This window comes from Microcaecilia unicolor, chromosome 2, assembly GCF_901765095.1.
Source record: "Microcaecilia unicolor chromosome 2, aMicUni1.1, whole genome shotgun sequence".
Taxonomy (NCBI): Eukaryota; Metazoa; Chordata; class Amphibia; order Gymnophiona; family Siphonopidae; genus Microcaecilia; species Microcaecilia unicolor.
The window spans coordinates 488,355,347-489,508,779 of record NC_044032.1 but is presented as its reverse complement, the minus strand read 5'-3'; the positions used below and the strand labels follow the sequence as shown (position 1 = coordinate 489,508,779).

The window sequence follows — 1,153,433 nt, the reverse complement described above, 5'->3', positions numbered from 1 at the left end:
AGAACCTAGTGTTTCCAGTTCTGCCTGGACTGCCTTCATGTCCACCCGGATTTCCTGTATCCATTCTTTGAGATCTGCCAGGGGATCCACTGCAGTTAGCTCTTGATCTTCCCCAAAGAGACACGGGCTTTTTTGGGACCCTTCGTCCGCCAGTATACGAGGGCGCTCGGGCGGGTGTGCTACTCCCGCCACGCGGTTCGCCGTCATCCTGCCTTTGAAGCCGAATTGGCTTAATTCCGCCTGCGTGGACATCTCCACTCGAGTCAACGACCCTTGCGTGTTCTTTGGGAGTCCGGATCGTTCGGCAATGGCCTTGCTAGCGGGAGACCTTGCGGTTTTTTTGCTTCGGTGAGTGGGAGCAAATTCTTTAAGCCACCATCTTCTTTGGTGACGTCACTTCCCCCGTTTTATTTTATTAATAGTATTGTAAAGTATTCAAAAATTCAACCACATTGACAAGCTAAACTGATGTGTTTTTAATTTCTAATAAGGCACCAAAGGAAATGACAGGGAAGTGGCAATAACATAGATGCTGTTTTGGGCAACTTGTACAATGCACCCAGTGTTCCCAACCAGGTTCTCTTTTTTAAAAGTCTTTTTAGAGAACAGGTTATTAATAGAAATCAAACAAAATAAAACTTGGAAAAGAAAATAAGATGATACCTTTTTTATTCATGTCCCATAAAAAGGTATCTTATTTTCTTTTCCATGTTTTATTTTGTTTGATTTCTATTGATAACCTTAAGAGTGGACTAACGCGGCTACCACACCTCTCTACTTTAGAGAACAGTAAATTAACTGCATGTCTTCTTGCTGAGTATCACAAGAATGATCCATTAGAAGCCAGGTTTGTAGCCAGTCTTTGCTACTGTCTGCTTTCCCTGGAGGTGGCAGAGCTCTAGCTAATGACTTATTTTCCCATTAGGTTTTATCGTGCATGTCTCCGGCCTCTCACATTTGGCAAACACAATTAAACATAAATGTACTATGGAATTGGGTGGCAGAGATTAAAAATAGGAGATGGGCTATTAAAAAGAGAATATCTTCTTTTGAGACCAGGTGCATACCGAAGGGAAATCAATGTGCACTAAGATCTCATAGCTTTTGTAAGAGATCATTGCTTAATCATTCTTCTGTAATAAAAAAGAGTGATACAGTGGTGTGTGCTTGACCCGCTGTCTATAATAATAGAAAGACACAGTTAATTGAAAGATCTGGAATTAAAGAGACAATGAATTAAAAGTGAGTGAAAAGTGGAACAACATTAGTTTATTTTCCGTTGAAAATTAAAGACACGCCAGTCAATATCCAAAAGCATCAATGCAAACTGCATAAGTGCCCTTTTTTTTATTTTAAATTCAATCCCAGCTAAGGGATTAATTATGCTGGACAACTCCATGGCCTGCTAAAGATTCAATACAACACAGAAGAAAGAGTCTGCACATTGCAACACAGCAAACATAACACAAGCAGTGACATGTACGATGAATGACAGGCAAATTTTACTACTACTACTTATCATTTCTATAGCGCTACTAGACGTACGCAGAGCTGTACACTGGAACATGAAGAGACAGTCCCTGCTCAACAGAGCTTACAATCTAATTAGGACAAACAGGACAAACAAGAGCTAAGGGAATATTAAAGTGAGGATGATAAAATAAGGGTTCTGAACAAGTGAATAAGGATTAGGAGTTAAAAGCAGCATCAAAAAGGTGGGCTTTTAGCTTAGATTTGAAGACAGCCAGAGATGGAGCTTGACGTACTGGCTCAGGAAGTCTATTCCAGGCATATGGTGCAGCAAGATAAAAGGAACGGAGTCTGGAGTTAGCGGTGGAGGAGAAGGGTGCAGATAAGAGAGATTTACCCAGTGAACGGAGTTCTTGGGGAGGAATGTAGGGAGAGATGAGAGTGGAGAGGTACTGAGGAGCTGCAGAGTGAATGCACTTATAGGTCAGTAAGAGGAGTTTGAACTGTATGCGGAAACGGATAGGAAGCCAGTGAAGTGACTTGAGGAGAGGGCTAATATGAGCATAGCGACATTGGCAGAACATTAGTCGTGCAGCAGAATTTTGAACACATTGAAGAGGAGAGAGATGGCTAAGTGGGAGACCTTTGAGAAGCAAGTTGCAATAGTCTAAGCAACAGGTGATAAGAGTGTGGATGAGGGTTCTGGTAGTGTGCTCAGAAAGGAAGGGGCAAATTTTGGTGATATTATAGAGAAAGAAACGACAGGTTTTAGCAGTCTGCTGAATATGTGCAGAGAAGGAGAGGGAGGAGTCGAAGATGACCCCAAGGTTAGGAGCTGATGAGACAGGAAGGATCCACAGAAATAGAAAATGGGTGAGGAGGAGAGGTTGGTTTAGGGGGGAAGATAAGAAGCTCAGTCTTGTTCAAGTTTAGTTTCAGGTGGTGCTGAGACATCCAGGCGGCAATGTCAGCCAGGCAGGCTGATACTTTGGCCTGCATTTCGGCTGAGATTTCTGGTGTGGAGAGGTAGATCTGGGAGTCATCAGCATAAAGATGATACTGAAAACCATGGGATGATTGTAGTTGCGGTGAAAAGGGCCCTGCGCTAGAAGTGGGGGCCATTTTTGCCGCATGCTGAGGCCCTTTTTACTGCAGCGGGTAAAAAGCTGGAAAAAGAAATGGCCATGCGGTAAGATTGAACTTACCATTTGGCCATGCAGGGAGGAGCACTTACCGCCACCCGTAGGGTAAGGGCTTCCGCGCTAACCTGATGGTAACCAGACAGTGGAAATATTTTTCAAATATTTCTGCTAGCACCAGAAATGCCGCACACTGGGGGTGGAACTACTGCTGGTGTTTGCGTTTGGCTGGCGGTAGTTCCAGATTGCTGAGCAGTAAGCCTGCATTGAGCTTACCGTCGCTAAGTAAAAAGGCCCTGTAGTAATTTAGCCAATGGGTAGCTCAAGCCCAATTTTAAGGTTAATTTTGATTGGTTGTTTTTTGTTGTTTGTTTTATTTTATTTTTATTTAGGTTTTTTGAAAATATGATCTGTGTTTTGGTGTCCGAGGATCTGAAGGTGAAGAAACAATGTGACAAGGCGACGGCCGTGGCCAGAAGAATGCTAGGCTGCATAGAAAGGGATATAACTAGCAGAAGAAAGGAGGTGTTGATGCCCCTCTACAACTCGTTGGAAGGGATCTAGGAGCGATTTGCATGCATTTATTTGTCACAAGTTTACAACCAGAATTGATGAGACAGAGATAGAGTTTTTGGATATCAAAATCAGAAAACAATCAAGTGGTAAGTTTGATACTACCATTTTTAGGAAAGCAACCGACAGGAACACCTTGTTGCATTATTCCAACTTTCATGCTGTCTCCTTGAGGAAAGGTGTTCCTGTTGATCAATTCCTTAGACTAAGGCGGTTATGTTCTTCTACCGTGGAAATTAAAACACAATCACGGTATATGATGGAATGATTTGGTCTCAGTTCAGTTGAAGTTTGACAGTTGTGGCCCAGATTTCCATGAGGTTGAGTCATTGTTTGGCCTTATCCAGTATCCCTGTGATGCTGTTGTTGAAAGGTATGTAGATGGTGACATCATCTGTGTATATGAATGGATTTAAACCAATTTTTTCCAGTTTCTTGCCAAGTGAAGCAATCAGGAAATTGAAGAATATTGGTGATATTGGGGAACGCTGAGGGACCCCACATTCAGGGATCCAGGAGGCTGAAAATTCATTGGACATCTTGACAAGGTAGGATATAGTTCTTAGAAAACCGCTGAACCAGTCTGCTACTGCTCCAGTTATTCCTATGTTGTCAAGCAGGGTCATTAGTATTGTGTGATCTACTAGGTCGAAGGTGCTCGGCATATGGAATTGTAATAGTATTGACTGGCCTTTGCTTATTATTCTTCTGAATTTTGTCATCATGGTGGTTATGACCGTTTCAGTGCTATAGCATGGTCTGAAGCCAGATTGAGAGCTGTGAAGGACTGAGTAGTGCATTAGGTATTCTATTAATTGTTGTGCTACTAGTCCCTTCATTGTTTTTGTCAGCAGTGGTATTTATGCCCCCAGTCTGTAATTAGTGAGTTCACTAATCTTTCTAGTGGCATCTTTAGGGATTGGATTGAGTATGATGTTGCCCTCATCAGAAGAGAAATGGCTTTTCAAGAACATGTATTCTAGTGGGAACTTGCTCCTTTTGTTTTGTGGATTGCAGTGGTACATTATAAAAATGCACTTAATATTGTTTATTACTTTTTAAAAGAGAGAGATTCAATAATGAGGGAAGAGCTACCTTCATGCAGAAGTCCAGTCAGTCTAAGGGCCCTGTTTACTAAGGTACGCTAGCATTTTTAGCACGTGCATATTTTAGCACTCACTAAACATTAGACACCCATATATTGGGTGGTTCTAGCATTAGCGTGCGCTAAAAATGGTAGCATGCTTATAGCACAGCTTAGTAAACAAAGCCCTAAATGTGCCAACATTTTCCAGTTCTGTGATATATATTACTTCAAGTCATTTTTCAACAGCATTTTCTTAGTTATCTCAATGCGAACACAATGATGTTAATTAATCCATTTTGAATGTTACTGAATTCTATTATTCTGTCTCACTGTATTTCCAGTTTTGGCACAGTATAAGTCATCACAAGAACAAAATATAAGAAAACCAATGGATTGCATTAGAGGCTTATAGCCCATTTAGATCTGCATGAAAGAAAATACTTATTTTTATTATTTTGACTTATGATAACCACTTGTTCCTGGAACATACTCGAAACAGAATAATCCATTTGTACAAAAGAGATAAGGTGAAGATGTCATTTCATGTGCCCCAATGAAAGGCGAGATTAATTTTACTTCCAATCTTTATAACACCAGACTTCCCAATGCAGATTATAACAACAGTTAAGATGAACCCATCAATAAACAGGATATCCTCACTGAAATTTGGCCATGTACAGTGGGGGAAATAAGTATTTGATCCCTTGCTGATTTTGTAAGTTTGCCCACTGACAAAGACATGAGCAGCCCATAATTGAAGGGTAGGTTATTGGTAACAGTGAGAGATAGCACATCACAAATTAAATCCGGAAAATCACATTATGGAAAGTATATGAATTTATTTGCATTCTGCAGAGGGAAATAAGTATTTGATCCCTCTGGCAAACAAGACCTAATACTTGGTGGCAAAACCCTTGTTGGCAAGCACAGCGGTCAGACGTCTTCTGTAGTTGATGATGAGGTTTGCACACATGTCAGGAGGAATTTTGGTCCACTCCTCTTTGCAGATCATCTCTAAATCATTAAGAGTTCTGGGCTGTCGCTTGGCAACTCGCAGCTTCAGCTCCCTCCATAAGTTTTCAATGGGATTAAGGTCTGGTGACTGGCTAGGCCACTCCATGACCCTAATGTGCTTCTTCCTGAGCCACTCCTTTGTTGCCTTGGCTGTATGTTTTGGGTCATTGTCGTGCTGGAAGACCCAGCCACGACCCATTTTTAAGGCCCTGGCGGAGGGAAGGAGGTTGTCACTCAGAATTGTACGGTACATGGCCCCATCCATTCTCCCATTGATGCGGTGAAGTAGTCCTGTGCCCTTAGCAGAGAAACACCCCCAAAACATAACATTTCCACCTCCATGCTTGACAGTGGGGACGGTGTTCTTTGGGTCATAGGCAGCATTTCTCTTCCTCCAAACACGGCGAGTTGAGTTCATGCCAAAGAGCTCAATTTTTGTCTCATCTGACCACAGCACCTTCTCCCAATCACTCTCGGCATCATCCAGGTGTTCACTGGCAAACTTCAGACGGGCCGTCACATGTGCCTTCCGGAGCAGGGGGACCTTGCGGGCACTGCAGGATTGCAATCCGTTATGTCGTAATGTGTTACCAATGGTTTTCGTGGTGACAGTGGTCCCAGCTGCCTTGAGATCATTGACAAGTTCCCCCCTTGTAGTTGTAGGCTGATTTCTAACCTTCCTCATGATCAAGGATACCCCACGAGGTGAGATTTTGCGTGGAGCCCCAGATCTTTGTCGATTGACAGTCATTTTGTACTTCTTCCATTTTCTTACTATGGCACCAACAGTTGTCTCCTTCTCGCCCAGCGTCTTACTGATGGTTTTGTAGCCCATTCCAGCCTTGTGCAGGTGTATGATCTTGTCCCTGACATCCTTAGACAGCTCCTTGCTCTTGGCCATTTTGTAGAGGTTAGAGTCTGACTGATTCACTGAGTCTGTGGACAGGTGTCTTTCATACAGGTGACCATTGCCGACAGCTGTCTGTCATGCAGGTAACGAGTTGATTTGGAGCATCTACCTGGTCTGTAGGGGCCAGATCTCTTACTGGTTGGTGGGGGATCAAATACTTATTTCCCTCTGCAGAATGCAAATAAATTCATATACTTTCCACAATGTGATTTTCCGGATTTAATTTGTGATGTGCTATCTCTCACTGTTACCAATAACCTACCCTTCAATTATGGGCTGCTCATGTCTTTGTCAGTGGGCAAACTTACAAAATCAGCAAGGGATCAAATACTTATTTCCCCCACTGTATTACTGGATTGTATAGAACAGTTTAGAAAAATCAGCACAAAACACAGCCTTTATTAGTGCTGTTTCCACCAGCTACAATAATTTTTGAAGCTGATTCAGTGATATTCAATTTTAATTTCATGATATTTTTATCTACATACTAGTAAAAAAAGGCCTGTTTCTTACAGAAATGAAATGGGCACTAGCAAGGTTTTCCTCGAAGTGTGTATGTTTGACAGTGACTGTGTGTGAGAGTGAGAGAGTGAATGTGCAAGCGAATGTGGGTGAGTCTCACTCTCTGTCACAGTCTCCTCTGTCCCCTGCCCCCCCTCCAGCCACTCAGCAATTCTTCTCTTTCCCCTGCTCCCCCTCCAGGCACCCAGCGATTCTCATCTGTCCCCTCCCCCCGTAGCCACCCAGCCATTCTCCTCTTCCCTGCCCCCCTCTCCAGCCACCTGATTCTCCTCTCTCCCCTGCCCCCCCCCTCTCCAGGCACCCAGTGATTCTCCTGTCCCCTGCCCCCCTCCAACCACCCAGCGATTCTTATTTTCCCTGCCCTCCTCCAACCAACCAGCAATTCTTTGTCCCCTGCCCCCTCACGATTCTCCTCTGTCCCCTGCCCCCCATGTAGCCACCCAGCGATTCTTCTCTCGCCTGCTCCCCCCTCCAGCCACCCAGCGATTCTCCTGTCCCCTGCCCCCCTCCAGCCACCCAGCGATTCTCTTCTCTCCCCTGCCCCCACTCCAGGCACCCACACAGTCTCCATCGATCCTTTGAAAGCCCTGCCAATCTGTAGCCTTCCCTTCGAGTTCGTTCCCTCTGAGTCCCGCCTTCTGATGTCATTTCCTCTTTCCGTGAGGGCAGGACTCTGAGGGAATGAACTGGAAGGGAAGGCCACAAACGGGCAGGGCTTTCAAAGGAGCGACTGAGACTTGGTGGGTGCCTGGAGGGGGGGGGGGCAGGGGAGAGAGGAGAATTGCTGGGTGGCAATGACAGACTGGGCAGGTGGGTTGGGCGTTTTTTTTACAGACTGTTGATTGGTTCCTCATTCTTGTGACATTGCGGGACAGTGAGAGCCAATGAAGCGCTGAGTTACAGACTTACGAACCCTACACTGCCACAAAGTCAGCTTCAGAACGTTAGAGATGCTTTTTATTATATAGGATGGGAAGTTTTCAAATAAATTAAAAAGCTGTCAAATAAGATTTAAAAAAAAAATCTTTTGTCCTCCACCTTTTAAGGCACTGCTTATCCAACTGGAACAGCTTTTGACTTTTCACAGATGGACTACGCATAGACAGTCCATTATTTCTAATAATCTTTTAGGGTTAACCAGTGTGGTGGCAAGCTCCGCCTAATGGCTTCAACCCATATAAAATGGGCTAGATAGCCTCATACTGTCTCCTGTTCGCAATCTAACCTCCGAGATTCAGAGAATCCCTTGAATGCCCTTGACTGCATGCCACTATATTCTCTGGAATTGTTTTCTCAGAAATCTACAATATAGCATAAAGCCCTGAATTTTCATTGCATGATTCAGGGGGTGGGAGGCAGTTACTTTATTGAAAGATCTAGTTACAATTTAAAGTTAAGGAAGACAATATTAGAAGTCTGTTCACACAGGTATGCTCAATTTTAAATCTCCCAGAACAAATAAACCACTAAAAACATTTTGTCTAATTTTTTTTATTTTTCTTTTTAAGTACATTCCAGGTATCTCAATTCAATCAAAGCATGCAGTGCTCTATCCACACTAACAAAAGAAAGTACTCGATAATGTAGATGAACACACTTCTTCCCTCCCTTCCCCAACAACAAATCTACCCCCCCCCCCCAAAAAAAAAAAAATCCTAATGTTACAGAGGATCTTACCTACATGCAAAGATACCTGGTAAGGGCTGGTGTCTCATACAGTCTGGTTCTTGCTATTGTACTAGTTAATGAAGAAATCAGTGCCAGGTATGTCTAGATGTATTATTATTATTATTTTTTTTTTTAAGCACAGCTTATACTTGGTGAAATGAAGACAGCAAAGATGGATAAAGGCCTGTTCTGTTGTCTACAAGCAAAATAGCAGAATTTGACAGGGAAAAACACTTTTCACTTTGATATCACATTAATATTTGCTGGTCCCTTTTCAAGGTTCTTCAGTTCATTTATATGGGTAAAGTGCTATTGGAACTAAAAACGACATAGTGCATTCCCAACACCCTCATATTTTACAGGAGTCCTCAAATGTCATGAAATCTTGTTTTGCTTTTTCAGGACTGCAATTTTTCTAAACATTTCTGCAAGCCAACATTACACCCCAAACTGTCCCATGTTTCACAAAAATTTGATGCACACAAAATGTATGTCAAATCTAAAAAAAAAAAAAAAAAAAAAAAAATCTAAAATGTTATCCATAAATCAAGTAGAAAATGAGTTGGCAAATGTGCAACATTTATCAGTTGTAATATTTAAGTAGGTAGGGGAAAAATCCAAGAACATGAAACACTTAGAGGTGAATATAATATGAATTACAAAATCAGGTAAAGCCCATCAAAAAGAAATCTATACAGCTGGTTAGCCACTATTGCTCAATGCATATGTATTTAGCATTTTCCCTGCCTGTTCTAATTTACTATTCAATACTTTTCAAAAGTAAAGAGCTACTAGATACCCACTATACACAATCGCAGTAGTTAAGGGGTTGATTTGCTAAAGCACAGTAAGCTGTTACCATCCATGTTAATTGCTGTTTGCTCTCTTATTTTCAATGGAATTGATTCATAAAAAGAATAATAACCCACAATAATGGTAGTACAGGTTACCATACTTTAGTGAACAAGTCTCTAAAACAACCAAGCAGTTAAGACAAAAATTCTGGTTTCAGGCATCAAATGAACAGAAATAGAAATGGATGTAGAAACCGGATATGAAAAATGAAAGACTTGTTTATCTAATTTTAAAGAATATGGGTACACATTTCAGTCCACTTAGATGTTTCACAAATTTAAAACAAGAGTGTGAATCACTAAATATCCAACTAACTCTTCCCACCCCCCCATAACAAAACAAAAAAATTCTGAACAGATTTTTACAGCAATGACATTCTATCCACAGCTAAAATACTGACCAACTGAGAGACTGATGCAGAAAACTGTACTAGGCTTTCCATATCTGTTAGCTTCACTTTAGCACACAATGCAAAAATGAGTTTTGCACATGAGCTGTATTCAAAGCCTTGTATAGACATGGAGCACACATCAACATTTAAATGAATGCTAATGAAACTATTAGCTATTCAGCACAGATACATAAAAGTGTCCAATGCCAGGGATTTAACCTCAAATTTGAGGGGGTGTAAAAGGTTAGGTTGTTTTACCATTAGTGTTGGTGAGGATTACATGTTTTTCTTCTCTTTACTGTACCAAATACAGAAGAAACCTGTCTTCGCAAAAACAACAATAAACAAAAACAGCGAAGATGACACTAAATAACAATAAAGTGAAAAAATGGAAAGGAAGATGAAAACAGGAAAAAACATACACTTAAAAATAAAAAAATAAAAAATGAAACACAAAATGTGTGTGTAAACAAAATTAAAAATCAAAAAAAGACGACACAAGAATGATGCAAAAAATAAAAAATTAATTAAAATAATATGATTTATTAAGGTGATATGACTCGACACAGCTGTGTTTCGGCCAAACCGGCCTGCATCAGGAGTCTGTTACACCATGTGTATGTTCTCTGGCAATGTAAATTCTTGTAAGGAATTCAATAAAATGTCATTCAATAACACTCTACCTTTAAAAAGGCTGTGTGCGTAGTTTAATAACAATCGTAATGAAGAATTCTGTTGTGAAAAGTGTAGCTATATCTTATGGAGCAGAGTTTCAAAGCTACTAGCTTTGAAACTCTGCTCCATAAGATATAGCTACACTTTTCACAACAGAATTCTTCATTACGATTGTTATTAAACTACGCACACAGCCTTTTTAAAGGTAGAGTGTTATTGAATGACATTTTATTGAATTCCTTACAAGAATTTACATTGCCAGAGAACATACACATGGTGTAACAGACTCCTGATGCAGGCCGGTTTGGCCGAAACACAGCTGTGTCGAGTCATATCACCTTAATAAATCATATTATTTAATTAATTTTTTATTTTTTGCATCATTCTTGTGTCGTCTTTTTTGATTTTTAATTTTGTTTACACACACATTTTGTGTTTCATTTTTTATTTTTTTATTTTTAAGTGTATGTTTTTTCCTGTTTTCATCTTCCTTTCCATTTTTTCACTTTATTGTTATTTAGTGTCATCTTCGCTGTTTTTGTTTATTATTTCTTCTCTTTACTGCCAGGATGTAACACCACCTTTTTCTGGTTTCTATAAATCAGGGTAAAGACAGAACTGAGAGGGAGGTGTGCTGAAACAATGAGCAAAGTGCTGAACTGTTGAGAATTGCATGCAACCATAGGTCTAAGCACATAAAGTCTGTCTCGATTTTATTTCTTCTCAACCTATTCTTGATCCACTCCAATCTGGCTTTTGTCCCCTTCATTCAACTGAAACAGCACTTGCTAAAGTCTCCAATGATCTATTCCTGGCTAAATCCAAAGGGCTCTATTCTATCCTCCTCCTTCTCGATCATTCTGCTGCTTTTGACACTGTTGATGACAGCCTACTCCTTGACACGCTGTCCTCACTTGGATTTCATAATTCTGCTTTCTCATGGTTTTCTTCCTATCTCTCAAAGCGTTCTTTTAGTATATACTCTGGTGGATCCTCCTCTTCCTCTATCCCGCTGTCAGTGGGTGTACCTCAAGGATCCATCCTAGGACCTCTCCTTTTCTCCATCTATACTTCCTCCCTTGGTGCTCTGATCTCTTCCCACGGTTTTCATTATCACCTTTACGCTGATGACTCCCAGATCTACTTCTCCACACCAGAAATCTCAGCAGAAATCCAGTCCAAGGTTATCTGCCTGCCTCTCTGACATTGCTACCTGGATGTCTCACCGCCACCTGAAGCTCAATATGTCCAAAACTGAGCTCCTTATCTTCCCACCTAAACCAACCTCTCCCCTTCCCCCATTCTCTATTTCTGTCGACAACACGCTCATTCTTCCTGTCTCATCTGCTCGTAACCTTGGGGTCATCTTTGCACATATTCAACAGATTGCTAAAACCTGTCGTTTCTTCCTTTATAATCTCGCCAAAATTCGCCCTTTCCTTTCTGAACATGCTATCAGAACCCTCAACCACTCTCATCACCTTTCGCCTAGACTACTGCAACTTGTTTCTCACAGGTCTTCCACTCAGCCACCTCTCTCCTCTCCAATCTGTTCAAAATTCTGCTGCACGACTAATATTTTGCCAAAGTCGTTATGCCCATATTAGCCCTCTCCTGAAGTCACTTCACTGGCTCCCTATCCGTTTCCGTATAAAATTCAAGCTCCTCTTATTGACTTATAAGTGCATTCACTTTGCAGCCCCTCACTACCTCTCCACCCTCATCTCTCCCAGGAACTCCGTTCACTAGGCAAACCAATCCTAATTGCACCCTTCTCCTCCATAGCTAACTCCAGACTCCATTCCTTTTGTCTCGCCGCACCTTATGCCTGGAATGGGCTTCCTGAGCCGTTACGACTTGCTCCATCCCTGGCCGCCTTCAAATCCAGGCTAAAGGCCTACCTGTTTGATGCTGCTTTTGACTCTTGTCACTTGCTCGTAACCTTTATCTTGTTTTCCTCTCTTCAATAGACCCTTTCCCTATGTGTCCTTCTGTCTGTCTTACCCTTATTGGTCCTGTCTGTGTGTCCTGATTTGGATTGTAAGCTCTTTTGAGCAGGGACTGTCTTTCCTTCATGTTCAATTGTGAAGCGCTGCGTATGACTGGTAGCGCTATAGAAATGATTTATATTAGTAGTATAAAGTTGTATACAGACTTGCACGTCTACATCTGTGCTTGTGCTGGAATAACATTTGTATATAACAATATCACAAACATTTTATACACAGAATACCATTCCAGTACATGTGCAGATATAGTGGGGTTACTCACCTGTAGCAGGTGTTCGGTAGGGGTGTTCCCTAGCTCACCTTTGCAGGCCTGAACTATTTTCTCAGCAATACTATCATGGATACTACGGACTTTGTGCAGCACCAGTTTCTGGCTGACATCATGCAAGGTCACGCTGTTTGTGTGGAACACCTACTGCTCACTTTCCTATCCTCCCTGTGAGAAGTTTGGGGGAGGGGGGCGGCACTGCTCACAAAGATACCAAAATGAGGTACAATACCATAAATCTTTATTCTTATATTCTGCTGAATATCACAAATAGTCTAAGCAGATCGCCCATAAATAGGTCTGAAAACCAATGAAGAAATAAATGCAGGAAGCACTAGCAAACCTTTTGGCAAGACAAAATCAACCTGGCTGCACTGTTCTGCAGTCTGCAGCCACCTGGCTATCAGCAAGAACAAGATTACAAATAGTCTACCAAAGGCAGAAACAGAGCCTGAACTAATATCCTAAAATGAGCATATAAAAAGTTTTAATACCACAGAGCCTTCTCATAGAGCTAAAAGCTTTTTAGGCAGCAGAGCAGAATGTCTCTACATAATAAGGCCGGGATCTAAAATTATACCTAAAACTCAAAGAGCACATTCAAATTGAAAAACCTTATCCTATACTATAAAACTACTGTAGATAGGTTTCAGTAGTGGAGAATCCAACCAAAGTATTTTAGTTGTTCCAAAATCAATTGAAAGCAATTTGCACGAACCCAACTCTGACTATCAAAATGCACTAACGAACACAGTATGAAAGAATTATCTAGACTGGATGATACTAGAAGTGTAATGCCACCGCATAAGAATAGAAACTTACCCCCAAGTCTAACAACACCCTCCCAAACGTACACATTGTAGGTTAGAAAGGACAGAAGAGAGTGAGGATACATGTGGGACCCCCATGTTGCATATTCCAAGGAGCAGAGTTATCATCCATCATTTTTACCCAAGTATAACATGTTAGAAAACCTCTGAACTAATGAGGAACTTTTCTGATATCCCAATTTGAGCCATTCTATATAGAAGACAATCATGATCCACCAAATCAAAAGTGGAAAGACAAGTCAAATTGTATCAACAAAACCTGCCATCCTAAAGGAATCATGAATTTCAGAAAAGAGAGGACCTAATATGTCTCTATACTGAAACGTTTACAGAAACCACACTGTCACAATGAATACTATCCATTTCTAAATACTCTGATAGTTCTCCGATAGGTAAGCTACCTTGACAGTGGGCCATCTTGTATCAGCGCTGATAAGGAATAACATCTGGATGGCTCAGGGCCCCTCATTATCCGAGGTTGTATATCATCTGCATGACTAGTGTGTACAATACTCGATTGGTTTGGGAAAAAAAAAAAACAATCAGCCTCTCTCCTACCAGAAGCTCATCTGGAAGAGTCACAGGAATTGCAGCAATGCTCTCCCGAACCATCCTTTGCTTTGACTGGGAAGCCAGCTGGGACTTTTGGTCCCTCTGGTTATCAGGGGCCTGAGAATCAGGGGAACCGGGTTTGATGGAAATATTAAATTCACTTCTCATATTGGTGGTCATTCGATTGATTTTTTTTTGGATAATAGGATACAACATAAGGATGGAAGTTTGACAACAGCAGTATTTAGAAAGGAGACAAACACTCTACTTCATTTTTCAAGTCATCATCGGACCCCATTAAAGAAGGGCATCCCAGTAGGGCAGTTTCTTCACATTAGGTGAATTTGTTCAGAAAAACATAAATACATAAATCAAGCCCAAGAGTTAAAACAGTGCTTTAAGCAGCATGGGTATCCAAACAGAATAATCCATAGAGCGTATAAAAGAGCTTTTAACGTGCACTGGTCGTGGTTGTTATGCAAGACAGAAAAAGTACAAGATTCCAGAATTACCTGTGTTACCATAGGCCCCAAATACAGAATTGGTTCGACAAATTATTAAACATTGCCTATATTGAGCATACACTCAGGACTGGAATGCCACCCTCGGTTTGCTTATCGACGGGGGCAAAACCTGGGAGAGAAATTTGTTAAAACCAAAGAGGAGCAGCACATGTTGTCACCAGGTCATTATCGGTGCAGGTACTGTGAACATGCAATTGAGACACAATGGGTGCAGATTCCTAATCAGAAGAGACCTCGCAGGTTTTATTTAAGATCGAGAACTGACTAATTCTTCAGCTGTGATTTATGCTATTACGTGTCCCTGCAACTTTATGTATATTGGTCAAACCATAAAAAAAAATAAAGCATCGATTAGCTCAACATTTGAGCAATATAAAACTGCATAAAACTGAAACTCCTCTAGTGGAACATTGGGTGAAGGAAAATCATTCTATGCAAGATTTAAAATTTGTGGTATTGGCAGAATTTGCGACCAATCAGAATGGCAATATTTTACAAAAAATGTGGAGGCTGGAACAGAGATTGATCTTTGAGTGGTGTATGGTGGCCCTGAAGGGTATAAACAAAGAGGTAGAATGGGCAGGTCTACTGTTTTAACATAACTCTACTAGTGTTTAAAATTGGAGGTCAACGGGCACGGCGTTGAGGGACGTAAAGAGTTTAAGGTAAGAAAATAGAAAAAAGTAAGTTTTGTAGACGGTTACAAGCTAGAAAGTTTCTAAAGTCCTTACTCAAATATTGTCGCTGTAGTCATAACCCCTGAAGATGCAATACAGTGAAACACAATTTGTGTAGGGTGTGGCAGCTGTTGGACTCATACCTCCAGTGTAAGGAAAGCCTTGACACCAAGGAGAGGAGACTCGAAGAGAGTAATCGGAAGAATATAACGGAAGAACAGATAAGATACATACACAGTTGATATGTGTTGGAAATGAGTTTTATTACAAGCTGTGAACGTTGTGGCACAAAGATAAAATCAAATAATCAAAAGATAAGAACTGAAGCAAAAAATCATTTTCTTCAACCTAATGGAAGAAAGGAAAAGAGGACTTTTGTACTTTGTTATGGTATATTTAGGTTTAGGGGCAGCAAGTTGACGTTAACACGCTAACTATATTAGTGCAAGAGTCAAAGAAAAAATGTTGATTAGCTTAATTCAAGAAAGGTTGATTCTGTATATCACTATAGGATATTAAGGTCTAAGGACAATAAGTAGATAGTACAAAGGTGCTAAAAACTAACAGCTTGGTAGGTGTGAGTGTCTGAGGTGTGACTGTGAGTAAAGATTGAGAATTTTTATATAGATGGTTTTGTAATTGAAAGCATTTGAATAAAAATATTGTGCAGTTAAAACTTAAGAGTGGTTACATTGTGGAAGTAGATATATAATTTGTAATCAGAGTGAAATAAGGTAACTCAGAGGGGAGTATAATGAATATGAATGAGAGAAATTTGCATTCTTAGTAACTCCACTATATGCAAATCTCTCTCATTCATATTCTTTAGGGAAGTTTGAAAACCTCACCTGTTGGCAGCTATTGAGGACTGAGATCAAGGGCTGATTTATTTCAGGCGATATTTGGCATATGGTTTTCTGTCTAATTTTTCCTTGCCAAAATTAGGTGTGGCAACTGTCCAACTCACAAATCAGCAGAAAGAAAGGAATCTGGATTTAGCTCACACCTTTTCCAGTAGTAACAAAGTAAATTGCATTCAGGTAAAGTAAGCATTTTCCTGCCCCAGAGAGCTTATAATCTAAGTTTGTACCTGAAGTAATAGAAGATTTTTGTCCAATGCCACAAGGAGTGAAAGTGGGATTTGAATCTTGGGTTCCCTTGTTCTCAGCCCACTACACTAACCCATTAGACTATTCCTCCACTCTTTGGCAAGACTTATTTATCAGATTCAACCTTTCTTGGAACAACATGCTATGAAAGTTCTAGCTCTCTCCATTTTCTCTCATGTGGATTACTGTGACATTCTTTATTCAGGATTACCAAAAAAATACATGCATGTACAGACGTCAAATGATTCAAATGTTGCAGAATTCAATTATAAAGAAACCTTGAAGGGAGGGAGCTAATGCTCTTAATGTATGTTTGATATAAGAAAAGCATTTAAAAAAAGGATAACATTTAAGCTTCTTGCCACAGTGTCTGATGCTTTTGAGATTAAATGGCCTCACAAAGTTAAAGGATAGACTAACCAGGTGCATTGCCTTGGTCTTTACTCCCATTTCGAGGGCCACAAACAGCTTAGGAATTCAGGAGGGCGGGAACAGGGAGGGAAGGAGGCCCAAAGGGAGGCGATCTGCTGCCCTGCTGCGCTTTCACACAGAGGTGAGAGGCACTGTGATTTCAATGCAGGGGGCCCAACCCAGCGGCAACCTTGGGGGGGGGGGGGGGGGGGGGGGGGGGGCGACCTTGCCCCAGGCCTGGTCCACTCTCGGCGGCCCTGGCTCTAGAGTCAGAAAAACAACTTTGTGGTGGATCCTATGATTTACGAGATCTTAACCAATGAGTTTGAAGATTTTCAGAATTTTCTAATGTTCAGGCTACTTCTATAATTTGTTCTCTCATTTTTAAACCACTCTTCATTCCTTTTGCTGTGATACAATCAGCAATATTATGACTGGTCATACTACTGTACATAGGATTATTATTTAATTGGTGATTTGATTTAAAAAATCTTAATACACTAATCAAATGTTAATTAAAATTATTCTATATTTTGATTGCTTTACTTTGAACTTTATTTTACTAGTTGTACACATCTCGGTACAAGAAACTGTCATAGAAAATGCTGAACTAAAGGACTGTGGATGATGAGATTGTTGCATGCACGCATGTGTGTGTGTGCTCCATCACTTCTCTCCCCCCCCACCCCCCCAAGATATCTTTTGCTTTTAGTTTCTCTTCCTTCTCCCACATTTTAAGGTAGAGATGCACAAGTTCAGTCCTCTGGGGTTGCAATGAGTCAGATTTTCAGGATATCCCTAATGAATATGGATACGGTAGATTTACATACAATGGACTCAGTATGCATGCAGAGGTCAAATTCATTTGGGATATCCTGAAAACCTGACCCCTTTGCAACCATGGAAGACTGAATTTGTGCAGCCTGTTTTAAAGATCTGTCATGAGCTCTTTGGACAGATTGACACAAGTTGTTTTGTTTTTTTCCACACTCCAGAAAGTAATATCAACTAGTTCTACATGACAATTCTATATTTTCTATATATATTTAAGTTGCCTTTTCTACCTAAACATCATCTTTTAGTCTTATTTTGTTATACAAGGCTTGAGACTGCTTAATGACATCTACTCAGATTTAATTGATAACTGATTGAAACCCAAATCAAATGTATTGACAGTAGCAGCAATACAACACATGGCCAAAAAACATCAATGACATGTCCTGTCTAATCTGCACACACCAGCATTGATCTTCCTTTTTCCCCTCCCTCCAGATTTAAATATGCAAAAGATGTATACAGTTAAAAACAAGCCTATCTGTATTTATCATTTTGTTTTGCTCCCTATAAATGGAAATCATTTTACCATTAAAAAGCTAACTCTGCACAATTTGATTCAAAGTTCAAATAAAGGAAACAACAAGAACAACAACAACAACAACAACAACAAAAAAGCCATAATAAAATTATGATTAATCTACAAGTATAATTGCCAAAAATGATCTTACCGTTTATGATTTAAGCTTTATTCATAAAGTAAGCTAATGCTAAATACTAAATATTAAGGGCCTTCTGCCTGGCAACACTTAATTATATAAAAAAAGCAATGTTAAATACAACAGCTGATTTTATTTCATATGAACATCTTCCGTCTATAAAACCTGAATAAATTTAAGTAAACGATGAAATGTGAACATGACATTCTAGTGAAGCATAAGAGTCTTTATATTTTTTCCAAAAATCCATATTTACATTTGGACAGTGTCAGTTGTTTCATGAAATCCAGTAAGCACGCAAACGGAAGTTCTGACCAAATCCAACTCAGGTTGCCTTGATAAATGTTGAATATTCTAATCAGATATAGATCGGATGATACTGTTTTTGATTCAGTTTCTTTCTACAAGTTGGGCATGAGCTAACATTTTTAAGGGCATCACGAAGGCACTGGCTACAGAAGACATGGCCACATTTTGTAGACACAATAAGGCGTCCACTCTGTACAATCTGTAAATAAGATATATAAAAAATTAATGGCCCCAAACATATGAAAGTTTCACATTTACATGCAGAGTTAGCTATAACAAATAATCCTTGAATGGAACTGAAACTTTACAAATTTTTAATGAAAATTTAAGAAAACAAAGTTACTCACCTGTAGCACATGTTCTCCAAGGATAGCAGGACACATTCACGCATATGGGTTACATCATCCGACAGAGCCTGGTGCAGGAAAATCTCCAGCTTATTTTCTAGAAGCTTTTGGGAGTCTAACCATGCATGTTCGGGCAGGACCAGCCAGTCTATTAGAAAGTTAATAGAATACAACACCTAGGGGAGGTGGGCAGGACAAGTGAATGTGTCCCCTGCTGTCAGAGAACATTTGCTACAGGTAACCACTTTCTCCAAAGACAAGCAGGACAGCATATTGATACATATGGGAATCCTTAGATACCAGGGTGTTGAAAACTAAAGGGAAATAACGAAAGGCCAGAAAAAGACTAAGGCCAAGTACATTTTTAAAATGTCCCCCCCTTTTTTTGAATAGCCTGGAACAGAAATAAAATGGGCCTGGGGGGGGGGGGGGGGGGGGGTTGGATTCTAGACCCCAAATAAATTATCTAGGATGATTGACCAAATCAAGAACCCTATTCTATTAATGAGATGTGAATGAGTGGACTGATGACCATGTTGCAGCTATGCAAATCTCCTGTATGGAAGATGACTTCAAGTGGGCTACCAATGCACCGATGGCTCTTACACTGTAAGCTGTAAGATTACTCTCAAGAATTAGCCTAGCTTGGATGTAAGTAAAAGAAATGCAGTCTGCTGGGGGTCACGTGATGCCGTCAGGCTGAGAGGACGCTCATCTGCCCCGCTCTGCCTGGATTACTTCCAGCTTGACCAGGGTGATGCTCTCCTTTTAGAAGACCTCCCTTCTCCAAGGCAGCATAGGGGCTGCCAGACTGGAGATGGGACTTTTCTACAACATCCTTATAGGCCTCCTCTATGTACCTCAAGCTCCTCCAAGTCTGCTACTCTAGCCTCAAGAGAATTGACTCATTCTCTAAGAGCTAGCTCTTTACATCGAGCACACACATATAACCTCTCACCAACTGGGAGATAATCATACATGTGACATTCAATGCAAAAGACTGGCTAGCACCCCTCTCACTGCTGGACTGCTGTCTGCATCTTAGTATTATAAGAGTTGTTTAATTAAAAATTCTTAAGGGTTATCAGATGACTATAAAGAGCCTTAAGATTATATGGTGTGATTTGTAATTTATTTAGTGTTTGTTTCTCAGATGCTAATTAAATGTAATTAAAACTCTAATGAAAACTCCTCGTTGTCCTAATTAGAATAAGTGACTATAAATGAAGAGTTGAGGAGGATGGGTGGGAATGAGGACTGAAATAGGCCCCACTGTGCCTTCTGGAGTCTGTTAATGCTGTGGCAGAAAATTCAAGTTTTAAAACTGTGAGGAAAAGGGTACGGAGACTAGCTAACAAAGGGCCCTGTTTACTAAGCAGTGTTACAGGTGCATTAACGTTTTTAACGTGCGTTAACCATGTACATGCCTACAATATCCCTATAGGCAACTACATGGTTAGCGTGTGCGCTAAATGTAGGCATGCTAAAAACACTAGCGCACCTTAGTAAACAGGGCCCAAAGTTTGCTTCTTTTCTTTTATTCATTCTGTGTTTATCAATATCCTACAATTCCTCTTCTAAACCCAATATTTAAGTTACCAAGCACAGAGCAAAATGTCACTAACCAGAGAAATGGCCTCTTCTCTCAGAGCTTCTCAGAATGAAAGTTAAGTGGGCCCTTTCCTCTCTATAAAGTTTGGATTCTAAGAAAACTGCTTCAAACAAACCCTGTTCTGTTTGGACTAGCTCCATTATACCTACTGAATCATCTTTCAAAATTACAAGGAATACCAAGCTTTTTACTTGTAACTCTTTGAAAAATAAGAAGACATTTAGGTTGCTTGACAAATTTACTCTCAAGCTGCCAGATTAGATACATGTTTTTACTTTATTATTATTACTATCTGCTGTAAATTACATGGATTTTAGAAGTAAAGCCAAGATTTAGTCATTTAGGAAGTATATCTTGAACTTAAAAAACTAATATAACTGTGAAGGGTTACAGTGCAAAACTGGGTTTTCTATTTTTAGGCTAAATGTTAGTAAGGCTAATGTAACTGTAATTGGTCACAATTGAATCGTATGTTTTAGGTAGCAAATGTTTTTAAAATATTATAGGTTACAGTGTAAAACTGGGTTTTCTATTTTTAGGCTAAATGTTAGTAAGATTAATGTAACTGTAATTGGTCACAATAATTGTATGTTTTAGGTAGCAAATGTTTTTAAAATATTATAATTTTCTAGTGAATGACCAACCTCTTAAGGTTCTGTAATCCATGTAGAACCACAAGGTCAACTGCGGAATGTAAGTTATATTGTATATTGCTTTCAAACTTATTAAATTTAACTGTTCACTGATACCAAATTTTTAAGAGAATTTTATGATTAATTTCAAAGGTTAACCGCACAATTCTTGAATACAACTGACTTCTATAAATCCTACAGCTAGATCAGGAAAAAAAAAAAAAAAAAGTTTGGCCGAATCCTCTTGCTCAAAAGCAGATGCTCTCTTTAGCGTGCTTTATTGTTTTATTTATTTATTGCACTTGTATCCCACATTTCCCCACCTATTTGCAGGCTCAATGTGGCTTACAGAGTTTGTTATGACATAGTCTTACCATGATATCAGATACACTTAGTATTGTATAGAGATTAAGTAAGAGAAGAGAAAAGGGAGGTGTGTTAGGCAGGATAGTATGGAAGGTGGACTATAATAATTAGAAGGATTGGTGAGGTAGTTTTAGGCCTTGTTGAAGAGATGTGTCTTCAAAGATTTGTGGAAGTTGGTTATTTTGTCAGTAGCTTTCAGGGCTGTAGGTAATACATTCCACAACTGCGTGCTCATGTAAGAGAAGGTGGTGGCGTGTATCAACATGTATTTTATACATATACACCCACACAATTCAGTTTCATTCTAAACCTATTTGGCTGCAAAATAAAAGGCTCAAATCTATAAACATGCTACAATTTTTATTATTAATTTTTCATATTGATATCTTGCTTTCAATCAAAGAAGGTAACAAATCAAACAGACATAATAAAATGACATTATACAACATTAAACTCTGATATTAAGGTCAGTCTCCCAAATTTATCTTTTATATCCTATTTCTTCTGCCAGTTTTACCCTTTAGTGCAATGAAGATATCAAAGTTTTAACTAGGGAAGTACCTGAATAGATCACAAAAGCTAGTGCATTGCTAGGAAAATCAGAACAAGGTATTTCAGATTCTTACCTCTGTGTAGCCATCCATGCAAATCGGACAACTAATCATACCTGAAGACCTAAAAACACAATATTTTTAAAGTCAAGGTATTTGCTTAGCTTTATAACATAACATTTACTTTACTCACTTATATACTGCTTTTAACACAATTATATAATGAAACCACGTGACATCTTAACAGTGGCAGACTGACAGTGATCTGGCCCCTGGGCACTAAGGGTCATGGGCACTTAAGCACCTATCAAAAATGATTAAACGATGGAAGCTAGAGGAGAGTGGGCCTCTACTGTTGTGGGCCCTCAGGTGCTGTACTATTGTCTCAATGGTCAGTCCACCCCTTCATCTTAACAAGTCCATTCACAAGTTAAAAATTTGACTACACAGACATGGGACACATGACACTAATCAGGATATGTAGAGAATTTGAAACCGCACAGTGTCCAGAAAAAACAGGACCCCAACATTTTTTTAAATAGCCTGTTCTACTGCAGCAGAAATTTCTGACTGAAATTTGACACATTTCTAAGCACAGTACTTTATTTTCAACAGAATAGAGCTCCAGCGCATCGAGTTCGCAGAACAGTTGAGCTCTTAAGTAATGAAACCCCAGAATTCACTGAGCCAACAGCTCAGTGGCGTCAAAGACTTTGTAAATGTGTCATAGTTGAAGGACACTTTGAACACAAATGATGAAAACTAAGAAAAAACCCCCCACTATACTAATGTATTTTCAAAGGTCATACTAAATTTTTTTAATTATATTTGTACCCCGCGCTTTCCCACTCATGGCAAGCTCAACGCGGCTTACATATTATATACAGGTACTTATTTGTACCTGGGGAAATGGAGGGTTAAGTGACTTGCCCAGAGTCACAAGGAGCTGCCTGTGCCTGAAGTGGGAATCGAACTCAGTTCCCCAGGATCAAAGTCCACCACCCTAACCACTAGGCCACTCCTCCACGCCACTGTATTTTGAAACCATGTAAAGGGGATTCCTTTTTTTCTGAACACCATGTTAATGAACTTGGAGAGGACTACAGTTCCAAAATGCATAAAAACCCCCAAAAAGATAAAAAATAAGCCAACAAGAAACAGAACTCCAAAAGCAAAAAGAGCAGGAGAAAAATACAAGAAATACACTGTTCATAGTTTTTATTTGATATACCACCTGTTAGATATCCAAACAGTTTAGAATACAACAAAATCAAGGGAGCAAAAAAAAGATAAGACCATGACACTCCAGAAAGCCTAGGTTAGAAAATACACACAATAATTAACAGTATTACGTTATAAACAAAATTAACTAACGAAGATACAAAAGGGAGGAAGGAAGTAAGAGACAATACAGTGATAACAGTGACTAGAGAATACCAACCATAATGCAGGTGAATTGAACTGTACTAAAAACAAGAGAGTCCTCAAAGGCAGGGCTTGACAAACCCTGTACACCAGGTTGCCATGGTGCCTAGAAATTGCATCTTAGTGCCTGGGATTTCATACCCCCAAAAGAGTTTTCACCCCTACCGCAACGCTGCCTGAAACTTCTTCAAACTTTTTCTCTTCACCCTGCACAGCGATCAGGCTCTCCATATAATTGAACAAACACGGTGCAGGGGGTTTGGGAAGTCTCGTATAGTCTCCAGTACACGGAGAGCCCGATCGCTGTGCAGGGCAGAGAAGCAGTTTCAGGCAGCGCTGAGAGTAAGGAGTGAAGGATATGGGGGTATAAGAGACAAACAAACTGGGTGAAGGCTGTGGGAAGGGGGTATGAGAGAAGAGACAGAAAGAATGGGTGAAGGCTGTCACACAGCTGACGGCATGCTTTGGGAAGGGAGACTGCTGACTTTTGCAATAGATCAGCAGAGGCACCTTAAGGAACTGGATTTATTAATGTGTCTTTGCCCACACACATAAAATAGAAAAAAAAAAATCTTAGGTCAATTTTTAAAAGCTACTGCTAACCTGGGAGGAGATTTCAACCCTCCCCCCCCCCCAAAAAAAAAAAAACTTCACTGGGGACAACGTTGGAAAGCAGAAACGAGAAAGGCCTTAGACGCTGGCTCCTCAGTTTTGGGGATGGCTCCTAGATTTAATGAAAATTTGTTGAGGCCTGCTCAAAAAGCATTAAAATTACTCAGATGGGAAAACTGGTATGAAATAAGTTTTCAAAACTGCTCTGACAGTGCATTAACAAAAAATTAGCAGATGAGAAAAATTGATGCATATTTGCCAATATGTACCATGGAGAGACCTTGGCAGTATCCTGCTGTTGTCTATTAACCATAACTAGCAGAAATCCCAAAGGCATAAAAAAATGTTACACTGTTCAAACCAATTCTACCACCAAAACCAGCACTTTTTCTCCAAAACTCGTTATTACATTTTCTACCAGATCTTAAATGGGGAAATGCATTCCAAGAAGGGGTGAACCTCAAGTCTGCTTGGTTAGTAGCTGCTAATGAAGCCTGCCTTGCAGAAAACTTGTCCAAACATCTTTAAAGGCATTTATGCTACTAGCCTTTACCACATCTAACAACTGTGCCTTGACTGAAAAAGCTCTTTCAAGGGTAAGTAACCAAAATTAGTTTATCAGGGAGCAAAGTAGCCTAATGGTTAAAGCAGTGGGCTGGGAACCTGGCAACTCTTTGTGACCTTGGGCAAGTCAGTTAATATTCATGTCTTGGGGGGAAGGTAATGGCAAACCAGCCCTATATCATGTCATGAAAACTACAACGTGTGGGGTTCACTTATTGTGTGGTCATCAGGAGTCAACTCTCATTCAAGGGTACATCTGGACCCAGATTAGTTTATCAAATTATGATTCCTGTGTAACAACTCATATGCTTTCATGGACATTTCTTCTCCAAGCTGTTCACAAGTAAGCCAGTCTATACCCTAAATCATTTTTGTTGCTTTTCAGTATATACTTCTAGATCAGTTAATTTCTTTTTTTGTTGAGATTCTTTAACTAGACCTGCACACAATACGGTGTGGCTGTACTACAGATTTATAGTGTTGTGCGATATTGAGTAATCAATAAGGTAGTTAACTACTTTCACTATCCCAGTAAGTGTAATTACTTTTGAAGAGCAATTAGCACAAAATGACATGACGGAAGACATGGCTGGCATGAGTTGGTCAAAACTCCTTGAAATAAGCATCAAGAGATAAAGTTATGCAATATTCACATTGGGGCTGTGTATAAGATGGATATTTTACCTCTTTACATACCATGGGAAAATTAGGTTGTTACCGTGATAATTTTCTTTCCTTTAGTCATAGCAGATGCAGCCATTACAGATGGGTTGTGTCCATCAACCAGCAGAGAGAGATAGAGAGCACACTTTTTTCAGTGCCTCATACCAGCTTGCTCCACTGCCTCTCCTTCAGTAATTGAAGCTTCCAAAGCAGTATGGCAAACCGCAATAGGAATAACATGAGCTTTCCTCACAGCGAACGATGGCCCTACAACAAAGGGCATTAACTCAGAATGGAGGGAATGAAACATCCTCCCGGAGGGCATAAACTCATCCTCCACTGAGACATAACTGGAGGGAATAAACTCATCCTCCTGGAGGGAATAAACTCATCCTCCAAAACATGAAACTGGAGGGAATTAAGTCATCCTCCTTTAATTGAACAAGAATCCCGAAGACTGTTTTCCGACTTTCTCCCAAGGACGGAATCTCCAGGAAACATGAACAGAACCTGAAATAGATTTACAGCAGATAGCAATCAGACAGGGAGGGATCATGACTGCATCTGCTATGACTAAAGGAAAGAAAATTATCACGGTAAGAACCTAATTTTCCCTTCCTTGTCATCAAGCAGATGCAGCCATTACAGATGGGATGTATCAAAGCAATCCCTAGATAGGGTGGGAACAAGCCACACCACGCGCCAGCACTTGCGCTCCAAATGTGTGTCCCTCCTGGCAGCCACATCCAGCCTGTAATGTCGGGCAAAAGAGAGCTTAGAAGCCCATGTTGCTGCACTACAAATCTCTTGAAGAGAGTGTGCTCCAGTTTCAGCCCAAGAGGAGGAAATTCCTCTAGTGGAATGCGCCTTAAAGGCATCAGGCGGAGGCCGGCCGGCAAGCAAATAAGCTGAAAAGATAGATTCTTTAAGCCAGCGGGCAATAGTGGCTTTAGACGCTGGAGACCCTCTGCGAGGCCCTGATAGCAAAACAAACAAATGATCAGAGGTCCTGAAAGAGTTAGTAACTCGCAGATACTGCAGCAGAGTCCTGTGCATGTCCAACAGGTGCAATTGCCCAAAAGAGTCTGGAAACTACTCCTCTACAAAGGAGGGCAAGAAAATAGGTTGGTTTAGGTGAAACGCTGAAATCACCTTAGGCAAGAAGGAAGGCACGGTCCGAACCGTGACCCCGGACTCCGAAAACTGCAGAAAAGGGTCTCTACAGGACAGCGCCTGGAGCTCTGACACCCGTCTTGCCGAAGTAATGGCCACTAAAAAGACGGCCTTCAGTGTCAAATCTTTCTCTGAAGCACGCCGAAGCAGTTCAAAGAGAGCACCCTGAAGGGCTTTCAGCACTAGCCCCAGGTTCCACGCTGTACAAGGTGCACGCACGGGAGGACGGAGCCGAAGCACCCCTCTAAGAAACCGTGCCACATCTGGATGAGCAGCTAAAGACACGCCTTCAACCTTGCCACGCAGGGAGGCCAACGTTACCACTTGCACCCGCAGGGAATTATAGGCCAAGCCTTTTTGTACACCATCCTGCAAAAAGTCCAGAATCGGCGAGACAGGAGCCCGCAGGGGTGTGATCTCTTTAGAAGCACACCAGACTTCAAACTGGCGCCAAATCCTGGCATAAGCCACAGAAGTGGAACGCTTGCGGGCTTGCAGGAGAGTGGTAATTACTTTATTGGAATAGCCTTTGTCTCTCAATTGCGCCCTCTCAATCGCCAGGCCATAAGACCAAATCGGCCGGCGTCCTCCATGGTCACCGGACCCTGTGACAACAAGTTGGGAACCAGAGGTAACTGAAGGGGATCCTCTACGAGCATCTGTCGGAGGTCCGCATACCAAGGCCTCCTGGGCCAATCCGGGTCGACGAGAACCACTTCTCCTGGATGCAGCCGAATCCGCAGGAGCACTCGCCCTATCAAGGGCCATGGAGGGAACACATACAATAGGCCCGGAGGCCAGGGTTGAGCCAAGGCATCCAACCCCGCCGAGCGAGGATCTCTCCGTCTGCTGAAGAAGCACGGGACTTTGGCATTGGTGCTTGTCGCCATTAGATCCATCACGGGCTTGCCCCACTTGGCACATATCTGCAGGAATACTTCGTCTGCAAGTTCCCACTCCGCTGGATCGATTTGATGCCTGCTTAGATAATTGGCTTGCACGTTGCTCTGACCTGCAATGTGAGCTGCCGACAGAAACTGTAGATGCAGCTCGGCCCAGTGGCAAATTGTTCGGCCTGCGCGGCTAGAGCGCTGCACTGAGTGCCGCCTTGTCGATTTATGTAGGCCACTGCTGTCGTGTTGTCCGACATCACTCTGACAGCCAATCCTTCCAGGGTCACTTGAAAGGCCAGAAGCACCTGAAACACCGCTTTCAACTCTAGGCGGCTGATGGACCACTCCGACTCCTCGGGTGTCCATAGACCCTGGGCATGCTTCCCCTTGTAATGTGCGCCCCAGCCTTTCAGGCTGGCATCTGTAACCACTAGGCACCAATTGGGGAGCACCAGCGGCATTCCTCGCCGCAGCATGCTGTCTGAGAGCCACCACTCCATGCTGAGTCGGGCCGCAGGGAGCCAAGAGAGTCTGCATTGATAATCCTGAGATACTGGAGACCAGCTTTGGAGTAGAGCATACTGTACAGGTCTCAGGTGCGCTCTCGCCCAGGGCACCAGTTCCATGGTGGCCGTCATCGATCCAAGCAGCTGGACAATGTCCCAAGCTCTCGGGCGGGGCATCCTCAGGAGCAGACGGACCTGATTCTGAAGCTTGCACCGCCTGTGCTCGGGTAGGTACACATACCCAGAAGCTGTGTCGAACCTGGCCCCCAAATATTCTACAGACTGCGAGGAGGTCAGGTGACTTTTGGCCAAATTGACGACCCAGCCCAGAGACTGAAGTACTGAGACCACTCTGGCTGTGAAATGCTGACTCTCTGCAGCAGAGTTTGCTCGAATGAGCCAGTCGTCCAGGAACGGGTGAACCCGAATACCCTCTCGCCTTAGAAAGGCAGCTACTACCACCATAACCTTCGAAAAGGTGCGGGGAGCTGTGGCGAGGCCAAAAGGCAAGGCCCGGTACTGGAAATGCTTTCCCATCACCGCAAACCTCAGAAACTTCTGGTGCGGGGGCCAAATTGGAATGTGCAAGTAAACTTCTTTCAGGTCCAGAGACGTGAGAAACTCTCCTGGCTGTACCGCCGCAATGACAGAGCGCAGGGTTTCCATGTGAAAATGCCGCACTCTCAGGGACTTGTTTAATTCTTTTAAGTCCAGAATAGGGCGAAAAGACCCTCCTTTTCGCGGCACCACAAAGTAGATGGAGTAGCGGCCGCAGCCGTGTTCGGCGGGAGGTACCAGGGACACGGCCCCTATCTGAATCAGACCTTGCAAAGTCTCCTCTACAGTCGCCCGTTTGGCGGCAGAACCGCATCGGGACTCCACAAACACGTCTCTTACAGGGGCGTGGAATTCTATTCTGTAACCGTCTCTGATCAGGTCCAAGACCCACTGACCTGAGGAAATGTTGGCCCACTCCTCGGCAAAGAGGGAAAGACGTCTTCCGATGACAGGACTCGAGGAGAGGGCCGGCGCACCATCATTGAGAGGATCGCCCCTGAACTCCAGGCCTTGAGCCAGTGGCTGCGGAACGTTTGTCCGAGCGAAAGGAGTTCTTTTGCTGAAAACGGGCAAGAGAAGTGAACCCAGCAGAATGCCCCGGGCGGTACCTTCGAGCTTCACGGAAGCTAGGTCTGTAAGAGGAGTGGACCGCCGCACCCTTAGAGAAAGGCCGAGGCCTATCTTCGGGCAAGCGCTGGGGTTTAGCCTCACCCAGGCCCTTCACAATTTTCTCCAACTCCTCACCAAACAGGAGAAGGCCTTGAAAGGGCAACTTCACCAACCTTTGCCTGGGGGGCCATGTCCGCCGCCCAATGCCGTAGCCAAAGAAGACGGCGAGCTGCCACTGCTACTGCCATGTGTTTAGCCGAAGCTCTGACAATATCATAAAGGGCGTCAGCAAGAAAGGACAAGGCCGACTCCATCCGCGGAGCCACATCTGAAAAGGGCTCCGCTCCATCACCAGGCTGTTCCACTGCCTGTTGCAACCAAGCCAGGCAGGCTCTAGCAGCATAACAACTGCATGCAGACGCCCGAATAGTGAGATCTGCAAGTTCAAATGACCGTTTAAGTGCTTATTCCAGTCTACGGTCTTGAATATCCTTCAGGGCAACACCTCCTTCAACAGGGAGGGTAGTTCTCTTTGTCACAGCTGTGACTAGGGCATCCACTTTAGGCATAGCAAAGCGTGCCATATGCTCCTCACTCAGAGGGTATAATTGCCCCATAGCCCTGGAAACTTTCAACGGTCCCTCGGGGTCAGCCCATTGAGCCGAAAAAGCTCTTGGATGGAGTCATGCAAAGGAAAGGCTTGAGCAGACTTTTTGGTACTAGCCATCCTAGGATTCACAGAGGAGGCTGAGCCACTGTCAGGGTCCTCAATAGAGAGAGCCTGCAGGGTATCAGAAATAAGCGCTGGCAGCTCATTACGGTGGAAAAACCTCACGGCGGAGGGATCGTCTAGATCCTGAGTCACTTCTGCACCAGACTCTGTCTCCTCAGACCATGAAGGCCTGCCAGAGTCCTCCGAATCCTCACAGCCCGACAACGGGGGGGGGGGGGGGGGGGGGGGGGGGAATGGAGGTGCAGCACTCTCTGAAGGGGAATGAGCCCTTCTGCGCTTCATATTCTGCCAATTATCAGGGAATAATGCCTCAGAGGGCATACCCAGGCTACAATCCACTGGGGGGGCATTAGAAGAGGCCCCTGCAGGGCTTTGTGGGAGAGCTCTTTTAAGCATGTATGCTTTATGCATTAATAAGACAAAATCAGGGGAGAAAAACTCACCCTGGGCACCCGGATCTCTGCCGAGGTTAGTAGCTCTCACATCAGCCTCACTCCGAGGCCTCTCCGTCTCAGCGGAGGTCGCGCCATGTGGTAAATTCAAAATGGTGTCCGCTGCCAGCTCAGAGCGTGAAGAATCGTCGCTCGCCATGCTCGGGCCGGCTCTAACGTCTGTACAGCACGATGTACAGAGCCCCGCTGCTGATCTGCGCTTGCCACACTTGGAACAGCGCTTTATAGTCTCTGCAGCCATTGCCAAAAACGGCGGTAAAATTCAAAATGGCGGTTCGCGCCAAACTCACCCCGATCGCGGGCCCACCCCGGAGGAGTCAGAAAACACTCTTACCTCACTGGACCGAGTATCACAGCTCCAGTCCCACAGAAAAAGGCAAGGAAAAACCTCTGTTCCTATTTTTTTTTTTTTTTAACGCTGTGAGGAAAGCAGAGGTAAATAAAACTCCGGAGGCTCAGGTGAGTGGGAAAGGCAGGGAAAGGGCGAACCTATGTGCCTGCATCCACTGTTGGTGGGGAAGGACAGGGAAAGCTAAGCAATGTGTCCACATCCACGGAGGTATGGGTAAGGCAGGGAAAGGGCGAACCTATGTGCCTTTAAAGTGAAGCTGCTATAGCCTCCAACACCCCAGCTAACAACTGGCAAGCCAGGAGCCACCTCCAGGCAGATTTTTGATGGAGCTCGAAGATGCTACAACCACTCTGCTGGGGGAGATAGAGATTACTGAAGGAGAGGCAGTGGAGCAAGCTGGTATGAGGCACTGAAAAAAGTGTGCTCTCTATCTCCCTCTGCTGGTTGATGGACACAAGCCATCTGTAATGGCTGCATCTGCTTGATGACAAGGAAAAGGCTTTTACCATTATTCTTGGATGTGGTATTGGTAAAGGAAAAGCAATGACTAAGAAGGTAACTATAATCAGTAATCAATTACTTTCCTAAATGAGTAATTTAATTACTGTAACTGATCACTTTAAGCTGAGAAGTAACTAATTAATTACCTTTAAAGAGTAACTAGAAAAACATTGCAGATTTATATAGTCATGGGTCAATGTGTATTATTCATGGAAGTAGGGGAATTTGAATGCTGTCTGAAGGTGAACATGTACAAGTTCATCAATGATGCATCAAGGACCACCGTTACCCTGAGGCAGTCTAGGCTGCCCCCAGGGCAGCATCTCCAGCTAAAGCAGAGTAAGTCTTGACAGTAACGCACATTTTTTAGGATCAATGATTCAGACTTATACCTTGTATATGCATATATTAATACAAATAAGCTGTATGGGTCTCTGGGATCCTTTTTCCTCCTTTTAATTAAATAACATCTAGATTTATTTAGTTATCACAGAGATCTTGTTTGATAACTTTCACATAGCCCATTTACTTGAGCAGATGACATTTGGAAATTGCTATCACTGAGGTAATTTTGTAGATCCTTTCCCCCATGAAACAGATGTTTTGCCCATAGAAATATGTACTTATAAACTTGCTTATGGCAATACACTCATAATGTACTAATGACATATAGCACATACTTTTTGTGGTATGCACACAGACATTATGAATATGGAGGTGGGTGTAACTGCATAATACATGTGTATCCATGGAAACTTAGGTGTTAGTTGCACCTGTCTTGAATAGGTGTAACTCTGGGCAGGAGTAATCAGGAAAGCTACTTTATAAAAGGCGCAGGAGTATAAATGCCATATATGCACCTTTCCAGCCTTTACAGCCTAGGTAGCCTAGGTGTCCAGTCCTGTTATAAAACTGTCCCCCCTCATGATACTATGTATTAATGCTTTAAAAGTATGATATCCAGTTATGAGTTTTTACAGAATCATTCTGGAAGAATGGTGGTGAGTGGGATTGTTGAGGTTTGTTTGTTTTTTTTAATTTGAAGAAGGTCTTTATTTAAAGATTGTCAGGTCAAAAAGCACTGGAACTTACAATATCAAGGTTATTACCCAAGGCAAAGATAACATCCATATTAAAGATCAGTCCCAAAGTGTCCCACCATCCACATCCAACTTTTGTTTTTCAGAAAAAAAGTTTAACATTAATCAGTTAAGCCCCACACCAAAATGGAAAAATAACCCCCCCCCCCCCCTTCCAGGACTGATGAGTTTAAGCATCAAAATCTTAGGAAGGGTTTGGGGTGGGGGCCCTTAGAGATTGACCCTTACTGGGCAGTGATGTGAGGCTGCAGATTTGCCTAGAGCAGGGGTAGGCAACTCCGGTCCTTGAGAGCCGCAGGCAGGTCAGGTTTTCAGGATATCCACAATGAATATGCAGGAGATAGATTTGCAAGCACTGCCTCCATGGTATGCAAATCTATCTCCTGAATATTTGTTGTGGATAACCTGAAAACCTGACCTGCCTGCGGCTCTCGAGGACCGGAGTTGCCTAACCCTGTCCTAGAGCACCTAAAACCCTTGCACTGGCCTTTGTGCACAATTACCTTCAGAGCCTGAAGGCATTCCCTTAGGCAGAGCGAGAACACAGGCGGGTATAATAAATCAAGCCTACATGAGTTGTTTCCATTTGAAAATTATGCCTCTCTGTGGCTGTTTTTTCATTAAGCTATATAAATCAAACAAAATAAAACATGGAAAAGAAAATAAGATGATACCTTTTTTATTGGACATAACTTAATACATTTCTTGATTAGCTTTCGAAGGTTGCCCTTCTTCGTCAGATCGGAAATAAGCAAATGTGCTAGCTGACAGTGTATATAAGTGAAAACATTCAGGCATTACTATGACAGTCTGACAGGGTGGGAGGATGGGGGTGGGTCGGAGGTATGCATGGGGACATCAAAGCATATCATTGATATTCTAACAGGATGGGTGTGGTAAGGTGAGGGGTGGGGTGATCAACAGAGACATACAGCTTTATGTTTATAATGGGCTAGGAACCCCAGGTCCTTGTTAAGTCCTTTCTGTTGGGTGTTAAAATATTCAATCATTCTGACTTCAAAGGTCTTACATTCTTGTATGGTTTTAAAGTTACCTTTCAGTATTCTCACTGTGAAATCACTGGTACAGTGTCCTGGTTCTGTGAAGTGCTGTCCCACCGTGGTGGGGGCCCTACTGGCTGTATTGTTCATGTGATGTCTATGTAAATTGAATCTTGTCTTAAGCATCTGGCCTGTTTCTCCAATATAGCATCCTTCGTTACATTTTTTACACTGAATGATATAAACCACATTGGAAGATGAGCAAGTGAAAGATCCCTTTATGTTGAATATCTTTCCTTTGTGGGTAACTGTGGGGTCCTGTGAAATATTTTGGCATAGTTTGCAACTGGATAAATTACAGGGACGTGTGCCCTTCTGTTCCTTTTCAGTCTGTGATGGAAGTTTACTTCTGATTAGCTTGTGTTTTAAGTTGGGTGGTTGTCGGAAGGCCAGTACTGGTGGGGATGGCTACCACACTCCTCTTCATTAAGCTAAAATCAAAGCGCTTTGACTGTAGGGTGCAAAGGCCACCCAAAAGAATACCTGCAGACTTAACAGTAATATAGGCACTTTGGGCCTTTTTACTAAGCCGTATTAAAAATTGGCCGGTGCTGTTGTCAAAGTGCATGGGTTTCTCGCATGCTGCGGTTACTTTTAGCATGGCTGTAAAATGGCTGCCTTTCCATATTTTTCTTTATTGGCCATGAACTAATTTCCCAATTACCATGTGGCCATTACCGTGGGAGCCCCGACTGGCATCTATTTTGTAGGTGCTAAGGGCTCCTGCACTCACCCCGCAGTAATCGGGCAGCCTGTGGCAATGTGCCTGCACTACCGATAACACAGGGCATGCCTACTCTCTGCCCAGTCATGCCTCCTGCGCTGAAAGATAAATATTTTTCAGCAAGGGATTAGCATGCACTGATGGGCACACTACTGTGGGATGCCTCAGCACGTCCCATAGCAGTGCTTTTTGCTGTGTAGTACGCAGGTGCTAGTGCCTACTGCAGCTGAGTAAAAGAGCCCCTTGATTACTGTCCATGGTTTTCTTTTCTATTCCCTTTTCAAATAATTCCTAACATTACTTTAATACAAGAACATAAGAAGCTACCCATGGTCACAGTGGCCAGCCCAGGTCACAAAAACCTGGCAGATTCTAAAAGGTAGAGTCATTTTCTCATAGCTCATTTAAAGGATAAGCAATTGATTTCCCAAGTCTACCCAGGAACTTGCCTAAACCTCTTTCGAGTTCTGCTATTAGTCATCTTGATCATTTTCTCTGACAAGTTCTGCGGTTTAATTATATACTGCCTAAAAAATATTCTTCCACAAAATTTGTTTTTTTAGTTTGCTAGTTGTTAGTTTCAACGACTGACCTTTCAAGACACTAAAGGGAGGAGTGGTCTAGTGGTTAGGGTGGTGGACTTTGGTCCTGGGGAACTGAGTTCGATTCCCACTTCAGGCACAGGCAGCTCCTTGTGACTCTGGGCAAGTCACTTAACCCTCCATTGCCCCAGGTACAAATAAGTACCTGTATACAATATGTAAGCCGCATTGTGCCTGCCATGAGTGGGAAAGCGCGGGGTACAAATGTAACAAAAATAAAATAAAATTCCACCCCCACCTCTATCCCCTCCAAGTCTCCTTTCCAATCTGAATAGCCCTAACAACATTCAAACATAATATTCAAAACTATGTACATTTGTTTTCAAAACTCTATATGGCTTAATCCCTGATTATATGCAACCTTTAACTGATCTCTCCCTTCGCAACATTCATCCTGGTTCAAGAGATTATCTAACCCTCCACTATCCCAGTTGCAAAAATGTGATCTACAAGTGAATATGCAAATTAGGATTCCCTTACCTCTGTACCAAATGGTAGAATTCCCTCCCAAAATTCATCAGATGGGAACCTAATTGTTTGATATTCTGGCAATACTTTAAGGCCTCTCTGTTTAAGCAATTTCTCACGGGTGATCATAATTAATTTAACCCCCTAATTGTACAATTATTCAATTCCTCAGTTGCGTTCTAATTGTAATTATACATAGATGACTATAGATTGTTACCTTCTTGCGTATAGCATTCCTTTCTATATTACATATTGTATTCAATTCTTTTACTTTGTTATTACTATTTAATGTATACTATCCCGTATCACTTTTGTACTGTTAATCATAATAAGTTGTTAGCTACACCGAACTTGATCTGCTGGGATAATGCAGGATATAAATGAAATAATAATCAGCCTGTCACGATTGTGACTATTTTCCATGTCTGTGCTCACTTTGCCCCCTGGTGGCCAGTACTGGTGACTGCTTTAGACAATCTGTTGCTGTTTTCCAAACATGTTCCAAAGGCCAGTCCGGATTTTCCGGTCTGCCAGACTTGCTTGGCTTGTTTGTACCTAAGCAGCACCCTTACTTGCCTTGAGATTACTGCAGCTGAACCTTCCCCATTCCACCTAAATACCTCTTGCCTTCGACGCCACACCTCTCCTACTCTCCTCCGCTCTCTTTTACTCCTTCTCTTACTCTCAGCTGGTGACATCAATCCCAATCCTGGCCCTCCTCACCAACTATTATCCCAACTCTACAGATCTCACCGCGACCTCTCTAACCTCATCTCTATTCCTCTACTCCCCTCCTCTTCTCTGCCCTTCTCTTGCGCCCTATGGAATGCCCGCTCTATCTGTAACAAACTTCCCTATGTCCAGGGCCTCTTTATCTCGCGTCACCTCCATCTGCTCGCCATAACAGAAACCTGGCTCTACCCTGATGACTCTGCTTCAGTCACAGCCCTCTGCCATGGTGGTTATCTTTTTTCACATACTCTTTGCCCTACTGGTCGCGGGGGCGGTGTTGGACTACTTCTCTCTCCCTCCTCCAGATTTCAACCCCTTCTTCCACCTCAATCTCACTGTTTTTCCTCCTTTGAAGTCCACTCTATCCGCCTTTTCTCTCCTCTGCCTCTTCGAATAGCGGTCATTTATCGTCCCCCTGATAAGTCCCTTTCATCCTTTCTCAGTGACTTTGATGCCTGGCTTGCCTTCTTCCATGATCCTTCCTCCCCCTCTCTCATCCTTGGTGATTTTAATATTCCTGCTAATGATCCTTCCAACTCTTATATTTCCAAGTTACTCGCTTTAACATCCTCCTTTAATCTCCAACTATGCTCCACCTCCCCCACTCATCAAAATGGTCACTGTCTTGATCTCATCTTCTCCTCCAACTGTTCACCCTCTAGTTTCCTTGCCTCTGATCTTCCCCTCTCTGATCACCATCTTATAACTTTCACACTTAAATCTCCTCCCTCCCAGTCCCATCCTATTATATCTAATTTATCTAGGAATCTTCACGATATTGACCCTTCATCTCTATCCTCCCATGTTTCAAACCTCCTCTCTACTGTGGCACCATCCACGTCTGTCAACGAGGCTGTTTCTTCTTACAACAATACTCTATCCTCTGCCTTAGACACTCTTGCACCTTTGATGACCCCGCCCTATAAGGCGCACAAAACCCCAACCTTGGCTGACTTCTAATATCAGCTACCTACGTTCCTGTACCCGCTCCGCCGAACGCCTCTAGCGGAAATCTCGGGCCCTTGCTGATTTCCTACACTTTAAGTTCATGCTGACCTCCTTCCAATCTGCTCTTTTACGCGCCAAACAGGATTATTATATCCAACTGACCAACTCTCTTGGCTCTAACCCTCGACTTCTCTTCACCACATTGAACTCTCTCCTCAAGGTGCCCCCTCCCCCAACTCCCCCCTTCATTATCTCCTCAGACCCTTGCTGAATTCTTTCACGACAAGGTTCAAAAGATAAACCTTGAATTCTCTACCTCGCCACCTCTCCCTCCACTAGTCCATTCCCCTCTCTCTCCTTCCCCTCATTCTTTTTCCTCCTTTCCTGAAGTTACTATAGAGGAAACTACACTTCTTCTTTCTTCCTCAAAATGTGCCACCTGTTCCTCTGATCCCATTCCCACCCACCTTCTTAATGCCATCTCACCTGCTCTTATTCCTTTTATCTGTCACATTCTCAACCTCTCACTTTCCACTGCAACTGTCCCTACTGCCTTTAAACATGCTGTGGTCACACCTCTCCTTAAGAAGCCTTCACTCGACCCTACATGTCCCTCTAATTACCGACCCATCTCCCTCCTCCCTTTTCTCTCCAAATTACTTGAGCGTGCTGTTCACCGCCGCTGCCTTGATTTTCTCTCCTCACATGCTATTCTTGACCCACTACAATCTGGTTTTCGCCCTCTCCACTCAACCGATACTGCTCTTACTAAAGTCTCCAATGACCTATTACTGGCTAAATCCAGAGGTCTCTATTCCATCCTTATTCTTCTTGATCTTTCCGCTGCTTTTGACACTGTCGATCACAGCATACTCCTCGATATCCTGTCCTCACTTGGATTCCAGGGCTCTGTCCTTTCCTGGTTCTCTTCCTACCTCTCCCTCCACACCTTTAGTGTTCACTCTGGTGGATCCTCTTCTACTTCTATCCCTCTGCCTGTCGGCGTACCTCAGGGTTCTGTTCTTGGTCCCCTCCTCTTTTCTATCTACACTTCTTCCCTTGGTTCATTAATCTCATCCCATGGCTTTTCCTACCATCTCTATGCTGATGACTCCCAAATCTACCTTTCTACCCCTGATATCTCACCTTGCATCCGAACCAAAGTTTCAGCGTGCTTGTCTGATATTGCTATCTGGATGTCTCAACGCCACCTGAAATTAAACATGACCAAAACCGAACTTCTCATTTTCCCCCCCAAACCCACCTCCCCACTCCCCCCGTTTTCTATTTCTGTTGATGGCTCTCTCATTCTCCCTGTCTCCTCGGCTCGAAACCTTGGGGTCATCTTTGACTCTTCTCTCTCCTCTGCTCACATCCAGCAGACCGCCAAGACCTGTCGTTTCTTTCTTTACAACATCCGTAAAATCCACCCCTTTCTTTCCGAGCACTCTACCAAAACCCTCATTCACACCCTTGTCACCTCTCGTTTAGACTACTGCAATCTGCTTCTTGCTGGCCTCCCACTTAGTCACCTCTCCCCTCTCCAATCGGCTCAAAACTCTGCTGCCCGTCTCGTCTTCCGCCAGGGTCGCTTTACTCATACTACCCCTCTCCTCAAGTCGCTTCACTGGCTCCCTATCCGTTTTCGCATCCTGTTCAAACTTCTTCTACTAACCTATAAATGTACTCACTCTGCTGCTCCCCAGTGTCTCTCCATACTCGTCCTTCCCTGCACCCCTTCCCGTGCACTCCACTCCATGGATAAATCCTTCTTATCTGTTCCCTTCTCCACTACTGCCAACTCCAGACTTCGCGCCTTCTGTCTCGCTGCACCCTACGCCTGGAATAAACTTCCTGAGCCCCTACGTCTTGCCCCTTCCTTGGCCACCTTTAAATCTAGACTGAAAGCCCACCTCTTTAACATTGCTTTTGACTCGTAACCACTTGCCTCCACCTACCCTCCTCCTTCCTGTACACAATAATTGATTTGATTACTTTATTTTTTGTCTATTATATTGTAAGCTGTTTGAGCAGGGACTGTCTTTCTTCTATGTTTGTGCAGCGCTGCGTATGCCTTGTAGTGCTATAGAAATGCTAAATAGTAGTAGTAGTAGTGATGGTCTTTTTAAGTGCCTGTGGGCTTTGCTGCTTTGTCTTTGCAACGCCAAAGTTCTTGAGGTCAGTTTGTATGCAGTTTGCATTTCTGCCTTGCCTTGTTTCTAGTTGGTGTGCCTGTGGCACTTCTGTTTGCTCTTGTCTAGAGTTCTGTTTGTCTGTGTGGCCTGCCTTGAGTTCTGCCTCCATCTTGCCCATTAGCTTTAATTCTTGTCCTGTCTGAGCTTAGTCCTGTGTTTATGTTCAGCTTCAGTCCTCCCCTGCTCTTAACTCCTTTTACCTTTAGTTCCAGTCCTGCCTGTGTATCTTAAACCCTGCCTCTGCCAAGCTTGTCTGTATATCCTGAGCCCTGCTTCTGCCAAGCTTGTATGTATACCCTGGCCCCGTTTCTGTCTAGCCTGTCCCTGAACCCTAATCCTGTTTCGGGCAAGCTTTTCTGTATCCTGTATTTTGTGTGAGAACCCTGAGTCACAAACCCCTTTAAGTCAAGCTTGTTTCTGTACCTTGTATCCTGTGTGAAAGTCCTGAACCCTGTTTTAGTCAAGCTTGTTTAGAATCCTGTGTCCAGTATGAGAATCCTGTTGCTCCAGTCTGTCTGCAAGCTCCGTTCACTAAGTCCTGCTGGCCACCTGCACCTGGGGGCTCAACCCCTGGGGAACGGTGGTCAAGCGCAGGTGAAGATCGGTTGCTCTGTCCTGCTTATTCCCTGCTTGCCTACTGCTTTAGTTCCAGTCCTGTGGTTCCAGTTCGGTTGTTCCAGCTTTGCCTGTCCACAGCTTCTCCTGCCGTGCTTGTTTACCCAGTCCTGGTTGGGGGTCTTGCCTACTGCTGCCACTTGTCGGCAGTGGTCCAAGGGCTCACGCAGTTCCAGTGTCCAAGTGCCTGAGACTGTGACACAGCCTTTCCTTCATCAGGATATTATGCCATTTCTTCTAATTCTGCTATATCCTTTTTGGGATGAAGCAACAAGACCTGCACACAATATTGCTCTTGATAAAGCTCTACAGCTACCTCCCAAATCTCAGCTTAGCTCCTTAAGCTGGATACTTGTTCCTTGGCCTTTGCAATAGTAGGGACACCAGGGACAGAGAAAGGTCTTGTATAAAATATGTATACCACTTTAGTTGTACCACAGAAAGGCAGTTTATCAAGAATCTAATAAAACCAATATTCAAGGTAAGGTCACAAGAGGGACAGAGTGATATTCGTTTTGATCTCCATTCCTTTTTGAACAATCCCTAACACGGTATTTGCTTTTTTGGCAGCTGTAACACAGACTAAATTCTTAAATACATTTTCTACAATGACTCTGAAGATTAGATTAGTTTTCTTTAGTCCACCCTTATCCAGGGCGGATTACAATAAAAGATTTCTCTTAGACAGTGACTCCTAACTCAGAGCCCAGCATTTTATACCTATAGTTGGGATTGTGTTTCCCCATGTACATTCCGTATAATACCAAACTGACAAATCACCAACGAAATCAAGCTCAGCTTGATCATCATGGACTCCTGGGCAAATGCATTTCAACTCAAAGAAAAAACTCATTGCCTCATCCTCTCATCCCAACACAGCGCGGACAACCCTACAAGTATCAACACCCCAGACTACAGCCTTCCTATATCAGACAGCCTGAAAATCCTTGGCGTTACAATAGACCGCAACAACATTAGAGTCAAGCGGCATCCACAACAAAAAAAATGTTCCACTCAATGTGGAAACTCAAACGCCTGAAACAATTCTTCCTGAGGGAAACATTTTGCAACCTGATACAATCAATGGTTCTAAGCCATATAGACTACTGCAACGGAAATTATGCAGGATGCAAAAAACAAACCTTAAAGAAACTCCAAACCGCTCAAAACACAGCAGCAAGGCTCATATTTGGAAAAACGCGATTTGAAAGTGCAAAACCCCTCTACAAAAAACAATACTGGCTCCCAATCAAAGAACGAATTACCTTCAAAATCTGCACCCTGGTCCACAAAATTATCTACGGTGAAGCCCCGGGATACATGACTGACCTAATCGACCTACCAGCTAGAAATACATCAGAATCAACACAATCATACCTTAATCTACACTACCCAAGCAGCAAAGGACTTAAATACAAATCAACTTATGCATCCAGCTTTTCCTACATAAGCACACAACTGTGGAATGATTACCAAAAGCCTAAACGACGTACGACCACCTAAACTTCCGGAAATCACTAAAAACCAACCTGTTCAAAAAGGCATACCCCACCGATTCTACTTAAATGCCTGATCCCTTCAACACAACAAAACCAAAGTACATAATGGACAAAACTCAACCCTTCCGATGCATGATTCCCTAATGTGGCTATGCCACATGATCTCTAGCTTACCACAACATCACGTTGTATTTGTTCTCACCGGAGTCTGCAAACGCCCTCTGGTACTATGTAAGCCACATTGAGCCTACAAATAGGTGGGAAAATGTGGGATACAAATGTAACAAATAAATAATTTTCCAAAAAACCTTAATTAGCTAGATAACAAATGCCTAACATTTATGTTTCATAAGATGAGAAACCTTAGATAGTCCTTGGAGCGTAGACAAGAATAACTTGGCAGATTGGCTGAACCAGTTGGTCTTTATAGGGGTTTCATACCAGGGTGTCTAATATTTATATTTTTAATTTGTGAAAATTGAAAAAATTCCAAACACCAAGACAAAATACAAACCAGAAATCAGTACAAGCATTCAAAAAAGCACAAAGCACAGAAAACAGCTATAAGCCAAGTACAAGTGTCAGGACAAGCCAAACATACAAAGGATAAAAGTTCTATTCTTTTAAAGATCTTTTCAACCCCTCCCCCCCAGACAGTTCATAGAAAACTTCTGCATTCAACAAGGAAAAGACCACCCCATGCTTCCTGGTCAAAAAACCCCTCACTCAAGCAGAAGAGGCAGACAAAAAAAGGGGCTCAAATTCCCTACCGCTGGGAGAGAGTCTGTCTTCAAAGTGCAATCAAATGTTCTATGTTATAAATATATCACAACTTGGTAATCCACTGGACCAAGGAAGGTGCTGTCTGGTATTTCCAGGGCCTGGCCAAGTTAAGTCTCACCGCAGCAAAAGCATGACAAACCAACAAAGATTGCTGTTGAGTAAGACACACTGATTCTTTTAACAAACAAAAACACAGCTGGATGCCATTGCACAGGTCGACCAAGCTAACTGTACAGTCTGGCTTGCACAGCCCTCCAGTAAGCCCATGCCTTTGGACAAGAACATCAAACATGGCCCATAGTACCCAGAACAGTACACCACCTCCAACAAGAGAGTGAGCTGCAGGGGAACATGTACTGTAGCCTGGCAGGTGTAAGTTACTAGCGGTAAAAGGCTACCAGCATTCTTCAGTGAAACAGCTGTGGATATCTTTAAGAACAACTTTTCCATTAACAGTCATCATCAAGTATAGTAACCCCCAACTCCCACTCCCACTTAACTAGATGAAGGGTATATGGTTTAACCTGTTTACACAAAAATTTATAAAGACATGTAATAAGCCCCTTAGTGCCATTAGAATCTTCACACAGATCCTCAAGAAAAGACTCTTCTTGCAAAATACAATTCTTAATAGTAGGAACAGTTAAAAAATGTTTCACCTGTACATATGCATAAACATCAGAGGGAGGAAGCTGACAGGAATCTGATAAAGAAGAAAAAGAAAAACCATTCTCAAAAAAAGTTGCCCCCAAGTGGCCAACCTGGACGAGGCCCAGTGTGAAAAAGTGGACCCCTAGGAGCAAAAAAAGGAGTCCCAATAATAAAAAGTGGTAGACATGGAAGGACACAAAAAAGCTGGCAACTGCCGATGATTTAAGGCCCAACCACAAACTGCTCTAAATGAGCCCACAGCTTAGAAGAGGAATCCATTCCAGAGCAGCACAGGCCTGAGCCACCTGACAGTAGCAAAACAAGTTGAGAACCCTTAGACCCCCCCCCCCCCCAATTTTCTGTCCCTATATAAAAATGTCAAGGAAGCCTGGGGCGCTTATTATGCCAAACCAAATGAATCAGGTGTTCCAGCAACCCAGATAGAAATGATCATGGGAGATGAAGCAGTAGCACCTGAAATCATCAAAAAAGGAACAATATTCATTTTTATAATAGCAATTTTACCAAACCGAGAAAGCTCCATAGGTGTCCATCGCTCCAAATCCCAAATCAGCTCCTTAAGTAGAACTGGGTAACTGGCCTGAAATAATGTGTTTCTAGAAATCCCAAATCAGCTCCTTAAGTAGAACTGGGTAACTGGCCTGAAATGTGTTTCTAGAGAGATGAATGCCCAAATATCTTATCTCCCTTGGCGCCCATTTAAAGCAGAAGGAAGACTTCCGGTTGGGGTATGGAGCAGTGAAGACGCAGGAAAGAGCTGCTCCGGAGCGTCTCAGATTATCTGCAAATAATAAAGCAGCCAACATCTCGAAGTGAATCGAAAAACTTGCTTAAGGGCAATTTGAACACACAAACGAAAACAAGATAAAACTGAGGCGGCGGATGGCGGCCAAATCACTTTGGAAAGAACCGAAAGAAAAGATTTGCGCCAGTGAAAACAAAATGGCAGACAGAGCACTGCCACCATCGCCAACACCGAGCTCTATGTGGGCATCACTGAAGAGGTAAAGGCAGCGGTTGAACAGGCGGTGGGCAAAAAGCTGCAATTAATATTGGATAAGTTGGAAGGACTTGACGAACGGCATGCAACGCTGATAACAGAACTTCAAGCGGTACTGCAAAGAGTGGGGCAAGCGGAAGAGGATATTCTAAAAGTTTCAGAGGAGCAACCGCAGCTAAAGACCAGACTGGCGGAGGTAGAAGCGAAGCTTGAGGACCTGGAAAATCGCTCTCGACGAAACAATTTACGTCTAGTGGGGTTACCGGAGGCACTGTCGGAGTGGGACCTGTGTACTTTTCTAGAAAAATGGTTACCTAAAACTCTTGCAAAAGCTGAGCTAACGGGATCCCTATGGGTGGAGAGAGCGCATTGACTGGGCCAGAGAAGAGAGGGCGCGAACAGGCCGAGAGTGGTTATTTTCAAAATCCTCAATTATGCACATAAAGTTTTAATTCTACAGGTTTTGAGAGCGGGACAAAAACTGGAGTATCAGTAGTCACGAATACTCTGCTTCCAGGATTACTCAACCAGAGTATCTATGGCACAGAAAAACTTTGCCCCATTATGTACAAAGCTATTTAGCTTGAAATATAAATTCAGTTTGTTATACCCAGTGGTGTGCTGGTAAATTTTTAACAACAGGCTCTCTCCCCGGTCCACCTCTGCGCCTCCCCCCCCCCCCCCGTCCACCTCTGCGCCCCCCCAAAATTGCAGAGCTGGCTATAGCCGGAGGGGGGGGGGGGGCAATACATTACTCTCTCCAGGAAAAAAAAATTAAATGATCCCAGGTTCCAATCTAATCCATGTTTAATGTGGGATAAAATGCCATAAATAAGTAAATAAATATAAACTTTTAATGTTGAGCACCTGATTCTCAAAGTGAACATATTCCAAACACTATAATGAAAATAAAATAATTTTTTTCTACCTTTGTTGTCTGGTGACTGTTTTTCTGATCATGCTGGCCCAGTATCCGATTCTGCTGCTATCTGGCCTCAACTCCGTTTCCAGGGCTTCCTTTCCATTTATTTCTTTCCTTTCCTCCTTTCTTCTTCATTTCTGGCCCTCAGCTTCTGCCTATTCATCCATGTGCAGTTTTTCTCCTCTCTTCCTTTTCCCTTATCTCATCTCCTTCCCTCCCCTCCATCCATGTCCAGCATTTCTTCTCTCTCCCCTCCTCTCCCCCTGCCCTCCATCCACCCATGTCCAGCGACCCTTCTCTCCCCCTGCCCTGCATGCACCCATATCCAGCGACCCTCCTCTCCCCTGCATGCACCCATACCCAGTGACCCTCCCTTCCCCTGCCCTCCATCCACCCATGTCCAGCAGTGACCCTCCTCTCCCCTGTCCAGCATGCACCCATACCCAGCGACCCTTCTCTCCCCTGTCCTCTATCCACCCATGTCCAGCAGTGACCCTCCTCTCCCCTGCCCTGCATGCACCCATGTCCAGCGACCTTCTCTCCCCTGCCCTCCATCCACCCATGTCCAGCAGTGACCCTCCTCTCCCCTGCCCTCCATGCACCCATGTCCAGCAGTGACCCTCCTCTCCTCTCCCCTGTATGCACCAGCAGCTCCCTTCTCTCCCCTGCCACCCCCTCCCGACTTGTTCCGCAAATTCTCCTGCTTCCTCCCTCCCTCCGGATCCGGTCCCTCACCAACCCTACCTTGGCCATCAAATTCTTCGGGGCAGGCAGTGTTACCTGCCCGCTGCCTGCCTTCGCTGACTCTCCTCCGCTGCCCGATTGCACTTCAAAATGGCCGCTGAGACAGAAGTCTCGCGAGGCCGCCTCTGGAAGTCTCGGCGGCCATTTTTAAAGCGCAAACAGGCAGCAGGGGAGAGTCAGCGATAGCAGCGGGCAGGCAACACTGCCTGCCCCGAAGAATTCGATGGTCAAGGTAGGATCGGTGAGGGACCGAGGGAGGATCCGGAGGGAGGGAGAGCCGGCTCGCCCTTTCCAACAACCGGCTCGCAAGTCTGGGAAAAATTTAACAACCGGATCTTGTGAGCCGGAGCGAGCCGGCTCCAGCACACCACTGGTTATAACCCAGCTAAACTTAAGCTGCTTGATAATGGACAAACTCTTTTCTTTGACCGCGTAGAGGAAGCAACTGCATATGTGGACAGGATGCTGGCAGCCAAGCAAGCTGGCTAAAAGTCTGTAAGTACGGGGGAAAAGATGGAGCTGAGATATTCGGACAGACCAAAAGTGCAAGTAAAGTTATACACATATAGAAACTGCAATGCTGTGAGTTGTTGGACAGAAGAGAAGACGTTGTGGATTTATAACTAACAGGAGGTTAGCAAGAGGATGGAGACTGACTTTAGTGTGAAACACAGCTTTGCAAATTGCTGGGACATTGTGCTGCTGAGGGGGAGGGGGGAAAGAGGTATGATAATCAGTAATATTAGGTAAGGCATTGGGGCCAGATAGAATGAGGCATGAACTCTACAAAATCTTAAATACAGAGATAAGCCCGCTGCTTACAGAAGTATTTAACCTAGCCATACAGCAAGGACAGCTGCCCTTGCATCTTAATAGAGCTCAGATTAGTGTTCTGCCAAAACTGGAAAAACCAGCAGATCGCCCGGATTCGTACAGACCAATCTCATTGTTAAATGTTGAGATGAAATTCTTGACTAAGATACTGGCAAATAGATTATCGAGATTTCTACCCTCTTTGATAATAGAGTCTCAGGTGGGGTTTACATGTGGTAGAGTGATTGCAAAGAATATGCGGCGTATCTGGGCGGCGTTGGAAAGGGTAAAACTGGACTAGGCCACAGCTTTAAGAAGTTTCAACGCCGAAAAAGCGTTCGATAGAGTAGATTGGAATTTCTTATTTGAAGTGCTAAAGGCTTACGGCATTATGGGTTATTATGCACAGGCGGTTAGAGTGTTGTATGCAGAACCCAAAGCATAAGTCTATGCCAATGGACTGCTGCCTGAATGGTTTCCGATATGGAGGGGAACGAGGCAGGGATGCCCGCTATCGCCACTTCTCTTTATCCTTACGCTAGATCCCCTACTGAGAGAGATTAAAAATAGTGTAGATATTCGAGGGGTCGTAATTAGAGAGCATAACTTTAAGACAGCTGCCATTTGCAGATGATTTGTTAGTGCTATTAACAGAACCTCGTCAATCACTGCCGCAGCTAATGGAAAGCTTAGAGGAATATGGGGATTTTTCTGGATTCAGACTGAATCTTATGAAATCAGAGGAGTTAGCCAGTTCTGAAGAACTTAAGCGTGAGTGGGAGGATAGTTTCCCATTACGTTGGGCACAAGGGTCCTTTAGGTACCTGGGAATACAATTACCGATGGATACAGGTCAGATATATGATCTCAACGTAGCCAAATTACTACAAGACACAAAAGAGCAATTATTACGATGGTCCTCGCTCCCTCTGTCTCTAATGGGAAGGATACATATATACCGAATGATAATATTCCCACGGTGGTTAAATGTTATGCAAGCTCTTCCACTTAGGTTGGTAAAACGAGATGTGGCTGCACTTAGGAGAATGGTGGTAAATTTTTGTTGGGCAGGTAAAAAGCCTAAGATGAAATGGCAGCATCTAATGGGGAATTGGAGGCGGGGGGGGGGGGGGGGTAGGGGCTCCCGGACATGCACATGTATAATCAGGCATGCCTATTGAGACACTTGCAGGATTGGATATTGGGCACCACCACCTATACAGACATGGGTATAGAACGGGCATATTTTTATCCGTGGCATTTGAACTATTTACTACATGTTAAAAGAAAAAAAGTTCCTGAATGAGTCCGGCATAGTATGTTACTGGGACCGCTGTGGCATTTGTGCAAGGAACTACTACAGAGGTGGGGACAGGACCCGTTTAATAGTGTATTACTTCCATTAGATGGAAATGATGATTTTACAACCAGGAAGAGAAAATGTAGTGTTTCGCAGACTTAAGGAACAGAGAGTAGTAGTGTTAGAAATATATAGCCAGGGGCTTCTTGAGGCCTTCCCTCTACACACAAATAATGTGTTTTGATACATACGTCAATTGAGTTATCATGATCTCCTAATTGCTCTAGATAGTACTCTATGTATACACATATACATTGCAAATCCATCCTTTGCTCTATCCAGACTATGCCTTCAGATATGCCTATATGCAACATAAAAGCAGGTGCCATCTTTGATATGTCTACTTTCACATGTATACCCAACGCGATTTTATAATAGTCCTTTTCCATACGTGCAACATGTTTTACACATGGAATTGCAATAGCTCATTATAAACTATTTCAAATAACGTCCACATCATCCACAACTAAATTTTACCTGCTGGCTTTATGCCAATTTTCAAAGAAAAAGTATATGTGCACATCCACTTGTACTGTAGATCAACAGATGTTAATTACCTACATTAAGAGCAATTTTCAGAGATTAATAAGTAAAAGTATTTTTGGCAGTCTAAACTGCTTTGAAAATTGCTCTCTGCCATCAGCCACTATGTCTGTCAATACTCTGGTGACACACTAGAGATGTTGAGCTGTTTCAGTCCTTCTTTGAGTTGGTTTCTAATTGTGCTGCAAGCCCTACCTACTCTGGTGACAGCACTGAGGTGATTCAGTTTTTATATTGCCTCAATTCCCAATTGTGCTGCAAAACCTTGCCTACACCTTGTGGGCCGATGATCAAAACCTAATGGCAGCACTAGAGGTGATTAGCGTCAGTTTTAGCACAGAATGCTCAGAGGGTTCTAGCACAGGAGACAATGTGCGTGCCAAAGATCAGCGCAAATAGAGCACAAATGTAGTCAAATGGATGTTAATGAGGTAATTTCCTATTCCCTCTCAATGCTCAGAGAACACAAAAAACAAAAATCGCCCTTACTGCTGAAAACCTAATGCCAGCTCAAAGCACGCATTGGGGTGTTTGAAGAGAGGATTTCCCATAATTTGTTCAAGCAACTTTCTTTAAATTAGTGCCTTATTTTCTTACCTCTGTTACTCTATATGCTCCATCTTTGCTTACACCCAATGCCATCTATTAAAATGTTTTCTTGCATATTGTTTTGACATTGTAATGGATACTTTGAATTGTTGTTTGAATGTTTTTACTGTTGTAATTGTCTATTGCTTATGTTTGACTTATTCTTGCTGTTCACCACCTTGAGTGACCTCCTTCAAAAAGGCAGTAAATAAATCCTAATAAATAAAATAAAAGCTGCCGGTTTTTATTTAATTTGAAAGCAGAAGGACGCGTGTACAAGCCTGTAAGCGCTGGTAAGATAGTAGATGACAGCAGATAAAGACATGTACGGTCCATCCGGTCTGCCCAACAAGATAAACTCATTACATATGGTATGTGATACTTCATATGTATACCTAGTCTTGATTTGTCCTTGCCATTTTCAGGGCATAGACCATAGCAGTCTGCCCAGCACGGTCCTTGTTCTAAAATTTCTAAAGTTAATGTCAGACTGTGGAAAGCTCTCCAGCCCATCCAAACCCATTCAGCCACGATCTGGGCACAGACCATAGAAGTTTGCCCAGTACTGGCTTTGCTTCCCAATTACCGGTGTTACTTCCTAATCTCCGCTAAGCTTCTTTCGATCTATTCCATCTAAACAGGATTCCTTTTTGTTTATCCCACACATTTTTTAATTCCGTTTTCATCTCCACCACCTCCCGCGGGAGGGCATTCCAGGCATCTATCATCCTCTCCATGAAAAAATACTTCCTGACATTATTCCTGAGTCTTCCCCCTTTCAACCTCAATTCAAGTCCTCTAGTTCTAGTGCATTCCCGTCTCTGAAAAAGGTTTGTTTGCAGATTAATACCTCTCAAATATTTGAACATCTGTATCATAGCACCCGTTTCTCCTTTCCTTCACGGTATACATATGTTCAGATCAGTAAGTTGCTCCTTGTACATCTTACAATGTAAATCTCATGCCATTTTCATCATTTTTCATTGCACTGCTTCAAGTCTTTTTACATCCTTAGTAAGATACAGTCTCCAAAACTGAACACAGTACTCCAAGTGGGGTCTCACTGATGACTTGTAGAGGGGCTTCAACATCTCCTTTCTTTAACTGGTTATACCCCTCTCTATGCAGCCTAGTGTCCATCTGGCCACGGCTACCGCCTTGTCGAATTGTTTCATCACCTTCAGATCCTTGGACACCATCACCCCAAGGTCCCTCTCCTGAGCTGATCTTACCAATCTTTCCTCTCCTATCTGGTATATCTCTTTTGGATTTCTGCACCCCATGTGCATCACTCTACACTTCTTTGCATTAAACTTTCATTTGAAAATCTAAACACAGCCTCACACTTAACTGTGTATCTTTAATGTAGAACACTCACTCTGCTCAGAAACCTATAACTACTAGAAGGATTAAATGTCCGCGTTGAATGGTCAGCTTTCTTCTAAGCTTTGAGATGTGATTTTAAGAACTTATAGATGATATAGGGTTGGTTATAGTATAAAAACACAATAAAACAACAAGGAATAAGTAAAAGGTGACTTTAATAATAAAAATTTTTAGGAGGAGTCTATACATCCTTAATAAAGGGTGTCAGTATGCCCGTAGTTTATGACCTGCGAACAGTCATTTCTTAGGATGCAGCATCATATAGATTTGATGTTATGAAAGATATTGTGGACAACAGAGAAAAAAAACCCTGACGCAGCAATAGCGAAACGGGGATTCCCTGTCGGGTTAAGAAGCGGGTGACACCGTTGGGTCCGGATCACTTGAACATAAGGATTGAGCTAAGTGATTTCTGGAGTGTTTACTGCATTGAATGTTTGAACTATATACCATATAAACTATCATTGAACTATAGAAGGTAGACACAAACGACTGCAAATCAAAAAACTAAATATTGAGATAGAAACTTTCTATTTGATAATGAAATGAATAGAATTTGATGGAGTTTTTTTAAAGCTATATGATGGCACGCCAAGCTTATGCCTTATAGCCCGCTGAGTTGGGCTGGCTGGGTGGCGATTCTGAGGCTTTTTTTTCTCCATTGTTAATTGAAAATAGTAGTTATAGGTTTCTGAGCAGAGTGAGTGTTCTACATTAAAGATACACAGTTAAGTGTGAGGCTGTGTTTAGATTTTCAAATTAAACTTTAATTGCCAGACCCTTGACCATCCTTATATCTTTTCCAAGCGGAAGAACCCTAATCTATAGCCTTTCCACATGGGAGTTGTCCCATTTCCTTAAAAAAAGAAAGTATAGTGGTATTAGATACGATACAAATAAGGGTGACCAAAATGATTGAACTGTAGTGACCAGAACGTTACACAATTCTCAAGGTGCTGTCTCACAATGGAGCAAAACTCATTACAATATTCTTTGTTTTATTCTCTCTTCCTTTAATTCCTAACATTGTTTACTTTTTTCACCGCTGCCTCACATCAAACAAAATTTCAATATATTGTCCACAATGACACCAAGATCATTTTCCCTGGCTGGTGACTTCTAATGTGGAAACTAGCATTATTTCTCTAACTTGGGTTATCCTTCCCAATCTGCATCACTTTGTACTTGTTCACATTAAAATTGTATCTGCTATTTGGATACCCAGTCTTCCAGTCTCATAAAGTCTTCCTGCAATTTCTCTTAGTCTGCATGTGATTTAACTTTGAATAGTTTTGGGTCATCTGCAAATTTTGACATCACATCCCTTGTTGTTCTCCTTTCCAGATCATTTACAATTATGTTAAAAAGCACTGTGGTACTCAATTATTCGTCCTCTTCCACTGAGAAAATTGTCCATTTAGCCATAATCTTTTTTTAGCTAGTTCTCGATCCATAACAGAACCCTGGCCCCTATCCCACATTAATTTCCTCAAGAGTCTCTCATGAGGGATTCTGTCAAAAGCATTCTGAAAATCTAGATGCACTGTATTAACTGTCTCCCCCCCTTTTTTAAATGTCTTATTAGAAGCTCGAGTCAACGTTACAAAGAAAAGACAATATACATCAAACATAAGAAACAAAATATACACTATGTACAACTGGCTCCCCTTTATCCATATTTTTATTCATGCCTTCAAAACATATATAGCAAATTGGTGAAGCAAAACTTCTCTTGGCTAAATCCATGCCGATTCTGTCCCATGTTTGTGTGTTCAATAATTCTGTACTTTATAACCGTTTCAATCATACCAGTCTGTAATTTCTCAGATCACCCCAGAAAACCTTTTAAAAACTGGCATTACATTAGCCACTTCCCAATCTTCTGGCACCATGGATGATTTTAATGATAGTCTACAGACTACCAATATGACATGATTAATATACTCAATACAATAACTCCCAGCAATGATATGTTTTTGGTAACTTTTGACGTAGAGAGCCTTTATACCAATATCCCACAGAAAGAATCAATTGAAATTATCAGAGACGAATTGTTAAATACGATCACACACCCTAGGATTCCAACACAATTTACTATAGAACTTGCAACAATAGCACTGACAAAAATTTTTTTTCCATTTGATGGCAAGTTTTATCAAGAAGAGAAGGGTACAGCAATGGGCGCTACATTCACGCTGTCCATAGCTAATTTATACGTAGCAGATTTTGAAAAGAAACATTTCAAATATAAATATGGATAAAATATTTGTCTGGAAAAGGTATATAGACAATATTTTCACGATTTGGAAAGGAACAGAGAGTGACTTGAAAGTTTTTTTATTTGGTTAAATACTTTAGATGTCAATCTTACGTTTCAAATGAAATATGATAGAAAAACTATATCATTCTTAGACAAAATATAAGTATTGGGCAAAGAGATTTTATTACTGACCTATCATAAATCGACAGATGTAAATAAATATTTACATTATGAAAGTTGTCATAGTACAAGTCTTAAAGCAAATTTGCCTTACAACCAATTTCTACATCTAAGACGTCTCTGTTCAGATTCTAGAACGTACACTTTTAGATCTAAAGACACGACAGACTGGTTTAAAGAACAAGGATATCCGTTAAGATGCATACAAAAAGGTTTTCAGAAAGCTTCAAGTATTCCAAGAGATGCACTACTCAAACCGACTCAGAAAACAAATATAGATAAGATAGTTTGTACTTTACCTTTCACCAACATGTCCAGTTTCACTGTCAACATTTAAAAAAAAAAAAAACATTGGTACCTATTACAAAGTCTAGAAATATTTGATAACAAAAAATTAATTGTTGCTTATAAAAGCGAAAAGAATCTTGGGGACTTGTTAGTTTCATCTGCATTACCTAATCCTGTTACAACATTGAGGAATTTACCTATAGGTCATTATCAATGTGGAAATTGTTCTGTCTGCAACGTTAATATGAAAATTAATGTATATATACCATCAGCTAATAAAGAAATTCATTTACAACAATTTTCAAACTGTAAAACAACCAATGTCATTTATGTAGCTATTTGCCCTTGCAATTTAATTTATATTGGAAAAACAAAGGAAATTTAATAAATGAATAATTGAGCACAGGAGTGCATTAAAAAGTAAGCTTTTGGACAAATCTTTGGTCGAACACTCATTAAATCGAGGACATAAGTTCGAAGACTATCGGTTTTGTGTGATTTTCGTATATACTCAAAAATGGAGAGGTGGTCCTGTGGATATTAACTTATTACGTAAAGAGCAACAATTTTCGATTTAAATACTCTTTATCCGAATGGTCTGAATGCAGATACAGACCTCTCTGTTTTTCTTTGAATGTGGTTTTGTTTTCAAACTCATGTGCAAACACACAAGACATCCAACCTACATCAAATACATCTTGTTTTTATTTACATTTTTTTTCTTATATTTTCACTCTCTTAAAATGTTTTTCCTTGAATGTGATTTTGTTTTTAAACTCATGTGTAAACACAAAAGACAACCCACCTACACTAATGTTTTTATTTACAAAATTTGTTCTGATTCTTTGATATATATTTTTTAATATGCATCCATTTTTTATTTCCATTTTTTCCCTTTACATCATCTTTTTTTTATCAATTTAAACAAATTTTTACACACATTTTTAAATTTTGATTTTTACAATACAACTATTGATGTTTAAGGATATACATATTTTAAAATATTTAATTTATATCAAATATAAATAGTAATTCTTTTTGTACACTAAAAGTCATTCATCAATTTTATATTTTATTTTTTTTTATTCATTCACTTTTTTACTTTGACTGTACTTGTTATTAATACTGTACCACAATCACATTCCCATATTTATGGATTTTTATAAATTCCAGTCATTTTTAAATAGTTAATATTTTTTTAGATTCTGTCTACTTGCTGACATTTTTAAGGTGATACGTACTTTAAGTTTCCTAATATCCCCCTTTTTTAATCGTAAAATTGTTTACCAAACAGATCTCATTTTTTCAGGTTTTATTTATGCCGTTTATTCATTGTTCATATTTGGGAACATTATCATTTTTATTTATTTTCTATTATTTATTTTGTATTTATTTTAATTTTTGTTATGAAGTCATTTTTGTTTTCTGTTTAATAAAATATTTATTCAATATCAAATACCATAAATAGTATTTATGATGAATACTGATAGTCATTCATGAATCTTATTTCCATATTTATTATATATAAATACTTCATATTCAAAGTATTTATGGTCATTTTCATATTTTATTTTTTGATTCATTTCATTTTTTACTTTGACTGTACTTATTAATGCTTTACCACCATCACATTCGCATATTTTCAAATTTTTACAAGTTCCAGTCATTTTTAAATAGTTAACATTTTTTTAGGTTCTGTCTACTTGCTGACATTTTTAAGGCAATACATATTTTAAGTTTCCTAATATCCCCTTATTTAATCATAACATTGTTTACCAAACAGATTTCTAATTTTTTCAGGTTTTATTTATGCCTTCAGTCATTCATTGTTCTTATTTAGCACCTGCAGAAAGTTCATGGGATCATTATTTTTATTTTCAATTATTTATTTTTTTCATTTAAATTTTTATTGTTATGAAGTCATTTTTGTTTTCTGTTTAATAAAATATTTATTCAATATCAAATACCATAAATAGTATTTATGGTGAATACTGATAGTCATTCACGAATCTTGTTTTCATATTTATTATGTATGAATACTTCATATTCAAAGCATTTATGGTCAATTATTATTTTCATTTTTCAACTATTTTCACTTTTTGTTCATGGTGCACTTGTATTTATTTACACATTTTTTTTCATAGTCTATTATTAATTCTTCATAATTCGTCTATAATCATTGCAAAATTAAAAATATTTTGTTTTTTGGTTTTGTTCATTAGCTGATGTCTTCATTTGTTTTTTCATGTTCCACAATAATCTTTTTTCATATTTTTTTGATTTTCCAAATCAAGATACCTTTCTATTTTCCTTATCAACTTTTGATATGACAGTTGAATTGGAGGGTGGCTACTCAAAACTCAAAGTCCTGGATTTCAAGCATGCTGACTTTAGTAAAATGGGGGAATACCCAAGGAAGGAGCTGATGGACTGGGAGGACGAATGAGAAGTGGAAGGACAGTGGTCCAGGATAAAAGAAGCTATAAATATGGCCACGAACCTTTATGTAAGGGAGAGTAAATAAAAGCAAGAGAAAAAGGAAACCAAGCAAGTGGCCGAGAAAATAAAGGCTAGAGTGTTGGCATTCCTGAAATACAGAAAAACTTAAAGAGGAGGAACATGGAGAGGAATACCGGATAAAACTGAAAGAAGCCAAGAGAGAGATACGTCTGGCGAAAGCGCAAGAACAAATGGCTAGAAAGGTAAGGAGGGGTGACAAAAATTTCTTCAGGTATATTAGTGAAAGGAGGAAGACTAAAATGGGAATTGTGAGACTGAAAGATGCTGCGAACTGCTATGTAGATAATGATGAAGAGAAAGCAAATTTGCTACATAGATACTTTTGTTCTGTTTTCACAGAAGAAAATCCTGGAGAAGGACCGCAATTGACTGGCAAAAGTACAAATGAGAATGGAGTGGATATAGCACCGTTCACTGAAGAGAGTGTGTATAAACAACTTGAAAACCTGAAGGTGGACAAAGCCGTGGGACTGGACGGGATCCACCCCAGGATATTGAGGGAGCTCAGAGAGGTTCTGGCGAGTCCTATTAAAGATTTGTTTAATAAATCCTTGGAGACGGGAGAGGTTCCGTGGGATTGGATGTGGTCCCACTTCACAAAAGTGGTGATAGGGAAGAAGCTGGAAACTACAGGCCGGTAAGCCTCACTTTGGTTATCGGAAAAGTAATGGAAGCGATGCTGAAGGAAAGGATAGTGAATTTCCTGGAAGCCAATAAGTTGCAAGATCCGAGACAACATGGTTTTACCAAAGGTAAATCGTGCCAAACGAATCTCATTGAATTCTTTGACCGGGTAACCGGAGAACTGAATCATGGACGTGCTATGGACGTCATCTACTTAGATTTCAGCAAAGCTTTTGACACGTGTAGAAATATGTTAGCCCTTGCTCTCAGTACAATACAGGCCAATGGCTCAGGCTAAGAGCTAGGCCTCTTGAAATCCAAAAATCATCTTTGATACAAAATATATTTTACTGCAACACAAGCTGAAGTGAGTTCCCAGAGAGCTGGCAAGGGGGGGTGGCATTTGCTCATGTAAACAATACTGGAACTGGCACCTGTGAGAAGTCACGAGCAGAGATATTTTGGCTAATGAGAGATAGTACAGGGTCAGATGTGCGTAGGATGAGAATGCCAAAGGGGAGTGGGGAGCTGACGAGAGCAAAATGACCTGTGAAGTCATCTCACAGATGCGCTCTGAACATATCTTGTTTATACTTAGGGCTTGAGAATACGATGAAGTCATCTTATCAACTGATAAGGGCCAAAAGCTCTGGTGAGAAAGCTAGGGTCCATTGGAATCAATAGGGCCAAAATGGTATAAAAGGGGCAGTCTGAGGGGTATTAAATCAGAAGGGAGAAGGAAGGCTACAAGAGAAGGCGGGTGAAAGAAGTGTCATGAACTGCTGCTCAACCATATGAAGGCACTCGAGCATGTGAGATGGAGCATGTCTTGCACTCAAAGACCTATTTTTAAGCTTGTTACAAGCTTGTTACAAGCTCCAGACAGGCATTTGTGAGAATCATAGGCCTTCTTGTTCTCACAGAACATTGCTTACACAGGGCTTTCCTAATACAATCTACTTTGTCAAATCATACTATATTATTGCTGTTGGGGAGAACAAAAGAATGGGCAAATAAACAGTCTTAAGTTGTTCACTGGCTTTCATACCATACTTAACGATTACCTGCCTAATTTTAAGTTGCTTACAGCACCACAAAATAAATAAAAATCTGTTAAGTATAATATAGATCCTCAAGTATGGTAAGAATATTGTACCATGGATAACTATACATGAACAGAGTAATAATTCACCTGAAACTCATTATTATAGAAAGATTAAGGGGGACAATTTTCAAATTATCTGCATAGGGCCAGATTCAGTATATTTGTTTTACCCATGGGCTTTGCACCAATTTTTTTTTTTATTTGTAAGAAGTCTTTTATTGAAAATTTGCAATAAACAATATACAATATTCATCGCTCTGCACTGGTGTGTTTACAATGTTGTCCAGACAAGATGAGATCCAAATAGTGCAGTTTGCTGCCACAGTACAACAGTGAAATATAACTGAAGAAACTTCAACTTTTTGTTATTTTGTTTTAATAATGAGAACATTACCCCCCCCCCATCCCCCATCTAAGCAACCGCCTCCATCTTTTATTAAAACCTACCCAATCCCTCCCACCCCCTTCTATTTCCCTGCCCTTCACGACTGTCTCACTGTGCGTCATTCACACTGCTCACATGTGTCCGTTCTAAACATTACCTACTGCATTAACAAAGAACTGCCATATATCATGCCACTTGTGCGTTTGATGTCTCCTGACTGCCAAGAGTCTTTCCATCTCGCACACGTTTCAGTTTATTGTGCCATCTCTTAACCGACGGGACCCCCTGTTGTTTCCAGTGCTGTGCAATTGTCACTCGGGCAACACATACCGCCTGCCTCAGCAGCTTATGCTGCGCAGCCGGCATGCCCTCTACTTTTGCAGCAAAAAGAAACACCGTCGAGGCCCAAGGAATGGGTGTTTGTAACCAGCTCTGCAGCCTGTTTTGAACCGCCTTCCAGAAAGCTCTCACTTTATGACAATTCCACCAAAGGTGTCCCATCGTCCCCCTCATACCACACCCTCTCCAGCAAAGACCTGATGTATTTGGGTATATGCGCTGGAGGCGGTCAGGAGTAAGGTACCATCTGTATAGCACCTTCATAGCATTTTCCCTTAGCGGGACGTGTATGGAGACCCTTGTCGCTTCACGCTCTATTCTCTCCCACCCCGGCACATCCAGTGTCACCCCCAAATCCCTCTCCCAAGCCCTCCTATGACACTCATACACAGGGTTTTGCGTAGTGATATATTTGTAAAGTGTGCCTATCAAGCCTCTAGAAGTGGTTAACTTTTCACATATCTCCTCTAAGTAGCCTTTGGTACGCTTAATTACCGTAGTAACGGCCTTGGTGCGAAGGAAGTGAGCTAATTGGTAGTATGCAAAATCGTCTCTCAACACCCCTGGGTTTCGTGACTGCAGCTCTCCAAATTCAAGGAGAGTGTCTCCATCAAACAGCTGGTCCCATGTTCGTAGCCCTTCCCTGTACCACCTCATGACCGAGCCCTCCGTCGTCCCAGGCAGGAATAACGGGTTGTGTGCTATAGAGGCCAAACGTGTCAAAGTACACCTGCCCCCCGGAAATAACTTATCCCAATAGTGAAGGGTAACCTCCACCGAGGGGCAGACGCTCTCAGCAAGCTTGCGAAATGGCTTTGGTAGCCACATCAGCGCAGCCAGCGGTGTCGTACCTGCAGAATGTTGTTCCAAGTGCACCCATTGTCTGTCCGGGTATCCCTAATACCATTCCAAAGCTACCTTTCCTTGGGCCGCCCGATAGTACCAGAAGACATTTGGGACCGCCAGGCCTCCCCTACGTCTCCCTTGATACAACAGGGCACGAGACAGCCTAGGATGTTTTCCTGCCCAGACGAAACGCACAATTCTATCTTGCAAAGAGGCAAGAAATCGTCTGGGCATCATTACAGGCAGCACCTGGAATAAGTATAAGATTCGAGGTAAGACGTTCATCTTAAGAATTGCTATACGCCCGAACCAGGAGACCTCCAGATCACCCCAGCGTTCCATGTCTGCCGCAAGGGCTCGAACCAGGCCTTTATAGTTAGCGGAGAACAAGTCAGACAAGTTGGAAGTGAGGTTCACCCCCAGGTATCGAATGTGTCTACCCGCCCACCGAAAAGCATGAGCAGCTTTAAGTTCTGCAACTGTATCTTCCGGTAGAGAGATATTCAGGGCCTCAGACTTTGTCATATTGACTTTAAAGCCCGATACTACAGAATACTCCTCAATAAGTTGAGTAAGCCTAGGGAGCGCGTCATGGGGGCGGGTAATATACAGCAAAACATCGTCCGCAAAGAGTGCCATTTTATGCATTCTCCCTGCCACAGTAGGCCCTGCAATCAGCGGATCTTTCCGAACCTTAGAGGCAAATGGCTCCATGACAATAGCAAACAAAAGAGGGGAAAGAGGACAACCCTGTCTTGTGCCCCTATGCAAGGAAAATGAATCTGAGTGACTGCCGTTAATCTTAATGCAAGCTCTGGGAAAGGAATAAAATGCTTGTATCCAGCCCCTGAAACGTGTGCCAAACCCCAAAGTCTCCAAGGTCCTATACATAAAGGGCCAGTGGACCCTGTCGAAGGCCTTTTCTGCATCTAGGCTTAAGAGGCACAATGGTCTCTGATTTCGCTTGGCCAAGTATATAAGATCTAAAGTGCGTCTGATATTGTCCATCGCCTTTCGATAGGAAACAAAGCCCACTTGGTCAGGGTGCACTAAGGTTGGCATGAGCGGTGCCAGCCTATTAGCAAGGACTTTGGCCAGAATTTTAACGTCAGCATTTAGTACAGATATAGGCCTATAAGAGCCACATTCAGTGGGATCTTTGCCGGGCTTTGGGATCACCGCTATCCAGGCCTCCAGCATTGTTCGTGGCAGGTTTCCTCCCACCCCTACCTGATTAAACATATCTGCAAGCAAGGGGGCCAATTCAATGGCGAATGTCCGGTAGAACTCGTTGGGGAAGCCGTCAAGCCCCGGAGACTTGTTTGAGGGCATACCTCCAATCGCCTCCTGGACCTCTTTAGGTGTAACAGGCCTCTCTAACAGTTCCTGATGTTGTTTAGCTAAAGGGATGAGATCACTGTTTTGCAAATAGTTATCTATTTTTTCCCCAGGGGGTTCAATCTCCTGCTCGTAGAGCTTCTGATAATACTCTCTGAAGCGCTGGCGAATGAGTGCCGAATGACGCAACAAACCACCCCCTCTATCTTTCACCTGCTTAATCATTCTATCCACTTTCTGTCTTCGCAATCGCATTGCCAATAGGCGCCCAGCTTTGTTAGTTAGCTCATATGATTGTACACCCTGTCTCGCCCTTATTAGCTCAAGTTGTTCTGAGTACATCGAATCCAACGCCATTCTCTCCCTACACAGGGCATCCCAGATTTGTGACGAGGGACCAGCCTTGTGCTGTTGCTCCAGTGCCTGTATACGTCCTATGCATGCGTTTAAGCGAGATCTACGGGCCCTTGCACGCGTACTAGCCAATTGCAAAAAGTGTCCTCTGGACACCGCCTTTAAAGCGTCCCACACCACATGCAGTGGTGGGCCAGAAGCTAAGTTGTGGTCGAGGTAATCTTTAAACACCTGTTTGTAGCCCTCCACCACCTGCTCATCCTGCAACAGGCTCGCGTTCAGAGACCAGCGTCTGTCTTTCACTTCAGTCTGAATGTTTGGGAGAGTGACCCATATTGGAGTGTGATCAGATATCGTCATACTACCAATTCCAGCGTCCGGGCCTAATTCCACTAATGTGGTGTCGAGAAAGATGTAGTCAATACGGGAGTATGTTTCATGTACTGGAGAGTAATAAGTGTAATCCCTTTCTGTATGGTGTGTCAGTCTCCAAAGATCTAAGAGTCCCAGGGAATAAGCCAACGAGGCCAGCGATCGCGCTTCTTTGTGCCCCTCCGTCCTAACTGCCCCAGAACGGTCGTGCCCTGGATTCATAACGGCATTGAAGTCGCCCCCAAGTATAAGCGCCCCCGTAGTAAAGGTCCCCAATAAGGTTCGAATTTTGTTAAAAAATTCCCCTTGTCCAGAATTTGGGGCATATATTGATGCTACCGTGAGGACTACTTGGTCTAGCGTAAGTTGTAAAAATAAAAAACGCCCCCCAGGGTCTCTTTTAGTCTGCGTCACCTGGGCCCCCAGTGAAGAGTGCATCAATATCGCCACTCCTCCCCTCCTTGAATCCGCCCCGGATGCGCAGTAGACCCCTGAGTAACCAGGGCAGGAGAGAAATTTCTCGTGTTTGCGACGCAGGTGTGTTTCTTGCAATAGAACTATGTGTGGTTTTAAACGGTGGAGTTCCCCACAGAGCTTCTGTCTTTTTTGAGGCATGTTAAGTCCCTTGACGTTATAGGAGACTATCTTCAGCTCAGGACACATGTCCTAATGTGTAAAGAAAAGCTAAGGTCTGCAGAGAATAAAAGCAATGTACATCCCCTTTGTGAGCAGCACAGGTCAGTATAGCAATAATTGTTACCTATGTCTTCCCTCCCTCCATAACCCTCCCTCGTCTCATTCCCCCAGTCCCTCCCCAACATCTCCCCACTGTTACACCAGCCAGGAGTGTAAAACCCCTAGATGGGTTTCGAGTAAGTGGGTCACAACACTCCCGACACCCCAGCCAGACATCCCCTCCCCCCGCCCAGTTGCATTCCAGCATTCAACCTTTATGGTATACAACCCTGTCCATCCCCCTTCAACATAGTGTTAGTTCCTGTAAGGTGCATCTATACACTTCCAGCCTCAGCCAACCACATCATGTCATTTGTGTAATTCAATCAAACTTATAGTCCCATAACCCTCACCTTACATCAATAATTAGCTGGTCATCCACCAGACTTGGTCGCCTGTCTGAACAGCTCCTGGCAGACCAACGGGAACCAGGCACAATGACATATATCTATGCCCATTTACTCAGTCCAAATGTCTTTTTTCTGAACTGGAATCTGTCCAATCATCTCTTATTGTTGCCACGTCGCCCCGATGTTCTTTGCCAGCCCTGAAGCTTAGCCATGGTGGATGATGCCAGCTCACCTGGTGGGATAGCCGAGTTCACCAGCTCTGCCGCGTGCAAGGCCTCCCAGGCTTCTTGTAAGGATCGCACACGATATTTGCTACCCTTCAGGGTAAAGTTCAAAGAAAACGGGAAGCCCCACCTGTATTGCACTTGATGTTTTGTTAAAATATCTAGGGCTGGTTTCATTTGTCGTCGTTGCTGCAAGGTATATTGCGACAAATCTTGATACACCAATACCTTTGCGCCTCCAAACTCCAGATTCTGCGCCTTCCGCGCCTTTGTCATGATCAATTCCCTTGGTTTCATATTTGTGGAAGCGGACAATAATATCTCGCTGTTGCTGTTCTTTGCGAGCTCCAAGCGCTCTATGCGCTCTGTCCAGTTCCACGGTATTCTCTCCAGCTTCTGGGCCAAGTAAAGAGGCACATATCGTCTGCACAATCTGTGTAACGTTCTCTATTTCTCCTCCTTCTGGCACCCCACGAAACCTAAGGTTGTTTCGCCTCCCTCGATTTTCCAAATCATCTATCTTATATTCTAGTTCCAGTCGGCGTTTGTCCAGTTCAAGCAGCTTCTCGTTATGTTTGAGCAGTGTCTCTGCCTGTTCTTCTTGTTTAAGTTCTACATCTTCCACCCGCCCCCCCCAACTCACGGAGGTCTGTGCTCAGAGAATCCATGCATTCCAGAATTTCATCCTTCGACTGCTTTATCTCTGCCTGAATATTCGCTAAGAACTTCCGCAGTTCAGTTGGGATACCTTTTTTGGAGGGCGGGTGTCGCTGCTCAGCCTGAGACTGGGCCGATTCGGAGTCGGAATGCGAGGCCCGCTCTGGTGTCTCGTGGCGTTTGGCGCTTTTTCCCGCCATGATTTTCTCAGACCGCTCACTCTCCTTTTTGCGTGTAGCGGGAGTTTTGCTCATCGCCAATTCTGTTGAAGGGAGAATTTAATAAGCTGATTTCGCTATTTTCTCACGCTTGCTGCCGTTTTTTACTGCTGTTTAAAGCTGAAATATAGCGCGAGGAGACGGAGCTTCCAAGCTAGGCTGCCATCTCTCCTGGTGACGTCACTTCCTCCGCTTTGCACCAATTTTTTAAGCAAATGTATACGTATACTTTGTTTTCAATCCCACTTGCACCCAATTTTTCTGCTGGAAAAGATTACGTGCAAAGATTTAAACATGCTATTTATGCATGCAAACATCTTGTAGCGCTACAGAACTAAGGAATAGTAGTAATAAAAAGGGGTCACGATACTGAGCCTTCCTCAGCTGGTGCTGTTCAAACTTCTCAATAATCCTTTATTTAGTCCTTGACCCACACCTTATGCAGACTCTTGCTCAGCAGAACATAAATTGAGCTCCCACTGCTGCCTTGACTGTGCTAATTCATGTGCAGCTCCCAAACAGCACCTAATGCCTGCTGTTTCAACTGTTTTGGAAAATTTAAGGAAGAGATGACAAAACTGCCTACAGCCCAGCAAAAGGAAGCAAAAAAATTAAGATGGGACTTTGAAAGGAAAACACACACACGAACAACCTCCTACCCTTCTCCCAATCCACAAAAAGGAAACAACTTACAGCTTGTTTGCTATTCAGGTTTTTTTTTTTTTTTGCTTCATATTTTTATTAGAAGTTTTGTGTCAAACATAAAACAGGCAATAAAACAAACAAGAACAACAATCCATGGCATATACAATAAAAGATCAGAGCATTATCAGCGTTCCAACTCTAGATACCAGCAGAAATATACAAGATTAGATAGTGACAGGAGAATCTTGACAAAATAAATCCAAGCGGGCCCAGGTCTTTAATACTGACTTAACTCTATGATGTTTGCGAGCCAAAATAATTTCATACTTTCTGATCACACATACATAGCTCCACCATTCATTGTAATTTAAATGTACATTATTTTTCCAATTGGAGACAATTAAATTCAAGGCAACAGCTAATAGGATGTTGAACAATTTCTTATCCGATTCCAAAATAGTGATAGAAGGAGAAGAGGCTCTAACAAATTAAAAAAAAAAAAAATTTTCAGCCTGTCTGTACCTTATCACCAACTTAGGTAGATTTCAGTGCAAGTGACACTATCCATTTAATATACATTAATGCAAGATTTGTATTCTAAATAAGTATAAAAAGGTACTTACCGTGAACCTACTGCTCCAGCTTCAACAGCTACTAATGGTCTGGTTGTGGTATTTGTTACATATACAACATTCTCTCTTAAATCTTCCTCATCACTACTTAACACAGAGCTGTCAACGCGCAAACGAGTTGATATGTTTCTTCGTTGCCCATGGTTATCTTTAAAAAAAAAGAATCAAAACTATTTTTTTTAACAAAAATGACATAAGGTCTAAACTAGCTCTCTGCTATATTGATTTTCATATTGCACAGTTTCAATCTGATTGTGCACTGCAGCAGCTGGAGCCTACACCTTGATTTCCTACAACACTGTGTTTTTCAGTGCTTTTAAATTGTCCTGAATTATTTGACTTTTCCCCACAAACATCCAGAATACCTGAATGTAATTCACCTTTAACAACTACTGAAAAAGGTGTGAGCAAAATCTAAATAAACAAACAATGTTCTGAGACATACATACACATTCCCTCCCTCCCAAACTTCACTAGGTGAAAGGTGCCATACAATAAAGGAAATCTTAAAGATTGACATGTATTATCAAATTCTACCCTTATCTTTTCCTACTATCCAAGAAAGACACTGAGTCACATGGGGAGCTTGCAATGTTTTCACTTCATGTAATTTTCAACAGCATCTAATGTAGATCAATGTTTTTTTTCTGGTATTTTCCCCCCATTTGGTAGCTCAGTTTAATTTTTTTCTCAGGCTATACTCGCCCCTTTTCTCTTGCCTCAAAAACACTGATAGCAATGAAATACCTTTAATAAGATCACTTGTAGCCTTCTTCTTTTGCCAATGCATGTAGGCTATAAAACAATGTGGCTATTTTATAACTAGCTGACGGTTTATATGCTTGTTGTAGGAACCAGATTTTGCAGGTGATTTTATCAACCATTTTCCATGTTTTGTACTTAAAAATAGTTTTTATAAAACTTTATAGGGATATACATGCATAAAAGGTAGGCATGCACCATAAGAGTATTGTCATATTTATGTGATCTGCATGCAAGCTTGGCAGAGTTGCAACGTATGCATGTATTTTATGGGAAAATTAGGTTCTTACCTTGGTAATTTTCTTTCCTTTAGTCACAGCAGATGAATCCATTACGAGTGGGTTGTGTCCATCAACCAGCAGGGGGAGATACAGAGCACTGAAAACCATAGTGACTCATGGCCAGCTAGCTCCATCTGCCTCTTCACTATGTGGAGCTTCCAAAGCAATGTAACACCGCAAAGCATAATAACAAACTTTCCTCACAGCGAACGAAGGCCCCATAACAGGAGCAGTAACACAAAGGAGGGACGAACTCAACCTCATATAACTTGAAATGAGGGCGAAACTCAACCCCTTGTAACTGATGAGCGTAGTACAACAGAAATCCTGAAGACTGTTTTCCAACTTCTCCCAATGAGGGAACATATCTACAGGTAAAACTGAACATAAATTACACAATGAACCACTGAGGGAGGGCTCATGGATTCATCTGCTATGACTAAAGGAAAGAAAATTACCAAGGTAAGAACCTAATTTTCCCTTCCTTGTCATCAAGCAGATGAATCCATTACGTATGGGATGTATCAAAGCAATCCCTACATACAACAAGCCACTCCACGTGCCAGCACTTGTGCTCTAAAATGTGCGTCTCTCCTGGCAGCCACATCCAGCCTGTAATGTCGGGCAAAAGAGAGCTTAGAAGCCCATGTCGCTGCACTGCATATCTCTTGAAGAGAGAGTGCTCCAGTTTCAGCCCAAGAAGAGGAAATTGCTCTTGTGGAATGTGCCTTAAAGGCTTCAGGCGGAGGCCTGCCAGACAGCAGATATGCTGAAAAAATAGCTTCTTTGAGTCAACTGGCTATAGTGGCTTTAGACGCTGGAGACCCTCTGCGTGGACCTGATAATAGAATAAAAAGATGATCAGAGGTCCGAAAGGCATTTGACATGCGTAGATACTTTAACAGAGCCCTTCGCACATCTAGCAGGTGCAATTGCCCAAAGGATTCTGAAAACTCCTCTTTAGAAAAGGAGGGCAGGAAAATAGGCTGGTTTAGGTGAAACGCTGAAACCACCTTAGGCAAGAAGGAAGGCACAGTTCGTACTGTTACTCCGGACTCTGAGAATTGCAGAAAAGGGTCTCAACAGGACAGCGCCTGGAGCTCAGACACCTGTCTCGCTGAAGTAATGGCCACCAAAAAGACTGTCTTTAAAGTCACATCCTTCTCCGAAGCTCGCTGCAGCGGCTGGAAGGGTGAACACGGAAGAGCCTTTAACACTAGCCCAAGGTTCCAGGCCGGACAAGGTGCTCGTATGGGAGGACGGAGACGAAGCACCCCTCTAAGAAACCGTGCAATGTATGGATGCACAGCTAGGGAGAGGCCAGCAACCTTTCCTCGAAAGCATGTCAATGCTGTGACTTGCACCCGCAGGGAATTATAGGCCAAGCCTTTTTGTACACCATCCTGCAAAAAGTCCAGTATCAGCGAGACAGAAGCCCGCATGGGTGTAATCGCTTTAGGAGCACACCATGCCTCAAATTGGTGCCAAATCCTGGCATAAGCCACGGAAGTGGAACGCTTGTGGGCCTGTAGGAGAGTGGAAATGACTTTACTGGAGTAGCCCATGTCTCTTAATTGCGCCCTCTCAATAGCCAAGCCGTAAGACCAAAGTGGCAGGCGTCCTCCATGGTGACCGGACCCTGTGACAACAGATTCGGTACCAGAGGTAACGGTAGCGGAGCCTCCACCAGCATCCGCTGGAGGTCAACATACCACGGCCTCCTGGGCCAATCCGGGGCGATGAGAACCACCTCTCCTTGATGTAGCCGAATGCGCAGGAGTACTCGCCCTATCAAGGGCCACGGAGGGAACACATACAGGAGGCCCTGAGACCAGGGTTGACCCAAGGCATCCAACCCCGCCGAGCGAGGATCTCTCTGTCTGCTGTAAAAGCACGAGACTTTGGCATTTGCGCTTGAGGCCATAAGATCCGCTACGGGCGTCCTCCATTTGGCACAAATCTGCAGGAATACTTCACTGCAAGTTCCCACTCCGCTGGGTTGATCTGATTCCTGCTTAGATAATCGGCTTGCACGTTGCTCTGATCTGCAATGTGAGCTGCTGACAGAAACTGTAGATGCAGCTCGGCCCAGTGGCAAATCTGTTCGGCCTGCGCGGCTAGTGCTCTGCACTGAGTGCCACCTTGTCGATTTATGTAGGCCACCGCTGTCGTGTTGTCCAACAGAACTCTGACACCCAATCCATCCAGGGTCGTTTGAAAGGCCAGAAGCGCCTGGAATATAGCTTTCAACTCCAAGCGATTGATGGACCACTCCGACTCCTCGGGTGTCCAAAGACCCTGGGCATGCCTCCTCCAGCAATGTGCACCCCAGTCATTCAGGCTGGCATCTGTTATTACTAGGCACCCATCGGGGGGCTCTAATGGCATTCCTCGCCGTAGCATGCTGTCCGAGAGCAACCACTTCATGCTGAGTTGGGCCGCAGGGAGCCACGTGAGTCTGCATTGATAATCCTGAGATATTGGAGACCATCGTTGAAGCAGGGACCACTGCAGAGGTCTCAAGTGCGCTCTCGCCCATGGCACTACTTCCAAAGTGGCCATCATCGACCCCAACAGCTGGACAATGTCCCAAGCTCGCGGGCGAGGCATCCTCAGGAGCAGACGGACCGGATTCTGAAGCTTGCACCGCCTTTGCTCGGGTAGATACACATACCCCGAGGTTGTGTCGAACCGGACCCCCAAATATTCTAGAGATTGAGAGGGGGTCAGGCGACTTTTGGTTAAATTGACGACCCAGCCCAGAGATTGCAGTACTGAGACCACTCTGGCTGTAACTTGGTGATTCTCCTCCTCGGAGTCTGCTGTGATGAGCCAGTCATCTAGGTATGGGTGAAAAGCAGCTACAACCACCATTACCTTTGAAAAGGTTCGGGGAGCTGTGGCGAGGCCAAAAGGCAAGGCCCGAAACTGGAAATGCTTTCCCATCACCGCAAACCACAGAAACCTCTGGTGCGGGAGCTAAATAGGAATGTGCAAGTAAGCTTCTTTCAGGTCCAGAGACGTGAGAAACTCTCCTGGCTGTACTGCCACAATGACGGAGCGCAGGGTTTCCATGTGAAAATGCCGCACTCTCAGAGACTTGTTGACTTCTTTTAAGTCTAGGATTGGCCAAAAAGACCCTCCTTTTTGCGGCACCATAAAGTAAATGAAGTAACAGCCAGAGCCGAGCTCGGTGGGAGGCACCGGGCATACCGCTCCTAGGTGAATCAAGCCTTGTAAGGTCTCCTCTACTGCCGCCCGTTTGGCAGCAGAACCACATCGGGACTCCACAAACACGTCTCTTATCGGGGCATTGAATTCTATTCTGTAGCCATCTCTGATCAGGTCCAAGACCCACTGATCTGAGGAAATCCTGGCCCACTCCTCGTGAAAGAAGGAAAGTCGTTCTCCTATAACAGGAACCGAGGAGAGGGCCGGCACACCATCATTGAGAGGGTCGCCCTTGCATTCCAGGCCTTGAGCCAGCTGCTGCGGAACGCTTGTCCGAGCGAAAGGAGTGCCTATGCTGAAAACGGGCACATGAAGTGAACCCAGCAGTACGCCCTGGGCGGTACCTTTGAGCTTCACGGAAGCGAGGTCTGTAAGAGGAGGGAACCGCCTGACCCTTAGAGGAAGGCCGCGGCCTATCTTTGGGTAAGTGCAGGGATTTAGCTTCCCCCAGGCCTTTAATAATATTCTCCAACTCCTCACCAAATAGGAGAAGGCCTCGAAAGGGCAACTTCACCAACCTTTGCTTAGAGGCCATGTCAGCCGCCCAATGTCGTAGCCACAGACCGCCACCCTGTTTAGCCGATGCTCTGACCAGATCATAAAGGGCGTCAGCCAAGAAAGACAAGGCCGACTCCATCCGAGGTGCCACCTCCGCAAGGGGCTCCGCTCCATCTCCGGGCTGTTCCACTGCGTGTTGTAACCAAGGACATGCAGACGCCTGTAAGGATAGGCCTGAAATCTCAAAGGACCGCTTTATACCTGATTCAAGACGTCGGTCCTGCATGTCCTTCAGGGCAACTCCTCCTTCCACTGGGAAGGTAGTTCCCTTTGTCACGGCCTTGACTAGGGCATCCACTTTAGGCACAGCTAGGCACCAAATTCTCCTCACTTAGAGAGTATAATTGCCCCATAGCCCTGGCAACTTTCAAAGGCCCCTCGGGGTCAGCCCATTGAGCTGAAATAAGCTCTTGGATGGAGTCATGCAAAGGAAAGGCTCGAGCAGGCTTCTTAGTACTTGTCATCCTCGGATTAGCAGAGCAGAGCTCAGCACTCGCAGGATCTTCAATAGAGAGGGCCTGCAGTGCATTAGAAATCAGCGCTGGCAGCTCATCGTGGTGGAAAATCCTCACTGCGGAAGGATCATCCAGATCCAGTGGCAATCCTGCACCTTCCTCTGGCTCTCCAGACCACGAGGGCCTGCCAGACCCCTCAGACTCCTCACATCCCAACCACCGGGGGGGGGGGGGGGGGGGGGTTTGAGGGTGCCACTCTCTGAAGGGGAATCCACCCTTCTGCGCTTATCCTGCGGCCATCTGTCAGGGGAAAACTCACCTGACGGTAATTCAAGGCCGGGCTCTACTGGAAGGGACACAGGCAGCCGATTGAGACCCCTGCGGGAGAGCTATTTTTAACATAAATGCTTTATGCAGAAGTAAAACAAATTTAGGGGAGAATGGCTCACCCTGGCCTCCCAGTTCCAGTCCGGGGGAAATGGCTCTCATATTAGCCTCCATTCGAGGCTCTCCTCCAGTCTCACGCCCCCCCCCCCCCCCTGACATAAAACAGGTGCTTTTTGACATGCCACCTATGTGCCCTATTATAAAAGTTAGCACCTCTGCTCTAACAACTAGAGAAAAATGAAGCTGTGGGCCAATGGTTGAATTTATGGCAATCACTATTTTACTTATGTTTTTCACAAAATAAAAACAAAACTAAAGGGATTACTTATTTAACATATCTATTTCTAAGTTAAAATCTCTTTATTTAGTACAAATAAAGAACTAAGAGAGAAAAACCCCCAAGAACAAATCTTATAACTTGATTAATGACATCAACTACATACTGCTATGAAGTAAATTTACAGATCAACAATCTGAATAATATAAAAGAGGGATGAAACAATGATCATATAACTAAAAATAGGTTAAATTATTATGTAACTAGCCGTTAAGCCCGTTAAAACGGGCGAGATTTGTGTTTTGCAAAATGTAATAATTCTCACCTCCATCCATGTACAGCAAACCTCCTCTCTCCCCTGCCCTTCCCTCCCCTGATCCATATCCAGCAACCCTGCTCTCTCCCCTGGCCTCCCCCCCATGTCCAGCAGCCGTCCTGTATTTATTTATTGCATTTGTATCCCACATTTTCCCACCTCTTTGCAGGCTCAATGTGGCTTACAATGTGTTATTGTTAGTAGATAGTAGAATAGGAGATAACAGTGTTAGATGGAAAGTAGTATCATCAAAGAATTAAGGAAATGAGAATAAGTAGAAAGCATATTATTAATAGGTCTTGATCGAGATTCAAGTACGTAGGAATGAGCAGGGGCATTGTTGATGACAGGCAAGGTTGCTTTGTGTTACATTTCTAGTTGTTGATCTTGTTGGTATGCCTTGTTGAATAGGTGAGTCTTCAGGGATTTCCGAAAGTTAGCTTGTTCGTAAGTAGCTTTTAAGCTGCGCGGTGTGTTCCACAACTGTGTACTCAGGTAGGAGAAATTTGACGCAAACGTTAGTTTGTATTTTAAGCCTTTACAACTGGAGAAGTGCAGATTAAGGAATGTTCGAGATGACCTTTTAGCATTTCTGGGCGGCAGGTCTACAAGATCTGTCATGTAAGCTGGGGCATTTCCGTGAATGATTTTATGAACTAGAGAGCATATCTTGTATCCCCCCCCCCCGTCCAGCAACCATCCTCTCTCCTCTGCTCTCTCCCTTGCCCTTCCCCCATGTCCAGCAGCCCTCCTCTCTCCCCTGGCCTTATCCCGCCCACCGATCCTCCCTCCCCCCATATCCAGCAACTCTCCTCTTTCCCTTGGCCTCTCCCCACAACCCTGCCCTCCCCCCATGTCCAGCAACCCTCCTCTCTGCCCTGCTCTCACCCCATGTCCAGCAACCATGTCCTCTCCCCCCTGCCCAGCTACCCTTCTCGCCGCCGCCGCTCCCTCCCCCCTCCATGCCGGTCCCCCTGCACTGACCTGACAGTGCCTCTCGCCTCCATGTGAAAGCGCTACAGGCAGCAGCAGATCGATCTGCTGCTGCCTGCAGCGCTTCCACACGGAGGTGAGAGGCCCTGTCATGTCAGTGCAGGGGGACCGATAAGGAGGGGGGGCAGGAGCGGCGGTGGGGATGGGGGAGGGGAGGGTGGAGATTGGTGCGCACGATGTTCTTTTCCAGGCTCCAGCGGCAGCATTCGACAGTCCGACTCCGTTTCCCTCTCAGTTCCGCCCTCTGACGTCATCATGTCTTCACGTGAGGGCGGGACAGAGAGTGAAGTCTCTACTGCGCATTTGCCGGTGAGTCAGTCACTTGCCATTTATATGTTTGATATGAATAGTATTACAATAAGCAATTAAGGGATCCCATATTTTGTTAAAGATGTTCAAAGAATTATTTCATTCTGCTATAATTTTTTCATATTTAATATTATATATAGAAGCCCACCAAAAGGAGAAAGTAACCAATTTATGATTTTTCCAGTTATGACTGTAGTAATAGCAATAGCTAATAATATGTTGAGCAATTTTTGTTTACGATCAAGTAAGATGGTGGACAAATATGAAGAAAGAAAAATTATTTATAGAAAGTGTTGGGCAGACTGGATGGACCGTTCAGGTCTTTATCTGCCGTTATTTACTATGTAATTTGAATAATTTCACAAATCCTATGCCAAACCTCTGACCAATACATTTGCAAGTCTGGACATGTGAAATATACGTGTTCTAAAGTTCCTATATCCCGGTTGCAAGACCATCATTGGTTAAAAATATTGGCATTGGGTTGTTTGACAGGTGCCCAATAGATTAACGATTGTAGGATAGGAGCAGTAGCAAAAGGCTTTAAAAGTTTTAGCTAATACCAGGTCCAGTTTTTCAGAGGGAGAATAATTAGTGCCTATAGACCATACATTTTGCAATGCTGTAATTCTAGTGTCTAATCGGTAGGATTGCAGCCTGGACACCCAGAGATTGTCCCACGACGGTCCTCACGGGCAGGTCGGCGCCAAAAATGGCTCCCTCCTGGACTGGAGCCCTGGAGTGCACAGACTGATCGCTGGCACCCACTCGCAGTCCAGCATCGCCATCAGTGGTGGCCCTGCACAGGCTGCGCATCGCTAAGGATGCCATGCAGCCAGTCAACTGCCCCAGCTGAGGGAGTGGGGAAGATCGATGAGACATGTATGCGCGGCAGTGAAGCAGAGACGGCTGAGAGAAGCCGCTGGAACCCAAGCCGAGTTGCGAGAACCTGGACGCTGAGAGACCGACGCTGCAATCCTACGCCATCCACGGAGGCTGAGGATGTGAGCCCAGCCCAGGAGGCAGCCGGAGCCCTATGGCTTGGGTGTAGACATGGTCCCAAATGTGAGTAAACTAGTCACTTTAACCAATTAACCCACTCACCAATATTATAGGAACTCAGAGCCACTTCAGACCTCCATAGACACCATCCCAAGAACAAAGACCAACAACTTAACCATCAACGTGGTCATCCAGCAGCCCAAAGCGAACCAACATCACAATGAACACAGTCAAATTGCTCCTAATAATTTACTCCATATCCCTGATCCACCATACACTAACCACCCCACTCACAGAAACCAACATCATACCCACAATACACAATTTCACTAGACTGTCTAGATACAACACATCCCACCAAACTGACAAAATAATGGAAAATCTCCAATACGCGAACAAAATCGATACAAAAGGAAAGAAGGGTCATAATAAACCCATACTACAAGAGAATAGACAACTAACAAAATCAACATAACTCCAAGCATAGCTGACCCCTACCAAAAAATTCAAGTGGGATACATCAACGCCAGATCAGTAGTCAACAAAGCAACAACAGACTGGATCACGTCAGACAACCTCGACCTACTGTTCATCAGTGAAACCTGGATCCATGAGATGCAAAGGACCCCATAATTCTAGATCTATGCCCCCCCCCCCCCAGGGTACAAAAATCACCCACTGGACCAGAAAAGAAAAAAAAAAAAAAAAAGGAGGCGGAGGCATAGCACTAATCCACAGATCCTACTTCACCATAGAAACCGCAGCAGAGTCCATAACACCCCAACTTGAAATCGCCTCAGTCAGAATCCACCATGCTTACTTTATTTTTTGTCTATTAGATTGTAAGCTCTTTGAGCAGGGACTGTCTTTCTTCTATGTTTGTGCAGCGCTGCATATGCCTTGTAGCGCTATAGAAATGCTAAATAGTAGTAGTAGTAGTAGTAGTAATACAACATTGCTTGACCACCTAAACTGTGTCTTATTTTACAGACCACCAGGGAACTGGTGCAAATGTCAATCACACTTCATGGATTTCATATCAAACACCATATATAACTCTAATCTACTGATACTAGGTGACATCAACCTACACCTAGAAGTCCCTAACTCTACCAATGCACATGAATGCAAGGAATTCCTCCAACTATGGGACCTTAATTAGCCACATATGCAAACAACCCATGTCAAAGGGCACACACTTGATCTTATCGTACATAAACTGTCTTCAGACCAGAACCTAATACTATCAGACACAAAATGGGCAGACCACTACAAATTAATCCTAACCCTACAATGGCAGAAAAAAGGCTCATACCATACACAAAAACACACAACCTACACCACGAGAGGCCAAATAGACTCTGTAATATTCTGGCAACAGATATACAATAACAAATGGACAGCACAAACAGACTCGATACATTATCTCCTAGACTGGAATAACAGATGCAGAAGCATACTAGACGAAATAGCACCACTACAAACAAGAACCTCACGAAGACACAACTCGATACCATGGTATAACTAAGAACTGAAAAAATTAAAAACACAAACTAGGAGGCTTGAACAAACATGGAAAAAAATAAAAGATGTACACACACTCAATGCATGGAAACAAATGCAAAGAAAATACAAATATGCAATAAGACAAACCAAAAGGTCTTATTACAAAACCAAAATAGGGCCAGACTACAAAGACAGGAACAAAACTATATCAACTAGTGAACAAATTACTAAATACCACATTGGTTACCACAACCAACAGACACACCCCATCTGCAGACCAACTTGCTAAATACTTCAACGAGAAAATACTAAACCTACGTAATACGTTATCACAGAACACCACCGACATCGAAAAATTCATTGACTGCCTGGACCCAATCCTCGGTGAATACCCAGCAGACAGAATATGGTCAAACTTTGCTCTCCTTACCAATGAAATCGTCACCCAAGCGATTAACAGGTTCGACAAGACCCACTGTAAACTGGACACATGCCCCAACCACCTAATAAAATCTGCCCCTCAATGCTTCATAGCCGACCTCACACTACACCTAAACTACATGTTGCAACATGGACTCTTTCCTAAGGACAAAGGTAACATACTATTCACCCCAATACCCAAAGATACAAAGAAAAAAAGCAAATGAAAATCACCAACTACCGCCCGGTAGCATCTATCCCTCTGGAAGTCAAACTGCTGGAATGCATGGTAACCAAGCAATTTACTGACTACTTAAACAAATTCTCAATATTACATGAATCACAATCAGGATTTCGCTCCAACCACAGCACCGAAACAGTACTTATTACTCTCCTAACCAATTTACTTCAATTCTTTGAAGGAGTGAACAAACATGTGGACAAAGGGGAGTCGGTTGATATTGTGTATCTGGATTTTCAAAAGGCGTTTGACAAGGTACCTCATGAAAGGCTACAGAGGAAATTGGAGGGTCATGGGATAGGAGGAAATGTCCTATTGTGGATTAAAAACTGGTTGAAGGATAGGAAACAGAGAGTGGGGTTAAATGGGCAGTATTCACAATGGAGAAGGGTAGTTAGTGGGGTTCCTCAGGGGTCCGTGCTAGGACCGCTGCTTTTTAATATATTTATAAATGATTTAGAGATGGGAGTAACTAGCGAGGTAATTAAATTTGCTGATGACACAAAGTTATTCAAAGTCGTTAAATCACGACAGGATTGTGAAAAATTACAAGAGGACCTTACGAGACTGGGAGACTGGGCGGCTAAATGGCAGATGATGTTTAATGTGAGCAAGTGCAAGGTGATGCATGTGGGAAAAAAGAACCCGAATTATAGCTACGTCATGCAAGGTTCCACGTTAGGAGTTACGGACCAAGAAAGGGATCTGGGTGTCGTCGTCGATAACACACTGAAACCTTCTGCTCAGTGTGCTGCTGCGGCTAAGAAAGCGAATAGAATGTTGGGTATTATTAGGAAAGGTATGGAAAAAAGGTGTGAGGATGTTATAATGCCGTTGTATCGCTCCATGGTGCGACCGCACCTTGAGTATTGTGTTCAATTCTGGTCGCCGCATCTCAAGAAAGATATAGTAGAATTGGAAAAGGTGCAGCGAAGGGCGACTAAAATGATAGCGGGGATGGGACGACTTCCCTATGAAGAAAGACTAAGGAGGCTAGGGCTATACAGCTTGGAGAAGAGACGGCTGAGGGGAGACATGATAGAGGTATATAAAATAATGAGTGGAGTGGAACAGGTGGATGTGAAGCTTCTGTTCACGCTTTCCAAAAATACTAGGACTAGGGGGCATGCGATGAAACTACAGTGTAGTAAATTTAAAACAAATCGGAGAAAATTTTTCTTCACCCAACGTGTAATTAAACTCTGGAATTCGTTGCCGGAGAAAGTGGTGAAGGCGGTTAGCTTAGCAGAGTTTAAAAAGGGGTTGGACGGTTTCCTAAAGGACAAGTCCATAAACCGCTACTAAACGGACTTGGAAAGATCCAAGATTCCAGGAATAACATGTGTGGAATGTTTGTACGTTTGGGAAGCTTGCCAGGTGCCCTTGGCCTGGATTGGCCGCTGTCGTGGACAGGATGCTGGGCTCGATGGACCCTTGGTCTTTTCCCAGTGTGGCATTACTTATGTACTTATGTAAATTCAAACAAGAAAATTCAACAAGCAAAAGCATATTTCTCCCACAATTCAACATGTCTAGTGCGTTCGACATGGTAAACCATAAAATACTACTAAACATCCTAGAATACTTTGGGATTGGGGGAAGTGTACTTAGTTGGATCAAGGGTTTCCTAACCACAAGAACATATCAAATGATATCAAATTCGACCATATCATCACCATGGAAACCAGAATGTGGAGTACCCCAAGGATCACCGTTATCGACCCTTTTCAACCTAATGATGACCCCACTAGCCAAATCCCTATCCAATCAAGGCCTTAACCCTTACATCTACGCAGATGTCACGATATACATCCCGTTCAAACACGAACAGAAATCACAAATGAAATCAAACTCAGCCTCCAAATCATGAACTCATGGGCGGATGCATTTCAACTAAAACTCAACGCAGAAAAAACACACCGTCTCATCCTCTCATCCCAGTACAACATGAACAAACCCACCAATATAAACACCCCAGATTACACCCTTCCTGTTTCAGACAGCCTGAAAATTCTCGGAGTTACAATTGAACGAAACCTCACGCTAGAAAGCCAAGCGAAAACTACAACAAAGAAAATGTTCCACTCAATGTGGAAACTCAAACAAGTAAAACTTTTTTTCCCCGAGGGAAATATTCCGCAGACTGGTACAATCAATGGTACTAAGTCACCTAGACTACTGCAATGCAATATATGCCAGATGCAAAGAACAAATCATTAAGAAACTCCAAACCGCCCAAAACACTGCAGCCAGACTCATATTTTGAAAAACGAGATTCGAAAGCACCAAACCCTTACGAGAAAAACTGCATTGGCTCCCAATCAAAGAACGAATTGCATTCAAAATCTGCACCCAGGTTCATAAAATTATTCAAGGGGAGGCCCCGGTATACGTGGCAGACCTCATAGATTTACCAACCAGAAACACAAGAAGATCAACACGCACATACCTTAATCTCCACTACCCAAGCTGCAAAAGACTAAAATATAAATCAACCTATGCATCCAGCTTATCCTACATAAGCACACAACTATGGAATGCACTACCAAACGTCATGAAAACATTGCACAACCTAATAAACTTCCGGAAATCATTAAAAACCAACTTGTTCAAAAAGGCATACCATAACTATCCAACTTAAACACCTGAACCCTGCAACACAATGAAACCTATACCAGAACTGGACTAAACTTTTCTCTTCCTCCATTACCTAATTTACTCTGTCACTCATGAACGCAATACCACTCTGTATTTCTTATACCGGAACTGGCGATCGCCATCACGGTAATAAGTAAGCCACATTGAGCCTGCAAATAGGTGGGAAAATGTGGGATACAAATGTAACATAAATAAATAAATAAAAGAGGCTATATTTTTAGATTTTGCAATTGAATGAATTAGAGTTAGTAGATCTGAGTCTTAGAAGAAATATTATGAAGATGGAAGTATTTATTGATTGCATCCTCGAGTTGAAGGTAATGAAATCTCTGGGTATCTGGGAGGTGAAATTTATTCTGTAATTTTTCAAATGTAAAGATAGTATTTTGGTCACATATATCATTAAAACAAAAAATGCCTCGTTAACTATTCTTTCCAGATAAATGATTTTGAACAGATTTTTAACTATGAATGACCCCACATAGAAGATTCAAATGACAGCGAGATCCTAAGTCACATTTAGATTTAAAGAAAAGTAAGGCTCAGATTGTACTGTATATAAAACCTGTGTGTTGCAATACACACACGGAATACAAAGAGCAGTACAAATACTAAAACGCCACTGAAGAGTAATGCAGGTACATCCTGCATTTCATGACCACCGACTACGAATTGCCTTTTCCAGAGGACAAAACCTGAGAGAAATGATGCAACCTAAGTTAAGAGAGATAGACATATCCACGGGAATATTTATTTATTACATTTGTATCCCACATTATCTCACCTCTTTGCAGGCTCAATGTGGCTTACAATTCATCGTGGATACTGGAAATAGTGAAGATAGAGGGAAACAAGAACTGTGGCAATTGCATCTATTGCCCAAATATGACAATTGCTAAGGAGTTTGTAAACCCTGGAGACAAGAAACTGTACAACCTAAGATACAACACAGATTGCAACAGCAACAATGTGGTTTAGATATTAAAATGCACATGTTTAAAGTCATATGTAGGAAAGACAACACGGGCGCTAAAACAGCACTTGAGCGATCATAAATTTAATATCGCACACCAACGCAGGGAAGCCCCATTAGTGGCCCACTGCATGGAGCAACAACATACATCTGTAGATTTCAGCTGCATAGTAATAGATCAGGTGAGGGAGTCAATCAGGTGAGGAAGTCAATCAGGGGAGGGAACAGAGATTGGGCGTTGATACAAGCAGAACAACGCTGGATTTTTAGGTTAAAGACTACAATACCGAATGGTCTGAACATACGAATAGAGTGGAAAGCATTCCTATAAGTGAGGTGGGAAGGTTAGACAATTAAAATTAGTGGGTAGGAGGCCCCTTTAAGAATTAGGTCGCTAGTGATTGGTCAGGTGAATGAGCTGAAGGCATAAATTCCCCAATGTCATTTTAGGAAGCAGGAGTCCCACGGAAGGAAGGAGCAGGACTCTTGCAAGGTAGGCTTCTTTACGCACATTTCACTATAAGGTAGCTCCAAGCTCTCTCTGAAACGCTATATTTATACTTTGGTTATAGGGCAGATATAGTAGCCGAGGGCATGGCTCCTGAGGAAGCATTTGAGAAATGGAGGCTCTCTGTCGAGAGTTCCCAATCGAGCAAACTACAGCCCAGATAAATGTATTTATGTATATCATAATATAAATACAAAAAGTTAATGAAAGTAATTCAAGTTAGTAAACGGAGGGTTTCTGACTTATGACGATTCTGCACCTTATCCCAATATAACAGATATCGGTCTGCATAGGAAAGGAAGCAGTCTGCTATCCGTGCGATGCAATCCAGGGCGAAATGTAGAATCTGAAGTCTTTCCTCCAAAAAGTGAAGAGAGAATCTTACTTGCATTAAGAATAAATTGAAGGGATTGTATATAAAAAGCAATTTAGCAACTAAGAATGTTGAGGATAAAGTAAAGTAGGTAGTTTATTAAGAGAGAATGGTTTAATTATATGTTGTTCAATGTGGAATCAAATAGGTAAAGAATTATTTTTAGAATGATGCCAAATTACAGCGCTTCTTAGCAAGAAAGCTTGTTTATAATTATAGAAATCAGGAAGTTTAAGACCTCCCAGGTGTCCGGGTAAACAAAGTTTTACTAAGGAAATTCTAGGATGTTTGCCTTTCCAAAGAAAAGAGGTGATAATTTTGTCAAGTGATCGAAAAAATAATTTAGAAAATTGGAAGGGTAAACATATTTGTGGGTCAATGATCAGAAGCAAACGTGGGTGCTAGAGGCTATTACTGCCATACTAGCATCCATGTTTACTACTGCCTTATGATCAGAGCCCCAGAGCGCATGAAACAACGCACTTGCAGGCTCCAACTACAAGTAGCATGCAAGTGCATGCTAAACAGAGATCCAAACGCAAATAGCATGCAAGTGCATGCTAAACAAATTCCTCCCCAATGATCAGCTGGCAGCGTGCCAAACATTGGCGCTCTGCACGCGGCAAACCCTACGCCAGCTCGGAGCTGGCATTAGGGTTTGTGAACATTGGGGAGGAATGGACAGCCCTGTCCAGGATGCATTTGAATGCTAGCAGGCCCCCCCATCCCATTCCCTTCTACAGGAGCCCCAAGCTCCCACCCCAAGCCTTATATGGTGGTGAAGCCCCGCCTAGCGCATTCCAGCGTGGCTTTTAATCATCTGCTCATGAGTATCTAAGCAATATGAGGAGCAATAATTATTCTAATATTTCGATCCTACCTCATCAGCTAAGGTGGAGTGGGTATCATAAAGCGCAGGTATGTTGAGGGTTTTTTTTAGGATTGAGACGGCACTGATTTTAATCGTGTGTGCCTGGGTGGAACTGAAAAAACACACCCAGATATTTTATTTGATCTGGGCACCACCTAATAGGAGTAGATGCTACATGTGATTTAGTACAATGAACATTAAGAGGCATTAGTTCTGTTTTTGTCCAATACTTTTGTACCCAGAAAGAGAACGAAAAAGACTGAGTATATTGAACAAATGTGGCAAAGTATCTTCTGGATTTGTAAGACATAATAATATGCCATCCGCATAAGCAGATAATTTAACAGAAGAGTCGCCAATTGGAATTCCATGGATGTCATGACTTTCTCTGATAGCTATAAGGAGAGGTTCAAGAGCAATAGCGGGAATAATGGGCAACCCTGTCTAGTACCACAAGTTAAATGGAATGAATTAGTAATAGATTAGTTAAATAGTAATCTAGCAATTGGTAATGCATATAAGACAACTATCATATTTATAAAAGCATCTCCAAATTTAAACCATTTTAGAACATGGGCGCTAGAGAGCATATTTATTTATTTGTAGCATTTATACCCCGCTCTTTCCCGCTGTTAGCAGGTTCAGTGTGGCTTACAAAGTATAGTACAGAGTTACAATGCAGGTTTGGTGCGGTTTACAAAGTGTGGTACAGAGTTACAATGTCTGATACAAAGTATCACAGAAATAACATAACTGTATAGAGTAGGACAAGAGGAAGAGATGTGGGGGAGGGTTTAATGTAAGGATAATGCTAGTGGTGTGGATTAGGTTCGTGAATTAAGTTGGGTCATTTGGATAGGCTTGTTTGAAGAGGTAGGTTTTCAGCAGCTTGAGGAAGGGTAGGTGTTCTTTGGTTGTTCGGATGTGTCTGGGTATGGTGTTCCAGAGTTGGCTGCCTATAACGGAGAAGTTGGATGCGTAGTAGGTTTTGTATTTGAGACCTTTGCAATTGGGAAGGTGAAGATTGAGAAATGTTCGAGAACATTTGGTCCCGTTTCTGGCTGGAAAATCGATCAAACTGTTCATGTAGCTTGGAGCTACTCCAAGGAGGATCTTGTGGATCTGTGTATGGACTTTGAAATTTATTCGTTCTTTGATAGGGAGCCAATGGAGTTTTTCACGGAGTGGGGTTGTCCTTTCAAATCCTGGTTTGCCAAAACTGAGTCTGGCTGCTGTGTTTTGGCCGGTTTGGAGGTTTTTTCAGGATTTGGGCTTTGCAACCAATAAAGATACTGTTGCAGTATTCGACGTGGGTGAGTACTGTTGATTGTACCAGATTGCGGAAAGTTTTTTGGGGAGGAATGGTTTAACTCTTTTTCAATACCCACATCATATTGAACATCTTCTTTGTTATGGTTTTTGCATGAGTTTCTAAAGTTAGGTGGTTGTCTAGCGTTACGCCTAGGATTTTTAGATTGTCAGATATTGGGATTGTGACGTCGGGTGTGGTCAGGGTGGTAGGGAGCATAGTGGAGTTTTGTGATGAGAGGATTAAGCATTGAGTTTTTTTCTTTGTTCAGTTTCATCTTGAAAGCGTTGGCCCAGTCGGCTAGGATGTTCATGCCAGTAGTTATTTTCTTCGAGATTTCATCCAGGTTGGATTGGAATGGAATAAATATGGTGATGACGTGAGCATAGATGAAGGAGTTTAGACCAGATCTGGATAGGGATTTAGCCAGGGGAATCATAAGGTTGAAGAGGATCGGGGATAGAAGCGATCCCTGGGGGACTCCGCATTTTGATGACCATGCAGACGATATTGATAAGGTTGATTTGACTTGATAAGATCTGGTGGTGATGAAACTTTTTATCCACTTAATGATGTTTCCGCCGATCCCTAGTTTGTCCAGTAGTTTTGTGAGAATGTCGTGGTCTACCATGTCAAATGCACTGGATAGGTCGAATTGCAGAAGAAGTATTTTGTTGCCAGTTGAGATTTCTTGTTTGAACTTGGATATGAGGGTAAGTAATACTGTTTCTGTGCTGTGTGCCGGTCGAAAACCCAATTGTGATTCATGTAGTATAGAGAACTTTTGTATGAATTCGTTGAGTTGGGAGGTCACTCTGTTTTTCATCAGTTTGGTTAGAAGAGGGATGGAGGCCACAGGTCGATAGTTGGTGATGTCTTTCGTTGGTTTCTTGGGGTTTTTCGGTATTGGTGTGAGTAGAATGTTGCCGTGTTTGGAGGGGAAGGAGCCTTGTTGGAGTAGGAAATTTCTATTTCTAATCCTGCCTCCGGGGCCGGCATTAAATTTTCAGGGCATATCAAATGCACTAATAATGCCTGTGGCTGGTAAGTCCAAAAACTGATTTCATACATCCTGCTGAGCAGTTGCTAATTCAACAAAACTGGTTAACAGATTATATGCAAGCATTAACATGAATGCTTACATATAATCTGTTAACCAGTTTAATATGTATTTAATACGTGTTATCACTGAATTAAATTCACTGATACAAACACAATGCCACTTTCCACATTATAAGCTGCGTATAAACATAAAATTAACTTATTAAAATTGGGTCTCCAGGTATGACTTTCTGCCTTGTTCCTGACCTGCCACTGAACATCTCCACTTTCAGCACTATTCCAATGAAGACCCAGCAAAGCAAGGAGGCAGGATTCCACAGAAAAGAGGACAGCTCACTTCAAAATAAAATAATTATTTTGCTCCAGAAAAGATAAAACTAAATATGGTAAGTGTCATAGTTAACTTATGTTAACTGCTAAAAGTTAACCCAAGTAACCGCAAAACCCCTACAATAATTTTAAGACATGTTTCTGGCACTTGAGGTAAGGCAACTGTTGAACTAACATGGGAAAATTATTGCGTGGAACAGTTAACCATATCAACTGCAAGGTGCACGCTTCACTCCAGTTGATTTGGAGACCAGCACTAAGCATCTAATACATGAACACTTTACTAAACTGTGCTACTAGGCTCCTTTAGTGCTGAATTTGTGAACTTCAGCTTATATTTGGTTAGCTATGTAGAGCAGGGTTCTTTTTTTTTGGTTGGGGGGGGGGGGAGGGAGGGAGGAAGCAAAATAGCATTATTACCTATGTTGACGTCTTCCCTCTCAGTTATATTACTGAAACATAAAACAGCCTATGCCTGAAGAAGGCTGGAAGAACAAAGTTACTCACCTGTAGCAGGTGTTCTCTGAGGACAGAAGGCCAAGTATTCTCACAGATAGGCGACCTCATCTGACTGAGCCCGGTGCAGATGCTGACTAGCAAGATTGGAGAACTTTCTAGCGACGTCCCACTGCTCATGCACTGGTGCCATCCCGCCTGACATGCGCGTACAGGTCCCTCAGTCTTGTAAGATAGCTAAAGAATACAACTCCAAGGAGAGGTGGGAGGATATGTGAGAATACTTGGCCTGCTGTCCTTGAAGAACACCTACAGGTAACTTAGCTTTCTCTGAGGACAAGCAGGATGTCATATTCTCACTGATGGGAACTTCTAGCTACCAAGCTCACCGAAAACATAAATGCTAGAAGAACAGGAACTCAAAACGTTGAGGCCTTAAAGTCAATTAACCTGAAACTATTTACATGCAAGTTGTGAAGCTGCAGCCTGGAACTAAAAAAACTGGACCGGGGGGTGGGGGGGGGGGGGGGGGGTGGGGGGGTGCAGCTCGATTCTACACACCAAACAAATTCTTCAGGACTGCCTGCCCAAACTGGCTGTCACATCAGGTGTCCTGCTCAAGGCGGTAATGAGATGTGAATGTGTGAACGGATGACCACGTTGCAGCTTTGCAAGTCTCCTTGATAGAGGCTGACCTGAAGTGGGCTACCGACGTAGCCGTAGCTCTGACATTATGAGCCTTGAGATGACACCAGAGTCTGCCCACCCTGGGCATAAGTAAAGGAGAAGCAATATGCTAGCCAGTTAGAAATTGTGTAATTATTCCCATCCTGTTTGGGTCAAAAGAAACAATTAAGCTGGGTGGACTGTTTATGGGTTTTAGTCCACTCCAATTAGAAGGCTAAGGCTCACTTGCAGTCTAAGGTATGCAGTATACTCTCATCAGGATGGGCATGTGGTTTTGGGAAAAACGCTGGCAGCACGATGACCGATTAAGATAGAACTCCGACACTACCTTAGGAAGGAACTTAGGGTGCATGCGAAATGCGTGAGAAGTACTACTCTATTGTGCTGAAACTTAGTGTAAGGTAGATCAGTTACTAGGGCCTGAAGATCACTGACTCTGTGAGCTGAAGTGACTGCCACCAAAAACACAACTTTCCAGATGACAGGAATCAAATGGCTCAAAAGGAGCTTTCATCAGCTGGGTGAGGACAACGTTGAGATCCCATGATACAGTTGGAGTTTTGACAGAGGCCTCTCTCAATAGCAAACCTTTCATGAAGCAAACAACTAGAGGCTGTTCAGATATGGACTTACCTCCCACACAGTGATAAGCACTGATTGCACTTAGATGAACCCTTACAGAGCTGGTTTTCAAACCAGACTCAGAAAGGTGGAGAAGCTATTCAAGCAGTTTTTGTGTAGGGTAGATGAAGGGATCTAAAGCCTTGCCCTCACACAGAGAACAAACTTCCTCCACTTAAATAAGTAACACCTCTTACTAGAGTCTTTCCTGGATGCCAGCAAAGTGAGGGAGACTTCGAACGACAAGTCTAAGGATTCAAATTCTATGCTCTCAACATCCAAGCCATGAGGGCCAGGGATTGGAGGTTGAGATGCAGAAGAGCTCTCTCATTCTGTGTGATGAGGGTCAGAAAATATTCCAATCTCCACAGATCTTCGGAGGATAACTCCAGAAGAGCAGGAAACCAGATCTGACTTTGCCAGTAAGCCGCGATTAGGATCATAGTTCCCCAGTCTTGCTTGAGTTTCAGTAAAGGCTTCTCTATGATAGGTATCAGAGGATATGCATACAGAAGCCTTCCCCAATGTAGGAGAAAGACATCTGATGCTAATCTTCTGTGTGATCTAAGCCTGGAACAGGACTGGGGGACTTTATAGAGATGAGTGGCAAAGAGATCCACCGAGGGGGTGCCCCATACTCGGAAGATCTTGCAGGCTCTGCCCATGTTGAGACTACTCATGCGGTTGCAAAACCCTGCTTCATCTGTCCGCCAGATAGTAGGTTCTTTCCTGGTAGGTTATGTCCTTCAGAATTTATTTGGTGCCTGGAATCCAATTTCACCCCATGAGGCCCATTTGTTTCTCATTCAGATGAAGACATTCGGTTTTATCAAGGGTCTTGCTTTTTACAAATTTCACTTGTGTTTCTTTTTTCTTTTATGGTAAGTGTGGTAGCTAGAGATTCCCATTGGCTAAAAAATTATCATCCTGCTTGTCCTTGGAGATAGCAAAGTCATACACCTGTAGCAAGTGTCCTCCAAGGACAGCAGTATGAATGTTCTTACTGCCTCACCCACCTTCCCCCTTAGATTGAACTGGTTCTGCGTGGACTGTGGTGGTAGTGGTGCTGAGGGACTGTTTGCTCTGCCCCATCGGATGAAGTTATCCATCAGTAAGAATATTCATCCTGCTGTCTTCAGAGAACACTTGCTAAAGATGAGTAACTGTTTTATCCAAGACAAAAATTAAAAAATGACACAATGAGTTCTTATTAAGACAGAGCTGGACTGACCTGCTGTCATTTTAAACTCTGCAGTATTTCAGTAAATCACCTAACTAGAAATACCCTGAAGAGCAGGTCTATATCCTAACAATGTATTTTTATTTAAAAAGTTAAGAGGTTACCAATTTATCATGCACATTCAATTTTATTGAAGTTTTCTCTAAGTAATTTGTTAAAAGTTATGTGCACAAACCCCAACAGAAACAATATGGTTGGCAGAAAAAGGATGCCTTGATTAATGCAGTCTGCAGATATTCTTGCTAACTATACTGCCACAGGTCTTATTAGAATTAACATTGCCCAGGCACTTACTACAAAGGTCCTCGTGTCTATCAAACATGCTTGGATTTTTCTACTATTCTGGTTACTATAATTTCTTATAGAAGAACATTTCAGGTGTTCAGCATTCTCCCAGTGGCAAATATTCTCTCATATTCTTTCTGGAGCATCCCCTTCCTTCCCTTGTGCTTTTCGTTCCATGAAAAATGTTACTTTATTCATGCTTGCTAGATAGCTGAATGCTTGTTATAATTCCCCTCTTTCTTCCAGAGTATGTATTCTTTAGAGCCTTCATTCTGATTTATAGTGATTTATAGTGCAAGCCAGGTTCCACCTCAGTGACACCTTTTTATGTACATAAGTATGTTATCAGCATTATCAAATAGCTGACCAATTATACCCCATATATTGTTTTAAAAACAAAGCATCGGTAATTATTTAAAGGCACACAAAATAATATTACTCACCTTCAACAATCTTGGGCAGAACAGGGAAAGAAAGAACAAAAATAGATGTCAGTTGTACAAAAAGAGTTTTAAGAACCAATACTTGATCTCAGCTAAATTTATTTTAATTTATAGTAAATTAAAAATGCTCTCTCTTTTAATTACTGCTGTATGTTAATATATTGTACATTTAAAAAAAACTAATACAATTTCCAGACTTCCTCTCTGAATCTGAAATAATCCATCTCTAGATAAGGTGAAGGGAAAAATATGCACACACACACAGAGACATGTAATACCCATGCTTCAGCTGAAATAGTTTATAACCCCTAGATTATGCATTTTAATGCTGGAAACCCAGTGAATTACCAAAATTAGTAACTATATTTTAAAATGGCAGCTCAGACTTGCCTACCCTTAACTTTGCCACAGTGCAATATTCTATGGATGTGCAGTGCTAGAAAATGAATCATAAATAAGTAATGTGAGACTTAGAAGGTGCTGGGAACTTAGCATTTCTGTGTTTGAGGTGACCTAACTCGATGGTAGTATATAGAGTTCATGATGCTTCATAACGTGTTTATTAAGGGTTTAGAGTAGGGGTGGGCAACCTGTGGCCCACCACTGAATTTTGCGCAGCCTGCAAGACCATGAGAAGTAAACATAAAGTGGCCTCAAGAAACATCATTAACCAGAATTTTGTAGTCGGTGGAACCATTGAAAGATACAATGGGACAAGACTTGTTTGACAGTGTTAGCAAGCATTAGTAAAGATAGAAATATAGGGTAACAGACCATTCTGGTAATAATTTATGTTCATTCACTGAGTTTTGTTGGCATTGGATGCAATAGTTAATTTTCTGTGTGTGGCCTGCTACAGAAAATACTGACATTCATGTGGCCTTCTATGCATAAGGGTTGCCCACTTCTGGTTTAGAGAATAATAGAACACTTTGCATTTACCTTGAAAACTACATAAAAAAAACAGACAGGAACACACAGATGTAGGCATATTAATATAGAAAGAATAGGGGTAGCAACAAGGAAAATTCAAGAGAGACCAGTTACATATTTAAAGACCAGTTCATATTACAAATAAAGGATACAAGATTCAGCATAATATGATTGTGCATTGGTTATAGTTAAAGACTAAAACCTGATCATTCATTGACAAAAATATAAATCAAAGCCAGATCAGTACCGAATCATTTTACGTTCTATTTCTGACATGATATCTTATTCCTATTACTAGGATTCAATTTGCCTGAGTTGATTGTAATTATGCTTATACTTGGTAATTTTACTTCTGTTATGCTGCTAAAATGTAAAAGTTTTGTTTCAAGCTATGGTAAAATTATGCCTTTCCTGCTGATAATTTTCTTTCCTTTAGTCGCAGCAGATAAATCCAGGAACTGGTGGGTTGTGTCCATCTACCAGAGGGTGGAGATAGAGATAATAAACTGAAGGTAGCGATATCAGATGGCTAGTTCCTCCTTCATTCAGTATATGTTGCCTCACAAAGCAGGATCAGATAAAAAGAAAAATACCCAGAGCCTTCCTCACCAAGGAAATCAAAGAAAATCCTGCCTGAAGAGAAGATTGTGTCCGATTTCTTTCTTTCTTTTGTTCTGGAGAACTAAGAGAAATCATGCAGAAAACCACACAGTAAAAAAAAAAAAAAAAAAAAAAAAAAAAAAAAGACAGGGATCCTGGATTCATCTGCTGCAACTAAAGGAAAGTAAGTTTTCAGCAGGCGAGACAATTTTACCTTCCTTAGCTTCAGCAGATGAATCCAGGAATTGGTGGGATGTACCAAAGCAATCTCTAATGAGGGTGGGAAGCCGCCGCTCCCCGAGACAGAACCGCTGCACCAAGAAAGCATCTGATTTAGTGGCCACATCCACTTTATAATGCTTAGAAAAGGTGTGCAAAGAGGCCCAAGTAGCCACTCGACATATCTTGTTTAGGGACAGCACTCATCTCCACCCATGACGCCAATTGCACCCTTGTGGAATGAGCTCTCAATGCCTCCAGAAAAACACAGCTTTCCAAAACATACGCAGAGGAAATGGCTTCCTTAATCCACTTGGATATAGTCGCCTTAGACACCGCATCCTCCCGTCAAGGCCCAGCCAGAAGCATGAAAAAAAGATACGAACAACGAAACTCATTAAACATCTAAAAATAATGGCAAAGAACCTGCCGAACATCCAAGAGCCAAAGAGCCACAAAATCTGAGGGACAATCCTCCTCCCGAAAATAAGGAAGAAAGAGAGGCTGGTTGAGACCACAAGCGAAGACCACCTTCGGCAAAAACGAAGGAACCGTATGCAAAGTGACCCCAGACTCAGAAAACTGCAGGAAAATGCCTGAATTTCCAAGATCCTTCACGCTGACGTAATAGCCACCAAAAACACAGCTTTGAGGACAAGATCCTTGTTGGAAGCCCTGCGCAACAGCTCAAAGAGCACTTTCTGAAGAGCTCAGAGATCCAGATTGAGGCTCCAGGGCGGGCAAGCCCAGTGAAGCGGCGGGCGAAGATGCAGAACCCCTCTCAAAAATCACACCACATCTGGATGCAAAGCCAGAGAAGAGTCTGACACCCGCCCCCGGTAGCAAGCCAAAGCAGCCACTTGAACTCACTGGCGATTATAGGCCAAGCCCTTCTGTAAACCATCCTGCAAAAAGGGCAACAGCTGAGGAACTGAAGCCTGCAGTGGCAACCAAGCGCGAGACACACCACCCCTCAAAGGTCCACCACACATGAGCATACAAAGTCGAAGTAGGCCGCTTACAAGCCCACAGTAAGGTAGCTATCACCGCATCCGAATAACTCTCCTTCCTCAATGCGACCTCTCAAGAGCCAGGCTGTAAGACCAAAAGTGGGAGGGATCCTCCATCTGAATCGGATCCTGATGTAGGAGGGCTGGGACTGACTGGAAGCTGAAAATGCAGCTCCACCAGCAGACGCACAAGATCTGCATACCAAGGGTGCCGCAGCCAGTCTGGGGCAACCAGAATAAGCGACCCCGATGGTGCTGGATCCTGTGCAGCATTCTGCCAATGAGTGGCTAAGGAGGGAAAAAGTAAAACATAGCTCTCTCTGGCCAGGTCTGCAGCAGAGCCTCCAGCCCTGCGTACAAACTCCAGTCGTCAACTGAAGAAGGTGGGTGCCTTGGCGTTCACCTAGGATGTCATCAGATCTACCTCCAGCATCCCCCACTTCTGACATATCCTACGAAAGACCTCCATGGACCGTTCCCATTCCGCAGAGTCCAGGAGATGACAACTGAAAAAAATCTGCCTGCTCATTGGAATGACCCACGATGTGAGCTGTGGTCAGACAGAGCATGTGGTCCCTGGCCCACTCCATGAGACAAGCCTTGGCGGCTAGACCCCAACTCTGGGTACTGCCCTGCTGATTGACGTAAGCCACTGCCGTTGTGTTGTCAGAGAGAACATTAACCACCTTGCCCAATAAAGAGTCTTGAAAAGCTTTCAGTGCATACAACATCGCTCACAGTTCCAGGCAGTTAAATGGCCATGCCGCCTCCTGCACTGTCAATAGCCCCTGGGCACGAGAATGAAGACAGTGGGCACCCCAACCTGACAGGCTGGCATCTGTGACTACCACCACCCACTGCAGAGCTGACAAGGGCATCCCCTTCTGCAGTGGGGGGACTTACAAAACCACCAGCTCATGCTCTGCAGCACCTGGAGCAGCCATGGAAGACGCCACTGATACTCATGGGACACTGGCAACCATCTGCTTAGCAGAGAATGCTGAAGATGACACCTGTGGGCTCTCGCCCACAGCCCCACCTCCAAAGTGGCCGCTATTGAGCCCAACACCTGAACGTAATTGTGGACTTGACAACATCAAGAGGTTGTACACCTGAGCCTGAAGCTTGACCCTCCTGCCTTCTGGCAGAAACACACGGCCCTGAACCGTGTCAAATCAGATCCCCAGGTATTCCATGGTCTGAGAAGGCATGAGGTGACTCTTCAGAAAATTAACCACCCAGCCCAAGGACTGTAACAGGGCCAGGACCCGATCGGGGGCATTGCAATTCTTTTGCTCAGATTCCACGCAGATCAGCTAGTCAGTCATCGAGAAAGGGGTGCACTACGATGCCCTCCTTGTGATGGAATGCTGTCACAACTACCATCACCTTGGAAAAGGTGTGAGGGGCAGTAGCAAGGCCAAAGGGCAAGGCCCAAAACTGGAAATAATGCCCCAAAATCGCAAAACGGAGGAACCACTGAGGAGACGGACAAATAGGGATATGCAAGTAGGCCTCCTTGGAGGTATAGGGCAGTAAAACTCCCCCAGCTGCACCGCCGCCACAACGGACCACAGAGTCTCCATGTGGAAATGCCACACTGAAAGAGACTGACATTCTGGAGATCGAGAATGGGGCGGTAACAGCCCCCTTTTCGAGGCACTACAAAATAAATCTAATATTGACCCGAGCGGGTCTCGAAGAGGGGCACAGACAACACCGCCCCCAGGTCCACCAGTGACTGCAATTTGGTCTGGACTGCTGCTCATTTAGAGGCCATGGAACATTTGGAATCTTGAAAACACTTCACTTACAGGAGAGGCAAATTCTAGCTTATAATCTTCTCTGATAACATCTAAGACCCACTGGTCGGAAGTGATTTTGGTCCACAATTCATACGAGTCAGCCGATCACCTATGCTGGGCACCAAAGAGCAGACCGGCGAACCATCACAGGGTCGAGCATCCGCCCCGCTCCCTGAAGTGCTGAAGTACCCAAGTGGTGCTTGTACCTTTGAAAGGAAGAGCACTGCTGAAAATGAGGGCACTGAAAGGATCCCGCAGACCTGCCCAGCCGGTACCGGCGAGCTTCCCGAAGGTGGGGCCTAGCTGACACCACCCTTGACGAGGGCTTGGGATTATCCTTGGGTAGCCTCAGACTTAAAATCCCCCAAATCTTTAACAATCTTCTTGAGATCTTCCCCAAAAAGAAGCTCACCTTGAAAGGGCAGATGTGTAAGACGCTGCTTAGACGCCATGTCCGCAGCCCAATAACAAAGCCACAACAAATGGCGGAAAGACACCACCAGTGCCATCTGTTTGGCCGAAGCACACACCAAATCATACAGGGATTCAGCCAAGTAAGTAAGCCCCGACTCCATGTGGGGACAAGGAGCCCCAAAAGACAGCACCGAACCCTGGCACTGCTTGAGCGCCTGCTGCAACCAGCTAAGGCATGCTCTGGGGGAGTAAGACCTGCAGATAGACACCTCAAAAGCATGCTTTAGAGTGGTCTCCAGATGCCGATCCTGCTTGTCCTTCAGTGCCACCCTTCTCCATCGGAAGAGCGGTCTTCTTAGTAACTGCCTTAACCAAGGCATCGACCTCGGGAAGGAGAAACTTCTCCTCATAACCCGTAGCCACAGGATACAGGCAAGACATCTTCAAACCCCCATTAGGTTCGGCCTACTGAGCTGAAATAAGCTCCTGAATGGTCTCAGGTTCGGGAAAGGACGGCTTTCTCATCCATTTTGGGGTTGACCATAGCTGCAGCTTGCACCTCCATGTCAGCAATATTTAAGGCCTCCGAGGCGCTAGAGATGAGTGAAGGCAGCTCATCCCTATGAAACAGGCACACAGCAGAAGGATCATCAGACTCGTAGACTACCTCACCATTCCTCCAGCTTTATCAATGAGAGAAGGGTGCAAGGACTCCCCAGAAAGCGTGGCTAGAGACAGGGAGACAGAGGTGGGCCCAACGACCCCACCTCAGAAACGGCACCCAGACGATGCCTCTTGAAAGATGAATCCTCCACGGAAGATGGATCTACCAAGCCCAAATCCGGCGCAGAAACCCCCCTGGGGTGGGAACATCAGAAAAAGAGTGCTGATGTAAGGTTCTCTTAAGTAAATAAGCATGGTGCATGAAAAGAACGAAATCCCCAGCCCAGCAGACTCTGCAACAAACCCTGGAGAAGCCCCAAGGGAAGAACAGGACCTCCCCCCACAGGCGCACCCAAAACTGCTGCAGGCTGTGAAGCGCTGGAAGCCACCAAAACACCTGAGGCAGGGAATCATGTTGGCAGGCGCCTGCAGGATGGCATGCTCTCCTGCCGCGCCAGTGCGGGAAACAGACTGCTGGGGGGGGGGGGGGGAGTGTCACTCTTTCCCACCAAGGTCTCGGAGCACCCAGTCACACAAATTCCACTGCAGATCGCCTCTTACCACAATGGGAACATCTTTTCACCGATTCTGCTGTCATACAAGTCTCGCGCAAAACAGGGAAGCACTCACCCAGAAAAGCAGCACGGTCCAAGGCAGCAGCAGGACCTCTCAGAAAGAGCAGCCTGACCAGTACGCAGACTGAAGATGGTGGCAGAGAAAGACCAGTATAGTTCATCCAGTCTGCCTAACAAGATAAACTCATTATATATGGTATGAAGTGATACATCAAATGTATAACTGATTTTGATTTGTCCTTGCATTTTTTACAGCATAGACCATAGAAGTCTGCCCAGCACTGGCCTTGTTCTAAATTTCTGAAATTGTTGTCATAGCCCCTGAAAAGCTTCAATTCAGTCACGATCAGGGCACAGACCATAGAAGTTTGCCCAGCACTGGCTTTCCTAACTAATCTCCCCTAAGCTTCTTTGGATCCGATCCTTCTAAATAGGATTCCTTAGTTTTTGTCCCACGCATTTTTGAATTCCGTTACAGTTTTCATCTCTACCACTTCCCATGGGAGGGCATTCCAGGTATCTACCACCCTCTCAGCACTACTTCCTGACATTATTCCCGAGTCAGCCCTCTTTCAACTTCAATTCATGTCCTCTAGTTCTACCACCTTCCCGTCTCTGGAAAAGGTTTGATTGCGGATTAATACTTCTTAAATATTTGAATGTCTGTATCATATCACCCCTGTTTCTCCTTTCCTCCAGAGTATACATGTTTAGGTCAGCAAGTCTCTCCATATACGTCTTGCTACGTAAACCTCCTACCATTTTCAATGCTTTTCAATGAACTGCTTCAAGCCTTTTTATGTCTTTAGCAAGGTAAGGTCTTCAAAACTGAACACAATACTCCAAGTGGGGCCTCACCAATGCCTTGAGAGAGACAACATCTTTTTTTCTTCTGCTGATTATACCCCTCTCTATGCAGCCTAGCAATCTTCTGGCCGCAGCCACCACCTTGTCGCACTGTTTCGTCACCTTGAGATCTTCAGACATCACCCCAAGGTCCCTCTCCTGAGCAGAGCTTACCAATCTCACACCCAAAACCCCGCCCCTCTTTTGTACACAAAAAATACTTCATCCCCTAAACTGTATCACTCCATTGGGATTTTGTAGCCAAAATGCATTACCCTGCATTTTGTTTAGCAATAAATCTTAAGCTGCCATATTCTGGACCATTCTTCAAGCTTTGCGAAGTCCCTACTCATTTTATCCATATGATCAGAAGTGTTTACCCTATTACAGATTTTGGTATCAACAGGAAAGAGGCAAATCTTACCACAACCCTTCCACAATATTACTTACAAAAATGTTATGAATTGGAACTAGAACCAATCCTTACGGCACATCACTTATAACATCACTTCCCTCAGTGAACTATACTGTTGCCTTCCACACAACCAGTTCCTAACCTAGTCACTTTAATGTCCATACTGAGTGCATTCGGTCTATTTATAAGTCATCTACACAAAACTGAGTAAAATGCTTTACTAAAATCTAGTTATACCACATCTAGCACTCTCTCTCAAGCCAGTCAAAGAAATTAATCAGATTTTTCTCACAAGACTTGCCTCTAGTAAAAACATGCTGCCTCAAGTCCTACAATCAATTGGATTCCACAAACGTCACTATTCTCTGTTTTAGATGCATTTTCATTAATTTACTTATCTCAGAGGTCAAACTAAACAGCTTGTAGCTCCACTTTTGTGGAGAGGGACCACATCTATCCCTCTCCAGTCTTCAAGGACCTCCTGACTCTAGAGAGGCACTGAAAAGATCAGACAGCAGAGCTACCAGAACTTCCCTCAGTATTCTCAGGGATGTATGCCACCCAATCCCATCACTTTGTCTACCTTCAGGTTTACATAGAGACGAGTAATGAAACCTGTTAGGGTCCTAGAGTGAGCATGCCTCATTTAAGGCTAACAAAAACTGCTAAGTCTTTAACCCTTTTTAAAACTGTGGGTAAGAGCTTTCCAATTGAAGCTCTGTGGATATTGCATTCCATTCCATGTCAAATGGTGCTACATAAGAAAAAGAAGAACCTTAGTAGAAGGAAGGATTATTACAAGGCAGCTTTGTGAAAATCTGAGGGAGTCAAGGAGAGTACAGGATGAACAAATCCAAAATGAAGCAGCAATGTTCAATGTCACTGAACCACCCATATTCAGGTACATTAGCAATGGTGTTTAATATCAAGGTTGCTTGATAACATCTATTTTCTCTCTACCACTTTCTAGAAAGAGGTGGTCAGGAATCTCTAACACAGGGTCTACAAAAGTTCTTCCTGCATGTTGGCATTACAATAGTTAGAGTACCTAGTGCCCTGTGATTCCACAATAAGAAGTATAAAATCCAGCCCTTCCTGCCAATTCTCCAATCAAGAACTGCAATTAGAGAATGAGGACTGAAGTATGACAATAGCATCAGTGTCCAGGCAGTACTCCCATTTCTCCCTCCTCTATATAGTGATCCATTCTAAGAATAAGGACAGCATCAGTGTAGCACTTCAAACCACATCCTTTCCTTCCTATGCTTGTGCTTTGAAGCTTATGGACATTTCAAAAATGATACAGAACAGAACCAGGTGAAAGAGGGGGAGACATGGCCTGAAGCAGTGTATTGCTGTCACCATCTCCTCTTCTTCCTCACATATTATACAAATGAAATCAGAGAGGGAGGAGAAAGAGAGAGAAGACTACTACTACCAGCGGAAGCAAAGAACTATGGATTGTGTAAAGGAAAGGAAATGTGAAGAATGAGTGAGAGGATCAGAGAAGAGATGCAGGGAGAATATGACTGGATCCAAACGGTATGGAAGTTGTGTGGTGTGAGTACGGATCATTCTCCTCCCTTTCTTTCCCTTTGCTCTGCTCCATGATTATGCCTATTTTGCAATCTGCCTAAAACTTCATCTCTCCTTCATCAGAGTCACTCTCGCATTCCACCCCTCCAAATCTCTTCCTTTACTCAATATCCTTCTTCTTCTTTCCTTGCACCAAATCACTAAGAACTATTCCCCCCCCCCCCCCCCCCCAATAAATAGGGCACTTAACAGTCAGAAAATGTTTCTCTTATACATTTTGTTTTTAAAAAAACTGCATAATTTAACATGCAAGTTTATGCTGCAGAATCTTGAAACACCAGCCACAGGAAACTCTAGTAATCTCACAATGGATTTAATATTTTAAAATATTTATTCATGGCTATAAATATACACACACACAAAATACATTTCTCAAAATTCTTTGTATCAAATTGGTACTTACTACAACAGAATCATTATGAGTTAGATCAACAACTACTGGATCTGAAGAGTCACAAGTAAGATCAACCACGTCTTCACCAGCTAGAAAAAAACCACACACATTTTACCTACGAAAGCATATTTTTGTAAAGCAGTGAAAAATGTAACAAATGCAAAACACTAGAGCTGTTCAATGTATCTAAAACAGTACTTGAAACAAAGTTCTAATATGATTTAAAATATGCCACACTGATGAAACTACTAAAATAACATGTTTTATTTGAAGAATTTCTTCAGTATTAACCTTGTGTACCTTTGTATTACCGACTCTCTGTACATGCCTGTTTAACATTTTTCTGGAAAGATTTTACAGTTCAGCTATTTCACTAGAATCTTTACATCGAGACTCAATAATCCTGTGCACCAGACCACTATGGCATCTAGAAATTGTACAGTGATGCCTGGGATTTTGTGCTCCAATTCTTTTTCTTCTTCCCAACCCAAACAGAAACTGGAAAGAATTATTCAAAAGAGATTGAGAATGGCTGTTCGTCCATATGTCTGGGGGCAAAATAACTCTCCAAAAATTTAATGCTATGGGATGAAACCCGGCATGCCTGAAATCCCAGTAAAAAAGAGACATCAGACTAGGGGTTCGAGGGATAACCTCCACCCCCCCCCCACCCCAAATACAAGCAAGAAAATGACCGAATGCATTTCTATGCAAGAAGGACTTCCAGCTTCTGTAGCAGAAATTAATGGAATGAGATTAAACTTGGTATAAGGGGGTGGGAGAATAGAAATTTATTTAAAAAAAAAAAAAAAGGGGGGAAAGGATTTTTAACTTCTGTAACAGAGAACATTGAGTGAAATGTTTAAGTTAAATAACAGGGCAATGCAGTTGAAACGCTAAGATTCCTTACTCTTCCAATCCCCACTCCCAAAAGCTTCACCTCCCTCACAACTACAATCAGCCCTAAAAATACCCCAAACAAGCTATCCTCCCAAAACTGCCCCCTGCAACTTCCACATCACCCCACAAAAAAGTCCCTGTATCTGCCCCATCCCCTAAAGCACACCCTGCAAGTGCCCCACCCCCATAAAACAGCCCCTATACCTGTACCCAAAACTATACTATCTGCAATGTCTACATCCCACAAACAGCCCCAAACCCAAAAATTACTCCACAGCAAATGCCCTACCACAACTACCCTGACATTGTCCAAACTACAGGGTCCCTGTCCATCAAACTTACCACCCCACAAGTGGCCCTCCAACTCCAAAGTAACATAGTGGAGGAGTGGCCTAGTGGTTAGGGTGGTGGACTTTGGTCCTGGGGAACTGAGGACCTGAGTTCGATTCCCGGCACAGGCAGCTCCTTGTGACTCTGGGCAAGTCACTTAACCCTCTATTGCCCCATGTAAGCCGCATTGAGCCTGCCATGAGTGGGAAAGCGCGGGATACAAATGTAACAAAAATAAAATAAATAAAAATAGTAAATGACGGCAGACAAAGACCTGTACGGGGCAATCCAGCCTGCCCAACAAGATAAACTCATTTTACATGGTATGCGATACTTTATATCTATACCAGAGTTTGATTTGTCCTTGCCTTTCTCAGGGCACAGACCATAGAAGTCTGCCCAGTACTGTTCTTGTACTAAGTTCTGAAGCTAACATCGAAGCCCCTTAAAATTTACACTCCAGCCCATCCCTATCTATTCAGTCACGATCAGGGCGTAGACCGTAGAAGTCTGCTCAGCTCCCGTTTTCAATTACTTCCTCCACAAACACAATACAAAACAGAAAGATACACAAACATATGCAGACCCCACAGAAGTGTTAACATTCCCCTATCCCTTTATTTCATTTTCTTTGCTTTTAATTCTCCTCTGAAACTACTTCAAGAATCGGACAGGTTTTCTTATTGGTTGCTTTGTGAATTGCCACGTAACATCTGTTACTATGGGAAGGCCCTAACAAGCTTGCACTGCGAAATGTCTGGCTTTAATCAGAATTGTACATTAATGTCCTGAACGTAGAATGCTATAAAAATATCCACAGATTACTTGAGTTTAAACCTCTATCTGCAGCTTTTTTGTAATGAGCCTGCTTTGACTGCTTCCACTGTAACTATCAGCAAAGACACTAGCTAGGATCCAGCCAACGGAAAGGCAGTGGGGATGGAGAACTGGAAGGCAGTTCACATAAAGAGAGGTGGTGATCTGGATAAAGTCTCTGTGCTATAAAAGTGAAGCTTCTGCATCTGGTGGGAGACTGGTAAATGAAACCCCTCCAAAGATACCATAATGCATTTATATGGTGAATTGCACCTTTCAAACTGCCTTCTCTCATCTCCTCTCCTGATCATAGATATATAAAAAGTGCACAGACACATTCAAAAATACAAACACATGTACAGACACAAACATATATAGCCTCCCATAAACACATCCAAGCATGCATATACACATACAATGATGTGAGAAAGTTTCTCCTTCCTCTCCTGGTTTCTCCTATTATTGTACATATGTCACACTGAATGGTTTCTGATCTTTAAACAAAAGATAAGCAAAGGGAACCCGAGTAAACCAGTTGCCATTGGCTGTCCACCTACAGGATGAAACCAAATCTCGGCGAAGTCAAAGGCTCTTATTGCAGAACATGGAACTGTAACAAAGTCCTACTACTACTACTTATTTTTAGTACTTACAGTCCTCATTGTTTCCACACTCAAGATGAGGGTGTCTAGTGTATCTCCTAATTTTCAGGTGCATATTTCTTTTGCAGGCAAGCAGTGGTGTTCATAGGGGGGCTGACACCCGGGGCGGATCGCCGATGCACCCCCCCTCCCCCCGGCAAAAGGACACCCCCCCCCCGCGAAAGGACACCCCCGGTTGCACGCCGCTGGGGGTGGGGGGTGCCGCGCGCGCCTGTCCTCCGTTCGTTCCATGCTTCTTCTCTGCCCCGGAACAGGAAGTAATCTGTTCCGGGGCAGAGAAGAAGCATGGAATGAACGGAGGACAGGCGTGCACCTGGGGCGGACCGCACCCACCGCCCCCCCCCCCTAGAAACGCCACTGCAGGCAAGTGACGTTTCAAACTAAAAGTGATTCATCCTAGTCAACATTTATTTCATCACCCTTTGCTTCGGAAACTGGTCCATGTTTTAGTTATTAATAATCCGTATTACTGTTCTTCATCAGTAATCGTTTATCATTTATTAAAATGTACTATACCGCTTTTATTACGAACAAATTAAAGTGGTTTACAAATAAAATGGAAAAGAACACCAATTTAAAATAGGAAAGACCTAGCTGCATAAGACATTCACACAAAGTACAATCATACAACATAACAAGGTTACAAAAGAAGTAAACTAGAATAATCCACACAGAAATTAAACCTGCATGTTACTAACAGCTACCTGACTCCCATTGCAGAATCTACCTGGACCTATATCAGAAAAGCCTGGTGAAAAAAGGGAATCTTCAATAAAGCCCGAAAGGAAGTATATGACAATTCCAGCCGGAGAACTTGTGGGAGAGAATTCCATAAGTGGAGGAGTAGCCTAGTGGTTAGTGCAGTGGACTTTGATCCTAGGTAACCAAGTTTAATTCCCACTGCAGCTCCTTGTGACTCTGGGCAAACCACTTAACCCTCCATTGCACCTGGTACAAAATAAGTACCTGAATATATGTAAACCGCTTTGAATGTAGTTGCAAAAAATCTCAGAAAGGCGGTATATCAAGTCCCATTTCCCTTCCCCCCTTTCCCATAATGCTGGTGAGACAAAATAAAAAGCACTAGATCGAGTGGATTCCCATCTAGTTTTAGATGGGTGCAGAAGAATTAGTCTATTGTCCTTTAAGGAACGCAGAGTACGAGATAGTGTATATGGAGGAGTCACCAGAGAGGAGAGATAAACCGGGGTACCACTATAGAAGACCTTGAGGGTTAAAGCTAGCACCTTAAATTTAATCAACTGGTAGCAAATGGAGCTGCTGAAGAAGTGATGAAGGATTACACAGCACAACAAAAAAAAATTTTCGTGTGCTACTGGCCAAAAACCATTTGTCCTATACTAAATTCAGTGTGCGTATTCCAAATCTGCAGTCAGAATTGATGTAACACGTCAGGAAATTTTGTTATGCATAAGTTTGCCCAAATGAATTAAGCACTTGGAAAGCATTGAATAATTTTTTACAGAACGAGTTTTATTCCAACAATTACCTGATCTACATCAAAGTTAACAGTATATGAAAATGCAATGGAATAACAAAATTTCTAAAAAGTCTCGTATTCCAGTTTAAAAGTCTTACTTCAGCAAGGCCCAGTACTGTTAAAAGTGCTTCAGGCATCTACTTTTGCGTTTGTGACCGGTCATATTTTCCCGTTGCAAAAACCAGCAGTAGTCTCCCATCATGTTGGGATTCCAGCGGCCTTGATATCTGTTCTCCATTGTAGAAATGTCTTTATGGAACCTCTCTCCATGTTCGTCACTTACGTATCCCAAATTGGGTGGGAAAAAGTCAAGATGGGAATGTAAGAAATGCATTTTCAATGACATTCGGCAGCCAAGTTGTTCATATGCTTTAAGCATGTTGTCTACTAGTTCAGCATTGTTTTCAGCTCGTCTGTTCCCAAGGAAGTTCTGCACTACTAGCACAAATGCATCCCAAGCATTAATATTATAAGTGAATAGGCTTTGCATGTATAACTTAAAATCTAGACATGTCAGGCAAACTCAGAGTTCATATTTGGAATCGGCGGGTTCAATTTAGTATAAATCACATGTTTTTCTCTCAGTAGCAAAATCATTGTTGCGTTGTGAACAGGAGGCTCAGCAAAGAATCCTTGCGGCGGTATTTTGCATTATTTGCAATATTTGGCATTTCCTGTATGGGAAAATTAGGTTCTTACCTTGGTAATTTTCTTTCCTTTAGTCATAGCAGATGAAGCCATTACGTATGGGTTGTGTCCATCCACCAGCAGGGGGAGATAGAGAGCACTCAAATTTCACAGTGCCACATGGTCAGCTAGCTCCACTGCCTCTTCAGTATTTGAAGCTTCCAAAGCAGTATAAAAAACCGCAATGGGAATAATATGAACTTTCCTCACAGCGAACGATGGCCCCATAACAAGGGCATGAACTCAAAAGGAGGGAATGAACACATCCTCCTGGAGGGAATAAACTCGTCCTCCTCTTTGTATTTATGGAGGGAATACACACATCCTCCGGGAGGGAATGAACTCACCCTCCTACACATGAACTGGAGGGAATGAACTCATCCTCCTATAAGTGAACAAGAATCCTGAACACTGTTTTCCAACTTTCTCCCAAGGAAGGATTAGAACTTCAGGAAACAAGAACAGAACCTGAAACAGCATCATACAGACAATCATACAGGGAGGGCTCATGGCTTCATCTGCTATGACTAAAGAAAAGAAAATTACCAAGGTAAGAACCTAATTTTCCCTTCCTTGTCATCAAGCAGATGAAGCCATTACATATGGGATGTATCAAAGCAATCCCTATATAGGGTGGGAACAAGTCACACCACGCGCTAGCACTTGTGCTCCAATACGCGCATCCCTCCTAGCAGCCACATCTAGCCTGTAATGTCGGGCAAATGAGAGCTTCGAAGCCCATGTTGCTGCACTGCAAATCTCATGAAGAGAGAGTGCTCCAGTTTCAGCCCAAGAGGAAGAAATCGCTCTTGTAGAATGTGCCTTAAAGGCTACAGGCGGAGGCCGGCTGGCAAGCAGATAAGCTGAAAAGATAGCTTCTTTGAGCCAGCGGGCAATAGTGGCTTTAGACACTGGAGACCCTCTGCGAGAACCTGATAGTAAAACAAACAAATGATCAGAGGTCGTGAAAGAATTAGTAACTCGCAGATATACCAACAGAGTCCCGTGCACATCCAGCAGGTGCAACTGCCCAAAGGATTCTGGAAACTCCTCCTTAACAAAACAGGGTAGAAAAATAGGCTGGTTTAGGTGAAACGCTGAAACCACCTTAGGCATGAAGGAAGGCACGGTGGACAAAGGGGAGCCGGTTGGTATTGTGTATCTGGATTTCAAAAGGCGTTTGACAAGGTACCTCATGAAAGGCTACAGAGGAAATTGGAGGGTCATGGGATAGGAGGAAATGTCCTATTGTGGATTAAAAACTGGTTGAAGGATAGGAAACAGAGAGTGGGGTTAAATGGGCAGTATTCACAATGGAGAAGGGTAGTTAGTGGGGTTCCTCAGGGGTCCGTGCTAGGACTGCTGCTTTTTAATATATTTATAAATGATTTAGAGATGGAAGTAACTAGCGAGGTAATTAAATTTGCTGATGACACAAAGTTATTTAAAGTCGTTAACTCGCGACAGGATTGTGAAAAATTACAAGAGGACCTTACGAGACTGGGAGACTGGGCGGCTAAATGGCAGATGACGTTTAATGTGAGCAAGTGCAAGGTGATGCATGTGGGAAAAAAGAACCCGAATTATAGCTACGTCATGCAAGGTTCCACGTTAGGAGTTACGGACCAAGAAAGGGATCTGGGTGTCGTCGTTGATAACACACTGAAACCTTCTGCTCAGTGTGCGGCTGCGGCTAGGAAAGCGAATAGAATGTTGGGTATTATTAGGAAAGGTATGGAAAACAGGTGTGAGGATGTTATAATGCCGTTGTATCGCTCCATGGTGCGACCGCACCTTGAGTATTCTGTTCAATTCTGGTCGCCACATCTCAAGAAAGATATAGCAGAATTGGAAAAGGTGCAGCGAAGGGCGACTAAAATGATAGCGGGGATGGGATGACTTCCCTATGAAGAAAGACTAAGGAGGCTAGGGCTATTCAGCTTGGAGAAGAGACGGCTGAGGGGAGACATGATAGAGGTATATAAAATAATGAGTGGAGTGGAACAGGTGGATGTGAAGCGTCTGTTCACGCTTTCCAAAAATACTAGGACTAGGGGGCATGCAATTAAACTACAGTGTAGTAAATTTAAAACAAATCGGAGAAAAGTTTTCTTCACCCGTGTAATTAAACTCTGGAATTCATTGCCGGAAAATGTGGTGAAGGCGGTTAGCTTAGCAGAGTTTAAAAAGGGGTTGGACGGTTTCCTAAAGGACAAGTCCATAAACCGCTACTAAACGGACTTGGAAAAATCCAAAATCCCAGGAATAAATATGTATAGAATGTTTGTACGTTTGGGAAGCTTGCCAGGTGCCCTTGGCCTGGATTGGCCGCTGTCGTGGACAAGATGCTGGGCTCGATGGACCCTTGGTCTTTTCCCAATATGGTATTACTTATGTACTTATGAACCGTGACCCCGGACTCTGAAAATTGCAGAAATGGGTCTCGACAGGACAGCGCCTGGAGTTCTGACACCCATCTCACCAAAGTAACGGCCACCAGAAAAACGGCCTTTAGTGTCAAATCTTTCTCTGAAGCTCGCCGTAGCGGCTCAAAAGGAGAACCCTGCAGAGCCTTCAAAACTAGCCCCAGGTCCAAGCTGGACAAGGTGCCCGCACGGGAGGACGGAGCCGAAGCACCCCTCTAAGAAACCGTGCCACATCTGGATGAGCAGCTAAAGACACGCCTGCAACCTTACCATGAAGGGAGGCCAATGCTGCCACTTGCACCCGCAGGGAATTATAGGCCAAGCCTTTTTGTACACCATCCTGCAAAAAGTCCAGAATTGGCGAGACAGGAGCCCGCATGGGTATGATCGCTTTTGAAACACACCAAGCCTCAAACTGGCGCCAGATCCTGGCATAAGCCACGGAAGTGGACCGCTTGCGGGCCTGCAGGAGAGTGGAAATAACATTATTGGAATAGCCATTGCCTCTCAATTGTGCCCTCTCAATAGCCATGCCGTAAGACCAAAACGGCAGGCGTCCTCCATGGCCACCGGTCCCTGCGACAACAGGTTCGGTACCAGAGGTAAAGGAAGGGGAGCCTCCACTAGCATCTGTCGGAGGTCCGCATACCAAGGCCTCCTGGGCCAATCCGGGGCGATGAGAACCACTTCTCCTGGGTGAAGCCGAATCCGCAGGAGCACGTGCCCTATCAAGGGCCACGGAAGGAACACATACCAGAGGCCAGGGTTGAGCCAAGGCATCCAACCCGGCTGAGCGAGGATCTCTCCGTCTGCTGAAAAACACGGGACTTTGGCATTTGAGCTTGTCGCCATAAGACCCATTACGGGCTTGCCCCATTTGGCACATATCTGCAGGAATACTTCGTCTGCCAGTTCCCATTCCGCTGGATCGATTTGATGCCTGCTTAGATAATCGGCTTACACGTTGCTCTGACCTGCAATGTGAGCTGCCGACAGAAACTGTAGATGCAGCTTGGCCCAGTGGCAAATCTGTTCGGCCTGCGCAGCCAGCGCTCTGCACTGAGTGCCGCCTTGTCGGTTTATGTAGGCCACTGTTGTCGTGTTGTCAGACATCACTCTGACAGCCAATCCTTCCAGGGTCACTTGAAAGGCCAGAAGCGCCTGAAACACCGCTTTCAACTCTAGGCGATTGATGGACCACTCCGACTCGTCGGGTGTCCAAAGACCCTGGACATGCTTCCCCTTGCAATGTGCGCCCCAGCCCTTCAGGCTGGCATCTGTCACCACTAGGCACCAATCGGGGAGCGCCAGTGGCATTCCTCGCTGCAGCATGCTGCCTGAGAGCCACCACTCCATGTTGAGTCGGGCCACAGGGAGCCAAGAGAGTCTGCATTGATAATCCTGAGATACTGGAGACCATCGTTGAAGCAGGGAATACTGCAGAGGTCTCAGGTGCGCTTTCGCCCAGGGCACCAAATCCAAGGTGGCCGTCATCGATCCCAACAGCTGGACAATGTCCCAAGCTCGCAGGCGGGGCATCCTCAGGAGCAGACGGACCTGATGCTGAAGCTTGCACTGCCTTTGCTCGGGTAGGAATACAAATCCCGAGTCTGTGTCGAACCGCGCCCCTCTCTGAAGGGGAATTTACCCTTCTGCGCTTCTCTTGCGGCCAGCTATCAGGGAAAAACGCCTCAGAGGGCAATCTCAGGCCTGCATCCACCGGAGGGGAAGTAAGGGGGGGCCGTAGAAAACCCCTGTGGCTGAGCTCTTTTAAGCATATATGCATTATGAAGCAATAATACAAAGTCAGGGGAGAAAAACTCGCCCTGGGCACCCGGTTCCAGTCCGGGGCTAGTAGCTCTTTGGCCAGCCTCAATTCGAGGGCCCCCTCCGGTCTCCAGACCTTCCGCCTCAGCGGGGGTCGCGCCATGTGGTGCTTTCAAAATGGCGCCCGCTGCCAGCTCCACCTAGTGGGAAGAATCATCGCTCGCCATGCTCGGGCCGGCTATTACACCTGAACAGCACGTTTTACAGAGCCCCACTGCTGATCTGCGCTTGCCACACTTGGAACAGCGCTTAACACTCTCTGCAGCCATCGCCAAAAAACAGCGGAAAATTCAAAATGGCAGCTTCGCGCCAAAAACGTCCCGATCGCGGGCCCTCCCCGGAGGAGCCAGAAGGTAAAATTATGTATCATACCTGATAATTTTCTTTCCATTAATCATAGCTGATCAATCCATAGACTGGTGGGTTGTGTCCATCTACCAGCAGGTGGAGATAGAGAGCAAACTTTTGCCTCCCTATATGTGGTCATGTGCTGCCGGAAACTCCTCAGTATGTCGATATCAAAGCTCCATCTGCAGGACTCAGCACTTAGAGAATTACACCCACGAAGGGACACTCTGCCCAGCTCACCACCGCCGAAACGGGGGAGGGGAATTAACCCAGCTCATCCCCACACAAGTGGGGGAGGGGAATCCGTCCAGCTCATCCCCGCGGAGCGGGGGAGGGACACCACACCCGCCGATGCGGGGGGATCTGGCTTATCCTGCAACCGCAACCGCGGGAGGAGCTGACTGACCCTAACACCGCCGAAGCGGGAGGGGTACAAAGCTGCCCTACAGCCGCACGAAGCGGGAGGGAGTGCCGACAGAATTTAAATCTCAATCCAGCCCCGTAAAACAGAGGGGAGAGGAATGCAGCAGCTCACTGTAACACAAACTCGTCTCAACTCTTGAAGAATCCAAGTGAAGGAAGAACTTGAACACGAAGTCTTTCTGAAGTAACTGAAGACTAAACTTGAACCTGAAATGCAACCAGAATAAAAACAGTACAGATATCTGGGAGGGGCTATGGATTGATCAGCTATGATTAATGGAAAGAAAATTATCAGGTATGATACATAATTTTACCTTCCATATCATCAAGCTGATCAATCCATAGACTGGTGGGATGTACCGAAGCAGTACTCACCCAGGGCGGGACATTGAAATCCCTGACCTCAACACTGAAGCTCCAAACCGGGCCTCCGCCCGTGCAGCCACAGTCAAGCGGTTATGCTTGGAGAATGTATGAGCCGAAGCCCAAGTTGCCGCCTTGCATATCTCTTCCAAGGAGACGGACCCGGCCTCTGCCATCGAGGCCGCCTGAGCTCTAGTGGAGTGAGCCTTCAGCTGGATAGGCGGCACCTTCCCCGCGGCCACATAAGCCGCTGCAATGGCTTCCTTGACCCATCTTGCCACTGTAGGCTTAGCAGCCTGCAGACCCTTACGAGGACCTGCAAACAGGACAAACAGATGATCCGATTTCCGGAACTCATTGGTCACTTCCAAGTATCTGATGATGACTCGTCTCACATCCAGATATTTAAGAGCAGAGTACTCCTCTGGGTAGTCCTCCCTACGAAAGGAAGGGAGACAGAGCTGCTGATTCACATGGAAGCGAGAAACAATCTTGGGCAGGAAGGAAGGCACTGTGCGAATAGTCATTCCTGCCTCAGTGAACTGCAGAAAGGGCTCTCGACATGAGAGCGCCTGGAGCTCGGAAACTCTTCTGGCTGAAGTGATAGCCACCAAAAAGACTGCTTTCAACGTCAGGTCTTTCAGAGATGCCCTCGACAAGGGTTCAAAAGGCGGCTTCTGCAATGCTCTTAGCACCAGGTTGAGATTCCACGCAGGCACCACTGAGTGCAGAGGAGGGCGCAGGTGATTAACTCCCTTGAGAAAGCACACCACATCTGGCTGCGAAGCCAGGGAAGCACCCTTTAGGCGGCCCCTGAAGCAAGCCAGAGCCGCTACCTGGACTTTAAGGGAACTGAGCGACAGGCCTTTCTCCAGACCTTCTTGCAGGAACGCCAACACTGAAGAAATTGGAGCAGTGAAGGGAGAAAGTGAGCCTGCTTCACACCACGCTGCAAATATACGCCAAACCCTGGCGTATGCAGTAGAAGTAGAGCGCTTCCTCGCTCTCAGCATAGTGGCGATGACCTTGTCTGAGAAGCCCTTCTTTCTCAGACGCTGCCGCTCAATAGCCAGGCCGTAAGACCAAAGGGGAAGGGATCCTCCATCACCACGGGACCCTGATGTAACAGGCCCTGCTCCACTGGCAGCCGCAGAGGATCGTCGACTGAGAGCCTTATCAAGTCCGCATACCAGGGACGTCTGGGCCAATCCGGACCCACCAGGATTACCCTGCCGGGATGCTTTGCCACCCGGTCTAGCACCCTGCCCAACATGGGCCAGGGCGGGAACACATAGAGAAGCTCTTGAGTCGGCCACTGTTGGAGAAGAGCATCTACTCCCAGGGATCGAGGGTCCCGTCCTCTGCTGAAAAAGCGCGGCAATTGGCAATTGGCCGATGACGCCATCAGATCTAGGCTCGGCTGGCCCCAGCGCTTCGTGATGTCCAAGAACGCCTGAGCAGATAGCTGCCACTCTCCGGGCTCCAAGGTATGGCGACTGAGAAAGTCCGCCTTGACATTCATGACTCCGGCAATGTGGGCCGCTGACAGCTGCTCCAGGTTCGCTTCTGCCCACTGGCATAGATTCATAGCCTCCTTGGCTAGAGGGGCGCTCTTGGTACCTCCATGGCGGTTGACATAGGCCACAGCCGTGGCATTGTCCGACAGGACCCGTACCGGCTTCAACACCAGTACCGGGATGAACTCCAAAAGCGCCAACCGAATGGCTCTGAGTTCCAGGAGGTTGATAGACCACTTTGCCTCTGCAGGAGACCAGAGCCCCTGCGCTGTCCTTCCCAAGCAGTGGGCTCCCCAGCCCGACAAAGAGGCGTCCGTCGTGACGACAATCCACTCCGGGGTCACCAGAGGCATTCCCGCAGACAACTTGTCTGTCTGCATCCACCAGCTCAGCGCCTTGCGCACTGCTGGGTCCAAGGGAAGGCGCACAGCATAATCCTCCGACATCGGAGTCCAGCGCTGCAGCAGAGATTGTTGTAGTGGTCTCATATGAGCCCTGGCCCAGGGCACTACTTCCATCGTGGCCGTCATAGAGCCCAACAGCTGCACATAGTCCCAAGCCCGAAGAGGAGAGGCTACTAGGAACTGGTCCACCTGAGCCTGAAGCTTGACAATCCAATTGTCTGGCAGGAACACTCTGCCCACTCGGGTGTCGAATCGAACTCCCAGATACTCCAGGGACTGAGTCGGGCGCAGCTGGCTTTTCTCCCAGTTGATGATCCATCCCAGGGAGCTCAAAAGAGCAACTACCCGGTCCACAGCTTTGCCGCACTCTGCATAAGAGGGGGCTCGGATCAACCAGTCGTCCAGATAAGGATGGACTTGTACTCCTTCCTTTCGCAGGAAGGCCGCGATGACCACCATTACTTTGGAAAAGGTCCGCGGAGCAGTAGCCAACCCGAACGGGAGGGCTCTGAACTGGAAGTGTCGGCCCAGGACTGCAAAACGCAGAAAGCGTTGATGAGGAGGCCAGATGGGAATATGCAAGTACGCTTCCTTGATGTCCAAGGATGCCAGGTACTCCCCTGCCTTCACTGCCGCTATAACAGAGCGGAGAGTCTCCATGCGAAAGTGCCGCACTTTCAAGGCCCGATTGACCCCTTTGAGGTCGAGGATAGGCCGGACAGAACCTCCTTTCTTTGGTACCACAAAGTAAATGGAGTAACGCCCCTTGCCAAGCTGACTTTCTGGCACCGGAACGACCGCACCCAGGCGGATCAGATTGTCCAAAGTCTGCTGCACTGCCACAGCTTTGACCGGAGACTTGCAGGGAGAGAGTACAAACCTGTCTTTTAAGGGTCGGCAGAACTCTAGCTTGTAGCCGTCTCTGATGACTTCCAGCACCCAAGCGTCTGAAGTTATTGTGGTCCACTCGCCCAGAAACGAGGACAGCCGTCCTCCAATCTGCACTGGGGCGTGGACCAAGGCCCCGTCATTGGGTACGAGACCCTGGGGGAGGACCGGAGGGAGCACCTCCGGGACGGCGGTCTCTGCGAAAGGAATGCTGCTTGGGGGAGAAATTCCTCTTAAAGGAAGAGGGGGCAGAGGAACCCGACCTGCCCGGGCGGTACCGACGGGCTTCCTGAAACCGTCCTCTGGAGGTACCGGGACGAGTACTAGCCCGAGCCCTGACCTCTGGTAACTTCTTGCCCTTAGACGTGCCGAGATCTGTCACGATTTTGTCCAGCTCGACCCCAAAGAGCAGCTTGCCTTTGAAAGGCAATCTAGCCAGGCGGGATTTAGAGGCGTGGTCAGCAGACCAATGTTTCAGCCAAAGCCACCGCCGTGCAGAGATTGTCTGAGCCATGCCTTTAGCTGAGGCCCTCAAGACATCATACAGCAAGTCTGCCAAATAGGCTAAGCCCGATTCCAGGGCCGGCCAATCAGCCCTCAAGGAATGATCCGAGGGGGAAGCCCGCTGCACCATAGTCAGGCACGCCCTGGCCACATAGGAGCCGCAAACTGAGGCCTGCAAACTTAAAGCAGCCGCCTCAAAGGACGACCTTAAGGCCGCCTCCAATCTTCTGTCTTGGGCGTCCTTTAGGGCCGTGCCACCTTCCACCGGCAACGCCGTTTTCTTAGTCACCGCAGTGATTAAAGAATCCACGGTAGGCCACAGATAGGCCTCACGCTCACTTTCAGTCAAAGGATAGAGGCGGGACATAGCCCTAGCCACTTTAAGGCTCGCTTCAGGGACATCCCATTGAGCCGAAATTAAGGTGTGCATGGCATCATACACGTGGAAGGTTCTAGGCGGGCGCTTTCGTCCCCAGCATAATGGCAGAGCCAACAGGGGCTGAGGGAGAGACGTCCTCCGGAGAGGAAATCTTCAAAGTGTCCATGGCCTGTATCAACAGGTTGGGCAAATCCTCTGAGCTAAAAAGCCGCGCTGCAGAGGGGTCATCCGCTCCATCCGAGCGGGGATCCGTCTCCTCCAAGGAATCCGCAAAGGACCGTTGGTAGAACTCAGATACGCTGCCCTCATCTACATCGGAGGAGACAAAGTCCTCCAAGGCCTGGGAATCAACCCGAGGGCGTTTACCTCTGGAAACCTCAACCTCTTTACCAGACGAGGGAGCAGGGGCAGCGTTTTGCATAAGGAAGGCCTGATGCAGCAGCAAAACAAACTCGGGGGAGAAGCCCCCCAGACTGTGCACTTCCGCAGCCTGGGCTACAGCTCTAGACGCACCCTCAACCGGCGCTCGCAAGAGCGGGGGAGAGACATGCTGCGCATCCAAAATGGCGTCCGGCGCGACACTCCGCGAAGGAGCCGCGCGGGAAGAACGGCGCTTAACTTTAGCCGCTTTTGTGCCGTCGCCCAAATTAAGGGCGTTCATGGCATTAATGTCTCCAACCTCAAGGGCGGCCCAAGAAGAAGCCGTCCGAGCCGCGTGGCTGGCCAAGATGGCGGAGGCGAGGAGCGGGGGATGGGCGTTTATGGCGGGAAAAACCGCCACGCCGGAGGAAGGACCGGGACATTCATCGGTCACAAAACTGTCACCCAACAAGGGCGAATCAGGCTTTAAGACCCCCGCATCCCCTCTAGAAGCGCTCAAACGATCCGGGGAGCGCCCTCGCCCTCCGACGCCATATGCCACGAGGAGAAGAATCGGGGAACCCCCTGCCCGCTATAAAAAGGTAAAAATTACCTGCTTGCCGCTCCGAGCTGTAACGACCTGGTGTCCCAGTGAGTAGCTGCAATAAACGTTTAAATAAACGTCGAAATAAACGCCTTTAAGGACGTTCAAAATTTTTTTTTTTTTTTTTAACGGAGCCAGCGGGAGGGGGGAGAAAAGGAGGGACCTGGCACCACCAGGTTTGCACTTGCTCAAAAGAGCCCTCAACCCCAGGCACTCAACAAAACCTAAGAATTAGGCTTGGAGGCCTAGCCAGAGCTGCTGCTGTGTGTGACCACCACCTGCTGAGATAGAGAACATACTGGGGAGTTTCCGGCAGCACATGACCACATATAGGGAGGCAAAAGTTTGCTCTCTATCTCCACCTGCTGGTAGATGGACACAACCCACCAGTCTATGGATTGATCAGCTTGATGATATGGAAAACACTCTTACCTCACTGGACCGAGTATACAAGCTCCGGTCACGCTGTAGAAACAGAAGAAAACCTCTTGATTTTTTTTTTTTTTTTTTTTAACGCTGTGAGGAAAGTAGAGAAAACAGCAAAAGAGGCAATCAAATCAACTCCGGAGGTACAGAACAGTGGGAAAGGCAGGGAAAGGCGAACCAATGTGCCTGCATCCACCAAGTATAGAGTGGGAAAGAGCAGGGAAAAGTGAAACTAATGTACTCACATCCACTAGGGGGATGGGTAAGGCAGGGAAAGGGCTAACCTATGTGCCTTTAAAGTGAAGCTGCTATAGCCTCTAACACCCCGGCTAACAACTGGCAAGCCAGGAGCCACCCCCAGGCAGATTTTTTAAGGAGCTTGATCAAGCTGCAACCACCCTGCTTGGGGAGATAGAGAATACTGAAGAGGCAGTGGAGCTAGCTGACCATGTGGCACTGTGAAATTTGAGTGCTATCTCCCCCTGCTGGTTGATGGACACAACCCATACGTAATGGCTTCATCTGCTTGATGACAAGGAAAGACAATATTGCAGTAATCACACCTTGAATGGAGAAAAGCAAAAAACTGTGAACAAAGAGCATCAAAATCTAATAGAATCTAAATACATTTGTCTTTTAGATTGTAAGCTCCTTGAGCAGGGACTGTCCTTCCATGTTAAATTGTACAGCGCTGCGTAACCCTAGTAGCGCTTTAGAAATGTTAAGTAGTAGTAGTAGTAATAGGTTGCGAATTGCCCTCAGTTTATATAGAAAGAAAAGCACGTTTTCACAACCTGTGATATCTGTAGCCCAAAGGACAGAGTGGGGTCAAAGATCACTCCAAAGTAACAAAAAAATGAAAATGGGGTAATAAGCCTATCAAACAGAAATAGGATAACATTCGGTGAAGACACTGACCTGGTAATCCAACAGGTCACCGTTTGCTCAGGATTTAAGACCAAAGGGTAGTTTTTTTAGCCAGCCTGCCATGCATTCAAGACATGTTTGAAGAGGCAGTAAATCCACTGAGCTTGGACTGGTATAATAGACTATGTATGTTCTCAATCAGTAATCCAGATTACTGTAACACTTTGCACCAGTGGTTCCCAAATCTGTCCTGGAGGCACTCCGGTCAGTCAGGTTTTCAGGATATCCACAATGAATATTCATGAGTGATTTGCATGCACTGCATCCACCTCATGCAAATCTCTCATGAATATTCATTGTGGATATCCTGAAAACCTGACTGGCTGGGGAGCCTCTAGGATCAAGTTTGGGAACCACTGCCTTACACTAAGGTCTTAAAGACTCCATCTTGGGTGAATCTCTTCAAAAAGGCAGTTAATAAATCAATAAATACATTTTCAAGTAGTTTGCTAATCCAAAGAACAAGGTCTCTATGCAAAAATAGGATACTTTCCTCAGGTCTAACTCATCCTAGGGAACCACTACAAAGTTTCTCAACAGGAAAAGCCACTGCAAGGTCTTAGCTACCCTTGCTTTCTTTAATGCCAAACTGCAGGGAAATAAGGCTTTGTAAAGGGGAACTACTAATCACGACATCACATTGAGAACCTACTGATCTAAAGTGATACAGACCCACTCTGGATACAACAAAACAGTAGAAACTATTCCTACCCCCACCTGAAGCACACTGGAGGAGGCTCTTTCTCTGACAAAGAACTTCAATGTTCCACGAAAAGGACCAACTCTTCTGGACTCTGCCTGAAGAACAGGAGGAAGAAAAACCCATTTTTATCCAAGACCTTTAAAATGGGAACTAGTTTGCAACCCCATGACTGGTTTTCAGATAATATTGGAGGTATAGCCTCTCCTAGGTTCTTAGCTAAACTTTTCTTTTTATTTATTTTTTTTTATTTGTTTATTGAATTTTACAACTTATACAGACATAAGAACTGCTAAGTGAAATACAGCTTTAGAAACAAAAAATAAACGAAACAGGAATTCCTCAAAATCATAACATTTAGCTTCATTAGACCACAATAAGGGAAGGAGGTAGGAATTTGTGAAGATTATACTATATTATTTCTAAATTATTAAAGAATTGATGGCCCCATCATTCTCGTGTGCTCCAACAAATTCTCTATTGTTGTTTAGAGTCTAGGAAAGATTTAAGCTGATCTGGGTTAAAAAACACATATTTTGTTTGATTTAACCTTACAAGACATTTACATGGGTATACGAGAAGGAAGGATCCTCCTAATTCTATTATTTTAGACCTCATAGAAAGGAACAATTTTCTTTTTTGTTGAGCAGTCTTAGTCACATCTGGATAAATCCAGATTTTTTGTCCTCCAAATATACGATTTGTAGATTTAAAGTAAAGTCTCATCACTGAATTCAAATCTTGCTGGAAGACAAAAGAAACAAGCAACGTCGCTCTTTCCGTAGCCTCTTCTAATGTTTGTTCCAAAATGGCTGTAATATTATCTAAGTCCATTGATCTCTCTCCTTCTACTTTTTTAACTGTATTAGGTATAAAATATATTTTATTCAATGGTGGGATTACCTCATGTGGAAAATTTAAATTTTCTCTCAAAAATCTTGTAAAAATTTCTAATGGAGGAATCCCTACTAATTTAGGAAAATTAAGTAGACGGAGGTTTAGTCTTCTATTAAAATTTTCCATTTGCTCCACTTTTCTTCTTAACTCCATATTGTCTTTTATTACAGCCACTTTAAATTCTGTAGTTTGATTCATCTCTTTCTGTAAGGTCTCTATCTTAGAGGAAAAATCTTGTTTAACAATTTCTATAGAATCCTTCAATTCCTGTACAGTAGTATTTAAAGTTTTTACCTCCATTGAGGACTGCTGCAAGGTTTTATCCATATCCACCAATTTCAGCCATATCTGACCTAGGCTAACCTCCGGTTCTCTCCCCGCAGCAATTGATAACTTCACAGGGTCGGTTACCCCACAGGGTCCTCCAGCTTCAGCCTTTCCGGCTTGCAATGGATTCCCCTCTCGACTCGCTGTGTGCGCGGGGCACGGAGGGATCATAGAGACCGGCGGAGGAGATAGAGATGTTTCCGCTTCCCGCGAGGCAGCCGCTTCACCGGCTCCTCCTGCTATGGACTCCAATCCGCTAACTTTACGAACGAGAGCAGGGAAGAAACGTTCCAGCCCCGACCTCATCGGCGTGGAGGTGCCGGTAGGTGTGGGTACTGTCCGGACTACCCCTTTACGTTTTGAATGAGGCATTTTAGTAGAAGGAAAAAGAAAAGTTGTCGAGGCAAAGCTGGAGCGAGTTACTGAACCTCCGCTCTCGGCGCCATCTTGTCGTGCCCGTCTTCAGCTAAACTTTTCTAAGGAATTCCTGAGGAGCAGCTTGCTTCCAAATGGTAGCTTCCACACATATGCCTTAGAGGCTGATTCCACCAACTAAATTTTATAACTACAACCACCTGCAAGCCACCAGATACTGCCAGGGCTGCTATTCCACATTAGATCAGCCATCTGCGAAAGGCTGCCCCAGACTCCACAACAGCCAACTCGGCACTCTCCAGCAATTGCTGGATCCAAAGAATCCAGGCACAGGCCAGGTACATGCCACAAACTGCCATTTGTTCTTCTAGCGTCGAAGAGGAAAAGACCTGCTTGAGAACCACCTTCACCTTCCTATCTGGAAAGTCCCTCAGTACCAAGCCTCCTTTCACCAGATGGTGGCATCTCTCTTAATTGTCTTCTATCAAAGTGTAAACCGAATTGAAAAGAGGCACTTGGTGTCTTGCAGCCATACAAAGGAAAGCCCTGAGCAGACACAATCAAGTCCAAAGAGTCTTTATTAAAATTAACCCGACGTGGCCACGTTTCGCCAAATAGGCTGCATCAGGGGTAAAAAGTTAAACAGCTGACAGAAAATACATATACAAACTGTTAGAAACACACGGCTCATCACATATAAAATCTATATAAAAAGTCTTTAAGGAAGAACACACACACACACACACACACACGTAAAAAACACACACACACACTAGTAAAACAGGCCCATTTCTGACACAAATGAAGTATGTATGTTTGAGAGAGTATGTGTGAGATTGACTGTGTGAGAGAGAGAGTGAATGTGCGAATGTGTGTGTGTGTCAGAGAGAGAGTGAGACTGCTAGGTGCGAGTGTGTCTCCTCTGTCCCCCCCCTACAGCCACCCAGCAAGTCTCCTCTCTCTCCTGCTCCCCCTCCAGCCACCCAGCGATTCTACTTTTTCCCTTGCCCCCCTCCAGCCACCCATTGATGCTCTTCTCTCCCCTGCCCCCCTCCAGCCACCCACCGAGTCTCCTCTGTCCCCTGCCCCCCTCCAGCCACCCAGCGATTCTCCTGTGTCCCCTGTCCCCCAACGATTCTTTTTCCCTTGCCCCCCTCCAGCCACCCAGCGAATCTCCTATCTCCCCTGCCCCCCTCTAGCCACCCAGCGATTGTCCTATCTCCCCTGCCCCCCCCAGCCACTCCTCCACTTTAATCAGCATATATTAAATTCCCCACCATGTGCTACAGAAAAGCACCGAGCACATCCTATCCTATCCTATATAATAAAACACACCTCCAAGAAGCCAAGAAAGTGCAGCCTTCAAGCCTTGAAGCATTTCTGCAACGTTCCGTAACTACGTGTCGTCAATTGAGGAAATGGAGCCTTACAGAATGACACGTAGTTCCGGAACGTTGCAGGAATGCATCAAGGCTTGAAGGCTTCACTTTCTCAGCTTCAGAACGTTGGAGGTGCATTTTATTATATAGGATATAAAGAGGCTCCATAAGAAGCATACATATATACATTAAGGCTACTTAAAAACATATACATTCTTTAATATACTTACAAAATCAAATAAAATCTTAATAGAAGCACTGAGCTTCATAAAAATATGTATACGAGAACCTTCCTAAAAGATATGCGCATAAAGAACTACATAAAACATGTGTGTGCATAAGACGCATAAATATTTCCAAGTACTTTGGATCAGGCAACCCTCAGGGGGAGGAATGCTGGCTTCGGCCTAACCCCTGGTAAGCCTTTCCTCAGCTGAGAGGTGCCCACCTCTACCACCGACTGCCTTTCAGGTGCTGTGAAGGACTTGCAGCTCATCTGCATATCCTTACAGCTTTCTCCGGGGTGACACCCAGGTCCACCCCGATCCACTCAGGGCCTCCGCTCTAGGTGCCCAGCGCTCCCACCAGGTGCTGTGGAGGACTTGCAGCCCTTCTGCATTTCCTCACAGCTGTATCCGGGGTGACTCCAGTTCCACCCCGATCTTCTCAGGGCCTTCTCTCCAAGTGCACAGAGTTTCCAGGTGCTTTTTGGCTAGGATCAGGCAACCCTCAGGGGGAGGAATGCTGGCTTCGGCCTAACCCCTGGTAAGCCTTTCCTCAACTGAGAGGTGCCCACCTCTACCACCGGCTGCCTTTCAGGTGCTGTGGAGGACTTGCAGCTCATCTGCATATCCTTACAGCTTTCTCTGGGGTGACACCCAGGTCCACCCCGATCCACTCAGGGCCTGCATTTTTCTCTTTGTATCTAATCTTTTTCCAGTTGCTAAAGTACCTTAATCATTTATGGCCCCTATTCACATTCTCTTCCTAGCTCTGTCCCTTCCTAATCTTTTCCCTCACCCCCTACCTCTCTCCGCTACAGGAACTCACTTCCCATCCATTGACTTCATCACCTCACCTTCTCTCCTACCCTCTTCCTCCCTCTTGGCTTTTAATCTCCGTCTCTTTCTTCCCTCCATTTTGCCTTCCCCATTCCACCTAAATACCTCTCGCCTTCGACGCCTTCGTGGCCACACCTCTCCTACTCTCCTCCGCTCTCTTTTACTCCTTCTCTTACTCTCAGCTGGTGACATCAATCCCAATCCTGGCCCTCCTCACCAACTATTATCCAAACTCTACAGATCTCACCGTGACCTCATCTCTATTCCTCTACTCCCCTCCTCTTCTCTGCCCTTCTCTTGCGCCCTATGGAATGCCCGCTCTATCTGTAACAAACTCCCCTATATCCAGGACCTCTTTATCTCGCGTCACCTCCATCTGCTCGCCATAACAGAAACCTGGCTCTGCCCTGATGACTCTGCTTCAGTCGCAGCCCTGTGCCATGGCGGTTATCTATTTTCACATACTCCTCGCCCTGCTGGCCGTGGGGGCGGTGTTGGACTACTTCTCTCTCCCTCCTCCAGATTTCAACCCCTTCTTCCACCTCAATCTCACTGTTTTTCCTCCTTTGAAGTCCACTCTATCCGCCTTTTCTCTCCTCTGCCTCTTCGAATAGCGGTCATTTATCGTCCCCCTCATAAGTCCCTTTCATCCTTTCTCAGTGAGTTTGACGCCTGGCTTGCCTTCTTCCATGATCCTTCCTCCCCCTCTCTCATCCTTGGTGACTTTAATATTCCTGCTAATGATCCTTTCAACTCTTATATTTCCAAGTTACTCGCTTTAATCTCCAACTATGCTCCACCTCCCCCACTCATCAAAATGGTCACTGTCTTGATCTCATCTTCTCCTCCAACTGTTCACCTTCTAGTTTCCTTGCCTCTGATCACCATCTTATAACTTTCACACTTAAATCTCCTCCCTCCCAGTCCCGTCCTATCCTATCTAATTTATCTAGGAATCTTCACGACATTGACCCTTCATCTCTATCCTCCCATATTTCAAACCTCCTCTCTACTGTGGCACCATCCACGTCTGTCAACGAGGCTGTTTCTTCTTACAACAATACTCTATCCTCTGCCTTAGACACTCTTGCGCCTTTGATGACCCGCCCTGTAAGGCGTACAAAACCCCAACCTTGGCTGACTTCTAATATCCGCTACCTACGTTCCTGTACCTGCTCCGCCGAACGCCTCTGGCGGAAATCTCGGGCCCTTGCTGATTTCCTACACTTTAAGTTCATGCTGACCTCCTTCCAATCTGCTCTTTTACGTGCCAAACAGGATTATTATATCCAACTGACCAACTCTCTTGGCTCTAATCCTCGACTTCTCTTCACCACATTGAACTCTCTCCTCAAGGTGCCCCCTCCCCCAACTCCCCCTTCATTATCTCCTCAGACCCTTGCTGAATTCTTTCACAACAAGGTTCAAAAGATAAACCTTGCTTTCTCTACCTCACCAGCTCTCCCTCCACTAGTCAGTTCCCCTCTCTCTCCTTCCCCTCATTCCCTTTCCTCCTTTCCTGAAGTTACTATTGAGGAAACTACACTTCTCCTTTCTTCCTCAAAATGTACCACCTGTTCCTCTGATCCCATTCCCACCCACCTTCTTAATGCCATCTCTCCTACTCTTATTCCTTTTATCTGTCACATTCTCAACCTCTCACTTTCCACTGCGACTGTCCCTGCTGCCTTTAAACATGCTGTGGTCACACCTCTCCTTAAGAAGCCTTCACTCGACCCTACATGTCCCTCTAATTACCGACCCATCTCCCTCCTCCCTTTTCTCTCCAAATTACTTGAGCGTGCTGTTCACCGCCGCTGCCTTGATTTTCTCTCCTCACATGCTATTCTTGACCCATTACAATCTGGTTTTCGCCCTCTCCACTCAACCGAAACTGCGCTCACTAAAGTCTCCAATGACCTATTACTGGCTAAATCCAGAGGTCAATATTCCATCCTCATTCTTCTTGATCTTTCCGCTGCTTTTGACACTGTCGATCACAGCATACTTCTCGATACCCTGTCCTCACTTGGATTCCAGGGCTCTGTCCTTTCCTGGTTCTCTTCCTACCTCTCCCTCCGCACCTTTAGCGTTCACTCTGGTGGATCCTCTTCTACTTCTATCCCTCTGCCTGTCGGCGTACCTCAGGGTTCTGTTCTTGGTCCCCTCCTCTTTTCTATCTACACTTCTTCCCTTGGTTCATTAATCTCATCCCATGGCTTTTCCTACCATCTCTATGCTGATGACTCCCAAATCTACCCCTGATATCTCACCTTGCATCCAAACCAAAGTTTCAGCGTGCTTGTCTGACATTGCTGCCTGGATGTCTCAACGCCACCTGAAATTAAATATGACCAAAACCGAGCTTCTCATTTTCCCCCCCAAACCCACCTCCCCGCTCCCCCCGTTTTCTATTTCTGTTGATGGCTCTCTCATTCTCCCTGTCTCCTCAGCTCGAAACCTTGGGGTCATCTTTGACTCTTCTCTCTCCTTCTCTGCTCATATCCAGCAGACCGCCAAGACCTGTCGTTTCTTTCTTTACAACATCCGTAAAATCCGCCCCTTTCTTTCCGAGCACTCTACCAAAACCCTCATCCACACCCTTGTCACCTCTCGTTTAGACTACTGCAATCTGCTTCTTGCTGGCCTCCCACTTAGTCACCTCTCCCCTCTCCAGTCGGTTCAAAACTCTGCTGCCCGTCTCATCTTCCGCCAGGGTCGCTTTACTCATACTACCCCTCTCCTCAAGTCGCTTCACTGGCTCCCTATCCGTTTTCGCATCCTGTTCAAACTTCTTCTACTAACCTATAAATGTATTCACTCTGCTGCTCCCCAGTATCTCTCCACACTCGTCCTTCCCTACACCCCTTCCCGTGCACTCCGCTCCATGGATAAATCCTTCTTATCTGTTCCCTTCTCCACTACTGCCAACTCCAGACTTCGCGCCTTCTGTCTCGCTGCACCCTACGCCTGGAATAAACTTCCTGAGCCCCTACGTCTTGCCCCATCCTTGGCCACCTTTAAATCTAGACTGAAAGCCCACCTCTTTAACATTGCTTTTGACTCGTAACCACTCGCCTCCACCTACCCTCCTCTCTTCCTTCCCGTTCACATTAATTGATTTGATTACTTTATTTATTTTTTGTCTATTAGATTGTAAGCTCTTTGAGCAGGGACTGTCTTTCTTCTATGTTTGTGCAGCGCTGCGTATGCCTTGTAGCGCTATAGAAATGCTAAATAGTAGTAGTAGTAGTAGTACTCTAACTCATGAATCCAACATATGAAAAACAACAAAAATGCCTACCTAGCCAGGGACACACTCTGCTTTGCCCTGGTAGTAAAACTGAGCATCCAAGATGACCTGGGGAAGTAGCATAAAACCAAAAGTTAAACCAAATTGCTTAAGTGAAGAGAGTTTAAAAAAAAAAAAAAAAAAAAGAGCTAATGGTTCCTAAACAATCTTTAAATCGCACCATAAAAAGGTATTGATACTGATTAAAACTGGTAGATTAAAAACTTATGCTTGAGAAGGAATGGCTGTTAAGTATTAAGAATGTAATTACAAGGGGGTGTTATACAATAATCAAAATAAGAAAAATAAACTTACTTCAGCACTTCCTCAACGGCAGATAGCACAGAAGCTGCTTCTTCTGTCTTTGTAGGCAGCCTCCATCTTGTTTCCTGCCCATTATATAGTGTCATCCCTTCTAAAGCGTAAGTTTTAATACCCTTTTATGGTGTGATTTAAAGATTGTTTAGGAGCCATTAGCTCTGTTTTCTAACCCTCCTCACAAGGGCAAAGCATAGTCTGTACCTGGCTAGAGAGGCATTTTTGTATGAGACCACAAACTTAAAATATGGATACATAGACACAAATCTTAAAGCTCAAGAAGCAACACTGTGCAGGCAGTGCAACACTAAAGAGAAATAGAAACAGCATCCTGCACTCTTCAAACTATAGAGAAAGCAGTGTAAATTAAATTTACTGTAAAACTGACATTTTCTATTCACTGAATTAAGAAAATTCTTTCTACCTTTGTTGTCTGGTTGTTTTGTTTTTTTTCCAATCGTTTGTTCCAGTCTCTGTTTTTCTCTAGCTTTTTCTTAAATTTCTTTACAAGATCTCCAGTCCATCTCCTACTTTTTCTCTCCCTTCCTGCCTTCTTCACTTCTCCTATATCCATTTCTGACTGATCTTTTCCCTTCAGCTTTCCTTCATTTATTTTTCTGTCTCTCAATCTGCTCAATCTTCCTTTTTTTAAAACCACATCTACCTACAGAATTTCATCTCCATCACCCCAACCATCCCATTCTTCATCCTGCTATTCCTGTTTTTGGAAACTCTCCCTTTTTCCAGCACCTTCTATTCCCTCCCTTCAGTACAGCACCCTCCCTCTATTTTCACTCATCTGACCAGTATCTTCTCTCACTTTCTCTCGCCCCCTCCTATCCTCAATCCAGAATATCACCTTACTGCCCCCTCTTATTCAGCATCCCTTCCCCATAACTAGCCTGGCTGCTGTTTTCTGTACCAGGTGCAACCGGCAAAAGCTCTTCTGAGGTAGACCCACATAGGTCAGATGGCAGTAATCCAGGAATATGAGAAACCTTGGTCACCACAGCCAGATAACGCTGAGATAAATAGGGCTGGAACTGCTGTATTATCTTCAGCTTCCAATAACAGTTATTTGTTAAAACAGAAATTTGCTGCTCCATTGTCAACAATACATCTATTTGAATCCTAGGTCCTTCAAGTTTTGTGCCCAAGACAAACAGATGGCATCCAACTTTACTTGTTATAATGGACCTCTTCCATTCCTCATAACTCATGAACTCGCAACCACTGTACCACACTACCCACATACATCCAAAGTTTCCATTATCCTGTCCTGAACAGGGCACACAATCTTAAATGTCAGTGAAGAGAGAACAGGTAAACCTTGCCTTCACTAGCTCCTCATAGATATTGAAAGAAAAGTAGTACCTTGTCAGAAATACCAGACCAGTACAGACCAATGGGTTATGTCTATCCACCAGCAGAAGGAGACAGAGAAAATAGTCCCAAGTAGTTAATCTCTTAAGGGTTATCATGCAGCCTGGAATGCTCAGTATTCTGTCTTCTAATGGATGGTGGATGGATGTGCAGCTCTTCTACATGATAGCTGGCTAGCTCCTGCTCAGCTGGGGACAGTTGAGCAAGGGGTGTGCTGGTAACCCAAATTTGGGTTCCTTTATGACGACACCCAGTGTCCCTCATCTACCAGCTATAGAGTATACTTAGTGCTATTGGGTCCCTTCCCGCTCCTCTGTTGCCTTGGCGGCTCAGCAGACTCGAATGTGTACATAAGTATATAAGCACTGCCACGCTGGGAAAAGACCAAAAGTCCATCAAGCCCAGCACTCTGTCTCCGACAGCGGCCAATCCAGGCCCCAAGAACCTGGCAAAAACCCCAAATTTAATAATGATCAATGGACTTTTCCTTCAGGAATCTGTCTAGACCCACTTTAAACTCAGCAAGGCCAGCTGCCGTCACTACCTTCTCCGGCAATGAGTTCCAGAGTCTAACCACGTGCTGAGTAAAGAAAAACTTTCTCCGATTTGTTTTAAATGTACCACATTCTAATTTCATCTTGTGTCCCCTGGTTCTATTATTGTTAGAAAGCGTAAACAAACGCTTCACATCTGTCCGCTCTACCCCACTCATTATTTTGTAGACCTCTATCATATCACCCCTCAGCCGCCTTTTCTCCAGGCTAAAGAGTCCTAGCCTTCTTAACCTCTCCTCATAAGGTACTCGTCCCATCCCTTTTATCATTTTCGTTGCCCTTCTCTGCACCTTCTCCAATTCCTTTATATCTTTTTTTGAGATGAGGCGACCAGAACGGAACACAATACTCCAGGTGCGGTCGCACCATGGAGCGATATAATGGCATTATAACATCCTCATGCTTGTTTTCCATCCCTTTTCTAATAATACTCAATATTCTGTTCGCCTTCTTAGCCGCCGCAGAACATTGAGCTGAAGATTTCAACGTCCTATCCACGATGACTCCCAGATCCCTTTCTTGGTCCGTAATGCCTAAAGCGGAACCTTGCATGACATAGCCGTAATTCGGGTTCCTCCTTCCCACATGCATCACTTTGCACTTGTCAACGTTGAACTTCATCTGCCATTCGGACGCCCAATCCTCCAGTCTCACGAGGTCCTCTTGTAATCTTTCACACTCCTCCCGCAACAAGACGACCCTGGATAACTTTGTATCATCTGTGAATTTAATTACCTCACTAGTTACTCCCATCTCAAGATCATTTATAAATATGTTAAAAAGCAGCGGTCCCAGCCCAGACCCCTGAGGGACCCCACTAACTATCCTTCTCCATCGAGAATAATGACCATTCAACCCTACTCTCTGCTTCTTATCTTTTAACCAGTTTTTAATCCACAATAGAGCACTACCTCCTATCCCATGACTCTCCAGTTTCCTTTGGAGTCTTTCATGAGGCACTCTGCCAAACGCCTTCTGAAAATCTAGATATACAATATCCACCGGCTCCCCTTTGTCCACCTGTTCACCCCCTCGAAAAAATGCAGTAGATTTGTGAGGCAAGACTTTCCTTCACTAAATCCGTGCTGACTTTGTCTCAGTAGCCCATGCTTTTGTATGTGCTCTGTAATTTTATTCTTAATAATAGCCGCCACCATTTTTCCCGGCACCAACGTCAGACTCACCGGTCTGGTAGGATGCAGACTTGTGTTTGCTTCTTCTGGGCAAATATGGCTATTTTTGGCTTGAAACATCAACTGGGTTATTATGCTTGACTTTAACCACTGGTGAGGTAAGCTGTTCCTTTTATTTTTAAATAGCCGTTAAAAAAAAAAAGAGACAAAAAGGATTGCTGTTTCAGTGACTCAGCTCAGCAACTAGTTTTTTTTTGTGGCAGTTTGCTGACTTCAGAGTGTACTTTGTCGCTCAGGATGGTGCATTTTTTTGTTCATTTAGGCGGGCTTTTGTGCTCTCTGCAGCAGATCTGCACCACTCTCTGCTGATTCTATGTGCTCTGTGCACGTTGGGCCTTTTTGGGCATTTGTGTAGCTTTCTTTTTTTTTTTGGTTAGTGGTGCACTTTGCTTGTTCCCGCGCCCACTTGGGGGGGGGGGGGGTCCCATATGGTCTCTATCTCCATTTCACCTTGCTTCCTTCTCCCTCGGAATGATTCTGGCGCAGCCTTTGTTGCTTCAAGCCTCTGCGGGGCACCGCTGTTGGTGGCAGTTGAATGCAGGAAGCCGTCTGAGTCTCCAGCCTGGCTTTACTTCCCATAAGTTGCCTTCCTGTGATGCTCTGTCTTGTCCGTTATTTCTCTCATGCAGGTACTCTTTTTGGCATGAATTACAGTTTTCTTCATTTCCTTCCCGCCTTTAGTGGCGTCGACTCACCGTTCTAGCTCTTCATGCTGTTTAAAAAAAGAAACACAAGAGTCTCTCTTTGCACGGCTGTTGCATGCTTCTCTTTTGGCTGTGTCATGCGTTACCGGAACGGTAACGAGCTGCAGGCTTTGTTTGCTTGCTACTCTTGTGTTCATAGAGCTGTTGAGGCTCATTACCCTGACAGTATTTCAGTCTGTTTTTCTTCGGATTTAATGCCTCTTGGGAGTATCTCTTTGCTGCCGTTGGTCTTGAGTGCTGAGTGTGGGTTGCTGTTTCCTGCATGCCCCTGGCTTCTGCGTGCAGGAGTCTGACCCTGGCTAGGGTCAGAGGTGGTTCTTTGTTCCTCTGTGGTTCCTGAAGGGCTGACTTTCCTAGCCGCTAACCAAAAATCTTATTTTTGTCAGCTTTCGGGGTGTTTTCTACAACACTTTTGGTCCTTTGCTTCAGATTCAATTAGACTTATTTTTAGGCATCTCCCTACAGCCGTGTTGGTTCCTAGCTGCTGCTGGTACACTTTCCACCATAGCCTTTCACAGTTTGTGGGCACTTAGTGCCCTTCCTGCATGGATCCTTGATGTAGGTTCCTTCAGGTGATTATTCTTTGCCAGTGTGGGTGTCAATTCCTGCCCAGATTGCCTTGCCAATTCTGGAGTTTAACTATTCTTTTCCTTTGTGACTCCTGGCGATGGTTCTGTCTATCCTGCAAACTGGGTTTTGCTTATTGTTTTAGACAGGTTCTTTGGAGTTCTACAGGGACAATTATCCCTTTGTGTCTGGGATTGGCAAGACATAGAGGCTGGAATTCTGCTGCTTCCAGGATTAGTTCTGGGCTCTGTGCCTTGCAGTTTATTTCTATCCTGGAGAGCATTCTGACCCTCTAAGGGTCTGTTGTTCTGTCTCTTCTCAAGTTGAGCACGTCTCCTTAAGGGGTTGACAGGCTGTCATATCAGCTGTCCTGTCCTGGCTTCTTCAGGATGCTCTGCAATCCCATATCTGAGCTGATGCCTTATTTTCTTCTGCAGGGACATCCCATCGTGGACAGTTCTGCCTTCCAATCTTTGAATCACGGAGTCTCTACATCTTGGGGCAACTCATCTGATTACCTAACCAATACATCTCTGAACACCAGACTGTTAACACTCCAAACAACTGTGTGTAATCCACCCATCTCTAATCACCTAAAGAAGCCTCCTAGCGTCTCCTAGACTCTACCCCCAATCAGCAGCACAGCGCCCAGAATTACGGAGTCTACGCGCACTAGGATGTCACTATCGATCATCTGACTGAGTAATCTACTTATCTCTAAACTGACACCAAAATGAATATAGTCAAATTACTCCTAGTAATTTACTCCCTATCACTGATTCACCTAACACTATCCACTCCACTTGTAGGTAACAATATCATACCCATCCTACAGAATCACCAAAGACTGTTCATATACTCCACACCCCACCAAACTGGCAATCACCAAAATAAAGGAAGATTAACTACATGTGGACAATATCAACATAACGGAAAGAAAGTTCATAAACAAACACTAAGGAACGACAACTAACAAAAATCCACACATCTCCAAACATAGAAGCCCTATACCAAAATATCCAAGTGGGTTACATTAACGCCAGATCCATAGTAAACAAAACAACAACGGTAACACACTGGATCATGTCAGAAAACCTTGATCTAATTTTCACAAACGAAACCTGTATCCACGATCCAAAGGATCCCATAATTCTCGATTTATGCCCTCCAGGATACAAAATCACTCACTGGACCAGAAAGGAAAAAAAGAGGAGGAGGCATAGCACTAATCTACTGCTCCCACTTCACCACTGCCGAGTCCATAACAACCCAACTTTGAAATTGCCTCAATTAGAATCCACAACAAATCCCTGTATGATCATCTGAACTGCGTCCTGTTTTACATACCACCCCGGTAACTGGAACGAAAACCAGTCTAACTTAACGGACTTCATCTCAAACACGTGTGTAACCAACTCCAACATACTAATACTAGGTGACATAAACCTTCACCTAGAAGATCCAAACTCTACCAACGCACGAGAATGTAAGGACTTCCTCCACTCATGGGATCTCAAATGGCCACACATGCAAGCTACCCACATCAAAGGGCACACACTGGACCTCTTCGCACAAAAAATGTCCACAGACCACAACATACTAATAACAGATATCATATGGACAGAAACATTTTGGACCGATCACTACAAACTAAACCTATCCCTAAACTGGCAGAAAAAAGGATTACACCGTACACAAGAACAGACAACCTACAGCACAAGAGGCCAAATAGACCCAAAAGCATTCTGGCAACAGATATATGACAACGAATGGACAGCACGAACGGACTCCATACACTACCTCTCTGACTGGGACGAAAGATGCAAAAGTGTACTAGACAAATTAGCAGCCTTAAGAACAAGAACATCAAGACGACAAAACTCGATACCATGGTTCAATGACGAATTAAATAAAAACTCAAAACACAAGCCAGGAAACTCGAACGAGCATGGAAAAAAATAAAAGATGAACATACACTCAATGCATGGAAACAAATACAAATATGCAATAAGACAAACTAAAAGACCTTTATTACAAAACTAAAATAGGACCGGATTATAAAGACCTGAAGAAACTATTCCAACTCGTAAATAAGCTACTAGACACCACTCCAATCACCACAACCAACACAGACATCCCATCCGCAGACAAACTTGCTAAATACTTCAATGAAAAAAATAATAAAATTACACAAAACACTTCCTCAGCATAAAACAGACATTGATTATTTCATCAATTGCCTGGACCCAACCTTTGGAGAATACCCAGCAGACCGTACCTGGTCAAACTGCTCTCCTCACCGTAGAATCAGTTACCCAGGCGGTCCATAGGTTCTCCAATACCCACTGCAAACTGGACACCTGCCACAGCCATCTACTTAAATCCGCCCCCGACCACTTCATAGCAGACCTCACATCCCACCTAAACTACATGCTCCAACAAGGTCTCTTCCCTGAGGAACATGGTAACATCTTACTTACCCCAATACCAAAAGACACCAAGAAAAAAAACTAACGATCTCACCAACTACCACCCAGTTGCATCTAGTTGCACTAGTAGTCAAACTGATGGAGAGCATGATGACCAAACAGCTTACTGACTACATGGACAAGTTTTCATTACTACATGAATCACAATCAGGATTCCACCCCCTCCATAGCACCGAAACTGTGCTAGTCACTCTCCTGGCCAAATTCAAGCAGGAAATAGCCATAGGTAAAAGCTTACTTCTCCTCCAATTTGACACGTCGAGCGCATTCGACATGGTAAACCACAATATACTACTAAGTATCCTTGATTACTTCGGGCTTGGTGGAAATATACTTAGCTGGATCAAGAGTTTTTTAACCACCAGAATATATCAAGTAAAATCAAATTCAAACATATCACCACCGTGGAAAGCAGACTGCAGAGTACCTCAAGGATCACCATTATCACCTACACTCTTCAACAAAATGATGATCCCACTGGCCAAGTCCTTATCCAATCAAGGCCTCAACCCGTTCATCTATGCAGACGATGTCACAATCTACATCCCCTTCAGACACGACCTGACAGAAATCACCAATGAAATCAAGCTCGGTCTGAACACCATGGACTCATGGGCAAATTCATTTCAACTGAAACTGAACACTGAAAAAACACTGCCTCATCCTCTCATCTCAACACAATAAGTACAAACCTACAACCATAAACACCCCAGATCACACCCTCCCTATCTCAGATAGCCTACAAATACTCGGCGTTACAATCGATCGCAACCTTACACTCGAGAGTCAAGTAAACGCCACTCAATGTGAAAACTTAAACGCATAAAACGTTTCTTCCCGAGAGAAATATTTTGCAATCTAGTGCAATCAATGGTATTAAGCCACGCGGATTACTGCAGCAGAATCTATGCGGGATGTAAAGAACTCACAAAGAAACTTCAAACCGTACCAAAATACAGCAGCCAGACTGATATTCGGTAAAACATGATTCGAAAGTGCGAAACCCCTCCGAGAAAAACTGCATTGGCTCCCAATCAAAGAACATATTACCTTCAAAATCTGCACCCCCAGGATTCATGACAAACCTTATAAATCTACCAACCAGAAAGAGAACCAGATCATCACGAACATACCTAAACCTTCACTACCCAAACTGCAAAGGTCTCAAATACAGTGATACCTCGTTTGTCGTCGATAATCCGTCCAAAAACAATCGGCAAAATCCGAAACCAACGAAAGCCGAGGCAATAAGAAATTTATATAAAATGAATACAAAAGACTAATGTAAAGAATAAAGGAACATTTATTTAACATGGCAGTTTCATCACAGTTGAAGGACCTTAAGTATCAAGGCACTATTCTGGGGTCACTTGTCTTCTTGGTCTTTTGGCACTAGGGCCAGCTTCAGTCAGTGGATCCATGTCGCACAAGAAAGCTGTCCAAACAGGTCTGTTTCTGCCGCCTCTAAGATTTGCCTAAAATGGGGCAAGACATCATCATTAAACAAGTTGCAGACACGGCTTGCCACAGCTTTGTCTGGGTGATTTTTCTCCACAAACCCCTGTACTTTACTCCACATGGAGAAGATGTCCTTAATCTCTGAGGAAGGCACATTCTCCCCTGTCTCTTCCTCCTCATCTGAAGCAACTTCTTCATCTGCCGTCTGTTGCACTTCTAGGTGAAGGTCTTGCAGCTCTTCAGTGGTGAGTTCTTCACTGTGGTCATCCACCAACTATTCCACATCCTCACCACTCACCTCCAAACCCATAGACTTCCCCAAATAAACAAACAATCGACTACACCACATGTGTAGGGACATCAGGTGAAGGCTCAAACCCTTCTAAATCTCTCTCATGCACACATCCTGGCCATAATTTCTTCCAGCCAGAGTTCAACGTCCTGGATGTCACTCCCTGCCAAGCCTTATCTATGAGGCTAATGCAGTTGAGAATGTTGAAATGGATAGGAAGTGACGTCACGCTACTGAATGGAGCAGTGAGAACGAAGCTCCCGCAGAACAGCACTAAAAGAAGCATTTAAGTAGCGATCCTTACCCCGCAAATCGGCTGAAAAGCATAGCGACTGACTGGTGAAGAAGAACGAAATCAAAGGATGTCGCAAGCGAAGGCAAAACTCCCGGACCTAGCAGCGTTCTCATATCAGCAACAGAAAGGGAGAACGGAACAAAATGGCGCTCGCAGCACGAGGGAAGAACATGAAAGCACAGAGTGAGCACGCGATGAGCCTTCAAATGAAAGAATGGAGGTAGAACCAGAAATATGGGCGAAGCTCTGCTCATGGTTTCAAGAGATCAAAACGGATCTCAAAGAAGTGCGAAGGGACTTTGCCCAGCTGAGCGCGGAGCTGCGAGGGGAAATCACTGAGCTAGGAAATCGAGTCCTGGAGGTAGAAAACGAGCAAGAGGAGCAGGGAGAAGCGTTAAAAGCTATGGAGCAACAATTGGAAGAGAGGAAAAATGAAGCCAGATACCTCATAGACAAAGTTGAGGACCTAGAGAATAGGAGCAGACGCTCCAATATAAGAATCCGGGGGATACCTGAGGTGCCTGAATTTAACAATTGTGAAGAGGTGGTGAGATCCATTGCAGCGCAATTATTATCTACTGAATCGGAATGCTATGATAAAACAACAATAAGCATTGAACGTGCCCATAGGGCACTGGGTGTGCGAAAACAAAACCAGCCGAAAGATATAGTGGCATGTTTTACAAAATTCACAGTGAAAGAAGCAGTGATGAAGAAGGCAAGAGGGGCGGCCCCTATAACTTGGGAGAGCTACCCGATTGAATTATACCAGGACATATCAGCATTGACCCTTAAACGAAGGGGAGAACTCTGCCCGTTGACTGCACAGTTGAGAGACGAAGGAATATCATATAAATGGCAGTACCCATTTGCCTTAACCTTTTTTCAAGAGGGAAAGCAAAGGAGAGTGGCGTCAATTGAAGAAGCGCAGGAGTATCTGAAACGAAGGGAGACTACAGAGGATCCTCCACAAGATGGGCAAGGAGCGGTAGTCTGCCCTCCAAAACCTAAATGGCAAAGGGTATCACAAGGCCGAGGACGCCTCCGACGACAAATATCGGGCAAGCAAGTGCATTCACGAACGGGAAAATGATATGGACAACAGACTGACTGGATGATCGATCACTGGAACAGGTTGGCAAAGAACTATATCAATAGGAGGGGAAGGAGAAGTCACTAGAGCGAGCTGTGAGACGGGAGATGACGTCACTCCTCTCAGCTAGAGGCATGTACCCAAAGGAGAATGGGACATGTCTTTTGTGTGAAAGGGGGGGAAGGGGGGGAGGGAAGGGGGGGGGTCAAGAGGGGAGTATCTGGTGGTTGCTGACTAGGCTAGCTTATAGGGGAAAGAAATGTATAACATGTTTCAATGTGTGACCTGGAATGTTAAGGGCCTCAACTCACCCATTAAGCGTAAGCGCATATATACAGAACTGTTAAAAATGAACGGTGATATAATTATGTTGCAAGAAACGCATGTAAAAAAATGTCATGAGAAAATGTTAGCCCACAAAAGATATCCAGTAATGTACCACGCTGCGAACAGGCAGCATCATAAAAAGGGAGGAGTGTTGGTGGCCTTCTCAGATAAACTGCCATGACGCATTATTAAAACAGTAGAAGATAAGGGAGGCAGATATCTTATGGTGATAGCCTCACTGTATAATACTCAATATACATTTATGACAGTGTATGCACCCAATGAAGGGCAAGGTAAATTTATAGAAGAACTTGAAACAGTGATACAAGAAAACATGCAAGGCCAATTATTAATGGGTGGGGATTTCAACCTGACCCTGAACCCGATAATGGATAATTCAAAGGGGCAGGTGGGATATGCTAGAAAAGATAGAGAAAAGATCTCTAGTTTTATGCATAGATGGGGTCTAATAGACTTATGGAGGGTGTCACACATGCAAGAAAAAGACTACACATACTATTCAGCACCGCATAATTCATACTCACGGATTGATCTCTGGCTTGGGGATGGGCTGGTGGCCAGAACTGCTCAAAAAATAACAATAGGCATTCGCATATGGTCTGACCATGCTCCAGTCCGGTTGACTATTGAGAGTGGACATACAGAGGGAGGCAGAAAGTATTGGAGGTTGGACGAAGCTCTACTGCATGACCCGGAGAATGTGGGAAAGGTAGAACAATACATAAAAGATTACATTGAGTTTAATGATGTGGCAGAAGTCCGCCCAGAGAGCCTATGGGAGGGGTTAAAGGTGGTATTGAGAGGGCAGCTGATCTCCCTCAGGGCCCACTTAAATAAACAAAAAGCAGCCAAAGAGAGAGAACTTAGAAAGGGGATAGCGCAACTAGAACAGCAACATAAGGCGAACCCTGAAGGTATAAATCTCCAGAATGAACTTCATAAATATAAAATGCAGCTTAATGAACTGCAGTTGGCAGAAATGGCGAGTCAATTGCAACAAGTTCAACAGGAGCAATATGAGCTGGGGGATAAAGCAAGTAGATTGTTAGCAAACAAGCTGAAAAAGCAGATGACACGAAACCATATTCATAGTATCAAAACACAACAAGGCCAGGCAGTCACAGAAACAGGGGATATACAAGAGACATTCCATAAGTTTTACACAAGTCTCTATAAATCAGAGGTGGACGCTACAGCTGGGGAGATAACTACATATCTACAGGGGGTAGAGCTACCACAATTGACACAGGGAGAAAGAGAGCGCTTATCGGAGCCAATAGGAATAGACGAGATAAAGGAAGCAATTAAGAATTTGCCACATGCCAAGGCTCCAGGGCCTGATGGGTATCCCGCAAGATTTTATAAGCTATATGCATCGCTGCTGGCCCCACTTTTGCGGAGACTGTTTTTGGCATATGATCAGGCACAAGAGTTGCCCTATACGTGGCGGCTGGCGGCAATCACCCTTCTGCTTAAACCGGGGAAGGACCCGCAAGAATGTGGGTCATATAGACCTATCTCCCTACTAAATGTAGATTATAAAATATTTACAAAAATACTAGCCAGCAGACTACAGGTGATGATGCCCAGACTGGTACATGAGGATCAAGTGGGATTTATTACAGGGCGTCAGGCATTTGACAATACTAGGTGCTTACAACATCTCATTCAGCAGGTCGGGGATGAACAGGTACCGGCAGTGGTTCTCTCGGTTGACGCGGAAAAGGCGTTCGACCGAGTAGAATGGCCTTTTCTTTTTGCGACACTTGAGAAGATCGGAGTGGGGGGGAGGTATCTAAAATGGCTGCAGCTCTTATATCAGGCTCCCCTGGCGATCCTGAAAGTAAATGGGTCTTATTCTGAGCCAATACATCTTAAGAGAGGTACTAGACAAGGATGTGCAGTGTCACCATTGCTGTTCGCACTAACAATGGAGCCATTAGCATGCACTATCAGAAGGAAGGAAGGAGTTAAGGGGATAGTGCGTGGGAAAAGGGAACATAAACTGATGTTATTTGCAGACGACATCCTTTTGACGCTGACAAGCCCAGAAACTTCCATAAAACAGGCCATAGAGATAATGAAACAATATGGGGCGCAATCGGGCTTCAAGGTAAATATTAATAAAACAGAGATTCTAAATCTCACAGTCCCGAATCAGGAGGTAGTACGGCTCAAAGCTGATCTCCCCTTTATATGGGCCACTAAGTCTATAAGGTATCTCGGGATACAGGTTACTCCTAAGTTGGAGGAATTATATGAGGCCAATTATCCTCAAAAAGTGAAAGAACTATTTGGTGAACTGGATAGATGGGAAGGTTTAAATATATCCTGGACGGGGCGCATTAATGCGATAAAAATGATTATTCTACCAAAGATCCTATATCTTTTTATGGCACTACCCATCCCTATCCCTCGAAGCTTTTTTAAGCATTTAAACAGAAAAATGTTCGCTTTTATATGGCGAAAGAGACCACCGAGGGTGAAACGCAATATTATGTACCAACCAAAAGAGAGAGGAGGGATGGGAGTGCCCAATTTCCTATTATACTATCAGGCTGCCCAACTAAGAATTTTAGCCGATTGGCACCCGGCGGTTACCAAGAAATGGCTGCATTGGGAGAGAGCATGGTTGGGAATGAGAGAAATAGGAGACATTCTATGGTCTTTGGACAAGGAGCTTGGGAGTTTAGGTAGAAGGGCGCCCATAGGAATTAGGCACATTTTAACCACATGGCATCAAATTAGGAGGAAATGGTTTCCTGAAAGAAAATACTTTCACAAGACAGGAATAGGTAGGGCTCCTGGGTTTCCGCTTGGAGGGTCAGAAATTAGCTATAAACAATGGGCACGCGCAGGGCTCTACAATTTAGGTCAATTATGGGATGAGGACAAAGTGGTAGACTTTCCAATATTGCAGGAGGAATACGGGCTGCAAGCCAGAGATCAAGTATATTACTGTTGTATCCGTAATTATATCCTTAGCAAGGCACGAGAAGAGTTGGAACTGGGGAAAACATCTCTAGAAAATGCATTAGAGAAGGGCGGGGGTAGAGGGAGCATATCGCGTCTATATCTAGCTTTGTTAAGTCATACTGACCCCCAAACAATGTATGTGAATAGATGGGAAACAGCATTGCAAACCACAATAACTAAAGACTGTTGGAAGAGAGGATATAGGTATCTCTTTAAGCCATCTTTGGCTCAGAGTGCAATCGAGAATGGATATAAGATATATTACTGGTGGTATTATACGCCAGAGAGATTGCATCGTATATATCCAGAGGTATCAGCAGACTGTTGGCGAAACTGTGGAGAGAAGGGAACATTTATGCACATCTGGTGGGAATGCCCCAGAATACTGGATTATTGGAAGGCAGTTATCACAATAATTTCTAAAGTGATCCAGCAACCCTACCCATGCAAGCCCGAAAATTGTTTGCTCCATATCAAGCCGAACTCAACGACGGGGGTGCAGCATAGACTGGCGACACAATATCTGGTCGCGGCAAAAATTGCTATAGCAAGAAATTGGAAAAAACAACAGTCGCCGGATATGCAAAAAGTGTTGCAGAGAGTGGACTTTCTGTATCAAATGGCTAAACTGACAGCTATCAGAAGAGGAAGAATGGGACCCTTTGGCAAATTATGGCAGTCCTATGAACAATTTAAGGAACAGCAAGCAGCACCACCATGATACGGGAGGGGGGGAGGGGGGAGGGGGAGGTTGGGACGGGAAGGTATAGGGATAGTTTCAGATGTTAGACAAGTAAACCAGACATGATGTGTAATGTTGTTTTATTATCTAGCTTTGAGTAATGTAGGATAAATCTATACCAATAAAAAAAGAATTGGGAAAAAAAAAAGAGAATGTTGAAATGGTTTTTCCAGAACTCTCTTAAGGACAATTCTGTATCTGATGTCACTTCAAAGCACCTTTGAAACATTGCTTTTGTGTACAGTTTCTTGAAATTGGAAATGACATTCTGGTCCACGGGCTGGATGAGTGGTGTGGTATTAAGGGGCAGGAACTTCACTGTGATAAAACTGAACTCCTCCAACAATGCGTCTTCCAAACCTGGAGGATGTGCAGGAGCATTGTCCATTAACAGGAGGCACTTAAGGGGCAACTGATTATCCTGGAGGTATTTTTTCACACTCGGGCCAAACACGTCATTCATCCACTCAATGAAAACTGGCCTCGTGACCCATGCTTTCTTGTTTGCCTTCCACATCACACACAATTTACTTTTGATCACGTTGTTTCTGCTAAAAACTCTAGGAGTTTGAATGGTACACCAGTAAGGGCTTCGCTTTACGATCACCACTAGCATTACCATACAACAAAAGAGTTAGCCTATCTTTCACAGGCTTATGTCCTGGAAGTGCCTTTTCCTCCTGTGTAATGAATGTCCTCTTTGGCATTTTCTTCCAAAACAGGCCAGTTTCATCACAGTTGAAGACTTGTTGGGGGATGAATCCTTCAGCCTCTACGTAATCTTTGAATACGGACACAAATTTTTCGGCCCCAGACTTGTCCAAACTTGCACCTTCACCGTGCCTAGTGACACTGTGTATGCCAGTGCGCCTTTTGAATTTTTCGAACCAGCCTCTGCTGGCCTTAAAATCACTAAGTAGACTAGCACTCGTCCCAGGCATTTTATTAATGAGATCAGCATACAGCAGTCTAGCCTTTTCACATATGATGGCCTCAGAAACAGAATCGCCATCTAACTGCTTTTGATTGATCCAAATTAATAACTGTTCCATATCTTCAATTGTTTGCGATCTCTGTTTCGTTAGCACATTCACGCCTTTCGTTACATTAGCCTCCTTTATTGCTACCTTTTTCGCCACAATGGAACTTATCTTGGATGGCGACTTCCCATACATGCGGCCGATGTCGGCGATCTTAACGCCATTCTCATGTTTTTCAATGATTTCCTTCTTCAGCTCAATCGTGTTCCTGGCCTTCTACTTCGAAGGGCTGCTGGCTGTGGAAACCTTTTTTGGACCCATGATGGAGCTAGGGGTGATGATCACACAAGAAGAAACAATGCCACAGGAGAACGCCACAAGAGAATGCAAAATTAGCAGCGTGGGCACGCCAGCGAAATCCGAGACAATTTTTTTGAAGAAAAAAAACCAACGAAAACTGAAAAACGACGATAACCGAAGTCAACGAAAACCGAGGTTTTACTGTACAAAGCAACCTATGCATCTAGCTTCTCCTATATAAGCACACAATTATGGAACGCACTGCCAAAAACTGTGAAAACAATCTACAACCATCTAAACTTTAGGAAATCATTAAAAACCAACTTGTTCAAAAAGGCATAGCCTACCGACCCAGCATAAATGCCTACACCCTGCAACACAGCAAAACCAAAGATCGTATTGGACACTATATAACCTTCCCTTTATCTGACCCCCCATTGTGCCTGAAACGCACAAACCTCTTTCAACCACACATTACTATGTAACTGTCTACCAACCGGACTTGGCGAACACCTTTACTGTACTATGTAAGCCACACTGAGCCTGCAAATAGGTGGGAAAATGTGGGATACAAATTTAATGATAATAATAATAGGGGTGTCATTCTGGCTTCCACAGCAGAACTACATGTTATTTCACTTTCTCTCTGTGCTTCCTCATACTCTTTCTACTGTTGCCAAAGTGAAACCCAAGATCAAATTCTACTGCACAAAAGGCAGGCCCACAGCAGCAGTAATTTGACAAAGAAAACAAAATGCAGGGTATGCCATCCTGCTAGCTACCCTGGTTGAAGTATTGTGCTTCTAGAAATATGCAGTCCTGAACAGATTTCATATACGAGACAGTGTCTGCTCCTTACAGCCTAAAGTCTCAAGACTAATCAAAGGGTTTCATCCAGACCTATTTGTCTCAACACAGTTAAAAAAGTAACACTATGTAAGTAGGTGCACAACTCATACAGGTGTTTCTCCAAATGCACTTACCACTTTCTGTAAGTTCTATGGTCTCTGCTTCTGTTGCCATCCCTGAAGAAGAGCCTACCAACCTGCTTTGTTTACGGGTTTGTCTAGAACTTCGACCTCCACGACGTTTTCGTTGTATCTGTCAGGAGAAAGACATTACCTGAAGAAGGCTGATACTATTCCCAGAAGCTTATATCTGAAAAGATTTGTTCCTTCACCTCTAGTCAAGTACGCTAGATAAATATAAATTGATAGCATGTTAAATTAACCGAAGAAAATATCAAATGTGACTATATTACATAGGTTCTGTTAATGCTAACTCCCATTTTGTTTTTACTGGTTATGGCCCAATTATATGGCTGCCTGGGACTATCATCACATTAACAGGGCTACTTTTGTGAAATGCCTCTGTTGTAGTTCCCATATAATATATTGATACATTAGCATAAATATCTGAAATGTTGCAATGCATATACCATGCAAACATCATGCAGAAAGCAGAACTCAAATATGGGACATGAAACACACCTTCCTACACATGTTTCAGAACACTCCATCCAACTGTAGCAGATATATAGTATCACATGAAAAAGGCAGTTGCATTAGAAGTGGGCTTCAGAGGGTCTTAAGGGTGTCACTGAATTTCTTGAAGAGGGTAGCAGTCTCCTGAACATTTGCTCTCCATGGCACAGCATGCCAGCAAGCTTTTCCTGTACGTCCTCAGGCTCTCCTGTGCCCCCGATTTTGTTCAATATTCTTATGGTTTCACTGGGTTCAAGATCGGAGGTACTGGCAGCTGGGTCCGTATATTTATACAGATGATATAACTATATATCTCATTTAAAGGTGATATCCTGATTGTTATCGATGGGCTGGAGAGTAAATTTTAAGGGGCTTCGATGTAAGCTTCAGAACTTTTAGTACAAGAACAGTACTGGGCAGACTTCTACGGTCTGTGCCCTGAGAATGGCAAGGACAAATCAAACTCAGGTACACATATAAAGTATCACATACCATGTAAAATGAGTTTATCTTGTTGGGCAGACTGGATGGATCATTCAGGTCTTTATCTGCCATCATTTACTACCAGACTGGATTATGGAAATGTGGTATATCTTGGGCTGCTTATTTGTTGAGGCGGCTTAGAATATTATAAAAATTCTGCAATTCGTAGGTTGAGAGGGATTGGATCCCGAGAATGGGTGACTCCTTTATAATTCCACTATCTGCTAGTGGAGTTCAGAGCCTTTTATACAATTTTAACTTTAGTGCGCAAAATCTTGAATGAGGGGTTCCAGGATACTTGGTGTTGCTGATGCAATCATATTTGCCAGGGAACCACTAATCAATTAGTGGTCCCGGGGAATGCTCAGGCTAGGTTAACTGTCACTAGGAAAAGTGTCTTCTATTGGAAGGCCCCAGTGTTGTGGAATCAATTTTCACTGGAGTTGAGAAGAAATCATTTACACTATTTAAGGGAAGACCTATTTTTTTTTTTTTCAAAAGGCATTTGCATAATAATTGTGATAGGGTAAGGGTTAATCTGTGTTTTTGTCTGAATCCACCAGTTGAGGCTGAGTTTGGCTTGGAGGGTCCAAGAGAGATGAAGACAAACAGCTGAGAAGGGTCTGATGGTGGAATCTGGCCCATGGAAGAACATCCTACTACTACTACTATTTAGCATTTATATAGCGCTACAAAGCATACGCAGCACTGCACAAACATAGAAGACAGTCCCTGCTCAAAGAGCTTACAATCTAATAGACAATAATAATAAAGCAAGCAAATCAATTAATGTGTAGAGGAAAGAGGAGAGGAGGGTAGGTAGAAGCGAGAGGTATAAGTGGTTACAAGTCAAAAGCAATGTTGAAGAGGTTTCAATCTAGATTTAAAGATGGTCAAGGATGGGGCAAGAAGTAGGGGCTCAGGAAGTTTATTCCCGGCGTAGGGTGCAGCGAGACAGAAGGAGCGAAGTCTGGAGTTGGCAGTAGTGGAGAAGGGAACAGATAAGAAGGATTTATCCATGGATCGGAGCACACGGGAAGGACGAGTGTGGAGAGATACTGGGGGGCAGCAGAGTGAATACATTTATAGGTTAATAGAAGAAGTTTAAACAGGATGATAAAACGGATAGGGAGCCAGTGAAGCGATCTGAGGAGAGGGGTAGTATGAGTAAAGCGACCCTGGCAGCAGAGTTTTGAACCGACTGGAGAGGGGAGAGGTGACTAAGTGGGAGGCCAGCAAAAAGCAGATTGCAGTAGTCTAAACGAGAGGTGACAAGGGTGTGGATGAGGGTTCTGGTAGAGAGTTCAGAAAGAAAGGGGCGGATTTTACAGATGTTGTAAAGAAAGAAACATCCAAGGTAGAGACCACTGTGCCCAAAACTTGAACATAGTCCCAGACCTTGGGACATGGAAAGTAGATGCTGACTTGGGTGTGAATCTTTTGCTGATGAGCAACAGGGAGAAATGTCTTCCTTAAGCCTGTGTCGAATATCACTCCCAGATAGTCCAAGATGTGTGTGAAAACAACTGACTCTTGGTGAAATTGATTACCAGTTCTAAGGACTGAAGAAAAGCAGCTACCTTGGATGAAACCTGCAGACTCTCTTGATAGGAAGACTCACAAATCAGCCAACCATCAAGATATGGATGAACCTGAATTCTGTCCTTGTGAAGGAAAGCTGCCACTACTACCATGACCTTGGAAAATTTCCTTGGTGATGTAGAAAGGCTGAATGGCATGGCCATAAATTGATAATGACCTTGACCGCTCACTTTCAGTTTATTTCCAAGACACATTGGTCTGAGGTAATTTTGGTCCACTCCTCATGGAACCTGGAGAGGTGCCCTGCTATGATGAAATCTGAGGAGTGAATCAAGATCTCATCACTGGGAGGCACTGGCAGACCTGGAGTTTGAAGCAGAGTTCTGTCAACACAAAAGAAGGCTGGTCTTTGTTGGAAGTGGGAGCGCTGGAAGTTATATTTGCCTGGTCTGTAGCACTTGGCCTCATGAAACTTAAGACAAGACTAAGAGGATTTAAAAGAAACTTTAGTCTTCTTCTCTGGAGTCCCCTAAGTCTTTAACCAACTTCTCTAGATCTTTAACCAACTTCTCTAGATCTTCTCCAAGCAGAAGTTTACCTCTAAAAGGTAGCTTGCTAAATGTGACTTAGAAGCCATATCAGCTGTTCAATGCCTAACCCAGAACCATCTTCTAGCAGAGTGTGTCAAGAACTGGCTGGCATGGCTGTGCATTGAAGCTAACTAGTATGGCTGAGAGCCAGAGCTAGATGGTGTAGCAAAATATGGCTGGTTTGTATCTTTGTGCACTATTGGTGGCAAACTGCAGTGGGACTTGAACCTGCAACCTCTGGATATCTGTGCTCGCTCTCAGCTGGGTGCTTTAACCATTAAGCTATTCCTCTACACTGAAGTAGTTCTGTAATATTGATAACTGTTCAATACAATTAAATGGTTCAAAAATGCAACAGATGCATTTAGAGACATTGGCATACAGCTAGCAGTGCCGCTTAGATACAGTGGTGTCTGGAGCTGGTTTAAAATAGTTTTGATACTCAGTAGAAATGTAAGGGTTTCAATGAAATCAACCTGGTGTGGGTAAATCAGTTTCCAACAATTCCACCAGACTAAAAAAATATATAGCCCAGCTAAAGAACTTTTTTTGTTATTTTTAAATTGCAGTGCTCAGTAGTGCTGTAGTGTCCTTTAGACCAAATGTCTCTGGATTGGAACTGCAGCAGTCTCACATCATAGCACACGCCCTCCCTGCCTTCCGATTCTCACAGCATTAAACATTCCCTGCCAGGAAAACAAAGGTGTTATACTGATGACACTTACCTTAGCTGTTTGTCGGCGGGCGAGTGCTTGGTCTGCAGTGCCTCCAGAGCTCACGGGAGCTCTGGAAGCACTGCAGACCAAGCACTCGCCCGCCGACAAACAGCTAAGGTAAGTGTCATCAGTATAACACCTTTGTTTTCCCGGCAGGGAAAGGGTATGATACATACCTGTAGCAGTTGTTCTCCGAGGACAGCAGGCTGATTGTTCTCACGACTGGGTTGACGTCCGCGGCAGCCCCCACCAACCGGAAGAAGCTTCGCGGGACGGTCGGCACGCAGGCCACGCCCACCGCGCATGCGCGGCCGCCTTCCCGCCCGTGCGCGACCGCTCCCGCCAGTTGAATGACAAGCAATAAAATATGAAACACACAACTCCAAAGGGGAGGAGGGAGGGTAGGTGAGAACAATCAGCCTGCTGTCCTCGGAGAACAACTGCTACAGGTATGTATCATACCCTTTCTCCGAGGACAAGCAGGCTGCTTGTTCTCACGACTGGGGTATCCCTAGCTCTCAGGCTCACTCAAAACAATAACCCAGGTCAATTGAACCTCGCAACGGCGAGGGTACAACAGAAATTGACCTACGAAGAACAACTAACTGAGAGTGCAGCCTGACCAGAATAAATTCGGGTCCTGGAGGGTGGAGTTGGATTTACACCCCAAACAGATTCTGCAACACCGACTGCCCGAACCGACTGTCGCGTCGGGTATCCTGCTGGAGGCAGTAATGAGATGTGAATGTGTGGACAGATGACCACGTCGCAGCCTTGCAGATCTCTTCAATAGTGGCTGACTTCAAGTGGGCCACCGACGCTGCCATGGCTCTGACACTATGAGCCGTGACATGACCCTCAAGAGTCAGCCCAGCCTGGGCGTAAGTGAAGGAAATGCAATCTGCTAGCCAATTGGAGATGGTGCGTTTCCCGACAGCGACCCCTAGCCTGTTAGGGTCGAAAGAAATAAACAATTGGGCGGACTGTCTGTTGGGCTGTGTCCGCTCCAAGTAGAAGGCCAATGCTCTCTTGCAGTCCAATGTGTGCAACTGACGTTCAGCAGGGCGGGTATGCGGCCTGGGGAAGAATGTTGGCAAGACAATTGACTGGTTAAGATGGAACTCCGACACCACCTTCGGCAGGAACTTTGGGTGAGTGCGGAGCACTACTCTGTTGTGATGAAATTTAGTATATGGAGCATGAGCTACTAGGGCTTGAAGCTCACTGACCCTACGAGCTGAAGTAACTGCCACCAAGAAAATGACCTTCCAGGTCAAGTACTTCAGATGGCAGGTATTCAGTGGCTCAAAAGGAGGTTTCATCAGCTGGGTGAGGACGACGTTGAGATCCCATGACACAGTAGGAGGCTTGATAGGGGGCTTTGACAAAAGCAAGCCTCTCATGAATCGAACGACTAAAGGCTCTCCAGAGATGGCTTTACCTTCCACACGATAATGGTAAGCACTAATCGCACTAAGGTGATTCCTTACTGAGTTGGTCTTGAGGCCAGACTCTGATAAGTGCAGAAGGTATTCAAGCAGGTTCTGTGCAGGGCAAGAACGAGGTTCTAGGGCCTTGCTCTCACACCAAACGACAAACCTCCTCCACTTGAAAAAGTAACTCTTTTTAGTGGAATCCTTCCTAGAGGCAAGCAAGACCCGGGAGACACCCTCAGACAGACCCAACGCAGCGAAGTCTACGCCCTCAACATCCAGGCCGTGAGAGCCAGGGATTGAAGGTTGGGGTGCAGCAACGCTCCGTCGTTCTGCGAAATGAGAGTCGGAAAACACTCCAATCTCCACGGTTCTTCGGAGGACAACTCCAGAAGAAGAGGGAACCAGATCTGACGGGGCCAAAAGGGCGCTATCAGAATCATGGTGCCGCGGTCTTGCTTGAGCTTCAGTAAGGTCTTCCCCACCAAAGGTATGGGAGGATAAGCATACAGGAGGCCGGTCCCCCAATGAAGGAGAAAGGCATCTGACGCTAGCCTGCCGTGTGTCTGAAGTCTGGAACAGAACAGAGGCAGCTTGTGGTTGGTCTGAGAGGCGAAAAGATCCACCGAGGGGGTGCCCCACTCTCGGAAGATCTTGCGTACCACTCTGGAATGGAGCGACCACTCGTGCGGTTGCATGACTCTGCTCAGTCTGTCGGCCAGACTGTTGTTTACGCCTGCCAGGTACGTGGCTTGGAGAAGCATGCCGAACCGACACGCCCAACGCCACATACCGACGGCTTCCTGACACAGGGGGCGAGATCCGGTGCCCCCCTGCTTGTTGACGTACATTGCAACCTGATTGTCTGTCCGAATTTGGATAATTTGGCAGGACAGCCGATCTCTGAAAGCCTTCAGTGCGTTCCAGATCGCTCGGAGCTCCAGGAGGTTGATCTGCAGATCCTTTTCCTGGAGGGACCACAGACCCTGGGTGTGAAGCCCATCGACATGGGCTCCCCACCCCAGGCGAGATGCATCCGTCGTCAGCACTTTCGTGGGCTGCGGAATTTGGAATGGACGTCCCAGGGTCAAATTGGTCCGTATGGTCCACCAGAGCAGTGAAGTGCGGCAACTGGTGGAGAGGCGGATGACATCCTCTAGATTCCCGGTGGCTTGGAACCACTGGGAAGCTAGGGTCCATTGAGCAGATCTCATATGAAGACGAGCCATGGGAGTCACATGAACTGTGGAGGCCATATGACCCAGAAGTCTCAACATCTGCCGAGCTGTGATCTGCTGAGACGCTCTGGTCTGCGAAGCCAGGGCCAAGAGATTGGTGGCCCTCGCTTCGGGAAGGTAGGCCTGAGCCATCTGGGAATTCAGCAGCGCTCCTATGAATTCCAGAGACTGAGTTGGCTGGAGATGGGACTTTGGGTAATTTATCACAAACCCCAGCAGCTCCAGAAGTTGAATAGTGCACTGCATGGACCGGAGGGCTCCTGCCTCCGAGGTGTTCTTGACCAGCCAATCGTCGAGATATGGGAACACGTGCACTCCCAGCTTGCGTAGGTGGGCCGCTACCACCACGAGGCACTTTGTAAACACTCGTGGGGCAGAGGCGAGCCCAAAGGGCAGCACACAATACTGAAAGTGCCGTGCGCCCAGGCGGAATCTGAGATACTGTCTGTGAGCTGGCAGTATCGGGATGTGAGTGTATGCGTCCTTTAAATCCAGGGAACATAGCCAATCGTTTTTCTGAATCATTGGCAGAAGGGTGCCCAAGGAAAGCATCCTGAACTTTTCTTTGACCAGGAATTTGTTCAGGCCTCTCAGGTCTAGGATGGGACGCATCCCCCCTGTTTTCTTTTCCACAAGGAAGTACCTGGAATAGAATCCCTGCCCTTCCTGCCCGGGTGGTACGGGCTCGACCGCATTGGCGCTGAGAAGGGCGGAGAGTTCCTCTGCAAGTACCTGCTTGTGATGGGAGCTGAAAGACTGAGCTCCCGGAGGACAATTTGGAGGCAGGGAGGCCAAATTCAGGGCGTATCCGTACCGCACTATTTGGAGAACCCACTGGTCGGAGGTTATGAGAGGCCACCTTTGGTGAAAGAATTTTAACCTCCCTCCGACCGGCAGGTCGTCCGGTACGGACACTTGTAGGGCGGCTATGTTCCCATGGATCCAGTCAAAAACCCGTCCCCGGCTTTTGCTGTGGAGGCGCAGGGGGCTGCTTAGGCGCACGCTGTTGACGGGAACGAGCGCGCTGGGGCTGTCCCTGTGCCTGACGAGGCCTTCGGGCCGGCTGGTTGTACCTACGCTTCGCAAAAGAATAGGGTGCAGCCTGCCGAGCCCGGGAAAAACGCCCGCCCGCGGGGGCGGGTGCTGAAGGCACCCGGTGGGAGAGCTTGTCGAGAGCGGTTTCCCGCTGATGCAGTTGGTCAACCATCTGCTCGACCTTCTCGCCAAAAATATTATCCCCCCGGCAAGGGACGTCAGCCAGTCTCTGCTGGGTGCGGTTGTCCAGGTCAGAGGCACGCAGCCATGAGAGCCTGCGCATCACTATACCTTGGGCCGCAGCACGAGATGCCACGTCACAGGTGTCAAAAATCCCCCTGGACAGGAACTTTCTGCACGCCTTCAGCTGCCTGACCACCTCCTGATAAGGCCTGGACTGCTCCGGCGGGAGCTTATCGACCAGGTCCGCCAGCTGTTGCACATTGGTTCGCATGTGGATGCTCATATAGAGCAGGTAAGATTGGATGCGGGTCACGAGCATGGAGGATTGGTAGGCCTTCCTCCCAAATGAGTCCAGAGTGCGAGACTCCCGCCCCGGGGGCGCCGAGGTGGTATCCCTCGAACTCCGTGCCCTCTTGAGAGCAGAATCCACGACCGCTGAGTCATGGGGCAACTGGGGCCGCATGAGCTCTGGGTCAGAGTGGATCCTGTACTGGGACTCTGCTTTCTTGGGAATGGTGGGGTTAGTTAGTGGTCGCACCCAGTTCCGAAGCAGCGTCTCCTTCAGGACATTGTGCAGCGGTACCGTGGAGGACTCTCTAGGTGGTGATGGATAGTCGAGGACCTCGAGCATCTCGGCCCTCGGCTCTTCCACAGAGACCACGGGGAAGGGAATGCTTATAGACATATCCCGCACAAAAGAGGCAAAGGAGAGACTCTCAGGAGGTGAGAGCTTCCTCTCCGGTGAAGGCGTGGGGTCCGAGGGAAGGCCCGTAGACTCCTCTGAGGAGAAATATCTAGGGTCCTCCTCTTCCCCCCACGAGTCCTCATCCTCGGTATCGGACATTAGCTCATGTAGCTGAGTCCTGTACTGGGCCCGGCTCGACGTCGAGGCACCGAGGTCTCGGTGTCGTCGAGCGGTGGACTCCCGCGCCGGCGGGGACGGAGCTCCCTCCATCGACGTCGACGGGGACTCCACCTGCGTGGCGGTCGAGACCGGCACCGCAAGCGGCGGCGGTGTCGACAGCCCCGGCGCCGGGCTAGAGCTCGCCGGCGCCACAGTCATCGGCGCCGAGGGCGCAAGCACCCCCGGCGCCGGCACAGCCTGGCGCATCAGCCCTTCCAGGATCCCCGGAAGGATGGCTCTGAGGCACTCGTCCAGGCCCGCTGCCGGGAAAGGCGGTGGGGCCGGTAAGGGTGTCGGTGCCAGAAGCTGCTGGGGGCCAGGAGACGGCACCGAGGTGCCGGAACCCCGACGCGTCGGTACCTCCACCACCGACGGAGATCTCTCCTGTCTGCGATGACGCTTCGGCGTCGAGTCCTCTCCAGGGTGCACCGAGGGCTCCCGGTGACGGCGCTTCTTATCTTTTTTCCGGTGCACGTCACCGGCGCCGGAGGGCATGGAGGAGGAGGAGGTCGATCCCCCTCGGTCTCGAGGTACCGGGTCCGACAGGGTTCGGTCCCGTGGCTCACGAGCTGAGGGAGTGACCGGGGCCGACTGCCCACGCGGCCTCTCAACCCCACTCTCACCGGCGGACCGGCGGGCCGACGGGACCTGTTCTCCTGGGGTCGCTGCCATCGGTGCCGATGTCTCGGGCATCGATACCGGTACCGAAGAACCGGCCTTCGATACCGATGCCGTCGAGGTCGACGTCGAGGGGCCGGCGCAAGTTCCAAAAAGACGGTCCCGCAGAACTTGCCTCGCAACCTGAGTCCGTTTCCGGAGACCGAGACACAAAGCGCACGACTTGAGATTGTGCTCCGGCCCGAGGCACTGGAGGCACCAAGCGTGGGTGTCGGTCTGCGAGATCGGCCGGCCGCAGCGACCACACTTTTTAAATCCACTCGGGACCTTCGAGGACATCGACGGAAAAATCGCGTCGGCGAAGTCAAAGTCGGCAATGGTGGCTAAAATCACACCACGAAAAAATCAATCGACCGAGCGGCCACTAGGCCGCAATGTGGCGTCCCCGCTAGTAAGCGAGGGAAAAAGGGAACGCGTGCTCCACACGCGCGAAAAATTTCTTTTTTTTTTTTTTTTTTTTTTTTTTTTTTTTAAATACAAACAAGATGAGAGGAAACCGAACGGGAATCCAAGCAACGATCCGCGTAAACGCGGTCGAAAATCCGGCGGCTGAACAGAGAGAGAGGCAATTGCACAACTCTCTCAGTCGCGGAAAAAAAGTAACTGGCGGGAGCGGTCGCGCACGGGCGGGAAGGCGGCCGCGCATGCGCGGTGGGCGTGGCCTGCGTGCCGACCGTCCCGCGAAGCTTCTTCCGGTTGGTGGGGGCTGCCGCGGACGTCAACCCAGTCGTGAGAACAAGCAGCCTGCTTGTCCTCGGAGAATGTTTAATGCTGTGAGAATCGGAAGGCAGGGAGGGCGTGTGCTATGATGTGAGACTGCTGCAGTTCCAATCCAGAGACATTTGGTCTAAAGGACACTACAGCACTACTGAGCACTGCAATTTAAAAATAACAAAAAAAAGTTCTTTAGCTGGGTTATATATTTTTTAGTCTGGTGGAATTGTTGGAAACTGTTAAAATAGTTTTGGTCAGTATGCAATACCAGAGAGCAGAGCTGCTGTGGAAAACCAACACAGCTAACCTTTAGAACTGAAGAATAGTGTTAGCTGTCTCAACCGTAACCAACTGCTTGTCACGGCATGCAACATGGGAGAGTACAGTAAAATATGCCCCATTTGAAATAGACCACCAAACATATAAAGAGGAATCCAATAAAATTTATATGGAAATATGATGTTTAATTTTAACAAAGCAGCACTAAGCCATGATCAGAACAAGAGAGAGGAAAAACATTTTCTCAATGCGTTCTCTGTTGAAGCACAGCCCTTGAAAAAGCCTACAAGCGAAACAGATGGGGCCACCGTCGGGCAACAGATAAGTGCTCGACTTTACTTTATCTACATAAAGTTGCTCTACAACACTTCATGAGAATTAGTGAAGGTTTTTATGAACCAAATAAAATTTGAAGTCAGCATTGATATTGCCAATATATTAAAAAAAATGTTTATAAAAAAGAGCAAAATTGCTAAAATCTTTTTGGGAATAAATTGAAAGCTAAAAAAATTCTTTCCAAGCAAGGTTTTTATGACCAGTGATGAACACCACGCCCCCAGTTAAAGCCGCCGAAAACTGAAAGTAAGCGGTCAGGCGTTTTGAGGTCTTTTCCTTGCTTTTTAGAAATACTTTGTTAAAATTAAACATCATATTGCCATATAAATTTTATTGGATTCCTCTTTATATGTTTGGTGACCTTATACATTAAGAGTCCTTTATGGTGATCCTCCTACTATTGTTTACCATTTGAAATAGAGCCAAAGTCCACAGATTCTAATATTATGCACAAATCAGCCTTGAACCTGTGACCTTCAGGTTGGAACTAGTCACCTTCCAGAATAAACTACTCTGCCTCTCAAAGCACTGTAACACTACACCTGGAGAAAACCCCACCACGAAAGCACCGAGGTTCCCCCTCTTCCACAGTTACCATGCAGACCAGGAAAGACATGGGAAAGTGAAGTAGGTTCAGATAAAAAAACCTCAAGATATAAAACTTCTCACAGAAGCACGAAGCCAATAGTACTAAGCTTGACTTTATAACTAAACTTTGTAAAAATGCTGAAAGAAGGAATACCTGCACTGTCAATATAAACAGAGTTCTAGTAACAAAGATATTTCCACAAATGAAGTGAGGGAAACTTTCAGGGTGAGATTGGGGATTTTTTTAAAATTAACTGTCAAAACACTGAGAGGACTTGAGCTCTCTAAATGAAAGGTATTTAAGAATACTGGAACACTAATTAGGCACTTTCAGAAAACCTAGCACACATAGTGCACTGCCCTGATGATGTTTGCTGGCACATTGGGAACAGTATTTAACCAACTCTGACAGATCCAGTGATATCGACATTTCATGATTTGGTATTGAAAGATCTTAAGATATTAGAAGAGAGGAGTTCTCACAAAAGCACTTCAAATTTAACTAAGCCACAGTATGAGACATTGATAAAACTGAAGAATTTGCGGATAAGGGCGGATTGGAAGCACATACTCAATTGTCAGGTAATATTACTTACCATCGGACTGTAATCCTATAACAGAGTTCAGAGACCACATTAAAGCTTTGGTTATGGTAGTAGTAGTAGTTATCCCGGCACAGAATAGTGGAATGTTAACTAAAGAGAGACAAATTCTGATAGAACATCCAAAAACACCTAAAATATACTTTGTCCCTAAGATCCATAAAAATTTGTAATTGCCAGCAGGGCATTCAATTATGTCCACTAGAGAAGTAGTAGTTAAAACGCCTTCATATTTAAAAGACACAGGCCATTTATTGAGATTGTTGAAGGAGCTGGGGACTCTTCCGAAAAACATTGTGTTAGCAACTTTAGATGTGACATTATACACAAAAATTCCACAAGAGGGAGCTATGGAAGTTATTATGGAAACATTGCAAACTTGTCAAGAAGAGCCTCATATCCACTGCCACTGGCTGAGTTGGTTATTAAAAGAAATGATTTTTAGTTTGATGTATTTTATCAACAAACACAAGGCATTGCTATGGGGGCTTAGCACCCTCTGTGGCAACATTATTCGTAGCCCACTTTGAAAAAAAATTTTGAATCAAGCAATTGAGTTTGGTCCTATCTTTTGGAAAAGATTTTTAGATGACTTTTTTTTTTGTGTGTCATGGCACAGAAGAGGCCTTGGATCAATTTGGAATCTGGATTAACTCATTGGATTCGCAGCTCCAATTCACACTGAAGTATAGTATGCTGCAGATTTAATTTTTAGATGTTCAGATATATAAATAAGGCAAATTATATACTCCTTTATATCAGAAGCCAGTTGAGAAAAATATTTTTTTTTTTTGTTTTTTTAGATTTTTCTAGTTTTCACCCTGTGAAGTTGAAAAAGTCTAACAAGTCAATTCATACACCTCCCCCATATATGTATTTCAGTAGAAGATTATAAATATCAACCAGCATTATTGTCACATAGTTTTAAAGACAGAGGTTATCCGAAGAGAGTCATTTCTGAAGCTTATCCAAGAGCCCGTTTTACAAATAGAGAATTGCTCGTTCGATACATTTTCTACTGCAGAACAGGATTTAATATGTGTATTACCGTTTTCAGATAAGGCACAAGCATTTGTGCAGATTCTTAGTTCACACTGGCATGTGCTGCAACTCTATCCATATTTAACATAGTAACATAGTAAATGACAGATAAAGACCCGTATGGTCCATCCAGTCTGCCCAACAAGATAAGCTCATTTTACATGGTGTGTGATACTTTATATATATATACACACATGTTTTTGACTATGCTCTGTAACTTTGTTCTTAATAATAGTCTCTACCATTTTGCCGCACCGACGTCAGACTCACCGGTCTATAATTTCCCAGATGTCCTCTGGAACCTATTTTAAAAATTGTGTTACATTGGCCACCCTCCAATCTTCTGGTACCACACTTGATTTTAAGGATAAATTACATATTACTAACAATAGCTCCGCAAGCTCATTTTTCAGTTCTATCAGTACTCTGGGATGAATACCATCATCCGGTCGAAGAGATTTACTACTCTTCAGTTTGTAGAACTGCCCCATTACATCCTCCAGGTTTACAGAGAATTCATTAAGTTTCTCCAACTCATCAGCTTTGAATACCATTTCTGGCACCGGTATCCCATCCAAATCTTCCTCGGTGAAGACCGAAGCAAAGAATTCGTTTAATCTCTCCGCTATGGCTTTGTCTTCCCTGATCGCCCCTTTTACTCTTCGGTCATCTAGCAGTCCAACCGATTCTTTTGCCGGCTTCCTGCTTTTAATATACCTAAAAGACATTTTTACTCTGTTTCTTATCTTATTATTTTCAGTCGGTTCCTTCTTCCATTTTCTGAAGGATTTTCTTTTAGCTCTAATAGCTTCCTTCACCTCACTTTTTAACCATGCTGGCTGTCATTTGGTCTTCCGTCCTCCTTTTTTTAATAAGCGGAATATATTTGGCGTGGGCTTCCAGGATGGTGTTTTTGAACAGCATCTATGCCTGATGTAAATTTTTGACCCTCGCAGCCTCTCCTCTGTTTTTTTTTTTTTTTTTTTACTGTTCTTCTCATTTTATCATAGTCTCCTTTTTTTAAACTTAAACGTTAACGTATTTGATTTCCTATGTATACTTACTTCAAAGCTAATATCAAATCCGATCATATTATGATCACTGTTATCAAGCTGCCCCAGCACCATTACTTCCCGCACCAGATCATGCGCTCCACTAAGGACTAGGTCTAAAATTTTTCCTTCTCTCGTTGGCTCCTGTACCAGCTGCTCCATAAAGCAGTCCTTGATTTCATCAAGGAATTTTACCTCCCTAGCGTGCCTCGATGTTACATTTACCCAGTCAATATTGGGGTAATTGAAATCACTGAACATTATTGGAATAAGTAGAATATACTATCAAAAATTCTCCCACAATTCTACTCAATGCACAATGTGTTTATGGGCTACTGTGGCAGGAAATGATGAAAAAAAGACCTCATTAAATCGGAACTTCCTCGTTTTTAAAGGATACGCCTTTTGTATAATGAGGGAACCACCTTAATCGTGCGTCTTCAAAAAAAACTCCACTGTATCAACTTCACAAAAACACTGCCACTGTGCCCTTACAAACATTCATAGCAGAGACTCAACATATATTGAGAAATAACTTGGAATAAGTACTTATCTCAGATGACGATTTTTCCATAGATTTTTATGGTGTCCAGCCTTGCAAAGATAACTTCTAAACTTCCATAAAGTCCCAACAGGGAAGCCCTGTTTCGCTAACAGCTGCTTCAGGGGAAATCATTTATAATCACCAAATCCAAGTAGTAAACTTCTCCCATAGTCTCCGTGTCACCCTGGTACACAAAAATGGCAGACAGCTTCTTTTTCAAAAAATTCCACTTAAATACTTGGCGTGTGACGTCACAGATCTCTCCTCCAGTCAAATCAGCAATGCAATTAAAGAAATGCTTTCCATTCAATGGATACGTTTAAACCTTTAGGAATGACTGTCTGTACACAAATATCCACCATTGTTCCCTTTGTCGTAAAAATCGCCTTACATCACCCCTCCATTCTGTTACTCTACGGAAAAATCGTCATCTGAGATAAGTACTTATTCCAAGTTATTTCCCAATATATGTGAAGCTGATACAGTGGAGTTTTTTTTTTTGAAGACGCATGATTAAAGTGGTTCCCTCATTATATAAAAGGCGTGCCCTTTAAAAACGAGGAAGTCCCGATTTTCTGAGGTCTTTTTTTCTCCACTTTTTTCATCATTTCCTGCCACAGTAGCCCATAAACACATTGTGCATTGAGTAGAATTGTGGGAGAATTTTTGGTAATTGAAATCACCCATTATTATTGTGTTGCCCAGTTTGTTTGCGTCCCTAATTTCCTTTAACATTTCTGCATCCATCTGTTCATCCTGGCCAAGCGGACGGTAGTACACTCCTATCACTATCCTTTCCCCCTTTACACATGGAATTTCAATCCATAGTGATTCCAAGAAGAAGAAAACGTACACAAAGTGAAATATAGAAGTTAGGGAGTTCTACCTTCTACTTCCTTGCCCTATTTTCTACTCTAAGCTATACCCCCAAAACTGCCCCACAGCACAAAAACTACCAATTTTCAACTGTCCCCACAACAGCCACAACACTCATCACACTACCCACCCACAAAACTACCCTACCTGGTCGCAACCACTACCCACAAAATGCCCCAACAACTCTAAAAGACTGTCCATCAACTCCCACCATCCTGTAAAATGTCCTCTATTGCCAAAAACTATTTGCAACTGCCCACTCTCCCAAAAACTGCTACTTTCTCACCACCCTACCGCCAACTGCACCCACCATCAGCCTCCAAATTGTTCCTCCCCCTAAAACCATCCTTTATTCTCCTGCAAACTTCCCCACCACCTCCAGCAAGCACACAGCACACACACACAGACAGCCACACACATATGCACGCAGAGAGTTTGGAAAGAATTCCATGAATCATGCTCTGCATGCTTTTCCCACTCAGATATATCATTTTTAAAAGCTAAGTGCACAATGGGCTTTTTTTTTTTTTTTAAATAGTTGTCAAATTGCTGGACCTTTTTTTTGTTGTTGTTTTGCTTTTTATTAAAAGAAAGTCTAGGAGGCACGTCCTTAAGATAAAGACCAATACTACAAGAACCACCCCACCACCACCACCACCAAAAGGCAGCTTTGCTCAAAATGCAAGCAGCATCTGCAGTGAAAGCACAAAAGACAAAAGAACAGCCAAATATTAGATCACCTGGAAAAAGAATTTTAAAACTTACTGTGCTCATGGCGTTCCCGATTATAAAATTAGAGAAAAAAAATCTATGGTATAGATAAAGTACCATAAAAGAGATAGTAAGTTAACCAAGCAGGCTATTTTCAACTTCTTATGTGTCTTTGTTGCACATTTCTTTTGACAGTACACAGTTAAAATTCCAGATCTGGAAAGATTTCTTAATATGCAACTCTTCAAAACCTACAAGAAAAAAAAAACAACAAAAAATCATCACTAATTATGTAGTATGTCTTGACTCCCTTAACAGAAGATTAACATGTTTTTCAAGAGCCTTTTTTTTTTTTTTTTTTTAGGAATTCAACATTTTTATTATTTCAAATAGAGAAACTGCCAAGAATGAATGTAACTCACCTTGAGCTACTACTGAAAAAGGTGTGAGCAAAATCTAAATAAATAAGATGCAAATGTGCAGATCTTATCCACAGGTCTCCCAGAACACAACTAGGAATGAAAATCCATTCCCTTTCCTATTTTTCCATAATATTAATTGAAGTTTCTCTGGAAGTGAAGGTTTGGTTTCTTATAACCTCCTTTCTCTAATCCTAAAAAGCCCCCTCCCCTGATGCCTGCTAGCCTTCCCTCCCCTACCAGTCCCAACCCCCAGAACCCAAACTCCATCTCAACCAAAACATCCCATAGAGTGTCCATCTGAATCCAACATTCCAAGTTAAATCACATTGTGTTTAAGATCAAGCTTCTAGTCCACTGGGGAGGAACTGTAAGAAAAGCTCCCATATTAACAAAAATCTGTTTGCGCTTGGGAATAAGATGGATGTCTTTCACTTCTCACATTAGAAGATAGTGAATCTGCGCCCTCCATTCCAATATGAGGGAGGGTCACTAGCAGTCCAAGATTGAAGGATACATTTCCTGCTCACAAAATTTAGTTCCATACCCTTTTCTGTAACATTTCTTGCTCCTGGGAGATCCAGTACTAGAGATCCAGGAAGGTACTGGATGGCTTATCTAGTCAGCTGGTTCAAATACCTTACCACCTCTGCACAGAAGCTCCGAATTGATGGGCAACTCCAGAAAGCATAAAACAGGTTGTTTCTTATTCCCTCGCTTTTTAAAAACCACAGCTGTACCTAATTCTTCCTGCTTTACATATTTGAGATGAAAAGTACCGTAAGCAATCACAATCTAAGAATGGAATATAATGTTTAATCTGACAAGAGGCAAACTGGTCACCCCACTTAGTATTTAAACACCACCAGAGGCCTTTGCAGGATATCAGATTCCCATCATTATTAAGCAAATGTGAACATCTCCAGGAAAAAGTGACTGAAATAGCAGACACAGAATGTTGAGAATGGCCAATTTTTCATTTCACGAGTTCATAAGCAGTCTGAAAAAGTTAAATGTTTGAACTTCTGTAACTTTTTTTTACATAAAAGGATGGGAATAAGACACATTATAAATGGTTTGCTCTAACAATCTCATTTTTTGTTTCTGGTGCCTGTTTTAGTTTAGTTTATCTGGCATTTGCTATAACATCTTTGCTAACTCAGGAGATCAAAGCAATTAAAGTAAAATCAAAAGAAATGGAAAAGAATTACAATATTCATATAGGAAAGGCTAGAAACACCATTCATAAAAGTTAAATCAGAAACAGAATCAAAAGCATAGGAAAAGGGGTAGGGGGCGGAGTAAGGTATTCCTGAAATGAGGAAGGTCCAAAAATGCACTCATTTAAATGGAATTAAAAGCTGATGTGAAGAGCCAAGTTTTTTTTTCTTTAAAATAATCTTTATTGGCTTCAACAAATAAACAGGTTGCTTCTCATTCAATATTTGTGCATATGGACAACCAAAACAACTGTATACATTAAACCCTCCCTCTAAACCCTTCCCCCCATTAACTCTGAAGGAAAGGATAAAATAAAAAAAATAAAAAAATAAAAAAACCCAAAAACTGAACAGCCAAGTTTTTAAAGCTGCTTAAGATTGCGCCAAATCTCTTTTGGGAGTGAATTCCAGTTAACAGTTGTATCTAAAAAACAAACCAACCTGATTTCTTCTCAGTGAATAAAGACTCTATTCTCTGATCCGGGGGGGGGGGGGGGGGGGGGGGGGAATTGGCAACTGAACAGAGGTGTAAGGATTGCAATCCAGTAATGAAGGTATCAATTTAGTTGGCACCTACAAGAGGGAGTTAAAATGAAGCGAGGCCAAAAAGCTTTTTCATGTGTTACTGAGACAATTCATCATCCAGTCTTTCAGGCGGCACACATGATTATACTACAAAGTTCGGTAGTCCAAAGCCTCCATTCTACCAGCTACCATATAGTAAATGCAATCTCATTTTGGGTTTTTTGCCCCCTCCCCCCAAGCAAAATTTTTGAGATCATACAATTTAACAATGTCATATCCTTTCTTAACAGAATGAGAGGTAATAACTGCATTACATAAAGCCACTTGGGGAACAGTATCATGCAAACCAGACTTGTTCTAAGAGTGACAAAAAAGTGTCTGCCAACTTTCCAGCAGTCTCTGAATATAGTCAAGGTGACCAACATTACTGGAATACAAGAGGTGAATGTTAACAGTAAGCTGAATCCCTAGGTAGTGAGACGAGCCCTCCACTCAACTCAAAGGTCTGTCCCCCCAATCCTGTCTTAATGTGTCTGAGATATAGGTAAGGCTTTGGATTTGGAGAGACTCAATTTAAATCCAGCAAAATATCTGTAAAACTTCCCAGTAAAGTGTTGACGTAATCTATAGGCATCTGACAAATGAACTAATGTCATCTGCAAAAGCAGCAATTCTAAACAGTTCATTCTCCATTCAAACTCCCTGAATTCTGGATTTGTTTGTATTTCCCTCAAGAGTGGATCCAGGGTTAAAACCAAAAGCAGAGGGAACAATGGGCATCCCTGCCTTGTGTCCCAATATATAGGGAATATATCAGGGTATACGACATTCACCCAAAGCCAAGAACTCGAGCGACAATATAAGGTTCAAACTGCATCTACAAAATGACCCATAAATCCATACTTGCTCTATGAAATCCCACTGAACACGATCGCTGCTTCGATACTATCAGAGAAGGCTCCCCTATTGAGGGCCTAGCTTCCAGAGAAGTCAGAATTTTATGCATGTTTTTAACAGCATATCTGTCACACACAAACAATACCTGTGACGTATGTAGTAAGTGAGGTGTCCCATTTGCCAGCCTGTAATTTTTGCTATTAGCTTGATTTCAAAGTTCAGAAGGGCTATTGCTCTGTAAGACCCTGGGACCAGTGGGTCCTTTCCCAGCTTAGAAGTACCACTATTTATGCTAAACTCAAACATCTGGGCGTTTTTGGACACCAATACAATGACTGAACAAGTCAGTCAGAAGTTGTACTACCTCATCATGCAGTATCTTATAAAACTCTGTCCTAAAACCATAAGAACCAGGGGCCTCAGCCAGCAGAGCTGAGAGCTAGGCCAGGGACTAGGAGAACCAGTCAGCACAACCTACCATCTGCTAGAGGTAGAGAAAATTCTGGATCTTTCCACTCAGCACCACTAGATTACAGAGCTGCCAAGGGGGCTTGATTTGAGGAGATTTTCAAACACACCTCTAGCCCTGCCCACTCCACTTCCTGGCACAGTCTTCTCTTCTTCCAATTCTTAGCAGCACCAACAAGCCACCGCCCCTTGGATTCTCTGCTCCCCCTCTGTCGGCAGCAGGAGATGCCTTAATAAAATGTCATCTCTTGCTACCACAGGACCAGTCTCACAATAATAGCTGCTCACGGCCTTTATTGTGAGACCGGTCCTGTGGTGACAGGAGATGACATCTTATTAATACATCTCCTTCTGCTGACAGAGGGGGAGCAGGGATGCAAAGGGTGGCCAATCCCAAATCTGTAGATTGGCCACAGTTATGCTGGATATTTCAGGCCAATTAGTTTGTTTTTTTTTCATGGGCCCCAGCCATGTCTGGCAGATGTAGTCTAAAAACCAACATACAGTATTCTGATCAATAAATAGAAAAAATTATTTTTTTTCACCTTTGTCATTTTATTTTTCTAATTATGTCGTTGTCCCAGTCTCTGGTTTCTGTTGTCTCTCAACTCTTGCCATGGTCTCCTTATCCATTTTGACATTTCTTTTCTGTCCCGGGCCAACCCATATTCCCCCTATGTTCCTATCTACCCTGTCCAGCATCTCCCCTTGTCCCTGCCCCTATCCTCCCACCATATTCACTATCTCAGTCTCTGTTTTCATTGTGACTCTGGGCAGTCATGTAACCCTCCATTGCCCCAGTTACAAAATAAGTACCAGTATGGCTTTTCTTATGTTCTTATGAGGTGGGAGGGAAAAACAAAAGGAGGAAAAAGAAAAGTATCAAGTCTGGTGTAGGGTTCCGGTGTGTGCTTAAGTGGCGTTGAATGCTTGGTGGAAGAGCCAGGTTTTAATGGACAATTGAAAATGCTTGAAAGATAATTCAGCACAAATTTCCAAGGGAATTTAATTCCAAAAGAAAGGGACAGTAAAATAGAAAGCATGGTGTCTAGTGAATTCCAGCTGAGCTGATTAGGGATTTTGAAGAACAAGACGCTGATCGTTAATAGATCAAAGACACTGGTGGGAGAATATGGAGTAGTCAAGCTAGTCAGGTAGCAAGGAAGACCAATTCTATGTGCCTTAAAAGTAAGTGCAAGATCTACCTCTGTGTCCTTGACTCCAGCCACGCAGCATTCAACTTCACTTATTCGGTCCACATATTTGCCAAAAGATTGGAACAGCTTTTTACATCTACCTGCCAGATGGTCAAATCTCTAACTCAAAGCCTGGATGACTGCTGTGGTAAGTTGAGCTATTAATGCTGGTTTAACTTGTACACCCCTCTGGTGCATTTTCCGCCATCTTTCTGTCTCTAACCCAGCTTTTCTCCTTGCTCTTTTGCAGTTTAGTTGACATCTGAGGCCGATTCTTGTACAGATATCTGTCCATCCACTAGTCAATATGCCATATCTGCACTGTGCACCACTAAGTGAAAAAAAAAATGTGCAGGATATGGGGCAAGCCAGCCAGGTGGATTGAAGAGCACCAGGAACCCATGTTCTACTGTGCTCAGAGCATCATGTGAGCTTCAAGTCTTTTTTTTTTTTTTTTTTTAATTTTCTACTTCCAGTACTCAAATACAAAGGGGAGAAACAAGAAAAAAAGCATTTGCAGAAGCAGGTGAAAATCTATGGCAGTAATTTTCACTAGGAAGTTTTCAAAAGGGAAAATACTTCCTTTTGAGAACTGGTGCAAAGTCAACATGCAACAGCAACCATGGACTTTGTACCTGCCTGCAGTGGGAAACTTAATCATAAGCCAAAGTTATACAAAACGACAAAAAGGTTAGGGAACTTAGGTATGCTTCTTTTAGTTAATACAATGATAATTTAATCCTGAATATTTTAAGATTTGAGCCTCTCTCCTCTTTTACATTTCAATTTTACTGGTACCCTGTCCCACTGGAAAATGTCTTCTGAAAACAAACAGCCAGCAGATTCTGACACCTCTATTAACCCTTAACAAAAAGGCTGAAGCCCTTACTGCCAGCTTCCTGATCCCACAAGGTGAAATTCATTCACAGCTGTTAACTTTGAATCCTGCTAAGCCAGTCCAGAACAAAGGGTTCAGTCCCCCTACCAGCAGATGGAGGAAGAGATACTGCACTATTCCAGTGACATCACCGGTATAAGGGAACCAAGTTAAGGTGCCACTTTAGGAGAATAAGCCAGAATGGATGCCTAATCTGTTTTATCTCAGCAAGATTCTCTGAAGTGTGTGGTTGCTACCATGGAGCCCAGAAACCTCGAGCAAATAGACCTTGCAGGTTCAGCATGTGAATCACTGGCAGAATACTGCCCCCTATCTGGTGCTGAATTGAACCCCAAGGTACTCAAGCTCCTACACAGGCACCAACTAGCTTCTGGCATAATTCATTACCCAAACCATATGCTCTAGCAGGTGAATTGCCTCTGCGAAAGCTGGCCTCAAGTCTGCCTCTGTATCAGCCCAAATCAACCAGTTGTTCAGGTACTGATGCACCCAGACCCAGGAATGTTACTACTATGGCATTGGAAAAATTCCATGGAGCCATCACCAGGCTGGACGGGACCGCCCTGAATTGGTATTTTCTGCCCAAGACACAGAAATGCAGAAAATGCTTGAGGGAGTCCCAGATGACATAGGAAGATAGCTTCAGTCTGAGTGGGTGATTTTACATTTCCACCAGATTTGGAGAAGTTAATCACAGACTGCAGGGTCTCCATACAGATATGCCGGGCCTAGAGGGAAGCACTGACAACCCTGAGAACAAGATAGGTCTGAAGGGGCCACCTCTCTTGGGGACCAGGAAAAAAAGAGTAGCATCCCTATCTCTCCTCCCAAAAAGGGGGATCAACTCCAACTATTCCCTGTTGTAGCAGGTGTCAGTGACCTCTATTGCCTCACATCTGGTAAGAAAACCATAGGTGGATGCCAAAAAAGAATTAGGTTTGGCAAATTTCAGGGAGCATCCCTGAAGCACCACTTCCAAAACCCACTAGTCAAAGCAATGAAGGTGCACTCGTGAGCGTCTGCCACTCATCTGCACCAATGAGCCTCACCACTCACCCGGGTTCCCTTCTAAGGCACTGCAGAAGTCGAGGCTCCAGAACCCCCTCTGTCTCAGACACCTCCAGAAGGCTTGTGTTATGCTTGCCAAAACAGAAGCAGTCTCATCCTTTGACTTAGATCTACCCCCAGCTGGGCGGGAAGTTGAGTGTGGACTGTCCTCTAGAGTCGCCAAGATCTGATCTCTCCAAGGCTAGGAAAGCGGCTAGGAAAGCGAATAGAATGTTGGGTGTTATTAGGAAGGGTATGGAGTCCAGGTGTGCGGATGTTATAATGCCGTTGTATCGCTCCATGGTGCGACCGCACCTGGAGTATTGTGTTCAGTACTGGTCTCCGTATCTCAAAAAAGATATAGTAGAATTGGAAAAGGTACAGCGAAGGGCGACGAAAATGATAGTGGGGATGGGACGACTTTCCTATGAAGAGAGGCTGAGAAGGCTAGGGCTTTTCAGCTTGGAGAAGAGACGGCTGAGGGGAGATATGATAGAAGTGTATAAAATAATGAGTGGAATGGATCGGGTGGATGTGAAGCGACTGTTCACGCTATCCAAAAATACTAGGACTAGAGGGCATGAGTTGAAGCTACAGTGTGGTAAATTTAAAACGAATCGGAGAAAATTTTTCTTCACCCAACGTGTAATTAGACTCTGGAATTCGTTTCCGGAGAACGTGGTACGGGCGGTTAGCTTGACGGAGTTTAAAAAGGGGTTAGATAGATTCCTAAAGGACAAGTCCATAGACCGCTATTAAATGGACTTGGAAAAATTCCGCATTTTTAGGTATAACTTGTCTGGAATGTTTTTACGTTTGGGGAGCGTGCCAGGTGCCCTTGACCTGGATTGGCCACTGTCGGTGACAGGATGCTGGGCTAGATGGACCTTTGGTCTTTCCCAGTATGGCACTACTTATGTACTTATGTACTTCACTAGCTTCTCTAGATTTTTGTCAAAAGCAGATGGCCCATAAAGGGCAGTTTACTCAAGCTAGCATTAGAGACTACATCCATTGTCCAATGGAACAGCCATAACCACCTACAGCAACAACTACCAAGGCCACTGATCACGAGGAGATATGAACCAAGTCATAAAAGGACATCTATCAAGAAGGCAGCCCACCCCCTCCCAGCCTGATTCCAAGCATGCTACTTCTTGGGATTCTGGGAGCTGCTGGACCCAGTGCAACAGTATGCAGGCAATGTAGCCTCCACACTACAGGTTTTCAACCCAGTCCTTGGGGCACACCCAGCCAGTCAGGGTTTTCAGGATATCCAGGGACTGGGTTGAAAACCCTGCTCCACATACTGAAACCTAGACCCTCAGAGCAAAGGAGACAAAGACCTGCCTAATGAGCTTTTCTACTTTCCTGTTTTGGGAACCCATCAGCACACCAGGACAACAGGGCCAAATGATATGGGCCCAAGCCCAGGGAACCACCTCCAGTGTAGCCACCATGCCCCCCCCCCCCTAAAAGCTGGTAATAAGACTACACACACTATGTCTCTGGCCTTGTAGTTTGTCTATGCACTCCCTTATGAGAAAGACCGCTCTCAGTGCCTTATCAAAGCAGACCCCCACATACACCAATGTCTGGGAGGGAGAAAAATGACTCGGCACTGTTCACCACCCAACCTAGGTACTCCAAGAGCAGAATGACTTGAGAAGGAGCCCTCGCAGAATCTTCTGCCAAGTTAGCTCAGATGTGCCATCCTCCCCATAAGAATGAACCCAGATCTCCTGGTGGTGCGCAAGCAGGCTGCACCACCAATGCCATCATCTTTGAGAATGTGCAAGGAACAATCAAGAACCCAAAGGGAAGGCCCAAAATTGAAGATGGTGCCCCAGCGCACAAAAATGGAGTATGGAATATGAAGATAGGCCTCTGAAAGATCTAGAACAGTCAAGAACTCACCTGGCCAGTCCTAGACAGACAATCACCAAGCGAAGCATTTGGAAGATGAAAGTATCGGGTACTGGACAGGCCAGCGACAGGACATAGCTCCATTTGACTACCTCCAAGACACACTGATCCAAGATGATACAAGCCCACTTGTGGCCAAAGAGGGACCATCTGTTGCACCCTCAACTAGGAAAGCCTAGGGAACCTGGCCAAGCCAGAGGGACCAGTATCACCAGCTCTTTTGGGAGAACGAAAGGACCTTGGTTTGAAGGACCTGCCTGATCTCAGATCCGACCCAGGCTCATTAATCTGAATGGAAGCAACTCCCACCCCTCGAACAAGCCTTAACTGAAGGGGTCTGCTGGGAGCCCTTCAGGTGCAACTCAGAGCATGGGAAGGCAAGCCTCTCCCCATGCCCTTGATTAGCTTCTCCAGATCATCTCCAAAGAACATCAGCCCCCTAAAGGGAAGCTGGTTAAGCAGCTTCTTAGATGCTGTATCCACAATCAGATGAAGCAGCCTGAGCCACCTACAGCCCCCCATGGTGGCCGCTACAGACCACGAGGAGATGCGCAACAGATCGTAAAGAACAAATCTGCCAGAAAGGTCACTCCAGATACCAAAACATGTCAACTCTGGGGACTCTGGTAACTGATGCAACCAGCTCATCATGGTTCTAACCACTTACTCACCACAAATGATAACTTGCAGTCACATCAGCACCAGAAAAAAAACCCAGCTTCAGCTGCTGCTCCACCTTCTTTCTCATGCATCACTTTTAAAGCTAAGCCCCCTGGACTGAACGGTCATTTTATTAAATTACCACCATGACAAGAGCATCTACCTTAGGATACTTCCAGTACCTGTCCACCAACTCTGGAGCAAAAAGGTATCGCCTGTCCAAAACTCTGGACCCCTGAAGGGCTCATCACAGGTCTCCCACTCTGCCAGCATCATGCAGGAGAGCTCCTTATGCAGTGGGAAATGCTTTAGGGTTCTAAGAGACCCTCTAGAACAGTGCTTCTCAACCAGTTCTTAAGGCACACCTAGTCCCACCAGGTTTTCAGGATATCCAAGTGAATATGCATGAGACAGATTTACATACCTTGGGAGGCAGCGCATGCAAATCTCCTTTATATTCATTGTGGATATCCTGAAAACCTGATGAGACTAGGTGTTCCTCAAGGACTGGGTAGATCAGAACTGCTCCCTTCAGATGGCTTGGCCGAAGGGGCTGAGAAGAGGCCAAGGGTCTCTGTTATTGAATCATTAAGGCAGAAAAGTTCTTCCTGCCTGAAGTAAGGAAGAGTTCTTCCTCCCTCTATTCTCCAGGAGGTACCTCCACTTCACAGCCTGAATCAGGAATGACAGGCTCCTAAAGGTTCCCTGAATCCCCTCAACCACCAAGACAGAAATTGCACACTGTCCACGGTGAAAGCCTGCTTGGTCAGTTGAACTAATTAGTCAAGCAATTTTGGATTCCAGAACCCCTGGGGGCCAGTCCCAGGGATGGTGAGAGAACAATCCTACCAGTCCAATGAGCAATGTTCGAGCTTCTGTTGCAGCAGGAGACAACATGGCTAATATTCCCACCAAAAACAATCGAGACCACAAGTCCTGATGTCACAGCAGGTGGTGTTTCTGAACTGACATTGGCGTGCCCCAGACACCTCTCCAGGACCATTTCCAAAGTTTGAAATGGCCCGTTACAGGAGGAGCAAAAGAAACTAGCGGCTGTACTCAGCTGCCAGCTCCCGTAGGCCAAGCAATGCTGGCCTATCAGCATGCCTGGCCACAGGGTTGGTGTGGGGGGGGCTGGCTCCTCTGTGCCCACATTGTTTTGTTTTTTTTAATTAAATGCTGACAAGAAGCACTAGATGTCTACCTATTTTTAAAATTAGCTTTATTCCCTACACAAAGGGAATAAAACTAAACCAGGCAGGCTGCCTGGAGATGCATGAGAGCCCCAGGGGAAGCAACCCAAGAGAGTGCAAGAGAGCAGATACAGGAAAGTGAAGGGGGAGACCTGAACCTCCTGCAGCATGTGAATTGTGGACATCGAGCCCCATCTCTCACCAAGCCAGTGCCTGTGAGTGATGGCATGTCCGTCGCTCTCCCACACTCCGCAAAGGAGGGAGCTCGAATCAGCCAGTCGTCCAGGTAGGAATGGACTTACATAGTAACATAGTAGATGACGGCAGAAAAAGACCTGCACGGTCCATCTAGTCTGCCCACGATAAACTCGTATGTGTATACCTTACCTTGATTTGTACCTGTCTTTTTCAGGGCACAGACCGTATAAGTCTGTGCAGCAGTATTTCCCGCCTCCCATCACCGGCTCCGGCACAGACCCCGTATAAGTCTGCCCTCCCCCATCCTAGCCTCTCAACCACCAACCCCTCTTCCCCCCGCCTTGCACTCCTTCCTTGCGGAGATAAGCCGCAATGACCACCATCACTTTGGAGAAGGTCCGCGGAGCCGTAGCCAACCCGAACGGGAGGGCTCTGAACTGGAAGTGCCGGCCCAGCACTGCAAAGCGCAGGAAGCGCTGATGAGGCGGCCAGATGGGAATGTGCAGATAAGCTTCCTTGATGTCAAAGGATGCCAGGAATTCTCCTTCTTGTACCGCAGCAATCACGGAGCGGAGAGTCTCCATATGGAAATGCCGTATTCGCAAGGCCCGATTGACTCCCTTGAGGTCGAGAATAGGCCGAGAACAGCCTCCTTTCTTTGGCACCACAAAGTAAATGGAGTAACGTCCTGTGCCATGCTGCTCTACGGGCACTGGGACCTCCACCCCAAGGCAGAGCAAGTTGTCCAGAGTCTGCTGAACTGCTGCCACTTTGAGGAAGACTTGCAGGGAGAGTTCACGAACCCGTCTCTCAGGGGCCGGCAGAACTCCAACTTGTAGCCGTTTGTAGTCGTCTCTGATGACTTCTAGAGCCCAAGCGTCTGAAGTTGGCCTGGTCCACTCGTCCAGAATAGAGGACAGCCTTAATCCTATCTGCTCTGGGACATGGACCACGGCCCCATCATTGGGTACGAGACCCTTGCCTTGATCTCCGGCAACCTCTTGCCTTTAGAACTGCCAAGATCCGTCACGATCTTGTCCAGTTCATCCCCGAAGAGCAGCTTGCCCTTAAAAGGCAAGTTGGCTAAGTGGGATTTGGAGGCATGGTCAGCTGACCAATGCTTAAGCCATAGCCATCGACGGGCAGAGACTGTCTGAGACATACCTTTAGCCGAGGCTCTCAAAACATCATACAGCAAGTCTGCCAAGTAAGCCAAGCCCGACCAGGACCGGCCAATCCGCCCTCAAGGAAGGATCCGAGGGGGAGGCCCGCTACACCACCGTCAGGCTTGCCCTGGCCACATAGGAGCCACAAACCGAGGCGAGTCCTGCAAACTCAAGACGGCCGCTTCAAAGGCTAACTTTAAGGCCGCTTCCAATTTCCTGTCCTGTGAATCCTTAAGGGCAGAGCCACCTTCCACCAGCAAAGCCGTCTTTTTTGTCACAGCAGTGATTAGAGAGTCCACTGCCGGCCAGCGCAAGGCCTACTGTTCACCCTCTGGCAGAGAGTACAGATGAGTCATGGCCCTGGCTACCTTGAGGCTCGCCTCAGGAGAATCCCATTGAGCCGAAATTAGAGTTTTCATGGCTTCATGGATGTGGAAGGTCCTGGAAGGGCGCTTGGTTCCCAACATAATAGCGGAACCCGCCGAGGCTGAAGGAGGGCCTTCCTCCGGAGAGGAAATACTCAAGATGCTCATAGCCTGAACTAACAGGTTAAGCAATTCCTCTGAGCGAAAAAGCTGCACTGCAGAGGGGTCATCCCCCCATCAGGGCGAGGATCAGCCTCCTCCAAAGAATCCCCAAGGGACCTTTGGGAGAACTCAGAAACGCTGCCCTCATCTACATCAGAGGAGACAGAGTCCACCAAGACCTGAAGATCCACCCGAAGGCGCTTGATTAGGGAAGCCTCTACCCCCATATCTGATAGGGGAGCAGCAGCAGCGTTTTGCAGTTGAAAGGCCCTGATGCAGAAACAAAATAAACTTGGGGAAGAAACCCCCGTTTGTGCCCCTCTGCAACCTGGGCCACAGCCCTAGAGTAACTCTCAACCTCCACTCCATAGAGTGGGGGAGAGGCGCGGTATGCATCCAAAAGGGCGTCCGGCGCGTCACTCTGCGAAGGAGCCGTGCGGGAAGCATGGCGCTTAAACTTCGCCATCTTCTTACTGCCGCCCAACTCAAAGGCGGCCATACCAGAGGCCGTCCGAGCTGCATGGGCGGCCGATGTCGGAAGGGCGGACATTGGGGGATGGGCGCCTAAGGCGGGAAAGGCTGCCGACGCCTCAGCAGAGGAAAAACCGGCTAAATCAGCAAAGTCTGGAAGGGCGCCCAAAAAGGGCTTCTCTGCCTCCGATCCCCGTGCCTCTCCGCTAGCCACGCGATCGCGGTCCGGGGAGCGCATTGTCACGCCCTTACCATCCGACGCCATGATCCACGAGGGAAATGTTCGGGGAGCCCCTGCCCGCTAGGAAAAGGTAAAATTACCTGCTTCTTGCTCCGAGCTGCAACGAATTGTGTCCCAGTGAGCAGCTGCAAGTAAAATCTTTTCTGCTTCAAGATTGTTATGTTTTTTCTTTTTTTTTTTTAACGGAGCCAGCGGGAGGAGGGAGGAAAGGAGGGACCTGGCACCACCAGGTTTGCACTTGTTCACGAAGAGCCCTCAACCCCAGGTACTCAACAAAGCCTAAGAAAACAGGCGTGGAGACCAAGCCAGAGCTGCTGCGTGTGACCGCTCACCTGCTAAATAGAGAGAATACTGAAGATTACCTGGTAGCACATGACCACATATAGAGAGGCAAAAGATTGCTCTCTATCTCCACCTGCTGGTAGATGGACACAACCCACCAGTCTATGGATTGATCTGCTTGATATGGAAACAGTTATGCACCCTGGAGTAGAGTCAAAGGGCAAAGGCCATAAATCGTGAGGCCCAGGAACTTATGATCTGATATGATATCCTTACGGGCAAACAGGCCTGGGAAAGGAGGAAGCATAGACAAATATGAGAATGTGGTTTAGCAGGTGAGGGAAACCAGATGGCTTTGAAAGAAGACTAGATGATCCTGGGTAAGATAACTTGTTGAAGAATTGTAAATCATTGTTAAATATAAAGTGTATAAAAATAGCCGTTTCAGTTCTGTATGTTGGAGTGATAGATACAGCCAGCATATTTATGCAGTAGTTCCATCCTCCCATGAGACAATATTAATTGTATCAATACTTGGTAAGTGAATTACCTTTCTCATAGACGGCAGCCTTGGTCTTTTATCTCTGCAAATTGTAGGTAAATGATATATGAAGGTTTGGAGCGGTGGTAAAAAGACCTAAACACTTATATGGGTTTAATTCATTGGTGACTTCCCGACGTAGATTAGAGGGGAGCTTTATGGTGCTCGGATTCAAGCTGCAAGCATCCTGACACTCCGACTGTGTTAACACAAAGATTGGTAAGTGACATCTTTAAATTATTTCCTGTTATTACTGGCAGGTCCTAGGTCTGAACTTGGCATGCAGGCTAGGTGTTTTAAAATAGCATTGCAAGGTCCTATGTCGCTATTGTCTGAATAGGTGTTTTAAAATAGCAGAAACCTCTGGTAGGTCCTAGGGTCTGATCAGCCTTAGCTGCGAGTAAAATACCGGGTTTAAAAACAAGCTCTAGTAGGTCCTAAGTCTCGATTGTTAGAATAGGTGTTTTCAAATACTAGGTTTTTAATATAATGGCTATGCTCCTTGAAAATGTAACTAAATACTTTCCTTTAGAGAAAAACGAACTTACTAAATTAAATCAAAAATGGTTTAAGTGGAATCAACAGCAAACTAATTTTTACTGGCCATCAAATGGTTCATTTGAGGGTTCCTTATTGAAACAATTGCTTACAATGAGAAACAGAATAAGGGAAAATCCCGACTGAAACATTTACAAGCTATTAATAAATGGATTTTGGTGGGTGAAAAACAATTAGCATCCCAAACTTTACCAGATGATACTACATTTCCACCACCACTGCCCACCAATCCATCATGCCCTCCTCCATACGAGCAGGCTTACAGCATACTATATCCAGGGAATCGCCCCAAACTAAATTATTTCCCTGTGGCATGGCTGTCGGATATCAGAAGCTCTATACTGATTTAATTGATATGACAGAGGATACCAAGAAAATTCCCATACACAGCCAATCCACTACTACTGTCAAGATTGCAGGAGTCGTGGATCTCATAGAACTGAATTCCGACAACCCAGCAGATACTGTTGAGATCGCCTCTGTGACGTCTCACAGCCATTGCTCAGATTCATTAATCGACCGACCTATGCCTCATCTTACACCCATGTATCTCAGGGGGACGCCCTTGGGACCTATGGGTTTAACATCGAGGTTTCAGGACATCGCTAATGAAATGCAAAATGATATGGATACGATTCGGCATAGTCTCACTAAATTACCTCCTTACTGTCCAAATCCCCAATATGTTTCAGTTACCGAGTACTTAACCTCCCCCAGCGGGTTAATTTCCTGGGGACAGAACACCAGAATGCCAACGAATATGTAGCCCCACAGAAAAATTCCCCAAATACAACTAAAGTACTGCCTTTGCTTCATAAACAGTCTTGCGGTATTACCCACACAGAATACACTCCATATTCTAATGTGGAACTAACTAGTTTAATTCAACAACTCCCTGATTTATCCGCTGGAGTTACCAAATGGATTCATACATTTGAGGAACTAACCATGGGCTCCATACCAGCTATAGGAGATAGTAAAGCCCTTTTAGAACGTATACCACAGGCCAATGTAATTGATCTTTTCATGGCCACCGGAATCGGCCAACTTGTAACCTCCGATCTTTATGACGGGGACAAATTCTCTGAGATTAAGGGCCCTTTTTGGACAACCGTCCGTAATTTTATTTATTTATTGCATTTGTATCCCACATTCCTCCACCTATTTGCAGGCTCAATGTGGCTTACATAGATTTGATAACATTGTCACAGCTGGATATCAGATACAGTTAGTTATGTGTAGCGATTAAGGAAGGGGAGAGGGAAGAAGGAAGAGAGTTAAGGTCGTTATAGAGTGTGTGCGTTCATAATTGAGTGGACTTAGTGAGGTTATAGGTTTTCATTGTAGGCCTTGTTGTAGAAGAATGTTTTCAGAGATTTTCGAAACGTAGTTGTTTCTTTGATTGCTTTCAGGTCTGTAGGTAATGCATTCCATATCTGCGTGCTCTTGTAAGAGAATGTAGTGGCGTGCATCAGCTTGTATTTAAGTCCGTTGCAGCTGGGGTAGTGCAGGTTGAGAAATTTGCGGGATGATCTTGTGGCGTTTCTGGGAGATAGGTCCACGAGGTTTAGCATATAGATTGGGGCGTCTGCATGAATGACTTTGTGTACAATCGTGCATATCTTGAACGCAATGCGCTCCTTAAGTGGAAGCCAGTGAAGTTTCTCTCTTAGGGGTTTTGTGCTTTCATATTTGGTTTTTCCAAATACGAGTCTGGCGGCTGTATTCTGGGCAGTCTGGAGTTTTTTGTCTGTTCTTTGCACCCAGCATATAGTGCGTTGCAGTAGTCCAGTTGGCTTATTACCATTGATTGTACCAGGGTATGGAAGATGTATCGAAAGGTTTTAATCTTAAGTTTCCACATGGTGTACAACATCTTTTTCGTCGTGTTTTTCACGTGGGTATCAAGAGTGAGGTTTCGATCAATGGTGACTCCGAGAATTTTCAAGTTTTGTGAGACCGGAAGAGAACAGTACAGTGTTATTATGGCGTTGAAGTTTTTTGTGTTATGTTGTGAGGCGAGTACAAGACATTGTGTTTTTTCTGCGTTAAGTTTTAGTTGGAATGCATCTGCCCAGGTGTGCATTATTTGGAGGCTTTGGTTGATCTCGTTGGTGATTTCATTTAGATTTTGTTTGAATGGGATGTAAATTGTGACATCTGCATAAATGTAGGGGTTGAGGTTTTGACTGGCTAGTAGTTTGGCTAGAGGTATCATCATTAGGTTGAATAATGTTGGTGAGACAGGGGATCCCTGGGGGACTCCACATTCCGGTATCCATGGTGGTGATCTGTCCCCGTTCGTTATTAGTTGATATGATCTTCTGGTCAAGAATCCTTTGAACCATTTGAGAACAGTGCCTCCTACTCCAAAGTATTCTAGTATATGCACTGGACATGTCGAATTGCAGGAGGAGGATGTTGTTGCCTGTCGCAATTGCTTGTTTGAATGAGTTCATTGCAGATACTAGTACAGTGCTTTTTTTTTTAGTATCTTTCGGTAACGGAGTAGGAAGTTTCCTTTATCCGTGGGAAAGAGTCCATTTTGAAGCCTTTAGTTTATATGCTTCGTGAGGTCTGTTTTGAATTGTTTGGGTGCGGATCTTATTAGACTGTTAGGGCAGATGTCTAATTTGCATTGCGATTTGGCGTATTTTCCTAGCCAGTGTGAAATTTCTTTTTTTTTTTTTTACATCTTTATTAAATTTCAATTATACATTTACATAAAATAAATGCCAGAAAAATAAAAATACCAAATTCTATCAAATTGAATAACAGGAAAAATAACTTTTAAATTTGTCCACAAAATAGTTCTGTTAAAGGGAATTATCCCAATATTTAGCAAAAAGAAATATTATGAGAGGGAGAACACATTTACCAACTGGCGGTTTCAAGGACCGCTCAGCTGTGTCCTTTTCCTTAAGGGAAATAAATTGTGCCAATTTAACTGGGTCAAAGAACACATAGTTGACAATTCAAAGAAATTAAACATCTACAGGAAAATTTTAGGGTAAAAGTTCCTCCCAGTGCTAAAGTACGTGGCCTCAGCACTAGGAATTCCTTTCTCCATCTCTGTGTGGATCTATTCAAATCCAGATAAACTTGTATCCTCGCCCCGAGAAATTGTTGAGTAATGTTTCTGAAGTAAAGCCGCAGGGCACTATTTCTATCATACTCGAAGGCAAAAGTTAATAGTAAAGTCGTACGTTCTGTGATTACCTCCAACAAGGTTTCAAGTAAACCAGTTAAATTTTGTGGTACATTTGGGACAGAAGGTAATCTCAGTCCTGTAATGTAATATGCCTTTACTATTGGTGGAAATAAATCAGTTGGTATTCCCAAAACTTCCAAAAAATACTCTCTCAACATTTCTATTGCAGGTAAAGTTGGTGACTTTGGAAAGTTCAGGAATCTCAAATTGTTTCGTCTTAACCGATTCTCTAAATATTCAATTTTCTTCTGCACCTTATCAGTATCTGCAATCAGTGTTCCAGAGCATACTTTTAGCTTTTTAATCTCACAGTTATTAAACTCACATTTTTCTTCTTGTACCTTCACCTCGCTCATGTAGCATATGATGTTGAGATTTTATTTCGGCTACTTCAGCTTTAAATGAATTAGTGGATTGCTGCACAGTCGAGCTCAAGGCCTGGATTGCCTCCAACAGGGTTTCCAAAGTAACCACGGCAGGTCTCACAAATCCGCCAGAGGTCATCGCAGGAGTCGCCAGAATAGGAGAAGCCAGGGGAACGCTCTACTCAAGCTACGTCCAGATAGTGAATTTTCCGGCGTGGACGATCCCGCAGGGCCTCCTATAGGTGCTGCCGATGTCAGCTGTAACTCTCCTTGCGAAACAATCCCTCCGACGGGCCTCGGCGGTGCCGTTTGTTGAGGCGGGCTCAAAGACGCCGTCTTGGAGCTGAAGTCTCCAGAAAAAAACCGGAGACCCAACCAAGGTCGGTAACTGAGGTCTTTGTGTTGGGGCGCAAAACGCCTCCATTGTTGTCTGTCGCGTAGCTGGAACAAGAACTGGGCTAGAGGAGGCTTTAGCCCCTGTCTTCCCCTTTCTTTTCCCCATAGATTAGGGGGTCTGAAAGAAAGCTTAGCAAAGGTCGGTGGATGAGTAAAAGTGCTCACAACACACCTCCTCTCACGGACGCCATCTTGGACTCTAGATGGATCAGTGTGAAATTTCTTTTGGTGAGAGCATGTCAAAGTCGGTCCATGATCGATTTACTGGGCATTCTCCGGGTTTTGGGTCTAGACATTCGAGGATATTTGTATAGTCCGTTGTGGTAGTGGGTATCATGAGTCGGGGCTTTATGATTTTTTCATTGAAGTAGTTCGCGAGGTTGGTTGCTGATGGTGTATCTGAGTTGCTGGAGGTGACATTGGCAGTATTTAGAAAATTGTTTGCGAGTGAGAAGAGTTTGTGTGTATCCTTGTAGTTTGGTCCTATTTTGGTTTTGTAACCGGTATCCCACACGCAAGGACTTTTCCGTCTTTACTTCCCAGTATTGGGAACCTACGGAATCTATTGAACAATACATGCTTAAATTACAACTATATAGAGAAGAGACAGAGGAGCGATTTGATGCTCCGAATGGCCTCCCTGTGTTTTACCATTTATTTAAAGAAACCTTACCCTCTAAAATCAAGGAAGCTCTAGATAATACAGTTGGTATTTCACAGAAGTTATGGCCAGAAATGAAAGAACACATTCTCCATCATTGTAGGTCATTCACGAAAGAGTCAAAAACAGGGTAAAGAACTACAAAAATTGCAAACCCACCTTATGTCCCTTCAGATCAAGCAGATAGAGCAGGAAAAACCTCCAAAACACAGGCTAGGGTCTATACCTATACCTAATGATGATTCTTTAATTTTTGATAGGGATGAACAGTTTCCCCAACGACCTGAGGACTTTCCTCAAAATACAAATCCGATCATGTACATGAGGGGTAGAGGAAGACGAAATTTTAGAGGAAATTCTAGGAGGATGTTTACGGGGATTTTCAGGGCGTGGCCGCTTCAGTGCCGGTCCCCAGGATTATCCCAGTCCATCTCGCTGCCCTAATATCCAGTGATGGCAGTGCAATAATATTGGCCATTACGCCTCTGAGTGCAGGAGCGGGGGCTCTAATTACAATACCCGATCATGATATCAGAATCCTGACTCATGCCTGTGTTTACCTTTATGGAACCCAGACAATCCCGATCAACCCCAGTGACTAGGAGTCGTCCACAATGGTGCAGGATATAGTGATCTCATGGTAACATTATACATTCAAGGAATTCCAGTCTCATTTACGGTTGATACTGGAGCCTCATGTACTGTTTTAGCTAATGCCCCGCCGCAGCTAGTGAAGCAGCTTAAATTATCCAAGGAACACATTACCACTATGGGATTTAACAGTGTACCTACAGACACACCAGTATTAGAATCTATAAGTACAATTTGCTGACCAAGAAATAGTTGCTCCACTGTTATATGCACCTTTATGCAATGTTAACCTTTTAGGACGAGACTTACTGACTCAATTTAAATTCCAGATTCATCTCGATTTACCTTTGCCTACTGTTAATACTTCCCTGATTTTTGCTGTTGCTACTTTAATGGACCAAATTGTTTCTACTGCCTTACAAAAGTTACCTATTTCCTTATGGGCATCGCCTGATTCATCCTATGGTGAAGTAAAAACTGAACCTCACCGAATCACATTATTAGATGGTTCTGATGGTCCCAAGATTAGTCAGTATCCGTTGAAACCTGAGGTAATCCAAGGAGCTCAAGACCAGATACAGACATTGCTAAATCAAGGAATTATTGGAATGTCATTCTCCTTACAATACTCCTTTATTTCCAGTCCAAAAGAAGGAACCCGGACAGTGGAGAATTGTACAGGATTTAAGGGAACTTAATTCTGTTAAACATGTTTTTCCCAATGTTCAGAATACCACTACTTTGTTATGAAGCGTTTCCCTACAATCTTTTCATTCTACCATTGACATAACGCTTTTGTTCTCCATTACCTTACATCCTGACAGTCATCCTCTCACCGCATTTCAATTTGATAATGTTATTTATCAATGGACTCGACTGCCCCAAGGTTTTACTGACAGCCCTACTGTATTTTTACAGACATCAGTGCAACATATCAAAGAATTTAAATCTCAATATGTATGGCCTCAACGGACTCACTTGTTGCAATATGTAGATGATATGTTGATTACCTCTAATGATTTTCATATTTGTGTGCGTTACCTGTGATTTTTTGAATTTTTTGCTGTCAAAGTTTACAAGGTGAATAGAAAAAAACTGAAAGTGGCACAGCCTAAGGTTACGTTCTGGGACATGAAATCGGTGCTCGGCAACGTGCCCTCGTCTCTGAAGCCCCGTCTCATTTCTAAATTACACCTACCCAATACTGTTACTGAATTGAGAGCTGTTTTAGGTATGTTGAATTTATGTCGTTTATGGATTCCAAATTATTTTGAAAGAACTAAATCCTTTTACCAGAAATTGTCTGGTAGACATGATTTTAAATATGAAAAAGTTGATTTTACCGATGCTGAAACCTTAGCGTTAGTGACTTTAGGTAAGGATGTTGTACAAAGCTCACCCTTAGCCAAGGTTGACGTGTTCCATGGGAAAATTAGGTTCTTACCATGATTTTCTTTCCTTTAGTCATAGCATATGAAGCCATTACGTATGGGTTGTGTCCATCAACCAGCAGGGGGAGATAGAGAGCACTCAACTTTTCACAGTGCCTCATGGCCAGCTAGCTCCACTGCCTCTTCAGTATTTGAAAAGTTCCAAAGCAGTATGGCAAACCGCAATGGGAATAACATGAACTTTCCTCACAGCGAACGATGGCCCCTTAACAAGGGTATGAACTCAAAAAAAGGAGGGAATGAACTCATCCTCCTGGAGGGAATAAACTCGTCCTCCACTTTGTATAAACGGAGGGAATACTTGTATCCTCCTGGAGGGAATAAACTCATCCTCTCAAAACATGAACTGGAGGGAATGAACTCATCCTCCTATAACTGTAACAAGAATCCTGAAGACTGTTTTCCGACTCCCCAAGGAAGGAATATAACTTCAGGAAACAAGAACAGCACCTAAAATCAGAATCACTGCAATACAATCATACAGGGAGGGCTCATGGCTTCATCTGCTATGACAAAAGGAAAGAAAATTATCATGGTAAGAACCTAATTTTCCCTTCCTTGTCATCAAGCAGATGAAGCCATTACGTATGGGATGTAACAAAGCAATCCCTAAATAGGGTGGGAACAAGCCACACCACGCGCTAGCACCTGTGCTCCAAAACGCGCATCCCTCCTGGCAGCCACATCCAGCCTGTAATGTCAGGCGAAAGAGAGCTTAGAAGCCCTTTTGCAGCACTGCAAATCTCATGAAGAGATAGTGCTCCAGCTTCTGCCCAGAAGAGGAAATCGCTCGTGGAATGTGCCTTAAAGGCTTCAGGCGGAGCCCGGCCAGATAGCAGATATGCTGAAAAGATAGCTTCTTTGAGCCAACGGGCAATAGTGGCTTTAGACGCTGAAGACCCTCTGCGAGGACCTGCAAACAGCACAAAAAGATGATCAGAGATCCTGAAAGAATTTGTAATTCGCAGATACTGCAACAGAGTCCTGCGCACATCCAAAAGGTGCAACTGCCCAAATGAATCTGGAAACTCCTCCTCAACTAAGAAGGGAAGAAAAACAGGCTGATTTAGGTGAAACGCTGAAACCACCTTAGGCATGAAGGAAGGCACGGTCCGAACCGTGACCCCCTGACTCTGAGAATTGCAGAAAAGGGTCTCTACAGGACAGCGCCTGGAGCTCTGACACCCGTCTCGCCGAAGTAATGGCCACTAAAAAGACGGCCTTCAGTGTCAAATCTTTCTCTGAAGCACGCCGAAGCGGCTCAAAGGAAGCACCCTGAAGGGCCTTCAATACTAACCCCAGGTTCAAAGCTGGACAAGGTGCCCGCACGGGAGGACGGAGCCGAAGCACCCCTCTAAGAAACCGTGCCACATCTGGATGAGCAGCTAAGGACACGCCTTCAACCCTGCCACGCAGGGAGGCCAATGCTGCCACTTGCACCCGCAGGGAATTATAGGCCAAGCCTTTGTGTACACCATCCTGCAAAAAGTCCAGAATCGGCGAGACAGGAGCCTGCAATGGAGAAAGCGCTCTTGAAACACACCACACTTCAAACTGGCGCCAAATCCTGGCATAAGCCACGGAAGTTGAGCACTTACGGGCCTGCAGGAGAGTGGAAATTACCTTATTTGAGTAGCCTTTATCTCTCAATTGCGCCCTCTCAATCGCCGTGCCATAAGCCCAAAGTGGCAGGCGTCCTGCATGGCCACCGGACCCTGTGACAACAGGTGTGGAACCAGAGGTAACGGAAAGGGAGCCTCTAACAGCATCTGTCGGAGGTCCGCATACCAAGGCCTCCTGGGCCAATCCGGGGCGATAAGCACCACTTCTCCTGGATGCAGCCGAATCCACAGGAGCACTCGCCCTATCAAGGGCCACGGAGGGAAGACATACAGCAAGCCCAGGGGCCAGGGTTGAGCCAAGGCATCCAACCCAGCACAGCGAGGATCCCTCCATCTGCTGAAGAAGCACGGGACTTTGGCATTGGAACTGGTCGCCATAAGATCCATCACTGGCTTGCCCCATTTGGCACATATCTGCAGGAATACATCGTCTGCTAGTTCCCACTCCGCTGGATCGATCTGATGCCTGCTTAGTCAGCTTGCACGTTGCTCTGACCTGCAATGTGAGCTGCTGACAGGGACTGTAGATGCAGCTCGGCCCAGTGGCAAATTTGTTCGGCCTGCACGGCTAGAGCTCTGCACCGAGTGCCGCCTTGTCGATTTATGTAGGCCACTGCTGTCGTGTTGTCCGACATCACTCGGACAGCAAATCCTTCCAGGGTCACTTGAAAGGCCAGAAGAGCCAGAAACATTGCTTTCAACTCCAGGCGGTTGATAGACCACTCCGACTCATCGGACTTCCACAGACCCTGGGCATGCTTCCCCTGGCAATGTGCGCCCCAGCCCTTCAGGCTGGCATCTGTCACCACTAGGCACCAATCGGGGAGCGCCAGCGGCATTCCAAAGCCGCAACATGCTGTCCGAGAGCCACCACTCCATACTGAAGCAGGCCGCAGGGAGCCAAGAAAGTCTGCACTAATAATCCTGAGATACTGGAGACCATCGTTGAAGTAGAGAATACTGTAGAAGTCTCAGGTGCGCTCTCGCCCATGTCACCACTTCCAAGGTGGCCGTCATCGATCCCAACAGCTGGACAATGTCCCAAGCTCGTGGGCGGGGCATCCTCAGAAGCAGACGGACCTGATTCTGAAGCTTGCACCGCCTTTGCTCGGGAAGAAACACATAGCCCGAGGCTGTGTCGAACCTGGCCCCCAAATATTCTAGAGATTGCGAGGGGGTTAGGTAACTTTTGGCCATATTGACGACCCAGCCCAGAGATTGAAGGACTGAAACCAATCTGGCTGTAGCTAGATGACTCTTTTTCTGAGTCTGCTCTGATGAGCCAGTCGTCTAGGTACGGGTGAACCCGGATACCCTCTTGCCTGAGAAAGGCAGCTACTACTACCATTACCTTGGAGAAGGTTCGGGGAGCTATGGTGAGGCCAAAAGGCAAGGCCCGAAAATGGAAATGTTTTCCCAACACCGCAAACCACAGAAACGTCTGGTGCGGGGGCCAAATTGGTACGTGCAAGTAAGCTTCTTTCAGGTCCAGAGACGTGAGAAACTCTCCTGGCTGTACTGCCGCAATGACGGAGCGCAGGGTTTCCATGTGAAAATGCCGCACTCTTAAGGACTTGTTTAGCTCTTTTAAGTCCAGGATCGGGCGAAAAGACCCGCCTTTTCGTGGCACCACAAAGTAAATGGAGTAGCGGCCTAGACCTTGGTCAGCGGGAGGCACCGGGGTCACAGCCCCTATCTGGCACAGACTGTGCAAAGTCTCCTCTACCGCCGCCCGTTTGGTGGCAGAACCGCATCGGGACTCCACAAACACGTCTCTCACCGGGGCATCGAATTCTATTCGGTATCCGTCTCTGATCAGGTCCAAGACCCACTGATCTGCGGAGATTTTGGCCTACTCCTCGAAAAAGAGGGAAAGTCTTCCTCCGATGACAGGAAACGAGGAGGGGGCCGGCGCACCATCATTGAGAGGGTTGCCCCTGAACTCCAGGCCTTGAACCGGCAGCTGCGGAACGTCTGTCCGAGCGAAAGGAGTTTCTCTGCTGAAAGCGGGCACGAGAAGTGAACCCAGCAGCACGCCCCGGGCAGTACCTTCTAGCTTCACAGAAGCGAGGTCTGTAAGAAAAGTGGACTGCCTGACCCTTAGAGGAAGGCTTCAGCCTATCTTCGGGCAAGCGCTGAGGTTTGGAATCCCCTAGGCCTTTAACAATGTTTTCCAGCTCCTCACCAAACAGGAGAAGGCCTTGAAAGGGCAACTTCACCAACCTTTGCTTAGAGGCCATGTCCACCGCCCAATGTCGTAGCCAAAGAATGCGGCGAGACGCCACTGCTACAGCCATTTGTTTAGCCGACGCTCTGACCATATCATAAAGGACGTCAGCAAAAAGGACAAGGCCAACTCCATCCGCGGAGCCACTTCAGATAAGGTCTCCGCTCCATCACCTGGCTGTTCCACTGCCTGCTGTAACCAAGCCAGGCAGGCTCTAGCAGCATAACAACTGCATGCAGACGCCCGAACAGTGAGACCTGCCAAATCAAAGGACCGCTTCAGAGCTGAATCAAGCCTGCGGTCTTGAATATCCTTCAGGGCAAAACCTCCTTCAACAGGGAGGGTAGTTCTCTGTCACAGCCGTGACCAGGGCATCCACTTTAGGCATTGCAAAGCGAGCCAAATGTTCCTCACTCAGAGGGTATAATTGCCCAATAGCCCTGGCAACCTTCAAAGGTCCCTCGGGGTCAGCCCATTGAGCCGAAATAAGCACTTGGATGGAGTCATGCAAAGGAAAGGCTCGAGCAGGCTTTCTGGTACTAGCCACCCTTGGATTAACAGAGGAGGCTGTACCACTCCCAGGATCTTCAATCGAGAGGGCTTGTAAGGCATCTGAAATAAGCGCTGGCAGTTCCTCGCTGTGGAAAATCCTCACCGCAGACGGATCATCAACCTCCTGTGGCAATTCTGCACCCGACTCTGGCTCCTCAGCCCAAGAAGTTCTGCCAGACCCCTCAGAATCCTCATAGCGTGACCGGGGGGGGGGGGGGATGTGCCACACTCAGAAGGGGAATTAACCCTTCTGCGTTTATCAGGAGGATAAGAAACAGGCAAAGCCAACTCCAAAAGGCCAGGATCACTGTGGGGGGGGGGGGGGGGGGGGGGAGGGGGGCAGGCAGAGGGTCCGAAGGTCCCTGTGGAAGAACTCTTTTAAGCATGTACGCCCTATGCAGCATTAAAACAAAATCAGGGGAGAAAACCGCTCCTTGACCGCCCGGATCCTGCACAGGGCTATAAGCTCTATTATTAGCCTCACTCAGAGGACGCAACCCCCCCCCCCCCCCCCGGATTCCGGGCTCTCCGTCGCAACGGAGGCCACGCCATGTGGAAAATCCAAAATGGCATCCGCTGCCAGCTCAGAGCACGAAAGATCGCCACTCGCCATGCTTGGGCCAGCTCTACCGTCTGTACAGCACGAATTACAGAGCCCCGCTGCTGATTTGCGCTTGCCACATTTAGAACAGCGCTTTACAGTCTCCGCAGCCATCGCTGAAAACGGTGGTAAAATTCAAAAATAGCGGTTCGCGCCAAAAACATCCCGATCGCAGCCCCCCCCTCAGAGGAGTCAGAAAACACTCTTACCTCACTAGACCGAGTATCACAGCTCCGGTCCTGCAGAAGAATCTCAAGAAAAAAACCTCTTTTCCAAGATTGCTGCGCTAAAGCACGAAGCGACTTTAATTATTTATTTATTTATTGACGCTGTGAGGAAAGCAGAGGCAAAAGAGGTAAATAAAAACACTCCGGAGGCTCAGATAAGTGGGAAAGGCAGGGAAAGACGAACCAATGTGCCTGCATCCACTGAGTGGGAAAGGGCAGGGAAAAGCAAGCTAATATGTCCACATCCATGGGGGCACGGGTAAGGCAGGGAAACAGCTGACCTATGTGCCTTCAAAGTGAAGCTGCTATAGCCTCTAACACCTCGGCTAATAACTGGCAAGCCAGGAGCCACCCCCAGGCAGATTTTTGATGGAGCTCGAAGAAGCTGCAGCCACCCTGCTTGGGGAGATAGAGAATACTGAAGAAGCAGTGGAGCTAGCTGGCCATGAGGCACTGTGAAAAGTTGAGTGCTCTCTATCTCCCCCTGCTGGCTGATGGACAACCCATATGTAATAGCTTCATCTGCTTGATGACAAGGAAGAAGTACATCTGTGGATAACTCATGCTGGTCACACTTGGGCTGCTCTCATGACTCAGGATGATGAGGATATAGCTTGTGGATACCTATCAGGGTCATTTACCCCTGTTGAATTGGGATTCACTGAATGTGAAAAGGGACTCATAGCTGCTGCTACGGCTGTATTGAAATTATATAGCTATATCCCTCATTTGCCAGTAGTCATACACAGCTTCCATAATATTAAGTGCCTTTTGAACAAAAATATTAGCCATATGACTCTGTCCAGGTTGCAAAAATACCAGGTAGTCTTACTATTGTTCATCAATTGCAACCTCTTACATCTGCAGAATTGAAACATTTAGATCCTTTGATAAATATCTCTGAGTCCACTTTTCCACACCAGTGCACTGCGCAATTACCTTCTGTACCTACCTCCCTGAATATCCATTACGAGATCCTTCAGACCGGACCCGTTTGGTTTACTGATGGATCTTGTCAAAATGGTAATGCTAGTTTTGCTGCCGTCAATTATACGCCAACAGACTCCAATTGACATAGTACAATTCCAAATACCACTCAGATATACAGCACAGACAGCTGAATTAGCTGCAGTATTGTATGTCTTGTAGAAGAAATCACTGAATGAAGATGTCTCTATTGTTACTGACTGCTATTATGTTTTTTCTTCATTGCATACTCACATACGTAAATGGAACCAGAGGGGCATGGTCTCCTCTACTGGTCACCCTTTGAGTCATGTGCCTCTATGGAATAAAAAGTGTTTGAGGCGATACAAGAACGCCATAAGAAAAATTTACATACAGCTATTAAATGGATTAAAACTCATTAAGAAAGCGTGTTTTCTTTTGAAATTAATGGTAACCACATGGTAGATGATTTGGCTAAGGAAGTTAGACATTCCACCAGACTGAGTGATGGACAGTAGTGACGAACAAATGTTTGTTGATCACACCAAACAAACCCAGATAATGCAAGGATTAGTTATATGAGGCACTGCAGGCTTCGGCTACCCAGACAGAATTGAGAGTGTGGAAACAAGCAGGATGCAGTTTAAATTCCCATAGTCTATGGGTGCACCATGCTGGACAAATTTGTGTAGAACAACAAAATTTATTTCTGTTACTTCATTCTTTACATTATCCCTTGCATTTAAGTGCTAGTACTATGTACGATAACTTTGTTTCTAAAATTTGGGCACCACAAATGCTGTCAATGTATCATACTGTCGTTCGTGGGCGTTACAAATGTTTTTTGAACACCCCCAAATGTGGAACTGTGGTACCCCCCGGCCACTTACCTACTGTACAAGGCCCTGGCTTGCACTGGTACTGTTAGTACAGCGCTGAGTACGCCTTGTAGCGCTATAGAAATGCTAAATAGTAGTAGTAGTAGTACTAGTAGGCACAGTAGTAGTACTGTGATTTTACAGACATGCTAATACCAGTGAAAGGAAAAAGATTTTTGTTAGTCTGTGTGGATGCTTTCTGTAAATGGGTTGAAGCGATTTCCTGCACCCGAGAAACTGGTCAGGTAATGGCCCAGGTTTTGTGCAATGATATAATTCCCAGATTTGGTATTCCCTACTGATAATGGATCACACTTTGTTAATGAATTGATTCACACCTTGACTGCCAAATTACTCACCGGACAGTGAGCATTTACAAACCCACCAGCAATGGCTTGTTAAAAACAAAATTACAGCAGCTCATGGCAAATGGCATTAAAAACTGGCTAGATGCCTTGCCCCTAGCACTGCTTACTTTGCATGCTACTCTTTCTCAGGCATTAAAATTAACAACCCCTTTTCAATTGTGTACTGGACGTAGAATGTGCCTCATTGCAGGTAATCCTGATCATTGCTTGCCAGATCCTTACTCGGTTTACTGGGATCAATTAAAGAATGTGATAATCTCTTTGTCTTGCCTTTCACAGGTACAGCAAATCCCAAGGCCTTGAAAACAGGGGATCTAGTACACCGCAAACACTACACCCACAAAACTTGGAAAGACCCTGTTTATGTTGGACCTTTCCGTATTGAGGCCTTGTCAGCCACTGCGGCAAAATTACAGGATCATACGTCCTGGGTCCATTTGAAAGACATTCGCCTCCATCATTGCCCTGATGCTTCCGACAGAACCACGGCTGCAGACACATTACGCTGTTGCTACGTGTTCGAATCACGTCGGTGTCACCAATGCTTTTAGGCTGCTTGTATCCCTTCCCAAATTAGCATGAACCAGCCATTTTCAACTGGGAGGGGTAAAAGAAACCAAAGCTACAAGAATATGAGAAAGTACCTTTTATTCACTTACCAAATAAAGACACAATTATAGTTTCTCATGAGAGATCAACATAGTTACATAAGATGTTTTTCTATCTGCATCTCTATTCTTTTGAGACAGCAGCTTATATCGTTTGTTTCAAACAATGATTTACATGACTCTTTTTCTGCAAACTGTCCTTCTCACAGATTATCATCTGATTTCCAGCGTCTGGTTCTCTTAAGCTGTTAAAACAACATTCTTCTGCTGTTTACACTAGTCTCCTTCCCAGGCCCGCTTGCCCCTAAGGGTATCATAAATTCCAGAGAGTCATGCAGGCTCATCAATCTCTGATAGATTCCAGAGTCATACAGATCTATCAATCTCTGACCTTTTAACCCATTCCATAGTTCATAACTTGTGCTCATAATTTTACAATGCCATATCACTGACCCAAATTTTATAGGCACTTCTCTACTGAAATGTACACTCAAAACAAATAAAAATAGTAGAGGATCCAAAAAAGTACAATATGTAATAATATTATGCGCGGGTAAGTCTCATATGTACTTAACGGCTGGTGTCACTTCACTCCCTCGGTGAACCTCTTGCCGTACAATGTTGTAATCATAGACTTTAACCCCCGACCTACCAATACCTAAATTCTTTACTATTTATTCCTTTATTCTTAACATTGTATGTAAAGTTCAGGCAATGTGTTACTTATCTTAGCTTGTTCTTAAACGGGTGTGCTCACAAACCCCGACAGGTAGCCTGTTTCGCAATTCTTGCTTTGTCAAGGGGGAGCGCTTCACCTCATCTGTCAGAATACAAGCAAATATGCCTTAAAATCCTATAATTATAATGCACTTCTAACTGTTTCTATTCATATTAGTCCCAGCTATCAGACTTACGTTTGATCGTAACACCTCTGGTTTCTTCAACAAGAACCTAAAATGGCGACGGCGTTTTAAAACTTTTGCCGCTACCGGAAACAGCTGATCGCTGGATCCGGTGATGTATACTGACATACCAACTTACATGAAACATCCCCAATGTATATGAGTATTAAGTCCGTTTGGTTCTGTAGTGTTCAATTTATGTATCCAGAAAGTCTCCCTTTGTAATACCTTTCTGTTGTAATCTCCGCCTCTCGACGACGGAAGAACTTGTTCTATAACTGAACATCTTAATGATTCTATATCGTGAACAAACTGTATACAATGCTGTACAAGAGGGGCTCCTAAATTGTGTGCTTGAATGCGTGAACGGTGTTCTGTCATGCGCACATGTAGTGACCTGATAGATTTTCCTATGTATATTTTATCGCATGGGCATCTTATCATATATATGATTCCCACTGTCCTACATGTCGTATGTCCCTTTAAAATATATTTCTTACCCGCATGTATGAAATTGTCTCCCTCTTGAGTGATCGTACATGTCTTACAATTTGATTTTTTACACTTAAAGTGACCTGCTGGTAATGTGATATCGCGGTGTCTGTCTTCTCCGTCCTTCTCAGGTAATTTCGCTGGACTTAAAATCTCTTTTAAATTACTAGAACGTGAAAAGGCTGTTCTTAGCTGACTATCACGCATTCAAGCACACAATTTAGGAGCCCCTCTTGTACAGCATTGTATACAGTTTGTTCACGATATAGAATCATTAAGATGTTCAGTTATAGAACAAGTTCTTCCGTCGTCGAGAGGCGGAGATTACAACAGAAAGGTATTACAAAGGGAGACTTTCTGGATACATAAATTGAACACTACAGAACCAAACGGACTTAATACTCATATACATTGGGGATGTTTCATGTAAGTTGGTATGTCAGTATACATCACCGGATCCAGCGATCAGCTGTTTCCGGTAGCGGCAAAAGTTTTAAAACGCCGTCGCCATTTTAGGTTCTTGTTGAAGAAACCAGAGGTGTTACGATCAAACGTAAGTCTGATAGCTGGGACTAATATGAATAGAAACAGTTAGAAGTGCATTATAATTATAGGATTTTAAGGTATATTTGCTTGTATTCTGACAGATGAGGTGAAGCGCTCCCCCTTGACAAAGCAAGAATTGCGAAACAGGCTACCTGTCGGGGTTTGTGAGCACACCCGTTTAAGAACAAGCTAAGATAAGTAACACATTGCCTGAACTTTACATACAATGTTAAGAATAAAGGAATAAATAGTAAAGAATTTAGGTATTGGTAGGTCGGGGGTTAAAGTCTATGATTACAACATTGTACGGCAAGAGGTTCACCGAGGGAGTGAAGTGACACCAGCCGTTAAGTACATATGAGACTTACCCGCGCATAATATTATTACATATTGTACTTTTTTGGATCCTCTACTATTTTTATTTGTTTTGGATATCACTGACCCAGCAGTGTCTGGAACCACATGGTTATTGGACTCATTTGTTTTTACCTTTGTTTTAGCATTAATTTTATTTTTACTAGAAAGACTCCACATTATATTTGCTTAACCATTACTTACTATTATAGGACTTTCTACTTACTTTAGCCATAATTTTGTTATTATTTCAGCTGAAACTTAACACAGAAAAAACCCAATGCCTAAAACTTACCTCTCAACATAACGAACAAATTCACCACCATTAACACACCAAATCTGAACCTTCCGATTTCGGATACCCTAAAAATTCTTGGAGTTACCATTGATCGACACCTAACACTTGAGAACCACGTGAAAAACACAACCAAGAAGATGTTCCACTCAATGTGGAAATTAAAAAGAGTAAGACCTTTCTTCCCAAGGACGGTTTTCCGTAACCTGGTACAATCAATGGTGCTCAGTCATCTAGACTACTGCAACGCACTCTACGCCGGCTGTAAAGAGCAAATCAGACAGCCCAGAACACTGCAGCCAGACTCATATTCGGTAAAACAAAATACAAAAGTGCTAAACCCCTACGAGAAGAACTACACTGGCTTCCACTTAAAGAATGCATCACGTTCAAAATATGCTCCCTAGTTCACAAAATCATTCACGGAGAAGCACCAGCCTACATGTCAGACCTGACAGACTTACCACCCAGGAATGCTAAAAGATCATCCCGTACATTCCTTAACCTGCACTTCCCCAACTGCAAAGGTCTAAAATACAAACTAATGCATGCGTCAAACTTCACCTACTTGAGTACACAGTTATGGAACGCACTGCCGCGCAACTTAAAAACGATTTACGAACTAACCAACTTCCGCAAACTACTAAAGACTCATCTCTTTAATAAGGCATACCACAAAGATCAACAAATGTGAACACACACCACTCCTCCACATATATTCAGAACTGTCTTATAATATCTGCTTGTTATATTACTATCATGATTTATTATCAAGTTACCCAAGATTCTCCTGTAACACTAAATGTCTATTTTCTAATATATTTCCACTATTCATGAAGTATTGTAAGCCACATTGAGCCTGCAAAAAGGTGGGAAAATATGGGATACAAATGCAATAATTAAATAAAATAAATTAGAAAAAAACTATTATTTTTGTTTAGAATAACCACTAGTATGCATGTCATTTGTTTACTGTCCACTCTTTTTAACTCGGCTACTCTTACTCACTCCAGTGATTTAAAGGGGGACTGACTCCCTTGTAACCATTAATTCAGATGACTTGGATCCCCAGGAGGTGGATAGATATTATGCTCTGGGGCACTATCCAGTTAAGATTACTATAAAATCTACTATAACCGACAAGACATTCACGTTGCAATTAGATGTTTGCAGTATTGACTCTTGTAGATCTTTAGAGTGGCAACGATGGTATTCTAAATTCTATGTTTATCTATGTACTTACACTGAAATGAGTAATTATGCATCTCCCTGTACACAGTGGTCAAATGTATGGTGGTACACTGGACCCAGTGGACACCACGCTTGGGATAACCCTTTAAGTACAAATATTACCACAGTTTGACAATTAGTGGACCCCACCACTTGTGAGATAGAGAAATATAACCCTGTGCTCATTACCTTTAAGGGAATGTATAAGGCAATGACCCGTACATTTGGTATAGGAATAGAAGCCACTAACACGGATCCTGTTGGCCGCTTTCGTATTGCGGTCACTCCTCCCTCACTATCCAATACTGTGCCAAGCAATCCCTTGACGCCCCAAATCCCTGAAACAAAAAGTCCCATCAGAATTCTCAACCTAACTAATCTAAAGGAAACATTTACTCTTGAAACTGGTTATGGTGACACAAATTTGTGGATGGATTGGATACGGTTCACAACCCATAGTTTGAATTTATCTGATTGTTATGTTTGCTCTTCCTCTCGCCCTGAGTCCTTGGCTGTTCCTTTCCCTTTGAATCTTATAAATGATTATAATGGAACTATGTGCATGCTAAAATTGCTCCAAGGTACTAAGAATAATGATAAATCTTGCCTTTCCCTCAGTTTACTATTTCCTTTATTACCCAAAGGTGCGAGGGTACCTCCCGTGTTTAAGACACCTGTTTCTGGGACAATATTCCACACATGTATGTTAAGAGAAAAGATCAAAAATTCCTATTTTGTAGGAAATTTATCCCCATGTAATTCTAGTCTACTCCCCGGTGAGAAACTTGACTTTTCAAGCTTTTCACATCCACGAACAGACATCTAGTGGTATTGTAGAACTAAAACCCTGTATCCCACTTTACCCTCTAATTGGTATGGACAGTGTGCTTTGGTTCAGCTAATAGTCCCACTTACCATAGCATCTCGACATATTGATAAACCAGTCCCCTTTAGAAGGAAAAGGGATCTTAAAGGCTCCTTTGATGAAAAAGGATCTTAAAGGTTCCTTTGATGATAGGATTTACATTGATTCTATAGGTGTTCCCGGGGGGGGGGGGGGGGGGGGGGGGGGGGGGGGGCAGATGAATTTAAAACTCGCAATCAAATTGCTGCAGGTTTTCAATCTTCATTATTCCGGTGGTCTACTATTAACAATAATGTTGACTGGATTAACTATAGCACGTAGGGGAGGGTGAGAGGGGCAGGGGAATTAAAACTTTAGTACAAAATGGATTGATGACGAGATATAGCTTGCTCTTATTACTGGATATGCTTGACCTTCATGCATGTGCTTATTTCCCTTGTAAAGACAAAATTAGAGCATATTCAAAAGCATGGATTAATGAGACAAAGCCAACATGGATTTAGTGAAGGGAAATCTTGCCTCACCAATCTATTACATTTCTTTTAAAGGGTGAACACACATGTGGATAAAGTTGAGCCAGTCAATATTGTGTATCTGGATTTTCAAAAGGCATCTGACAAAGTACCTCTTTAAAGACTCCAGAGGAAATTGGAGAATCATGGGTTAGGAGGTAGTGTCCTATTGTGGATTAAAAACTGGTTAAAAGATAGAAAACAGAGTAGGGTTAAATGGTCAGTATTCTCATAAGGGTAGAGAGTGGGGTTCCCCAGGGGTCTGTGCTTAGACCGCTGCTTTTTTACATGTTTATAAATGTTCTAGAGATGGGAGTAACTAGTGAGGTAATTAAATTTGCTGACAACACAAAGTTATTCAAATTTGTTAAATCGCAAGAGGATTGTTAAAAGTTACAAGAGGATCAAGAGACCTGGGAAACTGGGCATCCAAACGGCAGATGACGTTTAATGTGAGCAAATACAAAATGATGCATGTGGGAAAAAAGAACCCAAACTATAGTTACGTAATGCAAGGTTCCACATTAGGCGTCGCCAACTAGGAAAGGGACCTAGGTGTCATCACTTATGATACGTTTAAACTCTCTGCACAGTGTGCGGAGACAGCTAAGAAAGCAAATAGAATGTTAGATATTATTAGGAAAGGAATGGAAACAAAAGTTAGAAGCCATTGTAAAGCTCCATAGTGCGACCGCACCTTGAATACTGTGTGCAATTCTGGTCAACTCATCTCAAAAAAGATATAGTGGAATTAGAAAAGGTACAAAGAAGGGTGACGAGAATGTTAAAGGGGATGGGATGACTTCCCTATAAGGATAGGCTAAAGTGGCTAGGTCTCTTCAGCTTGGAGAAGATATGGCTGATGGAAAATATGAGAAAGGTTTATAAAATAATGAGCTGAATAGAACGGGTAGATGTGAATTGCTTGTTTATTCTTTCCAAAATTACTAGGACTAGGGAGCATGCAATGAAGCTACAAAGTAGTAAACTGAAAACAAATCTAAGAAAATATTTCTTCACTCAAATTAAACTCTGGAATTTGTTGCCAGAGAATGTAGTAAAAGCAGTTAGCTTAGCAGGGTTTTAAAAAGGTTTGGATAGCTTCTTAAAAGTCCATAAGACTTTATTAAAATGACTTGGGAAAAATCCACTGCTTGTTTCTAGGATAAGCAGCATAAAATGTATTGTACTGTTTTAGAATCTTGGCAGGTACTCGTGACCTGGATTGGCCACTGTTGGAAATAGGATGCTGGGCTTGATGGACCTTCGGTCTGTCCAAGTATGGCAATACTTATGTACTTATTTGTTGCTTATTTTTGCTTGAACTGTTATCAATAAAATTGTTGAAACTAACCCCCCTCCACCCACAAAAAATGATTATGAAACATTAGAGAAGATGGATTAAAATAGTGAACACTGGGTTTAAACAGTACAAACTCCTGTAGTTTTTGATTGACTGAATAATTAGTAGAGCTTTATGAAAGAGGGTGGGGGACAGACATGGGTGATAGGCCTTTTGACCAGTAAAGTATCAATGTCCTATGTACAATAATGGGTAAGGAAACCAGTATCTCCAGAGTCCTTCTGTGTCAGTCTCAAAGTGTTTGATCATTCTAATTTCAAAAGCGTTCTGTTCTTGTGTGCTACATTGGAGAAACAAGCCATACATTTAAGAAAATCTCCATGAACTATTAAGGTAAAAAAAATAAAAGTAAAATAAAAAAAGCCAATGACAGTTCAGTAGATAACCCCCACTGATCTTACAATAGAGGTGCTTAAAGGAAACTTCTGAACATACAGAAAAAAATTCAGCTGGTAATGAATTCACCTGCAACAGCACATTGTGAAATTCATGGTAGAGGATTCAGACTCCTTGCTGTTGCTAAAACACCTCTCCTCCTCTAGCTCAAATGCCTCCCATTCTCTCTCAACTTACTCCCACTACATCTTCAGTCTCTCTCTTACTCACTTATCCCAACCCTCATTACCCCCCTGACTAATTTTTCCACACTAGCAGGAGCTATGTTATTCCTGTACTGCTTTCTTTCTGTGATTCTCTATCTTGTCCTATATTGTATAGTGTACAATTATCAAAAATACAACTGGTAATATGAATTGTCCACTGTACAAGACCCTTTTCTCAAGTGGCTGCTAAGACACCAATCTTTGTAAATTAAATGACCAAAAAAACAAAATAAGGTTATATACTTGACTCTTCTCTTGTCCTGACGGAGCACCTGTCCCACCAAACGTCTGAGCAACATTAGTTGGCACGCTCTCTTAGTGGTGGGATTAAAGGAAATCTGTTTGCAAAAGCAAAGCACAGGAAATCTGCTAGTATCCACGCCTGTGGGAACCGGTTCTCATAATGATGAACCCTGACCACTAGCAAAGCGAGCAACTGCAGAGATCAGGAAGCACATCTTGCAAGCACTCCATTTCCCATCTGATCCACAATCTGTTTGTCATATCAGTCAATGATCAATAGGACCCAGAAGCAGCAGTACTTTAAAGAAAAGTTGAGTAGCCTTCCGAAGTAGATTTACAAAGTATTCCAGTGACAAATTACATAGACAGCGGTGAAAACAAGAGAAGGGAAACAGGACATTACTGTAAGAACAAAAACTACAGCTTAGTGCAGAGAGCCGTCTGAATATTTTTACTAGAAACTTTGTAAACGGTACAATATCAACTGTACCGGGGGGGGGGGGCTGTGTTTAACACCCTTAGAAAATAGCGGAGTGAAGAGAAAGCATATGATCACCTGGGGACATCCCCATTCCAACTGGTACAAAACAAAAAACGGATGCAAGGAAACTGTAAATAGCAAATGAGAAAAGCACCAGAAATACCAAGTCGCACGCATTTAATCCCCCTCACATTATACACGCAAAACACTTTTTTTTTTTTCATACAGATAAAAGACGGGGATAGGAGACCCTTCCTCCCCGCAATCTACTATCTCTCTCTATCTTCCGCTCTCCCCTGGGCAGCATGCTTCCCCATCCGCGGTCCAAACCTGTCTCTCATTCATTCTCAAAGTAGCCAACCCCCGTCCCACCTTCCAACTTGTGTTCGAAGTCGCCCGTTACCAGCCCCTTCACCATCGACCCACCACTTCTGCTACTGGGAACGTCTTTCTTGGAAGCGTTAGCGCAGCGTCCCGCCCTACCGGAAACGGAAATAGGAAAATCGCATCAGGGGGCATGAATGATTGGGCGAGACGTTAGGTCAGAGAGAGGTAGCGAGACGCCCCTGAGAAACGAAACTGTGCGGGGCTGGTCACGGGGAGACCTGAAGGATTTGAAAGTGGGATGAGACAGAGTGTGGGGAATTTTAGAATCAGGGAGAGATGCTGGACTGGGTATTTGGGGTTGAAGAACAGAAATAGAGAAATAGCAGAGGGGGAGGAGGTCGTGTGTGGGGGTTGTTGAATGCATGCTTCTTCCGTTTTGTTTCAAACACAGTACTTTCGACTGGAGGAGGTTGGCTAAAACAGGAGACGAAGTGAGTCTCAGCCTATCTAGTCCATTGTATGAGCTGAAGCCAGACAGTAGGCGGAGCTTGCCGCGGTTTTAGCACACCCCAAGCAATAGCAAACACTATTAATTATTACAAACTAGTAAAAAAAGGCCCGTTTCGTAAACAAATGAAACGGGCACTAGCAAGGCTATAGAGAGAGTGAGAGTGTGTATATGTATGTGTGTGTCTGTGTGAAAGAGAGTGTGCACAGGTAGGGTGAAAATGAAGAGACAGCAGTGAAATTTTACATAGGACAGCTGAACCATTTGAGGTGTGTTTGTGTGTGTGTGTGAGAGTGTGTATATGTGTGTGGCTGTGTGTGAGATAGAGACAGTGTAAGTGTGTGTGTGTGTGTGCGTCTGTGTGAAAGAGAGTGTGAAAGGGTAGCGTCAAAATGAAGAGACAGCATTATAATTGTACATAGCACAGCACAAACATTTGAGGCAGTTCTTGCCTTATCTCCCCTGCCGCCCCCTCCATACCCAACGATGCGTTCCTTGTCTTTCATCCCCTCTGTGTCCTGTCTGTATGTGTGTGTGTGTGAGAGAGAGAGAGAGGTGCTAGCAGTCCCTGTGATAGTGGCAGGTCAGTTGCTCATTATAGCCAGTTAAGAGTGAGAGTGTGTGTGTATGTGCTGGTTTTTTTCCTTCCCTCCTATGCCCTCCGTGTCCGTTGTTTGTGTGGAGAACTGAGATTTATATGGTCCTTTTAGCGTTGCTGTTGACGTCGCGTAGCAACTGTGTGCTGCTGGTTTTCATTGTTCCGCGATGTGTCTTATGTCACATTCCGTCGCTTAGTAACGGGTTCGCGATGAGATTGGTTGAGTGTCATTGGTCCACCCTCGACGTCATGACGTTTGATGCGGGGGGCGGGGACAACACTCGGGCGAATTCCTGGTTTCACCACCATGCATTTAGAACGTTGGGACTTGTGGAGGCTTCAGAATGTTGGAGGTGCGTTTTGTATAGAGAGATAAGGTGCATGGTCCATCTGTAACAGTTCTAAAGCTGTTTCAGTTGGATAGGTCGTGCCTTAAAAGGTGGAGGAGAAAAGATTTTTTTTTTACTTATTGGACAGCTTTTTAATTTATTTGAAAGCTTCCCCATATGTACTACTACTACTTATCATTTCTATAGCACTACTAGCAGTGCTGTACACTTGAACAGGAAGAGACAGTCCCTGCTCGACAGAGCTTACAATCTAATTAGGACAGACAAACAGGGCAAACAAGAGCTAAGGGAATATGAAAGTGAGGATGATAAAATAAGGGTTCTGAACAAATGAATAAGGGTTAGGAGTTAAAAGTGGAGGAGTGGCCTAGTTGTTAGGGTGGTGGACTTTGGTCCTGGGGAACTGAGGAACTGAGTTCAATTCCCACTTCAGCCAGAGGCAGCTCCTTGTGACCCTGGGCAAGTCACTTAACCCTCCATTGCCCCATGTAAGCCGCATTGAGCCTGCCATGAGTGGGAAAGTGCGGGGTACAAATGTAACAAAAAAAAAAAAAGCAGCGTCAAAAAGGTGGGCTTTTAGCTTAGATTTGAAGACGGCCAGAGATGGAGCTTGACGTACCGGCTCAGGAAGTCTGTTCCAGGCATATAGTGCAGCAAGATAAAAGGAACAGAGTCTGGAGTTAGCGGTGGAGGAGAAGGGTGCAGATAAGAGAGATTTACCCAGTGAACGGAGTTCCCTGGGAGGAGTGTAGGGAGAGATGAGAGTGGAGAGGTATTGAGGAGCTGCAGAGTGAATGCACTTATAAGTCAGTAAGAGGAGTTTGTATGCGGAAATGGATAGGAAGCTTATATGATAGGAAGTTTATATGTAGATATAAACATAATCAAATAACAATTGAATATCATTAAAACAGCTTCAAAAATTATTGTAGCTGGTAGAAACAATTATAAACTCTGTATTTTGTGTTCATGTTTTACACTGTTCTATACAATACACATAGCCAAATCAGTGGCGTAGCCAGAAGGCAATTTTTGGGTGGGCCAACAGGTTGGATGGATGGGCACTAGAGAAACACCTGCCACCTGTTATGCCCTGCCCACGCCCCTACTCCTACCACACACCTATCCCACTCCCAATAACTTCAGTGGGAGTAGCAGTGCTGGCCTCAGTGGCTGAAAGCCACATTGAGAGCTAGGAGAACTATACGAGGGTGCACTCTTCATCCTCCACTGAGCTACGGTCCGCCAACACACATATGCTTCCCCCAAATATGCCCTAAATATTACAGTGGGGCCCTAAAATATCAATACAACTATGAAGAAAACTGAACAAGCCAAAGTACTATAGAATACTACATAGAAAATTGATGCTAACAGAATACTTTGGTCACACACACAGAACACAAATGCCAAATACAGGATAAGTGACCACAAACCATAAACAAATTAAATCAAAATCCCAAGAGGCCAGACCTTGCATGTAGCATAGCACAGAGAAATACAAAGAGATGCATTTTCTCCTATACTGTGCAAAATATGATAGCACATGCAAGAGACAGTGTTAGGGGAGGTAATACTACTACTACTACTATTTAGCATTTCTATAGCGCTACAAGGCATACGCAGCGCTGCACAAACATAGAAGAAAGACAGTCCCTGCTCAAAGAGCTTACAATCTAATAGACAAAAAATAAAGAAAGCAAATCAAATCAATGTGTACAGGAAGGAGGAGAGGAGGGTAGGTAGAGGCGATTGGTTACAAGTGGTTACGAGTCAAAAGCAATGTTAAAGAGGTGGGCTTTCAGTCTAGATTTAAAGGTGGCCAAGGATGGGGCAAGCCATAGGGGCTCAGGAAGTTTATTCCAGGCGTAGGGTGCAGCGAGACAGAAGGCGCGAAGTCTGGTGTTGGCAGTAGTGGAGAAGGGAACAGATAAGAAGGATTTATCCATGGAGCTGAGTGCATAGGAAGGGGGTGTAGGGAAGGACGAGTGTGGAGAGATACTGGGGAGCAGCAGAGTTATAGGTTAGTAGAAGTTTGAACAGGATGCGAAAACGGATAGGGAGCCAGTGAAGCGACTTGAGGAGAGGGGTAGTATGAGTAAAGCGACCCTGGCGGAAGACGAGACGGGCAGCAGAGTTTTGAACCGAGGGGAGAGGTGACTAAGTGGGAGGCCAGCAAAAAGCAGACTGCAGTAGTCTAAACGAGAGGTGACAAGGGTGTGGATGAGGGTTTTGGTAGAGTGCTCGGAAAGAAAGGGGCGGATTTTACGGATGTTGTAAAGAAAGAAACGACAGGTCTTGGTGATCTGCTGGATATGAGCAGAGAAGGAGAGAGAAGAGTCAAAGATGACCCCAAGGTTTCGAGCTGAGGAGACAGGGAGAATGAGAGAGCCATCAACAGAAATAGAAAACGGGGGGAGTGGGGAGGTGGGTTTGGGGGGAAAAATGAGAAGCTCGGTTTTGGTCATGTTTAATTTCAGGTGGCGTTCAGACATCCAGACAGCAATGTCAAACAAGCACGCTGAAACTTTGGTTTGGATGCAAGGTGAGATATCAGGGGTAGAAAGGTAGATTTGGGAGTCATCAGCATAGAGTTGGTAGGAAAAGCCATAGGATAAGATTAATGAACCAAAGTACAACTAGGGCAACTGGGTTTGGCCCCCTAGCCAGAGAGAACCCCAGGCCAGCTGGAAGCTGAAGAAGGTGCAGCCTGTTAGTAAGCTTTGGGGTCCCCTCCTAAATATCTGCCTTGGGCCCCAGCCATATTCTAACACCAGCTCTGGCAGGATGTACATTTCAAATCTGACATATTCTAATCACAAAATAGAAAAATAAAATTCTTTTTTCTACCTTTTGTTGTCTGCTCATTTTATTTTTCCAAGTCATGTTGGTCCCAGGCTCTGGTTTCTACATCCTTCTGTCTTCTCTTAACTCACTCACCAAGGTCTCATGTCCATTTGATATTTCTACTCTCTCTCTCCATGTCCACTATCCATCTTCTTCCATCTCTGTACCTCTATCTTCCTCCATGTTTAGTATCTCCCTTACTCTGTGTCCCTATATTTCTCTGTCCAGCTTCTCCCCTCTCTTTGTCCCCAGTGCCATTATATCTCTACCCTCTCTGACCGTATCCCATCCAGCTTCTCTCCCTCTCACTCCCTCCCCTTTCCAGCATCTGGTTTGGTTGCTTGATTCCCTGCCTGCCTGCCCGTCCTCCTTTCCTTCCTCCCTCAGGCTGTAGGTTTAGTATTTGTTCCCTTTTCCTTCATCTCCTTGGTCTGGTATCTCTGTTTCCCTTCCCTCCCTCTTTTTGCTGTACCAGCAGTTCTCTCCCTTCCCTCCAGTTTGCCTTCCCTCTTTCTCCCACGTCCAGCTGCTCTCTCCCTTCCATCCAGATCCCCTCCTCCTCTTCCTCCCACATCCAGCAGCTCTTTCTCTCCAGCCCCCTCTTCCTCCTCCCACATCCAGCAGCTCTCTCTCTTCCATCCAGTCCCCTCCTCCTCTTCCTCCCATGTCCAGCAGCTCTCTCCCTTCCCTCCAGTCCCTTCTTCCCTTGTCCAGCAGATCTCCAGCCCCTTCCTCCTCTCCCTCCCATGTCCAGCAGCTCTTCCATCCAGTCCCCTCCTCCTCTTCCTCCCTTGTCCAGCAGCTGTCTCTTCCCTCCAGTCCCTTCTTCCTCTTCCTCCCTTGTTCAGCAGATCTCCAGCCCCTTTCTACTCTTCCTCCCATGTCCAGCCCCTTCTTCCTCTCCCTCCCATGTCCAGCAGCTGACCCTTCCCTCCAGTTCCTTCTTCCTCTTCCTCCCTTGTCCAGCAGATCTCCAGCCCCTTTCTACTCTCCCTCCCATGTCCAGATGCTCTCCAGCCCCTTCCTCCTCTCCCTCCCATGTCCAGCAGCTCTGTCCCTTCCCTCCAGTCCCTTCTTCTTCCTCCCTTGTCCAGCAGATCTCCAGCCCCTTCCTCCTCTCCCTCCCATGTCCAGCAGCTCTTCTATCCAGTCCCCTCCTCCTCTTCCTCCCTTGTCCAGCAGCTCTGTCTCTTCCCTCCAGTCCCTTCTTCCTCCCTTGTTCAGCCCAGGCCCACCCATCTTCCCTCCAAGCCCACCCACCCACCATCCTTCATTGCTGTCGCTGCCTTTTCCTGCGGCTCCGGGTGTGGCCGTCCGGAAGGCAGCGTTCAGCATTGCCTACCTGCTGCTCTGAAATACTTCTTCTCCTCAGGCTCCGCTGCCATTCTCAGAGGCAGCTCTGCTCCCCCCTGCCGCGTCCATCTGGCCCTACGTAAACATAAAGTGCATAGAGAGGGCCGGATGGACGCGGCAGGGGGGAGCGGAGCTGCCTGTGAGAATGGCAGCGGTGCGCGACGAGCAAAAAAACAATGCAGCGGAGCCTGGGGAGAAGAAGTATTTCAGAGCAGCAGGTAGGCAACGCTGAACGCTGCCTTCTGGACGGCCACACCCGGAGCCGCGGGAAAAGGCAGCGACAGCAATGAAGGATGGTGGGTGGGTGGGCTTGGAGGGAAGATGGGTGGGCCTGGGCCCGTCCAGGCCCGCCCGTGGCTACGCCCCTGAGCCAAATATCTGTGAAGATATCCTGTTTCTTGATGGGTTCATCTTAACTTTATTGTAATCTGCCTTGGGAAGTCTAGGACCCTGTTTACTAAGGTGCACTAGCATTTTTAGCATGCACTAACACTAGAGACACCCATATGGGTGCCTCTAGCATTAGCTTGCGCTAAAAACAGAACGTCTATAGCATGGCTTAGTAAACAGGGCCCCTAGTGTTATAAAGAATTCATTGGGGCACATGGAATCACATCTTCATCTGTTTTATAGAATTTTACCTTTTAAGATACACAAATGGATTATTCAGTTTTGAACATGTTTCAGGGGCAAGTGGTTTTATAAGTCAAAAGGGCTATCCATTTAACGTGTTATTAACACAATTAACGTGTTGAATAACTTGCGTTAACATTTTTAAACAGTTAACGCTCATCCCTCCCCCACTAGCCGGCACCTCTTCTTACCTCTCCCAGCACTGCACTCCAGCGGCCCCCCTTCTCCTCTGTGGCTCTTTCTCCCTGCTCATCGCTGCAGTGAAAACAGTGTGTTTCTCACTCAGCCTGCAGCATTTCTCTGTAACAGGAAGTTCCACCTCAGATCTTCCTGTTACAGAGAGACGCTTCTGGAGGGTGAGAAGCAGCACTCTTCAGTTCAGCCTCCAGTGGTGAGGAGCATGGAGAAGGAGCCACAGAGGAAAGGGGGCCCGCTGGAGTGCCATGCTGGGAGCGGTAAGAAGAGGTGCCAAGACAGAATGTGACCATGGCGGGGATGGGAGGCACGGAAGAAAGAGGAAGCAGAAAAACAGAAATATGCGAACCACGGCAGGGGCAAGGGGCACAGAAGACAGAGGAAGCAGAAAAAAGACAGAAATATGCAGACCACAGCGGGAGCAGGGGACATGGGAGAAAGAGGAAACAGAAAAAAGAAGACAGAGAAAGATGCGGACCACGGCAGGGACAGGGTGGGGGGCACAGGAGAAAGAGGAAGCAGAAAAAAAGAAAAGACAGAGAAAGATACAGACAGGTGGGGGGGGCATGGGAGAAAGAGGAAGCAGGAAAAAGAAAAGACAAAAAGAATGATGCAGGCCACGGCGGGGGCCATGGGAAAAAGAGGAAGCAGTAAAAATACGACAGAGAAAAAGATGTTAACTGGGGGGGGGCGGAGAAAAAGGAAGAGAGAGATGTTGGGGGGGGGGGTATAGGGAAGGGGAGCAAAGAGAAGGGAAACAATGGTGATCATGAAAGGAGGGAAGGGAGGAGATAGTGTCCATGGAGGGGAGGGGAGGGTATGGGAAGGGATGAGATGGTACCCATGGGGGGGAGGGTAAGAGAGGGGATGATTTTGTGCCCATGGAGGGGATGGGTGGGTAAGAGAGGAGATGAGATGGTGCCCATGGAGGGGAGAAGGAGATGATGCTTATGGAATGGAGGGGAAGGGAAAGGAGGAGATGCCCAGAGAGGGGGAGGGGAGGAAGGGAGCTAGTGCCCATTTGTATCATGTGGTAAATTGTGTGATTACAAATTTTAATTGCGCTTAATCATTCAATTTAAACTTTTAATTGATGTACAGCATTAATATATATTTAAACAGCTCTAATTACTAACACGCTAAATCTGTGCTTAGTTTGTGTGGAAGGGAGGACATGGTGACCATAGATTCTAATTCACCTGGGGACAGGGAAATACGTGGAGGGGCTAGATCGAAAGGGGCAGCCAAGTTTTCCTGAGGATGTCCTTGCAGGACGTCCCGGCGAAGGGGCGGGGAAACCCATATTATTAAAACGATGGGCGTCCATCTTTTGTTTCGATAATACGGTCGGAGACACCCAAATCGTGAAATTTAGGTCAACCTTAAAGATGGTCGTCCCTGATTTTTGGCAATAATGGAAACCGAGGACGCCCATCTCAGAAACGACCAAATCCAAGCCATTTGGTCATGGGCGGAGACAGCATTCGTAGTGCACTGGTCCCCCTGACATGCCAGGAAACCAACCGGGCACCCTAGGGGACACTGCAGTGGACTTCAGAAATTGATCCCAGGTGCATAGCTCCCTTACCTTGTGTGCTGAGCCCCCCAAAACCCACAACTGTACACCACTACCATAGCCCTAAGGGGTGAAGGGGGCATCTACATGTGGGTACAGTGGGTTTGTGGTGGGCTTTGAAGGGCTCACATTTACCACCACAAGTGGGGATGGGCCTGGATCCGCCTGCCTGAAGTGCACTGCACCCATTAAAACTGCTCCAGGGACCTGCATACTGCTGTCATGGAGCTGGGTATGACATTTGAGGCTGGCATAGAGGCTGGCAAAAAATATTTAAAACGTTTTTTTTTTAGGGTGGGAGAGGGTTGGTGACCACTGGGGGAGTAACGGGAGGTCATCCCTGATTCCTTCCGGTGGTCATCTGGTCAGCTCTGGCACCTTTTTGAGGCTTGGTCGTAACAAAGAAATGGACCAAGTAAAGTCGCCCAAGTGCTTGTCAGGGACGCCCTTCTTTTTTCCATTATCGGTCGAGGACGCCCATGTGTTAGGCACACCCCAGTCCCACCTTCGCTACGCTTCCGACACCCCCCCGTGAACTTTGGTCGTCCCCACGACGGAAAGCAGTTGAGGACGCCCAAAATCGGCTTTCAATTATGCCGATTTGGGCGACCCTGGGAGAAGGACGCCCATCTCCCGATTTGTGTCGAAAGATGGGTGCCCTTCTCTTTCGAAAATAAGCCTGCTAGTGTACCTGAAGCTACTACTGAGAAAGATGCCAGCTAAATCCAAAAAGCAAAAAACCTATTCAAGGCAACCACTTTTGGTACTTAATTGATGCACGTCTATCTATGCACAAGCTTATAGAATTGCCTTTTACATGCTTGAAGAAATTGTGTTCTTTTAAGGAAACTGGAATCATAGTTATTGGTTAAATGTTTAGGATCAATAAAAAATGTAAACAACTATGTGTACATGCTACATTTATTTTACACTTAGACCATGCAATTAACCACGCGATTACAAAATTTTTGCATGATTCATCACACGATTAAAATTTTGAATTGCTGGACAACCCTGAAATAAATATTTTGTTTCATGCAGATCTATTTTGTCTAAACACAAATAAATGGGCTATAAGCCCCTAATGCAGTGCATTTGTTTTCTTATATTTTGTTCTTGTGTTGACTTATACTGTGCCAGAAATTAAAACTCTTATCTCTATCTGGAGCTCATTGTGAACACTATCTGGAGCTCATTGTGAACACTATCCACCCTAAAACGCTGTTTTCTGGAAGAAGGAACCAATTGAAAATAATAAGAAACAGCATAAAGAATGTCAAGTCAAATGCAAAGCGTTGATAAGGAATGCAAAGAGGGACCTTAAAAAAAAGATTGCGTTGGAGGCAAAAACACACAGTAAAAATTTTTTTAGGTATATTAAATCAAGAAGCCGGCAAAAGTACCTCTAGACCGAGGGGTAAAAAGGGCAATCAGGGAAGACAAAGCCATAGCAAAGAGATTAAATGAATTCTTTGCTTCGGTCTTCACCAAGGAAGATTTGGATGAGATACCTGTGCCAGAAATGGTATTCAAAGCTGACATCAGAGGAACTGAATGAAACTTGGAGGATGAAATAGGGCAATTTGACAAATTGAAGATTAGCAAATCTCCTGGACTGGATGGTATTCATCCCAGAGTACTGATAGAATTGAAAAATGAACGTGCAGAACTATTGTTAGTAATATGTAATTTATCTTTAAAATTGAGCGAGGTACTGGACTATTGAAGGGTAGCCCATGTAACGCAAATTTTTTAAAAAAGTTCCAGAGGAGATCCTGGAAATTATAGACCGGTGAGCCTGATGTCAGTGCCAGGCAAAATTGTAGAGACTATTATAAAGAACAAAATTACAGAGCATATTCAAAAGCATGGATTAATGAGGCAAAGCCAATGTGGATTTAGTGAAGGAAAATCTTGCCTCACCAATCTATTACATTTATTTGAAGGGGTGAACAAACATGTGGATAGAGGTGAGCCGGTCGATATTGTGTATCTGGATTTTCAAAAGACATTAGACAAAGTACTTCATGAAAGACTCCAGAGGAAATTGGAGAGTCATGGGATAGGAGGTAGTGTCCTATTGTGGATTAAAAAACTGGTTAAAAGATAGAAAACAGAGAGTAGGGTTAAATGGTCAGTATTCTCAATGGAGAAGGGTAGATAGTGGGGTTCCCCAGGGGTCTGTGCTGGGACTGCTGCTTTTTAACATATTTATAAATGATATAAAGATGGGAGCAACTAGTGAGGTGATTAAATTTGCTGATGTCTCAAAGTTATTCAAAGTTGTTAAATCGCAAGAGGATTGTGAAGAATTACAAGAGGACCTTATGAGATTGGGAGACTGGGCATCTAAATGACAGATGACGTTTAATGTGAGTGATGCATGTGGGAAAGAGGAACCCGAATTACAGCTACTTAATGCAAGGTTCCACATTAGGAGTCACTGACCGGGAAAGGGATCCAGGCGTCGTTGTTGATGATATGTTGAAACCCTCTGTTCATTGTGCTGCGGCAGCTAAGAAAGCAAATAGAATATTAGGTATTATTAGGAAAGGAATGGAAAACAAAAATGAGAACATTATAATGCCTTTGTATCGGTCCATGGTGCAACCGCACCTCGAATATTGTGTGCAATTCTGGTCACTGCATCTCAAAAAAAGAGTGGAATTAGAAAAGGTACAGAGAAGGGCAACAAAAATGATAAAATAGATGGGATGAGTTCCCTATGACGAAAGGCTGAAGTGGCTAGGGCTCTTCAGCTTGGAGAAAAGATGACTGAGGGGAGATATGATAGAGGTCTATAAAATAATGAGTGGAGTGGAACGGGTAGACGTGAATCGTTTGTTTACTCTTTCCAAAAATACTAGGACTAGGGGCATGCGGTGAAACTACAAAGTAGTAAATTTAATACGAATCGGAGAAAATTTTTCTTCACTCAATGTGTAATAAACTCTGGAATTCGTTGCCAGAAAATGTGGTAAAGGTGGTTAGCTTAGCGGGTTTTAAAAAGTTTTGGACAGCTTCCTAAAGGAAAAGTCCATAGACCATTATTTAAACGACAGGGGGAAAATCCACTGCTTATTTCTGGGATAAGCAGTATCAAATGTATTGAACTTTTGGGGGATTATGCCAGGTATTTTGACCTGGATTGGCCACTGTTGGAAACAGGATGCTGGGCTTGATGGACCTTTGGTCTGTCTCAGTGTGGTAATACTTATAAACTTATGTGATATTGAATAAATAAGTGTATGTTTGTGTTCCTAGTCATGCTTCCAAAATTTATATAATCCTTTCAAGAAATCTAGTTAGTGGAACATAACTACAGACGCATGCTATGGTCGCATTTTCAATATAGTAATACTAGGGGCCAGCTAGGGAACTGATTATTTTGAGTTAGTCTTCACTGGACCAAACTTGCTTTCCTTGTGCCATCACTATACATGTCATGTTCCCTGGCTGTGCACAGTATGGGCATCGGAGGTTTGGGTGGCCATCTTAGTAGGGGGCAGTTTAGGTTATGGCAGCCATCTTGGAGTGGGGCAGCTTCAGGATGGAAGCCCATATTTGGGCGTAGGGTGTCACCGATGGGGGCAGCCATCTTGATTTCAGCTGTGCTTGTTTGGGCCTAATTTCTACACTATTTAAGACTCTGCCCTCAGTCCTTCCGTGCTTTGGCTTCTACTCAGTTCGCTGGATAGTTGCAGTGCCTGTGGATCTACGGTTGTCTGCTGCCTGATTCTGACCGTTGCCTGTCCCTGGATCTGCTACTGACCGCTGCCTGGTACTGACCTCTGCCTGTCCCTGGATCTGCTATTGACTGCTGCCTGGTACTGACCTCTGCCTGTCCCTGGATCTGCTGCTTACCGCTGCCTGGTACTGACCTCTGCCTGTCCCTGGATCCCCTACTCCCTGCTGCCTGGTCTAACCCTGTGGACTTTGTGCTGGACTTTGTTCTCTCTGCTGTTGGCTACCCGCACTCAGGGGCTCAACCCCTGGGGAACGGTGGGTGACACAGGGGAAACTCGGGGTTTTGACCGACAGCCCGGTGAGGGGTTTCCCTCATCGAGTACAAGGGCTCACCTCTCCTTGTGGAAAGCATTACAGAAAGCCGAAGCCCAGTCCTGTGTTCCAGTCCAAGTGTTCTTGTCCAGTGTGTTCCTGCTTTGCTTATCCCTGTCTGCAGTCCCTGCTTTGTGTGTGTGTTAGCCCAGTGCTGGTTGGGGTGGTTTTACCTGCCACTGCCGCTCCTTGGCAGCGGCCCAAGGGCTCACAAACCTAGTTGCTGCTTTGAGACCTGACAGAATGCAAAGGCCATGAGCTCAGTGAAATCATCCTTCCAGCAGGGCTTCCTGCCCATGACTTTTTCCTCTGTTGGCAATCCGGGTCTCAGCCCGGGTGCCGCTCCTAGTTTGGATTTTGATCTTGACCCAGTTTCTGATCTTAATAGTTTTTTCACGCTTCGTGATTACCGGGAACAGCTTCTCTTTGATCCAGCCTTAAAGAATACCCCTGAAGCTGCAGCAGAGAGCCTGTCTGGGGGCTTGGGTTCTCTGTAAACCCAGTCTCTGCTATTGATCCTGCTACCATGCTCTTTGCGTACTGCTGCAGACTTCTCTTGGATCCAGCCCTGCGGGATACTCCTGAAGCTGATGCTGAAAGAAGGCGTTGTGAAACTCCCAAGCTCAGGGCTTATCAGCAGTTTGTGTGGAGCAGTCTGAGTTCCAGTTCCAGCCAAGATGCTGAGTCCGGATCGAGTTGCAGCAGTGCCAGCCAAGATGCTGAGTCCTGATCGAGTTGCAGCAGTGCCAGCCAAGATGCGGAGTCTACTCCAAGTTTCCGTTTCAGGCAAGATGCTGAACCAAGTTCCAGCCAAAATGTTGAACCCATTCTGAGTTCCAGCTCCAGCCAAGAGGTGAGGTCCAGTCCTGATGCCAGTCCGAGGTCCAGTCTTGACGCCAGTCCGGGATCTAGTCTTGACTACTGTTCAAGATCCAGCCCAGCTACCCCTGGTCATGTTTTGAAGCTCCTCCGTAGGTTTCATCATTGTTATCCATGGAGACCTGAATTCCCCATGGAAGTCGGGGGGGGGGGGGGGGCTTTAGGGGAGGATACTGTCATGTTCCCTGGCTGTGCAGAGTATGGGCACCGGAGGATCGGACGGCCATCTTGGATGTGGGCTTGTTCCAGGTTTGGGTGGCCATCTTAGTAGGGGGCAGCTTTGGTTATGGCAGCCATCTTGGAGTGGGGCAGCTTCAGGAAGGAAGCCCATATTTGGGCGTAGGGTGTCACCGATGGGGGCAGCCATCTTGATTTCAGCTGTGCTTGTTTGGGCCTAATTTCTACACTATTTAAGACTCTGCCCTCAGTCCTTCTGGGCTTCGGCTTCTATTCAGTTTCCTGGATAGTTGCAGTGCTTCTGGTTTTGCTACTAGTTGCTGCCTGGTTTTGACCTCTGCTTGATTCTGGACTTGTGACTGTCTGCTGCCTGGTATTGACCTCTGCCTGATCCTGGACTTGCTACTGTCTGCTGCCTGGTATTGACCTCTGCCTGATTCTGGACTTGCTACTGTTTGCTGCCTGGTGCTGACCTCTGCCCATTCCTGTCTCCTCTGCTGTCTGCTTCTGGTCCTCATTTCTCCCGTGGCTAGGCCGGACCCCATGGACTTTGTTCTGGACTCAGTCCTTCCTGCTGTTGGCTTTCTGCACCTGGGGGCTCGACCCCTGGGGAACGGAGGGTGACACAGGGGGAACTTGGGGTTGGCCGACAGCTCGGGGAGGAACTCTCCTCCATCGAGCACAAGGGCTCACATTCCTTCTCAGCAGGCCTGACATCTTAAAAGGTGGAGGATAAAGGATTTTTTTTTACATTTATATTACACACTATCCCAAGCAAAGTCGGGTTCAATGTGGCTTACACTTGAAAATACAGTGAGACAGAATAATAGAATTCAGTTATATCATGGGAGCAAATGGATATGTCTGAAACATTTAACAAACTTGAGATTAGCATATATACCCAACTGGGCATTTAAAAGTTTGTCCTTTTAATTATGCCACATGTTCAGAAATCATAGCCCTAAGTATAGGCAGTTATTCAAAGATTATCAAATGAATACACTAGAATAGTCATCTATCACGTTGCAAAAGTAAACAACAACTTCTACAGAGAACATCCAAAATTTAATTTTTATTTTCTTATTTCCATCTTCGAAAATTCCAGACAGCAGATGTACAGATCAGCAGGGCCCAAAGCACTCTAAAACAAGTAAAGTTAGAAACAACACAGTTTATACCTAATTGTTCAACCACCCTTAGGATTCACCTTTGGATTTAAAAAGCAAAACCATGTGCATGTAAGGTCTGGTTAAACAAATTAAAACAATTAGAGTTCAAAGCAAATTCCCATAATATGTATTATGTAGTAGCAATAATGAAACAATGATGGAATATTCACATAGCAGGCAGCCTGAGCCAACAGATTTATTTTCCACTAAACATAATTAACTTTGTATGAACTTGGTGGCTAATAGTGTGCTGAACTGGAAAACGTTGGTACATTTAGACTGACTCTGGACTTCTGCATGAAGGTAGCTCTGTCCTCATTATTGAATATCTTTTAAATAGTAATAAAAATATCAAGTGAATTTTTATAATATACCACTTAATAAATTTAACCCAATTGCTGATACTTGCCCCTGAGACTTACTACCAAACTATAAAGGCAAGAAGGAAAATGATGAGAGCAATTCTTTAAGGAGGAAAGACTTCAGAAACGCTGTATTCACTGTATACATTCATGAATTACAGACTGTTATCGATCTCTAGCGTATTTCACCATCGCGATCATGATACAGGTTCCTCATTAGTCAAAACCTCCGCTAACTAATCAGTATTATAACTCTGGTTTTAATTTATCTTAAATACCAAAATACTGAATAATAACACCTATCTGGGCTATGCGTGGACTGGAGGGTATGCTCAGTCTTTCCTCCCCTCCATCCGTATCCTGAATTTCTCCTCTCTCCCCTGTCCATGTGCATCTCCTCCTCTGTCTTCCAGTGGTGTAGCCATAGGTGGGCCTGAGTGGGCCGGGGCCCACCCACTTAGAGCTCAGGCCCACCCAACTGTAGCAGACATTTAGCAGTAGCTGGTGGAGATCCCAAGCTCCGTCAGCTAAAGACTTCCCCTTGATGGTAACAAAAACGTTACTCTCCACAATTCTGGCACCTGTGCATGCTCAGTTTTCAGCATATGCCTGCTGCAGACTGCCAATGTAGAAAGAAGCATTTTCCCGCCAACTGAGATATTTTTTTGGTGGTGGGGGGTGGGGTGGAGAACACTTGGTGCCCACCCAATTTTTGCCTAGGCCATCCAAAATCTGTTGTCTGGCTACACCCCTGCTGTCTTCCCTCCCCTCTGTTCATGTCCAGCATTTCTCCTACCACCCCCCCCCCACCATCCATGTGCATCTACTTCCCCTGTCTTCCCTCCATCCATGTCCAGCATTTCTCCTCTCTCCTTTCTCCTCCATTTGTGTGCATCTCCTTCCTCTGTCTTTCCTTCCCTCCAACATTTCTTCTCTCTTCCCTGCCCTCACCTCCATCCATGTCCAGCATTTCTGCTGTCCTCCCTTCCATCCATCCATGTCCAGCAACTCTCCTCTGTCCCCTGCCCTCCCCTCCCATCCATGTCCAGCGATTCTCCTCTGTCCCCTGCCCTCCCCTCCCATCCATGTCCAGCAATTCTCCTTTGCCCTCCCCTCCATGTCCAGTGACTCGCCCCAGCCCCCAACTTACCCCCCTTTTAGTCCCCCGAGTTTCAGTTCCAACCCCAACCCCAATAGTCAATATCACTATCAAAACCTTCATCCGCCCACCTCAGTAGAAAAATATGAACTGACCAGATTTACCTACTGTAAAAGTTCTGGAGTGGTGTATATAGCAATCTGTCCATGTTATCTTCTGTATATAGGAAAGATGAAAAGACAATTTAACAAAAGAATAATGGAGCATCAAGATATGGACTGATGTTTTATTCTGTTTTTCCTAGTGCCCTCTGATGTCCTATGCTGGTTTTTATCATGTTTGGTGATTTTATTCCTTATTTTAAAGCTTAGCCCTGATGGTGAATTATATGTCCATGGTTGCCATGAGTCCTGTTTTATGATATAGGTTTTAGCTGTTGTTTCTTAGATGTGTTTTTTTTTATTTGAAAAACAATTTTCACTGAATGAGATTATACAGGCTCATTTTCAAAGCACTTAGCCTCCCAAAGTTCCATAGAAACCTATGGAACTTAGCCTCCCAAAGTGCTTTGAAAATATGCCTCATGCGTCTGCACTCAAGTTTCACTTTCAAAATTATTCACATTTTATGGCTGTGCAAACAACATGTTTGATGTGATTTCACTTTTTTAAAGTTCTCAAACTTCCTTTAGCCTTCAAATGATGTTCCTCAGACTTTTAGAAGGTTTTATGGAAGTTTCAGATCTCTTCCGAGGTTGGAATGCATAGATAACATTATTGGAATGCATACATTGAAACACATGGAGGCATATTTTCAAAGCACTTAGCCTTACAAAGTTACATAGGAACCTATGGAACTTTAAGTCTGTTTTGAAAATGAGCCCCGTGGTGTTCCAGCACTGTTGTTAACTATTTTGAGAAGATTTAAGAACTTTTAAGATGGTTTTTTTTTAATGCATTTTTGCTGGGAACATCATATAGAACATCTCAGTATAATTTTTTTTTTATGGTTAAATGCCAGCAACCTGATGGATGGAAAGCTCCAGCAGTGATTCAAAAGGACTGTAAGAGGATAGCAATGTGTTTTACACCAACTGGCATGATTTTTAATGGTGGACTCCACAATTTTCTGCTTTTTATGGACAGATCCCCCTTTTTTTAATATACACACACACACACACACACATATATATATATATATTACAGTGGTGTGCTGGTAAATGTTTGACAACAGGCTCTCTCCCCGGTCCACCTCTGTGGCCCTCCCATCCATCTCTGCGTTCCCCCCCCCCAAATTGCAGAGCTGGCTATAGCCGGGGAGTGAGCCGGGGGGGGGGGGGGGGCAATGCATTACTCCAGGAAACAAAAATTAAATGATCCCAGGTTCCAATCTAATTCATGTTTAAAGTGGGATAAAATGCCATAAATAAGTAAATAAATATAAACTTTTAATGTTGAGCACCTGATTCTCAAAGTGGACATATTCCAAACACTATAATGAAAATAAAATGATTTTTTCTACCTTTGTTGTCTGGTGACTTTGTTTTTCTGATCATGCTGGACCAGTATCCGATTCTGCTACTATCTGTCCTCTTAACTCCGTTTCCAGGGCTTCCTTTCCATTTATTTCTTTACTTTCCGCCTTTCTTCTTCATTTCTTGCCCTACATCCGTAAGTAAAAGCTACGTCCTCCACAGACTTGACTGTCCAGTGGATCCAGCTTCTGCCTATTTTCTTCCTCCATGTGCAGTTTTTATCCGCTCTTCCTTTTCCTTCATCTCCTTCCTCACTCTTCCCTCCCCTCCATCCATGGCAGCATTACTTCTCTCTCCCCTCCTCTCCCTTGCCCTCCATCCTCCCATGTCCAGTGACCCTTCTCTCCCCTTGCCCTGCATGCACCCATACCCAGCGACCCTCCTCTCCCCTGCCCTCCATGCACCCATACCCAGTGACCCTCCTCTCCCCTGCCCTGCATGCACCCATACCCAGTGACCCTCCTCTCCCCTGCCCTCCATGCACCCATACCCAGCGACCCTCCTCTCCCCTGTACTGCCCTCCATGCACCCATACCCAGCGACCCTCCTCTTCCCTGCCCTCCATGCACCCATACCCAGTGACCCTCCTCTCCCCTGCCCTGCATGCACACATACCCAGCGACCCTCCTCTCCTCTGCCCTCCCCATCCACCCATGTCCAGCGATCCTCCTCTCCCCTGCCATGCATGCACCCATACCCAGCGACCCTTCTCTCCCCTCCATCCACCCATGCCCAGCGACTCCCTTCTCTCCCCTGCCACCCCCTCCCGAGTTGTTCAGCGAATTCTCCTCCCTCCCGCCGGATCCGGTCCCTCACCGACCTGACTCTGAGTCACCCTGCCTTGTCCTTTGAATTCTTCGGGGCAGGCAGTCTTGCCTGCCCGCTGCCAGCGCTAACTCTCCCCCGCTGCAGGATCGAGCTTCAAAATGGCCACCGAGACTTCAGCAGAAGTCTTGCGAGGCCGCCTCTGGAAGTCTCGGCGGCCATTTTTAAAGCGTGAACCGGCAGCGGGGGAGGGTCAGCGCCAGCAGCGGGCAGGCAAGACTGCCTGCCCTGAAGAATTCAAAGGACAAGGCAGCAGGGTGACTGTCAGGTTGGTGAGGGACCAGATTCAGAGGGATGGAGGGAGGGAGGAGAGCCGGCTCGCGCTTATTAACAACCAGCTCGCAAGTCGGAAGATAATTTAACCGGCTCCAGCACACCACTGGGTACGCCATATCGGATGTATCGGCACAAGAAAAGCACTTACCTTAAGTTAATCAGCACTGATAAATGAACTTAACAAGCAATTATTGACACTAATTGGCATTAGAATATATGCTTATAACTGTCTATTTCTGTAAAGTGATGCACGTAAATTCTAAGACACAGCTCTGAAAAGGCGGAGGGGCATGGGCGGGTCATGGGCATTCCTTAAATTTATGTGCAGTGTTATAAAATATGCCCATTTTGCGTGTAATTTAGACATCTGAATTTACACGAGGTTTTCACTGGTGTAAATGGCCGTGACTAAATTTAGTCACAGACAACGGCTGCTGGGCATATTCTATTAACACCTAGGTTTAGATATATTTTATAAACCACGCCTAACTTTAGGTGTAGTTTATAGAATACACCTAGGCGTATTTTTTTCAGCACTGATTTTTTTAGGCGTGATATATAGAATCTAACCCTATGTGCATAACTGGGAGATACACCCAGGGGTGTGCTGGTAAATTGTTAACAGGGGGCTCTCTCTCGCCAGCAAAGTAAAAGAGAATTCAGGAGGGGCCCAAGCCCACATTTTGGGATCCATTTGTTAAAGTAGCCATGGAGAACCGGCTCCCAAAATTCTTAAAAACTTAACAAACGGCTCTCGAGAGCCTGTGAGAGCCTGCTCCAGCACACCACTGGATACACCCATGTGTATGCACCCCTTATAGTTGGGTACTATGACTGTTAGGAGCTACCTTATTGAACAGATATGCCTAAGTGGCATGTACCTCTAGGCACCAGCTTATAGAATTGCCCCAATGGTTAAGTAGTATAAAAACTTACAGTCACTCAGGACTTATAACGCAAACCTACAATTCCATAACTGCACTATCTTCCGAAACTCACAGAACAAGCATCTTGCCTAAAAAAGGGCAGCACCATAAATATTGCGGTGGACCCAAGAGTATTCATACACCTATTGGGAAAACTGAACAAACCTTATCACTGCAGATCCCTGCCTCAGTCACACAAGCTAAACACAAATAGACATAAGTACATAAGTATTGCCAAACTGGGAAAGACCAAAGGTCCATCAAGCCCAGCATCCTGTTCCCAACAGTGGCCAATCCAGGTTACAAATACCTGGCAAGATCCCAAAAAAGTACAAAACATCCTATACTGCTTATCCCAGAAATAGTAGATTTTCCCAAAGTCCAATTTAATAATGGTCTATGGACTCTTCCCTTAGGAAGCCGTCCAAACCTTTTTTAAACTCTGCTAAGGTAACCGCCTTTACCACATTCTCTGGCAACAAATTCCAGAGTTTAATTACACATTGAGTGAAGAAACATTTTCTCTGATTCGTTTTAAATTTACTACATTGCAGCTTCATCGCATGCCCCCTAGTCCTAGTATCTTGGAAAGCGTAAAAAGATGCTTCACATCTACCTGTTCAACTCCACTCATTATTTTATAGACCTCTATCATATCTCCCCTCAGCCACCTTCTCTCCAAGCTAAAGAGCCCTACCCACCCTAGCCTTTCCTCATAGGGAAGTCATCCCATCCCCTTTATCATTTTCGTCGCCCCTCTCTGCACCTTTTCCAAGTCCACCATATCCTCCTTGAGATGCGGCGACCAGAATTGAACACAACATTCGAGGTACGGTCGCACCATGGAGCGATACAAAGACATTATAACATCCTCAGTTTTCTTTTCCATTCCTTTCCTAATAATACTTAACATTCTATTTGCTTTCTTAGCCACATCAGCAAACTGAGCAGAAAGTTACAACGTATCATCAACGACGACACCTAGATCCTTTTCTTGGTCTGTGACTCCTAATGTGGAACCTTGCATGACGTAGCTACAATTCGGGTTCCTCCTTCCCACATGCATCACTTTGCACTTGCTCACATTAATGTTATCTGCCATTTAGATGCCCAGTCTCATAAGGTCCTCTTGCAATTTTTCACAATCCTCTCGCAATTTAACGACTTTGAATAACTTTGTGTCATCAGCAAATTTAATTACTTTACTAGTTACTCCCATCTCTAGGTCATTTATAAATATGTTAAAAGCAGCAATCTGAGCACAGACCCCTGGGGAACCCCACTAACTACCCTTCTCCATTAAGAATACTGACCATTTAACCTTACTCTCTGTTTTCTATCTTTTAACCATTTTTTAATCCACAATAGGACACTCCTGCTTATAATCGAACGAAAAAAACGCCCAAGAGCTGACCTAAATCGGGAGATGGACGTTAATCTCACAAAAACGAGTAAATCCATATAATCGAAAGCAATGTTTCAGTGCGTCCGTGTCGCTCGTACGTGGACGTAAAAATGCCCAAATAAGAGGCGTGTCGGGGGCGTGTTAGGGGCGGTGATACGACGTGGACGGGTACAACGTATAACGAATAGCGAAATGGCTCTGGTTGAGCGGGAAGATGGGCGTAATATGATGGACCCGAAATAAAAGCGACCAGAGCAAGGGGGAAAGCGTCTTGAGACCCATTAGCGATTGTGTGTAGTTGGAGAGTGGCGATATTGTTGGTGGAAGAGCGGAAGTGGTGGTTGCAGAGAGAAAGCCGAGCGTGTTGAGTACCTGTGACCGTCGTCTGTGTGCCCTGCCTCTTTTTGTGTCATACCCTTTCACCGTTCCTTACTCCTACTCCTTTGCTCCATCGCCCCCTTCCCCTCCCCCTATCCCTCCCCATTCACTCTTCCCACGTGTGTACTCTATTCCCTGACCTCCGTTTGTCTCTGTGTGCCTGTACTGTTTGGCGAGTGAGTGGCCAGAGGGCGTGGTGGCTGGAAGTGACAGATCTGTGTGTGTTGCTGTTTGTTTGACTACTAGTCCTAATACTTGCACTGGTGGTGGGGATATGGATGCACTTAATGCACTTGTGGCATGCATGCTACACGAAGAGGCCACCCACCGCAGGAGGTATTCACGGCCCCGAGTGTTTAGGCCCCGCACCACCTTCCTACAACTCACTGACCAGCAGTGTCTAACAAGGTTCAGGTTTGATAGGGCCACCATTCGTCAGCTGTGCGAGCAGCTGACACCCCTCCTTCAGCCCCAGACACGTAGGAATAACCCCATCCCTGCCCACCTCAAAATCACTTCCGCTCTCTCTGTCCTGGCCACTGGCAGTTTTCAATCCGTATTAGCTGCTAACACAGGCCTCACCCAGGCTTCTATTTCACACTGTCTCACCCAGTTCCTGGATGCCTTCATAACTCACACCTCACACTACATCACTTTCCCCACCACCCCCCAGGCCCTGCACAACAACATGGCCGCCTTCTATGCTGTTGCTAGATTCCCCTCGGTCATCGGTGTGATAGACTGCACACACGTAGCCCTCAGACCCCCCCGGGCACACGAAGCCATCTACAGAAATAGGAAGGCATTTCATTCTATGAACATGCAAGTTGTATGTGATGCCCAGGGGGAGATATTAGACGTGTGTGCCAGGTACCCCGGCTCCAGCCACGATGCCTACATCCTACAGCACTCGGGCATCTTCCGCAGGTTCGAGCGAGGGGAGTTCATTGGTGGATGGCTACTAGGTAAGTGCAACATGCATGTACCACCCATACTAGACCTCCTCCACTGGGCAACCCTCCGCCCTGGCTTCCTCCACCACAACCCACTATCCAAATCCCCCCGCCCCCCCTGTACCTGCTCCAAGCGATACACACTCATCTATCTCATTCTGCTTTTCTGCAAAGGTGACCGAGGCTACCCGCAGAGGACATGGCTCATGACCCCCCTGATCCACCCACAACCAGGGGCAGAAGAAACCTACAACAGGAAACATCGCAGCACCCGGGGGATCATTGAGCGCACCTTTGGTTTATTGAAAAACCGCTTCCGCTGTCTGGACCGGTCTGGAGGAGAGCTGCTCTACAGTCCAGAAAAGGTGGCCAAGATCTTTGTGGCGTGCTGTATGTTACACAATTTGGCCCAGCGCAGAGGACAGCCTCTCCCAGAGGAGCCACAGCCACCACCAGAAGAGGCCCCAGATGAGCTGGAAGAGGAGCCCCCTCCACCCCCAGCCCACAGAGCAGAGCTCAATGCCTACCAGCTTGGCGTAAGAGCAAGACAAAGACTCATTGAAACAAGTTTTAGGTGAATGTAAGTGAACATTTATTTTTTACATACAGTGCATATGTGTTTGGTCAACCCCACCACCACCACCACCACCACCCCCCTCCCACACCCACCCCCCTCCCACCAACCCTCACCCTACAGCATGTCCCATCATTTTCCCCTTCCCTTCCCCCGTCCCCTCCTACCCCTCCCACGCCCTTCCTTTGCAGCTGGTGCTGCATGGGAAGTCTCTTCTGAGCTGCTGCTCCCAGTGTCCTCCTCCCTATCCCCACGGCAGCCTGCGGCTTCGGCTGCACCGTGGAAATCGGGCCACCTTCTTGCTTCTAGTGGTCTGGCCACAGGACCCAGAATGGGAGCAGAATTCGCGGGTGCTGCAGGAGTGGGTGCGGAGGCTGAGGAGCGCAATGCCCACCTCTTAGCTGGTGGTTGCTGGTGGTCAGTGGAGGAGGATGTTGATGGCAGGGGCTGCTCCAGCAGCACGGGGGCTGGAGTAGGCGCGGTGCCCTGAGGGCGCAGGTGTTGGATGCTCTGCTCCAGCCGTCTCAGTTGCTGGAGCACCTCCTGGTGGCCTTCACGGTGCGCCTGGAGGAGTTCCTGGTGTGCTCGCTGCTGTGCCTCCAGTGCTTGGCGCTGCAGCTCCAGTTTCTGCTGGCGGTACTCCTCCAAGCGCACGTTGTGGCGGAGTAGCTCCGTGGCCAGCCGCAGGAGTTGCCTCCTTTGGCCGGATGGCCTCTGGCGGGGAGCTGGGCCCTCCTCCTCCTCAACAAAGTCCTCCGGTGCTGGAGGTGCGGCCTCTGCTGGTGCAGGTGGTGGTGGTGGTGGCAGAGGCTGGACAGCTGGTGCAGGTGGTGGCAGAGGCTGGACAGCTGGTGCAGGTGGTGGTGGTGGTGGCAGAGGCTGGACAGCTGGTGGTGGTAGAGGCTGGACAGCTGGTGCAGGTGGTGGTGGACGCGGAGGATGCACAGCTGGTGCAGGTGGTAGAGGCTGGACAGCTGGTGCAGGTGGTGGTGGATGCGGAGGATGCACAGCTGGTGCAGGTGGTGGAGGCTGGACTGCTGGTGCTGCAGGCTGTGGAGGTTGAGGCTGGACGGATGGTGTAGGGCGTTGGCCTTGCAGGCCACTAGGGCCAGCCTCCTCTGAGTCTTCACCTGTATAGCACAAGAGTGAGGAATAGTGTTAGTGCAAATAACCCACTTTTGTCTTTCAGCATTCATATACATTGGTATGTCCCCCAACCTGATGACCCAGCAAAGAGATGAGATGGTGAGGAGGAATGGAATTGACACGGGTACGAAAGAGAGAGGCCCGCAGGCAGCTGGGTAGAGGTGGTGGATGAGCAGCCAAGAGAAGGACACCACTCACAACGTTGTGCACAAGCTGTTAGTTGTATAATTGTTAAATTGAACAACATTGCAGCATGTGTTGTGTTACTACTGACTTGCTAAACTGCATAGAACTGCTTTATGACCCCCATTACAGGCTCCTTCAGTTGAATGCATGTGGCCCACACTCAGTAGAGCACAGAGGTCACAGGAGGAACTAGGCACAGTTTGGTAATGGGAAAATAGGAGGGAGTAGTAGGGAAGGACGGCCCCCAGAGTTCTGCCACAGTAGTAACCTACACACACCCATAGGAGCCAACTGGAAAGTAGTATTGGGGGTGCTAAGCCCAGTGACCAACACTCCTCCCTGCACAGTTACATGATCTTTCCTCAATATTGGGGGTGCTCACACACACACACAGCACCCACCCTGTCTGCTTGCTCCTATAACACACATGACCACTACCACTACTCAAATAGAGCTTACAATTAATTCTATAAATATGGGCACACAGGACAAGTAAGAGGAAACCCAATGACAATGGTAGGGATAGGGAGTAAGGGTAGAGAGCTAGTGAGTAGGGGTTACCAGGTCAAAACAGCATCATAAAGGTGGCCTGTTACTATACATAAAGACAGCCAGAGATACTCCCCCCCCCCACCTATCTCCCTCCCTCCTCCTGCCCCCCACTCCTCACCTCCCTCCCCCTGACCCCAACTTCTATAACACAAGTGTACTGCAGCACAACAGATACCCCAACTGCATAATGAAACACCTACCTGAGTCCTCAGCCTGGCCCGAGGTGTCCATGGAGCCAATCCCGTGGATGCCCTCCTGGGGTAGGAGGGAGTACACCATCAGCTCCATGGGTGTAAGGTTGGCAGTGTCATTGCCTGGGGGATTGGCCCCCGCCTTCCTCCGAACATCCCTCCTCAGCTTCCGCCACTTCCTCTTGCAGTCCTCCACGTCTCTCCCAGCATGGAAGACAGCATTCAGGCTGTCCCGTACTGCCTCCCATTCCCGCTGCTTTACTGTTGCTGCCAGCCTCTGCCCTGTGGGAGCAAACAGACTCCGGTGCCGCTGTACAATTTCTTGCACCAGGAGCTCCACCTCTGCCTCGAGAAAATTGCCCTTCCGGGTCGGTGGCATGCGTGGTGGCATTGTACCAATGGGATTTTCGAAAATACGGAGTGGGCGTTTATATGGGCGCCAAGAACGCCCATTGAGACGGGGGAATAGGCGATTCTGATATGGGCGTTTCTTTTTCCATTATACACATACAGTGGTGGAAATAAGTATTTGATCCCTTGCTGATTTTGTAAGTTTGCCCACTGACAAAGACATGAGCAGCCCATAATTGAAGGGTAGGTTATTGGTAACAGTGAGAGATAGCACATCACAAATTAAATCCGGAAAATCACATTGTGGAAAGTATATGAATTTATTTGCATTCTGCAGAGGGAAATAAGTATTTGATCCCCCACCAACCAGTAAGAGATCTGGCCCCTACAGACCAGGTAGATGCTCCAAATCAACTCGTTACCTGCATGACAGACAGCTGTCGGCAATGGTCACCTGTATGAAAGACACCTGTCCACAGACTCAGTGAATCAGTCAGACTCTAACCTCTACAAAATGGCCAAGAGCAAGGAGCTGTCTAAGGATGTCAGGGACAAGATCATACACCTGCACAAGGCTGGAATGGGCTACAAAACCATCAGTAAGACGCTGGGCGAGAAGGAGACAACTGTTGGTGCCATAGTAAGAAAATGGAAGAAGTACAAAATGACTGTCAATCGACAAAGATCTGGGGCTCCACGCAAAATCTCACCTCGTGGGGTATCCTTGATCATGAGGAAGGTTAGAAATCAGCCTACAACTACAAGGGGGGAACTTGTCAATGATCTCAAGGCAGCTGGGACCACTGTCACCACGAAAACCATTGGTAACACATTACGACATAACGGATTGCAATCCTGTAGTGCCCGCAAGGTCCCCCTGCTCCGGAAGGCACATGTGACGGCCCGTCTGAAGTTTGCCAGTGAACACCTGGATGATGCCGAGAGTGATTGGGAGAAGGTGCTGTGGTCAGATGAGACAAAAATTGAGCTCTTTGGCATGAACTCAACTCGCCGTGTTTGGAGGAAGAGAAATGCTGCCTATGACCCAAAGAACACCGTCCCCACTGTCAAGCATGGAGGTGGAAATGTTATGTTTTGGGGGTGTTTCTCTGCTAAGGGCATAGGACTACTTCACCGCATCAATGGGAGAATGGATGGGGCCATGTACCGTACAATTCTGAGTGACAACCTCCTTCCCTCCGCCAGGGCCTTAAAAATGGGTCGTGGCTGGGTCTTCCAGCACGACAATGACCCAAAACATACAGCCAAGGCAACAAAGGAGTGGCTCAGGAAGAAGCACATTAGGGTCATGGAGTGGCCTAGCCAGTCACCAGACCTTAATCCCATTGAAAACTTATGGAGGGAGCTGAAGCTGCGAGTTGCCAAGCGACAGCCCAGAACTCTTAATGATTTAGAGATGATCTGCAAAGAGGAGTGGACCAAAATTCCTCCTGACATGTGTGCAAACTTCATCATCAACTACAGAAGACGTCTGACCGCTGTGCTTGCCAACAAGGGTTTTGCCACCAAGTATTAGGTCTTGTTTGCCAGAGGGATTAAATACTTATTTCCCTCTGCAGAATGCAAATAAATTCATATACTTTCCACAATGTGATTTTCCGGATTTAATTTGTGATGTGCTATCTCTCACTGTTACCAATAACCTATCCTTCAATTATGGGCTGCTCATGTCTTTGTCAGTGGGCAAACTTACAAAATCAGCAAGGGATCAAATACTTATTTCCACCACTGTAATTCCTAAGCGTGCCCAGCTCAGATAGCGATTAGGAACACATGGTTTCGATTATGAGTAGTAAAGTATGGGCGTCTCCACCTGCCTTCCCTTTCTTCATTGCCATTTTACCTGCCATTTCCTGCACTGAGACCTTGCCGGTTGTTCGTAATAATCATTTACAGGCACATGGACAGGTATCAATATCGAGCCTACATAAAGCCCTGGTCCCACTTGGACCCCCCAGAACATATGAGAAGCTCAAAGACAAATGGAGCAAAGACTTGGGATATGAGCTGAAGGGAATAAATTTTGCAAAACTAATTGGAAGCATACCTGGGCAGATGGGGGGGGGGCAGAATTACAAGAGAGTCAATTCAGGGTTATTCACCGAGGCTATATAACACAATCTCAGGCTGTAAGGGCGGGATGGAGCTCTGATTCTCAATGCCTTAAATGCCACAGAGAGAAGAACACATTTTTGCATGCATTTTGGTGGTGTGATAAAATAAAAACATTCTGGAGAGCGATACAGGAGTACTTAGAACAACTATTGGGACAAAGGTTACACCCCTCTTGGAGAGGAGTACTTTTGAACAAAACTAATGCATATGGGATATCGGATAAAAATTTGGAGGTATTTTTATGTAAAGCATTTGCAGTGGGCAAAAAATGTATATTGAGACATTGGATGCAGGAAGAACCACCATCTGTATGGTTATGGAGGAATAAGCTACATGAGCTAATGTTGTGGGAGGCAAGAGAAGCATATGACAACTTGAGGAGAAGAAAGAAATTTCTTAACGTTTGGAATCATTATTTACAAAATATATCTCACAAAGCCAGAAGTGCTGTACTTAACAGGCTGGGGTCGATATAATGAAGCCAGAAGCCCACGTGTAAGCAATTAAGGACTGGGCATGGTTTGACGAGAATGTTAGTAGGAATCATGAAGCTCAAACTCAGAGGTTGTTGCTTCTCATTTCTTGGAAGGGGGGGAGGGGGGAGGCAGCAAATGTTTAAAAAAAATGATGGGATAGGCATGTTGTAAGTTATGTTGTTAATATAGAAATATTGGAAAAGATATAAAATGTAAACATTTCATATGCTTGAACTGGAGTATGTCCATCAATAAAAACCGTTTATATATAAACAAATCAATAATACACAGAGTAAAACAAGAGACATAATTATTGGAGATTAATATAAAAAGTTTATTGGTCATGCAATTGTCTGGTAATAGTACAGGACCACATTCATGAATACTTAAGAAGGAAAGGAAGGGGGGGAAGTTTGGGGGGGAATTGGATGATAGAAGTTTTAGGTTCATTAATATATGACGGAATTATTTGTTATTAGATTTATGCTGATGGATACAGAATTGTCTACCATGTGATCTCATCAATAATAATTGTTGAAATATTAAAAGTTAAATATAGAGTACAGTAAAAAGGGGGAGGGGATAAAAGTTATATATAAAAATTTGATGACTGTACGCAATGCTGTATTCTTGAAATGTTACTTCGCTGAGTTCTGTAAAACTGCATTGATGCCGCCATGTTAAGGTGGAATTGTACTTTTTGACTTGTCATCAATAAAAACCGTTGAAACATAATCATTTACAGGGTTTTACCCTCACTTAGCATGCTTGGGTACACCTGTGTATTTAGGGGGGGGGGGGGGGAATTATTGTTGGCCCTCAGCCACCACGCCTTCCGTTTCCTCTCTTCCACATCGCCTGATGCTCCCTTCCTTTCTCCCATTCTCTCTGCCTGGTTGTAGCAGGCAGTGTGTGGGGGCCACGAATTTGCTACACTCACCCCAAATCATGCACCCCTCGGTAACGGTCATTTCAATCAGGGAGATGTGCAGCTAATGTTCCAGAAGATAAAAGGCGCACTACACAGTCTTGAAACAGACGTTCATGGTAAGCTCTCATTTGTCTGCCACCTCTTCTCTTTGTGCTCATAGTCAAGGAGTGTGCATTCACTGTATGTATGTAGTCTGGAGTCAGATGTTAGGTAGCTCTGTTTTCACCAGGTTCCTGTGCACTGTACTGTGGGGTTGGCAGGTCCTCAGTGGTGTGGGCCAGCTGTTGGAGGTGCTGTATTGGTTCCCGGTAGGTTCCATCTTCCTTGTTTATGTGGTGTACCCCAGTCCCCATTTATGAAGTGGCCACCCATTCTCAAGGTCCATAGGCGGGGGAGGGGAGAATGATTAATGCAATGGATGTGTATAGCACATTATGGAACACCTTCCTAAATTGCTCCATAGGTAGTAGGGTAGGGAACATGCACATTACATTGTTTTTAATCGGTAGCCTGGACAAAATGATCGAGGTGGCTACAGGTAGTGCCACTGAGGCCTATGACGTGGTGGTGAGGGAGAGGGGTGTGTGTACAGGTACCAACCCAAAGTAACTGGTGGTGGCTAAAGCCTGGTGGCTGCTGTGGCCTAGTGGTTAGAGCACCAGCCTTATAATCATAAGGTTGCTGGTTCAAATCCCACCTAAGGCAAGTCACTTCAGGGACAAAGTTTGACACAAACCCAGAATACTTGAATGTAACACACCTTGATCAACTACTGGAGAAAGTGTGATCACACCTGCAAATAATGAGCACCATTTTTATTTGTGCCCTTCCCTAACACAAGTATTACATTGCAACTGTGATGAAGTAACCATCCATCTATTGGGTTTCCCATTGTTTCCCTTTTGCTCCTCAGCATTATATACCATAGCTGATGTATTCAATGTGAAAATATGAGCCAGCTGTTTGTAGGTCCTTCTTGGGCCCCCCCCACCCCACCAATGTGGCTTGTGGGTAAGGATATGTGTCCATCAGACAGCAAACACTGTGTATGTGGTACCTGGAGTTATGTGGAAGTGTGTACCTGGCAGATCACACGTGGTACAATATTCATCTCTTATTGATGGGTTATTGATGGGTCTGTATTGTGGGTCAGTATGGTGGAGGGGAGGGAGGAAGGGAGAGAGAGATGCTGGCTGGCCATTTTTATTCATGAACACAAATATCCAGCCAGCCTCCCCGGCCCAACCCCCCTGCACATATATAGCCATGCAGGTTGGAATGAACAGGTGGCGTTCTGTCTGGCCAACATTCTCAGACATACATCACCTTCTCATTCACACAGCACATTTAATGCTATGCATATTGCTGCCTCCTTCCTCTCAACTCAACAGCACCATTTGGTGATATGTAATGCACAAGGGAGACAAACACACACACACACACACACACACCCTGATAGTTATATTATAACAAACATTTATTTCCCCCCCCCCACCCCCACCCCTACAAAATAACCCCAACAATGCCCTCCTCCCCCCCCACAACTCCCCACACACCCCAACAATTCCCTCCCCCACCCCCCACAGAACCCCCAACATTTCCCTCCCCCCACACACACAACCCCAACAATTCCCTCCCTCCCCCCACACACACAACCCCAACATTTCCCTCCCCCCACACACACAACCCCAACAGGCCCCCCCTATTTAAATTAAGGGCGGCCACGCCCTCTTAGTAAGGCCCTCTGTAGCAGGGCAATGAGCAGCCCCAGCAGTACCCTTAGTGGGCCCTGGAGCTGCTCATTGCCCTGCCTTAGGGCTGTCACCTCCTGCAGCAGCTGTTGCTGGCCAACTAGAAGTTGCTGCTGGCCAACTATAAGTTGGTGCTGGCCATCTACCAGCTGCTGCAGGAGGCGCACTACCGTAGCCGGGCCAAAGGCTGGAGGTGGGCCAGGGGACACAGAAGATGGCCCAGGGGATTGAGGTGGGCCAGGGGACACAGAAGCTGGCCCAGGGGATGGAGGTGGGCCAGGCGATGGCGCTGCAGGTGGGGAGGGAGAGCCCTCATAAGGAGCTGCAGGTGGGGAGGGGTCCTCAGGAATGTCTATGATGAGGACTCCCTCCTCCGAGTCCTCCTCCTCCTCTTCTCCCTGGTGGCCCGCCTCCTGGCCTGGCTGCTGCTCCTCCTCCTCCTCCATGTGCCCCTCCTCCTGCTCCTCCTGCTCCTCCTCCTGCTCCTCCTCCTCCTCCTCCTCCTGGAGGTGGTGGCCCTCCTCATCCTGCCGCTCAACTTCCTGCTGGTGGAGCCCTGTGTATGTAAAAGGAGTGTGATTGAGATCAGTGCATACACCATGGCTTGCATAGTGCAGTAGCTGGGTGGCGTGAGGCAGGGGATGGGGCAGGGTGTGGTAAGGCGTAGCCTATGCCCACGGGGAATGAGCTGCATCAGATGACATGAAACAGAACCCTGGACCCTCCTCTGACACACACCACGCAGGACATGTGGGCATACCAAATTCATTGCTGACCAGCATGTTTGCATTGTGAGATGCAACGAGGGGTTGATGGGCAGTTGTTGTAGGAGTTATTGGGGGGGGGGGGGGCAGTGGGAAGGGTGTTGAGCACAATTCTTTTATGTGATTTAGGCCATAACATGCAGTAAAAGTAGAGCCTCAGGCACCTGTACCAGGACACAGTAATCAGCCACCACAATAAGGGGAATAGTAAAGTGTGGCATATCATCTCATTCATCTCGGGGGGATGGTCGGTCGTTGCAAGCACGCTCATGGGAGAACCCCTGCAACCTGCATCCTTGATCTGGGACAGATATGGTATTACTAGGTGGCTATTAGGCACATGGGAAGTGATATTGTACAACACATTTGCTTTATTCATGAAATGTATGTAGTAATGTGTACAGGTGTCCTGTTTTTGAATACTTACGGCGAGCCCTGAGGTGCCTTCGCACCGCCCGGATGAGGTCGGGCCTCTCCCGCCTTACCCGGCGGAACCGCCTCCTTAGGGACTCGAGGTCCCGGTGGACTCCAAAGCGTCTGTAAGATATAAGTTTGTAGAGCAGGGGTCAGGGGTGTTGGTCCTTTTTGTCCTCTGCACACATTCATTTGCTATTCACATACCAGAGAGAGAGGGTCTACAGTGTTGGGGGGGGGGGGCACCTCCATTGGTAGTGAATCATAGGAGCCACCTTTTTACCATTTTGGGGGGTGGAACCCCCAGTGGAGATGACCCCTCCCTCCATACATATTTGATATTGGGGGTGGGGTGGTGAAGCACCCACAGCAGCCACCGAGTTGGTTCCTATGCAGATGATGCCAGAGAGGTGGGCATGAGGCCAGACAGTACCGTTTGTATACATTATAATGTATGCTTGTTAAACTACTTTATATGTGTTATCATGACCATGTTATAAAGTATGGTATAGGTTTCATTGGTCTCATGCTTCCACTATTCGGAGGCGTTGTAACCCACTGGCTGCAAAGAGGGGTTGGAAAATGTGGCCTTCACATAACTAACGAAATTTTCACATAACACTAATAGCATAGTCACGATACTAACCTAACGAAATACATTCTTGTAGGGATGTGGGAATGGTGGTCGTTTAAATAACATACAAATTATTAGTGATTGTGCATGTTCCTATATTACTCATGATCCTTGCATGGACACTCCAGTTACTGGTGGTAACATTGATGACGGAGCTGTTATATGTGTAGGTACAGGAGGGGAGGGGGGTTGGGCCATAACCTTACCTTTCTAATCGTTCCCGGATGCGGGACCAGGCTCGCATGGCCTGCAGCCTGGGGGGCAGGTGGTGGTGCTGTATGAAGAGGGTGTGGCGGTGCCTTACGCACAGCCTGACGAGGAGCAAACTCTCCTCCTCGCCAAAATTGGGCTCTCGCCTTTGTGCCATTTTTCCACGTGTTGGAAAAGAAGTGCCTTATATAGACGACCTTGCGTGAGGGACGTCGTTTCATGCACAGCTCCATATATGGATGACCATTCCATATATGGCCCCTATCAGCACGTGGACGCCCTCGTAAGCATAGACGTCTTTGACGTGCACATGCCTGCAGGAGTGTGAAACGTGCCTTATATAGATGAGTATGACGCACCCCACCCGACCCTTTTCACATATACACAATATGCATTTACTGCATGTTCAGTAGGTGTACAGTGCATGCAGATCCGGACATTCAGATGGGCACATATGATGAAAGTATGGGTGGAGCAGCATGATATGTCTGTAGTTGACACATATATGCGTTCCTCATATATTTCCGTACCCGGATGGCCTGAACAACATGTACTGTACTTGCGATACACCTTTGTACATTATTTTACACACCACGTGATTTGGTCATTTGCACCTGCAATAATCGACCATCTTAGGGCGCCCAATTTAGTCACGCTTCTGCGCTCGTCATTTGATTGTTTTCTTACAGGGATAATCGATTATCGAAAAACGCCCACACTATTTTTCCATTATACAGGTCTATTTTTGGACGTTATCGTAAGAACGCCCTAATTCGTACTTGGACGATCTTTCCATTTTGCCCCTCACTACCTCCTATCCTATGACTTTCCAATTTCCTCTGGAGTCTTTCATGAGGTACTTTGTCAAACGCCTTCTGAAAATCCAGATACACAAGCTCACCTTTATCCACATGTCTGTTCACCCCTTCAGAGAAATGTAATAGATTAATGATAGGTATCCCATCAGACACCTCACCACCGGAGGAGAGACTAAAGTCTCCACCTGAGACCCTCACCAAGTACATATTAAGGGCTTCTTTTACAAAGCTGCTCTAGCAATTCCTGCACAGTAAATGAAAGGAAGCCCATTCAATTCCTATGGGCTTCCTCTCTTTTGTCGCATGGGAATCGCAAGCATGGCTTTGTAAAAGAAGCCCTTAATTATCACAAAAAACAATGGAAACATATAGATTAAAATTATTATAAATGTTTTGAACTAAACTGCTTAGTATTTAGGCGGGGTATACATTTTTAAAATAAATATATAATACATAAAATGAAAAGCAGACTCTGCACATAGTGCAACACCACAGAAATTGTTGAAACAGCAATGTATTTCCCCCTATATACCATGCTAAGTATAAAAATAGCAGATACAAATTCCAAAAATTAACATGCCAATCGCTAAATTGAAAATAACATTATTTTTTTTCTGGGAATTTATTTGGGCCCAGTTTCTGGTTTTTGCTTTTCTCTGTCTTAACTCTCCTTCCATCTATATAAAACTTTACAACCCCTCACATCAGGCCTCCCATTCCCTGTGTCTCTCTCCTTCCCTAGCCTCTTAGTCTCCAGTCTTTCATAACTTCCCTGCTTTATCTTTCCTCCATGTACATGTCTCCCTTCCCTTTCATTTCCACTTCCTCTCTTTCTCCTCTAATCTAGTATTTTCCCTCTTGCACTCTCTTCTGTCCAGCATTCCCTCCTTTCCCCTGTATAGCATCTCACATTTCTCTCTTCTGTCCCTTCACTCTTATTCAGAATCTTCTATTTCTCTTCCCATATCTCCCGGCCAAGTCTAACATATTCCCTCTCCTTCCCTCCCTATTCTGCCTATGAGCAGCATCTCCCCTCTCCCCTGGTATTCAGTATTACCCCTTTATCAATATTTTCTATTTTTTGCTGGCTCATATGTGCTTTAAAAACATTTTGCGCACAAGTTTTCAGCCTTGATTTGATATGTGCAGTATAGCCATTTACAAGAAAGCCAGCAAAAATTTTGTTAATTTAGTTGCTAGGCATTTATGCTCCCTTTCTGACCTGTGACAGCTTAGTGCTGTCACTTATCTTCTATGTGTCCAGTGTTTCCCCATCTCCTTCTTATCCCTCTAGGTCCAACCTATCCTCCCTTTTTCTCACTCCCTATCCCTTCCATGTCCATCACCCCAACACCTCCCTGTGTCTGCCTCTCCTATGTCCAGCATCTTCCCTACTTCTCCCTTTGTTCTCCCTTCTGTGTCCAGCATATACCCGACTCCCTAAGCCCCTCTAGTTTAGCATCTCTCCTACACCTTCCTTTTCCCCCTCTTCTGTGTTCATACTCTCCCCTCCACCTCCCTTATTTCTCCTTCGATAATGGCATCTCTCCCCCCACCTCTTTCCTCCTCTCTGTCTGGAATCTCCCATCCACCTACTTTTCTCTCCTCCACTCTGTCCAGCATCTCCCCTCCAACTCTGTATGCTCTCCCTTTTCAGCATCTTCTCTGTCATCTAATACCTCAGCCCCATGTCCAGCATCTCCTCTTACTCACCCCCCCCCCCATAAGCAGCATCTTTCCTGCATTTCCCTCTATCCAGCATTTTCCTCCATCATCCTGCCCCCCTCCTCTGTTTACCATATCCTTGTCTCTTACCTCGCCCTTCCTGTTCCCCTTTCTGAAACCGGGGGGGGGGGGGGGGGGGGGGGGGGGGTCGATATTCAAAGTGATTTAACCACCCAGAAACGGCTCCTAACCAGTTAATTTCTTTTTGGGACTAACCAGTTGTTTTCAGTGGCATTTTAGGGCTGCTGAAAATGACCTGTTAATGCCCAACACAAAACCAGCTATTTTGGGGGTGTGAGTCAGTACTTAACCGGCCAAGGTCACTGAATAAATACGGCCACATAAAAGTCAGTCCTATCTTTTTTTGTGGTGCCCCATAGCCAATTGTGCTGAATATCACACTTAACAGGCTATGGTGTAGCCAGTTCTGTAAACCCAGAAATTCAATGCTGGAGCCCAGACATGGTCTGGCATTGAATTTCCAGGCATAACGCAGGTGGCAGTCAGCAAAATGCTGAGCATCGCTGGCTGAATATCAACCCCCACAATTTTTCTTTCAAAACCTTTCCCCCTCCTGTTGCAATGCTCAGAACCTGCTACAGTGGCTGAAATGAAAGAAACAATGTGCAGAGTCTTTCAGCACCTGCATGCCTCAAAGGCTTCAGCAGTTCTGTCCCTGTTATGCATCCTTATTGCATGAGAGGGGGCAGGATTGCCAAGGCCTTGGAGGCGTAAAGGTGCTGAACAGTCTATGTTTGTTGTTTCTTTTATTTCCACAGCTGCAGCTGATTTGGCATAATGTAGTAGCACTGCTGCCATGGCAGAAGTTAAAAAAATGGTTTTGCAAAGAAAAGGCACGGGGAGGGGATGTATGAGCCGCTTGTAAGGGAGACTGCCCAATGCCACCTACTTTTGACAGAGAGCATGTGGGACAATTGCCACTGGAGTATTTTGGGTGCACTTGCTGCTGTCCCCCCAAATTTTCCACTTTAGGCAAGCACCTTTGCCTTATGAAAGAGCCACCCCTTCATCAGTCAACCATGATTTCAGATGATGATTTTTATAGTGGAATTCTGTTAATGACTACTGGACCTGAATGTAACTCACCTTGAGCTACAATAGAAAAAGGCACGAGCCATAACCACATAATATAAATAATGATCCTATCTTGTAACCTTAAGACACCCTTCTTTTAAACTGGCTCTACAAAGTCTGGGATTTCAAAGCACTCACTGATCAACAGGTGGAGGACAGTATTATTAGGCTCTGAACATTTTGCAACAGTCTCCATGAAAGTAAATTGGCAATTATTTGTTACAAATTGTATACATTTTTACCTTTTATTTTATAAAACCTGCTAGAGAAAATTTTCATGGGGCACAGTACAGCGATGCAATGCAACATATCAGTGCTACATTCCACACTACTAGTTTACAAAATTATTACAAAATTGTAGTATTAAACTTAGTTTATTGACAGATGTTATCTCAGCAGTGTCTAATTATAGGGCCAATCAGCTCTTGAAAAAAATAACACAACATAAAGATATACAGTGTGAGCCTGTAAAGATGAATAACGTTTTTCTTGGTTAGGCCTGCAGTACATAAGAGGGGGAGGAAAAAACTTCATTTCTCTCTGCTTGATATGTAGCCATTTTCTGAGCTGTCATTTCTGGTACTATGCCATGATGGACAAGCTGGACCTGACGATCTCGACTGTCTTCCAACTCTTTCCACTGCCTCTCTTGAGCCTTCTTTAAAAAGAAAAAAAGAAAAAGAGAACATTAAACCAGAACTTTTTTAAATCAGAACATACATTTATCTGTGTTATCCATTCTTTGCCAACAATTAAAGAACAGTTTGGTTATAGTTGGGGTGTGTGTCTTCTCACTGTCATTATATCACAGGATTGGGGGAAGTGGGTTCCATATGTCTTTAGTCCCAATAACCAGGATTTGTTCCCTTCTCTTAGAGGAGGAGTCTTAAATGAAAGTCCTTGAAGGCTTCAAATCATTTGGTCTTCGGGATCTTCATAATGAATATGTATGAGAGACTAAGAACATAAGAATAGCCATACAGGGTCAGACCAATGGTCCATCCAGCCCAGCATCCTGCCTCCAACAGTGGCCAATCCAGGTCACAATACCTGGCAGAAACCCAATTAGTAGCAACATTCCATGCTACCAATCCCACGGCAAGCAGCGGCTTCCCCCATGTCCACCTCAATAAAGACTACTGACTTTTCCTCCAGGAAGTTGTCAAAACCTTTTTTAAACTTAGATACACTGACCGCTATTACCACATCCTCCGACAGCAAGTTCCAGAGCTTAACTATTCTTTGAATGAAAAAATATTTCCTTCTATTTGTTTTAAAAGTATTTCCATGTAATTTCATTGAGTGTCCCCTGGTCTTTGTACTTTTTGAAAGAGTGAAAAATTGATTCACTTTTACCCATTCTACACCACTCAGGATTTTATAGACCTTAATCTTATTCCCCCACCCCCCCCAACCAAGCTGAAGAGCCCTGACCTCTTTAGCCTTTCCTCATACGGGAGGAGTTCCATCCCCTTTATCATTTTGGTTGCTCTTCCTTGAACCTTTTCTAATTCCGCTATATCTTTCTTGAGATACGGTGACCAGAATTGAACGTAATACTCAAGGTGAGATTGATAGTTCATATCTGATACACTGTGAATCATTCAAAAGCATCTAAGCAGTTTACAGTAGCAATAAAATTCTGGGTGGACCACAAGATACAGTAGAACAAAGGAGCAGGGAATAAAGGGTCCAAAAACATGGAATTAATCTTTATAGCTTCACAAGATTCTTCAGCATGATACAATAGACAGGAGGGAAAAGTCATGCCTGCTGTCTGTAGTTTAATATTGATTAGGGATATCCTAAAATTTCAACTGGTTTGCAGGCCTCAAGGACCAGAGTTTGAGACCCTGATTTAAATCCATCCTCTTTTGTTGTATAGTATCATCACAGTATAGTATCATCCTAAACTGGGAGCAACTGATATTAAGTTGTTATGGAACCTGGTACTCCCGCACACCAGTTGCATGGCCAGAACCAATTTTTTGGGTGAGTCAACAGTTGGTATATGTGGGTACTATGTACCCTATGTACTGGGACCTCTTAAAGATTCATTTACTAGATCTTTAGAGACGGGAGAGGTTCTGCAAGATTTGAGATGAGTGGATGTGGTCCCTCTTCATAAAAGTAGAGACAGGGAAGAAGTGGGAAACCACAGACCGGTAAGTCTCACTTCAGTGGTAGGAAAAATAATAAAGTCGCGGCTGAAATAAAGGATAGTTAACTTTCTAGAAGCCAACGGGTTACGGGATCCGAGGCAACATGGCTTTACCAAAGGAAAATCCTGCCAATCGAATCTCATTGACTTCTCCGACCGGGTGACCAAAGAACTGGATGAAGGATATGCCCTAGATGTAATCTACTTGGATTTCAGCAAAGCCTTTGATATGGTCCCCTACAGAAGACTTGTGAATAAGCTGAAAGGGCTGAACTTAGGACCGAAAGTGGTGAACTAGATAAGAAACTGGTTGACCGACAGGTGGCAGAGGGTGGTGGTAAATGGAATCCGCTTGGAGGAAAGGAAGGTGAGCAGTGGAGTTCCTCCGGGGTCAGTGTTGGGGCCTATTCTTTTTAATATATTTGTGAGAGATATTGCTGAAGGATTGGAAGGAAAGGTTTGCCTTTTTGCGGATGACACAAAGATAGTCAATAGAGTGGATACCCTGGAGGGAGTAAAAACGAACAGAAGGGATCTCCAAAAGTTAGAAAAATGGTTGAGGGTCTGGCAGTTAAAATTTAATGATAGTTCCTTAATTAGAGGACACTATTACTAACTCCGGAGTTTTTCTTGTATAAAAAATATCAATGGTTCTTCAGAAGATTATATTTTGTATATCTCAAATATTTATCTTTATTTAACAATAGTATAAATGCAATACATGCCTTAAAATCATTCAGTCTTCATAACTCTTTCACCCCACATTAACGTACTTCACATTCTTCATTCATGTTCACAATCAAATCATAACCTGCACTCTATGGGACTACTATTGCTTCAATGCAATAACTCATACAAGGTAATTTTACAATTTCATCTGCTCACAGTACTACTATCAGTGTTCGCTGGTTCAGAAACTCCCTTTAACTGTAAACGTTCTTTCAAAAGTTAAGGAGATGCTGTCTTCAATAAAATGTTCAAGCACTTCAATAGGTAAAATTACCTTGTATGAGTCACTGCACAGTTCCATATAGGCGACTGATACATAAACTGAGTGCCTTCGGTATGAGCCCTAACGTGACTGACTAGGTTAGAAACTGGTAAAGTGGAAGGAGACAGAAGGTGGTGGTGGTAAATGGAGTTCACTCTGAGGAAAGGTAAAATTATGTATAATCATACCTGATAATTTTCTTTCCATTAATCATAGCTGATCAATCCATAGACTGGTGGGTTGTGTCCATCTACCAGCAGGTGGAGATAGAGAGCAAACTTTTGCCTCCCTATATGTGGTCATGTGCTGCCGGAAACTCCTCAGTATGTCGATATCAAAGCTCCATCCGCAGGACTCAGCACTTAGAGAATTACACCCACGAAGGGACACTCTGCCCAGCTCACCACCGCCGAAACGGGGGAGGGGAATTAACCCAGCTCATCCCCACACAAGTGGGGGAGGGGAATCCGTCCAGCTCATCCCCGCGGAGCGGGGGAGGGACACCACACCCGCCGATGCGGGGGGATCTGGCTTATCCTGCAACCGCAACCGCGGGAGGAGCTGACTGACCCTAACACCGCCGAAGCGGGAGGGGTACAAAGCTGCCCTACAGCCGCACGAAGCGGGAGGGAGTGCCGGCAGAATTTTAAGTCTCAATCCAGCCCCGTAAAATGGAGGGGAGAGGAATGCAGCAGCTCACTGTAACACAAACTCGTCTTAACTCTTGAAGAATCCAAGTGAAAAAACTGAACACGAAGTCTTTCTGAAGTAACTGAAGACTAAACTTGAACCTGAAATGCAACCAGAATAAAAACAGTACAGATATCTGGGAGGGGCTATGGATTGATCAGCTATGATTAATGGAAAGAAAATTATCAGGTATGATTATACATAATTTTACCTTCCATATCATCAAGCTGATCAATCCATAGACTGGTGGGATGTACCGAAGCAGTACTCACCCAGGGCGGGACATTGAAATCCCTGACCTCAACACTGAAGCTCCAAACCGGGCCTCCGCCCGTGCAGCCACAGTCAAACGGTAATGCTTGGAGAATGTATGAGCCGAAGCCCAAGTTGCCGCCTTGCATATCTCTTCCAAGGAGACGGATCCGGCCTCTGCCATCGAGGCCGCCTGAGCTCTCGTGGAGTGAGCCTTCAGCTGGATAGGCGGCACCTTCCCCGCGGCCACATAAGCCGCTGCAATGGCTTCCTTGACCCATCTTGCCACTGTAGGCTTAGCAGCCTGCAGACCCTTACGAGGACCTGCAAACAGGACAAACAGATGATCTGATTTCCGGAAATCATTGGTCACTTCCAAGTATCTGATGATGACTCGTCTCACATCCAGAAATTTAAGAGCAGAGTACTCCTCTGGGTAGTCCTCCCTACGAAAGGAAGGGAGACAGAGCTGCTGATTCACATGGAAGCGAGAAACAATCTTGGGCAGGAAGGAAGGCACTGTGCGAATAGTCACTCCTGCCTCAGTGAACTGCAGAAAAGGCTCTCGACATGAGAGCGCCTGGAGCTCGGAAACTCTTCTGGCTGAAGTGATAGCCACCAAAAAGACTGCTTTCAACGTCAGGTCTTTCAGAGATGCCCTCGACAAGGGTTCAAAAGGCGGCTTCTGCAATGCTCTTAGCACCAGGTTGAGATTCCACGCAGGCACCACTGAGTGCAGAGGAGGGCGCAGGTGATTAACTCCCTTGAGAAAGCGCACCACATCTGGCTGCGAAGCCAGGGAAGCACCCTTCAGGCGGCCCCTGAAGCAAGCCAGAGCCGCTACCTGGACTTTAAGGGAACTGAGCGACAGGCCTTTCTCCAGACCTTCTTGCAGGAACGCCAACACTGAAGAAATTGGAGCAGTGAAGGGAGAAAGTGAGCCTACTTCACACCACGCTGCAAAGATACGCCAAACCCTAGCGTAAGCAGTAGAAGTAGAGCGCTTCCTCGCTCTCAGCATAGTGGCGATGACCTTGTCTGAGAAGCCCTTCTTCCTCAGACGCTGCCGCTCAATAGCCAGGCCGTAAGACCAAAGGGGGAGGGATCCTCCATCACCACGGGACCCTGATGTAACAGGCCCTGCTCCACTGGCAGCCGCAGAGGATCGTCGACTGAGAGCCTGATCAAGTCCGCATACCAGGGACGCCTGGGCCAATCCGGACTCACCAGGATTACCCTGCCGGGATGCTTTGCCACCCGGTCTAGCACCCTGCCCAACATGGGCCAGGGCGGGAACACATAGAGAAGCTCTTGTGTCGGCCACTGTTGGAGAAGAGCATCTACTCCCAGGGATCGAGGGTCCCGTCCTCTGCTGAAAAAGCGCGGCACTTGGCCATTGGCCGATGACGCCATCAGATCTAGGCTCGGCTGGCCCCAGCGCTTCGTGATGTCCAAGAACGCCTGAGCAGATAGCTGCCACTCTCCGGGCTCCAAGGTATGGCGACTGAGAAAGTCCGCCTTGACATTCATGACTCCGGCAATGTGGGCCGCTGAAAGCTGCTCCAGGTTCGCTTCCGCCCACTGGCAAAGATTCATAGCCTCCTTGGCTAGAGGGGCGCTCTTGGTACCTCCCTGGCGGTTGACATAGGCCACAGCCGTGGCATTGTCCGACAGGACCCGTACAGGCTTCAACATCAGTACCGGGATGAACTCCAAAAGCGCCAACCGAATGGCTCTGAGTTCCAGGAGGTTGATAGACCACTTTGCCTCTGCAGGAGACCAGAGCCCCTGCGCTGTCCTTCCCAAGCAGTGGGCTCCCCAGCCCGACAACGAGGCGTCCGTCGTGACGACAATCCACTCTGGGGTCACCAGAGGCATTCCCGCAGACAACTTGTCTGTCTGCATCCACCAGCTCAGCGCCTTGCGCACTGCTGGGTCCAAGGGAAGGCGCACAGCATAATCCTCCGACATCGGAGTCCAGCGCTGCAGCAAAGAGTGTTGAAGTGGTCTCATATGAGCCCTGGCCCAGGGCACAACTTCCATCGTGGCCGTCATAGAGCCCAACAGCTGCACATAGTCCCAAGCCCGAAGGGGAGAGGCTACTAGGAACTGGTCCACCTGAGCCTGAAGTTTGACAATCCGATTGTCTGGCAGGAAAACTCTGCCCACTTGGGTGTCGAATCGAACTCCCAGGTACTCCAGGGACTGAGTCGGGCGCAGCTGGCTCTTCTCCCAGTTGAAGATCCATCCCAGGGAGCTCAAAAGAGCAACTACCCGGTCCACAGCTTTGCCACACTCTGCATAAGAGGGGGCTCGGATCAACCAGTCGTCCAGATAAGGATGGACTTGTACCCCTTCCTTTCGTAGGAAGGCCGCGATGACCACCATTACTTTGGAAAAGGTCCGCGGAGCAGTAGCCAACCCGAAAGGGAGGGCTCTGAACTGGAAGTGTCGTCCCAAGACTGCAAAACGCAGAAAGCGTTGATGAGGAGGCCAGATGGGAATATGCAGGTACGCTTCCTTGATGTCCAAGGATGCCAGGAACTCTCCTGCCTTCACTGCCGCTATAACAGAGCGGAGAGTCTCCATGCGAAAGTGCCGCACTTTCAAGGCCCGATTGACCCCTTTGAGGTCGAGGATAGGCCGGACAGAACCTCCTTTCTTTGGTACCACAAAGTAAATGGAGTAACGTCCCTTGCCAAGCTGACTTTCTGGCACCGGAACGACCGCGCCCAGGCGGATCAGATTGTCCAAGGTCTGCTGCACTGCCACAGCTTTGACCGGAGACTTGCAGGGAGAGAGTACAAACCCGTCTTTTAAGGGTCGGCAGAACTCTAGTTTGTAGCCGTCTCTGATGACTTCCAGCACCCACGCGTCTGAAGTTATTGTGGTCCACTCGCCCAGAAACGAGGACAGCCGTCCTCCAATCTGCACTGGGGCGAGGACCAAGACCCCGTCATTGGGTACGAGACCCTGGGGGAGGACCGGAGGGAGCACCTCCGGGACGGCGGTCTCTGCGAAAGGAATGCTGCTTGGGGGAGAAATTCCTCTTGAAGGAAGAGGGGGCAGAGGAACCCGACTTGCCCGGGCGGTACCGACGGGCTTCCTGCAACCGTCCTCTGGAGGTACCGGGACGAGAACTAGCCCGAGCCCTGACCTCTGGTAATTTCTTGCCCTTAGACGTGCCGAGATCGGTCACGATTTTGTCCAGCTCGACCCCAAAGAGCAGCTTGCCTTTAAAAGGCAACCTAGCCAGGCGGGATTTAGAGGCGTGGTCAGCAGACCAATGTTTCAGCCAAAGCCACCGCCGCGCAGAGACTGTCTGAGTCATGCCTTTCGCTGAGGCCCTCAAGACATCATACAGCAAGTCTGCCAAATAGGCTAAGCCCGATTCCAGGGCCGGCCAATCAGCCCTCAAGGAATGATCCGAGGGGGAAGCCCGCTGCACCATAGTCAGGCACGCCCTGGCCACATAGGAGCCGCAAACTGAGGCCTGCAAACTTAAAGCAGCCGCCTCAAAGGACGACCTTAAGGCCGCCTCCAATCTTCTGTCTTGGGCGTCCTTTAGGGCCGTGCCACCTTCCACCGGCAACGCCGTTTTCTTAGTCACCGCAGTGATTAAAGAATCCACGTAGGCCACAGATAGGCCTCACGTTCACTCACAGGCAAAGGATAGAGGCGGGACATAGCCCTAGCCACTTTAAGGCTCGCTTCTGGGACATCCCATTGAGCCGAAATTAGGGTGTGCATGGCATCAAGCACGTGGAAGGTTCTAGGCGGGCGCTTCGTCCCCAGCATAATGGCAGAGCCAACAGGGGCTGAGGGAGAGACGTCCTCCGGAGAGGAAATCTTCAAAGTGTCCATGGCCTGTAACAACAGGTTGGGCAAATCCCCTGGGCTAAAAAGCCGCGCTGCAGAGGGGTCATCCGCTCCATCCGAGCGGGGATCCGTCTCCTCCAAGGAATCCGCAAAGGACCGTTGGGAGATCTCAGACACGCTGCCCTCATCTACATCGGAGGAGACAAATTCCTCCAAGGCCTGGGAATCAACCCGAGGGCGTTTACCTCTGGGAACCTCAACCTCTTTACCAGACGAGGGAGCAGGGGCAGCGTTTTGCATGAGGAAAGCCTGATGCAGCAGCAAAACAAACTCGGGGGAGAAACCCCCCAGACTGTGCACTTCCGCAGCCTGGGCAACAGCCCTAGACGCACCCTCAACCGGCGCTCGTAAGAGCGGGGGAGAGACATGCTGCGCATCCAAAATGGCGTCCGGCGCGACACTCTGCGAAGGAGCCGCGCGGGAAGAACGGCGCTTAACTTTAGCCGCTTTTGTGCCGTCGCCCAAATTAAGGGCGTTCATGGCATTAATGTCTCCAACCTCAAGGGCGGCCCACGAAGAAGCCGTCCGAGCCGCGTGGCCGGCCAAGATGGCGGAGGCGAGGAGCGGGGGATGGGCGTTTATGGCGGGAAAAACCGCCACGCCGGAGGAAGGACCGGGACATTCATCGGTCACGAAACTGTCACCCAACAAGGGCGAATCAGGCTGTAAGACCCCCGCATCCCCTCTAGAAGCGCTCAAGCGATCCGGGGAGCGACCCTTTGCGCCCTCGCCCTCCAACGCCATATGCCACGAGGAGAAGAATCGGGGAACCCCCTGCCCGCTATAAAAAGGTAAAAATTACCTGCTGTCCGCTCCGAGCTGTAACGAACTGGTGTCCCAGTGAGTAGCTGCAATGAACGTTTAAATAAACGTCGAAATAAATGCCTTTAAGGACGTTTAAAATTTTTTTTTTTTTTTTTTAACGGAGCCAGCGGGAGGGGGGAGAAAAGGAGGGACCTGGCACCACCAGGTTTGCACTTGCTCAAAAGAGCCCTCAACCCCATGCACTCAACAAAACCTAAAAATTAGGCTTGGAGGCCTAGCCAGAGCTGCTGCTGTGTGTGACCACCACCTGCTGAGATAGAGAACATACTGAGGAGTTTCCGGCAGCACATGACCACATATAGGGAGGCAAAAGTTTGCTCTCTATCTCCACCTGCTGGTAGATGGACACAACCCACCAGTCTATGGATTGATCAGCTTGATGATATGGAAAGGATGTTATCAGTGGCATGCCACAGCAGTCCCTTGGGCTGACTCTTTTTGACATATTTGTGAGTGATATTAGTACATAAGTACTGTGTGATAAAGTCACATCCAGGATAGTTGGGTTAAGGCAGTTTCGGTCTGAAATACAAGTCCCAGAAGGCATTGCAGGCAAGCAGCCAGAGGGTGAGATGAAGAACCCGGACTGGACTCCTAGCTGCAATCGGGGAAGATATGGGTGTAAGCTGACAGGTTGTGTAGAGTGGCTGCCACTAGGCGGAAAGAGTTAGGAAACCTGTGTGCAGGAGCTCATCATTGGTCTCATTAGTCTAATGCTTAATTCAGCTGGTATGAGTGTGGGGAAGCTAATGGAAGGAGAATGATTGGTTGTGGTAGCTGAAGCCAGGGATTGATTAGGCAGGTGGGAAGGAGTCTCAGCAGTTCAGTTCAGGAGAGAGAAGCAGAAGGAGAGAAGCAGTTGCAGGCTGAAAACCCTTGGGCAGGGAGGTCCCCAAAGTACTGGCAGTTGCAGGCTGAAAACCCTTGGGCAGGGAGGTCCCTAAAGTACTGAAGCAGGCTGAAATTCCTTGGGTGAGAGGAAGTCCCAAAAGTATTGAATTCACTGTGAAGCTGATGCAGAGGAAAACCCTTGGGTAGAGGGAGTCCCTAAAGTATTGAAATCTCCTGAAGGTAAAGAGGATAGAAGGTAGAAACTGCTGCTTGATGACTGAACTGTGATGAACTGAAAGAACTGTTTGTCTTGGGAATTGAACTACTGTTTATTGTGCACTGGATAAAGAGCCCAGACTGGAGCTGACTGTAAGCCTGTATTGAATCCTGCTGATAGCCTGCTGCTTAAAGGGGACTGTTGGCCACACACTTTCAGGTGGCTTATATGTGCTTAAGGTTGAAGGTGAATGCTGCTGTTGGAACTGTGTATTAGAAACCTGCATGGAATAAAAGTACTTAAGATTGAAGTTACTGGTGGACATCTATTTCTTCATTGTACCGGGAGCCTGTGGCTGGAGGAGATTGTTCTATCCTTGGCTGCACAAGAAAGGTACCTGGTTACAACTGCCATACTGGGGCAGACTGAAGGTCCATCAAGCCCAGCATCCCGTTTCCAACAGTGGCCAATCCAGGTTACAAATACCTGGCACGATCCCCAAAAAGTACAAAACATTTTATACTGCTTATCCCAGAAATAGTGGATTTCCCCAAGTCCAATTTAATAATGGTCTAGGGACTTTTCCTTTAGGAAGCCGTCCAAACGTTTTTAAAACTCTGCTAAGCTAACTGCCTTTACCACATTCTCTGGCAATGAATTCCAGAATTTAATTACACGTTGAGTGAAGAAAATTTTTTTCTGATTCGTTTTAAATTTACTACTTTGTAGCTTCATTGCGTGCCTCCTAGTTCTAGTATTTTTGGAAAGAGAAAACATGCGATTCACATCTACCCATTCCACTCCACTCATTATTTTATAGACCTCTATCATATCTCCCCTCAGCTGTCTTTTCTCCAAGCTGAAGAGCCCTAGCAGCTTTAGCCTTTCCTCATAGGGAAGTCGTCCCATCCCCTTTATCATTTTTGTCACCCTTCTCTGTATCTTTTCTAATTCCACTATATTTTTTTTGAGATGCAGTGACCAGAATGGCATACAATATTTAAGTTGTGGTCGCATCATGGAGTGATACAAAGGTATTATAATGTCCTCATTTTTGTTTTCCATTCCTTTCCTAATAATACCTAACATTCTATTTGCTTTCTTAGCTGCTACCGCACACTGAGCAGAGGGTTTCAACGTATCATCAACGATAACGCCTTGATCTCTTTCCTGGTCAGTGACTCCTAACATGGAACCTTGCATTACATAGCTATAGTTCTCTTAACAGTTAATCTGTCCATCCTACTAACACCTTTATTAGAAAGTGGGTTGTGCTTTATCACCAACCATAGCAGCTGACCCAAATGTAAGTCCCTGATGCAGTGGAACACAAAACCCATCTTTCTAACAGATAAGTCCACCTAATTTATATGGACTGAAGGTTTTTTTTTTTAGTGGTCAAGTAACTTCACTATTTATATTGAATTCAGTGTGTTCCCATAATGGACAGGTGAACATTGTAGCAATGACATTGTGAGCAACAGCGTTTTGTTATTGGGGAATGTTACAAAAGAGAGGGACAGTATTTTGAAAGCACAATTTGATGTTTTATAGCTCCTATTTTTACATATATACATACATTTTTTGAAGCGATTCATTGGAGACTCAAGTACCACCTTTTGAGGGGCTGATGACTGACAACATGAAGTATTGTTGGAATTAGCTAATGAGATTTGGCATATCCCCATATCTGATGGCCCCTTCTCATTATTTTGATGAGAATTTTTATTGTGTTTTTACTGTAACTGAGGTGACACCAGATCCAAATCCTGGCATACAAAACAAAGACCCAGTTGAAAACACATCTCTTAATCAGAACTTGTCCAGGATTATTGATTGGCTCAAGATTCATAAGCTTAAACTAAATGATACTAAATCACAAAGAATTATCATTAGATACAGGGATTGCCCCACTAATAGCTCCAGTTCTTCTAGCAGGAAAACCCCTTTCACTTTGTCTATAAAAGTCTTACGCGTCATCCTTGTGAGTTTTCAGCCACATATCTCCAATATAATAAAAGCCTCCTTCAGACTTAAACAAATCTATTCAGTATGACATCTTTTTGACAAATCTGCCCATTGTATAATGACCCACTCATTTGTCATAACCTGCTTAAACTATTGGCAATTCACTACTCTATAGATCTTGAACCCAAGACATTCATCACTACAAATTGTTCAAAATTCGGCAGTAAAACTTACAACAGGATCTAAAAAATTTGACCATCCAGCTTATTTTCGAAGGAGAAGGGCGGCCATCTTCTGACAGAAATCGGGAGATGGCCAGCCTTCTCCTAAGGCTGGCCAAATCGGTATAATCGAAAGCCGATTTTGGCTGGCTTCAACTGCTTTCCGTCGCAGGGACGGCCAAAGTTCCTGGGGGCGTGTCGGAAGGGTAGAGAAGGTGGGACAGGGGCGTGCTTAAGAGATGGGCGCCCTCGGCCGATAATGGAAAAAAGAAGGGCGTCCCTGGCGAGAATTTGGTCCACTTTATTTGGTCCCTTTTTTTCAGGTCCAAGTCCCAAAAAAGTGCCCAAACTGACCAGATGACCACTGGAGGGAATCGGGGATCACCTTCTCTGACTCCCCCAGTGGTCACTAACCCCCTCCCACCCTCAAAAAAACAACTTTAAAAACTTTTTTTGCCAGCCTCAAATGTCATACTCAGGTCTATCACAGCAGAATACAGGTCCCTGGAGCAGTTTTAGTGGGTGCAGTGGACTTCAGGCAGGCGGACCCAGGCCCACCCCCCCTACCTGTTACACTTGTTGTGGAAAATGGGAGCCCTTCAAAACCCACTGTACCCACATGTAGGTGCCCCCTTCACCCCTTAGGTCTACGGTAGTGGTGTACAGTTGTGGGGAGTGGGTTTTGGGGGGCTCAGCACCCAAGGTAAGGGAGCTATGCACCTGAGACCAATTTGCAAAGTCCATTGTAGTGCCCCCTAGGGTGCCTGGTTGATGCCCTGGCATGTGAGGGGGACCAGTGCACTACGAATCCTGGCCCATCCCATGACCAAATGCCTTGGATTTGTTTGTTTTTGAGATGGGCGCCATCGGTTTCCATTATCGATGAAAATCGATGGTGCACATCTCTAAATCCAGCATCTCAGCATTTAGGTCGAGATTTGGCTGGCCCCAACCGTATTATCGAAAAAAAAGATGGCCGGCCATCTTTTTCAAAAATACGGTTGGCTCCGCCCATTTACGGAGCCGGCCCCAGAGATGGCCGGCGCCGTTCGATTATGCCCCTCCATGTCTCCCCCCCTACTAAAAGAGGAATACTAGTTACCAATTTTTCATAGAATTACTTTCAAAATCCTCTCCTTAGTACCTAAACATATCATTTTGGTATTCTCTCATATCTCTCTTGATTACTTTATCCTAATCCCGCTCTAGGACAAATCTCAGTAATCCCTCATTTCACACCATTTGCTATGGGTTTATTCGTGCCATAATTTTTAGTGTAACAGGCCCCACTCTCAGGAGCACTCTCCCTTATGCCCTACGCTTAGAAGAATCTTTCATAAAGGTTAAATCTGGTCTTAAAACCTTTCTAGTTAGGGATGCATATCCTATATAATAAAAAGCACCTCCAACGTTCTGAAGCTGACTCCGTAAAAGTGAAGCCTTGAAGCAATCGTGCGCTCTGTAAGGCTGTATCCATCTCCTGAATTGACGTCACGTACTTCCGTATTCGTCACAAACAGCAGTGACCAATCACTGGAAGTGAACGCTGCAGAGTTACCAGGCAATGGAACGTGACGTCACATGCATGAGGGTGTCGTCGTCCCTCCCTTCCTCCCTCCCTCCCTTCTAGTTCCAGGCCCTCTCCCTCCAAATTTTAAAAGTAATCTTCACTTACCAAGTTGGGTTTATGGCGGCTGGCAGCAGCAGTAAAAGGCGTGCAAGCTCGGCCCTTCTCTCTCTCTCAGCTCTGGTCCCGCCCTTGTGGAAACAGGAAATGAGGGTGGGGCCAGAGCTCAGAGAGAGAGAAGGGCCAAGCCTGCATGCCTTTTACCGCTGCTGTCGGCCGCCGTAACCCCGACTTGGTAAGTGAAGATGACTTCTATTTATTTATTACATTTGTACCCCGCGCTTTCCCACTCAAAGCAGGGGTGCTGGAACTGGAAGGGAGGGAGGGAGGAACGACAACCCTGGAACTGGGAGGGAGGGAGCGGGACCCTGAAACTCGGAGAGAGGGAGGGAGGAATGGGGGGACCTGAAACTTGGTCCCCTGGAACTCGGAGGGAAGGGACGACCCTGGAACTCGGAGGGAGGGAGGGGACGACCCTGGAACTTGGAGGGAGGGAGGGAGGGGGAGGACGACCCTGGAACTCGGAGTGAGGGAAGGAAGGGGGGACGGCCCTGGAACTCGGAGGGAGGGAGGGGGACGACCCTGGAACTCTGAGGGAGGGAAGGAAGGAGGGGGGGCCCATGGCACACACTCTCATTCTCACACACACTCTCTCTCACAGACACACTCGCACCCAGTCTCACTCTCTCTCTGTCACACACACACTCGCACATTCACTCTTTCTCTCTCACACACTCACTCTCTCAAACATACACACTCTGAGGAAAACCTTGCTAGCGCCTGTTTCATTTGTCAGAAACGGGCCTTTTTTACCAGTAATCTATAATATCCTGCCTTTGTGTCCGTTAGATGACAGTTCAGAGAATTCTGTTATACCTATATACTCTCTATCTAATGCTTTCCTATCTACTGATGTATTTCCTTTACATTTTTTTGGCACTCACTCATTGTAAACTGCCTAGAGAAGCAATTGATGGGTGGTATATCAAGTACAATTAAACTTGAAACCTGAATATAATTTCTCTAGTGGACCTCTTGGATTTAAAGGTCGCTTTTGCCACCCTCTCTGCTTGACATCCGTTGAAGAGAGTCTGTACTCCCAGCGTCTTCTATTTCAGGAAAGTTATTAAGACTTGTCACTCTGGTCACTCTCCATATCCTGTGATGATTACATTACATTTCAGAGGTCTCATTCCTCCCTTTTGTCAGCAGAAGAAATACTTGATGTACTTTTCCCATTAAACTGTTTGGTGCATTGTGAAAGTATCTTCCATTGCAGCAGGAAAGAAAAGCAGACCCACATGGTGAAATAAAACAAAATTTATTCAATACAGATACATAAAAACAGCATACAACTTTTCTCTAACTGCCCAACATCTGTGTTGAATACATTTTGTTTTACTTCACAATGTGGGTCTGCTTTCCTTTTCTGCTGTTCTGGATCTTGCAGTCTACTTGCCTGTGTGCTTTTTAGTATCTCCCATCAGCATTTCTCCAGCTATATCTTTTGGGTAATCTGACTCTCCAGCTTTTCTTTTTCTTGGTGTTTTTTTGACACATACATTCCCACTTTTGTTCTTTCCCATTCTTTACATGGGAATCAAAAGGTGAGTCATCTGGGATGTGCAATTTCAAAAATTTCAGTATCTCTTGCACCTCGTAGAAGATAATTTGCTTGCCTTTCCACCAGATTTTAAGTTTGGCTGGGTATAACATAGCCAGCTGAATGTTATGGGAGTGAAGCTTTCTTAACTTCCTGATATTGCATGTGCTTTTTATCCAGCTCTGCACTATAGTTTTGAAAGAGCCAAACACTAGAGTTCTTGTATTTTAAAGGACCTTCCTTTATTGTCCTCTGCAGAATAAGCTTTTTATGTTTGTAATTCAACATTTTTACCAGTAAAGGCCTCTGTTTAGCCCAGGAGGTGGCTGCTGTCTAGGGACTCTATGGATCCTTCCCATCACCAGCTTGTCCAGTAGGGCTGGGGAGGGAAACAGGTGTTTGAAGAGTTGTAGAACAAAGTTCTCTGGTTTGATTCTCTCCAACCTGTCTGGGATTCCCAGAATCCTTATATTACAGCGTCTAGATCTATTTTCAAGATCATCAATTTTACTTAGCAGTTTTTGTATAAGTAAGCCATAAGTACTTGCATCTTGTCTCAAAGAATGAAAGTCATCTTCTGCTGCAGAAATTCTCTGCTCCATTTGATCCACCTGTTCAGCCATGTCCCTTAGCTTAACATGAACCCCACCCAGGTCTGCCTAGATTTGTGTGAGGGTATCTTGGATGGTAGTGTTCCACTCTTTTATTGTTATTAAAATCATCTCTGTATCAGAGGAGGGTCACAAATGTTCAAGGGTTGTGGGGCTGCCTGCCTGCCAACTGATTTCAATCCCCGCATAGACAATTTGGGCCTGAGAGTGCTCCACCTCCATCCTGAGCCTGAATGCACTCTGCCATCATCTGTTATCTAATAGATTTACTTAGGCTTACCATATGGCTCCAGAAAAAGGAGGACGGATTGAGCCAGCCGGGTTTTACTTCCATTGCTTTCAATGGAAGTAATTGAGCCAGCCGGGTTTTACTTCCATTGCTTTCAATGGAAAGCAATGGAAGTAAAACCCGGCTGGCTCAATCCGTCCTCCTTTTTCTGGAGCTATATGGTAACCCTAGATTTACTGGATTTTGGCAGAGGTTGCACTGTTCTCATGGATTAGAGGATTTCTTTCCGCATCTGTGGTTCTTGTATCCCCCGGATATCTATATTATTAGCAAATTGAAACAGCTCAGCGCGAGCTCTGGAGAGGCATGTCTGCTCCACAGCTGACCATCACGTGAGCCCCTAAAAGGGGAAACATTCTAATTCTGTTCTTTGTACACTCCAAATTAAGTCTAAACTTCTTAACATATAGAGTGAGATGCAGGTGAGCTTGTCCTCCTAGTGGTGGAGTGGCCTAGTGGTTAGGGTGGTGGACTTTGGTCCTGGGGAACTGAGGAACTGAGTTCGATTCCCCAGCACAGGCAGCTCCTTGTGACTCTGGGCAAGTCACTTAACCCTACATTGCCCCATGTAAGCTGCATTGAGCCTACCATGAGTGGGAAAGCGCGGGGTACAAATGTAACAAAAATAAACCCTGTACTGAAAGTTAAATGCATATTAGTCCCAGATTTCTCCATGATGATGTAAATTAAGATTAACTTGTGCCATTTCAAATAAAATAATTATGGGCTTCTTTTACTAAGCTGCCCTAGTGATTCTCGTGTGGCAAATGAGAGGAATCGGTAGCGTGGATTAGTAAAAGAAACCCTATATTTGCTAATATTTTATAGAGAAGTCTGAAATAAGTATTTTGCACATGTCTTGTATGGTAGATTATTTTTTCCACTCTTTTTTGTTATTAAACCATAAGTACAACAGGACATAGAAGGGTCCTTTTACTAAATAGCATTATGTTTTCGGCTTAACAAGCTATAATACAGGATTTTAACGTGTGGCATGCCCAAAACTAATTCTGCATCAAGAAGGGGCATTCCCAGTATTTTTATTGCAGATCATGTGTTAACATTCGGATTAAGGTGTGGTACCTGCTCCTGGATAATGGGAAAACACTTACTGTCCCCTATTAAGGAGGCAGTAAGTGGTCCCACATTAACTCTATACTAGGTAGATAGCACGTGGTAAGTGCAGCACGATAACTGCAAAATGCCTTCCACACCATCTCTCTACCCGTACCATGTCCCTGACAGAGAAATTTGAATAAATTAAGTAACGTGTAGTTTAATGTAGAGTAACAAACTACCACAAAACCCCGTCACGAGGTAGCCTGTTTCCATGTGTTAACTGCGTGTTAAGGGGCCCTTTTACCAAGCTGCAGTAAAAGGGGCCCTGCGCTAGTGGCAGTGCATGTTTTTGCTGCGCACTGAGGCCCCTTCTACCACAGAGGGTAAAAAGGCTGAAAAAAGAAATGGCCATGCTGTAAATTCGCATTTGCCGCATAGCCATTTTGGGGGAGGGGGGAAGGAGAGACTTACCACCACTCTTTGAGGTGGCGGTAAGGGCTCCTGCACTAACCCGGCGGTAAAAATACAGAAATAAAGTTCCTTAGTGAAGGAAACGGCATGCGCTGGGGGCGGAATTACCACCGGGCTGCTGTGGGTGGAATTACTACCAGGCTGCTGCGGTAGTTCCGAATTGGTGCGTGGCAAGCCTATTGCCGTGTGCCAACCCTTTAGTAAAAGGGACCCTAAGCACCTAAAGCCCTTTAGCAGAAGGGCCCCAAAGAGAGTTTACTTCAGAAACAACAAGTAGATCAAAACCTGACACAGAAGTAAATTTAAACCTAAAGATTAGAGAGGGATAATTGCAGGAAAGAATAGTGGACTACAGACAAAGATGGTTCACAGCAAGCATAGGAGTAAAAGCCATAACCACAGAGAAATGCAGATTTTACACACTAAACTGGATGTGAAGTGCTGATACCAGAAGACCTATATACAGAAAGGCACAATAAAATAGCAGGTCTCTTTCATTGGAAACTAGGTACCCATTATAACATTGCTGTGCCCAAAAACACTGGGATTATGACCTGGAGAAAAATACGGCGAATGAAGACGTTGTGATCTTCTGGGACATTCAAATCCTCACTGATAAAAAGCTTGATGCAAGAACAAATGTGAGGAGGTGTGCATACAAATGCATGTGTGGGGGTGGGGGTAGGGAGATATAAGGTACGTGACTACAGCACAAAAACTTCCTCCAGGTCATAAGAACATAAGTATTGCCATACTGGGACAGACCGAAGGTCCATCAAGCCCAGCATCCTATTTCCAACTGTGGACAATCCAGGTTACGTGTACCTGGCAAGATCCCAAAACAGTACAATACATTTTATGCTGCTTATCCTAGAAATAAGCAGTGGATTTTCCCCAAGTCCATTTTAATAATGGCTTATGGACTTTTCTTTTAGGAAGCTATCCAAACCTTTTTAAAACCCTGTTAAGCTAACTGCTTTTACTACATTCTCTGCCAAAGAATTCCAGAGTTTAATTACACGTTGAGAGAAGAAATATTTCCTCCACTCCACTGCCTTCCACATCCTCCTATTCCAGCATGATGTTTCTCTATTTGCTCCATGGTCAGACCATGTATGCAGTAGCCACAAGCAGGGCCTCACATTCCTAGGGGTCCCATGGCTCTGGCATGTCCACTGTCTTGGAAACGGGAACTCTCTGTCTTGGAACCTCCCTGTCCTTCAATACTACTACTACTTATCATTTCTACAGCACTGTACACTTCAATGTTCCCTCTCACCTGCGCAACCGCATACCTTGCTGCGCACCAACCTCTTAAGTCCCAGCCAATCAGGAGCACCTTTTAAGGCGCCAGAAACACTCACTGACCAATCACAGCTGCACTTGTGATTGGTAGTTCAGACACATGAAAAGACTGTGGATGAGTGTGAGCCTAAAGTGCAGCTGTGATCCGCTCTAGTCAGCTCAGCAGTTCTCCATTTGTGAGTTTTGGTCAGCAGCTTCCTCTCTACCTCCTCTTCCCGCACAAGCATTGAGCTGAGGTTCAAGGAATCAGGGCTCTACCTCTGTCGCCAACCCCATCCTAGGCAGAACTGTGCCTGTGACAAGTTTGCCTCTGCTCCAAGTTGATGCTTTTATCCTGCAAGTGTCTGTGAGCCTCTGCCATCTCCCTTCCTCCCCCCAGCATCCTATCCTGCCTACTGGTGCTTTCTGGGATCAGGATGAGACATTGGGCCTTGTCGCAAAGATGCCATTGTAGTGCAGTAAGTGCACTGTCCAGGCTACAGCAGTACTAGAGCTGCAGCTTTCAGGCCTGCCTCTGTGGCCCGTGTGGAGTCAGTGTGGATCCCAGCCCAGGAGCACAAGAAGAAGCAGTGTATCTGTACCCACCTGACAACAAGCTGCTGAAGACTGGAGGACTGGCCCTTTGTTGTGAGCCCGGTGCAGCTCTGTCCTAGCTCTGTCTGCCTTGTTCACCTCACTTTGCCTCTTTGACTACAGCCCAGCCCAGCCAGGTAAAAAAAAAAAGCCTTTGGAAACTATATTTCTTAAAAAAAAAATTTTCAAGTTTGTTTATTGATTTGCGCAATATAATGTAACATCGTACAGGTTGTTGATAGGCATTCCAACATAATAATAATATTATCCTCTCTATTCTACTTCTAATCCATAACCCCTATTGACATAACTTTTCCGTCTCTTTACAGGTTCAAGTGCTTTAATTATGTCCTTGGCCCCAAACTTAGTGCTAATAGCTTCCTCTCCTTACAAAATTTCCCCCATCTATGTCCCCACCCCTGTAGTGTCCTGTCCGGTTCTCTGTGAAGCTGTAGTGACCTGTCCTCACATATTCAGAATACGTCCTCTACCCCGAGGGTATGGTTTGCCAAAATGGGGTCCATATGCGATAGAAGTCTTTATCCGTGAATCTTTGATCCCATTTATATTCTGCCATTTTCTTTTCAAACCTCATATACTCTATGAGCAGGCCTCGCCATTGCTGTAATGTTGGCTCTTTATTTGTAATCCACTCCGTGAGGATAAGTTTTTTCGCCATCATTATGGCTCTAAGTGTGAAGCTCTGGAAGCCTGCTAAAGTGGGGCAAACTATCATTGGTCGTTCAAACAGCAGCAACGGTCCTTTTTTCCATGTAGTGCCCCACATGCTTGATGTCGCTTGAGTAATTTTGTTCCAAAATCTTTGAACTTTTATACATGTCCAAAACATGTGTCCCATCCCAATGTTGCTCCCTGTGCCCCACATCTGGGGCATGCTCCATCCGGGGAGACTCCCATATGAAAGGCTCTCCTCGGCGGCAGGGGGGGGCGGGAGGGGCGGTCTGCCCCGGGTGCACGCGCTTGGGGGGGTGCCGGCCCCGCTGGTTCCCTGCTCTCTCTGCCCCGGAACAGGTTTGTTCCGGGGCAGAGAGAGCAGGGAACCAGCAGGGCCGACGCAGCTCCGAGTGACGTGCACTCGGGGCGGATCGGCCCTCCTGCAGGTAAGAATGCGGTCCGGGGGGGGGTTGCACTCCGAGGGGGGGTGCGCCGTGCTGCACCCGGGGGGGGGGGGTGCGCAGCGGCGACCTGCCCCGGGTGCCATTAGCCCTCGCTACGGCACTGCTCGGCGGTATATAGGTCCTTAATGCACATTTCTATTCCATTTCACTGTACAAGGCCATCGTGGAGGATTTTTGAATCGAATAAATATATTCCTGCAATGCTTGTGGGGTCAATTTCCTTTGTAGTTCCTCATTCCAGGACTCCGCCAGCGCAGAGTAGTCAAGTTCCTCTGTCATGTCTCTCAAATGTCTATGATGCATTGTTAATGACACTCTGCACTGCGATTGCAGCAAATAAGCTGATGAAAGCTCTTCCTGTACGTCCTCTGTGAGGCATACCCAGGGCAAACTGTTTATATAATGTTTTAATTGCCAATAATAGAACTGGTCTTCTGGTTTAAATGAGAATTGGGCCTGGAGTTCAGCAAATGGTTTAATACGCCCTTCTGCCATCAACACCTGAAACATATACACCACTCCACTTTGCTGCCACTGTCTGAATCTGCTGTGCAGGGTTCCTGGTGCAAACTGCGGATTGCCACAAATTGATTGGAAAGGGGTAACTCGTCCCGAAAAGCGATGGTATCGGTGTACCCACCGCCAAACCGCCTTCGCTGTGGGGAGTATATGAGATTGCTGTAAAACTTTTGGAATGGGTCCTCCACCCACATGCAGTAAACAGCTGAAGTGTACTCCCTGAGTCAGGGTAGTTTCCAGATTGGTTGCTGAAAATTCTGAGGTGGACCTGAACCAATCAGAGATATGTCGCATGCCGCTGGCAACTGTGAGATATCTTATGCTGAGTAGGCCCATGCCTCCATACTCTCGTGGTATTTGTAAAGTTTTTATCGGGATGCGTGCTTTTCGTCCCTTCCATAGGAATCTTTGTATATGCCGATTTAAGCGATTTTCATCCTCTGTTTTTAGGAATAATGGAAGAGTCTGAAATTTATAAATCCACTTTGGCACTATCATCATGTTGTATATGGCGATTTGTCCTGTGAGGGACAGCGGATAGTTTTCCCACAGTCTAAGCTTTAATCGTGTTGTCTCAAGAAGTGGTTCAACATTTTCTTGGTATAACTTGGTTAGATCCTGAGGAATGTAGGTTCCTAAATACCTAATTTTCCCCTCTACATTGGTTATGGGGCATTCTCCCCTCTCTTGGTGGGCTCCACTCGGGTATATAGCCATGACTTGGGATTTTTTTGTGTTTATGGTGAAGCCCGAAACCCGTCCAAATTCCCGTGCTAACCGCAACAGCTCATCTAATGAGTCACGCGGCTGACTAGATACTATCAACAGATCATCTGCAAAAGCTGGGGTCTTTATGATATCTTCCCCCACCCTTACTCCGGGGATCCCCTCTTCCTTCTTTGAGTCTCAACAGTGGTTCCAAGGACAAAATAAACAATGCCGGCGATAAAGGGCAGCCCTGCCTGGTGCCCCTGAAAATCCCAAATGGTTGAGCTCTTATCCCATTAACTATCACGGAGGCTATTGGATCTGAATATAGAGTGGCTATGGCTTTGTAATACCAGCCCCAGAATCCCATATGTCTTAGGACTTGAAACAAATAGGACCATCCCACCTGATCAAACGCTTTCTCTGCATCTAGTGAGTACAGAGACGTGGGGGTTTCCGTCAGCTTTCCAGTTGCCATTGCTAATAATAATCGGCGAACATTTTTGGCTGCCTGTCTGGTCTTGACAAAGCCCACTTGTTCCTCATCCACTAGCCTAGGTAAAATTTTTGCCAATCTATTAGCAAGGATTTTGGCTAGAAATTTTAAATCGACATTTATTAATGAGATGGGCCTATATGAATTCGCCTGTTGTTCTGGCCGCCCAGGTTTCAGAATCAAGGAAATCAGGGCTGTATTTGCATGTTTCGGGAAGTGCCCTTCTCTAACCACCTGCTCATAGTATTCACATATCACCGGGTAGAAGGAATGGGGTAGTATCTTATAGAATTCCCCGGAGTACCCATCAGGCCCGGGTGCCAATCCAAGAGGCAGAGTCTTTATGACCTCCTGGATCTCCCTGGTATCCAAGGGTGCTTCCAGGTCTGCTCTCTCCTTATCTGTCAACGTGGGGAGCCCTGCCTTTTCTAAAAGGCTGTGTATCTCCGCTTCTTTGGGGTCCCCGGGAGAGCTATAAAGCCCTGAAAAGAATTTTGTCAAAATCTCTGCAATTTTCTCACTCTTATTGTGAACTAGTAAAAAAGGCCCGTTTCCGAAACCAATGAAACGGGCGCTAGCATGTGGTTTTTTTTTTGGTGTGTGTGTGTGTATGTGTCACAGAGTTATTTTGTGTGTGTGTGTGTATGAATGTGTGAGGGTGGGGTGTGTGTGCAGGTTGTTGATGTGTGTGGTTTTTTAATTTGTTTTTTGGGTTGGGGGATGTGCTGTGCTGGCAAAGTGGGATGGATTGGTGTGTGGCTTTGAGGGTGTGTTTCTGTTGTATTGTGTGTGTGTGTGGTTTTGTCTGTCAAGGAGGTTTGTGGAGGGGGGTCTTTCTGTTGGTGAAATGTAAATGTGGTTGTAGGGGGGTCAGCCTTTGCTGAATGGTAGATTGTGTTTTCCGGGTTGTTTTTTTTTGTGTTGTGCTGAGGCAGCAGTGTTGTTTTAGATGGGCGGAAGGTAGAGGAGCACGTTCTTGGTCTGTCGGTATTTTTTGGCCGTTTCAGGGCTGCTGTAGGGGAATGCTGGAAGTGAAATGTGCTGTGGGAAGCAGCGCCGTCTTTTTCCATTGGGCTGGGGTTCTGGGCATCCTGGAGGTGGGAGACGGCTTGCCTGAGGACGGGGATGGTTGTTTTAAGTTGGCGGAAGGGAGAGGAGCACGGTCTCGGGCCGTCGGGGGGTGATCCGGTATGTTCGATCCATTTCAGGCCTGCTGCGGGAAGCAGCGCCGTCTTTTCCCGGGTGCTTGGGGAATCCCCGAGGTGGGAGACGGCTTGCCTGAGGCTGGGAATGGTTGGGCACGTCCTTGGCAGCTTCGGCAAAAGGGGAAGAGGAAGGGGGTAGGGAGTTACCTGCAGCCGCGTGAGAAACCGGGTATTCTTTGTTTGTTTTGTATTATTAGTTTGCATTTCTGTTGTAGAAAGAGTGGATGCCTTTCGAATGATGGAGGTGGTGCGTTGGTGTGTGGTTGTTTTGTTAGTTTGGCAGCCAGTCTCCAGCGATTCCTAGGCAGGGAAGGAGTAGGGAAACACGCGGAGCGTGTTTCCCTACTCCTCCCCCTTCCTTGGTCGCTGTTTGCTGCTGGCTGGGTCGCGGGTAATCCTTCCAGCTGGGCCACAGCTTGTCCTGTTCGCCCATGTCCCAGATGGTGAGGGGCACACTGTTCTCCGGCTCCACCGACTCCACGTCAAGCGAACCCAAATATAGTCTGTGCTATAGGCCCTCCGACACTCTTCAGTACCGGCATTAGGCATTTAAAAATTTCTTTCCCCCCCCCCCCGGTCTATTTTTGCACATACCCACAGCAGGAATATTCTTCTCTCGTTCCAGCGGTGGCTCTGTGCTCTCCGTGCTGCACAGATAATGAGCCGTTCTGCTGGTGAATGCTCCTCTCTTATTGCCACGTAGTTTCCTCTGATAGGTCCGTCTTACGTTGCCTAGCGTTGCCTGGGAACGGTTTTGTGATGGTCTTTTGTGTTTCAGAACATTGAGTGTGTTTTTTCTGATTGGTCTGTCATGAGAGGGCAGGGCTGAGAGACATGGTCAGTGTTGTGGCTTCACCAACATGAACTGACGAACCCTTCAGGGAGTGACTGAGTGACTTCAGAACGTTGTCTTCAGAATGTTGAGGGTGAGTTTTATTATAGTAGATATGCCCAGCCTCATCCTGAAGTGTTACTATCGGTTTGCGTGGCCCCCATGCTGAGACTAAATTTGCTAGCATCGCTCTGGGCCTATTTCCAAACCTATGGAATTTAAATTGCTGATGGGCTAGGAACCTCTTGCCTCGTTCATATAATAGGTATTATGAATATAGTCCTCCCATTTCTGACTAACAAATTCTTTCAATTCGCTATTGTGGAAAAGGTAGCTGGGGAACCTCCATCTCCCACCCTGCTGATAAAAACCGGGCACCTCCACATCCATCCATACAATAGAGTGATCTGATACCTCCTCCGGGCCTATCTCGGAAGCTACACCCATGGAAACGCGGCCTGGGCTATGAATATGTAGTCTATTCTGGAGAGCGTGCCATGGGCCCTGGATAGGTGGGTCAAGTCGCGCTTCCCAGGGTGTAAACTGCGCCAAGTGTCTACCAGGTTGAGGGAACGCTGAAACGATGTTAGGGCGTGTGCCCTCCTCTGGAAGCCACTCTCGGGTTGGAACAATCTGCAGTAGGATCGACTACTAGGTTAAAATCGCCCATTACTAGAAGTGGTGCTGATTTATACTGAAGGCACAACTGGACAAGGCTCGGGTAAAATTGTGGGTCATAAGTATTAGGCCCATATATTCCTAAAAGTAAAAGGGTTCTCTGCTGGATCCATAGCCTGACTAGGACATATCTTCCTTTCAGGTCTGCTCTCACTAATTCTGTCTTTGCCACTGTCCCTTTGCGTATGAGCACTGCCACTCTTCCTCTGTGATCACCTGAGGATGCCCCATACACCTCCCCCACCCACTGTCTCTTCAATTTGTTATGCTTTTCCTCTGTTAATTTTGTCTCCTGGAGACATCCGATGTCTACTTTATGTCTCTTGAGGCTTGATAAGGTTTTTGCCCGCTTTATCGGGGTCGTTATGCCTCCCACATTCCAGGAAGCAAATCGTATTGTTTTAATGTGCTTTAATCTGTAGGTTTCTACATTGCATAGTACCTTGCCTTGTCTGCCTCAGGTGCCCAGCCTCACCTAAGGCTCTATGGGATGTTTCTCCCGACCCAGTCCCTCCTGGTGTGTTTAAGGACCTCCTAATAAAATTATATGTCGCGGTCACTACTTGAATTCTACCCTCGCTAAACCTCCCTTTGTATTTTTGCTGCCTTACCATTCCCCCCCAACCCCCTTCTACCCCCCTACCCATCCCTAGACTTCCGACCTATTCCCACCTACCAAAAGTGAGAAATGGGGAGATCAATGATGTGGGCCTTCCCCCCTCCATTTTCTTATTTGTGATATTTATCTAATACCTCCAATATGAAGACTCTTGGCCGTGTCGCTTCTTTCTGCTGAATGGGGCAGGCCTCAAGTCTCTGTGGCTCTTTGCTGACTGTCCTTGTTTTGGTTTAGACAAAGAGTTGTTGTTGCCCATTTCTGGGCTTCTTTTGGAGTCGTAAATACGTGCCATTTACCTTGGTGGCTGACTCGTAGAGTGGCTGGGTATATTAACATAAATTTCTTGTCTGCCTCTGTCAGTGTGGTACAGATCTGACTATAAGCCCGTCTCCGTTCTTGTAAAGCAAGAGAGTAATCCTGGTGAATTCTTACAGGTGAGCCTTCGAAGTTCAGGGTATCTCGTTTTAGGCGTGCACCCCTTAATATTTCCACTTTGTGCACAAAATTATGGATTTTGATCATCACCATTCTGGGTCTCTGGTTATGTTCGGGTTTTCTGCCCACGAGGTGCGCGCACTAAAGGCAAATGGGGCCCATTCCATCCGACAGAGCGAACTCCACCTGTAGCCATTTTTCTAATACCGAGGGCAGCACTCGATCAGATACTGTCTCAGGTATTCCTATTATCCGCAGGTTGCCTCGTCATGATCGATTTTCTAGATCGTCCAGTTGTTGCACTTGTTTTTGCACAAGGCTCCTCAATTCTTTAAGCTGTGCTGCTGTTCCAGTCCCTTCATCTTCTATTGTGGACACTCGCTGTTCTAGGTCCCCTGTGCGTCTCGTTGTGTCAGCAAGTAAGTTTTCCACTGCCGTCAGTTGGCTAGAGAGTTGTTGTAGCTGTGGGTCCATCGCTTGTTTCACAACCTCTGTTAGTTGGTCCAGTTGCGGTGTTGTGAACATCACAGCGGGCATTTCTGTCAACGGACTCGTCGCCATCTTGTTTTCCGCAGCGCGGGGCCTGTCTGCATCTTTCTTTGCAGTTTTCAGCGGCATCTTCAAGTCAAGGCGAGTAACAAAGTTTGTCTATGCACTCGCGCAATCTTCGCGTCTTGAATTTTATTTTCGTTTGGAGTGTATCTACGATTGTTCTTGGCGGCGGGGAGGGTTCAGCATAAGAGGAATGTTGTTGGAATGCAAATTTTTTAATAGCCCAGGTTAAACAAAACAAAAAACCACAAAACAAAACTATCTTATATATCTAAATTAAAAACAACAAATGCTTGGCATTGTTTTAAATTTAGATATAAGACTTTTCTTTTCTTTGACCATACCGCACAAAGTTGTGATCCAATAAAACTAAAATGCAACCTTTTAACCTGAATCAGGAGTAGTGTTTGCTTAATACACCTGATTCAGGCCAAAAGGCTCTATTTTAGTTTTGTTGGACCACACCTTTTTACTGCATGGATCAGGTAAAAAAAAAAAACCAACAGAAAACAATACACCACAAAAACCTGTTTTATAAATTTTATATATCTATATCAAAACAACAATATGCTCAGTACAATGTGTATGGTGGTGGTGGTGGTGGGGGGGGGGAGGTGAAATATTCCACTGATACCACTGTTAACTGGAAATTTTGTTTTGTTACTACATACTGTATGTTCTACTACTATTATTACTGCTAGGGGAATAATGAGCAAAGCAAAGTTTGCACAAAATTTCTCACCTATGTAGAACTCTGCATTTCCCACACAGAATTCTATGCAGTCTGGGCGGCTGTGGTGTGGCAACACCACAAGTCAGCTTGGCTCCCGTCCTTCCTGCTATAGTTGAGAAGGAACTGCAGAGCCGCACATTGATCTTCTTCCTCTTTCTCCGACTCCTAGTTCCTGGCTGTTCTTTTAAGCCGCACAGCTGTATAGAGGCCCATGTGGTTTAAAGGAACAGTTGGGCCTAGGATGCACCATTGGGGAGGGGGACAATGATACAAGAAATGCAGATGGCTTGGCATATGGCATGGGGGGGGGGGGGGGTTTTGAGAAAGCTGGATGAGTTGTGTGCCGTGGGAGGGAGATGGAGGGCTGATGAAAAGTTGGATGGGGTGGGGTATGCCATGGGGAGCTGCAGGGCCGCCAAGAGGGGGGGCAGGGGGGACAAAATTCCCCGGGCCTCCAAGGGGGGCCCAGCGCAGGGGTAAGGGCGCTGGCGCTGCAGTCCCTGGTCTCACCTGCCTGCCTCCTCAGCTCTGGGCACCCCTGCATTCGAAGCGGCAGTCACAGATCGCCTCCCTTCGGGCCTTCCCTCCCTGTGTCCCGCCCTTGCGGAAACCGGAAGTTACATCAGACGAGGGCGGGACACAGGGAGGGAAGGCGAGGCCAAAACTGAAGAGAAGTGATCTGCAACTGCTGCTTGGAATGCAGGGGGCCCGGAGCTGAGGAGGCAGGCAGGTGAGACCGCGGACTGCAGCGGCGGGGGGAGCGATGGGGGGGGGGGGAGCAGAGGCAGGGCAGCCTTGTTCCGGGCCCGGCCTGGTCTCTCGGCAGCCCTGGGGAGCTGGGCTGAGGTTTGGGGAGGGGTAATTTTTTGTGGGGACAGAGCTTAAGGGGGGAGTTGGGTTTTTATTTATTTTTTGTTCTAAGGCAGGGGTATGAGAGGTTGGAGGGTGAGGGATGAGTGCTCAGGATCCCAGTAGCGATTTTTCAGCTTCTAGATGGATTTATCTTCACCCTTGTAGCCCCTTAACTTGGGGTTGAATGGGAGAAATGGGGAGAGCTGTGATTAGTTGGAGTATGAGAATTTTCGTGTTCATCTTCTTTGGCTGGTAGAGAACAAGAAAGGAAGAATCTTAATTGAACACACAGGATGCGCCAATTGTTCTTAATCAACCTGCATACTTTGTTATTAGATCAATTTTATTAGGCACTTAACTTTGGGACTTAGGAAGCTAAATTGGCTCATTTGAAAATTAAGCAGCAGCAGATTCATTAAAGTGTTCGAGAGAGCCTTCTAGAATTGCTGTGTTGTTGGTGACTTTGGCAAATAATGTGGAATAAGACAGACCACTGAAAATATATTTTGGTAATACTGATAATTTCTTTATGGGAAACAAGATATATATGTTTCCTGTTATTTCCAAGGAGACCCAGAAGTGCAGAAAGCAATTTTTGCTTTTGTGTTCTAGGGTGCTCCAAACGGGTGCAAATTTTACTTAAAATTTCCCTGTAAATGTGTTCTGATTTTCTCTTCAGAGAATCTATGCACTTGATATCTTTTTTGGTTACTAGGGGATCTCTGGTATTGCTTCTCTCAATTGGTGAGTTACAGTAATTGGGGAATTTGACGTACTCTGCCCACATACCTGGATCTTTACTTAAATACAATTTTTCTATATTCTCCTCTATGTTATGAGAATTGGAACTCCTAAATGTAGGGGACTTGAAACTGAATAATTTCTAGTTATTTTCACTGCTTAATACTAGGGGGTATGTTTACTAACTTGCGCTATAGGCGCATTAACGTTTTTAACACGTGTTAATGGTTGACGCATATTAAACAATAATGCACCCATAGGTGCTTATTTGAATCCGTTTTTCTGTACAAGTTTTGCTTGATTTGTCTTTATTTTGAAATTTCATAAATACAATTTTTTAAAAAAATTATTAAAAAAACATCTTGTCAACGGAAGGAGAGGGGCAGGGCACTGAATTTGTCTGCACAGAGCCTTACAATTGCCCTGGCCACCCATGTGGTCTCCACTTGCTTCTTGCTAAGGCAGTATGACACAAGGAGCAGAAGTAAGATACATTTCGATGCAACTATGATTGCTGTAAAGGTACCTCAAGGGAGCTGGAGTGGTGCCAGGGCTATTGGTGTGAATATGTGCAGTGGCATGGCCAAGGATGCCTTCAGTATTTGAATCCAGATCAAAAAAAAAGTTGAATGCTGTTAATGTATGCCTCAGGGGATTATGAACTAAAGACTTTTAAAGCACTTCTCAAAGTGTACTATTTCAAACAAGCATTTCCTGTCATTAACCCCTACATTCTATAAATGGCGCCCAAAGTTGCACTTGTGACTTAATTGAGTAATGAGCCAATTAGAACCAATAATTGGGCACTAACAATCAATTATTGGTGTTAATTGGCAACAATTTGGATTTGCGTGTGCATCTTACTAAGCATTATTCTATAAAGATGCACACGCGAATCTTTTAGCACGTTAACTGAAAAGGGGGCATGGCCAAGGGAGGGGCATTCACTAAAGATGCATGCAGTATTATAGAATTTGAGGGATCCACATCTAATTTACATATGTGGATTTGCACCAGGTTTCAGCAGGTGTAAATCCTTGCCCCTAAAAGTTGGGCATGGATCTCAATGCTATGTACTATTCTATAAACAGCACTCAACTCAGCGCAAATTTTTTCAGCACTCATATTTGGGCGCCATTTACTGAATATAGACCTAAATGCTTAACTAAACGACCATAAGTATTAGCCACCCTCAGAGTGGTCCTAATGTGACTTCAATTTCACCAGTGCCTTTGATAACTTTATCACACCCTCCCATCCTAATGTATCTTAGTTAGAGACCGACCGAATTTCGGTTTAATTTTTGGATTCGGCACCACAATTGACCTGAAATCTGGGTTCAGATTTCTGCCAAAAATGCCACTACATTTTTTATTTCTACCGCTGCACTCCCCCCCCCCCCCCCCCCACACACAGATACCTGGCCCCCTGGGTTGCCCAACTACCTTAACAAACTCTGGGGGTTTAGTGGCCTATTCGGGGGCAGGAACTAAGCCCACTCATAAGGACATAAGCATTGCCACACTGGGACAGACCAAAGGTCCAACAAGCCCAGTATCCTGTTTTCAGCAGTGGCCAATCCAGGTCACAAGTACCTGGCAAGATCCCAGAACAGTGAAACAAATTTTATGCTGCTTATCCTGCCCATTGCTGCCACTGAATCACAATGGCTGCTGAGATTTCCTGCAGCAGCCTCTCTGTTCCTGCCCCCGAAGAGCCACTAGACCAGCGGGGACTGTTAAGATAGGCCATTTTCTGTGGGGTGGGCCATTTTTGGTTTCGGCTTTGGTGCCAGCTGAAACCGAGCTGTGAATTTCGGCCACGGATTCGGATTCAGCCAGAACCACAACCACTGGTTTCGGTCGGCCTCTAATCTTAGTTATAAAGTTTTCTCCCAAATTATACACTTACTCTTATACATTAGAAACTGTAACCTAGGCAACCTTACATTTCAAAAATCTGTTTCTTACCCTAAAACGTTTTGATTAGAATGTAAACCACTTAGACTTTTTTTTTAATGATTTTAAGGTATAGCAAATAAAAATATAATATGAAATTCAAAATTATACTAATATATTAAATAGAATGGTATTTGCAAATTCTTAGCAACATATGCAGGTACTTTAGCACACTGCAACAGTACAAAATGGGACAATGTATACATTGGAGGCCAAACACCTCAGCCACTTTCTTGCTATTCATTTTTCACATGCAGATCCACACTCATTCATGTTATGAAAATTCCACATGCAACTTGGTGTTATTCCTCACTCTCAGTGCAACATAAGAATAAAATTTTGTATAGCAATAATTTAAACTTGTATATAAATTAATTTATAAGTAGCATAAAATAAACATTGTTTTGTATAAAGCATGTCTGGTGTTTATTTCTCTGCAGTCATATCTTATTACTTTCCCCTCACCTTGCTGCCTCTTCTCCTTTGCCTTCTGTATAGGTCTCTCCCTCCCATTGCTAACCTGAGTGCCCTCCTCAAGGCTTTTATCAGCAGCCTTTGACCTGATTGACCATGAGCTTTTGCTTAATTTGCTAGCTCTATCAGTATTGTTGGTAGGGTTTGTTTTTTTTAAACCTGGTTTCAGGGCTTTTTGAAAGAAAGAGCTTACAAGGTCAAATGGTAAAATGAACTTTCTGAATCATGGAAAATAGAGTGTGCTGTCCCTCCCTCCCCTATCCTTTTTAATCTTATCATGGCAACATTTGGTCTCAATTTTAAACGTTTGGGCATACATTTTTATACATATGCTGACGATATTTATGTTACAATTCCATTTGATTTTTCCTTATCAAATATCTGTCCTTTTATAGCAGAGTGTCTCTCTTTTGTAGAAAGTTGGACAGCTTTGGTTCATCTTAAGTTAAATATAGAGAAGAAGCAATTCATTTGGTTTGGACCTCCCATCTATCCTCAATCCGGATGAGCATATAATGATTAGAGATGTGGATTTCAAGATTTTATTTTCAACACGTGTCTTAGATTCACATTTAACAATGAAAGAACATATTAAAAAAGTATACCAAGGAGTCTTCTATAAGCTAAAATTGTTAAGACGAATTAGGAAGCATTTTCTGACACAGCATCTCAATATATTAACTCAAGCCACTATATTATCTGTTTTGGACTGTTGTAACCTTTTTTATGTAGGGTGCACTGAAGCATCCTTAACTTGTTTACAAGTCCTTCAAAATACAGCGACAAAATTGATTTTTAATGCTCACTGTGTTGAAAGAGCGACTCCATATTTGATCAAACTTCATTGGTTTTCAATATGGGCACGTTGTTTTTTTTCAAATATGTACTACGGTACTACTGATTTGCAGCAGGGTGATCTGCTGGACCCCATCTGGGGAAAAAGCTTACTCGGCTGAGAAGAGTCGCTGATTTTGAAGGAAAAATACAGTGCCTGGAGGCACCTGCTGTTCCCCTTCTTGATCAATTGGACTAGCCAGGAGGACTGAGCTCTGGATACAGTCAGCCCATCTCCTTAAGTCACCATTCTCAGCTGCATATCTAATACTGTCTGAGAGCGGGGATAACATCTTCTCATCATCTTCTCATTGAACGACTTCCCCACAGCTTTTCAGGCCAGGGCTCTATGTACACATCACCTGACGCCACGACCATGGCAAGGCTTCTCCTGTGACCTCCTTGGTTTGGGACCTCCACTTACTGAGATCTATGACCATGGTGTGACTGCCCTCACAGCCTCCCTGGTCCGACACCTCTGATTAGCTTGCTACACGGCCAACTGCTCCACAGCGGACTAAACCAAAAATCCGAAGGCTACAGTGACTGGGGCAAACACGCTGAATGATCGTGCTGATGGACGACCGGAAAACCAGCTCAGGAGACGGCACCAGGAAAAGGCAAGGACTCAGATGCACAAAACCTAATGAGCCAGCAACGCAGTTTTTACACCAGTTCTAGCTGGTTTAGCGAGCAAAGAGTAAAACGAGACATGCACAAAAGGGTTCTCTGAGTTATTTTCCTGTCACGGTAGCAGCTAACGAAAGTTGTATGCAAAGCTATTATAATGAGTTAATTAATATACAAATGTGCATGCAAAGTGATGCACAGCCGTTTTACGAATGATGCACAGAAGTAGCCCCTACCTTTACTGCTGAAATCTTAATGGGAGGTCTGGAGCTGTCAGTAATGTCTGGCTGGAGCTCAAAACCATTGAAAACACCAGTGCAGAAGTCAACCATAGTGCCCAGTGTTCACAGAACAGCAGAAGAAGGGTTAAAGTCTTGCATTTTCCCTTTCCCCCACCTTTCCCACAGGGCAGCCTTTCCTGGAGGCAAGAGAAACTGGAGACGTGATCCTTGCTGTGATGTAAGAGGAGAGCTGTGAAGTAGCTCTAATCAGGCCTACTGCTTCACCTCCCACGCTTTAACCATTTTTCTGTCATTGGGTTACAAGTTATGGCTGTGCTGTTCCTTTCCCAAAGTCTCCTCTCCTTCCTGTCTTCAAGCTTCAGGATTGTTTGCTGTGGGCAGGGAAGAAGAGACAGACCAGCAGTGACTCTAGGGGAAAGGAAAAGGAGACAGGCTGTGTCATAGAGCAGCAATGACTGTCAGGGAGAGGAAAGGAGAGAGAGACAGGCAGTGTCAACAGCAGCAGAAACTCATGAGGAATCTGTCAGAACAGCTGTTTCTCTCACAGATAGATCAACGGAGATAGTCTGTCACAATAGAAGTGTCTGTTAGGGACCTTCTACCTTGCTTCAGCATCTGAACTGTTGATTTGCATCCAGAAAACAAACAAAAAAAGGCTACTACCTACTTTCATACACGCAGCTTATCTGCATGTAGGAAAGCCATCTGTGGCATGCACAGAGTAGCCACGCTTAGTGATGTGCTGCTCTGCGCAACTTCAGCTGGCCTACTGGCTTCCCCCATATCTAATGCAAATGAGCCTGTTCGGAAAAGCAACGAGCAGCTCATTTGCATTCAATTCTCTTTGGGAATCCCTCTATATTTCCAAATTGGTAAATTTTATCAATTTGGAAATACAGAGGGATTCTTAACGGGGACCTCTGTGCATCTGGGCCAAGGTACAGAAGCATGGTAGTGGCTGAACAGGCAACTGCCATAACAGACTTACAATAAAATAAAAAACAGAATGGTAGATAAGACAAGCAAATAGGGACTGAAGGATTCAATCATTAAAAAAAATAGGGACTGAGAGAGAGAACTAAAAAAAAAAAAAAAATCTGAAATCAAAGGTGACCGGGGCGGACACATTGAATGCCCTGCCGGGGAAAGGATTGAAAACTCAGGCAGGATGTGGAACAAGGAGGAGGAAAGGTGAAGAAGCATGGTAGTGGCTGAAAGAGTAGTTAAAGGTCAGAGAAACAAATAAAGCAGATGAAAAAAGGACAGAGGAGAATACTACTTCACATGGAAACCAGTATCAACACTTGGACGAACTCCACCACCCGTTATAACACCACGCTGATGGCCAGCTGAAATAACTTCCAGTCCCAGCAATGAAGCCCTATTCAGTGCTCCCGTAGACCCAGAACACTAACTAAGGTCACACAAATCAACTAAAGAGATGCCATCTAACAGAGCCTCCTGGTCCCATACTAACCAGTGAAAACTCACAGAAGCTCCGTACCAGTGCTGAAAACAAGATCATAAAATTTAACCACCTATCAACACATAAAATGGAAGAGTTCCTCCCACTCAAGATGCTAAAAACCAAACACTTACCTAATTTTAATATCAATACTTAAGACAACCACATTAACCTACACAAATTAATACAAAGTTCCAGTAATCCCTTATCACTACCGCAAACATCACAATATGCTAACACTTGAAGCATACCATCACCGATTCGATCTACCACACATAGGCACCACTTCTGATAAACCCATCATTCAATGAAAAACGCAATCCAGAAACACACCACATCTAAAAGAAAACTTCAACATCAACTGAAAAAAATCACACTCTCAACCAAGGATGCCAATACCTACCAACCCATCCCCATCTGTCAGGCTTCTCATGGAAGCACAGGGTTTGTGAGCCCTTGGACCACTGCCGTGGAGCGGCAGTGGCAGGCAAAACCACCCCCAGACCAGAGGCAAGGCAGAACAGGACTGGAACCCCGGACTGGAGTTGCAGCAGAGGCAAACAAGCTGGGACAGGCAGAGCAGGAACAGCTAGACTTCACCTGCGCTTGACCGCCGTTCCCCAGGAGTTGAGCCCCTGGGTGCAGGCGGCCGGCAGGACTTACAGGGCAGGAACTGGATACCAACAGGTAACACACAACAGAGTCAGGACTAAAAGCTGCCAGGCAGCCACTAAGACAGAAACACAGACAGGTGAGAGTCAGGACTAAAAAGTAACACAGACACAAGACTAGGAAATGCAGACCAGAAACAAGACTAGGAACTAAGCAATAAAACCAAAGCTAACCACACACAAACAAACTAGAACCAGGCAAGAAACTCAGACTAGAACTAGATTAGGTAGAAGTGCACAGAGCACACCCACATACCAGGGACCTTAGACAATGCAAAGGCAAACACAGAAGTTTCCAGGTGGCTAATAAAGCCCATCAGCAGCTGAAGTTCAGCTGCAGGAATCACAAGGCAGCTACGGGTGCTGTTCAGGCACAAACAAGAAAAGCAAGCCTGGAAGATCTGGACTGGACTGGAAGATCTGGGCTGAAGTCTGTAACATGTGACAGTTCATAGCAGCCACCGATTCAGGCCACCAGAGGGTGATGTGAGCACAGACAAGGAAACAGTCACCACTGGTGACACCATCTCACATCAATGTGAGATCAGTGACTAACAAAACAGAGATTATAAAACATTGGATCAAAGACCGCACCTGGAGTATTGTGTTCAGTACTGGTCTCCGTATCTCAAAAAAGATATAGTAGAATTGGAAAAGGTACAGCGAAGGGCGACGAAAATGATAGTGGGGATGGGACGACTTTCCTATGAAGAGAGGCTGAGAAGGCTAGGGCTTTTCAGCTTGGAGAAGAGACGGCTGAGGGGAGATATGATAGAAGTGTATAAAATAATGAGTGGAATGGATCGGGTGGATGTGAAGCGACTGTTCACGCTATCCAAAAATACTAGGACTAGAGGGCATGAGTTGAAGCTACAGTGTGGTAAATTTAAAACGAATCGGAGAAAATTTTTCTTCACCCAACGTGTAATTAGACTCTGGAATTCGTTTCCGGAGAACGTGGTACGGGCGGTTAGCTTGACGGAGTTTAAAAAGGGGTTAGATAGATTCCTAAAGGACAAGTCCATAGACCGCTATTAAATGGACTTGGAAAAATTCCGCATTTTTAGGTATAACTTGTCTGGAATGTTTTTACGTTTGGGGAGCGTGCCAGGTGCCCTTGACCTGGATTGGCCACTGTCGGTGACAGGATGCTGGGCTAGATGGACCTTTGGTCTTTCCCAGTATGGCACTACTTATGTACTTATGTACTTATGTACTAAGATAACCAAGGACTAACATTTATTATTGAAACCTGGTTACATTCAACAGAAGACCCAATCATAAATGATCTACGTCCACCATGATACAAGATCATGCACTGGACCCGAGAAAAGAAGAAAAGAGGAGGAATAGCATTGATATACAAGTCCTTCTTCCAAGCTGAAGCAATATCTAAGTCAATATTCTCCTAACTAGAAACAACTGCTATCAAACTCCATGATACGTCCCTGCAAGACCAGCTTTGTTGCATCCTCTTTTACAACCCACCAAGCAAATGGACAGATACCCAAATTGAATTTAAGGATTTTGTCTCAACCCAATGCATAATCTAATATAATAATTTGCTCCTCCAACATTCCAATGTGTCTCACTGGGATCGTAACCACCTGCTGACATCACTCCTCCAACGTTCCAATGTGTGTCACTGGGATTGTAACCACCTGCTGACATCACTTCTTCAACGTTCTCCGTCCCCCCTCCCTCCCAGTTCCATGGGACCCTGGAACTGGGAGGGAGGGACGGAGGGACAGGGGGGGGACCCTGAAAATGGGAGGGAGGGGGACACTGGAACTCGGGGGGGAGGGAGAGGGGGCCTGGAACTCGGAGGGAGGTGGAGGGGCAGGGGAGAGATGCTGCACATGGATGGCTGGAGGGGGCAGGGCACAGAGGACGCGGCCTGCATATGGATGAATGCAGGGGAGAGAGCATAATGCAGGGGAGGGAGGGGACCCTGAAACTTGGAGGGAGGCAGGGAAAGGACGACCCTGGAACTCGGAGGCAGGGAGGGAGGGGACGACCCGGGAACTCGGAGGGAGGGAGGGAGGGAGGGGGACAACAACCCTGGAACTGGGAGGGAGGGAGGGGGGGACAACCCTGGAACACAGAGGGAGGGAGGGGGGACCCTGGAACACACTCTCATGCTCACACACACACTCTCTCTCACATAGACACACTCGCACCCAGTCTCACTCTCTCTCTGTCACACACACACACACACACTCGCACATTCACTCTCTCTCTTACACAGTCACTCACACACACACTCTCTCAAACATACACACTCTGAGGAAAACCTTGCTAGCACCTGTTTCATTTGTGTCAGAAACGGGCCTTTTTTTACTAGTCTATAATAATGTCTTACTAATTGGAGATGTCAACCTTCATTTAGAAAAAAAAAAAAAGATGCCTACACCAAAGACCTCACAATTTCCTCCAACTCTGGGATCTCCAACAACCACCCCCAAAGTCTACTCACTTTCAAGGCCATGCCCTTGACTTACTCACATCTAGACTCTCTCCAAATCAAGATTTTACACTAGGGAGCCATAATTGGGTATAGTCCCTCTGATCAGACCATTTTAAACTACAGCTAACCCTTTACCTGAAAGAAAACATGGGTCCCAGGATAAAAACACATACCGTACATGAAACGCGAAGAAGGATAAGGAGAAATTAGGTCTTCCCTGCTAATTTCCTTTCCTTGAGTCTCTCCAGACCATTCCCCATGAGTGGGTAATATGCATTCCTACCAGCAGAGGGAGACTGAGATTTATTGAACAGCGCTCCTGTATAAGGGACTGTGCAACCCTGACCTGCTCTGTAGTTCGAATAGCCAAGCAACACCTTAAAAAACTTCAACCACAAGGAACTGAACACCTAAAACACCACCAGAAATTGAGCTCCCAGATGGAACTCCCCAGAACGTAAAGAGCACCAAAAAGAATAACTGGAACAAACTTTATAAAAAACACAGATGCAGTTGAAATCCCAGACGGAAGAAATCTCAATGATCCCACTGTTCCTGTGTGGGCTCAGGAATGGTCTGGAGAGACTCAAGGAAAGCAAATTAGCAGGTAAGACCTAATTTCTCCTTCTTTATCGTCTTCTTCAGACCATTCCCTATGAGTGGGAAGTACCAAAGCAGTATTCACCAAGGGTGGGAAAGCCCCCAGAGAAAGACGGTTGCCCCAAAGGAAGCATCCCGTCATACCTGCACGTCCAACCTGTAATGCTTGACGAAGGAATGCAGTGAGGACCAAATCACCGCCTTACAAATGTCCTGTGGTGGAATGAGAGAGTGTTCTGCCCAGGAAGAAGCCTGCGCATGCATAGAATGCAACTGAAGAACTGTGGGCACCTGTTTCCCCAACAGCGGGTATGCAGAAGAAATTGCCTCCTTGATCCAACGCGCGATGGAAGCCTTGGAAGCTGCCTCCCCTTTCTGAGGTCCCCCGAACAAGACCCAGAGGTGGTCAGACATCCGAAAGTCTGCTGTCTGACGCAAATAGCACCGCAACGCCCGACAAACATCCAACTTATACAACCGAGGGGACTCATCTCCCAGGAAGGAAGGCAAGGAGATAGACTGGTTGACATGAAACGGAGAAATCACCTTAGGAAGAAAGGAAGGAACTGTCCATAACAACACCTTCTCCTTGGTAAAGACCAGAAATGGCTCACGACAGGACAGAGCTTGCATCTCGGAAATATGCCGCACCAAAGTGATAGCCACCAAAAAGACCACTTTAAGTGTAAGATCTTTACGAATAGCCTGCCCTAAGGGCTCAAACAGAGCTTGAACCAAAGCTGACAGGGAGGGATCACCGAGTGCACGGGAGGCCGTAATCGCTTAACCCCCTGGAAAAAATGAGAGACATCCAGATGAAGGGCTAGCGATTTCCCCTGAAGCGGAACCCAAAAACAGGCGAGCGCCGCCAACTGAACCCGAAGGGAGGACAGCGACAGTTCTTTCTCCAGACCTCCCTGTAAAAATTCTAGTAGATGACCAACGGAGGCACTCAATGGCTGCACCTCCCACTCTTCGCACCAAGCCTCAAAAACACGTCAAAACCGAACATAAGCCAAGGAAGTGGATCACTTCCTGGAACTCAGAAGGGTACGCACCTCCGCAACCGAATAGCCCTTCTTCAACAGTCGTGCCCGCTCAACAGCCAAGCCGTAAGCGAGAATCGAGCCATGCCGGGCATCCGGACAGGCCCCTGAACCAACAGACCCTCCCCCGAGGGAAGAGGAAGCGAAGTGTCCACCTGCAATCGCACGAGATCCGCATACCATGGTCGATGCGGCCAATCGGGAGCCACCAGAATCATGTGACTGCTGTGACCCTGGATATGCTGTAGAACAAGACCGATGAGTGGCAACGGAGGAAACACAAATAAGAGGACTCGATGAAGCCAGGGCTGTGCCAACGCATCGAGACCCTTCGACAAAGGCTCCCTTCTGCGACTGAAAAACCGCGGAGCCTTGGCATTCTCTGCCGTGGTCATTAGATCCATTACTGGGGTGCCCCACCGATCGACAATGAGCTGAAAGGTGAACGGGGCTAACGCCCACTCCTCTGGATCCAGATGATGCTGACTTAGATAATCCGCCTGTAGGTAGGATGCTCCCACAACATGTGCCGTCGAGAGAAGCTGCACGTTCTGTTCCGCACAGGCCGTGATCAACGCCACCTCCTGTGCTAAGCGAGAGCTTTTGGTCCCCCCCCCCTGACGACTGACGTAAGCGACTGCTGTCACATTGTCGGAGAGAACTCGGACACCGCGAAATAGGAGCATCGGCTGAAAATGCAACAGAGGAAGACAAATTCCCTGGTTTTGAGACGATTGATGGACCAGTGAGACTCCTCCACCAACCAGCAGCCCTGAGCAACTTGTCCCTGACAATGGGCTCCCCACCCAGTCAGGTTGGCATCTGTTGTTACTAACATCCAGTCCGAAGTGTCAAGGGGCATGCCCCAGCTTAGATGATGACAATCCAGCCACCACTGAAGGCTGAGCTGCACTAGATGACGAAGAGAAACTCTGCATGAGAGAGACAGTCCACCTGAGGGGACCAGCGAGCCAGGAGGACTGCCTGAAGAGGCCTTATATGTGCCCTTGCCCACGGCACCACCTCAATGGATGCTGCCATAGACCCCAGCACCTGCAAAATATCCCACACTGACGGAGCCTGGATCGCCAGCAACTTTGCACCTGGGACTGGATCTTCAGGATGCAAACTGCTGGAAGGTGCACCAAGCCCTCACGTGTATTGAAACGCACTCCCAGGAATTCCAAGGACTGAGAGGGAATCAGCGAGCTCGTGGATGCACTGACAATCCATCCCAACTGCTGGAAAAGGAGAACCACTCGACCTGAAGCTCTCCAGCTTTCCTCTGCCGACTTTGCCCTGATTAACCAATTGTCCAGGTAAGGATGCACCAAGATCCCCACCCAATACAACTGAGCCGTTACCACCCTCATCACCTTGGAGAAGGTCCATGGCGCTGTAGCAAGCCCAAAGGGCATTACTCAAAACTGGAAGTGATCTCCCAGGACTGCAAAGCAAAGAAACTTCTGATGGTCCGTAAGAAAAAAATGTGAAGGTATGCCTCCATAAGCTCTAAGGACGTGAGAAACTCCCCTGGCTGAACTGCTATAATAACTGACAGTCTCCATGCGGAAGGGCAACACCCGCAAAGCCTGATTCACCCTTTTTAGGTCTAGAATCTGATGCCAGGAGCCCTCCTTCTTGGGCATGACAAAGTAAACAGAATATTTGCCAGAACCTCTCTCGCCTGGGGGAACGAAAACCATGGCCCGCAGAGCCAGAAGACGATCCAGGGTCTGATGCACGGCCCTGGCCTTGAGTGGTGACTTACAAGGAGAAACGAGAAAGGCATCTGGAAGCGGATGGCGAAACTCCAGAGCATACTTGTACCTGACTATACCTAAAACCCACTGGTCTGAAATTACCTGGACCCAGCTCCGATAAAACAGCTGAAGCCTGCCTCCTATGGCCAGAACCGGAGACTGAGCCACCGCACCGTCACTGGGAGGTTCTGGTACTGCTGGATCCCTTGGCGCCTCCTTCGCGCCCTCGTCTACGGTTACCCGAAAGGGCTGAAAGGACTGACCTCTATTCCAGAACCGAGCATGTTGAGAACCAGCACCTCTACCTGGCCTGTATCTGCGAACCTCCCTGAGGCGCTCTTGGGCCACAGACCGGGAAGCCAAGCAGGACCTATCCTCCGGAAGCCGAGCCCCTTTGGACTCGCCCAGACTCTTGACAAGTTTCTCCAACTCATCGCCAAAAAGAAGCTTACCCTGGAAAGGAAGCTGACTCAGACGTACTTTGGATGCTACATCCGCCACCCAGTGATGGAGCCACAAGAAGCGACGTTCCGACACTACCAGTGCCAGATTCCTCGCAGAGGCCCAAACCAAGTCATACATGGCATCTGCAAGAAAAGTGGTGGTGCCCATCTCCAGATCAATGACATCGGCCGCTGAATGAGAAGAGGAGTCTGCCGGAACATCAGGGAGACGCTCAGCTCAACTAAAACAGGCCCGAGCCACATAGCCCCCACAGATGGCTGCCTGCAAGGTCAAGGCAGAAACCTCGAAGGAGCGCTTCAACAAAGCCTCCAACCTGCAATCCTGCGGGTCCTTGAGAGACGCCCCATCCTCAAGAGGGATAGCCGACTTCTTGGTGACCGCTGTAACCAGCGCGTTCATCTTGGGGACCCGAAAGGTCTCCAGATCTGCCTGAGGGAGCTGATAAAGGCGAGCCATGGCACGACCGATTCGTAAATGTGAATCGGGAACTAGCCATTCTGCCTCCACCAGTTCCTTCAAATCCTCATGATAAGGAAAGGTTTGTGGAGGTCTACAAACTCCCTTAAGAAGCGGGTCCCCTTTCCGGGACACTTGAGGGAGATCTTCTGACAATTTAAGCATCTGAGGTACCTCCGCCAACAGGGAGGGCAGCTCTTGCCTTCTAAAAATGCGTACTACTGAAGGATTCTCACCTAAGGGAGCCTCTGAGGATTCATCCAGCCAGGGATCCTGCGTCCCAAAAATCTCCCCCCTCCGCCTCCGCATCTACCCCCAGATCCTCCATGCCAGCCAGATGCGGCCTCTTGTACCCGGGTACCTCAATTGCAGACCCCAAGGGCCCATCCTGTGGGGGAAGGGCCGGAGAACCCGCTGCAACATCAGGAAAAATTCCTCTTTTCAAGCAATAAGCCTGATGAAGTAGCAGCACAAATTCTGGCGGAAACAGAGCTGCTGAAGCCCCTGAGGAGTCCTGCTGCGACATCACCAGTGGCTCCTCAGAGAAAGAAGGGACCAGCAGTGGAGGAAGCAACATGGCGGACGTTCCCACCAAAACCACATCTGTCGCACCATGGGAAGGAGCACTCTGCACCTCTGACCCTTCAGCCGTCGACTCAGGAATCGTAGCTGCCCCTACCGCCGCTGGAATACCCAAATCCGGCTCCTCCCCAGAACCAGGCCTCACCTCCTCATAAACCCTGCACAAGCCGTTGCTATGGCAGACTACGTGGCGTGTTGAACAGGCCGCACAACGGTGCGCCCTCTCAGACTGCACCGCCATTGGAGAAGGAAGGGTGGGAAGGAACCCGCCCTCGCGGGGATCAGGAATAGCATCCCACCGACAAACTCCCTGCAATCCTCCTAGATTGCCTTGGTTCTGGCTTCCAAAAACCGGTGCCGAGAAACCAAAGTGCCCACTGTCCCCCAGGCATTTCCTATGTTATATATATATCTCTTTCTATATATATATCTTATCTATCTATATCTATATAGTAACATAGTAACATAGTAAATGACGGCAGAAAAAGACCTGCATGGTCCATCCAGTCTGCCCAACAAAATAAACTCATATGTGCTACTTTTTGTGTATACCCTACTTTGATTTGTACCTGTCCTCTTCAGGGCACAGACCGTATAAGTCTGCCCAGCAATATCCCCGCCTCCCGCCTCTGCCACCCAATCTCGGCTAAGCTCCTTAAGATCCATTCCTTCTGAACAGGATTCCTTTATGTTTATCCCAGGCGTGTTTGAATTCTGTTACCGTTTTCATTTCCACCCCCCCCCCCCCCCCCGCGGGAGGGCATTCCAAGCATCCACTACTCTCTCCGTGAAAAAATACTTCCTGACATTTTTCTTGAGTCTGCCCCCCTTCAATCTCATTTCATGTCCTCTCGTTCTACCGCCTTCGCACCTCCGGAAAAAGTTCGTTTGCGGATTAATACTTTTCAAATATTTGAACGTCTGTATCATATCACCCCTGTTTCTCCTTTCTTCCAGAGTATACATGTTCAGGTCATCAAGTCTCTCCTCATACGTCTTGTAACGCAAGATAGATATCTATCTATCTATTTTTTGAAACAGAACGGTGCTCTGTTCCCACCAGGGGCCTTGCCTGAAGGAACTTCTCCCAGAGAAGGTGGAGAAGGCCGAGGCGCACTGCTAAGGGCAGAAGGGAGTGGGGGGGGGGAGGGGGAGGGAGGAGGGACCCTGAGCCCAGAATGTACACCCCCCAAAAGAGGTGCAGGGGCCAAGTGCCTGAGACCAATACAGCTGTTTCTCTCCCAAGGAGGTTTCTTTTTGTTCTTTTTTTTTTTTTACTAAACCACTAAGCAAGATCCCTAAAGGGAACCTGTAAACCTAACTAAAACTAAGGGGCCAAAACTGGCGCACCCACCAAAAACATGGAGCAGGGTTGCACAGCACTTACCTCTGCTGGGAGACTGAAAAATACTGAGCAGGTCAGGGTTGCACAGTCCCTTATACAGGAGCGCTGTTCAATAATTCTCAGTCTTCCTCTGCTGGTAGGAGTGCATATTACCCACTCATAGGGAATAGTCTGGAGAAGACGATACGGAAACCGAGATTTATTTTGTAACACACTGTACAATATTCAGTGGAACACATCATCTTTTTAATGGAATGGCATGAAAAATGTGAAACCACTCTAGATGAAATAGCACCAATGAAACTGAGGAAAAGTTCTAGACAAAAACCTGCTCCTTGGTTTAACAAGGATTTACACAAATTGAAAAGCACATGCAGAAGAAAAGAAAGATTATGGAACAAAAACAAAACAGACAACAACAAAGAGGAATGGATAAAAACAATAAGAAAATATAAACAAAAAATAAAGCAGGCAAAATGGAAGTATTACAAACAACAGTTAGTCTCAGATTAGCTAAATATAAAAAAATGTTACAGCCTGGTCAATAATATGCTAAAGATGACCACTGTTTCAATTACAAATGCCGCACACCCAACCGTAACAGAACTAGCCAAATTTTATGAAACCAAGATCATTGAATTAAGAAAAGGTCTCAAACACTCTGACATCACACTTGAGTCTTTTATTCATGATCTAGACAACTCTTATGAACAAATCACAGCGGATCGACAATGGATAACATTCTACCCACTAACATCCGACACAGTAAACAACGCAATCAAAAAATCTCACAATACACACTGCATGCTAGACATGGCCAAACTACCTACTGGAAGACACCTCAATGGTCTTCATCGAACAACTCACACGTCATCTAAAATTCATGCTATTATATGGCCTATTCCCTCCCGAAAAAGGCAACATAATGCTAACACCCATACTCAAAAATGCGAACCTAAGTGCAAATGAATGATCAGTAGCCTCCATATCACTCATGATCAAGATCATGGAAGAAATAATCACCAATCAACTTATGAACTATCTAAATGACTTCTCAATCCTCCATGAATCCCAATCCAGTTTCAGACCTTGATACAGTACTGGTGACATTACTCGCCAACTTCAGACAAGAAATAAGCAAAGGCAAAAAACTTCTATTACTTCAGTTTGACCTGTTGAGTGCATTCGACATGGTTGACCACTCGATACTAATCCAATTACTGAACAATTTCAGAATTGGGGGCGTCGTACTAAACTGGTTCAAAAGCTTTCTAACATCACGATCCTATCAAGTGAAAATGGGTACAACTACATCCTCTGCCTGGAAAGCTGAATGTGGGGTACCATAAGACACAGCACTATTCCTGTTAAATATAATCCTCTCACTAACACACTCGAAAAAACAGATTCAACCCATTCATCTACGCAGACGACATTACACTCCCTTTGATAAAGGCAAATTGGAAATTAAGCACAAAATCCAACAAGGAATAGAGATCATAGAATCTTGGTCTACATACTTCAAGTTCCAACTCAACAAGGAGAAAACCCAATGCTTAATACTAATTTCAAATCATTGCAAGACTACAATACCATCATTAGATCTGGACGGAACAAAGCTATCAATTGCAGACCACTTGAAAATATTAGGAGTAATCCTAGATTGAGAACTGAATCTCAATATGCAGGCCACAAAAGTCTCCAAAACTATGTTCCAAACCATGTGGAAATTGAGGCAAATAAGAAACTGCTTCCCAACAACCATCTTCCGAATGTTAGTGCAGACCATGGTGGTAACCCATTTAGACTATTGCAATGGTGTTTATGCAGGGTGTAAAGACTCAACCCTCAAAACACTTCAAACAGCCCAGAACACAGCCATGAGACTCATCTATGGAAGACCCAAATATGAGAGAGCATATTCCTGTTGGAAGATCTCCACTAGCTACCAATCAAAGCACAAATATATTTCAAACTATGCACAATGATCTACAAATTAATCTACGAATTAGCATCAAACTACATGTCAAGCTTAATTAACTTCGTGATTCGAAACTCAGTACCAGAGTCTCGTAACTATTTGACACGCCATCTCCCAAAATTTCAGAACATCAAATACAAAACTGCACACGCAGCAAATTTTCCCTACTTAGGCCCACAACTCTGGAACTCTCTACCAAACAAGATTTGGAACATAACCAATTACATAAGATTCAGGAAGCACCTAACAGACTTCTATTTTAAGGAACACTTCCATGATGGATCATGAGCAATCAAAGGATCGAACAACTGCTACACTAGACTCACGATGACAGGCCCAACTGAAAAGACACTGACAACACCACAATATCTCTCCAAGAGATGTTCTTACTCAGTTGCCTATTTTTCTCTCTCCCTCTCATCTAACGCCCTCTTCATGCATCATTCTACTAGACTGCCCTCTCTATATGTAACTCCATTAAATGTAAACCTATCTCTGAATTCATCTCACTACTGGTTCCAAAAATCAGATTTTTAAATCCCTCCTGCCCACTCCTCCACACATTATTATAAGGCACTCTGTCAATGTGTTAACTTCCCCTGGTTTGCATCCCTTATTTTTATTGCAAACCAAATTGAAACAATTGACCATTGTATAAAAATGAGAGCAATAAATAAACAAATAAATGAATATATAAATTTAGAGCTTTCCATGGATTAGGTGCCAGTTACATATGTAAACCTCTTCTCCCTCTCCTCTCTAAAGAACTTCTTGTAAGAAGAAAGCTTTGCTTTTAAAATTTTAAGCAAAAACTTTTGTTCGATATCAAAAGATATTATACTGGTTCCTTTTCATTTCAAGCAGTGAAGCATTGGAATTTGTTACCTCTTTATATTTGAACAAAATTTTCCTACCTTTGTTTTAGAAGACTGCTGAAGACCTTTTTATTTAAAAAAAAATTTTTTCATAGAAGTTAATTTTATTATTGTTAATTTTGGGGATTTTATTATGTCTCTTTGATTCTATTCTTTTGTAATCCGCTCTAAAACTGCTGGTAATGTAGCAGACTAGAAGTAACATAGTAGTAAATGACAGCTGATAAAGACCTGTACGGTCCATCCAGTCTGCCCAACGAGATAAGTCAATTGTATTGTATTGTTTAAATTCCCCATCAGGCACCCCTATTTTCTCATTCGTGCTACCATGGCCTCACTTCCCAAACAGCCCTCCTCCACCCTCCCAAAGCACTCCTATTTCACTAATCTTGTCCTTGAGGCACTCCCTCTTCCTTCTCCTCTTCCTATCAAGGCTTACTCTCCTTCCCCAAAGTAACCTCTTCCTCATATAGGGCTCTTTCCCCTATTAGGCATCTTTTTTCTCCTCCTCTCACCTTTTCATTAACATCTGCTCTAAGAATCAAGCCTCTGTTTATCCCTTAAGACCCCCCTCCTTTCAATAGTGCACTGGTCCCCCTGACATGCCAGGACACCAACAGGGCAACCTAGGGGGCACTGCAGTGGACTTCAGAAATTGCTCCTAAGTGCATAGCTCCCTTACCTTGTGTGCTGAGCCCTCCAAACCCACCCCCAAAACCCACTCCCCACAACTGTACACCACTACCTGTCATGTCCCCTACCTCAACGCAAGCAGCGTCCTGGGGCTGCGCAGGGTCCTGGCAACACACACACTTGACTGGCTCAGCCTTGAGCCATATCTGTGTACTTCTTCTCTGGCTGCAGGCTCCTTGATTGCCTTGCTCTCATGCACCTGGATCTGCTCTCTCTGCCTGGCTTCCAGGCTCTTTAATTGCCTTGCTACCACGCACCTATGTTGACTTTCTCTCTGCGTACCTGACCTATGGAAGCTCTCTTCTTCAGCTGGCTCCTGTCTACGTCAGAAATCCTGCACTATTTCTGGGACGCTTTCCCTCTGCCTCATTGCTTCGGTTTCTACTTGGGTAAGCGTTTCTCTTCAGCGTACTCTTCTGTTTGCTGCCTGCCTGTAAAGACCCTGTTTGTACCTGGATTACTCTTCTGTTTGCTGCTACCTGCCTGTAGAAACCCTGCTTGTACCTGGATTACTCTTCTCTTTGCTATCTGCCTGTAAAGACCCTGCTCGTACCTGGATTACTCTTCTGTTTACTGCCTGCCTGTAAGACCCTGCTTGGACCTGGTTACTCTCTTGTCTGCTGCCTGCCTTGATATCCTGCCTGGACCTGGCTACTCTCTTGTCTGCTGCCTGCCTTGATATCCTGCCTGGACCTGGCTACTCTCTTGTCTGCTGCCTGCCTGAATATTCTGCCTGGACTTGGTTACTCTCTTGTCTGCTGCCTGTCTGAATATCCTGCCTGGACCTGGTGACTCCCGGGTCAGTTACCCGCCTGTATACCTGCCTGGACCCAAGACACTCCTTAGCCTACTGCCTGTCACTCTGTTGTGACCCGCTCCTGAACTTCTTTCTTCTGCTCTCCTCTGGCTGGTCTCTCTGGGCGCCCCTTTCCTGGCCTTTCAGTATAAGTCCTGTTGGCCGCCCGCACTGTGGGGAACGGCGGTCACCACAGGTGAACTTCGGGGTTGCTCGACTGCCAAACAGAACCCGGGTACGTGTCTTTTCACACCCGGCAGCACACTGCTCAGCACAGGAACTCACCATATCTGACACTACCACAGTCCTAAGGGGTGAAGGGGGGGGGGGGGCACCTACATGTGGGTACAGTGGGTTTCTGGTGGGTTTTGAAAGGCTCACATTTACCACCACAAGTGTAACAGGTGGGGGGGATGGGCCTGGGTCCGCCTGCCTGAAGTGCACTGCACCCACTAAAACTACTCCAGGGACCTGCATACTGCTGTCATGGAGCTGGGTATGACATTTGAGGCTGGCAAAAAATATTTTAAAAGTCTTTTTTTAGGGTGGGAGGGGGTTGGTGACCACTTGGGGAGTAAGGGGAGGTAATCTCCGGTGGTCATCTGGTCAGTTTGGGCACCTTTTTGAGGCTTGGTCGTAACAAAAATGGACCAAGTAAAGTCGCCCAAGTGCTCATCAGGGACGCCCTTCTTTTTTCCATTATCGGTCGAGGATGCCCATGTGTTAGGCACACCCCAGTCCCGCCTTCGCCATGCTTCCGACACGCCCCTGTGAACTTTGGTCGTCCCCACGATGGAAAGCAGTTGAGGACGCCCAAAATTGGCTTTTGATTATGCTGATTTGGGCGACCCTGGGAGAAGGACGCCCATCTCCCGATTTGTGTCAAAAGATGGGCGCCCTTCTCTTTCGAAAATAAGCCTGCTAATCTAACTCAGCCAAAACATCATAATAGAGAACACATGATAAGAAATGCAAACTCCAGATCACTAACACACCCTCCACATAATAATCCCTTGCTCCTTATTCCCCTTATAGTAGCCTCCCTCCCCACCCTTCCCTCCCTTCTGTTTCTCAGTTCCCACCCCTACCCTAGGGCCCACCAATCACATCACTCTTTCTAGCATCCATGTGTTATACATCCTTCTCATCCCTCCTTCCTCTTGAATGTTAGGGGTTGACATTCAGCATGGTATAAGCGGGTAGGAGACTCTCCTGCCTGCTTAAACCAAACTGAGTGGGCTGGCCACCAATATTCAGTCGCACTTAATTGGGCAGTGCCACTGAATATTAGCTCTGACCACTGCAGCATTGCCCAAGTAGTGCCAGGGTGCTCTGGAGGCGGGAAGGAACCAGCAGTTATGTGGGTACTGATCATATTCGGTGCCAGTGCCCAAATAGCTAAGTGGCAGATAGGACTGCACAAAAAGCAGTCTCATCTTTGCCTGCTTAGCTATGCCACCGAATATCATCTGGTACCAGCATAATTTCTGGATCGTGGCCCAATCCCGGACATTCATTGCTGGTGCCCAGACATGGCCTGGCTTTGAACATCCGGGTTTAATTCTCATTACCACTGTCAGTGGCTTAAAAACTGCTGACCAACGCAGGCTGAATATTGACCGGGTTATCTTTATAAAATAATCCCACAATAGGCCCCTATTTACCCTTCCTACCTTGGTGACCTGGTATAAAATTACCCATTTGCAGTACAGGAAAGTCCCTGTTATTTTGCTGCTTACATCTCACTTCAAAGGACGTGATCAGACTGCTCCTTTTTGATAGCCCTCTTATAGACTGCCTCTACTTTATAATACATTCTTCTATTTAAAAACATATTCACTCCTAAAAAAATAGCACATAAAAACAGCACAGTTTCTTACATTACGTGTACTCCAGAACCTCATTGCATATTTATCTGATGTCAGCTTTAAGATTTCTGCTTGTTTCTTACGCTCCTGGGTTTTTTCTTCTAACTTTTTCTGTAGCTCTGCAATATGTTCATTTTTTGCAAGGCTGGTTTTAGTATACTCTGTTTTCATTTTATTTTCTTCTTGCCTGTTGGAGAAAGAAACTTAGTACCTAGAACAACATGGTTGTTTCAACTGTAGTATTACTGTAATACTGATATTGCTTTTTGCTGTAAGGTGCTTTGAACCAAATTTATTTGGGATTAAGCAAATTATAAATGCTTGTAATTATGTTTATGTAAGGGAACTATGGCCAAATTTAATGAGTGATTTCTCCCATTTTGTAGCTTCAGAAAAAAAGTATATAATCATAAGTGTCACTTTGATTTTAAACATTCATGTTCTAATTAACCATAATACATTCAGACTGAGTACAACTCAAGTAAACCGTTAGTGACTGTCTCTAACAAAACGTGACTAAAGTTGCATATCCAAAATGCTGAGAATGGCCAGTTTTCCATGTCATAGGTCCAAAAGCAATAAGAAAAAGTTACGTTTGAACTTCTGTAACATTTTTATTTTATTTTTTTCACATAAAAGGACACGGTTTGGACTGTTGTATTACAAATTGTTTGCTCTAACTGAATTCATTAAAAATCTCATATTTTGTCTCTGGTGACTTTAGTTACCTTTTCTCAGAGATGGTCACATTTGTTACATAGTATGGAGGTAATTTTCTAAAGTAATCTTAACATGTATGTGGCCATATAAACTGGTGAATTGCCAAAGTAAAAATAAATACTTTGGTTATGGTGATGTAGCTGAAGGGGAGGGAGGGAGAAAAAGATAAAATCATTGATGATAAATGTTATGGATGAGTATATTTAAATATGATGTATCCCTTAAACGGTCATAATTAATGGTTATGTTTGTAAATGTTGAATCATCAATAAACACTGTTGAAACATAACAAAAAACCTGGTGACTTGCCTCTTATAAAATACCAACTGGCATAAAAGTAAGCACTATGAAACACACGATGGTGCATACTTTGTTGGTAGTTGTGTACAGGGGTGGAGTTTGGGTGGAGCAGGGGCAGAATTCACAAGAATTTGTATGTGCTATGTGACTGTCCTAGGCACAGATATTTCTACCAGCTCGAAAACAGGTGTAGATGTCCATGCCTGCAAGGTAGGTAAAATTTCTGTTGCTTACTCTAGTTTACTTTTTTATTTTTTTAAAGACTCACTGGAAGTTATTCTATAAAGCAGTTACTAACATTTAGGTGTAACATGCATAAACAATTGGCATATATGCGTATGTGTGCGCATACGAGCATAAATGCCAAAATTCTACCTAAGCGTTATTCTGTAAATATCTGCATATCTTAGCGCATATTTTACAGGTGGGTGTACAAGTAGGCGGGGTCTGGGCAAAGCCTCTGGGCAGGACTCATGCCTGTAACTTATAGAATACTATTGGGCTCATTTTCGGAAGAGAAGGATGTCCATCTTTCAACATAAATCGGAAGATGGACGTCCTTCTCCCAGGGTCGTCCAAATCGGTATAATCGAAACCTGATTTTGGATGTCCCCAACTGCTTTCCGTTGCAGAGACGGCCAAAGTTCAAGGGGGCATGTCGGAGGCTTAGCGAAGGCGGGACTTGGGTGTGCCTAACACTTAGACATCCTTGACTCATAATCGAAAGAAACAAGGACGTCCCGAATAAACTTCTCCAAGTCAATTTGGAACTGGAATGGACTGAAAAGGCGTGCAGGAACCTAAGACAGGCCTTTGGACAAAAGAGAGATTGCCGTTGGGGGAAGGGCGGTCCTGGACAAATTAATAACATTCCCAGTGTCTAAAACTGCGACCTGATCTGCGGTCGTGCCCTGGGTTGTCCTCTGGCTCCCCCTCTTTTCCCACCTGTTCCTCGGGTCTTCCTGGGGTGCTGGTTCTCTAAAAAATCATCTCCATCACTGCTGCCTGATGAACTCTCCACAAACTGAAATGCTTTGAATGCTACTTTCTTCTGAACAGTGGAGGTACTCTGCCCCATGTCTTCAGATGATTCCATCTCTCTCTTCTCTCTCATCCATGGATAAACTCTTTCTTGTATATAATCCTCCCTATCCCTGATCAATTTTTTCAGCTTAGATTTACGTAGACTCTCCCTCATGATTCGAGGGTTTCTTTTAATTTCAAATGTACTACTACTACTTATCATTTCTATAGCGCTACTAGACTTGCGCAGCGCTGTACACTTGAACATGAAGAGACAGTCCCTGCTCGACAGAGCTTACAATCTAATTAGGACAAACAGGTCAAACAAATGTCTTTGTTCAAAGACCTGATCCGACACTTGTTCTTTGAGTCTATTAAGTTCTTTGTCCAACAGCTCTTTCTCCTGTTGTAGGACTGACTTGGAATGTTCTTTAATAAGTAACATCAGGTCTAATGAGAATTTATTCAGTATCATATTCCACTTGTTGCCAAATAAATTTGATCTTTAAAAATCTGGGGCGCCTTTAACATACGCAGCCCTCAAGGAATATGTTCTGATTTACAATACTAAATTAATGCCGAACTGTTCAGCTCAAGCCTGATGGAAGACTTAAAGTTGGACAACATTGTTTCCCATTGCACATCCAGCCCTACCGATTTTAATGTCGGGAAATCAGACATATCTCGTAAAAGCTCCGTTGCTGCATTGGCAGAGAAACTGAAACCTGTGCGTCATGAGCTGGTAGCCATGATCAATCTGTAATTTCAATTACTTCAAAAAATGTGTGGCTGGCTATATACTTCCAGTAAGCTACTAACTTCAACATATACAATTGATTCAACAGTTTTATATACCACTGCGGACTACACATTTGTCATGGCCTGCATTTGGAGAGAGAAGGACGTAAGTGCCAGAGCGTGACTGAGAAGTTACATATATCACTTTGTGAAAATGCTGAAACACTAGTCTATTGTCTTTCAATTAGACCTGCAAACAAATCCAGATCCCTCAACGAAGCTGAGGCAAAACAGGAACCTGTCGGGGCCTGGTGGACATATGAAAATGTGCAGATAAGTTTTCAATTGTCTTTCAGCATATGAGTGATGCAAACAAGAGGACTGTGTTCTTAACTCTTGAAAATTTGAAAAAGTATAAAATTTAAAGAAGTGTTGAAAAAAACAAAAAATTGATACAAAATTATAAAACCAAGTAAAAGGTTTTCACAGTACCACCTTTTTTGGACATCAAGGTGGCTGGGGGTTCAAGTCAGTGATTATACGCAGTCACTGAAGCTTTAAAGGTCCCAAGATAAATTTGAGGACATAAGTGCATTGACACCATGAGACTTTTCCTCTTTTACTAAAAGTAGAGGAGTGTGGTAGCCATGTTAGTCCACTCTTAAGGTTATCAATAGAAATCAAACAAAATAAAACATGGAAAAGAAAATAAGATGATACCTTTTTTATTGGACATAACTTAATACATTTCTTGATTAGCTTTCGAAGGTTGCCCTTCTTCGTCAGATCGGAAATAAGCAAATGTGCTAGCTGACAGTGTATATAAGTTAAAACATTCAAGCATTACTATGACAGTCTGACAGGGTGGGAGGATGGGGGTGGGTAGGAGGTATCCATGGGGACATCAAAGCATATCATTGATATTCTAACAGGATGGGTGTGGATAGGTGAGGGGTGGATTCATAGAGGGAATTCTGAAACCTCTCGTACACAAAACTAACAGCTTCATACAAGACACCACAGACTTTCTGAATAAATTGAAAAATATCAAGCAACTACCACCTAACACCCTTCTGGTCACGATGGATGTAGAATCACTATACAGCAACATTCCACATGCGGATGGCATAGCTGCAAGTGGAAGACTCCTAAAAAAATCCACACTGGACCATCAATACTCACCAGAAACTATTACAAAATTAATCAAATTCATTTTAACTCACTTCCGCCTTAACAATGATATCTATCTACAAATAATGGGCACTGCGATGGGCACCAGGACAGCACCCCAATATGCCAACCTTTTTATGGCTGAGCTGGAAGAGACATTTCTGAATACACACCAGACCAAACCTCTAAAATACTACCGGTACATCGATGACATTTTTATGATTTGGACGGAGGGTGAAGAAACTCTGAAACAATTTTATTCTGCCTTCAATACATACCATCCTACAATCAGATTCAAAATTGACTACTCCCCAGAAAAAGTCAATTTTTTGGACACCACGGTCTCAATCAGTGATGGCTGTATACAGTGGTGTGCTGGTAAATTTTTAACAACAGGCTCTCTCTCCGGTCCACCTCGGTGCCCCCCCATCCACCACTGTGCCCCCCCGTCCACCTCTGCGCCCCCCCCCAAACTTGCAGAGCTGGCTATAGCCGTGGGGGGGGGGAGGGGGGCAATGCATTACTCTCTCCAGGAAAAAAAATTAAATGATCCCAGGTTCCAATCTAATTCATGTTTAATGTGGGATAAAATGCCATAAATAAGTAAATAAATATAAACTTTTAATGTTGAGCACCTGATTCTCAAAGTGAACATATTCCAAACGCTATAATGAAAATAAAATGATTTTTTTTCTACCTTTGGTGTCTGGTGACTGTTTTTCTGATCATGCTGGCCCAGTATCCGATTCTGCTGCTATCTGTCCTCTTAACTCCGTTTCCAGGGCTTCCTTTCCATTTATTTCTTTCCTCCTTTCTTCTTCATTTCTGGTCCTCAGCTTCTGCCTATCTTCTTCATCCATGTGCAGTTTTTCTCCTCTCTTCCTTTTCCCTCATCTCATCTCCTTCCTCACTCTTCTCTCCCCTCCATCCATGTCCAGCATTTCTTCTCTCTCCCCTCCTCTGCCCTGCATGCACCCAGATGTCCAGCAGTGACCCTTCTCTCCCCTGCATGCACCCATGTCCAGCAGTGACCCTCCTCTCCCCTGCCCTGCATGCACCCATGTCCAGCAGTGTACCCTCCTCTCCCCTGCATGCACCCATGTCCAGCAGTGACCCTCCTTTCCCCTGCCCTGCATGCACCCATTCCCAGCGACCCTCCTCTGCCCTGCCCTGCATGCACCCAGATGTCCCCCAGCAGTGACCCTCCTCTCCCCTGCATGCACCCATGTCCAGCAGTGACCCTCCTTTCCCCTGCCCTGCATGCACCCATGTCCAGCAGTGTACCCTCCTCTCCCCTGCCCTGCATGCACCCATACCCAGCGACCCCCTCCACCCATGTCCAGCAGCGACTCCCTTTTTCCCCCTGCCACCCCCTCCCAAGTTGTATTGCGAATTCTTCTCCTCCCTCCCTCCCTCTCGATCCGGTCCCTCACCGCCCACTTGTTTTTTGAATTCTTCGGAGCAGGCACTCTTGCCTGCCTGCTTCCAGCGCTGACTGTCCTCCCTTGCCGATTCGCTATTCAAAATGGCCGCCGAGACTTCAGCCGAAGTCTCGCGAGGCCGCCTCTGGAAGTCTCGGCGGCCATTTTTAAAGCGCGAATTGGCAAGGGAGGACAGTCAGCGCTGGAAGCGGGCAGGCAAGACTGCCTGCCCCGAAGAATTCAAAAAACAAGCAGGCGGTGAGGCGGATCCGGAGGGAGGGAGGAGGGAGGAGAGCCAGAGCCGGCTCGCTATTTTCAACAACCGGCTCGCAAGCCGGAAGAAAATTTAACAACCGGCTCTTGTGAGCCGGCTCCGGCTCTTGCGAGCCGGCTCCGGCACACCACTGGCTGTATACAAACATCTATATAAAAGAAACCCACAGACAGATGCAGCTACCTCCACAACTCCAGCTTCCATCCTTCACATACAAAAAGATCCATCATTTACAGCCAAGCCACAAGATACCACCGTATCTGCTCTGACCCAGGGGACAGAGACAGACACTTTAAAAGCCTGACTGCATCCTTCAAACAGGCTACAACCCCAAAATAATCTCCAAGAATATTGCCTCCTCCCTCAAAACACCCAGGGAGAATCTGCTACAGTACAAGGAGAAAAAAAATCCACAGACAGAATCCCCCTTGTAGTGACATACAATCCAGAGCTGGAAAAACTGAGGAAAATCATAAGAGATCTACAACCTATACTCCAGGAGGATGAATTACTGAAAGAGATATTCCCATCCCCACCAGTACTGGCCTTCCGATAGCCACCCAACTTAAAACACAAGCTAATCAGAAGTAAACTTCCATCACAGACTGAAAAGGAACAGAAGGGCACACTTCCCTGTAATTTATCCAGTTGCAAACTATGCCAAAATATTTCACAGGACCCCAAAGTCATCCACAAAGGAAAGATATTCAACATAAAGGGATCTTTCACTTGCTCATCTTCCAATGTGGTATATATCATTCAGTGTAAAAAATGTAGCGAAGGATGCTATATTGGAGAAACAGGCCAGATGCTTAAGACAAGATTCAATTTACATAGACATCACATGAACAATACTGGTGCCAGTAGGGCTCCCACGCCTGTTGGTCAGCATTTTACAGGACCAGGACACTGTACCAGTGACTTCACAGTGAGAATCCTGAAAGGTAACTTTAAAACCATACAAGAACGTATGACCTTTGAAGTCAGAATGATTGAATATTTTAACACCCAACAGAAAGGATTTAACAAGGATCTGGGGTTCCTAGCCTATTATAAACCATAAAGCTGTATGTCTCTGTTGATCACCCCACCCCTCACCTATCCACACCCATCCTGTTAGAATATCAATGATATGCTTTGATGTCCCCATGCATACCTCCTACCCACCCCCATCCTCCCACCCTGTTAGACTGTCATAGTAATGCTTGAATGTTTTCACTTATATACACTGTCAGCTAGCACATTTGCTTATTTCCGATCTGACGAAGAAGGGCAACCTTCGAAAGCTAATCAAGAAATGTATTAAGTTATGTCCAATAAAAAAGGTATCATCTTATTTTCTTTTCCATGTTTTATTTTGTTTGATTTCTATTGAGATCCTCTTTTACTGAATGTGTAGTACACAGTGGTATATAAAACTGTTGACTCGATTATATATGTTGAAGATAGTAGCTTACTGGAAGTATATAGCCACACATCTATTGAAGTAATTGAAATGGACAATGTTGGCACATTCAGGGGGTTATTTACTAAAGCTTAGCTCGAGTTATCTGTAGCAGGGCCCATAGGAATAAAATGGGCCCTGCTGCAGATAATTCGAGCTAAGCTTTAGTGAACAGGGGGGTTAGACTGCCTCTGGACAGAACTTCTGCATGAAGGAAGCCTCTACCTCATTATTCAATACATATCTGTGAAATAGTAGTAATAAAAAAAACAAGTGCATTTTTATAACATACCACTGCATTCCACAAAACAAAAAGGTGCAATTCCCACATGCCATCTATTTCTTTTGATGTAGGCACAGGAAAAAAAGATGTTAAATGCTCCCAGTTTCAACCTAATTAATGTTGTTGTTTTTTAAAATTGTACTTATAAATAGTAAGTCTGATAGTTAAGTACCTGATTCTCATAACATGATGTTTTGGTGGCCCTTTACTAGGTGAAAACATCTCTGCATGAATACAGGGAGTCCCTATAGCCAACCCCTCCAAATGACACAATGATTTAAAATGTAGAACAAATTAGTACTCTAACCGATGAAACCAACACTTCATCTGTGTACATCTGTATGCTGCACAAGCCAGCATGCTTGAAAATGTGAGATTAAATAAAAAGGTTACCAACAATAAAGAATGACGAGGATGCAGCAGCTCATAGGTTTGCTTGCTTTGTTTTGAGTGTACTAGATGATAAGGAAGAGAAAGCATCAAACATATAAATGGCAAGAGGCGTACTCACTCGCAAATGCGCAGTAGAGACCCTCTCTGTCCCGCCCCCACGTCAATACGTGATGACGGGGGCATGACAGAGAGGGAACCTGCGCACCTGCGAGTGAGGGAACCGCCGTCGTCACCGCTCCCCCCCCAGGGTTGCTGCTACCACTCCCCCCACCCACCCGGAGTCGCCGCCGCTGCCACCCACCCTCCACCCGGCCCGGGTACCTGGCTTCACTATTCAAACCACCGGAACGCAGCACACAGCTCATCTGAGCTGCCATTGGCCTTCCTTACCTGCCTGTGTCCCGCCCTCGCCGACATTATGTCACACGAGGGCAGAACACACGCAGAGAAGAAGGAAGGCCGACGGCAGCTCAGATGAGCTGTGTGCTGCGTTCCGGCGCTTTGAATAGTGAAGCCAGATACCCTGCCCGGGTGGAGGGGTGGCGGAGGGGACTCCGGGGGGGGGGGGGGCGATGGCGGTGACTCCGGGGGGGAGGGGCGGCGGCGACCTATCCGGGGGGGGGGCCTTTCAACCCTCCCCTTCCTTTACTAGCCTGTTTTTACGGGCTCAACGGCTAGTAGACTAAGGAAACAAATAGAATGTTAGGTATTATTAGGAAAAGAATGGAAAATAAAAATGAGGATGCTATAAATGCCTTTGTATCTTTCCATGGTGCGACCGCACCTTGAACATTGTGTGCAATTCTGGTCACCGCATCTCAAAAAAGATATAGTGGAATTAGAAAAGGTACATAGAAGGGTGACAAAAATGATAAATGGGATGGGACGACTTCCCTATGAGGAAAGGCTATAGCAGCTAGGGCTCTTTAGCCTGGAGAAGAGACGACTGAAGGGAGATATGATAGAGGTCTATAAAATAATGAGTGGAATGGAATGGGTAGACAGAATTGCTTGTTTACTCTTTCCAAAAATACTAGGACTAGAGGGCACGCAATGAAGCTACAAAGTAGTAAATTTAAAATGAATTGGAGAAAATATTTCTTTAGTCAACGTGTAATTAAAGTCTGGAATTCGTTGCCAGAGAATGTAGTAAAAGCAGTTAGCTTAGCGGGGTTTTAAAAAGGTTTGACTAGCTTCCTAAAAGAAAAGTCCATAAGCCACTATTAAAATTACTTGAGGAAAATCCACTGCTTAATTCTAGGATAAGCAGCATAAAATGTATTATACTGTTTTGGGAACTTGCCAGGTACTTCTGACCTGGATTGGCCACTGTTGGAAACAGGATGCTGGGCTTGATGGACCTTTGGTCTGTCCCAGTACAGCAATAATTATGTACTTATGTACTTATGCTGTACACTGCCTTGGGTGAATCTCTTCATAAAGGCGGTTAATAAATTCCAATAAATAAATATTCAAGTTGACTGCGATGGAAAAGAGGTATCTTGGGAAGTCACCCTGAGTGAATGGGTTACCAAAAATAGGGACTATTGCTGCTGGATGAACTGAATGTGGAGCCTTTCTCTGTTTCCCTTTTATTAGAGATCATGCCTTGTCCATTGTACAGAACAGCTAGTGACCAACCCGTTCTCCCAAAAACCCCAAGCAAGGTAAGATCCAAACTGCCCTGAAGCATTGGGGACCCAGGGCCTCATCACAAGAGAGATGAAAACTTTAATATAATTTTAGTTTGTTATAATATCAGACAGCATTTGTAAAAGAATTCTAGTTTTTTCTTCTGAGATAGCAATCCTAAAGCAGACAGTTGATTGTAGAGGGGTGGGTGAGGGAAAGGTGTAACAGTAGATGTGGTAAGGGAATTGGGGTGGGGCTATGGGATCATGACAAGGAAGGTGTACAGGTAGAGAAAGGGAGGGGCATGGAGCAGGGCAGGTGCTGAGTTCTCCTCTGTCAAAAAGTTGCAACCAAATTCATCTGTAGAAGGAGATCTACTATAATAAAACGCACCCTCAACGTTCTGAAGACATCGTTCTGAAGTCACTCCACTCTGTGAAGGTTTTGACAGTTCATGGTGGTGAAAAGCCATCCCATTCATTATGTCTCTCTGCCCCGCCCTTGCGTCAAAACGTGATGACGACGAGGGCGGAACAAGGACAGTGAAGGGATTACACTCACCAATTCAAGGGGAGGAGAGGGGTGGCGCTGTGCCGCTTTTACCACGCCCACCGAATCAGATCTCGCCCACCAGCTGCACGCAGAGTCGCAGACCGTCTTCACCTCGCGGCCGCCGTCGCCCAGCAGGCGCACCAGGGCGGTAGAGAGAGCGCTGCGGTTCTGGAACACCAGCTTGCCCCCATTGTGCAGGACGCAAGCCCTTAGCGCTTGGATGAGCTCTGCTGCTCAATGGCCGGTGCCCACCGGAGCTGCTCGAGGACTTGGAGGGAGATCCCGGTGCCCCCCTCGGTATTTCTGGTGCCACGGCTTCCCCTGTGTAAGCGAGATCCCGGGAAAGAACCTACCCTCCGAGCAGGGGGGTAAACGGGGAAAGGCTGCCCGATCTGTTTGAATAACGCAGGCATGGAGGGGGAGGAAGGCAGGGGAGAAAGAGACAAGTGCAATCAGCACCACCACAGGTCTCACCTCTCGACGGAGGAGTAGAGGCCACAAAAAAAAAAAAGCGGATGAAGCACAATCACAACACGAGGGAGACCGTGCAAACAGAAAAATGCAAGGGAAAACCCCCCGAAGTTTAGAAATGATAAATAGTAGTAGTAGTAGGGTGGGAAGGGAAAGAGGGGGAGAGGAAGCCTACAATGAACAAAATAAGAGGGGATTTACAGGGAAGAGAGGCGACCAGAGGCTCTTCTGTAGCTTTTAGCAGTAATATTGGCGGCGGCTGCCGGTACAATCCTCCATCTTGAATTCAAATTGAGTAGAAAAGAAAAAACACACCGCCTAACAGTGGGAAAGGGAGGTGGGGAGGGGGTCCTGAGACCAGAGAGGTGGGGGTGGGGGCCCTGCGAGAGGGGGGGGCTCCCACTCACTCACTCGAGGGTGGAAGGGGGAGGGGACAGAGGGGGGAGGCGGAAGGCAAGGGGGGGGAGGGGGAGGAAAAGGAGGGGGGGCAATGGAAGGGAAGAGTAGGAGGGGGGAGAAGGGGGACAACCAGGCTCTCACTCTGTCAAACACACTGTATCTGTGTGAACATTCTGTCTCTCTCACTCACTGTGTCCAACATACGCACTCGCACACAGTCATTCTGAAACACACTCACTCACTCACTCACAGATACACAAGCACCCGGTCTCAATCTCTCTGTGACACACAATCGCACACGCACTCTCTCTCACACAGTCACTCTCACAGACACAGTCTCTCAAACATACACACTACGAGGAAACCCTGGCTAGCGCCCGTTTCATTTGTTTTGGAAACGGGCCTTTTTTACTAGTGTGTTAATAAGATGTCATCTCCTGCTGCCGCGTGATAAGTCTTGTAATAAGAGCTGCAAAATCTCACAACTCTTACTGTGACTGGTCCTGCAGCACCAGATGACGTTTTATTAAGGCATGTCCTGTTGCCAAAGAGAGGTAGTTAGTTGGTGCTGTGGCCTGCAGAGTATTGGTGAATCAGGGGCGGAGCCAGGGGGCAGTGGGTGGGGTTAGGGCAGGGTTGGATAGAGTGGGTGGGGCTGGGGTTATGTCTTGAAATCTCCCTCTCCATTCCCCTTGGAAAGCTCTGTGATAGGTTGGGTGGGGCAGAAAAAGAGACTGCTAGAGATAGGTTGCAGAAGAGGAAGAAAGAGGGAACTAATTTGGAAGCACAAGAGGAACTAGTGAGGACAGACTGGCGGATGGGGATGGAGAGTTATTTTCAAGAAGTGCTCTGTTTAGGAGATCTTATGTATGAGGGGGCATGGATGGATAATGTATATGAGGAGTTCTGGGGGACATGTTAAATTGGGGATTTGCCCTGTCACCATTTTGTGTGTATCACAGAACCTAACCTAACCAAGTCTCAACTGCAGGCCTGTGACACTGAATGGAATCTCTGTGTCACAGGATGTTGCACTGTGGTTACATCAGCCCAAGGACTCTGTGTCCGACTAGATCTATCCTGGAAGATTTAAGAAATCTTTGAATAAGGGACATTTGTTCCTGACACTTAGGAGTCTCACCATTTATTTTGGGACATCTGAAGGTTACTGGGCTGTATAGGCATGATTTTTTATGTTTATTAAAACTTTCTATATCACCCAAGCTGACTAACAAAACTGGGAAGTGTACAAATTAAAATACAAATAAAAGAAAGAAAAGAACTACAATTTTTGATAGGACAGTAAAACAGGCAACCAACAACCAGGATATAACAGTAAGGGTAGACAGAGTGAAAAGCAAGGCTAGATAATATTTACAGGATTGGTCTGATATCATCAGTAACCATCAATCAGCCAATCACCATCTACTGTCTGCCCTATTTTGAAAGACCAGCCTGATAACAGAGAGCAGTTATGACAGTGAAAAGATAAGAAAGGTTAAAGGAAGGAGGGAGGACAACCATGGGAGAACTCAAAGACGTTCCTGACCTCAGCGCTGACACCCACATGTCATGTGGTTTTGGTTCTATAAACTCACATTTATTGGGGAGTAGATAGTAGAAAGTTATTTTTCCATAAGTGTGGAGGTATATGATTAGCTGCCATTAAAGCCTGTTGCATGGATTGTAAAGATGGACAGTAATTCAATGGAGTGAAGATTCTGTGATCATAAGCTCTTGCATCAGATAAGAGGAATGATTATCACTATAAGTGGCTCAGCATTTTGAACTCCTTTGTTCTGCTATTAGAGCATGTTGAGAGTGTCTCTGATATTATTGATAGTGTGTATTTTTTTTTTTTGGAGACCAGTGATGGGTTTTATGGTGTTTAAATACATAAGTATTGCCACACTGGGACAGACCAAAAGCCCATCAAGCCCAGCATCCTGTTTCCAACAGTGGCCAATCCAGGTCACAAATACCTGGCAAGATCCCCCAAAAGTACAAAACATTTTATGTTGCTTATCCCAGAAATAGTGGATTTTCCCCAAGTCCAATTTAATAATGGTCTATGGACTTTTCCTTTAGGAAGCCGTCCAAACATTTTTAAAACTCTGCTAAGCTAACCGCTTTTACCACATTCTCTGGCAACGAATTCCAGAGTTTAATTACACGTTGAGTGAAGAAAACTTTTTGTCGATTCGTTTTAAATTTACTTTGTAGCTTCATCGCATGCCCCCTAGTCCTAGTATTTTTGGAGAGAGTAAAGCAGACGCTTCACATCTACCCGTTCCACTCCACTCATTATTTTATAGACCTCTATCATATCTCCCCTCAGCTATCTTTTCTCCAAGCTGAAGAGCCCTAGCAGCTTTAGCCTTTCCTCATAGGGAAGTTGTCCCATCTCCTTTTTCATTTTCGTTGCCCTTCTCTGCACCTTTTCTAATTCCAATATATCTTTTTTGAGATGCGGTGACCAGAATTTCATTTATGTTTCAATCATTTTTATTAAGATAACCTGTTATCAACCAACAACCTTTTATAGCAAAAATTGCACAACATAGCATAAACATCCCCCCCCCCCCATTCCAAGCACAAAATGAGGTAGTCAAGCGTTACCAATCAATGTATTGAAACTAGGGAATAATAATAAGTTCAATAAATGTCCCCTAGCTGCAGGAGTAAGGGTCTCCCAAAAGGGAGACCACCTATGTTGGAATCTTAGGGCCCTGGGAGGAGCAGAATTATTCACCTCCAGTCTCTCGAATCGCATTAAAAGCAGCATTTGTCCCTATCAGTACTGAACTGATGGGGTGTTTGTAGTCAGCCATCCTGACAGAATTGTTTTCTTGGCAATAATTATGGCCCACACAACAAAGTCTCTATATCCTTGTGGTATGGGCGGTCCGATTCTGGGTTGTCCAAATAGTAACACTGGGTCATAATGCCACCCAACCGACCATATATTTGAAACCTGTTTCACTATGTTTTTCCAAAAAGTTGTTACGCTTGGGCAGTTCCAAAACATGTGTCCTAGAGTTGCATCCTCTGCTCCACATTTCATACACGCTCCATCAGGTTACAGACCCATATGGAAGGCCCGTCATGGAGAAACATATGTGCGCAAAGCAAATTTATATTGTAATTCCCAATGGGTTGTCATCATGGTGTTCTTATTCAAGCCTTAAAACATTTTTGCGGATATTACAGTACCTAGATCTTCACTCCATGCCTTAGCTAGTCTAGCGAAGTCTAGCTCTGTTGCTGTGTCTTTAATATGTCTATGGTGAAATGACAATGGTACTTTCTGTTGTGCACCCAGCGAGAATGCAGTAGCCAGTTCCTCTTGCACATCCTCAGTTAAGGACTGCCATGGTAGGCTGGTGATATAATGTTTTAATTGGTCATAATGGAAAATATCTATTGGCATTAAGTAGGATTGTTTTTGCAGCTTTGCAAACGTTTTGATCCGTCCCTCCTCCGTTAAGGCCTGCACCAAGTATACCAGGCCTCTTCGACGCCATCTTGAAAAGCGCCATATATTTGTCCAGGAGGAAAATCCGGATTACCACAAATAGGTAGAAATGGCGTTACTTTAGCTGAAAAATGGTGATACCGGCAGATCCAGTGCCACACTGCTCTAGCAGTCGGGAGGATGTGAGTGGCCTTTAGCACTGGCATTACTTTTCCTCCTGCTGCACGTAGTAAATAACTGAAATGTATATCTCAGGACAGATTGGTCTCGAAGGCGGTGGGTGTAAAATCATGTCTGGAGCGAAACCAATCATTGATATGTCTCATACCACTTGCAATTGTCAGGTGTCTGTCGTAAATTCAGGAGTCCTAATCCTCAGTGTTCCACCAGAGTCTGCAGGGTAGACAGCGGTAGTATCACTCTCTTCCCCCGCCAGAGAAATCTTTGCAGCATACGATTTAATTTTTTTTCATCTTTACTTGAAAGATACAGTGGTAGAATTTGGAAGGTATACAACCATCGGTGGACAATCATCATATTGTACAAAGCTATCCGCCCCAAAAGGGAGAGTGGGTATGCTTGCCACATCTGTAATCTCACACAGGTTTCAGTAAGCATTTTAGAAATATTCACTGCATATAGGTGACTAAGATCATTTGGAATATTTACCCCTAAATACTTAATAGCGTCTCCCACCCACGTTATATAGTAAGGGCGCCTCTCCAACGAAAGTTGTCTCTCTGTAGTACTGATAAGGCTCGGGATTTTTGGAGATTTAACGTAAAGCCTGACGGATGACTATAAAATAGTCAACTACCCGCAATAATTTAGGTACTGAACTATGGTGCAGAGTGGCACTTTTCCGGTTCGTCGGGCACGCAGTAGGGGTGTCCACCGAGAGCACAAACAATAGTGGAGACAGTGGACACCCCTACCGCGTGCCCTGACAAACCGGAAAAGTGCCACTCCGCACCCCATTGACCAACAGTGAGGCCTCAGGTCCTGTATAAAGAGTTTGTATTGCATTGTAAAACCAACCCTGGAATCCCATAAATCGTAGCACTCAAAAAAGGTATTCCCAATCCACTTTACGAAAAGCCTTTTCCGCATCCAAACTCAATACTAGGCCCGACGACTTAGTTTACTGACACTGTGCCATGGCTAGCAGCAAGCGTCGCACGTTGCCACCAGCCTATTGGTGCTGGACAAATCCTACTTGCTCCCCGCCAATCAAACGGAGAAGCAGTCTAGCTAAGCGGTCCACTAACACCCTCGCTAAAATCTTAATGTCCATGTTTAGTAGTGAGATAGGCCGGTAGGCGTCCGCCTTTTCACCCGGTCTCCCTGGCTTTGTTATCAATGAAATCAGTGCTGTATTGGCATATAGAGTGGGAATTCACCTGCATCTCTATCCTTGTTCATAGTACGCCCGTAGCTGCCCCAAAAATGAGGGGGGTAATAACTTGTAGAATTCTCCTGTGTACCCATCTGGTCCAGGCGCCGAATTAAGGGCTACATTTTTAATGACCTCCTGAAGTTCTTTTCCAGTAATGGAGCTATTTAGTTCCTCTATTTCCTGGGAATTAAGATGCGGCAGACCCACTCATGTTAAGTAGCTACTCAGGGTAGGGAGTGATGGATTTACACGTCCCTCATACAATTTGGCAAAATATCTGGTAAAGACCTGCACTATCTCCTCACTCTTATTCCGCACCGAACCTGTGTGGTCTTTTATAGCAGTTATCGTTCTATTGGCTCCCCAGGACTTAACAAGGCGCACTAATAGTGATATCGCTCTGTCTCCAAACCTCTGGAGTTTGTATTTTTGGTAAGGGAGGGACCGAGTGGCATGCTCATGTAAGAGAGAATTTAAAGCTACCTGCACCACCTGCAGCTGTTCCTGTGTGTTGGCATTTGGTGTCTTTATATACGTTTTCTTTGCTTTTTTTTTTTAGTTTAAATTCTAAGTGTAAAATTGCTTTAGCCTGTTTCCTATTACGGGCCTGCACATAAGCTATTATATCACCTCTCAGAACAGCTTTAGCTGTCATCCAAAAGAGGGTCGGGTTCTCTCTGTGCTGCTCATTAAAGCGCATGAACTCGCTCCATCTTAGAAGAAGGTATTGACCAAACTCTTTATTGTGATAAAGGTACGCTGGAAACCGCCACCCTGTTTTGGCCTCATAGTACTCTGGAGCTTCTATGTACACCCACGCTAGGGTGTGGTCTGAAATTTCCTCAGGGCCTATACCTGTGGCTAACACCCAAGGAAACACTGTCCGATCCACTAGTATGTAATCTATGCAGGAGAGGGTGCTGTGCACTCTAGATAAGTGCTAAAAAATCCCTCTCTCCTGGGTGCAGGGACCTCCAAGCTTCAATCAAATTCAGTGTGCGCATAAAGAAGGGGAGGGCCTGAGCCCGGGTTCCTCCCTGTGGTGCAACCCTAGGCACCAAACAATCTAAAGATGGGTCTGAGACTAAAGGAGGGAGGGAAGCAATTAGTCGCTAAGAGACCGATCAAAGAAGGACCCTGACTCAGAACCACTCTTCTCCTCCATCTCCCCCTCCTCCCCCCATCTCCTTTGCTCATTAACCTATCACTGAAACCTGAACCAGCACTGACCTCAACAGCTTGAAAGGCAAGCTGAAATAACACACAAGACCAGAACACCAGACCCCACTCCAAAGAACAAAGTCTTATCACACGTCCAGTCACCGGAACATGGTCTTATTAGTAGCCCACAGTGAATAGAAACCAAATGAATACCTTCAAACTACTCCTAATAATCTACTCCTTAACACTGATCCACGTAACACTAACTACCCCTCTTGCAGAAAGTAACACTATACGCATACTATACAATCATCAACGATTGATCAGATACACCACACCTCAACAAACTGACAACAACTCAAACAAAGGAAGATCACCAACATGCGGACAACCACCTCAGAATGCAAAGAAGGGTCCAAACAAACTCACATCAACAAAGAAACGACAACTAATAAAAGTCCACACACAACAAACGCAGAAGAACCCATTCCAAACAATCCAAGTGGGCTACATTAATGCCAGATCCGCCAGAGTAATCAAAACAGAAATACTAACAGACTGGATCATGGCAGAAGACCTTGACCTACTCTTCATAATGAAACCTGGATCCATGACCAAAAGGACCCTATAATCCTAGACCTATGCCCTCCAGGATACAAATCACACATTGGGCCAGAAAGGAAAAGAGAGGAAGTGGCATAGCACTAATCTATCGATCTTACTTTACCACCCGAAACTATTGCCTGAGTCCATGGACACCTCAACTTGAAATGGCCTCAATAAGAATCCCCAACAAAACCCTTCGTGAGCATTGACTTGTGTCCTGTTTACAGACCTCCAGGTAAGCCAGACTAACTTCATGGACTTCATTTCAAACACATGTGTAACCAACTTCAATGTACTAGTAATAGAAGACATCAACCTTCACTTAGAAGACCCAAACTCAACCAACGCACGAGAATGTAAGGAATTCCTCCAATTATGGGATCTCAAATGGCCACAAATCCAAGCAACCCACATTAAAGGGCACACACTTGATCTTATCTCACACAAACTTTCAACAGACCAGAATTTAATAATAACAGATATTAAATGGACAGAAACACCCTGGACAGATCCACTACAACTAAACTTATCCCTACACTGGCGGAAGAAGGGATTACACCAAATACAAGAACACACAACCTACAGAACAAGAGGTCAAGTAGACTCAAATACATTCTGGCAACAGATATATAACAATGAATGGATAGCACAAACAGACTCCATATACTATCTCATGGACTGGGATAAAAGATGCAAATGCATACTAGATGAAATAGCACCCTTAAGAACAAGATCTTCACGTAAGCATAACTCGATACCATGGTTCAATGATGAACTGAAAAGGCTAAAAACACAATCTAGAAAACTCAAACGAGCATGGAAAAAAACAAAAGACAAACACACACTCAACACATGGAAGCTATCACTAAGAAAGTACAAATACGCTATAAGACAGACCAAAAGATCATACTATAAAACTAAAATAGGGACAGATTACAAAGACACAAAGAAACTATACCAACTCGTGAACAAACTCCTAGACACCAACCTGGTCACTACATCGAATACAGACATCCCATCTGCAGATAAACTTGCTAAGTATTTCAATGAAAAAATTGTAAACCTACGCAATATGCTACCTCAGGACAACACTGACATCGAAAACCTTCTTAATGAGTTGGACCCAACCACGGGAGAATACCCGGCTGACCGAACCTGGTTAAATTTTGCCCTCCTCACCGTCGATACAGTTGCATGGGCAATCAGCAGGTTCTCCAACACTCACTGTAAACTAGATACCTGCCCCAACTACCTAATGAAATCCGCCCCTGACCGCTTCATAGTAGACCTTACATCCCACCTAAATTACATGCTACAGCAAGGTCTCTTCCCTAAGGAAAATGGCAATATACTACTCACCCCGAATTAAAAGACACCAAGAAAAAACCCAAATGAAATCACTAACTACCATCCAGTAGCATCCATCCTGTTGTCAGTCAAACTGATGGAAAGCATGGTAGCCAAACAACTTACATTACATAAACAAATTCTCAATATTACACGAAATCACAGTCAGGTTTCCGCCCCCTCCACAGCACAGAAACAGTACTACTCACTCTCCTAGCCAAATTCAAGCAGGAAATAGCAATAGGCAAAAACATCCTTCTCCTCCAATTCGACATGTCTAGTGCATTCGACATGGTAAATATATTAATAAGACTACTAGATAAGTTCGGGATTGGTGGAAACATACTTAGCTGGATCAAGGGTTTCCTAACCACAAGAACATACCAAGTAAAATCAAACTCAAAGATATCATCACCATGGAAAACAGACTGCGGAGTACCACAAGGATCACCACTATCACCGATCCTCTTCAACCTAATGATGACCCCTCTAGCCAAGTCCTTATCCAACCAAGGCCTTAATCCCTTCATCTATGCAGACGATACATTCCCTACAAATCTAAACTGACAGAAATCACCAATGAAATCACGATCAGCTTGAACATCATGGACTCTTGGGCAAATGCATTTCAACTAAAACTCAACAACTCCTCAGGGTGGAGGAGTGGCCTAGTGGTTAGGGTGGTGGACTTTGGTCCTGGGGAACTGAGGAACTGAGTTCGATTCCCGGCACAGGCAGCTCCTTGTGACTCTGGGCAAGTCACTTAACCCTCCATTGCCTGCCGCATTGAGCCTGCCATGAGTGGGAAAGTGCGGGGTACAAATGTAACAACAACAAAAAAAAAAAAAAACAAAGAAAAAACATACTGTCTCATCCTCTCATCCCAAAACAGCACGGACAACCCCACAATTATCAACACCCCAGACTATACCCTCCCTATCTCAGACAGCCTGATAATCCTTGGTGTTACATTGGACTGTAACCTAACACTAGAGAGCCAAGTGACATCCACAACAAAGAAAATGTTCCATTCAATGTGGAAACTCAAACGCGTGAAACAATTCTTCCCGAGGGAAACATTTCGCAACCTGATAAGCCATGTAGACTACTGCAATGGAATTTATGCGGGATGCAAAGAACAAACATTAAAGAAACTTCAGACCACTCAAAACACGGCAGCTAGGTTTATCTTCGGAAAAATGCGATTTGAAAGCGCAAAACCCCTCCGCGAAAAACTACACTGGCTCCCAATCAAAGAATGCATTGCTTTCAAAATCTGCACTCTGGTCCACAAAATTATCTACGGTGAAGCCCCGGGATATGACAACCACAACATCACTTTGTATTTGTTTACACCAGAGTCTGCAAACGCCTCTCTGGTACTATCTAAGCCACATTGAGCCTACAAATAGGTGGGAAAATGTGGGATACAAATGTAACAAATAAATAAATAAAATAAAGTTTCCTAAAACCATCAACTTAAGTGAATGATATGGGGCGCAAATTTGTATTATTGTTTGGTAAAACGCTGGCGTATATGTGTTAGGCCCATAAAGAACAAAGACCAAGTAATCTCTATTTTGTAACCAAAGATGGATCAAGACATATCTTCCCAGAGGGTCTTTCGCTACCAGCTCTGCCCGCGATGCTATCCCTTTTCTGATCAATATAGCAACTCCCCTTTTACGCTCTACAGTTGAGGCTGAAAACACCTCTCCCACCCACGCATGCCGTAACTTCTGATGCTCCTCCTCCGAGAGACGAGTCTCTTGTAAGCAAGCAATGTCCGCTCTGTGCCTCTGTAGGGCTGTTAATATTTTTGCCCGCTTCACCGGGGTCGTTATACCTCTAACATTCCATGTTATAAACTGTGTTGATTTAGCCTTCATACCTTCTTATAATTTGGGGGGAGCATTTACTAACACTATAATCCAACCCCAAGATCCCAGGCACCCAGCCCCACCCAGGATCCCATCCATAGTCTGTTTGCCTAGTTCTACCAAAGAAGGTTAGCTGTGATTGCATACGCATCATAATCAGGTAATGCCTCCTTGCTATGATTCTCCATTTTTGTAATATTGCCAAACTTCTCAAGTCTATATCCCTACTTTCCCCTCCCTTCCTCCCTCCCCTGTCTCCCTTCCCACCCATTAACTTCTTCCCTTCCCCATACCACCCCAAAACAATCTCCCACTCCATGGAGCTGTCTTGATTGTGGTCGTGACCCCTCTCAGACTTACCTTATTTCTGGGGGTCAGCTTCTGAGCTGGCTTCTGTCTGTCCTTTCTGAGTTAGTTCTGTCTCTGTATGCTGGCTGCTTCCAGCATGGTTCTAATTGCTTCACTATACTGCACCTGTGTGTGTTGCCTGAGTTAACTCTGCTTCTGTCTCTGTGTGCTGGCTGTTTCCAGCGTGGCACTAATTACTCCACTATACTGCACCTGGGTGTGTTGAGCCTCTCTGTGCTTCAGTATGCTTTCTGCCTGAGTCCTGTAGCTGTGACATCATCAGTCAGGCCCTTGATAAGGAAGTGGTGTTCTTCCATTCAGGGCCTTTGCAAACACCAAAGGTCCAGGTCAGTGTTGGTGCAGTGAGCACCTCTGCCTTGTCTTACTTCATAGGTTATGTTCCTAGTTTGTATTCTTTGTTTGTTTGTATCTGGAATCCTATTCTGTTGGCTCCCTTTCCTTCCTGTCTGTGTGACCCTGAACCCCTTGTGCAGTTAGCACTGCAGCCCTGTTTTTGTCTAGGTGCCTGTGGGCACTTCTGAATCCTGGCTGCTGTTGGTTTCCTTTCCCTCCTGTCTGAGAACCTTGAACCCCTTGTGCAGTTAGCACTTCTACCTTGCTTTTTGTCTGGGTGCCTGTGGGCACTGCTGTATCCTGGTTCCCTGTTTCCTTGGGCTTCTGCCCCACCCTGGTTAGTTACGCTTGTCTTAAAGTCCTTCTCCCTGTATAGTATCTGTATTTCATCTGTTGGGGCTGGTTGGCTTCAGCTTCAGTACCCCTCCTGCTTGTGTCTGCCCTGCTTGCTTTCAGTTTCCTTCCAGTCCAGTCTGTTTGGAAATCCTGTATCCTGATTCCTATCCTGAACCCTGTTGTGGTCTGGCTTGTTTAGTGTCCCCCCCCTAGTGTGAGTTCTCTGGTGTTCCTGCCTGCTAGTTCCAGTACCAGTTTTCCTCCAAGTCCTGCCGGCTGCCTGCACCCAGGGGCTCAACCCCCGGGGAACAGCAGCTAAGTGTAGGTGAAGCCTTGGTCCAGTCCCATGTGTTCCAGTCCAGTGCGTACCAGTCCGGTGCATTCCAGTCCAGTGTGTCTGCGTCTGCAGTCCTTGTCTTTGTTGGTTGGTGGATTTTGCCTGCTGCTGCCGCTCCTCGTCAGCAGCCCAAGGGCTCACGATTGCTCCAGAGTCCGTGCCCGTGTGCTCCGAACATGAGAACCTGACAGGAGCAGGAGGTTAGAGATCTTAGTGATAAATGGGCCTCTCCCCTTCTCGCACCACACCCAAGCACTTTGCCATTGACTCAACTCTTATCTCAATCTTTACACAAACAGCTCTATAGTTACTCTAGCAATTTTGTTAAGCAATATTCTTGCTGCTTTATCCCGCCTGTTTATGTAAAAAAAAACCCCACAAAAAACCACATGCTCATATATACATACACATTTGCATATCGTTTCTGCATATCTATTCCAAATGCTTCAAAACAGTAGCAGCGCTATGCTCCTATCCCTTTGCTAGTTTTTACTCTTATGGCTTGCCTTTATGGGTGTCCTTAGTCACTTATTCTGCCTTCTAGGTAATCTCTTCATGAAAAGAAGTTTCTGTTTGCCTGTAAGTCAAGAAATCTAATCGTTTAGGTGGTACCGCTTACAATAAGATTGTTTTCGGTGATGAAGGATTGCGCTTCTCCAGGAGTCCCAAAAGTGTGCCAAGCACCATTGTGCATAATCTTCAATTGGGCAGGGTAAATTAGCATGAATCTTTTCTGAGCATCTGCTAACATTTTACAAACAGGTATGAATAGTCGTCTCCGTTCTTGGAGCGCAATCGAGTAATCCTGAAATATGTTTATAGGTGAGCCCTCGTAAAACAGATTATTCCACTTTATCCTGGATCCCCTTAATACTTCCGTTTTGTGGAGGAAGTTGTGGATTTTTACAATGACCACACGGGGCCGATTTGCTTGACTGTCTTCGGCCTATTCTGTGTGCCCTCTCGAGGCACAGTGGGCCCAAGTTATCCGAGAGCGCGAATTCAGACTTCATCCAACGCTCCAACAAAGTTGGTAACGTTTGATCTGGTAATGTTTCTGGAATGCCTACAATCCGCAGGTTTGACCTTCTGGACCTATTTTCTAAATCATCAAGGTGTTGCGAGTGCTCCTGCAGTACTTTCTGGAGCTTGTCTAATTTCCCCGTTGTTTCCACTCCCGCATCTTCTGTCGCTGACTCTCTCTTTTCTAGCTCTCTGGTCTGACGGATAGTGTCCTCCAGCAATCCCTCGAGGCTGGTGATCTGTCCAGAGAGTTGCTGCAACTGTGGCTCCAGCGCTGTTTTTACCGCTTCGGTGATTTGTTGTAATTGTGATGTTGTAAACAGCGGCGGAGCTGGGGTCGGGCTCGCCGTCATCTTGGAATCAGCGATTCCTTGAGCTTTTTCTTGGTCTTTTTTTACCAGATTTCCCAGGCATCGCTGCTGTATTTCGCACCACAAACTTGTCCATACACGAAAGTTGTAACATGCACAATCTTAAGCTATTTTCAGGGGTCTACCGTGGTCTGGCGCAGTCGGGTGGGCAGAGGAGGTCCTGGAGGAGAGCTTCCACATGTCCTCTCTCCTCAAGTTATCACGTGATCTCCGAGTTTCATTTATTATTAACCTATGCCTACTATGGTCTCTCTTTTTTCTCTATATTTTTTAAACATAACAGTTGGGAAAGCTCTCTCATCCAATATAATTTTGATTTTGCAGCTAACATTTATGCACCAATTACACGTGTAAATATTAGAATACCAGCATTTGCTATACATACTTATGCATGCAAATACGCACGTAAATGCTGAAAATCCACCTAAGCATCATTTTGTAAATATGTGCATATCTTACATAGTGCATGTCTGAAAGGTAGGCGAATATATGGGTGGAGTCTGGGTGGATCATGGGCAGGACTCCCACTTACATGCATAACTTATAGAATACTATATGTTACACGCATATCTCTGGATGTGAAAAGAGCAGTCAAAAATATAACCAAAGATGTTATAGGACATGTCACCATAGCTGATTTGAATTAACTGAATAGTGATGCGGAGCTTCCCTCTGTTGGGTCCCGCCCTTACTGATGTCACTTCCAGTTTCCTCTGGCAAAACATGGCAGAGGGAAGCCTGCAGAGACCAGTGCAGGCAGCAGATGTGCATTGCTGCCAAGGAGGTTTGATGCTGCCACTTGCGAACGTGGTGAGGTATACCAGGGAGGGAGCTTTTTTGGGTTGCAGGTGGGGGACAAATATCAAATTCAGGCATGGAGGAGAAAGAAAGATATGCAGGACAAAGGGGGGGGGGGGGGGGTTGGAATGCCTACCCAAAATAAATGTGGGCCCACCTAAAATAACCTGTCTAGCTGCGCCACTGCATCATAGCATTTATGCACAGTGATTCATAAAATATGTTAAAACTGGACCTGTTCTACTATCCTCTACCCAAACCAGTATCAAAAAATGCATTTATATGGAAATACTACTAATTATCCTTACCAGAAACTGCACCATTTCATGTCTACATCATGGACCATGAAGAATATTATATGGATTTAAATACACTGTTGTACCTGATCTGTAAGATCATGGAAGAAGATGGGACAGACAATTCTCCAGTGGGCAAAGTAGCACTGGTAAAGCTATACGGTAAGCTGTATTGTAGCTATATGGTATTGGTAAGCCATATTGTAAAAACTCTTTAGCATCATATCTATGTTAGTTGAATGTTCTGATGCATGCTTATTAGGTATATCATTAATATTATCCTAACATTGTATTATATCTTTGGTATTTGAATTCCAGTGCAGTTAAATGTGTATATTTTTGATACTGTTTCACGGTAGTTCTATTATTAGAGTTCAATTTAATTTTTTCAAGTTTACCTCATTTATTATATTTATGTTTATACTTGGTTATTTTACTATTGTTGTGCTGTTAACAAAATTGTAAGTTTTATGTTAAACTGTACCTGCTGTACACCACCTTGGGTAAATCTCTTAATAAAGGCGGTTAATAAATCCCAATAAATAAATAAATAAATACATTATTTGGTAGCCTCCTTTTCAGCCAGCTGAACATCACTTTTGGAGATGACTCATTAGCTACAGCAACAACTGTTATTCATGTACAGACTCCACAGAACTGCATCTCAATTATGACAAAGGACTCTCTAAAAATGCAGCTTATAAGAAGTCTGTATAATAATGATTCCATCAGAAGCCACAAGATAGCAGAACTGGGAACCTCCAATGTTGGTTTTTACCAAAAAGGCTTACTTTACAGCCTCTACCCACAAGGTGGAGGTGTTGGGCCATTTACATAGTGATCTGTTTTTCCAAGAGAAACCACTGATTAGTCAAGGAGGTTTATGATAGGAGACAATATGATGTCAAAAAGCTGAAGCCGTCTCCCCCACGCAGCTGCCATATTGTGTGACCCCCAAACATTCACAGACACTATTGAAAACAATAGCAAACTTGAACATAATAGCCATACTGGTTCAGACAAATGGTCCATCCAGCCCAGCATCCTGCCTCCAACAGTGGCCAATCCAGGTCTCAAGCACCTGGTAGCAGTGGCGTTACTAGGGGGGCTGACACCCTGGGTGCAGCGTCCCCCTCGGAACAGTGCGATGCCCCCCCCCCCGGCAAAGAACCCCGATCCCCCGGCGAAAGAACCCCCGATCCCCCGGCGAAAGAACCCCCCCCGGGTGCACGCTGCTGGGGGGGGGGGGGGTGCCGCGCGCCTGCCGGCTCTTCATTTTCATGAAACCCCCCACCCCCCAGCGGCGTACACCCAGGTCGGACCGCCCCCACCCTTGGTACGCCACTGCCTGGTAGAAACCCAATTAGTAGCAACATTCCATGTTACCAATCCCTGGGCAAGCAGCGGCTTCCCTCATGTCCATCTCAATAATAGACTATGGACATTTCCTTCAGGAACCTGTCCAAATCTTTTTTAAACCCAGATAAGCTAACCCCTGTTAACACATCCTCCAGCAGCGAGTTCCAGAGCTTAACTATTCTTTGAGTAAAAAAAAATGTTTCCTCTTATTTGTTTTAAAAGTATTTCCATGTAATTTCATCAAGTGTCTCCTGGTCTTTGTACTTTTTGAAAGAGTAAAAAATCGATTCACTTCTGTTTTACACCACTCAGGATTCTATAGACATCAATCATATCCCCCCTCAGCTGTCTCTTTCCCAAGCTGAAGAGCCCTAACTTCTTTAGTCTCTCCATCCCCTTTATCATTTTGTTTGTTCTTTTTTTAACCTTTTCTAATTCCTCTATATCCTTTTTGAGATACGGCAACCAGTACTCAAGGTGAGGTTACACCATGAAGTGAAACAGAGGCATTATAATATTCTTGGTCTTATTTTGCATCCGTTTCCTAATAATTCCTAGTATCCTGTTTGCTTTTTTGGCCACTGCCAGACACTGATTTCAGAGTATTGTCTACAATAATACCCAAATCTTTTTCTTGAGTACTGACTTCTAAGGTGGACCCCAGCATCAAGTTACTATGATTTGGATTATTCTTCCCAATGTGTTTCACTTTGCATTTGTCCACATTAAATTTAATCTGCCATTTGGATGCCCAGTCTTCGTTTCCTAAAGTCTTCCTGTAATTTCTGTATATATGCATCATGGCATGAATAGAGAGGTTGTTGGGACCAAGAAGGTGTAATAACAAGAGACAGCACAAGCCCATCTGGTCCAATAGCTGGGCTGAAGCCAGTGCATGTGGCTTGTTTCCCTCTCAGTTACATTGTTTTGGATCTATCAAGATGGCAGTGGCTGCATTGAGGAGATTTGTAACCTCCTTAGTTTTAGTGGGTGGACTCCAGCTTCAACTTGTTGACATCAAGCTGTCTCCTGTCATTAGGTTTAATGGTTGTGACTGTCAGCATAGAACCTCAGTATTTGCAGAGTTTATAACACTAATTTGGCTTGCAGAAGGTGGCTGAGTGTTTCGAGCACTACACATCATTCTGGGGTGGTGAGTAAAAAAAAAATCCCATCACTGGTTCCTGCTCCCCTGAGCTGCTTGCATGTTGAACATCGCTCCTCAGCGATACAGGCTTTCTTCTTGCCAGAGGGTTTATGCATTATGGAAGGAAGTGGAAGAGTGGTGAGAATGCTGGCCCTAGCCTTTAGTGGCGGAGAGCTTGATTCCTGTCACTCGTGCGAACCCCCCTCCCCCTCCCACACCTGCATGCATTTTGCAGTTGACTCCTCAGGGATGCAGATTTTCCCCTTGCCAGAGGGCTCACTCCTCAAAGAAGCATGTGGCAGAGCGGATAGAAGGCTGATCTTATCATTCAGGGGTGGGGAGTTTGATTTCTGTCACTGGTGCCTGCCCCCCCCCCCCCAAATGCTGTATGCATTTTACAGTTGGTTCACTGGTTCCTGCTCTCCTGAGCTGCTTGCATGTTGAATATTGCTCCTCAGGGATACAGGTTTTGCCATTCACTAGTGCTTCCCCCTCCCCCCCCCCCCCCCCCCCCCACAAGCTGCATGCAAGTTCCTCAAGAATACAGGTTTTTCCCTTGCCAGAGGCCTCATTCCTCAAGGAAGGAGGTGGTAGTGTGGTTAGAACAGTGGCCTTATCCTCCAGGAGTGGAAAGTTTGAATACTGATACTGGTGGGTGGGAGGGGGGGGGGGGGGAGGGAAGTAAACCACTTGAATCATAAACATAACTTGTGCATAATACTTTGTATGTTTACATCCATAGGCTTGGGAGTGGTAGTTGGCAGTGACCATCGCCCAGGCCCTTCTATAACAAAGGTAGGACCTTCTGTAGTGTGGGATTATAAAGTAGCACTTTTCCTTTTGCAGGAATAGCCTTGCTAGGATTTTGCTATCCTGAAAACTGATGTTCTGCTGTCTCCTTCTTCTAGGCATTTTGCACAGCACATCATGACATCTGGTGGTACGCACTGACATCAAATCAGCACTGATTACTTTCTATTCAATGCGCAAACATTTAGGTATATTCTATATACTGTGCTGAACAAGTTAACCATATTCTATGTACTGCGCTGAAAAGGTTGGCGTATTCTATATACAATGCAGAAACTTTCTCGGTGTATTCTGTAAACAGAACCCTGATTTAGGCGGACTACGATTTAACGCGTCGAGCGGGATTCTATAAACTTTACGTGGCTTTTGTAGAATCCCACTCAGTGCCAAATTTTCAGGGGCCCTATATAGAATCTAGTCCTTTATGTCATATGCCAGTGGTTCCCAAACCTGGTCCTGGAGGCAACCCAAGCACAGGTTTTCAGGATATCCACAATGAATGAAAGAGATTTGCATGCAGGCAGATGATTTTTTTTTTAAATTTTTGTTACATTTGTACCCCACGTTTTCCCACTCATGGCAGGCTCAATGCAGCTTACATGGGGCAATGGAGGGTTAAGTGACTTGCCCAGAGTCACAAGGAGCTGCCTGTGCCTGAAGTGGGAATTGAACTCAGTTCCTCAGGACCAAAGTCCACCACCCTAACCACTAGGCCGCTCCTCCATGTGGCTTCCTGTTGCAGCAAATATTGATCAAATGTACTCTGATATTTTGACTTGTATTACTAAAAAAGAACTTTGGACAACAAAGCATATGTTAAAACAATGCAAAAAAAAACAAAAATTTTATGGTTTGTTAAAGATTTGGCTTCTATCCCTGTGAATATTCCAATTGAGCAATTTCATATGTTACCAGTGATAAATACTTCTAAAGTTTTAAGAATCGTATTTGATTTTACATTGTCATTTGAACCTCAAGTTAATAATATAGTAAAAAAAAAAAAAAAGTGGTCTTCAAACTGAGGCAATTGAGATCTATTAGATCATATTTTTTACAAAACACTATGCCCTTATGATTCAGTCTTTCATACTGTCACAATTAGATTATTGTAATTCTTTCTACATAGGACTTTCCAAGACACAACTTGATAGACTGCAGCTTTTGCAGAATACTGCTGCTAAATTGGCTTTGAGTTGTAATAAGTATTATAAAGTAACTCCTCTATTGGTTGAGCTGCACTGGCTCCCAATTACAGCAAGGATAATATATAAGATTGCTTATTTTGTTTATAAATCTTTATATGGTCAAAGTTCTTGCCATGTTTATAATCTACTTTTATCGTTCCTCTTCTAGGCTGACATTTAAACCGAAGGATAATAATTAAGATCTCAATCTCATTATGATTCCATTCAAAAACAGCTAAAAACTATTTTATTTAATGACTATCTGATTTCTAAATTGAGTTGAGAAATCTAGATATTCATAGTTATTTCAATATTCTTTTTATATTTTTGTCTAAATATAGAAGGATTATTTTAATGATTAGTTATTTGCTATTTTTACAATTACAATAAAATGTATATTCCTCTGCAAACCACTACTGGATTAGTGCAGATTACCACAGTTTAAAAAAGAACTAGGTCAATGCTAGGAAAATTACAATTTTAAAATGGCATCTCTTATTGGTATCCAAAAGATCAAAGCCTTAACCCAATATATAGAAAATAAATATGTTTTTAACATTTTTCAAAAATTCAAATAATCAGATGTTACTCTCAACTCTTTGTATATAGAAGGATTATTTTAATAATTTGCATTTTGAATGTATCACTATGTTGATTTGTACACCGCTATGTACCCATAGAGAAATTAGCAGTACATAAATACTGGATTAGATTAGATTAGCTGAAGTCAAACAAAACAGTAAATTCTGACAGCCACACAAACTGAAAGAACCATCAGCTTGTAGTTAACCTGCAAAACAAGTTTTAGTATTTAAAAGTATGTATCTAATGATGTATTTTTATAGAATTGTTGTAGAATTATCATGATTGCAGTGTTTATCAAATTCTTAGAGAGTCAGGACCCGAAAATTAACTGAGAGAGAGCATAAGGCTCAAGGTTTGCCTAGGGTGCCCAGTACTCTTGCACTTGCCCTGGTAATATGCACTTACATGCATTTTATATTGGCTTTTACAAAACAAGCCAGGCACAGACTTACATTTTCATCTGCCTTTACACATTTCTTCTGTTTCAACATCAAGTTTGTCTTGTATAGGATACCAGCCACTCTTACAGTACAGAATATATTATTAATACAGCGGCATCTAATGACTCAGTACAAAAACAGCTGTTTTCATCTGCATCTTTTTTATTAATAGAAAATTAAAACAAAGGAAATTACTACTCTTTAAGATGCTGAAATATCCATATTAATATCTATCTCTTTGGCCAAATATCTACCTCAGCTGCCTATATATTCCTATGGGTGCGTCTAGTGTTACCACGAACTAATATTTAGCATGCGCTAAAAATGATAGCGCACCTTAGTAAACAGGGCCCTTAAAGAAAAGCATGATTTTGATAATAATGCAGTTGCAATAACGCCATTTAGGGGCCCATTTACCAAACAAAATTAGGTGTTTGTATGGGTTTAATGCATACTGATAAAAAAACACCAGTTAACATGCATTTACTGCTGCATTACTACTACTACTTATCATTTCTATAGCATTACTAGACGTATGCAGTGCTGTACACTTGAACATGAAGAGGCAGTCCCTGCTCGACAGAGCTTACAATCTAATTAGAACAGACAAACAGGACAAATAAGAGATAAGGGAATTACTAAGGTGGGGATGATAAAATAAGTACATAAGTAATGCCACACTGGGAAAAGACCAAGGGTCCATCGAGCCCAGCATCCTGTCCACGACAGTGGCCAATCCAGGCCAAGGGCACTTTGCAAGCTTCCCAAACATACAAATATTCTATATATGTTATTCCTGGAATTGTGGATTTTTCCCAAGTCCATTTAGTAGTAGTTTATGGACTTGTCCTTTAGGAAACCGTCTAACCCCTTTTAAAACTCTGCTAAGCTAATCACCTTCACCACGTTCTCCGGCAACGAATTCCAGAGTTTAATTATGCGTTGGGTGAAGAAAACTTTTCTCCGATTTGTTTTAAATTTACTACACTGTAGTTTCATCGCATGCCCCCTAGTCCTAGTATTTTTGGAAAGCATGAACAGATGCTTCACATCCACCTGTTCCACTCTACTCATTATTTTATATACCTCTATCATGTCTCCCCTCAGCCGCCTCTTCTCCAAGCTGAAAAGCCCTAGCCTCCTTAGTCTTTCTTCATAGCGAAGTCGTCCCATCCCTGCTATCATTTTAGTAGCCCTTCGCTGCACCTTTTCCAATGCTACTATATCTTTCTTGAGATGCGGCGACCAGAATTGAACACAATACTCAAGGTGCGGTCACACCATGGAGCGATACAATGGCATTATAACATCCTCACACCTGTTTTCCATACCTTTCCTAATAATACCCAACATTCTATTCGCTTTCCTAGCCGCAGTAGCACACTGAGCAGAAGGTTTCAGTGTATTATCGACAATGACACCCAGATCTCTTTCTTGGTCCATAACCCCTAACGTGGAACCTTGCATGACGTAGCTATAATTCGGGTTCTTTTTCCCACATGCTTCACCTTGCAGGGTACTGAACAAGTGAGTAAGGGTTAGGAGTTAAAAGCAGCATCAAAAAGGTGGGCTTTTAGCCTAGATTTGAAGATGGCCAGAGATGGAGTTTGATGTACTGGCTCAGGAAGTCTATTCCAAGCATATGGTGCAGCAAGATAAAAGGAACGGAGTCTGGAGTTAGCGGTGGAGGAGAAGGGTGCAGATAAGAGAGATTTACCCAGTGAACGGAGTTCCCGGGGAGGAATGTAGGAAGAGATGACAGTGGAGAGGTATTGAGGAGCTGCAGAGTGAATTCACTTATAAGTCAATAAGAGGAGTTTGAACTGTATGCGGAAACGGATAGGGAGCCAGTGAAGTGACTTGAGGAGAGGGCTAATTTTCCTTTCAGGGGATGAGGAAGGGTGGGAAGAACGCCCTGCAGTTAAAAGAAGTGTCATTAACATGTTCATTTTTAACATGGGAGTAACAAAGAACAGTTAATCACATCTCCAAAGGTGTAGTTAACTGTATTCCACATTAGTGATCGCACCATTAAAGCATGATAGTGATCACTGTTCCAGCTTAATGGCAGGGTTGCTTTCCCTTAAACGCCATAAATGGTTCCTACAATTATTATTGAGGCTTAGTAAATAGGTCCCTTACTGTATAAGTGGTCAATACACAGGGGAGTGGCCAATACAGGTCATAAGTACCTGGCAAGATTCCAGAACAGTAAAACAGATTTTATGCCTCTTATCCTAGAAATAAAGCAAAGACACTTACCTGTAGCTGGTTTTCTCTGAAGACAGCAGGCCAATTATTCTTACATCTGGGTGACATCATCCAATGGAGCCCAGAGCGGACGCTGACTAGTTATCAAGGTAGAATTTTCTAGCAGTGTTCCATCGTTGGGCAGACTGGATGAACCGTTCAGGTCTTTATCTGCCGTCATTTACTATGTTACTATGTATTAACTTCTTGTTTTACTGTGTATTTTAATTACTGTTTATTGTTTGATATTGCAATGCACTGAAGCCAACCTTGGCTGGATCAAATGGAATAAAAATGTTGATAAATATTGGGTAGATACTCAGAATGATTTAACCAAGCAGGAAAGGCAGTGAATAGCCATCCCTAGATTTTCAGTGGCACATAATTGCACAGTGGCACTGAAAATCAGAGATGGCTGCCATGGCACTATCTGGTTAGTGCCAGGGTAGTCTGGGGGCAGAGCTGGGGCAGCACCAGAATATATCTGGTTAGTGGAGATATGCAGTCTGCTGGGAAAGCACCCAGGTAAAGTTAAGACCACTCCTACCCTAGCTAAGATAATGTTCAAGCACCTTTCTGACCTTATTTGCAACTTTCTTTAAATTAGTCCCTTATTTGCTTACTCCTGTTACTCTATCTTATATCTGTATGTTCCATCTTTGCTTATACCCTATGCTGTCTATTAAAATGTTTTATTGTGAATTGTGTTCACATTGTAATGTAGCATACGGTAGTATGCCATACTTTGCATTGTTTGAATATTTTTACTGCTGTAATTGTCTAGTGCTTATGCTTGATTTATTCTTGCTGTATACAATGAGTGAATTCCTTCAAAAATGTGGCAAATAAATCCTAATAAATGAATGAAATAAATAAAGACTGCAACATGGCTATTCCTAACTTAATTCGGGCACTTATCCAATTACCAGTCTGAATATTGCTGGTATCCAGATAAGTTCTGATGGCTGCCAATGATCCAGATATTCATTGCTGGTACCCAGTCTAGGCTCGGCATTGAACATCTGGGTCAAATTCAGCTGGTGATATTCAGTGCCTTTGAAAATGCAAATTGCCATCAGCTGATTATGAGGGGGTAAATAAATCTATACGCCCACGAACTATGAGCTAAAAAAGAAATAAAAAGATCATGGGCAAAGTTAAGAGGAATCAGAGACAATGGCCATTCTATATTCTGTTCATTCTTTGCAGAACTTCTAATCAGAAAACAGTACACAAGACCAAAAAATCACTACACAGCTGATGTGGTGTGATAACAGATAATACAGATGTTTCAGAGTGCTTGCCTGATTTCTGGAAGCAGATTGCAAAACTGCCACTAGGGCTCATAGGTGCCATTTTGAATTCTGGCGCAGTCCCAAGAGGAATCGGAGGGGGACCGCTCCCTTCCTGCCCCACTGGAACCATGAATGGAGACCCCCCCCCCCAGATAAGTCCCAGGAGTGTTGGGGTGGGGGAAGGTTGGTTTAGTGGTAGGGGGTGTGATGTGATTATGGGCATGATTAGCGAAATGTCACTTTGAGGGGTAGGGTTAGGACTTCAAGGGAGACTGGATTGGGAGATGGGGGGGATCTCACTTCAAAGGGGATTTAATCGAGAGAAGGGATCATAGGATGGGGGAAATCATTTCAAGGAATATCAGACTGGGGGAGAGCTCTTGGGGAATGTCACTTCAAGGGGGATCGGACTGAGGGGGGAGCAGTGGGGCGAGGCACATACTGCCTTCGCTTGAAGTGGTAGGTGAGTTCAGATGTACTATCAGCAGTCATGACAGCTAGCATACAGTACTGGTCCGAGTGTTATCTGTCAGTGCCGAACTACTCCTAAGTTTGCCCATGTCACGCCCAGCTACTGCCCACTCTCGCATTTGGAAGCTAACATGTTTTTTTTTTTTACTGCATTGGCTGTTTTTTTAATTTTTTAATTAGACAGAGCAGGCCTGTGCTAATGTCTACCATGCATTAGTAAAAGGGCCCTTATGTTTGAGCTGCATAATTAACTGTCTGTTTTTTTTAACTGTCTGTTTGATACAGCTTTTTTGTGTTTGTGTCAAAATGTTATTGCAGTGAGTTCTTCTTACACTGTATATCTTTTGCATGAGATAAATGTTCTAATAAAAGAATGGTTTTATTTATGTTTCAATCATTTTTATTATTTAAACCCAATACAGGGACAAAGGAGAGGATAAATCCAAAGACAAATTGAAACCCATATACATAGTGTATCACGTAACGCTAGTAAATCAGTAACCAACAGTATACACCCCCCCCCCCCCCCAAAAGCCAGCCCCACCTTTCCCTCCCCCTCTACCCTAAGCATGGTCCTGTTAAATAACAATAAAAGTGAGTGATGAGCATATATTAAAAATAAATTGTAAATGAAAAATTAACGAGCAACTAACTTCTGGCCTGAGGTGTAAAAGTCTGCAAAAAGGGCTCCCAAACATTACAAAAATGTTTACCCATTGCATCAGAAAAACCATGCACCTGGAGTCTATCCATTCATAGTTGAAAAGTCATGTAGGAGCGCCAACACTGTTGTGAAGGTGCCCCAGGGGACAACCATGAAAATAATATGCTTTTGAGGCCCATCAAAATCACCAGGCACAGATAATCTCTACCCACCTGTGGTACAGGGCCGTCAAATACATACATATCAAATAACAATGCTGGCAGGTATTGAACAGTTAAGGACCATATTCTGTGAAATCCATTAAGCAGTGCACTCCAAACTCGTTGCACAGTTGGGCAGGATCAAAACATATGGCCTAAAGAAGCTTCAGGGACGTCACATTTCACACAATGTCTGGTAGTATCCAGTCCAGCACGAGCAGCAAGATATGGGAAAAAATAAAGCCATAGCATAAATTTGTACAGAAGTTCACATAGAAGAACATTAGGTGTGCGCGTAGGACTAAAGAATAAAAGCCTGAAGCTTGGATGTTTGTAACTGATATGGAAGCTCCTGAGTCCAAGCATCTGCCAGTTTACCATAATCCACATCTGCAGTTGTATCTTGTACACTCAATGTGTAATTAAACTCTGGAATTCGTTGCCAGAGAATGTGATAAAGGCGGTTAGCTTAGTGGAGTTTAAAAAAGGTTTGGACGGCTTCCTAAAGGAAAAGTCCATAGACCATTATTAAATGAACTTGGGGAAAATCCACTATTTCTGGGATAAGCAGTATAAAATGTTTTGTACATTTTTGGGATCTTGCCGGGTATTTGTGACCTGGATTGGCCACTGTTGGAAACAGGATGCTGGGCTCGATAGACCTTTGGTCTTTCCCAGTATGGCAATACTTATGTACTTGTAAATAGCAATGATGAAAAGTTAAGGGTACTTATTGTTGTAACCCCAAGGTGTATGCCTCAGATATGGTCTCCTGGACGTCTTCTGTTAGATCTTCCCAAGCCAATGAATGCACATAATGCCTCAGCTGGAGATAAGCAAAGTAATCATGAGGCATAAGGCCATATTCACGCTGTAGGTCCTCAAATGATCTCATGTGCCCATTCTCAGTCACAACTTGTAATAAATATGTTACCTCTTTTCTTTGCCATTGATCAAACACACTGCTCTGATGCCCTGGAGGGAAAGAAGGGTTATGACATATAGACAAAAATGGTGTCTCCTGGGATATAAAATGGTAATGCTTGCAAACCCATCTCCACACTGCCCTGCCCGCTTTTAATACAGGATATGTCCTAAAAGTCCCTGGGGGGGGGGGGGGGGGTTCCACACTTGCCATGGAGAAGATAGCTAAAATGTACCCCAGGACAAAATGATTCTGAAGGTCAGTGATAGAAAAGTCCTGGGTGCCCCGAAACCAGTCATTTAAGTGGCGCATTCCAGCGGATACATTTCAGGATCAGAGTTTTAATAAGCCCATTTCCCCATGAGAGATTAGTATATACATGCGAGAGAGCGGCAGCCTAGGCCTTTTTCCTTGCCAAAGATATTTCTGCAACATGAAGTTAAACAGTATCTCGTCCCTATAATAAAGACAAAGGGGAAGCATCTGGAATATATAAAGCCATTGGTGAACTAATACCATGTTATACAGAGCTACATGGCCCCATAGTGACAGGGGATAGGCTCTCCAAAACTGTAATTTCCTGCCTGAGGAAGTTAACAGAGGAGATATATTAAGGGAATAGAGAAGAGACAGGTCCGCTGGGATCTATACACCAAGATACTTGAGTGCCTGGTCCTCCCACTGCAGAGAAAAGGGGCCTTGCCAATCAGCAAGTGCAGATGGCAGCGAGGGTAGAGCCTTTGATTTACTGCGGTTTAAAGTAAAACCAGAGATCCCATCATAATCTTCAAGCGAATGCAATAAGCAAGGAAGAGATTGTTGTGGATCAGATAAAAGGATCAACAAATCATCAGCAAAAGGACAGGTACAAATCAAGGTAAGGTATACACAAAAAGTAGCACATATGAGTTTATCTTGTTGGGCAGACTGGATGGACCGTGCAGGTCTTTTTCTGCCGTCATCTACTATGTATGTAAAAGCTAATGCCTTAAGTGAACATCTTCCAATCTGCACCCCAGGAATTAAAGGATCAGTGTTCAAAATACGAATTAAAGGTTCTGAGAGAACAAAAAGAAGGGGTGAGAGTGGTCATACCTGCCTCGTCTTGCGAGAAATGAGAAACAAAGACGTTCTCCCCCTGTTCACTATTTGAGCCATCGGTTGAGAATATAAGGCCTCTACTGCTCTAAGAAACCAGCCATGGACCCCACAGCGAGATAATACAGCAAAAGAAAATTCCAGCTTACTTGATCAAAAGCATTTTCTGCGTCAAGGCTTAAGGCTATTGTGAGTATCTTTTGTGTTTGTCAGTTTCCTTCTTCAAATAGACTACTATAATCTTATATATAAATTGACAACACATCCTTTATTGATAATATCACATACTATTATTAAACATGCACTTCCCTTATCAAGTCCCATTCAGATGGGATTTATGCCACTTTTTGGACATTACATAAGTACATAAGTAATGCCATACTGGGAAAAGACCAAGGGTCCATCGAGCCCAGCATCCTGTCCACGACAGCGGCCAATCCAGGCCAAGGGCACCTGGCAAGCTTCCCAAACGTACAAACATTCTATACATGTTATTCCTGGAATTTTGGATTTTTCCAAGTCCGTTTAGTAGCGGTTTATGGACTTGTCCTTTAGGAAACCGTCCAACCCCTTTTTAAACTGCTAAGCTAACCGCCTTCACCACTTTCTCCGGCAACAAATTCCAGAGTTTAATTACACGTTGGGTGAAGAAAAATTTTCTCCGATTTGTTTTAAATTTACTACACTGTAGTTTCATCGCATGCCCCCTAGTCCTAGTATTTTTGGAAAGCGTGAACAGACGCTTCACATCCACCTGTTCCACTCCACTCATTATTTTATATACCTCTATCATGTCTCCCCTCAGCCGTCTCTTCTCCAAGCTGTATAGCCCTAGCCTCCTTGGTCTTTCTTCATAGGGAAGTCGTCCCATCCCCGCTATCATTTTAGTCGCCCTTCGCTGCACCTTTTCCAATTCTACTATATCTTTCTTGAGATGCGGCGACCAGAATTGAACACAATACTCAAGGTGCGGTCGCACCATGGAGCGATACAACGGCATTATAACATCCTCACACCTGTTTTCCATACCTTTCCTAATAATACCCAACATTCTATTCGCTTTCTTAGCCGCAGCAGCACACTGAGCAGAAGGTTTCAGTGTGTTATCGACGACGACACCCAGATCCCTTTCTTGGTCCGTAACTCCTAACGTGGAACCTTGCATGACGTAGCTATAATTCGGGTTCTTTTTTCCCACATGCTTCACCTTGCACTTGCTCACATTAAACATCATCTGCCATTTAGCCGCCCAGTCTCCCAGTCTCGTAAGGTCCTCTTGTAATTTTTCACAATCCTGTCGCGATTTAACGACTTTGAATAACTTTGTGTCATCAGCAAATTTAATTACCTCGCTAGTTACTCCCATCTCTAAATCATTTATAAATATATTAAAAAGCAGCGGTCCTAGCATGGACCCCTGAAGAACCCCACTAACTACCCTTCTCCATTGTGAATACTGCCCATTTAACCCCACTCTCCGTTTCCTATCCTTCAACCAGTTTTTAATCCACAATAGGACATTTCCTCCTATCCCATGACCCTCCAATTTCCTCTGTAGCCTTTCATGAGGTACCTTGTCAAACGCCTTTTGAAAATCCAGATACACAATATCAACCGACTCCCCTTTGTCCACATGTTTGTTCACTCCTTCAAAGAATTGAAGTAAATTGGTCAGGCAAGATTTCCCCACACAAAAGCCATGCTGACTTGGTCTCAGTAATCCATGTCCTCGGATGTGCTCTGTAATTTTGTTTTTAATAATAGCCTCTACCATTTTCCCAGGCACCGACGTCAGACTCACCGGTCTATAATTTCCCGGATCTCCCCTGGAGCCTTTTTTAAAAATGGGCGTTACATTGGCCACCCTCCAATCTTCCGGTACCACGCTCGATTTTAAGGATAAGTTGCATATCACTAGCAGTAGCTCCGCAAGCTTGTTTTTCAGTTCTATCAGTACTCTAGGATGAATACCATCCGGTCCAGGAGATTTGCTACTCTTCAGTTTGCCGAACTGCCCCATTACGTCCTCCAGGTTTACCGTGAAGTCAGTAAGTTTCTCCGACTCGTCCGCTTGAAATACCATTTCCGACACTGGTATCCCACCCAAATCTTCCTCGGTGAAGACCGAAGCAAAGAATTCATTCAGTCTCTCCGCTACGTCTTTGTCTTCCTTGATCGCCCCTTTTACCCCTCGGTCATCCAGCGGCCCAACCAATTCTTTTGCCGGCTTCCTGCTTTTAATATACCGAAAAAAATTTTTACTATGTTTTTTTGCCTCTAATGCTATCTTTTTTTCATACTCCCTCTTGGCCTTCTTAATCTGCGCCTTGCATTTGTTTTGACACTCCTTATGCTGTTTCTTGTTATTTTCAGATGGTTCCTTCTTCCATTTTCTGAAGGCGTTTCTTTTAGCCCTAATAGCTTCCTTCACCTCACTTTTCAACCAGGCCGGGTGTCTTTTGGACTTCTGTCTTTCTTTTCTAATTTGCGGAATATGTACGGCCTGGGCCTCCAGGATGGTATTTTTGAACAGCGTCCACGCCTGTTGTACAGTTTTTACTCTCTCAGTTGCCCCCCTAAGTTTTTTTTTTACCGTTCTTCTCATTTTATCATAGTCTCCTTTTTTAAAGTTAAACGCTAACGTATTTGACTTTCTGTGTACAGTTACTTCAAGGTCGATGTCAAAACTGATCATATTATGGTCACTGTTATCAAGCGGCCCCAGTACCATAACGTCCCTCACCAGATCATGCGCTCCACTAAGGACCAAGTCTAGAATTTTTCCTTCTCTCATCGGCTCCTGCACCAGTTGCTCCATAAAGCTGTCCTTGATTTCATCAAGGAATTGTATCTCTGTAGCGTGTCCCGATGTTACATTTACCCAGTCTATATTTGGATAATTGAAGTCACCCATTATTATCACATTGCCCATTTTGTTCGCGTCTCTGATTTCTTTTATCATTTCTGTGTCTACCTGCTCATCCTGGCGAGGCGGACGGTAGTACACTCCTATCACCATTTTTTTCCCTTTTATACATGGAATTTCAACCCACAGTGATTCAAAGGTGTGATTTGTGTCCTGCTGAATTTGTAATCTATCTGAGTCAAGGCTCTCGTTAATATACAATGCTACCCCTCCACCAGTCCGGTCCACCCTATCATTACGATATACTTTGTACCCCGGTATGACAGTGTCCCACTGGTTATCCTCCTTCCACCAGGATATAGTAATGATTGGTTTGTCACTGGGGTCTATCGCAAACCTATTGATAGGAATATGATTTTGCACTTTGCTAGTCATCATCCGCGGAAGTTGAAAGAGAGTATTCCTATGGGACAATTTTTAAGAATTAAGAGATTAAGTTCTGATCAAACTAGATATACCCAACAAGCTCGCGTTTTGACAAAGAGGTTTCAGGATTGGGGGTATCCCCAGCATGCCATTAGAGCTGCTTATAGGCGAGCCAAACATGTACATCAATGTTGGCTAAGGGAGACACAACAGACTGAACAAGATAGTGATGGTCGTATCAATTGTGTCTTACCATTTTATAAGCAAACTAGTACTATTCAGCGGATCTTGTTGAAACATTGGCCCATGTTGTCCTTACATCCATCACTGGGTGTGAAACCTCGGTTTTCCTGTACCCGAGATAGGAACATAGGTGAAATTTTATCAAGGAAGAGATTAATATCTCAGACGGGGCAGGATGGTCCGTGGGGACACACACAGTGTGGATCTTGTGTTTATTGCAGATATGCTCTATGTATAGATCGAGTATGGGTTCAGGCTTTAGGGAAAGAATTTTTCTTGAGAGCAAGGTCCGATTGTAATACTAGTAATGTTGTATATGGGATACGCAGTGGCGTAGGAAGGGGGGCGGTCCGCCCCGGGTGCACGCCGCTGGGGGGTGTCGGCGCCTCGCTAGTTCCTTGCTCTCTCTGCCCCGGAACAGGAAGTAACCTGTTCTGGGGCAGAGAGAGCAAGGAACTAGCGAGGCGCCGTCACCCCCCCAGCGGCGTGCTCTCGGCGGATTGGCCCTCCCACCTGCCCCTCACCGCCTTCCAGGTATGTTCTCGCGGGCGGGGCGAGGGGGGGGTGTTGCGCTACGGAGGGGGGGAGGGTGCGTCGTGCTGCACCCAGGGGGGGGGGGTGCGCAGCGGCGACCTGCCCCGGGTGTCAGCTGCCCTCGCGACGCCACTGGGGATACGATGCCCATGTTCTCTTTGGTACATTGGGGAAACGACTCGTAAGATCAAGATGAGAATTGCCCAGCATTTGAGTAATATCAGGTTGTTAAAGATCGATACACCACTGGTTGCCCATTGGGTACAATTAGGGCATGCTGTGGAGGATTTGCAGTTTGTGGTTCTGGTTTGTTGGAAGGGAGATGAGTTGAATTGTGAGCGACAGCTCATTAGGAGAGAACAAAAGATGATCTATAATTGGAATACTGTGGTGCCTAATGGATTAAATAAAGAAGTAGATTGGTCATTATTGATGGCGGTATAAATAGTCAGTGGTGTGCAGGCAGAGTCATCTGATCAGTGGTGCGGTTTCGCCGCATAGTGAGGAAACTCATGGTGTTCCAGGCAATTTTGAAAGGCTGAATAAGGTATGTTGAATATAATATGTTTAATATTTGAAGAGTATATAAGTGTATGGATATGTAGAGTAATTGTTGATGTTTTGTAAAGGGTCTCCTGATGAAGAGCTTGAAACACGGCCAGTGTTGAGACCAAGTGAAAGTTTGGAGAGTATGTGAAAACCATGTTTGGTGTGGTCAAGCCTTCAATTATACCAGGAAGTGGAGATCTGTTGGAGTATTAATGTTCCTGTGGAGCAATATGGATTAAAAATTGAGTGGATTGAATCAGATTGGAGAGATTTGGAGATCGAGGAAGACGCTCAAGATCTATGATATAATAAGGATACGTCAAAGATTATATTTAATATCTACATCAGGAACTATATGGAGTTTTGGAAATCCATGTTTGGACTCTATTTCCTGTATAACGGACCATCTGAGTGGGACTTGATAAGGGAAGTGCATGTTTAATAATAGTATGTGATATTATCAATAAAGGATGTGTTGTTAATTTATATATAAGATTATAGTAGTCTATTTGAAGAAGGAAACATATAATTAGACTTACTGACACGTGTTGTAACCCCTGTATTGTTAAAGTTGTGTTTGGCAGTGAGAGATAGCTGGCAATATTTTACAAACATTCAGAACAGACTGCCTTCCCCTAACGAATCCCACCTGCTCTCTCCTCACCAACTGAGGTAGAAAGGGCGCCAATTGGTTAGCCAAAATTTTTGACAGAAGTTTGATATCTACATTAATGAGAATCAATAGAAATAAAACAAAATAAAACATAGAAAAGAAAATAAGATGATACCTTTTTTATTGGACATAACTTAATGCATTTCTTGATTAGCTTTCGAAAGTTGCCCTTCTTCGTCAGATTGGAAATAAGTAAATGTTGGTAGATTACAGTATATATAAGTGAAACATCAAAGCATTCCAGTGACAGTCTAACAGGATGGGGGTGGATAGGTGAGAGACAGGAAGAGTCGGGTGGATGAGGGACAGGGAGATATGCATGGAAACAGGAGGGTGACAAAGCAGTACAATTTTATGGTTTAAAATGGGCTAGAAAACTCAGATCTTTGTTAAGTCCTGTCTGGTGGGTGTCAAAATATTTAATCATTCTGACTTCAAAGGTTTTACGTTCCTGTATTTATTTTCTTTTCCATGTTTTATTTTGTTTTATTTCTATTGATTACCTTTAAAAGAGGACTAACACGGCTACCACACCTCTCTACATTGAGAGAAATAGGTTGATAAGAAGCTGCCAATTCTCAAGGTTTTTGAGGTTTGGGGAGTAATGTTATAAGGGCAGTATTTTCATGGGCTGGAAACTGCCCCTCTGTTACCATCATATTATAATAATCGAGTAGAAGGCCAACAAGTTGTGTTTGCAGACATTTATAAAACTCCCCAGAAAAGCCATCACTCCCTGGGGCAGATAATCTTTTTTTATCGCTTGCTGCAACTCTTTTCCTGTTATTTGGGCATTTAAAGCGAAGGCCACTATTGAGGAGAGGGTAGGGAGTTGAGCAGCATCTAAAAAGGATGATATATCTGTGGGCAGAGTTGCCGGGACTGCCCTAGAACCCCACCCCCAATGCTCTTCACCACCTGGGCCAGCAGCTTACCCCTTTTGTTCCCATACTTACAAAATTTATATTTCCCATAGAGGGAGCTTCGAGTGGTATGTTCGTGGATGAGGGTGTTGAGAGATGTCTGTATGGCAAGATAATTGTCCCTCAATGAAATAGGATTACGAATGAGTGCCCATTTATCAAGTTTTAACTGTGCTTCTAGATTAACTATACTGGCTGCTTGTCGTTTATTCTGAAGACTTGTGTAGGCAATTATATCGCTATGTAAAACTGCTTTTGGACTCCATTATGTTGTAAACATTGATCTCATTTGTCTATGAGGTATTTTTTAAACTCCTTGTGATGGCATAAGTATACAGGAAAGCACCAACCCCCAATCGGTAAATGCCCAGATGGTGCCTCCAGTTCCACCCACACCAGTGAGTGATCTGAGACCCCTCAGGGTCCCATCGTCGCTGATGTAACTGACAAGAACAGGGGACGCCTGACAAATATGTAATCCAATCTTGACCTTGACCCGTGAAAACGAGAGAGATGTGAATAGCCTCTTACTTCGGGATGTAATAACTGCCAGAAGTCTACTAAGTCCAATTCGTTTACAAACATAGATAGCATTCCACTCCCCGGTTTCTGACCTGAACTCCCACTGCCCCCTCCCCAGACCAATCATTGAGAGGGGACATGACAAGATTCATGTCACCAGCCACAATCATTTCTTTAGAGGAATAAGTGAGTAGCTTGGTGAGTAAGTTATTTATTTATTTAACACATTTATACCCCACATTTTCCCACTTAGTTGCAGGCTCCATGTGGCTTACACAATACAGTAGAGGCAGGCTCCGGTTCGGTAAAATACAAATACACAATATAGTAGTAGGCATATAAGAAACATAAATAAAAGCAAAAAAGAAATAAAGAGGGGGTGGTGAAAAAAGTCCAATACGGTCCATAGTTTTGCTGTGTAGCAGGAAGTAGAAAGTTAATTTGGGTCAGGGGGGGTAGGCCTTCTTAAACAAGTTGGTTTTCAGTGGCTTCCTGAAGTTAAGATGGTTATGGATAGATTTCACGGTTTTGGGCAAAGCGTTCCACAGTTGTGTACTTATGTAAGAAAAGCTGGATGCATAAATTGATTTATACCTAAGTTAGAGTAGAAAGAGGGAGAATATGGAGTGGGGCCATAAATAACCAATAGATATATCTCCCTACTATGAACCCACACCATGACTAGCAAATAGTGACCCTGATCATCTGCAAAGACTAATTCAGCCCTATGAGGGAGGGATTTATGAAAGAGAACAGCAACTCCACCATGCCTCCCCCCAGAGATGGCATATATAACTCCCCCCACCCAGTGTTTCTGCAACTTTTGATGCTCCAAATCGGACAAGCACATCTCCTGAAGGCATGCTATGTCCACAAAATACCGATTAAGGGTCATCAGTATTTTTTCCCGTTTTATAGATGTGATTCCCCCTACACTTCATGTTGCTATGGTACATTTAGGTGATGCCATAAGAAACCCAGAAAAGATGACATTTGTCAGGGATGAAATCAGAGATATAGACCCAAGGCACCCAGCCCTTACCCCGGGTCACAAAGGAACAAACCACAGGAAATAAAAAATAGTAATGAACATTTTCCAGACAAAAGGTACACATATGCCCATCAGCAAACTAAAAGTTCAGGACCTATTTAAACGTCCTCCCCCTCCCGTTAACACCCCTCACCCTTGTTGCCTACCCTTGTTCCCCACATCTTTATTACCCCCTAATCATAGATAAAACATACAGACATGTCAACTTCCATAACCTTGGTGACATGTCAGATACACTCTAGATGTATCAGGCCCCCTGCCCCCACCCTCCTTCAAAGCAATAAGTCCAGTACATAAAACTCTGTATAGAACTATAATAGTAAGTTGAAAACAGCAACTCTAACATACCTTCACAGTATAACAAGCAGACTTGTTTCCTACCATCAGACTTGATGAATGGTTCTAAAAATTACATCCAATGAATCTGTACAGAGAGAATGCCAGCAAGTAACCAGTTACCACATTAACGAGGAGAAGTTGAGGAGGATCCAGAAACATTGAGTTCATTCAGAAAAACTTGGGCTTGTTCAGGAGAGTTATACTGAGTCCATTTGCCTTGTGCATAGATCTTCAGAATTGCAGGATATTGAACCATGAGACCTTCTGCTCAGTGTGCTGCTGCGGCTAGGAAAGCAAATAGAATGTTGGGTGTTATTAGGAAGGGTATGGAGTCCAGGTGTGCGGATGTTATAATGCCGTTGTATCGCTCCATGGTGCGACCGCACCTGGAGTATTGTGTTCAGTACTGGTCTCCGTATCTCAAAAAAGATATAGTAGAATTGGAAAAGGTACAGCGAAGGGCGACGAAAATGATAATGGGGATGGGACGACTTTCCTATGAAGAGAGGCTGAGAAGGCTAGGGCTTTTCAGCTTGGAGAAGAGACGGCTGAGGGGAGATATGATAGAAGTGTATAAAATAATGAGTGGAATGGATCGGGTGGATGTGAAGCGACTGTTCACGCTATCCAAAAATAATAGGACTAGAGGGCATGAGTTGAAGCTACAGTGTGGTAAATTTAAAACGAATCGGAGAAAATTTTTCTTCACCCAACGTGTAATTAGACTCTGGAATTCGTTGCCGGAGAACGTGGTACGGGCGGTTAGCTTGACGGAGTTTTAAAAGGGGTTAGATAGATTCCTAAAGGACAAGTCCATAGACCGCTATTAAATGGACTTGGAAAAATTCCGCATTTTTAGGTATAACTTGTCTGGAATGTTTTTACGTTTGGGGAGCGTGCCAGGTGCCCTTGACCTGGATTGGCCACTGTCGGTGACAGGATGCTGGGCTAGATGGACCTTTGGTCTTTCCCAGTATGGCACTACTTATGTACTTATGTACTTATGAGACAGATATTTTGTTCTGCCAATATAATATATCCCAAAAAAGAGGAAAAGGGAGTACTTGATATATTCCTACACAAAAACCTCTCCAATATTCAATGAAGGCAAAAATCATACTTCTTCAAATGACTATAATTCTGTGGAGTGCATCAGACTGTAGGAAATGGATGGGGGGAAAAAGCCTCTGAAACTAGCCCAACCTCCAACCCAAATAGTTAGTGTTAATAACAACGGTTTGAGAGAATTACTGGGTGTCTTATCTTCATCGGCATAAAAAAAACCCCTAAATTTCCAAAATATAGGAGATGCTAAAACTCCACAGAATGACTGCTTATTAACTTAACTTTCAAGTGCAGGTGCAGATGCAAAACGTGTGAATCAACGGTCCAACACACCGACTTTGGCCAGAGTTTCGCTAGAAATCACTGTCTGAAGGCGTGGGTAACCAAGACATTCAAATACAGGCATGCTTCCTGCTCAATGGTCCCAGTTCTGCCAATATAAAACACATGGGGGAGAAGCTCCTCAACTTCTCCAGTAAAGCCACCGAAAAATCTTGAAAGATTCGGATGGATGCTCCCTCATAGTTCACTGATGACTTTTTCTGATGGTACTGCCACAGTACATAGATACGCTGTTGAAAATGATGAAATTTGGCAATAACAATTCTTACAAGTGCATTCACTCTGCAGCTCCTCAGTACCTCTCCACTCATATCTCTCCCTACACTCCTCCCCAGGAAATCCGTTCACTGGGTAAATCTTTCTTATCTGCACCCTTCTCCTCCACTGCTAACTCCAGACTCCATTCCTTTTATCTTACTGCACCATATACCTGGAATAGACTTCCTGAGCCAGTACGTCAAGCTCCATCACTGGCCATCTTCAAATCTAGGCTAAAAGCCCACCTTTTTGATGTTGCTTTTAACTCCTAACCCTTACTCATTTGTTCAGCACCAATTTTTATCATTCCCACCTTAGTAATTCCCTTATCCCTTATTTGTCCTGTTTTGTCTGTCCTAGTTAGATTGTAAGCTCTTTCGAGCAAGGACTGTCTCTTCATGTCCAGTACGTCTAGTAGCGCTATAGAAATGATAAGTAGTAGTAGTTGGTCGTTGATCTCTCACCTGAGGCTTCCCTATTCCATGCACACGATCAAACTGAATAGGGCCTTTACCCGCCGGCAGAGGGAATTCTTATTGCAGCCAGTTCTCCAACACTGAAAGGAGCTGTGACTCTGAGAGAGTTTCAGAAAATCCCAGAAAGCGGAGATTATTACTTCGCAATCTGATTTCTAATTCTTCCAACTTGTTGGTATGTTGTTGAGAGTGATAGGAGAACTCATTAAGCTGGTCCCGGAGCCCCTGCAGTGTATCTTCCACCGAGGAGACGAGAGACTCCAGCTCTGTAGGCCATGAAGCAATTTCTGTATACAGAGATTCCAGATGCGCCATCTGCACAGAAAGCTGAGTTGATAGCTGTGAAAATCTAGGCTCCAAAGCTGCCGTCACTACCAAGGTAAGATTCACCAGTACCATGGTAGTAAACTATGATACCGCGGTTCCTGGACTGTCCGCCATGTTGTCATCTGCAGCCTTGTTCTTCTCATTCCCTTTTCACTGCAGTTTTCCATCCATTTGATCGCTAATTTTAGCCAAATATTTGTCCATGTGCTAAATTATGTCAGCTACAGTAAAATAATCATCAGATCTTTGAAAGAAATGATGGATGGAGGTGGAAAGAACCTAGGGCCCCGAGGGCAGGGTAAAGATGTGTCTGCACCCGCTCAGAGCATCACGTGATCTCCCAGAATGGTTTTATTTATTTATGATTTACAGTTATATTATTAAAATCCCAGATGAATTAGCAGTTTTAGCAGCAAATGGTTTTTTAGGTTCCTGATGTCTGGTCTGCCAAATTTACTGTAAATATATCTGGTTATAGCTCATTGCTAAATAAACCTCTGTAGTCTTGTGTCTTACAATCTGCAGCGTCCAGTTTTGATTTACATACTGTCTGTTCTCTTCTTGATTAATGTGTATGGGCTCTGTTCCAGTGAAGCTTTTAAATGCCCTGGTTATTGATCTTCCATCTGAGGATATTTTGGTTGGGTTGTGCAGTTATGCTTGACTCATTCAGCATTTTGTGTCTGAAAATGTTACTAATCTGGGTTCTTCTCATTGATTGCCTAAGACCCCACCAGAGCAGGTCACATACCCGGCTCTTTACTCCTCTATGAGGCCAAAGGAAAGAAATCCACACATACACTACTACTAATATATGTATACTGCATCAGACACCAAGGACTAGATTCTATATATGGTGTCAAAAAAATCAGCACCGAGTAAAAGTGCGCTGAGCAGAATTAAAAGCTGCATAGTTTTTACAAACTCCTGCTCAGTGCCTTAATTTTATGTGCCATGCATTCTGCATAGATATGTGTGTAGAATACGCCTAGAATTGTATGCCTGCCTTGTCCCATGCAGTATATAGAATACACCTACATTTCTGTGCACTGTATAGAAATGGATCAGTGCCAATTTGCTGTCCAACTTGCAAAAATGTCATGATGTCATCCATGTGGGGACATTAGCCAAAATGCCTTTGAGATAGAGGCAGCTGAACTTCTCTTATAATGACAACAAACTACTGGCAAGGCTGTTCCTCTGAACAGAGAAGTGGTATTTTGTCCTCCCAGGCCACAAAGGATTTTACCTCAGGTATAGGAGGGCTTGGGAGAGACTTACTGCATCCTACAGCTCCGAAGCCACCTTCCCCAGGGATGTGAGTATACTAAGCACTGTGCACAAGTTTATATCCTCCCCTGCTTAGGGGGGCCTATTGGGCAGGACATGTGGTGGGATGGGATCAGTGATGGGATTTGAACTCCCTACACCAGAAGGCTAAGGCAAGTGTACTAACCACTCTGCCACCTCCTTCCTTGAGGAGCAGTCCCTCTGGAGATAGGAAAACCTGCATCCCTGAGGAGGAATCTACGAGCAAAATGCAGGCAGCTTTTACAGGCACCAGGACAAGATTTGAATTCTCCACCCCAAAAGGCACGTGTTCTAACCATTATGCCATCTTCTTCCTTGAGGAGTAATCCCTCAGTGCAATAGTTCATGGTGTGAAGTAGGTTACAGAAGTTAGGCATGAAGAGTAACAGAAAATAGACAAAGCAGTTTGAACACATTTACTAACTCATTATCTTCCTTTTTCAAACTGAAATTATATTTCCTATCTCTAAGAAATGCAACAAAGAAACAAAATTACCCACCCTGATTTACTTTTCTTGGTTAACAAATCAAATAGTAGAATTCTCACCCAATGAATCTCCCTCTCTCACTTGAACTCTACAGGGTTAGGTGTGGTGGGTGAGCAGTACATGTTGTGGGAATTGAACCCAGCTCTCCTGACTCCTAAGTGGCAGCCCTAGACCTTAGTTACTGTGGTTCAGGTGCTTCCGGGGTAGGGGGGAGGAGGGGTGTAGCTCCACCTTGCCCTGCACTTGCCTCAAGAAGTCAGGCTGCTGTATTGGAGAGGATGGAGGCAATGCATGAGGCCACTGACTGGTACCTAAGGGCCCTGGATGCTGGTCTGGCCAGGACGAAGCATGATTAAGGGGGCATCTAATCTGCCCTTGAGCATGCTGGCCCCCTCAGCTCAGACCCCTCCCAGGATCCTCAGTCTGCCCCACCCTCTGAGGCAGCAACAGCAGCTCTTGGGTGAGGGCCTCCCTCCCTGCCCATGGTGATCCTTTCTCCTTTTCTCATCCTTTTGGTTTGTAGTCTTATGTACTGTTTTTGTTCCCCTCACTGTTTTTATTTATGCCTATTTTCTTTTTTCTCATTTTTAAACCAATATTTAGTTTTTTTCAAATTAAACAATCATTTTTTATTAGAAGTTTATAAGCTGTCCTGTGTGTTCATCTTGATGTCTATGGCTAGCCAATCTGATCTCGAGGCCCTGAGGCTAATAGGCAGATTTCTTGAACACTGTGAAGAGCAGGATACAATGTCCTGCTGATACAATGGAAACTATACAAAGCAGATCGTTGATAAGCCAAAATATATTTTATTGATGTAAACCAATTAAAATATGCATACAATAGCGAAAAGATACAATAATCAAATGTTTGACATCAGTGTGTTTTCTAAGTGTGGGCCAGCAAGGCTAAAACCTGGACCTCTCAGATGCAAAGGCTGCCACTTTCTAAGCAGAGTTAGGGTATGTCATATGGTATGGGTTGAAAACAAGTGCAACAATTTGCTCATCTTGAGTCTCGGTACTTACTTTTCCGTAAACAAACGGTGGCCCATACCCTTATGTCACTCTTGCACTGGGCCCCTGTCCTTTGTCACTATTTTCAACCTGGTTCCTCTCTGTTTGGTGACAGCTGTTTTGTATTGCTCTCCAAGCATGCCATTTCCTGACCCCCACATGTACCCACTCTCACTCCAGCATCAGACTCACCTCTGGCCTCAACCAGCAAAAGGAAGCATGTGACATGTCTTAGGAAATATGAGGTCAAGCCACATCTGACTATAAGGAACATAAGAGCCAGCTCTGTGTGTGCTTGAGCACCTCCAGTATTGAAATAAGTTGTGGACTATGTCCAGGAAGTGTCATGGTTGTCGTTGCTGACGTCTGTGCCTTGCTTGTCTGTGCTGTGTTCCTCCTTCTTACATACTAAAATTACCTGAAGTTCCAGTCAGTGACCTGTGGGGTCACTGTAGAGTGGTGGAGGCCAAGCTGGGGATGTCATCAGCACTGAGCACTTCTTAAGCTGGCTTCTGGGTATGCTCAGGGTTCTGGCAATTACCTTTGATTGCTAGTTCCAACTCTGTTTTGTTGTGAGGTTGTGGCCTGAAGCTTTGCTACAGCTTTTCCTTATGCTGTGTTCCTGTGGAAATCTGTTTCCAAGCCAGGGAGTCCTGAGGAGTCAAGTTTGGCCTACAGCTTTCACCTTATGCTGTGTTCCAGTGGAAGTCTGTCTTCAAGCCAGGGAGTCCTGAGGGGTAAAGCTTTGCCTACAGCTTTCATCTATTGCTGTGTTCCTGTGAAGCCTGCTTTCAAGCTTGGTAGTTCTTTTTTTTTTTTTTTTTTATTTGCATGAAGTCTTTATTAACAGGTTAAACAAACAATAAAATGAAAAAGAATAAAGCACCAAGCCTTTTAAAATCAATCAACATTCACCTTAACTGTTTGGTACATAACATTCACAATCCTTGTTAACCTTGCAGTTGAAAACGAAAGACACTCTAAGTTTTATGTAAGCTTGGTAGTTCTGAGGAGTAATACCGGTAGCTCTGTCTTCAGCTTTCACTTGGGTCCAGTGATGCCTGCTGCCAGGCCTGTGAGTCCAGAGCCTCCTGTGCCTCAGTTGAGATTCCAGTTGCCCACCGTGAGTCCTTACTTGCTGTATGCAGCGAGTGGCTTTGTGCTGTGTTTGGTACTGTGTGGGCTGGATGATGGGGAGTGCTGCAGGTGTAGCGGCTGAGGCTACGTCTCGAGGTATCTCTGGACGAGGGAGTGGTGCTTGGAGCACGGAGGGGTCCGCGTGGGCTGGTGCCGTGCAGGGCCATTGAGTCTTCTTACTTGGGAGCATCAGCTCGGGTTTGGCTTCTTCACCTTGCTTGCCTTGGGAGTGTCGGCTCGGGCTTTGTTGCTTTAACTTGCTTGCCTTGGGAGCATCTGGCTCAGGTGCCTCAGTGACTGACTGCTTGTCTTAGGTGACATCCCTAGTCTTCTGTGAGTGGAGTGACCTGCTCTTGCCTCCACCTATGGTGCAGGCTCTCAAGAGACTTTCTTTTCTCTTTGTTTCGCTTCTGTTCCTCTCTGGGTTTGAGGGAATTTGCCGCAGTTGTTCCGTGGCTCTTCTGAGTGTACAGACAGAATGAACCCTTTCCTAAACCACTAGTGGTGTTTCCTCTGTCAGCCAAGTATTACCTGTTTCTCTTTGTCTCACCAGGGTAGGCCCTTTGCCTTGTGTTCTACTGTATGCCATATGTTTGCATTGCTCTGTTAGTATTGAGATGCGTATCTAAGTTGCTTATGTTTGATTTCCCTATACAGCTAGGCTGTTCCACTTTACCTTTACTGTATACTTTATGCTTTGCATTGTGTTTGATAGCAGGGGCGTAGCCACGGGTGGGCCTGGGTGGGCCCAGGCCCACCCACTTAAGCCCAAGGCCCACCCAGGAATGGTGCACCTCGACCACCCATGATCCCTTCCCTCCACTCCCAGTCCCACCCCATCCCACAGATGCGCCACTTCTCTTTTTTTCCTCCTCCTGGCGCGGTGCTTCCAAGCACAGTAGCAAGTCACAAACACATAGGCCGGCTCTGCCTCCAACGTTCGCTCTGCCGCGTCACACCCTCACTGACGCAACTTCCTATTTAGGACAGGACAACGACGGGACGTGCAAAGGGAACGCCGGAGCTACAGTGGGAGCCTGTGTGAGTGAATCGCTGCCGGGTACAGAGGTGCCAGACCGGGGACTGGAGGCGGGGAAGGGAGAAAAGTGCTGGACCGGCGGTTGGGGGGGGGGTGTCATTGGAGGCGGGGACGGGAGAAAAGTGCTGGACCGGGGGGGGGGGGGCACTAGAGGGAAGGGAGAAAAGTGCTGGGACGGGAGAAAAGCGTTGGATGGACTGAGAGGGGTACGAGAAATAGAAATGTTGCACATAGGGGTGAGGGAGAGGTGGTGCATGGGGAAATAGGGAGAAACGTTGGACATGACAGAGGAAGGGAGAGATGCTACATTGGGGGGGGGGGGTGGATGAGAGAAATGTTGAACCTGGGGCACAAAGGGGGAGGGGAGAGAGAGAAATGGTGGACAGTGGGAGCGAGGCAGAAATGTTGGACATGGCAGAGGAAGGGCATGAATACTGCATGGGAGGGAGGGGAAGAGAGAAGTTGGCTCTGGGGTACAAGGGAGGGGGATAGAGAGATGTAGGACATGGGATTGGATGAGAGGCAGGAAGAGATGCACAGGTGGAGAGGGGGAGAGAAGAAGATGGATCCAGGAACAGATGAAAATGATGGAGAGATGCCAGACAATGGGATTGAGGGAAGAGAGAAGGAGCTATGCTGGACCATGGGGAACAGGACAGGAGGGAAGAGAGAACGGACAGGATATATCAGGCTACAAAGGTGGGGATGGAAGAAAGAGAGAGCAGATGCTGGGCTAGAAAGGTGGAGGGAGGAAGGTGCTGGGAATGGTGGAACCATGTGGGAGAGGAGAAGGGTGGCAAGAAAATGGATGAGAGGATAGTGATTACAGAGGGTAGAAATATGGTCATGGAGAATAGATTAAAGATGGAAGGGAATGGAAGCCTGGGGAAGGAGTGAGATGGGGAATGAGAGAGCTAGTGGGTGAAAGAAGAAGATAGAAATCTGATAGGTAGCTGAAAAGTAAAAAGGAGGAGAAGGATGAGGAAGAGGGTGAAATTTGAGTTGACAGAGGCAGAAAAGAAAAAAAATGAGAGGACAGAACTAAAAAGGAATGATCATTATATCAGAGGTAGGTGTAGTGAGGGAATAGACAGCAGCAAGAAGACAAATGTACAGCAGCCGCTTGAAGGAGAATTAGTAGATGACAGGAAATTGGAACTAACATAATGGAAAAATAAAACATCCAGACAACAAAAGGTAGAAAAAAAGCATTTTATTTTGAATGTTTTAAATGGAATATATTAGCTTTCGGAAATGTGCATAGCAATTGTCTTTGCATTGTGTTCAATAGAAAGGAAATGCATTTCTGTTGTTATTTCTCCAGTGTTGTAGTATATGTTAAGTTTAACTTCTTGGGGTTCTCAATTCAATTTTTGTGTAAATATTTTAATTTCTAATTTGTGATCCCTTGGTCTGTATTTGGTGAAGGTCTGTCGGTGTGATTAGTATTGGCAGGTGGGGAAATTGGAGGGGAGGCAGGGAGGAGAGGGGATCAGACAAAGTGCCCTCCTTTATTTTCTGGCCTGGGCCATAGCATGTCTAACACTGGCCCTGACCCTTGCTTTATAACTGGTGGGGAACCCCAAGCATCCCCAGCTGAGAACCTCCTCCAAAGGCAGCCAGAATTCCCTTCTACCAAACTCTCCAGTCAGTGACAGCATCCTTGAGCCACCGACTACTAAGCTCGCATGTGGTGCTGGCATTAGTGGCTTAGGGACATTGCTGCTGCCTGCCAAGCTTGGTAAAAGGGAGTTCTGGCTGCCTTCGGAGAACGTCTTCAGGTAACAGAGCTTGAGGATCCTCATTAGCTGAAGAGTAGTAAATCACCGGGACCTGATGGTATTCATCCCAGAGTATTAATAGAACTAAAAAATGAACTTGCGGAGCTACTGTTAGAAATATGCAATCTGTCCCTAAAATCGAGTGTAGTACCGGAAGACTGGAGGGTAGCCAATGTTACTCCGATTTTTAAGAAGGGTTCCAGAGGAGATCCGGGAAATTATAGACCGGTGAGTCTGACGTCGGTGCCGGGCAAGATGGTGGAGGCTATTATTAAGAATAAAATTGCAGAGCATATACAAAAACATGGACTGATGAGACAAAGTCAGCACGGATTAGTGAAGGGAAGTCTTGCCTCACCATCTAATGCATTTTTTTTGAGGGGGTAAGCAAACATGTGGACAATGGGGAGCCGGTTGATATTGTATATCTGGATTTTCAGAAGGCGTTTGACAAAGTGCCGCACGAAAGACTCCTGAAGAAATTGCAGAGTCATGGAATCGGAGGTAGGATATTATTATGGATTAAGAACTGGTTGAAAGATAGGAAGCAGAGAGTAGGATTGCGTGGCCAGTATTCTCAGTGGAGGAGGGTAGTTAGTGGGGTCCCGCAGGGGTCTGTGCTGGGTCCGTTGCTTTTTAATGTATTTATAAATGACCTAGAGATGGGAATAACTAGTGATGTAATTAAATTCGCCGATGACACAAAATTATTCAGGGTCGTCAAGTCGCAGGAGGAATGTGACGATTACAGGAGGACCTTGCGCGCCTGGGAGAATGGGCGTGCAAGTGGCAGGATGGAAGTTCAATGTTGACAAGTGCCAAAGTGATGCATGTGGGTAAGAGGAACCCGAATTATAAGCTACGGTCTTGCAATGGTTCCGCGTTAGGAGTTACGGAGCAAGAAAGGGATCTGTGTCGCGTGCGATTATACGCTGAAACTTCTGCTCTAGTGTGCTGCTGCGGCTAGGAAGCGAATAGAATGTTGGGTGTTATTAGGAAGGGTATGGAGTCCAGGTGTGCGGATGTTATAATGCCGTTGTATCGCTCCATGGTGCGACCGCACCTGGAGTATTGTGTTCAGTACTGGTCTCCGTATCTCAAAAACGATATAGTAGAATTGGAAAAGGTACAGCGAAGTGCGCCGAAACTGATAGTGGGGATGGGACGACTTTCCTATGAAGAGAGGCTGAGAAGGCTAGGGCTTTTCAGCTTGGAGAAGAGACGGCTGAGGGGAGATATGATAGAAGTGTATAAATAATGAGTGGAATGGATCAGGTGGATGTGAAGCGACTGTTCACGCTATCCAAAAATACTAGGACTAGAGGGCATGAGTTGAAGCTACAGGGTGGTAAATTTAAAACGAATCGGAGAAAAGTTTTCTTCACCCAACATGTAATTAGACTCTGGAATTCGTTGCCGGAGAACGTGGTACGGGCGGTTAGCTTGACGGAGTTTAAAAAGGGGTTAGATAGATTCCTAAAGGACAAGTCCATAGACCGCTATTAAATGGACTTGGAAAAAGTCCGCATTTTTAGGTATAACTTGTCTGGAATGTTTTTACGTTTGGGGAGCGTGCCAGGTGCCCTTGACCTGGATTGGCCACTGTCGGTGACAGGATGCTGGGCTAGATGGACCTTTGGTCTTTCCCAGTATGGCACTACTTATGTACTTATGTACTTATATTTGAGGTGGAGGTATGGTGGGGCAGAGGATAATTTGTGCCCACCCACTTTAGGCTCAGGCCCACCCAAAATTGGCTGTCTGGCTATGCCACTGTTTGATAGTATTGAGATGCACAGCTAGGCTGCTTATGCTTGTTCCCCCTATACAGCTAGGCTGTTCTACTTTGCCTTATTTTATGTTTTAGGTTTGCCTTGCTTCAGCCAGGTTAGACTTTATAGCTAGGCTGCCTGTTTTCCTTTCTGTGCCATTTGGCTACCCTTTTAGCCCTGTGTTTTTGCTGCTAATAAAGCTGCCTCAGTTCATCCCCACTTATGGTCCGGTCCAGTTCTTGGAAGCACTCTTAGTTCTGAAGGGACTCAGTCTACCCAGAGGTGGTTGGGTGATTCTCACACAGCCACCTCTGGGCCAAGGGCTCACAAACGTCACAGGAAGAGGTGATTTTCTGGTGGATTTAGTACCCCCAATAATCTCACAAAGTTGGCTCCTATGATGGGGAACCAAGTCCTAGATATCTATGTATGCCTGCTTAAATTAAATACTGGGGACAGTCCACTTTTTTTTTTTTCCAGAGTTTACCTGACAACACACCCCAAGTACTGCAGTTCCAAATATGTGTGTCCAGGTGTTTTTAAAGGGTGTGTGCTGCCTTCTGCTTCCTTTTTCCTTGGGAGGCCAGACAGGTCATGCTTTATTCTTTTTTGCTGTGCCCAAAATCGTAGATTGTCCCGCCCAGTCATGCTAATGTTGTCCTCTGCTCTTTCTATGCAGAGGCAGAGTCTGTAGCTGTGCAGAGTGATTGGTAAGGAAGGCCTCCCTCCAGAGGTGGAAGTTGCTGCTGCTGTTGGCCCTGCTCAACATTGGGGCCTGGAACATCAAGGTGAAGCAGCTACAACGATATGCCACCTCTAGAGGAAGAAGAGGACATTGAGGACACAGGTGTTCAGGCAGAGGAGGAGGAGGATGAAGAGGAAGAGAGGGAGCCAGTGGAGATGTCAGAATATCAGGATGCCCCCGCAAGTCAGCTGGAACAACTGGTCCACCCTGAGCAGGGACCCAGCTGATAATCCAGTAGCAACAGTGGTTAGGTAATAGACCCATAGGCCTTGCTCAAGGAGGAGGTTCCTGACATGCAGCAGGAGCTCACTGCCATGTGCTAGGAGCTGGCAGCTATCCCACAGGCACTGGCTGGAGTGCATCAAGAACTGGCAGTTGTAAGGGAGGACTGGATGGTCAAGAGACAATTTGAACAATAGGGCACAAACTGCTAGCACGGCAGTCGATCACCATTTTGAAAGGTGCTGGACTCCTGTTGCAGTCTGTTTTCAGCTCTTTAATACTGGGTTTCCTTAAGGAAAATTTGAGATGGAGCTTTGTAGAGCCAATTGTTGGAGAGTTTCACTACCTGCTATTTCTGAACTATTGTTTGGGATTCAGATAAGTACCCTTTTTGAAAGACTGCGACTTTTCTGCAAATGATTTTGGTGATATACATTTTAGTATTGGAGTCATTCTGTTTTGTCAAGGATACCAGTTGTAGTTATGAGTAGTACATGTACACACTTTTTAATTATTTAATTCTGTACTTATTGTACTTTCATAAGGATTTTGGTTTATTAGGGAATGTATCTGGACATCAAATGAGAGCCCCTTATGGTTGCCTCATAGTTTTTGTTCCCTTAGACATGGGGGCCTCTAAGTGGGTGGTCCATAGTCCAGAGGTGGACCACTTACTCCAGACTCTGCAGATTCCTGTAAATGTTGTGGATGCTGAGGGATGATCTGGGCTGAACACTGAGGCTCTGGAAGGGTGCTGGCTTGGAAAACTAATGCCAGAGGAACTCTATTAAATAGAGTCTGGCTGGAGGATGGGAGAGCCATTGGGACAACATTAACTCAAATCAGCTGTTACTTGAAGAAGCTGGTATGGGACCTATAGGGAGTTACCCTACCCCTATGACCTGTTGCCTGTAATATGCCTTGTTGATGCATAGCGAGAGGCTTGGAGTAAGGAAGAGATATTCATGCGCATGCGGAAGGATCCCACCTAACCAGTGGACATGGAAACTCCTAATATGCAGAGTCAAATATTGGTGCGATACCGGGATTAGACTGTGGGGCAGTCCATCTGAGCCCATTATTTTTAATTTTTAAAATTGTTGTTACATTTGTACCCCATGCTTTCCCACTCATGGCAGGCTCAATGTGGCTTACATGCAGGCAATGGAGGGTTACGTGACTTGCCCAGAGTCACAAGGAGCTGCCTGTGTCTGAAGTGGGAATTGAACTCAGTTCCCCAGGACCAAAGTCGACCACCCTAACCACTAGACCACATGTGAAGGTCGTCCATAACTATCATGACTCCAAGTACTATGGAGTGACCTGACCCCTCCGGGGAGGCGGCACGGTATGGACCCAAAATGGTACGGGTAAAGGGATCAGTGAAAATATGTGTTCAGTTGGTTAAAAAAAATAAAGGTAGTGAAAGTATATACTGTCAAAGATTTAAGAGTTGAAGAAGCAGTAGTAGAATGATAATGTTGATTATGTTGGATTGGACCCAGGTCCCAAAAGGTGGGAGGAGTGGGGTCAGGAACAGTTGCCTTGATAAAGAAAAGGAAAAACTATAAAGTTTGGAAAAGCTGAGTTATGAAAGAAACATAATGAAGAGGACCCCGGTCCTAGATGTTGAGGGGGGATGGGGGGTCAAAGTAAGCTGTTGGGAAGGGTGATAAAGTGAATGATACATACCTGTAGCAGGTGTTCTCCGAGGACAGCAGGCTGATTGTTCTCACGACTGGGTGACGTCCGCGGGCAGCCCCCACCAACCGGAAAAAAGCTTCGCGGGACGGTCGGCACGCAGGGCACGCCCACCGCGCATGCGCGTGCCCGTCTTCCCGACCGTGCGCGACCCGCTCCCGCCAGTTGAATGACTAGCAAAAAGATGAAACACACAACTCCAAAGGGGAGGAGGGAGGTAGGTGAGAAACAATCAGCCTGCTGTCCTCGGAGAACACCTGCTACAGGTATGTATCATTCACTTTCTCCGAGGACAAGCAGGCTGCTTGTTCTCACGACTGGGGTATCCCTAGCTCTCAGGCTCACTCAAAACAAGAACCCAGGTCAATTGAACCTCGCAACGGCGAGGGTATAACAGAAATTGACCTACGAAGAACAACTAACTGAGAGTGCAGCCTGACCAGAATAAATTCGGGTCCTGGAGGGTGGAGTTGGATTTACACCCCAAACAGATTCTGCAGCACCGACTGCCCGAACCGACTGTCGCGTTCGGGTATCCTGCTGGAGGCAGTAATGTGATGTGAATGTGTGGACAAATGACCACGTCGCAGCCTTGCAAATCTCTTCAATAGTGGCTGACTTCAAGTGGGCCACTGACGCTGCCATGGCTCTAACACTATGAGCGTGACATGACCCTCAAGAGCCAGCCCAGCCTGGGCGTAAGTGAAGGAAATGCAATCTGCTAGCCAATTGGAGATGGTGCGTTCCCGACAGCGACCCCTAGCCTGTTAGGGACGAAAGAAATAAACAATTGGGCGGACTGTCTGTTGGGCTGAGTCCGCTCCAAAGTAGAAGGCCAATGCTTCTTGCAGTCCATGTGTGCAACTGACGTTCAGCAGGGCGGGTATGCGGGCCTGAGGAAAGAATGTGGCAAGACAATTGACTGGTTAAGATGGGAACTCCGACACCACCTTCGGCATGAACTTCGGGTGAGTGCGGAGACTACTCTGTTGTGATGAAATTTGGTATATGGAGCATGGCTACTAGGGCTTGAAGCTCACTGACCCTACGAGCTGAAGTAACTGCCACCCAAGAAATGACCTTCCAGGTCAAATACTTCAGATGGCAGGTATTCAGTGGCTTCAAAAGGAGGTTTATCAGCTGGTGTGAGGACGACGTTGAGATCCATGACACTGTAGGAGGCTTGATAGGGGGCTTTGACAAAAGCAAACCTCTCATGAATCGATACGACTAAAGGCTCTCCAGAGATGGCTTTACCTTCCACACGATAATGGTAAGCACTAATCGCACTAAGGTGATTCCTTACTGAGTTGGTCTTGAGGCCAGACTCCGATAAGTGCAGAAGGTATTCAAGCAGGTTCTGTGCAGGGCAAGAACGAGGTTCTAGGGCCTTGCTCTCACACCAAACGACAACCTCCTCCACTTGAAAAGTAACTCTTTTAGTGGAATCCTTCCTAGAGGCAAGCAAGACACGGGAGACACCCTCAGACAGACCCAACGCAGCGAAATCTACGCCCTCAACCTCCAGGCCGTGAGAGCCAGGGATTGAAGGTTGGGTGTGCAGCAACGCTCCGTCGTTCTGCGAGATGAGAGTCGGAAAACACTCCAATCTCCACGGTTCTTCGGAGGACAACTCCAGAAGAAGAGGAAACCAGATCTGACGGGGCCAAAAGGGCGCGATAAGAATCATGGTGCCGCTGGTCTTGCTTGAGCTTCAGTAAGGTCTTCCCCACCAAAGGTATGGGAGGATAAGCATACAGGGAGGCCGGTCCCCCAATGAAGGAGAAAGGGCATCTGACGCTAGCCTGCCGTGTGCCTGAAGTCTGGAACAGAACAGAGGCAGCTTGTGGTTGGTCCGAGAGGCGAAAAGATCCACCGAGGGGGGTCCCCACTCCCGGAAGATCTTGCGTACCACTCTGGAATGGAGCGACCACTCGTGCGTTTGCATGACTCTGCTCAGTCTGTCGGCCAGACCTGTTGTTTGCGCCTGCCAGGTACGTGGCTTGGAGAAGCATGCCGAACCGGCACGCCCAACGCCGACATCCCGACGGCTTCCCTGACACAGGGGGTGAGATCCGGTGCCCCCCTGCTTGTTGACGTAATACATTGCAAACCTGATTGTCTGTCCGAATTTGGATAATTTGGTAGGACAGCCGATCTCTGAAAGCCTTCAGTGCGTTCCAGATCGCTCGGAGCTACCAGGAGGTTGATCTGCCGATCCTTTTCCTGGAGGGACCACAGACCCTGGGTGTGAAGCCCATCGACATGAGCTCCCCACCCCAGGCGAGATGCATCCGTCGTCAGCACTTTCGTGGGCTGCGGAATTTGGAATGGACGTCCCAGGGTCAAATTGGTCCGGATGGTCCACCAGAGCAGTGAAGTGCGGCAACTGGTGGAGAGGCGGATGACATCTTCTAGATTCCCGATGGCCTGAAACCACTGGGAAGCTAGGGTCCATTGAGCAGATCTCATGTGAAGACGAGCCATGGGAGTCACATGAACTGTGGAGGCCATATGACCCAGAAGTCTCAACATCTGCCGAGCTGTGAGCTGCTGAGACGCTCCGGTCTGCGAAGCCAGGGACAGGAGGTTGTTGGCCCTCGCTTCGGGAAGGAAGGCCTGAGCCGTCTGGGTATTCAGCAGAGCTCCTATGAATTCCAGAGACTGAGTTGGCTGGAGATGGGACTTTGGGTAATTTATCACAAACCCCAGCAGCTCCAGGAGTTGAGTAGTGCACTGCATGGACCGGAGGGCTCCTGCCTCCGAGGTGTTCTTGACCAGCCAATCGTCGAGATATGGGAACACGTGCACTCCCAGCTTGCGAAGGTATGCCGCTACCACCACGAGGCACTTTGTAAACACCCGTGGGGCAGAGGCGAGCCCAAAGGCAGCACACAATACTGAAAGTGCCGTGCGCCCAGGCGGAATCTGAGATACTGTCTGTGAGCTGGCAGTATCGGGATGTGAGTGTATGCGTCCTTTAAATCCAGGGAAACATAGCCAATCGTTTTTCTGAATCAGTGGCAGAAGGGTGCCCAAGGAAAGCATCCTGAACTTTTCTTTGACCAGGAATTTGTTCAGGCCTCTCAGGTCTAGGATGGGACGCATCCCCCCTGTTTCTTTTCCACAAGGAAGTACCTGGAATAGAATCCCTGCCCTTCCTGCCCGGGTGGTACGGGCTCGACCGCATTGGCGCTGAGAAGGGCGGAGGAGTTCCTCTGCAAGTACCTGCTTGTGATGGGAGCTGAAAGATTGAGCTCCCGGCAGGACAATTTGGTGGCAGGGAGGCCAAATTCAGGGCGTATCCGCACCGCACTATTGGGAGAACCCACTGGTCGGAGGTTATGAGAGGCCACCTTTGGTGAAAAAATGTTAACCTCCACCCCGACCGGCAGAATCGTCCGGTACGGACACTTTGAGGGCGGCTATGTTCCCGTGGATCCAGTCAAAAAGCCCGTCCCCGGCTTTTGCTGTGGAGGCGCAGGGGGCTGCTTAGGCGCACGCTGTTGACGAGAATGAGCGCGCTGGGGCTTGTCCCTGTGCCTGACGAGGCCTTCGGGCCGGCTGGTTGTACCTACGCTTTGCAAAAGAATAGGGTGCAGCCTGCCGGGCCCGGGAAAAACGTCCACCTGCTGAGGTGGATGCTGAAGGCGCCCGGTGGGAGAGCTTGTCGAGGGCGGTTTCCCGCTGATGCAGTTGGTCCACCATCTGCTCGACCTTCTCACCAAAAATGTTATCTCCCCGGCAAGGGACGTCGGCCAGTCTCTGCTGGGTGCGGTTGTCCAGGTCAGAGGCACGCAGCCATGAGAGCCTGCGCATCACTATACCTTGGGCCGCAGCACGAGATGCCACGTCACAGGTGTCATAAATACCCCTGGACAGGAACTTTCTGCACGCCTTCAGCTGCCTGACCACCTCCTGATAAGGCCTGGACTGCTCCGGCGGGAGCTTATCGACCAGGTCCGCCAGTTGTTGCACATTGGTCCGCAATGTGGGATGCTCATATAGAGCAGGTATGACTGGATGCGGGTCACGAGCATGGAGGATTGGTAGGCCTTCCTCCCAAACGAGTCCAGAGTGCGAGACTCCCGCCCCGGGGGCGCCGAGGCGGTATCCCTCGAACTCCGTGCCCTCTTGAGAGCAGAATCCACGACCGCAGAGTCATGGGGCAGTTGGGGCCGCATTAACTCTGGGTCGGAGTGGATCCTGTACTGGGACTCTGCTTTCTTGGGAATGGTGGGGTTAGTTAACGGTCGCACCCAGTTCCGAAGCAGCGTCTCCTTAGGACATTGTGCAGCGGTACCGTGGAGGACTCTCTAGGTGGTGATGGATAGTCAAGGACCTCGAGCATCTCGGCCCTCGGCTCTTCCACAGAGACCACGGGGAAGGGGAATGCTATAGACATATCCCGCACAAAGGAGGCAAAAGAGAGACTCTCAGGAGGTGAGAGCTTCCTCTCCGGTGAAGGCGTGGGGTCCGAGGGAAGGCCCGTAGACCCTCTGAGGAGAAATATCTAGGGTCCTCCTCTTCCCCCCACGAGGCCTCATCCTCGGTATCGGACATAAGCTCATGTAGCTGAGTCCTGAACCGGGCCCGGCTCGACGTCGAGGCACCGAGGTCTCGGTGTGTCGTCGAGCGGTGGACTCCCGCGCCGGCTGGGGACGGAGCTCCCTCCATCGACGTCGACGGGGACTCCATCTGCGTGGCGGTCGAGACCGGCGCCGCAAGCGGCGGCGGTGTCGACGGCCCCTGCGCTGGGCTAGAGCACGCCTGGCGCCACAGACATCGCGCCGGGGGTGCCGGCACAGCTGGCGCATCAGCCCTTCCAGGATCCCCGGAAGGATGGCTCTGAGGCACTCGTCCAGGCCCGCTGCCGGGAAAGGCGGTGGGGCCGGTAGGGGGTGTCGCGCCAGAAGCTGATGGGGGCCAGGAGACGGCACCGAGGTGCCGGAACCCTGACGCGTCGGTACCTCCACAACCGACGGGGACCTCTCCTCTCGACGTGGACGCTTCGGCGTCGCCTCCTCTCCGATGTCCAGATGCACCGAGGGCGACCGGTGACGACGCTTCTTATCCTTCTTGCGATGCCCGTCACCGGCGCCGGGAGGTATGGAGGATGAGGAGGTCGATCCCCCTCGGTCTCGAGGGACCGGGTCAGACAGGGTTCGGTCCCGTGGGCCACGAGCTGAGGGAGTGACCGGGGACGACTGCCCACGCGGCCTCTCACCTCCACTCTCACCGGAGGACCGGCGGGCCGACGGGACCTGTTCTCCTGGGGTCGATGCCATCGGTGCCGATGTCTCGGGCATCGATACCGGTACCGAAGGACCCGGGCGTCGATACCGATGCCGTCGAGGTCGACGTCGAGGGGCCGGCGCAAGTTCCAAAAAGACGGTCCCGTAGAACTTGCCTCGCAACCTGAGTCCGTTTCCGGAGACCGAGACACAGGGGACACGACTTGAGATTGTGCTCCGGCCCGAGGCACTGGAGGCACCAAGCGTGGGTGTCGGTCTGCGAGATCGGCCGGCCGCACCGACCACACTTTTTAAATCCACTCGGGACCTTCGAGGACATCGACGTAAAAATCGCGTCGGCGAAGTCAAAGTCGTCGATGGTGGCGGAAATCACACCTCGAAAAGGGAAAAACGACCGTGCGGCCACTAGGCCGCAACGCGGCGCCCCCGCTAGAAACGAGGGAAAAATGGGAGCGCGTGTGTTGTTTTTTTTTTTTTTTTTTTTTTTTTTTTAAATACAACCGGGCGGTGTACTAAACGAAAAATAAAGAGAAAAAAGACAAGAGAAGCGATTCGCGTAAACGCGAACGACTTTCCGGCGGCTGAGAAAAAGAGAGAGCGGCAAAGCACGACTCTCTCCAGACGCGGAAAAAAAGGAACTGGCGGGAGCGGTCGCGCACGGGCGGGAAGACGGCCGCGTGCCGACCGTCCCGCAAAGCTTTTTCCGGTTGGTGGGGGCTGCCGCGGACGTCACCCAGTCGTGAGAACAAGCAGCCTGCTTGTCCTCGGAGAATGAAAATGTTGTGGGTAAACAAATAATGTGTTAAAATAAAAGTTGTTTGTTATTGCAAAAAAGTGTTCTCTACTGTTTGGAAAATGTTGGGATATGGGAAAAATGTTTAAGTATATTGCTAAGTTATGAAAGGGTTGGAGTCTATCCATGGTAAAAAGGAGTTTCCCTTTATGAGGAGACTGTAGTGGGGAAAGAGAAGGGAGAGAAATATCTACTTGCAGAAGATGAAGTAATATGGAAGGTAAATTGATTAATGTGTTGTATAATAAGGCTTATGTAAAGTGGAAGATAACCATGGGGAGAGGAGGAAAGAAATGATGTGATGACTTGAACAAAGTTGAAATGATGTTGTGTAGGGGTGCTGTTGCTCCAGGAGAAAGGAAGAAGAGACCCCAAAGTCTTGAAGGCAAGGGATTGGTGGCTGGGGGAGAGTGTAATCCCCTATTAGGTTGGGAATTACTAGCAGAGTAAGTTCTTGTAGAGTCACTGAGGGGAATGACTGGAATGTCCCTGGGTGGGAAGTAGCCCAGCCCAAGAGGAGTAGTTCTGAAATAAAATGCAGGAGAAGGAAGAATGACAAGGGGGGGGGAGGAGATAAAGGTGACAGTTTGGCCTGGAGAAGGATTTTTTTTTTTTTTTGGGGGGGGGGGGATTTGTCCTGTTTTGGGGTTTGGGTTTTTTCTTTTTGGTTTTGTTTGTGCTGTGGGTCTTTGGTTGCCTGCAAGCCCCTGACAAGTGATAAGAAGAAGGGGGAATCCCATATAAAAGAAGTGAATCCATTGGCTAAGGACAAGGAGAGGCTTTTGTTAGGAAAAACAGTAACTGTGAAGGAAAGCTCTGGATGGGTTACAGGAGCATGGGATAGGAGCCAGGCAGTGCCCAGCCCAAGGCCAGGGTGGGCCAATGCAAGGCCTTAGGAACACTATCTATGGGTATGGACTGGAGCTGTGTAAAGTGAAAATAATCCTGTTTCGGGGTGCCTTGTAAAATATACCCTAAGGGAGGATAATACAGGAGTTCCCCTGGGGAATCTCCGAGGAATAACTTATTTAAAGATTGCACCAAGTGATGGAGAGTTTATGCAGTAGGAATGTTCCTGCAGTTTCAAGTTAAAGAATAAACTGTTTCCCCTTGATATTCAGCGCCCCCTCCATAGCACCGAATTGGTGCTAGTCACTCTCCTGTCCAAATTGAAGCAGGAAATAGCCATAGGTAAAAGTATACTTCTCCTACAATTTGACATGGTAAACCACAAACTACTACTAGACTACTTCGGAATCGGAGGAAACATACTCAACTGGATCAAAGGTTTCCTAACCACCAGAACAAACCAAGTAAAATCAAAATCAAACATATCACCACCTTGGAAAGCAGACTGCGGAGTACCTCAAGGACTGCGGAGTACCTCAAGGATCACCACTATCACCAATACTCTTCAACATAATGATGATCCCACTAACCAAGGCATTATCAAAGCAAGGCCTCAACCCGTTCATCTACGCAGATGATGTCACAATTTGCATTCCCTTCAGACATGATCTAACAGAAATCAACAACGAAATTAAACTCGGCTTGAATACCATGGATTCATGGGCAAACTCCTTTCAATTGAAACTGAATACTGAAAAAAACACATTGTCTCATTCTCTCATCTCAACACAATACATACAAACCAGCAACCTTAATCACCCCAGAACACACCCTCCCTATTTCAAACAGCCTGAAAATACTCGGCGTGACAATCGACCACAACCTCACTCTCGAGAGCCAAGTGAACTCTACAACAAAGAAAATGTTCCACTCGATGTGGAGACTTAAAAGCTTAAAACCTTTCTTCCCGAGGGAAATATTTTGTAACCTAATACAATCAATGGTGCTAAGTCACGTAGACTATTGCAACGGAATTTACGCTGGATGCAAAGAACAACTTACAAAGAAACTCCAGACCGCTCAGAATATAGCAGCCAGACTAATATTTGACAAATCGCGATTCGACAGTGCCAAGCCCCTCCGTGAAAAACTGCATTGGCTGCCAATCAAAGAAAGTATTACTTTCAAAATCTGCACCCTGGTTCACAAAATTATCTATGGCCAAGTCCCAGGATATATGACAGAACTTATAGACCTCAGAAACATAACCAGATCATCTCGAACATACCTAAACCTCCACTATCCAAACTGCAAAAAAATTAAATACAAAACAACCTATGCATCCAGCTTCTCCTATACAAGCACACAATTATGGAACACACTGCCAAAAGTTGTGAAAACCTACAACCACCTAAACTTCAGGAAATCATTAAAGACCTACCTGTTCAAAAAGGCGTACCCCGCCGACCCAACATAAATGCCTGCACTCTGCAACACAACATAACCAAAGCTTGTACTGGACACTAAATAATCTTTCCTCTCCTTGATTTCCATTGTAACTGAAACATATGTTCCTTACTCAACCATAATACCACCTGTATTTGTTTCTTTACTGGACTGGCGAATGCCTCTCTGGTACTATGTAGGCCACATTGAGCCTGCAAATAGGTGGGAAAATGTGGGATACAAATGTAACAAATAAATAAATAAAGGCAAAAGAGGTGGCGTTTGTGAAGTACAGAAGAATGCAAGAAGAGGAACACAGAAAAGAATACAGGATAAAACTCCAAGAATCAACCTCTGAATCTATCAGAACTGCCTCCTGGCTTCCCCAGAGGATTTCAGTTTTCTCTGTATTCATCTTTAATACATTTACATTTAACCACTTCCTCATAAAATTGTAAACAATTATTCAGTTTATTATGGGACCCTTTTACAAAGATATGTAGGCACCTACGCACATCTAATGTGTATAAAATTGGCACTACTGCCCAGCTACCGCATGCCCCACTACCGCTAAGTCAATGGGTGGTGTTAAGTTCTCGGGCTGAAAATGGGCACGCATTGGTTTTCATTTTGCTGCACGTCCGTTCTCCGGCACATTAAAAAATCCCCTTTTTTATCCAGGCATGCTCAGGAAATGGACCAGCGCAGGTCCAAAACATGCACCTACACCAGCACAGGTCACATTTGGGTGCACCTTAGTAAAAAGGCCCCCTTTTTACTTCTCATACCTTCTGAAATAAAATACCTCTTATGCCATCTGCATACATATAAAAATTCAAGATACTGAATATAAATATTAAATATAATCAGTAACAGAGGGAATCCCTAGAGGTGGCCCCTACAGTAGCTCCTATGCTCTGGACATATATTTCAGTCCACCATTACAAATGATCTTCCCTTTAAGGATAGATCTCAGCCACTCCAATGCAGAGTCCTGAATTTCAGAGTGGCGTAACCGGTTGATAGTATCAAAGACTGAAGATACATCAAGGAGAACCAATAGACTTGGATCTCCCTGGACTATCATCTTTCTCATGTCATCTAGCAATGCTACCATGACAGTTTCTATACTAAAAGCCGACCAAAAGCTTGACTGTATAAAATACAATCCGTGTGTATCCTTCAGGAAAGTACCTAGCAGTGGCCGCCTTTATTTTATTTTTTTTTGGCCACAAATGATAAATTTGAAAAGTATCAATAATGGGATGTTTGACTTAAGTAAAGATCTCCCTTCTTCAAAATAGATGCACAAAATAGATGCAATCTAATAGATGCAATAGTGTTCTATTATGTATTGTGTTGTTATTGCAAGTAGTATACCATGCCATATTTTATATTGTTACTTGAATATTTTTACTGCTGTAGTTGCCTATTGCTCATGTTTGATCTATTCTTACTGTACACCGCCCTGAGTGAATTCCTTCAAAAAGGCGGTAAATAAATCCTAATAAATACCGTATTTTTCGGACCATAAGACGCACCGGACCATAAGACGCACCTAGGTTTTAGAGGAGGGAAATAGGAAAAAAAAAATTTTCCTCTTTCCCTCCTCTAAAACCTAGGTGCTCCGGTGCGTCTTGTCCGGGTTTTGGACCTCCGTTCTGTACTTACAGGATTCCATGTTCCCTGGTGGTCTAGTGACGTCGGGGCAGGAAAGAGCCCCCTCTTTCCTGCCCATCGCGCTGCTCTCCGTGCTTCTCAATGCTTTCTGACGGTCTCGGCGAGATTCAAAATGGCCGCCGAGAATCTCGGCGGCCATTTTGAATATCGCCGAGACCATCAGAAAGCATTGAGAAGCACGGAGAGCAGCGCGATGGGCAGGAAAGAGGGGGCTCTTTCCTGCCCCGACGTCACTAGACCACCAGGGAACATGGAATCCTGTAAGTACAGAACGGAGGTCCAAAAACGCTACCTTCGGACTATAAGACGCACCCCCCATTTTCCTCCCAAATTTTGGGGGAAAAAAGTGCGTCTTATAGTCCGAAAAATACGGTAAATAAAATAAATCTGGGCCTAAGATTCTAGGGTACACTCCCATACGCAAGGACATATTTATCAGCTTAATGAAAACTTGCATGCAGTGGCGTTCCTAGGGGGGCTGACACCCGGGGCGGATTGCCGATGCGCCCCGCCCCCCCGGATGCAGCGCGACCCCCCCCCCCCCCCGGTGAAAGGACACCCCCCGCGAAAGAAAACCCCCCCCCGGGTGCACGCTGCTGGGGGGGGGGTGCCGCGTGCGCCTGTCCTCCATTCATTCCATGCTTCTTCTCTGCCCCGGAACAGGTTACTTCCTGTTCCGGGGCAGAGAAGAAGCATGGAACGAATGGAGGACAGGCGCGCGTGGCACCCCCCCAGCGGCGTGCACCCAGGGCGGACCGCACCCACCGCCCCCCCTAGGAACACCACTGCTTACATGACTTTTTCTAAAAGATACTTATATACTTACAACAAATTACTTTCTGTGCATTATTCTTTGTTATGTATCCTATACTGTTTATTGTAAGCCACATTGAACTCAAACTTGTTTGGGATAATGTGGGATATAAATGTCACAAATAAAAATAAATAAAACATGTCAGTCAAAAATACACTTTACACACACAAAGACTATAGGTGGCACGAAGCATGGTAGTCTTAAGTCAATTTTGTTAAAACATTTGTTAAACTAAATTTACAATGACCTAACACAGCTCTGTTTTGGCTGACTGCCTTCATCAGAGGTCCATATTCTGAAACATTCCTCCAACCTTTCCCTTCACAATCAAATCTCCTCCAAAGAGCTTACCTCAGATCTAATCCCACAAAGAGTTTCTTCTGATCAAAACCCTCCCAATCCATTTCCCTACTCAAATGCCCTACCCCAGAGCAATCCTCCCAAAAGAAACCTCCCACCCCACTCCTTCTGCACTTGCCAGGACATATCCAGTAGTCTCTCTGGTAGTCTAGTGGTTAAAGATGGGAGTGGTACCCCTTTGCTCCTGTCCTAGATTCAATATGGCACTAATGACACATATTGTAAGACTTGCGGTACAATTGTTAGGGCTTATCCTTTCATATAAGGAGTAAGACTACATCTAGGGGTCAACGGCGCCATTTTGAACCCAAGGCAGTCACACCAGGGATCAAACAAAAGCATAATAATCAGTGGGGTGCCTACTGTAGTTGCCACCTGGGGCAGAACATCCCCCCCCCCCCTTGGGTGGAGTACCCCCTCCTCTGATCAAGAGGGGTATGCTGAGAAGTCACACAGCTATAGGCTCTGCCAGTTCCCTGTCCTGGAACAAGAAACTGACATCAGAGAAGGCAGGTGACCAGCAGAGCCGACAGCCATGTGACTGCCCATTGCACCCCCTTGCTGCCAGCACCTGGGGTGGACCGCCCCCACTGCCCCACCCTTGGTACACTAGAGATAATAATATTGTTTTGTTTTCCTCTCCCTTTTAGAATAACCCTTAACATTCTATTTGCTTTTTAAGCAGCTGCAACACACTGGACTGAAAATTTCAACATATTGCCCACATAATATTCAGTTCTGCTCAAGAGATTCATTTACATATCTCCAAATTTCACAGCATAAATGCCTTTTTATACTGACTTCAGTAGTGCTGCTTTTCCCAGGGCTGCTCTGTGCAGAGAAATTTGCTCCAATTTGTCCAGAAGATATTGTTCCTTTGCTTGCTTTTCACTTAGGATCTGGTCTCTTTTGTCTTCCTCTTCCTTCCTCTTTGCTTCTTCAAGCAAAGTTAAACGTTCCTTTAGTTCTACTACTGACATTTCACAAAGCAAACCATGACCAGAAACCTAGGGATAACAACAGTGATGACTATTAATTAAATAATTGTAAAAGAATACAAGGTATTACACGATTTTATTTTACAATTTAGAGGTTTATTTTTCTGTATCTGATGAAAAACAAATTAACAGTCGTATAAGAAGTAGTAATAATACAAGGGTCCCATTTACTAAGTTGTGCTAAAAAGTGGCCTACGCTATTACCAACGTGAGGCTTTCCTGCATGCTGAGACCACTTTTAGCACACGTGTAAAATGGCCACATTCTCCATTTACTCAATTAATGGCTATGTGCTAATTTCCCCCTTAGCACAGGAGCCCTTACTGCCACCCATTATGTAGGTGGTAAGAGCTCCTGTACTAACCATGTGCTAATCGGTTAGTGCATGGTGATGTAGTGCACTAACTGATTAGCACACACCTACTCTCCACCCAGCACTAAAAAATATTTTCTATTTTTTTAGCACGTGGGTAGCTTGTGAATACAAAACTACTGCAGGACACCTGAGCACACCCTGCAGTAGTGCTTTTTACCCTGCGGTAAGCATGTGTTAGTGCTTACTGCAGCTCTGTAAAAGAGCCTCTAAGTTAAATAGAAGTTCATTTGATCACTCAGCAATCTGATTGGTTAGAGCAAAGTTGTGTTTGTTTAATATGATTTGTTATTTGTCATCTGCTATTACAAATAAAACATGATCCCAGTATTGTACAATAACATCAAATAATTTAATAGTATTCTTTTTCACCAGGTCAACTTTGTTATCCTGTGTTTAAAGGCATTTGATATGTTTTATCCTGTGTTTAAAGGCTCCAAATTGAAAAGAGCACATTATTTTATCATGACAGAATCTTTGTCCTTGTAAGAATTTTGTATTTATAGTTATTTGCGGTATTGCCACTAAAGATTTTGGAATTTGTATTTTAGACCCAAAATTTCAGCCACTCCATTTAGGCATCATATGCCAGTAAATATTATCTCAATTTGTTATGTCCCAAACACTCAAAATTAAAGTATGCATTATACAACAATGCTTCATCCACAGTCAGCACTCAACATTTCTAGAGCTACATTCCCAATAACATTTGTATCACAATCTTTAACGGGGATCATCAGAATATCATGCAACATGCACCATCTGGGAACAGCGTCCCTTTATATTCATTAAACTACAAAGAACAACGTTGGATTTTCCAATTACATACTCTCCAATCTCTGGGGCTAAACTCTGAAATCGATTGGTGGTCATTGATCTGATTGCTAGCTACGGGTGGAACGTGGCCCAATCAGGATTGTAGATTTCGATCAGCTGTGTGCTATTTAAAGTTCAAAACCGCGTCAGACGCCACAGCCATTTTTTTCTTATGCAGGAGTGTGGTGTGAGATGGTAGTGCTACAGTTTTTTCCACTTGTGTGGGAATGCTTAGTTTTATATGGATAATTAAGTATGCAGCTGATATTATGTTTTTTTTCCCCAGCGAACCTCTTCCCTGAAGAAGGATCTTGAAACCTGGCCATGTTGGCGGAGGTTTCTTTCTGGTGAAAAATCGCTGCCAAAAACTGCTGCCAAAGTTAAGTGCTTATAAACACTCCTACTGCTGAGCAGAAGGAAACAGCATTATCAAATTCCTATATCCACCTACTCTAGAACCACTCTAGTAACACTAGGATTTCTAAATATATAGGAATTCGATATCGAGCTCTGGGGAAAAGTCTCAAAGTGCCACAAGGTTCTTAGAAGTAACTTTGCTCGGCAATGGGTGATCCTGGTGAGCAATCACTAGTCTTCTCATGATCAATACCTCATCATAGGCTAAAAAACCCCAAACATTGCTCACATAAGGTGTTGGAGCACGTATCATATGTTCAAAAATGAAGGTGATAACTTAATATTCTAATCCCTGCAGTTAAATCATACAAGGGAAAACAGAAACAGTTCGGAAAACTTCCTGATCCGCCTTAAAATGCTTCTTGATCCGCCTTGTGATCGGTTGCCTCACCCTCCTCTTCCTTGGCCGACGTTGGCCAGCGTTTCGCTATGTAAACTGCTGCGTCAGGGTCCACATAGGAAGATGGGCGCCTCTACTGCAACAAAAAATCACCATATAATTATACAGCACTCCAAATAAATATGCATCAAATTCAGACACTTAAGTCCCAAACCGTGGTGTATATAAACTCTTGCTATGGATGTCGTAAGATGCCAATAACGTTCACAGCCCATCATTACATAGCCCACGCCCCCCAAAACATGATATTCATACCAATACCTCTGGGCCCGCTCGTCTTATAAAAAATGAATGCACTCTAAACGTGAATTTAGCCCATTGGGTTCAATAGTATCCAGACAGAAGAGCCATCGCTGCTCAGTTTGTATGAGTTGCTTCCTATAGTCTCCCCCTCGTCTATTTGGGAGGACTTGTTGGATGACCCAACATTGTAAGTCATCAAAATCATGTCGGCTATTGATACAATGAGCGGCTAGAGGAAGATTTAATTTCTTAGTGGTAATGGAGCTCCTATGCTCCGTGATCCGTACATGTAGCATTCGTAGCATACGTAGGGCAAACCTCACAAATGCTACATGTACGGATCACGGAGCATTGGAGCTCCATTACCACTAAGAAATTAAATCTTCCTCTAGCCGCTCATTGTATCACTAGCCGACATGATTTTGTTGAGTTACAATGTATGAATATCCCCGGTAGTGGATACTAACAACAATAAATGTTTTGGGGGGCGTGGGCTATGTAATGATTGGCTATGAACGTTATTGGCGTCTTACGTCATCCATAGCAAGAGTTTATATACGCCACGGTTTGGGACTTTAAGTGTTGCTGACTGACAGGACTGAGATGAGCCATTGTTTAAGTAAGAAGTCTGAATTTGATGCATATTTATTTGGAGTGCTGTGTAATTATATGGTGATTTTTTGTTGCAGTAGAGGCGCCCATCTTCCTATGTGGACCCTGACACAGCAGTTTACATAGCGAAACGCTGGCCAACATCGGCCAAGGAAGAGGAGGGTGAGGCAACCAATCACAAGGCGGATCAAGAAGCATTTTAAGGCGGATCAGGAAGTTAAGTTTTCCGAACTGTTTCTGTTTTCCCTTGTATGATTTAACTGCAGGGATTAGAGTATTAAGCTATCACCTGCATTTTTGAACATATGATACATGCTCCAACACCTTATGTGAGCAATGTTTAGGGGTTTTTAGCTTATGATGAGGTATTGATCCTGAGAAGACTAGTGATTGCTCACCAGGATCACCCATTGCCGAGCAAAGTTACTTCTAAGAACCTTGCGGCACTTTGAGGCTTTTCCCCAGAGCTCGATATCGAATTCCTATACATTTAGAAATCCTAGTGTTACTAGAGTGGTTCTAGAGTAGGTGGATATAGGAATTTGATAATGCTGTTTCCTTCTGCTCAGCAGTACAAGTGTTTATAATGATTTTATAGTAGCTATTCCTACCACCACCTATTGATATATATAAAAGTTAAGTGCTTATACATGCACATCTCTTTTTTAATTCTGCCATGGATTGTAGAGCATAAATGCCTAACGTTATATGAAATATATTCATCTATGACTGCATTAAGAAGATATAAAAAATTCAAAAAATATATAATAATATGGGTAGATCTAAGACGATTTGCGCAGCACCATGAATATAAAGGGATGCTGTTCCCAGATGGTGCATGTTGCATGATATTCTGATGATCCCCGTTAAAAATTGAGATACAAAAGTTATTGGAACTGTAGCTCTGGAAATGTTGAGTGCTCACTGTGGATGAAGCATTGTTGTATAACGCATACTTTAATTTTGAGTGTTTGGGACATAAATTGAGATTTTATATTTAGTCCCCACACTAGAACTGTAAGGTCTTTCAAATTAGATTGAGTAAATATTGTTAATCAGCAATTATCACTTAAGCTGAAAACAAGTTTTTGTTGACCTGAGCTGATGTAAAATGCAGTAAACTAAACAATTTAGAATATTACAATTTTGCAGTTGTAATTTGTGGGTACTGTACAGTTCTTGAACCAAACATATAGCAAACAGCAACACTCACCCCCTTTCTTTCACTTAAGCATTTACTGTACATTATTCATATGGGGGGATTTTAGCTTAATTTTCTTTCTTTCTTATGGACATATTCTTGCATCTGTATTAGCAATCAAATGGTATCAGAGGTTCTTTTATTATTATTACTATTATACACCGCACATAAAACAAAGATTTGTCTGGTATCACTGGAAAATTTGAACATCATACAGAAGCTTAGGAATCATCCAAGTATCTTCGTAAAACGTAGCTTGAACCAAGTAAAACTGTTTTATGTCCACTGTTGTCAAATCTGAAATTTCAAGGTTTTATCCAGCTTTGGTGTAATGCTGCCTAAGACTCCTACAACAGTAGGGTTAACCCATCTTAGCTTGTTCCACAATCTTGCCATTTCTATTGTCAAGTCACGGGCGTAGTTTGACTGTTTCATTGGGGGTGGGGCAAAGGATGGGGCAGGGCATATTTATTTGCATGGATATATATATATATATATATATATATATATATATATATATATATGAATGAATATGCTAATATGGAGGAAGGAAGGAAGGAAGGAAGGGAGATAGAGCTGGCTTTTTTGGGAATAACTATAATGAATATGTATGAGGTATCTCATACATATTCATTATGGTTATTCCCAAAAAAGCCAGCGCTTTCTCCCTTCCTTCCTCCTTATCCAGCATTCCCTCTTCCTCTCAAGTAGTATTTCTCTACCCCTTTTCCCATACCATGCCAGTGTTGACCTTAGAAATGCATAGACTCTATATGTAGATCCTTCAAGAGGTAGTGTGTCATGATTTAAGCTCTAAAACCCTTCCTGATGTTTTGGTGCCACCTCAGTAAGGCCAACACACAGTCTTTCCACTGCAAAACAGTATACACAAACTTGTGTAGATCCTTCAAGAGGTAGTATGTCATAATTTAGGCTCTAAAACCCTTTCTGATGTTTTGGTGCCACCTCAGTAAGCCAACACACAGTCTTTCCACTGCAAAACAGTATACACAAACTTGTGTAGATCCTTCAAGAGGTAGTATGTCATAATTTAGGCTCTAAAACCCTTTCTGATGTTTTGGTGCCATCTAGTATGGCCAACACACAATCTTTCCACTGCAAAACGCTATACACAAACTTGTGCAAAAACACACTCATAACCTTACCAAACCATAACAGCACTAATTCCAAGGACAGAACGAGCTACAACCTTATGCGTGGTAAGGCAGCACTGTAATTACACCGGGCTCTAAAACACCAGTCTCCATTCCTGCCTTGTCTTTAGTCTTGCTTCCTGTTGCCTAGCTCCTGCCCTGCTTTGCCTGCCGTACCTTGTGCCTTGTCTTGCTTTTTCTCATGTCTGGATCCAGTTCTTGCCCTGCCTAGCCTTGAATTGTCTAAACCCAGTTCTAGCCCTGTTCCTGTGTCTTGCCATGTTCCTGTCTGGGTTCAGTTCTAGCCCTTTTGCTTGCTCTCTTGCTTCATCTGGAACCAGCTTCTGTCTTGCCTGTCTGCTTTGTCCAGTTGTGCTTAGCCTTGCCTTGTCCAGTCCTGTCAGGATCCATTTCTTGCCTTGTTCTTGTCTTGCTTGTCTGGACCCAGTTTTAATCTAGTTCTGTATCTTGCCTTGTTCTACCTGGGGTTCAGTTCTGTCTTGCTTATTCTGAACCCAGTTTTATCCTAGCTTTGAGTCTTGCCTTGTTCTGCCTGAGTTCCAGCTCTGCCCCTTTGCCTTGCTTTCTTTGCCTCCTCTGGATCCAGTCCTTGTCTTGTTGTTGAATCCTGTTACTCCTGCCCTGTGCCAGCCCAGATGACTTGTCTGCCACAGTCCTGGCTGTGGTCCAAGGGCTCACCATCCCTGAATATATGACAGATTGCAAAGGCCTCCATGGCCGTGATAGAATGCAAAGGCCTCCATGGCTGTGACAGTAGCAGAAAGTTTGCCGAGATTCATCTAGCCTACTGACCATTATCCTATGCTGCTTATCTATGATGGTACAAATGATACCGCTGCATATCAAAAGTGACTTCATGGCTCTGGGACAGAGGGTGAAGCAGTTAGGTGCACAGGTGGTGTTCTCAATGATTCTTCCTGTAGAGCATAAATGTCTAATGAGGGAAACTCTCATCCTGGAGCTGAATGCATGGATGATGTCAACGTGAGCACTTTGGTTTCCTAGACCATGGAATGATTTTCCAAGATCTACTGAGAAGAGAAGGTGTCCATCTATCAAAGAAGGGATCTTTCATAACAGACTGGCTAATGTACTGAAAAGGGCTTTAAATTAAATTTGCTGGGGGATGGGTGAAAAATACCCCAAATTCATTAACAGCCCCCAGGAACGAAAGATATCAAATACCTTTATAGAAATGGGGGAAAAAGGGTAATATCTGGAGAACTTTGTATACCAATGCCCATAGTATGGGAAACAAATTTCTAGATCTAGAGGCTGTAATGATAGAAACCAACTTCAATTTAGTGGCGGTCACAGAGACATGGTTCTTGGAGACCATATAGTTATACCTGGCTGTAATCTATTCAGAAAGGACATGGTAGGAAAAAAGAGTGGGCATGGCATTGCATATTAAGAATAATATTAAAATGACAGAACTGCAGGACATATGAGGTAAGGAAGAAACACTGTAGGTTAATATGGAGAGAGGGAATGGAAAATGTATTTACATTGGTGTGATATACAGGGTTCCTTCACAGACAGAAGTGGACAGAGATTTAATTGAAGGCATTCATAAGATAGTTATGAAAGGGAAATTACAACTAATAGATGATTTTAATATGCCAGATGTTGATTGGAGCATTCCTGCTGCAGGATCATCTGGAAGCAAGGGCATCTTGGGTTTGCTACAGGAAGAACTGTTCCAGCAGTTGTTAATAGAACCCACGCAGGATGCAGCTTTTCTGAACCTAGTGCTTACACACAGGGAGAGTGTTTCTGATGTTACGATGGGCGATCATTTGGCATCTAGTGATCACTGAATGGTGTGGTTTAATATTAAGACACAGGAGAAGAGGGCTTATTCAAGATTAAAGGTTCTAGATTTCAAAAGAACTAACTTTGTCAAGATAGGGGATACCTCAAGGAGGAGTTAGTTGGATAAGAACAGCTGAAGGAAGTAGAACAGCAGTGGGCAAAATTGAAAAGAACTATTTTAAAGGAGACAAACCTTTATGTTAGAAAAGTACATAAAAATAAGCGGAAAAGGTGGCTGCTTGGTTCTCAAAAGTAGTAGCTGAAAAGGTAAGAGAAAAAAAGGTTAGCCTCATAAATTACACAATAGGCAAAAATACCTGCAAAAGCTACAAGAAGCTGGAAAAGGTGTCAGAAAAGCAAAGGCAAATGGAAGAAAGGAAAGCCAATACAGTAAAATTGGGAGACAATAATTTTTTTAGATATACAAGTGATAGGAGGAAGTACCAAAATGGCATTGTGAGGCTCAAGGGTGGAGGAATATGTAGACTTTGATAAGAAAAAGCTGCTTAACAATTATTTCTGTACTGTGTTCACTGATGAAGAGCTGGGGGTAGGACAGCAGAAAACAAATGTTAATGGGAATGGATGTGTGGTAGAGCAGGACAGATTCCCAGAAGACAGTGTTCATGGGAAGCTAGCTAAACTAAAAATAGACAAAGTGATGGGTCCTGATGGGATACATCCGAGGGTACTCAAGGAATTCAGAGAGGTTCTGGTGGCTCCACTGTCTGACATTTTCAATGCTTCTTTACAGTCTGGAGTGGTCCTGGAAGACTGGAGAAGGGCAGATGTTGTCCCTCTATACAAGAGCGGAAGAAGGAGGTTGGGAAGTACAGGCTGGTGAGTCTGACCTCAGTGGTCAGTAAACTAATGGAAACACTTCTTAAGCAGAGGATCGTAAGGTTTCTAGAATCAAATGGACTGTAGGACCCTAGACAGCAAGGTTTTACTAGAGGCAGGTCTTGTCAGACAAATCTGATTGAATTCTTTGACTTGGTGACCAAACAGTTGGATATGGGAAGGGCGCTAGATGTGGCATTACCTGGATTTTAGCAAAGCCTTTTACACAGTTCTGCACAGGCAGCTGATAAATAAACTGAGTGCCCTCAGTATGGGCCCTAAAATGACTGACTGGATAAAAAAACAGTTACGTGAAAGGAGACAGAGGGTAGAGGTAAATGGGGTTCACTCTGAGGAAAAGGATGTTATCAGTGGGGTGCTGCAGGAATTTGTCCTTGGGCCAGCTCTTTTTAACATCTTTGTGAATGATATTGCGGGAGGACTGTCTGGTAAGGTTTGTCTTTTTGTGGATGATACCAAACTCTGTAATAGGGTAGACCCCCAGAGGGTGTGAATAGCATGAGGAGGGATCTAGAAAACCTTAAAGGATGGTCCAGAAATCAACAACTAAGACTTAATGCTAAAAAATGCAGGGTCATGCACTTGGGTTGCAAAAATCCAAGGGAACGGTATAGTATAGAGGGTGAAGTACTTCTGTGTTTGAAAGAGCAGGACTTGGGGTGATTGTATCCGATAATCTTAAGGCAGCAAAACAGGTAGAAAAGGCGGTCAAAGCCAGAAGGAGCTCAGATGCATAGGGAGAGGAATGGTGATAGTGACATTGTATAAGTCTCTGGTGAGGCCCCATTTAGAATACTGTGTGCAATTCTGGAGACCGCACCTTCAAAAAAATATAAATAGGATGGAGTCAATCCAGAGGGTGGGTACAAAATTGGTTAGTAGTCTCTGTTAAAGCGTATGGGGACAGATTTGTAGACCTCAATATGTATACTCTGGAAGAAAGATGAGAAAGAGGGGAATACAATAGAGATGTTTAAATATTTCCATGGCATTAATGTATTCCAGAAAGAGAGGGCATAGGATGACGTTTCACTTCTGAGTAAGTAAGTATTACTTGTTTTGTTAGTGTAAGAAAAACCCAAGGATGTGAGTGTTCCAGCAATAGTCAGTTGGGGTAAGCTCTCATGGGGGTGACTGTCTAATGTGTGATAATCGTAAGCAGGCCCCAACATGTGCAAGCACCCCTGATCCCGATGCAGTCCATTGCAAGAAGCCAGCCAGCAGCTCAGGGAGGAAGGCCTGGATGCACTCATTGTGGGCTGACACCAGAAAAGGCTGGGACATTGGTGCTGAGACAAATAGTAGACACGAGAGTCTGGCTCTGGCTGCCTGAGAACCGACGCACTGGCACCTCTTGTATGGAGGGGGAGCGGTCCTCCTGGCACCGACACTTCTCGGGTGCCAAATCCCTCAAAGCTCCAGAGCTCCTGGCACCATGTATCGAGGGGGAACAATGCTGATGCTTCTTAGCCTTCGCCCAAAGCCTGTCATCGAGTCTGCTCAGTGCCAATGAGGATGATGACGAATCCTCACGTTGCCTTGGGGTCAGGTCCGATGCAGATCAGTGTTTGAGGCCCTGCACAGCAGCCAGCACCGAGGCAAGTGGAGACCTACTTGATGCACAGCTGCTCCCAGTATCCACAGGTCTGGCAGCCATACATACCAATGCTCCTGATGCTGATGCAACAGTCGACATCTGTGCAGATGCCGATGCTGTGGATTTGAACTGGGCTCCAAAAATTCTTTTCCATTGAGCCTCTCTGGCCACCTGAGTCCATGTCTTCATCTGAAGACATAGTTAGCAGGGCTATGGTCAGGCCCTAGGCACTGAAGACACCAAGAATGGGTGTCCTTGCCACAGATGGTCTGATTGCACTAGGTACAGTGCTTAAAGCCACTGGGAACTTTTGTGGACATGGAAGGGAACACCTCTGCAGCCAAATCAAAAGACTCGATGTAGCCACAAAAAGGGAAAAGACCAGGGAGAACATGACCGGAGTCAAGGCCTAAAAATGGCCCAGTGATGCGGGAAAAACAAAGGAAACTTATAAAGTGGGAAAAGAGCTACAACAATAAGGGAAGGGAAAAAAAGTAACCTGAACAAAGGTACTAGAAAAAAAAACAGCGCAAAAAAAATTGCCAAAAGGCACTCTAAGAAACTTTTCAGGACCAGGCTGTGAAGAGCAGCATGAAAAACTGACCACCCTTTAATGCGGTAGAAAAAGAAATGCAGTAACCACGCTCCTGCAGCAGGCGTGAAGGTACTTGTGAATATGCAGTGGAGCGTGGCTCACGTTCCACAAAGCTGTTAAAAGCTTGTTACAAGTTCCGAACCAGGCAAAGTGAGATTGCATTACCCATTAGTGAGAATAAATAGGCCTACTTGTCTTCGGAGAAAAAGGGTTTAAGTGATTGCAGAATGTATCAGTTGCCAGTAACATGGTGAAAAATGGCTACAAATCTCTGTACAGATGGTATTATACTCCTATGAGATGAATAGGAATGTATAAAACTGGTATGGGCAATTGTTGGAGGGATTGTGGAGAAAAGAGATATATCTGGTAGACATGTTCAAAGGCATAATCTTTCTGGGGTACAATCTTTGATATTTTATAACAAATTGCACAGGTGCAGTACCCCTGTAAAGCTGAATTTTGTCTACTGCATTATAAATTTATAGGTGTAAAACTGGAACTTCATAAGTTGGCGACATGGCTCTTCATGGCTAGCAAGCTTGCTTTGGTAGCGGCATGGAAGCAAAATACTATGGCTCTCATGAGTAAAGTTTTTCAAAGGACGGATTATACCTATCAAATGATTGAACTAACTGCTCTACGTCACAGATGATTAGCCCAATTTCATAAAGTTTGGGATATATATAAAAACTGGAGATATCAAGACCCTGAAGAGAGGGGAGTGGGGAGGAGACTGCTAATTTTGTTATGTTGTTAAATGTTTGTTTGTTTATTTATTTTAAACCAATGCAATACAAACAGCAAAAAAAAAAAAAAAAAATAGGAATCTACTAACATTCTATTAGATTTCTCTCTGGAGCAAGGACCAAGCGTAGGGCTCCACCAGAAGATCTCTCCTAACTTCCTTATGTTCAGTTCCTCATCTAATCTCTTTTTATTTTTCTCTTCTACAACACCCCTATTTACATACCTTTACACATCTTTTTACTAGGTTATACTGTCAATGGCATGGCAGCAATCAGCACTGCTCTTCCTTTCTCCATGTCCCTGCCTCTCCAACATGATATTCTCCACCAGAATGATGAAAAAAAAAAATCAATGACTGCACCTCCATTTCACCTTTCCAAAGGCAACCCTCAGCTCCCCTCTCTGATTCTGATATCTTCAGCCTCATCTGCTTCCTCGCAGTCTTTTTACTGTATCCTCTATATGAATTCCTTGTGATTGACTGGGTCCCCTCAAACTGGCAGTAGCAGAATGGGATGGTCTTCTCTCTCCTACAGCTCTCTGCTTCTAGTCTTTTCAGTGTGTAAAACTCTACACTATCTTTTCAGGCTTGTTTTTCCAGCAGAAGATATACCTTCATAGTAGGAGTAAGGGAGTCAGCCACATCAAAGGGTGTGAAAGTACTAATGAATTGTCTTATTGGCCTGCCTGACACCCTCATAGAGCTAGTCTTGGAGAAGCAAAATGCAGAAACTTCAGACGAGAGAATGTCTTTATTAATTTGTATTTGAATGATTGTCATCTTTCCGATTGAAAATGGCATTCTTTTCTTGATTTTATGTTGATATTTTATTGTTAACCACTATGATCTATTATTATGTAAAGGCAGCATGCATATCAAGTTTTAATAAACATAAACATTTTCATTGTTTACTTTAACTTTTTCTTTAGGGTTATTTATTTGTGCTAAGATTGTACAATTGCACATATATATCAGCTGCACTCATCCAGGATATCCCCATATATAAAAAGTGCCTGCTTACTAAACGTGAAATGTTATTTTCTCCTGTACTTACCTGGGTTAAGTCAACAAACTTCTGTCTAATGAATGGGACAGATTCAATGGCTCTTATCTCACAAATCAATTCAAATTTTTTCCTTAGCTCTTCTTCGGCTTCTTCTAAAGCCTGGCGAAGAAGTTCTCGATTCTCCTCAGTTACTTCTTGAGCTAGTATAAAAAGTACAGAAACAAAAAACAAGGTGTTTGAATATTTAATGATGCCCAGTTTTTTCTTTGGTGCAGAAATTTACACATCATTATGACAATAGCAAAAACAAATAATCCACAAAAGATGAAACTTATGAATAACAATATAAAGTAACAAATTACTTACAAAAGGAAGGGGAAGAAAAAGCCTCAAAGAAGCTCAAAACACACAGTTTTTAAAGAGTGTTAATATATGGCCTGGCTTTAGATCTACCACTGGAATAGTGATGGCCAAAGCTATGCAGCCAAGAACAACTGGAAAAAATACTGACTAGGCCAAAGAGCAAGCAAGTGAATTAATATTTGAGAATCTGAAAAAAAGCAGGTCTGAACAATGAGTCCTGATACAAACTTGGTACAACTTTTAAATCAAATATAGCACCTGTAATGAAAGATCAGATGAATAAAATGGAGCTTATTAGTTTTGGTATACAATGATACAGAGGTAATACAGAGTTCATGAGATGGTATGAAAGGTATGAAAAGTATGAAAAGTATTGCAGCCGGAAGATGTGAAACTGTTATCTCAACGCTTCCCAAAACATGTTGATAATTAGCAGTAGCTGAGAACGGAAGGAGGTGGGCACATCAGACAGCAGATCGCGTGGGAAAGTATGATCTCAGAAAGTGAGAAAGATTAGGAGCAAGGTTTCTCACCATTCACTTCTATGAAGAGGTTTGTGTATAAAAGAGGGGAGATTTTGCCTTAGTTTGGAACTCCTCCCCAACGCTTCTCTCAGACGGCAGGGCGCTGTGCAGATAAACCCAGAATCTGATGTCTGTATTTGTATCAACTTGAAGACTTGTGTTTGGGTAAGAAATAAAATGTACCTATCTATCTAAACCTATCTCTGTCTCTATTTTTATTGATTCTATCTTCTCTTTACCTAACATTTAGCCTACAAGGTAGATCACATACAAGTGACACTCAGTTTTGGACAGAAAGCAGTAGTTATGGGAATTAGTTTTCAATTACGGCTCCTAATGCCACCCCAGAATAGACCTTGTGATTGGGTGACAATGGAGGTTAGAGAAACTATACAGAACCTGATATATGAAATAAGTACCTTTAGTCCCCCGTGTGACGGAGTCAGAAAGAGGTCTATAAAAAGAGGTAATTAAAAACAAGAGCTAAAGCAGTAAAAAAAAAAAAGACCCTGCTTCATCATCGGCAAAAACCTTCCCATAAAAAGAACAGCTACATTCAAAAGGCAAAATATAATAAACTTATCTCTTGAAAAACGTTGGCCCGGGGGCATTCTTGCATCTTTAGACTTCCACCAGACACGTTTTGAGAGCTACACAGTTGCAGGTAATTTTAGTAAGGAGGAACATAGAACAGACGAGCAAGGCACGGACGTCAGCGACGATGACAATGACAGTACCCCCCTTAAGGGCCCCCCCTTTACGGGTACCCAGGTTCCCAAAAAAATTCTGGACCAGAATTGAAGCATGTACCTTGCCAGCAGGCTCCCAAGAGCTTCCTACTGAAGCAAGTCTATGTTTCCTTACTGGTTTCCCTATCTTAATAGGAACAGAATTATTAACATGCTTAGGATCAAATTTACATCTATAAAAGGGCCTTAACATTTTCAGTCTGCAAATCCTCAACTGATCCATTCTGTTAAGACTTTTATTGTGAGAAACGTGTAAATATACTGCTTTTTCACTTAACAAAATTGCAAAGGTAAAATACATAGCTTATGCCCTCGTAGAAAGGAAATCTTTGGGGATAAAGAGAATAACTATACTTGAGTGAGCGTGTGTACTAATATTGCAGGCCCTTTCTACTAAGAACCACCACATTAATACATAGAAATGAATATAACATTTTAAGATGGCTTTAAAATTGCTGACAGGGGGAACTAGAAGAATTGGCAGTTTAAGGACAGAACGTTGCTAGCTAGCAAACAATGTGAAAAGCAAGATAACCTATTACTTATCATTTCTATAGCGCTACTAGATGTACGTAGCGCTGTACACTTGAACACGAAGTGACAATCCCTGCTCGACAGAGCTTACAATCTACAAGCTATAACCAGCAGGTGAAGCATACCATGCATGAAACTACTGATGCAGAGACTGAAGATTGAGATAAGAAAATGTAAACCGAGCTTAAGAATTAACAATGAATAGAGGCTCTGTCTATGGAAAATTTTCAGTTTTCAGAAGGGGACTGACATATGATGCCTAGCAAGCACTGATGTAATAGGTTATAAATGTGAAATCAATATCCAATGAGAATTTTAGGGGCAGAAGTCTATGTTGCAAGCAAAAGGAATATAAACTGTAAGAATTAAGGGGTGGGTGTGCCTGCTTGCTTTCAAAGTCACCCATTCTTGCAAGAGTGTATTTTGAAATAATAAATGAATTCAAACTTGCTTCACCAATCTGTTTTTGGAAGTTCTTTCTTTGTATAGGTTCTTAGGTTATCTGGGAGCTATTTCTACCATTTATGTTTAAGAATTTCTACATGGTTTCTACTCTTCTGGCTAGGCGACTTGCACTGGCTCTCAGCCTTTTTGCTAGAAAAGACCTCCGCAAAGGAGTCAAATTCCTCCAGTAAATCTGGAGGTACAGTTACTAGAGCTACCTGTAGCTTAGGAGAAGAGGAATGAAGAGGCTGCACTGGTTTTAGACATTTGTTCCTACACTCTGTACCCCAAGTTCTGAGTTGGCCTAGTCCCCAATCAAATTGAGGATTATGGATGCAGAGCCAAGGCAATCCTAACAGTACAGGACTGGTGGCTTTGGGTAAAATGTGTAGGGTGATGCTCTCTCGGTGTTAAACCCCAGTGAGCATTAACAACCCTTCCATCACTTCTCTAACCATACCTTGGACAGTACCTAAGATGGAAGTAATGGGTATGGGCTGGTCCAGGACCCATGTGGGAATTTTGTGGTCGGCAACAAATTGCTCAACAATAAAATTCCCTGCAGACCCAGAGTCAACTACTGCAGTGGTAGAGACCCAGCCGGACGAGGTCTGAAACCTTACAGGAACTTGTGTTCGGGGAACTAGGCTCTCCATGCCTAATCCCACTTCCCCAATACGAGTTGGGTTAGGTTTTTCTCCGACCTCCATGTGCACTCTTTCAAGAAATGGTCAGCGCCACTACACTGTGGGCATAGGTTCTTCTTACACTGGCATCTTCTTTCCTGGGGAGATACAACTGTCCAATCTACTTGCATAGGTTCTTCTATTTTCCTGTTGGGCGAGGGACTTGTAGGAGGTCTGGGGACAGGACTCCTGCAACCAGAGGTCTGAAGAGACGGACTCTCATGAGCTCGCTCCCTAAACCTATTCTCCACTTTAGCACATAAATCAATTAAAGCATCCAGCTCCTCCGGAAGCTCCCTGCCAGCCAACTCATCCTTAATGCGTAAGGCAAGTCCCTGCCAAAAGATGGCCGACAGGCTATGATTGTCCCATTGTAATTCGCACGCCAAAGAGCAAAACTGAATGGCATAAGTGTTCAGGGTGTGTTCACCCTGTTGTATCCTGAGTCCCTCAGATGCTGCTACAGCATTTCTTCCAGGTTCTCCAAAAGTCTGTTTGAACACAGCAAAAAATTCAGATAAGTTGTTCAAAATGGGGTCCCCGCATTCAATACACGGGGACGCCCAAGCCAACGCAGTATCAGAGAGTAGTGACAGAATGTAAGTTACCTTTGTCCTATCATCAGGAAAATCTCTCTGCTGCACAAAGAAAACAATTTGGCATTGGTTAGGGAAGCCTCTGCATTCAGTAGGATCCCCAGAAAAACGAGGTAGAGTAGGTACCATAATATGGCTACCACTGCCCATATTGGGTGGAGAGGTCCTAGACCTAGCTGCCTCCTCCTGTTGTGAATCCAGCCGCTGGGCAAGGGTGGCCACAGCCTCATATAATTGGAGCACTCTTCCCGCTACCTCCTCGAGGAGCGAGACAGCAGCAGGGGACTCCGTCGAGCTCATGGTTCTGGCAATCTGTGACGCTTGTGAGTCCTTGGTCCAGAGGTGGCCTCGTGAGAATCACCCAACCACCTCTGGGTAGATTGAGTCCCCTCAGAACTAAGAGTGCTCCCAAGAAATGGACAGGACCACAAGTGGAGATGAACTGAGGCAGCTTTATTAGTAGCAGAAACACAAGTTTAAAATGGTAGCCAAATGGCACAGAAAGGGAAACAGTCAGCCTAGCTATACAGTCTAACCTAGCAGAAGTAAGGCAAACATAAAACATAGAATAAGGTAAAGCAGAACAGCCTAGCTATATAGGGAAATCAAACATAAGCAGTCTAGCTGCGCACCTCACTACTAGCGGAAACAATGCAAAGCATAAAGTATACAGTAAAGGTAATATAGAACAGCCTAGCTGTATCATAAGCAGCCTAGCGAAGACAATGCAAAGCATAAAGTATACAGTAAAGGTAAAGTAAAACAGCCTAGCTGTATAAGGAAATCAAACATAAGCAGTCTAACTGCACCGCTCAATAATAGCAGAGCAATGCAAATATATGGTAAACAGTAGAGCACAATAGACTAGGCAAAGGGCCCATCCTAGCAGGACAAAGACAAACAGGCAATACTTGGCTGACAGAGTAACACCGCTAATGGTTAAGAAAAGGGTTCATTCTGTCAGTACACTCAGAAGAGCCGCTGAACAACTGCAGCAAGCTCCCTCACAACCAGAGTGCAGCAGAAGCAAAACAAAGGAAAAAGAAAAAGTCTCTTAAGGACCTGCACCGCAGGTGGAGGCAAGAGCGGGTCACTCCACTCACAGAAGACTAGGGATGTCACCTAAGACAAGCAAACAGTCACTGAGGCGTCCGAGCTGAATACTCCCAAGGCAAGCAAGATAAAGCAACAAAGCCCGAGCCAATGCTCACAAGGCAAGCAAGGTGAAGGAGCCAAACCTGAGCCAATGCTCCCAGGGCAGAAGACTCAACAGCCCTGCACAGCACCCAAGGCAAGTAAGATAAAGCAACAAAGCTCGAGTCGACGCTCCCAAGGCAAGCAAGGTGAAGCAGCCAAACCTGAGCCAATGCTCCCAAGGCAGAAGACTCAACAGCCCTGCATAGCACCCAAGGGCCAGGATCAGCCCACGCGGATCCCTCCGTGCTCCAAGCACCGCTCCCTCGTCCAGAAATACCTCGAGACGTGGCCTCAGCTGCTGCACCCGTAGCACTCCCCATCATCCAGCCTCCACAGTTCCAAACGCAGCACAAAGCCACTTGCTGCATAGAGCGAGTAAGGACTCATGGTGGGCGACTGGAATCTCATCTGAGGCACGGGAGGCTCTGGATTTAACAGGCCTGGCAGCAGGCTTCACTGGACCCAACAAAGGTGAAAGATGTAGGCAGAGCAATTACTCCTCAGGACTACCAAGCATGAAAGCAGGTTTCACAGGAACACAGCATTAGATGAAAGCTGTAGGCCAAGCTTCACTCCTCAGCAGTGGCGTAGCCAGACCTGACATTTTGGCTGGGCCCAGAGCTAATATGGGTGGGCACTAATATATATATAAGTAGTGTTTCTTGGGATACTACAAAATAATGCCTTAGAATTCACTTTATCTTAGTCAAGATCGGGAGGCGGGGCTGGTGGTTGGGAGGCGGGGATAGTGCTGGGCAGACTTATACGGTCTGTGCCAGAGCCAGTGGTGGGAAGCGGGACTGGTGGTTGGGAGGCGGGGATAGTGCTGGGCAGACTTATATGGTCTGTGCCAGAGTCGGTGGTGGGAGGCAGGGATAGTGCTGGGCAGACTTATACGGTCTGTGCCCTAAGGAGCACAGGTACAAATCAAAGTAGGGTATACACAAAAAGTAGCACATATGAGTTATCTTGTTGGGCAGACTGGATGGACCGTGCAGGTCTTTTTCTGCCGTCATCTACTATGTTACCATGTTACTATGTTTATGATGGATTTCTAAGTATTCTACCCAACAGCTGCCCTGCATCAACATAAACCACATACTTACTGGGTGGGGATGGTCTCCGGCCAGGGTAAAAGAGATATATTTAATGACTAAATACATCTTTTCTTTTTTGCCCTAGGCAGTGTACAGTCTACCCCCTCCCCCCCCCCGCCCATGACCCATCCAGAAGCCCACCAACAGACCAGAGCCATCATTTTGAGTACAAGAGTAATCAAAATGCTGGCTGGTCACGGTGGTGGGCTTCTGGGTGGGGTGGGCTCTTCACTGCCTAGGGCAAAAAAAGGTATATTTTAATAATTAAATATACATTTTTTGTCCTAGTCACTGGCAGTGAAGTGCTTACCCCACCCAGAAATTCCCAACAATAAATTTTAAAAGTGCCCAGCTAGCTTAATTTTTAAACAATTACATGACCAAGTTAAAAAAATTACATGATGTTAATAAAAAAAATATTTATTTAAAATTTTATTACCTGGTCCTGCAGTGCTGGGCAGCTGCTTGCTGATCTGTATCTCCAACCTTTTCTCGCACTGGTCAACCCCTGGCAGCAACTCTCCTCTCTCCCTGCCCTCCCCTGCATCCATGTCCAGCAACTCTCCTCTCTCCTCTGCCCTCCCCTCCATCCATATCCAGCAACTCTCCTCTCTCCCCTGCCCTCCCCTCCATCCATATCCAGCAACTCTCCTCTCTCCCCTGCCCTCCCCATCCATATCCAGCAACTCTCTTCTCTCCCTTTCCCTCCCCCATCCATATCCAGCAACTCTTCTCTCTCCCCTGCCTTCCCCTGCATCCATGTCCAGCAACTCTCCTCTCTCCCCTGCCCTCCCATGCATCCATATCCAGCAACTCTCCTCTCTTCCCTGCCCTCCGCCTCCCCCATCCATATCCAGCAACTCTCCTCTCTCCCCTGCCCTCCCCCATCCATATCCAGCAACTCTTCTCTCTCCCCTGCCCTCCCCTGCATCCATGTCCAGCAACTCTCCTCTCTCCCCTGCCCTCCCATGCATCCATGTCCAGCAACTCTCCTCTCTCCCCTGCCCTCCCCTCCATCCATATCCAGCAACTCTCCTCTCTCCCCTGCCCTCAGCCTCCCCATCCATATCCAGCAACTCTCCTCTCTCCCCTGCCCTTCCCTCCATCCATGTCCAGCAACTCTCCTCTCTCCCTGGTTCGGTTGTTGTACTGTGTTTGTATCACACTACTAATCAGACAGACGGAGCGGAGTGAGTGAGAATGAGGCTGAGGCTGAACGAGCTGCGGCGGCCGTGCACAGCCGCAGCATACCACGTAGGATGGAACAACATGACATCAGCAGCACGGACACCACGCAGCGGCCTCAGCGCAGAAGAAGACGTCACGGTCATGCACGGGGTCACCACCAGAGCTGCGACCTGCATTTCAATTCAGTGCCGTCTGCGACTGCATGCCGTGCATGCCTCTGCCTCAAGCCCGAAAGGTAGGTGGGCTGGAGATCAGATGAGGCAGCGGGCGCCGCGGTACTCTACAGCTACGCAATGATGACAAGTAGAGAAGGCTGTGTGCTTTTCAACCACGCTTGGGTGGGTGGGCCTGAGCTGACATTGGATGGGCCTGGGCCCACTCAGGCCCACCCATAGCTACGCCCCTGCTCCTCAGGACTCCCTGGCTTGGAAGCAGACTTCTACTGGAACACAGCATAAGGAGAAAGCTTCAGGCCACGGCCTCACAAAGAACCTGAAGTTGGAATTAGCAGGGCCCAGGCAGGCCTGGGCCCCATCAAGGATAATTGCCAGAACACTGAACACACTCAGAAGCCAGCTTAAGAAGTGATCAGTGCTGATGACATCACCAGCTTGGCCTCCACCACTCTACAGTTACCTCACAGGTCATTGATTAGAACTGCAAGTAATTTTAGTGTGCAAGAAGGAGGAACACAGCACAGATGAGCAAGGCACCATGACAGATGTCCCCTGTGCACAGCAAAACTATCTGGTCAGCACTGATATTTATTGCTGGCGAGACATATTGTTAGGTGGCCAAGTTGGTCCACACAAATGTTTGTCTTATAATTATCTGGCTAACTTTAACTGGATATACTCAGCAGCAGACTTATCCCAATACTGTAAGTACTGCTAATAATTGGTTAAAATTATCTAGATAAGTTTACTACTGACTGTCTTGCTAAATATTACCCTGATAGATTCTACTTATTGGGCTATTGACGGCTCGTGAAAACTATGAGCTGGGGGTCACTTGGTAGGCTGCTATTTATAGTAATGATCTAAATAAAATTTGATGAATGATTCAAAAGGTATTCTGGGGAAGAAGAGGTGTGAAAGAAACAGATTGACACAATTAGGGAAACAGAGACACAGTTCCCTATAAGAAACTAGTGTAAAAGTGAAGGCAATAAACTATAATATTATTGCCAATATGGAACCGTTTCCTGGGAAAAAGGAACAAGGTTTTCCTGTTAACAATAGCATCATAAAATACTTTCTGACTTGATGGCATAGTTTTGTGCTATAGGGCAGGTATCTCAAGTTCTGGTCTTTCATCTTGTGGTGCCAGCACACACATGACATGCTTCAGGTGAAAGGCCAACAATCACAAGCAGCTTGGGAGGCCTAACCTGAATTTGCTTATCCTTAAAGTAATCTTTCCCATCTCATTGCCTGCTTACTGGGATCCACACAATTGAATTTTCTTTTCCAACATCAAACTGTTTTTGCATTGGTTGCTTAAAAGAATTTAGGGGTTGATATTCAAAATTATTTAACCAAGCAGGAGAAGTTTTTGGCTGGTTAAATTGCCTCTGTGGGGCTATCCACTGACATTCAGGGACGTTTAACTGAATAGCAGCGCTAACCACTAATATTGTGGCTCAGTGGTTCCCAAACCTAGTCCTGGAGGCACCCCAGCCAGTCAGGGTTTCAGGATATCCACAATAAATATTCATGAAAGAGATTTGCATGCAGTGGAGGCAGTGCATGCAAATCTCTCTCATGAATATTTATTGTGGACATTCTGAAAATCTGACTGGCTGGGGTGCCTCCAGGACCAGGTTTGCGAAACACTGTTATAGCTGCTATTTTGTGGGCAGTTTGGAGCAGTCAGTACTTACGCAGATAAATGCTGATATTCAGGACCTAATTGCCTAAGTTAACCAGACAAATCGGACCACATAAAACTCAGTCCTACCTCTATCAGATTTCACTTAGGTCATTAAGTACTGGATATCGCACTTAACCATATAAGGGATAGCTGGCCACACCTGGATGTTCAATGCCAGTGCCCGGATATGGCCCTGGAGTGAATCTCAGGGTATAAAGCCTGCAGCAGTGAAAAAAAAAAACACTCATCCCCACCAGTTGAATATCTACCCCTAAATGGTTTTATTTTGCATGGAAGTTCAGTTTATCTTTAAAAAGAACCCAAAACACTGCTTTTAAACCTAAAATTGATTAGACATCAAATCATCTCTGAATGGCTCAGTCAGCAGAATACCTATTTTTTGTTTGTATTTCTGAAGCATTATTCGAGCTTGCTTTGCGTTTCTATGGCCCTCTGCTACCTGCTCCACCAGGTCTCTCATTTCCTTATCCTCCTGGAGACGTTTCTCAGCATACTGGCGCATGAGTTCTGCTGTCTAAACCCAAAACAGAAAAAAAAAACAAGCAATGAATAAAATTCAGTTTCAGCCACACAAGTTGTTCCTTAACACAGTGATTTATGTGTCAGCAGTCAACTGGGTAAAGCAAATCTGGATAAATAGTTTCTCAGTGACCCAGTCCTGATTAATTAGCTCAGGTAAGTATCAGTTGATGTTGGAAAGTCTAAAATGATAATACTGGTGCATTGTTTGTACTAGATAAAGTGGTATCTACTGGTGCAAGGAAACTGAAATCTGTAGAGAAAATCAGTGTGAAAAATCTTCAGATCCTTATGGGAATCTAGTTTAAGTCATGTGTGCAAACATCTGGTGCACTAGGGCCAAAATCAGTAATTTTCAATATAACCATATTATGCAAATTAACCCATTTCAAAATCAACTATATGCAGATATATTTCATAGATATTCAGTGTGGATGCCCTTAAAGGCTAATTTGCTGGCTACACTTCTATTTGCCGGATTTAAGTCCATTCAGTAATAAACCATCACATGCCACTTATCTGGTGACCTTTCTTTAAAATATAAATAAAATATCAGGCTGATATTTAGAAGCTCTTATATGGTCAGTATCAGGAGCTGGTTACATGAGGGGTTTTCTTCCCAAAATTCAGCATAAACAATACTTAAACTTTGGTTATATAAATCGTTATACAGGTAAAATTTAAATATTTGAATTTGGCTGGGATTTGGGGTGGTTGTTGGGTGGAGGAATAAGTTACCACTCCCGATGTTCAAAGCAATTTAAGCAGGCAGAAGAGACTCCTGCCTGCTTAAATCCTCTGGGGTCGCCTAACCTCCCATATTCAGTGGGTCTAAACTGGACAATGCCGATGAATATCGCCTCTGACTGCAGGCAAAAAAAATGGGCAGGTCAGGGGCGGTACAGGGGGCTACATTAGAGAGGAGCCCAGGGTTATATAGGTGCCAGTAATATTCAGTGCTGGCACCTGAATAGCTAAGTGGGTTAATTTATACTATGCAGACCCGTCACTGAGCATCAGTCGAGACCCACATACAATAAAAAATGGTCCTTCCCTCCAATCCCCCATTCTGTCCCCCGACAAGTTCCGTAGTTCCCTCCTATCCCCCCAGTCATGCTGCATAGCCCCCCCCCTGCCAACAGGTCCTCATCCCTTTCCAATCTCTACCCCCCCCCCCCACCTACCAATCAGAATAGGTTCACGCCCCTCTTGTGGCAGTCTCACAGTACACTGTAGTACCATGAGGCTGCCACAAGAGATTGCAGCAGCCATACTGAGGAAGTTGCTGCTATGGGCAGGAGCAAAGGAGTTTTGCTCCTGCTCCTGTTGCCCCACTGGACCTCCAAGGAGGCCAGGTAGGGGCAAGAGGGACCTACTCTGACTGGTAGGTGGGGGGTGGGGGTGGGAGCTATGCAGCATGTCAGAAGAATGGGAGGGGCCTATGGATCCTGTCAGGGGAGGGTTGGAAGGGGGGATCAAAAGGAAAGGACAATTTTTATTTTATGCGGGTCCCGGATGATATTCAGTCGCCTGCAAACTGTCTTATGCGGGTCCAGGCTGAATATCTGCTGGGACCCGCATAAGCTTCAACAGCCAGCCTACAAAAAATTAGTCCTGGATATTCACTGCTGGTGCTCACACATAGCCCAGTACTGAATATCCAGGGCTAATTTAGCTGGCGACGGTCAGCGGTTAAAAAAAATGAATATCAGCTGGTAAACAGCCAGGGGTAAAATTCAGCCTTTCTCCAAACAGTTTATCCTTTTAAGTGCTTGCAGTCAAATAGCAGGTATAACTTTATATGGATAGTTTTTATTCAGCAGTGTTACTTGTACAGTTACCATCACTGAATATACTGACAACTTTATAGGGATGGTCCAAGAAAACAACAAGGCAGACGATCTGCAAACTCCAAGATGGAAAACAACAGAGCAGATCAGTGGAAGGTCAACATAAATTTTATTAATGAGATCATAAAAGAGCCTGACACAGGCCGTGTTTCGCCCAATAGGGCTGCATCAGGGGATATATAGAGGACCACAAGTCTATCCTTTCAAACGCTAGAATAAAATACAGCTGATAGCCACACATTCAGGCTATCAGCTGTTTTTTTAATCTAGCGTTTGAAAGGATAGACTTGTGGTCCCCTATATATCCCCTGATGCAGCCCTATTGGGCGAAACACAGCCTGTGTCGGGCTCTTTTATGATCTCATTAATAAAATTTATGTTGACTTTCCACTAATCTGCTCTGTTGTTTTCCAACTTTATAGGGATAAAATATCTGTAAAGCTACATGGTGCTGGGTTGTTGAAATTTTCTTTTCAAATGGAATCAAATCCATTGTGTTTTTTAAATTAAATCTGATGAAAATTTACAATGTAGTGCAATAACAGTGAATCTTAGTACAGTTACAATGTAGTCCAATAACAGTGAATCTTAGTACAGAAGTACTATGTTTTAATACAAAAGACTACTACTGGAAAAAAGAAAAACATTCCTTGTATTATCTTCATAGCAGTACGTGTTGTTTCATGTATTAATGATAAAATCAACCTGGATGTTATTGTATAGGTTCTTTTACATTGTTGTATATCTAGGATTATGTCCTACTTGTTTTAATGTGATCCACATTGATCCATAAATGGTACTTGCGGCATATAAGAACTGAAAGTAATGTAATGTAATTTTGCTCAACATACAGAACAGGTGCCATGCACACCTGTATGTCCCTATATCTAATGTTATGCACAGTGTATAGGTCACAATGCCAGACAGGGATACTGCTCCTTTGGAAATCTTGCCAGGCCCTGGAAGAGTTGAATGCTTCTCAACTGTCTTCCTGTTAAGATTGGGGATTATACTTTCATTCAAAATTATTTACTCTTTCTGAGGATACGGGCAGCCCCATTTTATACAGGTCGTAGAAGCAGGAATTGAGACAGTTTGTCCCCTTCCCCATAGGTTCTATTCCCATCCCCACAAGCTCTATCCCCGTCCCTGTGGGTTGTGCCTCTGTCCCCACCCTGTCCCTGTGGGCCCTGAACCCGTCCTCGCCCCGTTCCTGCGGGCTCAGTCCTGATCTGCACAAGCCTCAAACACTTGTGATACTCGTGTACACAGTGACTAATTGTAGCATGGAAGGAACTACTCTCTTTGTATTATGACTGAGGTACAAGAAGATTATGCTTATGCTTGAGTTATCAGGCCTATGACAGGAGCAGGTCTGGGTGTTTACTTAAGGCTCAACCCAATAGAAATATTTTACTCTACTTTACACTGTTGCTTTGCTCTGTGTATGGAAGGTCCATGCCTTTTGCTTGTTCACGCCATCGCTTACGGTTCTGGTGGTGGGATCTGTATTTTCCACTTTAAAAGAAGGCAAATCTACTAACATCTAGGGCTCTGAACCTTACTTTGGCACATAAACCAATATTTGGGTTAAAGAGGTTATCCCTACTTTAGAGAGGGACCAGAGGAAGTTTAGTCAGAGCCAAATAAGCATGTTACTTTTGTTCGTTTATAACACTGCAGTGCTGCTGTGCAGTTGAAAAAGTATGGTCTGGCGTGCCCATTGGAACCTGGAACCCCTATATATTTATTGTTGGGAGACTGGATATTGTGTATTTATAGGGGGCAGAGCACAAAACTACAAGAATGGAATACTAGGATCAAAAATGGGCGAGAGCATGGTAGCCTTGCAGCAGTACACCCAAAACAAAGCAGACCCTTAGCCCTGACAAAGGGTAATATCTGATGACAGGAAAAGCAAGGCTAAGTAGAAGGGCATGAAGCCACTACAAGGGGTGGAATGCAAGAAAATTAAGTTGAAAGCAAATAACACAAGAGAAAGCCAGTTAAGTAACCTTGTCAAGATCAAGGGAAGTCAGGAGATTAAGTCCCACGAGACAAGGTCACAGAGCCAGAAGTCAGACAACCTGCTGTGCAATTGGAGGAGGCCAACCGACTTATTAAAGACTTGAAGGGGTAATTGGACTATCTATATTCCAGGCCACAGAGAATACAAGAGGAGAAGGAACCCCTTCAAGATCAATTGATAAAGGCTCAGGACAAGTTTCAAGGTCAGCAAAACGTATGGAATACTACAATGAAGGAGTACGAGAGTATGCTGGAATTCGTGGAAGTAGAAAAGAGATACTTTAGAAGAACCACTGAACAAGGAATTAACACTGCAAAGGCAGGACTATAATGAAGGCTGGAGGAGCTCCAGTCCTTGGAAATCTCATTAAATTACCATACTACTACTACTACTTATCATTTCTATAGCGCTACTAGACGTACGCAGTGCTGTACACTTGAACATGAAGAGACAGTCCCTGCATGAAGAACAACTTGAAAAAGAAAGTGGTTGTAGAGCATGGCTGAACACCAAATTAAAGCTAAAACCCAGAAAGTCATGTCTCTGTCCAGAGAAAGGAAAAATAGGTAAGGAATTTAAAAAGCAGTTTGGAAAACAAAACAGAGAACGTTACCCAGCTGCATGAGCAGATAACACTGAGAATCTTCAGAAGCAGGCAGGTGAGCTGATTAATGAACTGAAAGAGGTGGAGCTCCTAGTAGCAGAGCTATCTCAGGAAAAGAGGATATGAGAAAATGAGAAGGTAACCTACCAGTTGCAGGAACTGCAAGGACATTTGGAAAAGAGTGTACCATCTGATTTAGAACATAAGAATTGCCCTACTGGGTCAGACCAATGGTCCATCTAGCCTAGTCTCCTGCTTCCAACAGTCAGTGGCCAATCCAGGTCACAAGTACCTGGCAGAAGCCCAAGAAGTAGCAAGACTCCATTCTACTGATCCCACAGATAAGCAGTGGCTTTCCCTGGCTTTACCTTCAGGAACTTACAAGCTTTTTTTAAACCTTGCTACACAAATAATTGCTTTTACCACACCCTCTGGCAACAAGTTCCAGAGCTTAACTATTTTTGAGTGAAAAAATATTTTCTCCTATTTGTTTTAAAAGTATTATTACTATGTAACCACATGCCACCACCAAATTCTATAAATGACAATGGGAGCATTGTAGAGTGCAAATGGCATAGCGCACTTAGACTTTGGCTGCTATTTACCTTTTGATCTGTCTGTATTATAGTGACAGTGAGGTTCCCTGCCCCTATCTGGCTGAAAGGTGTAGCCAGTGCTCAGTAATGCAAGCCATAGATGATAGGGTGGGGCACTATTGCCCATGTTATTTTCCCTAGAAGGTGATCTTTGTAGGAGTGTGTGCACCTTGAGAAGTGAGCTGACAGGAGATGGCATGTGTGGAATAAACTCAGTTTTTCTTAAGTACACTCTCTCTCACAGGGCCACTTTAAGAGAGTTCTAGCTCTAGACTGCTTTGCCAGGAAGGTGTGATCCAGCCAGAGGGAAGTAAAAAACCCAGAGCATGAAAGAATAACCCTTGAATTATGGACAAGGAACCAGAAGAGTGGCCAAGGTAAGACAGTCCTCGGTTAAATATTGTGAAATGCTGACCTTGTGTTTGATAGAAGCCAAGTCTTTTCTTGTCTACTGAATGCTGAACATTCCTCTGTACACTGTAACTAACTAGCATGACAAGAACCATTCCCTTTATACTGGGACTGAATTACAAGAGGATTATGCTTACTCCTGTAGTACCAGGCTTGTGACAGGAACAGATCTGGATGTATACTTGATCCATAACCCAATAAAAGAGTTTTATTCTACTTTAACTGTGGTTTGGCTATGTCTGTGGAGCGTCGATACCTTATGCCTGCTTATGCTATCACAGTGGCATATGATCATATTGGCAAATTCAGAATTACTCCTCATTTGCTGGATTTAGTTCATCTTCATATATTTAATTCCTTTATATATTTTTTGAAAGAATAACTAAGGATTATTAACATCTACTCATACAACTTTAAAACGAATCGGAGAAAGTTTTCTTCATTCAATGTGTAATTAAACTCTGGAATTCGTTGCCAGATAATGTGGTAAAGGCAGTTAGCTTAGCAGAGTTTTAAAAAGTTTTGGATAGCTTCTTAATGGAAAAGTCCATAGGCCATTATTAAATTGCACTTGGGGAAAATCCACCATTTCTGGGATAAGCAGTATAAAATGTTTTGTACTTTTTGGGGATCTTGCCAAGTATTTGTGACCTGGATTGGCCACTGTTGGAAACAGGATGCTGGGCTAAATTGACCTTTGGTATGATCCAGTATGGAAATACTTATGTACTTATGTAAATTCTAAGTGAAGAAAATATTTTTGTTCTAAAAATGTAAAGTTTTTGCTGACCTTTTACAGAATGATGCCATAATCCACTCTCCACGTTGGCATGTTGACATAATACAGCTTAATACTGTAGTGATAGCAGGCTATATCACTGGTAGTAATTCAACAACATTTTACCTCTTCCCTCATTAGAGAAGCCTTCATTCTATTTTCCTCAATTATTTTCTGGCGGGACAGAAGTGCTTCTTCATGGCTGATCTTCCCTTCCAAACGTCTATACTCTATTTTCGCTAGCTGTTGCTCTAAGTCTTTCTCTTCCATCTTTCTTTTCCATTCCAAGAATTCAGATGAATCACGAGCTCCTTCTATAAGATTTTCAATTCTAGAGTGGGGAAAATAAATTGCATTCAATCTTAGCTTTAAACCCTCGAGCATCTGTACAATGTTGTCAGACAGGGTCCAATGAACATTTCCATGTGACAAAATCTGTGCAAATTCTGTGATGATTCAAAAGAGGCATATCAAATCACCCTACTCCTCATCTACTGCCGTCCAGGAGCTTGGTTCAAGGCAGAACCTCTACTAAAGAGACTACTTCCTCTTCCACGTCACAATTTTCAAGGATTATTTTCCTGGGAGATGTAAACCTACACTTAATAAATGATGCAGAGATCAATGTCCACAACTTCAAATCATTCCTGAAGGACTGTGAACTAACTACATTCTCCGAGAGAACTCATGAAAAAGGCCATATGTTAGACTTCATGACTTCCTATCCTAATAGCTTTATTAGTTCATTCAAATGGAAGCAAGTACCATGGTCTGACCACTTCCAACTTGATTTCACCATTGATATCTGTATGTCAAGCTTAACCAGCACAAGTCATCCAAACTAATCTCCACCAGAGGTAAAATCAATGAGGCCATTTTCTGGTCTAATAGATTCCCTCAAAACTGTATCTCCTATACATGGTTCAATCAAATCCCGCTGGGACACCAAGGTGAAAGCCATACTAGACAAAATTGTGGAGAAGTAGCCTAGCGGTTAGTGTAGTGGACTTTGATCCTGGGGAACTGGGTTCAATTCCCACTGCAGCTCCTTGTGATTCTGGGCAAGTCACTTAACCCTCCATTGCCTCAGGTACCTGTATATACTATGTAAACTGCTTTGAATGTAGTTGCGAAAACCACAGAAAGGCGGTATATCATGTCCTATTTCCCTTTCCCATTTAGCACTAAAAAGATCAAGACATCCAGAATTTCACCATGGTTTACAGAGGAACTATCCATCCTAAAGAAGGAATGTTAATGCCTCGAAAAACAATCGAGAAAGAACAAAGATGCTACTGATAAATCCAAATAGAAGTCAGCCTTCCCATGCTACAAAAAGAAGGTAGCTGACTCAAGACACCAACAAAGAAGATCTTGACAACAAAAAACTTTTCTCCTTAGTTAAATACACTAGCTTCCACGAATAAGGATGAACATTCACAGAAAACATGTCCCACTGCCCAAGAACTAGCTAATCATTTTGCCAATAAGATCCTCCAAATTAGGTCTGAACTATCTAAAGCTACACCAACAGAGGAAAATAGTCCAACCCGTAGCTCAACCTTAATCACCAGAGATCTTACAACCCAAGGACTCAAAACTCACCAAAACTGGGAATCTTCTCAACCACTAACAGTTGAGGATGCAAGATCAACGCTGTTGAAATGCTCCTGAGCCAACTGCTCCCTGGATTTATGCCCAAAACACCTACTCAAATCCATCCCTATGGAAGCAGTAAATTGGCTACTCAAAAATTTCAATGAGCTGTTAAAAACTGGCTCTCTTTCTCCTGACATGGGCAAAATTGTTCTCACTCCACTACTGAAGGGATCCGGGCTAGACCCTGCAAACTACCATCCAGTGGCAAGCATACCCCTTTTTACTAAAGTATTAGAAACCCACATTAGTAAACATTTCTCTTTATATCTGGAAACATTTTCTATTTTACATTGGTCACAATTTGGCTTCAGATCGTCACATAGTATGGAAACATTGCTTCTAGTTCTAACTACATATGTAAAACAACATCTATGCAAAGAAGACTGAGTAATTCTTCTCCAATTCAATATATCAATGGTGCTCGATGCAGTTGACTACACATTGCTACTCGAACACCTGGATCAGATAGGAATAACAGGGACTGAGTTCAAATGGTTCAGCGACCAACAATCCAACTTCTGGTCGCATAACTGCAGGGTTCCGCAGGGATCTTCCCTCTCATCTATCCTGTTTAATCTCTTTATGTCATCCCTTGCCTCAATACACCTACTATTATCTTATGTGGATGACATCCTGCTTCTCTTACCAGTGATAGCATCAAACATAGATCCAACTCAGTCTGTAGCGAATGGTATGACTGCTTTCAGCACCTGGGTCCTGACCAATAAACTGAAATTGAATGCACAATAAACCAAGGCCCTGTGGTTCCAAAATCAGGGAGTTGAGGTCCCATTATCAATATCCTTGACCAATGGTCAAATCTTTACAGTCAAATCTGAAACCAGAGTACTAGGGGTCTTGCTCGACTTGTCACTCCCCTTTGCTTCCCATATTAACCAGCTATAGAAAAAAACAATATTCAAAATGAGACAGCTATGTCTAGTCAGATCATTCTTTGACCAAAAAGCCTTTGCACTACTAGACCAAATGTTAGTCCTACCACACTTGGATTACTGTAACGTTTTATTTCTTGGTATTAAGTGTCAATATCAGTATTAAGTGTCAATATTTTATCAGTATTAATATCAGTATTAAGTGTCAATATTTTAGAAAATCAGTGCAGTTTATGGTATAACTGTAACCGTATCCATAACACTTTAGAAATCTGCACCATGTAAAGGTTCTGTTTGACAGTTAAAAGAGCTTTAATTCTGAGGTGAAACTGATTACCTTTTGCCCAGGAATGGTTTAACAAAAAGTAAGTAGAATTAGGTTGTAAATAGTCTGTACAAAGTCACAATAAAATTGATCCTACATCTTTTGTTACCAGATTCTCAGTATATCTAACCTTTTGTCTGATAAATCAGTCAAGGTTATATTTATATCCTCTGTGCAGGGTTGCATCTTGGTATACCTCTTTCTCAGGGCAATTATTTACCCATAATTGGTGTTATGTGTAAAAAGATTACACTTACTCTGAAGTTAAGTATCCAGGATAAAGTCATACTGATGGGATTAACTAGTTAAAAGCTATCTGAAATTTAAAAAAAAATCATACAAATCATACAGAGCACAGCTGCTAGACTACTATACAGATTTTATAGATATATTAGTGTTTCAACTCATCTAAACAAACTGCAGTGGTTTCCCATAGCAGGAAGACTCAGGTTCAAAGCTGCTTGTTTAGTTTTTCATATCCTACAGGGCTTCACCTCTGAACTATTCAAGAAATCTAGACTGCACCAACTTGTCATTTTGTCCTTTAGACTGTAAGCTCCTTTGAGCAGGGACTGTCCTTTTTGTTAAACTGTACAGCGCTGCGTAACCCTAGTAGCGCTCTAGAAATGTCAAGTAGTAGTAGTAGTAGTAACTGCTGACTAAGACCACTTCACTATGACTAGTCAAGTCAACAGATTGAAACAACAACTGATGCTAGCATCACCATTCCAAAAGACAATTAGAAATCAGAAGATTTTCAGTTCTCTATTCCTCATTCTTGGAGTCAAAATATTGAACTCTCTACCTATTTCCATCAGAACAGAAAACAGCTACCTCAACTTCAGGAAGAGGCTAAAAACCTTTCTCTTCCCAAAGACTGCTTCATAACAATTCATGATGACTTCTACCTCCTAGTATCATCCATTATCCTTTCCTTAATGTTTTTAGTCTCATGCATTAATCCGCCCTTCTTTTTTCCATTATGTGTTAGCATGCCCCAGTCCCGCCTTCGCTATGCTTTCGATACGCCTCCGTGAACTTTGGTCATCCCCGCGACAGAAAGCAGTTGAGGATGCCCAAAACCGGCTTTCGATTATGCCAATTTGGGCGACCCTGGGAGAAGGACACCCATCTCCCGATTTGTGTCGAAAGATGGGCGCCCTTCTCTTTCGAAAATAAGCTTGACAGTGTTTGTCCCATTCACACTCTGCTCAAACTCTGCTTCTGTGTAAGCCCACCTGTCAAATATGTGCTGTATAAGATATGCACATATTTACAGAATATTGCTTCAGCAGATTTTTTGCATTGACACTTGTATGTGCACATATATGAGCTTTACACTTGTATGTGCACATATATGAGCATATCTCTATACATAAAAGGCACCACCAACGTTCTAAATGAAGCCTCCAGCCGGAAGCATGAAGGGGGAGAGATATCCGGTTTCCCCATGAGTGTCTGCCCTGCCCTCGCTCTCTCTGTAACACAAACAGTAAAGGAAAACACAGCAAAGCACGAAATCAAATCGCTCTCTCTGTAACAGTGAAGGACTCAGAGGGGGGAGGGGAGAGAGGGCAGAAGCCCTCACTATCTCTGTAACACAAACACAGCAGGAAACTTAACACTGAAGGACTCGACTCCAAGGGGGGAGGGGACAGAGAGCAGAGGGGAAAGGAGAGAGGGCAGGGACACACACACTCCCACATGCACACAGAAGAAAACCTTGCTAGCCCCCATTTCATTTGCATCAGAAACGGGGCTTTTTTACTAGTACATCAATATTCTAATCATTTATACACATATCTGGCGCTCAAATGTTGGTGTTCACATTATAGAATTGCCCCCTTAATGCACAGTAAGCTACCATACATTAACTGTCAGTCTATACTCTTTCCTCATTATTCTGTGCTATGCAGTTTATTCCTGTGTTAACACACTTTAGTAAAAGGGCTCCTCCTATGACACACTTAAACATGGAGTACCTCAAAGCCCATGCAGTTACAGAGATTGTAGTGTTAATAGCCAATTTCAGGTGGATTGTCACTAATGACGTTTGCAAAACTGAACATACAGCTCAGTTCATTATCTGGTTAATGACTCTTGATGGTGCTGTAGAGATTGTCCTTGGGGTGATGCCCAGCCCTCACCCCTAAAGTCTATATGGATTTTATTATCATAACAGTCTGCTCTTTGCCATTCTTAAAAAATGATAAAGCATGGCAAAATGTTCTTGTGTTAAAATTTTTCTCTGTTGGCATACTGTTTTATTTTTAAATTTCAGATAGCCTTTTAACTAGTTAATCCCATCAGTATGACTTTATCCTGGATACTTAACTTCAGAGTAAGTGTAATCTTTTTACACATAACACAAATTATGGGTAAATAATTGCCCTGAGAAAGAGGTATACCAAGATGCAACCCTGCACAGAGGATATAAATATAACCTTGACTGATTTATCAGACAAAAGGTTAGATATACTGAGAATCTGGTAACAAAAGATGTAGGATCAATTTTATTGTGACTTTGTACAGACTATTTACAACCTAATTCTACTTACTTTTTGTTAAACCATTCCTGGGCAAAAGGTAATCAGTTTCACCTCAGAATTAAAGCTCTTTTAACTGTCAAACAGAACCTTCACATGGTGCAGATTTCTAAAGTGTTATGGATATGGTTACAGTTATACCATAAACTGCACTGATTTTCTAAAATACTGCTCATTTAACTCTACAACATTTTTTTCAACTGTAAACATACGGTAGAAATAATGATTGAACTTTACCTGGCTAACTGGGGGAACGATGCTGACAGCTACTGAAGCGTGCAGTTACCAGAGGTGTTTGTGCATGTTACTGCTTCTTCAGTGTAGGAAGGAGTTGAGTGCATGAGTTAACTCGCGCAATACACATGGGTGCATACTGCATTATAATGAATGCTAATGAGGCCAATATGTATTCCTCCACAATGCACAGAAGGAAACAGTGGCTTTTAACATGCACACAACACGACACATTTTTCACTAGGTCCAGAGCAGCATAGCAGGGTTGATCAAGAGGATTTAATGCCAGATAGAAGGGCTTAAATAACAGTTTTTTTTTCTTTTTTTTCAATGAACAGAACAAGTGCTTCCAACTTTAAAAGATAGATGGGAGGTACAGCTTATGTGTGTGTGTTTGATCAAAAATGAGTTGTCAGCATAGGAGCTAACTTTTCAAAATTGTTGGGGGTGCTAAGCCCAGTGGAAATAACCCTTCCTTGGACACATATAAGGAATTTTGTCAATATTGGGGGGTGCTCAAGCACCCATAAAGTTGACTCCTATGAGTGTCAGCACACATCTGTACCTGTTCTGTGCATAAATATTAGCCTCACAAATATTTTATGTGCAAGACATTTTTGCAAGGCTAATATTTATGTTCTGAACTCCAGGTGCAGATGTGTGCTACCATTTTGGTTTTGTTCAGACATGCACATAGTGAGCCACTCTCACTGCAGAACCTTTCTGTTCATGTGTCTGGCAGGCTTCCTTCGATTAGTGCACAAGTTCTGTGAATTTGACATTAACATCTCATTAGCTTATTACATCATGTGGTTTTAATTTCACGGTACAAGCTGCACGCTTAGCCATCTGCGTGTAGCTCTACTGTATGGCTTTCTGAATCAACTCCTGAGTTATGAAAAATTATGGAGTCAATATTCAATGGGACCTATCTACCTAGGCTCCTAGGCAGATAAGTCCCACTGACTGGGTACATATCCAGATATTCAGTGGCAGATAATACCAACCAATATCCAGTTAGAGTGCCTCAGATCTAACCAGGTAGTGCTGGGGCAGAGCATGGCTCGGGCTGGAACTAACCCGGTTAGTGGCAATACTAGGAACTGCATGGATAAAGTTAGAACCAAGAACAGGCTGTCCTAACAATATCTGGTTACTTAACTGGGTACCAGTCTGAATTCAGTGCCAACCAGTATCTGGATACTGGTGCTGAATATTCAACTATAAAAAGGCCTGTGGCAGCCAGTGTTAAACAAAAAAACAAACACTGACAGCAGTGGGCTGAATATTGGAAGGTGGGCTATATTTTTATATACCTTTGAAGTTCTTCATCCACTTTGCGCTGATAAAGGGCATCCTCTCTTAAAATAGTTGTTGCATTTAATCTGACTGGAATATTGTCGACCTGTCATAATAAGGGAAGGTATTAAAACACTATATCTGATTTAGCACATTCACATTCTGATTTTTCAATGAGTACCATAATAAAAACTCATGATTTTGAAAATATAATTAAATGAAATGGAAATATTCATGTTTTATATGACATTTATCACTTAAAACTTCACTTAAGGGACTTTCTCACGCACTAAGCCCATTCTTACCATATCCATAAAAAAGGCTTTTTAAAAAACAATTTTTGCAGGCCCCAGACTAATTTGTTCATTAGCATGCAGGACCTGCAAAAATATTAACATGGGAGTACTTACTTCTTCCTACTTAGGAGGCCCTAAGTGCTCCTGTGTTAACCCTGTATTAACCAGTTAGCGTGCAGTAATGGGGATACACTAGCTGGTTAGCACAGACACACTCCACTCTCCGCCCATGTTGCACCCCCTTAAAAATATAGAAAAAATAGTTTACACGCACTTAGTGGGTGCAAAGGGAAATTACCACAGGACATTTTAGTGCATCCTGCTGTAAGCAATTTTTGGCGCACTAAGCCCAAGTTAGGTTTTAGTGTACATTACTAAGAGGGTCCCTTAGATTTTAAATGAAACAGCTGTACATGTATCTGAACAAGATTAAAATATAAATAAATATCCATTGAATAATTAAAAGATAGAAACCCTCCGATGGGGCATATTAAATGAAATTATAAGAAGCTTGTTCTTACTTTGTTGCCTGTTTCTGCGTCTAAATTTAGTCATAGACATTTATGCCAACTAAAACCTGGTATAAAAGCACACGACTAATTTAGGAATGGATCGGGCATATTCTATAACACTGCACGTAAATTTTAGAAACGCCCACGACTCACCCATGCCCCTCCCATGGCCACATCCCCTTTTGAGATCTGTGCAATCTGATTTATACGCATTGCTTTATAGAGTACTCTTAGCGAACTATATGCGTAAATCATAATTAGTGTCAATTAGTACTGATAATTGCTTGTTAGCATCCAATTATCAGTGCTGATTGGCTTGTTACCCAATTAAATTCCACTTGCAAATCGGCAACATGTGCTGATTTGCACGCAGAACTCAAGTCGCTGTATATAGAATCTGGGGGTATATGGATAGTGACATAACATAACATAGCACTTTGTTTTTATAGCCCGCAATACCTCACAGTTCAATGCAGGTTACATACAAAGAAGCTGGACAAACCAGGAAATACAATAATAATCATAGTAATTAACTAAAACTAATACATTCACTTCCTTCCATAATTCTGAAACAAATATGTCTTAAGCGAACGTCTAAAAGTTACATAACTCGATGCCTGAACTATCAAAAAGGAAACTTCTTTGCCTAATTTGGCATCCTGATAAGAAAGCAAAGAATCTATAAATTTCTTTCCTACTTTGCCCTTCATCGATGGAAAAGAAAACAAGTTTAGAGGCCCTTTTACAAAGCGGCGGTAAGCCCAACATGGGTTAACTGCACACTAATCTAGAGTTACTGCCAGCCCAACGCAGGCACCACCAGTAGTTCCAGCCCCAGTGCGTACCATTTCCCGTGCTAGGGAAAATCGGTCCATATTTTTTAGAACGGACCTAACCCGGCAGTAATCAGGCAGTGCTGTGTGCTACCCAGTTACCGCCAGGTTAGAGCAGGAGCATTTACTGCCACCTCAACGGGTGGCAGTAAGTGCTCCCCCTTGCATGGTCACACGGTAAGAGCAATCTTACCACATGGCCATGACTATTTTCAGCCTTATTTACCCACTGTGGTAAAAAGGGCTGCAGCAGGCAGCAAAAATGGTCCTCACCGCTAGTGCAGGGCCTTTTTTACTGCAGCTTGGTAAAAAGACCCTTTAATGATCTAGAAGCTTGTACTATTTTTGACAGAGTAAAACATGTTAACAATTAGAAAGGGGCTCAACCATAGCAAACCTTGTACATTAAACACAACAGTTTAAACTGAACCCCTGTAGCTACTGGCAACCAATGAACTTTGGAATAATAGAATGATAGATGGCAGTGCCACTGAAAATTCATAGCTGCATATTTTATTTATTCTTTTTTTATATATAATTTTTTTAAAAAAATTATTATCTGCAATTTTTACATTTTACATAACCAAACTTAGATACTTTACAGATTACCACAAAAAAAAAAAAAATAAACATAGGATATGAATTAAAGAAAATCACAGAAAGTTTTGGCTACAAATTCACAAATAATAAGGGGTACAATACAGAAAAGCAAAGGTAACATGAGGAAAAAAGGCAATAGCTCCAAGTCCACTGCAGTTAATACTAACTTAGGGACCCTTTTACTAGGGCACAGTAGGCCTAACATGGGCCTACTGGGAGCTAAAAGAGCTCTACTACGGGATGCACAGTACTTTTCTGCTTAGTGTGCGCTAATCCCGCACTGGAAAATATTTTTTCAGCACACAAGGTGTGTCCATGGGCAGAGAGTAGGCGTGCCTGTACTAATTGGGTAGCACGGGTACATTACTGTGTGCTACTCGATTAGGACGAGAGCCCTTACTGCCTCCTAAATTGGCAGGGGTAAGAGCTCCCTTGGTAATGGCCATGCGCTAATGGGGAAATTAGTATATGCCCATTACAAAAAATATGGAAAGGTGGCCATTTTACCGTTGGTCACAGCATGCCGAAAACACATAAATTGACAACAATGCCGGCCACTTCATAGCGCAGCTCGGTAAAAGGATCCCTTAACGAGTCTCAGTTGATTAGATACAGCATTTTTTAAATGCTCACTTTCTGACTATGCCACGTCCCTAGCACAAAAAGCACTTAACATGCAGTTGACCATACACTAACTGCAAAAATATTGCAAAGCTTCATAATGCGGCTCAGATAAACTAGATAAGCGCTTAACATGGTTTAGTAAAAGAGCCTCTAAGGCTTTTTGACTAGCTCTTATAAGATAGTTAAAATATTTCATGCCAAACCTCTGACCTTCAATGCAGGTATTGGACGAGCTTTAGGTGTCCTGAAGGACAGTGATTTTTCTTTTTCTTTTAGAATTTGATCTATCATAAGCTGTAAATAGAAGAAAAATAAATCAATAAATCTTACCTTTCATTGATATATTTTGTCAAAACAAGAACTTATATTTGGGGCCATCATCTTAAATTAAGTCTGTCAACTGGATCCAGATTCACAGAACAGGGTTTCAAATGAGAACTGCTGTCTTCTGTCCGATTCCATTTCTGCTTTTTAAAAAGCAATATTTAAGGTAAGGCTGCCAACTGGATCTAGATTCGCAGGACAGGGTTGATCCAGTCCTGGGTTTACCCTGTTGCATGCAAAAACTTGTACTTCTGATTTCCCCATTGCATTCCCTAAGAAAAGTAAGACTACAAATCCCAGCATGAAGACGGGTTAAACCCAGGACTGAATCAACCCTGTTCTGGCACTAATTGGCATCAATTAGCAGTTATGTGCCCAACTTGTGCGCAGATGTTATAGACTACACGCAGTTATATGCATAACTGCTAAAGTTGGGCAATAGCACTTATACCACCCCAAGCACGTGCTATTTCCGGCGCTACAAATATATGTCCTATTTTTGTAGTGCCAGAACTGGCGGTAATGGGGCAGCACTGTGTACTGCTTGGTTACTGCTGGGTTAGTGTGGGAGCCCTTACCGCCATCCCAATGGGTGGTGGTAATGGTTCCCTCTAAAATGGATGCGCAGTAAGTGTTTCACTTACCACATGGCCACTTCTTTTCCTCAAAAAAAGAGGGCCTTTTACCCACTGCAGTAAAAGGGGGCCTCAGCATGTGTCAAAAGCACACACTGATGCTAGTGCAGGCCCCCTTTTGCCCCAGCTTAGTAAAAGGGCCCCAAACTTAGGTGCACTATTATGGACTTACACTAGTATTCTGTAACTGCAGTTCCACAGAAAACTACCATTTATAGACTTGCCACTTAGGGGGAGATTCTATATATGGTGCCTAAAATATCAGCGCTGAAATAAGTGCCAAGTATATTCTATAATTGGCATGTAGATTTAGGCACACTAGGCTATATTCTATAACCACGTGTGTAAATTTCAGAATACCCAAAAAATGCCTATTTTCCCACCCATAACTACGCCCCTTTTTGCCTGCTCACACTGGAAGTTCAGCATAATTCATTACAGAATACACTTAGCAAGTTGTGCACGTAAATTCTAATCAGTACTAATTAGTGCTCATTATTGCTTGTTAAGTGCTGTTATCAGTGCTCATTAGCTTGTTAAGCTTGTTATGTGCATTGTTATAGAATATGCATTTCGGTGTGGATCTCTAGGTACGCTATATAGAATCTGGGGGTTTGCGACTAAATGTTCGGCACCTAACTTTGGATCACCTTTCTTAAATTTGCCCCACAATAAATATACAATCATAAAAACAAACAATAAAAAAATTTTAACATAAAAATACACACACCACATAAAAGCATTACATACACCTAACACAGTGCCCTTTGCCTTCTTGGGAAGGCCGACAATCCTTAGATTTTTGCAGTGGGATCAATTCTCCATAATATCCTGCCTTTCATTCAAAAACTTATACATCTGACCCAGCTTGTCAATTTTTTGAGCAGCTTCAAAGTGTCTCTTTCTCACAGAGTGTCCATGTTATCATTCCTCGCTGTGTTGGGAGGAAATACGAGAAGTGGAAGGACAGTGGTCCAGGCTGAAAGAAGCTATAAATAGGGCCACGAACCTTTATGTAAGGAAAGTAAATAAAAGCAACAGAAAAAGGAAACCGATATGGTTCTCCAAGCAAGTGGTTGAGAAAATAAAGGCTAAAGAGTTGGCATTCCAGAAATACAGAAAAACTCAAGAAAAGGAACACATGGAGGAATACCGGATGAAAATGAAAGAAGCCAAAAGAGAGATACGACTGGCAAAAGCGCAAGCGGAAGAACAAATGGCTAGAAATGTAAGGAGGGGTGACAAAAATTTCTTCAGGTATATTAGTGAAAGGAGAATGACTAAAAAGGGAATTGTGAGACTAAAAGATACTGCGAACCGCTATGTGGAAAATGATGAAGAAAAAGCAAATTTGCTAAATAGATACTTTTGTTCTGTTTTCACAGAGGAAAATCCTGGAGAAGGACCGCGATGGCCTGGAAATAATACAATTGAGAATGAAGTGGATAGAGCACCGTTCACGGAAGAAAGTGTGTATCAACAACTTGAAAAGCTAAAGGTAGACAAAGCCATGGGACCGGACGGGATCTACCCCAGGATATTGAGGGGGCTCAGAGAGGTTTTGGCGGGTCCTCTTAAAGATTTGTTTAATATATCCTTGCAGACGGGAAAGGTTCCGAGGGATTGGAGAACGGCGGAGGTGGTCCCTCTTCACAAAAGTGGTGATAGGGAAGAAGCTGGAAACTACAGGCCGGTAAGCCTCACTTCGGTTATTGGAAAAGTAATGGAAGCGATGCTGAAGGAAAGGATAGTGAATTTTCTGGAAGCCAATAAGTTGCAAGATCCGAGACAACATGGTTTTACCAAAGGGAAATCGTGCCAAACGAATCTCATTGAGTTCTTTGATTGGGTGACAGAAGAATTGAATCAGGGACGAGCTATGGATGTAATCTACTTAGATTTCAGCAAAGCTTTTGACACGGTTCCCCACAGGAGGCTCTTAAATAAACTGGAGGGGCTGAAGATAGGACCTGAAGTGGTGAACTGGATTAGGAACTGGTTGACGGACAGACGCCAGAGGGTGGTGGTGAATGGAATTCACTCGGAGGAAGGAAAGGTGAGTAGTGGAGTGCCTCAGGGATCGGTGCTGGGGCCGATTCTGTTCAATATATTTGTGAGTGACAATGCCGAAGGGTTAGAAGGTAAAGTTTGCTTATTTGCGGATGATACTAAGATCTGTAACAGAGCGGACACCACGGAGGGAGTGGAAAACATGAAAAAGGATCTGAGGAAGCTAGAAGAATGGTCTAAGGTTTGGCAATTAAAATTCAATGCGAAGAAATGCAAAATGATGCACTTAGGGAATAGAAATCCACGGGAGACGTATGTGTTAGGCAGGGAGAGTCTGATAGGTACGGGCGGAGAGAGGGATCTTGGGGTGATAGTATCTGAGGATTTGAAGGCGACGAAACAGTGTGACAAGGCGGTGGCTGTAGCTAGAAGGTTGTTAGGCTGTATAGAGAGAGGTGTGACCAGCAGAAGAAAGGGGGTGTTGATGCCCTTGTATAAGTCGTTGGTGAGGCCCCACCTGGAGTATTGTGTTCAGTTTTGGAGGCCATATCTTGTTAAGGATGTAAAAAGAATTGAAGCAGTGCAAAGAAAAGCTACGAGAATGGTATGGGATTTGCGTTACAAGACGTATGAGGAGAGACTTGCTGAACTAAACATGTATACTCTGGAGTAAAGGAGAAACAGGGGTGATATGATACAGATGTTCAAATATTTGAAAGGTATTAATCCGCAAACGAACCTTTTCCGCAGATGGGAAGGTGGTAGAACGAGAGGACATGAAATGAGATTGAAGGGGGGCAGACTCAAGAAAAATGTCAGGAAGTATTTTTTCACGGAGAGAGTAGTGGATGCTTGGAAAATTCGTTTATTAATGGAAACGGAAAACCAAATACATAAAAGCTAAAAGGTACATAAAAACCCCTCAATCCCCTATTTACAAAGACAGACCAAACCCCCTACCCCCCCAACACAGTCAAATAAATTCAAACAAATTCAAGGTGGCTTCAATCGCACATGTTTCCACCATTTGCAAAATGTACCCCTCCCTACTTCTACCCGCTCCCAACGTGCCACTTCCCACACAGCTCCAACAATATCCCAGCTAACCCGGTCTACTGACCTGAACTCCTGGCGCAGGGAGACTCCGCACCGTGCCATCCAAAGATAGAAACGGACAATGACCGAGATCAAGAACTCCGTCCCTGGGTCCAAGCCCCCCGACCCCTGCCCCCGCCCATACACCCAATCCGCATAAGAGTAGGTGCAAAAGCTGGGGATATGAAGCAGGGAGGCCACACGTTTACACACCAGAATCGAAAATGGACATTCCCTAAGGAAATGATCCATCGTCTCAGTACAACCAACACATTCCCCCCTTGGGCAATCACGATCTTGTACGTTCCTATAATTCAAGTTTGCTCTCACATACAGTTTCCCGTGTAGGGACAGCCAGGCAATGTCACGATATTTGTGTGGAATCCGCTTTGATGCCACAAACTGCAAGCCTTGTTGCAGAACTGGCTCTGGAGCGTCCCTAAGTGCCAAAGGAGAGGAGAATCGCTGCATCCGCACTCTCTCTACCCATACCTCCCTCCTTCCCTCTTTAACCTCCTCCACCGTAATCCCCCACAACCGCACCAGTTTAGTCAATGTCCTGTAATACCCAACGCTTCCCGGGAAACCCCTCCGTCGGCCCACCACTTTCCCCCCTTCCAACCACGCTCAATTTCCACCTGTATAGCCTCTATATCCTCCCTCTTCCCCCCCCTGGAAATTAAATTATCCCTCCTCTTTTTTAATGCTATTCCCAACCGTGTCGCCTCCCTCCCCTCCTGCCTTGCCTGTCTAAGAAAAAACCCCTTCGTACGTTGTTTCACCGCTTCCCACCACCTCCCTACCGAGGGGAAGATGCCTAAGATAGTCTGCTGATCCTCCAAAAACTCCACATACTCTCTATGCACCTCCCCCTCCTTTAACCATTTCAAATTTAATCTCCACATCCCCTTTCCTGGCCTATGGACCCCCGACCCCCCTACTTCTATCCGCACCGCCCTGTGGTCCGAAAACTCTACCACCACCAACTCGGGAGCCTGTACGCAGGTCCCTCTCCTAACCAAAAACCGGTCGATCCGACTTCTACAATTCCCTCTAAAAAAAGTAAAACCCCCTTGCCCACCCCCGTGCTCCAAGTAGACATCCACTAACCCTGCCCCCCTCATTATCCCCACTAAACGAACTCCGTCATACCTCACCTGTGCACACCTGCCCCCACTGTCCTCCTTCCTCAGAATCGTGTTAAAATCGCCCCCCCACACTAACTGACGTGAAGAATACAAATAGGGTTTGATTTTCCCAAATAACTGTGACCTCCCCTTCTTAGTTTGTGGCCCATACACATTTATCACCCTTAACGCCACCCCGTGCAACACAACATCCACCACCAAACACCTCCCTACCCCTAACTCCACCACCCGTTGAATCACCGCTTTGTGAGATTTAAACAAAATTCCCACCCCCCCATACTTCTCCCCTGCCAACCCCCACACAGAGGGTCCCCATCTCCAAGCCTGCTTTGCTCTTCTCACATCGGCCAAAGATTGCAGCCTGGTCTCCTGCAGGAGAAAACAATCAGCCGACATGGAGGAAAGGCCCTCAAAGGCCAGACACCTCGCCCTTGTGGAGGCAATACTTGCCACGTTCAGCGTGATGAACGCCAACAAGGAACCTGCCATCATTATCAATTCGAAAACCGCCTCCCTTGGCCCTGCCTCCCCATCCTTCCTTCTCTCTGCTCCAGACCTCCCTTTGAAGGCCCAGCTTCTTCCTCCACCTCTTCCTCCGCCCAGTCCCTAACCCCAAACTCAAAGGTCCCCCCCTTCCATCCTTCCCTGGTCCTTGCTTTCTTCCTCCCCTTCTTCTTCCTCTCCTCCCCCACCTCCCCCTTCACCGGAAAAACCCCGGTCTCTCCCCCTTCCCCCACCCCCTCCCCCCCCCACCCCACCCTCCATCCCCCCTCCCTCCCCCCTCTCTACCCCCTGCTCCCCCTGAACCTTTCCTAATTTCCTCTTCTCCCCTTCTCCCCCACCTACCTCTGCTCTCCCTCCCTCCTCCTGCACGTCCATACCATCTCCTATCTCCAACCTCCCCATCCTCCCCCTTCCCCTCCTCGTACCCTTCCCGCCCCCCTCTGTCCCTATCTCCCCCTCTTCACCTACCCTCTGCCATGCCTCACTGTCCTCTCTTCCGTTCTCCTCTCCATACTCTTCCCCCCGTCCCTCATCTTCGAGGACCCGAAATCTATTCTCCACCGCTATTCCCTGCCCTAACTTCCTTCCAGCCTCCACCAGAAGTCCCCCCCCTTCCTCTTCCTAGAGACTCGCGTCCACCCTTCCCCTCCCCTCCTTGCCTCTTCTCACGCTTCCGAACGTTTGCCCCCTGCTCCCCCAACTCTTCCTCTACCCTCCCCCCCCTTCCAATCACTTCTACTGCCCGCTCCAAACCTCCACCCCTCCCCCCAGCACGATCTCCCCTTCCATCACCCTCCCCTCCCCCTTCCTCCCCCTCCCCCCCCCATTATGAAAGGCTTGCGGGCAAGCCCGAAAGGCGTGCCCCAGATCCCCGCACAAATTACACCGGATGGAGGTACAATGTTCTGCCACGTGCTCCCTCGCCCCACACTTTGCACACTGAACCACTGGGCACGACATACTATAATGCCGGAAGGAACCACACTTAAAACATTGCCTAGGCTGTCCCTTATAAAAACACAAGATCCGATCTCTTCCGATGAAAGCCGCTGAAGGAATGTGTTGGGTGACGTGCCCCACCTGGTATAACCTCACCGTCGCCCCCCACCCCCCTGCCCATACCCTACTAGGGTCTGGAAGCTTGACCAGAGGAGTCCTTAACTCTGCATACCTCTGCAGCCAATAGGTCAAATCCGCCCCCGAGATTGACTCATTCCGCACTAACAGAGTCACCTGCACCAGGTCAGGTTTACTAATAGGCACAACTCGAAAATTTCTCCAGTCCCCCCCCCCTTTAACCTCCCCGTATTTCTCCCAAAAAATCTCCATTCCCCGCTGGGTCAAAAAACTGACATCATACTCTGGAATGTTCGCCGGGTGAATGCAAGCATACAGATCTTCCGGGAGAAATCCTAACCCTAGAACCATTTTTAACACCACATCCCTACTTGGCATCCCCCCCTCCCCCACCCACCTCAATTGAACCACATTCCGGCGTTTGGTAACAGACCCCCCAGACCACCCCTCACCCCCCCCCTGTCCCCCCCTTCGCTGCCCAAATCCCCCCCTACCACTCCCCATACCAACCACCGTGGCAAAAGAAGGAGCCCCCTGCCCCCCCCCACCCTTGGCGCTCGAGGCTTCCTGCCCTGCACACACCAAACCCCCCTTTACAAAACCCTTCTGGCCCCCTCCATCCCCTTCCTTGATCCTATCATCCCCCCCTCCCTTCCCCCCTTCTCCAACCTGAACCTTATCCCCCGGACCCCCCACACCTGCTAACCTATTCTCCTCAACAGGAGGAGACATGTCAATCACATCCCCTCCATTCTGCAATCCCTGCCCCCCTCCCCCTTCCTGCACACCAAGCCTCCCCCCATCGTCCTTGCCCAAACATGGAACAGAGTCAACAGTCGGACACAAACCCTCACAGTTCAACACTCCCCCCACTTGAGTCACAGCAGTGTCAGGAAAAGTGTTCAGCAACTTATCTGCCGTCTGTTGTAAAGCTGGCTCAGCATGCCGCTCCTCAGCCGACAGGTCCTGCGCGAGACGAACAGGGAGTTCCGTTTCAGTCAGTTCCTTCTTCTGATCCAAATTCCCTGTTGCCTGCCTGCCAACGACCAGCAAGTTTCGTCCTTCTCCTGCTGCCTGCTTGACCAGAGTCTCCTGGTGCTCCGTGTCAGGTGGGTGGGGCCTCTCCAATCCAGCAATCGCCGCCACTCGCCCCTCTGTACCGTCTGAAATGCCACCGTCCAGTAATGAACTGCCAGCCTTTCCCGGTGCCTCTGGAAACCGTTCTCTGCCAGGGACAGCGCATCCACCACCCGACTCACTGTTTGCCAGCTCTCCCTCCAGAAGACTGCCGTTGTGCACCCCGGACGCTGCGCGGGGGCAGGGCTTCTCCAAACATAGAGGCAGAGATGTAGCTGCAGATAAAGACACCTGCTTCTGCTGCAATCCTTCCGGCTCTGCTGCCGCTGCTGCAATCTTTCTTTCTGGAGGTTCTAATATTGGTAAATCACCATCTCCTTCACTGGACACCTCTGCCACTACTTCTGTAGAAAAAAACCGACAGCCTGAAGCTCCCTCCTCTGTCTCCACAATCTGGAAGGTCTTACTCTTAACCAGCTTTTTAATTGCTTTCTCTTCTCCAACAGGTGCAGTCACCAACCCTGCCCCCGAACCACATCCTGCTGCTGCCTCCCTGCAGTCTGCCTGCTTAGTAAGTCCCCTGGACTGAGTTGCCAGGTTTTTCATAAATGCTAAAGTGGATGTACTAGCAGAGTCTGGCAAGTCTTCTGGTTTAGACAAATCCTGAGACAAGGCCCTGGGAACTGCAGACTCTTGCTGGGACACAGTTCTCCCTTGACCTGAAGACTGTGACCTTAAAGCCATACGTTCTTGATTACAATATAGTTCTCTTAAAGGGTTCTCAGGTCCCTTTTTTAAACCCCTCAGCAACAGTTCTTTCTTTTGTATCAGTTTTCTCAAACGGGCTTCCTCCTTCACATAACCTTTCTTGTGCTCTGCTGGAGCAAGTTTACTCATAACTTTTGTCATTTTCACACGCTTTCCCAAATCAACCAGTTCTTTCTCCACATGTTTAATTCTTCGCACTGTACAGATCAAACTACGTGCTGGGTCCTCAGGGTCATAAGGAATATCTAGGAATTCCTCCTCTGAAGACCCACTCTCTTCACTTTCTGCCTCATCAAATGCAGGAAAAAATTCTGAGCTAACTTCCATAGCTTCATTTTCCTTTCTCTGCTTAGGGTGCCCTTCCAGGGCCTCCACCAGCTTTCTCCCCTCCCCACAATCTTCACTCTCACCTCCCAGATGTTGCTGGAGCGTGGGGGGGTTACTGGACTGGCTTCCACCCTTGGGCCTCTGCTCTCTGCGATCAACAGGACTCCTCTCCCTCCTGTCAGAAGCTCGACCGGAAAGAGAGCTGCTTCTCCCGGCCTTCTGGTCCCTGGCCCCAGGAGGCCCCATGGCCTGGGCCTTTCCTGAGGACCGCTCCCCAGGGACCCTCCGCATCCTCAGGGAAGGAGCTAGGCCTCACTCCCTTCCCTGGAACCTGCAGAGCTTCCGGCTGCACCTCCTCCTCCTTCCAAGTCTGAACAGCAACTGACTTGGAATGCCCTCCCGCGGGAGGTGGTGGAAATGAAAGCGGTAACGGAATTCAAACATGCGTGGGATAAGCATAAAGGAATCCTGTGCCGAAGGAATGGATCCTCAGGAGCTTAGTCAAGATCGGGAGGCGGGGATAGTGCTGGGCAGACTTATACGGTCTGTGCCAGAGCCGATGGTGGGCAGCAGGGACTGGTGGTTGGGAGGCGGGGATAGTGCTGGACAGACTTGTACGGTCTGTGCCAGAGCCGGTGGTTGGGAGGCAGGGCTGGTGGTTGGGAGGTGAGGATAGTGCTGGGCAGACTTATACCGTCTGTGCCAGAGCCGGTGGTTGGGAGGAGGGGCAGGTGGTTGGGAGGCAGGGATAGTGCTGGGCAGACTTTTACGGTCTGTGCCCTGAAGAGCACAGGTACAAATCAAAGTAGGGTATACACAAAAAGCAGCAAATATGAGTTATCTTGTTGGGCAGACTGGATGGACCGTGCAGGTCTTTTTCTGCCGTCATCTACTATGTTACTATATGTGTTCTCTTGAGCTGAGAAGACGAGCTGAGTGCCTATCCACAATACCCCGGGGGCGTAGCCAGACCTCGCAATGGGAGAGGGCCAGAGCCCAAAGTGGGGGGGGGCACATTTTAGTCTGCCGCCCAACTGCCCCCCCCCCCCCACTGTCTCGCCACCCCCCACCACCCTGCCGCACCCCGTGCAGCAAATACCTTGGCTGGCAGGGGTCCCAAAATCCCAACAGCTGAAGCCTTCTCCAGCACCGGTCTCCGACACCACCATGTTCCCTGCCCTGCTCTCTCTTCCTCCTCACGTCCTGCACACTCCTGCACCCACAGCATTCATCATTTTTTTACAGCCCCCTCCCTCCATACCCACCCACACATATAGAATCCACCTTTTTTTACAACCCTGCCTCCACCCACATCCACCTTTTTTTTACAGCCCTCTCCATCCACACACACCTACACCCACCCACATATAGCATCCACCCTTTTCTTTACAGCCCTGCCTCCTACACCTACAGCATCCACCTCTTTTTTTTACAGCTCCCTCCCTCAACCCACGGCATCCACCTTTTTTGTTTTACAGCCCCCTCCAGCCACCCACCCACATATAGCATCCACATTTTCTTTTTTTTTTTTTTTACAGTTCCGTCCTTGCCTGCACCCACAGGCCAACAATATTTTTTTTCAGCCCATCCCTGCACTCACCCGTGAGTTAGGAGCTGCATGGGAGTACCTCTTTGGGGTAGGAAAGAACCTCACTCTTTCCTAACCACTGCCGCTGGTCTGGTGTCACCAAGGAGGTTAGAGGTGCAGCTACTTTTTCCAAATGGCTGCCGAAAGTACCTGCAGCAGTCTCACGAGATCACCACTTGAAGTCTCAATGTCCATTTTGAAAAAGAGGCGGCATGAGCCAGAGAGCAGCAGCAGGCAGGAAAGCGCAAGGCTGTTTCCTGCCCTTGAAGAGGCCACTACACCACTAGGGTGTACCTCAGGGTCAACGGGCCCTCCCCAGCCAGCCTGCCTGCCACGGGCTAGGGAGGGCTCACTGAGGCTCAGGGGTGCTGGGGAGGCCGGCCATCCAGCCTTGGAGCGCAGATTCTGCTCAAAAATGCGGAATTCTGCAAAGCTGTGGAATTCCGGCAGGAGTTAATTTTTTATTTCAACTCTTGCAACAGGCAAATGCCAACTGGCAAATTCTCAATCCCCAAAAACTGGCAAATTATCAATCCCCAAAAAACCTTGGTGTTATTCCCAAAGAGGAACTCCCTTTTCCACTTCTTCCCCGAATTATATTTACAGGATACTTAATGTTATATTTACAGTTATTTACAGCTTCTCCTGTCCGTACCTCTCTTGCAGACAGATATTTTTCTCAAAGGCTGTATTCCTCTTCTTTACCTTGGTTTACTTTTGTACGTTCAGACCCCTCTCAATCTGACCCTCCTCCAGCAGTGACCCCACCTTTGGTCCACCCTGGTTTCCCCTACTCCCGGGTTGGGCCCTCTTCTACCCACCCAGCACATTATGTCCCAGTTGCCACTTATTGGAGCTGCAACCTGCCCCTCACAGCCAGTGGATCTCTCCAAATTTTAAGACTCCCCTCTCTCTCCTCCTGGTCAATGGCAGAGAATGTACAGGCAACTCCAGACCTGCAGGAAACCAAAAATTCCTGTAGGCAACCAAAGACCCCCCTAAAGGACATAACTCTAGCTTTATCTCCTTCCAAACTCCCCCCCCCCCTTCCCTGTCACTCTTCAGTACCAGGGCACTATTTCTCTGCATTTTATTTTAAAACTACTCCCCATGAGCTAAGCTTCCTCCCACCTAAGGACATCCTACCCTCCAACCCTCTAACAGGGACCTCCTTCCCCCTCCCAGGGTTCTGGAGAAATCTATCACTTAGTAATACCCATTCCATGGGGTATTACACATAAATCCAGGCCTATCTTCTTTCATACAGTTCCAGTTACTCATACATGAATCCAGGCCTGGCTCCAACTAGGACAATCAGGACCTGCCTTTGCAGTCTTCTGTTCCTTCCCATGCAATCCCTGGGTTTCTACAGGGTGTAGACCTCTGCGCTAGGGCCACTCCTTACTTCCCTGGGACTTCCCCACAGGTACTGCAGCCCAGCTAACACTTTAGGGAGAATTCATTCACTTGGAGCCTCCCTCCTTTTACCAAGCTGTGGGAAAAAGGGCCCTTCAGTAGTGGCAGGGGCTGTTTTTCCCGTGTGCTAGAGCCCTTTTTACCACAGCGGGTAAAAAGCCCCTAAAATAAATGGCCATGTGGTAAGATAACTCTTACCAAATGGCCATGCAGCAGGGAGTATTTACCACCTGTCATGTTTGTGACTGCTTTCCATGTGGGTGCTCTCCTCGCCCGCTGGTAGCCAGAACTGGTGGCTGCTATGGACTGTTTTCTGCTGTCTTCCATGTTCCAGACTTCAGAAAGTCCGGTCCGTATTTTCCAGGTTGCCAGACTTGCTCTGCTGGTTTGTCCTTGAACAGCAACCTTACTTGGCTGGTGATTGCTGCAGCTGAGTGTCAGCTGCTGAGGGGCTTATTAGCTTCTGTGAGCCTTGCTTGCCTTGGTATCAAAGGTCTTCCATGAGTTCCTGTTGGTTTGTTCGAGTTCCTGCTCTGAAAGTTTCCTGTGTGTTTGACCCTGCCTGTTCCTGGACATCTCTTGATTTCTGCCTGCCTAAATACTCTGGTTAGTTTATGGATTACCCTTGTTTGCAGCCTGCCTAGAGACTTTGCCTGGACCTGATTATTGCTTTTGTTAGCCACTTGTCTAGAGACTTTGCCTGGACCTGATTACTGCTTTTGGTAGCCACCTGCCCAGAGACTTTACCTGGATGTGATTGTTTGCTGCCTACTATTAAAGTCTCTTCTAGTTATCCTGTGGTTCCTGCCTGTTATGTTCAACCTTGCTTTCTGCTTGGGTGATTTGCCTGCCGCTGCTGCTCCTCGGCAGTGGTCCAAGGGCTCACAAACCTAGTTGCTGCGTTGAGAACGTGACACCGCCACCCACTGAGGTGGCAGTAAACTGGTGGTAACAGGGCAGTGTGCGGCGATGCCTGATTACTGCTGGGTTACCACTGCACTAACTATTTCTAGGGTTTTAATTTTTTCCCTGGATACGGCGCGTGCTTGACCCGGAACTACTTCTGGCGGCCGCGTTGGGCCAGTGGTAGTCCCAGAACAGCGTGCGGTAAGCCCACGTTGGGCTTACTGCCACTTCGTGAAAGGGTCCCGAAATGCTTAATACACATAAAAACAATGCCAAAAATATCCATGTGGATTCCTATTCTATAAAGTGATCTGAGTTGGGTGCTGTTTATAGAATAGCGCTTAGAGTCAATTTCCTTGCCAAACTTTGGGCATGAGATCTACACCAACTGAAAGCTAGTGTAAATCTTGGTACGTAATTTAGGCGCACACCTTTAGTGGATGCCCCTGAACTGCCAATGCCCCTCCCATGGCCGTCCTCCCCCCCTTTTGAGTTGTGCACTATATGATTTGAAGGCAGATCTTTATAGAATAGTGCTTAGCAATATATGCACACAAATCCAAATTGTTGCCAACTAACACTAATAATGGATTGTTAGCACCCAGTTATTGGCACTGATTGGCTAATTAGCCAATTTAATTACCTGCATATCTCAGGATAGCACACAATTTTGCTTGTGAAAATTTGCTATTCCATTTACAGAATCTGGGGGTTAGAAGTGTAGTTATAGCTTCACATTAAATTGTTATAAAAATCAATCCTAATGAGAGCAGTTTCCAAAATTAACACATTTTTAAATGTTAGCAGCTCATTTAAATATTCAACCTAGAAGTTCAGCCCATGTTGTTCAAAAATTAGTACCAACAAATGTGTTGATACCAATTTTGCAGATATTAGGATGTTTAAGGAACATAAACAAATGTATTAGAACAGGTAGATAGGATATCAACTGGCAGTCCAAGAAATCTTTCAACTTAGAAATGAATGTTCTAAACAGCAGTTAACACCTCCTTTCCCCCAAGCACATAAATATAATAGAATTATAAACTGATTCAATAACAGTGTAAGATCACTAATTAAATACTTACTTGGACACATGAGACATCTCAGTAGTATAAAGATATGAAAAAGATGGTGTGAAAGATGCAGTTAAAGATGTGTTGATTGGTACACAGAATTATGCTTATACTATATCACATCACCATTATTTATCTATTTCTAACCACAAAAAAATAAAGATTAGGATGACTGTTCATCATTTCCTACCTTTGTGCTTTTGGATTTTTCTGCGTTAGCACACTTGAACTGGTCATTGTTTGCTTCCATCAATAACTCCTACAACCAAAATAATGAGAATATGCATAGTTTACAAATTTCAGATAAAGACTGTTAACATGAAGTTAACCTGCAAAGGCTTTTGATGGATAGATATTAAATGATAGCAAATGTTCTGTCCATTGAGGATTATTGTTATTAGAAGCTAAGGAATCTAGTTACTAACATGTGCTACTGTTCTTTTTGGCACACTGATCCAACCAGTCCCCCAAATCAAATACCTTGGCGTCATTCTAGATTCAAGGCTGAAGTTCAACGTGCAGATATCTTCAGTTTTGAAATCTAGGTTTTTTGCCTTCTGCAGACTTAGATCTGTAAAGAGTTCCTTGCTCTACATACATTATATCATGAATGTATTGGATTCTGGTTGGATTATTGTAACATCGTTTGCACTGGTTTCCCTAATTCAGAACTTAAATGCTGACAAACCCTTCAGAATGCAGCAGCATGGTCACTTTGCTCTGCCATTCAGAGGGACCACATTACCACTTTACTTCAAAAACTTCACTGGCTTCCCCTTCAATATAGGATTCAGTATAAAATTTTCATATTAACCTTTAAGGCAATCCATACTGGCCTCCAAGGGTACCTGGCTACCCTTACTATTCCATATGTCCCTGTATGCAATTTGCGATCTCTGAGCAGTTTTAAATTGGTTCTTTCCAATCCTCACCAGGCTTATTAGGAAGTCACACTAAGAAGTGCATTCAATTTTATGGCTCTATTTTTATGGAATAGTTGCCTTCAGACATAAGATTAGAACAATCCCTAAGGAATTTCAAGACTGTTTTAAAAATGTGTTCCCGTGCTTATGCTTAACTACAGAGAGGTGCATTGAAGGTAGGGTATTACTCAGCAGTCAGATTTACTGATATGAATGTGATCTTTCCTATCAAATAACGGCGTTCTTTTAGTATTTTTTTGTATATGCATCGCTTTGATTTACACATTAAAAAAAGCGATTCATAAAGTTTTAATAAACATAAATATAAGCATACTGTTAAGACATGCTACTTACCACTAACTTGTGTTATTTTAGCACAGGTTCCATTTTATACAATGCAAGCTAGTTACTAATAACTGGGGTTAACAGTAATAGAACACATCTTAACGGTAGCCCAAATTGGTACCTAGGCCCCTAAGGAGAACAACTGCACAACGCAGGCATTTACACATATAAATACTGGCAGATCCATTTATAAAAGGCATAGAGATATCAGTGGAGTAGCCAGACCTATCATTTTGGGTGGGCCCAGTTAAGACGGGTGGGCCTTCTAAAACTTCCTCCTCCTCCTCCTTGTCCTGCATCTCTCTCCCTCTCCTCCAACCCCAGATCCAGCATTTTCCCCCTGCCCATGTTCCAGCAAACCCCCCCCCCCCCCCCCGTCTACCTCAGCATCCTCACCAACGTAGCACACATCTGTTGCCTGCATCGGCTTTGCAGGCTTCCCTCTGCTGCGTCCCACCAGAAAGAAACAGGAAGTGACATCAGCGATGGCAGGACGCGGCAAAGGGAAGCCTGCAGGGCTCACACAGGTAGTGGACATATATCATTGCTGTGCCAGCAAAGATGCTGAGGTAGATCAGAGAGGGAGGGGTGGGGGAGCTGCCGGACCATGGGCGGACAACTGCCAGATCTGAGGGTGAGGAAGAGGAGAGTAAGGTGGCTACCACTGAATTTTTTGGTACACCAGACAGGGTGGACCTGAGCCAACCCAGGCTCAACTGTAGCTGCACCACTGAGAGATATAGATACTGTTACTTGCACATATGTGTGAAATGCAAAGATTCAAAGGGGACATGTTCTGTGTATACTCCAAACTTTATATGGAAAAATACATATATTTGTTACATTTTCTCTGTCCTGTTTTGCACCTCCACTGAGGCATGCATAAGTGTCATGAACTGTTTGTTTTGGCCAGAGTTTTATAGGAAAGATTGAAGGGGAAATTGAACTTAACCTTCTGGTCTTTAAAATTACAAAAATTATAAAACTATGACTTTAGGAGCTTGGCTCCTTAACTGACACCTGCTACACATGCAATTTCTTTAAATATAGCTCTTACATGTATAAGTACCAATAAATATTTGCTTGTAGGTTGCTGAATTGGTACTACAAGTTTAAGAGCCAGTGTTTAAACATGCAAGCTGCTGAACAAAAGCCCCTCTTTTAATGTATTTTTCAGTTGCTTCTGATACACACTTAGGGAAATACATATATATTTATTGCAGCCCTACATGCATTTTACAGAATAGGCTAGAAATCATGAACATCCAAAAATGGACTTTCTGAGGGTAAGTTTATAAAGGTATTTTTTACACATGTAGCCACATAAACGTATAAATGGCCTCTTTAAATACAACCAGTATAAAATTATGCATAATGATATGACAGCATGTACTTTGCTGGAAGACACATACAGAGGGAGAGTCTGGGAAGAACATTGGTGAAGTTCACAAATACACATGTAGATTATAAAATGTGTTTTACGCACATGCTTTAATATTCTAGGCACAGGCATTTATACCACTTTTGCAAATATTTTATAAAGATATACAGGCACCTATGTGTCTTCATAAAAAAGCACCTAGGTAAACGTCAAATATTTCCTTTGAGAATCTTGGGTGCCAGAATACTTTTTAAAATGGGGGTACTGAACACTACATTCTACCTTGCATTCTACCTGTATTGCAGGTCAGCTATCGTTACTGTTTTTTGGTTTAAAAAGAAATCTAATGTTAACAACATACAGTAAAATAATATTGTTCTCATATGAGTAGAAAATAAAAGTTTTAATCACTAATACTTAACGATTTGTTTAACTTCTTTGTAGTAGGTTCCAAGAGACTAGCCTTCCTTATCTCTCTAGTTTAAACCAGTTAAAACCAACATTCTTCAATATATCTGTCAAGTGCATTACTTATATGTGATATGTGTTACTCAAATATTTAGCCAGTCCTTGTTATGATAACTTCTTGCACACTTAAGCTGTGGATTAGTCTAGTGTTAGAAAAATCAGCAATGCTATTAGGGCTGTATGCTTCTTGCCTTTTCAATGTCTGGTATAGAGGACTGACCAGAGTTCAAATATTAGTTTTGCTTATCTATGTCATATACAACAAATGCCTATCAGTAAGTACCCTGTGAACCCAGAAAAGGGGCTGAATCAATGAGTAAAAAAAGGCACGTACAGAGACCATGATTTCATCAATGATGTAAACAGAAATCAAGATTACATGTGAAAGAATCAGCAAATACAGAAAACTGAAAAGTCCCCTTACTTTATAGTTGAAAAAGGTAAATTATTCAGGCTTTGTATAGAAAGTTTTCATTTAGTAGTAACTAATCAGTGCAGCAAAAAAATAAAACAAAAAACCCTAATTTCCATTATAATGGAAATGGAAGTGACTCATAAAATGTCGGATGTAGCCAGGAGGTAGGTCTCTCATTCAGATGCCACAGAAACCTGGTAAATTAAATTCCTGAATAACTGAGACCCTTTTACTAGGCTGCGGTATAAAATGGGCTTAGAATATCCTGATACGAGACTTGCCATATACTAAGCCCATTTTTACCATGGATAGAAAATAGAGTTTTTCTTTTTTTAATTTGTGCAGGCCCTGCGCTAATTTTTCCATTAGCACACAAGACAGGCAAAACTATTAACGCAAGAGAACTTATTGCATCCTATTTAGGAAGTGGTAAATGCGCCTGCATTAAGTCCACATTAACCAATTAGTGCACGGTAATATGGGTTGGAGAATATATACTTGACGCTTACACATCTCGAGACAGGTTTGCTCCCTTTATTCTGTTTGACAAATATAAGTGGCATGCGGTGTGTGCTGCTTGCCTATGTTGGGTAAAAATAGCTAAAGTTTTAATGTCAGTTTAAAGCACTCTTCTTTAAAAAGATATCTTTGTAGCACAGAAGGTAATGTCTCAGAAAGGAATGCAAAGAGGACCAGCTAGTAGCTTTAAACTCCTCTGTGAAAATGTAGTGGAGAAAAAAAGACCTCAGATAATCACTCTCAACATTCCATGAACTGGTAGGGTAGGGGAGTTGACAGTGCTTGCTGGAGAAAGACTTCTGGGTTGCTATGGAGGAGCAAACTGTACATGGCTCAATGATGCCCTTTCCAAACTCCATCCCGTGGAGCTCTCGGGACCCCCCATAGCCAAAGAATCTGTTGAATGGAGCTGAACATCCAACACAAAAGTCCAAAAACATCACCTGATAACAGATAGAAGCCAAAAGATGTTTTCATGTGTTCTCAAATCAGGCAAATAAGGTCCAAATTTAGGATGCACTGTAGATTGACAGACATTTTCAGATAGTTGTCTCGTCCTGGAAGGACAGCGTGTGTTGTGGTGGAGCATCCATTTTCATGTGCAAATTATCCATGTCCAGTGCATGTGGAAGCACGTTCTCATATACTACAAAGTGTCTACGCGGCAAGAGCCCAATTTCTCCCCACAGGAGAGTAGAATGCTGGTCCTGCAGGCACTTATTCAAGCTGCTCCCACATAATGTGGCCATGAGGGTCTGGAAGTTGATCAGGACGACCCTTGAAAGGTGAGTGTCATGCAGGGCTGCTGTGAGCCCAGTATCAGCCATGTGCAAGCATCATACATTGTCAGGGTCCCATGCAGATTGTGAGTTGGCACTATCACCTCCTTTTTGACCAGCAGGAAAAAGGAGGTGATAGTGCCGTTGTATAAGTCTCTGGTAAGGCCTCATTTAGAGTACTGCGTGCAGTTCTGGAGACCGCACCTACAGAAAGATATAAACAGGATGGAGTCGGTCTAGAGGGCGGCTACGAAATTAGTAAGCAGTCTTGAATGCAAAAATTATAGGGACAGGTTTATGAACCTCAACATGTATACGCTGGAAGAGAGGAGGGAGAGAGGAGACATGATAGAAATGTTTAAATATCTCAAGGGCATTTATGTACAGGAAGAGAGCCTTTTTCAAATGAAGGAGAGCTCTGGAATGAGGGGGCATATGACAAAGTTAAGAGGGAATAGGCTTAGGAGTAACCTAAGGAAGTATTATTTCACAGAAAGGGTGGCGGAGGAGTGGAATGGCCTCCCAGTGGAGCTGGTGGAGTCGAGAACTGTTCCAGAATTTAAAAAGGCATGGGATAAGAATGTGGGATCGCTTAGGAACAGGAAGAATTAGGGGTTACAGAGGATGGGCAGACTGGATGGGTCATATGGCCTTTATCTGCCGTTGTGTTTCTATGTTTCTATCATCCCCCTCCCCTGTCCTCTTGGGCCCTTCCCTTACCGATCCCTTAGCGATTCGGAAAGGAACGGGCATGCATGAAGCAAATCGCATGCAAATGAGCTGCTCACTGTTAGCTCATTTGCACACGATTTCCTTCCTAAGGAGGAGAAGCCAGTGCAGAGCAGCCATGCATTATGCATGGCTGCTCTGCGCATGCCAAAGATGGCTTCATACATGCAGACAAGCTGCGTGTATAATAGCCGTCTACAACCTTAAATAAATTGCCATCTACAATCTTAGAAAAATACAAGTCAAGGTGAAAATGTCCAAGTGCTTGTCAGGGATGTCTTTTTTTTTTTTTTAGAGTATGGGTGAAGGATGTCCTTTGCTATGCCTCTGCAGTTGTGGATGTTTCTGTGAGAAGGATGTCCATGATTTTGCTGTGCCTCTGACACCCCCTTTATTTATTTGGATTTTGGATCACAAGTAGCAATAGTGGGATTTGAACTGGCTACCTCTGGATTGCAAGACCAGTGCTCTAACCACTAGGCCACTCCTCCACTCCATTCCACTCACTTGAAATGTGGCTGTCCCTGTGTGGGGGGGGGGGGGGACGTCCAAAATGTTTGACAGAAGGATGTCCACGCCTTCGCTATGCCTCCGCTGACACACACATACCTCCCCTCCCCAGGGACCTGTATACTGCTGCGATGGACCTGAGTATGACATTTCAGGCTGGCAAAAAAAGTTTTTAAAGTTTTTTTCGGGGTGGGAGGTGGTTAGTGACCACTGGAGGAGTCAGGGGAGGCATCCCCGATTCCCTCCGGTGGTCATCCGGTCAGTTCGGGCACCTTTTTGAGGCTTGGTCGTAAGAAAAAAATGGACCAAGTAAAGTCGCCCAAGTGCTCGTCAGGGACGCCCTTCTTTTTTCCATTATCGCTCGAGGATGCCCATCTGTTAGGCACACCCCAGTCCCGCCTTCGCTACTCCTCCGACACGCCCCCGTGAACTTTGGTTGTCCCTGCGACTGAAAGCAGTTGGGGACGCCCAAAATCGGCTTTGATTATGCCAATTTGGGTGACCCTGAGAGAAGGACGCCCGTCTCCTGATTTGTGTCAAAAGATGGGCGCCTTTCTCTTTCGAAAATAAGCCTGATAGTGTCCATTCAAAGATAAGGTAAGGATCGAGGCACTTTTCTCCATATTTGGTAGGACTGTGCACCCATTCAGGAATTTTGGATTGTAGTGACACAGTTACTTACTTTCCATTTGGGGATCAATTTTCCTAGGGTTACTAAATGGTGCTTATTGGGACTGGGTAACAACGAGGACTTAAATGGCAGAGATTTTAAATGATGTGCCTGGTGGCTGCTAAATCTATTATAGCTGCCCACTGGAAGCGCTTTGATGGTCCCACAAGAATGGACTGGATTTTAAAACTGCGGATTGTCAGTGACCTAGAGAAACTAACAGACAAGCGTTTGGGCCGTTTCATTGCAAATGCTGATGAATGGACCCACCTGGAACCCATACTACAACTTGGATAGTCCTCATAAAAGGGGCTTTCACTGACATTTTTAGTGGGAGGGGGGTTAGGATTTTATTCTGGGGAACTGAAGAAAACCTGTGCTCCAGTTAGCTGATGCTCAGATTTTGGAGGAAGGGGGTGGGGGTTCGAAGGAGGGGAATGGAGGGATGGGGGGGGGGGGGGCTTATTTTTCTATGTGAAGGTTTTGTTTATCAGAAGAAGGTTCTTTAACACAGTTTACCTAAATGGGGGGGGGGGGGGGGGTTCTATGTGCTTTATTGCTGTGGTTTACATTTTATACACTGACTTTTCATTTGTTTGTCTGTACAGTTAAAACAATACATATCTATTGTTATAAATAAGGACCTGATGCATTTGAAGAAACATTTCATGCCCGAATTCTGTTTCTCAATCAAAGTTAGGGAACATTCTGATGTTTTGCTCAAAACACTTTTACAAAGAAAACTCTTCACCACTAGATCTCTGATTCCTATGCTAGAATCACCAGGAGAATAGCTCAGGCACAGATCTCCTCATTTGAGGGTTCCAAAGAAGCTCAGTTCAAGACTATCATCAGAAACAATCCTCCTTCCTCCAAGATCTCATTCTTAATGCTTCCAGAAATATAAACAATCTAGAGACAGTTAGTAAAACAGCTGGGCAAGATCTTCAAACTTTCCACTGAAAGCTTCTTAAAAAGCTCCTGGGCTGGCAACAGTTTAATCTTCTAGAAATGTGGTAGCCTTAAAGTTCCTACTTCTTGAAGCATCTTCCATCAGCTAGCTCCATCTTACTGTGTAGCACCAAATTGTCTTTAATGACAGCTATATTTAGAGGATAATTTTATTACAGGGTGCCTAGGTTATTAGGGAAGGAAAGCACCTATTTCATAAAAACATATTGCTACTTATGGCCATTATTTTAGAAACACATCCATGTCTAAATGGCATCATTTACATGTGTGTATTTCATACACGTGTAAATACTGATTTCAGAAAATCATTGCTTACCAGTGGAGATCCACAATATGCAGAGATTTTAAGGACATGTAGTTTGGACTTGGTTCAGGCATGGCACTGGTGGGACTAAAATTTACATGTGTATTCCCCATTTTACTAAGGGAATACAAGTGTATATGGAAAAATATCCCTGTCGGGCTTTACACCAGCTCATAGACATGCATAAGTTTTGAATAAGTGCTTATTTTGGCCAGGGATTTACACAAAGGATTCTTTCTCCATAATCCCATATCCACCTCCAAATTTAAACTAAGTTAAAATTGTGGCCTTGCTATTTAAATGGCAGCATTTATACCTGTGGGTTTGTAAAATGGGGTCGCTACACATGGAAATGGCACCACCTACACATGAAAGTTGCAAAAACATTACTTCCATGTGTAAGTGATGACACTTCCAAGCGTGGAAACTGCCAGGTTCGTGCCATCCTTTTTTTCATGTGTATATTTGTAAAATGACTGCTCCCACTGCATGTACTGGCAAATACACATGAACTCCTTTAGGTATTTTTAAAAAGGCACTTTGTCAGTAGCCTTTTTCTGTCTTATATACAAAAAAGATTTATAAATGTACTCTATTAAAGCTTGCAATGTTAAGTTCTGGCCACTTGCTCTCATTCTTCCTACAAGCATATTTATTCTATGATCCTGGTTCTCAAATGTTTGTGCTGATTCCTAAGTGAATAGAGAAAATTCTAGGATAAATTTAGCAAGCATACCTTCTGTCCTAGAAACAATTTGCCATATCTGTTCTAAATGTATTTCTCAGATGATCCTGACATTCTCTAATTAACTTCCATTGCAGTTCTGGATATCAGAGAAATGTTGATACCATGATTAACATACTTCCTCTCCCTGAGGATCATTATCAATTCAGGCTTTCTGATTTTGCAACAGACAATGGCATAAATGTTCTCCCACTTAATCCATGCCCCACAGTGCTTCAAGGCTTTAGCTCTCCTTCCTCCCATGGCCATTTCCCGTTCCCTGCTTTGGTAGAACAGAGCACCAAGAAAACAATACAAGAAATAAGGTGTCTGGTTGAGGGAGTATAAGCAGACCTGCCGAGAAGGAGGGGTGGCAAGATATCCCGGGTCCGGCTTTGAAGGGGGGCCTGACTGACCAGTGGAATGGGGGGCCTGGGCTCCTCCACTTTAGGCTCAGGCCCGCCCAACTGCATTACCTTGAATGGCTAGCAGCCAAATAGCTCCAAAGTCTGAGCCTCCCTTGGTGTAAGGAAGTCGGCAGCATGCTTTCGATGTCGGTACTCCGTGCAGGCTCAGTTCGAGTGCATGAACTGAGCATGCACAAAGAGTGCCGGCATCGGTGGTTAGAAAGCATACTGCTGACTTCCTCACACCAGAGGAGGTTTGGGCCACAGAGCTATTTGGCTGGTGGGGCTTGGGCATCCCTGCCAGCCAAGGTAACATTTTTAATGGGGGGGAGGGGAATGGAGTTGGGGGACAACAGAAAGGAGTGGGTGACCCCAGACTTCCCCCCCCCCCCTTATGGGCTGCTATATACACCCCTGCATTTCCTGACTTATGGTGCGGCGGGGTGGGGGGCCCCCTAAGCCTGTTTGCCCCGGGCCTGCTTTTGTCTCTTGGTGGCCCTGGGTATGAACCTAGCAACAGAGCTGAGAGAGACTTATCCTCAGTGGAATTCAGCTTTGATGCCTATCACTGATCAACCACACTAGCTCCAGACAGAAGAAAGAAAGCTGGATGGAAATATATGTAATGATCCTTTCAGGATCCTCACTAGCATTACATGCTCCTTATTTCAGGACTATACCATCCTAATGTAGTGAAGTAGTGTATACTATTCTGCTACAGCTCAACTCAGTCCTTGGGACACACCAAGCTAATCAGATGTTCAAGATATCAACAACGAATATGCATGAAATAAATTATCAAACACTGCCTCCACTGTATATAAATCTCTCTCATACACATTCATTGTGGGTATTCTGAGTGTGTCCCAAAGACTGGGTTAAGAATCTCTGTGCTACCACATCCCCTGCTGGCATGGCTAGAGCCAGAGACCCATAGGGTGTGGTATGGATTGGTAGTGGAGTGGTGGTTGTGACTGTGCCTAGTTGTGTCCTTTAGTTAGGGCTCAGCATATGGGCCTAATAAATGTCCAGTGTGAAGCCTCCCTTGAATTTAGTTTTAAGTTACTGTCTTTGTGTGAGGTGCATGTGAAAGTCAGAGGTTTTGCTCATCCCTTTGCCTAACTGTAAAGTAACTCAAAAGGACTGACAAGCAATGAAAGGAAATGCAGGGGTTAGATAGATTCCTAAAGGACAAGTCCATAGACCGCTATTAAATGGACTGGAAAAATTCCTCATTTTTAGGTATAACTTGTCTGGAATGTTTTTACGTTTGGGGAGCGTGCCAGGTGCCCTTGACCTGGATTGGCCACTGTCGGTGACAGGATGCTGGGCTAGATGGACCTTTGGTCTTTCCCAGTATGGCACTACTTATGTACTTATGTACTTATGACATAGATGAATAAAATGTGTGACTATACATGGTTTACCTAATGCTGTAAAACCTGTGGAAGAAAGACTACCTCAAAGCAATTTTGGGGTAGTTTTTTTTTTGTTTTTGCACACATCATCAGCAGAGTTAGTTGAAGCCGTCCATATCAGTCTAAGCATTTGTGGTGAAGGGGCAATCTATGCCTAGGCCTTGAAAGTAAATCCCTTCCCCAGATGTGGACTGACAGTGATCTGGGCCCTTGGGCAATAAAGGTCATGGGCCCCTAACAACCTATGAAAAGTGACTAAATTAGATGGAGGCTACTGTGGATCCTTGGACACTATCTTATTGTTCCAATGGTCAGTCCGCCCCTGCCCTCCCCTCCCCCCCAAAGAGAACCTACTCCCTTGGAGAAAGGGGTATGTGTTCTGAGTGAAGCAGGGAGGAAAACAAGGAGAATACACAAGCCTTTGAGGGTGAGAGTTGTCAGACAGACTGCCCCAGGATAAGGTACCACTTGCATAGAGATCAATTAAACCTTGTACTAGTGTCAGGGCCCCACTGGTGGAAAATCAACTTCCCCATCCATTTCCTGAGACTTAACAAAATAACAACCAAATAGCAAGAAAAATATTAAATTGGAAAAACAATTAGAACTATTCCATCAAGCATCGGAACATTGTGGCCATCTTAGAATTTCCCTGTATTCTTTATTTTATGGATGTAACAAAGGTTGTATGGCAGTAGGTCTATTTGTATCCATTTTGTAATAAAATTAATATTTGCATTCTACTGCATGCTGATATAATGATTTCATTCTAGAAAGTACATTTATAAAAATAGTTTTATGAGACATACTCATTTATAAGCAGAATATCCAAAAATGGTTGCCTTTTATCCGCTATTTCTTTTAACTTTTTAGAGTACCTTATTTCAAGAAGTAAAACTTTCTGAAATTAGGTCTATATGACCTGATCTCCAATAGATCAACTAAAGGATATTTCTCAGGCATAAAATGAGATAGGACTCTATGGAGGAGTGGCCTAGTGGTTAGAGCACTGGTCTTGCAATCCAGAGGTGGCTGGTTTAAATCCCACTGCTGCTCCTTGTGATCTTGGGCAAGTCACTTACCCTCCATTGCCTCAGGTACAAACTTAGATTGTGAGCCCTCCTGGGACAGAGAAATATCCAGTGTACCTGAATGTAATTCACTACTACTATTTATCATTTCTATAGCGCCACAAGGCATACACAGCGCTGTACACCATACACAAAAAGACAGTCCCTGCTCAAAGAGCTTACAATCTAGATAATATAATATAATATACAATCTAGATAATTCACCTTGAGCTACTACTGGAAAAGGTTTGAGTGAAATCTAAATAAATAAATTAAGCCTTACAGTATTTCACCAATGTGTCTTGTTGCAGAGCTCAATATATTGCTGCACCAGAACTATAAAGGGGCTCTCATGATTTCATATTTCTAAAAGCTTAATTGGCAGATGTGGATAAAGGTGGCTGCTATCCCTGCTGGCAGTTGTACCTCTGATCATTTTAAAGAAAAGGGAGAAATGTAAAAAGGACACAGGCACCAGTATACAACATACAAGCCAACTTTCCAAAATTATTGGGGGTGTTAAACCCAATAGAAATGACCTCTTCCTGGACAAAGGCAAGGAGTTTGTTCAATACTGAGGGTGCTGAAGCACCTACAGAACCCACAGAGCTAGCTCCTACATCTAAGATTAAGAAATGACAGTATTTTAGACCCTGAGGTACTTACAGTACAAGATCAATAAGCATTTCCTGTTTCTAATTTTCATGAGACCTGTAAATTGTAAACCACTTTGACACCATGGTACAAAGTGGTATATAAAATCAATAAATCCAATCCAGTTCTGGTGATGTAAGATAGAAGAGTTGAACAGTATATTGATTCTGACAGCCTGGTCACAGTTCTGCTTAAAAGTGGACACCTGCTCTTAGGGACCCTTTTTCTAAAGGGTTGCAGCATGGCAACCTAGAACTATACCGGACCAACACAGGTGCCGGCAGTAGTTCTACCCCCAGCATGTGCCATTTCCAGCGCTAGCAGAAATATTAAAAAAATATTTCTGCAGGGGCTCCCATATTAACCTGGGCAGTAGCCATTACCACCACCTCAATGGGCAGTGGTAAGTGCTCCCCCCTGAAATGGCTACATGGCAAGTGCAAACTTACCGACGGTCATTTCTTTTTTTCAGCCTTTTTACCTGCTGCAGTAAAAGGGGCCCTGGCACAAGGCAAAATGGCCACCGCAGAGCCCGTTTTATCGCAGCTTAGTAAAAGGGCTCCTAAGTAAAAATATTCATCCCAGAATAGCAGTTCTCCCACACAAACTATAGAAAACTATGCATATTATGAAGGTAATTTATCAGGTACCTAAGCAGGAAAGGCACATGCTGCATCTATCTTAAAAAGTCAACATATACACCTTTGTGTCTTTATGTTTAAATCATTTTTATTCAGGTTACAATGAAATACAAAACCATAAAAATCTTATACATACAGTTATCATAATCCTATAGTATTAAAGAACGCCTAGTGTAACCCCATCCCTCTCACCACCACCTTATCCCCCCTCCCCCTTTTTTTGTTTGAGCTATGCTTTGACCAGACAGTATAGAGTACAGTTCTGTGCAACCAGGTTATATATTGAGCAACCTGCTGCGTACCGCAGGGGTCAAACTAGACGAGAACGGGGGATCAAATTTGTTGAAATCAGTGACCTATTGGAGAAGACATGTCTCTAACTCCCAATCTCTCCATTCATAGTACAGATATCATTTGTATCCACCACTCTTGTAACCATGGTCTCTTGGTGGACAGCAATTTCTGGAGTATGACTTTCTTAGCCATTAAAGTAGACTGTAATACAAATGCTTTCATTCCGTGGGAGATGGAGTTGTCAACATGGCTAGTCCAAAGAGCAATAGTGGATCATAATGCCAGCTGGTGGACCAATAATGTGTAACAGCAGCTACTTACCAATAGTGTGTAAGCAGCTTCCAAAACTGAGCAATCACTGGGCAGGTCCAAAACATGTGTCCAATGCTAACTCCTGCAGTACCACATTTTGGACAAGAACCAGATGAAGAAAGTCCCATGCAAAATGCTTGTCTCGAGGCCACATATAGTCGGAGTGCAAATTTATATTGTAATTCCCAATGGGAGGAATCAAAAGTGAGATTCTTTATGGAGAGAATATAAGATTTTAATTGCACAAGGAGTAACTTAGTAGAGAGCTCTGTATTCCATAGTGTCGTTAAACTGTCATAATCCAATTCCGTTAAAAAATCTTGAAGATGTCGATGGTGGTAGGCAAGGGCCACTTGATGTTGTGCTCCTAAAGTATATGCGAAAAACAAAAATCCCTCTGTCTCTGGTACAAATAAATCAATAACCTCCACAAAACAAGGACTACTGCTACCTGATAAAATAGTTCATAATTATTCTATGCCACACTTCCTCAACAATTAAAGTTTTTTTTTAGTGTTTTGTATTACATTGTATGAGAGTACCCTCAGACTTTCCCACTCATTTTGCATCCAGATTCACTGCTGCTTGGTGGTATAGCACTTCTTTCATCGGGTTACTCTTCTTTTTTTATATATTTCACCATATGCGTGCTATTAGTATCGGCTAATAATACATTTTTTACTTTTTATATATGTACCAATACTTGCCGTGCTCATTCACTAAATATGAAAAGGTGGACTAGTCATTCATTTATTTTATTTATTTATTTATTGTATTTGTATCCCACGTTTTCCCACCTCTTTGCAGGCTCAATGTGGCTTACAATATATCATGGATACTGGAAAAAGAAAAAGATATACATTTGGTTTTACAGAGGATTTTGAGTTACATGGTCATGAAGTACAAGATAGTGGCATTACAGAATACATTGACAGACATTAGGAGTACAAGATAATGGTATAGTATAGACATTGTAAAACAATGGACGTATTACGACGTTTCTAGGTGTATTTAGAGATTTTACATATTTTATTCTTTGTGGTATATCTTTTCAAAGAGATGAGTCTTTAGTAGTTTACGGAAGTTGGTCAGTTCATAGGTCGCTTTCAAATAGCGTGGTAGCGCATTCCAGAGTTGCGTGCTCATGTAAGAGAAGGTGGAGGCGTGTGTTAATTTGTATTTCAGACCTTTGCAGTTGGGGAAATGAAGATTAAGGAATGTTCGAGAAGATTTTTTTGCATTCCTGGGTGGCAGGTCTATTAGGTCTGACATGTAGGCTGGGCCTTCTCTTTCTCTCTGTATCAGCGTCCACATAAACTCGCTTAATCAAAGGGTGGAACCGTGTGTAAATTTCATGCCACCTTGCCTCTGGACGCCCGACACCGCGGGCTTCAATTTTCTTTTCTCAGGGACTCGGTTTAAAGCTGTCGTCCGCACCGTCTTCCTCTGTTAAACAAGCCACGTATATGCAGCAGCTAGTTCTTCCTGCACATCTTCTGCAAGTCTTCCCATGGCAAGCTATTAATATAGTCACGAAGTTGCGAATAATGAAAAATATCTGATACAGGAAATTAAAATTCTTTTTGGAGAACTGTAAAAGGCTTAATATGTCCTTCCTCTGACACCACCTGGAGCAAGTAAATGATGCCGTTTCTGCACTAATGGTGAAACGTCCCATATAGTTGACGTGGTGGAAAGGCAGGGTTAAGAATTCCCATATATGGAGTCACTTTGGCTGAAAAATGATAGTGACGACAAACCCACCGCCACACCACATTTGCTGTAGGAAATATGGAAGAAAGTCGTAAAGCTGGAGGAATTGTTCCACCTGCCGTATGCAGTAGGCAGCTAAAGTGGACATTAAAGGTTAGGCTGGTCTCCAAATCAGTAGCTGAAAAATCCTGTGTGGAGCACAACTAGTCATTAATATGCCTCATTCCACATGCCAGTATGAGAAGTCGTAAACTTGAGTCCCAGTCCTCCATGGTCAAATAGGAATCTACATTGTGTTAATCGGCAAACACACTCTCTTCCCCTGCCAGAGAAATTTCTGCAAACCTTTATGAAAGGATTGCTCATCAGACACTTGCAAATATAATGGTAACATTTATAATACATACAACCAGCGTGGAATAATTAGCATATTATACAAAGAGATACACCCCATGAGAGACAATAGGAAAACCCGCCAGGCCTGAAGCTGAGCATGTGTGTCTTCTAACAATTTATTTACATTAGCCAAAAATAGTTGGGTCAAATCCTGGGGAATGTGTACCCTCAGATATTTTAAGGGCCCATTCGCCCATGCTATGGGAAATTTCCCCACCTATGATGTTTGTACGTCTTCTATCACTGGGAAGGCCTGAGATTTTGAAAAGTTTAAGGAAAAGCCTGAGAGGCAGCCAAATTGGTAAATTAACTGCAAAAGGAATGGCAATGCTCGCTGAGGGCTGTCAAGACAATCCAGAGATCATCTGCATAAGCAAGAGTTTTTATAGTGCTATCTATGATATGCACTCCTGAAACCTCTTCATCTAGCTTTAACATGTGCAACAAAGGTTCTAATGAAAGTACAATAAGAGGGGCGACAGAGGACAAAACTGTCATGTCCCACGCATAATGGGGAAGGACCGGGATCGTTCCCTATTAAGTAAAATTGATGCCATGGGAGCAGAATATAAGGCCCACAGGGCCTGATAGAACCAACCATCCATGCCTAAATGTCTCAACACTGAACAGATAAGCCCATCCCACTTTATCAAATACCTTCTTGACATCCTGGCTCACCACCAAAGAAGGGATATTCCTAGTCTGACAGTATGCCATAGCCAACAATAAACAGTGAAAATTACAAACTGCCTGCCATTGCTGGCGAATCCCACTTGTTCTTCACCCACTAGTTGGGGTAATATAGTCAAGCGATCTGCTAATACCTTAGATAATATTTTAGTATCCACATTAATGAGTGAAATCGGACGATATGAACCTGCAAATTCCACAGACCAGTTGGACTTAGGGATTAATGACACTAAACCGATATCCTCAAAGTACACGGAAAGAGGCCCCAGGAATGCTGGAGGTAACATCTTATAAAACTCTCAAAAGAACCCATCCGGGCCTGGGGTCCAATGCAATTTCAGTGTTTTAATAACAGTTTGCAATTCCTTTGCTGATATTGGGGCATTTAATGACTACAGCTCCTGTTTGGTCAGATGGGGCAGAGTAGCCACATCTAGATATTGTGCTAATTTTGTGGTGTCTGGGGGAGAGTCGGTTGCATATAAATTTGTAAAGAAAGTTGTAAAAACACGCACTACATCTGAAGTCTTATTTCAGACTTTTCCTTGTGGATCATGTACTGCAACGACTGCTTGAGATCCTCCCTCTATGATTTTACCATTCGAGTCAGCATATGTCCCATTTTATTTTCAAATCAGTAGAACCGATATTTACAAAACAGTAAGGATCGGTTTGCATGTTTCTGTAGCAGCCTGTTTAAAGCTACCTGTGTAGCATAAAGTCTCTCCCACGTTACTTGAGTTGATGCTTGAATAACAGCACGTTTAGCTTGGTGCACCTGATTTTCCAAATGCAGCACAGCCCCTGCATCTGTTTCTTCCAAGCATGTATATAAACTATGATGTCCTCGTGGAGAACTGCCTTGGCTGCTGAACAAAATAAAGAAGGTTGATCCTTACACTGCTCATTATATTGCATATACGCCACCCATTTCTCTTTTAGATAGTTCTTCAAATCAGAATCGTTATACAGGTAGTCCAGGAAACACCATCCTGAAAAGAAATAATTACCCTCAGGAGGCTCCAGATCTATCCACACAGATGAGTGGTCAGAGACCTCCTCTGGACCTATTTATTCCTATGGGTGTCTACACAGCGCGTGCTAATTTTGTGCACGCGCTAAAAATGCTAGCGCACTTCAAAGGCTATTTTAAGAGTTACAATGGAAAAAATGCCTGAGCCATCTTTAAAGAGGAAAACCTACCTCTGCCTTCTGGCGATTCTTTTGCTTTACTAATTCTAGCTGCTGTTTTTCCTTTGGCTCCTTGTAGGTAGTCTGAGGAAGCTAAAATAAAAGACAGGGATATTTGTAATGCAGTGTAACACAGAATGGCAATATTAAACAACGAAAGCAGTGGTGTAGCCATTGGTGGGTCTGTTTGGGCCAAGATCCACTCACTTTGGGCTCAGACACACTTAAAATTGGTGCTCCTTGAGCTGGTGGGAATCCCCAAGCCTCACTAGTAGAAGACCGCCTCCCAGCTAAAACAAACTCTTGCAAACTAAGCAGCCAGCAGCAATGTACCTGAGCCACTGCTGCCAGCCCCCTGCCCCCCCCTTGCACATGCTCATGCGCAAAACTGAGCATGTGTGGAGGCCGGCAATGGTGGCAGCTCAGGGACACAGCCACTGGCTGCCCAGGTTGCAAGTGTTCCAGCCCAAAGGATATCTTCACCTGGTGAAGTTTGGGGATTCCCACCAGCTCAAGTATTTCTATTTTTCATTTTGGGAGGCACCATTAGGGCGGTGATGAAGAGGGAGGGGGAAATGATGAAATTATGGGCCCACCTACTTTGGGCTCAGGCCCACCCTAATTCACTGAATGAAAGCTGTAGAAATTAAGCTTTATCCATAATAAAAAAAAACAAACGTGTTCTTCACAAACAAGTAAGGTGTACTGTCTTAGCTATGCATTTTGGTTGGAAACACACTAGGCCAGAATTAAACAGATAAATTATCTATTTAACAGCTGAATATTGCTGCTAGCTGAACAATTTTTTGTCTTTCCCCTCCCCCCCCAACTCACAATTATATAGATAGTATCGGGCTGTTTAGCAATTTAAATGGTGAGACACTATCTGTATGACTTTTCAAAATCTATGGATAAGCGAACTGTGCGTTCACTGGCTGTGGCCAAACCTATAATTTGCTTTGAATATTGGCCCAATAACAATATAGATCAAGGCAAATAATTCCAGATCTACCACAGAATATATTTTAATGGAACTCATCCCTAAACACTTACTCCCAATACCGAGCAAATGCTGCTATAAAGCCAGACCAGAAATTTTTATGTTAAGGATTTATTGGATGTATGTAGCTCATATATCTACAGCTTCTCATACATTTATTTATTTTATTTATTAGTGATTTACTATACCACTTTTAAACTGACTGGCACAGCTATGCGTTTTACAGACTAAAACAAATTATAAAAAGAACTACAATGTATGATAGGAAAGATACTCACACAGAGCAATCATTAATAATAACATATACAACAATCAGGTAGGGCTTGGCGTATCATACATTGAAGTCTTGGCACCAGAACTAAGGAGGGTAAACTTGTGAAAAAAGCCAGGAGTTTATTGCCAATTTAAACTGTTTCAAAGATAATTTGCTTTGAATGTATAAAGGTAAACTGTTCCATAGGTGAGGGGCAGTGAAAAACAATGCACTATTCCTGGTAGACTCAAACTGAACAAATCTTGTTCCAGGGCGGACCAGACGATAGTCATTTAAGGATCTCAAAATGCGTGTAATCATATATGGGATGGTTACAGAGTTTAAATACTGTGGCACAGCTGTGTTTGTGTTTTGTAAACCACATAAGTATAACAGGTATAAAGTCTGGAAAATAAATAAATACATAAAAGTTAGAGGTATTTTAAACTTAATGTGATGTTCAATTGGGAGGCAATGATGCTTTTCAAGTAAAGCTGTTACATGATCTTATCTGCAAGAATGATATAATATACTTATGGCCTTATTCTGTAAAGTCTGTAGTCTTTTGAGAACGGATTTAGAAACCCCAGAGTAAATGATGTTACAGTAGTCAAACTGAGATGTAAGAGTCTCTCTATTGAATAAAATAAACCAAATCTCTCGTAGCCATTGGGTACATCAAAGGTTTTACTGGAGACCTCCAAGAAAGGGCTATTATACACCTGGCTGCTACCAGGAGATGATAAAACAGGCGTATACCTCACTGCAATCTATGGCTCAGCAAAAGCATGGCAGGTTTAAGGAGAATATGATATTGAGTGATTTTATAATTCCAAGAAATGACCTCAGACCAAAAATATCTGAATTACTGGAAAAAAAAATCACATTTTATTTAAAAAGCTTATAACCCTTTTTTCACCACACTTGCATGAACACAACACCAAGGTACATCTTTCATTTTGAATAATCATAACAGAGTATAATTTTACCACCAGTAAAATATTTTGTACCTATTCTCCTGCCTCATTGCACTAACTGAAGTCCTTTTTCTCAGCCTTTCAGGAAAACTCCCCACCGTGGGCCTGATATTCAAAGTGATATATAAAGTTAGGAAAGGCTCCTGCCTGCTTAAATCGTGCTAAGAGGGCCAGCCACCAATATTCTGTGGCACTTAACTGGGCAGTGCCACTGAATATCGGCACTAGATGGACATTTTGAAAGTGGGCAGGAGAGGGGTGTTCCGATGGCGAAGTCGGAAAGGAGCCGACAGCTATGCGGATGCCTGCAATATTCAGTGCTTTTGCCTGCATAACTAACTAGACATGTAGGACCACAAAAACAGCTGCCTAACTTTGCCTGGTTAGCTATGCGGGTGAAAGCACTTAATATCAGCCAGAACCTGTGTAACTACCAGGCAGCAGCCTGAAGCTGATACCCCCTCCAACCTCTCTGAAAGCACTCTGATCTTCCCTTCTATCTCCCCCCCACTCGGGCCTACCTGAGGAGACCTGATGGTTTAGTGCTCGTTGGGGAAGAAGCAAACTCCACTCACTCCTGCCCCTTGCAGCTCCTGATAGAAAATGGTCGCTGCAATCTCGGGGGAGGAGATCAAACTAATGTTGAGAGGGGGCATGGGTGGAAGGGAGATCAGAATGATGTTGGGGGGGAATGACAGGGGGATTGAGGTATTGTTGGAGGGGAGGGAGGGAGTACATGTGGTCTTCTTTTATGCAGGACCCAGATGATATTCAGACAAGGGCCCTCATAATGCAAAACTCAGGGGAGGACAGCTCAAAAATCTCTGACTCTGTGGGTGAAGTGCTTACCGAGGATGAAAAAAAGACAACAGTGGTGATAAACATAAAGGAAGTGCAGAATGTATGGACTTATGTAGCTACACTAATCCTTTGAATTTTATCTACGTGACAACTGGGAGCCAGTGCAATGTATTGGTGAGCTATGATCCTGTACTCTTTTCTCAGTAAGCACTTATCTGGCTAAAATAGCCACATAAAATACAGTCCTATCTAGTTCACCATAGCCACAATGGCGTAGTTGGGGGGTGGGAGATGGGAGCATTGCCGCCCTACCCCAAACAAGCAGCCCCTACTACAGGGGCAACAGAGAAAACTGTTCTCACATGCAAGTCTGGCATCCTTCTTCTTATCCCCCACCCTTCACATGGGTCTGGCACCTCTCCAACCCCCTTCCACCGTTATGCAAATGCACGTGACAGGTCATCAGTACAGGCTACGCTAAATACAAGCTGCCTCTGGGCTGGCCCCGCCAGATCCTTTCCTGTGCTGTGTCCTGCCTCTCTGATGCAACGTCCTGTGGGAAGGTGCGGCACAGGAAAGACTCTGATGGGGCCAGAAAAGAGGCAGCTTGTATTTAGTACAGCCTTTGCCCAGAGCTACTTTGCCCATCCAGTATCAGTATCTCTCTTTTTCTCTTCCCCACCCCCACCCCCGCACAAGTCCTGCATCTCTCCCTCTCACTGGCTCTCCTCAGTAGCCCCAGGCCCCAGTACCTCCCCAGCAATGGTGACTGAGACAGTTTTCCACCAGTGTTAGAGCCTCTTCTCTGGAGTATCCCACCTACTTTGATGCAACTTCCTGTTTTCCACATAGGTGGAATGCATCTGAGAAGCCTCAGAAAAGGCCCCGATGCTGGCAGAAAACTGTCTCAATTGCTGCTGCTGGAGAGGTACAGGGTCCTAGGGCTGAGAAGAGTGGGCGGGAGAGGGAGAGATGCAGGGGGAGGAGAAGAGAGAGGCAAGATGTGAGGAGTGTCAGACTCATGAGTCCTTATGCCGAGTAGCACCTGGAGAAGTCCTGGTCCTGCCTTGGCGGTCGGGCAACCCTGATACTTCACCTGCGATGACTGCCGTTCCTCAGAGGTTGAGCCCCTAGGTGCGGGCGGCCGACAGGACTTTAGAGGGCAGGAGCCGGGAGGAAGAGGAGCAAAGAGGCAGAAAAGACCTGGGTTCTGGATCCTACAGGAGACCAGCAGGCAATCGGCAGACAGCTGGGACAGAGTAGTCAGGAATGCACTGGACAAACGCATGCAGTGGAACGCACTGGACAAATGCATGCAGCAGGCACAGACAGTAGACAGGAACACACTGGGTCAAAAGGCAGGTAATAGAACAGAGAGTAGTCAGGAATGTGCTGGGTCAAAAGGCAGGCAGCAGGCACAGAGAGTAGTCAGGAACACGCTGGGTCAAAAGGCAGGCAAATGGGGGCAAAACACCCAGTAGAGTAAGGAAGACCTACCAGAGTAGAAGCCGAAGCATGGAGCCTAGGAGGAGATCAGCTGATAAAGTGCTGGTGTCTGGCATCAGCAGAACCAGCAGGGTGCCATAGGATAAAGAGCAGGAGGAGGGAAACAACCAGGAGACCAATCAGAGAGGCGCAAGGGAAGACAACAACGGAGGAAGCCACCGATTGGTCAGGCAAGGAGAAATGAGGAGGAGCCAAGGGAACGGAGTGCCATAGCGTCCAATCCCCCGTGGGAGAGGAGGCGGGGCAGAGAATTCCAAGCAAGCCAGGATCCAGGCAATGTGAGAGAACCCGTGGTGCGAAACTGCCAAAAAGCGCAAGCCCAAGGAAACCGGCAGCAAGCGCAGTGCTGGTCAACAGCGTGCATCGGTGGTTCCCCGTGCCGCCCGAGGATGCCGCGTGCGTTGAGGTAGGGGACACAACAAGGAGGAAGACTGAAGGGATTGAAGGGGAGAGATGTCAGACCGTTGGGGGTGGGGGGCAGGTCCAGAAGAGAGAGGAAGAGACATGGCACTCAAGTGGAGTAGGGTGGGCATGGCAGGACAGTACGGGAAGAAGGGAACAGAGAAGCTGAATATGGGGAGAAACAAGGAGAAAGAAAAGTTGCTGAGCAGGGAGGAACATTGGGACAGGAAAGGGGGATATGAGGGACACAGGGGGCAATACTGAAAAAGAGGGAGAGATGGGGGACACTGGGGGCAATGCTGGAAAAGGGGGAGAGATGGAGGACACGGGGAGAAATGCTGAAAATTGGGAGAGATAGGGGTCACAGGGAGCAATGCTGGTAGAGAGGGGGGTGGGGCACAGGGAAGGTAGAAGCTGGAAACGAGGGGGAAATGGGGACACAGGGGGCTGATGCTGGAAAAGAGAGGATGGAGATGGGGACATGGGGTAGAAAAGAGGGGAGGGAGATGGGGACACAAGGGCAGATACTAGAGAAGAGGGAAGGGAGATGGGGACATGGGGTGGATGCTGGAGAAGAGGAGAGGGAATGGGAACATGGGGGCGGATACTGGAGAAGAGGGATGGAAATAGGGACATAAAACAGATTTTAAAAACAAGGAGAAGGGGATGGATGCTGGTAAAGAGAGGAGGGAAATGGGGACATAGGGGGTGAATGCTGGAAAATAGGGGAGGGAAATGGGGAAACAAGGGGGTGAATGTTGGAAACAGGAGGGAAATCAGGATGGGTGGATGCTGGAAAGGAGGGGGTGATAGGGACACAGAGAGGGCAGATGCTGGAAAAGAAGGGAAGGGAGATGGGGACACAGGGAACGGTTGCTGGAAAAGAGGAGGGAGATAGGAACACGGGGGAGTGAATGCTAGAAAAAAGGGGGAGATGGGGACACAGGGGGCAGATACTTGACAAATATCTATGATATCTTGCATTTCAGTTTCTGTTTCTCTTGTTTGCTGTATATGCAGAATCTGACTTCTTGAATTTTCCAGTTCAGTTTTTTGCTTTTGTATCTCTATTACTGATCTGTCATCTCTTGTTTCATATTTGTTGAGGGTCTGTGTTTTGTGCTTGTGACCAAGGTGTGATATTCTGCTAGCATGTAGTGAATGTGTATAGATCTTGCTGCAGTCCCATTTGTTCTATTTGCTCACTACATGATGCATGCATTGGTGTTTTAGGGCCCAGTGTAATATTTGCAGTGCTGCCTTTTCACTGATAAGTTTGTTCCTTTTTGAGTTCTGGGAGTTGGTGCTGTTAGGGTATGGTAAGGTTGTGACTGTATTTTTGCACAAGTTTGTGCATAGTGTTTTACAGTGGTATGTTGGCCTTACTAAGATGACATCAAAACATTAATATAATTTTAGTTTGTTATAATATCAGCCAAGGATTTAGAACATTTGCAGGATCTGATAATGTGTTGAGTTGGTGGTCTTACCAGCAGACTTTAGTCTGATGAAGTTTAAATTATAAGATACTGCCTCTCAAAGGGTCTTTAATTACAGTTAAATTGTTTCTATAGATGTGTATCGGGTTTAGAGTTGGTAAGTACTTGAAATAATTGAGTTTGGAATATATGACATACCGTGATATAGAAATCCACTTTAAGGTTCACATGAATGCATTACTTGTCAATAATACACCAGGAGAAAAATGTCACTCTTTGGGATGGGCCACCATGGCATTTCTGCACTCTGTCCCTGCATCTTCCCTCCCCTCCCTTCTCCTGGTTCAGCAGCAGTAGTATAAAGATGTGGAGCTGCTGTCTAGGCTGCACAGCTGATAGCTCTATTGGTCCCACTTCTTCTGATGTGGACTTCCTGTGTTTGAGCTGCAGAATCAGCAGAGCTATTGGCAGTATGGTATTGATAGTGTCTCTGCACCTTTATGTGACTAGGCTGGCAGGGGCCTAAGGAAGCTGCGCCATTGAACCGGAGTGGGGAGGAGTGGAGGCCCATCCATAGAAGTTTTCCCAGGGTCCCATAGGTGGTTAAAATGGCCCTAACTGTGTCAGTGAACCACCATGAGTGTTTTCATACTGGCAGGCCAGGGGGGATGATGAAGAGGTGCTATGCCCGTGCAGGGAAGATGAAGAGGTGACCAACATGCATGGGGGGGTATGATGATGAGGTGCCAGATCCGTGCAGAGGAAGGCAGAGGGAGAGATAGTTCTGGACCTTGAGGGGGGGAAGCAGAGGGAAGAGACAGAGATCTGGAACAACGGGGGAAAAGAGGGAGAACAGATCTTGGACCTAGGGAGGGAGGAGCACAGGATAAAGAGAAAAGAGGGACATAGAGCAATGGGAAGGAAGAAAGGGTGAGATATCTTGGACCTGGGGAGGTAGGAACAGAAGGAACAAACACCTGGAGCAAGGGGGAGAAATCTTGGACCCGGAGAGGGAGAGCAGATGGAAGAGAGAGAGGAAAGACCTTCAGCAAAAGGATAGGGGTTAAGCAGAGAGAGAGAAAGACTGAAACTGGACAGAGGGAGAGATGCTGGACCAGTGGAGGTAGGGAGAAAGAGAGATGCCAATCATGGGGATAAAGGATTGGAGGTGAAGGAGGAAGGTGGGAGAGAGATGTTGAACCTTTGGGGAGGGAAGCAGATGGAAGAGAAAGCCAGAGACCTAGAGCAAAGGGGAGGGGAAGAAAGGGGAAGAGATCTTGGACCTGGGGAGGTGAGCACAGAGGGAAGATAGAGAGGTGAGACCTGAAGCAAAGGGGAGGGGAAGAAAGGGGAAGAGATCTTGGACCTGAGGAGGTGGACACAGAGGGAAGAGAAAGTAGACCTGGGGAGGTGGACGCAGAGGGAAGAGAAAGAAGAGAGACTTGGAGCAAAGGGGAGGGAGTTAAGCAGAAAAAGAAACTGGTCTGAGGGGGAGAGATGCTGGACCTGGGAAGGGAGTGAGAGAGAGAGAGAGAGAGAGAGAGAGAGAGAGTAAAGGGTCGTAGATTTGATACTCAGTCTTTCTGAGGTAAAACCAAAGCAGTTTTGAGAGAGAGAGAGAGAGAGAGAGAGAGAGAGAGAGAGAGAGAGATATGCTATACCATGGGGAGGGGAGCAGTGCAGAGAGATGGAGATGTTGCCCCAGGGTGGGGGTGCAAGAAAAAGAAAAGGGAAGGGAAGAAGAAGAACAGGGACACAGAGGTGCAGGAGAGGACAAACAGGAACACAGAATGATGGTGGACATGGAGAGAGAAGAAATATAAAATAGGCAGGAGACCTGGAAAGAGCAGAAGATGTTTGGGACATGGAGGGTGGGGAAGAAGGGAATAAAGTAGAAGATGAATGGAACTGGGAAAGGGAAGGAGGGGAACACAGCAGAAGGTGTATAGTACTAGATAGAGAAGAGGAACAGAGCAGAAGATGGATGGGATTGTGGTGGGGGGGAGGGAAACAAAGCAGAACATGGATGGGACTAGGGGGAAAGAAGAGGAACAGAGCAGAATATAGATGGGACTAGGGGTGGGAGAAGGGGAACAGAGCAGAAGATGACTGGGACTTGTTGACTGAATGGGAGAATGTTGGGAGCAGAGCAGGGAATTATGCATGGGAGAGATGGAATGGGAATTTCAAGCGGATAGTGAGTACCTGGCAATTGGTGGATATGAGTGGGGGTATGTTAATGCGTTGGGAGAATGAATGAGAGTGCTAAATGAAGGGTATGAGAACAGGTATAAAATGTGAGGAAAGATTGAGATGTAGTATGAATGACCTGGAAGAACAGAGTGAGGATAAGAGGCACTGGAAAGGGATGGAGGTACTGGAGAAGGATATAAGAGGAGGGGATGGGTCTCCCAAGGGATTAAGTGAGGGTGGAAATAGGGTTAAAAAGATGGTGAAAGAGAGGCAATAGAATATGGGGTAAAGAAGAATGGCCTGGAGGCAAGGGAAAGAAGAAGAGACAGGCATAGAGCTGGGGCTGGTGAGGGGATGAGACGCAGTAGAGAGCAATCGGTACAAAAGATGTAAATGGGGGACTGAGGAGGAGAATATACTGGGGTCAATATTTGGCCATCAGCAATGAGCGTTTTTCCTTACCGCTGACGGTGTTATTCCTGGATATTGAAAGCCGGGACCTGTGAAGGCTCCAGCTTTGAATATATTCAGTTATTTTTAAACATAGCCACTTAAGTTGATATTCAGCATTTAAGCGGCCATGGGTAACTGCATAAAAACAGAACAGACTTTTATGCGGTAAATCTGGCCGCTAAGGGCTATCAGCAATTAAGCGGCCAAGCGCTGACTCTGCTCCCAGAACGCCTCCAACACTGCCGGCTTTGAGTTCGGCACTAACTGTGGTATTGAGCAGCACTTAGATGGTTAAGTGTTACTGAATATTAGCAGCTAGCCTCAACCAAGTAATTTAACCAGTCAGTGGCCAGCTAAAATCACTTTGAATACTGTGCCCACTGTGTTTTAGACTTTACAGGCTTCAAAATGAATCCAAGTGTTAAATGGCTTCCATATTAAAAAATATGTAGTAACTAAAGGACATCTGACATCTTGCAAGTTAGCTTAGTTCTGACAAAAATTTGAGTTACTGTGTTCTGGTTTTTCAGGGCACTACAGATCTCCAAAATTGTGGCACCCATTGCAATTGCTGGCGGGGATGCCCAAGCCCTGCCAAGGGAAGAGGTCTTCTACTAAAGGGAGTCTGGGGGGGACAGAGAGAAAATGCATGCCCCTCCTCCCCCCAGGGAGTAAGGATTTTGTGAAAGTAGCAAAGGTCTAAGGGAGAAAATCTGAGTCATTGCATAACAGTATGGGATTCAGGGTGAATACATACTGGATTCCATGGACTGCTGGTATGATAGCTGGGTTATAGCTGCTCTAACTAGGGAAGAACTCTCTAGGGGTTATGAATGAAGGTGTATACCATCTCATTTTTTGAGCTGCCTCCTTGATAAACAGTTGCGAGCATGGACAGGGCAACTTATGAATGGGCTGGAATCTGAGGTGAGTCCAACTTTAAATTGCTACAATAAAATCACAGCCTATAGATTCTTAATCGGGCGTTCTCAACCCAGTCTTTGGGACACACCTAGCCAGCCAGGTTTCAGGATATCCTCAATAAATATAGGGTATGATACATACCTGTAGCAGTTGTTCTCCGAGGACAGCAGGCTGATTGTTCTCACGACTGGGTGACGTCCGCGGCAGCCCCCACCAACCGGAAATGAGCTTCGCGGGACGGTCGGCACGCAGGGCACGCCCACCGCGCATGCGCGGCCGTCTTCCCGCCCGTGCGCGACCGCTCCCGCCAGTTGAATGACTAGCAAAAAATATGAAACACACAACTCCAAAGGGGAGGAGGGAGGGAAGGTGAGAACAATCAGCCTGCTGTCCTCGGAGAACAACTGCTACAGGTATGTATCATACCCTTTCTCCGAGGACAAGCAGGCTGCTTGTTCTCACGACTGGGGTATCCCTAGCTCTCAGGCTCACTCAAAACAAGAACCCAGGTCAATTGAACCTCGCAACGGCGAGGGTATAACAGAAATTGACCTACGAAGAACAACTAACTGAGAGTGCAGCCTGACCAGAATAAATTCGGGTCCTGGAGGGTGGAGTTGGATTTACACCCCAAACAGATTCTGCAGCACCGACTGCCCGAACCGACTGTCGCGTCGGGTATCCTGCTGGAGGCAGTAATGAGATGTGAATGTGTGGACAGATGACCACGTCGCAGCCTTGCAGATCTCTTCAATAGTGGCTGACTTCAAGTGGGCCACTGACGCTGCCATGGCTCTGACACTATGAGCCGTGACATGACCCTCAAGAGTCAGCCCAGCCTGGGCGTAAGTGAAGGAAATGCAATCTGCTAGCCAATTAGAGATGGTGCGTTTCCCGACAGCGACCCCTAGCCTGTTAGGGTCGAAAGAAACAAACAATTGGGCGGACTGTCTGTTGGGCTGTGTCCGCTCCAAGTAGAAGGCCAATGCTCTCTTGCAGTCCAATGTGTGCAACTGACGTTCAGCAGGGCGGGTATGCGGCCTGGGGAAGAATGTTGGCAAGACAATTGACTGGTTAAGATGGAACTCCGACACCACCTTCGGCAGGAACTTTGGGTGGGTGCGGAGCACTACTCTGTTATGATGAAATTTGGTATATGGAGCATGAGCTACTAGGGCTTGAAGCTCACTGACCCTACGAGCTGAAGTAACTGCCACCAAGAAAATGACCTTCCAGGTCAAGTACTTCAGATGGCAGGTATTCAGTGGCTCAAAAGGAGGTTTCATCAGCTGGGTGAGGACGACGTTGAGATCCCATGACACAGCAGGAGGCTTGATAGGGGGCTTTGACAAAAGCAAGCCTCTCATGAATCGAACGACTAAAGGCTCTCCAGAGATGGCTTTGCCTTCCACACGATAATGGTAAGCACTAATCGCACTAAGGTGATTCCTTACTGAGTTGGTCTTGAGGCCAGACTCTGATAAGTGCAGAAGGTATTCAAGCAGGTTCTGTGCAGGGCAAGAACGAGGTTCTAGGGCCATGCTCTCACACCACACGACAAACCTCCTCCACTTGAAAAAGTAACTCTTTTTAGTGGAATCCTTCCTAGAGGCAAGCAAGACCCGGGAGACACCCTCAGACAGACCCAACGCAGTGAAGTCTACGCCCTCAACATCCAGGCCGTGAGAGCCAGAGACTGAAGGTTGGGGTGCAGCAACGCTCCGTCGTTCTGCGAAATGAGAGTCGGAAAACACTCCAATCTCCACGGTTTTTCGGAGGACAACTCCAGAAGAAGAGGGAACCAGATCTGACGGGGCCAAAAGGGCGCGATCAGAATCATGGTGCCGCGGTCTTGCTTGAGCTTCAGTAAGGTCTTCCCCACCAAAGGTATGGGAGGATAAGCATACAGGAGGCCGGTCCCCCAATGGAGGAGAAAGGCATCCGACGCTAGCCTGCCGTGTGCCTGAAGTCTGGAACAGAACAGAGGCAGCTTGTGGTTGGTCTGAGAGGTGAAAAGGTCCACCGAGGGGGTGCCCCACGCTCGGAAGATCTTGCGTACCACTCTGGCATGGAGCGACCACTCGTGCGGTTGCATGACTCTGCTCAGTCTGTCGGCCAGACTGTTGTTTACGCCTGCCAGGTACGTGGCTTGGAGGAGCATGCCGAACCGACACGCCCAACGCCACATCCCGACGGCCTCCTGGCACAGGGGGCGAGATCCGGTGCCCCCCTGCTTGTTGACGTAATACATTGCAACCTGATTGTCTGTCCGAATTTGGATAATTTGACAGGACAGCCGATCTCTGAAAGCCTTCAGTGCGTTCCAGATCGCTCGGAGCTCCAGGAGGTTGATCTGCAGATCCTTTTCCTGGAGGGACCACAGACCCTGAGTGTGGAGCCCATCGACATGGGCTCCCCACCCCAGGCGAGATGCATCCGTCGTCAGCACTTTCGTGGGCTGCGGAATTTGGAATGGGCGTCCCAGGGTCAAATTGGTCCGGATGGTCCACCAGAGCAGTGAAGTGCGGCAACTGGTGGGGAGGCGGATGACATCTTCTAGATTCCCGGTGGCCTGGAACCACTGGGAAGCTAGGGTCCATTGAGCAGATCTCATGTGAAGACGAGCCATGGGAGTCACATGAACTGTGGAGGCCATATGACCCAGAAGTCTCAACATCTGCCGAGCTGTGATCTGCTGAGACGCTCTGGTCTGCGAAGCCAGGGTCAAGAGATTGGTGGCCCTCGCTTCGGGAAGGTAGGCCTGAGCTGTCTGGGAATTCAGCAGCGCTCCTATGAATTCCAGAGACTGAGTTGGCTGGAGATGGGACTTTGGGTAATTTATCACAAACCCCAGCAGCTCCAGAAGTTGGATAGTGCACTGCATGGACCGGAGGGCTCCTGCCTCCGAGGTGTTCTTGACCAGCCAATCGTCGAGATATGGGAACACGTGCACTCCCAGCTTGCGTAGATAGGCCGCTACCACCACGAGGCACTTGGTAAACACTCGTGGGGCAGAGGCGAGCCCAAAGGGCAGCACACAATACTGAAAGTGGCGTGCGCCCAGACGGAATCTGAGATACTGTCTGTGAGCTGGCAGTATCGGTATGTGAGTATATGCGTCCTTTAAATCCAGGGAACATAGCCAATCGTTTTTCTGAATCATTGGCAGAAGGGTGCCCAAGGAAAGCATCCTGAACTTTTCTTTGACCAGGAATTTGTTCAGGCCTCTCAGGTCTAGGATGGGACGCATCCCCCCTGTTTTCTTTTCCACAAGGAAGTACCTGGAATAGAATCCCTGCCCTTCCTGCCCGGGTGGTACGGGCTCGACCGCATTGGCGCTGAGAAGGGCGGAGAGTTCCTCTGCAAGTACCTGCTTGTGATGGGAGCTGAAAGACTGAGCTCCCGGAGGACAATTTGGAGGCAGGGAGGCCAAATTCAGGGCGTATCCGCACCGCACTATTTGGAGAACCCACTGGTCGGAGGTTATGAGAGGCCACCTTTGGTGAAAAAATTTTAACCTCCCTCCGACCGGCAGATCGTCCGGTACGGACACTTGTAGGGCGGCTATGTTCCCGTGGATCCAGTCAAAAGCCCGTCCCGGCTTTTGCTGTGGAGGCGCAGGGGGCTGCTTAGGCGCACGCTGTTGACGAGAACGAGCGCGCTGGGGCTGTCCCTGTGCCTGACGAGGCCTTCGGGCCGGCTGGTTGTACCTACGCTTTGCAAAAGAATAGGGTGCAGCCTGCCGTGCCCGGGAAAAACGCCCACCCGTGGGGGCGGGTGCTGAAGGCGCCCGGTGGGAGAGCTTGTCGAGAGCGGTTTCCCGCTGATGCAGTTGGTCCACCATCTGCTCGACCTGCTCACCGAAAATGTTATCCCCCGGCAAGGGACGTCAGCCAGTCTCTGCTGGGTGCGGTTGTCCAGGTCAGAGGCACGCAGCCATGAGAGCCTGCGCATCACTATACCTTGGGCCGCAGCACGAGATGCCACGTCACAGGTGTCAAAAATCCCCCTGGACAGGAACTTTCTGCACGCCTTCAGCTGCCTGACCACCTCCTGATAAGGCCTGGACTGCTCCGGCGGGAGCTTATCGACCAGGTCCGCCAGCTGTTGCACATTGGTCCGCATGTGGATGCTCATATAGAGCAGGTAAGATTGGATGCGGGTCACGAGCATGGAGGATTGGTAGGCCTTCCTCCCAAATGAGTCCAGAGTGCGAGACTCCCGCCCCGGGGGCGCCGAGGCGGTATCCCTCGAACTCCGTGCCCTCTTGAGAGCAGAATCCACGACCGCTGAGTCATGGGGCAACTGGGGCCGCATGAGCTCTGGGTCAGAGTGGATCCTGTACTGGGACTCTGCTTTCTGGGAATGGTGGGATTAGTTAGTGGTCGCACCCAGTTCCGGAGCAGCGTCTCCTTCAGGACATTGTGCAGCGGTACCGTGGAGGACTCTCTAGGTGGTGATGGATAGTCGAGGACCTCGAGCATCTCGGCCCTCGGCTCTTCCACAGAGACCACGGGAAAGGGAATGCTTATAGACATATCCCGCACAAAGGAGGCAAAGGAGAGACTCTCAGGAGGTGAGAGCTTCCTCTCCGGTGACGGCGTGGGGTCCGAGGGAAGGCCCGTAGACTCCTCTGAGGAGAAATATCTCGGGTCCTCCTCTTCCCCCCACGAATCCTCATCCTCGGTATCGGACATTAGCTCATGTAGCTGAGTCCGGTACCGGGCCCGGCTCGACGTCGAGGCACCGAGGTCTCGGTGTCGTCGAGCGGTGGACTCCCGCGCCGGCGGGGACGGAGCTCCCTCCATCGACGTCGACGGGGACTCCACCTGCGTGGCTGTCGAGACCGGCACCGCAAGCGGCGGCGGTGTCGACTGCCCCGGCGCCGGGCTAGAGCTCGCCGGCGCCACAGTCATCGGCGCCGAGGGCGCAAGCACCCCCGGCGCCGGCACAGCCTGGCGCATCAGCCCTTCCAGGATCCCCGGAAGGATGGCTCTGAGGCACTCGTCCAGGCCCGCTGCCGGGAAAGGCGGTGGGGCCGGTAAGGGTGTCGGTGCCGGAAGCTGCTGGGGGCCAGGAGACGGCACCGAGGTGCCGGAACCCCGACGTGTCGGTACCTCCACCACCGACGGAGATCTCTCCTCTCTGCGATGACGCTTCGGCGTCGACTCCTCTTCAGGGTGCACCGAGGGCTCCCGGTGACGGCGCTTCTTGTCTTTTTTCCGGTGCACGTCACCGGTGCCGGAGGGCATGGAGGAGGAGGAGGTCGATCCCCCTCGGTCTCGGGGGTACCGGGTCCGACAGGGTTCGGTCCCGTGGCTCATCGAGTTGAGGGAGTGACCGGGGCCGACTGCCCACGCGGTCTCTCTACCCCACTCTCGCCGGCGGACCGGTGGGCCGACGGGACCTGTTCTCCTGGGGTCGCTGCCATCGGTGCCGATGTCTCGGGCATCGATACCGGTACCGAAGAACCGGTCTTCGATACCGATGCCGTCGAGGTCGACGTCGAGGGGCCGGCGCAAGTTCCAAAAAGACGGTCCCGCAGAACTTGCCTCGCAACCTGAGTCCGTTTCCGGAGACCGAGACACAAAACGCACGACTTGAGATTGTGCTCCGGCCCGAGGCACTGGAGGCACCAAGCGTGGGTGTCGGTCTGCGAGATCGGCCGGCCGCAGCGACCACACTTTTTAAATCCACTCGGGACCTTCGAGGACATCGACGGAAAAATCGCGTCGGCGAAGTCAAAGTCGGCAATGGTGGCTAAAATCACACCACGAAAATTGTAACCGACCGAGCGGCCACTAGGCCGCAACGAGGCGTCCCCGCTAGAAAGCGAGGGAAAAGAAGGAGCGCGTGCTCCACACGCGCAAAATTCTTTTTTTTTAATAAAAGAGAAAGAAGAAGAAGAAGAAGAGGCCGAACAGGCCAAAAGCGACGATCCGCGTAAACGCGGTCGAAAAAATCCGGCGGCTGAAACGAGAGAGAGGGGAAAACACAACTCTCTCAGTCGCGGAAAAAAAGTAACTGGCGGGAGCGGTCGCGCACGGGCGGGAAGACGGCCGCGCATGCGCGGTGGGCGTGCCCTGCGTGCCGACCGTCCGCGAAGCTCATTTCCGGTTGGTGGGGGCTGCCGCGGACGTCACCCAGTCGTGAGAACAAGCAGCCTGCTTGTCCTCGGAGAAACATGAGATAGACCTGTATACAATGGAGGCAGTGCAAGCAAATCTATCTCAATCATACTCATTGTGAACATTCTGAAAACCTGACTAGTTGGGTGTGTCCTAAGGAATGGGTTGAGAACCCCTGTTCTACATTAATTAACTTTTGGAAATTTATCTTCAGATTTGTTTTAGTTTACTAATTAAATGAACCTGTTAACTTATATATTTTTTTCCTCATGCATGCTGCCCTATTTCATATAAATACAGTATTACAGAAACTGGCAAAACCAATCATAAATATCAGTTTTGCTCGTAAGCAGGTTGGCACTGCTGAAGATCATCATTAATAATGAGTTCTGATAAAGCTCCTGGTGAAACCCACTAAAATAGCAACTGTGTTACTTTATTCACAGAAGAAAAGAATGTAAATAATCTGCACATCCACAAATGTTTCTTCATCCTGATCTCAGCAAGTTTGTAGCTAACACAAAAAGCAAATCTATAGTTTCAGTGGAATCTTGACATAAGAAACCAGAGTGGCACAGAGCACACATACAGTAAGTGGCTAAACAGATGGGGCAGTGCCGTAGCGAGGACGGCTGATACCCGGGGCGGGCCACCGCTGCGCACCCCCCCCGGGTACAGCACGGCGCCCCCCCTCGGCGCGTGTTCTTACTAGCATAGGAAAGCGGGGAGCGAGCGGGAGGGCCGATACGCCTCGACTGCACGTCGCTGGGAGCTGCGTCGGCTCCGCTGGTTCCCTGGTCTCTCTGCCCCGGAACAGGAAGTAACCTGTTCCGGGGCAGAGGGAGCAGGGAACCAGCGGAGCCGACACCCCCCCAGCGGCGTGCACCCGGGGCGAACCACCCCATCGCCCCCCCTTCCTACGCCTCTGGATGGAGGTGTTTTTCAGGGCTCATATCTAGCTGTTTCAGTATAAAAACTACAACACATTTCCAAATTGTTAGCAGTAATAAATACAAAAAAAAAAAAGGAAAACAAGATAATACATTTTTATTGGACTAACAATATATTTTGGAAGTAATTCTATAAAATTGGCGCTAAGATTACATGCCAAATACATGTGTAAATTATTAGAAAAAAGAAAAACAAACATGTATAAATGCTAAAATTCCACCTAAGTGTTATTCTGCAAATAAATATCTTACATAGTGGGAATTTTACAGGTGGGATATACAGATTGGCGGAGTCTGGTCAGATCATGGATGGGACTCACATTTGTGTATGTAACTTAAATACTGTAAGTCATGTGCATATGCCTGGCATTTAAGGCCAAATGAGAGACAGGGATCTGCGACGCTATAAACAGCAGCAACAAGAGCAGATCACCAGATGATCTCACAGCAGTAGTAGTATAAGAATCTTTAATGCACAAATAAAATCACAAAGCACAATGTGGCAACATTTTACTACAAGGCTGTGTCAGGGGCAATTGTTGACAGTCAATAAATAAATCAATGAATGGATAAAATCAAAGCCTTATTTTAACGACAATGATGAAGATATGGATAATCAACTGAAACACTGAGAAGAAGCAATAAGATTAAGCGAAAGGATGGTTTGCTCAGATTTAGAGTATTCCACTCTTTTGGAATATTGTAGGCGTAAAATAATCCCCAGAGGATTAAGAATAAAAGAACCTAAAATGTTTAATGATAAGGATTTCGGGCCCAATATTCAAAACTATTTAACTGGACAGGAATGGCTCCTGGTCGGTTAAATAGCATTTTATTTATTTATTTATATGAAGAAATTCACCCAAGGTGGTGTTCAGCAGGTACAGTTTAACATAAAACTTATAATTTTGTTAACAGCATAACAAAAGTAAAATAACCAAGAATAAATATAAATATAATTATGAGGTAAACTTGAAAACAGTTATCTCCTGCTGAATATCCATGATTAGCGGCTAGCTGCTAACCGGCTATATAGCGCAGCATAGCCAGCTAGGCACAGATACTCCATGCCAAACCAGCTATATTTAGCAGTTAAAATAGGCTGCATAAATAGCAGGCCTATCTTTAACCGCTAAGCACTTAACAGCACTGAATTTCGGCTTAACCTGTTGTTGCCGGCGTCAAAAATGAAAACGGATATTCAATGCTGGCGTCAAAAATGAAACTGGATATTCAATGCCAGTTGCCAGAAATGGCCCGGCATTGTGAAAAATTACAGAAGGACCTTACGAGACTGGGCGGCTAAATGGCAGATGACGTTTAATGTGAGCAAGTGCAAGGTGATGCATGTGGGGAAAAAGAACCCGAATTACAGCTACGTCATGCAAGGTTCCACGTTAGGAGTTACGGACCAAGAAAGGGATCTGGGTGTCGTCATCGATAATACACTGAAACCTTCTGCTCAGTGTGCTGCTGCGGCTAGGAAAGCGAATAGAATGTTGGGTATTATTAGGAAAGGTATGGAAAACAGGTGTGAGGATGTTATAATGCCGTTGTATCGCTCCATGGTGCGACCACACCTTGAGTATTGTGTTCAATTCTGGTCGTCGCATTTCAAGAAAGATATAAGTAGAGAGGTGTGGTAGCCGTGTTAGTCCACTCTTAAAGGTTATCAATAGAAATCAAACAACATAAAACATGGAAAAGAAAATAAGATGATACCTTTTTTATTGGACATAACTTAATACATTTCTTGATTAGCTTTCGAAGGTTGTCCTTCTTCCTCAGATCGGAAATAAGCAAATGTGGTAGCAGATAGTATATATGAGAGAAACATCAAAGCATTACTTTGACAGTCTGACAGTGGGAGGGTGGGGGTATGCATGGGGACATCAAAGCATTTCATTGATATTCTAACAGAATGGGGGTTGGTAGGTGAGAAGAGGATAATAAACAGAGAAATAAACAGAGAAATACAGCTTTATGTTTTATAATGAGTTAGAAAACCCAGATCCTTATTAAGTCCTGTTTGTTGGGTGTCAAAATATTCAATCATTCTTATTTCAAAGGTCTTACGTTAATAAGGATCTGGGTTTTCTAACACATTATAAAACATAAAGCTGTATTTCTCTGTTTATTACCCTCCTCTCACCTACCAACCCCCATTCTGTTAGAATATCAATGAAATGCTTTGATGTCCCCATGCATACCTCCTATCCACCCCCACCCTCCCACTGTCAGACTGTCAAAGTAATGCTTTGATGTTTCTCTCATATATACTATCTGCTACCACATTTGCTTCTTTCCGATCTGAGGAAGAAGGGCAACCTTTGAAAGCTAATCAAGAAATATATTAAGTTATGTCCAATAAAAAAGGTATCATCTTATTTTCTTTTCCATGTTTTATGTTGTTTGATTTCTATTGATAACCTTTAAGAGTGGACTAACACGGCTACCACACCTCTCTACTTATATCTTTCTTGAAATGCGGCGACCAGTATTGAACACAATACTCAAGGTGCGGTCACACCATGGAGCGATACAACGGCATTATAACATCCTCACACCTGTTTTCCATAACTTTCCTAATAATACCCAACATTCTATTCGCTTTCCTAGCCGCAGCAGCACACTGAGCAGAAGGTTTCAGTGTATTATCGATGACGACACCCAGATCCCTTTTCCAAGAAAGATATAGTAAGAATTGGAAAAGGCGCAGCGAAGGGCGACTAAAATGATAGCGGGGATGGGACGACTTCCCTATGAAGAAAGACTAAGGAGGCTAGGGTTTTTCAGCTTGGAGAAGAGACGGCTGAGGGGAGCCATGATAGAGGTATATAAAATAATGAGTGGAGTGGAACAGGTGGATGTGAAGCGTCTGTTCACGCTTTCCAAAAATACTAGGACTAGGGGGCATGCGATGAAACTACAGTGTAGTAAATTTAAAACAAATCGGAGAAAAATTTTCTTCACCCAACGCATAATTAAACTCTGGAATTCGTTGCCTGAGAACGTGGTGAAGGCGATTAGCTTGGCAGAGTGTAAAAGGGGTTAGATGGTTTCCTAAAGGACAAGTCCATAAACTACTACTAAATGGACTTGGGAAAAATCCACAATTCCAGGAATAACATGTATAGAATGTTTGTACGTTTGGGAAGCTTGCCAGGTGCCCTTGGCCTGGATTGGCTGCTGTCGTGGACAGGATGCTGGGCTCGATGGACCCTTGGTCTTTTCCCAATGTGGCATTACTTATGTACTTATGCGGGTTTAATGCCAGCAGCGGACAGCATAAGCACTGTCCGCTGCTGGCTGAATAATAGGGGGGGGGGGGGTCATGTATACCACATACTTTATAGAATTATCCTCTCCCCCCCTCATTCTATAAGAGTGCCTAAATTTAAGAGCCATATGCATGCTCAAATTTATAGAATACTAGCACTTATGCAGGTGAAACGCATGTTAAGTGTTAGCAGAGTGCTCAGCAGTACTGTACAAAGCACACATGCCCTTGCTTGTTAATGCAAAGGGAGTGTTCAATGACAAGAAGCATGGACAGGGCATAGATAAGGTTCTCATTTACACACATAACTTTAGAATACTATATTACATGTGCATCACTGGAACAGGTGCACCGGCACTTAGCTGGGGGTTGAAGGGAGGGGTATAGGAGAGAGATGATGGGGGAAGGGGGAGATTTTCATAAACTATGTTTGTAATAGTTTGATGGTTATATGTATATAGGGAATAATTTGACATTAGGACGATTGTCAGAACTGCTTGTTGAATTGTGAGTTTTCAATAAAAATAATTATAAATTTACATTCAGGCTGCACAAGTGTGAAAACAAGCAGAAATTATACAAATTTTAATAAGGGCCAGGCATTTATTTTTCCTGTCTCATGTCTAACAGTTGTGCTACTCTGTACCTCAGTGGCTTGCACAGCAGGAGCTAAAAAAGGCTTTTATACATTCCCCTCAGATCAAAAACCTTCTACATTGAGCAGATGTTTATGGTTTTGTTAAAAGAAGCCTGCTGCCTGCAGGTGGTAAGTGAGCCAGAATATTAGCTAGTTGAGTGTAGCCAGGCCCAGGCTGAGGAGTCTGTCATGGGTATACAAGCCAAACATAAGCGTAGTCAATTTATTTTGCAAAGGAAAATACACGGGGTGATACCAAACCACTTATGGACTGTATACGCTTTGTTTTTTTAATAAGCTGGGCATTTATGCAAATTTTGGCCATGTAAGTTGCTACAGAGTCAAAAGTACAATTGAATTTAGGAAGGGGAACCAGAAGATGTACGGATAACCACTAGTAAAATTACTTTTGCATTCAACTGTTAAAACAGAAATGGCAGGGATGACTTTATATGAATAAGTTATTGGGACATGATTGTACAGTCAAGGTCTCTGGGTTTTCATAGTGTTTGGGTCAGTAGTGAAGTCCTTTACACATCCAAAAGGCCAGATGAGCCAAGTTCCAACAAAAACGAGTCTTTATTTCTTATAAATTCAAAATAAATGGCTGTTATACCAGTTGTAGGGTTTACAAGCAGTATATTGGCTGGTTTGTACCATATAAACACAGTACAAAAATTCTCCTGGGGCATTTTCTCCTTACCGGAGCCTGGGTTTCTAAATTTCTTCCTTAGTCCCTGCCCTTGACCTCAGCTATGTCCCTTTAAAGGAGGATCAGGCTTTTGCTTTTAAACAGAACTGGGATCTTGTCTACATATCCCTTCACAGTAGTGATGTGCACACCAAAATAATTTGTCAGTTACTATTCATCCTAGGACCCTGTTCAGTTAGTCTTTGTACACTGATTTATTTGCACGTTCATCTTGTTTTCCCTATTCAAGTCTATGGAGAAAGCTGCATTATAATACAGCAGTGGGGCTTGCTATCCATTTTCAATCCAACCAGACTGAAACTTACTGGCAGGCAGGGCTGCCAAGAGGGGGAGGAGGGGGGGGGGGGGGGGAAGATTCCCCAGGTCCAGCCTCCAAGTGGGGCTCTCTTGCTCCTGTGTGTGGGTCCCAGCATACATAAGCAGAAGAGTGACAGACCGAGGGAGGAGCAAACACAGGAAGGTAATGAGGGCAGTGGGTGGTGGCTGCAAAGTGTGAGGGGGGGGGGCCCGAGTGGGGGGAGGCAGAGGCAGCTGTGGTGGCCCTGCTGGTAGGCATCTATAACAGAGGCAATAGCATAGGTGGACTGTGACTCAGCTGTTTGGTGAGATAAGACAGGGTAAGGCTAGGGAGGGGCTAGGGCAGAGTGGGATGGAACAGGTTTTGGCGGGGCAAGTTAAAATCCTTAGGGGGGAACAAAATCTGTGTCAGAAGTAAAGGGACAGTGGGTCACTTTTGAACACAGCAGGGAAAGACTCCTCCACTGTATCTCAGAAGCAGATGTACCAGCTGCCTCCTTCTAACACCTTTGTTCCTGATAGCATTATGCACACTGAATACACTTCAGTGAATTATATGCCAAAAGAAATTAAACTAATGCACACCAAAAGAATATAGCATATTAAGGAGAATGGTATTTGTAGTATTCTAGAGTAGAGAGTTGTGGTAGCCGTGTTAGTCCACTCTTAAGGTTATCAATAGAAATCAAACAAAATAAAACATGGAAAAGAAAATAAGATGATACCTTTTTTATTGGACATAACTTAATACATTTCTTGATTAGCTTTCTAAGGTTGCCCTTCTTCGTCAGATTGGAAATAAGCAAATGTGGTAGCAGATAGTATATATAAGTGAAACATCCAAGCATTACTTTGACAGTCTGACAGGGTGGGAGGGTGGGGGTGGATAGGAGGTATGCATGGGGACATCAAAGCATTTCATTGATATTCTAACAGGATGGATGTGGGTATGTGAGAGGAGCTGCAGTACAAAGAAAAAAAAGCCACAGACAGAATCCCCCTTGTAGTGACATATAACCCAGAGCTGGAGAAACTGAGGAAAATCATAAGAGACCTACAGCCTCTACTCCAGGAACATGAATTACTGAAAGAGATATTCCCATCCCCACCAGTGCTGGCCTTCCGACAGCCACCCAACTTAAAACACAAGCTAATCAGAAGTAAACTCCCAACACAGACTGAAAAGGAAAAGAAGGGCACATTTCCCTGTAATATATCCAGCTGCAAGCTATGCCAAAACATTTCACAGGACCCCAGTCAATCACAAAGGAAAAATATTCAACATAAAGGAATCTTTCACATGCTCATCTTCCAATGTGGTATATATCATTCAGTGTAAAAAATGCAGTGCTTTTTTTGTAGAAAAAAAGGTGCCAGTACTCATTATGGGCGGGGGTCACCACATATGGCTCCACCCCTATGATAGCCACACCTACATTAGCCACACCCCTTATAACAGCCATGGCGCATATAAACAGACATCATTGAAAATATACTAGTATAGGAGAAAAACAATAACTTGTGATTTTTTTCATTATAAATAATTTCTGTAAGATGTTACAGCTCTAGTATACCAAGTGCAAAATAAGACAGCAGATGTAAATTCTCAAATTGGACAAATTCCAAACACTAAAATGAAAATAAAATGATTTTTTCTACCTTTGTTGTCTGGTGACTGTTTTCTATCCATACTGGTCCAAGTGTCTGATTCTGCTGCTCTCTATCTGTTCTCTTAACTCCGTTTCCAGGGCTTCCTTTCCATTTTTTACTTTCCTCCTTTATTCTTCCATGTACAACATTTCTCCTCTCTCCCCGCCAACCCCTCCATCCATCCATGTCCAGCAATTCTCCTCTATCTCCTGCTCTGCTCTCCTCTCCATCCATTTCCAGCAGTTCTCCTTCCTCCTCTGCCATCTCATCCATGTGCATCTCCTTCCTATCTTCCCTCGCCTCCATCCATGTCCAGCATGTCTCCTCTCTCCCCTGCCCTCCTCTCCCATGTCCAGTGATTCTCCTCTCTCCCCTGCCCTCCCCTCCTCTCCAAGTCCATCAATTCTCTCTTCCCTGCCTTCCCCTTCCATCCATGTCCAGCAATTCTCCATTCTCCTCTCTCCTCTGCCCAGCAATTCTCCATTCTCCTCTCTCCCCTGCCCAGCAATTCTCCATTCTCCTCTCTCCCCTGCCCTGCCCTGCCATCCCATCCATGTCCAGAATGATTCTCCTCTCTCTCCTGCCCTCCATGTCCAGCAATTCTCCTCTCTCCCCTGCCCTCCATGTCCAGCAATTCTCCTCTCTCCCCTGCCCTCCTCTCCTATCCCCTCCTATCCAAGTCCAGCAATTCTCTCTTCCCTGCCTTCCCCTCCCATCCATGCCCAGCAATTCTCCATTCTCCTCTCTCCCCTGCCCTCTCTTTCCCTGCCATCCCATCCAATCCATGTCCAGAATGATTCTCCTCCCTCCCCTCCATGTCCAGTGATTCTCTTTTGCCCCCTATCCTCCCCCTCCCTTCCATGTCCAGTGACTCGCCCCAGCCTCCACCTGCCCCAAGATCATTCAAACCCCAGCCCCATTTGCCCAGCCCCCCCAGCCCTACTTGCCCACACACCCCCAGCCCCACTTGCCCACACACCCCCCAGACCTACTTGCCCACACAAACCCCCAGCCCTACTTGCCCACACACACCCCCAGCCCCACTTGCCCACACCCCCAGCCCTACTTGCCCACACTCACCCCCAGCCCCACTTGCCTACCCTCCCTTGCCCGCTCCCTTCTGTTTGCTCCTGGCTGTGTTCCCTGCCTTACAAAACTTTTCTTTTTTACCGAAGTTGCGAACTGGCAGCCTGAAGACTGAAGAAAGCAAACAGCAGGCAGGCTCACCTCGTTGCATCGCGTTGCTTCATTTCCCTGCATTCTCAGTGCGTCCCGCCCTCAAGGAAAGGAAATGACATCAGAGGAGGGCAGGACGTGCTGAGAATGCAGAGAAACGAAGCGACGCAATGGAAGGAAGGAGGTGAGCCTGCCTGCTGTTTGCTTTCTTCAGTCTTCAGGCTGCCGGTTCGCGACTTCGGTAAAAAAAAAAAAGTTTTACAAGGCAGGGATCATGGCTGGGTGCAAATAGCAGGGAGCGGGCAGGTGAGTTCCCGGACCCAGAAAAAAAGGTGCCGGTACGCTGTACCGACGCATACCGGCACAAAAAAGCACTGAAAAAATGTAACGAAGGATGCTATATTGGAGAAACAGGCCAGATGCTTAAGACAAGATTTAGTCTGCACAGACATCACATGAAGATAGCCGGTGCCAGACAGATTCCCACCCCGGTGGGCCAGCATTTTACAAGACCAGGACACTGCACCAGTGATTTCATAGTAAGAATCCTGAAAGGTAACTAAAACAATACAGGAACGTAAGACCTTTGAAGTCAGAATGATTGAATATTTTCACACCAAACAGACAGGACTTAACAAGGATCTGGGTTTTCTAGCCCATTATAAACCATAAAATTGTATTTCTCTGTTTATCACCCTCCTCTCACCTACCCACATCCATCCTGTTAGAATATCAATGAAATGCTTTGATGTCCCCATGCATACCTCCTACCCACCCCCACCTTGTCAGACTGTCAAAGTAATTCTTGGATGTTTCACTTATATATACTATCTGCTACCACATTTGCTTATTTCCGATCTGACGAGGAAGGGCAACCTTCGAAAGCTAATCGAGAAATGTATTAAGTTATGTCCAATAAAAAAGGTATCATCTTATTTTCTTTTCCATGTTTTATTTTGTTTGATTTCTATTGATAGTATTCTAGAAAAACTTTGGCTTGTAACTAACGTGAGTGGACAATGGCTCCAACCTCCCTCAGGCTACCAGTGATATTTTAATGATTGGCTCCCAGTTAGCCCTAGCTTCACAGTCCAGCATTTTCCTGTTGGACATGTGGTACTCAGCATCACTGTAACAGAAATCCTGTGGTTACTGGCAACCTAAAATAATTTGCCTAACAGTTTTTTTTAGTAGGTTGCCAAATGGCCATAAGGCTTCAGATCTACTTGTCTTTAGGTTACAGTTGAGTTACCAAATGTTTGGAATATGTGTTATTTCAGGGGATACTCAAAGGTACTGAGTACTGCCACCTTTTTTCATTGCTCTGCTTATCAGTTCTTCCTTTTCATAGATTCTGTGGCTGGTTACAGGGGTCCTTGCTATTGTGGGGCAGGTCCCTCACTGATCACCCCAACCCAGAAGGATGGCTTGGCAATTGAGTACCAGCACCCTTTTTGCTAGAAAAAATGCACTGCATCTAATGGTTAGAGCAGCGAGTAAAGAAACAGGGAAGTCAGCATATGCACCAGCTCTGTGGGTGCCTGGGTACCCTCAATATTTTTATAATATACCTTATTAAATTTGGAGCAGTAATCTCCATGCTGCAGGGCAGCAAAGAAGGCAGGAAAGAAGTGTTTCTATATCCCCTTTACTGCTTCCACCTCCTCCTGTAGCCTATTGACTGGAATATCTAATCAGTGGCTACTGGAGGGCTGTTTTGCAGCCAATTGGTTGGCTATGTCTGACTGATGGGCTTCTGAGGGAGCTCCTGTAATCAAAGGTAGAGGCATTTCCAGCCTGCATCTGCCAAGGAGGAGGGAAAGAGCAACAGACAGAAGCTGAAAGATGACTGAGACATAACTTTATTCGCATGACAATTTCACATGTTGTCACAATAGTGATTAAGATTAAAAAAGACAAAGAAGTACTGGGAGAGGAATAGAGGATCTAGGAAGGGGTGAAAGTTTGAAAACAGTTATTGGCTGGGAGAGCAAAAGTTGCTGTGAAGAGCTGGAGGTGATGGGGAGCTGGGCGAGGTTACCAGACATATTTGATTTTCAGGAATTGTCCCTAATTTAAGATTTGTGTCCCCGCCTCCTTTCTGTGCAGAGACCTTCTTTCCCTGATTTTCGTAAAGGGACAGAAGTACCATAGTATAAGTTTGAAATGGGTTTACTTTTGCTCTGCCCACTTTCCCCAACATGGGTACTGCAAGTCCCCTCTTGTCGCCACCCTCCTGAGGCCAGCCCTCCCCTCAAACCTTCTTTTTGACTCCTGGCTTCTTCCCTCCAGTGCCAGCATTACACAGTGCAGCTGAACCTCCACTCAAACATGATGTGTTTCTCTGGTGGGCCCTACTCCTTCTGACATACACTTTCTGTTGCCACAAAGGCAGGACCCAGCGGAGATGGAGATGGGAGTGTAGCTTTGGCATTGTGTGGTTGTGCTTTGTAATGCTAACACCAGACTGGAGGGAAACAGTTACAAAGCATAGTTTGACGGAAGGAAGGGATGGGGGGAGGGAGGGAGAATTAAATGCCTCTCTCTCTCTTCTATAGAAGAGAAAGAGATGGGGAGAAGAGAGAAGTAGCGATGGCTGAACTGGAAGGAAGCAAGCAGAGGAGAGACAGAGACAGAGGTAGAAACTTGACTGTAACAGCTTATAGCATTAAAAAGGATAGTAGCAGAGCAGGGCTCAAACTTTATGTCTTAAAAGAAAAAGTTATTTTCTGTTCGTTGCCAGGAGAATAGGAAGCAGTGATACTGACTTGAATTAGGTGTTAATCAAGGGAAAGGGAAATGGGACTTGATATACTGCCTTTCTGTGGTTTTTGCAACTACATTCAAAGTGGTTTACATAGTATTTTCAGGTACTTATTTTGTACCAGGGGCAATGAGGGTTAAGTGACTTGCCCAGAGTCACAAGGAGCTGCAGTGGGAATTGAACTTAGTCCACTGCACTAACCACTAGGCTACTCCTCCACCCCAAGGTACTGTGTGGAAAGTAAAATAGCTGCAAAGGTCACTAGGACAATCTGATTACTGTGCTAATTTTCAAAGGGTCTACGTGAAGCAGTCTCCTTAGAATATAGAGAGGAAAGATCCCAGGTAACCTTCTTTCGGAGAAATTCTGAGAGAAGAGGGCATTTCTCTGGGTAAGTGAACATTATTTTGCTCTGTTCTTTGGTGATTTAAAGATTGGGATAAAAGAGAAATTATAGGTTTATTGATAAAAACAGTTTGAATTTTAAAAAAAGCAAGCTATTTATTAACTAGTTTCTATCGTGTAAAACTTTTTTCCCCATAGTTTTAAACTTGAACTTTCTGCTAGAGGTAGAAACTTAACTGTCACAGCCTACAGCATTAACAGATAACCTCTAGAAGGCACAGCAGAGCCTAGTTCAGCCTTAGTCTACACACCCTCCTCAACTCCCACCCACCCCTAGCACATCCCTTCATTTCCCCCCCATTTTCAGCTGGTGCCAGCATTCAACCCAGATATTCAGTGCCAGGCCATATCCAGTGACCGGCATTGAATATCTGGGTTTTTCAATGCCGGCTACAGCATGACTAGTTAAGTCGATATTCAGACTTAACTGGCCATGGATTAGCAGGCAAAAGGTAAGCATGCTTGCTGTGCAACCTTATTTGGCAGCTAAGCTTGACCGGTTAAGTTCAGAATATCGGTACTTAACCAATCAAGCCCCCGGAACTTCCCCAACATCGCCAACTATTTTTAGAGCTAACCAGGCATTTTCAGCGATGATAACTAGTTAAATGCCGCGGAAAAATGACTGGTTATCCGCTGAGATGTGAGTTAACTAGTTGGTGGCCATTCCCAGCCGGTTAACTCGCGCTAAATATCGGGGTCTTATAGTCTTAATTTATAGTAAATTATTCTAATTAGGATAACAAGAGAGGCGTTTTCATTACAGAGTTTTAATTATAACTCATTACTTGCTGAGAAGCAAACACTAAATAAATCTTACAATATATCTTATAATCTTAAGGCTCTTTATATTAGTCTAATATCCCTACTACCTTAACAAGTTTAATTAATTAAACAACTTAATAGTATTAAGATGTAGACAGAAGTCCAGCAGTGAGACGGGCGCTATCCATTCTTCCTTCTAAGCCAAGTGTCACGTCTGTGGCCGTGACACCTCTCAGACTCACCGTATTTCCGGCGGTCAGCTTCTGAGCTGGTTCCTGTCTGGTCTTCCTGTGTTAGTTCTGTCTCTCTGTTAGTTCCCGCTCTCTGTTGGAGTTCCTCAAGGATCTGTCCTTGAACCCCTTCTTTTTTCAATCTACACCTCTTCCCTGGGCTCGCTGAACTCATCTCATGGTTTCCAGTATCATCTTTATGCTGACGACACCCAGCTTTACCTCTCCACACCAGACATCACTGCGGAAACCCAGGCCAAAGTATCGGCCTGCTTGTCCGACATTGCTGCCTGGAAGTCCAACCGCCACCTGAAGCTGAACATGGCCAAGACCGAGCTTATTGTCTTCCCACCCAAACCCACTTCTCCTCTCCCTCCACTCTCTATCTCAGTTGACAACACCCTCATCGTCCCTGTCTCATTTGCCCGCAACCTTGGAGTCATCTTCGACTCCTCCCTCTCCTTCTCTGCACATATCCAGCAGATAGCCAAGACCTGTCGCTTCTTCCTCTACAACATTAGCAAAATTCGCCTTTTCCTCTCTGAGCACACCACCCGAACTCTCATCCACTCTCTCATTACCTCTCGCCTTGACTACTGCAACCTACTCCTCACTGGCCTCCCACTTTGCCACCTATCCCCCCTTCAGTCCGTTCAAAACTCTGCTGCACATCTTATCTTCCGCCTGGACCGTTATACTCACATCACCCCTCTCCTCAAATCACTTCACTGGCTTCCGATCAGGTACCGCATACAGTTCAAGCTTCTCCTTCTAACCTACAAATGCACTCGATCTGCTGCCCCTCCTTACCTCTCTACCCTCATCTCCCCTTACGTTCCTACCTGTAACCTCCGCTCTCAAGACAAATCCCTCCTTTCAATACCCTTCTCCACCACCGCCAACTCCAGACTCCGCCCTTTCTGCCTTGCCTCACCCCATGCCTGGAATAAACTCCCTGAGCCCATACGCCAGGCCCCCTCCCTGCCCATTTTCAAATCCTTGCTCAAAGCCCATCTCTTCAATGTCGCCTTTGGCACCTAACCACTATTCAAGAAATCTAGACTGCCCCAACTTGTCATTTCGTCCTTTAGATTGTAAGTTCCTTTGAGCAGGGACTGTCCTTTTTGTTAAACTGTACAGCGCTGCGTAAACCTAGTAGCGCTATAGAAATGTCAAGTAGTAGTAGTAGTAGTAGTAGTGTTAGTTCTGTCTCTGTGTGTTGGCTGCATTGGATTGTTTGGGGGCTGTCACCCATTCCAGATTTCAGCCCAGTCCAGTCCGGATCTTCCAGACTGCCAGACTTGCTCTGTTTGTTTGAACCTGCACAGCCCCCGTAGTTTCCTGGTGATTGCTGCAGTCAGCCTCAGCTGCTGCTGGGCTTATTAGCCATTTGGAACCTCTCTGCCTTTGCCTTGCGTCTAAGGCCCTGAGGTTTGTTGGGGTGCTGTTTGCACTTCTGCTCAGTCTAGTTCTTGCCTGAAGTTCTTGCCTGTTTCAAGTTAGTCTATGTTTAGTTAGGGTATTGCTTGTTTACTGTATTGCTTGTTTCCCAGTCTTGTTTCTTGTTTGTATGTCTTTTGTCTAGTTCTAGGTTCATCTGGGTTTGTTCCCTGTGTCAGTTCAGTCCTGCCCAGACCTGGCTTGTCTTCTGACTTATTCTACTGCCTGCTGCCTGCCCTGACCTGGCTAGTTTCCTGGTTTTCGCTTCTGTCTGCTGCCTGCCCTGACCTGGCTAGTATCCTGGTTTTCTTTTCTGTCTGCTGCCTGCCCAGACCCGGCTTGTCCTTTGGTTTACTCTTCTGTATTGTGTCTAGTCCTTGTCTGTTTGTGTCTTTAGTGGCTGTTACGCAGCTTTCAGTCCTATCCTTTAGCTTGTCCCTTCCTTGCCCTGCTGTCCCTGTATGTTCCGTTCCTCTCTGACCCTCAGTCCTGGTTCAGCCTAGTGGGTATCCAGTCCTGCCTTGTCCAGTAAGTCCTGCCGGCCACCTGCAGCCAGGAGCTCAACTCCTGGTGAAAAGTGGCCAAGTGCAGGTGAAGTTTAAGGGTACCTGCTCTGCTTATTCCTGCTTGTTTGCCTCTGCTTTTGCCTGCCACTGCCACTGCCACTCCTCGGCAGTGGCCCAAGGGCTCACAAACCCAGTTTCCAGCTTTGAAAACGTGACATCAAGTTTCCATAAATGCTGTCAATAATCCTCTGTTCCTCTGTTTTCAGCATTACACAGGCATAGTTCCTTAATCCAAAAGATGAATCCTGTCATACTTCAGACTGTTGTTCTGACTTTTTGTAACTGGATAACCCTGGACAGATAAGTTTTGGCATTTTTGGTGTTTTTTTTGCCATCTTTACACTGGTGTTAGTTTTTGATAGTTGGGACTCCCACTTCATCTTCTAACCTTTAGTGTAAAACCCTGATGGATAATTGGCCTAAGGTTTTTCTTCACAAATTGGCAGGGTGGAGGTTTTTTTTTACCGCATTGCATTCTAAGGCTGATATTTTTTAGCAGAAACCTATGATACTATTGTTTATCATTTATTGAATTTAATATATCGCAATTTTTGAAAGACAAGTCAGAGTATGCACAATAAAATCAGGAAAATGAAAAGCAGAGTTCCATAATATAATAGGAAAGAAACACTCAACCATGCTATCAGGCCATGGTAGTGTCCGACGCCCCAACTTACCTTCGGGTGTCAGGAGAAGGCATAAGGGAAGACTCGCAGTCCTACTAGGGGGTCTCAGTTTACCTCCAGGATGCCGCTGACCACTACTGTGCTGCCTGGCACACAGGGATCCTTTCCGGGCAGGACACGCCACTTCTGTTTCAGGCTGTTGGTGTTTCTGCTGTTAAAACATTTAAAGGGGCAGCAGCAGCGTGGGAATGCCTATTTCTGGAAGTTCCTGCCATCCAATTGGTGCCTTAGCATCTGGTCTCTTACCATGTGTTGCTTCGGTTCCTGCCTTGATCCAGCTTCAGTGTCCTCAGTTCCAGTCCTGCCTCAGCGTCTTCAGTTCCTGCCTTCTTCCAGTCTCAGTGTGTTCAATCCAGTCCAGCTTCAGTGTTCCCACAGTTCCTGTCTTCTGCTGCTCTGATGCCTCTCTGTCGACCCACTACCTGGCCCTGTACTGACTCTCCCACCACCAGCTGGAGCCTGGCCAGTCTATCGGTTGGTCAGGCAGCATCAATCCAGTTGCGGCCTAAGGGTTCACCCCACACACACACATTCATGTGAGTGGTGACAGAAGTGACACAACTGATACATAAAATACACACTCATTCATTCAGAGACCTTGGGCTCACTACTGAGCGAAGCTGCAATCTCCCTTTCCAGGATGGGAACTTATAGAGCTGCAAAGGCTACTTCAAATAGATAAGTTTTCAATGCAGCACAGAATGTAGTAAAAGAATGTTCTAATTGGAGGTTTCTTGGAAGGGAATTCCATAGAGAAGGAGCCAGAAAGTAAAAAGCAGAATTTCAGATAGAAGCCCAATTAGCTTGAGAGAGGTGATGGAGTACAAGTCTATTATCATGTCAAGAACAGAGTGCATACACAGATGTGTAAGGAATGATAAGAATGCTGGTATACCAGTATGTAGTACATTATGAACTAATGTCAATATTTTGAATTTGATCCTATATTCAATTGGTAACCAGTGTAGTTGCTTCAGTAATGGGGATGCATGACCATAGCACTTTGTCTGACAGAGTATTCTGGCTGCAGTATTTTGGAGAGTTTGTAGGCATTTGAGATGGGATTCTATCACTCCTGCATAAATGGTGTTGAAATAGTCATATCCTGAGTTGATTTAAGAATAAAATAACGTATGGAGAAAGTCATTATCTATGTAATTGCAAATAGCTCTTAATTTACAGAAAAAGTAAGAACCTGTTTTGAGTACACTAGAGATTTGGGCCAAGAAAGAAAGTGATGAATCAAGAATGATGCCTAAATAGTGGAAGGATGAAACCGGAGGTATAGGTCTATCAAAAAGGATTGATGTTAATGATGGTGGTGAAGCTGCCCTCAAAATCCAACAAGCCACTGTTTTATTTGGGTTAAGTAGGTGTTCCTTGAGACACTGGCTACTTCACAGAGACATAGTTGAAGATCTATGGATGCACTGGAGATGTGGAGGGGCATTTTCGAAAGGGATGTCCAAGTTTTGATGAGGACGTCCTCGCAAAACGTTCCCATCCAGGGGCAGGGAAACCTGTATTTTTGAAACAAGAGGGACATCCATCTTTCATTTTGATAATACGTGTAACACAAATAGAGAGGGTAATACAGCATACACAGAAAGTATACAAACACAAAAAGAGCAACACTGGGCCTTCAAGACTGGGACAAATAAAGTTCTTTATTAATGACCCGATATGGGCCGTGCTTCAGGGGTCAAGAATAAACACAGTAGGATGTATTGGAAATCGATTCAAAGCCCCAGCATGTAAACTGAAAATCGCCGTTTGCCGCTGTGGCGAAAATGAGCATACGAGAGGGCTCTTTACAGAGCTGCATTTTCGCCACAACAGCAAACGGCGATTTTAAGTTTACATGCTGGGGCTTTGAATCGATTTCCAGTACATCCTACTGTGTTTATTCTTGACCCCTGAAGCAGGCGCTGTTCAGCGCCGAAACACGGCCCATGTCGGGTCATTAATAAAGAACTTTATTTGTCCCAGTCTTGAAGGCCCAGTGTTGCTCTTTTTGTGTTCGTTTCGATAATACGGTCATGGACGCCCAAATCCTGAAATTTGGTCATCCTTAGAGATGGTCGTCCCTAGACTTGGTCGTTTCTGATTTTCGGCGATAATGGAAACCAAGGACGTCCATCTCAGAAACGACCAAATGCACAGGACACCACCCGGGCACCCTAGGGGGCACTGCAGTGGACTTCATAAATTGCTCACAGGAACACAGCTCCCTTACCTTGTGTGCTGAACCCCCCAACCGCCCCCCCAAAACCCACTACCCACAACTGTACACCACTACCATAGCCCTTACAGGTGAAGGGGGGCACCTAGATGTGGGTACAGTGGGTTTCTGGTGGGTTTTGGAGGGCTCGCTGTTTCCTCCACAAACGTAACAGGTGGGGGGGGGGGGGGCTGGGGCTGGGTCCGCATGCCTGAAGTGTACTGCACCCACTAAAACTGCTCCAGGGACCTGCATACTGCTGTAATGGACCTGAGTATGACATCTGAGGCTGGCATAGAGACTGGCACAAAATATTTTGAAAGCTGTTTTTTTTTTTGGGAGGGGGTTAGTGACCACTGGGGGGAGTAAGGGGAGGTCATTCCCGATTCTCTCCGGTGGTCATCTGGTTATTTCGGGCACCTTTTTGTGCCTTGGTTGTAAGAAAAACACGACCAGGTAAAGTTGTCCAAGTGTTCGTCAGGGACGTCCTTGTTTCTTTCGATTATGGTTCGAGGACATCCTAGCGTTAGGCACGCCCAAGTCCCGCCGCTGATACACCCCCTTGAACTTTGGCCACCCCTGCGACGGAAAGCAGTTGGGGACGTCCAAAATCAGCTTTCGATTATACCGATTTGGATGACCCTGTGAGAAGGACGCCCATCTTCCGATTTATGTCGAAAGATGGGCGTCCTTCTCTTTTGAAAATGAGCCCAATAGTGTACAAGGAGAATGTCATCTGCATAAGAGAACGAGTTAATACCATGTGTCTGAATCAAGAGGGCTAGCAGACTTAAGAAGAGGTTGAACAGAAGGGGGAAGAACAGATCCCTGTGATACTCTGCAGAGGAGGAAGGGGATGACTGCTTCACTTGAAATGTACGAGAGGCCAAAAATGAGAATCAATTAAATACCATTCTAGTGATACCCAATGCTGTCCTACCCGAAAACCTGATTGTCACAGATGGAAAGCATTAACTGATTCAATGTGAGATTGCAGTTGGTTAAACACCATAGTTTCAAGTATTTTGGAAAGAAATGAGAGCTTTGATACTGGACGATAATTGTTCGGTATCAAAGGGTAGCAATTAGCTTTTTAAAAAAGTGGTTTGACAACTGCTGTTTTAAATGGTTTTGGTAGTATGCCCATAGAAAGATTTAGGGAGATTAGCTGATATATAACTGGGAGAAGACCCAGTGAAGATAACTTTAACCACGGTGATGGAGATGGAATTGGATCTAAAGAGCATGTGGAGATGTGTAAATTTTGTTTTCCCTAACAAATCTGGCATGGGAATGTTAAAAGATGATCAAGATGATGGAAAACTCTGGGTTGAAGGAAACAAAACCGAACGAGTGTCTGGAATAGGGGGAAAAGTTGCTTGAAGTGACTCAATCTTTGAAAAAGAATAATTGGGAATGTGTCAGAGATAAGCGGAGGCTCCTCTGACTTGGTATTAGGGGATCTGGTAAGCTCAGATAAAACTTTGAAAAGTTGAGTAGTGGAATTACCAGTTAATCAAATTTGGTTAGACAAGAAAGTTTTATTTCATATTCGCAAACGAGTGGTATAATAACAACGTGCTAATTTACAGTGTTCTAGGAGTTCTCTCGACCTATGTTTGCATCTCTATTTGAGAATTCTAATTGCGTATCACAGATTCTTGGAGCTTTGAGGTTTCTTTTTTCTCTTTTAATTGTGATGAAGTAAGGGAACACTGAGATATACGGGAGAAGTAATACCTTAGTTTTTTGATTATATGTGATTTCAATTACCTCAATATTGACTGGATAAATGTTAAAATCAGAGAGTGCTAGGGAGGTAAAATTCCTAGATGTGATAAATGATTGCTTCTTGGAGCACCTGGTTCAGGAACTGACAAGAAGGGGATCTATTTTAAATAGTCCTTAGTGGAATGCAGGGCATAGTATAAGAGGTAACGGTGACCAAATTTGAGCTGATATCTGTAGTGAAGTCACTAAGGAAATCTACTGTAGCAGCATTCAATTTTCAAAAGGGTGACTGATAAAAAGAGGAAAATGGTTAAAAAGAAGCTAAAAGGATCAACCACAAAAGTTAGGACTTTAAGAGGCACATTTTCAAAGCACTTAGCCTTCCAAAGTTCCATAGAAACCTATGGAACTTTGGAAGGCTAAGTGCTTTGAAAATGAGCCCCTAAATCAGGCAAGGACGCTGTTTAAAAATTCCATCTTGGAAACCCAGAACACATGTATTTCATGTATTAAAAAGGTGGAAAGAACAGAAAATGGCAGCCAGCATGGTTAAAAGGTAAAGTGACAGAGTACTAGAGCCAAAAGAACATCCATGGGCTCTGGCCTCATCTGCAGAAGCCTCGAACACATGATTTTATACTTAAGTCTTTTTATTTAAGTATACAAAGGAACAATATGCTCTGCAACTGTTGTCAGATAAAAAACAATAATAATAACAACAAACAACTATAATAACCCCACCACCACCACCATCTACCCTTCCAACCCCAACAATAGCTGACTTCTACTACCCCAAGGAATCCTAATCCACCATGTTAAAATGTCCATGGGTACAAAATACAACCCATTCTGTATGACCTAGTGGGGAGAAATATGTCTTATGAAGCACTGTTGTGATTTTTTAATCAGTGGATGAATAATAAGTCATCAACAGTCTCAGGATTCAGTCTAGCTCTCCTGTCTTCCACAGTCTTTTCTGCAATAGAAAATGTCTTCTTAGAAGATGTGCTGGTAGCAAGAATGTGCAGGATCCTCCATGCAAATTTTGCTAGTTGTGGCCATCATGTTTGCTTGTTTTTCCAAAAAATCTAAATATCATCCTTTGCATCACTCAAACATAAGCAGTCCAGTTCATTAACAGGCTTCAAAGTAGAAAATGACACAGGGACAAAGTCTTTTCTTGTACCCATGGGCTCTGTCCCCATCCCACCCTGTCTCCACGGGATCTGTCCCCATCCCCGCGGGCTCTGTCTCCGTCCCCGCGGGCTTTGTCTTGATCCTCGTCCCCACAGTTACCACAGGTCTACGTTCCCGTGTCATTCTTTGTCTCAGAGGCAACAACTCATAGCACCAACCTTTTCAGGCACATCAGAAGCAGAAAGCCTGTGAGGGAATCCATGGGAACGTTAGATCATGAAGGAGCAAAAGGGACACTCAGAGATGACAAGGCCATAGTGGAGAGACTAATAATTTTTTTTGCTTGTCTTTTCATTGAAGGCGTGAATAAACATGTGGATAAAGTTGAGCCGGTTGATGTAGTGTATCTAGGTTTTCAGAAAGCTTTTGACAAAGTTCCTCATGAGAGACTTCTGAGAAAATTAAAAAGTCATGGGATAGGAGGTAATGTTCTGGGGTGCATTAGGAATTGGTTATTGGACAGAAAACAGATGGTAGAGTGAAATGGCTATTTTTCTCAATGGAAGAGGGTGAATAGTGGAGTGCTGCAGGGATCTGTACTGAGACTGGTACTATTTAACATATTTATAAATGATTTGGAAATCTGAACAATAAATGCAGATGAAACAAAGCTATTTAAAGTTGTAGTTTTTAGGAATGCCCACAACCTGCCCATTCTATGCCCATGGGCATGCCCCATTTTCAGCTGTGCGAATTAGAATTTACTTGCACCACATTATAGAATACGCCTATAAGGTTGTGCGCGTAAATTCTAATTAAAGCCAATTGGTGCCACTAATTGGTTGTCAAATACCAATTATAAGCGCTGACTGGTCTGTTAATCAATTACATTGTGCGCACAATTTGGCCAATTAGTGTGCACAACTTAAGGCGCCATATATAGAATTTGGGGGATTGTGAAAAATTGCAGGGAGACTTTATAAAATTGAAGACGGCGCATCCAAATGGCAGATGAAATTTAATATGGACAAATGCAAAGTGATGTACATTGGGAAGAATAATCCGAATCACAGTTACCTGATGCTAGGGTCCACCTTGGGGGTCAGCGGGCACTCAAGAAAAGATCTAGGTGTCATTGTAGACAACACACTGAAGTTGTCTGCCCAGTGTGTAGCAGCAGTCAAAATTGCAAACAGGATGCTAGCAATTATTAGGAAAGTAAGACCAAAAATATTATAATGTCTCTCTATCGTTCCGTGGTGTGACCTTACCTAGACTATTGTGTTCAATTCTGGTTGCTGTATCTCAATAAAGATAAAGTGGGATTAGAAAAGGTTGAAAGAAGAGTGACTAAAATGATAAAGGGGATGAAACACTTCTCATATGAGGAAAGGCTAGAGGTAAGAACTCCAACTTGGAAAAGAGACGGCTGGGGGGGATATGATTGAGGTCTACAAAATCCTGAGTGGTGTAGAATGGGTAAAAGTGAATGGAATTTTTAGGGGAATCTCAATGAAGTTACATGAATATACTTTTAAATCGAATAGGCAATATTTTTTTCACTCAATGAATAGTTAAGCTCTGGAACTCGTCAGAGGATGTGGTAACAACAGTTAGCGTATCTGGGATTATAAAAGGTCTGGACAATGTTCTACATTTACTTGTTTACAGACTCCTGATGCAGGCCAACAAGCTGAAACACAGCCGTGATGAGTCTCCTTTGAAGTGAATAATGTTTACGTCCTCTGTTTCACCCCAACTACATCCTATTGTTTTTTTTAGTTTAACCTTGTATATTATGCCTGTACTTCTAGTTCTATAACTTGTTTTTTTGTCCAAATCAAGCTGTGTACATGTAGCCAATGCATGCTTACTAAGAAAGATACCCATAAAAGGAGTTAAGTAACGAGTGATATCTAAGCATTGCTGGCTGTTTCAGACAAACAGGGTGTGAGTCATGAAGGGAAATAACATTATTTAACTGGGCTGTGGAATTCAAGTATTTGGAGTTTCACCTGTGAGGTTTATGAATCACCCAGGATTTATCCCATGACACTGCTCCTGACTGTATCTGCTGGAAAGATGAGAACTCCCGCAGCCCAGACAGACTGAGAGATTGAGATTTGTTTTTATTTGCTATAAATAAATTGCATTTATTAGTGAAGTTTTGTGTGCCTTGTATCTTTCCTTTCTTTGGACATCATTTTCTCTGCCAATACAGCACCCCTATCCATTTTGAAAAAAAAATTATATACAGTTTAAATTACTGACTCTATGTTAATTCTCTGTCTTTCACCCTTTAAGACCTGAGGAGGGGATTCGTAGACCAGTGCTGATCACAGCAGAGTAGCCTAAGTGCATGTGTGCAGTAGCCATTTTTATAATGTTCTAACATTCATAAACCAGACCTTTGTTTTATACACTACATGTCATTTCCCCCCTAAGTATTTATTTATTTATCACAGTTTGAATTCCACCAATCTAAGAGCCCTGTTTATAAAGGCTTGCTACTGTTTTTAGTGTGTGCTAAAAATTAGCATGTGCTAACCATTTAGATGCCTATAGGAATATAATAGGCATCTACATGGCTAGCGCACACTAATATTTAGTGCATGATAAAAAAGATAGCGCACCTTTGTAAACAGGGCCTAAGTGTAATTCCCACACATGATGGAACACGAGAAAAACAAAAAAATTGGCAATATATCAACAAGAAGCCACATATAATCTGTAGTAAAACTTTAAGTAAAAAGGGGAAAAGGAGGAAAACCCTCTAAGCATAAGCCTCCAGGAATAATGGAGCTTTTAGGTTCCTATGAAAGATTATAAACACTGGGCCTGATATTTAAAACTACTCAGGTAGCTGGTGTTTCTAGGAAAACAAAGAAGTAGAGAGTGTGATATAAGCTTCAACACAGGAGATGTTTATCACAAAGTACTGAGGTATTTAGAGCAAAGCTGGTGATTCTACCCAGATAAGGGTAAGGATCAGGGTCATACATTTGATATATTGCGCTGACTAAGGCAAATCAGTAATTTTCAGTGGCACTATCTGAATAGTGCCATTGAACATTATTATTGACTGCCCCCGTGCTAAGCAGATAGGACCAAAGTGAGCCGGAGTGAAGCTGACATAGAGCTGGAAATTACCCGGTTAGCAGTGAGATTCAGTCCACCAACTGGGTAACTATCCGGGTAAAGCAAGGACAGCAAAAAGCTGTCCTAACTTATCCTGGTGGCTATGTGGTTATCAGTCTGAACATTGCAGGTATCTGGATAAGTGCCGGTAGTCCCTTTATACACACATTTGCTGTGCTAGTAACTGTGTAAGACCCGGTGCTGAATACCTAGGTATAAAAACTTACAGCAATCTGGGGCAGCCTACTGGAAATCTTAACACAGAAAGGCAGGAGCCTCATTCTAAACACGTTATGATCAGGTTACTAAATGAAGACCACATAGGGGAGTAATATATGGGAACTAGCATACACACATGTATGAATGATGTTTAGAGACGGGGAGGGGGGAGGTGGGTCGGGGAGGGGAAGGGGGGGGGGAATTACAGTTTGACAACCTAGGATGTCATTGGAAATATTATATGACTGTATTATGATATCTCTATTATGTAAGGCATGACAGATGTTGGACAACTTTTTGATATGTTTATTCGTCAATAAAAAATTTTAAACATAAAAAACTTACAGCAGCTATCATTTAAATAGAACACTGACTGCAGTAAACTGAATATTTACCCTTACTGTTTCCTTCCTAAGTTCCTGAGGAAATTTATTTCACATCTGTGGCCCACTCACCAAAAAAACAAAAACTAAAAAAAAAAAAAAGAAGAAGAAGATCTGAATTTATAATTTATAAACACCTAGGAACAGAAGCCCAATTTATAGTTAGGTACCAAAAAATGAAGGCACAAAAAGGTGAAGTACATAGTGCACATTAACAAAAAGAATTTTGCTAACTCCAATTCTTTTATTCTACTAATTAATCAAAATCCTATCATAGTAATATGATTAAGGGCTCCTTTTACAAAGTGGAGCTACCGATTAGCATGCGAAGAATGCCATGGAAATTGAATGGGCTGCTTTGCATTCAGCGCGCCACTAATCGGTAGCAAATACTCCTAAATAAATGTAATTTTTAAAATAAACTAGAATAACACTGACTGGTATGATTAATTAAGAGTTTTTCCATAGATATAAGCTGGGAGACAATGCTTAAGGGGTTCTTTTATTAAAACATTATAAAATATGGGTTCAGCGTGTTTTAATTTAGGACTTTCCCAAAGGCTAAACCCATATTTAAGGTGCCAGTATTTTAAGGATTTTCTTTTTTGCTTTTCAAATCCCTCACTAATTTTCCCATTAGCGGTCATGACTTGCAAAAAATTAATGTGGGAGCACATTCCACCTCCTATTTAGGAGGTGCTAGATGCTCCCATGTTAAACCCCATTATCCAGTTAGTGTGTGCTAATCAGAACGAGTTACACCCATTCCTCACCTGTGCCATACCCCCTACTGAAAAAAATACAAAATAAAAAAATAATGCATGGTTAGCACACACAACTAGGTAAATTACTGCACATTTTAACACATTTGATGGTAAGCATTTTTGGGCATGCTAACCATTCGTTAGTACTAACGCTGTTTAGTAAAAAGGCTCCTAAGACTTGTATACATCAAATACATTTTCCAATGGAGACGTAGATTAAACTTGTAGGTTGCTGCTAGTAGTATAAAAATGTCAACTTTTTCCAGTTTATTCAATCATTTCAGGCCATAGTTTATGACCATACAAATTATATCATACATGAACGTCATATTCTCTACAAAAATGAAAACAGTTACTTACAGGATGAGATTTTCCTTGTATTGGTATTTTTTGAGGTACTGGTATGGGCCGTGGTTTAGGTTTGATCAAGTTGAAGGCTTTAGGCTCTGTTACCTTTGAAGTCTTTACAGGGACAAAAGGGCGTGCTGTTTTATCAAGGAGGTGATCAACCATCTGTTTCACTTCTGGTTGCCATCTGAAAAAAGTACAAAGTTTTTCAACAATCACTGCAGTTCTAAAAACACAAAGGCTTTTCTTTCTCAGCCTCTCTTTACCTTCCTGGTAGATTCCATACTTGGGGGGGAGGCGGGGGTAATGCCAAACCACGTGCGGGTGGGTGGGGACAGAGAGATGCCGCACCATGTGTGGGTGGGCAAGGGCGGAGAGATATGGGCTGGGTGACATCATGGGCTCAGCAAGTGGCACCCTTTAATGCTGGCACCCTGGACCAGAGCCTCACCTGGTCCATAGGCAGAGGCGGCCCTGGTCAATGGATCGGCACATGACGGCAGACCCCCTGAACTCTTCAGGCCTGAAGCATGGGCCTACTTGGCCTATCCTTTAATCTGGCCCTGCCAGGAGGGGGTCTTGGTTGCCTGAGGGTCCCCTGCCAAAAGACCAGGAGGCGGAAAAGGGGAATCCTGAGTGAGGTTTGTGACCCTTGGCTGTAAAGCTCTGGAACGCGTTGACACGCAACCTGAGAACTGTCTACGAACTGACAAATTTCAGCAAACTATTGAAAACCTATCTCTTCGACAAGATATACAACAAAGATCAACACATGTAACTGTATAATCTTGGACTTTCCAGAAATGTTTCTTAATATCTTTTGCTTCAGTACTATCATTTAACCCAAAACTCTGTTAACAATAAATGTATGTTCCCCTCCAATTCCCATATCCACGATGAATTGTAAGCCACATTGAGCCCGCAAAAAGTTGGGATAATGTGGGATACAACTGCAATAAATAAATAAATAAATAAAGGAGGGTTGTAGCTCCTGAAAGCGGCAACTGGGATACTGTGTATGCTACAGGTGGACAGAGGAGAGATCTAGCCCAGGAGAAGGAGATTGTAGCCAAGACGATCTCGGTCCCAAGACCAGAGTCGATCCAGAGGGGGGTCACTGCTGGAAGAGGGTCAGAGTAGCGGAAGGTCTGAGCCCACAGAGATTGAATTTGTGCTGAAGGCAGGAGAAACAGCCAGTGAGAATAGCACTGCCCTACAGGATAGACATGGACAGATGAACAGTATATATGTACAGCACACATTTGGTGCCCACGAGGTATCCCTGTAAATATACCTGAGAGGAAAAGTGGTATAGGAGTTCTGAGGAACACCAGCAGGATTGGATCTAAGTTGGAGTTTATATGCTGTTTGGACTGCTTTATAAAGGTTTGAAATACGGCCTGTTGCAGAGTTGGAAGAAATAATCTGTTTTGAGTTTGCATAAGCTGTGTCTACAGTGTATCCTTTGAGTCTGAGGGTACAAGTTCCTCCCAAACCCCTGGATCACTATTCTGAACCATAGACCCACTTCCAAGCTCGTCTACAGGTGAACTGGAATGGACGAGTGAGGTGAGAGTGGCCCTGAATGTGAAACTGAACTGACTGAATTCTGCTTTGTGGCCCGGGGCCGGTGCTAGCGAATGGGTGAGACCCGGGTTACATGTAGGTACATACATACACAGTAAACATACTAAATGACGACAGATAAAACGAAGATACTAACGTGTAGTTGGTATTCTCCGAGGACAGCAGGCTGATTGTTCTAACAAGTGGGTCGACGTCAGCATCGGCCCAGGAAGCGGCAAAAGTTTTCCAGCAAAAATATAAAACTTTGCCAGAGTCTTCTGGCGTGCGAGCAGCGCGCACCGCACATGCGCGGACAACTTCCCGCCCGTCGTGAGTGTGCCTCCTCAGATAAATCAAAAAGCATATAAATAAGAAAACAACTCCAAAGGGGAGGTGGGCGGGATTGTGAGAACAATCAGCCTGCTGTCCTCGGAAAATACCAGCTACAGGTTAGTATCTTCACTTTCTTCGAGGACAAGCAGGCTGCTTGTTCTCACAAGTGGGGTATCCCTAGTATCCAGGCTCACTCAAAACAATGAACACGGGTCAATTGGACCTCGCAACGGCGAGGACATAACATAGGTTGACCTGAAAACATAAAGAAATAACTGAGAGTGCAGCCTGGAATGCAGCCATGGCTCTAACATTGTGAACCGTGACATGGCCCTCCAGAGTCAGCCCAGCTTGGGCGTAAGCGAAGGAAATGCAATCTGCTAGCCAATTAGAGATTGTGCATTTTCCAATAGCGACTCCCCTCCTTTTGGGGTCGAAAGAAACAAACAATTGGGCGGACTGTATGAAGGGCTTTGTCCACTCCACGTAAAAGGCCAATGCTCTCTTGCAGTCCAAGGTATGCAAACTGCTTTCGCCAGGGCAGGTATGAGGACGGGGAAAAAATGTTGGCAAGACAATTGACTGGTTCAGATGGAACTCCGACACCACCTTTGGCAGGAACTTAGGGTGCATGTGGAGGACTACTCTGTTGTCATGAAACTTGATATAAGGTGCATGCACTACCAAGGCCTGAAGCTCACTGACCCTACAAGCTGAAGTAACAGCCACCAAGAAAACAATCTTCCAGGTCAGGTACTTCAGATGGAAGGAGTTCAGTGGCTCAAAAAGGAGCTTTCATCAGCTGGGTAAGAACAACGTTGAGATCCCATGACACTGGTGGAGGTTTGACCAAGGGCTTTGACAAAAGCAAACCTCTCATGAAGTGAACAACTAAAGGCTGTCCAGAGAGAGGCTTACACTCTACACAGCGATGATAAGCACTAATCGCACTAAGGTGAACTCTTACAGAGTTGGTCTCGAGACCAGACTCTGACAAGTGTAGAAGGTATTCAAGCAGGGTCTGTGTAGGACAAGAAAGAGGATCTAGGGCCTTGCTGTCACACTAGACAGCAAACCTCCTCCATTTGAAAGAGTACTACCTCTTCGTGGAATCTTTTCTGGAAGCAAGCAAGACTCGGGAGACACCCTCTGAAAGACCCAAGGAGGCAAATTCTACGCTCTCAACATCCAGGCCGTGAGAGCCAGAGACTGGAGGTTGGGATTTAGAAGCGACCCCTCATTCTAAGTGATGAGGGTTGGAAAACACTCCAATCTCCACGGCTCTTCAGAGGACAACTCCAGAAGAAGAGGGAACAAAATCTGACAGGGCCAAAAGGCCGCAATCAGAATCATGGTTCTACGGTCTTGCTTGAGTTTCAGCAAAGTCTTCCCTACTAGAGGTATGGGAGGATACGCATACAGAAGGCCTGTCCGCCAATGCAGGAGAAAGGCATCTGACGCTAGTCTATCGTGGGCCTGAAGCCTGGAACAGAACTGAGGGACCTTGTGATTGACCTGAGTGGCAAAATGATCCACCAAGGGGGTGCCCCACGCTCGGAAGATCTTGCGGACTACACCCATGTTCAGTGACCACTCGTGAAGTTGCATTATCCTGCTCAACCTGTCGGCCAGACTGTTGTTTACGCCTGCCAGATAAGTGGCTTGGAGAAACATGCCGTGATGGCAAGCCCAAAGCCACATCTGGACGGCTTCCTGATATAGAGGGCGAGATCCGGTGCCCCCCTGCTTGTTGGTGTAAAACATGGCAACCTGATTGTCTGTCTGAATTAAGATTACTTGGTTGGACAGCCGATCTCTGAAAGCCTTTAGAGCGTTCCAGATCGCTCTTAAATCCAGGAGGTTGATCTGCAGACCTTTTTCCTGAAATGACCAGGCTCCCTGAGTGTGTAGCCCATCTACATGAGCTCCCCACCGCAGGAGAGATGCATTCATCGTCAGCACTTTTCGTGGCTGAGGAACTTGAAATGGTCACCCCATGGTCAAATTGGATCGAATCGTCCACTACTGAATTCCGAAAGTCGGTGGATAGTTGGAATACATCCTCTAGATCCACCGCAGCTTAAAACCACTGGGAAGCTAGGGTCCATTGAGCTGATCTCATATGTCAACGTGCCATGGGCGTTACATGAACTGTGGAGGCCATGTGCCCCAGAAGTCTCAACATCTGCTGAGCCATGACCTGCAGAGACACTCGGACCATGGACACCATAGACAGAAGGTTGTCCACCCTTGCCTCGGGGAGATAAGCTCGAGTTGTCTGAGTGTTCAGCAGAGCTCCAATGAATTCCAATTTTTGGACAGGGGGGAGATGGGACTTGGGATAGTTTATGATGAACTCCAGTAGCTCCAACACCTGAATAGTCATTCGCATGGACTCCAGAGCACCTTCCTTCGAGGTGCTCTTCACCAGCCAATTGTAGAGATAAGGAAACACATGCACTCCCAGTCTGCATAGTGACCCTGCGACTACAGCTAGGCATTTTGTAAACACTCTGGGCACAGACACCAGGCCAAAAGGCAGTACATGGTACTGAAAGTGCTGTGTTCCCAGCCAAAATCGAAGATACTTCCTGTGAGCTGGAAGCATCGAGATGAGTATGTAAGCATCCTTTAAGTCCAGAGAGCATAGCCAATCGTTTTCCTGAATCATGGGAAGAAGGGTGCCTAGGGAAACCATCCTGAACTTTTCTCGGATAACAAATTTGTTCAGGGCCCTTAAGTCTAGGATGGGACGTATCCCCCCATTTTCTTTTGGACAAGGAAGTACCTGAAATACAATCCCAGCCCTTCTTGCTCTGGTGGAATGGGTTCAACCGCTTGGGCCTGTAGAAGGGCGGAGAGTTCCTCTGCAAGTACCTGCTTGTGCTGGGAGCTGTAGGACTGAGCTCCCGGTGGGCAATTTGGAGGCTTGGATTCCAGATTGAGGGTGTATCCTAACCGGACAATTTGAAGAACCCATCAGTCGGAGATATAAGAGGCCACTTTTGGTGAAAACAAACATTAACCTCCCCCCAACCGGCAAGTCGTCTGGTACAGACACGTTTACTAAGGCTATGCTGAACTGGAGCCAGTCAAAAGCCCATCCCTTGCTTTTGCTGGGGAGCCGCAGTGGCCTTAGGCGCACGCTGTTGACGAGAACAAGCGTGCTGGGACTGAGCCTGGGCAGGCTGCCAAGAATCAGGAGTGTACCTACACCTAGCATAGGAATAGGAAGCATTTCTCTTCCCTCCAAAAAACCTCCTAGATGAGGAGGTAGTAGCAGAAGACGCCCGGCAGAAAAGAGAATCCATAGCATCATTGTGCTTCTTGATCTGGTCAACTAGATCCTCTACTTTCTCACAAAAAAGGTTATCCCCCCAGCATGCAACATCTGCCATCTGCTGCTGGACCAAATAATCCAGGTCAGAGACACGCAGCCATAAGAGTCTGTGAATCACTATACCTTGGGCACTATACCTTGGGCAGCGATCCTGGATGCTACATCAAAAGTGTCGAATGTACCCCTGGCCAGGAGTTTTTGACACGCCTTCTGCTGCCTGCCCACCTGGCGAAAAGGCTCGGCCTGCTCCAGAGGGAGTGCATCAACCAAGCTGGACAGTTGCCTCACCAAGTTCCGCAAGTGGATGCTCGTGAAGAGCTGGCAAGATTGAATTTTGGCAGCGAGCATAGCGGCCTGATACGTTTTCCTCCCAAAAGAATCAAGAAACCTCCTAGATGAGGAGGTAGTAGCAGAAGACGCCCGGCAGAAAAGAGAATCCATAGCATCATTGTGCTTCTTGATCTGGTCAACTAGATCCTCTACTTTCTCACAAAAAAGGTTATCCCCCCAGCATGCAACATCTGCCATCTGCTGCTGGACCAAATAATCCAGGTCAGAGACACGCAGCCATAAGAGTCTGTGAATCACTATACCTTGGGCACTATACCTTGGGCAGCGATCCTGGATGCTACATCAAAAGTGTCGAATGTACCCCTGGCCAGGAGTTTTTGACACGCCTTCTGCTGCCTGCCCACCTGGCGAAAAGGCTCGGCCTGCTCCAGATGGAGTGCATCAACCAAGCTGGACAGTTGCCTCACCAAGTTCCGCAAGTGGATGCTCGTGAAGAGCTGGCAAGATTGAATTTTGGCAGCGAGCATAGCGGCCTGATACGTTTTCCTCCCAAAAGAATCAAGAGTCCTCGCTTCTCTGCCTGGGGGCACCGAGGCATAGTTCCTAGTACTCTTGGCTCTCTTGAGGGTGGAGTCCACCACCATGGAATTGTGAAGTAACTGAGACCTCATCAATCCAGGTTCACCGTGGATCTGATACTGGGGCCAGACAGAGGGAACGACCAGTTCCGCTTAAGGACTTCCTTCAGTATCTTATGTAGAGGAGCCATCACAGCCTCTCTAGGTGGAGAAGGATAATCCAGGACCTCGAGCATCTCAGCCCTGGGCTCATCCTCAACCTCCATAGGGAAAGGAATAGCCGTAGCCATTTCCCAGTCAAAAGATGTAAAGGACAAACTCTCCGGTGGAGATAGTCTCCTTTCTGGTGGAGGGGAAGGTTCAGAGGGAATCCCAAAAGGACTTGTCAGAAGAAAAGTACCTGGGGTCTTCCTCTGACTCCCACGAATGCTCATCTTCAGTATCAGATAAGATCTCCCTCAAGGCACTCCGAGACTCAGCCTGCCTCAACGCTGAGGAACGATGTCCTTGATGGCAATGTCGAGAAGTCGACGCCCGCCTAGACTGCGGTGAAGCTTCCTCCACCGATGTCGAAGGGGAGTTGACCCAGGTGGCAGCTGATGTCGATGCCGCAGGCGGCACCGAAGCCGGGGACCTCTCCGCAGGAGAAGGGCTAGACGCTGCTGCAGCCGGCGGCACGGAAAGTGCAAGTACCCCTGACACCGAAGCAGACTGGTGCAGCAATCCCTCCAAAAGCTCTGGAAGCAGGGCCCGGATGCGTTCGTCGAGATCCGTCGTCGGAAAAGGCTGCGGGGTCGGTGAAGCAGCCGGTGGCAGAATCTTTCGAGGCTCGGGAGGAGGTATCGGCCTGCCACGAGATTGATGCATCGGCATCTCCTGTATAGAGGGGGAGTGGTCCTCTTCATCATCGAGACTCCTCGGTACCGATGAGGACGTGGAATCCTCATGTCTCCTCGGGGCCGGGGCCAGGTCCAATGAAGTTCGATCCCGGGGGGCCTGCATAACAGGAGGTCTTGAGGCAGGTGGAGACCCACTTGACACCTCACTGCTCCCAGCATGTGGTGGTCTCGGGGCAGTCATTACCTCTCCTTCCGACGTTGATGCTCCTCTTGATGTCGACTCTGACGCCGCCGACCTCGGTACCAATGTCGTTGTCAACGTCGAGGGACAGGACCGAGCCCCAAAAAGCTTTTCTCACTGGGCTTCTCGAGACGCTTGAGTCCGTTTCTTCATACGAAGACAGACTACAAGCGGCTGGGGTATGGTTGGGCCCAAGGCACTGGATACACCAGGCGTGGGTATCGGTACTTGAGATGGTCCAGTTGCACCAAGTACAACATTTGAAGCTGCTGGGTGTCCTCGATGACATGGAAGGAAAAACAGCTGCGGCGAAATCAAATGACGCGATTGTGCCAAAAAAGTGAAGGACACAAAAAGGGGAAAGGCCGGCCGCATCAAAAAGAAAGTAAACTTAATAATAGGCCAAAAAGCACTAAAGGAAACTACAGGAATAAAAAAATTTAAAAGAAATAGAAAAAATAAAGAAAAAAGTCGTCAGACTCTTGTTCCTGGACCAAAAAACGAGGAGAGCCGAAAATAACGCTGCCACCTTGATCGGACAAAAAAGAACTGAGGAGGCACGCTCGCGACGGGCGGGAAGTCATCCGCGCATGCGCGGTGCACACTGCTCGTGCGCCAGAAGACTCTGGCAAAGTTTTATATTTTTGCTGGAAACCTTTTGCCGCTTCCTGGGCCGACGTGGACGTCGACCCACTTGTGAGAACAAGCAGCCTGCTTGTCCTCAGAGAAAGACCTGTATGGTCCATCCAGTCTGCCCAACAAGATAAACTCATTTTACATGGTATGTGATACTTTATATGTATACCCGAGTTTGATTTGTCCTTGCCTTTCTCAGGGCACAGACCTTAGAAGTCTGCCAAGTACTGTTCCTGTACTACGTTCTGAAGCTAACATCGAAACCCTTAAAATTTACACTTCAGCCCATCCCTATCTATTCAGTCACGAACAGGGCGTAGACCGTAGAAGTCTGCCCAGCTCCCGTTTTGTTTTCCAATTACCGGCGTTGCCACCCAATCTCCGCTAAGATTCCACAGAACCATTCCTTCTAAACAGGATGTACAGACACAGACACACATTTACATCTTTTTTGGAGCAGATGTAAATTTGTACATGAGCATTTGTGCGCTATTAGAGCTGGTTCTGGGAGCCTATTTTATAAAGGACATAGGTGCCTATCAAGCTTATTTTCGAAAGTGATCGCCGGCCATAAATCGGGAGATGGCTGGCGATCTCTCAAAAGCGGCCAAATTGGTATAATCAAAAGCGGCTTTTTTGAGAGCATCGCCGCTTTCCCGTCGCCTCGCTGGCGAAAGTTCAAGGGGGCGTGTCGGCAGCGTAGCGAAGGCAGGACATGGGCGTGGCTATCAGATGGCCAGCTTTCGCGGATAATGTAAAAAAAAAGCAGTGTTCAGCAGTATTTCGCCGGGTTTACTTGGTCCATTAATTTTCATGACCAAGCCTCAAAAAGGTGCCCCAACTCACCAGATGACCACCGGAAGGAATCGGGGATGACCTCCCCGTACTCCCCCAGTGGTCACCAACCCCCTCCCACACTAAAACAATAAATAAAAACCTTTTTTGCCAGCCTGTATGCCAGTCTCAAATGTCGTACCCACCTCCATGACAGCAGAATGTGTTCTATCCTCTGACAGCCTTTCCCTGGTTGTGATGATGGCTCTCAGGTGAGTGTGACACCTTTTCTGTTAGGTGCACTGCAGAGTCACATCAGCAATGCATTGTGGTGGGTGTAGGGTAGTGGGCTCTACTCCCATGGTGCTTTTCCCCCCTGCTAACTGGGTCAGAGTGTGTCCAGTTTTGTTTCCGGTAGTCCATGAGGTAGTGGCCATTTTTGTCAGCCAGTTTTAGATCCCTTTTCATGTGTTACCCACGTTAGAGAACTTAGTTATTACCTTGAATGTTGCTGAAAGAGGGCATTGTACACCATTCTGCCAGCTCTGACCTACTGCTAATCTCAGTACCAGGGAGACTCTTTGCCAGTGGGGCACAACCTCTGATCTGCAGTTAACTGTGAGTAAACGTGCTTATTCAAATAAAGGACTTTTTCAAAGAGATTAGTCTTCAGGTCTCAACTGGTGTGCCAAGGTTATACAGCAGCAACAAGTCCTAGAGGCCTGCATGTATGCAGGTCCCTGGAGCACTTTTAGTGGGTACCGCAGTGCACTTAAGGCAGGCGGACCCAGGCCCATCCCCCCCCACCTGTAACACTTGTGCTGGTAAATGGGAGCCCTCCAAAACCCACTGTACCCACATGCAGTTGCCCCCTTCACCCCTAAGAGCTATGGTAGTGTTGTACATTTGTGGTAGTGGGGTTTTTTTTTGGAGGGGGGGTTGGGGGGCTCAGCACCCAAAGTAAGGGAGCTATGCATCTGGGAGCTTTTTCTGAAGTACACTGCACTGACCCCTAGGGTGCCCAGTTGGTGTCCTGGCATGTGAGGGGGGCCAGTGCACTACAAATGCTGGCTCCTCCCATGACCAAATGCCTTGGATGTCGCCGGGTTTGAGATGTCCGGCAGTTTTTTCCATTATCACTGAAAAACAAAACCGGCCACTCAACCCCGGCGAACTCTGGCATTTGGCTGGGCTAAACCGTATTATCGGAAAAAAAGATGGCCGGCCATCTTTTTCGATAATATGGTTCCGGCCAGCTGTTGCGCCGCCGCCAAAATAGATCGCCGGCGACGTTCGATTATGCCCCTCTATGTTGCCTTTATAAAGTTGGCTTAAAATAGGCACCTTTGCACTTCTCAGCTAGGCATCCTATTATAACATTAACCCCAATAAATGTAAGAGTTCCAACATATTCATTGCACAGCAGCATAAATTAACAGCTTCCCCAAATGGTTAAAAAGATAGTTAAAATATTATCACCCCCTATCTCTCCTCATTGCCTCTGATGAAGCTTCCAAAGGGGCAATCCTGTTTGGATTGTCCCTTTGGAGATGACCCACCTGTGACAGTATCTTTTTCAAGTCCCCAGGGCAAAGGATGAAGTCAGCTGGGAGAGGAGTCACTCCAAGAGGCTGGAACTTAGATAGTTCAGCTTTCTCCATTTGAAATTGAAGGCCAAGGAATATCACAAAGGAGGGTTCAAACAACTATTCTGATTTCCATTTGCTGGTTTCTTTATCCAGTAGGATGGCATTGTTTTCAAGTCCTGAGTTGTGTTTATGTGGATTAGGTCTCCAACATAGCATGCCATTTCCCACTGAGCTGAAAATGTTTGGGTCATGTGTGAATCAGCAACATCTCACACTTATGTGGGCTCATCTTCAAAACAGAAAATCGTCTAAAAAGTGGCATAAAGCAGTATTTTCGAAACCTATTTCTAGATGTTTTTCTATGAAATCCGTCAGAAGTGCATCCAAATCTCAAGGGGGCATGTCGGGGGTGTGTTCAGGCTGGGACTTGGGTGTTCCTAAGACTTAGACGTTTTTCAGCCATAATGGAACAAAACCGTCCAGGACTACAACGAAGACGTTTTGAGCTAGACCTATTTTTATAATGAATAATGCACAAAAAAATGCCCTAAATAACCAGATAACCGCTGGAGGGAATCAGGGATGACCTCCCCTTATTCCCCCAGTGGTTACTAACCCCCTCCCACTCCCCCCCAAAATGTGATGAAAAACATTACTTGCCAGCCTCTATGCCAGCCTCAGATGTTTTACTCAGGTCCATTAGAACAGCACACAGGTCCCTGGAATAGTCTAGTGTTGTATGTAGTGCACTGCAGACAGGTGGACCCAGGCTCCTATCTCCCCCTACCTGTTACATTTGTGGAGGAAACTGTGAGCCCTCCAAAACTCACTGTACCAACATATAGGTGCCCCCTTCACCTGTAAGGGCTATGGCAGTGGTGTACAGTTGGGGGTAGTGGGTTTTGGGGGGGCTCAGCACACAAGGTAAGGGAGCAATGGTGAGATGTGTACCTGGGAGCATTTTATGAAGCCCACTGCAGTGCCCCCTAGGGTGCCCTATTGCTGTCCTGGGATGTCAGGGGGACCAGTCTACTAAAGATGCTGGCTCCTCCTACATCCCAATGGCTTGATTTTGTGCATTTTGCACTTGGATGTTTTTTTTTTTTCCAAAAACAAAAAACAAAATATCCAAATCACAAAACCTTGTTCAAAACAGTATTTTCGAAAAAAAAAAAAAAAAAGATAGACGTTTTTCTTTTTAGAAAATTACCTTCTTTCCTATTCAGATTTGGGGCATTTTTTGCAAAACGTCCAAAGTCAGACTTAGGCGTCATATTGAAAATGCCCCTCGTGGTGATCCAATATATTATTTACCCACATATTATACAGAAACATCAATTCTGCAGTTTCAAAATTTTAGGAATGGGTCACTTACCTCAGCAGTGAATCAATCCAGTTCTCTTTTACATATGTTGAATCATATATACGACTCCATTCATCTTTTATCCATGTACTCAAGTTCAGGTCATCAAAAAAGAACCTAAGGAACTAAAGAGATTTTGATTTTCTTTATCAGATATTAATATAAGAATAAAGCAATGACTCAAGAAATGTTCACAAAAGGGAGATAATGGCAAGTGCAAAAGAAAGAAGTATTATTCTGCATGCAGAGAAAAGAGCTTCTGAACAGCATTTTAGAAAGGCCTTACAAATTGAAATGGAGACATCCAGGTTGGGACATGTCATGTTCCGCTAGTATTTTAGAAAAGGACTGCCGACATAGAAACGGACAGCTATGCACCGGTTATGTGTGGTAGGAACATTCATTTTAGAAACCATAAACATCTAAAATATCACTGGGGCCATAACAGTCAAATTAACATTTATGTTCTGAAATGCCAACATACACATTTATGTGGTGGAACATAAATATTTTACTTGCCATTTTAGAAACATAAATGTTTGTTGTACCTAAACTGTCACAGAGTTCGATATTCTTTGCCATTTTCACATTCAAGGGAGTGATGTGCAAAATAAGAACCTTTCTGAAACTTAGACCTCCTGGGTAGCAGGTGCAAATCCTGACATTGATCGTTTTGGACACAGATGCACATTCCTCTTCAGAAATGCTGAGTACATATTTAAGTTTTTGGACTGCCATAATCCCACACAAAATATGCCTGGACCACATCCATTTGCCATATGTATGTATTTCAATTTTAGACATGTATATCCCAACTTTGTACAACTAGGATTTAGACATTTATGCAATATAAACATTTAAATGCCCGTTTATGCACAATTTAAAGGTGAACAGTGTTTCTAAAATAATTGTCTTTATGTAGCAGGTTTCTACTGTTTTTAATAAGCTAAGCATAAATAATTTTTTTTTCATAATTATAAATAAGAAAATTCTTAGGAACACCCATTTTTCAGTTGTATATAATTCCCCTGAGCAAAAGGTAAAGCAAATGAACAACGTGATCAGGAAACACTCTAAAAAGTTCATTTTTATTTATCAGAAATTTTTAAGATTCCCAATCCAAAACAGAATGTCACCTCCTAACCCAAGGCTTTCTAATTTTCTCAGAAGTTTTTCATACACTACATCAGCTGGCTCAACTTTATCCACATGTTTATTCACGCCTTCAAAGAAATGTAAGAAATTGGTGAGGCATGATTTCCCTTGTTTGAATCCATGTTGACTCTGTCCCATTAAACCATGTTTGTCTATGTGTTCAGTAATTTTATTCTTTATAAAGTTTCTATCATTTTGACTGGCACTGCCAAGCTTATCAGTCTATAATTTCCTGTTTCAGCCCAGAACCCTTTTTTTAAATAGCTGCTATATTGGCCAGCCTCCAATCATCAGGTACTATGAGCACTTATAATGACATACAGATCACTAATAGCAAATCAGCCATTTCATGTTTGAGTTATTCCAGTATGCTGGGATATATACCATCTGGTCCAAGTGATTTACTACTCTTTAACTTTTCAATTTGTCTCAGTGTGTTTTCCAGGTTCACCAAGATTTGTTTCAGTTTCTTCATATTGTCACCCTTGAAAACCATTTCTGACACAGGTAGATCTCTTTCATCCTCTTCCATAAAGTCTGAAGCAAAGAATTTATTTAGTCTCTCTGCTATGGCTTTGTCCTCCCTGAGTACTCCTTTTATTCCTTAATGATCTAACAGTTCCACTGATTCCATCACAGGCTTTCTGCTTCTGATATACCTCAAAAAGTTATTACTATGAGTTTTTGCCTCTATAGCAAGTTTTTCTTCATATTTTCTTTTAGCATTTTTATCAGTGCTTTGTATCTAACTTGCCAGTGCTTATGTTGTCTCTTGTTTGCTTCATTCAGATCCTTCTTCCATTTTTTTTGAAAGATGTTCTTTTGGTTCTAATAGTTTCTTTCACTTTGCCTTTTAACCATGCTGGCTGTCATTTCCTCTTCTTTCCACGTTTATTAATATGCGAGATACATCTGGCATGGGCTTCCAAACAACATCCATGCCTAATTTAAAGTCCTAATATTTACAGGTACTCCTTTCAGGTTTTTAAAACCACTTTCCTCATTTTTTTCATCTTAAGTAGAGGAGTGTGGTAGCCGTGTTAGTCCACTCTTAAGGTTATCAGTAGAAATCAAACAAAATAAAACATGGAAAAGAAAATAAGATGATACCCACCCCTCACCTATCCACACCCATCCTGTTAGAATATCAATGACTAGCTGTTGAGCCCGTTAAAACGGGCTATTGGGTCGCCGCTGCCCCCTCCCCCCCAAGTTCGCCGCTGCCGGTACCCCCCCCCCCCCGAGTCGCCGCCGACGCCGGCCCATCTCTTCGTTATTCAACTTACATCTCCGGAGCAGGCAGATCAGCTGAGCTCCCGTCGGCATTCCTTCTCTGCCTGTGTCCCGTCCTCGTGTGACGTAATGTCGGCGAGGGCGGGACACAGGCAGGGAAGGAAGGCCAATGGCAGCTCAGCTGATCTGCCTGCTCCGGAGATGTAAGTTGAATAGCGAAGAGACGGGCCGGGTGGAGGGGTGGCGGCGGCGGCGACTCCGGGGGTGGAGGTGTACCAGTGGCGGCGACCTCGGGGGGGGGGGGGGAGCGGTGGCGACCTCGGCGGTTCCCTCCCCTTCGCGCAGTTTCCCTCTCTGTCCCGCCCCCCCGTCATCACGTATTGACGCGGGGGCGGGACAGAGAGGGAAGTCTACTGCGCATTTGTGAGTGAGTACGGTCACTTGCCGTTTATATGTTTGATATGCTTTGATGTCCCCATGCATACCTCCTACCCACCCCCATCCTCCCACCCTGTCAGACTGTCATAGTAATGCTTGAATGTTTTCACTTATATACACTGTCAGCTAGCACATTTGCTTATTTCCGATCTGACGAAGAAAGGCAACCTTCGAAAGCTAATCAAGAAATGTATTAAGTTATGTCCAATAAAAAAGGTATCATCTTATTTTCTTTTCCATGTTTTATTTTGTTTGATTTCTATTGATAACCTCATTTTTTTCATAACTGTCCTTTTGAAAGTTAAATGCTGCTACAGTAGATTTCCTTCACTGCACTTGCAAAAATTACACTTGCTGTAAGAGGTTAAGGACATAATAGAAAAAGTGAATTAATACGATATATGTCATAGAGTCCCTGGCCAGGGCACAGGTGACCACTAGGATAAGGACTTCCAAGACTTGAATGCTGGCAAAGACTAGACAAAAAACAGGAATTGCCCAAGGTAAGTTTACTGTCACTTAACCTTCAAGACTGAATCCAACATTCAGTCAAATGGGAATCATAAGATCAGAGAAGCAGGACAAGATATAAGAATCCTAAGGGATCAAGGCAGGAAATGATGTGGGGCCTCATTAACAACAAATCCAGAGGTACCAAGAAGCAAAAACAAAGTAGGAACTGAAGCAGGGCCTCAGGAACAAGGCAAGAACAGAAGGCCTCAAGAACAAGATAGTTGAACAAGACAAGAACTCAAGGCAGGGTACACAAGACAGGAACAATAAACCAGCAGGGAGACAAGCTCAGAGGCAGAGCAGAAATACCTAAGCTAATTCTGGGCTGATCCTCACAGGGCAAATCGAATATAGGAAATAGAATTATAAGGAATACAAGACACAGCTAGAAATGGCTGTTTGGAAGCAGATCTCCAGGAGTCTGAATAGCTCATCTTGGAAGATGTCCTGGAACCCTTGGGGCACTGGTTTCAGGCCAGCCTATGTTTGACAAAGTAGAATTGATCTGGAAGATTGCTAGAGATATGAATTGTGAAAGCAAGCATGGTTCTTTATGTATTTCCTAAATCTAAGACTACTGTGGCCAACTGGTGACCCACAGGATGCATACTGCATTCATACCACTTTTGAAGACAAGACATGAGCTGCCAAAAAAGATGTTTAGCTGCTAGCATCCTGGTCTAAGAATTCTTAGCAGTGCTTAGATGTAGAGACCAGTGATGTAATGATTGTTTATACAGCTAATCAGTGTGTGTATATAGCTAATCATTGTATGTATCTTAATCATTGTACATTTTAGCACCTTTAATAAAGGTTTCATTTATCTAATACGAATCCAAAAGAATCCACAGTAATTATTGAGTAGTCTGTGCCAGTGAGACAGGGTGTAAATCCATAGCACTACAATGGCGCAAAGCAGTTCACTAGATATGCGGAGGATTTAGGCTTCCTTAGGGTCGCGTTCTCGAGGGCCTTGGCATTCTGTCAGGCTTCTTCCCCGGAAGCACTGGGTTTGTGAGTCCTTGGACCACTACCTTGGAGCGGCAGTGGCAGGCAAGGTCACCTTCAAGGTAGAGACGAGGCAAGGCTGGACTGGAACCCCGGACTGGAGTTCTGCACAGGAATACACAGGACTGGAATGCACCGGACGGGTGCGTACTGGACTGGAACCCACTGAACTGGTACACACTGGAGTGGAGCCCACTGGAGTGGAACACACTGGAGTGGCCCACTGGACTGGAACACATTGGAGCGGAGCCCACTGGACTGGAACCCACGGGACCGGAACACACTGGACAGGAACACACTGGATCTAGGCTTCACCTACGCTTAGCCACCGTTCCCCGAGGGTTGAGCCTTCAGGTTCGGGCAGCCGGCAGGGCTTACAGGAAAACCGGAACTGGAACTAGCAAGCCGAAACAACAGGAATCAGGATAAAGAAGTGCCCCCAGGCACCTAGGCGAAAGCAAGGCAGACAGGCAGGGAAAGTTCAGGTTCCGGCAAAAGTCAGGTCTGACCGCAGGCAGAGAATATCTGGGTTCAGGCAGTAGTCGGATCAGGCAGCAGGCAGCAAGTATCGGGGTTCAGGCAGAAGTCGGGTCAGGCAGCAGACAGCAAGTATCGGGGTTCAGGCAGAAGTCGGGTCAGGCAGCAGACAACAAGTACTGGGGTTCAGGCAATGGTCAGGTCAAGCAGCGAGCAGAGAATATCTGGGTACAGGCAGTAGTCAGGTCAGACGGGCAGAGAGTAGTCAGATTCAGGCAATGGTCAGGTCAAGGAGCATGACTATGGCTGGAGCTCCAGTAGCAAGGAGTACTGGCAGCAGACAGGACTAGGGCTGAAGCTCCAGAAGCACAAGAAAACACACACGGGAAAACCAGAAAGCTAAACACAAGAAGACTAGGAAAGCTGTACACAAGCTAACAGGAAAGCTGTGCCCAAGCTAACCAGTCACAAGCTAGAAACTCACACTAAGCAAACACAGGAGAACTAGAAAAGCTGCACACAGGCTAACAAGCAAAGCTGTGCCCAAGCTACTAGTAACAAGCTAGGAACTCACACTAAACTGGACACAGTAGCAGTGCACAGAGCACTCTAACATACCAGGGACCTTAGACGATGCAAAGGCAAAGGCTGCAGTCTCTAAGTGCTTAATAAAGCCCTTCAACACCAGAGGCGCAGCTGCAGCAATCTCTAAGTAACTACGGAGGCTGTTCAGGCATAAACCAAGGAGCAGGCAGAAAGCACAGTGAAACACAGAGAGGCTTCCAACCCCCAGGTGCAGAGTAGTGAAGCAATTAGAGTCATGCTGGAAGCAGCCAGCACAGAGAGAGAGAGCTAACCCAGGCAACACCCACAGATGCAGTATAGTGAAGCAATTAGTGTCCTGCTGCTGGATGCAGCCAGCACAGGGAGCCAGTGCTAGCTCAGAAAGGACAGACAGAAGAAACAGGAGCCAGCTAGGAAGCTGACCCCCAGGAATAAGGTAAGTCTGAGGGTGGTCACGGCCATAGACGTGACACTTAGTTTCCCTTTTGCCTTTAATGTAGGCAATGAACTAATATCCATAGTATCATTGGTTGACTGATAATCTACCCATTTTTCCCTTAGATAAGTGTGAAACCCAGGGTCTTGATACAGGGACAAGAGGAATTTCCAAACCTTCTCTTTGGGATCCAACATTATGGCCAATGTAAGCTCTACCGGGGAATGGTCAGAGAGCTTTAGGTTCAGAATCTTCGACTCTATAACCTCAGAGAGCATCTACACAGATAGTAGAAAATAGTCTAGTCTAGCATAGATCTTATGAGGCTTCAAATAAAACGTGCAATACCTCTCCTGGGGGTGAAGGACACGTCACATATCCAACACCCCCAGGTGTTCTAAAAATAAATTTATTCCCCAATGAGTATAGTCTCTCTGTCTGGGTGGGTTACAATCCAGTAAGGGATCTGCGGTGATGATGAAATCACCACCTAGTACTAGCTGGTAGTCTGAATATGTCGACAAATCCACCAAATCTGAGAAGAATTTATGAGTGTAAACATTAGGTGCATAAATATTACAGAACACCAGCCTGCGGCCCCACAATTCTCTGTCAGCAAGACATATCTACCCTCCCTGTCTTGCTGAACCTTATGTTGATGAAAGGGCAGTTGCTTGTGAAGTAGGATGGCTACCCTCTGCTCTCACCCATTATATGCCGAATAACCCAACTCTCCCACCCAGTCTCTTTTTAGTTTTTCATGTTCAAGAGCTGTCAAGTGAGTCTTTTGTAGGAAAGCTACATCAATTTTGGCCTTCTGAAGCCAGGTTAGAATTTTTTTCCTCTTAATAAGGGGAACTGATACCTGCCACATTCAGGTTGACCAATTTCAAATTAACCATGGTAAGGCAAATGCAGCAGAGATGTAAATAACGTTTTCCATACAACGCATGTCCAGCAGGCCCCCCAGCTAGGTCCATCAGGCAAAGAATCATCAATTATGTGTAAACATTTTAGAAACATAAGGAAGCCTCTAGTTCCCTGCTCAGCCCCACTATCCTCCCCAGTGAACCTAATAGACGAAGAAACCCCCATCCAGCAATCATTTATCCACCCACCCACCCACCCACACACACTCACACCAACTCTCAAGTCTCCTTCCCCACCCCCAAAACCCTTCCCTCCCCAAAAGTATGATCATCACCTACTAACCAAGTTCCCATCTCCATCTACAGCAGAACTTTATAAAAGGGGTCAGGCAATTAGTGCCAAGGTTTCATTGGGGTGCCCTGTCAAGCTATAGGGATAGAAATAAGCAAAGAATCGTGGTTATTCTGATTAACAACAATATTGTCCAGAAAGTAATGAGTGCATACAAGCGATCAAGGTATCGGCACGGATAGCCAGGATCCGGTCGCCGCACAGCTCATAGGCTTCCAGTCATCTTCACATCTACCAGCTTGAGCATCCAGGTGGTAGCAGGTTGTGGCAACCAGTAACAGCCCCATACTCTTGACCAATCCAACGTGTGCAACAGTGCAACGATCTCAGAAAAAAGGAAGGTCACAGGAGAGTGCACAACTCGTAGGTGAAGTGCTGACTAGACACAGTGCAGAGTCTAAAAGTCATGGCAAAGTGCTATAAAGCCCAGCAAACATATATCACTGTTAATGCTGTCCCGGTTCCTCGCTTCAGTCCAAACAAACCAGAAGGTCCAAATGAGACGGTATCCTTTTCAGTCCTGGTCATTCCCTCCGTTGGGCTCACCTGACGAGTTAAGGCCAACCAGAAATTTTTGCACAGCCAGCTTATCCATAAGAAGCAGCATTTTATCACTGTGCCACACCTTGATTTTAGCAGGATATACCAAACAGAAGTGCACTCCCCTGCGGTGTAGCTCCGAGCAACCTGGTGTTAACTCCTTTCTGTGTAGAGCTATCCAGGTGGAGTAATCATTAAATCTTACTGTTATAATCCAAATGTTCAAGTTTGCGGTATGCTTTCAGTATGGCCTCTTTTTCTGCCCAATTAAGGAAACGGCCGATGGCTGCACAAAGCCTATGATCAGTATCTCTGCAGGTCCCAATCCTATGAGCCCACTCTCGGCAGAACTTAGTATTAGTGCATTCGAGTCCCAAATGGCTGGGGAGCCAAGAGCTGAAAAAATAATACAGCTCCTGGTCTGAAACATCCTCTGCAAGTCCCACGACCCTCATATTGTTTCGGTGTTCTCGATTTTCCTGTTCTTTCACACAGTCACAGAGTTCAACGTTTTCCTTCTGCAAAATCCCTAGTAAACTGGACATGCATACCGTTTCATCTTCATATTCTGACACTTTCTGTTCCACGTTCAGAAGTCAGTGGGAGTGAGTCGAATTTTTCATTTATTTCGTCCACTGCAGATTGTAGTTTATTGAGCTGCTGACACTGTTTTAGAGATTTCTTGGACCCATTCTCTCTCCGTGACCATGATCAATGCAGCGCTATCCGCCATCTTGCCTGCTGAAGATGCTTTTTTTCCTGGCTACATTTGAGGATTTTACGGGCATCCCTTGAGCTCACTCTCCTCTTTTGCAGAGCTCACTGGCCAATGCACTCAGAAGACTTCTCCAACTAATAAGTTTTTCCCCTTTTTTCATGCGATAATTAGCAGTTTTTTTTTTTTTTTGCAGAGTCCCCACAGAGCTCAAAATATTTGCTGAGACAAGGCTACATCCCAGATGTATAGAATGTAGCAGCAAAACCCTAAACTACATCTCCCAGAATGCATTTCCAGTCCCAGCAGTGAGAGCCCAGGAGATAGGCAAGCTGGCCATATACTGTCTCTGACCACAAGAGGGAGGGAGAAGGAAGGAGCCCAGTTCCCCTGGACCCACAATCAGTATATCATGCTGCCCACCTGTAATAGGGAGGGGTGGGGTGAGAAGCAGGAGGAGGATTGGATGGATTGGATGGAAGAGGGGGTTAATCAGGCTGAGCAGGGAGAAGAAACCAGAATGGAATGGGAGCTTGAGAGCCTGGGGAGAGCAGCACGTGAAAGTTTGAAAATCCATATTGTTTTGAAAGTTATTTTGATTGAAACCTGCTTAAAGAGAGAAGCCTGTTTTCTTTTGGGTTAGACCTGTTTGCTGTGGAGAAACCCTGACTGTTGGGGGAATTACAAACCTGGTTCCCCAAAAGCTTACCCTGATTATGTTGGAAAACTCTGTGGAATTTGAAAGACTTGTTTGGAGAGGGGGAGAAAATCCTTCTGAGAGGCAAGTACTGATCTTGCCACTGACTTGAAAAGGAAGGATTTTCAAAAGACTATTGCAGCCCTGCATGACAGGGGGGGCCGAGACTTTGTGTTTGGGGGCTTGTACACTAAGGTGGCTGTTTGATACTGAGACCCAGGTCTCCCCAAATAAGGGGGCTCAGTGGAGCAGCACAAGTTAAAGGCTGAGTGTGAAAGAACTTGTTCCCCAAAGGACTGAACTAATAAACTGAATTTGCATATGATGACTGCCTTATTTGCATATTTGTAAAGTCTGGAGAATCCTAGTTAGAGTCCCCGGAAAAGTGCAGTGGGTCACTGCCCGTGAACTAGAGGAGTGACCGAGGCACACTGGACATAACAGGGAAGGATTTCCAGCAGGAGGAAGGCAGGGCGGAGCAGTCACTCTGAGTAAGGAAGGAGACCAGGATATAGAGGTTGGTGCATGCTAATGCCTGGGGGAGGATCAGCCAGAGTCCTACTCAGGAGCCCAGGGGCCAGGGAGGCTGGGCGGAGAGCAGGAAATGCATGCGTCTGTACAAGCTGCTCAGAAGTCAAGGGCCAGTGAGGACAGAGGGAGAGCCTAGACAGGAGCCACTAGAGGGCCTCCGCACACATGAACACCCCTGGGGGGTTTACACAGCTTCTTACCAGAAAACTAGCATCACCTGTCCCTCTGTAGCTGGGAATTTTAATGTTACTATGCAGCCTGTATTAAATCATCGAGTGATGGAATCAAGCCTGGATTATGAGCTCTAATGAGCATTGGGGCAGTTTGTTGAAAATTTAGCCCTGGTCAATGCTTGGCACTTAGGCCATCCCAAAGTTAGAGACTATACTTTCTTTTCTCATACATATTCGTCCTACTCTAGACTGAATTATATTTTTTTGGACAGGTCTTTGTCAGATGTGGAGGGCACAGCTACTATAGGTAATGTTACTGTTTCATACCATGTGTCTATATGGGCCACCATTTCTTTGATTATAGATGTAGAATGGGACAAATGATGAGCGATCAATAATTTATTGTTGCAAGATGATGAAATCTATAAAGGCTACCATGCTGTTCTGACTGATTAATTAGATCATAACATGAACTCTGGGCCTTCCTTGAGAATTATTTGGAATGCGCTTAAAGCTGTGACCCAGGGCTATTTTATTAAGAAAACCAGTCAGCGCTCCAAAGTCTAATGGGTTTGAGTGGCTGAGGAAGCTCAGCATAAAAGTTCTTGACCTCTAGCACTCCTTTGAGAACTGCAAGCCGCTAAATTACAACTCGATAGTCTTTACCATGAACAATCTACTTTGAATATGGCTCATTTGAAATGTAATCATTATGAATATGGTAATATGTCAATCTGGCTTCTAGCTCATAAACTTACTGAAGTGCGGGCTGATAGGGATATCCTATCAGTTGGCTACTGGCCAGTTGCTCACCAAATCAGCTCAAATCAGAGATTGTTTTCAACTATTTAATCAAGACCTATATATCCAGGATTCCACAATTCAGGATGCTGGTACTCACGTTGATTTAGTTCACAACTTAGAACCTCACGGATGTGTGAACACTGTCACTGATATAGCAATAGAAGCCTTTTCCAGCTCCATTTTGCTGGCATAAAGGCATCACAATAAGCCTTAAATATATATAGATATATATAACTACAGGAAAGAGGCTTGAAACACACTGAACACCAGAGTGAGGCTTGAAACACAGAAGAAGTGGCAGCAGAGGCAACAATGCAAGGAAAAGAATAGACTGGAGCTACCTCTGAAGCTGACCACCAGAAGACAAGGTGAGACTGAAAGTGGGGTCACGACCACAGTCGTGACAGTGACCCTATATGCTTCACTCTTTTCTTTATAAACATAAACGGTGAGGTGGTTTGGAAGTACCTAATTTATTGTGGTATCATAGGGCTGCCCAAGCTTGTGCCACAATGGAGTGGTTCCAGGACGAACCTCACAAACTCCATGGTAGGGACCTCACATTTGAGATATTTAATGTGGCTGCCCTGAAAGTATAGACAGTTGTCTCCAGATCTTTGCCCATCAATACACACTTCTTTGTTTTATTGGAATTGTTTTTCTCATTTGCATTCACCGTTGTCCCATCACTCTCCAATGGCAGACAATTCATTGTGTTCTTCTGGTATTAAGGGTAGAACATTTGTTTGGTGACTTTACTGGGCTTAGCTACCTGGGGACAGTTTGGGGATGATGATTCTTTCATTCCCTTTCGTACCCTTGCAGCAGATTATCAGCTACCACCACAGGAACATTATTCCTTAAACAGGGATGGGCAACCATGGTCTTTGAGGCACACAACCCAGTCAAGTTTTCATGATTTCTACAATGAACATGCATGAGATCTATTTGCATACAATGAAAACAGTACATGCAAATCACTATCATGTATATTCATTGCGAATCTTGAAAACCCAACTGGATTGTGGCCCTCAAGGACTGTGGCTGCCCACCCATGCCTTAGAGGGTCTGGATTTTGCTGCTCTTCCTTTTAACTAGAACATAGTATGTTGCCTAATAGTGTTCAGTACAGACAAAAGTACTGTGATGTATTGTCCAGTGCACCTGGAAAACGTTTTGTCAATTGACACAAACCTCTGAACACCAGATACATTAGCTCCCAGTATCTGATGCCTTAATCTTGCAGATCAGCAAGAGCTCCTTGAGGATTAGAATTGGATAAGATTGGGGGGGGAGGTCATTTGATAATGCAGGTATTACCTGTTTGCCTGTTCCCCTGGATATACAAGATAAGATTAAACATTCGACAATACTTTGATTTGGTGGAGACCTGAGTAATGTTCCACTTCTTGAAATTGAATAAGGAAAAAAACTAAGGGGCCCTTTTACTAAAACTTAACACACACTAGCAGACAGTGCATGCTAAATGCTGCATGTCCTATTTTATACCTATGGTCCTTGTGCCACTTAGCACATGCTAATGTTTGTTAGTGTGTGCTAAGCTTTAGGTAAAGGGTCCCTAATTTTTTATATTCTGTCTTGTACCAAACTGAGAGCTTCTTTTACAAAGCCGCGCAACCGATTCTCAGTGCGGCAATTGAGAGAAAGCCCACTCATGGGTTTCTTCTTATTTGCTGCACAGGACTCGCTAGTACGGCTTTGTAAAAGAAGCCCTGAATGAGAAGCATTCTGTTTAAGTTGGAACCCTTTTTTAAAGATTTTAGGGGTAACTAAAGATAATATGTTGTCAGAGGATCAGGTACATTCTGTAATGAGGAAGATTCTTTTTTGCTCCAACTCATTTATCTGCTTTTTTTGGCTGCCAATCACCAGGTAGTTCCTATGGCTTTAACTCCTTCTCCAAGTGAAGCTTGAAGTGTCAAATTATAATCTGAGGCTACGGTAGAATTACGTTATCAGTTTTTCTTTTGATTTATTGATTTTCTTGTTAATTATCTGTAGCTCCTTTTCCCCCAGTATTGTGGATTGTGTGCGATTGATATAATTCTTCTCATTTTGTTTTGTTTCCTAGTCATTTTTTCTTCTCAGTGTACTTTTCTGTACAAATGTATATTTTACTTATTGTCCTCTGCCACATTTGCTAAACTAAAAAAAAATTCATGTCTGTTTTCCAATGGTTTATAAAATACTGGCACATTAAGCAGTCCAATTTTCTCACACACACATCATAACCTATCTGACCTATACTAAATTAACCTCATTTGGACAATATGATAATACAGCACCTACAAAAGTTCTTAAAACATGCCTATTTTTCCATTTTAAAAAGGCACATATTATTTTAGTGGGCACAATTCAGTTTTCAATTTTTATTTTTATGAAAAAAGAACAATTTAAATACCTTGCACACTTTGGCCACGTCCAGAGATTTGATAATTGTATATATGTTGTGGAGACCCAGTTCTTCCAATTGAAAAGATGCCACATAACATATTACTATGAAAAAGATATACATGTTAGACATATATAACAGTAAAATCAATAATAAACACATTTTATATACATATTCTAATATATTCAACAAATGATTTGTCCAGGTATCTTTGGGGAGTTACCCAGACAAATTTTTAATTTGGAAATTAAACCCCCCCCCCCCCTTCCACCCCCAATCCAACAGCAGATTGGATACATTTCTATTGGTTGCATAAAAATTAATCCTGCAAGGATTAGGTCTGTGTAAAGTTGGATTTATGCCAGGATAGCAGTTAACATTATCAGCTACCAGGCAATGCAAATAGCTATCCTATGGTTAACCAGATAAGTTTTATGGATAACCTATCTGGTTAACTTTAATCAGATATAAGGCTACTAATATTGGCCTCGTTCATGGTAATTTTATAACAGGCTGCCTATTTATAAAGACACAAAGGTATCTATGGGGAACAATACTAACATGCTTTAAAGGAATAATATGTGATATTTGCTTCTAAATGTGTCTTAGAATGCAAAATTATGTTATTTTACCATAACACAGTTTACTGTAATGTGTACTACACAACAATGAGAAAGCATTGAACTACACAACCTTCATTATGAATGGAACTTTGCAAGCTGTATTATGCTTTGAACTGGCATTTTTCTCCTTGGGAGTTAACATGCAGCCCCAGTGCTCAGGGACATCTTAAGAGGCCCAGTGCTTATTGAAGTGAAGTGCAGGCCCTCTTCTTCCAGTAAAACTCCCTGTAAGACACCCTCTAGAACAAAACTCCAGATCTCCAAAGAACCACCCTCCACCCTATGAAGGTACCACATACTCCTCAAAGATCCCCCCCCCCCCAGGACCTACCAGGGGGCTTCCTGATATGTAGTGGATGGGAGAGGTCTGACCCCTGTTGCTCCTGTCCTCTTGGGCTCTGCACTCATAATGGCAACGGCTGCCAAAGAAGAGCTAACTGCTGCTAGGGGTCATCCAACAGCATTTTCAGCCTAGAGCCTGACAAAGCAAGAGTGACTGGGGATCACTCCTGCTATGGCCACTAGATACCAAGTAACCTCCTGATAAGTTCTAGGGGGATCTTTGGAGATGGAAGTCCAATGGTCTGTTTAATGTCTGTACTTCAATTTGGTGAGCACCAGCCCTTTAAAACGTCTCTGGGAGCATTGGGCAGCATGTTAGCGGCCTAATGCTCCCAGGGAAAAAATAACACAGCTTTTAAGGGTGATCTCAGGTTACATTATTCATTTACTCTAAGGGAGTCTACAGGATGCTGTCCCTTTACCTTAAGAACACCCCTTCACAGAGTCAGAACAACCTTAAACCCCTTAATCCTGCCCAAAGAGAAAAGCTTGAGGATCCCTCAACCAGGAATGAAGGATATCCCCAAAACCAACCCTGAGAGTGAAACACTAAGATTAGAAGAGAGAAATTCTCAGCTGTGAGACGGAAATAACAAAAGTGCAAGCAAATGTTTAACATTAATGTTTAATTGGTACTTGATATACTGCCTTTTCTAAGAAGGTCAAATTACTCAGTTAAATAAAACACCTTCAAAGTTTCTATAACGCTATACTGGCTTTGTATTAGCAAGTGGGGAAAAAAGTGAGCGATCAAAAGCATTGAAGAGACCAGAGAGAAAACCTAGCCACACACAGCACCACATACAGTAAGAACAAATGTCCTACCTGGCACCAAGTGCTAACCGGTATCTCCAGGCCACTCGAAACAATGAAATTCAAAGTCTCCAGTTTCCCATCCACAAGTAAAAAATAAAATGACCAGTTCTCATACCATTATAAGAAAGTGTTTATTGTATCAGTGCTGAGAGACAGGGATTCAGCAAGTTTTGAGCTATACCTTATATAGTGTTTTCCATAAGTACAATCCAGGATAATATATACATGGCTCATTAATGAATACATGCAATACTGATTAGTAACATAACGCTTGCTAATTTTGCTAACTGCCTCTCACTAATGAGTGATGCTTTCTAGAACTACCTATTTTGGCAGAAGGTACATAAAATGATACAGGCCAGATATGCATAGTTTGCAAAAACTGGTCAAAGGATAGCTTGAGGAGGTCAATACCTATCCCTCACATCTTCACACACTTTTGAGGAAAACAAATTCTGCACCAAACCAGTTGGTACCTGTATGAAAGGGTATACTATGTGCCAGGCAGTTTACATAAGACAAATCCCCATTATTTAAATAACTTCTATGCAACCATCTCATTTTGTTTCTGTGCAGACCCCCATCTCTATGCCTGCAATGGCCTTCAGTGTGAATTCTGCAGAAAACATAGCCTATGATTTCCTTTACTTGACTACGTATGTGTAGCTAACAGAACCTGGCTCAGGAAGGCCAACTTTAACTTGAATAGTTGTAGGAATCCGGTTCTTGAGGCTTTATTCTCCGTAGGGCCCAGAGTGAACTGAGCCTTGCTGAGTCAACAATGGAACAAGCTCTTTGCTCAGGCACCAGCAAAGGAGGCATCTCTCAACTCTATAAAGCCTTATTGACTACTAGGACCCCGGTGGCTCCCATGATATTTTACCGCAGCTTAGTAATTACCTCTCTAAGGAGGAAATTTTATAAAGTCGTTCCCATGGGTCTGTGGCCACATATGCATGTAAATGGACTTTATGCCAGTTGCTATTTTACAAAAGGCATCAACTTTGAAAGTAGGTGTACATAGAAGTGGACTGTGGGCAAAGTTAGCACATATGCATGTAAATTATGAGCTACCTTAATCTGTGTGTACATAGTTAAGCACATTCCTTCACTTAAACCAGCTCTTAAGCAGGTCTAAGTAATCGTCCCTATATTCAATGTGTATTCTCTGCCACATACATTAGTATGTAAAAAAAGAAAAATTAGGTGCTTACCTATCTTTATAAAACAGCACCTACAGAGATGCCCCCATACCCCATTATAAAATTATCTTCCACATATATTTATCAACCTATTCCAAAGAGATTCCAATTTCCTGGTTCAGAGGGAGATGGAATGGGACTATGCCACTTTGCTTTTGGGTGATCCAGTGTTACTTTTAAACCATCAACTATCCCAGTGTCAGACCTGTGAGATCTTGTACTAAGTAGAGTGCTGCCAAGCCCAGTACTCGGACCAGGTTCTGCTTGGCGGCTGGACAACCCCTGGTTTCATCTGCGCTGACAGCCATTCCCCAGAGGTTGAGCCCCTAGGTGCGGGCGGCCTGCAGGGCTTATGAGATGGAGCAGGAAGCGGGGTGATGAACGTGACGGCCAGACAGGCAGCAGGCAAGAGAGTGATCCAGGTACAGGCAGAGTCAGTAGGCAGGCAGCAGAAACGAGAAGTAATCCAGGTACAGGCAAGGTCAGGAGGCAGGCAGCAGACACAAGAGTAATCCAGGTACAGGCAAAGTCAGTAGGCAGGCAGCAGACACGAGAGTAATCCAGGTACAGGCAAGGTCAGTAGGCAGGCAGCAGACACAAGAGTAATTCAGGTAGAGTCAGTAGGAAGCAGCATACACGAGAGTAATCCAGGTACAGGCTAAGTCAGCAACGAAGAACAAAGTAGAGGAGAAGCACACTACTGAGCAAGTAACACCTACCAAAGTAGAAGCCGAAGCAAGGAGTATAGGGAGAGCTCAGCTGATAAAGTGCTGGCGTCTGACATTAGCAGGGAGAAGGGGCACAGCCATAGGACAAGAGCAGGGGAAGGAGGAACCGGAAGACCAATAGGAGAGAAGCAAGGGAAGCCAGGCAGAGGAAGAGCAGACCCAGGTGGGTGGAAGCAAAGCAATCAAGGAGCCTGCAGCCAGAGAAGAACTACACACACATGGCTCAGGGCTGTGCCAGTCAAGTGTGCGTGTCGACAGGACCCTGCGCAGCCCAAGGACGCCACTTGCGTTGAGGTAGGGGACATGACACCCAGCTCCAAAGACGCTTTCTGTATATGTCCCTGTTGCTAATCCGGAAAACTATTTTACAGTTCTGGATTTCCCTAGATCCAATATCCTTGGACCATGAAGATACGAGAGATAGGCAAACATGAAGGCCTGCTTTATTCTAAGTCATTCAAACTAGATAATAGACACTATGAGGCATATTTTCAAAGCACTTTGGGAGGCTAAGTGCTTTGAAAATGAGCCTCTATGCCTTGCTGTGGAAGCGGTGTTTGGAATTGCTTGACACTTAGGGAGAGAGGGTGGGGGGGCTGGGGTTGCTGTGGATGGGGTGCATGTATGAGGGTGTTAGTGGTTATTTGTAGTGGCCTTTTGGTATGGATGGATGAGTGCTAGTGGAGTGGTTTTTCGAGATAGAGGGGATTATATTATATATTTAAAAAGTCAATGCAGAGGAGTATTATGTTTAATGCTGGTAGTTTTGTACAATCACTGATAGTTTGTTAATCACATTTGACACTGTTTTGTATCAGTTGTGCTGTTTATAACACTCTGTATTGACATCCAAAAATATAATTAAAAAAACAACTAGTCCATAGATATAAGAATGCCCTCTTGAAGCCTGCTCCTGCAGGGCCATGGTGTGCATTACTGTCTCTCAGCAAGGCAGCACTCTCTGCTTGACTCTTGTCTGGATTCCCATAGTTGCTAATACAATCTTTAGCAAAAAACATAGGCTGGTCTGAACTAAGGGCCAAGCTGCATGCTTTCTACCACTGCTGCCGGCTGCCGTAACATCGACTAGGTAAGTCAAGATGACTTTTAAAATTCGGAGGGAGGGGCCTGGAACTCGAAGGGAGGGAGGAAGGAAGGGAGGGACGACGACCCTGGAACTCGGAGGGAGGGAAGGAAGGGGGGGACCTGTGGAACGGGGGGAGGGACGGGGGGGGGGGAACCACCCTGTGGAACTCGGAGGGAGGGGGGATGACCCTGTGGAACTCGGAGGGAGGGGACCACCCTGTGAAACTTGGAGGGAGGGAGGGGGACCCTGGAACTCGGAGGGAGGTGGAGGGGGGGATGAGGGGAAGGGGGAAATGCACCACCTGTAAAAAAAAAAATTTCAGCACCCCCAATCATTTTGAAAAGTAGGCTCCTATGCTGCTATCATTCTACATTACTAAGGCTGGTGCCCTTTCATAGCACTAAGGCTGTTGCTCAGATGGCAGTTCTTTTGCAGTACTCAGGTTGCTGGCTCTGTACAGCATTCAAGCTGCTGACCCAGCTGCTATCAATGCATATTAAGGATGTTTCCCTTGGGCAGCACCAAGGTTTCCACCCCCAGGGTGCACTGAAGTTGATGCCCTCAGAAGCACCGAGGCCACTGTCCTCACGCAGCAACTGAAGCTATCATCTACTGGATTTGAGGTCCTTTTGCAGCACCAATAGCGTACTGAAGGTACCGCCCACATGCAGAATCAAAGTGTTGTCATGGTGAAACCAATGAATCTTTCTCAGCTCAGTAGGATGCCTCTATCATAGTATGAAGGCTGCTGGATCCAGGGCATAATTCTGAATCTGCCACCTAGCAGCAAAAGGATTGCTGACACAGTGGAGCTGAAAAATGGGGACACTGAGCCAAAATATGGTTATGTGGGAATTGAGACAGTAGGCCACATACAATGTCTGGGGATGCAAACAAGGCATAAAGCCAAGCCTGTGGGTGTCGCAAATTGGCAAGGCATACGACTAATGATATAGTTGTCATGCATACTGCTCAGTGGAAAGCCTCAGCTGATGCCCATGTGTTATGCCAGTGAGCAGTACCCATGCACAAAATGTGAGGTTGTGGACACTGAAGCAGATGTGGCAATCAGCACAGCATATTACCCAAAGGTGAAGCTCCTAATATTACAATGGCCACTGCCCATATGGTCATTATCCCAATGCAGAGCATGTGGCCCCTGGCACAGTACAGCTCTAATGGCAGTCAGCACTGTGAAACACCCGGGGGTACTGCCACTGCGCAACCCAAGATGCTGTTAATGCACAGTTGACAAGGGAATAGCCCTTGTGCAAAAATGCAGCCCGTATCACCACACAAACAACACGGTCAGTGTCCTTGTTCAATCTCCATGGAAGCCTCTATGGCGGAGAACCTGAGGCTGGCCCAGAGTCGGCTCTAAGACAGCTGATGGCAGAAATGAGGCATGGTGCAAGTACCAAAATAAGAAAGCTGTTGACTGTGCAGGAAAGTAATTATGCCAACCACCAAAAAATGCAAAGAGATGAGGAACCAAGGAAACATCTAACTTATTATTTATTTTTTTTATTAGAGCACACAGTCCACCAGAAATCATGAAAGCTGTGAGGAAATCACCATGTAAAAAACCATCAACATGTTGGTGGGAAGAGAAAAAATTGTCTCACAGGTAGCGATGGGCTCAATAAGCACAGGCCTCCCGCCTTTCTCCATAAAAACATGGAAGCCTTTTATTTCAAGCATGACGCTAAAAATGAAACAAAACAGCACTTGCCTCAGACAGCAAAACATAGTTCCTGAAGCGAAGAGAAAATAAAACTGCATACCTGCCACCAGTGGCAGCTACACACAGAAGACAAGAAGATGAAGAATCTTGGCCTCAACTCTGGGCATTATCTTAGATTCCTCTCTCATTTTTGACCTCCAAATTTTCCAACTTTGGAAAAAGTTATTTTTTTTGTACGAGACAACTTCAACTGATTAGGTTCTACTTTCATCAACATCATTTTGCTTATTTACTGCATCATCTGGACTATTGTAATTCTTTGTATAGAAGATAGAGTTTATCCAGAAAATTACAATTAATCCAGAATAGAGCCGTTCTGCTGATTTTTCAAATAAGTAGGTTTGACAGTGCTATCAGACTTTTGTGTTGGTTTCCTTTGAAGAACTGTTATTTTTACAATTGTTTGTATCATGTTTTTGGTGTTGCAGGGTGCAATTCCTGAACCTTTGATTCATTTATTTTCTCAATGTTGTTGTTCACTCAGATTGCAGGATCAATTGTTGTTGATGCCCCTCCGCTATAGATATCCACTATAAGCCAGAGGTGTAGCTAGGTTTTAAGGTCGGGGAGCAGACTTTTGTAAAATAGGCGCCAGCAGTGATCACACAAGTGGACTAGTGGAAGTCAAGTTGGAAACCACAGGAAATGGTATGAGCATGTGTATACTCCCTGGCAGTGAAGAAAGGAATTACACGTTAGAAAATTTTATGTTATTTTTGTCACTGTTAGATAATAATCACAGTGGCAGCTTCCATCTAAGTATATAGGCTCAGTAATGGTAAAATTATGTTCTTACCTGATAATTTTCTTTCCTTTAGCTGCAGCAGATGAATCCATCAACTGGTGGGTTGTATCCATCTACCAGCAGGTGGAGATAGAGATCACTGTCTTAAGAGAGTGGTATTGGACGACCAGCCCCTCTGTAAGCTAGTATATTGCTCATCACAAAGCAAAGGTATTAGATTGCAAGCTCTTTGAGCAGGGACTGTCTTTCTTCTATGTTTGTGCAGCGCTGCGTATGCTTTGTAGCGCTATAGAAATGCTAAATAGTAGTAGTAGGCCCATAAAGTAGAAAACCTTCCTCATCATATGAAGAGAAACAACAACAGAACCAGAGTATATTCGAGTACAGATGAAACTCTTTCTAAGTTTTGAAACTTGTGTTTGAAACTGCAAAATACAAAGAACTGGAACAAACAGGAACAACAAACAAACACACAGAGTGAATAGAGAAACAAAGTGACGGTAAGCTAGGGAGGGATGCTGGATTCATCTGCTGCAGCTAAAGGAAAGAAAATTATCAGGTAAGAACATAATTTTACCTTCCTTAGCGCAGGCAGCAGATGAATCTATCAACTGGTGGGATGTACCAAAGCAATCTCTAGATAGGGCGGGACACCATTGCCCCCCTTTACAAAACCGCCATACCAAAAGAAGCATCAGATCTGGCAGGTATGTCCACTCTATAATGCTTGGTAAAGGAATGAATGGAGGCCCAAGTAGCCGACAAATTTCTTGTAAGGACAAGACCGAAGACTCCGCCCATGGTCGCCTGCGCTCTAGTAGAATGAGCACATAAGGGTTCTGGCAAGCTGCGACAAGCCAACAAGTACACTGAAGAAATAGTTTCCTTAAGCCATCTCGCAATGATCGGTTTTGAAGCCGCCTGGCTAGGACGAGAACCTTGAAGAAGCACAAACAAATGATCTGTCTTCCGGAAGTCATTGGACATCACCAAATAGCAAATAAGAACGCAACGCACATCCAAAAGATGAAGATTCCGAAAAGCCACAGGAAAATCCTCTACCCTAAAGGAAGGGAGAAAAAGAGGCTGATTGAGATGAAAAGCTGAAACAACCTTTGGCAGAAAGGAAGGCACAGTTCGCAACGTGACTCCCGCCTCTGAAAACTGCAAAAAAAGGATCCCGACATGAAAGGGCTTGAATCTCGGATATTCTACGCGCTGAAGCAATAGCCACCAAAACCCCAGCCTTCAGAGTAAGATCTTTATCAGAAGTCCTACGTAACGGCTCAGAAGGAGAGCCTTGCAACACCCTAAGAACCAGATTAAGGTTCCAAGACGGACAAGGTTGCTGCAAAGGGGGGCGGAGATGAAGAGCCCCACGCAAAAAAACGTACCACGTCTGGATGTGCCGCTAAGGAGGAACCTGACACCCTCCCCCGAAAACACGCTAGGGCTGCCACCTGAACCAGAAGCGAGTCATAGGCCAAACCTTTCTGTAGACCATCTTGCAAAAATGCTAAGAGCTGAGCCACAAACGCTTGAAAGGGAGACCATGCCAAGAAAGTGTGCCAAACACGAGCATACGCTGTAGAAGTAGACTGCTTAAACCCTGCAAAAGAGTAGCTATGACAACATCAGAATAGCATTCTATAGGTTAGGGGCCATCATGGAAAAAAATATTTTCTGGATGGCACTGCAGTGAATATACTTAAATGTAGGTATAGTAAGCAAGCGTTGCTGTTGGGAACGGAGAGTACGTGTAGGGACATATGGAATCAATAGCTGAGAGAGAAATACAGGAAGGTGAGTTTAGAGAATCTTAAACATAACACTTAGAGATCCCAATTTCTTCTTCCTTTAGTACAGCTAGGACCTGCACCATATATTTCATTACCAACATCTTCAGGAATATTAAACACATTACTGCAATATTTTTAAAAAAATGCATATTCTTTGCCCTAGTGAGATTTTCCAAATTTTCCAGTTTATGATGAAGTACCAACCTGTCCTTAGTCCCTGATACACTTGTCATCTAATATGTAGGGTACTAGGATTCCATTATCACCATAAGATTATCCAATAGGGTGAGTCTAGAATCTGTTTCTAATTTAGAAACAGTTCCTTGAGTAAAGTCACACAACTAAACAATCAAACCTTTATTGCAGCCATTCCTAACCCAGTCCTCGGGGCACACCTAGTCCCATCAGGTTTTCAGAATATCCACAATGAAGAAGCATGAGATAAATTTGCATGCACTGCCTCAATTTCATGCAAATCTAACTCATAAATATTCATTATGGATATCCTGAAAATTCGACAGGATTAGGTGTGCCCTGAGGACTGGATTGGGAATGGCTGCTTTATTGAATCCTTCAGTCCTTATCACAATCGTCCACATATCTTTCAGTCAAACTTCAACATCAACAAGGACATCAACCTCACAGACTAAAGGTTGCAACATTACTGGAACAGGATTCACCTTCCTACTAGAGGTACTGGTCTTGAGCCCACTCGACAATGAAGGTAACTCCCTAGTAAAAGTCATACCTTTGGGCTCACTGGGTTATTTCCTGGAGGAGGAGGGGAATTCTGCCACTGGAACTCAAAGATACTTTACAATCAATATGGGAGAAAGTCTAAGGTATATTACTCACCACCATCCCCAACTGGGTATATTTATCCATAGGGCCCACAACAGATGTAACAGGAGGCCCGATATTTAGCTGGCAGAGATCAGTGTTTTGCTGACCACCACCAGCATTAAACCTGCATATATAATGCTGGGTCATGTCTGCACACCAGCACTGAATTTCTGGGTTTCCAGAGCCAGCTAATGCATAGCCAGTTAAGTACAATATTTAGCACAGCCGGCTTACTGCATAAAGATAGGACTGACTTTTATGCGGTCCTATTTATGCAGTTAACATGGCCAGTTAAGTGCTTAATATCAGCACTTAATTGACCAATTGCCATCTTCACCCCCAGAACGTCCCCAATAGCCAGTTTTCAAATGACGTCTTAGCCCTGAATGGGCATTTAACCAGCCAGGTGTTGTTTCTGGCTGGTTAAATCACTTTGAATATCAACCCCAGGAAATTAAATTTTCCTTTTCACCATCCTTCACTCATCATCTGGGCCACACACTATTTAGCAGGGACTCTGAATGTACATCACTTCAATAGCTTTTGAGCTTACAGGCAGTATATAAGAAATAAAAAATAAATTAAAGTACAAGTGACATCAGCTGGGTCATAGAGGGGACTCAAAGCAAAAGCACAGAATGCTTAAGTCCACTCATGGGCTGGCAGGTATAGATGTAGCAAACCCCTCTTTTACCATTAAATCTAAAATCCAAACCCCAGAGTTGTTAGGGATGCTCTGAAACAAATGTCATATGACTTCAAAATACATACCTACATATAGACTGTGCTCAGCTTTCAGGCAGCGTTTTCCGTCTCGAGCATAAAACCCATCAACAACAATTTCCAGTAATGACTTGTATTGAATACATCCTCCAAGAACATTCAAAATAAATGTTTGTTCTGTGACATCAAGGTTCTAAGGAAAGACAAAAACAACATAACATGAGATTTTTCTCATAGGACTAAATTCATGACTTAACTTCCATTAATTTAACCAAAGAATTAGAGCATAAGGATAACAGCTGCTTGAAGAAAGCTTCTTTGAGGGCAATGAACTAAAGTGTGTTTAGGTCCAAGAAAGCAAACGGGCAGACGATCTACAAGATCCAGTAAAGACAGAAAACCAGCAGATTGATAGTAAAAGGGATCCAATTTTATTCACTATATACACAGTGAAACAGTTAAAAACTCAAACATGGCCATGTTTCGCACTTTTAAGGGCTGTCAGGTCAGGGGCTGTATTAAAAACTGTAATACATAAAAAACTTTCTTTTATTCACTAACCCCCCTGTTTACTAAGTCACGGGGGGGGGGGGGGGGAGTTTGTTTTTTTTATTTGATAGTATCATTTTGAAAACTATTTTGTATTTTATGATTTATCTATTTATTTGATGTAATTTTATGATTGAAATGAATTGAGTTGTATGTATTTATTACAGTTTTTATTACTACCAATGTGCTGGTTTGCCTTCTATAGTGTGTTAATACCAACACTACTATTAGCACATCTTAAACACATTTCAATGCATGTTAGTTCACATTAAAATTAATGCAGACTTAATATGACCTAATGCAAAAAAATCAAATTCATACTAAGCAGCAGATGAATAAGTATTACAAGGATAGCAAAAAAGCAAATTTGCTTATCTGTAATAACGGTTCTCCATAAAATCAAATCAGACACACAAGCATACAACATATGAAGGAGTCAACATGGATATTTCTCTCAGAGCTTAGAAAATACTGTTTTACCTGTAGGAATTACTTTTAAAATTACCACCTAAAGATGAAATGATAAATAGTTTCCACAGATATACCCTGCAATTGCACTAAGATACACCTTTATCGAGGAGGTATTTAGATCAGATGAACGATAAATATTGAAGCAGGCTCCATGGACAGTAGGTGGATGAATCAAATGCTCTTTGAACACACCACATGAAGAACCTTCCGCACCTGCATGATTTGCTTTCTGGAAGCTAAAGGGATATCTTCCACTTTTTGAGAAAGTTGGAGAGATATTAGTGAGCATTTAACATCCATGTTTTTAATGCTTGTGAACAGATATTCAGCTGGAGAGGAGGAATTATTTGAGTGTGATTTGGGGTGCATTGGGCAGGACTAAAACTACATGTGTATTCCCTATTTTACAAAGAGAATACATTTCCCCGCCGATTTGTATATAGCGTGACTTACATTGCATGCACAAATCCAGTCATATTCTGGATTTGCAAATGCAATTTAGTTAACAAGCCAATCAGCACCGATAATTGCCACTTAATTAGCAATTAGACACTAATTGGCATTAATTAGAATTTATACACAGAACGGTTTAAGCATATTCTATAACGTGATGTGCGTAAATTCTAAGTTGCATAGGGGGAAATTCTATGTTGCTGAGAAAATCTGCATGGAAAACATTTCCACCTAAGTGTATTCTACAAGGGGCACCTATATTTAGGCACAGTATATAAAATACAATTAATTGATATCCTAGCACCTAAAACTATGTGCCTCCATTTACACCAATGAAAATGTGGCGTAAATCCCGCTGCGTAGATTTAGGCACATTGGGCTATATTCTATAACAATGAATGTAAATTTTGGAATACCCACAAAACACCCATTTCCTTGCCCATAACCATGCCCCATTTTGCCTGCGCACATTAGAATTTAGGCACAGTGCATTATAGAATATGCTTAGCAAGTTAAGCGCATAAATTCAAATTATTGCCAATTAGTGCATATTATTGCTTGTTAAGTGCTGTTAACAATACTGATTGGCTTGATAAGCCAATTAAGTTACATGCATTGTTGCAGAATATGCGTGGATTTCAGCGCAGAATGCAAGGCGCCAGGGGCGTAGCTATCATGGGGCCATGGGGGCATGGGCCCCCATAGATTTGGCCCTGGACCCCCCTGCCGAGACCCTCTCGACCCCCCCTTCCCGCCGCCAACCCCCCCCCCCGCTGCCGTCGCATACCTTTGTGTGCGGGGGACCCCAACCCCCGCCAGCCGAAGTTCTCTCCTCGGCCGGCCGGCATTACTGACCCCCTTCCCACCACCGTCCCTCTCCCGCCGCGTACCTTTGCTGGTGGGGGACCCCAACCCCCGCCAGCCGAAGTCCTCTTCTCGGCCGCGCGGCGTTGCTTGCTGAATGATCTAATCAAGTTTCTGTGCGTGCGTCTGACCCCTGCAAGGCGCGCTAAGTAGAATCCGGGGGACAAGGGATCAAAGCACTTAGACACACGAAGTACCATAGTAGCCTACGGTACTTTGGGTGTCTAAGGGGTTCTTTTACTAAGCTGCAGTAAAAGGTGGCCTACGGTAGTGTAGGCACAAGTTTTTGGCACATTTTGGGTCATTTGTTACCACAGCTGGGAAAAAAAGCTTCCTTCAGTGGGGCAGTAAATGGCCATGCACTAGAATTAAAGGTAGCGCGTGGCTATTTGCTGCCTGAGCCCTTAACACCACTCATTGACCAAGCAGTAAGGGCTCATACGCTACATGGTACTCATGCGGCAAGCGCCAATGTGGCCATGCTGCCAATTACCGCTGGGAACACCCCTGCGGTAGAAAATAGAAAAATATTTTCTACCATGGGAAACAGAGCACACCAACTTTGATTATCGCTGGATGAACACGCTACCCAGGCGGTAGTGTTGATTTGGCATATGCTACATGTGCTGTAGCCCTACCACCGCTTTGTAAAAGGCCCCTAAGTGCTTTGAAATTGAACCCATAGTTGAAAAGACTGAATGGCCATGAGAGTGACAGGCTGTGGGCATTTCTAAAATCTAAGTGCATTTTTATAGAATACACTCGGTCCACACCTACTTTAGGCATCAGCATTTACACCGTTTTATTTAGTGTAATTGCCCACGACTAAGTTTAGTCATGGGTATGGGTGCTAGTGTATTCTATACACTGCACAGAAATTTAGGTTTATTCTATAAAGTATGCCTAAGTTTAAGCATACTTTATAGAATACTCCTCGACATACTTCATTTCGGTGTCATTTTTTAGGTGTGATATATAGAATCTAGTCCTTCATGGGGAAAAATTCCACACCAGCTCAAAGGCCCACATAGGTTTTAAAATAGTGTTTGTTTTGTCCAGAATTTTGCATGAGGGATTAAATGAGTAATTTTCTTTCATTTCATGTAGTTTATTTCCACCTTCAATGTAAAACCATGTTAAAATTGTGGTCTACTTACTTACTTGATGGCACTTACATGGGTAGGTTTGTAAAATAGAGCAGCTACATGTGGAAGTAGCACCATTTACATATGGAAGTTGGAAAATCAACATTTACACATGTATGTGCTGACACCTCCACATGGAAGCTGCTGGGTCAACAAACATATTTGTAAAATGGTTGTTCCTACTCCATGAGCTGTCAAATACACACACCCTCCTGCAAATATTTTAGAACTGAGCTTAACAACTCATCTACACCTTAAAATGAAAACATAGATTGTAGTATTGTAGTGAACGACTGATTATAGACGAGACACGATAGATCAGATTCCTGTCACAAGTTTTTTTGTTGTCTGTTCTGTCTCAGTCTTTATAATACACAATTTGCACCATTGTGCATCAGGGAAAAACTGTGGAATAAACTCAAGTTTACTAAGCGACTTGGGTAGACCACTGGTGGCTCTGGTAATTAACCCCTAATTACCACCACTCTTCCACAAGTCACACAACATAGCCCATTATGGCCAATATTTGATCATAGTTCTTCTACTGCGTGATAATATTATGGATAACAGGGATACAAGTGGCCTCAATCAACAAATTGAACAAAATCCCCATACTTATTACAGCAAGATGATACCCCCCCCCCCAACTGGAAAGACCAAACTATAAAAACCAAAACAAACCAGAAATCAACCCTAACTAATACCAAAAAGTTAAGCACAAATAACAATCGCAATGGCCACAACATCAAAAAAGAAAGAATGCACAGACATTCACAGACTGTTAAGTACACCAACATCAACACTGATACATATGTACCCATTCCTACAGGGTACATAAATGCAAGATCAGCTGTTAACAAGTCAACCATAATTGGAGACTGGACTGAAACCATGCAATTAGGTATACTATTCATAACAGAAACGTGGCTGCAAATGCAAGACGACCCAGTACTGCTTGACTTAGGCCCACCGGAATATAAAATAGCACACATTAACAGAACTAAAAAGAAAGGAGGCAGGGTCACCTTAATATACAAATCCTTCTTTACAGTAGAAACCATAACTGAACATGAAAGGCGTTATGCACTTTCATGGTGGCTGGGAGGTGCAGCCAGTAGGTAACAGCCCCTATCACATTCTGAAAGGGTCCAGGAAATGGGATGCAAACTTAGAAGAAGCAGGTAGCTGGAGTAACATATATTTGGCATTCAGCCAGACCTTCTCACTTGGGTGAAAGATGGGAGCAGGTCTTCACAGGCAGTCTGCTTGTTGTTTGTCGACCCTGGTGGCTTGTTGGAGAAGAGGACGGACTTGGGTCCATACTTCTTGGATATTCTGAGCTACCTGTTGAGCTGCTGGAATATCTGGACTTTCTGGGATGGGCAGAGGTAACCAGGGATGTTGACCGAACACGGCGAAGAAAGGTGTGGTATGGGAAGAATCATGAAGATGATTATTGTACGCAAACTCTGCCCATGGGAAGAGAGAAGCCCAATTGTTCTGTGGTTTATTGCTATATATCCTGAGAAATGTCTGTGGAGAAATAGTGTGTTTTAAGCTTGTAAAATGTATTAGATATTTTCCTATTTTTAATTATGTCCTGAAGTGTATTTCTCCTATTTGGCCAGCAGGTGGTGTTTCTTTGCTGTAAAGCTGTTATAGGGAACTGAATGTACTTTTTCTTTAACATAAGCAGGAAGCAAGCAGCAGTAAAATCTTTTTGACTGGACTCTGATTGGCCCAGGAGCTCATTTCCTTTAGAGTGTACTGATTTCGCCTTTAGTCCTAGCCAGGAAGAAAAGAGAGCAGAATCTCTTTGCTGAGGCTCAGTAAACAAACAGTTATATATCCTGATTTTCCTTGATTTTCCCAGGTACTTTTCTAGGAAGTATGCAAACGTTTAGTTAGTTTTTAATTGATTCATATTTCAGTTACATGTTATTGTTTGCTAATTGCACATTTTTTGTTCAGTGTTCAATTTTTATGAGAATAAACAAAATTGTTTGTTCGCCCTGATTGTCTGGATTGATAAAGAATCCTGGTGGTTTGTGTGTTGGGTCTGTGAGTGCTTTCTGGGAACTTTGGGACCACTGGGAGTATGGTCTCAGTAACCTAGAAATCACTGGCAATAATATGAAAGTGGGAGAGTCGCCCAGAGGCAGTTGTGACCCAGTCGGTGGAAGGAGGATGCTAGTGAAGAGCACAAGCGGCAGGTGCAGGCAGACCTGAGCTGTGCTGGGAATAGACCCTCCAAGTGGCCGTGGAGTAAACCCAGGCGGGTGGCTAGGTGTTTCGTGACAATGTCTTTAGGGTTTGGTTGACACGTTCGGTATGCCCGTTAATTTGAGGGTTGTAAGCAGTGGAGAAATCAAGTTTTACCCCCAAATAGGTGCAGAGTTATCTAGGTTGGCCCCTTTTTGGGTCAGAGCTGTGAGGGGTGCCGCGATGGTAGAGAAGTGGTCGATGAACTGCCAGTAATAATTGGCGAAGCCCAGAAAGCATTGGATGGCTCAAAGACTCCCCGGTTCGAGGCCATTTCTGAATTGCTCAGAGTTTGTCGGGGTCCATCTATAGACTAGAGGCGGAGACAATGTGCCCGAGGAATGGAACCATGTCCAGGTGAAAAGCAAATTTCTCTAGTTTGGCATATAATCCATTGTCTCTCAGTCATTAAAGCACTTGCTTCACGTTTTGTGGATGTTTACCAGAGGCGGAGAATATCAGGATGTCATCTACGTAGACAATAACATGTGGATACAGGAGGTCCCTATAAATATCATTCACAAAGTGTTGGAAGACTGCCGGAGCATTGCAAAGGCAGCTCCTTGTGACTCTGGGCAAGTCACTTAACCCTCCATTGCCCCATGTAAACCGCATTGAGCCTGCCATGAGTGGGAAAGCGCGGGGTACAAAAGTAACAAAAAAAAAAGGGCATAACTAAATATTCATAAAGCCCATCTCAAGTATTGAAGGCCATCTTCCATTCATCCACCAATCTGATGCAAACCAGGTTGTATGCCCCACGTAAATCCAATGTTGTGAATATAGTTGCTCCTTGTAACTGACGGAACAATGTAAGCCACATTGAGCCTGCAAATAGGTGGGAAAATGTGGGATACAAATGCAACAAATAAATAAATGGTCAAAAAGTTTTGGAATGAGCGGTAATAGATAACAATTCTTAACAGTGATGGCATTTAACCCCCGGTAGTCTATACAGGGTTGCAGACTTCCATCTTTCTTGGTAACAAAAAATAACCCTGCTCACGTGGGGGTTGTGGAATAATGAACCCTTTATTCAGGTTCTTTTGGATGTAGTTGCTCATGGCCTGAGTTTCTGATTGCAAGAGGGCATACATTTGACCACGGGGAGGCATCTTCCCTGGGAGTAGATCGATGGCACAATCAAAGTCTCGGTGAGGCGGGAGGACGTTGGCCTGTTTCTTACTGAAGACACCAATGTAGTCTTGGTAGATCGTCGGGAGAGTCTTGGGTACTGGTCTCTCCAGGGCATTTATCCTGATTATAGGTTGGGCGGGCGTAAGACACTTCTGAAAACAGGAGGAGCCCCAAGCGGTAATCTCATTGGTATAGTAGTCAATACTGAGGGAATGAGCGCAGAGCAAAGGCAGTCCGAGGACTATTAGGTGTATTGACTTGAGTAGAATGTAGAACTGGATGGTCTCATTGTGGAGAGCTCCAACTTGAAGAAACACTGGGGCTGAAGAATGAGTGATTAGCCCTGGTAAGGGGTCGCCCTGAATGGAAGAAATTCTCAATGGAGAATCCAAGGGACAGACAGGAATCTGATATTATAGTACTATGTCTCCGACTATGAAGTTCCCTGCCACTCCAGAATCCAGGAGAGTCAGTAGAGTGAGCTGGTGTGTGTCCCATTGGAGAATAACTGAAAATGTTTTTAACGAGATTGGGGAGGAAGGAAGAAGGCCCAGAATTATCTCCCTGGAAGACTCTAGGACTGTCCTTTTCCCTACTTGAGTGGGCTCCTTGAGACAAAGTGTCCAGCCTCTCCACAATAGAGACAGAGATTACCGGTGCATCGAAAGTTTCGCTCCTCAGTAGAAAGATGGTAGCATCCCATGGACATTGGTTCTTCGGGGCTTTCGCCAGCCAGTGACTACTGGCCAGGGTTAACCAGAGGATGATGAAATCGAGGAGCCAAACACGGTGACCGACAGAGAGAGCTCCTTTTTGGGCCCTCTCTTGAACTCAAATATCTATTCTGGTACGCAGGGTAATTAAGTTGTCCAAGATGGTGGGAATCTCTCACCCAGTGAGCTCATCTTTTATATGACCCGCAAGACTTTGCCAAAAGATCGCCACCAAGGCTTCCTGATTCCACAGCCAGAGTATGGAAGCAAATAGCATAGGCTCCCACCATGAGTGAGCCCTGCTGGAGGTGAAGGAGATCACTGGCTGCTGAAGAGGGACACCCTGGCTCATCAAACACTAGTCGAAATCATCTTAGAAAAGCAGATAAATCTATAAGGACTGTTGCTCCCAGAAAGGCAAAGCCCAAGCAAGGGCTGGACCGGTGAACAGGGAGATTATATATGCTACCTTAATCCGGTCTGTAGAAAAGGTACCTGGTTGTAATTCAAAATGGATCTGGGACTGATTAAGGAAGCCACAGCAGGCTCCCAGATTGCCAACATAGAGTGGTGGATCTGGAGCTCGGACTGCAGGCACAGGTAGTGGTGGTGTAGCCTGGGCTGGAGCATGTATGACTGAGTACGTGGAGGCCTGCAAGGCTGACATCTGGAAGCATACATCCTGGAGAACCCCCGAGAGTTGCTGCAACTGCGTCTGCTGCTGTTGGAGGGAATAAGCAAGGTCCAGAAGGGTGGGCTTATCGGCCGAACTCATGGCTGCAGTAATCTGTCACGCTCTGGAATGGTGAGCCCTTGAGCAGTTTCCCAATAATGGAGATATGCAACCAAGAAGGCCCTAAGATCTTCACCTAACCAACCACCATACCACAAGGGTTAGGCCCCCGGATTCAGGTGGACAGTTGGACTTGCAGAAAAGGCCAGCAGGCAGAGGAGGTCCGGGATCCAGCATGGGTCAGGGCAGGTGACAAGCAGAGGAGGTCTAGGCGTGGGTCAAGGCAGGTGGCAAAATAGAGGAGGTCCAGGTCCAGGCTTGGGTCAAGGCAGGTGGCAAGTGGAGGGGAAGTCCAGGTCTAGATGTAGATCAAGGCAGGTGGCAAGACAGAGGAGGTCCAGGTCCAGGCATGGGTCAAGGCAGGTGGCAAGAGAAGAGGTCCAGGTCCAGGCGTGGATCGAGGCATGCAGCAAGTAGAGGAATTCCAGGTTCAAAGCAGGCAAGGTCAGCATGGGAGACAGAAAAACCAAAAGCAACTCGCAGGACCAGCACCTCCGAGGCTGTTGCTGCAGCCGCCAGTGACAGGTGAGGGCTGTTTAAAAAGAGGAACAGTGTCTGACGTCAGAGGAAGACTTCCCACTTACATCACTGGGGACATCCTACTGCCTGCGCTAGGCCCGCCCTGAAGATAACGTGGAGGCAGTAAGATGTGTCCGGTGTCCGCCGGCGTGGCCGAAGCGCTGCCCATTCAAGATCATGGAACGTCATGACAGAGCCGTAAGTGCGGTGTGCCCTGGAAGCCTGCAACTGCACGGTTCTGCCGGTGCAAACCCGGAAGTATGGCGGACTCTGCTGACCGGCAGCAAGCTCCTCCACAGCAAGTAAGTGACAGATGCAGAAAATGCAAGGAGGAGGGACAGAGGACATATTGGACCTGTGGAGGGGAAAGGGAAAGGAAATATACTAGACTATACGGGGGAATTCTAGACTACAGGGTGGGAGCATTGGCCTATGTGGGGTACTGGGGAGACAGGGAGATGCTGGACCCTGGGGGATAGAGGAATGAGAGGGGGAGATATGGACCAACAGAGATAGCCAGGCACGCAAGAGGAAAGTGGTGGGAATGCTGCACTTGAATGGAAGGAGTGGGAAAGCTGTATTTGGATGGAAGGGAAGGGAAAGGGGGAAAGGCTGCACATGGAGAGGACGGAAGGGAGAAGGGGAAATGCTGCAAGTAGATGGAAGAAAAGGGAGAGAGAGCTGAGGGAGGAGAAAGGAAAGGATGCCGTGTAATGACTCATGGCTCTGCCTAAGGGTGCCAGGCAGAGCAGGGAAAGTTCTAACCTATATTACCCCTCGGCCCCAGCATAGTATCTTGAAAGAGGTGGAAAATCCGGCATGGCCAGAGAAAGGGAAAGGACCCAGACAGATAGATCCCTGGCAATTTCAGAGGCAATCCCTACAGGTAACCCAGGATCCTGAATTAGCCCAGCTCCTTGGCTGACTAGGCAATATGAAATGGACACAGGCTGCAGCTGGGAAGGGAAGGGGCCCCTATGGACTAATAAGAAAGAGGAACTAGGAAGTGAAGAGATCGAGATGAAGTGGGCTGATCAGGTGGTGTCTCAGACTGTCTACTCCCAGAGACAACAGTTCATGAAGAGCAGGAGAGAATGGAGGTGTCTCCAGAGTGAATGAAACCAGTTGCTGGGAGCTTCAGTGGCAGGGAGAACTCTGGTATTTTCATACAATCCCAGAGGGAGGACCTGTGTTGGTTTATTACCGGTAAGAGGGTGGCGGGACAAGCCCAGCTACAGATATGCTGAGGTTGTCTGTGAAAGTGTGAAAAGCTATTAACTATTTGAAACTGTGAAATGAACTTTAAACTGGCAAAAAGTGAATGTGCTTTGGTTCCATTTTTGTGTTTTGTTTTGGAGACAATACTGTGCTCACTGCTCAGGGGAGGGAGACGTTTGAAGTTCCCTCTGTTCCAGTACTGCTGAAGGACAAAGCTTAAACAAACTGATTATAAAAGGGCTTTACCGGGAGGGGGAAGTGTGCCTTCCTTTGTTTTTGGATAGTGGAAGAGCAAACAGAGAGTACTGTGCACTACTGCAGAACTGTTTCCAGAGGCGTAGCCACGGGTGGGCTTGGGCCCATCCAGTTTGGGTTCAGGCCCACCCAGCAGTGGAGAACTTTAATTTCAACAGCAGCGGAGGGAGCAGGATGAGGTCCGATCCTGCATCTGCCTCCCTCTCTCACACAGCGCTTCTCAGATGCTGCCTACCTACCGCCACCACGATCCTGCATCTACCTCCCGTCTCAGCACTGCAGCAGCGGACCAGCAGTAGCGATTCATGCTGCTTCCTGCTTCGTTCTAACCCGGAAGCGTCTCCTCTGCCACGTGCCCACCCCCATTATTACAACTTCCTGTTTCTGCTGGGGCAGGACGCGGGCGCGCGGCAGAGGAGACGCTTCCGGGTTAGAACGAAGCAGGAGGCAGCATGAATTGCTACTGCTGGTCCGCTGCTGCAGTGCTGAGATGGGAGGCAGATGCAGGATCGTGGTGGCGGTAGGTGGGCAGCGTCTGAGAAGCGCTGTGGGAGAGAGGGAGCTCAGGGAGGCAGATGCAGGATCGGACCTCAGCCTGCTAAGGGTGGTGCTGTGCCCCATTGAAGAGAGGGAGAGTTGGGGGGAGGTCTCCTTAAGTTAGATGCTGCATGGGACGGGCATGAGGTGGAGAGGGGCAAGAGAGAGAGAGAATTGTGGGACATAGGGTAGAGAGGGGTAAGAAAGGAAAAAATCTTGCATTGGGAGGGGAGAGGGACAAGAGAGGGAGAAATGTTGGACATAGGGGGGTAGGGAGGGGATAGATGGTAAATGTTGGACTTGGACAGGGGGTGGTGAGGAGGAGAAGATAGATGGTGAAAAATTGGACATGGTGGTGGAGGGCAGGAAGAGATGTTGTAGGGGGAAGCGAGAGATGTTGGATGGGGCACAAGGGAGGGGGAGAGGCAGAAATGTTGGACATGGCAGTGGAAGGGAGGAAGAGAGAAAATGCTGTATGGGGGGAGGGGGAAGAGAAGTGTTGGACCCATGGCACAAGAGAGGGAGAAATGGTAGAAAGTGGGAGAGAGGGAGATATATTGGACCTGGCGGTGAATGAGAGGGAGAGAGAAACACAGGAGGTGGCGAGGGGAGAAAGGAGGAGATGTTGGATTCAGGAGCAGAAGGGTGATGGAGAGATGCCGGACAGTGGGAGTGAGGGAAGAGAGAGGGAGAAATGTTGGAACATGGGGGAGAGGGCAGGAGGGAAGGGAGAGGGAGGGGTCAGAGAGATATAAGGCTACAAGAGTGGGGTGGGGAGAAAGAGGGAGCAGATGCTGGGCTAGAAGGGTGGAGGGAAGGAAGATGGTGGAACCATGTGGGAGAGGCCAGGAGGGAGAGGAAGAGGGTGGCAAGGAAATGAATAAATAAATAAAAAGATAGTGATTACAGAGGATAGAAATATGGTAATGAAAGGGAATGGAGGGCTGAGGAAGGAGTGAGATGGGGAAATGGAAAAGCTAGTGGGTGAGAGAAAAAGATGAAAATCTGATAGGTAGCTGTAAACTAAAAAGGAGGAGAACAGTGAGAGGGTGAAATTTGAGTTGACAGCAAGGCAGAAAGAAGAAAAAAGAGAAGAAAGAGCTAAAAATAAGAACAGTCAATATGTCAGAAGCAGGTGTAGTGAAGGTAAAAGAAGACAAATGGACAGCAGCCGCTCGAAAGAGAATAAGAAGACAACAGACAAGGAAGCAGAAAAGAAACTGCAACCAACATGATGGAAAAATACAATGTCCAGACCACAAAGGTAGAAAAAAGCAATGTATTTTGAATGTTTTAAATGGAATATGTTGGCTTTGGGAAATCTACATAGCAAATGTGTTTGTATCGTGTTCAGGAGAAAGGAAATGCATTTCTGTTTTTATTTCTCCAGTGTTGAAGTACATGCTAAGTTTAACGTTTTGGGGTTCTGAGTTCAATTTTTGTCTAAATATTTTTTATTTCTGATATGTGATCCCTTGTTCTGTATTTGGTGAGGGTCTGTTGGTGTGACAGTAATGGCAGGTTGGGAAATCGGAGGGAAGGCAGTGAGGAGAGGGGATCAGGGAGGGGGCCCTAGCATGTTTAACACCAGTTCTGACTCTTGCTGTATAGCTGGTAGGGATCCCAAGCCTCCCCAGCTGAGGACTTCCTCCAAAGATGGCCAGAACTTCGTTCTACCAAGCTCTGCAGTCGGTGACAGCATGCTTGAGTCACCGACAGCTAAGCATGCATAGGGTGCTGGCATCAGTGGCTTATGGATGTTGCTGCTGCCTGCCAAGTTTGGTAAAAGGGAGTTCTGGCCACCTTGACAGAAAGTCTTCAGCTGACAGAGATTGAGGTACCTTATTAGCTAATGTATTTATATTTTGCGGTAGGGCAGGGCAGAGAAAATATTGTGCCCACCCACTTTGGGCTCAGGCCCATCCAAAATTGGCTGTCATGCCTACGCCACTGACTGTTTCTACCAAAGAAATACTAGGAGCTACCCTAATAAGCAAGGCTAAAATCCCAGACTGGACTGGGGGATTGGGATTGCAGTAAGTTTCTTTTTTTTTTTTTTTTTGCTTGTTTCAGGTTTTCTGAGGCTTGCTTTTCAGCAGCCTCCTCAAAGACAAGAAAAGACCCGAACCAGACTTCATACCAGCAGTACAGGTGGGACTCATCACACAAGATAGTGGGGGAAGAGAGGAGAGAAGAAGAGATGTCAAGATAGTGGGGGAAGGGAAAGAGAAATGGGACTTGATATACCGCCTTTCTGAGGTTTTTTTGCAACTACATTCAAAGCAGTTTACATATATTCAGGTACTTATTTTGTACTATGGGAAATGGAGGGTTAAGTGACTTGCCCAGAGTCACAAGGAGCTGCAGTGGGATTTGAACTCAGTTCGCTAGGATCAAAGTCCACTGCACTAACCACTAGGCTACTCCTAGTAGCCTAGGAAGGAAGGAAGACCAAATGACAACCGACATGGTTAAAAAGTGAGATGAAGGAAGCTATTAGAGCTAAAAGAAAATCCTTCAGAAAATGGAAGAAGGATCTGACTGAAAATAATAAGAAATAGCTTTCGGAATAGCAAGTGAAATGCAAAGCATTGATAAGGAAGGCAAAGAGGGACTTTGAAAAAAAAGATTGCGTTGGATGCAAAAACACATAGTAAAATTTTTTTTTTAGGTATATTAGAAGCAAGAGGCCAGCAAAAGAATCAGATGGACCACTAGATGACAAAGAGGGGTAAAAGGAGCACTCAGGGAAGACAAAGCCATAGCAGAGAGATTAAATGAATTCTTTGCTTTGGTGTTCACCAAGGAAGATTTGGGAGAGATACTGGTGCCAGAAATGGTATTCAAAGCTGACAAGTCAGAGAAATTGAATGAAATCGCTATAAACCTGGAAGATGTAATGGCACAATTTGACAAATTGAAGAGTAGCAAATCGCCTGGACTGAATGGTATTCATCCCAGAGTACTGATAGAATTGAAAAATGAACTTGCAGAATTATTGTTAGAAATATGTAATTTATTTTTAAAATCAAGAATGGTACCAGAAGATTGGAGGATGGCCAACGTAACGTCGATTTAAAAAAAAAAGGTTCCAGAGGTGATCTGTGAAATTATAGACCGGTGAGGCTGTCATTGGTGCTGGGCAAAATGATTGAGATTATTATAAAGAACAAAATTATATACATCACTGTTACCTGGTATTTCAGTCCCCATGCACTACTGTACTTCCCGTTCCCCCTCTTTCCTATCATTATTGTACTTCTCCCCACTTTACCCCCTTCCTTATTGTTTGTCTGATTTTAATATTTTATGCTTCTCTATCTTTTCTCACTTTTTAGATTGTAAGCCATCCAGATGGATTTTCTGTTGGGCGGGATAGTAAGTTTTAAATAAACTATAAACTTGAAAATTACAGAGCATACTCAAAAGCATGAATTAATGAGACAAAGCTAACATGGATTTAGTGAAGGAAAATCTTGAATCACCAATCTACTACATTTCTTTGAAGGGGTGAACAAACATGTAGATAAAAGTGAGCCGGTTGATATTGTGTATCTGGATTTTCAAAAGGCATTTGACAAAGTATCTCATGAAAGACTCCAGAGGAAATTGAGAGTCATGAGATAGTGTTCTATTGTGGACTAAAAACTTGTTAAAAGATGGAAAAAGGAGAGTAGGGTTAAATGGTCAATATTCTTGATGGAAAAGGGTAGATAGTGGGGTTCCCCAGGGGTCTGTGCTGGAACTGCTACTTTTTAACATATTTATAAATGATCTAGAGATGGGAGTAACTAGTAATTAAATTTGCTGATGACACAAAGTTATTCAAAGTTGTTAAATCGCAAGAGGATTGTAAAAAATTAGAAGAGGACCTTATGAGACTGGGAGACTGGACATCCAAATGGCAGATGACATTTAATGTGAGCAAATGCAAAGTGATACATGTGGGAAAGAAGAACCCAAACTATAGTTACATAATGCAAGGTTTCACATTAGGAGTCACCGATCAGGAAAGGGATCTAGGTGTCATCGTTGATGATACGCTGAAACTCTCTGTTCAGTGTGTGGCGGAGGCTAAGAAAGCAAATAGAATGTTAGGTATTATTAGGATAGGAATGGAAAACAAAAAAGAGGACATTATAATGCCTTTGTATTGTTCCATGGTGCGACCTCTAATACTGTGTGCAATTCTGGTCACAGCATCTCAAAAAATATATAGTGGAATTAAAAAAGGTACAGAGAAGGGCAATGAAAATGATAAAGGGGATGGGACGACATCCCTATGAGGAAAGGCTAAAGTAGCTAGGGCTTTTCAGCTTGGAGAAAAGATGGCTGAGGGGAGATATGATAGAGGTCTATAAAATAATGGAGAGAATCGCTTGTTTATCCTTTCCAAAAATACTAGGACTAGGGGGCATGCAATGAGGCTACAAAATAGTAAATTTAAAACAAATCAGAGAAAGTATTTCTTCACTCAACGTGTAATAAAACTCTGGAATTCATTGCCAGAGAATGTAGTAAAAGCAGTTAGCTTAGCAGGGTTTAAAAAGGTTTGGATAGCTTCCTAAAAGAAAATCCGAGCTATTATTAAGAAGGACTTAGGGAAAATTTCTAGGATAAGCAGCATAAAATGTATTGTACTGTTTTGGGATCTTGCCAGGTACTTGTATAACTTGGATTGGCGACTGCTGGAAATAGGATGCTGGGTTTGATGGACCTTTGGTCTGTCCCAGTATGGCAACACTTATGTTCTTATAAGAAGAGATGTCAAGGTGGTTGGGAAGGGGGAGAGGAATAGATGCCAGGAAAGAAAGAAGAAGGAGAGGTGCTGGACCTGCAAAGTGGAGACAGAACAGGAATGGGGAAATAAAGAGGAGCACTTGCTAGATCTGGGGGGGGGGGGGGGGGGGAGAGGGACAGATGCTTGCTTGGGAGGGGGAAGACAGGAGGGAAAGAAAGGGAGAGATGCTGGCATGTGAGGGGGGCATAGGGGCACAGAAAAGTTATGTTGGATAGGGCAAGAATAGGGACACGGAGATGGAAGATGCTCAATATGGCGAGAAGATAGGGGCAAAGGCACAAGGGTGATGCTGGGTAGGATAGATAGGGGTGCAGAGAAAAGATGGATGGTAGACATGGAGAGAACAGAAGTGCCAAATGGACAAGGAGACTCTGGCAAGACAAGACAGAGGAAAGAAGAAGCCAGAGATTGGGACCAGCTGGGACACCCCTCACCAGGTTCAGGAAACCACTAGAGTCCTGCAGCATTCTATGCCTAGAGTCTTACTTCCCAGTTGCTGCACTTCCCTTTTATAGCCCTAGATGGGGCGCTGACAAATGATCTCACTTCCTCACTAAGGGATATTTAAGGAAGTGCTCTGCACTCCTCCAGTGCTTTGGAAACAGACTTCTAGAGTTGTGCTTCTCCAGAGTACATTGCCTGGCCAGTTCCTGCTTCCAGCCCAGCTTGTTCTAGTTTTCCAGCCCTGCTTGTTCCTGTCTCCAGCTTTGCTGTTTCAGCTACTCCCTGGCCTCAACTCTGTCAGGCCAGCCCCAAAGTGCTCTCTTAAGAGCCACTCTCCGTCCTGACTTGTAGGGGTGCCTCCAAGGGCTCTTTTAAGATCCACCACTAGGCTGTTCCAGTCATGCGCCAGCCAGTCCTCCCAAGGGCTCTTTTAAGAGCCAAACTCTAGACTGCCCCTGTCATGTTCAAGCCAGTCTGCTAGGCACCGTCTAGTCCTACTCTTCAGCCAGTCCGAGTCTGGTCCTGCCTTCTCTATCTCCTGGACTCTGCCAGGTGGCCCCATCAGCAACTGTTGACAAGGGCCTGTGTGGCACTTACACTGCACAAGTAGAGCCAAACTTGTCACAGCCCAAGGGCTCACCTTCCTCAATTGTGACACCAAAACCATTAGAAAAATAATGAGTAGGTGAGAAAGGTAGGAAAAATAATTTTATTTATTTATTTATTTATTAGAATACGTCAGTTTTTGGAATGACATTCTGTCAGAACTAGTTTTAGACATGGCTGGGGCCGGTGAGAAAAACCTCACTCATTGGTCTTCAGTCTCCAGCACAGTGGTGGTAAATCTCTAGCTTTGGAATGGGCCACCCTTGGCATCTCTGTAGCTTTGTGGGAGACCTATGATAAGCAAGTTCTAGTAATCTATGTGTGAGGTGGTAAGAGTGTGGATAAGAATTCTAACAGTGTGTTCAGAAAGGAAGGGGAAATTTTGGCGATGTTATAGAGAAAGAAATGACAGGTTTTAGACGTCTGTTGGATATGAGCAGAGGAAGATAGAGAGGAGTCAAAGAAGACCCCCAAGGTTACCAGCTGATGAAACAGGGAGGTGTATAGTCCCGTCCCTTGCCCCTGGGGAGGGGAAAACACTTCAGCCCTAGCGGTTGGAATAAGAGAGACAATCAGACTTAGGTTTGGCGCAACCAGTAAAAATCTTTACTGGTATTTCACTAAGCCAATACAAAATAATTGTTCTCTCTGGAGCAGGTTGTCACACAGAAATGCCAGACGCAAAGATTGAATAACAAAATCTGCTCAGCAAACTTTTCTCAGTTTTCATTTATATACTGTTGTAAGTTTCATTTCTCCTAAATCATGTGATTTCTTCTAATCTAACTTACAGTTCATATATGGATTTTCCTGTTTTCTTCCATTACACATATATGGTAATATTCTGTTATTTTTTTATATTTATACAAAAATGGCAATTTTCCTCTATTCTATCATCCTCTCCTGCTTGCACTCACATGCACACTTAGTGGCCATTGGCTAATCCCCTATCAGGGAGGAATGGCCTAGTGGTTAGGGTGGTGGACTGAGGAACTGAGTTCGATTCCCACTTCAGGCACAGGCAGCTCCTTGTGACTCTGGGCAAGTCACTTAACCCTCCATTGCCCCATGTAAGCCGCATTGAGCCTGCCATGAGTGGGAAAGCGCGGGGTACAAATGTAACAAAAAAAAAGTGTGATCCCAGCAAGCAAAAACCATGTAGCAAACAAGTAGTATGAAACACCTGGTGTCTTTCTCTCTGAACACATGTTTCCGGTGGAACATCTTGGACTTTGCAGGGTCCTTAGTCTCTCTTCACTATCAAGGTTATGTGTATCTGCCATTCATGGGCCGCTTAGCCTCAGTTCCTCCTGAGTTTCCTTGACATGTAACATTTACTTTCCATTTACTGATCAAGCTCTCTGCTTACAAGCAGCTGCAGAAAGAATGTAAATTTATGCTGATGACAGCAAATTTAGCAAATCTGAGGGCTAGCAGGCCCATATTACAGGCCTAGTATAGGGAGGAATATACAGAGGATGACAACAGAAATATAGAATGGGGAAAGAAGAGATGTGGGATTAGGGAGAAAGATAAGAAACTCAGTCTTGGATATGTTCAGTTTCAGATGGCGGTGAAACATCCAGTTAGCAATGTCAGACAGGCAGCCTGAGACTTGAGCCTGGATTCTTGCTGAAATTACTGGCATAAAGAGGTAGATCTGGGAGTCATCAGTATAAAGATAAGCTGAAGCAGGACCTCTCACACTTTCTCTCATTTCTCTTACATTCCTACCCCTTCTCAAGAACTCCCCTCATCCCCAAGACACTGACTAGTTTTTCACTGGCTCTTTCCAAAATCCCAAGCAGAGTTCAGCTTCCTCTTCCCCACCCCCAAGTACTTGCAGTACAGCCCCACCTTCCTGTAACTAGTGCACACTTCCCATTATCTGAATCCTATCACACCCTCTGCACTGGAAGGGAGAAGGACTGGTGAGATTTAGGGCTACACTGTAAAAAATATATCAAGACTGTTTAGCCATCCTTCTGGCTTCAATATACTTGCTTTATAAATCTGTAGAAGGCTGAAAAATCCAGAGAGTTGGTAATCCTAGCCTCTTAAATCCCGAGCCCATTTGATAGAGCCTCCCTCAATGTTTAGACCCTAGGCATATACTTAGTTTGCCTAAGCCTTTACCTGGTTCTGGCTGTGGAGGTTAAAATAATCAAAGCAATGCTAGAATTGAAGCATGCCTGGGGCAGACACCAAGAGATCTTTGTGGTACAGTAAAAGAAAGGATATGACCACAAGTCAAGTAGAAGCTTTGACAGCATAGTAAGCAGGTATCAAGGCAAACTGAATGGCTCTTTTCTGCAGACACCTTCTTTGTTTCCAGCATTTTGCTTAACTATGTCCAGTCATAAGCATAGCCAGATCATGACACCAGGGAAAGCGGAGAGGCACACACGTGCACTGTGTAGGCGCGATGGACTGCCTGAAAAAAGGCACCGTCGAAGTCCGAAATCCGTTTGGGGGTGCAGTCGCTCTCCTGGCACCCCACTTAGCTATGCCTCTGTGTCCAGCAGTTCATTTGTGTTTGATATATAAAATATGCAACGCTGTATGTAAGATTCTAAAGTACATACTCCCACTGGCTGTATTTATGGGAGAATAATGTGCATTTGACCACAAAGGGACTCTTTTATGAAACTGCAGATAATGTGGTGCTATGTGGTATGTGTCTGCCCTGCATTTACTGCATTCATTGTGCACTTATTATGCACAAGTTTTGTAGCTAACACATGGTAAGTGCAAAACCTTATCACGTGCTGGCTGAGCACTTATTGTGCACCAGTTTTGCATCTAACACACTGTTAAGTGTAAAACCATATCACACTTTAGTAAGAGAGTCTCAAAATGTTAAATATGACATAACCATCTGCTCTACCATCCTGCATGCACTAAGGGGTGAATTCTATATATGGCGTCAAAAAAATTGGCGCTGAAAAAAGCGCTATTCTATAAGCCGCCCTTAAAGTTAGGCATGGTTTATAGAATAGCGCTTACACCCTAGAATTGCACCTAACTTTAGGTGCAGTCATTTGCACCAACTGAAACGTGGTGCTAATGTGCATGCCTAAACTGGGTATGTATCCCACCTTATTTTATAATAACATGCGCAAATGCTAGGATCACCCCATTCCGCCCATTACCCTCCCATTTCCGTGCCCCTGTTTTTAACTCACAGATAAAATTTAGGCATGGAGTTAGGGTGGGAAAGAGTTAAAATGTGGATGATATAAAGTACTATTCTGCACATATTTGGAAAATTTGGTTTTGTAATCTGTGATTTGTAGAGTTTGTTGACTCATTATTTTCACATATCATCAATAAAAAACGTTGGAACATAAAATTTAGGCATGGATCCTTACGTGAATAAATTCCAATTAAATCTAATTAGTGCCAATAATTGCTTGTTAAAAGCCAATTATTGGCACTAATTAGCTCATTATTCAATTAAATTGCACATGCAAATTGGGAATGCCAAATTTGAACATGCAATTTTTGGTGACTTACAGAATCAGGGGGTAAGGGGGCAGTTCTATAAAGTAGCACCTAAGTGTAGGCACAACAAAGAATCACATTTAGTGCCCATTCTATAACAGTGTTAAGGTATGCCTAACTCGTAGAATAGTAGCGCAAAGTTGCTTAGGCATGTCAATATTTATGCGTGACAGCTTATGGCAGGTCATCGGGAGACATCAGCTTGCGCACCTAAATGTGCCTTGCAATACATGCATCCGATACTATTCTATAAGGTGTGTAATTGCTAGGTGGAATGCCCATGATGTGTCCATGTTCTGTCTGCTGGTACAGCCCATTTGCTGTTACATGCTGTGTCAGTACTGTGCCAATTTGATAGAATAGTGCCTAGCACATAAGTGCAGAAATGCCAATTCACATGCATAAGTGCACCTAAAATATAAATTAGTGCAAGAAATTGGTGCCTAAATTTAGGCACCCTTTATAGAATTGCCCTTCACATCATTAACAGAACACCATGCATTAAAACCTATTAGCATGCCCAAAAAATGGATGCAAATATGAACCAGCCTCCTATCTGAAAACACTTAAAACTGTCAGGTTCAATTATACTATGTCTTCACTCCTTATACCCTCTAATACATAGGTAGTCAGCACAGGTAGAATGAGGGCTATGATCTCCCAATTAGGTATTCACTCTTTTCTTCAATTTGTAAATTAACACTTAAAACTGATGTAAAAGGAAGCAACCAACTTAAATACTAATAGGAAGGTTTTAGAAAGTATGTGGAGAAGGACATGTGAATTCTCCACAGTCCAGGTCTGGCTGTGGAGAATTTCCATAGTATTTTACAAGAGGATAGGCGCAAGACACGCGTGTCTCTCCACATATGGTGGGAGCAGTGATTTCAAAGGGCTCCTATAAGGAAAAAAATGTGCAGCGCTATCCCACTTAGACATGGGAGAAGCTTTCTGAAATCATTGCTCCCAACAGCAGCCATGCCCTCACCCCATGACACCCACTGCTGACAGTACCAACCAAACTTCTGATGTCCTTCCAACATGTCTACTCTTTTGATCTCCCCCCTCAACATGTCTATCCTTCTGATCTCCCCCCTAACATCCAAACACCTTCCAATTCTCCATCCCACAACATTCAGACCCCTTCCGATTCCTCCAAGACAAAACTTCTCAATTCCATCCCTGATTCTTACTGAGGTTTCCTGGTGTCTAGTGGGGGCAGGAACAAGTCCCAGTCACTCCTGCTCTGTCGAAGTCTTTGGATCGCCCATGACCCCTAGAGGTAGTCTTGAGTACTACTTCTAGGAATCAGGCTGCCATAATTTGCACTTATGTTGCAGCCTGACCCCTAGTGGCCCTAGTGATAGTACTAAGAGACTACCGCTATAGGTCATGGCACCATTTTGAACCAGGACTTTGACAGAGCAGGAGTGACTAAGGCTTGTTCCTGCTCCTGTCACGTCTGTGACCCTGACCATCCTCAGCCTTACCTTGTTTCTGGGGGTCAGCCTCTGTGCTGGCTTCTGTCTGTCTCTGCCTTAGTTTTGTCTCTGGCTCTGTGTGCTGATTACTTCAATAGACCTCGCCTGTGTGGGCTATGCCTCTAAGATGGCTGCCGCCTACTCTGTGCCAGCTTCCAAGATGGCTCCTGCTTGTCTTTCCTGTGTGTTCACTTCCTATGTGTTCCCAGCCTCCCCTTGGTGTGAGTGTGTTTCCTGCTCCTGTCCTGCGCAGGTGACATCATCGGTGAGGGCCTTCATAAGGAAGTGCTGTGCTAGCATTCAGGGCCTTTGCATGGTGTTATGCCTTTAGGCCAGGTCAGGTTAGTTAGTGTTCTGCTGCACTACTGCTTAGCCTCTCTCTGGGTTCTGGCCCAGCTTCTCTTTGTGTCTGTGGACTGCTGGTCCTTCTGTGTGGGCTCTGCCCTTCTGTTTGTGTCTGGGGACTGCTAGTCCTTCCGTGGGGGGCTCTGCCCTGCTACTCTGTGTCTGTGGACTGCTTGTCCTTCTACTCCCTTGCTGTGTGTTTGGAGTCTGAAGCCTTCAGCCACTCTCCCTCGGTTTGTGGTGGGAGTCTGTAGCTTCAGCCTGACTCTGCTAGTTCCTGGTGTATTCTATTGTCTGCTGCCTGCCTCTGACTATTGCCTGAACCCCTATACTCTCTGCTTGCTGCCTGTCTCTGACTACTGCCTGAACCATGATACTCTCTGCTTGCTGCCTGTCTCTGACTATTGCCTGAACCCCGATATACTCTTCTGCCTGCTGCCAGCCCTAAGACTCTATTAGTTCCTGGTTACTCCTTCTGTTTGCCTGACGAGTTTGAATCCTGCTTGTTTCTGACTTTCCTCGCTTGCTGCCAGCCCTGTCCTCTGCCGGTTCCTGTCGAACCCTGCTTCTGACTAGCTAGGGCGTTTACCCTGAGGGGTTATCCTGAACCCTGCCTCTGCCTAGCTAGGGCGTTTACCCTGAGGGGTTATCCTGAACCCTGCTTGTATATCCTGAGGGTATATCCTGAACCCTGCTTCTGCCTAGCTAGGGCGTTTACCCTAAGGGTTATCCTGAACCCTGCCTCTGCCTAGCTAGGGCGTTTACCCTATATCCTGAACCCTGCTTGTATAACCTGAGTGTATATCCTGAACCTTGCTTGTATATTCTGAGTGTATATCCTGAACCCTGCTTGGATATCCTGAGCGTACATCCTGAATCCTGTCTCTGTCTAGCTAGTGTGTATTCCTCTACCTAGCTAGTGGGTTTACCCTGTGGGTATTCCCTGAACCCCGTTCCGCCAAGCTTGCTGCGTGCCCTAATCCTTGCTCCTGTTACACTTTTGTTCGTCTTGTCTCCCTGGTCTGTCTTGTGTTCCTTGCTAGTGGCAGCGCAGCAGCTGTCAGTCTAGCTTCCTCGTGTTCCCTGACCCAGGGTGGGTCCTCTGGATCTCCAGTTCCGGCCTCGTCCTGCAAGTCCCGCCGCCACCCGCACGCTGGAGCTCAACTCCAGGGGAATGGTGGTCAAGTGCAGGTGAAGCTGTTCCTGTTCTGCCGGTTCCAGTTGCCTGCCTCAGTCCCAACTCCAGTCCAGAGGTCTAGCCCTGTCCTTCTGTGTATCCAGTTCCAGGGTGGTCTTGCCTGCCGCTGCCGTTCCTCGGCAGTGGTCCAAGGGCTCATGTATTCCGGTTCTGCCTCGAGGACCTGACAGCTCTCCACTAGATACAAAGGACCCCCAGTAAGAGCTGGGGGTTGGGATTACGGGGGACCCTGGCTGGAGAGTGGGAATAGAAGGGGTCTGGATGTTGGTGTGGGATTGGGAGGAATCTGGATTTTGGTGATGGATTGGAAGAGTAAACACGTTGGGAGGGATTGGATGAGGATATGGATTTGTGAGGGAAGATTGGAAGAAGGCTCTGCCTTTGACCTTTGCACCTGCCCTTTCCTTCAAGCAGTTACCTGTGCCTTGCAGCACGTATAAATGTCAATGTGGATATATATATATATATATTTAATTTATTTGTAGCATTTGTATCCCACATTTTCCCACCAATTTGCAGGCTCAATGTGGCTTACATTTGCCGTAATGGCGGTTGCCATTTCCAGGTAACAGAATTACAAGTGATAAATATATTGTAAACGGGCCTGCTGCTCCAGTATGGGGGAGGAAGCCGCCTCCCGTGAATAGCCAGATCTTCACAAACTGCCACCAGGGGATACTTCAAAACATTCCTTTATTTTTCAGGTTAATGACCAAAACTTCACTCCAGAGCCCTGGGTTAGGGCTTCTCAGGCAGGGCTGCTCTGCCTGGCTTAGTTCATCAGCCCACTAAACACAAAGTCTGTGCCCCCTTCCCTGAGGGGGAGGCAATAGTCCTTTTGAAATCCCTCCTTGTTGTCAAAATCAGTAGCAAACAAACAGTACCTGCCCCCAAGCAGGATTCCCCCCCCCCCCCCCCCCCCCCCCCCCCCCCCCCATAAACAATCCTTTCAAATTCAACAGAGTTTCTCAAAATAATCAGGTTTCAGTTTGGGAAACAGGTTTGTAATTCTCCCCAGCAAACTTTCCAACAGTCAGGGTTTCTCCCAAAGCAAACAGGTCCCACAAAAGAAAGCAGGCTTCTCTATTTAAGCAGGGTTTAAACCAAAATACATTCCAAACAATGTAGATTTGCAAACCTTCAGGTGCTGCACTCCTCAGTGCTCTCAAGCTCCCATCCCTTGAGGTTTCTTCCCCCTGTCTAATCAATCCCTGCCTTCTCCTCTCACAACCAATCATTCTCCTTCCATTAGCTTCCACCACACCCATACCAGCTGAGTTGAACATTAGACTAATGATGAGCCCCTGCACACAGGGTTTCATATCTCTTTCCCCCTATTGGCAGCCAATCTACACATCCTGCCAGCTTATACCCTTGTCTTCCCCTATTGCAGCTAGGAGTCCAGTCCGGGTTCTTCATCTCACCCCCTGGCTCCTTGCCTGCAATGCCTTCTGGGACTTGTATTTCAAACTGACACTGCCTTAACCCAACTATCCTGGATGTGACTATATATTCATGTGTATTCCCCTTGTAAAATGGGGAATACACATTAGTATGTTTGACCCACCCTAACTACTCCCTCTTCATATCCTAACTACATCCCCTTGCTATGTAGACATGGTGAGTTTCCCCATGTGTTTAGAGCCCTCTTTCTAAAATGGCTTTTATATCAAAGCTGATATTGACATGTGGGGATGCTTCTAAATAATGGTCTAAATGTAACAAAAGTTTTTTTCATTAAAGCAGACATATTAATTGTTTTAAGGTTTGCAAAAATTGCCCAAACTCAGTTCCCAAGGGAGTCCTGTATAAAGGAAAAATTAGTTCTTACCTGATAATTTTCTTTCCATTAGTCCCAACAGATCAATCCAGAGACTTGTGGGTTATGTCCATCTACCAGCAAGTGGAGACAGAGAGAACTCCGAGGTTTGCTATATGTGGACCTGTGCAGCTAGCCAACTCTCAGTATGAACGGTACCAAAGCAGTGGAATGAACCACATAAAGCTCTCCTGACTCAGATTAAAAAAAAAATAGTAAGGCACCAATTCAACTGTGGACCTAAAACTTTTTTTTTTTAAACACACGACAGCAAAGGCCCCCCCGAACACCAAAACGAACCAAACAACAATGCAACCGAAACTCCACTGTAAACACCAAATACACTGGGTGGGACTCTGGATTGATCTGTTGGGACTAATGGAAAGAAAATTATCAGGTGAGAACTAATTTTTCCTTTCATAGTGTCTCACAAATCAATCCAGAGACTTGTGGGATGTACCAAAGCAGTCCTCAAGTAGGGTGGGACAGACCCAAGCCTGCAGAAATCACTCCCGCACCAAAAACTGCATCCTGCCGGGCTGCCACATCCACTCAATAATGATGAGTAAAGGTATGAGCTGATGCCCATGTTGGTGCACTGCAAATCTCTTCCAAAGACACCAAGCTGGACTCAGGAAAAGAGGAAGCCTGAGCCCGAGCAGAATGTGCCCGGATTTGAAAAGGAACTGGCCTGCTGAAAACTACATAAGCTGAGCCGATGGCCTCCCGTAACCACCGAGCTATTGTTGCCTTGGAGGCCAAGTCACCCTTCCTGTGCCCCTCCAAAGACGACAGAAAGGTGATCCGAACGACGAAACTCATTGGTCACCTTCAAATACTTAAGAGCTCATCGCACATCCAAACATCGAAGCTTTCGAAAGCGCTCCGGATAATCTTCTCGGTGAAAAGCTGGCAAATATAGCGACTGATTCAAATGAAACCGAGAAATCACCCTAGGCAAAAACAAAGGAACTGTCCGAATGGACACCCCTGCCTCCGTGAACTGCAGAAAGGGCTCCCTGCAAGAAAGTGCCTGCAGCTCCGAAATTCTCCTAGCTGAAGAGATGGCCACCAAAAACACCACCTTTAGGGTTAGATCCTTTAAAGAAACTCCCGACAAAGGCTCAAAAGGAGATCGCTGCAAGGCTCTGAGGACCAGGTTCAGATTCTATGTCGGAAGAACCGGTGTGTGGGGCAGGCGCAAACAATTCACACCCTTGAGGAATCGAACCACGTCCAGGTGGGAGGCCAGCGCAGCTACCTGAACCTTGTACGAACTGAGAGACAGCGACTTGCGTACACCCTCCTTAAGGAAGGCGAGGATAACTGACACGGAAGCCGAAGCTGCTGACACACCCGAGACGGAACACCACAACTCAAACATGGGCCACACCCTCACATATGCTACTGAGGTGGAATGTTTCCGAGCTTGAAGCATTGTGGTAATCACCGTGTCCGAATACCCCTTACGTCTCAACCTCGCCATTTCAAGGGCCAGACTGTAAGACCAAATGGGGAGGGATCCTCCATAATGATCGGACCCTGGATCAGAATTCTGCCCAGCTCTAACAGCCGGAGAGGCTGATCGAACAGCAAACGAACCAAATCTGCATATCACGGACGCCTTGGTCAATCCGGGGCTACCAGAATTACTCGCCCAGGAAGATTGGTGATCCGAGTGAGCAACCTGCCCACCATTGGCCATGGAGGAAAGGCATAAAGAAGCCCCCATGGCCAAGGTTGCAGAACGGCATCGATCCCTTCTGAGGCCAGGTGCTGACCCCTGCTGAAGAAGCGGGGCACTTTGGCATTGTGCTTGGACACCATTAGATCTAGAACCGGAAGACCCCAGCGATCTGTTATCCGACTGAAGGCCAAAGGAGACAGCTCCCATTCTCCCAGATCGAGCTTGTGCCGACTCAGAAAGTTGGCCTGCACATTCATCGACCCTGCTATGTGAGCCACCGACAAAAGAGAGAGAGATGACTCTCCACCCATCGGCACACCCGAGCTGCCTCTTGCGCTAGAGGAGCACTCCTGGTTCCCCCCCTGCCTGTTCACATACGCTTCCGCTGTCACATTGTCCGAAAGAACCCGAACTGGGCAGCCGTGGAGAAGATCCTGAAAGTCCTGAAGAGCCAGGTGAATCGCCCTCAACTCCAATAGATTGATGAAGCAAGACGCCTCCTCGGGAGTCCAAATGCCCTGGGCCATGCGCTGAAGGCAGTGAGCCCCCAAGCCATAAAGGGAGCGTCTGTAGTCACAATTCGGAGCCAATGGAACCCCTCTCATGAGAGTTTCCGAGCGCAACCACCAACGTATGTCTGACTCGGATCGCATAATCCTCCGAAAGAGGAGACCAACGACTGAGAAGGTGCCACTGAAGCGGACGCATGTGACACCTGGCCCACGGCACCACATCCAGCGGGGAAGCCATGGATCCCAGGACTTGCACATAATCCCAGGCTCATGGCACCGGGGTGCGAAACCCAGCCAATTGAACCTGAAGATGCAACGCCCGTGCAAGAGGAAGGGAAACCACTCCCTACTGGGTGTCGAAGCACACTCCCAAGTACTCTAGGGTCTGGGAGGGCTGTAGACTGCACTTTGGAAAGTTGATCACCCAACCAAGAGACTGTAGCAGACCGACCACCCTGTCAGTTGCCCTCGACTCTCTTCGAACGATGACCCTGAAATGGCTGAGGCCTCTGCGAAAAGCGGGACCTTTGAAAGGAGGCCCCCCTGCCTGACTGAAAATGCCAGATATCTCGAAATTTTGGCCTAGGCCCTAGTTGGTGAACTGATTTAGGCTTATCTTCAGGGAGACGCTGACCCCTAGAGTCACCCAACTCTTTAATGATCTGATCCAGGTCTGCCCCAAAGAGTAGCTGTCCCCGAAAAGGCAGCTTCGCCAACCGTGATTTAGAAGCCACATCTGCAGACCAATGCCGCAACCAAAACCACCGGCGTGCCATTACCGCCAGCAAAACACTTCGCCGAAGCCCGCAGGAGATCATAAAGCAGATCAGCCAGGAAGGCCAAGCCCGGCCAGAAGACAGGTGACTAGGTCCTCCGGAGAAGAAGCTTTCTGGACCCACAACAGGCAAGCCCTGGTTGCGTAGGAGCCACACACTGATGCTTGGAGCGAAAATGTCGCAACCTCAAAGGAAAGCTTTAGTGCCGACTCCAACTTGCAATCCTGAGGATCCTCAAGTGCCATGCCTTCCTCAACTGGGAGCGTGGTCTTTTTGGTGACCGCTGTAATCAGGGAATCTACTGTCGGAATCGTCAGGAGATCTAAGTCTGCGGCTGGCAGCTGGTATAGACGCACCACTGCCCGAGTCACCTTGAGCCCACTGTCTGGCTTGTCCCACTGAACGGAAATCAAAACTTTCATTGCCTCATGAACATGAAAGGACCGGGGCGGGCATCTGGTGCCCGACATAATTGAGGGCGTTGGTCCAGACCTGCCCGAAGGCTCTGGGGAAGAAATGTCCAAAACTTCCAATGCCCGCACAATGAGGGAGGGAAGCTCCTCCCTGCGAAAAAGACGTGCCGTGGTAGGATCATTGCCCTCCTCAGAGGGCAACACTGAATCCGCATCCTCCAGAGACTCTGAGGGCGCCCCTTCAGAACACACCGGATCATCCAGGTCCGACACCTCCTCCGGGTCCGCAAAATCCACCCGGGGGAGTTTGGACATCAAAGGGGGGAGGGGGCAAATTCAGAAGCAAAAACTTACATGGACCCAGCAGGAACTGGCTGGGGAAAAACCCCTGCCTGCTTCATCAAAAACGCATTATGCATCAATAAAATAAACTTCGGTGAAAATGGCTCCGCTAGAGCCTCTCCGACCCCTGTGCCTCTCGACTAAATGTGCTGTGTCCTGAGGCTTGCAGGCCACGGCCCGAAGATTGGGCGCCATGTGTGCTGATGAACGCGCTGGCATAGAAAAAATGGCACCCGCCGACGCTCGCGTTCCCGCCTGCCCCGAGGAACCCACCAAACTCGGCCCCGGCGTCTCCAGCTCCCCGCCCCCCTGAGGAGACTCACCATCTCGCTGTTTACTCGCGGAAGCCGGACGCCAACAGGCCTCACATTCTCCCGACGCTGCTCTCCGGTTCCCACATCGAGAGCAGCGCTTAGCAGCCTTCGACGGCACGGACATTCTGCCCAAAATTTGATGGTCCTGACCGCACATCTCTCTAACGCCGTCCCGTCCTCCATTTGAAAGGCAGGGAACCTTAAAGGAACCGCAACCTTTTTTTTTTTTGAGACAGGAGAGAATCAAACCTGATCAGGCCAACAGCCCCAGGCAACGGAGGATAAGGCGAGGGGGGGGGGAGGGGGGAGGGGGGGGGGAGAACGGGAGGGACCTGGCACCACCAGGTGTACACCAGCAAGCTGAAATCAGCACTCAACCCCTGACTGAACTCAATCAGGCCAAACGGACACCAGGAGCCAGATCAATCCAGAGCTGCACAGGGATGTCCCTCCACCTGCTAGATAGAGAGAATACCGAGAGTTGGCTAGCTGCACAGGTCCACAGATAGCAAACCTCAATTCTCTGGATTGATCTGTGGGACGCTATGGAACAGATTATTAAATAAATTACACCTCAAAGCTCCCAACAGAGGACAATAGAACATCTATTAGTCAACCTCTACATTACAGGGAGTCCCGTTATTATCACTGGTGTCAAAGACCAAGAAGAAAAAAAGAACCAGTGCAAAAAACTCCAATGGAGAAAAACAACTGATTAAAAAAAATCATCTGTCTCAATTTAAAAACAGGAAACACCCAAGTGAATGAGCTGTGGCTCATAAAACGAAAGGATTCTGTAAAATGCTTAACAATATCAGAACCACTATAAAAGTGATCACCAATATAACAAAAAAGCAAGCTATGCGTAGGGTTACCATATGGCTCCAGAAAAAGGAGGGCAGATTGAGCTAGTCTGGGTTTTACTTCCATTGTTTTCAATGGAAGCAAAACCCGTACTGGATCAATGTGTCCTCCTTTTTCTGGAGCCATATGGTAACCCTTGCTATGCGTCTTCCGTCAACCTTATACAGAGACTCCACTGTTATCTCTGCTACAGCTAGCAGTCTGGGGATTGAGTTTGGGCCATTTTTGCAAACCTTTTTTTTTGTGCTATAGTATTTTGGGTTTGTTTCTCCTATTTTTGTGCTTATATTTTAAAACATACCTGTAAATCCTTAGATGATTCATCCAAGAAATGTTCAACACTATAATTCTCTGGATCAAATTTATTGAGTAGCTGGGCCACAACATAAATATGTTTTCCATAGTTGTTCATCTCCACAGTAACATAAAGTCCTGTAAAGCATATCATAAGAAAACATTTGATATTGTAAAATTCATGAAACAGTTACAGTGAGGGTAAGGGTTAAGGAAGACCAAAGGTCTGTTGAGTCAAACACTGTCTCTTGAGCTAGAGGAAACAACCACAGCAAGAAATTGTGTCATATTCCTACCAGAGTTGTAAAGGGGGTCATTTTATAAGTCACTTCAGTGTGTGCAGATCAGTGTTTTACATGCTCAAGTAATCACTTCAAAATTGCCTGGGGGTACATATGCATAAAAATAGGGGCTCAAAAAAGGTCCTGCTTGATTTTATGCAATATAAGTGTACCAGGAAGTGGAAAATGGGCATGGTTGGCACTTATGTGCATACAGTATGCATATACAGGACTTTGGAAATGTGAATGAGGGTGGGCTCAGTGCCCAAGTAAGACAGAACCACATAGTAGTTGCGGGTAAAGGGAAAGAGCATTTATTATAGCTGGTAGGTCAGGGGTCCTGTCCCGTTCACAGGTAGAAGGAAAAAAGCAATATAAAACTAGTCCATAAATATAACAACGTCCTCGAGTGGCCTGCTCCTACAGGGCGTGCACCTTATGGCCTCTCAGTTCAGCAGCACACTTTACTTGTCCCTGGCCTGGTTCCTAAATTTATCAGGGAAGTCTCTAGCAATTACTCAGGTTAAAACACAAAATCTGCAAGGCTCCCAGTGGAGTTTGGTCTACCTGACTGTAGCAGTGGCAGCTCACATATAAATGGTGGAGGCACAAGCTGTAGGGCATCCTGCTTTCCTCTGGGCCTCCTTAAACGAGCTATGGCCTCAGCTTATATATTTCCTGGACCATGCTCTCCTGGCTCCACCCCTCCTGTGTCATTCCCCCCTTGGCAAGGACTATGGAGTTTAAGGTGGCTCTGACACTGTGAGGGATTGCTATTAAAGGAGAGGGGCAGCATCCTATAGACTCCCTCACAAGGACCAAATTCTATAAATAATGATGAAAAATACCCACACTAAGTGATATTCTATAAATGATGCTGAAAGTTAGACGCTGTTTATAGAACATGCTTAATGCTGGGATTGGCGCTTAATTTTACATACAAGGATTTACATCAAGAACACCCTGGTGTAAATTCTCATGTCTAAATTAGGAATAGATCCCCCTTATTCTATAACAGTGCACACAAATTGTAGGAATGCTTCAATCTGTCCATGACCCTCCCATGGCCTCTTTTTGAAGCCACGTGTAAAATTTACGCGTTAATCCTCATAACTAAAAATGCACACACAAATTTCAATTAATGCCAGTTAGTGCCAATAATTGAATATAAGCACCCAATTATCAGTTAATTTTAAGTGCCATTTATAGAATTTTGGGGACAATGACTTCCAAAAGTCTTCACAACGTTATACAGTTTTCACATTCTGCTGTCTAAAAAATACAATTCAAAATGCTTTAAATAGGAGTATGTTTCACTGATCTACATACCCTATGCAACTTTCAACATGAAAGAACAATTGTAAAAATATTCAAAAAGTAAATACAAATAAAAAACAAAGTCATATATAACAGGTTGCCTATGGGGCTCATTTTCTAAAGAGAAAATGTCTAAAACAGTGGTTCCCAAACCTGGTCCTGGAGGCACCCCAGTCAGTCAGGTTTTCGGGATATCTATAATTCATATTCATGAGACATACTCACATGCACTGCCTCCACTGCTTGCAAATCTCTCATGAATATTCATTGTGGATATTCTGAAACCTGATTGGCTGGGATGCCTCCAGGGCCAGTTTGGGAACCACTGGTCTAAAAAGTAGCATAAAATAGAATTTGGATGTTTTTCTCACCAAAACCTCCAAATTGGTATTTTTGAAATCCATTTTCCAGTTGTTTTCTATGCAATTTATTGCAGTGCATCCAAATCTCAAGAGGGTGTGTCAGGGGAATCTGAAGGGTGAGATTTGGGCATTCCTAAGACCTGGATGTTTTTCAAACATATGGAAGGAAATAAAAATTTCCAGGACAAAAACTAAGATGTCTTGAACTAGGCCTGTTTAATAATGACTAAGCCACAAAAAAGTGCCCTAAATGATCAGGTGACCACTGGAGGAACAAAGGAATGAACCTCCTTACTCCCCCAGTGGTCACTGACCCTTCCCACCCCCCCCCCCAAAATGTAAAGAAACAGTACATAACAACCTCTATGACAGCCAGTGGCGTACCAAGGGGAGGCGGTGGGGGGCGGTCCGTCCCGGGTGCACACCGCTGGGGGGTGCCGCAGTGCGTGCCTGCTCCGAGTTCGCTAAACTTCGTCGCTCGTTCGCGGCAGCTCCCTCTGCCCCGGAACAGGGAGCTGCAGCGAACGAGCGACAAAGTTTAGCGAACTTGGAGCAGGCGCGTGCAGCAGCACCCTCCCCCAGCGGCGTGTACCCGGGGGGTGTCATTTCGCCAGAGGGGGGGGGGGGGTGAAGGTGTCATTTAGCGGGGGGGGGGCGCGCTGCACCCAGGGGGGGGGGCACATTGGCGCTCCGCCCCTGGTGCCATCCAGGCCAGGAACGCCACTGATGACAGCCTCAGATGTTATAGCCAGTCTTATTAGAGGAACAAGCAGGTCCCTAGAGTAGATTAACGGTCAGTGCAGTGCACTATGTAGAAGGTGACCCAGACCCATAATCCACTCTAAGTGTTACACTTGTGGTGGAAAGTGTGAGCCCTCCAAAACCCACCAAACACCTACTGTACCCACATATAGGTGACCCACATATAGATGACACCTGCAGCCATAAAGGCTATTGTATTGGTGTACTGTTGGATACAGTAGGTTTTTGGTAGGTTTTGGAGGGCGCACTATATAATATAAGGGGGTAATGGTGAGATGTGTAGTTGGGACCTTTTATGTGAAGTACACTGCAGTGCCCCCTAGGGTGCCCCACTGCTCTGCTGGGATGTCTGTGTGGCTAGCCTACTAAGAATGCTGGCTCCTCCTACATTCCAATGAATTGATTTGGAACGTTTTTCACTTGGACTTTTTTTTGTGTTAAAATGGTCCAAAAAGATAAATGCACAGAGCACTAAAACATCTAGCAAGTGGCCATTTAAAAAAAAAAAAAAATATATATATATTATATAATATGTTTTGTTGTTTTGAAAATGGAAACATTTGCTATTAGGATTCTGGATGTTTTGAGCAAAATGTTCAAAGTTCGGACTTAGATGTCATATTGAAGATGTCTCTCCATGTGTGAAGGGCAAGTAGGAACCTATTTTAGGTCTATTTTGTAGAGACTTATAATAACTCTGTAGTAACTGCAGTAAACAGTTTATAATGTGAATTAGTGTATAACTATTAGTGCACAGTCATGATTAACTGTTACTTCACTGGTGTGACAGTGTGTGCTAATTCACAGGTTAAATACATTCCTTATTATGGGGCGGGAAAGGATGGGTTATAGGCAAAAATGGGCATGGACCTCTGTTACCTGTACTGATAATTTGGGAAAGCCCAGATTGAGTAAGAAATGGAGAGAATGTTGTACTGAGTTTCGCTGAATAAACTTGTTAAAAGTGTGTCCAAAATAGTTGAACTATGGAGAAACTAGATCTTACTGCTAATTTGCCTTCCTTTGTCCCTCTGGACCAGCCCAGGATTGGACTGATGGGTTGTGCACTCCTTCCAGCAGGGGAGACTAAGAACTTCTCTCTGGGAGCCAATAAGAGCCCTGGCCATGTGATTCAGTATTTGACTAACAAAGCAGGAAAGAGGAAAGAACTACCTTCTGTGTCACCGGGAATCTAAGCAGCCAGGAAAGCACTTCGATTTACAGTGCTTGAAAAGACACAGCAAGAGCCTGTGTTCCACATGTCCAAACACAACCCGACCTGGAGAAGATGTTTGGCAAACAGCTTTTATATATATTGCTGTTAAAGTGAAATGCACAGAGCAGCTCTGTCCCGGAACTCTCATACAGAATGAACGACAAATGCAAATAACATGAACTACTCTTCGGCACCATACACGAAAAATACTACTATTTCAAGAACACGGGAGGGACCTGGGCTAGTCCAGAGGGACTAAAGGAAAGCAAATTAGCAGGTAAGATCTAATTTCTCCTTCCTTAGCTTCCCTCCGGACCGGCCCAGGTTTGGACTGATGGGAAGTAACAAAGCAGTACTCTTAAGGGAGGAATCCCTGCAACCCTGCCATGAGAACCTTGATCCAAAAAACGCTTCTGACGACACTGGATGTTCAGTCTGTAATCTTAGAGAAAGAATGCAAGGAAGCCCAAGTTGCAGCCTTACAAATGTCCAAGGGCAGTACCAACCAACCTCTCCGCCAAAGAAGCTGCTTGTCCACTTGTAGAGTGGGCCTTGACCCCTTCCAGAACCGGTTTCCCCGCCGGGAGGTGAGCAGAAACTATCATTCCTTAAGCCACTTAGAAATAGTGAGCTTGGAAGTCGCCAAACCTGTATGAGAACCTCCAATGAGCAGAAACAGGCAGTCTGAGCGACTGAAATCCTCTGTAACCTTCAGATAATGCTTAAGCGTCCTCTTAACATCCAGAGTCTGCAACTTTTGCTGGATCTCCAAACCGGAGGAAGAGCCTAAAACTGGCAAAACCACCGACTGGAAGAGATGAAACCGCGAAACCACTTTAGGAAGAAATGAAGGCACAGGATGCAAACCACTCGCTCTTTAGAAAACTCCAAAATGGGAGACCTATAGGAGAAGGCCTGCAATTCCAACACTCGCCTAGCCGAAGCTATGGCAACCAGAAATACTGTCTTGGGTGTTAAATCCTTTAAGGAACAAGAAGACAACGGTTCAAACAGAGGCCTAGTGAGGATTGATAGCACCAAACTGAGGTCCCAAGCCGGAAAAATGTCCCGGCTGGAGGACGGAGACCGACTCACTTCAAAAAACATGACACATCCGGATGACTAGCCAGCGACTTATCCTGCATTCAACCTCGAAAGCAGGTCAACGCCGCCACTTGCACTATAAGGGAAGCAAGAACCAATCCTTTATCAAAGCCGTGCTGCAAAAATCCAGCATCTCTACCAAGCAAGTGCAGAGAGGAGAGATGCCTTGCTTAGAACATCACGCATCAAAAATCCGCCATGTCCTAATTTAGAAATGTCGACTGACGACGCAATCTGAGCATGGGTGGAAATGACCTGAGACGCGTAACCTCTCTTCATCAGATGAGCACGTTCAGGAGCCAGGCCATAAGACAAAATCAAGCCGGTTCTGGATGAGGAATCGGATCCTGGACCAGAAGGCCGGCCTGATATGCGAAGTCAATCCGGAGCCACCAGGATCACAGGGCCTCCATGCGCCTCGATCCTCTGAATTAACCAACCCAGGACAGGCCACAGAGGAAACACACAGAGAAGACCCGAAGGCCACTGCTGAAGAACATCATCTATCCCTTCCGCCTTGACGTCTTTTCTGCGACCGAAGAAGTGAGGCACTTTTACATTGAGGCTTGTGGCGAATAGATCCATGAGAGGGATCCCCATTAATCTACTCCCCTAGATCGCGAGTGTGACGGCTGAGAAAATCCGCTTGGACGTTCTCCACTCCTGCTGCATGACAGGATGAGAGAGCGGTCAGATGACACTCTGCCCAGGTCATGAGTTTCACAGAATCTTGCTGTAACTGGTGACTTACATAAGAACATAAAATTAGCCATACTGGGTCAGACCAATGGTCCATCTAGCCCAGTATCCTGTTTTCCAAACAGTGGCCAAGCCAGGTCACAAGTACCTGGCAGCAACTCAAATTGTGGTAACACTCCAGGGCAAGCAGTTGCTTCCCATGTTTGTCTCAATAGCAGACTATGGACTTTTCCTTCAGGAAATGTCCAAATCTTTTTTAAACCCACATACACTAACCGCTGTTACCACATCCTCCGGCAAAGAGTTCCAGAGCTTAACTATTGGTTGAGTGAAAAAATATTTCCTCCTATTTGTTTTAAAACTATTTCCATGTAACTTCCTTGAGTGTCCCTAGTCTTTGTACTTTTGGAAGGAGGTAAAAAATACTGGGACTAGGGGCATGCAATGAAACTACAAAGTAATAAATTTAATACGAATCAGAGAAAATGATTCTTCACTCAACGTGTAATTAAATTCTGGAATTTGTTGCCAGAGAATGTGGTAAAGGTGGTTAGCTTAGCGGGGTTTTAAAAAGGTTTGGATGGCTTCCTAAAGGAAAAGTCCATAGACCATTATTAAAATGGGCTTGGGGAAAATCCACTGCTTATTTCTGGGAGGCAAAGCAACGCTACACATGCACTTGAGGCAGCTACCGGAATTGGTGACTCTCCCTTGACAAAGTTAGTACGAAACGGGGACCTGTCGGGGTTTTGAGCGCACCAACCTGCTCAAGTTAAGTGTTGCATAAACTTTGTTGATTACGATTGGATAAAGAGAGAAGCACTAATTTAAGTTATAAGCAAGTTAATAGTAAAGGCTGGTGGAGGTCAAGTCAATGATTAGACCATATACACTTATGTCACACTCAGTTATTGAGTGAGAAATCACTACTTTCGTGTTATATATAGAGACTACTCCACTTTATATACAGAAAAAACAAAAAAGTAAAAACATACTTGTATTCATGTTTGTTTGAATACTTTGCTATATTTCTGGGAAAGCAGCATAAAATGTTTCGTACTTTTTTGGGATCTTGCCAGGTATTTTTGACCTGGATTGGCCACGGTTGGAAACAGGATGCTGGGCTTGATGGACCTATGTACTTATCTCCTCTTATCCGTCTCTTTTTCCTTTAACCTCTTTAGCCTTTCCTCATACGAGAGTTCCCATCCCCTTTATCATTTTAGTCGCTCTTCTTCAAACCTTTTCTAATTTTGCTATATCTTTTTTGAGATACGGTGTCTAGAACTGAACGCAATAGTCAAGGTGCAGACACACACCATGGAGCGATACAAAGGCATTATAGTATTTTCGGACTTATTCACCATCCTTTTCCTAATAATTCCTAGCCTCCTGTTTGATTTTTTTGCTGCCACCGCACACACTAAGTAAAAGATTTCAGTGTATTATCGACAATGACACCCAGATCTTTTTCTTGAGCAGTGACCCCCAAGGTGGACCCGAGTATCATTTATAAATATGTTAAATAGTACCAGTCCCAGTACAGATCCCTGCGGCACTCCACTGTTCACTCTTCTCCATTGAGAGAAATGACCATTTAAACCTACCCTCTGTTTTCTGTCCAATAACCAATTCCTAATCCACACCAGAACCTTGCCTCCTATCCCATGACTCTTTAATTTTCTCAGGAGTCTCTCATAAGGAATATCAAAGCTTTCTTGTAAATGGGCCCGCTGCTCCAGTATGGGGGAGGAAGATGCCTCCCATGAATAGCCAGAACTTCACAAAACTGCCCCCAGGAAATACTTCAAAACATTCCTTTATTTTCCAGATTCATAAACAAAACTTCACTCCAGAGTAGAGACTTGCTTCTCAGGCAGGGCTGTTCTGCCTTGCTTAGTACATCAGCCAATTACACAAAGACTTTGCCCCCTTCCCTGAGGGGAATGCCATAGTCCTTTGGAAATCCATGCTTTTGTGTCCCAGTCAGTAGCAAACAAATAGTACTTGGCCCACAAGAAGGATTTCCCCTCAAGACAAACACTTAATCACCAAGCAGCCTTTACTTTCAGGAGGTTCAATACTTTTGGGTCTTCCTCCCACCCAAGGTATTTCAGCCTGCTTCAGTACTTTAGGGACCTGTCTTGCCCAAGGATTTTCAGCCTGCACAGCTCCTCTCCTGAACTGAACCCCTCTTCCCACCAGGCAGCCCTCCTTCATAAACAAGCCTTCCAACTTCAGAGGTTCTCAAAAATAATCAGGTTTCAAAACAGGTTAGTAATTCCCCCCACCATTCATGGTTTCCCCAAAGCAAACAGGTCTCCCACAAGAAAAATGGGCTTTAAACCAAAATAAATTCCAAAACCATGTAGGTTTCCAAACCTTCAGGGGCTGCCTTCCTCAGCTCTCAAGCTCCCATTCCGTTCTCCTTCCTTCCCCTGCTCAGGCTGATTCATTCCCTCTTCCATCCAATCCTCCTCCTGCTTCTCAGCCCACCCCTCCCTATTACAGGTGGGCAGCATGATATACTGATTGCAGGTCCAGGGGAACTGGCTCCTTCATTCACCCTCCCTCTTGTGGTCAGAGACGGTATATGGCCAGCTTGCCTATCCCCTGGGCTCGCATTGCTAGGACTGGAAATGCATTCTGGGATATGTAGTTCATGGTTTTGCTGCTTCACTCTATACATCGGGGATGTAGCCTTGTCACATTCTGAAAATCTAGATACACTACATCAACTGGCTCACCTTTATCCACATGTTTATTCATGTCTTCAAAGGAATGAATCAAATCGATGAGGCAAGGCTTCCCTTGGTTGAACCCATGCTGACTCTGTCCCATTAGACCACGTTTGTTTACATGTTCTATAATTGTATTCTTTATAACAGTTTCCACTGTTTTGCCCAGCACTGACTTCTGGTCCCCCCTTGCCGAATGACATGAGCCACTGCTGTTGCGTTGTCTGAAAGAATGCGAACTGCCGCACCGTCCAACAGGGAACAAAAGGCCTCCAGAGCCAGCCGAATCACCCTGGTTTTCAACAGCTTGATCGAAAGGGATGCCTCTTGAGAAGACCAAAGAAGACCCTGAGCAAGGGCTCCCCAGCCCCTGAGGCTGGCATCTGTCGTCACCACTATCCATTGGGGTGCGTCCAGCGTCATCCCCTTGGTCAGATTGCTCATATGCAGCCACCAGAAGAGACTGCTGTATGCCTGGGCTTGTAGAGGCAACTTCATTAAAAGATGTCCGTTTGAGGAGACCACCTGGACAGGAGGGAAGTCTGGAGAGCTCTCATGTGTGCTCTTGCCCAAGGCACCACCTCTATTGTCGCCACCATAGAGCCCAACACTTGAAGATAATCTCGAGCACAAAGGACATGCCTGTGCAATAAGCCCTGAATCTGAGACTGACTGTAACTTGAGAATTCTGTTCGGAGGAAGAAAAATCCAACCGCATGCTGTGTTGAAGGACACTTCCAAGTACTCCAGGGACTGAGAAGGAACCAGACGGCTCTTGGGAAAGCTGACCACCCAGCCGAGAGACTGCAGGAACTGGACCACCCAAGCCGTCACCTGTAAACTCTCCTCATACGATTTTGCCCAGATCAACCAGTCGTCTAAGTAGGGAAGAACCAAAATGTCCTCCTTTCTGAGAGCAGCTGCCACCACCACCACCACCATCACCTTGGTGAACGTGTGGGGAGCTGTAGCCAGACCAAACGGAAGTGCCCAAAACTGAAAGTGCTGACCCAGAACCGCAAAACAAAGAAACCTCTGATGAAGGGGCTGGATCGGAATGTGTAGATAAGCCTTTATCAGATCTAATGCCGTCAGAAATTCTCCCGACCTGTTGACAATTATGGACCGAAGGGTCTCTATCCAAAATTGGAGACTTTGAGGGCACGATTGACTGCCTTGAGATCTAATATTGGCCGAAAGGAACCCTCTTTCTTTGGAACAACAAAGTAAATGGAATAACGGCCCTGTCTGACTTCTGAAGGAGGCACGGGACAAGTAGCCTGAAGATCAAAAAGCCTTAGTAGAGTGTCCCGTACCACATTCGCCTTGAGCTGAGACTGGCAGGGAGACTCCAGAAAGGCGTCGGAAAGGGGCTGTGCAAATTCTAAGGCGTACCCATCTCAAATAACCTCTAACACCCACTGATCGGTGATAATCTAGGCCCCACCTCTGAAGAAACTGGGACAGCCGTGCTCCCACCGTGATCAGAGGAGGGACCCGTGCACCTTCATTGGGTCAAATGGGCAGGGGCCTGGAAAGAGGCGCCAGACTCCCATCCACCAAAGCGGGAACTTCGAAAGGACTGAGACCTTTGGAAAAACCTAAACCTCTGGGATTGAGCCCCCCTGCCAGACCAAAAATGGCAAAAATCACGCCCCTGTCCTATGCCAGATATAGAGCCTCAGCCAGCAGCCCTGGGCCTATCTTCCAGAAGACAAGGAACTTTTGTATTCCCCAGCTACGGACTAAGTTATCTAATTCATTCCCAAACAAGAAGAATCCTTTAAAAGGAAACTTACTCAGCTTAGATTTGGAGGTTGCATCCTCAGACCAACCTCTCAACCAAAGGGAACGGCGGGCTGCCATCCCCATGGACTTGAAAGAGGCTCTCAACAAATCGTACAAGGCATCCAACAAGAAGGCAGAACCCATCTCAATCTTGGCCACTTCAGCATCTATGGAAGCCATATTTTGGCACACCAAAATACGAAAGCGCGAAACCCCTACGAGAAAAACTACACTGGCTCCCACTAAAAGAACGCATCACGTTCAAACTTTGCACTTTAGTCCATAAAATCATCCATGGTAATGCCCCAGCCTACATGTCAGATCTAATAGAACTACCACCCAGGAACGCAAAAAATCTTCCTGCACACCCCTCATTCTTCATCCTCCCAAGTGTAAGGGTTTGAAATACAAACCAATGCACGCATCTACCTTTTCCTATACGAGCACGCAGCTCTGGAATGCACTGCCACGTAACTTGAAAACGGTCTATGAACTGACCAATTTCCGCAAATTATTAAAAACCTATCTCTTCGATTAGATATCACAAAGATCAACATGTGTAATTGTATAATCTTTTGAACTTTTAGTACTGTCTTATGTCTTTTGCTTTAACACCATCATGTAATTCACCACCATGTAACACAAACCCTCTGTAAACCTAATGTATATTCACTTCTATTTCCAGTACCCATGATGCATTGTAAGCCACATTGAGTCTGCAAAGAGGTGGGATAATGTGGGATACAAATGCAATAAATAATAATAAAATAAATAAATAATATCATCTGAAGCCCTGTCTAATAATCTTTCAGCCTAGTGGAAGCATGCCCTAGCTACCAAGGAACCACAGATAGCTTCCAAGGAAGAGATGTCAAAGCTACTCTTCAAGAGAACTTCCACCCTACAATCCTGGACTTCCCGAAGGGCTGTGCCACCGTCGACCAGGACTGTATTACTCTTAGTGACCACCGAGACCACAGCATCCACCACAAGAATCTTAAGGAGGGACCTGTCCTCTTCCGGAACCGGATAAAGATGCACCATAGACCTGGCTGGACGAAGAGAATCTGGTACATCCCACTAAGCTTGAATAATGTCCCTGATGTCCTGGTGCATAGGAAAGGTCTTCTCAGAACATCTAATGCCCCTGACCAGAAGGTCGACCTTATGGACCTCAGGAACCAAAGGCTGTTCCTCCTCAAAATGAAGGGTGGATGCTACTAAGGAAATAAGTTCCTGAAGATCCTCCTTATGGAAGATCCTAACTATCAAAGGATCTTCTCCCGGGGGCAAGAAGTCCCGAAGAGACCGGATCCTCCAACTGCTGATCTTCCAGACCTTCCAACTCCTCTAGGGAGGGCATGTCTAACTCTGGGTCCGAAACCTGGTCCTCCTTCAAGTCCCAGGACCCACTAGCTCTCTTTGCAGGAGCTATCTGTCTGGTCCCCCAAAGGAAAGGCCTCAGAGCCTGATTTCTTCAACAAAAATGCCTGGTACATTTGCAGGACAAATTCAGGGGGAAAATCTCCCTCCTGGGATCCCAAAGACTGAGGCAGAACTACAGAACAACTTTCTGACAGCTGAGGTAAAATGGGAATGGCCAGATCTCCAAGGCCTGCAGACGCCGGCAAAATGGTGGCTTTTCCCCCAAGAGAGAGAGCACTGGCCAACTCAGCAGCGGGAGCCGATGGCACCGAGGGAGACGTGGCTGAAGAAGGAGCCAAAAGAGAAGGAGCAGCCACCGATCTACAGCTGTGCAAAACTTGCATGCGCCGGTCGCACCACTCCACATCTCCTGAGGTTTCCGCCAAAGCGCAGCTCTAAAGAAACACACGGCAGCCTTTTTTAAAAAAACAAACAAGAACCGCACTATAGTGGTAACAGCGGGAGGCAATAAAGGCGGGGCTGCTCAAGGCAACGATGGAGCTGCCTTGCTCGTTCGAACTGAGGGGAGAAATGCTGCTTCGTTTTTTTTTTTAAAGTAGAACGTGGCTGCCTTTCCAGAAGCTGAAACACCCTTCCTTCAAAGTGGTAAAGATCTTCCCTGCTGGTACAAGCAGCAAATGCTAGCGGGAGAAAAACAGGAGGAAGAAGGGGAAGGGACTCAGAACCCCTGAGGCTCTAAGATCCCCGTGGACCCCAGCCTTTACCACACAGACTAACCCGGTGCACAGAAGTTCCCCTCTTTTTTTTTTTTTTTTACTTCAAAGAAGAAAGATAGAAAGAAACAGAGAGAAGACTACTACTACTACTACTACTTAACATTTCTAGAGCGCTACTAGGGTTACGCAGCGCTGTACAATTTAACAAAGAGAAACAGTCCCTGCTCAAAGAGCTTACAATCTAATAGACAAGTGAACGGTCGGTCCGATAGGGGCAGTCAAATTGGGGCAGTCTGGATTCACTGAACGGTAAGGGTTAGGTGCCGAACGCAGCATTGAAGAGGTGGGCTTTAAGCAAAGACTTGAAGACGGGCAGGGAGGGGGCTTGGCGTAAGGGCTCAGGAAGGTTGTTCCAAGCATAGGGTGAGGCGAGGCAGAATGAGCAGAGCCTGGAGTTGGCGGTGGTGGAGAAGGGTACTGAGAGGAGGGATTTATCCTGTGAACGGAGGTTACAGGCGGGAACGTAAGGGGAGATGAGGGTAGAAAGATAGTGAGGGGCAGCAGACTGAGTGCATTTGTAGGTAAGAAGGAGAAGCTTGAATTGAATGCGGTATCTGATCGGAAGCCAGTGAAGTAACCTGAGGAGAGGGGTGATATGAGTATATCGGTTCTTGCGGAATATGAGACGTGTAGCAGAGTTCTGAACAGATTGAAGGGGGATAGACGGCTAAGTGGGAGGCCGGTGAGGAGTAAGTTGCAGTAGTCCAGGCGAGAGGTAATGAGAGCGTGAACGAGAGTTCGGGTGTGTGTTCAGAGAGGAAAGGGCTGCTTCGTTTTTTTTTTAAAGTAGAACGTGGCTGCCTTTCCAGAAGCTGAAACACCCTTCCTTCAAAGTGGTAAAGATCTTCCCTGCTGGTACAAGCAGCAAATGCTAGCGGGAGAAAAACAGGAGGAAGAAGGGGAAGGGACTCAGAACCCCTGAGGCTCTAAGATCCCCGTAGACCCCAGCCTTTACCACACAGACTAACCCGGTGCACAGAAGTTCCCCTCTTTTTTTTTTTTTTTTTAAACTTCAAAGAAGAAAGAAAGAAACAGAGAGGAGACTAAGGGCTCACCTCCTTCCACCTGCTGGAGACTGAGAATACTGAATCTAGGGTCATAAGGCCAGGGCTTTTATTAGCTCCCAGAGTCAGAAGTTCTCAGTCTCCACGTGCTGGAAGGAGTGCACAAACCATCAGTCCAATCCTGGGCCGGTCCGGAGGGACGCTAAGGAACTGATCACTATGGTTAGCGACATTCCCGTGAGGGTCTCGCAGGATAGATACAACGCATAACACCCCCCACCCCAGGTCTTCACCACTTGTGCCAATTGCTTACCCATACGATTCCCAAAGTGATAAAACCAATATTTATGGTAAACAAGACTACGTGTATTCTGTTCATGAATGAGGGATTTTATCATAATGTGTGGCCTGCAGCTTCTCACGAGCTGCCTGGGTGGGGGTACGGAGATATTCCTGTTTAGCCCAACTCAGTTGGTGTTCTGCTTGAACTAAACGGGCTGCTATTTGTTTTTTGTGCCTACTAGTATAAACTATGATATCCCTCCTCAGTACCACTTTAGCTGTTTTCCAAAACAACTGGGGCTGCTCCATAAGCTGACCATTCGTTGACAGGTAGAATTCCCAACGCTCCCACAGAAATTGAAGAAATTTGGAGTTCTTAACCAATAAGTAGAAAAACGCCAACTAGAGGTTGTCGTGTAATTCCTGGGAGCCTCCAAATCTATCCACACAATGGAGTGATCGGACATAAGCTTGGGACCCACTGTAGCTGCCCAAACAGCTGCAAACAAATCTTTATGAATAAAAATAATCAAGTCTGGAAATGGTCCCATGGGCTCAGGAGCAGTAAGTGAAATCCCTCATGGGCTCAGGAGCAGTGAGTGAAATCCCTCTTAGAGGGATGCAGGAGACGCCATGTATCTACCAGCTCCAGTCCTGTCCTAAAAGCCAAGAGGACCCTCCTCTCTGACCTACCACCCCCTCCAGACACCTTCACGAAAGTTCTATCCAGAGCAGAATCCATAACAAGATTCATGTCACCTACCACTATAAGCTTGGCATCTGTGTAGGAGAGCAGACTATGGTGCAACTTAGGGTAAAAGGACTGATCAAAAGGTGTAGGCTCATATACTACTAACAGGTAAAATTGTCTACCCTGAACCCAGAGTTTCAAAAAAAGATACCTGCTACACGCATCTTTGAGGACCTCTTGTGCTTTAAAGGGGAAAGCCTTGAGCACCAATACCGTAACACTCCACTACATGCACTGGATGAAGCGTAATACATATCTCCCATTCACCAGCTCTTAAGCTTCTGATGTTCAATCTCTGTCAGCATGGTCTCCTGGAGAGACGCTATGCCCTTTTCCTTGTGCTGTAAGGTAGTTAAAATTTTTGTCCGCTTAATTGGGGATGTAATCCCTCCAATGTTCCATGTTGCTAGCCTGCAAGAATTAGCAAGCACAACACCCATCAATAAAGCGGAGAATACAGCGATAGAAGCCGTTAGTGAGGGTCCAGGAGTGCCCAGCCTCCACCCTGTCATGCACAATAGTAAAATTCTCTCTGCAGTGACCCATTCTCAAAACATCACCTAAAGCAGTGTCACAGACTCCCATCATGATATGGATTCTATATTGTGTGCAGTAGTCCCCCGATGGACCCCCAACCACCCTCCACAAACACAGAGTTAGAAGCAGTATCCCATCCCTCTACTACCTCCTGTCCTCCCCCTCCCCTCCAAACCCCCCTCCCCTAAACAAGACAAGGCAACTTCCACTACAAAGCCATGTGATGGAAGTGGAGACCCACTTTAATGCAAGGGGTCCTACATCCCCCCAGCCACCCCTCTCCACTACATTTTGAAAGCACAAAAGAAAACCAATAGGCAGTAGCTCCAGAAACAGACATATAAAGAGTAAGAAGGGTGGGTTTTGGAGGGCTCGCAATACAATATAAGGGAGCTACGGTGAGATGTGTACCTTGGAGATTTATGTGAAGTCCACTGCAGTGTCTCCTAGGATGCCCCACTGCTCACCTGGAATGTTTATGTGCCCAGTCTATTAAGAATGCTGGCTCCTGCTATATCCTAATGACTTGATTTTGCATATTTTTCACTTGGACTTTTTTTTTTTTTCGAAAACGGACCAAAAGATAAACACACAGAGCACAAAACATCTAGCAAATAGTCAAATTAAAAAAAAAGATAGATGTTTTTTGGTTTTAAAATGGTCATTCTCACTACTCAATTTTTGGATGTTTTCAGCAAAATGTCCAAAGTCGGACTTAAACATCACATCGAAACAGGGCCAAAATAAGCATCTTCCTGACCAATTAACCTAGGTACCCTACTATAAAGTTACCTTCTATATGGATTTTCGTCACCACATATCTTTCTGACATCCTTATAAACAATGGAATGGAGGCAACAGACCGATAGTTGTTAACAGAGTGTAAGTCACCCCTAGGGTTTTTTGGGATAGGGATAAGAACAATTTCCCCCCTGGACAATGGAAACTGCCCACTAGTTAGACTATCATTAGACCATTCTATAAGTTTATCAAGAAAAGATTGAGATATCCTTCATAACAAAAGTGGGACAGGAATCTAAACTACAGTGAGATCTTGTACACTTAGGGGCACTTTTACACAGGCGCAGGAGGGCTAATGCGTGGGTAGCATGCGACCAATTGGTACTACTGCCTGGGTAGCACATGCGCCCAGTGGTAATTCCGATTTTGGCATTTTCTACCACAGAGAGCATTCCTGGCAGTAACCGGCAGCGTGGACATGTTGGCGCACGCTGCATGGTTACTGCGTGGGTAGCGCATGAGCCCTTACCACTAGATCAATGGGTGGTGGTAAGGGTTCAAGCCGTAAATAGGCGCTCTCTAGTTTTAATATTAGCACAGGCCCATATTTCCCTGCCCATTAAAAAAACTGCCTTTTTCTCAGCTGTGGTAAAAAATGGCCCAGCGCACGCCTATAAGACACGCCCACACTCCCGCAGGCCATGTTTCACTGCAGCTTTGTAAAAGGACCTCTTAGAAAGCAATAATTTTGTATCAGAGAGTTTCACAGGATTAAAGATATTCCACACATGATCTCCAGGAATTTCCACAGACCCTCCGAGTTCCAACATCTACTATAATAAAAGGTACCTCCTACGTTCTGAAGATGATTCCATGGCTTCACTCAATGGTTCGTGGTTTTCGTAACGGTGTAGATTGCTCTGTGCCCATGTCTCTCTGCCCCGCCTTCGCGTCTAAACGTGATGACATTGAGGGCAGGCCCCACCCTCGCGTCAAAACGTCATGATGTCGAGGGTGGGTAAAACACCGTAACGAACCAACGAAACCTTCAAGGAAGCCATGGAGCCAGCTTCAGAATGTTGGAGGTGCTTAAAGTTTAGCAAAGGTATGAGGAACACCGCTGGGTGGCTGCAGGGGGGGGGGCAGGGGAGAGAGCAGAATCGCTGGGTGGCTGCAGGGGGGGCAGGGGAGAGAGCAGAATCGCGGGGTGGCTGCAGGGGGAGCAGGGGGCACAGCAGAATCGCTGGGTGGCTGCAGGGGGGGGCAGGGAAGAGAGCAGATTCACTGAGTGGCTGCAGGGGGGGCAGGGGAGACAGCAGAATCGCTGAGTGGCTGAAAGGGGACAGGGGAGAGAGCAGAATCACTGGGTGGCTGCAGGAGGGGGCAGGGGAGAGAGCACATTCGCTGGGTGGCTGCATGGGGGGCAGGTGAGAGAGCAGAATCGCTGGGTGCTGCAGGGGGGCAGGGGAAGAGCAGAATCGCTGGGTGGGTGGCTGAAGGAGGGGCAGGGGATACAGGAGAATCGCAGGGTGGCTGGAGGGGGGCAGGGGACACAGGACAATCCAGCAAAACAACATGCATTAAGAGAAGCCCATATTAGTAACTGCAGCACTAAATCTAATCATGTTACAAGTATTAATTGTGCTAAAATTGTGTATCTGGATTTTCAAAAGGCATTTGACATCTACCTCATGAAAAACTCCTGAGGAAATCAGAAAGTCATGGGATAAGAGGTAAAGTTCTATTGTGGATTAAAAACTACTTATAAGATAGAAAACAGAGAGTTGGTTTAAATGGTCAGTATTCTCAATGGAGAAGGGTAGTTAGTGGGGTTCCCCAGGGGTATGTGCTGGGACCGCTGCTTTTTAACATATTTACAAATTACCTAGAGATGGGAGTAACTAGTGAGGTAATTAAATTTGATGATGACACAAGTTGTTGCAAGAGGATTGTGAAAAAGTGTAAGAGGACTTTAAGAGACTGGGCATCTAAATGGCAGATGACATTTAATGTGAGCAAGTGCAAAATGATGCATGTGGTAAAGAGGAGCCAAAACTATAGCTACATGATACAAGGTTCCACATTAGGAGTCACTGTCCAGGAAAAGGATCTAGGTGTCATTGCTGATGATATGTTGAAACCCTCTGCTCAGTGTGCAGCAGCTTCTAAGAAAGCAAATAGAATGTTAGGAATTATTAGGAAAGAAATGGAAAACAAAAATGAGAATGTTATAATGTCTGTATATCGCTCCAAGATGCGACCACACCTTGAATACTGTGTGAAATTCTGGTCACTGCATCTCAAAAAAAATATAGCGGAATTATAAAAGGTACAGAGAAGAGCGACAGAAAAGAAAAAGGGGATAGGACGACTTCCCTATGAGGAAAGGCTAAAGTGGTTACAGTTCTTCAGCTTGGAAAACAGATGGCTCAGAGGAGATATGATAAAGGTCTATAAAATACTGAGTGGAGTGGAATGGGTAGACATGAATCCCTTGTTTACTCTTTTCAAAAATACTAGGACTAGGGGGCACTCAATAAAGCTACTAAGTAGTAAATTTAAAACAAACTGGGGAAAACATTTCTTCACTCAACATGCAATTAAACTCTGGAATTTGTTGCCAGAGAATGTGGTAAAAGCAGTTAGCTTAGCAGGGTTTAAAATGGATCTTTCCAGGTACTTGTGACCTGGATTGGCCACTGTTGGAAACAGGATACTGGGCTTGATAGACCTTTGGTCTGTTCAGCAGCATACCTACTTTAGTTGCCACCTGGGGCGGAGCACCCCCCTCCTCCAAGCAAGGGGGTGCACGGACCAGGTGCAAGGAAGTCGGCTCTGACAGTCCCCTGCCTCCTCTGACGTCAACTTCCTGTTCTGGGAAGTTAGCTGTTAGCTTTACTAACTTTGCTCAGAACAGCAATCTGTCCAAAATACTTTGTACAGAAATGACAAAAGTGTAAAGTAAACGGAATGGAGAAGATATTATTTATTTGTTGCATTTGTATCCCACATTTTCCCACCCATTTGCAGGCTCAATGTGGCTTGCATTGTTCCGTCATGGCTATCGCCATTCCAGAGTAAAAGATACAATTGGTAATTACATAAAGAACATGAGAGACATAGAGGGGCATAATCGAATGCAAACGCCTATCTCCATGGGTGTCTATGCCCGAAAACGGGTATGTGAAGAGGCAGGACAGACCGTATTATTGAAAAAGATGGGCGTCCATCTTTCGTTTCGAAAATACGGTTTGGACAGACCAAATGCCATGGATTTGGTCCCTTCTGGGATAGGCGTTTTTTTTCTTGCGATAATGGAAACTAAAAACGCCTAGCTCAGAAACGTCCCAATCCAAGCCATTTAGTTGTGGGAGGGACAAATGTACAACACTACCATAGCTCTTAGGGGTGAAGGGGGCAACTACATTTGGGTACAGTGGGTTTTAGAGGCCTCCCATTTACCACCACAAGTGTTACGGGTGGGGGGGATGGGCCTGGGTCTGCCTGCCTGAAATGCACTGCAGTACCCACTAAGAGTACTCCAGGGACAGGACTTGTTGCTGGTGTATAACCTTGGCACAGCAATTCACATCTGAAGACTAATCTCGCTGAAAACGTCCTTTATTTGAATAAGCACCTTTACTCACAGTTAGCTGCAGATCAGAGGTTGTGCCCCACTGGCAACGAGTCTTGCTGGTACTGAGATTAGCAGTAGGTCCGAGCTGGCAGAATGGTGTACAATGCCCTCTTTCAGCAACACTCAAGGTAAGAACTAAGTGCTGTAACGTGGCTAACACATGAAAGGGATCTAAAAGTGTCTTACACAAATGGCCACTACCTCATGGACTACCGGAAACAAAACAGGGCACTTCTCCTAAAAAAACCTTCACTTGACCCTACCTGTCCCTCCAACTACCGCCCCATCTCCCTCCTACCCTTCCTCTCCAAAATACTTGAACGCGCGCCGTTCACAGCCGTTGCATTGATTTTCTCGCCTCTCATACCATCCTCGATCCGCTTCAACCTGGCTTTCGCCCACTTCACTCGACAGAAACGGCATTATCCAAGTCTGTAATGACCTGTTCCTCGCCAAATTCAAAGGTCATTACTCCATCCTCATTCTCCTCGACCTATCCGCCGCCTTTGACACTGTCAATCACAACTTACTTCTGGACACACTGTCCTCCTTTGGGTTCCAGGGCTCTGTCCTCTCCTGGTTCTCCTCTTATCTCTCCCATCGTACCTTCAGAGTACACTCTCATGGTTCTTCCTCCACCCCTATCCCGCTCTCTGTTGGAGTCCCTCAGGGTTCTGTCCTTGGACCCCTTCTTTTCTCTATCTACACCTCTTCCCTGGGCTCCCTGATCTCATCTCATGGCTTCCAGTATCACCTTTATGCTGACGACACCCAGCTTTATCTCTCCACACCAGACATCACTGCGGAAACCCAGGCCAAAGTATCGGCCTGCTTATCCGACATTGCTGCCTGGATGTCCAACCGCCACCTGAAACTGAACATGGCCAAGACCGAACTTCTTGTCTTCCCACCCAAACCCACTTCTCCTCTACCTCCACTCTCTATTTCGGTTGACAACACCCTCATTGTCCCCGTCTCTTCTGCCCGCAACCTCGGTGTCATCTTCGACTCCTCCCTCTCCTTCTCTGCGCACATCCAGCAGATAGCCAAGACCTGTCGCTTCTTCCTCTATAACATTAGCAAAATCCGCCCTTTCCTCTCTGAGCACACCACCCGAACTCTCATCCACTCGCTCGTTACCTCTCGCCTTGACTACTGCAACCTGCTCCTCACTGGTCTCCCACTTAGCCACCTATCCCCCCTTCAGTCCGTTCAGAACTCTGCCGCACGTCTTATCTTCCGCCTGAACTGATACACTCACACCACCCCTCTCCTCAAGTCACTTCATTGGCTTCCGATCAGGTACCGCATTCAATTCAAGCTTCTGCTACTAACCTACAAATGTACTCGATCTGCAGCCCCTCCTTACCTCTCAACCCTCATCTCCACTTACGTCCCTACCCGTACCCTCCGCTCTCAAGACAAATCCCTCCTTTCAGTACCCTTCTCCACCACCGCCAACTCCAGACTCCGCCCTTTTTGCCTCACCTCACCCCACGCGTGGAACAAACTCCCCGAGCCCATACGCCAGGCCCCCTCCCTGCCCATCTTCAAATCTCTGCTTAAAGCCCAGCTCTTCAATGTCGCCTTCGGCACCTAACCTCTATACCTCTGCCCAGGAAACCTAGACTGCCCAACTTGACATTTCGTTCCTTAGATTGTAAGCTCCTTTGAGCAGGGACCGTCCTTCTTTGTTTATTTTGTACAGCGCTGCGTAACCCTAGTAGCGCTCTAGAAATGTTAAGTAGTAGTAGTAGTAGTAGTAAGCAGAGGGAAAAGCACCATGGGAGTAGAGCCTACCAACTACCAACATCGTGAGCATTTAACACAAGCTAGTGGAATCACGGAACCCAATACCCTACACCCACCACAATGCATTGCTGATGTGACTCTGCAGTGCCCTTAAGAGAAAAGGTGTCACACTCACCCGAGACCCATATCAGAACCAGGGAAAGGCTGTCAGAGGATAGAACACATTCTGCTGTCATGGAGGTGGGTACGGCATTTGAGGCTGGCAAAAAATGTTTGTAAAGTGGGGGGATTTTTGGTGGAGGGGGTTAGTGACCACTGGTTGAGTCAGGGGAGGTCATCCCCGATTCCCTTCGGTGGTCATCTGGTCAGTTGGGGCACTTTTTTGGGACTTGGATCTGAAAAAAAGGTCCAAATAAAGCGGACCAAATTCTCGTCAAAAACGCCCTTCTTGTTTTGCTTATCAGCTAAGGACGCCCATCTCTCCTTGGCCGATAACCACGTCCCAGTCCCGCCTTCGCCACGCCCCTGACACGCCCCCGTGATCTTTGTTCGTCTCTGTGACGGACTGCAGTTGAGGACGCCCAAAATCGGGTTTTGATTATACCGATTGGGCGCCCACGAGAAACGGACGCCCATCTCCCAATTTGGGTCGAAATATGGGCGTCTTTCTCTTTCGAAAATAAGCGGATAGTGGAATTAAGCAATCAGGTATAAAGAGATTCACATTCGAAATAACAGATCAAGTGGTAATGTGCTAAAGTTCATATGATGGATCTTGTGGTATTCTCTGTGAAGAGGTAGGTCTTTAGTGATTTCCGAAAGTTAATTAGGTCGCACATTTTTTTCACGTCAAGTGGCAATGCATTCCAAAACTGAGTGCTTATGTAGGAAACGCTGGATGCATGTGTTAATTTGTATTTTAGGGTCCTTTGCAGCTGGGGAAGTGGAGATTCAGGAATGTGCGTTCTGATCTTTAGTGTTCCTGGGTGGTAGTCTATGAGGTCTGACATGTAGACTGGGGCATCTCCGTAAATGATTTTATGAACAAGGGTGCAAACCTGAACATATATGTTCTTTGAGTGGAGCCAGTGCAGTTTTCTCTTAGGGGTTTGGCACTTTCGTATTTTGTTTTACCAAATATGAGCCTGGCTGCAGTGTTTTGGGCTGTTTCTTGATGATTTGTTCTTTACAACCAGTGTAGAGTGCATTGCAAAGTCCTAGGTGACATAGCACCATTGATTGTACCAGGCTGCGAAATATATTCCTTGGGAAGAAAAGGTTTTACTCTTTTGAGTTTCCACATTGAGTGGAACATTTTCTTTGTTGTATTCTTCACATGGCTTTCCAGTGTGAGATTTCGGTCCATGGTAACTCCAAGAATTTTCAGGCTGTCTGGAGACGGAAGGGTAAAATTTGGTGTGATGATAGTAGTGTATTTACTTGTGTTGTGTTGTGATTTATTTATTTGTTACATTTATATCCCACATTTCCCACCTATTTGTAGGCTCAATGTGGCTTACATAGTACCAGAGAGGCATTACAGGACTCCGGTGTAAACAAATACAAAGTGTGATGAGAGGATGAGAATTGTGTTTTTCCTGCATTCAGTTTAATTTAAATGCATCCTACCCATGAGTTCATGATTTGGAAGCTGTGGTTGATGTCATTAGTGATTTCATTTAGATCATGTTTGAACGGGATGTAGATCGTGACATCATCATTTATTGTTTATTCATTTACTAGACCGTCACTTATTACAAAGGTAAATCAAACGGTTTACAATATAATATAACATTAAAATAAACATTAAAATACTCTAAAACATACTCTGAAATCCATTTATAATAGGCAAGCAAAGCAAACCAGACAGTCCATCCTTATCCTCCTTGATCTATCCGCTGCGTTTGACACTGTCAATCACGATTTACTTCTTGCCACACTGTCCTCATTTGGGTTCCAGGGCTCTGTCCTCTCCTGGTTCTCCTCCTATCTCTCCCATCGTACCTTCAGAGTACACTCTCATGGTTCTTCCTCCACCCCCATCCCGCTCTCTGTAGGAGTTCCCCAGGATCTGTCCTTGGACCCCTTCTTTTTCAATCTACACCTCTTCCCTGGGCTCACTGATCTCATCTCATGGTTTCCACTATTATCTTTATGCTGATGACACCCAGTTGTATCTCTCCACACCAGACATCACCGTTGAGACCCAGACCAAGGTATCGGCCTGCTTGTCCGACATTGCTGCATGGATGTCCAACCGCCACCTGAAACTGAACATGGTCCCAAGACCGAGCTTATAGTCTTTCCACCAAAGCCCACCTCTCCTCTTCCTCCTCTCTTGATCTCAGTTGATAACACCTTCATCTTCCCCGTCTTATCTGCCCGCAACCTTGGAGTCATCTTCGACTCCTCCCTCGTATTCTCTGCGCATATCCAGCAGACAGCCAAGACCTGTCGCTTCTTCCTCTTTACATCAGCAAAATTCGCCCTTTCCTCTCTGAACACACCACCCCAAACTCTCATCCACACCCTCATTACCTCTCGCCTTGACTACTGCAACCTTCTCCTCACTGGCCTCCCACTAGCCATCTATCCCCACTTCAATCCATTCAGAACTCTGGCTGCTCGTCTTATATTCTGCCTGAAACCGATACACTCATATTACCCCCCTCCTCAGGTCACTTCACCTGGCTTCCAATCAGATACCGCATTCAGTTCAAGCTTCTCCTTCTCATCTACAAATGCACTCAGTCTGCAGCCCCTCATTACCTCTCCACCCTCATCTCCCCTTACGTTCCCGCCTGAAACCTCCGCTCAAAGACAAATCCCTCCTCTCAGTACCCTTCTCCACCACCGCCAACTCCAGGCTCCGCCCATTCTGCCTCGCCTCACCCTATGCGTGGAATCACTTCCTGTGGCCCTACGCCAAGGCCCCCTCCCTACCCATCTTCAAATCCTTGCTCAAAGTCCACCTCTTCAATGTTGCCCTTCGGCACCTAACCTTAGACTGCCCCAATTTGACTGCTACTACTTGATTGTCTGTACATTTGTCCATTAGATTGTAAGCTCTTCGAGCAGGGACTGTCCTCTATGTTATATTGCACAGCGCTGCGTACCCTAGTAGCGCTTAGAAATGTCAAATAGTAGTAGTAGTAGTATAGTTACAGTCAATTAAACAATACAAGTTACTGCATATATGTAAGGATTGAGGCCTTGGTTAGAGGCCAGAGGTGTCATCATTAGGTGAAAGAGAGTTGGTGAGAGTGGTGATCCTTGGGGAACGCCGCATTCAGGTTTCCATGGAGCTGATGTATACGACTTAGATTCACTTGTAAGAGCTTGCGGTTAGGAAGCCTCTAAACCAGCTAAGAACGTTTCCTCCAACTCTGAAGTATTCTATGATGTTTAATAATATTTATGGCTTACCATGGTGAATGCGCTGGACATATCAAATTGTAGAAGTATACTGTTGCCAGTTGCAATTGCTTGTTTAAATTTAGTTAGAAGAGTAATTAGTACTGTTCAGTGCTGTGGTGGACCGAAATCCTGATTGAGAATTATGAGAATAGAGAATTTGTTAGTATTCAGTAAGTTGTTTGGTTACCATACCTTCCATTAGTTTGGTTACCAAAGGAATAGATGGCTACTGGGCAGTAGTTGGTTAGTCACTTGTTTTTTTCTTATGAATCCTTAGGTATTGGGGTGAGTAGAATATTCCTTTATCCTTAGGGAAGAGTCCGTAACAATGCCTTTTACTATCTATCTTACTCCTTGTAAATACAGCAGGTAGTAATAAGGAAAAGGCCCCTAAAAGAAACCCAATTGGCATTTGCCAGACTTTAGGAATAAAAGAAGTGTCAAACCAGTTGCTTCACTTGTCCTGGCAGCTGTCAAAATTAAATGTACAACATGCTGCTATTAAGACATAACAGCAACAATGCCTACTAATATTTAAAATAAATATTTTATCACTTGACTTATCTGTGCCTAAAATCAAATGAAATAGGACAAATTCCACGTCTGTGACACTGAACTATGAAAAAGCGGCAAACTTCTGATTTATAAATAATTGATTTTGTGATTCTTTTTTGACAGTATAATAACATACAACCATTTAAGTGACAAATTTGCAGAGATACAGGAATTCATTTTAGAAAGGCTTCCAACTCGTAAAGGGTCTTTTACATGTGAAACAGAATCGGATCATCCGATCATACCTAAACTTCCATTACCCAAATTGCAAAGGACTTAAATACCAAACAACGTAGCATCCAGCTTTTCCTATATAAGTGCACAACTATGGATGGACTCCCTAAAACTGGGAAAATAATCCATGACCATCTAAAGTCGGAAATCACTAAAAACCAACCTCTTCAAAAAGGCTTACCCTACCGACCCCCAATGTAAATCCCCACACCCAGCAACACAGCATAACCAATGATCGTACGGGACATTTATACAATCTTCATTCCCCCTTGACCCCTTGGTGCCTGAAAACACACATACCTCAATCGACCACAACTTAACCTTGATTGTTATCCACCCGACTGGCAAACGCCTGTCCGGTAATATGTAAGACACATTCATCGTTGCAAATAAGTGGGAAAATTTGGGTACAAATGTAACAAATAAATAAATAAGTAGTTTTGTAAACTGTTGCAGCTGTGTATTTTATTTTTTATTTATTTGTTGCTCTTGTATCCCACATTTTCCCACCTTTTTGCAGGCTCAATGTGGCTTTCATAATACCGTTAACGGCGTTAGCCGATTCCGGTCTGAACAAATGCATGGTGTGAATGAATGCAAGGTGATATTTGGCAGATAAGGTACATGTATGGTAGGTACAATTGGGGGGAATTTAGGGAGGGAGGGAGGAGGATGTACATAACTACGAGTGACGTAGTCAGATCCCAAATTATGGATAAGCCTACCACCAAAATGGATAAGCATAATGTCCTCTCTGCACTGCCACCACAACTTAGATATTAAATATCTGAGCTGGTGAGGAATCTCCATCCCACCAGCCAAAGTGTCTGCAAAAACAGCCCAAGTTCCCTCCAGTGCAGCTCACTTGTTAGCAGCTTTTTGAGCTGCTGCTGGGTACCTATGTCAGCTCACTAAAGCTACTGCCAACTGAGCTGCACTGGACAGAGTTAAGATAATTTTTGTAGATGTCTTTGGCTGGCACGTAATTACCGTTATAGCCGTGGTCTCCAACCTTTTTCATGTAAAGGACCATAAAGTGGACACGAGAAAGCTCTGGGGGCCACCAAAAGATTTTAAGCTTACACATGTATTTTAATAAACAGTTGCAAAAACCCATAAATGAGACTCCTGAGTAACACACTTAAGAGATATCTTTAATGAGATACTTGTCTTTTACCAAGGTGGAGTCCCCAAAGCTAAACACAGCACTTTAGGTGGAATCTCACTAGCAACTCCAACAAGCACAATGACTCCTCTTTGCTGCTGGTGGAGACAAGGATGGTTAGTAACTATCTATGACAAAAAAAAAATTGAATTGTCTCACCTGAAGGATGCAGCACTGGTCAGAAGGTGGGTAAAGGCCCAATGAAGCTCTGCTAGGTAGAGTGTGCCTCATAAACAAGCACAGGCACACAAGCATGCAAATGCGACCATGCATGACATCCATGCACACACAACCCAGTGGAACTTTGCAGAGCCTTTTCTCTACCCATCTCCTGATGATGCCACATCCTTCAGGTGAGCTAATTCAATTTTTCTGTCTCTGTTATGGGGCTGCAAATATGGACTGCTGGTGGCCACTGCATTATAGAATACTAGTGTAAGCCCACAGTTTACGTGCCTAACTTTGACGCAAACAGTATGCTACTCAATGGGTGATGTAAATGCCTGTGCCTAACGGCTGTCAAGTAGGTGGGTAAATGCGATTCTGTAACAGGTGCATGATAGGTCCAAAGCATGCCTCTGACTGACCACTCCCCTCCCCAGATCCTTGCCCCCTTGCAGCTGCACGCTATGGATTTTGCATGCTAGTTTCTAGAATCCTAAGGGTAGATAGTGTGTAACTGTTATTAGTGCCAATTAATACCAATTATAGCCAATAATTGGCCTGTCACGCCAAAGAGCAGCTAATTAACTGGCACTATTCTATACTTGCATGTGAAACTTGCATGCTATGTGTTAAATGGTGCACCCAAGTTTATAGAATTAGGAGGATAGGTCTGGTATGTATATACATTTATATTTGTCTTGAGCAGGTGTAACTTTATGCATGTGCATCTTCTTGCATTGTAGATGCTTATTATATAAAGGCACATAGATTAGACTTATTACGTGTGTTACTAGTTTAGCACACACTAATAATACAAGTACAGTCTTGATTAACTGACATAAACGGAACTGACCCGTTATCAGATAAGTAAAAAGTTGGATAATACATAAACACTACATAAACCTCTCAACAATGCATAAAAAAGGCATAGAGTTCCCGCTTTTCAATAAGTTGTTCTAAAACAAAGATTTTTAATAGAAAATAAATGCAATGACATAACAGGGGTCTGTCGGTTTATGCAGATTAGCCAGGTCGGGGATAATCGTGACTGTACTACCGTACAACGAATGCATGTAAAATCGTAAATGGGTTCCATTGCATAATGCTGTCATAAATAATGCACTTTAGGTGTGCAGTAATATGTTTGAGGCTTTAGTAAAATAAAAATAAAACTGGCGCATAAATTATTTTAGCCACCCTGTTATATAACATATCCCTTTTATTTAGGATGTTGCTGAATGCCCAAGGGAGGATTTTTAGCTTCCTGAAAGTATGCGAGTAGATTAATTCACAAACACATGGCTGTATTAAAAAGACGTGTTTCGTGTCTCTCATACTTCAGAAACTTCATGGGCACTTTTAGGTTCAAGACTTTTATGAATGTAGGCATGCTGTGATAACACACATACTCGATGCCGTTGTTAAGTGTATGTGAATATTTTTAGCTTCACATGGTACTCGGCGTTTGAAAATCTATTGGGTTTGTGCAAGCTAAAAAAAATACATTTGTAAAGTACTAATTATATGCCCTATTGAAAATGTACCAGTTAGATCCAGTTAGAAAGGCTAGGCAGTATGATACACTAGAAAAACAGTCTCATTTTCGAGTGGTAGTAAACTACAAGTTATTAAAGCATACTGCATTGATTATTTCAATTTTTTCTGAGGTGGAGCAGAAGACTTTCTTTGCAAGTTTTGGCCAAATTTAATACAAGGATCCCCCAATCAATGAAAGACAAGAAAGAAAGAAATAAGGAAAGAAAGAAAGAAGAAAGAAGAAAGATGAAAAATCACTTACTTTCCTACAGTCTCTTTTTTCCCCTGAGATCGGCCGCGAATCGCGATGAAAGCGCACCGAAGGTTTCTAGGCTGCGCGAAGAATCCCTGGGGATTGTCGTTTCATGTCGTAGCTGGGCGCCCATAGCTACACTGGTAGCTGGTGAGCTCAGAAACTACGAAGTCTGCGGAGAGGGCGCTGCGTGGAGGTCGTGTACCGGTTGCTAGGCAATGTGTACTGGTCGCTAAGCAACAGGACTTAGCGAGGCAAGCAAAACACAAATGCAAGTCTGGTTTAGTGCAATTACGATTCAGGTAAACAAAGTACGTCAGCAAGGTGTGGACCGTGTATTGATTTTGTGAATTCAAGAACATACTATTTTCTGACATGATCTCATTCCATATTATTAACACTATAAGAACTTTCAATCGAAATCTAAAAGAAAAAAAAATATATTTTTTTAATTGTAATTTTGTAGGTCACCTTTTTAAGCAACATTTCCATATTTATAAATACTTTTATTTTCCCAATACAAACTTCCAAATGGTTTAATCATCAGACCGGGTCTGTTCCGCTCCCATAATGGATCGCGCATGTCTGTCAATTGTTGCCCGCCCCCTTCTCTTCTTTTGTTTCGATTGGAGCACTGAGGAAGCGTGTCGGCCGGGGGCTGGAGTGAGCCTGGGTTCCAGAGCTGGGTGCGCAGGCGTGAAGCTGGGCTGCAGGCTGCAGCTCGGGGAGTGCGGGCGCCCTGTCTAGATCGGAGATGAGTTGCGGTTGGTGCTCGGGGAGCTCGAGTTGTACAGAAGGCTGTTGAACTGCGCACACAGGGAGGTCTCCGGTTTATAAACAGGGACACCTGAGCTGGGAGGCCCACGCCGGAGGAGACGTTGTTGCTGTCTGGGGTTAGCTGTTTGCCCTAAACCGGGGGAAGCGCTAGCGTCTGCGGTGGAGGAGGGAATGATGAACAGGTTCAGAAAGTGGCTGTATAAACCCAAGGTGAGTGCTGCTGTGGGGCGACCCGGCGGAGGGGAGGCGTGTTTTAATGTGTTTGCCATACATAGTCTCGGCACTAAACATATGTCAATACATATTCATGCAGAAAGAGGGAGGATTGTCTGCATGTATTCTCATGCACAGACAGAGTATGCATGTGTATCCTATCCTCATACAAAAGATCAACCAAGGTAAAGGAAGCACGACGCGGCAGCAGTCGGATAGACACACAAGCATGAATGTCTAAATGCTTGGTGCTCCGTGTTTCTCTCGACCAGTGCTACTATTTTTTTCCCTTGGTGGACGTACCTGGTTCTTTCTGTGTTGTGGAGTTAGGTCTGTGGGGGAGGGAGCAGCGCTGCTTTTGGTGCGGGTATGTTGTGGGTTCGGGGGGTCCTGCCGTGCTAAGGGAGGCGGGCAGAGAGACACGTGTTGGCGGTCGCTTGTGCACCTTTTGCCCCCCCCCCCCCCCCGCGCATTTTTCTTTGGGTTGATTTTTGGACGGGATGAGATTGCTGACTGGTGGTTTCTGGTCTGTTTGATGATGCAGAGCCGTTTTTTGCTGTGTCAGGCTGGCAGCGTGATCCTGTGACAGACTGTCTGCTCAGCCTGTGTCCTTTTTCACAATTGGGTAGTTTGGTAATATTCCCTTGGACTTTACATTTTCAGGTTGAATCGCCGTGCTTGGGTGATGCACTCAGCTTTTGTTTAGAATTATCTTGAATTTCGAAAGAGAATGAAAATAGATTTTATTAGAATACTCAATTTTGCAATCTTTACCCACAATGATCCGTGTTTTTAAGGACTTAAGTGGTTGCATGTTTTATTTAATTATATATAAGAGCTGTACTGAATTAACATGTTTTGTTATAAGCTAAATAATTGAATAGGAATATTTGAAGACATTTGGCTGAATATGAATATCAAATATGAATAATTTATTTCATGATAATGTGCTATTGCTTAACTTCTATCTATTAGGATTTATTTACTGCCTTTTTGTAGGAATTCCTCAAGTTTAATATTAGAAATGATCATTAGTTGTTACCTGTTTAAGGAATCTTTGTCATTCTTTTATTGTGATTTTAATAACTCCACTATTATTCTTTAGATTAACTTTACAAGCTAAGGAGAATGTCTTAGGAGACCTATTAAAAGTTTGCTAAGTTTGATTAGAACACCAAACCTCCTCTTTTGAGAAAAAGTGTCCTTGTATATGACAGTCCGGTTTAGGATGTGCTGTAGAGGGCTTTGATGGAAACTTGAGTAATTTGGAACATGAGGACAGTGTGGGCAGTCTCTTACAGTCTGTGTTCTGCAATTGACATGATGGATTTGGATAAGCTGGAGTAGGCTTTGATGGCAACTTCAATAGTTGGAAACTAAGGACAAGGCCAGGCGGACTTTAGTGGTGTATGTCACAGAAATGCCAAAGAGAGACAGTGATCAAGTGTTTTATGTCACAGAAATGCCAAAGAGAGACAGTGATCAAGTGTTTTATATCACATTAATTGCTGGTTTAATTATGACTCGATAATGAGTGTGACTGTTGGACAGACTGGATGGACTGTTCAGGTCTTTATCTGCCGTCATTTACTATGTTACTCTACTGAACAGCTTTTCAGTTGGTGCACTTCTGAAAGGAATGGCCAGAGAGGGTTAGGCGCACATGCTCAGGTACATATAAGTTTGTTGTTTGTTTCCACAATAGAACCGGGTCTTCAGTTCTTAGTAAACATAATTCTTTGAGGAATTTCTTAATTTCGGATTCCAGCTCTCAAGTTGTTGCAATTTTTTCTTTGCTGTGTACTAGAGAATGAGAAGAATCCCAGGCAGCCCAAAAATCAAATGCATCTGAAGAATTTTACTGGCATATTTTTTTGGGAGGTTCTGTAGTTTCAGTTTCAGTAAATTCCATATTATCTGAAGGCTGGGATGGATCATATGAATATTGTTCACTGCAGTTGAGTTAGAATAGACTGAGACAAAAATGAAAATGTTCTCATCTTTTATTTTTTGTAATTTAAACCTTCGGACTGTAATGTATTCAAAGATGCATAACAGATTTTATTGTCTTTGAGTGCTTTCTTCCATCATGAGACATGTTATTGAGGTAGAGAAGTAAAGACTTCACTGCATGCATGCAAAAGAATGGATTAACTGTTAAAATGCTTTAACTGAGATATCAAATCATTTATTAAGATTCGTTGCTGAATGTTGAGTCCTTTGACATCATCCACTTAAGAAATGTAAAGCGATACAGTAATCTTTCGCTCTAACACACATTCCCACATGTAGTATGTTGAGTTCCATCTAGTCATAGCGTTGGGCAGAAGTTGATGTTGAGACAGACCAGTTTGCACTGAATACGATGTAGACAAATAAACATTTTTAAACATTCTTCCAACATTGCAACTAATTTTTTTTATTCTTCCAACATTGCAACTAATTTTTTTGATATGTTAATCAGTATTGTGGAAGCTTGGGAGAATAAAGAGTCATGAATGCATAATTGACGTATGGGAGCAAAGCAACTCACGCTTTGCCATGAGAAAAACGTCCAAATGCATATTTGTGCCACTTTTTGGACGTTTTTCTCTTTTGAAAATGAGCTCCATAGTAACCCATGGAACTATGAAAGTCTAAATAAGCCTCACTATGAATTTAGCTTTCTGAATACTCCAATTTGCCAGCATTTCTGCAGAGCTTCTTCTAGGCAAACTCCTTTGTGACTGAAAATACTCACAATGTTAAAACAGCAAACTGTTGCTGGAGCTCATGGTTGATCCAGTGGATGGTAAGACAGAAAAGATTCAGTTGTGTTTACTGAAGTCCATGAATCAATGGTGAAAAGAATTCTTCTAGTTTTATTAGAGGCATAAAAATTCTTTTAGTTTTATCAGAGGCATTTTGCCCATTATCTTTAATCTGTTCATACACTGATGTACACATTTTTCAGAAAAGGTTATCCCATCAAGGAAATATATTTTTTAGAAAAGGTTAGTTATCTTGTCAATATATGAACAGATTAATTATAATGTTCAAAATGCCTCTGTTTTTCTTTTGTATCTAGACTCTAGAATAGATGTTGGCTTTTTGCAGCCAACATCTTCAACAATGGAGAAAGGTAGAACATAAATGGCTTATCATTTCGTTGATAGCATCTTGCACCTTCCAGGCCTCTGGCCTATGTCTCACTACTTTTTTTTTTCAACATAAAATCACTTAAGTTCAGTTGATTTTCCAAGTTCCTATTTATACTTTGAACTGGTGGTATCTCATATTTCACCAGCATCCTTTCAGTGTGTGTGTGCTCTTAAATGATTTGTTTTAAAGCAGAGGTTGTGAAGTTTCTCGATTGGCTTGCATAGTGAGCATTTAGGACTAGATTCTATATATTGTGCCTCAATTTCTGCGTGGAAATCAAAGCATATTCTATGAAGTATGGTTTAATTTAGACATACATTATAGAATACACCGAGTACTGCTCCTTGCAGCTAAATTTAGTCACAGCCAATTATGCCAACTAAAACCTGATGTAAATCCCAATGCTTAAAGTAGGCGTAGAGTGGGTGTATTCTATAACAATGCGTATAGATTTTAGAAATGTCCATAACCCGCCTATTCCAAGCCCATAACCATGCCCACTTTTCAACTATATGACTTAGAATTTATACGCACCACGTTATAGAATGTGCTTAGCAACTAGTGTTCATAAACTCTAATACCATTTAATTTTGATAATTGCTTGTTAACATCCAATTTTCAGCACTGATTAGCTTGTTAACTAATTAAGGGGCCCTTTTTACTAAAGGGTTTTGCCATGCACCAACCTGGAACTACCACCGGGCTACCGAAGGAGCCTGGCAGTAGTTCCCACCGCTCAGCGTGCGCCATTTCTGGTGCTACAAAAATGTTTCTATTTTTGTAGCACCGGTGCTTACCCGATGGTAATGAGGCAGTAGCGTAGGAGCACTTACCACCACCTCAGTGGGTGACGGCAAGAGCTTCCCCCCCTGAAATAGCCATGCAGCAAGTGGTTCACGTTTCGCACAGCCATTTCTTTTCCAGCAAAAAAGACAGCCTTTTACCTGCTGCAGTAAAAGGAGGCTTCAAAGTGTGTCTAAAACATGTGCTAATGCTAGCGCAGGCCCCCTTTTACTACAGCTTGGTGAAAGGACCCCTAAGTTATGCACATTGCTACTGAATACACTTCGATTTCCACGTGGAAATCAAGGCATGATATATAGAATCCCGGGGTCAATGTCTTGTATTTGTTACGTATAGCTTTACTTGGATCTTCATTGCAGTGAAGTAATTCTACATAGGACTTTTAAATATTATATGTTAAAGAAAATGGATAAACAAAGCTTAAATTGCACTACTTAAAATAACCAAATTTATATAATATATAAGAACTGATTATGTGAAAGTTAATTTCACAACACAGAAGTCAAACTGGAAATAATAAAATATAACTGAAAGTTTTGTACCAGTTCCAGCATAAACTCTCTGGAGTCTTGTGTGAAAGTTTTATAGCACAGTTAGCCGTAGTCCTTAGTAGAGCGCATGATCTGGTGCGGGAGGTAATGGTGCTGGGGCCGCTTGATAACAGTGATCATAATATGATTGGATTTGATATTAGCTTTGAAGTAAGTGTACATATGAAATCAAATACGTTAGCTTTTAACTTTAAAAAATTAAAAAAAGGAGACTATGATAAAATGAGAAGAATGGTGAAAAAAAACCTTAGAGGAGCGACTGCAAAGATCAAAAGCTTACATCAGGCGTGGATGCTGTTCAAAAACACCATCCTGGAAGTCCAGGCCAAATATATTCCATGTATTAAAAAAGAAGGACGGAAGACGAAATGACAGCTGGCGTGGATAAAAAGTGAGGTGAAGTAGGCTATTAGAGCTAAAAGAAAATCCTTCAGAAAATGGAAGAAGGAACCGACTGAAAATAATAAGAAACAGCATAAGGAATGTCAAGTCAAATGCAAAGCGCTGATAAGGAAGGCTAAGAGGGACTTTGAAAAAAAGATTACGCTGGAGGCAAAAACACATAGTAAAAATTTTTTAAGGTATATTAAAAGCAGGAAGCCAGCAGAAGAATCAGTTGGACCGCTAGATGACCGAGGAGTAAAAGGGGTGATCAGGGAAGACAAAGCCTTAGCAGAGAGATTAAATGAATTCTTTGCTTCGGTCTTCACCGAGGAAGATTTGGGTGGGATACCGGTGCCGGAAATGGTATTCGAAGCTGAGGAGTCGGAGAAACTTAATGAATTCTCTATAAACTTGAAGGATGTAATGAGGCAGTTCTACAAACTGGTATTCAAAGCTGATAAGTCAGAGAAATTGAATGAAGTCTTAATAAACCTGGAGGATGTAATGGCCAAATTTGACAAATTGAAGAGTAGCAAATCTGGACCGGATGGTATTCATCCCAGAGTACTGATAGAACTGAAAAATGAGCTTGTGGAGCTATTATTAGTAATATGTAATTTATCCTTTAAAATCGAGCGTGGTACCGGAAGATTGGAGGGTGGCCAATGTAACGCCGATTTTGATTTTTTTAAAAGGTTCCAAAGGAGATCCGGAAAATTATAGACCGGTGAGTCTGACGTCGGTGCTGGGCAAAATGGTAGAGACTATTATTAAGAACAAAATTGCAGAGCGTATACAAAATCATGGATTAATGAGACAGTCAACATGGATTTAGTGAAGAGAAATCTTGCCTCACCAATCTACTAAATTTCTTTGAAGGGGTGGACAAACATGTGGATAAAGGTGAACCGGTTGATATTCAGGCTTATTTTCGAAAGAGAAGGGCACCCATCTTTCTACACAACTCGAGAGATGGGCATCCTTCTCCCAGGGTCGCCCAAATTGGTATAATCGAAAGCCGATTTTGAGCGTCCTCAACTGCTTTCCGTCGCGGGGACGACCAAAGTTCAAGGGGGGGGGGGTGTCGTAACAATAGCGAAGGCAGGACTGGGCACATGGGTGTCCTCGACCGATAATGGAAAAAAGAAGGGCGTCCCTGACGAGCACTTGGGCGACTTTACTTGGGCCATTTTTTCTTACGACCAAGCCTCAAAAAGGTGCCCGAACTGACCAGGTGACCACCGGAGGGAATCGTGGATCACCTCCCCTTACTCCGCCAGTGTTCACTAACCCCCTCCCACCCTAAAAAAACTTTTTAAATATTTTTTTGCCAGCCTCAAATGTCATACCCAGCTCCATGACAGCAGTATGCAGGTCTCTGGAGCAGTTTTAGAGGTTGCAGTGCACTTCAGGCAGGCGGACCCAGGCCCATCCCCCCCCCCCACCTGTTACACTTGTGGTGGTAAATGTGAGCCCTTCAAAACCCACTAGAAATCCACTGTACCCACATGTAGGTGCCCCTCTTCACCCCTTAGGGCTATGGTAGTGGTGTACAGTTGTGGGGAGTGGGTTTTAGGAGGGCTCAGCACCCAAGGTAAGGGAGCTATGCACCTGGGAGCAATTTGTGAAGTCCACTGCAGTGCCCCTTAGGGTGCCTGGTTGGGTTGGTGTCCTGGCATGTGAGGGGGACCAGTGCACTATGAATGCTGGCTCCTCCCACGACCAAATGGCTTGGATGGTCATTTCTGAGATGGTCGTCCTCGGTTTCCATTATCGCCGGAAATCGGGGATGAGCATCTCTAAGGTCGACCTAAATTTCGCAATTTGGGCATCCCTGACTGTATTATCAAAATGAAAGATGGACGGCCATCTTGTTTTGATAATACGGGTTTCCCCGCCCCTTCGCCGGGACGTCCTGTGAGGATGTCCTCAGGAAAACTTGGGCGCCCCTTTCGATTATGCCCCTCGTGTATCTGGATTTTTAGAAGGCGTTTGACAAAGTACCTCACGAAAGACTCCAGAGGAAATTGGAGAATCATGGGATAGGAGGTACTGTCCTACTGTGGATTAAAAACTGGTTAAAAGATAGAAAACAGAGAGTAGGGTTAAATGGTCAGTATTCTCAATGGAAAAGGGTAGTTAGTGGGGTTCCCCAGGGGTCTGAGCTGGCACCGCTGCTTTTTAACATATTTATAAATGATCTAGAGATGGGAGTAACTAGTGAGGTAAGTTAATTTGCTGATGACACTGGGCGTCTATATGGCAGATGTCGTTTTAATGTGAGCAAGTGCAAAGTGATGCATGTGGGAAAGAAGAACCCGAATTATAGGTACGTCATGCAAGGTTCCACGTTAAGAGTCACGGACCAAGAAAGGGATCTAGGTGGTGGTGTTAATATGTTGAAACCTTCTGCTCAGTGTGCTGCTGCAGCTAAGAAAGCAAATAGAATGTTAGGTATTATTAGGAAAGGAATGGAAAACAAAAATGAGGATGTTATAATGCCTTTGTATTGCTCCATGGTGTGACCACACCTCGAATATTGTGTTCAATTCTGTTCGCCGCATCTCAAAAAAGATATAGTGGAGTTAGAAAAGGTGCAGAGAAGGGTGACGAAAATGATAAAGGGGATGGGACGACTTCCCTATGGGGAAAAACTAAAGCCGCTAGGGCTCTTCAGCTTGGAGAAAAGGCGGCTGAGGGGAGTTATGATAGAGGTGTATAAAATAATGAGTGGAGTTGAACGGGTAGATGTGAAGCGTCTGTTCACGCTTTCCAAAAATTACTAGGACTAGGGGGCATGCGATGAAGCTACAATGTAGTAAATTTAAAACTAATCGGAGAAAAGGTTTTCTTCACTCAACATGTAATTAAACTCTGGAATTCGTTGCCAGAGAATGTGGTAAAGGCAGTTAGCGTAGTGGAGTTTAAAAAAAACGTTTGGACGGCTTCCTAAAGGAAAAGTCCATAGACCATTATTAAATGGACTTGGGTAAAATCCACTATTTCTGGGATAAGCAGTATAAAATGTTTTGTACTTTTTTGGGATCGTGCCAGATATGTGTGGCCTGGATTGGCCACTGTTGGAAACAGGATGCTGGGCTTGATGGACCTTTGGTCTTTCCCAGTGTGGTAATACTTATGTACTTGATTTCAGAGTATTATTTGGTTGAATATGAATAATGTATTTGGTGTACTATTTGAGTCAACTTCAGTTTGAATGCAAATAATCAGTACAGCTCTAATATATATATACATTTTAAATAAGTAACCATGTAACTAGGTAAAGTATGTATGTGTATAGATAGATATGGTATGTTGTTTCTAGAAAAGTAATATGTATGATAGATTTGTCTTAAGACAGAGATTTTTTTTGTTTCAAATTAAGATTAGTGGGAAAGAAAAATTAAAGGACTCTTTTATCAAACTGTGCTAGTGGTCCCTGGGACAGAGCCCATTTCATTTTGAATGGGTTCATCGATATTGCCACACAGGAACTGTTAGTGCGGCTTGGTAAAAGAAGTTCTAAGTGTTGTCAAAAAGCCCTCTTGATGTGTAGGCATATGCAGCCTTGAATTTGTAGTGATGCTGTCCTCTTCATATTGGGCCCAGCCCTAACCTTTGTATACAGTAAGAGAATAATTTAGGGTCCCTTTTACTAAAGCTTTCTAAAAAGTGACCTGTGCTACTTTTTAGTGAGTGATTTTTCTGCTCGCTCAGGCCACTTCTTAGCGCATCTGCCAAAAAGCCGAATTAGTTTTTGTCAATATTGGCCAGGTGCTACGTCCAAAATTAGCACCTGGCCATTTACTATGTGAGCCCTTACTGCCTCCTATTTACTTGGGAGTAAGGGCTCACATGCTAAGTCTAACCCCGTGGTAATCGAGTAGTACGTGGCAATGTGGCTGCACTGCCAATTACCACCAGGAACACCCCCACAGTAGAAAATGAAAAATTATTTCAGAACTATCCCCAGGTTCCTGTGCTACCCTGGCGGTAGGGCCGATACAGCGTGCAGTAGCCCTAGCGTGCCTTTGTAAAGGGAGCTCTTAGTGATTTTCTAGCTCATAAACCATGCATTTGTAGAACAACAAGAATAATCCAATATCTAGGTTCACCAAATTTGCTGCAGCTGTAGCAGCCTATCAGCAGATTTTCTGCGGTCCTCAGTCTAAGGTATTTCATGTTTATCTTCTGATCTTTGTTAATAAAGCTACCAGTCTTTGGTATTCTTGGTACTATTTATAGATAATAAAGTATTGTAAATATTTTGATCAATGAAACGTTTTGACCCCTTTATGTTTCTTTATCAGAAAGTTATTTTGTTGTATGGTTTGGGGGCAATCAGGGAAGACAAAGCCATAGTGAAGAGATTAAATTAATTCTTTGTTTCGGTCTTCACAGAGGAAGATTTGGGAGAAATACTGGTGCCAAAAATGGTATTCAAAGCTGACGAGTCAGAGAAACTGAATGAAATCTCTATAAAACTGGAGGAAGTAATGGCACAATTTGACAAATTGAAGAGTAGCAAATCTCCTGGATTGGATCATGTTCATTCCAGAGTACTGATAGAACTGAAAAATGAACTGGTGGAACTATTGTTAGTAATATGTAATTTATCTTAAAAAAATAAGGCATGGTACAGGAAGTTTGGAGGATGGCCAAATTAACGCCACTTTTTAATGAAGGTTCCAGAGGAGATTGGGAAATTATAGACCGGTGAGCCTGACGTTGGTGCCAGACAAAATAAAGACTATGATAAAGAACAAAATTACAGAGCATATTCAGAAGCATGGATTAATGAGACAAAGCCAACATGGATTTAGTGAAGGGAAATCTTGCCTCACCAATCTATTACATTTCTTTGAAGGGGTGAACAAACGTAAATGTGAGCCGGTCGATATTGTGTATTTGGATTTTCAAAAGGCATTTGACAAAGTATCTCATGAAAGACTCCAGAGAAAATTGGAGAGTCATGGGGTAGGAGTTAGTGTTCTTTTGTGGATTAAAAACTGGTTAAAAGATAGAAAACAGAGAGTAGGGTTAAATGGTCAGTATTCTCAATGGGGAAGGGTAGATAGTGGGGTTCCCCAGGGGTCTATGCTGGGACTGCTGCTTTTTAACATGTTTATAAATGGTATAGAGATGGGTGTAACTAGTAAGGTAATTAAATTTACTGATCACACAAAGTTATTCAAAGTTTTTAAATCGCAAGAGGATTGTGAAAAATTACAAGAGGACCTCGCAAGACTGGTATACTGGGCATCTAAATGGCAGATGATATTTAATGTGAATAAGTGCAAAGTGATGCATGTGGGAAAGAGGAACCCAAATTATGCAAGGTTCCACGTTAGGAGTCACTGACCAGGAAAGGGATCTAGGCGTCATTGATAATACGTTGAAACCCTCTGATCAGTATGCGGTAGCGACGGCTAAGAAAGCAAATAGAATGTTAGGTATTATTAGGAAAGAAATGGAAAACAAAAATGAGGATGTTATAATACCTTTGTATTGCTCCATGGTGTGACCGCACCTCGAACATAGTGTTCAATTCTGGTCACCGCATCTTAAAATAGATATATTGGAATTGGAAAAGGTACAGAGAAGGGCGATGAAAATGATAAAGAGGATGAAATGACTTCCCTATGAGGAAAGGCTAAAGCGGCTAGGGCTCTTCAGCTTGGAGAAAAGACTGCTGAGGGGAGATATAATGGAGGTCTATAAAATGAGTGGACTGCAGCGGATAGACGTGAATCGCTTGTTTACTCTTTCCAAAAATACTAGGACTAGGGGGTACCCATTGAAGCTACAAAGTAGTACATTTAAAACGAATCAGCAAAAATATTTCTTCACTTAATCTATATAAATAAAAATGTAAATGTTCGTTTGTTCAAAATCTTAAATCTCCGAAAGTTCTTCACCGATTGCTTTCAAATTTGGACACAACGTTGCATTCGAATGCGCACATGTTTTTTATATACCTACTATTATATAGATGTCACAGCTGTTGTACTCGTGGAGCGGAAGCAGTGCGACGGGTAATTGCAAATCAAACTGAGGAAGAACGGCCATCAGCGAACGAGCGAAACAGACAAAGAATGGCTCAAATATGTGCCGAGGAAGCAGCAGAGCGACGTGCAGCCAGACTTGACGATGCACTGTTGCAAGCACGGCGATCGCGTTCTGCAGCTTCAGATCTGCTTCGTTATCAACAGAATCAATGCAGCAGGCTGAGAGTGGCTTAAATCTCCAAAAGTTCTTCACCGATTGCTTTCAAATTTCGACACAACATTGCATTCGAATACGCGTGTGTTTTTATATTCCTACAATTGCAAATCAAACTGAGGAAGAACGGGCATCAGCAAACGAGCGAAACAGACAAAGAATGGCTCAAATACGTGCCGAGGAAACAGCACAGCGAAAAAAAATCGCTCGAGGCTCTTGATCGATCATTGCAAGATTTGCGTGGAAACATCAGACCATTTGGGAACACATTAATATTGCTTGCAGGAGATTTCAGGAAAACATTACCTGTAGTTCCTCGATCGACACCAGCGGACGAAATAAATGCTTGCCTAAAATACTCTACTTTGTGGCAACACGTAAAGACGTTAAACTTAACTACAAATATGTGTGTCCAGCTGCAAAATGATTAATCAGCTCAGATATTCTCACATCAATTGCTGAAAATTGGGAACGGAAAGGTGCCGGTTGATCTGATCTCAGGACGAATTTCATTGCCTCATAACTTCTGCAATTTAGTGACCTCAAAAGAACAATTGGTTGAAAAAGTATTTCCCAATATTCAAACCAATTATAAGAATCACGATTCGCTGAGTGAACGAGCTATTCTTGCGGCCAAGAACAAAGATGTCTACGAACTGAACAATATTATTCAGTTTAACATTCAAAGCGAGGCACTCACATACAAGTTTGTCGACACTGTTCTGGAAGCAGATGAAGCGGTTAATTATCCAACAGAATTTTTCAATTCACTCGATCTGCCAGGGATGCCACCGCACGTACTGCAATTGAAAATCGGCGTGCCAATTATCATGTTGCATAATATCAACCAGCCAAAGCTTTGCAACCGCACGCGGCTTGCAGTAAAAAAATTAATGAGCAATGTCGTACAAGCAACAATTTTGACAGGACCTTTCAAAGGTCAAGATGTCCTCATTCCTCGCATTCTTATGATTCCAACAGATATGCCATTTCAATTTAACAGATTGCAATTGCCAATTCGATTGGCGTTTGCAATCACCATCAACAAAGCTCAGGGCTTTTAGAATTCACCCGTTTACATCTACACACGGATTGCTTCTCACATGGACAATTATATGTTGCATGTTCTACAGTCGGCAAACCAGACAATCTCTATCTCTGCACACACAATGGAACAACAAAAAATATCGTATACCCACAAGCATTGTGAAATTAAACATATTAGAAACGTGCACTTCCTCTTTTCTTTCTTTTCCATTTAACCAGACTGAGCCACAGCAACGCATGGCTGGGTAGAGCTAGTGTGTAATAAACTCTGGAATTTGTTACCAGAGAAGAAGAAAAAAGTAAGAAACTGAATTTTAAAACCTAGGGCCCTATTTATTTATTTTATTGCTTTTGTATCCCACATTTTCCCACCTATTTGCGGGCTCAGTGTGGCTTACAATACATTATGATTAATGGAAGTATAATTTGTTACAATAAGATTTTTCTGGGTTACATTGTAAAGAGTTAAGAGAAGACAGTCAATTTGTTACAATCTGGAAATACAATTTGTTACAATACAATTTTGGGTTACTTTGTGACGAGTTAAGAGAAGACGAAGTCAATTCAGAATATCATTTGGGATATTTCAATGGAGTGTAACAACGGGTGATGGTAAGACGATAGAACAATAACCTGAGAACGCTAGGGTGTACCAGTTTTATCTGTGGGTAGAGTTTTAGGTGTGATGAAAGTAAGGGGAGGGGAATTCAGAGGGAGTGTACTTATGCTTTAAGTACACTAAGTTTACTAAGGTGCGCTAGTGTTTTTAGTGCATTCACAAAGTTAGCACGTGCTGTGTAGGTACCCAAAGGAATATTGTGGGCACCTACACAGTGTATGCTAATGGTTAGCGTGTGCTAAAAACGCTAAAGCGTCTCTAGTAAACAGGCCCCTTACTTTAATATTGCATGTTAAAGTGCATTTTTTTGTAAGTGGAATGTTTAAGTTTCTTGTAAAGTATATTGTTGGTTACTTTGGAATGAAACAGTTCTTCAGGTAACTAGTAAAAAAATAAATAAAAATAATTGGCAAGCATACTGCAGATCAGATGTTAATTCTTGTCACATGAACAGTTGGAAATGGCAATGTGTTTTGAACCTGTTAGATTTTTTTTTTTTTTTACTCTTCCTGTTGGAAAAACAAATGTTAATTAGTTCCTTGGACTAAGGAATAAAAACAAAACAAGTAAGTACAAAAAATCAAATCCATTTTTTAAAAGCATGTCAAAGAAAATGTATTTGAGTTAGTTACTGTTTTGGTTGGCATGAAATGTGTTACTTCGTGGTTGCAGAATGAGTCTTAAGGCAGGCAGTTTTTGTTGAAATGTGGGGGGTCTGGGCAATTAAATGGTTGTGTGGTTTTGTTTTCCATTTTTTCATTATTTGTGGTGATCATTTGAGCTTAATTGTATGGTGTTTCTTATATTAGAGTTTCTGTGGTGGTTCAGCTATTTATTGGGTCATCTTTCTTTTGCTATATATTTGAGTAATTATTTTCCTGATGCAATCCAGTCTTGCTGTTCTACTGCAAACAAAAGAACTTACTAATTTTTTAGTTTCATAAATTTTGGGGGGGAATGCAGCTGTATTTAATATCTGGGAGGTAAAGCAAAAGTAGAAGTAGAAGTATTGTAGTACTTTATTAATTTGGATCAGTGACTTGTGCTCATTAAGGGGGTAGTTAACTAAGGTGCAATAGAAGGTGGCCATTTTTAGTATGGGAGTCTCTAACCTGTGATTATCTCTGTATTACAGACATGATTCCTGCATTATAGGAATAATGCATTTTGTAAGCTTTATTGCAAGTACCATTATTCTGCTTACTGTGAGCATAAGGGGCCTGTGCTGGGGAAAAAGCAGCAGCTGCCCTGCCCTAGAAAACACATTTAGTCTAGACAACCAAGTCCCACTGTTGGCCTACCATAAGGAATCCCTGGTAGTCTAGACAGCCAAGTCCCACGGCTGGCCTACCGTAAGGAATCCCTGGTAGTCTAGATTATGGTGGACAGAATTGATCTTCAGTTGCTTCTGCCAGTGCTGTTGCTGAATTCAAAATTGCTATTGCAACCCCTAGCAGTTGTCTTGCAGTACTAATTCTTTTAGCAGGTTTGGGGGGGTCCTTGGGGGAGGGAGACAGAGAGGGCCTTGCAGATGGGGCTGTGTTTTCAGGGTCTTGGTGTTGTGGGAAACCATTGAGGGAGGGACCAGAGTCATCTGTGGGGAAGGGGAGCTACTTTGAGTTTGATTATAAGATAGAATATTGAAGAATTTAATGGGTGAAAGTTTAAAAACTGAGAATATCAAAAATTATGGATCAATGACGAATACATGACCACCATAAAGAAATGCCTGGCTCATACATATAGCCTGAATGGTGGTGACATGGTTATCTGAAGGATCCAATATCTTGTACCCTTTGAGAATTGTATAAAGAAAACTATAAGGAATGTTTGGACCTGGTTTTGCTATAGCATAAAAAATGTGTTTGTATCCCATGGAACCCGTTGATTGGATAAAGGCAGTAATTTGTTTTTATCTTGTGGCACACTGATAACGGAATAGCCACAAATATAACATGCAGTCAAAAATATGGAAGGCACCATTCAAAAAATATTCCAATTCTCATGTCATCTGAGCTATAGCACTACTAAGCACTGTGAAATACAAAACTTGAAAAAAAATCCTAACATTCATATACAAATGTCATACAACAGTAGCACTCATTTCTATGATTCAAATAGCAAGAACTGTACGTATGACTAGGCAGCACTACAAATATTACACTGGGCCCAAAAATGCAATACACCTTCTCTTACTGGTAAAACAGAACAAGTCCGGGAGATATTACCCCCCCCCCCCCCCCCCCCCCCCCCCCCCCCCGATGCATTTGGTCAAGCTGTAGTATGAGATTGAATAATTTAGGACTGGTGAATTGCAGCATCCCTTTTGGTTTTATACAAGTGGACATAAAGATAAACCCTTCGTTTTTTTTCCTCTCTGCAGAGTTATTTGAAGCAGATTTTTTTTTTTGTAAGTCCAACTTCTCTAAATACTATGGCTATAAGGAAGCAATTTCTGTATTATGATTTATACATAGTTGGGGTTTTTTTTAGTAATTTTTTTTCTCCAAAGCTCCGTGGTTCAGGGTTAATACTGAAACCAGTGATTGTGAGGAAAAATAAAATAAATAGCTGATAGAAGCATAGGATTAATTAACAAATTAGTATAACCGCCAGAAACAACACAACAGGTAGGAACGTCCGCAGTTAAAGGTTGCAGACCCAACCCCTCTGCTCAGAATAAGATGAGAAAGTGAGGCTTGCCAAACCTGAGACCTTCAGATGACCTGAGGCCCTGCCTAGGTAGGGAACACAGATGGCCCGAGGCCCTGCCTGGGTGGAGAACAGAGAGATCGAGAGGGCAAGTCCTAACCAGTCCCTAAAAAGATGTGAACTGTTGAGATAACAGACTCGTGCTAGGGCAAGCTAAAGGACCAGGATCAATCACGTGTGTCAGTCAGGTGGCCAGGCATATTTTTAAAGTTTTATAATTTGGGGAGAAACTTGTATTCATCAGAAGTAGGTTTGATCTGTCGGACTGTGGATACACATCCTAATGAATTAAAGCTTCCCTCATTCTGGAATAATACATCATATTGAATTTTTTTATTGTTGTGACTAATGAATTACCAAATTTGGGACTCTATTTACTAAGGCGCGTTAGCATTTTAACGTGCCTACGATTAGCGTGCGTGCACTAACCGTGTAGGCACCTATAGGGATATTGTAGGCGCGTACATGGTTAATGTGCATTAGAAATGCTAACGCGCCTATAACAAAGCTTAGTAAACAGGGCCCTTGATTTTACTTTATCAATATTAACCATTATTGGGGAGTCTTGCGTTATAAGCTACCCCCGGCTAGTTGAGAGGTTTCATTTTATTATGTATAAGATTTAGTCCAGTAATTTTGCTACCTATAGCCAATGTAAGCAAACTTTATTTTAGTGAGTAGCAGTTTTAAGAAGCCATTGCACCAATATGCCAGCAGCTCCTCTCAGACTCCATGGATAGCTGAATGTAAAATCCACAAGAATAGAAAGCTCTAACCATGTAGTTCTAAACTACTCCTGCTCAGTGTTCCGTCCTGTAAGATGCATGCTCAGCTTACCCTTAACTAATATTTCGCATTTAGCCAGCCCTTTTAGCCTGTAGCCCTCTCCTGCAGACAACCAGTTGACTTCTCCGCAAGCAAATAGCCTTTTTGCTTCACCCCCCCCCCCCCAAACTTTCAAACAAAACAGCCAGCTGCTTTACTGCCAGATTGCTTATTTTCAGTCTTTCTGCAGTTTCCTGTACAGCTTAGTCTGTTTTGATCCACATGATATCTGTGTACTCCTTCACAAATCCATGTTCTTTCTGTCACATCAATAATGCAAGCGTACTGGTACTGCAAAGCTGACTCTGAGCCATGTGGTGCCAGAATATATCAGCTGTTCTAGGGCTCTGTAGGAAGATTAGATTAACTGACTGGTGTGGAGCCTTGTGCGTGTGGTTTTTCTTGGTCTGGCGGCCAATCTGGTTCTGTTGGAAGATTCCAAATTCTGCGGGGAATTCTGCATTGTGCAGAATTCTTTCAAGAAAATGTAAGACTTCAGGCACAGCATGAGTTTTTGAGAAGCAAACTGATTTTGATGCTCCAGGCATAGGCTTTTTAGTAGGTAGGGAAAGGAAAGGAAGAATTTTGGGTTCTTTCTATAAGATGCATCTTGCTTGATTGTGTCTGTTGGTGTCGGCCATTCCCTTTTATGTTTTCTTTTTATTAATAAAATAGCCCTGGTATGAAATCAAAATGCTATTTCTGCCAGCATAGGAATTCTCTTTAAAATGTAGAAGTTATTGTTGGTGAAGAAGAAAAAACACTATTCAAGTATGAAATTTTTCCTATTTTTAGTGGTTATGAAAAAAAAATTGAATAAGGCCCTTTATGAGAAGAGTAGTTTCCCGACTGCCTGTGTGAGAAATAAAGCCAAAGTATGCTAGAAGCACTTTTCAAGGAATAAAGAAAATAAATTGCATTGTGAAGAGGGATGGATTGAGGGGATACAGGCCTTCGGGCCTTCTCAATCTGTCTTCTGCATTTAAGTTTACCACATTATCTTGGTACCTAGAATAATTCAAATGGGAGTTTGAGGACCACCTTTAGAGTACTGTAGTTATGCTCTTTTCTGGTGAATAGATCTTTTTTTTTTTATGGTGGACAATGTGTGGAATTCTTCAGGGCTTACCACCTTCCCCAGTTTAGTTCATTATCCCTTAAAAAGGTAAGAAATGCGGCATACAATTTTATACAGACAAGAAGGATGTGTGTAAGAATTTTTGGTTCATTTGGACGTCTGCACATGTGGAAATTAAGTTAACATGGCCAAAATATATTTTTCACATGCACCTTTTTTTTTTTTAAGGTTCCTAAATGGACTACTTACGTCGTTGAATGAATACATCTAGCAGATGATATTCAGTATTTGTTTAGGGGAGAAGTCAAATGATATTCTGTATTTAAGAGAGAAGTCAAATGAACAGAAGTCTAAATGCCTGTTTAATGGAGGCATTTGAGTAGCTAGAACAGAAGTAGCAATGGTTGAATACTGATAAAAAGGGAAATCCTTTGAGTTATTCAGGAGTCTGCGCCTGATTTGGATCTGGATTGGTTTTGATGGGGATGAGGAGTCCTTTTGAGGGGCAGGTAGTTTTTAACTCGCCTGGATTATTAGAGAGAGACAGCTGTATATATATATAAATTGGGCTCCCAAGGTGTCTGAACAGTCAGCACAGAATTTAGCTGCAAAGATAGCTACTGATAGAGTGCAGTGGGATAGTGAGACACCATTTCTTCTTGAAATGCACTGGCTCCCCTTGATGTTGTGGGTTTGTTTTTAAAACTTTTTGGCATTTTAGGCAACTGACCCAGTTTTTTTACAAGATAAAATCCTGAAACATGAGCCAATGTGAAATTTGAGAAAAAGGTGTTTCCAGGACCCTGAGAGTTTAAACTTTAAAGAGGTCTCAGGCAAGAATTATTTCAGGGGGTGGTTCTAGTAGCATAGTAGAGGACGGCAGAGAAAGACCTGTACGGTCAATCCAGTGTGCCCTACAAGATAAAGTAGCACATATGAGTTTATGTGTATACCTGACCTTGATTTGTATCTGCCATTTTCAGGGCACAGACCATAGAAGTCTGCCCAGCACTAGCCCCGCCTCCCAACCACTTTCCCTGCCTCCCACTACCTGCGCTGCCACCCAATATCTGCTAAGCTTCGGAGGATCCATTCCTTCTGAACAGGATTCCTTTATGTTTATCCCATTCATTTTTGAATTCCGTTACCGTTTTCATCTCCACCCCCTCCCGCGGGAGGGCATTCCAAGTGTCCACCACTCTCCGTGAAAAATTACTTCCTGACATTTTTCTTGAGTCTGCCCCCCTTCAATCTCATTTCATGTGCTCTAGTTCTACTGCATTTCCATCTCTGGAAAAGGTTCGTTTGCGGATTAATACCTTTCAAATATTTGATCGTCTGTTCTGGATGGTGGAAGTCTACCTCTCTTCCCCCATTCCCCCCTCTGAACTGTTCTGGAAGATACTGAAAACTTGTTTGCTTAAAGGGTGGGAGGGAGTTTGTTGTGTATAATGGAAAGGAAAATGAATTGAAGGGGGTGGGGTTACAATTTAAGCCTGTGATCCATTTTTGTGCGTGCTTTTGTTACTTGTTTGTAACTTGCCTTGTACAATTCTTGAAGTGAAAAGGCTGAAGATCAGTCAGTTTAAATATAAAAGCTTAATTCTGTCTTTTTGCCTAATAGAGCTGTGGTTCTTGTTCTCTTGTACCTTATATGAAAGTTGGACTCGTACCAATTTTTTTTTTTTTTTACTGTAGCAGGAGTTCAATTTGTTATAATGTGGTTTTTACTGCACTGAAATATTAAGAGTAACTGGAAATTCATTTTTAAGTGAGTTCACTGTAATGGTTCTAGAATAATAATAAAAATACTTCAGCTATATTTACTGCTGTCGGGGCCTTTATTCTACATTGTGTAAGATGTTAATGCAGTTAGATGCGCACAGCTAAAAGCTAATGCGTATGGACTTATTTTGATGTCAGAATTGCATGATGTGACTTGCTGATGGAAAGAAGTCTATACAGTGGCTTTTGAAGTTTCCTTCAGGAGCTAAAAACAACATGGGAAAAGGTGATATTGTCTACCCTTATGGGCTTTTGAGAGAATCTGTTTTGAGAATTAACATCAGTGGCGTAAATTCTGCTTAAGTAGCCTTTGTGTTGCTGGAGGACCAGTTTGGATCTTTTTGAAATGAGTCTGCTTACTCTGGATGGCCTTGCTTTTTGAAATGTGGTGTTTAGGGGCCCTTAATTTGAATTTACACCACTGTCCAACACATTTCTTTACTGTGAAATGAGTACATAATGTATAGGAACTTCTGTTTTCACCATTGAGGTCGCTGAAATTTTCAGTTTTATTTCAATTGCTTACCAAATCCTTAAAAAAAAAAAATCCAAATTTTTATTCTGGACTTAAAAGAATTAAACAAGTCCCTAAGAGTGCGGCATTTTCACATGGAAACCCTGCACTCTATCAGTGCGGCGGTACAGCCAGGAGAGTTTCTCACGTCTCTGGACCTGAAAGAAGCTTACTTGCACATTCCAATTTGGCCCCCCGCACCAGAAATTTCTGCGGTTTGCGGTGATGGGAAAACATTTCCAGTTTCGGGCCTTGCCTTTTGGCCTCGCCACTGCTCCCTGAACCTTTTCCAAGGTAATGGTGGTAGTAGCTGCTTTTCTCAGGCGAGAAGGTATCCGGGTTTACCCATACCTAGACGACTGGCTCATCAGAGCGGACTCCGCAACAGAGAGCCATCAAGCTACAGCCAGAGTGGTCTCAGTACTGTAATCTCTGGGCTGGGTCGTCAATGTAGCCAAAAGTCACCTGACCCCCTCGCAATCTCTAGAATATTTGGGGGCACGGTTCGACACAGACTCGGGATATGTATTCCTACCCGAGCAAAGGCGGTGCAAGCTTCAGAATCAGGTCCGTCTGCTCCTGAGGATGCCCCGCCCGCGAGCTTGGGACATTGTCCAGCTGTTGGGATCGATGACAGCTACCTTGGATTTGGTGCCCTGGGCGAGAGCGCACCTGAGACCTCTGCAGTATTCCCTGCTTCAACGATGGTCTCCAGTATCTCAGGATTATCAGTGCAGACTCTCTTGGCTCCCTGCGGCCCGACTCAACATGGAGTGGTGGCTCTCAGACAGCATGCTGCGGCGAGGAATTCCGCTGGCACTCCCCGATTGGTGCCTAGTGGTGACAGATGCCAGCCTGAAGGGCTGGGGTGCACATTACAAGGGGAAGCATGCCCAGGGTCTTTGGACACCCGACGAGTCGGAGTGGTCCATCAATCGCATAGAGTTGAAAGTGATGTTTCAGGCGCTTCTGGCCTTTCAAGTGACCCTGGAAGGATTGGCTGTCAGAGTGATGTCGGACAACACGACAGCAGTGGCCTACATAAATCAACAAGGTGGCACTCAGTGCAGAGCGCTGGCCGTGCAGGCCGAACAGATTTGCCACTGGGCCGAGCTGCATCTACAGTTTCTGTCGGCAGCTCACATTGCAGGTCAGAGCAACGTGCAAGCCGATTATCTAAGCAGGCATCAAATCGATCCAGCGGAATGGGAACTGGCAGATGAAGTATTCCTGCAGATATGTGCCAAATGGGGCAAGCCCGTAATGGATCTTATGGCGACAAGCTCAAATGCCAAAGTCCCGTGCTTTTCAGCAGACGGAGAGATCCTCGCTCAGCCGGGTTGGATGCCTTGGCTCAACCCTGTCCTCTGGGCCTCTGGTATGTGTTCCTTCCGTGGCCCTTGATAGGGCGTGTGCTCCTGCGGATTCAGCTTCACCCAGGAGAAGTGGTTCTCATCGCCCCGGATTGGCCCAGGGGGCCTTGGTATGCGGACCTCCGACAGATGCTAGTGGAGGCTCCCCTTCCTTTACCTCTGGTACTGAACCTGTTGTCGCAGGGACCGGTGGCCATGGAGGACGCCTGCCGTTTTGGTCTTACGGCATGGCTATTGAGAGGGCGCAATTGAGCGGCAAAAGCTATTCCAATAATGTTATTTCCACTCTCCTGCAGGCCCGCAAGCGGTCCACTTCCGTGGCTTATGCCAGGATCTGGCGCCAGTTTTAGGCTTGGTGTGTTTGAAAAGCGATCACACCCATGCGGGCTCCTGTCTCGCCGATTCTGGACTTTTTTCAGGATGGTGTACAAAACGGCTTGGCCTATAATTCCCTGCGGATGCAAGTGGCAGCATTGGCCTCCCTTCATGGTAAGGTTGCAGGCATGTCTTTAGCTGCTCATCCAGATGTGGCACGGTTTCTTAGAGGGGTGCTTCGGCTCCGTCCTCCCGTGTGGGCACCTTGTCCAGCTTGGAACCTGGGGCTAGTTTTGAAGGCTCTGCAGGGTTCTCCTTTTGAACCGCTACGGCGAGTTTCAGAGTAAGATTTGACACTAAAGGCCGTTTTTCTGGTGGTCATTACTTCAGCGAGACGGGTGTCAGAACTCCAGGCGCTGTCCTGTCGAGACCCATTTCTGCAATTTTCAGCTTCCGGGGTAACGGTTCGTACCGTGCCTTCCTTCATGGCTAAGGTGGTTTCAGCGTTTCACCTAAACCAGCCTATTTTTCTACCCTCTTTTGTTAAGGAGGAGTTTCCAGAATCCTTTGGGCAGTTGCACCTGTTGGATGTGCGCAGGACTCTGTTGCAGTATCTGCGAGTTACTAATTTTTTCAGGACCTCTGATCATTTGTTTGTTTTACTATCAGGTTCTCGCAGAGGGTCTCCAGCGTCTAAAGCCACTATTGCCCGCTGGCTCAAAGAAACTATCTTTTCAGCTTATCTGCTTGCCGGCTGGCCTCCGCCTGTAGCCTTTAAGACACATTCTACAAGAGCGATTTCTTCCTCTTGGGCTGAAACTGGAGCACTCTCTCTTCATGGGATTTGCAGTGCAGCAACATGGGCTTCGAAGCTCTCATTTGCCCGACATTACAGGCTGGATGTGGCTGCTAGGAGGGATGCGCGTTTTGGAGCACAAGTGCTAGCACGTGGTGTGACTTGTTCCCACCCTATATAGGGATTGCTTTGATACATCCCATACGTAATGGCTTCATCTGCTTGATGACAAGGAAGGGAAATTAGGTTCTTACCTTGATAATTTTCTTTCCTTTAGTCATAGCAGATGAAGCCATGAGCTCTCCCTGTAGGATTGTCTGTATGATGTGAATCTGTTTCAGGTTCTGTTCTTGTTTCCTGAAGTTCTAATCCTTCCTTGGGAGAAAGTTGGAAAACAGTCTTCAGGATTCTTGTTCACTTATAGGAGGATGAGTTCATTCCCTCCAGTTCATGTGTAGGAGAATGTGTGTATTCCCTCCATAAATACAAAGAGGAGGACGAGTTTATTCCCTCCAGGAGGATGTGTTCATTCCCTCCTTTTGAGTTCATGCCCTTGTTATGGGGCCATCGTTCGCTGTGAGGAAAGTTCATGTTATTCCCATTGCGGTTTGTTATACTGCTTTGGAAGCTTCAAATATTGAAGAGGCAGTGGAGCTAGCTGACCATGTGGCACTGTGAAATTTGAGTGCTCTCTATCTCCCCCTGCTGGTTGATGGACACAACCCATACGTAATGGCTTCATCTGCTATGACTAAAGGAAAGAAAATTACCAAGGTAAGAACCTAATTTTCCCCTCTCAAATGACTACTTTCACTCCTCCACTCTCCAACTCAGCAAAATCACAAATAGGCTTAAATACAGGTATGACCGTCTCCTAAACACTTTTAAAGCAGGTTTAATTCCAGACGTTTTTCTTTCTGCCCTCGGGAAATCATTTTGCTTTCCGTTATGGGCAGAAAACGTTTATCACGTAACACTGCCTATGTCACACCCACAAAGCGTCCCCTCTGGAACATTTTCTTTTAGGTGACTAGTGGACGTGAATGATTTTTTGTTTGTTTGTTTGATTATACACTTTTGACATTTTTCTGCAACAAAATGAGCCCCAAAATGTATTTAGAAGCATTGCTGATAGTATACTGATTTTTATTCTTACAGAGTAATATATGTAGTTAACTTTTCTAATATTTAAAGGCTTTACATCTACAGTGTTCCTGTTCTGTGGGAATTAGTGTTTAATTGCTTAGTAATATATCTGGCGCTAATAAGACACATACTATCAAGCTTATTGTACATAAATGGTTCCAAGGGGGTTAGAGAGCTAAGGTATGTATAGTTGCTTGTAAGTGTCTTTACATCTCTGTACATTTTTCACAACCTGCATTAAAGTAGGAGTTGAAAAGATCTGTAGAACATAATTTATGCTTTCAATGAAGAATAATAAACCAAAAACTCGTGATTACATAAGTCTTCGTGTTCCTTTACTCAGTACATAGAAAAAACCCTTTTTAAATCTTATGCCTTTTCCAATAATATGTGAAGGTGAGTTACAGTGGGTACTATAGGTATTTCTCTGTCCCCTGAGGGCTCAGAATGAAGCTTGTATCTGAAGCAATGGACGGTTTCTTGACTTGCCCAAGATCACAAGGAATGATAGTAACATTTGAAACACTGTTTTTCTGGTTCTCTGCCCACTGCTGTAGCCATTAGGCTGTTTCTCACACAGTGGGAATGATGCAGCTCTTGCCTATCCTTCTTGGTAGAATAGCTCAAGCCCTTTTTGGTGGACTGCAGTCTTCATGTGTCACAGATTTTTCTGTTGGATTCAGGTCTGGGCTTTTATGGAGCAACTTGAGGCCATTTGCTTCTTGGAAGCCAAATGTATCAGCTGCATTGGTGCTGGTGATTTGTTATGATTAAGTTGGTACTTTGTGGTTGGAAAAAGGAAGGGAATGGTACTGAATCTGAATTGAGACGGGTATTGTTCTTGCTTAACTTCCCAGGAGGGTGGAGTACAGAGAAGGAAGATGATACAGTCTTAAGGAATAATGGCTTACTGGCGTCACATGTCTGTGACTCACAGCTGAAATAGATCCTTATTAGTGTATACATGGATGAGCTGGTCTTTTTTGCTCTTTTACTATGGGGTAGAACTATAAGCAACTTGAACTTGTAGAACAGCATTGTAAGCAATTAAAAAATTGCCTGGGGTTATACATGCATGAAAGTAGATGCTCAGAAAGCATGGTGCTTACTATATGTATAGCCATTACCAGGAAGCAGTGAATGAACAGAGTGGGCAAAAGATCTGCACACGTGCTTTATTTTGTAAAATACACATGCATGCTTTGATTTTCTACCGTAACATACATTCACAGAGTTGCTTCTGTCTTGGAGCAGGTCTGACTTTGTGCTGAAGTTTTCAGGTTGGCAATTTTATAAAGGTACTCAAATGCTTATGTTGTGACCCATTTATAAAGGAGTAGAGAAGCAGCCTAGCGGGTTAGATCAGTCAACTAGCAACCACAGAAGCCAGGATTCAGTTCCCACAGTTGCCTTTTGTGACTGGACAAACCATCTAACCCTTCATTTTCTTAAGTACAAAACTAGATTGTAAGCACTCTGGGTACAGGGAAATACTACTTCATCTGAACCTCCTTCCTCCCCCCTGCTACCAAGAAACCTCAATGTGCCTTATATATCCTGAAATCTAGGTACCTTTTAATATAAAGGTGCTATCTGTGTATTTATTGCGATTGATTGATTAGGATTTATTTATTTACTGTAAATCTACTGTATTAACTTCCTTTATAAAGACACTTACCTAACCCTGTGTTTTCAGGATGCATATCTCCTTGTGTAGTAGATTTCCATATGCTGCTGCTATAGAAGCAGTCAGTCTTAGTGATTTGGTGAGAAGCGTTAGAAAAAAACGTACCTGTTTAATTTTAATTTTGTTACATTTGTACCCTGCGCTTTCCCACTCATGGCAGGCTCAAAGCGGCAGGCAATGAAGGGTTAAGTGACTTGCCCAGAGTCACAAGGAGCTGCCTGTGCCGGGAATCGAACTCAGTTCCTCAGTTCCCCAGGACCAAAGTCCACCACCCTAACCACTAGGCCACTCCTCCACTAGAAGAACAACCAGACCTTTTATTGGAGATCTTTTAATTTTGCTCTTGTTTTTTGTTTCATTCATTCATTCTGATGTATGTAATAAAATGTAGTAGGCTTAACCCCCTTTTTACTAAGCCGTGCAGCAAGGCTGACACAGCCCATTCAAAGTGAATGGCCTGTGTCGACGTTAGCATAAGGCAGCTGCTAGCACAGCTTAGTAAACAGTGGGGTAGATGTTGTTGCATTTAGAAGGGGTTTTTTCCCCCATTAGCCACAATGGGGATAGCCATCACTTTGTTTGTGAAGTTATCAGAACTTCAGTGGAATTATAAAGGTATAGTTAAGTGGAGGAGTAGCCTAGTGGTTAGTGCAGTGGACTTTGATCCTGGGGAACTGAGGTCAATTCCCACTGCTTCTCCTTGTGACTCTGGACAAGTCACTTAACCCTCCATTGCCCCTGGTACAAAAATAAGTACCTGAATATATGTAAACCGCTTTGAATGTAGTTGCAAAAACCTCAGGCTGTATATCAAGTCCCATTTCCCTTTCCCTATATAGTGTACTTTAAATGTTCTCTGCATATGGAAGGAAACATCAACTATGCACTTTGACAAAAGAGAATTTTTCAGTACTTTTGATCAGATACTGTACATCAACCTGTCTGCTAGATTGTGATAGCTACCTCCTTCCCCACCTTAAATTCCCTTTTGATAACATAAGCTTTAGCTATAGCCATTCACAACACAGATGAATTGTGTAGCACAAGATGGGGGTGTTGTGTAGTAGGAAGGCTGTATTTCATGGCACAGTAAGACCTTTTTAAGGCCAGTTGCTAAGCAGTGTCCCCTAAATGAAGAAACAGTTTTTGTTGAATTAATTAGTTTGAATTCCTTTCTCTTGGTCTCTTACTCTGTTTCCTTGATTCCAGAAATCCTTAACCATTGCGGAGTAAAACCTGGAGTCTATAAAGACTTTATTCTTATTTACACATTGATTGACTCCTTGCCCTGAATATAATAATAAAAAAAGTTAATATGCTGGAGTGTTCGAGTAAAGTCAGTACTGTATGCTGTTAGCTTGGGCATCAGTGAGAAAATGTATAGGCTAGTCCTGTTGTGGTAGCTGTTCTTTTCTAATCTGTGTGTGATCCAATTGAATTTTAAAGTGATTTGTGTTTGGGGGTTTTGCTATAGAATAAGCACAGTATGGTCAATGTTGGTACAGTTGTATTCCCACTGCACTCCTGCATGTCTGTAATAGATTGTAAATTACAATGAGTTTTGCCCACCAATAACTTTATAGTAGTAATTTTTATTCAAATTAAAAAAAAAAATATGTATATATATTTTGTGGCGTTTTAGACATGTTTTGGAAGAAAAAAGAAGAGAATGAGGATCAGTGTCTGTTTATTGAGGACACCAGGTTTAAATCTCTCTTCTCTGAAAGGAGTAAAAGGTGGCTTAACCATCTGCAATGGTGAAGGTGCTGGCAGTGGCCATTACAGTCGGCTGTGAGAAGTCAGAGTTCTGTATCCATTGCTAGAGGTGTTTCTGTGGACACAGTAGAGGTAATTTTTAGAAAGTCTCTTCTGTGTGTAAAGCATTTTCATAGATACAAAATGGGCCTTATAAAACTGTGCATTCCAGAGAGCACAGTTAAGATGGAGCTTGGGTGGAGCTGTGATGTAAGCATATATTTTGTAAAATATATCTGTGCATGCACACATTTATACCTTCAGAGCAAGTGTAAAGTTGTGCGCTATTTAGGATAATTCTGAGAATCCAGTTTATAATCCAGTACGAGTGCCTCTGTTGACCTCATTGAATTCAAACATGCGTGGGATAAGCATAAAGGAATCCTGTGCCGAAGGAATGGATCCTCAGGAGCTTAGTCAAGATCGGGAGGCGGGGTTGGTGGTTGGGAGGCGGGGATAGTGCTGGGCAGACTTATACGGTCTGTGCCAGAGCCGGTGGTGGAAGCGGGACTGGTGGTTGGGAGGCGGGGATAGTGCTGGACAGACTTGTACGGTCTGTGCCAGAGCCGGTGGTTGGGAGGTGAGGATAGTGCTGGGCAGACTTATACAGTCTGTGCCCTGAAGAGCACAGGTACAAATCAAAGTAGGGTATACACAAAAAGCAGCAAATATGAGTTATCTTGTTGGGCAGACTGGATGGACCATGCAGGTCTTTTTCTGCCGTCATCTACTATGTTACTATGTATGTTACTTAGAGACCCTGTAATAAAATTACCCCTATATGTGTTGATGAAGAACTGGATTTCGGTTGGTTTCCTGGCCCTTTATAGCTTGGGGATTAATGATTGATCCAAGACCTCATGCCCATGTAAGTGGACTGGTTGAATAATGCTGTCATACAATTTTAATAATAGTAATGCTAGGAATTGTATTTGTCCAGAGATTTTTGTTGCATTTAGAGGTTTTTTTTTCTGTGCTGTTCACATGTGAGGTTATATTGACCCCAAGGTATTTTGGCAGTTAATTTATGAGACAGATTGGCCTGAGCCGGTGGATTCTGTTAACTTCTTGGCAAATTGGGACACACGATGTAGAAGAATTTTGGACACCATTGCTCCTCTCAGAGCAAGGTCCACAAAGAGGACTGCTTCTGCACCATGGTTTAATGATGATCTTAGACAACTTAAAACCACTTGCAGATGACTCGAAAGGGCCTGGAGAAAGTGCCAGGACACTCAACATCTAAATGCATGGAAGGCCTCTCAGAGGAAGTTTAATTATGCTATCAGACAATCCAAGAAACTCTATTATAAATCTAAAATAGACCCAGAGTACAAAGATTTGAAACAACTCTACTCTTTAGTTAACAAACTCACGGATACTACAGTGCTCACATCTGTCAATAAAGGTATTCCACCTGCTGCAACTTTGGCCAAGTTTTTCAAAGAAAAACTCATATAAAATTAAAGAATTCCCTACCGCAGAGCAGTTTGTGTGTAAGTGATTTTCTTAGTGACCTTGATCCGAGTTCAGGCAAGCACCCAGCTGACCAATCGTTCTCACTCTTCGCACCTCTTACTGCGGATTCTGTCCTACAGGAGATTCGCAGACTTTCCAGTAAATTTTGCAAACTAGATGCTTGCCCAACCTATTTACTCAGATGTGCTCCTCGTTGCTTCATAGGTGATTTGACGCAGCATTTCAACTTTATGCTTGGTAGTGGCATGTTCCCTGAAACTTTTGGAAACATCCTACTTACCCCGATTCCCAAAGATGTCAAGAAAAACAGCCAAGATCTTGCCAACTATTGAGCGATTGCTTCTATTCCGCTTTTTGTGAAATTGACGGAGAGCATGGTATACAAACAGCTTAAGGAGTACTTGGACAAGTTTAATATATTGCATGAGTCGCAGTCAGGATTCCGTCCACTCCATAGTACCGAAACCGTGCTTGTCGCCCTCCTGACCAACTTTAAAAAGGAAATAGCTGTTGGAAAGAGAATTCTGCTCTTACAATTTGACATGTCTAGTGCTTTTGACATGGTGAACCATGACATCCTGCTTCAGCTCCTTGACTACTTTGGTGCCAGCGGAAATGTGCTAGCATGGCTGAAAGGCTTTTTAACCACAAGATCATACCAAGTTAGCTCTAACTCAAGCCTGTCGCCTCGCTGGAATGCACTGTGGTGTGCCTCAGGGCTCACCGCTTTCCCCAACACTCTTCTACATAATGTTGGTTCCTCTGGCTACAGCCCTTTCCAAATTAGTTCTCAACTCATTTATTTATGCGGATGACATCACTATCTCTATTCCTTTTAAAACAGACTTGAGCGAGATAGCCAATGAAATACAGCTTGGGTTACGCACAATGCTAGATTGGGCCAACACTTTTAAATTCAAATTTAATGCTGAGAAAACACATTGTCTTGTCCTCTCCACTCCCTATAACAAGTTCACGACTGCCACATTAATCACACCTGAGCTTGTCTTACTGATCTCTGAGTCTCTAAAAATATTAGGTGTACTTGTTGACAGACACTTAACTCTGGAGCAGCAAACGAACTCTACCACCAGACAAATGTTCTTCTCTCTTTGGAAGCTAAAACGCATAAAACCTTACTTCCCTAGGGAAGTATTTCGAGGTTTAACTCAGTCTTTAGTCCTTAGCCGCCTTGATTACTGTAATGGGATATATGGAGGGTGCAAAGACATGCTCCTGAAAAAATTACAAACTGCCCAGAACACAGCTGCTAGGCTCATTTATGGTAAATTGAGGTTTGAAAGCTCAAGGCCACTGCGTGAGAAACTGCACTGTCTCCCTGTAAAGGACCGAATAACATTTAAAATTTGCGCTTTGGTGCATAAAATTCTCTATGGTGAAGCCCCTGCGTATATGGACGCCCCTGTCAGCTTACCACCTCGAAACTCTCACAGATCAGCTCGTTTGTACCTAAATCTGCATTACCCATTACCCAATTTACAGTGGCCTCAAGTATAAAACCACGTATGCCTCCACCTTTTCCTATATTAGCGCACAACTGTGGAATGGTCTACCTAAATTTGTGAAAGTTATCCCTGATCATCCGACCTTCAAAAGATACCTTAAGACCTACTTATTCAGAAAAGCTTACATTCTTGACCCGCCCCGCACCACTACCTATTGAATTCTATTTTCTATCCATATTTTCCCACCTCTGCTATTACTCACTTGTCCCTTTCCCTACAATGCCGTTGACTGTTGAAGATTTGATGTATGCTTTTGTAAATTACTGTAAGCCACATTGGGCCTGCCCATGGGTGGGAAAATGTGGGATATAAATGCTGTAAATAAATAAATGTATGCTAGTTGTGTGTGTAGATACATAGAGAAATTCAAATTCTTCCTAAATTATATATTTGTGTTAAAACTTTTTTTCCCTGGGAAATTTGAATTGTCCTTTCCCAGGCTTACCTGTAGGGTGATGATTTGTCAGAGATCTGTATCAGGTTTATATTCTGTATTAGAACTTGCAGGGTAGGGGGTAAAATAGACAGATCATCAGCAAATATTAGAATTTAAATCTTAAGTTCTCAACCCTAGAAATAAACCAAAAGGTTTATCTGCTTATTTCCAGGTAACATCCATAATTTGGGTGAGTTGGCTACCAACCTTAGGGCCCTGTTTACTAAGGTGCGCTAGCGTTTTTAGCGCATTCTAAAAATTAGTTTGTTCTAATTGTGTAGATGCCCATAGAAATATTATGGGCATCTACACGGTTAGCGCACACTAATAACTAATGCACCTCTAGCACGTCTTAGTAAACAGGGCCCTTAATGTTTGCAAGTGATATTTTTTTTAAATTGCAGTTGCTAAAGCAGCTTATTTATAGCTTTTGTTCTGTGTTTTCTGGGTAGAAGGACTTAGTTATGTGAAACTGATTGCATGAGCACGCAAGTTAAATTTATTCAGAAGTGCTGTTTGCCACACAGCGTAGGTGAGAAATTAAAATCATACCTAGGCAGATGTTTATATTAAAGGAGGTGAATGGCAGATGGAAACTAGTTGATTTGGGCTGTTGCCCTCTGATAAGTGTGTGTGGGGTTTTTTTTTCTTCTCCTGAATTTTAATTTGTTCAAGTGAGGATCTCACAAAGCCACCCTTCAGCACCAGTCAGAATGCCACATGCACTGTAGGGTAAAGATGCAAGGATACAAAAATACAAGCCTGCACAAACCCCATCCAAGTTATCCGAGAAAACTCCCCTACATAGTTTGCCAAAAGTTTTATTGTGGATAAATTATTACAGCTCAGTGATCAATGTATACAATAAGGAATGTTAGCTGTAGTTTTAGGAAAAGCAGCTACTTTGTATTAGAGAGAGATGTCTGGGAAAAGATTTTAATTGTCATGACATCACTCTAATTCCAATTTACATAAACAAGCAAATTGCAGACTAACTATGCAACATAAAACCATAGTGTTACATGTACCTTCAAGGACGGTTTCTCTGGAGAGTCTCTTGAGACAGGTCATTTGTTCAGGCTTTCAGACAGATGGCAGCACAGCTTGCAGACCTCAGGCAGAGAATATTTCAGGATGCCAGGCTCAAGCTGTCTGTTCTCAGTCCTGTCAGTAAGTGAGCATGGCTAAAACTGAAACTCAAGATGGCATGTAAAGGGAAATCAGAGGCAAGCAGCATACCAAGAGGAATTTTTAGGAGAGCTTTTTTTCTTTGTTCTTAATCTCTTAAAGACATTTCTCTGTCCTCATTTATGCTTTTAGAATTTATACATTTGCATAGTTGTCTATACGAGACCTTACTGGTATATAATGCATATCCAAAGATGTCTCTCTTTGACTAGTTGGGCACATGGTAAAACCTAATGATGAGAAATACTAGTGAGAATTCTTTTTCTATACCTGGGTCTCTCACTTGATACAAGGTCACTAAGCCAGTTAACTACTGTACAGACATCTGCATTTCTACAGTGTCAACAGTTTTAAACAAGCAGCATCCTTTCTTCTCATAGTAGATAAGAACATGAGAATAGCCATACTTGGTATCCTGTTTTCCAAACAGTGGTAAAGCCAGGACACAAGTCCCTGGCAGAAACCCAAATCATGGCAACATTCCTTGCTACAAATTTCAGGGCAAGCAGTTGCTTGGAAGGTCTGTCTCAATAGCAGATTATGAACTTTTCCTCCATAAAATCTTTAAGCGGACCCACCAGAACCTCTCTAAGATCTCTCAATATCTTGGGATGGATCCAGTCTGGTCCCGTGACTGTCCTTTTAATTTTTCAAGTTCTTCATTAGCACTTTCGTCTGTGAACAATGTGATATCCACTCCATTCTCATAAGTACCTTTGCCAGCTGATTGTGGTCCTTCTCCGGGTTTTTCTGCTGTAAATGCAGAACAGAAGTATTTGTTTAGCACGTTTTGCTTTTTCCTCATCACTCTCCACATAGCAGTCCACAGTATCTTTCAGTCTTTCAATTCCATTTTTAGCTTTCCTTCTTTCACTAATATACTTGAAAAAAGTCTCATCTTCCCTCCTTACATTTCTAGCCATTTGTTCTTCCGCTTGTGCTTTCACCAGGCGTATATATCTCTTTGCTTCTTTCAGTTTCATCCAATATTCTTTTCTGTGTTCACTTTGATTTTTTTAAAATGTATTTAATGAACACCACTTTTTTCCCTTCTATTACTGTCCTTATACAAAGGTCAGTAACTATATTTATAGCCTCTTTCAGCCTGGACCACTGTCCTCCCATCCCATCAGGTACTCCCCCAGTTTGCTAAAATCAGCATATTTGACATCAAGGACTTTGAGTTTTGTGTGGCTGCCTTTCACTTTAGCTGTTATATTAAACCAAACTGTTTGATCACTACTTCAAGGTGGGCACCCACTCAGACATGTATACAAACTTTCTACATTTCTCTCTACCACCTCCCTTGGGAGGGTATGCCAGGCACCGACCACCCACTTCGTGAAAAAGAATTTCCCAACATTATTCCTAAGTGTACCATCCCTCAAATAGAATGTTAGGAATTATTAGGAAGGAATGGAAAACAAAAATGAGAATGTTATAATGCCTTTGTATGGCTCCATGGTGTGACCACACCTCAAATACTGTGTGCAATTCTGGTCACCACATCTCAAGAAAAGATATAGTGGAATTACAAAAGGTACAGATGTGGGTGCCAAAATGTTAGAGGATGGAACAACTTCCTTATGAGGAAAGGCTGAAGTGGCTAGGTTTTTCAGCTTGGAGAAGAGACAACTGAGGGGAGATATGATAGAGGTCTATAAAATACTGAGTGGACTTGGGGGCACGCAGTGAAGCCACTAAGTAGTAAATTTAAAACTCTGGAATTCAGTGCCAGAAAATGTGGCTTAGAATGGTTTATAAAAGTTTTGAATAATTTCCTAAAAGAAAAGTCTATAAGCCATTATTAAGATGGACTTGGGAAAATCCGCTTCTTATTTCTAGGATAAACAGCATAAAATCTGTTTTATTGTTCTGGGATCTTGCCTGGCACTTGTGACCTGGATTGGACACTGTTGGAAACAGAATAGTGGGGTTGATGGATCTTCAGTCTGTCGCAGTATGGCAACTCTTAATTCTTATGAGTATCAGATTCAGTTTTGCTCCTCCCCTCATGAGTTCCATCACGATTTGTCTGAGCAGAGCACTCTGAAAGGCATCCATAATCTCTCTACCTCTTTCCGATTACACAGATGGAACTTTCCAATCCGCATCTGGCAGGTTGAAATCTTCCAACAACAGTACCTCCCCTTTCTGTCCCAACTTTTGGATATCTACAACCAGATCTTTATCAAGTTGCTCTGATTCTGTCACTTCCTCATTCCCCGGACCTGCATTTCAGTTGCTTTGATGTTTCTCACATATAGAGCCACTCCTCCACCTTGTCAACCATCTCTGTGTACTGTGCTGGGATGTTCGTGAGCCCTTGTGCCCAGTCGGAGCACGGTCCAAGAGTCTGTGTCCCACTGGGCGGCCGAGCAACCCTGACTCTTCGCCTGGGAAGGCCACCGTTCCCTGGGGGTTGAGCCCCCAGGTGCGGGCAGCCTACAGGGCTTCGGGAATCTACAGGGATTGCGGGACCAGAAGTGGAGAGTGGCAGGACTCTGGCAACAGAAGGGCAGGCGACAGACCAGAGAAATCAGGATCCAGCAGAGGTCAGGTCTGGCAGCAAACAAAGAGTAGTCGAGTTCCAGCAGAGATCAGGGCAGGCAGCGAGCAGAGATAAATCAGATTCCAGCAGAGGTCAGGTCCGGAAAGACGTTGTCAGGAGAATCGCCACAGAATCCACCAAGGTAGAAACCGAAGCAACTACTGAGGGGAAAAACAGCCTTAAATAGTCCTCCCATCAGAGAAACCTAGGCACAGGTGAACAGTGAGGAACCTCATTGGCTGTTCTCCAAGAACTAGCATGAAAAAGCTTATCAAGATGGTCGCCATCATGAGCCATCCAAGATGGCCGCTGCTCAGGCACTGTTCCGACTGAGCCTCCCAAGATGGCCGCCGCCGCCAAGCGCAGAGAGGAAGGAGTGTGATACCACTGGTTGACACTCGTCCACCCCTACGAGGAACTGGGGAGCGGACTATCCTGGAGGAGCGCCAAACAGGTGAGGGACGTGACCCTCTGTCCTTGAACCATGTCTCCATAGCAACAATATCTAAATCTTCCTCTAACATCAGGCAGGGGCGTAGCCACGGGTGGGCCTGGGTGGGCCCAGGCCCACCCAGTTTTGGTTCAGGCCCACCCAGCAGTGGAGGCAGCGGAGCGGAGGGAGCAGGCTGAGCTCCGATCCCGCATCTGCCCCGCCCGCCCGCCGTACCTTTAAATATTACAGTTTTGCTGGAGTCGCGGGCAGCCGGCATTGAAGATATCGGCAGGCTTACGCCAGTTCCAGCAGCCTTCCCTTCCCTCGTTGCAAGTCGGATGATGGCTCCGCCCTCTTCTGACGTATTTCCTGTTTCTACGAGGGCGGAGCTATCATCCGACTTGCAACGAGGGAAGAGGGAAGGCTGCTAGAACCGGCGTAAGCCTGCCAATATCTTCAATGCCGGCTGCTCGCGACTCCAGCAAAACTATAATATTTAAAGGTACGGGGGGGGGGGGGCAGGAAGGAAACAGGGCAGACGGGAGAGGAGAGGAGGGTTGCTGCACATGGTGGAAGAAGGGGAGAGGAGAGTTGCTGGATGGAGGGAAGGGGAGAGGAGGGTTGCTGGACATGGTGGAAGAAGGGGAGAGGCGAGGGCAGGGGAGAGGAGAGTTGCTGGATGGAGGGAAGGGGAGAGGAGGGTTGCTGGACATGGTGGAAGAAGGGGAGAGGAGGGTTGCTGGATGGAGGGAAGGGGAGAGGAGGGTTGCTGGACATGGTGGAAGAAGGGGAGAGGAGAGGGCAGGGGAGAGGAGGGTTGCTGGATGGAGGGGGAGAGGAGGGTTGCTGGACATGGTGGAAGAAGGGGAGAGGAGGGTTGCTGGATGGAGGGAAGGGGAGAGGAGGGTTGCTGGACATGGTGGAAGAAGGGGAGAGGAAGGTTGCTGGATGGAGGGAAGGGGAGAGGAGGGTTGCTGGACATGGTGGAAGAAGGGGAGAGGAGAGGGCAGGGGAGAGGAGGGTTGCTGGATGGAGGGAAGGGGAGAGGAGGGTTGCTGGACATGGTGGAAGAAGGGGAGAGGAGAGGGCAGGGGAGAGGAGGGTTGCTGGATGAAGGGAAGGGGAGAGGAGGGTTGCTGCACATGGTGGAAGAAGGGGAGAGGAGAGGGGAGAGGAGAGGAGGGTTGCTGGATGGAGGGAAGGGGAGAGGAGGGTTGCTGCACATGGTGGAAGAAGGGGAGAGGAGGGTTGCTGGATATGGTGGAAGAAGGGGAGAGGAGGGTTGCTGGACATGGTGGAAGAAGGGGAGAGGAGAGGGCAGGGGAGAGGAGGGTTGCTGGATGGAGGGAAGGGGAGAGGAGGGTTGCTGGACATGGTGGAAGAAGGGGAGAGGAGGGTTGCTGGATGGAGGGAAGGGGAGAGGAGGGTTGCTGGACATGGTGGAAGAAGGGGAGAGGAGGGTTGCTGGATGGAGGGAAGGGGAGAGGAGGGTTGCTGGACATGGTGGAAGAAGGGGAGAGGAGGGTTGCTGGATATGGTGGAAGAAGGGGAGAGGAGGGTTGCTGGACATGGTGGAAGAAGGGGAGAGGAGAGGGCAGGGGAGAGGAGGGTTGCTGGATGGAGGGAAGGGGAGAGGAGGGTTGCTGGACATGGTGGAAGAAGGGGAGAGGAGGGTTGCTGGATGGAGGGAAGGGGAGAGGAGGGTTGCTGGACATGGTGGAAGAAGGGGAGAGGAGGGTTGCTGGATGGAGGGAAGGGGAGAGGAGGGTTGCTGGACATGGTGGAAGAAGGGGAGAGGAGGGTTGCTGGATGGAGGGAAGGGGAGAGGAGGGTTGCTGGACATGGTGGAAGAAGGGGAGAGGAGGGTTGCTGGATGGAGGAAAGGGGAGAGGAGGGTTGCTGGACATGGTGGAAGAAGGGGAGAGGAAGGTTGCTGGATGGAGGGAAGGGGAGAGGAGGGTTGCTGGACATGGTGGAAGAAGGGGAGAGGAGAGGGCAGGGGAGAGGAGGGTTGCTGGATGGAGGGAAGGGGAGAGAAGGGTTGCTGGACATGGTGGAAGAAAGGGAGAGGAGAGGGCAGGGGAGAGGAGGGTTGCTGGATGAAGGGAAGGGGAGAGGAGGGTTGCTGGACGGTGGAAGAAGGGGAGAGGAGGGTTGCTGGATGGAGGGAAGGGGAGAGGAGGATTGCTGGACATGGTGGAAGAAGGGGCGAGGAGAGGGCAGGGGAGAGGAGGGTTGCTGGATGAAGGGAAGGGGAGAGGAGGGTTGCTGGACATGGTGGAAGAAGGGGAGAGGAGGGTTGCTGGATGGAGGGAAGGGGAGAGGAGGGTTGCTGGACATGGATGGAAGAGAGGGAAGGGAGAGAGAAGAAATGCTGGACATGGATGGAGGGGATGGAAGAATGAGGAAGGAGATAAGATGAGGGAAAAGGAAGAGAGGAGAAAAACTGCACATGGATGAAGAAAATAGGCAGAAGCTGGATCCACTAGACAGTCAAGTCTGCAGAGGACCCAGCTTTTACTTATGGATATAGAGCAAGAAATGAAGAAGAAAGGAGGAAAGTAAGAAATAAATGGAAAGGAAGCCCTGGAAACGGAGTTAAGAGGACAGATAGCAGCAGAATTGGATACTGGGCCAGCATGATCAGAAAAACAGTAACCAGACAACAAAGGTAGAAAAAAAATCATTTTATTTTCATTATAGTGTTTGCAATATGTTCACTTTGAGAATCAGGTGCTCAACATTAAAAGTTTATATTTATTTACTTATTTATGGCATTTTATCCCACATTAAACATGAATTAAATTGGAACCTGGGATCATTTAATTTTTTTTCCTGGAGACAGTAATGCATTGCCCCCCCCCCCCCCCCCCCCCCCAGGCTCTCTCCCTGGCTATAGCCAGCTCTGCAATTTTGAGGGGAGGTGGGGGGGGGCGCAGAGGTGGACCGGGGAGAGAGCCTGTTGTTAAACATTTACCAGCACACCACTGTCTAGTGCCCACCCATCCAACCTGTTGGCCCACCCAAAAATTGACTTCTGGCTACGCCACTGACATCAGGGCTTGCAGACCGTGAACTTTGATGCTTAGACTGTGAGCATTTGTGGTCATTGCTTTCCAGCTGCATTTCAGTTGCAGTCTCATCTACTGTATAGTTTTTTGTTTAGTTTCACCTTCTGCTGTGTTGCTAAGACTTACTGTAGCAAGGTCTGTTTTCTTGTCATATCAAATCCAGAAGTCTTTGTGTTTAAAGATTTTATTTTCTTTTGTTCATTTAGTATACAGTTCCATATGACCGGACTTTGGATCATGGAACATAGATCTTTTTCATGCAAACCTTATACTGTGTTCAGGTTGTTTCTTCTGTGATGTCATTTAAGCTGTGATGAATGATGAATCATGTTCCAGTTTCTCAAGGTCACCTGGTTCTCAGGGGGGACTTAAATGTGGCACAGTTTTTAGGCAGCTTGCTGCTGTGGCTTGCCAGAGCAAGCAAAAGGGCTTGTCCCATGAACCACAGAATCATTCTTTAAAGGTAGAATAGGGAAAGCACCTAAACTGTAAAGATGGGCCTCCACCTTCTCCAGTAGAAGCAATAATATTCTCTACTATCCTGATCCGGGGTGGGATTTAGGGGAGTAGCTTGGGCTCTACCCCAACTTCCCCCTTTTTTTATAGGGCAGTAATCTTGTTGCTGGGAGGCCAAACTGAAGGAAACTGGACAAGAGTCTGAAGACTGCAGTTCATGTTATGAGGTATTGAATTTCCCTTTTTTTTTTATTCCTGACCTTGTTTTTATACATGTTCATTTTGAAGTGTCTGGAGTAAGATTATGTGGCATTTTTCCTGCTTGCGGGTGGATGTCGCCACAATCAAAGCTGTTCGGGTTGTGGCAGGTGGGCAGGCAGGGATGAGGCCCGTACAAAAAGGTATTTTATTTTTGGTATCTCATTACAAACAAGTTTGAGTTAAAGGACAATTTCGTGGACACTTTTGTTGATGCATATAGAATTTTTGTTTGACCATTTCTAGAACTTGTATTAAACTCTGTAGAGGGGAAAGGGATTGGGGTTGGGCCATGCCCTGCAGGATGGCCTTACCAGAGACTGACCAAAGAGGTTTAGTAAAAGTCACTGAATCTAGGCAAAGACATAGCTGTTGGGGAGTAGGAAACTTCTGTTCCTGTATGTGTCGGAGCACTCATGGATAGAAGAAGCAAGAGTACTCATGGATAGAAGGAGCAGAGAAGTCTTCATGGTCACTCAGCCCATACTAGTCGGTGGACAGCACTTGACACTAAGCTATTCTTCAGTTGTTCCAATTGTTTAACACAGAGTTCAGAAACTGAATTTGGGGAGTTAGTAAATTAGAATGCTGCTCCCTGGGTACTACTGTAGCCCAGGGTTGGTGGATTTTGGTCCTGGGGAACTGAGGAACTGAGTTCGATTCCCACTTCAGGCACAGGCAGCTCCTTGTGACTCTGGGCAAGTCACTTAACCCTCCATTGCCCCATGTAAGCCGCATTGAGCCTGCCATGAGTGGGAAAGCGCGGGGTACAAATGTAACAAAAATAAAATAAATTAATGCTGTTTAATATATACTTACAGCGGTGCATTACCATACTGGGACAGACCCAAGGTCCATCAAGCCCAGCATCCTGTTTCCAACGGTGGCCATTCCAGTTTGCAAGATCCCAAAACAGTACAATTTTCCCCAAGTCCGTTTTAATAATGGCTTATGGACTTTTCTAGGAAGCTATCCAAACCTTTTTTAAAAACCCACTAAGCTAACTGCTTTTACTAAATTCTCTGGCAACGAATTCCAGAGTTTAATTACAAGTTGAGTGAAGAAATATTTTTTCCGATTCGTTTTAAATTTACTACTTTGTAGCTTCATTGCGTGCCCCCTAGTCCTAGTATTTTTGGAAAGAGTAAACAATCGATTCACGTCTACCTGTTCCACTCCACTCATTTTATAGACCGTTATCATATCTCCCCTCAGCTGTCTTTTCTCCAAGCTGAAGAGCCCTTGCCGCTTTAGCCTTTCCTCATAGGGAAGTCGTCCCATCCCCTTTATCATTTTTGTCGCCCTTCTCTGTACCTTTTCTAATTCCACTATATCTTATTTGAGATGCAATGACCAGAATTGAACACAATGTTCGCGGTGCGGTCACACCATGGAGCAATACAAAGGTATTATAACGTCCTCATTTTTGTTTTCCATTCCTTTTCTAATAACATTCTATTTGCTTTCTTAGCCGCCGCTGCCACATACTGATCAGACCACCAGGGCAGTATAGTAAGGGGAGGGGAGGATAGTACACCCTTAGGAGTGTATGATGGGGTGGGGCGGTATGTGATGGGGGCGGGGTGGGGTGTGTGTAAGGGGGTGGGTGGGGGCGGGGCATTTTTTTTTCTTTTTTTTTAGGGGGAGCAAATATGGTAACCCTACCAAAAACACCACATCTAGTGCTCTCCCTTAATCCAGCTTTCTGGTCACTCAGTCAAAGAAATTTAATAAAAATTTTTTTGTCAAGACTGCCTTTAGTGGAACTATGCTGCTTCGGGTCCTGTAATCCATTGGATTCCAGAAACTTCGTTAATCTTTTTTTAAAAAGCGTTTTCATTAATTTTTTACCACAGAAGTCAGACTTATTGGCCTGTAGTTCCCAACCTCCTCCTTCTGTTTTTGTAGAGAGGGACCACATCTGGCTTTCTTCATTCCTCTGGGACCACTCCTGACTTTAGAGAAGCATTGAAAAGGTCAGCCAGCAGAGCTGCTAAAACTTCCCTAAGTTCCTTCAGTATCCTCTGATGTATGACATCTGGCCCCATCGCTTTGTCCATCTTTGGTTTAGCTAGCTTCCCATGAGCACTGTCTCCTGAAAATCGTTCAGGGTCTACCACATCTTTGTTCCTATTTGTGTTTATCTTCTTTGGTTCTTCTTTCGGCCCTTCAGCTGTGAACACAGAACAGAAATATTTAAGCAGTTTTGCCTTATCTTTATCAGCTTCTACATATTCCTCCCCTTCACCTTTGAATCTCACAATTCCACTTTTTGCACTTCCTCTTATCACTGACATATCTTTTTTTAAAAAGTCTTGCCCTCCCCCATTTTACCATATTTGGTATTTTTTTCTTTCCTCACTACTCTACCAGCTTCTCTTGGCTTTTCTAGATATTGTCGCCTGTCTTCCTCTTTCTGTGATTTCTTCATGAAGGCTAACCTTGTTTTCCTTACCTTTCAGCTACTGCTTTTGAGAACCAAGGCAGCTCCTTTTCCTCTTATTTATTTTCCTTACAAAAAGGTTTGTTGCCCTTACAAAAGCTTTAAGTTTTGCCCACTGACTTCTTCCAGATGTTCCCTTCCAGCTAAACTGTGTATTAACGATTGCATGCTGAGCTTCAGCACACAATGTCCTAACACATCCTGAAAAAGCAGTGTGTTCTGTAGACAGTAGGGTTGATAATGCACATGAGATGGTGATGTTATCAAACAGTTCTGGACAGAAACAATCTCTCAGAGCTCAGAACTACTTTTTTTTTTCTTTTAAATTTGAGTTTCAAATAATACTTATGCAGAAAAGCCAAATCAAACAAAATGGTAATTAACTAACTCATACAATAAAGATAAAGATAATTTTACAGCTGTAGTCCACAAACAGGATCCAAGTTATGTATGGAGAAAATGAAAGTAACTAATAAGAGTAAGAAAAGGAAAAATAGCTGCATTCTAGACAGCTTCAAATGTCCTACGTCCAAATTCCCTCCCCCACTAGAGAACCCATCCCGAGGTGCAGATAGCAATTTTTGTTTTCTAGGAGCCAGAAAAGAAGTCAAATGTAAAGGTTCTCAAAATAAAATTTGTTAGGTTGGTAATGTACAGTACTCTTACAGAGAAACATCAAAATGAAGCACCCATCTGAACTACTCCTGATTGTAGCAACAAAAATTGCTTACATCTCTTCTGAGTCCCTTGAGATATGTCTGGAAAAATGAACCCCTAAACATCATCTTCTCTCTAGATCTAAAATAATATTTAAATAAAGATCCCTATCAATACTTGTAGTCAGAATGATCCATAGATTATCAAATACTCTGTTCAAGGACCAATATTTATGTGCTTTCCTCACAGCTGAGTTGACAAATAATAAGCTCTTATAACTGGAAGAATCAATTCATGAGACATACCTAAGGCTCTATTTAAAGTCTTGAAAAGATCTTTAGCTGATACATTCTGAACACAAGGTATGTTCAAAATGTTAAGGTTCACAGTTGTTAACATTTTCAACTTTCTCAATCCTAGATCAAATAACTGATAAATCTGTAATAGGTAGGTTCAATATTCAGCTAGCAGAGTTATTCCTGGATATTCAAAGCCAGACCCTGTCTTGACTTTGGCTTTGAATATCCAGTTATTTTTGATACGGTAAACAAATAGCCGCTTAAGTTGATATTCAGCACTTAAGCGTTCATGGGTCAGTGAATAAAGATAGGACAAGCTTTTATGCAGTCCCATTTATGCACTAAACCTGGCTGCTTAAGGGCTGAAAATCAGCATTTAAGTGGCCCCGTGCTGACTCCACCCCCGGAATGCATAGCCAGCTTTGAGTTAAGTGCTAACCACAAATTTCAGTTAAGTGTCACTGAAAATTAGCAGGTAGCCTCAACCGAGCAATTTTAACCGGTTAGCAAACAGCTAAATCATTTTGAATATCAGCCGGATTGACTGTAGAGATTAATATGTCCCAGGGTAGAATTAACATTAGTCACTTTCGCTTCCAAAGCTTTAACTTTATTTTCCACCTCCGATGTGTAAGGAACCAAATTGCTATGACAGGAGAGCGAGGTTTTTGCCAGATCAGGCATGGATAGCCAAATAGTTTCTAATGTCATCTCTGTAGGTTTGTATAATAATGAACTCAGTAGCTCTTGCCTACTTGGAGTCTTTGAGGTAGGAAGCTTCCTTCCAACTGCTATCGAGCCTTTGATCAAAACCCCTCAATCTTGATTCTGCTGTGTCCCCTCTGCCTGTAATGTTTATCCTGCGATGGCATTGCCAGTTCCAGAAAATTGGATCTAACTTAGTAACGTAGTAGATGACGGCAGCTAAAGACCTGTACAGTCCATCCAGTCTGCCCAATAAGATAAACTCATTGCATATGGTATGGTATAGACCATAGAAGTCTGCCCAAATTTCTGAAGTTGTCGTCAAAGCCCCTGAAAAGCTCCACTCCAGCTCAACCAAATCTATTCAGCCACTATCAGGGCACAGACCGTAGAAGTCTGCCCAGTACTGGATTTGCTTCCCAATTACTGGCTACCTAATCTCCCCTAATCTTCTTTGGATCCATTCTTAAACAGGATTCTTTTGTGTTTATCCCATGCATTTTTGAATTCTATTACTATTTTCATCTCCACCACCTCCCGCAGAAGGGCATTCCAACCTGTCCACGAAGAAATATTTCCTGACATTGCATGCCCCCTTTCATTCTGAATTCATGTCCTCTAGTTCTACCCCCTTCCCTTCTCTGGAAAGTGACTGTTTGCGGATTAATACCTTTCACATATTTGAATGTCTGTATCATATCACCCCTGTTTCTTCCTTCCTGCAGGGTATATATGTTCAGGTCAGTAAGTCTCTCCTGCTTCTTGCTACACAAATCCCATACTATTTTTGTCACTTTTCTTTGAACCGCTTCAAGTCTTTTTGCATCCTTAGCAAGATACGGCCTCTAAAACTGAACACATTACTCTAAGTAGGGCCTCACTAACGACTTGTATAGGGGCATCAACACCTCCTTTCTTCTACTGGTTATACCCCTCTCTATGCAGTTCAGTGGAGGACGCCATGGTAAGGTGGAACAGGCCAGCATGTAAAGAACGGAGAAAAAAATGGGGATGAACACAGATATTTTCACATGCATGCATTAATTGAGAGCACATCAGAGGGACCATCGAATTTGTGGAGAGAATTTACAACTTGTATTTTGCACTATTGGACAATCGCGTTTACAAGCATAATGTTAGTCTGGTTGTGAGCCCTTGGGCCTCGGCCTAGCATAGGGGTTAGGCCAAGGCCGAGCAGGCACTACACTACCCCAGCTACCAAGCCCTGTACACACACATGTAGCAACCAACTTGCACCACAGAAAAGGGAAGATAGGGCAATCAGGCAGGGCTCACGGCCTATCTGGAACCGATTCACTCGAATGTAAGCATGCGGGCCCCACAGCCTAACTGGAACCGAGTCATACTTGGGGAGGGGAGAAAGAGATTAAACGAGGGGTCCCCCACGGGGACCGGAGCACCAGCAACCCCTTCGGTGCTGGTAATCAAGGAGGAAGGGAAGCATACACAGAAACCCGTCAAGCCGTAGCCCACCACACACAAAGAAAGTGAGGGACTGTCATAAGATACTGTAGGTAGAGACCCTCAGCAAACAGGGAAGGGAAAAGTCTGCAAAACGGAGTGCAGAACCTAACACACACACCAGCACAGAAAGGGACAGGGCTCTGTAATACAGGAGGTAATACAACAAAGAAAGGACTGAACCAGTCACACCGGGAACTGCAGTAAACAGAACTGCCAGAAGCAGAGAAGCTCTGCAGACAAAAGGTTTAAACCATGGTCAGCATACCGTCAGTAACTAGAGGCAAGGAACACTATAGACAACGGGAGTACAATGAAAAAACAAACAACCAACCCCCACAGAATGAAACAAAGGGCAGGACCTGCCAAGCAGAAACAAACATGGCAGGAAGGGAAGCAAAACAAACAGACTGGAACAGAACAAGGGACTCACCACACAGCACTAGAGCCAAAGAGAGAAACCCAGGTGTAGTGAGAAAGGTAATTAGACACATTCAGGCAAAGACAGAGGAATAGAAAACTGCAAGCCAGCATAGGAGAACAACTCCACACAAGCACAGAGCAAATTGCTCAGACAGAGCACAGGTAAGGCTTCAGCGGGAAGGGAAATGTGACTTGATATACTGCCTTTCTGTGGTATTTTGCAACTACATTCAAAGCAGTTTGCATATGTACAGGTACTTATTTTTTGTACCTGGGGCAATGCAGGGTTAAGTGACTTGCCCACAGTCACAAGGAGCTGCAGTGGGAATTGAACCCAGTTCACCAGGATCAAAGTCTGCTGCACTAACCACTAGGCTACTCCTCCACAGAATCAGAGAAAATGCCAAAGCAGGGGTTGACGGAAGGGGTGAGCTTAAGTAGATCAGACTGACATCAGCCCAGCCCCTGACGGACCAATCAGGAGTGGTCCCAAGTATTCCTCTGTCTGACTAGCAGAGATACCAACAGAATCGTAACACATAATAGTGTTGAGACTATTGCACTATAGGTTTAAAAAAAACCCCAAAGTGGTAGGAAGGTGGTCTGTAGTGCAATGATGGTGGAATACAGTGCAATATAGAGGAGATGGAGTCTAATCAGTCATATGCACTCAATCTGAACACTATTCACTACTAGTAAAAAAGGCCCGTTTCTGACACAAATGAAACGGGCGCTAGCAAGGTTTTCCTCGGAGTGTGTATGTTTGGGAGAGTGTATGTGAGAGTGACTGTTTGAGAGTCAGAGTGAAAGTGTGATTGTGTGAGAGAGAGCGTGAGTCTGGGTGTGAGTGTGTTTGTGAGAGAGTGTGTGTGTGAGAATGAGAGTGTGTGCAAGTGTGTATGTGAGACACAGTGTGAGTGAGAGTGTGTGTGTATGGGCGAGAGAGAGAGTGTGTGTGAGACACAGATTCTCTGTTTCAGTGAGTGTATGAGACCAAGCGAGTGTGTGAGTGACTGTGTGGCACATAGAGAGTGAATGTGATACAGTGTGAGACAGAGTGTGTGAGAGTGAGAAAGACATTGTATATGAGAGAGAGAGTGTGAGCCGTGCCCTCCCAATCCATGGCCATCTGTCCCCTGCCCCCTCCATTCATCCTTTTCCAGCAATTCCCCTCTGTCCGTGAGCCCTGCCCTCCCAATCCATGGCCATCCATGTTTGTCTGTCACCTGCCCCCTCCATTCATCCCTATCCAGCATTTCCCCTCTCTGCTTGAGGCCTGCCCTGCAATCCATATCCATCCATGCCCATCTGTCCCCTCCATTCATCCCTATGCAGCAATTCCCCTCTCCCTGAGTCCTGCCCTTCCAATCCATGCCCATCCATGCTCCTCTGTCACCTGGCCCCTCCATTTTTCCCTATCCAGCATGTCCCCTCTCTGCCTGAGGCCTGTCCTGCAATCCATATCCATCCATTGCCCATCTGTCCCCTCCATTCATCCCTATGCAGCAATTCCCCTCTCCCTGAGTCCTGCCCTTCCAATCCATGCCCATCCATGCTCCTCTGTCACCTGGCCCCTCCATTTTTCCCTATCCAGCATTTCCCCTCTCTGCCTGAGGCCTGCTCTGTAATCCATATCCATCCATGCCCATCTGTCCCCTCCATTCATCCCTATCCAGCAATTCCCCTCTCCCTGAGTCCTGCCCTTCCAATCCATGCCCATCCATGCTCATCTGTCACCTGGCCCCTCCATTTTTCCCTATCCAGCATTTCCCCTCTCTGCCTGAGGCCTGCTCTGTAATCCATGCTCCTCTGTCCCCTGCCGCCTCCATTCATCCTTTTCCAGCAAGTCCCCTCTCGCCCTTCCATGACCCCCCCCCCCTCGCATCCATGCTACGCTCTCTCCCATGTCCCAGCCTGGCCCGCCCTCTTCTTCCCCCCCCCCCTTCGCATCCATGCCCCCCCCTTCGCACCCATGCCTCGCATCCATGCCCCCCCACCCCTTCGCATCCATGCTTCCTTTTTTTTTTTTTTAATTCTTTTTAACTTTACCTCCGTGGCGGTTCGTGCAGCGAAGCGTCAGGGAAGGAGGCGGCGCTCCCGACGTCTAGCTTTCCCTTCGCTGTGTTCCGCCTTGTTTTGAAGGCGGAACACAGCGAAGGGAAGGCTAGACGTCGGGAGCGCCGCCTCCTTCCCTGACGTTTCGCTTCCGGATTTGTTTGTTTTGTCGCGAGGGCGGGGCAGAGACGGCTGGCTGGCTTGAAGGCTTCACACCACGAATCCCCGAACCCTTCAGCCTCAGCCTGGGAGTGACGTCAGATGGCTTCAAGGCTTCAAGGCTTCAGGGCTTCAGGCTTCAAGGCTTCAGACTTCCGGCTTCAAGCTTCCGGCTTCAGGCTTCAGGGCTTCAGGCTTCAAGGCTTCAGACTTCCGGCTTCACAGAACGTTCACGGTGCGTTTTATTATATTAGATATTTATTAATATTTAGTAATATAATTACAAGGTTTCTGGTTGATATTGCATATAATTAAAATTAGAAACAGCACATTAAAAGATACACTTGAATAGTATATAATTGAATTTTAACTGCCAGACATTTGACTATTCTTTTAACATTCTTTCCCCCCAGGCTCTGGCTGAGTTCTTTCATGATAAGGTTCACAAGATTAAACTTGAATTCTCAACCAGGTCACCTCCACCTCTCCTTCCCTTAGTCCATTCTCTCAACCCTCCAACCCCTGCCTCCTTTTCTTCCTTTTCTGAAATCACTACACATCTTCTTTCCTCCTTGAAACTAACTACCTGTTCCTCTGATCCTATTCCCACCCATCTACTTAACACCATCTCTCCTACTGTCATCCTTTTTATCTGTCATATCCTCAATCTTTCACTGTCCACTGCAACTGACCCTGATGCCTTCAAATATGCAGTAGTCACACCACTCCTTAAAAAACCTTCATTGGACCCTACCTGTCCTTCCAACTATCGCCCCATCTCCCTCCTCCCTTTCCTATCCAAGATACTTGAGCATGTTTTTCACCACCGTTGCCTTGACTTTCTTTCATCTCAAGCTATTCTTGACCCACTTCAATCTGGCTTTCGCCCCCTTCATTCAACTGAAACAGCGCTTGCTAAAGTCTCCAATGATCTGTTCCTGGCCAGATCCAAAGGTCTCTATTCTATCCTCATCCTTCTTAATCTATCTTTTGCTTTTGACACTGTTGATCACAGCCTACTCCTTGATATGCTGTCCTTACTTGGATTTCAGGGCTCTGTTCTTTCCTGGTTTTCTTCTTATCTCTCCCAGCGTACCTTTAGTGTATACTCTAGTGGATCCTCCTCTACTTGTATCCCACTGTCAGTTGGTGTACCTCAGGGATCTGTCCTGGGATCTTTTCTTTTCTCCATCTATACTTCTTCCCTTGGTACTCTGATCTCATCCCATGGTTTTCAGTATCATCTTTACGCTGATGACTCCCAGATCTACCTCTCCACACCAGAAATCTCAGCCGAAATCCAGGCCAAAGTATCAGCCTGCCTATCTGACATTGCTGCCTGGATGTCTCAGCACCATCTGAAACTAAACATGACCAAGACTGAGCTTCTTATCTTTCCCCCTAAACCAACCTCTCCTCTTCCCCCATTCTCTATTTCTGTGGATAACACTCTCATCCTTACTGTCTCATCAGCTCGTAACCTTGGGGTCATCTTCGAATCCTTCCTCTCCTTCTCTGCACATATTCAGCAGACTGCTAAAACCTGTCGTTTCTTTCTCTATAATATCAGCAAAATTCGCCCTTTCCTTTCTGAGCACACTACCAGAACCCTCATCCACACTTTTATCACCTCTCGCGTAGACTATTGCAACTTGCTTCTCACAGGTCTCCCACTTAGCCATCTCTCTCCTTTTTAATCTGTTCAAAATTCTGCTGCATGACTAATATTCCGCCAGTGTCGTTATGCTCATATTAGCCCTCTCCTCAAGTCACTTCACTGGCTTCCTATCCGTTTCCGCATACAGTTCAAACTCCTCTTATTGACCTATTAGTGCATTCACTCTGCAGCTCCTCAGTACCTCTGCACTCTCATGTCTCCCTACATTCCTCCCCGGGAGCTCCGTTCACTGGGTAAATCTCTCTTATCTACACCCTTCTCCTCCACTGCTAACTCCAGACTCCATTCTTTTTACCTTGCTGCACCATATGCCTGGAATAGACTTCCTGAGCCACTACGTCAAGCTCCATCTCTGGCCGTCAAAAAGTGGGCTTTTAGTTTAGATTTGAAGACGGCCTGTTTGTCCTAATTAGATTGTAAGCTCTGTCGAGCAGAGACTGTCTCTTCATGTTCAAATGTACAGCGCTACGTACGTCTAGTAGCGCTTTAGAAATGATAAGTAGTAGTAGTAGTAACATTTGGAGATGCCTTCTCATGGTTTCTGCTCCCTACAGGGTATCCATTCTATTTGGCTAGCTTCATGTCATCTGCAAAAAGGCAAGCTTTTCCTTCTAGTCCTTCAGCAATGTCTCTCACAAATATATTAGACAGAATCGGCCCCAGCACTCTATTACTCACCTTCATTTCCTCTGAGCAGATTCCATTTACCACCACCCTCTGTCACCTCTCGGTCAACCAGTTTCCTATTTAGTTCATCACTTTGGGTCCTAAGTTCAGCCATTTCAGCTTATTCAAGGCTTTCCTGAAATCCAAATAGATAACATATAAAACGTGTCCTTCAACCAGATCTTTGTTCACCCAGTTAAAGAAGTCAATAAGATTCGTTTGGCAGGATTTTCCTTTGCTACAGCCATGCTGCCTCGGGTCCTGTAACCCGTTGGCTTCTAGAAAGTTATCCTTTCCTTCAACAATGACTCCATTATTTTTCCTACATAAGTATTGCCATACTTAATAACTTCATTGCATGTCCTCTAGTCCTTGTACTTTTGGAAAGAGTAAATACGTGACCATTTCTTTAGCCTTTCATGATAGGGGAGTCATTCCTTTACCGTTTTTGTCACCCTTCTCTTTACCTTTTATAGTTCAGCTATATCTTTTTTGAGATACAGTGGCCAGAATTGTATGCAATATTTGGGGTGTGATCACACCATGGAGTGATATAAAGGCATTATGATATTCTATGTTTTGTTTTCCATTCCTAATAATGCCCAACATTTTGTGGGTCTTTTACTAAGCCGCAGTAATGTTTTAAACTCACGATAGGAATTGGCTGGTGGTAAAAGCAGAGAGGCCTGTTATATTCCTACGGGCGTTTCGGTGTTTACTGCCAGCTGATTTCTACCACAAGCTAAAAACGCTACCGAGGCTTAGTAAAAGATCCGCTCTATTTGATATATTGGCTGCCACTGTGCATCGAGCAGAGGATTTTTTATGTATCAACAATATCTAGATCCTTCTCCTGGGTGGTGACTTCTAAAGTGGTACCCTGCATCATGTTGCTATAGTTTGGATTACTCCTCCCTACATGAATCACTTTGCACTTGCTCACATTAAATTCATCTGCTGTTTGGATGCCCAGTCTCCCAGTCTCATAAAGTTGTCTTGCGATTTCTCACAAGCCTCTTGTGATTTAAACAACTTTGAATAACTTTGCAGTGTCGACAGCAAAATCAGATTATGATAGTAGGAAAGGACTCTAAAGCCCTTCTATTCTGTCCAGTCATCTTCCTGGTGCAATGCTATAGACTACTACTTATCATTTTTATAGTGCTACTAGACATACGCAGCACTGTACACTGGACATAGAGACAATTTCTATAGACTCCAGGTAATCCCTTACTTCTGTCTTTATTACAACTAGGATTTATCTATCTTATTTAAAGTCTGTTAATATTTTTGCCTTCACCAGCTCCCTTGGATGCTCCGATACACATTTTTCCAAAATATTGTCTGATGTTATTCCTGAGTCTACCCTCTTGGAGCTACGTTGGTAGGACATTCACTGGACTTTTACAAAAATGTGATATCCCTAATGAGTCTTTAGGTTGAGATTCTATTTTGATAAAACTATTGTATTACAGGCATGATTATTGTTTTCTCTTTTATTTTATTTTTATTGAATTTTATAATACATTTAGTCATACAACATAAATGTCAGAAAAAAGGAAATGTAAATTATCAAATATTACAAATCATGAAATCCAAATATTTTTAGACTACAATTTTTATCGGGCAAGAAACAAGGAATAAAGAAGAAAAAAGGAAATGCACAACTTAGTCAAAGAGCGGTGTCATGCAATTACTCACAGCAGAATATCAGCGTATCAGCCTATTGAACATTCAAGGTTGAGTTTCTCTACTTAACATATATGTAACTGAATCAGTAGATATAATGCAGCGACATGGAAATTTTGTGACTATTGTTTTCAAAGTAAATTGATGCTTCTTTAATTGTCACGTTGTCAAACCTAGTCATGTTTTTTGCGTCATTTGCCTCTAGAATCTTTAACTTCAAACTTTGGATGGTGTTGCATTTTTGTTGAATTCGTGCAGATGAATATGACTGCAGGATAGCCAATTAAAAAAACAAAAAAACAAAAACCTCTATGTTGCTTCAGCTTTTTGATGTGGAGCTGTTTGCTTTACTAATGCTGCCCTCCAGGTACAGTAATATGATACAACAATTCAGCAAGCACCCATCACTTGCTAAACATATTGTGGCATAAATTAAACATTTGTATTATCTCTAATTTGCACACATGTGACTTCTAACCATCAAGTCAACTGTGTTAAAATCTGTATAAAGCAACTGTGAAAGTTGTTTAATGAATACAATAATTTAAGTTGACGTCCTGGGCATAACAGATTGTTCATGACTAAAATCTTAAAGTAACACTACAAGCAGAAAATTGCTTAAATTAATTTAATAAACAGTTTAATTATTAGGGTCCATCTTCTGAAGAGAACTGTTCCAAGTTAGGAATAATCAAGTAAGATTATTTTTTTTTATCATATTGGGCTGTTGTTCTGATTCAACTCAAGTCCTCCTCTTACATATCCCACAGATGCTGGCACACTATGATAGGTAAAATGAGCCATTGAACAATGGGCTTGGAACAGATGTGACCATAAAGTATTGTTTAAAAACAAGTCCTTTTTCAGGATAGGAGATGTGTTATATTCCAGCTCAGGAACTGAGGTCATCCAAAACTTCTATTTTGAATATTCCATCTCTTGGAACCATTGGATTATTCCATACACGAAAGGTACTCTCTTGCTATTTGCCTTGGATATGGAATGTTTTGCCTACTAAAATTTGGCCTACTGGGAATTTGATAGTCAACATGTTAAAATCCGGCTTCTTTGGTATCATTCTGTCACAGTAGATACGTTTTTGAAATGAAGTATAATTTTACAGCACCCCTCCCCCATGCATTCTGCTTTGCTTGATTTCAGAGAGTTCCTTGGAAGTAGAGAAACAAGTGGTCCACAGTTCTAGGGGATTACAATAATAACATATCTCGCTGTTTGCCCTGCACTTGCTGCTAACACTCAGGACGCTCTGGATTGCTATTCCATCTGCTTTCTTGATATCCTGAACTGGGCGTGGGAGCTTGCTCCACCCACCATCCCCTGATGTCAGACATGGCAGGACTTTATATCGCAGCGCCTAGCGGCAAGCTTCCGCTTGTTGCACAGCTTAAGGCACAAGCCAATGATGCGTGCCTTTGCACAGTGGTTTGAGCAGCGGTATGGGCAGGTAAAGCTGAATTTGGAGTGTTACAATATTGGATTATGCTTTTAACGCATTACTTGGAGAACATTTGAGGATTGACGATTGGACTGTGCCTTGTTTTACTTGACTGGTCTTAACTGTAAAATCATTGTGCATTGGGTATTATTTTTTGTTTAACCCTCCTGGAAATTTTTAATGGACACTTGGAGGAGTGGCCTAGTGGTTAGGGTGGTGGACTTTGGTCCTGGTGAACTGAGTTCGATTCCCACTTCAGGGCAAGTCACTTACCCCTCTATTGCCCCAGGTACAAATAAGTACCTGTATACAATATGCAAGCCGCATTGAGCCTGCCATGAGTGGGAAAGCACGGGGTACAAATGTAACAAAAATAAAATAATATAGTTCACATATTCCTGTTTGGGTCACTACTATGCGTAAGACAAAACATAGGCTTGTGCCTTACTATTGTGGCAGACATTTATTGGAATGTACTATTGTTTGTCCATGTGGTATAGATGTATTTATAAGTAGAAGGAGACCTTCTAACAGTATTGGGAAGAAAATTTTTTCGATTATTGGGAAATCACAAGCTTTTACTGATTTATAGGAACCATTCTTATATCGGTAAACAAGAATTTTTCCTGTGTAGTTAACTATAATTTCATTCCAATTCCTAAAGTTTATATTAATGCTAGATATGTGAATAATAAGGTCCTTTTATAGCAAGATCTTTTAACTTTGTGCTACCTGGGCTTTCTGTTTATTATTGAGACCTGATTGACTCAACAAGATAGCCCCTTGGTTACTCATTTGTGTTTGCCAGGGTATAGAATTTTACTCTCCTAAATAGGGTGAGAGGGGGGAAGGCCTAGCCTTGCTTTATACGTTGTTTTTTTTTTTTTTTTAATTTATCTTTAGTAAATTCAGGTATATTTCCAGATGTATAATTTGCTATGTAAGCTTTAGGATGATTCTATTGCTTGGTCTAGTTACAGTACTATTGGCACTTTACTTATATATTTCCCTCTGGTCTTGGGCCAAGGTTGAACCTGTAGTGCTGGATATTATATCTCAGGCTACTTGTTTATTCTCCAGACTAGTTATCTTAGGAGATTTAAATTTGCATTTGGAGGATAGTTGTGTCTTAAATGTTATCAACTTTAAAGTTTTTTTTGCACACTTTTGATTTGTTTTTTTTTTTAATGGTGGCCCTTCTCATGAGAAGAGCCACCCCTTAGATTTTCTTGCAACTTATCCTTCCAACTTGGTTGATTCCTTCACTTGGTCAGCTGTCCCCTGGTCTGACCATTTATTTATTTATATAAAGGTTTTATTGAACTCAAAACACAACAAAGGAAATAACACAGCATCTTGCCAATACCCTTTAAAGTCATACCATAATTGTTTGGTACAATGCTGACCAAACCCCAAGGTAAGACCCATCTACTCCCCCTACAGCCCCAACCACTCCTCTCCATATAGAAAGCACCCAGCTTGTCCAAGGGAAATCCTAGTCACTTGGCATTAGTGTTCCATGTCAGTTCTCCACTGAATGAATGGATCACAGATCTTTGCAAATGAATGCATTCTATTCCTGTGTAGTGCCATCAACTTATTCATACAGCATAGGAAGTTCACTTTAGAGACCAGATGTTAATGCATGTAAACCTATGGTTGTTTCTAGACTGCTGCCAAAGCAAGATGTCCAGCCGTCATAATATTAAAAGTCAATTTTTCAATATTTACGCTGCAGCTCTGGAGATTTAATATGCAATACGCCACAACCCATGTTTGCCTGCAGCCGTATTCCCAAAATTTCCTGAAGTAACCCAAAAAACATGGTCTAATATTGGTAGGCTTGGGCTCAGTCCCACCAAACATGGATAAAAGTGCCCTAGAGGCCACAATTGCACCAGCATAGGGCAGAGGAAGATGAATAAATGGCAATCAAGCAATCTGGAGTGAGATGATTTTTATAATCATTTCCACCATATTACTCGCCATCAAAACTTTAAGTAACTTTTTAATATTCTCTCTCACTCGTGTTTAGTATAATCACATCCTAGTACCTACTCCCATCCCCAAACATATTTGATAAGTGGTGCATCCTGTTGGAGTAAGGCTCACTAAAATAGCCCCTTCCAGTAAAGTAGTGTCATGACTGAGATCCCTCGGAGCTTGTCGGCGTATATTGATAGAAATCATCCATGGACAAGCCATATTCCTCTTCCAGCTCAGAGAAGGGTATCGCACCTCCTTCGTCAACTAAATGTCCCAACTTTGTCAAGTCTAAACCAGCCCTTCTGATATAATGTGCATCAGACTGACCCAGTGCAAATCCCTCTGCAACCCTAATGGGAGTAGCTTGGAAATAAGACCTCCCATGAAAAAAAAGCTTCCTAGTATGCACCCAAATTCCTAAAGGTAAGTCTATAATGAGACTAACCTGCTTACATATCGCCCATATGTCTCCCATGGGTAACCAAGGAATCCAAGCTAAAGGCCTTGCCCCCAGCATATGCTGTTCCATCTGAACCCAACCCTTATGTACATCTTTCTGCGAAGCTACCAAATATTTCAGTTGAGCCGCTAAATAATACTATTTAAAATTTGGGACTGCCATGCCGCCCTGCCCCTTAAATTGGAACATCACTCATCTCGGAACCTTTGGCGGTTTATGTTTCCAGATATATTGAAATACGCTACAATGTACAGTTCTGTGTCTGGTAAGGCTTTAGGGCGTGCTACAAATAGATATAATAGCTTGGGTAGCACCATCATTTTGACCACATGAACCCTAGCCAGCCAAGAAATGTGAAGGTGCTCCCACTTATCTAAATGTGCCCAAAGCACACGCAGCAAAAATGGGTAATTAGCCCTATAAAGATCTTCCCTCTTGGCCTTCAGCTGGACCCCAGGATATTTCAAGGACTTAGAAGTCCAATGAAATGGATAGCTGACTTGTATACAAGTAATGTCTTCCCTCTCCAAAGATAGATTTAACAGTTCAGACTTCAACAAATTTTATTTTAAAATCTGAAACCCTCCCATAATCCTCCAGATTGTGCATCACCCCTGGCAGCGACTTGGAATCCCTAAAGTGAGCAGCACATCATCAGCAAATAATGGCTTTTTCATAAGACCTCTCCCCTGAATGCAGAGCTATGAAGTCTTTTCCTCTGCAAGTATATCGCAGCATATTTGCACTCTGGAGAGTCTTAGCTTGCTTTAATAAGTATTTTGAATTGTATTTTTTTTGTTACATTTGTACCCCGCGCTTTCCCACTCATGGCAGGCTCAATGCGGCTTACATGGGGCAATGGAGGGTTAAGTGACTTGCCCAGAGTCACAAGGAGCTGCCTGTGCCTGAAGTGGGAATCAAACTCAGTTCCTCAGTTCAGGGCCGTGCCTAGGGTCTCGGCGCCACCCTGCAGACTATCAATTGGCGCCCCCCCCCCCCCCATGAAAATGATCACGCCCCCCCCCCCCCCCCATGAAAATGATCGCTCACCACTTGCCACACTGAAAGGAATTGTCAGCAATATTCTTAGAAACAAATTGGTATACATTGCAAAATAAGATAGCAGATGTAAATTCTCAAAGTGGACATATTCCAAATGCTAAAATGAAAATAAAATGATTTTTTCTACCTTTGTTGTCTGGTGACTTTCTTTTTTTCAATCATGCTGGTCCAGTATCTGATTCTGCTGCTATCTGTCCTCTTAACTCCATTTCCAGGGCTTCCTTTCCATTTATTTCTTTACTTTTCTCCTTTCTTCTTCATTTCTTGCTCTATATCCATTTCCAGCAATTTCTCCTCTCTCCCTGGGTCCTGCCCTCCCATCCATGTCCATTCTTGTCCCTCTCTGCCCTTCCCTCCTCCATCCATAGCCAGCAATCCTCCTCTCTCCCCTCCTCTCCATTTCCAGCAATTTGTCCTCTCCCTGGGCCCCCATGTCCATCCTTGTCCCTCTCTGCCCTTCCCTCCTCCATCCATAGCCAGCAATCCTCCTCTCTCCCCTCCCCTCCATTTCCAGCAATTTGTCCTCTCCCTGGGCCCCCATGTCCATCCTTGTTCCTCTCTGCCCTTCCCTCCTCCATCCATAGCCAGCAATCCTCTCTCCCCTCCCCTTCCAGCAATTTGTCCTCTCCCTGGGCCCTGCCCTCTCATCGATGCCTCTCTGCCCTCCCATCCATGCCTCTCTGCCCTCCCATCCATGCCTCTCTGCCCTTCCCTCCGTGCCCTGGGGCCTTTAAATCTTTTAATTCCGGTCGCAGCAGCGTCAGTGAAAGCAGAGCGCTGCCGACGTCTCCCTTCCCTTTGCGCTCTTGGTTCCCTCAGTGTCCGCCTTCTTCTGACGTCAGAAGAAGGCGGGACACTGAGGGAACCAACGAGTGCAAGGGAGGGAGACGTCGGCAGCAGTGGCGTAGCTAGGGTAGTTGACACCCGGGGCCGGTCATTTTTTTAACACCCCCCCCCCCCATATCCAGTACTAGGCATACCGAGAATACAAAACACTCACGACCTATAGAGCAATTTTACCATACCATAAGCAGTCGTTTCTACGAGTCACACAAGGAAAAGGAAAGCATCTTAAGCACTACAGTGAGCACTAGAACATCAATTCACCTATTGTAAAACGAAACCATACAGAATAGTACAGATCGTCGATCCTGCACAGTCAATGCCAATGTTATGATTGGGGTCTGAACCCCTCTCAAACTTACCTCTTTCCTGGGGGTCAGCTTCTTAGCTGGCTTCTGTTTCTTTTCTCTGTCCTTTCTGAGCTGGCTCTGTCTCTCTGTGCTGGCAGCTTCCAGCAGCATGGGGTTAATTGTTTTACTTTACTACTGCACCTGTGTGTGTGTTGCCTGAGTTGCTCTAACTCTCTTTGGGTGTACTGGCTTCAAGTGTTTCACGGTTTTGCATTAGTGTGGGTTGGGCCTCTCTGGGTCAGTGTGCTTTTGCCTAGGTCTAGGGAGTGTGACATCATCAGGGAGGGCCTTGATAAGGAAGTGGTGTTGTTTCCTTTAGGGCCTTTGCAACAGTTGTGTTTGCTTTAGGTAGGGTGGTGCAGTGTGCACTTCTGACATTGTGTCTAGGGTCCCTGCTTGCTTTTGCTAAGGTCCAGGTTAGTGTTAGTGCAGTGTGCACTGGTGTCTATGTGTTTAGCTTTCCTGCTTTTCCCTTTGGTTCCCCTGCTTTTCCCTCTTGGTTTTGGAAGCATTGCTATGTGTAGGGCTTTGGAAGCTCTGTTGCTATTAGAAGTACTCCTGGGTTTGGTGTTGTTAGGAACACTGCAGAGTTTGCTGTTAGAAGTACTTCTGGTGTTTGTGCTATTGGGAGCATTGCAGTCTTTGCTGTTGGTGTTTGGTGATTTAGAATCACTTTTGGCTTATGTGTTAGCTTCACTGCTTTTTTTCTTGTGGCTCCCCTGTCTTCCCTTTTAGTGCTAGGAGCTCTTCTGGTTGCTTGCCAGAGTAGTGCTTAGGAAGCACCTTGTTAGTTGTATCTAGCTTGCTAGAGCAGTGCTTAGGTAGCTGGTTAGTTTTGTGTTTAGCTTATTAGTGTAAAGCTCTGCTTGTAGCTTGGTGCTTAGTAGCACCTGTGTTAGCTTTGTATTTAGTACCCTGCTCTGTTAGTTTAGGGCTTAGGAAGTCCCTTTCTTGAGCAGGGCTTAGGAGCTCCTGTTTAGTATAGGGCTTAGGAAGTCCTTTTGTCAGTTTACTGTTAGGAACACTCCTGCTGGTTTAGGGCTTGGGAGCAAGTAGATCAGTTTAGGTTTAGGAGCACTTCTGTTTCCAGTCCTGGTCCCTATGTCATCCGGTATCCAGTAAGTCCTGTCGGCTACTCGAACCCAGGAGCTCAACTCTTGGGGGGTTTAGTAGCTAAGTACAGGTGAAGCTGTTGGACCAGTCCAGTGTGCTCCAGTCCCGTGTTCCGGTCCTGTGTCCTCCAGTCCGGGGGACCAGTCCAGGGTGTTCCAGTCTGGTGTGCTCCAGTCCAGTGTGTTCCGGTCCGGTGTGTGTTCCAGTCCGGGGGATTGCAGTCCAGTGTTCCAGTTCTGTGTCCTCCAGTCCAGGGGATTCCAGTCCATGTGTTCCGGCTCGCTGGGCGGTGCCTGCAGTCCCTGCCGGTGCCGGTGTGCTTGCCCAGCGTTGGTTGGTGGGTTTTGCCTGCTGCTGTCGCTCCTCGTCAGCAGCCCAAGGGCTCACGTTTGCTCCAGAGCCCGGCCCCGCGGGCTCTGAACCTGAGAACCTGACAGCCAACTGAAAGCCATGTCTTTTTCACAAACACAGATACACCCTAATCCACTATAGAATAAGTAATCATAAACTTTCTATTTAGACAAAAATTAAACTGAACCCCCGATGCCAGACTCTGCATACAATGCAACACCACAGAAACAGAAAATGTCTCCTAGTACTCTGCAAAATATAAAGACAGCAGATGTAAATTTGAAAAAAACTAACAAAAATGAATCACCACTTTACAAATTAACAAATAGAAATAAAACAAATACAGAAAATAAAATAATACCATTTTATTGGACTAATACATTTAGCTTCCAGAGGCCAAAATCTCCTTCCTCAGGTCAATACAGTATAGTGCTGTTACAGTATCCTATCCTGATCTGAGGAAGGGGGTTTTGTTCTCTGAAAGTTAAGTCAAAATGTATTAAAATTAGTCCAATAAAAAGATTACCTTATTTACATGTTCTATTTATAAACATTTATTAACACAGCTAAAATACTATATCCTAAAGCAAAATAATAAAAATATATATTTACAGTTTGTTGTCTTTGGTTTCTGCTTTCCTCATCTTCCTTTCACCGTCTTCCTTCCATCCAGCATCTGTCTTCGCTCTCTCTCTGCCATCCAGTGTCTGCCCTCGTTAATGTCCCTTCCATCCACATCTGCCCTCTATTTCTGCCCCTTCCATTCACCATCTGCCCCAGTCTGCCATCTCTCTCTCCCCCTTCCATCCACCATCTGCCCTCTCTCTCCTTTCCCTCTAGCATTTGCCCTCTATCTCTGCCCCTTCCATCCACTGTCTGCTCTTTCACTCCCTTCTATCCACTGTCTGCCCTTTCTCTCTGCTCCTTCGATTCACCATTTGCCCTCTCTCTTTCCCCCTCCCATCCATTTAGGGTCTGCCCTCCCTCTCACTCCCCATTCCATCCAGGATCTATCCCCCTCTCTCACTGCCCCCTCTTTTCGGCTCCCAGTTCCCACCTGCGGCTGCCCCTAGTTCCAGATCCATTGATTCTCCCATCCACCCCTGCCCCAGGCATGACCCCATTCTCCCTCCTGCTCACTTTTCAGACCCCAGTTCCAGCTCCATGTCCCTTCTGCCCATCCGAGTCCCCCTCACCCCATCTGGCTCCCACCCAGTCCCTTCTGCTATCCAAGTGCCCCCCACCCTCACCCCATCTGTCTCTCACCCAGTCCCTTCTGCCCATCCGAGTCCCCCTCACCCCATCTGGCTCCCACCCAGTCCCTTCTGCTATCCAAGTGCCCCCCACCCTCACCCCATCTGTCTCCCACCCAGTCCCTTCTGCTATCCAAGTGCCCCCCACCTTCACCCCATCTGCCCCCCACCCTCACCCTGCCTCGTCTTCTCCCTGCCACCCGGTCTTTAAAAAGAAATTGCCGACGCAATAGGGAGCGCAGCACCTCGTGTGCAAGTAAAAGAAGCGGATCCGATCATCTCATTGGGCCTTCCTTCACTGTCCCGCCCTAGAGGAAATAGGAAGTTGCATCAGAGGAGGGCGGGACAGTGAGGGAAGGCCCAATGAGATGATCGGATCCACTTCTTTTACTTGCACACGAGGTGCTGCGCTCGCTATTCGCGTCGGCAATTTATTTTTAAAGGGCTGGTGCGGGGGGGGGGGGGGGTGCCAGGAAGAAGAGCAGCGGGAGCAGCGGCACCCCCCTTTCTGATGACACCCGGGGCGGACTGCCCCCACCGCCCCGCCCTTGCTTCGCCATTGGTCGGCAGCGCTTTCACTGACGCTGCTGCGACCGAGGTAAAAGATTTAAAGGCCTTGGCGGCGCGAGGCGAGGGTAAGCACCGCGGCGGCGCCCCCCTGCGGCGCTTACCTCGCTTACCGCATCGGCACGGCCCTGCCTCAGTTCCCCAGGACCAAAGTCCACCACCCTAACCACTAGGCCACTCCTCCACTCCACTTCAGTAAGCTCCAAGTGAAGACTGTACTTGAATAAATAGCAATTTCTTTTTGCCATATTCCGTTAACTTTTTATTCTGCACACAAACAGGAAAACTTAACTGATGTGTTTTGTAGATGACTTCTTCCTTGATAGAAATACATTACAGTTAACAGCAAGATCAATTCCATTTGAATAATATGGTGGGACGTTTTCCATTGTCGTGCAGCCATGGCTGAGGTGTTTGAATAAAAGCATGAAGTAAACAAATTTGTTGAAAAATAGCTGTTAGCAAAAAAAATAGGTAAATAAAATTTTAAAATAATCACAAATTCAAAAAGGGCAAAAAATGAAGTGGAGCTGAAGGAGAAGTGAAGTGGCCTTTGGATGTCATAGTACCAGCTACTGTGAACCAAAGAGAATTGTAAATCTGCTCAAGCACTCTGTATTGCACCTGGGCACTGAGAAATTTTCTTAGTATGCAGGAGTCTGTATGACTGTAATCAAATTATTAATCACCAGTTTAGGAGATTTTCTGAGTCAGTTTTATATAGTAGCAATGTTTTTGGACTAATTAATAAGTTCACAGCATTATTTTAGTCTTTTAGTAATGAAGATCTTGCATATCGTTTTTGCTGTGGCAGATAAATTTCCAGTTTAGTCTATATGTGTTTAGAAATAATGGAAAAACCTACAGAGTTCTTTCTCTTATGAGAGACAAACTGTAAAAAAAAAAAAAAAAAATAAGAATGGGTCATGGCATTTGATATATATATCTGCCTAATCCCTGTTTATAGGTTCAAAACAAAACAATAATAGCACCAAAAATTTACATTTTAATTTTCTCAGGTACAGACTTGTGCTGTGAGCTCTCCAGGGACAGGACAGTGCCTACTGTACCTGTTTGTACACTGCTTCAATAGCTTTCAGTATTTAACAAAGTCTAAGGAGCAGACTTTTTATCTTCCGATCAGCCTCAGGATTTAAAAAAAGTCACCACCCTGCCTCCTGCTGCTTTTTTTTTAAAATTTATTTAGATCCTTGCTGAGGTTACTGGGCTTGATGGATCTTTTGGTCTGTCCCAGTATGGCAACACTTATGTTCTTATGTTCAATTAAAATACATCTGCCCTTCTATCGTATCACCAAAACGGTGTACATATTATATACAGGTACTTTGTCCATAGTGGACTGTAATTTACCAGCATAAAAGGCCAGTCTTGACCATATGTTTCCAAGCATTTACTCTGGTCAAGAGAACTTGAGATCACAATGTGCAAAAACTGATCTCTTTCCCTCCTCACAAACAGCTGTGAATTTATTTTATTTTAAAAAATTATTTCCAGCCCAATGGAAGTGTTAGAAAGAAATATGCATTAGTAGTTGAAAATGTCTATTGTGGGCAAAATAACTTTCTGAACATTTAACAGAATGATACCAAATTTGGCATGGAGATGCACCAAGTTTGAAAGTGGGTCAGATCAGTCCCCCCCGCTGCAGCATACACATAGCTACATTGAAACAGTGGTTACTGAATTGCTTTTTTTAAACTGCAGCTCCCCTTCCACTTCTAATCACAAACACAGGGGGGGGGGGGGGGTGTGTGTGTGTATGTATATGTATATATATATATATATATATATATATATATATATATAACAAGGCAAGCCCCAGAGACTCCCCAGTGAAGCAGTTGAGCCCAGAACTACGGGTCCCAGAAGTCCTTGCAAGAATGAGAGAAGAGAATAGTCCTAAAAAAATGGAATGGATTCCCAGCCCCAGCAGGGAGAGTAATGACTCAAGGCAGGGTAAGCCTGTTACTCCCTTCCCCACTAGAGGGAGAGGGAAGGATGAAGCTCAGTTTCCCTGTCTTCGCCATCAGTATATAATTCCCCCCAGCTGTGAGAAGGGCAGAGCAGATTTCCTGGAGGCTCTCAGTCACCAGGAGAGAGGGGAGACGAATGGAGGGAGAGATTCCATGGAGTATGTGGAGGAAGGAAGTAGCCTCCACTGGAGCTGCCTAAGGGAGAGGAGCCAGCTACCATGGAGTGGGAGAATTCAAAGGTTGCCTTGCCCAGCACCTGAAGGCAGTGGAGGAGGCCACACCAGGCGTGATGCTGAGAGGTGGGAGAAACTGCCAACCCTGCTCCTTACAGGGTTCCCTCTGTGCTGTGAAAAGGCAGTTGATTTGTGGTTTTGGTTTGATGTGCAAAGACTGTCCATGAAGATTTGTTCTGAACTGTTGTGCTATATTGGAAGTGTGCTGAACTCTTAGTAAACCCTTCTGAAAGAGGGGGAAGGGTAAGCTAATGCCCTAATAGAAGACCTGAGGTCCAGAGGAGCTGAGCGTTTGCTGAGGGATTTTGGGACCTGGACTGTACCTTTTTTTTTCTTTTGAAGATTATCTTATGAGGACTGTACCTTTTTGTTTTGAAGACTACTGTATATTAACAGGGCTGTTCCTTTTGTTTTGAGGAATATGTTATGATTTTTGGTATGAAATTGCCTTGATAATAAAATACTTTGGCCCTGAGTCCCAGTATCAGCAGCATTCTCTCCTGGAACCCTGGGAGCCCTGCAGGCTCCACCCAAGAGGAGGAAGCGGACCCCCCCTCTTTACAATATAATATACACACATTGGTTGGAAATTGTTTCAGGAAATGTACTCTGCATGCTTTCCCATAAAGAACCTCTCTTCCCCCTGCCACTCAACTCTGTCCCTTCTGGCCTGGCTTTTCGTGATTCAGTTGTATAGTTCATTTTATTTGTTGTAAATTATAACATGAAACTAAGTTACAGTAGACTATTTGTGGTTTTGTGAGGAGGAGAGGAATAGGTGTTATAGAACAAAGATTCAAATTGCTTTGAATAAGCCTAAAGAAATGTTTAATACAGTAAAGCAATTGGTGCAGGGTCATGTGTGTGATTCTGCTAGTGGAGGTCCAGGTGCAAACTCTTATGCAAATTATTTAGCACAAAAATTGGAAACTTGGGATAAGCTGTTAGAATATAAGACTGTTAGTGGATTGAATGACGATGAGGAGTCTGGTGCAGTTTGGGTAGAGTTCCGGTTGGTCATAGAACAGGTGGTGGTGGGTGTTGTCTTCTGTAACCCCAACAAAATCTTTGTTTCATCCGTATTCTACAGTTGTCATCAGGATTTTAGCTCCTGTTGTATCTCTAGTAATGTCACTGATTGTGAATAAATCATTGTCCTCAGGTAATGTCCCTGATAAGTGTAAATTTTATACAGTGAAGCCTTTGGACATTTCAGTATTAAGCAATTATAGGCCAATTTCAATGGTTCTTGCTCAGGGCTGCCGAGAGGGGGGAACAGGGGGGACAAAATTCCCTGGGCCCGGGCCTCCAAGGGGGCCCGGCGCCGCAGTCCCATCAAGTGGCGTACCGAGGGCGGGGCGGTCGTGGTGGTGGTGCTCCTGCTGCTAAAATGGGGGTTCCGTCCCAGCGCCACCCTCCCCTCCAATTAGTGCAATGTATCGCTTTACTTTACTCTCTCCACCCCCTACCCCGCTCTGCAGGCCTCCTCCAAGCTTTCCAGACCCACTAGCATGCAGCATCAGCGAAGCGCTGCCTTTAGCCTGCCCCGGAAGCTTTCTTTGTACAGCTTCCCGCATAGGCGGGACGTTATACAGAGGAGACTTTCGGGGCTGGCCAAAGACAGAGCTTCGCTGATGCTGCATGCTAGTGGGTCTGGAAAGCTTGGAGGAGGCCTGCAGTGCAGGGTAGGGGGTGGAGAGAGTAAAGTAAAGGCCTAAGAGGCTGCTTGCTCTTTTCCTGACTCACCGCTGTTCGTTCGCTCCGGACTTTCCGATCCCCGTCGACGAATAAGTCGGTCAGGAAGCTGCTTCTTGGCCATGGCATTTAAAGACCCTGGCAGAGTACCTGTAGATCAAGAGGTTGCCATCCATCCGATTAGAATCACCCTGACAAGTCGCAATGTGAAGTCCCTTGAGAAGGTTTGTGCTGATCTGATCCGAGGAACCAAGGAAAAGAATCTAAAAGTGAAAGGACCTGTTCGTATGCCTACCAAGGTATTGCATGAGATTTCAGAGGAGGGAAATGCAATAATGTCTTGGAGATTTGTTACAAATTTGATTTTTTTGTTTTTGTTTGTTTTGAAGTTATGCATTAATTTAGCTCGTTTATGATCACAGCCATGCGTATATTGAAAGGAGTGAGCTGGTGCTAAGTTTGTTGATGTGCATTCAAATTCAATGTCTGAGGAAGAAATTGAAGCTTTTTCTGCTGTTTTGCCATTCAAAGCATCAGATTGACAGTTTGATTCTCCCTTCAGTTTATAAAAGGCCCTCTCAATGTAGACAACTCAGCTGTAGATATGACTTGTCCCTCATGTTTTTCTGATAGGTATACACACAAGCTTGAAAATTAAGAAAACAATTGCCTACTGACTTAAATATAGAATATGTATTCTGCCCCTTATCCCTTATTTGTCCTGTCTGTCCAAATTAGATTGTAAGCTCTCTTGAGCATGGACTGTCTCTTTATGTTCAGTTGTGAAGCGCTGCGTACCTCTGGTGGCTCTATAGAAATAAGTAGTAGTAGTAGAGAGCTGAGGTGGAAAAGCAATGTCAGCCAGACCCAGGGAAAGGGAAAAGGGGGTGGAGAGAGGAAGAAGATCAGTCACATGGTGATGCCAGTCCGAAGGGGAAGAAGGGGTGGAGAGAGAAGGGAGAGCAAAGCCGGCCCAGACCTCAAGGGAAGGGAAAAGGAGGGTGGACAGAGGAGGAAAAGCAATGCTAGACCGAAGAGGAAGAGGGAGTGGAGAGGCAGAGAGTGATGCCAGACCTCAGAGGAAGGGGGAAGAAGAAGGGAAAGTGATACCAGGCCATAGGGGAAGGAGAAAAGTAAAATAAGAGGTACTGGAAAGCAGAAGATGGATGGTGACGGGGAGAGGAAAGATAAAGATGGAGAGAGGGGGAGATGTTGGAATGCATCATGTAAAAAAGGACAGAGGGGGCACATGCTGGATGGAAGGTGCAGAGAAAGCGGGCAGACACCAATGGAAAGGGGGAAAGGAGGGCAGACACAGAATGGAAGAGAGTGCAACAGTGGATGGAAGGGGCAGAGAAAGGGCAGACTGGATGGAAGGGAGGAAGCAGATGCTGGATGGAAGCGAGAGAGTGAAGAGAAGGTGAGGAAAGTAGAAACCAGAGACGACAAAGGTAGAAAAAAGATTATTATTATTTTATTTTTTTGCTTTAGGATAAAGTAGTATTGTAGTTGTGGTGATAAATACAAAATGAAAATAAGGTGATCTTTCTATTAGACTAATTTTAATACATTTTTGACTAACTTTCAGAGACCAAAACCGCATCCTCAGCTCAAGACAGGATACCATAACATACTGACCTGAGGAAGGAGGTTTTGGCCTCTGAAAGCTAATTGAAAAATGTATTTTAGTCCAATAAAATGGTATCATCTTATTTTCCATTTTTTGTTTTATTTCTGTTTGTTAATTTGTAAAGCGGTGATTGGTATTTGTCAGTTTTTTTTCAAATTTACATCTGCTATCTTTATATTGCACAGTACTAGGGGACATGCATCACTGTTTCTGTGGCGTTGCATTGTATGCAGAATCTGACTTATTGGGAGTTCAGTTTAATTTTTGTCTACATATTTCTATTTTTAGTTTGTGTTTACTTATTCTATCCTTGGTGAGGATGTATCTGTGTTCTGTGTGAAAGCACTCACTGCCATGTTTAAGATGCTGCCTTTTCCTAGGTACACCCTTGTTGTGTGACTCGTGGATTATTATTAAAAATAATTTTTTCATATAGAGGAGGGGGGTGTTAAAAAATGATAGGCCCCAGGTGCTAGGTACGCCACTGGTCCCACCCGCCCTCCGTCGTCGACCATCTGCCACCGGGCTGGGCCCCCTGCATTGAAATCATAGCAACTCTCACCTCTGTGTGAAAGCGCAGCAGACAGCAGCAGATCGTCTCCCTTCGGGCCTCCTTCCTGCCCTCTTCTGACGTAACTTCTGCGAGGGCGTGACACAGGGAGGGAAGGACGCCCAAAGGGAGGCGATCTGCTGCTGCCTGCAGCACTTTCACACGGAGGTGAGAGGCGCTGTGATTTCAATGCAGGGGCCCAGCCCGGTGGTGGATGGAGGGGGTCGGGTGGAGGGGGGAGCGGCAGCAGCGGCGACAACTTTGGGGGGGGGGCCCAGGGGCGGTCTTGTCCCGGGCCTGGCCCAGTCTCTCGGCGGCCCTGTTCTTGCTGTTCTGAAAGTGATAGAGAAAGTGGTTTTAAGGCACTCTGTTGAATTTGTGGATGGTGTTAGATGTTTAGATGTTCATCAGTATGGTTTTAGAATGGGGCATAGTGTAGAGACTTTGTTGTTGTCATCTTTGGAAATGATGAGACTTAACCTTTTGTTTCCCTGGACGTGTCAGCAGCTTTTGACATGATGGATGTGGATCTACTGTTAAGTTAAAAAAAAGATTGGGATAGGTGGGGATATGTGGAATTGGTTTTCCTCCTTTTTGAAGGGGAGCTTTTTGCAAGCCCTTTGAAGGGGACAAACCTCTAATGTGTTATCAATGTCTACAGGCGTTCCGCAGTGATCTGCTCTCTCAACGTTGTTGTTTAACATTTATGTCTTCTCTGGGAGGGGCTTTTAGGGATTTGCAGGTTGAGTATAGGATCTATGCAGATGATGTGCAATTTTAGTTTTCTGTATAAGGAGGCCTTACTGGGTTACATGATAAATTGGATCAGTGTATGAGAATTGTTGGAGAATGAATGCATTTTAATAGGCTTGTTTTAAATTTGAATACGTCAGAATTGATGTTTCTTGGGAAAGATGAAGATTTGTTGTAATGCCAGTCAGTGAAGCTAGTGGGAATGAATTAGTGGTGAAGAGTAAGATGTGAATTTTGGGAGTGATTTTAGATTCCCAATTGTCCATGCAAGATCAGACTTTGCCTGTGGTTTGTTCTGATTTTTTTTTAGCTTCACTTGTTGACTAGGTTAAAACCAATGTTATCTAAATGTGGCACTAGGTCTGTAGTGCAGAGTATGATAATTTCTTGGATTGATTTCTGCAATGCACTTTATCTTGGTATTACTAAATCCAAGGTACAGGCATTGCAGACAATCCAAAATGCTGCCACACGATTGGTGGTTGGAACATCTCTGTTTGAGCATGTTTTTCCTGTACTTTGGTCATTGCACTGTTTACTTATTCAGTTTAGAGTATTATATATGATTGCATATTTGATTCTTCAGATTCTGTTCCATGGTACCTTAAAGATGATCTCTCTGTTTATCGGCCTTCAAGGGCCTTGCGGTCTGAGAATGTAATGTTGTTGGCAACTGGAGATCTACTTTCTGTGAAATACACTTGTACTCGGAACATAGCTTTTTCTGTTGCTGGACCACAGGTTTGGAATGCTCTTCTGGCACTTTAAGATTGTGCAACAGTATAGTGCGGTTTCGTAAACTGTCAAAGACACACCTTTTTGTGAAAGCATGGGGCTGACCTTTTTGTTTCCTGATTGATGTAAGAAGAGTTTTATTTGTGTATAATTTAATTATCCGCCGCTTAGTTGTAGGGGGCATAGAAATTTTTAAATAAATAAATAATGACTGAAATATAGCTTTAATTGTTGCTGTGTGCAGTAAAACCTAGTGAGTGAACAGCATAGTTTGCTGTATGTATGGCCTCTTTAGGTGAAAGATGCCAATACCTGTTGCCTTAGAATAGTGCCATCCTTTTATTTAAATGTACCTGCATTCTTGTCAGTATCAATAGATTTTAATCAAATGATTAAATATATTTTGATGTTTGGTTTTATGTTATTTTCAATCAATAAGCAGTATGGAGTCCAGCATTCAAATGAATGATATCTGATGGTGCAGGGATGGAACTGCTTTCCCACAGCTCAGAACTTCAGCTCGGAGATGTGAGCATTCATGGCCCTTCCTGTATACAGTGTTCTTGAGTTCCATAGTTATGTTCTGCTCTGTGGAACAGACACAAAATAAAGCTCTCCTGTGGAATTTTTTTTCTAAATAGTAGTTTTCTTCAACATTGTTTTTTTCTTTATTTTCTTAAAAAAAAAAAATTATGTTGCTGAGATTGGGACCTTAGACTTTGCCTGAAATGCAATAGAAAGATCCAGGTTTTCTACAGTCATTCCAAGTGTTCTTTGAATCTTAACCATGATCAAAACGAATGCAAACGTTGTGCTTGAATGTCACCATGGGTACAAAGAAGATGTCTGAATCGCCTTTGGGAGCATTTTGAAGCTGAGAAAAAGCTGCTAATTGTAAAATCATACAAAAGCACATATATACCAGTGCAGAAACTTCTACTGCTAAGAGGAGGCGCATAGACTAAATTTCTGCACAATACTAGTAGCACAGTGTTAATATTTTCCATTGAGCCTCCTGACACTGAAAGACATGTTCAGCACAGATTGACATACCTCTCTGGAGTCCCTTGTACCATAGGCCACCCCCTCCTATGCCAGTGTTGGTTACTTTGGCTGATGATTCTTCATCTTTGTCTCTCCAGTTTCCAGAACATTTCCATTGTTTTCTACAAAATATGTTTGCTAATTTGGTGAAGGGTTATTTTAAGAACCTTTCTGAAATTCCTTCACCACCACTGTTTCTTCTTGTCTTATAATATAAATATAACTCTCAAGGTAATTGGCAAAAGAAAACTCTCAAAAGAATACAACAGCTATAACTCTGTGAGGTGCATTCGTATTATTTAAAAGGGTAAGGCAAAATGCCTCTGATTCAAGCCCAACCTCCAACCCAATAGTTATAGGTTAATAACAAGGGTGGAGTTTTTATGTGTGTAAATGTTGGGTATATTTTTCATCATAGGCAAAAAAACCCTTTGATATACATAAATGCTATCTCCACAGAGTATATGAGGGATCCAAATAAAACATGAAGGGATCAAATCCAAACTTAGCTTTCAAGACTAAACTAGATCCTGCAGTGCCTGCTAGATTCTATCTGTTAATGCTGTGGTACAAAGTTTTTAAAACTAAGTGGAAAAGACTATGGAGATTAGTTGATAAAATTTGCTTTTTATATTTTTATTTTGCCTAACACTAACCTACAATTCCTCCAGTCTTTAAGTTCCCAAAGCACAAAGCAAAATAGTGTTCACTTACCAGAGAAATGTCCTCTTCTCTCGGAACTTCTTAGAAAGAAAGTTCAGTGGAACTTTTCCTCTTTATATAGTTTTGAATCTAAGGGGCCTCTTTTAAACAGGCTCTTTGAAGCTGACTCAGCAACCTATGCAAGTATTCTACTTCCCCACACCTTAATTAACACTTAATTGAGGTCGCTGGATGAACTACCTCTCCAGCAGCCAAGGAACAGAAAATAACTGCCTTTTAGAACAAGAGTTTTTGGCTGTTTAGTTTCTACCTCTAGAAAAGGTTTCAGTTTAAAACTATGGGAAAAGGGTTTTTACACTATGGCAACTAGTTAATGATGCTTGTTTCTCTCTCTCTCTCTCTCTCTCTCTCTCTTTATTCCCCCTCTTAATACTAAAATAGGCCCTGCTTGCTTTTCCCTCTCTCTCTCTCTCCCTCTCTTTCTCCCCCTTAATACTAAACTAGATCCTGCAGTGCCTGTTAGATTCTATCTGTTAATGCTGTGGTACAAAGTTTTTAAAACTAAGTGGAAAAAACTATGGAGATTAGTTGATAAAATTTGCTTTTTATATTTTTATTTTGCCTAACACTAACCTACTATTCCTCCTTTAAACCCCCAATCTTTAAGTTCCCAAAGCACAAAGCAAAATAGCGTTCACTTACCAGAGAAATGTTCTCTTCTCTCGGAACTTCTCAGAAAGAAAGTTCAGTGGGACCTTTCCTCTTTGTTGTGTTGTTAACTAGGTTAACATATGGGGCAAATCAGACACTATCCCTCTCATTCTATAACAGGGGGCATGTGATGAATCTACAAATTAGTAAATTTAAAATGAATCAGAGAAAATATTTCTTCACTCGCTGTGTAATTGAACTCTGGAAATCGTTGCCAGAGAATGTGGTAAAAGCAGTTAGCTTAGAAGGGTTTAAAAGAGGTTTGGATGGCTTCCTAAAGGAAAAGACCATTATTAAAATGGACTTGGGGAAAATAGACCATTATTAAAATGGACTTGGGGAAAATCCACTGCTAATTTCTAGGATAAGCAGCATAAAATGTATCATACTTTTTTGGGATCTTGCCAGGTAATTGTGACCTGAATTAGCCACTCTTAGAAACAGGATGCTGGGCTTAATGGACCTTCGATCTGTCCCAGTATGGCAATACTTATCTTATGTACTTAAGACTTTACGAATAAACAAGAGATTCACATCTACCTGTTCCACTCCACTCATTATTTTATAGACCTCTATCATATCTCCCCTCAGCCTTCTTTTCTTCAAACTGAAGAGCCCTAGCGGCTTAGGCTTTCCTCATAGGGAAGTCGTCTCATTCCCTTTATCATTTTTGTCGCCCTTCTCTGTACCTTTTCTAATTCCACTATATATTTTTTGAGATCTGGTGACCAGAATTAAACACAATATTCGAGGTACAGTCGCACCATGGAGCGATACAAAGCATTGTGATGTCCTCATTTTTGTTTTCCATTCCTTTCCTAATAATACCTAACATTCTATTTGCGTTCTTAGCCGCCTCCACACACTGAACAGAGGGTTTCTGCGGCACGACTTGTTTACCGCCAGAATCGTTATACCCATACTAGCCCGCTCCTCAAGTCACTTCACTGGTTCCCTGTCCGCTTCCGCATTCAGTTTAAACTTCTCGTACTGACCTTTAAATGCATCCACTCTGCAGCCCCCCCATTACCTCTCCGCTCTCATCTCTCCCTACATTCCTCCCCGTGAACTCCGCTTGCTTGACAAATATCTCTTGTCGTCCTCCTTCTCCTCCACTGCTAACTCCAGGCTTCGCTCATTTTCTCTCGCGGCACCTTATACCTGGAATAGACTTCCTGGATCTATACATCAGGCTCCATCTCTACCTGTTTTCAAATCTATGTTGAAAACCCACCTTTTCACTGCTGCTTTTAGCTCCTAGCCACAATTGCCATCCCCTTGTCCCTTCCTCCCTTCTCACCCATTACTTCCCTCACTCGTAACTGTCTTGTTTGTCTGTATTACTTAGATTGTAAGCTCTTTTAAGCAGGGACTGTCTCGTTGTATCAGGTGTTCAGCGCTGCGTGCGTCTGGTAGCGCTATACAAATGCTAATAATAATAATAATCATCAGCGATAATGCTTAGGTCCGTTTCCTGGTCGGTGACTCCTAATGTGGAACCTTGCATTATGTAGCTATAATTCGGGTTCATCTTTGCCACGTGGATCACTTTGCACTTACTCCCATTAAATGTCATCTGCCATTTAGATGCCCGGTCTCGTAAGGTCCTCTTGTAATTTTTCAGAATTCTCTTGCAATTTAACAACTTTGAATAACTTTGTTTCGTCAGCAAATTTAATTACCTTGCTAGTTACTCCCATCTCTAGATCATTTATAAATATGTTAAAAAGCAACAGTCCCAGCACAGACCCTTGGGGAACCCCACTATCTACCCTTCTGCATTGAGAATACTGACTATTTAACCCTACTCTTTAATGGAACTGGTGATTTTTAACATATTTATAAATGATTGGGAAATGGGAATGATGAGTTAAGTGATTAAAATTTTGCAGATGACACAATTATCCTAAGTTAAATCGCTTGCGGTTTATGAGAACTTGCAGGAAAACTTTAACATTCTGGAATACTGGGCATACAAATAAATGGCAGACAAAATTTAATCTAGACCAGTGTAAAGTGATGCACATTAGGAAGAAGTTCCACATTAGGAGTTGTGAAGCAGGAAAAAGATCTAGGTGCCATTGTTGACAATACATTGACATCTTTTGCTCAGTGTGTGGTGGCAGCTAAAAAAGCAAACAGAATGTAGGAATTATTGTATAAGAAATAGAGAATAAAACAAAGAATATCACAGTGCCTCAGCTGCCACATCTCAAAACAGATATAGTGGAACTAGAAAAGGTATAGAAAAGTGACCAAAATGATCAAGGGAATGGAATGACTCTTATATAAGGAAAGGCTAAGTGGGGTGGAATGGGTAATCATGAATCAATTGCTCTTTCAAAAATGCAAAGACTAGAGGACATGCCTTGAAATTACATCATAATAAATTGAAATTAAATAAGAAAAAAATGTTTTTTCACTCAACACATTTTAAGCTCTGGAACTCATTGCTAGAGGATGTGATAAAAGCAGTTAGTATAGCTGGGTTAAAAAAAGTTTTAGATTGATTCCTTGAGGTAAAACATATAAACCATTAAGGTAGACCCAGAGAATGCCACTACTTATCCCTGAGGGTAGGGATTCGGACAGATACTTGTGACCTGGCTTTGACCACTGTTAGAAGCATGATACTGGACTATATGGACCTTTAGTCTGACCCGTTATGGCATTTCTTATGTGTTGTGACTCGTAGGGGAACTAATACATTGTCTAGAAGCTCTCTGTTCTGGCCCTCTCAAAAGCAGGAGAACATATACCCAGAGTCATAAGTGGGGGAGTAGGGTGTTCAAGGCTTTAAGTTCTAAAGAGTGGTGTTTATGCCCAGTGTTAGAGCCCTGCCAGTATTTCAGGTTTTCAGGATATAGCTCATGGATATCCATGAGAGATTTGTATACTTACTATATCTGCATGCAATGGAGAGAGTCTGTCTGATACATATTCATAAGGTGTATCCTGGAAACATGACCTAATGGTGGTTCTCAAGGACTGGAAGTAAAAATCAAGTCCTTAAAGATGGCCCTGCGTCACTAAAAAAAAGACATTACTGAACATTTTTTTAAACTATTTTATCTTAGAACCCAAATGTGAGAGGTATATTTAGAATAACAAGAATTGATAAAACATATCTGCTTCTTGAAAAAAAAACAAACCTCTTGTGTTTGGGCTATATTTGAATTGCTTGTAGGGAATTTAGAGATCAGCTTTGTAATAAAAGTGAACTGTGTGTGCTTAAGGAGAGGGATCGGTACATTCCACAGTTTACTTCTGCAACCAGTAATGTATTTTGGCTTTTGGTGTTGCTAGCCACAATCTGTGCTATACTCTGCTCCATGGACCTTATCCAGTTTCATTTGCCTCCATGTTTCTTCTCCTACTTCCACCATTGTGTTACTATAAGTTGTCTATCCCCTTCACCCCAGCATAGTTCTAATTTTAGTCACTGTCACCCCATCCCCTCTTGGCTTATAAGCATGCAGGATATAGAGATATAGTTAGATATCTATATAGAAAATTTGCAGAAAGGTGAAATTGTTTTCCATCTGAGCTGCTAAAGTGATTTCAAATTCTTTGTTGTGTGTTTGTTTTAATCTTTTATTTTAACAGGTTTATTTTTAGTGTTTGGCTGCTAATCTTTCTTTTGAGGCTAGAATGCGCTCATTGCAGATTATCAACCTTGACTGTGTTTCAAAGCCAAACCTTTTCTCTTACAAAATTAGGTAGCTTGGTGTTGATAGCCAAAATCTATTTACCAACTGCTTAGTTTATTTTTAGTTCACATGCTTGCTTAAAAGGAAGAAAGAAACAAATCCGAGACAACTATGTGATATACAGCTATAATACAGTAAAAATCAGAGTCTGATTTAATTTTATATTTCTCCTTATATTTATTTGTATAAGTGAGACAGAGTTAAAGAATATGTGGGGGTCTCACTTCAGTGAATAAAATCCTACCCTTATCCAATATTTTAAGTCTCTTTAAAATTTGTCATCTTATTAAAAATGACAGAATGTGTTGTGAATGACCTTATGAACATGGTCAATCATTATCTTATATGCCTTGAACTGTGGTAGATAGAAACCTAGAGCTGAGCAATTCATCTACATTTTTCAGTTACTACATGCATAGAAATGTCTTTTTCCTTTTTACCTTGGCAGATACGATCTCAGAACAGTGCAAAGGCTTTTGTCTTAAGTCACCTATTCTAGATGTGTTCTTCTGTTTGAAGAGCTGATTTGTAATGACTTTCTCATAATTTCCAAGGTAAAAAAATTTTTCTCCACAGTCTAACCATCTCCCTCCCTGTCCCCCTACCCCAACTCCTACTGATATTTCTTGGGGTTCAGGTTACAGATCACACCACAGTTCTCCCATCTCTCTGCACCTCTTTTATTCTGATACAAGTTCACCTCCTCCACCACCATGGGACCCATGGCAAAGACTCAATGAAATCCCACATACAGGGGGTAGTTCTATAACTGGGAGCCAAAGTTAGGTGCTTAAATGCAGTGTGCTAAGTGCAAATTGTATACTGGCATCTGGGTGCCGAGATTCTATTATACAATACTTGTGTAAATCAACATCTGTGCGCCCATAGTTAGGCATACCCACTTATGCCATGTCAATAGCAGGTGTAAATGTGTGTGCTTAAATGTGGCACTTTAGCACATAACTTACAGTATTCTGTAAGTGTTACGAGTAAGTGGGAGTACTGTCTATGCTCCACCCATGCGTACACCCCCTTGCATTTATGTACTAAGCGAATTGTGCCCCTAAATTATAGAATAGCGCTTAGTGTTCAGCTAAGGCGCATACAAATGTACTGTTAGCTGCCTAAGTGCTAGTATTCTACAAGTTTATTTTTACAAATAGTGCCCACATTTAGGCACTAAAGTTATAGAATGAGGAGGACAGTGCTGCTTTCTATCTAGGTGGAGCCAACAACTTATCCACTCCTCTATAACCCAGGTCCCACCTAGCTCTTAACTTCATTTGCCTAACTGGCTCAAGCACTGCCCTCAAAACTGCAGTGTAACATAACTTTTAACACCTAACTTAAAATCCTGAAACCACTCCTCCCTCATTAGGTGGGTGGGCATAGGCGTAGTTTGACTGTTTCATTTGGGGGGGGCAAAAAATGGGCGGAGCATATTAGCATATCATTTGCATATATACATATGCAAATGAATATGCTAATATGGAGGAAGGAAATGAAATTTACAGGCAAAATATCACAGATGCACATTTCAAAAAGCTGACATTTCAATTAATAAATTATGAATAAAATAAACTATTATTTACCTTTGTTGTCTGATCATGTAGTTTTTCTATTCGCTTTGATCCCAGTGTCTTCTGTTTTATGCAGTGTCTTCTTTCCAGTAGGCTTCCCTCTGCTCCCCACCCTCCCAGTCCCATCCATCTCTTGCTCCTTCCCTCTGCTCCCCACCCTTCCCAGTCCCATCCATCTTCTGTTCCTTCCCTCTGCTCACCATCCCTCCGTCCCATCCATCTCTTGCTCCTTCCCTCTGCTGTGCCTGACCTCTCCAAATCCCATCCATCTCCTGGTCCATCCCTCTGCTCCCCACCCCTCGCAGTCCCATCCATCTCTTGCTCCGTCCCTCTGCTCCCCACCCCTCCCAGTCCCAACCATCTCTTGCTCCTTCCCGCTGCTCCCCACCCCTCCCAGTCCCATCCATCTCCTGCTCCTTCCCACTGCTTCCCACCCTCCCAGTCCCATCCATCTCCTGCTCCTTCCCACCCTCCCAGTCCCATCCATCTCCTGCTCCTTCCCACCCTCCCAGTCCCATCCATCTCTTGCTCCTTCCCTCTGCTCCTCACCCCTCCCAGTACTATCCATATCCCCACCCCTCCCCCCCGCGCGAGGTCCAAGATGGTGACTCCGTTTACCCCCTCTCTTCCTCCCTCCCTCCGGCGCAGGCAGCAGTCTTTTCCAGCGTTCCTGGCAGCTGTAGCGATATACACGCTGCCTTCGGTCTGCCCCGGAAGCCTTCTCTTCAAGTTCCTGTTCCCACCTATGCGGGAACAGGAACTTGAAGAGAAGGCTTCGGGGCAGAGCCAAAGGCAGCGTGTACAACGCTACCGCTGCCAGGAACGCTGGAAAAGACTGCTGCCTGCGCCGGAGGGAGGGAGGAAGAGAGAGGAGTAGACGGAGACGCTCCTCTCCGTCCGCTTGGTTTCCCTGCCCTCTCTGTCTGCGTCCCGCCCGAAAGGAAATGACGTCAGAGGAAGGCGGGACGCAGATAGAGAGGGCAGGGAAGCCAATCGGACGGAGAGGAGCGCGTGCCTGCATATGTTTTTTTTTTTTTTTTAACTTTTTTTTTTTTTTTTAACTAATGGCGCGGCAGCGCCTCGCGTCGTTTGGGGGGGCACTGCCCCCCCTCGCCCCCCCCAGTCTACGCCTATGTGGGTGGGTGAGCGAGCAGATTATCAGCAACTGTGGAGGAGCAAAGCAAATTTTCCAAGTGGCACTTGATGGCCCTGGCACGCTTGGACACACATGTCTTCTGCCATGCCTGGTCTACAGCCTGGCTGTGTGATTTATAGCTATGGATTGCAGCTTCCTTCCCTACTCTTCCCATGCTAGCTGTCAATTTATCCAGCTCTCCCCAGCAACAAAACCTAGCCCTCAGAACCATGTTAGATTCCCGTGGCCTGGGCTAGCTAAACAGCGTTATGCATTTTGTTAGAAAAGATTGTTTTCTGCACTCTTCTTGTGAAAAGTTCACTAAATCATAGCCCTTGTTTTTTAGTATTTAAATTAATAGTGTGTACTTTAAATTTGACAGAAAACTATGGGCATAGATAGAAAAATCCAAGGAGCTTGGACTCACTGAAGGTAACTCAGCCAAAGAACTCAGAAAATTCAGGAAGGAAGCAGCATGGCTAGTATACTCAGTGAATCAGAAGCATACCTAATAACATTTATTTATTCAGCTTATAACTAAAAAGGAAATGTTTTTTTTTTTTGTAAAAATATTTAACTTGAAATTACTTAATTTAAAAGTAGATGGCTAACTGAAGTTCCACTATGCAGAGACTGTGATGGAGTCTCCTTCATTCCTTATATTCTTTCCACCAAACCAAAAGAGCTGGGAGGAGAGAGAACTCTGTATTCAGTGGCTTCTTTAAACCTAAATAGTGATGTTTTGTGTCTTTATCATATTCATTTTCATAAGTGTAAGTATTAATAGTTTCATATTTAGTCTTTCAGTTAGTGGAAAATGGTGTAAATAAGTTGATTGCTGGCACTAGAACTTGGCTGTTTATCTTCTTTCATGAAATGCAGATGCTTTTGTTTTGCCTTATTGCCATTCATTTCAAAAGACTATAAAACTGCTGATTATGTAGCCAGAAGTATAAATTTATCTGCATAGTGCCGGAGGATTCACATGCACAGTACCCAATAATGATTTCCAGCTATAAATCTCCTTAAACCTGCTAAAAAAAACCCCTAACCCATAAGATTTGCATTTAGCCAGCGCTACCTTTCATATGGGGCCACTGAAGCATTTCAAAGTAGCATGGAATGGCAGTGGAGATAACTAAGAACTGCAGGGCAAGGACACATCTCTACCAAGTTGCAAAGTCATCTGTGGCTGTGTCTAGAATAACGAATTATAAAAACAAATTAAGATGCGCTACTGGCTGGTGCTTTCATAGTCACTGCAGTTAAAGGAATTAAAAAAGGAAAACTAATTTCTTACATTGCAAATGAGCCTGGTTCTTAGACCTAATCTATCTATCTACTTATCATTTCTATAGCGCTACAAGGCATACGCAGCGCTGTACACCATACACAGAAGACAGTCCCTTCTCAAAGAGCTTACAATCTAGATAAGACAGGTAAACAGACAGGACAATTAAGGGTAGGGGAATAAAGAGGTGAGAATGAAGGACAGGGTAAGTGAGTTAGGAGTCAAAAGCAGGTAAAGAGGTGGGTTTTGAGTTGGACTTGAAAACGGCTAAAGATGGGGCTAGACGTACAGGCTCGGGAAGTCTATTCCAGGCGTGAGGTGCAGCGAGATAAAAGGAACGGAGTTTTGAATTAGCAGTAGAGGAGAAAGGGACGGATAAGAGAGATTTATCAACAGTACTCGAGGGGGAGCATAGGGGGAGACAAGAGTGGAGAGGTACTGGGGAGCAGCAGAGTGAATGCACTTTTAGGTCAATAGGAGAAGTGTGAATAGAATATGGAAACGGATAAGGAGCCAGTGAAGTGACTTAAGGAGAGGGCTAATGTGGGCAAAGCGACTTTGGCGGAAAATAAGTCGCGCAGCAGAGTTTTGGATTGATTGAAGAGGAGAGAGATGGCTAAGAGGGAGGCCGGTGAATAGTAGGTTATAATAATCAAGAAGGGAGGTGATAAGGGTGTGGATAAGGGTTTTGGTAGAGCGCTCAGAGATGAAGGATGGATTTTGCTGATGATATAGAGAGAGAAACGACAGGTTTTAGCAGTCTGCTGAATGTGGGCAGAGAAGGAGAGAGAGGAGTCAAAGATGACCCCAAGGTTACGGGCTGATGAGACTGGGAGAATGTAGGTAGATGATGGAAGTTTGGTCTGATTCTCACAATATGCATAATCTGTGACCCTGGAAGCCTGCGTGTGAGCACCTTTAAGGCTGAATGCTTTCTGTACTTGTCATGGGTGACCAATTACAATAGAAACTATTATTTAAAAGGTTGCCCCTTCCCCTTCTCTCCCTGGCATCTGTGGCAGATAAATGAATCATTCTGGACATGCCCAAATGCTTATCAAGGTGCACTGATGTTTAATTTTCAGTATTACTGGCTTTAATAAGTACAAGAATAATGTACAGGCTGTGCATGCATTCACATAACACCAGGCCAGGTGCATTGTAACAATTCCCCAATTTTGCATATGTGGTATCATCACGAACATACTTAAATCTTCACTCCCCTAGCTGTAAAGGACTCAAATACAAATCAATTTATGCATCGAGCTTCTCCTATATAAGCACACAACTGTGGAATGCACTACCAAAAGCCGTGAAAACAACGTACAACCACCTTAACTTCCAGAAATCACTTAAGACCAACCTGTTCGAAAAGGCATACTCTACTGACCCAACTTAAGCACGTGAACCCTGCAACACAACAAAACCAAAGCTCGTAACGAACACTAGATAACTCTTCTTCTCTACGATTCCCTAATGTGTCTGTAACACATGAATTTCATTTGACCATAACACCACTTTGTATTTGTTTCATTACCGGAGATGGTAACGCCTCACGGTACTATGTAAGCCACATTGAGCCTGCAAAAAGGTGGGAAAATGTGGGGTACAAATGTAACAAATAAATATGTGCCTTCTGTTTTGGTTTAGCAAAAGTTGGGCTGACTTTATAATTTGTACTAAAAACAAACAGCCAGCATACACGTAATTGTCATAAACTCTGGAAATTCTGTTCAACGATTTTACATTGGTGGCTGTCTGTCCACTTCATGGAAGCAACCTTACATTCTGATTTACAGGCTTTTAGGTTATCAATGATGAACATGCTTAAGAGAGGTTAATAGATGTTAAGCAGGTGTTTTGATTACAAACCACTGTTTTACATTTTCCAACATTAGACCATGGGAACAAGCAGTGTGGCTGCACACAAAGAAGTAGCAACAGACATGAAATAGAAAAAAACACTACTTCAGAGGTGTCCCCCCCCTTCTTGTGGCGTGGAAGAGTAGTCTAGTGATTGGTTAGAGCACCAGGCTAAAAATGAGGAAAATCAGTGTTCAAATCTTGCTTCTTGCTGATGCTGCTTGAGCAAGCCACTTGCTCTCCATTACCCAAGGTACAACTTAGGTTGCAAGCCCCTCTTTGACAGGAAAATAACTTGTCTGTTTGATTGTAACTTACCTTGAGCTTGGATTTTGGGAAGGTAAGTAAATATAAATCTAGTCCTTCAGAAGTACAATTAGAAAGAAAAGCTGTCTCGATAATATTACAAATTAGAGATGCCCATGAGATTTCAAATAAGATTACACAGGATAACCATTGCAACTTTTATTTCTTACAGCCATAAAAATTATTTCTTGTGACTTTAGTCCTCCAGAACATTGTTTTTAGATTTGCTATCCCGGTGCTCCTTGCACATGATACACCCTCAGGAAGCCCATCAGTAATTATTAGCAGTTTACCAGTGGAGATGGATACTAGCAAACTGCACAGCAAACTCCAGAGTAAACTCCACAACAATCTCAGGAATACATGGGTAATTGCCGTGCTTGCACATTGACTTCTTTCTTTCTTTCTTTTTCTCTTTTTTTCTTTTTTTTTCTTTTGTTTTAAGGGAGTATTGGTGTTATATATTAACAATATTTTCTTTCACTTCAAAATCAGAAAAGATTTTGAGGCAAATAATTTGAGCCTAGGAAGGTTTTTCTTTTTTTCACCGCCCCTCTATTTTATTCTCAAATAAATTCCCAGGGCATGAATTGACGCTTTTTGCCAAGTAATACTTGTGCTTTTTAGTATAGAATTTGCACAAAACGCTAATGTAGATAACTGTAGCTCCATAAGCTCGAGCTGTAATACTGCCTTGCTATCTAGCTAGCTCTCCCATGTAGCCTGTGGAATGGAACCTGCATATGAGAGAAATGTGCTCTCCCATTTAAGGCCTTCCTGTGAATCTTGTTCCAGCCTGCCATTACAAATACTCATTAAAAATAAATTGCTTAGAAATATCTTCAAGTAGCCCAGGTATTAAGGCTTTCTGTCTTGTTGCTGCTGTACAATGTTCCCATAATAAGCCATATGGGAACAGATGGGGACATTGGACACTAAAAGGTTAACATAAATTGTAACATATATAAAACATTTTCTTAAGGTATTACTGGAAGTATCGAACAGAACATGCTAAATTTGTGATCATGTACTGACTCTTTCAGAGGGCGAAACATGAGAATACTAATACTCACAAAATCAAAGCCTTAAGAGACCGCTGGCACCACCTTGTGAAATACAACTCCTACTCCTTTCATCCTTGCCTTCCTTAATGTGTATCAATTTTTTAGCTACTGTATTTGGATGCCTAGTCTTCCAGTTTCACAATGTTCTCCTGTAATTCCTCATAGACTGCATGCGATTTAACAGCTTTTGAATAATTGTCATCTGCAAATTTTATCACTTCACTTGTATCCATACCCAGTTCATTTATAAATGTTAAAATGCTCTAGTTGTGGGTTTGAAAGAGCCTTGAGAGGGGCCAATATGTGAGCATATTGAGATGCACAATTCTGTGCTCTGCTAGGATTATTGTCCTTATCGCTAGTGTCTGTATTCTCTTTCTGCCCAACATGGGGATGAAGAAGGGGAAGACCCGTTTTTTCCTCTTGAGCCTGAACTAATCCCAGCAATGTGGCAGATCTAGTTGGAAGACTTTGGAGTCTGCTCCGTGCTGGAACAGACTCGTGCTTCCGTTGTGTCTGGGGGCAGTTCTGTGGACTGCAGTGTGAACCAGGGCATCTCTAAGTTCAAAGGAAAGAGTAGCTGTCCTGTGACCCAGAAGTGTTTGTGGTGGTTTGCAGGAGCAGCCTTTGGGTATTGTGGTGAATCCTTCCCAGAGGACTCCACAGGAGAAACTTGCAGCAGCTGCAACCTCCCCCCTTGGACAAACTGAATTGGCATTATTGGATGTGATAGTTTGCCTGTTACTTTGAAAATAAAACATTTCTAGTTTGGATCTGTGGATGGTTCAGAGGACTGGAGTTGCCCTGGGACACAGAGTTTATGATTTTGAATTCTTCTTTCTCATCTGTGCTTGGTAAAGTTGTTGATGATGATTATCACAGAAATAGTGGAGGTAATACACAGGCACAAGCCTTGGAACAGCATGCCACCAAGTTTACAGATGTAGACCATAGACTCTCTGCATTGATGCAGGACCAGAGTTTTATGCATAATAAGATAGGAAGTTTGAACATCTCCTAAATTTTCCTCCTTATTTGAATTTCCAAATATTCTGTCCCCATTAATTTCATTGGTAGATGTGGTTCAGAAGTATATATATTGGAGGTGTTGAGTACAGCAGCTGAATCATTATCTCCTTTGGTCAGAGCTCAGTGTATATCTGCAGTTGGAGGTGATGTTGGACCAGCAGGAAAGAGCCTCAATAAGTATGAATCTGACTGGTTTTCTTGATTCATCTTTAGAAATAGTTGCACAGAGAGCTACTTTAGCAGCTAGTCTTGCACGTGAGCCTGATAGGAATTCTTGTGGTTGTACTTCAGACATATGAACAATTTGCTTTTTTGTTTTTTAAATCTTCAGATCCTGATTTGTCTAGGGCCACTCAGAAGATAAGCCAGGATTTTGTAGTAAGTAGGCTGAGAGTCCTGCTTCTAGGTACTACTTTTATATTGAGAATTTCTTTTTAATTGTATAATCACATTTGAGAGTAAAATGTATTTGTTCTTTGATTCAAAACAATTAAGTGGTGGTAGTGGTGGTGTTTTTTTAATGTGAAAGAAGAAATTAAAATTTTGGGTGTACCTTCATAGAGTTAGTGAGTGCTGTTGTGGACAGCTGTGTTAATTCCTTTCAATTGATTATTTCAGTGCATGTTGTTTCTATTTCTCTCCCTCCCTCCCTCCAATATGGCTCCTAATTTTTCCTTTCTATTATGGGCAAAATTTATCATCTTGTGATTATTGGAAATACCTTGGAAATATTTAGTGTGATTTTTATTATGAAAAAGGTATAAAGCTTAAATAAAAAGCACTAGTCCCAATACAGATCCCTGTGATACTCCACTTTCCTCAATTGAGCAAATTGACCATTTAACCCTACCCTATTTTCTGTCTTGTAACTGTTTTGTTTATTTCCAGTCCACTATAGGACATTGCCCTGCCCTTCTATCCCATAAGTTAATTTCCATAGTAGTCTCTTATGAGAAACTTTACCAAAATGTTTCTGAAAAATCTTAGGTACACTACATCAGCTGACTCACCTTGATCTACATGTGTTCAAAAATGTAGCAGATTGGTGATGCAAAACTTGGCAAACTTCATGTTGACTCTGTCCCATCAAATCATGCTTGTTTCAGTAATTTGTTTTTTTATAACAGTCTTTACCATTTTGCTTGGCATTGATGTCAGGTACACTGGTCTGTAGTTTTCTGGATCACCCTGGAACGGTTTATAAAAGCTGGTATTATGTTGGCGACTTTCCAGACTTCAGGTACTATGGATGATTTTAATGATACAGTAGATTATGGATCACTAATACACCTGAACCAACTGCTCCATGAAATAGAGTATTAAAAAAAAAAAAACCAAGTAAACTTAGGCACCCTAGGGAACTGCTGTACACAGTGAAGGCTGTGCATCCTTGGGACCTTACATTAGTTCCAAGCTCAAAGAAAGTTGTTCCATCCCAGTGCTGTTGGACGTCATTGTATGCCCGATTCCAATCCTTCTTGACTAAGAATATATGTATCACTCAAAGTAATATACTGCTGTAAGTTCAGGAGGGGAGGGTACAAAATGAGGAGCTCTTCTATTCTGTCCTGTGCTGGTAATTAGCTCCAGATTTTCCTAACATGGTTGATCCATTCTTGGTTTACTCCACTGCATGCGTGGACTTCTGTTTTTATTTTAGGGAAATTAGATCCACATATCTAAGAATGAATTTGGTAAACCTAGGACTAGATCAAATCTGATGGGCTAATCTAGTTCAGCTGGCAACCCTAAATCTGCCCCTAATGTATGTAACAATTCTGCATGCAGATAAACATAGAGGAAAAATCAAATTCAGCTTGGTATGCAAGACTAACTTGCTTCTTAACTTGTACAATTTAATTGAACAACTAACAGGAACTGGAAACATGCAACTTATTGGATGATGAAATGGAATCAAGAATAACTAAGTCTTAAAGCTGTCCATAGTAATGTGTCCTCGGAGTTCTTCTGCTGAATTGTTGGGTAAGAAGGCTCTGGAAAGGGCACGCAAGTGAGATGTTATAGTAAGGTTTTCAGAGTCCTGGCCCACAAATAGAGAATCTACTTTTACAGGAGAAAATTCTCATGATTCTCATAGCTGACTGTTCCAATCAGTATAAAGACTGTATACATCTATTAAGGTGTTGATACAGTTTCCTGGAAAAGGGTGGCAGGTGGAAGCATAATATATAGAATAGTTTAAGCATTCAGAATAACAATATACCATTACTGTTATAATAATAATTCTTATTCTAGGGGCGTAGCCAGACAACAGATTTTGGGTGGGCCTAGGGAAGAAGTGGGTGGGCACCAATTGTTCTCCCCCCCCCCCCCCCCCCCATCAACCACCACCCAAAAAATATCTCAGCTGGTGGGAAAACGCTTATTTCCACCATGGCAGTCTGCAGCAGGCATGCGCTGAAAACTGAACATACGCAGGTGCCGGTATCATGGAGAGTAGCGTTTTCGTTACCATCTGGAGGAAGTCTTCAGCTGGCCGAGCTTGGGATCCCACAGCTACCACTAAACGTGTGCTACTGTTGGGTGGGCCTGAGCCCTAAGTGGGTGAGCCCCGGCCCACCTGTGGCTACGCCACTGCTTAAGGGAGAGTAGTAGCTTTTGGAGTGCTAAAATCTGTTGGTTTGCACACTGGTAAGTGCTGTCTGCTAATTATTTTGTTGAGCATTCCATTTTGGTCTTAATAAATCTTTAACATTGCTGATATTTATTTTTTGTTCCATTTTTTTGTTGGGTCAACACTTTTTTTTAAATTTATTTGAAACTTGTTATACCTCCCTTCGTATCAAGTGCAGCAAAGTGGCTTACGTTCTCAGTAAAAGTAAGTTGGGAGCATTTTTTTTTCCCAGGCTAAAACAGTGTTACTTGATTTGTGAAGATTCTCCAAGAAATACTTTGAACCTGAACAGTAGCACAGAGAATTACTTAAAAATACTCATGCTGTTCAAAAGTTAAAACTGTGTATTTTTTTTTAATGAAAATGTGCTCAGATACAACATGAAGATAAATGGAGAATTTAAATATCAGAACAAAATGGAAGAGAATCCTTTAGAACTGAAATGAGTATTCTGATTAGTAGGCAGATGGCCATCTTCAGTGTAAGCTTTAGTCTGTTTCATTTGACACTCATATTGGAAATCTGCATCCTCCAAAGTTGCAAAGGATTTTTAACAAGTACAATCTGCTGTTCAGTATAAAATTCCCTTTCTCATTCTGCCAAGGCAGACCTGACCTTAGAGATATCAATGCCATAATGTTAGGGACCCACCTAAGATATTTCTAGTGAGATGATGTGCAAGTTTGTGACATGATGTTCACTTCATAAGTTTATATCCTGTTGTTGTAAATGTGAAATCTCAGCAGGATAGTAAGTTTTGACTGTTTTCTCCAAGGCCGCTCTTATTTTTGAAGATTTCTGGTGGTTTAGTTTCTTTAATTTTTTTTGTTGAACTAGTGTGACATCTTAGAAATGACTAGTCCTCTTATTGTCATCTGCAGTGAGCCAGACAATTGGTAATTTCAGTATATAAGTAGCATATTATGTTGTATAGAACCCAACTCAGTTTTTCTTAAGGCCCTTTATACTTTGTGTGTGTGTGTTTAAATTGTAAAATGGAAAAAAGGGGTGCTAGACAAAGGTATTTTTTGCTGCTTCAGTATCTTGTTTGGGAGTTGTTCTTCCATGGTTAAAGCTACAATGTTGGAAATGATGAGAAGGGGAATCTAGTCCTCCGTACAGCACAGTATCTGGTGCAAAAGGTAACAATGGTGATCACTTAGCAGTAGTGATCATAATACAATCACCTTTGATCACATGACTGGAGGGGAAAATAAACTAGTGCAATAACATTTAAGTGCTCATTTTCAAAACACAGACTTACCTAGAGGGGCATAATCGAATGGCGCTGGCTAAATCGATGGCCGGCCATCTTCGGGGCCGGTGCCGTAAGCGGGCGGAGCCAAGCGTACTTTCGAAATACGCTTGGCGCTGGCCAAATCGCTCGCCGGGTCTAGAGAAGGATCGCCGGGTTTATATGAGATGTCCGGCTTCGTTTTTCAGCCATAATGGAACCCGGGCCCGGCCATCTCAAACCCGGCGAAATGTAAGGCATTTGGCCGTGGGAGGAGCGAGCATTTGTAGTGCACTGGCCCTCCTCACATGTTGAAACTGCCAGCTTGTTGGCGGGCAAGCTGGCAGTTTCAACATTCAAATTCTTTTCAGTGATTAGACTAAAGCCTTTATCATTTCCTTTGTTTGGAAGGATCATTGGTTTTAAGAAGACTCAGCAGTGTTCTCCTGTTGAAGGCTGTCATGCTGAAACTCAGCCTGTGTTGAGGACACCCAGCTGGGACTTGTATATATTGGAAGAATAGATTATTACTGTTTTATCCATCTTGGCACCTAGTGTTCTTCCACGCTTGCATTTTCCTTGTTGGTTTTTCTCTGTGGAAGTCCATGGTTTTCTTGTACTTTGGATCATCTGAGCAGCATACATTTATTCTGTAAGTGGCTTTCTGTATCAGGTATTCTGTGATGGCAGAAACAGTGGGGCTCATTTTCAATGCACTTACAAAGTTCCATATGTAACTTTGTAAGTCTAAGTTCTTTGAAAATATGCTTCTGCTTCTTCCTCCTGTTCTTCCTTTAAGTGACAATAATTTGATCAGTTCTTACTGAGGTCCTTTAGAGTTTGCACAGATAGATGTTTGACCAACTTGGCAGGTATGCTCTGTCACATGACATAGGCAATAGAAAACCTCTGTGCTGACTTAAAAATTATTAACCTGTTGGCTCGTTATATTTCTGATTATCATTGACATGAATGACTGACTAAATTGCTTGCATGAGGACATTTTCCCTAATTCAAAGAATGTACACTACTTTCTTCTGAGCCTACATCCAAATCTCATTCCAAAAACTGATGACTAGGATTCATATTTCTCTAAAATGTTTATAATGTTTTTGATATGAAATTGAATGTTTCATATTGCAAACTGTGCAGCATATATTTTAAAAATAACATAAAAAAGTAACATGCAATAGCACACAGTGAAATCCATAGAAAATAGTTTTATATGAAAATTTAGACATCCCTGCTAAAATCATATGTTCCAATTAATCCCTAAGTGAACAGTTACTGATGCAGCCTCTGTAAAGGACAAAGTTACATACATTATCTGCAAAAGTTTATGCATAATTCCTATTTCTGATTTTAACAGATTGAAAAAAAAAATGAATATAGCGGTTACAAAAGCTTGGACACCTTTTCAGTTGATTCATTACACTTTTTTGTTGTTTATTAAGGCCCAAAAGTTTGGCCTTCAGTTAGTCTAGTGATGACAGTTCCACTGTTGAACAAATACTCCGCTTTTCTGAGTTCTCAGATTGCTGCGCTGAGTAGCTGTCTGATTATTTGAAAATGGAAATAATTCTCTCTGGCAAAGTAGAAGAATGCTATAAAACTCTATGAATGCTTCTAATTAGTAATTTAAGATGCCAGAAACATGTTAGATGATAAATGTGGTATATAAAATTAATAAATTCAATCCAATGGAAGTTAAATGGAATTGGTCAAGACAAGATCTGGAAGACCATAAATTTTCTCTGAGGGAATACGGAGAGCAGTAGATGCCTCTGTGGATAATACTTGCTGGGAAATTTGGTGTCCTGAATCTTAGAATAGAAAGATTTGGGGATTTATCAATTACATTCTGTGTTTTCATTTTATAAAAAGCAAAGATTAGATATTAACTTTCTTAAAGGAGTGGAATGGAGGAGCAGCTTAATGGTTAGTGCAGTGGGCTTTGATCCTGGCAACCTGGGTTCGATTCCCACTGCAGCTCCTTGTGACCTGGGGCAATGGCGGGTTAAGTGACTTACCCATGGTACAAAAACTTAGATTGTGAACCCTCTAGGGACAGAGAGAGTGTCTGCATATGTGTACAGCACTGTGTACATCTAGTAGCGCTATAGAAATGATTAGTAGTAGTAGTAAAAGGGTTTAAATTCAACTTGTGCTGGCTTTAGATAGTCGCCTTTACCACCCTAGGCATATCACTTAATTTTATTGTCAGTTATCATAGGACATAATCACAAATCATCTAAAATATGGAAAAGAAAACATTGTTAACAAATGTCTGAGGTTTACAAAAGTGCTCTGGACTGATGAAAAAAAAAAACTGAGCTATTTGGCAACAACCACAAAAGATACATTTGGAAATGAAAGGGTGACACATTTGAAGAAAAGAATTCTGTAGGAACTACTAAGCAGGGGATGTATCTGTTGTGCTTTGGATATGTGTAGCTGTTGGTAGCACAGGAAGAATGTATTCAACTAAAGGTTAATGTATCCTAGAAGTTAATGTCACTGTCTGTGAAGACATTGAAACTAAGAAGAGGAATATCTTGGCAACACATTGATCTGAAATATACCTCAAAATGAATGATGAAGTCCTTAAGGAAAGAAAATAATTTGGGAATGGAGTTTATGGTCCCAATGATATAATAGTGCCAGGGTCTCTGGTGGTGGTGGGGGAAATCTCAAACAGGCAGTGCATGTGATGCAAGGAGATCGAAGAGTGTTTCTGAACTACAAGAGCTCTACATGGAAGAGTGGGGGAAAATTCCTAAGTAAGATTAGAAAGATTGTGTGACTACTGCAGTGGTCTCCAACATGCTGCCCCAGCAGTCAGTTTTTGCGTCCCTAAAGCATAATGAAAAATTGAATTTGCTCACCTGAAGCATTTGGTGAGAGGCGAGTAGAGAAAAAGCCTTGCAAAGCTCAACTGAGTCACGTGTGTCTGCGCGCCGTGTGTGATCATATTGACGTGCATGCATGCACGTCAATATGAGGCACACGCTACCCAGCGGAGCTTCGCTGGGCTTTTTCTTTACCTGCCTCCAATGGTACCACGTCCTTTAGGTGATCAAATTCGATTTTCATCTCTGTCCACCAATAATGTGGCTTTTCCTTTAAGTTTTATTTTTGGTGGACTACCATTCCATTTGCTGCCTTCTGGGTTTTGAGATTGAGTGGAAGCAGTGACTTAATGAGGAATCCCCACATGAATGATTAGTATCTCTCTGATCTAGTGATCTAGCAAGTGAGGTATATTCCACTGCTTATAAGTTTAACATGTGCAGAGAAATGGAGCCTTCTGGTTGAGTGAGTACTGCCTTATTAACTAGAATGTGACAAGTGAACTACAGGCAGTCAAGTGAAGAATATTTATGCTCAATAAGCATTATTGAGGCGAGAGAGAGACAGTGCCTCTTAGATCGTTCCTGAGTGTCCTGACCATTCTTCCCCCCTATTTTGTACCCTGTCATAAATAAGACAAATTTCTGTTTTCTATTCCAGCTAGTAAGTTTCCAAGTTTATGTAGAATTTCCTACCCTGCCCTCTGGGAACCTTCAGGGCAGCTTACAATTCATAAAAAAAAAATAGGGATTTGGAAATATACTAGAGAAAAAAAAAGACAAACATGAAAAGATAAGGGAAAAAGGGATGGAATTATAATTAGGATAGGATAGAGGGTGGGGGAAAGTGAGAGAAGGGAGTACTTTTCAGGAGTCGGGACTCTTCGTGGGCTGAGATGTTAAAACTAACATTAGCTAAAAGTATCACTGAATAGATATGTTTTAAGGCTGCTTTAAAGGTGCCTAATGAGGTTTGCAGACAGAGGGTATTTGGGAGAGCATTCCGAGATTGGTGGCGAACAGAGAAAATTTAATATCTGGTGTGTTCATGAATTATCATACGGTAGCTAGGAACAGTGAGTTCTGGTTAGTGGATCTAAGAATTCTGGCAGGATTGTATGGAATCAAATGACATGAAAGATGATATAGTAACATTGGTATAATAAGATTTGAGCAATACAAAGTTTGCATCTTAAAATATTCATTATTTTTCTACAGGTTCTCATGTAGTGTGCCCATTGCAAAGTGCCTGCACGTGTACAGCAGTGCAGTGTTTTGAGGAAGTTTGATAAACTCTGAAATTCTTGCATTCAGTAAATAATAGAAGCCATGCCAAAGTTCCACCAAAATGTAGGAAAGAGCAAGATGAAAATAGAATTTTCAGTGATGAATGGGAACAAAAGTACTTCTTGGTTCCCAGCCACAACAAAGCGGTATGCCTATTTTACCGAGAAATCTTGGTTTTCAAATCATGCAGTTTGAGCCAACATTATAATGTATTAGAGGAAATCTTCCTAATCACATCTATAACCATCTAGAAAGTTTAGGAGATTTTTAGTGAAATGCATCTAGGAGTCTGACTCAAAAAAACAGAGGAAAAAGGCCTCGAGAAGCCCTCAGCAAGTCTAAAGACCACGAGGGCTGGACATCTTCATCATTGGCCAAAAAACCTTCATTTAGAGAGAGGCACCACTGCAGCTTATTTTACTTAGGCAATCCTCCTATTAGGATTCAGTTTTCCATGTAAAAAGAAGTGTGCCGAAAGAAATCAGTTGGGGTAACCATTGCAAAAATATGGGCACTTGTCACTAGGGTGCTAAATTGAAGATTACTAACAGGATGCTATTAAGAACAGTTTAAACCAGTGTTTCCCAAGTCAATCCTAGAGTACCCCCTTCCCAGTCAGGCTTTCAGGATATCCACAATAAATATGCATCAGATTGATTTGCATACACTTCCTCTATTGTATGCAGATCTCTTTCATGAATATTCATTGTGGATATCCGAGGTCCGCTTCTACCTGCCGCTGCCTTTAAAAATATTTCTTCAGCTGGCGGGGGACCCCAACCCCCGCCAGCCGACCCGAGGTCTTTATTCTTCTTCGTCCTCCGTGGCCGTGCTGCTGTTGAAAGCTGTTGAATCCAGTTCGGAGTCTGACGTCAGCAGGGTTCATACAGGGATGACAGTCAATGGGAAATACTTGCCGTCTTTTACTAGCGATAGCCCATTGCCAGATTACCAAGTCCCCAGCAGTATTGTATAGCTTAAATGCAGAAAAACCATTTGATACAGTGGGCTGGGACTATCTTTTTAAAACCTTAGAATTTATGGGGTTTCAAGGTTGGTTTTATGATGCTATCCTGAGTTTATATAATAACCCAACAGCTTCGATCTTGATTAATGGGGTAAGGGCGGATCCCTTTCAGATAGGACGGGGCACTCGGCAGGGATGCCACCTTTCCCCACTCCTGTTTGCAATATTGGTGGAGCCCCTTTTGCGAGCCATTAAGGTAGCTGGAGACATAACTAGAGTGAAAATGGGGAGAGAGATTGTTAAGGCTCTGGCATTTGCAGATGATTTGGTAGTAATTACCCAGGACCCCGAGGATTCATTAGTGGGTATGTTAAAGTTGTTGGCCGAGTTTGGTGGATTCTCGGGAGAGATTAGTTGGGAAAGGGGGGGGGGGGGTAAAGAAACAGGGAGGAGTTCTGTTGACAGAGAAGTTCAAGCAAATGTTAATTAAAAACAATGCTGTCTGATACTATGTTGTGTCATGATGCGAGCACTGTATTATGGAGTGATGTATATCATCAGCAATAAAGAGAATTAAACATAATTTGACAGGAATTAAAATGGAGATTTTCATTATGTTCAGATTGTGCTTGGAAATCAGGGCAAGATTTTAAGGCAACAGTTACATCACATTTTTCAATGTATTCCCTTGCAGACATCTAATGATATTGTTTATTTATCACTGGCTGTTTTTCAGACCTACATTGTAAAGCCAAGAAGCTCAGCAAGCTGCCTGAAATAAAAAGTTGGCTATGGGATGTTGGATAAAAAGGTTTTGTGATAGGATAGCAAAGTACATTAGTCAAATAGTTGAGTAGAAAGTGCACCCATTGGCTAAAGTGCTTTTATTTGATAACTGGAAGTCTTAACAGTAAAGTAAAAAGGCTCAAGGCTATTCATTCATTAAAGATTCCTGATTGCCAAAAAGTTAATTTTAGTTCTGTGTAGAGATGTAGAACCCTTTTAATTATAGCATTGAATGTATTTCCTGCACAGTCTGATGTTGATGGAGAACTTGTCTACAACGGAAAATGTCTTGACAATGGGAGAAAAAATGAAATTCATTAGAACAGGATAAGCATCTCCAATCATTATCACATAGAGCTAGATGTGAGTTTATTAATAGCCCATAATGGAGAGAGAGAGGAGTTGATGTAATTGAGGAATAATAAGAAACTGCAAGTTATTGTTCGGGATCTGGGGACAGGGAAAGGAGGAAGGTGAATGAGGGGGAGGGAACAGTGGGAACAAATGACAGACTGATGTAGTATAAGCAAGTGAAAAGAGAGGTAATGTTTATACCAAGATACTACTTTTATGTTGGGCACTAATGATGTAGGGGGGACATGTGCTGTGGGTTGGAAAAGGAGGGGGAAGTAGTGGATGGAAAAAATAAAAAATATGAAAGTTGTTAGTCTGATAGTAGCCTGAAAGGAATATTTTTTTTTAATCTCATATTGTATTGTTTTCTTGATGATGATTTATTTAAACTGAAAGGGGGTACATTTTCACCAATTTTCAGACTTCTGTACCAATATGCTAATCTGTTCACCTGTTTTACACAAATGGGGCTTCATGTAAAAAAAAAAAAGTCCACAATGCCTGAAAATATGCAAAAATACTGGAAGCTTATGGTTTTGTGTGTGCTTTTTGTTTTGTTTTCTTTGCATGAGACCTGATTTGCAGAAAACATAGGTTTTGGTTTTTTTAAGTAGTAAAACTAAGTAGTGTGCTACATGCAAAATGTTGTTCCTTCTAAATTAATGAGCTGGTGTGATACAGTAGCATTCAAAACAGCTCATTAATTCAGGATTCAAGGAAAACCAGTGCACAGACATTTTTATCAGGAGAGGTTTTGCAAAAAAAAAAAAAAAAAGATAGCTATGCCTCGGTGAGGTGTAGTTATCTTTTTGCCACAGTTAATTATCTTGCAAAAGTTTGCTGTGGAGCTTATTTCCATCTGTCAGGAATTTTCGCTAGAAAGAGGTCACTAACCCATTAGATATCGCATTCTTTAATACATCAACCTTTACAGTAGGTGTTTAAGAAACTTTGCTCTTCCTCTGTGGTTGCCTGTCCTCTTTCTTAGTGCCTAGTGCCTCTTGTCTTTAAGAGGTCCAGCGGGACATCAGAAGTCAGCCAGAAGTAAAGTGTGTTTTCCTAAATATTACAAAATATCATTTTTGTTTCATTCTTGGCCTTAAAGATATGGGTTGATTAAAAATAAATGAAGAATTACCCCATCCATAGACCACTACCCAGAAGGTCTTATCAATATTATTATTACTACATTTGTACCCCGCGCTTTCTCACTCAAAGCAGGTTCAATGCGGCTTCCCTATCATCAAGCCGATCAATCCATAGACTGGTGGGTTGTGTCCATCTACCAGCAGGTGGAGATAGAGAGCAATCTTTTGCATCCCTATATGTGGTCATGTGCTGCCAGAAACTCCCCAGTATGTTCTCTATCTCAGCAGGTGTGTGGTCACACAGCAGCAGCTCTGGCTAGGTCTCCAAGCCTAATTGTTTAGGTTTTGTTGAGTACCTGGGGTTGAGGGCTCTTCGTGAGCAAGTACAAACCTGGTGGTGCCAGGTCCCTCCTTTTCTCCCCCCCTCCCGCAGGCTCCGTTAAACAAAAAAAAATTTTTTTTTAACGTTCAAAAAGGACATCCATTTGCAGCTGCTCACTGGAACAAGTCGTCGCTGCTCGGAGCAAGAAGCAGGTAATTTTTACCTTTTACTAGCGGGCATGGGGTTCCCTGAACGGTCTCCACGTGGCTATGGCTGCGGATGGCAAGGGCGCAAAAAGACGTTCCCCGGAACGCGTTCGCGTGCCTAGCGGGGAAGCGGGGGGATCGAAGGTAGAGTCGCCCTTTTTGGGCGCCCTTTCGGAACCGGGAGAGTTCTCCTGCTTTTCCTCTGGCGCGGCGGCCTTTCCCGCCTTAGGCGCCCATCCCCCGCTGGCCGCCCTCCCTGTCGTGACCGGCCACGCGGCTCGGTCGACTTCTTCTTGGGCCACCCTCGAGATGGGAGACGTTAACAGCATGGTCGCCCTTGAATCGGGCAACAGTAAGAAGTCAGCGAAATTAAAACGCCCTTCTTCCCTCGCGGCTCCTTCTCGGAGTTTCGCGCCGGACGCCATTTTGGACGCGCATCACGCCTCTCCCGCGCTACTGGGAGCGCAGATGGAGGGCGCCTCTAGGGCCACGGCACAGGCTGCAGAAATGCACAGACTGGGGGGTTTCTCCCCTGAGTTCATTTTGCTGCTGCATCAAGCCTTTCTTATGCAGAACCCTGCCCCTGCCCACCTCTCTGATCGGGGTGATGAGGCCTCTATGCTTAAGCGCCCTCGGTTGGATCTTCCACCCTTGGGGGACTCGGTCTACTCGAATGTGGATGACGGCAGCGTGTCTGAGTTCTCCCAATGATCCTTAGCGGAATCGATGGAAAAATGTTTTGTTTCATTCTTGGCCTTAAAGATATGGGTCGGATGGAGCGGACGACCCCTCTGCAGCGCGGCTTTTTCGCTCAGAGGATTTGCCCAACCTGCTTGTGCAGGCCATGAGCATTTTGAAGATTGCCTCTCCGGAGGAAGACTCTCTCTCAGCTTCTACTGGTTCTGCCATTATGCTGGGAACGAAGCGCCCGCCTAGAACCTTCCACGTTCATGAAGCCATGCAGACCTTAATTTCAGCGCAATGGGATGCACCTGAGGCAAGCCTGAAAGTAGCCAGGGCGATGTCCCGTCTGTACCCCTTTCCTGAGGGGGAACGGGAAGCCTTTGGCTGGCCCACGGTAGATTCCTTAATCACTGCTGTGACTAAGAAAACGGCGCTGCCGGTGGAAGGTGGCACTGCCCTGAAGGACGCCCAAGACAGGAGAATGGAGGCGGCCTTAAAGTCGTCCTTTGAGGCGGCCGCTCTGAGTTTGCAAGCCTCGGTTTGCGGCTCCTACATGGCTAGGGCGTGCCTGACTGTTTTGCAGCGGGCTTCCCCCTCGGACCCTTCCTGGAGGGCGGAATGGCCGACTCTGGAGTCGGGTTTGGCCTACTTGGCAGACTTGCTATATGATGTTTTGAGAGCCTCGGCCAAGGGCATGGCTCAGACAGTCTCTGCGCGGCGGTGGCTCTGGCTTAAGCACTGGTCTGCTGACCATGCCTCTAAATCTCGCCTAGCCAAGTTGCCTTTTAAAGGCAAGCTGCTCTTTGGGGACGAGCTGGACAAGATCGTGACGGAGCTCGGCACGTCCAAGGGCAAGAGGTTGCTGGAGGTCAGGACTCAGGCCGGCAGTGCCCGTCCTGGTTCCTCTAAGGGCCGATTCCAGGAAGTCCGTCGGTATCGCCCGGGCAAGTCGGCCTCCTCTGCCTCCGCTTCCTTCAAACGGAACTTCTCCCCCAAGCAGCATTCCTTTTATAGGGACCGCCGTCCCGGAGGTTCGTCCTCCGGCCCGTCTCCAGGGTTGCGTACCCAATGACGGGGACCTGGTCCATGGCCCAGTGCAGATAGGAGGAAGGTTGTCCTCGTTTCTGGGCGAGTGGACCAGGGTAACTTCAGACGCTTGGGTTCTGGAAGTCATCAGAGATGGCTACAAGCTAGAGTTCTGCCAACCCCTAAAAGATGGGTTTGTAAACTCTCCTTGCAAGTCTCAGGTCAAAGCAGCTGCCGTGCAGCAGACTTTGAGCAACCTGATCTGCCTGGGTGCGGTGGTCCCGGTGCCAGTAGATCAGCTTGGCAGGGGGCGCTACTCCGTTTACTTTGTTGTGCCAAAGAAAGAAGGATCTGCTCGGCCTATTCTCGACCTCAAGGGAGTCAATCAGGCCTTGAAAGTTCGGCACTTCTGGATGGAGACCCTCCGCTCCGTAATAGCTGCGGTGAAAAAGGGAGAATTCCTGGCCTCCCTGGACATCAAGGAAGCTTACCTACATATTCCCATCTGGCTGCCTCATCAGCGCTTACTGCGCTTTGCAGTGCTGGGCCGACACTTCCAGTTCAGAGCCCTCCCGTTCGGGTTGGCTACGGCTCCGTGGACCTTCTCCAAAGTAATGGTGGTCATCGCGGCCTTCCTCCACATGGAGGGAGTGCAAGTCCATCCCTATCTGGACGACTGGCTGATCCGAGCCCCTTCCTATGCGGAGTGTGGGAGAGCTACAGACAGGGTCATTGCTCTTCTGAGCTCCCTGGGATGGATCATCAACTGGGAGAAAAGCCAGCTGCGCCCGACTCAGTCCCTGGAGTATCTGGGAGTTCGATTCAACACCCAAGTGGGCAGAGTGTTCCTGCCGGACAACCGAGGCGTCAAGCTTCAGACCCAGGTGGGCCAGGTCCTAGCCTCCTCGACTCTTTGGGCTTGGGACTATGTGCAGCTGTGGGCTCCATGACGGCCACGATGGAGGTAGTGCCCTGGGCCAGGGCTCATATGAGACCACTACAGCACTCTCTTCTGCGGCGGTGGACTCCAGTCTCGGAGGATTACGCCGTACGCCTTCCTTTGGATCCAGCGGTGCGAAAGGCGCTGAGCTGGTGGCTGAGGCCAGGCAAGCTGTCTGCAGGAATGCCTCTTACGACCCCGGATTGGGTTGTCGTCACTACGGACGCCTGCTTGACGGGCTGGGGAGCCCACTGCCTGGGACGGACAGCGCAGGGGCTCTGGTCTCCTGCAGAGACGAAATGGTCCATCAACCTCCTGGCGCTCCGAGCCATTCGGTTGGCGCTTCTAGAGTTTCTCCCGGTACTGGTGCTGAGGCCTGTACGGGTCCTGTTGGACAATGCCACGACGGTGGCCTATGTCAATCGCCAGGGAGGTACCAGGAGCGCCCCTCTAGCCAAGGAGGCCATGAAGCTATGCCTGTGGGTGGAAGCGAATCTGGAACAGCTGTCGGCGGCCCACATTGCGGGAGTCATGAATGTCAAGGCAGACTTTCTCAGTCGCCATACCTTGGATCCCGGAGAGTGGCAGCTGTCTGCTCGGGCGTTCTTGGACATCACGAAACGCTGGGGCCAGCCGAGCCTGGATCTGATGGCATCCTCGGCCAATTGCCAAGTGCCGCATTTTTTCAGCAGAGGATGGGACCCTCGATCCCTGGGAGTCGATGCTCTTCTCCAGCAGTGGCCGGCACAGGAGCTTCTCTACGTGTTGCTGCCCTGGCCCATGATGGGCAGGGTGCTAGGCCGGGTGGCAAAACATCCGGGCCGGGTGATCCTGGTAGGTCCGGATTGGCCCAGACGTCCCTGGTAAGCGGACTTGGTCAGACTCTCGGTGGACAGCCCTCTGCGGCTGCCAGCGGAGCGGGGCCTCTTACATCAGGGTCCCGTGGTGATGAAGGATCCCTCCCCCTTTGGTCTTACGGCCTGGCTATTGAGCGGAAGCGTTTGAGGAAGAAGGGCTTCTCAGACAAGGTCATCGCCACTATGCTGAGAGCGAGGAAGCGCTCTACTTCCACCACTTACGCCAGGGTTTGGCGTACCTTTGCGTCGTGGTGCGAGGCGGGCTCTATATCGCCCTTCACTGCTCCAATATCTTCAGTGTTGGCATTCCTGCAAGTGGGGCTATAGAAAGGCCTGTCGCTCAGTTCGCTGAAAGTCCAGGTGGCGGCTCTAGCTTTTTCAGGGGTCGTCTGAAGGGGGCTTCCCTGGCTTCACAGCCGGATGTGGTACGCTTTCTCAAAGGAGTTAATCACCTGCGCCCCCCTCTGCACTCGATAGTGCCTACGTGGAATCTCAATCTGGTACTACGGACCTTACAAAGGCCGCCCTTCGAGCCCTTGCCAAGGGCATCGCTGAAGGACCTGACGTTGAAAGCAGTCTTCCTGGTGGCTATCACATCAGCCAGAAGAGTTTCCGAGCTCCAAGCGCTCTTGTGTAGAGAACTGTTCCTGCGATTCACTGAGGCAGGAGTATCGATTCGCCCAGTGCCTTCCTTCCTGCCCAAGATTGTTTCTTGATTCCATGTGAATCAGCAGCTCTGTCTCCCTTCCTTTCGTAGGGAGGATTACCCAGAGGAGTACCCTGCGCTCAAATACCTGGATGTTAGACGGGTCATCATCAGATACTTGGAAGTGACCAATGAGTTCTGGAAGTCGGATCATCTGTTCGTGCTGTTCGCAGGCCCTCGTAAGGGTCTGCAGGCATCTAAGCCTACAGTGGCACGTTGGGTCAAGGAGACGATCGCGTCGGCTTATGTGGCGGCGGGGAAGATTCCGCCTATTCAGCTGAAGGCACACTCTACTAGAGCACAAGCAGCCTCGATGGCAGAGTCCAGATCTGTCTCCTTGGAAGAGATTTGCAGAGCGGCTACTTGGGCGTCGGCTCATACCTTCTCATGACATTACCGCTTGGATGTGGCTGCTCGGGCCGAGGACCAGTTTGAGGCTTCAGTGTTGCGTTCAGGGATTTCCATGTCCCGCCCTGGGTGAGCACTGCTTCGGTACATCTCACCAGTCTATGGATTGATCGGCTTGATGATAGGGAAGGAAAAATTATGTATCATACCTGATAATTTTCTTTCCCTTAATCATAGCCGATCAATCCATAGCCCCTCCCAGATATCTGTATTGTTTGTGTTCTGGTTATATTTCAGGTTCAAGTTCAGTCTTCATTTCCTGTTCACGAGGACTTCGTGTTCAAGTTCTTCCAATTGAAGTCTCTTCGAGTTGAGACGATTTTGTGTTACAGTGAGCGCTGCTTCCTCTCCCCCCGTTTCGGCGGTGGCTGGATTGATAACCAAATTATGCCGGCGCTCCCTCCCGCTTCGTGCGGCTGTAGGGTAGCTTTGTATCCCTCCCGCTTCGGTGGTGTTAGGGTAAGCCAGCTTCTCCCGCGGTTGCGGTAGCAGGATAAGCCAGTTCCCCCCGCGTCGGCGGGTGTGGTTTCCCGCCCATCGCCCCAGCGGTGGTGCGCTGGAATATTTCCCCTCCCCCGCTTCGGCGGTGATGAGCTGGGCAGAGTGTCCCTTGGTGGGTGTAATTCTCTAAGTGCTGAGTCCTGCGGATGGAGCTTTGATATCGACATACTGAGGAGTTTCCGGCAGCACATGACCACATATAGGGAGGCAAAAGATTGCTCTCTATCTCCACCTGCTGGTAGATGGACACAACCCACCAGTCTATGGATTGATCGGCCTGATGATAGGGAACTTGGACGTTTTCAACTGCACTCCATCGCGGAAGCGTACAAAGTTGACGGGGGCGTGTCAGAGGCGTGGTGAAGGTGGGACTTGGGGCATAGTTATCACCCGAACAGAGATGGGCGCCTTTCGCCGATAATGGAAAAACAGTATGCGTTTGTAGCTAGAATTTAGGGCACTTTTCCTGGACCCTGTTTTTTCACGAATAAGGCCCCAAAAAGTGCTCTAAATGACCAGATTACCACCAGAGGGAATCGGGGATGACCTCCCCTGACTCCCCCAGTGGTCACTAACCCCCTCCCACCACAAAAAAATGATGTTTCACAACTTTTTATTTTCACCCTCAAATGTCATACCCACCTCCCTGGCAGCAGTATGCAGGTCCCTGGAGCAGTTGTTAGGGGGTGCAGTGGACTTCAGGCAGGTGGACCCAGGCCCATCCCCCCCCCACCTGTTACAATTGTGCTGCTTAATGCTTAGTTGTCCAACCCCCCTTCACCCCTTAGGGCCATAGTAATGGTGTAGACTTGTGGGCAGTGGGTTTTGAGGGGGATTTGGGGGGATGAACACACAAGGGAAGGGTGCTATGCACCTGGGAGCTCTTTTACCTTTTTTTTTTTTTGTTTTTGTAAAAGTGCCCCCTAGGGTGCCCGGTTGGTGTCCTGGCATGTGAGGGGGACCAGTGCACTTCGAATCCTGGCCCCTCCCACGAACAAATGCCTTGGATTTATTCATTTTTGAGCTGGGCGCTTTCATTTTCCATTATCGCTGAAAAGCAAAAACGCCCAGCTCACAAATTGTCGAATAAAACATGGACGTCTATTTTTTTTCGAAAATACGGTTCGGTCCGCCCCTTCACGGACCCGTTCTCGGAGATAAACACCCATGGAGATAGGCGTTTCCGTTCGATTATGCCCCTCCATGTCTTCTTCTCACCTCTCAGCATAACACAAAAAACTTCTCCACCATAAACACACCATACTGCTCTCTTCCTGTGTCACAAAACTTGAAAATTCTTGGAGTCACCTTGGATCGAAACCTCACTCTTGACAGCCACGTGAAAAACATGACGAAAAAGATGTTCTACACCATATGGAAACTCAAAAGAATAAAACCATTCTTCCCGAGATACATCTTCCGCACCCTGGTACAGTCAATGGTAATAAGTCATCTAGACTACTGCAATGCATTATACGCCGGATGCAAAGAACAGACAATCAAAAAACTCCAAACTGCCCAGAACACAGCCGCCAGACTCATATTTGGAAAAACTAAATATGAAAGTGCAAAACCCCTAAGAGAGAAACTTCACTGGCTCCCACTCAAGGAACGCATCGTGTTCAAGATCTGCACGATAGTACACAAAATCATTCACACAGACGCCCCAATCTACATGCTAAACCTCCCAGAAACGCCACAAGATCATCCCGCAAATTTCTCAACCTGCACTACCCCAGCTGCAAAGGTCTTAAATACAAGCAGATGCATGCCACTACCTTCTCCTACATGAGCACGCAGATATGGAATGCATTACCTACAGACCTGAAAGCAATCAGCGAAACAGTCTTTCAAAAATCCCTGAAGACATTCTTCTTCAACAAGGCCTACAATGAGAACTTATAGCCTCACTAAATTAATCAATGAAAACATTTATCCTTCAAAAAGTCTTGAAGACATTCTTCTTTTTTTGCTAGTCCCACAATGATAACCTATAGCGTTACTAAGTCACCCCACTAACCCAATCAAATAAGAATGCCTACCTGCTACAACTATCCTAATTACTCTCTTCCTTCTTCTCTTACCTCTCTTAATCATTACACATTAATAATTGTATCTGATATCCTGTAATGACAATGTTTCTAATCTATGTAAGCCACATTGAGCCTGCAAATAGGTTGGGGAATGTGGGATACAAATGCAATAAGTAATAAATAATAATAAAATAAATAAATAAATGCAAATTCTTTTATAGAAAATTCTTCTTTATTTTCTGTTTCAGCCTATGAAAGGAGATTCCCTTTCAACAGCACCCTGTCAGATTCTTTCACAGTAGCTTATCTGTTGCCACACTCCTAAACCTTAGCATGACATCCTTCTAAGGTCATTTTCCTGAATTGAGAACTTGGAAACTGTTTCATCTGAAAATGTACCCAGCTGAAACAGTCTGGACTACTGTAATTCAGTTCTCGCAGGTCTTCCACAGACTTCTCTTAAATTCAAATTGTACAGCAATTAGACTAGACATGTCGAGCATGGAAGTATGATCATATTTCTCCCTTATCTAATAATCATTGATTACCGATATATTTTCATATTCAAATTAAAATTTACTAATTTATAAAACACTTTTCTCTGAGGCTCCTTGTATATTTGTTTTCACAAATATGTCACTGTAAACCTGCTTGCTACCTGTACTCTCAGAGGAAGTGTTACTGTTTCTCCCATATTTGGCTTGGACCTGATTAGAAAGTATACATCACTACGCTTTTTGTTTCTTAGGTCCTCATGTATGGAACTCATTACTACTACTACTACTACTTAACATTTCTATAGCGCTCCAAGAGCTTAGAGCAGAATCTGTTTAAGTAAAGTTTAAAACTTTTCTCAAAATACATTTATTTCTACAGGCTGCCTCCTGTACCCCCTTGAGATAATGCCTAAGGGGAATGATACCTGCAGTAGCGCAACTCTGTTATAATGGTTGTTAATTTTTGTTATTTTTTTTATTTTTCTGTTTATGTTCTTTCCTGTTTTCTCAAAATTATAGCATTTTTTTCTATAATTTTAATTCTTTTTTTTTATTGTATTGTTGACCACTTTGTGTTATACTGGGCATGTGACAATTTGCATATGCAACTTAATTGAATAGCAAGCCAAATAGCTTTGCTCATGCTCCATCAGCCTCCATGTTTTCACAGTGTCTCTAGACACTCAATTATAGTGTCACATCCGCCAAGGTGTCCTACAACTGAGAAGGTTCAAACTCGGCAGGGACTCACAAGTCTTTCTCTCATCCTGAGTAAGTGGCAAATACTGTTTGTCCCTCTGGATATTTATATATCTATAAACAGGCAGGACCTGTCAAGGGGTTGTTTTATTTATTTTTATTTTTTTAAGAAATGGAAGGGAGAGGTGATAACAGAAAAAGTGTAAAAATGATTTTGAAGGAGAGAGAGAATGAGGGAAAATGAAATGGAATGAACTCAAGGAAATGACTGAGCAGAGATGGAGATGAAAACAGTTTGTAGGGGGGGAAAAAAGTGTTGTAATAGTTTTAGGCTTGAACCTGGTGTCGTATCACGCATATAGGTGATGGACTACTGTTTCTTTGCTCCAGACCAGTGACTTTTAAGTAAATTAGTTAAAGCAGAGAGCTGTGAAGCTAAAGTCAATCTTGTGGTATTCTGATAAGATTCCCTGTACACCTCTTCCATGCAGATAGTCCTAGAATGTAGCAGGGCCAGCTTAGGCAATGCCATTCCTCCTCTTGCAATTTGGAAACAAGAACAGACACAGATAATCACACTTTAGAAAATGGTCCTTTATGTCTGTGAATGCCCCCTAATTGTTGTTTTTCAAAATAAAAGGAAGCCTGTGTTGTGTGTCTTTTTATATAAAGAGGGTCAATTTATTAGGTAATGCCTTTCAGGGTTAAAAATTCAGAAGAGATTAAAAAAGTCCTGTAGTGTTTCATTTTATATCTAGTTTGAGTAGACTTTTATTACTGATTCATTTATAGATCTGTGCCTATATAGTATCAGTGCTGACGTTCGCTTGTGCTCTGTTGTAATTAAGATATTTTATGATGCTTGTGTGAGATTTTTCATTGTCTTGTGGCAGTGCTTTGTTCTTGCTGACATACGCACAGTGTATGAGGTTCATCCCAACAGTTTCGCTGCTGCATTTATTGCTTTTGGTGAGACAGTTATGTTGCTTATTTATGACACAAGGAGGTCTTAGTTCTTTTAAATGATTTTATTTGACTCGCATCCTGTGAGCCTGCTTTCACAGAGGAGGTGAGGGTGGGGAGTAGAACATTCATTGTGATGTCTGGCCTAATTGAGTTGGAAGAGAATATAGACTAGGAAAAATGAAGGCCTAGTTCCAGTTTTGATTGCATCAAAAGCCCAGAGGAGGAGGAGGAGCAGTACCCACGTCTGTTTTAATCATTTCAACCCCACTATAAGTAATTTCCTAATCTCTTACATTTCCTGTGTGTCTGGATAAGATTGTAAACTCTATCAAGAAGGAACTCTTGTACATGTTTAGTATACCGTGCTGCTTACACATCTAGTAGCGCTATAGAAATAATTAGTAGTAGTAGGAGACTGTTGGGCCCAAAAACATATAGCTGTGGATAGCTATATAAACACGTTTTCATAGTTTATCTACATTCTTTTCATAGTTGAGCTTGAGTCAGCCTTCCAGATATTGGTAACTTTTGGCTTGTAGTGTACTCTAATTTATTTATTAATATTTAAGATGCCTGTTCACAGTGTGCTGTAGACAACATTATAGCAAAACACACAAAAATCCATGAGCAAAAATACAACCAACAAATCAATATTAAAAATGGAAAAGCAGAACTACCTAATTTAACAATATTCATTCTAATCATACTTGCTTCAGAAAAATGAAAAATGTCCTAATCTCAACTTTTAGTAACTGTATTCCATAATTCAGGATATAGCCATATAATGCCATCTTCTAGGTATGAGAATGCTTTGCCTCAGGTAGGCAGTATTTTCATCTGTCTGCGCTATTCTGAACAAGTAGGTGTTATCCTCTCCTACCAGTAGATGCAAATACAGAAAAACTAATCTTTCCCAGTGAATTTGCCGGTTTATCTTGCTGATGCTCAGTGGAAAACTCCAATATTTTCTCTACCTCTAGCAAGATGGTAGGTTGTTTTGACTGGTGCTGGACTCCGGTTTCACAGGACTTCGAGCGCCTTTTGCCTCTTCCAAGTTGAGAGCCAGTCTAGACTGGTGGGACAGTCCTGTTCTCCTCTAGGAGGTTTTGCTGGACTCCCCACAGTGGGTGATCGTTAGCACCGATGTAAAGGGTCATGGATTTAATATACCACTTGTCTGTGGTTACAGCCAAAGTAGTTTACATTAATTATATACAGGTACTTTCTCTGTCCCTAGTGGGCTTGTACCTGGGGCAATAGAGGGTTGAGTGACTTGTCCAGGATCACAAGGTGCTGCAGTGGAAATCAAATCCAGTTCCCTAGGTTCATAGCCCATTGCACTAATCGTTAGACTACTCCTCAGCTGGGGGGCATGTTGCTTGGGCAGAGTGGCCCAGGGGTCCTTCTGGAATTCCTTCCTCTGCTTCAAGGAAAGGCAGTAATGTACAAAAAGTGGGAGTACGACCAAGGATACCAGAAACTGGAGGATGTTCTTAAATAAAAAAAACTTTATTGAAGGTTTGAAGACTCGCTTATTTAAGAACATCCTCCAGTTTCTGGTATCCTTGGTCGTACTCCCACTTTTTGTACATTATTGTTTTTACCGTGGGGCGTTTGAGTTCTCCGCTTGCTGGCGGATCTTCTCTCAAGGAAAGGCAGTCCAGGTCATGATGGACAACATCATGACGGTAGCCTACATAAACCAGCAAGGCAACACCAGGAGGCAGGCAGTGGTGTTGGAAGTTGCAAGTCTTTGCCATATAGTGGAGAGGCCTCTACAGGCCCTGTCAGTGTTTTATATAGTGAGCAAGGACAATGTCCAGGTGGACTTTCTCAGCCATTCCTAGTTGGATCCCGGAGAGTGGGAGCTCAGGCCGGAGGCCTTTCAGCTAATTCAGAATTGGTAGGGGCTGCCTCCCTCTGGTGGCTGAAGGAGTGCTCTCTCTTGGCACTGGAGCGCGTAGTCATCAGGTCAGAGGGAGGCAGCCTTGCAGAGAATAGATGCATTGGTCCAACTGGCTGGTGAAGGAGCCAGTGTAGGTCTTCCCTCTGTGATCTCTGATAAGCCAGCTCTTGCACAGAATAGTATGCCAACCTCAGCTTGTCCTTCTAGTGGTTCCAGATTGCCCCATCGGTCATGGTACGTGTACCTGATGTGGCTGTTGGTAGCTGAGCCACTTCCTTTACTCAGGGGACTAGGCCTTTGTCATCACAGTCAGTGGAAATGGAGGGTCCAGATCTCTTCAGGCTTACAATTTTCCCTTGAAAGGAGTCATTTAGCTAAGTGTGGTTTTTCACCTGCAGTTGTCTCTACTCTAATTTCCAGAAGTCTTCCACATTGCCAGCTGATGTGTGAGTCTGAAAGGTTTTCAAGAAGTGGTGTGACAAGTGAGCACTGTCTCTCTGGAAGGCACAGTTTCCTCGTGTCTTAGGTTTTTTACAGCAAGGTCTGGATCAGGGCCTGGCACTGAGTTACTTAAAAGATGCAGGTGGCTGCCCTTTCCAGTTTTCGAGACAGAGTTAAGGGCCTTTCCCTGGCAGCTCATGGGGAGGTGGCCCAGTTTCTGAAAGGAGTTGCTCAGTAGTGACTTCTGGTACGCCCTTATTTTCCTTCCTGGGACCTCAATTTGGTTCTCCGTGTGCTCTCCCAGGATCCTTTCTACCCAAAGTGGTCTCTCTGTTTCATGTGAACCAGTAGATCTGTTTGCCCTCCTTTCTGGAGGAGGGTTCCAATTCTTTGGTTCGGAGACTACACAAGTTAGACATCTAGAGGACGTTGCTTCCCTATTTGGAGAAGAAAAATTAATCTTGTCTTTCCGATCACCATTGTATTCCATGGCCCTCATTCCAAGGCCACTGTTGTTGTTTTTTTGTTTTGTTTTGTTACATTTGTACCCCGCACTTTCCCACTCATGGCAGGCTCAATGCGGCTTACATATTATATACAGGTACTTATTTGTACCTGGGGCAATGGAGGGTTAAGTGACTTGCCCAGAGTCACAAGGAACTGCCTGTGCCTGAAGTGGGAATCAAACTCAGTTCCTCAGTTCCCCAGGACCAGAGTCCACCACCCTAACCACTAGGCCACTCCTCCTTTAAGGCTGCCTTAAACCACTAGGCCACTCCTCCTTTAAGGCTGCCTTGTGCAGTGGATCAAGGCAGCCTTAAAGTCAGCCCATGTTTGTAGAAATCATATGGTGCCTCTGGGTTTGAAGGCTCAATTGACGAGGGCTCAGGCAACCTCATGGGTGGAGGTCTGGAAGGTTGCCTCAGAGGAGATATATAGGGTGGCAATGTGGTTGTCACGTGAAGAAAGGAGCCATGTGAAGTGAAGGAACACTAATCCCTATGAGTGTAGCAGAACAAGTCGAAGAGTAGGATAAAAGAGGGAGGTTCTTCCAAAAACACGAGGGAGACTAGATGAACCTTGCACACAGTATTTATTTCAACAACAAAGGACTTGACACGGCACTGTGTTTTGGCGCTGAAAGCACCTGCCGCAGGAGTCTAAAAATAAAAATAGAATACAGTGTATAAAAAGTCCAGTAGATAAAGGTCATTTGACAAAAGAATTGTGTCTCTGGATCAATAACTTAGAAGGTTTTTGTGCATTTAAACAGTGTAGTTCTTTTGCTCAAGTCCTCATCTCTGGAATACTTTAACTCCTCAATATTGTATGCTTTTGGATGATAGTCCTTAATGTATTATTTATTTGTATGGTCATTTTTATGTTGTTTTTGATGCCTTCCATGTCCCTTTTCCACACATCCATGTTTTTACAAAATGTTCTTTTTGTGCCATTTTATTTGTTTACATTATGTTGGCATTTATATGCGTACCTTCTCCATATCCTTATGGTTTTTTATTGGCCCTTCCTCTGTTAACATAGAACAGAAATGTTTGTTAAGCAGTTGTACTTTTGCTTTATAAGTGTCTAGATATTGCTCCCCTTCACATTTCAGGCTCACAATTCTACTTTTGCACTTTCATCTATCACTAACGTATCTAAAAATATCTTGGGACCCCCCTCCCCATTTTTTACATTATTAACTATTTTTTCTTCCATTTGTATCTTTTCTTTCCTGACTACTTTGCCAGCTTCTCTTAGCTTTTCCAGATATAGATTCCTGTCTTCCTCTTTCAGAGAGCTATTGTAGTTTATAAATACCCTCTTTTCCCTTACATGTTCAGCTATTGCCTTTGAGAACCAGAGAGGGGTCTTTTTTTCGTTACTTTCTAACAAAAAGGTTTGTTACCCTTAAAATAGCTCCTTTCAGATTTTCTCCACTGCTTTTCTACTTCCCCTAAAGCCACTGTAGCTCTTTAGCTTAAGGAAGCTATTTTTTCGCTATCAGGTCAGCCTCCGCTTGACGCCTTTAAGGTACATTCCACAAGAGCGATTTCTTCCTCTTGGGCTGAGACAGGAGCACTCTCTCTTCAAGAGATATGTAGTGCAGCTACTTGGGCTTCTAAGTTCTCTTTTGCCCGTCATTACAGGCTGGATGTGGCTGCCAGGAGGGACGCGCTTTTTGGGCACAAGTGCTTACACGTGGTGTAGCTTGTTCCCGCCCTATCTAGGGATTGCTTTGATACATCCCATTCGTAATGGATTCATCTGCTGCTGATGACAAGGAAGGGAAAATTAGGTTCTTACCTTGGTAATTTTCTTTACTTTAGTCACAGCAGATGAATCCATGATCCCTCTCTGATTGACTCTGTTTTGTGTTCAGTTTTTCCTGCAGACATGTTCCCTCATTGGGAGAAGTTGGAAAACAGTCTTCAGGATTTCTGTTTACTGTTCTGTTACAGGAGGTTGAGTTCATCCCTCCTTTGTGTTATTACTCCTGTTCTGGGGCGTTCGTTAGCTGTGAGGAAAGTTCATGTTATGCTACTTTGCAGTTTAACACTGCTTTGGAAGCTTCAAAATACTGAAAGGCAGATGGAGCTAGCCGTCCTTGAGGCACTATGGTTTTCAGTGTTCTCTATCTCCCCCTGCTGGTAGGTGGACACAACCCATTCGTAATGGATTCATCTGCTGTGACTAAAGGAAAGAAAATTACCAAGGTAAGAACCTAATTTTCCCTTATGCTTCCACCTTCTCCTTTATAAGTACACAACTATGAAATGCACTGCCAAAAGCTGTAAAAGCTATTCACAATCATGTTAATTTCAGGAAATCACTCAGGAACAGCTTATTCGGAAAGGCCTACCCCAAGGATCCAACATACGTCCCTACATCCTGCAACACAGAAAATTAATGGACCATTTTGATCACTCTTACCCTTCCCTCCTTTCTCCCTGTATATGCTGTTCTTTTGATGCTTCCTGATCACTACACTATATTGTATTTGTATATTTACCGGGTTGGCGATTGCCTATACTGTTTGATGTAAGCCACATTGAGCCTTCAAATAGGTGGGAAAATGTGGGGTACAAATATGATAAATAAATAATAAATCTGTCTTTGATCAACATGATTACATGACATTTTGAAAAATGCTAAAGACCTTTCTCTTTAGCTGATTTCAGGAAGTGGTCCCTGATCTTTCTGTTTAGGCGGATCTAATCACTCTTACCTTTCTGTCTCTCTGTCTGATCCAGGTATTATAGTGTATTTTATGCTCTCTAATATTGTATGATGTAGTTTAGCTTTGATTAACTGTATTGTTAGCCACATTGAACTCAGGCTGCTGGGATAATGTGGGGTATAAATGTCATAAATACATAAATGTACAGTGGCATTAACAACAACTTCCTTCGGCTTGTTGTGCCTCTCTATGCAGCCCAGCATCCTTCTGACTTTGGCTACCACCTTGTCACATTGTTGGCCACCTTGAGATATTTGGACACAATCTGCCCAAGGTCCCTCTCCTGGTCCATACATATATCAGCTTCTCGCTCTCTATCTCTCTTTTGGTTTTTACACCCCAAGTGCATCGCTCTACACTTCTTATAAGTAACAAAAAAAAAATCTACTTAGACCTTTAAAAAACTAACACAAAATGGTATAACAACAACATCTTTTGTAAACTATTAGACAATTTTGAAAGTAGCAAATATAAAGATCAGACTTGAGCAGTTTTCAGACATTCACATTTAACCAAACAAATAAGGCAAAACTATTTTTTAAATTAACTAATGCAAAATGAGAGACAAACTTTAAGCAGCCAGTACTTTAGAGACAGACAGAGAAGTTAAGGAGCCAGAAACTTATCAAAAATTTAGCAACTTATCCAGACAGCTTCTCTCAGTGCACTAATGTCCCAGTACTCAGTACTTCACTATATTTAGTTTTCTAGAAACTTATATTTCCAGATTATTAAACACTTCTCTTCATCCTTCAACAAGTTCTGCATTTTTACCCTTGAAACTGTTGCAGACATTTTCAAATAGTGCAGTAGGTATTTAAATATCTCTATCATATCTCCTCTCTCCTGCCTTTCTTCCAAAGTATCTATACTGAGATCTTTAAGTTTTTCCCCATATGCTTTATGATGAAGACCACTGACCATTTTAATAGCTGCCCTCTGAACTGACTTCCATCTTGTTTATATCTTTTTGAAGGTGTAACCTCCAGAATTGAGGTCTCACCTTTGTCTTCTACAGAGGCATCATCACTTCCTTTTTCCTACTAGCCATTCTTCTCACTATGCACCCAAACAGCCTTCTGGTATTCGCAATCGCCTTTTCTACCTGTTCGGCCACCTTAAGATCATCACATATGATCATACACAAGTGATGATCAAATGTCTACATGGCATAAATATACAGGAGGTGAGTCTTTCAATTGAAAGGAAGCTCAGGAATGAGGGGACATATGATGAAGGTGAATGGGGATAGGCTTAGAAGTAACCTGAGAAAATACTTATTCACAGAAAGAGTGGTGAATTCATAGAATGGCCTCCCAGTGGAAGTGGTGGAGACAAAAACTGTAAATCAATTCAAGAAAGCTTGGGATAGGTACATAGGATCTGTAGAGGAGAGGAAGGGATAGATGGCATGGATAGGCAGACTGGATAGGCCATATGCAAGCTCATTTTCAAAGCACTTAGCCTCCCAAAGTTCCATAGAAACCTATGGAACTTAGCCTCCCAAAGTGCTTTGAAAATATGCCTTATGGTCTTTATCTGCCTTAATTTTTCTCTGTTTCTGTGTACGTATGTATTCAACTTAGACAGGCTTAGAACTGGAGGGGAGAAAGAGGAATGTAAACAGTTAAGCTTTTTCTCTTAGCCTATCACTACAAGAGTATAGACCTGAGAGTTATATATCTTGACAATCAGCTCATGTAGTCATCCTGAATAACTCGGATATGCCCACTGAATAAAAAACTGAGACAAAATTGATGTATTGGACAGATAGATTCAAAAGAAAGTATCCTTGTGTGAATCAATATATAAATCCTCCTTAAATGACTTGTGGTATCTCTTTCAGCAACACTAACTTGAAAATTAATGTTTCCTGTAATTGTTGATTGGTGTCCAACATCACCCTTGTGGAATTTTGGCTCATTCTTCTATTCAGAACTGTTACGTCTTGACATTTGAGAGTTTCTTTGCATGAGCAACTCACTTTAGATATTGCCACAACATTTCAGTAGAATGTTGGTCAGGGCTTTGACTTGGCCAATCCAATGCACAAAATATGTTGTCCAGCCATTCCATAAGTAGATTTTTTTAAATATTTATGGTTATTGTCTTGCTGTATGACTCACGTTTGGCTCAGCTTACAGAAGATTTGCCTGTCATTCTTCTCTAAAAACAATTTCTAATATAAGGCAGATTCATAGTTCATCAATGATGACAAGTTGTCCAAGTCCTCATGCAGCAAAGCAGCTCCACAATATGATGCACCTACCACCATGCTTGACAATTGGGTAAAGATTTTTGGAAGGCAGTGTTTGATTTTCACTAAATAAATCATTTGTTGTGGTTGAAAAAATTTCAATTTTTAGCTTTTGTGCAGAGAATATTATTCCAGAATTTTGTAGGTCATTGAGATTTTCTTTGGATAAACTAAGATAGACATCACTGCTCTCTCAAAAGAAGTCTGATTTTCTCCTACCTATTCTCCCAGCACCATTCTCATTCAGTTTTATTTTCCTGATGGTTGATAAATGAACCCATAGATAAGCCACAGAGAAGCCTGCAGATCTTTACGTTAGTCTGGGGTTCTTTTGTGACTTGATTGTTGATTTTCTGGTTTGCTTATGTAATGATTCTACAGGACAACCACTCCTGGCTAGTGTCACTGGTCTTTTTCCATTTGCAGACTATTTGCTTAACAGTGAATAGATGGAGCCACAGAAGTTTAGAAATACTCTTCTGATCCCGCCCAAAAGAGTATTATTACTCTTTATTTATGTTAGGCCATTTCTACATAAGTACATAAGTATTGCCATACTGGGACAGACCAAAGGTCCATCAACCCCAGCATCCTGTTTCCAGCAGTGGCCAATCCAGGTCACAAATGTCTGGCAAGATCCCAAAAAAATACAAAACATTTTTATACTGCTTATCCCAGAAATAGTGGATTTTCCCCAAGTCCAATTTAATAGTGTTATATGGACTTTTCCTTTAGTAAGCCGTCGAAACCTTTTTTAAACTCTGCTAAGCTAAACCGCCTTTACCACATTCTCTGGCAATGAATTCCAGAGTTTAATTACATGTTGAGTGAAAAACATTTTCTCTGATTTGTTTTAAATTTACTACTTTGTAGCTTCATTGCATGCCCCCTAGTCCTAATATTTTTGGAAAGAGTAAACAGACGCTTCATGTCTACCCGTTCCACTCCACTCATTATTTTATAGACCTCTATCATATCTCCCCTCAGCCATATTTTCGCCAAGCTGAAGAACTCCGATTCATTTTAAATTTACTACTTTGTAGCTTCATCACATGCCACCTAGTCCTGCCTTTAGAGCGACTAAAGTCATGCATATTTACTCTGCCTGATGGTTTACTTGCTACCCAAATATATCATCTGATTTTAATTAACCAGTTAAATGTGCTAAGGAACTAGGATTTCACTTACTATTTCTCACATTGATTCTGAATTAGTTTTACTGTTTCTATTTTCTACCATGTTGTGTTTCAAGAAACATGAATTTGTTTAATATATATCCTTTTATTACATAAGGATACCATGGTAAGAACTTATAATTGTTATGGTTATGTAATATACAAAGATATCAGAGATGTCACACATTCAGGTTCTCAAAGCTAGTATATTCAAATTATGTAAACAACCAAGTAGAAAGGGAGACTAGGCAAAAAATTATACAGAAAATGAAAGGTCCAATAAAATGTAGCTAGAAAGCAGTGAGCACAAACACTCACAGTCCAAGTAACAAAGTTTATGATATGCCTGATGTTCGAGGCAGACTTAGATACTGTCGCTATCATAGAGACATAGTTAGTGACTCCCCTGAGTGGAACGCAACCATACTAGGCTATAATCTTTTTAGGAAATATAGAGGTGGCCAAAAAGGTGGTGGAGTAGCACACTATATGGAAAACAAAATTAAAGCAGTTAAACTTCAGGGAGCCTGGGGAAAGGAGAAAGCCATGTGGATTGTCCTGGAAAGAGAAGATGGCACCTCTACCACACAGGTGTTATCTACAGACCTCCAACACAAATGGGGGAAGCTGGACAAAGATTTGGTCATAGATATCTAAAAGTTGGGAAAGGAAAGGATGGTGCAGTTGCCCAGAGATTTAAATTTGCCAAATGCAGATTGGACTGTCCCATATGCAGAATCAGAAAGGAGAAACATCATGGAGGCTTGTCAAAGTGCTCTTCTAAGACATGAGGTAGTGCTGGACCTAGCGCTCACAAATGGATAAAATGTGTCTAGCACCTGAAGTGGGTGCCCACCTGGCCAGTAGTAATCATCATATGGTATGGTTTGATATAAAAATAAAGCAGAGGGCAGATACACAAAAAAAGTCTTAAATTTCAAACATGCTGACTTTAATAAAATGGCGGAGTTCCTGAACAAAGAGAAGATAGAAAAGGAGGACATAAAGATAGTAGAAAGACAGTGGTCCAAGCTAAAAGGATCTATAAATACAGCAATAGATCTTTATGTAAAAAAGTAAATTAAACCAAGTGAAAAGGGAAACCGATATGGTCATCAAAACAAGTGGCAGACAAAAAAAGGCAGAAGAGGTGGCTTAAGAATTACAGTACACAAGAAGAGGAACACAGAAAATGTTACTGTAGTTTGGGGGGGGGGGGGGTAGGAGAGAACGTGGGGCCTCAAAGAAAAAGTTGCAAGAGTGCCTAGGGAGGAGGGGGGGGGGGGGGGGAATACGGTAGGAGAGAAAAATATGCCAGTCAGGGGAAGGGGAGGAAATTCAGACCAAAGTATCCTGTCTACTCGCTGGGTTGCATGTGGAAATGAGATTGTGCCAGTGAAGAGGAGAGGAAGGAAAGAGATGAGATGCTGCCTATAGAGAGGAAGGAAATGAAAGAGAGAAGAGAGGAAGATGCCCACGGAGGTGAGGAGAGGATAGACTGAAGGAGAAGAGGAGATTGTGCCCGTGGATGAAGGGGATGGGAAGGGATGGAAACAAGACCAGATATAAGGAGGAAGAAAAATGGCAGAAAGTTTGAATGGGAAAGAAGTGAAGAAGAGAGAAGGAGAGAAAAGAAATAGCGAGGAGCGAGGAGGACGTGAAAATAGAGTTTAGAGCACAGACAGAGAACCAGAACCAGAGACAGGGAATAAGATGATTAGAAAAATAAAATCACCGGACAACAAATGTAAGAGAAATCATTTTATTTTCAGGTTAGTAACTGAAGTACAGTTTGTCAGTTTTGAGAATTTACATCTACGGTCTATATTTTGCACTATACAGGTAAAAATGTGAGGTGGACACTTCATGCGATTAAAAATTTTTATGTGTGGCCAGTTGTGCGATTAAAGCTTTTAATCAATGTGCGGCCTTATTTAGTATCGCTCCATGGTGCGACTGGACCTCTAAAACTATGTGCAATTCTGGTCACTCCATCTCAAAAAAGATATAGTGGAATTAAAAAAGGTACAGAGAAGGGTGATGAAAATGGTAAAGAGGATGGGATGAATTCCCTATGAGGAAAGGCTAAAGCGACTAGGGCTCTTCAGCTTGGAGAAGAGATGGCTGAGGGCAGATGTGATAAAGATTTATCAAATACTGAGTGGAGTGGAACAGGTAGATGTTAATCGCTTGTTTGCTTTTCGAAAAAATACTAGGATCAGGGGACATGCAATGAAACTGCCAAGATGTACGTTTAAAATGAATCAGATAAAATATTTCTTTACTTAACCAGTAATTAAATTCTGGAATTCGCTACCAGAGAATGTAGTAAAAGCAGTTAGCTTAGCAGGGTTTTAAAAAGGTTTAGATAATTTCCTGTGGGGGGGGAAGCCCATAAGCTACCATTAAGATGGACTTGGGAAAATCCACTGCTTATTTCTAGGAGACACAACAAACGTGAAACAAAACTTATATGTGGCAATGTCTATCTTATAAGCTGTAGAGGTTGTCTCATAGCATTTTTAGCGACTGTGTATATCAGCGTATCATGTGCCTCACACGTCTGCAATTGTAATCATAGACTACCTCCCGCCAGCCAGTAGTTTCGTGTTATGTTTAGACTTTTAATTGAAACGTACTGCTGTCTCAAAAACTTAACATTATTGCACACATAAAAAGCAAATAATGCACCAATTCAACTTAACTTAAGGGCTCCAGATTTTTAAGTGTTGTCTTCAGTAATGAAAGTTCAACAATTTGAATCCCAAATTTGTGGAGCCCTTATGGGCAACTCCGTAGTTGTGGTAAGCCCGACAGGACCCTGTTTCGCGGTCTCAAGCTTTGTCAAGGGCAAAAACCTAGCAACAGTCACTGTTGCTAGGTTTTTGCCCTTGACAAAGCTTGAGACCGCGAAACAGGGTCCTGTCGGGCTTACCACAACTACGGAGTTGCCCATAAGGGCTCCACAAATTTGGGATTCAAATTGTTGAACTTTCATTACTGAAGACAACACTTAAAAATCTGGAGCCCTTAAGTTAAGTTGAATTGGTGCATTATTTGCTTTTTATGTGTGCAATAATGTTAAGTTTTTGAGACAGCAGTACGTTTCAATTAAAAGTCTAAACATAACACGAAACTACTGGCTGGCGGGAGGTAGTCTATGATTACAATTGCAGACGTGTGAGGCACATGATACGCTGATATACACAGTCGCTAAAAATGCTATGAGACAACCTCTACAGCTTATAAGATAGACATTGCCACATATAAGTTTTGTTTCACGTTTGTTGTGTATTCATACGGAGCCCCTTTGGAACAAAACATAGCCATTGATTTTGTATTTGCATATATTTCTAGGAGAAGCAGCATAAAATCTGTTTTGCTGTTCTGGGATCTTGCCAGGTACTTGTGACCTGGATTGGCCACTGTTGGAAACAGGATCCTGGGCTTGATGGACCTTTAGTCTGTCCCAGTATGGCAACACTTACGTTATTATATTCTTAAGTGATAAGGGGCAAGAGCCTAATAACCAGAGTTCAGGAGGTAATATTGTCTTAGGATCTCAAGATGGTGAAACAATGTGACATGGTGATGGCAAAGTCAAAGGATGTTAGGCTGTACAGAGGGAGGCATAACTAGCAGAAAAAAGGAGATACTGAAGCTCGTTTTAGGTTGTTGGTAAGAACCCACTTGAGGTATTCAATTTTGCTAAAGAGTTTTTTAAAAACTTAAAGCAGTTTAAAGGAAGGTGACAAAAATTGTATGCAGTTTGCATCAAAAGATGTATAAGAAGACTTGACTATATACACCCTAGAGCAGTGGTTCCAAAACGTTTTCGGCTCGTGGCACCCTTAGTGTCTGAACCATTTTTTGTGGCACCCCCCCCCCAAGCCACGCAGGTCTCCACTGCCCACTCCACATCATGTCCAAGTGAGTAGTGAGCAGCCAGGGTCCCAGGGTGGGAGCAGGCCTCCAGACTTCTAGGCTGCCGGCATCGGCAGCAATGTGTAAGCGCTGCCTTCAGCCTTCCATGGAAGCCTTCTTTATACAGCCACTTCCGGTTCCCGCGTAGGTAGGATGCTGTACAAAGAAGGCTTCAGGGGTAGGCCAAAGGCAGTCTTTACATCACTGCCGGCAGCCTGCAGCAAGCGAGCGGGTGGGCGGTGGAGAGAGGAGAGTGAATGATACCACACCGGTTATTGTTCCAGCACTCGGTGTGTGAACTCTCAAATGTCCCTCGGCACCCCTGTGAGTTTGCCACCGTGCACTGGGGAGATATAATACAGGTGTTTAAATACTAGAAATGTATTAATGTAAAGATTCCTTTTAGAGACCGAGAACTAGAGGACATGAATTGAGGTTGCAGTATGGCAGACTTGGGAGTAGCATCAAGAACACAGAGAAGGGATGCCTAGAATATTCTCCTGGGTGAAGTGGTAAGAATAAAAATAGTAACCGAATTCAAAAACGTATGTGATAGAGAGAGGATTGAATCAAAGCCAAAGTAAATGACCTTCCAACTTTAAAAAGGGCATACAAGAGTGTAAGCTGCACAGAACAGCAGGTACAACTCTGGCCACAATTAGTATGAATTGCCATTATCTAAAAGCTAATTAAGACCGAGAGCAGAACATGGAGGAAAAATTCTTTGAATACCCCTGGACTTGAAAGGAAATATTGGGGAGGAGGAGGGGGCAATTGAAGGCTTGGATAAGTGGCTCATTTGTGGGACTAGTGCTTTAGTATCAATCTCAATTAAGTGAAAGGTGGCATCATACTGAGATTTCTAGAGTCTGTACGTATATTATACCTTGATTCTGGAATTTAAATATTAGCAGCTTTCAGGTATTGTACCTTTGTAGCTCAGAATATAGGGATGGATAAACTACACATTCATTTATATGCAGCCTCACATAACATTGTATTAAGCTATACTGTAGCCAAATTGATGGGCAGACTGGATGGGGGACCATACAGGTCTTCATCTGTTGTCATTTACTGTGGGGTCCTTTTGCTAAGCAGTGTTAGAAAATGGCCGTATTGCACCCCTATATAGGTTTTTCCTGTGCACTTAAAGCCATTTTTACCACAACCGGAAAATGCCAGATTTTCTGTTTTTCCTATTAATGGCCTTGCACTAATGTTAGTAGAACAAACAGCGAAGTGGACTAAAAAATGGATGACGCTCCAGATCAAAAAACTTTATTGATTGATGAACACGACTCGACACAGCTGTGTTTCAGCCTAAGGGGCCTGCATCAGGAGTCTAATTACAAAACAGCATATAAAAAAGCAACAAAACAATAAGAACATGGACATAAAACACTGAGGAAGTGAGGTAGAAGCATTGGAGGCTGGGGAGCTCCATATGGTATGCCTGACGGAATCTAGAGGTTGGATATGGTCTCCTGATGAAGTGATAAAAAGAAAGACGGTCAGTGTTGGGACCAGAAGATATGTAATATAAGTGGATGGAATAGATGCCAAGCATCTATTCTTTTTTGGACTAATGAGTTCTTCTCAGAAACCAACAAGGACTTGAAAGCAAGCTGAAGGAAGTGCTCTGCTTATTATTGTATGATGTTTCCGATTTAGGAGAACAAAACAGAAAGACAGTGTGTGGTGAAATGGGTCATCACGTTGGAATATCTGAAACACTGTGAGATGAGCTACAGCTGGTTTTGTTGAGTGGTATTGGGGATGAGCGATTTGGGAAATGTATAGTATGGAGAGACTACTGAGAGTGTGGTGTAGAGTGTTTTATTGTTAGCGAGGTTTTCATAATAAAGATTGTAAAATTTAATGCACACAACGATGTGTTTGCAGTATATAAATGTAAAGAAATATTGTATTAGTCAAGTGGTAGTGACATAGAAATATATAGGCACGTTAGCAGTTAATGCGCCTTAAATTTACAGGTGCGTTAAAAACGCTAATGCACCTTAGTAAACGTACCCCATATTATGCTAATATTATTGAAATAGGAATCTTGAGAAAATTAAGTTCCATCAAGCAGCATTTTCCTTGTTGAAAATAATCATATAACCTTGGGATGCATCTTGAGTATTGGTTTCTTATTTTGTATTTCAGTCATGTACTCATGTGGTAACAGAAGTAGCCAAAATGCTAGAAGCTGTAAAATGAGCTACTGTCTTCTGCAAATGAATAAACCTAACAAGTCATATTTAATTCAGAACCAATATAATATGTGATGGAACTACAAAGAGATGAGAGGAAACAAGGTCAATGATCAAATTTTCAAAACAGAAAAACCTCCAAAAAATGGCACAAAGAGGCAGATGGACTTTTTTTTTGCCAGAATGTCCAAATCGCTATTTTTGAAACCTATTTCAAGATGTTTTTTCTATGCAGTTCGACTGCAGTGCGTCCAGATGATTAGGGGGCATGTCTGAAGTGTGTTGAGGGTGGGATTTGGACATTCACATCTTGGATGTTTTTCTGCTATAATGGAACAAAGCAAAAGCATCCAGGCTAAAATTTAGATATTTTGGTCTAGACCTGTTTCAATCGCACCTAAGTCACAGTATGAGGGGGTAAGGGTGAGATGTGTACATAGCCTACAGACAGAGCACAAAGAGTCAGTTCTTGTTGGGTGTGCTATGGTGAGAGGCCTGAGGGATTCCTACCACAGATTTAAAAAAAAGAGGGCATAAAGGGGCTGGCGAAGAAAGTGGCCCTGTACTTTATGTTGTCAACTGAAAGTGGCCCACTGTAGAAAAAAATTGAAAGCCTAGATATCCAAAATGGCCACCGTGAGTTTATGTAGAGCAGCATGCCCTAATTTCCTCCTGATTTTCTTCTTTTGTACAAGGATGGTGAAGCAGAAGATGCCTGGGTCCCTTTCAGTGCCCCTTTCAGTTACATTTGTTTGGCCAGTGAGGAATCGATTCTCACATCTGGAGTGGAGTCTGTTGGGAGTATCTACTGAAGAGATACATGAATTTTGGTTTGCTTTGGGTGGAAATGCATATTAATTTTACATAAGTTGGACTAGTTTATTCCCCAGTGAGAGAAGGTATGGGCTTGATATGTTTTAGGGACTTTTTAAATATTTTATTTGTTATAAGCTAACTTTTTTTCCCCTCATAGGCAATCAAAACAATATGTAAACATTGAAATGAAATGATGAATTTATTGATGCATGGTCAGGACATTATTTCTGTGGTTCTCAATGTTGAAATCATGTTTGTGTTGAGAAACACCTATCAAAGATATATTGGTATATATTTAATGCATAGATTTTACAACTTTGAAGGGGTGAACAAATATGTGGATAAAGGTGAGCCAGTTGATATTGTGTATCTGGATTTTCAAAAGGCGATTGACAAAGTACTTCATGAAAGACTCCAGAGGAAATTGGGAGTCGTGGGATAGGAGGTAGGTGGTGTCCTATTGTGAATTAAAAACTGGTTAAAAGATAGAAAACAGAGAGTAGGGTTAAATGGTCAGTATTTTTAATGGAAAAGGGTAGTTAGTGGAGTTCCCCAGGGGTCTGTGCTGGGGCCTCTGTTTTTTAAACATATTTATAAATGACTTAGAGATGGAAGTAACTAGTGAGGTAATTAAATTTGCTGATGACACAAAGTTATTCAAAGTTGTTAAATCACGAGAGGATTGTGAAAAATTACAAGAGGAGACTGGGAGACTGGCGTCTAAATGGCAGATGGCATTTAATGTGAGCAAGTGATGCATATTAGGAGTCACCAACCAAGAAAGGGATCTAGGTGTTGTCGTTGATGATACGTTGAAACCTTCTGCTCAGTGTGCTGTGGCGGCTAAGAAAGCAAATAGAATGGTAGGTATTATTAGGAAAGGAATGGAAAACAAAAGTGAGGATGTTATAATGCCTTTGTGTCACCCCTTGGTGCGACCGAATATTGTATTCAATTCTGATCACCACATCTCAAAAAAGATATAGTGGAATTAGAAAAGGTGCAGAGAAGGGAGACAAAAATGATAAAGGGGATGGGACGACTTTCCTATGAGAAAAGGCTAAAGCGGCTAGGGCTCTTCAACTTGGAGAAAAGATGGCTGAGGGGATATATGATAGAGGTCTATAAAATAATGAGTGGAATGGAAAGGATAGACATGAAGCATCTGTTTACTCTTTCCAAAAATACTACGACTAGGGGGCATTGAATGAAACTACAGAGTAGTAAATTTAAAACAAATCAGAAAATGTTTTTCTTCATTCAATGTGTAATTAAACTCTGGAATTCGTTGCCAGAGAATGTGGTAAAAGTGGTTAGCTTAGTGGGGTTTAAAAAAGGTTTGGACGGCTTCCTAAAGGAAAAGTCCATAGACCATTATTAAAATGGACTTGGGGAAACTCCACTGCTTATTTCTGGGATAAGCAGCATAAAATGTTTTGTACTTTTTGGGGGTCTTGCCAGGTATTTGTGACCTGGATTGGCCACTGTTGGAAACAGGATGCTAGGCTTGATGGACCTTTGGTCTGTCCCAGTATGGCAATACTTATGTATTTAATCTACGTCCTCTTTCACCCTACAGAATAAGAACATTGAAATGTTTCCAGGAATTTATAGGACTACGTTCGGTGGGAGCTAGGTAGAATATCCTCTACCCATCTTTCTTACCCAATAACACACCAACAATTATTGGGGTTTTATTTAAATTATAGTATTTTAAATATGTTTTAAACAAAGTTTTGTGTATCATAAATAGGTTTTTATTTTATGGAGGTTGTCAAGGATTTTAAATGGAAGAGTCAGCCTAGTGTTAGAGCAGTTTAACCCACAGTTCTGCTCTTTGTGACGTTGGTTAAGTCCCATAACTGTCCATTTCCTCAGGTACAAACTTAAGGCTCCTTTTATAAAACCACTCTAGTGATTAATAGCGTACCAAATGCGACAAAGCCCACTCAGTTCCTATGGGCTTTATAAAAGGAGCCCAAAGATTATCAACCTTGAGCTATTACTGAAAACATGAGCTAAATTCAGCTCCCCCCCCCTAAAAAAAAACCCTGCAATCATGGGCCGTAGATATGGCCAGTAGGTGTTACTATAATGTGTTAACTATGGCATTCCTATCCTCTATACCCATGTTGCTGTGGCACAGAAATGTATTTTATAACCAAGAGAAAAATTGCTATGTGGCTAATTTCTGGGTGAGCCTAGTGAAATTCAGGTAGGAAAGTCTGCAGTAACAGCACATAGCGTATGTCCTGTCCATGCCCTGCTCCTGAGCAGCGTAGGGAAAGAAAAGTAGAAGTAATATGCACTTGACATTAATAGAAGAAAAAGCTTAAAAGGGGCAAATAGTGGGATGATTTGACTTTGAGCACTTGGCAAGCATTTTGTTTTTAATAAAATACCAACATTAATGATGATTGTTGTTTCAGCTTTCATATTGGTTGTATTTAGGTTGAAAATCTATGGCACTTTGGTGTAATGGATGTTTTTATGCTTGGTGAGCTTAAAGGCAATTAGCAAACAAATCTGGTTATCTGGATACCTTACAGGGCCAAATTTAAAATTGTCTTTCATTTTCAAGGTCCTCAAATTAGGCCAGATGTTTAGTTAGATTTCCTGGTTCTAATTGTTTTCTTTAGTCCTGTTCAATTGGAGTGTTTATTGCTTGAAAAAGAGAGTAATTAGGTGATGTTTTCTGTTTTTCTCAGTTATATGGGGACTCTATTAATGGGTCTGTTATATGAATGTTGTAAATTGTGCCTATTAAAGTGTTTCATTTGTACTGTGCTGACATTGTATCATATCTGTTATATGAATGTTTTCATGCATTATATTATGTATCATTGTATTCTGATGGTATTTGTAATATTTCTGTTATGTGATTGTTTTACAGTGCTCTTGAATGCTTACATTTCTGATACTGTTTCATTTTAGTCCTACTAGAGCATTTTCATTTAAAGCGGGGTGTGGGGGGTTGTCTGTATACAGTTTTGGTTTGTTTGTTTTTTGTTTTTTTTTTTAAGTAAAAGTGACTAGTAGTAATACCCTTTATCAGAAAGTGTATTTTTATTTTCTAAACTATGCAACTCCTGCATGATCTGACTGAACTGAGAACAGTTATGTTAGCAATATGGTAGCAAATAACTTCAGCCACTTAATATGATTAATATGAAATATCGTAAGGATCACCCTCTAGATCAGTTTAAGGCTACTGTTTCAGATTCTATTGTGAACTTCATTATGCACACTTGTGTGTTTGGGGGAAGGGTGAGTATTTTAGGTGAAGAGTGGTAGCTAAGAGCTTCTTTCATGTTCGAGCAAGATTTTAACTAGTTACAAACCTGGCTGTCAAACGGTTAATTACTGGTATACTCCTTGAAGCTATGCAGGAAATTTGCTGTAGTCTTAGATGGAGTCTAAAGTGCTGAACATTCTATATTAGTGTCTGAGAGTGGGAGATACAACGTTGGTACCAAGACTGCTGGAAATAATGTGGTGCCAAGAATGCTGGAGATGCCAGAAAAATGTTAGTGACTTGCAAAAAAAGCATAGCAGGAACCACATTAAATAAATTAATAACTGTTTTGTAATGTTTTCAGGGATGCCGAACCTAAAATCTTCCCCGCATTTTCACTGAAGGAATTGTGGCCTTTATTACTGATTAAGACTGGAGATTTTTGATTCCCCTTTTTGTGTCAGTTTTTCTTAAGAAACTTTGGAACGTTCTAAACCTATTCATTTCTTCCACAGCTCAGTAATTTTTATCTTTGCTTCTAATATAAGAGATCATAGCTTTTATACTGTTACACACGTACAATTTTGTACTGTCAATTTTTGGCAGAGTATTTTTTGTTTGAGGGGTTGTGAATTTATTTGACATACATTTTAGTAATATAAACTTGCAGTATAAATAATGAAAACAGCATCTCTCAATCACATTTGCAGTACTGCCTCCAGTTTATATTCTATATTTGTCTTTGTTGCAGAAGTACTGCCTCCAGTTTATATTCTATACTAGCCATTCAGCCCGTAAAAACGGGCTAGTATAGGAAGGGGGGGGTTGAAAGGCCCCCCCACCCAGCCGCCGAGTTCGCCGCTGCCGCTCCCCCCCCCTGGAGCAGAGAGGGTCTCTACTGCGCACTTGCGAGGGACACCGCCGTCACTAACGCTCCCCCCACCCGGAGTCGCCGCCACCGCCACGCACCTTCCACCCGGTCGGGCCCTCGCTCCGCTATTGAAACAGCGAGGGCACGCAGCACACAGCTCTACTGCTGAGCTGCCGTGGCCTTCCTTCTTCTTCTCTGCCTGTGTCCCGCCCTCGTGTGACGTAACATCGTCGAGGGTGGGACACAGGCAGAGAAGAAGAAGGAAGGCCGACGGCAGCTCAGCAGAGCTGTGTGCTGCGTGCCCTCGCTGTTTCAATAGCAGAGCGAGGGCCCGACCGGGTGGAAGGTGGGTGGCGGTGGCGGCGGCGACTCCGGGTGGGGGGAGCGTTAGCGACGGCGGTGTCCCTCACAAATGCGCAGTAGAGACCCTCTCTGCCCCGCCCCCACGTGGGGCGAGGCAGAGAGGGTCTCTACTGCGCATTTGCGAGTGAGTACGACACTCGCCATTTATATATATTGATTTGTCTTTGTTGCAGAAGTACTGCCTCCAGTTTATATTCTAAATTTGTCTTTGTTGCAGAGGTCAGACCCACAGCTTCTTGCCCAATTCTACTATGCAGATGAAGAACTAAATCAAGTTGCTGCTGAGCTGGATAGCTTAGATGGAAGGAAAGACCCTCAAAGATGTACGCTTTTGGTCAACCAGTTCCGCTCCTGTCAGGTAACCAAGAGATTTTGAAAGCTAAAGAGAGGTCTAAAATTAAGCTATTTTCAGAAGTGACATTGCTCATCAAAAACTTCTGTATTTTTATAAGACTTTGATGTAGAAGTGTAGCCTAGTGGTTTAAAGGAGCAAGTTGCAAACCAGACAAGCCATATTCAAATCCTGCTTCCCACTGTCACTCTATATGACCTTGGGCAAGTTACTTCACCCTCCATTACCTCAGATAGAACTTGAATTGTAAGCTAGCTTGGAGAGGAGTAACTTGTGTACCTGAGTGTAACTCACCTTGAGCTCAGACTTGGAAAAAGGAGAGTAATAAATCCAAATCCAACCAGATTATCTTTGTAAATGTGTAAAAGTATACTTGTAAGATGTTAATTTTATAAAGGCATTTGTGCATGGATAGGACCTTATCAAATGTAAAATGGTGCTTATAAGTTTAACCTCCATGTAAAAGTAGGCATGGTCCAAATACAGGTGTGTTTTGGGTGTAGAATGGGTGGAATTATGATTTAAGTGTGAATATGTGTGTTTGCATGTACTTTACATGAAAACGTTTTGCCTACTTTTGAGCAGGCGTAAATACCCGTGGCTTCATTTTAACAATGTTATCTGCAGAATTTATGGTGGTTTTATATAAAGACACACAAGCTATAAATAGGTGATGCCTTGCCTCTCTCTTTCTAAGGGGTCCTTTTACTAAGTTGCGGTAAGCACTAACACATGTTTACCGCATCTTAAAAGGGCTTACCACAGGTCACACTGAAGCATTCCGCTGTAAGTTAAAAATGTGCATGTACTAAAAAAAATCTTTATTTTTTGGCTGAGGTGCGGCAGAAAGTGGCCGTTTCTGCTCTAATCAGTTAACATAGTGGCATTGCTGCACACTGATTAGTGCATGAGCCCCTGTGGATTCAGGCTTCTTAATTAACACATTAAAACAAATTGGTTAGTTAGTTTCCCCTTATTCAGAGGGATATTTGCCATGGCAAGAAGAAGGATCATTAGACAGATATCGACAATTAGATGTCAGGTTTCCTCCCATGAGCTTCTTGCCTGACAAGGGAGCGTACAAGATTATGAAACAGCTTACATCAGAGTGTCAGCTAACAATCGGTTCTATTCAAAGAAATCAATAGGTTAGCAAAAATACAAAAGAGAAGGGACTTTGACCATTAGTTAAAAACAGATGTTTTTCAGGACAAAAAAACATGCCTTAGATAATGTTTTCTCAACCATTGATAAGAAAATAGAACAATTACTGATGTCTTCTTTATCTAACTAAAACATTTTATATGCAGCATTTGAACAGGAGAAAAACAATTGTAAAAACCTTGCATTGAGAAGTTTATTCTTCTTAATGGGCCTCTCAACTTCAAACAATTCAGTTCACATTGATTTGACCTTCTCATGTAAACTAAAGGCAATTTTCTACATTTTTTCAGACTAAAAATTGTTAACCCTAAGTTTTCCAAATCCACAGCCTTTACCTCCTACAGAATAAGGGCGGTAAGGGCTCATGTGCTAATTTTTGTTGTTGGCTGCGTTCTAATGTCAACATTAGTACATGGCTATTAATTTGGAAAATGGAAAATAGGACATTTTTCGGCTGTGATAGGAATGACCTTAGTATGTGGGAAAGGGCATAAGGGTGCACAAAGGCCACTTTCTGCTGCAGCTTTGTGAAAGGACCCCTAAGATAACTGTTATAAAATTACTGTTTCTGTAGCTCTGAATGTTGAAATCATATTTGTATCAAGAAGCACCATATATATATTTAATAAATTCCATAGATTTTGAAACTGTTTAATATGTGGAGGGGCATAATCGAACGAAAACGTCTATCTCCATGGGCGTTTATCTCCAAGAACGGGTTCGTGAAGGGGCGGACCGAACCGTATTTTCGCAAAAAATAGACGTCCATGTTTTATTCGACAATTTGTGAGCTGGGCGTTTTTGTTTTTCAGCGATAATGGAAAATGAAAGCGCCCAGCTCAAAAACGAATAAATCCAAGGCATTTGTTCGTGGGAGGGGCCAGAATTCGTAGTGCACTGGTCCCCCTCACATGCCAGGACACCAACCGGGCACCCTAGGGGGCACTTTTACAAAAACAAAAAAAAAGGTAAAAGAGCTCCCAGGTGCATAGCACCCTTCCCTTGTGTGTTGAGCCCCCCAAATCCCCCTCAAAACCCACTGCCCACAAGTCTACACCATTATTATAGCCCTAAGGGGTGAAGGGGGGCACCTACATGTGGGTACAGTGGGTTTGGGGGGGTTGGACGACTAATAAGCATTAAGCAGCACAATTGTAACAGATAGGGGGGGGATGGGCCTGGGTCCACCTGCCTGAAGTCCACTGCACCCCCTAACAACTGCTCCAGGGACCTGCATACTGCTGCCAGGGAGGTGGGTATGACATTTGATGATGAAAATAAAAAGTTGTGAAACATCATTTTTTTGTGGTGGGAGGGGGTTAGTGACCACTGGGGGAGTCAGGGGAGGTCATCCCCGATTCCCTCCGATGGTCATCTGGTCATTTAGAGTACTTTTTTGGGACCTGTTCGTGTGAAAAAAGGGTCCAACAAAAGTGTCCTAAATGTTCGCTAAAAACGCCTTTATTTTTTCGTTTATCGCCCTATCGTGTACATCTCTCCTCGGCCGATAACCACGCCCCAGTTCCACCTTCGCCACACCTCTGACACACCCCCATCAACTTTGTCCGCATCCGCGACGGAGTGCAGTTGAAAACGTCCAGAATTGGCTTTCGATTATACCGATTTATTAGTTTTTGTGAGATAAACGTCTATCTCCCGATTTGGGTCGAAATCTAGGCGTTTTTCTCTTTCGATTATAAGGTGGGTAGCCTTCTTTAACCCACAAATATTAATCATGACATTGAAATAAATTATCACAGGAATGACTAGTACTATACTCAACTTTGCAAAAATAAATGTTATGTAATGGGAACTGGGAAGGATAAATATAATCTTTCCCATCTAGCAGTCCCCTTCCCACCCAGTAACACTACTAGTCTTTTTTTTTTTTTTTAATAAAGTTAAATTTAATAAAGCATTAACATAGAGCTGCAAAAATGCCAAAGAAACAAATATAGTCAAAATCCAATCTTCCCTCCCCCCCTCGCACCACCAGGTACTGCTTATGTGATATTCTACTTCTCCACTGTATGTAACAGGACTATTACTACTACTACTACTACTATTTAGCATTTCTATAGCGCTACAAGGCATACGCAGCGCTGTACAAACATAGAAGAAAGACAGTCCCTGCTCAAAGAGCTTACAATCTAATAGACAAAAAATAAATAAAGTAAGCAAATCAAATCAATTAATGTGAATGGGAAGGAAGAGAGGAGGGTAGGTGGAGGCGAGTGGTTACGAGTCAAAAGCAATGTTAAAGAGGTGGGTTTTCAGTCTAGATTTAAAGGTGGCCAAGGATGGGGCAAGACGTAGGGGCTCAGGAAGTTTATTCCAGGCGTAGGGTGCAGCGAGACAGAAGGCGCGAAGTCTGGAGTTGGCAGTAGTGGAGAAGGGAACAGATAAGAATGATTTATCCATGGAGCGGAGTGCACGGGAAGGGGTGTAGGGAAGGACGAGTGTGGAGAGATACTGGGGAGCAGCAGAGTGAATACATTTATAGGTTAGTAGAATAAGTTTGAACAGGATGCGAAAACGGATAGGGAGCCAGATGCGAAAACTATCAGCAAGCCAGAGAACCCACCATCCCACAAACTGTTGCAGTCAACGTACAAGTCATTGCCACACTTGAAAAAGTTGCCAAACTCTGAAAAAGGAATCCATATTAGCATAACGTAATGATATCCATATGGACCAATGGTCCATTCCAACAGTGGCAAATTCAGGTCACAAGTACCTGACAGAATCCCAAATAGTAGCAAGATTCATGCTACCGATCCCAGTGACAGGCAGTGGCTTTCCTCATGTCTATCTCAATAATAGACTATGGACTTTACCTCCTGGAACTTGTCCAAACCTTTTTTAAATCCAGATACACTAACTGCTGTTACTACATCCTTTGGCAATGAGTTCTAGAGCTTAACTATTCATTGAGTGAAAAAAATATTTCCTCCCATTTGTTTTAAAGATAACACCATGTAACCTCTTTGAGTGTCCCCTAATCTCTGTACTTTTTAAAATTTAATTTATGTATACCCATTCTATACCACTTGGTATTTTGTAGACCTCTATTGTATCCCCCCTCAGCCATCTCTTTGCCAGGGTGAAGAGTCCTAACTTGTTAAACCTTTCCTTATATGAGAGGAGTTCCATCTCCTTAATCATTTTGGTTACCCTTCTTTGAACCCTTTTTAATTCTGCTATATCTTTTTAAAGATATGGTGAACAGATTTGCACGTGATACTCAGATGAGGTCACACCATGGAGCAATACAGAGACATTATAATAATCTTTGCTTTTTTTTCTATCCCTTTCCTAATTATTCCTATCATCTTGTTTGCTTTTTTGGCCACCGCTACACACAGGGCAGAAGATTTCAACATATTGTCCACAATGATACCCAAGTCTTTTACTTGGATGCTGACTCTTAGGGTGGAACAGCATTAAATAGCTATGGTTTGAATTATTCTTCCCAATGTGGATCACTTTGCATTTGTCCACATAAAATGCCATCTGCCATTTGGATGCCCAGTCTTCCTACTTTCTAAGGTTTTCCTGCAATTTTTCACAATCTGCATGTGTTTTAACAACTTTGAATAGCTTTGTGTCATCTGCAAATTTAATCACCTCACTTGTCATTCTTATTTCCAGATAATTAATAAATATGTTAAATAGCACCAGTCCCAGTACAGATTCCTGGGGCACTCCACTATTCACTCTCCTCCACTGAGAGAATTGAACCCTAACCTCTGTTTTCTCTCCAATGAATTCCTGATCTACAACAGAACACTGCCTCCTATCCTATGGGTTTTTAATTTTCTTAGGAGTCTATCATGAGGCACGTGTTTAATAACGCATTCAAAGAAGTGAAGCAAATTGGTGAGGCAAGACTTCCCTTAGCTGAATGCATGTTGACTGTCACATTAAACCATGTTTGTCTATGTGTAGTGGTTTTATTCTTTCTAATAGTTTTCACTATTTTGCCTGGCACTGAAGTTGGGCTTACTGGTCTGTAGTTTACCAGATCACCCATGGATCCCTTTTTAACAGTAGGTGTTACATTGGCCACCCTCCAATCTTCAGGTATTATGGACGATTTTAACAACAGGTTACAGATCACTAACAGCAGATCTGCAATTTCATAGTTCAGTTCTTTCAGTAGCCTGGGATATAAAGGGAGTATACCATTCAGTCCAGGTAATTTACTACTCTTTAATTTGTCGATTTGGCTCAGTACGTCTTCCAGGTTCACAGAGATTTCTTTCCGTTTCTCTGCATCTTCACCCCTGAAAACATCTCTGGTATATGCAGATCTCTTACATCTTTTTCAGTGAAGACCGAAGCAAAGAATTCATTCAGCCTCTCTGCTATGGCCCTGTCCTCTCTGAGTGTTCCTTTTACTCCTTTATGATCTAACGGTCCCACAGATTGCCTTACAGGCTTTTTGCTTCTGATATACGTGAAAAAGTTATTACTATGAGTTTTTGTCTCCTGAGTAAGTTTCTCTTCGTATTCTCTTTTAACCTTCTTTATCAATGCTTTGCATTTAACTTGCCAGCGCTTATGTTGCTTCTTATTTTCTTCATTCAGATCTTTTTACATATTGTGAAAGATGTTCCTTTGACTCTAATAGCCTCTGGAAGAATAGGTAGAAGAAGAAAGAAGTGCAGATGACAACCAGCATGGTTAAAGGAAGAAGTGAAATTCTTTCTTTAACCATGCTGGTTGTCGTTTGCTCTTCTTTCTACCTTTATTAATATGTGGAATACATCTGATTTGGGCTTCCAAAATGGTATTTTTAAACCATGTGTCAGGCTTTCAAGGCAGAAACTAGGTTCATGAGCCTTTGGGCCACTGCCGTGGAGCAGCAGTGGCAGGCAAAACCACCCCACACCAGAGACAAGGCAGAACTCTGACAGAAACAGCTAGACTTCTCCTGTGCTTGACCGCCCTTCCCCAGGAGTTGAGCCCCTGGGTGCAGGCGGCCAGCAGGACTTACCGGACAGGGCAGGCACTGGATACCAAGTAGGCTGAACAGGGTCAGAGGGGAAAGGAATATACATGGGCAGCAAGGCAGGAAACTGGGCTAGGACTCACAGACAGACAATACTACACAAAGCAGGAAATGGACAAGCTAAAGGACAGGAACTGAAAGCTGCCACGCAGCCACTGAAACAGGGTACAAATACTGACAGACAAGAGACAGGACTGAAAGCTGCAGAGCAGCCACTCAAACAGGGTACAAATACTGACAGACAAGAGACACAGACAAACAGAAACTAGACAAGGAATACAAACAAGAAACAAGACTAGGAAACAAACAAACCTAAGCTAAACTACACACAGACTAACTAGAATCAGACAAGGAACTATACAAAAACCAGAGTAGGCAGAAGTGCAACAACGGGTGAGGCTAGCTGCCAAACTTCAAACCAAGTCTGGAGGGCTGGAATATCTGGACCGGACCGGACCAGAAAGTAAGTTTGGAAAGTCTATGGTAGCCACTGGTTCTGGCCACCAGAGGGCAAGAGGAACACAAACCAAGACACAGGCAGAAAGCATACTGAAGCACAGAGAGGCTTAACACATATAGGTGCAGTATAGTGGGGTAATCAGAGCCATGCTGGAAGCAGCCAGCACACAGAGACAGAACTAACTCAGGAAGAACAGACAGAAGCCAGCTCAGAAGCTGACCGCTGGAAATAAGGTGAGTCTGAGAGGGGTCATGACCACAATCGTGACAGTACCTCCCCCTCAAGGCTCCCATGTCCCCACGGGAGCTTTCAGGTTTCCATGGGTAACAATGGTGAAACCTACGGAGGAGCTTCAAAACAGGACCATGGTTAGCTGGACTGGAACTTGGACTGACATCCACATCTGGGCCGCACCTGGAACTCGGCTTGTACTCAGCATCTTGGCTGGAGTTGGAACTCAGCTTAGACTCAGCATCTTGGCTGAAACTGGAACTCGGACTGGACTCGGCATCTGGGCTGGAACTGCCACTCGGACCGGACTCGGCATCTGGGCTGGAGCTGGAACTCGGCTGGGACTCAGCATCTTGGCCGGAGCTGGAACTCGGCCTGGTCTCAGAATCTTGGCCGGAGCTGGAACTCGGCCTGGACTCCGCATCTTGGCCGGAACTGGAACTCGATCTGGACTCCGCATCTTGGCCTGAACTGGAACTCGGCGTAGATTCAGTGGTAGTAGCTGCCTTTCTCAGGCGAGAGGGTATCCGGGTTCACCCGTACCTCGACGACTGGCTCATCAGAGCGGACTCGGCAAAAGAGAGTCATCATGTCACAGCCAGAGTGGTCTCAGTACTGCAGTCTCTGGGCTGGGTCGTCAATATACCCAAAAGTCACCTGACCCTCTCTCAATCTCTAGAATATTTGGGGGTCTGGTTCGACACAGCCTCGGGGTTTGTTTATCTACCCGACCAAAGGCGGTGCAAGCTTCAGAATCAGGTCCGTCTGCTCCTGAGGATGCCTCGCCCGCGAGCTTGGGACATTGTCCAGCTGTTGGGGTCGATAATGGCCATCTTAGAAGTGGTGCCATGGGCGAGAGCACATATGAGACCTCTGCAGATTGCCCTGCTTCAACAATGGTCTCCGATGTCCCAGGATTATCAACGCAGACTCACGTGGCTCCCTGCAGCCCGACTCAGTATGGAGTGGTGGTTCTCAGACAACATGTGGCGGCGAGGAATGCCGCTAGCGCCTTCCAATTGGTGCCTGGTGGTAATGGATGCCAGCCTGAAGGGCTGGGGAGCACATTGCCAGGGAAGCTATACCCAGGGTCTGTGGACACCAGAGGAAACGGGGTGGTCCATCAATCGCTTAGAATTGAGAGTGATATTTCAGGCGCTTCTGGCCTTTCACAAAACCCTGGAGGGACTGGCTGTTAGAGTTCTGTCGGACAACACGGCAGCAGTGGCCTACATAAATCGTCAAGGCGGCACTCAGTGCAGAGCACTGGCCGCGGAGGCCGCTCTAATTTGCCACTGGGTCGAGCTACATCTGCAGCTTCTGTCAGCAGCTCACATAGCAGGTCAGAGCAACGTGCAAGCCGATTTTTCTAAGCAGGCATCAAATCGACCCAGCGGAGTGGGAACTTGGAGACGAAGTGTTCCTTTAGATCTGTGCCAAATGGGGAAAGCCCATATTGGATCTTATGGAGTCAAGCACAAATGCCAAAGTCCCGTCCTTTTTCAGCAGACAGAGAGGTCCTCGCTCGGCGGGGTTGGATGCCTTGGCTCAACCCTGGCCTCCGGGCCTCCTGTATGTGTTCCCTCCTTGGCCCTTAATAGGGCGGCTCCTCCTGCGAATTCGGCTACATCAAGGAGTGGTGATCCTCATTGCCTCGGATTGGCCCAGGAGGCCGTGGTATGCGGATTTCTGGCGGATGCTGGTGGAGGCTCCCCTTCCTTTGCCTCTGGTTCCGAACCTGTTGTTGCAGGGCCCAGTGTCGCTTTGGTCTTACGGCATGCCTATTGAGAGGGCGCAATCGAGAGACAAGGACTATTCTAACAAGGTCATCTCCACTCTCTTGCAGGCCTGCAAGCGTTCCACTTCCGTTGCCTATGCGCGGATCTGGCGCCAGTTTGAGGCTTGGTGTGCTTCTAAAGCGATCACACCCATGCGGGCTTCAGTCTCGCCGATACTTGACTTTTTGCAGGATGGTTTACAAAAAGGCTTGGCCTATAATTCCCTGTGTGTTCAAGTGGCAGCATTGTCATGCTTTCGGGGGAAGGTCGCTGGCCTCTCCCTGGCTTCACATCCGGACATTGCACGGTTTCTGAGAGGGGTGCTTCGGCTCCGGCCTCCCGTGCAGGCCTCTTGCCCGGCCTGGAATCTGGGGCTAGTATTAAAGGCTCTTCATTGTTCGCTCTTCGAGCCGCTGAAGCAAGCTTCGGAGAAGGATGTGACTCTAAAGACGGTCTTTTTGGTGGCCATTGCATCGGCAAGATGGGTATCTGAGCTCCAGGCACTGTCCTGTTGAGACCCTTTTCTGCAATTCTCAGAGTCCGGAGTAATGGTACGTACTGTGCCTTCCTTCATGCCTAAGGTGGTTTCAGCATTTCACCTAAACCAGCCTATCTATTTGCCCTGCTTTACTAGGGAGGAGTTTCCAGAATCCTTTGGGCAGTTACACCTCCTGGATGTGCGCCGGGCTCTGTTGCAATATCTGCAGATGTCAAATGCTTTCAGGACCTCTGATCACCTTTTTGTATTGTTGTCAGGTCCTCGCAGAGGGCCTCTAGCGTCTAAAGCCACTATAGCTCGTTGGCTTAAGGAAGCCATTTTTTCTGCATATCTGCTATCTGGCCAGCCTCCGCCTGACGCCTTTAAGGCACATTCCACAAGAGCGATTTCTTCCTTTTGGGCTGAGACGGGAGCACTCTCTCTTCAAGAGATATGTAGTGCAGCTGCTTGGGCTTCTAAGCTTTCTTTTGCCCATCATTACAGGCTGGATGTGGCTGCCAGGAGGGACGTGCTTTTTGGAGCACAAGTGCTTGCGCATGGTGTGGCTTGTTCCCACCCTATCTAGGGATTGCTTTGATACATCCCATTCATAATGGATTCATCTGCTGCTGATGTCAAGGAAGGGAAAATTAGGTTCTTACCTTGGTAATTTTCTTTCCTTTAGTCACAGCAGATGAATCCATGATCCCTCCCTGATTGACTCTGTTTTGTGTTCAGTTTTTTTTGCAGACATGTTCCCTCATTGGGAGAAGTTGGAAAACAGTCTTCAGGATTTCTGTTCTACTATAGGAGGTTGAGTTCGTCCTCCGTTGTGTTCTTGCTCCTGTTCTGGGGCGTTCGTTCGCTGTGAGGAAAGTTCATGTTATGCTACTTTGTGATTTAACACTGCTTTGGAAGCTTCAAAATACTGAGAGGCAGATGGAGCTAGCCGTCCTAGAGGCATTGTGGTTTTCAGTGTTCTCTATTTCCTCCTGCTGGTAGATGGCCACAACCCATTCGTAATGGATTCATCTGCTGTGACTAAAGGAAAGAAAATTACCAAGGTAAGAACCTAATTTTCCCTTCCTCCAAATTAGGGCTCTTCACCTTAGAAAAGAGACAGCTGGGTGGAGATATAATAGAGGTCTATAAAATGCGTGGAGTGGAACAGATAGACGTGAATTACTTCTTTACTCTTTCCAAAAGTGCAAGGACTGGGGGGCACACCAAGAAGTTACTAAGTAGTACATTTAAAACAAATTGGAGAAAATATTTTTTCATTCATTGTTTAATCAAGCTCTGGAATTTGTTGCCAGAGAATTTGGTAAAAGTGATTAGCTTTACAGTGTTTAAAAAAATATTTGGACACATTTCTGGAAGAAAAGTTCATAAGCTGTTAAGGTGGATTTGTGGAAAATCCATTACTTATTCCTGGGATAAACAGCATGGAATCTGTTTACTCTTTTGTGATCCTGCCAGGTACTTGTGACCTGGATTAGCCACTTTTGGAAACAGAATACTGGGTTTGGTGAACTTTCTGGCTGTCCTAGTACAGCAATGCTTATATACTTACATACTTATGTATAGAGTCATGGTTGAATCACATGAATGGGATACAGCAATATCACGTTAAAATTTGCTTTGGAGGGATAGAGTTGGTTGAAAAGGGGGGAGGATTAGCACTTTGGCAAAAATGGTATCACATTTTTTTTCTCTATCCTTCTTGCTCATTTTATTGTATTGTAAACCGCTTTGAAGCCTATTGCAGGCTATATGGCAGTATATCAGCATAAATATATAAATAAAATGAACGGGGTGTGGGGAAACGAGGAAGCACTAAGGGCTGTCTTGAAAAAAAGAAAATGGCACTTAGACATGTAAGTGTTTACAGAACTCCATCTCAGACAGAGAAATTAGGAAGAGATCTGGCCATAGTTATCCAAACATTAGGAGTGAAGGGTGAGGTGCTTTTGCTAGAAGATTTCAGCTGTCAAATGTGGGCAGGAGCATCCTATCTGCAGAATCAGAAAGAAGTAGGTAGTTCATGGGTTCCTTTCATGGAGTTCTACTAGAGCAAATGGTGATGGGAATCCAGGGGGAAGGGGTAATGCTGGATCTACCCACAAATGGTGGAAATAATCTGTTCATTTCTGGATAGGTGCCCCGTCTGGGCAATAGTGGTCATTCTACGGTATAGTTTGATTTAAAAGTTGGCCACTATACTGGACTTCATGAATTCTGACTTTAACAAAACTAGGGATATGGCTGGATGCTTAGTTAGTTAACCTGTAATCCAAAAAGGTGTAGAATTATGCATTTGGGAGTGCAAAAATCTAAAGGAACTGTTTGTGGTAGGAGGGGAGAAGTTGATGATCATGGACCTGGAGAGAGACCTTAGGGTGATTGTGTCTGAGGATCTTAAGATGGCAAAACAGTGTGACAAGGCTGTAGCTAAAGACAGAAGGATGCTAAGCAGCATAGAGGGGGGCATAGTGAGCATAAAGGCTCTCATGAGGTACTTTGTCCAAATGCTTTCTGAAATTCCAAATATACTATGGGGCTCATTTTCAAAGCAGTTAAACTTTTAAAGAAATTCACTTGGAGTACTGTGTTCAGTTTTAGAGGCCGTACCGTATCTCTCGAAGGACATAGTTTCTTTCCTCTGTACTATTTCCAGTCTCTAAGATGGTAAGAGGTATTCATCAGAAGACATATGAGAGAAGAGATGAGATGCCCTAAATATGTACACCCTAGAGGAGAAGAGGCACAGATGGGAGAAGATGCGGGCCTTTAAATACTTGAAAGGAATTACTGAATAAATGAGTCTTTTCCAAATGAGGAGTAGAACCAGAGGATATGATATGAAGCTACAAGGCAGTAGAGTCAAAAATATCACCAGAAAATATTTCTTTCTAGATAAGGGTAGTAGATACTTGGAATGCCCTCCAAAAAGAGGTGGTGGAAACAAAAATGATGCAGGAATTTAAAAGGAGTGGAATATACAGACAGTGAATCCCTAAAAAGCAAGATGATGTAAACACATCATGGAGCACTTCAGTCATGAAAATGACTTACACTTCTAAGAAATCATGGGAAAAGTAACCAGGAGCGCATGGCAGGTACAACCATGATGCCAGAATGGCAAAAGTAACCACCGTTACATAACAGGCACAACCTCAAAGCCTTCCTAGTCAGACTTGATAGACTGTGTTGGTCTCTCTGCTGTCATTTACCAGAGAGAGGGAATTGTATTTTTACCCTTTCAAATATTACTAATGGACATCCCTTGAAACATGTAGCAGATTTAAAACAAAACCGAGAGGATTTTTTTTTTCACCCGGCATACAGCCAAATTATGTAATTGATTGCTGAAGGATTCATAGTAACATAGTAGATGACGGCAGAAAAAGACCTGCATGGTCCATCCAGTCTGCCCAACAAGATAAACTCATATGTGAATTCCTTACCTTGATTTGTACCTGCCTTTTTCAGGGCACAGACTGTACAAGTCTGCCCAGCAGCATTTCCCGCCTCCCAACCACCAGTCCCGCCTCCCATCACCGGCTCTGGCACAGACCGTATAAGTCTGCCTTCCACTATCCTCGCCTCCCAACCACCAACCTCTCTTCCCCCACCTGCTCCGCCACCCAATTTTGGCTAAGCTTCTGAGGATCCATTCCTACTGCACAGGATTCCTTTATGCATATCCCACGCATGTTTGAATTCTGTTACCGTTTTCATCTCCACCACCTCCCGCGGGAGGGCATTCCAAGCATCCACCACCCTCTCTGTGAAAAATACTTCCTGACATCTTTTTTGAGTCTGCCCCCCTTCAATCTCATTTCATGTCCTCTCGTTCTACCGCCTTCCCATCTCCGGAAAAGATTTTTTTGCGGATTAATACCTTTCAAGTATTTGAACGTCTGTATCATATCACCCCTGTTCCTCCTTTCCTCCAGGGTATACATGTTCAGGTCAGCAAGTCTTTGCTCATACGTCTTGGAACGCAAATCCCATACCATTCTCATAGCTTTTCTTTGCACCGCTTCCATTTTTTTAACATCCTTCGCAAGGTATGGCCTCCAAAACTGAACACAATACTCCAGGTGGGGCCTCACCAACGACTTGTACAGGGGCGTCAACACTTCCTTTCTTCTGCTTATCACACCTCTCTCTATACAGCCTAGCAACCTTCTCGCTACAGCCACCGCCTTGTCACACTGTTTCGTCGCCTTCAGATCCTCGGATACTATCACCCCAAGATCCCTCTCCCCCTCAGTACCTATCAGACTCTCACCGCCTAACACATAAGTCTCTCGTGGGTTTCTACTCCCTAAATGCATCACTTTGCATTTCTTCGCATTGAATTTTAATTGCCAAACCTTAGACCATTCTTCTAGCTTCCTCAGATCCCTTTTCATGCTTTCCACTCCCTCCCGGGTGTCCACTCTGTTGCAAATCTGAGTACCATCCGCAAATAGGCAAACTTTACCTTCTAACCCTTCGGCAATGTCACTCACAAATATATTGAACAGAATCGGCCCCAGCACCGATCCCTGAGGCACTCCACTACTCACCTTTCCGTCCTCCGAGCGAACTCCATTTACCACCACCCTCTGTCCGTCAACCAGTTCCTAATCACCACTTCGGGACCTATCTTCAGCCCATCTAGTTTATTTAAGAGCCTCCTGTGGGGAACCGTGTCAAAATCTTTGCTAAAATCTAAGTAGATTACATCTATAGCACGTCGATGATTCAATTCTCCAGTTACCCAATCAAAGAATTCAATGAGATTCGTTTGGCACGATTTCCCTCTGGTAAAACCATGTTGTCTCGGATCTTGCAACTTGTTGGCTTCTAGGAAATTCACTATCCTTTCCTTCAGCATGGCTTCCATTACTTTTCCAGTAACCAAAGTGAGGCTTACCGGCCTGTAGTTTCCAGCTTCTTCCCTATCACCACTTTTGTGAAGAGGTACCACCTCCGCCGTTCTCCAGTCCCTTGGAACCTCTCCCGTCTCCAAGGATTTATTAAACAAATCTTTAAGAGGACCCGCCAGGGACTTCCGGCGGAGCTGAGCGGCAAGATGGCCGCGGTCTAGAGGAGCTCCGCAACTCCGCTGTCAGGCTCTTTGATCCCCCGCTCTCCGGACTCCCCACGCAACATCCAGACGATGTCCAAAGCCCTCCAGAACCGGAGGACTCCGCCGAAGGACGCCCAATACGCTTCATAAAACGGGAAAGGCTGATGATCGCGACACACGCGGCACGAAACAAGATGGCGGCCAAAGGTGCAGAGTGAGTGCACACAGTGTATTTGCGCCGTGGAAGAAGGGCGAGTATAACTAGCGCGAAGGGGATGATTGCTGGGGAGTTCGGAGGCGCGACAGTGCAATAGGAAGCGGGAGAAAGTCGCCTGCGCTTCCATTTTCTCTCCCCCACCCCCGGCGAACAGAAACGGGATCGTTAACTGAAACGCTGAGAGACTTTCTGACAACAACTCAATATAAGGGGCCGAGTACACTAATTTATGCTCCAGAGTGCAAAAGGCGCTGTTTTACCATAGTGTGGACAGTCAAACAAAAATTATTACCACAGCACTCTGGCTGTTGAGAGAGGGCGACGCCGGGTGCAAATGGCCAACTAGTGTTTGCGGCCTCAGCCTGGGCAGCTAACTGAGGGAGAATCCATACAGAGAATAAAACTGCGGGCTGGATCAACGTGGGGAAATGGCTCACTAGACTTTTAGAACTTGAATGATAACACTGATGAGTGGGTAAAAGCCTGACCCACAATACCGCCGAATTACCCCTGGGTAAAAGGGCTGAACAAACAAGACCAGTGGCGTAAAGGCCAGAGAGAAATTGTAACACCCTCTGTATGGAGCAATTTTTGAGGCCCAAATTAGCAGGAACAACTAGAAGTGGTATTAAATACGATAAAGGGAAAAACTCCCCGCCATCCACTGGGAACAAGATGGCAGAAGGTAAACTCGAGAAGCTTGGTGATTTTTCTGAAAAACAACTTGCACAGATCACCATGGCGGTCAGCGCCGCACTGAACCCAAGATTCGACCTGTTAGAACGCCAAATGAGCAGTCTAGAAACCACCATGGCTGACACGGTGAGACGAATGGGTGAGGCGGAAAGTAGAATTTCAACGGCAGAAGACAGGAGAGCGCAGAATGTTCAAGATGTCACACGCTTGATGGAGCAGCTTAAAGCACAGCAAGACAAGATTGAGGACATGGAGAATAGAGCAAGGAGATGCAATCTGCGAATTGTGGGTCTACCTGAAGCAATTCCTGAGAAATCACTAGGACATCTATTGGAAAGCTGGCTTAAAAAAGAACTTGCCCTATCGGACAGCTATGGGGAACTGTGCATAGAACGGGCCCATAGGCTTGGCCGTCGGCAACAAGGGCAACAAAGACCCAGACTGGTGATAATCAAAGTACACAATTATTTACACAAGGAAGAAATCATGAGGGGCTTTCGATTGAAAAGAGACACTTTAAAATACGACGACGCACCGATAAAAATTTTTCAGGACTATTCGGCTGGGGTGCAAGAGCAACGACGCCGGTTCCACCCCCTCTGCACGACGCTGGTAAGCAGAAAAACAAGATTTATGCTGATCTACCCAGCTGTGCTGAAGATTCAACATGAAAATGGATGGCGATCGTTCCACTCTGTCCAGGAGGCCCAACAATTTATAGAATCCGAATTACCTGCACCAGCTGAAGCACCAACTTGACTCTATATTTTGCAGTATACAGAAGGCACAGTGACTTTACCTTGTTTATGGTTCCCTGCATGTGACGGGGATACAACATGCAAGATAAGTTGTTTATAACAAAGAAAATGTTGATTAAGAAATGATGGGTTAAAAAGTTATAACTGTATTAATATCTATTTGAAGAGCCTCTCCGGCAAAGAGCCGGAATAGCTTTAATGGTATCGCCGGGGGAAGGGGGGGATCCCCTTAATAAAGGGGGGAGAGGGGTTGGTGAGGGGGGACGAGCCACATAGCGGGTTTACACCCATAAGTAGGAGGAAGTTCACGGCAAGAGGGAAAGGGTTCTCATCATGAGAATGGCAGCGGGCGGGGGGAGGTGGGGATTCAATACTTAGGGAAGGGGGTATTTAGGAACACAAAGGGCAGGTCTCTCACTCAGATCACACACATGAATAACGAATGGGTAGGATGTCAAAATCAGAATATTGAAACAAAAAGAAGGTGCAACATTTACAGCCTCTGGGGAAGGGCTGGGACCCAGGAGCTGAGTTTTTTCTGGTATACCACTATGAAGCTTGGCGGTAACACACTGTAAAGTAGTTACCTGGAATGTAGGAGGCATTACGTCTCCCATTAAAAGGAAAAAGATCTTAGCGCACTTAAAACGCCTCAACGCAGACATTGCTTGCCTGCAAGAGACAAAATTGACAGCTACAGAGCATGAGAAATTCAAGCAGGGCTGGGTGGGTCAGGTGATCCATGCGTCCTCCGATAGACGGAAGGGAGGGGTGGCAATCTGCATACACCAAAAACTCGCTTGCACAGCGGAGACAGTTTTGCAAGATCCCAATGGACGATTCATTTTGGTTAAAATGTGGTTGCAGGGGAGGGAATTATACCTGTTAAATGTATATGCACCCACCCCCCCTGATAGTACTTTCTTTCCTGCACTGTCCAGACAGTTACTTCCCTATGAAAACAAACACTTGATAATTACAGGAGACATGAATGTGCTCATGGACCCCAAACTGGATTATTCAGGGGAGGGACAAAAGGGAATGGAGAACAGGAAGGGCACACGGATGTTGAAAGAGTTTAGTAACTCCCTCTCAGTGATAGATGCCTGGCGGAATTTACATCCAGATTCAAGAGAGTATACGCATCAGTCTAGAGCACACGGGACTTGGGGCAGGCTAGATTACATGCTGATATCATCAGCTTTATTCCAGTGTATAAGAGACACAAAGATTGAAGAGGTATTGATCTCTGACCACAGTCCGGTATGGTTAGAATTACGGGCGCCATACAACTTTCAAATACACAGACAATGGAGATTTCCCAATCACCTAGCTAAAGATAAATCTTTTCTAAAATACCTGGTTAAAAAATGGGAAGAATATGACTCATTTAATAAAGAACATAAGTCTGACCCGCAATTGTTCTGGTGCACTGGTAAGGCGGTGCTCCGGGGAGACATAATTGCCTATATAGCAAGAAAGCGGAGAAAGAATGCAGTTAGCCTCTTACATTTGAATAAGCAACTGCAGAAAGCCAAGCGTCGATACATGGAGCAACAAACCACAGTAAACAGGGAGGCATATCGATCTGTACAGGCTGCTGTATACTCATTGTTACAGGAAAGAGCGGTAAAAAATAGGACTTTCCTAAAATACAAGTTCCATAGATTCGGCGATAGAGTAGGAAGCATGTTAGCCCGGGTGGTTCGGAGAAGGGGAGGAGGCAGAACTATATCAGCCCTGAAAGGAAAATCGGGAGGCATTACTAATAGTCCAGATAAGATTCTTCAAATATTTCAGGAGCATTTTACACAATTATACACTGCTGAACAGCCGACTGGGGAGGCACACATGGAGGAATTTCTTAGAAAGGCCCAAATGCCAAAGCTCAGGGAATCTGATATTGCTACCCTGGAGGCCCCCATCCTGCCCAAAGAGTTATCAGAAGCGATTAAAGGGTTAAAAGCATATTCAGCACCAGGGATGGATGGGTATTCCGGGGAATTTTATAAAATGTTGCAACCCCAATTGATACGGCCCCTATTTGAATATCATCAAGCGGTAATTCAAGAAGGGAGATTCCCAATACATGAAAATACTGCATGCATATCATTATTGCTGAAACCAGGGAAGGCCGTGGAGGAACCAGAGTCTTACAGGCCCATATCGTTAATTAACGTTGATATTAAACTGCTTGCGAAAATTTTGGCCACACGACTCAATAAGTGCTTACCTAACGTGATCGAGCCTGCGCAGGTGGGTTTTCTACCTAATAGACACTCCGTGTTACATACCCGGAGAGTCTTGCTCGCAATGGCACGATGCCGAACCGAGAAGATTCCTGGGATCTTGGTAAGCTTAGATGCTACCAAGGCTTTTGACAGGGTAGGATGGGACTTTCTATTCTATATGTTAGACTGGATTGGGATTCCTTTAGGAGTAAAACTAGCAATTGAGGCTTTATACACTAATATGGATGCACAAATAGCAGCGAACGGGGGGCTCTCGTCAAGATTTCAGATAGGCAGGGGAACAAGACAGGGATGCCCTTTATCACCACTACTGTTCGATTTAACGTTAGAGCCACTATTACGTCATTTAAATTATGACCCTAGAATCAGCGGTGTGCAGTTGGGAGAACAGGAGGTTCGCGCGCTGGCATATGCTGATGACATCCTCCTGGTGCTGACTAACCCACAAAAGTCCTTTAAAATAGCTTTGACTCTGATAGAGGAGTATGGAGCGTTATCGGGGTTTAGTCTCAATCTTTCCAAGTCTTGTGCGATGCATATGGACACCGGGATTAATTTAAAATGGAAAGGGGAAGCCCCACTTAGATGGGAGGCAGTGAAAATGAAATATCTGGGGGTATACATTACTTGTGATAGAAGCTCCCTGTATAAAGAAAACATCTCTCCATTGTTGGAAATGACCAGGAGTAAATTATTAATGTGGAGGGAACTACCACTCTCTATCTGGGGAAGAATAGCGTTATTCAACATGATGATAGCCCCCAGGTGGCTTTATGTCTTCCAACAGTTACCACTTTACTTGAAAAATAGAGACGATAGGCTGTTACAGCGTTTAATACAAGCATACCTGTGGCAGGGTAAAAAGCCTAGAATACCTTACCACCAGATAGCAGCCCCGAGAGAGGGGGGCGGCATGGGACTTTTAAATATAAAATTTTTGGCAATTGCGAGCTCCATGCGGCACATAAACGATTGGTATCGGGGAACATCGGATTTTTCTGTTACATCAGTGGAGACCTCGATGTTTAGGGGTATTCACTTTAGTCACTTACTACACTCTGGAACCCCTCTACCGACCATGGCATTTCAGACACACCCATTATTGAGATCCCTCAGGGAAACTTGGAGATGGGTGTGTAGACGTCGTCGCTTCTCCCCCCGAGTGTCTCCTTGGATGTCAATTTGCGATAATCCTGCTTTCCCCCCAGGTCAAGGGTCCAGTATATTTAGCAGATGGGCAAAAAAGGGGATCATATACCTGGCACATATAGTTACAGAGGAGGGGCACATATACACGTACCAGGAACTCCAGTCACGATATGGGATTCCCAAGACACATCAGTTTGCATATTATCAGTTACACCATTATGTAGCCTCCCTAGACTGGACAGACCTCACGGAAGATGTGGTGGAAGTTCTATCAGAGGAGTTCACCCTGGGAGCACAGCTTAGGGTGCCACTGAAATTCCACCATCAGCAACTCAAAGATTCCACAGAGGAGATAGACTTCCGGCGACTAGCGCAGGAGTGGTCAAAGGACTTAGGGTGTATACTTACTGAGGAAGAGTATAGGGCGCATATGAAATCTATTTACAAACAGAGACTTTCTGTTCCGCAGAGGGAACGGCTATATCGGTGGACGCTCAGAACACACATTTCGCCCCATAGAGCGCAGAAAGCGGGATTTAACACTACAGGGGCATGCCCTAAATGTAGCCATGAGGCGGCCTCACTTGGCCATATGTTCTGGAGTTGTCCCTGTATTGAACTATTCTGGAAACAAGTTATAGGGGGGATAGACCAATTATGGCACTGCACCCTTGTGCGGGAACCTACAATCTTATTCAATATCTTTAGGTATACCACAGACCCCACAGAGGGATTCAGGGCATTTGCAAAGATAGCAATATATTTTGGAATAACAGCCATATTGCAATATTGGAGAGCGAAAGAAGCTCCCCCTTTGCAGGTATGGCGATCCCAATTAGTAAAGCAAATGAGAATTGACAGGTGCGGAGTGCAGGATCTGGACAGTACAGCAGGCCATAGGTATAGGGCGCAATGGGAGCCATTGTGGGACACTCTCCCGCCTAGAGCGCGAAGTTTACTGTTAAATTTCTGACTCTTATCTGGTACTCTTCGGCACCACATTAGTCGGGGAACCTGGGGACAGGGTGACAAGCAGAGCAGTACTTTACGGCAAGGAGAGACCTGGATCATATTCTGATGTACAGACAGTCAATGAGGGTAGATAAGCTGTTATGATAGACAATACCCCATCTGATATTAGTGAGAGACCCAGTTATTCCTTATTGTTGGACTTAAAGGGAACTCCAAGGGAAGGGTGGAGGGAAGGATTAGTAGGACAGGCGGGCAATAGCAGAGACGCAGTTTACAGACAGCATGGTACTAAACAAGTTCTACATGCTACCTTGAAAATTAAAGGAACTGTGACACTGCCCAAGAATGTTAGTTGATAATAACAGGGTGGGAGGGAGGGAGGGAGGGAGGGAGATCGAGGGAAAATAAAAATGCAGTATTGTAACTCATTTGTTGAAGACATGACATTGGAGGACGTCTTGTTGTAATGTAATTTCTTTGATAAGTATTTGTAAACGGTTCATTACATCTGTTAATAAACAAGATTTAAACTAAGAGGACCCGCCAGAACCTCTCTGAGCTCCCTCAATATTCTGGGGTGGATCCCGTCCGGTCCCATGACTTTGTCCACCTTTAGCTTTCCAAGTTGTTGATACACACTCTCTTCCGTGAACGGTGCTATATCCATTCCATTCTCAGGTGTACTTTTGCCAGTCCCTCGCGGTCCTTCTCCAGGATTTTCTTCAGTGAAAACAGAACAAAAGTATCTATTTAGCAAATTGGCTTTTTCTTCATCATTATCTACATAGCGGTTCGCTGTATCTTTTAGTTTCACAATTCCCTTTTTAGTTATTCTTCTTTCACTAATATACCTGAAGAAATTTTTGTCGCCCCCTCCTTACATTTCTAGCCATTTGTTCTTCTGCTTGTGCCTTCACCAGACGTACCTCTCTCTTGGCTTCTTTCAGTTTCATTCGGTATTCCTCCCCGTGTTCCTCTTCTTGAGATTTTCTATATTTCTGGAACGCTAACTCTTTAGCCTTTATTTTCTCAGCCACTTGCTTGGAGAACCATATCGGTTTCCTTTTTCTCTTGCTTTTATTTACTCTTCTTACATAATGGTTTGTAGCCCTATTTATTACTTCTTTCAGCCTGGACCACTGCCCTTCCACTTCATGTTCGTCCTCCCAGCCCATCATCTCCTTCCTCAGGTATTCCCCCATTTTACTAAAGTCAGCACGCTTGAAATCCAGGACTTTGAGTTTAGAGTGGCCGCCCTCCACTTCAGCCGTTATATCAAACCAAACCGTTTGATGGTTACTGCTTCCCAGGTGTGCACCCACTCGGACATTTGACACACTATCCCCATTTGTGAGCGCCAGATCCAGCATCGCTCCCTCCCTCGTGGGTTCCGTCACCATCTGTCTGAACAGAGCACTTTGGAAAGCATCCACGATCTCTCTACTTCTTTCCGATTTGGCAGACGGAACCTTCCAATCTACATCCGGCAGATTGAAATCTCCTATCAACAGAACCTCTTTTTTCTTTCCTAATTTTTTAATATCTGCGATCAGATCTTTATCTAGTTCCTCTAATTGTGTCGGGGGTCTGTAGACATCACCCACTTGGACAGAGGTTCTATCCTCTCCTTTTAAGGTGATCCATATCGCTTCTTCTTTTCCCCAGGTCCCTGTAAAGACAGTTAGCATGACTGGGTTTAAAAGAGGGAAAACTCAATAAACAATTATTTTATTAAGATGTGTTTCTTTTTTTTATATTTTTAAATAAATTCACCCACTGGACATAGGCAAATTATTTATATTACACTAATCTCAATATCACAGTGAAGCTAGTAGAAAATCTCTTCCGTTCAAACAACTAATCAAATACAGGATTTCTATCACTGTCTGTGTGGTTTACTATCTGATCAGAGGAAAAGCCTCAAGCAGATGATGGGACACTCCTTTGTCAATATAAATGAACTTTTAGGGAGGCCCACGTACTCATCACAGGCTAAAAAACCTCCTATCTTTATTATAGCGCTCATCTGTGGAATGATTTGCCTAAACTGGTGAAACTTACTCCTGATCACCCCACCTTCAAACAGCGCCTCAAGACCTTTCTATTTGGCAAAGCTTATGCACCGCTCCCGCCTGGCACCTCTAACTTCTGAACTCTCTTTATCCCAGTGTCATATTAATCACCACTGCTCTTTTTCTGTTTCTCTAAATCGCTTTTACCCTTTTACCATTTTACTTCTAAGACATTGATTGTTTGAACTCTGCCTTGTTGTGTGTTTTATGTAGATTGTTGTAAGCAGGGCTGTGGAGTCGGAGTTGTGGAGTCAGAGTCGGCAGCAATTTTGGGTACATTGAGTCGGAGTTGGAGTCGGCAAAAATGTACCAACTCCGACTCCTCATACATTTGAATAAAGTACTTCTCTGCTGTGAATAAAGCTTAGTACCTAGTTGTTTCACTAGTGTGAAGTCCAGCTGAACTATTTTGCTGGAGAGCTTCCTTCTGCTCAGTCTCCCTTTGCATTTACTGACCTGCTGTAGAGCACCTCCTCTCTGACCCCACAGTGAACTTAAGCTCCAAGAGAAGATCATTCAGCACACACAGATAAGGCAGCAGAGAGACTCCACCCAACTTTGTCTCTCTATGCAAGAAGAGCTTTATGTTTTAGTGGAAGTGGCACACCATTCACAATGGCAAAAAGAAGGTCAGGAAACATGACAAAGTCTGCTGTTTATGAACACTTTACAATATCAACAGATGGGAAACATTATGTATGTCAATGTATTATAGAAGATGATGATGGTGAAAAAGCATGTGATGCAAAAATTAGCAGTTTCAGTGGTTATGAAAAAAAAATGCACCTACAAGAGCATCAAATTTAAAAAGACACTTGCAGCGTTTCCATCCTAAAGTGTTAGAAGCTGTGAATGAGAAAGATAGCAATGAAAACATTCAATCTACTTCAGGGTCAATAAAAGATCAGAAATCTACTGGAGGCCAGACACAACTATCAAGATTTTTACAGCTGACAAAGTTACTATAACAATGACACCAGAAAAATTCAAAAACCACATCATTGAAATGGCAGTAAAGAATAGTATACCACTATCTTTTTTTTCACAACCAGCCTTTTTAGGCTTAAATGGAGAAATGGCTAAAAAGCTTGGAGTTTCTCTGGAACGAGAAAGTATAAGGAAACTTATACTTGAAGAGGCCAAATGTAAGAAGGAAGAACTAAGAAAAAGTCTGAAGGGACGTTTTGTCTTTATTAAAATGGATGCGTGAACACGTCACAGAGTCAATTATTTTGCAATTAATGTTAGATTTGCTGATGAAAACAAAAAAACAGTAACCCGGACATTAGGAGTAAAGGACACTCAGGCACATCATACCAGTGAGTATCTGCAGAAGTTAGTGGAAGGTGTTTTATAAGATTTTGAAATTAAAAAGGAACACATTCTATGTATTGTAACTGATAATGCTTCAAATATGTTAAGCACTATTGAAAAAATGAAGGAAGTTGATGAAGAAAGCAGCATACAAATATCAGAAGATGACAGTTCTGCAATTCAAGAAAGCTGTGAAAGTTTGGATGATATTGCTGAAGAAGCATCTAAGCTTATTACCATTCAACATATGCGTTGTGCTGTTCATACTCTGCAACTAGCAATAAGAGATGGATTGAAGGATCGTCATGCGGCTACACTAATTAGCAAGTTCAGGCAAGTAGCTGTTGCAGCCAGGATCCCTAAAACAGATGCTATTCTGAAGAGACGTGCTGGAAAAGGAGCCATTTTGGATCAAGCAACGCGCTGGGGAAGCACTTACTTGATGATAAAGCGTTTGCTTGAACTAAAAGACTTTCTTGAAGAACTGGACAATGTAAATGTTTCATTAAAAGAAAACCAGTGGGCTCAAGTTACAGAATTAGGCTACTTTCTTACCCTTTTGCTGTTACCAAGAAGCTGCAATATGAAGATTTAACACCAGGTAAATTCTTCTTGGAATGGAAGGGCTTGATATATAACCTTAACAAAAGTGGGGGGTTAATTGCTGATGGCATTGTATCTTCAATGAGGAAAAGAGAGGAGCTCTTGCTGGATAATCAAATTCTCTTAGCTGCTATTTATGTTGATCCAATGAGCCGAATTTTGTTGAGCAGTGACCAAATTGCTACAGGAAAACAGGCACTCTATGACATAGCAGTTCGCATGAAAGGGTTGCTACCTGAAACTCATAAACCACTGGATGAAGCTAAAGCTATAAATACTGGTGGTAATGGTAACTCAGGTTCAAATGAAGAAGAGAATTTTCAAGCCTATTTGGACAAAATGGAAGCTTCAAAAGCAAAGCGATGTCAGTTAAGCATGGAAAAGCAACCTGTAAATGTCCATATAAAGAAATTCATGCAAGAGTTTTTTAAAGGATTAAAAGAAGTGGAAAAGTTTGACCGCTCATCAAAACTGACTATAGAAGAAGCCATCATTGTTTATCCAGAGGTTGTCAGTGATGCAGCTAGAACCGTAACAGCAATGCCACCCACCCAAGTCAGTGTTGAAAGACTGTTTTCAGCACTGAAAATAATCAAATCAGATTTAAGGGCTTCTATGAAGAAGGATCTGGCAGAAGCAATTCTGTTTCTAAGAACAATATATTAGTTAATTTTGGATTATGTTTAACAGCTATTCTACAGCTATATATGCCAAGTTTAAATAATATAATAAGTTGTTTTAGGTTTTCCAAATGTTTTTGGTTTATGTAGGTTAACTTTGATTTTGTTCTAATTTCCAAAGGATGTTGTTCTAGAATTTCCAAAGGATGTGGTTGTTCCAGATTTTTATACTTGCTAATGCTATGATGACTTTATACTTGATAAAAAAAACAATAAACATAACCTTGTTTTTTTTATGTGTGTTTTTTTGTTTAAACTTTAGGATTAATGAATATTTATAGTTTCTTTAATAAATAAAATAAAAAATCACAATGACATAGATTTTAAACCCAAGCATTAACATGCAGCCTTGCATGCTGCACTCTTTCAGTCAACATGCAAAAAAACTACATATTAAAAACTGAGGAGTCGGAGGTACCATAAACTGAGGAGTCAGAGTCGGAGTCGAAGGATTTTTGTACCGACTCCACAGCCCTGGTTGTAAGCCACATTGGGCCTATCTCTGGATGGGAAACTGTGGGATATAAATGCTGTAAATAAATAAATAAAGTCTCTCTAATACTGCTCAATGTCATAAATCTGAAAAGAGACTTAGCTTTCCAGCCGCCCAGTCGTATGCTGAAATTCTGACGGCCGTGGCTAGCTGTCAGAATTTCAGCAAACGACTGGGCGGCTGGAAAGCTAAGTCTCTTTTCAGATTTATGACATTGAGCAGTATTAGAGAGACATTATAATAAAGACAGGAGGTTTTTTAGCCTGTGATGAGTACGTGGGCCTCCATAAAAGTTAATTTATATTGACAAAGGAGTGTCCCATCATCTGCTTGAGGCTTTTCCTCCGATCAGATAGTAAACCACACAGACAGTGATAGAAATCCTGTATTTGATTAGTTATATAACACTAAACCAGTGTTTTTCAAACCTATCCTGCAGGAACCTTAGCCAGTCAGGTTTTCAGGATATCCAAAATTGAATAATCATGAGAGATTTGCATATCAAGAAAGCAGTTATATCTTGTACATATTCATGTTGGATATCCTGAAAACCTGACTGGCTGGGGTTCCCCCAGGACAGGTTTTGGAACCCCTGCAGTATATATTAAAGAATAAATGTACAATCAGAGAATGCTACTTGGAAGTGTCAGTGCAGTACTATTAAAACACTGTAATAGCAAAAGAGACGAGAAGAGGTGGAACATATAGACAGTTAAGCAAGCTGTATAGAGGACAACTATCATTTAAAGATCACTAGTGCTTAAAGCAGGTTGAATAGAATGAACAGTTAATCTGTAATCTATAGAAGTTCAGAGGCCAGGCTTGAACAAACTGTCAGTTCTCTATAGTAGCATAATTTATAGTGAGAAAACAAATATCTCAGCAGCAGTCCTTCACAGTCAAGTCAGTGCTTCCAATATTTGAAGATCACACACAAAGTTTTTCACAAATACACTAGTAAAGTTAAGACTTTTGAAGTTTATCTAATCATAATATCCTGAATAAAATCAAAAACAATATAAACTGAGCCCTATACATTACTGGCAGCCAGTGAAATTGATGATGTGCCTATTTTTTGAGGCCTGCCTGTGAAAAGCCTCACAATTGAATTTTGCCCCACCTGTAGTGCTCTAAAAGGTACCTTGTATATAAGATGTTAAAATAATCAGATATTGAAAATGTTAAGAACTGAGCCAAAGTCCTGAAATCATGTTCACCTAATAAAAAATTCAGTCTTCAAAGAAGATGTAACCTAAAAAATATAAATAGATTTTATTTTTTGACCAGATATCTCCTTTGGACTGGGTGGTAATACTTAAAAGATGATTCTTCTGGAACTGGAATGTCTTGTAGGGAATGCAGCCTCATGTTGGGAAAATGCTTTTTAAATGGAATTCACTGGATTTAGTTTTCATTACAATGCTGTGATAGTGATTCCTCTGCCAGCTATATTTGTTTCTCAAAACAATACTCCAGTCAGTTCCCAGCATTTAAAAGGCTCTTCAGTTTCCCAGCATTGTACAGTGTAGTTAGTTTCTTAGCAGTCTGTAATATGAGCTACAGTAGCACCCTTTATGATGGGCAGAGTAAATTCACTTTAAAGCATTTTTATGTTAATGTTTTAAAAAATCCCTGGTTTTACATATTTGTGTATTCTTTGATTTTCGTTTTACATTTTCAAAGATTACTGATGGGAATACAACAGTATTCATTTCTTCTGTCCACCAAATGTATTAAGAATTTATAGAAGCAATATGCAATATTATAGTCCTGCTACTTGAAATTATCTTAGAATGGCTAGTTAAAGGAGAAGTACCTTTTTCAAGATTTAATCTTCCTTGATTGCTTATATGGATTCTACCATTTTATATTTTTGATTTTCCAGTGTCGTCATTTTATTTATTTATTTATTAGGATTTGTTTACTGCCTTTCTGAAGGAAATCACTCAGGGACACTTCTATAGAGTGGCGGTAAACCGAATGTGGGCTTACTGCTTGCTTTTCTGGGACTACCACTGGCCCAACAGGGCCGCCAGTGGTAGTGCCACCCCGAGCGTGCGCCATTTCCTGGGGAAAAACAACCCCCCCCCCCCCCCCAGAAATGGCTTGCACAGTGAAAACCCAGCGGTAATCGGGTATTGCCGTGCGCTGCCCGGATACCAGTGAGTTAGCGTAGGAGCCCTTATCACCACCTCAATGGGTGGCGGTAAGGGCTTTCTGCCCCCAGCCTTGTGTACTGGGTTTTTTTAACCCACTGTTTTAAAAAGGGTCCTGGCTCGCTGGAAAAACAGCCCCTGCTGCTAGCGCAGGGCCCTTTTCCCGCAGCTTGGTACCCCAGTGGTGTACAGTAAGAATAAATCAAACATAAGCAATAGACAGTTACAGCAGTCAAAATATTCAAATAACAATACAAAGTATGGCGTGGAGGGGCATAATCGAACAGGGCCGGCCATGTATATGGGCGGCCATCTCTAAAGCCGGCCCCGGAAAGCGGCATACACGACCGTATTATCGAAACAAGATGACCGGCCATCTTTCGTTTCGATAATACGGTCAGGGCTGGCCAAATCTCAACATTTGGGCCGGCGTTACAGATCGCCACCATTGGCTTCCCGCCGATAATGGAAACTAATGGCGGCCATCTCAAACCCGGCCAAATCCAAGCCATTTGGTTGTGGGAGGAGCCAGCATTTATAGTGTACTGGTCCCCTTCACATGCCAGGACACCAACCGGGCACCCTAGGGGGCATTGCATTGGACTTCACAAATTGATCCCAGGTGCATACCTCCTTTACCTTGTGTGCTGAGCCCCCAAATCCCCCCCAAAACCCACTACCCCCAACTGTACACCACTACCATAGCCCATAGGGATGAAAGGGGCACCTAGATGTGGGTACAGTGGGTTTGGGGGGGGGGGTTGGAGGGCTCCCATTTACCACCACAAGTGTAACAGGTGGTGGGGGGGATGGGCCTGGGTCCTCCTGCCTGAAGTGCACTGCACCCACTAAAAACTGCTCCAGGGACCTTCATACTGCTGTCTTGGAGCTGGGTATGACATTTGAGGCTGGCATAGAGGCTGGCAAAAAATGTTTAAAAGAATTGTTTTTTTGGGTGGGAGGGGGTTAGTGACCACCGGGGTAGTAAGGGGAGGTGATCTCCGATTCCCTCCGGTGGTCATCTGGTCAGTTGGGGCACCTTTTTGAGGCTTGATCCTGAAAAAAAGGGACCAAGTGAAGCCAGCCACATGCTCGTCTGGGCCGGCTTTGTTTTTTCCATTATCGGGCAAAGCCGGCCATCTCGTAACCACGCCCCCGTCCCGCCTTCTGTACCCTGCTGACACGCTCCCTTGAAGTTTGGCCAGCTCCGCAACGGAAAGCAGTTGAATCCAGCCAAAATCAGCTTTCGATTATACCGATTGTCTGGGTTTAGAAGATGGCTGACCATCTCCCGATTTGTGTCGGAAGATGGCTGGCCTTCTCGTTTGAAAATAAGCAGGATAGTATACTAACAATGTCAACACATTACGTAATAAAACATTTAATAGGCAATGTAGGGTATAAGCAAAGATGGAACATATAAGTAGGTAAGAGAGTAACAGAAGTTAGAAAATAAGGGGACTAATTTATAGAAAGTTACACATTTATTTTATTTATTTGTTACATTTGTATCCCACATTTTCCCACCTATTTGCAGGCTCAGTGTGGCTTACATAGTACTGGAGAGGCGTTTGCATACTCCGGTGTAAACAAATACAAAGTGATGTTGTGGTAAGATAAAGTTCATGTGGCACAGCCACATTCGGAGTTGTGTTATGTCCATTTCATACTTTAGGTTTGTTGTGTTGCAGAGATCAGGCATTTATGATGGATTGGTAGGGTATGCCTTTTTAAACAGGTTAGTTTTTAGTTTTTTCCAGAAGTTTATGTGATCGAACTTGGTTTTCAAGGCTTTTGGTAATGCGTTCCACAGTTGTGTGCTTATGTAGGAGAAATTGGATGCGTAGGTTGATTCATATTTGAGTCCTTTGCAGATTTAGGTACGTTCGTGTAGATTCAGATGTGTTTCTTGTTGGTAGGTCGATCAAGTCTGTCATGTATCCTGGGGCTTCACCGTAGATAATTTTGTGAACCAGAGTGCAGATTTTGAAAGCAATGCGTTCTTTGATTGGGAGCCAATGTAGTTTTTCATGGAGGGATTTTGCGCTTTCAAATCATGTTTTTCCGAAGATAAGCCTTGCTGCTGTGTTTTGAGCGGTCTGAAGTTTCTTTAGTGTTTGTTCTTTGCATCCTTCATAAATTCCATTGCAGTAGTCTACCTGGCTTAGTACCATTGATTGTACCAGGTTGTGAAATGTTTCCCTCTGGAAGAATTTCACTCATTTGAGTTTCCACATTGAATGGAACATGTTCTTTGTTGTGGATGTCGCTTGGCTCTCTAGTGTTAAGTTGCGGACCAATGTAACGCCAAGGATTTTCAGGCTGTCTGAGATAGGGAGGGTGTAATCTGGGGTGTTGATAATAGTGGGGTTGTCCGCGTTGTGCTGGGATGAGAGGATAAGACAGTGTGTTTTTTCTTTGTTGAGTTTTAGTTGAAATGCATTTGCCCAAGAGTTCATGATGTTCAAGCTGGTCGTGATTTTGTTGGTGATTTCTGTCAGTTTAGATTTGTAGGGAATGTATATAGTGACATCGTTGGCATAGATGAAGGGGTTAAGGCCTTGGTTGGATAAGGACTTGGCTAGAGGGGTCATCATTAGGTTGAAGAGGATCAGTGATAGCGGTGATCCTTATTGTACTCTGCAGTCTGCTTTTCATGGTGATATCTTTGAGTTTGATTTTACTTGGTATGTTCTTGTGGTTAGGAAACCCTTGATCCAGCTAAGTATGTTTCCACCAATCCCGAACTTATCTAGTAGTCTTATTAATATATATTGTGATTTACCATGTCAAATGCGCTAGACATGTCGAATTGGAGGAGGAGGATGTTTTTGCCTGTTACTATTTCCTGCTTGAGAGGTGATTAAATATTAGCTAGGTTAAGAGTGGATAATCCTGTTCTGCTGTAGTATGTGCAACCCGTGTCACTCCTTGTGTGTGTGAGGCAAACAGGTTAGTTACTTCGTCCATTAAAAGCCTGGTTAGAGTCAAGCTTTCACCTGCTTTCTGAAGTAGACGTTAATTACATTACATTGCATTACATATGGTCTTATATTCCGTATATGCTGTAAAGTTCTATGCAGATTCCACAATAAGAAGCCAAGTAATCCCTGGGAGAATCATATCATAAACAACCAACTTCACACCTTACATCTAAAAATTTCTTTAGAAAGAAAGATTTCAATGAGCCTTTTGTAAAATATTTTCCCTGTTTACTAAGCCACACTATGGGCACACTAGTGTTTTTAGCGTGCGCTAACGCTAGAGACACCAATAGGAATATATGGGTGTGTATAGCATTAGCACGCATTAAAAACGCTAGAACACCCTTAGTAAACAGGACCCTTAAGAAATTGTGCATGTCCCGACTTAGATGTCCCCTTTCCTACCTTGATGACCTATGTAAATTCAGGCTTTAAATAGTGTTGATGGTGAGGTGGGGGGGGGGGGGGGGCAATTTTATAACAGGACATCTATGTGAGAAGTCCAAAAAGGCACCATGGATGCCTATGTGACTTTTAAGAAAGAGACTCCCAAATAAAGTTGCAGCAGCTCACAAATGCTCTGAAGAAGGTGTAAATGTGTGTGTGTACTCTGTGCACTCTATAAAATGATCATGCATCACAGCTTTGCCTCTGCTCCACCTAAACTATGCCTCTGGATACATCTACCTCATAGCTTAGCTAGGACTGAAATGGGCCCCCTATAACACCATTTCTCCCAAGATGGAGGGGTGGGAGGAAGACCCCTTTCAGAGCTTCGGTAGACAAGCCCTGCAGAAAGCAAACACATTCTACACCTATGTAGTAAATCTGTCACAGTAATGGAAATTGAAATCTGAGATATCAGAGATAAACATTTCCCACAGCTGACATGTTACAATTAATACATTCAGAAACAAAATACTTTTTTTTCTACCTTTTGTTGTCTGAACATTGTTTTAGTCCCAGTGTCTCCTTCTTTTCTCAGTTTTTTCTTAACTCTCTCCATGGTCTTTTGTCCTTTTGACATTTCTTCTTAATGTTCATTATACATTTTTCCTCTACATCCCTATCCGCTCTGTCCAGTGTCTTCCTCTGTATCCCTGTCCCTATTCTCCCCCTATGTTCAATATCTTTTCTGTTCCCATCTTACTCTATCCAGCATCCCCCTCTTTGTCGTTACCCCTCCCCCTTGTATCCAGCATTGCTCCTCTGTGTCCCTGTCTCTTTGCTCCCTCCATGCTCACCATCTGTTCTCTGTTTCCTTGTCCACTTTCCTCTTCCCTTCCTTCTGTACCCCTCAATCCCAGACCCCCCCTTCCTCTTCCATAGTCTGGCTCTATTCTGTCTCTCTCTCTGCCCCCCCTTTTAAGTCCAAGTGTATGTCTCCCCCTTCTCTTCTTGGTCCAGGGTATATCTCTCCCCTCCCCCCCTTGGTTGGTTCAGTGTATCGGTGTGTCTGTCTCCCCCTTCCTTCTTGGTCCAGGTCTCTCTCGTCCAGCATCTGTCCCCTCTCTTCCATCTCTCCTTTGGTCCTGTTCTCTTTTCTCTCTGTGCCAGGTTAATGTCTTTTCAGCTCCTCACTTGCCCACCTGCTGGTCCTCAAAAGACTACAGTGGGTCACAGCAGAGAGGGTGAAAGCTGCCTCTCTGGCCAGCAGAGCCTTTCCTATGTATATCCCACCTCTCTGATACATCTTCCTGTGGGTGGGACATGGTCGCTGGCCACAGCGAGGCAGTTTTCAGCCTGTCTGCCGCGACCTGTTGAAGCCTTTAGAGGACCAGCAGGCGGGTGAGTAAGGAGATGCTGACCCGAACGCAGGGAGAGGAGAGGAAGGGAAGGTTCAGTTGCAGGCAGCCCCAGGCATTTTGCCAGGCTCACTCAATGGTAGCTACATTACTGTATGCATATAAAACAGGCGTTACACATAGAAAGTGCTTTATAAGTTACCACTTATGAGTATATTGGAAAATAAGTAGTGTATTTAAGTAAAAAAAAAAAATTATCCCCAATTGTTCAGTGGCAAGTGCAAAGCAATGCTATGTGAAAGACCTGGGTTTCAGTATTAGGCCAAACCTTTGCCCCCTAAGTTGTGTAAGACTGGGGGTTGCTGCGTAGGCAGCATCCAAAGCCTGAGTGAAAGTGAACTGTAGCCATCACTCACCAACATTTTGTTGCCAAATGTAAGGTCCTCATCAATTTGGTTCTAGAGGGACTTGTGGGTGGGCTAAATTAGGGAGATAAAAAGTAGAGGGATAAACCCAAAGCAGGATAAGAGAAATTAGATTAAAGAAAAGTTTATGAGCTTTTTTTTATTTCCGGTTGAAATAAACTTGTGTTCTACTTGATGACAGTTATCATCTGTAATGAAAATAATCCCAATTTCAGAAGTTACTGTGGAAAAAAGTGGTGCAGAAATGACTTATATGTGATTCATTTTGTAGAAAAATATTTTGAATCAAAGCAGTTCATCTAATGGCAAGTAAGAGCAACCATCGGTACTCAAGGGTTGTATGATTCTCTGAGGACAAGCAACTTACAAATTTTCATATTATGGGTGATATCACCAACAGAGTCTGCATGGGGAAGGTTCTCCAGCTTAGTAATTGCTGAAAGCTTTTGAGTCCCTTCACAGCATGTGCATGCCAATTCCCACCTGCTGCTGCCACAAGAAACCACACCAGTCTTCATCTTTCTGGGGAATCGATCAATCCCACATCAGTGGAGCTCACATCCAGATATGATTCTTGTTGGTTTAAAGTTTTCTCACCATTGCTGTTTTGCAGTACTTTTTTCTGCTAGCATTTTAGCCCAGTGTAGACCACTATTGAGGACCTTGGTGTCCTGGTTGGAGTATTTATCCAGTCATTTAATTTCACTTCAACTATTTTTACAACAAAATGTCCCAGAAAAAAGCACCCATTATCTTTAAGTGCACCTGTGCAACAGGACCATATACATCTAGGTGTCACGATCTCTGGCTTCTCTGACACTGGGATAAACATGAGCCCTTGGGCTACTGCCGTAAGGCGGCAGCAGCAGCAGGCAAACCCCCCCCAACCAGAACTGGATTACCAAACAAACAAAGACAGGAGCTGCAGATGCAGACAAACAAGGCAAGAACACACAGGACTAGAGATTGGAGTGGAACTAAGCTAGGGGCAAGCAAAACTGGAAAGACAGGACTGGACCAATTGGACTTCACCTGCGGTGGCCGCCGTTCCCCAGAGGTTGAGCCCTTAGGTGCAGGCGGCCTGCAGGACTTCAGGATTCCACACAAGACACATGGTAGAGGGACAAGCTAGACTGAAGCAGAGTTAGGATTCAGAGGGGAAATGAATAAACATGAGAGGCAAGGCAGAATACTAGGCTAGGACTCGCAGACAAATAACACAACACTAGGCAGAAAACAGACTAAGGAACAGGGACTGAAAGCTGTCAAGCAGCCACTAGGAGAGATACAATCAAAATGCTAAAAGCTAAACTACACACAGACTGAACAGGAACCAGGCAAGACAAACAGAAAAGAAACAAGACTAGGAAGTAATAAGACAAGAAGCTAAACTAGGTAGAAGTGCAACAGAGCACACCAACTCACCCAGAGACCTTTGGCAATGCAAAGGCAAAGTAGCAAAGCCCACAGGTGCTTAATAAAGACCATCACCTGCTGAGCCTCAGGTGCAGGAATCCCAAGACAAGTACGGGTGCTGCTTATGGACAAACAAGGCAAGCAATTCCGGCAGACAGGAAGATCCGGACAGGACCGGCTTCTGACACAGGCTTGGGAAACAGCAACAGCTAGTCTATAGCAGTCACTGGTACTGGCCACCAGAGGGCGAAGGGAGCACAAACCAGGAAAACAGTCATAATCATGACACTAGGATACCCATAATTGGGGCCTGCAATGCCTAGGGCCTAACCATGATCCATTGAGAGAGCACCCTCAACATTGAGCATTGATAGAGGCCAACAGGATTGGTCATCATCTGAGTCCCATCCAAAAAAGAGGAAGGATTTATCCTTGACTTCACTGATACCAAGGATGTGTTTTATGTATAAAATTATGTATGGCTTATCCCCACTTATTGAATCATCTTGTTTTTGTTAACAAAACAAGTCACCAGGATTTCAGAACTTTTCACCTTTCCTTCTTTAAAAAATATGAGAACTAGATCCAAGATGGCTGCCAGCACCTAGCTAGTGTGAGATGCTCTCACTTTGTTTCATGGAAATGCCAAAAAGACGTGGAAGCCCGAGCTTCGCAGCCACCCCCCAGATTACCTTCAGGCCCAATGGACTGTTTTGTGGGAGCCTCGCAACGACAGAATTTTCAAATCGGGAGCGGTCCTCTAGAAGACGCCGGCGAAATACAGGTTTCTGTGTCATTGGGGCACTATATCACCTTGAGCCCCGATCAATGAACTCCACCCCCGCAGCTGCAGATGACAAGTTCCCCCCTCGGAGGATCGTTGGTAACACCGCCAAAGAGCGTGGAATGAAATCCAACGACGGAAGCTCAGATACATCTCGAGGGAGAGTCTGAGGACTAGTTGCAGCCCTCAGAGGTGGAAAGTCCTGCAGAGCTAATCTCGGGGCAAACAGATATGGAATCACAGGAGACCCGGGGAAACGAAGGTAGTACAACTCTAAAAGTATTGGAAAAGCCGGCTGAGGTAACATTTGATTCCTTGTGGGACTTAATATCTCAGTTTGTCATCTACTATTCAAAAATCAAATCTTAGAGAAAGTTTCCGAAGTTGAACAAAGATTGTTGAATTCAGAAATGGATATAAAATTATTAACTGAGAAAAGAGAAACCATGGAGAAAAAAATTACAGAAATGGATAATTTGCAGTTAGCGATGTTAAAAGATATTACCAATTTAAGAAGGAAAACGGAGATATACAACAATTACACTTGAGAAATAATAATGTGAGATTTGTGAACTTTCCAAAGATTAGAATGATTAATCCGATAGATATGTTAAAAAGATATCTCCGAGAGGTGTTGGAAATTCCTGAGTCTAATATACCACCTTTCACTCAGGTGTATTATATTCCTCAAAAAGAAACTCCCCAAGGGGATAAAAAAGAATCCTTAGATTTGACATTTCTAGAATCTTCTGAAACTGAGCAAGTGCAAGCAGCTACTTTGATAGCAACTGTGGTCTTAAATCCTGACAATCCCAGATAAACTCTTTCTGGGATTACGTATAAATATGTTTCCTGATATCTCAAAAGAAACCCAGAAAAGACGAAGACAATTTTTGTTGCTGAAACCTGCTATTCTCCAACTGGGAGGTGTATTTTGCCTAAGGTTTCCTTGTAAATGTGTTATTCGTTATAAATATTCTAAATACGTTTTCCTGGATCCTTCTCAGTTGACATCTTTCATATCTTCTAAAAGAACGGAAGGAGTTTAAGTTTCTAATTTATTTTGTCCTATCTAGGTGCTGACTAAACCTCTAAATTTTTCCCTTTATATTTCCTGTATAATGTAACTTAGATCCATATTATGTTGGACTTGGGTGTTATAAACTACCTATATTACTTCATTTACCTAGAAATTCTAAATTGTTATAACACTTTCTGAATCAAGAGTGTAACCTTGAAAAAGTTGTAAAATTCTTGAAAATAAAGAAAATAAGACTAATTGATATTCTTTTTTCATATCAAGCAGTTCGTTTGGATAAGGCTATCAAGGATATCTTGATGTCTGAAATCTCTTATAACCAATTCCGCAAACAGATTAAAACTTACCTATTTAGAAAATTTGTGCTAAATAATGTTAAATAGAATATGTAGCTCAAGGATATTATGTTTTGTTATTCCTGGAAATGTATATAGCAGAATATAAATTTATTGTTAATGTTAATTCCAAGAGGAGAGTGGGGTGCATCAGCATCACACCTCGTGAGAGTGTGGCATCAAGGTCACTGGTGTTATCAAAACGCTCCCAATGTGAGAACAGTTCATCTTCCTTAGTATCGGAGGGGAGTGCAACAGTCAGTAAAGAGACCCAGATGGACATAGCCACTCCTACAGATAGTGAGTAGCAAAATCACCTTTGGACTGACTGTGAAAATCTTGGGGGTAGTACTTGATCAAAATCTAATTCTTTGTGCACATTTCCAACCTGATTCAACAAAGCTTTTTTAAACTAAGGATGATCTATTCTCGAGGAAGAGACATCATCACAAGAGATGGCCGCCTGAGTTGTGAACTCAGCATCACTCTAGCTTAAATCTGCAGATATTCTCCCCATCCTTTTTAAAAGATAACATATTTAGACCCTGGGTGATCATAGAAGCATTTGTGGAACAGCTGGGATGAATATTTCTCAACAAGAAGCTGTAAATGTTGAAATAATTTGCCTTCCAGTGTGTGGAGACAGCAGGCCTAGCAGAAGAGAGTAGGGCAGCTACCGCGATCACCCAACAAAAAGCATACAGTCAGTGGGTGATCCCCAGGACTTTGTGTTCAGCAGACATGCAGCTGGACCCACTGGCAGAGGTTCGCACCTGGATGATGGAAATAAAGTCAGATCTGAAGTTGATCTGGGCAGAGTTAACAGCCCTGAGCATGAACATGTGGGGTGAAATAGCCAAGCAAAGCAGACACATGAAACCCACCTAGATAAACATGCAGAAGCACTCTCAAGTGTCAAATGATTGCTAGAAGACAAAAAGCTGAAAAATACATCATAGATAATCTTGAAGACCTAGAGAACTGCAGTTGGCACCATGATCTCCGATTCTGAGGGGTACCAGAAGGACTCAAATATATGGATAGCAAGAAGGTAGTGTAAAAAATTGTCCGTGCATTACTGTCATGGGATTCGCTAGCTGTTGAGCCCACCACTATACAATTTGAAGGAACTCTAGGCCACCAAAGGGCTAACCACCCTAAAGACATTGTGACTTGTTTTTGTGATTATAAACTTAAACAATCCTAAATGGCAGAGAGTTACAAAGGGTAAAGGGCGCTTAAAGAGATCGCCTGAAATCCGAGGCACAATTAACACTACATAAATTTGGCTCTCAAACAGAGCAAGGCAACCCTGGTGATAGAGTTTGAATCAGAACTCAGCTGTTGACCTACTGTGCCAGTGATTTGTCCAATCTCTGAGCTGCTTTGTCTTTCTAGCTTTGTCATGCTAACTTTAAATCTTCGAGATTCTCAGCTAATCTGTAGCTTGGGATGAAGAGACTTCCTCTTAGAGATGTGCTGGCAATGTGGATGTTGGGGGTGGAGGTAATGAGAATGTAAATGAAGCATTCGTTGGTTTATAATACAGTAGTTCCCATCCCAAACCTGGTCCTGGAGGCACCCCAGTCAAGTCAGGTTTTCAGGATATGCACAATGAATATTCATGAGAGAGATTTGCATGCAGTGGAGGCAGTGCATGCAAATTTCTTTCATGAATATTCATTGTGGATATTCTGAAAACCTGCCTGACTGGGGTGCCTCCATGACCAGGTGTGGGAACCACTGGTATAACAGTTAACTTTGAGTGTAGAATCATTGTTAAAACTAAAGATGTCTGAGTGTTTGTTAAATAACCCTATGATAAGCGTACTAGTTTTACTGGACCTATTGTGCAGCTATGAGTGACAGTCTTATTCAATGTGTGAAGCTGAAACTCCCCTACTAAGTGCCACCTCCTTTTCCAGGAGGTAGTGTGACTGGGGGCTGATGTTGGGTTTGTCCACAAGGCTAATATACTACCTGCCTATGAAAGACTAATCAATCATTAAAAAAATACCCTACAAGAGTTTTTTTTTCATCAATCACTTCCAGTGTATGACCAAAGAAATGCTTATAATATTTTCAGCTTCACAACCTTGGCAGGTTAAATTGGTGATAAGCGATCCAGAAGGTAGATACCTCTTGGTTAAAACACAATTAGGGAAAAACAATTAGGCCATAAAGATACACTTTAATCAGTGTCTATGCACCTCATGAAGAACAGAGTGGTTTCCTAGATGGACTCAACATAGTTTTGCTAACAGATTCTGAAGGACAGGTCCTGATAAGGGATGACTCAATCTTATACTAAATCACCACTTGGACAATGCAGTTCCTAATGTGCAATATGCTCCACAGGATAGGGTAAACCTACAAAGTTTTGTAAACCACTGGGGCTTAGTTGATGTTTGGAGACAAAAATGCACCCCAATAAATGTGATTACACTTGCTATTCTCAAGTCCATAATACGTATAGACCTATGGCTTGGGGATCCTTCTGTCTTTCCCTTGATACATTATATATCTGGTGAGACCGTGCACCTATAGTGCTCACTCTGACCACCCAAGCTGATTGTATTAGGCAAAAATACTGGCGCTTTAATGACGCTATCCTTGCTGACCCTAATAATGTAGCGCAATTGGAAAGAGTTACTTGAATAAATTCAACTTAATGATACAGAGGTTAGAGATCTGGCAATACTTAAGGAAGTAAGACAGAATTATGTCCTTGCAGGCTCACATACAGAAAAGTCGAATAGAATGAGACATGCAACTCGTTCAGCAAATAAGTGATTAAGAATCATCACACAAAGGGAAAACTGACTCCCTTGAGGAGCGCTTGAATTCTTGCACCTTTAGTTTAAGCTGGCTGACATCTCAGAAAATATGCAAAGTGTGTGCCAAGAAGATTTTGAATTCAGAAATTGTGCTGGCTGGCTATTAGCTTTTAAACTCGAGAAGCAATCGCAACATGTATATACTATCACTGACGATAATGAGCTTTCACACTTTTAATACGAGAGAGATACAGGAAATGTTTGTTCATTATTATGAGAAGCTCTGTCGTCCAGAGGCTGCTCCACAACAGAGAGAAAGAGATCAGTATTTAGACGCTGTTAAGCTACCACAGCTAACAAAAATAGAGGCAGACTCATTCTCTTGGCCCATTGACTTTGATGCAGTCTTGTGGGCCATTAAAGATCTTCCTCATGGCAAGGCTCCAGGGTTCGATGGATATACCAATAAATTTTATAAGTGATTTGGGAGACACTTAGCACCATTGCTGTTACGGGTTTTTAACATATTCAAAGTCCATACTCCTAGCAGTTGGCAGCAGTCACAGTCTCACCAAAACTTGGCAAAGATCCATATTTTTGTGGCTTGTATAGACCAGTCTCACTGCTGAGCACTGATTATAAAATATTCTCCAAAATCTTGGCACATAGTCTGGGTGATCTCACAGCTAGTACAAACTGATCAAGTTGGCTTTATTGTCAGACAAACTTTCAACAGTATTTGATGAGCCTTACATATTATACACCAGGCCCAGAGAGATTGTACACCTGCAATGCTGCTAACAGTTGATGCCAAAAAGGCATTTGATGGGGTGTGTGTACTGTCCCTACATGTTTACAATAATGGAAAAATTGAGCATTTTGGGCCACTACCTAAATTGGGTTTATTCACTGTACAGGAAACCTCTAACTTGTTTAAAAACCAATGGAGCCTACATGACTGGTTTTGAACTATATTGGGGGACCAGACAGGGGTGTGCACTGTCTCCCCAACTATTTGCTATATCCATCGAGCCTCTGGCCCAACTAGTTCAGTCACATCCAGAGATTAAGGGAGTGGGTGTGAGGACTATAAGATCATGCTATTTGCAGACAATATCTTACTCACTCTGATTGGCCCAGCAGGTTCCATGACACAATCCTTGCAGGACTTTGGGCAGGTGTCGGTGTTCAAAGCTAATATGTTCAAATCAGAAATCCTAAACATATCAGTGGATGAGATGGAGGTCTATCAATTGAAACAGTTTTTCCCTTTCCAGTGGGCTCAGTATGTTAGATAGGAGTCAATAGCATTAAATCCTTAGCAAATCTGTTTATGCTAAACTTCCCTCCTAGAGTGCAAGAACTTATGGAAGAACCTGATCGCTGAGAAGGGTACATGCAATAAAGATAATGGTACTGCCAATGTTGCTCTACCTATTTATGGCCTTATCCATCCCCCCGCCCAAAAATATTTTCTTAAGATTTAATCAAAACCTTTTCACATGCATAGGGCTGAAACTGCCCCTAGGGTACAAAGTGTTGTTTTATTTCTACCAAAACTTAATGGAGGAATGGGGGGTTCCTAATTTCACCTTAATGTTAGCAGCAGCAGCCCAGTTGCGAATATTGACAGAGTGGCTAAGTGGCTCTTCAAAGAAATGGGTTCAGTTGGCGCAAGACCAGTAGGAGATATAACACTTTGTGCAGCTTTGTGGCTCCCTAAACAAAATCTTCAAGCATTAATTTAAAAAGTTCCACTGTACATGAGACAACCCTTGGCCACTTGGTACACTATGAGGAATTAGTTCTTTTTTCTTGCAACACAGTACTTCCTACAAACAGCCCTACAATATGTTCCTCCCCCAGGGAGGATTGATCTGATCTTTAGACTCTGGGCAGATAGGGGCATATGTGTATCGTGATCTGTAACCTGTTGTTAAAATCGTTTGTAGTACCTGAAGATTGGAGGGTGGCTAATGTAACATTGATTTTTAAAAGGGGTTCCAGGGAAATTACAGACCAGTAAGCTTGACTTCAGTGCCTGGCAAAATAGTGGAAACTATTATAAAGAATAAAATTATGGAACACATAAGCAAACATGGTTTAATATCAGCATGGGTTCAGCCAAGGGGAGGAAGTCTTGTCTCACCAGTTTGCTTCATTTATTTGAAGGCGTGAATAAACATGTGGATAATGGTGAGCCTGTTGATGTAGTATATGAAGATTTTCAGAAAGATTTTGACAAAGGTCCTCATGAGAGGCTCCTGAGAAAATTAAAGAGTTATGGGATAGGAGGCAATGTTCTGTTGTGGCTTTGGAATTGGTTATTGGACAGAAAACAGGCCATTTTTTCTCAGTGGAGGAGGTTAAATAGTAGAGTGCTGCAGGGATCTGTAGTGGGACCAGTGCTATTCAACATATTTGTAAATGATCTGGAAATCAGAACCACATGTGAGGTGATTAAATTTGCAGATGACACAAAACTATTCAAAGTTGTTAAAACGCATGTGGACTGTGAAAAATTGCAGGAAGAAATTAGACAATTGAAAGACTGGGCATCCAAATAGCAGGTGAAATAATCCAAATCATAGTTAATTGATGCTAGTGTCCACCTTAGGAGTCAGCACCCAAGAAAAAGATCTAGGTGAAATTTTAGACAATACACTGAAATCTGAAAAGCAAACGAGATGCTAAGAATTACTAGGAAAGGGATGATAAATAACACCGAGAATATTATAATGCCTCTGTATGGCTCCATCTTGCAACCTCACCTTGAATATTGCATTCAGTTCTGGTCACTGTATCTCAAAAAAGATATAATCTAATATAATAAAACGCACCCTCAACGTTCTGAGGACAACGTTCTGAAGTCACTCAGACTCCCAGAACGGTTCGTAAGTTCGTGGTGGTGAAGCCACTGACCAAGACTCGCTGCCCCGCCCTCGCGTCAAACATCATGACGTCGAGGGCGGGGAAAAATAAACGGATCGCGAGGGCACAAAAAAAAACAAACAAACTGATCGCACCCACGCACGGTGCGTTTTAGTATATTAGATTTACCTCCGTGGTGGCGGTTCCGGCAGCGCAGCGTCACGGAAGGAGGCGGCGCTCCCGACGTCTGTACCCTTCCCTTCGCTGTGTTCCGCCTTCTTCTGACGTCAATGATGACGTCAGAAGAAGGCGGAACACAACGAAGGGAAGGCTAGACGTCGGGAACGCCGCCTCCTTCCCTGACGCTGCGCTGCCGGAACCGCCACCACGGAGGTAAATTTAAAAAAAAAAAAGAAAAGGGATGTTGGGGGGATAGAAGAGGGTGGGCAGCAAAGTTGAACACTGGGAGCAGGAGGGCAGGGGAAAAACAACAGCATGGATGCGAAGGGGGGGGGAAGAAGAGGGCGGGCCAGGCTGGGACATGGGAGAGAGAGGAGCATGGATGCGAGGGGGGGTCATGGAAGGAAGAGAGGGGAATTGCAGGAAAAGGAAGAATGGAGGGGGCAGGGGACACAGGAGCATGGATGGGCATGGATTGGGAGGGCAGGCCTCAGGCAGAGAGGGGAATTGCTGGATAGGGAAGAATGGAGGGGCCAGGTGACAGAGGAACATGGATTGGAAGGGCAGGACTCAGGGAGAGGGGAATTGATGGATAGGGATGAATGGAGGGGACAGATGGGCATGGATGCATATGGATTGCAGAACAGGCCTCAGGCAGAGAGGGGAATTGCTGGATAGGGATGAATGGAGGGGCCAGGTGACAGAGGAACATGGATTGGAAGGGCAGGACTCAGGGAGAGGGGAATTGATGGATAGGGATGAATGGAGGGGACAGATGGGCATGGATGGATATGGATTGCAGGGCAGGCCTCAGGCAGAGAGGGGAAATGCTGGATAGGGAAAAATGGAGGGGCCAGGTGACAGAGGAGCATGGATGGGCATGGATTGGAAGGGCAGGACTCAGGGAGAGGGGAATTGCTGGATAGGGATGAATGCAGGGCACAGATGGGCATGGATGCATATGGATTGCAGGGCAGGCCTCAGGCAGAGAGGGGAATTGCTGGATAGGGATGAATGGAGGGGCCAGGTGACAGAGGAACATGGATTGGAAGGGCAGGACTCAGGGAGAGGGGAATTGATGGATAGGGATGAATGAAGGGGACAGATGGGCATGGATGGATATGGATTGCAGGGCAGGCCTCAGGCAGAGAGGGGAAATGCTGGATAGGGAAAAATGGAGGGGCCAGGTGACAGAGGAGCATGGATGGGCATGGATTGGAAGGGCAGGACTCAGGGAGAGGGGAATTGCTGGATAGGGATGAATGGAGGGGACAGATGAGCATGGATGGATATGGATTGCAGGACAGGCCTCAGGCAGAGAGGGGAAATGCTGGATAGGGATGAATGGAGGGGGCAGGTGACAGAGAAACATGGATGGCCATGGATTGGGAGGGCAGGCTCAGGGAGAGAGGGGAATTGCTGGAAAAGGATGAATGGAGGGGGCAGGGGACAGATGGCCATGGATTGGGAGGGCACGGCTCACACTCTCTCTCTCATATACAATGTCTTTCTGACTCTCACTCTCACACACTCTGTCTCACACTGTATCACATTCACTCTCTATGTGCCACACAGTCACTCACACACTCGCTTGGTCTCATACACTCACTCTCACAGAGAATCTGTGTCTCACACACACTCTCTCTCTCGCCCACACACACACACTCTCTCTCACACTGTGTCTCACATACACACTTGCACACACTCTCATTCTCACACACACACTCTCTCACAAACACACTCACACCCAGACTCACTCTCTCTCTCACACACTCACACTTTCACTCTGACTCTCAAACAGTCACTCTCACATACACTCTCCCAAACATACACACTCCGAGGAAAACCTTGCTAGCGCCCGTTTCATTTGAGTCAGAAACGGGCCTTTTTTACTAGTGGAATTAGAAAAGGTTCAAAGAAGAGCGACCAGAATGATAAAGGGCATGAAACTCCTCTCGTATGAGGAAAGGCTAAAGAGATTAGGGTTCTTCAGCTTGGAAAAGAGATGGCTGAGGGAGAATATGATTGAGATGTACAAAATTCTGAGTGGTGTAGAACAGGTAAAAGTGAATCAATTTTTCACTCCTTCAAAAAGTACAAAGACCAGGGGACACTCAATGAAATTACATGTAAATGCTTTTAACAGAAATCAGAGGAAATGTTTTTTCACTCAAAGAATAGTTAAGCTGTGGAACTCATTGCCAGAGGATGTGGTAACACAGGTTAGCGTACCTGGATTTAAAAAAAGGTTTGAACAGGTTCCTGGAAGAAAAGTCCATAGTCTGTTATTGAGATAGACACGGGGGAAGCCACCATTAGCCCTTGGATCGGTAGCATGGGATGTTGCTACTGCTTGAGTTTCTGCCAGACAGTGCTGGATTTAGGCATAAGCTAAACAAGCTACAGCTAAGAGCTTCACAATCCGCAGGGCCTCACAAAATTTTAGAATTTTTTTTTTTTTTTTTGGGGGGGGGGGGGGGGGGGTCTTTTTAGAATTATGTGTGGCTTTTTATGTGCAGAGCCAATATCCACAGTTGAAACAACAAAATTCAAATTCACTTTAAATAGCTATTAAATAATTAAGTCATATACAGTGCACTCCATTAAAGTGCAGATCGGATAAACGCATGCTCTGTTTAACTGCATGCTGTATTTTGGTCCCGTTTTTGGTACCATCAATTTCTATGGGGACAAACTTCGGTTTAGCGCACCACTGATAAGTGCAAGATTTGCTTATATGCATGGTTTAAGACCGCTCCTCTGCAGGAAAGACTCCGCATAAGCGCGCACACGGAATATGGAAGCAGAATAGGCAAAAGAATGTTGTACACTGGGGTCGTCGTCGCGGCGGAACTAACATAGTAACATAGTAGATGACAGCAGAAAAAGATCTGCACGGTCCATCCAGTCTGCCCAACAAGATAAACTCATATGTACTACTTTTTGTGTATACCCTACCTTGATTTGTACCTGTCCTCTTCAGGGCACAGACTGTATAAGTCTGCCCAGCACTATCCCTGCCTCCCAACCACCAGCCCCACTTCCCAGCACCGGCTCTGGCACAGACCGTATGTCTGCCCAGCACTATCCCTGCCTCCCAACCACCAGCCCCGCCTCCGACCACCGGCTCTGCCACACAATCTCAGCTAACCTCCTGAGAATCCATTCCTTCTGAACAGGATTCCTTTATGTTTATCCCACGCATGTTTGAATTCCATTACCGTTTTCATTTCCACCACCTCCCGCGGGAGGGCATTCCAAGCATCCACTACTCTCTCCGTGAAGAAATACTTCCTGACATTTTTCTTGAGTCTGCCCCCCTTCAATCCCATTTCGTGTCCTCTAGTTCTACCGCCTTCCCCTCTCTTGAAAAGGTTCGTTTGCGGATTAATACCTTTCAAATATTTGAACGTCTGTATCATATCACCCCTGTTTCTCCTTTCCTCCAGGAACTGTAAGACTTTAACACTGGGTGAACGAATAGAAGTTCTTAAAAAATTAGAAAACAAACAAAGTCAAGCATCTACTCGCTAAGAAATATGGTGTCAATCCCAGTCAAATTTCACGTGTCTTGAAGCAGAAAGACCAGCTTCTGGAAGACTGGCAAAACAATACAAATCCACAACGGAAACGAAAACAGGCGGGAAAAGCTGAGGAGGTAGAAGATGCTTTTCTTCAGTGCTTTTCTCGAGTCAGGAGCAGACAGTTTCCTGTCAGTGGTCCACTGCTTATGGAGAAAGCTAACCAGCTAGCTGAAAGTCTGGGACTAACTGAATTCAAAGCCACTGTTGGATGGTTGGAAAGATGGAAGGAGAGGAACAACATAAAATTCAAGAAACTGCATGGTGAGAAACAAGACGCTGATGACTTTGGTGCTGAAAATTGGGTTGTTTCAGTTTTTCCTACCATCTTGATGGAGTTTGCACCTCGTGACATTTTCAGTGCTGACGAAAATGGTCTCTACTTGCGAGCAATTCCTGATGGAACACTTGCATTCAAGCCAGTGGCGTAGCAAGGGCGGTGGGGGCGGTCCGTCCCGGGTGCACAACGTTGGAGGGTGCAGAGAGCAGCCGCATGCCTGTTGGCTCCGCTGGCTCCCTGCTCCTTCTGCCCTGGAACAGGTTACTTCCTGTTCCGAGGGAGCATGGAGCCAGTGGAGCTGACAGGCGCGTGGCTGCTCTCTGCACCCTCCAGCAACCAAGAATGCACCCGGGGGAGGGGGGGCTTGATGTGCCAGGGAGGGGGGTGTCATTGCACCAGGGGGGGGCTTGATGCACCAGGGAGGGGGGTGTCATTGCGCTGGGGGGGGGGGTCGTGCTGCACCCTGGGGAGACGGATGCCGCTGCACCTGGGGGGGGGGGGGTGCACAGCGGCGATCCACCCTGGGTGGCAGCCGACTTAGGATCGCTACTGATTCAAACATGCCGAAACTACTGGAAGTAAAACGTCAAAGGACTGACTGACGATCCCTCCTTTGCTGCAACGGGAGTGAGAAGTTGGAACCCCTCGTCATTGGAAAGAGCAAACAGCCCTGTTGCTTCAAGAAAGTTAAGTGACTTCCTGTGTCATACGAGGCTAACGCAAATTCATGGATGACTGGGGAAATTTGGAAACAGTGGCTAAAGAAGTTAGACATTAGAATGCAGGCACAAAAGCGTCAGATTTTGTTGCTTTGTGATAATTGTGCTGCACACAGGGATGATGTCAGGCTGTCTAACGTCAAGGTGGTCTTCCTGCCACCAAACACTACATCTCTGATCCAACCTATGGATCAGGGCATAATAGCCAATTTCAAACAACATTATCGGGTTCTTGTGCTACGTTGTATGATGAGCGTTATTGATGACCAGACTGGCAAGGATAAACATGCTTTTGAACTGGCTCGTAATCTATCACTGTTGGATTCCCTACATATGCAGAAAGAAGCCTGGAATCATGTTACACAGACAACCATTGTGAACTGCTACAAGCGGGCAAACTTTGTTAAGGATATGGAGAAGGACAAAACAAATGCAGCTGTTTCAAACGCGTCAGATGAACAGGTTATTGACATCCCAGCTGGTGTTACTGAAGAGGAGTTTCATCATTACGTAGCTGTTGATTACGATCTACAAACAGCTGATGTCAGCACTGATGTCGAGATATGCGCCTACACGCAGGCAACAACGGCTATGATGAAACAGGTGATGAAATGAGCAGTGAGGCACATGCTGACGAAATTCAACAACCTCCTCCTGTCACTTTTGCAAGAACGCTGGAGAGTCTCAACACCCTGTGGGCCTGTCTGGAGGCCACTGGATGTCAGTGCTATGACAGTTTTTACCGTCTGGCAGACGTAGTCTATGGAACTCACAGACCCAATAGTGTACAGAGGACTATAACTGATTATTTCAAGTAAGCCTAGCGTCAGTTAACGGAGACTGTATACTGTACATATAATAAATAGTACTGTACATATGTTTATCAGATGTTAAGCTTCTTTGGGGACAACGGTTAAGTGCATGCTTCGGTTAACTGCAAGCATTTCTTTGGTCCCAGACCCTTGCACTTAAACGGATTTAAGTGTATACGTTTTCAATTTTTTTGTGGCGCCCCAAGTTCCTGTTTTGGTACATACCTTTGTGAGACCTTCTGGTGTAACTTTTTTTTAAACAAGGGGCCTCCAAGCTTTATATAGCTTAGAGCCTCACCAAGTCTAAATGTAGTACTGCTGCTGCCATGTACTTATGAACTGCATTGGCCACTGTTGGAAGCAGGATCCTGGGCTAGATGGAACATTGGTCTGACACCTTATTGCTATTATTATGTTCTTATGTACTGGAGCAGATTTGGGAATATGGAGAATTTCTTTTTTGTAGAACTGCAGGAGGAATATCGTATCACTCAGAGGATTTTCAATATAGACAAATTCAGTGAAGAATTTAAATCAGAAGAAACATTATTGCAATGGATGTTCTAAAACTCGCATTTACTTGGTATTATTATTGCAAAAGATCGCAATGGTAAAATACAGTAGGATGCTGATTATCTGGACTATCCTTCTGCAGGGGGTGGTCTGGATAATCATAAATCCAGATAATTGAACCTACCTATTTTTTTTATCAAGAAATCAAGAATACACAATCACGGCATTGTATATTGGACATTAGTTTTATTTTCAACATTAAGTTATTTATTATTTATTTATTTATATCATTTATACCCCACAATTTCCCACCACTGGCAGGCTCAATGTGGCTTACAACATTTAGTTAACAAACAGGAAAGTACAATAAATGTAATGTGATACGAGGGGCGGAAAGGTACAGGGTTAAGAGAAAGTAGTTAAGTCCACAAGATCTTTAGAGGAGTTGGAGTCCAGGAATCACAGAGGCAGGACGGGATCTTTAGGGTAAGCTTGCCCAAGCTTGCCCAAATAAGTAGGTCTTGAGAGACTTCCTGAAAGTCAGATGATCTTGAACCATTAGCAGAAACAAGTACAAACTACAGTACAGTTGTCATACTCTGTCACACGGGTCAGGAAAAGTGAGCCCTTGGGCCACTACCGATAACCGGCAGCGGCAGGAGACCCATCCAAACAGGCAGCAAGGCAGACCCCAGACAGACGGGCACAGGCCGGACTGGAGCAGCTGGACTGGAACAGAAGCAATAAGCAGTAAGCAGGAGAATAGTCCACGAATCAAGCAGAGTCTTACTGGCAGGCAGCAAAGCAGAAGGGAAACCAGGAACCAGAGTCTATAGGCTGGCGGCAATCAGTAGTAAACCAGGAATCAAGCAGGGACTTGGGCAGGCAGCAGACAGGAGAATAAGCCAGGAAACAAGCAGTATCAATCTCTAGCAATTTGATAGAAAATGGCTACAAAATCCTTTATAGATTGTTTCAAATGTATAAAACAAGTACAAGCAGTGGCTGGAGAAACTGTGGAGCCAAGGGAGATCCTGTCATATCTGATGGACATGCTTGAGGGTGCACTCTTTTTGGTCTGCAGTGTTAGAGCTGCTACAATATATTACATTCCCAAAGAGATACCCCAGTACAGTGGAGTATTGTCCACTTCAAGTCTGCAGGCATTAAACCAAACCTTCATAAATTAGTACCTTGTTTTTTCATAGCTATTAAACTGATACTGTCAGCAGCCTGGAAACAGAAGACTACACTACAGATGAGTAAAGTACTACAAAAGGTTATGTTCATTAAATATCACTTCTGACTGCTATACGTCAAAGACTCTTAGGGGCTCATTTTCAAAGCACTTAGGTTACTATTAAACTTTGTAAGTCTAAGTGCTTTGAAAATACGTTTGTTGGTCAAATTTCACAAAATATGGGACCTCTATAAGGACTGGAGAGACCAGGCCTCTGATGGTGGAAATTAATTGATGGTTTCCAGATGGAGAAAGATCAAGTATTGATATGGTAATGAAGTTCACAATAAATACTGTTTAATGTAAGGGGGAAGGGAGATGGGGAGGGAGTTTGCAATCTGAGTTTCAAAGTTACTTTGGGGTCTTTTACAAAGGAGTGGTAGCGTTTTTAGTGTGCACTAACTGCTAGAGACACCCATAGGAATATATGGACTTCTGTAGCGTTTAGCGCATGCTTATTTTTAGCGTTTGCTGAATGTTGTACACAAATATTTTTTTAAGTACCTCCGCATGAGCCCTTCAAATTTTAGTACAGTTTTTTATGATTAACCAGTTTGATGACAGCAATGTATTATATATTGACCTATGGACATGGAATATCAAATGACTACTGATGGTGCAAAACATGACTGTGAAGCTGATAACTAAATTTAAATAATATGATCATCTGATCCTTTGCTGTGAGAAGAACACTGTCTACCTATTAATCACAGAATAACCTTTAAGATCATATAAGCATACCACTCTATTTTTCATGACTGCTAATTCCTTACATTCCCTCTAGGCCTTTAAGTTCAGCAGTGCAGAATCGCTTAGTAGTTCCATCTTTTTGAATCATTGGTTTATACACCATCTGGTCTAGGATATTTAGGTGTAATTTTCAAATGTAAGTCTATGTGCTTTGAAAATGAGCCTCCACGTCATTGGGCCTTCTCTCTGGAACACCATTACACTGCCTCTTTGTAAGGAGCACTCTGTGCAAATATTCAAGAAAAAAATTAAAATCTTATTAAGATGTCTTTAATACCTAATTATTCAATTATAGGTAAACATTTTTCTCTGTGGTCTTGATTAGACAGGAGCTGAGTTGATCATTGTCAGATTCATTCATGTTTTTATACTATTAGTTTCTAGTTTCTGTCCTGTCCATAACTGGAGTTCTTTTTGATTTCTTTTATAATTAGACATTGTAAACCACCTAGAAAGTCCTCTGATTGGGCGGTATATCAAATTTTAAACTTGGGAAAGATTCCCCACATTTTTGTTGATGGCAGCCTTTGAGGAGTAACTCGTGAGGAGATTCACTGAGATGATAGACTGCTGCTTTGATCAGCGTGAATTTGCTGCTTCAGTACCATTGATATTGATGCAGAGATGTTGGATGCACCATTGTTGATCTCCAGTGCATCTGGGGAGGAAGCTTTGCCAAGACATCAGATATTTGGTGTCTCAACACCCTTGTCCAAGGCTTGATACTGATACCAGTAGGTTAAGATAGGCAGAAACCAGGACATCTTCACTGGAGTATCTTCTTTTGTATGTGACTTTGAATGTTCCTGGAATTTTGATTGAGTCATAGGTATTCTCAGAAGAGGGTGCAACTGGCTTACTATCAGACCTGTCTCCACCACATAAGAGAAGAAAATCCCCTACAGAGAAACTCTTTCATTGTTTTTTGCAAGAAATAGTTGAAGCCATTCCATTTAAGGTACATATGAAAGAGACACTGGACATCCTCAAATTCCTTGAACCCTACATCCCACCCTAGGAAGCTGTGATGCATCTGTGCAGATGGCAATGTAGGAGACAGCCCCCCCCCCCCCCTCATTTATAGGGCCTATAAATAAGGAGGCCAATTCTGTGTATTGAATCTAGAAGGCTCTGGGATTCAAGAAGCAATAACTTTCTCATCATTCCATGGTGGTTGAATCTACCCTCAAAGAGGACAAAATTTCCAAGACTCACTCTTTGATGCCCCCTGGAGAGAAGCTCAGACATTAGAATCTTTTGGGAAGAAGTGTTTCTCAGAAAGCTTGCTCACTTCCTATTTAACTTGCTAGCTCTTGATGGGCATATACTTGCAAATCATTAGGGAGTTTGCTGATACACTTCCTCAGGAGAAGGCCAAACATGTTTGTTCACTAATGAGTATAGGGAAGGAGTGTGGAAAATACATGTGAGCAATCTATGATATTTTTAATACAGAATCAAGAGCTTCTGTTATGGGTATTGGCACCTGGAGATTTGCATGGCTCTTGGCTTCAGACTTAAGATATATGCAGGAAAAGCTTACTGATGTGCTGTATTGTGGAGAGAATCTGTTTGAAGATAAGGTTCAGCAGGCTGCTACCCTTATCTGGCAACACAGTGGCAACTTTAAGAGCTCCTCTAGAACCTCTTATGACCTGAACTTCTTTTCCAGAAGGTAACAGAGCAAGGGCAAACGAGGTCCTATTACTCTCAAAGGCATAGGTATTCTCCTGTCTCCCATTCTTCACAGGTAGCAGAAGGCCTACAAGACCAAACCAGTTCTGTAGCTAAAATGGGGTTGGATTTTGACTTCTTCCTTAAGAACTTAGTGACCCAGTGTCCATGCCAAACAGCTTTCCAGTAGGAGGGAGGCTAATGATTTTTGTAAACTAGTGCCCTTTTATTACTTCCAATTAATGAATTCTAAAATTCATCCTGCTAAAATACCATCTGCATCTATTCAAAACAGAACAAATTGCCCACCAAGAGCATTGTGGTCAATCTATCAGCATCAGATAATTCTTAGCAAGAATCTGTCTTACCCCTTAGATTGCAAAGTGGTCAAACCAGCTCTACCAGGGAACAAAGGACCAGGATCTTAGTCCAAGTATTTCCTGATCACAAAGATGATGGTAGAATTGTGTCCCATCCTACACCTAAGGGCCCTGAGCAAGTTTCTAGTAAGAGAGAAGTTCAGGATGGTTTCTTTAGGCACCCTAATTCCTTTTTCCCCTAAAGGGAGACTGGTTATGTCCTTTTGGTCTTTATGAACATTTACACTCACATAGAGGTACTTTCTGTGACTGGGCTGTATCTCAGGTTCATCATAAGGAAGCACCACTACCAGTACTGCATACTGCCTTTTATCCTTACATCAGCTTTTGGGTATTCGCAAAATGCCTTATATATATAGCTATTCAAAAATAATCCCAAAATAAATCCCTGGTTGAAATCAAAATGTAAAATATCCAAGAACCAGAGTACAATAAGGAGGAGTCAAAATATAGATAGAAGATTGACCAGACACTACCAATCTGTATAAATAAATATTTTCTATAGTAATGGAGAGTTCTCAGAGTATAAACTGCTACAGAGGCACCTTTCTTTGCTTTATTTTACTTCATTTATATCATATTTGAGTTCCTGAGAAAGTTTACATGAAACCCTGCAGAGTCTAACTCTTTATGATTTGTTGAGGGCGCAGTAGCGCTTTTGTATGGGGACAATAAAACGTTTGATTTGTCCCCAGAAAGAAGAAAAGAATTTTGGAAAAGACAAAACAACTGAGATATTTTTCCCGACTGGAAAGTAACATTGAATATCCAGAAGGGGTGTTCTTTACCCGAATGATACATTCAATATCCAGGAGGGGAGAAATTAGCTACATAACGATAAGTGCCTAATTGCTATTATAAGTATTGGAGACCTCATAGAGGCTTATAAATGTATGAGGTTGGATGGAGCAATAGATAGGATTGATTGATTTCAGACACTTTTTTACAATTTTTATATTTCTATATTAGGATATTAACCAGTTGGTGAAAAGAGCACGGGTGTGTTGTTTTGCTCACATAATTAAACACAAATCACAGAGAAGTTCTATGATTCAGAACAGGGGCGTAGCCAGACAACAGATTTTGGGTGGGCCTAGGCAAGAATTGGGTGGGCACCAAGTGTTCTCCCCCCCCCCCCCCCCCCAAAAAAAAAATTTCTCTCAGCTGGTGGGAAAACACTTCTTTCCACCTTGGCAGCAGGCAAGCACTGAAAACTGAGCATGCGCAAATGCTGTGAAGAGTAGCATTTTCGTTACCATCAGGGGGAAATCTTCAGCTGGCAGAGCTTGGGATTCCTACCAGCTACCACTAAATGTATGCTACTGTTGGGTGGGCCTGAGCCATAAATGAAGCCCCACCTGTGGCTACGCCACTGATTCAGAAGCTTGTCCACCCTTAGAGACATAAATCATTTCGGTGTAGTCTCGCTTGGGTGAGTTTATACTCTAAAACTCTCCATTATTATATAAAATATTTATTTATAGAGATTTGTAGTGTCTGGTCAATCTTCTATGTATATTTTGACTCCTCCTTATTGTACTCTGGTTCTTGGATATTTTATATACATAGCAGCATATCTACACAGTTTCAGGTACTTCACTATATGAAAGACGTGGCTGATCAAGAGCACATCTTGGGAAGAGGCAGAAAGATCAGTGTGTTCAACCATCTGAGTTCTGGAACTACTAGCATTTGTCATAATCTACCCCAAGTCCCCAATTATGCCTTTCACCACAATTGGAATTCATAGGAGCTCTGCTAGACATGACTTGGACAAAAGCCTTTCTACTGCAATAAAGGATCGCCAATCTAATATGTGACCATCTCTGGGAAAAGATGACCTAAAGTCGTCAAAAACAAAAAAAAGCCCTGAGTTTTTCATGAATACTGTTAGTGCAAACAATTGGTCGTACAACAGTCCAAACCTCATCTTTTTATTTGAAAAAATAACAAGTTACAGAAATTCAAACATGTAACTTTTTTCCAGACTGCTTATTTACCTATGACATGAAAAATTGTCCATTCTCAACATTTTCGATCCGCTACTTTAATAACCTTTTCCCAGAAATGGTCACATACAGAAGCATAGTAAATAATGGCAGATAAAGACATGCATGGTCCATCCAGTCTGCCCAACAGTCACATTCATTATCAAATTGTTATTGAACCTACAAGCCAATAGTAGCAATTAAAATGTTGTAGTAATAAGTTCCACTTCACGATATCTTCCATTCCCTTCAGCACCTGCATATAAATATCCATCCTTGCTATTTTCAGGGCTCAGACCATAAAAAGGATTGCCCTGCTCAGGCCCTATTTCCCAACTACCAGAGTTGGCGTTGAAACCCATTCCAGCTCATCCTGATCTGTCTTGCCATATACAGGACACATATCATAGAAGTCTGTTCAGCATTGCCCTCACTTCCCCACTGCTGGAGTTGCCACTCCTGCCCAAATGAACTTACAGCTGTTGATGTGTTAAGTTTTCTTTTGTTACGTTTTCTTTTTATCCTCTTTCTATTTAAGGGATCCTTTGTGTCTATCCCATGCGTTTTTGAACTTATTTATTTATTTGTTCATGACATTTATACCCCACATTAGCCCAAAATAAACTCAAGTTCAGAGTGGCGTGCAAACACCATCACTGTTTTTGTCTTCACCGGGAGGGCATTCCAGGCATCCACCACCTCCATGGAAAAGTATTTCCTGATGTTAATCCTAACCCTGCAACCTAAATTTATATCCTCTAGTTTTAATCCTCTGTCTCTGGAAGAGATTTGTTTGTAGACTGGTACAGTTCAGATATGTAAATGTCTTTATCATATCTCCCCTCTCCCTTCTTTCCTCTAAGGTGTACTTATTCAGGTCTTCAAGCCTCTTCTCATATGTCGTGACGCAGTCCTAATATTATTTTTGTTGCCTTCCTCTAGACTGCTTCAAGACTTCTTAGCAAAATATGGGCTCTAGACCTGAACAAAATATTCCATGCGGGGCCTCACTAACATCTTATCCAAAGCATTAATAGTTCCCTTTTTCTGCTAATGATTCCTCTCTCTATATGCAGCCCAGTATTCTTCTGGCTGCAGCCACCACCTTGTCACATTGTTTCACAGCCTTGAGATCCTCAGATTCTTTCACCCCCCCCATGGTCCCTCTCTTTGTTCAAAAATATCAGCATCTTGCCCCTTAGCACATATTGCTCCTTTGGATTTTTTCTCCCCAAGTTTATCATTCTGCATGTCTTCATATTAAATTTCAACTGCCAAACATTAGACCATTTTTCTAATGTTTGTAGATCTCTTCTCATGTTTTCTGTTCCCTCTGGGGTGTCCACTCTGTTGCGAATCTTTGTGTTATCCGCAAAAAGACACATTTTTCCTTCTAACTCCTAGCGCTGCCACTGTCAAATATATTGAATAGAATCGGCCCAAGTACCAATCCCAGGGGCACTCCACTACTCACCTTTCTTTCCTCCAAGCAAATTCCATTTATCACCACCTTCTGTTGTCAGTCAGTCAACTAATTTCTAATCCAGTTCACTGTGCCCTAACTTCTGACTGTCATTGATGAACCTTCTATGAGGAATTGTGTCAAAGGCTTTGAAATCTAGTGAGACTTCATCTAGCACATGTACTTGATCCAGTTCTCTGGTCACCCAGTCAAAGAAGGTAGCTCAGAAGTAACAAAGAAGTCACCAAGAAAATTGTCAGCATTTAGCTTCGGTTTTTTGGAAGGAGGTGATTTAACTTCATCAACAGTTGAGGAGTTGTTCATCAAATCAGTCACAGGACAATCAAAAATGTCTGAGACCATCTTACAGATGCCCTCGATGGCAGCCTGTCATTTCTCAGATTCCAAGAAGTTAGGATTGTACTTTAGGTGGAGACCTTCCACCCAGAAACAGTTCCAGTTCTTCCCGATCCTACCTAAATTTACATTATCCAGAGTGCAACGGCCTCAAATACAAGTCTACCTACACATCCAGCTTCTCCTTCATAGGAACACAGTTATGGAATGCACTAACTAAAATCTTAAAATTAATTCAGAACCATCTAAATTTCGGGAAATTACATGCCTTAAACTAATGAGTAAGGAAAAATTTCAGGAAATTATTGAAGACCACCCTGTTTAAGAAGGCTTACCTTCATGACTCAACTTAATTTACCTCTTCCTGTTACAGCAAATTCCATGGACCTTTACCTTTATTATTCACTCTTATTATCTCTGTTGTTCTTTACGATACCTGTACTTTTGCTATTTTTTTATTACATTATTATGTTATTTTGCTGAACTATATTACATTATGTTATTTAATTGAGCTGTAGTTTGCCCTACGATCTTGTAAGCCACATTGAGCCTACTATTGGTGAGAAAATTTGGGGTATAAATGTGTTAAATAAATAAATCTATAAGGGCAGCCATACAGTGGAGTTCATACAAAGGCTGTAAAGAAAATTCTGCAGTTTCAGTTTAAGATGTTGAATTGCTTCAACTTCATCACCAAGGATTGAAAGACTTTTTGCCAGCTTCACGCAAATAATGACTAGTAGATGTAGCATTGGTGTCTGATCAGATGAAATGAGTCTTTTTGTATCATTAAACTGTGCAAGTGCCTTAATTACATCCAAAAGAAGGTCCTCATTAACATCCAAGAGATGCTTGGTAAGTAATTTTAAACTATATTGAGCGAGTAACATAGTAGAGATGACGGCAGAAAAAGACCTGCACGGTCCATCCAGTCTGCCCAACAAGATAACTCATATGTGCCACATTTTGTGTATACCTTACCTTGATTTGTACCTGTCTTTTTCAGGGCACAGACCTTATAAGTCTGCCCAGCACTATCCCTGCCCCCCAACCACCAGCCCCGCCTCCCACCACCATCTAGTAGCGCTATAGAAATGATAAGTAGTAGTAGTTGCGTACGTCTAGTAGCGCTATAGAAATGATAAGTAGTAGTGGTATTTGTATGCTATAGAAACTTTTGTAATTTTTCGAGTCAGGTTTTTTAGTGTTTTTTCTTGCTTTCATTATTGCTGTAGCAGCATGTCATAGTATCATAGTACATAGTGGCAAAAAATGACCAACCCGTCCATTCTGTCGGCCCAATTATCTCCATCCATACTGCAAGTGTATATCCTAGCTGTATGCCATAGTGACTGCTTGTAAGAGCTTTCTCCTTCTCAGGACAATTTTTGTCGTCATCTTCATTTGTATGCTGCTTTTTTTGGTGGATGAGCATACAAGATTTCCCACTGATTTCACACCCCACATCTTACTTTTCTGTGTCTAATCACAAAGCTTTTAGTAATTTAAATGGCTACAAAAATTAGTATGCTCATTAACTAAACATTAGCTTCCTAGTTTTCCTGCATAGTCTACCAGACAGGACTTTTACTTATTACTGTACTCGTAGCCTGCCAGAGATGCGTTGCTGCTATTTTTTCTGTAATCACAGTCTAATTTAAATAGTTAATAGTATTAATGTGATTAATAGCCAAATATCTGATCTCCTGAGTCAAATGCGCAGACTACTAGGCATAACTACATTAGCATGGGTGTTTCCACTGTGATGTCTAACATTTCTTGATACTCTACCATTCTTTCTGGCATCCTCTGTATTCAAATATGGAACTATATACAGCTAAAGATCTTCTGTGCTTCTCTTCTGTTCTCATAAAGGCTATGACTGATTTAACCTTCTCCATCTGCTCTGGGAGGAAATTCTTCGTGTCTACCACCTTTTCTGTGGAAAAAAAATATTTCTTGGCATTGCTCCTCAGTGTGTTCCCTTGGAGTCTCATCTCATGACCTCTTGTTTAGAGTGCAGTTTCTTGGGGTTTCAGTGTAATTTTTGTTTATGTATTTCTCTTCTTATTCTGTACTTGGTGAGGGTTTTTCTCAGTGTTTGCAACTCAGATTAGATATGTTTAATTTTAATTTTCTCAGCAGGTTTATTGATGATCTAGAGTCCATTGTGCTGTTTATGATGCTGCTCCTTTCTGGGTAGGCTTCTTGTGTGAATTTTGGTCCTGAGTGACTATTGTAGGTTGTTGGTTTTTTTGTTTTTTAATTACTGACATTAAATCAGAACTGGGCTTTTTTTTTCTTTATACATAGTAACATAGTAGATGACGGCAGAAAAAAGACCTGCATGGTCCATCCAGTCTGCCCAACAAGATAAACTCATATGTGTATACCTTACCTTGATTTGTACCTGCCTTTTTCAGGGCACAGACCGTACAAGTCTGCCCAGCAGTATTTCCTGCCTCCCAACCCCGCCTCCCATCACTGGCTCTGGCACAGACTGTATAAGTCTGCCCTCCACTATCCTCTTCTCCCAACCACCAACCCCTCTTCCCCCACCTGCTCCACCATCCAATTTCGGCTAAGCTTCTGAGGATCCATTCCTACTGCACAGAATTCCTTTATGCATATGGTGAGTTCTTTAAGGAAATATCCTATTTCTGCTCAGCACCTATTGTTGGGTGAGGGGAATGGCTGTGAATGGAGGACATATGTTTAGCGTTAACACCAGAATGGTCCGGTATTTCAAGGTCAGGGCACAATATAATTTTTTTTTATATATATTAGAGTCCTAGGCTACATAATTCAACTGTTACTATTTTTGTTGATAATCAGTGATTGCAGAGTCAGTCCTTTCTTTCTTTCTGTCTTTCTCTCTTTCTCTCTCCTTCCCTCTGGGGCATACATAAGTACAGTGCAAGTTAATGTATAATACATGTTATGAAAACTCCGAGTTCAAGGAACATCTTGAAAAAGTAACAGCGAGGAGAAAGATCTTGGCTATAACAGATTTCAACATCTAGTCTGGTAATATGTTACATTTTTTTCTTTAGGCAGCCATCTGACCAGTTTTCTAAGTGACTGAGGGTCCCTCCTGCTTTCCCTGTTTTCTAATCAGATCTGTGAGGAGGCCTACCATTTTAGTTGCCCTTGCCCCCTCTCCCTTCATCTTATCCCTTTCTTCAGGCTGCTGATTGCCTTGAGCACCCTGGGGGAAAGGGGTTCATGATTGAAGGGTTGCCTAGGGCATCAGCCTTGAATAGATCCTCCATCTAATCTGTCTATAATTACCAACAGCTCCCCTTCCTCCTCCCCCCGCCCCCCCCCCCAAAAATTGTTACCATTTTCGTAAAATGCATTGGCCCTTCTCCAGTCCTATAGAACCACTTTTTTGTCTTTGAAGATCTGTTAAACAATGGTGCCCAACTCAGCAGATCATTACACTTTTCTACTGGCTGCTCAATGCTAATGGGCCAGAATTTTTCTCTTGCCTTTAAATGGAGAATTATACTTCCCCCCCCCCCCCCCCCCCCCTTTTTTTTTTTTTGTCTGTTCTTGGTTCCTCTTATGTCAGGTGCTCTGCCAAGTAGCCTCATGTTAGAAGATGATTTGAAGGCTCTTTGATTGAATGAATTACAAGAATGCCCTAGGTTTGTTTCCCTCACAAGATCTCCACTGCTGTGTGAGCTGTCGCTTCTAACTGAACAGCCACTTCCCTGCTCATCCAGCAAGCACAAAATTAAGACTTTTTTTTAATTGCACAGATAGGATGATCTGATCAAAAATGACTGACTGATAATTAGACCCTGGGTTAACTCCTCCTAACTTGACTGAGTGAAAGTTGGAATTGAAATATTAATTTTTTTATAGCGGAATGCAATGAAATATAGACTGCTGAAGAACATTATCATTGGTACTTATTTCCAGCTTCTTTTGGGATCATTCTCAATACTGAAAGAACATTTTTTTTCAACATTGTACTCAGAACAGCCTGTTGAGAGATTTGTACTGGTGAAAAGCTAGGAGAATTCAGAGGAGACCAATACTAATGTATATATGATGTATATAGCAAAATAGTTGAAACATTTTTTTTTTAGTCCATTTACCTTGGGAATTAGTGATGTAATGCTTTTCACATTATGACTCAATTTAATTGTATAATCCTAAACCTCCCTGAATATAATATGTGTAGAGTTTATTCAGCAGCAGATATTAAATGTAAAACAAGTAACCATATGCTAAGAGAAATTCCCTCAAGGCTTTAGGGAGCTAATTGATGTCTGCAGAGATAGCTGTTGGTTCTTGTTTTTTTTTCCTTGCAAAATTTTACAAACATTAAATGGTCAGTAGTCTGCCTAGGAAAATGGTGTTATGGTATTTATGAATACAGTATGTTTAAATAGGTGTTACGTAAGTATCTTAATCACTCTCTCAATGCTACCTTTCCCAATATGAAAGTCATCGTGCATTTTTAGAATAAAAGAATTATGTAGCTCATTGATTCCCAACCCTTTTCATCTGGAACCCCATTGTACAGCATAAAGCATTCCTGCAATTCCAACTCTACATCTTTCTTCTCTGCCTCTCTGCTGACTTCTAGTACTGTATTGTTATGGAGAGCCAAAGAATGTCATTGCAGGCCCCAGGTACTGTTAAGCTCAGGCCAGGTTATAGCAGGCTGTCAGCCTGCATAGGCCATTAAAGTCAGCATCCAGTGTTTTGTGTGTGTGTTGGAGAGCAAGTGTGTGTGTGTGGTGGGGGGGGGGGGGGGGGTCGATGCTGTAATTGTAACCCTAAATGAAAATTTTACAACCCACAGTTTCTAGGGTATTGGTGTAGCTAGACATTTCTCAAATCCTAATGGGCTGATACACTAATGTGTACTATCTTTTAACATGCATAGCTAATGAGTTAAGCCCCTTTGGAATAGCAGGAACTGCAGTAAGCAGTGTCACTTGACAGCACAAGCGTGTTAGCTAGATATGGTACAGGTGATTATTGAGAAACTAGTGGAACCCAGCCCGTTTCCTCAACAATGAAACGGGCACTAGAAAGGCTCTCTTGTAAGCAATGTTTTGTCTCTCCCCTGCCCTCTCCTCCCCTCCATGTCCTGCGATTCTTCCCTCCCCTCTCCTCCCCTCCATTTCCTGCGATTCTTCCCTCCCCTCCCATCCCATCCCCTCACCTCCCCTCCATATCCAGCAATTCTCCTCTTCCCTGCCCTCCCATCCGTTTCCCGTGATTCTCTTCTCTCCTGTCCTCCCCTCCCATCCCATCCATGTCCATCGATTCTGCTCTGCCCTGCCCTGCTCTCCCCTCTCCTCAATGTGCCGCGATTCTCTCTTCCTTTGTACCTCATCATTTTCTGTCTGGCCTGGCTGGCTTCCCTTCCGTTAGTAACATCCTGACGTCAGCTCGCCTCCAGCGTTCCCTTCCCTCTCACTGTTCCGCCCTCTGATGTCATTACGTTTTGACGCGAGGGCGGGGCAGTGAGGGGGAATGGAACGCTGGAGGCTGGCTGATGTCATGAGATGTTACGAACCCAGGCAGCCAGACAGCGATGGAACATTGGAGGTGCAAATTATTATATAGGATGTTAGTACATTCTGATTTTAAGTAAGTGCACTGCGAAGAGATGACTCGGGGATTTTTTTGTGTGTTTAAAATTTTCCAGTAGCTAAACCTTGAACTGTAAAATTATTTCCTCATTTTTAGTGTAGCTTACTGTTGGGTTTTTATTCTTTTGAGTTGCTTTTATGACTGTTTGAAAGCTGTAAGGCCACTGTATCTATGCGTGCCTCTGATCTTAACTTTACCATATGCCGTTTTCCCTCCCAGAGTTTAAAAATATGTATTTCACACATGTATCATGCTTTTTGTTAGTGAAAGCCAGTGACACAGGATTAAGCAGGTGGAAACTAAGCTCTACAACAAATATGAGCTTGAAATTTAAAAAAAATTATATGTTTACTTTAAGCCAGATCTGAGTACTTGATGTTTCTTTTAGTGGTGGTACTGTTCTTACAGAGTAAAGGAAGTTTTTTTTAGCTCTGCCTAGAGGCAGAAATATTTAAAAATGAACTAAGATAGGGACCTTTTTACTAAGCCACGTAGGGGTGTATACGCACCAAATTGGAGTTACCGCCCGGTTACCCCGTGGCCCTGCAGTAATTTCAATTTTGGCGCTTGTCCGCAAAATATTTTTTAATTTCTGGCGAGCGTCATTTGACACAAGTGAGACCTTACCACTAAGTCAATGGCTGGCGGTAAGGTCTCAGACCCAAAATGGACACACGGCAATTTTCATTGTGCTGCACGTCCATTTTCGGCAAAAATTTTAAAAAGGCATTTTTTATATGTGCACTGAAAAATAATTCTGCTCGAGCCCAAAACACGCATCTACACTACCGCAGGCCATGTTTAAGCACATCTTAGTAAAAGGACCCCATAATGACTAGACGGCCCCATGACTGAGCCTGAGGCACTCCACTACGCCTTTTCTCCAAATGATTGCCATTTACCACTACCACCCAGTGTCTGTTAGTCAATCAATTTTTAATCCAGTTGATAACACTAGGACCCCAGGCCACTCAGTTTATTTATAAGCCTTATCTGAGGAGCTATATCAAGGACTTTGCTGATATCCATATATACCACATCATGTGCCCCTGCCTAGTTTTCTAGTCACCTCTGGGAAAACATGTTGCTTTGGATCTCCATTACTTTCCCCATCACAGAGGTAAGGCTTGCCAACCTGTAGTTTCCTACCTCTTTTTTATTACCATTTTTGAAGAGCTACATCTACCTTCTTCCATCTCGCACCAGCTCCCTCATTATCCTGAGAGGAATTCCATCCACTTTCATGGCTTTCCACTTCCAGCTTTGCAAGTTCTTCACAAATATCCTCTTCTGTGAATGATTATTTATCTGCTCCATTTTGATATGTACTTTTACTAGTTAACTTCTCCAGTGAATATCAAACATAAGCATTTGTTTAGCATTTCCTCATCTTTCTCCACAAATTGATCTTCAACATCCTTCAGCTTCAGAATTCTATTACTAGTCATTCTCCTTTCTTGGATATACCTGTTGAAAATCTTGTCAGCTTTTACATGTTTGGTCATTTTTTCTTACTTTTTTGCTTTTGCCTTTCTGACTTCTGTCAGTTTCAGCTCTGATATTCCTTTCTATATTCTTCCTTCTTTGATGCTTTGTGTATAAATTTTTTTTTAACTTTGTTGAGACTCATCAAGCTTAGTGACTATTATCAAATGCTGCTTATCCATGTTGGCACAAATGGTACTGCTAGGTATTCCTCTGAACATATTGTAACCAGGCGCCTCTCTTGTGCAGCCAAGGATAGAACAATCTCCTCCAGCCACAGGCTCCCGGCACAATGAAGAAACAGATGTCCACCAGTAACTTCAATCTTAAGAACTTTTATTCCATGCAGGTTTCTAGTACACAGTTCCAACAGCAGCATAGCACATATCAGGATTCAATACAGGCTTACAGGCTTCCGTCTGGGCTCTTTATCCAGTGCACAATAAACAGTAATTCAATTCAAACAGTACTTTCAGTGCATCATCACAGTTCAGTCACCCAGCAGCATTTTCTACCTTCTATCCTCTTTACCTTCAGGAGAGTTCAATATTTTAAGGACTCCTTCTACCCAAGGGTTTTCCCCTGCATCAGCTTCACAATGAATTCAATACTTTTGGGACTTCCTCTCACCCAAGGAATCTCAGCCTGCTTCAGTACTTTAGGGACCTCCCTGCCCAAGGATTTTCAGCCTGCAAATACTTCTCTCCTCCTTTCTCCTGGACTGAACTAATGAGACTCCTTCCCACCTGCCTAATCAATCCCTGGCTTCTGCCTTCACAACCAATCATTCTCCACTCATTAGCTTCTCTACACACCCATACCAGCTGAGTTGAGCATGAGCCTAATGAGGAGCTCCTGCACACAGGGTTTCCTATCTCTCTTTCCCCCTAGTGGCAGCCAATCTACACCCATGTCCTCCCTTCTTGCAGCTAGGAGTCCAGTCCGGGTTCTTCATCTCACCCTCTGGCTCCTTGCCTGCAATGCCTTCTGGGACTTGTATTTCAGACTGAAACTGCCTTAACCCAACTATCCTGGATGTGACTTTATCACAGTATCAAAACTGACTTTGTGGCTCTGGCAGAAAGGATGAATCAGACAGGTGCACAGGTGGTGGTCTCGTCAGTCCTCCCTGTTGAGGGTAAATCCAAGGCAAAGAACCTCATATTCTGGAGATGAATATGTGGTTGCACAGTGTCGTCAAGAGCATTTTGGCTTCCTAGACCATGGGATGCTTTTCTCAGAGCTGCTGAGCAGAGATCATGTTCATCTGTCAAACAGGGGAAGAAGTGTTTTCAGCAGCAGACTGGCTAACCTACTGAAAAGATCTTTAAATTAGAATCATTGGGGCAGGGTGATCAAAGCCCCCAGGTGAGTACAAGCCCTCAGGTAAGTGAAGCATTAAATACTTCTACCCAAATGAGAAAAGGGGACAACACCTGGAAAACAGTATATACTAAAGCCTAAAGTATGGGAAATAAGGTTTTAAATATTTAAGCTGTGATGGTCGAGGCTGATTTGGATTTAGTGGTGATCAGAGACACGGTTCACAGAGAACCGTGACTGGGATATAGTTACACCGGGCTGTAATCTGTTCAGGAAAGACAGGGTAGGAAGAAAGGGAGGGAGATTGGCATTATATGTTAAAGATAATATTAAAACCATACAATTACAGAACATACAGGGTAAGGAAGAGGCACTGTGGGTCAATATGAAAAGAGGAAATAGCAAATGTATGTACACTGGTATGATATACAGGCCTCCTTCATAGACAGAAGTGGTGGACAACGATTTAATTGAAAACATTCAAAATATAGCGAAAGAGGAAGTAATTACTAATAGGTGATTTTAATATGCCAGGTATTGATTGGGGTATCCTGTTATGCTGCCTTTAAGAAGCAGGAAGGTCCTGGATTCTCTACAGGGGGACCTATTCCAGCAGTTGATAATGGAGCCCATGTGGGATGAGGACATACTGGACTTGATGCACTAATGGGGAAAGTGTTTCTGATGATATAGTAAGTGATCATCTGGCATCCAGTGATCACCAGATGGTGTGGTTTAATATTAAGATTGGTATGGAGAGAGTTCATTCAAAAGTGAATGCAGTAGGCAAAACCGAAAGGCAACAAACCTTTTTGTAAGGAAAGTAAATAAAGAGGAAAAAGAGGCCACTTTGTTTCTCAAAAGTAGTAGCTGAAAAGTTAAGGGAAAAGAAGTTAGCTTTTATAAACTATAAGAGATTGCAGAAAGAGGAAGACAGGCGACAGTATCTGGAAAAGCTAAGAGAAGCTGGTAGAGTAGTCAGGAAAGCAAAGATGCAAATGGAAGAAAAAATAGCCAATATGGTAAAATGAATTTTTTTAGCTATGTTAGGAAAAAGTACAAAAGTGGCATTGTGAAACTCAATGGCGAAGGGGAGGAATATTCAGAAGCTGATAAAGATGAAGCGGAATTGTAAGTAGTTCTGTTCCATATTGACAGCTGAAGGGCCAGGGGCAGGACTGCAGAAGTAAAACACAAATAGGAATAGTCCCTGAACAATTTTCAGAGGACTGTGCTCATGAGGAGCTGGCTAATCTAAAGGTGGACAAAGTGATGGGGCCAGAAAGCATACATCCGAGGGTACTGAAGGAACATACGGAAGTTCTAGTGGCTTTAGAAATAGGTGTGATCCTGAAGGACTGGAGAAAAGCAGGTGTGATCCTTGTCCACAGAAGCAGAAGTAAGGAAGAGGTTGGGAACTACAGGCCGGTAAGTCTGACTTTTGTGGTAAGTAAATTAATGGAAACATTTTTAAAACAGAGAATAGTAAAGTGTTTGGAATCCGGTGGATTACAGGACCCAAGGCAGCATGGTTTCATTAGAGTCAGGTCTTGTTAGACAAATTTAGTTTTGGGGTATTTTGAGTTCACAAAATTTTTATTGATTTTAGAACAGTTATATAACAGAACAGTGTCTGGCGACGCAAATATGAAAAGGTAGAACAAGAACCGAGAAATGTGTCATAAGACGAGTCATTTTCAGAGAGTATTAACATTCAATATCAGCATATATAACTGAAATCTAATGGACATTTTAAAAAATGCAGTTGTATAACCATTACAATGACTTTATTACCAGTGTTAGCAAAAATAACTTGATTGAAAATATGTAAATTCTAAGCTAGTAAAAGAAACCATTGGTGACCATATTTTCTCAGTAATTTTATGTCTATTAGAATATTGAGAGGCTTTACATTCAAATTTTATGTATCATTAGAACTGTTGACCACTAAAAGGTGGTATTTAATAGAGAACAAGGTTTCCAATTGTAAAGAATCATTTGGATATTTTCAATGAGCGATAAATAATAATAGAATGAGATATATCTTTTTGATTAAATCCCAGATATTCAACCAAAAGGGATGAATATTAGGACATGAAAATAACATATGTAGTAAATCCCCCAAATGAGAATTACAGTGCCAACATAGATTGGAGGAACTTAATTGGGCACGATGTAACTTACTTGGAGTCCAAATGGCCTTATGAAATAAGAAAAAGAGAGACTGCATGTGACTAGTAGATGCTGTAGGGCGTAATACGAATTTTAAAAAGTTATGCCAATTGGTTTCAATTACCATGCCAATTAATTTCTGTTGACCAAATGGAATCAAGTTTGTGTGATGATCTGAATTTTTTGGAATGCAAAATTGTGAAAAACATAGAAAGATGGTATAACTTTGGGTATTTACCCACTTGGAATAATTGAAGTAATTGCAAGACTTGTGAACAAGAAGAAAATGAGTTTACATCTGATGATAAGCAATATTTTAATTGGTACCATCTATAAAATTAATTACTAGGTAATTGAAAAGATTCCATGAGTTGTGAATTGGATAATAACTTATTCTTATCAAAAGCATGGTGTAAATTCGTAATTCCTTTAGAGATCCAAGTAGGTCAATAGATGGATTGTTTATCAATCATGATTTTGGAATTATACCATATAGGAGCATCAAAAGATCGCCACCTGTGTTTAGATAAAGAAGTATCTAGAATATGGATAGCTTGTATGGTAGAAAAATTGTCAGGTAATTTAAGAGAGTAGGGGAATAAGGCAAAAAATGTAATGGGATGGGATGTGTTAAGTGTGCTTCTATGGTAAGCCAAGCAGGACATTCCAATGAATCTAAAGTACAATTAAACCAGAATACACTATATCTCAAAATTGCAGCCACGTGATATAGAAAACAATCTGGAAAACCAAGCCCACCATCAAACTGAGCAGCTTTCAGTATTTTTAAAGGTATACAGGCAGGCTTGTTGCTTCATAAGAAGTTGGAAATCTTGTTTTCAAATTTTTTATAAAAAGATGGAGGAGCCAATTTAGGTAATATATGCTAAGAACAGTAGGAACAATAGACATTTTAATAGCCTCCATATGACCCCCACCATGATAAATTTCTGGGGGACCAATTATTAATGAGCTTTTCAACTTTTGATGATATTGCATCAAGATTAATATTCATAAGATGATTATGATCTTTATGAAACAGAACACCTAAATACTTTAATTGACAGACCATTTAAGATCACTGTCACCAATATCTGTTATAGTAGTATATTCATTGAGAGGCATTACCTCAGATTTATTCCAATTAATATGGTATCCTGCAAATGAAGAGAAATGAGAAACCAGTTGTAATAATTTTGGGATAGAGAGTGATGGATGAGATAGAAAAATGAGCATATCATTAGCATAGCCTGCTGTTTTAAAATGTTGGTTACCAATAGAGAGACCAAAGATTTCAGTGGAAAATCTAATAGCAATAAGTAAAGGTTCTAAAGCCAGATTAAAAAGTAGAGGAGATAAAGGGTAACCTTGTCTGGCACCTCTATACAATTGAATAGGTCATGATAAGGAATCATTTACCTTAAGCCTAGAACGAGGAGAAGTGTATCATAATTTTACCCAGTTACAAAAGGTATCAGGACAACCAAACCATTTTAGTGTATTAATTAAATGTGGCCACTCTACCATATCGAAGGCCTTTTCGGGATCCAAAGATATGGCAATCGCTGGTCTCTTAGACTTTTGAACTTGGTCCAGAAGGGCATGAAAGGTGTGAACATTTTCTCCTATAAAAAGCCCCTTCATTTGTCAGACAAATCTAAATAATTTCTTTGACTGGGTAACCAGAGAATTAGATCAAGGGAGAGTGCTAGATTTTAGCAAAGCTTTAGACACGGTTCCATATAGACGACTAATAAATAAACTGAGTGACTTTGGTATGGGTTCTAAATTGACTGACTGGGTTAGGAACTAGTTGAGTGGAAGGTGACAGAAGATAGTGGTAAATGGGGCTCATTTTGAGGAAGAGGATGTTGCCAGTGATGTGGCACAAAGTTTGGTTCCTGCGCCAGTTCTTTTTAACATTTGTAAACGATATTGCTGAAGGGCTGTCTTGTAAGATTTGTCTCTTTTGTGGATGATAACAAAATCTTCAATAGGGTAGACATTCCTGATGGTGTGGATAACATGAGGAAGGACCTTAGATTTAATGCTAAAAAATGCAGGGTCATGCATTTGGGCTGCAAAAACCTAAGGGAACAGTACAGTTTAGGTGGTGTAGAACTTTTGTGCATGAAAGAGGAGCGAGACTTGGGTGTGATCATATGTGATAATCTTAAGGTAGTCCAAACAGGTAGAAGAGGCGACGGCGAAAGCTAGAAGGATGCTTTGGTGCATAGGAAGAGGAATGGCCAGTAGGAAAAAGGAGGTGATGATGCCCATGTATAAGACTCTGGTGAGACCTTATTTAGAATATTGTATACAGTTCTGGAGACCGCACCTTCAAAAGGATATAAACAAGTAATAATACCTACCTTATGCGCAGAGCCGAGTCTCCATTAAAGAGAAGATTATATAGTCTGAATGTTAAAAGATCAGAATTTTTCTGGAAATTGGAAAAGTTTTAATGTGGGGCAAGCCAAGAATAAGTCAACTTCTAAAATGCCTCTTGGCTTAAAGGATTTAAAAAATCTTTTTCTGCACAGTTTGCCTTACTGCCAGATCTTTCCGTTACTCATTTGCCTGTCTAGACCAGACATGCACTACTGTGCAAAAAATAGTAAAACAATTAAATACAATAAAAAAAAATTCTGATATCCTTCCTCCTGTCACTCTGCTTTCCCGCCATCTCAAATAAACTAGAAAAAGCCAAGTTTTCAGACTTTTTTGAAATGAAACAATCTGTTTCCAACCTCAATTAGCATACTATTCCAAAGAATGGGCACCTTGACCAAGAAGGGCCATATATGTACCTCATTCTTGTTGCCTCCTTTGCCAGAGGCACCTCCAATAGGCCCTTCTGTGAAGATATTAAATATCTTCTAGGTTGATACCTGGTGAACCTATTATGCAAGGAACAGATCCCAACCCATGCAAAACTTGAAATGCTTAAAACATATCTTAATGTCACTAGAAACCTATGTAGGTGTTTCAACAGAGGTATAGCTGAGGACCACTGAGGCAGCCCATGCATCAATCGTATTGCTGAATTCTTCACTACCTGGAGACAAACTATCAGATTCTTAGAGAGTCCAACATAAAATCCATTGCAATAGTCTAGATACACTAAAACAGACTGCACCACTGCCCTAAACCATTTTTCCGTCAAAAGAAGATGAAGTTTCTGATGTCAGGGAAAACCAGGCAGCCAAATAAATTCTTATGTCTGGCAAGGAGTACATAACCTCAGTTCAGAGACAGTACCCTGCTTCTAACGTAAAGGGTCCAGGCATTTAAACAGTAAGAATTCAGTGTTCTGAAAAATCAGGACCAAATTATTACAAGCCAACCAATCTGCAATTTCCTGTAGCCCAGATTCAAAATTTTGCAAAATGGAAGCACAGTTTCCAACTAAAGAGAACATGAGTTGGATGTCATATACATAAGTAAACCCTTTAAAGCCAGTTACCCACACCAAATTTCCCAAAGGTTACTTATAACAATTGAATAATAAAGGGTATAAATAAGATCCCTGTGGCTCATGCCAATTAACAGAAAAAGGTCTAGATCTAGCATGGTTTAAGAGACAATTGCAGAATGCTTACTCAAAAATGATTCCAGCCAAAGAAGGGCCTTACTTCTCACCCTTTACAGGTACAGCATTTGATTGAAATATCTTTATCAGCCATATTAAATGTGGAGGACAGGTCAAGGATAATTAGCAAAGACCTGTACTGCAGCATCCCTGTATCTTGATACCTTGCCTTGGAGCACTACCAAAGCTGATTCTGCTCCATGTTCTGGGGCCCCCCCTGACCTGGCCATGGTCCAGAATCCCAGTCCCTTCTGCAAGGTCACTCAATTGCAAGAAGACTTTTTTTTCAGTAATTTTTGATAAAATTAAAGATTTGCAATGAGTTTATAATTTGTATTATCTAATGGACCTAAACCTTCTTTTTTTCAACATTGGAGTTACCCTCTTCCAGTATTCCACTATTTTATGAACTGATAATAACGCTTCTGATAAGAAGCTTCAGGAAGCTTGTATTCTGATTTTTTTTCTTTAACTTTCTTTTTCCACATTCTGTGTTTACAGCTAGGAAGGAGAAATGCCAATGGCACGAACACAGGACGGTGAGCCCTTGGACCGCAGCTGGAGGTGTGGCAAAAAAGCCTTCTGGGCTGGCACAAGGCAAGGAGAACCCAGGCAAAAACCAAGGCAAGACTAGACAGGTCAAGGTTAGACTGGGCAAGACTAGAACTAGACAAGACTGGGCAAGGAAAGACTAGGCTAGGCAAGACACAGCTGAGCAAGGCAAGACAAACAAGACAGAAACCGGATCCAGATGAGGCAAGGAAGAGCAAGGCAGTGGGTTTAGAACTGAAACCCAGATGCAGGACAAGGCAAGACCAGGAACTAGGATAAAACTGGGTCCAGACAAGCAAGATGAGGACAAAGCAAGAACTGGATCCGGATGGGACTGGACAAGACAACAAGCAAGACAAACAAGATTATGACTAGACGCAGAAGGCAAGGCAAGAAGGAAAGCAAGGTCCATGTAAGACAGGACTGGACAGGGCAGAAACAGGAGCCCAAGGCAAGATCTAGAGGCAGAGCTGGAGCTTGGCAGGAACTCAGAAACAAGGCAGGGATGGAGCTTGACAGGAACTCAGAGACCGAGCAAGGCAAGGCTGGGTCAAGAACAAGACAGGAGCAGGAACACTAGACAAGACTGAAGACCTTGTTGCGAAGGTGTCCCAGCAGAGTCCGGGATGCTCCTATCAAGGGTGCCACTGTTGACATCACAGGGAGGCATCCCCTATGACTTCTGCCACTGGAGCCACAAAAGAGGACCTCTGGCACGTGCACACACCCTAGAAGGACTGGCTCCCAGGCTGACACGCCAGAGTGGGCCACCACCCGAAAGACACCGAGGAATGCCGCCTCAAGGAGCTCTGAGAGCCAGTGTGGGACAAATCCCGATGCCCCCACAGCATCAGGAGGTGAGTTAGGTTGCAACTCACGGTGAGAGCCTTATAGCCAGGAGCAATTTGGGGTGAAAGGTTGAAGACTTTAATTTTTCAAAGGGAGATTGGACTCTGGCCAAACTGGAAGGATTTGATTACTTTCATGCTATGAGAGGAGTTGAATGGCAAGGCATTAACCCCTCTATACTGTTATAAGTTCTCAGTTTTTGCTGAGACTGGAATCAGACCACAGTTGTTTTGCACTGGGCAATCTCTTCTCAGTATCATCTACCCCAATTCATACTTTATGTGAATCTTGCTTGCTTTAAAAATACATAATGAACTCATAATGTCCTGGACTAATAAAGACTGAAAATTACTTCTTTTGTGTTATCCATATTCAGTTTCCAAGTTTCTCCAAGCACTGAATTGGAAAAGCTGTTAAATTTTAACCTTGTTATCCTTCTGTGCTGCCATTATCACTACAGCTTAAAAACCCCCACCCTCTTGCAGTTGAAAGTTTCAAGGTCCCATCTGAGTTGCCCTTTCAGAGCTTCTCACTGTCTGTGCTGACTATCAAAGGATCCCACTATTAATCAATGTTAAAATTCACAGTTTCAGAGTCTCCATTGTGCATTGTACAGTTGGCTCTTTCTACAGTCCAGGTACGTTCCACATTTCTTTGTGCACTGGAATAACACTAGAGGTCTATAAAAATAATGAGTGGAATGGAACAGCTGGGCATGAATTGCTTGTTTACTCTTTCCAAAAATACTAGGACTAGGGGGCACCAATGAAGCTACAAAGTAGTAAATTTACAAAGAATCAGAGAAAACTTTTCTTCACTCAATATGTAATTAAATTGTGGAATTCGTTGCCAGAGAATGTGGTAAAGGCTGTTAGCTTAGCAGGGTTTAAATAAGGTTTGGATGGCTTCCTAAAGGAAAAGTCCATAGACCATTATTCAGATGGACTTGGGGAAAATCCACTGCTTATTTCTGGGATATGCAGCATAAAATGTATTGCACTTTATTGGGATCTTGCCAGGTACTTGTGACCTGGATTAGCCACTGTTGGAAACAGGATGCTGGGCTTGATGGACCTTCGGTCTATCCCAGTATGGCAATAATTATGTACTTATGTAGCAGTGGGATGGCTGTGTACTCCTAACATCTTGAAGTGCAGCATTTTGTTAACAGTGCTATATTGATGAGCTTTTGAAGTGTTTGATGGTAGCATTAATTTCAGATATTATATAAGAAAGTTAGAGAGTGCCTCATTAAAGTGGTCCTATGATCGTCAATTCATAGTGGTACTTGCATAAGTTGGATTATCAGCTGTTCGCACCAAATTGGAGGATCCCTTTCTTCTTTATTTTTGATAGGCATCTTTTGTGTAAGAAATTGTTTGTGGAGTCTGTTGAAAAGTGATATTTTGTGGAATCCTTCTCGGCCTCACTTTCAGGACTGTCTTTCACTGCACAGAAGGTCTATTTGTAAAAATCCTGGGTTCCCTATTTAGTACAGGCAGAAGGAAAGATTTGGGGCCTGAGTCTCCAAGATTTTCACTTTAAGGGGAAAAGACCTTCATGAAACATTTAATTTTTTTTTTTTTTAAATTATAATAGGTTTTGTGGCACAAATTAGAGTTGAACCACACCATTACCATGTGCATGAACAGATTTCATTCTTTGCTTGCACAGCAGAAGACTGTATTTAACTAAATTGAATGTTTCATGAAGCCCTGATAAGGAGGAAGAATAATCTGCTTACGCTGCGTTGGGTAATGACTCCAATTTGCCTGCCATTCTTTCAGTTTGGGGAAGCTGGGATTTGAGCTCATCATAGAAACAAATGTTACAGATTTCTTTTGTTGATTATCCTGATTCCTTACCATGTGGCTGAAGAAGCCAGTTAAGGGGAAAGTGACGAAATTAAACAAGGAAAATGGAGTCTTCATTGCTTTTATTACAATGTACATTAGTCACTAGAAAGAGACATTACAAATGCTGTGACAAAATGAATCAATTTTAAGGGACTCTAAGATCAACACAGGAAAACTTTATGCAGTAGCCAAAATATATACAAGAGGAATCTGTAGCTTATATACATTAGTGTCCTTAAATTTTTGCTTTTTTCAGAAAGAACCAGTGAAAGCTTGAAATAGTTCATAACTATTCATCCGCTTTCTTCAGTAGTAATTAGGACTGTCAGAGGTGGCATATTTCAAGAATACAGCATAATACTGCTTGCTGTTCACCATCATCATCTGTCCGTAACATCCTTTAATAAACAGCATATCTTTTGCACTTTGTTTTGGTTTGTTTTTTTTCAATTTTTATTAAGTATGATATATCCTTCAAAAATGTTTTTAGAAAAGCATTGAAACTTTTAAGTAGTTAATAATTGAAGCTTACACTTAACTTCGCCATACAACTTGCTCAACTGGACTCACTGCCGTCATGACCAGGAGTTTGTTCTCTTCTTCAGGGAAGTGGTCTGTTGTGATGTAATACTTGTTGTTTCGACAACTGATGCAAGAATTATTAGATGACAGCGAACCACTTGCCTGCAGAAGAGAACGAAATACTGGCCATGTCAGCAGTGCAGTTGAGCAAGTTGTGTGGCACAGTTAAGTGCAAGCTTCAGTTATTAACTATTGACAAGTTTCAATGCTATTTTTTTTTAATGTTGAAGATATAACAAAAATGATAAAAATAGAAAAAAAAACCCATAAAGTGGAAAAATGTGCTGTTTATTAAAGGACGTTATGGACTGATGATGATATAAGGTGAGCTGAAAACAGTAGTAAGCTGCATGCGTGAAATATGCCACCTCTGATGGTCCTAATTCCTACTGAAGAATGTGGTTGAATAGTTATTATTTGAAGCCTTTACTGGTTCTTTTAATAAAAGCAAAAATTTAAGGACATTAATGGATACAAGCTATAGATTCTGCTGGGATATATTTTGATTCATGACAAAATGAATGTCATAATTTTCAGAAAGGCATGTAGTAGTTTGGTGCGTGTAAATTATTAGTGATAGCAGGGAGCTGATGTGGTGTAGATTGAACCTCACATGATGGGTTTATCTCTCTCTATATCTGTCTGTCTATATTTATTTATTTGTGTGTTTGTGTGTGTATATATATGTAAATAAATAAAGATAATCTCCAGGGAACAATGATTAGGAAAATTCTGCTTTTGAAGCTGCAACAGTGTCAGTGTTGTCACCCAGTACTTACATGCAAGACTTTAGCAAATGTAGATACTGTAATGAATGAAATGTTTGGCACTGGTCAGGTACTGTCTTGTTTTTAAATCAAGGGAGATCATACTAATGTGATTGATAACTGGACATGCAAACAGCAGGTGATTAGTAGGATCGATACTTTTGAGTGTATTTGAAATGCTTCATCCTTTCATCCTTCTCTGGTTGTTCTGCCTGGTTTCTGTCACACTTTCACAGTCACTCACTTATTCGCTGGGGAGCTTGGGCACACTGCTCTGCATCAGAAATGGAGTGTGGGGCTTGAAGGGAGAGTTTACTGCTTCCATTCTTTTTTTTCTTAATGTAAGCAAAATGTTTAAAGGACATTTTAAAAATAAGTAAAAGCAAAACTGAAGATCAGAGAAAGCACATGAACAGTAGTAGTTTGTAAGAATGCGAGGTTGTTGATTAGAAAACAGAAAGTAGACGTCGGCTTATTCTGGAAGATACAATGAGTGACCAGAATTTTTTTTTGTCATCCTTTGGCAGTAGCGATGACAGAAGCCAGCTGCATAGCAGTAAGACTATGTTAGCTCTTAGATTACTCCAGCATGTGGTAATAAATCTGTTGTTAACTTCATCATCCCTGAAGCAGCAGCCCTCAATAGCTCTAAAACAACCAGTATATGTTACAGTATCATTATAGTTTGTAAGCCAGATGTTTTTCCTGCAACCTTGGCGGGGGGGGGGGGGGGGGGGGGTCTTTTACTAAAGCTTAGCTTGAGTTATCTGCAGCAGGGCTTATTTTATTCCTATGGGCCCTACTGCAGATAACTCGAGCTAAGCTTTAGTAAAAGACCCCCTTAAGGAACAGTGATGATAGGGACTACACATGTCAGCTTTAAGTATGGGTAGCAGCAACACAACTAGCACTGACACTTCATATACTATGTGATGCTGGTATACCCACAGAGCTTGTGCTAGACATTTTCCCATCACTGTACAGAATACTTGTGATACTGGTAGCATATGTAATTTTTAACTTCTTTTTGTATAAACTGCACTTGTAAGGATGATGTGCTATGCAAGCAAGCTCAGGAAAAGCCACTGACAGTAGGAACAGCAACAAAAAGAAACAGCTTTGACAAAAAAAAAGTAAAGCAGAAAAAAACAACATTTATACTAGGACCCAAAAAAGGAAAACTAAACCCAACCCTTCTTTTTTAGTCTGAACGTGATATGATAGCTCATTTCAGGGACACACAAGCATCACACACAGCTAGTTGAATTATTACTTTTCTTCTGGCATGACTGTCCCTAAAATGTCACATCACAACTAAACAAGAGTCTGTCTGGTGCAAGCTGCAGACATGCTTCTCCTGCCAAGAAAGAAAATAACAGCAGCAGGAAAAGAAGCCAAGACAGCAACATAAAACAAATGAATGTTTTTATAGTAATCACAGTGGGAAGGAAGGCTTGTCTTATTGCATCCAGGTTTCCCTCTTGCCTTCATTATACTGAGGGGTAAGAACATAAATATGATATTGATCGGAGTATTGAAATAAAGAACAGAAAGATTATCTTGTACTGACAGGTACATCTGGGAAAGATCATCAGGGAAAATTGATAGAAAATAAAAATACAGGGTGGTTCTGGGACAATGGTTCATCATATTGATAATGATGACACAATCTAACTAGTTCCAGGACCAGCAGTGAAACAGAAAAGGTGTTGGAGCTAGAGAAAAACCAGCAGTATTAGTGCAGAGAAGAAAAACCTAATGAGGTTCTTGAAACCAAGTTTAAACTCCATGGAGGTTATTAGTTACACAAGCAGCAAAATTACCAGGGAAAAGTTACAGAGAAAATCAGATCTGGTCATATGTTTAACACCTTGAAAATGCAGATCATTATCCTGCACAATCATGAATAACATTATTATTAATTTATTGCATTTGTATCCCACATTTTCCCACCTTTTTGCGGGCTCAGTGTGACTTACAATACATTATGAATAATGGAAATACAATTTGTTACAATTCAGGTTATGGATTGATTTTACCTGGGTGGTGTAGGAGTGAGTTTCTTCTTTTCCTCTGTGTGATTAAAAACAAACCCAGTTTCATATGGTTGAAAAACTATCAACCAGTAATTTTAAAGGTACAAAATATGTTGCAAGAACCATCCTGTTGTGCACCTATAGTGTGTATAGCATGCTGGACAACATGTCATTATTTGTTCTATAGTCCTACTGAAGGGGGCGCTGTAGAAAACGTAGCAGAGCTCTGAAAGGCAGTGAGTTCTCAAGAACACTGAGAGTGATAGTTCCTAAGAGCTCTGAGTTGATGGAAAGTGAGCTCATGTAAAGAGCAAGCAGATTGAGAGCAGTAATAAGAAAACAACCTGGGCTCAGAGGCTAGATAAAGGTCATCAAGAATGTGGAGTCAATTAAGCAACCTGCTGGTCAACTGGAAAAAAAAAGCCTAGGCTGCTTACAAAAGAGGAGAGAGGCAAGTGAGACAGAGCCTAGGAGGTTCCAACCGGCAAAGTTCAAATGCCACTAGACACTTTTAGGAGGCAGAAACAGGTGTGAAATACTGACTTAGGGCCCTGTTTACTAAGGTGCGCTAGCGTTTTTAGCGCACGCTAAAAATTAGCATGAGCTAACGCAAGCGACATCCATATGAATATATGGGTGTCTCTAGCATTAACATGCGTTGAAATGCTAGCGCGCCTACAGCACGGTTTAATAAACGAGGCCTTTAGTTGTCAGATATAAATAAATAAAAGGGTACAGAGTGCCAGATTCAACTCTGGCCATCTTGTTGGCCAAGCAGTTCTTTATTTGCCGACATTTACTATGTAATGAAGGGTTAAGTGTCCTGCTCAAGGTCAGAAAGAGCCACAGTGGAATTTGAATTGAAATCTGCTGGTTCTTAGTCTACTGCTGTAACCATTATGATAGACAGTCTGAGGGAGATAACCACAATGCCCTTAAGAATACACCCTGACTGGAAGCTGTACCAAAGGCTGGTATGAGGACTGGGTATGTTACTGACCAGGGATCCAGGGGAATAACCTCAATTACATTAGTATCCAGGCTGTAAGATGCAGAGTCAGCCAAGCCAGAGCTGTGTGTAAAATCAGAAAGGAGAAAGTTTGTATAGCAGAAAGCTGGGCTCTGTGTTTGTATAGCGGCAGACAAACTGGCTAGAGGCTTGCTGTTCAAAACCCAGGGGCTGTAGTTTAGACCATGGATGTCTAGGAAATGGCATTGTTTGAGGAATGCACTTATTAAATAGTGCAAGCGACTGCAATTTAGTTGTGGAAGATGGTAAAGCAGAACATTTCCTTAAACATGTCCTATTTATAAGCTTTATTTACATTAGTGGTTCATCCATGAAATGGGGATTATTACTGAGCTCCTGACATGAAGAACCAACTTAGACCTTCTTACCACATGTGCTTGCTCTCTAAAATAGTAATCGCTGAGGGTCTTTTATTCTAATTCCGATTATAAAACTTACAGAAATGTCACTTATGAAGAGCTGTCAATGTAAAACTGCCAGCATTGTAAGTGGAAAACACAAACAAATCCCTATTATTGTGGCTTTAGAACTGTCTGATGCATGTTCTAGTTTTGTAATAGTAGCTGCTATCACAAAAGCTGTTTGTTACTGAAGGTGTGATGCAAAAAGTGTTCCATTTTATAGAAAGAGCTTAAATTTGTACTACTTAGCAAGTGTTATTCCTAATGTATTGTTTTGCTTTGTTGTTTTTCTTTGACAAAAATTTCTAAATATGTTTATTTATTATGTTTTAGGATAATGTTTTAAACATCATAAATCACATCATGGAAGAATGTATTCCACTTGAGCGGGCTAACCGTGACTTTTGTGTTAAGTTTCCAGAAGAAATACGCCATGACAACCTTGCAGGACAGCTTTGGTTTGGAGCAGAGGTATGCTATCCATATTTATTTTACCTCTCGGAAGGCTATGGCAAAACTTCGTCCTCAGATAGTACAAATGGGTTTGGTTTTCAAGATACCTCAAATGAATATTAAGTTATTTAAATACAATAGTCATAGATAACGTTTCTTGAGGAGAGGAATATCCCAAGAACCAGATTGCTGATAGCAGACATGGTAAATGTAAGGACTCTTTGTTTGGTAGTAGTTTTTGCAATTTATTGCAAATTATTTTTCCAGGGGGCGCTGAGAATTCTTAAACATTTGGTTTGCAGGTATCCAAACATTCAGATTTCAAATGCAGAACTACAGTATGTGGAAATTGTCCTTTTTAAAAATGGCCTGTCATGTCATCTGCCCAACAGTCAAACTCATTTTCAGTTCATGATTAAATCAGCAATGAATGTGATATTATATACTTGATTGTGGTCTTTCTTTGGTGTTTCTGGGACAGACTGTAGGAGTCCATCTGGCTCTGTCTTTGTTCCAACTACTGGAGTTGCTGTGAAAGCCCACTCCAGCCTATCCATCTTGTCATTTGCAGGACCCAGACTGTAAACGTCTGCCCAGTACTGTCATCGGTTCCAGCTACTGAAGCTGTTGAAGCCCTTTCTAGCCCATCCTAAACTGGATTGTCATATACAGAACACAGACCTAAAGTCTGCCCGGCACTGGCCTTAGTTCTTCACAGTCGGACTTACCACTGTTATTCTGGACGTGAGCCTTGAGCCTAGGCTGAGGCCTAGTATAGAATTTAGGCCAAGGCCCAGGGTGGACCAAACAGACCCTATGCACCACCCGAGCCACCAAACCCCTTACCCTCACAATAACTAACAGGCATCACCAGAAAGGGGAAGATAGAGCATTCAGGCAGGCCTCACGGCCTATCGGGAACCCACTCACGCAGAGACCAAGCAAGCGGGCCTCATGGCCGACCGGGAACCGTCACACTCTGGGAAGGGGGAAAAATTATCAAGGGTTCCACACAGAACTGCAGCGCACACAGTGCAGGGTAAAGCCACAGAAAAAAGGGTGAGAGGCAGAAGCCTCTACAGGAAAACAAAGCTGTGCCACAGGCGAACAAGAGTACAGGAAGCCCAAGAAAGAAACACTCTAGGCTTAAACAGCACAGCACTCAGGGAAAAGGAAACCAATTATAGGGATATACTCTAGGCTGAAACAACACAGCACACAAGGGAACAAGGCTGTACTTACAGCACACAAAGGAAAAGGGAGAACTACCTAAGGAATACACAAACTGGCCCCACAACCCCCAAGGGAAAAAAAGGAACAGCTAAAGGGGATAGAACAGGGCAGAACACTCTGCAGACAAGATAAGAGGAGAGTGAACAAACAAACAGGGGAAGCTGCCTTGACAAACAGACCAGAACAGGAACAGCTGCTCTCCACACACAGGAGACAGCTACAGCAAACAAAAGAGAACTGAACAAACAAACAGGAGCAGGACAAGGGAAGGCAGAACCACAGGGATCAGAGCAGCAGCTCAGCACAAGCAAGGGAACACTGAAGGAGAGAAAGCTAAACAAATAAACTGAAATGATGCAAGGCAACAGCTTACCCCAGACAGCACAACATTAGAGCAGGAGAAGCAAACCAGGTGGGGGAAGTGAGGCAATCAGGCTCATGCTGGGAATACCCAGCACACACAAACACATACACACACAAACAGCAAGCACGAGGAGAAAGGCTAAACTCCCACGTAACACAAGCGCCCAAACACAGGCTGGCTTCAGCAAGGCAATCAACGCCAAAGCAATGATTGCAAGGGAAAGGCAGGCTTAAATGGATCAAGCGTCTGACGTCTGCTGGCTCAGCCCCTGACAAGCCAATCAGGAGTGAGTCCCAAACCTTCCCCTGCCTATCCAGCAGAATCATAACAACCACCAAGCGTCACTCACACATCCACACACCTGCATTCATCTAAGGTTTGTTTTATTTTTTTATACCATCCATTTTCTAAATAGAGATTTACTCTTGGGTTCATCCCATGCCTTTTTGAATTCCGTCACTGTTTTTGTCTCTACCGCGTCCCTCAGTAGGGCATTCCAGGCATCAACCATTCTCTCCATGGAAAAGAATTTCCTGACATTACTCCTAAGTCTACCGCCTTGCAACCTCCGCTCATGTCCTCTAGTTTTACCATTTTCCCTACTCTGGAAAAGATTTGTTTCTATATTAATACCTTTCAAGTATTTAAATGTCTGTATCGCATCTCCCCTGTCCCTTCTTTCCTCTAAGCTGTACGTATTCAGACCTTCCAGTCTCTTCTCATATTTATGGTACAAGCCCCATATCATTTTTATCACCTTCCTCTGGACCACTTCTAGTCTTTTTACATCCTTAGCTAGATACAACCTCCAAAACTGAACACAGTACTCCAGGTGGGGCCTCACCAGCCACTTCTACAGGAGCATCAACACCTCCTCTCTCTATGCAGCCTAGCATCGTACTGGCTACTGCCACTGCCTTGTCACAATGTTTTGTCGCTTTAAGATTCTTGGACACCATCACACCAAGGTTCCTCTACCTATCTCTCACCTCCTAGGACATACTGCTTCCTTGGATTTCTACTCCACAAATGCATCACTTTGCACTTCTTTGCATTAAATTTTAATTGCCAAACATTAGACCATTCTTCTAACTTTGCAGATCCCTTTTCATGTTTTCCACTCCTTCCGGGGTGTCTACTCTGATACAAATCTTGGTATCACCTACAAAAAGGCAAACCTTATCTTTTAACCCTTCGGCAATGTCATTCACAAATCTGTTGAATAGAATCGACTCCAGTACCAATCCCTGAGGCACTCTGCTACTCACCTTTCCTTCCTTTGAGTGAATTCCATTGACAATCACCCTCTGGCCTCTGTCCGTCAACCAGTTTCTAATCCAGTTCACCACTTTGTGTCCTAACTTCAGCCTGTCAGGTTTATTTAAGAGCCTTCTACGAGGAACCAATGCCAAAGGCTTTACTGAAATCCAAGTAGATTACATCTAGCATGCATCCTCGATCCAGTTTTCTGGCTGCCCAGTCAAAGAATTCAATCAAATTTGTTTGGCATGATTTACCTTTGGTAAAAACCATGTTGCCTCGGATCTTGTAACTCATTGGATTCCAGGAAATTCACTATCCTTTCTTTCAGCAACACTTTACCTTTCCAGTAACCGAAGTGAGGCTTACCGGCATATAGTTTCCCACTTCTCTATCACCACTTTTGTGAAGAGGGACCACATCCGCTCTTCTCCAGTCCCATGCAGCCTCTCCTGTTTCCAAGGATTTGTTAAAGAAATCTTTAAGAGGACCATCCAGAACCTCTCCGAGCCCCTCAATATCCTGGGATGCATCTGGTCTAGTCCCATGGCTTTGTCCACCTTCAATTTTTCTAGTTGTTCATAAACACGTTCTTCCATAAATGGTGCAATATCCATGCCATTCTCATATGTACCTTTACATACGAGTTCATCTCCAGAATTTTCTTCCATGAACAAAGAACAGAATATTTGTTTAGCACTTCCGCTTTTTCCTCATCACTCTCCACATAGCCGTCCACAGCATCTTTCTGTCTCGCAGTTCCATTTTCAGCCTTTCTCCTTTCACTGCCTGAAAAAAATTCTTGTCTCCCTTCCTTACATTTCTAGCCATTTCTTCTACATACAATCTGTATACACAGATTGAGAAGGTGTTCTTGAGGTAGGACTGGTGCATTGTTTGCACTAGAGCATGCTATTCTGAATTGGGTATATTTTACCTCAGAAAAGTAATGCATACCAAATAGCTTTCAGTCAATTTATTTAAAACACATTTCACTTGCCTATTTTAAAAAATATCAAAAGTAGTATATACAGCACTATACAAACAAATTTAGAAATAAATCTAAACTCATAAAAAAACAACATGCTGTCCTACCTCCGTCCATTAATCAAAGAGTGAAAGAAAAAGCATGAACCAGCAACAGATAATCCTTCACATCCACAATTGAAGAGTCAGGTTTTTATTTTTTCCAAATATTCTGTAGTCTTGCTTTAACCTTAATTTCTCAAGAAGTTGATTTTACAACTCGTGAACAACCATTGAAAAGGCCTGAGCTCAAGTGTCTCACTCACTTCATCTCTTTACCTTACAAACCAATAAACGCACCACCTAACTAGACTTTAATACTTTACCAGACATATATCACTCTGTCCTGGTGCGTAAGTAGCCCTGCCCATTTGCCCTCAGTTCTGTAAAAGTCAAGATCAACAGCTTAAAGTAGGTCCTGACTCACAAACAACCAGTCAAGTTTTTCAACAAAGGGAAGTTACCTGCTTCAAATCTCTTATTATCATCCATACTGCTGCTTTCAAATCACTTGAAACAGTTGTAAATGCCTGCACATTATTTTCCTGGGGTAATTTTGAAGTGAAGTATGTACATGCTTCTGCCCTGAAAATCCAAGAGTCCATATGGTGAAAAGGGCATGTGTATTTTTACTAATACAGGCAGTTATTAAATTGCCTCCAATATTTGATCTTTGTTTCGTATACCAGTCTAGCTGTTGGTAAAAAAAGAAAGAAACTATCTTTGTCAGACATAGGACATGTTTTTTTCCCCATAGTACAAAAAGAAGGGACATATCAAGCACTCCAAGGAAAACGTAGTACAAAAATTTATTTAATCAAGAATGAATTTTTGATTTTGATTAAATATTTGCTCAGCATTACACTTTACTTGGTGTACCCTGATAAATCCTTTATTTTAATGATTTGTTTCTACTGTGTGGGCCTTTGACCGTTTTTTGTCTTCACTTGCTTAAAGGTTCTGTATTTGTTTCTTCTACTACTACTACTATTTAGCATTTCTATAGCGCTACAAGGCGTACGCAGCGCTGCACAAACATAGAAGAAAGACAGTCCCTGCTCAAAGAGCTTACAATCTAATAGACAAAAAATAAATAAAGTAATCAAATCAAATCAATTAATGTGAACGGGAAGGAAGAGAGGAGGGTAGGTGGAGGTGAGTGGTTACAAGTGGTTACGAGTCAAAAGCAATGTTAAAGAGGTGGGCTTTCAGTCTAGATGTAAAGGTGGCCAAGGATGGGGCAAGACGTAGGGGCTCAGGAAGTTTATTCCAGGCGTAGGGTGCAGCGAGACAGAAGGCGCGAAGTCTGGAGTTGACAGTAGTGGAGAAGGGAACAGATAAGGATTTATCCATGGAGCGGAGTGCACGGGAAGGGGTGTAGGGAAGGACGAGTGTGGAGAGATACTGGGGAGCAGCAGAGTGAGTACATTTATAGGTTAGAAGAAGAAGTTGGAACAGGATTCGAAAACAGATAGGGAGCCAGTGAAGGGTCTTAAGGAGAGGGGTAGTATGAGTAAAGCGACCCTGGCGGAAGATGAGACAGGCAGAAGAGTTTTGAACCGACTGGAGAGGGGAGAGGGGAGAGGTGACTAAGTGGGAGGCCAGCAAAAAGCAGATTGCAGTAGTCTAAACGAGAGGTGACAAGGGTGTGGATGAGGGTTTTGGTAGAGTGCTCGGAAAGAAAGGGGCGGATTTTACGGATGTTGTAAAGAAAGAAACGACAGGTCTTGGCAATCTGCTGGATATGAGCAGAGAAGGAGAGAGAAGAGTCAAAGATGACCCCAAGGTTTCGAGCTGAGGAGACAGGGAGAATGAGAGAGCCGTCAACAGAAATAGAAAACGGGGGGAGCGGGGAGGTGGGTTTGGGGTTTCTTCTAAAATGTTGGACAGTGGCATGAATTCCTGCCATACCAATCCTCCCATAAGAAGGGTTTCTGCAGCCAATATGTGGGCCTTTGGTGATCATCAGACAGTAGTTGCAACCATAGAAGGAAAATGAACATAGAGCACACGTGTTGGCATGATTACAGGCCTCACTCCCTCCTTACACAAAAGCTTTGGTACCAAGTGTATGTGTGAAGGGTGGGGCCATTGTCGGGCTTACAAGCAGCCAACTCATAGATGTATTGCTAATTTTTCCATCAAATTAAGTGAGGATAGAGAAGAACTTGAGATGTGGAGGGGGAGAACTTGGCAGGGAGTCATGGAGGAGGATGAGAGAAAGATGGGACATGGCCATGAAAGTGTGGGAAGGAATACACCTTTTGGGTACATGCTACTGTCATGTTGAAAAAGCACCATCCTCCTTCCCCCCTCTACACACACATTCCTGAATCTTTAAAATAGGGCTCTCTCATCTCTTCTCTGAGGTATCTCTGAAAGTTTGTTTGGAGCTCAGAATTTGATGTGTGTGTCTCAAAATATCAGATATTACCAATTCTGCTTAGTGTAATGTTGGTGTTGCCGGGAAAAGATGGAAATTAATGAGCTCTGAGGATGTAGTCTCAAAAGCTGTCATTTATAAATAAAAGGCTTTACTGGTTCATTTGTCTTTTATTATTCCCACAGTGCTTGGCTGCTGGTTCAATTATTATGAATCGTGAGATAGAAAGCATGGCTATGAGACCATTGGCCAAGGATCTAACCCGTAGCTTGGAAGAAGTCAGAAACATTATTCGTGACCAGTCCCTGAGGGATCTGAATATTTATACAGAGAAAATGAAAGAATCTCTTAAACATTTTGACATATTGTTTGCTGAATTTGAATTGAGGTACAGTAATAACTTCAGTAGCATCTGAATTGTGTTGTCACTAGCACATATTAATGAATGTAAACAATATCAAACCTAATTGAAACAGAAATAATTCTTTGTGATTTAAAATTTTACTGTGCCTGTGAATAAAAGAAAAGAACTTGCCTGCTCACAAAGATGGGGTTGGAAGCTCTTTATCCCAAGAATAAATCACAGTAGCCACCCTAAGGTCTAACATTTATCAAGCTACACTCCCTAGGCCCATTATTGTTATTTTCCATTATTCTGATTGCACCTGAGAGCTCTTTGATGCTAGCAGCCATAGAAATCACAAACATCAGTTTTTCATTATGGTGAGCAAGCTGTGGCTGCCAGTGAGATAAGTAAAGTCACTCATCTCACTTTCACAGATTAAGAAAATAAAGGGGCCTGTTTGCTATGTGCATCAGAGTTTTGACGTTACTGTTTATTAGTTGCAAAAATTAATGTGGCTAACTACTGAGGATGTGGCCAGTCTGCCCATGTTGTTTACCACATAAAGCAGACCTTTACTGCACATTAGCAGCATTGCTGATGGCACATTCAGCTATGCAATTGGTAATGCACTACGAAGCAGGAGCAACAACAGCACTCCTTCCATTCCTTCTGGACATCCATTGTATAATCCTTCCCCCCCTCCCCCAAGCTCTTACCCTGTCGGTGGCCCAGTATTAAAATGGAACAAGTTTCAAGTTTCTTACACCTTGCATTAGTACCATGAGGCTACTGCTAGGGGACAGAAGTGCCGTTTTGATCCCAAGCTGTTGACAGGACAGGAGTGACTGGTTATTACTTCTGCTCCCCACTAGATATTAGGGACCCCTTGTAAGAGCTGGTGGGGGGTCTCTTGTTGATTGGAACTGGCTAAAAAAAGAGGAAGTAGAGCAAGTAGGATTAAATGAACAGTTCTTGCAGTGAAGAAAGATTAAATAATAGCACACATGGACATTTTTTTAAACATATTTATAAAAAAAATAACCTGGAAAAAGGAGTGATAAGTGAGGTAACTAGATGTGCAGAGGACAGTTATTCAATGATATACATCACAAGTGAATTGTGAGAAATTGCAAGAGACCTTTGTGAGACTGAGAAATGAAATTTCATATGAATGTGAGTGATGCACATAAGGAAGAATAATCCAAATTATAATTAGCTGCATGATGCTAGGTTCCATATTAGTAATCACCACCCATAAAACGGTTCTAAGTGTCATAGTGAAGAATACCTTGAAATCTTCTAATCAGTATGCTATAGACAAGAAAGGAAATAGAATGTTAACAATAATTAGAAAAGGAATGGAGAAAAAACCAAAGAATATCATAATGCCTCTACATCGCCCCATGGTACCTTGATTGCTATGTATAATTGTGGTCCCCACATCTCAAAACAAAAAAATGTAATGGAAATAGAAAAAGGCAACAAAATGATTAAAGGGAGTGGAATGACTCTCCTGTGAGGAAAGGTTAAAGAGATTCCACTCTTCAGCTTGGAAAAGAGATGGCTGAGTGAACAGGCAAATATGAATTGATTGTTTACTCTTTAAAAAAAAGTTCAAAGACTTGGGGACATGTCATGAAGTTACTAAATTTAAAACAAATAGTAGAAAATATTTTTCACTCAATGTACAGTTAATCTCTGGAATTCATTGTCAAAAGATGTGTTAAAATCAGTTAGTATATCTGTGTTTAAGGGAGAAAAATCTATAGACTGGTGAGAACCTCTGCTTATTCTTGGGATTAATAGAATCCAACTACTGTTTAGGACCTACCAGGTGCTTGTCGCCTACTGGGCTTGATGGACCTTGGATCTTACCCAGCTTATGCAGACAGATGACCAGTCTGATAGATAAAATGCCCCTAAAAAAGAAATCTCAGATATCCATAATGTCTCAGATACCTCAGTGGCGTTTATGTACAGGAGGTGAGCCTTTTTCAAATGAAGGAAAACTCTGGAATGAGAGGGCATCGGATGAAGATAAGAGAAAATAGGCTTAGGAGGAATCTAAGGAAATCCTTTCATGGAAAGGGTGGTGGAAACGTGGAATGGCCTCCTGAAGGAGGTCGTGGAGACGAGGACTCTGTCAGAATTTAAGAAAGCGTGAGACAAGCATGTGGGATCCCTTAGGAAAAGGAGGAGTTAGTGGTTGCTGAGGAAGGGCAGGCTGGATGGGCCTTTTGGCCCTTATCTGCCGTCATGTTTCTGCGTTTCTAGATTTGGTTTTAATTTTTAGCCTTCTACTAATGGTAGACTATTGAATCTAATATAATAAAACGCACCGTGAACGTTCTAATGAGGACAACGTTCTGTGAAGCCCTGAAGCCCTGAAGCCATCTGACGTCACTGAAGCTGTAGGGTTCGTGGATTCGTGGTGTGAAGCCTCCCTTCAAGCCAGCCAGCCAGCCGTCTCTGCCCCGCCCTCGCGACAAAACAAACAAATCCGGAAGCGAAACGTCAGGGAAGGAGGCGGCGCTCCCGACGTCTAGCCTTCCCTTCGCTGTGTTCCGCCTTCAAAATAAGGCGGAACACAGCGAAGGGAAAGCTACACGTCGGGAGCGCCGCCTACTTCCCTGACGCTTCGCTGCCGGAAACGCCACGGAGGTAAATTGAAAAAGAAGAAAAAAAAAACCAAAACGATGCATGGATGCGAAGGGGGGGAGGAGAAGAGGGTGGGCCAGGCTGGGACATGGGATAGAGAGGAGCATGGATGCGAGGGGGGGGGGTCATGGAAGGGAGAGAGGGGACTTGCTGGAAAAGGATGAATGGAGGCGGCAGGGGACAGAGGAGCATGGATGGGCATGGATTGCGAGGGCAGGGCTCAGGGAGAGAGGGGAATTGCTGCAAATGGATGAATGGAGGGGGCAGGGGACAGAGGAGCATGGATTGGGAGGGCAGGACTCAGGGAGAGAGGGAAATTGCTGGCTAGGGATGAATAGAGGAGACAGATGGGCATGGATGGATATGGATTGCAGGGCAGGCCTCAGGGAGAGAGGGCAATTGCTGGATAGGGATGAATGGAGGGGCCAGGTGACAAAGGAGCATGGATGGGCATGGATTGGAAGGGCAGGACTCAGGGAGAGGGGAAATGCTGGATAGGGATGAATGGAGGGAACAGATGGGCATGGATGGATATGGATTGCAGGGCAGGCCTCAGGCAGAGAGGGAAAATGCTGGATAGGGATGAATGGAGGGGGCAGGTGACAGAGAAACATGGATGGCCATGGATTGGGAGGGCAGGGCTCAGGGAGAGAGGGGAATTGCTGGAAAGGGATGAATGGAGGGGGCAGGGGACAGAGGAGCATGGATGGGCATTGATTGGGAGGGCAGGGCTCAGGGAGAGAGGGAAATTGCTGGAAAAGGATGAATGGAGGGGCCAGGGGACAGATGGCCATGGATTGGGAGGACACGGCTCACACTCTCTCTCTGATATACAATGTCTTTCTGACTCACTCTCACACACTCTGTCTCACACTGTATCACATTCACTCTCTATGTGCCACACAGTCACTCACACACTCGCTTGGTCTCATACACTCACTCAAACAGAGAATCTGTGTCTCACACACACTCTCTCTCTCGCCCACACACACACACACACACACTCTCTCTCACACTGTGTCTCACATACACACTTGCACACACTCTCATTCTCACACACACACTCTCTCACAAACACACTCACACCCAGACTCACTCTCTCTCACACACACTCACACTTTCACTCTGACTCTCAAACAGTCACTCTCACATACACTCTCCCAAACATACACACTCCGAGGAAAACCTTGCTAGCGCCCGTTTCATTTGTGTCAGAAACGGGCCTTTTTTACTAGTGTTTTACTAATACTCTTATTCTTTTTCACACTGATTCATATTTTTCTAACCAAAAATTGCTTCGACAATGAAGAGTGCAGTTTTCCAATGTAGTATAATTCTGCATTATTCTGTGCTGTGCTGCATTAATTGTAAATTATCACATCAAAAAGCCCCATAGATTTTTGTTGTTAAGGGTGTTAGCCTAGATGGTCAGGGGTCGATATTCAAAAGCACATATGATATTAGTGCTGACCATGTCATCCTTTTTTTAAAATCTGAACTGCATTCAGAGAAAACTTTGGGCCATTAAAATTGTTAAATTACTAAAGTTATCAGTTTTAAAAAGAGGTATGGCTGGGATGTATTCTGAAGTTGGGCAAATAGCCCCTCTAGGTGACAATATCTAGATCCTGAGCAAATAAATTTTCCATATAAGTGGCACCACACAAACAGCAGGCAAAAAGCTATGCAGATTATCTATTTAACTTTATCTATGTTTTTAGTTCTGGCTCTTAAATGGATAGTACAGCTGAAAAGCTGCATGAAAATACATGGAAAAGATATCTATTTTAACTTTACACGGTCAACCCTCAGCTGAAATTGCCCTCTACATTTTTATTCAGTTATTTTTACGAAATACAGTTAGCTGTTTTCTAAATTGTTGGAAGCAATGAAAAATTAATTTTACTAACTGTAAACTCTATCACTTATGCAAACTATTAGTGTAGTGTTCAAGTTGAGAATTGTTGATTTTTTTTCTACAGATATCTGTCGTTCAAAGCAAACTATTGCCAAAAACCTTGAATGGGAAAAAAAGTAAACCTACTTTTTAATGTAATTACTTTTTCTAGTTTCACACAAAATCAATATTATGTTTAACATTTTAGAAAACTATTTGTTCTTTTTGCAGTTATGTCTCAGCTATGGTACCTGTAAAGTCTCCGAAAGAATATTATGTGCAGCAAGAAGTAATTGTGCTGTTTTGTGAAACAGTGGAAAGGTAAGCACTTTGCAAAGACGAAGGAACAAGTTTCCAGATTTTTATATAGATTTACTCTGTGCATGCTATCTGAAAAGGGGAGGAAGGGGCAAGAAACAAAACACATTGACAAAACTGCAACTGTTTTTAAGGATGATTCTGCCATATTCAATTCAGCAAGAGGCATAAACAAATATTTTTTTTTTAAAGCAGGACAGGGAATAAAAATGTTGCTGTTCAGAGCCAGAGCAGAGACACTGTGAGAATTTGATATGACAAAAATGAGTGAGGCCTAAGAATATAAGAAAAGTCATGCGGAGTCAGACAAAAATTAATTTAACCCAGCATCTTATCTCTGATGGTGGCAATCCAGCCACAAGTATGCAACAGGTAGATTTGTTTCTCATAGCTCATTAACTTTCCCAAGTCTACCTGGCTAATAATTTTTTTTTATAGATTTTCTTCCAAACATTTGTTGAACTACACTGTTAGTCACCCTGACCACACTTCTGGCAACAAATTACACACAGTTTGTGATGTGTGGGGGGAAAAAAGCCTCATCTATTTGCCATTAGTTTCATGGTGTGTTCTCTTGTTTTTGTGGTGTTTGTAAAGTTAACCAACTATTCCCTATTTAACCATTCCATCCCACTCATGATTTTGTACATTTCTATCATATCTTCTCAGTCTTTTTTTTTTCCTCCAGACTGAAAAATCCTAACTTATTTAGCCTTTTTTAATAAGGGAGGTGTTCTGTCCCACTTATCTTTTTGTCCTCCGTTATCTGAACTAGAGAGTTGCACGGGCACAGAAATGTAAGCCGTCCCCGCTGGAATCTTACCCATCCCCACCCATCCCTGCAAGAATTTAATGATACCTAAAAAAAATTTTTTTTTAAATTCTGGTCTGCTCTCTGTCTCTCTCTGGGTTTGAGTCACAGCACTGCAGGCAAGGAAGGAGCGGAACTTGGAACACACTGGTGCGCATATGTAAGACTCATCTTTGATTTTCTGGCACTGTGTGCTGAAAGGTCACCACATGCATGTGCCAGTAGGTCAGGTGACATCTGATGCTTATGCAGAGAGGGTTAATGGAAGACTTTCTGCATCTGCGCTGTTAAAGCGAGGAAGAGGTGGAGGCAGCATTGAAAGAACTTGGTACTTGGTAGGTGAGAGGCTGGCGCAGGTGCAGCTTACACTTCCACTGGAATCCTGCAGGAACTGCATCTGTCCCCACAGGAACCTCACAGGACTGTGTCCGTCCCACGGGAACCCTGCAGCTCTGGAGGGGATTCCTACGAATGCCGTTGCCGTGCAGATCTCTATTCTTATCCTTATTCTGCTGTTTCCTTTCTGAGAGGGGGCGAATAGAACTGCCCACAGTACTCGAGGTGTGGTCACCCTAAGAATCTACTCAGAGATGACATGATATTCTCAGTTTTGTTCTTTCTTTTTATTGAATACTGCCAACACTTTGTTTAGCAGCTGTAGCACAAAGGGCTGAAAATGTCAATCTACTGTCTATAGTGACTCAAAGACCTGTTTTTTTTTTTTTCAACACTATAAAATTCTCACAAAACAAAGAGCTGGAAACTGTCCACATCACAGTGTGGTCACAGAGTATTGCAAAAGAATTCTTCTGAATCCCAGTATAGTGTGTTTATAGTCTGTTCAGTATGCATAAAGGGAAATGGGCCTTTCTGTGGTTTTTGCAACTACATTCAAAGCGGTTTACATAGTATATTCAGGTACTTATTTTGTACCAGGGGCAATGGAGGGTTAAGTGACTTGCCCAGAGTCACAAGGAGCTGCAGTGGGAATTGCACTCAGTTCCCCAGGATCAAAGCCCACTGCACTAACCACTAGGTTACTCCTCCAATCACTAAAGGATAACTTAGTGAATAAAATAAAGTAGGTAAGTGAAATAAAATAAGACAAAGCTAATAAGATAGACCAGTGTAAAGGATAATTGATAAATAAGTGTATAAAATTTTAAAGAACAAAACAAAAAAAGACAGACATAGTGAAGTAGAATATTCCAGTGCACTTTTTCTTGCTTTTAACAAACTAGTTCGATTTCTAAGGAACCAGTAGCATTCCATAAACTTTAAGATATCTGTACAATACAGATGTGGGCAGCTAACACTTAGTCCTGTCCTTGTGGTCCAACCCTCCTTAACCCTATTTCCTTAGGATCTAGCTACACTGTTCTGCACAAGTAGGTGTTATCCCCTCCTACAAGTAGATGGAGGTAGATGAAAACTAGGCTGTGTTCTAACCCAGGCCTCCACTTCAGAGAGTCCTTTTGGTCAGATTCCTTTCTGGGCCTTAAGAGTGCCAGTTCTTCATCTCCCGCAGGCAGAGCTCCAGCAGCCTGATGCACCAGGTCCCTCGGTGGTGTGAGTGGGGGGCAGGTTGTCTCTCTTCTGCCATGAGTGGGCCCATATCACCTCAGACCTGTGGGTTCTGTAAGTGGTTAAGAACAGATACTCCCTGGAGCTTGCCCGCCCCGTTCCTGACTCCTTCATGCCTTCTCTGTGTGGCTTTGAGCAAAAGCTCCGGGCTGTCACCCTTACTCTCAGTCACCTGTTGGAGCTTCATGCTGTGGAGCCAGTGCCTTGCAAGGAGTGCGGTCTGGAATGTTATTCCATTAACTTTGTGGCCCCCAAGAAGGGTAGCTCCTTCCGTCCCATTCTGGACTTGAAGGGGGTAAATGCCTGCCTACAGATTCAGCATTTTCATATGGAAATCCTCAGGTCGTTGATCACTTTGGTTTGGCCGGGCGAGGTCTTGACATGCCTGGCCCTCACAGAGGCCTATCTGCACATTCCTATCACAGCCCATCATAATCACCATCTTTGCTTCTATGTTCTTAGGCACCATTACTAATTTGGGGCCTTGCCCTTTGGCCTGGTCACAGCCCCCATGCTCTTTTTTTTCCAAGCTGATGGTGCTAGTTGCTGCCTTTCTGCGCCAATAGGGAATCAGTGTGCATCCTTGGACGACTGGCTGATTCGAGCAGACTCAGCAGTGGAGGCCTGGACAGTTCTCAAGTCATCTCTCGGTTGGAATCCCTAGGCTTGGTTGTGAATTGGAGCAAGTCACCTGGTTCACTCCCTGGTTCCCAGGCCATGGAGTACCTGGGAGCCTGCTTTGACACTGTCTATGAAGGGGGGATGGTGTTCCTCCCGGAGGACCTGGCAGAGAAGCTTCAAGCACAGATTCAAAGATTGTGCGACCTACCGGTACCCACAGTATGGGAGTATTTGGAGCTCTTGGGCTCCATGGCAGTGATTCTGGAGGTGGTGCCTTGGGTAAGGGCTCACATGCGGCCCTTGCATTGGGTCCTGTTGTCTCTGTGGGCTCCAGTCTCTTAGGACTTCAACTGTCCTCTGTCTCTCTCGCCAAAAGTGAAAATCAGTGTGTCCTGGTGAGATAGCACAGTTCACTTCCTGAAGGGGTACTACTGGATTCCCCACCCCCCTCCCCAATGGGTGCTTGTAACCCTGGATGAGAATCTACTTGGCTGTGTGCTCATTGCCTGGGTCATGAGACTCAGAGAACCTGGCCCCTGCAGGAGGTGGCTTGGTCCATCAATCGTCTGGAGACCCGGGTGGTTCATCTGGCCTTGTTGGAAATTCTGCCACTCCTTCATCAGTCAGGGTGATGTCGGATAATGCTACTATGGTAGCTTACATCAACAAACAGGGTGGCACAAGGAGTCAGGCAGTAGCCTTGGAAGAAGCGTTCATTTGTTGGTGGGCGAAGAGACACCTGCAGCTCTCGCAGCAATCCACATTGCAGGCAAGGACAGTGTGGAAGTGGACTTTCTCAGTTGTTCTCTCCTGGATCCGGGAGAATGGGAGCTGGGGCAGCAGGCCTTTCAGTTCATCCTGGACCATTGGGACCATCTGTGATTTGATCTAATGGCTTCTGTAGCCTATGCGGAAGAGGATCAGCAGGCCTTTCAATGGGATAGATGCCCTAGTTGACTTTTCGTAGCCTCTTGGCTGTTATCTCTGTAACACCAAATGTCCAGCTATGGGAGTTGAACTATAAATTTGTACTGCATATCTATATTTTAGCCTCACAGGGCTTACCATGCCAATATTGCTGCTTCGACACTCCACAGGCTGCGCAGGAGTGCCTAGCAGAACTGAAAAACCTAGTGGAGCAGAAACAGTAATGTATATGTAAATATTGTGATCTACTGTGTTCAAGATCTGGTTAAACAGGTTCTCCAAATAAGTCAGTTTGAGTGTATTCTAAAGACATTACATAAGTATTGCCACACTGGGACAGACCAAAGGTCCATCAAGCCCAGCATCCTGTTTCCAACAGTGGCCAATCCAGGTCAAAAATACCTGGCAAGATCCTGAAAAAGTTCAGTATATTTTATACTGCTTATCCCAGAAATAGCAGTGGATTTTCCCCAAGTCATTGTAATAATGGTCTATGGACTTTTCCTTTAGGAAGGTGTCCAGACCTTTTTTAAACCCCGCTAAGCTAACCGCCTTTACCACATTCGCTGGCAACGAATTCCAGAGTTTAATTACACATTAAGTGAAGAAACATTTTCTCCAATTCATATTAAATTTACTGGTTTGTAGCTTCATTGCATGCTCCCTAGTTCTAGTATTTTTGGAAAGAATAAACAAACGATTCACGTCTATCTATTCCACTCCACTCATTATTTTATAGACTTCTATCATATCTCCCCTCAGCCATCTTTTCTCCAAGCTGAAGAGCCCTAGACGCTTCAGCCTTTCCTCATAGGAAAGTCATCCCACCCCCTTTATCATTTTTGTCGACCTTCTCTGTACCTTTTCTAATTCCACTATATCTTTTTTGAGATGCGGCGACCAGAATTGAACACAATATTCGAGGTGTGGTTGCACCATGAAGTAATTAAAATGTCCTCACTTTTGTTTTCCATTCCATTCTTAATAATACCTAACATTCTATTTGATTTTTTATCCGCCGCAGCACACCGAGAAGAGGGTTTCAACATATCAACAATGACGCCGAGATCCTTTTCTTAGTCAGTGACTCCTAATGTGGAACCTTGCATTATGTAGCTATAGTTCAGGTTCCTCTTTCCCACATGCATCACTCTGCACTTGTTCACATTAAATGTCTTCTGCCATTTAGACTCCCAGTCTCATAAGGTCCTCTTGTAATTTTTCACAATCCTCTCTCAATTTTAACAACTTTGAATAACTTTGTGTCGTCAGCAAATTTAATTACCTCACTAGTTACTCCTATCTCTAGATCATTTATAAATATGTTAAAAAGTAGTGGTCCCAGCACAGACCCCTGGGGAACCCCACTATCTACCCTTCTCCATTGAGAATACTGACCAATTAACCCTACTCTGTTTTCTATCCTTTAACCAGTTTTTAATCCACAATAGGACACTACCTCCTATCCCATGACTCTCCAATTTCTTCTGGAGTCTTTCATGAGGTACTTTGTCAAACACCTTTTGAAAATCCAGGTACACAATATCAACCGACTCGCTGTTATCCATATGTTTGTTCAGCTCGCCTTTATTCACATGTGTTCACCCCTTCAAAGAAATGTAATAGATTGGTTAGGTAAGATTTCCCTTCACTAATTCCATGTTGGCTTTGTCTTATTAATCCATGCTTTTGAATATGCTCTGTAATTTTGTTCTTTATAATAGTCTCTATCATTTTGCCCGGCACCGACATCAGGCTCACCGGTTTATAATTTCCTGGGTACCCTCTGGAACCTTTTAAAAATATCGTCGTTACATGGTATACATTAATATTCATTAGAAAGTGTGGGGAAATCGGGACCTCAAGCATCATTCGTGTTATCTCCAAATTCTGTTCCACGAAAGTGGTGGGAATATTGTTGGCAATTCATCTGGGATAAGGGATGGGATATCTGTAGGGGGAGGAGCAGCAAAGGGAGGGTATTGGGCTAAGGGACGGAGAGTTAGAAGAGTGGAACCAGCGGAAACTAGAGTATGGCAACGGGGCAATATAGCAGGAGAATTTGCTCACCCCTTGATGAGGCTGGGCGCCTGGGGGTAACCCAAATGTTATGGCAATACACAGTATTCATTGTTTTTCTTTCTATGACCAGGGCTGAGTAGGAAACTGATTGGTGCGACAAGAGTTACTTGTTGGAATGTTTGTGACATAACTTCCCCCATAAAATGCGCCAAAATTTTGGGAGCGCTAAATAGACACAAGGCTGACATATGCTTACAGGAAACTAGGCTATCCAAAACTGAACACCAAAAGCTGAAAAGGCAGTGGGTGGGAGAGGTGTTCTGTTCCCCCTCAGTGGGACGTCAGGGGAAGTGTCCATATTGGTAAGAAAGACAGTACGCTGCACAGCGAGACAGATTTTGCAGAATGAAGAGGGACACTATATAGGGGTGTATTTAAACCTACAAGGTCGTGAACTGGTGTTAATTGGGGTATACAGTCCCGTCCCTAGAGAGTCATTTACTACGGGCTTGTCAGGATTATATGCATCTCCCGTTGGTGTTTGCAGGCGATTTCAATTCAGTTCTGGACCCACTATGGGATAAGTCGACAGGACATTCTTCTGGTGGTGTGGCGGGGATGAAAGATCTTCAATCCTTGCCATGAGCTAGGGTTGCTGGATCCATGGTGGCTTCTCCACCCAGAAGAACACGATTTTTCACATGTTTCCAGAGCTCACCATACTCTCTCTAGAATTGATTATATCCTAGTGAGTGATCGATTGTTCCCTCAGGTGGGATCAGCGGTGATAGGGCTAGAGGAAATCTCAGATCACGCAATGATATGGCTGGACATAGAAGAGGGGGCCCTTACTTTTCCCAACAACCAGGGTGGAGATATCCTAACTACTTGTTCAAATCCCCAGAATTTCTCTCATACCTGCAAACGCAATGGGAAGAATTTGCTGGGAGGAATTTGCCTATCACAGTAAATCTCACATAATCACACCACAACTGTTTTGGTTAACGGGGAAGGTGGTGATGTGGGGAGCTATCATTGCCTACATGAGCGTTCATAAAAAACGCTTGGCACAACGCATTGTGGATATGGAGCGTAAGTTGGCTAGGCTCTCGCACATCACCAGGCCCACAAATAAAAGCTATGATACTATTCAGGCCACAAGGATAGCCGTAAACTCATTGGTACACGAAAAAAACAACCAAACTACAGCAACATTGCCAGTCTATATTCATGAGGTTTGGTAATAACAGGGAAACTACTATCTAGAGTGACTAGAGAATAGGAAGACCACCATTATATACCAGCTATCCGGTGGCCTTCCAGGGGGGTAACCTCACGGATAGAGGAAATTGCTGAAATTTTTCTAGATCATTTTCAGGGCATCTATGCTCCGGCGTCCAACTTCCCTGGGATTAACAGCAGTATACAAGATTATTTACAAAGCACAGGAATGCCCCGACTCTCACCTGAAGTAGGAGAGATCTTAAACAACCCTATATCTGCTAAAGAGGTACAGGCGACCATCAAAACTTTAAAGCTGAATTCTGCTCCAGATCCAGATTGATTCATTGGAGAATACTATAAAATGCTAAGCCTCAAAATAGTGGGCCCCTTGGCAATCTACTTGGACACAGTGATAAGAGGTATAACGCTTTCCTCCTAGAAAATGTAGTATTAGTCTTCTACTCAAGCAGACCGGCTCCGAGATGTACCTGGGAATTATCGCCCCATTTTCCTCATCAATATAGATGTAAAAATGTTATCGCGTTTAGCTACTTGCCTTGCAGTCCACCTGCCAGACATAATAAACGAAGACCAGGTGGGATTTGTATGAGGAAGACAGGCAGTACTCAATGTACAAAATCTCTTACTAGCTAGTTTATATTGTAGCTGGAAAGAGATCCCATCCTTAATAGTTAGCTTAGATGCAGAATGGGCCTTTGATAGGGTTCTCTGTACATTTTTATTTGGGATCTTGACATATGTGGGCATCTCGGGGTGGTACTTCAATGCGGTCAAAACACTATACACAGACCCTCAAGCGATGTTAGTAAATGGGGTGAAGACTAAAGCTTTCTCGGTAGGTTGTGGTACCCAACAGGGTTGTCCTCTGTCTCCATTGCTCGCTCTTCTCACACTACAACCTGTATTATGTTTACTTAGAAACAAGGCAAAAAAACAGAGCACAAAGGGCCTTTAAAAACAGAGGGAACACAGTTCTTTCATTTAAAAAAACTTAATAGTAGAATTTGATTGGAGGAAGACCCGACACGGGCCGTGTTTCGGTGCTTGACTAAAAAGCTTCAACAGACTGATTACAAACCGTCTGATGTTTTCCAGAATTTTCCTCCGAATGTCATGCAGTGCAGGACTCACGCACACCATTATCCTTTTGAGACTCACACTAATGGTGTGCGTGAGTCCTGCACTGCATGACATTCAGAGGAAAATTCTGGAAAACATCAGACGGTTTGTAATCAGTCAGTTGAAGCTTTTTAGTCATTGGTGTGACCCCTGACGCAGGTGCGGTAGCACCGAAACACGGCCCGTATCGGGTCTTCCTCCAATCAAATTCTACTATTAAAAGTTTTTTTAAATGAAAGAACTGTGTTCCCTCTGTTTTTAAAGGCCCTTTGTGCTCTGTTTTTTTTGTTTGGACTTTTTCTGTACTTACTTCCCTCTCTTTGTTACATCATACTTAGAAGCAAGGAACATATAAGGGGGGTCACCATACAGGGGACTGGGTAGAAGATACTGGCTTTTGCAGACGACCTGCTTTTAGCCATCACAGATCCACAGACATCTTTGTCGTGCCTGCTAACTATGTTAAATGAGTATTACTCTTCTAAGGTCTCAAACTAAATATTGGGAAATCTCAGGCACTCCCATCCTCCCCAGAGATTAGGCAATCCTGGAGGGGAGATTTTCCATTTAGCTGGGCGGAGGGAGGCTTCAAATATTTGGGGGTCTATATAACGGTTTCACTGATAGTTATATGTTTGCAATGTACAACCACTATTGACATTTGCAAAGTGAATGTTAGGGTTGTGGCGAGCATATATATCCCCTTTCCATATTGGGGTGCATTGCGCTATTCAACATGATATTAGCTCCCAAATGATTATATATGTTAAAGATGTCACCATTATACCTGTGGGGGGTGGGACGAACATGCGTTAACCAAGATGTTGCAGTCATACTTGTGGCAGGGAGGATGCCCCCACCTGCCCATCTCGGTGTTAAAGAAACCAAGATCTTATGGGGGATTGGGATTGTTAAATATAAGATATCTGAATGTGGCCTGTATCATGAGACACATTAGTGATTGGTACAGAGGTAGGAATGACTTTTCTGTCTCAACATTAAAAGCGAATATGTATACTCCAGTTCACTTTAGTTGACAAATTCATACCATGCCTAGAAAGATTCCCCACTTTTTGTCCAAGAACATTTTTGTGAAAGTGGCGAGGGCTGTATGGTGATGGATCTGTCGAAGACATCACTTCTCAGCTGTAGTAACACCATATCTGCCTCTCCAACACAATCTAGATTTCCCTCTATGCACAGTCTATGCAGTATTCGCCCGCTGGAGAACACTGGGAATTCAGTATTTACTTCAGCTGCTTACAGAAGAGGGCAGATTGCAGTCCTTTGCCTGGTTACAAGAACACTATTCCATAACACCCACAGACCAATTTGCGTATTTCCAGCTGCAACATTACGTGCAAGGACTGCCATGGACAGATCTATGTGAAGATGTGCAGGAGACATTAAACGAAGCCTTACTTTCAGCTCTCAAAACAGAGTGCCACTTGCTTACCATCATAAATGCCTCCAGGAGACAACAGAAGAGGTGAACTATGCTCACCTAACTGCCCAGTGGTCTGACAATTTGGAGGAGCTGGTGTCACAACCAACTCTTCGAAATGCTCTCTTTCAGTATATCGCTGTCATCCTAGTGCCTTACTGTGGAACTTCAATACAAATTCACTTTAAGATTATATATCTCAACACAGAGCGAGGCCAGGAACTACAGTGCAAACCTCAGCATGTCCAAAGTGTAATTACAGCCCGGCAACACTAGGCCACATGTTCTGGAGCTGCAGAAGAGGTGAACTATGCTCACCTAACTGCCCAGTGGTCTGACAATTTGGAGGAGCTGGTGTCACAACCAACTCTTCGAAATGCTCTCTTTCAGTATATCGCTGTCATCCTAGTGCCTTACTGTGGAACTTCAATACAAATTCACTTTAAGATTATATATCTCAACACAGAGCGAGGCCAGGAACTACAGTGCAAACCTCAGCATGTCCAAAGTGTAATTACAGCCCGGCAACACTAGGCCACATGTTCTGGAGCTGCCCACTCATACAAAAACTTTGGATAAGACTTCTACAGGTAGTCAAAGCTCAATGGGGCCGCACGATTCACAGGTCTCCCCTTCTGACTTGTTTCTCCAATGTAGCACCCTTCATTGCATTTTCACTTATATATACTGTCATCTATTAACACTTGCTTATTTCCGATCTGATGACGAAGGACTACCTTCGAAAGCTAATCAAAAATGTATTATGTCCAATAAAAAAGGTGGCATCTAATTTTCTTTTCCATGATTTATTTTGTTCTATTTCTATTGATTACCTTTAAAAGTGGACTAACACGGCTACCACATGTCTTCACTCAATGTGTAATTAAGATCTAAAATTCATTACCAGAGAATGTGGTAAAAGCAGTTAGATATATGCAGGGTTTAAAAAAAGGTTTGGACAAGTTCTAAACCATTATTAAGATAAACTTGGGAAAATCCACTGCTTATTCCTGGGATAAGCAGCAGAAAATCTGTTTTACTCTTTTGGTATCTTGCCAGGTGTTTGTGACCTGGAATGGCCATTGTTAGGAACAGTATACTGGGTTTGATGTACCTTCAGTTTGTCCCAATATGGTGATACTTATGGAAATACTGGTATGGGAGATAGGTCTGTTAAGCTCCTAGGCTAATTCAGCTTACTCCTTAAATTCCCCACCTTTCGGAAAGTGAGCATAAATAAGGGAACTCCTTTGTTTTGCTGGGACACTCCAAAAATCCTTCCCCATCTCTCTTGTGAATTTTATTGCAGTCAGAGAATAAAGGGAGATATTAAGTTTTCATACTTTGGTCTAAGCCTTCACTACCCTGGATAGAAAAGGCTGTGACTGTATTGTGGAAATCTACTTAGTAGATTTGATAAAGGGAAGATAGATACTCCTCAAACTTTACCAATGATGATTACTAGGTTGCCCCAGAAAGCATGCACAGCAATAAAACATCTAGGAATTTGCACCCCCCTCCATCCTCTTTGGATGTGATCATAGTATTACCGGCTATTCTCACCTTCTTGCCCTTCTAGATGGAATTTACTAAGTGAACTCTTAGAAAAAAATTTCTAGTTAGTAGTAGCAGCTGTTTAAATAAAAATACAAGTATTGTTAGGATCAACATATTAATTAACACTCATCCTTCACAACCAATATACAACCATCTGAAAAGCAATCTATTACAGCACTTTTAAAAAATAACTTAATTGGTATAGCATGCAAAGGTCGATAGAGACAGTAAGAGCTAAGTATTTATTCCGTTCAGTCATTTGACGTTCAAGATCAGTTACGGTTTGCAATTTATTTATTTGTTACATTTGTATCCCACATATTCCCACCTAATTGCAGGCTCAATGTGGCTTACATAGTACCGTATAGGCGATCGCCAATTCCGGTATGAACAGATACAAAGTGATGTAGTGGTAGAATAAAGTTCATGTGTAACAGACACATTAGGGAATCGTGGAGGGGAAGAGTTAATTTAGACCAGTACGAGCTTTGGTTTCGTTGTGTTGCAGTGTTGGGGCATATAAGTTGGATCGGTAGGATATGCCTTTTTGAACAGGTTAGTTTTTAGTGATTTCCGGAAGTTTAGGTGGACATATGTTGTTTTCATGGCTTTTGGTAATGCGCTCCATAGTTGTGTGCTTATGTAGGAGAAGCTGGATGCATAAGTTGATTTGTATTTGAGTCGTTTGCAGTTTGGGTACTAGAGATTTAGGTGTGTTCGTGTTGATTCTGTTGTGTTTCTAGTTGATAGGTCTATGAGGTCTGTCATGTATCCCAGGGCTTCACCGTAGATAATTTTATGAACCATGGTGCAGATTTTGAACACGATTCGTTCTTTGATTGGGAGCCAGTGCAGTTTTTCTTGGAGGGGTTTGGTGCTTTCGAATTGCTTTTTTCCAAATATAAGCCTAGCTGCCGTGTTTTGAGCAGCAGTGGCGTAGCAAGGGCAGCTGCCACCCAGGGTGGTTTACCGCTATGCAAACCCTCCCCCCCCCCCCCGGGAGCAGCACAGCACCACCACCACCACCCCCCTCGGTGCATCAATACCCCCCCCCCCCCCCCCGCGGGATGCACTTACCTGCTGGGAGCTGCGTCGGTTCTGCTGGTTCCCTGCTCTCTCTGCCCCGGAACAGGAAGTAACCTGTTCCGGGGCAGAGGGAGCAGGGAACCAGCGGAGCCGACACCCCCCCAGCGGCGTGCACCTGTGGCGGACCGCCCCTCCCGCCCCCCCTTCCTACGCCACTGTTGAGCAGTTTGAAGTTTCTTTATGATTTGTTCTTTGCATCTCACATAGATTCCATTGCAGTAGTCTACATGGCTTAGTACCATAGATTGTATCAGGTTGCAAAAGGTTTCCCTCGGGAAGAAAGGTTTCACGCATTTGAGTTTCCACATTGAGTGGAACATTTTCTTTGTTGTAGATTACCTTCTTGAAGCATAATTACAGGGGAGACTAAATGATTTAGTAAAATTAATTGAAAATCCTGACTATTCTTCAGAGTCTTTAGTTAGTCCTATTAAATGGAGGGACAATACAGCATGCTCCTCTTTCCCGACTATAATACCCGTTGAATGTATCTGCTACTGCAGTTAAACCTCTGGCCATTGCCATCAGACAGTCAAATAGTGGTTAGAGCAGTCAGCCTTCATTCGTTCCTCTCTTAGTGGAGTGGTGCTGACCGTCAACCATTAACCAGCACTGAGGCATTTAGAGTAGTGTAAAGTGCCTTGACCCAACACAGGAAGTTACTCACCCCCCACACCAAACTTTGATATAACTTTCAATAGGTACGGTCATTCAGTCTTGTCAAAAGCTTTTTCAATGTCCAGTGAGAAGACAGCTGATAGAATGTCTAAATTTTGCATCCATTGCAAGATGTTGATTAATCTCCAAACATTATCAGAGCCATGCCTCCCTTTCACAAATTCTGTTTGGTCTGTATGGACTATTGTAGGAATAAAATTTTCAATATACGAACATAACATTTTTGTAAATATCTTATAGTCCATATTGAGTAAGGAAATTGGTCTGTAGTTGGCACATTATTGAGGGTCCCTCTCCCTTTTAGGTATGACAGTAATTACTGCATCATAGAAAGAATTAGAAAGCTTACCATACTTCAAAATCACATTAATGACTCCATCAAAACAAGTGTGAAATGATCTCACATAGCTATATAGAGCTGTGCGGGCAGAGATTCAGGGCCCACTGCTTTTTTAATGCTCTAAATTTTAATTGCCTATTATTCCTCCATTAATCTAAAAGGCTTATCAATCATTGGACTCAGACAAGGTAAATATAAAGAATCTAACCATTTTGAGAGAGCCTCTCGGGGTGTTGTAAGCTGAGAGGCGTATAAGTTTGATAGAATTGGATTAATCTCTCTGCCATTTGGTTTGAAATGAAGAGATAGTATGCCCCTTTTCATCTGTTAGTTTGTCTATTCTGTGATTATGCTTTGCTTTCTTAATTGCCAGCAATTTTGTAGGTTTTTCCACATTCTCATAGAAGTGACATTGGGTCATCTGGTCTTTATAGGCAGGGTCTTTTTCATAGCAGGGGTGCAGTAAGGTGTTTGGCTTCATATGCTCTTCTTTTATTGAATATACTGAGAAGCTTACCACAATGCAGTCACACCCTTTTCTATCCAGTATAGTGAAGGCTTAAACCAAAGCCTGTAAACTTAAGATCTCCCTTTATGCACAAAGATATAGGACTGGAGATTGGTTTCACAGCTAACACAGTGCATACATCTTTGATTCTTCTCAGATAAATCTGTTTAATTTCTTTGACTGGGTAGGTACTTAGATTTTAGCAAATCCTTGACACATTCCACATAGGCAACTGATGTAAAAACCCTCAGTATGGGCCCTAAAGTACTGACTGAGTTAAAATATAGTTAAGTGAAAGAAGACCGAGGGTAGTGGTAAATGGAGTGCACTTCAAGGAAAAGGATGTTATTAGTGGTGTGCCGCATGGATTGGTCCTTGGGCTGGCTCTTTAACATCTTTGTAAGTGATATTGCAGAAGGGCAGTCTGGTAAGGTTTGCCTCTTTGCAGATGATAGCAAATTCTGTAATAGAGTACCACTGCAGAGGATGTGGATAGCATGAGGAGGGTTCTAGCAAAGTTTAGTCCAGAAATTGGCATCTAAGGTTCAGTGCTAACAAATGCAGAATCATACACTTGGCATATTCTGTTCCATTCTGGGTTTAAGAGGTCAGTGCCTTCCTGCGGGTCCCACATTTTCATATGAAGACATTATCATTGGATATCTCCTTGGTCTGTCCTGGGGAATTTCTGACCCTCTAAGTCTGACTGAATCTTAAATCCATATTGCAGTCGGGAACAGCAATGGATACATTGCTTACATTTCTGCATGCTGGGCAAGCAGTTTCAATTCAGGTCACTGCCCTTTGGTCTAGCAACGACTCTTGGAACCTTTTACAGGGTCATGATGATAGTGGCTGTGTATCACTACAAGGAAGGAATTTTAGTTCACCCCTACCTGGACAATTGGTTGACTTATGCCAACTCTGAAGTAAATTTGAGTAGCGACAGCCAGGGTGTGATACAGCTTTTAGAACACCTAAGCTGTGTGTTGAACTGTGCCAAGAGTCAGCTTGTCCCTTGGCAGGTGCTGGAGCCACCCCAGTGTCTTCTTTGATACCAAGCAGAGAGTGGTCTTTGTCCACATTACCTTATGCTGTGGAAGGCCCAACAGAGGCTTCAGGGCCTACTCTGTATCAGCCTAAGACCTCTGGGATAGCAGCTCTGACATTCCTTCTTCCCTCATAGTCTGATCCCCTGGGAACATCAGTGAAAGATAAAATGTCTCCTAACACCTGAAGCACTGCTGTATTATCTTTCTACCCTAAGCACTGTAAGATGACTTCTAGATAGAATACCTTTTGTCAAGCCACACTTGTGTGTTGTATTATTGTGCTACATACCTTCCTGCCCCTAAGAAGTGCACTTGGGACCAAAAGGAAGGAACTCAGAGACCCATACCAAGCCAAAGACTGACATCTGACCTCTGGGGGGACCTCTTTACAGTCTTCCTACCCAAGAATGGATGAGCAAGCTTCAGGCCCAGAAGAGGGAGTTTTGTGCAAAGCAAGCCTTAAGGGTTTGAACTACCTGTAGCTCCTCAGCTGCATGGTATCAATGCTGGAGGTGGTTTCATGGGTGAGAGGCCCACATGAGACCATTCCAGTGAGTTTTGTCCCCCAAATTCAGGGTTTGAAATCTGGCTTCCACTTTCCTCAACCATCAGGAAGCAGCAAGTTTGGTGGCGTGTTCTATCTCATCCCTTGAAAGGATTTCCTCTGAATCCTCTAGATTGGCTGGTAGTGACTACCAATGCAAACCTAGGAGGTGGGGAACCATTTTCTAGAATGAGTCGCCCAAGCACATTAGTTGGATGTGGAAGCATTGTGAGCCATTGGTTGCTTGGTTGCAAGAGTCTTCTGTCTGGCACTTCTGTACTTCCTTCAGCTGGTTCAAGGAAAGGCAGTTTGGGTGATATTTGAAAATTCAAGCGGCCGTAACATATGTCAACAAGCAGGAAGGCACCAGACGTGCCATGGTGGTACAGGAAATCGACTGGCCTTGTAACTGAGCATAACTCAATCTCTCAACGATCTCAGCAGTACATATGGTGGGAGTAGAGAGTATTCAGGCAGGCTATCTCAACACGTAATCTGTGGACATGGGGGAATGGGAACTAAGCCTTTCAACTACTGATAGGCCATTAAGAGCCCCACACTTTGACCTGATGACAACCTAGTGAAATGTGAAGTGCTCTGTTTCTCTAGCTGCAGGAAGGAATTGGGTCAGCAGGGATAAATGTGCTGGTACAATCCTGACCCAGGCAGGATCCCCTGGATATCTTTCCAGCATGGCCTCATATAGGCCAAGATCTTTGAAAGTAACAGGCCACCCAATGCCATTCTTGTGGTTTCATATTCCTTACATATGATTGAGCCTTATGGGCTCAATTATGAAATAGAATAGGAGATTATAGGTTAATTGGTTAAGCCTGATGGCCCCCTTTAAATAAATTGGGTGTTATACCCTATCAGCACACATGCGTTAGCATCTTTGATGATGGCTGAGTAGAAGGAGCAGTTGGAGATCCTTCAGCTATGTCTTGCTATAAATGTTGAATTTCTGTCATTTGGTGAGTTAATTTATAATGATATGTAAAAATGATTGTATGTATTTAGTGGTGTATTTTATGAATGATGATATGCACACAGGTTGACAGCTCCTGAGGACGTCTTAGTGGTGAAACACAAATTTGTGTCGGGCTGGAAAATACCTTAAGGACTGGAGACATTTTAAAGTCCTGTGGACTGGAGGCAACTTAATAACTTATTGGTCTTTAGAAGAGTGAACTAATTATTGGATATCTGATGTGAGAAGATAATATTATCTCCATCAAGTGGGCAATCGGTTTGATGCAGTTAGATGGCATTTGCATCTGGAATAAGTGAAGGACCCAATATGGAAGGACTTTTTAAGATTTAGAGATTGCTGAATAAATATGTGTAAAGAAATGGGGGAAATCTTAGTGCACTTTTTATAATGATGTGTTATTGCTTGACTTAATAAATCTTTATTCTGTACTTTGTTAATTTTGTATTGATTTTTAAAGTTTGTTTTGAATTTTCGATATAAATTTTTGAATATTGTACAAGGAAGTTATTCTTGTTTAGATTCCTAGGTTTGTATTTTCCATACTAGCTTCGCCATCCGTGATGTGTGGACCTGATTTGTTTGTTGGTGAGCTCCCTGGTTTACTTCCAAGAGATCTGGGTCTTTTGCATCAATGGCCAATCATAATGGAAGATCCAGATCCCTTCTGGATTATGGCTTGGCCCTTGAAAAGCAGCATTTAAGGTAGCTACCTTGCATAATGTTCCTAGGACTTTATGCCCTGGGTTATATTCATGTATGGAGAGTTTTTGAATGTTGTTGATTGGAACTTAACCTGTTTCCTTGGCAGCCATTTTAGCTGAGGGTGGGTGGGGGGGGGGTTGATTAGGATATGACCCTTAAGTCCCTTAAGGTTCACTTGTTTCAGAGGTAAAGTGAGTGGTGTGTTCCTGTTAGCATAGACAGATATTGTCCAGTTCTTGCAGGGAGTCAAACGTGTTCGTATGCCCTACTGTTCAGTCCTTGCAGCAGACCTCTTTGAAAGACATGTCCTTGAATACTGTTTTTCTGATGGTTATCTGCTTAGTCAGGTGAGTCTGAGTTGTAGACCCTTTCTTGTAGACATTCCTATTTATCCTTTGTAGCCAACAAGGTTTTGATTCACACAGTGTCCTCCTTTTTCCTTAAATTGGTTTCTTCCTTCCATTTGAATCAGGTGATTTCTCTTCCAGTATTTTCAGAGAAGGAAAAGTTGGGGTCAGATCAGGCACTCTATAAACAAGTGCCTTCAGAAAATCTGACTGACTCATTGTTTTGTTTGATGGGCCACCCAGAGGAGATGTAACCTCCAAGTCCTCCTTGCACTGAATTAAAGCAGCAATTGAAGTATATTCTTAACCACAAGGTTGTACCAGAATGAGTCTGGAGACCTTGTACAAGATTTCAAGCACTGCATTCCTTTATGAGATACTATAAAATTGATGAAAAGGAAAGTGAAATTTGATCTTACCTGATAATTTCCTTTCCTTGATTCCTGCTAGACCAGTCCAGAATAAGGGGATATATAAAAGCTCTATCCCTCAGGGTGGGAGGAAGACAAGGCTCCCTCCAACACTGCTATGTGAAAGCCATTGCCATCCCCATTGGTAACATCAGTCTTATAGAGTCTCAGAAAGGAATGCAGCAGAGTTCTGGAAGGTTCTTGCGGACTGTGCCTGCATTTCTGCTCTTGTTGATTCTCAGTGTCTGTTCTGTAATTATAAAAATCTATAGATTCTCCCTTTACGGATTTTTTAATTGTAATCTTTATGCTTTGGCCAAAGCAAGTATATAAGTTTCAAGCTGCATTACTCCTTTTATCAGGAATATCACTGTAAGAGTTTGGCTTTTCTTCCTCTATCTGTTGGTAGGGCAACATAACCACTGGTCTGGATTAGTCCAGCAGGAATCAAGAAAAAGACATTAAGACCAAATTTCGCTTTCTTTTTTGCTTTTTTTTAAAATTCTTTCCCAACTGAAGTTATAAAGAATTGTACAAAAGAGGTCAAGGATGTCTGTGTCTATCTGGGGGCAAAATAAGACGTCAAAAAAATTAGCAGCGTGGGATGAAACTTGGCATGTGGGAAAAACTGGTAAAAAGACAAATCAAGTTTTAAAATACGGGTTCAAATTAAATTAGTTGTTCCAGAGAAATGAGACCCCCAAAATATGGCCCCACTACATGTCTATGGGAAAAAGTGTTTCAGCTTCTGTAGCACAGAAGCTTAGATAGAGTGAAATGTAGCAGTTAGAGAGCAGGGAAAATAATTTTAAAAGATGGAATGTCCTACTCTTCCAAACCTCAAAACTACCACCCCAGAACTACTGTCCCTCATCACAGCCCCGTCAACCCCCTCCCCGCAATGGCCCACCAACCTACAAAGTATCGTATCCCAAACAAAAACAACCCCCACAACTGACACATCTCATTTGCAAACTGCTTTATCCCCATAATATTCCCTTGCACCTGCCCACTACTATGCAAACTGACCAGTCTCCAAAAACTGCCTCCTGCAATTGCTACACTGTCCTCGCACCCAAAAAATATTCTCTGAAGCAGCCACACTGCCACAAAAATATCCCAATATAATAGTCTACTCCCCAACTGACCATTGCCCTGTAAACTGCTCCACCCACAAAAACTACTCTCCCAAACTACCCCACCATCCTGCAAACTGCCCCACCCCCAAGATACTAACTCCCTGCAACTGCTTAATCATCCAGCAAAGTACCCCACTCTCAAAAAACTATCCCACCTGCGGCTGATGCAGTATTCCACAAACTTCCCCAACCTCAAAAACTACCCATTCCCCTCAACTGGCCCCACCACCCTACAAATTGCATTGCTCTCAAACTAATCCCTCTCAATTACTCCTACATGCCATAGCCAGGGCCAGATTAAGCCATTGGCAAACTATGCACATTGTGTACTTATGTTTAGGGGGTCCTGTGAGATGTGCTCAGGACTCGGAAAGTTAGGAATGCCAACTCCGAGTTTTGTAAAAGTCAGCAGCATTTTACATTAATGTTCAGAAGTGGAAGGATAGGTAATATGTCTGTACATTTTTTTCATTCTTTTTTTTTAAGTCTATCTTTATTGAAAATTTCTAAGAATGCTATACTACAACACCGTTTTAATACTTTGTTGTGCAATCCTCTAGTTCTGGGGAGATAGTATATAGCAGACTGGAAGTTCTTAGAGGAGAATAGGGGAGGGAGGAAGGAAAGAATGAGTGTGGGAGTGAGTTTGTGTATGTATTGGGGGAGGGAATAAGAAAATACAAATCTCAGGAGGCTTTGAGATGGTCTGGAATATGCAAAGTTAGGATATTTGGAATGAGATGTTTAGAATGTTTTGAAAGGTCCTTGTGAGTTCAGATATGGAAATGCATAGTGAAATACTAGTGAAAGGATGTTAATGTAGTACTTTTTGAAAATGAGTTAATAGAAAGTATTTTGAAAAAATAAGTGTTGGTAATACACCACCCTAGTGGTGTTGCTGGACACAGTATAAAAACTCAGGTATCAAATATTCATGCTCCTTGTTTGAAGAAGAAAATATGGTAGCCAGGTCTAGCACTTCCGTCTCAATGGCCAGGTACTGCTCATCTGTATTCCTGCAGCTAGTCCTCCAGGACCAGTACTGAAATGAGGACCACTACTTCTGGAGAAGTTTTTTCCCAAGTTTTGTAAGTCTGGCTTGTTTTGTCTTTTGCATACATTTCCTTTCTCTAAACTTAATATTTAGCGCTTGTTGGACTTTATCCACTAGTGATTGTCTTCTTTCTTTGGATGCTTTCTAAAGAGAACTGGACCTTGTGAGGCATCTGCTCCTGATTCTGGGGTCACAATGGGACACCATGTCAGGCACAAAGAGGCAGATGATAGATGGAAGGGATTTTGGATTTAACTCATGCCTTTTGCAGTTACAGCTCAAGCCGAGTTACCTTCAGGTATAGTAGATATTTTCCTGTCGCTGTAGAGCTTAAATCTAAGTTTGTTCTTTACATAATGAAGGTATGAAGGCTCAAATACAGCTGTAGCTTTTGAAAGTGGTTTACTCTGTATATATCTTTTATTATTATTCAATCTGATGTGTCTTCATGCAGTATCTTTCTCTGATAGGGATGCTGATTTGGTGCTTGTTTTATGCTAATATCAAGTTTAAAGTTTTATACTCGTTTGATATCGCCTCAGAGAAGCCTATCTAGGCAGTTTACAGTTATAAAAATAAGAAGGATGGAAAGAAAAAGAACTACATTATTTCATAGGACAGAAAAGGGGGAAGGAAGTAGAAGGGAGAGCTTTATTTCTGATCCAATACTGTGGTGCTCAGTCTCTCCCCATCACTGGTGGCAAATTCAAGACATTATTAGCCCAATGCATCCTGGAATAGGAAAGTCTTTAGTCCTATTTTAAATTTAAGGACTGTTCTAGGTGGAGGTGAAGGGGGAGGGTATTCCATTGTGACACTTGCTTCTGACTGTGTGTTGTGACATTTTTTCCTTTTTTGTACTTTATCCGTTGTTCTCTGTTTCATACAGTGACACAAAGCATGCGATTTTGTGTGTGTGTGTATATGTTCTCCCAATCTATCGTACTGCTCGTCCATTTTCTTTTACATCTTCCCTCTTCTGGGCACACTGCTTTTTTATTCTTTGCTTATGCTTTTTAATGTAACTGTGACAACCTTGTATCTGAGTTTCTTCCCACCTCTCTCATCTCCTTCCTATCTAGAGCATACTCTGTTGCACAGATAGGGCTTGCTCTGAAGGTGGATGCCATCTATTGGAGGTGTAGTTTTATGTATTGTTTTCTATCCTGCTATGCAGTTGCTGCTTGCTAACTTATCTGCAAGGCATCCTGAAGGGAGTTTGTTTTTTCTGTCTTTTGGCCTCATCCAGATATGATCATGCTGCACCTCTGGAAAGAGATCAGGGGGAGGCCCTTACTCTCACCCACCAACTCCAGAAAACTGGCACCTTCATTCCTGATTGCTTTCAATGAAAGGGGGAAAATCTTTTAAAAATTGCTAATAAATATTAAGTTTGCCATCCTTCACTGTTTTTTTTTCTAAATGTCTGAGTACAAGTGTGTGAGTGTACAGAGTAGTTCTAGCAGTGGAAATTGGTGAGTGGCTGAGAACTAGGAGTGAATGCATGAGGAGGGGGCTTGTTTTGATAGTGTTAAGAAGCTTGTATAGCAAACAGGGATCATCTACACTACTCTTCAGCAACCAAGTGCCAGTCTGTGCTATAGCCATCATCATGCTGTCTCTATTTTTGCAAAGTAAAAATATTTCTTTTTTTTATTACTCCATTTTAATGGTTTTGGTAGAGCAAAGGGAACCAGTATGGTGTGAGTTGTTGCCGACACGTTTTCTATGCATGAACAAAAACCTCATACTTTTCCTTCCATAGGCAATTAGATAGGCAAAAGGGAAGCCAGCCATGCTTATGCTCTGAGGCAGAATAAATATATGGAGTGCGTGCCTCAAAGAGGCAAATAAAAGCTGCATTTCTGGGGGTGGGGAGGGGGATGAATAGAAATATGTGAACAGGAGGGAAGCAGATCTTGATAAAAGGTAAAGACGGACTCTGCAATCTCCTTTTTATTCAGAATATATCTTGTTTTCAGGCCCTTCCATATGACTATTTAAGAGTTTTGAAAACACACTGAACAGTATCTGACTATCTAAGGAAAGTGCTTTACTAGAGATCGACACTGTAATAATAATGAGGAATGTTTGTTTTTTTTAATCGCACGGTACTACCACAGTATCGGAAGTATGCTATATGGTAATGCCAATTGGTTTTATCTCGCAATAATGGGGATAAAAAGTTGGCCACCCTGCCCCCAAGTCTCGGTGGACTCTCCCTGGGCCTACCTTCATGCGCTCTGATGGTCTAGTGGCCTCTTCAGGGTCAGGAAAGAACTCCACTCTTTCCTTCCTGCTGCCGCTGGTATCGCCACTTCTTCAAAATGGATGGCAAGTCTTCAAGTGGAAGTCTTAGCAGCCATTTTGAATAAGCAGTGACACTGACCAGAGCAGCAGCAGCAGGCAGGAAAGAGTGGAGTTCTTTCCTACTTCGAGGAGGTACTCTTGATGTGCGGCTCTGTTCAGCTCTGGACTGATGAGTGTGCAGGAGGGAGGAGGTATATGGAGTTATGAGCACAGGGAGTGGGGCTGTAAAAAAAGGTGGAAAGCTGTGGATGCAGGGAGGGGGCTGGCAAAAATAGGGATGGAATGTATGTGTGCGGGGGGGACTAGAAACAAAGGTGGATGGCTGTGAGTGCAAGGAGGGGGCTGGAAACAAAAGTAGATGGGTTCAGGGAGGGGGACTAGAAAAATATAGGGATAGTGTGTGTTCAGGGGGGTCTGGAAAAAAGGTGGATGGAGTGTGGGTGCAGGGAGGGGGGCTGGAAAAAATATGGATGGCATGTGTGCAGGAAGGGATAGGGCTGGAAAAAAGGTGGTTGGTGTGTGCATGGAGGGGGCCTAGAAAAAAGATAAACGGAATGTGAGGGGCTCAAAAAGGTGTATGAAGTGTGGGCACAGAGAGGGGGCTGAAAATTGCATAAATTCTTCTTTTCAGCTTTGAGCAGGGAGATGCAGGGAAGAAAATTATGTCTGTAGGGATGTTGAGGGAAGGAGAATGCAGGGACGGTGAGGGGATGGGTTACAAACAAGCTCATTTTCAAAGCACTTAGCCTCCCAAAGTTCCATAGAAACCTATGGAACTTAGCCTCCCAAAGTGCTTTGAAAATATGCCTCAAAGTCTGCTCTCGTCAGGGATGGGGAAAAAATGTGGTCATAGGGAGAGAATTGGGATGAATCTTTGTCCCCATATTACTCTCTACTCTGCCCTATTCGCTTCCTAGAAGCCAGAATCTGAGGGTGAATTGACACCTGTGGTCTTTAAGTGCAGTTTCAATTCATGTTAAGAACATAGATATCAGGAAAAATGATTATGAGATATAAATTAAAATTCACTATAGGGATAAATGACTAACTGTGTACATTATTAGTGAGCGAACCCCTACATATATGTTAATCACATTCACTTGCATTAATTGTAATTAATGATCTCTGTGAGAAATGTACTTCATACTTTATTTTTCTACATAGAGCCTTAAAGTTTGGATACCTCACACAAGACATGATTGATGACTACGAGCCAGCATTAATGTTTACAATTCCAAGATTAGCCATTGTATGGTAAGTATTTCATGATTTGATGTTTTGTATAAGTGGAGATTATCCAATAAAATAAAAAAAATGTAATCTACAATTATTATTCCAGTCCATTATCTTGTTCACATATATGTTTTTACAGTGTTTGCAAACCTCCCATGTTTTGTTCACCCAGCAGCACTGTTCAAGCCTTTCCTCTTTTCCAGAGTCCCTGGTTTCCTCTGATGCTGCTGTTAGGTCACAAAATCAGGGCGAAGCACTTCATGCCACCTCTGCTTACTCCTGTCATTCAGGACCAGCTGGCACGGACTGCAGTATCCTATGTGCTTAGAATGAGAGCCTGGTTTTAGAATCAGGAGGAGGCAAATGCAACACATAACATTCTTCTCTTTTTGCCTGGGGTGGTGAAAGGATTTCTTATCTTACCTTAAATTTATATACCGCTTAATCCAAGCAAATAGTCTTAAGCAGTTTCTAGAGTAGAAAATGTAAAATATTACATCTTTACTTAAAATCAAAAAAGAAACAGCAATACATACCAATTAAACTGATCAGTATACATTAAAAATATGTACTTAGACATAAGGTTTCTCAAATAAATATGTCTTCCAACTTATTCCTAAAGTTCCAAAGGCAGGTCATTCCAAATAGAGACAGAGCCAACAGAATAAGATGACTTCCAATGCCTACTATACTTCAACCTGTTAGGGGAAGGGGAAAACAACATGCATCTGTCTCTAGAATGACTTACATTTTCTGTAGTAGAAGACGAATGTTTCAGTTGAAAAGATAAAAGAAGAGGAGTGAGACCATATATCATTTTATCAACAAAACATAACACTTTAAATAATACTTTAGCACATAAAGGCAGCCAGTAACAAGATTTCAACAAAGAGACACTATCATATCTGGTGCGATGAAAATTCAGCCTTGCAGCTGTGTTTTGGAGTAATTGCAATCTAGATGATAATTTCTGAGGTAGGCCGAAGTAAATAGAATTGCAATAATCAAGAACTGATAAAGTCATAGCCTGTACAACTATAGCAAAATCTTTTTCATGCAAATTAGAACATATAGATGTAAGCTGCCTTAACTTAAACACTTTTTTGACTATATAATTAATTTGTGTCTCAAAAGATAATGTAGGGTCTAAAAAGACCCCCTAGCACATGGGCTTCTTGGACAACCTTCAAGGTCACACCTTCAGACAAAGTAACCATATTGGGAATATCGGTCAAAAATTACTAAAACACATTATGTTTGTCTTGTCTCAATTTAACCCTTTAGTGTCCAGTGCTCCCATCAATCTGTTCCCATATGGCTTATTACGGGAACATTGGACAATAAAGTGTTAAGAAGGTGACCATGAGCCTAAATCTTAATCCCTAGGTATACAATAATCTGAAAAGTACACTGTTGGTCAGGATAAACAAGAGCCAGAACAAAGATGTCATCAGCATATGAACAAAGAATTGTAACAGCAGGCAAAGAAATGGTGGCCAGATCTGACATAAATAAATTGAATAACAGAAGAGAGAATGGTGACTCCTGAGGGACTCCACACAAAGTTCTCCAGGGTTTAGAATTAACTCCATTCTTAAAAATGCAATAACTCCGGTTCACTAAAAACCCCATAAAGCAGCTGAGCACAGAACCACTGAATCCGAGTTCACATAGAGGGGCATAATCGAAAGGGACGCCCAAGTTTTGCTGAGGACGTCCTCGCAAAACATCCCAGCAAAGGGGCGGGGAAACCGGTATTATTGAAACAAGATGGACGTCTATCTTTCGTTTCGATAATACGGTCGGGGATGCCAAATCCTGAAATTTAAGTCATCCTTAGAGATGGTCGTCTCTAGACTTGGTCGTTTCTGATATTCGGCAATAATGTAAACCAAGGACGCCCATCTCAGAAACAACCAAATGCAAGCCTTTTGGTCGTGGGAGGAGGCAGCATTTGTAGTGCACTGGTCCCCCTCACATGCCAGGTCACCAACTGGGCACCCTAGGGGCACTGCAGTGGACTTCAGAAATTGCTCCCAGGTACATAGCTCCCTTACCTTTTGTGCTAAGCCCCCCAAACTCCCCCCAAAATCCACTACCCACTACTGTACACCACTACCATAGCCATTATGGGTGAAGGGGGGCACCTAGATGTGGGTACAGTGGGTTTGTGGTGGGTTTTGGAGGGCTCATATTTACCACCACAAGTGTAACAGGTAGGGGGGGGGATAGGCCTGGGTCCGCCTGCCTGAAGTGCACTGCACCCACTAAAACTGCTCCAGGGACCTGCATACTGCTGCGATGGATCTGAGTATGACATTTGAGGCTGGCAGAAAAGATTTTTAAAGATATTTTTTGAGGATGGGAGGGGCTTAGTGACCACTTGGGGAGTAAGGGGAGGCCATCCCTGATTCCCTCCGGTGGTCATCTGGTCAGTTCGGGCAATGTTTTGTGGCTTGGTCGTAAGAAAAACAAGACCAGGTAAAGTCATCCAAGTGCTCGTCAGGGACGCCCTTTTTTTTTTCCATTATGGGTCGAGACACCCATGTGTTAGGCACGCCCAAGTCCCGCCTTCGCTACGCCTCCGACATGATCCTTTGGTCATCCCCACGACGGAAAGCAGTTGGGGACGCCCAAAATCGGCTTTCGATTATGCCGATTTGGGCGACCCTGTGAGAAGGACGTCCATCTTTTGATTTGTGTCGAAAGATGGGTGTCCTTCTCTTTTGAAAATAAGCCTGTAAGTTTCTCAAGAAGCTTTAAATTATCAACAGAATCAAAAGCTGTGGATATATCAAATTGTAGGAGTATTAACTGTTTACCTACACTCAGAACTTTACGAATCATAGAGAACAGAACAAGGATCAGTAATTCTGTTCTATGTCTGCTCCTGAAACCAAACTTGGAGTTATCAAAAGAAGAATGTTGCTCAGTGTATTGAGAGAACTGCATCCCCGCTAGTGATTCCATCGGCTTAGAAAGGACTGGTATATGATCAATGAGTCTAAAACTAGATGATACAGAAAAGTCCAGCCCTTCAGATTTAGAAATTGGAGTTAACAAAATATTACCCATAATCTGTGGGTAGAAACAAACTTCCAAAATAGTATTGAACAGCAAGGTAATCCAATAGGTAATCTGAACAGGAGGATCTTTCAAAAAAAATATGCTGGACTACTATCAAGTGCTGATGAAGATTTAGTTACTTTTTGCAAATGCAACTTCACTGAAGAAAAAGAAATATCATCAAAATTAGACTATGATCTGTCTGCTGGAATATTGTCAGAAAAAATTAACTGGCATATCTTGAAAGATTGCTCTACTATCTGTTGATAGAAATTCAGATCTAATTTTCTTAATTTTAGTAAGAAAGGAATCAGCATACATCTGAGCTGAAGGTTGGTTAAGTTTCATTTCTTCTCCTGAAAAAGGAGGATATGATAAATTGCGAACAATTTGGAAAGGCTTTTTTGAGTCTAAAGGTGATCTGTCGATTAAGATAGCAAAATAAGATCTCTTTGCTAGTAGTAAGTCTGATTTATATAAAGAAAATCGCAATTTCCAAGAAAATTTTATTTCCAGATTATTCATTTTATACCAGTCCCGCTCTGTCTACATTTCTTTTTTTTTTTTTTTGTTCTGATAAGCTATGGTTAAATCAAGGAGCTGGTTTTCTCACAAACATGGACTTTAATTTTAATGATACTGACTCTTCCAAAATTCACAGTCAACTGCCAGTTTGAAAATAAACTAATAAGGTAGGTCCCCTCCAAATCTAGATGCCTTTCAACCTGGGACCAAAAAACAGAAAGATCAATCTTATTCCTCTGCAAAATGGTTTAAGTACATTTGGCCACAAAATGTTGGATAAAAATACATTAAATATAAAATTAGCTTTGAAATGATCAGACCAAGGGACTGGATACTAAGTAATAGAGGTAACAAAACCCTGAGACAAATATGCAATTAAATCTAAACAGTGACCCTTAGAATGAGTTGGCTGAGTATTAGGCAAAGCAAACTGACAAATGTTTTAAAAAGCAACATCTCTAACATCTTTATCCTTGACATCCTCTCTGTGTAGATTAAGATCCCCCAACACAATTCTAGTGAATTTAGAGGAATATAAAAGAATGGTTTCAAAGAGGAGCTCCTGAACTTTATAGTAATTACCAGGTGGAAAATAGTAGAAAATAATCCTGATCTGGCAAAAAAAAGGAGGGGGGGGGGGAGGGAATGAGGGGGGGAGGAAGAAAAGGAGATAGGATGGGAGGAAGAATGAGAAACAGGGAAGGGAGGGGTAAAATTGGAGATGAGTGGTAGAAGTGTAGGAAAAAAGGTCTCTGAAGGAGGAAGAGATAGCTGGAGAAAGAAAAAAAAAGTTGAGAGATGAGTACTGGGTTTGAAAATAGTGGCTGCACGAGGTTTGCTTGCATCTGCTCATTACCTTTCCTGTTATTCTAATTGGGAAGCATAAAGCTAAGTAAACTTGCATATCTGAACATAGTAACATAGTAGATGACGGCAGAAAAAGACCTGCATGGTCCATCCAGTCTGCCCAACAAGACAAACATATGTGTATACCTTACGTTGATTTGTACCTGCCTTATTCATGGCACAGACCGTACAAGTCTGCCCAGCAGTACTTCCCGCCTCCCAACCACCAGTCCCGCCTCCCATCACTGGCTTTGGCACAGACCGTATAAGTCTGCCCTCCACTTTCCTCACCTCCCAACCACCAACCCCTCTTCCCCCCACCTGCTCCACCACCCAATCTCGGCTAAGCTTCTGAGGATCCATTCCTTCTGCACAAGATTCCTTTATGCATATTCCGTTACCGTTTTCATCTCCACCACCTCCCCCGGGAGGGCATTCCAAGCATCCACCACCCTCTCTGTTGTGATATCCCCCTTTTCACTCAGGGTGACCTGGTGCTCAATATGCAGGTCATATGCAAATTAGTGTGCTACCCCTTCTAGCTCAGGGTGACCTGGTTCCCACTAAGCAAATTAAACAGGTCTCACCAACTGCATATTTCTCAGGCAACTCTTTATTCCAGCCCCTGGGCACACTTCTTCTAGCTTAATACTTTATGCTTTCATACATCTTCACACTGAGCCTCCCCACACAGATACATGGGCTCAGTACTACCTTCAATACTTTGGGGACTTCTAACCCCAGGCTTTGCAGCCTGCTTCTCTCAGTACTTTGGACACAGTCCTCCCTTTGAACACACAATTCTAGGGACACAGTCCTGGACACACAGTCCTTCCTTCTTTGGACACACAGTCCTGGACACACAGTCCTTTCTTCTTTGGACACACAGTCCTTTCACTGAACACACAGTTCCTATAAGTACTGAGGACACACAGTCAAACACTAATGCTTTAGGGACTTCTTACCCCAGGATTTTCAGCCTGCTGATCTCCTTTGGACATACAGTCCACCACAAGTCCATAGGGTTAGCCAGTATCTTCCAGGGAGATCTCTCTTCTCCTGCTGCCATCTCACTTCTCTTCCTTTCACAACTCAGGTGAGGTATAAAGTGGTTAATTAGCTACACAGGATCCAGCCCATAACCTCCTACACCTGTGGACCTCCCAGAGCTCTCCCCGGTCTTAGCGACCTCCACCTATTCACCTACTAGCGCCCTCTAGTGGCCTAGCCCGGATAGGACAGCCTCATACTTATCACACTGTGAAAAAATACTTCCTGAAATCTTTCCTGAGGCTGCCCCCCTTCAACCTCATTTCATGTCCTCTCGTTCTACCGCCTTCCCATCTCCGGAAAAGATTTGTTTGCGGATTAATACCTTTCAAATATTTGAACATCTGTATCATATCACCCCTGTTCCTCCTTTCCTCCAGGGTATACATGTTCAGGTCAGCAAGTCTCTCTTCATACGTCTTGGAACGCAAATCCCGTACCATTCTCGTAGCTTTTCTTTGCAACGCTTCCATTTTTTTTAACATTCTTCGCAAGGTACGGCCTCCAAAACTGAACACAATACTCCAGGTGGGGCCTCACCAACGACTTGTACAGGGGCATCAACACTTCCTTTCTTCTGCTGATCACACCTCTCTCTATACAGCCTAGCAACCTTCTCGCTACGGCCACCGCCTTGTTACACTGTTTCGTCGCCTTCAGATCCTCGGATACTATCACACCAAGATCCCTCTCCCCCTCAGTACCTATCAGACTCTCACCGCCTAACACATAAGTCTCTCTTGGGTTTCTACTCCCTAAGTATTTCTTTGCATTGAATTTTAATTGCCAAACCTTAGACCATTCTTCTAGCTTCCTCAGATCCTTTTTCATGCTTTCCACTCCCTCCCGGGTGTCCACTCTGTTGCAAATCTTAGTATCATCTGCAAATAGGCAAACTTTACCTTCTAACCCTTCGGCAATGTCACTCACAAATATATTGAACAGAATCGGCCCCAGCACCGATCCCTGAGGCACTCCACTACTCACCTTTCCCTCCGAGCGAACTCCATTTACCACCATCCTCTGTCGTCTGTCCGTCAACCAGTTCCTAATCCAATTCACCACTTCAGGACATACCTTCAGCCCATCGAGTTTATTTAAGAGCCTCCTGTGGGGAACCGTGTCAAAAGCTTTGCTAAAATCTAAGTAGATTACGTCTATACTACTACTACTACTACTTAACATTTCTAGAGCGCTACTAGGGTTACGCAGCGCTGTACAATTTAACAAAGAGAGACAGTCCCTGCTCAAAGAGCTTACAATCTAATAGACCAGTGAACGGTCGGTCCGATAGGGGCAGTCAAATTGGGGCAGTCTGGATTCACTGAACGGTAAGGGTTAGGTGCCGAACGCAGCATTGAAGAGGTGGGCTTTAAGCAAAGACTTGAAGACAGGCAGGGAGGGGGCTTGGCGTAAGGGTTCAGGAAGGTTGTTCCAAGCATAGGGTGAGGTGAGGCAGAATGAGCGGAGCCTGGAGTTGGCGGTGGTGGAGAAGGGTACTGAGAGGAGGGATTTATCCTGTGAACGGAGGTTAAGGGCGGGAACGTAAGGGGAGATGAGGGTAGAAAGATAGCATGTCGATGATTCAATTCTCCTGTTACCCAATCAAAGAATTCAATGAGATTCGTTTGGCACGATTTCCCTCTGGTAAAACCATGTTGTCTCGGATCTTGCAACTTATTGGCTTCTAGGAAATTCACTATTTTTTCCTTCAGCATCGCTTCCATTACTTTTCCAATAACCAAAGTGAGGCTTATCGGCGTGTAGGTTCCAGCTTCTTCCCTATCACCACTTTTGTGAAGAGGGACCACATCCGCCATTCTCCAATCCCTCGGAACCTCTCCCATCTCCAAGGATTTATTAAATCTTTAAGAGGGCCCGCCAGAACCTCTCTGAGCTCCCTCAATATTCTGGGGTGGATCCCGTCCGGTCCCATGGCTTTGTCCACCTTTAGCTTTCCAAGTTGTTGATACACACTCTCTTCCGTGAACGGTGCTCTATCCACTCCATTCTCAGGTGTAATTTTGCCAGTCCCTCGTGGTCCTTCTCCAGGATTTTCTTCAGTGAAAACAGAACAAAAGTATCTATTTAGCAAATTGGCTTTTTCTTCATCATTATCTACATAGCGTTTCGCTGTATCTTTTAGTCTCACAGTTTCCTTTTTAGTCATTCACCTTTCACTAATATACCTGAAGAAATTTTTGTTTCCCCTCCTTACATTTCTAGCCATTTGTTCTTCCGCTTGCGCCTTCGCCAGACGTACCTCTCTCTTGGCTTCTTTCAGTTTCATCCGGTATTCCTCCCCGTGTTCCTCTTCGTGAGATTTTCTGTATTTCTGGAACGCTAACTCTTTAGCCTTTATTTTCTCAGCCACTTGCTTGGAAAACCATATCGGTTTCCTTTTTCTCTTGCTTTTATTTACTCTCCTTACATAAAGGTCTGTGGCCCTATTTATTACTTCTTTCAGTCTGGACCACTGTCCTTCCACTTCTTGTACGTCCTCCCAGCCCATCAGCTCCTTCCTCAGGTATTCCCTCATTTTACTAAAGTCAGCATGCTTGAAATCCAGGACTTTGAGTTTAGAGTGGCCACCCTCCACTTCAGCCGTCATATCAAACCAAACCGTTTGATGGTCACTGCTTCCCAGGTGTGCACTCACTCGGACATTTGACACACTATCCCCATTTGTAAGCACCAGATCTAGCGTCGCTCCCTCCCTCCCTCCCTCCCTCCCTCGTGGGTTCCGTCACAATTTGTCTGAGCAGAGCACTTTGGAAAGCATCCACGATCTCTCTACTTCTTTCCGATTTTGCAGACGGAACCTTCCAATCTACATCCGGCAGATTGAAATCTCCCATCAACAGAACCTCTTTTTTCTTTCCTAATTTTTGAATATCTGCGATCAGATCTTTATCTAGTTCCTCTAATTGTGTCGGGGGTCTGTAGACAACACCCACGTGGACAGAGGTTCTATCCTCTCTTTTTAAGGTGATCCATATCGCTTCTTCTTTTCCCCAGGTCCCTGTCATTTCATTCGCCATGATATCATTCTTTACATACAGAGCCACTCCTCCACCTTTTCGACCCTCTCTATCCTTCCTAAATAGATTATAGCCTGGTATGTTTGCATCCCATTCATGGGAACCATTGAGCCACGTCTCCATGATTGCAACATCATCTAAGTCTGCCTCCAACATCAGGGCTTGAAGGTCATGAGCTTTATTGCTTAGACTACGAGCATTTGTGGCCATCGCTTTCCATATATATTTCCTGGTATGTGTTTCAACATTTGTGATTTGGGGGTGTCTTTTCACTTTGGGTACCTTCGTATCTTTTTGTTCCTTTATTGCTTTTTCCTCTGCCTCAGTTTTATTTTTAGGAGCATCACAGTGCTGTAATGTTTTATTTTCAGGAGCATCACAGTGCTGTAATGGAGCAAAAGAATTCTTTAGTGGCGACACTTGTGCGGGTGGATGCTTCTGTGTCACCTGACGAAGTCTGCCTGAGCCTACTGTGAACCATCTGTTCTTATGTGGACTATAATTATGTTGACTATAATTATAATTGTAGTCTTGTCTGTCTGTATTATTTAGATTGTAAGCTCTTTTGAGCAGGGACTGTCTCTTTGTATCTGGTGTTCAGCGCTGCGTGCGTCTGGTAGCACTATACAAATGCTAATAATAATAATAATTTAAGATTTATAAACTTTCATAAGTCACTTATATTATCAGCAATGGAAATGGTTAAGAAGTACTTTGAAAAAGTTATCCAGATATCTAAAACATCTCTTCCACCTTTGACTAGAGCATTTTCTGTTGCATCTGGAAAAGTTGGGGGCCCTGGGGGCAGAAGGGGAGTTGCAGAGGCTAGTTTGGATATGACTGGATTCTTTTTTTAAATGTTCATAACCTATATTATTAGCTAAAGCCTGTTTGATCTTGACTTTTGCCCTCAAACCTGATAGAAATTGGATTCTTCATCTGTATTTTTGTTTTAAACAGCAAGCTTTTTGTTGTATGAATGTACTGTTTTTTTTTCATGATCTTCCTTCATTCTATGCATAAGGCCTTTTTGGCAAGCATACTCAACTATGAGCCCTAATGGCAATGTATTTCCTATAGTTTCATTGTAAATGTATCATAAAATATCAGGAATAATATTTGTTTGTTGATCCATTATATTTGCAACATTTCCTAAATGTTAGAATTGCTCCAACTCCTCTTGCCTTATCTTCTCCCATTAGATCTGCTTAGATTGATCTTGCTTTATTTAATATGAGGCATTCTTTCCCTCTTTTGCTTTATTTTCCTTTTGGGGAAACTTAATCTCCTCTTTGTTACTTTTTTTTTTTTTTTTTAATTTTGCAACTCCCCTATTAAGCTCTCAGGTTAATCACTGCTACTTTTTCATTGCATTTGTTTTCCTGTTACTTGTTTCAAGCATTGATATTCTTTTTCTTAATCAAGCATACAAATTGTATATTTTCTTGTAAAAAAAATTCTGAAATGCAGTTGGAGGAGGGAGGTCTCCTAGAAGGAGAACATCACCCTGGTGAAGTAGGAAGTACTCCTGTAGCCGGGACCTGCCAACCAGGGGATGCACTATCTTCTCGCACCAAGAATATGTCTCTGAGAACTTCTGCCCAGGAGGGAAAGGTTAGGACACCTGCTGTATGTAGTTGGTGATTCGATCATTAGGCATGTAGATAGCTGGATGGCTGGTGGATGTGAGGATCACATGGTCACTTGCCTGCCTGGTGCGAAGGTGACAGAACTCACACGTCACCTAGACAGAATCTTAGTGCTGGGGAGGAGGCAGCTGTCTTGTTATATGTGAGTACCAATGACATAGGAAAATGTGGGAGGGAGGTTCTGGAAGCCAAATTGAGGCTCTTAGATAGAAAACTTAAGTGCAGATCCTGCAGAGTAGCATTTTCAGAGATGCTTCCTGTTTCACACGCAGGACCCAAAAGGCAGAGCTCTGAAGTTTCAATGTGTGGTTGAGACGATGGTGCAGGGATGAGGGTTTTAGATTTGTTAGGAACTGGGCGACATTCTGGGAAAGGGGGAGAATGTTCTGAAAGGATGGGCTCCACCTTAACTGGGATGGAAACAGGCTACTGGCGCTAACTTTTAAAAAGGAGATAGGGCAGATTTTAAACTAGAAAGGGGGGGAATCTGACAGTCGCCTAGAAGCGCATAGTTTGGTGTGGAGTATCCTTAAAGAATACTATTGAAACAGGACATTTAGGGAATCCCAGTAGAGAGGTTTCAACAATGCTGAAAGTAAGCCAGGTGTGCTTAATGAGAGAGCAGGATAAAGGATGCACCTTATCCCCTTCAACTTCTAAGCAGCTTGTAGATCAAAGGAAAAACCACAATTTGAAATGCCTGCATACAAATGCAAGAAGCCTAAAAAATAAGATGGAAGAGTTAGAATATATAGCACTAAATGAAGAGGTAGATATAATAGGCATCTCAGAGACTTGGTGGAAAGAGGACAATCAGTGGGACACTGTATCACAATGATAGAGAGGATCAAATTGGAGGGGGGGGGGGGTTGTGCTATATGTTAAAGAGGGAATTGAGTCAAATAAAGTAAACATTCCACATGACACAGCACCATGGAATCATTATGGATAGAAATTCCATCTGTGAAGGGAAGGAGTGTTTTTGTAGGGCTGTACTACAGTCCGCCGTGACAGAATGAAGAGGCAGATGAAGAAATGTTTACAGAGGTTAGGAAAGCTGGCAAATTGGGCAATGCTGTAATGATGGGTGATTTCAATTACGCCAATATTGACTGGATAAATGTTATATCAGGGAGATAAAATTTCTAGATGTAATAAATGACTGCTTCTTGGAGCAACTGGTACAGGAACCAACAAGAGGGGGAACCATTTTGGATCTGGTCCTTGGTGGCGTGCAGGGAATATTGCGAGAGATGGTGGTGTTGGGTCCTCTGGGAAACAGTGATCATAACATGATCAAGTTTGAGCTACTATCTGGGATGAACCCAAAAAGGAAATCTACTGTAGCTGCATTTAATTTTCAAAAAGGCAACTATAATAACATGATGAAAATGGTTAAAAAGAAACTGAGTATCATCTGCAAAGGTTGGGACACTAAATCAGGTGTGGACATTATTCAAAAATACCATCTTGGAAGCCCAGTCCAGATGCATTCCACGTATTTGCAAAGGTGGAAAAAAGAGAAAACGTCAGCCAGCATGGTTAAAAGGTGAAGTAAAAGAGGCCATTATAGCCACAAGATTGTCCTTCAAACAATGGAAAAAGGAACCAAATGAAGAAAATAAGAAGCAACGTAAGCACTGGCAAGTCAGATGCAAAGCATTAATAAAGAAGGCTAAAAGAGAATATGAAGAGAATCTTGCTGCAGAGGCTAAAACTCACATCTTTTTCAGGTACATCAGAAGCAGAAAGCCTGCAAGGGAATCCTTGGGACCGTTAGATCACGAAGGAGCAAAAGGGGCATTCAGGGAGGACAAGGCCATAGCGGAGAAACTGAATGAATTCTTTGCTTGTGTCTTTATGAAAGAAGATGTAAGAGATCTGCCTGTACCAAAAATGTTTTTCAAGGGTAATGATGCCGAGGAACTGAAAGAAATCTTGGTGAGCCTGGAAGATGTACTGAGCCAAATTGACAAAGAATAGTAAATCACCTGAACCGGATGGTGTACATCCCCAGGGTACTCAAAGAACTTGAGCATGAAATTGCTGATCTGTTAGTGATATGTGACCTGTTGTTAAAATCATCCATAGTACCTAAAGATTGGAGGGTGGCCAATGTGACATCGACAGGGCCAGGCCTCAGGGACACAAGAGTTCATGAATCTTTTTGGATTTTCCTGCTTTTTTTTTTAAAGACTCTAAAGAGGAAAAGCAGACTCTTGCTGCATTGGTTATGACTGTACTTGTGGATTCAAATACAGACTTTATGATAAGAGGTTTTTTTTTTCAACATAGGGATTCCCTGTACTGTGTTTATAAATTTAGAATCTATCCAGATATATTCAGGGCCAACCAGAAAAGAAGGGATTTTCTTCTTCATTGACCTTGGGTTTAGCAGATTGGAGCTCCTTATTGCCTCAATTGTCCTTGTTAAATGTGTTGTGATGTATAATAAAGTATATCTCTTAAGAGCCATTGCAGGGTATTGGGTTTTGTCTACATCTGCAAATGTTAGTTCTGCTTTGTCTTCATCATCATGTACACTAATTGTAATGGAGTTATGTCACCCATTCAGCTTGTCTAATTTTCTTTCTCTCTTATATTCCTTTATATTGTGGATCAGGAATATCCCCTTAAAATAGTGCACTGATAAGCATGTCTCTGAGTTTGACAAGTAATATTTCCATTATGTTCTTTTGTTAGTAAGGTATCTTATCACAAGATGTTCTTGTAAAGAAATGTTCAAATTGTATATAAAAATACATTTAAGAATCTTTGTGGCTGGGACCCCATGATGGCCAAATAAAACTGTATGACCCCGCCCCCAGAGGTGCAGAATAATGATGCACCTGTTGAGAGCCAACCCAGTATGTGACACCTTTTGGGGCCCCAGCCCACTGTTTGGGAAGCTCTGCTGTACAGACAGAATTGTGAGAAAGGACAGACGCAAGTAGAGAAGGAAAGCAATAAAAAGTGGAAAAAGGTGATAAACATAGACAAGAAAGAGGGGTATGAGAGGATAAAATTAAATACCCAGAGAAACCAGAGAGGTTGGAAAACTATTTTTATAGTGGAAGAGTTTTCTGATATTAAATAGTGTTTTTAAAAAAATTCATGTAAATCTATAGCAGTGACTTGATGTCACATATAAAATGTTCCTCCACGTAAAAGCATGTTGTGATGACAAGAATGTGTACTTTCTGTGACTGTGGCATGGGCATGATTTGGGTGTAGATTTAGGGTGTACACAGGCAGAGTCACAATTTGCATACATACTTTGTAAAATAGGAACCCACATTGATTAGCTGTGTAGGCAATATGAAAAAGTCATTTTGGGGAAGGTAGGTAACGAATTGTGATGTTTTAGAACATTTTTGTCCTCAAAATTCATGGTGCTCTGTCATGGGTTCTCAACCCAGTCTTCAGGGCACACCCAGCCAGTCAGGTTTTCAGGATATCCACAAATAACTATGCATGAAATAGATTTGCATACCACCAAGGAAACAGTGCATGCAAATCTATCTCATGCATATTCATTTGTGGATATCCTGAAAACCTGACTGCCTGGGTGTGCTCTGAGTACTGGGTTGAGAAGCACTGCTGTATGTTGTATGTCTAGGGATCTGATTTTTGTTGTTTGTGTATTGAATGCAGTGGACTTGTGGTTTATTCTGAAGGACCTCTGAATCTGGACCGTAAACCAGAAGATATGTCTGAGCTGTTCAGACCCTTCCACACTTTGCTAAGAAAAATAAGGCAAGTAATACTATATGCTCAAGGTGTTGGTCCCATTGTTAAGAATGTGAAAAGAGGGCAACTTAACATTGTCTATCTGCAGTAGAGAATGACACGGGGACAAAGTTTGTCTCCGCCCCGTCCCCACAGGCCCTGTCCCCATCCCCACAGGTTCTCTCCCCATCCCCGTGGACTCTGTCCTCATCTGCAGAAGCCTCGAACACTTATGATTTTATATTTAAATATTTTTATTAAAATATAAAAAGGAACAATATGCTGTGCAACTGTTGTGTATAAATTACAAATAGAGAACAATAATAACAATGAGCAGCTATAATAACCCTCCTTCCCACCACCACCCTCTACCCTTCCAACCCCAACAATGGGTGATTTCTACTACACCAAGGAATCCTAATTCACACTGTTAAAATGTCCAGGGGTATAAAATACAACCCGTTCTATATGCCCTAGAGGGGAAAAATATGCCCTATAAAGCACTGTTATGTTTTTTTAATCTGTGGATAAATAAGAAATCATCAACAATCTCAGGATTCAATCTAGCTCTCCTGTCATCCACAGTCCTTCCTGGAATAGAAGTTGTCTTCTTAGAAGATGTGCTGGTAGCAGGATGTACAGGATCTCCCATGCAAATTTTGCTAGTTGTGACCAATATGTTTGCTTGTTTTTCCAAAAAAATCAAAATATCTTTGTAGGCATCACTTAAATAACAGTCCAGTTCATTAACAGGCTTCAAAGTAGAAAATGACACGGGAACAAAGTTTGTCCCTATCCCCGCCCCATCCCTGTGGGATCTGTCCCCGCCCCATCCCCACGAGCTCTGTCCCCGTTACTGCGGTTCCCAGTACCGGTGTCATTCTCTAATCTGCAGATTATAAATATTGCATTCCTAAGCTTGTCATTAACATATTTGTATCTTTTTATTCCTATTTTGGTTTCCAGGTTTAGTTTTTATAACTTCCTTCTTTTTTCATAATTGAAAGGAGATAGAACCTGATTCTTCATAGCCGGAAATCATCATGTTTTAAATTCTCTTTGCACTCTGAATTTTTTTTTCTGCTCAAATGGTGAAGTGTTGACTAACAGGTTACAAGGAAGGCTTTCTTTTGAGAGAGAGAATTCTGCAGGAGCGAATTAAGTCAAAATATTTTAATTTGTTGTGTTTAATTCTTGGGATACTTCATACAAATGTTCAATCGTATTTGTTATAGAACCTGTATTATCTCACTACATTATCCTCTTCCACCTACCAATTCACCTTTGTGTGGGTTTTCTTTTCTTTTTTTCAGCTGATCTCTATAGCAGATTTCTTATGTCAGGTGGATAAGGACAGGAAGATTTTAGAGGTGCTAATTTTGTAATAGTCCTTTATATAACATCTGCCTGCTTTCCTACTCCATGAGTCTGAACACATTACCTCTGAAATATAAGCCAAACTCATTAGTGATTCATAGAACAGAAAATGGAGAAGTTAGTGTCTAAGCTTGTCGCCATCATCTGATAACTGTTCTCTTTTGGATGTTGTGTTAGATGCCAAAATGTTATGTGTAAACATCTCTCAGTTGTGCTTCTTGATGAAGTACAACAGAGATATAATATGTACATGACACAGACCCGGTGTAAAGATAGTTACTGTGTGAACTCCTACATGTGGCCTAATCAAAACTGCTTAATTGCAGCCATGTCCAGAGCCAAGACAAAATTTAGTATTAGTCATGAATGTCAGTTTTTCAGGTGAATAACACCTTAGATATATGTGTTTTTAGGGCTGTGAACCAAAAAATTTTGGATTCTTTTTTAGGGCCCTCTTTGGTTCATTTCATACATTCATGTTAAAAAGTTCTAATTCATGTTAAAATCATTGTTTTATTATGCGTGTTGAATTCATTTAGCGCATAGTACATTTATTAAAGGGCACTAGCATCATTTCAGACCCTCATCTAATGCAGCCATTCCTAACCCAGTCTTCGGGGCACACCCAGCCAGTCAAGTTTTCAGGATATCCACAAATGACTATCCTGCTTATAATCGAACGAGAAAAACGCCCAAGTTCCGACCTAAATCGGGAGATGGACGTTTATCTCACAAAAACGAATAACACGGTATAATCGAAAGCCGAACTTGGACGTTTTCAACTGCACTCCATCGCGAAAACGTACAAAGTTGACTGGGGCATGGTTATCACCCGAACAGAGATGGGAGCCTTTCACCGATAATGGAAAAAAAGTATGCGTTTGTAGCTAGAATTTAGGGCACTTTTCCTGGACCCTGTTTTTTCACGAATAAGGCCCCAAAAAGTGCCCTAAATGACCAGATTACCACCGGAGGGAATCGGGGATGACCTCCCCTGACTCCCCCAGTGGTCACTAACCCACTCCCACCACAAAAAATGATGTATCACAACTTTTTATTTTCACCCTCAAATGTCATACCCACCTCCCTGGCAGCAGTATGCAGGTCCCTGGAGCAGTTGTTAGGGGGTGCAGTGGACTTCAGGCAGGTGGACCCAGGCCCATCCCCCCCCCCCCACCTGTTACAATTGTGCTGCTTAATGCTTAGTCGTCCAACACCCCCCCCCAAACCCACTGTACCCACATGTAGGTGCCCCCCTTCACCCCTTAGGGCTATAGTAATGGTGTAGACTTGTGGGCAGTGGGTTTTGAGGGGGATTTGGGGGGCTCAACACACAAGGGAAGGGTGCTATGCACCTGGGAGCTCTTTAACTTTTTTTTATTTTTTTTGTAAAAGTGCCCCCTAGGGTGCCCGGTTGGTGTCCTGGCATGTGAGGGGGACCAGTGCACTATGAATCCTGGCCCCTCCCACGAACAAATGCCTTGGATTTATTCGTTTTTGAGCTAGGCGCTTTCATTTTCCATTATCGCTGAAAAACAAAAACGCCCAGCTCACAAATTGTCGAATAAAACATGGACGTCTATTTTTTGCGAAAATACAGTTCGGTCCGCCCCTTCACGGACCCGTTCTCGGAGATAAACGCCCATGGAGATAAACGTTTTCGTTCGATTATACCCCTCCATGTGTGAGAGAGTTTTGCGTACCACCAAGGGAATAGTGCATGCAAATCTATCTCATGCATATTCATTGTGGATATCATAAAAACCCAATAGGACAAGTGTGCCCCGAGGACTGTGTTAGGAATGGTTGATTTAATATTTTCATTTGTTTTTAGCCCCATTATTTTTCCCATTATATCCAAGGAGCAGGTCTTCAGCCTCAGCTTCCATTTAAGCCAGAAGTGCAGACAAAAGATGTTCATAATTGTCCATCACAAAGTTTGCTGCCATGGGCAGTGGAACAGGGTGGATTACCAGGACCATGGCTCCACCAACATATTGTCCTACACAGCGTCAGAAAGTAGGGAGCAGGAATGGAGGGGTTGTTTTTTTTTATTATTATTCAGTTACTTGATTTTTAAGATACTTCATGGCCAGGCTCCTTTACTTTGAGCCAATTAATGACTCTCTCTTCCTATCCAGTGTATTTACGACAAAAAAGTTTATTGTTTCACTTTCCAGATGTAAAAAAAACTTAAATATAAAAAGATCTTTTTCCCAAACATTGGGATACCATATAGCCTTGATTTGGAATATACTTCCATTGGAAATTAGTTATCCTGAGATCTATATGACTTTTCATAAGTAGTTCAAAACCTATTTTTTAAAGAAATATTTACTTATGTTTTACATTTTATTCTTTAATCTAGGAATGCCTAGTTTTTATTCTATGATCTGCATAAGACCATTTTGGTAGCTTGCAGAATATGTTTTATTTGTATTGCATTGTATTTGCTTCCTGCCCCAAATTCTGTTTGTGACAGTGGTTATTGGGATATTGTTTTGAGCATTTTGAATTCAGAAGAATAAGCTCCAAACCTTCCTTGCCAACACCAAAAGAAAATTATTGGACTCTCAAAACCAGTAAAGAAACACAGTAGGGATGTGCATTCATTAACATATTTGAATCATGCCTTCAGGTTAGGTGTATAAGGTTTTTTCTGACCTCTGGTGGTCAGGCTTTGCTGAAGAAGGCTTCAATCTGTCTCTGTGGTTCAAGGTAAGACCCTAGAGTCAGAAGACCTTCCTTGTTTGAGCAAAGACCAGAGCTTTGTTCACATAAGGAAAGAATTTCAGGCAAGGGGTGCTGAAATTTGAGTAGAGGTGTTGAAGAATCTACTCACAGTTTATTTTAAGAGAGCATAACAATGAAAAAATAATGCATATAAGGTATGCCATTTCAAATATCACTATGCAAATTAAAATATCAGAGTGTAACAATGCTTCTAATGCACATCTGACACATTTTAGCACAAGGTTGAGAACAGGATGTCTATACCATTCAGAGGTATCACGTCTGGAAATGAGTTCTACTTGTCATGTACAATAATGAGCTAGTCTCCAGAAGTCCAGTTGGAAGCTTTCAACTGTGATGACTAGAAAGCCATAGAGGATGTTAATTTCCCTACTAGACTGACTCCCTGGTATTATCAACACTTTTCAAGGCATTTGGAAAGTAGGGTCACAAATATGATTACTTTCCACATTAGATGCATTGAGCTCAAGGTCAAGAACTTTGATTTCCCTTGGTACCTTGAAAGATTCTTGTAGTACAGACATATCTGTGGTGACACTGGTCTGGCACCCTAAGCCTGTTTTGACACCATCTGTGCTGACTCAAGTTGATCAAGCTGAAAGCAGGAAACCTATCCTAGTCCCAACACCAAAATAGCCAGATTTTAGACCATAGAAGTCTTCAACTTTAGGATTAGTGTGGTCCTAGACTTGATTCAACCTATGCTCTTTGATTAAGAGACTGAAGACTCTTAGGACCCTGGTTACCTGTTAGAGGAAGAAAAATGCTCACCTGGCCTAACTCTGTTACAAGCCAGGAATAGTTATTGCATGAAGCTCTTTACTCCAAGACTTTGTGTAAAGAATGGCTAAGGCTGTCTTCTTTTTGAGTTGCAGATTAAGGGTGAGTGCAGGACACCTCTGCTTTGCCTCCCAAATATCTAGATATCTGTAAAGAGTTGGGTGTATAGAAGATGTTGTAGGAAGACGCATATATTGTACTTCCTGTTGATAAGAAGGCTAGCACACTGTATCATTTGTGGGCAGCTGAGGGATTCAGTAAATTCCATGATATATGTCTTGTTACAGGAAGATAAATACCCCCAGGGAGAGGTACCAAGAGTTGGCCTTATAAAATGGCAAACCTGGGTTTGAGATTAGTCTTGTGGATCCATTTATACAGTTAGGTTGAACGCATTGGGTCCCTGCATGGGAGGTTGTAGCCTGTCAGGGAGGACTACATGGGAGGTAGCAGAGGGAAACTAACTCTTCTGGATTCTATTGATAAATGTCCCTGAATGCTGGGAGCAAGATAAGAATAGATGGTGGACATTGCGTGCTGATAAAACTACTACTACTACTATAAATCATTTCTATAGTGCTACCAGTCATATGCAGCGCTTCACAATTGAACATGAAGAAAAGACAGTCCCTGCTCAAAAGAGCTTACAATCTAAATCAGGACAGACAGACAGGACCAATAAGGGTAAGACAGACAGAAGGACACATAGGGAAAGGGACTATTGAAGAGAGGAAGACAAGATAAAGGTTACGAGCAAGTGACAAGTTAGGAGTCAAAAGCAGCATCAAACAGGTAGGCCTTTAGCCCGGATTTGAAGGCGGCCAGGGATGGAGCTAGTCGTAATGGCTCAGGAAGCCCATTCCAGGCATAAGATGCAGCGAGACAAAAGGAACGGAGTCTGGAGTTAGCGATGGAGAGAAGGGTGCAATATAGGAGAGATTTGCGTAGTGAACGGAGTTCCTGGGAGGAAGTGTAGGGAGAGATGAGGGTGGAGAGCTAGTGAGAGGATTGCAGAGTGAATGCACTTATAAGTCTCAGTATAAGTCAAAACCCTGGGAAAAGAGAAAAGGATCCTGCTACGCCATGAAATGGATAGGGGAGAGGATAACTGCTTACCCCAGGACTTTAGAGGACCAAAAATTGAGTGATTACTTGGGATCCCAGACTCACCTTAACTGGGAAAGGTTAAGACTCTACAATCAGTGAGCCTAAAGAGTTGGAAATTGATCTCTCCCTTTTTGAAGGTGAGAGACTGTTATGCCGGAGACTGTTGCCAGATGTGGGGATTGACCTTTTGCTAGAGTGCTACAGGGAAGCGTGGACTCGCCTTTTATTGGAGTACTAGAGTGGATTGTGGACTGGACTGCTTGTTAAAGTAACGGATGCTGAATAAAGAGGACCGTGGACCGATTTCTGGTTGAAGGAGCAAAGCTGGAGGATAATGGTTGACTCTCCTATTACCCCACCAAATTGTGGTGGTCTAATTTTGCCTTAGAAATTTGTGCTTTTGTGACCCCTGGATGTGAATTACAGGCTCTAGATCCCTTTGAGAAGAAGCATTACCAAAATGCTATGCACCATTCCTCTGTAGCATCTCAGCATGTATACATGCATATAATCCTGAAAGCAGACCCAGGAATTCCTCTAAACTTTCTCTAAAAAGAAACTGATTTCAGTCATTTGATGAAGAAGAAGAGTGAAGAGAGTTTAGACATACAATGCTTTTAAAAATTGCTTTTATGACTATTGATACCCAAGATTCTCATGGCTTTGTGTCATGTCTTCGTGAGAATATGCAGAAAAGGCTCATAGACTTGTCTTTGCAGTGAAGGAAACTTTTTTCAGAAATAATAAAAAATGATGTTCTTTAAAGATCAACATCCTACACTTCTTGCACTACTGCTTCTTCCTTACCACCCTTGACATCTCAGAAGTTTGATAGTAGATGCCTCTAAGAAGCATTTTTCCCAAATACTTCTTATGATCTACATTTATGTGCAGCCACTTGTGCCAGGTCCGTGACTGGCATAAATTGGTGCACCATGCAATATACATAACATGGCCCGCCCTTGCGTAGCACTTACGTGCTACCTTATAGAATAGCACATAAGTGCTTTTGTGCATGTATGTGGTGCTAATTGGTTCTTTTATGTGCATAACTGCACAAACACAGTTATAGAATTAATGTCTATAATGTTACTCTCAGGGCCTCCGCTCTAGGAGCCCAGCGCTCCCACCAGGTGCTGTGGAGGACTTGCAGGCCTTCTGCATATCCTCACAGCTGTATCCGGGGTGACTCCCAGGTCCACCCCGATCTTCCCAGGGCCCTCGCCCTAGGTGCCCATGGTTTCCAGGTGCTTTTTGACTAGGATCAGGCGACCCTCAGGGGGACGAATGCAGGCTTTGACCTAACCCCTGGTAAGCCTTTCCTCGGCTGAGAGGTGCCCAGCTCTGCTACCGGCTGCCTTTCAGGTGCTGAGAACAACTTGCAGCTCATCTGCATATCCTTTACAGCCTTCTCCGGAGTGACTCCCAGGTCCACTCCAATCCACTCAGGGCCTCCGCTCTAGGTGCCGCGCCGGGGCATTTTTCTCTTTACATTTATTTTTCTCCCAGTTACTACTTATGGCTTCAGTACACTTTTTCTTCTTGGTACTGTCCCTTCCTAATCTGTTTCTCTATCTGAAACCACTGTACACTGCAGGAACACATTGTCCACCCTCTGTATTCATCATCTCACCATCTCTTTTTTCCTCTTCCTTTTTTCTCAGCTCTCAACCTTCGACATTTCCTTCTTCCATTTATCAATCTCCTTTCTCTCTGAGTACATCTCGCCTTCGTCGCTGTCGTCATACCTCTCCTACTCTTCTCCTTACTTTCTTGCTCCTTCTCCTGCTCTTCTGGGGACATTAATCCCAATCCTGGTCCTCCACATCAGCTCTCATCCTATTTGTGCAGGTCACACCGTGATATCTCCAATCTAATTTCTGTTCCTCTCCTCCCCCCTTCTTCCCTGCCTTTCTCTTGTGCTCTATGGAATGCCCGCTCTGTCTGTAACAAATTTTCCTACATCCATGACCTCTTTATCTCTCATACTCTCCATCTGCTTTCCCTAACTGAAACTTGGCTTTACCCTGAAGACTCTGCTTCAGTCGCGGCCCTATGCCATGGAGGGTGGTGTCGGGCTACTGCTTTCACCCTCTTGTAGATTTCAACCTCTTCTTCCACTTCAGTCTCGCTGTTTTTCTTCCTTTGAAGTCCACTCCATCCGTCTATTCACTCCTCTGCCTCTCTGAGTAGCAGTCATTTATCCGACCTCCCTGATAAGTCCCTTTCTTCCTTTCTCACTGACTTTGATACCTGGCTTTCCTTCTTTCTTGAACCTTCATCTCCTTCCCTCATTCTTGGGGATTTTAACATTCATGCTAATGATCCCTCTGACTCTTACGCTTCTCAGTTTCTTGCTTTAACATCCTCTTTCAATCTTCAACTATGCTCCACTGCCCCCACTCACCAGAATGGCCACTGTCAGTGTTTTGAAACAAGAGCAAACTGTACCTTGTGCAGGAGGTTGGGAATGCTAGTGTTCCTAATTGATGTACATCTTCAGGATGGCTCTACCTAGAGAGCACTAAAATTTGGGTGGGCAGCAAAACTGCTGTACTAGATTGCCGTGCAAAGTACTGCAGGAGCAACTATTAGACAGAGTAGTATAGCTGGAAGGGATCCCCAGACACCACCAGTCAGAGATGGAGGAGCCACCACTGCCAGCACAATGGAATTCTCTTTCTCTTCAAGCTCCGCTAGATGTAAAACTGAGGTGCTGGCATTTTGCAGGAAACTGCCACACATGCCTTTTAAAGCTTTTCCACACAAAAGCAGCAAATGTCACATGATACATATATGTAGCACCTGTTACAGATATGTGATTCTGTATATTTTCTTTACATACTATTGGGGTAAAAGAGTACCCCTTTGAGCACTTACATTGTGAATTTTCTACATACATTATTGTACCTTATACCAGTATTCATTTATAATTGGCAGGACAGTGAGAGTTTAGAACCAGCAATGTGAAAACATCTGGCCTGAATTTTCATTAAAATTCATTTAAATTATCCCACTTTAAAATACTTATATCACTGAGAAAGCTGAAATGTACTTTTATGTGAAAACAATGAATTTTTTCTTTCATTTTTGATTTTTCTAAAGTAGTCTGGAAAAAACAACTTGCTAACGTTCCTAAAGATTTAAAAGAGTCAGTGAATGAATTCACAGTCTTACTTCCCATTGAGCTGCGTGCATTAATAAACACAATATACAGTATAGCAGAAATGGCACAACAGGAACGTTCCATCCAGTATAAAACTGTTTTGGGTTTTTTTTTTTTTAATGAGGATTACACTATTAAAGGAGCCAATGTGCAGGCATATCCTAGTTTTATAAATTAATAAGCAATGGACAACAATGCTTTACCTCTGTTGTACAAGTCTTGGATTTTAAATAATATTATCAAGGCCATCATTGATTCAGTTGTGGATGTGTCATATCTGCAGTCTTTACAGGTGCTAATGCCAGTTCATTCTCTTTGAATGGGCTGTGTTGGCATTGCCACGTGGCTTAGTAAAGAGGGGGGGGGGGGGTTGTGTTATCTGCAGCAAGTAACAGTTGTTTTACTTGTTCTATTTTCCAATATAACATTCAGAATTAATTGATTTAGATTAAGATATACTTATGTTAAATTCTGCTACTAAATCTACCAGTCATACAAGAGCTTGTATGCTGCAAATTCTAAATTTGGTGTATAAAATATATTTTTTTAACATTTGTAGGGATCTTCTACAGACTTTAACTGAAGAGGAATTACATACCCTTGAACGCAACCTCTGTATATCCCAAGATGTGGAGTTCCCAGTCAGAACAGAACCTGAAGTGCCCACTGCCATTACACCTGTTTTGGTGGCAGCATTGCCAGCTGATAAGAAGCTTTCTTCAAAAGTTCAAAATACAGAAGTTGAATTAGCTTGTTCTATGCAGTATGATGAACAAGAGCTAGAACAGCTAAATATGATGGTCCATAGGGTGGGAGATGAGATGTCATCTCTCCTTTCTCCACCAAGTGTCTGCCAGTCTCCTGCTCACAGACCTGGAGTTAGTCATAATTCAAGCACAGAGGCCTCACCAAACAGGCAACGTCTTGACAATCTAACTGATGAAGAAGAGAGAGTATTTGTTATGGATGACCTTGACGGAACTGGCGAAACTTTTGCAGGGTTAGAATCAGAAAGCATATTGGTTTGGGTTAATAATTCTGGTCATAAGTTAAAACAGTCTGTGCAGTACAAAGAGAGGTTAATTTTCCAAAATGGTCAACCAGCTGCTAATAGATCTTTGAAGGAGGTGGAAAGTGATATAAGCAATAATAACAATATTGAAGAAAGTAAAATGCAAATGACTAGCACCTCTGTTCATAATTCTTGCACTTGTTTAGAAGCTCCTGAACCACAATTATATCTCAATGGCTGGGATGCCAGTGGCGATGATGCAGAGACTGCAGAAATTATAGCTCACAGAACAGGTGGAATGAAAATATCTGCAACTGTAATTTTTAATCCTAAATCTCTGTCCTCTTCAGAATCCCCAGTAACTACATCAGAGGTGGGAAGTAATTGTACTCCTGTACCTTCTGATTCCTTAACAGATGATGGTGAATCTCACAAGCTTAGTGTTGCTGCTACAAATTGTCTAATTAACTCTTGTGTTTGCTGTGGTAGCTGTGAAGATAGCAGGGAAGAAAGCACTGAACGTTTAAAACGTAGGCATTCTCCACATAAAGTTATAAATGCTTCCTATAGTTTAGTAAAGGTTAAAGAAAAGGACCATATAGATAAAATGGATTGTGCTATTTCTGCTCAAGAGGCATTAAAACTTGAGAATTCCCCTGCTTTGTTAGCAGAAAGAGACTCTGATATTCAAGAGCAGAAAAGTTCTAATCCCTCCAAGTGCCTAGAATGCAACTCAGGTTCACAGTTGAGAACAGAAAGTGAACGACAAGAGGAAATGGGATTCCCAAGTCAACATAAGAGAAATGAGAAGTCAAGGCAGCCCCATGAAAACACAGAGAGATTATCACAGACTACTGAAGAAACTAATAGTGCATCGGTAGCAAAGGAAGAAATGAAATTAAAAGCTCATTCAAGGTAAGGTATTTTTCAACTTGCTTTATAAACTTTGTTTTATTTAAGTGCAATGAACAGAAGCTCAAATTTTTTGAATGGCGTTTTATCGTGGATATCCATAGCAGGGTGATTTTGATTTTCATCAAATCAATTTAAACCACTAGACAGAAAGCAAGGCTGAATTTAGTTTAAATTAAAGCCATTTTAATCATATACAGTGGGGGAAATAAGTATTTGATCCCTTGCTGATTTTGTAAGTTTGCCCACTGACAAAGACATGAGCAGCCCATAATTGAAGGGTAGGTTATTGGTAACAGTGAGAGATAGCACATCACAAATTAAATCCGGAAAATCACATTGTGGAAAGTATATGAATTTATTTGCATTCTGCAGAGGGAAATAAGTATTTAATCCCTCTGGCAAACAAGACCTAATACTTGGTGGCAAAACCCTTGTTGGCAAGCACAGCGGTCAGACGTCTTCTGTAGTTGATGATGAGGTTTGCACACATGTCAGGAGGAATTTTGGTCCACTCCTCTTTGCAGATCATCTCTAAATCATTAAGAGTTCTGGGCTGTCGCTTGGCAACTCGCAGCTTCAGCTCCCTCCATAAGTTTTCAATGGGATTAAGGTCTGGTGACTGGCTAGGCCACTCCATGACCCTAATGTGCTTCTTCCTGAGCCACTCCTTTGTTGCCTTGGCTGTATGTTTTGGGTCATTGTCGTGCTGGAAGACCCAGCCACGACCCATTTTTAAGGCCCTGGAGGAGGGAAGGAGGTTGTCACTCAGAATTGTACGGTACATGGCCCCATCCATTCTCCCATTGATGCGGTGAAGTAGTCCTGTGCCCTTAGCAGAGAAACACCCCCAAAACATAACATTTCCACCTCCATGCTTGACAGTGGGGACGGTGTTCTTTGGGTCATAGGCAGCATTTCTCTTCCTCCAAACACGGCGAGTTGAGTTCATGCCAAAGAGCTCAATTTTTGTCTCATCTGACCACAGCACCTTCTCCCAATCACTCTCGGCATCATCCAGGTGTTCACTGGCAAACTTCAGACGGGCCGTCACATGTGCCTTCCGGAGCAGGGGGACCTTGCGGGCACTGCAGGATTGCAATCCGTTATGTCGTAATGTGTTACCAATGGTTTTCGTGGTGACAGTGGTCCCAGCTGCCTTGAGATCATTGACAAGTTCCCCCCTTGTAGTTGTAGGCTGATTTCTAACCTTCCTCATGATCAAGGATACCCCACGAGGTGAGATTTTGCGTGGAGCCCCAGATCTTTGTTGATTGACAGTCATTTTGTACTTCTTCCATTTTCTTACTATGGCACCAACAGTTGTCTCCTTCTCACCCAGCGTCTTACTGATGGTTTTGTAGCCCATTCCAGCCTTGTGCAGGTGTATGATCTTGTCCCTGACATCCTTAGACAGCTCCTTGCTCTTGGCCATTTTGTAGAGGTTAGAGTCTGACTGATTCACTGAGTCTGTGGACAGGTGTCTTTCATACAGGTGACCATTGCCGACAGCTGTCTGTCATGCAGGTAACGAGTTGATTTGGAGCATCTACCTGGTCTGTAGGGGCCAGATCTCTTACTGGTTGGTGGGGGATCAAATACTTATTTCCCTCTGCAGAATGCAAATAAATTCATATACTTTCCACAATGTGATTTTCCGGATTTAATTTGTGATGTGCTATCTCTCACTGTTACCAATAACCTACCCTTCAATTATGGGCTGCCCATGTCTTTGTCAGTGGGCAAACTTACAAAATCAGCAAGGGATCAAATACTTATTTCCCCCACTGTATAAATCATTAAACAGGAAGATTCTGAACTTTAAAAAATGAAGCTGTAAAAAGAAGGTATGCCTATTTAACTGCATTAAAATAGTATTGTAAACAATTGTATTTTCTTCAGTTATGAGATTGGAAGAAGTAACTTCAGAAGCCCACACAAAAGTAATGGCTAGGGAAGACAGGTTGTTTTTATATTTCAACAATTTTTATTGATGACTTGACTAAGGAAACATACAGCCATCTGGTGATACAAAATATATAACCTAGTAACAACCCATCAAGTGTTCCTTTATAATACAAAACGCCATCAAGATTCCCCCCCCCCCTATTTGAGCTTCCCCATTCCATACCCCCTCCCCCCCCTCCCCCCCCATTAGTATTCAACAGTTTTTTAGTGACAACAAATTACAAAACCACTAACACCAAAATAACATATATACAGTATATTCTGCTGGTATATCACCCTGACAACATAAATCGTTTTCATTATATTTGAACCCATATATCCCCCTCCCTTCCTCTACCCCTCCACCCTCCCTATATTCCCATATAATGTTTTCCTCACCGTGCACCAGCATTAAGTATAATATCAATCATAATTTATTAAGGATTAGACTTCTTCCCTGTTGTGTTATCTTGGCCAAGTAGGGGTTCCAAATCCCAAGAAATCGGAGCTTACGTTTATAAGAACCTCTAGCTTCTTGTGCTTCCCAAGTAATTACCTGATGTACTTGGTTTCGCCAGTGCCAGTATTCTGGCTTGTCTTGTGAAGCCCATTTTTGCAAGATGCACTTTCTTGCTATCAAGCAAAGCTTGCGACACAGCAAGGCTTCACCCGCTCTAAGCCCTCTAAATGTGTCCGGACAATCAAGCACCACCTGGGCAGGCGTTCCCTGTACACATTTCGGCATCATAAGAGAAAGAAATGCCACCACCCTCTTCCAAAAACATCTTATAAGCGGACATCCCCAAAACCCATGATATAAAGAATTATCAGCTAAGTTGCACTTCAAGCAAGTGGGTGTCTTTATTCCACCTGCTCGGAATAGCTGAACTTGTGAGAAGTATGCTCTGTGTATAACTCTGTATGCGCACTCTCTATATCCTGCACCAGTAATTAATTGTGTAATGTTCTTAAGATGCGCTGCAATATCCCAAGAAGCCAGATCTTGACCTACATCTACCTCCCAACGTCTCTTAAGCTGAACCAGCTCCTTTTCAGGCACTAATGCCCAAAGTTTCTTCTGTAGATTAGAAATGGAGGGGGCCTCACTAGAGACTTCGGCAAATAGGGTTAAAATTCTCTCTCCTAAGCGAAACTGAAGTGCCACCTTATCGAGAGAGTGAACATAGTGTTTCAGCTGACAGTGTGCAAAGGTGTCACCCCACCGAATGGATTCCTGAGGGAACAGCCGGTTTAAAAGTCTAGGCTCTCCTGTGTGGCTTACCACTGTCCCCAAGTTATTGAATCCTTGTGCTTCCCACCGCACGAATACTGGATTTTCCTGTTCGGGTCCAAACATAGGATTCCCTCTAATCGTTAAGAGTTCCGACACCTGTGGATCACCTCCCAGGTGTTTCCCCAAGAATCTCCATGCATCCCGTACAGGTCCCAGAAGTACAGATTTACCTCCCATTTGTGCCAGTGTTGCACCATCCCCATGCAACAACGAGACCAGTTGGTAAGGTTTAAACAATTCCCTTTCTATGCCCAAGGGTGTATGATATTCAGAGAAACAAATCCAATCACGTACTTGTCTCAAGTTACATGCTATGTTATATAATTTAATATTAGGTAATCCCATGCCACCTTGCTTCCACCCCCCCAAGAGTAAGGGCAACCGAATCTTTGCCTTTTTATATGCCCAACAAAACCTCGTCGCCAAACGATAAAACAGTCGTATATCTTTCTGTAATAGTTTTAATGGCAATGTTTGCATGACATATAGCCATCTAGGGAGAATAACCATGCGTACCAAGCACAGTCGACCTGACAGTGACAGTGTTAACGCCTTCCAAGCATCCAATTGCTGTTTTGTTTTCTCTAACAACCATTGTATGTTTATTCTATATAGTTCCACTGTCCTTGCAGTCAGTAATATACCCAGATAACGAAAGGAGTTCTCCACCCATCGCAGTGGAAACTGTCCCACCCATGTTCTACGGGTCTCTGCCGTAATAGCCAGCGCTTCTGATTTGTCATAATTAATTTTAAATCCTGAGTATGCCCCAAATTCTGAAAATATTTCCAACAAGTCTCCCAGTGACTCCCGGGGATTAGTAAGCACCACTAGCAGGTCATCAGCAAAGGCTGCCACTTTAAATTCTCGTTCTCCAAACTTCACCCCACTAATTGTCATACAAGAGTAAATATCGCGGATCAAAGGATCCATATATAATGCGAAAAGTAAGGGTGAAAGCGGGCAACCCTGCCGAGTACCCCGCTGAACATTAAATACTTCAGAGTGCATCCCATTCACCCACAGCCTAGCTTGTGGCGCCTCATACAGAACTGCTATCGCCCTCATAAACCGCCCCTGAAATCCATATTTATCTAGGGTAGAAAACAAAAAAGGCCATTCCACCCGATCAAATGCCTTTTCGGCATCAAAGCTGATCATAATTGACGGGTCACCTGTGTTCTCTAAACGTTCTAGGGAGGCTAAAATACATCTAAGGTTCCGTGTTACCGACCTCCCCTGAACAAATCCCACTTGTGCCTCGTGGATGACACCTGGAAGCACACGTCCCAACCTGTTCGCCAAAATTTTTGCAAATAATTTTACTTCCTGGTTAAGAAGCGAGATTGGCCTATAAGATGTTACCAGGATGTGATCTCTTTTTGGTTTAGGCAGTACTATTATCTGGGCTAAGTTAAGGTGTTTTGGTAGCTGGCCTTGTTCCACCCAAGAATTAAATGCCTCAGTTAAAGATGGCACTATGGAATCCCCCAACAATTTGTAAAATTCTGCCCTTAAGCCATCTGGGCCCGGAGCTTTACCTTGCAACTTCCTATGGCCCAGCTCACCTCATCACTACTTATGGGAGCGTTCAAGACCTTACATTCTTCTTGCTTAATGTGTGGTAGTAAAACATTTTCCAAATAAAGGGCTTCACTAAGGCCACTCTCCTCTCCTGGGTTATATAATTGCTGAAAAAACCTTTGAAAAACATCTCTTATCTCCTTATCTGCATGACGCAGTATACCCCCTTCATCTCTAATGGTTAAAATATGTCTGGACGTGTTCTTGGAATTAATCAGCTTCGCCAGCAGTTTGCCCCCTTTATTTCCATATTTATAAAGTTGAAATTTATAATATGCCTGCGACTTAACTGCCCTGTCGTGTAGTAAAGTATTCAACGTAGTCTGGACATTTATAATGTTTTGTCTAATCTGGGGAGTAGGCTGTTCTCCAAATGTTTTTCGTAAACCAAATAATTGTTTTTCCAAGCGTAAAATTTAATTATCTCTGGCTTTCTTGTGGTGACTAACATAACTTATTATGTCCCCTCTCAAAACCGCTTTTGCAGCCTCCCAGAATAAAGTGGCCCTATCTTTCATCTCTTCATTATTGTGTGAATAGTCCTTCCACTTATTTACAAGAAACTCCCTAAAGTTTCCATCTTTGTAAAGATAACTAGGAAAAGACCAACCTCTCCCCTTTCCCTCTTGAATCCCCACTTTCCATGACATCGACACCGCTGCATGATCTGAAATTATGCAAGGGCCAATTTCAGCTCCAACTACATCCGAGAAACTCTCTCGCGAGACCAACAAGTAGTCAATCCTGGAATGAGTTTCATGAGCTCTAGACTGATGCGTATATTCCCTGTCTGACGGATGTAGGACTCGCCATACGTCTATAAGGTCAAGTATTGAGCAGAAATCTGGCAGTCCCCTCACCTTCATTGACCCTTGCCCTGACGGGGGATTAGATCTATCCATCTGAGGATTCCAAGCCATATTAAAATCTCCCCCTAACACCAAAGGTATAGATTCTATCTTAGATAAAATCGCTACTAAGTTCTTATAAAATTTAAGGTCAAGCTGGTTTGGGGCATATATACTTCCCAGGAGCAACTGCTGTCTGTTTATTGTCGCCCGGCAAAAAATAAAGCGTCCGTCCGGATCTTTCATGATGTTATTAAGTTGCATTGCCACCCCTTTTCTGATTAAAATGGCCACTCCTCTTTTGCGGCCTACTGCCTCTGAAGCCACACACTCCCCCACCCACCATTTTGCTAATTTAGCATGTTCACTCTCCGACAGATGCGTCTCCTGCAGAAACACTATATCTGCCTTAATACGTTGTAGATACTGCAGTATTTTAGATCTTTTTATGGGGGAATGAATACCCCCCACATTCCACGTAACTATCTTAACCATGTTTCCTACAAGTAGTGTTAATTAACCCCACTTACTTAACACCATGTCCAGGGGGATCCAGCCCAGCCTCCGGTCCCCCCCCGTGTAAGACATCAAAATCCTCCCTAACACACACATCATAATAATTTGCTTTTGCATAAGATTCAATCTTTTTCTTCCTGTCTGGCGCACGTTTTCTAAAAATCCCTCCCAACTCCCTTCCCGTCCCTCCCCGAAGCATCCCAACCAAACTCCCCTTCGTTCCCCTACTATCCCTCTGCGAGATCTAGTCACTTTTAACGCCTCCCCCCCATCCCGCACCCAACCAACCAATACTACTCTTAAGTGATATGCCTCCTTCTTATTGAGCCAAATATTAATGATCCACCCCTTCTCTCCCATCTACTCCATCTCACTTGTTATGCAAATTATATTCTGCAAGTAAACTCCTACGAATATGTATTTGCCAGACTTAACCTTTTTAACATTTCTCCCGCTCTCCCCGGCACCCTAAGAACCTGCACCAGGGAGGGCATACACCATCTCTCAGCTCCCACAATACTATAACCTTAGATATTATTAAATTTTCTTAAACCCTTAAATAGCAGCAAATGCAATATATTTGTAAACCCGGTAAACAAATTTAACCATTTAGAACATATCATCTCGCTAGCACTGCACTGTTAATAATAATCATGTATTCTACGAACATCCAGTCTCGAGTTAAACTCTTCAGCAACTGGCCAGCCCGTTGGTGGGTAGTTTTCCCTGTTCCCTCATAAAGGAGCATGTATTACTGAACACCACCAGCATATTGTTTGCATTAAGCATATTCTCTACTGCCACAATTATTTGAAAGGGCTGTCAGTTATCCTCGTTTTGCATTCATTGTTTTGCCAGACATGGTGATGCAATTTCCTCCCCTTTCATCCACCAGTCCTGAACAGGTTAAATATAAAGTCCTGCTCTGCACTTGTGAAACTTAAGAGTAGTTCAAAACTAATAGTTAATATAAACCAGTAGTTAACCCAAAAACTCGAATATTTTCAAACAGATCCACCAGATTCTTTTTGCACCTCTCTGCTGGTATCTGTACACCTTGCCGTCCTCCAGTCCCAGTTCTCCGTCAGCAACAAGTAGAGACCAGGTATTAAACAGTTTTCTCAATTCCACCATTGAGGACTATTAAAATTCAGGACTCTGCCAACATGTGGTGTTCATTAAGCTTTTTCTCGGCTTCTGTTGCTGTTTGAAAGGTCTGCCAGCGGTCTTGCACTTGCACCCGTAGTTTCGCGGGATATTGCAGAGCGAACTTTATCTTTTTTGCTGCCAGCTTTGAGCAGATTGGATGGAATCTTCTTCTCTGCTCCTGTACTGCTTGGGTGTAATCCTGAAAAATCAGTATATTCTGTCCTCCATATTTCAATGAATCTCTCCGTATCTTGAAGCCCTGGAGAATTTCAAGCTTGTGTTTGTAGTTTAAAATTTTTGCCACTACTACCCTGGGCTTAGCATTTATCTCCAGCTTTCTTCCCACGCGATGTGCGCGCTCAATCACCAACGGACCCGCCGAATCTGTTAGGGCCAATTCCTTTGTCAACCAAGCCTCCAGCCATGGCTCTAGGTTGCGCTCCGGTAATTGTTCGGTAAGCCCTACAATGCGCACATTGTTCCTTCGTGATCTGCTCTCCAAATCCTCGATTTTTAACCCTTGTTCTCTCAGCTGTTGCTGTAAATTTCGCAAGTCGGGACCATAGCTGCGTGTATCGTCTTCTATTGCAGAGACTCGCGTTTCTAAGTCGCTTGTTCGAGTGCCTAGTCCATCCATTGCCATTTGGAGATTATCTAATTTATCATTTAGCGCTGTCCATTTCAGAGCCCAAGCGCTCGTCATTGCGCCGGTCAACTGGGAAAGCTGCTGCTCCGTGAAACTCGGCCCCGCTGCTTCGAGGCCTACCTCCGCCATCTTGCCCTCTGCGCTGCTCGCCTTGTTTTTTCCTTTATTGGTCGGCCGCTGGGTCATTGTTGCTGGCGATTTCGTGATATATTTTTCCATACGCTGTTATTAATTAGCTCAGCGAATTTTGAAGGACTTCTCCCTGTTAAATTAGGCTGTTTACGGGATGAGGGTCTTGGAGCTGAGGCACCACGCTGCTAGCTCAGCTCATGATGTCACGTGACCCTCAGACAGGTTGTTTTTAAGAAAATACGTTGTATAATATAAGAATGATGGAGGCAAGTAGCACCTTATAAACTAGCCAATTTATTAAGGATGAGTTTTCAAGTACCAGAGTCTACTTTGTCAAATTCATGAAAACCATGTACCTCATGAAGTGGATTCTAGTTCTTGAAAGCTCATGCCTCAATTGGTTAGTGAGTCTATAAAGTGCCACCTCTCTCTATCATTTTTGTTATTAATACAGCTGCTCCTTTTTAAATGATATGATTGTTTACTAGAAAATTCTTCATGTTCAGACATGCATCCTCAAGTATATCCAAAGCAGGAACAGTTCTCATTAGGATACTATCTCATTTGGGCATCCAGGCCTTGCATTTCTTTGTTGCACACCTTTTTTTTTTTTTTTTGTATCCATGCTTCTCTTAACCATTGGTACAGAAACTTCATTAAAATATTTCCAAATGGGCTCTCTCTCATGGTCTTCTGTCGTGGAAAGTTTTTTTTTTTCTTCACACTTTCCTCAGTAGATCTCAACAATTTGAAAATTGCATGCTCTAAGCATTACACAAAGACTTGCTTCTTGAAAGAATAGTTGAATTAGGTGAATGTGACTCTATAATTTCATGTGTGTCGAGTAACTGGGTAAGTTGTGTGCCACTGGCTAGGGAAAGGGTGGTGTATGAGTGGCAGAAGGTGGTACATGAGTTACTGGGTGTGCTTGGGTGGTATAAGGTACTTTGTAAGGGAACATAAAAGTTTGGCACAAGGGGATGATCAGTACCTAAATGTGGCCCTTAGGTTCTTGTCAGGCTGTGCACCAATGAAAGGAATAATGCAAAAATAACAATATGGTAAATTGTAAAGCAAGTTGCAAAACTCTGTACACTAGCAAAAAATACCGATTTTATATATATAAAATCAGTATATTTTTGCTAGTGTACAGTTTTTTGCAAATTGCAATTTGCCATATTATTTTTATATCTATAGTAAATAATATACTTTCATTTTAGCATTATTCCTTCCATTGGTGCACAGCCTGACAAAAACCTAAGAGCCACACATAAATACACAACTATAATATCCTGAGAAAAGATTACCAACAGCAGCAGTATTAGGCTAATGACCACCAGTCCTGAGACAACCAATCAGTTACAGGCGAAACCACCTAACTAAAACCTGAGCTATAAGAAGAAAATTCCTGCTTCTCTCACACTTGTGGTCCCATAGGTTGAGTCCAAGGGGGCGTTGAATCGGATTCTCTTCTAGGCTCTAGCAGATTACCTGTGTTTATGAGCAGTACTACAGGTATAAAAAATCAAGTGCTGTATTATACTGGTTATGTTGTGACAGTGTTTTTATACCACCAGAGCTTAACTAAAACTGACATCCAATGCAATCCCTTTTGCAGTTGAGAAATCCTATCCAGGGCCACCGAGAGACTGGGTCGGGCCTGGGGCAAGGCCGCCCCCCCCCCCCCCCCCCCGAGGTCACCGCCCCCCTCCGTCCACCACTGGGCCGGGCCCCCTGCATTGAAATCACAACGCCTCTCACCTCCATGTGAAAGCATTGCAGGCAGCAGCAGATCGCCTCCCTTCGGGCCTCCTTCCCTCCCTGTGTCCCGCCCTCATGGAAGTTACGTCGGACGAGGGTGGGACACAGGGAGGGAAGGAGGCCCGAAGGGAGGCGATCTGCTGCTGCCTGCAGCGCTTTCACACTGAGGTGAGAGGCGCTGTAATTTCAGTGCAGGGGGCCCGGCCCGGTGGCAGATGGTCGACGACGGAGCCGAGGGCCGAGCGGTTGGGACTGCAGCGCCGGACCCCCCTTGGAGGCCCGGGGAATTTTGTCCCCCCCCCCCCCCCCCCGCCCCCCTTTCTCGGCGGCTCTGATCCTCTCTCTCCAAGATTTCCCCATTACCATCATTGCTGCTGTATTTTGAACAAGCTGAACCTCCTAATAAATAAAGAAAGGGTTACAATAGTCCAAGGTGGACAGTAGCTAATGAGAGCTTGAATATCCAACTTAGTTCAAAGATCCCCACACTCATCTATTTCCTATAAGTTTTCTTCACCATCATCTGCATGAGTTTCTCAACTGAACTGTTACCCCAAATTCTGCACTCCCCTGACTCTTTCTTATCACTCACCTATTTCCAGTCAGGGCAACACCCAGCCATCTTCTCTTACCTTTTCTTATGATCTGTTTTCACATATGAATCAGTACAGCCTCCATTTTTGCTTTCTTCCATTATGGGCTGATTTCTCTGTGTGCTTCTAGCAGGCACAGCTGATTCATTTACAGGTAACCCATTTGGTTCTACTATATTCACATTAAAAGTAAACCTTTGTTCTTTAAAAAGGATTTTGTCTACATCTACCAGTTTGTGTTCCTCAGATTACATGTTGTACCAAAGGTCCATAAAACCATGGCCTTTTTGTAATAGTGTTCCAAAGGAGGCTTTTCCCACTTTGGACGATTTCCAGATTGTGTACTTATATATTAGTTTGTATGGAGCAGAATTTCCATTTGATTTGAAAGTGTAATAAAGAATGGAGTAAGACTGGCATAAGACACTGAACTTAACATTGCGGGTTTAATCAAGCATTCTTAAACTTGAATCTTTCTGTGCACTTATTTAAATTTATATCAACAGTACATCCACACTTTCTCTTAGTAATGCTGATTACTTTCACATTTTTTTTTTAAATCTAGTAAAGTTGTAAAATCAGCTTGGTGTCTTGGCTACATTCCCAGAAGAGACTGAAATAGAAATATATTGCAGTATGTTCAACCAGTATTGTAATAAGGAGGAAAAGTCTGATGTCTTTATGTCCTTTGTAATACATTCTTTTTCATTTTATGCCTAGATTATAAAATAATTTATAATGTTAAAGCCCAGTTTGTGTCTTAATTATACATTACTTGTACTAGTTCTACAAACATATTACTCAGGGTAGACTACACAAAATCAAAATAAGTATATTCTTTAGCCTGTCATGCATGTTTTTTTTAATACACATGTAGTTTTGAAAGAGAGATTAATGAATGTAAAGTTCACAAGAAAAGAAAGGTGTGACTTTTCTGCAGAAATGTTTATCCTTATTAAAGATTTCGAGTGGACTAAAAATGCCAACCATTCCACTTAGTCATGGCCAAAAGTTTTCAACAGTACCACATTGGTTACTAATATTGTTTTGGGCTACTTTGGGCTAATCTTTATTTTTGGGGGGCTAAATTTCTTTTTATAGAGTTAGCCATCTTTTTAATAAATCTCACTTGGTAAGAATTGTTTTGTTCATAATTGCATGTTGGATTTTGCATTCCTGCATGAAAAGTATGTGTCACTGTATAATATTCCTATTTGTCTAATTTTTGGAATAATCAAGCTTTTGTTGTTAGTGTAAGATTAGATAGCATTCATAACTGTGAGTGATAATAGAGGTTTAATATTCTCTTAGACCGTTAGTGTGGTTTGATTAACTTGACTGTAACAAAAACATATCCATTAAATTTTGATGCTGAGTTGACTAAAAAATGTGTTAAAGAAACAAACTGAATTTACACTATTTTACAAGGTGCAACAAAATGAATAATGCATCTATACAATGTCTGCTTATAAGATGTTGTACGTATTTATGTCTTTAGTTTGATTTGCTTCAGATTTTCACTTGTGTACAGCAGCATGGTGCATGGGAAAGAGCTGGAAATGTGCGCAGATCGTAATTCTGTACAAAGAAAAGATACCAATAAGAGCAATTGCAAAGAAGCTGAACAGTTTGTCTCAGACACGCAGAGGTCGACCAAGAACTACAGATGTATGAATGGACAATGTGATTATAAAGGCAGCTAAACATTCCCCAAGAGCATCAAGTGTTATCAGAGCCAGAATTGCTGGTAGTCCACTGAAGAAAAAATAAGCAACAGTACAACACACAGGAAATTATTCAGTGCTAGACTTTGATCTTTTCTGCCTGCTCGAAAACCGAAGTTGTCAAAAATATCAGATTGGCTCGCTTTCTGTCATAAGGACAAGCAATGGACAGCTGATCAGTGGGAGCAAATTATGTTTTCAGATGAAAGCACTTTCACTGAGTTCTACAGCTTTTGTAGACATGTAAGGAGATCTTTAAATCAGAGACATAATCTGAGGTATGTTATACCCAAAGTGAAACAAGCACAAAAGGTTATTGTTTGGGGTGCAGTATCAGGATCTGGCCAAGCAGGGCTGTGGATTATGCCAAAGAATACCACAATCAAGGGATTGGAAAACGGCGGATGTGGTCCCTCTTCACAAAAGTGGTGATAGGAAAGAAGCTGGAAACTACAGGCCGGTAAGCCTCACTTCGGTTATTGGAAAAGTAATGGAAGCGATGCTGAAGGAAAGGATAGTGAATTTCCTGGAAGCCAATAAGTTGCAAGATCCGAGACAACATGGTTTTACCAAAGGAAATCGTGCCAAACGAATCTCATTGAATTCTTTGATTGGGTGACCGGAGAATTGAATCAGGGACGTGCTATAGACGTAATCTACTTAGATTTCAGCAAAGCTTTTGACACAGTTCCCCACAGGAGGCTCTTAAATAAACTGGACAGGCTGAAGATAGGACCTGGTGAACCGGATTAGGAACTGGTTGATGGACAGACGCCAGAGGGTGGTGGTTAATGGAATTCGCTCGGATGAGGGAAAGGTGAGTAGTGAAGTGCGTCAGGGATCGGTGCTGGGGCCGATTCTGTTCAATATATTTGTGAGTGACATTGCCAAAGGGTTAGAAGGTAAAGTTTGCCTATTTGCAAATGATACTAAGATTTGTAACAGAGTGGACACCCGGGAGGGAGTGGAAAACATGAAAAAGGATCTGCAGAAGCTAGAAGAATGGTCTAAGGTTTGGCAATTAAAATTCAATGAGATGAAATGCAAAGTGATGCACTTAGGGAGTAGAAATCCACGGGAGACATATGTGTTAGGTGGTGAGAGTCTGATATGTACGGACGGGTAGAGGGATCTTGGGGTGATAGCATCTGAGGATCTGAAGGCGACGAAACAGTGTGACAAGGCGGTGGCCATAGTTAGAAGGTTGCTAGGCTGTATAGAGAGAGGTGTGACCAGCAGAAGAAAGGAGGTGTTGATGCCCCTGTATAAGTCGTTGGAGAGGCCCCACCTTCAGTATTGTGTTCAGTTTTGGAGGCCGTATCTTGCTAAGGATGTAAAAAGAATTGAAGCGGTGCAAAGAAAAGCTACGAGAATGGCATGGGATTTGCGTTACAAGACATATGAGAAGAGACTTGCTGACCTGAACATGTATACCCTGGAGGAAAGGAGAAACAGGGGTGATATGATACAGACGTTCAAATATTTGAAAGGTATTAATCCGCAAATGAACCTTTTACAGAGATGGGAAGGCGGTAGAACCAGGGGCGTATCTGCGTGGGGCCACAGGGGCCTGGGCCCCCGCAGATTTCGCCCTGGCCCCCCTCCCCGCCGTCAACCCTCCCCCGCTGCTTACTTTTGCTGGCGCCGAGGTCCGACCCGCAATCTCCGTTTTTCGTCTTCCTCCGTGGCCATGCTTCCAGGAAGTAATGCTGCAGTGCTGATTCGTTGAATCCAGTTCGGCGTCTGACGTCAGACGCCGAACTGGATTCAACGAATCAGCACTGCAGCATTACTTCCTGGAAGCATGGCCACGGAGGAAGACGAAAAACGGAGATTGCGGGTCGGACCTCGGCGCCAGCAAAAGTAAGCAGCGGGGGAGGGTTGACGGCGGGGAGGGGGTGGAGAGAGGCGGCGGCGGCGGCGGGGCGGGGGGGGGGGGGGAGGGAGGCAAAAATGTGCCCCCCCTCTCTGGCTGTGGCCCCCCCTACCGCCGGATTCCAGATACGCCCCTGGGTAGAACTAGAGGACATGAAATGAGATTGAAGGGGGGCAGACTCGAGAAAAATGTCAGGAAGAGGGTGGGAATGCCTTCCCGCGGGAGGTGGTGGAGATGAAAACGGTAATGGAATTCAAACATGCGTGGGATAAACATAAAGGAATCCTGTTCAGAAGGAAGGGATCCTCAGAAGCTTAGCCGAGATTGGGTGGCGGAGCCGGTGGTGGGAGGCGGGGCTGGAGGTTGGGAGGCGGGGCTAGTGCTGGACAGACTTCTACAGTCTGTACCCTGAAAATGACAGATACAAATCAAAGTCAGGTATACACATAAAGTAGCACACATGAGTTTATCTTGTTGGGCAGATTGGATGGACCGGTACAGGTCTTTCTCTGCCGTCATCTACTATGTTACTATGTTTGAATGTTTTGAAGGAAAAACTGTCAAACTTTATTCTAAATCACAGCATATCTCATTTCCAATAGGATGTTGCACCATGCCATGGAACAAAAACTGTTAAGGCATGGTTAACTCGTGAACAGATAAAATGAATAGAACCTTGGACGATCAACAGCCCAGATTTGAATATTATTGAAAATGTGTGGACTGTGATAAACCAGAAAGTAGCCATACACAATTCAACGTCTGAGGCAGACTTTATACACTGGATCAAAGCTGTGTGGACTTTGGAGATATTTCTAGAATTCTGCAGAACACATACGGACAGTTATTAAGAACAAAGGACATCACTGTAAATACTGATATCTAGCAGAAAATATATGCAGACAATAATTTCAGATGCTTAGTACAACATAGACAATTTGTAGCTTGGGAATCTGATTTGGTTCATGTGTATGTTGTTAAATATCAGGCATAAGTACATAAGTATTGCCACACTGGGACAGACCAAAGGTCCATCAAGCCCAGCATCCTGTTTCCAACAGTGGCCAATCCAGGTCACAAATACCTGGCAAGATCCTAGAAAACTCAATACATTTTATGCTACTTATCCCAGAAATAAGCAGTGGATTTTCCCCAAGTCAATTTAATAATGGTCTTTGGACTTTTCCTTTAGGAAGCCACCCAGACCCTTTTTAAACCCCGCTAAGCTAACCACCTTTACCACATTCTCTGGCAACGAATTCCAGAGTTTAATTACATGTTGAGTGAAGAAACATATTTTCTCCAATTCGTATTAAATTTACTACTTTATAGCTCCATTGCATGCCTCCTTGTCCTCGCATTTTTGGAAAGAGTAAACAAACGATTCACGTCTACCCATTCCACTCCACTCATTATTTTATAGACTTCTATCATATCTCCCCTCAGCTGTCTCTTCTCCAAGCTGAAGAGCCCTAGACGCTTCAGCCTTTCCTCATAGGGAAGTTGTCCCATCCCCTTTATCATTTTCGTTGCCCTTCTCTGTACCTTTTCTAAGTCTACTATATCTTTTTTGAGATGCGGCGACCAGAATTGAACACAATATTCGAGGTGCGGTCACACCATGGAGCAATACAAAGGAATTATAACGTCCTCACTTTTTTCCATTTCTTTCCTAATAATACCTAACATTCTATTTGCTTTCTGTTTGCTTTCAAGAATGATGCCAAGATCCCTTTCTTGGTGAATCCTAACGTGGAGCCTTGCATTATGTAGCTATAGTTCGGGCTCCTCTTTCCCACATGCATCACTTTGCAATTGCTCACATTAAACGTCATCTACCATTTAGACGCCCAGTCTCATAAGGTCCTCTTGTAATTTTTCACAATCCTCTCGCGATTTAACCACTTTGAATAACTTTGTGTCATCAGCAAATTTAATTACCTCACTAGTTACTCCCATCTCTAGATCATATAAATATGTTAAAAAGCAGCGGTCCCAGCACAGACCCCTGAGGAACCCCATTATCTACCCTTCTTCATTGAGAATACTGACCATTTAAACCTACTCTCTGTTTTCTATCCTTTAACCAGTTTTTAATCCACAATAGGACACTACCCTCCTATCCCATGACTCTCCAATTTCTTCTGGAGCCTTTCATGAGGTACTTTGTCAAACACCTTTTGAAAATCCAGATACACAATATCAACCGCCTCACCTTTATCCACATGCTTATTCATGCCTTCAAAGAAATGTAATAGATTGGTGAGGCAAGATTTCCCTTCACTAAATCCATGTTGGCTTTGTCTCATTAATCCATGCTTTTGAATATGCTCTGTAATTTTGTTCTTTATATTAGGCTCTACCATTTTGACGGTCACTGACGTCAGGCTCACCGGTCTATAATTTCCCGGATCCCCTCTGGAACCTTTTTTAAATATTGTCGTTACAAAGGCTACCCTCCAATCTTCCGGTACCACGCTCAATTTTAAAGATAAATTACATATTACTAACAATAGCTCCGCCAGTTCATTTTTAAATTCTATCAATAATCTACGATGAATACCATCCAGTCCAGGAGATTTGCTACTTTTCAGTTTGTCAGATTGCCCCATTACATCCTCTAGGTTTATAGAGATTTCATTCAGTTTCAACGACTCAGCTTCGAATACCATTTCTGGCACCAATATCTCTCCAAAATCTTCCTTGGTGAAGACCGAAGCAAAGAATTCATTTATTCTCTCCGCTATGGCTTTGTCTTCCTTGATCGCCCCTTTTACCCCTCGGTCATCTAGCGATCCAGCCAATTTTTTTGCCGGCTTCTTGCTTTTAATATACTTCAAAAAAAATGTTTCCTATGTGTTTTTGCCTCCATCACAATCTTTTTTTCAAAGTCCCTCTTTTTTTCATTATCTATGCTTTGCATTTGACTTGACATCCCTTATTCTGTTTCTTATTATTTTCAGTCGGTTCCTTCTTCCATTTTCTGAAGGATTTTCTTTCTATTAGCGGTGGTGGTCGTAGACTTTTGACCATGTAATACATTTGTCCCTGTAAAGTGGTGTGTTATCACTCTGTAGGACAGTGGTTCCAAAACCTGGTCCTGGAGGCACCCCAGCCAGTCAGGTTTTCAGGATATCCACAATGAAAATTCCTGAGAGACATTTGCATGCACTGCCTCCACCTCATGCAAATCTATCTCATGAATATTCATTGTGGATATCCCGAAAACCTGACTGACTGGGGTGCCTCCAGGATCAGGTTTGGGAACCACTACTGTAGAATATCCAGTGTAAAAACAATTGATTTGGTACTTCCTGTGGAGACATAAGGTTCCCATTTTGATTTCAATGTGAGGAGAAAGCATGATGGTAACAACCTGAACTTTTGGATATTCACAAAATATTTTGCGTGCCTAAAGAAAACTGTCTTTACATTCTTTTCACCTTGTGATAGCTGTTAGTGATGGCACATTAGAATTATCCAAGATGATATTGTGCATGACTTCTCAAAATCACATCTGATCTCTAAAGCACGTAGAGATCCTCATTTTTTAATAATGAATGTATTGCATTAATAAAGGCTTTTCAACTAAGCCAGCCCATGGATGATTAGTAACACTTGTGTGCAGTGGTGTGCTGGAGCAGGCTCTCACAGGCTCGCAAGAGCCGGTTGTTAAGTTTTTAAGAATTTTGGGAGCCGGTTGTTAAAGTAGGGCCCTCCATGGCTACTTTAACAACTGGCTCCCAAAATGTGGGCTTGGGCCCCCTGCTGAATTCTCTTTTACTTTGCTGGTGGGGATGCTGAGCCCTGCTAGCCAAGTAAATAGAACTGCTGCTGCTCCCAGCTCCTTGTTTCCAGCTCTGAGCAGCAGGCTGGGACTTCTCCAGCATTTGTGAGAAGTTTCAGCATGCTGCTCAGAGCAAGACTTTGGGAGTGGTGGCAGTCCATTTATTGGTTGCCAGCAAAGGTATGCCTAGCGTGCCCACACGAAGGGAGGGAGGAGAGAGAGGCAAGTGTTGCTCCCCCCCTCCACCCGGCCACCCCTGGCCCTTCCAACTGAAGAGCTGGCTATGTCCGGAGAAAGAGCCTGTTGTTAAAAATTTAGCAGCACACCCCTGCTTGTGTGGGTTAATCTATTTAGTGAAGCATCGTACTCATCTGGATGGTCATATTTTATATTTGATTTTTGCAACTGATTGTTTAATATGGGATATCGAGATAAAGAAGGAAAGATCAGTCTCCTGATTTGATCATTTTTTTAAATCTGTTGTGGGAAATGGAATGACGTGAATAAAAAATAAATAAGAAAATAGGTTAGAAATAAGAGTGTGGAAAATGGTTGAAATAAGCATTGTTTATTTTAGAGTCTATTGGAAGGCTATAAAGCTTTAATATTAATAGTTTGGGCGGGTGAGGTGATAGGGTTTCTACTAAAATGTGAATGATTGTCTGTTCCCACTAAATGATTAATTACTCTGACCCCGTATCTTCCCAGACAGTTCTACCCGCCCTAGAATTAACAAGCTCCATAATTAGAATGACACTGAAATTCAGTGAATAGGAGAACATAGTTTATTTGCATCTTACCAAAGGCAATACAGGTATTAGGCATTCACATCTGGAAGATAGTGGAGCAGCACCGCAACACATAGGTGTAGTCAGTCTTCTGTCTTCTGCTCCCTCTCTGCTCTCTTACCCCAGCTAACAGCTGCTTTTATACTTTTTTTCTACCATAGATCTCTATGAACATTTTACTTTCCCACCTGCACTTTTGTCATAATTGGCACATACATCCAAATATGACCAAGTTCCAACTTCAGAGAGTTTGCTTATCTCTCATCCAATTAGGACCAAGTTTCAACCTTAGCAAGTTTGCTTATCTCCAAGCTTCGCTCATCCTTAAATTTAACTTTTCTGTACCTGGCCTTATCTTTGCCCAGTTATTTCTTATAGTTTCTCTGCATGCCTATGTCCAGCTGTACACAATCCTTGCCAACTTTGTAGCTCTGCCAGGCTTCATTAACTTAATCACTGTCACATTTCTTCAGTGAAGTATCAGGACTGAGAGATCCTATGATTTTACAGGCCTAGTTTGCTTAAAAAGCCTGAACCTGTTTTTCACAGCATTCAATTTGTGACAATTATTTACAGCATGGGAAACTCATAGGACTCTGAGGAGAGATTTATTTGATTCTCAGTTAGATGACTGATATGATGTTGCTATCAGATTTAACATTGGATGAGATGGTTCCACCTAAAAAAAATCTAGATAGTCAAGTGAAATGGTTTTCTGAGTCACTGAAACTACAGAAATTTGGTTTGTGTAAGTTAGGAAAACATGAGAGGAATTTAGTCCTTGAAAGTGATAAAGTTGGAGGAAAGGCTTTAACTCAGTGGTTCCTGAACCTTGTCCTGGAGGCACCCCAGCCTGTCAGGTTTTCAGGATATCCACAATGATTATTCATGAGAGAGATTTGCATGCACTGCCTCCACTGCCTGTAAATCTCTCTCGTCAATATTTATTATGGATATCCTGAAAACCTGACAGGCTGGGGTGCTTCCAGGACCAGGTTTGGAAACCACTGCTGTAACTGTTCTTTGTTACTGTTCTGTTAGTTGAAAGGAGTATGTTTGGAGGCTCTCTCAATAATACGTTGTAATAAAATTCATAAATTGTAGGAGGTAGTAAGAGGTTTCTGAGGAAATGGAAACACTGGGTGTCAAGAACCAGGTGAGGCTATTGAAGACAGACTGCTGCTGCTGCATTTTTTTATTTTTATGATGGTAAGATTAATGGAGGAGATTGGATTAAAGGGTTTGTTTACTAAGGCGCGCTACAGGCACGTTAGCGTTTTTAACACTTGTTATTGGTTGATGCACGTTAAATTCACCTTAACTTTAAAGGCAAATTAAAAATGCTAACGTGCCTTAGTAAACATACCCCTAAAATAATTTACAAGAGAAAAATTAAGTGGTGTTTCTGGATCATACTGCAAATCTTTAACATTGCCTTCATAGGTAGAATTTGACAACTTACAGATCTTCTGAATATTATCTTTTCAACTTTGGGTCAGACTCCAGTCTGTTTTCAGATTTGCTTCTTCAAGATGTTGTGGTTGCAAGATGTGAATATTGTCTCTGCAACAAGATGTCCTTCATAGCATGCTGAAGAATGTCATAGAACTCTGATTCTTAAAGAAAAAGCAGGCAGAAAAATCAGTTCGCTTTTATTATATACCTACCGCCAACATTTTTTTTATTTTATAGACCTCTATCATATCTTCCCTCAGCCGTCTTTTCTTCAAGCTAAAGAGCCCCAGCTGCTTTAGCCTTTCCTCATAGAGAAGTCGCCCCATCCTCTTTATCCCAGATCACTAACAGCTGTATCCCAACTTAGCTTATAGAGCAAAGTAAATTTTCACTTGTCATGGTGATGCACAGAACAAATCCATTTGGATTCACTAATCTAAGTGGCTTAATTTCTTCTGATTGATAATGGTGGAGTGGAAGGAGCTTTCAAATACAGCAAACTCCAGTGTCATCTTGAGCATGAAATACAGATTGGAATGAAAAGAAAAAAATACTCATTTTAATTTCTAATTTGGTTACTTAAATTTGTTTTGCTGCTTGAAATGCAGAATTAAGGTTGATTTTAAGTACATGTTTACCAGTAAATTAAGAGACTGGAAAGGGGAAAGGACTTAAAATTTCATGAAAAAGGCAAGCTGATTTTCCAGCCTGTTTCTTTCTTAATACTTCTCTTGTTTAGAATCCTAATGGATTCTCATGTTTAAGTGCCCCCAACTTATGACAAAAGCATCCACTCTTTATAAAATCTGAGTGTCATTAACACCATGGAAGCATGTATCAGGTATATATTCAATTAGATACTACAGCCTATGAATAGGATACTGCTCCATAATTTATTATGGTTTTCAAATGGTGTTATTTATTCAAAATGCAGAGAAACACTCATACTGAAATTAAGCTTATTTATTTATTTGTAGCATTTATACCCTGATCTTTCCCGCTCAGTAGCAGGTTCAGTGCGGCTTACAATGTACAGTACAGAGTATCACAGAGATGATGGCTTACAATGTATGGTATAAAATATTGCAGAGATAACACAATTGTATAGAGTGGGACAAGAGGAAGAGATGTGGGGGAGGGATTACGGTACGGGTAGTGTTAGTGGTGTGTATTGGTTCGTGAGTTATGTTGGGTGATTTGGATAGGCTTGTTTGAAGAGGTAAGTTTTCAGCAGCTTTCAGAAGGGTAGTTCATTGGTTGTTCGGATCTGTCTTGGTATTGCGTTCCAGAGTTGGCTGCCTGTAACGGAGAAGTTGGATGCATAATAGGTTTTGTATTTGAGATCTTTGCAATTGGGAAGGTGAAGGTTGAGATATGTTCGAGAAGATTTGGATCCGTTCCTGGCTGGAAGGTCGATCAAACTGGTCATGTAATTTGGAGCTTCTCCATGGAGGATCTTGTGGATCAAAGTGTGGACTTTGAAATTTATTCGTTCTTTGATAGGGAGCCAGTGAAGTTTTTCACTGAGTGGTGTTGCGCTTTCAAATCGTGATTTGCCAAAAATGAGTCTAGCTGCTGTGTTTTGGGCGGTTTGAAGTTTTTTCAGGATTTGGGCTTTGCAACCAGTGAAGATACTGTTGCAGTAATCGGCGTGGGTGAGTACTGTGGATTGTACCAGATTGTGGAAAGTTTTTTGGGGGGACAAATGATTTGATTCTTTTCAGTACCCACATCATGTTGAACATCTTTTTCTTTATGGCTTTTGTGTGAGTTTCTAGAGTTAGGTGGTTGTCTAGCGTTACTCCTAGGATTTTTAGATTGTCGGATATTGGGATTGGGTGATCAGGGTGGTAGGGAGCAGAGTGGAGTGTTGTGATGAGAGGATTAAACATTGAGTTTTTTCTTTATTCAGTTTCATTTTGAAGGCGTTAGCCCAGGAGGCTATTACCGTGTTCGGAGTGGAAGGATCCTTGTTGAAGTAGGAAGTGGTGAGGTCTGTGATGAATCATGTTGGGGCATTTTTCATTAGATAATTGGGGCAAGGGTCCAGGTGACAATGAGATTTGGAGAGTTTGGATAGTGCTGTGGATATTTCCTTAGTGTTGAGAGGGGTGAAGCTTGTCCAGTAGCGGTCTGCCGGGATCTCCTCTGGGTCAGGGTCCATCTCGTCGAGGAAAATATTGATGTTGGTGTCATTCTGGGGAATTGTGTTGCATAGATTAATGATTTTATCATTGAAGTATTTGGCCATCTGGTCAGCGGATGGACAGTTTGAGGATGAGGAAGTTACTGGAATCGTGTCAAGAAGATTCTTTATAATTTTATGTTGTTTTTTATGTCTGTTTAATGTCATTCTTGTATTTCTTTTGTGTTTGTTTCCACGCATTCACACGCATTCTCATGTTTAAGTGCATTCTCATGTTTTTTTTTAAATATATTTTTATTGGAATAACATTGTATATAGCAGACTTCCAAAGCCAAGAAAACTTACAACATAGTCACAGGAACATTGTTATTTCTAAACGTGCCAAATATTTTTTAAACCCCTCCCCCTCGTGCGAACCCACCCTCCTAGTGCCCCCAGGCCCCCCCTCCCTCCCCCATCCCTTGCATTCTCATGTTTAAGTGCATTCTCTGAACTAGAGCTAGTTTGAACACTTGTAAAATGAGTGCTCCAATGTAAAGCTACCTAATCTTCACATGTAATTAAGTGACATGTAGTACAATATTTTTTTAAATGCAAATTTGGCTATCACAGTGCTTATGTTTTGCTTGTTGTAAAGAGAAGTAACAGTTGAAGAGCAGCCTAATAGCGCAATGGGCTGAAAACTGGGAAAGCCCAGTCAAATTCCACTATTGCTCCTTGTGATCTTGGGCAACTCACTTAACCTTTTATTGCCTCTGATATAAACATGAGCGCATATAGTTCCCATGCACACAAAGTGCATTATATGCTATTCTGTAAGACAGCACACAGCTGCAAGGGGGTGTACATGTGGACGGAGTATAGGAGGCCTATAGGTGAGCCTCCAACTTGAATCAGCAACTTATAGAATTCTATAGGTTATATGCTTTGTATGTTGTACTTAGGAACCCATTTATTCCTGTCTTTGACCTGGCATAAATGGTTGTGCCTAGATTTAGGTGTACCAGTTTGGTATATGCTGGTATTCTATAATGACGTCTTTGCACACAGGTTCCATTATAGAATTAGCACTCAGCACATGGAATTGTCCCCTTAGATTGTGAGCCTTCTGAGAACAGGAAGATACCTACATTACATGAATGTAACTTTCTTGAAGCTACTATTGAAAAAGGTGTGAGCTAATTTTACAAAAAGACTGTGCAGTTCAATGTTATATAGCAGTATTTGTGTTTTGAAGCAAATCCTTTTGTATAGAAAATCTGAGCTTGGGTGTCATCAGCAAAGCATAATGTGGAAGGTTACACTGCTGCCTGCAGCCTTATATGAGTAATGGAGTTCTTGTTATCCTGTCTGTCAATACTACTCTCAATAGCAAGACAATATAATAACAGTAAATTTGTACATAATTCCTGCATAAAATGGTGTAGTAGCCGTGTAAGTCAACTATTCTTAGATAAGTTTGTTTGTTTATTCAGTTACTTGTTATACCGCCTTTTAGCCAGGGAACATCAAAGCGGTATACAATCCTAAATATTTGAAAAGGAAAAGAACTCCATTGTACATAGGAAAGAGGAAAACAGGAAAAGGGGAAACAGCAGGGAGGAAGGGGGAAGAAATGCTAATCGTCAACCGAGCCTCAGCCAGGTGCCCCCCCCCCCCCCAGTTGAAAAGCTAATTAGGAAGGATCATTAGGAAGGATTAAGAACTGGTTGAAAGATAGGAAGCAGAGAGTAGGATTGTGTGGCCAGTATTCTCAGTGGAGGAGGGTAGTTAGTGGGGTCCCGCAGGGGTCTGTGCTGGGTCCGTTGCTTTTTAATGTATTTATAAATGACCTAGAGATGGGAATAACTAGTGAGGTAATTAAATTCGCCGATGACACAAAATTATTCAGGGTCGTCAAGTCGCAGGAGGAATGTGAACGATTACAGGAGGACCTTGCGAGACTGGGAGAATGGGCGTGCAAGTGGCAGATGAAGTTCAATGTTGACAAGTGCAAAGTGATGCATGTGGGTAAGAGGAACCCGAATTATAGCTACGTCTTGCAAGGTTCCGCGTTAGGAGTTACGGATCAAGAAAGGGATCTGGGTGTCGTCGTCGATGATACGCTGAAACCTTCTGCTCAGTGTGCTGCTGCAGCTAGGAAAGCAAATAGAATGTTGGGTGTTATTAGGAAGGGTATGGAGTCCAGGTGTGCGGATGTTATAATGCCGTTGTATCGCTCCATGGTGCGACCGCACCTGGAGTATTGTGTTCAGTACTGGTCTCCGTATCTCAAAAAAGATATAGTAGAATTGGAAAAGGTACAGCGAAGGGCGACGAAAATGATAGTGGGGATGGGACGACTTTCCTATGAAGAGAGGCTGAGAAGGCTAGGGCTTTTCAGCTTGGAGAAGAGACGGCTGAGGGGAGATATGATAGAAGTGTATAAAATAATGAGTGGAATGGATCGGGTGGATGTGAAGCGACTGTTCACGCTATCCAAAAATACTAGGACTAGAGGGCATGAGTTGAAGCTACAGTGTGGTAAATTTAAAACGAATCGGAGAAAATTTTTCTTCACCCAACGTGTAATTAGACTCTGGAATTCGTTGCCGGAGAACGTGGTACGGGCGGTTAGCTTGACGGAGTTTAAAAAGGGGTTAGATAGATTCCTAAAGGACAAGTCCATAGACCGCTATTAAATGGACTTGGAAAAATTCCGCATTTTTAGGTATAACTTGTCTGGAATGTTTTTACGTTAGGGGAGCGTGCCAGGTGCCCTTGACCTGGATTGGCCACTGTCGGTGACAGGATGCTGGGCTAGATGGACCTTTGGTCTTTCCCAGTATGGCACTACTTATGTACTTATGTACTTATGTAAATGATAGGGAGAACAAGTGGGCTTTTAGGAGACAGCAGAAACAAGGGTAAGAAAGCTCAGAAAGTAGGTCTGGAGGGAGAGAATTTCGGAGAAAGGGTGCCAAGTGAAAAAAGCTTAATGACGAGTTGACTCTAGCCAAGCCATATGTACCGTAGGAATAACGAGACGGGAATCAAATTCTGAGCACAGGACTCATGGAGGGCACTATAGGGCATAATCAGAGTAGCAATTACCTGATGGTTATATGAGTTTGCTGGTGGTCTGCTAGCTTTCTTGTGAGGAACCTGGTCTTCCTGGGCTTGATCTTTGTCTGCTGCTCTGGGTTTGGTTCCATGCCTGTTATTTCTGTTAGATGTCTGGTGTCTACTACTACTCTGCTGGGAGTACCTTGAGTCTGTGCCTAACGGAATCACTGGTCTCTTCATCTAAACCTTTAGTAGTTGATTATTGAGGGGCATTTTCGAAAGGGACGTCCAAGTTGCGATTTGGACGTCCTTGCAAAACGGCGAAATCCAGGGGCGGGGAAACCCTTATTTTGAAAAGAAGATGGACGTCCATCTTTCATTTCGAAAATACCATCAGACACATCCAAATCCTTAATTTTGGACGTCCCTAGGCATGGACGTTTCTGACTTTCAGCGATTTTTGAAACCAAAGACGTCCATATCAAAAACGTCCAAATGCAAGCCATTTGGGCATGGGAGGAGCCAGCATTTGTAGTGCACTGGCCCCCCTGACATGCCAGGACACCAACCGGGCACCCTAGCGGGCACTGCAGTGGACTTCATAAATTGCTCCCAGGAACATAGCTCCCTTAACTTGTGTGCTGAGCCCCCCAAAACCCACTACCCACAACTGTACACCACTACCATAGCCCTTATGGGTGAAGGGGGCACCTGTATATGGGTACAGTGGGTTTGTGGTGGGTTTTGGAGAGCTTGCTGTTTCCTCCACAAATGTAACAGGTAGGGGGGTATGGACCTGGGTCCGCCTATCTGAAGTGCACTGCAGAACCCACTGAAACTGCTCCTGGGACCTGCCTGAGTATGACATCTGAGGCTGGCACGACATATTTTTAAAGATGTTTTTTGAAGGTGGGAGGGGGTTAGTGACCACTGGGGGAGTAACGGGAGGTCATCCCTGATTCTCTCCGGTGGTCATCTGGTCATTTCGGGCACATTGTTGTGCCTTATTCATAAGAAAAACACATCCGGGTGAAAACGTCCCAAGTGTTCGTCAGGGACATCCTTGGTTTTTTTTTTTTTTCAAATATGGGTCAAAGACGTCCAAGTGTTAGGCACGCCCAAGTCCCGCCTCCGACACACCCCCTTGAACGTTGGACGTCCTTGCTACAGACTGCAGTTGGAGACGTCCTAAATCGGGTTTCGATTATGCCGATTTGGACATCCCTGGGAGAAGGACGTCCATCTTCCGATTTATGTCGAAAGGTAGACGTCCTCTTTCGAAAATGAGCCCAAATGTCACTAGCCCCTGCTAATAAACCTCGCTAGTTTGTAAGGTGTTTTGCTATTACCCACCAATCTGCATTGGGTAATTTCCATCTGAGAGACTTTCCTTTGCAATACCAGTGGTGAGAGAAGCAATGTTCATGACCGCAGTGTCAGTTGATGACATCACTGGCCCCGACACAAAACCTCAGCTTCTGAGGTGTCACGCTAAAGGGGCATGCCAAAGGGGTCTAGCCCCTTCATGCGCTACTGAGTGTGCCATACAGAAAGTTTTTTATGCTAATATGATAACTAACTTGTTGCTGTTTTTACCCTATTTTCTGAAGTAGTTTGTCTTAATCAGGTTCCTTTAATTGAATCAAATTTTAAATATTCTAAATTTATATATAAGGGATATTATCGTACTAGGGAGTTATTGGATTGCTCAGAACAGTTTTTAAACTGGATTGAAACTCAAATTGGCCATCAACCAGTGACTTACAAGAAAAAGAAATTTCATCATCACAAAAAAGCATGACTATCAGACATAATTTAAAAGCGGTACCTCAGAACACTGTTGTTGATGCTCCTATTATTCCTATTCCCTAGCTTATATACAAATATTCATTTATTGGGGAACAAGACTCAGATCATTAGGGAATAGTTTGAAGATGATGAATCAGGCTACTTCTTTTTAAATGAGACCTGGTTAACATCAGATGATGATCCCCTTATTAATGAGATTTGCTTTTTAAGATACAAAATTGTTTTATGTAGAGACAAGAAAAGGGGAGGTGGCATTAATTTATAAATGCTTGTTTATGATAGAGGATAGTTGATGAATCTGTAGCTTCTATCTTAAGATTCTAGCTCTGATTTAAAGGTGATACTCTAAAGGATTCATTAACTTGTATTTAGTTTTATTCCCCTCCTGATAAATGGTCAGAAGCTAAGAATCATTTTTATGATTTTGTTTTTAGAAATTTGATTTATTCTCCTTATAATTTGAGGGGCCCTTTTACTAAGCTGTGTAGGTGCCTACACACGCTCAGCGCACGCCAGATTGGAGTTACTGCCCAGTTACCGCATGGCCCTTGCAGTAATTTCAATTTTGACATGCGTCCGCAAAATATTTTCTGATGCATGGCAGCCTACACACATCAAGTGGAATTTGACGCATGTAGACCGTTACCGTGTGATACCTTACGGTAAGGTTTCAGACCCAAAATGGACGCGCATTAATTTTCATTTTGCTGCACATCCATTTTCGGCAAAAAGGCATTTTTTTGTAGGTGCACTCAAAAATCATTTTTCACGCGCCTAAAACATGTGTCTACACTACCACAGGCCATTTTCAGTGCACCTTAGTAAAAGGACCACAGATTTTGTGGGATATTAATTTGCATTTAGAGCAAGAAGACAACTCGAAGGATTTATATTCTTTTCTAGCATCATTGCATTATGTTCCTGGTCCATTTGTTACACATTGTAAGCAACACCAATTAGATTTATTTTATTTTCCAACCCTACATTTGATAATATTGATGTCTCGGTTTCTGAGGGTTCTGGGGAGATGTGATAGAGGTCTATAAAATAACGAGTTGGAATGGAACGGGTAAACATGAATCTCTTGTTTACTCTTTCCAAAATTACTAGGACTAGGGGGCACACAATGAAGCTACAAAGTAGTAAATTTAAAATGAATTGGAGAAAATATTTTTTCACTGAATGTGTAATTAAACTCTGGAATTCGTTGCCATGGAATGATATCATGGAATGACTTTGTCATAACAATACTCTGTAAACCACATTGAACATGCAAATAGGTGGGAAAATGTGGGATACAAATGCAATAAATAATAATGTAGTAAAAGCAGCTTAGCGGGGTTTGAAAAAAGGTTTGGACGGCTTCCTATAGGAAAAGCCAATAGACCATTATTAAAATGGACTTGAGGAAAATCCACTGCTTATTTCTAGGATAAGCAGCATAAAATGTATTGTACTGTTTTGGGATCTTGCCAGCTACTTGTGACCTGGATTGGCCACTGTTGGAAACAGGATGCTGGGCTTGATGGACCTTTGGTCTGTCCCAGTATGGCAATACTTATGTACTTATGACATTCATTAGACTGAATCATTATGGTCAGATCATTTTTTACTCCAGTTTAATTTATATTGGAAATCCCTTTGTGTTCCTTCCAACCTAGTGAAGATTAACTACAGTACTAGGGAAAAAATTGACTCTTTTCATTTTTGTGAATGTGTTGATGCTAATTGGTCCTGTGATGACTCATATAACTTTATTGCATATTGGGATTCACTTTGCAATGGCACTTTAGAGGCTATTGCCCCATTAAGGGTTAAAACTAAATGTGATCAACCAAACAATAAATGGTTTGACAGTAAATTAGCTAAACAAAATTGTAGAAAATTGGAACAGATTTGGTAAAAAAAAAAATAAAAAATAAGACCTTGACTAATAAAACTAGTTGGAGAAGTGCTATTCACAAATTAAATATTTTGTGTAAATTGAAACACAGAGAATATTATTCTAAATTGTTAGGTATAGATGTTTTAAGTACCAAGTATTTAAATTGGTTAATGATTTAACAGATAGCCTTTCATACTTGGGTGGCTCAAGTGATATAAAACCTACCTCCTATTAATTAAAATACTTATTATATGTCTGAAAATGTATCATATAAGCAGGAGTCCATCACTTTAGATAATCTTTTGTTAATCTCCTCTACGTTGAAGTGGGATGCTTTCAACAAATTTATTTGTCAAATACGCTAAATCATACAGTTGTCCTCTGGTCCTTATGAAGGTGGCTTCAGTGAACTTTATTTCCATCTTTTTAATTGGTTACTGTTTTTCTTATCTCATGGTCTTTTTTTCCTCAGAACTAAGGAAAATCACTGTTACTCCTGTTTTGAAGAATATAAAAGAAGCACATGATTTTAAATCTAATTACAGACCAGTGACGTCCATACCATTTTTAGTTAAATTATTAGAGGGATCAGTTAGATCTCAGCTTACTGATTATCTTGAGCATTATAACATTTTACATGTATCTCAATCTGGTTTTAGAGTATAGAAACACTTGTTGGTTTTCTTTTGGACAAAGCACGTTGAATCCTTAATGAGAGTAAAACAGTTATTGTCTTTGTTTGATCTCTAAAGTGAATTTGATCTTGCGATCTGATAGGGCCAGATTACAAAGACATGAACAAATTATACCAACTCGTGAACAAACTACTAGACATCACCTTGGTCACCACAACCAATACAGACATCCCATCTGCAGACAACCTTGCTAAATACTTCAGTGAAAAAATTGCAAACCTACGTAACACGCTACCTTAGGACAACACCGATATCGAAAATTTCATCACTGGCTTGGACCCAACCCCTGGTGAATACCCAGCAGACTGAACCTGGTCAAACTTCCCTCTCACCGAGGAAACATCACCCAGGCGATTAATAGGTTCTCCAACTCTCACTGTAAATTGGATACCTGCCCTAGCTACCTAATAAAATCCGCCCCCCACCGTGTCATATTAGGCCTTACATCCCACTTAAACTACAGGCTTCAACAAGGTCTCTTCCGTAAGGAAAATGGCAACATCCTACTCACCCCAATACCAAAAGATCCCAAGAAAAAATAAAACGAAATCGCTAACTACCGCCCAGTAGCATCAATCCCACTGGTGGTCAAACTGATGGAAAGCATGGTAACCAAACAACTTACTGATTACATAAACAAATTCACAATATTACATGAATCACAATCAGGATTTCGCCCCCTCCATAGCACTGAAACAGTACTAATTACCCTCCTAGCCAAATTCAAGCAGGAAATAGCAACAGGCAAAAGCATACTTCTCCTCCAATTCGACATGTCCAGTGCGTTCGACATGGTAAACCATAAAATACTACTAAGACTCCAAGATTACTTCGGGTTTGGCGGACACATACATAGTTGGATCAAGGGTTTCTTGAACATATCAAGTGAAATCAAGCTCAAACATATCACCGTGGAAAGCAGAATGTGGAGTACGTCAAAGATCACCACTATCACCGATCCTTTTTAACCTAATGATGACCCCACTAGCCAAATCCTTATCCAACCAAGGCCTTAACCCTTTCATCTATGCAGACAATGTCACAATATACATTCCTTACAAACATGATCTGACAGAAATCACCAACGAAATCAAGCTCAGCATGAATATCATGGACTCATGGGCAAACGCATTTCAACTAAAACAACACAGAAAAAACACACTGTCTCATCCTCTCATCCCAATACAATTCGAACAAAACCACAAACATAAACACCCCAGATTATACCCTCCCTATAGACAGCCTGAGAACCAAGTGAAATCCACAACAAAGAAAATGTTCCACTTAATGTGGAAACTCAAACGCGTGAAACCATTCTTCCCGAGGGAAACATTCCGCAACTTGATGCAATCAATGGTACTAAGCCATGTAGACTACTGCAACGGAATTTATGCGAGATGCAAAGAACAAATTATAAAGAAACTTCAGACCGCTCAAAACACGGCAGCCAGGCTTATATTTGGAAAAATGCGATTCGAAAGGGCCAAACCCCTCCGAGAAAAACTGCACTGGCTCCCAATCAAAGAATGTATTGCTTTCAAAATCTGCACCCTGGTTCATAAAATTATCTACGGCGAAGCCCCGGGATACATGACAGAGCTCATAGACCTACCAACCAGAAACACAACAGGATCAGCACGAACCTACCTAAATCTCCACTACCCAAGCTGCAAATGACTCAAATACAAATCAACCTATGCATCCAGCTTTTCCTACATAAGCACACAACTATGGAACGCATTACCAAAAGCCGTGAAAACAACTTATGATCACCTAAACTTCCAGAAATCACTAAAAACTAACCTGTTCAAAAAGGCATACCCTACCGACCCAACTTAAATGCCTGTACCCTGCAACACAACGAAACCAAAGCTCATAATGGACATATAATAACTCTTCCTCTCTACAATTCTCTAATGTGTCTGTACACACGAACCTTATTCTACCACAAATTTACTGTATTTGTTCATATCGGAATTGGCGAACGCCTTTACAGTACTATGTAAGCCACATTGAGCCTGCAAATAGGTGGGAAAATGTGGGATACAAATATAACAAATACAGGTGCTCTTAACTCTGTATGAACATTTAGTAAGGAATCCATGAAACCAGTCACAAAACTGCCCAGTTATTCCTATATCCTCAAGTGTATACTTTTAAGATGTCTGCCTGTCTTTCAGAGTAATGGCATAACCTGTGCAGTGTCCTGCAGGACTCATCTATGTCCCCCATACTATTTAATGTGTTTATGTTCTCTTTGGGTTTAATGTATCAGGAGCATGTTTTTTTATTTTATAGCTATGCACATGATATCACCATTCTGATTCAGTCAGAGGCTTTGAATATAAAAAAGGCCACCAATTTGGTGGAAGATTGGATGTCTGTACGTAAATTGAAATTGAATACCAAGAAAACTAAATAATTATATCTTGATTATCATTCCAATCCTAATGTCTCTTCTATAACTAAAGACTAAACTGAATTTAAACTCGAATCGGTTATTAGAATACTGGGAATCTATTTGGACCTAGAACATCAGATTAATCTTTTAATTATGAAATCTTTCATATTATTTAGAAAACTGTGTAATTTTTAAATTTTTTGAGGAAAAGCAGTTTTATTTATTAGTACAAGGTCTTTTAATATGTCAATTAGATTATTGTAATATAATCTATTTGGGCTATCCTAAATTGATACTGAAAAAACTTCAGTCCATTCAAAACATGCTTATAAGACTCATCTTTTCATTAGAAAGATAAGGCAGTCTCTCATTTTTATATTAAGTTACATTGGCTCCAAGGATTTTATTTAAATTGGTATGTTTTTTAAAATTTAGGATTCTAAGGGGTCCTTTTACAAAGGCATGCTGAAAAATGGCTTGCGGTAGTGTAGGCATGGATTTTGGGCGCATGCCCATCTATTTTTCAGCATGCCTGTAAAAAAGGCCTTTTTTAATTTTTTGCCGAAAATGTATGTGCGACAAAATCAAAATTGCTGTGCATCCATTTTGGGTCTGTGACCTTACCGCCAGCCATTGACCTAGTGGATAATCTCACGCGGTAACCGGGCAGTAATGACCTATGTGCACCAAATGCCACTTGACGTGCGTCCGAAAATAAAAATTATTTTTCGGCCGCACGCTAAAAATGAAATTACCGCAAGAGCCACGAGATAGCTGGGCGGTAACTCCATTTTGGCACGCGTTGGACATGTGTAGAGCCTTATGCAGCTTAGTAAAAGGGCTCCTAAATGGATTAACTCCTCATTACTGGTATGATCGTTTTTTATTTACTAACTCACTTAAGTTTAATAGGAGAGTTAATGTTTTTCTTTTTCCTACTTCAGGGGTTCTCAACCCAGTTCTCGGGACACACCTTTACCCTCAATGATTATGCACGAAATAAATTTGCATACAATGGAGGTAATGCATTTAAATGGGTCTCATGCATATTCATTGTGGATATCATGAAAACCTGACTGGCTTGGTGTATCCCACGGACTGGATTGAGAACCCCCTGTTCTAGAGGCATAATATTAAAGCTGTTTGAGAAACTTGTGGCATATCAAGCAGCAAAATTTTGCAAGGAGATCGCCTCTCTTTTAACTATTTCATTGACCTATAAAATGTTTTGACAGCAGCTTAAAGTGTTACTCTTTCAAAAAATATGTATTAGGTAACAAAAATTGACAACAATGGAGTAGCATAGAACAGTGATAGTTTTATGATTATGTTGTTTTTGTATTTCCTGGTAACGTTCAGGTTCTTGTGATTGTACTCCACTAAGAACTGAAAGGTATGGTGGACTATAAATCTGAAATTATGTTGTTAAATTATGTATAAATAGAAATAAAAGGGGTTCATTTTTGAAACACAAAAATGTCCAGAAAAGGCACAAAGTGAAGAAAGGACTTTTTTTTTTTTTTTTTTTGTAAAAACACCCAAATCACTGTTTCGAAACTTTTTTTAACAATATCTTTATTGATTCAGGAATAGGAACATCACAGAAATGCAATTCATCTAAATCTCAGGGGGGCTTGTTCGAGGTGTGTATTTAGGCAAACAAGAGCGGGCTTACGAGTTGGACATTTTTCTATGATAACGAAACATTTGTAAAAATGTCCAGGGCAAAAAAATAGGATGGTTTTTGGCTAGACCAGTTTCAATAACGACTAAGTGCCAAAAAGGTACCCAAACTGACCAGATGACTACTGGCGGTCTAAAGGCATGACCCTTTTTTAATCCCCCAGTGGTCACTGACACCTTCCCCCACCCACCCACCCACCCCTCCCTCCCCACAGTACATACCAGGTTCCATGATAGCTGCAGATATAATGGCCATTCCTCTTAGAGCAGCAAGCAGGTTCCTGAAGAAGCCTAGTGGTCGGTGCATTGGACTGTAGAGAAGGGGGATCCAGGCCCATATCCCATTCTAGCTAGTACACTTGTGGTAGAAAGTGTGAGCACCCTAAAAAACACAAAATACCTACTGAACCCACATATAGGTGACACCTTCAGGCATAAGGGCTATTATAGTGCTGTACAGTTTAGTGCAGTATATTGTTTTTGCTATTCCTGAAGGGCTCGCCATACAATATAAGGGGGTAATGATGTGATGTATACTTGAGAGCTTTTATGTGAAGTTCACTTCATTGGCCCCTAGGCTGCCCCACTGCTCTGCTGGGATGGCTGTGTGGCCAGTCTAGTAGGATGCTGTCCCCCAGACATAACAATGACTTTTTTCTGTGCATTTTCTTTTGGATGTTTTTTGTTTGAAAATGGCACTAAAAGGTGCACTGAGCACAAAAACATCTAAAATAAGGCAATTTTTGAACCAGAAAGATAGATGCTTTCCTGGTTCAAAAATGGCCATGTTTGGCACTGATTTTTGGACGTTTTTTTGCAAAACGTCCAAAATCAGATTTGGATTTCTTATCAAAAATGTCCCTCAAAACAAAAAAGAAGATAAGATGATACTTTTTTTTTATTGGGCTTTCATCTTACCTTTTTTTTTTTTAATTTCTTTTACTTTTGTTTGTTACTTCATAATTACTGAAGCAGGATCTTTCTATTTCAAAGCATTTAAGAAGGCAGGCTGGATGTTTCATAGCTCATTGGTTTTGAAATTTGCTTACCTCCACCACATATTGGTTTCTTAGGCATGTGTTATTCATTTCTGTATTTAGTCTAAAATCCTTAAAGCCTTCTTTTTTTTCCCCTAAGGCTGTTAACAATCTGTTGATATCATGTCACTGTCATCGTTAAAAATCTGAGCATTGCCACTGTAAATGACATTTTTCTTTTTGTGGAAACTTTAAGCTATAATTTTTTTAATGTGATGGATTCATGTGGAGTAAATATGGTGTTCATCTTCTTTTTTTCTTTTTTTTTCTGTATTGTCACTGAAAATCACATTTTTGCCATTATCATATGCATATTTGTTTTCTTCAGTTTATTTGGTGTCCATCTGCTTGTTTTCAGTTCTCAGGATGGTTTACGTGATTCTCCCCTCAGCTCCATCTCCAGCAGTGACTCTGAGAGTGTATCTGTCACTACATGTAGTCTCTCCAGCATATGCACTCTGAGGTAATAATCTCGCTTCACAGGCAGATGTGTCCCACTGCATTAAACTATGTCTGAGTTTCTTGGCTGCAGAATAACAATCAATTGATGGCAGTGCTTAAACTGTTTTAGGTAGATGCTCAGTATCTGTGCAACAGAAGACTGTGAATTGATTTGAAAACATTGAAAACAGTATTGTACATTTAGGACCCTGTTAACTAAGCCCTGTTATAGGCACTTTAGTGTCTTTAACGCGCGTTAACCATGTACACGCCTATAATATCCCTATAGGCGTCTACACGGTTAGTGTATGCGCTAATTGTAGGTGCGTTAAAAACGCTAATGTGCCTTAGTAAACAGGGCCCTTATAGTGAAAGGTTGTAAGAATGTTTGTATTTCACTCAGCTGATGTTTATTTCTTCTCAGTTAATGTTCATTATCAACTTGCCAGTTTTCTAGCTCTCTTGTTAGGATGTGAACAAAATATTTTGGTTCATTTTTATTTTTTGCTGAAAATTTCCTGCTTTTTGGGTAGGATTTTATTTGGGTTATTTCACACATTTAGTTGCTTTAATAGAATTTTATTTATTTATCATGTTAAGATACATTCAACAAGCACACACTTGTTTCAAGAAATACGTAGTAATCATAAATTAAAGATTACATATACAGGGATACTTCCAATTCCAATAAACAAGTATAATTTTTTTTTACTCTTTCATTAGACCACAAAAAAAAGAAAGGTACAGAATAATAAACACTTGGGAGAGAAATATTAAGTAGAATTACATTAAAAAGGAAAAGGCCTTAGCAAATCATCCTGTATTTAATTATCGCGTGTTTTAGGCATGGTAACTGAGGATACAGCAACCACTTCGTGTCCAAGAAAGATTTTAATAGATCGGGTTCAAAAAAACATACTTCACTCCTAAATATTTAACAACGCATTTACAAGGATAACTTAATAGAAAAGATGCTCCCAAAGTTTTTACTTGTTGTTTTAAAGACAAAAATGCTTTCCTCCTCTCGAGTTGCCTTGGTTACATCTTTATAAATCCAGATCTTCTGGAAATAAATCATTTGATCTTCTAAAGTACAACCTCATCATAGCGTTTAAATCTTGCTCAAAAACAAATTGTACCAATAAGGTCTCTCTCTCTCTAATATCTCTATTGAAGATGATTCAAGAAAGGCAGTTAAATTATTCAAATCAACATATTGCCTATCCATATGTTCCTTAACTTTGGTTTTTAGATTGACTGCTAATTTCACCATTGTTTGCAGTTCTATCCCCAGGATTTTTATTAGAAAAAGGTAAATAAAACACCTTATTTAATGGAGGAATATGTTCAGAAGAATATTTTAAAATTTCAATAAGATATTTCTTAAAGGCATCACCTGGAGTCATTGCTGCAAACTTTAGAAAATTTAACATACAAACATTCAAACATCGATGATAATTCTCAGAACTTTCCAACTTCTTAAAAATCACCAAGTTCTCTTTAACCAAAGAAACAAGTCAAATCTTGTACCAATTTCAAGTCCTTTGTAATCCGTTCAACTTTGAACAGTCTAATTTAATGGCTTTTGTATTTTTAGATAACATATTGACCTTACTCACAAGAGCAGATAGTTCTATAGAAGTCTTGGATAAAGAGGCTTCTATCCTCAGCAAAACATGCCATACTCCTTCCAAGGTCACTACACCCAAGGCTGGAAATACACCATCAACGTGTAGGTGCCCAGCAGCGGTAGAATCTTGAAGGGCGGCCCCCCTCTAGTGGCTCTCAGGAACAGCCTTCCGCTACCGGAGAAACCGCAGCCAAACTCTTCATTCCTGCTGGGCATGGACGAGGATTACAGACCGGAGGAGACAGTGAGAGATCAAAGCCCAAGTCTTTGGGCCCTCCCATTTCAGAGGAAACAGCAGGCACTCTAACTCCAGGAAGTACAAGAGAGCCGATGGCATATCTTTCAAGTATCTATTGCACAGGAGTAGGCAAACAGCTCACAGAGGCAGCGAACTTTACTACCCCTTTCTGCTTTTTTTAAGACATAGCTTAAGAAGTATCTTGGAAAAAACAATCAGAGCCTCAGATGGTACAGAAGACGTCGCCACAAGTCATGTTGCCATCTTAGAGCTCCCCCCACCCCCGACCAGGTAGAACTTCAATTTAGACAGCAAATAGGGAACATTAAAGTTAATAGAATTTTTTTTAATGCACACTGTAGCATTTTAACACACTAATTAGTTTGATGCACACTACAGTAGAATGCCGATTATCCAGACTATCCTCTGCAGAGGGTGGTACAGATAATTGGATATATCAAATTTATGTAAAGAAAACAAGATTACAGCATTGCATATTAAACATTTGTTTTATTTTCATCAATATGTTTGCAGAAAAAAGTATAAAATACATAGTTCTAATCAAAAAGTACTGTTTTTAAAAGTAAAATGCAGTGTTGTATTTCTTGTTCATACTGTATATTCACTACTATACACTTAAATGGAAGTAATTCTTAATTGCATCAAGGCCGATTTTTGTTTCTCTCGTGCAAGATCACATAAGGGCTCATTTTTGAAAGAGAAGGACGCCCATCTTTCGACATAAATCGGAACATGGGCGTCCTTCTTACAAGGTCATCCAAATCGGTATAATCGAAAGCCGATTTTGGACATCCCCAACTGCTTTCCGTCGCAAGGACACCCAGAGTTCAAGGGGGTGTGTCAGAGGCATAGCGAAGGCGGAGCTTGGACGTCCTCGACCCATAATCAAAAGAAACAAGGACGTCCCTGACGAACACTTGGACAACTTTACCTGGTCGTGTTTTTCTTTACAATCAAGGCACAAAAAGGTGGCCGAAATGACCAGATGACCACCGGAGAGAATCGGGGATGACTTCCCCTTACTCCCCCAGTGGTCACTAACCCCCTCCCACCCTCAAAAAATATCTTTCAAAATATTGATTGCCAGCCTCAGATGTCATACTCAGGTCCATCACAGCAATATGCAGGTCCCTGGAGCAGTTTTAGTGGGTGCAGTGCACTTCAGGCAGGCGGACCCAGGCCCATACCCCCCCTACCTGTTACATTTGTGGAGGAAACAGTGAGCCCTCCAAAACCCACCAGAAGCCCACTGTACCCACATGTAGGTGCCCCCTTCACCTGTAAAGGCTATGGTAGTGGTGTACAGTTGGGGGTAGTGGGGTTTGGGAGGCTCAGCACACAAAGTAAGGGAGCTTGTACCTGGGAGCAATTTATGAAGTCCACTGCAGTGCCCCCTAGGGTGCCCGGTTGGTGTCCTGGCATGTCTGGGGAACCAGTGCACTACGAGTGCTGGTTCCTCCCACGACCAAATGGCTTGCATTTGGTCGTTTCTGAGATGGACGTCCTTGGTTTCGATTATCGCTGAAAATCAGAAATGACCAAGTCTAGGGATGACCAAATTTAAGGATTTGGACGTCCCTGATGGTATTTTCGAAATGAAAGATGGACGTCCACCTTGTTTCGAAAATATGGGTTTCCCTGGATCGGGACATTTTGCGAGGACGTCCATATCAAAATATGGACTTCCCTTTCGAAAATGCCCCTCATAGTCTTTTCAGAAAAGGAGCTGGATTGCACTGCTTTCTTCCTGTTTTTCCAGCCAAGCCATTGCTGTATTTAAACATTCAGTTGTTTCTGCATGTGTTAGTCCTGCATCAGCATCAACCTGGTGATCATCATTTATTTATTTGTTACATTTGTATCCCACATTTTCCCACCTGTTTGCAGGCTCAATGTGGCTTACATAGTACCGTAAAGGCATTCGCCAAGTCCAGTAGGAGACAAGTACAAAAGATGTTATGGTGGAATAGGGAAGATAAGATTCAGGCACGTGGGGTTAAAGGTAAGGAGGGTTTGATAATGTCCAATACGATCTTTGGTAGTGAAGTGTTGCAGAGTTGAGGCATTTAAGTTGAGTCAGTCGGGTATGCCTTTCTGAATAGATGAGTCTTTAATGATTTTCTGAATTTTAGGTGATCGTAGATTGTTTTCATGAGTTTCTGATTCTTCATGTTCCTTGTTCTGTACTGATTCCGCGATTTCATCATCTGATACCCTGAATCATTTGCATCATTGCATATCCATTCACTGACATTCTCAACATCACAATCAGAGCAACCAGGAACTTGTGGAGGAGTGGCCTAGTGGTTAGGGTGGTGGACTTTGGTCCTGGGGAACTGAGGAACTGAGTTCGATTCCCGGCACAGGCAGCTCCTTGTGACTCTGGGCAAGTCACTTAACCCTCTATTGCCTGCCGCATTGAGCCTGCCAAGAGTGGGAAAGCGCGGGGTACAAATGTAGCAACAACAAAAAAAAATATTGCCAGAGATCTTGTACATCATCTTCTTCTCCCTCTCCAGGTCTTTCTGGGTTGTTTAGAATTATGTTCCACACGTTTTTCAGGCTTTGGTTTTTAACATGATTCCAAGCGTCAGCAACCATATAGGAATGATCTTTTATGTTCAGCTCTCTTATGAATTGGATCATTCCACTTTCAGTTTCTATTTCAGCCAAAATAAGTTTTTTTTAGCAGTTGTTTCCTGTAAAGTCGTTTCAATGAAACAATAACTCCTTGGTCCATTGGCTACATTAAAAATGTCACATTTGGTGGCAAATAAAGTACTTTGAATCTACTTTTCTCTCACTCTAAGCTTTCAGCTGTATGATGTGAAGGTGCATTGTCCAACAATAAAATGATATAATCATGTTTTGCTGTACGAAGCTGAAATCTTTTCACCTCTGATATAAAGTAATTGTTGTACCAGTCAAGGAAAACCTTTCAACTCATCCATGCTTTTTTTGTTGGCTTCTGTACAACAACGGAAGGTTATGTATGTTTTTGAATGAACGAGGATATTTAGATTTACCATTCAGCAGTAGCTCCAACTTATGACTACCAGTTGCATTTCCCCCCAACCAACAGTGTGACACGTTCTTTAGATGACTTGAATCCAGGAGCAGATTGCTCCTTATGACTAACCAGTGATTTACTGGGAGTGATTTCCAATTCAGACCTGTTTTGTCTTCAGTATAAACACAATCAGGGTCGTAGTTCTTGATAAAATCATTAAACTGAAGAACAAAGTAGCAAAATTTGCTACTGGTAAATTTGCAGAAAGTTTTTCACCATGGATTTCAATTTGCCTTATTCTGTGGCGGTGCTTGAAATTTTGAAGCCATCCAGTGCTGGCTTTGAAGTCTGAATCCCCCTGAATCTACTTATTGAAAAACATTGCCTTTTCGGCTAGTAGTGGCCCAGAAATTGAGTGGTCCAAGGATCTTTTTTTTTGCAGGAACCAAAGATATAGAACTTTATCTACCTTTTCAATAGGTGACTTTTTCATGGTTTTTCTTTTTTCAGAAACTGAGACGGAGTTTTACAATAGCATCACTTTGTTTTTTTATGTCAGATATTGATGATGTTTCTACGCCATATTCTTCTGCCAAATTTTTCCTTCACACTCCCTTTCTTAATTACTTCACAATATCAGTTTTCTCTTTTAATGACAAAATGTGCCTTTTTCACTTTTTTTCCATTTCCAAGCAGTGATAGCAAGGCTGTTTCCTCTGCCATGTCCCTGCGAGCAGTGATAGCAAGGCTGTTTCCTCTGCCATGTCCCTGCGAGCAGCGATTGGAAGGCTGTTTCGTCTGCCACGTCCCCACAAGCAGCAATAGCAAGGCTGTTTCATCTGCCACGTCCCTGCAAGCAGCGATAGCGAGGCTGCTTTGTTTGCCACGTCCCCGCAAGCAGCAATAGTGAGGCTGTTTCGTCTGCCACATCCCCGCATGCAGCGATAGTGAGGCTGTTTCATCTGCCACATCCCCGCAAGCAGCGATACTGAGGCTGTTTTGTCTGCCACGTCCCCGCAAGCATCAATAGCAAGGCTGTTTCGTCTGCCACGTCCCCACAACAGCAAGGCAGAAAAGGATTTTTTATGTTGCGTATGAGTCTGGAAAGGTCCAGAAAAAGAAAGGGCAGGGCTTTTCTCTTCATGAACCACAAGGATTGACTGGGAAGTTATTGGCGGATAATGGGTCTGGATAATTGGAAATCTGGATTATCTGTGTTCGGATAATCAGTGTTATACTGTACTTTGTAGGTTAGTGCACATTAAATCAATTTAGCACACACAAAACCTTTTTAAGTTGCACAAACATGCCCATTCTTAGTCACTTTAATTTTCTTAAGTGTCATGTTCATAGATGTGTATTTGGTGTCCTATCTTTTTATGGGTGTACCCCTTCTGTTAATAAAATGTCCTTTTGTGTCCACTGAGTTATTCGTACCAGTTTTTAATTTTTGTATATCGTGATAGAGGTCAGTGCAGCAGCCCACAGATCTACTTGGGTTCTTAATGGTAGGCTTTTTTTGGATATGGGTATGGGTCATGCATTTGATAGAAAGCAGTTTACATATTATATACAGGTACTTTCTCTGTCCCTGATGGGCTCACAATCTTAAGAATATGTGAAGCATTTAAAAATATAAAATGTATGTATTTTGAAAAATGAAATAAAACATAAACCATTTTATTTCAGCTATTAGCTAAATTATTTAAAACAAGGTCTGGGGACGTCAGGGTGCTGAATGGCAGCTTGAGCCTTCTGCTGTGTTCTACCTCAGATTAATCTGCTATTGTACCAGCTAGATGACAAGAAAAAGATTACTGGTTTACCAGGACCTTGTCAATCACTGTGGCAGCTAGCAGCGCTGAGATACTGTCAACATGGTGGGGCAGATTCTTCAGGAGTGGTGTCACAGGCACCAAACAAGTTAGAAGGTAGGCCAGAGGACTTACTAAAGTCTGCCATTGAGGAAATGCGAGGGTGGTTCAAGGAGATTAAAGCAGATGTAGCGGTGACCATGGCTAAGTTGGCAGCTTAAAGGTCAGATCTGAACACGGACATGGCAGACCTGGGCAGATGTCTTGAGGAAACAGAAGCCTACATAAGGAAGGAGGACATGCAAGTTATGAACTTAGAGCAAAAATATACAGATCTCATCAAACATAATGTCAACATACTTGGCTAATTAGATTTGAAAAATAGAAGTTGAAGGTGTAATTTATACTTCTGGGCTTTCTGGAAAGTCTGGAATACGTTGACTGCATGGAGGTAGTATGTAAAATCTTGGGCAACAGTATTGGGAGAGAATCTAGTGAGCTTGGAATAAGACACGATAAAATTGGACAGACCTCATAGAGCTTTAGAGGGTTCCAGAACAAATGCCCTGAAAGACAATGTGGATTGCTATCATAATTACACAGTTAAGGAGCAAGTGCTGCTAAAGTGTGAGTCCTGAAGCAAGTTATGTGGGATACATATAATATTGAGATCTTCTCAGGCTTGTCTCCCCTAACACTGCAAAAATGTCATGAACTGCAGGACATTACAGGTAAATTGAGGGAGGAGTGGGTATGGCACTCATGGGCATTCCCATTTCACAGGTGTATTGTTCACAGGACAAGGGAAATCTTATAGAGTTACATTACATTACATGCAGTCTTGTATGCTGCTATGACCTCTCAGTTCTAAGTAGCTGGCAACAAAGAAACCAGGACATAACCCAGGATAACATACATTAGAATACAACATTGTTACAAAATATTGCTTAGTATTATTATCATAAAGAATTATTTGTTAAAACAAACTACCTGAATGACCAGGTTTTAATTCTCTTTCTAAAATCCAAATTATAAGGTGAACTATAGAATAGAGGCAAAATATCCTTCCATAATTTTGTGAATTGAAATGCCCAAGAGCGTTCTAATAATCTCATCCTTTTTTTCTCTTTTATAGATAGTTAAGCAATCTATCATCACTGATTTGAGTTGCAAAAACCACAATCTGGTATGACTAATGAGGGGCCAGACCTTGCAAAATTTTATAACTGAAGCAAGCTAGTTTAAACAAGATTCTTGCTTCTACTGGTAACCAATGCAATTTAACAAAATAAGGAGAAATCCTATCACACATAAAGAGAAAATCAAACGCACAGCCATGTTTTGAATGGTTTGAATTGTTTTTAACTGTTGAAGAAAGCAAGCTAAGTAACTAATATTGCAATAATCTTTTTCAACAACAATGCTTGGACTATCAATTTAAACTCTTCAACCTCAAAATATTTACGTATTAAATGTAATTTTCTCATAAGAAAGAAAGATTTCTGATTAAGATATTTAGTTTGCAGTTGTATAGATAGTATATTATCAATCCATACTCTACTACTGCTACTACTTATCATTTCTAAAGCGCTACTAGACGTACGCAGCGCTGTACACTTGAACATGAAGAGACAGTCCCTGCTCGACAGAGCTTACAATCTAATTAGGACAGACAAGCAGGACAAATAAGAGATAAGGGAATTACTAAGGTGGGGATGATGAAATAAGGGTACTGAACAAGTGAAAATTTTGATAGCTCAAAATTTGATAGCTGATGAAAATTTATAGTGTGCTTATGCGATACAAATAGACTTTGAAATATTAGGGCCCTGTTTACTAAAGTATGCTATTGTTTTTATCTCACGCTAAATTTTAGCGAGTGCTAAAAATGCTAGAGCACCTTAGTAAACAGGGCCCTTAGAAACTTTGGTGTCTTTCAGTAGACAATTTCGTTTTATCTGTATTTAACTTCAGTCTAAACCTGGTCATCCAAGATTAAATAGACAATATAGAACTTGATATTATATCCAACTCTAAATCAACAGGTATTAAAACTGTAATATTTTACCAAAATATCTCGCAGTTGGAAAAGTAAATATAAAAATGACTACTTGCTAAAGAAAATTTGTTTATAGTGGCTGTAGGTGGCACATCTACCGGACAGTATTTTTATATTATAAAATGAAACCTTAACAGCCCAGGGGTATCTTATAATGTAGAACTCCCCAATAATGGCTATGATCACTGTTTTCAATATTAATCCAGAACCCCAGAGCAAGGGAAAACAACTCACTAAGGAGAAAAAAACCAGTGCTCCCAAAAAAACTAGGTGTAAAATGTCACATGGTAAATAGCTACCATATAGACAACGGTAAATAGAATAAACGGAGTTATAAAGACAAATTTCAGAAAAACTGTGCATGGAGAAATATATGAAAGGCTAATCTGAATATATAGAGTCCAAGCAGATGTTATAATTCTCAAATTTTGAAGATTATCCAATCTTGTATCACAGCTCAGCCAAATCTCCGACATGGGGATCCTCTTGTTTCATCCTCCTGCGTCAGGGGGATGCCCAAATTCAGTGAAAAGCTCCCGATTGAGAGTAATGTAACACATCATGTAACTCCAAATAGTGCCCCAATTGTTGAGCCACCAATCCCTCCATTATCTTCAATAGCAGAATGGATGCTACCGATCTATAGTTGGAGACTAATTGGTAAGATTCCTTCTGATTCTGTAGTATAGGTGTAATAACTATTTCTCCTAAAGAATCAGGAAAAATGCCTGATGACAAATTCAATTGTATCCACTTAATAAGTTGCTCTAAAAATTCTCTGGGGGCCAGATTAATAACATTTATAGGGCAAATATCCAGAAGACAATAGGATTTGGCATATTTCTTGAATAAAGGCTTAAAATTATGCCAAGAAATAGTATTAAATTCTGACCCATTTCAATCTGGAGGAATCTCAGTGCTTATAGTTGGGGCATCTAAAACCAACACTGGTCAAAGGAGAGTGGAGAGTTGCACATAAATTTTGGGTCTTACTCTGAAAATATTCAGCAAGTGAATCTGCAGATAGAAATATTGCAGAAATAGGAGAGCAATTAGATAGAGATGTTAGCAGTGAATTAACAAGTCAAAACAACTATTTAGTATGATTCCCATTTGAGCTTATTAATTTAGAATAATTTTTCTAGAAATGTTAAACATTTGTTTATACTCAATAATCGCTTTTCACCAATTAGATCTATTCATTGAGGAGTTATTTCTATTTCCTTTCCAAGCTTCTGCAATATCTCTTTTGTTTTAATAACTCTGGAGTGAATCATTTATTACTTTGCCTAATGAATTATTATTTAATTTGTAAAGAAGCTATTTTGTCCATAATTTGAGTTATTTTTTTTCCACGAGAGAAGCAGTGGTGCAGGCGCTCATATCTTTGGGCTGGTGGGAGCAAGAAGTAGTGGTAGAGATTGCGAATGCATGGCCAGCCAATTCCCCAAAGTGGGAAAGACTGCTTGCAGCGACAATTCCCAGTGGACCAGTGGGGAGTAAAATGAATAGCCTTAACAGTAAGAACTTTTATGTCAACATAATGACTCTGACCTGATAGACCCTGCATTTTGACAGTTCATGGTGCAGTGTTCTGTTTTGATATCTGTGTTGAAAATGGTTTGATCTTGGGTGCACAAGGACATGCACTTTCTGCAATATGGGGCACCTGTCATGTTGATATATGTGGTAGAGTCTCTGAGGTGGTGAGGTTCTTCCTCAAAGGTATATATACTGGGAGATATGATTAGTGGGCAACATAGGGGAGTAAGAGGGAAGAGTGGGCAGGGGATTATGGGGGAGTGGGGAGGGGAGGATCTTAGGCTGTTGTGGGGGAGATGATGGGGATTAGATGTGACTGGATGCAAGGTAAAGGTGGGGAGTACTCTGTGGCAGATAAGAATCAGACCATACTTTGAACTTTGATGGCACAGACTGATTTACATATAATATATATTAATGTTAAAGGATTCAGTTCTCCCTTTAAACGTCAGTGTCTGATCAAGGAGACCACCAGGATGGCAGCATCTACTGTCTCGTTCAGGAGTCCCATTTAATCCATAGGAGAGTAAAGTTACCCTACTGGTATCTTAATGTTGGGCCCTAAACAGAAGAGCGGGTATTTTCTTTGCATGAACTGTGCAGCCAACCATCCTAGAAAAGTTGACAGACTCCTTGGGGAGATATGTGGTACTTTGGGTAGAGCAGCAGGGCAACATATATATTTTAGTATTGGTCTGTGCCCCCAAACACAGAACAGAAAGTTTTTTATTCTAAACTGGAAGGGAAATTATTGCAGTTGGGGGGGGGGGGGGGGAAGGACATCCATATGACACCATCCCCCAATTTAGATACCACAGTCACTATGCAGTATCGCCAGGTGGATAGACTGGCCTTCAAAAGATTCATAGGGAAATTGGCCCTGGTGGATATCTGGAGACTAACCCATCACCAGGAGAAGCAATATAGATTTTACTTAGCAGCACATGGCTCACATACTCACCTAGATTATCACTTTGTGGAGGCTGCAATGGTCCCCCAGATATTAACTTCAGGGATAGAAGTCATAGTGGGGTCGGATCATGCTCCTATTTGGATTAAACTTATGAATGGTCTTATTGACCATAAGCTACAATTCTGGAGGCTTTGATGTAAACCTATTAAATGACAAGAAAGTGATCCAAGATTTGAATCAATCTGTCCCAGAATATTTTCAGCTGAATGCAGCTAAGGGAATCAGACTGGAGATGGTGTGGGATGGATCAAAATTTAGGGGTGACTAATCATGTGGACTAGCAAATCTAAATGGGGATGAAGATCAGCAAGACAGTCACCTGCATAGAGAGGTCAGATTCTGTGAGAGGATACACATGCACGACTCCAGGGCCACTACTAGATGGTAGTTAACTCTTTAAGGGAGCAATTGCACATAATTTGTTAATGAGCTTAATCTAACTAAAAGACTCTGAGGAAGGCAATAGAGCAGGTAAACTTCTGGCACATCAGTTAAAAGAACAAAGAGATTATGTGCTGTTTAAAAGTCTGAAGGATGATCAAGACACTATGATTACAGAGTTGAGCACTTTTGAGGGCTTGTTTGGTTAAGTAACTATCACATCAGAGGTGGTCAAAGGATGATAGCTGTGGGTTATTTAGCAAAAACTGGGATACCCTGTTTAATAGACTTGTATGATGCACTATTAGATATGGAGATTCAGGTAAAGGAGGTGAAGAAGGCCATATCAGAGCTAAAACTAGGAAACGTTTTATAAGATGGTCCGGTTCATGGCCCAGATGCTAACTGAGGACTACAATGCAGTGCTTTAGGGTGAGGATCTATGCCCATCCAAGTCAGAAGCTGATATTGCAGTTCTCCCTAAGCATGGGAAGTATCCCACTCAGTGCGGATCATATCCTATTCAGTTATTGAATTTTGATGTAAATTATTGGCCAAAGTGTTAGATACCAGGTTGAATGCAAGAATCCAAGAAGACCAATCAGGCTTTATCCCAGAAGATCGAGAGGAAGCAAAGTACGCTGTAAATTTAGTATGGTTTCCTAGATCCCAAAATATATCAGTGGCTCTTCTAGCCATAGATGCAGAGAAAACTTTTGATAGGATGGAGTTGGAGTTTATGAAAGCAGTGTGCAGGACCATTGGTTTGGATACAACTTTCTGTAGGTGGTTTTTAGCTCTGTACTCATCACCTAGAGCTATAGCTCTGTACTCATCACCTAGAGCTAGAGTGTGGGTTAATGGGGTATACTCGTGACAGCTTCCAGCTCTCACGAGACACATATCAGGGGTGCCTTTTATCCCTATTGTTATTTGCAGAGGAATTTAAAATCTCTCCATTTGTGGATCACATTTTACTAAATATATATTGCAATCTTTACCTCATGTTTTACAAGATATAGAAAGTTATAGCAGTTTATCGAGTTTTAAAGTAAATACCATCAACTCAGAAATTTTGAATATATCATTAGACCTAATGGTAGTCCAAAAGATGAAGAGTTCTTTTCCTTTCTGTTGGGCACAAGACCATATTAAATACTTGGGGGTTCTGTTCTGTTTTCGGGTAGTGAGCCCTTGGACCACAGTTGTAGGCCTGACTGCGGCAGACAGGTCACCTCCAGGAGCTACGATGAGAGACAGGAGCTAGCAGCCAGTACTAGGCTGTACTCTGGCAGGAACCAGGAACAGGGCTCGGCTTGACAGGAACCAGGAGCAGACTATCTCTTCTTGTTCAAGTGTACAGCGCTGCGTACATCTAGTAGCGCTATAAAAATAAGTAGTAGTAGCAGCAGAACTAGGCTCGGCTTGACAGGAACCAGAAACACAGAACTAGACTTGAGTAGGAACCAGAAGCGAGACTTGGCTTAAGCAGAAACCAGAAACACATCTCTGGTAGGAAACAGGAGTAGGGCTCACACGAGCAAAGCCCTCAGGAACAGGGTTCAGAGGAGCAAGACCCTCAGGAACAGAATTCACAGGAGCAAGGCCCTCAGGAACAAGACTTCAGGAATAAGGTTTGCAGGAACAAGATTTCAGGAACAAGGCAGGCTTGTTGTGAAGGCACTAGAAGTGGGGATTGAGTCTTGTAAAAACACTTGACCCTGATGACGCCTAGATGTGCTCCTCCTCTGACATTCTGCCCTCACTTCAATCTAGGGCTTGCTGCATGCACACATTCCCAAGGGGCAGGGCATGCACAAATGCAGGCGGACACTGCCACAGGGAATCTATAGGGCTGAGGTCAACGCCCTGGAGAAAAGAAGCGCTCCAGACCTGAAAAAATCACGGAACGTGCCAGGTTCATATTGGTCCAGAATATCAGAGCTTCTTCCAGCCGAATTGTTCTCAGCTACTTAGAGAACTCTTTTATGATTTTGATAGGTGGCACAAACTTGATCATTCATTGATAGGAAACATCACTGTTAGCAAAATGATACTACCCCCATTTCTCAGACTTTACCGATAGGCGTAACAAGGACAGTAACAAGTTTCCTGGAGAGTTCTAATGAAAAAGAAACTAAAGGGTTGATTAGGTGTACCAGATTTTAGAAGATACTATTTGGCAGCTTATTTGCGAACAGTTCTGAAATGGCATCAGTTGAAGTCACTTGGGTTCATATAGTGCAGGCATATCTTTTGGAAATCAGAAGGTTTTAACCAGGTAAAATGCCCTAGGCAGTCCATTCCTGTGATTATGTGTAGGTATCTGGCACAGGGCATTTAAACAACTGTTGGGAAATAAGATCCTTTCAAGAGCATCCCCTTGAATTATCTTCAAAATTTGGCCATAAATTGAGATCCCAGCCAGCTCACAAAATGGTAAACCTGTGGACTAGCTTGGCTAAGACAACTATATGAGGAGACTACACTTAGGGCATTTCAGGGTATCATTATGGGATTCCTAATTCAGACTTTTATTTTCCCTACTTCAGAGAATTCCAATGAGAGAGTAGTTAAGAGGACAGTTATCCCCATTTGAGGAGGTACTGGGAAGGGAGACACAACAGCAGAAGCTTAGTTCTGTACTGTATGATTTATTATGCCCTGTTGAGAGGTTATTACCTTCATACATTACCCTCTGGGGCTCATTTTCAAGAGAGAAAAATGTCCAAAATGTGTCATAAAGCAGCATTTGGACGAATTTCTTCTCAAAAACATCTAAATCAGTATTTTTGAAAACTATTTTGCAGATGTTTATTTATGCAATTCATCTGCAGTGTGTTCAGATCACTAGAGGGCATGTCGGGGGTGGGCTTTGGGCATTCCTAACACTTGGTCGTTTTATAGCTATAATTGAATAAAACGAAAACGTCTAGGGCTAAAACTCCAATGTTTTGATCTAGACCTGTTTTTAGAATGAATAAGGTACAAAAAGATTACCTAAATGACCAGATGACCTCTGAAGGAAATCAAGGATTCCCCTCCCCCCTTACTCTCTCCCAGTGGTCTTTTACCCCTCCCATCCCCCAAAGATGTGACAAAAATAGTACTTTCCAGCCTGTATGACAGCTTCAGATGTTGTAGCCAGTTCTATTAGAGCAGCAAGCAGGTCCTTAGAGAGTGTAGTGGTTGGTGCAGTGCACTATAGAGAGGAGGACTCAAGCCCATATCTCACTCTACCTGTTTACACTTGTGATGGAAGCTGTGAGTCCTCCAAAACTCACCAGAAACCTACTGTACCCACATATAGGTGACCCCTTCATCCATAAGGGCTATTGTAGTGGTGTACAGTTGGGGTCAGTGGGTTTTGGGGAGCTCAGCAGACAAGGGAGCAACAGTGAGATGTGTACCTGGGAGCTTTTATATGAAACCCACAGCAGTACTCTGTAGGGTGCCCCATTGCCCTAGCTCCTCCAACATCTCAAATGGCTTGATTTTGTGCATTTTGCACTTGGCCTTTTTTTTCTTTTCTGAAAATAGACCAAAAAGATAAATGCACAAAGCACAAAAACATCTAGTACGTGGCCATTTTCGAAAAAAAAAAAAAAGAGAGACGTTTTGCTGTTTTGAAAATGGCTATATTTCCTATTCGGATTTGGGACGTTTAGCATAAAACGTCCCAAGTCCAACTTAGACATCACATCGAAAATGCCCCTCCACAGAAACAAGATTTGGGGAATCTCCTTTTAGAACAGGAGTGGCAGTTATATGGAAACATTTTTTGAATATACAATACAAATTGGGCTAACAAACTTATATTTCAGGGAATGCTGTAATATCAAAATGTTTGTTTATAAAGACACCATCCACCTCTAATTCCCAGTACTACAAAGAACTCTTTAAACAAATGAAACCTCAAACCTACTAGTAGAGGAATTCATAAAGAATATTTTACCCAACTACTAAAACAGGAGTCCAGTCATGTCATTGGTTTCTATGATGGAGAGAAAAAAAAGAACCTATGAAAAAAAAAAACTACACATCTGGTTCCAGAAAATCCCCTACACAAATTTACTTGAAGTTCCTTGTTTGTAAGTAGCTTTTGTAGAGGATTTTTTGGAACCAATTGTTGTAACACTTTTTGAATATCCATCTCAGCTAACTTAATAGAAAATCAAATAAAAGTTCTTTATAGATGGTATCTAGAACCTATCCATTACCAACATTTTTTTGCCACATCCTTCAAAGAAGTGTTGGCAAGAATGTGGGAGAGAAGCACATATTTCCGTGTCTGACGGGATTGTCCTAGCATTCAAACTTTTTGAAGAAGTCGTGTAACAACTTTTCAAGTAATGTTAGCAGTTCACATTCCACTAGATCTTTGGATCTTTTATTACAGTTTCTTACCCCAGTTCTAGATGATGCTCAAGTTTGGGTGCTTCTCCCTTGTGTAGGAATAGCACACAGGGAATTGGCTCGAAGATGGAAATCTCGGAAACTTCCCAGTCAGAATTTTAAAAAAAACCATTTGGCACATATATTATTACACAAATAGACAGCAATAAAAAAATGAGAAATTTGAGAAAATGTGGGCTCCTTTTAGTGTCTGGTATAATAGGAGTGGGAAGATGTGGGAACTAGGGTGTTAAGAATGCAGATCTGCTTATGGTTAATAATATATTCACACTGGGAGGCTGATGCATTGTATTATTATATTCCTTATTTGAGTTTTACAGAAGAAATGCAAAGACTCCATAGTATTGCGCATATGGGAGAGAAGGGGGATCTCATGGAAAGAGTTTCTATGCAGAGAACTATTCTTGATTAAAGCTTGTAACTTTGTTATACAGATGATTATTATTTATAAATCTCTTCAGTATTGTTGTTCATTAACATTTTTGTAATTATAAAATTTTGAATTAAAAAGAAAAAAATATCAAGGTCTGGTTATCTTGCTGTAAAGTAAACCACCTTGAGGAGTGGCATAAACTGATTGAACAGAAGCCCTGCAGAGGTTGAGAGTACATGGGCGTAGAAAAGAAACCATTATGTTAACTTCTGTAAGTGTTTTTGGCATGTCTTTTATTCAGAGCAAAACTATAGTGCATTAATAGGGCACTGTGTGGGAGCTTTTAGTGCTGCCTCCTCTGCAGGATCTTCAATTAAAGGCTTTAATTTCCCACTGCTCAATTTACTGCATTGTTAAAGGTGCTAAGTGGTAAAAAAGATTCTAGAGAACATGCTACTCTATTGCACTTTGCTTGTGTATTATTTATTTATAATGCTCCATGCTTCAGAGACGGTTCCCTTCTCTTTCTTTTAGATTAGCTGTAAATAACATATCCCTCTCCCATTTATAAAGCCGCATGGCTTTGTAAAAAAAAAGGGGGGGGGGGTATTTTTAGAATATCCCATCTTTTCCTAAAGGGTCATTTTTTTCCTTGTATTGCTATTCCCTCTCTCTACTCACTTTTTTACCTTTTTGTTTCTGATCTTTAAACTTAAGAAGGATAATTTGCAAAATCATTTTCTCATGGAAATGGGTTTTTACAAAAATGCCTGCCCTGTGTGCAGCTAAACTTGCCCACACAAAAACTGTGTACACATGAGTTTAGCAAAACTGAGAGGTGGATTAGGGAGGGGTTTGCACGTGTGTGTGTTAAAACTATCTGCATAAAGGGCTAGATTCTATATATCATGCTTAAAAAAAAAATCAGCACAGAAATGAAAAAAAGCCTAAACATATTCTATAAAGTAAGCCTTAATTTTGGCGTACTTTATAGAATAAGCCTAAATTTCCATGCGGTTTATAGAATACAGTGAGCGCCGTCAATGTGACTAAATTTAGTCATGGCTATTTATGCCACATTTTACTTGTATAAATCCTGACACCTAAATTACATGTGGACCGGGTGTATTTTATAACATGGCTATTTATGCCACATTTTACTTGGTATAAATCCTGACACCTAAATTACATGTGGACCGGGTGTATTTTATAACAATACACACAGATTTTAGAAACGTCCATGACCCACCCATGGCCATGCCCCCTTTCAACTATGCGACTTAGAATTTACGCACATCATGTTATAGAATATGCTTAGTTGTGCGTGTAAATTCTAATTATTGCCAATTAGTATCAATAATTGCTTGTTAATTGGCAATTATCATCACTGATTGGCTTGTTAAGTTGCATGCACAAATAAGAGAATACGACTGTATTTGCACGTGAAATTTAAGTTGACCTATATAGAATCTAGGGGAAAGTGTCTTGGAAAAATTATTCTCATGCACAGTGGTGTACCAAGGGTGGGGAAGTGGGTGCAGTCTGCGCCGGGTGCAGGTAGTATGGGGTGCATCAAGCAGTCACCAAACCACAGTCTCCATGCGCGCGACTGTCAGCTTTGCCGGTCCCTTGCCCCCTCTGACATCAACTTCCTGTTCTGGGTGGAAGAGGGAGGTGATCCACTTCAAGCTAAATATGCCACTTTTCATGCATTAATAAGTGTAAATGCGTGGTGGTAATTTTGCACATGCTTTTTCTGTGAAAATTTGCCAATATGCCACATAGTGACATGGATATGTGTACGTTTCACTAAAGTGGGCACCTGTAAAAATAGCTCAAAAATATTTATGGTATCTTTGCCACAGTTAGAATATCATGGATATCAATTCATATTCTGCTGTGATCAAGTATAGTAAAAAAAATTTGGTTTGACCACTTCTTCACTCTCAACTGCCATAGAGCCTACCAGACTGCAGCCAGCACCAGACTCACCACCGTGGTGAAAATCAGCTGGCGGTAAATACTGAGACGCCATAGGAATATAATGGATGTCTCAGTGTTTACCGCCAGCTGATTTGTACTGCGGCTAAAAACGTTAGCTTGGATTTGTAAAAGAGACACCCTTAGGGAGCCAATGTAAGATGCATGTTAGAACTGTGTGCTGAGCTTCAGCACACAGTTTCCTAAGGTTACACACTGAAAAGTTTTACTTCCGATGCAGTGAACTAGTAACATGCAAATTACTGCAGCATTAAAAAAAATGTGCACAAACTGAAAAAAAACAGTACACATCATCAAGGTAAAATGCCACCGTTTTCATTTTAGATTGAAGGGGGTTATTCTTTTCTCTTTTCTGTCAATGTGTGAGTCAGTTCTTGTTCAGGATTTAATAATGATCAGGGATTGATTCACTCACAAAAGGGAGAAAGAGAGACTCCCCCTCTCCCTCTAAAAAGTCTATTGGGTCTAAGGCAGAGGTGTCCAACCTTGGCCCTCACCAGGTCAGGTTTTCAGGATCTCCACAGTAACATAACATAACACAATATCTTCTAGTCCGCTATCTACCTTTTGGTTCTATGCAGACTACTAAAGATAAATCTGTAAATTACATTACATTATGTCAAAAAATAAAATTCCATTTAAAATTAACAATAAAATCAATGACAAGGTAATAAACCGATGATCGTTAACCTACGGAATTTAATACAAATTTCCTAAATGGGTATATCTTAATCATGTGCCTTGCCTGTAGCAGAAAGCAGAAAGCATAAAATTCAAAATAGTTTTATCTAGTCTTTTTGCTTGGGAAGCTAAAAGATTCTCCAATAACCTGAACCTCTTTCAACCCTTTAAAAAAGGATAACTGAATAAATTGCAAGCACTTGTGTCTCTCACTGAAGTTGAAAAAACAAAATGATAAGCAAAATATAAGGGAACTAGACCAAACACAACCTTATAAGTCAAACACAGAAATTTGAATAAGATTCAGGCATATATTGGTAGTCATTGAACCTGCATAATATATATTGAGGAAATACTGTCAGATGTTTTTTAAGAGTAAATCAATCGTAAAGCCATGTTTTGAATAGTCTGTCATTTTGTTAACAACTGCTTAGAACAGCTAAAATAAATAATATTACAGTAGTCCAACAAGCTTAGTATTAATGCTTCTACAATTAAGCAAAATTAATCTTGTTCGAAGTATTTACATACTCTACGAAGTTTGTGCATGGTTAAAATAAAAAAAGCTAGTTGGATTAATATATTGACCAGTGTCTATAACCCTGATGGCGAACCTATGACATGCGTGTCAGTACTGACACGCGTAGCCATTTTCGGTGACACGTGGCCGCATACAGAGAAGCAGCGGCGTTTCCCGGGGCGGATCGCCAATGCGCCCCCCCCCCCAGGTGCAGCGCGACCTCCCCCCCGGTGAAATCACCCCCCCCCCCCCCCGGTGCATGTTTACCCGCTGGGGGGGTGCCGTGTGCGCTCCTATTGGCTCCCTCCGAGTCCTCCGCTTGTTCGCTCCCTCTGCCCCGGCTCCTGCACGGCCGTTAGGGGATCTTTGACCTCACTTCCGGCCGGTGGAACAGAGAGCAGCGGAATGCCGTGGCGGACGCATCTCTGGGGGCCCTGTGATCGCCATTACCACATAACCACAGCAACCATCATCCAATCTACTGTTCTGGGGTGTTGTGGATTTCTAATTGACCATCATTACTGAGATAGGTGAGGGGGAGGCTGGGAGAGGCGAGGGCATGTGCTATGGGTGCCGTTTCCCGCCATTAGAAATAGCGGCAGCCATCTTAATTTACATAAGGTGGTCAGTTAGGCTAGTTAACCCCTAATTGCCTGCAGGGCTAACAGGCTATCTATAATTCTATCTTCTGTCACTGCCCCCCTTATGGAGAACCCAAAAAATAAAAAACCAAGGTTAAGTAAAGGAAGTGGTAGTAGCAGTAGCCGACCCTTTCAAGAGACATGGACCGAGATGTATGGCATTATAGAAAAAAATGGCAGATCATTTTGCGTTCTATGTACTGAAACTGGTAGTAAGCAGAACGTGGAATATAAATAGACATTTTGAAACTAATCATTCCCAGCTCTTGAAAAAAAGTGAGGATGAAAGGAAGGAATACATTTCCAGGCAGCTACACTTTTATAAGAGCCAATCTAATTCCATCCTTAAGTTTGTAAAAGGTTCTACAAATTTAACATCTGCAAGTTTGAGCATTGCTCACTCCATAGCTCAGCATGGAAAAGCACTCAGTGAGGGAGAATTTATTAAAGAAACTCTCCTAAGATGTGCACCAGTTCTATTTCACGATATGCAGAATAAAGATGCAATTATTAAGAGAATATCTGAGTTACCACTCAGTAGAAATATCAATTGAAGATTTAGCCAATGAAATTCAGCAACAAAAAAGTCACTAATAGGCAGATTAGTTAAAGAATTCCCCCTCCCCCTCACTTATCTTAGTTCACGGCACCCCACACAAGTTAAATAATATCCAGACCAACAAAAGAAACCGACTGACAGATGAACAAAGAAGTCACTAAGCAGGTAAGTTAAATAATTAGTTTTTGGTTTATTAAATACAGTTATATATTACAATTATACATTTTTGTTATTTAAACTATAAATATCGCGAAATTATGTTTTTTTTTTCTCGAAGTGACACACCACCCGAGTTATGCTCGGTTTTTTGGCAAATTTTGACACACCAAGCTCAAAAGGTTGCCCATCACTGGTCTATAATGTAAATTTGGAATCCAAATAAACTCCAAAATTTCTAAGAGATGTTGAAAACTGATAAGTAATATTTTTAACCATCACACTTGTCTCAACTTGAAGCATTGTTAATAAGTACAAATTTTGTTTTGTTGGTATTCAAATTTAACTTGTGAATCCTCATCCAATTTTCCAAATAATAACCACCTGGATTACTATAATTTCTGATGATACAACTGAATGAATAGGAATTAGAACCGTTCTATCATCTGCATAGATATAACTACGGAAACCTTTTTTTCTAATTCAAAACCGAGTGAGTGTAGATAAATATTGAAAAGTAATGGTGATAATTGGGAGCCTTGAGGGGACCCCACATGGATTAGTCTACTTTTCTGAAAAACTGTTCCCCATTTTAACCTTATAAGAGCGCTGCTTTAAAAATTTCTTAAACCAATTTAGAACAGATCCTGTAATACCTATTTTCTTTAATGTGTAATAAAATAGCATGGTCCACTAAGTCAAAGTCACTGGGTAGATCAAATTGTAAAACTAGTGCCTTTTTACCAACAGATAGCAGTTGTCGAATATTATCCAAAAGGGAACCTATTAACAGTTTCTGTGCAAAATGAAGACCTAAAACCAGACTGTGAGGAATGCAAAATGGGATGGAAGCCACTGGTCAATAGTTAGTAACTAAGTCAGTGACTTCTTTACAATCATTCAGAATTGGGGTAATAACAATTTCCCCCAGCTCCACTGGAAAACTCCCCATAGACATTGACTGCAGCCAGAAAAAAAATAAGGTTCTAAATTACAAAGTAATTGCTTTTAACACATAAGGGGGGCAAGTGTCTAGTTACATATTTTTTATAAAGATAATTTAAACTGGACCATTCTACTGGAGCAGATGGGACCAAATTCTGTCTACTGGGACTGATAGGGAAGTACATATCAAGGAATCAAAACTATAAACTCTATTGTCAAACTCATTTCTAATAGAAAGAATCTTTAAGCTAAAATGATCTGCTAGTTGAGAAGCTGAGGGATATTTATCCTGACTCACATTTGTATGATCCCTGGTGTCAGTAAGATCAGAGAGAACTTTAAATAAGAACTTTACATCCATCAAATTTCCCCCAATTAATTTTGAGTAATATTCATTTCTTTTAATTTTTCAAGCATATTTATTTTCTTTATTAGCTATCCTCCAAACTAATTTATTATGAGCTGAGGGAAATTTAATCCAAATGTGTTCCGATTTTTTTACACTTACTCTTCAATTCCAATAGTTCATTGTCGAACCATTTGTCAAATGATCTTTTTAACTTGACTTTAGAACGACAAGGAGCCAATTCATCTAAAATATCCATACTTAATGAAGACCATTGGTTCACAAATGTTAAAGCTGTGGCATCTCCTTGAACCAATAATATTTTCCTGGTTCTGAGGAAATATTAAGTGGTCCCCTCTTCTTATGCCACTGTTTTAAAAATGGTGACACCTGATCTTTAGCAGTATGTTAAATCCTACAACAAGGAGATTCTCTGACAATTAAGTGAGTACATCCTTATTTGCAGCCTGACCCCTAGCAGTATATTGGAAATATCACTGAAAGTCAGGTGCCACCATTTTGTAAGATGATGGCACTGAATTCAGGAGCAAGCAGGCAGAATTCTATTTCCTGACCAAAAGATAGGATGAGGGGTAGGGAGAGAAATTGGGTGTTTTCTGGCCCATACCAGGATTTCTCGGGGGGGGGGGGGGGGGGAGTTGGAGAGGAACTTCAATACCCACTTGGACTACCAATGACCTTTTTGACCAAGGTCATTTGTGGTGCAGTGCTACCTTTGACTTTGGATGATTCTTTTGCTCCTATGTTTGCATATTGACTGCATCCCTGGCTGCATTCAAATCCGGGCTAAAGGCCTACCTGTTTGATGCTGCTTTCAACTCCTGACTTGTAACTTTTATCTTATCCTTATGTGTCCTTCTGTCTGTCCTTCCCTTATCCTTTTTGGTCCTGTCTGTTTGTCCTGGTTTAGATTGTAAGCTCTTTTGAGCAGGGACTGTCTTTCTTCTTCATGTTCAATTGTAAAGCGCTGCGTACGATTGGTAGCGCTATAGAAGTGATTTATAGTAGTAGTAGTAGTTTTTGGCTATGGTAAAGACTCAGTGCTAAAGGGAAAGTTAAACACACACAGAGCACCAAAATGCAGTACTTCTACATCAGGTGCAGTTTCCAGTTCTGTCATTTGCATGTATTTTACATCTGTTTAGCATAGTGGTTTTACTGTGGACACTTCTTTGCTAAAAACTTTTACTACAGTAAGATTAGTGCAGGAAAGTAATAAACTGACTTACTAAAGAATGGTGTACAGAGCTGGAAGAGGACTGCTATTTAATTGAAGGCATTCACAATATCGCTAAGAAAGAGGAAGTACTTCTAATAGATGATTTCAGTATGCCAGATATTGATTGAGACTTCTTTTTTGCGATGTTCTCTAGAAGTGGGGAGATCTTGGGTTCTGTAGAGGAAGACCTGTTCCAGCATTAGTAATGGAATTCACACAGGATGGGAGCATCAAGGGGAAATAAAAATGTAGTGGGCAAAACTGAAAGGAGCTGTTGTAAGGGAAGCAAGCCTTTTTGTTGGGAAAGTAAATAAAATTAAGAGGAAAAGCAGGACACTTTTTGGTTCTCAAAAAAATTAACTGAAAAGGTAAGGGGAAAGATTAGCCTTCGTGAATTACAAGATATCGCAGGAAAAAAAGCAACAATATCTTGAAAAGCTAAGAGATGCTGATAAAGTAGTCAGGAAAGCAAAGATGCAAATAGAATTTTAAAAATACCTAATATGGTAAAATGGGAGGGACAAGAATTTTCCCCCTCATTCTATAGCTTTGGCACCTAAATGTAAACTCCATTTTATGCTTTATTTATGTTGATGTTTGGATTGATATGTATTTATGTCAATGCTCAATAAAGACCTTTATAAATTAAAATTATAGAATTCTAGCACGTATGTGGGTAGGTACTGAGTGCTATTCTCTACATGATGTGCACAACTTGTTTAGCACACAAACGTAAGAAATGCGAAGCATGTGTAGGGCATAAGCAGGGCTCCCACCTATGCGCTTAACTTGTACAAAATACTATGTTATGTGCTAACATCCTGCATTTAGGTGTTTACATTTATGCCTATTGACATTGTATAAGTGGGTGCACCTAATTGTAGGCGCATAGATGCCGATTTACACTTGTATTCTGTAACAAAATCTTAGCACCCAGATGCTGTTCTAGAATAAGTGCTCAGTGCACTGGGTCTAGGTGCCTAGTTGTAGAATTGCCCCCTTTTTAGATATGTTATGATAGGAAGAAGAGCAAAAGTGGTATTGTGAGACTCAAGAGTGAAGGGGAGGAATAAGTAGAAGTCACTGGGGGTAAAACAGAATTGCTTAACTTATATATGTATTTCTGTTGTGTTCACAGATGAAGGACTGGAGGTAGAACTGCAGAAGGCAAGCACAAATAGGAATGGAAGTATGGTAGACTTTGAGTGATTTTAAGAAGACTGTGTATATGAAGTGCTATATAAAGTAAAGGTAGACAAAACAATAGGGCCAGAAGAAAGTTTTCTGAAGAAACGTAAGGAAGTTTTGGAGGTTCCACATTCTTACCTTTTCAATGTTTCATTGGAATCAGGAATTGCCCCATAGGGTTGGTGAAGGGCAAATTTGGCCTCTCTCCACAAAAAAGGAAGTAAGTAGGAAGTCAGGAACTACAGGGTGGTTAGTCAGAACTCTGGTGAGTAAATTAATTGAAGCACTTCTAAAACAGAAGATAATGAGGTTTCTAGAATCCAGTGGATTGCAAGACTTGAGGCAGCACGGTTTTACTAGAGGTAGGTCTTGTCAATTGAATCAAATAGGCTTCGGCTCGCTGAGCAGGCTTTTCAGAGGTAACCTGTCTAAGCTGGCTGTCCCTGCCATTCTGCCTTGTAGCTGTTTCAAGGGGTTTGTCTTTGACCTTAACGGCACCTTCTTCATTTTGCCACTGCAACACTTCCATGGTAATATCTATCTCTGCTCTTTTTAGCTTTAAGGCTGCTTCTTGTTCACTATAGGAAGCACATGATTTAGCGGCCTCTGCCTTTGCCATTACCCGGATGGCAACTGAGCTGGTTATGGACTTGCTAGAATGACTTGATCTGTGACCTTACGGAGCAACTGGAGGATATCTTGAACCAGAGTTGTGTGATGTCATCTCTGACGGTCTTAGCTGTTTGATTCTGCCATTTTAATTGCATCTATTATCATTCTTTCAGGCATTTGATGCAAGCTTTCTTGAAGGCCATGCTCATACAGGCTGTCCTCAGTATTGGTTTTCGCTAAGAACTTAAGATAATTTTCTGCTGCTAACTGATAATCTGTAAAACTAGCTTGTAATTGTGCTGTAACTGATGTTTGTAGTGGATTCAGACACCCTCTCTATTCAACTTTGTGCCATTTTCTATTTAAGTTTCACAGATGTTCCTGTCTGCAGCATATTTCTGTGAAGCTTTCTCTGTAATCTTGTATAGTCTGTGATGTCTGGTGGGCTCTTTCCCGCTTTCAGAGATTTCCTATACTATGTGTATGGCATCATCTGTCAGCCAAAATTTGCCGTACAGCCAACTCACTTACTACAATCCTTTCACTTGTTTTTCCTGAGATGAGCTGTTCCGTCATCTACGATTAAACTGGCTGAACTAAACCTTTTTTTTTTTATTATTATTATTATTATTGATACGTTTGTTGCTAAGGCAGCAGGTGGGGACTGCTCCCAGGATTTCCATATAGGGATCACTTAGCTGTCAACACTGCGCAGCTTATGAGGTCTAAAATTTTCCTGTCTGTTTCTGATCACATAACTAACTTTTTCAACTTTTGAATTATCAAATTATATTTATAATGAGCATATTACAATCCTGGCAGTCCTCACCCAGTTATCACAGCTCACAGCAAGTAATGTCCCACACATTGATTTCTGCAGCAATTAGCTCTCACTGAAGCCACTCTGTGTACTGCAGACACAACTCTGGTTCTCTATCACTGAGCATTCTGATGAAGAATCCTCTTAAAATTGTAATGAAGAAGTGATTTTTCACTCTTTTGATTTCTACCCAGTTTTATGTACTAAATATATTCAGAGAATTATTACCACTACTTATTACCAAAGAAGAGACTCCAATTCTTAATCCAGTTCTTCATTTAGTACAATTGATAAGATAAACAAATCAGTCACTACAGTTGCGAGGAACTGTCAGTGGCTGGTAATATAAAATAATCAAACACAATACTAACAGCTATCGCAGCAGGTGAAAAATCACTATCGATTACTAACATTGAGACAAGAAAACAAGCCACAGTTTACTGTCTCAGCATGGAGCGTTCCAGCTCTCTAAACGCTGGATCAATGACTTAGGCACAGCTCTAAACAGGTTGCCATATCTTTCCTTTTCACCTCAGGAGAGCAATTGGAGGGGGAGGGGTGAATGTTCCTCCCAGCATGCTCAGAGGCAGGCAGCACAACAGCTCCAAAAACACTGAGAGCAGAACCCAGGTGTTCAAAAAGGCTAATCACAGAGCACTGCAGAAAGCAGGAACCTGATTCATTATACACAGCTTAATAAATATACAGACATGTAATCTGTTACACACAGACAGTACAAGCTGCCCAATGTAATGGGGGCAGAACAAGCAACATAAATAAACTGAGCACCCTCAGTATGAATCCTAAATTGATTTACTGGATTAAAAACTGGTTGAGTGGAAGGCAGCAAAGGGTAGTAGTAAATAGAGTTCACTCTGAAGAAAAAGACATTACCAGTGGTGTGGTGCAGGTATCAGTTCAAGATTAGATTATTTTTGACATTTTTTAAGTGATACTGTGGGAGGGCTGACTGGTAAAGTGTGATGTGACTCTGCACATTATTCTAAAATCTGCAATAGGATGGACACACTGGATGGTGTGTTTAACATGAAGAGGGATTTGTCAAATCTCAAAGAATGGTTTAGAGTTCGTTAGCTAAGATTTAATGCTAAAAAAGGCAGGTCATGCATTTAGGCTACAAAAATACAAGGGAGAGGTCACAGTATAGTGGGTGAGGTAGTTCTATGTACAAAAGAAAAACGGGACCTGGATGCTACTACCACCGCTGGGCCTACCCAGAAATTACTTTCTGGCTACATCACTACAATGTATATATGATATAAAAGTAATTAAAGTTTTTATGTGTCTGGAATAGACTTTCTGAATCAATATGTCAAGCTGAGTCTCTGGCAGTATTCAACTCTTAAGCTAAAAGCCCACCTTTTATATGGCTGCTTATAACTCCTAACTCCTATTCACCTGTTCAGTACTCATGTCTGCAAGTAATTCCCTTATCCCTTATTTGCCCTGTTTGTCCGTCTTGATTAGTTTGTAAGCTCTGTCGAGCAAGGTGTGTCTCTTACATATGTAGTGTACAGCGCTGTGTACATCTAGTAGTGCTATAGAAATGATTAGTAGTAGTACTTTCTATACACATAAGCCTACTATAGTGCATAAAAACTGTTGTACACACACACAAATCACTTATAAAATTACAAGCAAGTTACTGCACAACAGTTTACCATAACACCAACCTCAAAAGTCACCAGCCTCACACTCCAGGCACTAGCATTGAAAATCTGTGACATCCCCTGATGCAACAGTTTCTTCAGCCCCACATTACATGTAAAAACAGAGCAGCATTGTTATTATAGTTATTATATGTTAATTATGTGACTGAAGGCCCTACTCCAACCTTGCATCTCACTGCAGCATCTCCCCGACCCCTCCTTTCACACCCCCCTCCCCCCACACACACACACAGGTGACAGTAAATATCCTCTGCATACCCGCTCCCCAGTGGGTCAACATATTCGCTTTTTCCCTCACCTCTCAGGTGTCCAGCACATATCTTCTCCTTCCTATCTTGAAAGTAGGCAATTACTTCATTAGGATTCATCTTCAACTCACATCTAAGTTTTGGCAACCATCTTAGCTTTGGTAAAGAAATATTGTTTTTTATCTCTGTAATTTGTTTTTTACACCCCATCCTGTCAATTGAAAATGGCATGAAAAAATAAACGCACAGAGCACAAAGTCATATTTCTTAGTTGGATTTTGGACATTTAGCGCAAAATGTCCAAAGTCTGACTTAGACATCATATCGACAATGCCCCTCTGTATATCACAAAAATAACTTCCAAAACAATAGCACAAGTACTTAACCTATAACCAAAGGAGTGCATGCACTATGGGAAGAAAATGCCTCAGAACCTCCCTAGTGCAGCAATTATTAAAATTCAGTTTTTGTTTTAATCCTTATGGATACCACATTCAACACATGACTTTGATTCAGTTGTGGTCGCAGTATCTCAAAAAAGATATAGCAGAATTAGAAAAGGTTCAAAAAAGAGAAACAGAAATGATAAAGGGGATGGAAAAGCTAAAGAGGTTAGGGCTCTTTATCTTGGAAAAGAGACCGATGAGGGGAAATATGATTGAGGTCTACAAAATTCTGAGTGCTGTAGAACGAGTAGAAGAAAATCGATCTTTTACTCATTCCAAAAGTGCAAAGACTAGGGAACACTCAAGGAAGTTACATGGAAATACTTTTAAAACAAATAGGGGGATAATATTTTTTCACTCAACAAATAGTTAAGCACTGGAATTCTTTTCTGGAGGATGTAGTAACAGCGGTTATGCTTGCCCTGGGTTTGGTAGCATGGAATGTTGCCATGATTTGGGTTTCTGCCAGGTACTTGTGACCTGGCTTAGCCATTGTTGGAAACAGGATACTGGGCTAGATGGGCCATTGATCTGACCTAATATGGCTATTATGTTCAGAAGCTGCGCCTGTGGATAGCATGCTCAAACCAACTTGTAATGCCCACTGTATCTAACACTGCATAGAGATGGGACCAGTGAACTTTATCAAACGCTTTTTGCATCTAAACTAACCACCGTAGTTGGCAACTGCTTTGCTTAACAATTTGACATACACATAAGGACCTTGCAGACATTAAGCACTGATTAGTGTGGTTGAACAAAACTAACCTGGGAATCACTCACCAAAGTAGGTAGATAGGTGGCTAATCTATTAGCCAATAACCTTGGCAACAGTTTAATATCAACATTTAACGGGAAGATCAATTGGTATGAATCCACATTTTCCCTTAGTTTGTAATTAACATAGTAGATGACAGCAGAGAAAGACCTGTACGGTCCATCCAGTCTGCCCAACAAGATACTCATATGTGCTACTTTATATGTATAGCTGACCTTGATTTGTATCTGCCATTTTCAGGGCACAGACCGTAGAAGTCTGCCCAGCACTAGCCCTGCCTCCCAACCACCGGTGCTGCCACCCAATCTCTGCTAAGCTTCTGAGGATCCATTTCTTCTGAACAGGATTCCTTTATGTTTATTCCACACATTTTTGAATTCTGTCACCGTTTTCATCTCCACCACAGTGGCGTAGCCACAGGTGGGCCTGGGTGGGCCAGGGCCCACCCACTTAGGGCTCAGGCCCACCCAACAGTAGCACATGTTTAGCAGTAGCTGGTGGGGATCCCAAGCTCCGCCAGCTGAAGACATACCCCTGATAGTAATTAAAACGCTGCTGTCCACGATACTGGCACCTGAGCATGCTCAGTTTTCAGCGCGTGCCTACTGCAGACTGCCAAGGTGGAAAGAAGCGTTTTCCCGCCAGCTCAGATATTTTTCTGGTGGGGGTTGGGAAGAACACTTGGTGCCCACCCATTTCTTGCCTAGGCCCACCCAAAATCTGTTGTCTGGCTATGCCCCTGCTCCACCACCTCCAGCGGGAGGGCATTCCAAGTATCCACCACTCTCTCCGTGAAAAAATACTTCCTGACATTTTTCTTGAATCTGCCCACCTTCAACCTCATTTCATGTCCTCTAGTTCTACTGCTTTCCCGTCTCCAGAAAAGGCTTGTTTGCAGATTAATACATTTCAAATATGTTAACGTCTGTATCATATCACCCCTGTTTCTCCTTTCCTCCAGGGTATACATGTTCAGGTCAGCAAGTCTCTCCTCATATGTCTTGTAACGCAAATACCATACCATTTTTGTAGCTTTTCTTTGCACCGCTTCAATTGTTTTACATCCTTAGCAAGATACAGCCTCCAAAACTGAACACGGTACTCCAGATGGGGCCTCACCAACGATTTGTACACGGGGCATCAGCACGTCCTTTCTTCTGCTGGTCACACCTCTCTCTATACAGCCTAGCAACCTTCTGGCTATGGCCACCGCCTTGTCACACTGTTTCGTCGCCTTCAGATCCTCAGATACTATCACCGCAAGATCCCTTTCCCTGTCTGAACATATCAGACTCTCACCGCCTAACACATACATCTCCCGTGGATTTCTACTCCCTACGTTTGGGAATGACAGTAATCAGTGCCATGTTTTCATGTGGAGGAAACCTCCCCTCCTCCACCACTGCTAAATGGTAAGCTAAGAGAGGCCCTATAATTTGGGGTTGAAGAATCTTATAAAATTCCCCAGAAAACCCATCCACCCCCAGCGGCGAAATAAGACTTCAATGCTTTAATTGCATTTTGTAATTCTTTGGCTTGAATCGGTGCATTAAGAGATTGAAACACTTCTGCTGATAATTTAGGAAGATGAGCCTTATCCAGAAAGGTCTGCATGGCTATAGGATCTCCACTGATAATAGAACCATATAGTATTTGGAAATGATGTAAAAAATTGTGTGAGATTTTATGATGTCTATTAGTAATAGAGCCCGAAGGTTCCTGATGTGGCTGAAGACCACTCCAAGTTTTAACAACCTGTTCTAAAAGGTGGCCAGTTTTATTTCCAAATTTATCAAATTTGTATTTCCTATATATCATACTATGAGTGATATGTTAATGAAGTAAAGTGTTTAAAGCCACCTAAATAGACAAATATACATCTTTGGTAGTTTTTGAAGGTGTGATGAGGAAGGCTCTGCAAGCCTTTTGTAATTGAGCTTCTAAATTACAAATACTAATCGCCATTTTCTTTTTATTCAAACTAGTACATGAAATTATGTCTCCTCGAAGCACTGCCTTAGCTGTGTTCTAAAACAACTGTGGCTGATCATGTGTTGAGAGTTAGTGGACAAGTTCCAATCAGTTCCTGCTAAATTCCCATCAGATACTGTTTAAATTCAAAATGATGTATTAAATAGGTAGGAAAATGCCATCCTGGGGCCTTATGATAATGGGATGGTGCCTCCAGGTCCAGGCTCACCATAGAATGATCCAATATAATCTCTGTATCTATGGCGCTGCCTTAACATTAGAAAATAGAATACAGCTGACCAAAATGTAATCAAACTGTGACCAAGTTCCATGAGCCTGGAATCTGTGAAGTAGCCTCCATGGATTAACTAAATCTAATTCAGTGAGAAAATGTGGTATAGAACCCCTTTCCCCGGAGGTACAGATCAGCGTGTTGAGATATCTACAGAACAGTCAAGTGTGGAGTCTAGAGTAATATTCAGGACTCCTAAACCCAATAATGGAATGTCACAGTAAAACTAATTTTTTAAGCAACAAAGGATAAAAGGACTTTTCAAATGGTGTGGGCCCATAAATTACCAGTAAAAGAAATTCTCTGCTATAAACCCCACACTCTCAGCAATATATATCTGCCATTATCATTTTTAAAGAGCTCTGTCACTTTATAACCCAATTGTTTATTAAAAAGCACTGAAACACCTCCCTTACGACTCCCTGAAGAGGCCTGATAACCATCTCCCACCCATCGTCTTTGAAGTTTCTGATGTTCAGTGTCAGATAACTAAGCTTCCTGTAGACAAGCAATGCCCACTCCCCTACATGTAAGTGCTAGCAAGATTTTATTCTCTTAATAGGCGCGGTAATAACCCCTATATATTCCATGTGACTAAACGACATTATGAGGTGGTCATGGCACCGCCCAGGAAACCCATTTCCAACAAGTTATCCATCTAAAACAGTAACAGTTGGAATGCCCAGTGCCCATCCCAAACCGTCTATGTAGAAAGTTACACCTATACAAACAACTCCATAAAAGTAAAGAAACAGTACAGAAGCCCCCATGCAAGTATGCATCCCATGTTTCATATCCCTTCTCAGTCCAATGCATTAACATATACGTTTCCTCTCCATCCCTCCAATGCCCCAACAATTAGAATAATTAGTGCTCCAGTCATCAACATAGACTGTAGCACTAAGATCACATACAGTGCATGAAGAACCCCCACTTGGACATATATACACCCTCTTTCCACTGCAAAAATAACAAGGCCAAGAAAGTAGCCATGAAAACAAAACAATCACATAGCAGAAAACCACTGGTTAAAAGCTTGCAGTGGAAAGTACAGAAAAGTCAATAAAGTTCCTAACAAAAAGGGAAATGTGAATCTGTAGTACTCAACTTAATCCAGCGCAAGCACCACGTGATCCCTAAAACCAAAGTTTATAGAAAATGCAGACAGTGGGATGCCAAAGAATACATTTTTATTTCTATTTTTCTAAAACTGTTTTCGGAACATGTATTCTAAGGTGGATTAGCCCTCTGAAGAGTTTGACAAAACTTTTAAGTATATTGCAGTAAAACTTCCATGGTTAAAGATCATGTTTCTGAAAACTTTTCATAAGAGAATCTGAACATTTAGTATCCTCATCTGAAAGTGCATTCTGCAACTGGCGTATTCTTTTAAACATGGTTACAATATCATGTTAGCTTTGTGTTACGTTACTGACATTCTTAGCAACTTAATGTTTACACTGGCTCTACCTTGGTCAAAACAATTTTAGTGTCCATTTCTTTTTTCAACCCTAGCAGTAAAAATGGTTTTACAAATTTTTATTTAGATAATCCTGTTTAATCTTTGCAGATGGAATAACTGATGGACAGTTCTTGATTTCCTGGGTGTTGAGGGGTAGAGTTTTATTTTGAAAACCACCTATTTGGATATTTTAGAAAATTTCCTAGTTGGCAGGCTTGGCTTCAGACCCTCTTATTGGCTTTTCTCAATGTTGTGTTTCATTGTCAAGATTTTGATTTTAGTGCCTGATGCAATCAGTACTGTAAGTAGAGAGAGAACCATACTATCACTTGGCAGTATGAGGAAGACAATATATTAAAACTGTGATTCTTTTATTATATTTTTTGGGAAGTATCTTGTAGTTTCTATTAGTAATCTCTGGACACTCAAAATGCATTTTATAGCTAGCTTCTCAGACAATGTGAAATAGAAAATGGATGGAATGTACCTGGTTCTAGCAACTGTGGGAGAACGTATAACCACCATGTACAGCTGTAAATGAAAAATACCCTGTCAGATACCAGGTTTGAGATAAAAGAATGATGTTAAAGTTTTAGTTACTCTTTACTGCTTTTTTACAGCAGCTTAATGGCAAGTCCCGGTTCATCAGATGACTCAGATCAAGAAGAGATCCAACTTGCCCTACATGCAGCAAAAATAGCTTCAAGGGAAAAAATCAGATCCCGCTTTCACAGCAGCAGTGACCTTATTCATCGACTCTTTGTCTGCATCTCAGGTGCGTTTTCTCCTTTATTGGTTTTTAAAATGACCTTTGTTTAGAAGACAAAGAAGCAACTTGCTATAAGCACAAGAATTATCCTTGGAATTTCTTTATTTGTAATATTTTTTTAGACTCTAGTTGCTATGTATTTTTTTCTTTTTGTTTATAATCTTTTCTCTCCCCTGGATATGGGCTGAACAAATAATGTTACACTATATGGATGGGCAATATTTTGCTCTGAAATGGAAGTTTTAAGTTTTGTTTCTTTTTATCACCACTAATTCTTGGATTTCATTTGTATGGAATTAAGTTGAGAAAATTGTAATAAAAAAATACAATGCCATTTCAAAACATTTAGAGGTATAGTTACTAACATTCTTAAAGGGAATAATGCATGATTTTTGCCCCTTAGTGTACATTAAATAACTAAATTTTGTGTTATTTTACCATAATGCACTTTATTGTTACTGCGGATTGCATAAAGATAGAAAGCATACAAATATATGTAAAACACCTCATTATTATGCAAATTGAATAACTCAGCTTGCATTCAACACTGCAAACTGTGTTTTATGTGGAAAATTAATGCCCGCTTTAAGCTGACATTACCTTTGTATCCCAAGAGCATCAGGCCACTAACACACAGCCCCGACGCTCCCAGGCACCATCCTAACAGATCCAAAACAGAACATAAATGAACAGTGCTCCCTATAACCTCCCACCATAGGTCTCCCTCCATGGGCATATCTCTCTCAATACTCTGAAATTGTGAAGTTTACTGCTGATAACAAAAGTGAGGTGAACAATACTCTCAAATCAAAGTTGCACCAGCATCAAGTCAATCTTTTTCAAAAAGGACCAAACAACTAAGGTTTATACTTTTTTCTAGGGAGAAAAGAGATCTCAGAGGCCACTTAAAAAATCATATCCATACTCATATGCATAGGAAATACCTTCTCTATCATTGCTTTGGAAGGCAGGGATGTTGGGTAAGCAATTTATCTTAGGAGTGTGAGACACAGTAAGGTCACCCCATTCTTTAGGAGCTGGAGGAACCGTTTTCATACTTTGATGGTGCTTGAGTGGAGATACATTGGCTATACCCCCAAACGGAAGAAACTCGTTTTGAACACTTGGCGTGCCTACTTACAATCCTTACTTCACAAAGCCAGGAGTCTAGTCCTTACCATGTTATAGTCTTTTCATGATTTCCCATTTTAGGGGACTTTATTTCCATTTCTTCTGATTGGTTGGGGGGGAAGGGCTCCTTTCATGGTACATGCCATTGGAGAGTTGGATGTTTCTGACCTTTCATGGTACATGACATTGGAGAGTTGGATTTATCTGACTTGTAAGATCCTTTTTGGAGTTTTGGGGGGGGGGGGGGTTCAATCTAAAAGAAATTATTTTTTTTTATTCCGAGGGTGAGAGAAAGACGTGTCTTTTTCCTCCACGGTATTCTGAGGTGTTATAAAGAGCACAGATACTTCGGAGTTCTGGCTTTCTATATTGGCTGACACTGGATTTCTTTTTTGTTCCCTCTTTGATCTTGGTCTACCCTCATTCCCTGTTCCCCCCTTTTTTTTCGATCCTTGATGTTATTGTGTTGGTATTTGTTGCCTGTGCACTTGGTGGTTCTTTGCTACCGATCAATTTATCTTGTATTGTTGTTATCACCTACGATACATTTTCACATAAAGGAGGTTTGGATGGGGGAGATGGTCAGAGAGTAAATTGTTTACAGTTTTGATGACGGATTATTATGTACGCTTTGGCATTTGACTTATGTTACCAATTGCTGGATGCATGTGCTTTGCTGTGTCAGCAATAAAAAAAAATGTTGAAACATAAAAACTATGGTGAAAAGGGTTGTACACTATGGAAAGTAGTTAATAATGCTTACTTTTATCTTTTTTTTTCTTCTTCTAAGACTGAACTAGGCCCTTCTGTGCCTTTTAGAGGCTATCCATTAATGCTGTGGCAGAAAATTCAAGTTTTAAAACTACGGGGAAAAGGGTAGGGAGACTAGTTAATAAAGTTTGGGGTTTTTTGCTGAACCAAAGGGCACTGGAAATGCAGCACAAGCCAGTACTGAAATTGAGAAGGGTTCAAAAGAACACGCAAGCTTTGTCAGCACAAGGGGGCACCCTAGGGTGCAAGTCCCGGTCTTGACGACTGGTTGAGGTGAGAGAGCGGTCCCAGAAGGAGTCTTCACACACTTATGGCTGGTACTGAGAGGTAGCTGTAGCCTTCCTGCTATTCCTACTTCCCCTAGAACTACCTCAGCCTAACCCTATAGAAGTATTTTCCTTAAAGTGACCACAATTCCTAGCATTTCCCAAAACCAAGCTTTTATTGTGATTAGATACACAAAAGCACCAATAACAAAGTAAAATTCCCCTATCTTTAGAAGCAGTAGGGCATCAAACATATATGTTGGAGGAGTGGCCTAATTGTTAGAGCACTGGTCTTGAAATCCAGAGGTGGCTGTTCAAATCCCACTGCTGCTTCTTGGGCAAGTCACTTAACCCTCCATGTACAAACTTAGATTGTGAACCCTCTAGGGACAGTGTACCTGAATGTAACTCACCTTGAGCTACTACTGAAAAAGATGTGAGCAAAATCCAAATAAATAGCAGTGAGGATTTACTCCTACCAAAGCCCTTCTCTGGTTCCACACAGTATTGGTTATTCGTGGACAATTCCTCTCTTCCAGGTTCACCCTAACAGTTCCCTCTCTACTGTTTGCACAGCACTGCACAGAGGTTTAAACCTCTTTTACGTGCATCTAACATGTGCCACACCTAGGCTCTCAAACCCTTTTCCCAGTTCAGCCCACCAGTACTGTTCCCTTGGGTTACAAAGTTCCAACACACTGAGGTTTCTCCCCAACTGTAGCTTTGCTTCTCCCAGCCCAAACCACCTTCTATGCCCTCTTTCCAGACTGCAATAAAATCCTTTATACTTTCCCAAAGGCTTTTCTCTCCAAGCCCCCCACTTCCAAGGCTGTAATAACTTTCACATAGGCTTTCTCTCCCAGCCTCTCTTTACCTTCCTGGTAGATTAGGTGCTTTAGGGTCTATCCAATACCCAGGAATATCAGCCTGCATCTGTTACCCCATCCAAAACCACCTTCCAGGCTTCAATAAAATATTTTATACTTTCCCAAAGGCTTTTCTCTCCCAGCCTCTCTTTACCTTCCTGGTAGATTTAATGCTTTAGAGTCTATCCAATACCCACGAAATTTCACCCTGCCTGTGTTTCCCTGTGGTAGATTCAATGCTTTAGGGACCTTCCCATACCCAAGGAATTTCATTCTACATCTGTTCCTCTCTGTACTCTGTCTCTCTCCTTCAAATACTGCCTGCAGTGTGTGCTTCTAGCCACACCCTCTTGCCTCTGCTCAGGCAACTAATGCTCTATCTGCTCCAGCTGGGGAGAGACTAGCTCCTGGACTACCTGTCCCAAGAAGCTCTGCTCTCTAACCCCAGCTGTCTGCTGGAGGTACCTTCTGCTTGTTGCTTCCTGTTACTACCCCTCCCCCATGCATTCTGCTTTATCTGATTGCAGGGAGTTCCTTGGACGTAGACAAAGAAGCAAGCAGGTAAGGATATATTACTGAATATTCTTTTGACTTCCCTGGTAATAGTGTTTCCTGGGTGATCACAAGGTTTAAATCCTAATCTCTTGGCTCCCAGAGGTTTTGACCCAGCTTGCTTATCACAGCTTACAGAAAAAAACAGAGAAAATTATAAAACAGAAGTAGACAAAAACCTCTTTCTTTTGGACAAGGTCTGGCGTAAAGTGGAGAAAGATATGTTTGAGGTTTCAAAAAAAAGATAATGCTGATAGCCTCCATATAAAGTAATTACAATTAATCTATAAGCAATATCAGCAAAAGTCAGAAGAATATTGCCAATTTCTAGGCAGTAAAAATACAGAAGGTAGTTTAGCCCAGAGAAGACAGCAAGCTACAGATCTCACATGCCAGGCCATGCTTACAGAGGCAATTAAAGACACAGATCCTGCAGGAGAAAATGAGTCCCGATTTTCTGGCACCTCTAGGTATAGCTCTAGAACTTCAAAATCAAACAGAACAAGCCATTCCAGCAGGTCCGCTATTTGTTCTATTGCTATCAAATTGCAAATGGAAGCAGAGGCTGCCAAATCACGAATTCTTATAGAAAGCAAGAAGCAGCCATAAAAATTGAGAAACTTAGATTAGAAGAGAAAGAAAAGAAGGCTCCTGTCACCATGGCGTGTAAGAAGGCAGAGTTAGATATTGCCATGGAAATGTTGTAGCAGCAAGGAGAAACAGCTGCCATAGAGGTCCAAGTTAAGCTACTTGAAGAAGCCACAGGGCAGGATGGCAGCGAAATCCAGCATAGTCCTATTATCGCAGAAGATTCTGCCCAGTGAACTGCAGTATATGTGAAGGCTCATACCGTAGCACACAAAAGCTCGTAATCAGTCTGACTCATAAGAGTCCTCAGAGTTTGAGAAACTACATTCCTCCACACCAGGATCTAGATTGCCTGAAAGAAGCACGCCTAAGGCAAGCACGCCATGAAGGTTAACTGCCACCACAGTGATCCACACGTGCACACACATATTGGATACACTACCACTGACTCTCGCTCCAGGGAAGCACACCAAGGGAAACACTTCATTTCAACCTCAAACTCTGTCAAACTCTGTTGCTACATAGGAACTGGGCTCAAATAAAGGCTGAGCAGCTGCACCAAGGGAGGGCAACAAAATACCCTGTGATTAAGCAAGAGACACCCAATCAGCCACACTCCACACCTGACTCCAGAGAAACAACCAGCCATTAATACCTACCACCATCATGCTAGAAACTTCAGAGAGAGAAGATCTAGCAAAAAGATGGTGAACATGGAATGAAGGAGTAGCCTAGTGGTTAGTGAAGCGATTGTTTACACTTTCAAACAACAACAAAACCAGGGGACACAAGATGAAGCTAGAATATGGTAGATTTAAAACAAATAGGAGAAAGTTTTTCTTTACTCAGCCTGTAGTTAGACTCTGGAACTCGTTGCCGGAGAATGTAGTGACAGCAGCTGGCCTTATGGAATTTAAAGGGGGTTTGGACAGATTCCTGAGGGAAAAGTCCATTGAACATTAATAATTTTTTTTTTTTTTTTTGGGGGGGGGGGGGGGGGGGGTTGCCGGGTTTTTGAAGCCTTGATTGGCCACTGTCGGAGACAGGATTCTGGGCTTGGTGGGCCCTTAGTCTTTCCCAGTATGGCGCTGCTTATGCTTATGTACTTATGGGGAACTGAGTTTGATTCCCACTGCAGCTCCTTGTGAGTCTGGGCAAGTCACTTAATCCTCCATTGCCCTAGGTACAAATAAGTACCCATAGGCGGTCGGTGGCCCAACTGTTTGGGGAGGCTAAAGGGGGCGGGGTTAGGGGTGGAGCCAGGGGTGCAGCTTAAATCCATAATTGTCTGATAACACAGAAATAAATAAAAATAAAAGTCACAATTAATACCTTTTATTAAATATAGATATTAGATATGTATCATATGTCAAAGAATAAAGTGGTTGCTCAAAGCATATACTAACCACAATCGCTCAACTGCAAAACACTATGCACAATTTTGTGCAAAAACACACTCAGAACCTTACTGTACCATAAATATTACACTGGGCAGAACCTAATACACCAATATACCACCCATACGGAAAATGCAGACCGTCAACAATATGAAACAAGGGATCATAATATCACAATTCTCATGTAGAGCCACAAAACACCCTAATTCATGTTTAATGTGGGATAAAATGCCATAAATAAGTAAATAAATATAAACTTTTAATGTTGAGCACCTGATTCTCAAAGTGGACATATTCCAAACACTATAATGAAAATAAAATGATTTTTTTTCTACCTTTGTTGTCTGGTGACTGTTTTTCTGATCATGCAGGCCCAGTATCCGATTCTGCTGCTATCTGTCCTCTTAACTCTGTTTCCAGGGCTTCCTTTCCATTTCTTTCTTTCCTTTCCTCCTTTCTTCTTCATTTCTGGTCCTCAGCTTCTGCCTATTTTCTTCATCCATGTGCAGTTTTTCTCCTCTCTTTCTTTTCCCTCATCTCATCTCCTTCCTCACTCTTCCCTCCCCTCCACCCATGTCCAGCATTTTTTCTCTCTCCCCTCCTCTCCCCCTGCCCTGCAAGCACCCATACACAGCAACCCTCCTCTCCCCTGCCCTCCATACACCCATGTCCAGCAGTGATCCTCCTCTCCCCTGCCCTGCATGCACCCATTATACCCAGCGACCCTTCTCTCCCCTCCTTCCACAAATGCCCAGTGACTCCCTTCTCTCCCCTGCCACCCCCTCCCAAGTTTTTGGCGAATTCCTCCCCCTCCCTCCGGATCCGGTCCACTCATGTCACCGACCTGACTCTTCTGAGCTGTCAGCGCTAACTCTACCCCGCTGCGCTGGCGCTGCCGGCGTTCGCGCTTCAAAATGGCCGCCGAGACTTACAGGGCGGCCTCCAAGACTTCAGCAGAAGTCTCGCGAGGCCGCCTCTGGAAGTCTCGGCGGCCATTTTTAAAGCGCGAATGCCGGCAGCGCCAGCGCAGCAGGGGACAGTTAGCGCTGACAGCTCCGAAGACGAAGAGTCAGGTCGGTAACGTGAGGGACCGGATCCGGAGGGAGGGGGAGGAGCCGGCTCGCTGCGGCTAGCCTTCGATACCGGGCGCCTATGTAAGTACCTGTATATACTATGTAAACTGCTTTGAATATAGTTGCAAAAACCACAGAAAGATGGTATATCAAGTCCCATTTTCCTTCCCTTACCCAGTTCAGTGATTGCCCCAAAAAGTATAGAGGATGGAAATCTGATTTTAAGCCCACCCCAAAGCAAGAAATGAACCTCATAATAAACGATACGTATTAAAATTTGCACTTGCATCTGGCTGTACACTATTCTATAATATATGGCGCATACCAGGGGGCATGGCTATGGGCGTGTCAGTAGCATTCTGAAAAATTACAAGTGGCATTGTAGAATACAGCCTCAGTGCACCTAACGTGGGAGTCAGCCTTTACACCAGGTTAAAGCAGGTATAAGTTTAACGCCTAAATTAGTTGCAGGAATCAGCACTTATCACTATTCTGTAAAGGGCACGTGTCCCTTATAGAACTGTGCTTAGTTTCGATTTTTTCCAGCACCAAATTTTGAGTGCCACTTACTGAATCCAGCCCATAGCGACTGCTGCTGTTCAGTCAGTGCTTGCCTCTTTGACTGTGTCTCTGTAAGGCGCATCTTTAAACTCCACAGAATGTATCCCTCCTCCTCCTCTAGTGTCTGTTTCTTCTGTTTGTTTACCAGTTAATACATCCTTCCTTTTGGGGACTTCATCATCAAAGTCCTGGGGTGCCTGTTTTCCATCATTTCTCTTCTGAAAGCATTTTCATGGCCTCTTGAGGTTGGGACATCAGTTTCTGTTGTGATAGATAAAGATCAGTGGTGTAGCTAGGGACCCTAGGCGTAAAAATTGAGATGAGACCCCTATAACACCATTACACCCAAGGTTGTGGGGCCTGGGGGGAGGGGAGATAGAGAGCATGTACTTTCCCAAAGCTGACATATTCAAGTAAATTCATAAAAAAATACTTTTCTTCTACCTTTGTTGACTGAGCATTGCTTTGACCTTAGTGTCTCTCTTCTGCCTTTTCTCTCTCCAGTATATACTGGCCTTTTGATATTTCTTCTCTCTCTGTGTCCACCATTCATCTTTTCCTAGTGTCCTTATCTGTCCTGTCCAGCGACTCCCCTCTGTCACTGTTCTCCTCCCATGTTCAAGATCTCTTCTCTGTGTCCTGTCCAGCGTACACCCCTAAGTGTCCCTATCCCTCCCCTTGCATCCAGTATTACCCCTCTGTGTCCCTGTCCCTGTTCCCTCCAGGACCAGCACCTCTTCTGTGTCCTTTTCCCTTTCCAAGTCCAGCTTCTCTCTTCCATTCACCCTACACCCCGTCCCACTCTCCGTGGTCTGGCGTCTCTCTCACTCCCTTCCTCTCTTGGTCCAGCATGTCTCCTCAGCTCTGCCCCCATCCAGCATCTGCCCACTCTCTTCTCCCTACCCTTTGTTTCAGGTCTGTCGCTTTTCCGTCTGCTCTGCCCAAATCCAGCAACTCTCCTCCTTTGCCCCACCCCCAACGTCCAGTTTGGCACTTGTCCAACCTCCATCCTCCCCCCGTACCCATTTTCGGCATATCTCCCTTCCTGTACCTTACCTTCTTCCTTCCCCCTCCCCACAACCGCTTGGAAAGGCATTGCTCCGTCTCCTTTCTCCCCCACCAGTCCTCCACACATGACAGAGAACTGATACCTGCCTCTTTGGCTGGCAGCGCCTTTCCTCTGTCACATCCCACCCACGGGAAGTTCCATCAGAGAGTCAGAACTCAAGAAAGGCCCCACTAGCCAGAGAGGAAGGTTTCAATATGCTGTTCCATGTGTGGAGGACCGACAGGGAGCTGGAGCGATGCCAGACCTAGGGGCAGGGAGGGAAGGTGCAGTTTCAGGTGGCCTCTACTATTGAGCAGCCCTGGGTATTTTGCTGGGCTCACCCAATGGTAGCTACGCCCCTGATAAAGATATTTCTTTAAACAATGTGCGGGAAGCTATTCTTAGCTTAGAGGGATTGTCCTACAAAACAATCACTCAGTTATGTTCCTTTACTCAGAAAATAGTGACCAATTTGGATTCTAACTTTATAGTATTAGGTAAGTGTTTATTTTGATTAGAACCACAGATTTCTTACCTCTACTGTTAAAGATTCTCTTACTGTCCATTTATGGTGGTTTGGGGGGGAGGTTTAAATATTTAGAGTAAGAAATTTCCAGTTTTTAATTTTCTTTCTATTCATTTGTTGGCATATAAAATTTGATGAAAAAATATTTTAGGGAGGTGTTAACATTTCTTCTGATTGTGATACTTTACCTGTGGCTAATTGCTACTGTGTTCCTACCAAACTCTGAATTGAGTTGACTGAGGAGTTGGATTCCTTTCCCTCAGAGTTTTTTTTAAAATGTTTCTTAGAAAACTCACAGGATATTTCCACTAGAGCAATTCTTGTTACTTTTGCATCTGAGAAAGGTAAAATGTCTATTTTGAAAGTTTATTTCAGGATTAGGGATGCTCTGTTTTGTAGGGCTAAAATGTAAGTTTTTCCTGATGTTGCTCATGCAATACAGTTTCATCGGAAAGCTTTTTAGCTTTTGAAACCTCGGGTTTTGGCTTTAAGGTCTACGTTTTTCCTGATATTTTTGTGTAAATGTATTCTCTTTTTTTCAAGGTAATAATTATGTTTTTGTAGATTCCACACAGCTGGAGAAATTTCTGGATGAACATAAGGTAGAGTGATAACCCTGGGGTGATCAAGGATAGTGGTTTTAATTAATGCGCTGTTAAGGTCGAGGGGATTCTCACATTCGTTTTTCTAGTTTTGTTGTTCAATTCTTTATGTGGGCTAGTTGGATTGAATGGAAGTAATTTTTTTTTCCTTTGCTGTAGAAGTTGTATCAATTTTATTAATTTTTCTTTGAAATGTAGTTCCAAAATGCTTATTAAAAAAACAATAATGGGTTTTTATTATATTTTACCCTATTGATTGTCAAGATATACATTCACAAATTACACATTTAACAGTTGTTAGAAAATTTAAAATTCCTTGCTTTGTAAATGCATATAAGGCATTACCATATCAAATACATTTTAAAATTGCAAAGATATCATACACTATTCCTAGTCATTAATATTTAGTTAAAATTCATACAGACAAATCTGAATGAATGCAGTCTTTATAATAAAAAGAATTTCTTGGACGAATTCTCCCCCTCTCTCAGTGCTGGAACACAGAGCAGCAATAGAGCGGGCAAACCACACAAAATTTCTCAGCATGGATTAATGGTAATATACAGTCTTTTTTTTGTTAAAGCAATCTTTATCAAAGCTGTTTGGCATCTCACAAAACAGTAGAGTGACCATTAAAACAGGGCAGCTATGGTAAGAATCCTTTTTGGAGTTGTAGCAGCTGTAGTTAGAAAGTTCTTTCCTTTGTTCATGCAGCTTTTAAATACTTATATATATTAATAGTGAGTACATGAATATATATATATATATATATATATATATATATATATATATATATATATATATATATATATATATATATATATATATATATATATATATATATATAGTATAATCCAATTAGTGTAATTGGCTTTCTAGTAATTTTTCTGGTAAAGGGAAGAGTGTTAAGGATGACATGCCTTTTGAAGTGCTCGTTTTTACAGCTGCTCTTTGTTTTGAAGGTTTAAGATACTGGCAGTTTGTATGGATGAGCTTATTAATTTGCAGTGTAAGCCTTATTCTAGTTCTTAGAAGTATAGGACAAGAATACTAGCAGCCTTCACTTCCATCTTGTATGGTTCAACTTGATTCACATACTGCAGGTCCTTCATTTAAGTCAGAATATTGCCTATACACAATTAAGGCAGGTTTTAGCATTATGTGTCCCTTAACCCATGTTAAAGTGCTCTGAAGCTGGGAGTGGTGCCCTAATGCAGCGGTAATTTGGTTACTCTGTGTTTAATAGTAATGAGATGTAAAACATACAAATGTATGTAAAGCAGCTCATTACTATGTAAATACTATATAGCAGGTTATTTTACTGCCTGAGAGCATCAGACCACCAAACTACTACTTGGTTCTCCCAGGCCATACGTTAAAGGGGACAGCACATATAATCTATAGAAGTACCAGATCACCCTCCCTCCCAGGCTGAAACCCCTCATGGGCTTTCTTCCAAAGCAGTAACTGTCCCTGTTGTACCACAGTTTCCAGCACTCCCTCCTGCAACAGGAATGCCCCCCAGCCCAAAACACCAATTGAAAGTGTACCATCCCCCCTTCCAATGCCCCCCCCCCCAACTTATCTTTGATTAAAAATCCCTGATTTTTAGTGGTGCAGGCAGAAGCAATTCCTAGTCTAAACTAGATCCTGCAGTGCCTGCTAGAGGCTATCTGCTAATGCTGTGGTACAAAGTTCAAGTTTTAAAACTAGGGGGAAAAGAGTATGGAGAGTAGTTGATAAAGTTTGCTTTCTTATATTTTTATTCTGCCTATCACTAACCTACAATTCCTTCTTTAACCCCCAATCTTTGTTTCCAAAGCACAAGACAAAATAATGTTCACTTATCAGAGAAATGTCCTCTCAGAACTTCTCAGAAAGAAAGTTAAGTGGGACCTTTCCTCTTTATATAGTTTTGAATCTAAGGGGACTGCTTCAATCAGACCCTTTTAAGCTAACTCAGTAATCAGATTGGCCTTACTAACCCCTGCAAATATTCTACTTCCTCACACCTTAACACCTAATTCAGGTCAATGGCAGTGCTACCTCTCCAGCAACCAAAGAACAGAAAATAACTGTCTTTTAGTACAAGATTTGAGCATTCCTGCTATCCTTTTAAAGTTATTTGGCTGTTAAGTTTCTACCTCTAGAAAATGTTTCAGTTTAAAACTATGGGGAAAGTGTCTACTTCTAGAGAACATTTATTTATTTTTATTTATTTGTTACATTTGTATCCCACATTTTCCCACCTATTTGCAGGCTCAATGTGGCTTACATAGTACCTTAGTGGTGATCGCCAGTTTCGGTAGAACAAATACAAGGTGATATAGTAGTAGAGTAAAAGTTCATGTGTGAAAGACACATTGGGGAATCATAAGGAGGAGGTTAAGTTATGTCCAGTATGAGCTTTGGTTTTGTTATGTTGCAGGGTTCAGGCATTTAAGTTGGATCGTTAGGGTGTGCCTTTTTGAACAGGTTGGTTTTCAGTCATTTCCAGAAGCTTAGGTGGTCATATGTTGTTTTCACGGCGGTCGGTAATGCGTTCCATAATTGTGTGCTTATATAGGAGAAGCTGGATGCATAGGTTGATTTGTATCTGAGAACATTGCAGCTTGGGTGTTGGAGATTTAGGTATGTTCGTGTGGATCTTGTGTTTCTGGTTGGTAGATCTATAAGGCCTGTCATGTAACTCGGGGCTTCGCCATATATAATTTTATGGACCAGGGTGCAGATTTTAAATGCAATACGTTCTTTGATTGGAAGCCAATGCAGTTTTTCTCGAAGGGGTTTGGCGCTTTCGAATCTCAGTTTTCCGAATATAAGCCTGGCTGCTGTGTTTTGAGCAGTTTGGAGTTTCTTTATAAGTTGTTTTTTGCATCCCGCATAGATTCCATTGCAATAGTCTAGATGGTTTAGTACCATAGATTGTACTAATTTGCGAAATATTTCTCTCGGGAAGAAAGGTTTCATTCGTTTGAGTTTCCACATTGAGTGGAACATTTTCTTTGTTGTTGATTTCACTTGATTCTCTAGTGTTAGGTTTCGGTCGATTATAACTCCGAGAATTTTCAGATTATCTGCGATAGGTAGAGTGTGTTCTGGGGTGGCTATATTGGTGGGTTTGTTCGTATTGTATTGGGAAGAAAGAATGAGACAATATGTTTTTTCTGTGTTAAGTTTGAATTGAAATGCATCAGCCCATGAGTTCATGATGTTTAAGCTGAGTTTGATTTTGTTGGTGATTTCCGTTAGATCATGTTTGTAGGGGATGTATAATGTGACATCGTCTGCGTAAATGAATGGATTGAGGCCTTGGTTGGATAGGGCTTTGGCTATTGGGGTCATCATTAGATTCAAGAGGATCGGTGATAGTGGTGATCCTTGAGATACTCCACAGGCTGCTTTCCATGGTGAACGTATATTCGAATTTGACTTCACTTGATATGTTCTAGTAGTTAGGAAGCCCTTGATCCAGTTGAGTACTCTACCACGAAGTCCGAAGTATTCTAGGATGTTTAATAGTATTTTGTGATTTACCATGTCGAAAGCACTAGACATGTCGAATTGAAGGAGAAGGACGTTCTTGCCTGTTGCAATTTCATGTTTGAATTTGGCTAATAGAGTAATTAGTACTGTTTCGGTGCTGTGGGAGGAACGAAATCCTGATTGTGATTTGTGTAATAATGAGAATTTGTTTATGTAGTCGATAATTTGCTTGGCTCCCAGGCTTTCCATCAGTTTGACTGCCAGTGGTATAGATGCTACTGGGCGGTAGTTGGTGATATCACTACTACTACTACCACTACTATTTAGCATTTCTATAGCGCTACAAGGCATACACAGCGCTGCACAAACATAGAAGAAAGACAGTCCCTGCTCAAAGAGCTTACAATCTAATAGACAAAAAATAAATAAAGTAAGCAAATCAAACCAATTAATGTGGACGGGAAGGAAGAGAGGAGGGTAGGTGGAGGCAAGTGGTTACGAGTCAAAAGCAATGTTAAAGAGGTGGGCTTTCAGTCTAGATTTAAAGGTGGCCAAGGATGGGGCAAGACGTAGGGGCTCAGGAAGTTTATTCCAGGCGTAGGGTGCAGCGAGACAGAAGGCGCGAAGTCTGGAGTTGGCAGTAGTGGAGAAGGGAACAGATAAGAAGGATTTATCCATGGAGCGGAGTGCACGGAAGGGGTGTAGGGAAGGATGAGTGTGGAGAGATACTGGGGAGCAGCAGAGTGAATACATTTATAGGTTAGTAGAAGAAGTTTGAACAGGATGCGAAAACGGATAGGGAGCCAGTGAAGGGTCCTGAGGAGAGGGGTAGTATGAGTAAAGCGACCCTGGCGGAAGATGAGACGGGCAGCAGAGTTTTGAACCGACTGGAGAGGGGAGAGGTGACTAAGTGGGAGGCCAGCAAGAAGCAGATTGCCGTAGTCTAAACGAGAGGTGACAAGGGTGTTTTTTTCTTGGTATCTTTTAGTATAGGGGTGAGTAGGATGTTGCTGTTATCCTTTGGGAAGAGACCATGTTGGAGCATGTAGTTTAAGTGGGATGTGAGGTCTGTTATGAAGCGAAGGGGAGCGGATTTTAGTAGGTAACTGGGGCAGGTATCCAGTTTGCAGTGAGTCTTGGAGAATCTTTTTAATGCTTGGGTGACAGTTTCAACTGTGAGGGGGGCGAAGCTTGTCCAGGTTCTGTCCACTGGGTGTTCACCGTCGATTGGGTCCATACACTCGATGAAGTTTTCGATGTCAGTGATGTTCTGAGGTAACGTGTTACATAAGTTTATGATTTTTTTCGTTGAAGTATTTGGCAAGGTTGTCTGCAGATGAGATGTCTGTGTTGGTTGTGGTGATCAAGGAGGTGTCTAGTAGTTCACGAAGTAGAATAATTTCTTTGAGTCTTTGTTGTCTGGCCCTATTTTGGTTTTGTAGTACAGCCTTTTGGCTTGTCTTGTTGCGTATTTGTAGCTTCTTTGTGTTTGTTTCCATGCGTTGAGTGTTTGTGTGTCTTTTTTTTTTCCATGCTCATTCTAATTTCCTTGATTGTGGTGTTAGTTTTTTTAGTTCTTCGTTGTATCATGGTATCGAGTTATGTCTGCGTGAGGTTTTTGTTTGTAGGGATGCTATGGGAAAAGGGTTGTACACTATGGAAACTAGTTAATAATGCTTGCTTCTCTCTCTCTCTCTCTTCCCCCCCCCCTCCCTCTCCTAAGACTAAACTAGGTCCTGCAGTGCCTGCTAGAGGCTATCTGCTAATGCTGTGTTACAAAGTTCAGGTTTTAAAACTAGGGGGGAAGGAGTATGGAGATATAAAGTTTGCTTTTTATATTTTTATTCTGCCTATCACTAACCTACAATTCCTTCTTTAAACCCCAATCTTTAAGTTCCCAAAGCACAAGGCAAAATAATGTTCACATACCAAAGTCTGTCTTTATAGCATCTTGTGTGCTATAACCATCAGTGGATTCCTTTGTTTTGCGAAAATGATGGGTCATGGTTTTACTTCAGTAGAGAGCCTGAACATGCTCATGTCCTGTTCACCACAAAGATACTGTAATGGCATTCCAATACACTAGAGTTTATCTGGGGAGTAGGTTTATCTAGATTCCTCATTTTGCTTTTCCTGTACTCATGACAGTTATTAAAATCTGTATTTTCTAGAAAATTCCAAAACTTAATACTTTGAAAATGTCAAAGGGGACAAAGTATTTGAATTAATTTCTAAAATGTATATGAAATTAGGCTTTAAAATTCCAAGTTGATTTTCATATACATTCAGTTAAAATAAGTAAATGAACCTGGGAAATTTGTGTGTGCCAAAGAGGAGTGGTGTACACAGAATTTGGGTGGGATAATTATCGAAGCAGAAGTACGTGTATGCTTATGAAAGTGTTATGGTACCCACACATGGAAAAGAATGTGCACACCATTTATCTATACATGTAGATATCAAATTACCCTCATATCACCAAAATTTGAATGTAGTTGTGGCAGGATGTTAACACCCTCTGTTATACATGCTTAGAGTTTCAGTCAAAAGACAAAAAAGGGACCATCCCTCATAGTTCAAAGCCTACATTTGAATCCTTTCCAAGAAGCAAAAAGTAATCCACCCCTCCTTTTTTTTTTCTTGCTTTGACCATGGATTTGGCACTTTATTGGGCAGCCACATTTACTGCACCCTTTGCACATGTAATTGTGCAGAATATTACCACTTATGCATGTAAGTGGACATTTGTCCACAAAAGTGCCTATGTGTTGTTCTGTAACAGCGTATGTAAATAACTTATTGTGTGAATGCAAGGAGTTGTATACATGGATGGAGTTTGAGTGGGGTTTCTACTTATGCACATAATTTGTAGACTACTATAAGTTACACATGGCTGCTGTAACTGGGAGCATGTAAATGTAAGTCACGCTGATAGTGGGTTACACCAGTTGTCGCGTCCCTGTTGTTTCTTGGTTGGTGAGCCCTCAAGTTCCCCGAGGCCCCACAAGGCCCCAGAGGGCAGCCGAGCACCCCGAATCTTCACCCGAGGCGACCGCCGTTCACCGAGGGTTGAGCCCTCAGCTGCAGGCGGCCAGCAGGACTGCTGGAACCGCGGGGTGACGGCTGACCTGGCTGACAGTAAGCACACAGTCTTTAAGGGAGGACTAGCAGAGGCGGCTAGGACTCCGAGAGGAGATTCAGGCTCTGGAGATGGCTAGCCGGATGGCTAGCTGAAAACACAGTCTCTGAAGGGGGCTAGCAGGACGGCTAGCTGAAGAGGAGCACTGTCTCTGGAATTGGCTAGCAAGGACGGCTAGCGGAAGACACAGTCTCTGAAGGGGGCTAGCAGGACGGCTAGCTGAAGAGGAGCACTGTCTCTGGAGTAGGCTAGCAAGGACGGCTAGCGGACGACACAGTCTCTGAAGGGGGCTAGCAGGACGGCTAGCTGAAGAGGAGCACTGTCTCTGGAGTTGGCTAGCAAGGACGGCTAGCGGAAGACACAGTCTCGGAAGGGGGCTAGCAGGACGGCTAGCTGAAGAGGAGCACTGTCTCTGGAGTAGGCTAGCAAGGACAGCTAGCGGACGACACAGTCTCTGAAGGGGGCTAGCAGGATGGCTAGCTGAAGAGGAGCACTGTCTCTGGAGTTGGCTAGCAAGGACGGCTAGCGGACGACACAGTCTCTGAAGGGGGCTAGCAGGACGGCTAGCTGAAGAGGAGCACTGTCTCTGGAGTTGGCTAGCAAGGATGGCTAGCGGAAGACACAGTCTCTGAAGGGGGCTAGCAGGACGGCTAGCTGAAGAGGAGCACTGTCTCTGGAGTAGGCTAGCAAGGACGGCTAGCGGACGACACAGTCTCTGAAGGGGGCTAGCAGGACGGCTAACTGAAGAGGAGCACTGTCTCTGGAGTTGGCTAGCAAGGACGGCTAGCGGACGACACAGTCTGAAGGGGGCTAGCAGGACGGCTAGCTGAAGAGGAGCACTGTCTCTGGAGTTGGCTAGCAAGGACGGCTAGCGGAAGACACAGTCTCTGAAGGGGGCTAGCAGGACGCAACCCCTGTGTCGGCTTCTGACAAACAAAACGGAAGCGCTGGATCCCTTCCGTCTCGGGGTTTAAATCCCCCGCCCGTCCTTCCTCTGGTAACAGCTGGAGCCAATCCTCTTCGCCCAGGCAGGCAGAGGGGGCCCGGATTGGTGCCCCTGTCTGGCGGGCGGAGTCTCCCCGTTGGTGCGCCAATCCGGCGCAAGTGGGCGGAGCTGCCTCGCTGGTCCTGCTCCAACGAGGAGGACGACGACGCCGGCGCCGCCATCTTGGCCGGCGGATCTCCTTCTCCGAGGCCGGCGCTTGCTTCCTCGGATCGCCGGCCTCGGTGCAGCCAGCGGCAGCGCCGGCCCTGTCGGCAGCCTCATCCCGCCGTCCCGGATCCCGTGGGCGCCCCTGGTTACCGCTCCCTCCTGCGGGCCGCCAGGTAAGAGCCCGGGACGGGACAGTGTCCTCCCAGGATGCCCCCTTCTCCCGGGGCCCGGGTTTGGACGGATATCGGGCGTGGAAGGCTTTAACCAACTCTGGAGCATGTACATTAGCAGCGGGTTCCCAGGAGTTGTCTTCGGGACCGAAATATTTCCATGATAACAAATAATACAGCCTTCCCCGCCGCCTTTTAGAGTCGAGGACCTCTTCTACTTCATACTCTGGATCAAGAGTAACCTCGAGAGCTTCCTCTTCGGATGGGTGAGGGTGCCACTTGGACCCCCGAAATCTCTTCAATAGGGAGATATGAAAGGCGTTGTGCACTCGCAGGGTCCTTGGTAACCGCAACCGGTACGTGACTGGTCCAATTCGTTCTTGGATAGCAAAAGGTCCAGCATACTGAGGTCCCAGTTTCCGGGAGGGCACCCGGAGCCTCAGGTACTTAGTGCTTAACCATACCTTCTGCCCCGGCTGGAGCACTGGGGCGGGTCGCCGGTGGCGATCGGCAAAGACCTTATCTTGGGCAACGGTCTTCTGTAGTTGCTCCCTAGCCATCCCCCAGACCTTCTGCAGATCCGCCAGGGTTTGGTCCCCCAAAGGGGTTACCACTGTCGAAGGGAACGGCCCTGGAAGCCGAGGATGTCGTCCGTATACCAAGAAGAACGGGGAGTGTCCTGAGGATGAATGGTCACTCTGGTTATAAGCAAACTCGGCCCATGGAAGCAGAGAGGCCCAGTTACCTTGTCGTTGGTTGACAAATGCCCGCAAGAATCCTTTCAATGTTTGGTTAATCCTCTCGACCATGCCGTTGGTTTGGGGATGGTAGGCGGATGAAAAGTGAGTCTCTACTCCCAAAGCCGTGCACAAGGCTCTCCAGAAGCGTGAGGTAAATTGGGGTCCCCGGTCACTGACGATCCGACTGGGCAGCCCATGTAGCCGAAAAATGTGTTGAATGAAAGCCTGGGCTAGAGAGGCCGCCGAAGGAAGGCTCGATAATGGAACAAAATGAGCCATTTTAGAGAAACGGTCTACCACAACCCAAATCACAGTATGGCCCTGGGAGCGGGGTAGGTCGGTGATGAAATCCATGGATAACTCCGTCCAGGGAATGGTCGGTACGGGCAGTGGTTGCAGGTCCCCCACGGGGGGCCCTGTTAATGGCTTGGTCCGTGCACATACAGGGCACGAGGTAACAAATTGGAGAACATCCCGCCTCATTTGCGGCCATTGGTACTGTCTCGCGATGAACCGGAGGGTTTTTTGATACCCGAAGTGCCCGGCCCATCTAGATGAGTGCCCCCATTGCATTATTCTTTTTCGGTCGGCGGCCGACACGAACTCCTTAGTCGGCGCAACTTCCCCTGTAGCCGCACTGAGACATGCGGGATTTAACATAGAATGGACCTCCTTGGTCTCTTCTGGAGCTTCAAATGCTCGGGAGAGCGAGTCCGCTGGGGTATTCTGAGACGCCGCCCGGAATACTAACTGAAAGTGAAACCTGGCAAAGAATAACGACCATCGGGCCTGTCGGGGGTTTAACCGCTGAGCCTCTTGGAGGTATAGGAGGTTCTTGTGATCAGTGATTACCGTAAATCGGTGCTCCGCTCCCTCCAGCAGGTGCCTCCATTCCTGCAGGGCTAATTTCAGGGCCAAGAGTTCTCTATCCCCTACCGTATAATTCCGTTCTGCTGGGGAGAATTTTCGTGAGAAGAATGAGCACGGTTGACGCCGGCCTCCGGGGTTGACTTGAGAGAGGACCGCCCCGGCCCCCAAGGCGGACGCGTCCACTTCTACAATAAATGGTTTCTCGGGATCGGGGGCCAGCAGGATGGACGCTGACTCGAAGGCCTCCTTTACCTGACGAAAAGCCGCTTGCGCCTCTGGCGGCCAATCCCGGACCTTCGCGTTCTTTTGGGTGAGCGCCGTCAGTGGCGCTGTCAGTTGGGAATACTGAGGGATAAACTGGCGATAGTAATTTGCGAACCCCAGGAACCGTTGCAGTGCCTTCAATCCCAACGGTTGTGGCCACTCTCGAATTGCCCGGAGTTTGTCTGGCTCCATCTGTAGGCCCCCGGGTAGCAGAATATGTCCTAAAAAGGGTAATGACCGCTGATGGAAAGCGCATTTACTGAGTTTAGCGAATAGACGGGCTTGTCTTAACCGGTACAGCACAGCGCGGACGTGGCCCGTATGCTCCGCGGGGTCCTTAGAGTAAACCAGAATGTCATCCAGGTATACAATCACCGTGGAGTTCAGCAAATCCTCTAGCACGTAGTTAATAAGACGTTGAAACACCGCAGGGGCATTACATAGGCCGAATGGCATCACCCGATATTCAAAATGTCCCTCGTGGGTGTTAAAAGCCGTTTTCCATTCGTCCCCTGACCGGATTCGAACCAAGTTGTAGGCCCCCCGCAAATCCAATTTAGTGAATATCTGCGCTCCTTGCAACCTGTCAAAGAGCTCGGGAATGAGCGGGAGAGGAAAACGATCTTTCACGGTGATGGCATTTAATCCCCGATAGTCAATACAGGGCCTCAGGGACCCATCCTTCTTGGTAACAAAAAAGAATCCCGCCCCCGCTGGAGACGTAGAGGGCCGGATGAACCCTCTCCGCAGGTTCTCCCGGATGTATTCTTGCATTACCTTGGACTCTCCTCGGGACAGAGTGTACAGTCGGCCCCGAGGGGGCACGGTTTCCACCTTCAGATTAATGGCACAGTCAAAAGACCGATGAGGCGGTAGCACCTCCGCTTCCTTGGGATTAAACACATCAGCAAAGTCTCTATAATCCATAGGCAGCGAGCCCAGCTCTACCCGTCCCTCACCGGGCAGCGTATTTAAGGCAGGGCAGCTGCCAGCCCGGCCCTTACAACAGGTCTGCTGACAGGGACTACCCCAAGCTTGAATCCTTCCCCCGGGCCAGTCCGATAATAGGGTTGTGGCACCGTAGCCACAGCAGCCCCAGGACCACCGGGTGGATGGTCCGGGATAGCACTAGGAATTGGACCTCCTCCCGGTGATCCTCCCCCACCTGTAATCCCAACACGGGGGTGATCTCCGTGACCGGCTGGGGAAGGGTAGTTCCCTGGATGGAGGTTATTCGCAGCGCCGGCCGCCGCGGGAGCGTAGGCCAGCCCATTTGCTGCAGCAGTTCGAGTCCGATAAAGTTGCCCCCGGACCCCGAGTCCACCAGGGCCCGGGTCTGGATCGTGGCCTCTTGCCACCGTAACATTACTGGCAGGGTTATCAAGGAGTCCGGTAGGGGAGCGGAGTGCCCCAAGAACCCTCCCCTCAGGGTGCCTTGGGGGAAGCATTTCCCGGCCGGACGGGACAAGTCCGGATGAAATGACCAGCCTCACCACAATAGAGGCACAGTCCGTTCGACAGGCGTTTCTGTCTGTCGGAGGGAGCCAGCCGTTGACGGCCCATCACCATCGGCTCTTCCCCGGGCTCCGTGGAGTCCCGGTTCCCCTGGCGAGGGGATGGCCCTTTGCCCATCCGGGACGTCCCTCGCGCCCACTTCTGCCGCTCCGCCCGGGCTCTGGCTCGCTCCTGGAACCGGGTGTCTACTCGTATACAGAGCGAGATGAGGGCATCCAATTGTCCTGGGACCTCCCGTCCAGCCAATTCGTCCTTGATCCGTTCTTGTAAGCCTTCCATAAAGATGGCCATCAAGGACTCCGGATTCCAACGCAGCTCCGTGGCTAAGGTCCGAAACCGGATGGCGTAATCGGCCACCGTCCCTTCTCCCTGATGAATCCGCAGCAGTTCCGACGCCACGGAGGAGGGTCTCCCAGGAAGGTCGAACACCATCCGGAACCGGCGCTGAAATTCACTATAATCATCCAAGATGGGGTCTTGCTGTTCATTTAGGGGGGCCACCCAGGCCTGGGCCTTCCCTTCGCAGAGGCCCATAATGTAGCCCACCTTACTTTGGTCCGAAGCAAATGCCTCCGGTTGCATCCGGAAGGCCAGGTTACACTGGTTGAGGAACCCCCGACAGCCTCCGGGGGTCCCATCATATCGAGCTGGTTCAGGGAACCGAGGTCCCATGCGGAACCCTCCCACACGGGGAGCCGCTGCGGCCCCCTGGACCGCAGCGGCCTGGTTCTGTACCTGAAGCGTGGAAAGTTGCGAGCATACGTTCTGAAGCGCCCCAGACAGGGCGTTAAGCTGCTCCTGCTGCTGCTGGAGTACCTTGGCCAGGTCCCGTAGATCAGGTTGCGTTGGCGAGCTCATGGCTTCCGTTTCCTGTCGCGTCCCTGTTGTTTCTTGGTTGGTGAGCCCTCAAGTTCCCCGAGGCCCCACAAGGCCCCAGAGGGCAGCCGAGCACCCCGAATCTTCACCCGCGGCGACCGCCGTTCACCGAGGGTTGAGCCCTCAGCTGCAGGCGGCCAGCAGGACTGCTGGAACCGTGGGGTGACGGCTGACCTGGCTGACAGTAAGCACGCAGTCTTTAAGGGAGGACTAGCAGAGGCGGCTAGGACTCCGAGAGGAGATTCAGGCTCTGGAGATGGCTAGCCGGATGGCTAGCTGAAAACACAGTCTCTGAAGGGGGCTAGCAGGACGGCTAGCTGAAGAGGAGCACTGTCTCTGGAATTGGCTAGCAAGGACGGCTAGCGGAAGACACAGTCTCTGAAGGGGGCTAGCAGGACAGCTAGCTGAAGAGGAGCACTGTCTCTGGAGTAGGCTAGCAAGGACGGCTAGCGGACGACACAGTCTCTGAAGGGGGCTAGCAGGACGGCTAGCTGAAGAGGAGCACTGTCTCTGGAGTTGGCTAGCAAGGACGGCTAGCGGAAGACACAGTCTCGGAAGGGGGCTAGCAGGACGGCTAGCTGAAGAGGAGCACTGTCTCTGGAGTTGGCTAGCAAGGACGGCTAGTGGAAGACACAGTCTCTGAAGGGGGCTAGCAGGACGGCTAGCTGAAGAGGAGCACTGTCTCTGGAGTAGGCTAGCAAGGACGGCTAGCGGACGACACAGTCTCTGAAGGGGGCTAGCAGGACGGCTAGCTGAAGAGGAGCACTGTCTCTGGAGTTGGCTAGCAAGGACGGCTAGCGGACGACAGTCTCTGAAGGGGGCTAGCAGGACGGCTAGCTGAAGAGGAGCACTGTCTCTGGAGTTGGCTAGCAAGGACGGCTAGCGGAAGACACAGTCTCTGAAGGGGGCTAGCAGGACGCAACCCCTGTGTCGGCTTCTGACAAACAAAACGGAAGCGCTGGATCCCTTCCGTCTCGGGGTTTAAATCCCCCGCCCGTCCTTCCTCTGGTAACAGCTGGAGCCAATCCTCTTCGCCCAGGCAGGCAGAGGGGGCCCGGATTGGTGCCCTTGTCTGGCGGGCGGAGTCTCCCCGTTGGTGCGCCAATCCGGCGCAAGTGGGCGGAGCTGCCTCGCTGGTCCTGCTCCAACGAGGAGGACGACGACGCCGGCGCCGCCATCTTGGCCGGCGGATCTCCTTCTCCGAGGCCGGCGCTTGCTCCCTCGGATCGCCGGCCTCGGAGCAGCCAGCGGCAGCGCCGGCCCTGTCGGCAGCCTCATCCTGCCGTCCCGGATCCCGTGGGCGCCCCTGGTTACCGCTCCCTCCTGCGGGCTGCCAGGTAAGAGCCCGGGACGGGACACCAGTATTCTATAATGGAATCTGTGTGACCAGATGCCATTATAGAATAGGACTCGCTGTGCGACATTGAGGCACCTAAATGAAGGTGTCCACTTACAGAACTGCCCCCTTAATGCCAGTTAATATCCTTTGCAACTTAAAGGCTGAAGATTTCACCTGAGGTCTTAAACTCTAGTCAGGACATTAACCAAACACTTGACTACATATACAATCAAAATACTTCATAAATATAAAGGCGGGAATTGTATGAAAGGCACCGAGATTTGGCGCAGAGTTATATGCTGTAAACAGCACTCCAAGTTGAGCACCGTTTATTGAATAACACAGCCCATTTCCATAACCAAAGTTGAGTGCCAGTATTTACACCGGCTGCAACTTGATGTAAATGCCAATGCCCAACTTTGGGTATTTTGACGCGGAACTGGGGCTATTCTATAACCCTGGAAGAAACTTTTAGGAGCACCCTTGCCACCCACCTTCCCCTCCTTTTGGAGTTGTATGCTAGGGGACTTAGGCACTTGGGGTTATAGAATAGGGTGCAGAGAGATGCACGTGCAGATTTCGATTATTGCCAATTTACTGCAATAATTGTAACATTAAATGCAATTAATTGACTCATAAGCTAATTAATTTTGTGCATGGATCTTTGATCCACAAGCAAATTTCAGTACTGAAATCCCGGTGCTGTATATAGAATCCAAGGATAAGTGCCTTTAATCTAGATGCCTGAATTTGCATGTTCCTTACATGTGTAAATGTTTAGAATACTAGCACGTATGTGTGTATGTGGACATTTATCCACTTAAGCGCTAGCAGGGTATTAAGCGCTATTCTGCATATATATGCTTAACTTTCTAGTGCTCATTTGCAAGGAGTGGAACATGGACATAGGCGGGGCTCCCATTTATATGGGTAACTTACAGAATTCTTTGTTACTCATGTCCATGCTGCATTTAGGTGCTTGCAAGTACATCAGGTCTATGGCTGGTGTAAGTGTAGGTGTGTAAATGTTAGATGCACTGGTACCAAGTTACACTTGTACTCTGTAATGAAACCTGGGTCCCCCAGTTCCATTATAGGATAGGTTCCTCACGGCATTAGAGTTGACATTTAGGGGGAGATTCTATGTATGGTGCCTAAAACGGCGCAGAAATCAATGCCAACTAAACATATTCTATAAGCAGCGCCTGGATTTAGTTGCAGTATATAGAATAGGCTTAATTGATATCTCAGCACCTAAGACTATGCACCTCCTTTTACACCAACAAAAACATGGCATAAATCCCAGCACATAGATTTAGGTGGACTGGGCCATATTATATAACTATGCACGTAAATTTCAGAACGCCTATGAAACACCCATTCCTTGTCATCTGCAGCAGATGAATCCATTAATTGATGGGTTGTATCCGCCTACCAGCAGGTGGAGATGGAGAACACTGACAAACCACAGTGACCCTAGGATGGCTCGCCCCATCTGCCTTCAGTATTTCTCTATCTCCCAGCAGGTGTGGACGTAGCTTGATCAGCTCCATTGGTCTGACCCAGTATGGCTACTGTTAATGTTCTTAAGTTAGTAGCGTTTTCTGGAAGTTATCCATTATTTTGTTCATTTTCGGGAGGTGGGACCATTCCTCACAGTGACCGTAGTCTGATTTGTGGGCAAGGAATGGTAAAGGTGGGAGGTAATACTGGTGGAGTTAGGGTGGGGATCTTTTTTTATTGTTTTGGTTACATGTGGGTTTTGGGAGGTTTTATTGTGTGTCGTCTTGTTCTGTTTCTCATTTATATTGTCATCATTTTTTACAGACTAGTTTTTTGGTAATGCCCAGCAGACTTCCCTTAAGATAATTTCTTGGAATGTAGGAGGCATGACATTCCCCATAAAGCGACAAAAGATATTACAGTCTCTTCATAGGCAGAAGACTGATATTGCCATGCTTCAAGAAACTTTCTTATCCTCTGTGGAGCATAAGAAATTTCAAAAATGGTGGGTTGGAACTTTAGTGGAATCGCCAGCGGAAGGCTGGTGCCCTCATGTTTTTCCGCAAGGCCTAGATGTGCAGATTCAACATGTTGCTCAGGGATCTAAGGGTTGCTCTGTCCTTGCTGGGGTTATGTTGGCACACCAGCATTTCATATTTTGTAATTATTATGCCTCCAATGTTTTTTCTAACAGGGTCTTTCATCAGATGATTGGGCTTTTGTCCCCTTTGCAGCACAACAGCCTAGTCATAGGCAGGGATTTTAATACAGTTTACAACCACACACTTGACAGATCCAGTCCATCTCCTCAGGTGTGTCTTGATGTTTCTAAAGGATTACCATTGCTCTGCTATGCATTAGATGCCATTGATGTGTGACAAGTATTACACCCTGGGGAGAGGGATTATACACATCTATCTCAAGCACATTCTACACAATCTATGATTGGTTATCTTTTGGTAACCAGAGAGCTTTTTTCTAGAATTACTAGCTGAAGTTTGCTCAAATGGAGTTTCTGATCATGCGATGGTATGGCTCCAAATGCAGATAGGAAATGATGGCATGGGGGATTTCTACTGGAGATTCCCCGTGGAGCTATATGGAGACCAATAATTTCATGAGGTTATATGTCAGAATTGGAAGGAATATCAGACCTATAATCAGGCCCATGTGAGTCAACCAGTCCTTTTTTGGGACATAAAGGGAAAATGCATGATAGCCATATCCTACATCTAGAATGTAAAATAAGATGACTAGGTCAACTTTGGGGCGTCTCCAACCAATCAAAAGAGGTCTTCCCTGCTTGCCTCCCAAGCTGAACTAAATGAGTTGCATACAAAATACCAACTGTATCTTCATGGCAACAAAAGTGGGAAGCTTTTTTCTCATTTGGTACATATTTGAACAGGCTATCAGAAAATACTTCAACTTTTAAAGGCTCTGGAGAGCGGATGGTCAATTCGGATGCTGTTATCCATAGAATTTTTAGGGATTATTATGAAACTTTGTACGGGGTTTCTTCGGAAGACCAGATGTCTGGGTCTCTCTATTTAAGCAATGTAAACTTGCCAAGGGTTTCCCCTTCTCAGCGGGAGTCTCTAAACGCTCCAATAAGTTTGGAAGCAATTCAGTTGGCCATTTAACATAGTAAATCGGGTAAGGCACCTGGTCCAGATGGATTTAGGGCTGAATTCTACAAAATTCTGTCGGGGGCATAATCCCTCATTTAGCATCCATGTATGTTGAGATTATTACAACCAGACAGATTCTGGTTTCTGTTCAATTAGCCCAGATGATTGTTTTGTTAAAACCTGGATATGACTCATTGAGTCTATCCTCATATTGCCCTATTTCTCTTCTAAATTTAGAAACTAAATTACTTGCTAAGTTATTAGCGAATAGGCCGGCTGATGTTTTATCCTATTTGGTTGATGGGTCCCAGGTTGGCTTTGTGCGGGGTTGCACAGCAACACAAAATATTAGAGCCATATTGGCATCCTTGGAGACTGTTCAGACACAACAGCTGCCTTCTCTGTTAGACAGTTCTGATGCAGAGAAGAGGATATCCTGGGACTTTTTGTTCACAGTTTTGAGTGCATATGGCATTCAGGGATTTTTTGAAGATTGAATTCAAGTGTTATACTCCAATTCACAAGCTATTACTTTTGCAAATGGAATATGCTCTATTGGTTTTCACATCTGCAGAGGTACGAGACAAGGTTGCCCCTTGTCCCCGCTTTTATTTGTCCTTGCCTTGGATTCTTTGATCAGGAATATTAAAACACACCCAGAGGTTCAGGGTATTACAATAGGTACTTCTACTTACAAGATTTCAGCCTTTGCTGATGATTTACTGGTCCATTTAGTAAACCCTCAAATATCTGTACCCGCTTTATTGGAAACTTTTGCAGAATATGGAGATTACTCAGGTTTTAAATTAGTAATGGCTGTGGCTTCACAAGACAGTATCAGGACAACATGGCAGGGTGAGCTTCCTCTCCAATGGGCGAATCGATCTTTCTGCTATCTCGGAATACACTTATTGATGCATACATCACAACTTTATACTCTTAATATAGATATTCTACTCCATCATACCTCTACCACATTGTTAGAATGTCAACATATACCTCTTAACCTACATGGTAGGATTCAGTTATTTAGGATGACAGAGTTTTCACGCTGGTTTTATGTAATGCAAATTTTACCATTGAAATTATTAAAAAAGGATGGTCGGAGTCTATATAAATTGGTAATTAAATTTTGCTGGGGGGGGAGTCAAAACCCTAGACACCTTTCAAATGGCTTTTGGGCTCTTGGCGGCTGGGAGGTATAGGCTTACCAGATATTATATGGTAAAAGAGGGAGTAACGTGACCAACAAAATTCTTCCAATGAAACCCAGGAGACAAAGAAAGTGTAATAGGATTTATTCCATGAGTAATTGATGGACTCGACACAACAGATATTAGGAATTATAATAGGGCATGTCTGCTCCGTCGTGTGGGTGATTGGATTGTTGGCTCATGGTTTTTTACACCTTTATCATTGGAGAAACATTATTTTCATCCCTGGCATTTACATTATCTACTTCACGCACCATTTTGTACTCTCCCGCTGAATGTGAGGAATAGTATTTTGCTGCACCCCTTAAGAGATATATGGCGAGAATGTACTGGCTGTTGTTGGGCAATATCAGCTGATACTTCTAATTTCCCTATTCAGGGAAATGCTATGTTTTCACCGGGCATAGACAATGAAACTTTTCACTTTGGGGGACAGCAGGGTCTTACGTTTTTGTCTCATGTCCTGAGGGCTGATGGGAAGTTAAAGCCTCTTTATCAGCAGGGGGGTGGTTCCCTGTCTCAGCTAAGAGACGTCTTTGTATATCGTCAGCTATCCTATTATATTTCATCTTTGGACTCTGTAGCGCTGCATGCCAAACACACTGCTAAATTTTGGGAGTTCTTTGCCACAGCAGGAGAAACCAGTTTTCAGTTTCTACTTTGCATAAATCACTGATTCAGATTTGTCCGAGCTGGGATTTATTTCATTTGATGTAGAGGTGGTGCACTGACTTACAGTCTGTTGATTCCCTTTATCTATTGGCTCGTCAGAAGGAATCCCTAGCTTGCTGTTAATGCTGATCTATGGGAATGTCAGTTTTATGTATTACACCGTGCCTATTTTACACAGATGCAACTATTTAAAGTGTGGAGGAGTGGCCTAGTGGTTAAGGTGGTGGACTTTGGTCCTGAGGAACTGAGTTTGATTCCCAATTCAGGCACAGGCAGCTCCTTGTGACTCTGGGCAAGTCACTTAACCCTCCATTGCCCCATGTGAGCCGCATTGAGCCTGCCATGAGTGGGAAAGCGCGGGGTACAAATGTAACAAAAATAAATAAAATAAAGTAGGGAGAGTAGACTCACCTTTATGTCACCAATTCCATTTCAATGATACCTTTTTCCATGCTTTTTGGACATGTTCTAAAATACAATATTTTTGGAAATCCATTACTTGGGGGGACATTTTGCAATCTTCTATTTCTTTTTCACCAGTGGGGATTCTTTTGGATCATTTTGAGGTTTTTGCACTGCAGGGCAGGGGAGGCTGTCAGCTACTTAGGAAGGCTGGTCTTATTGATAAAAAAAATTTCCTGGGAGTTTGGACAGTTCCTGAATTGCCGCTATTTGGGCCTGGCGTAACAAATTTCATGCTTTCATGTTGTTTGAAAGAAACCAGGCCAAGACCTCACCTAAACGTAAGAAAGCCTTTCTTTCCATTTGGGAAGGCTGTATACAAGATGTAGCAGGATTCTAGGGACCCTGATATGGTTTATTCCCTCCCCCATTTTTTTCCTGGATTCTCAGGAGGTCGTAAGAACACAGGTCACCTGAATTGGTCTGCTTCTTTGTTGTGGGACAGGGTATTAGGGGAGGGAATGGTGTTGGGAGGGGGAGTTATTGGTTATAAGAAACTATGGATGACTGTTCTGCAGTGTTTATCTGTTATTTCTTGTCTGCTTGTCATCAATAAACAAGTTTTAACATAAAAAATGAATTTGCTGATGACACAAAGTTATTCAAAGTTGTTAAATCGCAAGAGGATTGTGAATAATTACAAGAGGCAGGAAAAGGAGGTGATAGTGTTGTTGTATAAGTCTCTGGTGAGGCCTCATTTGGAGTACTGCGTGCAGTTCTGGAGACTGCACCTACGGAAGGATATAAACAGGATGGAGTCGGTCCAGAGGGCGGCTACGAAATTAGTAAGCGGTCTTGAATGCAAAAATTATAGAGACAGGCTTATGAACCTCAACATGTATATGCTAGGAGGGAGAGAGGAGACATGATAGAAACCTTTAAACATCTCAAGGGCATTTTATGTACAGGAAGAGAGCCTTTTTCAAATGAAGGAGAGCTCTGGAATGAGGGGGCATACGACAAAGTTAAGAGGGAATAGGTTTAGGAGTAACCTAAGGAAGTATTATTTCACAGAAAGGCTGGTGGAGGCGTGGAATGGCCTCCCGGTGGAGGTGGTGGAGGCGAGGACTGTTCCAGAATTTAAAAAGGCATGGGATAAGCATGTGGGATCGCTTAGGAACAGGAAGAATTAGGGGTTACGGAGGATGGACAGACTGGATTGGCCTTTATCTGCTGTCATGTTTCTATGAGACTGGGTGTCTAAATGTCAGATGACATTTAATGTGAGCAAGTGCAAAGTGATGCATGTGGAAAAGAGGAACCCGAATTATAGCTACATAATGCAAGGTTCCATGTTAGGAGTCACTGACCAAGAAAGGGATCTAGGTGTAGTCGTCGATGATGATCTAGATGTAGTCGTCGATGATGCGTTGAAACCTTCTGCTCAGTGTGCTGCTGCGGCTAAGAAAGCTAATAGGTATTATTAGGAAAGGAATGAAAAACAAAAATGAAGACGTTGTAATGCCTTTGTTTCACTCTATGGTGCGACCGTACCTCGAATATTGTGTTCAATTCTGGTCACCGCATCTCAAAAAAGATATAGTGGAATTAGAAAAGGTGCAGAGAAGGGCGACAAAAATGATAAAGGGGATGGGATGACTTCCCTATGAGGAAAGGCTAAAGTGGCTAGGGCTCTTCAGCTTGGAGAAAAGACGGCTGAGGGAAGATATGATAGAGGTCTATAAAATAATGAGTGGAGTGGAAAGGGTAGACATGAAGCGTCTGTTTATGCTTTCCAAAAATACTAGGACTAGGGAGCATTCAATGAAGCTACAAAGTAGTAAATTTAAAACGAATCTGAGAAAATATTTCTTCACGTGTAATTAAACTCTGGAATTCATTGCTAGAGAATATGGTAAAGGTGGTTAGCTTAGAGGGGTTTAAAAAAGGTATGAACGGCTTCCTAAAGGAAAAGTCCATAGACCATTATTAAAATGGACTTGGGGAAAATCCACTGCTTATTTCTGGGATAAGCAGCATAAAATATTTTGTACTTTTGGGGGATTTTGCCAGGTATTTGTGACCTGGATTGGTCACTGTTAGCAACAGGATGCTGGGCTTGATGGACCTTTGGTCTGTCCCAGTATGGCAATACTTACGTACTTAATTCAAAATATCAGTAAAGCATGTAGAAGACTTCCTATATGACAACATAAAAACATATTTTTGAAAATATGTCAGTCTCTAAATTCATTGTATACATGAACAGAATGGTCATTCACAATGATCCATATTACAGGAGTAGCCTATTGGTTAGTGCAGCAGGCTTTGATCCTGGCGACCTGGGTTCGATTCCCACCACAGCTCCTTGAGACCTTGGGCAAGTCACTTAACCCTCCATTGCCCCAGGTACAAAAATTTAGATTGTGAGGCCTCTAGGGACAGGGAAAATACCTGCATATAATATGTACAGCTCTGTGTACATCTAGTAGCGCTATAGAAATGATTAATAGTAGTAGTACTTTATTTTTCTTTTTGTAAAATGGTGAAAACTTATTTGTTCTCCAAGGGCCTTTTTTTATTAAACTGCACTAGCAATCAGTTTTTGTCTGTGCTGATAGATTATATCAGTTCTCTTTTTATATCCTGCTTAGAACCTCATCAGAGTTTGTTGGCAAGTTATAAGTCCATTATAACATAACATATATTTATACTAATAAAACACTTTGGGATGATGAAACCTAGATAGTTCCCAAGATAGCTAAATCGTTCATTCCTGAGAACTGCTTTAGGATGGATTGTATTTGTCAAAAATATAAAGCAGGTGACCCAGTTAATTGTTTGTCTTTTTATAAACTGCAAGGTGTTGCTGACCAGCTGCAAACAAACTATGCGAGCGATTTGCGCAGTATCTTAAAGACTCTATTTGAAGTTATGGCAACCAAGCCAGAAACAGATGGCAAGGAGAAGCAAAAAAAAGGTAAAAGCAGCAAAAGTGCTTACCATCTGTACTGCAAGAACTGCCTTTACACCTTTTGGAAAAGGAAATTGTTTTCAAGTTCTTTGATTGTGAAGATGTCTCTGTAGAGTAGTGGTTCCTAAACCTTCCCTTTTAGATCTGTAGCTCGTCATGTTTCTAGAATGTCCATAATGAATATGTACGGAATATGTTTGCATGTTCTCTCTAGTGTATGCATATTTATTGTGAGTTTGCTAAAAGTCCCACTGCCTGAGTGTGTGGAGGGAGAAGAGGCCACTGAAATTGGGTTTGGGAACCAGTTCCCTTGTTATGCAGTGCTGCTTAGAAGCAGACTATATGAAGGCAACCACCTTTTTCTAACAACTTTATGTTTTCCAATGATTAATCAGAAAGCAAAACTGAAAATATCAATACAATAATAGTGCACTCTGTTTTCTTTAGTGTGCTACACAGCAACATCTTTATGTTCAGTTGCTAACAAACATGCAAATCAACCCCCCTCCAAATGACCCTACTGTACCCCTTCACTCTCATCCTCCCCCCCCCCCCCCAAAGCAACAACTTAAACTTCACAAAGCATCAATTTCATGATCAAGATCCTGAATATTCTGCCCATTGACAGTTCTGTTCTCCCACAGTACCTGTTTGTGACACATACTTTCTACATGCAGTAACAGAAACCAAAACTGCCCCCCCTCCATAACAGCCCCCACACTCTCTCCCCAGCGGTGGCCCCACTCACTCTGTGCCCCTCCATCCTGCCCGACCACCCATGGGCCCTTCCCGGGCCTACCTTAAGAAACAAGCCCTAGTGGTCTCTTCGAGGGCAGGGGCGATGCTGCTGCTTCATCGAAATGGCTGCTGAGACTTCCCGCAGTAGCCTCTCAAAACTGCTGCAGGACGTCCCAGCAACCATTTTGCGATTGGAACCAGCACGGGCAGGAGACTCACTCCTGCCTGTGCTGGTTCCAGTTGCAAAATAGCTGCTGAGACTTCTCGTGGCAGCCTCAGCAACCATTTCAACAGACCAGTCGCATGGGAAAGGAAAAGTAGGATTCAGTGCCGAAACCAAAATTCAGTCAGCCTCTAGCAGACACACAACATGGTTGCTTATTCCTCAGTGAGCCCCAACCCTTTTTTTCCTCAGTCCCTTTGTTTTATGAACCGCCAATGACTAGGGAGTGCACAATGAAGCTACTAAGTAGTACATTTAAAACAAATTGGAGAAAATATTTCTTCACTCAGTGAGTGGAATTCGTTGCTAGAGAACGTGGTAAAAGCAGTTTGCTTAGTAGGGTTTTAAAAGATTTGTATAATTTCCTAAAAGAAAAGTCCATAAGCCATTATTAGGATGGACTTGGGAAAATCCACTGCTTATTTCTAGGATAAGCAGCATAAAATCTGTTTTACTGTTCTGAGATCTTGCCAGGTACTTGTGATCTGGATTGGCCACTGTTGGAAACAGGATACTGGGCCTGATGGACCTTTAGTCTGTCCCAGTATGGCAACACTTATGTACTTATGTAAAATTCCTGCTGAGGCTCTTGGAGTGCCAGGAGTGAAAAGGTTGGCAAAACGAAGGCAGACAATCAGAGGAAGTCTTTATCTCTGCCTCTCATGGGTCAGGAAGGCCCCCTTCCCCAGCCATCCCCACCCCACTGAACACTTTTTCTGTTTGACTTCTGTACACTGCAGAATTAGGTAGATCCTTAGAATTTAATGTCATAGAGCAAGTCTTTCTATAGAATACAAGAAGTGTTTACCTCACTTTTCCCAGACCATTTCACTTATTTTTTTTTGCCTAGGGCTGGACACTAAAGTGAGCTCCTTCAGCTAGCTGCAGCATCTTATTATTTAGCATTGTATTTTGATTTGTACTTTACCCTTCCCTAAGTGTATTGCAGACTGAATTTTCTGTTTTGTTGTATTGGGGAGAGGAGAGGTGACGACAGATGTAGAAATATACCTGTTAATTGACTACATTCCTACATTTTCAGCTTCAAGCATCTAGATAAAAATTCTCTTATTTTATATTGAGAGGAACAAGGCTACAATTCCTATAACAATTAAATAACACAAAAAAAGAAAACTCTTGACATGTAGTGAAGACAGCTCTATCGTCCTCTATTTGAATCTGTGAAAAGGAGTTTTAATGTTTTTCTGCTCTTTTCCAGTTAACCAGGGCTTGAGAAGTGCAGTGCTGGAGGACTGTGCTCTCTGCCAGGAAACCATCTCATCCTCAGAACTTGCAGCAAAGGCAAGAGATGGGGAGTTCGAAGGTATTCCACCATTTTATATAAATTATTAATGCAGAAAATGTGAAGTCAATAAGTTGAAGCACAACTACTTCTGAAGTACTTTTTTTTCCCCCTCTTTATGATTCTACTGAGTTTAGTGTTGGGGAAATGTTCCATATTAAATGTGCTAGAAACTAAAATTCTAATTTTTCTCTAAACAGCATTAACAGCAACAGTGCAAGTTACTTCTCAATATAGTACCAATATGCCTCAGCCTGATTGAAGCGTGACCTTTTGTGAACGAGAGTAATGCTGCTTTCAGATTCATCAAGTCCCCTAGTCTCTATTTGCAGGCTATCAGTTAATATAATTTGTTGCTTTGTAGGGACAGAATATATAGGAGAGAGAACCTTTTTCACCTCTTACCCATACTGCTGGAGAAAGGGAGACTGAATTCATCTTTGTTTTATATACTAATGGTTCTGAACCTGGTCTTCGAGGATTGTCTGGCCAGTTGGGTTTTCAGGATATCCATAATAGTTATGGAAGAGTACCCTAGTAGTTAAAGCAGCAGGTTGTGAGCCAGGGAAGTCAGGGTTCAACACTTGCTTCTCTCACTGCCACTTCTTGTGACCTTCAAACGAGTGAATTCATCATCTGTTTCATTAGATTGTAAGCCCACTACTGAAAGGAACGACTTTGAGATACATTGGTGTGCATTACCTTCATTGTATACATATGTTTCTCATACATATTCATTATGGCTGTCCTGAAAGCCAGACTAGCCAGGTGTTTCCCAAGGACCAAGCTGAGAATCACTTTTGTATACAATTTCTGGCAGTGGAAGATCAGGCCATCGCCTGAAAGCAAAAATATTGCCTGTGTTCTCAATGCGAAACAGAAAAAATGAGAAGTGAAGTTTAGAATCTCATTTTCAAAGGACATAGGCTTACAAAGTTACATAGGTTATTTTGAAAATAAGCTTATTATAAATCAGCAATATAGCTCACATTTTTAATTTTGCATTCAAGAAGATCTTACAGCAGTGTTCTGAAATATATGTCTATCTCATTATATTCAAAAATAGCATGTATGACACGTTTGCTTTCAGGTGATGAGGTACAGAATAATCCTCCTTGACTTCATAGGAATAGGGACACAAGTTGCAAGGAGATTGCTTGCTTTTGTGCCTCTCATTTCCAATTTCTTTAAAAAAAAAAGTTTCCCCTTACAACTTACTGATAAATAATGTAGGCTAGCAGTTTTGCTGAACTTAATTATGCGTGGTTTGACTTCATTATTATATTTTACTGTTTTGTTGCGTTTAGCAGCTGTTTCTGCTAGTTTTGAGCTTCCAGCTTAATCAGAACCTTATCCAGTTGGGATTGCAGCACCTTCAGGATTATCACAATTTTAACTTGACTTTCCTGGCCCCCTCCCTATCAAGTTCAATCCTTGTAACAGTCCTCTGCCTGAGATGCACATACTGTGGTTCTCACGCTATCGGAGCTCTTCCTGGAAACAGGATAGTTCCTGGAAAGAGGCTATTTGTGCCCTATAAGGCAGTGTACCAGGAAAGGGTAGACCCAGGGATTTGTGAAGTATAGCCAGGCATGGATCCAAAACCAGGAAGAACATGGCGGGAAATCACTAGAATCAGGGACTCGAATCTGGAGTAAGGGCCAGATAAACAGTGTGTCCACAGAGTGAGCACCACTGAAACTGTTGGCCTTGTTTATGCTTAATTTCTAATCAATTTTGAGATAGGGGTGATAGAGAAGGGGCACCCCTTTTGTTATTTTTTATGTACCTCTATTGCATCAATGCCTCAGCATTATATCTGTACTGCTGAGGATGTTACCTTTTGAATGAGAAGTTAAACAGATCCTGTTATTTGGACACTAAAGATTCCATGACACTTTTTCTGAGTCACTTATAGCATTGGAGAATTCATAGAAGTCGAGGAGTTTCTTTGTGTAATAGAATACCTGTGATTAGCCATCAGCGATCCCAAACAGTGCATCTTCATTTCATTTATATCCTACGTATCTGCATTGCGAAGCGAGAAACAGGAAAAAAATCATTTCACAAAATATACAAAAATATTAAACGTGAAATAATTACATAACTCAGAAAAACAGATACATTAATGTAATAAGGAGGCACACAGTGCTAATTCATTGCCCTGAATATAATCATTTGAAGACTGTTTAAAGGACAGGACCCCTTAGAATGCAGTAATAAATAGGTGCGTCTTCAATACTGTTCTAATTTCTTGAATGTCAATCTACAGATGAGCTATCAATGGTAGTTCATTCCATACCTGTGCATCTTCAACCAATAATATCTGGAAACTGCTGACATTTTATGCACCATTTTTATTATAGAGCACATCAACAATACAGCTGGCATCAGTGTAACCTATTCCCAGAGTAACAGCATTGCAACAGAGATGTCAGCCCTGATTGTCTGTGCATATAGTCTGGGATGTAACATAAGAATAGCCATACTGGGTCAGATCAATGGTCCATCTATCCCAGTATCCTTCTTCCAACAGTGGCCAATCCAGGTCACAATTACTGTCAGAAACCCAATTAGTAACACCATTCCATGCTACCAGTCCCGGGACAAGCAGTGGCTTCCCCCACGTCCATCTCAGTAACATACTGTGGATTTTTCCTCCAGGAACTTGTCCAAACCTTTTTTTAAACCTAGATACACTGCCCTCTGTTACCACATCCTCTGGCAGTACTTTCTACATGAGAGAGAGAGACCCTGCTAGGTGAAAACTGTGTTTATCTGCCTTTTTTCCTCAGAAAACCACCAAAAAATAGTGCAAAAGCACTGTGAAATACACAGAGTAAGGTATATAATACATACATACATACTTGTTCATTGGGTTTACTAACTGTCTTTATGAAGAGATTCATTGAAGACTGTATACAGCTTAACCCAACAATAAATGAGGAAACGACTTTATAAACACTGGGAGAAAGGAAACCAAGTCAGACTAAATAACCATCCCACAGATGTAACAGTGTGGTGTGTACTAAAAATATTTAATGAATCAATCTATGGGACCACCACAGAGCAAAAAGATCTATTGTCACCATTTTAATTTTTTAAATCACGCACACATGTGTCCAAACAGTCACCATAATTTGGCTAATTATTTAAAAAAATGTTACAGTACAGTAAAATAATAGAGACTAGAAAAAAGTTACAATATATTGGAGGAAGATCAGAAAAGATTGTTAAACTGTCTCATCTGTCCTGTGGCTCCTATCCATGTTTAAGTAGTAAAAGATGTATTATGGAGTTGAAATTTTTTAGCAGAGGTACATTAGGGCAGGGCCATTTTGAATTTTTGAAAATTAAGGTGAACAGGTAGATTGTTCCATAAGGTTGGGCTGACTACAGTAAATATAGCATTGTGTGTAAAATTAGAGATTAAGATTAGAATGTGCCTCCTCATAGCTTGCAAATGTTGACATAGCTGATTATGCTTTTTCGATCGTCATACTCAGGGTCATCTTTAAGATGAACCATGTCTCCCTAAAAAAGTAAGACTTAAAATAATTTTATATAGTTTTCTTTTCACTGTTAGATTCATGTAAATCTTCAGAGTTTTCAAGGCCAGTTTTTATCAAGAGCTATAGACATCTTATGTTCAGGGTAAATAAAATATGCAAATGTATGCAGCTATATCACATGAATATTCAGTATGGTTAGCCTGAAAACCGGACATGTTCCCTCAAAAACTAGAGTAAAATATCTGTAAATAAATTATGGGCATGTAGTTTGTACTTAATGTAATAAATGCAGATGAAACATGTATCTCTTATCATAGACTATGTGCATTGCACATGCTAACAAAGATCAGTCTGTAGTGTAGAGTTGATTTCCAGAATATTATATAGCTCATCTGTTGGTGGCAGTTCTTTTTGTTTCATCTTTTAATGTATCACTTTGGTTACACATTTTTGTCACAGCCCTCTTCCTCTTCATTTGGTATTTAGATTTTGCATGGGAAAATTAGTATTTGAATGTGCCACAGAATTAATTACATTTTTTGAGAGTCCTGATCAGTCATGACCCATGGACATGCACTAGAAGGAAACCTTTAGGGGTAAGGGTGAGACTATGGCATCTTCTTTGTCTAATAAAAATTATGAACTCTATTTCATGCCTATTTTTTAGCCACCTGTACGCCGATGGGGCCATAGTTCACAGTTGTTTGTATGATTCTTTTGCGAGGAGCAAACAAGTTCACTCAGGCACCCTGAAAAAATGTGTAACTACACTTAGGGTCCTGTTTACTAAACCGTGCTATAGGCATGCAAACCTAATGCTAGACACACCCATAGAAATATAATAGGCGTCTCTATCAGCGCATGCTAAAAAGTTAGCGCGCCTACAGAGCAGCTTAATAAACAGGGCCCTTAACTCTTTACTGGCAGTCAGTGATATCATAAAGGTATGGCCAGTTATTCATCAGCAATTTGGAGATAAGCAAGCAGAAAATCATAGCATGTAGCTGGGGTCACAGGGGCTCCTCAGCTTTGTCCAGCTCCCAGAGAATGTTGGAGGAAGACAAATGACAGACACCAGCTTTGTTTCACAAGGCAGGCTTTCCACAGACCTTGGGACTGGCATCTGTATAAAAGGTGTTTCAGCAAAGTCTCAAGTAAAAGTTCTAACAGAGTCCCTACAGATGTTCCTGCAGGCAATCTAAGATGGAGTCCCAAATAACATCATACGATAGAGTTCGTACTCTTAATCTAGAAGGTGGTGGTTCCTCTAGCCAATCAGAAAAATGCAGACATGTAGATAAATATGTTTACAACAGGTGTCCAGGCTGTGATGAAAAACCAGGAATGTTTTTGTCTCACAGTGCTTTGTAGTGTTTTTCACGGACCGATAAGAGGAAGCTAAATGTGTATTTTTATACTAGCTGGGAAGGCTCTCCCTAAAGCAGAAATATACAATAAAAATGCTGTTGTAGCAATCTTTCAACCAGAGAAGAAAATATGGTTTAAAATGAGTGTTTAGCAATCAGGTAGGCCTCACAGCCTGATTTTTATAACCTAACTGTTTTTTTTTCCCACTGTCCATTAGCACCTTTCAACAATGTATAAATTGGTACTTCTCAGTTTTGTTAGATACTGTAGGTCTCTGTTTCAAAATATTGACACCAACTTATGTAAGATGAAACTGTCAAGGAAGTAGAAAACTAAAACAAGACCAACCATGTTTAGAAAATTAATTTAAAATGGTTATTTACTTGTTTACATTCTGTGTATACTGGTCTTTAAGTCTCACTACTTCTCTAGATTGGCTGTACCCTATTGATGTCACAAAACATATACCTTCCACTCAGCCTTGTTCTCTTTCCACATCATATATATTGCACTGTTTGAGTTCACCAGAAGATCAATACAAATAACTGAAACACAAGACTTTTAAATATACCTAACTTGTGTTCTGCTAAAAGTATATGCTTCTTCGTCTTGTTTATTGTATTGCCTGCAATTTTTTTCTAACAGATCCTCCAGATTGGGTACCTGATGATGCCTGTAGTTACTGTACCGCATGCAAAGCTCCTTTCACAGTTATTCGCAGGAAACACCATTGCCGAAGCTGTGGCAAGGTAACAAAGAGGCAAATAGCTAAATATAGTATTTCGTAACATTACATGACTGATAAAAGCTTATTGTTATTATATAACTTATAGGCAAGAATGGTCTGTGTGCAGCTTAAAATTTAAAAAATAAATAAATAGAAAATCTGACTGTGCGTTATACAGGTTACCTGTTACATTAAGGGTTGTTATTTAAAGAAATTTCTCTGTATGAACTCACGAATCACCCAGACAAATCGCTGACACTAAATCCCTGCTACCATTCCTCCTGCACAATGAGTAAAATTTTGCCTGAAAACTCCATATCTAGCAAACATTTATACTGTTAAAGCGTTGAAGGGAAATAAGTGTTTTAGTTAACAGCAAAATCTATACAGGCCTCTCTTACTACAGCATAAAAATGTGGCTGCATGATTTTCCTCCATTCCTTCAACACCTGTGGCATTAAAAATGTTATGGTTTATTAGTGGCAAAGTGGCATACAATATTTAAATCAAATTGAAAGTCAGAAAATGGAAAAGAGCTACAGTGTTGGAAATAAGTAATAGCAAAGATAAAAATTAGATAATTAGAAATTAGTGCGCTTACTCTTCAGCTCCTCAGTTTCTCTCCCTACACTCCTCTCCGGGAACTCCGTTCATTGGGTAAATCTCTCTTATCTGTACCCTTCTCTTCCACTGCCAACTCTAGACTCAGTTCCTTTTATCTTGCTGCACCGTACACCTGAAATAGACTTCCTGTGCCGGTACTTCCAGCTCCATCTCTGGCCGTCTTCAAATCTAGGCTAAAAGCCCACCTTTTTGATGCTACTTTTAATTCCTAACCCCTATTCAATTGTACAGTACCCTTGTATGTTTTATCTTTCCCACCTTATTAATTCCCTTATCCCTTATTTGTCCTGTTTATCCTGATTAGATTGTAAGCTCTTTCAAGCAGGGACTATGGAAGAAAGGTAAGATGGTGCCTAACTGTAGTGTTTTGTGGGTATGCTACGAATTTTGAATTTCACTCTATGAGCTTGAGGTACAGAACTTATGGGTTATGCGTTGAAGGCAGCAGATAGAGACAGACATATAAACTGTGAGCTTTGCCTTATAAGAGGCACTGTGGTGGTGTTTCAGAAGACTGATTAACATGATCAAATCAACCCGCATGACAAAAATTCCTGATAGCTGTATTTTGAACTGATTGAAGTCTGTGCAAAAGAGTCTGTGAAATTCCATCATAAACTATGTTACAATAATCTAGCTTTGAGATTATTAGAGCAAGAAATACTGTTATCTGAGAAGAAGGGTCAAGGAAAAGAGAGCGGTGACCTATGATTCAAATGTGAGTTTGCTATCGATAATGATCACAAGATATTTGAAATTAGGGACTAAGGACAGAAGTGTGCCACCAAAAGTTCTATAGCTGGGGAAGAAAAGTGTCCAGAGATTCAGAAGCCAATGGACTTGGAGCAGTTTAAGGTGAGATTACTATTGGATAGCCAGGCAGATATTATCCAGAGCAGGCTTGTAAGGGTGAAGAGGATCAGTGTAGTAAACTAAGAGAACATAATCTGCATAGTAGTATTCGGTAAGGCCCAGGTCTTGGATTTGTAGTGTGTGAGGAGAGAAGAAGATGTTTATTAGTAAAGGGGCAAGAACCAAACCTTGTGGAACTCGGTAGGAAAGAGGTTGAGGAAGGGACAGTGAAAGGAGTAACAACTGAGAAAAGCCTGTTGGTCAAGAAAGAGGTGAGCCACTGTAGGTCTTTACCAGTGATATATCTTGAAGTCATTGAAAGAAGAGAGAATGATTGACTAGATCAAATGCTGCAGACAGATCTAGTGAGATAAGTAGGCGATTTTGCCATTATCAAGGGCTGAATGCAGATCACTGAGAAGACTGGTGATGAGTGTTCTGTATCGTGGTGTTGACGGAATCCAGACTGCCGGTGGTGGAGGACACAAGCGTTTTCAGCAGATTGGGAGAACTGTTTGAATATCACGCTTTCAGCCATTTTCAAGACAAAGAAAAGGTTGTATGTAGGGTGAATGTTAGAAACAACAGATAGATCAAGATTGATTTTCTTCAATATAGGGCGCACTTTTGCCTGTTTCCAAAGGGAGAGGCAGGGCCCACTAATAAGGCTGTTGTTTATCATAGCTAATATTAAAGGGAGAAGGCCATGTCTAGGGATTTGAAGCCAGGAGGAAGGGATCATGTCTTGGGAGCAGATGGTGTTACATGCTGATTGAACAAGTCTTGTAAGTTGAGTAAGTGATAGAGGGCTAAATACTGTTATAGAGGTATTAAGGCTAGAATGTAGTGGGGAGGAAGGTTGATAATCAGTAGGAGTGATCCCTCTTTCCAATTTCAAAGATATTTGCAAAAATGTTACTAAACTGAACCTTCACCCCCCCTCCCCCGGGGTATCTGATCTTAAAAAATTCTCCTCCAAGTTCTCAAATCTGCCTCTGAGAACCCTCTCAAATCCATCTGCAAACCCCCAATAGTGATTAATGAAACGGCACTTAGTATTTTGTCCAGATGGGACAATGTCCTCCTCTCCATGGAATGCCTAGACGCTTTTGAGGGTGGTGGTGTGAGAGTTCAGGAGGGACGGAGAGAGTTTGGTGTCTGAACTAAGAAGTTTTTAAGATTGGGGATGAGGTTTTGGCCTGCCACATTTTTGTAAATATCTTTGGAGTTGGGAGGAGGACTGCTCTATCACTACAATGTTTTTAATGCTACAGGAGTAGGAGGGAAGGAGACTGGAATGTTATAATTATTTTTATATGATCAAAAACTTGTTTCCTCAAGGTGGTAGTAATCCAATATATGCCAGCACCCACCTTGTGTCCGATTGATAGTGGTTAATAATAATATTGATAAGGGGCCATCAGATAATCCAGAGGCTCCAGTTCAGTGTTATAACTGTTACTAATAGGCTCCCTTTTCTCATTCATCAGTCCCACTTAATTTATATACTTCTACATTTGTGCTGTCTGTAGTGATGTAAGGTTAGTCAATTCTATCTTCTATTTAAAGGAGTCCTGCTGTGAAACTGTCACACGGAGAGTGTCATAAGTCTGGAGCAAAACCAAAATAACTTTCCAGGCACTGTATGTACTTATCTCCAAAAAGCACTATCACAGCTACTAATACTTCATAGTTGTGTAGCTCCTGTCTTCAGCCTGACCTGATGTTTCAGACATCTGCATCATAGATCATTGTACTGCTAGCCCTGTACTATATTTCCCTTTTATCCACTAGACCAGTCCAGAACTTATGGGTTATGCCTTGAAGGCAGCAGATAGAGACAGACATATAAACTGTGAGCTCTGCCTTATAAGAGGCACTGTGCAACAACAGCTCCACAATATTTTCTGTCTCCAGGAGATGATGACGGGCATTCCATGCAGCAGCAGATTGGTCTGATGAAGAGCACTTGGACTTATTTGGAAAACTGGTTACCCAGCTGAGCCTCTTTGATCAGAGGGAAATTCAGGTTCTTACCAGGAGATGTCTTTTCTCAGGGATACCTGGACAAGTCCGTTCCCTGTTCAAGCAGACCACTTGAAGTTTGCAACACTGGAAGGGAACTCCTTTGTCTGTAGTTTTTATTTCCCCGGTTTCATGAGAGTGGCACTTGCAGAGCCATCTGTCAGCATGGCAGAACTCAAGGCAGAACTGGGGAGTGGCACGATTGTGTGGGAAACAGGTATCTGCCATGATATCTCTGAGGTAACATCCTTAAACTTCCTGTAGCCAGATGTTTGGTGGGGAGCCACAATGGAGAGGCCCACTGAGTCAGGCTTGCTTCAGTTATAAGTGGCATGGGAACAACTGGAGCGGTTCATGGTGAGTCAAGTGGAGGATAAGGCTGCTGTACTGCGCCCTGATGGAGATACCGTCTGAGTGTACAGTCACCGCAACTCTGTGGGGCTGTGTGGGACTTGCAGAGGGACCTGAAACCAATCCTCCAACGGGCCACAGAATCACGATTAGGGATTGGCAGAAAGAGAAGTGTCTGGTTCCTTGAACCCTTCTCGGATTCACACGACCTTACAAAAAAGTTCAGGAGAATCAACCATTTTACCTTAGCAAAATTCTGTGCCTCAGCTCACAGTATATCCCAATCCTTTGGGCCCTGAGGTCTCTTTGCTCAATTAAGACCTGTCTTTAGATCACCCAGGGACTTTTTATCAGGGCCCATGTTCCTTAGAGCAGGCTATGGGATTTTCCTGAATTTGTTCTTCTGCTCCACAAAACCTTTTTGTTAAAGGAGATGTAGGAGTTTAGTTCATCCAAGGGTACCAGGGATCTCTAAAGATCCTCTGAGGGGGGGGGGGGGCCTCTAAAGCTAAGAGATTCTCTTTAGATCTGCTTGAGGAATGGGAGTCTTTCTTTGGTATCTGGCGTTGGGTCATAATTTTATTCTAGAGCTAGTGTTCTGGTCAAGAGCTCTGCTGTGACATACCCATTAGAAGTGGGTGAGCTTCCCATCAGGGAAGGCGATGAACCCACTGTCATCCATCTGTTCCAGAAGAAAGCAATAACAGGTATGGTTTCTTGGAAACACTGAGTATCTCGGAGCCCAAACCACCTTTCAACTCAGCAAATAGGGAGCCAGCTATCCACATATTTGCATTAGTAGACCCAAATAATGGGTGCTGGAAGTGGTGAGATTATATTTTAGTTTTCCCACCACATTAAAGATGCATTTATAGAATGTCCATGTTGAGTACTGGCCAAAGAAGCAGCAATGGTGACCATACTGGAATGGCTGATAGACTTAAGGGCAGTGATTCCCACACCCAAAGATGAATGGGGTAAGGGATATTCTTAACAAAGAAGGTGGTGGTGTTCAATATACACTTGCCCGATGATAACCAGCGTTTCGTCCACCTGCTTCAGGGACATGCAGAGTCTTTTCAGTGCTAGTAGCACTCGGCATAACCACTGCTGCTGGCTACAGGCTACCTGAAGCAGGTGGGCAAAACGCTGGCCATTGTTTGGCAAGTGCGGTAGGGTTTTACAGAGTGGCTATATTCGCAACAGAAGTTAAGTACTCTGTTCTTTAAATGTTAAGTCAAATTGAGACAAATTTCAAGAAGAACAATGCACAAGAGTTTTTTCTTTATGCCAGTGATAGTATTGTAGCCAGTTTTATCTCGCTTGAAATATAAGTGAGTTGAGGCTTTTTCCTCCCAGTGTTTTATTTATTTAACTTAAACTTGATGTGTGTGATGCATTTTATTAGGTGTAAGTATTTTCAGTGAATTCAGTGTAAGAGACATTATTCCATTTATTTTGTAGTCTGGAAAATGAAGGCTCTTTTCAGCCCATTCAGGATCTAAAAGGGGTATACAGAAACCCTCCATGGTCCTCATTTCAAGATTGAGTTCTTGCATTCCATCATTTCGATTTACGCTTGAGGGAGTTCCTCGAGGAAGCTTATCTTCACATACCAATTTGAGGACCTCATCAGTGATCTCTAAGTTGCACTGTCCTGCTCCATCACTGCCAGTTTCAGGCACTTCTTTTTGGCTTGGCCATAGCACCACAGACCAATGCATCATCTCTCTCCTATGTACCAGATCCCTCTCATCTGTCATCTGCAAAACATTTTAAATACAGCAGTGTGTCTTCTTTCTGGATGTAAGCACTTTGAGCATATAACACCAGCTCTAAAAAACAGTGGAGTGGAGGAGTGGCCTAGTGGTTAGGGTGGTGGACTTTGGTCCTGGGGAACCGAGGAACTGAGTTCGATTCCCACTTCAGGCACAGGCAGCTCCTTGTGACTCTGGGCAAGTCACTTAACCCTCCATTGCCCAATGTAAGCCGCATTGAGCCTGCCATGAGTGGGAAAGCGCGGGGTACAAATGTAACAAAAATTAAAAAAAATAAAATATACCCTTTAAGGTACTAGGCAATCCTGTTTCATATACCTGGGTCCTTACTACTGGAACCATCTTCCAACTAAGCTATGTGGGGAGCTGAATCATGCTCACATTGTCAAGGTTTAAAAAACACACTTTTTTTACATTAGCATATGTTGCTGTTGATTTTTCAGATATGACTGTCTGATGCGAGTTATCTGGGACCAAAACTTTTGCTACTTTTGTATCTGGTTCTGTGTTTTATTGTGTTGACGGTTTAGCTGGATTGCTCAGTGGGTGAGTTCTATCTTTGGTTTCTTCTCTTCACTTTTTCACTTGCACTATATGAATGTTTGTTTGTTTGTTTATTTATTTATTTATTGCATTTGTATCCCACATTTTCCCACCTATTTGCAGGCTCAATGTGGCTTACAGAGTTTTGTTATGACATAGTAATTCCAGGATGTCAGATACAATTAGTAATGTACAAAGGTTAAGTAAGGGAAGAGAGAAGGAAGGTGTTAGGCAGTATAGTGTAGAAAGTGGACTATAATATCTGGGTGGGTTGGTGAGGTAGTTTTGTACGGCTATGGGTTCTCTTTGTAGGCCTTGTTGAAGAGATGTGTCTTCAAAGATTTGCAGAAGTTAGTTATTTCGGCAATAGTTTTCAGGGCTGTAGGTAATGTTATAATATTTGTTGTTGTAAACCATTTGTTATGCTTTTTAGCTTGAAGAACTAAAGTACAACTACACTAAAACTTCATTGGGTTAAGAGCCACCTACAAGCGTTATCGGTGATGTAAATTGCAGAAAATTCAAGTGGGTTTCCTGAGTAGGCATTCTGGTCCCAGAATAATGGGAGCTGTCGGAGAAGGCTTTTGCCATGATCTGAAACTGTTGAGGGATTCCACTAACGAATCTTATGGCAATGAGTCACAGCACCAAGGTTCACTATTTTTCAGCCACCAGAAGGAATGTGAAGCCACCTTGATACCCTACTGCAGAAGTGGCCTCTTGTATATGTTTTCCCCATGTCCACTGCTGGGCCAGATTTTCCAGAAAATGGTTTCTCATCCAAGGTTGGTGAAACTAGTGGCACCAGATTGGTTCAGACATCTGTGCCACATGGATCTGATTTGGTTTCTAGTGGGGGAGAGCGTAAGGTTCCCTCAAGAAAAGGGACTCCTTATTCAAGGCTTAGTGATCATGGTCTTATAACTGGAGTGAGCTTTGACAGCAGCTTCAGAGGTTGGGAATTTAGACCAATGCTGGGCAGACTTCTACAGTCTGGGTTTCGAAAATGGCAAAAAAACACATCAAGATCAAGGCTGGAGTGGACAACAGCAACTCCAGTATTCTTGGAAGTAGGACCAGTGCTGGGCAGGCTTCTTATAGTCTGTGTGCCCCAAAATTGACAGGGAGAGACAGAGGTTAAGTGTACAATTGTTTAATTATGAAGAAGTGCCTATGCGGAGTGCCAGATACAACTCTAACCACTTTGTTTAGCAGACTGGATGGACTGTGCAGGTCTTTTATCTGCTGACATTTGCTATGTTACTATGGATGACCCATGTTACTTTTAATCCTCAAGAGGCACATCTGAGATGTAAGGTTCATGTGGATGGGGCCATTACAACTCTGTAGCAAGCAAGGAAATGATCTCTGTCATTAGCCTTTGCTAGAATCTGGAGAGTTTTTGAAGTGTGGTGGTAAGAGAAGGTTTCCTCCTTTTTGAGCTTCTGTTGCTCAGGTATGGATGACCTGAAAAAGATGCTAGCAGGATGGTATGGAACAAGTTATTTAAAACAAAGAACCCAATGCAGCCACGTTTCAGCAACTGTCTAGATCAGGGGTTACAAGAATTCCTTCGGATTCAGTTCCAAATATTGCCACTAAAGGTTATATATAATCTCCAAATCATACTGAGCTAGTAATTTGTGCCTTCTCAGTGGCCATAGAAACCACATTCCTAGAAGGAGCATTGCTATGACCACATCCTCAAGTCTACTAGAGGAGTCATTTGGAGGAATGCTATGTACTTTCTCAAGGGTGTGGCGCATTTGCTCCTGTTGGTCCTGTCATTGAATCTGTTTGATTCTTCACGCCTTAGCTGCTGCACCCTGTGAACCATTCAAGAGGATATCCTTAAAAGATCTTACATTGAAGGTGGTGTTTCAGTTAGAAATTTGTTCAGCAAGGTGAGTTTCAGAGCCTTATGTTACGAGCCCTTTTTGTACGTTTCAGAAACAGGAGTTTTTTTTAAGATGGTGCCCTCCTTCCTCCCAATGCTTATGTTGGTCTTCCTTGTTAATCATTTGGTAATGTTTCCCACATTCTGTTAAAAGGATTGGGGAGTGACTTTGGAATTCTTATCTCTTGAATATCCAAAGAGCACTATTGCAGTACTTGGAAGTGACAAATGATTTTTGCAGATCTGATCATTTGTTTGTTTTGTTTTGTGGAGCTAAGAAGGGTAAAGCAGCTAAAAAAGAGCATGTTTAACCAGAGGTATGGCAACTTTTTGAGTGGCATCATAATGGATTTCTCCTGCTTAAATTTGCAGAACTGCCACCGGCTCTTATCAGAACTCATTTCCCAAACACTATAGATTGGATGTTCATGCCTGAGAGGATGCTGTCTTTGGTGCCAGTGTTTGGGTAGTAGGGAATCTCATCATCCCCCACCCCACAACTTAAAGATTTCTTTGCTACTTCCCATGAGTTCCAATCTGGTTCTGGTAAATAAAAAGGATAGAAAAATGTTGTCTTAAATGGGCATTTTCTTTCGTTGAGTTTATCCAGGCCAGTCCAGAGGCCCACACTCTTACCTATTTTCTAGCCTTTCTGTTTGATTTATAACTTTTGCATGAGCATAAGATATGCTAGGATGCTGAGACATTCTCTGGGTTCTCTCAAGTGAAGACGGTTCTAGTTAGGGACTCTGGATTCCCTCCTGATAAAATGTGTTAGGGAAGGTTTGTTTGTTTTTTCTAATTACTATTAGCCTTGTTACAGAAATAATGGTGAGCTGGGCTGCATAGTGCCTCTTACGGAGCAGATCTAAAAACTCATAAATATCTTTCTCCATCTGCTGGCTGAGAGGCATTACCCATGAGTTCTACACTAGTCTGGTTGGAAACAAAGAAAGAAAATTAGCCGTCAAGACCAAATTTTTATATGCCATCTGTGTTAGGGAAAGGCTATTGGGGTGTTGCTGGACTCCCTCCCCTCCTTCCCCCATGCCCGATATTCAAAAGCCCTGTAAATGACCAAAATTATCTGGATAACTTTATCTGGGTAACATTTTTCAAGCATATTCGGCAGCACATTTACTTAGAGAATATTCACTGGGTATTCTACTCCAGCTTACTCAATAGACCAGTTAGAATTTTGATGATGGTGTCATAACACTCAAACATTGCTCATTATTTTGTGATATGAGAACTTGCAGTTGGTTGATAGTGTGCTTTTAGTTTCTAATTATATCTTCCTATTAGACATGCATGAGCCTTTAAAAACTAGAGCTTGACTTGAGCCTGCAGTTGATTGTTTTGGTTCATCACCCTTACAAAGAGTGAGCCAAAATAAGTCAACATCATTGCCGTACTACTGCTGCTGTCACCTCACTCCACTTCCCCACACCCAGCTACTACTACTACTACTACCACCATTATACTCAACTCTCCGCCCCCTGAGTTTTTAAGCTAGTGCTGCACAGCTAAAAGCTAAACCGAGTAAATTGGAGCCACATGGGGCCAACATTTGCTGCTGGGAAACCCAGTTGGGCCTGCAAAAACAGCATAGGCTTATTTGCTCCATGTAGATCAGACTAACTCACTTGAGCCACTCAGCAGTGTCTTCACACTCTAGAGAAAGGAGATGGGGGAGGGAGTAAACAGGCTTGCATTTATATGAGAAGGAAGTTAAAGGAAAGCCTATCTTCTGTAACATATTTGTGTTTTTTTCAGATCTTCTGTTCTCGCTGCTCTTCACATTCTGCTCCATTACCTCGCTACGGCCAAATGAAACCTGTTCGGGTCTGCACACACTGCTACATGTTCCATGTCACTCCTTTCTATAGTGACAAAGCTGGTATTTGACACATTCGTTCAGTGGTACACCCACTGTGTTCTGAGGTGGATTAATATTACGTTTGACACAAATCAAGAATTTTTTTGCAAGGAGGACATCTTAGGGGAAGGGGCATGTGGGCTTTGAACATCTGTCATCATGTATTTCAAACAGATGTGTTTTTTTTTTAATTATTTCATATATCAAGCTGCTAAAGGGAATTACAAAACTGATGTAACTGCTGGACTACCACACAGTCTTCCGCAAATTTCTAACTTCAGTGATACAGTGCTGTCATGAAGAAGAAAAACACTGCATGGGAAGAAAAAGGATGCTTGGGAATCCACCTGTGCATTGCTGCTTATGTTAAACTCTCTGATTAATAGTATTTTCTTCATCTCAGTAAAGGAATGCCAGTCCTAAAAACCTTGGCACATGCACATATTAAGAAAGCCTCTTAAGGCCAGCACATGTTCTTGCCATTACATCTTGTAGGCTGTGAGCATTTCTTTCACTGGATATATGAACAAATAGAACCAGATACAGTGAGTGCCTCTTAACAGAGCATCCTAAGGACCACACAAAAATGCCCATTTAAGTGTTCCTGCAGTGTGAATCACTTCCACAGAAGGAAACAAATTAGGATATTGAAAAACAGAATTTTCTAAATGAGCATTATCATTGGAATGTAATATTTTCATTTAGGCACGCATTTTAAAAAAATATATTCCTCATACATTTGACCAAATATCTTTTTTGGCATGGACAGAAGGAACTTAAAGGCCTCAACCTGTATGAATGAATCCCTGTGCAATATGTTGCTGTTTGTTTTTGTATTATATCATAGCAATAATTCATGAGTGCATTATTTGAATGCATTCGGGGGGGGAGGGGTAGATAGATCAGTGGATTGACACACAGTGAAAGATCCTTTCATCTCTAAGTAAGTGCAGTGGGGTAAATTCCACCCAAGCAGCCCCTGCAGTGTAAGGAGGCCCACTTGATACCAGATTTTTAAAGGTAGACATCCTTACTCTTGGCCTCATTCAACTTTGTTGCTTGGGGACTCTTAATTTGAACTTCTTCTACTGAGTCACTGGGTCAAATACAACTCAGCTTGGTAATTACCCACCCAAAAGCCGTTTGATGATCTGTGCAAAATGAGTCACCATCATGATTTGGCATTAATTGGAACCATTGTTGACAGAGGCCATAGGTTAGGCAGGCAGAGAGACTGATTGCTCTTTCACCTTTAAAAAATGATCCCTCCTGAACAAAATTGAAGTATGTTGTTGGGGCAATATGGGTGTAGCTTGCATTGCCGCTAGTCATGCTCTATCTGTTTTTGGGATAAATGAATGACTCTGGTGACTAGTGCTGTCTGTTTAGCACCTTTCATGAACACTAAATTGACTAGAAAAATTGTATTTTTGGTTCAAAACTGCTATCTAAAACCTTTATGTGTTCATTGTTTAAAGTGATATATGAATAGTTCTGCAGGGATCAATTTTTTAATCAAGTAATGTTATAAGTACCTGAAGAAAATAGTTACAAATTGTTATAAAGCAATACATTAAAAAAAAGAAACAGACAAACACACATATACAAAATTTGTTCCAGGATGTCCTTGAGCTCTAACTTATTTTGTGGTCAAGGACCATAATTTGATAATTTTTTATATAAAAAGTAACATATAATAATTGTTCCCCATTCTCAGGGCTTTATTCAGTCTCGACTTGAAGGATGCTATACTTTTAGAAAACTTCAAAAATAAGAGTGTGGAAGAAATTAATATGTATAATTTTTTTTTTGGAAAGTTGAGGTACAGTATTACTATTATAGGAACGTAGAACATGATGGTAAATAAAGATCAAGCACCCTAACCAGAATACTCATCCACACCAAATACTCAACTCTACAATCCTTTCCTCTCCTTCAGAGATCCTATGCTTGTCTCATGCATTCTTGAATTTGTTGTCTTTATCACTTTGACTGGGAGGCTGTGCTATGCATCCACCACCACCACCTACAAAGAAATATTTCCTTAGATTAATCCTGAGTCTACCCCCTTTCACCCTCATCTCATGACCCTTGATCCAAAGCTTTCTTTCCATTGAAAGAGGCCAACCGTGTATTTATACCTTGGAATTGCTTAAGTGTCTCTATTATATCTCCTCTTATCATGTCTTTCAATAGTGATTTCATGACACATTTCTAATTTTTTTCTTATGAAGCACACTGCCTTCTGAAGTGATGAAAATTTCCAGAGAGATAGCTGTATTAGTCTGCATTAGTACATTGTAAATTAACCACTGAGACATGAGCTTTCAAGGATTAGATTCTACTTCATCAAACACACAAAAAATGGTTTAGCAGATGGGTGAATACATGAAAGTAGAATGCATTTTTGGGGTAGAGGGAGAAGAATACAGAGTACAGGAAAGACACAAAGAAGTGCAGTGGATTATATCCTTTCTACACCATTCTCTGCATTTCAGGGGCCAAATGCTCAACTCTTCACTCCCTTCCTCGCCTTCAGAGATCCTCTGCTTGTCCCATGCATTCTTGAATTTGTGGTCTTCACTATCTTCATTGGGAGGCCGTGCTATGCATCCACCATCATCTGTGGTAAAATTTTGTAGTTACCCTGTGTTAGTTGTAAAAATGAATGCTCGGTAACTGCAAAGCCTGTTGGAGAAGGGCCAGCATCTGCCTGTACAGTTAGAGCTGAACAACCTTTAACCACATGGTAAGGGCATTGCTGATAACACTGATGCACTTTGGTAAGTGCATCCCCATTATTGGGATGCTGTTACCAATGGGCAACCCCCATCCCCCCTGATATCAAGAATTAAAGTCCCTTCCCCATTGCAACATTAAAAACAAGGGATTAGCTAATGGGGGGCAGGAGTGTACCCTGTCAGTGCTTTGGTCAAAAACGCTGGATCTTGACATCTAGCAGTAGTCTTGTAGTGCTACCAATAGGGGTCAAGCTGACAAAAAAGGAGAATGCAGCTGTTTTGATACCTAGAGGTAGTACATCTAGACTGCCACTAGGGCATCAGAGTCACCATTTGGGACCAAGGCACACAACGGGCAAGAGCATCCGGGGATCATTCCTATAACCCACTAGCTCTGAATACCCCAGGTAAGATCCAGTGAGGGTGTCAGGGATTGGGAGGATTTGGTTCTAGATGTCAAGAGGTGTCACCCAGCGGTAAAGACATCCCCAATAGTGCAGCTGCACTTACCACCTCTTCAGGTGGTATTAAGTGCATTCACACTATCTGTGACAGTGCATGGCAACATACCATGTGCTAACTGCAAGGCACTGTCTGTACCTGTAATGTGCCCATTCTCCAGCAGTTTCCACACAAATTAGCATGTGGTAAATTTTGCGACCGTGCAGTTTCAAGTTTATTATTTGATATACCATTCATCAATCCTATATTTAAGTGGTATAAACAGGTCTGCTTATTACTCTCTATCCTTACTCCTAATCCTCCACCACCATTCCCCACCAGCATCCATATCCATTCCTTCTTCATGACTATTTAGTCACCACCTGAACTATATATCTGAAGTGAACTCTTGTCCTGGAAAGCTCATCATTCAACAAATTGATTAGTCTCAAAAGGTGCCACTGGCCTCTATCATTTTGTCATCTCAGGACATGGTTATTTCATTAAACTGTGCTGTTTAATCCTGAGGTGACCATTATAGCAAAATTACAACCACATCAGGGTAACATAGGCAGAGAATGCATAGCTTTAATGCCAACCTCAAAAAGCACAGTGTGGTTACATGTTTCAGATAACAGCCTCACTAGTTTTGATGGCTGTTGGATTATTACAAAGCTCATGTGGAAGACATGGGAATGGGCCTGGATATTGGAATATGTGTGTTATTTGTAAAGGAAAACCAGGCCTAAACCTACCCTACCAGCTGAGGTGGTGATGGCCAGCACTGTTAACATAATTTAAATGAGATTGGGACTGATACGGAAGACAGCAGTACGAATAGGATTGAGACATTAGATAAGACGTAAGAATATCAAAGTGGTATAGATTCAGAAAAGAAGACAACTAGGCAGTCGGGATGAGCTCATTGGATTTTATCTGCCATCACTTACTGTTACAATGCTATTTGTTATTCAAGTGTGTAGAACTCTGACACTCATGAAAAGCAGACAGTTCTGGTTTTCAGACTCCATGAAATTTCCATACACTCCAGGACTGAATCAGATACAGGCAATCCTAGTCCACCAAAGCCACAAAGAGATTTTGTTTGCAGGGTGTGGAGTGGAGGAGTGGCCTAGTGGTTAGGGTGGTGGACTTTGGTCCTGAGGAACTGAGTTCGATTCCCGGCACAGGCACCTCCTTGTGACTCTGGGCAAGTCACTTAACCCTCCATTGCCCCATGTAAGCCGCATTGAGCCTGCCATGAGTGGGAAAGCACGGGGTACAAATGTAACAAAAATAAAAAAATAAAATAAGGGTATCTTCAGTGAGTATTGATCACAAACATTTACTTGTGTTTTGCCTAAGAAAGTAAGTTTGGGTATTTTGGTCATAGAAAAAAAGATAACAGATTTGATTGTGGCTTTCAAGGACTAGTTATTCTCACCTTTTGGTATCATATGTTTGATTCATTTCAGTTGTCCTGAAAACCAAATCTATGGACTGCCCTTGAGGAGTTTAATGCGTGTGCATCTTTCCTGCCATTTGTTTGCTGGATTTAAGAGCATTGTTATTGCCAAACTGAGCCAGACCAAAGGTACATCTAGTTTAGCATCCTGTCTCTGACAGTAGCAAGTGCTTACAGCAATGATACTCTAAATCAGTTCTTCTCAACCCAGTCCTGAGGTCACATCCATCCAGTAAGATTTTCAGGATATCCACAATTAAGATGCATGAGATAGATTTGCATATCAAGAAGGCAGTGACTAACTGGGTGCCCCGAGGACTAGGTTGAGAACCACTGGACTAAGTTTCTGCATCTCAACCCTTTTCTGGAGGCACACCTAGCTGGTTTGCAAGATTACCCCAAGGAATATGCATGAGATATATTTTCAAGTACATAAGAGACACATTGTACACAAATCTCTCTCATTCGTATTTCTTGTGGTAATCCTGAAAACCTGACTGGTTAGGTGAACCTCCAGGAGAGAGTTGAGTGGCAACCCTAGTTGGTCTGGTTTTTATGATATCCCTAATATAAAACAGAACAGCTATGAGTACACCAAGGACAGGATTGATCATGACAGGCTTAGAGAAAGTTTCAGAAATAAGGTATGTCAAAAATTGTCCATCCACCATTACACCCTTCTAGTTTCTAGCAGACATGGTGTGATTCTTCGTTGAACTGACTGTTATATAGCTTGTCTTCCATGAATTTGTCAGATCCCTTAGATAGGTTGCCATCTTGAGTTCCAATGGATAACTATGCACTAGGTGAAACATAATTCCGTTTGTTTTAAACCTGCCACCTGATAGTTTTCTCAGGTGTCCTCTTGTTTTTACATTGTGAGATATGGAAAGTTATCTTGAAAGGTATTTCTGTGGGTAAAGCAGTGCTTTATGCCAAGAATTGCTTAGTATAAAATTGCACATCCTATATGTGTGTACATTCTGTGCATGCCTTACTTCTCTTGGACTATGGAGGGATTCCTATAGAGGGGTTGGTATTTATGTTGATTTTGACAAAACTTTGGTTATGTGCTCACAGATTAACCCAGAAAACTTGTGTATGCAAAACTCATTGTAAATATAAACACATAAATTCTCTGGGGTAATTCACAGCAGTATCATGCATACGCTTTCATTTTGAAAATTTGCAGAAGCCTTCATAGGGATTAGCACTTGCATACTTTTTATATGTGTGCAAGATTATAAAATTACCTTTCACACAGAATTTTATTATTAGGTACCTACAAAAGTTTCCAAATTAATTTATTTATTTTATGCTTATTTTATAAGGACATCTATATCTATCATCTTAAGGGAAGTGAAGACTTAAATATCACAAAAACCTCTGATATATCCCAGCCATATAATAATTCTAAAAGAAAATGTCATATTCAAAATAGACCAATAATGATGATAATTCATATGAATATTCTTTTGTCATTTTTTAATATGTTTGGACCATCATATAAAAGGACAGTAGGTCATGCCCAACAAATGCATCAATTTCACTTGGTGCTAAACACAGCACTCTCATTTACTGCATTAATCTTGTTACAATCATAAGTCCCAATTTTTCTATAAATACATATTTAAAATGGTCATTAGTCATTTATCCACCAGCATTATTAGGAGTAATCAGGGAGAATGCAAGTGTTTTCTCTGAAAAGGAAAATGTTTTTCTAAAAAGAATTTTTGTGCAATTTTTGTGATGCTTTAAAATTTTGTAACAGCATATAGCCATGTCCTGACGTGATTTCATTGGCTTTTTTGTGGAATTGTATGAGCTGTACCCAAGTTTCAAGGACCAGTGATTGCCAGATGTCCTATTTATATATATATATATAGGTCTTTGAAAAGATCTTTCGCACAAAATAATGTGGATAGATAAATGATTAAAGACCATTTTAAATATGCATTTATAGAAAAATTTGGACTTATGATTATAACAAGATGAACACATATAAATGAGAGTGCTGTGTTCAGCACCAAGTGAAATTACTGCATTTGTAGGACATGATTAACTGCCCTTTATATGATGATCCCAACATATTAAAAGAGACAAAAATTATTCATATGAATTATAATCATTTTGAGTCTATTTTCAATACTACATAAAATTACAATTCCTGTCATAATGATAAATTCCTTATTTTTACTTTTTGCATGTCATTCATGACTTCATGTGCCTCTGTTATATCTTCCCTCGGTTATCAACTTTCAAGGCCCGAAGACATACCCACGTGGTAGGTATTGCTTTAAAACACAGAGGGGCTGATGCAGAAAACTTCCCACACGGTTACTACCATACTTAACACAGGGTTTCAGCACGGGTGTTAACTCACGTGGAAACCTTTGCTGCAGACTGCATTAAAACACATGATAATGCAGTCATTATCCCACAGCCATGTAGAAAAACAAAAAAGATTTTCCCACGCGTTATGCTTAGGAAACTTTGCACCAGCTCCAGGGAGGTGTAGAAGGGTTGGTTGAGAGGAGTGGGTGTCTAATGGCACCTCTAACTCCAGCAACCTGCTCCAGTTGGCTTTCTGTAGCAGCCCCAGCTTCTCTCTCCATGACCCAAGGTAAAACATAAAATACCTGATGGTCTAGTGGCCCTACCAATTTCCCCTGCCCCTAACACCAGCACAAAAATTACTGGGGGTCTTAAGTGCCCCCCAGACCCTCGATCTGACACCTGCCTCCACCCCAAACATCAGCACACCAAAACCCCTGGTGCTCTAGAGGGCCCCCTCCCTTCCTTACGCCCACTTTGACCCACCTATTTCCAACTGTAAAAGAAACCTCCCTGGTGTCTAATGGCACCCCCTAACCCCATGACTCCTTTTCAAGCCCTGCCCCAGATCCCCCCCCAATTCATTTAGGCAGGAGCAATGCTTACTTGCTTCTGCCTCTGGCACTGTCTTCTTCAAAAATGACAGTGCCTTCCTTGCATGGTGCATCCTGGGATGCATTACTCTTGCTTTCAGGTACAGGGAGATCTGGAGAGCTTGAAAAAGGGTTAGGGGTTGCTGCTAGACAACCCGGAGGTTTCTTTTATATTCTTGGGCATGCAGGCTGGCGTAGAGGAAGGAAGTGAAAGGGGGCCCACTAGACCACCATGAATTTTAGTGTGTTGATGTTAGAAGTGGGGAGGTTACCTTTCCTGTTGGTGCCTGAGCCAGTCACTGCTCAGACACAGGAGAGGTTACATTTAACAATGAGCTTCCAGTTACTACTGCAGTTCTAAAATATAGAACAGGAAAAGTTCTCTACGATGACGAATCACAGAAGGCAAAAGTAGAGACTAATAGACGATTCACCACTGGAGACGTGAGTCCAACAGTCTTTATTATATCAGAGATAACGACCCGACACAGGCCGTGTTTCGACGCTAAAAAGCGTCTGCATCAGGGGTCAATAAATACACCAAGTAATGAATGCAAAACGAAGAGTCCTACTTGTATATGTGTTGTCAACTCACTGATCACGTAGCACCAAACAGAATATGCTGGATACAAACTATCAGAGCAGGTAATTTTATAATCTTGCACACATATAAAAAGTATGCAAGTGCTAATCCCTGTGAAGGCTTCTGCAAATTTTCAAAATGAAAGCGTATGCATGATACTGCTCTGATAGTTTGTATCCAGCATATTCTGTTTGGTGCTACGTCTCCAGTGGTGAATCGTCTATTAGTCTCTACTTTTGCCTTCTACTACTGCAGTTCTAACATGGCAGTAATTTGCTTGCTGATTGGTTATAGCATGCCACAGTAATTTTTGTGATAATTTGACAGTAGCGTGTGGGCTGTACCACGAGGCTTTCTGCACTGTCTCACCACTATCTGAAGCTAAACATGACCAAGACTGAGCTTCTTATCTTTCCCCCTAAACCAACCTCTCCTCTTCCCCCATTTCTGTGGATAGCACTCTCATGCTCCCTGTCTCATCAGCTCGTAACCTTGGGGTCATCTTCGACTCCTGTCTCTCCTTTTCTGCACATATTCAGCAGACTTGTAAAACCTGTCATTTCCTTCTCTATAATATCACCAAAGTTCGCCCTTTCCTTTCTGAGCACACTACCAGAACCCTTATCCACACTTTTATCACTTCTTGCTTAGACTATTGCAACTTGCTTCTCACAGGCATCCCACTTAGCCATCTTCAATCTGTTCAAAATTCTGCTGCACGACTTATATTCCACCAGCGTCGCTGTTCTCATATTAGCCCTCTCCTCAAGTCAAGTCACTTCACTGGCTCCCTACCCATTTCTGCATACAGTTCAAACTCCTCTTATTGGCTTACAAGTGCATTCACTCTGCAGTTCCTCAGTACCTCTCTACTCATCTCTCCCTACACTCCTCTCCGGGAACTCTGTTCACTGGGTAAATCTCTCTTATCTTCACCCTTCTCCTCCACCGCTAACTCCAGACTCCGTTGCTTTTATCTTGCTGCACCATATGCCTGGAATAGACTCCCTGAGCCGGTAGGTCAAGTTCCATCTCTGGCCATCTTCAAATCTAGGCTAAAAGCCCACCTTTTTGATGCTGCTTTTAACTCCTAACCCTTACTCACTTGTTCAGTACCCATATTTTATCATTCCCACCTTATTAATTCCCTTATCTCTTATTTGTCCGGTTTGTCCTAATTAGATTGTAAGCTCTGTTGAGCAGCGACTGTCTTTTCATGTTCAAGTGTACAGCGCTGTGTACGTCTTGTAGCGCTATAGAAATAAGTAGATAAGTAAGTATGGGCTCAGACTGTGGCATTTAAGCATATGCCAGATATTCAGCATGTCTAGTACCTGGATACCAAGGCATAAGCTGGCTACTGAAACATCTGGGTATGGCTTATATTTGGCACTGGTACCCAAAATAAATATCTGGGTAAGTTAGGACAGCAGTAGTGTCCAGGTACCAACATTTAATATCGGTTGTACCCAGATTAGTTCAGGCTCTGCCCCCAAACCAACTTGGTACTTTCTGGATAGTGCTGGAGCAATCAGAAATGAGTTTCACTGTCAGTGTCCAGATAATGTCATTTAAAATCAGTGGCTGGCCTTGGTGAGTTCTTGCTGTCCAAGTAACAGGTGCTGCTACTCGCTTAACTTTGAATATCAGGTTAGTAGTTTTTGGAGTCTCTTCTTTGTAGGGACATTTTTGCGCACTGCTAATATTCCCTGAAGTTCTAATAGATGTACTCTGCCCTTTTTGAATTGGTGTGACCAGAACTGCATACAGTATTTAATATGTAGGACACTTTGGGGACTGGTATGAAAATGGCTATTAAAAGATTTGGTATGCATTTGGTTACACACTCATAAGAGCCAGCTTTTGAAAATGATTTGGGGTGTTAATTCTACCACAGATGACCCCCTTTCTGAACAAAGTGAAAATAGTGATTATGCACAAGAATCCACAGAGCTGGCACCTATGCATTATATAGTAAGAACATCTTCATGTACTAGAGTCAGGCTAAAGGAAGAATAGAACTTTTTCTCAGGCTGGAAAATATAGGGGAGAAACTGGAGTCTTTGAAGACTGTGACACTTTTTAAAACTGGAACAAAAACAATGATGTAGCAAACTGTATGAGCTGTTGAGACCTTGCAAGCACGTATGAGGAAGAGAACTTGACGGCTCATGTATTCTGTAACATAACCTAGAGACTCTACTTTCCTCCAGGACCTATACAACTACTAGATCACATTACAAATTCGAGAGTGAAAGTGTTATGTTACTGTATTTACAGGAAGAAAGTTGTCTAATTATCTAAGCACCTGATAGAAATTACTCTTCTGGAAACTGTCTATTCCAGTAGCCCTTTGGGTGGTTTGCTATGTATTACAAACCTATCAGATTCTTTCCCACAGGAATGTGGATAATCTCATGTGTGTGTATAGATGGTTTCAGATATTTTAATTTTCTGCAGTAATTTACTGTCTTCTGACATTGAATCTTCATGTGTCCTCAGTGCCTGCAGTTTAGCTAAGCATGGGTTTGGAAGAATCTTGGTAAATGTGCATGTTTGAAGGGGAGGGGACAGAATATGGTACTGTGGCACCAAACTGATACTTATTCAGGCTTAAATCTCAGGCTTCTTATTGCAATGATAATTGCAAGTTTTTATTTTTTATTATTATTTTGAAAGGAACAAAAATCTCAATGCTTCTTTTCTAGGCTAAGAATTAAATAAAATGAACTTCAATTGTAAAATGTATATACAAAATGTGTTCCTTATTGAGGAAAAAGAAATCTTATTTAATGGACTGAAACCTTATTTATTCACAGCTTGTTTTTATTTTGTAAATCCTGTAATTCAGAATCATTTCCATAAATGATATTTAAAGTTATCAGATGCTGTACAGTAGTTTCTTACATACAGGCTCGTATTTCTCTTAATGAAAAGCACAGTGATTATAACAGTACTAATATGCATTTGCCTCAAGAGAGACTTTTGCCTTGTATTCACTTCTGATAATTAAAATGTCTGAACTTCCTATTTCCGTGTGCTTCATTGTTTGTCTGATTATAAGCTCAGAAAAAGGTAACAAGTTATCAGTTCATTTTTATTATTTTCTAGTTAATCTAGTGGCATAGCCGGAAGGCAATTTTTGGGTGGGCCAACAGGTTGGATGGGTGGGCACTAGAGTTGCCAACTTTTTGAAAGAGAAAAAAAAACAGCAACCTGATGCACCCATGCTCTGTCCCTACCCTGCTCCATGCTCAACCTCTGCCTATAACTTCAATGAGGGTTGCAGTGCAGGCTTCAGTGGCTGCAGGCCAATTGAGAGCAAAGGGAAGTACAATAGACTGCACTCTTCAGGCCCGTTGAGCCATGGTCCTCCATCACACATATGGTATTGATGCCAAGCACATTCACCATCCAGAGAATGTCTTGGCCCTCCACCAACAATGGATACAGAGCACAGCAATGACATTTCCCCATAAAACTCATCATACAAAGAAATTTTGGTTTCTAGTGTAATCTCAATAACAGACATAAATTATTTTTTTTTAATCTATAAAACAAAAGTCACTCAGAACCTAGAGCAAATCTACCATGCCAACACTAACTTCCAAAAACAAGGATCCTACCTATGAAAAGGAAGTGCCTTAAATATTATAGTGGGGCCCTAAAATACAAATACATTTATCAGGAAAGATGAACGAGCCAAATTACTACATAGAAACGTCATGCTAACAGAATACCTCAGTCACACACAGAACACAAATGCCAAATACAGAATAAGTGACCACAAACTCTAGAAATATAAATTAAACAGAAACCCCAAGAAACCAGACCTTGCATGTTGTACAACACCAGAGAAACAAGAAAGAAAGGCATTTCCTCCTGTGCAAAATATGAAGATGGCACATGTCAGGGATGGTGTTAGGGGTTGCAACTAGGGCAACTGTGCTTGGTTCCCCGGCCAGAGAAAGCCCGCCTGCTGGAAGCTGAAGACGCAACCTGGTAATGGACTTTGGGGTTCTTTCCTAGATTTCTGTACTGGACCCCAGCCATGTTTAACATCAACTCTGGCAAGATGTATATTCCAAATCCAACATATATTCACAGCATTGAAAATAAAATATTTTTTTTTAACCTTTTTGTTGTCTGGTCATTTTATTTTTCATATCATATTGGTCCTAGTCTCTGGTTTCTGCTTCTCTCTGTCTTCTCTTAACTCGCTTGCCAGGGTCTCCTGTCTATTTGACATTTCTTCTTTCTCCATGTCCATCATCCATCTCCCATCTCTGTTTTCCTATTTTTCCTGGTCCAGTAGCTCCCCTGTGTTCATATTCCCCTCATCCATCTTCATTCCTCTGCGCACTTATGCACCCCATGCCCAGTATATCCCTTCTGTGTTCCTATTCTCCCTCTTATCTGGTATCTCCCCCTCCCCCGTGTCCATAAAACCCCCTCTCCAGTGTCCAGCATTGTATCTCTATTACATATCCCCCCCTTGAAAGGCATTGCCCCTCTGTGCCCATACACCATCCTCATACAGCATCTCACATTTGTGTCCCTGTCCCCATGCTCCCACCTAATTCCCATCATTTCCCTTCTGTATCTGTTCACCTCCCTATGTCCCCTTTCTCCCTCTTCCAAACCAATATGCCCCTCTCCTCTCTGATCCCACCCCAACCAGCTTCTCTTCCTCTCTCTCTTTCCTTCCCCTTATGCATCTGGCTCTTTCTCCCACTGTGGGTTCAGCATTTGACCCCCTCTTCCTTTATCCCCTTGTCCAGCATCTCTCTCCCTTCCCTCTAACCCCTCCCATAGGTCCAGCACCTTTCTCCCTTTGCTCCAGGCGTCCTTGCAAGTCCACATCTCTCTCCTTTCTTTTCAGTCATCCCCTGTATATCCAGCACCTGTCCTCCATCCCCCACCCTATATTTCCAGCACCTCTCTCCCTTTCATCCAGCCCCCCACTACATGTTCAGTACCTCCCTCCTTTTCATCCAGCCCCCCTACATATCCAGCACCTCTCTCCTTCACTTCAACCCTCTGCATATCCAGCACCTCTCCCCTTTCCCTACACCCCCCCCTGCATATCCAGCACCTCTCCCCTCCAACCTCCCCCTGCAAGTCCAGTACCTCTCTCCCTTCCCTTCCATCCAACCCCCTGCCCCTCGCAAGTCCAGCACCTCAGCATCTTCCTTAACCCCTCCTACCCCCGCCGCAGTGCTTGCATTTAACACTATCGGCGCTGCCAGTGAGACGCAGCATCCTGCTCCTGTACCTCACAGTCTCCCACCCCCGCGGCAGCGCTTACACTTTGCTATCAGCGCTGCCTGACAGCAACTCACAGACACGACGCTGATGTCTTGCTCCAGGACCTTCCCTTCGCCACGTCCCACCCTACGTAGACAGGATGTCGGTGTTGTGTCTGTAGGTGCTGTCAGGCAGCACCAATTGCAAAGTGCAAGCGCTGCCACGGGGGTGGGAGACTGTGAGGTGCAGGAGCAGGACGCAGCATCTGTGAGGTGCTGCCATTGGTAGGGCCAACAGCATTAAATGCAAAAGCTGTGGTGGGAGAGGGTGAGGATTGAAAGACAAGGAGGTGTTGGGACTCTGGTTCTGCGTGGGCCTGGGCCCATTCAGGCCTACCCATAGCTACGCCCCTTATTAACCTGGTCATACAGAAATTAATATTTTGGGTGTCTTTTACTAAGTGGACTAGCGTTTTTAGCTCATGCTACAAATCAGCTGGCACTAAACGCTGAGACACACATAGAAATATTATTATTAGCATTTGTATAGCGCTACCAGATGCACACAGCGCTGAAGACCTGACACAAAGAGACAGTCCCTGCTCAAAAGAGCTTACAATCTAAATAATACAGACAGACAAGACAGTTACGGATGAGGGAAGTACTGGGTGAGAAGGAAGGAAGGAAGGAACAAGGGAGGGCAAATGAGTAGAAATATAATGGGCATCTCAGCATTTAGCACCAGCTGATTTGTAGCATGAGCTAAAAATGCTAGCACACCTTAGTAAAAGACCCCCTTAGGGTCTAAGTGTGAGGCCATTTCATTTGAATGCATTCACCGCTTCAGTGAGGGTTTTTACAGGATAAACCCTGAATAAAAGGGGGCAGCACTTAAAGCACACAAGTATCAATTTTAAACTGTGTCAATTATACGTTTCCTTTCACATATTCTGAAAACAAAAATCTGCTATGCTTTTTCTGTCTGTGACATGAGTAAAGTATGTATACACTAGTATTATTATTTCCTCAGCCAGCTAACCTGAAGTACTGTACAGCTGAGCTTTACACAGTGGTTCTGGATTTAACCTATGTCATTCATGGCAATGCCACTTTTATTTCCTCTGCATTATGCATACAGTGGGTTAAAAATGGGCAGAGACAGGCTGAGCCATTTGATATGTCACTACATGGTCACCCCTCTCTTATAATGTTGAATGCATAATTATTGGCTTTGTGTACAAGTACTGATATAGTGGTTTTAAAGCCATTTTAATATGATCAGTGCATTAACCTCACCTTGTACAGTGATGTGAGAAAGTATTTACTCCCTTTCCGATTTCATTGCATATATGTCACACTGAATGGTCTCTGATATTTAATCAAAATGAAATATCAGACAAAGGGAACCTGTGTAAACATAAGTATTGCCATACTGGGGCAGACCAAAGTCCATCAAGCCCAGCATCCTGTTTCCAGCAGTGGCCGATCCAGGTTACAAGTACCTGGCAAGATCCCCAAACAGTACAATGCATTATATGCTGCATATCCTAGACATTTTAATAAAGGCTTATGGACTTGTATGAAGCTATCCAAACCTTTTTAAACCCCACTAAGCTAACTGCTTTTACTAAATTCTCTGGCAACAAATTCCAGAGTTTAATTACACATTGAGTGAAGAAATATTTTCTCCGATTCATTTTAAATGTACTACTTTGTAGCTTCATTGCGTGCCCCATAGTCCTAGTATTTTTGGAAAGAGTAAACAAGCGATTCACATCTACCTGTTCCACTCCACTCATTGTTTTATAGACCTCTATCATATCTCCCCTCAACCATCTTTTCTCCAAGCTCACATCCCTAGCTGCTTTAGCCTTTCCTTATAGGGAAGTCGTCCCATCCCCTTTCTCATTTTTGTTGCCCTTCTCTGTCCCTTTTCTAATTCCACTACATCTTTTTTGAGATGTGGTGACCAGAATTGCAGTCGCACCATGGAGCGATACAAATGCATTATAACATCCTCATTTTTGTTTTTCATTCCTTTTCTAATAATACCTAACATTCTATTTGCTTTCTTAGCCGCCACCACACGCTGAACAGAGGGTTTCAACATATCATCAACGATGATGCCTAGATCCCTTTCCTGGTCGGTGACTCCTAATGTGGAACCTTACATTATATAACTATAGTTCGGGTTCCTCTTTCCCACATGCATCCTGCACTTGCTCACATTAAACATCTGCCATTTAGATGCCAGGTTTCGTAAGGTACTCTTGTAATTTTTCACAATGCTTTTGCGATTTAACAACTTTAAATAACTTTGTGTCATCAGCAAATGTAATTACCTCACTAGTTACTCCCATCTCTAGGTTACATAAGTACATAAGTACATAAGTAATGCCATACTGGGAAAAGACCAAGGGTCCATCGAGCCCAGCATCCTGTCCACGACAGCGGCCAATCCAGGCCAAGGGCACCTGGCAAGCTTCCCAAACGTACAAACATTCTATACATGTTATTCCTGGAATTTTGGATTTTTCCAAGTCCGTTTAGTAGCGGTTTATGGACTTGTCCTTTAGGAAACCGTCCAACCACTTTTTAAACTCTGCTAAGCTAACCGCCTTCACCACTTTCTCCGGCAACGAATTCCAGAGTTTAATTACACGTTGGGTGAAGAAAAATTTTCTCCGATTTGTTTTAAATTTACTACACTGTAGTTTCATCGCATGCCCCCTAGTCCTAGTATTTTTGGAAAGCGTGAACAGAAGCTTCACATCCACCTGTTCCACTCCACTCATTATTTTATATACCTCTATCATGTCTCCCCTCAGCCGTCTCTTCTCCAAGCTGTATAGCCCTAGCCTCCTTAGTCTTTCTTCATAGGGAAGTCGTCCCATCCCCGCTATCATTTTAGTCGCCCTTCGCTGCACCTTTTCCAATTCTACTATATCTTTCTTGAGATGCGGCGACCAGAATTGAACACAATACTCAAGGTGCGGTCGCATCATGGAGCGATTTAATGGCATTATAACATCTTCACACCTGTTTTCCATACCTTTCCTAATAATATTTAAAAAGCAGCGGTCCCAGCACAGACCCCTGGATAACCCGGGAGTGGACACCCGGGAGGGAGTGGAAAACATGAAAAAAGATCTGAGGAAGCTAGAAGATTGGTCTAAGGTTTGGCAATTAAAATTCAATGCGAAGAAATGCAAAGTGATGCACTTAGGGAATAGAAATCCACGGGAGACGTATGTGTTCAGCGGTGACAGTCTGACAGGTACGGACGGGGAGAGGGATCTTGGGGTGATAGTATCTGAGGATTTGAAGGTGACGAAACAGTGTGACAAGGCGGTGGCCATAGCTAGAAGGTTGTTAGGCTGTATAGAGAGAGGTGTGACCAACAGAAGAAAGGGGGTGTTGATGCCCCTGTATAAGTCTAAGGATGTAAAAAGAATTGAAGCGGTGCAAAGAAAAGCTACGAGAATGGTATGGGATTTGCGTTACAAGACATATGAGGAGAGGCTTGCGGACCTAAACATGTATAGTCTGGAGGAAATGAGAAACGGGTGATATGATACAGATGTCCAAATATTTGAAAGGTATTAATCTGCAAACGAACCTTTTCCGGAGATGCGAAGGCAGTAGAATGAGTGGACATGAAATGAGATTGAAGGGGGGCAGACTCAAGAAAAATGTCAGGAAGTATTTTTTCACAGGGAGAGTGGTGGATGCTTGGAATGCCCTCCCACGGGAGGTGGTGGAAATGAAAACGGTGACGGAATTCAAACATGCGTGGGATAAACATAAAGGAATCCTGTTCAGAAGGAATGGATCCTCAGGAGCTTAGCCAAGATTGGGTGGCAGAGCCGATGCTGGGAGGCGGGGATAGTGCTGGGCAGACTTATACGGTCTGTGCCAGAGCCTGTGGTGGGAGGCGGGGCTGGTGGTTGGGAGGCGGGGATAGTGCTGGGCAGACTTATACGGTCTGTGCCCTGAAGAGGACAGGTACAAATCAAAGTAGGGTATACACAAAAAGTAGCACATATGAGTTTATCTTGTTGGGCAGGTCTTTTTCTGCCGTCATCTACTATGTTACTATAACCCCACTATCTATCCTTCTCCATTGAGAATACTGACCATTTAACCCTACTCTCTGTTTTCTAGCTTTTAACCAGTTTTTAATCTAAAATAGAACACTGCCTCCCATCCCATGACTCTCCAATTTCCTCTGGAGTCTTTCATGAGGTACTTTGTGAAACACCTTCTGAAAATCTAGATACATAATATCAACCGGTTCACCTTTATCCACGTTTGTTCACCCCTCCAAAGAAATGTAGTAGATTGGTGAGGCAAGATTTCCCTTCACTAAATCCATGTTGATTTTGTCTCATTAATCCATGCTTTTGAATATGCTCTGTAATTTTGTTCTTTATAATAGTCTCTACCATTTTGCCCGGCACCGATGTCAGGCTCACCGGTCTATAATTTCCTGGATTTCCTCTGGAACCTTTTTTAAAAATCGGCTTTACATTGGCCACCCTCCAATCTTCCAGTACCATGCTCGATTTTATGGATAAATTACATATTACTAACAATAGCTCCGCAAGCTCATTTTTCAGTTCTATCAGTACTCTGGGATGAATACTGTTCGGTCTAGGAGATTTGCTACTCTTCAGTGTAGAACTGCCCCATTACATCCTCCAGGTTTACAGAGAATTCATTAAGTTTCTCCGACTTGTCAGCTTCGAATACCATTTCTGACACCGGTATCCCACCCAAATCTTCCTCGGTGAAGACCGAAGCAAAGCTTTGTCTTCCCTGATCGCCCCTTTTACCCCTCGGTCATCTAGCGGTCCAACCGATTCTCTTGCCAGCTTCCTGCTTTTAATATACCTAAAAACAATTTTACTATGTGTTTTGGCCTCCAACGCAGTCTTGACATTCTTTATGCTGTTTCTTATTATTTTCAGTCGATTCCTTCTTCCATTTTCTGAAGGATTTTCTTTTAGCTCTAATAGCTTCCTTCACCTCACTTTTTAAGCATGCTGGCTGTCTTTTGGTCTTCCTTCCTCCTTTTTTAATATGAGGAATACATTTGGCCTGGGCTTCCAGGATGGTGTTTTTGAACAGCATCCACGCCTGATATAAATCTTTGACCCTCGCAGCCGCTCTTCTACGTTTTTTTTTTTCATCGTTCTAATTTTATCATAGTCTCCATTTTTTAAAGTTAAAAGCTAACGTATTTGATTTCCTATGTATACTTACTTCAAAGCTAATACCAAATCTGATCATATAATGATCACTGTTATCAAGCGGCCCTAGCACCATTACCTCCCGCACCAGATCATGTGCTCCACTAAGGACTAGGTCTAAAATTTTTCCTTCTCTCATCGGCTCCTGTACCAGCTGCTCCATAAAGCTGTCCTTGATTTCATCAAGGAATTTTACCTCCCTGGCATGCCCTGATGTTACATTTACCCAGTCAATATTGGGGTAATTTAAATCACAATATTCAAAAAAAATTCTACAATCATGAACCACGAGTATTCCAGGGTGAATATGGACTTTATTGAAAGGAGGTGGAGAAAAAAAGACCTCAGTGAAAACCAGTCCTACCTCTTATTAAAGGACACTCCTTTTAGATAAAGAGGAGACCTCTTTAATCATCAGTCTTCAAAAAAAACTCCACATCATTTACTTTCATCTTAAATGTGCCAACACACCCTTGCAAACACTCATAGGGGCAGACACTGTAATTAAATGTTGTCAAGTCAAAAACTCCACTACTTATCTTGGATGGTGGACAGACGTGGATTTCTTCCACAAATCAGTGCGACTTCTTAGATCTCATTTCGCACCATTCTTCCGTTCTCCTTTGCTCCCGACAGGGAAGCCCTGTTTCGCCACTATCCGGCTGCGTCAGGGGAAAGTATTCTTAATAAACACCACCCAGAGCTCAACTCGCCTACAAAGTGTCCTCTGGCATCTACAACAAAATGGTGGTGTTTATTAAGAATACTTTCCCCTGACGCAGCCGGATAGTGGCGAAACAGGGCTTCCCTGTCGGGAGCAAAGGAGAACGGAAGAATGGTGCGAAATGAGATCTAAGAAGTCGCACTGATTTGTGGAAGAAATCCACGTCTGTCCACCATCCAAGATAAGTAGTGGAGTTTTTGACTTGACAACATTTAATTACAGTGTCTGCCCCTATGAGTGTTTGGAGGGGTGTGTTGGCATATTTAAGATGAAAGTAAATGCTGTGGAGTTTTTTTTGACGACTGATGATTAAAGAGGTCTCCTCTTTATCTAAAAGGCGTGTCCTTTAATAAGAGGTAGGACTGGTTTTCACTGAGGTCTTTTTTTCTCCACCTCCTTTCAATAAAGTCCATATTCACCCTGGAATACTCGTGGTTCATGATTGTTGAATTTTTTTTAATATTGTGGTTACTATATTCTACTGGTTCCAACTGTGTACGGTAATTTAAATCACCCATTATTATTATTGTGTTGCCCTGTTTGTTTGCATCCCTAATTTCCTTTAACATTTCTGCATCTGTCTGTTCATCCTGGCCAGGCGGACGGTAGTCAGGGCCGGTCTTAGGGCGAGGCGACCGAGGCGGCCGCATAGGGCCCCGCGCGGCACGCCTGGGGTCACCCCGCCTGCCGCTCGATTGCTCTTCAGTAAAAAAATTGAGAAGCGCCGAGTAGCAGGCAGCGCCTCGTGTCTGCCCTGCTACAAATCTCCTGCACATTGTCGGGCCGGCCTTTCCGCATTAAGTCCCGCCCTCCTCTAAGGTAATAGGCTCTTCCTGCATTAAGTCCCGCCCTCCTCTGAGGTAATAGGCTATTACCTCAGAGGAGGGCGGGACTTAATGCGGGAAGAGCCTATTACCTCAGAGGAGGGCGGGACTTAATGCGGAAAGGCCGGCCCGACGATGTGCAGGAGATTTGTAGCAGGGCAGACACGAGGCGCTGCCTGCTACTCGGCGCTTCTCAATTTTTTTTTTAAAGTTAGTGGGTGCAGCAGAACAGAGTTCTTAGGTGGGTGGGGTCGGAGGGGGGGGACTCAGATGGGAGAAGGGTGTGGGATGGGGGTTCTCAGTTGGGGGGAGGGGGTAAGGGGGACTCAGATGGGAGAAGGGTGCGGGATGGGGGTTCTCAGATGGGAGAAGGGGGCTGGAACTGGGGTTTGAGAAGGGGCCATATGGGAAATGGGGGCCATGCATGGGGCTGGTGGGAAAATGGGGCATGCATGGGTCAGGTGGGAGAATGGTTCTGGGGCTGAAAAGGGTGGTTCTAATACAAGGCATGTGGATGAAGGGGGCTGGAACTGGGGGCTGAAAAGGAGGGTAGGTGGGATAAGGGGGCTAGTACTGGGACTGGAGGCGGAAAAGGGGCAGGGGCTGAAACTGTGGGTACTGGGGGCTGAAAAGGAGATAGGGAGAAGTGGCTGGGGCTGAAGCTTGGGACTGGTGAGAGAAAAGGGCTGGGGACTGGGGTTGAAACTGGGGGCTGAAAAGGGGACAGGGAGGAGTGGTTGGGGCTGAAGCTCGGGACTGGTGGGAGAAAAGGGCTGGGGCTGAAACGGGGGACTGGTGGGATAGTGGGGCTGGAACTGGGGGCTGAAAAAAGGGGCAGAGAGAGGGGCAGATCCTAGATGGAAGGGGGAGCGAGAGGGAGGGCAGACCCGGATGGATGGGAGAGGGAGGGCAAATGGTGGATTGAAGGGGCAGAGAGAAGGGGAAGACAGTGGATGGAAGGGATAGAAAGGGCAGACAGTGAATGGAAGGGGCAGAGATAGAGGGCAGATGTGCACGGAAGGGGCAGGGAGAGAGGGCAGACATTGGATGGAGGGGACAGCAGAGAGGGCAGACACTGGATGGCAGAGAGTGAGTGAAGACAGATGCTGGATGGAAGACAGTGAAAAGAAGATGAGGAAAGCAGAAACCAGAGACGACAAACTGTAAATAAAATATATATTTTTATTTTTTTGCTTTAGGATATTAGTATTGTAGCTGTGTTAATAAATGTTTATAATGGAACATGTAAATAAGGTAATCTTTTTATTGGACTAATTTTAATACATTTTGACAAACTTTCAGAGAACAAAGCCCCCTTCCTCAGGTCAGGATAGGATACTGTAACAGCTCTATACTGTATTGACCTGAGGACGGAGGTTTTGGCCTCTGAAAGCTAAATGTATTAGTCCAATAAAATGGTATTATTTTATTTTCTATATTTGTTTTATTTCTATTTGTTAATTTGTAAAGTGGTGATTGGTATTTGTTAGTTTTTTTTCAAATTTACATCTGTTGTCTTTATATTTTGCACAGTACTAGGGGACATTTTCTGTTTCTGTGGTGTTGTATGCAGAGTCTGGCATCTTGGGGGTTCAGTTTAATTTTTGTCTAAATAGAAAGTTTAAATATTACTACTTATTCTATAGTGGATTAGGGTGTATCTGTGTTTGTGAAAAAGACATGGTTTTCAGTTGGCATTGACTGTGCAGGATCGACAAGCCCTGGAGCTGGGGGCCTTGGAGCTCGGAGGGAGGGGTGGCCGGCTCTGGAGCTAGGGTGGGGGCGGAGCTAGGGTGGGGCCCCGTCAAATTGGTCTGCATAGGGCCCCGCACTTGCTAAGACCGGCCCTGACGGTAGTACACTCCTATCACTATCCTTTTCCCCTTTACACATGGAATTTCAATCCATAGTGATTCTAAGAAGTGTTTTGTTTCCTGCAGAATTTTCAATCTATTTGATTCAAGGCTGTCCTCAACATACAATGCTACCCCTCCACCAATTCGATCCACCCTATCACTACAATATAATTTGTACCCCGGTATGACAGTGTCCCACTGGTTATCCTCCTTCCATCAGGTCTCAGAGATGCCTATTATATCTAATTTTTCATTTAGTGCAATATATTCTAACTCTCCCATCTTATTTCTTAAGCTCCTGGCATTCGCATATAAACATTTCAAACTATGTTTGTTGTTCCTATTTACATCATGCTCACTACTTGACAGTATTAATTTGCAATCTTTTGTCTGATTTTTATTTTTATTTAAGGACACCTGATCTACTATGGTCTCTTTTGCAACCTCACTATCAGGATACTCTATCTTCCTTGTTTTGGTGATATCTTTGAAAGATACCTTATCCCGAACCATGCGCTTTTGAGTGACTGTCGGCCTTCCCCCCAATTTCTAGTTTAAAAGCTGCTCTCTCCTTTTTAAATGCCGACGCCAGCAGCCTGGTCAACCCTGGTCAAGGGTTGCTAAAGGTGATGCAACCAATTCCTAAATTTAGGAGGCAGTTACTCTTTCATATGGGTGATATGAGTGTTGGATAACTTTGTTCCTTAATTGAACTATTAATTTAAAATCTGTGTTATGTATTTACTCAGGTTCCCTTTGTCTAATATGACATTTTTTTTTAAAGATTGGAAACTATTCAATGTGACATAAATGCAACAATAGGGGAAATCAGGAGGGGGGGGGGGGTAAAAACTTTCTCACATTACTGTAAATCTCAAGGTTACAGCTCTTTTTCATGAATAAATCAGGATTTTCGTTCAGATAAAGAAAGTGGTCTAGTGATTTGGAGCAGTGGGGCTGAGAAGCAGGGAAACAAGGTTCAAATTATACTTTATTTATTTATTGGGATTTATTAACTGCCTTTATGAAGAGATTGACCCACAAGTCACTGTATCTTCCATTGCTTCGGGTATGCACATTTAAGGCCCTGTTTAATAAGCTGCACTGTAGGTGCAGCAGTGTTTTTAGCACACACTTATCATTAGCACATGCTAGAGACACCTATAGTACCTGAATACTTAGCACTGTACAATGCTGCACCACATGTATATCCAGTAGTGCTATAAAAATAAGTATTATAATGTGCTCAGATGGTAAAAATGGCATCACATTTCCCTCCCATAGTATACCCTTTTGCCAGCTCTTGTTCTCTGAGACTAGTGATATGTCCTCCATGCAGGAAGAAAGGTGGCATAAAACATAGTAACATAGTAGATGACGGCAGAAAAAGACCTGCACGGTCCATCCAGTCTGCCCAACAAGATAACTCATATGTGCTAATTTTGTGTATACCCTACTTTCATTTGTACCTGTGTTCTTCAGGGTACAGACCGTATAAGTCTGTCCACTATCCCCGCCTCCCAACCACCAGCCCTGGCACAGACTGTATAAGTCTGCCCAGCACTATCCCCACCTCCCAACCACCAACCCCGCCTCCCACCACCGGCTCTGGCACAGACCGTATAAGTCTGCCCAGCACTATCCCTGCCTCCCAACCACCAGTCCCGCTTCCCACCACCGGCTCTGGCACAGACTGTATAAGTCTGCCCAACACTATTCCCGCCTTCCAACCACCAGCCCCACCTCCTGATCTCAACTAAGCTCCTGAGGATCCATTCCTTCTGCATAGGATTCCTTTATGCTTATCCCACGCTTGTTTGAATTCCGTTACCGTTTTCATTTCCACCACCTCCCACAGGAGAGCATTCCAAGCATCCACTACTCTCTCCGTGAAAAAATACTTCCTAACATTTTTCTTGAGTCTGCACCCCTTCAATCTCATTTCATGTCCTCTCGTTCTACCACCTTCCCATCTCTGGGAAAGGTTCGTTTGCGGATTAATACAAGATATTGGCCAGGCCCCCAATATCTTGTGGTGCCATAGAGAACGTTTCTGCACAGCTGGTCTGCTGCCAGCATCAGAGGATATAGTGCTAGCTGCTGGTGGTGTTATAATCATGCCCTTGAACTAAGAATAATACCCCTACCACTGGAGCCACTGTAACAAATGACACTTGCTGCTTCTCCCCACCACAAAGTTAATAACTGCTTCTTCCTCTTGCCTTCTCAACCTTGGCTTGTTCCTTCTGCCGGAGCAACTCGCTTTTTCTCGTTGCTGGAGAGAATAGCGATGACCTCCTCTTTACACAAGGCTGTCTGTTTCACCTTACTTCACCACAAGCAATCTGATTATTGCTGGAGCCACTGATAGCTTCTCTCTCCTACCAGGCTGTGCTGTTCCAGCCAATTGACAGTGGAGGTGTGTTGTGCAATAGCTGGGAAGGTCACACCTGGGATTAAAAAGAGAGGAAGACTGGGCCGAAGCTAGAAGCAATGTGACTAGATATTATGGATGGAAAGAGAGGAGTTACTGGAATGGAAGACTGCCGGTAAGCAATGAAAGACTGGCATGATAGGAGCAAGATGTAAAGGACATGAATAACAGAAAAGAGCAAGGACCAAAACAGAGAGGAAAGTGATACATAACAGATTTAAGAAAAACATACGGAAACATATTAAAGGTTAGAAAGAGCATTGTTGCTCAGCTGTCACAGATTTTTCAGTAGAGGACAGAATTGATCAGGCACACAAGTTGGAATTAAGTCACTGATCATTGCTGGGATGGAGCTGCTCTACCAGAGCTCAGAACATGGTGTAAATTTCATAGCATTTGCAAGCATTCCTGCAGTTAGCAGTCTCCTCAGCTAGTTCCATAGCTCAAGTATCAAGTAGTAATGCAACTCTTGGGTAAGTAGGAAGGATTGTGTGCCTGATCAGTTATATTGTCTACAGAAAACATCTTTTCTAGGTGAGCAACATTGCTTTTTTTTTTTTCTCAACCAGCAGGATTGATTTAGGCGTGACTCCCAAGCTCATGGCTGCTCAGCTTTTCATTTGTTGTCCATTGCCCTGGAGCAAGGGGGAAAAGTGCAATAGTTACAATATTACATTGACAGATTGACCAGCACAGTTCAACCAAATGCATTTTCTTTTGTCATGAGCTGGTCCAAGCAGTAATGTGTTATAAATGTATGTATGGAAGAACAAGTAGTTGCTTTACAAACAGGATTCAGTGAAGTAGACGTAAGCGCTATAATAGCTGCAGTGGCTCTGATTTTATGAGATTATACTCCAGGTGAAAGGAGCACCAGCTCGCTCATAAAAGAATTTGATGCATGATGCCAGCAAATTACTTTTTTTGGGGTGACTGGATGCCCACTCTAGTGATGCCAAAGAAAGCAAACAGCTGCCTGATGGAGTCAGTTCTTTTGATGTAATAAGCATGAGTCCATTTAACATAGTAACATAGTAAATGACGGCAGATAAACACCTGAACGGTCCATCCAGTCTGCCCAACAAGATAAACTCATTTTACGTGGTAAGTAATACTTTATATGTATACCCGAGTTTGATTTGTCCCTGCCTTTCTCAGGGCACAAACCATAAAAGTCTGCCCAGCACTGTTCCTGTACTAAACGTTCTGAAGCTAACGTCGAAGCCCCTTAAAATTTACACTCCAGTCCCTCCATATCTATTCAGTCACAATCAGGGCACAGACCGTAGAAGTCTGCCCTGCACCGGTTTTATTCTCCAAATACCGGCGTCACCACCCAATCTCCGCTAAGATTCCATAGATCCATTCCTTCTAAATAGGACTCCTTTGTGTTTATCCCACTCATGTTTGAATTCCATTACTGTTTTCATCTCCACCACCTCCCACAGGAAGGCATTCCACATATCTACCACCCTCTCTGTGAAAAAATACTTCTTGACATTACTGCTGAGTCAACCTCAATTCATGTCCTATAGTTCTACCACCTTCCCGTCTCCGGAAAAGGTTCATTTGCGGATTAATACCTTTCAAATATTTGAACGTCCGTATCATGTCACCCCTGTTTCTCCTTTCCTCCAAGGTATACATGTTCAAGTCGGCAAGTCTCTCCTCATACGGTTTGCAATGCAAATCCCATACCATTTTCGTAGCTTTTCTTTGCACCGCTTCCAGTCTTTTTACATCTTTAGCAAGATAAGGCCTCCAAAACTGAACACAATACTCCAGGTGGGGCCTCACCAACAACTTGTAGAAGGGCATCAACACCTCCTTTCTTCTGCTGGTTATACCCCTTTCTACGCAGCCTAGCATCCTTCTGGCCACGGCCGTTGCCTTGTCGCATTGTTGCTTCACCTTCAGATCCTCCGACACCAACACCCCAAGGTCTCTCTCCTGAGTCGAGCTTACTAATCTCTCCCCTCCTATTCAGTATCTCTCTTTTGGGTTTCTACACCCCAAATGCATTACTCTGCACTTCTTGGCATTAAATTTTAACTGCGAGACCCTCAACCATTCTTCTAACTTTTGGAGATCCCTTCTCATCGTTTCTACTCTCTCCAGGGTATCCTCTCAATTGGCTAACTTCGTGTCATCCGCAAAAAGGCAAACCTCCAGACTGTGGAGAGATTTCCTATGTGGATTCCTATGAGGCTTTGGGCAGAAGGTAGGAAGGCCCATTTCATCATTAATGCTTTCTATAAAAACTTGGGATGAGTTGAGAGGACTACTTTGTTGTGATGAAACTGTAAGGCTCATAGTTGCTTGATGCCTACCTATTTTTCTAGCTAAGGTAGCAACCTCTAGAAAAAGCACTTTCCATATGAGATACCTAAGCATATGATCAGACAGAAATAACAGTATGTTAAGTTTTAATCAAAATTGAATGCCTTTATAGTCATGATTTGATTTTGAATTCAGATAAATCTGCTATGTGAGTTTCTTGAAAAAAAAACAAAACCAAGCCATTGTTGGTTAAGCCTGAGGTGCCTTCAGTTTTCTCTGTTTCTATAAAATAATTTTGGAATTTTGCTGCAACAATTCTGGACTTGGGGAGTGTTCTGACCTGGTTTTACAGCCTGCCTCACTGACACAGACTACTCAACAATAATTTGTATTAGGTAAAATATTTTTGGGGGGGTTCATTTCAAACAGAGAGTCTAAGATACACAGTGATTAAGATATATACACAATGATTAAGTTATATAACTGAAAAGAAACAATACCTATCTATAGTTAAAAAGAAACAATCATTACATCACTGGTCACTACATCCAAGCAAAGCCAGGAGTTTCTAGACCAGGAAAAAAAGCAACAATAAACTATACATACATTACTGATCATTAATCTCTACATCCAGGCTCTTATCATCAGCTGGGGGGGGGGGGGGGGGGGGGGGGGGGGGGGACGTTTACAGCGATAGCAAGAAGTCTCTTGACCAGGAAATATAGTTCTCTGCGCAGCACATACATTTACTCACAGATGAGCTCTCCCTTCACATAGAGCCGTGTCTTATCTTCTTCCACATTTCAAATCATTTTCACACAAACAGAATTATAAACAATCATTTTAATGAGAGAGTGCACTTTCGGTCACTCAGAGTTGAAAAGCAATCTTTAAAATCCTTAATAGGGAGGGAGGCGTGCCATGTAATGGTAGGGTGGGAAGGGAGGGGAGAATGTTACCGCAAATTTAAAAATGTGCCAGCCCCACTGGTTCAGAACTGCACAGGCGCCATCGTTTTAAAAATCCATTTGGGGGAGCAACTGCTTCCTCTGCACCCTGTTAGCTATGCCACTGAATACAGTACTTGCACTCAAGTTGACTGTGTTCAGAAGCTAGGTGTATGAACAATTCTATAATTAGGTGCTCATGTGATTGTAAGTGCCCCAAGTGCTATTCTATAAGGGTACACATAAGTGCTGTAGTACATGATTAGTGGGGGGCAGAGCATGGGAGGGATATGGGCAGTGCATTTTATCTAGCAAAAAAGGTGCCGGTACTCAAATGCTGGGGTGATCACTGAAGGACCCACCCCACAATAGCCAGGGCCCCTGCAACCAGTCATAGAATCTATGACAAGGAAGAATTGGTGTATAGAGCCTGAGCTCTTTCATTTAAAACTTGCAATCCATGGGTCAATTTTAGCAGACAATGAAAAAGGTGCCGGTACTGAGTACCCCCTCAAAAAAAGCCCTGGATATGGGCAGGGTTCCCAGTTATGCACATCATTTACAGAATAGTGTAAGTTATACTTTTTGCTGCATTTAGGCTCCTAAAGTTACACAAGGCTGTCAGGCATGCCAAGTGGAGATGTGAACCCTTGTGCCCGATGGAGGAAGAATCCCCACCGAGCTGTCGGCCACCCCGAGTTCCCCCTATGTCTCCCTCCGTTCCCCAGGGGTTGAGCCCCCAGGTGCGGGAAGCCAACAGCAGGAAGAACTAAGTCCAGAACAAAGTCCACGGGGCACTGCCAGGTAGCAGGCAAAGAAGGACCAGGAGCAAACAGTGGTCAACACCAGGCAGCAGACAGTAGAAAATCCAGGATCAGGCAGAGGTCAATACCAGGCAGCAAACAGAAGCAACATCCAGGATCAGGCAGAGGTCAATACAGGCAGCAAACAGAAGAAGAACCCGAAGCACTGCAACTACCCATAGGACTGAATAGAAGCTAAAGCATGGAAGGACTGGAGGCAGGGCTTTAAATAGGACAGGAATTAAGCCCAAACGTGCACAGCTGTCTTCAAGATGGCTGCCCCCACCGGAAACGCCCTCAAGCCCAAATATGGGCTTCCTTCCTGAGGCTGCCCAGCTCCAAGATGGCTGCCCCACCCTAAGGCGCCCACCTCTGAGATGGCCGCCCTATCCTGGAGATGCCCAAATCCAAGATGGCCACCATCTCCTCAGATGCCCAACATTGCTTAAGCAGGGATCATGACACAAGGCCTATCGCTGATATAACTGTTGGCACCTAACTTTTAAGCACACTGATGCTGGGTTACTTTAGTATTCAAACTCAATATCTGAGCGCCCAGATACTGTTATAGAATAGGCTTTGACTGTGCAGTATTGGTGCACCTAAAAAGAGGAGCCCACTTAAAGAACTTCCCCCATAAGGCATTTCAAATGAGTACAAAGTTATAGATCTTTCCATCACCTTATGGGAAGGGATAGAAACCAGATTTCTGTGACACGCTAATAAGAACATAAAAATAGTCATACTGGATCAGACCAATGGTCCATCTAGCCCAGTATCCTGCTTCCAGCTGTGTCCAATCCAGATCACAAGTACCTGGCAGAAATCCAATTAGTAGCAACAGTCCATGCTACCAATCCCGGGGCAAGCAGTGGCTTCCCTCATATCCACCTCAATAACAGACTATGAACTTTTCCTCCAGGACCTTGTCCAAATCTTTTTTAAACCCAGGTAAGCTAACCACCATTACCACATCCTCTGACAACATGTTCCAGAGCTTAACTATTCTTTGAGTGAAAAAATATTTACTCCTATTTGTTTTAAAACTATTTCCATGTAATTTCATTAAGTGTTCCCTAGTCTTTGTACTTTTTGAAACCGGGAATAATTGATTCACTTTTACCTGTTCTACACTACTCAGTATTTTATAGACCTCAATCATATCCCCCCTCATCCATCTCTTTTCCAAGCTGAAGAGCCCTAACTTCTTTAGCCTTTCTCATATGGGAGGAGTTCCATCCCTTTTATCATGTTGGTCACTCTTCTTTGAACCTTTTCTAATTCCGCTATATCTACGGCGACCAGAATTGAACGCAATACGCAAGGTGAGGTCGCAATATGCAAATGTATGGAAACATGCCACCAAATTGCTACAGAATCCTGAAAGCAGTTCACTTGCTACAGAAATCTACCCATGAGTTGCTGCATTAGATTGAAGGCCTTGATTATTGGTGGCAGCAGGATAATGTTAGAGTGATAGGTGTACACAGGGTGAGTAATTAGCCATGTTTGGATCCATTAAAAGAATGTAGTTTCACTTTATATTTTATTTTTAAAGTGATTTTTTTTTGTCTTTTTAAAAGCCCTTGGTAAACTTATGACACGGGGAGAGCTATCAAAATAACCTTATTTTACAAATGATAAATAAATCCTGATAAATATAACCTGGTTTAACATTGCTTTATTGCTGTAACAGATGTAAGTGAACAGATTTCTCATTTAAATTATCAGTGTGGCGTGCTATCCTTCTAGGAAATCTTAATGCATTTAAAGCAGTCAGTTCTCCAGCTTCACTGACATATAGAAAGTTGGATTCAATTGAACAGCCTCAACTTAAGGCCAGTGTACTAAGCCATGAAAAATGTGCATCTTAGCAGCTGTTTTTTGTGAAATATAACTATGTGATGCAAATGAGCTCTTTAGCTAAATTAAACAATTTTTTTCATGCTTTGCCACAGCCAGGAACATCTTGTGTTCTGATCCATGGCAATTCATGCTAAATTTTGGAGGGGAAAATCCCCTTATATGGCAGCAGCAGTAGTAAAGAGGCTGTTGGCCTGGTGTCCCAAGCATCCCACCCCTACGGTCCTCAGGTTTCTTGAGTGCTGTTGCATCTGTTTTATATTCCCGTGGTTTTCTTCATATCAGTTGCTTACAAATAAATCCCCTAAACTGTTAACATTTCTTATAATCTGCTACACTTGCCTGTGAGAATAATAACAACAACAACAAACATGGCTATAATGTGTTGCAAACAGTCTGCATTTTTCACACGGCCTGCTTAACTAATAGAAGTTTCAAATTTAGAGGGTCTTTTATTTATTTATTTATTTGTGACTTATATCCCACATTTTCCCACACATGCAGGCGCAATGTGGCTTACAGAGAATTAAATAAGAGTACAAACTTAACAGTTTAGGCAAGCATAAAGAAGTGAGTAGGAGGGAAGAAACTAACAAAGTGAACTAGATAGGGTAAGGAACAAGGGATGCTTTAATCAACATGGTAAATTGAGGGGTAAGTCTTAGCAAAGAGGAATGTCTTTAACAACTTCTTAAAAAGGGCATGGTCCACTTGAGTTTTAAGGTGACGAGGTAACGTGTTCCGGTATTTGGGACTCCAATAACGGAAAGACGAGGCGAAGATTTTCTTATACTTAACTCCCTTACAATTCGGAAAATGGAGGTGGAGATAGGACCGAGCAGCAGGGTTGGCATTTCTAGGCGGAAGATCGATCAAGGGAAGCATGTATTCCGGAGCAGCCCCATAGACGATTTTATGTGTTAGGGAGCAGATCTTAAAAGCAATGCGCTCCTGTACAGGCAGCCAATGAAGTTTAAATCGCAGGGGGTCGGCGTGTGCGAATCTCCTTTCGTTTAGGATGAGCCTCGCCGCAGTGTTCTGAGCCGTTTGGAAAGTTTTCAATAAGGAGGCCTGGCAGCCCACATAAATACCACTACAATAATCCAGGTGGGATAGGTGCTAAAAATAGGCACGTGCTAAACGTTAGAGATGCCAATGCATTCCTGTGGGCATCTCTAATGTTTAGAGCACGCCCAATTTTAGTGCATGCTAAAAGCGTGAGTGCGCCTTTAGTAAAAGACCCCCTTAGTAAGTAAACAAATACAGTATCGAGCATTCTGTGACTGAATCTAATATGTCTAAACCAGTATTTCCCATGAAAGAGATCTGCATACAATAGAGGCAGTATATTTATTTATTTATTTATTGCATTTGTATCCCACATTTTCCCACCTCTTTGCGGGCTCAGTGTGGCTTACAATAGGATATGAATAATGGAAATACATTTGTTATAACTTGGTTATGGGTTACATTGTACAAGTTATGTGAAACCATCGAAGTATCGTTAAGAATATAACAATGGGACATCAACATTGAAACGTTGGAAAGAGACAATGGGAAGCTTAAAGGGCAGTATTAAGACACAAAGACATATGGTGTACATATTCATGTGAGTAAAGGTATGAGTGATGTGGAATTACGGGGGATGAGGGTTAGAAGTGGATGTATGATGCATTGATGATCAGTGAGTGTGGACTCTATGTGTTTTGGCTCTTGCCATAAATTGTTTCAAACAGATGGGTCTTCAGTAATTTGCGGAAGGAGGCATGTTCGTAAATCGTTCTTAAGTTGCGCGGCAGTGTATTCCAAAGCTGCGTGCTTGTGTGAGAAAAGGTTGACGTGTGTAGCGTCTTGTATTTCACGCCCTTGCAATTAGGGAAGTGGAGGTTGAGCTATGTTCTGGATGATCTTTTAGCATTTCTGGGTGGTAGGTCTATCAACTCGGACATATAGGCATGGGCTTCACCATAAATGATCTTGTGGACTACTGTGCATACCTTGAAAGTGACGCGTTCCTTAAGTGGAAGCCAGTGTAGTTTCTTTAGTAGTGGTGTTGCCCTTTCATATTTTGGTTTTCCGAAGATGAGTCTGGCTGCTGTGTTCTGGGCTGTTTGAAGTTTCCTCAGTATTTGTTCTTTGCAGCCTGCGTATAGTGAGTTGCAGTTATCCAGATGGCTGAGGACGAGGGATTGCACTAGGTTGCGGAAGACGAATCTTGGGAAGAATGGTTTTATCCTTTTCAATTTCCACATGCAGTGGAACATCTTCTTAGTTGTGTTATTTGCGTGAGTTTCGAGTGTTAAGTGGCGGTCGATAGTGACTCCAAGAATTTTTAGCGTTTCTGAGATTGGAAGGTTTAGGTTTGGTGTGTTTATCGCGTTTAATTAATTTGTGTTGTATTGGGAGGTGAGTATCAGGCATTGAGTTTTTTCTGCATTTAGTTTCAGACGAAATGTATCTGCCCACGTGTTCATGATGTATAGACTTTGATTGATTTCGTTGAAGATTTCTTTGATGTCTTGTTTGAAAGGGATGTATATCGTCACATCATCGGCGTATATATATGGGTTGAGGTTATGGTTTGATAGGAGTTTTGCTAGAGGGATCATCATTAGGTTGAAGATAGTTGGTGAAAGAGGAGATCCTTGTGGAACTCCACATTCAGGTGTCCATGCCTTGGACGTGGTTGAATTTGATGTGAATTGATACGAACGCAGGGTTAGGAAACCCTGGAACCAGTTCAGGACATTTCCTCCAATGCCAAAGTATTCCAGTATGTGTAGTAGGATTCCGTGGTCGACCATGTCGAAGGCACTTGACATGTCAAATTGTAGGAGGAGTATATTGTTGCCAGTTGCTATTATTTGTTTAAATTTAGTCATAAGGGTGACTAATACTGTTTCAGTGCTATGGTTCGATCGGAATCCTGATTGGGCATCATGCAGTATTGAATGTTTGTTTAGATAGTTTGTGAGTTGTTTGGTTACCATCCCTTCAGTTATCTTGGTTATTAGTGGTATGGACGCTACTGGCCTGTAGTTGGTTATTTCGCTTGTGTTTTTCTTTGTATCTTTAGGAATTGGGGTGAGTAAGATTTTTCCTTTTTCTTTTGGGAAGAGTCCGTTTTGTAGCATATAGTTTATATGGTTCGTTAGGTCTATTATGAATTGTTGAGGAGAAGATTTCATGAGGCTATGCAAATCAATCTCATGCATATTCATTGTGGATATCCTGAAAACCTGACTCCAGGACCAACTTGGGAAACACTGGTCTAAACTACATTTTACCTGATCTGGAAAGACAGGAATGATACCAGAAATAATGGACTGGGCACATGGAAAGAAAATCACGGATGCTAAAAATTCCCAGGACATTGATATAATCATAAAATACTTGGCCCCCTATTTATTAAACTGTGTTAGTTGTTAACGTGACAATTACATTGCACTAACAGTTAATGCAGTGATTTAGCAGATATCACATGCTAATTTCTGTGCAAACCACCTAACATACAAAGAGGCGGGGAACAGTGCCATACAATTAACCCACAGGTATTTAGTGTCCATTAACTCTTAGAATGGCACAGTTAATGCCACCTTAGGAAGTACTAACTGTATCACAATATCTGCCATGCATTAACTGGATGAGAAACTGCTAAGAATGCTCCCAACAGTTAACATAGAGGCTTTGCAGTTACTGTATGTTAACTTTGGCAATAACCATGCAGTCACTGAAGAACTTTACCCTAAGTTGGTAAATAGGCCTGTAGGAATATACACAGGAGGACAAACTCCTAATATATATCCAGAGGTACTTAGCTGACAGAACACTACTAAATAGCAATTATTCTGGACACGTTTCTAAGGGAAGCGTACCTCTTTGGCCCTTGGCTAGCTAGCTGTACTAATGAAAGGAACAATGCCACAGATGGCCATGTTGAGTCATATTGTGGAATTGTTATTAAAGATCTCCAGCCATTTTTGTCATCTCCATTGTGGTTTTAGCTTGCTGATTCTCTGCAGAGTGTGAACTTCTGTTCCTTGTCTGTTGATATTCTTCAAAAAGACATAGTGCACTTGTAATAGAAATTGGTAATTACTGTACACAAAACTTGAACTGAATTCAGATTTAGAATGCATGCTATGAAAAACAAACTTTAAAAACTGTATTTGAATTTTGATTCATGATTCTTTTTCATTGCTATAGCAAAAAAACACAACTAGCTACTCATTTTCAGTCAGAAAATGGGGAAAAATTTAAAAAGATCTCCCAGTGGCCGAAAATGAAACAATAGAATCTGGGAATTGGTAAACGATCCTTTGTTATAGCAGGCAAAAAATGAAAATAGTGACCTGGACCTGTTATATGATGGCTTGAACAAATCAATGGTTCATAACATGTTTTTTTACACTTTTGTTTTATAATTACTTGGTAAATACAAAGCCAAGAACAAGATTACTAGGTTAAGAAAAGGTGACAAGACAGACACACAGCAGACATACTTAACAACTTCTGCAAAGCTCATAATTGTCAGCAATTATTGGATTAATCATGAAGACACAACATTCCATTCTCATACATTAGAAGGTTAGTGTCGAAGCCTTGTTCCATCCCCCTCCATGCAAGAAAGCAGCCGCAGAGCTGTATACAGCAATGTGTAGGCATGGTCAAATAGAAAGAAAACTGCTTTAAGGGGAAAAGATTCTGAAAAACATCTCACTTAATTTTCTTTTAAAAATAAAACAAAACAGGTTAGTGATGGTTTTATTTTATTTTAACATTAACTTATGTGGCCGAATGTAGAGAACTCTCTATGTACCTCTTTGGAAATATAGCACATCACAAGTAATTAGCTTTTTCTTGTCAAGCTTAGACATTTTGTCAGTGATTAACTTTCTGCATAATTTAAACACAAGCATTTTCTCAGGGAACACTAATTATTTAATGGGACACAGTATTATGACCAAAATATATATAAGGAGCTATAGAATGTTCTTAACTTATTAAACTATGGATTTACATACACAGCACAATAATTATTTGTCTAGAGCAAATTAGTGTGGTCTTAATAAACTAATAATGTAATATAACACAATGCAAATTCTTATCCATGTCACATCTAGTTACATTTTATCGTGACACATTCCTGTAACACATTGTGGGTTAAAGACAGACTTCACAAACACACGATTAAGTATGAATTCCTCCTCAGGGGTTATCAAACACTCTCTTGCTGAGAAATAAGCATGACACACACCTTTGCTAAGCTTCTTTTAACAGGAAAGAATTCTGGTTTACTTAGAGAGTCATATACCTCCAGTGAAGCGAGGATTCTGACCTGCAAGTTTCTAAAGGCAGAAAGTGTGTGTTGCCATACTGGGACAGACTGAAGGTCCATCAGGCCTAGCATCCTGTTTCCAACAGTGGCCAATCCAGGTTACAAGTACCTGGCAAGATTCCAAAACAGTACAATACATTTTTATGCTGCTTATTCTAGAAAGAAGCAGTGGATTTTCCCAAGTCCATCTTAATAATGGCTTATGGACTTTTCTTTTAGGAAGCGATCCATGCCTTTTTAAAACCCTGCTAAGCTAACTGCTTTTACCACGTTATCTGGCAATGAATTCCAGAGTATCACGCTGGTGAGGAAATGTGAGCCCTTGGGCCTCTGCCGAGGAGCAGCAGCGGCAGGCAAATCACCCAAACAAGAGACAAGGCAGACCACAGACAGATGGGCACAGGCCGGACTGGAGCAGAAGCACTAAGCAGAAGCAGGAGAATAGTCCATGAATCACGCAGAGTCTTACCGGCAGGCAGCAAAGCAGCAGGGAAACCAGGAACCACACAGAGTCTGTAGGCTGGCGGCAATCAAAAGTAAATCAGGAATCAAGCAGAGTCTTGGGCAGGCGGCAGACAGTAGAATAAACCAGGAAACAAGCAGAGTCTTGGCAGGCAGCAGACTGTAGAACAAACCAGGAAGCAAGCAGAGTCTTGGGCAGGCAGCAGACAGTAGAATAAACCAGGAAACCAGCAAGGTCAAAAACAGGCAAAACAAGCTTTCAGGGCAGGAATTGCAACATAAGTACATAAGTAATGCCATACTGGGAAAAGACCAAGGGTCCATCGAGCCCAGCATCTTGTCCACGAAAGCGGCCAATCCAGGCCAAGGGCACCTGGCAAGCTTCCCAAACGTACAAACATTCTATACATGTTATTCCTGGGATTTTGGATTTTTCCAAGTCCGTTTAGTAGCGGTTTATGGACTTGTCCTTTAGGAAACCGTCCAACCCCTTTTTAAACTCTGCTAAGCTAACCGCCTTCACCACATTTTCCGGCAATGAATTCCAGAGTTTAATTACACGTTGGGTGAAGTTTTCTCCGATTTGTTTTAAATTTACTACACTGTAGTTTAATCACATGCCCCCTAGTCCTAGTATTTTTGGAAAGCGTGAACAGACGCTTCACTTCCACCTGTTCCACTCCACTCATTATTTTATATATCTCTATCATGTCTCCCCTCAGCCGTCTCTTCTCCAAGCTGAATAGTCCTAGCCTCCTTAGTCTTTCTTCATAGGGAAGTCGTCCCATCCCCGCTATCATTTTAGTCGCCCTTTGCTGCACCTTTTCCAATTCTACTATATCTTTCTTGAGATGCGGCGACCAGAATTGAACACAATACTCAAGGTGCGGTCGCACCATGGAGCGATACAACGGCATTATAACATCCTCACACCTGTTTTCCATACCTTTCCTAATAATACCCAACATTCTATTCGCTTTCCTAGCCGCAGCAGCACACTGAGCAGAAGGTTTCAGTGTGTTATCGACGACGACACCCAGATCCCTTTCTTGGTCCGTAACTCCTAACGTGGAACCTTGCATGACGTAGCTATAATTTGGGTTCTTTTTTCCCACATGCAACACCTTGCACTTGCTCACATTAAACGTCATCTGCCATTTAGCCGCCCAGTCTCCCAGTCTCATAAGGTCCTCTTGTAATTTTTCACAATCCTGTCGCAAGTTAACGACTTTGAATAACTTTGTGTCATCAGCAAATTTAATTACCTCGCTAATTACTCCCATCTCTAAATCATTTATAAATATATTAAAAAGCAGCGGTCCTAGCACAGACCCCTGAGGAACCCCACTAACTACCCTTCTCCATTGTGAATACTGCCCATTTAACCCCACTCTCTGTTTCCTATCCTTCAACCAGTTTTTAGTCCACAATAGGACATTTCCTCCTATCCCATGACCCTCCAATTTCCTCTGTAGCCTTTCATGAGGTACCTTGTCAAACGCCTTTTGAAAATCCAGATACACAATATCAACCGGCTCCCCTTTGTCCACATGTTTGTTTACTCCTTCAAAGAATTGAAGTAAATTGGTCAGGCAAGATTTCCCCACACAAAAGCCGTGCTGACTCTGTCTCAGTAATCCATGTCCTCGGATGTGCTCTGTAATTTTGTTTTTAATAATAGCCTCTACCATTTCCCCGGCACTGACGTCAGACTCACCGGTCTATAATTTCCCGGATCTCCCCTGGAGCCTTTTTAAAAAATGGGCGTTACATTGGCCACCCTCCAATCTTCCGGTACCACGCTCTATTTTAAGGATAAGTTGCATATCACTAGCAGTAGCTCCGCAAGCTCATTTTTCAGACCAACAAGGACAAGAACAGGACTGAAGACCTCTGTTGCCAAGGCAAAGTCTGAAAGTTCCCAGGTGCTTAATAAAGGCCACATACAAGGGAGTTCACCAGGTAAGGGTGCTGCTAAGTTCCAAAAATCCCAAGCCAGTCTGGAAGGCTGGAAGATCCGGACTGGACCGGCATGACTTCTGGAACATGGGAAACTACTACTACTACTACTACTTATCATTTCTATAGCGCCTGAACATGAAGAGACAGTCACTGCTCGACAGAGCTTACAATCTAATTAGGACAGACAAACAGGCCAAACAAGAGATAAGGGAATATTAAGGTGAGGATGATAAAATAAGGGTTCTGAACAAGTGAATAAAGGTTAGGAGTTAAAAGCAGCATCAAAAAGGTGGGCTTTTAGCTTAAATTTGAAGACAGCCAGAGATGGAGTTTGACGTACCGACTCAGGAAGTCTATTCCAGGCATATGGTGCAGCAAGATAAAAGGAACGGAGTCTGGAGTTAGCGGTGGAGGAGAGGGGTGCAGATAAGAGAGATTTACCCAGTGAACGGAGTTCCCGGGGAGGAATGTAGGGAGAGATGAGAGTGGAGAGGTACTGAGGAGCTGCAGAGTGAATGCACTTATAGGTCAATAAGAGGAGTTTGAACTGTATGCGGAAACGGATAGGAAGTCAGTGAAGTGACTTGAGGAGAGGACTAATATGAAACAGCAGACAGAAAGTCCATCGCAGCCACCAGGTCTGACCACCAGGTGGCGAGATGAATGAGAGCATGAAACAGGGGCACAACCGTGACACAGAGTTTAATTACACGTTGAGTGAAGAAATGTTTTCTCTGATTTCTATTAAAGTTACTACTTTGTAGCTTCATTGAGTGCCCCCTAGTATTTTTGGAAAGAGTAAACAAGCGAATCACGTCTACCCATTCCACTTCACTCATTATTTTAGAGACCTCTATCATATCTCCACTCAAACTTCTTTTCTTCAGCTGAAAAATGGCTAGGTATGGTCAAAACAATATTTTAAATCAAATAGTACATGCTCTAGTAGAATTTATTTACTGAGGGGCCATTTTCCTAAGCTGCGCAAGTGTCTACGTGCGTCCAACACGCGCCAAACTGGAGTTACCACCCGGTTACCATGTGGCTCTTGTGGTAATTTCATTTTTGGTGTGCGTCCGATACGCACAGCCGAAAAATAATTTTTATTTTTGGGAGCACATATCAGACGCACGCTGAGTGGCATTTGACGCGCACAGGTCATTACTGCCCTGTTACTGCATGAGACTTTACCGATAGGTCAATGTCTGGTGGTAAAGTTGCGGACCCAAAATGGATGCAGGGCAATTTTGATTTTGCAGCACGTCCATTTTCGGCAAAAATTTTAAAAAGGTCTTTTTATAGGCGTGCTGAAAAATGGATCGGCGCACGCCCAACACCTGCACCTACACTACTGCAAGCTATTTTTCAGTGCACCTTAGTAAAAGGACCCCTAAACATTCTCTTCTTGCTCATTCTATTAGAACACACAGCACAGCAGAACACACATTTAAATTAGACATAATTTATTATAGCTTATGCCATTTTAGCTAACTCAAGAACTCAGCATTGAGGTGATTTAAAAGAAATGACAAATAGGTGTTAAATTTATACCTAGATAGGATGTAATGAAGGCTTATATTCAAATCAGTGAGTTCTTTTATTCATGCACAGCAGGGTAGCAGTTGTTATCACTTAGATCTAACATTTTAAGCTACCTGTTGTAAAAGAAACCTGCCCATAATAAAACAGTAACATCTTAATCCTGGCAATAAAATACACATAATGGGGTCAAAAGACAATGCCTTCCCACATGGACCTTTCACTAAGTGATATTACCCCTAGGGAAGCCCAGGCACTAACTCAGGCCAGGTACAATACACAAATAAGAATGACAAACTGTCTCTCTGAACTTACTACCACTACTACTACTTAGCATTTCTAAAGCGCTACTAGCCGTACGCAGTGCTGTACACTTGAACATGAAGAGACAATCCCTGCCCGACAGAGCTTACAATCTAATTAGGACAGACAAACAGGACAAACAAGAGATAAGGGAATATTAAAGTAAGGATGATAAAATAAGGGTTCTGAACCAGTGAACAAGGGTTAGGAGTTAAAAGCAGCATCAAAAAGGTGGGCTTTTTTTTTTTTTTTAGCTTAGATTTGAAGACAGCCAGAGATATACATATGGGAAGCTTTCAAATAAACTAAAAAGCCGTCGAAGAAGACTGGATGGACCGTGCAGGTCTTTTGTCACTGATTTTTTTATTATGAGGACTTATTTCCTCAGTAGTTTTGAGCTTTAACCCTTAAGTTCACAGGTCTCTAGGATCCCAGTTGGGTACAAGGAGAGCTAGCTGGAAAAGTTCTTTAGGACCGTGAAGGTAACATCAGGTAATGGTTGCTCTCATTTAACCCCTTAATAAATATACCCTTAACTTCCAGGAGCAGGGGCCAACTCACAACAGAGGGAAAGAAAGAATGAATGTACTTACATTGAGAGGCATCCAGCCTCTGGCTTTGTTTTTTTTCTACCAGTGTTAGAAGATTTATCTGGATGCTGTAAGTGAGTATGAGCAGAAGCTCCTGTTTGTTCTGTTACTCTGGTTTTTCAGCTGACTGCTCTGCCTGTTCACACCAGAGCCTTGTAAATTATAACACTAAAATCTTGTCAGTATAAAATAAGTAATTATAAGTAAATAAAATTCTATACCTTGGGGGTGATATCCAAAATCTGGCAGTGTGTTATTCATTTAACTATAATTAATTGTTATAGCTATTATTTTGGTGCATAGACCTTCAAAATCTGTTTCTTGGTTGCTTCAGCCAAATCTTTATCTCAGGGGAACCTAGCCAAATCTTTGGGGGCAAAACAGATCACACCAAATGAGGTGCAATTAAGAATGTGAACTCTTAGTATAAATTAGCACTCTGGGATTTATGAAGACCAAACTTATGCTCCTAATGGATCAGTATGAGCAAAAGAAGCACTATGAAGCACTATATACAGCACTATATGTGTTCCTATATAACAAAGATATATATGATTATAGTACATGGCAATATCCAGCATTACCAACCTGACCTTAAAAGACAAACCCTGACTTTTCATCTTTTATTGCTAGAACCTGTTGCTTAATGGGCCCCAACCTTGCATATAGACAAAGAATGCTGCCAAGGGGGACAATGTACCAGACCAATTTTATTATCAGCACCCACCAGGGGGTGTAGCTATATGGGGCCTTGGGGGCCTAGGCCCCCCATTCCTTTTTTCAGGCCCCCCTATAGTGTGTTCGGCATGCATGCCTCTCTGCTATCTTATCTTTCTCCCTTTGCTCCTCTCATAGTCTGGCATCTTTTCTACCTGTGGCCACACTCTGGCGCTGCAATTATCAGATTTCAGCAGCGTTTGAAATCAAGGCAGCCTCACCTCCTGCCTGCCAGCCCCAGAAGTTTTCCCTTTGCACAACTACATGTTCCCGCATAGGCAGGCAGACTGCAGATAGAGGATTTGAAGAGGGAAAGCTTCCAGGGCTGGCAGGAGGCGAGGTTGCATTGATTGTTGATGCTGCCGAAATCGGACGATTGCAGCGCTGGAGGGTGGCCACAGGAAGAAAAGACGCCAGACTGTGAAAGGATACCAAGAAGGTTAGATTGAGAACAGGAGTTGGCATGACCATCACAAAGCTGATGCCAATTAGGTTTGTCTCCATTTTCCTCTCCTCCCCACAGCCACGTCATCCATGACCACCCAAAACAAAATAAGCAAAACTATGAGCTGCTCTATCCTCGTTGTCATTCTTCATTGTTAGTAGCATTTTTATTTGATCTTACTTTTATTTTCAAACATGCCAGCATGTGCAGCATACAATGTACAAAGAGGAAGTATTGGTTTCATCGGTTAGAGTACTAATTTGTTTTACATTTTAAATCATTGTGCCATTTGGAGGGGCTGGGTATAGTGACTCCCTGTATTCATGCAGAGATGTTTTCACCTAGTAAAAGGCCACCAAAACAGACATCATATTATGAGAATCAGGTGCTTATCAATATGGCTTACTATTTATAAGTACAATTTAAACAAAAAAAAACCCAAAACAGAACAAACAAACAAAAAAAACCCATAACAAAACATGAATTAGGTTGAAACCTGTTACTATATCACCTTGTATTTGTTTATCTACCGGACTTTGTGAATGCCTTTATGGTACTATGTAAGCCACATTGAGCCTGCAAATAGATGGGAAAATGTGGGATACAAATGCAACAAGTAAATAAATAAATGAAAAAGATGGCCTGTGGGAACTTGCTCCTTTTGTTTTCTGGAATTCAATGGTATATTATAAAAAGGCACTTACCTTTTTTATTATTACTATTTTACAGGGGGGTATTGAATAATGAGTGAATGGCTTTCTTCATGCAGAAGTTATGTCCAGAGTCAGTCTAAATGTCCAGTTCAGCACACTATTAGCCACTAAGTTCATAGAAACTTATTTATGTTCAGTGGAAAATAAATATATTGGCTCAGGCTGCTTCCTATGTGAATATTCCATCACTGTTTCATTATTGCTACCAAGTATTTCATAGTAAGGGCATTTACTTTAAACTTTGTTTTAGTTTGTTTATCCAGTCTTTACATGCACATGGTTTTGCTTTTGAAACCCATCCTAAGGGTGGCTGAACAAGTAAGTTTAAACTATGTTGTTTCTGACGTTACCTTTTTGGATTGATTTGGGTCCTACTGATTTATACATCTGTTATCTAGAATTTTGGAAGATGGAAATGAGAAAATAAAAATTAAGTTTTGGATGTACTCTGCAGAAGTTATTGTTTACTTTTGCAATGTGTGTATGAATGCCTGTTCTGGTGTGTGCGTGTGATGTTTGATGAATAACTGTCTATACGTATGGCTGTGATTTCTGAACATGCAGCATCATTAAAGGACAGACTTTTAAATGCCCAGTTGGTTATATATGCTAATCTCAACTTTGTTAAATGTTTCAGACATATCCATCTACTTGCTCCCATGATATAACTGAATTCTATTATTCTGTCTCGCTGGTGGTGGGGGAGTGGTATAGGAAGGAAAGAGATGCTGGACCACGGTGGAGGTGGAGGGTTTGAGGGAGTGAGAGAAATTCTTAACCCATGGGTGGCAGAGGAATGGAAGGGTAAAAAAAATGTCGGGAGGAGAGGCAGATAGATGCCAGATTGTGGGGGCTGGAGGAGGGAAAGGAAAGTGGGAAGCAAGAACTAGAATGATTGGGGAGGAGAGAGATGGGAGAAAGACTCTGGACTCACTGAGTGGAGAGGGAGGGGGAGAGAGAGGTGCTGGGGTGGGGTTTGAGTGGAGGGAAAAGAGCAAGAGACTGTTCCAGGGGGAGATGGGGCAATGGAGTGGGAAGTGCAGGAGAAAAGGAACAGAGGGTGATAAGCTGGGCATAGTAAGGCTAAGGGACATGGAGGGAATGATGATGGACAGGAGACCATAGAAAGAGCAGATGATGGATGGGATGGTGGGTGGGAGAAGAAGGAGACGACAGTAGAAGATGAATTGGAGGAGGGAGGGGAAAAAAACAAAAGATGGATGGGACTGGGGGAAGAGAAAGAATAGAGCAGAATACTAGGTCTCGTGGAGGGGGAGGGGAATAGAGTAGAAGATGACTGGGACATGGTGATTTATTGGGAGAGTGTTAGGAACCAGGAGTATGGAATTATGGATGGGAGAGATGGAGTGGGAATTTTGAGGGGATAGTGAGTACTTGACAACTGGTAGATAGGAGTGGGGGTATGCTGATGGGTTGGGGAAATGAGTGAGGGAATGAAGTGAGACGTAAGAGAAAAGGGATGAAGTGTGAGGGAGGATGAGAGACATTGAAAAAGGATGGGGGTACTAGGTAGGGATGTGAGAGGAAGGGGATAGGTCTCTGAAGAGGTTGAGTGAGAGCAGAAATGGGGATAAAAAGATGGTAAAACAGAGACAATAGGAGATGGAGTAGAGGGTAAGAGAAGAATGGCCTAGAGGCCAGAGAAGGAAGGAAAAGCAGGGATTGAGCTGGGACTGGTGAGAGGCTGAGAGAGTAAGTACAGAGAATAGAAATGGGGGACTGGGGAGTGGGTTAAAGATGAGGAAAGGATAGGAGACTGGGGAAGGAGAGAGAGATGGAGGATCCACCAGGAGTGCTGGAGAGAGAAATGGGAAAAGCCAGTAGGTAGATGAGATGTGAAAAGGAGAAGACTAAGGACTAAAGGTGAGGAATGAATGAAGTCTGAGCAGATAGAGAGGCAAAAAAAATAAATAAATGAAGGAAAGCTAAAAGGAAAAGATCATGTTCTCTCCTACATCCATCTCTGACTTTGAAGAAGACAGGAAGGGAGAGAAGAAGTGGCAGATGGACTGGAGACTTTGGAAAGAAAGTTATGAAAGGACAAAGGAAAGCAGAAACTGGAGACTGGGGCAAACATGATCAGAAAAAAAGTCCAAACAAAATAAAATTACCAGACAGCAAAGGTAGAAAGAAGAATTTTATTTTTAATTCAGTGAATGGAAAATGTCATTTTATAGTAGATTTACACTGCTTTATTTATATTTTGCAGAGTTTATGGTGCTTTTTCTCTTTCTTTTCTCTAACATAGTATCATAATACATGATGGCAGATAAAGACCTGTACGATCCATCCAGTCTGCCCAACAAGATAAACTCATTGTACTTTATATGTATACTTGACCTTGACTGTCCTTGCCATTTTCAGGGCACAGGCTGTAGAAGTCTGCCCAGCACTAGCTTTGCTTCCCAATTACCAGTGTTGCCACCCAGCCTCCGCTAAGCTTTAGTGGATTCATTCCTTCTGAACAGGATTCCTTTGTGTTTATCCCACACATTTTTAAATTCCGTTACCGTTTTCATCTCTACACCTCCCGCGGGAGGGCATTCCAAGTATCTACCACCCTCTCCGTAAAAAAATACTTCCTGACATTTTTCCTGAGTCTGCCCCCCTTCAACCACGATTAATATCCTCTAGTTCTACTGGCTTCCCATCTCCAGAAAAGGTTTGTTTGCAGATTAATACCTTTCAAATATTTGACCGTCTGTATCATATCACCCATGTTTCTCCTTTCCTCCAAGTATACATGTTCAGGTCAGTAAGTCTCTCCTCATATGTATTGTTGCAGTGCCTGCAGAATGTGGCTTCTTCGGGTTTAAGTTTAATTTCTGTCTATATATTCATATTTTAAGCTTGTAGTCACTTATTCTGTACTTGGCAAGGGTGTACTTGTGTTCAGTATTTGTGACCAAGATCAGGAACTGTGTTTGCATGGAGTTTCTATTTCAGCATCTCTAATAATTCAGTTTCTCAATAGGCTTATTGATGTTCTAGGTCCCACTGCAATACTTACTGTGTTGCCTTTTTATAGGTAAGGTCTTTGTTGTGTTACTTCTGTAAGTTAGTGGTGTTATAGTGAACTAGATGAATTCTATAGGTCTTGTCTTTTTTTGTAAATTTTGTATTACAGATACTTCACAATATACTTGGGACTAGATGTGGGTTTATATTTTTACGGAGATTACACCAAAATCAGAACTTTTTTTTTGTATGGTGAGTTCCTGGGGAATAAAGCATTTATATTTGTTATAAAGAAAAGTTGAATAATATGTGCCATTGTGGTAATTATTTTGCAGGATACTGTGATTTGTGTTGAAATGTTGACCAGATGCAAGTCTACTTTAATGACAAAGTTTAAGTCATGGGATAATGCAAAAAACGTTAGTGAACTTCCAAGTTTCCATATGTCTGTGTATGGTTTATATTGATGCAGGACTGACTGTTTACTTAGAAATCCACCATCAAGTACACTCTAAGACATTATTTAGGCGTATACCAAGAACTACTCATACCTATATGCCTAGTGCCCCCCAAAATGTCAGGTCTAGCTACGCCATTGGCACCGACATCATAGCCAGACCAGCCAAGGACTGTTGGAATCTCCCATGCTGCTGGAGAGATGCTATGGCTAGCAAAATTGCACATCGTTTATAAAACCCTGGCTCCTTGTCAAGGTGATCTCCGTCAATGTGGTGCCAGTGAGACAGTCATGTGGCCATTGATGCTTTGTGTGCATCACACCCAAGGCCAGAACACATGTCATTAGCCCAGCTGCAACTCATGATTACTATATAAAAAGGGGCTCATATCTGATACAAAGACTGTTGTGTTGACATTCCATCCGAAAAGTAGACCTGCTGTTCATCTGACTGACTATCTGAGGAGCACTCTGCCACCTGCTGGACATCTGCATCAGGTTGTATAGTTGTCATGTATAGTCTCTTGTATGTGTAGTGTGTGGGTTTAGATTAATTGATGGAATTAGAACTTGTGTAGGGTAATGTGACTTTACTCTGAGCTGTTCTTGTAAGACTTTCATTGTCTTTATTCTTGCCTTCTTTGCACATTATCTTTGCTGTTATTGTAAATAAATAAGCACTCTATTTTTTTCTAAGTAATACTTGGTTATGGAGTTAGCTTTGTTATTATTTGGGCGTGTTGAGCTTCGATCTGGATATAAGAGGGAACATTTGCTTCTGACACTCCACTATTTCAATATGCCCAGGCATTGCTAAAAAAAATTGAAGCAAAAACATGAGTTAAATAAATAAAAATATCTTGAGGTGAAATGTTGATGACTCTGCCCTTGTTAACTGTTTCACCAAAATGTGAATAAATGAAATTCCTGCTCATCACATTCCATTCTTCTCATGTTCTATGAAAGAGTCATGTGTTTTGAAGCATTCTTAATGTATTTGTTCTGATTCCAGACTAAGAGATGCACTTCTACTTACTGTGGTGTAATACACTGAAAAGCAACATCTGGAAAATGACAGATGACCAAGTTTAAAATTGAAAGTAATGAAGAAGACATATGGTGAACAAAACTGGAAACCATCCTGTTGTGAGAAACAATTTGTAGATGCAAACACTTTAGTTTTGTACTTTAATAAGTCTTTTTCAACTCTGGACCCTGGGACTTCAAGTCTGGAGTGTGGTAAGGGCAGACGAGTGAGAGGTTCTTCAGAACCTGCCACCCCTTCCCCGCCACCCAAAAAAAAACAGTTCTGAGATGCAATTAAAATTAAATTTCAAATAAAAGAAAAGCTGCAAAACTATAAAGAAACATATGCCAAAGTCAGAAACAAGACAGTACTAATCATACTTGAGTAGAAGGTATAATCTCTAAAATAAAAAATATATGTATACAAATAAAATAAAACTTACCCTCAGTCCCATTGGGAACATATAAACTCAAGACCGAGCTATTCATCTGGTCCACCCAATCTGTTACCCACAGCATTCTTCCCTGATCATCATTACTTGTTTCATACATCACAAATGACAGTTTCTTATTTGTCATTATTCCCACTCTTTTTTTCTTTGGGTTGAAAGTGAAATATTAAATATTACTTTAGGCCCCTTGCCTCCACTTCTGATGCTGCATGTCTGTTAGATGTGTCTCCAGAAGTAATGCTATGTCTATTTTATAGTCCCATAAATACTTCAATATTCTTTTTCTCTCCTACAGGCTAGTTATCACCTTCACATTTAATGTAGAAACATCTGTCTCTTTACCAAGCTGAAGAGCCTTAACCTCTTTAGCCTTTCCTCATCTGAGAGGAGTTCCATCCCCTTTATCATTTTAGTCGCTCTTCTTTCAGCCTTTTCTAATTCCGCTATACTGAACGCAGTACTTAAGGAGCAGACACACCATGGAGTGATACAAAGGTATTATAATATTTTCGGTCTTATTCACCATCCCTTTCCTAATAATTTCTAGCATCCTGTTTGCTTTTTTGGCCGCCACAGCACACTGAGCAGAAGATTTCAGCGTATTATCTACAACGACACACAGATCTTTTTCTTGAGCGCTGACCCCAAGGTGGACCCTAGTATCAGGTAACTGTGATTCGGATTATTCTTTCTGCGTACGTCTAGTAGCACTTTAGAAATGATAAGTAGTAGTAGTAGTACTAATGTGCATCACTTTGCATTTGTCCACATTAAATTTCATCTGCCATTTGGACGCTCAGTCTTCCAATTTCCCAGATCTTTGTTGAGTCCTGTCTGGTGGGTGTCAAAATATTTAATCATTCTGACTTCAAAGGTCTTACGTTCCTGTGTTGTTTTAAAGTTACCTTTTAGTATTCTCACCATAGGAGTGGAGAAGTGGCCTAGTGGTTAGGGTGGTGGACTTTGGTCCTGGGGAACTGAGGAACTGAGTTCAATTCCCACTTCAGGCACAGGCAGCTCCTTGTGACTCTGGGCAAGTCACTTAACCCTCCATTGCCCCATGTAAGCCACATTGAGCCTGCCATGAGTGGGAAAGCATGGGGTATAAATGTAACAAAAAAAATCATTGGTACAATGTTCAGGACTCAACAAAGATTTGGGTTTTCTAACCCATTATATTCTACTGCTTTGTCACCCTCTTATCACCATGCATATCTCCCTCTCCCTCATCCACCCGGCCCTCCCTGTCTCTCACCTAACCCACCCCACCCTCATCCTGTTAGACTGTCACTGAAATGCTTTGATGTTTCACTTATATATACTGTTATTTATCAACATTTGCTTATTTCTGATCTGACGAAGAAGGACTACCTTTGAAAGCTAATCAAAGAATGTATTGTTAGTCCAATAAAAAAGGTATCATCTTATTTTCTTTTCTATGTTTTATTTTATTCTATTTCTAAAGAAATGAAGCAAATTGGTGAGGCAAGGTTTCCCTCGGCTGAACCCATGCTGACTCTGTCCCATCAAATCATGTTTGTCTACGTGTTCTATAATTTTACTCTTTATAATAGTTTCCACTATTGTGCCCAGCACCAACGTGGAATGCATCTGGTCTGGGCTTCCAAGATGGTATTTTTAAACATTGTCCATGCATGATTTAAAACCCTAACCTTTGCAGCTGATCCTTTTAGTTTCTTTTTAACCATTTTCCTCATTGTATCATAGTCGCTCTTACAAAAATTACATGTTGGTACAGTAGATTTCCTTTGTGGCTTCACTCCAGATATTAACTCAAACTTGATCATGTTATCACTGTTTCCCAGTAGATCCAACACTGTTACCTCTTGTACTATGCCCATTAACAAAATTTAACACATTGCAGAACAACCATATAACAGAAATATGATAAACATCAGAACATAACAAACAATGCCATAATAGACAGCATGGAAGAATATTCAAATAACATAGATATAATATGATGTCTGCATAATACCAATGAAATACCTAATATCTACAAATGCTAGAAGCCTAAAAAATAAGATGGAAGAATTAGAGTATATAGTAGTAAATTTATTTATTTGTTACATTTGTACCCCACACTTTCCCCAGTAAACGAAGAGGTAAATGTAATAAACATCTTAAAGACCTGGTACAATGAGGATAACCTATGGGATACTGTTACCAGAATACAAATTGTATTACAATGACAGAGTGGATCAAATTGAAAGGGGGGTGATGCTATCTCTCTAATTATATATGTCACCATAAGTTGTGCATGCAAATTTGGGTGCATGATCAATTTGTGCATTTAATTTAATGGAATAACAAGCTAATCAGTGCTAATTGGCTTTTAAACAAACAATTGTTGGCACTAAGATTTAATTAGCATTTATGCATGTAAATTTAGGTGCTGGATCCATACCTAAAATTTACATGCAATCTTAAAAAGCGGGCACAGAAATTGGAGGGTCATGGGTGTAATGGGGCATTTTAAAAATTAACATGCATTGTATTGGAATAACGGGGACATGCACCTAATATAGGTGTGTACATTTGCATCACGTTTCAGTTGGTGAAATGGCCACACCTAAAGTTAGGCGTGGTTCCCGAGCATAAGCGCTATTCTATAAAATGCGTCTAACCTTATGTGCAACTTATAAAATAGTGCTTTTTTGGCACCATATATATAGCCCTATATGCTAAAGAAGGAATTGAGACTATTAATAAAAATTCAAGAAGAAACAGATTGTAACCTGGAATCCTTATGGACAGAAATTATGTATGCAAGGAAAGAGAATACTGGAAGGTTATATTTCTGTCCACTAAGCCAGAATGGATAGATGATGAAATGTTAACAGAAATTAGAGAGGCTAGCAATTTTGGCAACACTATAATGGTGATTTCAGTTACCACAAAATTCAAAAGACGATAACAGCCAAGACAATGATTAATAATGAAAAAAATGACTGTTGTCCAGTGTATCAGAACAAGAACTTTTAATTGGTTAATCAAACTCTCATCTGTAATCAAAAATTGACCATAGAGAAAAAAGACCTCAGATATACAAATGCTGAAGCCAAACAACAAAAGCAATTCAGTGTGCATCAACCACTGGTCATAAAAAAAATTCCATATCAAAAAAATTTAATCATGTTAATTGTATTTGAGTTCCAGACAATGCACTTTTTTTGCCTTTATATTTAAATCTTTTTATTTCAATTGAAAAATAGGCATCACAGCACAACAGCCAAAAGACAATTCAAACAAGAGCTATGTTACATAGCCGAGAACAACTTTTTGTGTAATAAAGTAACATCCGAACATCCCCCCTCCACCATCTGTGCCAAATCTTCCCATCCCCAAAACCCACTCCTTGTACTGAGGCAATACACCATAACAGCAAAATAATGCACTTTTAAAATCAAAACAAAGTTGAAGCAAACCTAAATGGTCACTATAGTAAATTCACAAAATACCTATCTTCTGAGAATCATGCATATATGTTTTAAATCCCATCAAATGTCTTTAAATCCCGACGGGGTCCCTGTTTCACCATCCTGCTATAACAGGGGATATAGAGATTGTGATCACATTTGCAGATGAAACAAAACTATTCAAAGTTGTGAAATTGCATGCAGACTGCTTGAAATGGCAAGAGGATTTTGGAAGGCTGGAAGATTGAGCATCTAAATGGCTAATTAAATGTAATGTGGACAAGTGCAAAGTCATGCACATTGGGAAAAATAGCCCAAATTATAGCTACATGATGCTAGCTAGGTTCCACATTAGGAGTCATCAAGTCATCACTTATGATTGTGTACAATATCAACTTCCTAGGTTTTAGAATCTTCATTGACTATGGAAACCCAGCTTAAAGCAGTAGTGCCATCCACCTTCTTCTGACTGCTAGCAAACTTAAATCAATGTTGACTGCAGATGACTTTCAGAGGTTTCTTCAGAGGCTGGTTCTCACTAATCTAGACTATTGTAATGTGCTTTACCTGAGTATTCCCCAGATACAGTTAAGAACATTACAGCTTGTGCAAAATGCTACTGCATGACTGTTGATGAGCACTCCCTACAGCAATCATATCTAACCTTATCTTAGGTCCATGCACTGGTGACCTTTGAGTTATTGGATCAGATTCAAGATCCTAGTCTTAATACATAAGGCACTGCAACATGATGCATCTTTCTACTGTTCTACAAATTTATCAACCTCCCAGAGGACTTAGGTAAGAAGGGATATTGAGATTATCTATCCCATCTCTGTCTAAGATGCTTTTTGAGGAAACTAGATGTTGTACGTTCTCTGTTGCTGGTCCCTACAAGTGGAAGTAACTCCTGTTAAACCTTAGGCTTTCCTCGGACACATCATTGTTTAAGAAATAGTTGAAATGATTATTCCATCTGTATCAGTTAGGCTAGGTCTAAATGTGCAGCCAGAACAAATAAAAAAAAACAATATTTCTCTGAGTAGACTGAACAGCTTGCCAGTTCAACCAAGCACTTATTCAGCATAGTAAACAGTCTACTGCAAACCCCACAACAGAACCAGCCTGCCCAGTCAAACCTGAACTGCAACAATTTTGCGCATACTTTGTCAACAAAATTAAGTCTCCACTAGGATTTATAGGCAGTCTCACCCAGTTACCTGTCAGTTAAGCAGGATGACAAACTTGCCCTCTCTTCACACTGATGATGTATGGGATTCTTTTAACCTAATAACAAAGGGCCTTGACAAAATCCTAAAGGCCTTTACTCAACTATCTTCTCCCTCAACCCCTGTCCATGAAAGATAGCACAGCAGGTAAGCAGGGGCTTCATAGATAGGTCCACAAAAATTGTGAACTCCTTTTTCAATTACCAACAGTATTAAAAAGTGCAGTGGTGTCATCTGGTAAAGAAGAACAACTTGACCAGGACAAACTTGAAAGTTACTGACCAGTACCTAATATCCCAGGCCCGATATTCAGCTGACGGTCGCCAGCGTTATCCCCAGAAATTCAATGCTGGGCCATGTCTGTGCTCTGCCATTGAATTTCTGGGTTTATGGAGCCAGCGAAAACATAGCTAGTTAAGTGTTATATTCAGAACTTAACTGGGTATGGCGAACTGCATAAAGTTAGGACTGACTTCTATGTGGTCCTATTTATGCGGTAACCTTGATAGGTTAAGTGCTGAATATCGGCACTTAACTGGCCAAGTGCTGGCTCCACTCCAGAACCCCTCCAAAATAGCTGGTTTGGAATTGGGGCTAACTGGTTATTGCCACTGAAAAGGACCAGTTAGCCCCAAACAAGCAATTTAACTGGCCAGGAGCCATTTCTGATTGGTTAAATTGTTTGAATATTGACACCCCTCCCCCCCCCCCCCCCCCCCCCCAGTTTTCTAGTAAAAAAATTATAGAACATACATACTGTGTTCAGATTAATGATTGGCTAGAAAAGAGAAATTGGCTAGATCCACATTAATCTGGATTCAGGCCCATTTTTGGATCAGAGCCACTCCTCGTATCCCTACTACATGATCTTCACAGACACCAACATGGGATTTGCTTCATTATTAGTTCTACTGAATTTCTTAACTGCTTTTACCACTGTGGACCATAATATCATGCTAGCAGAACTGGCATAAATTGGTATCAATGGCACAGTACTTGCTTGGTTCAAGTCCTATCTATCAGATAGACAACAATTCATACGCTTTGGCAACACCTCTTCACCACCATGGGTGTTGACCTATGAGGTACCATAAACTAATTGATTCAATGGATACTCAGTTCTACATCTATGTGGATGATATGCAGCTATTTATATCCCACCTAAACTCAAGTCAAACAGAGCTCCTGTGGGGTCTCTAACCCAGGTGGTCATATACCTGACTTCAAAATCTTTTAGGAGATATGAATTCCCCCTTAATCAAAAGTCAGGAACCTTGGAGTTACAACTTAGACTGATTCCCCAAATCCAACCCACCTTCAGGAGCTGCTTCCATCATCTGATGCAACAACTATGCTGCCTCTCTTCATACATCGATGTGACAGGGTCTATGTCCCATCCCTTAGGAAAACTCAGGACCAGAAGAAAATGGTGAAGGCAGGAACTGACACTAAAGAATCAGCTCCGGTCCTGGTAGATGAATGCAGAATTGGCTTTCCCTGTGAACTGCCAAGATCAATTTCAAGGGAAACAGCTAGAAGAGCGAACTCACCTCACACAGAGACAGACTCTCTAGCTTTCCTAATAGAAGCAATGAATCAGTAAGGCCCTCCAATCTGGCAGCAGGGCGGAGCTTAAGGGAGGAGTCTATTGATCTATAAACATGGGAAGTGAGGGTTGAACTCAGTCTCCCTGGGAGGAGGCCATACTGATGGATGTTGGAGTGAAATCTGAGACTACAACAGGGATTCAGAAGGTATAGGTTACCATATTTTTTGTATACTATTAGTGGTATTTTCCTGACGGCTAATAACTGTGAAACACATTCAGGACAAGCCTAAGGGATAATAGTTTCCTGAAAGTGAGCGGTTGAAGCAGTAAGCTAGGCTACATAGGTGGTGGCAGGTGGGCAGCCCAAGACCAGGCCTAGATCTAACTGAAGAATCTTGACTTTGTGATACATTTGAGTCAATGGACCAGTTGGGCTAAACATTTGTTTGGATTGTCAGTAGCACAGAGTTAATGACACTATGGAGCTCATTTTCAAAAGAGAAAAATGTCCAAAAAGTGGCATAAATCTGCATTTGGACATTTTTCTCACAAAAACGTCCAAATTGTTACTTTTAAAACCAATTTTTAGACTTTTTTTTTAATGAATTCTATCTGAACTGCATTCAAATCACAAGGGTGTGTGTCAGGGGCGTGTTAAGGGCAGGATCTGGGTGTTCCTAACCCTTGGATGTTTTTCAGCCATAATGGAACAAAACCAAACCGTCCAGGATTAAAACTAAGACATTTTGATCTAGACCTCTTTTTATAATAAACTAGTAAAAGAAGCCCGTTTCAGAGCAAATGAAACGGGTGTTAGCAAGGTTTTCGTCGCCAACACCCCCCTCTGTCCCTGGGCAACCCCTTCGTTGTTCTGGCATTGCTCCGCCCCCAATGTCATGACGTTTGACGCGAGGGCGGGGCCCGGAGTGATTTCCCCCCCCCCCCCCCGCCTCCCTGCCTCCCTCCCTGCCAACCCCTTCGTTGTTCTGCCATTGCTCCGCCCTCGAGGGCGGGGCCCGGAGCGATTTCCCCCCCGCCTCCCTGCCTCCCTCCCTGCCACCCTCCCTGCCAACCCCTTCGTTGTTCTGCCATTGCTCCGCCCTCAAGGGTGGGGCCCGGAGTGATTTCCCACCCCGCCTCCCTCCCTGCCAACCCCTTAGTTGTTCTGCCATTGCTCCGCCCTCGAGGGCGGGGCCCGGAGCGATTTTGGTGACTTCACCACCACGAACCTTCGAACCTTTTTGAAGGAAGTCAGAGCTTGGCTTCACTGACGTCAGTGTCCTCAGAACGTTGAGGGTGAGTTTTATTATAGTAGATAAGGCACACAAAGGTGCCCTAAATGACCAGATGACCACTGGAGGGAATTGGGGATGACCTCTCCTTACTCCCCCAGTGGTCACTATCTCCCTCCCACCTCAAAACAAATGTGATTAAAAACATTACTTGCCAGCCTCAGATGTTATACTCAGGTCCAATAGAACAGCATGCAGTTCCCTGGAATAGTCTAGTGGTGAGTGCAGTGCGCTGTAGATAGGTGGACCCAGGCCCATACCTCCCCCTACCTGTTACACTTGTGGAGGAAACTGGAATCCCACTGTACCCACATATAGGTGCCCCCTTCACCCATAAGGGCTATGGTAGTGGTGTACATTTGTTGGGGGGGGGGGGGGGCTCATCAGGAAGTTGTAAAGTGGCATGATTACATCACACCCTTTCTGCAAAAAAACTTCACTGGCTACCAATAAAATATAGTGATGTAGAAGGTTTCCTCTGGCATCCAACAGGACAAATCCTTAAGTGGTTTGTCACCTGTGCACTTCTGACTAACTCCTTGACTTTCCTATACCAGTTAGGGTAGAACAGTAGGCTTCCGAGATCTATATGGCTAAGACCTTTGACTTAAAGGGCTCTTCCCTAGTGTGAATGATTAGAGGCCTGGAAAGGCAGAAAAGCCAAAGACAGTTATTCTGACACAAGTTTTTTATACTCATGGGAGTTTCCTTCAAAACTATTCCCCCCCCCCCCCTCCAATTACAATATGATCAATACTAAATATTCCCTCCTAGAATAGGCAAAAATATCCAAGTATCATGTATTGCTTTGCCTGGCAAAGTGAATGATACATACCTGTAGCAGGTGTTCTCCGAGGACAGCAGGCTGATTGTTCTCACGATTGGGTGACGTCTGCGGCAGCCCCCACCAACCGGAAGAAGCTTCGCGGGCGGTCCGCACGCGGGGCACGCCCACCGCGCATGCGCGGCCGTCTTCCCGCTCGTGCGTGACCGTTCCCGCCAGTTGAATGACAAGCAAGAAACAACATGAAAACGCAACTCCAAAGGGGAGGAGGGAGGGTAGGTGAGAACAATCAGCCTGCTGTCCTCGGAGAACACCTGCTACAGGTATGTATCATTCACTTTCTCCGAGGACAAGCAGGCTGCTTGTTCTCACGACTGGGGTATCCCTAGCTCTCAGGCTCACTCAAAACAAGAACCCAGGTCAATTGAACCTCGCAACGGCGAGGGTATAACAGACATTGACCTACGAAGAACAACTGAGAGTGCAGCCTGACCAGAATAAATTCGGGTCCTGGAGGGTGGAGTTGGATTTACACCCCAAACAGATTCTGCAGAACCGACTGTCGCGTCGGGTATCCTGCTGGAGGCAGTAATGTGATGTGAATGTGTGGACAGATGACCACGTCGCAGCTTTGCAAATCTGTTCAATAGTGGCTGACTTCAAGTGGGCCACTGACGCTGCCATGGCTCTAACACTATGAGCCGTGACATGACCCTCAAGAGCCAGCCCAGCCTGGGCGTAAGTGAAGGAAATGCAATCTGCTAGCCAATTGGAGATGGTGCGTTTCCCGACAGCCTGTTAGGGTCGAAAGAAACAAACAATTGGGCGGACTGTCTGTGGGGCTGTGTCCGCTCCAAGTAGAAGGCCAATGCTCTCTTGCAGTCCAAAGTGTGCAACTGACGTTCAGCAGGGCGGGCATGCGGCCTGGGGAAGAATGTTGGCAAGACAATTGACTGGTTAAGATGGAACTCCGACACCACCTTCGGCAGGAACTTTGGGTGGGTGCGGAGCACTACTCTGTTGTGATGAAATTTGGTATATGGAGCATGAGCTACTAGGGCTTGAAGCTCACTGACCCTACGAGCTGAAGTAACTGCCACCAAGAAAATGACCTTCCAGGTCAAGTACTTCAGATGGCAGGTATTCAGTGGCTCAAAAGGAGGTCTCATCAGCTGGGTGAGGACGACGTTGAGATCCCATGACACTGCAGGAGGCTTGATAGGGGGCTTTGACAAAAGCAAGCCTCTCATGAATCGAACGACTAAAGGCTCTCCAGAGATGGCTTTACCTTCCACACGATAATGGTAAGCACTAATCACACTAAGGTGATTCCTTACTGAGTTGGTCTTGAGGCCAGACTCCGATAAGTGCAGAAGGTATTCAAGCAGGTTCTGTGCAGGGCAAGAACGAGGTTCTAGGGCCTTGCTCTCACACCAAACGACAAACCTCCTCCACTTGAAAAAGTAACTCTTTTTAGTGGAATCCTTCCTAGAGGCAAGCAAGACACGGGAGACACCCTCAGACAGACCCAACGCAGTGAAGTCTACGCCCTCAACATCCAGGCCGTGAGAGCCAGGGACTGAAGGTTGGGGTGCAGCAACGCTCCGTCGTTCTGCGAGATGAGAGTCGGAAAACACTCCAATCTCCACGGTTCTTCTGAGGACAACTCCAGAAGAAGAGGGAACCAGATCTGACGGGGCCAAAAGGGCGCAAGCCCACCGCCACATGCCGACGGCTTCCTGACACAAGGGGCGAGATCCGGTGCCCCCCTGCTTCTTGGTGTAATACATTGCAACCTGATTGTCTGTCCGAATTTGAATAATTTGGTAGGACAGCCGGTCTCTGAAAGCCTTCAGTGCGTTCCAGATCGCTCGGAGCTCCAGGAGGTTGATCTGCAGATCCTTTTCCTGGAGGGACCACAGACCCTGGGTGTGAAGCCCATCGACATGAGCCCCCCACCCCAGGCGAGATGCATCCGTCGTCAGCACTTTCGTGGGTTGCGGAATTTGGAATGGACGTCCCAGGGTCAAATTGGACCGGATGGTCCACCAGAGCAGTGAAGTGCGGCAATAGGTGGAGAGGCGGATGACATCTTCTAGATTCCCGGTGGCTTGAACCCACTGGGAAGCTAGGGTCCATTGAGCAGATCTCATGTGAAGACGAGCCATGGGAGTCACATGGACTGTGGAGGCCATATGACCCAGAAGTCTCAACATCTGCCGAGCTGTGACCTGCTGAGACGCTCTGGTCTGCGAAGCCAGGGACAAGAGGTTGTTGGCCCTCGGTTCGGGAAGGAAGGCCTGAGCCGTCTGGGTATTCAGCAGAGCTCCTATGAATTCCAGAGACTGGGTTGGCTGGAGATGGGACTTTGGGTAATTTATCACAAACCCCAGCAGCTCCAGGAGTTGAATAGTGCACTGCATGGACCGGAGGGCTCCTGCCTCCGAGGTGTTCTTGATCAGCCAATCGTCGAGATATGGGAACACGTGCACTCCCAGCTTGTGTAGATACGCCGCCACCACCACGAGGCACTTTGTAAACACTCGTGGGGCAGAGGCGAGCCCAAAGGGCAGCACATAATACTGAAAGTGCCGTGCGCCCAGGCGGAATCTGAGATACTGTCTGTGAGCTGGCAGTATCGGGATGTGAGTGTATGCATCCTTTAAATCCAGGGAACATAGCCAATCGTTTTTCTGAATCATTGGCAGAAGGGTGCCCAAGGAAAGCATCCTGAACTTTTCTTTGACCAGGAATTTGTTCAGGCCTCTCAGGTCTAGGATGGGGCGCATCCCCCCTGTTTTCTTTTCCACAAGGAAGTACCTGGAATAGAATCCCTGCCCTTCCTGCCCGGGTGGTACGGGCTCGACCGCGTTGGCGCTGAGAAGGGCGGAGAGTTCCTCTGCAAGTACCTGCTTGTGATGGGAGCTGAAGGATTGAGCTCCCGGAGGACAATTTGGTGGCAGGGAGGCCAAATTCAGGGCGTATCCGCACCGCACTATTTGGAGAACCCACTGGTCGGAGGTTATGAGAGGCCACCTTTGGTGAAAAAATTTTAACCTCCCTCCGACCGGCAGATCGTCCGGTACGGACACTTTGAGGGCGGCTATGTTCCCGTGGATCCAGTCAAAAGCCCGTCCCCGGCTTTTGCTGTGGAGGCGCAGGGGGCTGCTTAGGCGCACGCTGTTGACGAGAACGAGCGCGCTGGGGCTGTCCCTGTGCCTGGCGAGGCCTTCGGGCCGGCTGGGTGTACCTACGCCTTGCAAAGGAATAGGGCGCAGCCTGCCGAGCCCGGGAAAAACGTCCACCTGCTGAGGTGGATGCTGAAGGCGCCCGGTGGGAGAGCTTGTCGAGGGCGGTTTCCCGCTGATGCAGTTGGTCCACCAGCTGCTCGACCTTCTCACCAAAAATGTTATCCCCCCGGCAAGGGACGTCGGCCAGTCTCTGCTGGGTGCGGTTGTCCAGGTCAGAGGCACGCAGCCATGAGAGCCTGCGCATCACTATACCTTGGGCCGCAGCACGAGATACCACGTCACAGGTGTCATAGATACCCCTGGACAGGAACTTTCTGCACGCCTTCAGCTGCCTGACCACCTCCTGATAAGGCCTGGACTGCTCCGGCGGGAGCTTGTCGACCAGGTCCGCCAGCTGCTTCACATTGTTCCGCATGTGGATGCTCGTATAGAGCTGGTATGACTGGATGCGGGTCACGAGCATGGAGGATTGGTAGGCCTTCCTCCCAAACGAGTCCAGAGTGCGAGACTCCCGCCCCGGGGGCGCCGAGGCGGTATCCCTCGAACTCCGTGCCCTCTTGAGAGCAGAATCCACGACCGCCGAGTCATGGGGCAATTGTGGCCGCATTAACTCTGGGTCCGAGTGGATCCTGTACTGGGACTCTGCTTTCTTGGGGATGGTGGGATTAGATAATGGTCGCATCCAGTTCCGAAGCAGTGTCTCCTTGAGGACATTGTGCAGCGGTACCGTGGTGGACTCTCTAGGTGGTGATGGATAGTCGAGGACCTCGAGCATCTCAGCCCTCGGCTCATCCACAGAGACCACGGGAAAGGGAATGCAAATAGACATATCCCGCACAAAGGAGGCAAAAGAGAGACTCTCAGGAGGTGAGAGCTTCCTCTCAGGTGAAGGCGTGGGGTCCGAGGGAAGACCCGCAGACTCCTCTGAGGAGAAATATCTGGGGTCCTCCTCTTCCCCCCACGAGGCCTCTTCCTCGGTATCGGACATAAGCTCATGTAGCTGAGTCCTGAACCGGGCCCGGCTCGACGTCGAGGCGCCGAGGCCTCGATGTCGTCGAGCGGTGGACTCCCGCACCGGCGGGGACGAAGCTCCCTCCATCGACGTCGACGGGGACTCCACCTGCGTGGCGGTCGAGACCGGCGCCGCAAGCGGCGGCGGCGTCGACGGCCTCAGCACCGGGCTAGAGCTCGCCGGCGCCACAGTCATCGGCGCCGAGGGTGCAAGCACCCCCGGCGCCGGCACAGCCTGGCGCATCAGCCCTTCCAGGATCCCCGGAAGGATGGCTCGGAGGCACTCGTCCAGGCCCGCTGTCGGGAAAGACGTGGGGGCCGGTAGAGGCATCGGTGCCGGAAGCTGCTCGGGTCCAGGAGACTGCACCGAAGTGCCGGGACCCTGACGTGGCGGTACCTCCACCACCGAGGGGGACCTCTCCTCTCGATGCGGACGCTTCGGCGTCGACTCCTCTCCGTTACCGAAAGCCGGATGCGTCGAGGGCGACCGGTGACGGTGCTTCTTTGCCTTCTTACGGTGCCCGTCACCGGTGCCGGGCGGTATGGAGGAGGAGGAGGTCGATCCCCCTCGGTCCCGAGGAACCGGGTCAGACAGGGTTCGGTCCCGAGGGCCACGGGCTGAAGGAGTGACCGGGGCCGACTGCCCACGCGGTCTCTCACCTCTGCCCTCACCGGAGGACCGGCGGGCCGACGGGACCTGTTCTCCTGGGGTCGATGCCATCGGTGCTGATTTTTCGGGCATCGATACCGGTACCGAAGGACCGGGCGTCGATACCGATGCCGTCGAAGTCGACGTCGAGGGGCCGGCGCAAGTTCCAAAAAGGCTGTCTCGCAGAACTTGCCTCGCAACCTGAGTCCGTTTCCGGAGACCGAGACACAGAGAACACGACTTGATATTGTGCTCCGGCCCGAGGCACTGGAGGCACCAAGCGTGGGTGTCGGTCTGCGAGATCGGCCGGCCGCACCGACCACACTTCTTAAATCCACTCAGGACCTTCGAGGACATCGACGGAAAAATCGCGTCGGCGAAGTTAAAGTCGTCGATGGTGGCGGAAATCACACCTCAAAAAAATAAATCGATCGCGCGGCCACAAGGCCGCAACGCGACGCCCTCGCTAGAAACGAGGGAAAAAGGAGCGCGTGCTCTTTTTTTTTTTTTTTTTTAAATAAAGAAAACTGGGGCACGCGGCAACCGAAAAACACAAAACTAAACAAACAAAATCGCGTAAACGCGACGGTCTTTCCGGGGCTGCGAAGGGAGAGCGGCGACGGCATGACTCTCCTCAGGCGCGGAAAAGAAAAGACTGGCGGGAACGGTCACGCACGAGTGGGAAGACGGCCGCGCATGCGCGGTGGGCGTGCCTTGCGTGCGGACCGCCCGCGAAGCTTCTTCCGGTTGGTGGGGGCTGCCGCGGACGTCACCCAGTCGTGAGAACAAGCAGCCTGCTTGTCCTCGGAGAACTACTGATGTCGGACAAAAGTGAAATTACATTGCTTTTAGTAGAATCACTGGAAATCTATGCAGACACCCGTACTGCCAGGTTTTCAGCTGTCCTTTCATTTTATATTAGTAGTTAAAAAAAAGTTTCAATGAAAAATGTTTAAATCTCATAGTTCTATCTATTTAGCTATTACACTTGTATCTGTTAGATCCTGCATTGTTTCCCTGGTGGACATCAGGGGCACTGTTGGCTTCACGAAGTGTGCAATATGGATTATTTTGCTGCCCTATATCACCAATGAAAGGGAAGAGAGTACCAAATCCAGTCATATAAATATAAGTCTCAAAGTAATTGGCAAAAGAAAACTCTAAAAAAAAACACACAACAACTGTAACTCTGTGAGGTGCATTCGTATTGTTTTAAAGGGTAAGGGAAAAAGCCTCTGATTCAAGCCCAACCTCCAACCCAATAGTTATAAGTTAATAACAAGGGTGGAGTTTTTATATATATGAATGCTGGGTATATTTTTCGTCATAGGCAAAAAACCCTTTGATATACATAAATGCTATCGCCACAGAATATATGAGGGATCCAAATAAAACATGAAAGAATCAAATCCAAACTTAGCTTTCAAGTGCAAGTGCAGGAAAATGTGTGAGTCATTGGTTCAGCACGCCAACTCTGGCCATAGTTTCACTAGAGAAGTGCTGTATCAAGGTGTGAGTAACCAGAAGTAATCACTCACGAACAAACTTCCTGCTCGCTACCCTTGTTATTAACTTATAACTATTGGGTTGGAGGTTGGGCTTGAATCAGAGGCTTTTTCCCTTACCTTTAAAACAATACGAATGCACCTCACAGAGTTACAGTTGTTGTGTGTTTTTTTGAGAGTTTTCTTTTGCCAATTACTTTCAGAGTTATATTTATATGACTTATTTTGCTGCTCTAACAACAGTACTGAAGGATATAGATATGGGGCTTCAAGCAAAGGCAAAGTAATATAGTCATCAGTCTTTAATGATGCAAAACAATACAAAGGAATAAAAAGCAAGTTAATGCACAATCTTAAATACATAAATTCAGAGGTGGATTTTAAGCAGGGTCATTCATAGGCCCAGAATTTCCCCTCTTTCAGACAGACCCCTCACTTTGACTTTTGTCTTGTAGAATGCTGGTTATTTCCAAGCAGAAACAGCAACTGCTAAACCAGAATTCAATGTGAGGCCTACAAACCCTCCTGAACTGACAGGGCTTGATACTCTGCCCCTTGGCAACCCATGTGAGCAGTAGGGATGTGCATTCATTTGAAACAGCATGTGAAATATCGGTGGCATTTCCCATGTCATTTGGTGTCATTTTCTGCCCGAAACAACTGGGGGGGAAAAAGCCCTGAAATTTAGTTTTTTTGTTTTCATGTGTCATTAAGCGTGCAGTCTTCTGAAACATTACAGAAGACATATACTGTATACCCCACACTCACCATGAGAGTTCAGTGTAGCTTACAAAATTTAAGAGTGAGCATTACCCAGAATGTACACTACTTAAACTCGCAGTAATGTTTATCTTATAACAACAAAATCCTAATATTTTAATATAACAAACCTTTAAAATAGGTAAGTCTTTAACTGCTTACAAAACTGAGTATAACTAGTTTGGCATCTTGTCAACTGAGGAAAGAGTGCTTCCTCTTTTGGAAGAGATTGTGTGCACGTATGCAAATAGTGCACGCATACCCACTCTATCAGAAGAGTGAAGCCTCTTTCAGAAAGAAGGCATAATCTTGGTGAATTGTGCATGGTCTATGCGAAGTGTCCTCTTTCTGCAAGAGCGTGCACTACCAGCAATATTGCTTGTGTAATGGAAACAAAGTTGTTAAAAACATGAACAAAATGGAAATTCCTGTAAACAAAAGGTCAATTTTGGGGTTGCATATACCTAGTGAGCAGAGATGGTGGGGTGGCGCAGGACCTTGTCAGCACAGGAGGTCTTTCAGTTCCCATGCTGAATTCCGGTTTAAAAGTTGCTGCTTCTGCTCGGGGCCAACATCATTGTGCAGGACAGGAACACTGTGGCCTCAGGCTCAAACTGAGACACAGCAGCAGTGGTGATGCTCTGGCGCCTATCAAAATTTGGCTAGAAACAGTTGGCTATACCGAAATTCAGGCTTCTATAAATTCAAACAAGTTAACTTGTTTCCTATCTCTAATCTGACCTAATCTAACATAGGACTTAATTAGTCACAAAATTCCTATATAGGTCCTATGCGACTTACAAAGAAAAAAACCCAAACAAGAATGGGGAAAAACAGAATGTTAAAAACAAATAAGATTATGCTGGTAAAATGAATCAAATAAAAATGTATTCAGTTGCTTACGAAAAAGCGTGTAATTTGGAATCATTCTAAAGGAACTAGGAATGGCGTTCCAAACATAAATGGCTTGAAATGAAAACATAGACTTAAGTATATGCTTATAGGGGTCCTTTTACTAAGGTGCGCCAAAACGTGGACGCGCACAGGTCCATTTTTCAGTGCACCTGCAAAAAAGGCCTTTTTTTGGGAAGGGGGGGAATGGACGTGCAGCGAAATGAAAATTGGCGCACGTCCATTTTGGGCCTGAGACCTTATCGCCACCCATTGACTTAGTGGTAAGGTCTCACTCGTTAAGCGGGTGGTAATCATCAGCGTGCGTACAATGCTGATTACTGCTCGGTTAGAGCCACACGCCGGAAAATAAAATATATTTTCCGACGTGCACACGTAAAAAATGAAATTACCGCCCAGGTGACAGTTGCCGGGCTGTAGTTCTGAATTGGCGCACATTGTGCGTATGTAGGCTCCTACGCAGCTTAGTAAAAGGGCCCCATAGTGAATATCTCTAACTGAAGGACATCTCAATAACAATTGGTCTTCAAGTCAAAGAGACTGGCAGTAAGAAGATTGAGAAAGCAGGCCAAGTATTAGTTCTGGAGCAGCTCCTTGTAAAATAAAACACATAATACAGGCCATTTTAAAAACAACATGCACTTTTTTTGTGGGGAGGAGGGGGCAATGCAAATTCTGCAAATATTTAGTAACATTTTCAAACTTAACCCCCTGTTTACTAAGCCACGTGGCAATGCCGACACACACTGCCCATTCAAAGTGAATGGGCTGTGTCGGTATTAGCGCACGGCAGCCGCTAGCGCAGATAAGTAAACAGGGGGTTAGTGATTCAAAACATCAGATGAGTAGCAATATTTTGGATTTAGTGCAATTTATTTATTGCTGCGTATATCCCGCATTATCCGAATGTTAATTATTCACTTCTATGTGGCTTACAATAATTAAGACTAGAAATGCATACAATATATTTTTACAAGTATGAAGAGAACATAAACAGTGAGATTTTGAAAAAGCAAACAAATAAAGATATCATAACATTTGAGGCCCTGTTTGCTAAGGTGCACTAGTGTTCTTAGCACTCACTAAACTTAGCACACTAAACACTAGAGACAACCATATATTCTTCTAGGTGTCTCTAGCGTTTAGCGCGCACTGCTAAAAGTGCTAGTGTGCCTACAGCATGACTTAATAAATGGGGCCCTTACTGTTTAGTTCATTGTCTAACAATGCAAAAGTTTAAGAAATGTGCGACATATTAGATAGTTGGTAATTCTTTTTATCTCACTACGGGCCCTGTTTACTAAGCAGCGTTATAGGTGTGTTAGCGTTTTTAATGCACATTAACCATGTACATGCATTAACAGTGTATGTGCCTACAATGTCCCTATAGGCGCCTACTGAGTTAGTGCAGGAGCCTCTACCGCCAGCTCAGTGGTGGCTTTACTTGCCATGTGGCCATTTCCTGCAGGAAAGAGAAACTTCCCTTACCCTCTATGGTAAAAGGGGGCCTCGGGGCGTGTGAAAAACCTGTGTCGATGCCAGTGCAGGCCCCCTTTTGCCGCAGCTTGGTAAAAGGTGCCCAGAGTTGGCACTTGTCTGGTTAAGTGCCAATATTCAGCACTTAACAGGCCAGGTTAACTGCTTAAATGTCAGTCAATCTTTATGCAGTAACTCATATCCTATTAAGTGCTGAATTTCGCACTTAACTGGCTATGCATTGGCCAGCTCTGGAATCCCGAAAATTCAATGTCAGTGCCTGGAATGGCCCAGCATTGAATTTCTGGGTTTAATGCCAGCAGCAAAATGCTAATCGCCAGCAGCTGAACATCGGGCTTGTGTTTATAAAATTAAAATCCGAGTCTTATGACAATACCTCTTCTTTCCAAAAATAAAGAAGTTTCACCTTCAAACATTGTTAGCTTGTATCAACTCTGCTCAGCTACATTTTTATTTTTACTTTGAGCAAATTGGGTTGGGTTTTTGTTTTGCTTTTTTAATTCTATTTTATGGCAGTGGTCCTTGGAACAGACTATTCTGCCTTAAATAATTGACTTTTGCCTCACCAGAGTGAGTGCTAGATATGCAGAAGTCCAGGACTGAAACTGGGGAAGGGGTCTCCAAAGCCCACCTGCAATCTATGCCTCCTGCTTGAGGCAGACTTGGGGCCCTCTGCATCATGGGGACCTGGTTGCTACTCCCTAAAGTCAGCCCTGGTTCAAATGGTTATCTTGCAGAAGTAGCTGACAGCTTAAATGCTTTTTGCTGATATCTCAATATCTCTGGAAGGTATTTTATTTTTGGCCTACTCCTTGGATTTCAAAAGTCTCAGCCTGCATGTCTATACAGATAACTAAACTCTTGTTCAATGTCCTAATGATAATGGGCTGCTGCTTAAATTCTTGTAATTAAAGTGTGTACAATATTTTTGAAGTGTCATTAAGGACATTTGGGTAGAGTTACTCAATTGATTAATACATAAGAGGAGTAGCCTTGTGGTTAGAGCAGTGAGCTGAGAACATGGGAAGCCCAGTTCAACTCCCACTAATACTCCTTGTGTTCTAGAGAAGTCATTTAAACCTCCATTGATTCAGGTACAAACTTAGATTTTGAACCCTCCAGGGACAGGATGTACCTAGTATACCTGAATGTCACTCACCTTGAGCTACTTCTGAAAAACATGAACTAAATCTCAATCCCAAATCATTTCCCTTATAAAAATGAAAGCAAAAAAGAGGTAAAATGTTCTCCCCTGCACACCTCTGAGGATTCACTCAATTCTAGGGCTAAGCCCATGTCCCTCCGGCCAACCTGGTGTGGATTCTTTTATGGGAAGATTTTACCTTCAGGGTACAAGATGTTTAGCTGAAAACAATTCTAGGGATACAATGCAGATAATTTTTGTATTCTAAAATTAAAATCTTTACTGGGAAAAATGTATTCAAAGCAAGATGGTATTAGAGTAACAATTTTAGCTGCAGATTCACAAGATATGATTTTAAAGCAGAATAGTGATTTCCCATTCACACTTAAGCACACTCTGGGACCCTTTCCTTCCCTTCTATGGATTGGTGCTCTTCAAGGATCATTGCATGTGTTTCTCCAAAGGTCTGAATCTCTATTTCTTTTGTTTCTTTTCACCTTTTCTTTTCTGGACTCTTGGATTCCTGGACAGAAGCAATGGTTTTGTAACTCTTGTTTTCTCCGCTTCATATTTCCACATGGCTGGGTATCTCTAGGAAGGCATCTGACACACTTCTTGCTATTCCTGTGAAGATATTTCGTCTTACTTACAACTTGGGTTCTCTTTTCCCATTAGAGACAGGCCCAGAAAATAATAATGGCTAAACAAACAAAAAAAAATTATAAGTAATGGTACCTCTCTTAAGGCTTGCAGTACATAAATCCAAAAATGTTTCCCTTTACTTTTGCTTATAACGTGGACTGATCAGAAAATCATTATTGTTTATCCTTCATTAGAATCTGCTGCCTGTGAAGCTGAGATGCTGAATTTTCACCCTTGAATTGGATTTTAAAATCTTCCCAATTGCCAGTGGTTGCAGATGTTTCACAGAAGTATGACTCATGTGACATCTTGTGGTTAAACTGAGGAACTACTAGAAATCCTAACAGGAGTAAATATTATTGATCAAACTGTTGTCATTCTGGTACCAGAATTGACTTGGGTATTTTAGACAATTATATCTTTTCTTGGACAAGCAAAATATTTGGTGTCAAACAGTGCTGGCATTATGAGAATTGCCTGTGTAAATCCTGAGCCAAAAGGCAATTATGGATAACCTAAAAACCCAAGTGGCTGGTCTTCAACATTTTCATTTTGGGTGTCAATGGCCTGCTTTCAAATAGGGCCAAACACTTTGCAAAATATCATAAAAACCCGCAAAAAGACACTCGAAAACCTATACAGAAAACTTGCCAATCCTATCAACCCTAACCCACCTATGAAAAGATAGTGCTGTAAATATTACACTGGGATCTAGAGCTCCAATAAACTTACTACTGGAAAACTAGAAGAAGCTGGACTGTTTAAGATTTCTACACAAATGCTACACACTAACACAGGAATGGGCAACCTCGGCCCAAGGGTGGCAAACCAGTCAAGTTTTCAGTATTTCCCCAATAAACATGCATGAAATCTATTTGCTTACAATTTGGAAATCCTGAAAACCCAACTGGGTTGCGGCCCTCAAGGACCAAGGTTACCCACCTCTGCATTAACAGAATCCTTCACCTCAATCACACATGGAGAACATAGGCAGACTCTCACCAGACACAGAAAAGGGAACCACATAAAGCATGCAGACAAAAAATGAAATGGTGACCAGCACCTCTCAAGAAAACCAGACTTTATAAGACAGGGATGAGCAACCATAGACCTCAAGGGCACAACCCAGTTGGGTTTTAAAGATTTCCATAATGAATATCACAAGATTGATTTGCATGTACTGCTTTCATTGTAGGCAAATAGATCTCATGCATAATCATTGTGAAAATCTTGAAAACCCAACTGGGTTGTAGCTCACCCCTACTATAAGCAGTGTAATACTGGTAAAAGAGAAAGAAAAATGCATTTTCTCTTGTACTCTGCAAAATACTAAAATAAAAAAGATGTACCAAAGCAGACACATTCGAATCCTTAAAAAGTATTAAGAACATAAGAACGTAAGTGTTGCCACACTGCGACAGACTGAAAGTCCATCAAGCCCAGTATCCTGTATCCAACAGTGGCCAATCCAAATCATAAGTATCTGGCAAGATCCCAGAACAGTAAGACAGATTTTATGCTGCTTATCCTAGAAATAAGAAGTGGATTTTTCTTAGTAATGGCTGAAGGACTTTTCTTTTAGGAAATTATCCAAACATTTTTTAAACCCTACTAAGCTAACTGCTTTTACCACATTTCTGGCAACGAATTCCAGAGTTTAATTACACGATGAATGATGAAATATTTTCTCTGGTTTATTTTTAATTTACTACTTAACAGTTTCATTGCATGCCCCCTAGTCTTTTCTAACTTTGTTGTCTAGGCATTTTATTTTCATAATTAGACTGGTGTTATGATTCTGCCGGTTTGGCTGAGGGGGAGGGGGGACGTCTCTTCTGATTGGCTGCTAGGGGTTGTGCTGACGTCAGGGGATAGTACTTTAGCCTGCAGCTGAAGAGTTGCTCTGCTTTTGCGTTACTGACTTGGTGGTAACAGGAAAGCCTGATAGGTTTCTCTCAGAACGTGCTCTAGGTTCTGACAGGGATCTGTGTTGATTTAGAGTATTCTTTCCCTTCCCTCTGGGTTAGCTGCTGCTGTGTGTGTGTGTGTGTGTGTGTGTGTGTGTGTGTAGCTCTGTAATCAGGGTCAGCTGCTCCTTTGTTTAGTGGGGGCTGGGCATTGCTCAGCCTCGGGGGCTCTGGGCTGAGTGAGAGCCTCCGTTGTTTGTTTGTTTTAAGGATTTCTCTTCCCAGTGTCCCGGCTTGCTGGCTCAGTGAGTTTAACCCTTTGTGTACTGTGTGTATTGTATTCCTGCTTCTGCCAGTGTGTTTGTTGAATGGGCCCCACTCCCTCTCCGGAGGGGAACAGTTCTCTCTGATTGTTTGTTGATTTTTGGCAATCTCTCTCTGCTGGCTCTACAAGCTTAACCCTTTGTGTTCTGGGTACCTCTGTCTACAGTGGGGTTGAGGCAAAGGCTTTCTGCCTTCCTTTTGTGTTTGGTTCCTCTGGCTTCTGCCTGGGGCTCTTACCCTGGTGGGGGGGGGGGTTGCTGTGTTAGTTTCCCTGTCCTGCGCTAGTCCCCTGCGTGGGCGTGGCCCGCTCTGGTCCTTTGTTTCCCCCTCTGCCCTATTGCTGGTGTTCAGCGCGTGTCTGGCCTCTTGGGGCCCTCTGGGTTCTTTCACCCCTCCCTGTGTGTGATTGGGTTCCAGTTCAGCCATGAGGCTCGCACGAGTGGCTCTGTCTGCGTGGGTTCCGGTTCGGCCGCGAGGCCCGCCTGTATGCCTATTTCCCTTCTTCCTGAGGGACTGTGGGGAGGGGTAGCTTAGGGGGTATTGTGTAGCTGGGGTGTGCGGTGGTGGGTCGGTCTCCCCTTGGCCTGGGTCGGCGCCCTGCTGGCCTCGGCCAGGGCCCAAGGGCTCACGACCAACCCAACGGATTACAACTGGTCCCAGTCTCTTCCCTCTTTCTTTTTGTCAGTCTTCTCAAATTCTTTTCCAGGTTTGTCATTCCAATTCTTCTCTCTCGTCATCTTCTTTTCGTTCTCTACATCTGTCTGCCACTGATTTCTTTTCAGTTTTTGTTTTACTTTTCTCTTCTCTGTGTTCATATCTGTCCATTTGATTTTAACCTCATTCTCTCTTTCTCTCACCCTCTGTCTAGTCCTTAGTTTCCTTTTCACCTTTTACCTACCCACCAGCTTTCCTTATCTCCCTCTCATCTCCTCTGCCTCATTCTTGTTGCCTCCTGTGAAGAAAAAGTGTGTTTTAAGCCTGTAAAATGTATTTGATGTTTTCCTATATTAATTATGTCTTGAAGTGTATTTCTCCTATTTGGCCAGCAGGTGGTATTTCTCTGATGTAAAGCTGTTACAGAGAATGAATGCTCTTTTCTTTAGTTTAACACAAACAGGAAGCAAGATGCAAGATACAATATATTTTTAGAATGTTGGGTTCTGGGCTCTGATTGACCTGCAGTTTGAAGCTAACTAGCTAACGGTTTTGAGTTCAGTCTTAGCCAGGGAGAAAAGAGAGACAGATCTCTTTGCTGAGGCTCAGTGAATTATACGTCCTGATCTTCCCAGGTACTTTTTGGAAAGTAAACAAATGTTTAGTTAGTGTGATAATTGATCCATATTTCAGTTACCTGTTATTGTTGGTTGATTGCACATTTTTTTGTACACTGTTCAATTTTAAGACAATAAAGAGTTTCAGTTTATTGCCTCTTTGTCTGGACTGATAAAAAGTCCTGGTGGTTTGTGTGTTGAATGGCAAACACAGAAGAAAGCGGACCTCCGCAATGGAAAAACCAAGAAAAGAACACAGCGAAGGTGACAAGATGGATGACGCCAAACAAACTTCTACTGGACTCAGAAAAAAGTTCACAGCAAGAGTTTATTCTTAAAAAACTGGACTCGACATGAGTCGTGTTTCGGCCGTTCAGGCCTGCCTCAGGAGTCCCTGTATAGCAAAGTGCTATTGGTTCTCATAAGGAGAGTCTTGTGCAAACACTGGATTTCTCTAACAACACCTTAAGAGAATGGAGAAAGAAAACTTCTGAGCTTCTTGATGAGAGTGTGAGCATCACTGTTCTCGAAGCATGGGTTTGTGTGTTGAGTCTGTGAGTGCTTACTGGGAGTGTGGCCTCCAGTAACCTAGAAATCACTGGGATAATTTGAGAGTGGGAGACACGCCCAGAGGTGGTTGTGACCCAGTCGGAGGGAGCTAGTGTAGAGCACAAGCAGCAGGTGCAAGTGGACTGTGCTGGGGATAGACCCTCTAGCTGGCCATGGAGTAGCCCCAGGCGGGTGGCTAGGTGTTTTGTAACACCCTCACCCTGTCCTTCTCCTTCAGCAGTCTCCTATCACCCCACCCCATCATTTCCCCACTCACTAGTCCCCCCATTTCCATGCTCTGTACTCACCCTCTCATCTCCTAACCATCCCCAGCTCCATTCCTTTCTCTTTCTTTCCCTTGCCTCCAGACCTTGCCTTTCCTCTACCCCATCTCCTATTGCTTCTCTTTCACTATCTTTATAACCCTATTTCTACCCTCACTCAAACTCTTCAGAGACCCATCCCCTTCCTCTTATGCCCCTCCCTAGTACCTCCCTCCATTTTCAATGGCTCTCTTCCTCTCTCTAGTCGTCCAGATCATTCATACCATGTGTCAATCTTTCTGTCATGTCCCCTACCTCAACGCCAGTGGCATCCTCGAGCTGCGCAGGGTCCCGTTGACATGTACACTTGACTGGCACTGCCTGAGCCATGTGTGTGTAGTCCTCTCTGGGTTTGTTCAGAGAGCAGTGGTTGCAGGCTCCTTGATTGCTTTGCTTCCATGCACCTGTTTCTGCTCTCTCTCTCTCTCTGCCTGGATTCCAGGCTCCTTGATTGGTCTGCTTCCACCCACCTGGCTCTGCTCTTCCTCTGCCTGGCTTCCCTTGCATCTCTCCTATTGGTCTTCCGGTTCCTCTTTTAGCTGCTCTTGTCCTATGGCTATGCCCCTTCTCCCTGCTGATGTCAGACGCCAGCACTTTATTAGCTGAGCTCTCCCTGGACTCCATGCTTCAGCTTCTACTTTGGTAGGTGTTTCTAACTCTGTAGTCTGCTTCTTATCTACTGGTCCCTCGTTGCTGACTTTGCCTGTACCTGGATTACCCTTCTGCCTGCCGCCTGCCTACTGACTTTCGCCTGTACCTGGATTACTTTCTTGCCTGCTGCCTGCCTTCTGACTTTCGCCTGTATCTGGATTACTCTCTTGCCTGCCGCCTGCCTACTGACATTCACCTGTACCTGGGTTACTCTCTTGCCTGCCAACTACCTACTGACTTTCGCCTGTACCTGGGTTACTCTCTTGCCTGCCGACTGACTTTCGCCTGTACCTGGGTTACTCTTTTGACCTGCTGCCTGCCTGGTCGATACATTCATCACTCCGCTTCCAGCTTCGTCCCATAAGTCCTGCAGGCCGCGCGCACCTAGAGGCTCAACCTCTGGGGAACGACGGTCAGCACAGTTAAAACCTGGGGTTGTCAAGCCGCCAAGCAGTACTTGGTCCGAGTACCAGGCTCAGCAGTGCTCTACTTGGTACAAGAACTCATAAGTCTGACAGTAAGCCGAAGCCATGAGTTCGCTGGACAAACCCGACCTGTCTGAATTGGCCCAGGTTCTTCAGCAGCAACAGGCCCAGCAACTTTCTGTCCGGAGTTCTACAGGAGGTGTGCTCCAAGAGGTCAACCCTTCAATCCCAACGACAGCCTCCTGTTGCGTTGTCCGGATCCATGTTACCTACTCCAGGGTTGTGGCTTCCTGTGCCTCCCCGGTTCAATGGCACCCCTTCTGCTTGCTGAGGGTTCCTCAACCAATGTCTTATGCTGTTTGAAATGCAACCAGCAGCCTTTTCTACGGATAGACTCAAGATAACCTATATCATCTCTCTACTCTCCGTATCCACCTTGGCTTGGGCCTCTCCTCTCTGGGAGAAATGGGACCCTTTACTCACTGATCTTGGAGAATTTCTTCACCATTTCCGGTTAGTTTTCGATGTGCTGGGACGGCCCTCCTCTGCAGCCGCAGAACTTCTAAGAGTTCAACAAGGCAATTGTTCTGTTGGTGCTTATGCCGTTCGCTTTCGAACCCTAGCTTCAGAGGTAAGATGGAAACAAGAAGCCCTTACGACCATTTTCTGGCAAGGATTCAACGGCCTCATCAAAGATGAACTGGCCGGCCGGGAACTTCCGAATGTTTTGGATGCTCTGATCACCCTCTGCGTCCATATTGACATACGGTTTCAAGAAAGGTCACTGGAACGCTTTGCTCAGCGCCGCTCTCAGACCATCTCCCCAGAGGCCGCGCCCTTCTTCTCCCAAAGGTGTAGCAAACTCTACTTCTGGAGTCCCTGAAGAGCCAATGGTTATCGGACGGCATCACCTCTCTGAGAAGGATAGGGCTCACCGTCGGGACAATCAACTTTGCCTCTACTGTGGGCAGGCCGGCCACTTCCTAAGACATTGTCCGAACAAACCGGGAAATGCCATGACCCAGAATCACTGAAGGGGGGGGCCCTGGGTCATTTTTCAGCTCTTCCTAATAATCTTGTCTCCGTCCCAATTTCCCTGCGCTGGAAGGAACTCAGTATTAACACTGTGGCTTTGATCAATTCAGGAGCAGGAGGAAATTTTATTGACGCTGGTCTCCTTGCTGGTCTCCTGAACCAACTAGGAGCTCCTTCAATTCTTTGCAAACCTACACTACAAGTGACCTCCATTCAAGGTTTAACCCTTCCCTACTCCATCACTCACGTTGCCCAGCCCTTGCAGATACAAGTTGGAATTTTGCATAAGGAGGAAATTCAATTTCTGGAGCTTCCCCGGGCCATTCATCCCGTTATTTTGGGCCTACCCTGGTTACGACTACATGCACCAAGTATCAACTGGACTACGGGTGATATCAGCAGTTGGGGTTCTCAATGTTTTGCCACGTCTCATGCCGGTGGTGCCTTCCCCGAGGACTATTTCCGCTTCCCTGGGGGTCTTGAGCCCGGGTGATGCTTCTCTCCCCAAGGAATATTGTGATTTCCAAGACGTCTTTAATGCACAGGAGGCGGACTCTCTTTCTCATCGCCCTTTTGACTGCCCCATTGAGCTACTCCCAGGCAAAATGCCCCCTTGGGGCCGACTCTACACCCTTTCTCGGGAAGAATCTAATACCATGCGGGAATATATTCAAGAAAACCTCCGTAAGGGCTTCATCAGACCCTCATCGTCCCTGGCGGGGGCAGGGTTCTTTTTTGTTTCCAAGAAGGATGGCTCGTTGTGACCCTGCATTTACTACCGAGGTCTGAACGAAATAACCATCAAGAATCGGTATCCGCTTCCCCTCATTCCAGAACTTTTCAACCGTCTGCAAGTGGCATCTATCTTCACCAAGTTAGATCTCCGAGGGGCATACAACCTAGTCCGAATGCGCCATGGGGATGAATGGAAGACCGCTTTTAATACCCATGAAAGACATTTTGAGTATTTAGTTATGCCATTTGGCCTTTGCAACGACATGCGGTGTTTCAGGAATTCATCAATTTTATTTTTCAAGATCTTTTGTACTCTTCGGTCATTGTTTACTTGGATGACATCCTGGTTTTCTCTACTTCTGTTAAGGACCATGTCCATCATGTGCGTTCGGTCCTGCAGCGCCTCCGGAGCCACCGCCTGTTCGCCAAGCTGGAGAAGCGCTCATTTCATCAATAGTCTATCTCATTCTTGGGATATATCGAGGGGCATAATTGAACGGCGCCAGCCAAATCGATGGCCAGCCATCTTCGGGGCTGGCTCTGCGACTGGGCAGAGACAAGCGTATTTTCGAAATACGCTTGGCGCCAGCCAAATCGCTCGCCGGGTTTAGAGCAGGATCGCCGAGTTTATATGAGATGGCCGGCTTCGTTTTTCAGCCATAATGGAAACCGGGCCTGGCCATCTCAAACCTGGCGAAATGCAAGGCATTTGGGCGTAGGAGCCAGCATTTGTAGTGCACTGGCCCCCCTCACATGCCAGGACACCAACCGGGCACCCTAGGGGGCACTTAAAAAATTAAAACAAAAGACAAAACTAGCTTCCAGGTGCATAGCATCCTTACATTGGGTGCTGAGCCCCCCAAATCCCCCCCCAAAACCCACTCGCCACAACTCTACACCATTACCATAGCCCTAAGGGGTGAAGGGTGGCACCTACATGTGGGTACAGTGGGTTTTGGGGTTTTTTGGAGGGCTCAACATTAATCACCACAAGTAGAACAGATAGGGGGGATGGGCCTGGGTCCACCTGCCTGAAGTGCACTGCACCCACTAAAAACTGCTCCAGGGACTTGCATACTGCTGTCAAAGAGCTGGGTATGACATTTGAGGCTGGCATACAGGCTGGCCAAAAAGTTTTATTTTTTGGGGTGGGAGGGGATTGGTGACCACTGGGGGAGTAAGGGGAGGTGATCCCCGTTTCCCTCCGGTGGTCATCTGGTCAGTTGTGGCACTTTTTTCAGACTTGGTCCTACTCTTGAGTTGAGAGACCACTCGTGAGGTTGCATTATCCTGCTCAACCTGTCGGCCAGACTGTTGTTTACGCCTGCCAGATATGTGGCTTGGAGAAACATGCCGTGCTGGCGAGCCCAAAGCCACATCCTGACGGCTTCCGGACACAGGGGGCGAGATCCGGTGCCCCCCTGCTTGTTGATGTAGTACATAGCAACCTGATTGTCTGTCTGAATTTGAATAATTTGATGAAATAGCCGATCTCTGAAAGCCTTTAGTGCATTCCAGACCACTCGCAACTCCAGGAGATTGATCTGAAAACCTGTTTCCTGGAGGGACCAACTCCCTTGAGTGTGAAGCCCATCGGCATGCGCTCCCCACCCCATGAGAGATGCATCCGTCGTCAGCACTTTTTACGGCTGAGGAATTTGAAAGGGACGTCCCAGGGTCAAATTGGAGCGAATTGTCCACCAATGAAGGGAGGTGAGAAAACTCGTGGACAGGTGGATCACGTCCTCTAGATTCCCTGCAGCCTGAAACTACTGGGAAGCTAGGGTCCATTGAGCTGATCGCATGTGAAGACGGGCCATGGGAGTCACATGAACTGTGGAGGCCATGTGGCCGAGCAATCTCAACATCTGCCGAGCTGTGATCTGCTGAGATGCTCGTACCCAGGAAACAAGGGACAGAAGATTGTCCTTGTCTCGGGAAGGTAGGCATGAGCAGTCTGGGAGTCTAGCAGAGCTCCTATAAATTTGAGTCTTTGTACTGGAAGAAGATGGGACTTTGGATAATTTATCACAAACCCTAGTAGCTGCAGGAGTTGAATAGTCATCTGCATGGACTGTAGAGCTCCTGCCTCCGAGGTGTTCTTCACCAGCCAATCGTCGAGATAAGGGAACACATGCACTCCCAGCCTGCGTAGAGACACCGCTACGACTGCCAGGCATTTTGTGAACACCCTGGCCGCAGAGGCGAGACCAAATGGTAGCACTGCTGTGTTCCCAGACGGAATCGAAGATACTGTCTGTGAGCTGGCAGTATCGGGATGTGAGTATAAGCATCCTTTAAGTCCAGAGAGCATAGCCAATCATTTTTCTGAATCATGGGAAGAAGGGTGCCCAGGGAAAGCATCCTGAACTTTTCTCGGACCAGATATTTGTTCAGGGCCCTTAGGTCTAGGATGGGACGCATCCCCCCTGTTTTCTTTTCCACAAGGAAGTACCTGGAATAGAATCCCAGCCCTTCCTGCCCTGGTGGCACGGGCTCGATCGCATTGGCGCTGAGAAGGGCGGAGAGTTCCTCTGCAAGTACCTGCTTGTGCTGGAAGCTGAAGGACTGAGCTCCTGGTGGGCAATTTGGAGGGTTGGAGATCAAATTGAGGGAGTATCCTAGCCGGACTATTTGGAGAACCCACCGGTTGGAGGTTACAAGAGGCCACCTTTGGTGAAAAAACTTTAACCTCCCTCCTACCGGCTATGCTTGCCTGGAGCCAGTCAAAAGCCCGTCCCTTGCTTTTGTGGGGAGCTGCAGGGGCCTGAGGAGGTGCACGCTGTTGACGAGAACGAGCGTATTGGGGCATAGCCAGAGCAGGCTGCCGAGAAGGTGGATTGTACCTACGCCTATTAGAAGCATAGGGAACATTCCTCCTTCCCCCATAAAAACGTCTACCTGAACAGGTAGATGCTGAAGGCGTCTGGTGGGAGAGCTTGTCGAATGCGGTGTCCCGCTGGTGGAGCTGTTCTACCACCTGTTCAACTCGCTCACCAAAAATGTTATCCCCCCGGCAAGGAGCATCCGCAATCCGCTGCTGGACTCTATTCTCCAGGTCAAAGGCATGCAGCCATGAGAGTCTGCGCATCACTATACCTTGAGCAGCAGCCCTGGACGCAACATCAAATGTGTCGTAAACACCCCTGACAGGAATTTTCGACACGCCTTCAGCTGCCTGACCACCTCCTGAAAAGGCTTGGCCTGCTCCGATGGGAGCTTATCGACCAAGTCTGTCAGCTGCCTCACATTGTTCCGCAAGTGGATGCTCGTGTAGAGCTGGTACGACTGAATCTTGGACACGAGCATAGCAGAATGGTAGGCCTTCCTCCCAAAAGAGTCCAGAGTCCTAGACTCCCGCCCTGGGGGCGCCGAGGCGTAATCCCTAGTACTCTTGACTTTCTTGAGAGCCAAATCCACAACTCCAGAGTCATGAGGCAACTGGGTCTTCATTAACTCTGGGTCCCCATGGATCTGATACTGGGACTCATCATTTTGGGGATAGTGGGGTTACTTAAGGGTTTTGTCCAGTTCGCCAACAACATCTGCTTCAGGACATTATGAAGGGGAACAGTGGATGACTCCTTAGGTGGCGAAGGATAGTCCAGGACCTCGAACATCTCAGCCCTGGGCTCGTCCTCAGTAGCCACTGGGAAGGGAATGGCCGTAGACATTTCCCGGACAAATGACGAGAAAGACAGACTCTCAGGGGGAGAAAGATTTCTCTCTGGGGAAGGAGTGGGATCAGAAGGAAGACCACAAGACTCCTTGTCAGAGAAATATCTTGGGTCTTCCTCTGCCTCCCACGAGGTCTCACCTTCGGTATCGGACACAAGTTCACGAACTTCAGTCCGAAGCCGAGCCCATCTCGACGCGGAGGAACTAGGTCCTCGATGGCGGTGTCGAGAAGAAGACTCCCAAGCCGGTGGTGACGAAGCTCCCTCCAGCGACGTTGACGGGGAGTCAACTTGGGTGGCAGCGGATGCCAATGCCGCAAGCGGTACCGGCGTCGCAGTCCGCACCACGGGCGGGGATCCAGCCGCCGCATCTCTCGACGGTACCGGAGGTGCAAGCACCCCTGGTACCGGAGCAGAAGAACGCAGCAGCCTTTCCAGGATAACTGGAAGGATGGCCTCGAAGCACTCGTCCAGAGTGGCTGTTGAGCAAGCGATGTCAGAACCTGTCTGGAGCGAGGAGGCGGTACCGGGCTGTCCGGAGCAGAGCGCATCGACACCTCTTGTATAGAGGGTGAGCGATCCTCTCGGCGACGATGCTTCTCAGGTGCCGACTCCCTCGGCGTCCCGGAGCACTCGGTACCATGACGGGAAGGTGACCAATGACGGTGCTTCTTCGCCTTCGCGCAAAGCACACCAGCGGTACCTCCTGGTACTGAAGAGGAAGACGTGGAATCCAGACGTCTCCTCAGGGCCGGGTCCGAAGGTGGTCGGTCCCAGGGGGCCTGCAGAGCAGGAGCCCTCGAGGCAGGTGGAGACCCACTTGATGGCTCACTGCTACCAGCATGGGATCTCTGGACAGCCATCACCGGCACTCCGGACGTCGATGCACCCTCCGATGCCGACATCAATACCGGCGATGACCTCAGTACCGCTGTCTCCGTCGACGTGGAAGGACCGGACCTGGCTCCGAACAGCAAGTCCCACTGAGCCAATCTCGCCACCTGGGTCCTCTTTTTGAGCTGAAGACACAGCGTGCAGGCGTTGGGACGATGACCCGCTCCCAAACACTGAAGACACAAAACGTGTCTGTCAGTCAGCAAGATGGTCCGGTTGCACCGCGTGCACTTCTTGAAGCCGCTGGTAGGCTTCGAGGACATGGGTGGAAAAATCGCGCCGGCGAGGTCAAAGTCTGCGATGATGCCGAAAAAGCACCAAAAAAGGGACAAAACCCGTATGGGCGGCCAAAATGGCTGCTACCAAAAAAGAAAGGAAACTTAGAGGAAAAAACCTGAAAAACTACAGGGAAAACAAACTTTTTTTTTTTTTTTAAACAAAGAAAAGACAAGCGAACTCGTCGAAAACACCGACAAGCGGTGAAAAAGCGGCGAAAAAATGCAGCGGGGCCTCTTTGGGGCACAGACCGACCATAAAACAGCCGATCCGAGCCACGGAAAAAAAGAGACTGAAGGGCACGCTTGCGCTGTGGGCGGGAAGACGGTCGCGAATGTTGCTAGGAAGATCTTCCGATCCTGGGGCTGTCATTGGACATCACCCAATCGTGAGAACAAGCAGCCTGCTTGTCCTCAGAGAATCTCCTTTCTCCCCTCCATTCACGTTCATCTCACTTCCTCTCTCTTTCGTCCCCTCCATCGATGTCCAGCATTTCTTCTTTCTCTCCCTTCCCCTCCATCCATGCCCTGAAACTCTCCTCTCTCCCCTGCCCTCCCCTCCATCCATCCATGTCCAGTGATCTCTTCTCTCCATCCATCCATGGCCAGCGATCTCTTCTCTCCCACTGCCCTCCCCTCCATCCATCCATGGCCAGCGATCTCTTCTCTCCCCCTGCCCTCCCCTCCATCCATCCATGCCCAGCGATCTCTTCTCTCCCCCTGCCCTCCCCTCCATCCATCCATGCCCAGCGATCTCTTCTCTCCCCCTGCCCTCCCCTCCATCCATCCATGGCCAGCGATCTCTTCTCTCCCCATGCTCTCCCCTCCATCCATCCATGGCCAGCAATTCTCTCTCCCCTGCCCTCCCCTCCTCTCCAGCGATCTCTTTTCTCTTCCCCTGCCCTCCCCTTCTCTTCATGTCCAGCGATCTGTTCTCTCCCCCATGCCCTCCCCTCCCCTCAATGTCCAGCGATTCTCCCTGCCCTCCCTCAGCCCTCCTCTCCGTTCCTTCCTCCCCCACCCAAGCGTTTAACCCTTTTACTGTCCGTGGCAGCGATGTCAGTAAAGAAGGCACTGCAGCTTCTCTCTTCCCTCTTCACACAGTGTCCCACCCTTGCGGAAACAGGAAATGCATCATCGGAGAAGGCGGGACACTGTGTGAAGAGGGAAGGGAGAAGCTGGAGCCAGAGGCGAGCCCGCAGTGCCTTCTTCCTCACTGACGTCGCTGCCACAGAAGGTAAAACACACACGCGGGGGTGGGGCGAATGGAGCTGAGTCGGGCAGTTGGGGGGGGAGGAACGGAGCTGAGTCAGGAGGGAAGGAACCCTGCACTTGTGGGGGAGCAGGGGAAGGTCATGGTTGGGCTGGGGCGGCTTAGCCTCCCCAAGCCTCTTATACGGGGCGCCTATGACCGCCAGGTTGCGCCGCACCTGGCTGAGCTGGCTCGCCTGCCAGAACAACCGGCTCGCAAGAGCTTAAAAAATTTAACAACCGGCTATTGCAAGCTGGTGGGAGCCGGCTCCAGCACACCACTGGCTAGGCCTGATAGCAGGTCTTCACAATGTGCCATTTGGAGACATTTTTGAATACCTTCAAACTGGTGATATAATCTGTGGAATATGCTTGAAGTCAGGAGTTAATGGGGAGTGGAGTTCAAGCAAAACATGGAATCTGAACTGAGGACATGAAAATCTATTGAATAAATCACTCAAAATTCAAGACAGAAAAGAATTCATGCAATGAAGAAATCAACTACTAATAAGGTAAAGTTTTTAATTGTTAATGTCTCGCTAGCACTTAGGCTAAGTTCATCCATGTTGTGGTGTGCAAGAAATCCATGATCACTTAACAAAAATATATAAAAATTTCAGACAGCTGGAGAAGCAAAAATTACATGTTTGAATTGATCAAATGCATAAATTGCATTATTAAATCTGAAGTATTCAATGCAATCTGGCAATCAGCTTTCCACACACTCACAGTTGATGAAAGTACAGATATTTCTGTTTCCATATTATAAATTACATTTTTGAAAGTTGGTGATCCTTCGTATACCACTGTGTTTGCTGGAATTATTAAGTTAATAGCTTGTGGCAGTGCTGCAATAGTTTCAGCAATTAAGTAGTTTTATTGTGACAATGATTTTGATATGATCAGAATGGCGATGTGTATATCAGATGGTACATCAGTGATGTTTGCATGGTGCACTTTTTCATTAATCCATTCCTCATCTGCAAGGACAACACTGTGTGGCACACTGTGAGGATTAACCCCCCCCCCCCCTCCCCATTTACTAAGCCGCACGGCAATGCCAATACAGTCCATTCAAAGCAAATGGACTGTGCCGGCATTAGCAGACTGAAGCCACCAGCACGACTTAGTAAACAGGCATGGATGATGCCTAGAAAGATTCCTTAAGGATACTGAAAGCCATATATACAAGCCACACAATTGTTTGCAGATCTAGTGTGAGAATGATGAAATATAATGAGATTTGCTAAGGCAGCAAAGGGAGAGTCAGATGGCTATATAGGCATTTCACTGTTAGCGGGTCTTTTACTAAGGTGCAGGGCCACTGAGAGACTGGCCCAGGCCTGGGGCAAGGCCACCCCCGGGGCCCTGCCACCCGATGTCACAGCCATTGCTGCTGCCCCCCCCCTGAGGATGTTGCACCACAGTCCCCAGTCTCAACCCGCCCACCCCCAGCCCCGTCGACAGCACCCCTCCATCCACCACCGGGCCCCCTGCATTCAAATCACAGCGCCTCACCTCCGTGTGAAAGCACAGCGGCAGAACGCCTCCCTTCGGGCCTTTCCACCATGTCCCGCCCTCGCAGAAACAGGAAGTTACATCAGATGAGGGCGGGGCACAGGGAGGGAAGGCCCGAAGGGAGGCGATCTGCTGCTGCATTTTCACATGGAGGTGAGGTGCTGTGATTTGAATGCAGGGGCCCCGGTGGCGGATGGAGGGGGGCTGTCGACGGAGCTGAGGGCGGGTGGGTGAAAACAGGGACTGTGGCACCGGGTCCCCCTTGGAGGCCCGGGCCCGAGGAATTTTGTCCCCCCTACCCCCCCCTCTTGGCGGCCCTGCTAAGGTGTGCTAGTTTTTTTTAGCTTTTTCTAAAAATCAGCTGGTGCTAAACGCTAAGACGCTCATTATATTACTATTATATTTTTAGAACGCGGTAAAAATGCCAGCGCACCTTAGTAGAAGACCCCTAGGTGATTTAGAGGGGCATTTTAGAAAGAAACGTCCAAGTTGCGATTTGGATGTCTTTGTAAAACGTCCAAATCCGGGGGCGGGGAAAACTGTCAAAACGTCCAAGTCAAAAACGTCCAAATGCAAGCCATCTGGACGTGGGAGGAGCTGGTCCCCCTGACATGCCAGGACACCAACCAGGCACCCTAGGGGGCACTGCAGTGGATTTCATAAAATACTCTCAGGAACATAGCTCCCTTACCTTGTGTGCTGAGCCCCCCAAACCCAATGCCCACAACTGTACATCACTACCTTAGCCCTTATGGGTGAATGGGTGCACCTATATGTGGGTACAGTGGGTTTGTGGTGGGTTTTGGAGAGCTCGCTGTTTCCTCCACTAATGTAACAAGTAAGGGGGGTATGGGGCTGGGTCCGCCTGTCTGAAGTAAACAGCAGTACCCACTAAAATTGCTCCTGGGACCTTCATGCACTGTCATGGACCTGAGTATTACAACTGAGGCTGGCATAGAGGCTGGCACAAAATATTTTTAAAGAGGGTGGGAGGGGGTTAGTGACCACTGGGGGAGTAAGGATTATCTCCGGTGGTCATCTGGTCATTTCGGCCACCTTTTTGTGCCTTGGTCGTAAGAAAAACAGGACCAGGTAAAGTTGTCCAAGTGCTCGTCAGGGACGCCCTTTTTTTCCATTATGGGTCGAGGATGTCCATGTGTTAGGCACGCCCAAGACCGCCTCCAATATGCCCCCTTGAACTTTGGCCATCCCAGCGATGGAAAGCAGTTGGGGACATCTAAAACTGGCTTTCGATTATACCGATTTGGATGACCCTGTGAGGACGCCCATCTTCCGATTTGTGTTGAAAGATGGGCGTCCTTCTCTTTTGAAAATTAGCCTGATAGTGATCTTAAACACGCCCCTGCAGGCTAAAGAGTTGCAACTTGCAATTAAACAGCTTAAGCCTCATACTGCACTTGGGGTTGATGGTTTTGCGGGAGAATATTACTCAATGCTGCTACCGCACACATTGGCCCTTTATTAGAATACCACCAATCAATGGTGGCGGAAGGGACAATGTCACTCCATGAGAACGCTGCCTTGATCATTTTGATCCCAAAACTGGGTAAGCCCATGGAGGACGCATATTCATACTGACCTATTTCCTTGCTTAAAGTTGATGTAAAACTTCTAGCAAGGATGTTGGCTATGTGCTTTGCCAATATATTACCCAAGCTCATAGACCCAGCGCAAGTAGGCTTTGTTAAAAACCAGGGATTCAGTTCACAATATAAGGTGAGTACTGCTGGCTATACACCATTGTAAGACCCATAATATTCCGGCTATGTTAGCTAGCTTAGATGCAGCTAAGGCCTTTGATCAAGTGCATTGGCAATTTCTTTCTTTACTACTGAATAGGGTGGGATTGTCAGGATGTTTTTTAGAGGCAATTCAGGCATTATATCAGTCTCCACAAGCTCATGTAATGGTGAATGGCAATCGTACTCCTCTGCTAAATATTGGGCGCGGTACACGCCAGGGTTGTCTACTGTCCTCTTTACTCTTTCTGCTCTCGTTGGAACCCCTATTACAGGTATTGAGCTCATCTACTCAATTTGAGGGAGTGCACATTAATGGTTATCCCATAAAAGCACTGGCTTATCAAGATGACTTGCTTGTAGTGTTAACTTCTCTGCAAGATTCTTTGTCACACTTACTGGAACTGATTACACACTTTGGTAGCATTTCCTCCCCTCCCTTCCATGTCCAGTGATTCTCCTTTGCCCACTATCCTCCCCTCCCATCCATGTGCAGTGACTCGCCCCAGCCTCCACCTGCCCCTCTTTTCAGTCCCCGAGTTTCAGGTCCAACCTGCAGCGCCGGCTCACCTGCCCAACCTCAGCTCCCCGATAGCCTTCCTTTCCTTCCTGCCACCGCCCTGCCTTTAAATATTTTATTTTAGCTCAAGTCACGCGGCGGCACTAAAAGCAGCAGGCTCGGCTCTCCTCCAGTCTTCCCTTCCCTCTCAGTGTCCCGCCCTCGCGGAAACAGGAAATACATCAGAATGAAGAAGGCGGGACACTGAGAGGGATGGAAAGGCTGGAGGCGAACCGAGCCTGCTGCTTTCAGAGCCGCCGTGCGACTTGAGCTAAAATCAAATATTTAAAGGCAGGGTGGTGGCAGGAAGGAAAGGAAAGCTATCGGGGCACTGAGTGTGGGCAGGTGAGCCGGAGCTGGGAGTCTGACCTTGCAGCTCGCGGGGTGGGGGAGGAGAGGCAAGCCGGCTCGCACTCAGAGAACCAGCTTGAAAGATGCCAAAAAATTTAACAACCGGCTCTTGCGAGCCAGCTCCAGCACACCACGGCACAGAGTAGATTGGGTTAGGGGATATTATATAAAGATTTAATATCTTTTTTTTTGCAATTTGGGTTTTTATTATTAGGTTGTATAAATTAGGAAGATATGTGTTTGTTTCAGCTAAATGGGGGTCTTTTAGGGAAAAAAAGTCAATATTATTTGCTGTGTTGAGTTTTTTGGTTGAACAAGAAGCAGCTACTGGAATGGTTAGACAGTATTGGGTGAGGAGGGAGTGGCATTGTTCTGCAGTTTATTGGATAATCATCTATTTCATTACTTTGGCAGTACAGTGCAGTCTAATTGGTCATCAATCTCTGCCAGCAAATGGAGATGAATTTGGTAACCTTACTGGTAAAATGGCTGGTGCAGTCTGGAACTCTTCCAGTATTTCTCTTCTACCAGCCCTTGGCACAGTCTATGTCCTGTATCCTATGCAGCTGAGTCCCTTGGCTGCTGATGCTCACAGGGTCATGGTTTTTACCTTGGTTGAACTCAGAGGGATTTACATTTTCCAAAGTCCTGAGAAGTCAACTGCATTTTTTGGTAGGGCTCATCTAATTTAGTTTATTTGGTAGCCTCCTTAAGGGATTGGCAAAGTAGGAAAAAGAAGTACAGTTAATGTTGTGGGTTTTTTAAATTAATTAGTAAAAAATACCCGTTTCTGAAGCAAATGAAACGGGGGCTAGCAAGGTTTTCTTCAGAGTGTGCATGTGGGAGTGTGTGTGTCCCTGCCCTCTGCCCTCTCTCCCTCCCCCTCCCCGTCCAGTCCTTCAGTGTTGTTTCCTGCTGTTCTGTGTTTTTGTTACAGAGAGAGTGAGGGCATCTCTCTCCCCTCCCCCCTCTGAGTCCTTCACTGTTTTGTGGGATTTCGTGCTGTGCTGTTTTCCTTCACTCATGGGGAAACCGGATATCTCTGGCGCTTCACACTTCCGGCTGGAGGCTTCAATGGTGCCTTTTATATATATAGATGTTCTTAAATAGTTTTTTATACAATTATTTGTATATTGTGCTTATAATTTTTTTTTTCTGTATTATAGATCTCACTTCAATAAGCCAACCATCGATTACTAGGGGAGAAGAGGTAATATATTTTCATTTTATTTTTTTATTGTTTTGTCATAGTTTTTTTTTCTATTGGTGTTTGGAAATTTTTAATATTGTTTGTATGGGTTTTCAAGTTGGTGGTTCTTTTTCGATTTGTTTTTTTTTTAATTTGTTCTATTTGCCACTTTGGTATTTTATTGGGAATTGTTTTTTTATTTGAGTATTCGATTTTGCATATTTTTTCTGTTTTGATAATGTTTTGTAGATCGCTTATAATGTAGTTTGTGGAGTCGCAAAAAGTGAAATCACTTTTGTTGAAAGATGGATATCGTTATCGAAAAGCACACATTAATGTGGATAGGAGCACATCTTGGCATTGTTTAACAACGTTTTGTAAAGGGTGTCTCAAAGTTCGAGATGAAACAGTTACTATTGTTTCTGAACATAATCATGCACCTGATGTTTCGAAGAACGAAGCATTTCTTAATGTTGTTGAGATGAGGAGACATGCTGAACAAGGAATAAAAACGCCTAGGCAGATTATACAACAGTGTACTAATGGGATTTCTCTGGAGTCTGCTGTTCAGCTTCCAGTATATGTTGCTTCGCAAGGGGCCATACAGTGTATACAGTAACGTGTTCATCATCCTTATGTTAATCTCCAAAGTGTTGGAGAGATTGATATTCCCAGTGGACTTCGCTTTACATCTAGAAATTCCAACTTTCTGTTATGGGATTCAGGTGTTGGTGATGAGAATTCAATACTGATGTTTGGAACAAGTGAAAATTTGCAACTTCTTGAGGAAAACAACACTAGTTCATTGATGGTACATTTAAAGTTAGTCCAGAACAGGGGCATAGCCAGACTTCGGCGGGAGGGGAGGCCAGAGCCCAAGGTGAGGGGGCACATTTACCCCCCCCCCCCCCCACTGAACTCCTCCCCGCACGCCGCCATTTTTGACCCCCCCCCGCCATCTTTGACCCCTCCCCCGGCGTCACCAACCCTCCCCCCGTCGCCATCGAGTACCTGTGCTGGCGGGGGTCCCCAATCCCCGCCAGCCGAAGTTCTGTGTCTTCACTGAAGACTCTTCAGCCCATCTCTGGGTCGGCGTGTTGCTGCAGACTGCTGCAGCAGCTGATCTGATTCTGCAAGCGGGAAGCCGATTCTCTTTGCGTGGTATGAATCGTCCTGACGTCCTGCACTTTCCTATGTGCAGGATGTCAGGATGATTCATACCACGCAAAGAGAATCGGCTTCCCGCGTGCAGAATCAGATCAGCTGCTGCAGGCTGCAGCAATGCGCCGGCCCAGAGACGGGCTGAAGACACAGAACTTCGGCTGGCGGAGATTGGGGACCCCCGCCAGCACAGGTACTCGATGGCGATGGGGGAGGGTTGGCAACGCTGGGGGCGGGGTCCAGGGCCAAATCTGAGGGGGCCCTGGCCCCCCAGGCCCCACGTAGCTACGCCACTGGTCCAGAACTGCTTTTTTCAAGTGTTTTCTATTCATGCATTGGTTGATAGAAATGCAATGCCACTGGTTTATGTTCTGTTGAGGGATAAAAAGGAAGAAACATATATGCATGTTTTTAGAAAGCTTTTGGAGTTAAATGTGAATTTGAACCATGTAAGTGTGCTAGCTGACTTTGAAAAAGCAAGTCAGAATGCGGTGAGAAGTCTTTCCAGGTTCCTGTTTAAGTGCTTATTTCATCTTGGTCAGTGTCTTTGAAGAAAAGTGCAGGATTCTGGGTTGTCAGAATTATATAGATTGAATGAGGATGTGAGGATTCACATAAAGATGTTGTTTGCATTAAGTTTTCTGCCAATAGATGATGATCCAGTTGTGTTTGAGAATATTGTTGAGGTTTGCTCTCCTCAGATAACACCAGTGACTGATTGAGAGGATACTTTTATTGGACGTCAGCGTTGAAATCGCAGAGCAGAATGTATTTGGAATATAAGTTACAGTGTGATGGATTGTTTACCGCGTACTAATAATTCTGTGGAAGCTTGGCATAGATCGTTTCAACAAACTATTGACTGTCATCATCCTTTAATATTCAAACTTGTTGATCATTTTAGGAGGGAACACGATCATACTGAAATTTCGTTATCGTGCAGGTTTTCGACATCCAGAGCATTCTAAGTCAAAGTATATACAATTAGAGAAACGTTTGAAAGAACTTGTTCCAACTTATAATGCAGACGATATTATGTTTCTTAAAAAGTGTAGCTCATAATGTCTATTTAGAGAATGTTATAGTTTTGCAAGAAGTAAGTGGTATGTACTTTGAGATATGATTTCATGTATATTTTAACGTACTTACTGTGTTTTGGAAATGTTATTTTTTCATGGGTTTAATAAAGAATGCATTTTTTGGTGATGTGTTATTTTTTTCTAGGGGGCTATTTTGTGAAGCTGCTATTTTTTTGAGGGAGCTATTTTGTGTATGGGCTGGTTGTCAAAGGTTATTTTGTGGGAGGGGCCATTTTGTCTAGGGCTGTTTTGGTAGGGGCTTTTTTGTCAAGGGCTATTTTGTTATTAGGCTATTTTGTTGGGGCTTTTTTGTCAGGGCAATTATGTCAGGGTGCACTGGCAAGCATATCCTTTATTTGTTTGGGGCTATGTACACCTATTTAACATGATACTAGCCCCTTGCTGGCTGTTTCAATTGATGCCTCTATTTTTAAAGGGAAGGGAAGAGCAAATTAAATTAAACAGACTACTGTATAATTACCTATGGGGAGGAAAGAGGCCTTGCCTCCTGTTGGCCACACTTCATGCACCCGTGGCCCATGGAGGTATGGGACTTCTAAGTACTCACTATTTATCGGTGGCCAGTGGGATGCGGAATATCCATGGTTGGTTTAGTGGTACCTCATATTTTTCTAGAGACAGTTAGTCCTGGGGTACATTTTAGCCACATATTACACACAGTTCAGGTGTTACCACCAAGTTATATCTCAGTGTACAGAACCCCTTACTGTAGTGTCTGTAACACCTTATATGTCTATATGTGACAATCCTGAGTTCCTACCTGGGCATGGTAATAGTGCTTTTGTTAACTGGGCATGAAAAGGTATTGCATACTTAGTGCATGTGTTAACTGATGAAGGCAGAATTAAGCCTTTTGAGGTACTCCAATGAGAACATCAGTTCACACAGAAGAATTCCTACCATACACAAGAACTCACAACCTACAACACAAGAGGTCAAGTAGACCCAGAAACATTCTGGCAACAGATATACAATAACGAATGGACAGCACAAACGGACTCCACTCACTACCTCAAAGAATGGGATAAAAGATGCAAAAGAATACTAGACGAAATAGCACCCTCACGAACACGAACCTCACGTAGACATAACATGATACCATGGTTCAACGATGAACTGAAAAAGTTAAAAACACAATCCCAGAGACTCGAACGAGCATGGAGAAAAACAAAAGACGAACCCACACTCAACACGTGGAAACAAATTCAAAGGAAATACAAATAAGCAATAAGAGAGACCAAAAGATCATACTATAAAACTAAAATAGGGACAGATCACAAAGATACAAAGAAACTACACCAAGTCGTGAATAAACTCCTAGATACCACCTTGGCCATTAATAACAGCACAGACCTCCCAGCTGCAGACAAACTCGCTAAGTACTTCAACGAAACAATTGTAAACCTACACAACATACTGCCTCAGGACAATACCGATATTGAAAACTTCCTCACTGGTTTGGACCCAAAATCTGGAGAATACCTAGCTGACCGAACCTGGTCAAACGTCTCTCTCCTTACCATCGGAACAGTCACCCAGGCGATCAGAAGGTTCGCCAACATCCATTGTCAACTTGATACCTGTCCCTGCTACTTAATAAAATCCGCCCCTGACTGCTTCACAACAGACCTCAAATCCCACCTAAATTACTTGCTTCAGCAAGGTCTCTTCCCTAAGGAAAATGGCAATATCCTACTCACCCCAATACCAAAAGATACCAAGAAAAAAACCAAACGATATCACTAATTACCGTCCTGTAACATCTATCCCACTGGTAATCAAATTGATGGAAAGCTTGGTAACCAAGCAACTCACTGATTATATAAACAAATTCTCTATACTACATGAATCACAATCGGGATTTCGCCCCCTCCACAGCACTGAAACAGTACTAATTACACTCCTAGCCAAATTCAAACAGGAAATAGCAACAGGCAAAAGCATCCTTCTCCTCCAATTCGACATGTCCAGTGCATTCGACATGGTCAACCATAATATATTACCAGGATTACTAGATTACTTCGGTTATCAATAGAAATCAAACAAAATAAAACATGGAAAAGAAAATAAGATGATACCTTTTTTATTGGACATAACTTAATACATTTCTTGATTAGCTTTCGAAGGTTGCCCTTCTTCGTCAGATCGGAAATAAGCAAATGTGCTAGCTGACAGTGTATATAAGTGAAAAACATTCAAGCATTGCTATGACAGTCTGACAGGGTGGGAGGATGGGGGTGGGTAGGAAGTATGCATGGGGACATCAAAGTATATCTTTGGTATTCTAACAGGGTGGGTGTGGACAGGTGAGGGGAGGGTGATCAACAGAGACATACAGCTTTATGGTTTATAATGGGCTAGGAACCCCAGGTCCTTGTTAAGTCCTTTCTGTTGGGTGTTAAAATATTCAATCATTCTGACTTCAAAGGTCTTACGTTCTTGTATGGTTTTAAAGTTACCTTTGAGGATTCTCACTGTGAAGTCACTGGTGCAGTGTCCTGGTCTTGTAAAATGTTGCCCAACAGGCGTGGGAACCCTGCTGGCACCAGCATTGTTTATATGATGTCTATGTAAATTGAATCTTGTCTTAAGCATCTGGCCTGATTACTTCGGAATAGGTGGGAATATACTTAGCTGGATCAAGGGTTTCCTAACCACAAGAACATACCAAGTGAAATCAAACTCCAACATATCACCACCGTGGAATGCAGACTGTGGAGTACCCCAAGGATCACCACCATCACCGATCCTCTTCAACCTTATGATGACCCCACTAGCCAAGGCATTATCCATCCAAGGCCTTAACCCTTATATCTATACAGACCATGTCACAATTTACATTCCATACACACATGACCTAACAGAAATCAACAACAAAATCAAGCTTGGCCTGAACATCATGGACTCATTTCAACTAAAACTCAGAAAGAAAAAACACACTGTCTCATCCTCTCATCCCAATACAACACATACAACCCCACAACTATCAACACCCCAGACTACACCTTCCCTATCTCAGACAGCCTGAAAATCCTCAGTGTCATATTGGACTGTAACCTAACACTAGAGAGCCAAGTGAAATTCACAACGAAGAAAATGTTCCACTCAATGTGGAAACTCAAACGACTGAAACCATTCTTCCCAAGGGAAACATTTCACAACCCGATACAATCAATGGTACTAAGTCACGTCGACTACTATAATGGAATTTATGCGGGATGCAAAGCACATTTTCTAAAGAAACTTCAGACCGCTCAAAATACGGCAGCCTGGCTTATATTTGGAAAAACATGATTTGAAAGCGCAAAACCCCTCTGTGAAAAACTACACTGGCTCCCTATCAAAGAACGCATCGCTTTCAAAATCTGCACCCTAGTCCATAAAATAATCTTTGGAAAAGTCTCGAGCTAAATGATAGACCTCATAGACCTACCAACCAGAAACACATCCGAATCATCATGGACATATCTAAATCTCCACTAACCAAGTTGCAAAGGACTTAAATACAAATCAACTTACGCATCCAGTTTCTCCTATATAAGCACACAATTGTGGAACGCATTACCGAAAACTGTGAAAACATCATATGACCATTTAAACTTCCGGAAGTCACTAAAAACTAACTTGTTGCTAAAGGCATACCCTACCGATCCAACTTAAATGCTCAAACTCTGCAACACATCAAAGCCAAAGTATGTAATGGTCATTACACAACCCTTCTGCCTTATGATACGCTAATAAGACTGTTCCACGAGAACCTATCCTACCACAACATCATTTTGTATTTGTGCACAATGGAGTCTGCGAACTCCTCTCCGGTACTATGTAAGCCACATTGGGTGGGAAAATGTGGGATACAAATGCAACAAACAAATAAATAAATAAATTATTTTGAATATTTGCAATTGAAACATTATGTGATTACATTACAGTTGACTGATCTTAATGAAGAGATCCAAGAGACTTTATCTGATGCTTATACCCTTAGAGTAATACACCTGATTAAGGGGTGTGTTATGGGTGGGGAAATGGGTGTTCCAAAATTTACACAAGTAGTTATAGAATATGGTCCAGTGCACCTAAATTTATGTGCCACGATTTACATCATGTTTTCATTGGTGTAAATGGAGGAGTGATTCACCTCTTTATTCCCTTACCCTTATTGTTCTGTCTGTTTACCTGTCTTATCTAGCTTGTAAGCTCTTTGAGCAGGGACTGTCTTTTTGTGTATTGTGTACAGCGCTGCATATGCCTTGTAGCGCTATAGAAATGATAAGTAGTAGTAGTAGTAGTAGAGCACAACACAGAATACCTTTGACTTTCCATCACCAGTATTTATAAGACACAACCCCAGGATTACATTATGGACAACTAGCAACTCGGTGGTCCATAGATCTACAATCTTTGGCGACGGCGACTACAATTCAACAGTTACAACATATTCCACAACAGACTCAGTCTGTGATTCACAGAGAAATTCTCTATAAATCTGTGCTATGACTGTATATCTTGTCACACAGGGCACATTGAGCAGCAATCATATCTGAATCATCTTGTCCAAAATGTAACCAGCTAGAGGCATCCTTGGGCCATATGTTTTGGAAGTGCCTGTTCATAACATCATTTTGGGCTTGAATGACTATTTGGGTTGTGCTGTAAAGCAAGACCCCCAAGTGCTCTTTGGTCAATATGTTTATGCAGATCCATCACCTTCGGGGTTCCGGAAATTCCTTTCCTTGCTAGGTTTGAAAACAATTTTTATGCACATAGTTGGACACCAAGGGAGCCACACTTCAAAAGTGGCATTCACTCTTGTTATAGCAATTACGTTTAGATCATCAAGGTGTTTTTTCTTTGGACAGGGAGTTCGGTAGACAATTCCAAACAACTTGGGAGCCATTTTGGCTTACTCTTCCATCTAAAGAATGCAGTTACATGTTTGTTACCAAGCTGGTGTCTATAAACATTTAACTAAGAATAGTTACAGTGATTGGGGAGGGGATGGGGATACTTTTGGGGTACATTCCTTTGCAACCATGTAACAAAAGGAAGACAAAAAAACTTAGTGTATTGTACAATTTCACTTCTGTTATTTGAATAAAATGATTTAAACATAAAAGCACACAGGAACAGCACCAATATGTGCTTGCACTTCTGGCGTTGTCTGGCCATGTGCACAAGAGAAGCGTGACCCTTGTGTGCATATGCTAGGCACATTGTTCCCCTAACATAGGAAGGCAGTACACTACTCACTCGGGCCCAAGCATAGCAAGGAAATACGACAACATTACCAATAGAGGTTTCAATAAAAATTGTGGGAATTTAGGCCACAGCTTTACTTTAGATCTTAAACAATAGATATTAGGAAGCACCTGAGCCCATGAAGTCCAAAGTCCAATACTGACCCCCCTCCCCGCCTTGCACCAGCTAGGGAGGTCAGCCATAGTTCTTGGCCCACCTTACGCTCTCTTCTCCAACTAGGCCACTCACTGCTCTGGTTCGTTTCAGCCACATTCATTCACCCTTCATGCCCGCCATAGCACCAGCTATGCCTGGCCCCAGGGCCACCACTCAGCGTATGTCTTGGCCTCAACGTCCGGTGGCCAACCAAGATGCCGTCTGTCTGCTATTCCCACATGCACCACACCCGGGACAGCTAATCTGACCCGGGTTCCCCCTTAAAGTAAGCAATGTAAATTATAGACTAGCGTCATTCCTAATGCTTCGGTCAATCCCATACCAGGTCTATGTCCTCCGCTTCAGCGAAAGTGTGCTTCCAAGGCTTCCTGGAAGCCATTGATCACAAGGTCCAGTGCTACATCTGACAGATGCACCTGATCTGGTAAAAAGTTCCCATGACTTGTCGGGAAGGGCCCAGTGATACCATATGTTTTCTCCTTCAAGGTGGATGATTCAATGTCCAATTTGGTGGTTCATTTTCCTAAGACTTCTGGTCCACAGCCTGGACCCGGCCCAGCGTGTCCTTAGGATGATGTCTGACCAGCAAAACCATGTCCCACCCAGGGATACTGACAAAAATATCTCTCCTAGCCGCCAAGATAAGGTCCTTGCATGATAGCTGTCCAATGTTGTTTGCAACTAAGTGAATAATCAGAGTGTCTGGGGGAAAAGATATCTCCAGCTGCTCTGAAATGAAAGGCAAGAGCTGGTGCCATTGCATGCCAGGGACTCTCCATCATTTTACATTCAACAGTAAACTCAGTTGTGCGCCTAGGGGTCAGGAATGAGCTCTCTATTCCGCTCTCCGAATGTACAAGTGCCCCACAATCCACACAGTTCGCAGCCATATCGCGGCAACTGCAAAAGAGTACATGCAAAAGTCAGCCCTTGCTACTGCTGTGTGGTGGATATACTTCCATTGTCCAAAATTCTTTGAAAGCTGGGGTCGAAACTGATGTGGAAAGAGTGTGTCCCATAGTTCCAAGGCAGAGCCCAAATGCTCGCAGAGTTCGCCTGAGGACTGACACACATTGGAATCGGGTCAAAGGGCTCTGATCAGCATGTGTAAGGAGACTGGATCCACCTGTAGGCAGCATATGAATGTAAGTTCTGAGATTTGTGATGGGGTGAGTAGGCAGGTTTGGCAGCCGATGCAGGGAGAGTAGGTGTCCCCTGGCCATCTGATCTCAGACCTGGGAATGGTGATTTGAACAGTATCTTGAGTAAGTGCAACAGCTGGGATGTGGAGCCCACCTTCAGGCCTGGCCCTTGATTGAACAACCAGCTCACCAATGCGTCGGGCGGCAAAGAAAACCAGGGTAAATGCAGCTCCGAACAAGGCCACTTCGAAAGCATTTGAGCAAACCTGATGTACTGCATCCCATAACCAGACCAGGATAACATGTGTTATGGGCATCCTCTTGTCTGGAGCTGTGGGTTTCAGCCTTGCCCAACCTCTCGACAAAATCTTAATGAGGAAGCTGTCCAATTGGTTGCCCCAATAAAAAAGCATGGCAAAGAAAGTAAATCCAGCCATTTTCGAACCGACCAGTGTCCGGGAGATCCCTCAGTCGTAAGCCTCTGTGACAAAGGCAGCGAGCAGCCCCTTCGGGATGGGGCCGTGATGCAATATGCCCCCACTCCAATGGCACCTGCAGCATCCGTGAAAAGCTCCAGATCTATGTTCAAGATGGGAGTCACTTGTTTCACAGCTAGGCCATTGAATTCTCTAAGAAAATGCAGCCATATCCTAAATTTTCCGTGACTGCTTGAGATATGCAGATATGGTGGTGCTTGTACTTAACCCCAGCAGTGGCGGTGGCGAGCCTTCGTACAAAGATCCACCCCATGGGGACTATATGGCATGCAAAATTCAAGGAGCCAATGAGTGATTGAATCTGGTGGAGCATGTGCTTCGAAGAGGCTAGCGACGATCCTATCTTCGACCTCAGCTCTATAAGCTTGTCCATCAGGAAGCGGGTGGTCATGGAGATGGTATCGATCTCGATGCCTAGGTAGGTAACCATTGCGCATGGCCCCCACTGTTTTGCTGAGTGTAACTGGGACTCCAAATTCAGAGGCAATGTGGCTAAAAGTGTTTAGAAGCTTCAGGCAGGCATCCGAATCCCTAGGTCCAATGAAAAGGAAGTCATCCAGGTAGTGTACTAGGGATTTATCCACGACCCTCTCTGTTACCACCCAGTGCAGGAAGGAGCTATCAGTCTCAAAGATGTTACAGGAGGTGGCACAGCCCATAGGCATGCACTTGTCAAAGAAATATTGTCCGGCAAAAAGTAAATCCCAGTAGTGGGAAGAATTGTATCAGTAGGTGCAGGAAGGCGGATTTGATGCCCACCTTTGTCTTAAGGGCCCCTTGCCCAGCAGCTCTGAGTAGGTCGATGGCCATGTCAAAAGACATGTAATGTACTGTGGAGGCGGTGTCTGGGAAACCATCGTTTTCCAGTTTCTTTTTTGAGCACCTCTGTGAAGGGAGAGAAGTATATCTCAAGGAAAGGTGGGAACCGAGTGGAGGAGTGGCCTAGTGGTTAGGGTGTTGGACTTTGGTCCTGGGGAACTGAGGAACTGAGTTCAATTCCCACTTCAGGCACAGGCAGCTCCTTGTGACTCTGGGCAAGTCACTTAGCCCTCCATTGCCCCATGTAAGCCGCATTGAGCCTGCCATGAGTGGGAAAGCGCGGGGTACAAATATAACCAAAAAAAACCCCGAAAAGGCCCCACTATACATCCCAGGGCAATCTTCTTGGCAAGCTTGTCTGCAATGACTTGTTGCAGGGGCTGGCGTCGTCCAGATAGTGCAAAGGTGGGTGCTGCAGGCAAGCACCCCTGAAAAGGAGACTCACAGGACATAATGCGGACAGTCTGTGCTTCCTCCTCTGTCTTGGGCCGTACCACCCTGGGTAGAGCGGTGCATCACTTTGGGCTGCTGGAGTAGCTACATCAGGAGCGGTGGTGGCTTCCTCTGCACTGTGATCTCTGCCACAAGTACTCCCGTGGATGCTGATGGCTGTTTTCTCTCTGGTGACTGCTGCCACTCCGATGGCTGCTTCTCCTCCCCCTCTACAGTGCTGGTTCTTCAGCGTACCTAGAAACCCTGGGCTAGCTCAGTGAGGGGTGAACTCCATACGCCTATAGGGGTTAGCTCATGCGTGCACCATTGGGCAGGAGCAGGGACCTGCAAGAGAGGCCTCAAACAGGGGCTGGAGCCTGCATGTAAGCAGGCCACATGAAAGTGACGACGTGGAAATTTCTCCCTTTTTCTTGTTGAGTGGCTTCCTTTTTTTTTGTCTTGCATTCAGCTTCTTCAACTCAGCCAGTGCCCTGGAACTTTCAGGGTGCAAGGTTTTGAGAACAGCATCCACTGAGTCGCTTTGCCTTTCCTATGGTATTCTAAGCTTTCCGGAGCTGAAGAGGCTTTCCCTGCTGCCATGTGGCAGCTTTAAACCCTGTGGGAGCTTTGAAACTCCTACTCTACCCTCAGGCAGGCTGTCAGCTAATCAGCTGCTGGAAACCCCAAGTGACATCACCAATTGTGTCAGCCCAGAGTCTCCTGAGTCCTGAGCCTCAGACCTGTTCAATTCTGGCTGGGAGGAGGGCGGAGCACAGGCCTGCTCCTGCATGTGACTGCCATCACTTTAAGTGTGGCCATGCTAGGAGTTTGGGAGTCCCCCCCACCCCCATCGTGCCATTTCATGCTTTCAATTTGTTAGGCAAATTAACCATGCATATTATTTGTATATCATTTCTTTGAGCATCCCTTAGCTACTTTTCCGTGCTGTTGTTGTACTATGGGATTTTTGCATTGTGAGCTTTAGTGCCTGGCTTTGAGCACTGCCTTCCTAGTGTATTAGAATTAGAGTTGTGCCTGGAGTGAGAATTGAGTTACCTATGCAAAAAAGTTTAATGTTTAAAAAGCATGATGACCTATTGTGTATTTTTATTTTGCTCCCACCTATGCACACACAAAAGTTTAATGTTTGAAACGATGATGACCTATTATGCATTTTATTTTAGATTTTGCTCCTACCTTTCCGGTAGCAGCTCCAAGGGGGGGGGGGGTTACATTCAACACTGGGTATTTTCCCTGTCCCTGGAGGGCTCACAATCAAAAGCTGGTGCCGAACCAATGGAGGGTTAAGTGACTTGCCCAAGATCACAAGAAGCAGCAGTGGGTTTTGAGCCTGAAGGTGGGCTCCGCATCCCAGCTGTTGCACTTACTCAAGATACTGTGCTCCAACCAGTAGGCCACTTCTTCGCTCCTGTTTATTTTGGATGATAGGATCATCATAACATAACTATTGATTTTAATGAGTCCTGCAACTATACAGTCCTATGGGACCAACAGCAACATTAACCCAAGGCCGAAGTTGCTATCCACGAAAGCCGGAGGCCCCAGTACAAAACGGGGTATTCCGCTGCCTCATCCCCCGATTTGGGTATGGGAAAGGGAAGGGAAGGGGGAGAAGCGGAAGAATGGTTCCCTATTGCCCACAAATGTCACCGTCTTCCTTTCTTCCCCCGCCCCGCCCCCCGTTCGAAAACATGGTCCAGCTAAGGGAGTATCTCTAATCACCCACTCCGCAACCACACGCACCTCACGCAGAAAGAAAATAAAAAAATCAAGCTTTCTTGCGTCAGAGCCGATTTATCCTCTGTCCCTAACCTGTCATAGCCCTCAGTCCGTCCTCTTTTGCTCCTTTCCTCTCAGCAACGTCACAGGCGAGCCCCTTTCATTGGCTCCGATGACTTGATGCTAAGCTCACCGCCCCGGCTGTTTTACATGCGCCCCAAGCTCCAATCCACACAGGGCTAGTATTTAACATGCAGGAATTCAACCAATCGGCTAGCAAGAGGCTGGGCCACACGTGCTGTTACTAAGCTTCAGGTTCTAAATTGTTGCCGTCTCTCCCCCGGTCTATCACAAGACGAGGGTCGGATCTGTCAACGTTCTGACTTTCCAATGATTGGCTCCCAGGCGGGACCGGAGTCTGCCTCTGGAGCAGTGAGCGACAGGATTGGTCACGTCAAATGTCCATCGACTATGTCACGCTAGGCTGAGGTGCTGTGTTTTATAGGGGCTTGTAAGTCCCTAGTCACTGAACTCGGCTTTAGTTCGGGTCCGCTTTAGCTTTAAAAAAAAAAAAAAAAAAAAAACAACCCAAAATAATAGTAGTAATTCCAATAAAAGGGAACGGGAAGATATTTTTAAAACAAACTATAACAATATAAGGACTCGGTTTATTATTTTTTTTAACTTACGTACAAAAATGGAGTTGAACTCTCTGTTAATTCTCCTGGAAGCTGCAGAATATTTGGAAAGAAGAGACAGAGGTATTGTCAGAGGCTGGGGAGGGGGGGGGGGATGCACGAATAACCCCGTTATTAATATTTCCTTTCCCTTGGCTAGTATGCTTTCCTGTAATTTCCCCCTCCCCCCCTAAAAAACAACAACAATAAAAGTAAACAGGGTCTGGGTCTGGCACTGGCGGGGCCCGAGGAGTCTGCGGTACGAGAGACCATGCAGAGGCAGACGGGGGGGGGGGGGGGGGGGCAAATAATCTGTTCTATAACTGCTTTTCGGAGGATGGGGAGGGGGAAGAAAGCGAAAAATGAACGTGCAAGGTGTTTTGTTAAAAGTTAGGCATTTTTTGCCTTTGGGTCGCCACTACACGTTTTAGTCCATGTTCAAGTCTAAGCCTTAGATCTTTACAGCGATTGTGATTAATAAATGGGGAATAATATTTAGAGTTGGGAGAAAGTTGGTGTTTAGATCCAGGCTGTCGTCAAAAGCTTGTTTTGCATCTTGTGCTGCTGCAGTGTTTTGCATGTTGATTTCCTGTAAATTGACGACTGCGACTCCAAAGAAAACCTCTTTTTGCAAGGAAAGGCTCCCCACCCTGAACTGATCTTGATTTTATTTTGTTTAATGTTATTGTTTGGTGGCCAGAAGCAGAACATGGCTATGCATCAGTTTTACCCTTCGACAGCGATTACTCTAGGAAAAAAACGAAATCGGTGGCAATGGCAAGAAAATCGCCTAATAACAGGTAAGAGAAAATCAGGCGCTAGTTGTTTTTTTTTTTTTTTAAGTAATCGGGGTCTATAATCCATATCTAATTTGATGATGCCTGAGAATGTTTTTCTAAATATCTGCAGCTTCCCGTCGCCATTTTTTCCTATATGGGCTTGGCTGTTTTGATCTCTCATATAAACACTGCCACGCGTACACCATCTCCTCACCATTGACTGTAGGGGAAACATAACCATCCTCACTCTGATCTAACTTATTTTTACATTCAGCGAATTGTTTTAATAATGTGACCAGTTAGTGCTGTTTGCTCTATTTTCTATTGTTATAAAGAGTTGGGGGGAGGGGGAAAGAAAGGCACAGTAGGAGCCATAACTTGATACATATTATTCTGTCTTGAATGCAAGACTTGTTTACAATGTGGCACGAAATAGATAACTTGCTTCAGGCGATAGTTATAGATTGTGCTACAGTGAAAATGGTTAGCATTTACCTTTTAACAAATTTAGTATCTGCACACTGTTTCCTGTCGAAATCAATGTTTGTTTGTTTGTTTGTTTTTTTTTTTAGTAAGTGCTTAGCTAGTAAAATCAAGCCTTCCTTGTATTGTTTGCAGTGCATGTATGACAGTATACCTTTAGTGTTGTATGCTATACCTGTCAGGGGGCTCATGCTGTAATCAGTGGAGGGTTTTGCTGCGCAGGCTTCCTGCAGCTCACCAGCTAACCAAGTAATGCCCAGAGTGAATGTCTACGTGCAAAGCAACCTTAAAGGGACAGGGCCTCCTTTCGCTGTTTATGCTTGCTTGTGTGTGTGTGCCAGCAGTAGAGAAGTACATTAAGGGCTAGATTCTATATATGGCATTATAAAAATTGGCGCTGAAAAATAAATACGCCTAAGTGTATTCTATAAACCATGCCTAACTTGAAGTGCAGTTTATAGAATATGCATTGGGGCCCGTCCATGCAGCTAAATTTAGTTGTGGAAATTTACGCCAAGTAAAACTCGGTGTAAATGTCAGCGACTAAGTTAGACACAGAGCGGGTGTATTCTGTATCAGCGCACATAATTTTTAGTAACGCCCATGATCCGCCCATCCCATGCCCCCTTTTTGACAGCGCACATTAGAATTTACACACATCACTTTATAGAACTCACTTAGCAAGTTGTGTGCATAAATTCTAATTAAAGCCAATTACTGTCAGTAATTGCCTGTTAATTGGCAATTATCAGTGCTGATGGGCTTGTTAAGATAATTACGTTGTGAATGTAATACAGAATACGACCTGAATTGTATGTGTAACTCAGGTCACTATATAGAATCTGGGGTTAAATGGGCAATTCTATAATCTAGGCGTCTATGGTTACCGTTTCTCTTGTAAATGTTTAGAATATTAGTACTCAGGGCTGGTGTTGGATGTTCAGGGGCCCAGCGCAGAAACTGGGGAGGGGCCTCAATGCTAGTCTTCAGCCTATTTCAGCTGCAGCTTGAGGCAGGTTTGGGGGCTCCCTGTAGTATGGGGGCCCAGGGCAATTGCTCTGTTTGCCATCCCATAATGCGGGCCCACTTGGATATGTGTATATCTAATTGTGTAAGTGCTAGTAAGGGGCGTAAGTGTTATTCTGCAAATAACCGCTGAAGTTACTCAGCACATATTTGCAAGGGAAGCCGTCCATGGGTGGGGATCCCAGTTACATGTGTAACTCACAAAATGCACTCATACCAGCTCTATGGCTGGTGTAAATGCAGATGCGTAAATGTTAGGTGCACTGTTTAACAGAAACTGGGCACCTGGGTTTCCTAATATAATACCTCAGGGCGCCTAGATGGAGGCAGCCAGTTAGAAAATTTCCTCCTAAAGGCATGTTCTACTAAGTGTTTTCTCATAGACGTAGAATGGAAAGAAAAGCCTTATTATATTAAGTTTTAACTATCAGTCCCTATATAGATGCCTGGAGGGTGTGTGATTGCCGCATGTTGTATAAAAGAAAGTAGGCGCCAACTATCCTTTATAGAATACTAGTGTAACTGCATAGACGCACACATATGCACTTAGGCCAGCCATAGAGCAGGCATAAATGTGTATGCCTGTATTCCAGAGTGTAACTTTGTGCCATGTCCAAACTCCACCCATGTATACACCCACCAGTCACCAGGAGGCAATCTGTTTGGCTAGTCTTGGTATTGAATTCCTACCCCAATGCAGTGTGGTATTAGAACTACAATCAGGCTCATAGTAAAAGATACTGTCCCTGCTTCTGACAGTCCTGTTGGGGGTGTGGGGCCATGTGCAGAGGCTCATTCTGGGTTCTTGTGCATAAATATTTGCATGTCAGTTGGGAATAAAAAGCATGGCCTTGTTTAATAAAACAGTCTCATGCATAGAGCTGCCCTTGGTCAAAAATCTAGGACTGGCCTAAAATCTCCCTGTTGGAAGTGGGTGAACTGGCAGCTCTGCATGTGCTGTGCTGGCAGTCGAGGAACTGCACAGACAGATTTATGATTGTATAATGCTGGCAGTAAAGGAAGAGCATGTGCATGGGTACAGAGCAGAAGGGTACTCACATTCATGCTGATAAAGTGCACGCTGGAAATTCCTATTTCCTCTAGACAGGAGTAACCCAGTTCACTCTCTTGTACTAGCTGGGGAAAAGAGTATACATTTAAAGAAAGAATCCTCGAGTATTCCTTAACACATGAAAAAACACATATCTGTTCCTTGTCCAGTCATTGCTGTTTGAAGTTCATAACTGAATAGTACCAATTCCTGGAGTTGAAAGAAGGAAGATTAGGTCAATGATGGATTAAGGGGGAGCAGATGGGGCAGTCAAATTTTAGAAGTGGGCTCTTAAAAGAGTCAGATTAAGTATCATGAAAGTGTTGGGTGGGCCATAGCTGAGTACTGCCTAGAGCCCAAGTAGTCTGCAGGTTAGATAGTATTATGCTACAAGGAAGTTAACCACAGACGCATTATGCCTCTAATTCTATAAAGGTTGCCAAAAATTGTGCGTTCAAATTTAAATGGTGAGCTAATTAGTGCCAATAATTGACTTTTAACAAGCAATTATTGGCACTAATTAGATTTAATTGGAATTTAAGTGCATACATTTAGGCACGGGATCCGTGTCTAAATTTTACACATAAGAAAAAAAAGGGAGCGTGGAAAGGGTCACAGGCAGAATTTAGGCGCATACATTTGTGCCTCGTTTCAGTGGGTGCAAATAGCTGTACTTAAAGTTAGGCGCTATTCTGTAAACTGTGCCTAACTTAAAGTGAGGCTTATAGAATAACACTTTCTTCAGCACTTGATTTTTTAGGTGCCCTATATAGGACAAAGCTTTGGACAGTTTTCAATTCAGTGATCAAAAGTTTTGTTTTGTTTTTTTTAATATATAGTTTGTATTGATTTGTAGCACAGCTCTCTACAGGTTTTGGTGCAATAAATAATGCATCAGATATTAAGAAAGATTTTGGGATTCCAATTTTTTTTGGCATTCTTAATGTTTCTTATAGTTAATACTTTCTACCACAACCCATAGAAGTATCAGGAAGAGGTCATCCTTGTGCATTAGATCTCATGGGCTAGATCTAAACAGGACACATTCGCTGGCAGGTTTTTCAGTTTTAATTACAGCATTATTCAACAGAAAACTTGCCATTCAAAAGCCATCAAAGGAGTGATATTCATAAAAGAAAATGTAAAAAGAAATGTAACATGAAATAACTGCTAGCAGCAGGGAAGAACATTAGCTGGGAGGCAGAGCTACTGTGGAGAGGGGGCAAATAGTTCAAGGAGGGTTCAGTATTACAGTGGCAGCGGCTGTTGGTTTGTTTTTTTTCTTTTTTTGTGTGTGTTTGATTCTGAGATCATTGTTCTGCAATTGCTAAAAACTGGGGGCCTAGGTATGAAGACTCTGAGACATGGAAATGGAGAGTTCAGTGGGGCTTTTTCTTGCAGCTGTGGTTTAGAAAACCAATCACCTGAATGATCTTTCAGCCTTAGCATGTTAAGGGCTATCCTTTTATACTGATGGCAAAAGTACATTTTGAGGTAATGTCTCCAAATGGGTTAACTTTGCACAGACCATGACAGTAATGAACCTCACCCCTAAGCCAAGGGATATGGAGTATGATCTCAGTTTCTCAAAGTAAGCTGGAAATTTGCATTTGGTAGTTGACTTTGATTCCCTTCTTTTACCTGCATAAAAAATGTCTTATTAAGGGGCCCGTTTACTAAGCCACGGTAGAAAGTGACATGCGCTAGTTTGGGCACGTGAAATTGGTACTTGCTGGGCCACTTTCTATTGTGACTAGAAAAAGGCCTTTATACAATGGGGCAGTACATGGCCGCACATGGCTATTTACTTCCTCAGCCCTTACCTTCCTATTTAGTAGGCAGGAAAGGCTCACGCGCTAACCCCCGTGGTAATCGTGCATCAATGTGGTTGCGCTGCCGATTACCGTTGGGTACGTCCCCCACGGTAGAAAATAGAAAATTATTTTGTACCTCAGGAAACTGCGTGCGCCAACTTTAACCCTATCACCGGGCTACCCCGGTTGTAGGGCCATTTTGATATGCTACCCACATAGTAGCCCTGCTGTTCCTTTGTAAAAGGGACCCTAAGTTCTGACTAGCGTGAAAATATTCTGCCATGGCCATACATGGGGCACAGTCTGCACTTACATGTGTAGATTATATTACATGTGCACCGGTAGAAAGTATGTGCTAACATTTCTACCAACCCTCGTGTATTTAAGAGTGAAAAAGGAGGAGGAACGCACAGTAACAAAGTATGACTTTATAAAATTGCCCTCCAGCAGTCCAGTCTGCTTTTAGCTTTCATTTTATTCCATTGTGGATATACCCTTGTGGTTCTGCTTTCCTGGGGCAAATCGGAACTAAACATCCAATGTAAGGGTAAAAATAAGACTGGGACAACATATCCTAAAGATATGTAGCTAGTTGGTAACGGTATGCCAAAAAAAGCACCATATTTTATGCGTGGAGTTCATCCTTAAAATTGTTTACGTACTACACCCTTTTCCAACTAAAATACTCAAAGGTAAGATAAAACAGGTTTGAAAAATTACACTAACATCTATACCTTACACTAGTCTCAAATAAATTACTGGGGTAATAATTAGATAAGACATAATAGGTAATGGTGAAAAGGTACCTCAGGGTTATAAAGGTAAAATAGAAACAGAGAAAAATATAGGCAGATAAACCAGTGGTCATTATCCAGTCTGCCCATCCATGTCACCTACTCTCCCTGTCACTCCCTTAGAGATCCTGAGTACTTGTCCCAAGCTCTTTTGAATTCCAGATACTGTGTTTGTCTTCACCACATCCACCAGGAGACCGTTCCATAAGTTCACCATCCTTTCCATGAAGAAGTATTTCCTCAGGTTACTTCTGAGTCTGTCCCCTTTCACCTTCATCCTATGCCCTCTTGTTCTGGAGCTTCCTTTCAATTGAAAGAGACTCAATGCCTGGGCATTTATGCTGTGTAGTTATTTAAATATCTTTATCATATCTCCTCTCTCCCGCCTTTCTTCAAAAGTGTGCATATTGAGATTTTTAAGTCTTTCCCCATACACTTTATGACGAAGACCATTGACCATTTTAGTAGCTGCCCTCTGGACTGACTGCATCCTGTTTATATCTTTTTGAGGGTGCGCCCTCCAGAATTGTACACAGTATTCTAAATGACGTCTTGCCAGAGTCTTATACAGGGGCTTCATCACCTCCTTTTTTTCCTACTGGCTATTCCTCTCCCTATACACCCATGCATCTTTCTTACTTTCACCATCACCATTTCTACCTGTTTGGCCACCTTAAGATCACATACGATCACACCTGAGTCCCTCCCACCTCTTTCATGCACAAATGTTCTTCACCCCCTAAACTGAACCATTCCCTCAGGTTTTTGCAGCCCAAATGCATAACCCTGCATGTTTTAGCATTAAATCTTAGCTACCAAATTCCAGACCAATCCTCTAGCTTTGCTAAGTCCTTCCTTATGTTACACCATCAGGGGTGTCTACCCTCTTGCAGATTTTGGTATCACCTGCAGAGGCAAACCTTACCAGACAGCCCTTCAGCAATATCACTTACAAAAATGTTAAAAAGAACCGAACCTTGTGGCATACCACTGGTGAGATAAAGGTATTATTAATAATTAAATAAGGCACCGCAGGTAAAGATAGGATGTATCGGGGTGACATCTGAAGGACATTAAAGGGAAACTTAGGTGTGATAGAGTCTTAAAGAAAGGCACTGTAGGTAAAGATAGGATGTATTGGGGTGACATCTGAAGGACATTAAAGGGAAACTTAGGTGTGATAGAGTCTTAAAGACAGAGCATTTCTGGGATGGGTCAGGAGTGGCCTTTGATGTCTGGGTGAGGCACGATATTTTTTCTCAGGCAGAAAGTAAGAAAGCTAACATAACAGTTGGCTTTGTGGATTAGTGCCTGCCAATGGTGTATGTTGTGTGCAAGCTTTGCCAAAATTGTGCAGAGGTCCTAGTCTGAAAAATGAGAGACCAAGATTTCTGAGGTCTGAATCATTCCTAAATGCCATACGCCCATTTTTCAGACTGCAGGAGATTGCTGGGCTGTCTTTCGCAGTCCTCCCTGACCCATATATTCAATGCTGGACTGTTTCCGGTGACCAGCATTGAATATCCAGTTTAACTTTGGCCGGTCCAACTTTAACTGTCCAAGCTGATATTCAGCACTGGCTGGTTAAAGTCAGACCGGCCAAATGTGACCTCCAAACTTGGCCGGTTTGAATTTTAAAATCTGCAGATAACCAGCTATCTTTAAGCCGCTAACTGGCGATAGCCACCTAAGTGCCGTTTTAGCAGCCATATCCTTCTGAATATCGGCCTCTATCTATTTATATGAAATATGAGTTTGCCTCCTAGAGTACTTTTGGGAGGAGGGAAAAGGAATACACAAAGGGGTAAATTCTGTATATAGTGCCAAAAAAGTGCTATTCTATAAAATGTGCTTAAAGTTAGGTCCAGTTTATAGTTCAGTGCTTGGGAATTGTGCCTAACTTTAGGTGCGTCCATTTGCACCAACTAATACATGGTGCAAATACCTATGTGTAAATTTAGGTGTGGATGCCTTTATTCTCTAACTAAGTGTGTAACTAAACACCCCTGACCCTCCTATTACCCTCCTATGTTCACATACCCTTTTTGATGTGCACGTAAAATTTAGACGTAGATCCCTTGTCTAAATTTCAATTAAATCTAATTAGTGCCATAATTGCTTGTTAAATAGTGAATTATTGATGCTAATTAGTTTCATTCGATTAAATTGCATGTGCAAATTGGGTACGCGCCCAAATTCACGTGCATATTTTTAGTGCTTTTTATAGAATTTGGGGGAGAATATTGTCAAATATGTATTCTACTGGAATCCAACAGGTACCAGGATCAAATGCAGAATGGTTTTAACACAGGGAGATATTGAGGCATATTTTCAAAGCACTTAGCCTTCCAAAGTACCATAGAAACCTATGGAACTTTGGAAGGCTAAGTGCTTTGAAAATATGATGGATTGTCAGTCAAATCTGATCAATTTCTTTTACTGGATGACCAAGGAATTAGATCAAGAGAAAACTCTGAATATGGTACACTTGAATTTCAGTATGGCTACCTGCAGTTGTCTCTCACCAGAACCTCATTAATGAAGTGAGCAGCTTGGGAGGGGGGGTCCAAAGATGCTAACTGGATTAGAAACTGGTTGAACAACGGACATCAGAGGATGATAATAAATGGAATTCAAGAAAAGAGGGGAAAGTAGTCAGTAGGTGTAGGTTTAGGTTTATTATTTGTAGCCTGCCTTTATCCAAGGCTGGGTACAACCCATATACATAATAAAACATGAAAAATAAATATTCCAAACATACAAATTAAACCATAAAAACAAACATCAGCTCAAGAACTAAAGACCATAAGAGTGCACCCAGTCCATCCAGAAAGAGCTCAAGATGTCGTGAGAACTTATTGCCTCTTAGGGTTGGTTCTTTTCATTTTTATAAGGGTATTGCAGATGGTTTGATGCTAAGATCTATGATAGGTTGAGTGTTTCATATAGAAAATAAATAAGGAATGATGAATTTGGCAGTGAAAATTTAATACAAAAAAGTAGGTGTGTGTAGAATCTAAGAGAACAGTATTTAATAGGTAATGAGATAGCAATATGCATTAAAGAGGAGTGAGATCTCGGTGTTGTCATGTATGATAACCTCGGGTGGTGAAATAGTTCTTTAAGACAGTGGTGATAGCCAGAAAATTGCTGATTTGCTAAGGTCCACAAGGAGAAGAATTGCCCCCAGGAACAAGAATGACTGCCTAATTTTGTAAACTCAAGTGGGGTTCTGCTGTTCAGTACCATGGTCTGGACAGCTCCTCAGATAGATAGACAGATGGATGGACATCTGCTTCACAATTTGTAATACTTTTTTGGAACCTGCTAAGCTGGAGAAGATTGTGTTCCTGTGCAAGTAATTGTGTCCAATTCTGGAAGCCGTATCTGGGGAACGATATCAACTCAGTAAAGGCAGTCCAGACCTGAACTACCAAAATGGAGTAGTTTTCACTATGGGCTCTATGAAATGAGACTTAGGGCTGATTTCAGTAAAGTACACTGCCATGTTATCATGGCTATCATTATTTGTTAATGTTCTTCTTTATTTGTAATGCTCAGTAACATGATAGAGCACGTTAGCGAACCCTAGAACAGAGGTAACGTATCAGTAATGCCCAAAAAGCAAGACTTTTCAGTCTTTTTTTTTTTTTTTATAGAACAAGGATTCATTCAACTCATTGAGCAGTAGGATTAGGACAAACCTTATAAAGTATTTTGTCATTGAAAGGGTGGAGGATGTTACAGCATGGGATAGTCTTCGGTGGGTAAAGCTTGTGGTTGGGTACATTCTGGGGTATTGCATTAAGAATGAGCAGTCCTTATCTGTGCCCATTTTGTATAGTTCAGTATATTTTACCATGTTAGAGTTATAAATAATCTTTGAGGCATGTCCAGCTTGGTGAAAGCTGGATCATTTGCAGGATGCAATACATTTTTCTTGGACTAACGTAATAATTATTTATAGATGATCTCCTAAGCCAACATTGGCTGGAAGTTTAGTTTTCTGTAGTAAAGACATTTTAAGGGTTTTGTAGGTTATTTCAACCCTGGCAATTTTGGCCTCAAAGAGGCAAATAATGGTTGAATGCAGATTTTTCCTGATACTTTGTGGCTATTTGATGTTTGGCATACTTTTCAAGCTGTCAAAATGAGCTCAAATAAAGATATTCCTAGCCATCAAGAAGTGAAGTCTGCCTACATTTTGCATTATCAGGCTCCACTTTGCATAGTGTCACACTCTCAAAAGTTTATTCACCCACCTGGATACATGGTATTTCCTTCCTGAGGCCTCTAGCCCAAGTAGATGTCTCCCATGGATCCTTGTTGGTTTAAACCATTTTCTTATTAAATAACATTCTCAAACCTTTTTTAATCCTGTATGTTGTGAGTTCTATACGGTGAGCACTGTCTCATATGTTTCTACAGTACTCTGTCCATCTAATAGCATTACAGAATTGATGAGTACTAGTAACAGTATGGCAAATCAAAGGAGACTTCCTGTGTGATATTTCCTTTTCCGATTCTATTACAATAGAATTAGAAAAATGTCATTGGGATTTGGAACCATTTTTGCTGAGTTTTAAAGAATAATGCAGCGCATGGCAGCATTTAGGATTTGAGAGACTTTTCCAAAAGTGATTTCCAGATGGTACAAAAAGTGTTTTTAATTTCTTGAAAAGATTTCTGAAATGTTGCATTTGGAATGGAGGAAATCTTCAGTTTATATTCATGGCATTAATTCCTGTAGGGTTATCTCTGATTATTTGCTAGCAGTACACCATCCTGCTTTCCTGCTTTCAGCAACAGTAGCAGAACTTGTGGGCACTGTCAATTGACATATTTCTGTGAAGTGCTGTGCACATTTGGAGGTGCTACACAAATGATTATAATTAATACTATCCACCTTTATTATGGGAAGCAATCATTTATGCATAGCACAGGTCAACAGTTACACACCAATCCCCTTAATTCTTTAAAAGTCGCCAAAAATTACATGTGCAGTTTAATTGAATAACGATCCAATTAGTGCCGGTATTTGTTTTTTTTAACAAGAAATTATTGGCACTAATTGAAATCAACATATACGCACGTAAATTTAGGCACATGCCCCAGAAAAGGGGGCGCAGAAATGGGAGGATCATGGTGTTTCAGGGTGGAGCATGGGTGTGGATTCCAGCTACACAGGCAATTATAGAATAAGGGGGTTCTGTGTGTAAATTTAGGTGAGACATTTACACTACGTTTTCATTGGTGCTTAAATTTACATGTGACTCTTGTGCTTAAGTGCTATTCTATAAACTGCTCCTAACTCTTGGCGTGGTTTATAGAATAACTCCAAAACATTTTGTTAGGCGTGATTTATAGAATTTACCCCATGAATGAGGTCAAACTTAAAAGTATGCTAAGCATCCAACCCCCAAATATCATGATCTGGGTGTGGAGGGGGGGGGGGGGAGTTGACTCTTAGCCAGCTTGGTCAACTATTTTAGGTTTCATATTGTGCTAATTCCATAAATCATATAAGGCTTTCTCATGATGCACAATTATTGACAGAGATGCAGATTACTGCTGAGTAAAGAGAGACTTGTATAAAGAGACTAAGGAACTTCAGGATCTAATCAGAATAAAGGGGGACCTAGGAGGTGCCATTCATGAGGAAGGTGGGGGGTGGAGAAAGTGCAGGGCTTGGAATAAATGGATTCTGTCTTCTATGGGTAAATGTTGTGACTTGCTGATAGATGCGTTGACTCTTGAAGCTGCTTGTTGGACCTGAAGTGCAGCTGGAACATGAGAAAGAGGAAGCAGAAGAGTAGCTCTGAGCGCTTTATCATATCCCTCTTCCATAAGTTCAAAACAGGGTCTCTTCATCTACTACCTTGCATTTTGTCCCTACACCATCTTGGGAGGGGGAAGTTGGCATGCCACAGCATGACTTAACTCTTTCTCTGTGCAGGGTTTCACCACAAGGTCTACAGGAAGATTGCCTCATGGTGTTACTTTGTGTCAGATGCTCCTATCATATTTAGCATATGTCACTCAAATGGCTTTTCTTCAAAAAAAAAAAACAGGCTTGAAGAATAAATTATTACAAATATGTCATCTTTTCAACTATTACCTTCCATACAATCTTTTGCAAAGTGCGTATATACTATGGGATAAAAAAAAACAGGCTTGAAGAATAAGTTATTACAAATATGTTGTCTTTTCAACTATTATCTTCCATATAATCTTTTGCAAAGTGTGTATACACTATGGGGTAACTTCTGTAAGAGGCATTTTTCACATGTATATGCTAGTATGCATGCATGAAATGTCTCTTATAAAATTACCCCACAGTTAAAACTACTCATGTTAGCAAGAATGCATATACTTTTATGTGACTCGGGCATCTTCAAGGGTGGAATTTGAGCAGAGTCATAATATATACATGCACTTTATGTGTGAGCATCTACACCTGCTCCTGAGCAGGCATGAATGTCCATGGCCTCATTTTAGCCTTGATATATGCAGCTTTGCTGGAGCAAATTTACTGACTCATAGAGGCACATGTGTAAGGCAGGCCCTACCACTAGGCATCTGCCTGGAATGGTAGTGTACTGCCAGCACAGCCATCAAAGACAGTAGTAGAACAGCACTTCATTGCCACCCTCAGGCCCAGAGTGGCTTTGTATTTTCTTTGTTCTCCTGCGTAGGTAGGGTGGCAGGAGGAAGGGAAGAAAGGGGAGATGGTTGACACCTTAGGAGAGGAAGGGAAGGAGAGATATTCTGAACATCTTGGGGTGGAAGGGAAGGGGGAGGCAGGGAAGAGAGGGAGATGCTGGACATCTTGGAAGGAGATGGGGAAGGGGAGACACAAGGATGAGGGGGGAGATGCTAGACTATGGGTGGGGTAGGGCAGGGTGAGGCACATGACTGAGGCTTTGCCAAGGCTTCAGATACCCTTGGGCCAGTCTTGTCTATGCCTTTATAAAATAGGCTTAAAACAGGACCCTGCTTAACCTCCAAACCTAGGCAGCCAATTATAAAATTATCTTCCATATCACTAAACCATCTTATATATTTCTCTAATTATTTACCAACTTCAGTAACTGGAGAACAAGGCTAGTGCTGGGCAGATTCTATGGTCTGTGCCCTGAAAATGGCAAGGAGAAATCAAGGTCAAGTAAACATATGTAGTATCACCTCACATCATATCTTATACTATGAGTTTATCTTGTTGGGCAGACTGGATGGACTGTACAGGTCTTTATCTGCTGTCATCTACTATGTTACTATGGGGCTCATTTTCAAAAGAGAAAAACATTCAGAAAGTGTCATAAAGCAACATTTGAATGAATTTCTTCTCAAAAGGTCCAAATCAGTATTTTTACAACCTATTTTGCAGATGTTTATTTATGCAAATCATCTTTAGTGCATCCAGATCACAAGGGGGGGGGGGGGGGGGGGGGGCTTAGGGTATTCCTAACACTTGGATGATTTACAGCCATAATGGAACAAATTGAAAACATCTAGGGCTGAAGCTTCAATTTTTTTGGTCTAAACCTGTTTTTAGAACAAATAAGGGACAAAAAGTTGCCCTAAATGACCACATGACCCTTTACTCCTCCAGTGGTCATTAACGCTGGCCTAGGCCTAGTGGATGGGCTGCCTCTGGGTGCCTGGAGATTGAGGGGAACACATGCTAATATATATGGGGTGTCTGTGGGTGGGAGAAGGAACCCGTGCTGATGTGGGGAGATCTGCCTGGTGGATATAGGGGATTAATGCTGTCGGGAGTAGTGATTTTATGAAGCTGTTCTCACCATAATTGGGGACATGCTGGGAATTACATCTGCAATCCTGCTCCTCCTTACAGTATTTTACAGAAGGCTCAGCATTCATCAGTGCCTTTTGTAACCTACCAGGGGAATTGGAAATTGAGATGTCCAGGTTGGGGCATTCACATATTGGTGTTCTATGTAAAAATGGGCCTTCACGTCTTCACTTTCTCTTTCATCTCAAAGAGAGTTACAATCCAATCTGAATTATTGATAATAAAGTCTGATTTCTCCTTTCTGAAATGTTTGAGGAAGGCAGATTTAAGGATGGCTTTTCCAAAGGAAGGAATGCTGTTTGGATGACCCCATAAATAGTGCATGAGACAGAGGTAGATTCAGAATTCAATCTCTTGGTGCTGGCGAGGGCTGGCTACATTGTGGGCGTGGTGTTTACTGCTCCTGGGGAGAAGGGAACCCAAGCATTTCTCAACAGTAAATGCCAAAAACATACATCCCTAGGATTTGTAGGTAATATGGATCTTATAAAAATAGGTTCTACATCCAGAGCTACTATTATAGGCTTCCAGGCATATTGAACTGCATCAGCAGACTCAAATGCTGAATTATGAAAGCAAACGGCTACATCCTTACACTTAGACAAGGAATGAGTGAGAATCCACCAGCACATGGGGGAAAAAGAAGCAACAAAATTTGCAAACAAGAGAAACAAATTTCTTAAAGAATTTCTTAGACCAGCAAAGAAAGGAAAGAATAGTGGCTAAAAGCATACATAAAGAAGGAAACAAGAGTCTCTTCAGAACAAGTAGATCAAAACCCGACTTAAGAATGACTACGGAGAGTTGACTTTAAACATAAAGAAGAGCTATTGACAAATGCAGCACAGGAATTGTGGATCATGGACAAGTTGGTTCACAGCCAGTATAGAAACAAAATGCTAAAAGAAATGCAGATTTTGTAGCACTGAACTGGAAATGGTCACACATCTTACTGAGGACATCTTTTACAGAGCCGCACTACTGATTCCTATGGGCTTCCTCTCATTTGTCACACAGGAATCGCTAGTGCGGCTTTGTAAAAAAAAAAAGCCCTAAGTGAGATGTACTTAAGTCAGGAGACATGTACATCAATATGATAAAAAAAAGCACATCTCACTAAAGCATTGTGGCAGAATAATACTGGGGTTATGACCCTAACAGAATTGTGGAGAATGAAGAAGTTGCGATCTAGAGAGTGACACGGGGACGGGGAACCGCAGTAACCATGGGAATGGTGACGGGGACAGATCCGACAGGACGGGGACAAACTTGTCATTTTCTACTTTGAAGCCTGTTAATGAACTGGACTGTTATGTATGTTTGAGTGATGCCTACAAAGATATTTTGACTTTTTTTTTTTTTTTGAAAAACAAGCAAACATACTGGCCACAACTAGCAAAATTTGCATGGGGGATCCTGTATATCCTGCAACCATCACATCTTCTAAGAAGACAACTTTTATTCCAGGAAGGACTGTGGAAGTCAGGAGAGCTAGATTGAATCCTGAGATTGTTGCTGACTTCTTATTTATCCACAGATTAAAAAACCATAACAGTGCTTCATAGGGCATATTTTTCCCCTCTAGAGCATATAGAACGGGTTGTATTTTATACCCCTGGACATTTTAACAGTGTGAATTAGGATTCCTTGGTGTAGTAGAAATCACCTGTTGTTGGGGTTGGAAGGGTAGAGGGTGGTGGTGGGAAGGAGGGTTATTATAGCTGCTCATTGTTATTATTGTTTTCTATTTGTAATTTATACACAACAGTTGCACAGCATATTGTTCCTTTTTATATTTTAATAAAATGATTTAAATATAAAATCATAAGTGTTCAAGGCTTCTGCAGATGAGGACAGAGCCCACGAGGACGGGACGGGGACAGAACCTGCGGGGATGGGGTGGGGACGGAGACAGAACCCACGGGGATGGGGCCAAACTTTGCCCCTGTGTCATTCTCTATTGTGATCACCTGGGACATTTCCCACTCCCATTGATAAAAGTTGGATGCAAGAAAACTAGACTTTATGGTAAAGGATAAATGCATAGGGCTGGCATTACTAACAGAAATGTCAGTACCATGTGATCCTCAAACACCTAAGAAAACATAGTGGAAAGATATAGAAATTGCCCCAGTTGTATGGGGCACCACTAGGTTGATTAAGAAGAACTTTCCAGCTTCTACATATTATACATTTATAATTTCTAGAGGGAGGCTGTCTTTGGCATAGTGCAAATGATGAGATAAGCACGAGCAGTCAATCTGAGGGACTGAGAGAATTTCCATCATATCTGGTTTAGGTTCGTGCCTGTCAGTGTATGCAGTGCTAATCCATCTGGAGACATTTTATCCTGAGAGGTACTCACTGACTGGTTTGGGAGTACATTTGAATTGAGTTCTATAGGTACAAACTTAGGGGCCCTGTTTACTAAGGCATGCTAGCGTTTTTAGCGTGCGCTAAAAAGGTTAGTGCGCCTACAGCGCAGCTTAGAAAACAGGACCCTTAGATTGTGGGCCCTCCAGGGAAAGAAAAAAGAGATGGGATTTGATATACTGCCTTTCTGTGGTTACTATCAAAGTGGTTTACATATTATATACAAGTACTTTATTACAGTATTTCCCAAGTTCAGTCCTGGAGTACCCCATGTCAGTCAGGTTTTCAGAATATCCACAATGAATATGCATGAACTTGATTTGCATATACTACCTCCATTATATGCAAATCTCTTTAATGCATATTCATTGTGGATATCCTAAAAACCTGACTGGCAAGGGGTATTCCAAGACTGGACTGGGGAAATGCTGCTTTATTTTGTACATGGGGCAATAGAGATACCTGCTGTACCTTCAGCTACAACTGAAAAAGGTGTGAGCTAAATCCCAAATCCCTTCCATTCCCTCCTCATACTTTTCAGTTGGAGGATTATCAGTGCAGTGGCTGAATTAGAAAGGAAAGGAATTTAAAGTGTGGGGGGGGGGGGGGGGGGGGGGAACTCCCGGTTAACCCTTTGTACCTCAACCTCCAATGATGATGAAATAAAGTTGGGGTAGGTGGGCGAAAGGGAGAAAATTTTATTTTATTTCTTTCTTTATTTTTTAGAAATCTAATACATGTTTTTAAAAATATTAAGGTTTAAGAACGTGCTTTTGCATATGTTCTGCAGTCAGGGAGCATGACTTCAGGGCACAGCTGGGCCCATGAGATTAAAGGACAATTCTGCATAAAACTAGTGTGAAGGACCAGAAGAAGCTTTTCCATTCACTTGAATACACTTTCTGTATTTGTTACCATAACGGGTGGACACTCGTTACTAAAAATTCCTTTACTGTTTAAACAGTTTCTAGCATTCTCCAGCTTGGCTTCCGAGGAGAGAAACATGAGGCATGCAACATGTTCCTGGGTGCATAGTGTACCCATTACAGGCTCAGAAATAATGCAGAATGCAGACCAAATAACTTATTGTTTCTGGAGATGTTTGTCTCCTGAGGTCACAGTTACATTTATTGGCAGAGCAACAACGTGGGTGCTTGCTTTGCAGCGTGTCCAGCTTATTAATGAAGTGTTTGCCTTCTACATGGCTGGGTTTTTTTTTCTTGGACAGTTTAAAGGAAAAGGGAAAAAATGGCAAATGTAGTATTAATGCAGACACAGTATATATTTTAGGCAGGCAGGGTGTATATTGTTAAATATTTGCTATACATGGAGAAGACTGGCTGGTGATGCATTGATTTGGTCCTAAAGAGCATGTGTGCAGAAGAGTTGCTGAGCTTGTGCCAGATGTATTTTATGCAGTGTAGGTAATGCCAGCTGAATTTGATGGGAGTTGAATCTGTGTTGACCCGGCACTTCACTTATTTGTTTGTAATGTCTTCAAAGTTTGTCCAAATAGAACAGTAAAGAAAAGCAAATGAATAGGGCATTCTGCCCATTATCAGCATCGTTCCAGGGTTTTTTAAATGGCCGCCTGTACTAAAGTAGCTGAAAGCTTATATTAATATGGACTGCTGCTTCTGAATTATCTAATTCTGCTGCATGGGGTTGTGTGTGTTTAATTTCAATCTATGCTAGGTAGATAAATAGGGATAATAAAACCTCTAAAAGCTTCTTTTTTTTTGGCAGGAGAATAACGCTGCTTGAGAACCACCTTGCAAAGCCACGGTCCAATGCTCCTGGGCTGCCAGTGCAGGGTCCCCTCAGGCATCCAGCTTTTCCCCGACTTAAATCCCCCTGTGCCACAATCCCGCTCACTCCCACAAGAGCAAGCCTTCCCCCCCCCCCCCACCCCAAAGGACTTTCTTATCTCATTGGTGGTCTGGGGAGGGAAGGGTGTTAATCCAGGAGCATCTGAGCATCGCTCCTAGCGGACCCCCCCCTCCGGACCACCAATAAGATAAGGTAGCCCTTTTGGGTGGGGGGGGGGCTTGTTCTTGTGGGGATGGGCAGGCCTTGTGGCAGGGGGGGGTTAAATCTGGGGGGGGGGGGGCGGATGCCTTGCAAGGACCCTGCATTGACGGCCCAATGTTACCAAACAGTAGAATATCCCCAGCAAAAAGCTGAGGATATTTTACCGTGGTTTTTGGGCCCTAATGTGACTTGCAGTGTGTCACTACAAGTGCATTACAGTATTTGCATAGTAATGAGATGTAAAACATGCATATGCATATTTTGCATCTGCATCTCATTACTACCTAACCCGCGGTCACATGTATTTTTAGTCAAGCAGCATTGGGCCTTTTAGGTTGTAGTAAGGCCAAATAACACTTGTTAAGGCCCTAATGCCACTTGATGAAGAAGTTATCAAGGTCTGATGAAAAGCGAACCTATATTGCACCTTGATTTACTGTGGGAGTCACCAATCTGCAGTATCCCTGCTGCTTTCATACAGAAACTTGATTCCTAGTGGGAGTACTAGGGATCACTGGTGCCATTTTGGATTTGGGCACCGGCAAGGGCAGGAGCAAGTGAGTATTGCTCATGCCTACACCACTGACCATCACTGATTCCGTTAAGGTAGGCACAGAGGGGGGTTACTTGGTTGAGGGTGGTGTAACTTTGGGAGAGATGTCGTTTGGGGGGAAAGAAATTCTTGAGGAGCATGAGTTCAAAAATGAAGACATAATATATATGGAGAGACACTTGCAGCACTGAGATTTAAGCAATATAGCAATGTTGTATGTAGGTTAAGTACACATTTTTGTGATCATGAAATTCTAGGTCCTTGATATCCATAAATTACCTTAGCTGTGCTTGAATCTCTTATCTATGGAATATGAATCCCTATTTTCTAAGGAAGGATTTTTGAAAATGTGAGGTGATATAGTCCCTCAAGCTTGCTCCAGCTGGGACTATAAATAATCTCTTATGCAAGTTCTGTGACTGTCTAATTACAGTGTGTTTTCTTATGGGGCTTATGAGAGTTATTCAACCATTGTAAGAATTGCAGGTTCTAAAACTATATATATTTTTTGTCAACAGGTCATCACACAATGAGCTAGAAAAACATAGGTAAGTAAGAAGTTCAATTGTCAACACAGGTACATCTTGTTCTGAAGTAGATTTTTTTTGTATTGTAGCTTTGAATTGATAGTTTTCATTCTGCTGTTAAAATTACTGTAGATAAACATACATTGTCCAATTCAACCTTTCTTGGCTGCTGTGCTTCCACATATTCAAGATTTATTTTATGTAAATAACAAAACTGGTTTGTTGTATTGGTCGACTGGGCCTATCCTAGTGCTTAAACTTTTATGTGAAGGATTTGCAATGGCCCAAAGAAAGAGTAGTGTAACCAGCAAAGCTCTTCCAGAGGAAAAACAGTCAAGACTCAGAAGCACAGCAAAGCCAATGCTTGTGAGCCTTGACAGAATCATTTTTGCCTTTACATGTACCGCGTTTTCTTTGACCAGGACAGCTCACCTTCTGTTGAGACTTTTCAAATAGACCCCTGAGGCAGGCACTTTGCCGAAACACGGTGCTGTGTCGGGTCCTTTCAGGAATAAAGTTCTACTTCTTATTCAGCCGTCCTCTTGTTTTTCCTCTGAAAGAGCTTTGCTGTCTATACTACTCTTTCTTTGGGTGCTTTTGTATGTAGTGTATCATGGTCTGCTGCTTTTGCGGTGCTTCTCTACGGGGATTTGCAATGGTCAGATAAGACAGGAAACAGAACAGGACCATTTAATCAGCTATCCACTTGGAAAAGGCAGAGTAATAGAATGCCTCAAGAATCTGTACCAGAATCTGTGCTGATTTAACATAATCATAAATGATCTGGAGATACAAGTGATGAGCGAGGTAGTCAGATGTGCAGACACAAAATTATTTAAAGTTGTTAAAAAGCAGAGGATTACAAAGATTTGCAGAAAGATCTTGGGAGACAAGGACACTGGGCATATAAATGGTAGATGTAATTTAATGTTGCACATAGAGAAAATAACCCCAAACACAGATACAGAATGCTGGGCTCTGAGGGCCTCTTTTACAACGCTGCGCTAGCAATTACCGTGCGGCTAATGAGAGGAAGCCCATAGGAACTGAATGGGCTTCCTCTCATTTGCTGCACCGAGAACTGATAGCGCAGCTTTGTAAAAGAGGCCCCGAGTTACGTGTCACTACCAAGAAAAAGACCTTAGTTATTTATATTTAGTAGCATAGTAAGTGACGGCAGATAAAGGCCTGCATGATCCATCCAGTCTACCCAACAGTCACATTCATTGTCAAATCTAATAGTTTTATTACAACATTTTACTCTCTTAAGTTCCACTGAGATATACAGCATCCATTCTCATAGCATATGATATGAATGTGGTATAAAATAATGTATACTTGGCCTGCAGATCTCAGAGATCCAAGATGGCTGCGCTCTGATAGGACGCTGAGTATCGCGCTCCTCCTGTTACTATGCCTAAACGTCGAGGGAAAACTGCGGCCAGAGCCTCCCCGCTATTTTCCCCGTTACCTGGTCCTATGGATCGGTATGTGCGAGCTCCAGGACTCGACCAAAGTGGCGGAATGCCTCCGGTACAGAACGCTGGCAGTTGGGAGACTACAGCTTCCCCCGGACTCGATACTACGCTGAGCCCCGTCATGCGCACTCCTCCTCCTCAACCGATTGGTGCTAGCTCCTTCCTGCTGGAACCGACAGGGTCGCCCCAACGGGGAGTGAAGGACTCAGAAGAGCGTCAGCAGGAGACTGTAATCACAACAGTGGAAGGAATGGAGGGCAGTTTGCCCAAAGAAGCGCCACAGATCGAGAGGAGAGAAGCTGAGATAATTGGACAGCCTTCTGCAAGGTATGAACTTCCCAAAGAATTGGTAGTAAAACCAAAGGAGGTAACACTTGAAGTACTGTGGGACTTAATGTCTACTTTGGGACAAACATTTATTAAGCAGATTAATGATATTGCACCTAGAGTAAATTCCGTGGAAAATGCTTTGAAAAAGAAAGAGGAAGAAGTAAAAGCCTTAGATGATAAAGTAGATAAGATGGATCAAAGGATTGTAAAATTGGAGACATTACAACCAGCAATGGTAAAAGACTTGACGAATCTTAGGCAAAGAATGGAAGTATTTGAGAATCATATGAAAAGTTACAATTTGAGATTCGTCAATTTTCCTCGATTACCAAATATACTTCCTCTAGAGATGTTGAAACGTTATCTACATGAAGTTTTGAATATACCAGATCAGAATCTGCCACCATTTTCTCAAGTCTATTATATTCCAGAGAAAGACTCGAATCCTGTAAATGAACAACCTATAGATGTTTCTCTTTTGCTTGAATCTTCCGATACGGAATTGGCAACAGCCGCCACATTAGTGGCGACAGTTGCATTATTGCCGGACAAGAACTGGATTTTCCGTCTATTTTTCCGTAATAAAGATAAATCTTTTATAGGTTTTAATATATTACTTTTTCCTGATGTCTCTAAGGAGACTAGACGGCGGAGGAAACAGTTTTTGCTCCTTAAGCCAGAAGTTTTGCACTTGGGAGGTACCTATTTTTTAAGATACCCCTGCAAATGCATAGTAAGGCTTGAGGGGAAAAAATATGTATTTACAGAACCTGCCCAACTCTCAGCGCTTGTAAACTCAGTGAAAAAGGAAAAGCGTTAAAGAATATGTCAAGTTCTCCTAACAGAGATTGCATTATCCTTAATGTTTTTTTCTCTCTTTTTGCTATTCTCTCTGTATTTCCGAATTCTTGGATCTCAATTTATGGACTTGAGTGTCTTTTTTCCTATAGTTTGTTACTGTTATTATTATATATTATTTTTAGGTCAATGGACGCTTTTCAATACAAGAGGTTTCTTGTATAATTATGTTAAATGAATAAATAATAAATAAATAAAAAATAATGTATACTTGATCCTGATTGTCCTTGCCATTTTCAGGGCTTAGACCATAAAAAAAGTCTGCCTTGCACTGGCCCTACTTCTGGCCTTATGGTCACCCAAAGCAGTTTACATAATAAATACAAAAACGTATGAATTAAACCCATTCTGAATCATATCATATTCTGACCTATTATAAAATACCCCATATAACCTGCCCAACTCCATTACCGTTAAAGATGTCACCTCGTACTGGAATTAACTAGGCTTTCAATCTCTCTCAGAATCTACCTCACTGCACCCTTAATTCCTCTAGCAACATATTCTATGGAGAAAGAACCACTCCTGAAAAAGCTCTTTTCTGTTCTCAATTGCTTCACAGAGGGAATCATCATACATACACCTTGATTTTAACAAAAAGGTCTTGGGTATATAGGGCAACAACCTTTCCTGCAATAAACCTGGTTCCGGTTCCCAGGTACCTGAAAAACAATCTTTAAAATCTTAACATGGGGAGGAAGTGACATCACCCTCCAGGATGGTCGCCTAAATCCGAGGCTCCTGTGGCCCATTGTTAAAAAGAGCAAAATAAACAGCAGGTTGTATCATACTGCAGTGGATTTAAGAGGTGGTATAATGATCTGGAACTGACTGCAGTAAATGGTGCCCCTTTAAAAAAATATTGGCAGGAGGTCCTCCAAGATGGTGATGGCAAGCATTCAAGCAGGCAGCATGTCTCTGAAAAAGAAGTAGAGCTGGTGATCCACTCGATAATGGTGATGGTGAAGACAGCCTTCAGATTAGAGACCTGCATGTAAATGGGTTTCACAGGAACCCCTTCTGGGGCTGCGGGGGTTCCACTGGGGATGGAAGCAGTTTCTGTGGGGTTCCACTGGGGGCGGAAGCAGTTCCTGCAGGGTCGGAAGCAGTTCCTGCGGGGTTCCCACGGGGATGGAAGCAGTTCCTGCAGGGTTCCTGGGGGGACGGAAGCAGTTCCTGCGGGGTTCCCACGGGGATGGAAGCAGTTCCTGTGGGTTTCCCATAGAAGTGTAAGCTGCACCTGCGCCGGCCTCTTACCTACCAAGTACCAAGTTCTTTGAGTGCTGCTGCCTCCTCCATGCTTTAACAGTGCAGATGTGGAAAGTCTTCCATTAACCCTCTCTGCTTCTGGGCTGATGCACAGGCCTCATCTCTGAGACAGGCATGAGCATCAGAGGTTACTTGACCCACTGATGCATGCCTGTGGCGACCTCTCAGCACAGAGTGCCAGCGAATCAAAGACAAGTCTTATATGTGTGCACCAGAGTGTTCCAACTTCCATTCCTTCCTTGCCTGTAGTGCTGTGGCTTGAACCTAGAGATAGACTAAGAGAGCCGGCTGGAATCTTTTTTAGGTACAGTTAAATTCTTGCGTGAATGGGTTAGATTTCTGTCCCTGTGCAACTCTCCACATTTGAGATACACATCTAGTTTAAAGAACTTTGTGTCTTAGCTATGCTGAAGAGCAAGGTTATGAAGGTGATCACAGAGTTTGAGCAGGGTTTGAATGATACTAGACACAGAGTTGCTGAAACAGAAGGTTGCATCGGGGAACATGCCAAAATGTTCACTGAGGTGGAGAAACAGCTGCAGGACCTAGAGCAAGGGAATATGGAAAGTGATGTGCTTGATAACCTTGAAAATAAATTGACGTGACAGAATCTATGCTTTTGAGGGGTCTCTGAGTCTGTAGCAGCTAAGATCTGTATTGAGATTGTGACTCGGATGGTCCAGGCCCTCTAGCAGACGGTTGGGGGAGGGGAAGATGAGGATGACCTTCCTGTAATTAATGTTTGTGAGAGCTGGAGCCTGTACAATGGCCTGCTGAGGTTTCAGGTATGATATCGGCTATGCCTGGCCTTGAGGTCACTCTTCAGTCTATTTGGAAAATGCTGGTGGACACTGTGCTATCCAAGTGTTCATCTGAAGTTTCTGCATTGGTGACTAATGTGGCTGCTTTGTCTCAGAAGCAGGAAAGTTCTGCTCTGGAGTTTCAACAAGATTAAAGGAAAATAAAACTGCTGTGGCTGCTTTGATTAAAGGTAAAATTATTATCATAGGCGCCCCGTATAAGAGGCTTGGGGAGGCTAAGCCTCCCCAGCCCAATCGTGCACTTAGAGGCGTCCAAACAGATGTTTAGAAAAGATGCTGCAGTGACCAGTCTCTTGCCTCCTTCCGTCTCCCGCGCGAGTCTTGCACCTCCCCCGCTCTCACCCATCCGCGTGGTGGTCACTCCGGCCAGCTGAGGCATTCTCCCTCCGCTCCAACGCCGGCGATTCACGTAGCCAGCCTTAATCTGCCTGCGTCTGAGCCTCTCCCTCAGACGCGTCCCGCCTCCTCTAATGCAACTTCCTGTCTTACACAGAGGTGGGACGCATCTGAGGGAGAGGCTCCGACGCAGGCAGATTAAGGCTGGCTATGTGAATCGCGGGCGTCTGAGGGAGAACGCCTGAAGCACTCGTGCAACCCAAAGAAGAACGAGAAACCACTGTGGAAGGGGGGCTCCCGGAAGAAGAGCTCAAACTCAGCCAGCTCCCGCTGCCACCCGCCTTTCCAATAATTGTGTAGGCCATGGTGAACTGCTAGAGATCGGCAAGTACTAAGCAGCGTTGGGACAACCCGCTCCATGCTGCCAGTTCCAACTTCCAGCGCCTCCTTTCTTGGTGTGGAAAAACCTGCTCATAAGGTTTACTTAAGTTAAATCTTTTTTGTTAAAATAAAAAATAGGAAACAAAAGTTTGTACAGCTGTCATTTGTATATTATAAATGTACTAGCTGCAAATAATACAGAACAATATCAGCGATCTCCCCCTCATCTCCCCTCCATTCTTCCGCCCTCCCCCTATACTCTCTGACTCACCAGGCTCTTAAAGTTTACTTAAAAATAAGTTACAGTCCATTTACTCGAGATCCTGCACAGAGGCAGGAAGAAGAAAAATTAAATCTTGTTGGTTCCTGGATTGGAGGGTATAGGGAAAAGAGGGAGGATCTGGGAGCCCAAGGGAGTAGAGCCTGAGACAATTCAGTTCTGTGGTTCATTTTCTGCCCAGTCATAAGTACATAAGTAGTGCCATACAGGGATAGACCAAAGGTCTATCAAGCCCAGCATCCTGTTTCCAACGGTGGCCAATCCAGGTCACAAATACCTGGCAAGATCCCAAAAAAGTACAAACATCTTATGCTGCTTATCTCAGAACTCCATTCACTGGGTAAATCTCTCTTATCTGCACCCTTAGCCTCCACTGCTAACTCCAGACTCAATTTCTTTTATCTTGCTGCACCATATGCCTGGAATAGACTTCCTGAGTCGGTAGGTCAAGCTCCATCTCTGGCTGTCTTCAAATCAAAGCTAAAAGCTCACCTTTTTGATGCTGCTTTTAACTCCTAACCCTTATTCACTTGTTCAGAACCCTTATTTTATCATCCTCACTTTAATATCCCTTTATCTCTTGTTTGTCTGTCCTAATTAGATTGTAAGCTCTGTTGAGCAGGGACTGTCTCTTCATGTTCAAGTGTACAGTGCTGCGTATGTCTAGTAGCACTATAGAAATGATAAGTAGTAGTAGTAGAGAAGGGGCCAATGCCAGGCGTCAATCCGGTCTTTGAAGCTCCGCCCATCGACGCAGGGAGGAGGACTTGGTGTTTGTGGAAAGTGGAGCTCGGCTCGCTGGTTGCTGCAGGAAAGGTTTTAGAAGAGCGGCTAGTTTTAACCCTGTGACTGGGAGCTGTTCCTACCGATCTTAACCGGGATTTTTAATAAAGCACAAAAATGTATGTGCAATTAACGGGTGAGAGTAGGGAGCTTTCTGTCTGATGTAAGCTTAGGAGCTGGGCAGGATTAGGCGTCTAGTAGAGCCTAGGCAAGTTAGCCTTTGGGTCCCCTACCTAATGTAAATATATTTTAAAGCTCCCAGCCCCAGGGCCTTGCTTGATTCTGATTGCAGAAGAGCTTTGCCCAGCCTGTAGTAGACTTTTTACAAGGCAGTGTATGGATCGATCGATGGAGGGAGGGCAGGGCAGAGGAGAGTTGCTGGATATGGGTGGATGGAGGGGAGAAGAGGGTTGCTGGACATGGGTGAATGGAGGGCAGGGCAGGGGGGAGAGGAGGGTTGCTGGACATGGGTGGAGGGGAGGGCAGGGGGGAGAGGAGGGTTGCTGGACATGGGTAGAGGGGAGGGCAGGGGGAGAGGAGGGTTGCTGGACATGGGTGGGTGGATGGAGGGGTGGGCAGGGGGAGAGGAGAGTTGCTGGACATGGGTGGATGTAGGGGAGGGGAGGGTTGCTGGGTGGGTGGGTGAGTGGATGGAGGGGAGGGCAGGGAAGAGAAGGGTTGCTGGACATGGGTGGGTGGATGGAGAGGAGGGTTGCTGGACATGGATGGAGGAGAGGGAAGGGAGAGAGAAGAAATGCTGGGCATGGAGGGAGGGGAGGGAGGAGTGAGGAAGGAGATGAGATGAGGAAAAATGAAGAGAGTAGAAAAACTGCACATGGATGAAGAAAATAGGCAGAAGCTGGATCCACTGGACAGTCAAGTCTGCGGAGGACCCAGCTTTTACTTACGGATGTAGGCCAAGAAATGAAGAAGGCGGAAAGTAAAGAAATAAATGGAAAGGAAGCCCTGGAAACTGAATTAAGAGGACAGATAGCAGCAGAATCGGATATTGGGCCAGCATGATCAGAAAAACAAAGGTAGAAAAGATCATTTTATTTTCATTATAGTGTTTGGAATATGTCCACTTTGAGAATCAGGTGCTCAACATTAAAAGTTTATATTTATTTATTTATTTACTTATTTATGGCATTTTAGCCCACATTAACAATGAATTCGGGTGTTTTGTGGCTCTACATGAGAATTGTGATATGATCCCTTGTTTCATATTGTTGACGGTCTGCATTTTCCGTATGGGTGGTATATTAGTGTATTAAGTTCTGCCCAGTGTAATATTTATGGTACAGTAAGGTTCTGAGTGTGTTTTTGCACAAAGTTGTGCATAGTGTTTTGCAGTTGAGCGATTGTGGTTAGTATATGCTTTGAGCAACCACTTTATTCTTTGACATATGATACATATCTAATATCTAAATTTAATAAAAGGTATTAATTGTGACTTTTATTTTTATTTATTTCTGTGTTATCAGACAATTATATATTTAAGCTCCATCCCTGGCCCCACCCCTAACCCTGCCCCCTTTAGCCTCCCCAAGCAGTTGGGCCACCGACCGCCTATGATTATTATACATAGAAAATTAGAAAATATTGACATTTTCTTGAGACATCTTAATCTGGTTTTGAATTTTCCCCAAATTATTGGTCAAGATCCTATACCAACATGGCAAAAGTATTTGGTGAAAGTTCTGGGTTTAGTCGCTTCATCTATCCCTCCTTTTGACAAGCTTTATTTTCTTCCTGTGAAGAAACCTAGAGATCAAGAGAGTGATAATTAAGATTTGGATATTTTGGTTATGTTAGAGACTTCAGCAGACGTGTTACAAGAACGGTCCACGTTTTTAGTGAGTTTTGTGTTTGAGCAGGACCTGAATGTAATACTGAGATTTTAGGAAATCAACGACTCTTTTCTTGGGCCAGAGAATATGGATTTATCCGGATGTGTCTCGTGCTACACAAGAGAAGGAAGTTAGTTTTAGCCATGTGTCAAGAAGTTATTACCTTTAGGTGGATCTTTTTTCCTGCGATATGCCCCTGAATACTTACGTTCTTGATATTAAAAAGGTGACCTGACTACCGGCAGTACCAAATGACTGCTTTTTGGGTAGTAGTTAGCTTTAAATTTAAGGTACGTTTAAACTATGAAGCTTATTTTTTGCGCATTCTCCACTAATAGTTCTACAGCCCCTCTTATTTGAGGTATAATGAGAGAACTCTTAACGTTAATTTTTCTTACGTTAATTTCTACTTCATATTATAGTGCCTTATTTGTTTTCTCTGTTTCTGTAAGCAAGTGGAATGTATTTAAAACTGTTAAAAAGAAAAAGAAGTTTTTAGAGCACACTGCACTATAGGCTTCCCTCCCCCAAGTGACAGATACCCAGGAATATTGTGACATGCTTCCAAGACTTTTTAATGAAGGAGTAGGTAGCTGCTAAAACACATAAACTGGGATATTTACAGTGGGATAGCAATAAGGCCAAAGTGTTTTCTGATTTACCACCGGCAACCTTGAAGAAGCGCAAAAGTCTAAAGGATATCGTTGATCTATTAGAAAGGATCATGTTTGCTACAAGTGGACATTTCCCTTTGTCTTGTTCACCATCAGTAGCAAATCTGCATACCAAGGAAGAAGTGGCTTAGGCATTTAGGAAGCCATCCTGTGGATAGAAGACACATTGCCTAGGAGTGGGAGTGCAGTGGGCTGAAAACCTGGGAAACTGGAGTGATTCTCACTGCCACTCTTTGTGACTCTGGGCAAATCACTCAACCCTCCATTGCTCCAAGTAGAAAAAAAATTAGATTGTGAGCTTCCTAGGAGCAGAGAAACAACCTATATATAACATATAAACTACTTGTGTTATACCCAGGGCTTTTTTTGAGGGGGTACTTGGGGGTACTGAGTACCGGCACCTTTTCCATTGGCTGCTAAAATTGACCCATGGTCCCCAAGTTTTAATGAAAGAGCTCAGGCTCTACACACCAATTCTGCCTTGTCATAGGTTCTGTGACTGGTTGCAGGGAGCCTGGCTATTGTGGGGAGGGTCCCTCAGTGATTACCCCCACCCCTGAAGGGTGGCCTAGCATTTGAGTACCGGCACCTTTTTCACTAGAAAAAGTGCACTGGTTATACCACAGAAAGGTGGTATATCAAGTGCATTACCCTTACCCTTCAACATCAATGACAATCATGTGAGATCCAACTGTCACGGTTGTGCCCAGGTCCCGGGCTCGCAGTCACCTCAGTCCCCTGGGTTTAGACCTGGGGAATGCTGCGAGGTGATGGTTTACTGTTTCCCGGGTTCCAGAAGATATGCTGGTCCGGTCCGGTCCGGATCTTCCAGCTCTCCAGATTGTTTTGGGAGTTTTTTGGAACCAAGCAGCACCCATACCTGGTGAACTCCCTTGTGACCTGCCTTTATTAACCACCTGGTAAGGTTCTTAGTTGCCTTGCAACAGTGTTCTTCAGAGGCGTTCCTTTGGTGTGAAGTGTTGCAGTGCCTTTGTGCTGTTTGTGTTGGTGACTTTTACTCTGCTTGTTTTTTGGACTATTCTTCTGCCTGCCGCCTGCCCAGACCCGGATTGTTTATTGGCCTATTCTTCTGCCTGCCGCCTGCCCAGACCCGGATTGTTTATTGGACTATTCTTCTGTCTACATCCTGCCCTGACCCGGCTTGTTTCTGGATTGTTTGTTTGCCTACGGGTTTTCCTGGAACCCAGCGTGTATCTTATGTTCCTGTTATTTGTCAGCCTGCTGCTGTGTCCTGCCGTGTCCTGCAAGTCCTACCGGCCGCCTGAAGCCCAGAGCTCAACTCTTGGTGAAAGGTGGCCAAGTGTAGGTGAAGCCTTACTCCAGTCCACCGTGTTCCAGTTCCGGTCTGCCTTATGTGGTGTTGGGGTGATTCTCCTGCCATTGCTGCTCCTTGGCAGTGGCCCAAGGGCTTACAAACCCAGGTTCCTGCTGTGTATACGTGACACCAACTAAGTGGCAGTGAAGTTACATCGGGAAGGCGAAAGTGCTGTATACACTTTGAGAGGTTTCTGTGTGTTGCTGAGTAGTGTTTCTGTTCATGAAGGAGTGGAGGAGTAGCATAATGGTTAGTGCAGTGGGCTTTGATCCTGGCGACCTTGGTTCAATTCTCACTGTAGCTGCTTGTGACCTTGGGCAAGTCACTTAACCCTCCATTGCCCCAGGTACAAAAAAACTTAGATTGTGAGCCCCCTTGGGACAGAGAAAGTACCTGTATATAATATGTACAGTGCTGTGTATGTCTAGTAGCACTGTAGAAACGATTAGTAGTAGTATGCAGGACTGAACAGTTGCAGAGGCATACTTATTGTCCTATGATCTGTTAAACTTTTGATTTGGGTCCTTGCTAGATCCTGATAGGGCTGAGGGGTTGCATATGTATGTTTAAGATGGGGTATTGAGTAAGGAAGGGAGAAGGAAAGAGAGTTTAGCGTTTTAGAAAAGGTAGTGTAATATTAAATATTTTGCAATTAATTGGAGGGGTAAGAAGCAATATTGTTTTTGCCCAAGGTATTGCTGTAAAATTAGTTTGCATTGCAAGGGGGGAGAGAAGTATAAGTTGGTATGTGTGTACACTCCAAATAAAAGACAGAGGGATTTCTTTCAGGAGTTGGGGAGGGGAGTGTGGATTGTTAGGGGGATTTTAACATTGTCCCTTTAAAAAATCTAAAACTATTGGGTGTTGGCGGGGGGGGGGGGGGGGGGGTACAGCTAATCTGAAGGAACAGAAGGAGCAGTTTGGGGTGGTGGATATACAGTTCTGAGATTTCTATAGCCAGGTTGAAGGGACTATAATTTTTTTCCCTACTTGCACGCGGCATACTCCCAGGAGTCTCTAAAGTGGCCATATAGAGGAATAAGGGTCGTGGAGATGCTATACAAAATTTTGCTTTTCATGGATTACCTATTTTCTCAGTGGAATGACTATAGCTGGTCCTCTCAGTTTTAGTCTGGAGCTACATGATCATGGGAAGGTGACTTAGTTTAAAATTAACATGAGCAAGTCTGAAATTCTGAATATCTCCTTGCCGCCCTTGGATGTGAAGTGCTTGGGAAGCTCCTTTGCTTTTGGTTGGGCTAGAGAGCATAAAAAGCTTGGGGGTGCAGATAGGGGTGGATATTGATAAGCTGTTTGATTATAACTATAGGCCCCTACAGAAAAACATAGATCACAACTTGCAGGTCTGGCATGGCTACTCCTTTCATGGTTGGGAAGGAATTTGAGTGTGAAGATAGTGATATTGCCTAGGCTTTGATATTTGTTTTGAGAGTTGGCAGTTAAAGCGCCCTATCAATTGATACAGTTGATTTAGAGGAGGCTCTTTTAGATTTATTTGTGCTCATTGCTTACCCAGTGTGGCAAAGAGGATCCCGATGCTGCCAAGAATAGGGGTGTTGGGGGGGGGGGGGGGGAGGTTGGGCATCCCAGATGTTAAGCACTACTCAGTCTAAGTTGGAAGTGATGATGCTCATTGGAGGAACAATAGATACATATTGAGCAGGAGTTGAGTAGGAAGTCACTTCAGTCTCCGATGTGGGCTTCCAGAACAAGGATATGAGGTATGAAGCCTGAGAATCCCATAGCACTGTGGTGGGAGCTTCAGGATAGCTTATGTGGGGGCAAAAAAAATTTTTTTTTAAAGTTTGACCCTTATGCAGTGCAATGAAGGTTTTCTTCTGCATGTATGCAGTGGGGTTTTCAAGTTGTGAAAATGGAGATGCTTATGTAGTATGGGAAAGATTTTATGACATAGGGGTGTTGTGCGCCTTTAAAACATAGAAAGCTCAGTATGCTTTGGTAGAGTACCATTACTACCACTATTTACAGGGAAAGTTGGTGAAACAGGATCTAGGGAAACAGTTGACTCATTTCAGGGAACTTTGTGACAGTACTGGCAGGGTATTGAAGCTGGTTTTGTAACTTTATAAATTGGTCCCAGTATCTGAGACAAAAGCAAAGCATATCAGAGCATAAAAGAAGGACTTGGGAGCCACCCTATTCGACAAGGAGTAGAACAAGATCTTTGTGATTGTCCCTAAGATATCTATTTAGAAACATGGAAAGATGAAGGCAGATAAAGACCATATGGCCTTATCCAGTTTTCCTCTTCACGTTTGCCCATTCACGTCATCTACTACCCCCCCCCCCCTTCTCCCTCAGAGATCCTATGTATTTATTTATTTAATTTATTTACAGCCTTTTTGAAGGAGTTCACTCTAGGCGATCTATAGTAAGAATAAGTCAAACATGAGCAAGCTTGCTTGAATTCAGATACAGGCTTTGTCTCCACCCACCAGGAGGACATTCCATGAATTCACCACCCTTTCTGTGAAGAAGTATTTTCTTGGGTTACTCCTTAGTTTGTCCCCTTTCACCTTCATCCGATGCCCCTTCATTCCAGAGCTTTCTTTCAATTGAATGAGACTTATCTCTTGTGTGTTTATGCCATTGAGGTATTTGAAGTGTATATCATATCGCCCTTCTCCCAAAGTATACATATTGAGGCCTGTCCCCATGTGCTTTATTTCAGCCTCACTGGTGCAGAATGCCTACAAAATGCTGTATCAGTGATACTGTACATCAGAGTGATAGAATAAAATGTTCCTTCAGGTGTCAGCTTTGCTAGATGGGGAAGGGACTATGTTTCATGTATGGTTGCTCTGCTCGAGGGTGCAAGGATATTGGGGTGAATGCTCGGAGTTTATTCTTGTTGCTTGGTGCAGTATCATTACCCAGAGTGGACTAAGAGTGAGTGGATTTTTTGAGTTCCTGTTTGATTGCAGTCAGATGTGAGATCACTGGAGCCTGGAAGAAAAGTTGATCTACCAGCCCTAGTGCATAGTTGTATGTGGATGATGTACTCTATTAGCAAGCAATAGCAAACAATTAAAAAGGGAAGGCTGACTGTTTCACCGAGCTTGGGAGCCATACTTACTGTGGTCCCTGAGATGGGAAGGGGGTGGTCCTGGGGACAGTCCAAATAGAATGACATTCTGGGTTATGGGTGACAAGGAGGGGAGATGTGGAATTGCTGGTTAACGAGGTGAAAGATCAGGGGTAAGCGGATAGAAAATATTGTGAAAGTTTGTTGTTGTGTGTATTCTGGGTCTAGTATGCTGAAAGAACAATGATGTGCCCTATTTTATGCTTTGCAGAATTATAAAGAAAAAGTTTAAAAAGAAAATCATAAAATGAACTCTGCTCACCACTCGGAGCTCATGTAACTGCCTTATCAGCGGGTTGTAAATCTCCCTGTATTAACTCCCAACACCATCATGTCACAATCCTTGTGGTCAATATGTTGAAATTCTCAGCCCAGTGTCCCTCTATATAGGTGCCTGGTGCAACTCCACCTTGTGTATTGTGTGCATTTCTGGCCACCCTATCTCAAAAAGGTTGTAGCAGAAACTTTACTTAAAGAGTAACAAGGTTAATAGGATGTTAGCAACGTTTTGAAAATTTCAGCCAAAGGCCACTTAGCTATGTTATACTCACATAAGTGTAAGTACCTTTTCAGCTGCAAACTAGTCTGTGGGCTGAAAATTGACTTCAGTTTGGCCATGTTATCAACCAGCTAGATTTTCAACAGGCTGTCCCTACATAAAGGTATAACCATATCTTCATTGACACCCGTTTTCAAGCATTTATAAATAACTACTGTAAATGGGGAAATACTTTTGACAGATCAAGCCTTTTCATTTCTTGGTTAGCTGGCAAGATCCATAGTCATTTAAGCTTAAATAATCAAATTCATTATGAAAGTATTTCCTTTAGGGAAGGGGGAATATGTCATACAAGTAAAATTTTAAAACATTCAGTTGTATGAAATATGAAAGATGAGCGGGAGCAGCAAAAGAATGACAACATAAAGTTATTCAAAGTTGTTAAATCGCAAGAGGATTGTGAAAAATTACAAGAGGACCTTACGAGACTGGGAGACTGGGTGTCTAAATGGCAGATGACGTTTAATGTAAGCAAGTGCAAAGTGATGCATGTGGGGAAAAAGGAACCTGAACTATCGCTACGTAATGCAAGGTTCCGCATTAGGAGTCACCGACCATGAAAGGGATCTCGGCGGCGTCGTTGATGATACGTTGAAACCCTCTGCTCAGTGTGCTGCGGTGGCTAAGAAAGCAAATAGAATGTTAGGTATTATTAGGAAAGGAATGGAAAACAAAAATGAAGACATTATAATGCCTTTGTATCGGTCCGTGGAATTAGAAAAGGTACAGAGAAGGGTGACAAAAACGATAAAGGGGATGGGATGACTTCCTTATGAAGAAAAGCTGAAGTGTCTAGAACTCTTTGGTGAAAAGATGGCTGAGGGGAGATATGATAGAAGTCTATAAAATAATGAGTGGAGTGGAATGGGTAGACGTGAATCATTTGTTTACTATTTCCAAAAATACTAGAACTAGGGGGCATGCGATGAAGCTACAAAGTAGTAAATTTTATACGAATCTGAGAACATTTTTCTTCACTCAATGTGTAATTAAACTCTGGAATTCATTGCCAGAGAATGTGGTAAAGGCGGTTAGCGGGGTTTTAAAAAGGTCTGGACGGCTTCCTAAAGGAAAAGTCCATAGACCATTATTAAATTGACTTGGGGAAAATCCACTGCTATTTCTGGGATAATCAGCATAAATTGTATTGAACTTTTTCGGGATCTTGCCAGATATTTGTGACCTGGACTGGCCACTGTTGGAAACAGGATGCTGGGCTTGATGGACCTTTGGTCTGTCCCAGTATGGCAATACTTATGTACTTTTTAAAAGTGTTTTTCCTAGTTGATTTGCAAATGTATTCTTTATTGGACTAGCCAATTGGATCTTTTCAGGTAGTGGCCACCAGTGTTATGGACAGCACTTTATACAGTTCATACATATCTACAGTTGTGTGCAGATGTTTAGACAGCCCTCGTCAAATTATGTTTTTCAATACATTCCTAAGTGAACTGAAGCTAATGCATGGTACATGGTGCAAAGTTTAAAAGCCCAATTCAAATCCTGCTATATATTGTGCATAAAAAATCGGCGCTGAAATCAGTGCCGACTAAGCGTTTTAAGCGCTGAGTTATCGACTAAGCGTATTCTATGCTTAGTTGATATCTTAGCACTTAAAACTATGCGCATCGATTTACACCAACGAAAGTGTGGCATAAGTCCCGGCGTATAGATTTACATGCACTGGGTCGTATTCTATAACTACGCTTGTAAATTTCAGAATGCCCATTTCCCTACCCAAAACCATGCCTCTTTTTGCCTGCACACATTAGAAGCTCAGCACACTTAGTTACAGAATATACTAGCGAGTTGTGCGAGTAAATTCAAATCAGTGCCAATTAGTGCTCATTATTGCTGGTTAAGAGCTGTTATTAATGCTGATTAACTTAAGCCAATTAGGTTGTTATAGAATTCACGCCGGTTTCAGCATGGATCTCTAGACATACTATATAGAGTCTGGGGGATAGCGGCTAACCAGCTGTGTTGTGAATATTCAAATGCTGGCTGGCTACGTTTAACAAGCAAATCAGACTGCATATGTAGCAGTCCTATCTTTGCCCACTATTAACTTAATTGGCCAGCGCTGAATATTCACCTAGTTGGTTAAGTTATAGCTGGCCATAAAAACCCCGGATATTCAATGCCGGTCACTAGAAACAGCCCGGCATTGAATATTCAGGGTCAGCGCCCACAGCAGCAGCTAGCCATACTGCCTGCTGCCGGCTGAATATCGGGGGGGGGGGGGGGGAATTTACTTTGGGCAGCTATTGGCACAAGAAAATATTGTATAGTTGAAAGACAGAATGCTTGAACTAAATATCAACATGTCTTACAAAGTAATGTCCTTCAGTCAGTGAAGAAAATTGAACCTGAGGTTGAATGATATTGTAGTAACCAAAACATCTAAAAATCTGCCACAAACTACTTAGAGGAAAGAATGATGGAGGTTTTGGAATGGGTTGGGTAGTCCCCAGACTTATTATTGAAAGTCTGTGAGCGTATCTGAAGCATTCAGTGCATATAAATGAAACCTGAACATATTTGAACTAACAGTGGGAAAACAATTCCAAAAGCAAGAATAGAAATTCATAGCTAGCCACAGAAAATATGTGAAAGTTGATACCTTTGCCAAGGGAGGCATTAGAAAGTAGTGTATAAAGGGTGTCCAAATGTTTTACATTTGTCCTAATTTTGAATCTATAAAAACTGCCAATGGTAATTATTAAAATTGCAGAAAAGATGCTTTTTTAAAAACTTTGTACCATGGAGATGTTGCATCAGCTTTTTTTTTTACTTAGGCATTTGTTGAAACATACAATTAGACCAAGTATGCCTACAACTGTATCTGCAAGTTCAACATACAGTAAAGACTTGATTATCCGATGTAAACGGAACTGACCCATTGTGAGATAAGTGAAAAGTCAGTTAATATGGAATACAGTGGTAACCGCTCAAACAATGTATAAGCAAAACCTGCAAAAGCAGGGTTCCAGGTCACAACAGTGTTGTTTTGCTGTTAAAAAGCAAGGTCCCGGGTCTGAAACAAATTATCTCAGGTGCGAAACATCCTCTGTGCTATGCCGGAAAATGGAAAGAGACACAATGACATCTCTGGGGGGGGGGGGGGGGGGTCTGTTGATATGCCGGATGGTTGGATTAGCGACTGTATTTGCTAAAATACTAACACCAGGATTAGAGTTTTCCCAGACCTTACTCTGAAAAATCAGACAGGATTTGTAGTTAGAATTCAAACTTATTAAGATGTCTAGATCCCAACATTGCTTTTACAAAAGTAAAAGATTAACAAAATATATCAAAGTTGAACTGACTGTCAATTGTCAACTACTGATCAGCCTTCAGTGTTCCCTCCCTCCACCTCTTTCCCTTTAAAATTGTCATTGGAAGGTTTTACTTAAGTTTTGCGAGTATAATTCCATCAGTTCAGTAGTATGACTGTCCTAACCATATCACAAAACACAATCAAAACCCTGCAAACGTGTAAAAAAATGGAGAAACAAGTTTTAGAAATTGGAAATGTATTAACAGGTAGCGTAGCCTGTGACTACTAATATGGTGGTATTCAAGTCTTAAAATCAAATTTCTCTCTGCCATTTTGGCTCATTCATTTATGACAAGAGTTGCTATCTCTTATTTTGCTGATAAATCCCTTTCTGAAGGTGTTGTCCAGCTACATGATAGGCTTTGGAGTGGCCATATCTTGTTGAAGCTGTCTCTTTTGGTTACTGAACTAGCTAACTCTTGCCTTACCCACCATGGGAAAATTGGAAAAGTGGGTATTACATTAGTTGGAAGACTATAATGTGCTTTTCCTTCCAGCTTGGGTTCTTTAAGGATCTCCATGCTTAATACCCCTCTGGTGTCACATGGATAAGAAGCCGTTATGTTTCTGGTGCCTCTAGATGTCTCCTCATCTTTTAATACTGTATCTCACGAGAGCCAGATTTCTTGGTTTATGCTGGTTTAGGTCTAATGTGGCACTCACTAGTTCTTAATTAGTACATAAGTACATAAGTACATAAGTAGTGCCATACTGGGAAAGACCAAAGGTCCATCTAGCCCAGCATCCTGTCACCGACAGTGGCCAATCCAGGTCAAGGGCACCTGGCACGCTCCCCAAACGTAAAAACATTCCAGACAAGTTATACCTAAAAATGCGGAATTTTTCCAAGTCCATTTAATAGCGGTCTATGGACTTGTCCTTTAGGAATCTATCTAACCCCTTTTTAAACTCCGTCAAGCTAACCGCCCGTACCACGTTCTCCGGCAACGAATTCCAGAGTCTAATTACACGTTGGGTGAAGAAAAATTTTCTCCGATTCGTTTTAAATTTACCACACTGTAGCTTCAACTCATGCCCTCTAGTCCTAGTATTTTTGGATAGCGTGAACAGTCGCTTCACATCCACCCGATCCATTCCACTCATTATTTTATACACTTCTATCATATCTCCCCTCAGCCGTCTCTTCTCCAAGCTGAAAAGCCCTAGCCTTCTCAGCCTCTCTTCATAGGAAAGTCGTCCCATCCCCACTATCATTTTCGTCGCCCTTCGCTGTACCTTTTCCAATTCTACTATATCTTTTTTGAGATACGGAGACCAGTACTGAACACAATACTCCAGGTGCGGTCGCACCATGGAGCGATACAACGGCATTATAACATCCGCACACCTGGACTCCATACCCTTCCTAATAACACCCAACATTCTATTCGCTTTCCTAGCCGCAGCAGCACACTGAGCAGAAGGTTTCAGCGTATCATCGACGACGACACCCAGATCCCTTTCTTGATCCGTAACTCCTAACGCGGAACCTTGCAAGACGTAGCTATAATTCGGGTTCCTCTTACCCACATGCATCACTTTGCACTTGTCAACATTGAACTTCATCTGCCACTTGCACGCCCATTCTCCCAGTCTCGCAAGGTCCTCCTGTAATCGTTCACATTCCTCCTGCGACTTGACGACCCTGAATAATTTTGTGTCATCGGCGAATTTAATTACCTCACTAGTTATTCCCATCTCTAGGTCATTTATAAATACATTAAAAAGCAACGGACCCAGCACAGACCCCTGCGGGACCCCACTAACTACCCTCCTCCACTGAGAATACTGGCCACGCAATCCTACTCTCTGCTTCCTATCTTTCAACCAGTTCTTAATCCATAATAATACCCTACCTCCGATTCCATGACTCTGCAATTTCTTCAGGAGTCTTTCGTGCGGCACTTTGTCAAACGCCTTCTGAAAATCCAGATATACAATATCAACCGGCTCCCCATTGTCCACATGTTTGCTTACCCCCTCAAAAAAATGCATTAGATTGGTGAGGCAAGACTTCCCTTCACTAAATCCGTGCTGACTTTGTCTCATCAGTCCATGTTTTTGTATATGCTCTGCAATTTTATTCTTAATAATAGCCTCCACCATCTTGCCCGGCACCGACGTCAGACTCACCGGTCTATAATTTCCCGGATCTCCTCTGGAACCCTTCTTAAAAATCGGAGTAACATTGGCTACCCTCCAGTCTTCCGGTACTACACTCGATTTTAGGGACAGATTGCATATTTCTAACAGTAGCTCCGCAAGTTCATTTTTTAGTTCTATTAATACTCTGGGATGAATACCATCAGGTCCCGGTGATTTACTACTCTTCAGCTTGCTGAACTGACCCATTACATCCTCCAAGGTTACAGAGAATTTGTTTAGTTTCTCCGACTCCCCCGCTTCAAATATTCTTTCTGGCACCGGTGTCCCCCCCAAATCCTCCTCGGTGAAGACCGAAGCAAAGAATTCATTTAATTTCTCCGCTACGGCTTTGTCCTCCTTGATCGCCCCTTTAACACCATTTTCGTCCAGCGGCCCAACCGACTCTTTGGCTTCTTAGGAGTCAATAAAAATGGACCTCTGGGGTGTCACTTTCTAATTATTATTGTAGTGATGGTGTAGCAGAACATCTTATAGGCAAACCTACCTAAATAGCTCTGTCAGTTGCTGTGTTGGCTCAGTATCCTGAAAGTGGAACTGTGAGAAAAACACGTCCTGTCCTGATCTGTTACATATTCTTCCATGTGCATGCTGGACAAAAGAAAAACAATCATGGAGTCTGCCATGCAAGCGCTGTTCGTGGCTCGGCTGGTCCCGCCTCCCTCTGGTGTATACTTGGGGGTGGGACTGGCTAAAAGCCACACAAAGCACCTGCATGGCCGGCTCCACGACTAGTTTTCTTCTGTCTGGGCCGCCCATGGGAGAGTACAGAGGGGATTGGGACATTGTTTGATACTGCCACAGTTTGTGGTTGTTACTGCTTTACGCAGGTTTCCCAAATAGATGCCGACCCACAGCACAGGAGAGTCTGGAGCCATTCAGGAGGAGGAGGAGATGCTTTATCACATGGGATAGAGGCACTGGGCCCGCTGCAACTCTGGGTCCTCGGGCACTGCCTGGTTGCCCAAATGGTCAGTCCGCCCCTGCTAAGTAGTACATTTAAATTATATCAAAGGAAGTAATTTTCATTGTTAAAAACATAATTATACTCTGGAATTTGTTGCTGGGGAGTATGGTAAAAGCAGCTAGTGTAGATGAGTTTTAAAAAAAGGTTTGAACAAGTTCCTGGAGGAAAAGTCCATAAACAGTTATTAAAACAGACTTGGGAAAAGCCATTGTTTATTCTTAGGATAAGAAGTATGAAATATAACTGCTTATAGGGATCCTGGGAAATGTTTTTTGACCTGAATTGATCACTGTACAATTCACATTTGAACAAATTACAATTAACATTACTTTGTTTCATCAAACAATACTACAGTAAAGTAATATTGACAAAAGCTCTCTCAGTGTCGAATGCAAACCACTTTTGAAAAAGATAATTTTTTTTTTGTTTTACTGCCAACAATGTGTGCCTTGGGAGAGGAGAGCAGAGATACAAGAAGTATGACAGTTTTAGAACTTCACAGGGGGCAACATCTCACTTCATTGGGGCCCTGAGAAGGGAGTTAGATGTGGTGGCTTTCTCTGTGTGAATTTTCTATTGTTGGGGAAAAAATATAGCATGAGAGAGGCAGAAGTTGTAGATCATTCCCTTATTTAGATCTTTTACATTTGATCAGGGAGGTGGCAAGATATGGCAACAGTGGTATAAATCAGCTTTATTTGTAAGGTGAACTTAAGATGCCCCTTTATATGCAAGAGCAGGGGCAGATAGTGGGAGGAAGCACTACCACCAGGGACTTGTAGTCTTTTCGGCACAGGCTCTGCTTTTTTTAAGATGCAAAGGAATCAGTTGGCAGACTACAACTGCCATGTGCCTTGTACTTGATTGTCAGGGCCTGGAACTTGCCCTTGTTGGTGGGTGTTTTCCAGTTACAACCAAAAATCAGAAGGCCTAGGAATATCCCTTTCATCTTTCTTGGCAAAGACTGAAGCAAAAACTTAATTTAGCTTGTGTGCTGTAGTCTTGAAAGCTTCTTGCTTCAAAGGTACCTGAAAGGTTTTTTATTCTCCGAGGACAAACAGGCGGTTGTATTCTCACAGCTGGGTGACATAATCCGATTGAGCCTGGTACGGACACTGACTAGCAAGATCAAGAACTTTGTAGCAGCATCCCACCGCAAATGTGCTGGTGTCTTCCCACCTGATGAGTGAGCGCGGGTCCCTTGGTCTTTTCCACGGAGCACGGAGGATGTGTATTCATGTTCTCCACAAGTACAATTTGTGCTATTTTTTTCTTGTGTCTTCCCATGTGGGTTTTCAAGCCTCTTGGATATTTTTCTCTTTTTTTACCCTTTCTTCAGTTTCCCTTTTAACTTCTTTTTGTGTTTTTGGCCCTTGAAATTTCCTTTATTTTTCGCCTATTGATAGACCCTTTTAGGTTGGAGCCCTGATCTCAATTTGAACACTGCCCTTTTTTCCAGTTCAAAACTGAAGAGTTTAATTTGGCTGCAATCCTTTTCTCTGCGTCCAAGAAGAGCCCCTGTGGCTTCAACAGGTGTGCCCAATGTAATTGGGTGATTTTCCATGATGGGTTTGCCCAACTGGTACATCGGGTGCGTTGGACCTGTCCATGAACCCAACTCTTGTTCTGTCTGTTTGCAAATGCAGCTGAGGACACAGAGGGTGCAGCAGGTTCAACAGGAGAAGCATTTTGGCTCCTTGAAGGCTGATACATCAACATCAGCACTGCAGGCATCAGCCTCGATGGCCAAGTATTCTCACATACCCTCCCACCTCCCCTTGGAGTTGATTTATTTAGCTTTTTACAATGACTGAGGGACTCGCGGGTCTGGTGGGAAGGCACCAGCACATGCACCAGTCAGCGTCCGTACTGGGCTCCTTCAGATGACGTCACCCACATGTGAGAATACTTGGCCTACTGTCCTTGGTGAATTGTGAGTATCTGTGCTTCATGAGGCTTTGCCTCTTTGGCAAAATTCTTTTCAAATTCTGTTTTGGCCTGTCTTACCAATGCTCCAGTGCTATTCTTTTCCCCTTCAAATGGAATTTCTGTCCATAGAGATTCCATAATGCATTCTGTTTCTTGCCAGACTTTTATTCTTTTTGACTCAATTCCCTCTTTAAGATAAAATACCACTCCTCCCACCAGTTTGATCTACAGTTACATTGCAATACAATTTGTACTGTGATATCGTGGAGGTGCATTTTCGAAAGGGATGTCCAAGTTGCGATTTGGACGTCCTTGCAAAACAGCGATATCCAGGGGCAGGGAAACCTGTATTTTCGAAACAAGATGGACGTCCATCTTTTGTTTCGAAAATACCATCAGGGATGTCCAAATCCTTAAATTTGGATGTCCCTAGATTTGGACGTCCCTAGACATGGACGTTTCTGACTTTCGGCGATTTTCGAAATCAAAGACGTCCGTGTCAAAAACGTCCAAATGCAAGCCATTTGGTCATGGGAGGAGCCAGCATTTGTAGTGCACTGGTCCCCCTGACATGCCAGGACACCAACCGGGCACCATAGGGGGCACTGAAGTGGACTTCATAAATTGCTCCCAGGAACATAGCTCCCTTACCTTGTGTGCTGAGCCCCTCCAAACCCACTACCCACAACTGTGCACCACTACCATAGCCCTTACAGGTGAAGGGGGGCACCTATATGTGGGTACAGTGGGTTTGTGGTGGGTTTTGAAGGGCTTGCTGTTTCCTCCACAAATGTAACAGGTAGGTGGGGTATGTGCCTGGGTCCGCCTGTCTGAAGTGCACTGCAGTACCCACTGAAACTGCGCCTGGGACCTGCATGCGCTGTCATGGACCTGAGTATGACATCTGAGGCTGGCATAGAGGCTGGCACGGCATATTTTTAAACGTTTTTTGAGGGTCACTCTGACAGTGCTCTGTGGAATAGGATACCCCAAAACCACCTCCATTAATCCCTTCACAATCGTATAAAAATAAACCATCCCTCAATTATGCAGTTCTACATAGATCAAAACCCATACAAAAATACTCTTAAAAACACCAGCCTCGGTATTGAAAAAGGTTTTTCCTTGCACCCTCACTGTGTCAATATATGGTTCCTACTGTGGAACACAAAAAGACATGTGGCCCTCTGTTGTGCTCTTGCCTCTCTGGTGCTTCTTTAAGGCTTCAGTTGTAGGTGTCCCTTCCAAGGGTAGGGCTGACTATGGGAATTACACAGTTACCATGGGCCAGATGCTTCTGGACCTGATATAGATACTGCACCACCAGGCAGTAAGGACAAACCCCATTCAGGAAGATGACTCAGACATCAATGCATTGAAATTGTCGAGGTCAAGTATCGATAAAGGCTTCTGGGACTATCCATCAAATGATCCTGGACACAGGAGCCAACTTTTCAAAATTAGTGGGGGTGCTAAACCCAATGGAAATGACCCCTCCCTGGACACAGTCAAGGAGTTTGCTCAATACTGGGGATGCTCAAGCACCCACCATGCCTACAGAGTTGGCTTCTATGATCCTTGATGTGATCAGTCAGTACCTATCTTTGCTCCTTGCATTGACATTGACTGCTTTGACACAGAGACAGGAAGAGATAAAAAAAGGGGGGGGGGGAATTCCATATATGATGCCCATAAAATCCATGTGGTACACATTTCTGCTTAGGTGTATTCTATAAGCAACGCTTAGATTTACGCATGATATATAGAATACGCCTAGATGGACTTCACCGCGACTAAAACTGTTTGTAGCCATTTACACCAACGAAAACCTGGCATAATTCGCTACGTGTAGATTTATGCACACTGGGTTTTTGGAACACCTACGAAATGCCCATTTCCCTATTTATAACCACGCCCCCTTTTGCCTGTGCACATTAAAATTTAGGGGCACTGCATTACAGAATATGCTTGGGGATTTGTTCACATAAATTGTAATTAATGCCAATTAGTACTTAAGTGCTGTTAATGCTGATTAGCTTGTTGAGCCAATTAAGTTACGCACATTGGTATAGAATCTGCCTGGATTTCCATGTGGAAATCTATTAGTGCTATATAGAAACCAGTGGAAGGTCTTTTCAGAAGACTTACGTTTTGCCAGAAGATGCCAGTTAACAACTATGCAAAGAATATTGCACAATAACTCTCCAAAAGGGGACCATTGGTCAAACTCTTAACACTAGATCATACTGAGAAACCCTCACTGGTATTTCTTACCGGTCAACAGTGATCATTGCACCAACAATGCAAATTACTCCTCCCTGGATATAGTGAAAGAGCTTGTTCAATATTGGGAGTGCTCAGCACCCACTGACACAGAGCTGGCTCCTGTGACAGCGGTGTGTTTTGCCAAGGAGGGAAGAAAGTGGAAAAGAACATTTCAGAGAAGTGCTTTTCTCAACCTCTGTGTTTGTTTTTAATTTGCAGAAACATGTTTTTAAAGTGAACATGTCCCTAAAGTTTTGTTTAAAAATGTAATAACCATAGTTGAAGAGAGACAAATGGGGCTTAGTGGACTTAAATAGCTTGGGACCACATGAGATCTTAATTTCTTTGAAAAATACTGTTCAGTTTTCCAGCATGAGCTAGTATTAAGAATTAGACCCTTTTAGGTAGTTGCTGTGAAAAAGTTTTTGCCCATTTGTTAACTGACGGCTGCTTTGGTTGTTTACAGAGAGGCTGGTCACGTAAGGGTTTACATTTTTTGGTGTTGCCTGAAGGTGTAACATCTGTGTTGGAGCACATAAATACATTGACATCCGTGCCAGCCACTTTGATGACAGTCGATGTCTTGATGGTTCCCTGCCTGAATGCACTTAAATGTAACACGGAAGTCTAGACTGCAGCAGTCGAGGGAAGTTCTTGTGTTGGTCTTGTCTGTTAATCCAGCTCAAACTCGGATCTCCCCTGCAGAATATATTTTCTTTACACAGAGTCTGAGCAGTCCTGGGATTCACCTTGGAGATCAAGGGACTCCTCTGAATGGAAGGAATTGGTTGGTCTCCCTTTGGAACCTTGTGGAGCTTTGTATAGAATTTTCTACTGGAAATGTATTTTATTTGAATATTTAGTCCAGTTATCAGTTCATTTCTAATTGGGTCACAGTATAACATCAGAAAAAATATACACACAACATTACTAAAATAGTAAGAACACATAAAACCAATTAACATCAAGAACCACTACAGAACCCCATCACCATCTAAATCAAACCAGTTGCAGTGGTCTTCAACAAGTGGAGGAGTAGCCTAACGGTTAGTGTAGTGAGCTGAGAACCCGAGTTCAATTCCCACTATGGCTCCCTGTGATCCTGGGCAAGTCACTTAACCCTCTGTTGCCCCGGGTACAAAAACTTGGACTGTGAACCCACTGTGGACATAGAAAGTACCTACATATAATAAATGTAAACCGCTTTGGTTGTACCACAGAAAGGTGGTATAGCTAAGTTATAATGCCTTTGTATCGCTTCATGGTACGACCGCACCTCGAATATTGTGTTCATTTCTGGTCGCAGCATCACAAAAAAGATATAGTGGAATTAGAAAAGGTACAGAGAAGGGCAACGAAAATGATAAAGGGGATGGGACAACTTCCCTATGAGGAAAGGTTAAAGCGGCTAGGGCTCTTCAGCTTGGAGAAAAGGCGGCTGAGGGGAGATATGATAGAGGTCTATAAAATAATGAGTGGAGTTGAACTGGTGGTCCATAGGCCAGTGATTGCCAAACCTGTCCTGGGGGAACCCTAGCCAGTCATGAGATTGATTTGCATACACCGTCTCCTTGGTATGCAAATCTGCCAGTTTAGCCAGAAGCAGGGCAGATAAAAACTCCTGCTGTCTGGGCTGGCCCTGCAGAGCCAATTGGACAGGAACACACAAAGACCGACAAGGCAAGAAACAAGATGGCAAAACTATCCTCCAAAAATACAGAAGGTATAGGAACACATCGCAACACCAGTCTACTCCAGCTTTCTGCCAGCCTGGCAGATACTTGGATTCTCAACATAATACAAAATGGGTGCACCTATTAGAAACTACACCAGATTGTCCACTGAGAGTTTCATGATCAAACTCTCAGCATCAGGATGTACTTACAAAGAAACTCACCTTCTTCTTAGAGGCTAATGCTATCAAACCTGTCCCACAAGGCTGGAGGATGAATATTTTACTTCAAATATTTCCTTATCCTCAGAACTTCTCTGTTCCATCCTAGATGTAGGAATCTAGAACAAGTTTTCATAATTAAAAAAAAAGTTCAAATGCTTTCCCTAACTTCCTGTCTGTAAATAAAGTTTTTATAACTACATAAAGATAATGCCTGTAATTTGGAAGTATTTCAGATTCATTATAGGAAAACAAAATTTCCAGGATCACACATTGCCCTTTGACCTAATTCCTAAGTGCTATTCTGTCAGTACATGCGTATTTCTGAAAATGCTTAGTTAAGTGTGTATCTCCAGAATATAAGTGCACACACCAGCTCTGTGGCAGGCATAATGCTTGCGCCTAAGCACATATGCGCGCATGTACCATCCCTTTCCTAATAATTCCTAGCATGCTGTTTGCTTTTTTGGCCAACGCTGCACACAGGGCAGAAATTTCAGCGTATTATTTACAATGACACCTAGATCTTTTTCTTGGGTGCTGACCCCCAAGGTGGACCCTAGCATCAGATAACTATGATTTGGATTGTTCTTCCCAATGTGCATCACTTTGCATTTCTCCACATTAAATTTCATCAACAATTTGGATACCTGCTCTTCTAATTTCCTAAAGTCTTTCTGCATTTTTTCACACTCCGCATGTGTTTTAACAACTTTGAATAGTTTTGTGTCATCTGCAAATTTAATTACCTCACTTGTCGTTCCAATTTCCAGATCATTTATGACCATGTTAAATAGCACTGGTCCCAGTACTGATCCCTGCAGCACCCCACTATTCACCCTCCTCCATTGAGAGAAATGGACATTTAATCCTACCCTCTGTTTTATGTCCAATAACCAATTTCTAATCCACAACAGAGTATTGCCTCCTATCCCATGTCATTTTAATTTTCTCAGCAGTCTCTCATGAACTTTGTCAAAGGGTTTCTGAAAATCTATCTATTAGATCAACCAGCTCACCTTTTTTTTTAACATGTTTGTTTACACCTCCAAAGAAATGAAACAAGTTGGTGAGACAAGACTTCCCTTAGCTGAAACCATGCTGACTCTGTCCCATTAAACTATGTTTATGTGTTCTGTAATTTTATTCTTTATAGTAGCTTCTACTATTTTACCCAGCAGTGACATCAGGCTTACCGGTCTGCAATTTCCCGAAACACCCCGGAACCCTTTTCAAAAATCAATATTATATTGGCCACTTTCCAATCTTCAGATACCACAGACAATTTTAACGACAGGCTACAGAGGTTAACAATTTCATGTTTGAGTTCTTTCAGTACCTTTGGATGCATGCCATCCAGTCCAAGTGATTTGCTACTTTAATTTATCGATATGGCGCTAAGGACTACATCTAAAATGGTTCCACCTCTTTTTGGTTCCTGGACCAGTTGCTCCAAGAGTCAGTCATTTATTACATCTAGGAATTTTATCTCCGTGGTTCCCTGATGTAACATTTATCCAGTCAGTATTGGGTAATGGAAATCACCCATTATTATAATGTTGCCCAGTTTGCTATCTTTCCTAATTTCTGCAAGCATTTCTTCATTTATCTGTTTGTTCTGTCCTGGCAGGACAGTAGTACAGCCCTAAGGGCCCCTTTTACTAAGCCGTTTACTAAGCCGCATAAGTGTCTATGTGCCCCCCAGTGTGCACCAGAATGAACTTACCTCCCGACTACTGCATGGCTCTTGCGGTAATTTCACTTTTGGTGCGCGTTCTCTACGTGCATCTGGAAAAAAAAATTTCCTGGCACTCGTAGTGAATGCGTGCCAAGTGGCATCTGACACACACAGGTCATTACCAAACAAATTCTTTACCACTAGGTCTATGGCTGGCAATAAGGTCAGAGACCCAAAATGGACGCGCAACAATTTTGACTTTGCTGCACGTCCATTTTTGGAGGAAAAAAAGGGCTTTTTTACAGGTGCACTGAAAAATAATTTAGCGCGCGCCCAAAACCTGTGCCTATACTACCGCAGGCCACTTAGTAAAAGGATCCCTAAATCAATAGTCCTTCCCTTCCCACATAGAATTTCTATTCATAATGATTCCTTGCTGCTATGTGTTCCACGTAGAATGTTTATTTTGTTTGACTCGCCTCCCTCTTTAACATATCGTGTAACTCCCCTCCAATTTGATCCCCTCTATCATAGCAATTTAATTTGTACCCTGTTAACACACTGTCCCATTGATTGTCCTCCTACACAAAGTATCTGAGATGCCTATTATATCTACCTCATCATTTAGAGCTATATACTCAACTCTCCCATCTTATTTTTTAGGCTTCTAGCATTTGTATACAAGAACTTCATATTGTGTTTTTTCCTTGCATCTACAAACTGCTTAGAAGTTGACGAGGATAATGTGCATCCTTTACCCTTCTCTCTCTTTAAACATTTCCTGACTTTCTTTCGCCATTGTTGAAATCCCTATATTGGGATTCTCTAAATGTCCTGTTTCAGTAGTACTTCAAGGATACTCCACACAGAACCATGCGCTCCTGGGCGACTATCGGCCCCTCCCCCTCCCCTGCTCTATCTCCTTTTTAAAAGTTAGTGCCAGTAGCCTGGTTCCATCCCAGTTAAGGTGGAGTCCATCCTTTCGGAATAGGCTCCCCCTTTCCCAGAATGTTGCCCAATTCCTAACAAATCTAAGTCCCTCATCCCTGCACAATCGTCTCATCCATGCATTGAGACATCAGAGTTCTGCCTGGCCTGTGAGTGGAACAGAGAGCATTTCCAAAAATGCTACCCTGGAGGATCTGGCCTTCAGCTTGCTACCTAAGAGCCTAAATTTGGCTTCCAGAACCTCCCGCCCACATTTTCCTATGTCATTGGTACCCACAGGTACCAAGACAGGGGGGCTCCTCCCCAGCATTATCTAAAATTTTATCTATTTGACTGCTTATGCTAGCAAATACAAGTGCACTCCTGTGGGTATTTTTAAAAAGGCTATGCGTCAGCAGATCCTTTTCTAAAATACCACTGTAACTGAGCACATCCCACCCTTGATGTCTCAATTTTGATTGCCATTTTCTACGTAAAATAAGGCTCCATGTATATTCAGAGATTTTGTTGTCCAGAATAATAAAGTGGCAATATACTGTATAAGTAAGCAAGGATAAACTGGGTTCTTTGTGTGGGAATCTCTCAGGATGTGGAGTAGGTCATCTTTCACAGGACAATCCTCAGTGTCACATACCTGGATGTGAAGGACAACATACTATTAGACTGAGGTGAGTCCTGAAAGCACATGAATGGTCCCTGGACAGAGAAGTTGCAAACAGGGCTATTCAGTGAGTTGGGAACACCTGTGGTAGATCTCTTTTGCAGCTCCTCTGGCAAGAAAGGTTCTTGAGTTTTGTACAGATGCATACAACTAATGAGCTTCAGGTGCCTCTCTCCTAGATTCCTCCACTGCTGAGGAGTCCCCTAAAACTCAGAAAAAAATTGATACTGATATCTCCTTATTTGCTGAAACAGAGGTTATTTCTTGCTTCTTTGCAAGTTGTCCCTCTGGGAGCACTGTAGCACCACAACATTGGGTTCCAAGCACTCACAGCCTGGATGTTGAGAGGATAACTGAGTTTCCTGAAAACATCTCTAAAATTCATTTGACTTCTTAGAGATAGTCCCCTAGAAATCTTACAGTTTAAATGGAAAAAGTTTTCCCTCTGGTTTGAGGCAAAGGCCATAGACCACAGGTATAACGGTGGGTAACAGTCCAAAGAAACAACAGGGCAGACAATCCGCAAGATCCAGTGTGGCGGAAAAAACCGTGGGTGAGCCTGGGTGGGCTGTGCCCCTCCCCCCCTTTTTTTCTGGAATCTGGCTTGCCCAGTCAGTGGCTGTGGCACAGGCCAATGAGAGGAAGAGGTGTCAATATCTGTATTGCCTAGTGTCCCACCTATGTTAACCTTGGGCAACAACAAAAAAAATTAGTTCTGGCTATGCCATTATCCCAGACTCTCTCTTCTATCCTACACAAAAGCTGTTTGGATTCCTTTTAGCTGTGTTAAAGTTTACCTGAGTACATATTAGGGGTATTTCTGTAATGAAGGTACCAAGAATACACATAAATGATCACAGTACCATCATTTATGTGCATATGTGTGACTAAATGCCAGTGTTCCGGATAGCGCTGTTCTGTATCATGCCATCTAAATTCAGTGGTGCCTAGTTTAAAGGTGGCTGTACATATGATGAGAGCGTGGGCAGGGTGCATAATTTTTCAGCAGTCTAGGTGCCAGCATTTACACCAGCTCTATGGCTGACATTACATATTAAAGTAGTATTTTATAAAGAAAAGTAGGTGCTTAATTTTCTTCATGGAATAGGCTCCCGATTGGTGTTCCTGTTTAGAATTCCCCTCTTGGTGCTTGCTACCATAGTATAGCAGGTAAAGTCATCTCTTTACAGCCCGTAGTTGTTTGATTTATTCAGGGCTTGTTTCTGTTGAAAACAGGCAGTGCTCTGGGCCCTTACTATGATTCTGATCCAGCTGGTGACATTACATTATATTCTTCGAGGACAAGCAGGCTGCCCCAGGAATGGAGATTTTCCCAGTAAAATCCAGAAAACTTTGCGACAGCCAGCACAGCGCAGGACGGACGCACTGCGCATCCGTGGCCATCTTCCCACCCGCGTGCTTCCGTTCCCACCTCAGTTTTTATGTGGATTACATATTAAAGGGGCCTTTTACTAAGGTGCACTCATGTTTTTAGCGCGTCTTAGTAAAAGGCCCCCTAAGAGATCCAGCAATATCTGGAGAATAACAAACAAGAACAAACATTATAAGATATAATGGTGCCAATCAATAAAAGTCATAAATCTAACAACCAGGCAAAAATTGTTTAAAAAGATAAGTTTTCAGGGCTTTCTTAAAGTGAAAATAACTTCGCAATGCCCTGATTTCTAACAGAAGTTCATTCTAAATAAGAGGAGCTTGATAGCTCCCTAGACTCATGCAAGCTGAAGTTCCTGATTTAGAAGATCTGTTTTTGGTGGTTGTCACCTTGGTATGCAGTCAGCAAGCTCTAGGCCATAGTGACCTTCACTGTCTGCACAAGTGGGGTCTACACGTGCTGCCTAAGTTCTTTCCTAGGATGGTGTCCAGTTTCCAACTTAGCCCAAAACTGTTTTCTCCAGGCATATGGCCACAGTGGTAAAATTGCCTTGCTCACATAGCCTATGGCGTAGAGTGGACTGTCAGAAATATAAAACTGATATCATAGCTTAACAACTTGATTGGAATTTGTTGCCAGAGAATGTAGTAAAAGTGGTTAGCTTAGCGGGGTTTAAAAAGGTTTGGCTATCTTCCTAAAAGAAAAGCCAATAAGCCATTATTAAGGTGGACTTCGGAAAATCCACTGCTTATTTGTAGGATAAGCAGCATAAAATGTATTGCACTGTTTTAGGATCTTGCCAGGTACTTGTGACCTGGATTGGCCACTGTTGGAAACAGGATACTGGGCTTGATGGACATTTGGTCTGTCCCAGTATGGCATCACAAAAAATAAACAAACAAAACATGCTAGAATAGCAATGTAAATTAAACATGTTATTTGGATAACATGAAATGTTAGTATTTCCCTTCTTTTTCAATATAGGCCCGCTCTGTTTTTCAAACATGAGCGAGAGAGATCCACATTCATATAGAGCCCACTAAGGAAATTTTCAGGTCCTCTGTACTCTGTTAAATTGCTGTTTGTCAAAAACTCACAACTGGTCCTATGTGAGCTAGGAGGAGATTTTATTGTTGGAGCCCTCAGGGAAATTTAGGAACATAGGGAGTAATTTGATAAAACCTTTTCCACTTGTAAAGCCCAGCATAAGCACTGGTAGGCTTCCATAAAATTGTGCAACTGCATAAGCACATAAAAATTAAAGTATATGCCTGTTTTTATATGACCTGCATGTAGGTGTTGCCAGAGGTATACAGAGCAGAGGCAGAGTTGAGAGGTACACTCATATTTTCTAAAATATGCGTTCTGTATACACACACACATTTACACCTTTGGTGAGTGAATTTTTGCACTGGCATTTGTGCACAGTTGGGGCTGGATGATCTGGCTGAATTTATAAAGGGACATAGGCTGCTATGTTGCTTTAATAATACTAACACCTTTTTGGACTTCTCACATCACATCCTGGTATAAAAATACCTCTTGCATTGGTGTTTCTGGTTCTCATATCACTGTCCACTGGTTTGTAAACATATCTTTGGTGAGAAATACAGAAACAGCACTGGATGTGGAAAGAAAAATGTTAAAATTGTTTTCTGGATGCCCTTAGATTCTTTTTTTTATTTTCTGTGCAGTGGAGAAGGGAGGATTTTCTTTTAGGTGTTCTCTTATGTCCAAACAGCAGAGAAATCTCTAGCAATGTTAAGCACAGGATTTCTAAAGAGTGTGAGTTGCAACAGTTAATATTATATAAAAATGCAGAGTCCTCAGATGGATCATGGTATTGGGAGAGTGCCAGCTTTGCTCTTGGTTTAGTCACTTTACTGATAAGTCTATTATGGTCATTGTTTACTAAGCAAATACAATTCCATGGCAAACCATTTTCGTACTGGTATAGCAACTAGCATAGATTACAATGGGAAAGTGAAAAAGAAAAACCCAAACAAAACACAACATGCTTAAAATTCTTTAAATATCTGATCATAAGCTCAGAAACTGTATTGTCATACAACACCATGTACCTTAATTCTTTTTTTTCTTTATTTATTTATGAAATTTCCAAATATCAACCAAGCAACCACTTTTATAGCAAAGTGATCAAGACAATAAGAAAACAAAAGGTAATACAGCAATAATCTAAATTCAGAGAAATATCACTCAAGACCACGGGCAATGATCCAAGATTACAGAAAAGAGAGGAGGAAGAAAAAAAAAAAACCTACCAAGAAAAATAACCTGAAATGCAATTGTATACAGCTATATTCATGAAAAAACACCTTGGTTACCTACTACAGGCTTAGCCACTAAAAAGGCAGAGAGATTAGAAGGCTACGTCACAGATTTGATCTAACAATGCATTTGCAAGAATATCTGAGAGAGAAAGTGGTGCCAAACTGAAGTACACCTTCCTCATCAGTAGGAACTGTCTACGTAATTTTTGAGTATCTCTAGCTACATCTGGACTTTAAGACTCAAAAAGGTCTTATTTCTATTCTTAACAATTTCATTAACTAATTTTTAGCAGTCTCTAATGCCACAAGTAGCAACCAAGGTTGCAACTGTGGCCATCTGTGTATCTGAAAGTTCCAAGACAGCCGAGACATCCAAAGGACCTTCAATCTGCTCCAAATTATTCTGTCTGACTAAAAAATTAGATAGTAAATAGTAAACCTGAGTGAAAGGTGGAAAATTCTCCTTAGAGACCCCCAAGATTTCTTTGAGGTATCTCTCTTAAGCTTATCTGTAAGTGAAACTGTTAGTACACATGGGAAGTTCAAGAAGCACAAATTATTTAATCTAATAAAATTTTCAAACATCTCTGTTTTGCTCCAAAGAATTTGCATTTTTTTGAGACTCCACAAAATCAGTCTCAAGCTTAACAACTTGATTGGACAAAGTTTTCAATGCTAAAAACCTCGACAAGTAGTTCTTGGACAGCAAATCCACTGTGTAGAACTAAGGCCAGTGTTGGGCAGATTTCTACATTCTGTGTCCAGTATGTGGCAAGACAGATCAGCCTAGGCTAAAATGACTTAATAACTTCAGTAACTGGGATTCGAGCCAGTGCAAGTTGGACTTCTGTAGTCTCTGTGTGGTTTAATCATGAATTGATAATGAATGTGACTGTTGGGCAGGCTGGATGGGCCATTCGGGTTTTTTCTGCCATCATCTACTACGTTGCTATGTTAATGTGATTCCCTTTGACCCTTGCTCGTGACATTTTTCAGCCCACTAGACAGTGTTACACTTTGCAGAAACCACTGGCCAACCAACATGAAAATTGAAAATTTATAATGAGCACAAAACTGTATTCCTATACACCATTTGAAATATTGAAAGCAAGAAAAAAGTCTAATTATTGAGACATTATAGAGATAATTTTATAAAGCATTTTTCTATGTAAAACACATTTTGCATGTGGAAAATGGCTCTTAAAAATGCATGGCGAATATGTATATAAAATTAGGTACGCAAATAGAACACCAAAATTTAGGTACCGGGATGATGCACGCTAAGTGCCAATTTTATAGCGGCAGTTCCACGCCAGACTGCTGTTATAGAATATAGGTTTGTGCTCTATTGAGATTTTTGAAATGTGGTCCATGTTGGGGACCTGATACTTTGTTTTCAATATTTTGCATTCAAACCATCAGTCCAGATAAGTGTTGCTCTGCTCAATATATGTCTACTTGAAATGGTTTCATTGAAAATTTAGTGCACTTTGGATGACTTCACTATGATTTTTCTTTTTTGAAGATTTGAAATTTAAAAATAGTTTTGAATGATTTGCAGTGGTTTTTTGCAATGATTAAAACCCCTGAGAGTTTTTTTCTGACACCGTTGGGTCTGTTATTCCTCTCACTAATTATGAGCACTTAAAAAAACCTTTTCTATATTATATTTGATTGCTTTAATACTAGTTTAAAGGATTTTCTTTGAGGGTAAAATTGTGATTTTTCCCTAGGTAATAAATAGAAATAAATCAAAACACAGAAAAGAAAATAGGATGATACCTTTTTTATTGGACTAACAATACATTTTTGATTAGCTTTCGAATATATTGTTAATCCAATAAAAAAGGTGTCATCTTATTTTCTTTTCTATGTTCTGATTTATTTCTATTTATTACCTTTAAAAGTGGACTAATATGGCTACCCACACCATTTTACTCGATGATTTTTCCCTTTAATTGCAGTTTATTTATTATCCCCTTTTTCATTGTAGAATACTAGCCTGAGTTCATAGTTTTTGTTCCTAACTTTAGTGCGAGCACTTATACCATGTCTGTGCCTAGTGAAAATGCTCACACCTAACTGTTGGCAATTAGGCGTATAACTCCTATAACCTGCATGCCAAAACTCCTAGGCGCACCCCTCCCATGTTCACACCCCCTTAGAAATTGTGTGTATAGCTTCTAGAATAGCGACTAAGGGCAGTTGCGCATAACTACACCAATTAACACAGATTAAAGCCAGTGACTGGCTGTTAACTCTAATTAACAGCTACCAATTGTTAAATTAACTTGCAATTGACTTTATTCTATAAAGTAAGCATGAAGTTGGATGCCTGATATTATAGAATTAGAGGGATAGTGTGTATGCAGGAATATAATTTGAAGGAACCGTGGCAGATTTCTGATATACAGTTGTACTTTATAAAATGTATATATACATGCATAGAACACATACTGCTTCTGCCTTGGAGTAAGTATAAATTTTTCAAGAGCATTTGTGCACTGCCAGGTATAGTTCTGAGACTCTATAAAGGCACAGAAGCATGAATGTTGTCTTTATAATATTTCCAAAACTGCACCTTTTTTATAGACAATCTACAAAAACTTTTTTACATGGAAATGTAAGGAGTCATTTTAAACAGCTTTCACAGGGTATAGGTACATAAAATATGAAGTTCCGTACATACAGGAAGGGTTACCTGCAGGATGCAAAAGTATAAAAGAGGATAATGAGCATGTTGAGGTGGGTTCAGGGTATGTCATCAGGGTTTGATTGTGCTACATATTTTATAAATCTAATATGCACATACATCAAGTATGCATGTCTGTAATAGGACTAAATTGGCTATGCAACCTGGTGATTGGATTAGTGCTTTGTTCGACAGTAGTTGCGAGTTCTTGGTTTTATTGTCAGTCTTTATACATTGTCCCCTCTGCTCTCTCATCCTGCTCTTTCATAGTAACATAGTAAGTGATGGCAGATAAAGACCTGAATGGTCCATCCAGTCTGCCCAACAGTCACATTCATTCTCAGTTCAAGATTAAATCTTTGTTGTTTCTGGGACATAGACCGTAGAAGTCCGCCCGGCTCTGTCCTTTGTTCCTTACCTAATTTTTTTCTTGCCTTCTGCTCTGATCAGCCTGTTTGATCTTTGACTCTCTTGTCTATCTGGTTGTTGTCTGTCTGCCTGTTCTAGCTATGTGTCTGTGCCTCTGGTTTGTGTTTGGGTGTGTGCCAAAGCCTCTGTGTGAATATGTGTGTTCATGTATAGCTGTGGTACTGATGGTGGGTCTGGGTGTGTTTATCTCATTGTATTTCTACATCTTAGTACAGGTTTGAAGCATAGTACTATTAAAAGCAAAGATACAAGGAAGGTGGTGGTTAGTATTTCTAGGATGAGCATACTAAATGTGTGGTTTGTGTGACCTTTGGCTTGGAGGAGGCAGAGTCAATAGCCCAACCCAGTTCCTGGACTTATCAGACAAATAATGCATAAGGATGTTTAGCTTGATAAGGAAATTAATATAGTCTGCAGCCTTCTACTAGGTGAAGTCATGCTGTGCCAGTGCATCTGAAGGTCATCATCGCAGCCTAACCTTTTTGGCCACTGAAAGCTTTCAGACTACTCTGGCAACCACAGTAGGCATTAGTCAGTTGGCTACCTCAGTTTGAGCTCTTTTCTCATGAGAACCAATTATTGTATTTCTTTTCCTGAGGATGCACAGCAGATAGAGCAAACCATGACAGAATTTTATGACATTGGTCACCTTTCATCAAGTCACCCTGTCAGTCTGGCTTCAGTGAGCACTTTTGAGTGCCAAATCACTGGAGAATGGATTTTAGGTAAGAAAGGACCTCTGACACACTCTCAGGTGAATTTTCGTAAGAGAAGGGCGCCCATCTTCCAACACAAATCGGGAGATTGGCGTCCTTCTCTCAGGGTCACCCATCTCGGCATAATCGAAAGCCGATTTTGGGCGTACTCAACTGTTTTCCGTCGTGGGGATGACCAAAATTCACAGGGGCGTGTCGGCACCATACCAAAGGCGGGACTGGGGCGTGATTAAGAGATGGGCGTCCTCAGCCGATAATGGGAAAAAGAAGGGTGTTTCTGACAAGCATTTGGCCGACTTTACTTGGTTCATTTTTTTTCACGACCAAGCCTCGAAAAGGTGCCCGAACTGACCAGATGGCCACCGGAGGGAATCGGGGATGACCTCCTCTTACTCCCGCAGTGGTCACCAACCATCTTCCACCCCCCCCAAAAAAATTTTTAAACACTTTTTGCCAGCCTCTATGCCAGCCTCAAATGTCATACCCAGCTCCATCACAGCAGTATGCAGGTCCCTGGAGCAGTTTCTAGTGGGTGCAGTGCACTTCTGGAAGGCGGAACCAGGCCCATCCCCCCCACCTCTTACACTTGTGGTGATAAATGTTGAGCCCTCCAAACCCCCCCAAACCCACTGTACCCACATGTAGGTGCCCCCCTTCACCCATAAGGGCTATGATAGTGGTGTACAGTTGTGGGGAATGGGTTAGGGGGGGTTTGGGGGGCTCAGCACCAAAGGTAAGGGAGCTATGCAGCTGGGAGCAATTTCTGAAGTCCACTGCAGTGCCCCCTAGGGTGCCCGGTTGGTGTCCTGGCATGTGAGGGGGACCTTTCATTACTGCCCCACAGTGTACAGCAGAAGATCATTACAATATGATCCACTGGCAAAATAGGGCTATGATGGAGGGGGGGGGGGGCTTTTTGACCTTTTGAAAACACACTTTGGGTGCCTGGATAGATTCGGGAGCACTCTGCCACCACCACACATCCATCAGGAATAATATACCATGCTGCATGCTCCGCAGTTTAGCAACAACTTGCAGGCAGTCTCTTCCTGAGGTGTTCCACTAGAGTCCTTCAAGAGCAAAACGAATATTGACAAAGGTGTGGAATGCTGACATCTGCAAGGACACATTAGGCATTGGCAGCAAGAAATGACTTGATTCTGAGACATTCTTAATGTATGTCAGTTTAATTACTGTACATTATGCAATTTTACAATACTCGAGGTTTGTGTGGGTTCCATTGTCTTGAACAGCTACCACAGTCTTCTACAGTCAGCTCTCTGGAGCTCTGTGATACTGAGAGGTTTATTCTGAGGCAGTACCTCATCTAGCACTTCACAGACAGGGCTTTTAGCTGGTGGTATAGAGAGATAAACGGTAGAGGCCTTACAAAAGGGTAATGAAATTCTGTTGAGGTGGGTGCAGGGGAGAAGGGAGTTGGGGAAAGACTAATGCGAGTTCTTATCTGCAATAAATGTTCCATTGTACATGCAAAACTGCAGAGATTGCCATTTAGGCACGCCTTCTCTTGCACCATCTTCTCATTGTGAAACATGAAGTGCTCTGCACAGGCAACAATCAGGCCATCACCTGGGAGCTCAGGCAAAGCCTTGTGGCAGGGCCCTGGATCTTATCCAAAGAGACTAACACACCTGCTAAGGACAACAGATATGCATACTTATACCCTGGTGCTAACTTTCTCAGAAAGAAACTGGCATCCTCCATCTTACCGCCACCACCTTCCTGCTTTGGTTTGACTGCTAGTTATATTGGGACCACATCTTCTACCAATGACATTACCTCTGAGTTGGCTGTTTACTGCAGTAAATGAATTTCATTCTGGGCTGGACTCCTTGATGACAGCATGGTTCTTTCTCTAGCATAGACCTGCTGGTAGAAAACCTAAAGGAATACATAATACCAGAGGCCACACATATATAACATTCCCTTGCCCAAGGTAGCCTGGCTGAAGTGCATTTCCTAGGTGAGTTTTATAACCTTCATGTCTACTTTCCTGTGCAGAGCCCAAATTGTTCCCCCAAACACACCTACCCTCTGGTTGCATAAAAGTTAAGAAAAAAACCTTTGTCACTGCCTGCGCTTTTATGCATGGGGTAATTTTATGAGGTTTTTTATGTGTGTACATGAAAAATTTATTTTTAAAATTTACCCTATAATGTGCACTGCAGGCCAGAATTTGACAGCAGCTTTGGCTGTACAGTGCTGTGTGACCTGCTGTCTTAAACTGAACCATACAGATAGCAGCTGAATATGGCCAGCTATTCATAGGCATCACTATGGGACGAGGCAAGTGCCATCCCAAAAAAGGATTTGCAACCAAAGTTCCAGGCATATACTGCAGAGCTACAGCAGATTTAAATTTTGAACTTGCAGAAAATGCCCCAACACTCACTCGGCTGTCATCAACCCTAGCACTCATCTGCAGCCCTGCTAAGGCGAATGGCAGTAAAGGAAACAGAAACTGCGGAGCCTTTCCTCTTGCCTACACTGCTATTGGCTCTGCTGGTCCCAAGCCGGTCACGTCCTATTTTATTTATTTTTTTACATTTGTACCCCGCGCTTTCCCACTCATGGCAGGCTCAATGCGGCTTACATGGGGCAATGGAGGGTTAAGTGACTTGCCCAGAGTCACAAGGAGCTGCCTGTGCCTGAAGTGGGAATCAAACTCGGTTCCTCAGTTCCCCAGGACCAAAGTCCAACACCCTAACCACTAGGCCACTCCTCCCTATTAGCAGTGCAGGCAAGGGAGAAGGCTGTGTGGTTTCTGTATCCTTTATTGTCATTCGACTTAGTAGGACTGGAGCAGAGTGCCAGAGGAGGCAAGGGACAAAAGTAAGGTATGGGGAGAAACAAAGATCTAGTCAGGTGCAACCTCGGGGTCAAAGTAGTGGAGTGAAACAAGTAGCTAAAGTGCCGAAGGTTAAACAACTCAAATTTCTGCTTCTCAAACTGAAAAATGAGAAGTTCCACAAAACCAATCTGCGATGACATGTCCCACTCACCAGTTCTAAAAGACCCAAGCCCACTTTCTCCTGCGGTTTATATACTGTTGCCATGGGTAAATGAGGGCTCTTTCCACCCTACAAAAATCTTCAATCTATAGTAATAACCTGTTATTTTTGCATCAAGGGGTGTTTTGTTGGTTTATTGTTTTAAACTTAAAATCAAAAGACATATTTATAAAATAAGCAAGTGGATGCCTAATCAGCTGCTAAGTATGCCGGTAATTACTAGGTGCAATATTTTTGTGCTTGGACTATGTTTCAATCATTTTTATTAAGTGAACATAATCAGCTGTAACATTTCACATTACATAAGCAAGTTCCATAACAGCAATTGGCATATCTTCACATTTTATATTTTTATTGATATTAGTAGTTCCCCCCCCCCCCCCCCCCCCCAAAACTACTCCACCTCCCCTCCCTGTTCCCTACCCCCCTTCCCTCCCCACAGATTCTCCTCCCCGTTTCCATTCTATATCCAATAATAAGCAGAGGTTACAGGAGCAGCAACAACGGGGATTATAGGTTCAATATCTGGCTCCGGACCATTGGGGTCAAGGTTTCCCAAAAGGGTGCCCATCTGCATTGTGCTAGGTATATTACGTAATTGGTGTAATTTTTATGTTTGTGTCTAGTTTTGCCTATTTCTACATGCGTATTTGCCTGTATTATGTAGTTGTACTCCTGCCTCAAAGACGTATGTCAAGTACTTATATTCTACCCTGATTTATTTGGCAACTTGTCCTTTAGGAAAGTAGGTTAGAATACAGTCAGTGCAAATTGATTTTCCTTCCTGAGTTTTTGTAGGATATGTGGTCTAGTAAGGAAAATGTTTTATTCATTGTGCCATTGCTATTTCTTGGATATCGAGTTATGTATTTGTAGGGACTGAGACTTATGTCATTATTCCATCTTAGTGGCTGTGGTTTCCTAAGTTTCTGTTCATTTTACCATTCATATTATGTAAGAGGATCAGGTATATTTAGCTCTTCCTTTGGTTTTTCAGTGATCCAGCATGGATGACCTACTGTTAAGTACTGTATGTTTATGTTTATTGGTACTTGATATACCACCTTTCAAGGGCTACTAATGAAAGCAATTTACATTAGGAAAAAAACAGGAAAGGAATGCCAATCAATTGACAGGAAAGAGTCAACTAGGATAAAAGACAAGAGAAAAATCAGTAGTAATAGTATCAGACAGACATGAGATTCCACTCTGCCAAGTACCCAAAACTCTGAGTATGGTTCCAGACTTGTGTAAAGAGATGAGTTTTCAGCTGGAATTTGAATTGCTTACAGCAGTGCTCGGTATGAAGGATAGAAGATAAAGAGTTTCAAAGGGTTGGAGCAGCATAGGAAAAGGCACTCTGACAAGTAGATTCTAAGTGAGAACGAAAAACAGAAGGAATGGACAAGTGACTATCCTGAGATGATCTCAGGGCCCTAGATGGAGTGTAAGGTGTGATCAAAGATGCCAGATATAATGGATTACCAGAATAAAGTCCCTTATGTGCTAAGATCAAGATCTTAAATTAAACTCTGTAAGGTATGGGGAGCCAGTGGTTAATGTATGAGAAACAGCGTAATATGATTGAATTTCCATGTGTGAAACAAGATTCATACAGAAGTGTTTTGGACCAGTTGTAGTCTTTAAACAAAGAAGAGGTGCAGGCTTAAGGTCTATTTATCCAAACTGCAGATAGATTACGCCACCATAGCAGCAATTATGGTGATCTTTTGAGGTCATTCTTGTTATGTCATATCTACTGCTGTGCTCCTCACAACCCTGGGATAGGTACTGGCACCAAGTTGCTTCTGTCTCTCCCAAACAAACTGCAAGCTCAAGGTCTTTTTGTCGAAACTGCAGTAGATGATGCCACCAAAGGGGCAGTTGCAGTGATCTACCGGGTCACTCATGTTGTGCTGCATCTATTAGTGCCCTCTACACAACCCTGGGGAAAGGTATTGGCACAAGTCACTCCTCTCTCTCCCCGTCAGTTGCAAACTTGATCACTTCAAAAGGGCATTTCCTCCTATCCCATGGCCTTTTAATTTCCTAACGAACTCCTGTGAGGGAGTTTGTCAAATGCCTTCTGAAAATCCAAATACACTGTAATAACCAAGTTACCATTATCTACATGTTTACACCTTTGAAAGTATTTCTGATAAATTGATACGACCAGACTTGCTTTTCCTGAACTCATGTTGACATATTTTATTTAAACTGTGTCTATCTATATAGTCAGTAATTTTATTTTTTAGCCTTGCTGCAATCATTTTGCATAGCACCAACATTAGGTCAACTTCAGGGACTCGCTAGGGCATTCCTCGCCAGTTGGCCTGATGATGGGCAGACTAAAAAGCAGAAAGGCAGCTCTGCATGTTCATTGCAGGAGTAGAGGTAGAAAGATGTACAAAGTTGTCCAATCCAGTGTCTGCTCCTGGGAGATGAGTAGTTTGAATTTGATTGGTGATGACAGTGTTCTAAATCTTTTCCACTTCCTGACAGAAGTAGAGAGACCCTATCTCTCCCTGCTTGCTAATTTAAAACATGACAATTAGATTGTCTGTTTTTGAACAGTGAGCTACCTCAAAGAAGGTGTACACATGAAGCTGTAAAATATAGCTCAAAACTCTAGATGATTGATATGGAACTTTTCTTTTAGACTTTGACAAGGTGCTTTGATTAAAGCGAGAGTCTGAGTTCCCAATAATAGATGCTTCCAGCACTGAGTGAGGGCAAAGTGGAATTCCAATAGAACAAATGGGACACCTGTGATCAGGTTATATTTGGCCATCCACTACATAATTTGAAGTGTGGTAGGAAGGATTGATGAGAACACTGCCTGAGCACCTAGGTGCTTCACCCTCTGACCTAAAGCCATGAAGTATCGTTTGATATGTTCAGTATGATACTTAGCAGTATTATTTGTTCTCACATGGATGAGCAGCATAGGAGAGTGGTTAGTAGGCTTGATGAGTCTAGGCAATCTTTCCGCAGCATCATGAATCTTGGCACCAGGAGACAGCACACTTCCCTGGACAACATGTCTGGTCGGCAGATGGGCGCCTCAGTAACCCTCAGAAGTGAATATCCAACCACCACTACCTTTCGCTTCTTATTGGCCACTTGTTCAGCGGTGTTGGGATTTTTGATTGTTGTTTCCTCCTGTTTTTGAGATGTTTCTAGCTCTTCTGCCTCCAGGGCTGCAAACCGATTCTTCAGTTCAACAGAAGATAGAGTTGGAGGGTTGATCTTACAGGATCCAGTGGCCTGTGTTCAGCTGTGCTCTGTCTGCACAAGGTTGTCTTTCTGTTTTCTGGAAGTCCCCAAAGTTTCAACTTGCATCTCTGTGATGAATTTCTGGTTGTCACAGATGTTTCTTAGTCTTGCCACCTCCTCCCTTAGTTCTTTTCGGAACAAATTCTTTTTTAAAATTAACCCTATACTTCCGAATTCTATAATATCATGCCTTAATTTCCAAGTGGAAATAAAAGCATATTCTATAACAATGTGCATAACTTAATTGGTTAACTAGCTTATCAGCACTATCAATTGGATGTTAACAAGCAAATAGCACTAATTGGCATTAAGATTTATGTCCACAACTCGGTAAGTGTATTCTGTAATGTGGTGCTTGAAAATTCTAAGGCGCATTGCTGAAAAGGGGGCGTGGCCATGGGTGTGAGCGTTTCTAAAATCTATGCATGTTGTTATAGAATACACCCACTCTGCGCCTAATTTAGGTGTTGGGATGGCATAAATAGGCACGACTAAATATGGTCACGTGGAGAGGCGCTCGGCATATTCTATGTACTGTGTGGAAATTTAAGCCTTTTCTATAAAATTTAGGCATACTTTAGAGAATATGCCTAGGCTTATTTTTTTTCCACATGGAATTTTCAGGTGCCATATATAGAATCTAGCCCAGTGCTTCCCAAACCTGGTCTTGGAGGCACCCAAGCTAGTCCTAGCCATTGTTGATATCCTGGTCCTGCCTCCACTTCATGCAAATCTATCTCATGAATATTCATTGTGGATATCCTGAAAACCTGACTGGCTGGGGTCTCTTCAGGATCAGGTTTGGGAACTACTGATCTAGCCCATAGTATGCACATTAAAAGCCCGATTAAGTGAAAAATACTAAAAGGCACCTATATACTTTCATAAAATAGGCACCCAGATACAGCCTTAACAGCACACAAATTTGAACATACATACTTCTGTTCTGAGGACGGTATAAATTTGTGCATGAACTCTATACATGTACACACATATCTTAGAAAATATATGCTTATATTGTAAAGCCACCCCTACTGCATTCAACCTATGCCCCCAGGAATACCAACACATGGCATGCATGTAAGTTTGTACTATCTTGTCAGTACAACACTTCTCTGTTATTTATTTATTTATTACATTTGTACCCCGCGCTTTCCCACACAATGCAGGCTCAATGCGGCTTACATAGTAATTTGCAATACAAAGTTATAGAATAGAAATTTCAAAAACAGTAGTGAAACAATGTAATGCTGGCTTGGTAGTGTATGATAAGTTGAGCTTGATAATATATGACTAGGAAAAGAGAGGTTAGACAAGATAGGATGGTATAATTTGGGAGAAAAGGGGTAAGGAGGGATAAAAGTAAGGAGAGAAGAGAAGGAAGGGAGGTCGGTATCTAAGTCAGAACAGAATTGGGAGTGGAGGTTGGTAAGATTATGTTGGGGCATTAGGGTAGGCTTGCTTAAAGAGATGAGCTTTCAGCATTTTTCTAAAGGGTAAGTAGTCGTTTATTAATTGGATTGGTCTGGGTAGAGCGTTCCAAAGCTGGCTACTCAAAAAGGAGAAACTGGATGCGTAGTAGGTCTTGTATTTAATTCCTCTACAGTTGTTAGTAATAAATCTGTCTTTTGGTGTGATTTAATAGTCTACACAACTTGTTAGTTTAACCTTTGATTGTTAATCAGTGTTAATCAGTGCTGACATTGAACCCGAGCCAGTTTGGGATAATGTGGGGTATAAATATCATAAATAAAATAAATACATATACTTATGTATATGTGCAATTTTATAAAATGACTTTACTGCATGCTAAACGGGCTTTATATGGGGGAAACCCTTTATAAAATTAAAAACTTCGTGCCGTGTAAAAGATTTTCTTTGGGCTGCTATGTAAAAAGAAGTAAATACACCTGTTTTTTTCAGGTAATACTGTACACATGTGTAGATGCTTTTAGAAAATAGTTCCACCTGTTCCGAGTCAGGTGCAACTTTCTGCATGTACTGTGTGTAGGTGCATCTGTGTTTTTGTAAAGTATGTACCTAAATGTAACAAAAAATAAAATAAAATCTCATTATTTTGTCCTTTTGCCTCCATCATCACCTACCTATGGTGGGGGTGTTAAATTCTAATCTTGGAGGCTACAGGCAAGTCTGGTTTTCAGAATACTGCAGTTAATATTCATGAGATATATAACCTACATTATTTGAGCTCTTGCTGACAAGCATAAGTTTTATATAAAATATACCCAGATAATTTTATAACAACCATTTTCCATGTGTAAAATCTGTTTGAAATATGGAAAATGCTTTATAAAATTACCTCTTTGATGTGGCACAGTGGTATATTTCCCCTTCCTTGTGTGGTGTGTGTGTTGGGGCTGTGTGTAGGGGTGTGGTGGGGGGAGGGCGCAATGGATATGAGCACCAGTGTGTGAATATGTTAGGGGGGACCATGGAGATTTGGGTCAGAGGTCTGGAAGGGGGTGTATAGGGTGTCAGGAGGTGTGTGGGTTGGTGGAGAGAACTTCCAGTTTCAGCTGGCAGGGCTTGAGATCCTTATTTCCTCTCCTCCGCAGCACCATCTCCCTCCTACTTGTTCCCTATCTGCCACATGGCCACCACTGTTCTAAGTTGAGAGGGAATCCTCCAAGCTGCATTGCTGCCAGTGGGGGGGGGCTTCAATATTGTGTTTTCAATCACTAGGGACAGACAGGTTTCCTGCAGTCCTGCAGAGCTTGCCTGTCCCTCACTATTGAAAATGTGATAGTGAAACAGCAACCCCCCCCCCCCCCCCACACACACACACACACTGGAAGGACTGTAGATGAAGGACTCCTGCTCAGCTTAGAAAGAACAGTGATGGCTACACGGGCACACAGGTGCTAATGCATATAGATGAATAGACAGAGACATCACCAACAACAAGCACTCCCGCGTAAGTGAAATGTACCTAAAAAAGAAAACATAAAAGCAGCAGTTTACCTTTGTTGACTTAAACTTTTCTCTAAAGGGTGTAGCACTGAAGGAAAAATACAATTTTATGTGTTTTGATAATTTAGGAGTATCACACTTGAGGAACCCAGTAGTTCCCTTATCAAAGGGCACACAGTGGGCCCTTCACGAAGTATGCCCTCTGATTGTGCCCAGCAGAGGGAGTGAATTCTACTGTTCAGAAAAATGTGAATTGCTAGTGCACACTGCTTCGTGATAGGAGGTAAACAGCACTCTTATAAACTCTGTAGTTGGTTATGTTGAAGAGCTGTTTATTTAAGCCTGCAGCCAAGAAATTAGATATCTATAAATACCGAAGGAGTGGGCTGATCAGTATGAAATGCCATGTAGCAGTTCAGTGGCAAAATCTTTCAAGCTTTTTCTTTTCTATTGTGCCTATAAAGGCACGCTGTTACATGTATACTTAGCATTTTTTGTTCTATTTTTTGCAGACGAGCTAAACTTCGGTTATATTTGGAGCAGCTGAAGCAGTTGGTGCCTCTTGGGCCAGATAGTACCAGGCATACTACGTTAAGTCTCCTGAAAAGAGCTAAGATGCATATCAAGGTAAAGAAAAGTTCATGCCGTACAAAATAGTATTCCACTAAAAATATTTGCAATTATCTTTTAGTTCAGTAGAAACAGCAGTTGGGAATCAAACTTTCCAGTATAGGTGGTTATTTTAGAAGCTCTATTCTTGTTTTGTACATCTAAAAACCAGCATGTAGATGTCTGTATTGCATGGACGTCCAAATCCCAATTATGTAAAGCCAGGATATGGATGTCTAAAACAGCAGTACGTCCATATGACATGGGGGCATGGTTTGGGTGTATTTTGGGCAGGACTAGGGAGGGGCCAAAATATGGACATTCAACACCAATCTCAGAATGAGAAGGGACTTCTGTGTCTAAAAAGATGGATGCTGTTATTTAGACCTGGTACTTGGCACATCCAGGTTACAGAAAGGTGCTCTGATTTGATCAGCTGTCCACTGAAGGGATTAAGGCAAGTCACCTCCCTAATCCCTCAGTGGTGGTTGTCCCCTTCCCTTTCCTGAGCATGAAACTAGCAAGGGATACGAGGCAGTTTGACAGTGTCAGGAACTGTGGACATTCTTAATAGACCTCCTTGCAGATCTGAGAAGTAGCCTAATGTTTAGAACAGTGGTCTGAGAACTACAGGACTTTAAATTGTGAACCTGAAGGCTATTGAAGTAGTATATATTCAGGTATAATAGGTATTTTTCTATGCCTGGAGAACTTGGAATTAGAAATAAATAAATCACAAACAGCTGAAGTGGGATTTGAATCTGGGTCCCCATGCTACCCCTCTACTCTGCATGGACGTCTATGTGACTATTTTCTAATAGTTTTTCTCCGAGGACAAGCAGACCATCTGTATTTTCACATCTGGGTGATGTCATCCAACAGAGTCTGGTGCAGATTCTGACTAGTGAAATGATTGCAGAAATATGTAGCACATGCACTGGTGCCTTTCCACCTGATGTGCAAGCACAGTTCGTCAGGCATCGTTTTTCCATGGAGCAGGGAGAAGGCGTCTTTGTATTCTCTTCTTTGTGCGTGTTTTTTCTCTGCTATTGCAATGCCTTCCCATTCGGGTATTTTTGTCCCTTCACAATTCTGTTATCTTTCATCTTTATTTTATTTTGTTTCCTTTAGTTTTTTTTTAGTATTTTTGGCTCTTCAAGTTTCCTTTCTTTTTCGCAAGTTGCTAGGCCCACTTAGGCCAGGGCACCGGCCTCAATTTGAATGCTGCCCCTTTTTACAGTTCACAATTAAGGAGTATAATTTGGCCGTGATTCTTTTTTCGATGTCTGAGAAAGCCCCTAGTGACAGACCCACACTATTGGTGCATTGGGTGCCTTGGGCTGACCATGAGCATAACTCTTGTTCTCTCTGATTGCAAAAGCAGTTGAGAACACAGAAGGATTAACAGGTCTTGCAGGAGAGACTTTTTGGCTCCTCAATAGTGATCTATCAACATCGGCACCGGAAGCATAGACTTTGATGGCTGTTCGGACTTTGACTACCACTGGCATCGAGGAGGTCTCTGCCTCTCCCGACATTGGCCGCTGAAAGTAGGCCCCAGGACTGGTCAGCATTGGACCTGACACCAAGGATGTGTACAAGTTTGACATCGTTCTCGACACCAAAGAACCTATATGCTGAGTATCGGGGGAAGCCCAGGAAGCATAAACATCGATCCTCTTCGACACATGGTGCTGGAGCATTGGAATCACTGATACCTGAGAAACGCCGGCACCAGGAGGAGCGCTCCCCTTCTTTGGTAGAGGTGCGGTGCACAAGATTCTGAACAGCCAGGTTCCAATTTGGGGTTCAGTACCAATTCCTTCTCAGGCTGTGTCTGTCCTGACTCCCTGGCCTTTGCCAATGCCTTCCTTCAATGAGCAGTACCTAGCCATTCTCAGGGAGGAGCTGGTACAGGTACTGCAGTTGCACTCCACTCAGGCACTGAGGGCACTTGCGCCAGCTACGGATCAGCCCAAGATTCTCCTACCATGCCTGTGGAGATATTCTTGGTGTCAGTGTCAGCAGTGACCCATGCAGTACCACTCGTGATGTCGAAGGAGGAAGCTTCTCTGGAGTCTGAGGGAAGGACTGTACCTTAGCACCCTTTGGGGTGTGCACATGGTTCCACTGAGCCAGGGCAAGCCCAGACTCATTCAGTCCAGTCTGAGTACAGTGAGGACTGGGCCTGCTCATGGAACTCTGAAGAAGACCCTCATTACGTCTCAGAGGAGGAGTCTTTTGGGGTCCCTTCTGATCCCTCCCCACCTCAAGAGAGACATAAATCTCCTCTTGAGGGTTTCTTTCACCAGTTTGTCAAGGAGATGGCTTCATCTATTCCATTTAAGCTGAAGAAGGAGGAGGAGCCCAGGGTAGAGATGTTATCTGTTCTGATAAAATATGTACTTAATAGAAAAGCCTTTAGTAATTTACAGAATCTCATATTATCTTCTAAGTACCTTAATTGCTTGGGTAGAGAATTCCAAAGTTTGGTACTCTGATATGTGAAGCCTGCAATAAGGATTAGTAAAAAAGATCTTTGCAGTTTGGATAATGGAGCATGAGATATTCTCTAGATGTTTTTACTTTATTACGTAAAGGTAAATCAATTAGTTGTTGCATGTAGGAGGGTGATAAACCATATATGATGATTTGGTAAACAGTCACACATATTTTAAAGGTGAGCCTGGCATTTATGGGAAGCCAGTGAAGTTTTAACAAGAGAGCAGGAGCACTGCATACATGGCGGGCAGCACTTTTTTGTGCTGTTTGTAATTTTTTAAGGAGTGAGATTTTAATACCTGCATAATATGGCATTACAATAACCAAATGTGGATACTACCAGTGATTGGGTGATAGTATGAAGTGTGGAGCTTGGGAAGAAAGGATGCAACCTTTTTAACTTCCAAGGAAGATGCTTGAGACCACCTTTGAGACCAGAGCTTCGAATGATAAAATGCAGGTCAGTGGTAATAACCAGGATTTTCATCGATTAATCTAGGGCGTATGATGTGTTGTCAGTAATGAAATTTTTTAATGAAATGGTTTGATAGGGGTTGGTAAGTATGAGGAATTTAGTCTTTTCCCGATTTAATTTGAGTTTGAAACTAGATGCACAAGATTCCATCAGATCTAAACTGGTTTTAATCTTGTGTATCATTTCTAGTAATTACCTTTTGAAGGGGATATAAATGGTGACATCAGTGTAGATGAAGGAATTAAGTCCGTGAGCTTCCAATAAGTAGCCCAGTGGTGGCATCATGGTACTGAATAATATGGTACAGTGATTATAGTATGTTTTAGCGCTCCAATCAATGATGCAAAACATGCTATAGTGCTGTTAATAAAGAATTTTTGAAAATTGGTAACTCTATGCCTTTGTTTACACATTTTGTAAGGGGTTACCATTGTTTTCCGTATTATCCTACTTTTCAGTTATCAGACACCAGGCCGGTTCAGTTTGCGTCAGATAATTGATACTCTACTTCCTTGTGCCCAAAAAGACAGGAATTTCATTTCATCCTAGATCTAAGGACCCTGAACAAATTTCTTGTAAAAAAAAAAAAAAAAATTCAGGATGATTTTCCTGGATACCCTACTTCCCATGATTCAGGAAAAAGTTTGGCTATGCTCTCTGCACTTAAGTGATGCTTATACCCACATTTTGATTCTTCCCAGTCACAGGAAGTATCTTGGATTCCATATAGGGAAACACCACTACCAGTATCACTTTCTGCCGTTTGGCATCACATCAGCTTCCAGGGTATTCACCAAGTGTCTAACGGTAGTTGCAGCATTTTTGCGCAGACTAGGGGTATATGTGTTTCCGTATCTGGACAATTGGCTGTTCAAGAACATATTGCAGGAAAGAGCGACAGAATCAATGCACCTAACTATTCGTGTGTTGGAGCTACTAAGATTCATGATCAACCACCCCAAGTCCCACCTTCTCCCAGTGCAGCGATTGGAGTACATAGGAGTCCTGCTCAAACCATTTCAGGCTCAGGGTTTGCTTTCCCAAGTGAGTGCAGAGCCTTGATAATACTCGCCTCACAGGTCTGAAGCAGCAAGCAGATCACAGCTCGGCAAATGTTGAGATTAATGGGCCACATATCCTCAGTAGTACATGTCACTCCCATGATACGACTCCATTTGAGAGAGACCCAGTGAACCCTGGCTTCCCAGTAATCTCAGGTGACTGGGAATCTAGTGGATGTCATCCAGATTCCGCTAGAGTTGACTCATGCCCTTCTCTGTTGGACAATTTGGCCTAATTTGACTGTGAGACTACCATTCCAAATTCTACCATCTCATAAGGTGTTAACAACAGATGCATCTAACTTGGGGTGGGGAGCTTATGTGGATGGCTTCACACCCAGGGTCTTCTCAGGAAACAGCTTACCATATCAACGTCCTCGAGTTCAAGGCCATTTAGAAAATTCTAAAGGTTTTCAGAGATTGGCTACAGAACCAAATTATTCTCATTCAAAGGGATAACCACGTTGCAGTGTTCTTTGTGAACAAACAGAGGTGTATGGAATCCTACCCCTTGTGACAGGAGGTAATGGAGATGGGGCAGTGGGCACTCCTTCACAGAATGGTCCTCCAAGCCACGTACCTAGCAGGAAAGGACAGCTGCCTGGTGGAAAGACTGAGCAGGGTTTTGCAACAGCACGCATGGTCTCTCAACATAAGCATAGCCCATAAGATCTTCTAAGAGTTGGGCACCCCCTCAGTGAATGTTTTTGCCACTCATCTCATCAACAAGGTACCCCAGTTCTGTTCCAAGCTGAGATCATATGACAGACTAGCATTGGATGCTTTTCTTCTCTGTTGGGGGAAAGGTCTTCTGTATCCTCCAATACCTCTCATAGAGAAGATTTTGCTGAAACTCAAACAACACCAGGGAACTGTGATCCCAATCTTCCATTATTGGCCGAGTCAGATCTGGTTTCTCCTTCTTTTGGAGTTGTCTTCCGAAGATATGTGGAGATTGGAATATTTTCCGATCTTCATCGTGCAGAATGAGGGATCCCTTTTGCATCCCAGCCTCCAATCTCTGGCCCTCACAGCTTGGATGTTGAGAGCATAGAATATGAACCCTTAGTTTTGCCAGAGGGTATCTCTTGCATCTTGCTGGCTTCCAGGAAAGACACCACTAAGAGGTGTTGCCCATTTAAGTGGAAGAAGTTTGCCATCTGGTGTGAGGGCAAGACCTTATAGCCCCTCGCTTGTCCTACACAAAAACTGCCGGAATACATCCTGCATATCTCTGAATCTGGTTTGAAAACCAGCTTTATTAGGGTTCATCTTGGTTCAATTAGTGACATCTCTGTACAGCCTCTAGTTGTTCGCTTCATGCAAGGTTTGTTATTGCAAACCCCCCTATCAAATCAGCATCATGGGATCTCAATGTTTTCCTCACCCAGCTGATGAAAGCTCCTTTTGAGCCACTTGATTCCTTTCATCTGAAGTATTTGACCTGGAAAGTTGTGTTTTTGGTGACAGTCACTTTAGCTCACAGAGCCAGTCAGCTTCAGGCCCTAGTAGCTGATCCACCTTACACTAAGGTTCACCACAATAGAATGGTTCTATGCATGCACCCTAAGATCCTTCCTAAGCTATTGTTGGAGTTCCATCTTAATCAGTCAGTCATTCTGCCAACATTTTTCCCCAAACCACATACCCATCCTGGTGAAAATGTACTGCATAACTTAGACTGCAAGTGAGCCTTAGCTTTCTATCTGGAGCTGACTAAAGCCCATAGACAGTCCACCCCCTTTTTGTTTCTTTTGACCCAAACTGGATAAGGGTGGCCATCAGCAAATGTATGATTTCTAATTGGCTAGCAGATTGCATTTCCTTCACATTTGCTCAGGCTGGGCTGACTCTAGAGGGTCATGTCAAAGCTCATAATTTCGAAGTCATGGCTATGGTGGTAGCTCACTCGAGGTCAGCCTCCACAGAGGAGATTTGCAAAGCTGCGATGTGGTCTTCTGTCCACACAGTCACATCTCATTACTGCCTTCAGCAGGATACCCAACGTGACAGCCGGTTTAGGCAGGCAGTCCTGAAGAATTTGTTCGGTGTCTAGAATCCAACTCCACCCCCTAGGCCCAGTTTTCTTCAGTTCCAGGCTGTACTTTCACAACTAGTATGTAAATAGTTCCAGGTTAATTGACTTTGAGGCCTCGACCTTTCGTCCTAGCATTGCTGTTTTTGGTGAGCCTGGTAGCTAGGAATTCCCAAATGGGAGAATATGGACGGCCTTCTTGTCCTTGGAGAAAGCGAAGTTACTCATCTGTAGTAGGTGTTCTCCGAGGACACAGGCCAAGTATTCTCACGTGCCCTCCCACCTCTCCTTGGAGTTGTATTCAGCTATTTTACATGACTGGGGAACCCACACTTGTGTGTTGGGCAGGAAGGCACCAGTGCATGCGTGGTGGAATGCTGCTAGAAATTTCTACAATCGTTTCGCTAGTCAGCATCCGCACTGGGCTCCATTGGATGACATCATCCAGATGTCAGAATACTTGGCCTGCTTTCCTAAGAGAACATCTGCTACAGGTGAGTAACTTTGCTATACTGCCATACAGACGTCCATGTCCCTTGTTTTCCCTGTTCGTAATTTGGATGCTTCAGTTTGTAAAATGGATGTTCCTGCAGGACGTCTCCAGACCACTGATGTTCATTTCTCATGTGTTTTAGAACAGGTTCTATGTTGGCAGATCCTGTTCTAAATGTGAAATGGATGTCCATTTGAAACATTCTGAGTTGCATGTCCTTTCTAAAATGACACTCATAATGTACTTAGGGACCCGTTTACAGAGCGGCGGTAAGTCCAATGCGGGCTTACCACTCACTCTTCCAGGACTACCGCCAGCCCAACGAGGACGCCAGCGGTAGTCTCACCCTGAGCGCACGCCATTTCTGGGAGAAAAAACACCGGGAAATAGCTTGCACGGCGATAAGCTGGTGGTAATCGGGTAATACCGAGCGCTGCCCAGTTTCCGCCAGGTTAGTGCGGGAGCCCTTATCACCACCTCACTGGGTGGTAAGGGCTCCCCGCCGTATGGCCACGAGGTAAGAGTTATGTCACCGCATGACCATTTTTTTTTCGACTTTTAGTGGCTGCAGGAAAAATGGCACCCGCCACTAGCGCAGGGCCCTATTTCCCGCAACTTGGTAAAAGGACCCCTTAGTGAATAATGAATACTGATGGTATAACCCCACCATAATCCCCACTTCAATAGTGTCAATCACATAACATGACTCATAACCCACTCCATCCCATATTTCACCGTGCATTCAGTATTTCGCATGTAACCAACTATGGGTTACTATATAAAGTTAGGACCCCCAAAATAGCTGGTTTTCAGTTTGGCACTAACTGGTTAAGTGCTACTGAAAATTAGCAGTTAGCGTCGAACAGGCAAACATACTGAGCCAAATCAACAAATTAAAGAGTAGTAAATCACCTAAACCGGATGGCATACATTCAAGGGTACTCAAAGAGCTCAAGCATGAAAGTGAAGTTTCACAGGGATCTGTACTGGGACCGGTGCTATTTAACATATTTATAAATGATATGGAAATCGGAACAACGAATGAGGTGATTAAATTTGCAGATGATACAACATTATTCAAGGTTGTTAAAATACGTGTGGACTGTGAAATATTGCAGAGAGACCTTAGGAAATTGGAAGACTGGGTATCCAAATGGCAGATGAAATTTAATGTGGACAAATGGAAAGTGATGCAAATTGAAAAGAATAATCTGAATCATAGTTACCTGATGCTAGGGTCCACCTTGGGGGTCAGCACTCAAGAAAAATATCTAGGTATCGTTGTAGATAATACGCTGAAATCTTTTGTTCAGTGTGCAGCGGCAGCCAAATAAGCAAACATGATTCTAGGAATTATTAGGAAATGAATGGTGAATAAGACTGAAAATACTATAATGCCTTTGTATCGCTCCATGGTGCGTCCGCACCTTGAGTTTTGCTTTCAGTTCTGGTCGCCATATCTCGTCAAAAATATAGCGGAATTAGAAAAGGTTCAAAGAAGAGCGGCCAATGTGATAAAGGGGATGAAACTCCTCTTGTATGAGGAAAGTTTAAAGAGGTTAGGGCTCTTCAACTTGGAAAAGAGATGGATGAGGGGAGGTATTATCGAGGTCTAGAAAATCTTGAGTGGTGTAGGCCGAGTAGAAGTAAATTGATTTTTTTACTCATTCCCAAAGCACAAAGACTAGGAGACACTTGAGGAAGTTACATGGAAATACTTTTAAAACAAATAGGAGGAAATATTTATTCACTCAACAAATAGCTAAGCTCTGGAACTCTTTGCTGGAGGATGTAGTAACAGCAGTTAACATATCTGGATTTAAAAAAAGGTTTGGACAAATTCCTGGAGACAGACATGGGAAGCAACTGCTTGCCCTGTGATTTTTAGTATGGAATGTTGCCACGATTTGGGTTTCTGTAAGGTACTCGTGACCTGGCTTGGCCACTGTTGGGAAAACAGGATACTGGGCTAGATGGACCATTGGTCTGACCCAGTATGGCTACTCTTATGTTCTTATGCTGTTAGTAATGTGTAAAATCAAATTTTGAAACGTCCAAAACTTACAAAACCTTTTTCTGTAGAGGTATTTAACAACAAATTAAGAAAAGCAACACAGCGCAGTGTCTCAAATACAGGACTTTTTTAGAGGGGGTACTTGGGGGTACTGAGTACTGGCACCTTTTCCATTGTCTGCTAAAATTGACCCATGGTCTCCAAGTTTTAATGGAAGAGCTCAGGCTCTACACACCAATTCTGCCTTGTCATCATTTCTGTGACTGGTTGCAGAGGGCCTGGCAATTGTGGGGTGGGTCCCTCAGTGATCACCTCACCCCTGAAGGATGATCTGGCATTTGAGTACCAGCACCTTTTTTACTAGAAAAAATGCACTGCTCGAATGTATACGTAAAAGTGCAATAAACTGTGAATAGATACCTTGGCAGTGACTCATGCCGGGAGCAGTGCCCAACAACTCACTAATTTCATTTCATCATCGGTCTCAAAATATTTCACAGTAATCCACTTTAATAATAAATATTTTAATATCAAATGCCTTTTTGTATGAAAATAATTTAAAACTCATTGGAGCACTTATCTTCCAGCAATTCTATGAATTACTTAATTGTCTCGGACTGTAGGTCCAAGACAATGAAGGCAACAGTAGCACATGGCCGTTAATTTGGAAAATGGAAAATTCCCCATTTAATGGCAGCACTAAAAAAATAAAACTGCCTTAGCACATGGAAAAAAAAACATGTAAGGGTACACTGAGGCCACTTTTTACCGCAGCATTCTTCCAATGATCATATAGTGATCCTTGACATAGAAGTACTCAGCCATAGTCTAAGCAGAAAGTGAAGGGTGGTTGGAAGTGGAGGCACTTTGAGGAGGGAGGTCAGTGTGGCAAAAAGATGGCGAGGATTGGAGGTAAGAGAGTTTGTCAAATGGATAAGGTTAATCTTGTTTGACAAGTGCAAGAGCAAACTGGGAGGTCAGTGCAAATTTGTAACGTATGAAGTCAGCATGGGAGTGAGATTTTAGTCAAAGGCGCTCATAAGAGTAGGCACAGGCCAGGTAGGTAATTGGACAAAACTGAGTGGAGGGTGATTAAGTTATCAGATAATGATCATGGATAAGAAGAACTAAGGTGGAGAAATTAGAGTGAGCAGTTGGAGAAGATGACAAGATCGAGGCAGTGGCCATACTGATGATCAGGGGTAGTGGAACACAGATGGAGATTGAATGAGGAGGTTAAAGCAAGAAACTTAGAGGCATAAGAGGGGTCATTAGCATGAATGTTAAAGTCCTCACAAATTAGAGCAAAGGAGGACAATTCAAGAAAGAAGGAAAGCCAGGAGTCAAGTGAGTGAGAAAGGAAGGAAGGAAGAGAAGGACTTATTAGGGGGTTGATAAATGACAGCTATCTGGAGAGGTACTGGAGTGAGTAGACAGATGGAGTGGACTTCAAAGGAAGAAAAGCAGGGAGACTGAGGTGGAAGAAGCAGTTGAAACCTACAGGAAGAGCGAGTAGCAGCCCAAACCGATAACACCGCCTCAACCAACTGGACGAGGTGTATGGGAAGAACTGAAGCACATTCTTTGTTGAGGCAGGAAGATGGGAGAGTATGAGAGCTACAGGGATCGTAAATGTAGGCAAGATTATTGGAGGCAGAATAGATCCTCCATAGGACACATGATAAAGGGAGAGAAGAGAGAGGAAGGAGAGGAATATAAATAAGATTGGACAGGTTGTGGTTTCACCAGCACAGGTATGGTAAGAGTTGATTTGGGGGGCCAAGAGTGGGATTAATATCCCCAGCAGAGAGGAGGAAAAGAGCACAGAGAAGAGTAGAGGAGGCATGACGGCAGTGATGAAGACAAGATGTTCTCAGACAGAATGAAGATGGTTGAATGAAAAGAAGAGGTAAGGAGAAGGTAGAAGATAAAATGGCTGGTGAGGTGGATGAAAGCAGAAAATGAGTAGTGTGGTCTTGAGATATGCAGTGGTTTGAGACAAGGAATAAGACTGAAAAATATTAGTATCAGGAAAACAAAGTGTAGGAAATAGGAGAAGGAAAAATATAAACCTGATATAGTGCATGAAGGGCAGTATAACAAATGTACTGAAATGTAGAAAAGTAAATAAATAATGTAATAACACGCTTCACCTGGCAGGCGGCCGGAAAGAGAACAGGGTAGTAGGGGCAGGGACCCAAGTGGTTTGAAGTGGACCTGGGAGGCACTAGCAGGCAGCTAGAAGGAGTACAGGATAACAGGAGCGGAGGCCTGAACCTGGGAGGCCTATCCGAGGATTCTGGGAGGAATAAGCAGATGGGCTTCAAAATCTGCCCAGCACCTGGCAGGCACCCAGAAGGAACACGGGGTAGCAGATAGCTCATTTATTTTTGTTTTGTGATTACAGGTAATTTGGCCCTTCATTTACAATTTTTTTATGTGTAGACTTGAATTGTGATTTTTTTTTATTATTTGTTTTCTTTGTTTTACATTTGGTTTTAGGTTACTACTGGATATGTTAGTTTTTAAATGTTGTTCAGAGTTATTTTAATTTATTATTTGTTAATTGTTTTTAATTATGTATGTTGATTTGGAATCTGACTAGATTTGAAAATAGTCCAGGCTACAAATTGTATTGAATAAATAAATGAATGCTGGTAAAGGAAATACAAAATGCTTACATATGTAGAAATAACATCAAATTGAAGTAATAGTCAATTTTGAATCCCGTGTACAGCTGTTAACAACAAAGGTGTTTAAATTATTGTGGAAGTTAAGATGTATTAAGGCTTGTTTGGAATCTAGAGTATTTCAACTTGTAGTACAGACACTAATAATGGCACATTTTGGACTATTGCAGCATTTTATATGTTCGATGTCATGTATCTATCCAACATCAGCTACAGACATTACAGAACACAGCAGCCTGCCTGATATGTAAAAATACTAGATTTGACTTCTGATAGAGATAAGTTCAATTTTTAAGTTATGTTTGTTTTTAGTTTTATTATTTTATATTGCAGTATATGGTAAATATAAGGGTCAATATTACTTAAGTTATAGGGTCTGCCCCATTCTACGTAAGTTAGGGCACATAAGTTATGAGTCTAACTGACCTTTTAAAAGCTGTTAATAACTTGGTTATTTTAAAAGTTTGTATCATTTATTATGTATGCTCTAGGGTTTGCCGTACTCTTTGTCAGCCACACTGAACTCAATTTTGGGTATGTGCAGCCTATAAGTGCTAATTGTAATGTGATGTAGTTAGAGAAAAGGTAGTTGGAGGGAGGGGTTATGTTAATTGTGCTGGTCAAAGAGGTCCATTAGGTCTACAGGTACAGTAGAGGAAACAACAACAAAAGTGAGCAGCACTTCCCAAAATTAAGGGCAAATACATTTTACCACCTTCAGAAGAAAGAATTCCTTATTGAAAGAGCGGTAGAAGTCTGGAACATTTTGCTATAGCACTGAATAATTTCAAAAGAAAACTGGACAGTGGTTTGATAGGAAAGGGGATTAGTGGTATGATTTGCCTAGATTCTGGGAAAAGTGCTCATCCAGGAACTTAAGCAGATGGCCATATTTGGGGCCATGGAATAACAATTTTTTTTTTTCATTTTCCTGCAGATTCATGATTTTCTTCTCTTTTTGACCACTTAGATTAGGCTGTGTCTTATTTCAGGCTGATCAGTATGAGACCTACAAAATAAAAGAACATGGTTTCCTGCTATTACATCTCTAACATCTATTTTTGGAACAGTTGGAGCACATAGAAGGACAATTGTAAGCCTATGATTTCAGTAGGCTTTTTATATAGGGGAAAGGAAGGAAAATAAAGCTAACAAAAGAGGGCAAGTAGGAAAATCAGATGTTTTTCCAGTATCGGTATCAGTCCTGTATACTTCCCAAAAATGCTAAACTTTTATACCACATATGCATCTGAATTTTGACATACTTACATTAGTCATACATAGTGTCATTGCTGTCTTTTGGGTGGGGGGGGGGGGGGCTGGTTAGGGCAGATGGAGAAGGGATAGAGTCAGGGGTGTGCTGGTAAACTTTTAACAACGGGCTCTCTCTCCGGGCATAGTTGGCCCTGAAATTTTTTGGGGGGGAGGGGGAATACATGCCTCTCTCTCCCCTCTCTTGTGCGGGCATGCTAGGCATACCTTTGCCGAGCCCCACCAGCCAATAAATGGACTGCCACCATTCTCTGCTGCTTGTTTCTGGTTTTGAGCAGCATGATGGAACCTTCTTGCACTTGCATGAAAAGTCCCAGCCTGATGCTCAGAGTCAGAAACATGGAGCAGGGAGCAGCAGCAGCCTATTTACTTGGCTAGTGGGGCCAGCATCACTGCCAGCAAAGTAAAAGAGAATTCAGGAGGGGGCCCAAGCCCACATTTTGGGAGTCAGTTGTTAAAGTAGCCATGGGGAGGCCTACTTTAACAACCGGATCCCAAAATTCTTAAAAACTTAACAAACGGCTCTCGCAAGCCACTGGATAGAGTCTTTTCTAGCCAGATCAGTTCTATCCAAACAGATGTTTATAGGATAACAAATGTCTGTGTGCTACAAATGTGTGTTGTAGTTTGTGTTTTGGAAACAGCTGGACCTACAGTAGCTCCAGAAAACTGTGTGTGGAGGTTGGTACTGAGGGGACACCAGAACTCTCTAAGTTGGTAAGTGTTTTAGGTGGGTGCAGGAGGGGAGGGAGGAAATTTGGCAGTTTTCCCATAAGAAATGCATTTAGAACCAAGGCTGATCAGAATGTCATATTTTCTACTGGTTTAACTTCCAAAGTAGGTCTTTAATTCTGTGCGATGGCTTTCCAGGCCATCTGAGAAAGATTTTATGTATGTTTGAATTGTTACCCGTTTTGGATTAAGGCAGGATACAAATTTGAAAATAAATAAGTAAATAAAATTGTTGAACAGTTAATTAGAGGGCTTTTTGCTAAGCTAGCATGGGTTTTATTGCTAGTTCGGTCCCAGGAGTTTTCAGGGGATTGGGGGAGTTGGGGTGAGGGTTGACTTGATGTTAGGGGACGGGCTTTCAGAAGGGGCAGAGCTTATATGTAAACTTGAAGTTTGGGGGGGGGAGATCAGATCAGGAGGGAACAGAGTCAGTCTAAGGAGGGAACCAGTCTTGGGGGAGGGGTTGAAAGGGGGGGGTCAAATGAGATTTTGTGAGGAGGATCAGATCGCATGTTGGAGGGGGTCCAGATTAGGAGTGTCAGAGGGGTCTGACTTGGAAGGGACCAATAAGGGTGAGAGATGGGGGGAGTGGGAATTGCACCACCACAGCAGTCCTGTATTTATTTTTATTTTTGATTGGGCCCACACTATGATATGTACAGTGGCAGATAGCATCTGCTGGTGTATATAATGTGGTTCCCATGCAGTAAATATAGAGCAGATACCCCCTGCCTTTACCACACAGTCTTTGCACTTACCTTGTGCTAGTTTTTTGCACTTAATACACAGTAAATGCAAAAACTCGCTATGCTTTAGTAAAAAAAAAAAAAAAAAAGTCCCTAAATGTACTATTAGTTTCTTAGAAATAAGATTGATTTTCAAAGTTCTAGTATTCACAGAAATTCATAAAATATTTCATTGTTTACTGGCTCTTTGATTGGTCTTCTTTACTTGGGATACAGATGTTTTCCATATATTTTTTGAACATTCAAAACTATGCACCTTTTTAATTTTGTGCACAGTTCAGAAAAATCCATCTCTCTTCTCAGGCTATGTAAGCTGTTTGCCTGGGATCTGATTAATGATATAATTAAAGTGGAAATGAAGGGAAAGCAGAGACTGACCAAATTTCAGGTTTGGCGCCCAAACCAACCTGAAATTCATTGTTTCAGTTTTGGCTGAAAATGCCTAACTCTCCTCCCCTCCCTCCAGTAGACACAAAATGAGCCCCCCCCCCCCCCCCCCCGGACCTACTGTCCATCCCCTGGTAATCTGGGGATGAACAGTAGGTAATCTGCAGTGGCCTGAGAACCTGGAGAACTGAGTTCAATTCCCACTGCAGCTCCTTGTGACTCTAAGCAAGTCACTTAACCCTCCATTACGCCAGGCACAAAATAAGTACTTGTATATAATAAGTAAATCGCTTTGATTTTAACCACAGAAAGGCAGTATATCAAATCCCCATCCCCTTTCCCTATCTAGTGGGTAGTTGGGACAGGAACGATCCTCACTTGTTCCTACCCATGTCCAGTGCACTGCCAAAATGGCTGCCGGGATTTCTAGAGGCAGACTCATGAGACTGCTGTTGGAGGTCACGACAGCCATTTTGAGGTTGGAGCTGACATGGTCAAGAGCAATCACTTCTGCTTTTGCTGGCTGCAATTTCAAAATGACTGCTGTGATCTCCGTCAGTTTCACGAGAGTGCAAGTGGAGACCACAACAGCCATTTTAGCAATGGAGAGGACATGGGCAGGTGTAAGTGGGGATCACTCCTGCCCTGATTACCCACTAGAACAATAGGGGAAAGATGGTAGGGCTTGGGGGGAGGGGAGGGCATATTCTATATGTGAGTAGAGGGAGGGGAGCTCATTTAGTGCAGGGGCTAGGCTCTAGCAGTCAGTTTTGCTTTTGGGTTCAGGCAAAACTGAGCAGCAAATTTTGACTGCAGGTTCGGTTTTAGCTAAAACCAATTTCGCCCTCTAAGTGGGGGAGGTGATAGTACTGAGTAACATCTACCAGATATGGATTGGAATATTTCATTTGCCAATTTGGAGAGAAGTAGAAAGATCATGGATGCCTTACAAAGGGCTTTGTTTAAGACAAGTACCTTACAAAAGGCTTTGTTAAGGCAAGTGGTGGCAGAACTCGCTAGGGAATCATTGATGCTGGATCTGGTACTCACGAATGAAGAAAGTATGTCTAACTTCTGGGTGAGTGACCTTTTGAGCAGCAGTGATTTATTTATTTATTTATTTATTTATTGCAGTTGTATCCCACATTTTCCCACCTCTTTGCAGGCTCAATGTGGTCATCACACAATGTGATTTGGTGTACAAGCTAAAGTAGATTCCAGTCACACCAAACTCGGAGACCTGAATTTCAGACACGCTGACTTCAGCAAAATGGAGAAGTACCTGAAGGAAGTAGCTGGCAGCTGAGAGGAAATTAGGGAAATGGAAAGCTGTAGACTAAGCTAAAAAGGGCTTTATAAAGCCTTGTGTAAGGAAAGTAAATAAAAGCAAGAGGAAAAGGAAAAGTTCTCCAAAGATGTGGCTGCAAAAATAGTTAAAACAGGTAGTGTTCACAAAATACAGAAGATCACAAGAAGAACACAGAAAAGAATATGAGGCAAAACTGTAAGAGACAAAGAGATAGAAATCAGGATGGCAAAAGCATACACTGGATGATGTAAAACAAAATGACAAGATTTTTTTCAGGGCAAAAGAGGAAAGCTAAAGGTAGAATTGCAAGACTCAAAGATTCTGAGGAACAATCTGTGGAGAGTAGTGTGGAAATGCCAGACAAATACTTCTGTTTAATGTTCACAGAAGAAAACCCTGAAGAATGACCCCAAATGATTGGCAAAGGCATATGTGGGAATGGAGTAGATACCATACCATTCACAGAAGGAGGTGTTTATGAACATCTTGCAAACCTAAAAGGCCACAAAGCTATAGGGCCAGATGAAATACGTCCTAGGATACTGCAAGAGGTCCTCTAAAAGATGTATTTATCAGATCCTTGGGTTCTGCAGGATTGGAGGACTGATTTCCCTCTTCCTAAACGTGGTAACAGAGAAGAGGTGGGAAACTACAAGCTTGTAAGCCTTTCCTCGTTGGTTGGGAAAGATGATGGAGGTACTGCTGAATGATAGGATGGTGAATTTTACAGATCCAAATGGGTTGCAAGATCCAAGGCAACATGGTTTTACCAAAAGATCATGCCAAACAAATTTGAGTGATTTTTTTTTGTTTGTTTTGGCTAGGTGACCTATCTGCAGTAGGGCCTATTTTATTCCTATAGGCCTTCTGCAGATAACTTGAGCTAAGCCTTAGTAAAAGACCTGCTCTGTTACTGACTATGATCAGCACAACCTATATGTATTCACCGTACTCTGGGACATTAAAACATGTTTTATATGTGGTACAGCAAAAAAAAGTTTATCTCTGATCAAATTGTAACCTTATTTCCTTAGTTTTTGTAAAACATGAGGGAGAATTTCAATGTGTGAAATGTCAACATCATAGAATTGTGTGCTTTTAATAAGACATAAGCATCACCATGCTGAGATAGACCAAGGGTCCATCGAGCCCAGCACCCTGTCTCCGACAGCGGCCAAAAGAAAAAGCATTTTGTCCCGCCCATCCCAGAAATAGTGGATCATTCCTGCGTCCATTCATGATTTGTTACTGCTGCATTCCTCCCTTCCCTAAAGTCTGAGGTCCAGTAGATTGGTAGCACCTTGCAAGGGGAGAGCAGGCGTTGCTATTTCCCCTGTGTGCAGCTACATTTTGTGTCCTGTATGCCAGTGATTCTCAGTGAATATGCATGGCACCTCTTTGCATGTGTAGCCTCAATTTTGTTCAAATACTACGTGCATATTTATTATAAATATTCTGAAAACTAGACTGATCAGAAGTACTGAGTGCAAGTCTGGTATTACCGGCATACAGGATGAGTCAGCCATGCACCCTTTCCAGGACAATACTTCACCTCATTTGCTTTCTATTCCTAAAGCTGGAATTGAGCCCTTACCTGCTTATCAACACTCAGCTGGTTTTGAATTGTCAGGAAGAATGCCCTCTTCTTTGCTCTTTGTTTGTTGGGGTTTGTTTGCTATTATACACATGAGGTTTAGAGCCAAGGTAAACTGGGAGAAGTTCATTCTATTTACTTTCACTGAGAGAGTAGTAATTAACATGAAAGCAGCCATGTTCATGAGTTTTCCACAATCCTTAGTCTCACTGCCAGTCATCACAGACAGTGCCAATATATACAGAAGGAGAAGATCTGCAGCACTGCTGTGACATTTTCTTACCTGGCAAGGAATATGCTTCCTTCCATGTGTTATTTTTCCAGTATCACTGTTATCCAGGTGTGTATAGTGGTAGAAACTGAGCAATGAACATTAAGCCTGTACGGTTCCCCTTTTGTGCAAGAGATAGCTCTGGATTGACTCCTGAGTACTATCATAAATTGCTGAATTGACCATTAGCGATTGCACCTTATTTACAAAGGAACTGTACTGTCATAAAACTCATTAATGTTCTGATTTAGATGCAAAGTGTTTCCCTATGGTTTCTTCCCTTTTAATTTGGAAGTAAAAAGGAAGGCATAGGGGTCTACAACCCCAATTTAAATTTTATTCAGTTCTGATGTTGCTTCCATTCTAGTTGCCCCATACTAGCCCGTTTTAACGGGCTCAACGGCTAGTTTGTTTATATTTGATGAATGGAGTTAACATTCTCAAAGGAAGCAGAACATTTAGCAGAACATTTGTTTCCATAGCTTGGTTGCTAGTGGCTTGTTTATTGTCATTTAAAAAAAAACCCCACTCTTTCCTTGTCGTCATCCCACAGTAAAATAAGAAATGGTATTTTCCCATATCTGTGGCAAGCCATAGTGGTTTAAATACATTATCTTTTAGACTGGAAATGCTCCTGTGATATGAATCAGGTATACGTACCCCAAAGGGTCCTTCTCTTTGGTTTCATAATAACGCTATGAGGAAGTACTCCTGGGGGGTGGGAACATTAAAACAATGGTGACCCTCTTTATGCTTCAAAAGAGATGAAGCAGGTGAAAATGAAGCCACTGTGACAGTACACCACACTGGAGTAACTTTGTTACGTGGGGGAAAGCTGCAGGAAAAGTTGATTACAACTAGTGCTTATTTTTCTAGGAAAAAATGGTACTGGTATTCAAGTGCAGCACCATCCTTAAGGGGTGACTACCTATTCAGCAACATGCCACACTCCCTGCAACCAGTTACTGAGTCTATGAAAAGGCAGCACTGCAAATATTACACAGTCCCTAGAAGACTCCTCTGGTTGGGAAGAGAATAAGTTGGACTGCTGCAAATCCATACACAGAAACTACATGCTTGCAAAATGCCTCACCTCAATCACATAGAGAAAACATGTATAAAACTTCACCAAATACAGAATAAATGACCACACACTAAAACTTTGAAGTAGCTTAGCAGGGTTTTAAAAAGTTTTGGATAACTTCCTAAAAGAAAAGTCCTTAAGCCATTATTAAAATGGACTTGGGGAAAATCCACTACTTATTTCTAGGATAAGCAGCATAAAATGTATTGTACTGTTTTGGGATCTTGGAAGGTAATTGTGACCTGGATTGACCATGTTGGAAACAGGATGCTGGGTTTGATGGACCTTCGGTCTGTCCCAGTATGGCAACGCTTATGTTCTTATGTTAGACCAAAACCAGGCTAGAAATGCCAAGAAGCCAGAGTCTGCATGTAATGCAGTATGAGAAAAATAGAAAATTGAAATGTTTTCCTCCTGAACTGTGCACAATGCAAAAATGACAGAGGTGCCACACATTCAGATTCCCAAAGATGGTATGTTCAGATCACTAAACTGTACAACCCAGCCTCTGTAGCCTGTCTCTCCCACATTTTGCAGTGGCTAGGTTATGTGTTGTTCACAGCATGTGTCTCTCCACCGACTTCTGCAGGCAGACACAGATCCATGCTGTTCTCCCTTGGGCCTGCAGGGATTGGCTAAAAGATACTGCTGCTCCCATGAGGAGCACTTTGGAGGAGATTCTATGTATGACGCCTGAAAAATTCATGAGGAAATCATTTTTGCCTAAGTGTATTCTGTAAGATTTAGGCGCAGTATGTAGAATACACTTAGTTGATATCCCAGCACCTAAAACTACACGCCTCCATTTACACCAGTGAAAATGTGGTATAAATCCCTGTGCGTAGATGTACGCGATCTGGGCCATACTCTATAACAACGTGCCTAAATTTGAGAATGTCCATAAAGTGCCCAGTTTCCCACCCATAGCCACACCCCTTTTGAACTGCGTGCTTTAGAATTTAGGTGCAGTTCATTACAGCATATGCTTAGCGAGTTATGCATGTAAATTCTAATTATTGCCTGTTAGTGCTCATTATTACTTGTTAAATGCTGTTAACGCTGATTGACTTGTTAAGCCAATTAAATTATGTGCATTGTTATGGAATACGCTTAGGTATAGGCACAGAACGCAAGGCGCAATATAAAGAAACAGGCAGTTTTATGTGTATGTGTTTTTGGGGTGCACAAGGCCCAGGCTTTTCCATTAATATTTGGGGATTGTGGATCAGTTTTAGCAGGCAGTGGAAAAGGTGTTGGAACTCAGTGCATACACCCTGAATAAAAACTCTCTGGTTAAAACTATCAACAACCAAGTTTTAGCTTAAATTTATTTTGGGGTTTTTTTTTCTGCCCTAGTGAAATTAAATTTGTCACTTGAAACAAACAAGGCAGTGAAATAAGAAAGCATCTGATGTGCCTTCATTTGATATTAGTCTCGGTTGCCATCAATATTTTATAATAACCTGTCTTTTCAGTAAAATAGTGATGTAGTGTTCCCGTACCACTTTTTCTTATAGAAACTAGAAGAACAAGATCGAAAAGCTTTAAATATTAAAGAACAACTGCAGCGTGAGCACCGCTATCTGAAGCGCCGATTGGAACAGCTGTCCGTGCATGGCCTGGAACGCATTCGCACGGATAGTATGGGATCAACAATATCCACTGATTCTGAGCAAGGTAACAGCACAGACAGACTGTCTAAACCTGCATAATACCTGTCATTCTGCATGTTTGCCATTACTTTGTATTTCGTCTTCAAATATCGCACAAATGCAAGCACAATTGAGTTTTCCTAAATATTCAGTAAGACCAGCTAGATGTTAAGGATGATCAGACCTTTTTTTTTTTTTGTATTGTGGCTTTAAAAAAAATGAAACAAAAAATAAAATATCCACCTTCGGCCATCCCCTATCATTTGAATAGTACACTGTTTTACCATTGTATTGTGTTGATGCATATTTATGTTAACTTTTGATTACAAACACAATACCTAAACAATAAATGTTCCATCTTTTTGTAGCTGGTTTAGAACTAGGACTTTCTAGTCATGCTTATGTTGGTTCTTATTAGTTCTTTTTTTTTTTTTTTTTTTGCATGAAGTCTTTATTAACAAGGTAAACACACAACAAGAGGAAGAAGAAAATAACACCAAGCCACATTAGATCAATCGGCATTCAACGCAATTATTGAAAACCTAACAGCAACAACAGTCCTGTTATTGTTGTTCAACCTTTCATTTGAAAGCAAAAAAACACACTCCAAAATTTATATAACGTTTTTTATGTACTTAACCAGACCCCCCCCCCTTCCCAATGCCACTCCCCCCCCTCCCGGTTAGGTCCCCGCCTCCTCTAACAATGCTTGTTCTCCCTCATGCCTCACTGACTCATGGCCATGCTGGTGAAAGGGCCCCATATTGAGTGCCACCTTTGCTGTTGATTACGCCTTTCCGCCAGGAGCCTTTCCATTTCGCAAACATACCTCAGTTTACTAAGCCATCTCGCTATTGGAGGAGTCAAGGGCTTCTTCCAAAAATTTGCCACAATCACTCTAGCCGCACTTATAGCATGCCTCAGCAAAGTCTGGCGAGCCTGCGGGAGGCCCGCCACCTTCGCAGAGAAAAGAAAAGTAGTTGGATTCCACGGGACCTCGCATCCCAGCCAGTACTGCAGCCTACTGTGTACTGATTTCCAGTAGGCCTGTACTTTCCTACAGGTCCACCAGATGTGTCCCATCGTGCCCTTAACCCCGCAACCCCTCCAACACAAACCCGTTGATGCGCTCCGGCGTCAAATACCACCGGAACATCACCTTCACCGCATTCTCCCTAAAAGGAACATGTGAAGACACCCTCGCCGTAGCTCTCTCCAACCTCTCCCATTCCACCTCCTCCAAAGATATACCCAACTCCTTCTGCCAACTCCTCCTATGAAGAGTGTAATTAGACTCCTTCAAATTAATGGTGCTATATAAACGTGATATTAGGCCACTGGTCATGGCGGACCCCTCACAAATTTCCTCCAAGGTGGTTTTGTTCCTGTTTCCCACCTCTCTAACAGCTCGTGTTTTGAGGAAGTGTGACAATTGGCGATAAGCAAAATCATCACCCTTCAAATTTGGAAAAGTCCCCACCACGGCACTGAACGGTAATAACTGATCTCCTTCAAACAATTGACCCCACATTTTTAAGCCTTCTTGGTGCCACCGCGTAAATACCCCCTTCTCTGTCCCAGGGTAAAATAGTGGGTTAAAAGCTATAGGAGATAAGCGTGACAACGCACACTTCCTTTTGGGAAACAGGCTATCCCAGTAGTGCAAGGTAACCTGGATAGAGGGACATAACTCTTCCCCAAGCGCCCGAAACTGATTGGGGAGCCACATCACTGCTCCCAAAGGTCTCTGACCTATAGAGTGTTGCTCCAAATGTACCCATTGTCTGTCGGGATAGTCCTGAAACCATTCAATGGCTGCGCGTGCTTGAGCTGCTCTATAGTACCAACTCAAGTTGGGAACCCCCAGACCTCCCCTTCTCCTAGTCTGGTACAAGTACGACCACGACAAGCGCGGTCTTTTCCCCGCCCAAATAAATCGAACGATACGATCCTGTAAGGCTGAGAGGTATTTTTTAGGCATCTTAATTGGGAGGGCCTGGAATAAGTAGAGCAGCCGGGGCAAGACGTTCATTTTGACAACAGCTATTCTGCCGAACCATGATAGTCCCAGGTCACCCCACCCTTCAAGGTCTGCCGTGATAACCTGTGCTAAACCCTTGTAATTTGCTGTAAAGAGGGCACCTAACTTTGCTGTCAAGTTTACACCCAGGTACCTAATCTGCTTAGGTGCCCATCTGAAGGCGAATGAGGATTTTAATGACTGCATTAGCTCATCAGGGAGAGATATATTCAGGGCCTCTGACTTTGTCATATTCACTTTAAAGCCGGACACTGCCGAATACTTATCAATCGCCTCCAACAAACTAGGGAATGTAACCTGGGGTCGAGTAACGAACAGAAGCACATCATCTGCAAAAAGTGCCATTTTATGCTCTCTTCCCGCTACTGTAACTCCAGTAATATTTGGATCCGCCCGTATTGTGGAAGCGAAAGGCTCCATCGCCATGGCGAATAGCAAGGGGGATAATGGGCAACCCTGACGGGTTCCTCTATACAAGGTAAACATAGCTGAATTTGCCCCGTTAACTCTCACACATGCTTTGGGTGAGTCATAAAAAGATTGGATCCAGTTGCGAAACTGGGGGCCTATCCCAAATGCCTCCAACACTTTATACATATATGGCCACTGGACCCTATCAAAGGCCTTTTCAGCGTCTAAACTAAGAAAACACATTGGCCTCTTCACCCTCCCAGCCAGATGCATTAGGTCAACTACCCTTCGGGTATTATCCATAGCCTTCCTATATGGCACAAAGCCTACTTGATCAGGATGGATAATCGCCGGAAGCAACGGAGCCAATCGATTAGACAACACTTTAGCTAGTATTTTTACGTCAGCATTCAGAACTGATATTGGGCGATAAGAGCCACATTCCGTGTGATCCTTATCCGGCTTGGGTAGGATGGCAATCCAAGCTTCCAGCATGGTAGGGGGCAATACCTCACCCCTTCCAATCTGGTTAAACAGGTCTGCCAACAGGGGCGCCAATTCCAAAGCAAATTTCTTATAAAATTCATTAGGGAAGCCATCCAACCCCGGAGATTTGCTGGACGGCAGATGCTGGATAGCTTTTTGTATCTCCAATGGCGTGACTGGCTTTTCCAGCTCTGTTCTTTGTTGAAGTGTCAGAGATGAGAGATCACTCTCTGCCAAGTACTCATCAATGGCCTCCGGAGAAGGGTCTCCCCCTTGTGCGTACAAGGCTTGGTAATATTCCCCAAACCTCTTACGTATGTTCTCAGATGTAGTGAGTATATTACCCATACTATCCCTCACCCTGGTTACTGTACGATCTATTTTTTGTCTGCGTAATTTCATGGCAAGTCTGCGCCCTGCTTTATTGGTAAACTCATAAGTGCTACTTTTAATTCTAGATTGTAACAGATTTAGTTGCTCTGAGTAAATGGAGTCCAACTTAAGTCTCTCGCCCCTCAGTTCTTCTAATACTGCTGGTGATCTCCCAACCTTATGCTGTGCTTCTAGGCGCTGTATGTTCCCCAGACAACTCGCCACTTGAGCTCTACGGATTTTCGCTCTCTTACTTGCTAATTGTAGAAAATAACCTCTCGTGACTGCTTTCATTGCGTCCCATACCGTACTAAGGGGAGGCCCCGATTCCATGTTAAGCTCTAGATAGTCCTTCAAAACTCTCCTGCAACCCTCCACCACCTCTACCTCTTGGAGCATAGTCGTGTTGAGCGTCCACCTTTTTTCCTTAACCTCTGCCCTGATAGATGACAAATTCACCCAAACTGGGGCATGATCGGACAAGGTCATATTACCTATCCCTGCTATAGGGCCCCTTTCTACCAGCCCAGTGTCCAGAAAGATGCAGTCAATACGGGAGTAGGAGTCATGAACAGATGAATAACATGTATAGTCCCGCTCCCCCCCGTGACTCACCCTCCACACATCCAACACACCCAAAGAGTATGCCATTGCTCCTAATGCTATTGACTCCCTATTGTCCCCAGAGCGGCTGACTCCTGACCTATCCAGTGCTGGGTCCATTACAGCATTAAAATCTCCACCCAGAATTAGGGGGCCCTGTACAAAAGTGGCAAGTATATTTTTCACCTTAGTGAAAAAGGCCCCTTGTTGTTCGTTTGGGGCGTACACAGAGGCCAGGGTTAGGTCTACTTGGTCAAGCACTATGTGCACAAACAAGAACCTTCCCCCGGGATCTCGTTTAATCTGCATTATCTGCGCCGCCACCGATGCATGTAGCATCACCGCCACCCCTCTCTTTGACCCTTCAACAGAGGAAGCAAAAAGAATGAGTGGATAACTGGGGTGGGAGAGGAGTTTTTCGTGCTTACGGCGAAGGTGCGTTTCCTGCAATAAAACTGTTTGCGGCTTTAGGTGCATCAGCTCCTTAAAAAATTTTTGCCTTTTCTGAGGCATATTCAGGCCCCTGACATTGTAGGACATAATCTTTAAATCAGTACTCATGTGTATTTAATATCAAGGTTCACCGCATTTCCTGCCGGTGAACCCAGCCCACATCATAGAGGCAAGCCACCTTTTCCAAGCAATAGGCTGGACCTAACCTTCCCTCCCATCCCCCCCCCAGTACCCCTCCCTCCCACCCCTTATCTCCCTTTTCCCCCACTGAAACACCAACCAGAGGACACATTTCCCCTGAATGGGAATGAAGAAAGCAACCCATCAATTCCTGACAGCCCAGCCCTCATCCCGCCCCCGCTCCCCCAACCCCACCCTCTTCCATCCTATAACTCCCCAGTCCATAACATAACATAACACCTCACAGCTCACCACATTCGGCCCCAAGTCACTCTTACATATATTCCCTACCTCCCTCCACCCTCTGTTCCCTCCCCTCCAGACATTCCCCAGAACCTTCTTACAGCCCCACTACTCATACCCCAAAGCCCAGGCTTCAGGCAAGGCCTTACCCATCACAACAAAACAATCAAGACTCCCCAGTAGAATTCCAGTTCCCTTGTTACTGTCCAAAAACTCACAAAGTCTCAACTCAAGCTTGTCCCCTGAATTAACAGTTCCTTCAAACCTTCCTTGAGGTAGATCAGGTCTCCTCTGCTCCTCCACGTCTTTTCGAGTTGCGCCGGTTAGCAGAATCGGGGACCCGCTTCCATCCTTGCAGCTTTGCCTTTGTGGCTGGCGCCATTGTCCCCTGCGGCATGCTCGATGAGACCAGGCCCGCTTCATGAAGGGTCCCCCATACTTCTTTCAGCGACTGAGCTCTATGCTTAGCTCCTTGCAGTGTGTATAAGAGCGAGAAGGGAAACCCCCATCTATAGGGGATGTGCTCTTTGGCTAATATTTCCAGGGCCGGCTTCATCAGACGTCTTTGTTGCAACGTGAATTGTGAAAGATCCTGGTATACTGATATTCTAGCTCCAGCATACTCAAAGTCCTGCGCCTTCCGCGCTAGATTAAAGATCTTCTCTTTCACCTCGTACTTGTGAAATCTTGTGATAATATCCCGCACTTTATTGTCCTGCCTTTTGCCAAGTGCTCTATGTGCCCTGTCCAGAACAATCTCCACTGCTCCATCCTCTGGGCCCAATAGTGCCGCACACAGGGTTCTCACGATCTGCGGAACATCCTCGATCTCACCGCTTTCGGGCACCCCTCTAAACCTTAGATTGTTCCTCCTGCTTCTGTTTTCTAGGTCGTCAATTTTGTATTCCAGCTCAGCATTTTTCTTTGCCAAGTCTTGAAAATGTGTCTCGTGGGCATTCAGGGTTTCGGCATGCTCATCCATTCTTGTTTCAACATCCTCTACCCTGCCCCCTAACTCGCGCAAGTCCGTGCTTAGCGCTTCCATGCGGTCGAGGATCTCGTCCTTCGAGCCCTTAATATCCTCTTGTATTTTCGACAAAAGCTGGCGAAGCTCAACTGAAACGCCTTTTTTTTTATTAGGAGGCTGCCGCGATTTGGCCAGGGATAGCGCTGAATCCGAGTCCGACGGAGACGCGTGCGCCACAGATTCATGGCGCTTAGACACCCGGCTAGGCCCACCTCCCGTTGGCCGCTCTGCTTCTTTATTTCGCACCGCAGCTGATTTACTCATTGTTGCTGGCGCTTTGTTGGTCTCGTCTCTCGTTTTCCAGTCAAGTACAGACCCGGGGACCGCCTGTAAGTGCTTTTTGATGTCCGGGGAGCGGGGAGCTCAAGAACTAGGCTGCCATTCTGTAGGATGACGTCACTTCCTCGGTTCTTATTAGTTCTATTGCTAAACATAAGCCGCTGTTCTGGAAATCATACTTGCTTACAGTGATAGGTGGCACATTTAAGCATCGGGTGCATTTGTAGTGGAAATCAATTCTAAAGGGATTATCATATTCATCTTTGAAAGCCAAAATGTCAGGGGATAAATATTACAATGTACTGTACATATGTGTGGTAAATATGCACTTCTTTTTATAAAATACATTTCACTGACTTACTAATGTACATTGTGATTTGTTTCAGCTCAAAACACAGAAATCCCAATGTACTAAGTCCAAAACTTTTGTGGGATAGCAAATGTTTTTATGATAAATAGCTACAGGAATTAAATGAGTACCTGGCTCATACGTATCCTGTAGTTAAATATCTCAAAGTATTTTGAGTGTTGCAAAGCAGAGAACTTTGCATCTTTCCAGCTGTGGCAGTGCACATAAATCTTTTTAAAATAGTCATTCTCTTGACATTGGTATGAGTTTTTACAGGGGCTGCAGGGTCTGATTCAGAAGCTCTCTCCTGGGGGACCTCAGATCCCTGAAGAGCCAGTTACTTCCTCCTAAACCCCTCCATCCCTAGCCTGGGGATCAAAAAGCTAAAGTTTGATTCTTCTTCCAAGAGCTTTGTAGCCCTTACTGCTTAGTTCTCCTCATGAAATAAAGAGGCCTGGTGGCCATGCCCCACCCCTTTTAAAAGAATTGGGGTCATAAGTGGGAGTGGCCCAACCATTAGGCAGATCTGATAGTCACCTTGGGCAGCAGCTTCTTGGAGGGAGTAAAAAACCCATTCCAGTCAGAGCAAAACAATATATCCTGACAGCCACACAACTTCTTGGAACCAATCACACATATTTTAACCCATGTGATGATCATGATTGTTGGACTTTAATCAATCAAAATCTTGAGTGGTACTGTAGGCTAGGGCTTGAAAATTAATTGGGGAGGATGAAAGACCGAAGATTTGCCTAGGGTTGCTACTACCCTTGGCAATGGCTCTGGTCATAGTTTCCAGCCCTCCCCCTCCCAATCCCTCCTCCCACAGCTGACTGCCCTGAACCATGACTGACCCAAATGGCTAAAATCTTGAACGAGATAGGATCCATCACCCCCTTTTCTGTTTCGCTGAACAGTGTCTCCTCATGCCTAGTAAATGTACTGCTACAGATCAAGAGATATAATTCAGCTACATGACAGCTGACAGGTAGCAGCAAGTTGGGGCTGAAACCTACCTACTATCGTTCTATTGGCCAGTTTCCATTCAGTATCCAATCTTACCAAACACATTTGCACAATTAGATGACTTTTTTTTTCCAAGAAAAACACCCTCCACTTTAACCAAACAGGCTTCAAAAGAATTCACAGCACAGAAACAGCCCTCCTTGGTATTACCTCCTTGATCCTTCATCACAAATCAGTGCTAGTCCTATCCCTCAACCTTTATGCAACCTTCAATTTAGTCGTTCATGAGCTAGCTTCTTCTAAATAACCTATAAGATATTATAGGTTATTTAGAAGAAGCTAGCTCATGAACGACTAAATTGAAGGTTGCATAAAGGTTGAGGGATAGGACTAGCACTGATTTGTGATGAAGGATCAAGGAGGTAATACCAAGGAGGGCTGTTTCTGTGCTGTGAATTCTTTTGAAGCCTGTTTGGTTAAAGTGGAGGGTGTTTTTCTTGGAAAAAAAAAGTCATCTAATTGTGCAAATATATTGCAAATATTGTGCAAATATACCAAGATATTGGTATTACTGACAAGGTTGTTGATAGGTTCTAACATGGAGGTAGGATCTAAGCCACTTTTGTTCAGTCTCAAGATTCAATATCAAATTCCTTTCACCTCGAATGTGGTGTCCCCCAAGGTTCGATACTTCCCCTCTTCTCTTTATTATTTTCATGGACATGCTATTATCTCTGATACAGTCTCTTGAACTCATTCCTTGTATCTGTGCAGATGACATATACAGTTATTTGCTAATATTGACAACGCTAACTCCCAAGATATTCATATATTCAACAGCAAATTACCTCAAATAGTTGACTAGCTCCAACATCATTGCTTTGAACTCAACACAGAAAAATTGAAATCCCTCTTTTTAGGCCGCTCTTGTTTCCCAATGCTATCTATCCTAGTTCTTTTAGCTGACAGACCAATCGCTCTCGAACCAGCTCCTGAAAATTCTAGAAGTAATGTTGGACAGTACTATGAATTTCCAATAGCATATCTTTAATGTGGTCAAAGGCTCTTTCTACAAGCTAAAAATGATATGATATATGGTACTTGTATTTCTTCAACACCCAAAATATAGTTCAAAGCAGATTCCAAACATAAATGTGAAAGTAGAGAAATTACAAGTAAGATTTCTGAAACAGAATAGTCTTCAAATTCTTTCAGAAAGAAAGATAAGTATTCTCACTGAGGGCCCTTTTACTAAGCATTTATGTGTTCCAATTTGGAGTTACTGCCTGGCTACGGCGTGGCTCTTGTGGTAATTTCATTTTTGCCGTGTGTCCGATATGCGTGTCTGAAAAATAGTTTTTATTTTCTGGTGCATGTCCGCTTTGCGCGCCAAGTGGCATTTGATGCGCGTAGGTCATTACCACCCGGTTAATGCATGAGACCTTACCACTAAGTCAATGGCTTGCGGTAAGGTCTCAGACCCAAAATGGATGCGCGCCAATTTTAATTTTGTCGCACGTCCATTTTTGGCAAAAATTTTAAAAAGGCATTTTTTGCAGGCGCGCTGAAAAATGGATCTGCATGCACCCAAAACACGCGCCTACACTACTGCAGGCCATTTTTCAGCGCACCTTAGTAAAAGAACCCCTGAAATGGGCAAAGAGTTTCATACCTGAACGGCCTGATATGAAAAAGATGATTGCAATGCTTTTTTTGTATTTAACAACAGAAAATGATGGAATATGTAAAAGACTGTGGTTGCCTGCTCTGGAAAGAGTGAGGGCCAAAGGAAAAAAGTGTGATCAAATACTCAGGACAAGAACCATCAAACAGTTTATAAACCCAACAGGCCAATTTAAGAGATATGTGTATCAGTAGGAAGCCAGTGAAGCCTAACCAAACAAAGGGTAGCATGATCAAATAGTTTCTTTTTGAACACCATCTTAGCAGCTGTATTCTGCAAAAATTGTAATTTTGAAATTAAATGAGTGGATAGAAGACAGTATATAGCGTTAAATAATCCATAGATGATAAAACAACAGACTGCACTAAGACAGAACATTATTACCAGAGAAGCAATTTTTCTAATATGCCTAAGTTGATGCAGTTTTAAAAGTACAGATTTAGTTACAGCATTAATGAGAGGTATCATTGATAAAGAGGTGTCCAAAAAGACCCCAAGAACCTTTGATACTTTTTCTACTTTTAGGATTAATCCATCCAGTAAAACTAATTCCGTAGGGATGGCATTCTCTTGTCTTCTAAACCATAGAAGTTTGGGTTTAAATTAAATAGGGACAAAACCACATATATAGTACATTGGTCTTCAGTTCTACTTATACAAGATGAAACAGATGAAACGTCATCATTAATCAGTATTAATACAAACATGTCATCTGCATATGAGAAAAACATAGTCACAATAGTGGAGAAACCATGACAAAATGAAGACATATAAATGTTAAACCAGGATTGTGAGAGTGGGGAGCCTTTGGGAATGCCACAAGGTGATCTCCAACCTGATGAAAAAGCATTTGACATTTTTACCTTCTGAAATCTCTGATTCCAGAAAATCTTGCATCCAGTTCAAAACCTTACCTATATTAACCAGAGAACTCAATTTATTTAATAAGATATTATGATCTACTGTGTGAAATGCAGCTGTGAGATCATACTGTAGCAGTATAGATGACTTACCCCAAGCAAACAATGCTTTCACTTCAGTTGTAATTGCCAGTATTTCTGCTTACGTTGAATGAAAGGGTCTAAACCCAAACTATAGATGATGTAGACAGTCATACTTGGTCAGAAAATCAGACAATAACTCCGCCACATAAAGTTCTAAAAACTTAGGACCCTGTTTACTAAGCTGCGCTATAGGCACGCTAACTTTTTAGGTCATGCTAAAAATTAGCGCACGCTAATGATGGAGACACCCATTATTTTCCTATGGTCGCTATCATTAGCACGCGCTAAAAAGTTAGTGTGCCTACATTGCGGCTTAGTAAACAGGGTCCTTAGCAAGCAATGGAATTCTAGCCGCAGGTCAGTAATTAGCAAGTTGCCTAGCATCCAGCTTCACACCCTTAAGAATTGGTGTCAATAAGGGTGGAAAAGACATCATCTGCAGAAAGTCATTCAATTATACATTCTGGAAGATTAGCCGCCAAGTAAGCCAGGCAACTAACTATCCAATAAACAACTAGATTTAGAAAAATGTTTTAACTAAAATTTAGCTTTGTCAATTGTTACAAAAGGAAAATCAGACCATAATCTTAATCAGCTGGATAGCAGTCAAACACACTAAAATAGGTTGACTTAACTACTAATTCTAAATTAGGAGTAAATGAAGTTCTAATTTTATGAATTTTCTCTGAAAAATAAGATATATTTTGTCACTTCTTCTCCACAGTTGCTCTCCAAATTTGCAGTCACTCCCTAGTAGTCTCTAAATTGGACTACTGTAGTGCCTTCCTACAGTGAAATCTGACATCTGCAGATCGTCCAAAGTTCTGCTGTCAGGTTGATGAAAATATGACTATCCACCTTATAATTGAAAAAGAAAAACGCCTATATTGCGACCCAAATCGGGAGATAGACGTTTATCTCACAAAAACGAATAAAGCGGTATAATCGAAAGCCGAATTTGGACGTTTTCAACTGCACTCCGTCGCGGATGCGGACAAAGTTGATGGGGCGTGTCAAAGGCGTGGTGAAGGCGGAACTGGGGCGTGGTTATCGGGCGATCAGAGATGGGTGCCTTTCGCCGATAATGGAAGAAAAATATGCGTTTTTAGCAAGAATTTAGGGCACTTTTCCTGGACCCTGTTTTTCCACGAATAAGGCCCCAAAAAGTGCCCTAAATGACCAGATGACCACTGGAGGGAATCGGGGATGACCTCCCCTGACTCCCCCAGTGGTCACAAACCCCCTCCCACCACAAAATATGCCGTTTCACAACTTTTTATTTTCACCCTCAAATGTCATACCCACCTCCCTGGTAGCAGTATGCAGGTCACTGGAGCAGTTATTAGGGGGTGCAGTGGACTTCAGGCAGGTGGACCCAGGCCCATCCCCCCCCCCACCTGTTACACTTGTGCTGGTAAATGGGAGCCCTCCAAACCGCCCCCCAAACCCACTGTACCCACATGTAGGTGCCCCCCTTCACCCCTTAGGGCTATAGTAATGGTGTAGACTTGTGGGCGGTGGGTTTTGAGGGGGATTTGGGGGGCTCAACACCCAAGGGAAGGGTGCTATGCACCTGGGAGCTCTTTTACCTTTTTTTTTGTTTTTGTAAAAGTGCCCCCTAGGGTGTCCTGGCATGTGAGGGGGACCAGTGCACTACGACTCCTGGCCCCTCCCACAAACAAATGCCTTGGATTTATTCGTTTTTGAGCTGGGCGCTTTCATTTTCCATTATCACTGAAAAACAAAAACGCCCAGCTCACAAATTGTCGAATAAAACATGGACGTCTATTTTTTTCGAAAATACGGTTCGGTCCGCCCCTTCTCGGACCCGTTCTCGGAGATAAACGCCCATGGAGATAGACGTTTTTGTTCAATTATGCCCCTCTATGACTCCCAACTTCTTTGAGCTGAGCATTGGCTTCTATTTCTCAAGGGATCTCATTCATGATCCTCGCTCTGACCCACAAAGAATATTACTTTAGCTTCCCTATTTATCTGTCCAGATTGTTGACATCTTATGCTACATCTAGGACTCTAATAAGTTTGCAGCAGAACTTTCTTACAATCCCTTCTTTCAGGCATATTTACCTTGACACCATCAGAACCAAAATTATCAGTGTGGTGGCACCCACTCTCTGTCTTGAATGATTATTCAGTTGATTCAAAAAAATGGCCTGAAGACCTTTATTTTCCAGGATTCCTTTGGCCATCAAAATATCCTCTGCCACTGTGCTGCCTGCTCTGATTACAGTCAAATGACCTCGCTATCAGCTTCTGCTCTCTTCTCCTTCCTCTTCTGACTCCCTCTTACCCCTTCTTGACCCTGTCTGTTGCTGTCCTGTTGACAGAGTTCCTTTCCACCTTGTTGAACCCATTGTGAACCGCCTAGAAAGGTTCCTCACAGGCAGTCTATCAAATATGATTAAACATAAAACTAGATTTCAAAAAAGCAAATGAAATTTGTGGGTAAGTGCAAGGTGATCCATGTATGAAAACATAATCCTAATTATATTTATTATACAATGCTAGATTCTGTATTAAGAAACATTCCCACCTAGGAAGTGGATCTTTGAGTCATCCTGGGCAATATACTAAAATTCTTAGTCCAGTGTGCAGTGACAGTCAAAAAATGAAATAGAATGATGTGCACAGGGCAAAGATTTTTGTTTTCTTTTCAGTTTGTTTGGCCTTTTTCCCTGCTTTGGGGTGTTTTTTGGTTCATTTCACACAGTAAAACTTTTTTATGCACATTTAAAACTTTTACAAACAGTAATTGATAGGTTTAATGTGCTAAATTGATTGGGGGGGGTAGTTAGTAAGGTGTGTTACGTACATTAATATTACTGTATAAATTGAATGATATGGTTTGTGATGATGGTCCTCATTCTTCCTGATGCCTCTTCATCACATCCACCCCTCCTGATGCCCCCCCCCTCCCAAATCTTAACTTCACCCCCACATACCCCTCCTTTCCCAAAAAGACTCTCCACCCTACTGTAACCCCCCTCCCCCCAGCCTACCTTGTGAAATATCTGGGGTCTAAGGGGTTATGGAGCAGGAATGATCCCCAGTTGCTCCTTCCTCTGCTGGCAATGGGTTCAAAATGGCACCAGTGACCTCTGGGAGTCGCAATCCTTTTCACATAAGGATATTGTTGAATCTTTTTGCTTACTAAATTATCAAAACCTATCATTTTGATGAGTTATTTATTCAGGGGCCCTTTTACTAAGCCATGGTAAAAAGTGGCCTGCGTCAGTGTAGGCGCGTGCATTCGGCACGCATCAGGACAGTTTTTATTGCGTCTGTAAAAAAAAGGTTTGGGGTTTTTTTTTAATGTGATGGGGAAAGGGCATGCGGTAAAACTGAAACCAGAGCGCGTCTAAAACCGGCCTGAGCCCTTAACGTCACCCATTTATCTAGCTGTAAGGGCTCACGCACTACATGTGCGGTGATCGGTCGGCACGTGCCAACTGCCGATTACTGCTGGAAATGGTGCATCTGGGAGGAAATAAATAATTCATCCAGGTGTTATGGGCACGCGCCAAATTTGAAATTACTGCCAGGGGGCGTGCTGGCCTGGTGGTAGTCTCATTTGAGTGTGCACTGCATATGGGTAGAGCTTACTATGGCTTAGTAAAAGGGCCCCTCAGTGAGGTCATTTTCCTTTTATCTGGGTAGAGATTAGGATCTAGTCATGTTTTGTGTATAAATTGTGCTAAAATATAGACTATTCTAAGAAGTTTGCAACCTTTTTTTTCTCAGCACTGTACCATATGGGTTGGATTTTGTCTCTTTCTGGCTTTAGTATGATAAATGTATTGTCTCTTGCTTAAAAACACCACAGCAGAAAATAAACAAAGCTAGTGGAACTAGGCATCAGTTAATGCTTCCATTGTAATGCATAACATAGAGACATATTGCTCATATTTTTTGATTGTGCTCTTTAGAATAACCTAAAAAAGTATGCTAAGGCGTGTATTAAAAATGTGCCTCTTTCTCTCTCTCTCTCTTTTGTAGAAGTAGATATTGAAGGAATGGAATTTACTCCAGGTGAAATGGACAGTGTTGGAAGTGCCAGTGATGTGGAAGACCCCTACAGTTTGCAAAGTGGCTCTAGTGATGGGGGCTACACACATTCCCACAGACTTAGTGCCAGGCTGTCGTAGTGCCTGAGGCTTGACATCAACTCTGGACCATCTAATTGAAGGCACTTAAAGAAAAAATTCCAGAGGTGTCAACTGCCACTCTTCCGGGGAACCCATGGTCCCCTGCACTGTAACCACAGCAAGGGATATTACAAACCGTGGTTTTAATGCAGAGAACTGTGGTTAGGTACAGTTGTGACTTAAAGCTAGCTTGGCGTGGCCAGACTCACAATCCTTATCATTCCATTAAAGAAAAGTATTAAATTTAATTGCTGGAAACTTAATGGTATAAGAAGTTTAATAATTATTTTGTCAAAATTGTAAATGTAAAAAAAAACCTCATGTATGAAGTAATAATGATTCAAAATTAGTTTCATGAAACAAAACCCTATTTTTCATGTGGTAGTTTTTCATGAAACATATTAAAATGCTTTTTAACAGGCTGAAAATATGCAGCTGTAATAATTTGGGCAGTTGTGCTTGAGAAGCTGACAGTTCCTCAACATTTGTATCACCAAGTGATCTTTTATCAAGGTCAGACTAATAAGTCACTACTGTACATCAAAATGGGAAAAAAGCCAGCTCTAATGACAACTTCATATGACATGATGAAAGCTTCCTTTTGCTTTTGCCTTCAACAGCCAACCAATAGCAGATTAGAATGCCTTTTTTAAAGAGTTTAGCTCCAGACTTTACGTAGGTATTTCTTCACATACAAAGTGAATTACTGTTTCTTGTTTTCTTTTTCATATTTACAGCTGTGACTGCAGTTTTTCAGAGTGCATGGCTTACAGCTACAGTATTCAGCTAAAGCAAAGTTGATCAGTTTATTTTTATTTTATATTGCATATTCTAATTGCATTTTAGTTTCCTAAAAAGTGTGAAAAAATTTACAGCAGTGTAGTTAGTGTACATCAAATCTGGTCAGAAGAACTTATGTACATGAACTGTAGCAATACTATGAAGTTGTATTATACAACCTCAGCTTCAGGAAGTCATTAGAGCATGGCTTACTGGGTAAGAAAAAATGGATCAGCCTTTGCATTATCTGTTAAAGATGGTCTTTTAAAAAAAAGGACAAAAAAAAGAGAAAAAAGCTATAAACACTTTTAGACAAGTGATTTTAGCAAGTGTAGTCTATATTTCCTGTAAGAGATTTTGTATTATATTTTCCTAAATGTTCTCATGTACTTGTATTGGGAGGGGAATGGTACAGACCCAGACAGGAGTCTCAGGGACTCTTCACCTTTGTCATATTGTGCCTTGGTGACCATTTATGTATGCCTCTCCTTGATCACTGTTTAAAGGACAACTTAGTTTCTCATTTGTCGCTAGGTTCACAGAGACGTTTTCTTAAATTAAAAACCATCCCATATGCAGCTCCAGTATGGCTATTAAGTAACACTCAGAAAAACTTGGCAGAGAGGGTTGTCCTTTTCTTTGAATATTTAGCTCACAGGCTTTTTCTGTTAACTCTTAAAGCTAGTGTCTCTGTGAGACCAAAGTAATAGGATGCAAAACAAAAACAATGCATTGAAGTGTAGAATTTTAAAATGCAGTGCCATTTTGGGAGTTAAGACATAAATATCAAAGCAGGTGCAGTTCTTTTTAATGGTGTACAATACATCCTCATTTGAGTTTAGAAAACCCTGTGAAAAGAAATCTGAATATATTTGTGGCAGCTCAAAGTTCCTGTTGGCAAATTCTAAGCAGTAAGCAAAAGTGCAAACAAGGAACATATATATATTTTCATTTAAATAACTTAGGTTAAGATCAACCTCAGCTTTGATGTTGGGGTAAATTCCTTGATTATGAACTCTGGCAGCTCAAAAAGGTTTTGACTATTACGATGTATATTACTAATATCCTCTGTGCTGGGGGAAAACACAGCAATATTCTGACTGAGATTGATTCAGACCTTTTATGTGACTCAATATTTGGTATTTATGCACCAGAAAAGTCTTTTTGGTGAATCAACATGCAGTAATATGGTCTTATAAGAGGCTGAATGCTCCATTTGTTTAGGTGGCAAGTAACATAAATGACTAGTTCTTTTGGTGCAGATGTTACTGATTTTCAAATCATGGAACAATTGTTTACTTCAAGTGACACAGAACTGTTAGGAAAAAGGCTAGTATTTTTGTTGCTATTCATTTATTATAAGACAAACGGACTGCTGATGACTTTGTAAAGTGTTTCCTTTCATGAAAAGCAGCTCTTGCACAGAACCTAATAAAAGAAAACCTGAATTTTACAGTAAGGAAAGCAGAGGGAAATATCTTAAGTGGCTCCATTGCTATCCTTTCAAATGTGAAAATGATGATCCAGTGAGTTCTTCCAAGCCAGTCATTCATGGTTTTCAGATCAAGTAGAGCCGTTATAAAGCAGGGGGTTTTTTTTGTTTCTTTGTTTGTTTTTACCACAGTTTTGTAAATATTCTGGTGACCACTATCAAGCAGAAGAGCACTAAGAAAGAAATTTGATTTATATATGGCATTTTCTAGGGCCTGAAAAAAAAAAAACAGCGCCTTTTAGTGCATGCTAAGACAGAAAGATATATTGCACATGATCTTGTAGTACTATAGAAGTACAGTTGTACCCAAAACATAGAAAATTGTTAAAGGCTCAAAGAAATATAGAATCCAGCCATCTTGCCTAGCTGTGTCTGGTCTATGAAGATAAACCCCTTAAACAATGTAGAGCTATTTGTTTCATGTTGTTTTATTGATACAGTAATTAAATCAGCATTGTCTCTTATTCAACTTTAGTCAAAATTGAATGACGCAAACCTGGCATTCTGTCCCTGCAATTAATTCAGCCAGTTTTTATACAAATGATTCTCATTCCTGTCCTAGAGGAACCCTAGCCAGTCAGGGTTTCAGGATATCTGCAATGAATATGCATGAGATAGATTTGTGTACCAAGGAAGCAATACAGTGCAATCCGCTTAAGTGCAAGGGTCTGGGACCAAAGAAATACATGCAGTTAACTGGAGCGTGCACTTAACCATTGTGACACAAAGAAGCTTGACATCTGATAAACATATGTACAGTACTGTTTATTATACGTACAGTATACAGTCTCCGTTAACTGACGGGCTTACTTGAAGTAATCAATCATAGTCCTCTGTACACTCTTGTGTCTGTGAGTTCCATAGACTACGTCTGCCAGATGGTAAAAACTGTCATAGCACTGACATCCAGTGGCCTCCAGATAGGCCCACACGGTGTTGAGACTCTCCAGCACTCGTGTAAAAGTGACAGGAGATTGTTGAATTTCATCAGCATGTGCCTCGCTGCTCATTTCATCATCTGTTTCATCATCAGCCATTGCCTGCGTGTAGGCACATATCTGGACATCAGTGCTGTCGTCAGCTGTTTGTAGATCGTAATCAACAGCTACGTAGCGATGAAACTCCTCTTCAGTAACACAGGCTGGGATGTCAATAGCCTGTTCATCTGACGCGTTTGCAACAGCTTCATCTGTTTCGTCCCTCTCCACATCCCTAACAAAGCTTGCACACTTGTAGCAGTTCACAATGGTTGCCTGTGTAACATGTTTCCAGGCTTCTTTCTGCATATGTAGGGAATCCAACAGTGGTAGATTACGAGCCAGTTCAACAGCACGTTTATCCTTGCCAGTCTGGTCATCCATAATGCTCATCAGACGACGTAGCACAAGAGCCCAATAATGTTGTTTGAAATTGGCTATTATGCCCTGATCCATAGGTTGGATCAGAGAGGTAGTGTTTGGTGGCAGGAAGACCACCTTGACGTTAGACAGCCTGACATCATCACTGTGTGCAACACAATTATCACAAAGCAACAAAATCTGACGCTTTTGTGCCCGCATTCTAGTGTCAAACTTCTTTAGCAACTGCTTCCAAATTTCCCCAGTCATCCATGAATTTGCGTTAGCCTCGTATGACACAGGAAGTCACTTAACATTCTTGAAGCAATGGGGCTGTTTGCTCTTTCCAATGACGAGGGGTTCCAACTTCTCATTCCCATCCATATTGCAGCAAATGAGGATCGTCAGTCGGTCATTCGACATCTTACCTCCTGTAGTTTCGGCTTGTTTGAATGCAAGTGTTCCATCAGGAATCGCTCGCCAGTAGAGACCGTTTTCATCAGCTTTGAAAATGTCACAAGGTGCAAACTCATTCAAGATGATAGGAAGAACTGAAACAACCCAATTTTCAGCACCAAAGTCATCAGCTTCTTATTTTTCACCATGCTGTTTCTTGAATTTTATGTCGTTCCTCTCCTTCCATCTTTCCAACCATCCAACAATGGCTTTGAATTCAGTTAGTCCAAGACTTTCAGCTAGCTGATTAGCTTTCTCCATAAGCAGTGGACCACTGACAGGAAACTGTCTGCGCCTGACTTGAGAAAACCACCGAAGAAGAGTATCTTCTACCTCCTCAGCTTTTCCCACCCGTTTTCATTTCCGTTGTGGATGTGTATTGTTTTGCCAGTGTTACAGAAGCTGGTCTTTCTGCTTCAAGACACGTGAAATTTGACTGGGATTGACACCATATTCTTTAGCAATAGATGCTTGACTTTGTTTGTGTACACTCTAACAACATTCTTTTGCTTATTCTGCCTGTGGCAGTTAAAGGGGTGGTAAATTTGAAATCTTGTTGGTGAATCTTGCACTTATCAGTTGTACGCTAAACCGAAGTTTGTCCCCATAGAAATTGATGGCGCCAAAAACAGGACCGAAGTACGGCATGCAGTTAAACAGAGCATGCGCTTATCTGACGTGCACTTAAATGGAGTGCACTTTATATGCAAATTGATCTCATGAGTATTCATTGTGGAGATCAGGCGACTCAGGGGGAGGAATGCTGGCTTCGGCCTAACCCCTGGTAAGCTTTTCCTTGGCTGAGAGGTGCCCAGCTCTACCACCGGTGCTGTGGAGGACTTGCAGCTCATCTGCATATCCTTACAGCCTTCTCCAGGGTGACTCCCAGGTCCACTCCGATCCACTCAGGGCCTCCGCTCTAGGTGCCCAGTGCTCCCACCAGGTGCTGTAGAGGACTTGAGTTATCTGCAGCAGGGCCCATTTTATTCCTATGGGCCCTGAAGCAGATAACTCGAACTAAGCTTTAATAAAAGACCCCTAGGTTGCATGTGTCTCTAAATAGACACTATTATATTAAACCACATAATAAACATTGGATTTAAAATTGTACATTTAACTTTTTTCAGGTTATTATCATAATCAAACCATGGTAAGAAAAGCTATTTTTTAAATCATTTTCTTTGAGTAATACAACTGAACAAAATTTACCAGTATGCTACTTAGTATTTTGAGTTAAATCTCTTTTTATTTATTTTAAAGCTAAAGATATCTGGTAGCAAAGAATACATTTAAAATTAGGTATGGCAAGTTAGTGGTAAAGATAAGATTCTGCTGTTAAAAAAAAATTAATGGTGATATACACGTAGTACCAGACTATCCCAGAATGGCATATATCAGGGAACTAATATTAGCACTACTAGTTATTCTCAAAAGAAATTAGGGGAAACTTCAGTAAATGGTGCCTAAAGATCAACATCGAAAAAAATAGTACGTAGCACTATTCTATAAATGGCACTCAGTTAGTTACCATTTATAAAGTAGTGCTAAGCACCAGGAACAGTGACTACATTTAGACGTGACCATTTACACCGACGAAAGCTTGGTATAAATCCCTGCGCCTAAATTATGCATGGCTTTACTCTATAACAGCGTGCATAAATTGTGGGAATGCCCTTAATCCACCCATGTTGCTCCCATAGCCGTGTCCCCTTTTTGGAGCCTTGCAGAATATTTATGTATGTAATTTTTGATTAATGCCAATTAGCTCCGATCATTGTTAGCTCCCAATTATCGGCACTAATTGGCTCATTCAATTAAATTGCACACACAATTTAAAGCAGCATTTAGAGAATTAGGGGGTTGATCCCAGCCACTACTGGTGCCATTTTATTTGGGCAAATAGGTAATTACAAGAGTAATAGAACCAAACCAGGAATTGTAATCTAAAAGCAGCTCTTTTTGTAAAACAATTGATCTTGTAAAGTTGCAGCTTTTTAAAATGTGTATTTAGTGTCAATTGAACTTGACATAATTAATAAAGATATGTAACCAAGAGCACTTATTTAAGCTTTAAGAAGACTAGTTGCCCCAGTAACTTCTGGTGTTCTGTTAATTCAGTCTTTGATACTCAAAGGCAGTTGTATGCACATATACAAAATTAATCTTTTCATTGTAAATACACATATAGAAAATGAAGTATGTTTTAAATGTCATAATGTAGTATATAGTTTACATTTTCTGAGTTTTAGGATTGAAAATGTCAATTTTGTATATGAACCCAAAAATAAACAGATTCAAATATACATGATTTCTAGTGCAGTTAAAATATTGCATTGCAAGGGGAATTTCATAACAGGGCACCTAAAGATATTTGAGATGTGCTTTATTTTGTAAAGGCAATATAGGTGCCTATGTAAAATATGCACAGACACAGATTTCTATCCACTCCGAGGCCTGTGTAAACGTTTGCACAATATTCTGTGTATACACATGTTGCATAAATTTGTGCACATTGCAGCCTCACCCCTTGGAATGCCAGCACGCATATAGGTACATGCATTTACTTACATGAGCATATCCAACCACACGATTTTAGAAAAGCACCTTTCTAAAGTTGTCAGTATCCTTGTCCTCAGAAAAAGGTGCTGTGCATGGAAAAGTCTTTCTAAAATAATCTCCTAATTAAGACCAATTCAGATGTACTAATGCGAGAAAAATTTACAGGCCTTGTTTACTAAGCTGCACTATAGGCTTGCTAGCATTTTCAGCATATTCTAAACGCTAGCGCGCCTTAGTAAACAAGTCCCTAAGAGAGGCTGTTTTGCCTTATTTGCGTTTTTGTATACTACTTGCTATTCTGCTGTATAAGGGAGCCTTTGCAAAATGTTTCAGCCTCACATAAATTGTGTACAATTTTATGTGTTGATGTGCTGATACAGAATTATGGAATGCAGCTTGTTAACAACCAGTAAAGCATAGTTAACCTACATACAAAATTAAAATAGGTTTTACAAAGCTTATTTCGCAATAAAACTCACCACACCTCAGTGAGCAGTAGTTACTTTTCTTGAAAAATGTCCTGCACATTAAAATAAATCCACTAGAAAAATAGCACATATCTGCTCATAAGTCTGAGCAGAAAAAATAGTTTATATTTTTTAGATGATGTACATTTTTCTTGCATTAGTACACCATCAACCTTTGATTATATATATTTCCTGCAAGAAGGGTTTTATATTCATTAAAAAGAAGCCCAGGCTATCTGTGACAGGAGGTGATTTGCACACAGTCTCTCATTCATCAAAAGTTGAACTCACTCCTAATGCATCTTAGTCTAAAGTAAGGAGATGACTTTTGCATGCATTATGAATTTAGGGCCCCTTTTACCAAGCTGCGGCAAAAGGAGGCTGGCGTCAGCGCATGTTTTACACGTGAGCCGAGGCCCCCTTTTACTGCAGCTGGTAAAAGGGAAGTCTCATCTTCCTTCAAGGAAATGGCCGGGCGGCAAGTAAAGCACTTGCCGCATGGCCATTTGGGGGGGGGGGGGGAGCCCTTACCGCCACACATTGAGGTGTGGTGTAAGAGCTCTCGTGTTAACCCGACGGTAACCGGGCAGTGCCGATTACTGCCAGGTACACTCCGACGCTACAAAAATAGTGCCAGAAATTACTGCGCAGAAAGGGTGGGAAGTACTGCTGGGCTGCTGCGGTAGCCTGGCAGTACTTCCTGTACAGCGAGCGGTAAGCCCATGTTGGGCTTACCGCCGCTTAGTAAAAGAAGCCCTTAGTGCTTTGTTTCATTGTTGTAGATCCTATTTTATTTCCCTGTGCATAAAACTGTAGACATTTTCTGGAAAATGAGCTTGCAATTTCTGTTTTCCTCCATAGTCCTCTAACCAAATTATCACTTCTGGGATGTAAATTGAACTTACACTTTAATGAATGGGTGAATTGTCTCTAGAGAACAGTACTAAAATATGTAGATGTCCATATGATATGCTCTTACCATCACAGTGCATCATTTATGCATATTACATGCTACACCTATCTCTTTGAAAGCATATTCATATTTTACCTGTTGGACATGGAAACTGCTCAACACTAATGAGTAATATTATCTTGAAAGCAAGATAAAGGACATAAATAATATATGGAAATGCAGGTTACAAGAGGCAGCATAGCTGTCCCAAAATATCTTGGAAGCAGGAATTTGCAATGGTTTAAGCATGGCATGGTGAAAATAATCCATAGTGACAGCATTGTGATTTCAAAACGGCAGCCTTTTGGTCGAAATGAAAACTGAGGGGACATAATTACCAAGCCATTTTAACTGACAACATAACACTGGGGCCCTTTTACTAAAGACTTGGCACGCAGCAACAGGCTTACTGCATGCCAATCTAGACTACCACAGGAGCCCAGCAGTAGTTCCCACCTCCAGCATGCGCCATTTTCAGCTCTATTTTTTCAGCTCTATTTTTGTAGTGCCGGTGCTTACCCAGCGGTAATCAGCATGGGAGCTCTTACTGCCAGCTCAGTGGGTGGCGGTAAGTGCTACCCCCCTTAAAAGGGCGCGCCGCAAGTGGTTCACTTACCACACGGCCATTTCTTTTCCAGAAAAAAAGACAGCCTTTTACTTACTCTGTAAAAGGGGGCCTCAGCACGTGTTAAAAACATGCCGAGGCTAGTGCAAGCCCCCTTTTACCACAGCTAAGTAAAAGGACCCCACTGTGTGCTAACAGTTTATGGTGCTTTGTTAGGGGCCCTTTTACCAAGCTGCGGGGAAAAGGGTCCTGCACTGGCGGTGGGGGCCGTTTTTCCCATGCGCCAGGACTATTTTTACTGCAGCGGGTTAAAAACAAAGCCGCCAGTATTAAGGGGGTGATAAGGGCTCCCACACTAACCTGGTGGTAAGTGCCTGGTTACCGCCGTTCAAGCCATTTCCAGGGGTTTTCTTTTTCACCCAGAAATGGCGCACACTCAGGGTGGGACTACCGCCGGCAGCCGTGTTGGGCCGGCAGCAGTCCCGAAAGAGCAAGTGGTAAGCCTGTGTTGGGCTTACTGCAGCTCTGTAAAAGACCCCTTAGTGTGCACCAATTTCAGCAGTAGCTTGCTAACATGGAAGGGGGCAGGGAATGCACCGTACAGTTACTGCAGCTAATAGCACAGCACAGTTAACACTGCTTGTATAAATGTAACTAACTGCATCACATGTTATGTGAGAGAACTTTTAACTGCATTAACTAAATGGCAAAAAGTTGGGAACTGCCCCCTGCAGTTAACATGAAAGCTTTGCAATTACTGCATATTAATTGCGACCATTAACCCATGGTAACTGCAAAACCTTAGGTCGCATTTGTAAACAGGACCCTAAATAAGTATGAAAATGAAGTGTTGTATGTGAGTTAGACAGTGAGTGGTGGTATTGACGTTTTGTAAGGCTTCTTGGCCATGAAAGTTGCCTTCTGTGGAGGCTTCTTTATAAAACTGGCTGGTGATATTTTAAAGATGGACTGGGCAGGTTCTGTGCCAGAGACATTTGAATATATATATGAAAAGGAACGCTTTATGGCTGGTAAGATGTATAATATTGTAAAAGTTCATTTGTACACACGTACATGGTGCTTGCTACATCTTGTAGCACACAAAGTAATGTGCTGTATCATTCTTTCATTGTAAAATTTAAAAAAAATTTTATACATGAGATTCTTATGGTGTTGAGTGTGATTTTTTTCCCTTTTAACTTTTAATTTTGTCTCTTTCTCCATTGTTGTGGTCCTAACCAGGAAATGCATTTAGGGGTCCTTTTACAAAGCTGCAGTAAAAAGTGGCCTGCGGTAGGGTGGGCGAGCCTTTTTGACATGTGCTGGGCCACTTTTTACCACGGCTGGGGAAAAGGGCCATTTTTTAATGGGCCAGGAAATGGGCGTGTGCAAAACGTAAAACTAGTGTGCGCCTATTTATGGCCTGAGCCCTTAACACCAGCCATTGACTTAGCTGTAAGGGCTCATGCGCTACTGCACGCACAAACATGGCCACACTGCTGATTACTGTTGGGAACGCCCTCACAGTAGAACACAAAAATATTTTCTACTGCGGGATTCGGTATATGACAAACTCAGAATTATCGCTGAGTGCACTGCGTACGCTTTGTAGCGCTATAGAAATGCTAAATAGTAGTAGCAGTAGTAGTGCACGCGTTAGCCCTCCCACAGCTTTGTAAAGGGCCCCTAAATCATCAACCTGGTAAAATATATTTGGAAAGCATGCATGAGGTGTCATTGTGCTGGCATAGATAATCCTTATGCTTAGAAAAACCTATATGTGTGATAACCTAGTCGTAAGTTTTATAGTGTAGATCATGTAACACTATTTAAAGCAGCACTCTATAGCTAGTAAAATTACATATTTTTAAATTAAACTAACAAAACACCAGTGGCCCAAATTGCTTGTCAGAAGTAGAATCCACTATAACAAGGAAAAACCTAACACAAAAATCACAATTTGTGGTAAATAAAATAATAGACAACCCATACATAATAACTAGCCTTGCCACAGTAATAAATAACCCTATTTAAAAAATACCTGTCCTAGGGGCTCTTTTACAAGGCTACTGCACACTAAAATGGAACTACTGCTGGCCCAACATGGCTGCCAGCGGTAGTTCCGACGTGCCTGAAAACAAATTTTCTTTCTGGCATGGCACTAACCCAGCGGTAATCAGGCAGTGCTGTGCGCTGCCTGGTTACCACTGGGTTACCATGGGAGCCCTTACTGCCACCTCAGTGGGTGGCGGTAAGTGCTGCCCGCCACATGGTTATGCGGTAAGACTTACCTTGCCACATGGTTATGCGGTAAGACTTACCTTGCCACATGGGCAATTTTTTCTTTTCAACTTTTTACCCACTATGGTAAAAAAAATCCTGGTACACAGGAAAAACAGCCCCCCACCACTACCACAGGGCCATTTTTACCGCAGCTTAGTAAAAGGATCCCTTAGATAGTAAGTTCCAGTGTAGAGAGTGCAGAAATAATTGGATTGTCTAAAATTTATATACAAATAAAACTTATAATACAATTGTAAACTAGCTCTGGTAGTCTAACTACAAATGACTGTAAAAATGATCCTTTGAAATGTTGCAAAGGTACAGTTTTACACATTTTGGGCTAAATTCTATGTATGGCGCCTGAAAATTGTGCACAGAAAAAGAAATATATGTCTCGGTGTATTCTCTACGCCTAAATTTTATAGAAGAGGCTTAAATTTCCACACGGTATATAGAATACGCAGAGTGTCTTTCCACTTGACCAAATTTAGTCACAGCCACTGGGTGCAGAGCAGTTGTATTCTATAACAACACGCATAGATTTTACAAACGTCCATGCCTCGCCCATGGCCACATCCCTTTTCAACTATGTAACTTAGAATTTACATGCACCACATTACAGAATATGCTTAGCAAGTTCTGCGCGTAAATCTTATTTAATGCCAATTAGTGCTGATAATTGCTTATTAACATCCAATTGACAGCGCTGATTAGCTAGTTTACCATTTAAGTTACGCGCATTGTTATAGAATACGCTTCGATTTCCGTGTGGAAATTAAGGTGTGATATATAGAATCTAGCAGTTAGGGACCCTTTTATTAAAATGCACTTGACTTAGCAGTTATAACAGCTTAATGCGGGATTTTACCACATGGTAGCACTAAATTTTACGTGGCACCGTTTGGAGGTATTCCCACGATTTTTATTACAGGTCATGAAGTAATGTTCCATTAGCTCACACACGGTACATGCTGAGAGTTAACACAGGACCACTTATTGTGTTAACTCTGTGTTTGTCAGAACACAGTAAGTGTAATATGCTAGCTGGCTAATACTTCCACGCCCACTCTGCCCAGGCTATGCCTCCTGACAGAAAAATTCTAAAAAATTTTGGTAATTCACGGTTTATCATGCAGAACAAACTACCGCAAAACCCTTAATACAGTCATGTGTTTGCCTGTTTCCATGGGCTAACCATGCTTTAAGGTTCCTTTCACTAAGGTGCACTGAAAAATGGCTTATGGTAGTGTAGGCACGGGTTTTGGGTTTTGCTGAAAATGGACATGCGGCAAAATCAAAATTGCAGTTCTTCCATTTTGGGTCTGCGACCTTACCGCCAGCCATCAACCTAGCGGTAAAGTCTCATGCAGTAACCAGGCGGTAATGACCTATGCGCGTCTAATGCCATTTGGCACACGTCCGATACGCGTGTCCACAAATATTCCCACAAGAGGCTACCTGATTACCGCCAGGTTAGCGTGGAAGTGCTTACTGCCACCTCAGTGTGTGGTGCTCCCCCCCCCCCCCCCCGCATGGCCACAGTTTAAGAGCAATCTTACCGCATGGCTATATCTTTTTCAACCATTTTACCCACTGCGGTAAAAGGGCCTCAGCGGGTAGCAAGAACGGCTCTGTGTCAAGACATGGCTATATACTGTGCAAAATTTCCTTTAAAAAAAAAACAAACTTTTTTCCTTCAGCAAAAGCACACTTGTTTTCCTCTTTCACCCTTCTGAGGCATCCTCCTCTCTTTACTCATTTTATTTTATTACAATTTCTTGGCATTTTGGAATAAAAAATATGCACAGTTTGTACTTAACTCATGCCCTTGTTTTACCAACAGCTCCATTCATGAGTGCACTCTTCACAGTCTTTCGCTGCTGTTCTGTTTATGTGTCTGATTCCAGTCCTTTAGTTATGAAAGGCATGGTGGCATCTAAATTTATCTTTGATTCATGGGTACATATAAAAAGAGAGAAACTAAAAATAATTATTTTATACTCTGTCAATCTTCTGTGGTAGACTGAGGAAGTTGTACAAACTTGTGTTTTATTGAATTGAATAACTGAAGCCCAAAATTATATTGGGAAACTCTCTTTTTTTATTTATTTAAGATGACTGAATATAGACTGGTGCATCAAAAACACCTCCAGAGTAAGGGGTGAGTCAAAAGACAAAATGGTAAATAACTAATTATTGAATGCACAAAACAGCAAAGATGACCCAAAAAAGGGAAACATAAACAATAAAAAAATATAAAAACCCAAGTATAAAATAAAAAATAAAAAATGATAAAAATAAAAGGTACATAAGTACATAAGTACATAAGTAGTGCCATACTGGGAAAGACCAAAGGTCCATCTAGCCCAGCATCCTGTCACCGACAGTGGCCAATCCAGGTCAAGGGCACCTGGCACGCTCCCCAAACGTAAAAACATTCCAGACAAGTTATACCTAAAAATGCGGAATTTTTCCAAGTCCATTTAATAGCGGTCTATGGACTTGTCCTTTAGGAATCTATCTAACCCCTTTTTAAACTCCGTCAAGCTAACCGCCCGTACCACGTTCTCCGGCAACGAATTCCAGAGTCTAATTACACGTTGGGTGAAGAAAAATTTTCTCCGATTCGTTTTAAATTTACCACACTGTAGCTTCAACTCATGCCCTCTAGTCCTAGTATTTTTGGATAGCGTGAACAGTCGCTTCACATCCACCCGATCCATTCCACTCATTATTTTATACACTTCTATCATATCTCCCCTCAGCCGTTTCTTCTCCAAGCTGAAAAGCCCTAGCCTTCTCAGCCTCTCTTCATAGGAAAGTCGTCCCATCCCCACTATCATTTTCGTCGCCCTTCGCTGTACCTTTTCCAATTCTACTATATCTTTTTTGAGATACGGAGACCAGTACTGAACACAATACTCCAGGTGCGGTCGCACCATGGAGCGATACAACGGCATTATAACATCCGCACACCTGGACTCCATACCCTTCCTAATAACACCCAACATTCTATTCGCTTTCCTAGCCGCAGCAGCACACTGAGCAGAAGGTTTCAGCGTATCATCGACGACGACACCCAGATCCCTTTCTTGATCCGTAACTCCTAACGCGGAACCTTGCAAGACGTAGCTATAATTCGGGTTCCTCTTACCCACATGCATCACTTTGCACTTGTCAACATTGAACTTCATCTGCCACTTGCACGCCCATTCTCCCAGTCTCGCAAGGTCCTCCTGTAATCGTTCACATTCCTCCTGCGACTTGACGACCCTGAATAATTTTGTGTCATCGGCGAATTTAATTACCTCACTAGTTATTCCCATCTCTAGGTCATTTATAAATACATTAAAAAGCAACGGACCCAGCACAGACCCCTGCGGGACCCCACTAACTACCCTCCTCCACTGAGAATACTGGCCACGCAATCCTACTCTCTGCTTCCTATCTTTCAACCAGTTCTTAATCCATAATAATACCCTACCTCCGATTCCATGACTCTGCAATTTCTTCAGGAGTCTTTCGTGCGGCACTTTGTCAAACGCCTTCTGAAAATCCAGATATACAATATCAACCGGCTCCCCATTGTCCACATGTTTGCTTACCCCCTCAAAAAAATGCATTAGATTGGTGAGGCAAGACTTCCCTTCACTAAATCCGTGCTGACTTTGTCTCATCAGTCCATGTTTTTGTATATGCTCTGCAATTTTATTCTTAATAATAGCCTCCACCATCTTGCCCGGCACCGACGTCAGACTCACCGGTCTATAATTTCCCGGATCTCCTCTGGAACCCTTCTTAAAAATCGGAGTAACATTGGCTACCCTCCAGTCTTCCGGTACTACACTCGATTTTAGGGACAGATTGCATATTTCTAACGGTAGCTCCGCAAGTTCATTTTTTAGTTCTATTAATACTCTGGGATGAATACCATCAGGTCCCGGTGATTTACTACTCTTCAGCTTGCTGAACTGACCCATTACATCCTCCAAGGTTACAGAGAATTTGTTTAGTTTCTCCGACTCCCCCGCTTCAAATATTCTTTCCGGCACCGGTGTCCCCCCCAAATCCTCCTCGGTGAAGACCGAAGCAAAGAATTCATTTAATTTCTCCGCTACGGCTTTGTCCTCCTTGATCGCCCCTTTAACACCATTTTCGTCCAGCGGCCCAACCGACTCTTTGGCCGGTTTCCTGCTTTTAATGTATCTAAAAAAATTTTTACTATGTATTTTGCTTCCAACGCTAATTTCTTCTCAAAGTCCTTTTTTGCCCTCCTTATCTCCGCTTTGCATTTGGCTTGGCATTCCTTATGATCTATCCTGTTACTTTCAGTTGGTTCTCTTCTCCACTTTCTGAAGGATTGTTTTTTGGCTCTAATGATTTCCTTTATCTTACTGTTTAGCCACGCCGGCTGACGTTTAGTCTTTTTTCCCTTTTTTCTAATACGTGGAATATATTTGTCCTGAACCTCCAGGATGGTGTTTTTAAACAGCATCCATGCCTGATGCAAGTTTTTTACTCTGCGAGCTGCTCCTTTCAGTCTTTTTTTCACCATTTTTCTCATTTTGTCGTAATCACCTTTTCTATAGTTAAACGCTAGCGTACTTGATTTCCTAGTTTCACTTCCTTCAATGCCAATATCAAAACCGATCATATTATGATCACTGTTATCAAGCGGCCCTCGTATCATTACCCCCTGCACTAGATCATGAGCACCACTAAGGACTAAGTCTAGTATTTTTCCTTCTCTTGTCGGCTCCTGAACTAGCTGTTCCATGAAGCTGTCCTTGATTTCATCAAGAAATCCTATGTCCCTTGCGTGTACAGATGTTACATTAACCCAGTCTATATGCGGGTAATTGAAATCCCCCATTATTATTGTGTTGCCCAGTTTGTTTGCGTCCCTGATTTCCTTTAACATTTCCGCATCCGTCTGTTCGTCCTGGCCAGGCGGACGGTAGTACACTCCTATCACTATCCTTTTCCCCTTTGCACATGGAATTTCAATCCACAGTGATTCCAAGGAGTGTTTTTGTTTCCTGCAGAATTTTCAATCTATTTGATTCAAGGCTCTCGTTAATATACAATGCTACCCCTCCACCAATCCGATTCACCCTATCACTACGATATAATTTGTACCCCGGTATGACAGTGTCCCACTGGTTATCCTCCTTCCACCAGGTCTCAGAGATGCCTATTATATCTAATTTTTCATTTAGTGCAATATATTCCAACTCCCCCATCTTATTTCTTAGGCTCCTGGCATTCGCATATAGACATTTCAAACTATGTTTGTTGTTCCTAAGTACATCATGCTTAGTACTTGACAGTATTAATTTTTATTGTTATTTAAAGATACCCGATCTACTACAATCTCTTTTGCAACCTCACTATCAGGATACTCTATCTTCCCTGTTATGGTGATATCTTTGAAAGATACCTTATCCCGAACCATGCTCTTTTGAGCGACTGTCGGCCTTCCCCCCATTTCTAGTTTAAAAGCTGCTCTATCTCCTTCTTAAACGCCGATGCCAGCAGCCTGGTCCCACTCTGGTTAAGATGGAGCCCATCCTTTCGGAATAGGCTCCCCCTTCCCCAGAATGTTGCCCAGTTCCTAACAAATCTAAAGCCCTCCTCCCTGCACCATCGTCTCATCCACGCATTGAGACTCTGGAGCTCTGCCTGTCTCTTGGGCCCTGCGCGTGGCACAGGTAGCATTTCAGAAAATGCTACCCTGGAGGATCTGGATTTCAGCTTTCTACCTAAGAGCCTAAATTTTGCTTCCAGAACCTCTCTCCCACATTTTCCTATGTCATTAGTACCCACATGTACCAAGACAGCCGTCTCCTCCCCAGCACTATATAAAATCCTATCTAGGTGACGCGTGAGGTCCGCCACCTTCGCACCAGGCAGGCAAGTCACCAGGCGATCCTCACGTCCACCAGCCACCCAGCTATCTATATGCCTAATGATCGAATCACCAAGTACAACAGCTGTCCTAACCTTTCCCTCCCGGGCAACATTTGGAGATATATCCTCGGTGCGAAAGGATAATACATCCCCTGGTGGGCAGGTCCTGGCTACAGGAGTACTTCCTACTTCACCAGGGTGATGCTCTCCTTCTAGGAGACCTCCCTCCTCCAAGGTAGCACAGGGGCTACCTGACTGGAGGTGGGACTTCTCTACAACATCCAAAAAAGTAAAAAAGTAAAAAAAAACTCAAGACGACACACAAAAAGATAAAAATCCAAATTTTATTGACGGGTGATATGACTCGACACAGCTGTATTTCGGCCCAACTGGCCTGCATCAGGAGTCTGTTTCCTGAAGTCTCCTATGGTCCAGCAGCCTTAGATCTCAGGTCTAAGCAGGCTGAAGAACCATGGGAACAATAATAAAACTGAAAAGTGCAGCCAAAAAAAAAAAAGCTAAGGGAGCTACAGAAGAAAGACAGAAGGTCCCACACCAACTTGCACATCAGTGAGAAAGAAAGGGAAGGGAAAGGGGGAAATGGGACTTGATATACTGCCTTTCTGAGGTTTTTTTGCAACTACATTCAAGGTGGTTTACATATATTCAGGTACTTATTTTGTACCAGGAGCAATGGAGGGTTAAGTGACTTACCCAGAATCACAAGAAGCTGCAGTGGGAATGGAACTCAGTTCCCCAGGATCAAAGTCCACTGCACTAACCACTAGGCTACTCCTCCACTCTATTGCTGTATGTAAGAAGCAGGGCCGTGCCTAGGGTCTCTGGCGCCCCCCTGCAGACTATCAGTTGGCGCCCCCCCCCCCCGTGAAAATGATCACGCCCCCCCCCATGAAAATGATCGCTCACCACTTGCCACACTGAAAGGAATTGTCAGCAATATTCTTAGAAACAAATTGCTATACATTGCAAAATAAGATAGCAGATGTAAATTCTCAAAGTGGACATATTCCAAACGCTAAAATGAAAATAAATAATTTTTTTTCTACCTTTGTTGTCTGGTGACTTTCTTTTTTCAATCATGCTGGTCCAGTATCTGATTCTGCTGCTATATGTCCTCTTAACTCCATTTCCAGGGCTTCCTTTCCATTTATTTCTTTACTTTTCTCCTTTCTTCTTCATTTCTTGCTCTATATCCATTTCCAGCAATTTCTCCTCTCTCCCTGGGTCCTGCCCTCCCATCCATGTCCATTCTTGTCCCTCTCTGCCCTTCCCTCCTCCATCCATAGCCAGCAATCCTCCTCTCTCCCCTCCCCTCCATTTCCAGCAATTTGTCCTCTCCCTGGGCCCCCATGTCCATCCTTGTCCCTCTCTGCCCTTCCCTCCTCCATCCATAGCCAGCAATCCTTGCCTCCTCTATCCCCTCCCCTCCATTTCCAGCAATTTGTCCTCTCCTTGGGCCCTGCCCTCCCATCCATGCCTCTCTGCCCTTCCCTCCGCACCCTGGGGCCTTTAAATCTTTTACTTCCGGTCGCAGCAGCGTCAGTGAAAGCGGCGCGCTGCCGACGTCTCCCTTCCCTTTGCGCTCTTGGTTCCCTCAGTGTCCGCCTTCTTCTGACGTCAGAAGAAGGCAGGACACTGAGGAACCAACGAGTGCAAGGCAAGGGAGACGTCGGCAGCAGTGGCGTAGCTAGGGTAGTTGACACCCGGGGCCGGTCATTGTTTAACACCCCCCCCCCCCCAAATCCAGTACTAGGCATACCGAGAATATAAAACACTCACGACCTATAGAGCAATTTTACCATACCATAAGCAGTCGTTTCTACGAGTCACACAAGGGAAAGGAAAGCATCTTAAACACTAGTGAGCACTAGAACATCAATTCACCTATTGTAAAACGAAAACAGACAGATTAGTACAGATCGTCGATCCTGCACAGTCAATGCCAACCGAAAGCCATGTCTTTTTCACAAATAGATACACCCTAATCCACTATAGAATAAGTAATCATAAACTTTCTATTTAGACAAAAATTAAACTGAACCCCCAATGCCAGACTCTGTATACAATGCAACACCACAGAAACAGAAACTGTCCCCTAGTACTGTGCAAAATATAAAGACAGCAGATGTAAATTTGAAAAAACTAACAAATACCAATCACCACTTTACAAATTAACAAATAGAAATAAAACAAATACAGAAAATAAAATAATACCATTTTATTGGACTAATACATTTAGCTTCCAGAGGCCAAAATCTCCTTCCTCAGGTCAATACAGTATAGTGCTGTTACAGTATCCTATCCTGATCTGAGGAAGGGGGTTTTGTTCTCTGAAAGTTAAGTCAAAATGTATTAAAATTAGTCCAATAAAAAGATTACCTTATTTACATGTTCTATTTATAAACATTTATTAACACAGCTAAAATACTATATCCTAAAGCAAAATAATAAAATATATATTTACAGTTTGTTGTCTTTGGTTTCTGCTTTCCTCATCTTCTTTTCACCGTCTTCCTTCCATCCAGCATCTGTCTTCGCTCTCTCTCTGCTCTCCAGTGTCTGCCCTCTCTAATGTCCCTTCCATCCACATCTGCCCTCTATTTCTGCTCCTTCCATCCACCATCTGCCCCAGTCTGCCATCTCTCTCTCCCCCTTCCATCCACCATCTGCCCTCTCTCTCTCCTTTCCCTCTAGCATTTGCCCTCTATCTCTGCCCCCTTCCATCCACTTTCTGCTCTTTCACTCCCTTCTATCCACTGTCTGCCCTTTCTCTCT

The 1,153,433-nt window shown here is 43.7% G+C and overlaps 4 protein-coding genes across 8 annotated transcripts; 2 read left to right on the top strand and 2 right to left on the bottom strand.

The window, feature by feature from the left end:
• Window positions 1-18,290: 18,290 nt before the first annotated feature.
• RNF4 (ring finger protein 4) lies at window positions 18,291-190,407 on the bottom strand. Of its 3 annotated transcripts, XM_030191115.1 has the most exons (9): window positions 190,327-190,407; window positions 152,985-153,181; window positions 136,885-137,002; window positions 95,896-95,975; window positions 86,417-86,426; window positions 63,854-64,010; window positions 52,530-52,553; window positions 22,070-22,118; window positions 18,291-18,685 (listed from the first exon to the last, which is right to left on the bottom strand). In XM_030191115.1, the coding sequence occupies exons 2-9, from the start codon at window positions 153,048-153,050 to the stop codon at window positions 18,536-18,538; spliced, it is 654 nt and encodes a 217-aa protein (XP_030046975.1). In that variant the 5' UTR covers window positions 153,051-153,181; window positions 190,327-190,407; the 3' UTR covers window positions 18,291-18,535. The 3 variants fall into 3 exon arrangements, with proteins under 3 accessions (XP_030046975.1, XP_030046976.1, XP_030046977.1); XM_030191116.1 differs by lacking the exon at window positions 52,530-52,553; XM_030191117.1 differs by lacking the exon at window positions 152,985-153,181 and having other exon boundaries at window positions 190,327-190,406.
• A 36,181-nt stretch (window positions 190,408-226,588) lies between these two features.
• CFAP99 (cilia and flagella associated protein 99) lies at window positions 226,589-552,372 on the bottom strand. Of its 2 annotated transcripts, none has more exons than XM_030191113.1 (16): window positions 552,303-552,372; window positions 523,843-523,973; window positions 493,568-493,712; window positions 482,877-482,971; window positions 469,962-470,074; window positions 458,412-458,586; window positions 416,837-416,917; window positions 399,490-399,558; window positions 385,559-385,642; window positions 382,501-382,589; window positions 375,654-375,858; window positions 369,113-369,254; window positions 359,518-359,669; window positions 347,411-347,616; window positions 276,643-276,817; window positions 226,589-226,995 (listed from the first exon to the last, which is right to left on the bottom strand). In XM_030191113.1, the coding sequence occupies exons 2-16, from the start codon at window positions 523,951-523,953 to the stop codon at window positions 226,831-226,833; spliced, it is 2,007 nt and encodes a 668-aa protein (XP_030046973.1). In that variant the 5' UTR covers window positions 523,954-523,973; window positions 552,303-552,372; the 3' UTR covers window positions 226,589-226,830. The 2 variants fall into 2 exon arrangements, with proteins under 2 accessions (XP_030046973.1, XP_030046974.1); XM_030191114.1 differs by having other exon boundaries at window positions 226,589-226,992.
• Window positions 552,373-552,998: 626 nt separating this feature from the next.
• Window positions 552,999-935,581, top strand: ZFYVE28 (zinc finger FYVE-type containing 28). Of its 2 annotated transcripts, none has more exons than XM_030191112.1 (14): window positions 552,999-553,280; window positions 676,823-676,963; window positions 755,437-755,574; window positions 762,008-762,210; window positions 766,955-767,044; window positions 790,700-790,789; window positions 804,600-804,701; window positions 814,418-815,785; window positions 850,942-851,046; window positions 884,702-884,853; window positions 916,066-916,182; window positions 918,357-918,461; window positions 923,966-924,069; window positions 933,894-935,581. In XM_030191112.1, the coding sequence occupies exons 1-14, from the start codon at window positions 553,242-553,244 to the stop codon at window positions 934,023-934,025; spliced, it is 2,886 nt and encodes a 961-aa protein (XP_030046972.1). In that variant the 5' UTR covers window positions 552,999-553,241; the 3' UTR covers window positions 934,026-935,581. The 2 variants fall into 2 exon arrangements, with proteins under 2 accessions (XP_030046972.1, XP_030046970.1); XM_030191110.1 differs by having other exon boundaries at window positions 884,699-884,853.
• A 96,878-nt stretch (window positions 935,582-1,032,459) lies between these two features.
• On the top strand, window positions 1,032,460-1,136,749 carry MXD4 (MAX dimerization protein 4). Its single transcript, XM_030191109.1, has 6 exons — window positions 1,032,460-1,032,793; window positions 1,033,410-1,033,509; window positions 1,051,948-1,051,977; window positions 1,099,159-1,099,273; window positions 1,119,438-1,119,597; window positions 1,133,688-1,136,749. Exons 1-6 carry the CDS (start codon window positions 1,032,730-1,032,732, stop codon window positions 1,133,834-1,133,836), a joined length of 618 nt encoding a protein of 205 aa, XP_030046969.1. The 5' UTR covers window positions 1,032,460-1,032,729; the 3' UTR covers window positions 1,133,837-1,136,749.
• Window positions 1,136,750-1,153,433: the final 16,684 nt, after the last annotated feature.

Coding starts and splice junctions, on each gene's coding strand:
- ZFYVE28 (XM_030191110.1), top strand. CDS start 553,242: ATGATGAACAGGTTCAGAAAGTGGCTGTATAAACCCAAG. Junction 676,964..755,436: donor ACCAGTTCCGCTCCTGTCAG/GTAACCAAGAGA, acceptor ATTATGTTTTAG/GATAATGTTTTAAACATCAT. Junction 762,211..766,954: donor TTTGCTGAATTTGAATTGAG/GTACAGTAATAA, acceptor TTCTTTTTGCAG/TTATGTCTCAGCTATGGTAC.
- MXD4 (XM_030191109.1), top strand. CDS start 1,032,730: ATGGAGTTGAACTCTCTGTTAATTCTCCTGGAAGCTGCAGAATATTTG. Junction 1,032,794..1,033,409: donor TTTGGAAAGAAGAGACAGAG/GTATTGTCAGAG, acceptor TTTGGTGGCCAG/AAGCAGAACATGGCTATGCA. Junction 1,099,274..1,119,437: donor GAGCTAAGATGCATATCAAG/GTAAAGAAAAGT, acceptor TTTTTCTTATAG/AAACTAGAAGAACAAGATCG.
- CFAP99 (XM_030191113.1), bottom strand. CDS start 523,953: ATGAACAACTATGGAAAACATATTTATGTTGTGGCCCAGCTACTCAAT. Junction 276,818..347,410: donor GGAAAAGCAGCACTACTGAA/GTCAGTATAAAA, acceptor TTTCTCCAACAG/GCAAGAAGAAAATAAAATGA. Junction 226,996..276,642: donor GGTTCTGGAGTACACGTAAT/GTAAGAAACTGT, acceptor TTCTTTTTAAAG/AAGGCTCAAGAGAGGCAGTG.
- RNF4 (XM_030191115.1), bottom strand. CDS start 153,050: ATGGTACTTTATCTATACCATAGATTTTTTTTCTCTAATTTTATAATC. Junction 137,003..152,984: donor TCGGGAACGCCATGAGCACA/GTAAGTTTTAAA, acceptor TTCTCCTGACAG/ATACAACGAAAACGTCGTGG. Junction 95,976..136,884: donor CATAGAACTTACAGAAAGTG/GTAAGTGCATTT, acceptor GTTTTTTTCTAG/CTGGTGAAGACGTGGTTGAT.